Source organism: Bos indicus x Bos taurus, chromosome 5, assembly GCF_003369695.1.
Source record: "Bos indicus x Bos taurus breed Angus x Brahman F1 hybrid chromosome 5, Bos_hybrid_MaternalHap_v2.0, whole genome shotgun sequence".
Lineage (NCBI taxonomy): Eukaryota > Metazoa > Chordata > Mammalia > Artiodactyla > Bovidae > Bos > Bos indicus x Bos taurus.
The window spans coordinates 47,651,421-48,618,022 of record NC_040080.1 but is presented as its reverse complement, the minus strand read 5'-3'; the positions used below and the strand labels follow the sequence as shown (position 1 = coordinate 48,618,022).

At 43.6% G+C, this 966,602-nt stretch overlaps 4 protein-coding genes across 6 annotated transcripts; 2 read left to right on the top strand and 2 right to left on the bottom strand.

Annotated features, from left to right (window-relative positions):
* The first annotated feature begins 86,322 nt into the window (after positions 1-86,322).
* LOC113892682 (protein HP-25 homolog 1) lies at positions 86,323-89,422 on the top strand. The gene is made up of 3 exons (XM_027541854.1): positions 86,323-86,490; positions 87,430-87,567; positions 88,765-89,422. The coding sequence occupies exons 1-3, from the start codon at positions 86,448-86,450 to the stop codon at positions 89,220-89,222; spliced, it is 639 nt and encodes a 212-aa protein (XP_027397655.1). The 5' UTR covers positions 86,323-86,447; the 3' UTR covers positions 89,223-89,422.
* A 4,434-nt stretch (positions 89,423-93,856) lies between these two features.
* Positions 93,857-101,197, top strand: LOC113892681 (protein HP-25 homolog 2). The gene is made up of 3 exons (XM_027541853.1): positions 93,857-93,973; positions 96,933-97,070; positions 98,582-101,197. Exons 1-3 carry the CDS (start codon positions 93,931-93,933, stop codon positions 99,046-99,048), a joined length of 648 nt encoding a protein of 215 aa, XP_027397654.1. The 5' UTR covers positions 93,857-93,930; the 3' UTR covers positions 99,049-101,197.
* A 12,623-nt stretch (positions 101,198-113,820) lies between these two features.
* Positions 113,821-119,214, bottom strand: LOC113892680 (protein HP-20 homolog). Its single transcript, XM_027541852.1, has 3 exons — positions 119,081-119,214; positions 115,886-116,014; positions 113,821-114,342 (listed from the first exon to the last, which is right to left on the bottom strand). Exons 1-3 carry the CDS (start codon positions 119,085-119,087, stop codon positions 113,903-113,905), a joined length of 576 nt encoding a protein of 191 aa, XP_027397653.1. The 5' UTR covers positions 119,088-119,214; the 3' UTR covers positions 113,821-113,902.
* Positions 119,215-193,033: 73,819 nt separating this feature from the next.
* LARGE1 (LARGE xylosyl- and glucuronyltransferase 1) lies at positions 193,034-802,318 on the bottom strand. 3 transcript variants are annotated; one of them, XM_027541848.1, is made up of 15 exons: positions 801,934-802,318; positions 647,444-647,631; positions 522,210-522,511; positions 507,361-507,443; positions 488,473-488,596; positions 445,045-445,216; positions 328,655-328,759; positions 283,295-283,407; positions 281,341-281,466; positions 250,319-250,474; positions 234,844-235,007; positions 224,388-224,666; positions 201,069-201,215; positions 195,513-195,708; positions 193,034-194,602 (listed from the first exon to the last, which is right to left on the bottom strand). In XM_027541848.1, exons 2-15 carry the CDS (start codon positions 647,547-647,549, stop codon positions 194,405-194,407), a joined length of 2,271 nt encoding a protein of 756 aa, XP_027397649.1. In that variant the 5' UTR covers positions 647,550-647,631; positions 801,934-802,318; the 3' UTR covers positions 193,034-194,404. The 3 variants fall into 3 exon arrangements, with proteins under 3 accessions (XP_027397649.1, XP_027397650.1, XP_027397651.1); XM_027541849.1 differs by lacking the exon at positions 801,934-802,318 and adding an exon at positions 751,239-751,308 and having other exon boundaries at positions 193,038-194,602; XM_027541850.1 differs by lacking the exon at positions 801,934-802,318 and adding an exon at positions 666,861-666,879 and having other exon boundaries at positions 193,038-194,602.
* Between the last annotated feature and the right edge of the window lie 164,284 nt (positions 802,319-966,602).

The window sequence follows — 966,602 nt, the reverse complement described above, 5'->3', positions numbered from 1 at the left end:
GGGAGCAGCAGATGTACCTTGGTTCTGAGGCTGGAGCTGTAGTCTAGGATGGCCCAGTGCAGTGAGCAGGGGGAAAGAGGGTTAAGTCACCCAGAGCTCACAAAAGTGTGAGGCAGGGTTAGGGGCTCCAGCTTTGCTGTAAGCACGGAAATAAACGAGAGAAGGGTTTTGAGTGGGACTGCTGCTGCTGCTAAGTCGCTTCAGTCGTGTCCGACTCTGTGCGACCCCAGAGACAGCAGCCCACCCGGCTTCGCCTTCTCCGGGACTCTCCAGGCAAGAACATTGGAGTGGGTTGCCATTTCCTTCTCCAATGCATGAAAGCAAAAAGTGAAAGTGAAGTCGCTCAGTCGTGTCCGACTCCTAGCGACCCCATGGACCGCAGCCCACCAGGCTCCTCTGTCCATGGGATTTTCCAGGCAAGAGTACTGGAGTGGGGTGCCATATGACCCCTTTTAAAAGACCACTCTGGCTTTTTGTGTGGAGAATGGATTTTCGAAGGGAAAGAACGGAAGCAGGAGACCAAGGAGATGTCTTAGTCTTACCCTGCTTGTGCTGTTGTAACAGTATACTGTAGACTGGCTGGCTTAAACAAAGAAATTTATTTTCTCAGTTCTGGAAGCTAGAGGTCCAAGATCAAGGTGCTCTCAGGATGGGTTTCTGGTGAGAGTTCTCTTCCTGGCTTATAGACTGTTGCCTTCTACCTGAGTCCTCACATGGTGGGGAAAGAAAGACCAAGCATGCTGATGTCTCTGCTTCTGAGGGCACTAATCTCCCGTCATCTCATCTAAACCTAAAATCTGAAACACCTCATCGCCAAATACCATCACATTGTGGGTCAGGAACACCACATATGACTGACAGGGGTGGGGAGTACATAATTCGGTACATAATAGCAGAAGGTTGTTACAGAAATCAAGGCAAGAGATGATAGGGGCTTAGACCAATGTGGTTACAACAGAGATGGGGAGAGTGAACTGACTGAAATATATTTTGAGAATATCATGGAAAGGCTTAATGATGGATTGGATTTAGGAGATGAGAAAAACGAATGAATGAAGAATGACTCCTCGGTATTTATCTTGAACTACCCACGGGGTAATGGTGCCATTGCCAAAGTGGGGAAGAATATGGAGGAACAGGTTGGAAGCAGAGGGAAATAAAGGAAGGCTCCATTGTTGGCATTTGAGCAACCTATTAGATAGCCTATAACAGTGCCGGGCTCTCTTCAAATTATTCCATATGTGTTAACAATTGTCTATATAATTCCCATGATAACCATATGGTAGAAAAGTACTCTCACTGTCCCCGTATTCCAGATGAGGAAATGAAGGCACTGCCCAAGGTGGGTGACTGGATACACAAGTCTAGAGCACAAGTAAGGGTCTGAGACTGGAAATGTACATTGGAGGATGCCCTGACCTGGGCTGTATGAGACCACCAAGAGAGAGCGTGCAGTATGAGAAGAGAGGAGAGCCAAGCCCTTGCAAGGTTCTCTTCCAACATCTTCCACTTATTGTGTGACCTCTACTAAGTGACCTTAGTCAATAAGAAGTGACCCAACTTTAGTAACTAAGGGGAAATAAGATTTGCTCAGGGATTGTACACTCTGATATGAACATGGACAGGCAGTAACGTAGCAAGTGAAGTTGGCAGGGGGGATGAAACAGAGAAGGGTGGTTGGTGTGTCACACTCGGGTGTGCCCACCTGTCTAAGTGAGCCATCATTATTCCACACCAGCTGATTTTTGCCATATGGAACATGGACCCTGAGTTGCCAAATGATCTGACTTTTATTAAAGGGCTAGGAATTCAGATTATGTTAAATCTCCAGATTTATTAATTTGGCAATTAATTTTAATTTAGTCACTACTGTTGGGCAAAATCAAACTTATGTATGGACAGGATTTGCTTATTTGGCTACTACTTTCCACTTCTGGATTAGATAATATCTCAGGTCCTTTCAAGAAACTTCCTGAATAGTTTCTGTCTAGACACCAGACACAGATGTTGGTAATAGTTGGACATTAAGAGGACCAAGGAAATCTCAACTCGGAAGCACAGCATAGTCTTTGATGACATTTGGCCAGTCTCTGCCTTGACCCACCGGACATTTCATTTCTAAGCCTCAGTTTCCCCACCTGTAAAATGAGGAGCTCAGAATAGTGCTCCTCCAAGACCCCTCCCAACTCTAACATTTAGAGTTATATCATAGCAATAATGGAAAAGGTGTTCTTGTCTGGGTCTGTAAATTCAAAAGGTCTCACTAAGTATCAGTTTTAAACAAAGAAGAAAAGAGGAAACAGGGAGTAAGAGGATTAGATGAGAAGCCAGGCAAATTGTGGCATAGAAAATTATTTTTTATTGAGCTATGAATAAGAAAAAAAGGCAATTAGATCAGGAGTGCTTAATGGTTTCTACTAAAAATTCAATATATTGTAGCCAATTCTCTCTATATATCACCAACGGTTTTGCAGTAATGAGATTCTCCTGTCATGTATTGGAGGTCAGCTACACTCTAGAATTATTTATTCTTATGTGCTGAGCTTATGTAATGAAAAGAGCCTAAAAGCAGATAATTGCTCCCCATAGCATTAGTCCCTTCTGTCCCTACCTGAGATATGGTTTAAAACTGAGGAAACAGCTTATGATTTTATAAATCACTGGATCTTGTGTAGCAGAGTGAACATGAGGTTGAGAGCTGGGAGACCTGGCACACAGCCATTGAATAGCCTCTCTGAACCTTCTCCGTCAGTTAAAATGACTGGTGCACAAAGGTGGCTTTCCTAGAAGACATTTGTATTCAGGTCTCCACATTTCTTTGGAGGGAATTTTTCATTGTGTGGGGACCTGGTAATTCCCAGGGCCAGATCTTTCCATGATTCTCCACTTCTCAGTCTCCCAAAACTCTTCAGGCAGAGGTGTCATCTCAATTGGACCAATTAGATGCTCACTCCTGGGACTTTGTCTCTCCAGAAAGTGACAAAGATGGAGAGCTAGAGATTGACCATGAGACTGAATAGAGTGATGGTAGAGGCAGCAGCCATACCTTGAAGACCAGTGCTTGCTCCTTGGTCGTGAATCTTGTTGGCCAATCTCCAGAATTCCCTTGGTTTCTGTCAGTTTTGCAAGCCTATTCCTTCATGCCAGCCCTGTCCTCCATCCAGATTTATTTTGTGCATCTCCTATCTCTGCTAAATTCCCTTCTTGTGTTAGCAGTTCAAATTGTTTCTCTTGCTATTAACAAGAATCCTCATGGATCCAGGGAGGAAAGAAACATTGTATCATAAGACACAATTTGGACATGTCTGGATGGACACACACTGATAGGCATACACTGTTCTCCTATCACTCATTAAGAAATCTGGCTCCATGGTGGTGGTAGTGGTGGTTAAAAAGGATATTTGTTAAGAACCCAGATCTGCTCTGCTTAATAGATCTTTAAAAATGACCAAGTCCTTATAATAACAAAAACAACTGCAGAAATAAGCCTTCCCATATGTAAATGTTGGTTTGCAAAGTCCTGTCACATAAATTCCCTCATTTTATATGTGCTCCTGTATGGTAGGCAGATTAGATAGTATTCATGGCTCAGAGATTAAATTAATAATAGCTCTCATTTATTGAACACTTTTTGTGTGCCAGGCAGTGTGCTAAAAGCTTTATGTACCCATATATCAACCCTGATAAGGAGATAGTATCCCCATATCACAGGTGATGAAATTGAGGCTTGTGCAAGGTCATATAGATGATGTGAGAACTCAAACTCAGTTCTGTCTTTTTTAATGTCTTTGGCTGTGCCCCTTGGGGCATATGGGATCTTGGTTCCTTGACCAGGAATCAAACCCATGCCTCCTGTATTGGGAGTGTGCAGACTCTTAACCACTGAACCACCAGGGAGGTCCTAAACTGAGAGTTCTGTTCCAAACTCAAGAGTTCTGTCTTGATGACAAAGGCTGTGTGCTTGTAACATACACATGGCTTGGTGTCATGTAATACAGCCAGTGAGAGACATTGCCATCACTGGAGTCCAGGTCCTGAATCAGGAACGTTTCCATTCTGTTTGGCTATGGCTTGTTCAAACTTGTCAACAAGGGCAGAGTTGATTCAGTAGCCCATCATGGAGACATAGATGTTTAAGGTCACAGAAAATTATTTTAATACTTCCCACTCTCTACCTGTCATGGTGCCTAAAATCCTTAGTCAAAGATGAATTGCTCTGTTTGAAGATTGATCAAGGGACACAAATACACATGTGCCTGTAAGGAGTAAGATGCTGTTTTATCAGCTGGGGGTGGGGTGGGGGGTGGGGGTGAAACAGCTTTGGAGCCTATCCAGAAAGGGTTAACGTAGTCAACATTTCACTGTGTATTTGCTTATCAAATACTCATGTGGTAACAGCCTCAGGTTCTTATCTATAAAATATGAAATAGGGACAGTAATAACAACAGAAACAATAATAATACCTTCTGGAGTTCTGGTAAGGACAAAAGCTATTGAAACAGAAAGTTCTTAGAGAATGCCTGGTGTATATCAAGTATTCTTCAGGTGTTAAAAATAAATTAACTAAAAAACAAAACAATTTGACTTCAAAAAAAGACATAAAAGTAGAAAAACTTCTCAATTTCACCTGTTTCCTCTTTTGATTTTTTTAAAAATAATAGTTATTTTATTTGTTTCCTCTTTAGATTCTTTAAAAGATATGTATTTATTTTATTCATTTATCTGGCTGCCCAGGTCTCAGTTGCAGCACACGGGATCTTTTACTTACGGGCATGTGGAATCTCCTAGTTGCAGAATGCAGGCTCTAGTTTCCTGATGAGGCATTGAACCCAGGCCCTCTGTGTTGGAAGCATGGAGTCTTAGCTACTGAACCACCACAGAAGTCCCTCCTCTTTCTATTTAAAAATTGTTTTAGAAAGACAAGGAGGTGGGGCATAGAATAAAAGAAAATCTGAAAATATTAATTTACTCCTCCACACGAAGCAATTCATTTCATCTCTGTGCTGTACTTACTACATCTCTGTGCTTAGTCGCTCAGTTGTGTCTAACTCTTTGTGACCCTTTGGGCTGTAGCCCACCAGGCTCCTCCGTCCATGGGACTTTTCAGGCAAGAATACTGAGAGTGGGTCGCCATTCCCTCCTGCAGGGGATCTTCTCCACTCAGGAACCAAACCCACATCTCCTGCTTCTCCTGCTTGGTAGGTGGATTCTTTACCCACTGAACCATCAGGGAAGCCATGAGCCTTAGTAAAATGAGGGGAGTGTTTAACATGTCCTAAAATCTGTAATCGGAGAAGGCAATGGCACCCCACTCCAGTACTCTTGTCTGGAGAATCCCATGGATGGAGGAGCCTGGTGGGCTGCAGTCCATGGGGTCGCTAAGAGTCAGACACGACTGAGCGACTTCACTTTCACTTCTCACTTTCATGCATTGGAGAAGGAAATGGCAACCCACTCCAGTGTTCTTGCCTGGAGAATCCCAGGGACGGGGGAGCCTGGTGGGCTACCGTCTATGGGGTCGCACAGAGTCGGACACAACTGAAGCGACTTAGCAGCAGCAGCAGCAGCAACATCTGTAATTCTTGTTTTCAACCCCAAAGCAAAGGCTCAAAAGTAAAGTAGGCTGGTCTGAAGCTGAAGCAGATTGTAAACTAAAGCCTTTGAGCAGATTTTGAGATAAGGATTTCATGCTTGCTTGTGTGTAGTGCAAAGCATTTTTTGCTGACATTGCAGAAGATTGTCATGGCAACCAGGAAGCGAAGTTTCCAAGTCTTTGGAATCCCCCTTCAGGGGAGGCAGATGTCAGTGGGCGTTCCTTTGTAATTAAGAGCGCTTGAAGGTTTTAGCTGATCAAGTCAGTTTCAAGGTAATGTTCTAATACATCTGCCTCCACAATTCACTAAGGAGCAGCTGCAGCAAGGCAGAAAGACCACCAGCCTCCATCCAATGAGATAGGCAATGAAAATGCATAAGCCATGGTTCTCATCACTGGTTGCATGTTAGAATCACCTCTGGATATTCTAGTGTTTGGGCCTCTGATTCCCCAAATATGTCAGGTGACAAGGAATGGGGCCTGGGTATCAGCTGGCATTTTTGTCAGTCTTTTGGATGACATCATTGTGTCATCAAGGTTGAGAACCACTGAGCTGGAGTTTGAATCCCAGATCCACATCTTCCCATATGGCTGTGTGGTCTTGGCCCAGCCTCTTCACTTCTCCACGTTGCAGATTTCTTCACCTATAAAATAGGATAATATAAATAGCTTTACAGAGCTGTTGTGAAGCTTAAACACAGAAGTGCTGGAGCTTTCCTGGCAGTCCAGGGGTTAAGACTCTGTGCTTCCAGTGCAGGGGTTGGGGCATGTCCAGCCCCTGGTCAGCGAACTAAGACCTCACATGGGAACTAAAACCCTACAAGCTGTGCAGCACAGCCGGAAAAAAAAAAAAAAAGAATAAATAAAATTTAAATATTAAAGTTCCTGGGAAATGCCATTATATCAACGTTAGCTTCATACGAGTTAGAACAAGCCTAGGATTGCGAAACCCAGAAACAAATGTGCAAACTACTGTGCTATATGCAAACAAACAAATTTACATATAATGTGGTTTAAGTATTGGCTCAGAGAAAAAGGAACAGAATAGATGCATTTTAAGTTGCATATCTATAGAAAAATATTTGTCCTTTCAAAGGTATTTACATATTTTATTCTGTTTGACTTTACAAAACCCTCTGAAGTTGAAGTTATTGTTCAGGGAAGTGAACTTGTTTCCTCAAGTTGTTACATCTCTTTGTTGGGTAAACAATTGCTGATCAATTGCTAATGCTGTTCTAAGTTGCTTCAGTCATGTCTGACTTCCTGACCCCATGGACCGTAGCCTGCTGGCTCCTCTGTCCATGGGATTTTCCAGGCAAGACTACTGGAGTGGGTTGCCATTTCCTTCTCCAGGGGATCTTCCTGACCCAGGGATTGAACCCACATCTCTTATGTCCATTGGCAGGCAGGTTCTTTACTACTAGCACCACCTGGGAAGTCCCCAAACTGATCAGTTAACCCCTATTAATGGCTTCATGTGTCATCCTTCTAATTTAAGATACTTATATTGTCACAAGAGCTTTCTGAAGACTTAATGCTTTTGCCCAAAGGAAGTCCATTCATGAGGGAACTCTGTGGCAGGCTATGCTTCAGTCTGGGACTTTGAGCGCCTTTCCATTAGGGCACCTTTTCCTTACACATCAGCTTATCCCTTCTGTGCATTCTCTATTTTCCAGACCCATCTGTTCTGTGCATGTGGTATTATTTAGTCAGAATATTTTATCTCACTTCCTATTTGATGTGGAAGGAGTAATTTGGCAGGAATACCCCTCAGGGGACCCATGTGCATCAATAAGAAGGATTTGAGGCCACATCCAAATTAAAAATGCATATATTCCACAATCTAGCTATTTCACCTCTAGGACACTTTTCTAATGGCCGGCTCACTCATGCACAGAAGGAGTCGTGTACAGTGCAAAGATGTCCATCAAGGCGTGATGAACCCCCTAACTGTTCATCAGGGTAATGTTAAGCATAAAATAGCTTGTCCATATATATGCAATGTTATAGAGTACTAAGAAGAAGGAGGTAGATCCGTATTAGCTAATATGTGCTAATCATGATCAAGGGAAAGTGCTTAGTAAATAAATAAAAATTTACAGTATGTGAATGTCTATATATATAGAAAGATAATATATCTATAAGTACATATTTTATTTTATTTGTAAATATACACACACTAGCTCTGTATCTACACACACTATATACACACATATATGTGTACACACACACACACACACACACATATACTATAAGAGCACAAAAAAGTTGTTACCAATGGTTATCTTTAAGACTCACAAGAAGACCACCTCATTATATGTGGTGTGGGTAGGTTTCAAAGGAGTCTTTAGCCTTGTCCATAATATTCAAATCTGTATAAGACTATATTTGCATTACACAAGGGCAGGTGGTTCAGTGGTTAAGAATCCACCTGCCAAGCAGGAGATACAGGTTTGATCCCTGGGTTGGAAATATCCCCTGGAGAAGGAAATAGCAACCGGCTCCAGTATTCTTGCCGGGAAATCCCATGAACAGAGGAGCCTGGAGGGCTACAGTCCATAGTGTTGCAAAGAATTAGACACAGCTTAGCAACTAAACAGCACAACAATATGTTTGCATTATTATTGATATAATCAAAACATAATTTAAAGACCCAAATCCTTTCTTTTTTTTTAAATTCATTCAATGCAGTAAGATATTTTTAAATGGGAGGGTTTGGAACAGAAACATGGGGAAAGTTTCCATATTTAGTGCTTTGCAGAAGGAAGCACGGACTTCCCAGGTATGGCTAATGGTAAAGAACCTGCCTGCCAGTGCAGGAGATTTATAAGAGACGCAGGTTTGATTAGTGGGTCAAGAAGATCCCCTGGAGGAGGGGATGGAAACCTACTCCAGTATTCTTACCTGGAGAATCCCATGGGCAGAGGGGCCTGTGGGGTATAGTCCGTAGTGTCGCAAAGAGTCTGACATGACTGAAGCACACAGAAGAGCCCTCTACTGGGAGTCAGGCTGTCCAGCTGTGTGACTTTGGGAGAGTTACTTTCCCTCTCTGAGTCTGTTTTTCCTTTGTTGCTTGAGGAGAAGTTTGGATCTGATTCATGGTTTTCTAACTGTGCTTCTCAGTGCCCTAGTGTTTCCAGAGGTGGCTCAGGGGCCACTGCATACTGTGTGTATGTGAGGAGGAGGGGTGTGTGACAGGGCTTGGAGAAAGAGACCTCGAGAGAGAGGGGCAGGGAGGAGACAGAGAGCGAGAGAGGGAGAGAGGGAGAGAGAAGGAGGAGGACTTCTGTGATTCCATTCAGCTCAGCTGTTCTAAGCAGAAGCAAGTAACAACAGAAACTAGATGATTGGATTTAAATCTTAGTGTGTGTGTGTGTTGGGGGAGGCAGGAAAGAGGCTCCTAGCTGGATATTTCTACCTTGTCATCAGGAAGAACAGATTCAGCCCAGACTCCAGCCAGCTGGCCATACAGTGGTCCCTTCATGCTGGACTTTGAGTCCTTTATGTTGGTCAGAGCAAACAGAAGAGAGAAGGATGAGTTGAGTGACCTGGGTGCAGAGTTCCATCCCCTCTGGTTGTCTGGGTACTCTGGGGGATTGGGCTCCCTCTCCTGGCTTTCTAGCCCCTGGGAGAAGAACAGAGTTTAACTTTCAGACAATTGCTTTTCCCAAAATTACCACCATTCATCAGAGACATACCACCAGACATCAGAGACGCCACCATCATATTAAGAGAGAGAGTGCATGTGAGAGCACTACTTGGTCTATAAAATGCTGAATGGAAGTTAGGTATCATTTTCATCACCATCGCACAGTGGCACATAAATATTTGTTCAAAGAGTACCTTCTTAACAGCTTTTCCTTTCAGAGGAAGTATGAAGTAATGGCAAAAATTTGCCTTGATATTAGTAAGATCTGGGTTCAAATCTCAGCTGTATACTAACGTGATGTGCATGACCCAAAGCAATAATAATAATAATAATTGTGCATTTATGCACCAGCCTCTGCTGTCTTTAACCTCCCTTATCTTACTTTTTTCAGTGACACCATGAGATTAGTGTTAATATCCCCATTTTACAGATGGAGAAACTGAGACTCAAAGGAGCTAAGAAAGTTATTCAAAGTTGCACACTTTATAAGCAGCAGAGTCAGGAATTGAACCCACATCTACATTGTTTGAGAATCATTGTTCTTAACCTTTCTAAAGTTTTCCCTGTCTGCTGACTTCAGTTCTACCTATTTTGCAGGGTGATCATAGTGACAAAATACAGCAGAGCACAGCATGGGGATTGACTGAGCCAGTTTACATGACCTGTCCTTTTATTCATAACCTGGGATGTACATTTACAAGCAGGAAACAGTATAGTTTTGTATATGAAAGAGAGTAGAAGGAGATCTTTTACTGCTGCTGCTGCTGCTGCTAAGTCGCTTCAGTCGTGTCCGACTCTGTGCGACCCCAGAGATGGCAGCCCACCAGGCTCCCCTGTCCCTGGGGTTCTCCAGGCAAGAACACTGGAGTGGGTACTAGTGATACTAAAATGCACACTTGTGATTTTGTGATAGGGTCACCTCCTGTGGGCAGGTAAGATTGTGAGTAAGGGACTGTGCATAGGGAAGTTTGTCACTTCCGCAATGAAAATTCTTCTTCTCTCTCCTCCCCAACCAAATATTCCCCATTAGACTTCTGGCGAAGCATGATGGGAAAAGCACATTCAGGACAGGTGGAATTACAAATTCTACAGTGCTCTGCTCTGGCTATGGCCACTGCTCCCAGCATGAATATCTCTGCTCATTCATTTATTGCTCCTCTGGGAACTGGCAGTCTCCATCACTGTGTTGCCAGGCAACCAAAACAGCACCTGCATCAGAAGATGAACAAACCAATCAGGGCAGTCAGAGGAGGAGCTTTACCTGGTTGGCCTCCAAGATAGAAAGAGGACTCTCTGGGTTGACTCAGGACGGTGGCTGCTGGAATCAGCATCAGAGCTGGAGGGAACTTGGGAAATCTGAATCTCTCATTTGGAGAGGCCAGGCTGGGTGGGAGTGAAGTCTTAAAGGTCACACAATAACTCTGAGTCAGAGTCAGGAGAACAAGTCAGATATGAAAACCAGGCTAATGTTCCATCCTTATACTTCATTGCCATCATTTCCAAACTCATGATTGGGGCGCAGCCCTTGTATCAGGCCCTCTGCTTGGTGAGAGGTGCAGAAAGCGTTTAGACACTGTCCCTCTATTATCTTAGAGTTCCTTTATTACTCCTCCATATTCAAGGCAGTATAGCATGGTAGTTAAGGGCACAATATCAGCTCAAACACTTACCTCTTCTGGGAGAATTCAGATTACTTAACTTTTCTGTGCTTCAGTTCACAAATTTATACATTTCCCATATGTAAAATGCTGATAAGGATGAGAATAAAAGAAGCACAATAGAGTGCAAATGTTAGTTGCTCAGTCGTGTCTGACTCTCTGTGACCCTATCCATTGTAGCCTGCCAGGCTCCTCTGTCCATGGGATTTTCCAGGCAAGAACACTGGAGTGCGTTGCCATTCCCTTCTCCAGGGGATCTTCCTGACCCAAGGATCAAACCTGGGTCTCCTACATTGCAGACAGATCCTTTGCAGTCTGAGCTACCAGGGAAGCCATGCCTAGCACAAAGCAAGATTCAATCAATGATGGCTACACATGGGGCACCAGAGCTTGGACTGGGTGGCTTGGGTTCAGTTCTTGGCTCCACCTTGTATTCACTGCATGATCACTGTCAGTTCAGTTCAGTTCAGTCACTCAGTCATGTCCAACTCTTTGCGACCCCATGAATCGCAGCACACCAGGCCTCCCTGTCCATCACCAACTCCTGGAGTTCACTCAGACTCACGTCCATCGAGTCAATGATGCCATCCAGCCATCTCATCCTCTGACATCCCCTTCTCCTCTTGTCCCCAATCCCTCCCAGCATCAGAATCTTTTCCAATGAGTCAACTCTTCGCATGAGGTGGCCAAAGTACTGGAGTTCCAGCTTTAGCATCATTCCTTCCAAAGAAATCCCAGGGCTGATCTCCTTCAGAAGTTACCTACAATTTCTGTGATTTAGTTTGTTTACCTGTAGAATGAGCACAATAACAGAGCCTCCGAGGAGCTAAAGTTATTTAATATAAAGTGTGTAGAACAATTTCTGATGCAAAGTAAGTACTCTATACATTTTCATTAATACAGTATATCAACAAATTATTTATTGAGCACTTAATATGTAACAGGCACTGTCCTGTGAGCTGCAGATATAAAAATAAGCAAAATAGGCAAGTCTGTCTCAGTTTTCATGGAATTATGACTGTTGTTACATTCTTAATAATATCTCTTTAGTTCTCAGTCCCTGCAACTAGATAAACATCTTGAAGGCAGGGACATGTGATTGCTCATAATTGTATTACTTATGCCTGACACAGAGTCTGAAGTAATACATGTTCAGCAAATATTTGTTTGATAAATACCTGGCATTATGCAAAATACAGGACACTGGTTCTCAATGGGGGATGAATTTGTTCCCCAAGGAATGTCAAACAATGAGAGGAGACATCTTTGGCTTTCACACCTTGGAGGACGGGGAGAGGTGATGCTGGTGCTATAGTGGACAGAGGCAAAGAATGCTGCTAAACATCCCACAGTACTTGGGACAGCCTCCCGCAGCAAAAACTTATCCAGCCCCAAATGTTAATAGTGCTGAGGTTGAGAAATTCTGGTGTCAGAGATCAGAGAGGAACAAAGGCTTATAAAGACTCCTCCCCTCCAATAGCTCTTGGTCCAGGGGGGCCATGATAACAAGGCATGTGGAATGCTGTGTGCGAGACAGGGAGAGCACTATACGGACAAAGCCAAGAGACCCCGAACAGAAGAGGCTCCTGGTGCAGCTAGTGGCTGAGCTGGTGCTTCAAGGACACATATGGTCTTCGGGCAAATTCTGTATGTCCTGGGAGAAATTGTAGGGCTTGGGGAATGCGAGCGGAGGGCCAACAGCACGAGCAAAGGCTTGAAAGTGGGAAGGGGTACAGTTTTTGTTAAAGTGCAGAAATGAAAGTGGGGAGCAGAGGCTGTGGCAGGAGATCCTGGGGGCCCCAGAGGAGGCATACTATGGGGCTTGGGCATGATGCGGTCAGCCAGAATTTCCCAAAATTGGTTCCCTGAGAACTAATCCTTTAAGATGTACCCAGAAAGAGCTGCAGAGAAAGAAGAATGAGAAAGCGCTTAATATCACTCCCTCCCCTTTTGGAGATTTGCCAGGCTCATTTGTATCGTATGTTTTCTGAGAATTCCTCCGTTAAAGAAACTTGAATTATTTTATTGAATTTATCTCAGAGTTTTCTGAAGTTACTTGACCATGAAAACTTCTTTCCCAGACACCTGTCTGCATGGAGTCTGCAGACCTCTGTTTGGAAGGAGGAACCAGAGGAAACTACTGGAGAAATACCATGGCTGGGTTTGGTGTTTCAGGATTATCTTCCTGGCTTCTGTGTGCAGTGTATTCAGAAGGTAAGCAATGTTTATACATGTTGTGTAAGCACTTGACCTCTGGGATGTGTGCCCCACCAGACCTGGTATAGGGAGTGTGTTTATTAACCATTGTGTCCCTACTTCAGCCTGGTGTGCAGTCAGCACTCACTCCATTTTTGAATGAAAGGATGTTGTTTCCAGTCTTACATTAGACCCTGAGGCTGAAGAAGAGAGAGGCAAACCCTATTCTCCTGCAGTGAACAGACTGGCAGGTCCATAGCAGCATTATGGACAGATAGAATGGTTCGCATAAATAAGACGGAAGGTAGCAAGGATCAGAAATGGTGTGGGGCCTGGGAATCTATATTTTAAACTAGTTCCTTGACTACTTCTGATGTCCAGGGGCTGGCATTTGGAAAACCTTGTTTGCCAATCAGAGACGACCCCAAGTTTGATTATCTTACTAAGATCAAGGTCTCAACCTTCTTACACTGACTATTCTTGATCCCTATCCCTTGGGGTCTCTAAGTCCCTTGACTCACTGCCCCTGAGCAGTGAGTGACCCCAAATTCTTGATCCTGCTTGGATCCTCTGATCAACCCTGGAGCAATACAGGTCCTTCATAGCCCATGAACCCTAAGGGGAGCATCTCTCCTTGACATTGAGGGAGAGGTTTGTTTCTGATATCCACCTCTCTACACTCCCCCCAACACTCTTGGCTCCCTCCTAGCTGTAGCACTGCACTCCTGAGCCTGCATGATCTCTTGAAGACACCTACGAGACAAAGTACATTTATGTTTTCATGTAAGCTGTGTACGCTTTAAAGCTGTTTGGTGTTTGATGTTAAATTTAAAAAAAGAGAGAAAGAGGACTATGTTTTCTTTTAGGAGAGGCTGTGAGACTTTCCTTCATTTCGTCCTGGAGAGAGTTTCCTGTGGAAATGAAAGGGGAAAAGTCTCTGATTGACTTGTTTGCGGCATGCCTGCATGCTTAGTCATTTGTCGTGTCCACCTCTTTGCAACCTTATGGACTGTAGGCCACCAGACTCCTTTGTCCATGAGATTCTCCAGGCAAGAATACTCAAGGGGGTTGCCATGCCCTCTTCCAGGGGATCTTCCCAACCCAGGAATAGAACCCACATCTCCTGCATTACAGGTGGATTCTTTACCCACTGAACCACCTTGGAAGCAGAAGTTTGTGGCAATTAGAATCATTTTCTTAATTGGTTGATTGGAAAGAGAACAGTTGTGACAGCCTTAACAGGTAGTTCTCAAATTCCAGCTTGTAGATAAGTTTCACCAGAATCATCTAAGAATCTTATGAAAGAGTTATGCCCAGGCCTCATATGAGATCTTGCGAATCAAGGTCTCCACAGGTAAGGTACAGGAACACTTATTTCCAAAAATATTCCCTGGAGATTCTCATATCTCAATCTCATTCTCAGTCTCACAGTTCAGATTGGTAGGTATGTGGGCGATGGACCATTTCTCAGCCTAGCACAGTCTCATCCTCTCATTAAGCCAGCTCTGACTCTTTCTGTCCCGACTCTAAGTCACAGCCCAGCATCACCCACCACAGCCCACAGTGCACAGCCCCAAGATCCTTTCTCATCAATTCTTGGACCAAGCCCCTACCAGCTAAGGTTGTTCAGTCCTGGCTGTCAGATGCTGGTCTATGAACCCCCAGGGCTGCCCCCCATTGCAGCTGCACCCTGCCCCTGGTGAGTCCTCAGCACAGACGTTTCTGGGCAAGGGAGAAAATCAATTTTTCCTGTAGCTGTCTCAAGGGATATACGTTTCCTATCATTGGAGTTGGTAATTTCCCTGATGATGGGAACATCATGTCAGCGCTCATCCAATTTACACAGGTCATCTGCCAACTGGATCGTCTTCCCCATAGGGAATAGGGGCAGGATGGAAGTGCCTCCTATTTATGCTCAAGAGAAGACTGAGGGGTTAGTTTTATTCTCTTTAAACTTTATTCCCAAAGTTTAAATAGATTTTGCTGACATTTTCTTACTGGACTTCACTACAGTTCCTTAGGATAGCAAAGGAATTTGCCTTTAATTGAGTCAAGAGGTTTGTATGTGCCAACCCATGTCTTTACTGAATGGGGCTGAAGTTCAGAGTTCAGAGTACACATACATAACCTTGATTACTGAATCTTAAATAAATCTCTAAATAAAGTCATATTTTACAAAGTGCAAACTAACGATCAAAAGGAATTTTAAACTATGCCTGACTCTCTCAAAGACGAATAAAAGGAGCCTATCTTGTAACCTAGGACAACTTTTTTTTAATTAAATTTTACTTTTAAAAAGAGTGTTTATTTTTGGCTACATCAGATCTTAGCTGCAGCACACAGCTTCTTTAGTTGTGGCACACGGGCTCAGTAGCCCTGTGACGTGTGGGATCTTATAGGGATCGAACCCCCATCCCCGGCATTGCAAGGCATATTCTTACGCACTGGACCACCAGGGGAATCCCCTAGAACAACTTTTAAAAATCCCTTTTAGTCTTTCTTTCTCCTCTTTCTCATCCCTTTTGTGCTCCTCAGCTCATCCTCATGAAATCCTTCAGACTCTTAATACCCAACCCTTGCAGCTTTTACTTTTACTTCCTTTCTCTCTCTCTCATTTTCTTTTTTTTTTTTTTTGGATCTCCAGGCCTGTCTCTTCATTCATATTCTTCATATTCTGAATTTTATCACAGAACCCTGATAACTGGACTAACATGCCAAAACTCTACTAATTGCTGTTTATTATGAACATTTATTAGCACTTACTAACATTTTTAATCACCATAACATCCTCAGGTTATTGATATTATTCCCATTTTAATGATGACTAAATCCAGGCTCAGAGAGTTTGTGAGTGGTGGAATCAGACAACTTTTGAAGAACATTTTTCAAAGGTGAGTAGAGACTTTGGAGGCCGGGAACATAGGCACACTAATAACACAGATGGGGTTATCATCGCCCTGCAGATGACAGGCCTGTGAACAGCCAGCAGGACAGTATTCCTGTAATCCTCCCATGCACAGGAGGGCATTCAGACCTCCTGTCTCTTCTAACTAGGAGCTTCCTTGCTGGGTCTCACTCTCCTTCTCATCTTAAATTCCTCCAGCTCTATTATCTGCTTATTCTGGTGATTCATATTTATTGTCTTTCTGTGCCCTGATGTCAACAGGAAAGGGGGTGAACTGGCTGAATCAGCAGAGGGCCAGCATTTGTAAATGTTAGGAGGAAAGAGCATAGCCTTGCTTCGTGTCTTCTTCCTCACTCTTTAAAGCCTGGTCTCTTGCTTGTTTGCCAGGACACCCTTTCATCTCTCCTTTTCTTCCATAGAATTCCCTTATGCATCATTGTAATGTAGAGTAAATTATCTTTGACGTGTGTTTCCTCCTACGATCATGATTACAGTATGAGTCACCATCTGAGCAAGAAATGGCCTTAAGAAAAATAAATAAATGAAAAACCAAGTATGGTCTCACTGTCTTTAGTCCTCTGTCCAGAAAGTATACAAGGGACTGCTGCTGCTGCTGCTAAGTTGCTTCATTCGTGTCTGACTCCGCGTGACCCCATAGACAGACTCCTACCAGGCTCCTCTGTCCCTGGGATTCTCCAGGCAAGAACACTGGAGTGGGTTGCCATTTCCTTCTCCAATGCATGAAAGTGAAAAGTGAAAGTGAAGTCGCCCAGTCGTGCCCGACTCTTCATGACCCCATGGACTGCAGCCCACCAGGCTCCTCCGTCCATGGGATTTTCCAGGCAAGAGTACTGGAGTGGGTTGCATACAAGGGACAGGGGGTACCTATTCCAAAGGCCTGGACTACTTTATATCTGGTCTGGCATGTTTTCCATATATCTGACATTTACTGAGTTTTTTTAATTAGGTGCCAGATACTGCTGTAAGTGCTTGACACCTATTAACATTTCTAATCAGCATGTCCTCATAATATGGTTATTGATATTGTTCCCATTTTAACAATTAAGGTTCAGAGAGATTAAGAAACTGGTCCAAAAACACTCCACTTGTGAGTGGTAGAATCAGAATTTAAACTCAAATCCTTGCTAGAGCCTTCACTGTTAACCACTCTGCAACTCTGCTTCTCTACATTTTAATCCAAGTAGCTGGTTAGATTCTTTACTAAAAATATAGTGATAATCATATTCCAGTAAAAGAATTATATTTTTTTAGCCTGGAGAAGTAAAAGTTGGGGACGTAGAAGGTAGGACAGCTAATATGTGATAAGGATGGCATTTGAGGTCAGTTGTTACTCCAAATCTCGTGGGTTTTTAACATTTCAGTAGTTGAAGAATTTCACTGACAGTGACAAGGAAAATCCTTACACCAATCTTTAGGAGATTTTGTTCATTATTTTTCTGAAAGAAAATAAAAAAAGTATTTCAGTTCCCTTAGGTGCGTTAGTCGACTAGGCCTCATTTCTGCTGTTCTGCTTGCAACTCTTATACACCAGTGGTGGCAAATTTTCTCATTATTCCTCATAATGCCCCAATGAGGAACCATAAGTAAAACAGTCCTCATTATTCAGAAGAAGTGACTGAGGCTTAGAGAACTTTAGTAACTTTCCGTGATTACATAGCTCAGAGGTACTAAAGGTTGAATAATTGTTGAAAAGTTCTTGGAGGAAAAAGATTTATGATGATCCTTATTTATATCTATGAAGACTTCCTTGAAGAGCTTTGCATTATACTAGTGGAGTGAAGTGAAGTGAAGTCGTTCAATCATGTCCAACTCTTTGTGACCCCCATGGACTGTAGCCTACCAGGCTCCTCCCTCCATGGGATTCTCCAGGCCAGAGTACTGGAGTGGGTTGCCATTTCCTTCTCCAGGGGATTTTCCCAACCCAGGGATCGAACCTGGGTCTCCCGCATTCCAGGGAGACGCTTTAACCTCTGAGCCACCAGGGAAGCCCTTGCCTTATATAGTCGAGTGATTAAATCTGTAATTCTATATTCTTTCACAGAATCACATTCTTTTTCCCTTTCAGCCTCTTGTAGCTGCTTTAATTGGATGCGATTAGAGAAGCACAGTAAATGGAAAGTTTTCCTTTCATGAGCTCTGGGCACCATCCACCTAAAATGTATCTTCCAGACAAGGTGATGTCATTCAGATTAGACATGTCTTTAGAGACTGATAACACGCTTCCTGTGAGTGAGTCACCTTCCTCTGGGTTGTCAGAATTAGGCAGCGTCAAATCTAATAAACATTGATAGGACAGAAAGAATTCTAATGTACGCCATGAGATCAAAGAAATTCAGTGTCTGAGACAATAGTAACTTAGATCTGTTTCTCCTCTGATCAACCCTGGAACTTCTTTTCACCCATGCTTTCAAATATATAAGGAAATATATGGGGATATGAAATAATAGATACTAATATTTGGAAATAAACCTTCCTAACTGACTAAATAAAGAAACCTGTGGAACTTAAATCAGAGTACCTGGCTTCTTCCTTGATTCTTATTTAGGCAATTGTCACCATACACCACACCATCCCACTGAACGTATACACAATCCTTCTTGATGGTGACAATGTACTTTAGATGGGATAAATTATAAATAGACTAGTTCTAGGAATTTAGTTTATGGCCTTGTGGATACAAATTTCCCTCTCTGTTCGAGAGACTTGTGTTTAGAAATTTTTAGGATTCTTCATCTTTTTAAATACCTGTGTGTATATGTGTGTGTGTGTATGCTAAAGTACCAGATCTTCAGGAATTTGAAAGAAAAGCTTCAGATATATTCCTAGTGCCAATGAAGTTTGTCTTCTGTCCCTGGTGCTGAATTGTACAAGCCATTAGGGTTCCAAATGTGGTTACTTTTAGCTGTCAAGGAAAAGGCAAAAGAAACAAAACCAAATGTTTAGACCTCATAAAAACCTATAGACATGGAAAATAGTGTTTATCAGTATGCCTGTGAGTGAAATGAATATTCGTTGTTGTTCAGTCGCTAAGTCGTGTCCAACTCTTTGCATCCCCATGGACTGCAGCACACCAGGCTCCTCTTCACTGTCTCCCAGCGTTTGCTCAGATTCATGTCCATTGAGTCAGTGATGCTATCCAACCATCTCATCCTCTGCTGCCCCTTCTCCTTTTGCCGCCAATCTTTCCCAGCATCAGGTTCTTTTCCAATGAGTTGGCTCAGCGGAAATAAACATGGACAAGCTTAAAAGGAATCTAATGTGCTACTCACTACTCATTAGTTGTATGATCCTGGACAAATTATTTCTCCTCTACCCTGTAGAACTATCACAAAGGGTTTTTATGAGAATCAAAGGGGTTAGTGTACAAAAAATGCTGAAAGCTAAATCTTTAATATTGAAAGTGCTATGTACTAAGAAGAAGTTATTATTACTCTTTCCATTTTGCTAAGGATATTCATGAATAACATATTCAAGACACAGAATATTAATTAAAATGTATTGAGAGCTTATCTGTATGAGATGTACTAGTTCACTATTTGCTGAACAACAGACTGGTTCCAAATAGGAAAAGGAGTACGGCAAGGCTGTATATTGTCACCCTGCTTATTTAACTTATATGCAGAGTACATCATGAGAAACGCTGGGCTGGAAGAAGCACAAGCTGGAATCAAGATTGCCAGGAGAAATATCAATAACCTCAGATATGCAGATGACACCACCCTTATGGTAGAAAGTGAAGAGGAACTAAAAAGCCTCTTGATGAAAGTGAAAGAGGAGAGTGAAAAAGTTGGCTTAAAGCTCGACATTCAGAAAGATCATGGCATCAGGTCCCATCACTTCATGGGAAATAGATGGGGAAAGAGTGGAAACAGTGTCAGACTTTATTTTTGGGGCTCCAAAATCACCGCAGATGGTGACTGCAGCCATGAAATTAAAAGACTCTTACTCCTTGGAAGGAAAGTTATGACCAACCTAGATAGCATATTGAAAAGCAGAGACATTACTTTGCCAACAAAGGTTCGTCTAGTCAAGGCTATGGTTTTTCCTGTGGTCATGTATGGATGTGAGAGTTGGACTGTGAAGAAGGCTGAGCACCAAAGAATTGATGCTTTTGAACTGTGGTGTTGGAAAAGCCTCTTGAGAGTCCCTTGGACTGCAAGGAGATCCAACCAGTCCATTCTGAAGGAGATCAGCCCTGGGATTTCTTTGGAAAGAATGATGCTAAAGCTGAAACTCCAGTACTTTGGCCACCTCATGCGAAGAGTTGACTCATTGGAAAAGACTCTGATGCTGGGAGGGATTGGGGGCAAGAGGAGAAGGGGATGACAAAGGATGAGATGGCTGGATGGCATCACTGACTCGATGGACGTGAGTCTGAGTGAACTCCGGGAGTTGGTGAGGGACAGGGAGGCCTGGCGTGCTGTGATTCATGGGGTCGCAAAGAGTCGGACACGACTGAGCGACTGATCTGATCTGATCTGACCTGATTTCTTTTGTAAGAGAGGAACTTTATAGACAGAGAGCTTAAATAACTTTGCCAGGGCCACATAGCACTTTTATAACTAAGATTTGAAACTAGGTTATCTATATCCAAAATCTGGGCCTTAAGCACAACACTGCTGCTTCTCAATACTTTTGATTTTCCACAATTGGTGATGTAGAAGGCAGGCAGGATATGGAAGTAGTATTTTCTGTAGGTGAGACAGTGGTGGCTCAAAGAGAATTTTGGGTTAAAAATTTTCTTTCAGTATTGGAATGTAACAGCCTCACATACAGCAAGATAAATTTACAGAATTTTAATCTTTTTCCTTGAGGACATAGGAAGATAAGGGATTTTTCCCTTTCCATTTCCGATTAGCACAGTTAGCATGTAGATCCTAAATATGTGCTATGTATATTTTATCATTAATATTAACGCAGAGATTAGAATATGTTATGCCTTTTGGTTTACTGCCCTCACCTCTGATCCAATGATTAAAATAATTTCAATAATCCATTTTGTTTATTGTGCCAGTAGTCTAAACTTGAATACTGAATATCCTTCACTTGAAATCCCACTTGCAGTCTGAGTATAATAAACTGTAATTCATGTCCAATCTGGATGGATGTGCTTATACACCACTGTTTTGTTTTCAGTTCTTTTCAAAACTAGGCTTCTTTTCAGAGATACCTGAAGTGTATGTACTATTTTCAATTTGCAGTAGGAGACTGGCATATAAAAGAAATAATGAAAGCTGCATTATTATGTTCCCAGAAAATAACTGGTAATGGTGTAATCAATTTTCTCAGGGCTATTTCTTTTTCCCCTATTGACTGCTCAACCTCCATCCATCTGAATGGAAAAAAAATGTTAAGCATGTGTTGATTGCCGTTGGGCATGGACTAAATTACTTAAGTACAGCAGCTTTACAGGTAAATTGGTTTATACCTCTCAGTCTGCCATGTTGTCATTATTAGGCCAAGGTCTTATAAGCTCTTTTCTCATTAGTCAGTGATAGGCATAGCTACAATTCGTCTTCAGTGTGAAATGTACCAGGATGGTCAGGCAGGAGGAGCTAACATTTATTATTTACTATGTGTCAGGACCCTGGCTACGTTCTTTGCTACATCATTTCATTTAATCCTTGCAATGACTCATTGAGATATGTGCTGTCTCCCCACTGTATAGATTAACAAACTGAGGCACAGAAAAATAAATCAACATGCCATGGTCATACCTGTTAGTTATAAAAATTGGTGGCTGGTATTTTAAGCCAAGCAGTCTGACTTCAGAGCCCAGGCTGTCTGTTTCTATGTTCTGCTGCTTTCTATCTACTCAAGGTTTTCAAATCCTTAGATATCAACTCAATAACATTGAATTAGCTTTTATTTGTGCCAGGGACTGTGTGAGACACCAAAGATGCTAAGATTATTCCCCTGAGGTTCTCATGGCTTAGTATGAAATTCATTGTAATAAAGGCAGAGAGGGTTACATAAGAGAAAGAAGAAGACAAAGAGGAGTAAAAGAGGAGTGGTCAGGGAGATCTCCACAAGATATGACACTGGATCTAAGTTTTTAAAATTCAGGGGACTTCCCTGGTGATCCAGTGGTTAAGACTCTATGCTCCCAATGCAGGGGGCTCTGGGTTCAATCCCTGGTCAGGGAACTAGATCCCACATGCTTACAACAGAACTGGTGCAGCCAAATACATAAATAAGTAATTTTAAAAAGTGAAACTTCAGAGGAAATAGCATGTGCCAAGGCTTGGAAATGTGACACTGGATGGCACAAAACAGATGGGAGACACTACAGCACAGAGATTTGAAGCCAGGCTTCTTGGATTTGAATCCTAGTTCTACCTGGTGGTCAGTGGCAAGTTCCTTGCCTTCTTTGTGCTGTAGTTTCTCATCTCGACAATGCTGCTTTTGAACTGTGGGGCTGGAGAAGACTCTAGAGAGTCCCTTGAACAACAAGGAGATCAAACCAGTCAATCCTAAAGGAAACCAATCCTGAATGTTCATTGGAAGGACTGATGCTGAAGCTCCAGTACTTTCACCACCTGATTCGAAGAGCTGACTCATTGGAAAAGACCCTGATGCTGGGAAGGACTGAGGGCAGGAGAAAAAGTGGATGACAGAGGATGAGATGGTTGGATGGCATCATAGACTCAATGGACATGAGTTTGAGCAAACTGCGGGAGATAGTGAAGGGCAGGGAAGCCTGGCGTGCTGCAGTCCATGGGGTCACAAAGAGTTGGACACGACTGAACAACTGAATAATAAGCAACAACAACAGCTATACAGTGAGGATGGTAATATTGTTACCTCCTTGGTTGTGCTGCTGCTGCTAAGTCACTTCAGTCGTGTCTGACTCTGTGTGATCCCATAGACAACAGCCCACCAGGCTTCCCGTCCCTGGGATTCTCCAGGCAAGAACACTGGAGTGGGTTGCCATTTCCTTCTCCAATGCATGAAAATGAAAAGTGAAAGTGAAGTCGCTCAGTCATGTCCGACTCTAGCGACCCCATGAACTGCAGCCTTCCTCCGTCCATGGGATTTTCTAGGCAAAAGTACTGGAGTGGGGTGCCATTGCCTTCTCCCCTTGGTTGTGCAGTAAGGATTAAATGTGAGGGCTAAGATATGCACATCACTCAGAGTAGGGCATATTTATTAAAAGCACTCCATAGCAGCTAGCTATTGCTCTTACCCACTATCTTTATTATTTTTATGCTTATTACTATCTCATTGTTCTATTAGACATCATACGGACTAGACTGGATCATACACTGTAATTTCCTTTCAAGCTTTGCCATGCTTTCCAGAGATATCAGTAGAGTTAACAAACCCAGTTTCCTCACAAAATGAACTAGCAAAAATATGGCCTTCTCTTCCCTTTAAAACTTGAACTGTTGGTCCATTCTGTTGAGAAGAGCCCAGCAATTTAGGGCTGCTTGGAAATTTCCCTTCAAGGCACAGTTTTACTCCAGACCCCAAGGAAAGAAGGAAGAAAAGCAAAGCAAGGATGCTCTGCTGAAGAAGAAACCTATGAAAGTGGATCACAGTCTTTCTCCCCAGACAATGAAATCATTGGCCAAAGTGACACTGTTCTTGCATGTGTTCAGGAACTTGTTTCAGGAGCTGTCATCCCTCCCAGTGCTGGGTTTCATAGAGCTAGAGGCAGCAGGCTTGTGAGGGTGAGGCTTCTGCTTATCCTCTCCCCTCTTTCTCTCAGGTGTTCTTTTGCAGATTTTGAAATAACAAAATACGGTGGAAATTACATCATAATGATAGCCAGAAAACCTGGATTCTTGTCCCAGCTTTGACATTAACTGGGTAATGATAATTGCTGCCATTTATATCGTGCCTGCTGCGTGCCAGACCCTGTTGTTTATGTGATACTTTAACTGACTTAGTCATCACAAAGGTTCAAGGATTTGGTGTATTAGTCAGGCTAAGCAAGGTCATACTATAATAACAAATCGCTACCAAGTCTCAGTGGTTTGCTTCTCACTCGTGCTGTGTGTTCATGGTAGGTCTCTGGGTACCCCGTTCCACACTGTCTTTACCCCAGGATCCAAGCTGTTCGAGAAGCCTCCATCTGAAATGTTTTAGATTTCATGTCAGGGAAAAGGAAGAGACAAATCACACATGGTCTCTTCAGTGCTTCCACATGAAAGTGACATAGTCACAGGGCTCCCATTTAATGGCTCTGCTTAGTTTCTAGTGGGCATGGAAGAGATATCTTATTATCTACCCAAAATAGGAGAACCAGAATATTGACCAACAGCTACCATAATATACTGTTATTGTCAGCATTTTATAGAGGTGGAAGCTGAAAACAGAGAGGTTAAGTAAGTTGCCCAAAGTTACATAGTTCGGAAAGTGGAAAAGCTAGGATTTGAACTCAAGTGGTCAGCTGCAGAGACTGCTCTTGATTACTGTGCATAAACCTTTTTCAAGGCACAACAACTGAAGCGAGGTAGCAGGTAGCAGGAACTTGTCCAAGTTTCAGTTTCCCCATATGTAAAATTAGGGGAAAATCTCTTTCTTCCGTCCCTCACAAAGGTAAACATAGACATTATCCATCCATCATCCATCCAACCATTCATCCACTCTTGGTAGTGGATGAATAAGTAGTAATTGGCATACCTGTTGTGTGCCAATTATTGTTCTAATTGTTTTGAATTAGTAGTGAATAAGCCTAAGTCTCTGTGCTTATGTGGGGTATATTCTTCCATGCCCTAGGAGACCCTGGTCTAGTAACCTTAGATATGCAGATGACACCACCCTTATGGCAGAAAGCAAAGAAGAACTAAAGAGCCTCTTGATGAAAGTGAAAGAGGAGAGTGAAAAAGTTGGCTTTAAACTCAACATTCTGAAAACTAAGATTGTGGCATCTGGTCCCATCACGTCATGGCAAATAGAAGCAAAATAATAGAAACAGTGAGAGACTTTATTTTCCTGGACTCCTAAAGCACTGCAGATGGTGACTGCAGCCATGAAATTAAAAGATGTTTGCTCCTTGGAAGAAAAGCTATGACCAACTTAGACAGCATATTAAAAAGCAGACATTATTTTGCCAACAAAGGTCCATCTAGTCAAAGCTATGGTGTTTCCACTAGTCATGTATGGATATGAGAGTTGGACTATTAAAAAAGCTGAGTGCCAAAGAATTGATGCTTTTGAACTGTGGTGTTGGAAAAGACTCTTGAGAAGTCCCTTGAACTGCAAGGAGATTCAACCAGTCAATCCTAAAGGAAATCAATCCTGAATATTCATTGGAGGGACTGATGCTGAAGCTGAAACTCCAATACTTTGGCCACCTGTTGCAAAGAACCAACTCATTTGAAAGGACCCTGATGCTGGGAAAGAGTGAAGGCAGGGGGAGAAGGGGACAACAGAGGATGAGATTGTTGGATGGCATCACCGACTCGATGGACATGAGTTTGGGTAGACTCCAGGAGTTTGAGATGGACAGGGAGGCCTGGCGTGCTTCAGTCCGTGGGGGCGCAAAGAGTCCAATAGGACTGAGCGACTGAACTGAACTGAGGAGACCCTGGATATTAATAAAATAAATAAAGAAATAAATCAGTAAGCCAGATAAGGATAAATGCTCTGAGGTAAGTAAAATGTGTGGTACTACTATGGTCTGGACTGTGTTCCCCTTTAATTCATCTATTGAATGCCTAACCCAAAATGTGATAGTATTTGGAGATTAGCCTTTGAGAGATAATGATGAGGTCATGAGGGTGGGGGCTTCATGATGGGATTAGTGGTTTTATAAGAGCAGGAAGAACAAGAGATCACTATTCCTCTACCAAGTAAGTGAAGTGAAGTGAAGTGAAATGAAGTTGCTCAGTCGTGTCAGACTCTTTGCAACCCCATGGACTGTAGCCTACCAGGCTCCTCCTTCCATGGGATTTTCAAAGGTAGTCATCAGCAAACCAAGATTTCTCACCAGAAACTGAATTAGCTGGCACCGTGATCTTGGACTTCTCAACATCCAAAACTGAGAAGTCCATGTCTGTTGTTTAAGCCACCCCATCTATGCAGAAATCTGTAATTCAGCCTGAGTAGACTAATTGCATATATGATAGAAAGTGACCAGAGAAGGCTCTTTAGATTGGGACATCAGTGAAAGACCATATCAAGAAGTGACATTTGATCTAAGTTTATCATGTGAAGAGCTAGAGAGCAGAGAGAATGACAAGCAAAAAGCCTCAGAGGCAGGAAGAAGCTGTGGTGTGTTTGGGAACAGAGAGGATTAGATTAGCTGCAGTGCAATGAATGAGAAGGAATCTGGAAGTTAATGAAAGTATAGAGGGAGGCAGGAACCAGACCATAAAAGAAAGATACAGATCAGTGGTTTTTACAAGATTTTGCAGCAGTAGCCTTGTTTTGAGATTTAAAAACCCCTTTGGGAATCTGCAGAAAACCATAGACATGCTTATCGGTAAAGACCCTCATGTCCATACAGATTTCAGGTTGGTAACCTCTGAAAAATGTAAAGACATTTCAGATAGTGGGGAAAGAGAAGAGAGGAAATGACATTGTTTGCAAGCTTTCTCTGTGCCAGAGGCTTTGCCAGTTACAATAAATTATTTATTTAACATGTTTTTTATAATCCCATTTGATAAATGTTGAAACCGGATATCAGAAAGGCTGAGCAATATGCTTTAGGTTCAGTGGGTAATAAATGATAATGAATTTGAATTAAAGTTGGCTTCTCTCCAGAAATATTATTTTTATTTGATATAGAGTCTGATTTCATCCTGCCAATGGTATTTTTATTATTAGGTGAAGGGTCTGTATTTTCAAACAGCTGAAGCAGTATCCATTTCCTTTTTACTGGCTCTAGCTGAATAGCAGAGCAGCTCAGATTCTAAGTTTCCATTTCTTTACTGCCACAGTGATTATAATGTCAGCCTTTATTACTCCCAGCAGAGTGGTGAAATATAATCCCTACACCACTGCCAATTAAGGCAGCATCAACTCTATTCACATTTGCTCCCTCTTTGTGAATGCTAGAAGATCTGCTCCAAGACTTTTCCAGTGGTTTAGTATTCTGCTCAAAGGAGTCATTTGCTGAGCATCATCCTTCTTAATTAGGGACCTAATGTATTGCAGTCAGTCCTTTGAACAAGGGGAGGATGGAGACCTAAAAAGGAGGCGTGACCATTCATTTCAAGGTAATCAGCTTTGAAGCTGCTTGACAATGGATATTGATTTCCTCATGCCTGGAAAACCTCTGGAGAGAGGTTTCTGATCTGAGCAGTCTAGGCAATCCATGTGTTACCTTATTTGCTCGACATATGAGGCCAGAAAATGGATTATAATTCAATGAGCAAAGAAACTACCTTCTCTGAAAACACACACACTTGAGAATAATTGTAAGGCTCCTCCTTGATCAAAATGAGGAGGAAACGTTGGAAACAGACTAGAAAACCCCATTTCTTAACTTCTTCTAACCTTACGTTGAAACTAATCCTATATAGCACAAATTCTAATTCTGTTATTTCCAATTATTTTATTGCCCCATTTTAAGGATGAAGAAATTGAGGTTCAGAGATGTGAGTTACTTTGCACAGAGTCACAGAGCAAGTAAAAACCTGAGTGGAGAATTGAATTCTATTTTGGTCTAAGTTGCTGTTATTGAGTGGCTCAGCCATGTCCGACTCTTTGCGACTCCATGGACTGCAGCACACTAAGATTCCCCATTCTTTACCATTTCCTGGTGTTTGCTCAAGCTCATGTCCTTTGAGTCAGTGATCCTGTCCAACCATCTCATCCTCTGTTGTCCCCTTCTTCTCCTACTTTCAAGTATCTTTTAATTTCATGACTGCAGTCACCATCCACAGTGATTTTAGAGCCCAAGAAAATAAAGTCTCTCACTGTTTCCATTGTTTCCCCATCTATTTGCAATGAAGTGATGAGACTGGATGCCATGATCTTAGTTTTTTGAATGTTGAGTTTTAAGTCAGCTTTTTCACTCTCCTCTTTCACCTTCATCAAGAGGCTCTTTAGTTCCTCTTCACTTTCTGCCATAAGGGCGCTGTCATCTGCATACTTGAGGTTGTTGATATTTCTCCCAGCAATCTTGATTCCAGCTTGTGCTTCATCCAACCAGGCATTTCACATGATACACTCTGCATGTAAGTTAAATAAGCAGGGTGACAATATACAGCCTTGATGTGCTCCTTTCCCAATTTTGAAATTGTTGTTCCATGCCTGGTTGTAACTGTTGCTTTTTGACCTGCATACAGGTTTCTTAGGAGGCAGATAAGATGGTCTTGTATTCCATCTTTTGAAGATTTTTTCCATAGTTTGTTGCGATCCACACAATCATAGGCTTTAGCATAGTCAATGAAGCAGAATACGATGTTTTTTTCTGGAATTCTCTTGCTTTTTCTATGATCTAATGGATGTTGGCAATTTGATCTCTGATTCCTCTGCCTTTTCTAAACCCAGCTTGTAAATCCGAAAGTCCTCAGTTCACATACTGTTGAAGCCTAGCTTGAGAGATTATGAATTCTTTTATTTTTCCACTACATTAGGCTGCCTAATTATTTTAATATATATGCATTTTCCTCCCTTGACTTTCCACTTGCTTTAACTTTTTTGAACCAGTTAACTCAGTGTGATTCAGAGATAATTATGCCATGTTGGTGGAATTTGTCTTCCATTGGTGACTTAGCCAGGTATCTATAGACTGCAGTAGAGCTAGGTAGCAATACTCCATGTTACCAATAGGTGTCACCATCTTATCTAATGTGTTATTAAAAAGTATCCACTGACCATTATATCTACTACTGTGGGCAGGAATCCCTTAGAAGAAATGGAGTAGCCATCATGGTCAACAAAAGAGTCCGAAATGCAGTACTTGGCTGCAATCTCAAAAACGACAGAATGATCTCTGTTCGTTTCCAAGGCAAACCATTCAATATCACAGTAATCCAAGTCTATGCCCCAACCAGTAATGCTGAAGAAGCTGAAGTTGAATGGTTATATAAAGACCTACAAGACTTTTTAGAACTAACACCCAAAAAAGATGTCCTTTTCATGATAGGGGACTGGCAGGAAAAAGTAGGAAGTCAAGAAACACCTGGAGTAACAGGCAAATTTGGCCTTGAAATACGGAATGAAGCAGGGCAAAGACTAATAGAGTTTTGCCAAGAAAATGCACTGGTCATAACACCCTCTTCCAACAACACAAGAAAAGACTCTACACATGGACATCACCAGATGGTCAACACCGAAATCAAATTGATTATGTTCTTTGCAGCCAAAGATGGAGAAGCTCTATACAGTCAACAAAGACAAGACCAGGAGCTGACTGTGGCTCAGATCATGAACTCCTTATTGCCAAATTCAGACTTAAATTGAAGAAAGTAGGGAAAACCACTAGACCATTCAGGTATGACCTAAATCAAATCCCTTATGATTATAGAGTGGAAGTGAGAAATAGATTTAAGGGACTAGATCTGATAGATAGAGTGCCTGATGAACTATGGACAGAGGTTCATGACATTGTACAGGAGACAGGGATCAAGACCATCCCCATGGAAAAGAAATTTAAGAAAGCAAAATGGCTGTCTGCGGAGGCCTTACAAATAGCTGTGAAAAGAAGAGAAGCGAAAAACAAAGGAGAAAAGGAAAGATATAAGCATCTGAATGCAGAGTTCCAAAGAATAGCAAGGAGAGATAAGAAAACCTTCCTCAGCGATCAATGCAAAGAAATAGAGGAAAACAACAGAATGGGAAAGACTAGAGATCTCTTCAAGAAAATCAGAGATACCAAAGGAATATTTCATGCAAAGATGGACTTGATAAAGGACAGAAATGGTATGGACCTAACAGAAGCAGAAGATATTAAGAAGAGGTGGCAAGAATACACAGAAGAACTGTACAAAAAAGATCTTCACGACCAAGATAATCATGATGGTATGATCATTCACCTAGAGCCAGACATCCTGGAATATGAAGTCAGTGGGCCTTAGAAAGCATCACTACGAACAAAGCTAGTGGAGGTGATGGAATTCCAGTTGAGCTATTTCAAATCCTGAAAGATGATGCTGTGAAAGTGCTGCACTCAGTATGCCAGCAAATTTGGAAAACTCGGCAGTGGCCACAGGACTGGAAAAGGTCAGTTTTCATTCCAATCCCAAAGAAAGGCAATGCCAAAGAATGCTCAAACTACCACACAGTTGCACTCATCTCACACGCTAGTAAAGTAATGCTCCAAATTCTCCAAGCCAGGCTTCAGCAATACGTGAACCGTGAACTTCCAGATGTTCAAGCTGGTTTTAGAAAAGGTAGAGGAACCAGAGATCAAATTGCCAACATCCGCTGGATCATCGAAAAAGCAAGAGAGTTCCAGAAAAACATCTATTTCTGCTTTATTGACTATACCAAAGCCTTTGACTGTGTGGATCACAAGAAACTGTGGAAAATTCTGAAAGAGATGGGAATACCAGACCACCTGACCTGCCTCTTGAGAAATCTATATACAGGTCAGGAAGCAACAGTTAGAACTGGACATGGAACAACAGACTGGTTCCAAATAGGAAAAGGAGTACGTCAAAGCTGTATATTGTCACCCTGTTTATTTAACTTATATGCAGAGTACATCATGAGAAACGCTGGGCTGGAAGAAGCACAAGCTGGAATCAAGATTGCCGGGAGAAATCTCAATAACCTCAGATATGCAGATGACACCACCCTTATGGCAGAAAGTGAAGAGGAACTAAAAAGCCTCTTGATGAAAGTGAAAGAGGAGAGCAAAAAAGTTGGCTTAAAGCTCAACATTCAGAAAATGAAGATCATGGCATCAGGTCCCATCACTTCATGGGACATAGATGGGAAAAGAGTGGAAACAGTGTCAGACTTTATTTTTTGGGGCTCCATAATCACTGCTGATGGTGACTGCAACCATGAAATTAAAAGACACTTATTCCTTGGAAGGAAAGTTATGACCAACCTAGATAGCATATTCAAAAGCAGAGACATTACTTTGCCAACAAAGGTCCATCTAGTCAAGGCTATGGTTTTTCCTGTGGTCATGTATGGATGTGAGAGTTGGACTGTGAAGAAAGCTGAGTGCGGAAGAATTGATGCTTTTGAACTGTGGTGTTGGAGAAGACTCTTGAGGGTCCCTTGGCCTGCAAGGAGATCCAACCAGTCCATTCTGAAGGAGATCAGCCCTGGGATTTCCTTGGAAGAAATGATGCTAAAGCTGAAACTCCAGTACTTTGGCCACCTCATGCGGAGAGTTGACTCATTGGAAAAGATTCTGATGCTGGGAGGGATTGGGGGCAGGAGGAGAAGGGGACGACAGAGGATGAGATGACTGGATGGCATCACTGACTCGATGGATGTGGGTCTGAGTGAACTCTGGGAGTTGGTGATGGACAGGGAGGCCTGGCATGCTGCATTTCAGGGGGTCGCAGAGTCGGACATGACTGAGCGACTGAACTGAACTGAACTGAGCATGTACTTTTATGTTAGGGCTTTATTATAAGTGCTAGGGATACCGTCGTGAACAAGGCAGAATCTCTGCTTCATGAAAACTATATTCCAGTGGGAAAATCTGCGCCACAAATGAATATATAATATTATATAAGACAATAATCAGTGCAATCAATAAATGCTGAAATTTAAGACTTCAGGCTTAGAAATCATCTGTGTTTGAAACATACTATGTGGGGAAGACTTAAAACTAGTGACATGAAGCCAGCTGCCATACAACATCTCTTCATCTCTCAAGAAAGGTACCTGTAACTAATTTTATTTATCCAACAGAATAAATAATCCACCAGAATAAATAATAAATAGTGAAAATAATCAGTGATCCCATTCCCCCATTGAAACGGATTAGGAAAGAAAAACTTCTTGGAACTAGAGTTTATTGCCTGAGTGTCCAACTTAATCTATTTACCATCACCTTCAAAATAAGTCCCAGTGGTAGCATAGTCTACTAGGCCTATGTGATCCAACTATCTCTCCAGCTGATCTCTGACCACACTCTCCTCACACTTTATACCCTGGTAAACCAGATCTGCTTTCATTCCCTATATGAGGATTCAATTTTACCTCTTCAGACATTTGCTGATAATAATACTGCATTGGAAAGCCATTTTTATTTTTTCTCATTTATTAATCCCTACTCCTCTTTTAAGGCCATATTCTATTATCACCTCCTCCAAGAAGTCTTCCTTGTTTTCTCCAGTCTGAGTTAGGTGCTCTCTTTTTTCCACATCTTTTGTATTCTACCACTTGACTTCCACACTGTGTTACAGTGGGATGTTTGTGCTTAGTTTTCTTCCTGAGGGAGGAATTAGGTTTTATTCACCTCTCTATCCTCTTTGCCCAACTCAGCATTGTGTAGTAGAAATATAATGCAAACTACATGTGTAATTTTAAAATTTCTAGTAGCCTATTTAAAGAATATGAAAAAAGGAAATTCATTTTCTTTATGTGTTTTACTTAAACCAATATATACATCATCATTTCAGCACTTAATTGGTGTGGAAAATAATCAGTGATATTAGTTTACATTCTTTTTATCACACCAAGTTTTCAAAATTTGATAGGTATTTTATACTTACAGCACATCTCAGAAACTTTGGTTTCTCAATTCAGCAACCAAAGCTTCATCAGAAGTGCTTGATTTACATTTAGAGTTTACAAAATTTCTTCTCAAAAAAAGGATAGTCATATGCTCATACTCTTCTAAACATATGTAAAAGTTTTCTAAAATTGGAATTAAATACCAAAAATATCATTTTCCTTTACTATTTAAATCCATAGAGACAAAACTGGTCCATCATGTTGAGAACAATTAATTTGGCCTTGAAGCTAAAGCATATCCATTGCAAAACTAAGTCTATCCATATAGATTCATTGACTCTTGTGTGAACTCAGTATTGGGCTTCCCAGGTGGCCCAGTGGTAAAGAACTCACCTGCCAATTCAGGAGACTCAGGAGACATAGGTTTGATCCCTGGGTCGGCGAGAACCCCTGGAGGAGGAATGGCTACCCACTCTAGTATTCTTGCCTGGAGAATCCCATGAACAGAGGAGCTTGGTGGGGTCCCAAAGAGTCCCAAAGAGTTGCACACAACTTAGCATGCATGCATGAACTCAGGATTAGCATTGGGTGCAAAATGGTGTTGGATAAATTGAAAAGCAGCTCTAAATTTACTCTGAAAAAAGTTTTTCAAATTTTTCTTGTCAGTTTTGCAGCCAGAGTACCTACTTCTTTCAATTTCAGTAACTGTTCTGCATATTGATTCTCACTAGAAAAGTAAGCATTATTATCAACCTGTGTAATGGAATTTTTTAATTTCAGCAAATTCTCATACCAGTTTTGTTGGGTCACAAGTAAGTTTCCTTTCCATGAAGCCTCAAGTCTGGCTCCTTCCTATGTAGTGGCTCATTCATATGGCTGCTGTTGCTGCTGCTGCTGCTGCTAAGTCGCTTCAGTCATGTCCGACTCTGTGTGACCCCATAGATGGCAGCCTACCAGGCTCTGCCATCCCTGGGATTTTCCAGGCAAGAACATTGGAGTGTGTTGCTATTTCCTTCTCCAGTGCGTGAAAGTAAAAAGTGAAAGTGAAGTCGTTCAGTCGTGTCTGACTAGTAGTGACCCCATGGACTGCAGCCTACCAGGCTCCTTACGTGGGATCTTCTAGGCAAGAGTACTGGAGTGGCTTGCCATTGCCTTCTCCGATGGCTAGAAAGGTAAATTACAGTGACATGTTTCATCTTTGACTTAGGGAATTTTGTTTCAAGAAAATCTTGGAGTTAGCAATACAGTAAATTTTTACAAAACAACTGATAAGTACTGGTAAAAAAAAAAAAAAAAAAAAAACACCCCAAAGATCATTGACTTCATTGCCTTTGGTTTTGTTTAATAGATCTGTAAACTGACAACGATTCACAGGGTTTATGTGTACATACTAAAGAATTTTAACAACTGCAAACATGACACCTTTCATAAAGAATGCTTTGGATACTTAGTCCAAATATTTTCAATATATATCATACAGTGAAATGAAACAATAGATGCCTGTTGTTTAAAAATTTTTTTAAATCAGTTTAAAAAATTTAACATGGCTAGAGCATCATGTGTTATGACTTAAACTTGTTTTTTTCCCACATGTAAGGAAATTCCTCTTTTATATAAGTGCAAAAGATTAAAAATGATCTATGCCACAAGTAGTATACTTTAGGCCAGGGGTTGACAATATTTTTGAAATTTGAGAAACATGTAACCAAATATTAATTGAGGAGCATCTCTTAGATTTCCTAACTCATTAGAAGCTGAAAACAATCCTCACAATTTTTTTTATTTTATTTTTAAACTTTACAATATTGTATTAGTTTTGCCAAATATCGAAACGAATCCACCACGGGTATACCTGTGTTCCCCATCCCGAACCCTCCTCCCTCCTCCCTCCCCATACCCTCCCTCTGGATCGTCCCAGTGCACCAGCCCCAAGCATCCAGTATCGTGCATCGAACCTGGACTGGCAACTCGTTTCATACATGATATTATACATGTTTCAATGCCATTCTCCCAATTCTCCCCACCCTCTCCCTCTCCCACAGAGTCCATAAGACTGATCTATACATCTGTGTCTCTTTCGCTGTCTGGCATACAGGGTTATCGTTACCATCTTTCTAAATTCCATATATATGCGTTAGTATACTGTATTGGTGTTTTTCTTTCTGGCTTACTTCACTCTGTATAATAGGTTCCAGTTTCATCCATCTCATTAGAACTGATTCAAATGTATTCTTTTTAATGGCTGAGTAATACTCCATTGTGTATATGTACTACAGCTTTCTTATCCATTCATCTGCTGATGGGCATCTAGGTTGCTTCCATGTCCTGGCTATTATAAACAGTGCTGCGATGAACATTGGGGTACACGTGTCTCTTTCCCTTCTGGTTTCCTCAGTGTGTATGCCCAGCAGTGGGATTGCTGGATCATAAGGCAGTTCTATTTCCAGTTTTTTAAGGAATCTCCACACTGTTCTCCATAGTGGCTGAGCTGCTCGGATCTGGGAAGGGCACAAAACAATTTTTAAAATTTTGTGTTAATTTATCTTTGATGTTAAAAAGGTCTTATAATCTATGAGCAACTGCTTACTGCCTTAGTTGAAAATCTTCTACTTTTGTAAAATATCACTTTTAGTACTTTCCTCATAATTTTCTTAATAATTTAAAAATAATTTTCATAAGTGAAATAGTAATTCATTTTATTATTTATCAAAAAATGGTTCTGTATATGTATATATGTGTAAGAATCTGGGCCATTTCATAGCTGGCCAAAATTACAAGCTCAGAGTCTCTTAAAAATCTTTAAAATTTATTGACCAATTTAGTAAATTATTTTTTGACTAGTGAGAAGGAACTTTTTATCAAATTCATCATATTTGCTATAAATGTCTCTAATATTTGTCTATTATCTTTTTTTATGAGACAGCAATCTTCTTTGTCTTATTCTACAGGAAACTGCAATTGCCATTCATTGTAAAGTTTAAAATATTTTTCTTCCAGTCTCTTCTTTTCTTTTCTATTCTGATCACAGTAGTAGCTTTGCCTTCACCACTCAATTCTGCATCAGTAGTGTGCTTTTGTTTTACATTTTTAAAAATTTGTTCATACTTATTTTTATACTAAAATTTTCACTATATTCTAATTAAAATATTAGCAAGTATTTCAATTTAATTATCAATGAAGATTTACATAGTTGATGCAGTAACTGGAGCTGTCAGAATACAGTATTCCAAGAAAACCCAGTACAATGTGTCATGTATAGAAAAAAATCATTCAACTGAATCAATCCATCAATTCCAACTAGATCAGTTATGTGTTTATGTGTATTAGCGGAAACAACAGCATGCACATGTGTGCATTACTATACAGTCGTGCTGTCTTATACAACACAAAAGCTAAGGTGAAATGTACTTCTACCAAAACAGTAAAGCTCTGTTAAATGACCCTATATGCTGCTGCTGCTGCTGCTGCTAAGTCACTTCAGTCATGTCTGACTCTGTGCGACCCCAGGCTCCCCCAACCCTGGGATTCTCCAGGCAAGAACGCTGGAATGGGCTGCCATTTCCTTCACCAGGGCATGAAAGTGAAAAATCAAAGTGAAGTCGCTCAGTCGTGTCTGACTCGTAGCGACCCCATGGACTGCAGCCTACCAGGCTCCTCCGTCCATGGGATTTTCCAGGCAAGAGAACTGGAGTGGGTTGCCATTGCCGTCTCCAAAATGACCCTATATGTGAGACAGCAAAAGAGACACAGATATAAAGAACAGACTTTTGGACTCTGTGGGAGGAGAGGGTGGGATGGTTTGCAAGAATAGCTTTGAAACACGTATATTATCATATGTGAAACAGATCACCAGTCCAAGTTCAATGCATGAAACAGGGTGCTCAAAGCCAGTGCACTGGGAGAACCCTGAGGGATGGGATGGGGAGGGAGGTGGGAAGGGGTTCAGGATGTACACATGTACACTCATGGCTGATTCATGTCAATGTATGGCAAAAACCACCACAATATTGTAAAGTAACTAGCCTCCAATTAAAATTAATTAATTAATTAAAAATATTTTACATGGTTTCCATTTTTAACTTTAAATATAAAGCAATAAAAAGTAATATAAAAAACTCAGTTCCTCAGTGACACTAGTTCTAAATCCACTGCTCAAAAACCACATGTGGGGGTGGGATGGGGTGGGAGACGGAAGAGACTTTCAAGTGAGGAGGGGACATGTGTATACCTATGGCTGATTCATGTTGATGCGTGGCAGAAACCAACACAGTATTGTAAAGCAATTATCCTTCAACTTAAATAAATTAACCTTGAAAGAAAAACCCACATGTGACTGGTGGCTACTGCATGGGACAGCACAGGTCTAACACACTGTATGCTGTCATCAAATATTCTTTGAATAAATAAACCCAGATAAACATCTTTTACCAACTTTACACTTGAGCCCTGGAAATTAAGACCTAAGCTTAGTTGCATCATACTTGAAGTGAAGTGAAATAGCTCAGTTGTGTCCGACTCTTTGCAACCCCATGGACTGTAGCCTACTAGGTTCCTCCCTCCATGGGACTCTCCAGGCAAGAATACTGGAGTGGGTTGCCATTTCCTTCTCCAGGGGATCTTCCTGACCCAGGGATCAAACCTGGGTCTCCCGCATTGCAGGCAGACGCTTTAACCTCTGAGCACCAGGGAAGTGGCTGTGCATCATACTTCAGTTCAGTTCAGTTCAGTTCAGTCGCTCAGTCGTGTCTGACTCTTTGCGATCCCATGAATCGAAGCACGCCAGACCTCCCTGTCCATCACCAACTCCTGGAGTTCACTCAGACTCACATCCATCGAGTCAGTGATGCCATCCAGCCATCTCATCCTCTGTCATCCCCTTCTCCTCCTGCCCCCAATCCCTCCCAGCATCAGAATCTTTTCCAATGAGTCAACTCTTCGCATGAGGTGGCCAAAGTACTGGAGTTTCAGCTTTAGCATCATTTCTTCCAAAGAAATCCCAGGGCTGATCTCCTTCCGAATGGACTGGTTGGATCTCCTTGCAGTCCAAGGGACTCTCAAGAGGCTTCTCCAACACCACAGTTCAAAAGCATCAATTCTTTGGCGCTCAGCCTTCTTCACAGTCCAACTCTCACATCCATACATGACCACTGGAAAAACCATAGCCTTGACTAGATGGACCTTTGTTGGCAAAGTAATGTCTCTGCTTTTGAATATGCTATCTAGGTTGGTCATAACTTTCCTTCCAAGGAGTAGGCGTCTTTTAATTTCATGGCTGCAGTCACCATCTGCAGTGATTTGGGAGCCCAAAAATATAAAGTCTGACACTGTTTCTACTGTTTCCCCATCGATTTGCCATGAAGTGATGGGACCAGATGCCATGATCTTCATTTTCTGAATGTTGAGCTTTAAGCCAACTTTTTTGCTCTCCTCTTTCACTTTCATCAAGAGGCTTTTTAGTTCCTCTTCACTTTCTGCCATAAGGGTGGTGTCATCTGCATATCTGAGGTTATTGAGATTTCTCCCGGCAATCTTGATTCCAGCTTGTGTTTCTTCCAGTCCAGCGTTTCTCATGATGTACTCTGCATATAAGTTAAATAAACAGGGTGACAATATACAGCTTTGACGTACTCCTTTTCCTATTTGGAACCAGTCTGTTGTTCCGTGTCCAGTTCTAACTGTTGCTTCCTGACCTGCATACAAATTTCTCAAGAGGCAGGTCAGGTGGTCTGGTATTCCCATCTCTTTCAGAATTTTCCACAGTTTATTGTGATCCACACTGTCAAAGGCTTTGGCATAGTCAATAAAGCAGAAATAGATGTTTTTCTGAAACTCTCTTGCTTTTTCCATGATCCAGCAGATGTTGGCAATTATAGGGGACTGGAATGCAAAAGTAGGAAGTCAAGAAACACCTGGAGTAACAGGCAAATTTGGCCTTGAAATACGGAATGAAGCAGGGCAAAGACTAATAGAGTTTTGCCAAGAAAATGCACTGGTCATAGCAAACACCCTTTTCCAACAACACAAGAGAAGGCTCTACACATGGACATCACCAGATGGTCAACACCGAAATCAGATTGATTATATTCCTTGCAGCCAAAGATGGAGAAGCTCTATACAGTCAACAAAGACAAGACCAGGAGCTGACTGTGGCTCAGATCATGAACTCCTTATTGCCAAATTCAGACTTAAATTGAAGAAAGTAGGGAAAACCACTAGACCATTCAGGTATGACCTAAATCAAATCCCTTATGATTATACAGTGGAAGTGAGAAAAAGATTTAAGGACCTAGATCTGATAGATAGAGTGCCTGATGAACTATGGACTGAGGTTCATGACATTGTACAGGAGACAGGGATCAAGACCATCCCCATGGAAAAGAAATTCAAGAAAGCAAAATGGCTGTCTGCGGAGGCCTTACAAATAGCTGTGAAAAGAAGAGAAGTGAAAAGCAAAGGAGAAAAGGAAAGATATAAGCATCTGAATGCAGAGTTCCAAAGAATAGCAAGAAGAGATAAGAAAACCTTCCTCAGCGATCAATGCAAAGAAATAGAGGAAAACAACAGAATGGGAAAGACTAGAGATCTCTTCAAGAAAATTAGAGATACCAAGGGAACTTTTCATGCATCATACTTAGCTCCTCTCTAATCTAAGATTGGTGATACATAGACAGTATCTAATGTTTAATAGTCTAGTGGGGATTCTAGAGGTTGGAGTGGTGTAGACATCCATGTGTGGTGAAGGCAGCATGGTTGTAACGGGGAAAAGCATGGGACATTAAACCCAATGACTGAGCTTGCTGTCTCTACTCCGTTGCTCATTAGCTGTGTGTGTTAAATGTCTCCTCTTTAAAAGAGATTGCTTATAACACTTCACATATTTGCTGTGTGGATCAAATTAAAATATTTCTATTTATAAGTTTTAAAACACTGTCCAAATGTTTGTGTTTTTGTCTCATCTGTGCCAGTGAGAAATCTGTCTCAGGCTGAATGTGACTCCATTCAGAAAGTACCCATGTCATAGAAAGCAGGACGACTTTGTTAAGTAGCCGGGGAAGCCCGTGTTGCTGGTAGGCTGTGTATAGGTACAGTTGATAGCAGAAAGATGTCTTCCTCTCAGCCAATCACAGTAACACACAAATTCAGAGATCTGAGCTTAATTGTTTATTTTTTCAGGGAGTGAATCTTAATATAGTTAAAGGGTACAGTCTCCTGAACCAGACTGCCAGGCTCTGAATCCCCAACTGCTAGGGGATTTAAGATTTGGGATTTAGCAACTGTTTGAATATGGGCACATCAATTAATTTACCATGCGTCATTTTCTCATCTAAAAATGGGGATATCTCATAGGGTTCATTCGGAGAAGGCAATGGCACCCCACTCCAGTCCTCTTGCCTGGAAAATCCCATGGACCGAGGACTGGTAGGCTGCAGTCCATGGGGTCACTAAGAGTCTGACACAACTGAGTGACTTCACTTTCACTTTTCATTTTCATGCACTGGAGAAGGAAATGGCAACCCACTCCAGTGTTCTTGCCTGGAGAATCCCAGGGACGGGGGAACCTGGTTGGCTGCCGTCTATGGGGTCGCACAGAGTCAGACACGACTGAAGTGACTTAGCATCAGCAGCAGCATAGGGTTCATTAAGAGAGAGATATCCATTATACAGTAAAGTGTTTCAAGGAGTGCCTGCCATATTTGAAGTTCTCAGTAAATGGGCAATGCCTTTTATCATCCATGCTAAATGCACCATGGGTGAGCATCTAGGAATTTCCTCCTTTTCTTATTTGTCTCCATCTACTTCCTCACTAATCCTCAGTCCTCCATATAGTACCCTAGTTCCAATTTAAGAAATCACAAGTCCTTAAGACTCAGGCCATCTTTGGAAAAGACAGTAAGTCTTCCATTTTCTGCAGAATGGAATCTCTGTTAAAACAACTCTTCCCGCTGACTTTGACCCTATTTCACAGTTGAATGTTGATGTGCTATCAAGCTGAGCAGTTTCTGCCTCTTCACTCAGGTTTACCAAATGTACTCCCCCGAGGCAGAAGAATGGAAATGAAAGTAAATCTCATTCATTTATTCACTATTTCCAGAAATAGTTATTGAGTACTTATCTTGCTTCCCTGGTAGCTCAGTTGGTAAAGAACCCGCCTGCAAAGCAGGAGACCCCGGTTTGATTCCTGGGTCTGGAAGTTCCCCTGGAGAAAGGATAGGCTACCCACTCCAGTATTCTTGGGCTTCCCTGGTGGGTCAGACAGTAAAGAGTCTGCCTGCAATGCTGGAGACCTGGGTTCTATCCCTGGGTTGGGAAGAGCCCCTGGAGGAGGGCATGGCAACCCACTCCAGGATTCTTGCCTGGAGAATCCCCGTGGATAGAGGTGCCTGGCGGGCTACAGTCCACAGGGTCACAAAGAGTCAGACACAGCTGAGTGATTAAGCACACACACCTTGTTTCAGATACTGTTTGTGTGCTTGGGAGTCAACAGTGAATAAAACGGTAAAAAAACAAACAAACAAAGACAACTCCTGCCCTGGTGGAACTTGCATCTCAGTGGAGAAGCAAGGCAGAGATGGGTGTTAAATAATCACATAATAAATGAGCAAATTATTCAATGTACTAGAAAATTATAAACACTATGAAGAAATCTGAGCACACTGAAGGGCAATTGGAAGGATGGGATGTAGGGGTGGGAAATATTTAAACAATTCTTAGGAAGGCTTAGGAATAGAGCACTTGGGAAACTGTAAAAGAAGAGCCAGGGAAATAATCACAGGGTTATTTGGGTGAAGAGTGTGCTTAGAGGGACAGCCACTCAAAAAGTCCTACAGGAAGAGTGCATCTGGCCTGTTCAGAGTGTGGCAGGGAGAGACTGCTGTGTCTGGAGTAGAATATAGGGCCTTGTGGGACCCTGTAAAGACTATAGCTTTACTTCCAGTGAAGTTAATAACTCTTCAGAAATCTGTATGCAGGTCAGGAAGCAACAGTTAGAACTGGACATGGAACAACAGACTGGTTGCAAATAGGGAAAGGAGTACATCAAGGCTGTATATTGTCACCCTGCTTATTTAACTTATATGCAGAGTACATCATGAGAAACCTTGGGCTGGATGAAGCACAAGCTGGAATCAAGATTGCCGGGAGAAATATCAATAACCTCAGATATGCAGATGATACCACCCTATGGTAGAAAGTGAAGAGGAACTAAAGAGCCTCTTGATGAAAGTGAAAGAGGAGAGTGAAAAAGTTGGCTTAAAACTCAACATTCAGAAAACTAAAATCATGGCATCTGGTCCCATCACTTCATGGCTAATAGATGGGGAAACAGTGGAAACAGTGACAGACTTTATTTTTGGAGGCTCCAAAATCACTGCAGATGGTGACTGCAGCCATGGAATTAAAAGATACTTGCTCCTTGGGAAAAAAAAGTTATGACCAACCTACACAGCACATTTAAAAGCAGAGACATTACTTTGCCAACAAAGGTCCATCTAGTCAATGCTATGGTGTTTCCACTAGTCTTGTATGGATGTGAGAGTTGGACTATAAAGAAAGCTGAGTGCCGAAGAATTGATGCTTTTGAATTGTGGTGTTGGAGAAGACTCTTGAGAGTCCCTTGGACTGCAAGGAGATCTAACCAGTCCATCCTAAAGTAAGTCAGACCTGAATATTCATTGGAAGGTCTGATGCTGAAGCTGAAACTCCAATACTTTGGCCACCTGATGCGAAGAACTGACTCACTTAAAAAGACCCTGACCTGATGCTGGGAAAGATTGAAGGCAGGAGAAGAAGGGCACGATAGAGGATGAGATGGTTGGATGGCATCACCGACTCAATGGACATGAGTTTGAGTCAACTCCAGGCGTTAGTGATGGACAGGGAGGCCTGTGTGCTGCAGTCCATGGGGTCGCAAAGAGTCGGACACGACTGAGTGACTGAACTGAACTGAACTGAAGTTATTGAGGTGTACAGAATATAACCATGGGGCTTGAGTTACTAAGTACATAGTTATTTCTAGTCGTGTTTGGTCACCGAGAGTATAAATAGACCACAACATTGGATTCTCAGAGCCATCAGAATCCTCTAAGAGAATTGAGTCCTTTTATTCATCAGTCCTTGGGTTTCTTCCTCAGCCCTGACACCAGAGTCACCTGCCTATTCTTGGACACCCTGGTGACAGGGAGCTCTCATCTTCCCATCTTCCTAGTTCTGCCTGGTGGAAGTCTCTATTTCATTGAGTTGACATCTGACTGCCTGTCATCACCATCCATCATCTTTATTTCTACACCCTGGAGGCCTTTCAGAACAAGTCTAGTCTTTCTTCCTCATGACAGCCCTTCAAATATTTGAAGACGGTTGCCACATCCCCAGAGTGCTCTCTTCCCCATTCCTCATATGACAAATACCTCCAGCATCTACTTCCTCTCCTCTGACTCTGCTCCAGGTCTTCTTCTTAGATGCCCAGAAGGAAGCTCAGATGTGCCTGGATGGAGCAGACCAGGCCAGAGCCATCCCATCCTTGGCCTGGGCTGGGTGCTAAGCTAGAATGGGGGAAAAGAAAGACTTTGCAACTGATAGGCCTGGATTCAAATTCCAGCTCTGCCCCTTCAGGTGCTGTGTGACTCTGGAGAGTGGTTTAGTATCTCTGTACCTTTGTTTCTGTGTCCCTGAAGTGAAGATAGTAGTATTGACCTTGGAGATATGTTTTAAAAGTTTAGTGGTTTGATGAGTTGTTAGTTGCCTGGGACCACCTAAAGGTTCAAAGTTGATTCTTTGAAAAAATATTTATTTGGCTGAACTGGGTCTCAGTTGTGGCACAAAGGAGAGTCTGTCTTGGTCTCAGCATGTAGGATATTGTAGCTGCAGCACGTGAACTCTTAGTTGCAACTTGTGGGATCTAGTTCCCCGAGCAGGGATCAAACCTGGGCCCCCTACGCTGGGAGCACAGAGTCTTAGCCGTTAGACCACCAGGATATTACCCCCAGAGCTGATGTTTTAATCTCTGATATTCCTTTGATGTTTTCCTCCCTGCCATCCCATTACTATCCATTTTAGCATTTTATTCTGAGAGCCAGATCTCAGAAAATCCAGTCTCCCAAATCCCCAGCAGAAATACTTCTTATGCTCTCCTTCTAATTCTGTAAGAAGAGAGTTGTAGAGTAAGCAGGGTTTTATCTTTTCTCTTTTCTTCAATAAATAAGTAAATACAACAAAGGAGTTTCACTAGCCCAAGATCCAGCTTCTCAGGGGCTGTCGAAGTAGTTTTGGGAATCATTCCAGTGTGTCCTGAGCAAGTACTATGGGGAAGAGTGGATGCAGGGATCCACAGACATTCTGGCTGCCTATCTCTGTAACAAATAAAGTGAGCGTTTATTCTAAATCCAGGAGATTGGGCTCTTGCATTGTAATATGGCATAAAGATATAACTAGAACTTTTTTTTAAGGCGAATTATACACTGCTGCTGCTGCTAAGTCACTTCAGTCGTGTCCAACTCTGTGCGACCCCATAGTCGGCAGCCCACCAGGCTCCCCCGTCCCTGGGGTTCTCCACTATTTATTTGTTTTTGGCTGTGCTGGGTCTTCATTGCTGTGTGCAGGCTTTCTCTAGTTGCAGCAAGCAGGAGCTACGTTCCTCGTGGCGTGTGGGCTTCTCATTGTGGTGCCTTCTCATGTTGCAGAGCATGGGCTCTAGAGTGTGCGGGCTTCGGTAGTTGTGGTGCACGGGCTTAGTGTCTCCATGTGGCCTGTGAGATCTTCCGGGACCAGGGATCAAACCCATGTCCCTTGCATTGGCAGGCAGATTCTTAATCACTGGATCACTAGAGAAGTCCTAACTGAACTTTCTATCTCAGAGCATCTTCAATATAGCTCTTCAGTAAAAGTGACTCTCACAGCTCATCTGAAGCTGAGGGATCAGAGAAGATGCTGTCCCTGAATAGCTGTAGCTATTATGATGTGGGAGATGGAGAATTAGGGAGAAGGCTGCGGCTTGTCCAAGTCATTATCAGACTGGCTCTTTGGTCAAATTGAGCCTTTCTCTCCACCGTCCTGGTGGTTAAACTGATTGGTGTCATTTCAGGGGGGGCTCTGAAGAACTCCAGTACTGCAGTCCTTTATGTCAGCTCAGAGAAGAATTCAGTGAGAGCAAAGTGGTAGATAAGACGTGATTTATTAGAACAGGATGCTTGTGAGATTTACCAGTGGGTGGCCTAGAAATGCCATGCCCCAAGAACTTAGTGGGCTACAGTTTTATAATCAAAGGAAAAGCGGAGAGTGGGAGAAGACCTTTTTTGTCTTTCTTGAACAGGCGACCTGGTTTCATCATCAGCTCCTCCTCCAGGTTGAGCAGGAGAATTTTCTTGTCCCTGTGTGGTCAAATTATGTCCACAAATTCCTAGGGATTGTTAACTTATTGAGCTCACTGGGCAGGATGTGAGTCTCGTGCCACAGTTGTTTTACTGTTTTGGAGCCTGCTTCTGTTGCACAGCTTTATTGCTAAGCAAGCCTGCTTGGTTTTGTGGTTAAGTAAACTTGCTTTCCCGAGTAATCATTAACTAACAGGGGCCTCCCATATTTCTCTACTTACAATCTCCTAATGGGATTAAGTATCTAATGACCTATTTTGTCCCTTCATTCTGTCTCTATCAGTGGAGAGGCTTCTCCTGTATTGTTTGGACCTTGGCACTCAGCAGTTTCTCCTAACCAGGGTCCTGCCTCCAGTCTCCACTCCAGTTCTGTCTGATGATGCTATTCCTCCCTGGCAGGGAGCCGGGCTGCAACAGACTTCACACTCCAATCGCAGTGAAATTCCCCACCTCACATCCAGCCCACACTTAGCTTGAGTCTTTCCAAATTATTTGCCATTTCCTCCAAACACCCATGAGGCTTCCCTTGTGGCTCAGTGGTAGAGAATTTGCCTGCAAGGCAGGAGATGCAGGTTTGATCCTGGGTCAGGAAGATCCCTTGGAGAAGGAAATGGCAACCCACTCCAGTATCTTGCCTGACAGAGGAGCCTGGCGGGCTACAGTCCTTGGGATCCCAAAAGAGTCAGACATGAATGAGTGACTAAACAACAGGCAAACACCATTTGAGTCCTAGCCTCCAGTCCTTTGCATGTGCTGTCAGCTCTGCCTGAAATGCTTTTGTCCATAATTTTTGATTAATGAGCTCTCATCCATTCTTCAAAATCCACTCAGATATCACTTTATGAGGACTTCCCTGTTTTTTCCAGCGAGTTTATCACTCCTTCCCCTGTGCTGGGCAGCACTTTGCACATACCTCCATTGTATTATAATTGGCGTTTTGTATTACAATGATCTTTTAATGCATCTGTCTCCTTCAACTGAGGAGAAAGACTCAGTGAATTACTAGGGCTGCCGTAATAAAGTACCACAAACTGGTTTAAAACAACAGACTTTATTCTCTAACTCTCCTGGAGGCTAGAAGTCTGAAATTAAGATATCTGTAGGGCCATGCTCCCTCCGAGGGTTCTGGAGAAGAATACTTCCTGGCTCTTCCTAGCTCCTGGTGACTGCTGGCAAGTGCATCACTGTGATCTCTTTCTCTGTCATCACATGGCCTTCTCCTCTGTATCTCTGTCTCATAAAGACCAGTCCTGAGATTAGCGCCCACCTGACTACAATATGACCTCATTTAAGCTTGATTACATCCACAAAGACCTTATTTCCAAATTAGGTCACATTAGGTCACATGTTGGGAAAGGGTTAAAGAAAGTGTTAGCTGCTCAGTCTTGTCTGACTCTTTGCAATCCCATGGGTTGTATGTAGCCCACCAGGCTCCTCTGTCCATGGGATTCTCCAAGCAAGAATACTGGAGTGGGTGGCCATTCTCTTCACCAGGGGATCTTCCCGACCAAGGGATTGAACCCTGGTTTCCCTCATTACAGACAGATTCCTTACTGAAGAGGAAAAGTTAAACTTTTACCTCCTTCTGCCTCTGTAACTCACCTTGGCCCTGTAAAGTCTGGATCACGTAGGTCACGTAGTCTCAGAAAGTGGGGACTTGCAATACTAGGAACTAGAGTTTATCTCATTCACCCTTGTCCTGCTCTTTGCAGTCACCCAGCCCCTGCAAACCTACTTAATCCTGCCTGTCCAGGTCAGGCATCCCCCTCCCCATCTTGACCACTGTTACCGTGCACGCAAAACACTGCAGTTTAAACCAGCCTATTAACAGCTGGTGTTGCCCACTACAGTCTATAAAAACTCTGTAATCCCTTTGTTCGGGGCTCAGAGCTTGGAGTGTTAACTCCTCTGGGCCCACCGGTGTAATAAACCTGAGTTCTCCAACTCTCTGAGTGTGGTGCTTGGTTTCTCAAGTAATGCTTTCTGCAACACTTCCATCTGAGCCACCAGGGAAGCCAGACTGGTGCAGACTGGTTTCTGCAACACTTCCATCTGAGCCACCAGGGAAGCCAGAGGGAGAGTTAAGACTTCAACATGTCGTATTGGGGGGCACAATTCAACCCACAACACTAGGTTTTATATATTTTTGTAGTGTCACTGCCTGGCGTCTAATGATAGTGGCTCAGCCGTGTCGGACTCTTTGTGACCCCGTGGACTGTAGCCTGCCAGACTCCTCTGGCCATGGGATTCTCCAGGCAAGAATACTGGAGTGGGTTGCCATTTTCTTCTCCAGCCTGGCATCTAAGTGATACCTAAAAAGGCTCGTTCAGTGATGAAAGCACTAACAGTGAGTGAAAGGAAGAATTCGTTATCCCAGTTCACACTCATTCACCGTGTGCCTCCATTTATGCTCCTCCCTTCGTGAGATTACAGAGGAAAGCAAAATGTGGCTTCAACCATCATTGGCTCTCCCACGAAGTGCCTGGCTTCCCAGCCGTGTTCTTTTGCAGTCCTCAGCTCACCCTGCATTCGTTAGCTTTAAATAGACCTACCGATGTGTCTGATGCCAGAGTGTTCATGACTAATTCAGGACCTTCCTGGCAGTGAGTTCAGGGGCGTGGGAGTCCAGCTGGGACCCCCCCCCCCCAATCCCCTGAAGATCACTGGGGCCTGTTCCCTCTCAGCAACTGTGGGAGTTTTACTCTCTGCAAGGAGACACAAAATAAACCTGTAGGCTCTTCTGGATTGAGTCCCCACTTCTCCACTCCTGTTCTGCTCTGAGTCTTATTTCCTCCCTTGTAAAATGGGGATAGTACCCAATTTCTCAAGGTTATTGACATAATGGACATAGAAGTAAGTTTGTTGTTGTTCAGTCACTGAGTTATGTCTGACTCCTTACGACCCCATGGATTGCAGCATGCCAGGCCTTCCTGTCTGTCACCATCGCCTGGAGTTTGCCCAAGGTGAAGTAAGTTAGTTAGTGTTAGTCGATCAGTCGTGCCTGACTCTTTGCGACCCCATGGACTGCAGTCCACCAGGCTCCTCTGTCCATGAGATTTTCCAGGCAAGGATACTGGAGTGGGTTGCCATTTCCTTCGCCAGGGGATCTTCCCAACCCAGGGATCGAACCCAGGTCTCCTGCACTGCAGGCAGATTCTTTCTGAAGTAAGTTATGACACTATTAATTAGTTATATAGTAATATTATTAGTTAATTAGTTATATAGTATTCAAAATGTATTCAAACACACATTCTTTCTATCCCTATATTTTCACCCCTTTGCAACACAACCTTGCAGCTCCCCCACCAAAATCTAGAGGCAGTTCTCTTACTCCTTGTCTATAACCTTGACTATGTGATTCACATTGACCAATGAGAGAGTAGTAAATACGATGCAAATGCAGGTTGAAAAGCATCTGGATGTTGGCACTTGCTCTCTGGCTCTTGGTAGTCTTTTTGAAAAATTCTTTGGACCTCTGGAAAATGCTGGAGCCCACTTCCTTTCTACATAATCTCCAGAGTTGAAACATGCTCTTGAAGTCCAGTAACCTCAGATACTCTGAACCTCATCATTAGTGTCATATTCATTTAATAATGGGTCTTAGTCTTAATTTTTCAGACTGTGTGATAAATAAAAACCTGACCACAGCTTCTGGGAACATGCAGTCTTAGACCAGGGACATGGCATAAGAAGTGTCCAAAGACAGACTGAAACAGTGCTGAATATGTACATTAATTTTACATATATCAGAATAAGTGTCATGTTTATATTATTGATGCCAATTTAGAAAGGGATTTTAAAACCATATTTCAACTGACCTTCAGGCAGTCCTTTAATCCAGGATATTGAGATGCTATCCCCTTCTAGTTACAAGGAATCTGATGCCTAGAGAGGTAACATGACTTCCTTAAGGTCACATAGCTGATCAGTTAATGTTTGCTGCATAACAACCATTTCAATATTTAGTGATTAAAAAAAATCATTTATTAGCTCATGTGGATTGCCAATGTGACTTGAGATCCCTTAGGTAGTTCTTTTCCTGGTCTTGCTTAGGCTCATTCATGCAGCTGCAATCAGCTGACGGTCAGCTCATAATGGTTTTACTCACATGTCCCGTAGTTGATGCTAGCTGTTAGCTGGGGTGATGGAGTTTTGGGGGCCATGTGTCTCCAGTAGACTGTTGTTATTGTCGTTCAGTCACTGAGTCATGTCTGACTCTTTGCAGCCCCATGAACTGCAGCACAGCACGCTTCTCTGTCCATCCATCACTATCTTCCTGAGTTTCCTCAAACTCATGTCCATTGAGTCAGTGATGCCATCCAACCATCTCATCCTCTGTCGCCCTTTTCTCCTCTTGCCTTCAGTGTTTCCCAGCATCAGGGTCTTTTCAAATGAGTCAGCTCTTCACATCAGGTAGCCAAAGGATTAGAGCTTCAGCATCAGCATCAGTCCTTCCAATGAATATTCAGGGTTGATTTCCTTTAGGATTGACTGGTTTGATCTCCTTGCTGTCCAAGGGACTCTCAAGAGTCTTCTCCAGCACCATAGTTTAAAAGCTTCAATTCTTGGGCACTCAGCCTACTTCACTGTTCAGCTCTCACATCTGTACATGACTACTGGAAAAACCATAGCTTTGACTATACGGACCTTTGTCAGCAAAGTGATGTCTCTGCTTTTTAAAACATTGTCTAGGCTTAATACAGCTTTTCTTCTAAGGAGCAAGCGTCTTTTAATTTCATGGCTGCAGTCACAGTCTGCATTGATTTTGGAGCCCAAGAAAATGAAATCTGACACTGTTTCCACATTTTCCCCATCTATTTGCCAATAGACTAACCTGGGCTTATTCAAATGAAAGTTGTCACAGAATTTCCAAGAGCCACAAAGTCAAATACTAATGTTCAAGTACTTTTCAATCTGCATCTTCTGCGCTGTTTTTACTGCTCTTGTTTGTCAATGCAAATCACATGATCAAGGTTAGATTCAAGGAGTATGGGAACTGTCACCCCCTTTTGATGAGAGGAGCTGCAAGGTCACCCTGAAAGGGGCAAGAATATAGGGATAGGAAGATTCTTGTCTGTTTTTACAGTCTACTACAGCTATATGTGTTTGTATATGAGCTCACTCCTGTTGAGCTCAGTTGGGTCCAATTCTTTGTGACCCTTTGGACTTTAGCCCAACAGGGTCCTCTGCCCATGGAGTTTTCCAAGCAAGAATACTGGAGTGGATTGCCATTTCTTCCTCCAGGGGATCTTCCTGACCTAGGGATCGAACTCATGTCTCTTGTGTCTGCTACATTGTAGGCAAATTCTTTACCCCCTGACCCATTGGGAAATCCTATATGTGTGTGTGTGTGTGTGTGTGTGTGTGTGTGTGTGTGTGTATAGGAGCACAGAGGGTTGGGGTGGGGAGCAGTGGCCAGAGATGGAGACCAGAAAAGTGATCTGGTTTTGAATGCCACAATAAAAGATTTGAAATTCATCTTGAGAGTCATGGGGTGACACAGAAACTTTTAAAGTGGCAAGTGGGATAGAGAGACATAACTTTATAACTGTAATGTAGGATGATTGCAGATTACATTTGGTAAAGAAAAATCAGAGTGGGAGACTAAATTAGAAGGCTATCACCAAGTAAAAGGTGATGGTGGACTGAGTCAAAGAATTACAAATCCTCTCCTTGGAGAGGAGAGATTGAATTCTGAAACTATTTGGGAGAAGGCTTTAATGAATCATTGGGTCTGAGAGATGATAAAGAGGGACAGAGACCCCAAGTTTCCTGGTTAGAACAACTGGGTATGCACAAGTTGGGACAATGAAGATTGACAAGTTGTTCATGGGGAGTAATGATAGAACAGGGTAAATGATAGGGGAGGATGGATGGCAGATTCAGTTCAGTTCAGTTGCTCAGTTGTGTCTGACTCTTTGCGACCCCATGGACCATGGCACGCCAGGTCTACCTGTCCATCACCAACTCCCGGAGTCTACCCAAACTCATACCCATTGAGTCAGTGATGCCACCCAACCATATCTTCCTCTGTCTTCCCCTTCTCCTCCTGCCTTCAATTTTTCCCAGCATCAGGGTCTTTTCAAATGGTTCAGCTCTTTGCATCAGGTGACCAAAGTATTGGACTTTCAGCTTCAGCATCAGTCCTTCCAATGGACACTCAGGACTGATCTCCTTTAGGATGGACTGGTTGGATCTCCTTGCAGTCCAAGGGACTCTCAAGAGTCTTCTCCAACACCACAGTTCAAAAGCATCAATTCTTCAGCACTCAGCTTTCTTTATAGTCCAACTCTCACATCTATACAGGACTACTGGAAAAACCATAGCCTTGACTAGATGGACCTTTGTTGGCACAGTATGTCTCTGCTTTTTAATATGCTATCTAGGTTGGTCATAACTTTCCTTCCAAGGAGTAAGCATCTTTTAATTTCATGGCTGCAAGTCACCATCTGCAGTGATTTTGGAGCCCCCCAAAATAAAGTCAGCCACTATTTCCACTGTTTCCCCATTTATTTGCCATGAAGTGATGGGACCAGATGCCATGATCTTAGTTTTCTGAAAGTTGAGTTTTAAGCCAACTTTTCCACTCTCTTTCATTTTCATCAAGAGGCTCTTTAGTTCTTAACTGGTGCCATATTCAGTTGAGGGACCTGTGAGGATCTCCAGAGAAATAGCTCATTGAGTATCTGAGTCAGAAGCTCAGGAAAGACATCTGGGTGGATGTCAAATTGCAAGGCATCTAAGTTTAGGTGGCGAAATTTGGTAGAATTCATCTAGTGCTAATTGATGGAAAGTCTAATTCAAGCTAACTTAAAGCACAGCAGTAAAAGTGGGGTTTTTAAAAATTCTATTAACAATATCATTGGGAAGTCCTAGAATAAAGTCTTGCTTCAAGCACGGCTAGATCCAAGGGTCCCAGTGATGTGATCAAGTCTTTAGCTCCTTCTGTCTTTGCTCTACTTCCCTCTGTGTTCTAGGCAAGTTTCCCCACCACGCCCTCCCCTCAGATGGTAGCAGCTTGTTCTCAACCACTTACCTGTGATAGTTTATCAGTCCACTCGGGCTCAGAGGACATCATTTCAGGACTTGTGCTGAGTTTTGAAAGCATCTGGGTCCATGATATGCGTGCGTGCATGTGGAGTCACTTCAGTTGTGTCTGACTCTTTATGACCTCGTGAACTGTAGCCCACCAGGCTCCTCGGTCCATGGGATTCTCCAGGCAAGAATACTGGAGTGGGTTGGATATTTCCTTCTCCAGGGATCTTCCTGACCCAGGAATTGAACCCATGTCTTGAGTCTCCTGCACTGGAAAGCAGATTCTTTACCACTGTGCCATCTGGAAAGACCAAACAAGATTAGAGGATCCTCAAAACTCTCCTGAAGCTAATGGTACTAGAATTCCAGGATTGCCAACAAAAACAGAAAAAAATTGGGAGTATATTTTTTAATACCAGTCCTGAGTGTCCTGGATTCTTTAGACCCCTCACATGGGCCCCCTTACTTTGCCTTCTGGGACACTGGATGGATGAGATGGTCCACTGAGGGAATACAACATTAGTGGAAGGGACAGCTAAAGATAAACCTGGGGAACATCTACCTTTAAGGGGTCAGCAAAGAAATAAATAACAGTAGGAAAATGAAAGAGGTCGGCAAGTTTGGAGGAGAACCAGGAGAAAGCAACCTCATTTATCCCCCTCTGGAAGAACACCAGAATTGTCAGACATCCTATTTCTTGCTCTTCTGTTCTCTGGAGTCCTCTACACCAGACAACTAATTTCTTTAGAATGTTAAGTACTTCACAAGTTGCTGTAAACAGCCCCAAGGTGCACATCCAACACCTATCATGCAGATTAAACTATTAATACTGAGGAAGGAGCAGCAGAAGAGATAATCAAGCTTAATGTGATTTTTTTTTTTTTCCCCCCAAGAAAAGCATAAGTCAGTAAGGAATGCTCTATCTAAATAGCCTCTTCGGGCACCTCTATCCAAGAGAATTAGCTCATTTTTTCTGGATCTTAGCACTAGGCACTCCAGTACCTCCTACAAGGACATCTTTTGTTATCCCAATTATTTCTAATATGACTCTAGCTAACTGAAGAATTAAGAGTTTAGGTCAAGTAAGAGGAAGGTGAGTGCACTTATTCTGATGGTCATTTTCTTCATCTAAAATAGCGAGTATGATACTATGCTCTCTTGGGGTTACTGTAAAAATTAAATGACATGATGTCTGTCAAGTGCTTCAGATAGTCCTGGCATAGTGACAAACTTAATTATATGGTAGCTATTATTAGATAGCTGGATTTATGAAACCCTTGGAATGTATTTTTCATTCTTCTATTCCTAGCACTTAACATTTATCTTCATAAAGCTTTGATTGAAGTGAGACCATACACAAATAAGTTAAATATATAGCACGTATAGAAGATCAAAGCATCCCACTCAAAAAAATGTCACTTTGACATACATATTATTTGGTGCTGGAGGCAAATAAGAATCAATAGCTGCAAAAAGACTCCTTCCAGGAGCTTGCCTTATCTGGCTAAAAGCAGAGACTTCTGAGAAATGAGGACCACCATAAATCCCCTCTCCCGGGAAAGGTTCATATGAGGAAGACAGGAAGCCAGCAATGAGATGCATCTGCACAAAGAAAACCTCCTCCATTAGTTCCCCCCAGTACTTCTCTTCACCAGTTGTGCTGCCCTTGGAAACCTAAACCTTTTTCTTTGCTTTATCACTTCTCTGCACATTTATTGTTCTTTGCTAAGATGCTTTTTAAGCCCAAATTCTAGCCACTCCTTTGAGTTACTCATCAGTGGATTTCTCCCACATGCATGCATGCTGCATGTGTTAATACAATGTTTCTTTTTCTCTTGTTAATCTGTCTCTTCTCAGTTTCATCTGCAAGGTCTCAGCATTGGCCTCCTAGAGAACCTAGGCCTGTACAGAAAAAGGCTTTTTTCCCTTCCCTGTGTGTGTTGAATGAGAATAAATAGTATGGAGAAAAATAAGAAGCATGGAGCAGGAGGGAGGTGATTTAAAATAAGGTTGGCAATGGGTGTTTCACTGAATAGTTACTGATAACTATTTTTCTGTTACTGATAGTGAAGGCATGCTGATGGCTATAGAAGTTGCCTAACGTTTAGGCTTGGTTATTGTCTTTAGAAAGCTTGCATTGGTGATGAATACAGTTGAGTAAACAGAAGATACTACACCTATCACAGTACAAGCGTGCACAGGCTGTTGAAGAAGTACCTGGGCACATCAGGCAGGCAGCAAGATCAGCCAGACCACATGATGCCTTTGGTGCTACGATTCCTTGTCTTCTCTAATGCTCTAACCAAAGCAGAGAAGAGACACAAAGCCCTCTCCTGAGTTCCCTGACATGGCTGTTTTAAGACAAGACTCTCTTGTCTTGTATCATGGGGAAATAAACACAGGGGAACAATAAGTTTAGAATCTGTGCTGTCCAATAAAATAACCACTAGTCAAATGTAGCTATTTAAATCTAAATAGATCAAAATTAAGTAAAATAAAAATTCTCTTCTTCAATCATACTAACCACATGTGCTTAATGACCACAAGTGGGTACTCTATTGAACAGTGCAGATATAAAACATTTCTATCATTCCAGAAAGCTTTATTGGACTATGCTGGCCTAGGTAATATGACTCAGGCTACCCAAATTCCAATTGTGCATATGAATCACTTGGGGATCTTGTTACAAGCAGATTCTGATTCATTAGTTCTGGAAGTGGTGACTCAGATTCTGTATTCCTAACGAGCTCCCTGGTGGTGTCAAGGCTGTTGGTTCATGAACCACTGTTCAATAACAAGGACTCAGAGCTCAGGGTATGTTCTCCAGTGCTTGTAGAAAATAGATGGTGCCCAGGGAGCTTCTACATAACCCCTTCCACACCCATCCTGAGTCTTACTTCTTTCTTCAAGGAAGAAGACATATATCAATCCCATGTCCCTTACTGAAGGTTCATAGTTTATGGACAAGCCCATGGGCTAGAGACTCAGAATGCCTATGTTAAATTATAGTATAGAAGATACTGTAATAACTGTGTAAACTTGAACAAGTCACTTAACCTCTCTGTGCCTCATTTTCTATCATCAAAACAGGAAATAAAGCAATATCTTACCTTTGAAATTTTGTGTTTTATAAATGCTAGCTATGTGTATGCCTGGTCCCTCAATTGTGTCTGACTCTTGGCAGCCCCATGGACTGTAGCCCACCAGGCTCCTCTGTCCATGGAATTTTCCAGGCAAGAATACTGGAGTGGTTGCCACTTCCTACTCCAAGGGATCTTCCTGCTAAGGACAGAGCCTGTGTCTCTTGCGTTCCCTGCATCAGCAGGCAGATTCTTTACCACCGAGTCACCTGGGAAGCCCCGACACATTAGCTAATATATTTATTAATCAAATAGGTTTAATTGCAAAGTCTATTTTCTCATATATCTACTGTGTACTAGGGACTAGAAAATATGATACGATCAAGACAATCCCTGACCTTGAAGGGCTCCTAGGTAACACTGGAGATTTCTGGCATTGGCATAGGTCTTGGGTTTGAGATGTTATTTAGTTTGATTAAAAAAATATGTCTCATGATGTTAGATGGTACATTTCTATGAAAATATATGCTTCTCCTTTACCTTGCTGCTCAATATGTCTGCTGACATTTTAGGGCAACCCTGCTTACTACTTAACTAGTTATATAAGGTCCTTTCATATTCAACAGAAAGATACGTCACCGAGTCTGCACAGAGTCATATCCAAGGAGAGACAGTCCAATAACTAACATTAGTAAAAGCAAATTTATGTTTTTACTGGCTTCCCTTGAAGAGTGTCCCAGAGGATGCAATTTACAGCTCAAAGCAGAGCTTCTTAAAATCTTTTTTCCTTATTCCTCTCAACTCCCTTTCTCATTCTCACCTTCCTACCAAATCTTAACCTGAAACCAAGCTTGTGGAACTTCCTTGGTGGCCCAATGTGTAAGACTCCATGCTCCCAACGCAGGGGGCCTGGGGTCGATTCCTGGTCAGCAGGCTAGACCCTACATACTGCAACTAAGACCTGACACAGTCAATATATAAATAAATAAATATCTAAAAAATAAAATCAAGCTTTTGATTTTTCCTGCCTCTTCTCCCAGTAGGCCTAAGCTTTGCCTCTGTCACCTGCCCATCCCTCCACACATAAACTGTTTCCTGTGATTTCCTCTTCCTCCAGTCTTGATGTCCACAGGGCCACTTCCTTCCAGAAAGCTCATGCTCCTGGCCTGCTCCACATCTTGCCACATACTGGGAGAGGGGTTGTAGCCCTACCTCTCTTTGCTTTGGGGTATGAATCTGTCCAGTTCTCAGATTATAAAGGAGAATTCACAAACTGATCCTGAATATAAACATTCTGTCTTAATAGAGAGAAGCTTGGAGGGTGTGGTAGACAGGATTCTAAGATGTCCCCTAGGATCCTTGCTCCTGAGGTACATGCCCTGCATAATACCTGGGACTGTAAGCATGCTGAATTTCACTCCTGTGATCAGATTATATTACATGCATGTTGACTTTAACAAAGGGAGATCATTCCAGAGAAGCTTGACCTAGTCAAGTGAGCATTTTTAAAGCAGAAAGTTTTCACAAATATGGCATTGGCATAGCTATAGATTGACTTATTTACTAGTCAGTGGAATAGAATGTAGAATCCAAAAGTAGATCCTAGTATATTTGATAATTTCATATTTGACTAAAGTTGTGATTTTACCAAATGTAAAAGAGTGAGTGATTTAATACATGATGGTGACACTACTAGCTATCCAAATGAGGAGCAAAATCCTGCTCTTAAACCATTAAAAGAAACCTGGACCTATTACACAGATAAGTGTGATGGTAATCATTGTTTCATAGTATAATCTAAGAGACTCTGAGTACAATATCAAGGAGGGGAGATCTTAACCAAGATTGGAAACCCAGAAGTTATTAAAAACATGTAATTATATTTGAGCCTTTAAAATCAAAACCTCAAAAAAAAAAAAAAATCAAAACCTCATGGAAATAAAACTAAAGATAAGCTTTTAAAAAATGGTCATATAATGATACTTCTTTACAATGAAAAATGAACTCTAAAAAGTGGACTAGAAAGATAAATAACCCAGAAGGAAAATGAGTAAAAGATATGAATAGACGAATGACCAAGAAACATGTGAAAATGGTAGATTTAACAGAAGTATGGAAATGCATATTAAAATAATAATACAATCACTTTTTTCCAGACTGGAAAAAATTTTAAAGCCCTCATCTTTAATTGTTAGTTTAAATATGGGGAGAAGCAGTCTCTCAAACATTGCTGATGGTAACAGGAATTGCTTAAAGTTTTTAGAAACATCATCAAATAACTATTAAAATTAAGATATGTATAATTTCTAATTTTTAAATTGTAATCAATATAAATGTATAATATGCATTTGTTTCTATTTATAATGTGCATTATTAAAAAAAAATAAATCACATGGCAAAGCAAACAAAACAGACCACGGCAGAGGGTTTTCTCTTGGTGGTCACTAAGGAAGAGGTGAGAGAGATGTGCTCCTGGTGGCCTGGAAGAAGCAACAAGAAGTCATGAGCCATCTGTGGGGGCCACGTGGCTAGGAATGTGGGTGACTTCTAGGAGCTCAGAGAAGCCCTTGACAAGGAAACTGTGAGCTCAGTCCTGCAACCACAGGAACTGATTCTGACCAACAACTTCAAGGAGTTTAGAAGTGGATTATTTCCTCAGACCACCCAGAAAAGGGACACAATGTGGCTGACACCTTGATCTCAGCCTCTTGAGACCTTGAGAAGAGATCCCAGCCACGCTGTGGCTGAATATCTGACCTAGAGAATCGTGAGCTAGTAAGTGGGTGCTGTCTTAAACCTTTAAGTTTGCGGTAAATTGTGAGTGTGCATGCTTAGTCGCTCCAATCGTGTCTGACTCTTTGCGATGCTATGTACTATAGCTGACCAGGCTCTTCTGTCCATAGGGTTCTCCAGGGAAGAATACTGGAGTGGGTTGCCTTAGCCCTGCTCCTCCAGGGGATCTTCCCTACCCAGATATCTAACATGCGTCTTTTATGTCTCCTGCATTGGCAGGCAGGTTCTTCATCACTATCACCACCTGGGAAGCCCAAGTAAATTGTTACCTGCAACTAATACAGAAAACTAACACAGAGGGAGCATGAGAACAGGTGTGATGGGAAAGCTCATAGATGAATCTTTTTTATTTTTTTCCTCTTTTTTGTCCATGCCACTTGGCATATGGGATCTTAGTTCCCCAACCAGGATCAAACCCTCGTCCCTTGCATAGAAAGGTAGATTCTTAGCCACTGGACCACCAGGGAAGTCCCTGTAGATGAATTTTGTTGCTGTTCTAGATGAAAAACATTACTGGTTACACAGTGCCAAGGCTAAAGGCTGAGTGCAGCGCTGAAGGAAAGTGGTGCCAGAGGCCAGTCGAGGGGACCCGTGGCCTGGGACAGCGAGAAGTGGACCACGTGAGAGGGATGGATGACAGGGTTGGAGAGCTGGAGAAAACAGGGAAAGACTTCAGGTAAGGGGATTGGTCTAAGCAAAAGTGTGTGGACAGGAGTATGCCAGATGTGAGGAGAGGACACTGCTGGGGACCCCGCTGGCTTCCCCTTCCTTTTCTGCAGTCGTTTCAGATGACTCCCCACACTTTCATACCTCCAGAAACTGGCGTACTCCCCTTCCTCTCTCTCTAACACCCTTTCCCTTTCCCTCACCAGTCTTTCAAGACCCAGCCCCAAACTGCTCCCCCGAAGACCCCCTAGTTCCCCAATGTCAGTAAGGTTCATCCCAGACCCAAGGTTTTATAGCTTAATAACAGAAGCTGGGAATCCAACAGCTTTACTTGTTCTGCTCTTCCCCGTTCACTGAAGAAAAGGAAAGAAACTCTTTGCTGGGTCAATAATCAACTTCAAAATTTAGTCCTTTTGCCTAATTCTCACTTCCGGTGGCGGGGGGCGGGGGGCGGTTCTTAAAGCCAGGCACCCTATAACTGGGTCAGGCTGGCAACCCTAATTCAATAGAAGGAATTGGCTGTGAGATTCTAAAGAAGCTGGAGCTGTGAGGCACTGCCTGAGGCCCCCAATGAGAAATCCAAAGCCCCAGGCTCTTCCCACAGGATCCTTGATCTTGTTCTCATTTCCTCCTCCAGAAACGTGGGGCTAAAATAAGCCCAGAGGCTGAGGCAGGGGTGAGTCAGCTCTTCGAGTGAAGCAATCACTGCATGGCAGCTCCTTGTAAGAAACATCCCCCTTGAGTCCGAGTTGTTTATGCCAAAAGCTGCAAGCCTGAAAAATGAGTTCCCCTAAGATAGGTTGGCTCCCTCTTGTCTCAAATGGTAAAGAATATGCCTGCAATGCAGGAGACTCAGGTTCAATCCCTGGGTTGGGAAGATCCCCTGGAAAAGGAAATGGCAACCCATTCCAGTATTCTTGCCTGGAGAATTCCATGGACAGAGGAGACTGGCAGGCTACAGTTCATGGGGTCGCTGGGAGTTGGACACAACTGAGTGGCTAACACTTTCACTCTTAACACAGGTTGGGAGCAGGCTTCCCTTCGTACAGATGGCATGGAGCTTCATAGCCTAGAAACTTTCTGTGCCAGCATTAAAAGAAGGGCACCCATCCCTCTGGACAGGCAAAGCCTGGTGACAAAGGAGGAGGTGCTGGAAGCCAGGTGATGTGAGGTTTAGTCCCAGCTGCACTGTTTACCAGGTGTGTCAGATCAGTAACACCCTCCACCACTGCGGGTATCCTTTCTCTCAGTTACAAAATGAAAATGTAAACCCAGATGATTTTCACGTTTCTCTCTGGCTTTGGCATGCTTTTGGATTATCTGAGCAGCTCCCCAAATGCCAGGTCTCCAAGCTTACTCTTAGGCCCCAGCTCTCAGGTATGGGAAGTTAAAAGTGGAGAAAGAAATTCTGATGTGGCCTTGGCGGTTGTTGCTCAGTTGAACCAGGCTCCATCAGCGCCTGCTGGTTGGGCGCCTCTACTATGCTGCTGCTGCTGCTGCTGCTAAGTCGCTTCAGTCGTGTCCGACTCTGTGAGACCCCATAGACGGCAGCCCACCAGGCTTCTCCGTTCCTGGGATTCTCCAGGCAAGAATACTGGAGTGGGTTGCCATTTCCTTCTCCAATGCATGAATGTGAAAAGTGAAAGTGAAGTCACTCAGTCGTGCCTGACTCTTAGCGACCCCATGGACTGCAGCCTACCAGCCTCCTCCATCCATGGGATTTTCCAGGCAAGAGTACTGGAGTGCATTGCCATGCATCTCAGAAACAGCTGGGGATACAGAAGAGAGAGAAAGAGACAGTCCCTTTAAGAACTCGCTTCTAGCAGATGAGGATGTGGACAACAGGATGATCAGCGGTATGAACTCTTACTCAGCCCTGATTGAATGATACATGCAAAGAGCTTAGAATGAGGAAGAGACTACAACATTCCCAGTGGGCTTCAGTAGGAATTCAGTTCTGTTACTAGACTCTTCCCATCTCAGTCAGAAGATGCATGCACCCTAATGTTCACTGCAGTGCTTTTTACAGCAGCCAAGACATGGAAGCAACCCAAATGTCCGTGCACAGGTGAATGGATAAAGATGATGTGGGACATACGTACAGTGGACTATTACTCAGCCATTAAAAAGAATGAATAATGCCATTTTCAGCAACATGGATGGACCTGGAAATTATCATATTGAGTGAAGTAAGTCAGAGAAAGACAAATATGATATCACTCATATGTGGAACCTACTTTTTTAAAACCTGATACAAATGAAAATTATTTATGAAATAGAAACAGACGTACAGATATCGAAAACCAACTTATGGTTACCAAAGGGGAAATGTGGGCAGGGAGGGGATAAATCAGGAGCTTGGGGTGAACATACACACTCTACTATATATAAGATAGCTAACCAACAAGGACCTACTGTATAGCTCAAAGAACTCTAACTCAAATATTCTGTGGAAACCAATATGAGAAAAGAATCTAAAAATGAATATATGTATATGTATAACTGAATCACTTTGCTGCACACCTGAAACCCAATATTGTAAATCAACCATGCTCCAGCCAAATTAAAAAAAAAAAAACACTTTACTGAGAAAAAGATCAGTATGAAATGACCAGAGAAGTTAAAATTCGTTTTCTTCCAATGATTTAACATTTAAATGTCCTTGCAGTTTTCTCCAGACCTCAAGAATAGTTCAGGGTTATTTATTGTCCTGTGGAGTGGAGTGGACTGGAGTGGAGTCACACAGTCGTGTCCAAGTCTTTGCCACCCCATGGACTGTAGCCTACCAGGCTCCTCTGTCCATGGGATTTTCCAGGCAATAGTACTGGAGTGGGCTGCCATTTCCTTCTCCATATTGTCCTGTAGTCTCTCCATAATTGAAAGAAAAATAATTCACACACAATGATGGAGGCCACTCAACTGAGAAACTACTTCCAATACCAAGAGTAAGAAACTGAATAATTCCTAAGAGTGACAGTTCTATTCCTGTTATGCTCATCATCTGATATATTTACTGTAGTCAGCATTCCCAAAATGTCTTTTAACCATTAAAAAATATTTATTGATGGCATTGCATTTTGAACCACTTTTAAGGCAAATATTAAAATTTAATTACATATTTTAATATTCTCAGCTACCATGAGGCTTCATTCAGTTTTATGACTTTCTCCTTAATGAGGTATTTTGCCTTCAGGCTTTTGTTTTGAAGCTTTAAAAATAAAATAAGTGAAAATGAAGATCTCACATATAAAGAAGATGAATAAAACATATATATGCAGAAGACTGAGGAAAATATATATAATATATAATATTAAAATTCTCATAATACTATGTGAGCACCAATCAGGTTATGTGGTCAGACAGAGTCTTCTCTTTTTCCATATAAGATTATCTAAACTGCACATCTGTCATTTGTAACCACAGCTGAAATATAGCACAAAAAGCACCTAGGGTGATACCTAGTACCAAGTCAGTGCTCAGTAGGTACTCATCCTAATTGTGTTACAGTGATTCATTCAACAAACATCTATTGAATTTGTACCCTGCTGTATCAAGCACTGGAGGAAAGAAGACGGCTGGGACATGATGTCCCATCCCAGGACTGAGGGGGAGACAGACATTAAACTGATGAACCTGAAAATTGATTACAATCTACACCAAAGGAGAGCTTGACCCAGTGGCTCCTGGATGCAAAGGAAGGAGTGATTTGCTGGGCGGGGTGGGGGTGGGGGGGTGGGGAAAGGGCACTGTTCAGTCAGCATCGTGGGAAGATAGTGGATTGTGCCATCACAGGAAACAGCTGAGCGGAGAATGGAGGCTTATGTCAGCAGGCTTGGCACTGTGCCCTGTGGGGAGGATGGGATGAACCACAGGGGAGAATCGAAGAAGGAACTGTACTTTCTCCTTGGGAGATGAGAGAACCAATAGTCATGTATGCCCTTATGGGCATCAAATCAATATTGCTCTCATAGTGGAAGTTTTGAGCTAATGTAAAAATATCTTTCATCACCACCTGTGACTAATAATAATATTTATAGAGCTTACTGAGCACCATGTATGCATTATATCATTTAATCATCACAAAAATCCTGTGAGGTATATACTATTATAATGATAGAAGTCAATTATGAAAACATACTTTTAACCTATTAGTGTTAAATATCCTTGTTCCACACTTACTGAATATAAAGTTTTAGGCAAGAACTTAGCCTTTCCAGGCAGTGGTGTGATGAAAGTGCCAAGATGCGGGGGTTGTAGAGAGGTGCACTGATTAGAATGACGCCCATGTGATGCTAGTGTTTGAGGTGTTGCTTCTTATGGACCCATCATCTCATGGGGGCAGAAGAGGCCTGGGGAGGAAAGGCCATGACTTCACAGGCACACAGCCAGTAAGTTGTGGATTCAAAACTCAGGAAATCTAACCACAGAGCCCATGCTTTTCATCATTAACCCAGCCAGGTTTGGTTGCTCAAGCGTGGGTAGATTTTTGACCTTAACTCTGTTTCAAGGACTTTCTGAAGTTATGTACCCTGAAATGTCCAGCCAGCAGGGAGTGACGAAATGATCCTCTATTTGGTCATCACCACCTTCAGGAAGCTGCTAAGTTAATGGATTCATCAAATATTATTAACCTGCTGAGCCCCTCCTAAGCGTCAGACACGATGTTTTGCCATTTCTCATGAATTATCTCAGGTCCTCTCCACCACAAAATGTATATGATTATTCCCATTGTATCAGTGAGAGAGTTGATGCTCAGAGGAGTGGCTAACTTTTCCAACACCACACAATTACTATCGACTTCCCGACATGCAGTCCACAACATCTGCAAGGGCAGAACTTGATAAGCAGAACAGACCTCGGAAATCAGATCCCTGTTTCCAGTGGGAGAACCCAGGCCTAAGCCAATCAGTGCAGAGCATTCTGTTGGCTATGGGATTAGTTCAGAAATGAACATCCATTTGAATCAAAAAACTGCAAGGGAAAATTTTCTCTTCTGTAAATATCATCTTCACTCTTTAAAGCAGGGCTTGGCAGGAGATGATCTCATCCTCTGACATTGTTGTGTATGGTTTTGGGGTCTGGGTACCACAGCCACCTCACCATCAGCCTGAGTGTGACTTGTACAGGGGGTGGGCATGACCAGGAGAATCAGACCATTGGATTAAGTCAGTCCTGAAGCTTTCAGTTCCCTGGGCCAATGACTGTCCTTATTGTTCCTAGCAGTTTGAGTAGAGATTTCTGCACAGCCAGAAAGGCAGGGAGCTGGACTCCAAGTCCAAGATCAAATCGTGGGCTCCCCAATCCACGCTTTCCTACAGGGCCTGGCTGCAGACATGGCTCTCCTACTCAGGTTGTTTACCATCTGGCAGGAGGCTTTTGGCATTCTGCTGTAGCGGCAGATTTGATCATCAGTCACAATGCCAAGGGGATGGTGGTTTGAGTCATTGTTTATCTGTTGGTCTCATTCTTTCATAATAAATATGCATTGCTTAGATAATAAAACAACAAAAGGGAAAATTCCATGTGAGGCAGAGATAAAAAAGCTCTGCTTAAAAAAGAAGGCTTATATAAAGGTAAAACTGTGTGATGTGTGTTTGGCATGTTTTTTAAAAAGCTAAACAGGATCAAGCCAAAGACAGGAGCAAGGCATCAAACCTTTTATCACAGGCTAGATGCCAGTTCCCTTTGAGATCTGATTATTCAATTGGAGGAGCTGATTGTAGCTATTGTCAAACTTTCCTGATTTCCCCCCACCATAGAGGATCTTACATAGAAATACCTTAATCATGACAGCTTCTGAAGGCATGGGCCCAGCTAAGAGAGCTCCTGGAACTTAGAGGTCCTGCAGATTCGTGTAATTCTCAAGCCAGAGAAAGCCCGAGGAAATCTACTGTCCTTTGGAAAGCTGGCTTAAAGCTGTGTTTTTATGTGGATTTGTTCAGTTCCCTGCTTCACAGGGAGAACCTCAAGGACATAGACAGCTCTCTCTCCTTGACAAAGAGAGCCCCTAATGATCAAAGGTAGTGAGGTTATACCACAGAGACAGAGAATGATAGGGGAATGATGGAATCACAGAGAGGACAGCTTTCTGAGGATGTAGAGGGCCCAGCTTGGTTGTTAGCACCAGTGGCACAGAGGGGTGGAGTCCTTTTGGGAAAAGGAAAACTATGAGTGAAGGTTTGTCAAGAAGCAGATGGAATTTGTCTGTTGTGCTAGTACAGGTTGTTTTAAGGCCATCTTTAGCTTTATGCATTCTGACTTTGGTTCCTCACACAAACATATTAGAATGTCCCACATCCCATGATAAATGGAATTTATACATGACAAATTATAAAGTTATAAGTTGTAAAAATAAAGTTATAAAAGTTTTTATGATGCATTTTGTAGACATACTGGATGAGACACATATTAATTTAGATTTTATTGCTTTCATATTTCAGGGTCAAAGATTTCATATTTGAAATCTCAAAGATTTCCCTAGGTCCTTAGAAAGCTTGTAGGTCTTAGATACTGTTACCATGCAGCTTAATAGCTAAAACAGCCCTAGTGGATGAGAAGGTCAGTTGTCCATCTGCTGAGCTGTGGGCAAGGAGCAGATGCTTTGGTCTCTGCTTTTCTCAATGTCTGGCAAATAGCAGGGAACTCAGTGACAATGAGCAGACTGATGCTTAGGTAGGACAGGAGACTGAACTCAGATAAGGGTTGGTCTTTCAGGAAATCAGGTGGGGGGTTAGGCCAAAAGCTGTAGGCAAGACTTGGGTCATTTTACACTGGAATCTCATGCATTTTCTTAATTTCATTTTTCTAAGTATAGGGCAGTGATGACATAGATAACTGAAGAAAACCTCTCTGGGTCAGGCACTGTGTGCGTCCCTGTTACATATCATGGTTTCAGTGAAATTACAAACAAACCTGTGCAGTAGGTAGTACTTTTATTACATTTCACAAATGATGAAACTAAAGCTGGGTGGGTGAAAGGACATGGAGAAAGTCGCACAGCAGAGCAGTAACTCAAAGTCTTTTGTCAGAGATGAGGAACACGCCCTTCCCTGGAGCTTTCAAGGTAGTAGGTGAGTGCTGGGCAGAGAAGGGTGAGGGAGAGATGTTGAGAGCTCTCTGAAGAGCATTTCTGAAAACCTGGTTTCTTGGGAGATTTCCTCTCTGTTCACCTGCACGTGTCCTGCTGAGCCTCTGGCTCTGTAGACCAGACTTCAGCTGCCTCTTCATTGCTAAGGACAGATCATCTTGCTGGGCTTTGCCAAGGGCCTTAATAAAACAGATCCTGTGATTGTAGCACACAAAGGGAGGCAAAAACATTACTCTGATTCAAAAAAACAGAAAACCACTCTGACAAATGCCTGACCTTCCTACCCCCAAGGGCATAGGCTAAGATTCCCTTTCTCCCCATTCACTTGATTAATTTCAGCCTCTAGAGAATCCCAACCCCCAGCCATATTTGCCTACTGTGGTTTTTAACCTCGAACAACATCATAGCAACAGAACTCAGAGGAAAGATCACAGTGTCTGAAGTCAGAGAGACATGCGTTCACATCCCAACTCAGCCTCTTGATAGAATTCGGATTTTGAGTGGTTCACTTCAGTTCAGTTTCCTCTCCTATGAAGGGTTGGGGTGAATTAAATGATGTAATAGAAACTTACAAATGTATTGAATTACCTGGATATTCATATTTTTTTTTTTGAAGGAAGTACAGGGCAGAGAAGCAAGAGAGATGCCTTTACTTTCTTTCAGGGCAGAGGGTAGAGGACAAGGAACAGTTTTTTAAGCTGAGAGAACAGACAGTGCAAGGCCTCGGGACAGATGAAGTCCAATAGAGCTGGACTTCCAATAAACTATGGGGAAGGGATTGAGGGGAAGTAAGTTGAGGTTGGAAATCTCAAGCAAATCCAGATAGTTGAAAGCTGCATAAGGACTTAGCACATGATCGTAAAAGAAATGAGGAGCCACCCAAAGGTTTTAAGCAAAGAAGTACCATGACTTTATTTATGTTTTTATAGCTTCATTTCACCTGGGTCGCAAAAAGATTGGTAGAGAGTCAAGGCTGGAGACAAGCTGCCCAGCTGGGAGGCTGGTGACCCAGTCTAGGTGATGGAGTGGCAGCCTTGATGGGGAGATGGAGGTGGGTGTAGAGAAAAGCGGGCGATGGTTCCATGTGCTCATCCTGTGGCTTTGGATACCCTTGCTGAGCCCTAGCTTGTTTTTTAGTTGCTTATGGAGGATAATAACAGCATCCTTGTCCCCGAGTCGTTATGGGATTAGATGAGATCATGCATGCAGCGAATGGAGCATGGTGTCTGCCGCACACTGAGCGCTGGCAGGAAGGAATTGAGTGTCGTTGTTGCTGATAGCGGCAGCAGTGGTGCTGGAGACGGTGCAGGACGCTCTCAGGGCACGCTGCAGCAGCAAAGGAAACAAACCGCATGGGCAGCGAGTACTAGAACAAGCCCGCCTCAAAAATGAAATCCTGGTTAAAAGGTACAAATGGTCCTGGTGAGGAAAGAAGAGAGGGGAGGAGGGAAGTCGTCTAAAGAGGTCAGTGTGCCTGCTTTTGTGAGCTGAATTAATGAGAAGGTGTCCTAAAGGTGGCAAGTGGAGTGGGTGGATGGGAAAGCCTTTGAAGAGGGTGGGGAAAGAAAGCTTAAAAATCTCTAGGCGGATGGAAAGGCTATATTTTAGTTTGGTACAAGGAGCCCACTGAAGATATACAGCCTGTATCCTGAGTGTTCCTATCCTCCATCCTGCCTGCCAGGAAAATTAATCACCCAGTCAGGAGAGTGGAAGCTGAAGTTGGTTGGAGGGAATAAAGAAATAAAAATCCAAGAGAGAAGAAAAGGCAGTCTTGCTCTGTTAAATACATTCAAGTCGAGTGGCTCAGACAAATGACATGTGAAGTTTCATTTCAAAATGGGAATGTTTTTATTGTTTTTGTGGATTTTAAAAGAATGTGTGCTCAATATAAACTTCTCAGACTGTTGAGAGGGACTATTTTGAGCACTAATTTTGTGGCAGAAACTTGGCATAGAGCTTTATATGCATTTATGCCATTTAATTATCACCCACACTTACTGTGTAGGTAACATTAACCATTTTACAGCTGAAGAAACTGAGATTGAGAAGGATAAGTGACTTGCCCGGAATCACACAACTATTTCTACAAGTTGCTAGTTTGGAAAAGTTACTTCATGTCCCTGAACCTTGTTCTGTTTCGTCAGCCACAAATTGGCACTTGCCATCTACCTCTACAATGATTAAATCATGTGCCACTGCAGCTGCTGACCTTCAACACCCCTGAAGGAGTTCAGGGTGGGGAGCAGAAATGAGGCACTCTGTGCTCCAGGAAAACTGACTGGACAGGTCTTCAGATAGTTAGATATTCTCAGGAGCTGATTTTATGAGCCCAATTCTTATACCGCCTCATACCCAGAAAAGCACTAAACTCCTTCATGGTGACAATTGTTTCTTGTGACTAGATAAGGATACCAAGAAGATGGCATGTGAAAGCTTGGAAGATACAACAGGGTTACAAAGAAGCATCAAAGTGTTACCAAGAACAAGTCCTACTCACCTTCTTTGTTGGTTTGTTTATACATGATCTGTTGGGATGATGACTAGAGACATGGACATGTGGATTTTAGTGTGGTATTTTCCAAAATCTCATTATGCCTTTGTGAACAAATGACCAAATATTGATGGTGTTACTGCTGAGTGAAATTGTCACTGAATAACTGTGTCCTGAGATTGCTGACTAATTGATTAATGACAACCTGGGATAAAGGTCTCTTCTGAGGAGTTCTGGCTTTGGTCTTGTCCAGTTCAACATTTTTATCAGTGTTTCATGTGAGAGCATTGATAGTTCTCTGATCAAATCTGAGAATGTGTCAAGGCTGAGAGGAAGAACAAATGGATTGTATTATAGAATCAGGATTCAGAAAACTGTCAATAGGCTGGCATGAAGGGAAGAAAAGAGCAAGTTGAATTATGCTAGCAGTAAATCTAAAACATAGCCTCGAAACTTTCAAACACTAGAATGAGGGTAGGTGAGTCATTGTCGTTTAGGTGCTAAGTCATATCTGACTCTTGGCTACACCATGGACTACAGCATGGCAGACTCCTCTCCTCCACAATCTCCTGAAGTTTGCTCAGTTTCATGTCCATTGAGTAGGTGATACTATCTATCACATCCTCTGTCACCTCCTTCTCCTTTGGCCTTCAGTCTGTCCCAGCATCAGGGTCTTTTTCCAGTGAATCTGCTCTTTGCATCAGGTGGCCAAAGTATTGGAGCTTCAGCATCAGTCGTTACAATGAATATTCAAGGTGGATTTCCTTTAGGATTGACTGATTTGATCTCTTTGCAGTCCAAGGGACTCTCAAGAGTCTTCTCCAACACCATAGTTTAAAAGTATCAATTATTTGGTGCTCAGCCTTCTTTATGGCCCAATTCTCACATCCGTACATGACTACTGAAAAAATCATAACTTTGATTATATGGACCTTTGCTGGAAAGTATTGTCTCTGCTTTTTAATACAGTGTCAAGGTTTGTCATAAAGTGGTAAAGGGTAAGTGAGAGAGTTGGCTTAATAACAGACTCTGAAAAAAAGACTAAAGTCTTGCCTTTATGTTAAACAACCTTAGACTGTTGGAACATATCAAATTGTCAAAATCATAAAATGACACTTTGGGTTACAATTTTGGAATCTCTTTGGACAGATTAATGCTGGGCACCTAATATATGCTCAGCAGATACTGTTTAAAATAACACATGATTTAATGATTTTCCTGGAACACTGTGTTCAGTTATGTGTGCAGTCACTCAATAATTTTTTTTTTTTTTTTTTAGGACTAGAGCCAAGCTGCAGTTAAGTGATGGGTACACATCAGTAAACAAAATATATGTAGAAAACAGAAACATTTTTTGAACATCCAATATGTATCAGACACTGTTAAGGTTGTAAAGATGAATATAGTTCCTGCCTTCAAATCCTTGTTAAAGAAATGAAAGTATAAATCACAACCCAGAAATGTTACATGCCATTAAGCCTTTAGAAAGAGGAGGTCCTGGGAAGTGTATGATTAACTCATAAGAGGTGTCTGGAAAAGAGTTGCAGTGGGTGGGACATACATGAGGTTTTTGGTATGTGACAAATATATATTTGCTCATTCTTGGTACCCATCTGTGTAAATGTGTCCAGAATAAGACAAAGGGAATTGTGGATAAACCTGAAACTTGCAATATATAAGGTAATAGAGAAGAAACTTGGATTTTTGTAAAACCTGGAGAAATTCTAGGGGTAGGGCCAGCTTAATGAGCATGTAAATGTGAGATATTGTTATATAAAATAAAGAATGGTCTTGTCCTGTGTGGACTCAAATAATGCCTTTAAGATACAGCTGCAAGTTTCAGGACAACAGATTTGGGTTCACACAAGGAAAATCTGACAGTAGTTTATCAGTGGAAGGATGTGTTTGCAAAGTAGGGGACTCCTTCTCATTTGAGCCATTCATGAAGAAACTGCAGTAGACACTTCAACATATGATGATGATTGACTCACATTGATTTGTGCTGTGGCCTGAATGGCCTCTGAGGTCAGATTTAGCCCTGAAATTCTGTTTTATAAACTTCCATATATTGTATTTAACAATTTGTATCATGCATTGCTATTTTGCAATATGTGTGTAAATCATTGCACCTTAAGTCAATTTTGGAGAAGGCAATGGCAATCCACTCCAGTACTCTTGCCTGGAAAATCCCATGGACTGAGGAGCCTGGTGGGCTGCAGTCCACGGGTCGCTTTGGAGTTGGACACGACTGAGCGACTTCACTTTCACTTTTCACTTTCATGCATTGGAGAAGGAAATAGCAACCCACCCCAGTGTTCTTGCCTGGAGAATCCCAGGGACGGGGGAGCCTGAAGGGCTGCTGTCTATGGGGTCAAACAGAGTCGGACACGACTGAAGCGACTTAGTAGCAGCAGCAGCAGCAAGTCAATTTTGGACTTTCTGAGAGGCTGAAAAAAGGTCTGAATGATGTATGGGAGGAAACATGAATTTGAAATTTGTTACAATACCAATACACTGTGTTCCTTTTGGTCAAGCTGTTCATCTTCTCTGCAACTCAATTTCCACATCTATGAAACAAATGGAATAAAATGTATCCTATTGTGTTGCTGCTAGGATAAGCTATAGTGTGTGGGTAAAGCATTGTGAACAAAGTAACACACAAAATGGATGTACATATAATGGTAGTTATATTTATGCTATATATATATGTATATATATTATTCATAGTATATGTAATATTATTCCACAGAGGAATGCATCAGTTCACTTCAGTCACTCAGTCATGTCCAACTCTTTGCGACCCCATGAATTGCAGCACGCCAGGCCTCTTTGTCCATCACCAACTCCCGGAGTTTACTCCAACTCACGTGCATCGAGTCAGTGATGCCATCCAGCCATCTCATCCTCTGTCGTCCCCATCTCCTTCTGCCCCCAATCCCTCCCAGCATCAGAATCTTTTCCAATGAGTCAACTCTTCGCATGAGGTGGCCAAAGTACTGGAGTTTCAGCTTTAGCATCATTCCTTCCAAAGAAATCCCAGGACTGATCTCCTTTAGAATGGACTGGTTAGATCTCCTTGCAGTCCAAGGGACTCTCAAGAGTCTTCTTCAACACCACAGCTCAAAAGCATCAATTCTTTGGCACTCAGCTTTCTTCGCAGTCCAACTTTCACATCCATACATGACTACTGGAAAAACCATAGCCTTGACTAGACAGACTTTTGTTGGCAAAGTAATGTCTCTGCTTTTGAATATGCTATCTAGGTTGGTCATAACTTTCCTTCCAAGGAGTAAGAGTCTTTTAATTTCATGGCATAGATTAGTTCTCTCGGGATACCTGTTCAGTTCAATTCAGTCACTCAGTTGTGTCCGACTCTTTGCGACCCCATGAACTGCAGCCTGCCAGGCTTCCCTGTTCATCACCAACTCCTGGAGCTTGCTCAAATTCATGTCCATTGAGTCAGTGATGCCATCCAACCATCTCATCCTCTGTCATCCCTTCTCTTGCTGCCTTCAATCATTCCCAGCATCAGGGTCTTTTCCAGTGAATCGGCTCTTTGCATCAGGTGGCCAAAGTATTGGAACTTCAGCTTCAGCATCAGTCCTTCCAATGAATATTCAGGACTGATTTCCTTTAGGATTGACTGGTTTGATCTCCTTGCAGTCCAAGGGACTCTAAAGAGTCTTCTCTTCAAGTCTACCTGTTGGGCGAATACTAGATGCTGAGTGATATCTTGGGGCCTAGCAAGCCAGAACTTCAGTAGTCACTGATTCTTTCCCCAAGGAGAAAAGGATTTTGCTCTATTCATTTTAGCTCTTTGCTCCTTCTTTGCATTATTCTTTCTCTGGCTCCTCAGTGTTCTTCACTGTAGGTTCGGAAGCTGCTTTCGTGTAGACTGGTGGATTCAGAGCACCCTCTAGAGACATGTACTGATGTGAGAGTTGGACTATAAAGAAGGTTGAGCACTGAAGAATTGATGTTTTCAAACTGTGGTGCTGGAGAAGACTCTTGAGAGTCCCTTGGACAGCAAGAAGATCAAACCAGTCAATCCTAAAGCAAATCAACCCTGAATATTCTTTGGAAGGACTGATGCTGAAGCTGAAGCTCCATTACTTTGGCTACCTGATTAGAAGAGCTGACTCACTGGACAAGACCCTGATGCTGGGAAAGATTGAAGGCAGGAGGAGAAGAGGGTGGCAGAGGATGAGACAGTTTGATGGCATCATTGAGACAATGGATGTGAGTTTGAGCTCACGTCGGGAGATAGAACTCAGGAGATAGTGAAGGACAGGGAAGCCTGGCATGTCTACAGGGTCACAAAGAGTCGGAAACAACTTAGTGACTGAACAACAGCTAGAGACAACAGCGGGATTTGTTACACTTGAGAGAAGTAGACTTTTCCTATCATTCGGTTGCTGGTGCAAGTGAAATGTGCCAGGAGTGAGTGAGATGCAGAAGCAGGGAGCAAGGGAGGGAGGGTCCACCTTTTTTTCACTCACCCCTCCCTATCAATGCACTTCTTTGGCTGCTTATATACCCGGCCCCCAGATAGATCTGAAGACAACAAGCCACACAGGATTTCTCTTCCTGAGCACAGGGAGTCAACTGGAAAAATTTCCAATGGGACTGTAACTGAATCTAGTGAATCCCAAATAGGTCAATGACTCAGGGCTAAGGAACTCACTAAACATGATGCCTGAATTATCTTCTTGGGCATCTAGATAACATATCCTGTTCAGTTGTCAGAAGAAGGAAGAGAAGAGCTTATTCAAGCACAGTGAACTACAGAATGAAATTTTATTTTTATTTTTCAAATACTTATTATTTATTTTGACTGCACTGGGTCTTAGTTGTGGTATACAGGATCTAGTTCCCTCGCCAGGAATTGAACCTGGGCCCCCTGCATTGGAAGCACCGAGCCTTACCCACTGAGACCACCAGGGTAGTCCCTGCAATTTTAATTATAAAATTTATCCTCAAATATTTAATCTCCAATTCTTTCTCATACTCAGTTCTTTTAAAGTTCCACATCACTCCTGTCACTAAAGAAACCTGAAGAACAACACATTTCCTGAATGTAGAGGCGCAAGAGGAGAGGGGATGGGGGCAGGGGTACTATGGTGAATAATGATGAAGAGAGTGTGATAAGACCCAATTCAGGACCCAATTTTGCCTTGAATAATTAGCAAGAATTATCAACTTACCAAAAATCAGAACACATATCTGTTTCTACTCTTTTTTCAAATGTGGACCATTTTAAAAATCTTTATTGAATTTGTTACAGCATTGCTTATGTTTTATGTTTGTTTGTTTTTTCAACTCTGAGGCATGTGGGATCCTAGGTCCCCAACCAGGAATTACATTTGTGAGGTAAAGTCTTAACCACTGGACCACTGGGGAGTTCCCTTATTTCTGTTTCTGAAAGAAAATGATGAAATAAATTTCTTAGAGTGAGGATGTTAAAACTGTTAAGTTTATCAAAGAAAACATAAAGGAGTTTATTTCTAATTTCAGTTAGGCAACTGCTCTAAGCAGGACACAAACCGACTGACTTTAAAAGTAGGTAATTGAGACTTTCGATCTGTTCAAGATATACCATGAACAGAGTACGTAGGTAATCCAGAGAATTAGAATAGAAATTTAAAATTCATGAAGTGAAAGTCACTCAGTTGTGTCCCACTCTTTGTGACCCCATGGACTATACAGTCCATAGAATTCTCCAGGCCAGAATACTGGAGCGGATAGCCTTTCCCTTCTCCAGGGGATCTTCCCAACCCAGGGATCGAACCCAGGTCTCCCACATTGCAGGCGAATTCTTTACCAGCTGAGCCACAAGGGAAGCCCTTAAAATTCATATGCATCTGATAAAACATGTAAGATTTCTTGCAATTAATTAAAAAAGATAACCCAGCTAAGAGTCGGACATGACTGAGTGCCTTCCCTTTCACTTTTCACTTTCATGCATTGGAGAAGGAAATGGCAACCCACTCCAGTGTTCTTGCCCAGAGAATCCCAGGGACGGGGGAGTCTGATGGGCTGCCGTCTATGGGGTCGCACAGAGTCGGACACAACTGAAGTGACTTAGCAGCAGCAGCAGCAGTTTAAAACTGGACAAACAGCTCATTCTCAAAGGAAGGTATCCACGTGGCCAGGAAGCACAGTTAAAAAGGTGCTCAAGTAATTACTCTTCAGACAAATGCAAAGTAAAATGACAATGATGTATCACTTCACACTTAACAAAACTGATACATTTTAAAATATTAATGCCAAGCGATGGTGGCCATGTGGAACAACCTGAATTCTTAACCCTTGCTGGTAGCATAGAATAGTATGACCTCTTTGGAAACCAGCTTAGCAATTTCTATTGCAACTGAATATACCCACCTTATGACCCAGTAATTCCACTCTTGGGTGTATTATATCCAGGAAAGACAAGTGCATATGAGATGAGTGCCTAGGAGCACTAATGAAAATATAAAATATGTACTTAGTAACTTTATTTACAAATAAAGAAAGTAATTAACAAAAATTTGGGGGCTTCCCTCATAGCTCAATGCAGGAGACCCAGGTTCCATTTCTGGGTCGGGAAGATCCTCTGGAGAAGGAAATGGCAACCCACTCCAGTATTCTCACCTGGAGAATACTATAGACAGACAGGCTACAGTCCATGGGATCTCAAGAGTTGGGCACTACTTGTGACTAAACCACCACCAACAACACAAATTTTAGGATAGTAGTTATTTGGATAACGGGAAAGCAGGAGGGGATTCTAAGGGGCTTTTGGTGTATGGCAACACTACATTAGTTTGGCTTGGGTGGTGAACACATGACTCTTCACTTAATTATTACTGTAATTGCACTGATACTTTATGATTTTATGTGTAGTTAATTTAAAGTATTTTTGCATTTAAAAAAGATGAATTTGCGGGACTTCCCTGGCAGTCCAATGGTTAAGACTCCATGCCTCCACTACAGTGGGCATGGGTTAAGGTTGAGGATCTAAGATCCCACATGCTGGGTGGTGTGACCAAAAAAGCTAAAAATAAAAAAGATAAATCGTTTTAAAAACTGCTACCCAAATGTGGGAACTCACTTCCTTTTTAAGCCTCAGCCTTTCCATCTATAAACTTATTGGGATGGAGTGTAATATTCAAGGTGTCTTTCTGTTCTTACACACTATTGCCCTGGAACCACTGGGAAGCTAGGCAACATGAAGATGGAAAATAGCCCTAATCAGGAAATTATGAAAGATCCATGATCATCAGTATAAGTGGTCATTAATTAGCAGAGTTGGATATCTAGGCTTACACCCTGATACAGAAGCAAAGCCTTCTAACTTGCATGTATCATTTTGGGAGAGACTAGATGTCTGACTGCTGGTCAGTCTTGTCTGACTCTGTGATCCCATGGACTGTAGCCCGCCAGGCTTCTCCATCTATGGGATTCTCCAGCCAAGAGTACTGGAGTGGGTTGCCATGCCCTTCTTCAGGGGATCTTTACTACCAAGGGAGTGAACCCATGTCTCCTGCATTGCAGATGGATTCTTTTCTGACTGAGCCATCAGGGAAGCCTAGAAGAGACTAGACTAGCAAATAATAATGGAAATTGGTTAATAATACATCTCACCAAAACCTTGAAAAACAAACGAGTGAGACAAAACAGGGCATTTGAGGAATCACTCACCAGAAGAGCTTCCTTCTCAAGTTGGTTTCCTTGAGGAAGATGGAAGACCTCTTTGCCTGTGAATTGCATATAAATGCTCTTGTTAATGGAAACATCTAGCCCAGATCCTCAGAAAACCCAGGCTGAGGAAGAACCTTTATGTGCAGATAATTTACTGGAGGGTGCACTCTTAGGGCACCAGTTGCATATAAAATTGGAAGTAAGGCAAAAAGAGCAAGTAGTCATACGTTCCCACGCCCATCAAAGATTTACAGTGGATACTGCCGATGTTAGATTACACATGAGCACAAAGGAGCCTTGAAAGTACTGCAGCTCAGAACCACCCACTGGACTGTGAGGTGAGGGAAGATCTATGTTCCTGATTTCCCCCTCTTTTCTCTTTTCTATTGATTAAAGTCTGTAGGAGACGTAGATAGGCTGACTAATGCCCTCAACAACCTAATCATTGGTTGTTGTCGTTGTTTAGTTGCTAAGTCATGTCTGACTCTTTGTGACCCCGTGGACTGTAGCCCACTCGGCTCCTCTGTCCATAAGATTTCCCAGGCGAGAATACTGGTGGGCCACCATTTCCTTCTCCAGGGCATATTCCTGAACCAGGGATTGAACCCACATCTCCTACATTGCCAGGCAGATTCTTTACCACTCAGTCACCAGGGAATCACTGGACACATAACAGTTTGTCATCCTAATATAACCAAAAAATGCCTCTTCAAAAACCTTGCTCTGAAGATTGCACAGGAAAATGTTCATGAAGTATTCTGCAACTTTAAAGTTCCTGTGGCAGTTCACTATCATTGAGTGGTGTTGCTGCTTAGGAAAAAAATCTGGAAAATATTAAAATAGAATATATGATCTCCACTATCATAAAGGGCTCAAACGTTATGGCAAAGTGATTCTTTTCCTCTTTAAATATTTCTTGCCTTTTTATGGTTCCAAAAAATATATATATTTATACATAAATATGGAGTTCGAGTGAACTCTGGGAGTTGGTGATGGACAGGGAGGCCTGGCGTGCTGCGATTCATGGAGTCGCAAAGAGTTAGACACGACTGAGCAACTGAACTGAACTGAACTGAACAGATTGTGTTGGAGTAGGCAATGGCAACCCATTCCGGTATTCTTGCCAGGAAAATTCCATGGACAGAGGAGCCTGGCAGGCTATGGTCCATGGGGTGGCAAAGAGTCAGACACGACTGAGAAACTGAGCATGCAGGTTGTGTAGATTATAGACTTTTCTCATAAAGCTATTTTAAGCGTGAAAGGGACACTAGTCACAATTGCAGTGGTACAGTATGAAACTGCATTGGCACACATACATAAACTGTCACATGCACAGTTGTGCAACACATAAGGGGTGGTGCAGCTGAACACCAGTGGTCAGATTAAAATGGTCTTGTTGGTTTACAGGGCTTCCTTGAAAATAATGGGCTGGAAGGGCTTTGGGAAGGGTTCACTCAGCTTCATGAAAAAGGCAGATTTTGGTGGCGACGGGCACTTCTCAGAAGCTCCAGGTGGCCTTCTTTGTCCCATTTTTCCTGGATGACCTTGAGGACCTATCCTCAAGATACATAGACAAATGAGGAAATAAGTCTGAACTCATGCATTTTATGATCAGCATATTTCTGTCTCCCTCCCTCCCATCCTTTTTTAGTTATGATCTTACAGGTTCTCTTCAGGGATCTCTCTCTAGTCTATGGGAATGGCATCCAGTGCTTACTTTTGTCATAGTTTTTACCACACTGAATTATAACCCCCTCCTAAGTACTTGTGTCCTTGACTATACCTGAAGTGTCCAGAAGTCAAAGTATATTTTCTGAATGTATAAGTGCATGAATTGTTTTCCTTATCACATAGGCAGAATAATATGTTTTCTTTATTATAAACCTTCTATCTAAGGACCACTTTCTGTAGGAATCAATGCAGAAAAATCCAGAAATCTTATTATACTATATAGCTAAAAGACACAGGTCAGTGATACTGAAACCCACGTAAGCATTACAGTTGCCCATGGAGCTCAAAAGGCTCTCTGATACCCTGTCTGCACTCTCTTCTAAATCTGAGTCCCTGGTTGTGGAGCTGAGGTTAATGATGTACACTGGTCAATCTGATGGAACTCACTGTTCTCAGGTATCCAAGTGACAGAGCAGATGTTCAGAGCTGAATGGAGATCTCTTAATCCCCAGCCTATTGGTATCTTTCCATGATACCACCTTGCCCCTGACTTCATGAGAATCGCCACTGCTTCAGTGTGAAATATGTGCTGCCACACTGCACGGAAATAACAATGATATTTGCAAAAGTACTAGCTTTTTTCAAATAATTATCTATCAATTTTTATTATCAATTTTTCAAACAATTGTACTATCAAACAATAGTACAAGGTATTTTTTCAAACTAATTATCCTTACTGATAACCAAGCATATGGGCACTATCGATGTCTTTTTTAGAATATAAAGTTAACTTATTCTCTCATATACATGACCACACTTAAAAATTAACGAACAATCTGAATATTCATGCAAGTCTTGTATGGTATGCTCTCTAAATTCACCAGGTTCAGCCATTTTCTCTAATCTAGCAAAAAAAGACTTGTCTCTAAATGTTTTACAAGTGAGTTATTTTTCACATTGTGTTTGCATGTGTGTGGGTGTGTGCATGTGTTCACGTGCATGTGTTAACTGAGTGGTCTTTCTTACCACGTGAATCAAAATGTATCTCAATTTACTTACTACATTTTCCCAATTCTAGAGAAAGAACTAAACTAGTGGGAAAACACCAGGTCTCTAGCCAAGAGCTGCAGTACTGGTGGGTGAATTCTTAGTGAGCTTCCGGCCAAACATCAATATTCCATTTAGGGAGCACTTCTTGTTATGTAGTTGACTATGTGTCACCTGTCCCATTGCCAATTTATGTATATTAGATTGAAATGTTTGCAGTGTCAGTACTTCCCTGATTTTGCCCCACAAAACAGCAATTTTGAACGGTTTAGTGCTTACTATAAATAACAATATGCAGATGGAATCCCTTTTTTGGAGATCTTTTCGAAGTACAAACCAACTGCCTCAAACGCAGTTCACTCCTCAACAAGATGGTGAGGGGATGAGAATGAATTTGTGCTACTGATACTTTTACTCATAAGAGTTCTCCCACATTTCTTTATAGACACACTAAATGAACCTAATGCATGTTTTTGTCCTTTCTACACACCATAAATAGCAAGTAGAGTTACAGCCTTGGGTCTCTATTGGTACATCAAATTTCCTGAAACCTTTCTAAACATATAGGTAATTTGCATCTATTCCCAAGTTCCTGATTCAGTAACTGTAGGATGAAATTTTGACATTCTGATGCATAATCAGAATTAAGAAAATAATTCGTAGGCACTGAAAAGGAGAAATGCCTTGCTTCAGTAATCTTATCAAGCACATTTGGGAATTTAACTGGGTCTGTGAACATTACAACTAGAGAAAGGAAAGACCAGTAAAAGCAAAACAAAACTACCTCTCGCCATCTTCACCAGGTATTGCCAAAGGACCTGGAGGGCCTGGGGGCCTCAGGGTCCCAAAGGTTCACAGGTTCAGAATCTCCTTCAGTCTTGAGATCAGCTAGGGCTGATATGATGGGCAGAGCCCAAATCCAGAAACCTAGAGCAGAAGAGTAACAGAAAAAGTTCTCACAGACTTGAAACCAGTGCTGCTGCTCGAAGGATCGTATTCCCGCCCCATCAAAGGGATGCAAACCCTCACAATCCCAAGAAGTATCTGTCACTACAGGCGTCCACATCAATGCTGGGACTAGGGTCAGAGAAGGTTAGGAAGGTTCCAAGGGCATTATCCCAAATGCCCTCTAGATGGGACATGGAGAAGGCAGAAGGGACCTGCTGATCTTTCCTATTGTAATCCAGTGTCACTTCTTCCACCTTATGCTTCAGCTGGCCTGAAGCCTCTGGCAGCCACACCTGCTACTTGGTCTTAGTCGTGATGGTTTGGCATCTGAAGTCCACTCATTTAAGCATTGAGGTTTCTTCCTTGGAGAAATTGTCTAGTTTCATTTCTTCTCAGTTTTTCCACCTATACATGAAGGGGTAATTACGCCTATCTAAGAGGGTAGCATAGGGTTTGGGGATAATATAATGAAGTATTTAGCACAGTGAAGGCACAAGGCTGACATCCTACGTAAGATTATCCTGACCATTGCTCGTCTTGTCAATATATCTAGGTGGTAGAAATTTTCCTTATTGACATCCTTTTATTCCCATTAACAAAGCAAAGCCTGAACATGGATTTAAATCTAACAAAATAGGTCAACAATAAATACAAATTCTAGAGGAAATTGTCCCTAGTTGTCCTAATGACTGAAAGCTCTGTCTGTGCTGATAAATCAACTATTGTAGCAGAGTGGTCCTAACTGTTATTACAAGTCTAAGGTCTGTGTCTTCTTAATAATCTTAACACTTGCTTTAAAAGACAACTAAGCCACCAGTCATATCCTTGGTAATGAAAACTGGCTGTAATTTCTGATTCCATTGATGACTTACAAAATGTTAAGTCAAGTAATTATGAGTGTAAATCAAGACAATTATTTATCAAAATAATCTGAGAATTTGTCAAAGTCAGACACATTTTCACACATGCTAGCTCTGACACTTCCCAATTGTGCAACCTTGAAGAAAATAACTAAACTGTTTCTCAGCCTCAGCTATAGTGGTGCTATGAATGCTGACATAAGTCACAGAATTGCTTAGAAGCAAAAGAGAATGATGTAATAAATATGCCTGCCATGATGCATGGTATATCAAACAGTCCCATGTAGTAACTCCTGGCCCCTGGCCCCTACCCTCTGCCTTCTAATGAAAAGACTGTACATATTTGAGCATCTTTATGACCAGAAATTATTGATGGTTTCTCATATGAAAGCCTTGGAGCATCTTTAAATAATTTTAAGATGGTCATGAGAAAAATCCCAAGTGTTCAGGCTTACATAGCCCTTATTTTATTTTTGTAATTTTCTAGACCTCTCTGTGAGGTTGAGAAAGTTTCAGCATTACATTCCTCATTGGAGTGAGGAAAAAATTGAAGTCCAGGAAAGGGAAGTATTTTGACTTCTTTGAGACTGTTTTACAGGATGGAACTTTTGTTCTATAATATTGTTCTGTTTACTCTTCAGTGATTGTGCTGTTATTTAGTTATGGCCGAATCTCACATGACTGGAGATGAGTGGGGAATACCTTGTATGTTCAGAGTCTAAACTGTACCCTACACCCCCTGCCCCCAAATAAATATACACAGACATATACCTGCTTGCCGCTCAAACACAAAGTTTTCTCTCACACACACAGTCATTCAATACAGGTTGCCTACACTGTCCTCAGAGATATTGTAATAGTACTTCCGCTGATTAGAAAATATAACCGCCACTGGAAGGTGTTATTAAATAATCAGTTGACTTATTTCATACAATGCTCCTATATGAAATCTTTGGGAATAATTTTTTCCTATCCATATTGCAAATTCCCAAATAAAATGCATATTTCTCATTATGAACAATATGAATTATATAAGGGGACTTTTTTCTGTTTTGTTTTGCCTGCAGGAAACTCAGCTTCATATTTCCAACTAAAATTTTGAAACTGGGTAGGTGCACACATCTGCACTTTAATTGACCATTAGTATGGTTTTACTTTTTGTCTTTTGTCTACTTCTAATTTTCTCCACTTTGTACTATTAATTTATGTAAGATAACTCACATAATATTTAATGATAACATTATTTTAGAACAGACCAATGAGATTTCATATTATGACTTGCTTTTGTGGATGACGAAAAAATGGACCCTTATAAATGTTAAGAAGCTTGACCAGGGATGAGATATGACCTGCACTGTTTCCTTTATAAGCCAAAACTCAAACTCTTAACCAAGGTAGCATGTTGATCCCCACAGGAAGGCTAATGTGACGTCGACATTCTGATTGATGCATAGTTTGCTCAGATGGAAAGTGAAAGAAAATCTCAGGGGAGCAAGGATGAGACAGCTAGTGGGTAACAAGCTGGAGTTTCCAAGCTCTGAACAAGAGTCTCGAAACACAAAACTGAAACAGTTCTGAAGTGCTTGGTACTGGCCAAGTACAGAATAGCAGTCCTTGAGACTCTGTTCCAGGAAAGGATAAGCATCTGGATCCGGGAATGCCAGGAAGAAATAGAGCTAATATTGCTTTCAGTCGGAGAAGGCAATGGCACCCCACTGCAGTACTCTTCCCTGGAAAATTCCATGGACGGAGGAGCCTGGTAGGCTGCAGTCCATGGGGTCGCTAAGAGTCAGACACGACTGAGTGACTTCACTTTCACTTTCCACTTTCATGCATTGGAGAAGGAAATGGCAACCCACTCCAGTGTTCTTGCCTGGAGAATCCCAGGGATGGGGGAGCCTGGTGGGCTGCCGTCTATGGGGTCGCACAGAGTCGGACACAACTGAAGTGACTTAGGAGGAGGAGGAGGATTGCTTTCAGTGGAACACTATGTTCAGGACTCTGATAGCACAAGGGGAGCTAGAACAGAAGTTGAAACTCTGATGTATTGGAATCTAGACAGAACAACCCAGAGAGCAGTGCATCTCAAAATCAGTCTGTGAAATCACAACACCACAAGTGCATTCTGGAAGGATTCAGGCTCCTCTAAGGAATTAGTTTCTCATAGACTGGTCTGTGTTCCTCCTAGAACCTATTGGATTGAGAGGTGAGCCAGGAATCCCAAGACTGGCAAGTCAAAATGTAAAATGCCCTTGTGGAGAAAGGTCAGTCTTCACAGTGAAGCAAGCCTTCCTCCACCCTCCACAATTGTCGTCTTTCCAGAAGGACTTAAAGGACTTACTTGTCACCCTGCTTCTTTAACTTATATGCAGAGTACATCTTGTGAAATGCTGGGCTGGATCAAGCAGAAGCTGAAATCAAGATTTCTGGGAGAAATACCAATAACCTCAGATATGCAGATGACACCACTCTTATGGCAGAAAGCGAAGAAGAACCAAAGAGCTTCTTGATGAAAGTGAAAGAGGAAAGTGAAAAATCTGGCTTAAAACTCAACATTCAAAAAGCTAAGATCATGGTATCTAGTCCATCACTTCATGGCAAAGGGATGGGGAAACAATGACAACAGTGACAGACTTTATTTTGGGGGGCTCCAAAATCACTGTAGGTAGTGACTGTAGCCATGAAATTAAAAGCTCCTTGGAAGAAAAGCTATGGCCAACCTAGACAGCATATTAAAAAGCAGAGACGTTACTTTGCCAACAAAGGTCCATCTAGTCAAAACTATGGGTTTTCCAGTAGTCATGTTTGGATATGAGAGTTGGACCATAAAGAAAGCTGAGTGCTGAAGAATTGATGCTTTTGAATTGTAGTGTTGGAGAAGATTCCTGAGAGTCCCTTGGACTGCAAGGAGATCCAACCAGTCCATCCTAAAGGAAATGAGTCCTGAATATTCATTGGAAGGACTGATGCTGAAGCTGAAGCTCCAATACTTTGGCTACCTAATGCAAAGAACTGACTTCTTGGAAAAGACCCGGATGCTGGGAAAGATTGAAAGAAGGAGGAAAAGGGGACAACAGAGAATGAGATGGTTGGATGGCATCCCTGACTTGATAGATATGAGTTTGTGTATGCTCCAGGAGCTGGTGATGAACAGGGAAGCCTGGCGTGCTACAGTCCACACCAGGTTGCAAGGAGTCAGACACAACTGAGTGACTGAACTGAACTGAGCCTGCAGGAGTCCTGAAAATTATTATTTCAACTTTGACATAGAGCTTTAATATTCCAAAGTGAAGGTTTAACTAATGATGAACCAAACTCAGGTTTTGGAAAAAACATCTGATGGCCAAAGAAGAGTATGATAATATTTTTGATGCTATAATTATGTTATTGGAAAAGGGGGATAAGGTGTGGCTAGAAGCATCTGAAAGTGAGGAATAAAAGCAAGCAGAAGTCACTATTTCTCAGGTTTCCTTAATTCATCCCTGAAACTCTAAGCCTCATATGAGTCTGCAACCTGGAAGGGAATAAAGCCAGGTTTCACTTTCTAAAATCTTGGATTTATTCCTCTCCCTCTTCTGAGAAAAATGGTTGCATTTTTAAAAAAAGGCATATCTACTCTCATTAAAACTGGGGCTTGAAAGATGTTATCAGAATCAGGAAATGAACTCAATCAACCCCATCCTTAAGACCAAGGATATTCCTGTTTACACCACCCCGACTAGAGTCCACTGGACCCCAATTCATCTGTCTTGGGAAGATGTGATGAATACATTCTCCCCACTTTCCCTATTCACATCCCATCGTTTTTCAGAGTTTTTTTGTGCCTGAAGATCTTATTCTCTGTGCGTTCTTCCGTGTAAATAATTTTCTGTAATTCACCCCATTGGCTCTCTCGGGGGCTTCCTTGGTGGCTCAGTGGTAAAGATTCCACCTGCAGTGCAGGAGATGAGGGTTCAATCTCTGGGTCGGGAAGATTCCTTGGAGGAGGAAATGACAGCGCACTCCAGTATTCTTGCTGGGGAAAATCCCATGGGCAGAGGAGCCTAGCGGGCTACAGTCCATAGTGTTGCAAAGAGTCAGACACAACTGAGCAACTGAGCATGAACACAAGGCTCTGGCAAGCCTATTTGTACTACTGAAGGGGCTGAGGCGAAACTGGAACTTTCCCCTGCCAATAATAGAGGGCTAACAAATTGTGATCATTCCTCTTCTTGAAACATGAGGATGAATTCAAATATTGTATTAGAAAAAGTGGCAATAGCTGCTGTAGCATAGTCACCTATAACTCTCAATAGCTGAACAAAGTGTTCACAAAAACTCTGCAAGGGTATTTCTGAAAAAAGAGTGAATCTCTTTTTAGTAGTAAGAGAACCAGAGTCCTTCCTTGTTGTGGATGGGGATCTTCTTCAGCATGTGCTTCCAGGTTCTGCACATTCAAAGTGGCAGAGGAGGAAAGAAGATGGATGGGAGTACATGGGAGAAATCTGTGGCGAAGTCTTCAAAGTGACTCCCATTACGAGTGCCAATACTGGAAGCCAGTTGCATGGTCCCTACTAACTGCAAGATGAAGAGGATTTCCATATGAAACCAAGATGAAGGAGAAGCAGTTTGGGGGAACAGGTAGCCAGTCTCTGATATAGAGATTTACATCTATCCATATGTATAGATATATTCTGTATGTATATCTATATTTGCCTTAGTAGCATGTCAAAGCCAACATATGTTAAGAAAGACACAAGGCTGAGTTTAGAGGTAAGAGAAGTAAACAGGGAAATTAAGACACAGGAGCTGCTTTTTCCCTACAGAAGTTATTTTCCAATATGTTCATATAGGAGCCGCCACTTAAATGCTTTATGAGACAATGAAGACACAAGTAATGTCCCAGAACTATCCAAGATGGGGAGTCTTGTGAAAAACCCTCCAGTGACTAAGCTCCCCAATGATTAGATCAGGATAAGAAAGAAACAACTAAATTTCCAACTTTTTCCAACTACCGAAGAGTGTCAAGAGAATATTGCCTTGGTGGATCTATCTTATTAAAGTCCTGGTTGGCTGTTCCATTCCCCCAACAATCTTTAAAATTTCTGGCTAGTTCATTGTTTGCTCTAACTATTATCAAGATGTCAGACTAGCTGTGGTGTTGGCTTTCCCTGATCTTTGGATGCTCATAACACTATTTTGACAATGGCCTGGGCGTGGGCTTTTCCACCTACTGCTCAAAATAAAGTCATCCCCTCTCCTACCAGTCCTCCTAGCCCTCCCCACTCCAGCAGAACTTCAGGCCCAGAGTTAGGAGTTAGATGGAAGCAGCCTCCGATAAAGAAGCCATAGACTACCACTGTTCTTAATGAGGTTCATTGAACTTTTTAAATAAATATTTCTTAGTTTTTTGTGTACTTTGATCATTTCCCAAAGTTGCAATTTTTGTGTGTGGCAATTTTGCCCCGTTTTATTTTTGCTTTTTAAAGAGAAGATTGTCAGGCTCTTTCCTCAGCTATTTCCAATGTCTCATTCTCAATTAATTATATTTTTATTAACTTAGGTTCACTTTGGCAAGCACAGAGTGCCTGGTTGGCACACACAAGGATGTCAGTAGATTGATTATTATAGAAAAGCAAAATGTTCTCAGAAAATATAGATAGTAAGGGACACAAGCGGAAGAAAAATCTCCTGGGCTCTAAAGTAGGAGAAAAGTGTTTATTATTCTATATTTAGCTCCAGTTTTATCCACTAAATCACTTCCTGCCCTGGGCTAGTATCACAGTCTATAAAATTATGGATTTAGACTAGAGGAAATGGGATAATAGTCCATCTCTCATATTTCTGTTATCCTGGAAGAGTCAGAGATGGGTTCATCTCTAACAAACAAAGTTCATCAGCTTAATAGTCCCAGGCTTGGCCATCACAAGAAGAGATGACTTCCAGATATGGGTGGACAGAAATATTTCACTTTGAATGTCAATTTGTGAGCTTTCCTGGCATATTTAAATGTTTGACTGATCTGGTTAAAAATTAACTTTGACTTCAGCTTCAGGAGACCAGAAAATCAAATACTGAGAAAAAAACAATCTATTAAGTCATCTACCATAAACTTTCAAAAACAAGCAGGTGATCAAGTTATAGGACAGGTGAGGAGGTGGTCAACGAAAGCGCTTCAATGCCTGGGGGAAGGAGAAGAGTCGGGTCCATGAACATTGCAGGTAAGTTTTCTTATTAATATCTACAGTAATTAAATTAACCCATTGCACTGGTAGATAGCACTTTCTAAAGCACTTTAGTCTCCCAGCATGTGATTTATATTATTTTTTAAAAATTAGAACATCTCTGGAAGGCAGCTGCCTATAATGCTGGACAAAAATAAAGACACTTTTTCAAATTTGCCAATTGGATATTGCAAAGGGAGTATAAGGAATAGAAGCTAACGGGGGACAAGGCAAGACCTTTGCTTTCATTATGAAATCAATATCAAATCATTCAAATTGAAACAAGGTCATTATGACATAAATCAGGGATCTCCAACCCCCGGGCCATGGACCAGGGGTAGAAGGTTCAATGTGTCATAAAGGGGACAATATAACAAGTGCATTAATAGGAGCAAGTATAATGCAAGCATATTGATCTTATCAGCTTGATACTTCAATGTGGAATGAAGGCTACTGCACTAAGTAGAAGGTTTAGGGTAGTGGGAAGTAGTAGTTGGCTGATTCAGTCTTTGGTATTTGTCGATTCATTCACCAACAAACAGCTACTCCTTATGTATCTTCTGGTGAGATTACTCTCACCAATTGTTTAAAGATCACTGCTAAACAGATGGCAGGAGGCTCTGAGTCCATGAGAGGTTTGCATAAGATTGAAGAGCAGCATTATTTCATATAGCATAAATTAGAAGATTTTTTTAAAAATTTCATTGTGTTCAACGTGAAAGTATCTCAGTTCAAAGTGCTTCCTGATATTGTCTGGATAAATCACAGCATTGGTGCATGTAGTACTTCATGGAACTAAAGATCGAAATAATATCAGTTTCTTGGAATGGCAAAACCATCCAGCCAGTTGACAAAATTTGTAGCACAATATCTTTAAGAGAGTCTGATCCATTTCCCAACCTATCTGAAACTTCATTGATTTTTCTTCTGATCCAGGTTTCTGGATTTTAGCTCAGTTTGTCCTCTTACTTGTGGCCAATGTCAAGTCTTCAGCAGACTCTGAGCTGTGTGGACCTCGTGGAGCCCGAGGACCTCCGGGACTCAGTGGTCTTCCAGGGCCACCTGGTTATACAGGTAAAAAAAATTTAATGGCTCTCTTAGCCTCCAGAGTGTCTCTTTGGTTTCAGTGTTCATAGATTCAGTGAAATCTTCCAGGTGATCTGATGAGAATATTGATCATTGAGATAAGTCATTTTTTGATAACGAATGACTATGGCCTCTTTTTCTCAATTCTGTAGAATCCTAAGATTCATCTACTAAGACAGCCTCCAACTCCCAAGAAATCTGTATGCTCAAACAGCTGTTCAGACACACTGGGTGTGCAGTGCAAGTTGAGACATAGGAATACAGCCCCATCTCTAGAAGTGTAGAGCACTTATGTTGGCATCACATGGGGCAGGTGTAAGCTGAGATTCGTCCAGTGATACCACAGGCATATGAAACAGCAGATACTTTGACATCCTGTTCCCTTGTCATCTGCTGAGAAGTACATTTGGTTAAGCTCCCATGGAGATCCCATCCGCTTTGAAGACTTGTATTCAACTTCTAAAGCAATGGTTTTGAAATCTGGTTGAGCATCAGAATCACTCCCAGACTTGTTAAACATGTAGGTTCCTAGTCTCCATCCTCAGAGAGTCCTCTAGAAGCCTGCAGTGTAGACTAGCCCTGAGTGACTGGGGGACTCTGGTTGGATGGCATTCCATAGCTGTTCTGATAAACAGGCATGTTTGGATACCTCTGTTCAGAATTTCCATTTAGTCCTGCCATAGTGTGATCCTTAGATTTATCTGGGTAACTTCCAATAATGATCCTTAATACTCAGCCTTATAGTAAAGAAAAGACATGGCAGAACATGTCTAAAGATCCATTCATATACTTATTCATTCAATTACTCACGTACTGAACATATTTTGAGTGCTAATTTTATAAATGATGCTGAGTATGACATTTAGGAAGAAACTTAAGTACGACTCTTGTTCCCAGTTTGGATGAGGCCGTCACTTAAGGGGAGGATTATAATTCTTTGTGGTAATTCTTTATAACTATGGGAACAATGAATACCAGATGTGGTACAAGGAGACAGAACTTTTCCAAATCTAGAGGAGAGAGGCGAGCCTTCTGGAAGCAGTGATGCTTGAGCTAGGCTCTGACCAGTGAGAAGAAAGTAGTTGGAAGGGCAAGAAGCATAGAAAGGAGAAGTAATTCATTTACTATGCAAAACACAAAACCTTAAATGATATCATTCTATTTTCTGTTTATTTTGGAATCTAGGACCCATAGGTATGCCAGGACTAACAGGGAGACCTGGGCTTCCTGGACCGGTTGAGAAGTGCCCACCCCTGCCTCAGTCTGCCTTTTCCGTCAAGCTGAGTGGGCCTTTCCCAGGACCCTCCCAGCCCATTGTCTTCCAGGAAGTTCTGTACAACCATCAGGGCCACTTCGACCCCGCCACTGGTGTGTTCAACTGCAGCGTCCCTGGTGTGTACCACTTTGGCTTTGACATTGAGTTGTTTCAGAGTGCTGTCAAGGTGGGTCTAATGCGGAATGGCATCCAGATCCGGGACAAGCGAGCAGAAGCTGGGGATAGCCACGAGCAGGCTTCTGGAAGTTCCGTCTTGGAGCTGGAGAAAGGGGACAGGGTCTGGCTGGAGTCTAAGCTGGACAGAGAAGAATCTGAAAAAGGAACTACTCACGCTGTGTTTTATGGGTTTTTGCTCAATGGAAATTAAGACAGCTAGGGGTAACTGCATGATTCTCTCCCTCAAGTAACTCTGAATTTAAGAAAAGAAGCTTCCTACATCCCAAATGTTTCATCTAGAACTGTTAAATGATGAACAAATCACTAAAACAGTAATGGCCAACTTGGACAAAATGAATGTACTACCAATTGCTGAGACCAATAAAGATGCATGGTTCATCAATTTATCAATATTTTCTTGTGATTCCCAAATTTCAAGATCCTGGGTGGCACAAAGAGGGTGAAAAAACAAAGTGAGGTAGGAGGCTGGCCAGCCAGGTTGCTGTTAAACACACCAGGAAAACCCCCATTCAGCTCGTGTTTTGCTTACCCCCACCCCTCCTCCCTGGTGGCTCAATGGTAGGTAAAGAATCCCCCTGCCAAGGCAGGAACTGTGGGTTTGATCGTTTGATCCCTGGGTCAGTAAGATCCCCTGGAGAAGGAAATGGCAACCCACTCCAGTATTCTTGCCTGGGGAATCCCAGGGACAGAAGAGCCTGATGGGCTACAGTGCTTGGGATCACAGAATTGGATCATGACTTAACAACTCAACAACACCCCACCTCACCCCCAGGGGACAAAAACCTCACTGAAACTCTCAAATCCATTTTGGGAATTAAGGATGTAAATATACAAGTAAATATCTCTGGCAGAGATAGCAAGTTTGCTTAAAATACCAAATGAAGATGCTTCCCATCAAATGATCGCCCTAAAGATAATTGGATGAGTGATAGTGCATAAGGCAGAGGGTCAAAGATGGAAGTGAAGGAATTTCTGTGGCTTCATAGTTTTCAGATTAATAATTAATTTACTTGAAACTGCTACTTACTTACTTACCCAATATCCCTTCTACCAGTTTCTATTTTAGCTAATTTTGTTCACATTGCCTCAATGAACCCAGTTTAAAAAAAAAAAAAAAGTAATTTTACCAGCTGCTATTGCATTCAGGGTGGCCACAAAAAAACACTATCCTTCCTGGTGAGACGTAAATGCATGGTACTTACAGGAGTCTTATTTAAAAGGGATTTGACTCAACTGGCTTATGTTTTTGGCCTTTGATCTCTGCCCTTTGCTTTCTCCTTTTCTTCTATAAGGATTGAAGATGCAGTTCTTACAGCTGCAACAACCATCTTCCAGGCATTGAATCAAAGCCACATAATCCATGGTTGAATAGGAGGATAAAAGTAACAATGTTTTTTGTACACTGACATAAGTCATCTTTATGCTACTGATGACTAGACTTTTAAAAGAATATTGGGGACTTTCCTGGTGGTCCAGTGGCTAAGACTCTGCTCTGCACTCCCAATAAAGGGGCACTGTATTCAAATCCTGTTCAGGAAACTAGATCCCACACGCTGCAACTAACCATCTCGTATGCCACAACTAAGACCCGGTGCCAAATACATGAATTAGTATTTAAAAAAACAAAAGAATATTGACAGGTTTCTTTTTATTATTGAAGTATAACTTAAATACAGTAAAACACAAATCTAAAGTAAACTGTTTAATTTTATATGCATACAAGCATGGACCCATCATCCAGATTGATACATAGAACATTGCTGTCATCCCAGAAGTCTCCTTGGTGCCTTTCCCATCCACAATCACATCTGCATCATTGAATCCATTTTTCTGACTGTTGGCATCATTTATCAATTATCTTTGCCTATGCTTATGCTCAGGAGTGCAGGAGAAGGGGACAACAGAGGATGAGATGGTTGGATGGCATCCTAGAGTTTGAGCAAGCTCTGGGAGTTGGTAATGGACAGGGAGGCCTGGCCTGCTGCAGCCCATGGGGTTGCAAGGAGTTGCACACAACTAAGCAACTGAACTGAACTGATGCTCCCTCTCAGTTGCTCAGAAGTGTCCAACTCTTTGCGACCCCATTGACAGTAGACTTTGAAGCTCCTCTGTCCATGGGATTGTCCTGGCAAGAATACTGGAATGGGTTGCCATTTCCTCCTCCAGGGGATCTTTTCAACCCAAGGATTGAACCCGCATCTCCTGCATCTCCTGTATTGGCAGATGGATTCTTTATCACTGAACTACCTGGGAAGCTGTCATCTTTGCCTATACCTGTACTTTGTATAAATGATATAATCCAATATAAAATGTTTTGTGTCTAGTCTTTTTTCACTCATCATTATGTCTGTGAAATCCATCCAAAATGTTTCATTGAATGGAAATGTAGTCTTCCATTACAAATATGCCACCATTTATCTATTTGTCTACTCTTTTATCTACTCTATTTATCTAATCTACACCATTTATCTACTCTTCTGCTGATGGATATTAGGGTGACTTTGTGATTGAGACTCAGTTTAATGAACATTCATTTCAGTCACTCAGTCGTGTCCGACTCTTCGCGAGCCCATGAATCGCAGCTCGCCAGGCCTCCCTGTCCATCACCAACTCCCAGAGTTCACTCAGACTCACATCCATCGAGTCAGTGATGCCATACAGCCATCTCATCCTCTGTCGTCCCCTTCTCCTCCTGCCCCCAATCCCTCCCAGCATCAGAGTCTTTTCCAATGAGTCAACTCTTCGCATGAGGTGGCCAAAGTATTGGAGTTTCAGCTTTAGCGTCATGCCTTCCAAAGAAATCCCAGGGCTGATCTCCTTCAGAATGGACTGGTTGGATCTCCTAATGAACATAAGATCCATTTAATAGAAGAATCACAGATCCAAAATGGTATCACTTGTGCTAAAGCTCATGATACCAAACTTAGATTTAATACCTAACTTAATTGTAGTTTTGATCTTCCTTCAAAATGTAATCTTAATCAACCAGTTTGGAATTTTCTTGTCAGCACCAATGAGGTAATATGTCACGTAGGTTCTTTCCATCCTGCAAAGGAATGAGTCAATCCATATGATGAAGTTTTCACCATTTCCTTCCCTCCAAAAGACATTGTTCCCTAATATTTTTTATATTATGTACCACAGCTTGTTCATCCATTCATGAACAGTGACTCATTGGTTTGGGGCTATAACAAATAAAACTATCTGAAATATTTATGCACAGGTTTTTACAGAAATATGCATTTTCATTTCTCCAGGATAAATACCCAGGAGTGGGATTGCTGGTTGTAGCTTTTAGCATACATATCCTGTACATGTCTTATTAGACTTTTACACAAGTATTTCATTTCATCAGAGCTATAATATATGGTATTGTGTTTTTCATTTCTATTTGCAATCAGTTCACTGATAGTAAATAGAAATATGATCGATTTTTGCGTGTGTGCTGACCTTGTCTCCTTTAATCTTGTGTAACTCACCTTTAACCTTGTGTTACCTTGTGTAACTCACTAATTAGTGCTAGAAGTTTCTCTTGTAGAGTCCTTGAAATTTTAACATAGACAATTGGGGCAGGTTTATTTCTTTTGTTTCCCGAATGGCATGTCTTTTATCTCCTGTAACTGTTTATTACAAAGGCTACAACATCTAGTCCTATGTTGAAAAAGAGTGAGGGCAAATGTACCTACCTTTTCCTGATCTTTGGGAAATGAAATTTCATGGATACAAATCTGAGGAGTCAGCCTATGATAAGTTGAAAATATATATGCTAAACGTTACAAAAATCATACTAAAAAAAAAACCAATAAAACCAAAGGTATAGATAATAACCCAATAGTGGAGAGAAAGAAAATGTATATGTATATAATTTGTATAAGGAATACTACCCAACCATAAAAGAGAGTGAAATTTTGTCATTTGCAGCAACATGGAGTGACTTGGAGGGCATTACAGAGAAAGACAAATGCTGTATGATATCACTTTTATGTGGAATCTAAAAAATACAACCAACTAGTGGATAAAAAAGCAAACTCACAGATACAGACAACAAACTAGTGGTTACCAGTGGAGAGAGGGAAGGGGGTTAAGAAAAAGGAAAGGGTTATTATGGGATTATATGAAATCATGTGTGTGAAACTTTTGAAAAATGTAAAGCACTATAGAATCTAGGCCTGGCATGCTGCGATTCTTGGAGTCGCAAAGAGTCGGACACGACTGAGTGACTGATCTGATCTGATCTGATAGAATCTAGAGAATCTTTCATTAGATTAAAAATAAGTAAAAGTTTAAAGAGCCTCTATAACCAGTGTACATGCTCTTCAATAGGAAATAGTTATATTAAGCATAGGCTATTCATGGTGGTGGTGGTGGTTTAGTTGCTAAGTTGTGTCTGACTCTTGTGACCCCATAGACTGTAGTCCACAAGGCTCCTTTGTCCATGGGATTCTCCAGGCAAGAATATTGGAGTGGGTTGCCATTTCCTTCTCCAACAGGATATCCATATGTATATGCAATACTACATACAAACAATAGAAACTTGAAAAAAAGCAAAACTAAATAGAAAAGTTATATGCATATGTGTATGGAAAAATACAAAAGGCCTAACACCTAAATAAATAAATCAATAAAATGTTTTAAATTCTCAATTATTCCAGAAGTTCATAAAAGAAAAAGAGGGTACAAATAACACATAGAGCTTCTGTCGGAACATCAGCTGGCACAACTTCACTCTGGTTAAAAGCCAACTGAGGTCATTGGCCTCAGACAGGCAAAAAATTAAATATTAAAGAATATTGATTTATTAGAACATCTTCCTCATACCTTTGAAAGGCAAACAAGTGAAAGAGGAACAGAGCAGCTGAAGACATACCCCTTACCACAACTTCCATCTTTGCATCAGGATGCCTGGGAGAGGAGGACAATCTCTCTCCATGGTGTGTGTAGGTAAGTGTAATCACTAGAGCATTGGATTCCATATGTTGTTACAAAGAACTACCCGAAGGACTGTCTCCTGCCAACACTTGTGATTCGTTTTATGATCATAACAATTCTGAGATACAATTTTGCCACAACACAGGACAAAAAGATAGATTTCATATCAGTATTTCCAATCAGATACAGCAAATATAAATGGAAACTTCCATTTCCACCCCCCTTAGGTTTGGACCGAAGCTTATGTTATCAATTTGTAAATAGCCCTAATTAATAGCAAATTAGCACAAGGGAGTTATGATATAAAGTAAACAGAAGGAGAGATAATGCAAAAATTTCATGTATTTGACTGTGGAATGTGTGTTTCTGTTTCTCTTCTCTACACTGATAAATACAATATCAAGCTCTTCCCCATTTCACAAGTTGTCAAGAAAAGGGGATTAGAGACGTGAAAGACACATATGTAGACACCATAGACAATTTTTGTATGTCCATCGTAGAACTGCTTTGATGAATGTTCTGGGTTGTCATATTAGTGACCACCAGCACTTTGAGGGGTAACCTTCCTTGTTGGGAAATCAGCATAGTATACTCAGAGGAAGGTCAGAAGAGTGGGAGGAACATATTCAAGAACCACACCTTAGCGTTCATATATGGTGCTAGACCCTTTTCATACCTCATTTCTTTAAGCCTCACAACCACTTAACAGGAAGGTGCTATTTATTGCACCATTCTGAATATTAAGCAGAGGGAACAGAAGGTGACCTGGGACACATTCCACGAAAGGGACGTACTTAGGCGGCTAGGATTTGAATTCCCCTCTCTCTCTGAAGGGCTTCCCTGGTGGCTCAGAGGGTAAAGCGTCTGCCTGCAATGCAGGAAACCTGGGTTCCATCTGTGGGTCAGAAAGATCCCCTGGAGAAGGAAATAGTAACCCACTCCAGTACCCTTGCCTGGAAAATCCCATGGACGGAGAAGCCTGGTAGGCTCTAGTCCATGGGGTCGCAAAGAGTTGGACATGCCTGAGCGACTTCACTTTCACTTTCTCTCTCTGAATGACTTCGGAAAACACGTTAAAAAATGAGTGTAATTGTTGTCTTCGTTGACTTTTCTTCCTTTTTACTTGAAGCTTCAAAAAAATCGTAAATGAAAGTCAGCTTTGCTGCAGAAAATTGATGATTGTTTGCTTGCCTTTGGAAGGGAGTTGCCTAGAGCTAGAAGTAGAAATGGGGGAGTGATTGCAAATAGGCACCTGAGGTCTTTTGAGGATGATGGGGATCTTCTAAAATTGGGTGGTGGTGGTGGTTACACAACTGTGGGAATTTGTTTAAAATCATTAAATTTTGCACTTAAAATGAGAGTTTCATGGTATACAAACTATATCTCAACAAAGAGCTGTTTTTTTTTTTGTTTTGTTTTGTTTTTTAGTGTATTTTACCTGTTGAAATGTTAACACTTGGATGTGTATACTTAACAAAAGTTACTTCATCAGTGTTTCATTGATGAGATGAATTTCAGTTTTCTAGGATAATTTTTCTTTGTACATATGCTAACCCATAAACAGAGGCATCTATCTTAACAGATTTTCTTCTCATGTCTATGCTGTAATACCACTGCTTAATTCAGGCAGGTAAAGGAGTGTCATTCAATGAAAGTCCTACGTGTTCGTATATTTTCAGTTACTGGTTGAGCATTTTCTTTACAGCCAACAGTGCATTACATGCTTTATTTGTCACTGATTCTCACCACAATGCTCATTATCTCTATGTCACAGTTTGGAAAGAGATATTCAGAGAAACTAAATTTCTCAAGATCTGATTTTTATTTTGCTATGATATACGTCTATTTACCAATTATTTTTGTCACTTAGGCCTGGAATATATTTTACATAACCATATATACCATTATAAAATGAAATGTGATACTTTTTTACTGATTAAAAAAAAAGAAACACCCAACAACATCATTTCCAATGACCATCTTGTGTTTCAATACTTCCGGATCAAGCTAAGGTCTTTGGAAATAATTGGAAGTTATTCCACTGTTTGGCATAAATTTGTTCATCATCACCTGTTCACTTGACAGCTTCTCTTTCTGTGCATTTTAAAATACAACGATTAGTTCCCTTTGAGGAAATCATGGAGGATATCCCAAGATGAGTGAACTCTGAATTTTTTTAAAAATTTATTTATTTTTAATTGGAGGATAATTGCTTTACTGTATTTTGTTGTTTTCTGTCATACAACCTGAATCAGCCATAAGTATACATATGTCCCCCTGTCTTGAACCCTAACTGTTTTTTAAGGATGAAAAGAAGTTTACCATGCAGATACACGGAAAACATTTAGTAAGCAGTGTAGAATCAATAAATGAAACCCCTAGTCGACTTGTTTTTGAGGAAACACCATGCTTAATTGTTAAGGGCTGCAGGTGCCTAGCTGTCATAAGGAGAATACCACAAGACTATTTACTTAAAGAGACAAGAGAGGGAAAGACACTGGATGTTTGAGTGTCCTAGAGAAAACCTCTAGGTCATCAGAAGTTCACGTTTCAGTAAGAATATTAACAGCAAATACAAGGAAACTATAGATTATCTTTGGCCCTGATTGCACCCCATTAAGTAGGAAGGCGGGCAGCGGGGGCAGATTTCCTTGGCAGTCTAGTGGTTAAAACTTCTTCCAATGCAGGGGTTGTGGTTTCAATCCCTACTTGGGGAGCTAAGATCCCACATGCCTCTCAGCCGAAAAAACCAAGACATAAAACAGAAGCAATATTGTAAATTCAATAAAGACTTTTTAAAAAAAAAAGAAGGAAAGTGGGGGGAAGTCTCTCTTTATGACCGAGTTCACAGTTATTTCTTGACATTGGGAGACCTGGCTGCCTAGACAGTGTTGGGAACATAATCTTTCAAGAGAAGCAGCACCATCTTTCAACTTCTGTGAATATTTATCCATTTGACCCCCTGTTCTAGATGTCTGGATTTTAGCCTTGTCTGTTCTATCAGTCATGGCTGACGCCACTTCTGTACCAGTTACCGAGTCCTGTGATTCTCAAGGACCTCCAGGCCTTCCAGGCCCTCCCGGCCTTCCTGGCCCTCCTGGCCCTCCAGGTGAGAAAACATTTTTCTTCACATTGCATTGGTCACTTTTTTCTGACTGAAATATCTATAAGCTCAAGGAAATATCCAGATGCTTCTGATGGTCAGTAACAATAGAGATAATGGTTTTTGGAGGGAAATCACCAAGGTCTCCCACTTCCCTGCCCATCTACACACCTAGAGTCTTAAAGCAGATGATGAGGTTTTTACCCCAGAAAAACTTCAGGGATGGGTTCTGAAGAAGCCACCATGTGAACCTAAATGACAGTTCAGACATTATATTGGTGCACTCTTTAATATGGCATAGTTACTCTGTGCTGTGCTTACTTGCTCAGTCATGTCCAACTCTTTGCAACCTCATGGACTATAGCCCACCAGGCTCTTCTGTACATGGGGATTCTCCAGGCAAGAATACTGGAGTGGGTTGCCATGCCTTCCTCCAGGGGATCTTCCCAACCCAGGGACCAAACCCAGGTCTCCCACATGGCAGGCAGCTTCTTTACCATCTGAGCCACCAGGGAAGCCCAAGTATACTAGAGTGGGTAGCCTATCCCTTCTCCAGGGGAACTTCCCAATCCAGGAATTGAACTGGGGTCTTCTGAATTACAGGTGGATGGATACTTTACCAGCTGCGCTACCAGGGAAGTCCACAATTACTCTGTGTTCACCCTTGACTCACTATGGAATACTGTTGAGTTTCCTGCAAACTCAAGGGCAAAATTGTATTGTAGAAAACAACTGAGAATAAGGCATTATGCTCTTGAGTCAATTCTGAGAACTTACTTTGCCATCTCAATCTCACTGGAAATTATTCACCAGAGTGATCTAGCATCATTGATTCCTTAACCTGACTGCCTTTAAATCATCTGTGGACATTGGTTAATATTCAGGTTCCAGGTTTTATCCGCTTGAAATTCCAATTCAGATGGTCACGTATTATTAACTAAGACACTACTATTCACAGGTTCCACAGCTGACTGTCGTGAACAGTCCAGCCGGGGAATCATTGCTCTAATACCCCTTTTTATCTCTGGAATGCTACAATTCCTAGAGTTCCCTGTGTCAGTGTCTTCCCTGAGTACTCCTACTACTTAGCATTTGTGATAATAAAAACATCATACCTATGAAATGAATTGAAAGGGCAATTGAAGCAATTATTTATTCAATCACTGCTTCCAAAAATATACTATGCCTATCATCTGGACCTTGGATATCATATGATCGTGTTTTAGGAACAAAATTAGGTAGGGCACTGGCTCATCATCTATTTAAGGAAATAAAATAGGTATTTAATGGGAGAGATGACTCTTCAGTGTAAGCAAATGCTACAATCAAAGTAAATGCTGGATTCTGCCACTGTAATGACAGAGAGGAGACACTTTCTGGGAAAAGGATGTGTAAGGTGATCCTTGAAGGGAGAGTGTAAGTTAGTAGGAGGGGTGGTGTGGAAAGACATTTATGGACTGTGAAATGTATGAACTTCACATCTCCTCTATCTTCCTTCTGTTTACTTTGATGTTTAGGGCCCCCAGGCCCTCCAGGATTGCGAGGACCAACTGGGATTCCGGGAGACATTGAGAGTTGCTTGTCTCCCCCTAAATCTGCCTTTGCAGTGAAGATGAATGATCCCCTCCCAGCCCCCTCCCAGCCCATTGTCTTCAAGGAAGCCCTGCATAATGACCAGGACCACTTCAATCTTACCACGGGAGTGTTCACCTGCACCATCCCTGGCGTGTACCGCTTTGGCTTTGACATAGAGCTATTCCAGCATGCTGTGAAGCTAGGGCTCATGAAGAATGACACTCAAATCCTGGAGAAGGAGTCCAAGGCCAAGGACAATTATAGGCATCTTTCTGGAAATGTCGTCTTGCAGCTGACATTGGGAGACAGAGTCTGGCTGGAATCCAAGCTAGACACAACAGAGACTGAGAAAGGACCAATTCAAAGTATGTTCTTTGGGTATTTGCTCTATGGAAATTATCCTGGCTAAGGGGTAATGGCACCCTTGAATTCCTCAAGTGGTCCTAAACCTCCCAGCAAACTTCCCTCCCTGCCCCAGTACTTTTCAGTGATCATTGAATAAATTACGTTCAGAACGTCCAATTTACCCATGTGAATGTAACCCTAAAAAGCAGTAAAGATTAATTATTCATTAACTGGTCAACAATTTCTTATGGAAAGCCCATGAAATTTCATATATTCTGCTATATCCTAGGAACTCTGGGAAGAGGGTAGGTCAGGAAACAAGGGCTGGTTGAGGCTGGGGAACCAGGAAAGTCATCCCGCCTTTTGTTTTTTTCTGATAGTTTTTCACCAGAGGGAAAAACATAGTCTTGATCACAGCCCTCGACACCAGTTCAATTTCACAATTTATAGTATAGCTAGGAAAGAAAATATCCCAAAGAGATGAAGAAAATTTGCTTCAAGTCACACTACAGTCTACCAAGTACATATTTTGCATTTGATGCATATTGAAGAAGGCAATGGCACCCCACTCCAGTACTCTTGCCTGCAAAACCCCATGGATGGAGGAGCCTGATAGGCTGCAGTCCATGGGATCGTGAAGAGTCAGACATGATGGAGTGACTTCACTTTCACTTTTCACTTTCAAGCATTGGAGAAGGAAATGGCAACCCACTCCAGTGTTCTTGCCTGGAGAATCCCAGGGATGGGGGAGCCTGGTGGGCTGCCGTCTTTGGGGTCGCACAGAGTCGGACACGACTGAAGTGACTTAGCAGCAGTATACTTTGAAGATGGTTTGAGCAAGGACCAATGGTACAGATTAAAGGAATTATTTTGTTGCTTAATACTCCTCAGACACTATGCAGTACCCATTCTATCACTTGTTAAATTTATTTCTAACAGAGCTCAAACTTTGGGTTGTCAATGAACCTAGTTAAGGGCATGATCTTCACCCTCTTTGAAACCGTGGGTCACCTGTGACACCATCTGGAGAATGAAATATACTCAGGCGGGGCTTCCTGGATGATTCTTTCAAAGACAAATCCTCAAGTGACTTGTTTCTTTGGATTTTTATCCTTTGCCCTCTACTCTTCCCTTCTCACCCATCACCGCTCCCCCACTCCCACACCTAGGAAGATGCAATGCCTGTGGCTGAAGCAGCAGTTTTGCAAACCTGAGAACAAAAGACATGTATTGCTAAGCAGACTGAAGGAGTAGGAAACAGATCAGGTAATGTCCTTGCACAGACACACCAGACTTACAGATGAGAATAACAATCCCTGATTTGAGTAAGCCAATGCAGACTGGTTTCTGTTAAGTGTAACCAAATGCAGCCCTGATAAACCTGTTCTTTTCCTTTACAGACTTGCTCTCCCCTAGAGACTTCACCTACCATCCACTCTCCTTACTCTTCCCCCTTTCCTTTCCATCATCTCTTAAACTTCTATACTGTGCTAAGAGATAATCTCTAACCTTAACGGTCCCACTCTAGTTCACACACAGACACGAGAACGAATTACATCTCTGTAATGTGTTGGCAGAGGAGATCAGAGATCACTGATGCACACAGAGGCATTCTCAGGGTTGCCGTATTGATGTGTCCAAAACTGAGTTCATGACTGCTTCTTACTCCAACACCTCTTCTATTTCCATTGTTTCCTTTCCCCATGAACATCACCATCCACTGATTAGTGCCACCTACCTCCCTTCATGTCACCTCCACAGTCCAATCTGTCACCAAGCTAAATCAATTTCCATCATGACATTCCTACAAGCAACACCATCATCTTCACCTGTCACTGTGCTAACTGGTGGGCCAGTCCTCCACTTGGTGCCTCTTTGATCGGATTTATCTCGTCCCAGCAGTGAATGCTCATTGCACAAAAGACAAGGTTATCATACTAATCTCTGATCAAAATCATTTCATGGCGTCTCATTTTTCTTAGGATAAAAATCAAATTGTAATTGTATATTTGAAAATTGCTAAGAGAGTAAATCTTAAAAGTTCTTGTCACAAGAAAACAAATTCTGTAGCTATGTATGATAACAGATGTTATGTAGACTTACTATGGTGATCATTTCACTATGATGCAAATATTGAATCATTATGTTGTGCATCTGGAAATAACTTCATTTTGTCAATGATACCTCAATAAAGAAATAAATTATTAATATGATTTCCTTTACACCTCTCCATATTTTCTTCCTCCTACAGTTTTCCTTAGTGACTGGTTTCCAGCTACGCTGAAATTTTAGTCCCTTAAATAATGTATGGTCATTGGACCACACTGCCACAGGGCATTTGCACTGTTCAACTCTCTTCCCAGGTCACTTATCTCCATAACCACCAACATCTTTTGTGCTCAGTCAGAATTCAGAAATAGCTTCTTGAGAAAGGAACTGATAATAAACTAACTGGCCCCTTTTATGCATTCTTACGTTATGATTTTCTACTTTGTAATAACAGCCATCACTTTATTCTTACATTTTAAAAAATTCTCAGACTAATGTCTCTCCCCTCTGCTAAACTGTGAGTTTCATGATATCAAAAACTAGCTTTTATTTTGGTCTTTATTGTAATCTCAAAATCCCACATGTGTCTAGCACATTTTAGGTGCTCAATAGTTTTTGAAATAATGAGAGCAGAGAAACAGCACAGTTGTTAGCACATGGTAAGTTTAACTTGCTATAATCAGATTTCTTATTTTGTTGTTACTAAAAATTGACTTTGTTCCAATCATAACTTGTAGTGTGATTTAGTCTACACTCACTCAAACCATTCATGCATTTATTCAGTAGACAGATATTTACAGAGTGATAGGGAGAACGATGGGAGAGCCTGGTGGGCTGCTGTCTATGGAGTCACACAGAGTCGGACACGACTGAAGCAACTTAGCGGCGGCAGCAGCAGCAGCAAAGAGAACAAGAAGAAAATTTATATATATATAATTTTATAAAATTTTTATAAAAATTTTATAATTATTTATAAAATTTATATATATTTATATATAAGAAAAATTATATATATTAAGTACTTACTATGCTCTAAGCCCTTCACTCTGAGTGAACTCCGGGAGTTGGTGATGGACAGGGAGGCCTGGCATGCTGCGATTCATGGGGTTGCAAAGAGTCAGACACGACTGAGCGAATGAACTGAACTGAACTGCACGTCGACTTAAAAGATACACAATGTGAGAGTTGCGAGCTAAATTTTATTTGGGGCAAAAATGAGGACTGCAGCCAGGAGACAGCACCTCAGCTCCACAGAGGTGGGGTCAGGGTCGGGGAGAAGGTCAGTATATATGTGATTCTGGTAAAGAGAGGCTACATGGAATCAAGCACATATTTTTCCAGAAAGTTTCTGCTGGTCTCGTGAAGCTTTTGCTAGTCACGAACAACAGTCGTCACCATGAAGGATTTTAGTGCTTTCTAGAAATGAGAAGACACAAGAATTGGGCTCAAAAAATTGGCTCTGGAAAATATCTAACTATCTGAAGACCTGTTCTGCCAGTTTTTCCCTGAGCACAGAGTATCTCATTTCTGTTTTCTACCCTGAACTCCTTTCAGGGGCTGTTGAAGGTCAGCAGCTGCAGCAGCACATGATTTAATCCTTATGGCAAGTGCCAATTTGTAGTTGACACTAACAATGGTGGGAGGGAGAAGAAGGAAAGATTAAAACATCATAGCTTCTACTATCCCGAATGAATGACCTTTTGTTTAAACACTAACATGGTTCTAGGGTATGGAAATGTTGACCAGGCCATGCGTCTCTGCTAAATGTTTACTTTCAGTGTAATAGAAAGTATACACATCATTTGTCTCACAAGAAATACGGACATGATTTCAGTAGCGTGACCACTTAGACTGTCTTTCTGTTCCCTGCGGCCGATGCTCTAAGTCCCTTTCGTCCCATTTGGATGAACCGCAGGTGAACTGAGCCGTGAGGAGTTCAGAGGTTTGTCCCTAAACATAATCCTAACCCCTACTTTTAGATATGTTGCCAAAAAATAGTCCAATTTTACCCTCAACTTCCTAGCACTTACTTTTATATCATTTGTATTTATTTATGTATATTAGAGTTAGCACCTTATACTTTTAGATTTTAATAACACAGATACAAACTAACTTATTGCAACAATCATACAGGAACACATATATGATCCTAAAACATACAGAATGTGTGTGAATATATATGTATACGAAATTTTACGTATATATAATTATATATATAAACCGTATATATAATTATATATTAATATTTATAAGCTTTCCTCTTTAGAAATCAATCTTGAGGGGCCCTCTAATTTCCAAGGACACAGACTGTTTTTAAAAAATCCTTAGATCTGAAAAGATAGTCTTCTAGCCAAAAAGTAAGTGGGTGTATATATAACAAAATAAGAGGAGCTGAATCAGTGTAAAACTGTGAAGGAAGAGAAAGGCCCTGAAATATGGCAGCAACTTTGAAGAACATGGGAGGCTCAGATTTCATTCCACTTAACTTGTTTGCACAGCTGTGATGTAAAGCTTTTCCAACTAACATCTTACGTCAGGTCTGCTCCCGTAAGTATATCACTTAATTGACTGTCAGGATAACAATCAAAGTAAAAGGCCTGACGTTTATGCCACGGGTACTATAATAACCTGATAAAATACTGAAACGACACTGAAAGCATACAAAATAAGACAGTAGATGGCAAAGTGTATATGCTTAAAAGTGTTCCCCTAGAAGGGGTAGAATTTGCAGCAGTGTGCCTTTCTGGCCTAGCACACTCCCCAACCCTTCACATCCCCTATAGCCAAAAACAGCAGGAAGTCTGTAGCCTTACCACCCACCTAAGGTGCCAGAATGAGGAGTTCAGAGCTGGAAAAATCACCTAGAAATTTAAAGGAAGGAAGTGTTGGCAGCTGAAGAGTCTCTAGACCCAAGGTGTGAGTATGAACTCTAAGCAAGTGCTGGCTGAAAATTACATGCATGAGACAACAGAGGGCCTCCTGAAAAAGCAGGCAGAGGCAGAAAGAAATCTGTTCTTGAAAGACATAGCAGCCCAGGACAAGACTTGGGATTTTCCGCCTTTGCAACTGAACGTCTCTCACAGTAATGCAGTTTGGACAGAAGAACACTGAGGCCTTGTGGCCTCAAGGTGGTAGAGGGTGCAGCCAGCCCTGGAGTGGGAAATCAGGTCATCCCCCCAAGCAGGCTACCCACAGGGTGAGCCCGATCTCTCTCTAAATTCTACTTGTATGTTTGGCACCAAATCACACAGGCATCGGGGAAAACCCACAGAGGGCTGGTTAAAAATAAATAAATCAAGAGTTAGAAGCCCAAGAAAGAGAGCAGAAATATTAGCAGGGTAAATATTTGCAGCTAGAGTTCAGACATGTTAACCGCCTAATAGAACAATATAGAAAATAATATAGAAATATAATATATGGAAATATATATTATTTATATATGATAAATAAGTAGAAACAATATAGAAAATAACAATCCTCAGAACAGCTTAATAAAACCCAGAGTCTCAACAATGTATTATCTATGATAACTAGTTTTCAAGCAAAAAAATTACAAGAAACAGAAACATGAGAAACATGTGGCCATCTTCAGCGGAGAAAAAAGAACAGTTGATAGAAATTGACTTCAACCAGGCCCAGATGTTGAAATTAACAAAAACTTAAAGGTAACTATCATAAATATATACATTTCTAAATAAGGGAAGTGTGTTCAAAAATAAAGGAAATACATGTTTAGAGAGGGAATTGCAATAGCAAAATAAAAATTACATTCAAAAAGTAAATTTTGAGAGCTGGAAAATAAAATACTGAAATAAAAATTAACTAGATTACGTCAAAAGCAGATTGAAGCTGGCAGGGGGAAGGATCAGTAAACTAAAGATCAAGGGAATTACCCAATCTAAAAAACAGAATGAGAAAATATTGAAGGAAAAGAAATAAACTCTCAATGACCCTTGGACAAATGTTACATGATTCAGCATAATTCATCAAGCTACTAGAAGTTTGCTTTGAAATGTAAGTGGTATAATGTTAATTCTTACAAAATATTTATAATATATATTTCAACAAGTTTTGAGTTTCTATCATTCTTTCTAGGATGTTTATTTTCTGAAAGCCCAATTTAGCAAAATATACAATCGTTAAATAGCTCATTTTAAATATAAATGAATATATATGCTAAACAGGAACAGACTGACAAATGTAGACAAACTCACGGTTACCAAAGAAGAGAGGGAAGGTACAAATTAGGGGTAAGGAATTAACAGATAGAAACTCCTATGAATAAAGTAGATAAGTGACAAGGATATATTGTATAGCACAGGAAATTATAGCCACTACGTTGTAACAGCTTTTAACAGAGGCTAATCTGTAAAAATACTGAATCACTATGCTGTACACCTGAAACGAATATTGTAATTCAATTATATGTCAATTAAAAATTATTTTTTAAATAAAGAAAGGATGACTAGTTAGTTGCTCTGACATGTGATCCTCACCTTTCTCAAGGAAGTTTGTAAATGTAACCAGTCAGACATTTTCTAAACCTTAGAGCTAATGCTCTTGAGTGGTTTATTTTAAATAAATATGCAACTTACTCATGTCTTGATAAAATGTGGAAGCTAGTCATGTAACCCTTATGACCAGAAGGACCAGGTGACTCTCAAAGTACAAAGCCCTGCATGCGTGTCTAGTTGCTTCAGTCATGTTGGACTCTCTGCGACCCCATAGACTATAGCCTGCCAGGCTCCTCTGTCCATGGAATTCCCCAGGCAAGAATACTGGAGTGGGTTGCTATTTCCTTCTCCAGGGGATCTTCCTGACCCAGGGATCGAACCCGTGTCTCGTGCAGCTCTGGCATTGCAGGTGGATTCTTTAATGCTGAGCCACCAGGGAAGGCATAAAACCCTAGAGATCCCTGAATGAAATGTCTCTCCTGCGCCATCTTGTCCTGATCCCACAGTTAGCAGCCAGCACTCTGGAACTTGATCATTTTCTGGGATGAGAAAAGAGATCCCATAATCTCTGCTTGACATATTCAGAATCTCCCAAATGTCTCTGTAGTATTTGTGATGGCTTCTCTGTCGTGTTCTTTGCCCATTTTCAGTAAAGTGTGTTTCCTGTAGAATTACTATTTCATGGGACTGTGCTGACCATTCAGCACTGTCTGATGTCTCAGCTGGAGTTTGACATCCAGGAGGTTGGTCTGGAAAGAGACATTTCTGGAACTGTCAGCATCTAGAAGCTATTTAAAAGCACAACATGGGATGAAATCACATGTGGGGTGAATGGATTCTTGTTGCTGTTTATTTATTAAATTGTGTCCGATTCTTTGTGACCTCATGGACTGTACCCCACCAGGCTCCTCTGTCCATGGGATTCTCCAGGCAAGGATACTGGAGTGGATTACCACTTCCTTCTCCAGGGAATCTTCCTGACCCAGGGATTGAACCCACGTCTCTTGCATCTCCTGCACTGGCAGGCAGATTCTTTACCACTGAGCCCCCAGGAAAGCCCCTGGGGTGAAAGGAGGTAAGAAGTCAAAAGAACAAATCTAAAAAACAGGACATGCCAACATATAGGGGATTGAGAGAGAAACCTCTGGGGTTGGAGGAAAATCAGGCAAGTGTGGTGACACAGGCCTCAAGGGAGAAATGTAGCAACAAGTCAGGGATCAAGTGTGTCAAGTAAAAGGTTGACTGATCATCTGGACCCAATTTCCTGGTTATTCGTGACATTGATAACAATACTATTGGTGGGAAAGTACAGAAGGCTTGAGTGAAGTGTGTTGAAAAGAAAGAGAAATTAGGAACTGAAGTACAGACAACTGTTTTAGGACCACAGAACTGGGTGACTGAGCTGACATTTCTTCTCTCATGGTTCTGGAGGCTGGATATTTGAGATCAAGGTGTTGGTAGGGCTGGCTTTCTCTGAGGCCTCTCTCCTTGACTTGTAGATGGCCACCTTCTTACTGAGTCTTCACATGTTTTTTCCCTCTGCACCTTCCTGTGTCCAAATTGCCAATCCATAATTGGATTGAATTGGCAGGATTCCCCCTCATGACTCAAATCACCTCCTTAAAAGTCCTGTAATATTCTGAGGTGCTAGGGCTTGGGACTTCAGCATGATAATTTCATGGATATATAACTCAGCCCATAGAAACTTTCTTGAGAAGATTTTGTGTAAAGAGGATAAACCAGGCAGTAGTTGGAGAAGCCTTCGGAGTCAAGGGAGAATTTTCTCTTTGAAGATGTGGAAACCTGGTGTGCTTACATACAGAAGGAATGATCTAGTAGAGCACAAAACTAGGTGAGAGAGGGGAGACTTCCTAAAACTATGTCTGCAAGTAGCTCAAGAAAACAGGACCACGTGCATAAGTGGAATTCCTACGTAGCAGTGTAGATGTCAGTCTGAGGAACAAGACAGAAGGCAGGAAATTCAGCTGAGGGGCAGAACTGTGAGTCAGTGCGATGGAAGCACTTTGAAAAGTTTGCTTCTAATACTTATTTTTCTAGGAAAAACAGAACACAGGGTAATCAGCTGAATGTTGGTGCTGGAGATCTTTAGAGAGAATGAGGGTGTGAAATTGTAAATGGGAGTGAAGGACACAGCATGGAGTTGCTAAGCAACGCAAAGGATCTAATTGTGACCACTGGTCCTGAATTGAGAGTGAAATCACTGTGGCTGCATACTAACAATTTCCTAATTGTGAACAAAGCCTGAATACCAAAAAGTGCAAAGCATAAATGAACAATATGATAAGCAACTATAAAATAACTGCCTGGGCAGAATTCTTTTGAAAGACCCCATGCTCCTTTTAGGACTTGTTGCTAATTTTTCTTCATCTTAATACATACACATCAATCATTTAAAAATGTAGTTTAGGACTCCCCTGGTGGTCCAGTGGTCAAGACTCCGCCTGCCAGTGCAGGGGGCATGGGTTCCATCCTTGGTTCAGGAAGATCCTACATGCTGTAGGGCACCTAAGCCCATGCACCACAACTACTGAGCCCACACTCTAGAGCCCGAGAGCTGGAAGTACTGAAGCTGCACACCTAGAGCCCGTGACCAGGACAAAGAGGAGACCCTGCTCATGGCAAGTAGAGAGAGCCCACATGAAGCAATGAAGACCCCACCCAGCCAAAAATAAATAAATAAATAAACTAATTTTAAAAAGTTTTAATGTAGTCTAGGTTTGCATGTTTTTTTTAATGTTTATTTATTAATTTTAGTACGTGCTTTTTTGTTGTTTTTGTTTCTGTTTTTTTTTATGGGATCTCAGTTTCCCCAATCGGGGATTAAACCCAGAATCCTAATCATTAGGGCACCAGGGAGCTCCCGGCTTGCATGTTTTTTAAACTTATAAACGTGGGATATTATTGTAAGAATCCTTTAAGTCGATAGTACTTTCACTTCACAGTACGTGTAACATGTGTGGGCAATGCTCATTTAATTTCATTGTATAGCACTCCATGACCTGTGTGCTCCGGGAATCCTGTTTCTATGCTACTGTCAAGGTGCATCGGAGTTGTACTATGCTACTGCCAACACACTTACCTGCTGTTCAATATGCCTGCCAGTTCTTTAAGGATACACTCTAGGCATATTGTGTACAAAACACTCCCCCATAACATCTTTCTTTATCTGACTAGAAATCCATCGATGAATGCTATCAGCCAGTTTGGGGGAAAAATGCATGTATGTTGTCTTACAATCCCTGAACAGGGTTTCTCTCTATCTTATTTAAAACCTTTCAGTAAAAATGTATACTATTCTCCATAATCGTTTCACAACTCTGTTAGGTCTCATCCTAGATACATTTGCTTTAAAAAATAAAAGATGCAGTGCCCTCCGTTACTCTGAGCCTTCCTCCCAGCAGTCAGTACGCACAGGCCTGTCGGAGGCAGAGCAGAGATTGCCCTGGGAACCGCCAAACAATGGGAGATGCGGTTGGATCAACCCCTTCTTGCTCTTTTCTGCCGGCTCACTCGGTGAGCTTGGCTCCCTCTTTCCCAGCCCAGGTTACCTATATTTGCTATTTTTGTTGCTAGTTAAATTGCATGGTTTCATTTTATATTCTGATTAATTGATTCTGCTATAGAAAGCACAATTGATTTTTTAGTTAAATTATATCCAAAATGTTTGTTAATTTTCATTAATTTAATTACACATAAGTGGTTTTTTTTCTTCTGCTTGAATTCATACACTGGTAATATAAACTTTGATTCTTTTCTAACTTTATATTTTTTCCTGCTTATGCCATGGGTGAAAATCTCTGGTACAGTACTGAGTAGAAGTGATTGTGGACATATTACTTTTAGGTCTCAGTCTGCAAGCTCACATTCCAGGGTGAGAGGCTTTGTGTATAACTTTTCAGTAGTCACTATCAGATTAAGAGAATTCTCGAGTGGGATGGGGAGGTAGATGGGAGGAAGGTTTAAGAGGGAGGGGACAAATGTATCCCTATGGCTGATTCCTATTGATGTTTGGCAGAAACCAACACTATTCTGTAAAGCAATTATCCTTCAATTAAAAATAAATAAATTTAAAATTAAAAAAGAAAATTCTCTTTTATTCTTTATTTCCTAACAGATTTTTAAATTTTTAAGAAGTTCTGATTTTTTTAAAACACCAAGTGCTTTTATTGTCCTTTTAAATGGCTATGTGATTTTCTCATTTAATTTGTAACTATGATAAAGGATTCTTCCAGGCAGTGATGTGGATTTAGGGACAAGAAGAAAGATGACCTTGGTAGCTATGAGAAGAGGGAGTTTTAAAAAATGTTTATTGGAGTGTACTTGCTTTATAATGTTGTGTTAGCTTCTGCTGTACAGCAAAGTGAGTCAGTCATACATATACATAATATGTCTCCTCTTTCTTAGATATCCTTTCCATTTAGGCCACCACAGAGCACTGAACAGAGTTCCCTAGGCTATACAGCAGATTCACATTCAGAGATCAGATCAGATCAGCCGCTCAGTCGTGTCTGACTCTTTGCGACCCCATGAATTGCAGCACACCAGGCCTCCCTGTCCATCACCAACTCCCGGAGTTAACTCAGACTCACATCCATCGAGTCAGTGATGACATCTAGTCATCTCATCCTCTGTTGTCCCCTTCTCCTCTTGCCCCCAATCCCTCCCAGCATCAGAGTCTTTTCCAATGAGTCAACTCTTCGCATGAGGTGGCCAAAGTACTGGAGTTTTAGCTTTAGCATCATTCCTTCCAAAGAAATCCCAGGGCTGATCTCCTTCAGAATGGACTGGTTGGATCTCCTTGCAGTCCAAGGGACTCTCAAGAGTCTTCTCCAACACCACAGTTCAAAAGCATCAATTCTTTGGCACTCAGCCTTCTTCACAGTCCAACTCTCACATCCATACATGACCACAGGAAAAACCATAGCCTTGACTAGACGAACCTTTGTCGGCAAAGTAATGTCTCTGCTTTTGAATATGCTATCTAGGTTGGTCATAACTTTCCTTTCAAGGAGTAAGTGCCTTCTAATTTCATGGCTGCAGTCACCATCTGCAGTGATTCTGGAGCCCAGAAAAATAAAGTCTGACACTGTTTCCACTGTTTCCCCATCTATTTCCCATGAAGTGATGGGACCGGATGCCATGATCTTTGTTTTCTGAATGTTGAGCTTTAAGCCAACTTTTTCACTCTCCACTTTCACTTTCATCAAGAGGCTTTTTAGTTCCTCTTCACTTTCTGCCATAAGGGTGGTGTCATCTGCATATCTGAGGTTATTGATATTTCTCCTGGCAATCTTGATTCCAGCTTGTGTTTCTTCCAGTCCAGCGTTTCTCATGATGTACTCTGCATAGAAGTTAAATAAAAAGGGTGACAATATACAGCTTTGATGTATTCCTTTTCCTATTTGGAACCAGTCTGTTGTTCCATGTCCAGTTCTAACTGTTGCTTCCTGACCTGTATATAGATTTCTCAAGAGGCAGATCAGGTGGTCTGGCATTCCCATCTCTTTCAGAATTTTCCACAGTTTCTTGTGATCCACACAGTCAAAGGCTTTGGCATAGTCAAGAAAGCAGAAATAGATGTTTTTCTGGAACTCTCTTGCTTTTTCGATGATCCAGTGGATGTTGGCAATTTGATCTCTGGTTCCTCTGCCTTTTCTAAAACCAGCTTGAACATCAGGAAGTTCACGGTTCACATATTGCTGAAGCCTGACTTGGAGAATTTTGAGCATTACTTGACTAGCATGTGAGATGAGTGCAATTGTGCGGTAGTTTGAGCATTCTTTGGCATTGCCTTTCTTTGGGATTGGAATGAAAACTGACCTTTTCCAGTCCTGTGGCCACTGCTGAGTTTTCCAAATTTGCTGGCATATTGAGTGCAGCACTTTCACAGCATCATCTTTCAGGATTTGGAATAGCTCAACTGGAATTCCATCACCTCCACTAGCTTTGTTCGTAGTGATGCTTTCTAAGGCCCACATTCCAGGATGTCTGGCTCTAGGTTAGTGATCAACACCATCGTGATTATCTGGGTCGTGAAGATCTTTTTTGTATAGTTCTTTTGTGTATTCTTGCCATCTCTTCTTAATATCTTCTGCTTCTGTTAGGTCCATACCATTTCTGTCCTTTATCAAGCCCATCTTTGCATGAAATATTCCTTTGGTATCTCTAATTTTCTTGAAGAGATCCCTAGTCTTTCCCATTCTGTTGTTTCCCTCTATTTCTTTGCATTGATTGCTGAAGAAGGCTTTCTTATCTCTTCTTGCTATTTTTTGGAACTCTGCATTCAAATGTTTATGTCTTTTCTTTTCTCCTTTGCTTTTCGCTTCTCTTCTTTTCACAGCTATTTGTAAGGCCTCCCCAGACAGCCATTTTGCTTTTTTGCATTTCTTTCCCATGGGGATGGTCTTGATCCCTGTCTCCTGTACAATGTCACGAACCTCATTCCATAATTCATCAGGCACTCTGTTTATCAGATCTAGGCCCTTAAATCTATTTCTCACTTCCACTGTATAATCATTAGGGATTTGATTTAGGTCATACCTGAATGGTCTAGTGGTTTTCCCTACTTTCTTCAATTAACGTCTGAATTTGGCAATAAGGAGTTCATGATCTGAGCCACAGTCAGCTCCTGGTCTTGTTTTTGCTGACTGTATAGAGCTTCTCCATCTTTGGCTGCAAAGAACATAATCAATTTGATTTCGGTGTTGACCATCTGGTGATGTCCATGTATACAGTCTTCTCTTGTGTTGTTGGAAGAGGGTGTTTGTTATGACCAGTGCATTTTCTTGGCAAAACTCTATTAGTCTTTGCCCTGTTTCATTCTGTATTCCAAGGCCAAATTTGCCTGTTACTTCAGGTGTTTCTTGACTTCCTACTTTTGCATTCCAGTCCCCTATCATGAAAAGGACACCTTTTTGGGGTGTTAGTTCTAAAAGGTCTTGTAGGTCTTCATAGAACCGTTCAACTTCAGCTTCTTCAGCATTATTGCTTGGGGCATAGACTTGGATTACTGTGATATTGAATGGTTTGCCTTGGAAACGAACAGAGATCATTCTGTCATGTTTGAGATTGCATCCAAGTACTGCATTTCGGACTCTTTTGTTGACCATGATGGCCACTCCATTTCTTCTGAGGGATTCCTGCCCGCAGTAGTAGATATAATGGTCATCTGAATTAAATTCACCCATTCCAGACCATTTCAGTTCGCTGATTCCTAGAATGTTGACATTCACTCTTGCCATCTCTTGTTTGACCACTTCCAATTTGCCTTGATTCATGGACCTGACATTCCAGGTTCCTATGTAATATTGCTCTTTACAGCATTGGACCTTGCTTCTATCACATAGTAATCTATATATGTGAGTCCCGCTCTCCCAATTCATTCCACCCTCTCTTCCCCCACTTTATAAGTTTGTTTTCTACATCTGTGACTTTATGAGAAGAGTGATTTTTAAGTGTTTAGGATCTATTTACCAAAATTCCACGCTTCTGAAGGAGGTAAAGTTAGGGATAATCAATGACTGAATTTTTGTCAATGGCATGCAAGCAAAACATTTGTGACCCATCCCTTGGCATTCCCCAGTTAAAAAAAACATCTCCCACAGGACTCTCCAGGATATTTCCACTTTGGTTTTCTTGATGTAAGAATAATGGAAGCTCGTAAGCCACATGTCAAAGATAGCAGAGCCATAAAGGACGGAAGGAGTCTGAATCCCAGAATCACTGTTCAGGAGAGATTCACCCTCCAGCCAGGAATACCAATATTGGAATTTTAATAAGTGAGAAATAAACCTCTATTGAGTTAAGTTCTTTTCCCCATTTCATCAATCAGTGTTAGCTTAAATCATATAAATTTCCCCAAGTTTTTGTTGTTACAGAAGGAGACTAAATCTTATCATTATCATAAGCAGGATGATGGCAGTGTGTTTTTCTTCAACCTTCTTTAACCATAAAAATGACTTGACCAGATTTATGGTGTGAGTGACATACAGGGAAGAATTAGAGAGATGAGGAGGCGCACATGGTGAAACTTGTCACTTAGGTGGAGAAGTAGATCGGGGAATGGGAGGCACCATGAGCCTATTTCTCTTGGATAAGAGGGTGTCCATCCAGTAATGGGGATCTGGGGACAGGGAGGCAGCTTGGGCCTGAAAGCTATCAGAAGAGTGATTTAAGTGAAATAATGTCATGATTTCTGAAGTAGAATTCTAAGGTCCAGTTCTACTGTGACCAAACCTACCAGTTCTCTCATATGAACAGAGAATCTATTCACCAAAATTCCAAAATGCTAAGGAAAGGAAAGCACAAGAGGCCAAGATATAGTGCATATTTATTTGTTTGCTTTTGACAGCAGAATCATAAGGGATTTGCTTTTGCTACAGAAAGAGGCCAGAACTATGTCAGGAAACCAGAGAAATAAATTGTAACTCGGGCTTGCTCCGGCTTCTCAGTTTCCACTTTTGCTTCCAGCCACACCTTCTCGCCTACGTGCAGCGGCAGGGTCAACATGCCAGAGAGACTCCTGGGCTCTTTGGTGGAGACCTGATGCTTTTCTAAGACAGAACTTTTGTCCCTCATCAGCTGAACAGTCACCTTGCAGTGATGGAGATCCACATCAAAGAGGAAATGGTAATTTCCTGGCACCCTGCATGTGAAGACCCCAGTGTCCTCCTGTAAGTCTCTCTGGGCATTGTACAGGACCTCTGTGAAGGGCACAGGCTTTGAAGGGGAAGGCAACTGGCCACTGAGCTTCACAGTGAAGGCGGACTGTCTGTGGCATGGGCATTTTACACTTGGTCCTGGAGTTCCCGGCGGACCTGGCAAACCTGGTATTCCTTGGAGAAATGGATAAGACACAGTAAGAAGGTCATAGAATCCAATAAAAAGATGATATCCAGTCAATGTGTGAAACCACCAGTTTTTTTTTTTTTAAATAATATCATGGTTAAGAGATTGATCTTTGCTGTATGATTAAATGGTTTCAAGTCACATCTCTGAAACTGACCAGCTGTGTAATCTTACTAAAGTTAATCATTCTTTCTGGGCTGTATTTCCTCATCTGAAAATATTATCATTGACGTCTCATGTGATTATTGTGAAGCTGTAAAGAGACAATGCGCGTAAGGTACTTATAGTACCTATGCGTGGTGCATACGTATTATTTCCTATATATTATTTCATCCCAATTTGGGTGGGACTAATTCTTGCTACAGCTTCCCTGGTGGCTCAGTCAGTAAAGAACCTTTTCCTGTATATTATTTCATCCTGATTTGGGTGGGACTAATTCTTGCTAAGAGCTTCACTGGTGGCTCAGTCAGTAAAGAATCTACCTGCAACGCAGGAGACCCGGGTTTGATCATTAGCAAGAATTTTCCTTCTCCAGAGGATCTTCCCAGCAGAAATTTTCCTTCTCCAGGAGGTCGTCCCAACCTTGGGAAGGAAAATTCTTGCTAATAATTCTAATCTTACTGAAGACGATAAAAAGGCCTGGGTGTCTAAGTCTGGGGACCAGACAGCCTTTTGATTACCAAATCTAACCCTTAAGGCCCATGATAATGGCCCCATAAGAGATGACACAAAACTGTGATCTTTCCTGAGAGCCCCTCTTGGTCTGGTCTCATTGGCTACAAAGAAGTCCTGGTAATCAGGACAGAATCTGGGAAGAATCTTGCTTTGTACTCAGGTGCTCCCTGGGCATCATCCTATTCATAAGAACTAGGTTTGGGGCTCTTGGAGAAGGCAATGGCACCCCACTCCAGTACTCTTGCCTGGAAAATCCCATGGATGGAGGAGCCTGGTGGGCTGCAGTCCATGGGGTCTCTAAGAGTCAGACACGACTGAGCGACTTCACTTTCACTTTTCACTTTCATGCATTGGAGAAGGAAATGGCAACCCACTCCAGTGTCCTTGCCTGGAGAATCCCAGGGACGGTGGAGCCTGTTGGGCTGCCGTCTATGGGGTCGCACAGAGTTGGACATGACTGAAGCGACTTAGCAGCAGGTTTGGGGCTCTAAGTGCTCAATGAAACACAATGTTCTGACGATACATGATGCCCTGCTACACTTATTAAACCCTTTTTTTTGCTGCTTATCAGACAGTCTGATTCATGATACTGACTCTACTTAGCACATGTTCCCACCATGACTAACCCGCATGGATCCCAGTACCCTGGTTCTAGAACTAGGCCAGTCTCTCTTGTTGCCTGTGATTTGAGCTCTGGTTCCCCTGCCCTGGGACCCAGCCCTACAGCTGACCATTTCCTCCACATTCTTTTAATCCTCAATGCCTTGTGCTCCTGAGTTTATGAGGATTATGACATTCCTACCAAAAACATGAAACAGGAGGTGCAAATAAAAAGCAGAAGAATGTATTTCTCACCTCTTATACCTGGAGGCCCTCTTATACCTGGAGGCCCTGGGTGTCCTGGTGGCCCCGGAGGTCCGGTACACCCTCCTTTCTCCAGGACAGCATTTGTCATTAGGATGATGCTGACCAGTATCCGGAGATCTTGATTAAAGAAACAAAGAGAAGGGGTTTTTTTCTGCTTTTTATTTTGTTTTATTTATATATGAAGGGTGGATAGGTAGAGTTGCAACCTGGCCCAGGAAAGATATCATGTCTAGAACTAAACACACGGATTCAAATAACAACTTTGCTCTTACTAGTAAACCGAGCAAGTTACTCCCTGAAACTTCCTTATCGTTCATATACAGCAATAATTACTCAGTTAAAACTGTTTCTGAATCCTGAAAGGTCAACATTTTTTCTTCATCTGTCTTTGAACTGATAGAACACAGAAAGCACTCAAACACAATTCTTAAATACAAAATCCTTTATTCTTATGAGAACCTAACACATCTCTCTCTCTCCCTCTCTTCTCTCTCTCTTTCTTTAGCCGCTAAGTTATTTCTGACTCTTATGACCCCATGGATTGTAGCCCGCCAGGCTCCTCTGTCCATGGGATTCTCCAGGCAAGAATACTGGAGTGGGTTGCCATTTCCTTCTCCAGGGGATCTTTCCGACCCAGGAATTGAACCCAGGTTTCCTCCATTGCAGGCAGATTCTTTACCAACTAAGAGAGAAGCCCCAACCTACTACATATTGAATGCTTATTATGGAAAAGACATTGGGCTAGAAACATCATATCAGTAAGAAGTCATCACATGCCTGCTATTTTTGCCATAAGCATCTTTGCCCCAAGCATTTTCACCACAATCATTTTTGCTACATAATTAATTTGACATAAGGCAATTTTGCCCTAAAAGAAAAAATAACTGGCTGAGAGTTCAGTTTCAACTGGCTGACCGTTGTTTGGTTTTATTTCTCCATGGATGCAGTACTCCCATTTTTATGTTACATAAATCTTAGTCCTCATAATGGTCCTAATAGTGATGAGTAGGCGTGGTGATCTTAAAACAGTGAATGATAACAGCTACATATAAAGACATGATAGAAAATAAGTGGATAAAACTTACTACAAGTGTGAAATAAGATAGTACAAAGTCAGACTGCATATCATCCTAGAAAATAACAACATATCAGTTTGCAAATCCTTGGGTGATTTGAAGGCAAAAAGTTGAACCAGTATTTCCCATGGAACTTTGGAACATCTGTCACTGGACATGTGACACAATGTTAAGAGAGCAACAATCCTGTAGAGGATTTCACAATGCAATACAGAGCTCAGTTACAAATATGCATCCTAGTATTTGAAAACTGAAGGAGGAAGTTTTAGCAAAAAAGTGCAATGCTGAATGAAGAGAGAACTTCACAAGCAAAAGAAAAAAAAAAAAAAGACAAGTGCTTAAGTACAATCTACAAAGTAAAATCAGTTATTTGCATGATATTGTCATGAATCTGCACATTTTTAATGTATTCAAATAATTGTATTTCACAATTAAGTTTTTAAAATTTCATTATTCATTTCTTAAATGTTTTGTTATATCCTTCTAAGTGACCCTCTTTTATCTTTCATTATTTTTATCTTTTAGAGCAAAATTGCCTTATGGCCAGTTAGTTACGAGGTGACAATATGTGTGTAGTGCCTTATGATCCAGCAATCCCACTGCTGGGCATACACACTGAGGAAACCAGAAGGGAAAGAGACACGTGTACCCCAATGTTCATCGCAGCACTGTTTATAATAGCCAGGACATGGAAGCAACCTAGATGTCCATCAGCAGATGAATGGATAAGAAAGCTGTGGTACATATACACAATGGAGTATTACTCAGCCATTAAAAAGAATACATTTGAATCAGTTCTAATGAGGTGGATGAAACTGGAGCGTATTATACAGAGTGAAGTAAGCCAGAAGGAAAAACATAAATACAGTATACTAACGCATATATATGGAATTTAGAAAGATGGTAACAATAACTCTGTATACGAGACAGCAAAAGAGACACTGATGTATAGAACAGTCTTATGGACTCTGTGGGAGAGGGAGAGGGTGGGAAGATTTGGGAGAATGGCATTGAAACATGTAAAATATCATGTAGGAAACGAGTTGCCAGTCCAGGTTCGATGCACGATGCTGGATGCTTGGGGCTGGTGCACTGGACGGCCCAGAGGGTTGGTATGGGGAGGGAGGAGGGAGGAGGGTTCGGGATGGGGAACACATGTATACCTGTGGCGGATTCATTTTGATATTTGGCAAAACTAATACAATTATGTAAAGATTAAAAATAAAATAAAATTAGAAAGAAAAAAAAATTTCACTAAGAAAAAAAAATAAATAAAATAAAATAAAATTTAAAATAAATAAATAAATAAATAAAAAGCTTTGTCCTAAAAAAAAAAAAAAGAAAAAAAGAAAATGCGTGCGACCACGATGTCTGTGGCAAAGAAGCTGGTGGTCTAGAACTGTACCTAACTGTTCATTACACCCCTACAAGGGAAAGTTTATATTTCATTTTACAGATTAGTGGTTTGAGATTCAAAGAGGTGATTCTACTTATTTCCCACCAGATTGCTAGTCAGTTACAACCTGAGGGTGCGTGCTCATGCGCCCAGTGGAATCCGACTGTTTGCAACCCCATGAACTGTAGCTCGCCAGGCTCCTCTGTCCATGGCGTTTTCCAGGCAAGAATACTGAAGCCAGTTGCCATTTCCTCCTCCAGGGGATCTTCCTGATCTAGGGTTCGAACCCACATCTCCTGCATTAGCAGGTGGATTCTTTACCACTGAGCCACCTGGGAAACCCCAGTTACAGTCTGAGGCAAGATTCTTATTCAAAGCATTCTGAATTAAGAATCAGCATTCTCAGCTATGTACTTTTAATTAGTTAATTGTTAGCTGACGGCCCTGCCCTCTCGTTTCTCCAAACCCTCTGCTCCTGGCTTTCACCTTTCTCGTCCAGCTAAGTCTTATAGCACAGCAACCCCCAAGAAGCACCTTAATTTGGATATATTCACTCTATGTTTATGTCATGTTTCTCTCTTCCAGAGAAATAATTTCAGAAAACCCATTTTTGGCACTTAGAATATTCACCTCTATTAAAAAAATGATACACTAGATCCATCCGCTTACAAATACTTGACCCCCCTCCCACAACCTCCGTCTGTCTCCTACCAGCCATTCTCAGGACAGAGCCTTTCCTCTGTGGGATGGGCGTCTCTCAGATTTCTTTCTGAAATGCCTAGCTGTGTGTCTGAGGCTTGGGCTCTGGTCACGGCTCACTCCGTCAAGGCCTTAGCTAAATGATATGAAGCTGCCTGTTCAAATATTTATTCCTGGTCCAAACTGAGACAACAAAATTAATATTTAATCACACAGTGGACTTAGGTCACCCACTCTTTCTGAATTTGGATCTTGGGCCCAGTAGGATTATCAACTAGAAGTCCTAAATCATTTTCAGATTTCCCTTCCAGCAGGTCTATTATGGAAGCAGCTGTCAATACATATAAGACCAGGATAAGGAGGCCATTTCTCCTATTCTGACTTCTTTCTGAAGGCTTATTCCTTATGTTTAACCACAGATCTGGAGTCATCACAGACCATTTTCTGAACAGAAGGCCAAATGTAGAGCAGGGAGTCTAGAATTGAGGGTAATTCCCAGTAAGAATAATGTACTAGGGGAACCAACATTGTGATACATAATTAAGTGGTCAAACAAATGTAAAGTATGCAGAGCTAATTAATATTAGATACTATTTTAACATGGGCTTCCCAGGTGATGCTAGTGGTAAATAACTCACCTGCCAATGCAGGAGATGTAAGACTCAGGTTTGATCCCTGGGTTGGGAAGATCCCCTGGAGAAGGGCATGGCAACCCACTTCAGTATTCTTGCCTGGAGAATCCCATGGACAGAGGAGCCTGGAGGGCTACAGTCCATAGGAGTGAAAAGAGCTGGACCCGACTGAAGTGACTTAGCATGCACGCGTTATTTTAACATGCATGGCACTTGCCTCTTTTGATCCCAATGACAATCTTATAATGAAAATATCTGTAATTTATTATATTTTACACAAATCAAACTATTTATAGAACACTTCATATTCTTATTACCCTTTTTTAATTCTTTCTCCCTGGAATTCTTATGGCCCTGAACTTTGATGAACTCTAAAATTTGGGTCAAATGTCTCCTTTCGTATCTATATCAAATATATAAATATATGGGAAGAAGACTTTTTTTTTTTTTTAGAAGACATTTTTATAAAGAGAATAAATTAGAAGTTAGTTCTGAGTTAGGGTAGGGGACAGCTCAGCACTGAACACAATTAAGTGGGTGAACTATAACTCAAAAGTGAATAACTGCTTGTTATTTTCCTGTAAACCACTACTTGCCTAAAATGCAAGGCCAACTGGCATATCAATGGTTGTCAAAGGGAATAAACTCTGACCTAGCTGCTGCTGCTGCTGCTAAGTCGCTTCAGTCATGTCCGACTCTGTGCGACCCCACAGATGGCAGCCCATCAAGCTCCGCCGTCCTTGGGATTCTCCAGGCAAGAACACTGGAGTGGGTTGCCATTTCCTTCTCCAATGCATGAAAGTGAAAAGTGAAAGTGAGGTCGCTCAGTGGTATCCGACCCTCAGCGACCCCATGGACTGCAGCCTTCCAGGCTCCTCCGTCCATGGGATTTTCCAGGCAAGAGTACTGGAGTGGGTTGCCATTGCCTTCTCCATTTGACCTAGCAGGGGACTGTAAATACCCAGTAAGCAACCTAGAACATGTAGGTGAGTGAATCCTTTGACTTCGCTTCTAGAATATTTTTTGCAAGCAAAGGGTTGAACCATTGTCATTACTTTGCTTTTGTGTAATAAAATATTGATCCCTTTTTTTTAGTCAATGTTGTACTGAGGATATATCTAATTGATGATAATAGAGATTTCCTTCATCAAGGAAAGGTTAGAACTTGACCGTACATAGAATAAGATGGGGAAACATTTTATCTTCTCATGTGTGCCCTAAATTCTGTTTGGAGAAAGTACTTCTTGTTGGGGAGAGTCCTTGCTAAGAATATGTGTTTTGATGTGGCTGCAGCTGGAGCCAAAACCACAGGGAAGAGAATTAAATGATCATGCATGTACCAGACATAATTTTCAGACCATAAATATGATGTCAACAGTAGCTGTTTTGGAAGATGTTCTTTATCAAGTTGAGGAAGTTCCCCTTTATTCCGAGTTTGCTGAGAGTTTTTATTATGAATATGTATTGAATTTTGTCAAATTATTTTTCTGCATCAATTGATATAGTCATATGATTTATGATCTGCTCAATTTTAAGATTTAGTATATAATGTCAGTGATCAAGACACTGTGGTATTGGCAGAGGGATATAAACACACGTCAGTGGAACATAAAAGAAAGTCTGCATAAATTACACACAATCAGCCTATTTTTTACAAAGATGCAAAGCCAACTCAGCAGAGAAAAGATAGTTTTCAACAAGAGGGGATATATGTATACGTGTAGCTGATGCACTTTGCTGTGTACTAAAAACTAACACAACATTATAAAGCAATAGTACTCCAAAAAAAATTTAAAAATGATGTTGAAACAATTGGTGGTTGAAAAAATTAATATTAACCTAAACCTCACTTGTTGTTTGTTTGTTCAGTCACTAAACAGTCTGACAGTTGAGTCTGATGCTTTGCGACCCCATGGACCACATGCAGCACCCCAGGCTTCCCTGTTCTTCACCATCTCTTGGAGTTTGCTCAAACTCATGTCCATTGAGTCAGTGATGCCATCCAACCATCTCATCCTCTGTTGCCCTCTTCTCCTCATGCCCTCAATCTTTCCCAGCATCAGTGTCATTTTCGATGAGTAGGCCCTTCACATCAGGTGGTCAAAGTATTGGAGCTTCAGCTTCAGCATCAGTCCTTCCAATGAAAACCTCATGCCTCATACAAATATTGACTCTAAATATTTATGACAGATCTCAATGTAAAATGCAAAACTGTAGTACTTTTAGAAGAAAACATTGGAGAAAAATATTCCTAATCTTGGGCTAGGTAGAATTCTTGAAAATGACATCAAAAACTTACATCACGAAAGACAAAATCTGATAAAGGGACTTTCTGGAAAATAAAAATTTTTCTCTTAAACACTGCTCAGAGGTGGAAAAGACAAGCCACAAACTGGAGAAAGTATTTGCAGTGTCTGACAAAGAACTTGTAAAGGGAGTACACAACAAATTCTCTAAACCTAAGCGTAAGAAAACAAACAATTCTTTTAGAAAATGGAAGGCTTGAACAGACATTTCACCAAAGAGGATATACAGATGGAAAATTTAAAAACATATATTGAAGTATGTTCCAAAACCATTAGTCATTAGGGAAACCCAAATTAAAGTCAACATGGGACATGACTACATACTTACTAGGAAAATTAAAATTTTAAAAATACTAATAATACAAAGATATAGAGCAGAAATTATCCTCCAATTAAAGTAAATTAATTAATTTTAAAGAAAGATACAGAGCAACTGAAGCTCCCCCACAGTGTTAGAAGGAATGTAAAATGGTACAGCTGCTGTGGAAAACAGTTTGGGAGTTTTATTAAACATACCAACTGTATGATTCAGCAACTCCAATCTTGGGTGTCCATCCTGAGAGAAATTAAAACATATAGTGGCTGAGAGAGTCACTCCCCCAGGATTTCACGCCCAGCCTCCTGTGGATGTGATTTCACTTCTGTGATTGTGTTTTGTCGTACGTGCAACTTGTCACCTGAAAACTAGGCTTGCCTTTTGTTGGATGTGGAGCCAATAGACACAACCAAGCCAAAGACTGAGAGAAGAAAGGGTTTATTATTACTTGCAGCAAATAAGTAGGACACCAGGGATATTTCCCAAATCAGTGTCTCTCCAGCAGCAAAACTGAGTAAGTTTTAAGCTAAGGTACATGCATATTCATGAAGGCGCTCGAGCAGAGGAGAATTCAGTGTACGATTGGGGCATAGTTGACAGAGTTCCAGCTTTAGTTGATTGAAGTCAGGAGGGTCAGCATCATCATTCCATCCCGCATGCTCTGCCTTAGTTCCTGCAGAACTCAGATATATTCTTATGTATAAGCCTTGAGGAGGAATTATCAATGCAATGCGTGTGTGCTTGCTAAGTCGCTTCAGTCTTCTCCGACTCTTTGTGACCCCATGGACTGTACCTACCAGGGTCCTCTGTCTACAGGATCCTCCAGGCAAGAATACTGGAGTGGGTTGTCATGCCCTCCTCCAGGGAATCTTCCCAATCGGGGATGGTCTGCACTCTTACGTCTCCTGCAGCAGGTTCTTTACCACTAGCACTACCTGGGAAGCCCCATCAGTGCAATAGGGTTGTTCATTTGCCTTTTCTCTGTCCCTGAATTCCTTTGTTCCCTTAAGATCATTGATGACTGAGACCTGTTCAAAGGCAAGCACTGCAGCAAGGCTTAGATCACAAAATGGCTTCTCTTAAGTCAAGAAAGCCTGCCTGGCTCTCTTTCTCCAGAGACCCCTTACCTATCAGCTTACAGACTGATCTTAAAATAAGGAGATAATCCTCGATTGTCTGGGGCAGCCCTAATGTAATCACCTGAGCCCTCATAAGCAGAAAAGGAAGGCAAAAGAAAAAGGCAGACAAATGAACAGCTGAGGGCTAAGGGCAGCCTTCAGGAGCTAAGAATGGTCCTGAACTTGAAGCCAGAAGGGAAACAGGGACCTCAGACCTACATTCTCATGGAACAGATTCTCCCAGCAGCCTGAATAAGCTTGGAAGCAGAGTTTTCCTTCTGATGCCTTCAGAAAGGAAGGCATCCCTATGGGCACATTGATCTTGGCCTCCTGGGACTCTCAGCAGAGAAGTCCTCTTATCTATATTATGCCCATGATACCAAAAGCTTGGTCTCTGTGCTCCTGTGCTGAATTGAATCTCAAAGACAGAGTTTGACATGGTCCAGTGGCTATGACTCTGCACTCCCAATGCTTGGGGCCCGAGTTCTATCCCTGGTCAGCGGACTAGACCCTACATACTGCAATGAAGGTGGAAGATAACCACGTGCTGCAACTGAAACTGTGTGTGTGCTTAGTCACTCAGTCGTGTCCGACTCTTTGTGACCTCACAGACTGTAGCCCGCCAGACTCCTCTGTCCATGGGGATTCTCCAGGCAAGGATACTAGAGTTGCCATGCCCTCCTCCTGGGGATCTTCCCAACCCAGGAATCGAGCCCAGGTCTCCCGCATTGCAGGCAGATTCTTTACCATCTGAGCCACCAGGGAAGCCCAAGTATGCTAGAGTGGATAGCCCATTCCTTCTCCGGGGGATCCTCCCAACCCAAGAATTCAATACTTCAGTGCGCCGTTGCTGACAAGGTTCAGGTGTGCATGGTCTGAGGTGGTGGTTTTCCTAATCTTGATTAGTTTCTCTGGTCCCTTCAATCTTGCCTTGGGTGGTTTCTTGGCTGTTCCTCCCTTGATTAGTAACAGTTGGAATCCACCCTTTGGAATTCAGGGAAGGTCTTGGAGGCTGGAATCTTGCCTACAAGAAACAGGAGACAAAAAAAAGGCTTCTATGCCCAGGAACCCACATGGTGCTCCCCCACTCCCACAGTTTCACCCAGACTTCTGACTCATGGAAACTATGAGATAATAAATGGATGCTGTTTTAGCTTCTAAATCTGTGGCAATTTCATGTCAGCCATCAAGACGCACATGTAGCTTTCATGCCTTTCCCACTGGCATCCTTTAATTCCTTAGCTTCTGCCCTTGTGAATGCCAAGGACAAAATCCAAGCTCATAAACCCAGTCCTATTCTGTAGGTAGAAGGAAAAATAAGGCAGCAGCTGAGGTCATATTCTGGGGCTCTCATGTGGCTCAAAGAGGAATAGATCAAGGGTGGAGTCCACTTACTTCAATAATTAGATTCTGGTCTCCAGCAACTCACTTCCAGAGGGGTTTAGAGGGAAGGACTCCAGTGTGAATGTCAATCGCCCTAAATTTTCTCTGGTTAAAAATTAACCAGCCTATTAGCCTTAAGAGAGATAAGAAATCAAACATTTATTGAGATCAGTTCATTTAATCAGCCTACTTAAATCTATCTAAATGAAGCTCAGGAGATAAGAACAGAAAAACCAAGAGGCTCTATAGTTGTTTAAATTTCTTTCCACAAGTCAGGATGCCTGGGGAAGGAGGAGGAATTTTCTTCATGGGAATTACAGATAAGAGTTCCTTATAATCTTGTAGCCTTGTGTTCTGGGAAACAAACTCGCTCAGAAGGACAATGTAATAGTGGATTGCAGGTTATTACACCGGTGGGCCCAAGGCAGAGTCTCCTCTTAGTCAAGGACCCCGACCAGATTTTGTGAAAACCTTATACACCCTAAGCGTAGGTGCCCAAAGCCACTTCCCCCAAATTCCCTGAAACTAGTCTGAACAAAGGAAAAAGAAAGATACAATCAAAGCTAACCTGCGATTCATAAGCTTTAAGCCTTAGGTAGTTAACAGTAAACAATTATCAATAGGCTTGTGGTCATATCCTAATAAGCATAATAGAATGTATGATTCTATTCGGATACACAGGTAATTAGGGTATTCTTTTAGGTGATGGAGAGCCCTGGGGCTCTTCCTTTGCGGTGAGGGTGGGGGGGAGGGGGGGAGGGGGGTGGGTCTGGTTTTCCACTTGGTATGTCGTTTCCATAGATACTGGCCATATAGCTCAAAGTCCACAGTCCGGCCCAAGATGGAGCCCTGCTTTCAAGACAGAGCCTGTTCTGTTTCCTCCTTCAATAAAAGCAACAATATTAAAACTGCTTACTTTGTTTCAAGCCTGATTTTGAGTTTTTAATACACTTTTAATTATTTCATTCCTATAATATGTAGAATAACTTACCCTAGACAAAAGAAAGAAACATACAGTACTCTAGAGCTGAAACTCCAGTACTTTGGCCACCTCATGCAAAGAGTTGACTCATTGGAAAAGACTGATGCTGGGAGGGATTGGGGGCAAGAGGAGAAGGGGACGACAGAGGATGAGATGGCTGGATGGCATCACTGACTCAATGGACGTGAGTCTGAGTGAACTCCGGGAGTTGGTGATGGACAGGGAGGCCTGGCGTGCTGCAGTTCATGGGGTTGCAAAGAGTCAGACACGACTGAGCAACTGATTTGATCTGAGAGGTGATTATTCAGAAGTTTAAGACAAAAAATGCAAATATCTCATCCTATTATATATAACTTCATAATTTGAGAAATCTCAATTTATTGATTTATAAACAATAGTGAAATTAAAAGACACTTGCTCCTTGGAAGGAAAGCTATGACAAACTTAGAGAGCATATTAAAAAAGCAGAGACAACAGTTTGCCAACAAAGGTCTGTATAATCAAAGCTATGGTTTTTCCGGTAATCATGTGTGGACGTGAGAGGTGGACCATAAAGAAGGCTGAGTGCCCCAAAATTGATGCTTTTGAATTGTGGTGCTGGACAAGACTCTTGAGAATCCCTTGGACTGGAAGGAGATCAAACCAGTCAATCCTAAAGGAAATTAACCCTGAATATTCATTGGAAGGATGGATGCTGAAGCTGAAGCTCCAGTACTTTGGCTACCTGATGCGAAGAGCTGACTCATTGGAAAAGACCCCGATGCTTGGAAAAATTGAAGGCAGGAGGAGAAGGGGATGACAGAGGATGAGATTGTGGGATGGCATCACTGACTCAATGGACTTGAATTTGAGCAAACTCTAGGAGATAGTGAAGGACAGGGAAGCCTGGTGTGCTGCAATTCATGGGGTCAAAAAGAGTCAGACAGACTTAGCGACTGAACAACAACAACAAAACTAATAGCTAACACTGAATTTCTTACGTACCAGGCTTTGCATATTTATTTTACCTAATATGCAACGAGCTCATAATATTTGTTATATTATTATCTTCAATTTATAGAAAACGAAATGGAAGCAAAACAATTGTTTGGAAACTTGTTCAGAATCCACCTTTGAAACAGGGACTTTGACCCTAGGGGCCACAGGTTTTAACCACTGCTCTATTGACCTGTTTCTATAAACCCAATAAGTGCCATGTATTCTGTTCTGTTTAATGCATTCATTGTGAAAACAGAGGCACATTTAGTGAAATGTCTGTCTAAATCTACAATTTGTAAATCTATAAATTCTTATGAATTTAAGTTAAAAATTCAATACAGACAACCCCAACTAGGCTGACAATATAACATCTGACTCAGGCTATCTCTGCCCTAGGTTCTCTTTCCTATTGTAACTCCCAGCCAGGTACATCCCAGCACATTCCTTCCAGGAACTGTCCTCGTGCTCTAACAAGCCAGACCAATTTCCTAATCCTAATCCACGAACACTGTCCCAGCTCCAGGACTGTGCATATTGACAGGACCCACAATTCCAACTTCGGGGGCAGTGATGGAATTCAAGAGTGCAGTAGTTGACTTGCCTCTGTCTGAAGAACTATCACTTCGACACTTCCGCCTAAAATTTGCTAAACCATGGGTCCCCAACCTCCAGGATGTGATAATGCCTGACCATCTGAGGTGAACCTGATGTAATAACAATAGAAATAAAGCGCATGGTAAGTGTAATGCACTTGAAGCAACCGAAACCATTCCCCTCTCCATCCCCCGGTCCACGAAAAATTGTCTTCCTGTGGTTCCTGGTGCCAAAAAGGTTGGGGGCCACTGCTCGAAATCTAGGAGCACCAGCTTGAGTTTTGTAGCAGATCTGCTCATGGACCACACAGAGAGGCAATAACATGTGGACTCCGTTATTGCAGAAACCAACAAACTTCACAGTATAGTCTCTTGTATTCTCCCTCCACTTTAATTATGAGGAACTAACCACGGTACCCTGACTCCATTCACGAACATTTTGCTTCACAGAAGTAAATCTTTTGTGAACACTGACATATAATTCTTTGATAACATCAGAAAATAGAATTCCACAATATATTAAAAAGTATCTCTTGCCACAGGAAATAGTTACTTATTTGTAGATGTCCCCAGGCTTGACTAGATGTTAATTACAACTAAGATAATGCTGCATTTAATATTCAACTTGTTAGCATTTGTTTCTCAAGGAAATCCTTTTCTTCTCCGCCTGTGGAAGCCAAGTTCTGTTTTATGTACTTAGAGTTCCCCGGGGACCCTAGCTCCCTCAAATAAATCATACATGATTATATTTACATCCTCATTGAAGCAGGAATATTTGAGGTCAGAACTGTGTTAAGAGTTAACTTGCCTTCCTGCCTAGATGGGTAAAAATTTGCTGAAACCCAGTTAGTTCTTAGAGCCAACAACAGTTAATTTATCTAATGCCCTAACTCCCACCTCTGTGACTCCTTTTGGTAAAAAGAATGAAATTCTTTTTCTCACAGTATGTATGTCTCAAATACATTTGACAACTGAAAAGGCAGGAGGTAGAGAGGGGTAAGAGCCATTGACAGTGGAAATGACTCACAAGCACCTCGTTCCACCCTGTTGACCTTGGAGTTGAGGACCCTGTGGGATTCCAGGACCAAGAGGGCTGGAAGGGTTACCTGGGGATATTGTTTTGGGTTAGGCAGAATTACTCAATAGGATACTAAACCTTGAGTTCATTAAACTACTGTTTTGGCTATGTCTCACATGCCCAGAAAGGTGCCAGTCTTTATGCACATGTTTGTGTGGTAGAAAGAGAGCAGTGCTTAATTGCAATGATTCTAAGACATCCAAGTGTTCACAAATTCCCCTCCATCACTTAATTGCGGCATCTAAACACCACCCACCCCACCCCCCTGCCCTTTCCTGTAAAAGGAAAGACCTGGGGGCAGAGTCTTTCCTTTTACAACTAAAGATGACGCTGCTGATGTAAATGTCTCTGTGCAGGGTGAACAACTGCTTAAATTACAATAAAAATAAAACGTGCTGATGACTCTTTCTCTGAGCCAACTTTGATGAGGGAATGAATGGAGAGGAGAGTAGGGCTCAGAAATATTTTCTGTTGAGTCTTTCTCCTTGCTCACGCTAAACACGTCAAGCCCTGGTAGCACATGGGAATCCACCAAGTCAACATACCGTGTTTACTGTTTTGTGGGTGGGAAGAACTTCTCTACTTTCCTGATGAATATTTTGCCTCTCTAAAACACAGGTATGTCCTTCAGTATCCAAACTAATAGGTTTATCTTCTAACTTGGCCATTAATAAGTTACGTGACTATGGGCACCTTGCCACATCCTTAACCATAAGAAGATCGCTTATAGGGCTTTCCTGGTGGTCCAGTGGTTAAGAATCTGCCTTCCAATGCAGGGGACATGGGTTTGATCCCTGGTCCAGGAAAAATGCGTGCGCCACAACTTTTGAGCCCACGAGCCTCAGCTACTAAACACTGTGCTCCCTAGAGCCCACACTCTGCAATGAGAAGCCTCTGCAATTGAGTTAGGTGATAGATGGGCTCCAGGTTAGATATTTACAACTGGCTTCCTGTTTGCATTTCATGGGGAATGAAGAAGTGGGCTGGATACTCATAACTGTTAGCATTTTCTGAGACAAGAGATAGGTAGGCTCTAGTTGAGGAATTTACAGTCTCCTGTTTGCCCTCCAAATTGGAAGTAACAACAGAGACAGGGTAAATAGCCAGTGTTTGTCTCTTGTGAACAGCTTATGGTAATAGTCATGGCAAGGACAAAGAAGGGCAAAACCTCGCTTGAGTAAAGGATTAAGGGATCTCCATTCCCCCCTCTTTGGGGACAAGGGAGACACTACACATGCGCAGAAAAGCTCCTTGTGGGTCAAAAGTCAGGGGATAATGCCAGGTCATAGGAGTCTTGCTCCTCCCAGAATCCTTCACTTTGAGATCCATCTTGGCTGAGGGGTGCATGTGCATCCAGGTTAGGGTCCCAGGGTAGGTCAGGTGTGAAAAAGAAACCAGATATTTGACCTGATGGAAGACAAAGACCCAGAAGAACTGCTTTATATAAATGACTTAACCATGTCTTTACTGGGCTCCTCCTCACTAGGGGGGACACCCACACTCTTTCTTTCTCTCTGAGTGTGCATCTCTGCCTTGCTTCTGTCTCATCTAAACAAACCATTTTTCTGTGTGCTCTCCCACTTGTTGTGCTTTGCCTCTAACAATTTTGTACCTGCATTCATGGTTTTGCCTCTGTGATAAATGCATTTTTTACTAGAGGCAAAAAATCCGGGGGAAAATAGCTTCTAGCCTCTAGTTCTCACTGATCTAGTGGCTAGGATTCCTGGTTTTCATCCAGGCTACCCAGGTTCAATTCCTGGGCAGGGAATTAAGATCTCGCTTCACACCACTGCTCACTGTTGCCTTGCCAAGATCACAATGAGCAGCCATAAATAAATAAATAAATAAAATTTAAAAGGTGGATTATAGGAGATCCAGGCAGTGTATTTAGGAAAGAATCTGGCTGTCCCATCATTTGGCTGTCCTACTGCACAGTCCAGGGGCTCTTTCTCTTTCCACTTTGGGTTATTTGGCTTGGAGCTGGCTCAGCAGAATTGATTTTGCTAATTGAAGAAACATGGGTTCTCTAATTGATAGCCACAGTGTTGGAATGGAAATTCTCCTAACTAAGCCCTAGTCAGGTTAGTTCACCAGCCAGGTGAACTGTTTCCTCTTTATTTCTGAAATTCCCTGTGATTTTGTACAATTATGGGAATGAGTCCTGCTATTGGAACTTTCTTTGGTGTTTCCAGGGTGGCCAAAGCTATTGACATACTTCTCAAGAGAACAAGAAGAGAAGGGGAACAGCACACCCAGCTGACCCATCTGTCTGAAGTAGTCCACCAATAAAATTGCTTTACATTTATGTTACATGACGTGTGTGTGTGTGTGTGTGTGTATGTGCTCCTGATCCTAGCAAAACATGTTATCAACCAACCAGGGCTGGTATCATGGGTCTCAATTCTGCTTCCACTTCAAAATCAGTTTGAAAGCCAGGTTCCCTCTTTCTCTTCGTCAGACATTTTTAGTTGTCCCAATTCAGAGCAGGCAGCCCAACTGCCTTACATATTCCTCAGGTGGGATGAATGGTCCTAACTCCCAAGAAAATGATTGCTGAAAATGGCTTCAAATTGTCTTTCCCGCTTAGTGGGTGGACACCGCCACCCAGTGTTCTAAGGGGGAACTGTTGAGCAATGATCCTTGAATGCCTTATTGCTCCATTTCTCCATCAATTTCCAGGTGTGCCAACAATATCTGTATTATTTGGCTATGGTTAGGAAGGCTTCCCGGAGAAGGCAATGGCATCCCACTCCAGTACTCTTGCTTGGAAAATCCCATGGATGGAGGAGCCTGGTAAGGCTGCAGTCCATGGGATCGAGAAGAGTCGGACACGACTGAACGACTTCATTTTCACTTTTCACGTTCATGCATTGGAGAAGGAAATGGCAACCCACTCCAGTGTTCTTGCCTGGAGAATCCCAGGGATGGGGGAGCCTGGTGGGCTGCCGTCTATGGGGTCGCACAGAATCGGACACGACTGAAGCGACTTAGCAGCAGCAGCAGCAGCAGCAGCAGCAGCAGCGGCAGCAGCAGCAAGGCTTCTACAGCTTTCCATGCTTTTAACTAGTGTATGGAAAGGTTGTTTATAGCGAGGGTAGAGTTTCATGAGATGAAGCTGGAAAGGCAAGCAGGGGTGATGACATGCATGCTAAGTTAAGACGCACACAGACCTGCTCATTTCTCCCCGCATTTCAAACATTTTGGGTTTCTGTGACTCTGTCTGTTCTGGTTCCTTTTCCCAGGATGCTTTCCCCACCCACTCTGCCTTGAGATGCCCACTCTTCCTGGGAGGTTCAGCTGGAACATCTATCACCTTCTCTATGAAACTCTGTCTGATCACCGCCCCTTGCCTTTCCCTGGTAAAAATCAGTCATGCATTTCTTTCTGCTCCTTCATGCCCTCTTCCCTATACCACTTAAATATGTGTTTCAATGTTTATATAATTGTTTTGCATGTAAACTCTAGGTCCTGAAATGAGACAGACCATCTTATTATTCTGTATGTTCCCAAGGTTTAACAGCGGGTTTTTCATATTATAAGGTGCATGATTAAAATAAAGAACAAATGGGAAAATATACACATTGGTTCTGAGGAACCAGATTAAATGCTCTTAGAACAGAAAAATGAATATCATTAGGAGAGAGGGAAGAAATACTGGAAACATGAGGCTGGAAGAGCTAAGAGCTAACGGGAAGTGATCATGAATTCTAAGAAAGTAACTCATCTCACTACCAGAGAAAGCACTATTGTGTAATGCTAAAATTCATATAATGACAATCATTATCTTTATTATTTCAGAAGGACAAGAGAGCCACATAAAGGCTTATGCAGAAATTAAGGGGCTACAATTCAGAAGATCACTAAAACCATTAGAGAAGATTCTAACTTTGCATTTCACTGAAATGTCACGTTTCTTGCTTGGAAATGTCTCTATTTATGGGCTCATCATCCTCCCAAGGTAGAAACCATCAAGATATCTCTAATCCGCCACTATATCCCTAATTCCCAACACCCAACTAATCAAAGTCAAATGCTGTGACCCCAGAAATGTCTCATTGCTTGGCTCCTGTCAGGCTGCTAGTTAGTCTCTCATCATTCCTCACTGAGATCGTTCTGACAGTCCCCTCACCAGCTTAGCCCTAACTCCCCCCTTTCAAATCCATCATCCATCTCAAGGTCATTCTACTTGAGCAATCTTTCTAAAACCCAGATGCTCTGCCCCTTCCCAGGTGAATATGCTCAGTCTGAAAGAAGAAGCCCAAACTCCTTGGTGTGGCACAACTTTCACACACTGCCTTTGTGTACAACCAATCTTAGACCCCACTGCTTTCTGCAGGGCTGGACCTTTGCCTCAGTTCAAGGGCCCCCAGAACCAGTCAAGCTCTTTTCGACCTTTAAACACTTTCACTTCATGCCTTTGAATGTGCCATTTCCCCTGCCAGTGAAAGGTTGTTGTTTAATCACACGAAGACACCGGGATTCTTGGCCCCCGGTGGAGAAGAATTCAATCCGGGGCCAGAGACGAAGTTTGATCTCTCAGAGCTTTTGTGTACTAAAGTTTTGTTAAAGTATAAAGGAGATAGAGAAAGCTTCTGACATAGGCATCAGAAGGGGGCAGAAAGAGTACCCGCTTGCTAGTGTTAGCAATGAAGTTATATACTCTCCAATGAATCCAAAGAATGTCTGGAGGTTGTAAAGACCTCACCAGACCTACTCCCATAATTTACATTTTAAGATAACAGAATTAGCCAGAAGGTTTAATCCAGAGACTGTCCTCAGGCAGGATACATCCTTGTATAGACCAGGTCTACTCCCATAATTTACATTTTAAGATAACAGAAGGTTTAATCCAGAGACTGTCCTTAATCCAGAGACTGTCCTTAGGCAGGATACATTATTGTTATATACTTCTAAGGAATGTAGAGAAAGAAAAAAAAGTTTGTCCTTTTTTCCTTCTTGAGAATTCCAGACCCCTCTCTCCTTGGGGACCCATAGACTCCTTATCAACCTGCCTAGGAAATGACTCTCTCACCAGGAATATCTTAAAATCCCTTTTCAAAGAAGGTTAAGGTAGCATTTTTCTTGGAGACCCAGCTCTGAGAAGAGACTTTCCCCACTTCACGAAGCAGAGGTGAACTCTTCTCAATTGTGTCCCCACTGTGCATTGTTGATGCCCTTATTCCTACATTTTTTAAACTTCTATTATAGAAGTTATTAAGTTCTTTTGGAAGTCTCTTGGTCTGCCCTCCACTGGCTGAAAGTAACTGAAGTGGGCTATAAAGCTTTGGTATCTTTACAGTCTTTATTTCTAGCACAAGGATGGAAAATGGCAAGTGCTAAAAGCACATTTATGAAATGAATGAATAAATAATTGAAAATGAATGAATGGGCAAGCATGAAGAAACTCTAAATGTCCCTGCTACACGTGCAGTCAATCCACACAGAAGATCTTGAGGGTGCGATTCATGCATAAAATTGTTTAAAGCTTTCCAGGAGTTTCTGGTATGTAGACAAAGTGAAGAGACACTATTGTAAAGTAATCCAGAGGAAGTGCTCCTTTCCCATTAGTCCATCAATTTCCTTTTCAAATTGAAGTATAGTTGATTTAGGGCTTCCCAGTTGGTGCTAGTGGTAAAGAACTCACCTGCCAGTACAGGAGATGTAAGAGATGCTGGTTCTATCCCTGAGTCGGGAAGATCCCCTGGAGGAGGGCATGGCAATCCACTCCAGTATTCTTGCCTGGAGAATCCCATGGACAGAAGAGCCTGGCGGGCTACAGTCCATGGGTCACAAAGAGTCGGACACGACTGAAGCGACTTAGCACGCGCGCACCCATATAGTTGATTCACAATGTTGTGTTAGTTTCAAGTGTCCGTCAAAGTGATTCAGTTATATGTATTTTTTCTTCAGATTCTTTTCTATTATAGGCTATTACAATATGTTGAATATAGTTCCCTGTGCTATACAGAAGGTCCTTGTTTGTTTGTTTTTTTACCTATTTTGTATATAATAGTGTGCAACTTTCCTTTTAAATCCTCCTCAGCCTTGGTCCTTGATGAAGGGATCCCTGCCTGCCTCCACTGTTAAACCTCCACAGGGAAGCAGTGACAGGATCATCTCTGTCCCTCTACTGAACTTGGTGAAGAAGGAAGCCTGCTGGCACAAGGGTGACATCCAGTGGTGAAAATGAATTTATTCTCCCATTGTCCCATTCCCTGAAAAATTACAAGTCCGTGGGAGAACCCAGTCTACACACCTCCTTGCACTGGTTCAGCAGTGTTTTTTTTTTTGTCCCAGGTAACTGAAGCCACTCCAGGAAGATGCCTGGCCTGAACTGCACCCTTGGAAACTCAGCGGGGAAGTTTTGGTCTTTGTTGAACTTGGTCTTCGCCTTCCCCGTGCTCTGCCTGCCTGCTGACCACCCTCTGTGGCTCTGTTCCCAGCCCTGGTGTCATTCACAGGTGTGAGTCCAGAGGCCTCCAGCCTCACACCACCCACGTGTCACCCACTGTTGCCACTGAGAAAGGGTCAGTGCGCTCTGTCCCCTGGCTGGGTCTCCCAGGTTTCAGGCAAGACACATGGGAAGGGGTGCTTCTGATTCTCACTGGCTCATAGGCTCCCCTCAGGTTCTGTGCCTCCTTCTATACCTGGCACTGCTGCTGCTCCCCCAAATTTGGAGGAAGCTGATGATCATGGCATTGTTTCAGTTTGCTGGGGTAACAAATGAAGTACAAAGGACCACAGACTGTGGAGTAAAAAAAGAAGATTCATTTTTTTTTTCAGGTTCCTGGAGGCTGAAGTCCCAGATAAAGGTGTTACCAGCATGGTTTCTTCTGAGGCCTTTCTCCTTGGCTTGTGGGTGGCCGCTTTCTCCCCATGTCTTCACCTGGTTGTCCCTCTGTCTGTGTGCTAATCTCCTTTTATGAAGACACTGATCGTATTGCAAAAGTGGGGGAAGGGGAGTGATTACTGACTCAGTCTCCCTACCTGATACTGGTCTGTTCATATTTTCATGTCTTCAGTATTTAGTCTTGGTATGCTGTGTGTTTTCAGAAATGTATCCATTTTTATCTAGGCTATCCAATTTGTTGGCATACAAATCTTCATAGTATTCTCTTATAATCCTTTTTATTTCTGTGGCATGGGTCATAAAGCTCTCTCATTTCTGGTTTTATTATTTGAATTTTTTCTCTTTTTTTTTAGTTAATCTAGCTAAGGATTTGTCAGTTTTGTTAATCTTTTCAAAAGACCAATTCTTAGTTCGATTTTTTAAAATTGTTTTTCTGTTCTCTATTTCACTGATCTCTGCTCTGATCTTTTTTATTTCCTTTTTCCTGCTAGATTTGGGTTTAGTTTGTTTGTTCTTTGTTTTCTAGTTCCTTGAAGTATAAAGTTAGGGCTTGGGTTTTTCTCTTTTTTTGGCTGCACTGCAGGGCTTTGTAGGATCTTAGTTCCCTGACCAGGGATTGAACCCATGCCTTCAGCAGTGAAAGTACAGAGTCCTAACCATTGGACTACCAGGGAATTCTCTAAGCAAGGTTGTTAAATTGAGGTAGTTCTTTTCTTGGCTGGCCCCTGGTCTGGTTGTCAGGCTCTGACTTGTGCAGAAGCTGCTTCTGGCTGCTGTTTAAAGGGCCTGGTCGTGAGGAGGCTGGTGTGGAATCCTAAGGGGCCCTGGGGCTCGTCCTGGCTGCCTGGTAGGTGGAGTCAGGGTCCCAAAGTCTCTGAGGCTGCTGCCCCATCCACTCGCAGGTAAGGTCAGGTCCCATGGTTAGTGTAGGACTACTGGCAGGCAGAGCTGGTTTCTGGAGTCTGGCTGCAGGGCCCGGGGTCCCAAAGCTCTGTTCAGGTCATTTCGGGGAGTGGGGGAAGTGCAGTGGGTGTGGGTGGAGGACCGGATGGGGACAACTACTCATACAGTCTGGTATGAGGTCTGGGGAAGCCCCAGTGGCTCAGCAGAAAAGAGCTCGCCTACAGTGCAGGAGATATAGTGGACTCAGTTTCCATCTCTGGGCTGGGAAGATCCCCTGGAGGAAGGCATGGCGCTCCACTCCAGTATTCTTGCCTGGAAAATTCCATGGACAGAGGAGCCAGGCAGGCTGCAGTCCATGGGGTCGCAAAGAGTGGGACATGACTGAGCACTCCAGACAGTCTGGAGTGTCCAGAAGTTTGCATTGCCCTCCTAGTGGCAGGGCCAGGGCCCAACTGGTTCCAGAGTAGTATCCGGCCTGTAATGCAGGGTTATGGCTTTCTGCTTATGCTCCCTGGGGGTTCAGAAGTTAATTAAGGCTTTTTAGTGGGAGGGGGCCAGAGAACGCAATGGCACCCCACTCCAGTACTCTTGCCTGGAAAATCCCATGGACAGGGGAGCGTGGTAGGCTGCAGTCCATGGGGTCGCTAGGAGTCAGACACGACTGAGCGACTTCACTTTCACTTTTCACTTTCATGCATTGGAGAAGGAAATGGCAACCCACTCCAGTGTTCTTGCCTGGAGAGTCCCAGGGACAGAGGAGCCTAGTGGGCTGCCGTCTATGGGGTCGCACAGAGTCAGACACGACTGAAGCGACTTAGCAGCAGCAGCAGCAGCAGCAGCAGTGGGAGGGGGCAGTGCAGGTGCAGGGCTGGGTGAAGCTGGGTCTCTGCCCTCAGGTGGGCTGGCCTTGCCTGGAGGCATGTCCAAAGGCAGCTGTGGCTCTTTAGTGGTTAGGAAGCCTGTGGGCTGATGGGAAGGGCTGTGTGCCCGCCCAGCTAGTTGTTTGGCTTGTGGTTGTTGGCTGAAGCCAGGCCTCAGGGCTAGCGAGGCAAGATATCAGCCGTCACAGGGCCCTGTGGCTGAATGCTCCCCAATATGTGTCTCCGTCCCCATGGTGACCTGCAGCCACTCCTCACTTCTCCAGGAGAGGCTCCAAGACCAGCAGGTAGGTCTGGCCCAGGTCTGGCTTCTATCAAATTACTGCTTTTGCGCTTGGACTCAGTGAGAGCGAGATTTCGTATGCCCTTTCTGAGTGAAGACTCTTATTTCCCCTAGTTCTGTGGGGCTCGTCTTCCCGGTGCAGGGCCCCCCCACCCCTCTGCCCTCGACTGGGGAGCCTGACGTGGGGCTTGGAGCTCTCATGTCTACAGGAAAACCTCTGTGGTATTTTTCTCCTGTTTATGGGTCTCCCAACCAGGGAGGATGGGATTTGATTGTATCTCGAGTCCACCCCTCCTTTTCATCTCCTTGTGTTTCCTTCTTTGTCTTTAGTTGTAGGAGGCCTTTTCTGGTTAGGTTCCAGTCTTTCTCATAGATGGTTGTCCCGAGGTAGTTGTGATTTCGGTGTGCTCGAGAGAGGAGGTGCGCTCAGGGCCATCCTGCCGCCATCTTGACTATTCCCCTAGTCCTTTTTTTAATGTAAACATTTACAACTCTAAGTTTCCCTCTTAGCCCTGCTTTTTCATAGTTTTAAGTTATTCTGATTCTGATTGAAGGAATAATATAAAGATGTAGAGTTATCCGTAAGATCCAACGCCTAGTTTTCATTATCGAAAGCCAGTGTCTCTCATAACGATGGCTGTCTTGTAACGTTTTCTCTTCACAAGAATCACCTGAGGCTCTCCTAACATGTAGACGTGGGACCTCGCCCCAGGTCTTCTGAATTAAAATCTCTCCAGTACTTAACAACAACAATCAGCATTATTAACAATCTCCCCAGGAGAATTGAACTCACACTGTGAGTGCGTGCTCAGTCCTGTCAGACTCTCTGGGACCTCATGGACTGTAGCCCGCCAGGCTTTTCTGTCTATGGGATTTCCCAGGCAAGAATACTGGAGTGGGTTGCCATTTCCTACTCCAGGGGATCTTTCAGACCCAGGGTTTGAACCCGTGTGTGTCTCTTACATCTCCTGCCTTGGTAGGCAGATTCTTTACCAGGGCACCACCTGGGAAGGCACATGCTAAAAATTGAGCAACTCTTTTCCACTCTGTGCTGTCTCCTTCTAATAGTTAGCATAGTGCTTGCACAGAGTAGAGACCCAGCAGCTTTGTGGACACGAGTGAACAAAAAGTATGAGCCAGCAGGGCATTTATCTGGAAAGGCACCCCAGACCTTTCATGTCTTCCTCATTCCAAATCCAGTGCAGTTTCCCTAATCCCTATTGGATAACACCCTCAGGATCCCTTCTGGAGTCAGGAAGACATTAAACCATTGTCAGAAAAAAAAAAAACAACCATTGTCAGAAATGGCCCTCTGCTGGTATTTTTTTTTTTTTGGTTTTGTTTTTTACTTTTGGTTTAATTTTTATTTTATATTAGATATAGTTGATTTACAATGTTTTAGTTTCAGGTGTACAGCAAAGTGATTCAGTTTTATATCTCTCTCTCTCTCTCTCTCTCTCCATGCTTTTCCAGGTTTTTTCCCCCATACGGGCTATTACAGAATGTTGAGTAGAGTTTCCTGTGCTATGCACCAGGCCTTGTTGACTATTTGTATATAGTAGTGTCTATGGGGGAGAAGGCAATGGCACCCCACTCCAGTACTCTTGCCTGGAAAATCCCATGGACGGAGGAGCCTGGTAGGCTGCAGTCCATGGGGTCGCTAAGAGTCGGACACGACTCAGCGACTTCACTTTCACTTTTCACTTTCATGCATTGGAGGAGGAAATGGCAACCCACTCCAGTGTTCTTGCCTAGAGAATCCCAGGGACGGCGGGGCCTGCTGGGCTGCCATCTATGGGGTCGCGCAGAGCTGGACACGACTGAAGTGACTTAGCAGCAACAGCAGTGTGTATGTTAATTCCTAATTCATTCTTTCCCACACCTTTCTCCTTTGATAACCATGAGTTTGTTTTTGAAGTCTGTGAGTCTATTTCTGTTTTATAAAAGAGTTCATTTGTATCATTTTTAAAGATTCCACATATAAGTGGGTATAAGTGATACCGTTTATTTGTCTCTCTTACTTCACTTAATATGATAATCTCTAGGCCCACCTACGTCCTGCAAAGGCATTGTTTCCTCCTTTTTATGGCTGAGTAGTATTCCGTTGTAAATACGTCCATCTTCTTTATCCATTCCTCTGTCAGTGACATTTAGCTGGCTTCCGTGTTTTGGCTATTGTCAATAGTGCTACAATGGGCCCTCTGCTGTTGATTCTGAAGGCTGTCTTTCAAGCTGTCACAACTCAGACCTCATGTCTGCCGGACTTACTGTCCAGCCTGCCCATGAAGCAGGTAACTTGTCTGAAGCTTAGAGCAGTGGTTAAACTCAGATTTCCCCCCACTGTCACCAGGGATAATTTATTCCCAATAGAATCTTTCATAAAGGATCCTCCCCCTCAAAAAGCCTTAGTCCTGAGGAGGAAAAAGAAACTTTGAGGTTACTTTCTGATAAAAGTCCACTATAACCTTGGTGTGTGTTGTACTATTCTATAAGACTGATAATGCTAGCCTCATCCAACTGATGGTGAATTTGATTCCATCTTGAATTCCACTACTGTGGACTCTGGGGAAAACTGCTAACCTCTCTTAATGGAAGAGGACAAAGAAAGGCCTTCTCTGGACTTGTGAGGTCACACACAGCTCAGGGAGCATGGAATTTATTGAGTTTGCTGCCAGCTCAAGCCATTTTCTCAAAATGGCTTTCTCTGGGGAGTGATATTATGCTAATATTGTTACGAGCTCAGAGGTTAGGTTATAAAATGATATTTGCCTGTTTTGTCAGCTTTATGTTTTGTTTTAACAGTTGTTTAAAATGTGGAAAAATCGAGGGGAAAAAAGCCCCACACCAAGTAAAAAGACTAAAGAAAGAACGGAGGGGAAGTGGAGAGTAAGCATAGAAAAAGAGAGCAAATAGATAAAAGAACTTGCTATCCTGAAAAGGGGAAGAAAATTTAGGTCCTGCCTTCCTCTCTTTCATTTGAAGGAAGTGTGGCATAAATTTTTCACTTTCTTGACGCCCCTACCCACCCAGACTGTCCATGACCCTGTTCTTTTTTTCCTCTTCAATTTCTCTTAGGTTTTGAAGGGTAATCTTAGAAAGTTTTCAATTGCTTGAGCGTGGCACTGAAGCTGTGCATAGACTCCTCTGAGTCAGATGCTGTTTAACAGAGGATACAGCTGCAGAAAGGAATCAATTTTTGCATCTTGTACATTTTAACAGCCCACACTGGCTGCCCTCCTTCCTCTCCCTTCATCTCCTGGAAACCCTTCAGCTGAATCTTGCAAGCTCGTTCTCTTAGGAAGACAGCTGACTGTAATCCCTTGCTATTTAGGGTACAGAGATTCTGCCTTGCATGGGTAGAGCAAGACTTCTGGGCTCCAGTCTGCCTTATTATCTCTCCTACTCCAACAAGAGAGAGACCATGAAAAATTGAAAGGGAAGGTTTCCATGGGGCCCTAGGTTTCCAGTCCCCACCACATCTTCCCCACTACACACACCAGAAGCAAAGGTATAGGATATCCTCCTACCATTAAGGAACTTATTAAATTATAAGGTATATCACTTTTCTGCTCAATGTTTTGCACTTGTGAAAAAAGGGAGAGGGAAGAACAGAAGGGGAGCTTAGTGGTAAAGAATCCACCTGCCAATGCAGAAGGCACTTAGAGCCCTGGGTCAGAAAGATTCCCTGGAGAAGGAAATGGCAACCCACACCAGTATTCTTGCCTGGAAAATCCCATGGACCGAGGAGCCTGGTGGGTTACAGTCCATGGGGTCGCAAAGAGTCAGAGATGACTGAACATGCATACACAAAGAACAAAAGAATTAATTTGACATACAATTCTGGTAACAAATATTATGTTGTTTACATCTCTAGCAAAGTCAACTATAAACATCCAGGGAAAGTGGCTGTGCTGTCTTTTCCTATACCCGCCTCTCTCTCTCCCCTTCTCCCCCTCACCCCCTCTCCCTCTCTTCCTCCCCTCTGCTCACCTTGATACTCTTCTACAAGTGGCTACCTGCCAAATGAAGGCCAGGCCATAGTTTTGAAGTCTGAATGTTGCTTCTGCTTTGTATTAAAAATACTAGTTATTGAAACTGAGTATAACTTGATGTAGTCCCACTTGTTTATTGTTGCTTTTGTTCCGCTGGCTTTCAGTGTCAAATCCGATGTGTCACTGCCACACCAGTATCAAGAAGCTTATCCCTGTGTTTCTTCCAGAAGTTTTACAGTTTCCAGTTTTACATTCTATAATCCATTTTGAGTTGATTCTTGTGTGTAGTATAAGACAAGGTTCTAGTTTCATTCTTTTGTATGTGACTTTCCAGTTTCCCCAATACCGTTTATTGAAGAGACTATCTTTCCCCATTGAGTGTTCTTAGTGCATCTGTCAGAAATTAATTGACCACATATGTATGCCTGGGTATATTTCTGAGCTCTCTATTCTGTTCCATTGATCATTGTGTCTGTTTTGACACCATACTGTTTTGATGATTACAGCTTTGTCATGTAGTTTGAAATCAGAACATGTAAAGACTCCAGCTTTGCTTATTTCTCTCAAGATTCCTTTGGCTATTCAGGGTCTGTTGTGATTTCACACACATTTTAGGATTGTATTTTCTATTTTTGTGAAAAGAATGCCATTGGAATTTTGATACGGATTGCATTGAATCTGTAGATCATTTTGGATAGGAGGGACATTTGAGTAATCTTCCTGGCCTTTTTCTCCATAGGAAGCAAAATGACCTATTACATAGTTTCCAGACCTTTCTATCTCCTCTCATATGGGATCTGCTTACCTGCATGTCTTTTCGCACCTGTTCTCTGCCTTGTTGTAAAGGGCCTGCCTGCCCCTGCATGGGGAGCTCTGTGAGTGTGAGAAGTTGGGTCAGTATCAGGATGAATGAGCATGTCTTACTCAGTATTAAAATTAGCAAGACCATTTTACAAAAAATCTGATTCATTTCACTCCAGTCTTGTCTGTCATAAGGGTAACATTTTGATATCCATCTGCCTGACTTTTTTGACCATCTCTCAGGTGGAGAAGATAGGCTGTTACTTACTCCCTAAAATCTCAAAATAATCAATGCTAACGAGGCATTCCCATGAGGAGCAATTGAACTGGTTTTCTCCATTATAGTTTATTATAAGATATCGACACAGTTCCCTGTGCTGTAGGGCCTTGTTGTTTACCTATTTTTTATCTAGTAATTTTTATCTGCTACTCCCAGACTCCACATTTATTCCTCCTCCATGCATTTCCCCTTTGGTAACCATAAGTTTTCTATATCTGTGTGTCTGTTTCTGTTTTGTAAATAAGTTCATTTGTATCATAGTTTAGACTCCATGCATAAGTGATATCAAATGATATTTGTCTTTCTCTGACTTCACTTAGTATGATAACTCTAGCTCTATCCATGTGGCTGCAAATAGCATTATTTCATTTTTATGGCTGAGTAATACTGAATTGTGTGTGTGTGTGTGTGTATGTATATATGTATACACATACCATGTCTTCTTTATACATTAATCTATTGATGGACATTTAGGTGGCTTTCATGCCTTGGCTATTGTAAATAGTGCTGCTATGAACGCTGGGGTACATGCATCTTTTTCAAAGTAGAATTTTCTCTGGATAAAAGGTCAGTTTTCATTCCAGTCCCTAAGAAAGGCAATGCCAAAGAATGGGAATTACATTCCCACCAACAGTGTAGTGGGATTTTCTTTTCTTACACCCTCTCCAGCATTTATTATTTGTAGACTTCTTGAGGATGGCCATTCTGAATGGTGTGGGGTGATATTTTGTTGTAGATTTGATTTGCATTTCTCTAATAATTAGCAGTGTTGAGCAGCTTTTAATGTGTTATTGACCATCTGTATGTCTTCTTTGGAGAAATGACTACATCTTCTGCTCATTGTTTGACTGGGTTATTTGTTTTTCTGTTATTGAGTTGAATGAGCTGTTTGTATATTTTGGAAATTAAGCCCTTGTTGGTTGTCTCATTTGCAAATATGTCCTCCTAGTCCATACATTTTGTTTTGTTTTCTTTATGGCTTCCTTTGCAGTGCAAAAGCTTATAAGTTTGATTAGGTCCTAATTATTTATTTTTGTTTTATTTCTGTTGCCTTATGAGGCTGACCTAAGAAAACATTGCTATTATTTATGTCAGAGAATATTTTACCTATGTTCTCTTCTGGAAATTTTAATGTAAGTGTCTTAGATTTAAGTCTTTAAGCCATTTTGAGTTTATGAGGGAGTGTTCTAACTTCACTGATATATGTGTGGCTGTCCAGCTTTCCTAGTACCACTTGCTGAAGGGACTGTCTTCTCCATTGTGCATTTTTGCTTCTCTTGTTTAGGATCGATTGTAGGCATGTGGGTTTATTTCTGTGAGCCAAGAATGTTGATGGTAGGCAAAATCAAAATTTAAGGAACAAGATGCTCCTTGTGAATCACTTGGGAATTTGCCTACAGTGTACCTTCCCCAAAACATTTTGCTTCCATCTATGGGAAAGTGGCTATAATATGCTAATTTGGATGGAAGAAAACAGCTTACTATCATCTGCCCAGAAACTGCCACAATTCAAATGGTCTGTGCTTCAGATGGGAACAATGCCCTCCAGGGTTGCGTAGTACCCAATCTGTCCTATAGTCAATGAGTCAATGCTGTGTCCAACACCATATTAGGGGGAAAGTGGACAGACACCCATACACCAAATTCCTTCTTCCCTCATTCAGTAGAAACATCCTTCATGTAACTCAGTCCCTCAAAGGCCAACTCTCAAACTGGCCATGTGTGACTCATTTTGGACTCTTGGAACCATACTTGTTATACATAAATGAAGATATCCAAGTTCTTCATGGACCAGCCTCTAGCATTACCTGATTTTAGGTCTCTGGTGCAGGACCTTTTTCAGATCTACCAAGCTCCTGGGCCTGCAGCTTGCTGTTCTAAATGCCAATCACCCAAGCCCAAAACAACTCCCTGATGCTCATGCAACCCAGTGTCTTTGTACAATTGCCACTCCAATTCTCACCATCTCTGCAAAAGCCTAGCATAGTGGGTGCTCAAAAAGCTATTTAATGAATGAATAAATTAACACATTCCCCTTCTGTGTACACAGTACAGCTTCCTCCTGGTGTCAAATTTGCCTAAAATGTATTAATTTTTTTTTAAATTGAAAACATTTTATTTCTTATTAAAAAGATGAAAGTTGCATAATTTAGAAGTCTAATCACCAATAAAAGATTCATCTTAGACTGTGTATATAATTCCACAAGTCAGATAATGGATGAACTGTTTCAACAGATTTGTTGTTGTTATGAGGAGGAGAGTACTATAAGCTAGGATTAATAATAGACATCAAATCAGTCACTGGTTGATTCTGCCAACTTTTTCAGCGGATATTGCAAGGCATAGTATAACATATCATTACTTTAAAAAAATAATCGGGATATAATTGCTTTGCAGTATTGTGTTTCTGCTGTACAACGAAGTGACTCAGCTATATGTATACATATATCCCCTGCTTCTTGGATCTTCCTCCCACCCCCCTTCCAAATGTATTCATTCTTATTTTAACCTTTGTTTTTCTATACCCACATTCTGCCCATACTAGTATATTTTTGATATTCTTTAAATTGAATCACCTTTTTTTCTTAAATGTTTGAGGAGTAGAAATCCTACTTTAAAGGGTACTTTAAATTCTAAATAGGGGCTTCTCTGATAGCTCAGTTGGTAAAGAATCCTCCTACAGTACCGGAGACCCTGGTTTGATTCCTGGGTTGGGAAGATCTGCTGGAGAAGGGATAGGCTACCCAATCCAGTATTCTTGGGCTTCTCTTGTAGCTCAGCTGGTAAAGAATCCTCCTGCAATGTGGGAGACCTGCGTTCGATCCCTGGGTTGGGAAGATCCCCTGGAGAAGGGAAGGACTACCACTCCAGTATTCTAGCCTGGCGAATTTCAAGGACTGTATAGTCCATGGGTTCACAAAGACTTGAACACGATGGAGCGACTTTCACTTTCATATTCTAAATGGTAAACAGCATCGTATCACAGTAAACTGTTCCAACCTCACATGACCAAAAACTGTGTAGGGTATGAACACTTCAGAGGTATCACACTTCAGAGAACACTGATCTGGGTTCTGGAGTCCACCATGTCTTGAATCGGGACTCAACAAGCTCCCTGGTGCCAGGTGAATAATGAATCTGATCCCTAACTGCAGGCCTCATCAAAGGTGGTTCAGATTATGACATGTGTCAGTAACAGGACAGGGAGAGCCAGTGTTTAGAAGAACCAGGAGAGGTAGGCCACGGGCTCCCAGGCTGTCAACCCTTGTCAAAAGGAGACAGAGCAGGGCCTGACAGCCCAAAGTAATGAATCAGAATAATTATTCAGAGTCATTTGTCTGAAGGAGAAGCAGAAAGAGACTGTCGTCTTTTGCAGGAAGTGCTTAGGTGACTGTGGAGCCTGCTGGACAGACAAGCTCCTGTCAGAGGTCTGGTTGGAAAGCCAGACAGTCCCGTCCTCCACACTCCCCGATGAAGTCCCCTCCACGCTGGTTGTCAGGGATCTCAATGGCTCATTGAGAAAGTTTCTGCTCAGCATCTGACAGAAGACACCACTTTCCTACGTCTGCTTGGCTGTAGATGTAGGGAACAGGTGTTGCTGAGTGGTGTCAGGGACCAGCCAGGTCAGGCAGCCGAGAGTGACTTGCTGAGCAAAGCCCTGGAGGATGCTCTGAGCTGAGGAGCAGGGCTGGAGGAGCTGCCAACCTCTTGGTCTGAATGCTGGGGTGCCTTTGGAGTACCTTAGTTCACGAAGGTTAAAAAAAAATTAAGGGGAAGAAAATGATCAACGTTTAAACATCCATAATGTGCTAGGGACCATGCTGGCTGCTCTAAAGATAGGCGCTATATGTCTTTTACCAAATTTTAGAGTAAGTCTTTTATTTCTAAATAACTAATATCAGCATTCATCCTGCAGCTTGCTGGAAGGACAAGGCATCTCCCAGGAATTTCTGAGACTTCCCAGACTACTTTATGTTCCAAAAATCCATTTGTTGCTTGCCCACCACTCCCTTTAGGCTGCTTTATGAACTTATGTCTTTTTGCATTGGCTGCCTCAAAATCATGTTTCCACGCTGTCACCAGCCTTGCTGGGGCCACTTTGCACATTGCCACATCCTGCTCACCACCACACTGTAGGCAGGACCCTCTTTGAAGTCCCAGCACACAGCTAATTCATGCTGGATGCTTCTGACCAGAGTTTAAGAATAAAACAAGGACACTGCACAGCACCTGGACACCCATAGGCACGGCTTCTAGGCCACACCAGCCCTTCCCTTCTCGTGAAGCTTGTCTTGTCACTGGGACCCACTCAGGCGCATTCATCTCTCCAGACAGGAATTCTCTAAGTCCTAACATTGCCATTCCAGCCCCCTTCTCTTTCCCCTCTTTCCCAGAGCCTCACAAGAGGAAAATTAAAAAGAAATAAGTAGGAACAATTCACTTGAGCTATACCACCTGTAATGAAGATAGCACTGTAATTATTAAACAAAAAAAGTAGCCATTCAAGTATATACACGTGAAACTTAGCATTTGCCTTTAGTTCTGAGTGACTAAGTTATAAATGAATGTAGGTAAGTAGGGTTTGTTTTTTTTTGGCTATGTGGCATGTGGGATCTTAGTGCTCCCACCCCCCATCCCCACCCTGCACCACAACTTGAACCTGTGCCTCCTGCAGTGGGAGCACAGACGCTTAACCACGGGACCACCAGGGGAGTCCCTGTCGGTATGTTTTTAGAAGACCTGCAGAATACTGCCTGAGTGCCAAATACTTAGCTCATGATAATCGTATGAAGTAACATCCATTTTGATAGATGAGAGCACTGAGGCACAGAAAGCCTGAGTAATTTGCCTGATGTCACACAGCCAGCAAGTAACAGAGCAGGATTTAACCCAAGCCATTTGGCTGAGGAGCAATGCTCTTAACTACTGGACTAGGCTTCCCTGCAGTGGTCCCCCTCTGCCCAGAGAGAGACCTAGTCCCAAACACAATACCAAGCTTACATGGTGGGGCCTTAGAAAAGAAGTGCTGTCAACTGTGTCCCCTCTTTCTGCCATCAAAGTTTCAGAAATATTGTTGACTAGATCCTGGAGCCCCTCCCCCAGTCGTATTATCTAAGTTTCTCTTATAACAACCCTGCTGGTTTATGTTCTCTCCCTTTCACCTCTGGGAAAAAAGGAGGCGAGTAAGTGGTAGAGCTTGGATTTGACCCTACACCTGTCTAGACTTTAAAAAACATGCTCATTGCACAATACAGAGCATGGTATCTACATGGTGCTACCAAAGATAATTTTAAAATTTGCTCCATTTAAACCTTTTATCTACAGTTATAAGGCTTGCAGAGTTTAGAAGGAGAAAAGCTAGATTTCAAAGAAAAGCTGCCTGTAATGATCAGTTGCATAAGTAATGTGCTTGGGGCCATGGCAGAAGGAAAGAGCAATTTGCCACGGTTCTAAATGGAATGTAAACCTCTGGGCTGGACGCATGCCTGCATAGCTTCCTTGACACGCTTCTTACCTCCTGGTTCTCTTGCCCATCAGTCTTCCATTTGCTCACACTCAGGGAGGATCTCACTCAAATACATTCTTCTCCAAATACAATGATGATGATAGTAGTAATAGTAATGTCAGCATTTTCCTATTCATCCAATGGGTGTCTCTGTAGGTACTCACTAGACGTACTCATCTATCAGAATGCCCAGACTGGAATACTAGTGCAGTTGCACGCATGCTCAGTTGTGTCTGACACTTTGCGACCTTTGAGACCCCATGGACTGTAGCCTGCCAGGCTGCTCTGTCCATGGGAGTTCCCAGGCAAGTATACTAGAGTGGGTTCCCATGCCCTCCTCCAGCGGATCTTGCCTACCCAGGGATCAAACTCATGTCTCCTGCATTGCAGGCAGATCCTTTACTGCGGAGCCATAGCGTAAGCCCTTGAGTACTGGATCCACCACGTACTAGCTGTGTGACCATCAGCAAGTTATTTAGCTTCTCTGCACCTCAGTTCTTTGTGGTAAAGATAAAATGAAATTGTATGTGTGGAGTATGTAAAACAGTGCCTGGAACAAAAGTAGGAACTCAATAAATGTTGTTATTTTTATCATTTGCCAACTGTAATGATAGATACCCATGATATAAGATAAAAGATAAATGTAGTGTGACTGGAGCTCAAGTTGAATCATTATAAATGAGATGGTAGTACATCCTTACCTTGACAGCCTCATTGTGAAGCAAGCATTATATGGGAGTACATACTTACCCAGCACAGTTGTTCTGTTCCTTAACTAGTTGCCTCAAAATCAGAGGGATGCTACAGAAGCAGCGTGGAAGAAAACCTTGTGTATGTTTTGAATGTTGGCTCTGTCTGAAAACTAAACACCTGTGATGCTGATTGAGGGCAACTTCTGACAGTATGTCAGACCTGATGTCGCAGAAATTCTTAGCGCTCCAAATACTAAGTTAAAATCAGAAAAAGTTTAATACAGAGCCTGTAAAATATGTACTGTTTTGGAAATTTCCCTGGTGGTCCAGTGGTTAAGATCACTTGCTTCACTGCAGGGGGCACAGGTGCAATCCCTGGTCGGAGAACTAGGTTCCCACATGCTGGGAGGTGCGGCCAAATAAATAAATTCAGCTAAAGATTTTTTTTAAATATACCTTGTCCCAAATACTGTATATTAATACATATATATGGAATCTAGAAAAACGGTACTGATGAACCTATTTGCAGGGCAGGAAGAGAGAGGCAGACGTAGAGAACAGATATGAGGGCACAATGAGGGAAGAAGAGGGTGAGCCGAATTGAGAGAGTAGCGTTGAAACATATACGTTACCATGTATGAAATAGACAGCTAGTGGGAAGTTACTGTATAATGCAGGGAGATCAATGAGTGCTCTGTGAGAGGTGGGATGAGATGGGAAGTAGACGGGAGTTTCAAGAGGAAGGGGACATATACATATCTATGGCTGATTAATGTTGATGTATGACAGAACCCAACACAATATTGTAGACCAATTATTTTCCAATTAAAAATAAATTAAAATAAAAAAGAAAATACACTTTTTCTGTTGTAGCAGCCATGTGCTTGACCTTATGTTGAGCCCAAAAGGAAGAAAAAGAAATATGTAGCTGCTAGAAACAAAATAAGAAGTTGAGGAAAATATTAAGTAAGAAATGATGCTGCACAGGGTTAGTGGTCTTATAAATAGGTCATGTTAGCTATGGACTGGGATATTTATAGCCATATGAAGGCAAAGAGTCTTGGCTTTTGTAGCAAGGTAAGAGAGAGAAGGAGAGAGCTTTAACAAAGCTAGGAGCCTTGAAGTGCTGTTCCATCTGTTAGAAGGAAATAAAACTTTGTTTTCCTGCTCAGGTAAGCTTTAATATAAATGGGTGAAAAAACAAAGTCACCATAAGAAATAGAAATATTGAGCCTGAAGCATCCTGGTAGGTAAGCTGAATAACATTACTACCATATGTCAGAAAACCCCAAATAGGAAATAAAGTCTTAATTTGTTGTGGAATTAGTGTGATCACAAGGATCTTAGCAGCTGGAAATTCAAAAGCACTCTGTAAGGATACCTATGAGACGCATGGACCTCCCACTGGGGGGAAAAAATCATATGAACATGAGTTTCCATATAAAATTATAAATGAAATAACAATTATCATGATAAAATTCAACAAGTAATAAAGAGAATTAGTACTCACAGATTGAGAAAAGAAAACAACCTGAGAAAATATTAAATGATGTGTAAAATAAAGAGAAAAATTATTAAATAGAAGTAACAAACAAGAAAAGCAAGGAAAAACCACATATTAAAAATTATCAAAATATTGAAGAATAAAGAAATACAGTCATTAAAATTGAAAACAGTATGGTGGATTTAAATACAAGATTAGATATAGCTGGAAAAAGGATCAAATAAACTGGAAGATAAACCCAAGGAAATAAATTATATTAAAGAGGAATAAAATTTATGAGATCGTTTTAAATGAGGACATAAGATGCAAGGAGACATCTAATAGAAATTTCAGAAAGGTAGAATATCAATACCTCAGAAGGAAAGAATAGAATAGGGAAGAGGCAATGTTTGAAGAGATATTAGTGGCAAAGTTTTCTAGAACAAAGATGGCTTGAAAAGGCACGCTGAATCTTGAGAATAATAAATAAAATCCAACCCATACGTTGACACGTCATGGTGAAACTTAACATCGAAGACAAAAAAGAAAACCTTGAAAGCAACGAGAAAGGAAAAAAGACTACCCTGTAAAAGAATTATGATTAGAGTAACAGTAGAAAAAAAAAAAAGATTAACAGTAGAGTTCTTATGAACAATAATGACCAGAGAACTGTAGAATAGTATCTTTGAAGTTCTTAAATACCTATTCTGGAATTAATGCCAACTCTTTCCTATTCAAGAGCCGTGGTGAAACCCTGCATTGATGAGCATCCTGGAACAATTAGTTCCAAACCTTGTCCTTGTAGAGCAATGAAAAGGCCCTTGGAAATCAGAGTGGATGCCAGTATTTATGGACCTAGAATTTCCTAAAAATAAAGCATCTTTTCCTTTCTAGAAAAAGGAAAGACACTCATGGCAGATAAGTTTGTGCTGATTTTAGGTTCTTAACTTACTCCAACCTCTGGGAGTAAATCCTTTCTCAGAGATGGGCTGGGCTGGTAGTATGGGTAAGTGCTGTGTGCTAGTTGCTCAGTCATGTCCAGCTGTTTGTGACCCCATGGACAGTAGCCTACGAGGATCCTCTGTTCTTGGGGATCCTCCAGGCAAGAATAATGGAGTGGGTTGCCATGCCCTCCTCCAGGGGACCTTCCCAACTCGGGGGTTGAACCCAGGTCTCCCACATTGCAGGTGGATTCTTTGCTGTCTGAGCCACCAGGGAAGTCTGTATATGGGTAGGTGATTGAACTTGCCTACTGGCCTGGGAGGTTCTAATGGAAGACACACACAGTTGTCTGGACTGACCAGGAGGACATTGAAATTGTCACAGATCTCAAAGAACTTACAAGACACTGAATGCAATAAGTTCATATTCATTATAAAGAATGGGTGTGCTCTTAAGTAGAGAAATGGGATGTGATAGCCACCCAGAGGAGGTGTCTGTCTCATTATCTAGTTCAGACTTAGCTTGACACCCTAGGCCTTTCACCATCAAGTCCTTTCAGATAATCTACTACTCCCCAGACTAACCCTCCCCTCAAAATGATTGGACTACTCACCAACCCTTGAAAATGAGTCATATTTTATGAACTGTTTATTAAATAAATATTGATTGTTTATTGATTGATTAGCTGAATGGTTGAATAGACAAAAGCAATTTATATATCTTTAAGTCTTGGCTTCTCAGCTATACTAAACCACTCGATAGAGTGTAACACCAGATTATACATAGAAAAAGAAATCTTCTGTATGATACAAGCCATGTGCCCTACCCTCCAAACTGGAACAACTTTCATTAATGCAGGATAGTATAGTAAACTGTTTAGACACAAGCTTTGGAGCCATGTTTCCTAGGATCTAATTCTGATTCTAGCACTAGCTCTGTGGCCTTGGGTAAGATGTTTAATTTCTTTATACCTCAACATGGAACTATAAGAATAAAAGAAGACGTAGCTCATAGAGTACTTTTAAGAATTTAATGAAGAAATATGCATAAAATTGAAATATTCTGGATACATGGCAATGCTCAATATAAGTCAGCATAAATTGCTATTATTTTTATTAACACTTAAATCACACAGAACAAGGAAGAAACATTTGCTATTCAACTTCCATGTTATTGCAATTAGAGAAAGACATTTAAACGAAGATTTGGAGAGGACCATAAAATCTTCCAATTTTCTAAAATTCTACACCGACTCACAAAATATTGAGGAGCTACCAAGACTTAGACATCAGGTCTCTTGATTCTTAACCTACCACTTATTCAATTATCTCTATCACTTATACAACCTCAGTCTCCTGGCTCATGACCAGCAACTTCATCACTTTACTACTATTATTATAACTGCTATTACTAATACTTAATTTCAACTACTGCTATTATAGCTCCTATTACCACAACCATAACTAATAGTGCTGCTGTGAAATTCTGTCTTACTACCAGAAACCATGTATGTACCGATCTTACACTAGACATGTTTAAAATAAAGGCATTATCTTGAATCATTGCAGCATTTCTGCAAGGACTGTATTTACCTCTCCATTTTTACAGACAAGGAAAATGTCTAAAAAAAATTGCTCACCACTCAGACACAGTTAGCAGAAGTATCAGGATTCAAACCTAGATACCTCTGCATCCCCAAACCATGCCTCTTCCACTTCAACAATTTTCAACCTAAAATGTATTTGAACACAATGGAACAGATTTTTTACCAGAGTTTTACAGCTGTTTCTCTCAGCCTGCAAAACAGATTGCTCCTGGTTGCTGAGCCTGACGATCGGTGCCAATTTGTCAAAATGCCAGTGACATATTAATTATTTAGAAAAAGCACAGGCCAACAGCTTTCTCTACACCCAGCAGCTGCCTGTGTTTTAAGAACTGTAACAGCACCAAAGTGTGGCACACCCACTGACTTGCAATGTTTCCTGCAAATGACAAGTCTGTGTACATCCTCTGGGGACCAAAGGCAAGGATGAACTCTGTCAAGCTCATCTGCAGGAAGAAAGAGAGAAAATAAACCAGAGAAAACCACCATGGGGCCGTGAGTCTGGCAGTGGACGGCCTGAAGATTAAGTTCCATCTTCCTTCTGGTATTTGGAAAGCCTGAGCTTCTGCTTTCTCACTTAGGCTCCTCCCTTCCAGCTCTTGCCATGATTCTCTTGACAAAGCGCATCCTAGGTGATGACCTTAGTGAGGTCTGTTTGACAGAAACACAAAGCAGTAAAGGGGAGAAGAAGCTCTGTGGCATGGAAGCCGCAGATAAATGGGGCTGATGGGTAAGGCAGGGTGAAGAATGGGAGAGCGATGGTAGCCATTTCACAAGGTACTTAACTTATGGACCTATAAGTCTTTCAGGACTTGGCAATCATGTTTCAAAACAATGGAGAAAAGTGAGAAAGCAATTGCACACCAAATACAACTTAGCTTTCTGGGAGCAGAAAGCAGGATTTTACCCTCATGACTCATGAGGCATCTGTGTGCACCATTTATCATCCGGGCGGGGGAATTCATAGGCCTTGGGGACCTTTGCAGAGCTTCCAAGGTAGGCTGTGCTTTGAATTCTGTTATTACAACTTATTGAAGTTTTCATTTTTCCAAGGGTTGCCAACCATTATCAGGAACTGGTTTTCTAAGGCAGGTCCAGACACTGAGCATGCTCGGGAGCGAGGAGGAATTCTGGGAGACTCTTGGGAGAGAACACAATGAAGGTGGAGAAGTAGTGAACTTCCAGGTAGAGGGAGTTGGCTAAGTTAGGTTGTTAGCAGCCTGTGTAGTGGTGGTGATGATGGAGATGATGGTGGTGGTGGAGATGATGGCAGTACAATAGTAGCAGTGACCACTTGCAGAGCACTTACTCTATACTGAACCTACGCTGAGAACCTCTGTATATAAAAGGTGTCATGTGTCTTCTCCTACCTCCTGTCTTCCCTCTGGCCTCCATCCTACATCCTGTGTTTTTAGTCCCCTCCCCTCTTTACTCATTTGACCTCTGGATTGAAAGGTCTAGGTCATGGGGGACCTCAGACGATAGAGAATGCATGATCAGCTTTCCTTGGTTAGAAGTATGATTGCAGATGAGAAAAGACTTCCCAGGCTAGTGTGAAGGGACAGTATGAGAGATGACACAAAGCTTTGGTCTCTAAGAAAAAAGTCTCATAGCTGGACACCTCCAGAGATGGCTGTATTAGTTCTCTAGGGGCTGCCTTAACAAAACACCACAGACTGGGTGGCTTCAACAACAGGAATTTATTTTCGCATGATTCTGAAGTTGAAAAGTTCAAGATCAAGATGGTAACAGTGTTGGTTTCTTCTGAGTCACCTCTCCTTGAGTTATGGATAGTTGTCTTCCCTCCGCTGTCTTCACATGACCTTCTAAGTGACTCTGTGTCCTAATCTCCTCTTCATATAAGGACCCTAGTAATACTGGATTAGATGACCACTGCATGTGTGCTAAGTCACTTCAGTCATGTCCCTTTCTTTGCGACCCCATGGACTGTAGCCTGGCAGGTTCTTCTGTCCATGGGATTCTCCAGGCAGAAATACTGGAGTGGGTTGCCATGCCCTCCTCCAGGGGATATTCCTGGTCCAAGGATTAAACCCATGTCTCTTGTGTCTCTTGCATTGGCAGAACCACTGCCTGAACCACTGGGGAAACTCATTTGAACTCAGTTACCCCTTTAAAGAACTTATCTTCAAACACAGTCACACTCTGAGGTTCCAGGGGTTAAGACTTCAACATGGGAACTTTATAGGCACACAGTTCAGTCCATAATGATAGCCTAAGGGATCAGGAGCAGAAGGGGAAACTCAAAGGATTTGCTAGATCTTCTTTCCCAAATAAGACCACAGATAGATAAATGCTTGTGCCACAGTGTTTGCTAAATATTTGGAACATTATTCCTGCTCTATGCCCCAATATTTTACTGCCTCCCATAGACCAGAGTGTCACCACCAATGCCTGCACTAGGGAACACATTGCATCATTAAGGATAGACCGCAGTAACAGCCTCCACATCCAATGGACTCATCTACAAAATCTCACTCATGCTCCATGTCTAACGTATCAGCAAGGGTCTCTGCTCATCATAGTTGCTCATGGATCCAGTTCATGAAGCCTCTATCCTAATTTTTGCTTGTACAGTTACCAAGGTAGAATGAGACTGTGACATATAAGACACTCTTAATGCTTCTACAGGAGGTGACACGTGTCTTGTCTGCTTACATTTCAGTGGGCAATGGGCATCATAAAGTCATGCCTATCCTCAAAGGGTCCAACCCTACCACATATATCTGGAAGAAAGGAGAATTGTTTGGCCAGATGTCCTGGTGATACCACACATGCCCAGCACTTACAATATAAATGAAACTGAGAAACCCAAATGTTGTGAGATTATACTTCAGACACAAGGGACTTACAAGAAAATCCAGTTTCAATAAAATTAAGTAATTGTATTTAAAGGAAAAAAAAGTGTTTCCCAGCTGAGATCTGTACATGCTACAATGAATGATTTCATCAAATAACTACCAGAAATACTTTGAGATGAATAGTTTTATTCCTGTTTTATAGATGAAGAAACAGCTCAGGAAAATTAGGTAACTCACATAAGAACACTAATAAATGCTACAGCTAATATTTGAACCCCTAGACAGCTTGATTCAAGAAACTTCCAACTTTAAAGCACAAGCTGTCATTTTTCCATTCATTCAACAGTCACCTATCGAGAGTCCCCTGTATGTCAGACACTCTTGAGGACTTGGGAATAGAGCAGTAAACAAGACAGGTCTCTTCAGCGTGGAACATATATTTTAGAGGAAGAAGAGGAGATCCAGAATAAAAGCCAAGTAAACAACTATGCAAGCAAGTGAATGTCAGCTAACAACAATATTTAGGGGTTTTATGATAGAGTGGTTACTTTGAGAGGTGACATTTGAGCTCAAGCCCGAATGATAGGAAGGAGTCACCCATGTGAATGCTTGAAAGAAAAGTCATTTGGGGAGAAAAGTTCATTGCAAGGCCTTAGTGTCAGGACAAACTTGGAACACTTAAGAAATGAAAGGGTTTCTCATACTTTTGTGCAACCCACTCCAGTATTCTTGCCTGGAGAATCTCATGGACAGAGGAGCCTCGTGGGCTATAGTTCATGGGGTCGCAGAGTTGGACATGACTGAGTGACTAAGCACACACACAGAAAACTTCATTTTCATTCACCATCTCAGAATGTGACCTCATTTTATTGGGTCTTTGCTGATGTGATTAGTTAAGCTAAAATGAAGTCACACTGGATTAGGGTGAGCCCTACATCATGACTGGTATCCTTGTAAGAGGTGGGATACAGAGATACAGGGAAGAAACCCATGTGCTGATAGAGGCAGAAACTGGAGTGATGCAACTCTAATCCAAGGAGCACCAAGGATTGTCAGCAACTCCAGGAGCTGGAAAGAGGCAGGGACCATCCTCCTTCAGAGACCCCACAAGGAACCAACCCGGCTGACACCTTAATTTAGGATGTCTGGCCTTCAGAACTCCGAGAAAATTAACTTCTGTTGTTTTAAGCTTCCCAAATTGTGGTAATTTGTTACAGCAGCCCTAGAAAACAAATGCATGAGTGAAAAAATGAACTCCACCACTTGATAAAAATGTGTTAAAGTCACATAGAAGAAGAAAAGAATAACAATGGGAGACAATGTCAGGCCCAGGCTTTCCAGGTGGCACAGCGGTAAGGAATCCACGGGCTAGTGCAGGAGACACAGGATATGCGGGTCCAATCCCTGAGTTGAGAAGATCCCCTGGAGGAGGAAATCACAACCCACTGCAGTATTCTTGCCTGGAGAATCCCACAGACAGAGGAGCCTGGTGGACTAAGGGCCATGCAGTTGCAAAGATTCAGACACGACTGAGTGACGGAGCATACAAACACACATTGTCAGGCCCACCTTTGCAAAATACAATTTGCTGTTACTGTTCGTATCTCCAAACAGTAACAGCCACAGTAGCAGTCAACTTGGCTTCCTCTCCCTTTAGTAATTCCTATGTTCTGTTTCTATGGGTGACCCATGATGTGTGATATGTGTGCGTATTCCTTGCTGTAAGTCTCAATATCTTCTTTGGAAAGTGTTGGGGTGTGAACACACCAACAATATTTTCCCCTGGGGTAGGTCTGTAGCTTACATGTCAACGTGTAAGTTTCACTGTTTTTTCTGCCAGACTGAATTTTAAACTTTTCTCAGCAGTATGTAGAGATTGAGCTAAAGCTTTGACAATTTCTGAGCTCCCATCTGGCTGAGATCAAGGAGCCATAATTAATCACCCAGGTGTTGTTGGAGGCTGTTGGCACTTCTCCCCATAAGGCACAAGGGCCAGTCCAGTTCAAAGCTAGGAGGCGACCACAGGAACTGGGTATATGTGACCAGTATCCATGGATCTAGAAAGAATAGAGCGTGTCCCAACCATACTTGTAGAAGAGAGAGACTTATATGAGACACCTGTGCCTCAGGAAGTCCAGCTGTTTACCAGAATCTGAGATTTACAGTTTGAGTAGGCTCCAGGAGTTGGTGATGGACAGGGAAGCCTGGCGGGCTGCAGTCCATGGGGTCACAAAGAGTCAGACACGACTGAGTGGCTTTCAGTCATGTAAGACTTACAGATTGAACCTTAAAGACCATCAAACTACTGACATCTCATTGTCAAGTGAGACAGTGGATAGGGACTTGTTTTAAAAAATGTAATAAGTGTAAGACAGCAGAGATTACCATGGACGGTTAGACAGTGATGGTCTCTAGTCCAGTTCTTAACAAATCTTCCCACCACATTGACCACAAAGTAGTCCTTAAATAAGACTTAGCAAATACCAAAGAATAAATATTATGCAGTGCCATAAAATTAGAAATCAGTAACAAAAATACAATCTGCTAAAACCATGCTTGGAACTGAAAATATACATCTTTATTATTCATGGTTTGAAAAAGAAATTGTAACAGTAATAATTAGAAAATATGAAGAACCATATGGAGAATTATTGGAGAAGGAAATGGCAAACCACTCCAATTTTCTTGCCTAGAGAATCCCATGGACAGAGGAGCCTGGCAGGCTTCAGTGCATGGTGTCAAAAAGAGTCAGAATACCACACTTAGCGACTAAACAGCAAATAAGAATCATTTAACAATGAAACTAGTGCATTCAGACTTTGTGACATTGCTAAAGCGATGCCTTGTGGGAAATTTATAACTTTAAATTCATATATTGAGAAATAAGCAATACTGAAAATAATTTAGGAAGCTGTCACAATCAAGAAGATGAAAGAAAAAGAGCAGAATACTCTCCAAAGGGAAAAGAATGGAAGAGTAGGAGTCAAAATTAATGACAGAGAAAACAAAAGAACCAATGTTCCCTTTAAAAGACTAATAACTGAATAAAATATCAATCAAAAAAAAAAAAGAGCAAAAATTGACCTTATTAGGAATGGAAAAAGTAGGCAGAGCTATACATTAAAATGTAAATAACAAATATGACTTATTAGATAATTATGTTTGTTGCTGGTGGAAATTGATCTCCTTTTATTTAGGAACATCCCAGAAACCTATCTAAGTAGTAGGCAGAATCCAGTACTGTTAACAATTTGGTAGACTGCCTTTCATGAGTGAGTTGTATTTTCTACTTTGGAAGTCTCAACGTCATTTTTCTTGGTGATTTTAGAAACTTTTATTTTGATTCAGTGATTGATGGTGTATGGGAATAAAATTGTTATTGACAGGAAAGAAAAAGAGATCAATGTGTTATACTGAAAATTCTTATTATTCTATTTATGCTGGAATTTGGGGGAAGGGTATATACCTAGGAAAATTTCTGGGTCAAAGAGGATATTGTGTATTGTCAATGAATTTCCAAAATAATTATAATAATTCACACTTCTACCAGCAGTGGGTGATAGTGCTCACTTAGCCACAGGCTTGCTAACACTTAGTACTAACACGTTGTTCTTTGGGGCTTTTTGTTGCAACCAGGTGAGATGGTGTATCGTAGTGATTTTAATTTACACGTCCTTGGTTGTCAGTAATTTAATGATATTTCTATATATTATCTTCTGTGACTAGCCTTTCAAATTCTGTATTTTTACTATCATATTGTTTGCATTTTTCTCTTAGTGGTTAAAATTCCACTTGTAGAAGCTTGTTGTAAATTCCAGACAATAATATTATGTCATTTAAATGCAGAAAAAATTTCTCCTGTAGTGGAAGAAAGTATATTTGCAAGTCATTTTGTGAACATACATTTTAATTTTTAGAGACTATATGCCTGAAAGTGGAAAGTCTGGATCATAATACAGAAATGCATTAAATTTTGTAAGAAACTGACAAAACATTCTCCAATATAGTTGAATCATTTTACACTCCCACCAGCAATGTATACAAGTTCATGTTGCTTTGCATTCTCACTAGCATTTGATTTTGTCTGCCCTTTAAATTTTTGTCATTATAATGGGTGTGACATATTCTTTCTTGCGGTTTGTTTTCAATGTTCTGAAGACTAGTAACATTTGCATACCGCCCATTCATAACTGTTTTTCAAGTGTCTTTAAGTCTTTGACCATTTGGGGGAATGTTTGCCTTTGTACTATTGATTTCAAGGACTTGTTTATATTCTTTTATTTTGGGTATGAATTTTTTTTTTCTTTTCTTTTTTGGCTGAATGGCATGCATTATCATAGCTCCCTGAAAAGGAATCAGTGAATCACCCCTGCAGTGAAAGTGTGGAATTTTAACCACTGGATCGCCAGGGAAGTCCCCCCTTTTTAATTTTTTTCATAAATAATATTCATTTATTCTTGTACCATTTGTTTTTTTAAAAAATCCTCTATCTTCCTCTGAATTGACTTGGTGCCTTGGCAAAAAAATCAGTTGACCATATATGTGTGAGTATACCTCTGAACTGTTAGGTTCCATTGATCTGTCTGTCTCTCCTTGTGTCTGTAATAGTGTCTGGTTTTCCTCAGTTTTCTGCATTGCTTTGGCTCTTTAACATCCTTTGTGTTTCTTGGTGGGAATGTAAATAGGTTCAGCCACTATGAAGAAGAGTATGGAGATTCTTCAAAAAATGAAAAATAGAGTTACCATATGATCCAGTGATCCCACTCCTGGGTATATATCCAGAGAAAACTCGAATTCAAAAATGTGCATGCACGCCAGTGTTACAGCAGCACTGTTTACAACAGCCAAGGTATGAAAGCAACCTAAATGTCTATCAACAGATGAATGGATAAAGAAGATGTGGTATACTACTCAGTCATAAAAAAAGAACAAGATCTAGATATTATCATTCTGAGTGAAGTAAGTCAAAGAAAGACAAAGATATGCTATCACTTGTACTTGGAATAAAAAAATGATATAAATGAACTTTAAAAAATTCCTTGTGTTTCCATATAAATTTAGAATAAGCTTGTCAATGAAGAATATATATAATTTTTTTGTTTTTTTGGCTGTGCTGGGTTTTCGTTGCTGCGTGGCTTTTCTGTAGTTGCTGCGAGCGGGGGATTCTCAATGTGACAGCTTCTTTTGTTGCAGAACATGGGCTCTAGATGCATGGGCTCCAGTGGTTGCAGCATGCAGGCTCAGTAGCCGTGGCTAATGGGCTCTCAAGCTCAGTAGGTGTGACACACAGGCTTGGTTCCTCTGAGGGATGTGAAATCTTCCTGGACCAGGGATTGAACCCATGTCCCCTGCATTGGCAGGTAGATTGTTACCCACTGTATCACCTGGAAAGTCCATCAATGACGTTTTGATTGATATTGTATTTAGCTTGTATTAATAAATCAGCTTGGAGAGAGTGGACATTCTTACATATTGATTGAAAAGCCATTGATTTGGAGGAACCCTTTCTTGTCCACTACTAATCTACCCTAGGTCTAGGGACTATTTGCTGCTTGTTCTGTGTCTGAACTCCTAGACTCTTCACTTTGTCATCCAATTAAATTTAGCTTGGTACCAATATTCTCTCTTGATGCCTTACCTCTCCTCTAATTACCAATCCATAGCTTATCTCTGAGTTCATGGCTTGTCTTCTTCTTCCTGGGTGAGTTCTGCTCAGATTATCTACTCAGTATTGTGACCTCTCTGTCTTGGGAACCAGGCACTCTCATTTACAGATTCCATGGGATGCCTTGTACTCCTGGGAAAAGCCAGGAGAACAATCTCCAAACAGCTCAGTGTGGTAGACAAGCTTTTGAATGGGGGAACCTCTCTGATTTCCTCACTTAACCTCACTATTTTATATTACTGCTTCAGCTATCATAAGCCACTAGTAGTCCCCTGAACGTATATTTTGTTTGTTGCTGTTCAGTTGCTCAGTCCTGTCCAGTTCTTTGTGACCCCCATGGACTGTAGCATGGCAGGTTTCCCTGTCCTTCACTATCTCTCTGAGTTTGCTCAAACTCACATCCATAGAGTTGGTGAGGCCATCCAATCATTACATTTTCTGCCACCCACTTCTCTTGCTCTCAATCTTTCCCAGCATCAGGGTCGTTTACAATGAATCCATTCTTCCCATAGGGTGGCCAGAATATTGGAGCTTCAGCTTCAGCATCAGTCCTCCCAATAAATGTTCAGGACTGATTTCCTTTAGGTTTGAATGGTTTGATCTCCCTGCTGTCCAAGGGACACTCAAGAGTCTTCTCCAGCACCACAGTTTGAAAGCATCATCTCTTTGGCACTCAGCCTTCTTTATGGTCAAGTTTTCACATCTGTACACAACTGCTGGAAAAACCATAGCTTTGGCTATACAGACCTGTGTTGGCAAAGTGATGTCTCTGCTTTTTAATACACTGTCTATTTGTCATAGCTTTTCTTCCAAGGAGCAGGAGTCTTTTAATTTCATGGCTTCAGTCACCATCTGCAGTGGTTTTAGAGCCCAAGAAAACAAACTTTGTCACTGTTTCCATTTTTTCCCCATCTATTTGCCATGAAGTGATGGGACTGGATGCCATTATCTTAGTTTTTTGAATGCTGAGTTTTAAGTCAGCTTTTTCACTCTCCTCTTTCACCTTCATCAAGAGGCTCTTTAGTTACTCTTCCCTTTCTGCCATTAGGGTGATGTCATCTGCATATCTGAGGTTATTGATATTTCTCCCAGCAATATTGATTCCAGCTTGAGCTTTATCCAGCTCAACATTTCACATGCTGTACTCTGCATATAAGTTAAATAAGCAGGGTGACAATATACAGTCTTAATGTACTCCTTTCCCAATTTGGAACCAGTCTGTTGTTCCTTGTCTGGTTTTAATTGTTGCTTCTTGACCTACATACAAGTTTTTAGGAGGCAGGTAAGGTGGTCTTGTATTCACATGTCTGTAAGAATTTTCCACAGTTTATTGTGATCCACACAGTCAAAGGCTTTAGCATAGTCAATGAAGCAGAAGTAGATGTTTTTTCTGGAATTCCCTTGCTTTTTCTATGATCCAACAAATGTTGGTAATTTGATCTCTGGTTCCTCTGCCTTTTCTAAGTCCAATTTGTACATCTGGAAGTTCTCAGTTCACATACTGTTGAAGCCTAGCTTAAAAGATTTTGAGCATTACCTTGCTTGCCTGTGAAATGAGTACAATTGTGCAGTAGTTTGAACATTCTTTGGCATTGCTCTTCTTTTGGATTGGAATGAAAACCGACCTTTTCCAGTCCTGTGGCCACTGCTGAGTTTTCCAAACTTGCTGGCATATTTAGTGCAGCATTTTAACAGCATCATCTTTTAAGATTTGAAATAGATCAGCTGGAATTCCATCACTCCCACTAGCTTTGTTTGTAGTAATGCTTCCTAAGGCCCACTTGACTTCACACTCCAGAATATATGGCTCTAGGTGACTGATCACATCACTGTAGTTATCTGGGTCAAGATCTTTTTTGTATAGTTCTTCTGTGTGTTCTTGCCACCTCTTCTTAATCTCCTCTGCTTCTGTTAGCTCCTTGCTAGTTCTGTCCTTTATTGTACCCATTTTTGCATGAAACTTCCCTTAATATCTCTAATTTTATTGAAAAGTTCTCTAAATCTTACCCATTCTATTGTTTTCCTGTACTATTATTATTATTTGCATTGTTCACTTAAGGGTTTCATCTCTCTCCTTGCTATGTTTTGGAACTCTGTGTTCAGATGGGTATATCTTTCCTTTTCTCCTTTGCCTTTGGTTTCTCTTTTCTCAGCTATTTTCCCATAGTTTTCAGGCACTCTATCAGACCTAACCCCTTGAATCTATTTGTCACTTCCACTGTATAATCATAAGGGATTTGATTTAGATCATACCTGAATGGTCTAATGATTTTTCCTACTTTCTTCAATTTAAGTCTGAATTTGGCAGTAGGGAGTTCATGATCTCAGCCACAGTCAGCTCCCAGCCTTGTTTTTGCTGACTGTATAGAGCTCCATCTTCAGCTACAAAGAATATAATCAGTCTGATTTTGGTATTGACCATCTGGTGATGTCCATGTGTAGAGTCATCTCTTGTGAAGTTGCAAGAGGGTGTTTACTATGACCAGTGCATTCTCTTTGCAAAACTCTGTTAGCCTTTGTCCTGCTTCATTTTGTACTCCAAGGCCAAACTTGCCTGTTACTCCAGGGTCTCTTGACCTACTTTTGCATTCCAGACTGTATGATGAAAAAGGCATCTTTTTAAAGCATTATTTCTAGAAGGTCTTGTAGGTCTTCATTGAACTATTCAACTTCTTTGGCATTAGTGGTTAGGGCACAGACTTGGATTATTGTGATAGTGAATGGTTTGCCTTGGAAATGAACAGATCATTCTGTCATTTTTGAGATTGCATCCCAGTACTGCATTTTGGGCTCTTTTGTTGACTATGAGGGCTACTCCATTTCTTCTAAGGGATTCTTGCCCACATTAGTAGATATAAGGATCATCTGAATTAAATTTGCTGATTCTAGTCCATTTTAGTTCACTCATTTCTATAATGTTAATGTTCACTCTTGCAGTCTCCTTTCTGACCACTTCCAATTTACTGTGACTCATGGACCTAACATTTAGAATCAAACCGCATACCTGCCAGAGACACTCAGAGGGTTCAAACAAACCTTGTGTACACCAGGACCCAGAGACCCCCCCCAGAGAATTGAGACAGAACTGTGTTTGAGTGTCTCCTGTGGAGGTACAGGTCAGCAGTGGACTGCCGCAGGGGCAGGGGACCAGCAGACTTGGGTATGGAATAAGTCCTCTTGGAGGAGGTCATTGTTAACCCCACCATAGAGCCACCAGAACTTACACAGGACTGGGGAAACAGACTCTTGGAGGGCACAAACAGAACCTTGTGTGCACCAGGACCAAGGAGAAAGGAGCAGTGACCCCACAAGAGACTGACCCAGACTTGCCTGTGAGTGTCCAGGAGTCTCTGGTGGAGGCGTGGGTCGGTGGTAGCCTGCTGCAGGCTTGGGGGCACTGAATGTAGTGAAAGGTTGTTGTTGAATCACCCGAATACACCGGGATTCTTGGCCCCTGGAGGAGAAGAATTCAATCCGGGGCCAGAGACGAGGCTTGATCGCTCAGAGCTTTTGTGTAATAAAGTTTTATTAAAGTATAAAGGAGATAGAGAAAGCTTCTGACATAGGCATCAGAAGGGGGCAGAAAGAGTACCCCCCTGCTAGTCTTCAGCTGGATGTTATATAGTCACTAGCAGTTAATGAAAGAAAGGAATGTCTTAAAATTCAGAATGGCACCAGGCCCCTCACCCGTAAGATGCGTTTTGGGATAATCTTGGCACCAAATGGTTTATCCCGGGCCATAAAATGATTAACTTGAATCTTGAAGAAGGTCAGACCACCATACAAATAGTTTCATTTACATAGATTAGGGGAACAACATACTGGTTTGTCAAGTAGGTTCTGGGCCAAGAGGCGGAAGGACTTGGAGACAGAGTTTGGGGTAAAGGCATAGTACATTAGCATAGCTTAAGACGAACATTTCCATAAGAAAAAGGCATTGGCTATCTCTAGGCTCAAGAATAGCTAACTTCAGGCCAAATCAGGTGTCATTATGGCAACACAGTATTTTAAGAGAAACCTCCCTTTAAATTTGTATAGAGAAGGAAAAAATATTGCTAGTTTGTTTCCTCCTGCCGCTTAAGAGAGGTAAAAATGTCTGACATTTGCAGGCTATTTCCTCCATTTGGAGACCCCTGGCCTTCCTGCCTGTTACCCTCTCAGTAGCAGTGAATGCATGGGACCTTTTGAAGGAGGTCGCCATTATCTTCATTACCTCCACTTTCACAAACTCCACTATAGTTTGTGAAAGTGAAAGTCGCTCAGTCATATCCAAGTCTCCAGGCCAGAATACTGGAGTATTCTGTATAAAGGTAGCCTTTCCCTTCTCCAGGGGATCTTCCCATCCCAGGGATCGAACCCAGGCCTCCCACATTGCAGGTGGATTCTTTACCATCTGAGCCACAAGGGAAACACCATAGTTTGGCCCCAGGTAAATAACAGGGAGGGAACACAGCCCCACCCATCAATAGAAAATTGGATTAAAGATTTGCTGAGCATGGCCCATCAGAACAAGACCCAGTTTCCCCCTCAGTCAGTCTCTCCAATCAGGAAGCTTTCATAAGCCTCTTATCCTTCTCCATCAGAGGGCAAACAGACTGAAAACCACAGTCACAGAAAACTAACCAATCTGATCACGTGGACCACAACCTTGGTCTAACTCAATGAAACTGAGCCATGCTGTGTAGGACCACCCAAGATGGATGGGTCATGGTGGCAAGTTCTGACAAAATGTGGTCCACTGGAGAAGGGAATGGCAAACCACTTCAGTATTCTTGCCTTGAGAACCCCATAAAGAGTATGAAAAGGCAAAAAAGATAGGACACTGGTCCCACCACTTCAGAGCAAATAGATGAGGAAGCAGTGGAAACAGAGACAGACTTTATTTTGGGGGGCTCCAAAATCACTGCAGATGGGGACTGCAGCCATGAACTTAAAAGACGCTTGGTCCTTGGAAGAAAATTTATGACCAACCTGCTGCTGCTGCTAAGTCGCTTCAGTCGTGTCCGACTCTGTGCAACCCCATAGATGGCAGCCCACCGGGCTCCCCCATCCCTGGGATTCTCCAGGCAAGAACACCGGAGTGGGTTGCCATTTCCTTCTCCAGTGCATGAAAGTGAAAAGTGAAAGTGAAGTCACTCAGTCGTGTCCGACTCTTCGCGACCCCATGGACTGTAGCCCACCAGGCTCCTCTGTCCATGGGATTTTCCAGGCAAGAGTACTGGAGTGGGTCGCCATTGCCTTCTCCAATGACCAACCTAGACAGCATATTAAAAAGCAGAGACATTACTTTGCCAACAAAGGTCCATCTAGTCAAAGCTATAGTTTTTCCAGTAGTCATGTATGGATGTGAGAGTCAGACTGTAAAGAAAGCTGAGCGCTGAAGAATTGATGCTTTAAAAAAAAAAAAGAAGAAGAATTGATGCTTTTGAACTGGCATTGGAGAAGACGCTTGAGAGTCCCTTGGACAACAAGGATATCCAACCAGTCCGTCCTAAAGGAAATCATTCTTGAATATTCATTGGAAGGACTGATGCTGAAGCTGAAACTCCAGTGCTTCGTCCACCTGATGCGAAGAGCTGACTCATTGGAAAAGACCCTGATGCTGGGAAAGATTGAAGGTGGGAGGAGAATGAGATGGTTGGATAGCATCACTGACTCGATGGACATGAACTTGAGCAAGCTCTGGGAGTTGGTGGTGGACAGGGAAGTCTGGCATGCTGCAGTCCATGGGGTCACAAAGAGTTGGACATGACTGAGCAACTGAACTGAATTGAACTGATGGACCTAACATTCTAGGTTCCTATGCAGTATTGTTCTTTACAACATTGGACTTTACTTTCATCACCAGACAAATCCACAGCTGGGCATCGTTTCCTCTTTGGCTCAGCTTCTTCATTCCTTTTGGGGCTATTTGTCCACTCTTCTCCAGTAGCATATTGGACACCTATCAACCTGGGGGGTTCATCTTTCAGTGTCATATCTTTTTGACTTTTCATACTTTTCATGGGGTTCTCAAGGCAAGAATGCTGAAGTGGTTTGCCTTTGCCTTCTCCATGGACCACCAGGGGGTTTTGTCAGAGCTCTCCACCATGACCCGTCCATCTTGGGTGGCCCTACACAGCATGGCTCATAATTTCATTGAGGCCAAACTACACTAGGGTAATGGCGACTTCCTCTAAAAGGACTTATGCCAACACACCGTGCCTCCCAGGACTGCTGTAGTCAGTGCCCCTGACCCTACGCAGGCCACTGTTGACACATGCCCCTGCCAGAGACTCCCAAATACAAACAGGCAAGTCTGACTCAGCCTCTTATGGGATCACTGCTCCTTTCTCCTGGGTCCTGGTATGCACCGGGCTTTGTTTGTGCCCTCCCAGAGTCTCTGTGTACCCAGTCCTCTGGAAGTTCTGTAATCAAATCCCACTGACCTTCAAAGTTAGATTCCCTGGGGATTCTCAGTCCCTTTGTTGGATCCATCAGCTGGGAGGTCTGATGTAGGCCTAGAACTTTCGCAGCAGTGTGAGAACTTCTTTGGTAGAGTTGTTCTCTAGTTTATGAATCGCCTACCTGATGGCTTTAAGTGGGGCTAATGTCGACTTCCTCCAAGAGGGCTTACCCACACACTGCACCTCCCAGTACTGCTGCTGCCAGAGGCCCTGTCCCCCATGGCAGGCCACTGCTGACCCATGCCTCTGCAGGAGACCCTCAAACACTCACAAGCAGGTCTGGTTCAGTCTGTTGTGAAGGTCACTGCTCCTTTCCCTGGGTCCCGGTACACACAGGTTTTTGTTTTTAAAATGTATTTGTTCTGGGGCATGCTAGGCCTTTGTTCAGAGAAGGTGACGGCACCCCACTCCAGTACTCTTGCTTGGAAAATCCCATGGACCGAGGAGCCTGGTAGCCTGCAGTCCATGAGGTCACTAAGAGTCAGACATGACTGAGCGACTTGACTTTCAGTTTTCACTGAAAGGAAATGGCAGCCCACTCCAGTGTTCTTGCCTGGAGAATCCCAGGGACAGAGGAGCCTGGTGGGCTGCCGTCTATGGGGTCGCACAGAGTCGGACACGACTGAAGCGCCCTAGCAGCAGCAGCAGCTGCAGCAGGCCTTTGTTGCTACACATAGGCTTTCTCTAGTTGTGGGGAACCGGCTACTCTTCATTGGAGAGCATGGGCTTCAGTAGTTGTGGCGCATGGGCCTAGTTTCTCCTCTGCATGTGGGATCCTCCCCAATGAGGGATCAAACCCGTGTCCCCTGCCTTGGCAGGTGGATTCTTATCCAATGTGCCACCAGGGAAGTCTCTGCACAAGGTTTTGTTTATGCCCTTCAAGTGTCTCTGGCGGGTATGAGGTTTGATTTTAAATGTGATTGAGCCCCTCCTACCATCTTGTTGCAGCTTCTCCTTTGTGCTTGGACATGGGGTATCTTTTTTGGGTGGATTCCAACATTCTCCTGTCGATGATTGTTTAGCAGCTAGTTGCAATTTTGGTGTTCTCACAAAGATGACGAACCCATGTTCTCACAGAAGATGAACACATGTTCATGAACACATGAACACCTGCCATCTCTTTTGGTGAACGCATACACTTTCTCTCAAATCTGGACTTTAGCACACCCTGTTACTTCCACCTCAAACAATATGTTCCCCCAGATACACCCACTCCCCATCCTATTAGCTTAGAGATTATTCCTGATTCCTCAAGGGTAGTTAAGATGTTCCTCTATGAACTCTCATGACAGCGTCTTGCAATTCCTCATAGCAGCACTTAATGCCGTGTTCCTCAAAGGCAGGAGCTGGGTTTTTCTCACTGTTAAATTTCCAGCTCTTAGTACAGTGCCCAGCACAGACAAGGCTCTCCACCAATATTTGTTAGAGGAAAGAATGAATAATAAGTAGATGGACTTCCCTGGTGGTCCAGTGGTTAAGACTCTGCACTTCCACTGCAGGGGGTATGAGTTTGATCCTGGCTGGAGAACTAAGATCTCACAAGCCACTCAGTGTGGCCAAAAAAAAAAAAAAAGAAATCAATTAAAAAAATTAATAGATACTGTCAATATGTTCATAGAATACTCTTAGGAGATGGGAACCCCGACTCACTAAAGACCTTATGGCAGTCGTGTACCTGTGGTGGAGACAGGTGACCTATTTTCCCCCAACACTTGTTAAAAAATATCCCTTGTCCGAAATCAGTATATTTGCACCAACCAAGCTTCTAATCTCAAAGCCCTTCCCAAGCAGATTCTTAACTGGAACAGATATGTGTTGGCTGGGTAACACATAATAGTAGATAGATATATGCGGTAAAAGAGTGTTTTGGCCTCTACTTTTTAAAGCAGTTCTACATAATTTTGGTTGACATGGATACAATCTCAGAACTTCTTCTGGGAATGAAAAAAAAAACAAGTTTTTCTTCCTTTTTTTTTCATATATACATTCCCCAAGGAGAGCAGCTCTTATTTCTCCTGTTTTTCCCCCTAATAGGATCTAAGTTAATGTTGAAGATCTTGATGACACTCGATAAACATAAATTGAATTTAATGGTTAACAAGGCTGAACAGTAAACTCAAGGGACATGAATTAGTTTGCTAGGGCTGTCGTAACAAAGAACTGCAAGCTGGTCTTAAAAACAGAAATGCGCTTTCTCATAAGTCTATAGGCTAGAAGTCTGAGGTGGTGGCATGATTGGTTCTTTCCGTAGATTGTAAGGGAGAGTCTGTCCCATGTCTCCTAGTTTCTGGTAGTATACTGGCAGTCTTAGACAAGCATCATACTGATTTCTGCCTTCGTGGTTTTTTTTTCTTTCTTCACTACCCAGGTCTTGTGGCATGCAGGATCTTCAGTCTTCATTGTGGCATGCAGGATCTTTCCTTTTTAATATTTTTATTTGTTTATGGTTGTGCTGGGTCCTCATTGCTGCATGGAATTCTCGTTGTGGTGGCTTCTCCTGTTGCAAAGCACAGGGTCTAGGGTGTGTGGGCTTCAGTAGTTGAGGCTTGCGGGGCTCTGGAGCACAGGCTCAATAGTTGTGGTGTAAGGGCTTAGTTGCTCTGTGGCATGGGGAAATCTTCCCCCACCAGATGCAGATCAAACCTGCATCTCCTACATTGGCAGGTGGGTTCTTTACCACTGAACCACCAGGGAAACCCCCAGTATCTTTTTTTTAGTTGCAGTATGCTAATTGTTAGTTGCAGCATGTGGGATTTAATTCCCTGACCAGGGATTGAGCCCAGGCACCATGCATTGAGAGCATGGAGTCTTGGCCACTGGACCACCAGGGAAGTCCCTGCCTTCTTCTTCAGGGGATGCGCCCCTTGTGTGTATCTCTGTGTCAGAATTCCTCATTTTTATAAGGACGCTAGTCATTTTGGATTAAGGGCCATCCTACTCCAGTATGACCTGATCTAGATACATGTAATTGCACCTACAATGACCCTATTTCCTAACATCACATTCTGAGGTACCTGGCATTAGGACTTCAGTATAAGTATGTAGCTCTAGACACCTCCCAGACTATGAGATTTGCAGACTATGAGATTTGCAGACTATGAGATTTTTAGCATCTCAAAAAACACTGGACCCCAATTTTATTCATTCATTCATTTACCCAATCTTTACTCTATTTTTTTTTTAAACTAATCACTGTCTAAGCTACGAAGGGTATAACACTGAACAAAACAGTCACAGTCACTACCCTCATAAAACATGTAATCCAATGAGGGAGTAAAGATAACAAAGCATCAACCAGAAATTAAGTGCCATGAGGTAGAAATTACAGAATTGAATAGGAGCATAGAACAAGATTATCTAGCCTTGTCTGGGGACTGGGGTAGAGAGCTGTGAAAACTTTCCCTGAGAAGTGACATTTAGAGTAAGCCCTTAGGCTATAGCATCCAGGTGAGGAGAATGTAGAATCAAGGGGTTATCTGGAAGATTAAATTGGATAAAGCCATTTATCTGAATGTTGTCTTCATGCTCCCGTTTACTTCTGTGACGGCACCTCTCTTGGCCTTTTCTGTCATTTATGGAGCTGCTTACTGTGTGTCTGGCTCTGTGCTAGTTTCCTACATCTTCTCTAATTTCTGTCTAATTTCTTAATGACAACCATGAAGACAACATTTAGAGTGCTGTCATATTTTAAAAAGTGATGACAAGAACTATTCTGCTTTGGGCTAAATTCTGCAAAGTGCAAAATACTACTGATTCAAAAGTACTTTTTTGAAACATAAAAATAATGAAAATAGTAATGGTATTACAAATGTAAATTGTGGAGAGATCTCCATACAATACATGGTGAAGAGGAATTCAAAATAACATTATAGATATAAATTAAGGAAAGGTCTCCATACAACACAGAGTGAAGAATAAATCCTCAGCCAAAAAATATTAAATATAATAGTATCTGAAAGTGTATTTTATTGAGCTTGCATTCCATTTACATCTGCTGCCTAGGGAACTGTCAGTTTTGAATCCTTGCAAATACTGACAGATAGCCATAGAAATGTACTATTTTGAAATAAAATAGTGACCTCTTTGGTAATCCAGTCACGTTTTCTCCCCTCAGTCCTTGCACCAAATAATGCTTAATAGTATGATATATAAGTGAATTGTATATACAAATGGAGAAAAGAGTTCCAAACTCCAGAGGCATTATTCAAACTTTATACCAATCATACCACTGAAAATGTTATCAAATTAGTCAAAAAGTTAGTGCATTTTGGATTAAGGAAGGGCCAAAATAAAAAAAAAATTGCAAAATTCTTTCACCATATAACATTTTTGGACCTTCAGTTCAGTTCAGTCACTCAGTCATGTCTGACTCTTTGTGACCCCATGGACTGCAGCACGCCAGGCCTCCCTGTCCATCACCATCAACTCCCAGAGTTTACTCAAACTCATGTCCATTGAGTTGGTGATGCCATCCAACCATCTCATCCTCTGTCGCCCCCTTCTCCTCCCACCTTCAGTCTTTCCCAGCATCAGGGTCTTTTCTAATGAGTCAGCTCTTCGCATCAGGTGGCTGAACTGTTGGAGTTTCAGCTTAAGCATCAGTCCTTCCAATGAATATTCAGGACCAACTTCCATTAGGATGGACTGGTTGGATCTTGCAGTCCAAGAGACTCTCAAGAGTCATCTCCAACACCACAGTTCAAAAGCATCAATTCTTCGGTGCTCAGCTTTCTTTACAGTCTGACTCTCACATCATACATGACTACTGGAAAAACCATAGCTTTGACTAGATGGGTCTTTGTTGGCAAAGAAATGTCTGCGTTTTTTTTTTTTTTTGACCTTACATCTTATCAACTGTAAAAAAAAAAAAATGTGAAGAAGAATTACTAGGTGTACATTTCTAGTGTGTGCTTTGCTTTATATGTAGCTCATCACACTCGGAGAAGGCAATGGCACCCCACTCCAGTACTCTTTCCTGGAAAATCCCATGGACAGAGGAGCCTGGAAGGCTGCAGTCCATGGGGTCGCTGAGGGTCGGACACGACTGAGTGACTTCACTTTCACTTTTCACTTTCATTCATTGGAGAAGGAAATGGCAACCCACTCCAGTGTTCTGGCCTAGAGAATCCCAGGGACGGGGGAGCCTGGTGGGCTGCCATCTATGGGGTCATACAGAGTCAGACACGACTGAAGTGACTTAGCAGCAGCAGCAGCGTCACCACACTGGTTTGCAGAACATGAGTCAACTCCTTAAACATGTATAGTGCATGTGTTACATGAACAAACTTGGGTCCACCTGCCTGCTCCTGGTAAAGCCAATCTACTGAGACCAGGTTGTGGTGAAGGAACATGCAGTGTATTGCAAGGCTCCAAGAGAGGAGTCCAGGCAGATAGTGCTTAAAAGACCTAAACTCCCTGAATGGCTTCCAGGGAAAGGTTTATAAAGACTTGGTGAGAGAGGGAGATTTTGGCTCATCAGTTCGTGGACATTCTTCTGATTGGTTGCTGGTGAGGTAATTAGGAGTCAACATCATTAACCTGATTCCAGTGGGTTTGGGGCCTATGTGCTTGTGGGCAGTATACAGTAAACTTCTTCCACTTGTTAGGGGTTTCAGTATCTGCAGAACAGCTCAAAATACATGGCTAAGAATATTATCTATAGCTGTTGAGAAACTAAAGGTCCTTGAAATTATTTAATAGCTAAGCTACTATTATTTGTCTTTGTTTTTCTTTCTTTCTGAATTTTCTCACTTTTTTGTTTAAGTTTATTCTTTGGAACTTGGGGAAGGCCTAGGAAGCTAAGGTTTTTCTACATACAAAAGGCAGACAGAGGACATGGATGAGGATGAGAAGGGCCCATAGAGTCCTGCTCTTTTCCACATATATGACATAAAAGCATTCAGTAACCTCTGATCATTGAAAGCTTGTGTTGTAAGAAAACTTTTTTCATTTAAATTAAAGTGATTTTGTGAGCCATGAGAAGTAGAGATGCAGAGGACCCATACCAATAGAGCACATATATTTTTTAGAATATTTTATTCCCAGAGGCTCATCAGTAGCCAACAATATGCCTCCCAATCTTGATCCAAGGTTGAAAAAAAATGGAAATTTTTACCATGATGAATGAAAGCCTATATGTGTGAATTTTCTGGTGCTATGTGTTGAAAAAATGGTTGATGTATACAAAACTCTATTGTTCTTTTCATGCTGATGCATAGGGGCTGATAAAAACAAAATGTTCTGTTTTTTTTTAAAGTTAGGGATAAAAAGGAAACATTTCTTTGTGACTTGATAACTTCAATTACTTGGAATGAATTGATATATTTCAAAATGGGAGTCAATATCTTGAATAAACTGAATCTATCATTTCAGAGATAAAGGATTATAATTTTTAATATTTAGGACAAGATAGCAGAATTTCTTAAGAAGACCAAACTGTAAAGAAATTCTTCAGTCATCATGATAATTATTTTCTCCCACTGTCAGATAAAGAAACTAATGATATATTATTGATAGTGTTTGAAAAATCACATCAAAATGCTGTCACAAACCATGTAGAAATATTTTCCAGAGATGCATTCAACCCGAGAATGAATTGGTATTCCTCTTTCAGGTTGAAAGATTAAAGTTAAAACTTTGCCTATGATGTGTTTTTGTCTAATGAACATGGAAAGCAATCTTCAGTGATAAATTTGTTCTTCCCGAGTCAGTGTTTTAATTGAATAGTCAGAATTATCTAAACATCCTTACAATGATGAATTGGGATCTTCCAATTTAGAAGGTGTAAAGATTAAGGAATTATCTACTGATTGTGGAAGCTGGACATGTGTCAAGCTGTTCATGATGGAACTGGCTATGGACAACCTAAGACTGGTGCCTGGTGTGCAACAAATGCCCACGAAGTGTCTGCAAATGCTGAGAAATTGAGACGGTGCTAGAAATTCTGATTGGAGAAGGAAATGGCAACCCACTCCAGTGTTCTTGCCTGGAGAATCCCAGGGACGGGGGAGCCTGGTGGGCTGCCGTCTATGGGGTCGCACAGAGTCGGACACGACTGAGGTGACTTAGCAGTAGCAGCTCCTCTAAAAGCCCCTCCCTCTGGAGCAGAAAATCAGTTTGAATCACAGACCACTGATTTAGTTAACATCAATCCTCATTTTGGCCACATCTTTCCCCCGCAAGACTGGAAACCATTCTTTGATTTTTTGACCCATGACTAAATCTGATTGCTCACTACTTGATATTTCCAGGTGGCGCTAGTGGTAAAGAACCCCCCTGCCAATGCAGGAGACATAAGGGACATGGGTTTGATCCCTGGGTCAGGAAGATCCCCTGGAGAAGGAAATGGCAATCCACTGCAGTATTCTTGTCTGGAGAATCCAACGGACAGAGGAGCCTGGCGGGCTTCAGCCCATGGGGTCGCAAAGAGTCAGAAACAACTGAAGTGACTTTGCATGCTTGTACACTCACTTGGGCCCTTGATATTGCACCCACTCAGTTGAATATCCTGGAGCCAAGTGCTTAAATTTGGCGGTAAGAAGGACTACAGTGTTCCTTTCAATATGGACCACTTGTGTCCTTCTGGAGCTTGTTGTTGAGAAAGACAGGTTTCTTCTTTACTCCTGATGGGTTCTTCCATGTGGAGGTAGCTCCACAAGTCAAACACACCAGGCCTTAATTATCCTTTTTTTGTGGGATTTGTAATTAAAAAAAAAATTATTTATTTTTGACTGTGCTGGATCTTCGTTATTGCACATGGGCTTCCTCTGTTTGTGGTGCACAGGCTTCTCACTGTGATGGCTTCTCTTGTTGCAGGGCATGGGCTCTAGGGTGCCTAGGCTTCAGGAGTTGCAGCACAGGGGCTCAGTAGTTGTGGCTCATGAGCTCTAGAGCATGGACTAAGTAGTTGTGGCGTATGGGCTTATTTGCCTCGTGGTGTGTGGAATCCTCCCAGACCAAGGATCGAACCCACATCTCCTGCATTAGCAGGCAGACTCTCCACCCTGGGCCACCAGGGAAGTCTGGGATTTGTGATTTTTGAAGAAGAAACTGGGCATGAGTAACCCAGAGCTTTCCTCTCGTTTCCTCTCAGAACCATGTGAAACACAGAAAAGGGGCTGCCCTCACACAGGCAGTCTGGCCGACGTCCCCCACGAGCTGTGACAAGGTAGACGAATCTGTCTATTTCAGGGCTTGGTATTAGGGATTCAGCTGGCCTTTGTGGCACATTTACCAATATCACCTTTTCTCGGTAAACGAAGTAGAACTTTTGTTCTCCCTTTACTTATAGTTTCACCTCTCTCACCTAATTCAAAAGCTTAGAAGAGGGATGCTATTATTCAACTTTGTTCAAATTCCAAACCTGGCCTCTGTTGCCAGATCAGTTTCCTCCACTGATCTCCCACCTTGGTGCTGGGAATCTACACAGCCTTTCAGCTCACTCCTTGTCCCCATCAGCTGGGAAACAATATGCCTGGGCCTCAGAGAAGTTCACTGTGGTCAGACTGACAAGTTGTCAATGGCCTTTGTTTATGGTGATTTAACAAATACCAGTCAGTCCATATATCCTCATCTTGTCTGTAAGCTATCAGAGTCCATTTCAAAGGGCTTACTGGAATTTAAATGTATCCCTACCAAGCTAGTAAAAGTATCAAAAAGTACAGTGAGGCTAGTTATGAATTTTTGCTAGGAAAATGCTACTAAATTGATAGTAAAGCTATATATATATATATATGTATGTATGTATGTATGTATTGTTGTTTAATTGCTCAACTGTGTCCAACTCTTTACAACCCCATGAGCTACAGCACCCCAGGCCTCCCTGTCCTTCGCTATATCCCCGAGTTTGCTCAAACTCATGTCCATTTAATCATTGATGCCATCCAACCATCTTATCCTCTGTTGCCCCCTTCTCCTTGTGCCTTCAATCTTTCCCAGCATCAGGGTCTTTTCCAATGAGTCAGCTCTTTGCATCAGGTGGCCAAAGTATTGGAGCTTGAGCTTCAGCATCAGTCCTTCCAATGACAAGTCATGGTTGATTTCCTTTATGATTGACTGGTTTGATATCCTTGCAGTCCAAGGGACTCTCAAGAGTCTTCTCCAGCACCACATTTTGAAATCATCATATCTGTTTGTGTGTGTACACATACATATATATAATTAAAGAATTTATTTATTTATTTGGCTAGGTCTTCTTTGCCATAGACGGGCTTTCTCTAGTTGCAGCAGGCTGGAGCTTCTCATTGCTATGGCTTCTCTTGTTGCAGAGCATGGGCTCTAGAGCACTTGGGCTTCAATAGTTGTGGTATGTGGGTTTAGTTCCCCCATGGCATGTGGAATCTTCCTGGATTAGGGATCAAACCAGTGTCCCCTGCATTGGCAGGTGGATCCTTAACCACTGGACCACCAGTTCAGTTCAGTCACTCAGTCGTGTCCGACTCTTTGACCCCATGAACTTTGACCCCATGAACTCATGCAACTCCATGAACTGCAGCACGCCAGGCTTCCCTGTCCATCACCAACTCCCAGAGCTTGCTCAAACTCATGTCTATCGAGTCAGTGACACCATCCAACCATCTCATCTTCTGTCATCCCCTTCTCCTTGTGCCTTCAATCTTTCCCAGCATTAGAATCTTTTCTAAGGAGTCAGTTCTTCTCATCAGGTGGCCAAAGTATTGGAGCTTCAGCATAGTCCTTCCAGTGAATATTCAGGACTGATTTCCTTTAGGATTGACTGGACTGGACCTCCAGGGAAGTCCAAGTTATATATTTTTATAACTTCTCTGTCTGGCACATGTGGATGAAGACTGACCCCTGCCATATCAGTAAACAAATGGTGTTGCAGCCATCAAGCCATCAGCCACTGCAGCTGCTTCTACTGTGCCCCTGAGGGGCTTCAGGATGGAGAAAAGCAGGATCCTGGCCCTATATAGTTAAGGAGCACATCAAAGGTAAGGCCCAGATTCTTGCATCTTCCTATATGTATAAAAGGATTAAATTCATTAGCTTGAGGTGTCTGGTTTTCTTTAATTACCAGTACTCTTTGACTACCTGTTATTTTGTAAAAACTCCTATATATCCTGGCTCCTCCTTCACCTCTTCAGAGCCCTCCCACAGAGCTATCTGAGAGGCTACCTTCTGGGCTTAAGTCCTCAGCGAGTTCACCAAATAAAACATAATTCTCAACTTTTAGGTTGTATATTTTTTCAGTCAACACATGTATTATGTAGTCAATAGATGTTTGACAAATGAATAAATTAATCATAAGTTATTTTTTCTAGCTCCTAATAATCTTTTAAAGTTTTTAAATGCTTATAAACCATGTTTTTAATGATATTTCCTTCCGTTTTTTTTTTGTTCTAATTTCAAAAACATTAATAGTTATTTCTAAAAGTCCTCTTTTTTACCTTATTGGTAAAACAGAATGACATTTACCTTCCCCCAGTCTTCCAGCCTAACTGTCCTTCTCCATCATTTCTTAAAGAGCAGAAATGTTGACTGCATCAACAAAGATACATTTTATTAATACATTTTGTGCCCTGAGATGTAATTACTCTGGTCCTGGGAATTTAAAGTATGTTAAATGCTCTTTTATTATCATCTTTTATCTTCGGGGAAGTGTCCTTTTAAAGACAGTTTTTCTACCATTTATTGTTAGAATTATTCCCCTTGGCAGTGAAGCAAAGTAGGACTTGAATCATTTACTTTCCTCTGTTTCATGTGATAACATTCTAATATCTGCCGTAAAGAAGTGAGTCTATTCCTTTCTTTGTTTGCTTTGTTGTATTATTTACAACTATGTCAACCTCTGCTTTTCCTGGCAAAATTCTTTTGGGTTCAGTAATTTGTCATTGTTGTTTGGCTATGATTCCCTTTCTCTGGATTTTGTACGACGCTTCTATTTAAGAAAACAGAACCTAGGCGATTCTTTTTGAGGTCACTCTCTTTCTCTGAGCCTACCACCAGATGTAGGGTTGATGTGAGGTCATCATCCCTCTTGATTGCAGACTGGAAAAAGGATGGACACCTAGGGAATCAAACTCTTTTTCCCAGCAATTTGGAGCTGAGAATGAGTTGGTCTTTTAGTCTGGGTTGACTGCTTGAATGGAAAGATTGGGACCTCAGAGGTTGTGCAATGCAGCATAATTGAACTGTACACAATGAATTGGTGAGAGAGGAAAATGGACAGATGTACAGAATGACATACAGATGGTGAACCAAGGAGATGAGCTCCTGATGACTTTCCAGGTCCTAGCAAATCATGGCTTCCCTGGTGGCTCAGATGGTACATAGTCCGCCTGCAATGCAGGGGACCCGGATTCAATCCCTGGGTTGGGAAGATCTCCTGGAGAAGGGAATGGCAACCCACTCCAGTATTTTTGCCTGGGAAATCCCACGGACAGAGGAGCCTGATGGACTACAGTACGTGGAATCACAAAGAGTCAGACATGACTGAGCGAGTTTCACTTTTATAGAGCAAATTATGGCAGGATTATTTTTTGAAACTTCAATTTGCGTTTCTGTGTGTCCCTGCTCCCACTATGAGGTGGTTGCTGGATTACTGCTGTTCATATTATAGGGTAGAAAGCAAGAGCTGCCTAAAGATAACACAGAAGCAGTATAGGGTGGTGAATAATAGCAAATGTTCTCCAGCTGGGCCATCTGATTTAGAAGATATTGTATCACTTCCTGGCTGTGAACCTGGGCAAATAACTTAATCTACCTGTTGTCCTATCTGTAAGGTAGAGATAATGCTGCCTATCTCATGGTGTTAGTGTGACAATTAAATTAAGTAAAAACATAACATTCTTAGAACAATCATCATCATGTCATAAAGGAACTAATAAGTGCAAGTTATTTTTATTATCATAGTTCCCCGCCCCCCCCCCCCCCCGCCCCGAAGACCCAAAGTAATTGAAGAACAGTACCCCAGAGGATGAGATGAGGGAGAGGAGCACCATGTAGGATACTGTGTGTGTTGGGAGGAGCAGACCATGTAGACAGTAGAGATTAGGGTGGCCTGGCAGAGCAGCAGTTCGTGCAATACTCTGAACTGGTGTCTGAGGATGGGCCAAGCCTCAGAGGGGAGCACTGCCTTCTTCATGAATCTGGAAAAGCAGGACTGTGCTCCTGAGCTTCACTGGACGTCCCTAGGCCCAGAGGACGGCAGGGATGTCAGACTGCTAGCAGCTTCCCAATCTCCAGTCTTTTTTTCTTATTCAGGAAAAGAATGCCAAATTTTAGCTGGTCATCCCTGTAAAAGTGGCTGGATTTCCCTTTTTTTTTTTTTTTTTATGAGAGGGAAATAGACTTTGGGGGCAAGAGTATGGGAGTGGGTTATGTTTCCTTCTCCAGGGGATCTTCCTGACCCAGGAATCAAACCTGGGTCTCCTGCATCACAGGCGGATTCTTTACCTGCTGAGCCATCAGGGAAGCCCCTTAGACTTCTATCTTAATCCATTGCTATTTTGTTTTTAAGTTTTGTATATAGCCATATTGAATTTTATGTGATTCAGCAAGGAAGTAACAGAGTTTCAAGACCTGAATTGCAGACTGGGATGATAGGAAAAAAATAGAACAACAGATGGAAACTGAGAACTGCTAACCAAAGACCAGAGAGACCTCCTCTCTTCTCTGGTGCTCCATGGACAAAGATGGGCAAGGATGTCCCCCAGATAACCAAGATTTTATACCCCTTCAGCCTGGCAAATGGGAGAACCACAACCAGATGTACATTGATGCAATATTTCTTGCATATCTGAGTTTACTGTTTGAAATCCAGAAGCACTAAAGGGACTTAGCTACCTGTGGATATTGTGATATTTCCCAGAATCCTTTTAATGTATTCTGCTTTATTTGATTCTTCTAAAGTTTGTTCAAAGTGATTTGTTGTTTCTGCCCAAAAGGACCCTACCTAAGATATAGGCCCCACCTAGGCAGCTGTATTAATTTCTTAAGATGTCTCTTTCTTTCATCTCTGACTAGGAATATTGTAAATTATATTGTCAGATTTCATTTTTAGGGTCTTCTATATTAAATGTTTTGCTTTTTTGAAGAGTCAGTTTCTGGGATCATGTTCATTTTTTTGCCTTACTTTTGACATCTGCGTTATCAAAGTTTAGATCCCCAGGAGGTGAGTGCTGGGGCTTCTTCCTTTTACCCCACGCTGATCAGTTTCTTTCATTTCAGTGTCATTGCCAGACAAGCAGTCAGTGTTTCCTTATTGATCTAAATCAAGTCCAGAATGGCAGTTCTTGCTGCTTCCTCTACCAGCTGAGCAGGGAACTGTCAGCAAGGCGAGCCAAGAATTTATCAGCTGTAATTCTCCCGCAGAATTAATCTACCGAGAGACATGTGGCTCCTTGAATCTTTCAAATGTGGTTTTTATACATCTGGAGGATATGAGAAGAGATTCTTAGGCATGGTGTGGATAACACCTGTGGGGACTGCCTTTATTATTTAAACCTTTCACAGATTCTAGCATTTTTGGAAATTGGTTGACTGTTCAAACAAACTGAAGCCAAACACTGGAGTGAAGTAGCTGGAGAGAACACAGAAATGGGCACTGGAGTGTAAAGCTCAAAACGCCTGCTTTGCCATTTATTCATGCTGTGATCCCACAGAAGCCTCTCTAACTTGCTGGATTTTACTCTTTCCAACTATAAAATGGAGACGCTTTTCTCTCTTCTGGATAGCTCACAAAATTGTCTGGTACCAGTGTTTAGGAACATAATTCATTTCTGGTCAAATGTATATTATTGTCATGATCTTTACATGCCCCAAGCCCCAGTCTGCCGTTCCCATATGGAGAATTGTTCAAGTCATGCAAAAAGGAGAGGAAAGGAAACTAGCATCTTCTGAGCACCAAGTATGACCCAAGTACTATCGGAAGGTTACTACATGTGCACTTTCATTTAACTTTTCCATTAGCCCAGTGAAGCATGTATTAAGGTCTATTTCTGTGTTCATTTTGTAGACCAGATTCCAGGAATTTAAGTGATGACTTAAGTTCAAAGTCACATAGTTGATAACTTTCAGAGACAAAATTAAAGTCCTAGGTTTACTACAAAGCTGTTTTTTAAAATTGAAGTATGATTGCTTAATAATGTTTTGTTAGTTTCTTCTGTACAATGAAGTGAATAAGCTACATGTATACATATATCCCCTCCCTCTTGTATCTCCCTCTCACCCTCTAGGTCATTACAGAGTACTGAGCTGAGCTCCCTGTGCTGTATAGCAGCTTCCCACTAGCTAGCTATTTAACACGTGGAAAATCCATGGATGGAGGAGCCTGAAGGCTGCGGTCCATGGGGTCGCTGAGGGTCGGACATGACTGAGTGACTTCACTTTCACTTTTCACTTTGATGCATTGGAGAAGGAAATGGCAACCCACTCCAGTGTTCTTGCCTGGAGAATCCCAGGGACGGGGGAGCCTGGTGGGCTGCTGTCTATGGGGTCACACAGAGTTGGACACGACTGAAGTGACTTAGCAGCAGCAGCAGCAGTGTATATATGTCAATCCTGACCTCCCAGTTCATCCCATCCCCGCTTTCCACCCTGTGTCTACAAGTCTGTTCTTTATGTCTGTGTCTGTTTCTGCCCTGCAAATAGGTTCCTTTATACCATTTTTTTAGATTCCACATATATGCATTAATATATGATCTTTACTTTTCTCTTTATGACTTCACTCTGTATGACAAACTCTAGATCCATCCAGTGCTTGTTTACACTATTGGAAAGAGAGGTGAAGGAATGAGTAGCTGGAATTCCAAGGGCACCTTTTTTAATGACATATATTGGTGTTTGTTTTCTTCAGTAATTGCAATATTTTTATGGCATGACATGAATTTATGGACATGGAACTCCAGGGAATTTGCACCTGTAGACAATATAAGCTCAATTTACAATAACTCATCTTTTCACCATCATCCAGGAACCCATTTAGGTCTTATGTTCGTGTCACCCCTCTGCTCAAAGCTCTCCAGTGGTTTCTCAGCCCACTCTGAGTGAAAGCCAGGCTCACAATGGCCCCACGGGCCCTGTGTGTTTGTCCTCTCCCACCCTTACTTCCTGGTCCTCCTTGCTTGTTACTCTTCCCTAGTCTGCCCTACTCCCATGCTCCTTGCCATCTTGCCAATCCTCTAGGCTGCCAAGGATTCTCCTGCCTCTGGGCGTTTGCATCTGCTATTGCCCAGATGTCCACACGTCTCACTCACACACTTCCTTCAAGTCTCTGAACGTCTCAGTGAGACTTCCCCTGACCACCCTTCAACATTTTGAGTGCTGTCTCTCCCTACAGCCTTCCCACGTCTGAAAGAAGTCCCTTTCTCCTTACTAGAAGGAGGAAATAAAACTGCTCCTTCCAGGACACAGAAAGCCTTTAAACAGCCCTTCACAGCATCAGACCAGTAACAACTTTAGAAACCATTGCAATCAATGCTTTCATATTACAGATAAAGGAGGCCGGTAGCTGGGGGAATTACTTATTGAAGAATGAGGAGCTGTATAGGGATGGGTCTGGGGAGAGAATGCAAGATCATTCATGTGTTTACTCATCTAACAAGTATCTAGGACCTCCTGCCTGTTAGAATCTTGAATGAAAACAGTTTCAGTTCTTACCTACCTCAAGAGCCTACAGCCTCAGGTCAACCTTACTGAACAAATCATTACATAAACAAGTGTGAAACTCAGCTGTGACAGATGTTGCAAGGGAGACGTTGTTGGTGCTTTGAGAACATAGTTTGGGGGTTTGACTTGAGCAGGGAGCTCAATAAACACTTTGTTTTTCTCTGTTAGTAGGATTTTTTTAATCCTTTTTTAAAATTGAAGTATAGTTGATTTACAATGTTGTGTTTCTGGTATAAAACAAAGTGACCCAGTTATATATATACATATATGTGTATTCTTTTTCATATTCTTTCCCATTATGCATTGAATGTAGTTCCCTGAGCTGTACATCATGACTCTGTTGTTTATATTTTGCATATAGTAGTCATCTGTTAATTTCACGCTCCCGACTCACGAGCGCGGTCTGTTCTGTGTCTGCGAGCCTGTTTCTGTTTCATGGATAAGTTCATTTGTGTCCTATTCTAGTTTGCACATACATCATATGCTATTTGTCTTTTTCTTTGTGACTTCTCAGTGAACCCTTTCTTGATGGAATAGTGCTAAAGCTGAGAATGAAAGGGTGCTAGGCAGCTGATGGAGGAGCAAGGGCATTTTAGGCAGTGGGGTAGAGTGTGGTGCGAGACGAGGTTAGAAATGGAGGTGGAGGTTGGAGCCTGCAGCACCCTATAAGCCATGATAAGAAACTTTATCTTTATCCTAGAAATATTGCAAGGTTTATCTGATTCCTATTTCTATTCCTTACCTTTAATCGCCCTGTCAAATAATGTTAAGGATAAGTAATAGAGGAGGCAGATTCAGTTTCTATTTATATCCAGAAATCATCGAAAGGGCAAAAAATAAACTTGAAAGAACATTCCTTCAGTCCCTTGCTTCATCCTACTTCCCTGCCTGCCTAGGCAATCAAATGCCCTCTCTTTATTTCCAATATTTCCAATCTGGATTTGTGTGAACACTGTACACAGACACACACACACACACACACTTGCTTCATATGCACTTCTTCATTTTAGGAAACAATGTCTTGACATTCCTGATATAGAGATAACAGAGCTTATTTTGATTAATCTCATTTAATTACAATTAGTTTATCCCCTTGGGTCATTTGATCTGCAATCACTTGCTGTCAGGGTGCTGAAAATAATGCCCATCCTGCTTTCTCCAAATGATGGTAGTGCAACTGAGAGGTCTTTCCTGGTATTGTTCCACTCTCTGGTTCCAGAATGAAGAGAAGACCCAGGAGCACCATTATTAGCTACTTTGAAGTTTTGTGGTGTAACCTGTTTGCCTGGTTAAATATTGCTCTTCTGTAAGACCATGTGTGTCCAACATCTGGGGCTTTGTTGACCCTGGAGAGTTGGCCCCTCCCAGAGCTCATCTTCCATATGCAAGTCAGCCAATGCAAAGCTCACTTCTGCCTCCTTTATCAAGCTCTGACACTGAGCCACTTCTCTGCACCAGTCACTGCAGGGTCAGGTACCAGACAAGAAGAGAAAGCCCTTCACCTAGAGCCTACTAAAATTTTAACTAGCCAACCCTAAGCCTGCTTAGTCTGTCTCACCTGTTCCTTCCCTGGAAACCTCAGCAGGGCCTCCTGTCCACATTTTTCTCCTATTCCTTCTGCCTCCAAACTGGTCCTGCTACTTCCCTACATGGCCCTGTGTGGTGTGCTAGTCCCCCTGCCGCCTTGGGAACTGTAACAAACTCTATTTTCAGTGACAACCATCTCCTAATCTGTTGGCCTCATCATTCCTGAATAATAGCAAAACCTACATTTTAAAGGGCTTCCCAGGTGGCTCAGTGGTAAAGAATCCACCTGCCAGTGCAGGAGATGTGGGTTCAACCCCTGGGTTGGGAAGATGCCCTGGAGAAGGAAACGGCAATCCACTCCAGTATTCTTGCCTGGGAGATCCTATGGACAGAGGAGCCTAGTGGGCTACGATCCATGGAGTTGCAAGAGTTGGACATGATTTAGTGACTGAAAGCAATATTTTAAAACCTCTTCCTCAGACTGGTTTCTTTCATTCCCTTCTGCGAAATCCCGTGTGACATCCCTCTGGTCTTGGGAAGTATGCTGGTGGAGTGGCAAGGATTCTGGAGCCTGGCACACCTGAGTTAATTTCCATGATGCACCCCTTACCAGCTGCAAGACTGTGGGCTTTTGCTTCACCACCTTTTTTTTTTTTAAATTATTTATTTATGTGGCTGCATTGGCTCTCAGTTGCCACACGTGGCATCTTCATTGTGGTGTAAGGGCTTCTGTCTTATTGTGGCATGTGGGCTCCTGGGTTCAGTAGTTGCGATGCACTGGCTTAGCTGCCCCACAAGATGTGGGATCTTAGTTCCTTGACCAGGGATCGAACCCATGTCCCTTGCACTGGAAGGTGAATTCTCAACCAGGGAACCACCAGGGAAGTCCCCTTGCTTCCCCTCCATGACCCTTACTTCCCATGCACAGAAAAGAGGATCACAGCATCTGTGTCCCAGGGCTGGTTGAGGATGCAATGAGGTGATGAAGGTCCTGCAGCCAGCACAGGGCCAGGACATGGCGGCTGCTTACTGCCCGTGCGTTCTCTCCTCCTGTCTGTAACGCAGAGCTGCCTCTGCTGTCTGCTTTCTGCCTGCTCATTTTTGTTGTTTTTGTTCAGTCAACCAGGAATCTTGAAGAAAATCTGTGGATGACTTATTGTAAGCTCTTCAACCTTTGCTTCCTGTATTTGTTAACCTCCAGCCAACCAGAGCCTTTTATTTTCCCATTAATAAGCCCCCTGCCAACCCTGACAGGTTCTGAGAGTGGGTTTTTGATGAACTGCTTGGACCTAAAGTTTCCTCCAGCTGCTCCCCTCTTGATGATGGCTCATCAAAGAGTTATCTTAAAAGCAGAGGGCTTGGAGTCAGGCCTGAGTTCCAGTGCCGACTTTGTTTCTTATGTATGACCTGGGCACCCTGGTTAACCACTCTAAGCTTTAACTTCCTCATTTGCAAACTCAGGTTAAAAATGTACACACTGCCTATATCTCGGGGCTGTTTTGTGAGGCAGATGGGACAATGTATACAAGGCGTGTAGAGTGATGGAACACTAGGAAGGACTGTAATTAAAAATACAAGAGGCGTTGGGGTTGGCCCTCTGTTTTTCCTCTTCTGTGTATCTTGTACTGCCCGCTCTACTTTCTGATATCCCCAATCCTGCTCCCTCCCATCCCAGTCTCGCTGCTCTACCCTTCTCTTCCCCCTCTCACCCCTACGCTCTTGATGGTTCTCAGAGTCCAAACTTAAAGACCTTTCTTTCCTGCAAGGATTTGCAGAGGAAACACCTGTGAAAGGGACAGGGAAACCACAAGGAAGATAAAAGGAAAAGAAAGGATCAACTCTGTGTACCTACTATGTCCCAGGTACTATTTCACATAAATTTCTTAGTCCTGGAAAGTAGGAATCCTTAGCATTGTCACTTTGCAAATGAGGACATGGAGGCTCAGAGAGGTGCAATAACTAGCTGGGAAGCAGTGAATCCTTGATTCAAAATGAGATCTGTTATTTCTTTTTGGCTGTGCTGAGTTTTCATTGCTTCACAGACTATTGTCCAGCGGCGGCAAGTGGGGGCTACCCTCTAGTTGCAGTGTGCTGGCTTCTCATTGCAGTGGCTTCTCTTGTTACAGAGCATGGGCTCTAGGGCCTTTAGGCTTCAGTAGCTGTGGCTCTTGGGCTTAGCAGCTGTGATTCCTGGACTCTAGAGCACAGGCTGAGTAGTTGTGGCACACGAGCTTAGTTGCTTTGAGGCATGTGGGATCTTCCGAGACCAGGGATCTAACCCATGTCTTCCTGCACTGGCAGGTAAATTCTGTAGCACTGAGCCACCAGGGAAGCCCCAGTTGCTGAATCCTGTTAACATTGTTTTTAAGTTCTAATGGTAGATTTGCTGTGTCATGTCAGGCAGGTAGGACAGGCAGGTCTCTGTAGACCAGTGGAAGTGTCTCGGTCCTCTCTGTCTTGCCCATTCCCAGGCCTTCAGACTGCTGCTTTCTGCTGCCAGGAGGAAGACCACAAAGCAGTGTCCATCTCCTCTCTGTTTACTGGAGCTGCTCTTTTCCTGAGCTCATGGCCCCTCATATGCAGTGATTGGTGGAAATCATAAAGTTCCAAAAATAATATGTAGACAAAGCTCATCTCTGAGCTTATTCCCATTACTTACCACATATGCAGGACCAACTATTAATACATAATCTGTGGTGTGTGTTGTTCAGTGGTGGTGTGTCTGACTTTTTGCAACCCCATGGACCGCAGTACACCAGGCTTCCCTGTCCTTTACTGTCTACTGGAGTTTGCTCAAACTCATGTCCATTGAGTCGATGGTGACATCAAACCATCTCATCCTCGGTTGCCCTCCTTTCCTGCCCTCAACCTTTTCCAAAATCAGGGTCTTTTCTAAGGATTTGGCTCTTCACATCAGGTGGCCAAAGTATTGGAGCTTTGGCTTCAGCATCAGTCCTTCCAATGAATATTCAGGGTATATTTCTTTTAAGATTGACTGGTTTGTACTCCTTGCTATCCAAGGGACTCTCAGGAGTCTTCTCCAACACCACAGTTTGAAAGCATCAGTTCTTCAGCACTCAGCCTTTTTTATGGTCCAACTCTCACATCCATACATGACCACTGGAAAAACCATAGCCTTGACTAGACGGACCTTTGTTGGCAAAGTAATTTCTCTGCTTTTTAATATGCTATCTAGGTTGGTCATAACTTTCCTTCCAAGGAGTAAGCATCTTTTAATTTCATGGCTGCAATCACCATCTGCAGTGATTTTGGATCCCAAAAAAATAAAGTCTGACACTGTTTCCATTGTTTCCCCATCTATTTCCCATGAAGTGATGGAACCAGATGCCACGACCTTCGTTTTCTGAATGTTGAGCTTTAAGCCAACTTTTTCACTCTCCACTTTCACTTTCATCAAGAGGCTTTTGAGTTCCTCTTCACTTTCTGCCATAAGGGTGGTGTCATCTGCATATCTGAGGTTATTGATATTTCTCCCAGCAACCTTGATTCCAGCTTGTGCTTCTTCCAGCCCAGTGTTTCTCATGATGTACTCTGCATATAAGTTAAATAAGCAGGGTGACAATATACAGCCTTGATGTACTCCTTTTCCTATTTGGAACCAGTCTGTTGTTCCATGTCCAGTTCTTTTTTTTTTTTTCCATGTCCAGTTCTAACTGTTGCTTCCTGACCTGCATATAGATTTCTCAAGTTCTACCTAAATGTTCTACCTAAATAATCCTTGGGGAGAATGGAAATATTAGTGGGAAAGATAATGTGGGCTTATATATAATGAAGTCAGGGAAAGGCCTAGAATTGTTGTTTTACCTTTTTCTTGTAATCTGGGAAGCTGAAAAAAATCCAAAAGGCTCACATTTATATCTGCATATAACATGCAGTCATCAGAACACACACAATATTTCAATTAGTGGCTATATCTTAGAAGTTGCTACAGAACTTTAAGCAGGTAGAACATGATCACTTCCATTGTCAGGTGATAAGGCAGCAGAGTGGGGTGAAGGAAGTGTCCTGTGACAGTGTGCACTGCTATAGGGTACCACTCATGTGACCGTCTCAGCAATACACATGTGTACACATTGGTGGGGAGCCTTCTGAGTCCCAGCTTCTTCAGCATCATCTGCCATAAATGTTTGTTACATCTTGTGCTATATAGTATTAATGAACTCAAAAAATCACATATATATACATATCTATTTTCTGAATTTCCCTGTATATGTGTACCTACTTCTCATTCAAAACACTAAGCTAGCAAGACAACTGTCTGTGCTCTTCAAAAATGTCCTTGTCGTAAGGTGCAAAAAAAAAGAACCAGGAATTGTTTCTCATTAAAGACTATGGGCAACTAAAATGCAATATCTTGGACAGGGTCTTGGGATCAGGGGTGGAGGTAAGGGATGGACATTAAAAGTGTTACCGATATGAAACATTACTAGAACAACTGGCAGACTTTAAATGTAGGCTGTGAGTTAGATGATAGTATTACATCAGTGTTAAATTGCTAAAATTTGATCAGTGCACCGCAGTTACAGAAGGGAATGTCTTTATTTAAAAAACACATGCTAAAATATTGGGATGTAAGGGGATAACATATGCAATTTACTCTGAAATGTTTCAGAAAAAATATTATAGACAGAGATATGAAGCATATGTGGCCAAATGTTAACAATGGGTGAAACTAAATAGGGTATACGAAAGTCATTTGTATTATTTTTGTTACTCTTCTGCACTGTAAGTTTGAAAATAAGCTGTTTCCATGAATGTAATATGGTGAAACATCTTGGCATCGTCTGTTTACTTTTCAGTTAACTATATAATTCTACATGACACAAAAATAGATTGTGCCTGGCTTACTATTGTATTCACATGCCCATCATGGAGCAGATACTCAGCTGTGTGGAATACAGAAGAAGTGATAAAGATGCTACCACAGCCTTGACTTCTTTCCTTTGGAACCACAGCAGCATTACTTACCCAGGAATCTGTTGATGAGTCTCTTCTGAGCAAGCCGTCAATCATTTCATGACAATGTCCAGCCTCATTGACCAGATAGTCTTGGTACCTGAGAACCAAGTGAGAAACACTTCCCTACTGACTGACAGACACTCCTGCATTCCAGAAGATGCTATCTCTGAAGACTATTGAATGTGTTGTAATAAATCAATAATCAAATCCATCAAATATTCACAAGAGAACCCCTACATCTTTGTGGTACCCCACTGTCTCCTTTCAGATATCATCAATCATCCCTTGAAATTAGAGGACACTTACTAAGAACATTTTTGTTAAATGAATGAAAACAAAGACAGGTATATCTTTGATACTAGATTCTCGGGATCTGAAACTTCTTAGAATGCATTTGGTAGATAACTGACTATCCTAAACTTTACTGACATTGGACTGAAAAATAAACCCTTGGGATTAAAAAAGCAAGAGGAAAAAAAAAGCATATAGTCATGAACTACATGAAGATAGAACTGTATAAGCCCATCAGCCAAGCTGATTTCAATATCTTAGGAGGAGATAGCAGCACAGAGCAGAACAACGTGGGTTTCAGATGTCAGCTAGATTTTGATTCAAATTCTAGCACCTCCTTAACAACCTCTGTGTGAATTAAGGTAAGTAACATAATTTCTTTCAGGACCACTTCCATTAGCTAAATAATAGAGATAATAATACCTTCCTTATATTATAATGTTGATGTGAAGACCTATCAGTGCCAACTCACATAGAAGTCTTGGCTCTGTAAATGGCAGCTCTTATTATCTTCAGCAAGAGGGTGCAGGGGCCGCATCTGAGAGGGGATTTTAATCACGTTTCTTCCACTAACACAGAGCTCCCTAAAGGCCTGGTGACCACAAATGAAGCCTTAACTCAAAGACAGTAGAGTCTTTGAAAGGAATAGAATTAAAGTAGGGTCTGTCCTTTCATGATGGGGTACAAAGACGCTATTAGTCAATTCAGCAAATATGTCCTCTGTAAATCAGCTCAAGGCATTCGGAGAGATGACTTTGAAGCAGCACACAGATGAGGTCCAAAGGGGAGCTGAAAACTTAAGTGTTTCTACCTGGGCCACACCATATAGGAAATAACCCAGGAGAAGTGTGCAGGGAATCAATTACTGCCCTCCTAGAGTTGATCTCAGCTGTCTATATATGGTTATAGATTTCCCAGACCTGTTTCAAATGAATTTTCAGAAAGCCCATGAGCATTGCAAGTTTTGGAGCATCTAAAGAAGGGTTGCTCTCTAGGGTGTGTGCATTATTGGAGGGATGGTGAAGGATCAGGAATCTCATAGTACTCCATTGGTTCAAATCCTCTGTCAGTATTTAAGTATTTATTTGTTTATGGCTGTCAGTAAGTTGTGGCCCGGGGACTCGTCACTGTGGTGCGGGGGCTTCTCTCTAGTTGTGGCGTGTGGACTCTCTAGTTTGTGGCGCTTAGACTTAGTTGCCCCACGGCATGTGGGGTCTCAGTTCCCCAACCAGGGATTGAACTCACATCCCCTGCATTGGAAGGTAGATTCTTAACCCCTGGACCACCAGGGAAGGCCCTCTGGCAATATTTAGTATGTTTCTTTTTTTTTTTTTTTATTGGGGAAGAGAGCATCATTGCAGGTTACATGGCTTTGGATTTAAACAGGTAGGCTTGGGTTTTAAATTTTGATTCTGCGATATACGGACTATGTGAATTTGGGGAAGTTACTTAATTTCCCAGAGCTCAGGGTCCCAATCAATAAACAGTAATATCCACTTTGCTGTTTTGCTGCAAGGCTTCAGTGAGCTCATACATGCCAAAGGTCCTTGCACAGTGGTTACTCAATAAATCTCAGCTCTCTCGTACACTGAGTATTATGGAGGCTGAATGAGACAATCCTTTCCTTCCTCCCAGCTGAAAGCCAAGACGGTATTGGCTTATTTAAGCATGAAAACATCAGTGTGTCCCATTCATAAGCTTGTTTTACCCTAGGAAACTGATACGAAGGAATTGACATCTGCAGCAATTGCTTCTGCCCAAGTGGCTGCAGCTCCCCACACAGGAGCTGGGGCTGGCAATGAGCTGTTGCTCTCAACATAAGTTCTGGGAATTCATGCCATTGGCTCTACAGACTTAAGTCTCCACTGGGCTGGCAGTCTCTGTGTTGAACTTGGGCATCAGCCAACATCTGAGCTCTAGCCTTAAGTGAGATTGGCTTCAGAGTGTCAGGCACCTGTCTTGGGGGAAAACAGGATTTTTCTCTTATTGGTATAGAGTGTCAGATTCCGGCTTTAATAAATTCAGTGTATGTGAAGCAATACCATCCCCCAATTTATACCTACTGTGTCTAAGTAATTAGCACCTTCTTTTGTTCTCAGAGGTGACCCACTTCAGATAACAAATTATGTAGACACAACCATACTCACAGAAATGTGAGTGAAAGCAAGGAATTAGAGCTACCAGCATATGAAAGTTTGAAAGAGACTGTGTGTGTGTGTGTGTGTACACAGGGGAAAGGAAAAGGTGGTGTGCCAGTGGCTGTTTAACAACTGGCTCTCAGGGTGTTGGTGCCCTGATTTGTGGTGTTTCTTGATTTCCATGGTGTAAATACTATGATCACAGGTGATTTCATGCTACAAATGTGATGTTACTGAACACAGGAGTAAGAAAGAGATGTGCGCAGTAAGTTCTCGTGAGCTGGTATGAGCTGGCTCCCACGCAGTAATGGAAAATGGGGATTTAACATGAACTTTGAATACTTCTGTGATGGTTCACTTTTTACAATATTCATGTATAACTTTCATAATAACAAATCCTGCATATATGTAGTATATGTACATGATACATATACATACACACACTCAGACATAAATATACACATGAACTTACATATTGGGTTGGCTGAAAAAATTTGGGTTTTTCTATAAGATCGTACCAAAAACCTGAACAATTTTTTTGGTCAACCCAACATATCTGTGTGAGAGTTAGTCTTAACAGTCTTCCTAAAGTTTTTAGTAAATTTGAGCGAATGCACTTGAGTGTGTAACACACTGAGGGGCTCTCATAAATCCGGCTGTCGCAGGGTTTCATAATTTCATAATTGTCATAAGCTGCCATGATTTGCCTTGCTAGCGCACATCTGGTACCTAAAATCCCTGGCTTCTATGTTGTGATGGAAGCTAAACGGACAGTGGGAAACCGCTCTGAGGTTGCGAGTGTGAAATGAGATCTAACCTCAGGTAGGGAGAAAAAGAAGTTCAAGTTCAAATGACGAGCGAACACACCGGGAGGACAGAAGTGTAAAGTTGCTGTTTATCGACTTTGCTTTCTACACTGAAGTGTTTCCAGCAGGTCCTTGAGAGAGTGGGAGGGGAGTGAGGAAGAAGCAGTCTGTACTTGCATTTACTGATGCAGCGTCTGCTGGTCACACTGCAACTCGATACAAACAGCCCGGCAGAGAGTGGGGCCCTGACTCTTGTTCTCATCAATGTAAACACAACATTAATATTGAAGATTCAAGAAAATGGGTAAAAAGTCCAGTGTCCCTTCAGTCTGTGTGATGGTGAAGGTGCTGGCCTACCCTTGGATGGGTCCCCAAGGGAGCCTGAGGTCATGACCTTGGCCCAGCCGCAGCAGAGCAGACATGAACACAGAGGAGCCCCACACATTCTTCCCAAAGTTCTCCCAACGGGCTCATGAATCTTCAGGACTGAAAAAGTTCTTCTAAAGGCCTGAGAGGTTCAGACCTTTCACGTGCACAGAAACCATCCATTTAAAGCCCTGTCCCCATGACTCAGTCACTGCCCAAAGAAAACGTGACCAGCTGCACAACAGCTGGTCTTTGCACTTCCACAGTCCTCTGTAGCCCCTGGATTCTGAACAGTTGGAAATTTAAGGTCATGGGGCCTTGAGGACCATCCTGAAGAAGGCTACCCATGTTTAAATACTGGTTGAAGACTCTTGTCTTCTTGGTTGAGCCACTGCTGATCAAGGGATATTAGCTGAGGCAGCTGGTTTTCCTTCGGAGCCTTAAAGGATCAGGTTTTCTATTTGGGATTCCCAGACTCAAAACAAACAAACAAAACCCCCTGGAACAAAACAAGAGTGACCTTGAGGGTAGGAGCCAATCAATCCTCCCTCCAGGACCTGTCAAGTACAACGTCAAGTACAATAGTTCGATCATTGGCGTGCCCTCCTTTTGGATACATGGTTAAACTGTAGGGTGAAGAAGAAAGTTTTCTCTGATAAAGAGACATTTTTGCTTTTATTTCCTGGGATGGATAACCCCCAGAACCCTGCCTTCCCTTAAAAAAAAAAAAACAAAAAACAAACAAAACAAAACATCCCAAAGACCCGGCTGTGTGGCTTTGTGGAAGGATAACCCCTTTGCTCCCTCTCACCCTCCGTGTCCCATTCTTGGAGAGACTGCATAGACAGGTGATTTCCCCTGCTTTGGGAATGATGGATCATTGGCCAGAGTGGGGTTGGCCGGATCCTTGCCCCAGATCTCCATAATGAGGGCAGCTTAGTTGGGCCAAAGAGACAAATAAAAACAAACCAAAACAGTGATGCTCAATTTGAGTTTGAAGGCTGGGCCCCAAACAGCAAGTGGCTCTCCCCCCTCTGTAGAACGTCCGTCGCTTGTGGTGGGCTTCCTGGTGCTAGCTGTTGTTCTCGGCCGTGAGATATTTGAGGGCAGCAAAGCCGTAGCGGCGGGACATGTCCTGCTGAAACTCTTCCTTCAGGGTTTTGAGACAGATGCGGTATTGCTTGTTGGACCGGAACTTGGTGATGTCGAAGCTGGGGGCATGAGGCATGTGGATCATGTATGCATTGGGCAGCACGATGAATTCATACTCCTGGAAGCAGACAAGAGCAGTCTGAGACCTGCAGAGTCCCCCAGTGATGTATAATGAGCGCCCAAGCAAACAAAGGAATGAAGTCGTGTATGACACCAGTACCAGGGCAGCACCATGGACAGCACCACCACGTGGATGAGGGCAGTTAGTTCAAGGTTGTCTCCATGGCCATGGGTACATTACCTGGCTTCTCTGAGCCTTAGTTTTCTCATCTATAAAGTGAAAGTAATTCTACTACCTTGAGACTACTACCACAGTCACACCTATAGTATACAGTCTATAACTGAACTACGAAGGCAGAATTGAGGAGCTCAAAAAGAAACTTACCAGCCCCACAAATCCCCCTAAATTTACTATCTGGTCCTTTGGAGAAAAGCTTTGCAGACCTCTGGTTTAATCTATTAGAATTCTGTAGTTTCTTTTGAGGCAGGTGCTCAGTAAGTATTAGCTGAATGAACGAAAGGGTTTCATGATTAAACACATGTAACTAAATCACTCCTTTAGTTACAGGATAGAATAGCTGCACCTTATCTGCATGTTTTGTGTCATTTATGTGGAATTCCTAGAATGCTTTGTGTCAGACAGGCTGAGTGATGAATGGTAATCATTTACTCATCTTCATCACTTGGTTGAATGAGGATGAGGGGGTGAAATGGTTTGTTCTAGGACACTCAGATGTGCTGGGGACTTGGCTGGGAACCCAACTCTCACCCAAGGGAGGAGAAAGAAAAATGGATTAGGAATCAACAGAGCTGAGAACAAGTACTGTCACATTCTTACTCTAGGACCGTGAACACATATTGTTCCTTCTTGAGTCCCTGCCTTCTTATCTCCAAGGCCCTTTCAGCTCTGAGGTCCAGGCCTCCCCCACCCCCACAGTACTGGGGCCATAACATTCTACTGTTCTCACCTGGGCATCTAATTCCATGATGTGAGCCACCTTGTTCCAGCCAAAGCCCACAAACCTCCGGTCGTACTCAGGGCAGTCCCGTCTCACAACAACATATGGCTCGAAATCAGCCTCCCACTCAACCCGGTAAGGTGTGGTGGCAGTCCGCCACTTGGCAAAGTTTGTGGGTGCGTGGCCTTTCGTCCAGACATGGTACCTGGGACACAAGCAGAAAAGCCATTGGTGGAGGGGAGGGAAGCAGAGGTTTCCAAATGCTGGTCTGGAGGATGAAGAGGTATACGCTGATATAGTCTTTGTTGTGGGTTGAATTTTTGTCCCCATTCCTCCCCTACCCCTCCACCCTGGCCCCGGCAAAAGCTATGTTCAAGTCTTGACACTTAGTATCCATGAATGCAACCTATTTGGAGAGAAGATCTTTGCAGATGTAATCAAGTTAAGAGGAGGTCACAGTGGCTTGTTGTGGTCTCTAATCCAAAGTCCTTATAAAATGAGGAAATTTTGGACACAGAGATATGCAGGAGGAGCTCTATGTGAAGACATGGGCAGAGACGAAGTGAGACACCTCCAAGCCAAGGAATGCCAAGGATTGCTGGCAAACACCAGAAGCTAGAAAGAGGCAAGAGAGAAATCTGCCCTTGAGCCTTTGGAGGAAGCAAGCAACTATCACCAGCACCTGGATCTTGGACTTGTGGTTGCAGAGTGGTGAGGATGAGTTTCCATCATTTTAAGCCACCCAGCTTGTAGTACTTTGCTCTACCAACACAAGTGAAAGTCGCTCTGTCGTGTCCGACTCTCTGTGACCCCATGGACTACGCAGTCTATGGAATTCTCCAGGCCAGAATACTGGAGTGGGCAGCTGTTCCCTTCTCCAGGGATCTTCTCAACCCAGGGACTGAACCCAGGTCTCCTACACTGCAGGCAGATTCTTTACCAACTGAGCCACCAGGGAAGCCCAAGAATACTGGAGTGGGTAGCCTATCCATTCTCCAGTGGATCTTCCCGACCCAGGAATCGAATCAGGGTCTCCTGCATTGCAGGCAGATTCTTTACCAGTTGAGCTACCAGGGAAGCCCTATAGCAAGAGAGACAGCCTCTTACATTTTTTTTTTTTAGCATTAGAGTGGTTGAGCAGCTTGACCAAGACCAAGTAATTAACGCTGAAATTTACTTTTCCTGAATTCCTAGTTGTTGTTTTTGTTTTTTCCTACCCTTGTGCTCATGTGCTCAGTCGTGTCTGACTCTTTGAGATCCCATGGACTGTAGTCCGCCTGGCTCCCCATCCTTGGGATTTTCCAGGCAGGAATGGTGGAGTGGGTTGCTATTTCCTTCTCCAGCAAATCTTCCTGACGCAAGGATCAAACCTGTGTCTCCGGCGTCTCCTGCATTGCACACAGATTCTTTACTGCTCTGCCACTGGGGAAGCCCCTTGGGTTGGCCAAAAAGTGTGTTCAGGGCTTTCCATGACATCTTAAGGAAAACCCTGAATGAACTTTCTGACCAATCCAGTACATCCTTCACTAATGAAGAGGCTATCACTATGAAAAGGTACATGACTTTCTGGATTGCTGTCTGTCATTTATGTGGAACAGCAGGTTAGTCTGTAACAGGAAGTGGAAGGCAGAAGTCTGGGATGACTTTTGGTGACCCTGCCCTAGTATAATGTCCTTCCTCTTGAGGCAGGACCTATGAGCATGATATCACCCCTACAGTTATGTTACATTATATGGCAAAAAGGATTTTTGTAGATGCAGTTATGGTTACTAATCAGTTGACTTGAGACTACTGGGGTAAGCCTGACCTAATCATATGAACCTTTAGATCTGGGTTTGGAAGAAAGCAAAAAGCCATGTGTGAGCTGCCTGTGGGGGTCATGTGGCAAAAAGCCTGTGGGTAAATGGTGACTTCAGTCCTCCAATCACAAGGAAAGGAATCCTGTCAGCAACCAATGTGCCTGGAGGAGAACCACACACTCTAGGGACAACTGCAGCCTTGCCCACACTGATTTCAGCCAAATGAGAACCATAAGCAGAGAATCCAGTCATTGCATGCTTGGACCTCTGACCCTCAGAAAATGACTGTGAGATAATAAATTTGTATTGTTTTGGGCTTCTAAATTTGTGGTAATTTGTTATACAGCAATAGAAATGAATATAATTATGGGTGGCACTAGTGGTAAAGAACCCACCTGCCAATGCAGGAGACATAAGAGATGCAGGTGCAGTCCCTAGGTCGGGAAGATCCCCTGGGGGAGGAAATGGCACCACACTCCAGTATTCTTGCCTAGAGAATCCCATGGACAGAGGAGCCTGGAAGCCTATGGTCCATAAGGTCACAAAGAGTTGGACATGGCTTAGCAACTGAACAACAATAATGATGATAATAAGCTCTAGTAAGCACTTAACTCTAAACTGGTTATATTGTACTACCCTTAATTTTAAGTTTTCATGATATACCCAATATCAAGTACAAATAGCAATAGGTAGATCAGGGATTCATACCTAGGCAGCCTGGTTCAAGGGATAGGACTTTTAATCAGGTTAAGGTTTAAGTTAACTATGCTGACTACCTCTTTTTATATGTCACTGTCACCACACTCTCTGACCTGTATCTAGAACAAGTAGTCAATGGGGCCTATACACCAAGTTGAATGAATGAAAGAAATCTAAAAACCTGAGAGGCACCTAAGACAGAAGCCAGTTAGTGGGGCAGGAATACGTCTCTGGATGCTAAAAGAGATGGGGGCTGAGAGCCAGTGAAGCAGCAGATGGGGTTCAAGAAAAAGAAAATTCTAGAAAGAAAAGCTTCAGAAAATGCCCCAAGAAACCTACTGTCACACCAGTAGACAGTGGTCTCCAGAACTTGCTTTCTGAGAAAATCAACATTTGCCTTCAAAAAAAAAAAAACAAAAAAACAAAAAAAAACAAACCAGTGATGAGAGACATTTCCTGGGTCCACCTTGTGGGATGCTGCTTAGAAGAAACTCGGGGCACTCTGTGTTGAGCAGAGGTTCTCCAGTTGGCATGTGTATCAGAATCCCCTGGAGGACTACTTAACAGTCAGATTGCTGGATTCCACCCCCAGAATTTCTGATCCAGTAGGGCCGGGGTGGGGCTTGAGACTTCGTCCTTCTAACAAGTTCCCAGGGGGTGCTGATGCTACTGGTCCAGGGACCACACTCAGAACCGCTGCCCTGGAGGATGGGTAGACCTGAGCATGATTTATTAGTTCAGGTGCGGTTGGGAGTAGACTTCAGCTGCTAGGAGGTTTAAGAGCTCATCACTTGGAGGGAAGGTGACAAAGCAGTTTCTTGGAAGGAAGGTTTGTAATTCAGCACTTGGCGTGATGGCTTGCAAGCTCTTGGCCAGAGCAGCAATCTCGGACACAGCAGGCCAACCCTCAGCTCTCCCAGCTCTCAGGCCCTTGGACTTGGCCTTGAAATGAGTTCTTAAATAACCTGGGGATTTGGGAGGAAGGGTGCTTTGGAGACTTGCCAGGTGGTCAGCCTTTGGGAAGATCACCTGGAGTAGGAAATGGCAACCTACTTCTGTACTCTTGCCTGAAAAATCCCATGGACAGAGGAACCTGGAGGACCACAGTCCATGGGGTCTCAGAGTCAGGCACCACTGAGTGACTGAGCGCACACACAGCCAGTAGACTATGGAGTCCAAAGTCCCCACTTTTGCCTGCATTTTCAGATGCTGGTAAGTAAATTCAGGACTTGACCAGTGGTCTCATGGTATTTTGGTTAAGAGCCTAGGCTCTGTGGTTTTTAGACCTAGGCTGAATCCAGGCTCTGTCATGTACTGGCTGTGTGGCTTGGGCTAGTTATGTAGCCTCTCAGAGCCTCAAGTTTCTTTATCGGTAAAATGGGGACAGCATATCTGCCTCATGGATTTGTTGTGAGGATTAAATGAGCTGATCCCAGTGCCCAGCTCATGCTTTGTTGTTCAGTTGCTAAGTTGTGTCTGACTCTTTGTAACCCCCATAGACTGTAGCACACCAGGCTTCCCCGTCCGTCACTCCACTCCTCAATTCCTTTATCTGTATGAGAGGTGAAAAGGGAGCACCTCTGAATTTTTGCATGAATAACCTATCTCATAAAGTTCTCTTCACAAAATAATGTTTGCTTGAGAGAACCTTCTAGAAACTTCTAGTAACTTAACAGTGGTATAAAAACCTAAGTTATTATTAGGATCTTTTCAGCAAAATTCAGATTGCATAGAAATGTATGTTTTGGGGGGCTTCCCAGGTAATGCCAGTGGTAAAGAACCCACCTGCCAATGTGGGAGACATAAGAGGCGTGGGTTCAATCCCTGGGTTGGGAAGATCCCCTGGAGGAAAGCATGGCAAACTACTCCAGTATTTTTTTTTTTCCCACTCCAGTATTTTTTCCTGGAGAATTCCCATGGACAGAGGAGCCTGGCAGGCTACAGTCCATATAGTCACAAAGAGTCGGACATGACTGAAGTGACTGAGCACGCACGTGGTTTTTTTTTTTTTTTTTTTTTTTCGTTCAAAGGAAGTGTTTATATTGTTTAAAAGGGAGGCCTTTCTTTAAAATGGGAGCAGAAGGCGAGCACGGCTCTCTCTTAAATCAGGAGACCGAGCAGGATTCCTACTCACCCAGGGGTGCTCCCCTTAATGCTGCAGTCTGCCCCTGGGGACAGAAGCCATCTGCATCTGTGCCATCGTGCAGACTCCCTGGCCCTTTGGACAGGGGGATGGGTAGCTCCTCTGCTATGTTTCTGCAGGACTGAGGGGTCTGGGAAGTCAGGGAAATGAGGGATTTGTTCGAAATTGTCACTTGGGCAACAGGACAGACAGCTGCCACACTGCTGTATCCAATCTTGGAGTCACCTGGATGCCTTTAGCTGTTGAAGCTACTGCTGCCCATCCTAGGCCTGAGGACCTCAGAGAACAGACTGCTCACAAGAAAAGAAAATGAGAGATGGACACCATGGCCCTAATGTGACGAAACCCACTGATCAAACGAGTGAATGGACGAGCAAAGCAAAAGGAGAAGTCAGAGTCAGCAGACAGGGGCAGAACATCAACTGATTAAAGTGGGAAAGAAAGAAGCTGACCACCCTACCCAGCCTTCCCTCCTTTCCATCTGGGTACACAGGGCGAACTCTCTCTCTAACATTGCTAAGTTGTGTCCGACTCTTTCATGACCCTATGGACTGTAGCCTGCCAGGCTCCTCTCTCCATGGGATTTCCCAGGCAAGAATACTGGTGTGGGTTACCATTTCCTCCTCCAGGGCATCTTCCCAGCCAGGGATCGAACCCAGGTCTCAGGCATTGGCAGGTGGTTCTTTACCACTGAGCCACCAGGGAAGCCCTACAGGTCAGTCACACAAAAAGCACACGCACGTGGGAAGACAAAGAAGTATTCCAAGCACACAGTTTGGGCCAGCAGTGCTTCTGTGGCCTGAAGATGGTCTAATGCCAATGCCAACCGTCTGGGCCAGCAGCTCTCCTGGCTTCTGGTTTCCCAGTAGCGAGAAGGACTTTCGGCTCCCCCTCTCCCAGTGCGTGGCAGTGAGGGCCACTCACCTGAATGTGAAGAGGGTCCCCATGTCTAGCATCGAGAGCAGCTCTGCCTTCGACTTGGGGAAGGAGAGCCGGTAGCGCAGTGTCTCAAACGCGGGGACGATCATGGCCTTCTTGGTGTTGGCGAGGTCCAGCTGGATGACAGACTTCCTGGAGAGAGGGTAAGCAGAGAGACAGGGCCCCTGTAATGCCAGGTAGGGGCTGCCCCATGTGAGGGCGTGGAGGTGGCTGGCACAAGGAGGGGTCAGAGAGAAAGCCAGGGGAAGCCTCTCAGTTTAAACACAAGGGAATCCAAGACCCGAGGGAGGCCTGGAAGCTTGTCCAGCAGCACTCAGGAGCCTGGCTGTCTCTGGGCCAGAAGGCAGAGTCTTTCTGGAGAGGAAGTGGAGGGGTTGTACATTCACAGTGTGTGCCCCTGTCAGAGCCAAGTGCAAAAGCCAAGAGACCAGGATTCAAAGATGTGCAGACCAGCCTGCTTGCTGGGTCCCCTGGGCTGGCCACACGCCTGATGCATCACTGGCCACAAGGAGAGCTAGACATAACGCTGATGAGATGATTGTCAACCTGGGCATCTGTGGTCCCATCTCTGGGACTCTTCACTCCTTGGACTCCTTCCGATGCTAAACCTTCAAACTTGCCTGACACACCCCACAGAGTCAGCACCCAACATGCCAGTGCTCTGGACCCCGCCATCCTCTCTCTCACTCTTGCCTTCTGCATCTCCGAGACCCAGCTCCTGTCTTCTGGATTTGTCTGCCTGGGGCCAGCTCTGAGGCCATCATTTGAAAGAGAGAAAGGTCACGGCGCATGAGGCTGGTAATGAACCACAGATAGGACTTAAAAGCCTGGCTCTTCACTTTGGGTGTCTTGCTATATTTTACAAGTAATTTGGTTTCTCATGACCTCAGGTTCCTCCTCAAAATGGGGCAATAATATCTCCCTGCTGAGCTGTTGTGGAAACTGGACAAGGTACCAGAAATACTGGTACTGCCAGGCATACCGGGCACACGGCAAACAGTCCCCAACATACTGCAGTGCCGTCCTATTCCCAGGCATCTCTTTGGCCATGGCTGTGATACTTCCTGCTGGCTTCCTGCTCAGATTACTGACTCTGGGGTCTCAGGCCAGCCTGAGATGCTCGTTATCTCTGAGACAGAGAAAGAATTCTCCCTTGGAGTAACACGAGGTATTTCGCAAAAATGCTGTAAGGAGCAGTCATCCAGTGCAACACAACTGCTTCTTACTTAAAGTAACTTTACTCAATAGAACTCTGAGCTCTGTGTGCAGGCCAGGTTGGTCTGCAAGGAGCAGTAACTTGTGCAAGGAAGTAACTTGTGAGCCTGGGCCAGATTGGGACACGAACAGGGAAGCAATCCAAAAAAGAAGAGCAGCAGGGTTTGATAGCCACAGATGAGGGGAATCTGGACCAGCTCGAGATAAGGAGGGGTTTCTCGGAACCATTCTTGGTGAAGGGGTCTCGCCAGCTCCCAGTGCAAGAGGGTGGTTGAGATGGACTGGAAGTTGACAGAATTCTTCAAGTATCATTTGCAGTTCACTCTATAACTATGCTTCAGTTAAGTATATACCAAATGATATGACCCTCACATCACTATTTCAAGACAGATTTGTAAAGGATGACACCAAGATAGAATCTGGGTGAGCTACCCTTGGCCGGTTGGAGGATCAGAGGTCTGAGTCAGCCTGTTCTGGCCTGCATTCCTCTTCTTCCTCTAAGCAATGCCTTTATACAAACACCTAAGGTTCCCTGGCCTGTGGCCAGACATTCTCTTTCATATCAACCTTATGCTGGACACTGGCAGACCAGGGGCTTGTTACCTTTCCTCCAGGAAAGGTACGTTGTTGTTGTTGAATTGCTAAGTTGTGTCTGACTCTTTGTGACCCCATAGACTGCAGCACACCAGGCTCCTCTGTCCATGGGATTTCCCAAGCAAGAATACTGGAGTGGGTTGCCATTACTTTCTCCAGGGGATCTTCCCTACCGAGGAATCGAATGCTCATCTGCTTGGCAGATGGATTCTTTACCATTGAGCAACCTAGGAGACTCAGGAAAGGCATGCATATTATTTATTGATATGGGTGTTAGGGATGGGACATATGGGTCTAAAGAATATCCTTGGATCAAAATGCCAAAGCCCCTGGAGGGAGGGAAGACATCCCAGCATTGATGGGTGGTCATTATTCCTTCAACAGTCACCATGCATTTACTATGTGCCAGGTACTCTGCTTGGAAATACAGACCACCACCTCCAAAGTCTCTTCCTGCCTGATGCTGACATTCTCATCTAAAATGGTTCAGGATGCTAAAAGCCCAAGGGCAAGGATAGCTAAACTAGGACTCAAGCTTGCATTTGCAGCTAATTATGTGAAGATATGATTGCTGTGGAAATGGAGTGGGAGGCTGGGAGGGCTGAACGACAAAGGGAATGGCAAAGTGTACACACGTACACAACAGTTACAGAGATCCATGAATGTGGGTATCTCTACATGAACCTCAAATGCTGTTACAATCAAGGTTATTGTAGAAACCACTTCTTAAAAAATTTCTAAAAAAACATTTTATTTATCTGACTGTGTTGGGACTTAGTGGAGGCATGCAGGATCTTTGATCTTTGTTCCTGCGTGTGAGATCTAGTTCCCTGACCAGGGATCGAACCTGGACTCCCAGCACTGGGAGCATGGAGCTTTAGCCACTGGGCCACCAGGGAAGTCTCTAGAAGCCACTTCTTGGAATAGAAGCTAATTCCCCTTCTCATGGTGCCTGTACACAGGGGCAGCCCTGAGCTGTGCTGCCCTACGTGAAGCCCTCACCAGGTGTTCAGGGGCAGACACTAAGGCTGAGTAAATCAGTTTCTCACTCTTGGAAATCTGAACAGATGCAGAGGCTGGAGACCACAGAGCTCACTTGTGCTAACACCAGGCAGCACTCCCGAGGTTTCTGAATTTCTGCTGCACAGGGGCCCAGAGCTGCCACGGGTTACTTATGGTCTCAAGTACTAGTTTTCTGAATCCTACTTTGATTCCGTAAGATAAACCACTCAGCAATTATGCTTCCCCTTTGGTTTCTTTTCATTTTAATTAAGCATCCAGCATTGGTTTCTGTTGCTTGTGACCAAACAACCAATACACTGCAAGGTCCAGAGTAAGCATACCCAGTCAGCAGCATGCCACCCAAAACTGATTTCTGAGAAACCTTATTTCCCTCTGCACAGAGAGCATGAGATTCTGGAGTGCCTTCTGTAAATTCCATTTAATCTCGCTGAGACACAAAATGCCACGGAGACGGATTTGTCACTAGATAGGTTCGTTTCAGCCTCAGTTCAAGGGGGCTTTGATATCGATGTCCTGAATGGTTCCTATTAAGAAGTTGTTTCAGCAACAAAGTGGTTTCAGGGCACCGACTCTGAGAACATCTGTTCCCTGAGCTGGTAACGGCAGCCTGGGCTTTCCTGCACTAGTGTGCCCAGCCAGCACCTCCCACCTTGGCTGGCCTGCTGACCACCTTGAGTGGCATGGTCTATGGCCACTTTTACCTGAAAGTGAGTCCAGGAGGGGACAGAATGACTCCAGTGCAGGTTCATCCAGGAGCAGAGGGAGGACAGTGAAGTGGGCACGCTGGCCCAGGGGCCAAGAGACCTGCGGCCTGGAGCCAGCTCTGACAGGCTCAACGGCTCTGCAGCCTGTCATTCCTCTGAGACTAGTTAATCTAGAGTAGTCACACTGAAGGTTTTTTAAAAACAATATTTTTACTTATTTGGCTTCACTGGGTCTTAGTTGTGGCACACACAGGCTCTCTGGTTTTCTTGTGGCATGTGGAATCTTTAGTTGCAGCATGTGGGATTTAGTTCCCTGACCAGGGATCAAACCTGGACCTCCTGCACTGGGAGCATGGAGTCCTAGTCACTGGACCGCCGAGGGAAGGCCCTCAACTGAAGATTTTGGAAGGCAGTCTGGTATGGTAGTAACCAGGCAACTTGGTTTCTGGCCCTGACTCCATCACTCCTCTGGGCAAGTCACCTGGACCCTTCTGAGTCTCAGGGTTCACGCACGTGTAAAACATTCTGATGAGAAAAGGTACGCGTTGCATGTAGAAACGCTTGGTGCAGTGCCTGGTATGCGCTAGGCACTGACCATTTGATGGTGGCCGCTCCTGATGGTTTATGTGTCAGTTAGGCTGGGCTGTGGTGCTCATCTGGTTGATCAAATAACCTGCCAGATGTTGCTGTGAAGGTATCTCATGGATGTGATTAACATTTAGGATCAAGTAAAAACCCTTACCCTTGATAATGTGGATGGGCCTCGTCCAATCAGTTGAAGGCCTTAAGAGCAAAAACTGAGCTTTACTGGGAAAGAAGGAATTCTACCCCCAAACTGTATCACAGGAATCCTGCCTGTGTTTCCAGCCTGCTGGTCTGCTCTATGAATTTCAGACTTGCCACCATCACAGGTCCTTAAGGTCACTATCCAGCCATCTAATCATCCTGTGGTTCTGTTTCTCTGAAAAATCCTGACTGGCCCACTTGCCTTTGTCCACGACCCCTTCAAAAATATTCACAAGCCTACTAGAATATTTCGGGCATGCAGAACTCTTAAAAGGCAGCTTAGTTATCTACAGCAGTATTCAGAATCTTTGGTGTAACAGAGCGCCCAGTAAACACAGTGACTTGGAAGCAGCCAGCACCAGGTTCAGGTCTTGCTTGTCACCCTCCTGTGACCTTGGGGACCTTGTAGTCACAGCCTTCCCATCTGTAAAATGGACGTGATCTTATCAATCGGAACTGCTATGAGGATGAAGTGAAACCATCGCTCTAGAGACACTCTAGAATAACTGAGTAACAAATGAGCTAGCGTTCTCTCTTCAGGTTCAGCTTCCCGGTGGGTCAGAGCAAGTGAAAGGGTGAGAACAGAGGGCTCAGTAAAGGCCACCAACTGCTTAAACCAGGGTCATTTTCTGGCTTGCCAGCCTGCCTGTCTATGGAAACAGTTGATTTGATTTCGGTCTCTAGCCAGCTCCCTGAGTCCTCTTTCACGTCACAAACAATTCAAGTGTTCCTGACAGAGTCCATTCATCCCATCCAGCCTGGCCCAGCTGACCTGCTAGGAGACTGTGAGCCAGCACTGTCTTCCAAGTCCCGTCTCCTCACCTGTGCGTCTTTTCCCCTCAGCCTCTTGTGTTAGTTTACTCAAGTATGCAAACTGTTCACAGACAGTTTTGCTCCCACTTGCTAAAGCTGGTGGGGATGAGGAGGGAATGTGAGAGTAGCAAGGTTTCCAGTTGAGGGAGTGGAGGTGGGTAGAGACTGTAGGCTTTCGTGGGGTTCAGCATTAAGTCAAATAATAGCACAAAAGGGTAGACTTTCTACTGTAGGTAGATGGGTTTCCCGGTGCTTAAAATGACCAAACTGCAAGACTGATCCTGGTAGTTGACTGCGTGTATACCCACTCCCCACCCCCCGACACACCCACAGCCCTTCTCTTTATAACTCCATCCTCCATCCTAGAGGCAGGCCTCTGTCATCAGGAAACAGCCCAGGTTTCTGACACGAGGAGATGATGGGAAAGTCTCAGAGAAATAAGAAACAGGGATACATTGTGGGTTCTGATGCAGTAAAGATGAGGGCTCTGAGGCTGCGGGCTTAGGTATGCATCCCAGCTGACTTCTTAACCTCTTTGTCCTGCAGTTTCTGTCTGTAAGATGGGGATGGTGATCCCAACGTTGATCTCAGAGGGTGCTGGTGAGGACTGAGCTGGTGCGCATCGAGTGCTCAGCCTGTGCCTGGCAGATGACAAGCTGTGGTGTGCACTGCTCATCAGCATGGGCACCTGTCCTCTTTTTATGCTGGCCTGTCCACAGCCTGGCACCCATCCTGGATCTTCCCATTTCACTGTCATTGGTTCATTTCCTGGTTTGTTGCACCCTGTACCAGGCGCTGCTCAAACACCTGGACCACACTGGTAAACAGAACAGGCCGACATCCCTGCCCTCGTGGAGTTGACATTTTGTGGTCAGGGGACAGATGAGAAGAACAAAGAGTGAACAGTATGGTATGTTGGAAAGTGAGAACTGCTGAGAGAGAATGGCGCTGGGAGAGGATGTTAGGAATGCCAGAGGTGGGGAATGGGTTGTGATTTTAAATAAGGTGGTCCAGGCAGGCCTCACAGAGAAGGGGATATTTAAACAAAAGGCTGGAGTAGGTGAGGGAGCACGCCGCACGGTGATCTGGGGTAAGAGCTTTCTGGGTTAAGGAAACAGCCAGTGCAAAGGCCCACCTGACAAAAGCACAGTAAGGAGCAGAGAGAGGACCCAGAAAGGGGACTGGAGAGGCTCCTGCAGGTTATACAGGCTTCACAGGCCACTGAAAGGTGTGGTGGGCAAACGAACCCCCTGCCCCCAAAGCCATCCACCTCCTAATCCCAGGAACCTGCAGATATGTGACCTTCCAGGGCAAAGCGATGCTGCAAATGTGATTAAGCATGCTGAGATACGAAGGTTATCCTGGATTATTCAGGTGGGTTCATTGTAACAGTGAGGATCTTTGTAAGAGGGAGGTAAGAGAAGGAAATGGCAACCCACTCCAGTATTCTTGCCTGGAGAATCCCATGGACAGACGAGCCTGGCAGGCTACAGTCCCTGGGGTCACAAAGAGTCAGACACAACTGAGCGAATAATACACACACACACACGTGAGAGTCAGAAAAGGAGGCGGGATGACGGAAGCAGAGACTGAAGTGATGCGGACAAAGGTCTTGCCTCCAGGGAGCAGGAAAACAGCTTTTCCTCTAGGGCCCCCCAGAGACTGTTCAGCCCTGCAGACACCCTGACCCTTCTCAGAATCCTTACAGCAGCCACAGGAAACTCATACAAAGATCTTGGGTTTTACTAGTGAGATAAGCCACTGGAGAACTCTGAGCTGAGGGGTGAGAGGATCAGTTTTCTGTATTAAAAAAATCACTCTGCTGCTGAGAGTTGACTGTAGTGTCTCCCAGGAGATCAATCACAAAGCCCTTGACATAATATAGGTGCTGCCGCATAAGATGGCCAGATATTCTGATGTTTCAAGAGGAGCCAACTAAAGTGATCTTCAACACGTGAAGGCTGGGTGTCTCGCAGGGGATGCCGATTTGAAGAGAGACTGAGCAGTGAGAAAAAGAGCATCTTCTGTATCGGATGATGCAGATTCTATCTCAATATCACTAATTGTGTAATCACAGGCAATTTTCTTAACTCTGGGCTTTTGTTTCCTTATCTTGGTAAGAATAATTACTTCACAGGCTTGGTTATTAAGAAAGCTAAGATAATATATTCACTAATTAGTGAATATTTATGAAGCCAGGAAAAGAGAGTCCAGAACTGAGCAAATTGATGATAATCTCTGTCGTGACAACCCAAAGAGCAGGGAGTGAGGGACACAGAAATGTAGGGTCTCTGGTGTGGAGTCTCTCATCACTGAGCTGGGTTCTTTTTTTTTTTTCCTAGAGAGACAAAGTATCACTATATTAAAGATCAGCAATATGTGAACCATGAACTTCCTGATGTTCAAGCTGGTTTTAGAAAAGGCAGAGGAACCAGAGATCAAATTGCCAACATCCACTGGATCATGGAAAAAGCAAGAGAGTTCCAGAAAAACATCTATTTCTGCTTTATTGACTATGCCAAAGCCTCTGACTGTGTGGTTCACAATAAACTGGAAAATTCTGAAAGAGATGGGAATACCAGACCACCTAACCTGCCTCTTGAGAAATTTGTATGCAGGTCAGGAAGCAACAGTTAGAACTGGACATGGAACAACAGACTGGTTCCAAACAGGAAAAGGAGTATGTCAAGGCTGTATATTGTCACCCTGCTTATTTAACTTATATGCAGAGTACATCATGAGAAACGCTGGGCTGGAAGAAGCACAAGCTGGAATCAAGATTGCCGGGAGAAATATCAATAACCTCAGATATGCAGATGACACCACCCTTATGGCAGAAAGTGAAGAGGAACTAAAAAGCCTCTTGATGAAAGTGAAAGTGGAGAGTGAAAAAGTTGGCTTAAAGCTCAACATTCAGAAAACGAAGATCATGGCATCTTGTCCCATCACTTCATGGGAAACAGATGGGGAAACAGTGGAAACAATGACAGGCTTTATTTTTTTGGGATCCAAAATCACTGCAGATGGTGACTGCAGCCATGAAATTAAAAGATGCTTATTCCTTGGAAGGAAAGTTATGACCAACCTAGATAGCACATTCAAAAGCAGAGACATTACTTTGCCAACAAAGGTTCGTCTAGTCAAGGCTATGGTTTTTCCTGTGGTCATGTATGGATGTGAGAGTTGGACTGTGAAGAAGGCTGAGTGCCGAAGAATTGATGCTTTTGAACTGTGGTGTTGGAGAAGATTCTTGAGAGTCCCTTGGATTGCAAGGAGATCCAACCAGTCCATTCTGAAGGAGATCAGCCCTGGGATTTCTTTGGAAGGAATGATGCTAAAGCTGAAACTCCAGTACTTTGGCCACCTCATGCGAAGAGCTGACTCATTGGCAAAGACTCTGATGCTGGGAGGGATTGGAGGCAAGAGGAGAAGGGGACGACAGAGGATGAGATGGCTGGATGGCATCACTAACTTGATGGACGTGAGTCTGAGTGAACTCTGGGAGTTGGTGATGGACAAGGAGGCCTGGCGTGCTGCAATTCATGGGGTTGTAAAGAGTCGGACAGGACTGAGCAACTGAACTGAACTGAAGGGAGAGGGAGTGGGGAGTTACTGTTTGGTTACAGAGTTTCAGTTCTGAAGGTACAAATAGTTCTGGACATGGATAATGGTGATGGTTGCAAAACTATGAATGCACCAAACTCTACCCTTAAAAGATGTACAGATGGGTTAGGATGATGCATTGTTAAAAATTGTAATTTTATTGGAGTATAGTCATTTTTTAATGTCAGTTTCAGGTGTATAGCCAAGTGATTCAATTATACATATGTTCATTATTTTTTCATCATTTTTTCTCACATAGAGTATCATGGAATATTGAGTTGGTTATCAATTATTAATAATACCTAGTAGTGTGTCTGTGTGTTCATTCAAGCTCCTGATTTATCCCTCCCCACCACCTTTCCCCTTTGGTAATCACAGGTTTGTTTTTGTTAATTTTAAGTCTATTTCTGTTCTGTAAGTAGTTCATTTGTATCTCTTTCTGAAAACATTAGATGCCACACATGACTGGTAATATTTGTCTCTGACTGACTTCACTTAGTACGATCATCTCTAGGTCCATCCACGTTGCTGCAGAAGGCACTGCTGCATTCCTTTTTAGAGCTGAGTACTCTTCCAATGTGTATATGCACCACATCTTCATCCAGTCATCTGCTATTGTGAACAGTGCTTCAGTGAACACTGGGGTGCACATATCTTTTATGAGTTACTGTTTTCTCAAGATATATGTCCCAGAGTGGGATTCCTGGATCATATGGTCATTCTATTTTTAGATTTTAAAGGAGTCTCTATACTGTTCTCTATAGTGGTTGTAACAATTTACCTTCCCACCAACAGTGTACGAGGGTTCCCTTTTCTCCATACCCTCTCCAGCATTTATTGTTTGTAGACTTTCTGCTGATGGCCATTTTGGGTTTGAGGTGATACCTGATTGGCGTTTATAGATAATAAACTACATTTATTTCTCCAGTAATTAGTGAAGTTGAGTATCTTTTAATGTACCTGTTGGCCATCTGTATGTCTTCTTTGGCGAAATGTCTGTTTAGTTCTCATTTTTCAATTGGCTTGTTTTTTTCTGACACAGAGCTGCATGAGCTGTTTGTATTTTGGAGATTAGTCCTTTGTAGCTTACTTTGTTTGCAAATGTTTTCTGCCATTCTGTGGGTTGTCTTTTGGTTTTGTTTATGGTTTCCTTTGCTGTGAAGAAGCTTTTAAGTTTAATTAGGTCCCATTTATTTTCATTTTCATTTTTGTTACTCTAGAAAGTGGATTAAAAAAGATACTGCTGCAATTTATGTCAAAGTGTGTTCTGCCTATGTTTCATAGTGTCTGGCCTTACATTTAGGTCTTTGATTCATTTTGAGTTTATTTTTGTGTATGGTGTTAGAGAATGTTCTAATTTCATTCTTTTATAGGTGGCTGTCCAGTTTTCCCAGCATCACTTATTGAAGAGACTCTCTCTTCTTCATTGTGCATTATTGACCATAAGCATGTGGATTTATTTCTGGGCTCACTATCCTTTTCTTGATCTGTGTTTCTGTTTTTAGGTCACTACCATACTGTCTTGAATACCGTAGCTTCGTTGTATAGCCTGAATCTGGGAGTCTGATTCCTCTAGCTTCATTTGGCTATTTGGGGTCATTTGTGTTTCCATATAAATTTTAAGATTTTTTTTGTTCTAATTCTGTGAAAAATGCCATTGATTAAGCTGTGTTCTAAGAAGCAGGAGTCAGCCAGTCAGGAGGAGAAGGGGGTTCAAGGTATCTGCAAAGTTTGGAAATAAGGAGGCATAAAGGACCCAGGAGAACTGAATTTCTTATAATGTGCCTGATATATTGTAAGTGGTGAATACACAGTTATCAGAATTACCTGTATTTCTTCAATGTATTCAGTATCAATCCCCGTGCCGGGCACTTTATATCAACATTACTCCTTGAATCACTGCAACCTGTGACATATGTACTAGTGTTCCGAGTTTACTGAAGAGAACATTCAGTCTCAGAGAGGCTAAGTAATTTGCCTTAAAGCACAGCTAGTGGTCACCACCATCATTAACAAAGGATGAAGATGCTGAAATCAGTACTGTATGAATCAAGGCTACACCAGTGTAGAAATAACCTGGAAAGATCAACAATCACAGGATCTGTATGGACCAGGTCTGTTAATGCGGTGACTTGGCAGCTAGAGCAATGAGCCTTGTGGGAGTTCATGGATCAAGGCAGCTGGTGGGAGAGGTTAGGAAAGGGATGGAGGGAGATGGCAGGAGGCTGGAGCCTGCATGCTGATGCTCCTTACACGGCATCCCCACGGGGGGATCCCACCTTGTAGCAGCTAACTGAGCAGAGGCCAGGATGCAGGCAGCATTTGGAGATACAGAGGCGTGCACAGACCTCCTGGCTTACTGAGCTTCCTACACTGGTGATTTTTCTTTTCTGTACCATCCACGAGTTTCTCTACTACAGTCTGCTTTTGACTCCTTGGATCAGGCCAAGGTCAGAAATGGCCCCACACTGTCAAATCCAACAGATTTTGCCATTCTCATTTTTGCCTTTCCTTTGCACTTGGTGCTGAAGACCAATCCCTCTGCCCTTAGCTTGAGAACACCGTCTCCCACTCTCTCCCCCACTCTCGCTGCTTTGTGCATGAGCCCTCTTGATGCTCGTTGTCATCTGGACAGCTCTTGCTGCCCCTACTCCCTGGGTAGGGGTGAAAATCCTCACTCTCTGGTCATGAAAGCTTCTACTCCATTAACAGAAGTGGCTGTGGTGATTTCCTTGTGTTGGTGCAATGAATGGCTGAGGCTGATGCTGACAAGTGACAAACTGCTGGAAACCATGGGGCTGAAGGTACAGGGTCTGCTGTCAGGCTGCCAGGAGAGAACGAGACCTCAGCTCTCAGAGCTTGGATACCCACATTTGGATATCAAATGTCAGAGAGCCTGCTTTTTAATGAAACCTGAGTTGTAAGGAATCTAAGCGATGCTTATACAAGTTCCCAGGACTCACTCACAGGAAAGTTATATAGTAAAAGGAACAGGAGGAGGGAAAGAAATGTGTGCTGGAGTGTGCCTCCGCTTCCAAAACCAGAACAGCATCACTCTCTCAAGGCTTTGTGAGCAGCCAATTAGAGGAACTTGCTTCCCTGTACCTCCCCTGACCACCTCTGTTGGTCTTGATGTGTCCTGCTTGATGGGGAGCTACATCTTCTATGGACTAGTTCATTCTGGACTTAAATTCATATTGCAGTATAGCTGATTTACAGTGTTAGTTTCAGGTGTATGGCAGAGTGGTTCCATTACACAAATATCCATTCTTTTTCGGGTTCTTTTCCTATATAGATTTTCATAGAATACGGAGTTCCCTGTGCTATACAGTAGGTCCTTATGGATTTTCTTATTTTCCTGCCAGTGCAGAAGACTCTGGTTTGATCCCTGGGTTGGGAAGATCCCCTGGAGAAGGAAATGGCAACCCACTCCAGTATTCTTGCCTGGGAAATCCTAGGGACAGAGCAGCAATGTGGGCTATAGTCCATGGGGTCACAAAAAGAGCTGGACACAATTTAGAACTAAACAACAAGTGTGTGTATGTTAATCCTAAACTCCTAATGTATCCCTCCCTACCTTTGGTAATCATAAGTTTGTTTTTGAAGTCTCAGCCTATTTGTATATTGTAAATAAGTTCATTTGTAGCATTTTTAGTTTTCAGATACGTTGCTGCAAATGGTAGTTCATTCCTTATAATGGCTGAGTAGAATTCTACTGTATATTTGTACCACATCTTTATCCATTCCTCTGTTGATGGACATTTAGGTTGCTTCCATGCCTTGGATATTGTAAATAGTGCCAACATGAACACTGGGGTACATGTACCTTCTCAAATTACGGTTTTCTCTGGATATACGCCCAGGACTGGGATTGAAGGATCATATGAGAATTCTATTTCTAGTTTTTCAAGGAACCCCCATACTGTTCTCCATAATGGTTGTACCAACTTACATTCCTACCAACAATGTAAGAGGGTTCCATTTTCTCTCCATCATTTCCAGCATTGTTTGTAGACTTTTGATGATGTCCATTTTGACTTGTGTGAGGTGATACCTCACTGTAGCTTTGATATGCATTTTTCTAATAAGTAGCAATGTTGAGCATCATCCTGGACTTTTTTGCTCACCAGGGACGGTGGGTGGCGGCAGCGTTAGTCACACACAGGACTGCCTGCTCATGTACCCATCAGCTCTGCTACGCTTGAGGTCAGGGATGAGCCTTGCTTATGGTTATGTTTCTTGCTCCAGCACCATGCCAGGCACACAGCAGGCATTAAATAAATATGCAGGGGATGAAGGAATCAATCTGCGGTTATCTTACGTGACAGATAGATAGTACTGTGAAGAAGGCCCTTGGACAGGACAGGGCCGGATGGCAATTGTAGTTCTGCCACATGGGGCTTTTGATCAAGTTTATCTTCTGCGTTTAAAAAATGGTAATGTTTGTGATAAAAACAATCAGATTTGTCAAGCACCTAGCACAACTCCTGGTGCATGGAGGGTGCCTGTATATCCTCCAGTCTGCAGGGATTGCTTGCACCCTCATATCCTCCTGGGAGGCTCACGAGGAGTTGATGGGCACAGCTGGGGTGATCCCTACTTGAAGAGGAGGCTGAGACATGTGTCTGAAATGCCCCCGTATTTCTCTGATTTCTGCTTATTCCTGGAACTGTGTGGGTACAGTGCAAACGAACCAGTGAGCAAGCTGGCAGATGGTGAGAAGCAGCAGGGTTAACATGGCCACAGAAAAGCGTGTGTGTAGCTCTGAGAAGCCCCCCTGTCTCCAGCTGCCCCACACCCCTCACACTGCCTAGCTTCAAGAGGACCCGAAAGAAGCTTGGCCTCCACTAGAGCAACGAGAGATCATCTGAATAACACCTCTCAGGTAGAACTTAGCGCCCTACCTCTGGGCTGGGTGTGCTGCTCATCGGCGTGATAACTATGGAGGCTGACCTGGGCACAGCCCGCCCCAGGCCTTGCTTCACACCCCTGCTCGGGCAGCCAGGTAATATGGTTTTCCTCAGATTCTATTCCAGTTGCCTAGGAAATAAATTCCCAGTAGACAGGCTTCCAGGAGGAATGTGGGGACAACATCAAGGCCTTGCAAATGAGGGAGGCAAGACTGACTACAGGGAATGGAGCTGTAAGGCACATCAGGAACACAGACAGAGATGGCAGAGCCCTCTGAAGGCTGGGATGGGGGGCAGCAAGACTGGGCGGTTTCTGAATTGGCGGTGTTAACATATCCAGGTGAAGTTATATCAGGGAGGGAGGGGCAGAAAAGAAAGAAAAGCTACTGTTGCTTGCACCCGGATCTCTGCCAGGGACTCTAGTCAGCATCTCATGTCCGGCTCAACATCCTTATTCATTCCTACCTGTTAGCAATTATGGCTGAAGGAACAAGGGTGCTTTCTGTGTGCTGTCCTGGGTTAGCTGTGAGCGAGAGGTCAGTGGGGGGGCTGTCAAGAGCTTCAAAGTTTGGAGGGCAGCCTGCGCAGATTCAGGCCCTACATGGACACTCACCTGCTCTTACTCTCCAGCAACTTACATCTTTGTGCCACTGTTTTATCCTCTCTGAGCTGGAGCTAGTATCAGGACCTGGTCAGGGGAGTTCTCTACAGATTAAATGGGTCATCTCATGTAGAAGCAGAGACATTTCTTCAATGCATAGAAGGCACTTGATAACTACAAGCTGAGGGTGATCACGGCTGTCACGATGATGGCAGAGATGGGCCCATCAGGCATTTGGACCCACAAACAGGTTAAGCACAACAGTAAAGGAAAGCAAAAGCAAAACTAAAAAACAACTATGGAGAGAAAGCATTTGTAAACATTACAACCTACAAGAGCTTAATTTCCAAAATATGCAAACAATCCAATCAAAAAGTGGACAGAAATACTCATCAGACATTTCTCCAAAGAAGACATACAGATGGCCAACAGGCCATGGAAAGATGCTCAATATTTCTAATTATTAGAGAAATGCAAATCAAAACTATAATGGGGTATCACTTCACACCAGTCAGAATGGCCATCATCAAAGTCTACAGACCATAAATGCTGGAGAAGGTGTGGAGAAAAGGGAACTCTCCTACACTGTTGGGAATGTAAGTGGATGCAGCCATTATGGAAAAAGGTATAGAGGCTCCTCAAAAATACTAAAAATAGACTTGCCACATGATCTGACAATCCTACTCCTGGGCATATATCCAGACAAAACTCAAAAAGGGTACAGGCAACCCTATGTTAACTGCAGCCAAGACATGGAAACAACCTAAATGTCCACCGACAGATGAGTGGATGAAGAAGATGTGATATAGACAATGGAATATTAGCCATTAAAAATGAAATAATGCCCGTTTACAGTAACACGGATGGACCTAGAGATTATCATATAAGTAAGCCAGCAAGAGAAAGACAAATACCATATGGTATCACTTACATCGGGCTTCCCTAGTGGCTCACACGGCAAGGAATCTGCCTGCAATGCAGGAGACCTGGGTTCGATCCGAGGGTTGGGAAGACTGCCCGGAGAATTCCATGGATTAGAGGAGTCTGGCAGGCTACAGTCCATGGGGTTGTAAAGTGTCAGACACGACTGAGCAGCTAACATTTTCATCACTTATATGTGGAATCTAAAATATGCCACAGATGAATTTATTGCAAGACAATCTCACAGACATAGAAAACAGAGTTGTGGTTGTCAAGGGGCTGGGGAGGGATGGAGTGGGAGTTTGGCATTAGCAGATGCAAATTACTATATTAATACATAGAATGGATAAACAACATGGTCCTACTATAAGCACAGGGAGCTATATACAATATCCTACGATAAACCAAAACTGAAGAGGATACATACTGTATATATATGTATAGCTGAATCACTGCCATAGAACAGAAATTAACACAACATTGTAAATAAACTATATTTCAATAAAAAAAAAAAAAAAGCAGGTTAAGCACAGAATGCCTTTGGATTAACCCAGGCTAAGTGAGTTTTCTTCTTAGTAGTGCTGTGCCTGTGGGTGTGTGATATCCCCCAGGTGTCTTCATCTGTTAAATGAACTGTGATGAGGTTAAATGACAAAACACATGCAGACGTTGCTTGCCACGGTGCTTGGCCTATACTACGTGCTCAACAAATGTTCCCTGTTGCAGAAACAATGACGAACACAAGGAAACGCCACCTGGTCATGTCCCTCATCAAGTAGCCAGTTGGCCTCGTGTGGTACCACCTGTTCCTGGCCCCTTGTTCACCTGTCTACCCTCATTCAACCGGTGCTGACAGAGCAGCCATCACGGGCCAGGGGACTTGTGATGGGGGAGGATGGTGAGACACCACCCTGCAGAGGACACAATAAAAGTGGAATTTGTCACTCCTGTACAGCCAAGATATATAGTCTCGACCAATGGGGCAGGTCTGTTCCCTAGGGAGCAAGGCAACACTGGCAAAAAAAAGCACAGCAGAGAGGTTTAAAGCTACAAGCACTGAACAAAGATGAGGATTCTGCTGGGTGAGGGAAAGAGGTGAGAAACCTGCCCCAGTCTTATGGACGTGGGAAGTGCCAGCTGATGGAGCTGTCTGAGCTCCGGCTATTCTGCAACATTCCTCAAACATGTCAAGACATTCCATGCCTGTTTACCAACTAGTCCTTCATGCCTGAACTACTTTCCAGGCCGCCCTACCCACCCACACTGGGTCGTCATCTTGTGGGTCTCAGCTCCTGTATATGTATCTCTGTACCTGTGTTGCTAAGAGTAGTGGCAGTGCCCACAGCTGGAGCGCCCTCTAGAGCGTAGCCCCTGTATGGATAGGAACCTGGCCTGTCCCATGCACTGCGACAGCCCGAGTGCCTAGAACAGGGCCTGGTCATGCAGATGCACCACCACACCTGTGCAGTGTAGAACATTTCAGCCATGTGCTTCCCAACTATTACTCCACTTAATCCTCCCAGAACCTTAAGTGTGAAGAAATCTTATGGTCCCCACTCATAGAAAGCTTGAGAGGTTAGGTACCTTTCGGAAGGTTCAGTGACTGTAGGGTAGAATGTGCTCAGTGTCGAAATGCAGGTCTGAGTGACTCCAGGGACAGCACAGCCACAGTGCTGCCTGCCGCCGAGTGTATAGCAGGTGCTCACTCAATAGTTTCAAGAGTGAATGGGTATGAGTACATAGTTTCTCATTTCTCACAAAACGAGATCGTTACACTAAGTTGCCAGGCTGTACTGAAGGCAGCAGAGTTTGCAAGAGTGGGGGTTCTGGGTGGGAGCCTGGCAGAGACATTCAGTTCCGTGTGCTGACAATGGGCCAAAACACAGACAATTAACTCCTGTTGAACGCCTACTAGAGCCCCCACAAAGCTATTATTAGCCCCTTTACTAACTGAGGAAACGGGATTGGGGAGATGAAACAAGCAGCCCCAAGGCACATCCTTGATGAGCACAGCAGAACCTGGGTTCCAAGGCAGGTCTGCGTGACTTCCACCATGCCTGCGGAATTTCACTTGACATTTCTGAAATCAGGAGTGAAAGCCACACATCTCCATGCTCGATTTTTAGAAGAAACAGGTGGAGGGGGTGGGAGAGAGATTTCAGTGAAACTCTGCAGCTATGTCTATGCATAGAGCCCATTTCATTATTTCCCAATTGATCTGTTTGTTTTTGCTGTAATGTTAGCTGGTTACTAAGCAACTGCTGGAGAGCTAGGATGCTGACCTTTTTTTGGTAATCAAATAACCCCCCTCCCCCCAAAAAAGGTGATATGGGTAAGTATTTGGGGGTCTGATCAAAAGACTGCCAATCAGACTGCTCTGGTATACTGAGTTTCAAGGGGGAATATAGCTGCTTCCATTTACCGAGCAGCCTAGTGTAGGGCTATCTACCTTTCTCCTGGACAGTAAGAGTTAACCTCCCTGGGCATCATTTTGGTCACCCGTTATAACACTTACCTCATAAAGAAGTGTTGAAGAGTAGAGGAAATTTATACAAAGCAGCTGGCAGGGATGCTGGTAGCTGGTAAGGGTTCAGTAAGTGGCAACTATCATCATTTTTAGCAGTAATGCTTTAACAAGGCTTGGGTAGAGTATTTTGTTGGATATCCACGTTGAAGAAGTCAATCTTTGGGGGTGTTGTTGGGGCTCACAGCTGCCATGGCAAACTGTGCCCTGAACCTCATCCCAAACCAATGCTATATAATGCTGGTCACGAACATATCCACTTTTAGTGTTTGGATCAGGAACAAGTCTATCCCGCTCACTGGAAAAAATTTTCCTTAAGCCTATGACAAGTCAATATGGTTATCTTCACATGAAAAGGACTGCGTGCTGATTTGGGACTTATTCTGATACAATCATATTCCTTACCATTTCTCAAAATTTTAATTCCTAGGGATGATCAAGATCAGAGGTCACACTGACAAGGGATTAATCACCAAAATTTACAAATAGCTCATGCAACTCTATGTAAAAAACAAAACAAAACCCCAATGGAATAAAAAAAAAAAAGGGTAGATCTAAAGACATTCTCCAAAGAAGACATAAAGATGGCCAAAAAAGAACAGGAAAAGATGCTCAACATCATTAATTACCAGAGAAGTGCAAATCAAAGCTACCATCAGGTATCACCTCACAATGGTCAGAACAGCCATTATCAAAAAGTCTACAAACAATAAATGCTGGAGAGTGTGTGGAGAAAAGGGAGCCCTCCTACACTGCTGGTGGGAATGTAAATTGGTACAACTACTAATGGAGAACAGTATGGAGGCTCCTTAAAACCCTTAGAGTAGACTTACCATAGGATCCAGAATCCCACTCTGGGGCATACATCTGGAAAAAACATGATCCTAAAGGATACACACACCCCTATGCTCACAGCGGCACTATTAACAGCAGCCAAGACATGGGAACAACCTAAGTGTCCATCAAGAGAGGAATGGATAAAGAAGATGTGGTACACACATATACAATGGAGTATTACTCAGCTATAAAAAGGAGGAAATAATGCCATTTGCAGCAACATGGCTTGACCTAGAGATTACATAGTAAGTGAAGCAAGTCAGAAAGAGAAAGACAAATATATATCAGTCATATGTGGAATCTAATTTTTAAAAAAGATACAGATGAACTTATTTACAAAACAGAAGCAGACTTATATTGAAAACAAACTTATGGTTACTGAAGGGGAGACATGGGTGGGGAGGTGTAAATCAGGAGCATGGGTTGAACACATGTACACTACTATGTCTAAGGTAGATGACTGGCACTCTGCCCAATATACTGTAATAAACTATATGAGAAAAGACCCTAAAAAAGAAATATAACTGAATCATTTTGCTGTACAGCAGAAACTAGCACAACAATGTAAATCAACTATGCTTCAATAAAATTTTTTTAAAAGGTCAGAGGTCACAAACTGGTGGTCTTTGGAGGTAAGAAGGTTCTATTCATCCTGAAGACATGTTTGGTCTGACTCAAGAGTGTTTCAGTTTTTTTTTTTTAAATTAGTTGTCAACGCTAGAAATTAAAACATGAAAATCCAGATTTCTCATTCCTCTTGCAAAATATAAAGACCTTATGCCTGACCTCTACCCTCACCAGTGAATTCCACATCGGAGTGCACAGATGGCAGCTGCCTGAGATGGGGACTCCTGTCTCCCTAGCAATGAATCATGCTCACCACCCTTGGTTCCTTTAGGCCAAGGTCCTGGCCCCAGCGGGCATCTGTATTTGCGACTCCTGATATGCCTGTTTCTTCATTTCACAATGAGGAAACAGGCTGAAAAAAACTGAACTGTTGCAAGTCACACAGTTACTTATGGCACAGGGCGCAAGCTGGAGCCAGGGTCACCTCGCAGGCCTCATCCACTGTAACACTCAAATTCAATGACATCCTGCTCAGCCCAAGGACATAGGCACAGCAGATCAAGAGGGGGCCAGTACGAGAAACAGGCCAAAGCAGGCAGGACTTCCAGGTACAGACTTTTGCAGAGGAAGTCTTGGGTGGCAACATTTGAAAGAGGTTCCCTGTCTTGCCTTCTAAAGTCCAGCCACCTTTGCAGACAGTTCTTGATTTCAGCTGCAGAACTGCTCTCTGGTCCATCTACCTGTCTCTGCTGCTACTTCTGATCCCTTTGCTGGCCTTCATCTCTCACCAGAATGAATGCAGTCGTCCCTTAACTTATCTTCTCTTGCCCTGACTATGATCCTTTCCTGATGCAATGAAAATGATCTTCCTTAAATGGACATCTAGTCATGCCATGCTCTCAGTGTTTTTCCACTGTCCCTCCACCCCTGCTCATAAACTCCTTAGCATATTTTGAGAAGTCCTGCAGGACCCACCCTGGCTTACATTTCTGGCCACATCAGCTCTTGCTGTTCTCCCCATCAGGGCTCTGGCCACCCTGCCTCTCCAGAATGGATCTCTCTCTCTCTCTCCACCTGGAACATCACCCCTCCCCTGGTGAACTCCAGCTCATTCTTCAAGCCTCCATTTAGGTCGAACTCAGTAGGACATCCGTCCTATACTGCCTCCATCCCAGGTCAGCTGACAACCCTGGGACAGGACACACCCATCAGGGTACCTAAAGAGTCTGTCTTTAATCAACCATTATTCCTGTTGGTTTAAAGCTATGGGATTCACAGATCCTATCTGTGTGGGTCACAAATATGGGGGCCCTAAGGTACCTTGTCATGGTTATTCATCTAATGGAGACTCTGGATGGAGGAGAAGAAAAGTCAAGGAAGTCCCACTTTCTTTTTACCCTAGATGGGAAGTCACTTCGCTTCTCTGGTCTCTCTTCACGTGTGCACTAAAAGAGGCTGGACGAATTGACAGATGAATGGATAAAGAAGTTGTGGTACCTATATACAACAGAATATTACTCAGCCATAAAAAGGGACACATTTGAGTCAGTTCCAGTGAGGTGGATAAACCCAGAGCCTGTTAGAGTGAAGTAAGTCAGAAAGAGAAAAACAAATATCGTATATTAATACATATATATGGAATCTAGGAAAATGGTACTGATAAACCTATCTGCAGGGCAGGAATACAGATACAAACAGAGAACAGACATGCAGACACAGTGGGGGAAAGAGAGGGTGGGACGAATTGAGAAAGTAGCATTGAAATATATACATTATCATGTAAAACAGATAGCTAGTGGGAAGCTGCTGTATAACACAGGGAAATTAATGCTGTGTTCTGTGACAACCTAGAGTGGCGGGATGGGGTGGGGAGAAGGTTCAAGAGGGAGGAGACATGAATACTTAAGGCTGCTTCATGTTACTGTATGGCAGAAACCAACACAACATTGTAAAGCAATTATTCTCCAATTAAAAATAATTAAAAAGCACTGGATAGGAGCAGTTATTCTCGGCTCAGGGTCTTGGCCTGTGAAGAAAGGAATGGGCTTTTAGGGGCAATTTGCAATATTTCAAAATGCACACGGGAAGCCACACATGTTCCTCTGATGTGGCTACAGGCCAGCAGAAACTTCAGGTCGCTCTGCAGTAAGAAAGTGCTAATTAATGGGCAATACCAGTTATATCACATTGGGTAAGGTCATGATTAGCAATGATTGACGTCTTTGATCAATAAAACACAGGAAGATAAAACACATTCTGAACAGTCTGTTCACGTGTAATGTTTTTCAAATGACGAGGACCATGAGGCAAAATAATAAAACAGTCTTTGGATGGGAGAGCAGAGACCAGACTTTTAAGATGGGGCCAGTTTACCTTTCAACCAGCTGGAAGGCAGTCTCCACAGGTGCTCCTGAACAAGAGCCTCAGAGGGTGCAGGGTGGGCTGTGGCCCAGTCCCGAAGCCTCTCTCTGGCAGGTGGAGCTCAGGATTTCCCCACCACCACCTGTTCGCTTGGAAACCCTACCCAATGCACCCAGAGTCTGTCACCAACCTGCAAGCAGCTGAGGTCTCAGGATTCACAAGAATCAGGGGCTGAAAGCATGGTCTTGCCACGCGGGGGCGCCCTCACTCCACCCACAGAGATCCCAAGGCCCAGCGGGAACCAGAGGACAGCTCCATTCCTGAAGCCCCTGCAGGGTCGTGGGTTCATGGTGCTCAGTGCCACTGCCCACGTGTTCTGGGAAGACACCTCCCACCCTGCCTGACTGAGGGGTGTTGCCTTGAGGTCACTCATCTGTGATTCTTAACCAAGACAGGCTGGAAGGGACTCCACCTGCTCAGAGGGGAGAAACATCCCAAGATAAGCCTGGATGGAAACTCAATTCAGAAAGTGGACAGAGAACACTGGCTGCCTTCCCCTGCTCTCGAGAGCAGGGTGGGGGTTGGGGGGTGGGGAACGGATGTGCTCACATCAAACACATACTCTGGCTTCAGGACCAAAGGTTTAAAGACTCTTGGGAGAGTTCTTTTAAGACTGTAAGACTGAGAGACAGACAGGTACACAGGACGGAGGGAAGTGGGGAGGGCCAGAGTCCAGGCGAGAAAGAATTCTGATCCTGCTCCGTTAGGCACAGTCATAAGCCACAGAGCAGCCAGACAAGTATGAAGTGGGCAGGCTGTAGAGCTGGGGTCTGAAAGATGTTGGTTCAAATCCTGAAGCAGCCCACGTGTACCTGAGCAGGTTACCTTGACTTCCTGAGCCTCCCTGTTCACCACGATAACAGGGAGAGTGTAACCATATCTGTCTTTTAAACTTGATGTATGGATCTAGCAGGACAATATATGCAAACCACCCCTCATGGTACCTGGATCAGGAAGGCATTCAGGAGCAGAGGTAACTCATGCTGACATATGACAGGGATAAAGGGTTAAAACAAACTTTGACCAGTTATATGTTGTGACTTCAGTTTGCTTGCTTAGGGACTTTCAGGCTAGGTGGATTCTACAGTCCCTTCCACTTCAGATGGTTTGTTATTCCGTAACAAATGCCACTCCCCACACAGCCATCTATGCCTCTCACAAGCCAAGAGCTTTCTCCAGCTGCTGGACACCTGCCCTCCACGTTGGGAGGGCTGGAAGGGAGTCACAGCTACCAAGGCAGCAGCAATGGTCAGTACATGACCCCGGGGTCAGGCCAGCTGCCCTCAGCTCCCACTTTCGTAGGTATGCAGCCCCACATACCATCTCAGTCCCTCAGTCTCCCACTGGGAAAACAAAGATTAATAATGGTACCTGTGGCAAGGATTGCAAGGGGAGGGAATGAAATCCCACTTGTCAGGCATTCAGAACTGTGCCAGGCACTCAGCGAGCACTTCAATACATGTTAGCCATCACTACCACTTTGATTTGTTTTACAGAATAGTCAGTGATCTTACTAGAATGCTTAGATGAAGGCTGTCTGATCCAAAATTAGAAGAGGGATGTTTTCATGAAAGCTATAGACAGAGCATTAGACTGGGAGACAAGAGATGCTTCCTAGACCAAGCTCTGCCTCGAACATTTCATGAGGTAACCTGGGATTTCAAGCCAATAGTCAGGCAGTCAGAGGCCGTATCCCTGGGTGGATTTAGGTAGTTCCCATCCCCTTCTGTGTTCCAGCCGCCCCATTCAGAGGGGCGTTGGAGCCCGCACCCCGCGCGTCCTCACCTGAGGTACTCATAGAGTCCGTACATGGGCAGGAAGTCGATGTCGGACAGGAACATGTAGGGCGTGCCCACGTGCTTCATGGCCACGTTGCGCAGCAGGTTCACAGGGTAGAACTGGCCCTCCTTGTACACGATGTGGTAGGCCACGTTGTGGCGGCCCATGAGCACCTCGGAGCCCTGTGCGTAGCGGAGGAACTGCTGGGCCTCGGCGTCCGACAGGTAGAGTGCCAGGCTGACGGGCCCCTCCCAGTGCTTGCAGATGGCCTCCAGCATCTGGAGCCTGCGAGGAGAAAGGCCACCTGACGCACCTGCGCATGCGCGGGACGCACCCGCGTAACCAACCATTATCTGTGCATCTGCGCATCGTCCGCCAGCCTGGGACTGGCGCCAAATCCAAACCCCTGCGCTAAGCATTAGTTAAACACTATGTGATGGGGGCCAATCACCAAACCTCAGTTCCTTTATCTATAAAATGGGCACAAAACACTCACCTTTTTGCTTCTAGCCTTTGAATGTTTACAACCAGACAGCTGACATGGAGTCACATTTCACTATAAGCCTTTTCAGGCTCCTCTTTTCAACAGTGGGTGGGGAAATGTACATGAAATGATGTAAAGATCGCTTTCCAGCTTAAAACTCCCCCACCTCCCCGTCTCGGTCAGCAAAGGTAGACAGCAGTGCTACTACTGTCCTGAAGCAGGGACCGGGATAGGAGGCTTAGCCAAAGGGAGGCCATGAGTTACAAGCAGCATGAAAACAAGCTGTAAAAATAAGAGTAATAATAACCACAATTACTGACTCATTACTATGCACCAGACACTTCCCAAACCCTGTGCCCCCATCTGTCATTTCCCCCATTCTCCTGATGAAGGAATTGAGGCTCCAGGCATCCAGTCAGCTTTAGTTCTTGAGCTTGGACTGTGTGGACAGGTATCTGGACAGGACTTTGAAGACAGTGAAAAGAAAACACTGGCAAAGGGAAGGAAAAAACCCCAAATACGTGAATGCTGGAAACAAAAGTGAGCCTGGGGTGATGCTGTCTTCATTTTTCAGAGCCCTTACAGCTCCAGGGTACCTTGCAATTTTGGAAGGCTACCTGGGAGACACTGGGCCATGGAGAGTGGTGGGGTGGGAAGAGGGGGGAGGGGAGGGGAATGGAGCACAGATAAAAAACAAAAGGTGCTCCCAACCAAGAGGGTTCTGCAAAAATGTTTGGAGAGAGATCTAGAAAAAAAAATATTTTTTCCCCCAGAAGCATTAGAAGTGCCTACTACATAAAATCTATGGTTAAAAAAACAGCAAAAGTCTATTTCAATTTTTTTTTCCCCTACCCAGCAAGAGGTACAGAATCAGAATGCTCACTTTATTACCAGGAAATAGATTCCATGCTTCTAAACAAAAGAAAATGGGCACACCTATCTTGTGTCAATGGTTTTCCTGATGGACTTTCAGTTTCTTCTCAGTAATTCTGTGAATTGGTATTGCCTGGATTTGCTTCCTCTTTCACTAAGGAGGATTAAGGTATTCATCGGGGTAAAATGCCCTCCATTTCTCATACTTTATAGCACTTGTTAATCAAATTGACCACAGCCAGTTTTGAAAGAGGCACTATATTCTCCACAATGCTTGATTTCACTGAAATTTGTGTTCAGCCTCTGCTACAAGGCCCCTGGTTTCTGCTAGGCTCTAAGAACCTGGGATTTTGAATGATCCCACTTGCATCTCGGTCTCTGTCTGCAGAATGGAAGGACTCTGCAATTGGATGAGAGAGCTGTTTATACAAAGCCTTTGAAATTTGGGGAGTAAAGGGCAAGGATAATTTCTGCATCCATGTGTATGTCAGAACTGCTAGAGGGGATGGGATGCAGGAGGCATGACTGAGTGTGAAGGGAGGACAGCTTGGGCTGTGGACTCTCCCACTGACCTGCTTTTGGACTCTGTGTCTGAGGAGTTTTCTAAGCAGGGAGCAAGCCCTGCCTAATCCAGCTCGTCTTCCCCCCTCAGCAAAGATTTTAGAGTGAGGACAGAGACACAAAATACTTAGGGTTTTCGGGAGAAAGGTGCTGGTAATGTGACAAACGTCACATCCACGTGGACTCTACAGGAAACAGCGCCAGAGGTTCCAAAAAACCTCAGTGAGTGAAAATGAGTGGTGCCACGACCACTTCCTGTCTCTCTGCCACCAGCTCCGATCTCTCTTGTCCCTTAAAACAAAGCTCTCTGCCGGGATCTGAGCAGCAGGCAGACAGACAAACCGAGGTTCATCATAATGATAATGGAGAGAATGTGATCATGATACAATAAATCTCTACCACATACCTGTTGTTTACGGCATGCCAGCCACATTTGGGCTGGTAGCACTTTTAAGACTCACAGTAATGCTCTAAACACAGTGCAGATTCTCATCACTGTGTTACAGGGGAGGATGCTCCAGGAGGTGAAGTGACTTCTTTCAAGTCACAAGGTAGACAGGCTGGATCCACACAGCCAGGTCTGACTCCAGCGCCCGGGATCCTGACCACTATTCAACATGAACTGGGTTTGGCTGAGAAAGATGTCCCCATCACCTGTCTCCCCAAAGAGGAAACTGGTCTAAGCTTGGCATCAGCTTCCCTTTACTCCCTCCTCCTCCTCTTCCTCCTTGGTCTCTCTTGGGGTCAGAGGTCCCCCATCCTCTTCATTCTTCTCCTGGTTGTTTTCCCCTCAAACACACTTGTTCCCTAAGGTCTATCCCTGTGTCGTTCCTGTTGAGACCGAGTTTTGTGCTGAGTCTTTCTTAGGTAGGAAGATAAGGATCTGGCATATCAAGGACCTGGACCAATGGAGAGGGTTTCAAGAGACAAAGATTAATTCTGCAAGTGCAGTATCATCCATTTAGAAAGAATCTCTGAGATTTTCAGTCTGATTACACCATCATGATGATGAAAGGGCTCAGCCTCAGGGAGGGTCTTAACTTGCTGAAGAGCACACAGTGTCGGAGAGGAAATGCTGACACCAGGACCCGTCCTGATGCTCTGTCCCCTGCTCTCCCCGCCCTGTCAGAGCTGGGAAGAGGAGGGCAAAGGCTCAGGGATGCCTAGAGATGTCTGGGAGGCCTTCCGCTTTCAGATGTCTGAAAGAGGCAGGGCTTCCCCAAGGGGGTCCTACTGAGGAAGGGAGCCCCAGACAGTCTGTGGAGGTGTCAGGGAGCAGGCAGGGAGATGGCAGAGTCCAAAATCTAGAAGACTGGGCTTGGAAGGAATTCTAGAATGTCAGTCATTCCAAGCAGCCAGGCAGGTGGCCACTCAGCCTCTGCTGGAATGGGGAACCCGCTCCCTACAAGGCAGATGACTCCCATCTGGTACCCTGAGCAAGGCAGGCTGAGGGGTCCAGAGGGTAACTGAGGGTTCTGGGCTCAGGCAGAACTAGGTCTGAACTCGGACCTGTGTCAGTATCTCTGGGCAAGTGACTGTAGTTGTTCGTGCTTCCATTTCCGCACATGCATATAGGGGACAATAATACCTTAGTCAATGACAAATGGGCTATAAACTCTTCCCCTCTATCTACATGCTTCGATATTACCCTCCCCCCTCACTGATTCTGGGCTGGCCATGGGACATGCTTTGGTCAATGGGACGTTAACAAATGACACAAACAGGGGACTTGAAAAGTGGTTGTTTGGTGGGGCTTGCCCAGAGCCCCAGGAACCTTGTGACCACTGCCCTGTGAACAGCCTTAGTCATGACCATCAAGTGTCTGTCACAGAACTGGATATGCAGCAGGCACTTGGTACATGGGGGCTTCCCTGGTGGCTTAGTGGTAAAGAATTCGCCTGCAACGGGGGAGCTGCAGATGTGGGTTCGATCCTTGGGTCGGGAAGATCCCCTGGAGGAGGGCATGGCAACCCACTCCAGTCTTCTTGCCTTGAGAATTCCATGGACAGAGGAGCCTGGTGGGCTACTCTTTGCTACAGGGTTGCAAAGAGTCGGACACGACTGAAGTGACAGCACACATCCACACTCGGTACTTGACACCTGTGATTCCTGCCTTTCAAATACACACACCTCCAGCAAATATCTACTGAGCATCTACAACATGCAGGTATTGTGCTGGGCCCCAGAATGAATGAGAAAAACAAGGTTTTCAAATGCAGTTCCGAGAGAGAAGACAATAAGCAGACCAAGATAAGATTAGAGTGAACTGAGGGCTAGAGGGGCCACAGAAGAGGAAACGGGATGAAGAGTAAGGGTGGGGGCAAGTGGAAAAGTCAGTGTGAGCCCTGGACAAGGAGAAAGACTGGTCTTGATCTTGAGAAAGCCTTGGAAAAAAGTTTTCCAAGAGGGAGGAGCCCTTGGGATACAGAGTTTAGTGTGTTCTCACACAAGTAAGAAGCAACAGGACCAGCATGGATGGCAGATGGACAAGCAAGGGGCAGAAGGAGAGAGGTGTTCGGGGATGGTCAGGGATCAGGTCATACAGGGACATCAAGGTCTTGGTGGGCAGCTCTAAGACTATTCTTAAGGTGATAAGAATGCATCAGAGAGTTCTAATGATGTGACCTGCTGTATGTATTTAAAGATCGCCCTGGCTGTCACATGGTGAAAGTACTTTTCACTCTCTAGAATGATGCTTTCCAAGCTTCAGCAGGCTCAGGGTCACCTGGGAGGCTTATTACAACACAGATTCCTGGGCCCCACTGCAGAGATCCCTGTTGGGCAGATCTGGGGTGAGATCCATGTATCTGCGCTCTAACAAAGTCCCAAGAGATGCTGTGCTGCGATGGGACCTAAGAATGGGACCCCGTTAGCTCAGTTCATGTTCTCTTTCCCTCACTTGCAGAAAACAAAGAGCAGGCCCATCAGCCACATGAGTCCCTGGAACTGCAGATGGCACTTCAAAGGCTTCATTCAAGAAGCAGGGAAGAGCAAGCGTCTCCTGGCCAGGTGGCAGGGATGCTGTAATCAGGCCAGCTCCCTCTGTCCTTTCGATCACCCTCCAGAGTGAGTGGCCGGGCAAGCAGCAGCCCTGCCGGGTCCATCACTGCAGCAGGCGACATTCATTCTTTCTGAACGGAATTCCAGAGGGAGCTGGGCACAGGAGCCCGCATGCCGGCTCCCCTAATTTGTTGTGGCACTCACGTAGGGCCTACTTCTGACTCAAAGGTTTACAAACATACCCAAAATGTTTCTTCAATTAAAAATCAATCCAAGAGGCACCAGTCAGCCCGCTGCATCGTAATTGGATGTGTGGGATGGAGTGGAAGGAGGCATTTCCGCCGTCTTCATCAGCTTGTGTGCTACTGCTTTATAATTTCTGATTATGTCCCGCTAAGTGTCTCTTGCTTGGGTGTAGAATTCCTTGAGTTCTCTGAGGTATTGTCTGGATGGCAGTACTTGTCACAATGCGTTAGGGGGGATCACACGTCTGCCATGCTGGGGGATGCGTGTGCTTTGAAGGGAAGGCATCTGTGGTTGGTATTTGCAGCTGATGTGAGAGGTGCCTGGCCTGTCTTTAAGGGGGTGGTGAGGGTAGGTGCCAGGTCTCCTGCAGCCCAGGCCGGGAGGATGCTCAGGGCTAGCCACAGAAGGAGGGGCTCTGTTCTATCTGTGTTTCGTTGATAACAAGTATATACATAAGGATGGATTTGGGTTGTTAATAATTTAATTTTTTTCCTTTTTTTTGTGGGGGGGGGGCACTTAGATGTATGGAGGATCTTAGTTCCCCAACCAAGGATTGAACCAGTGCCCCCTGCAGTGGAAGTGCAGATTCTTAACCACTAGACCACCTCGTAAGTCTTTTCCTTCTAATTGTGAATCCCAGGTTGCAAATGCCATAGCCAGCATAAAGGTAAAAACCATTGAGAGAACTGTGCTAGTGTTTGTGGCACATTTGCTAATCACTGGGCACTTTCCAGTCTCTTACTTTATAAAGCATAGATGGTAACCTATGAGCTTGACGGTATTATTGTCACTTCATAGGTAAGTAGCTGCTGCTGCTAAGCTGCTAAGTCGCTTCAGTTGTGTCCGACTCTGTGCGACCCCATAGACGGCAGCCCGCCAGGCTTCCCTGTCCCTGGGATTCTCCAAGCAAGAACACTGGAGTGGGTTGCCATTTCCTTCTCAATGCATGAAAGTGAAAAGTGAAAGTGAAATCGTTCAGTCGTGTCTGACTCTTAGCGACCCCATGGACTGCAGCCTACCAGGCTCCTCCATCCATGGGATTTTGCAGGGAAGAGTACTGGAGTGGGGTATAGGTAAGTAGAGTGAGGCTCAAACAGCCTAAATAAACTGTCTAAATTCATATGGTTAGTCTGTAGTGCAACTTGACTTTGAACCCAAGTCTTCCTCTCCTTTATCCCCCTACTTCATTTTCCCTTTCCTAAATACCTACCCTGTGCAGAAGCTGTGGTCAGAGTCTCTGGATCCAGCAAGCACTAAATGAACATCATTATGTCCCAGGGCTTCCCCAGAGAGTCTCACATTTTTCTCCTGAGTTCACAGGTGGCCATTGGCTACTGATCTTGATGGAGAATATCTTGGCGATAAACTGAATATACAAATAGAAGGTATGAATGTGACCAAGGAAAACCAGGATGCTCTGAAAGATGGGAAACTGGAATCGCTTGGAACTCACTCACCTGGGCAGATCATAGTATCTGAGCTTCATGTGCCTCCTCTGGGGGGACTGAGATATACTTATGCTGCCTGGAGAACAGAAGACCAAACCTGACCATCGTTCAGCACAAGGATCAAGGATTAGGTTTTGTCTTCATTTTAAATGGCACAGAGAAGAAGGAAAAATAAACACGAAGAGTGGACTGTTCTGGTGGGTGACCTGCTGTTGTGCTTGGTGGGAGAGGGCGTGTGCAACCAGGCTGGTGAGGAAGGGTAGGGGTGACTTGGGACATGGGTCTAGGGCAGTCCCTCATGCAGACTCACTGGCAGCCTGGCAGGTTTGAGCTGGAAGGGCTGGCCACCTACCCTGGTTTCCCCAAGCCCTGCCTACCTGGCTGACATCATTTGCTCTGTCCTTCCTCACCCTAGCACTTAAGCCCTAACTGTGCATCCCAGCGGGCCTGGTGTCCTCTCCTTCCTTGCAGGGGGCTCCTTCTCTCCCTATAAGCCTTCTACTGTCAGTCCACTCAGCCTCCAGCTCAATGTAGGCAGAACCCCTCTTGGGGATATTCGCCATTTCTTCCATTCTCTGCCCCAGCCAGGACAGGGGCTCCTCCCATGGGTTCTCATAGCACCTGTCTGTTGTCAAACCTGTTCCCTGTCTGTGGCAGCCTGAATTCTCAGTTGGCCCCAAGACTCTTGCCCCAGCTCCTGGTGTATGGTCCTGGATCACCCCTCCCTCGAGTGTGAGCAGAAGCTGGTACTATTCTATATGATAGACTAGTACAGCTGTGATCATGTCACATAACAGACCGGGGAGATTCTCCTACTGGCTTCGAAGAAGTAAGCTGCTCCACACAGCTAAGACCTAAGGGTGACCTCTAGGAGCCCAGAAGGATCCCAACTAACAGCCAGCAAGGAAATGGGGACCTTGGTCCTAGAGCTGAGTTCTGCCAAAACCTGAATGAGCTTAGAAGTGCACCCTGACTCCCAGGTAAGGCTACAGTCTAGTCAACACCTGGAGTTCAGGCCTGAGACCCCAAGCAGAGAACCTGCTAACATGTATCCAGACTTCTGATCCATGACACAGTCAGAAAGGAAAAAATGTGTTTCTAAAGCTGCAAGATCTGTGGTGACTGATTAAACCACAACAGAAAACAAATACATGATCTGAGTCCTGAGTTCACTACATATTCTGTGAGGGCGGAATAGGGTCTTATATAGTCCCAGCCCCACAAGAGTTGGCTACAACACAGTAATAGATGCTTACATAGTGTCTGCTGAGAGATCACGTGAATTTTGGGGATGAGAAAACTGGGGTTAAGAGAAGGGAAAGACCTTTCCTGAGAGGACACAGCAGGACAAGGACCTCGTGGGTGCCAGAACCTCTACTTGTCCTTTTCGTCCCTTTGGTCTTTGTTGTTATCTGTTGTGAAATCACTGTGGACAGTGACAGCAACCATGAAATTAAAAGATCCCTGCTCCTTGGAAAGCCATGACAAACCCAGACAGCATACTAAAAAGCAGAGACATCACTTTGTCGACAAAGGTCTGTATAGTCAAAGCTATGATTTTTCCAGTAATCATGTACAGATGTGAGAGTTGGACCATAAAGAAGGCTGAGCACTGAAGAACTGATGGCTTCAAATTGTGGTGCTGGAGAAGACTCTTGCGAGTCCCTTGGACTGTAAGGAGATCATACCAGTCAATCTTAAAGGAAATCAACCCTGAATATTCATCAGAAGGGGTGATGCTGCAGCTCCAATACTTTGGCCACCTGATGCAAAGAGCCGATTCATTGGAAAAGACCCTGGTGCTTGCAAAGACTGAAGTCAAAAGGATAAAAGGGTGGCAGAGGGTGAAATGGTTAGAGAATATCCCCAACTCAATGGACATGAGTTTAAGCAAACTCTGGGAGATAGTGAAGGACAGGGAAGCCTGGTGTGCTGCAATCCATGGGATTGCAAAGAATCGGACACGACTTAGCAACTGAACGATGGCCAGCAAGTTCTGCACAGGTGTTCTGGAGTCTGAATCCCCAGGACACTAGCCATGAAGCGATTTAATTACACGAGCTGTCATTTGCTAAGAAGCAGTGGGACTCACCGCCTCCACAGCTACTGTCAACACGCATCATTCCCAGATACCTCCGGAGGCCAGGTCCCCCCTCATTCTCTGGGACTCTCAGGCTGCTTACTGTCTGTGAACCATTTTGTGCCCCAGTGCTTGTTTCTTCATTTTGCTCATTCTCCAATCACTCGTGACTAATCATAAGTGACATTTATTGAACACTTACTAAGTGTGCCAGGTACTGTCCTCAGCACTTTAAAGGCATGAACTTATTTCCTCCTAAAACCACCCCATGAAATCATATCCACAGGCATCTCCAAAGTGGCTCAAAGACAGAATAAGGCCATCAAACTCCCTTCCTAACTATGGGAGTCGAGAGGGAATGACATGGAGAAAGCTGGGGCCAGGGCAGCCATTTGCACACCATGTGTCAACTGGAGAGGAAGCTGGCTAGCAGAGGTGGGCAGGAAGCACACAGGGTGGCCAGAAATAGAAAAACTGCATAACCCTGAAAGGCTTTAAATCCACTCACCTCCTGGCAGCCAGAGATGTTTTCAAAAACATAAACCAAAGCAAAAACTCTGTGTAAATGTCTACAATAAATTCCCATCACGTTTAGAATAAAACCCAAATATTTTATGAGTTTCTAATGTTTATAATCTTAACCTCATGCAGCTTCCATCTCAAGTCCCTCTCAAGTGATGCTTCAGCCACACTGGTCTTCTATCAGGGTATCTGAACACACAAGGCTCTTCCAACCACAGGGCCTTTGCACTTGCTATTTTAAATGCCTGGAAAACTTTTTCTTTTTTTTTTTTGGCAATGCATATGCTTCCCTGGTGGCTCACACAGTAAAGAATCTGCCTGCCATGCAGGAAACTCAGGTTCTACCCCTAGTTGGGATGATATCCTGGAGAAGGGAATGGCTACCTACTTCAGTATCCTTGCTTGAAGAATTCCATGGACAGAGGAGCCTGGCAGGCTACAGTCCATGGGGTCACAAAGAGTCAGACATGACTGAGCAACTAATACTTTCACACTCCCCCACTATGCTTGACTTCTTTTCTTATCCTCAAGTCTCTGCAGAAATGTCCCCTCCTTTGAAAGACCTCCCGCTGATCATACCACCTAAAGAAGGTCCCTCACTTGACACTGTTAATATCGATCACTGTTCCTTCAAAGCACTTATCACAATGTTAATTGTTTGACTTAACTATTTACTAGCCCTATATTAGCAATACTGGATGCACACGGCAAACCTAAAATGATGCAAGGTCTTCACAAAGATGCTTACTGAACTAGTCTGCAATGGAGCCGGACCATGAATTTTCTTTTCTAAAGCTCCTTTGGTAATTTGATTTGTCCCCAGTTAAGGCTGAGAATCAGTGCAATAGACTGTAAGCCACATGAGGGTAGGGACCACAGCAGTACTTCCTGATAAAGGCTCTAAGAATGATCCCTGCATCAATACATGTGTAAGAAAAGAAGTAGCAGTTGCTTTCCAACATCAACTGTGGGTCCAGTCCAGGTGTTTCCTTATAACACACCTCCCCTTTTCCTTGAGGTAATTTGACTAGAACTCTGTTTTTTTAGAATCAGTTCTTCCTCCATCCTCAAAAACAACCAGCATCATCAACATACAGGAGCCATTGGTTTTCAGTGCTGGAGAAGGGATAAGACTAGGCCCTGTGTTAGCAGGCTTCCATGTTCCAAGCTGGTGGGGCCATTTCTGCCTTCTCCAGGTGAAGGGCAGCTGTGAGGAGACTGTGTGGGCAGTGGGGTCCGTCTGCCTACCTGTCCATGGAGAGCTGAGCCACCAGGGTGACGTCTGTGTTGTCTGAAGCGGGCTCATACTCATAGTGCAGGAAGTACAGGTGGGTTCGGTGGACGGTGAACCGCTCTCTCCGGAACTCATAACATAAGTCATCCTCGTCCAGTTCTGAGAGCTGCTTCTGGAGCTGAAAGATAGGAAAGAAGGCTTGGGAACAAGAAGGAAATCCCCAAGGGGGTTGGCCTGTTGTGCCCTGTCCTTCCCTGAGTTTCTTATCCACTGGACCTTGTTGATCGGCCAGTCAGAGAAGGACAGGATCCTGTCTTCATGTTCTTCTGCAATATAATCTGATTTCAAAGAGGTGATGATAGAGGGCAGCTGCCTCATCATCTGAAGAATGAGACCCTCTGAGCTGAGAGTGATGCTGGCAGCACTGACAAGTGGATAAGCAACCACAACTCCTTATATAAAACAAAAAACATTTTCTTTGATGACCCAGCACAACAATTTCAAACAACAGGTGGTAACTGTCAAAGAACAGAGTAATGAAAACCAAACTGAACAGTACCTTTGTGTGACCTGATGCTTTTCTCTCCCTAGAGCTACAGACTTAAAACTCTATACCATGTACTGGAAAGGAAAAGCAATCCCATAAATAAAAAACCTCCTCCTTTAATTTCATCCATGTTCAATCAGTTTCAGTTCCTGCTTTTCTCTCTTTCTCCTATTCTGGTACTCTGAGATCCTTTACTTCATTAATCTGCCAGTAGGACTCCTTCACTTAGCTCTTCTATCCTCCTTCCTAACCAACTAGTGAAAGAGTGAGCTGTTCCACTAACAGGAAAGGAGGAACTTAGCATCCAACATAAACACATGCAGATCTGCAGGTTTCCAGATCTGCTGATACACAGATGTTCGATACACAGTATCCCTCCCAGGCAGAGGTGACTATACCTGTTCTACAGGTGAAGAATTGCAATGAAAAAGCTGGGGAGCTGGGGAGACTCCAGCTTTTTAATGAACTTCAATAGAAAAGTTCATATCCACTGGATATGAAAACTTCGATATCCACTGGAAATCAGACCAGTGGATATGCAGTAGCAGAATGAAAGGGCTGGGAAGAGACAGGAGAGAAGCTCTTTGGGTGATGGGGATGTTTTATGTCGCAATCAGGGTGATGGTAATATGGGAGCACACATTTGTGAAAATACATGTACACTTAGAATGGGGGGATTTAGCATATATGCAAATCGTATTTCAATAAAATTTATTGAAAGAAAACAATAATTTGCCAAAAGTCACATGGTTGCTTCCAATACTTTTTCTGTACCTGAGCCTTGTCCATTATATGATGATACATAGTTGAATATGGATGAAAGTTTACATGGCTAGATTTATTAAGATTAGTAGCTGAATACAATAGAACATTTTTCCAAGAAGGTGTATATATATAAATATTTTTTTAAAATCTCCAAACCAACAGTGTAGTAATCAATAAAAAAATACATTCACTCACTTCTCTATGACCTTCATATGACTTCTACGGCTTCATATGACTTTCATATGATTTCTATCAGTTAAGACCATTGCCTTGATAGGTTAAACCAGGGGTCCCCAAGCCCTGGACCAGTATTGGTCTGTGGCCTGTTAGGAACCAGGCTGCACAGTGAGGGTAGAGCGGTTGGCGAGCAACCAAAGCTTCATTTATATTTACAGCAGCACCCATCACTCTCCCATCACCTCCAAATGGGACTATCTAGTTGCAGGAAAACAAGCCCAAGGCTCCCCCTGATGCTATGGTATGGTGAGCTGTGTAATTGTTTCATTATCTATCACAATATAATACCACTAGAAATAAAGTACACAGTGAATGTAATGTGTGACCCATCCTGAAACCGCCGCCCCACCCCAGCTCGGTCCAAAATCGTCTTCCACAAAACCAGTCCCTGGTGCCAAAAAGGTTGGGAACCGCTGGGTTAAACTATGATATTATTTCTCAAGATGTGTACTCTAACAGCTGACTGCGTTAAATGGTCCGATTTCTTCACTTCCCCTGCCCCATATCCTTGCCCTTTGTCATGTGACCCTTGGTGCTGCCTACTACAGAGGCAAAGATTATTTCCCCAATCCTTGAACCTCCTTGGCTGGACTTGTGACTTGCTTTGGCAAACAGAATGGAGGGGAAGCAGTGATGTCCCAACCGTGAGGGATCAGGTTCAAGAGGAAGTGCATGCTTCTTGGGAAAGTGCCTGGACTGGCCTGCTGGGAGGTGAGACAGATGGCACAGAGTGGAGTCTCCCCGGCTGCCCATCACGCGAGTAAGCCTGGCGAAGGTCAGCTGCCTCTACGAGCACTTCTCACTGTTCACGCTTCTCTCTGTACACCACTGAGGTTTTACGGGTTTTGAGCACTAGACGACAGATAGTGTCACTTTCATCACACGAGTCTGTCCCACACAACACAGGGCTGCTAGCCTCCTGGGCCCCAGCCCAATAAATGATCGTAGCATTCTCCAGATGACTGAGTATAACTCCAAATGCTCCCATACATTCCCAAAGGCCACTTGGGTAATCAGTTGTGATCCAGTGATTTTTGAGATATGCTCAGCTATCTTGAACATTTTTAACCTTTAGAAAGGATGCAGTCAGGGATATTCCTCAGCTTCTCAAGACCAATTTGATGTCCTTGCCTATTTGAAAGTTCCCCCTATGCCAACAGGGTAGCTAACTGATATAAGGCTGGAAACTAGAATTCTCCCTCCGCCTAAGGCCCTAGGAGCCAGGTGACCCCTTCTGACTGCAGGATTAAGTTCAATGTCTCCTGGCCTACAGGACTCCTCCCTGATCCTTGTATGCCCAGCAAGCCTCTAGTGGATATACTCATAGCCACTCATAGCATGTTAAGAAAGGGAACAGTGGCCAATGAAAGTGCTTCTAGAGTCACTTTCTAAGAGGGTCTACCAGCAGTCCTGGGGGATAAGTAGCCTCCATCTAGGAACCGCATGGAACCAATGTGGTTCAGTGGCAGCCACTTCCCAAGGTCACCCTTAACCATCACAATGCTTAAAGGCTAGGATCTATAACAGTGTTGTTTACCAGCCACACAGCGGGCTGCGGAGAGCCCAGTGGATATGACATTAGACATACATTAGAGTCTGGGACTCTGTACCAACCAATGCCTTTCTTGAGTTTTAATATTAATTATCAACATGGTGCTTCGCACCTCTGTCCTAATGTGGACTGAGCACCTCCGGTGTGCCAGGTGCAGTGCTAAATCAGACGCACTGCTTTGTTTTCAGCACAGATCTCTGTTTTACAAAGGAGGAAACTGAATGAAGCCCAGAAAGTGTCTGTCACCTGCCAATTACAGCTAGAGAGCAGCAGTCTGGACTGTGAATCCAGCCCTCGGACCTTTCACACCAGGGACATCTCACGACACAATTACTTCTCTCCTGGGGGATGGATGTGAAGGTCAGATGTGCTGGTGGAAGATACCATGCAGTGTGAACAAAGCAGGCCACAAAAATGCATTTGCAGTATGATCACAACACAGCAAAGAGACAGACCAGGCGGAAACAGACCAAAGGGAATCCACTGCAATGTTAACCAAGCTCTTTTCTGAGTGGAGGATTCACAGATGAATTTTATTGGCCTTGTTATACTTTTTGTACTTAAGTAATTCCCTGCAATTTTCTCAAATGAGCTAATGCATGTACAAGTGCTTTGTAAACTGTAGAGTGCTACACATACCTCAGAAATATTATGATTGCATTATGTTCCTTTTCAAATTCTAATCTAGAACTGCTCACTGCTGACTGCATGGCTGATGGGATTTCAGGCTGATCCCAAGGAGAAGACTCGAGCAGCTTGAAACCTGTCTCCTTTACATCCAGGTAATATCTCCAGGGAGATGCTGAGCTGGAGGGCAAGGGTGGTGTGGCTTTTGTTAACAGGGTCTGAATGCTACCCCCACTCCACACTCCAGTCATTCGGGGAGCAGGGGGTTTCCCAACCAGCAAGTTGCAGAAACAAAAGACAGATTCCTCCTGAGATAAAATGCATTTGCTAAATTGCTTCTTTGGGCAGCCAGCTGAGGCACAGGGAAATTTGGACTCAAAGGAAAATGGCCTTTAAGCCATTTGCATTTATTTCTTCCCATCCTTAAGGACAGTGGCCTAGACTGACCCCTGAGCTGCCAGAGATGATGGCTGTCATGCCTGCGGACTCTAGAGGGATAGGAACTGTGTCCTGGGGCTCTGGCCTCTGAACTTCTGCTCAAAGTCAGGAAAAACTACATGGAGAGATTATGGGGATCAGTGGGCAATGAGGCCTGACTTCTCTGACCCTCATTTGCTATGTGACCTGGAGCAAGTCACTTCTCTCGAGAGCAGGACAAAGACTTTGGGTTGCAAGGATCATGTGCTCACCAGGCCAGGTGAGTGCTGAGAGCACTGCAGGCACTTCCTCATTAATACTCACATGGGTCAGAGACCACCAGCAGTCCCGTTTTACAGACGAAGATGATCATCATCTGAAAGGTTTGGCCATTTAGTCAAGGTCACAGTAAATGAACAGAGCAGCTGAGATTCACAACTAGCGGTATTTCCTCCAAGTTCTTGTACGTAATAAAGTCACTGCAATGCCTTGTTCATCAACCTCTGGGTCTAATGCTAGATGGTTCAGTGACTGTAGAGTTCTGAATCATGTGTCCCCCTTGGTGACAGAGATCTTTGGTGCTCAGGCTGAGAGAAGTGGCCAAGTTCAGGTCAGTAGAACGTGGGTAGATTCTGGCTACTACAGGCTCCATTTTTAAGACTGTCTCATGCAAAAGCAAGAGCGCCTAGTGGAGGATGCTCCGTGGAGGGCAGAGCCACAAGATGGAAGGAGTCTGGACCCTGAACATGGAGAAGAGCCACCTGCCAATTAGGAACACCCACTTGGACTTTGTGTGAGTCATAAACTTCCAGCCTGCCAAGCCCATTTTATAAGTAGTTGTGTTCCCTTAACTAACATGCTTACTTGAACTCTTTGAGTAAGTGATGAAGACAGTACAGCAGACCAATTCAGAAGTCTCTAAGGCCACCCCTTCTCGTGACACGTGTCCTTCTGATGCCTTAGGACAATGGGTAGAAACATCGGGATAAAATAACACTCAGGAGTGTTGCTTTATACTTTCAGCACCTTTCGCTTTCAGCAGCCTTGATATCCATTTCTTCATCTGTCCCTCCCAGTAAGTGTATGAGACCAGGAGGGCTACCCTCTTGCCCTCAGTTGACGGATGAGGAAACTGAGGCACCAGGGATGTGCTCAGAAGAGCTGGGGCCCTAACACATCTCTTGGAACCTCATTCATGGTTCTTCCCTGTGGTTTCCATGAAGCAGTTAAATTTTATTAAACCACATGGACAGGCAGAAAAAGATTACCAGTTCACTGGTTGCCTGCTGTGTATAGTAATGATCAAAGTTCCAGGAACCCAAAACACTGTCTTCCAAGGAAACCAAACCATGGGCCACTTTCATTCTTTCATGGGAAGGGAGAGGCATGGGCTCAGGACCATTCAGTGAAGGTTCAGAGACGTCTGCCCAGCACTGATCGAGGCTCTGAGAAAATAAAGAAGAAAATGGCATGGTCTGCTACCTCCCAGGTATCAGTATTAACGTGAACATCCCACACAATCAATAGGCCCTTATTTTATGCCAAGCCCCATGCTAGGAATGCGGAATGAACCCAAGTGTCTGCATTTAAATTGCTTATACCGTCTGGTTGGGGGAATAAAGAAGCGACTGTAAAAACTGTGTATTCATAATACAAATAAAATGACGGGGAGCTGGGGAGGGAAGGGTGGTGGTGTGCTATGTGCTACACTGACCTAAGCTCCTGACTTATCTTTCTGTATTTAGCCCTCATCAAGCCTACCAGGTAGGAACAGTGCTACCTGATTCCCATTTTACAGATGAGAAAACTGAGGCACAGAGTTTGAGTGGCCTGAAATCCCACAGGGAGTATTCCTACCATTTTACATGAGGCAATGTTGCTTCAGAGCTTTCCTCTTATGTTTCATGCAAGGAGCCAGTTAGGGCAAAAGTAAAAGTAGGCAGAGGTCCGTGACAAAGATGTGGGAGAGTCAAGCACTTGGCAGGTTTGGACAGATGATGTTTGGATAGATCAGAGACTAGGGGTGTGAAGGAGGGATGTGTGCCCGTGGCCCTGTGAGTCTCTGGACCCTGGGCTCCTTCTTCATCCCCTCTCCTGGCCACCCAGGCAAACACTGAGATGCTTCAGCTCTGAGATTTAACATGCCAAGGAGGGTCACTGGAGGCCAGCCTTGAGCAACCTGTCATGGGACTCTGAGTGCCATCCACTCTGGGTTCCTCTGCCCACTGCGTGATAAAGGAGCTGGTGACACGCGGCTCGCATGTGAGAGCAATGATGCACTCCGGGGTTTCTCTGGGGTTTCTCGGGGATACAGCTGTTTCTACAGAGCCATCTGTTCCCTGGAACTGCCGTGCAGTGATGCTGTAAAGGGTTTGTAGGATCTGTTTATATGTGTCTTATTTTTAACTTCTCATTAAACCATGGTGTTGCCGTTTTCTTTCCTTCTTAGTGAGCTCAGCATCTGGGTATGTGACCCTGCAGGCAGCCCATCACCCTTGTAGCACTAGGGCATTGAACTTGGAAGCCTTCATTTCAGCAATGAGGCAGAGATCTCAGAGCAGCTGGACGGGAAGGTGTCCAGAATGAGATTTCTGGTCAACACTAGTAACGAGACCTCCTGCACCCTGCAGCCCTGCTAACACCTTACCCCCCTGAGCCCTCATCCCAGCCTGGGCTCGGTTTGTTTATTGACCATTTTATAAGTGAGAAAACTGAAGCTCATGGGAGGCAAGAGTTACATTTGAAGGTGCAGATCTAGTCCTAGGGCCAGGTTTTCTGATTTTTAAGTACAGGGATCCTTCCAGAGCACCACAAATACTTTAAGACAAGGACTTGTAATAGTTAATTTGTTTGACAAAATTTATCGAGCCCATACCAGGCAGTCTTTTACAGGCATAAAGATATACTGATAAATGAAAGATAAACAGCCCCGCGATCCCCGAGCTTACATTCTAGTTGGAGAGATATAACCAAAAAAATAAATAAGTCCAGAATATAATCATTGATTGGTGATAAGAGCTGCAGAGAAAATGAGAAGCAAGAGCTCTGGGAGACGGGGAGCGGGGGTTGGGGAAGGTATGACAACTTTAGATTGGGGAGTGTTTTCAGTCGTTGAAAAATGACCACTCAGCTTGACACCAGTTCCAGAGCTGAAGCCAACCTATCCTCTGAATTCCATTCTCTGAGCCTCCTTTTCCTCCTCTAAAAAGTAATGCTAATAATAACCACCTTGCAGGCTCATAAAAGAGTAAGAAAAATGATACACACTAAAAGGTGCTAGGAGAATCACTGAATGACTTGTAGTTCCTCTTATGTTAATTATGTATGTCTTTCTGGGGCTTCCCTGGAGGCTAGGTGGTAAAAAACCTGCCTGCCAAGCAGGAGTTGCAGGTTTGATCCCTGAGTCAGAAAGATCCCCTGGAGAAGGAAAGGGCAACCAGCCCACTACAGTATTCTTGCCTGGGAAATTCTATGAGCAGAGGAGCCTGGCAGTCCACGGGGCTGCAAGAGTCTGACATGACTTCGTGACTAAACAACAACAATATATTTTTTTGGCCATGTCATATGGCATGCAGAACTTCCCCAAACAGGGATTGAACCCATGTCTTCTGCAGTGGAAGCACGGAGTCTTAACCACTGGACCACCAGGGCAGTCCATCTTCTGTTAATTTTAAATAGGGATCTACATTCACTTGAGAAGCATGGCTTCAAAGTCAGGCAACCTGGTTTCCAATAACGGCCCCACCATGTAGGAGCTGCTTGACTTTGAGCACGTAACTCATCTCTGAGCTTTCTTCTCTGTGAAATGTGACTTGTTAATGCCTCCCTCCCTTGATTGTGGTGAAGAAGAAAGTTGCATTTCCTCTTTACTTTCTCTGCAGGAAATCTCTAATTGTCAAAGGCCAGAAGAAACAGAGAAAGCTCTTTGAGCAGCACAGAGAGCACTTCCAAGGCAGGAGAGAACACAGTGACTAAGGCATAGGGCGTGGATGCCCCAGTAGGCTTCGGCATCTCGTGTCATCACTGGGAAACTGTTACTGGTTCACTGGCGTGCTGTCTTGGGGAGGATTCTGAGTCTGGGGCTGACCCCAGATGGCTGAGTGAGGTCATCAATTAGTGACGCCTGCTGTGGGCATGGGATAAGAAAGTTCTAAGCTGGGGGCTTCCCTAGCGGCTCAGTAGTAAAGAATCTGCCCGCTAATGCAGGAGACACAGGTTTGATCCCCAGTCAGGGAAGATCCCACGTGCCATGGAGCAACTAAGCCTGTGTACAACTATTGAGCCCGTACTCTAGAGCCCGGGAGCCGAAATTACAGAGCCCATGTGCCACAACTACTGAAGCCCACATGGCCTAGAGCCTGAGCTCCACAACAAGAAAAGCCATTGCAATGAGAAGCCTGCACACCGCAACTAGAGAGTAGCCCCTGCTCAGGGCAACCAGAGGAAAGTCCAAGCAGCAGTGAAGCCCCAGCAAAGCCAAAATAAAGAAAGAAATGAAAGAAAACTCTGTTTGCTGACACTGTCTATTGACTTACAATTACATATAAATGTGAAAACTCAGTGATGTCCGGTCTTGTTTTTTTTCCCATGCCTTGGATGTTATGTTTCATAATTTAACTTCTAACATGACAGTAGATAATTATTTTACCATTGGACTTTGACTATTGGATTCCCGTTTTTTTTTGGCTGCTAGAGGAAGGATGCACAGGGTGGTGAGCCCAGAAAGGGCTATTCTGAAGCTGATGAACTGAAAGTGACAGCTGTCAGAATGAAATCTGCAGAACAAGCAGCAAACAGTCCGAGGCCATTTCCTGCCAGGATAAACAGCATCTTCCCTCCTCTGGCCAATTCCTGCCCCTTCAGCCCACTCAGTGCAACCTTAGTCACTGCAAATTGTAAATTGAGTTTGGTACACTTTGGTTACTGAGGAAGGGCATGTACTTCCCATCCAAATTGGAAAGTATAAAACATCTATAACAATGTATATTTTAATGGCCTTGCATTTAAAAAGGTGAGTTTCTTTTATCTGAAAAAAAATCCCTGAGGTGGAGCAGGGCACTCTTGATGATAAAAGCAGCCTGCTATAAATACAGTGCCTGGGGGAGAGTTACATGTTTCTGGATAACACATTGTATGGAAGCGACACTATCTGCCCCATTGTTGGGGACCACAGGGGGTGTCCTTATTTTTCACTGCTCCAAAGGACAGCACTCAGATTAATGGATTATTTCCAGAAGCGGGGATTTCAACTCAACATGAGGAAGAATGGGTTAGCATCTGGAGCCTTCTAACAGTGCAGTAAGCTGTTGGAGATGGTGGGCTCCCTGTCTTTGGGAAGATCCCAGCAGAAGCCAGATGTGAGCCTGTTAGGGATGCTGTAGAAGGATTTTTGCATGGATTAGGGGGTGGAGAATATCCATGATTATCCAGCTGTGTTCTGAGGAGTCCCAGGGTTTCTTGCCTATGCTTGAGGGGCTGGGTTGCTGAGGAAAGGGGAGAGAAATGCTAATATATAAAATTCTAGCCTTCATTGCGACTTCAATCAAATTATAGTAACTAAGGCCAAGTGAATGCTTATTGTATTACACAGATTAATTTACTGGTTCCAGGAAGAGATGCCCAGACAAACTACACAGGAGTGACTGTGTCCCATTAGCTACACCACACGAGGAGCCTGAACTCTTCCAAACAAAATCATCTTGCTTTGGATCAAGTACCTCAGAGGCTGGAAGATGGGGTCTGCTGCTTACTGAAGGGCTGAATCCCCAACTTCCTGAATTTATGCTCCTTCCCTCCTACTTCTCCTTTTTCCTTTCTCTTTCCCTCTTTCTTTCTGGCACTGAGACCAACCAAATGGCCTCTTCCTTCCTACCCAAATTCTCTTAATTGCAGGGAAATCTACCTGGGATTGTTTGAACCAGAGCAAATGTGACAGTCCCCACCCATGCTTTATACACAGAGATATAGGTCCATCTCTCTACTAGGCCTTCCTAGGAAAAAAAAATCTTAAAGATCCCACACCCATTTGTATAACAACAGATTATGATCAGGCAGGTGGTTTGTAAAAAACCCCATCTCAATGAATATTGTGTTCTGGGTCCTAAGCCCTATTTTTGGTGATTTAACATAAATTATCTGTGAGACACTATGACAAAGGCATCATTGCCTGCAGTTACTTACCAGAGGATGAACCCGAGGCTCAGAGCATCCATGTGACCTCTCCAAGGTTCCTGTGTCTACTGAATGAGCAGCCTGGAATGACCAGGAAGCTTATCATCATCGCTTTCTCCATGAAGGAACAATAATGACACAAAATGAACTTGCGCAGTGCCCTGTGTGCATGCTGGCTTTGCTAGAGGCAGAGTGCCATGCTCCTGTTCCCCTCTGGTCCCTACTGACCATGCTGCTCCCTCCACACCTTCTCACTCCTCCTTAGTCATCCCTTGAATCTCACCTCTTCCAGGAAGTCTTCCCTGACGCACCTTCTCTCCTCTTCTTGTGCGCTCTCAAAGCACCACCCTGTCCTGGCACTTCTCACACTGATGACAGCCTCCTGCCTGTCCGCACCCCTCAACAGACAAGCACTGTGAGAGTCGGGCTTCGATCTGCACTGCTGCCCCAGATCACTGGCCCTGTGGCTGATGACTATTTGAATGACTATCTGCCGAGTGGATGAACGTGTCTTGAGACTTGGCGCCTGCCACTGGAGCCCTTTCCCACCTGGGATCCGCAGTCCAATGGAGAGGTCCCTGACTTCCTCTCTTTAGGAGGACCACTATCAGTACGCTTCTCACGGCTCCAATGACCTCTTCCCAGAACTGAGAGCAGTCGGCTTTGGGCCAGATCCAAGGTCTTACCCTTTCCCTCTGGCAGTGTTTGCAAATAACACTGGGCAGGCGGCAAGGGACCAGGGGTGCAGAGATGTGTTTCCAGGCTGTATGTTACAGACTCCTGCTCTAGCCCCCTTCACTTTGGGCTGGCCGGGCCGAAGGCAGCTGACTGCAACAGGGCCCAGGGACCTGCCGCCTCGGTTTATGGGTACTGGCTGCACTTGCTCCCCTGTTCTCAGTGCCCAGAAAACACTCCAGCTGTCTTTGTCCCCACTGCCACTGCCTCTGCTCAGAGCCCCACCGCCATCTTTTTTGCCTGGGATGCAGCAATGGCCTCTACCTAGGTTCCCTGCTTCTAGTCTAGACCCTTCCATTCTATTCTCCACCCAGAGAAACTTTTCTCAAATGTAAACCTGACCATGTTTGAAGCCCTCTGGGGACTCTTCACGGCCAACAGTATTCAATTTAAATGCCCAAGCATAGCCAAGGCCCCACAAGGGTCAGCTTCATTCTCTGCCCTTCTCCCGATTCGCCTCTGCTCCAGTAGAGAAACCACCAGCATGTCCTTTGCGAACTCTCTACTTGGCTCTTCAGGTCTGGTCCTTCATTCTGCTCTTTTTGTAAATATTTATTGAGTGTTCATTATGTGCTTGCTGCTCTGCTGGGGTGAATGGTACAGGTAGAGTGTCTAACAGTCTTATACTTGGGGGAAAAAGACGGAAAAAATGACATGAATAAAGTAATTGTGGACAGCATGTATGTGCCAATGAAAAGAAAATAGGGCACCTCACAGAGATTGAGGTAAAGGGTTACCTGAGGCTGGGACAGGCCGGGTGTGCCAGGAATTGAAAAGCAAGTGCAAAGGCCCTGAGGAGGGTGGGGGAGCCTGGGATGGTGGAAGGAACACAAAGGTGGTGGGTGCGGGCTCAGTGTCAAGGGGAGAGTTTTGGGGGGGACAGGTGGGGTGAGCCTTAGAGAAGGCCGCTCTCCCCACACCCAGGCAGACTGTCCTCTCACCGTCTCTGACACTGTCACATGGTGAGCTCCATCTCCAGGGCCTGGAGCAGCCTCTAATTTCAACCGTGGTGCCCTGCATGGCACCTGGCAGGTGGCCAGCTCTCATAAGTGCTTATTCACCAAGTAAATGCAGCCACAGATTCCAAGAAGGACCACGGAAGATTTCTCCCCTCTGATGATCCACCAGGGGAGACTGGTGTAGGAAGGGCTGGTGAGTCACTGTTAAAGGCAGTTCCACTTCGTAAGGCATTGAGCAGCACACCACGGGAACTCATCCCTACAGAGATTAATGGATGACATCACCCTGCAAGGCTTTGTATTTGAGCCTCTTCCATGGAGGAAAGAAAAAAAAAAAAAAAAAGGGAGCAGGAGAACAGTTTATATTTAATGTTTGGGGGAAAAGTGCTGAATGGGCACTCAAATATTGATGATGATAACAAATTCTGACTTGAGTGAAAAGAACGGAAGGAAAACCCAGAATAACACAGTGTCTGTGGAGACCTCTAAGGGCGTCCCAGAGTCTGAGATGGAGGTCAAGAGCTTAATGGGTTTGTTTCCTCTCTGGTGAGTGGAAAAGAAGGGCAGAGGCTGAGGAAGGCACGGAGGGTGACTAGAGAAAGGCTGGAGATTGAGGGGATGATGCTGTGACCTGGGGGTAAGTGACAGAGAGCAAGAGTGGCCGTGCTACTGGTCATCCTGATAAAGGGCCAGGTAGGTGTATGCTGGCAGAGCTTCCTGCTCTGCCCCACCCCTCGCCCCCACCTGCACTAGAGCCTAAAAGAATCCTCCTGACATCCAAGAATACAAACAACACTTCCAGCATCCTTCCAGCCTGCCTCCTGCTTCCCCGCTGCTCGGCATCTCCTGCTCTCCACCTTTCCTATCAGCCCCTGGGCAAACGGTCCATCCTTCCAGTCCTCACAGCAAACCTGCCCGGCCTCAGAACATCCGTGCCAGCACCTTCATCCACCTGGAATACGCTTCCTTTGCTGTTCTTTTCCTCTTTCCAGCCTTTACTGCAGTATGTGTATGTTTAGTCACTCAGTCGTGTCCGACTCTTTGTGACCTTTGAACTATAGCCTGCCAGGCTCCTGTCCATGGGGTTTTCCAGGCAAGAATACTGAAGTGGGCTGCTCTTTCCTCATCCAGGGTATCTTTCCGACCCAGGGATCAAACCCACATCTCCTGTGTCTCCTGCATTGCAGGTGGATTCTTTACCCACTGAGCCATCAGGGAAGGCTTACTGCAGTATAGTTGGCATACAAAAAATGACACATAATTAAAACAATCTAGTGAGTTTGGCTATATTTATGTACCCATGCTACTATGACCACGTTTAAGGTATTAAAGATAACTATCGCCTCCAAAACTTGCTTGGTTTTTCCTTTGTGTGTGTGTGTGTGTGTGTGTGTGTGTGTGTGTGTGGTAAGATCACTTAACGTGAAGTCTACACTCTTAAATATATTTGTAGAGGGCATCTCTGGAACTAACTGCACCTTTATAGCCCCTGAACATCAACTCCTCATGACTCCCTCTCCCCAGTTCCTGGTAGCCACCATTCTGTTGTCAGCATCAATACGTGGAACTAGTTCAGAAGCCTCATATTGAGAACTTGTGCAGTATTTGTCCTTCTGTGACTGAGTCATTTCATTAGCACAATGTCTTCCAGGTTCATCCATGTTGTCACAAATGATAAGACTGGCCTCATTTTTAAAGTGGAACAATATTCATTGTGTATGTACATCCTGCCTTTTCCTTATCCATTTACCTGTCAATGGATACTTAGGTTACTTCCATAGCTTGGTTATTAAGAATACTGCTACACTGAACATGGAAATGAAGATACTGCTCCAGGAACCTGATTTCAATTCACTTTCGGGCATATGCCCAGAAGTAGGACTGCTGGATTATATGACAGTTCTACTATTATTATGATTATTTGAGGACCCTCCATACTGTTTTCCATAGCAGCTACACCATTTTACATTCTACCGACAGTGGACAAGGTTTCAACCTCTCTGCGTCTTTGCCAACTCTTATTATCTTTTGTTACCAGCCTTCCTGACAGGTGTGAGGAGGTGCCGCCCCCTTGTGTGACTCTGACTTGTATGCCCCTGATCCTGTGCTCTTCCACAGCTGTCTCTTTCTTGAATTTGAGTCTCAGATAAAATGTCACCTCCTCAGAAGTCCTCCTTGACTTCATATGTCATTATGTAACACGTGCCACTGGCTGATAATTTTTCCTGATAGCTCGTCTAGTCATTGTGTCTTCCCTACGAAAATATTAATATCAGCACCATGAGAGCAGGGATCATTGTCCTGTGAATGAATCCTCAGTGCTCAGAATAAGGCCTTCAATAAATGTTTGTTGACTGATTGAATGAACCAGTTACTCATGTGTTGAATACTAAGGGTCAAGGAAAGGACAGGGAGCAAATATTTATCAAGCATCTAACATAGGGCAAAGATTGAAGGCAGGAGGAGAAGGGGATGACAGAGGATGAGATGGTTGGATGGCATCAAGGACTCAATGGACATGAGTTTGAGCAAATTCCTGGAGATGGTGAAGGATAGGGAAGCCTGGCGTGCTGCAGTCCATGGGGTCACAAAGAGTTGGACACGACATAGCAACTCAACAACAACAGCAACGCAGTGCAGATGCTGACGGAGATGGATTACACATAGTCTCAGTCTCAGAATAGCCCTGTGACAGTTTTTATCTCTATGTGACAGATGAGGAAACTGAAGCACAGAGAGATTGAGTAACTTGCCTGAGATCACAGAAGTGGAAATCAGAAGGGATTAAAGCCCAACCAGGCCAAGCTGACCCCACACACCCTGCCTTTTCCACTATAGTAAGCTGCTTCCCCACATCCTGCTCCTCACAGCTTCAAATCAGTCTCAACTTTGCTTGTACGTGCTGTGGGACAATGAGCAAACTGCAAAACCTCTCTGTGTCTAAAATGTCTTCAACTCTAATTGGGGGGGAAAAAAAGGTTTCTATGAGCATCAAATAAGATATACAAAGAAATTATAAACAGTGAAGAAACAGGATAATAAAGTAGATGCCAGCTATGTCTGTGATCTAGCTATGAAGATATTTTGTGCCACCCCATGTACTGACCCTGAATCCTGGGTCTCCTATGTGGGTGTCTTGTCCACAAAGCCCTCAGAGTCCCCAGGTGTGCAGAGACCCTTTGCTTGTTGTTTCACTGAGTTTCTTCTAACACTGATCCCTCTGCTTGGTAGCTCCCTTCTGACTTCACCTGGTCTGGGCACGCGTATCCCCTCTGCATCCAGAGAGATGAGCGTGGAAGTGACCTACTGATGTGTCCCCACCCCCGCTCCACCGCCCTGTTCCCCACTCCAAGGGGGGGATGGCGCCTGGTTCCTCCTGGGCTTGCCCTGAGCCTGGCACAGAGCCAAGCACTGGCAGTCCTTGGCAGACCAGCAGAGAGGCCCCCCTGCCTGCATGGCCAAGCCCTGGGGCCACTCACGTTTTCACTGTTGACGTCAGCCTCACTGGGGCAGCCAAACAACTCCCGTCGCAGGAGGTTCCCATCATACTCCAGGAAGGTCAGGTAGAGGTTGCGGAAAAACTCCACGTGCTTGTTCTTTACCCGCAGCTTCTTGGGGGAGTTCCAGTGAATGACCTGGTGGGCAACAAAGACAGTCAGGCCAGGAGGACCTGTGCTTGTGGGAAGCATGGCTGGGCACTGGTCTAAGCACTATCTTGGGGCCTTCCCATCCATCCATCCATCCATCCACCCACCTGCCCATTCATTCATCCATCCATTCATCATTCAGCATTTATGGTCCAGGGGTTAAGAGCCAGGGTGCTGAAGCCAGACTGCCTGGAGTCAAATCCTGGCTCTGCTCTAGGTAGTGGTTTAATCTTGGGCAGATTGCTGAATCTCTCTGTGCCTCAGTTTCCTCATCTGTGAAACTGAATAGTGACAGCTCCAGCTGAGATCAGTCTTTTAAGCTTTTGCCTCTCAGCTCCAAACCTGTTTTGTGATGCTGAAGCCAGGGCTCTGCAAACTCTACTTCTGCTCTGCCAGCCACTTCCTATTCATGAGAGGGAGACAGTCAGGAGGGGGAGAAAGAAAGACTTGCCCGTTCCTTTTGCTTCCTGTCCCTATGTCCTTTCTCCATACCAGCTGTGGCACTTCCTTCCTTCAGCAGCAGCTAAACCCACTCTGCAGTTTTTCCAAAACTCAGCCCCCGCTTCATGGTCCTTTGTCCCCGCTGGGTGCTGCTGGCTCAGGAGTTGCCTGCAGACCCCACCTCAGAGTGTGGCTTCCAGGCCCGAGCTGGACTAATTTCCACCTCTTCCCTCTGTTCCTTCAGCTCCAGGGGTGGGAACTGCTTCTTGCAATTTTCTATTTTTGCTTTTATAGTTACCAAGTGAACTCTTTACATCTAGTTATCATTTTTAAAGATTAAATTCTCTGTTCAAATAATTGGTATGGTTTTTGCCTCCAGCCAGGACTGACGGATGCACTGTCTCCCAGAGCTGCTGGGAAAAATCAACTCATTAATACATGTAAAGCATGGAAGTACTGCCTGGCGTAGGATGAGTGCTCGGTACATGCAGGTTCTGACTATTAGGTGCCTACATTACACAGAGTTGGGAGATGGCAGAGGCCCCTGTTGGCAGTGCCCATCTGTGGCCTGCTGGGGAGATGGGTCCCCAGACAGCTAGTAGAAGGCAATCATGGAGGGAAGATCAAGAAGAAATGGCATCTCTGGAAGGTCAGAGAAGCATCTCTTAGAAGGAGACTTAGCCCTTGCCACAAGCTGGGGCTTGAAGGGTGAAAGAGGGGAGACTCTCTTGAGATATGCCCAATCGGGGCAGAAGGAGGTCCTGGGCCAGACATTAAAATAATTGCATGCGAGCTGGTGACACTCACACCCAGTGGGGATCATGTCTTTGCTGTGAAAGATGCCGGTGCTTGCCAAGTGCTGAGCCAGCAGGAAGGCTGATGGATGTGCATCTGACTCAGGAAACCTGAGCTTCTTCATCAGGGAGAAACTTTAACTAAGGGGAAGTCAGGGCCAGCCTGTGAGCCTCCCAACAAACAAATTGTAACTTCGCATTCACAAGCCTGCCGGAAACTCTGGAGACACCGTGTCCTTGCTCTAAACGAGCCCATCTGAATCCCACTGTCCATTGTACAAAGATGGTACTTTGACCTGCCCATAGTTCACAGCAGTCAGGGTGCAGAGCTGAGACACAAACCCAGCTCTGAACCCCAGACTCCAGGTTCCTGAGTGCTGTCGTGGTCTGTGTCAGTGGCTGAGAGTTCTACAGGTGTGGAGAGGGAAACCTGCAGAGGAGACGGTTTGCTCACAATCACGTGGTGAGCTTGGACCAGGCCAGGGCTGCGAAGAGGATACGGGCCTCCTGGTGCTCCCCCACTGCCTCCCACCCTCCACTTACTCCCGGCCATCTCTCATCCCATTATGCCTCATTCTGCTGTGTCTGCCCAGGGATCTAGATTTGTGTATCATCTAAGGCAAAATATGAGGTTATATAAAAAGCAGCAAAAGTTAAAGGAAGGTAGGGGGAGAAGATGGTGGGTCACTAGCAGGCCAAGGGGGTTTTAGAAAACCCTAGGAACTTGGCTTCACTAGTGGCTCAGACGGTAAAGAATCCGCCTGCAGTGCAGGAGATCTGGGTTCAATCTCTGGGTCAGGAAGATCTCCTGGAGAAAGGAATGGCTACCCACTCCAGTATTCTTGCTTGGAGAATCCCATGGACAATGGAGCCTAGTAGGTTGCAGTCCATGGGGTCCCAAAGAGTTGGATGTGTCTGAACGACTAAGCACGCATGAACCAGGCTGCCCTGTGATAGGTAAGTGCACTCAAAGTCTATTAATATATATTCAGATTTACCTTTGCCACCTAGGATTTAATCATCAGAACACAGAACACTCCATTCCCCTTTGCTAGGCTCTATAGAAGTAAGTAAAATATCTATTGTTTACCTAACACTGATTATATGCTAGGCATAGGCCAGGGCTGCTGGTGTGTGTGTGTGTGTAAACTTTCACATCAGTCCTCAAAACAACCTGGCAATTTTTTTCTGTTATCATTCCTATTTTACAGGCAATAATCCTGAGAGTCTCTCAGTAAGCAGCAAATCCTAATTCTAAATTGGGTCTTACTCCCAAATCTTTTTCTTTCTACCACATCATTCATTCATTCAAAAAAATATTAGAATGAGCAATAACTCTGTGTCAGGTACTGACAGGGTCTGTGACTGCAGTTCATGCATGTGCTAAGTCGCTTCAGTTGTGTCTGACTCTTTGTGACCCCATGGACTGTGGCTCTCCAGACTCCATGGGATTCTCCAGGCAAGAATACTGGAGTGGGCTGACATGCCCTCCTCCAGGGGAATCTTCCCAACCCAGGGATGGAACTCATGTTTCTTAGGTCTCCTGAATTGGCTGCAGTGATGTACTCAAAAGATCAAAGTTCTATTTCTGGAATTTACAACTGAGGGGAAGAGGCAGATATTACATAACCATCCATTAAGTATGACGTGTGCTTTTTAAAGAGATGGTAAAGAGAGGCTGTTGGTGGTCATTTTTGGGCTGGGTCACTGCAAGTTTAGAGAAACTAAGACACAGAGGGAGAAAGGGACTTGCCCAGAGTCACAGCAGAGGGAGAAGCAGGGCCCAGCTCTGCCTCCCAGGCCACTGCTCCTGCCACTAGTCATCAGCCTGCTTCTGAAACTCCGACTCAGGATGAGGATTTCTGATAATTCTGATCAGCACATGTCTGACTACTGAGAAATGTCATTTCCTGGTCCCTTGAGGGGCAGAATCACCCATCATCGCTAGCTCAGGGGCAGCAAGTTGGTGGTGTAGATGGTATACACTGACGAGCTTTCACCTATGAGAGAAACTGATGCTGGGAATGTGCCCCAAAAACATTTTTGCAAGTACTTCTGAGTCTCTGAAAACCGATCTTAACTTATTCTGCTTGCTGGGACACATTAGCACAGTAATAAAAATATTACTAATATTAGCAGCTAACATATATTGGATGCTTGCTATGTGCCAAGCACTGCTCTGGACACTTCACTTTTCATAGCTCATTGGTCCCTTACTTAATACTACAAGTGATATTCTCAAGATCCCATCTTACAGGTAAGGGAAGTTCAGCAAATCTCCCCGAGCCACATAGCTAGAGAGTGGGAGATGCAGGATTCGAACCCACAGAGGTAGAGACATTAAGAATCTCTCTCTCTCTCTTATTTCTCCCATGCGATCATCAAATGACTGATTACAGCAATGAATATGAGATCTTCAGATTACAGGATGAGAAACGATACCTGCTCTCCCCTCCTGAATGTAGAGACTGCACCCAAACCTGGAATACAAAGGCTGCAGGGTGACTTAGCGCTTCTTAGATACACAAGCTGAACCTCCAACTGAGAGGGAAGTTGAGGGGTGGCATCCACATTGCATGGCAGGTGGGCTGCAGAAGCTGCCAGGCACTAGGGGCCCCAGGGGTGTGATCTGATTGGATCTGAAAAGTCTGTAAAGGCTGAAAATATGTGCCGCCTTAGAGTCAGCCTGAGATAAGCCTGAGAAGTTGATGGAAACTGACTACTGTCCAGGAAACTTAAACAGTATCTGAGAAGACCCGGAAGTCAACGTGATTAAAGGAGAAACAAACTGTCACCCATCAAGGGTGCAGGAAAAGCATTTCAAAGATTGAAACAAGACCCTGGTACAAGGATAAGGCTATGGGAAGAGCGTAGCCAATACTTTGACTTCTGAAGTACTTGGGACCCACAAGTGAAAGCCTTGGTCACTCAGCTGTGTCTGACTGTGTGTGCACGTGGACTACAGCCTGCCAGGCTCCTCTGTCCATGGGATTCTTCAGGCAAGAATACTGGAGTGGGTTGCCATGCCCTCATCTTCCTGACCCAGGGATCAAACCTGGGTCTCCTGCATTTCAGGTGGATCCTTTACCATCTGAGGCACCAGGGAAGCCCTCTGGAACCCACAGGGCTCATAAAAATAATAGATGGTGCAAAACTGCTAAGAAATCAGAACCTGTGTCCAAATGCCAGGTAAATAAGAACACAGGGCTAATGTGTTCCAAATTACTGAGATAAAGAGTATTTGGAAAATGGGTCTCTGTCTCAAAACCTCCACTGACTTTCTTGGTTTACAGAATAACAACTATCCTCTTTAGATCGGCAGTGAAACCTGTTCCACTTAAAAATTACAACTCTAACTCCAGGAGAAAAGAACTTTCTGGTATTTCTTGAACATGTCTTCCATGACTCAGTGCCTTTGCATATGTCCCCCCGCCCCCAGAATATCCTTATTTCTTCTCTACCATACACAAGCCTGCTTATCCTTCATGGATGAGCTCATGTAATTCTCTCTTTGATGACTTTCTGTAATTCTCTCCTTGATGACTCATGTCAGAAGGTTGCCTCTGAGCAGTCTTTCTCTCTTCCCTATTTTTCATTCCTAACATTGATTTTGTTTGTAATTGCAATGTCCCTAGCCCCCGTGAGTGGCTCACGATTCATTCAAGATCCAGCTAATCATCATGATTCTACTCTGATTTCCCAGACTACCTTGCTGCTAGGGGAGGCCATGTGGCCCAGGATTGCTCAAAATGAGATGGCAAAGCATATATTTGATTTCTTAGTCATAAGGTTCAGATATCATTCTCCTACCTGCTCACCTTTCTGTTGTGAATAGAGATGTGAAGATTGGCACCATGACAGCCATTCTGTGACTGTGAGGTCAACACACTGCTAATCTACAAACCAATTCTACAGGTGCTTACACCAGAACTCTCAGGCAAGAAATTCAAACCCCCTATTTTATTTTTAGTCACTACAAATTGGGTTTTCTGATTTTCATTGTAAGCATTCGTAATATAACACCCAAGGCAGTTGTTGGGTCCTTCCTTAATGCTCTTATATTTAATTCTATTAGAGAACTCATTGCATGCTCTTGTAATTATTTATTTACATTCCTGCACCTGGTAGCATTGGCATAGGAATTTCTGAACCAGCAGGGACCATGACTTATTATTCTTTCTGAGTGCCATACAGCCTGCCAGGTAGTTAGTATTCAGTAGTTGCAATCTCATTCAAGAATGGAAATCATGATGATGACATTCTCAATAATCCTCATTTTCTGTCTGTCTACAGCAAATCAGTTATAAAAGCCCTATTCATGTGGGCTTTAGGATGGAGAAACACAATTCTCTTTTCTTCGTCTAAGGACCAAACAGCTTGCCATTTTCTCTTGAAGGAGTTTAAACTCCTCTGTTCTTCCCTTGTCTGGTATTTCAAGAAGGACAATGGTCTCACAAGTTCCTTTCCTTGTCATCTTGAGGATTATGATGCATGCTAGAAAAGAACAAGACACACACCTTATCCGAGTCCCAGCTCCAGCTCTTATCTGCAAGGTGGCTTGGACATGGCTGCCTAGTATCATGAAGATAGTCCCTCATCTATAAAAGGGACTAAAAGCAACTGCCTTTCAGTGTGTGGTCAAGACCAGGGCTGAGGGATTGATGGGCATGAAGGCATTTCACTTGTGTTTATTAAATTACAAAATAAACCTGGTTTTAGACTTCATGAAACAGCCACCTTATCAACTAGGAAGGCTGGATGAAAACAGGAAAGCAAAGAGGAATCAGCAATAAGACTTAAGAGGATAAACTGCAGGTTGAGGGAGCCAGGGGCAGAACGGTAGGATGCATGCAGACAACACAGCCCAGAGGAAGGTCCTCCTGGTAGAACCTCAAGAAGGGGCTATGCAGGAAGGCAGACACTCAGGTGGATTTAACTCCTTGGGCAGAGACTGGAGAGTGCTGAAAGGCAGGGGAGAGAGGCAAATGTTACCTTTGCTTTTCCCAACTCTGTCATCCAAACAACTTAACATATCTGCACCTCTATTTTCCAATCTGTTAAAAGGAATTATCAATAACAATACATGCTTCAGAGGACCAGTGAGACAAGAAATGGAAAGGTGTCCGCTGTGGAGCCTGAAACAGACCGGCACTCAGTGTGCAGGAGTCTCAGGAATATATGTGATCTGTCCCCATGGGATTGTCTTTAAAGTGATGCTGACCCTCAGGCTGTACTTAAACCTAGACCGTTGGTTCTGTGAATGCGAGACCTGCGTTTGCCCGTCTCCACACGCACAGTGGCAGTGTTTGGTCAGTGTTTCCTGACTGCCACGGAATCCACTTCCATTTCCTGCTCCCCAACCATCAACTGCTAAAGATTCTATTCCAGTTCTCTCCCTTCTCTTTTCTCATTCCTGACAAGTGCCAGGTAGCTGCTATTAAATAAAACGGTGTCCTTGATGCTCAAGACTACAAGCCACAGATCCTCTGTGACTCTCCTCCTCCTTTTACAAAGGTTCCTGTTGCTTCTCGGTTTTCACAAGTCCCAGAAAAAATTCTCCCCAGACAAAAATGCATCATTACCCAGGAAAGGGGAAGAAAGACCAAACTAGTGATTACTTAGCTCCCTCATCTGGAAAATGTAGACACTTAGGCCAGGGCATGCACCTGAGGCCTGTCTTACAGCTGATCATGTCTAGTCTGTCATATGTAACATTTCTCATTTTTCCCTGCCTGAGGTGGTAGAGGTTGAGGAGAGGCAAAAAAAAAAAAAAAAAAAAACAAACCAGGAAAGCAGATAGCTTTGAAAATACTCAGGGCTGGGAGGGTCGTAACTCTAAGAAGATTCAGTTATGTTCTCTAACATTCATCATGTTCAATGTTTTGTTTTGTTTGCTATAAAAATGGGAATACCAATCAACTTGAACTGGATTCTGTCTGGTCTATCTGAAGAATTCCAGATGGACCTCTGAGAGCCAGAAGTGGGAAAGTGATGCACTCAGCACAAGGATCTTCTGTGACGTTGCCTAACATGGCTTCTCTGCAATGACTCGACCTGTGGATGGGGACCTGCCCTATGTGTTCCCTGCAGAGGGAATTAATTACTAAAACTTTACACTAAGTCCCCTATATCCAAACATATGAACAAGAGCACGTGCATAAGTCCAACCAAGTTAGCATAGGCACCCAAATAACACAACTGGCTATATAGTACTGTAATAGGATTATAATACTTTCCACACAAATAATACATAAAAAACAAACAAACACAAAAAATAAAACATTTTTCATCTTACAGTACAGTACCTTGAAAAGTAGAGCAGTGCCAACTACATCACTGCTGCTGTTAATGCTTACTTCTGGACATCCTGGGCTTGAAATAAAGATACTAAACTATTGTACTCTATACAGTGCTGTCAGTCAGTCAGTAGTCACTCAGTCATGTCTGACTCTTTGCGACCCCATGAACCATAGCATGCCAGACCTCCCTGTCCATCACCAACTCCTGGAGTTCACCCAAACTCATGTCCATTGAGTTGGTGATGCCATCCAACCATTTCATCCTCTGTCCTCCCCTTCTCCTCCAGCCCTCAATCTTTCCCAGCATCAGGGTCTTTTCAGATGAGTCAGTTCTTCACATCAGGTGGCCAAAGTATTGGAGCTTCAGCTTCAACGTCAGTCCTTCCAATGAACACCTGGGACTGATCTCCTTTTGGATGGACTGGTTGGATCTCCTTGCAGTCCAAGGGACTCTCAAGAGTCTTCTCCAACACCACAGCTCAAAAGCATTAATTCTTCGGTGCTCAGCTTTCCTTATAGTCCAACTCTCACATCCATACATGACTATTGGAAAAACCATGGCCTTGACTAGACGGACCTTTGTTGACAAATTAATGTCTCTGCTTTTCAATATGCTGTCTAGGTTGGTCATAACTTTCCTTCCAAGGAGTAAGTGTCTTTTAATTTCGTGGCTGCAATCACCATCTGCAGTGATTTTGGAGCCCCCAAAAATAAAGTTAGCCACTGTTTCCACTGTTTCCCCATCTATTCGCCATGAAGTGATGGGACCGGATGCCATGATCTTAGTTTTCTGAATGTTGAGCTTTAAGCCAACTTTTTCACTCTCCACTTTCACTTTCATCAAGAGGCTTTTTAGTTTCTCTTCACTTTCTGCCATAAGGGTGGTGTCATCTGCATATTTGAGGTTATTGATATTTCTCCCGGCAATCTTGATTCCAGCTTGTGTTTCTTCCAGTCCAGCATTTCTCATGATGTACTCTGCATATAAGTTAAATAAGCAGGGTGATAATATACAGCCTTGACGTACTCCTTTTCCTATTTGGAACCAGTCTGTTGTTCCATGTCCAGTTCTAACTGTTGCTTCCTGACCTGCATACAGGTTTCTCAAGAGGCAGGTCAGGTGCCTTGGTATTCCCATCTCTTTCAGAATTTTCCACAATTTATCATGATCTACACAGTCAAAGGCTTTGGCATAGTCAATAAAGCAGAAATAGATGTTTTTCTGGAACTTTGTTGCATATTCAATGATTCAGCAGATGTTGGCAATTTGATCTCTGGTTCCTCTGCCTTTTCTAAAACCAGCTTGAACATCAGGAAGTTCACAGTTCACATATTGCTGAAGCCTGGCTTGGAGAATTTTGAGCATTACATTACTAACATGTGAGATGAGTGCAATTGTGCAGTAGTTTGAGAATTCTTTGGGATTGGAATGAAAACTGACCTTTTCCAGTCCTGTGGCCACTTCTGTGTTTTTCAAATTTGCTGACATATTGAGTGCAGCACTTTCAAAGCATCATCTTTTAGGATTTGAAATAGCTCAGCTGGAACGCTATCACCTCCACTAGCTTTGTGCGTAGTGATGCTTCCTAAGGCCCACTTGACTTCGTATTCCAGGATGTCTGGCTCTAGGTGAGTGATCACACTATCGTGATTATCTGGGTCGTGGAGATCTTTTTTGTACAGTTCTTCTGTGTATTGTTGCCACCTCTTCTTAATATCTTCTGCTGTATAGTACTGTATACTGCATACGGTGTACTGCATACAGTGCTGTTCAGGACACAAAAGCACAGCCACTTGTAGAGGATGCACACATGTAACAATGTACATCAGACACATGAACTAACTTACAAGACTGGACATGCAAATGCATGTCCACATTGTTGAAAGTTTACAACTTGAAGGTTCGTCTGTAGAGGACTTACTGTACTCACTTTCAAAGAATCTGCACAGGGCCCTCCAGGGTGTCTCTGTTGATTTGAGGACAGGAAGACAGAAGGAAGTAGGTTCCACCTCCAGAGAGAGGTATGAAGTCTTTAGGTGAGGGATGCTATTAAGGCTGGTTGAGAAGCCAGTTTGGTAGAATGTTAGTAACACCCCCTGAGTCATTGCTTGGAGACTCCGAGAAGGCAGAGCTGGCTTCAGGATCCCAGCAGGCCTGGCTGTCGATTTTCTGTGTGCTCTGTGCTTTCCTTCACAGAACCAGACCTTGCTTTCTTCCGATGATTATAACAGGGCTACTGGTCAGGCTTGACCTGCCAGAGCAAGGGCATGCAACTCAAAGGGCATAACCAATGAGACATTCCAGACCATTCTCGGGCATGAGTCCCAGAAAGGGTCAACAGAGTTGCCCTGCAGGGGCACCGAGGGAGAGAGGGGTCTCTCTCTTCAATTTGAGATCCTGAGTACTAGTCATTTTTATATTTCCTTGCTTGGATTTCTTCACAGTGTTTTCCTGCCTGAAAGGACCAGTTTGATCATTTGTTTTCTTAGTTGATATCTGTATTCTGCACTGGAATATAAGCTTCGGAGAGCAGAGCCCCCACTGTCTGGTTCACCATGTATGATCAGTGCTCAGAACAGTGTCTGGTCCACAGCACACGTGCGATCCGTATTTGTTGAATGACGAAGCTCTACATACTAGCTGCGGAGGCTGCCGGAAGTCACCCTGCCAGGACAGAGGAGGCAGAGAGAGCAAGAAACAGAGAGAGGAGGAGAGGCAGGGAGGGCTCTGTCACTGGAGTGTCCGTGTCTCACTGTGTCAGTGCAGAGGGCAGGGTCCTGAACTCTCATGTTGAGATGTACTGGGAACAAATATGCCTGGCTAAGTGTATTACCAATCATACTAATATCTCTTTCAGTGCACTTATGAATATTACTTGATAATAACAATAATATTTAGCTAAAATAACTGTCACAAAATGAACAAAGGACTTAAAAAGAGTCCTGCATTATAACCCAAAGTACAAAATAAATCTATATGAGCCCATGGGGATATGACTTCATGATCTAAGAAATAAGTATAAATGCGGGAAAGAGACAAAACTCCTTGGAGAAGAACCCCAATGATATACGTAGATTCCACCCCCTCCCCAGGAAGCGGAGATCAATTTTCTCACTTCCAGTGTGGGGTAGGTATCATGACTCACTTCTGAAACAGGAAGAAGGAAAGGGAAACAGTAATTTACAGCAGAGAAGCCTGCCAAGGTGGTCCAGTGGCTAAGACTGCAGGGGGCTTGGGTTCGATCCTTGGTCAAGGAACTAGATCCCATATGCTGCAATTAAAGATCTCATATGCCACAACAAAGACCCAGCACAACCAAAAAAACCCACAAAGAATAAAATAAAATATTCAAAAAGAAAAAAAAAAAGGAAAAGGTGGTTATCAACCTTAGTGGTGCCACAGGTAGAGATGAGATTCCTTCAGACAGAATGTCATGAGGAGGGCATTTCACTTCTGAGACAGTCTTGCCAAAGACATACAACTTATCAGTCTGATCACGAGAGAATACACATTTGAGGGATATTTATAAACTACCTTATCAGTTCACACCTCCAAAGTATCAAGGTCAATCATCAAAGAAAAACAAAAAAAGACTGAGAAACTGTCAGAGACTAAATGAGACTATGGACATAAACGGTAGAACTGGTGAAATGAAGCTAACGCCTGAGGGTTTAGTAACAGCAACGCACCCATGTTGGTATGTCAGTTTTGACAAGTTGGCCATTGTTACATAAGATGTTGGCATCCCCAGTGGCTCAGCAGGTAAAGAATCTGCCTGCAATGCAAGAGACACAGCAGATGCGGGTTCTTTCTCTGGGTCAGGAAGATCCCCTGGAAAAGGAAATGGCAACCCACTCCAGTATTCTTGCCTGGGAAACTCCATGGACAGAGGAGCCTGGAGGGCTACAGCCTAGAGGACAGCAGAGTCACACACAACTGAACACACACACACAAGATATGAACATTAGGGAAAACTGGACTCTGCCTGCTACTTTCACATTTTTTCTTCAAGTCTAAAATTCTTCCAAATAAAAGTGTATATTAAAAACAAAAAAAGAGCTCTACAAAGGGACGACAGATTGAGCATACTAAGAACACAAGCATGTGACCAGCAAGAAAACAGCTGAGCTGATACTTCTGTTCCCAACACAAGCTCTTTCTTAGCTACATCTTCAAGTACAGCAATGCCTATCTAATTAGATCTGACAAGAAATTGGTTAAAGAAAAATTAAATCCTCAAGACTACTTCAAAAACAATTTACAACCATGATCGTTAAGGAAGAACTTCACCCCAAGTGTGTATTATGCCTTGAGATATTACTTAACATTAGTACAGAGATGCATGATTAGCAAGACATTTAAAAACAAAGCATGCAGAATATGAAGATAAGCCTTTATAAATTTTTGATGATGTTTTAAGTCTTCTGATAGCCAGTCTTGAACTTTGCCACATTCACCAAAACCCCATGAAAAGGGTTCTGCAGTCTCTTTGGAGATTTCATACATCAAAATGAAAGATAATAAAACCCAATAAGGAAAACACTTGTTTTTCCTGCCTTGGCAAAAATGGCTGGAAAAATACACAGAAGATAATCTGTTAACAAACGAAGTAAATTCCTTGGTCAGCAAATATTGTAGGAAGAGTCCTAGAAAACAGATGATGAAAGCGTGAAGAAACTAGTATTAGAACAAATTACATGGGAGATTCGCTATAGAGTTAAATCAAAGTACAGAGGATTCCAACATGCATCATCTTACGTTATTTGCAAGCTTCTGTTTAGAAAATGAAATACACAAAAAGCAACTCCCCAGTGAGTGCTACAGGAAAGATGTCCTGAGGACATTCTATTCTGCGCAGTGAATTCCTACTTCAATGATGATAATGTTTTATGGAGAGTGCATGTGTGGAATCACTGAAGGTACAGTTGCTTTAACTGGAATAACAAAAGGATTCTAAGAAAAGTTACAGAGGGAGTGCCCCTTACTGAATTCCTGTCCTGCACCACTGATGGGCAAGGTTGTAACAAAACACTGGAAGCCCGTGCGCATCAGTATTTTGGTACTATTATTAATAGATGGCGTCAATTTGGGTAACTATAAAGACTGAAGGTATCACAGACTTTTTCCAATACATTCTGATGACAAGCGAATGAGAATGAAACCCTCTGGCCAACGTAGAGCTTCACTAGTTAACTCATGGCAAAGGAAGTATAATAGATGGTATATGTAAAGATGATTCACACATTTTTGCTTTTATGAAAAAATGGTTGTTGGTGTTATGCTATCTCATGCTTTTGGAAAAAAAAAATACGCCCCTGAATCTGACCTTCAATGTAAATGTGATGAATGTAAAAGTAACTCCTTTTATAAAGAATCTGTAACATAGATGGAGCTTTTAGAAATATATATTTGAAATTGTTTCCCTCTTTATATAGGGATTTTTAGGTAAAATGTTGTTCCCTATCAAACTCATCATTTCTCCATTCTTAAAAACTTCAGTGACTCATGTCCATAATTAACAAATACTGCTTAGTTGGTGCTCCACTCTCTCAAAATCATTCTCCTTCTAAATAGAGCCCAGTGTATCTGGGGAAGTGTTTCTTATGGTGGGCTTCTCAGGAAACTGTCTGAAAGGCATTCCACAGTCACAGTTCTGTGTGTTGACACAGAATATGTGGGGGAAAAAGGGGGGGGGGGTCCATAAAATTGGTCAGATTTCCCTGGTGCAAGATTTTATAATATGGCATTCGGAACAGTACATAGTATACAGAAATCCCCTCTCCCCAGGTCTCCTCTGTCTTAAAGAAAACCCATTAACTCAGAACTGTTTGGCCACATGCTCCACCAAGTTCTATATAGCAAGGCAAACTCTCCAAGGGTCATCACCTGGCTTCTAGGGTTGATGTTTCCAGGAATAAATGCATCTGAACTTTATCAGCTTTGTGTAACCAAGCCAGCAATGGATAACTTAATAACAATCAAAGGAGTTAAGTTCTAAAAATTACCCAATGAGCCAAGAATGGGTGAGTGTTGAGGAAAGACAAAAGACTAAGGCTAAAAGCACCTTAAGTCCCTTCCACTGAGTGAGCCATTCTCTAGCACAATGTCAAGACATCAGGTGATGGGCCACCCATCAGTGCTTAACCTGGGGTGAGCCCCTTCCCCTCTGTGGGTCCCTGATTCCGGTCTGCGAAATGTAAGCATTGGAATGGATGAGGAAGAAGACACCTGGTTTTGCCTACTAGTCTGACTGAATATTACCCCAAGAGAGAGTGCAAACAATACTCATAGCTTGTTAGTAATAAGAATCCTAGCTCAGCTCAGTGTTCTGTGATGACCCAGAGGGGTGGGATGGGGAAGGCGTTGGGAAGGAGGCTCAAGAAGGAGGGAATATATGTATACATATAGCCGATTCACAGTGTTGTACAACAGAAACCAACATGGCATTGTAAAGCAACTATACTCCAATTAAAAATAAACAAAAATTCAGATATCAAAAGAAAACTAAAACAAAGGACCTATCTTTAATGGACTGGAGTACAATTCACAATGGGAATACAGCAGGCATGCACCTTTTCACGTCAAATAACAGTCCTGAAATAGACAAACAAAAAGACAAGAAAACAAAAGACCACAACTAGGATGTGCTATAGGAAAATATCTTTTTATAGGCTGGGGCTCTTTAGCGCTGCCACGTGAAAAACCATCCTTCTCTTTGAAAACAAATGGGATTAAGAAATTGGTGGTTTTTTTTCTTTTAAAAGAATACTAGGTATAAGAGATACATACTACTATATATAAAACAGATAAACAACAAGACCTACTATATAGCACAGGGAACTATATTCAGTGTCTTGTAATTACCTATAACGGAAAAGAATCTGAAAAAATACATATGTGTGCATATATACATAAACATATATACGCATACACGCACACATACATATACAAGTGAATCGTTTTGCTGTACACCTGAAACTAACACAGCATTGTAAATCAACTATACTTCAATTTAAAAAAATACAAAAGGCAAAAAAGAAAGAATGCTAGGCTCACTACGTCTCATATTAACGTACCACTTCTTTTAATCTTTCCATCTCCTCTGTAGAATTATTACTTCCCTAATTTCTCAGATGAGGACAAGGTGCAGAGAGGTTAGATAGCCCAGTAACAGCCCTGGAGTCTGGCCCACAGTGGGTGCTCCCCAGTTTGCTGGGTGAATGGGTGATTCCCAGGTATGAGCATGGGTGATGGTACCAAAAGACAGGCTCCTTGGATAGGGGCCAGCTGCCTCATATTTAATCCCAGAACTCCTCGGGTTTACCAGCACGGCAGTGCATGGAGACAATAACACTCGAGTCCTCGGACGTGGGTCATGCAATGAAATCAAACAGGCACTGGCCTGAAGGAAAGAGTGGGCTGGATGGAAGGTGGTAATTCTAGATTTTAGATCTTCTCCCCCAACGCAACTGTTTTTTCTTCCTCGATCCATCCCAATCTTCCAAAATCAACCTCACCATTCATCATTCTTATTACCCTCTCTCAGGCTTCCCCTGCTTCATTTTTCACTGCAGTCTGCTTAGCTAAGGCAAGCTCAGGATGCTAATCCATGGCGGTCCCTTATCTTCCTCAAAAGATGCGAAATCTGACACCTCTCTAAGTATTATAAAATGTTTTAAAACTTGAGTTATGTGCTGCTCCTCTTATGCAAATGCTACAGATTGCCTCTAGGAACATAGATCATTTCCCCATACGGATGGCATGGTTTCTCTTGGTTTTTCTCCTCGCCTTTAGGGTTTTTCTTTTTAAGTACATGCAGTTCCCAATTCAAAAATTCAGCATCTGTGCCTGCTGCTTCAAATTCAAATGTTCTTTCAAGGAGAGAATGTTATACTAAGGGTCTCTGTTCTAGGGTTAGCTCTCAAAAATCCACTTAATTTAAAGAGGGTTCACAAGAATTTGGGCTTCTCAGGTGACACTAGTGGTAAATAACTTGCCTGCAGATGCAGGAGATGTTAAGAGATGTGGGTTTGATCCCTGGGTTGGGAAGATCCCCCTGGAGAAGGGAGTGGCTACCCGCTTCAGTATTCTCACCTGGAGAATCCCATGGACAGACGAGCCTGGCAGGCTATGTGGGGTCACAAAGAGTCAGACACGACTGAGTGACTAACGCTATCACTTCTTCCCTTTTCACAGCACTAAGCAGGCTGCACTGGGATTTTCTGTTTCCTTACTGGTTAATCCTGGTCTGTGACCTTCCCAAGGGCAGGAATCATGGCTTACTCAACCTTGGGTTCTTTAGACCTGAGGACTAGACCCTCTGCTTGCCACTTCCTGGCTTTGCCCATTATTTCTGACTAGGGCTTCCTCACCTAATAAACAGTCTATTCAAGACTCAAAGACCAGACAGTTCCCTAGAATATCTTCCTATCTCCCTCCTTTAAGCCAGCCCACAGCTTCTTTGCTGGTGTCCTGAGTCTGCACTCCTGGTGAAGGAATAAAAAGTTGCTCCTCTGGGTCCTTCTCTTTTAAGACTCAGCCAGGGAAGGCTGAGTCATCAAGCTTTAGGATGGAAGAGATAAAAATGAAGGTCTTTGAAACACAAAAGGCTGAGGTAAAGTCAAGTGCATTTCAATGGAGCACTCAAGGGGCCTGGCTGAGAATGGGGCCGAGAATAATGGCCTCCAATTTATTGAGAATCTTGTAACTGAGCCTGAGAGGTGAAGTGACTTATTCAAGTCCTTCAGAGACAGAACTGGTAAGAGGCAGAACTGTCATTAGAATTTACAAGATTGCTTAGCTCCAAAAGCCTATCTACTTCTGCCTCCTCAATGAAACCATTACTCCCCTTAGACCTTCTCTTAACCAACCTATACTTAGCACAAAGTTGTCAGCTGACATCCAGGGCAGGCTAGATGCCAAGGCTGGTAAACCCTGCTCTAGCAGGAGGTGGGAGCCTGTCATCTCCTACACTTGAGCTCCGTACTACCAGGAGGAAGCCGCATTTGTTACCAAATGTGTTTCTACGCTACTTCTACTTCAAATGTGATTGGAAATGCAATTAACATTCTTTGAATTAAGTGAGAGTCACTATTTCCATGAAAGGCAAGTTAAACATTCTGGAACAACTCAATAAAAATAAATGACAAAAAAAAAAAGTCAGATGAGGTGTGGGTGAGATGAGCGTAAAAGAGTGGAGGGAATGCAAAAATCCAGGACTCTTCTTCAGTTGATTTGTGAAGGTCCTTAAGTTCTTGCTTAACTTGAAGGAACCGTGAAAACCACAGAGGACCAGGAGGAGAGTCACATGAGTGTCGTACTGCACAATCCGCCACAAAAAGACCCGGCCCTGGTTTGCCCTAAAGGACAGTCAGGTTAACATATTTTTATGGTTCTTGCTTAAACTGACATTTGCCATCAGCTGACCCAGCTCAGGAGCCTGTGGGTCCCACCGGTGGGCTTCTCAGGTTGGCTACCCTTTTGGGGAACAGAGTGTAAGCTGATGGAGAGCAGAGCTCAGGGTACCCTAGATACTCCCCAGGAAGTGACATAATAATCAGCAAACAGGAGCTTCTTTATAGATGGTGAACACAATGAATGAATGAATGAAGAGGGTGGAAGAAGAAAGAAAACATCAAAGTTGCACCTTTAACTGGAATCTGAGGCCCAGCTTGGCCTGAAAGGACCTACAGACATGCTGGGTTCTTGGACCAGCTCTTTAGGCTCCTCATCAATGTTCAAACTCTGATAAGACCCCGAAGGTGGGGCTCAGACCTTCCAATCTCTCTCCCTCATCCCTTAATTCTCTTCCCCTACTCCAGGGCAGTTCCTCTTCTTATATATGGCCTGTATTTCAGGGTTCAGGAAAATCCCATGGACGGAGGAGCCTAGTGGGCTGTAGTCCATGGGGTTGCTAAGAGTCGGACACGACTGAGCGACTTCACTTTCACTTTTCCCTTTCATACACTGGAGAAGGAAATGGCAACCCACTCCAGTGTTCTTGCCTGGAGAATCCCAGGGACGGGGGAGCCTGGTAGCCTGCCGTCTATGGGGTCGCACAGAGTTGGACACGACTGAAGTGACTTAGTAGCAGCAGCAGCAGCAGCCTTTGTGAGATAAGCTGTAAGTGGATAAAATGACTTCTTTTCTAGGTTTATCTAAAAAGATATGGATGAATAAACTTGGTTTAAATCATTCTTGTGGTTTTGTCATATCATGGAAATTCCTCTACTTACATACAGAAGAGGCGGCCAAAGAGGGTTCACAAATCATTTGTCACTTTGAACCCATCAAGTGAAATAATGAAGCAACCACTAAGCAAAATCAAATTTGCTGCATCAATGCCTAAGCTGGATGTTGCCAGTGGCTTTGTCTGCAGCATTATGAGGACCTGTAACAGTGCCTGGCGTATAGTACCACTCCAGTAAAGACTGGAACATGAGCACACTGGTACATGCGTGGGGGGAAGACGGGACACACATTTGGAGACCAAGTGCATCTATAAAATGTCAAAACTGAAAGTTCACAACTGGCTGCCAATACAGAGCTATTCAGAAATCATGCCAAATATACTGGCTTAGGACTGGTTTCTTTTCTTTTTTTTTTTTAAATTTTATTTTATTTTTAAACTTTACATAATTGTATTAGTTTTGCCAAATATCAAAATGAATCCGCCACAGGTATACATGTGTTCCCCAACCTGAACCCTCCTCCCTCCTCCCTCCCCATACCATCCCTCTGGGTCGTCCCAGTGCACTAGCCCCAAGCATCCAGTATCATGCATCGAACCTGGACTGGCATCTCGTTTCATACATGATATTTTACATGTTTCAATGCCATTCTCCCAAATCTTCCCACCCTCTACCTCTCCCATAGAGTTTCTTTAATGAAGCTCATACTAATCCTTCTAGGAACAACCAATTTCATAGGATACTTGCCAAGTTCCTTCCACCCCTATAATTTTTTTTTCCCTGTGGTAAAATATACATAAAAGCTAGCACTTCAAGCGTTTCTAAGAGGACAGTTCAGGGCCCTTCGCGCATTTGCACAGTGGTGCAACCACCAGCACTGCCCAATCCAGGACTTTCTCAGCAGCCCAGACTCAAACGCTGCACCCATTAACTCCACATTCTCCCCTCATCCCAGCCCCTGGGAACCTTATTCTACTTTCTGTATCTGTGAATTTGACTATTCTAGGTATCTCACATAAGTGGACTCATACAATATTTGCCCTGTGTTTGGAGTATGTCACTGAGTACGTCTTCAAAGGTCATCAATGCTAAAGCCTGTGTCATAATTTCCTTCTTTTTTAAGGTCTGCCAAGGTTTTTAGTTGCACCAATTTTAGTGGAAGTTTCATGTTTTTCTTTTTGATATGTAAATACAACTTGAGAGTTTAAGTCCACCACATCTTCTCCTACTCAAACAACGTCATTTACCATGAGGACACGGGACCTGACTTCCATCCGTCTCTGTTTCCTTTTAGCAGGAAGTCATCCACATCTCAATTTTTGACCAATTACAGCCAAGCTTTAGGTTGTAAAACAGCACAACTCCAATTTTACAAGATGGTGCCAAAGTCTTTATTCAATTGGATTGCATCCACTTACACTTCCATCAGACTTAAACTGAAGAAAGTAGGGAAAACCACTAGACATTCAGGTATGACCTAAGCCAAATCCCTTATGATTATACAGTGGAAGTGAGAAATAGATTTAAGGGACTAGATCTGATAGACAGAGTGCCTGAAGAACTATAGATGGAGGTTCATGACATTGTACAGGAGGCAGTGATCAAGACCATCACAAGAAAAAGAAATGCAAAAAGGCAAAATGGTTGTTTGAGGAGGCCTTACAAATAGCTGAGAAAAGAAGAGAAGCCAAAGGCAAAGGGGAAAAGGAAAGATATACCCATCTGAATGCAGAGTTCCAAAGAAGAGCAAGGAGGGATGAGAAAGCCTTCCTCAGTGATCAGTTCAAAGATATAGAGGAAAACAATAGAATGGGAAAGACTAGAGATCTCTTCAAGGAAAATTAGAGATACCAAGGGAACATTTCATGCAAAGATGGGCACAATTAAAGGACAGAAATGGTATGGACCTAACAGATGCAGAAGATATTAAGAAGAGGTGGCAAGAATACACAGAAGAACTATACAAAAAAGATCTTCATGACCTAGATAAACATGATGGTGTGACCACTTGCCTAGAGCCAGACATCCTGGAATGAGAAGTCAAGTGGGTCTTAGGGAAGCATCACCATAAACAAAGCTAGTGGAGGTGATGCAATTCCAGCTGAGTTATTTCAAATCCTTAAAGATGATGCTGTGAAAGTGCTGCCCTCAATATGCAAGCAAATTTGGAAAACTCAGCAGGGGCCACAGGACTGGAAAAGGTCAGTTTTCATTCCAATCCCAAAGAAAGGCAATGCCAAAGAATGTTCAAACTACTGCACAATTGCAGTCATATCATACACTAGCAAAGTAATGCTCGAAATTCTCCAAGCCAGGTTTCAACAGTACATGAACCATGAACTTCCAGATGTTCAAGCTGGATTTAGAAAAGGCAGAGGAACCAGAAATCAAATTGCCAACATCTGGATCATCAAAAGTTGGATCATCAAAAAAGCAAGAGAGTTCCAGAAAAACATCTATTTCTGCTTTATTGACTATGTCAGAGCCTTTGACTGTGTGGATCACAAGAAACTGTGGAAAATTCTGAAAGAGATGGGAATACCAGACCACCTGACCTGCCTCCTGAGAAACCTGTATGCAGGTCAGGAAGCAACAGTTAGAACTGGACATGGAACAACAGACTGGTTCCAAATAGGAAAAGGAGTATGTCAAGGCTGTATATTGTCACCCTGCTTATTTAACTTATATGCAGAGTACATCATGTGAAATGCCGGGCTGCAGGAAGCACAAGCTGGAATCAAGATTGCCAGGAGAAATATCAATAACCTCAGATATGCAGATGACACCACCCTTATGGGAGAAAGCAAAGAAGAGCTAAAGAGCCTCTTGATGAAACTGAAAGAGGAGAGTGAAAAAGCTGGCTTAAAACTCAACATTCAGACAACTAAGATCATGGCATCCGATCCAATCACTTCATGGCAAATAGATGGAGAAACAATGGAAACAGTGACAGACTTTATTTTTTGGGGCTCCAAAATCACTGCAGATGGTGACTGTAGCCATGAAATTAAAAAACGCTTGCTCCTTGGAAGAAAAGCTATGTGAACCTAGACAATATATTTAAAAAGCAGAGACATTACTTTGTCAACAAAGGTTCATCTAGTCAAAGCTATGGTGTTTCCAGTAGTCATGTACGGATATGAGAGTTGGACTAGAAAGAAAGCTGAGTGCTGAAGAATTGATGCTTTTGAACTGTGGTGTTGGAGAAGACTGTTGAGAGTCCCTTGGACTGCAAGGAGATCCAATCAGTCCATCCTAAAGGAAATCAGTCTTGAATATTCATTGGAAGGACTGATGCTGACGCTGAAACTCCAATACTTTGGCCACCTGATGTGAAGAACTGACTCACTAGAAAAGACCCTGATGCTGGGAAAGATTGAAGACGGGAGGAGAAGGGGACGACAGAGGATGAGATGGTTGGATGGCATCCCTGACTTGATGGACATGAGTTTGAGTAAACTCCAGGAGTTGCTGATGGACAGGGAAGCCTGGGGTGCCACAGTCCATGGGCTCGCAAAGAGTCAGACATGACTGAGTGACTGAACTTAACTGAACTGAAACTTGCATTAACACTATAGGAGAGGGACTTCCCTGGCAGTCCAGTGGTTAAGACTCCACCTTCCAATATAGGCACCTGGGTTTGATCCCTGGTTGGGGAACTAAGGTCCCACGTGAAATAAATAAATAAATGTTAAAAAAAAAAAAAGAGTACTTATTTCATTCTTCATCACCAGTGAAACTTAGGAACAGTCAAGGTAAACACTAGAAATAAGAAACTCAAATAACAAAAAATACAGTATAGAAGTGTTCCTACTGATAAATGAGACTGTATTACTATCACTTTTCCAGTTATCTGTGGTCTTAATTTTCACTTCCCTGATTAACAAAAAGGTTGTCCATTCTTTCAAGTGTTTATTGGCCATCTTCTTTGCAATTTTGTGAAATGATTCTATAGATTTTACATGTTTTTCTTAAAAATTAAAACTTTTTCTATACTTTGTTTACTAGTCCTTTGTTTAATTTCTATGCAGAGTACATCATGAGAAACGCTGGGCTGGAAGAAGCACAAGCTGGAATCAAGATTGCCGGGAGAAATATCAATAACCTCAGATATGCAGATGACACCACCCTTATGGCAGAAAGTGAAAAGGAACTAAAAAGCCTCTTGATGAAAGTGAAAGTGGAGAGTGAAAAAGTTGTCTTAAAACTCAACATTCAGAAAATGAAGATCATGGCATCTGGTCCCACCACTTCATGGGAAAAAGATGGGGAAACAGTGGAAACAGTGTCAGACTTTATTTTTTTGGGTTCCAAAATCACTGCAGATGGTGATTGCAGCCATGAAATTAAAAGACGCTTACTCCTTGGAAGAAAAGTTATGACCAACCTAGATAGCATATTCAAAAGCAGAGACATTACTTTGCCAACAAAGGTCTATCTAGTCAAGGCTATGGTTTTTCCAGTGGTCATGTATGGATGTGCGAGTTGGACTGTGAAGAAGGCTGAGCGCCGAAGAATTGACGCTTTTGAACTGTGGTGTTGGAGAAGACTCCTGAGAGTCCCTTGGACTGCAGAGAGATCCACCCAGTCCATTCTAAAGGAGATCAACTCTGGGATTTCTTTGGAGGGAATGATGCTAAAGCTGAAGCTCCAGTACTCTGGCCACCTCATGCGAAGAGTTGACTCATTGGAAAGGACTCTGATGCTGGGAGGGATTGGGGGCAGGAGGAGAAGGGGAAGACAGAGGATGAGATGGCTGGATGGCATCACTGAATCGATGGACGTGAGTTTGAGTGAACTCCGGGAGTTGGTGATGGACAGGGAGGCCTGGTGTGCTGCGATTCATGGGGTCGCAAAGAGTCGGACACGACTGAGCGACTGAACTAAACTGTTAGTGCTACATGTTGCAACTATTTATTTGTTTTCTCTTTTTGATACCACTTTGATGAGTTATTAATTTCAATGTGGTTGAATTCACTGACATTTTCATTTTGATATATATGTTTTTGGTGTCTTGGGCTTTCTTGGTGGCTCAGACGGTAAGGAATCTGCCTGCAATGCAGGAGATCTGGATTTGATCTCTGGATCGGGAAGATCCCCTGGAGAAGGAAAGGCTACTCACTCCAGTGGACAATGCTAAAACATTCTCTTGCCTGGAGAATTCCACGGCAAGAGGAGCCTTGGCAGGCTACAGTTTATGGGGTCGCAGAGAGCTGGACACAACTGAGTAACTATGACTTTTGGTGTCTTCCTGAGTAAATTCTTTCCTATTCTAAGGTAATAGGCTAGTTTTCCAGTTTTTTAAAAATAAATGTTTAATTTGGCCTTTCACTTTTTATTTTTTTGTTTGTGCTATTTGGCATGTGGGATCTTAGTCTCCTGGCCAGGGATTGAACCTGTGCCCCCTGCAGTGAAAGCGTGGAATTTTAACCACTGGACTGCCAGGGAAGCCCTCTGGCCTTTAAGTCTCTATCAGAATAAGTTCTGTGTATGGTGTGAGACAGGGACCTATTTTCATTTTTTCTTGATTCTCATACATAATCAAGTGTCTCAACACCATTTATGGAAGATTACATCTTCTCTCCAATGGCCAGCAATGCCATCTCATATATATGTCTCATATAATGTCATATATCAAATTTTCATAAATGTGTGGGTGTTTCTGGGCTTCCTATTGTTTTCTTTTCATTTTTTAGCACAGCTCTTTAGCAAAAGCTTGCTGTAGGTTTTCAGTAGATACTACTCATAAGAGGTTTCGTCACAAATATTTAATTTTATCAAATAATTCTCCTGCATCTATTTAGATAACCAGACAGTGTTTCTCCTTTAACCTATTAACATGCTAAATGACTGCTATGGATTTTTTCAGTGTTAGATCACTTTTGGATTTCCTGGAATAAGCCCAACTTGGCCATGATGTATGATCTGTTTTATACATGGGTGGATTTAGTCTGCTAATATTTTGCTTAAGATTTTTACATCAATATTCATGAATGAGGTAGGCCTGCAATTTTCTTTTTTTTTGTAATCTCCTTGACTGGTTTTGGTATCAAGGATAGCCTGACCTCACTGAATGAATTAAAAAGTGTCCTCTTTTCCTATTCCCTGGAAAAGTTGACTTAAAACTGGAAATATCTTTTGGTTAAAAAAATTGGTAGAACAACTTTTCACTATCTAGGGCTGCTACTCTCTTTGTAAGGAAGCTTAATGACTAGAAAATAATCCAGACTTTTTATTTTTCCTTAAGTCAGTTTTAGTAAATTATACATTTCTAGGAATATGTTCCTTTCACAGTTTTCAAATTTATTGACATAATTTTGTTCACAGTATTCTCATATTATCCCCTATAACTCTGCTGTATCTCCTAGACTGAAAGCCCCATAAGTGCGAGGCTTTTGTATGCTTTAATCTTTGTTGTATTCCTAAAACTCAGACGATTCACTGGGCTCAAAAACATGTGGAGAATGAATGAATGAATGAAATTGCATGCGTGCCTACTGATTGATTTATTGGTGAGTTCTCTAGTTTTTCCTCAATGAATCCTGCCATGGCTTTGTCTATTTTATTGGTGTCTTTCAAAGAACCAACTTTGAATTTGTTGAAGATTTTGTTGATCAATTTCTGGTCCTTTTTTAACTTTGAGTTTATCCTAATGTTTTTCATATATCATCTTAAGTTGTATACTTGGGTTAATTTTCAGGCTTTTCTTTTATTATAAGCATTTAAGGCTATAAGTTTCCCTGTATGTTATTTCATTTCACTAATTTTGGCATGTACTCTTTTTATTTTCATTCAGTTCTAAGTACTTTTCAGTTTCAATTATGATTTCTGTTTAGAACGTATGGTTTAGTATGATTCTTTGAAATGTGCTGAGATTTGTTTTATGGTCTAATACGTGGTTACTCTTTAATAAATGTCCTATGTAAGTTTGAGAAGAATATATGTCATTTTTTTCATGTCTGATCTTTCAATTTGAAAAGGGTATGTTAAAATATTCTACTATGATAGCAGACTTGTCAGTTTCTCTCTGGAGTTCTATTCAGGTTTGCATACAGATATGCTACAGCATGACAGGCACACAAGTTTAGAATTCTTATATCTTCTTGATGTACTTTATGTTTTTAAGTTGTGACAATCTCTGTGCCTACCAATGTTTTGTCTGATATCAAGATAGTTACCTAGTTTCCTTTGGGATAATTTCTGCTTGATAGTCTTTCCAAAATTTTTACTGTCAAACTTAATGAGTTGTTTTGTATTAGGCATATCTTTTGTAAATGGCATATGTTGGATATTGTTTCCTATTCAATATGACAACCTATCTTCTTACTGGCAAAATTAGTTTATTTGATTATCAATATATCTGGACTTATTTATATCATCTTGATTTTTTGTTTTCTACTTCTCCCTAGTTTTACTTTCACTTATTTTTTTTTTCCTTGAAATCTAATTTGTCTTTTAAATAATTGAGGTGTTTTGTTTGGTTGTTTGGTTTTTCTTATTCCTTACCATCCCACCTCCTTTTTCAATTCTATGAGAGCTTAATCTCGAAATGTTAGCATGCATAGGCTAGTGCTAAGTGCAAAGTGCGAAGTGAAAATGCTAGTCGCTCAGTCCTGTCCAATTCTGCAACCCCATGGACTGCAGTCTGCCAGGCTCCTCTGTCCATGGGATTCTCCAGTCAAGAATACTGGGTGGGTAGCCATTTCCTTTTCCAGGTAGTCTTCCTGACCCAGGGATCAAACCGAGGTATCCTGCACTGCAGGCAGATTCCTTACCATCTGAGCCACCAGGGAAGCTCATACATACAGTTCTAACTTATCCCATACCCTCTTCAATAAAGCAATAATTTCAGAGTACTTTATTTATTTTTATTTTCATAAGGTCTATATTTATTTAATAATCACTTGAAATGTGAGAGAGTGCTAATATAGAAAGGTTTCATATGCAAACAAACACACACATAAATATATAACAAAGAGAAAGTAGCAAGGCATTATGTTGACTAAACTAGCAAGTAAAGTCCATATAAAGATATGCATGTGTATTACAGAAAATTTTGTGTGGACATAATAGAAATTAATCATAGTATTTAGATGTATGAGATGAATAGGAGAATCGTATACTGGTGAGGGGGAATTTGTTTTCTATTCCTCTATAAAATTTTATTTTCCTACCAAGAGTTGTTTTATTTATTTATTTATTTATTTTTACTTTGAAAAAATTTTTTTAAATTTTATTTTATTTTTAAACTTTACATAATTGTATTAGTTTTGCCAAATATCAAAATGAATCCGCCACCGGTATACATGTGTTCCCCATCCTGAACCCTCCTCCCACCTCCCTCCCCATAGCATCCCTCTGGGTCGTCAGAGTACTTTAATTCTCATCATTTCCTTCCTGATTACACACTGTCATTTTCTGATAATTTAGGTATAATGTTTTTAAACCAACATGCCATAGCATTATTATTACTATTATTGCTATCATTTAGAAACTCTATTTAGAGTTCTGATACATTTCTAACTTGCTTGTTCAACATTCCTTCTTGAATGTGGAACCATTTTCCAACAGACTCCAAAACATACCCTTTGGAAGTTGCTTTGCATATGTATGTTGATGGTAAATCCTCTTTGTTTTTACTCATCTGGATATTCCTCTCTCATGCTTGAAAGATTGTTTTCATGGGTATACAATGTGTTGTTATTGTCTCTCAGCACGTCGAAGGTATTCTTTTTACTCTTTTCAGACATCCATTGCTTTGGAAGTCTCATCACACATGGAACTGCTGTGTAGAGAATCTGTCTTTTCACTCTGGCTATTGTTAAAACCACTTTTCTTTACCTCAGTGAAATTTCACTGTTGTAAGTCTAAACATGGCTTTCTCTTTATTTATTTATTGTGTTTTGCAAACAAAATCCTTTCTCTTTAAACTGTTCAGAAAACATATGGACACATTTTAACAGTTGAAAAATTCCCAGTCACCATCGCATCCAGTGATGCCTCACTTCCAATTTTTCTCTTTATTTCTTTCCTATAATCTAATTAGACACATCCCAGTATCTTATCTTCCCTCTGTTTTTCCATCTTTTTTTCCCAGTGTGCTGGGTTGGGTAATTTCCTCAGATATTTCTTCCTGTTCACTAAATCTCTCTTCAGCTGGCACTAATCTATTGCTTAACATATGCATTTAATTTATAATTTCAATAATTATATTTTTCACTTCTAAAAGTTCTAGTTGATCCAAATAGGCCTATTCATTTTTGGTAACCTCTTGTTCTCCTAACCTACTTTCAGTATTATTATTTTTTTTAATTTCTTATATCATACAAGGGAAAGCAAGGGAATTCTGGAAAAAACATCTACTTCTGCTTCACTGACTACACTAAAGCCTTTGACTGTGTGGATCACAACAAACTGTGAAAAATTCTTAAAGAGATGGGAATACCAAACCACCTTACCAGCCTCCTAAGAAACCTGTATGCAGTTCAAGAAGCAACAGTTAGAACTGGACACAGAACAACAAAATTGGGAAAGGAGTATGGCAAGGCTGTGTACAGTCACCCTGCTTATTTAACTCATATGCAGAATACATCATGCAAATGTCAACTGTCAGGAAAAATATTAGTAACCTCAGATATGCAGAGGATACCAGAAAGTGAAGAGGAACTAAAGAGCCTCTTGATGAAAGTCAAAGAGGAGAGTGAAAAAGTTGGCTTAAAACTCAACATTCAGAAAACTAAGAGTATGGCATCCAGTCCAATCACTTCATGGCAAATACATGCGGAAACAATGGAAACAGTGACAGACTTTATTATCTTGAGCTTCAAAATCACTGCAGATGGTGATTAAAGCCATGAAATTAAAAGACGTTTGCTCCTTGGAAGAAAAGCTATGACAAACCTAGGTAACATATTTAAAAGCAGAGACATCACTGCCCACAAAGATCTGTATAGTCAAAGCTATGATTTTCCAATAGTCATGTATGGATGTGAGAATTGGACCATAAGGAAGGCTGAGTGCTGAAGAATTGATGCTTTCAAACTGCAGTGCTGGAGAAGACTTTTGAGAGTCCAAGGGATCTCCAGCCAGGAGATCAAACCAGTCAATCCTAAAGGAAATCAGTTCTGAATATTCACTGGAAGGACTGATGCTGAAGCTAAAGCTCCAATACTTTGGCTACGTGATGCAAAGAGCCGACTCATTAGAAAAGACCCTGATACTGGGAGAAATTGAGGCAAGGAAGAAGGGGCAACAGAGGATGAGATGGTTGGATGACATCATCGACTCAATGGACATAAGTTTCAGCAAACTCTGGGAGATGGTGAAAGACAACTATTATTCCATGCAACTCACGATAGCATTCCCTTGTTTGAACAAATAATTATACAGTTATCTACCTTGACACCAGGCTCCCAGCCACCAAGAATCAGCAAATACCCAGCAAGTAGCACATGTAGCTGCTTTTTATCAGTCTGGAGTTACACGTTATCATTGTTTTCTGGACTCTGCTTACTTCATTTACCATATGAACTGATCAACTATGCCTTCAAAACATTAAAAAAATTTTATGCAGCATATTTAAGTGTTCTTTATAAGGCTGTTTTTACTTTCCTCCCCTTTGAACTTTTTGTTCATGATTTTCTTAGAAAATGTGCATTTCATCTGTTTTCCTTATGTCTATGAAGTACATGGCCTATTGAACGAATTGCATAAATGCTGATTGAAAGAATGAATAATGCAAGTACTTCTGTTTTAAATATTTTGCAATGAACTTCAACTGCGTTTAAAAAAACAGTTCTTTCTTTTTGACTCTGTGATCTTACTCCTGAGAAGGTGTGAACTTTGAGCTGTTGATTTTAACATATTTATATTTGCAAAAATTTGGAAACAACTATAAGTATCAGTTATGGCAATGTAATGGAAAAGTATAAAATTCCATGTATATTGTGACCATAAATAAGACATAACATGCACACGATGTAGACATGGACCACACACATAATGTAGACACGGCCCAAAAGTCAGTAAGAAAAGGCTGACTTATTAGAAAAGTAAGGTTTGGTCCCCTTTTCCTTTTGATAACTTGCAATTATTGTTATCACATTGTTACCTGGGCGATGGGTATAAATTTTTAATGAAATAAACTCCCTATGGATACACGTATCTTGTTCCTCTTTGTTACAGCCAGAGGGCAAACACACTTGGTGTCAGACAGGCCTAGGTTAAATCGTTAAGCAGTCATTTAATAGCTGAAGTCAGCTCTTCACTCTTTCATTCTTTCACAACGATAGGTAAGGAATTCTTTTTTTTAATATATAAATGTATTTATTTTAATTAGAGGCTAATTACTTTATAATATTGTATTGGTTTTGCCATACATCAGCATGAATCTGCCACGGGTGTACACGTGTTCCCCATCCTGAAGCCCCCTCCCACCTCCATCTCCATACCATCCTTCTGGGTCATCCCAGTGCACCAGCCCCAAGCATCCTGTATCCTGCATCAAACCTGGACTAGTGATTTGTTTCACATATGATATTATACATGTTTCAATGCCATTCTCCCAAATCATCCCACCCTTGCCCTCTCCCACGGAGTCCAAAAGACTGTTCTATACATCTGGGTCTCTTTTGCTGTCTCGCATACAGGGTTATCGTTACCATCTTTCTAAATTCCATATATATGCGTTAGTATACTGTATTGGTGTTTTTCTTTCTGGCTTACTTCACTGAAAAGGCTCCTGTTTCATCCACCTCATTAGAACTGATTCAAATGTATTCTTTTTAATGGCTGAGTAATACTCCATCGTGTATATGTTCCACAGCAAGGAATTCTGACACACCGCTTAACTCTGGGCTCAGTCCCACAGTTCCTTTGGTACATAGGATGCCAGCATTCTTTGGTACATGGGAGGCCAGCAGCCTTAAAAGGATTCAGGCTTCCTTATGTGCCCGAGGGCTTCCTTTTCTACCTCTGCTTTGCTGTGGAACAAGCTAGACTGGCCAGGTGATGGGACACAGTAGGTACTAGAGGAGAAGCAAGTTGCGCTAGCCGCCAGACTCCTGGTCTGAAGCTGACCACAGACATTTGGCTAAGCCACTATCAGACAATCTTCCAGCCAACTTTTAGACTGATCAACTAAATTGTCTACAATTAATGATTTAATTGATGATTAAATCAATGATTTAAGCCATTATTAGAACAGCTTGTTATGCAGCATTATCTATGGCAGTAGGTAACTGATACATCCCTTCTTCTTTATCTAATGCTAGGCCCTACCGGGTGTGTTTGGAGACACTACAGTGAAGGCTTTTCTGTCACTGTCCCTTCTCCCTGGGGTTGAATGAGAAATTTATGCTATCATAAATAGCTATCCATATATGTGTGTTAGTTGCTCAATCATGACTGACTCTTTGCAACCCCATGGGGTATAGCCCACCAGGTCCCTCTGCCCATGGGATTTCCCAGGCAAGAATACTGTAATGGGTTGTCATTTCCTTCTCCAAGACCCTTCTTCAGGGGATCTTCCTGACTCTGGGATCGAACCTGGGTCTCCTGCATTGCCGGCAGACTCTTTACCATCTGAGCTACCAGGGAAGCCCTAGCTATCCATATAACTATTCAACAGCTCACCTCATGGATAGCTATCATAGCATCTGTCAGTTTTTTTTTTTAACATTTATTTCTTTACTTGTTTCTCTGTTCCTCTCTGCCAAGACTGATTTGAAAGTAGAAAATAAATTGTTCATATCCATATCTACAGCATCTGGCTGTATAACATCTACAGAGTAGACCCTCCCTAAATGCTTTGTTTGAATTAAATGATTGGATTTGGGGAGCTGACATGAACCCAAACAGCCAGCAGCAGGTGGCAGGAAACATAACCACACAAGCTGGTTCTTGTGCTGGGAGGCCTTATGCTTTCCAGAAAGCCCAAACAAGACGGGTGGGGAACCAAACAAAGAAGAAAAGCACATTCATTCTGCTCTCCTGCACCCTTCTCTCTTTCCCCACACTGCACACAGGCTTCGAGCCACTCATGCCCCATTCGGGTTCCCTCTGCCACTGCTGGGCACCTCACTTTACCCGGGGGGTGAGCTGATGCCCACCGGGGCTTTCCTTATCCTACCTTTAGGTCAGACACATCTCTGTAGCACTGCTCGGAGCGGGTGTGGTCTGACAGCTGCACATTCCAGAAGCAGGGCAGCTGATACACGAGGAAGGGGTTTTGTTTGATGACAGCATTGAAAATGTCCTGGGGGATAAAAGCCAGAGACAACTGTCAGTCAAATGGGCTCAGCTTGTGATGCTGGCTCTTGAGGCATGACATCTCCCGTGCAATCTCTCATGAGCCTCCTGCTTGGAGCACAGGCTGGCTTGCCCTGCTGGGCATTTCCCGTGCCTTTTATCTCTAGAAACCAAGCAATCCTGTTTGGATAGATCCCCCTACACTGGGGGGAATGCCCCATGCTGACTTGATGTTCACGGGTCTTGCTGGTCTCAGTGATCCCCTTCCAGCAAAGGGACATGGGGGCAGACACAGAGCATCTTTTCCACTCGAGCTGGTATATAATAAATGAAGCCGCTTTTCTGGCCCGCTTCTTACCTCACAGAGGAACCCCATGTCATCCATCCTGAGCCTCCTGGATAGGAAACTGTGTGATGACAAGTTGCTCTGCTGATTCAGGGGCTGAGACAAATGATACATCCTGCTTCAGCCGCATTTCCTGGGGCTCTGGGCAGACTTGATGATGGATGTGCCTGGGATTCCTATGGGCCAGGGTGCCTGTATCTGTGCTCCCCATCTCCAAATTCAACTCTGACTTTTCTATGGGGCTTTCCCTCTTTCCAGCTCTTCTTCAAGCTCCTGCACCACCAGGCCATGCTTATTAACTAGCTGCTGACAAGTGGAGCTGGAAGGTGAATTATGGGCCTTCACAGAAGGAGATGGCTGAATAAACTATCTTCTCTGGACATGGACATGCAATTGCTAGCTTTTGGGGACACACTCAAGTCACTGTGACCCGACTTGAAATATGATGATGGAGGACAATTTCCCCCTCAGGTTTAAAACAGCTACCTGGGTAATTTTTAACTCATCCATTATACCATATCTCCTGTATGAAAAAGGAAATTAGTTTCTGGCTGCTTGGGAAATACTGAATAATAACAATGCTAAAAAAAAAAATAGTAAACTAACCCTACAGAGTTTCTTGTTTTCCTTCATACTAGAAAACTCTGTAAGAATTCAATGAATCAGGCAGCTAAATGATGAGCAAAAACAAGGAGAGTGGGCTTGCTTTTTGGTTGAACAGGAAAGAATAACACGCAACGAACTCAGAGATATCTTTACATTCTGAGATGGCCACATATAACATGGGGATCTCAGAATCAAGATGTGTGACCCTAGTAGATTCAAAGTCAAAGGCTCAGCAGAAATGAGAAATGGGGGTTTTAGGAATTTATGTTAGTTGCTTGCTGGAGTTCATGGACTTTTTCAGACTGCCTGGATTAAAAGCTGATTTCACCAGCCAAGGAGGTTTGTCCCTTCTATTTAAATCCATTCCCCTTGAGGATGGGGGTCACAGTACAGGAGCTAAGCAAAAGGCGTGGCTTTAAAAGTTTGATTCTATTTGCCAAAAAGACAAATGAAATCTTGTCCGGGAAATATGCCTTGGCATTTCAGAATCTCAGGGGGCAGGCACTGTGCATTCTGCATTGAGGTGAAGACCGTGACCTCCTCTTAACACACCAAACTATCACTTACTTGAGAGTCTACATCAATAAACTATGGACTTTCTGAGGCCAAGGATTCTGTCCTTCATTTATCCCTGTAATCCTGTTTCTGAACATAGTTCCTGGCACGCACAGTGTGCAGGAAAAAGTGTGATGAACACGGATGAACAGGGGGAATGAACTAAGGAGAGGGCTGTGGTCTTCGGCTGGCAAGAATGAAGCAGATTTATCCAAGTATGAAGTCATGCAAGAGCTGGAAAAATAATGTAGACCCAGCCCCATGCAAGTTTGAGAAGCAGCACACCGGGGGCTTGGGAATAACCATACCTTTTAGGCTGGTGACTCACCTGGTCGGCTAAGGACGTAGAGAGCATGCCCATCAGCTCCCTCTCTGCGGTCAGCCTCCACATCTGCTCCCACTTCATCTTCCGCAGCTTATCTAGAAGCAGCAGGATCACCCCTGGACAACAGTATAGGATGAAACAGAGGGAAAAAACCACAGGTAAGAGAGTGAGCCAGGCACGCCTGACCATGTGTTTTGGAGACGAACACGCCTGGGTTCACCCCAGGCTCTGCCAGGTACTTGGTATGAGACGTTAAATAGTCTCTCTGAAATATCCTCACTGTATGGAGAATATTAACACAGATTTCAGAAGCTGCTGCAGGGAACAAGTGAGATGGGCAAAGGAGCCTAGCACTCCCTGGAGATGGATGGTGGTGATGGTCGTATAACATTGTGAATGTACCTAATGCCATTGAACTGTACACTTAAAGACGGTTAAAATGGCATTTTTATGTTTTGTATATTTTACCACCAGAAAAAAGAAAAAAAGAGCCTAGCACTGTACACCTGACACATGGTACATACCCTGTAAACACAGATTCTCTCCTGTTTTTCCCCAGATAAATGACAACCTACTGAGGGTTAGCTGATAGATGGTGTTTGTACAACCTGTGTCATTTATCTTTACAGAAACAAAGCAGATCCTCTCCAACTTTATTATGGGTATGTCTTTGCCAATTTGCTTTATACCTCCTGACAAGCCATATGAGCTCATTGCAGTATTGCTGGTTTTAATAGCTTTCTTTGGCCCAATGCATTAGACACAGGTAGAAACTAAGGTGAAGGCTGTGCTGACGCTGGGTGTTCAAGATGGGGCCCCAGGAGCCTTCAAGTTCATAAGAAACTAATTGTCAGAGGTTGCTTCCTCCTCCTCTCTACCCTCTTTTTAGTGTTGGGGGCGGTTTATGGGAGAGACTTGAGTGAATGGGGTGATTGTATAGGAAGGGAAGGGATTTCCTGGTAGCTCAGTGGAAAGAATCTACCTGCCAGTGCAGGAGATGCGGGTTTGATCCCTGGGTCAGAAAGATCCCCTGGAGAAGGAAATGGCAACCCACTTCAGTATTCTTGTCCAGGGGAAATCCCATGGACAGAGGAGCCTGGTGGGCTACAGTTCATGGGTTTGCAAAGAGTTGAACAGAGCACACTCTACCACACAGGAACGGCAATTGTCATTTTATACACCTTTGTATTTTAAAAATGTTAAAAACAACTAAATGTATTATTCGGGTAAAAATAAATTAGTAAAAGTCTAAAAAGAAAAGTACATTCTTGGCTTAGCTGAATAGCTTAGGAGCGAGTGTCTACTAACTGGTTGGTGAGCATATGCAGAGAACGCACACGGCACAGAACACAACAGCGAGAAGGACACCCTGCAGGCTATTGCAGTTAATTTGGTGGACGGAACCATGGCACCCATGGGCTCCCAAATCAATCCTCCTCAGGAAGCTTAGCTCAGCAGAACAGTCGGTGGAGAAAACTCCGGGCGGCTGAAAAATGATCTTACTTGATACCTAGTACATACATTTCTAAGACTGTTGGAAAGAAACTGATTCCCCAAATCACACATGAATGTCAGCACTGAGACTTTTTAAAAAAACTTATTCCAGTGGAACATATTTGGAGAAAAAAGAATATTTACTATTTTGTGAAAGGTGTTTGGTCCATTGGGTAGAGTTGAAATAAAAAAAAAAAACATATATATGGTTATGGCAAGAATGGGGTAATACACACAGATCTGAACTTGTAAGTCAAAAGGGCAAATCATACCTATTGCACATCTCCCTGGTGCTTTGTTAGGTTTTTTTGGCACATGGATAAGCTAGATATTGTCATCCTTATTTTGCAGGTGGGGAGGCTGAGTGGGGTAGACGCTGGGTCAGACACTTAAACAGTTTACTGTGTAAGAGCAGTTCTATGAGATCCAAAGTCAGATCTGCCTGACTCCAAAGCCAGAGCTTCTTCAGCGACACCACACAGACCAGAGGCCCAGCAATACCTCTGTGGAGTTCTGTGACTCAGACCAAGACTTGTTCATTTTCTGACTTTTGGTTTCTACCTGGGTTGTTGTAGTTTAGTTGCTAAGTTGTGTCCAACTCTTTTTCAACCCCATGGACTGTAGCCTGTCAGGCTCCTCCATCCATGGGATTTTCCAGGCTGGAGTGGGGTGCCATTGCCTTCACCAGGGGACCTTCCTGACCCAGGGATTGAACTCCCATGTCTTCTGCATTGCAGGCTGATTCTTTACCATTGAGCCACCAGGGCTACTTGCCTTTGCAAACTCAGAAAACTGCCGCATGCCCCCAGTGGTAGGCTGGTAAATTTTTAACCATGAGCATTGCAAAAAATGCCAAGAAGGCTAAGTGGTTGTCTGAGGAGGTCTTACAAATAGCTGAGAAAAGGAGAGAAGGGAAAGGCAAAGGAGAAAGGGAAAGATATACCCAACAGAATGCTGCAGAGTTCCAGAAAACAGCAAGGAGAGAGAAGAAAGCCTTCATAAGTAAACAATGCAAAGAAACAGAGGAAAACAACAGAATGGGAAAGATTAGAGATCTCTTCAGGAAAATTGGAGAACCAAGGGAAGATTTCATGCAAAGATCAGCACAATAAAGGACAGAAATCATATGGATCTAACAGAAGAGATTTATTTATTTATTTTTTTAAATTAATTTTATTTTATTTTTAAACTTTACATAATTGTATTAGTTTTGCCAAATATCAAAATGAATCCACCACAGGTATACATGTGTTCCCCATCCTGAACCCTCCTCCCTCCTCCCTCCCCATACCATCCCTCTGGGTCGTCCCAGTGCACCAGCCCCAAGCATCCAGTATCGTGCATTGAACCTGGACTGGCATCTCGTTGTAACAGAAGAGATTTAGAAAAAGTGGCAAGAATACATAGGAAAAGTATACAAGAAAGTCTTAATGACCTGGATAACCATGATGATGTGGTCACTCACCTAGAGCCAGACATCCTAGAATGTGAAGTCAAATGGGCCTTAGGAAACATTACTATGAAAAAAGCTAGAGGAGGTGATGGAATTCCAGCTGAGCTATTTCAAACCTCAAAAGATGATGCTGTGAAAGTGCTGCACTCAATATGCCAGCAAATTTGGAAAACTCAGCAGTGGCCACAGGGCTGTGAAAGGTCAGTTTTTACTCCAATCCCAAAGAAGGGAAATGCCAAAGAATGTTCAAATTCCCATACAACTGTGTTCATTTCATATGCTAGCAAGGTAATGCTCAAAATCCTTCAAGCTAGGCTTCAGCAGTATGTAAACTGAGAACTTCCAGATGTACAAATTAGGTTAGAAAAGACAGAGGAGCCAGAGATAAAATTGCCAACATCCGCTGGATCACAGATAAAGCAAGAGAATTTCAAAAAACGGCCTACTTCAGCTCCATTGACTATGCTAAAGCCTTTGACTGTGTGGATCACAACAAACTGTGGAAAATTCTTAAAGAGATGGGAATACCAGACCACCTGTCCTGCCTCCTGAAAATCTGTATGAAGGTCAAGAAGCAACAGTTAGAACCCAGACATGGAACAACTGACTGGTTCTAAATTGGGAAAGGAGTACATCAAGACTGTATATTGTCACCCTGCTTACTTAACTTATATGCAGAGTACATTATGTGAAATGTTGGGCTGGATGAATCACAAGTGGGAATCAAGATTGCCAGGAGAAATATAAACAACCTCAGATATGTGAATGACACCACCCTAATGGCAGAAAGCGAAGAGGAACTAAAGTGCTTCTTGATGAGGGTTAAAGAGGAGGGTGAAAAAGCTGGCTTAAAACTCAACATTCAAAAAAATAAGATCATGGCATCCAGTCCCATCACTTCATGGCAAATAGATGGGAAAAAGTGGAAACAGTGACATATTTTATTTTCTTGGGCTCCAAAATCACTGTGGATGGTGACTGCAGCAATGAAATTAAAAGACACTTGCTCTTTGGAAGAAAAGCTATGACAAACCTAGATAGAGTATTAAAAAAGCAGAGGTATCACGTTGGTGACAAAAGTCCATATAGTCAAAGCTATGGATTTTCCAGTAGTCATGTACAGATATGTGAGTTGGGCCATAAAGAAGGCTGCAAGGCTGAGCACCAAATGATGCTTTAAACTGTGGTGCTGGAGAAGACTCTCGAGAATCTCCTGGACAAGGAGATAAAACCAGTCAATCCTACAGGAAATTTACTCTGAATATTCATGGGAAGGACTGATGCTGAAGCTCTAAAACTTTAAAAGTGTCTGGTATAAGCCATGATTTATGATTTTCTACCTTGAAATAAAGATTCCATAACATTAAAAAAGTTACTGAGTACAGTAGAAACTGTTCTCAATACTGCTGACTTGAGAAATATTGATAATAAATGTCTATACACACTCATTTATTTATGAACCTAAATTATTTGGTCTTTCTAAAAATCCCCTTGTGCAGGTAGAATGCACTGGACACTTAAAAACTGTGAGATATTGCCAGGTCCATATTGCTTCTTAGTCTTCTGTCAATAGGTAGCTTAAGACTCTTGAGAGTCCCTTGGACTACAAGGAGGTCAAACCAGTCAATCCTAAAAGAAATCAGTCCTGAATATTCATTGGAAGGACTGATGCTGAAGTTGAAGCTCCAATACTTTGGCCACCTAATGCGAAGAACTGACTCACTGGAAAAGACTCTGATGCTGGGAAAGATTGAAGGCAGGAGGAGAATAGGATGACAGAGGATGAGATGGTTGGATGGCATCGCTGACTCAATGGACATGAGTTTGAGCAAACTCCAGAAGATGGTGAAGGACATGGAAGCCTGGTGTGCTGCAGTCCACAGGGTCACAAAGAGTCGGACTCGACTGAGCTACTGAACAGCAACAGCTTAGGGGCTCATCACTTAAGCACTTTTGTGACTAGGATCTCCCTTCGGGATATTGCAAGCAGCTGCCAAGGCATACAACCCACAGAAAATGAAAAAAAAAGAAGATTGAAGGAAAGAGAATACACTCCAGGGCTTCGTGATGGCTCAGTGGTAAAGAATCCACCTGCCAATGCAGGAGACACGAGTTGGATTCCTGATCAGGAAAGATCCCACATGCCGCAGGGCAACTAAGCCTGTGCACCACTAGAGCCTGTGCTCCGGAGCCCGGAAGCCACAACTACAGAAGCCCGCGCACCCTAGAGCCTCAACAGAAGCCATCTCAACAATGAGCTCACATATCACAGCTAGAGAGTAGATCCCACTGGCCACAACTAGAGAAAAGTCTGCTCAGCAGTAAAGACCCAGCACAGTAAAAACAAAAAACAAAAAACAAAAAACAAAAATTAATGATTTAAGAAAAATCATTTACAGTATTTACAATCATGTATATAATTGTGTCCTCAAGCAGCTAAGGAGCCTGTTAAGCTGTTAAATATAATCACATGGGTATGTACTTGTAAGATAATCTTTCTGTCTTGTCAAAGGTGGGGAATTTGTACCTAGATTATACAAGAGCTGAAAAACAACATTTTCAAGGGAACCACAACTCTCAGTACTTATTGACATCACTCCTACGGTACTGAGAGTTGCCCTGATGAATGATTGTGAAGGCCTCTGGAAATATGAAGTGGTACATAAAAGCTTGTAAATAACAGTTACAGAAACTATACATTTCTTCATTAAGGTACCTAATTATCACTCATTGAACTGGCTTGATTCCCACTCGAATTAACACAAATTAATGGGCACACACACAATGTGGGAGGAAGCTTTTTCAGTGAACCCTAGTTAAAAATGATGAAAATGGCTCCTTCTGCAATTGGACCCTTTCAAGCTGAAACAACACAGCTTTGGCTTTGGAATATGGGCCCCAGGACAGAGACTGACACTGCTTCCTGCTGTCAGGGGGACAGAGGTGCCAAAAAGCTTGACTCTGGCCTTTGCCTGGCATTTGCTGCTACGTGATCTGCCATTTCTATTCTTGCCGTTGGGGTCTGGGAGCGAAGAGCGAGCCCTTGGCCCCGGAGGCCAGAGCTCTGCACGGAGGCAGCATGCCTGGAATTTGAAAGGCCCTCCCAATGGAGCTGGCTGGTATGCGTGGGGCTTGCACAGCCTTACCTTCTGCTGCTGTGCTGGGAGCTTAAGAGACTAACACTAAATAAATAAATGAATAAATAAATGAAAAATCAAAGGCTTCTCCTGTGAACATCTGGTCCAGTGGTGGGGCGTTTCATCTCCGGATCAGAGGACAATGTTTCTTTTTCCCAAACTGAATATGTAGTAACAGCTTGGTAGCCAATATGGCAGGGAGAGGAGGCTGGATGTGAATGCAGAGACAGAATATAACGCTTTTAAAAAAAAAATGAGCCAGATACTGATTTTTTTTTTTTAACCACTGCAACTGCAAGAGGGAAGCAGAATAAAAATGGTGACAAGCTGATGAGTGTCACCTGCCATTTATTAAGCAACTGCTGTATCCGAAAGACAAGGTGCATGACCTAGATAACCTCCGACTCTTATGATGGGCCAGCTAGGTTCATGGAATTATTTCCATTTTTGAGACGAAGAAACTAAGGCTCTTGTCTAGCTGGTAGGTGACCAAATTCTTCTCACTCTTAGCCCTGTGGCCTTTTGAGCTACACTAGATCACCTGTGGTAGTGTGCGTCTGTGTACATGACCATAGTAAATATGGCGAGACTTTGCTGAATCTGTGACCTGAAGCCAAAACAAGCCAGGGAGCTCCTAGAGGAACAGTTAGGGAATGTTTGGAGGATTCTGTGAAGACCACAGGCCAAAATCAGATTGCTTGTGTCAGAACCTGGAAGAAACCAAGCATACAAAGACAGGAGAGACAGGGAGCCCTGTGTGACTGAGGCTGCTCATGTAGGTGGAGTCTGAACCTGTGTAAGGGACCAGGGGTTTCAGCCAAGAATAATTTAAAACAGTGTGCTGTTCTATAGCTAACATGTCAATTCCCCTCCCGCATGGCACAGAAATTCTCTTCTTTCTGTATCTGAGTCCACAACTAACCTCTTAGCCTGTGCTGTACCACCTCCTGCAGGCCAGGAGAATCCCTTAAAACCCTTCCAGCAAAGGGAAGACCTCAAGCTCGTATTAAAGAAAATCTGCTATTTAAGAGGAGGTTCTGGGACTTTCCTGGTGTTTTTCACTGGTTAAGACTCCATGCTCCAAGGAGTCTGGGTTTGATCCTTAGCCAGGGAACTGGATCCCACATGCCACAGCTAAAGATTGCAAACCACAGCTAAAAAGGTCACCATGACTCAGTGCTAAAGAATCTTCCTGTAATGTAGGAGATGCAAGAGACACAGGTTCTATCCCTGGGTTGGGAAGACCCCCTGAAGGACGAAATGGCAACCGACTCCAGTACTCTCATCTGGGAAATCTCAAGGACACAGGAGCCTGGCAGACTATAGTCCATAGGACCGAAAAGGGTTGGCCATGACTTAACAACTGAGAATGCGCGCTGCAACGAAGATCAAAGATCCTTTGTGCTACAACTAAGACCTGGCACAGTTAAATAAATACTTTTTTTAAAAAAAAGTAAAAAATGAGGAGGTTTTGCCTCTGTTTTCTTTCTTTCTTTCCATGCAGTCTGCTTTCAAGCTTCAGCCAAGCTAAAGAATACGGCTGGGACAGACTAAAGGTCAATTCCAATCACGTGCTTACTTAAATCAGAAGAAACTGAGGTACAAAGTGGCTACCTGATGCCTTCGACCAGTGGAGAACAAATTTCAGATTAAACCTTTTACTCCCAGAGGCAGTGTTTCCCACAGTATGTTCCATGGCCTGCTGCAGGATGCTAACAGATGTTATGGGAAGCAGGGTCTGCTATGTTAAATAAGTTTAGGAGATAGGGGGTTAAATACAGTTAAACTGTGGTGGTTTTATCAATGTGCCTGGTGAATCTCAAAGGTGCTTACTGCATCTGACACTTTCTAGATTTATTTACCAGGATCTCTCCCCCAGGAAACTGGTAGAATATTGCTTTTTCCCTTTGCCTGAGTCCTCTCTGGCTTCTGTCTGCATTTTCTCAACTTTCTGCCTGCACTTCAAGGGCTGATATATGAAAATGGAAGTCTATCCCTTGGTCCTTCCTTTAGCCCTTCCTGTAGCTTTGCTGGCTTCATCAAAGAAACAAAACTTTAAGTGGAGATGGAGTGGTTGTCTACGCAGGAGCCTCTGGGGAAGATGCCGGCTCTCATCCTAGAAATGTTTATGACAATGTCCCACATAATTCTGACTTTCCTCTCTTCTGCTTTGAAGCACTAGAGTTCTCTTCTTATGCATGATGACCCAATGGAAAGTGAATTTATTAAAATTCGCTTAATTTAAAATCCCCTGCTGATTTTACCTAGGACTTACTTTTGATCATATAAATTAAAAGGTTCTGCTTTTTGCTTTTAAGTGTTTTCCTTTTCGAAAATTCTTTATCAGAGAGAGAGAATATAGAAATCCTTTCTCCTGAAGCGTTCCCTGACTTTGCTGGGGTTTCTGAAAGTGTGAATGGATGAAGTATAAAAAGCAGCTCAATCTTATAAAAGGCTGGTGGTCATTCACTCACTCACTTACTTATTCGTTCATTCAATAAATGTCTATCAAGTGACTTTTACATGCTAGGCACTAGGTATACAAAGATGAACAACACAGTAGTCCCGGCTCTCAAGAGCCTGGAGGTGTTTGGGGCACTGAAATAAGAAAGGTGTGTTTTGGGCAAGCAAGGTTGGTTCAAAAAGAGGTGAGTTCAGATCTCACATCATAGGGAGTGGTCCTTTAAGAGCATACAATGTTACCATAATCTCTTCTTCTCACTGAACAGAGCTGTGATAGAAGGAAGAACATAAAGGGTTTCAGTTCAGTTCAGTTCAGTCGCTCAGTGTGTCCGACTCTTCGTGACCCCATGAATCGCAGCACGAGAGGTCTCCCTGTCCATCACCAACTCCCAGAGTTCACTCGGACTCACGTCCATTGAGTCAGTGATGTCATCCAGCCATCTCATCCTCTGTCGTCCCCTTCTCCTCCTGCCCCCAATCTCTCCCAGCATCAGAGTCTTTTCCAATGAGTCAACTCTTCGCATGAGGTGGCCAAAGTACTGGAGTTTCAGTTTTAGCATCATTCCTTCCAAAGAAATACCAGGGCTGATCTCCTTCAGAATGGACTGGTTGGATCTCCTTGCAGTCCAAAGGACTTTCAAGAGTCTTCTCCAACACCACAGTTCAAAAGCATCAATTCTTCGGTGCTCAGCCTTCTTCACAGTGCAACTCTCACATCCATACATGACTACTGGAAAAACCATAGCCTTGACTAGATGGACCTTTGTTGGCAAAGTAATGTCTCTGCTTTTGAATATGCTATCTAGGTTGGTCATTCCCATCTCTTTCAGAATTTTCCACAGTTTATTGTGATCCACACAGTCAAAGGCTTTGGCATAGTCAATAAAGCAGAAATAGATGTTTTTCTGGAACTCTTTTGCTTTTTCTATGATCCAGTGGATGTTGGCAATTTGGTCTCTGGTTCCTCTGCCTTTTCTAAAACCAGCTGGAACATCTGGAAGTTTACGGTTCACGTATTGCTGAAGCCTGGCTTGGAGAATTTTGAGCATTACTTTACTAGCGTGTGAGATGAGTGCAATTGTGCAGTAGTTTGAGCATTCTTTGGCATTGCCTTTCTTTGGGATTGGAATGAAAACTGACCTTTTCCAGTCCTGTGGCCACTGCTGAGTTTTCCAAATTTGCTGGCATATTGAGTGCAGCACTTTCACAGCATCATCTTTCAGGATTTGAACCAGCTCAACTGGAATTCCATCACCTCCACTAGCTTTGTTCATAGTGATGCTTTCTAAGGCCCACTTGACTTCACATTCCAGGATGTCCCATCAGTGATCACATCATCGTAATTATCTGGGTTGTGAAGATCTTTTTTGTACAGTTCTTCTGTGCATTTTTGCCACCTCTTCTTAATATCTTCTGCTTCTGTTAGGTCCATACCATTTCTATCCTGTATCGAGCCCATATTTGCATGAAATGTTCCCTTGGTATCTCTAATTTTCTTGAAGAGATCTCTAGTCTTTCCCATTCTGTTGTTTTCCTCTATTTCTTTGCACTGGTCGCTGAGGAAGGCTTTCTTGTCTCTTCTTGCTATTCTTTGGAACTCTGCATTCAGATGCTTATATCTTTCCTTTTCTCCTTTGCTTTTCGCTTCTCTTCTTTTCACAGCTATTTGTAAGGCTTCCCAGATAGCCATTTTGCTTTTTTGCATTTCTTTTCCATGGGGATGGTGTGGTTGGCAAATACCTTTTAACCACTCCTTTTATAGTGAACTTATATTGAAGTATTATTAATATATACACTCATAAAAGTATATAGATCTTAAGTACATAGTGTGATGAATTTTCACAAAGTGAAATTACTGTTTTAACTGGAACTTGGACTAAGAAACAGAACATCACAGACAGACCAGAATTTCTCTTACTGTGGGCTCAAAGTCACATACATACACACTGCCCTGCTGTGATCCTGAATTCTCACACCATAGTTCAGTTTCATCAGGTTCCGCCAGCTAGCAGTGCATGCTCAGTCATGTCCAACTCTCTGCAACCCCATGGACTGAGCTCCCTCCAGACTCCTCTGTCTTCGGAATTTTTAGGCCAGGAATACTGGGGCGGGGGGTGGGTGGGGAGGGGGTTGCCATTTCCTGTTCCAGGGGATCTTCTGGACGCAGGGATTGAGCCTGTGTTTCTTGTGTCTCCTGCATTGACAAGTGGATTCTTTACCAACTGTGCCACCTGGGATACCTCATCAGGTTCTGAATTATACATAAATTGAATCATACAGTATGGACTCCTTTTATGCCTGGCCTTTTGGCTCAATATTAAATCTGTGAAACCCATTCATGTTACTGCACGTCATTGTAGTCTGTTCACTTAACACTGCATTGTTACCTACACTATGAACATATCTCACCCTGCTTCTCCACTACATTGCTGACAGACATGTAGCTTGTTTTCAGTTCTGAAAGCTGATATAACATTCTGGAATGTGTCTCTGGGTGTCACAGGTATGCATTTCTGTTGAGTGCAAACCTACTGTACTTAAGGTAGTTATTAAAGACTTCAGCCCATCTCTTTCAGTTTGAAGAAAGTGTTTTTTGGATTTGTATAGGGGAAAAATACAGAGTGTCCAAGATTTTGATCTTAAAATGACCACTGAGCAAAACGGGACATGTTATGATGCTTAGAAAAGTCAGGAGTGGGTGCAAAAGCCGAGGACAGTGCCGAGCCTGCCTAGGGGTCCTAAGGCCCACAGACTTTCTATCAGGAACAGAAAAATAACTACTCTTTGAAGAGAAGTCAGATCTGCTGCCTGGCTTGTTGGCATGCAGATTTTAATTTTTAACAAATAATGAGCCTGCATCTCCCTACCAGTCTGGCTAGATGCTTTGCTGCACAAGATGATGTCTCATTTGCTCACCAAGAAGGGCGATACGGCTTGGGAGGCCGAGCGTGTGGACCAGCCGAATGTGCACTAGAGCCTGACTGAACACGGAGCTAATGGACAGCAGAAGGGCAAGGAGAATTTCTGCAACTTCCAACTTAAACAAAGTCAACCCACACGGAAGGGCACCCTACGTATCTTCATTGCTAACTTGCTCACACACTTGAAGGAAAAGTAGGCGCTGAAAGAACAGCTGGTGAAGAACGTAGAGCTCATGGCCTTCAGACGGAATCGCTTGGGATCCCTGGTGGCTGGTTTCCCACTGGAAACACTGCAATGGACCAGAGGGAGGGAGGCAGGAGGGGGCGGTCCTCTTGGCACATTCTTGGGTCTGGGTAGTGCTTCCAGCAGGGCCTGTCTCCCATCCCCTGCAGCTTCTGCCAGGCAGCTACCCTTCACAGCTCAAAGTCTCAACTGGTGTCTGACAGCATCACCTCCTTCGCATCCTGTTATGGGCTGAACTATGTCCTCCCCCTAATTCATATGCTGGAGTCCTAACCCCCACCCAGGACCTCAGGATGTGACTATATTCAGAGGGAGGGTCTTCAAAGAAGTGTTAAAGTCATGAATGCGGGCCCTAATTCAGAAGGATCAGTTATCCTTATGAGAGGAGGACATCTGGACAGACAGGCAGAGAGGGGACCATGTGAACACACCAGGAGAAGACAGCCATCTTGTGAGTAAAGGCTGGAGGCCTCAGAAAGAACCAACCCTTGATCTTGGACTTTCAGCCTCAAGAACCGTAAGAAAATAAATTCTGCTAAGCTGCCCAGTCCGTGGTCCTTAGTGACAGTGGCCTCAGGAAACTAACACATATCTCTTGGCCCAGAGCTGGTAACAGTGACCACTTCTGCTGGTCTCTGGGGCCTCAGCCTGCTTGCTGATACATCAATGCTCTCTGTCCACTCCATAAACAGTCCTTTCATTAAAAGAACTGGAATTAATCTGATAAGATGATGGGCTCCTATTACACGTATGTTATTTTATTTAATTCCCTGGACTGCCCCCATGGAAATTGGAATGATCATGCATATTCTGGGCTTCCTTGGTGGTTCAGTGGTAAAGAATCTGCCTGCCAAAGCAGGAGACATGAGTTAGATCCCTGGGTCATGAAGATCCCCTGGAGAAGGAAATGGAAACTCAAATATTCTTGCCTGGGAAAGCCCATGGACAGAGGAGCCCGGCAGGCTACAACTCATGCAAAGAGTTTGCCATGACTTACTGACTAAAGAACAACAACAATGCTTATTTTATGGATAAGGAAATTGAGGCTCAGAGAGGTCATACAGCTCATGAGTGGCAGAGCTGGTATTTCCACTGAGGTCTTCCTGACCCCAGTGGCAGTGTGGCTGACTGGCTCTGCAGGCCTGCAGCATGCTGAACAAACAGGCATGAATCAAAGGCCAATAATGCTGTATTGTTACCCACGCTATGAATATATCTCACCCTAGTTATACATTACTTTGCTAATGGATATGTGGGTGGTTTCCAATTTTGAAAGCTGACATAATTTTCTTGAACATGTCTTTTGGTGTCATAGGTATGCATTTCTGTTGAGTTCAAACCTACTGTAGTTAAGGTAGTTATTAAAGATTCTTCAGCCTGTCTCAGTTTGAATAAAGAAGTCCATCGAGTAGGAAGGACTCACAGACATCATCCAGGGCAATCTCTTAATTTGCCATAAATAAAGAAATCAAAACTCAGAGAAGTGAGCTCAATGTCCTAAAGCCAGGATGCTTACACAAGTGGCAGAATCAGGATTTGAGTGTAAGTCTTCTGACTCCAGTTTCAGTACTTTTTGTTGCTTCCCTGACTAGTTTGAGAAAGATCGTAAGGAGAGAGTCCCCTCTCAAGTCCCACATTTGGATCACCTGGGGGAATTGACATAAAGATCAGAGTAAGGTCCCAGCATCCATCCACATGTCAGCTCCCCGTTTACCAGCTCTATGACCTTGGCTATGTGCCCAAATTACTGCTCTATGTACTCCTCTGTAAAATAGGTATAAATAATGACTCATAGGACTGTGGCAAGGTTTAAATAAAACAGACCACTTAGCATAGTGACTAATACAAAGGCTTTGTGGTTGTTTAGTTGCTAAATCATGTTGGTCTCCTTTGCAATCCCATGGACTGTAGCTCACCAGGCTCCTGTGTCCATTGGATTTTCCAGGCAAGAATACTGGAGTGGGTTGCCATTTCCTTCTCCAGGGGATCTTACTGACCCAGGGATTGAACCCAGGTCTCCTGCATTGCAGGCAGATTCTTTGCCATCTAAGCCACCATGGAAGCTCAATACAAAGGGTAGTCTCAATTAAATAAGAGCCACAGGTACTGCCTGGGGAAGATTTTTTTAAAACCCAAACTAAGCTCTTATTCACCTGTAGACTCCAAAAGCATAGGACTGTGGTAAGGATTAAAGAAGATAAAAGAGACCACTCAGCACAGTGACTAATACAAAGGCTTTGTTGCTGTTCAGCTGCTAAATCATGTCCGAGTGTTTTTTGATCCCATGGACTGTAGCCCATTAGGCTCCTCTGTCCACAGGATTTCCCAAGGCAAGAATACTGGAGTGGGTTGCCATTTCCTTCTCCAGGGGATCTTCCAACCCAGGTATTGAACCCTAGTCTTCTGCATTGGCAGGTGGATTGTTTATCACTGAGCCATCAAGGAAGCCCAATGCAAAGGCTAGTCTCAATTAAATAAGAGCTATTGTTATTACCTCGGGCAGATATTTAAAAAACTCAAAATAAGTTCCTATTCTCTTGTAGGCACCAAAGCCACCACTCATAAGCTGACCAAAAATAAATGATGGCAGTGACAGCTAACAAAGCTGGCAGCACACCACTGCTTGGTGCCCACCAGGCCCCAGGCATCACCCCTCCTCCTTATAACCTCCCAGAAATACTCAGTAAGTAAGGGGCTAATAAGGAAGAACCCAGATTCATACATCATTTCCTCTGGCTCCCAAGCCCATGCATTTTCTAATACCACTGTTGATAAGATAAAATGAAAATGAAAGTGTTAGTCGCTCATTCATGCCCAACTCTTTGCAACCCTGTGGACTGTGGCCCACCAGGCTCATCAGTCCATGCAATTCTTCAGTCAAGAATACCAGAGTGGGTAACTATTCCCTTTTCCAGGGGTTCTTCCTGACCCAGGGATTGAACCTGGGTCTCCCACATTGTAGGCAGATTCTTTGTCATGTGAGCCACCAGGGAAGCCCATAACATGAAGTAGGATGTGACTAGTATAGGAAACTAGAGGCAGAAAAGCACTAAGTGACCAGTCTACGTGTGACCTTAAAATGCACAGTGAGTGTAGATACATACAGGCAGTCATGCATCTCACTGACTTTGTATCCACAGCTTCCGACACTATCTACAGCACACAGTCAGTCTGCTCATTCAAGCATAATGACCTGCACTGATGTTGAATGGAACTGAATACTCTCCAGGGAGTTGGATCTCAATAAGCAAGTGCCCAGAGCAGAGGAGGGGTTGAGATGGTTCTTCTATTAAGGTAAATCCCTATTGTACCAAAGCTGACTTCAATGGGACATTTCAATCGGTGAACAGGTAGTTCTGTCCCCTTGTTTCCCAGCAAAACCACAGTTCAAGAGAAGGCTTTGGATTTGGCTGAGTGCTGGCTCTGTAATGTCAAAAAGACTTAGAAGCCAGAGATGCAGGTTAATTCTGGATCCATTACTTGTTCTCCATAGAACCTGGGGCCTGTGGGTGAATGTCTGTAAACTTCTCTTTGTTGTTGCTGATCAGTTGCTCAGTCGTGTCTGACTCTTGCGACTTCATGGACTGCAGCAGGCCAGGCTTCCCTGTCCATCACCATCTCCTGGAGCTTGCTCAAACTCTTGTCTATTGAGTCGGTGATGCCATCCAACCATCTCATCCTCTGTCGTCCCCTTCTCCTCCTGCTTTCAATCTTTCCCAGCATCAGGGTCTTTTTTAATGAGTCAGCTCTTTTCATTAGGTGGCCAAAATACTGGAGTTTCAGCTTCAGCATCAGTCCTTCCAATGAATATTCAGGACTGATTTCCTTTCAGATGGACTGGTTGGATCTCCTTGCAGTCCAAGGGACTCTTGAGAGTCTTCTCCAACACCACAGTTCAAAAGCATCAATTCTTCAGTGCTCAGCTTTCCTTATAGTCCAGCTGTCACATCCACACATGACTACTGGGAAAACCATAGCTTTCACTATGCTGACCTTCGTTGGTAAAGCGATATCTCTGTTTTTCAATATGCTGTGTAGGTTTGTCATAGTTTTTCTTTCAAGGAGCAAGTCTCTTTTAATTTCATGACTGTAGTCACCATCTGTAGTGATTTTGGAGCCCAAGAAAATAAAGTCTGTTATTGTTTCCATTGTTTCTCCATCTATTTGCCATGAACTAATGGGACCAGATGCCATGATTTTAGTTTTTTGAATGTTAGGTAAACTTCTCCTACCTAACCTGTAAAATGGTTATGGTGATACTGCATTTATTTTTTTCACTCAATGGATACCTGCTGAGAGACTCAGATATATCAGAACCCATTCTTCAGATAGAAATACTTATCCTCATGGAGGCTTCAGGCAAATAGAGAACAGACATTAAACAAGGTAAGTAGGTTAAACATACAGGATGACATATGATAAAGACAGAGTAGGGAAAGCCAAGGGGACTCAGGTGGGGGAACTACTGAGATTTTCAATGGGTGGTTGGCAAAGGCTTCTATGAGAAGGGATATGATTCAAGCAAAGAACTGCAGGAGGCGAGGGAGCATGCCATGCTGATACAAGGCAAGAACTCAGGCAGAATCAGCGACAAGTGCAAAGGCCCTGAGCGAACTGACTGACTGTAGCAACAACGAGGGGTGCCTGCCTCCCGGGTTGCTGTGAAAGTTAAACAAGATAATAATCCATTTTAAATATCACGTTCATAACAAGTGCTCAATAAATGTTAGCTAGGACTATTAATGTTATTCCTGTGGGCACATAAAGGCCCCAATTTACTGGAAAGTGACTCTGGTAGGTGAGGAGGCCATGGTCATTCTTTGGGGTCTGGACCTTCACTAATGAATGGACTATGTGCGCTCTGCCAGCCTGATGTGGCAAACCCATGGGCTGTCCAGTTCCTGGTAGAGGATTTCCTGTAAACTGGATTAGCAGGGCATGCATTGAGTGCTGGGGAAAAAGAAGGAAGAACTAATAATAAACCCATCTTTGTTGTGGTGTCATGTGGTGTCAATGATTTTAAAGAATGTGCAAAATGATCCCTGGTTCAAGCTTTTGGGTAAGAGTGATCAATGTCCTTCCCTTGATAATTTTTCTAGCATTCAATAACACAGAAAGGAGGAAGGCGAGGTGGGAGATGGTGGAGCTAAGTCCTTCATCCTTTTAAGGAGCTGTTTAATGCAGGGTGAGATTTTTACCCTGGAAACTAATTTCTGCTTCTCTTAAATGGGGGAGGGGAAGCATGTGGTGAGAGCTGAACCAGTCAGCAATTGTTCAGGGAGATTCTCAGGAATGATGTAACCAAAGGGGATACCAGATGGATGGACTCTGTATTGGGAGGCTGGGGATCAGAAGATAAAGGAATTTGCTGGCCTCCTGATGTTTGCTTTTAAGGGCATGCAGTTATCCTAAGCTATGCTTACTTTCTACCCTCAACCCTCCCAGGTCTCTTATAATTGGTCTCTTCAAGACAATGATGAATCTCTTTAAAATCATGGAACTATACTTTAAAAACCAACCAACTAACCTCATGGAAAACGAGATCATATTTGTGGTTAACAGAGGTGGCAGGTGTGGGGGGGTGAACTGGATGAAGGTGATCAGAAGGTACAAACTTCCTGTTATAAGAAGAGTAAGTACTAGTGATATAGTACACAAGTACTACTAACACTGCTATATGTTACATGTGAACAAAATAAATAAAATTAAACTAAATGTTAGCAAAACAAATTCTAGGAATTCTCATCACAAGGAAAATGTTGTTTTTTCCTTCCTATTTTGTATCCATATGAGACAATGGATGTTCACTGAACTTACTGTGGTGATCATTTCATGACATATGTAAGTCAAATAATTATGCTGTACGCCTTAAACTTATACAGGGCTGTATGTTAATTATATGTCAATAATACTGGAAGAAAAAAAAATCATGAAATTCTGAGCTCTTCTCCCTCTTGTCTTCCTTTACCCGCTTCTTTCTCTGCTTCTTGCCCTTCCCAGCCTTCTCTTTGAATGCCTTCCTGGACCCTGCAGCACAGCTGGCTACACACCTCTCTGCCCATAAGCTAGTCCCTTACACTACTCACCTTACTTCTTGGGGTCCCCTATAGACGATGAGTTCTCTGAGGCAGGGAGAACCCATCCCTATGGCAGACCCGGCAGACAGACACAGAGAACACTTACGACTGAGCTGATAAACAAATGAATGAGCTCAGAAATAAGATAGAGAACCTGCCCAGAGGTACCCAACAGAAGTTCAGTTAATATCTACTGAATGGCTAATGGTAAAGAGGGTTTCGAAACACGCAAATAAACTGGTTAAAGACAGAGATCTGAGAAGCCCTGTGGAGCATAGTAAGCGTGTCCTGGAAGGGTGGCCAGGACAAATCAGACCAAGAAGTCAGTATCTCCCAATCATAGTGAAAGGTGTCACAACTTTGCATCATAAAGTTCCTCAGGCCCTCTCCTTAGCCCACTTGCTAACTCTGGGCCAAAGCAGAGGGTTTTGGAAAGAGCTAGGGTTGGAAGTCAGACAGACCTGGGTCTGAACCTGGTCTCTGATGCTCCCTGGTTGTGTGATGCTGGGACAGTCACTTAACGTCCCTGTTCTCACCTGTGAAATGGGGACAGCAAATACAGCTCTTTTCTCCAGAGGCAAGATTCTCTCTGGGGATATTCTACTCTGTGAGCAGTTACTTCTGTGGCTCTGTCCTTCAAATACAATACTTATACTTCAGTTATACAAAGATTTTAACATACCTTTTGGTGATAATTCCAAAGAAGGGAGGCAACGGGGGAAGAGGATGGTAAGATAAAGCAGTAGAAGGTGCTGGAATGGCCATGCTCCACAGTCCAGAGCCATCTGGAGTATCTCACCTGAGTGCTGGAAGGAGCCACAGGAGGCCAGAGGTGGGGAGATGATGCAAATATCTGGCTAAGAAACACTGAAGGGCAAGTGAAGGCTACTGGGAGTGCTTTTCACCCCAGTCATTTAAGTCACAGCTGGGACCCAGAATTGGGAATGTCTCCCTCAATGTCCTACAATCGTATGAACACTTGGAGAGAGTACCAGATATGGCGGGCAAAGCAAAGCACACTGATAAACATCTTACTGAGATGCAAGTGGGGGCATGTCCTGTAAAATCAGCATTGAATGAGTAATGATAAATGGGAATTGATTTTATAATAGTCATTATTACTAATTACTAATGGACAAAAGATCACTGATGTTCTCAGCTAGAGGCTTCTTTGTCACCGTGTTAGAGAATAAAATCCACACTCCAAAGCATCTCATCACAGCCCAGGAGGCTCTTGTGTGACTCCCAGCCTCACCTCCAGCTTCTCCTGCCCCTCACCCTGCAGTCAGTTCCAGAATGAGGCAAGGGCGTACTTTCCATCAGGGCTGTTGTGCTCTTGTTTCCAGATCGGCCCATGGTCGGCTCCAGTGCACCCTTCAGGTCTCAGCTCAAACACCATCCCCTCAAGAGAAGTCTGTCCTGATATCCTCACCCACAGAGTCCTGGTTCATTACTTCAGGGAGTAATCACAACCTATAACTCCTGTCTTTCTTCCCTCCCTCTGTCTCTTCCTTATAGGTGGGGAGTGAAGATTTCAACAGATCATATACATACATGAGTCCCATTCCTTTCCTCTTTACCTTTGGGGACATCTCTCTCTAGTCCTGAATATTCACTGGCAGGACTGATGCTGAAGCTGAAACTCCAATACTTTGGCCACCTGATGCAAAGAACAGACTCACTGGAAAAACCCTGATGCTAGGAAAGATTGAAGGCAGGAGGAGAAGGGGGCGACAGAGGATAAGATGGTTGGATGGCATCACCAACTCAATAGACATGAGTTTGAGCAAGCTCCGAGAGTTGGTGATGGACAGGGAAGCCTGTGGTGTGCTGCAGTCCATGGGGTTGCAAAGAATTGGAAACGACTGAGTGACTGAACTGAACTGAACTCTCCACTTAAGTGTAGGACTAAATCTCAAGCAATTCTGTCCTTCTTTCGGTGCCTAGAAATGAAATCATACCTGAACAACAATTAAGGTAGGAGAAGATAACCAATATTGATGGAGCATCTACACTAGTTATCACCTGCCTGCTAATACAAGAGACTTGGTTCGATCCCTGGGTCAGGAAGATCTCCTGGAGAAGGGCATGGCAATCCACTTCACTATTCATGCCTGGAGAATCCCATGGACATGCCTGGTAGGCTACAACTCTTTGTTGGACATGACTGAAGCTACAAAGCAGGCGCGTGTGCACATGCGTGTGCACGCACGCGCGCGTGCACACACACACACACACACACACGTTCTAGATCATTGGATTCTGTGCTATGTTTACAATGGCTTATTTAATCATCACAATAGCCTACTAAGGACATCTTCCTATTCCCATTTTCCTGATGTAGAAAACTGAGTGGCAGAGGTAACATCTTGATCCAAGCCTGAATTCCCCAAATTATGCTCTTTCTGCTAAGCTACAAGCTTTCCCTGGTCATCTTTTTCTTAAAGGGCCAGTCTCTCTCTCTCTCTCTCTCTCTCTCTATATATATATTTGGCATTGTGAGCCAAAAAGTCTCTGCAGCAACAGCCCAACTTCTGCCATTTCAACCCCAAAGCAGCCACAGACAACACAAAAATGAATGGTGTGGCTGTGTTATCACTCAATCTTAATTACTGGACACAGAAATTTGAATTTTATGTATTTTTTTTATGTGCCACAAAACATAGCTTGTCTTTTGATTTTTCCCTAAATTATTAAAAATGTGAAAACCATTCCTCACTTGAGACAGACAAAAGCAGGTAAATCTGGCACGAACCAACCCCTGCTGTAAACAGTTAAGCATTCCTCAGGACGATATTAAATCGACTCTCAATAAGATTAAGAGTTACATGTTTCCTCAGTGTATTTGCCTGCTACTCCAACTTGATGTTAGGGTTTTTTAAATTTTTTGAACCAAGAACCATGTTTTCTACTTTTTTTCTTGCCTCCCTTGAACAAGCTTCCCTGATGGCTCACACAGTAAAGAATCTGCCTGCAATGCAGGAGACCCAGGCTTGATCTCTCAGTCAGGAAGATTGCCTGGAGAAGGAAATGGCAACCCATTCCAGTATTTTTGCCTGGAGAAATCCAGAGGACAGAGGAGCCTGGCAGGCTATAGTCCATGGGGTCGAAAAGAGGTGGACATGACTGAGAGACTAACATTTTCACTTTGAACAGAGATGATAAGGAGCCTCTCCACCACGCTGGGCACACAGTCTAGCCTGAATGAACACATGTGGGTCTAGTCAGCAAAGCTTGCCTGGAAAGAGCAGTGTCAGGGGCCCAGAGATGGGCCATTTCTCTTGGATAATTGTTTGAGCTGAGATTCCCTTACTTGTGGCAGGTTCCACAAGGCTCCAGTAACCAATTCAGGATCAACCATGTCATTCTGATTCAAATACATCTGACCTGCTGGGGCAAAAAGTCACCTATGATCTAAGCGGAGATTCAGTAGCTGAGGGCTTGGGGGACAGGGCAGGGGTGGGGCAATGGGGATGCTCAAGTGTAAAGGTTGCTGAAAATGACCAGCAAGCTGCTCTCTCCCTTTCTACTGTCACTCATATTTTTTGCCAGGTTCCATCAGTCCCAGAGAAAGCACAGGATCGTAATCCAGATAAGAACCAGGTGCAGATCAACCCCTGGAAGGGGCATTCCTGCACCCCCTTTTCCCTACAAGTAGGCCAAGGGCTTTCTCCATCTGGGCATTTATGCATGATGATCTCTTGTAATTTCTCCTAAGTCTTCCTTTGGTTTTCAATATTATTGAGGAATAACTGACCCAAAACTGTGTATGTTTAAAGTGTCCATCATGATGATATGGTATATACTGCAGAATGATCATCAAGACAATTAGCACATCCATCACCTCACACAGGTAACTCTCCAAAGGAACCGAAATCAGTATCTTGAAAAGACATCCACACACCATTTCACTGCAACATTATAGCCAAGATATGGAAAAACCTACATGTCCCTCGAGGATGAATGGATAAAGAAAAAAAAATATATATATGTGTGTGTGTGTGTGTATATATATATGAAGATTAAAAATGAAATGTTTCCTCAGTGTGGGTATAAACAATGTGTACACATGCACACACACACACACAAACACCAGAAAATTACTTAGCCTTAAAAAAAAAAAAAGCAATCCTGCCATTTGTAATACCAGGGATGAATCTGAAGGGCATTTCATTGTCCTACATCCTTCCTGACAGTAGCCTTTCAAGGTCAGGATTCTGGTGTCACTTAAGCATCCCCATAGCCTAGTTGGGGGAATGGTATTATTCATAGCTAATACTCAAAATATCTCTCCTGAATGAATATACAGAAATTCAAACAGCTATGGAGTCCCAGAGTCTGGTGATGGTTAGGAAAACAGGACAAACAGAATAAAGAGGGAAAGAAGGTTACAAAAAAATGGTACTAATGTGTTTTTCTAATGCAACATTTGCAAAGATAAGCAAGCATTTCTGTCTAGTAGATAGGAATCACCTGCATGGTTTTACTTTTTTTGTTGAAGTATAATTGACTTAGAGTATTATATTATAGATGTATACCTGCATGGTTTTGGGTTTCCCACAGGCTCAGGGGTAAAGAATTCGCCTGCAATGCAGGAGATGTGGGTTTCATCCCTGGGTTGGGAAGATCCTCTAGAGAAGGAAATGGCAACCCACTCCAGTATTCTTGCCTGGAGAATCACATGGACAGAGGAGCCTGGTGGGCTCAGCCCATGGACTCATGAAGAGTCAGATATGACTTAGAGATTAAACAACAACAACAAAAAACTGCATGGTTTTAGAAACTACTAATGGAGGGGTCCCATATCAGAGGTCCTGATGATTTAAGGAGAGCCTTGGATTCAGAGCTTTTTAAAATTTCCTCAGGTGATTTCCATGTATAGCCATGATTCTGAAGGATGTTCTAAAGAATGACTTTTGAATAAGCATGTAAACCTTGCAAAGAATATACTGAGAACTGAATGAAATAAAGCATGAAAAGCACTTAGCATAGACTTGGCACAAAGTCAATGCTCAGTGAATGTTAGTTGGTGACATGAATATGTGTGTGTGTGTGTGTGTGTGTATGGGTTCTCAATTAAAAGATGGCACCAGGTCTACAAGATGGTTCTCAGCTGTCTAGTCCTGTGTATTGAGGAAGTGTCTCTTCTGAGCAAATGCTCCACCAACCTGAAGTACTGAAGCACCAAGAAGAGACTGGAAGGTAGGCTGAGGCACTGGGCTCTGTGGTCTACTAGCTGCCAACTTGTGGAGTCGATTAGTCTCTCTGCAGCTCCACTGGCTCCTCTGAAATGGGGATTACGTGAGCTAATGCACGTGAATGCATGAGTCAAATCGAAGGGCTGGGGACTGTGAACTCGAGAGACCTCCAGGAAATCAGATGCCTTTTCTCATCATAAATATGCCTTCATGGAAACTGTGCACTGAATAAACACACAATTACTTTTTTTATGGCAGGAGGATTCAGGATCACATCTTCCCTTCTCTCCCTTGCACTGCAAACTGAACAACACAGCGTCAGGGTGGCTAGGGCACAGCTCCTGTTAGTGCTTACTATGCCAAGACCTGAGTGAGTGACACAGAACCACTGACCTTGCATGGGTCAGCAGAGCAGGGCAGAAACACTTTCAGGAAATGGCCACCCTCTGTGTCCACTCACAGGCCAGAACAATTTACTGAAATATCAGAGCCATGTAAAGTTATCCACAGCAAGGAAACATCCATCATTTATGGCTTCAAAAGCCTGGCTGACCCTTTTAGTTAAGAGACCATTGCCCACGTTGACAAAAGCTGAAATTAGGTTCTCTGTTGGGTGACTTGAGATGCTGCAGCAAAATACCATGGAGTCTGTAGCTTATGCAACAGAATTTTCTCAGAGTTCTGGAGGCTGGAAGTCTCAGATCCAGGTGCTGGTACAATGAGGGTTCTCCTCATGGCTTGCAGAAGAGAACTGTTTCACTGTGTGATCAGACGACAGAGAAAGCAAGCTCTCTGGTCTCCTCTTAAAAGGGCACTAATTCCACCCTGACGGCCCCACCCTCTTGACTTTATCTGAACCTAATTACCTCCCAAAGACTCTATTTTCAAATAACTCACATTGGGGTTTAAGGCTTCAACACATAAATTTTGGGTGGGGGACACAATTCAGTCCAAAGCAGGTTCTTCTAAAGCAGCTACTCTGCAAAATACCAATTCTTCTACAACACACACACTGTATTCCCAGCACAGAAACCAAACAAGCAAAAGACAGACAGACAGACAGACAGACACACACACATTTGTTTAATTTTAAAATGGTTTACTTACAAATATTACTTCTATTTTTACCTATCTGACCTCTGACACATTTGACATTTTACAAAGCATAAAAATTTAAAATATCTATACTACAGCAGTACCATTTCAGAGAATCCACTGTATCAGCAAACAAAGATGAATATAAAGGATGTTTGTGCGTGCTGCTGCTTATAACTGGGGGCATGGAGAATCTAGGAACTAAAATACCAATTAAAAGGAAATGAGATAAATTATGGTACCTTCATCAAATGGAAAAACTATGCTGTTCTCAAAAAAATACTTTAAGTATCAACATAGAAAGATAACCAGCATTTTGTTTTTAAGTAAAATGAGCATTTAATAATTAAAAAGGAAATGCATATACAGAGAGAAATAGATAATTACACAAGTGGAAAGAGAAGAATATACTGCAAACTTCTAACAGGGTTTAATTCTAGAGAACATGATGAGGAGAGGGGATTTTTTATATTCATCTATTTCATTGGCAGTTGGTAAAGGTGTGACAAGAAGGGAGGAAGTGAGGAAGGAAGGGAGGGAAGGGAGGGAGGAGGGGAGGGAGGAAGAGAGGAGGGGAAGAGGACAGGGAGGGAGCGGGGGGGGGGGGGGGAGAGAGAGAGAGAGAGACAGACAGACAGACAGAAAGAAAAGCCCTGATTTGTACTGCTTGCTCATTCCCATGGTGTAAATAGTCCTGCCATGGCAGATTTCAGGCTACTAACCAGAACTGGGAAGCTATGTGCAGTAGGACATGCAGTGTTTCTATTAATACCATATAGACAGAGCAGATGTAAATAACTTTAAGAGCCTGCTGCTAAGTCACTTCAGTCATGTCCGACTCTGTGTGACCCCATAGACAGCAGTCCACCAGGCTCCCCCGTCCCTAGGATTCTCTAGGCAAGAACACTGGAGTGGGTTGCCATTTCCTTCTCCAATGCATGAAAGTGAAAAGTGAAAGCAAAGTAGCTCAGTCGTGTCCGATGGTGGTGTCCGACTCTTTGCGACCCCATGGACTGCAGCCTACCAGGCTCCTCCATCCATGGGATTTGCCAGGCAAGAGTACTGGAGTGGGGTGCCAGAGCCTAGGTAACAGTAAAATGATTAGAAAGTAAAGAGTTTTGAGCATTTGGACCATAAAGAAGGCTGAGTACTGAATAACTGATGCTTTTGAATTACGGTGCTGGAGAAGACTCTTGAGTGTCCCTTGGACAGCAAGGACATCAAACCAGTTAATCCTAAGGGAAATTAACCCTGAATATTCATTGGGAGGACTGATGCTGAAGTTCCAATACTTTGGCCATGTGATGCAAACAGCCGACTCATTGGAAAAGACCCTGATGGTGGGAAAGATTGAAGGCAGGAGGAGAAGGGGCCAACAGAGGATGAGGCATCATTTACTCAATGGACATGAGTTTGAGTGAACTCCAGGAGATGGTGAAGGACAGGGAAGCCTGGTGTGCTGCTGTCCATGGGGTTGCAAAGAATCGAAAAAACTTAGCGAGTAAACAACAACAAAAGGTCATTGGGTTGGAGCCCTCAGGGATGGAATTAGTGCCCTTATGGAAGAGACCCCACAAAACTCCCTCACCCCTTCCACTAGGAAGGCAGCCGACTATGAACCAGGAAGTGAGCTCTCGCCAGTCACAGAATCTACCAGCTGCCTTGATTTTGGACCTCCAGGTCCCCAGAACCAGGAGGAATAAACATCTGTCATTTATAAGCTCCCAGCTTACGGTATTCTGCTACAGAAGCCTGAAAAGACTAAGAGAGCATCATTAGTCTCAATTCACAGAAGAGGACACTGGGGCTTGGAGATGCCTTAAATTCAGAAGCATAAGCAGTAAGTTACAACCCCAGGAGGGAGCGCCCTGTGTCCAGTTCTACAGCCTGACAGATGCAGCCCTTCTAGCTCACGTGGACAATGGCAGGTGAGGCCCAGTTTAGTGGAAAGGTTTTGGTTTCTTTTTGTTTTGTTCTCATTATCCAGCATGCAGAAGGCTTGCGATTTACTTAGCAAAGAGGGAGGAAAACCATACCGTCAGAACCACTCAGGAAATAGAACCATTTATAAGGAAAATAGTTCAGGCGAAAAGGTTTGATAGAGGGAGAGGAGAAGTTGGGGCAGTCTTCTTGCACTTAAGGTCAGATTCTGGAAGCCTCAAATTAAATACACATTCTATCCCCACCAAGAGGCTGTGCAACCGGAAGGGGGAAGCAATGGCAGAGTAACTCTTCTATAACAGTGGCTTTGGCTCAGGAGGGCGGGTGATGGGAAATCTTCCCATCTTTCCAGGATGCAGCTGGGAGAACTCTTCAGCAGTTCAGCTTAATAAGAGGCCCCCCACCAAGCCCAATAAGGCGGGGAGCAGCGCTCCCACTTGGCTGCCTCCAGAGGGTACTTCAGAGGACCCAGCGCCACTGAAGGCGATGCGGTGGGTTAAGTGCCCGGGGCTTGCTGATGGGAACTTTTGCATAGTGTTTGAACAGGCTGAGCCCCTGGGTTAGGAGATGAAAACTCGGCTCAGGGACAAGACATAAATGGAGACCATATAAAGAGAAGAAGATGGTGGGTGAGGGTGGTTTCTCCCTGGGGCCTGGAGTGAAACTGCGTTGTTAACTGACACCCTTCCTGAAGCCAGTGGATAAAGCTGAACTGCCTCTTTAGCATTCAGACCTTTGACCCACTCAGCTCCCAGCCTCCCTGCCTACCCTGCCTGTACTTCCCATCTAGCTCCATGGTGGGACTAGGAGTTCCAGTAATCCTGTTCAGAGTGCTTCCTGTTTGCTGAGTATTTCCATTCACTTCATCTTTCCCGTGGCACTTCCCTGGTGGTCCAGTGGTTAAGACTCTGTGTTTCTACTACAGGGGGCACAGGTTCAATCCCTGGTTGGGGAACTAAGATCCCAAATGCAGAGCGGTGCATTTAAATAAATAAAATAAAACAAATAAAATTTTAAAAACACCTTTCCAGCAATCCTGTGAGTCTGTAACGATACCCTTACTATACAGATGAGAAAAGTCTGACCAACAAACAAAACCCAAGACAAAAAAAGATGAAGGAATGTACCCAAGGTTGTTCTACTAATAAGGATGGAGACAGAGTTTGGGCACTTCAGCATACCCTGTGTACTGGGCAGATTACACAAGTGATTAAATAGACAAACTATGTGTTGTTCCCTAACCCTGCCAAGTATTTCCACACTTGCTCTTCTGTTGGCCTGGAACATCTACTCCATCTTCCCCACCTACAGCCCTTCTGGCTCTGACACCCTTCTCAATGTAGCCAAGCCCACCTCCAACCTAGCTCTTTATACCATGGATGTGCTCCTCCATCACAGCACCCAACCACGTGGCATTTAGCTGTCCTTAACCTGCTGACCTTTAATTATATGGTGGACCAACTGTAGGGGGCAGGGGGTCATGACGGTGTAAGCAGAGACTCTGTTATTGTTCAGTTGCTAAGTCGTGTCTGACTTTGTGACTCTGCGGACTGCAGCGTGCCAGCCTTCCCTGTCCTCCACTATCTCCCAGAGTTTGCTCAATGTCATGTCCATTGAGTAGGTGATGTTATTTAACCATCTCATCCTCTGCTGCCCACTTATCTTTTTGCCTTCAATCTCTCCCAGCATCAGGGTCTTTCTCAATGAATAGGCTCTTTGCATTAGGTGACCAAAGTATTAGAGCTTCAACTTCAATGTCAGTCCTTCTGATGAACATTCAGGGTTGATTTTCTTTAGGATTGACTGGTTTGATCTCCTTGCAGTCCAAAGGACTCTCAAGAATCTTCTCTAGCACTACAATTCAAAAGTGTCAATTCTTTGGTGCTCAGTCCTCTTTGTGGAGACTACTATCTTATTTCTAATTTCAACTCCTGGTGCAAGATCCAATGCCAGCTAGCCAGTACCTGCTGAGGGCTCTGCCTATTGAATGGGAAACATGGTAAGACTTGGGAATACAGAATGTTTCCCATCAACAGTTTTCCATGCTCTCTCCCATGACCAGAAAGGCGTGAGTACAGAAAGCTAGAATTCGCTTCTTCATTCAACAAATATTTATTGAGAGCTTTTCATGTTCCAGATAAAGACACAGGAGTAAACAAAACAAGATCCTTTCTCTCAAGGAACTTTCATTTTTACAGGCAAAGTCAGGGACATGAGTTTCCTCTTGCTGCCATAACAAAGAATCTTAGTGACTTCAAACATATCAGTTTGTTATTTCACAGTTGTATAGGTCAGAAATCTAGGGCCTGGGCTGGGTTCTTCCCTTGAACTCCCACAAAGTCACAATCAATGTGTTAGCCCGCTGAATCTTACCTGGAGGTTCTGGGAGAAAGTCTATTCCAAGCTAATCAGGTTGTTGGGAGAATTCAGTTTCTTATGGTTGTAGGACTGAGCTTCCCTATTACTTGCTGACTGTGAGCTGGGACACTTTATTGGCTCCTAAAGGTTACTTACATTCCTTGTCACTTTGTCCCCTCTATCTTCAAACTAGTTAAGGCACAATGAGTCTTCCTTGTGGTTCAAATCTGAATTCCCTTCTGCAACATCTGTTCTGCTCCCCAGTGGAGGAAGTTTTCTGCTTTTAAGGACTCCCATGATTAGACTGGGCCTCTCAGATAATCCAGGATAATCTCCCTATTTTAAGCTCCATAATTACAGCTGCAAAATCTCTTTTGCCATGTAACATAACAACCACAGGTCCAGGGATTAGGGCATGGACATCTTTGGGTGGGTAGGCATTCTGCCTACCAAAGCGGCAGCAGGGGAATAATCAAAATGTTATTTGATTTTTGTAGTTGATATTTGTATTTGATTTATATATTTTATAATGTTGCTAGAAAGTACAATGTAGAATGAATCTGAGTGAGGGCACTAGAGGTGCTATTGATACTTTGGATAAGACAGGGAGGCCCACCATGATGAGATGACACCCAAGAGGCCTGAAGGAAGTAATGGGGTGAGTGGGAGTGTGGGGGGCTGGTGGAACAACAGTCCAGGCAGAGGGCTGAGGCAGGGATGGGAATGCATTTGGGCAACAATCAGAGGCCAGCAGGGCTCAACAGGAGTGCCCAGGGAAGAGAAGAGGCCATGTGTCTGGAGAGCTAGCCAAGACCAGCCCAGGAAGACCCTTGCCCAGATGCTGGGTTTTGACACAATTCACTCTGGGCTGCTGGTGTTCTTTACAAACTCTAAAGCTAAGGCAGGAAAACAGGATCAAATGCACAGCTCTAAAGCATGTTAATTAATTCAGGGAGCTCAAAGAGCATGGAAGGAAGAATTGACAGCATTCTCAGTCTGAGAACTTGCAGAATCTGATTCACTAGAGTATCACTAGAGTGTAGGCGAGGGGGACAGGAATGGCCTGGACATGGGCTACTCATCTGGAGCCTGGTGAACTCCTGCCTGCTTGATGTCTCTGACCAGGGGGTGTGAGGCATGATGATGTGAAAGAAACAGATACATCCAGGTCCACTTCCACTCAGAGGTCTCTGCCGTCAAGAGAGGCCTCTGCCTAGATTATTATTATTCTAGATCTCTGCCAACTTCCCTTCCTCAGATCTTTAGCTCAAATATTACTTTCTCAGAGAACCCTTCTGTAAAAGAAGGTTCTTTCTAGAAGAATCCAATTCCCTCCCGTGCTTCTCAGCCATCACACTATGTCAGGGTTTTCCAGACTCAGAACTATGACTTTTTAAGTTGGATAACTCTTTGTTGTAGGAGACCCTCCTGTTTAGTGCAAGATGTGTAGCAGCCTCCTTGGCCTTTATCCACTAAATGCCATCAGTATCTCCCCAGCTGTGATAACTAGAAATGTCTCTGGACACTTTCAGTTGTCCCCTAGGACATCAAATGTGCCACCAACATCCTTTGATGACCACTGTTCTATGTTAGTCTTCAAAACACCATCTTCCAAAATTATTTCATTCAACAACAAAAACTTACTTACTCAATATGTAAGTAGTATACTATATGCCAGGTATAATTCTAGGGACAGGAGATAAAGTAGTGAAGTTAACAGACATAATTACAACCCCTGAGGAGCTTACATCCTCATAGAGAGACAGACAGTTCAGTTCACTTCAGTCGCTCAGTCGTGTCCAACTCTCCACGACTCCATGAATCGCAGCACGCCAGGCCTCCCTGTCCATCACCAACTCCCGGAGTTCACCCAGACTCACATCCATCGAGTCAGTGATGCCATCCAGCCATCTCATCCTCTGTCGTCCCCTTCTCCTCCTGCCCCCAATCCGTCCCAGCATCAGAGTCTTTTCCAATGAGTCAACTCTTCGCATGAGGTGGCCAAAGTACTGGAGTTTCAGCTTTAGCATCATTCCTTCCAAAGAAATCCCAGGGCTGATCTCCTTCAGAATGGACTGGTTGGATCTCCTTGCAGTCCAAGGGACTCTCAAGAGTCTCTTCTCCAACACCACAGTTCAAAAGCATCAATTCTTCGGCACTCAGCCTTCTTCACAGTCCAACTCTTACATCCATACATGACCACAGGAAAAACCATAGCCTTGACTAGATGGACATTTGTTGGCAAAGTAGTCTCTGCTTTTGAATATACTATTTAGGTTGGTCATAACTTTTCTTCCAAGGAGTAAGCGTCTTTTAATTTCATGGCTGCAGTCACCATCTGTAGTGATTTTGGAGCCCAGAAAAATAAAGTCTGACACTATTTCCACTGTTTCCCCATCTATTTCCCATGAAGTGATGGGACTGGATGCCATGATCTTAGTTTTCTGAATGTTGAGCTTTAAGCCAACTTTTCCCTCTCTTCTATCACTTTCATCAAGAGGCTTTTTAGTTCCTCTTCACTTTCTGCCATAAGGGTGGTGTCATCTGCATATCTGAGGTTATTGATATTTCTCCCGGCAATCTTGATTCCAGCTTGTGTTTCTTCCAGCCCAGCGTTTCTCATGATGTACTCTGCATATAAGTTAAATGAGCAGGGTGACAATATACAGCCTTGACGTACTCCTTTTCCTATTTGGAACCAGTTTGTTGTTCCTTGTCCAGTTCTAACTGTTGCTTCCTGACCTGCATACAAATTTCTCAAGAGGCAGGTCAGGTGGTCTGGTATTCCCATCTCTTGAAGAATTTTCCACAGTTTATTGTGATCCACACAGTCAAAGGCTTTGGCATAGTCAATAAAGCAGAAATAGATGTTTTTCTGGAACTCTCTTGCTTTTTCCATGATCCAGTGGATGTTGGCAATTTGATCTCTGGTTCCTCTGCCTTTTCTAAAACCAGCTGGAACATCAGGAAGTTCACGGTTCACGTATTGCTGAAGCCTGGCTTGGAGAATTTTGAGCATTACTTTACTAGTGTGTGAGATGAGTGCAATTGTGCGGTAGTTTGAGCATTCTTTGGCATTGCTTTTCTTTGGGATTGGAATGAAAACTGACCTTTTCCAGTCCTGTGGCCACTGCTGAGTTTTCCAAATTTGCTGGCATATTGAGTGCAGCACTTTCACAGCATCATCTTTCAGGATTTGGAATAGCTCAACTGGAATTCCATCACCTCCACTAGCTTTGTTCGTAGTGATGCTTTCTAAGGCCCACTTGACTTCACATTCCAGGATGTCTGGCTCTAGGTCAGTGATCACACCATCGTGATTATCTGGGTTGTGAAGATCTTTTTTGTACAGTTCTTCTGTGTATTCTTGCCACCTCTTCTTAATATCTTCTGCTTCTGTTAGGTCCATATCATTTCTGTCCTTTATCGAGCCCATCTTTGCATGAAATGTTCCCTTGGTATCTCTAATTTTCTTGAAGAGATCTCTAGTCTTTCCCATTCTGTTGTTTTCCTCTATTTCTTTGCATTGATCGCTGAGGAAGGTTTTCTTATCTCTCCTTGCTATTCTTTGGAACTCTGCATTCAGATGCTTATATCTTTCCTTTTCTCCTTTGCTTTTCACTTCTCTTCTTTTCACAGCTATTTGTAAGGCCTATTTGTAGCCAAAGATGGAGAAGCTCTATACAGTCAGCAAAAACAAGACCAGGAGCTGACTGTGGCTCAGATCATGAACTCCTTATTGAGAAATTCAGACTTAAATTGAAGAAAGTGGGGAAAACCACCAGACCATTCAGGTATGACCTAAATAAAATCCCTTATGATTATATAGTGGGAGTGAGAAATAGATTTAAGGGCCTAGATCTGATAGACAGAGTGCCTGATAAACTATGGAATGAGGTTTGTGACATTGTACAGGAGACAGGGATCAAGACCATCCCCATGGAAAAGAAAAGAGACAGATAATTATGAAGAAAATAGACAAAATGATCACAGAGCAGATGGCAATGAGCACTATGGAGAAGAATGAGGCAGGCAAGGGTTAGAGTGAGGCTGCAGTCTGGAGGTGGATGGAGAGGCTCACAGGGTTAAATAGGGATGTTCAAGGGACAGCAGGAAAGGCAGAAGGGCTGGAGTTGGGTGGGTGTGGGAGCCCAGGAGATGACAACATCAAAGGACACCAGGGGAAGACTGCATCTCTCCCATGATGACAAGAGATCTCCTATGAATAGGGCTCCTGTTTGTCTCAGTCAGTGGCATCTCCAGGGCCTTGAAAGGTGCCTGATGAATGTTCCTAATGAATGGACACATGGATGGTCAGCTCTGGGGAGGGAGAGCTCAGCCCCAATTGTCTTCACTGGACAAAAGACAGCTAATATCAAAAGATGCTGAAGAGTCACACTTGTCTGTCCTGCCTGTGGATCTCAAATAGAAAAGGAAAGGACAAGTAATACTAATATCTGACAATTTATTGATCCAAACATCGTCCTAAGCACTTTTCAAATATGATCTCATTTCTTCCTCAAAGCAGCCTTGTTAGGTGGGAACTCTTCTTGTCCTGATATGATAACTAAAGAAAGAAACTGGCCATTGCCCCAGATCATGGAGGCAAGACTACCTCAGGATAGTTCTTCTCCAGGACATAAGCAATACTATCTTTTAATAGGAAAAATGAAATAGGAGCTCAAGAAGCATAGGGTGATCAACACGGTTAGAGGTCAGACATCCTGCAGTCTCTTTTTCTACCTTGTAACTGATGACAACATGCAACATACATTTACTGAGCCTTGACTTAATTAGCCCTGATAAGCCCATCTTGCCTTATCATCTTAAATGTACTCTGTGATCTCACTGGCCTACAACAATCCTCTGTGAGGTAGAAGGACCAGCCATGTGCATCTTACTCCAAATAAACTGGGGCTCAGAGAATCAGTACCTGCAGGGAACCAGGGGTGATGAGTCCCCAGAAGAGGAGACTATGATGTATTATTCATCTTTTCTCCCTCAGATACTTATGGGGTCATCAGGTAGCCAAGGGAACAGATTTATCCTGTGTGAATCCACAAGGCAGCACTAAGGCCAAAGGAGATTTTGGTTTAGGACATGCCTCAGGTAAAATTACCAAACCTTAGAAAAAAGTTAAGTGCAGAAAAGTAGCTTGGATGGAATATCTGCTGAGTAGATTTCTGGTGGATTGAACCATCTCTGTGAGCACTCTTTTTAACAATTTATTTTATTTAAGTATAGTTTATTTGCAATATTGTGCTCATTTCTACTGTACAGCAAAATGATTCAGTTATACATGAAGTGAAGTTGCTCAGTTGTGTATGACTCTTTGCGACCCCATGGACTATAGCCTACCAGGCTCCTCTGTCCATGGGATTTTCCAGGCAAGGGTACTGGAGTGGGTTGCCATTTCCTTCTCCAGGGGATCTTCCCAACCCAGGGATTTAACCTGGGTCTCCCGCATTGCAGACCGATGCTTTACCATCTGAGCCACCAGGGAAGCCCAGTTATACATATATACTATATATATGTATATATATTCTTCATATTCTTTTCCATTATGGTTTATCACAGGATACTGAATATTGTCCCTTGTGCTGTACAGTAGGACCTTGCTGTTCATTCATGCTATTACCCATCTTGTTGTTGTTCAGTTGCTAAATCATGTCCAACTCTTTGTGTCCCCTTGGACTACAGCACATTGGGTTTCACTATCTCCCAGGGTTTGTTCAAACTCATGTTCACTGACTCACTGATGCTATCCAACCATCTCATCCTCTGTCACCCCCATCTCCTCCTCAATCTTTCCCAGCATCAGGGTCCTTTCCAGTAAATTAGCGCCTGCTGCTGCTACTAAGTCGCTGCAGTCGTGTCCGACTCTGTGCGACCACATAGATGGCAGCCCACCAGGCTCCCCCGTCCCTGGGATTCTCCAGGCAAGAACACTGGAGTGGGCTGCCATTGCCTTCCCCAAATTAGTGCCTACTAATCCCAAATTCCCAATTCATTCCCCACCACCACTCCAGGCAGGAGCTCTCTTACTCATTGACGTCAATGTCCAGGAGGATCTTGGGTGCATCACAGCTTCATGAACCAGCCTGTAAGATCTTGGATTCATGATCCTCAATGGTGACAGAGAACTCCTTTCCAAGACAGCCTGGCACAATGAAGAGTATACCTGCATCCCACTTGGGCCCCACTGAACATTCATGTTACACTTGTGTATAATTGCTGTAACTATCTGAGCCTGAAACTGTTAATACTACTACTTACAAAACAGTTTTTTTTTTTTTTGGTGGGGGGCGCATCATTTAATAGACACTGAACTTGGAATACAAATCAAGAAAATACGGTACATCCTGCTCTCTGAAGAGTTATTCTCTACTTTGAAAAACTGTCACAAATGGCAAACCCCACTCAAGGAACCTGGATCACCAGTCTCCCATCAGAATCATCTTGCTGTGCAGTCATGCTGAAGACAACTCTACTCCAAATGAAGAAGCATTTAGTACTTCATTATGTACTTTGTAGCCAAGCCTCAACAATTACATGTTGCAGTCAATATTATTTTATAGTTAATTAATTTCCTTTTTGTCTTTATATCACAGCTAGGGCATTGTATTGATTTTATTGAAATTACACTTGTAGACAGTGTAATATAGGCAATCTTTGAATTTTACTCCAGGATTGTAAAAGAGGTGCTCAAAATATGTGTCACAAAAAACAGGGCAAGACCATGGGCTGAATGAAAAGAAGCCATTTTCATTATTTTTTTGATGGACCCTAAGTTAAGAACTAAAATGCAGCCAAATAAAAAACACAAGGATTTTAGTTCTTATCAGTTTCTCCAGGTTAGGGCCTAAAAAGTGACACCTTAAACAGGCATGTTAAATGATTCAGAAAAGTGTGCGAAAGTGTACAGGCAGAGGTGTGAGCCTCCGATAGTCTGATAAGAGCCAGAGGATGCCATCAGAATTAGAATGTCACCCTCAAGCAGAGAAATCAGGCTATGGAGAGGTGACCTACCAATCAAGATTAAAGCCATCTCACACCCCATTCTTTCATATGGAAAGTTCTAGAGGGCTGTTGTGTGATGACTATTTCAGATATGCAACTGCACACATGTTGTTAAGAAGGTCCAATGTATACACTATTGATACTACATATAAAATAGATAACCAATGAGAACCTACTGTATAGCTCAGGGAACTCTACTCAGTGTTCTGTGGTGATCTAAAAGGGGAAGGAAATTAAAAAAAGAGGGGATATATGTATATGATTCATTTTGCTATGTAGTAGAAAACAACACAACATTGCAAATCAACTATTCTTCAATAAAAATTCATAAGAAAAGGTGTAATAATATGGTGTCTATGTCCTTACAGTAGGAAAATGAATGAGATCCTATAGTATGAAAGATAATAAACATTTCTACTAAGTGTGGTATCAGATGAATGGTTCCTAGAACAGCAAGCATCTTTCATAGGGACTATTCTACACACTCCATTTAAATACTTGTATGCCAAGGACTCAAGCAGAGAAATCGGGCTATGGAGAGGTGACCAAGGACTACAGAGCTCAAAAAGTGATAATCTCTGTCCTGAGTTCATGTAAAGGTGGTTTTTCCCAAACCTGTTTCCATGTTTTTAGGATCAAGTAGGAGTGGGGAATGCTAGTGGGTTTAACAGCTTTACTTCTGGACTTCCCAGCATTTCTAATATGCCAGCATGTAATCTGAACGTCCAAGGGAGGGGTAGAATATGCGGATTTCTCAACCTCTCCGTCCACAGTTTCTGAGCACATATTACCGTCTCCTGCAATATCTCCCAGAATTAGTCTAGAAAATGCCAGTCCAGGGTTACTGCAGGGCTGATGTTCAAATGTGAATCTCAACCAGGCTACAGGCTCAAGTCACACTGAATTTATTTGTAGATATGCAAACTCTCCTCTACTAGACAATCATCTTCTTGAAGGAAGGCTCTTGGTATCACATTTAAAAAATAATTTTCTGTCTCAAATAACAGGTATTCAGCATGTGCTGAATGAACAAGCTACATTTAAATCTGGTTTCTTTGGATGGAATTATTATAGACAGAAATCATCCAAACACAATATTGCCTTCCAGCATGAAGAGATCTTGGTTCCTGACCCAAGGAAGGCTCAGGGAAATGAAGACTTGCCTAGGGTTGTAGAACGCCCTGTATCAGAGGCCAGAGCAGAGGGTTGACCTACATCTCATACTGCCAGTCATCCCACTCAAAGTATCTCTTCAACGGTTATTTAGCAAGTTGTCAAATGTTGGTTTCCTTAATCACCACCATGAAATTTACCACGGTGTCCAACTTTGCCATCAATTACCTTTCCCTTACTTGTTCATGACCCAGTTTGATCCAAACTCAGAGGTGAGTCAGTCCTTGAATATCCCAATTTTGTTGTTCTGCAGATAAGGATTCCTAGAGAAATTCTTCCTCCCTCCCTAGAGAGCCAGGTCTCCATCTGCCTGTCTCTGGCCTAATTTGGAGACTGAAAGGAACAGGATGCAGTTTACTTTTAAATTGTTCCTTAAAGCACATCTTCTGGTTAATGTTATGTCCTTAATACAGAAGAACACGTCCTCTCTGTAAGCAATGTCTGGGATCCTGTGCAAATAAGCCTCCTATAAACTTGCCATCTTCTCTCAGCTGGCCTGCCTTCCCCCACTCCTTCTCCAATCACCTGCTACTTTGAGTTGTCTTCCCCTTCTCTTTTTTGCTGGTGTTTGTTTTTAAGATACTCACTAACAGCATATGAACTGAAGTGGGTTGAATCTTTATGAGACTATCATCATCTTAGTTTTATTTGTTTTTAAAGTTCTACAGACAGCTGAGTGCTGGGTGAATGACAACTGCTTGCACAGAAGAGATGATGAATAGATAGAACAGTTGGGAGTGAAAACATCTCTGTGCAAGGATGTGGGAGTTCCCCTTTATTCCACCTGGGCAGCTGCAGCAAGGACCCTGTGCTGGTGTCTATCTAGTCATCCACAGCTGCTATGCTTTAGGGGCTCCCTTAACACAGAATTAACACATTATTGACTACAGACATTTGGTCATGGCATATTGTCATCACCAGAGACATATTAATACATCTTTGTTACCTGAATGTTATTGACTGGAGACATATCAATACATTTTTAGAGAGTGATGCAATAAACATCACCATGGGAAGTTGTTAGAACTTAAAGTTGATCAAGAGTTCATTATACAGCTTAGGATTGTTATCATTCACATTTTGCTCCATTATGTTTTTGTTCCAATCTTGCATATATTATAAATGCAAAATTTTAAAAAACGGCCCATTGTGAAATTTTGAGTGAAGAAGAAGTTTTAGGTGAATTTTATGTAGACATTTTCTCTTATTATCCGAGCAACACATATACTAGTGTCTCAGAAGATGATAGCTCTTCAGAATATAGTTCTGATTCAGAAGACGTGAATATTGGATCAACAATAAGACCAACAACTTTAGTGATTGATTCTGATACATTCAGTGAACATGAAACTCAGGGTGCTGGAAAACACTCCTTAGCTTCTATAAAAGAGTGGGTTGAAGACATTTCACGAAAGTTAGAAGACTTTATAGGTATGTCAAGTGTAACTATTGACTATTATAACCTACTGCTAGTGAAATACCAGAATTAATTAGTTTTGGGGCAGCCAAAAGAAAAACCGCCAAGCCATAGTCATTAGTGTCTACAAAAATCCCCTGGTCAGTAGTGAGTTAAATCATAAATTGCTTTAATAAGGAGGGAGGGGGATAAATGGGAGAGGTAGGCAGATCTTCCCTCCTATTTTAGGGGCCTGTGGGTTCTGTACAGCTGACTGGAAAGGGAAACAAAGAGGAAGGGGATCTGGCTGGCTCTTCAAAGGTGAATGTCTATCACAAAAGATAATTCTGCCGCCGCCGCTGCTGCTAAGTTGCTTCAGTCGTGTCTGACTCTGTGCGACCCTATAGACGGCAGCCCACCAGGCTCCCCCATCCCTGGGATTCTCCAGGCAAGAACACTGGAGTGGGTTGCCATTTCCTTCTCCAATGCATGAAAGTGAAAAGTGAAAATGAAGTCGCTCAGTCATGTCCGACTCTTTGCGACCCCATGGACTGCAGCCTACCAGGCTCCTCTGTCCATGGGATTTTCCAGGCAAGAGTACTGGAGTGGGGTGCCACTGCCTTCTCCGAAGATAATTCTGCTGGTGCTGCTGCTGCTGCTAAGTCGCTTCAGTCGTGTCTGACTCTGTGCGACCCCATAGACGGCAGCCCACCAGGCTCCCCTGTCCCTGGGATTCTCCAGGCAAGAACAGTGGAGTGGGTTGCCATTTCCTTCTCCAGTGCATGAAGTGAAAAGTGAAAGTGAAGTCGCTCAGTCGTGTCCGACTCTTAGCAACCCCATGGACTGCAGCCCACCAGGCTCCTCCATCCATGGAATTTTCCAGGCAAGAGTACTGGAGTGGGGTGCCATTGCCTTCTCCGAGAAGATAATTCTAAGATCTAACAAAGACAACACGTGGTTACGGTGCTCTGTAGGATGCCTGGTGAACACAGCTGAATTTGATCAACATGGCTGAAACCTGAATTCCTTGAAAACAGGTACTCGGCTAGGCTATGGTCAAGAAGAGAAAGAAAAACAACCAAATTCCAAGATCACTTGGATTTAGCAGCCCTGCCTGGAGCTATACCACGACCTCAGAGTCTCTCTGACGGCTCTGGGTAGGACTATCATTCTCAGATCACGGACAAGGAACTCAAGGCTTGGAGAGCCTGAAAGTGAAAGTGGAAGTCACTTAGTCCTGTCTGACTCTTTGCGACCCCATGGAATACTCCAGGCCAGAATACTGGAGTGGGTAGCCATTCCCTTCTCCAGGGGATCTTCCCAAACCAGGGATCGAACCTGAGCAGCTTTCCAAAGGCACAAAGCAACAAGGTCAAGTCTTGAAGGCCCATCTTCCAACTCTAACATTTCATGCATTTTCTGGGGATCTTCCAAGCAGAACACAGCTGATATATATAAGTTGTCATTTTTTTCTAAAATAATATGAAAAAGTTAACCTTTTCTAGGCAGTGGAGAGATTAAAATCTGCAAGGTGACTATGTCATACTTGGGGAAAGGCAAAAAAAGGACTTTTTCTGACCCAAGGGCTTAGGAAACCTTAGCAAACCCTAGGCAATCAGTTAATCCCCATTTTTAAAGCAAGTGGCGGCTTCCCTGGTGGTAAAGTGGTTAAGAATTCACCTGTTACTGCAGGGGACATGGGTTTGATCATGGCATCCGGTCCCATCACTTCATGGGAAACAGATGGAGAAACAGTGTCAGACTTTATTTTTCTGGGCTCCAAAATCACTGCAGATGGTGACGGCAGCCATGAAATTAAAAGACGCTTACTCCTTGGAAAGAAAGTTATGACCAACCTAGATAGCATATTCAAAAGCAGAGACTTTACTCTGCCAACGAAGGTCCATCTAGTCAAGGCTATGGTTTTTCCTGTGGTCATGTATGGATGTGAGAGTTGGACTGTGAAGAAGGCTGAGCGCCAAAGAATTGATGCTTTTGAACTGTGGTGTCGGAGAAGAGACTCTTGAGAGTCCCTTGGACTGCAAGGAGATCCAACCAGTCCATTCTGAAGGAGATCAGCCCTGGGATTTCTTTGGAAGGAATGATGCTAAAGCTGAAACTCCAATACTTTGGCCACCTCATGGGAAGAGTTGACTCATTGGAAAAGACTCTGATGCTGGGACGGATTGGGGGCAGGAGGAGAAGGGGACGACAGAGGATGAGATGGCTGGATGGCATCACTGGCTTGATGGACTTGAGTCTGAGTGAACTCCGGGAGTTGGTGATGGACAGGGAGGCCTTCGTGCTGTGGTTCATGGGGCCGCAGAGAGTCGGACACGACTGAGCGACTGAACTGAACTGAACTGGGAGGTTCCCATGTGCCTCGAGGCAACTAAGCCCTCGTGCCACAACGACTGAGCCTGCACACCTACAGCCTGTGCTTTGCAACAAGAGAAGCCACCACAGTGAGAAGCCTGCACACGGCAACTAGAAAGCAGCTCCTGTTTACCAAAACTAGAGAAAGCTCACGTGCAGCAACAAAAACCCAGTGCAGCCAAAAATAAGTGAATAAAATCTTTTAAAAAAAGATGTTAAAAAAACAACAAAGCAGGTGGATCTCATTCATCTAATGGAATAAGTGGTAGAAAAATACAACAGGCCATAGACTAAAAGCTGATTAAACAACTAACCTCATTAATATTCACACACTAGGTACTGTTGTTATTTATCGTATTTTACCAGGGAGAGAACTAAGGTTTAAGGAGGCAACTTGGCTAAGCTCCCAGAGACTAAGCAGCTGAATTCCAGCCTAATCCGAAACTGCCTTAGTTTCCCAGCACCAAGCTGAAGGCTCAGCACAGGGCTTGGCTGAAGACACCCTGTCTGGATGCCTGAGATGCACTTGGATTCAGGGAGACAGGTTCCCTCAAGTGGAGTCCTCACAATTTCCAAGAGAATCTAAATGACTGGCCTGGATGACTCATCCACTGATGTGTGGCACAATCCTCAGTCTTAAAATAACAAATCCCGTCATGAAAGTCAATGCATTTTGATGTCCCATAAATCCTTTTCTAATGATCACTTGATGTCACTGGCTGATTTAAATGGACACATCACTTCTACCAGGGTTTTCCCCCATCTGCTCTGCCCTTTCAAAAGCAGCAAGAAGGGAAGGAACTCACTGTCTTGGCATACCAAATAGGAGCTGAGAGGGTTTAGGTACCTGTCTGTCTCCTAACCTCACAGGCAGAGATAGACCAGGAGGAGCAGGAGGGGACATGCCATTTTGGTCATAATAAATTCCCCAGTGTGCTACATTTTTCTTTCCCCTTGCAAACCCAGATTGATAACCGGTGGTTTTTGTTTGATGTGGATAATCACGGCCCTGATCCTGTGCCCTGGAGGCACTATAGTTTATCTCCATGTGACATTTTCTATTATTCCATGCTGTGGAAGGCAGGGACTAAACACACACCGGGGTTTACCTGCAATGCCCCTTCACCCTTCAGAGAAGCATGGGTGTCTCCAGCTTTAAGAAAGCCTGGAGTGAAGGTGTAGAAATCCAGGCACAGGAGATCAACATGAGGTGATCATTCTCTGAGCAAAAGAAGCAGGGGAAGCCCTCTCACTGGCCCACTGTGGGTCTCTAAAGGGTCCAGCCTCAAACGCACTGATAAAACCGTCCCTTGGAGGGGAAGGGGAAACAAGGTATCATATTTAATCAGTGCAGATCCTTGCACCTTCTGCTCCAGAAACATCTTGGAGACTTTGTATAATGTAGAACCCTGGGCTCCTCCAGACCTTTCAAGGTGCAGAGTCAAGATCCCACATTTTTTAAAAACAGTATTATTCTGTTGTATTTTGTGATTTGTTGAATAAGATAACAAAAGCATCAAGAGTTCTTACATTATTGTTTGCCTAAAATATTGCAATGATTCCGAAGTCACAGAAAGAAGAAATTATTTTCATGCTTTCTCTTCTTGATCAGATCAAATTTCTCTCCATGCATTGTTAACTTTGTAGTTAAGGTAGAGAAATGATTTAAACAATTTTGCAGTTCTCTTTCCTCACTTTGTATAACCTGCACGGTCCAGGAATTTCACATAAAAAGGCTTTACAAAGACCAAAGTCACTTCGTTCAGAACTTTCTAGCAGCTAAAATGATCTAATACGCTCATAGATTTAAGTAGTCAAATCTCACCTGTCCCCAGATCTTTGACACAGAGCCAGGTGACCAGCGGACAGTCCCAACTGAAAGTGATTTACTGAGACAGGGTTACCTTTTAAAAAAGGATTCTTGATTCTGAGGCCACTAAAATTCAAGCTAGGAAGGTTAGTGGTCAACAGCAGGCTCCTTACTTATCAGATTCCAACCTTTAACTCTCTAAGCTTGAGTTTCCTAGGTATAAAATAGAGATGAGAATAGTTCCTGCCCCATGAGGTTAGTGTGAGGATCAGATGAGAGTAACACCTAGAACACACTGGGCACAGCACTTGGCCAGTACTTAGCTGGGATACAGAGACATCGCCTTGCCCATTACCATAACAGAAATACCTCCACACCAGCTAATCAGAGCTGCTGATTTGAGCCCATTTTGGGGCCCCCTCCCTGAACCTGAAGAATTGATGCTTTTGAACTGTGGTGTTGGAAAAGACTCCTGAGAGTCCTTTGGACAGCAAGGAGATCAAACCAGTCAATTCTAAAAGAAATCAACCTTGAATATTCATTGGAAGGACTGATGCTGAAGCTGAAGCTTCAATACTTTGGCCAACTGATGTGAAGCGCCAACTCACTGGAAAAAGACTCTGATGCTAGGAAGGACTGAAGGCAGGAGGAGAAGAGGATGACAGAGGACAAGATGGCTGGATGGTATCACTGACTCAATGGACATGAGTTTGAGCAAGCTCCGGGAGATGGTGAAGGACAGGGAAGCCTGGAGTGCTGCAGTCCATGGGATTGCAAAGAGTCGGACACAACTGAGCGACCGAACAACAACCACCCTGAACATGGCCTCTCTCAGGGATGGCCAGAATCCCCCACCATTCTGTGACTCAAGGGTTAATACCCTGTACAGCAGGGAAGTGCTGGAGGTTAAAATTTGTCAACTGCAGCCCCCACAGGTTGTGACGCCTGGTAGGTGTTACAGAGGAAAATGACATCCTGTGAGGGACGCCTGGACCTTCTGGCAAATGTCAGCTAAGGAATGTCTCCCCACTCAGGACGGCCTTCAATACAGGCATCCCTGACCTCTGGCTGCCCAGGACATTCAGCCTGGACCTTTCTTTCCTTGTCTTATTCCAGCTCTGACCCCACTCTGACCCGATCTCTGAATGTGCACATCTGGATGCTCAACTCTCATCCTTCATCCTGTGGCCGCTGGGGTCTCATATTTGCATCTGACCCTCAGCACTCAAAGCTGACTGACTCCTCCCACTACAGACTCACCTGAGTCTCCAGGATCGTCTACCACATATCACCTTCGGGGGCACCACCCCCAGACCCCTGCCCTAACTCAGTAGAGCTGGTCTAGGTTCTGAGTCCCAGCCCTTCTTGGTCTGGCCTATCCTACTGCTCTCCCTGAGCTCCAAGTTCTCATCCTGACCCACAACACAGGTCTTCACCCTTGAGAACTGGGTATCAAAGCAAAGAGGATCTCCGGAGGCATTCTGAAGGTAGACAGTGGCAGGACCAGAGCCTAAAGAGGGGAGATTACTCTAGTTTCCTTCTTTATAAGCTCTACAAGGTCATGGGCTATGTCTGGTACACTAGCACAGGGCCCAGCACACAGTAAGTGTTAGACAGACAGGAGGTGAACGAAGAATGAATGAATGAATGACACTACTAATAGAGACAAAGAAGAGAAGAGACCCATGTGTGGGGTTAGCAGCAAGACAGAAAATGGATTTGATTTCTGACACAGGGTGTTTAGGGGCTATGCTCCTTTTAACTACCAATTACCAAATATATGTGCCTTTTCTCCTTCCAGGCACATGGCTGTGTTACACTTGGCCACACCCACTGAAGGTGGGCACAGCCACATGGTATCCTTTAGCCAATTTAATGTTGTTGGAAATGTCACTTCTTGGAAAAGACACATGCACCTCAGTGTTCACTGCAGCATTATTTACAACAGCCAAAACACGAAAGCAACGTGAAAGTTCCTTGTTAGATGAAAGGATAAAGAAGATGTGGTATATACACATGATGGAATATTACTCAGCCACAAAAGGATGAAATAATACCACTTGCAGCAACATGAATGCAACTAGAGATGATCATACTAAGTGAAGGAAGCCATTCAGAGAAAGACAAGCATCATATGCATCACTTATATGTGGAATCTGAAAGAAAAAGGTACAAATGAACTTATATACAAAGCAGAAATAGACACATAGACATAGAAAACAAACTGATGGTTACCAAGGTGGAAGGGGGGAGGGATAAATTAGGAGTTTGAGATTAGCATATACATACTACTATATAAAAAATAGATAGCCAGCAAGGACCTACTGTATAGCACAGGGAACTATATTCAATATTTTGTAAAAACCTATAAGGGAAAAGAATCTGAAAAAAAATATGTATGTATAGCTGAATCACTGCCATACATCTGAAACTAACACATTATAAATCAACTATACTTCGAGTTAAAAAAAAATTGCAAAAGAAAATTATGTCACTTTTAATCAGAAACTTTAAGAGTCAGTAAGACATCAGGGGACTTCCCCAGGGGTACAGTGACTAAGACTCTACACCCCCAATGCAGGGTGCTTGGGTTTGATTCCTAGTCAGGGAATTAAGGCCTTCCAAGGTGGCGCTAGTGGTAAAGAACTCTCCTGCCAATTCAGGAGATGTAAGAGATGTGGGTTCGATCCCTGGGTTGGGAAGATCCCCTGGAGGAGGAAATGGCACCCCACTCCAGTATTCTTGCCTGGAAAATTCCATGGACAGAGGAGCCTGGTGGGCTATAGTCCATGGGGTTGCAAAGAGTCAGACGTGACTGAAGTGACTTAGTACCCACACAGGGAACTAGATCCTACATGCTGCAACTATGACAGGTTGTAGCCAAAAAAAAAAAAAAAAAAAATCAGCTACTTTGATCCCCATACAAAGACAATGAATCCTACAGGTGACACTCATAAAGATGCCAGCTGGATCAGGGACTGGAGGTCAGGAGAGAATGCCACCGACTGCCACGGCCCAGGAACGACACTGCCTGTAGCTGCAGCCCTAAGCAAGCACCAGAGGGCCAACTCGAGTACAGTCTGCTGCCGAGCTCAGGCAACCAGGTGGCTTCTCCGTGCTTTGACTTACCTCCTCTTCCTGAGAAAGTCCTCACATCACATCGCACCCCACCCTCCAGTGCCCAGCATGTCACCCTCCTGAGTTTACCTGTGTTGTAGCCTCTTCCAAGGGCAGGCCAAGGACGGTGATTTTTCCACAGGTTTCCAAGGTACCAATCACTCTGGTTCTCTACCAGGCCCAGGACCTGCTGACCTGCAAAGTACAGAGAATGCAAAAGTCATAAAAGAAGCCGAGCCATGTGAGTACAGAACAGGGAACAGCAGCAAATCATCGTAATGCAGCTTTCGTTTATGAGGTACCGAGACCTGATGTAAGTGCTTAACTTCTATTAACGTATTTAATTCTCACACTTAGGCAGCTTAGCCATTTTCATCATCCCTATTTTATAGAAAAGAAATGGAGGTCACCCACAATAGCTAATTAACTTGCCCAAGGTCATTCATGGTTTCCCAGGTGCCACTAGTAGCAAAGAATTTGCCTGCCAATGCAGGAGATGTGGGTTTGCTCCCTGGGTCAGGAAGATCCCCTGCAGGAGTGCACAGCAACCCACTCCAGTATTCTTGCCTGGAGAATCCCATGGACAGAGGAGCCTGGCAGGGTGCAGTCCATGGGGTCGAAAAGAGTCGGACAGGACTGAACTGACAGTATGCAAGGTCATTCAGTTAGTCTGTGATAAAGCCAGAATCCCCAATCATTCATCTATCCATCCATCCATCCCTTAACTCATGCAACATGTATTATTTACTGCTATACTCTTCTTTAAATGTTCCAGTTCTTTCTCAAGGTATATTAATGTACTGGCTTTCAGGGCATGAGCTAATTTTCTCACTCAGAAAGGAAGAAAGGACCCTTGGCTAATGAGAAAGGATATCCCAGAGAAGAGCCTCCCTCTCACAGCATTTTGACTATCACATCCAGTCTGTCTTGTGTCAGCAAGGCAGGAGTGTTTTCTAGAGGAACAACTGCTTCTCTGTCCCCAGAGCTTGGCTCTGACGTTGGTGTTGCTTGTGAGTATAATGAGAATCACATAGGATCAAAGGTGAGTCAGGTCTCTCAGGCAATTTCTTAGCAGCTTTAGCACCTCAGGTGAGTCCGCCACTCACCCCAACTTCCTTGTGTGTTAATGTTTCTAGACTCAGGTCTTCTAGGTGGGGCAGGTAGGCATCAGAATCAGCTGTCTTCTCTTAGACAACCCTATCCTGCCACGTGCAGAAGCCATTCCTCCATGCAACTATGATCAACAGCTTTTATAGACTAAGAAACTGTGGGCTCACATGGGATCATGATTTGCACAAGTAGCAGCAGAGCTAAGATATGCATCCATAGTCGTCTAACGTCCGGATTCTTTCCACTGTCAGTGCATTATTGCTTACCTTTAGGACAAATGTTTGAGGTAGAAATGATGAATCTACATTTTATAGGATGAGAAACTGAGACTCAGAAAGTTTAAATAACTTGCTAAAGGTCACAGGAGATGAACAGGCACTGTCTGTCACAGCTAACCAATGCCTTCTGGAGCTAAAATTCTTATATTGTTGGCCAGTCTGAGAAATAAAGCCGTTTCTGACCAAATGAAAGCCCAGCAGCACGTGAAGAAAACAGTGGTTCTCCGAGAATACCATGCTGGGTGAAATAAAACCTCCTTGGTGTGATGACAGCTCCTTGAAATGATGGTGTGTGGGTTTGGTGTAATTTACTTGATCAATTTATCGAGCTCCCATCTAAATCATCACCCCAGCACAAATACATAAATTAGAGGCATAGGAAAAATACTACCACCCACTTTGTCATTGTATATGATCATATCCAATACATGTAGAATCCCTCAGAAAAACAGATCACCAATTCAGCAAGTGCAAGAGCCAATCAATTTCACACGCAACAAGCTTGGGACGTTTGTGTAAAACAGAACTGAAAGGCGCGGTGCCCTCAGTCAAGCAAGCTGCGTGCCGAGTCCCGATGCTGTGACCTTGTTAGAGAGCCTACTAAATAATCTCGCTCTGAGGTTAGAATGCAAAGGGGATATGGGGTCTTTGGGGGAGCTTGTTCATCATTACTAATGACCCTAGTTGGCACCATCATGGCTTTTTGGTACGATGAAGGAAGAGTGTCACCTGCTCAGAAATGACAAAAGGGAATGAGGTTTCATTGAATCTAGGATGGCCATCTGAATTTCACAAAAGACAATCTTCAGCTGTCTGGAAGTCCAAATTCCACTTTCTGGAATTCTATGAACTGTATTCTGCCTCAATCTACTTCTACAGGTGAATTCTCTAATAGCCACACGAAAGTGCACAGTTCTGCTGCTTGTGTCCTCACATCTGTCTTGCTCATACAGCTCTCGGTAGGCCTGCCCACCTGCCAACCCTCAACAGTATTCCTTTCAGGCTCATCTCTAGCAAGAAGATGCCTGTGATGGGGGACATTTCTACCTAGCACTTCTGGGTATTTCTGCCGTCTGCTGACTTACGTCCTGCCAAGGACACAGTGGATAATATTCACATACACATCTCATCTGTAAATGTCCATCTCTCCATTTGACCAAGGGCAAGGACTGTGTAATAGCAAACACACTAACGCATTAATAAATGTCTGCTAAATAAATGATGTCTGGTACATAAATCTCTCCTGACTGGAGACCATTTATGTTAGTATATTAGTGTCCCCACATTTCTGACACTGCAAAACATTTCATCCTTTCTCCATTTGCCAAAATCAACACATTCTCCCACTCGGCTCTGGGAACCCTGGCATTATCCTCAGCTGCGTGGAAAACTGCCAACATGGGGTGACAGCTCCTGAAGCATTTTTTATATGGGTTGCTCTACTGGAGTCTTCAACTGAAGGTCTTCATCTCCAGAGAAGGAGTAATTTGCATTGTTAACCTTAAAACATGTGATCTCAAAGAATAACATCCAAGTGCTCCTTCTCTCGCTTTGCACCCAGGCTGCATTTCTTATGATGGTGGCATACAGCCCTTTCACGTTATGCCAGTCCTCTTCAAGGTGAAGAAAACAAAATCCTTAATTAGCAACATGATAGTTAGAATTTTAATATCCACTGGTTGGGAAGGCAAAATAATAAACAGCTACTAAGACTTCATTTTGCTTTTTTAGATGAATTCATTAGCTGCTCTGTCAATGAGTAAATTGATAGCTGGGGTTTGCCAGTGGGTTTGGGAACACCCTGGGCGGACTGCTTGGTGCCTTCACCCCTGCAGAAATCTGTGTCAGTGGATACGGAACCACTTGTAGCAGTGTAGCCAGAGGGCAAGACTGGAGCCAGACATCCTGGTTCCAATTTCTAGCCCTGCCACGTTTCAGCTGTGCAGCTTGGAGAAAATTACTTAACCTCTCTCTGCCCTAATATCTAACTATTGCGACTTCACGGGTTTAAATGACTTCACATATGTTAAGGCTAACCACAGGGGCTGGGCCATGTGAAACACCATGTAAGTAATGTAACAGCTCTTTTGAAATACCATCATTCAAGCTCATCTGTCAGCTTCTGAAAGATAGCAAGTCCATCCACATGGTTTTCTTTTTGGAGGTCAGCTAGCACTTTGTTTCTAGAACAAAGACTTTCTAGAATATTATTTTTTTAAGATTTTTTTTTTTTGACATGGACCATTTTTCAAGTCTTTGTTGACTTTGTTACAGTATTGCTTCTGTTGTTTATGTTCTGACTTTTTGGCCATGAGGCATGCGGGATCTTAGCTCCCCAAAAAGGGACTGAACCCACACACCCTGCATTGGAAGGCAAAGTCTTAGCCACTGGACTGCCAGGAAAGTCGCTAGAACTTTGTTTCTTTAAGTGTGGTCTGAGGACCAATTAGGGCTTCCCTGGTGGCTCAGATGGTAAAGAATCTGCCTGCAATGCAGGAGACCTGGGTTCAATCCCTGGGTTGGGAAGATCAAGAAACACCAGAGCTTCTTGTTAAGACAGATTTCTGGGCCTCAGCTGTGAAATTCATTGTGACTGGAAGGCTGCTTCCCATTTCTCATTAAGGACATGTGGAAGGAATTACCTGCTCCCATGAGTTTCAGAGAGACCTGAGTTCAGGTAGTCAGCCCCGCCCTCCTTCCTCCTCGCTCCCAGGAGCCAGCCTGCCAGCAGAGGGTAGCCTTGGATGAGTCTCACAGGGCAGGCCCCCTCTGAACCAGGCTGCAGTCACCGCATGCTTCCTGTGACAAGCTGGGCCATTCCAGCTCTGGGGTTGGTATTCTGAATATCCACTGCTGTTGTCGTTCACTCACTCAGATGTATCCAACTCTTTGTGACCCCATGGACTGCAGCACACCAGGCTTCCCTATCCTTCACTATCTCCCGGAGTTTGCTCAAATTCATGTCCACTGAGTTGATGATGCCATCCAACCCATCTCATCCTCTGATGGCCCTTCTGCCCTCAGTCTTTCCCAGCATCAGTGTCTTTTCCAATGAGTTGGCTCTTTGCATTAGGTGGCCAAAGTATTGGAGCTTCAACTTCAGCATTAGTCCTTCCAATGAATATTCAGGGTTGATTTCCTTTAGGAATGACTAATTTGATCTCTTTGCTGCCCAAGGGACTCTCAAGAGTCTTCTCCAGCACCACAGTTCAAAAGCATCAATTCTTTGGTTCTCAGTCTTCTTTATGGTCCAAATCTCACGTCCCTACATGACTACTGGAAAAACTATAACTATGACTATACGGACCTTTGTCTGCAAAGTGAATATCCACTGTAGATGCACATTAAGTTAAATCCTCCAAACTTACTGTTACCAGCAAAATCAGGTGACATTTTGTTCTCATTTTTCTATTTTATCTCTAAGGTCTGGGAGTGTGGGTATAATATTACATATTAATTACCTTGTCACCTAACACTCATCTAAATAAGAATTCTGGCCATTGAGTCTGGTAATATGCATTCAAAAATTCCCCAGGTAATTTGGATGTATATTAAAATTTGAGAATTATTCATCAAGGTCTGGGAGCTCTGTCTCTGCTTTAGTCAATGGCAAGGTTCCCCTGAAGAGCCACTAGCACACAATCAACTCATGTGGTGTATAAATCCAGTTCATCGACCAGCAGAGTCCAGCGGCCTCCTCTAGTGCTACACTTCCCGAGTGTAGTACAGTGGTGACGAAAGTGAATAACAGAGCCAGACTCCCTGGGCTCCAATCCTGGCTCCCTGCCCAGCTGATAGCTGTGTGACCTTTGACTAGTTACTTAATCTCTCTGTGCCTTTTTTTTTTTTTTCCGTTCATTTATAACACGGTGTGGACAAAAAGTACATACTTTAAACATTTTCTTTTCTCTAGGTACAAGTTAAGGCTTTCCAGGTGGCGCTAGTGGTAAAGAACCTGACTGCCAATGCAGCAGACTCGAGAGACGTGGGTTTGATCCCTGGGTAGGGAATGGCAACGCGCTCCACCTTTCTCGTCTGAGAAATCTCATGGACAGAGGAGCCTGGTGGGCTACAGTCCTTGGGGTTGCAAAGAGTCAGACATGACTGAGTACACACACACAGGCACAAGTTAATTTGTGAAAATGAAGCTGTGTTCTTTGCTTATTCACAGATCGCCAGTAAACAATGTCCAGAAAACAGTAAAATGTTCAGTAGGTATCTACACTTAACATTCTACCCAGAGTCCCCCAGCCCTATATTCTTTCCCCTCTACCTGGATTCAGGCATCTGTGGTCTCAGCCATTTCCTTGCTTCCTTAGCTGACACCACCCTTACTCTGCCTAGGCTTTGGTTAAGTTTAATACCGACTGAGGGTTTGCCTTTGTGTCAGATACCACACAAAGTACTAAGGAATCAAAGACAAATAAAATACAGTCTGCACCCTAGAGGCAGTTAGAAGGAGAAAGATAAACAATTATGACTTAGCAAGATGCTTGCAATGACAGAAATGCTGATAAGTCAGAGGAGTGGAGGGCAGGGAGTAGTGGATTCTATGGGCAGGGTGGGTGAAGTCTACTTCCCATCTCCCCTGGAGCATCTACCACAGCCCCTGCCGAACCGCAGCCACACTTGCCCCTTCCACCCAACCTCCAAGCTCCTGGGCTTCCCCCAAAGCTTCTTGGATGACACTGCTATTCTGTCACACCCTCCTAGACATCAGGTCCCCCCAGGTCCCCAGTGACAGCACATGTGAGACAGATTATCCTTCACAGCTTCGCCAATCCCAGCTCACCAGCCAGGCGGCATCTGCAATCAGGGTGTGGTCTCTGGACGTCAAAGTCTAAAACCTTAATCTTGATGATGCAAACACATCCTGGGCTTGCCATTCCATTAAGAGGAAAAATCCCAGGGAATCCTCTCAGGGAGATGACTCAGGTGGCTGGTGTGCCGCCTCCCTCAGCATCCCACACCGTCTGTCTCCTCTCCTTAGGAGTTATTATCATAAAACACCATGGCAAACAGAAAAGGCTTTGTCATTGTTTTCTGTGCTGGCCCTGTGGTTATGATTAAGTGCACTGTTTCCCGTCTTCCTTACTCTAGGCACAAGTTAACTTATGAAAATGAAGCTGTCTTCTTTGCTTATTCATACATCACCATGAACAGCCAGACAAGAGCGAACAAGCTTGCTCTTCTGGTGGGGCCCTGGTGTTGGTGTCACCAGCCAGCAGACGAATGACTCCAGACTGGGAGCTCCCCTGGCTCCCTCCTTCCGCAGCTTTTGGCTCCAGGCAAGGCTCCTGCCATTCAGGAGGTGAGGGCCCAAGGGAGCAGGGCATGGTGATGCTTCCAGGGGGCACCCTGGATGTGGCAAGGACAGGTGGGGCATTCATCCACCAGGTGTAAATTAGAAAGACAAAGGGTTTTAGAACGAGGCAAAACAGAGTTCTAGCCCCAGTTATCTATGGCTTGACCAAGGCATAATTTCTCTGGGCCTCAAGTTCCTTATCAGTAAAAGGACAAGAATAGAATTTCCCCACTTGCCTCCAAAAATAAATGTGCAGATAAATAATATGCATAAATAAAGCACCCGGGCCTTGGTAGGTGCTCAACTAGAGGCATTTTTTGACTTCTCTTTTGTGATCGTCATTGTTCGTGAAGTCTAGGTTTTCTGCTTGAAGCACTGACACTAGCTACATAGGCAGGACTCTAGGAAATTTGGCCAACGGCTCCCCTACCTGCCGCCCTACTGGCCTCTCCCCCGCCCCACTGAAGCCTTTAACTTCTGTGGCACTAGTCTCTGGGCTGTTTTCTTCCCTCTGAACACTCCTTCCCTGCCTCCTTCAGGGGCTCGCCTCCCTCTGCCTCCCCTTCAAAGCTGGGCTCCCCAACGCCCATCCTCGGCCCCTCTCTTTGCTCTACATTTTATCCCTGGGTGATGGAATCTACTCCAGTGGCTTCAAATACTACCAAAAGGAAGATCGTTACCCATCTCCATCTCAGACTGCTTTCCAGAGCTTCTTACTCTTAAATCCAACTACCTGCTCACGGGTTCATTTGGCTCTTTCACAGAGACCTTCAACTCAAACTGATCAAAATCAGATCCATAATTTTCTCTTCATAAATAACAGCCTGATTCCTGCCTATTCTGTTGGTTGGTAGCATCAAGACCCAACTTGTCACCAAAGCCAGGACCTTTGAGTCAACCAAGACACCCTGCCCCCCTCACCTCTCACATCACTGCTATAACCAGCTCCTACAGGTTTTATCTTTTATTTTTCAAACTCATCCCCTTCCTGGCTCCATCCTCATCACCTCTGTTTCCCTGACACCTTAGCAGATTCATACTTGGTCGCCTTTCCCTCAGGGAAGCCCCTTGCTACTCTATTGGGTTGGCCAAAAAGTTTGTTTGGGTTTTAGTATGCTGTTAAGGAAAAACTCAAATGAACTTTTGGGCCAACCCAATATTTTGCTTTACTTGGCCAGAGAAATATTTAGAAGTCAAATTTAATGATTTTGCTTTCTTGACTGAAAAAGTTAATGCTCCTGGGGCCTAGTATAGTGTGGATGGAGGGACAGATGAATGGATAAATGAAAAGTAAATACTATCTGTTACCCATAAACCTAGCCTGGAACTGGTGGGCTCTATGTGAATGGCATGGAATTAGGTGGGCACTAGTTAACCTCTCCAGGTAAACACCAGGAGCAGTAGCTCTCGTCCTGATCATGGATGCTTCCAGAGCTCTCTTTCCTCACCCCCTGGGAAGCTCCTGGGTACACAGAGGGAGTCTGCCAATCACTGCTGCACACCAAACCAGTTGTGCTTAAGGCAGCAGGTGAATATGAAAACTGTCCTGAGTATCAGCAGAGAAAGTTAACAATGCACTTCCAACCTCTTACATATTCTACTAAGCTATTTTAAAAGAGAAAGGCTTTAATAGCACCATTGCATGCATGTGTGAGTGCAGGATGGCTGTAATAAGGAAAACACAAGAGTATCACATTGTCATTTACGAAACATCTGACAGAATCCTTCACAGCCACAGGTGCACCCCCCACCCCCCCACTACGAGTGGGTGCCGAACAATAAAACATCTCCTGAGAAGATGCGACACAAAAGGGTATTTAAACAACCCTGAAAGGCTTGAAAGGACTGTTTCTGAACTTGCAGGTTTCACAGCTCCAACTTCTTCCGTTCAGCTCCAGCTAAATGCACTCTCGGATCACAGAGGTTCACAGGGGCTGAGGAGGGCTTAGTAATTCCCCTCGAATCGCCTACTCTGACAGATGAAGCCCACAGAAAGGGAGGGAGATGTTACACCATCAACACAAGAGCTGGGACTCCACCACCAACTCTACACCACGTGGTTTGTTTTTCCCCTATGTTTAAGCTTCTCCAACTTGGCCTCCTCTTCTTTCCTTGAATTTTAATTCTCATCTGGTTCAAATTTCAAGCTCTTCTATGCCTGAATGGTAATCCTGGGCAAGTTCTTAGCCTCTCAGGTTCTGCCTCTCTAAAATGGCAAAGGATTCTATTTCACGAGGGTGCACTGAGATCCTTAACCAGGTTTCTATACCCCACGTTTTTGTCCTTGAGATGGAGTCCACATGCTCTAATTAAAAAGGTCCCATCGTCCATCCTTTTGTTTCCTTTGGGCTGCTTGTTGAAGCACCCCTGGCTCCAGTTTATACCTTGGTTCAGCCAACCCTGATTTCATTTGGACAAAAATACTTCACCCTTACTGACCTCTATAGCTGAGGGATAATCCCTTCTAAGAGGAATTAGAATCAGTGTCACTCTAGAAGGTAGAATTAGGCTGCATGAGTTAAGATTGAAGGAAGATAGATTTTGCTTCTTATGGGCCAGACTGTAAGTACCACCGGAGTTTGCCCAAACAGAAGTGAGCTGCATTTTCAGGGAGAAGCTTCTGGGCACTGGGACAGTTCTAGATGAGGCTGCATGATTGAACACCTACCTGGCAGGTGTTCATCACATTCCTACTGTGCACCGGGGACCCTGCCAACTGCTGGAGACACAGTGGTAAAGGAACAGACCCAGAACATAACCTTCTGGGTTATGTGATCTCTACAAAAAGCTTCTCAAGCCTTTTGGCTGTGGTCTGCCAGGCCCTGCCCAAATCTTACTGAAGCAGATTCTCCCAGGGTGAGGCCAAGGAGTTTCTCTGCAAAGGACAGCAGCATGAATTCTGATGCAAAGCGGGCCTGGGGACCTTTGGGAGTGGGAGGTCACCCAGCAGGCTGCAGGTGGGAGAGGGCTCACCTACATCAAGCAGAACACTAGATTTGAGGAGCTTGAAGCTCCCTTCCAACCTGGTCGTGAGATCTCTTTATTCTAGGCAAGCAAAGCCTTTCTCCTCATGCTGGACTGTCCTCAGACACGTTCTTCCTGTGTGTGTGCACAGCTGAAGGCTGTGTTCCCAGGGCAGTCCCTGCTCCATGAGCACTTCGCCCAGGCACCAGACAATGTGCTTGTCTTGCATCATTTCAGAGTGCCTTACAACAAGCCAGTGAGGTGAGCAGAGAAGGGAAACTGAGATTGAGAGGGAAAGTCATGTGTCAAAGACGTGTGACTAAGGACCAGAGAGCTGGGGCTTGTGTTCAGGTCTCCTTGTTGCAAAAAACCCATGTTTTATAGCTACATTCGTGGTTGGGAACCAGCTGTAAGGTATTCCTCTCCCCAGGGGAAGGGCTGCAGCTGGCACAGCTGTGGGCAAAAAGCTCCAAAGGACCTAGAGAAGATGGGGGAAAAGGCTGGTCAAGGAATATGTGATAAGCCCACTGTTTCTGCCCATGGTACCTCCTGGGACTACAGGCAGAGGTTAGGGTTAGGGGGCTCTAAAGAGTCCTTTGGTCCCCATCAGGGCACTCTGAGTCTAATCTCTTTTAGCGGTAATCCCAGGGTGCTGAGCTAAGAGCACATCCTACCCAGGAGCATCTAGGGAGAATAAAAAAGGCAGGGCTGAGACACAGAGAAGAGCCTGCAATCCAATAAAGGTCCAGACGACGATTTCGTCTGCCAAGTTACAAGGACAAGTTCCCATCCCTCGAGTCAGTCCCAAGTGAGCCCACTTTAACTTAATTTACGGTTTGAAAACTCCTGCTCGATCTCAAATAATGATCTCTCTCTTCTTCCTTCCGTGATCTCTGGTCTTTGGAAATGGGAAAAATGAAAAAGGGACGTGGAGCCAGCCGCTGGGCTCTCTTCCAAGGCTGCTTTTATCACACCGACTCCCAGGACACTCGGCTGCTGTCACCTCTCAGACGGGGCCTCAGCTGGGGCACAGAGCTGGCCTGAGTCCAGCTACTACCACTTCTATCCGTGAACTCCTTGGGTCAGTCTCTCTTTAAAAACACAGTGGGTTGGCATCTTTCAGATCCTTCACTCACAGACACTCCTTGAATCACTAATAAAAGGGCCTAGGAGAAACCCTCTAACTTTCCCCACTGGGGTTCCATAAGAAGTACTTGCTTGCAGGATTCAAAGGGCAACATTTAAACTTCTGGCTTTTCCAGTTACTTACTGTACACAACCTGGGCCCAAACGACTCCACTTTTGAGCTTTAGTTTTTATCATTTTGTTATTATTTTCACTTTACAAAATGGATGATGATAAAATTCACCTTTATGCCATCATAAGGTTGTTTTAAGGGTGAAATGAAAGGTTGTAAACTATAAAATACTGCTTAACTTTCAGTCTTATCATTATGACCAAGCCTTTCTGAATCTTATGTAGCTATTACCTGATTTTTTTCCCTCAATAGCAGTGTTTCTGAAATTATAACATTATTATTCACTGGTATTCTATTTCTGCAAAATACAGATACTGAGCAAACTTTATTCTTTGACACACAGCCTAGCAGGTGGGAGTTATCCAGAGAGGCCCCTGTGTGTCTGAGAAGCACTCAGGAAGCTTGAGCACAAAAATCTCTCTATATTCTTAAGGCTGGTCCTTGGGCAGATTATCAAGCTGTAGTTATGCTCCTTCTGTGAAGAAGGACAGGCAGGAAATTCAAAACAGAGAAACTGAAAGGATAAAGGAGCATTGCCCATGGACCACTCTGTACAGGGTTAACAGAATATCCATATTTCAAAGATCTCTATCTTCACCTTGAGGTAAGTAATTCATACATTCACCAAACAGCTAGTGAATATACATCAGAGCCAAGATGAGTTGCGTGGATGCAAAGATGGGTGGACCCTGAGATGGTTCCTCCCCTTGGTGGAGCTTACATCCTTATAGTGTGTATAAGGCTGCTGTAACAAAGTACCAGAGACTGGGTAGCTTAAACAGTGGATAATTAAGGCTCAGATGGTAAAGAATCTGCCTGCAGTGAGGAAGACCTGGGTTCGATCCCTGGGTCAGGAAGATCCCATGGAGAAGGGAATGGCTACCCACTTTAGTATTCTTGCCTGGAGAATACCATGAAATGAACAGCCCAGCTGGCTTCAGTCCATGGGGTCGCAAAGAGTTGGACACTACTGAGTGACTAACACCTTCACAGTTCTGGAGGCTAGAAGTTTGAGATTGAGGTTTTGACAAGTTGTTTCTTCTGAGGTCTCTCTCCTGGGCCCACAAAAGGGTCATCTTCTCCCTGGGTCCTCGTGTGGTCATTCCTCTGTGGGTCTATGTCCTCATCCCCTCTTATAAGAACACTAATCAGATTAGATCAGGGCCCACCCTAATGACCTCATTTCACTGGTATCTGAAGTATAGGCAGTCTTGTGGGTCTGAGCCCTAAACCCGTGGGGTCTGTTGCTCACACCACTACCGGAATTGAAATGAACTGTAGGACACCCACTTGAGTTTTCAGAGAACTGGAGAAAAGTTTTCGGGCAAGAACACTCAATCACGCATGCATCCTCAGGAGTCAGTGTGGGGACAGAAGTAGAAGAATAATAAAATAAAATAATGTATTCAGCCATAAAAAGGAACAAAGTACTGATACACGCTGCAACTTGGACGAACCTCAGACACATCACGCTCAATGAAAGCAGCGAGACACAAAAGGCCGTATAGTCTATGATTCCTCTTATAGGATGTATCCAGAAGAGGCAGATCCATAAAGATAGCAGATCAGTGGTTAGCAGAGGACAGGGGAGAGGGGATGTGGAGTGATTATTTGATGAGTACACAGTGCTTATCTGGGGTGATGAAAAAGTCCTGAAACTAGACAGAGGAGATCACCTCATAATGCTGTAAGTAACTAAGCACCACTGAACGGCACATTTAAAAAATGGCTATTTATAAATCATGTGAATTTCAACTTAATAAAACAAATGAGAATGGTCAGCTAGCATGGCAGGAACAACTGCAGTAGGCCAATAGTACTTTTACACAGTTTGTCCTGTTGCATCTTCACTACAAAGGCTGTTGTGCCTGGGACGCCCTCACTCCTGACCCCAACCCTCACCTCCCCAAGCTCTTCTCTTTTCCATTCCAGCCCTGCACCCTCGGTCATCTCCTCCAGGCCACTGCTTCAAATACCACCTATATGTCGATAACTCCAAAATTTATGTCTCTAGTCTGACCTCTATACTGACTTCAAGAATCATAAATTCAACTGCCCACCTGACGCCTCTACTCTGGACAGCTAAGAGGCATCTCAGATTTAAAATCCCAAATTGAAATCTTGACTTTTCTCCTCTGCACTTGCTCTAACCAGTGTCACCCAGGTCAGGAAAGAGCTGCTCACTCTCTCCAGCTGCCCAGTTGCTTAGGCCAGAAACTATGGAGTCATTCTTTTCCCCTAAGCTTTACTGAAGTACAATAAAACTCACTAAGTTCATCCACGTTAAGTAAGTGCAGCTTTGACAAACGGTGGCAGTTGTGTACAGTCACATAACCATCATCACCATCAGGATACAGAACTATTCCAGCAGCCTAAGTTTTTTTATGGCCCTTTTGCAATTAATCCACTTCCCTGAAACTCAGCTCCAGGTAACCCCTGATCTCCTTCCTGTTACCACAGTTTAACCTTTCCTAGAATTGCACATGAAAAGAATCACAAAACCACAGAGTGTGCAGTTTTGTGTGATTGACTCCCTGTACTCAGCATAATGTTTCTGAAATTCACCCAAGTTGTCACTTGTATTATTATCACATTCCTTTTCATTACTGAGTGGTCTTCCAAAGTATGGCAACAGAACCATTTGGGTGGAATCAGGAGTTCTGTTTTTCCTAAGTTATGCCTGAGATCCAAACTGCAGATTTTGACCTTAAATGATATTTAAAAACATAAGCTCATGTATAGGAGAGGTTAGTGGAAAAGAAGACCAAGGTGGAGGGCTACCCCTCCCCCGCAATGCTTAGCTGCTGTTGAGCAAAAGAGGAAGAGAAGCCAGAAAAGAAGTCTTCCTGAAAGAGGTTGTGCATGTCCCCCTCCTCCCCCAGCGAACAGCAGAAGGCCTCCATGTGGTGTTGTGTCAAGAGGAGCCAATGGGGATCTAAGGGTCGAGATTCTAGACGGTCCCTGTGTGAGATCTTTCTAGATCTGAAATCTGCCAACAAGCAGTCTTGATCCCAAAGTTCATATTTACCACCATTTAATTATAGCTGTCCCCACCTTTCCTTCACAAGATGCTCTGTGAGATCCTGGGATCTGTAATAGACATCCTCAGCATTCTTAGTGAAAAATCAAGGTCTCTTCCTCGCTTCTGCTTCAGCTGGAAACACCTGGTACCCATGTGTCATGATGCACATTCTTCCGGGAGAGAAACCAGTGCCGGTCCTTCCCCCTAGAACAATGGGATGGCCAAGCCAGCCTACTTTTGAAGGAAAGCTGAGCCCCAAACACATGCCTCTTTGTCAACGACCTGAGGGCAGCTGCTCACGCAAGAAGTCTGCGCTCCCATATGCAGGAGGCCTCTCTGTGTCGAGGGAAACTCCTGCACCCAAGAGGAGGTTTTTGTACTTTTGTTAAAATCTGATAACAGCGTCACAGCACAGGATATCAAAACTGCAAGGGCCTGAGGAATATTTTGATCCAGACTTTTCTTTTGAATGATGAGAACTAAAGCAGAAAGAGGGCCCGCGACCTGAGCAAGGCCACATGGTGAAGATGCTCCGCTCCTGCACACTGTGCTGTCGCCTTTGCCATCGAGCAACATGAACTGAGCACCCGTTGTTTTCAGGACACTGGGCTATGAAAGGAGGAAACACTTCCGTAGGTACCACGGTGTGCCCTGGCTCGTAGCACCCTACGGTCCTTTTTCAGAAGTCAGTTCAGATGTTTCAAGACAGATAACAATAAAGGTGTCATAGACTAAGACGCCTAGAGAACAACTGCCAAGGGTTGGCTGGGAAAGCTCTGAGGGGAAAGGGTACCTTGCACTAAACCCAGGAGGGAACAACTAAAATCACTGAGTACATCTTAGGTACTGCGCTAGAGGCTACTTTGATCCTGCAACCAACCCTGCAAGGTTAGTATTATTATCCTTATTTACAATGAAGAAACCTGAAGCTCAAAGATGCAAAGTAACCAGCACAGTTTCACACAACTAGGTAGCAAATGATGGAGCTGGGATCTGAGTGTGATCCCAAAGCCTTGGTGTTGTTTCACTGGGATGAAGTTAAAGGAGAAGGATTAGAAAGAAGTTTCCGTTTCCAAGAGGTGTCAGAGAGGGCATGCATGGGTGATAAGATTCTGAGAACCTATGCACGGATGATTTATGAATTCTGCACAAGTTACCTGTCTTTGGGGATGCTTCACGCACGTTTATAACTCAACCAATGAGTATGCAAATGCAGAAGGAAGAGGTGGGTTGTACTGCTCACTGAATGCACGAGTACTGGGGCACTGTGTCAGTCTCTGGGTGCCAAGTCTGTAGATGAGATGGGGTTCTGCCCCTTGAAAAGGCTGTGGGACAAAGCACACATGACCAGATAGACTGAACTATTAATACGTGTTATGGAGATATGCTAACAAAAGGCAGACTTTAAGAGGAAATTTGAAGACCATACAAATAGGAGGTCTTAACATAATTAAAAACATTACACCTGGCAAAAACCTTAGTAATCATGTAGTCTAACTTTTTCCACAGTATACCAGATGAAATTGAGTTGTAGCCAGGGGAAATGATATTCTCAAGATCACACAGCTGAGTAGGGACCAGAACCCTTGTTTCTTAACAAAACTGAGCCTCTCAGCCACTCCATATCAACTTGGAAATGAAGGCTGCTGAAATGAACAGCTAGAACTGGGTGCATAGATGAAGCATAGCTTCCTTCAGGCCCTGACACAGACTATTCCCACCCAACATCCCTGAATGCTGAGCAGCAAGCATGCCACATGGCCCCTGGGGATTCAGCTAGAGAAGGCCCCCTCTATAAGCCTGCACCTTGTTGCCCTTCTGGGAGAGAGTCCTCTTAGCAAGCCAAGGGCAACATGCTCAGAGGAGTGAGCTAATGGCCTTCCCCTGGAATGGCACTGAAACACCAACAATAACAAGGAGCAGAACCTTGCCCTTCATAGTTCTGAAATCCTTTCTGATAGAAACTAAGTGCAGGCTTCCAAGTTTAGGGTAGAACATTTTTGTCTGGTAAAGTCACAGCCATGGTTGGGCAGTGGCTGGGAGAGCAAAAGGGGAGGATGCCTGCGATGAGCACTAAGCAGTCACTTTGAATATGGAGCCAGAGACTGCACTTCAATCCAAGTTCGCCCGCTCACCCACTCATCCATCCACCTATCCATCTGTCTGTCCACCCACCCATCCATCTGTCCGTCCATCCATCCATCCATCCATCCTCCATCCAAGTGCCAATTATGTGCCAGGCACTGTTCTGGGCTCTGAGTCATAAACAACAACAAAAACAAAGCCTGAATCCCAAGGTCTCTGTCTCTTGGGTATGTTCATTGCAGCAGGGAAGCTGGACAAATAGATATATGATAAAACTCCGAGTGATGCTAAGAGATACTATGAAAGTAACATAGATGAAGGCATGGAGAGTGACGGGGAGGGATATCTGCTAGAGAAGACAGAGGGCAGGGTTGAAAGCAGAGCTGAGCTGATATTTGAGGAGAAAGGACATGTTCCCTGCTCAGAGCATTGCCAGGGGAAGCAGAAAGAGCTGCAGGTGAACAGCGAGGCTCCAGTGCTGAGGCCTCCAGAAAAGGCATGCTGGGGGCAGCTCCCACGTGTCTGTCCCAGGTGAGCTGACTGCGTAAAAAGCTGTTGTCACAGGCTCGATTTGGAAAAGGTCACCGAGTTTGTAGCAAGTGGCAGGTGAAAATAGGCCTGGGATGACATTTGTTCCTTATTTAGGGCTCAGGAGTGTTTGACAATGAATAGGTCAGCAAGGGATCTGGCTGCATGGTGGATATGTCAGAATAACACTCCAGAGACATCCAAGGAAGGGAAGATGCCCAACTTGGGTAAAGACTGAAAACTGCAGAAAAATGACACACTCCCTTCAGCCCACAGGTTTAGAAGTTCTAGTGTGACTCCCTTGCAGATGGTTGCAGTTTTCCCATCCTCTTTCCTAAGCCAAAGTGAGGACTACTTCAATTAATTTACATTATAGTTTAAAAAATGGCCTGGTTTTTTTTTTTTTTTTTCTGTGCCAGAAATTAATACTGGATAATCTGCTATGTAGGTCTGCCAAAGGCCCAGCAGAGAGAAGACACAGTGGTTGACTCTCTGAAGGCCAGTAGTGGAATCGTAGAATCCTGCATGCCTGACCCACACTGCCAGGGTCTGCACGGAAGGCTAGTGCCTTAGGGGAAAATGGGATGCTGGACACGGAACAGAAGGGCTTTATAAAACTTTCTGTTGCATTTATGGCAGGGATACTGTTGAGGACACTGTCTACCGTGGTTCTAGGTCAGTATTCCTTTTGGGAAATCCAAGGTAAGAAATTCCTTTCAAAACTAAACAATGGGGTTAACTCAAATCCACTGAAAATAAATGATATATATTCTTTTGGAGCAAGAATCCTCTAACTGACTAAGCAGACTGCCAAGAGGCTCAGAGTTCAACTTTCAAAATAGAGTCAGATATAACCAGGTGGCGCTAGTGGTAAAGAACCCGCCTGTCTGTGCAGGAGATTTAGAGATGCGAGGTTAGTCCCTCAGTTGGAAAGATCCCCTGGAGAAGGACATGGCAACCCACTCCATTATTCTTGGAGAATCCCACAGACAGAGGAGCCTGGTGGGCTACAGTCCCTAGGGTACCAAAGAGTCAGACACAACTGAACCAACTTAGCACACACAATGATGCTTGTCCATAAATTCCTGTGTCTCTTCTTCCAAGTTGCCTAAAACCTTTTGTAAAAGAAAGCAGGCTATAAATGAGTAATAAATAAAACAGAACATTTGCACACACACAGTGCCTGTTAGATTCCTCTTTGTTTAAACGTCTTCCATGGTCTCTGTGACTTGCTGTACGTGAGTTTTCAAAACCTGTTTCCCATTTTCCAGTTTCTAATGGTGGGCCAGGGATGAAGTGACTTCATTGTCACCATATAAAAACTTAGGACTGTCTTAGAGCTAAGACTTTGAGATGCTGTCCTTTTGCTGGCTTCCAAATGTGGACAACTCCATACACACAGTCTAGTATCCCACAGAGCAATCCACTCGTCCCACCCACAGTGGGTGGGGTTTACAAGCTACATCTTATGCCCAGAGAGTCAGTTACAGTCAAGGAGAGAGAGGTTCACCCATGACCAAGGGACCTGGCCCTGAACACGAACCTTGACCTGGCGCACAGCCAACAGCTGACTGGGGCAAGTTCCTCCTCATTCTGACTCCATCTGACTCTGTCTCCCTCTCTCTCCTGGATTCTGTTTTTCTTTTTTTTTAAATAATTGGTTCTGGCTAAATTCACACAGTAGTAACTCTGCTCTGATCTCCAGTTCCTATGATTGTTTTACTTCCTGTGGTTTCCACTACTTGCCTGGGTTCTCTCAAAGTTTTCTCAGAAAACTGAAAAATGGGAAAACCCCTCATTTTATACTTTACCCAGAACATTTTGAACATACATCAGAGGTGCTCTTCACTGAAGCACATTTAATCTACGTACTGGATGAAGCAACTGAAATGACATCGAGGGTCCGATCTACAATGGTCGGAGCTCCTTCCTAAAATCAAGTAATCCCGAGGCATGAGCCGAGCAGAGAGAAGCCACGACGGCCAGTGTCACGCCCTGATTCCTCTCCTCACTGGCAAGTGCTCTGGCCCAGATGAAACATATGAGGTCTCTGAGCTGTGTTATGTATCCTGCCATCACTTACACTAAGGGAACGTGTCAGCCATGAAACATCCCTATTTTATATTCCAACAGTTAGACCGTTTATGTGCTACTGTCCATGGAGCCCTGTCCCATAAATCCACTGATTAGCTTTGTTTACCAGACGCTACAGACTGAATGGGCTTCCCAGGTGGTGTCAGTGGTAAAGAATCCACCTGCCAATGCAGGAGACACAAGAGACGTGGGTTCAGTCCCTGGGTCGGGAAGATCCCCTGGAGGAGGGCATGGCAACCCACTCCAGTATTCTTGCCTGGAAAATTCCATGGACAGAGGAGCTTGGAGGGCTACAGTCCATGGGGTCACAAGAGTCAGACGCTACTGAGCACACATACAGACTATTTATGTATTCCAAAATTCACATGTAAAAATCTCACCCCCAATGTGCTATGTGGAGGTGGGGCATTTCGCAGATAATTATGTCATAAAGGTAAAGCTCTCCTAAAAGGGATAAGTGTTCTTAGAAAGGATCCCCAGAGAGATCCCCTGCCCCTTTCTCCACTTGAGGACACAGCGAGATGGCCATTTGTGAATCAGGATGGAGGTTCTCACCAGACTGCGAATCTGTTGGTGACTTGATCTTGAACTTCCCAGCCTCCAGAACCCTGAGGATGAATGCGTGTTGTTTCTAAGTCCCGTAGTCTATGGTATGCTGTTGCTGCTGCTGCTAAGTCGCTTCAGTCGTGTCCGACTCTGTGCGACCCCATAGACGGCTGCCCACCAGGCTCCCCCGTCCCTGGGATTCTCCAGGCAAGAACACTGGAGTGGGTTGCCATTTCCTTCTCCAATGCATGAAAGTGAAAAGTGAAAGTGAAATCGCTCAGTCGTGTCCGACTCTTCACAACCCCATGGACTGCAGCCTACTAGGCTCCTCCGTCCATGGGATTTTCCAGGCAAGAGTACTGGAGTGGGGTTGTTACCACAGTCCAAAGAGACTAACACACCATATTAATCCTAGTACAGCCTGCTAGAAGAGACCCACAGATAAGAACTCCCTCCCAGTGACTTCCCTGGTGGTCCAGCAGCTAAGAATCCACACTCCCAATGTAGGGGGCCCGGGTTTGATCCCTGGTCAGGGAACTAGGTCTGACATGCTGCAACTAAGAGTTCATATGCTGCAGCTAGAGATTCTGTGTGCCACAAATAAGACCTGGCACAGCTAGCTAACTAGCCAGCCAGCCAGCCAGAGAGGTAGAGAGATGGAGATAAAGAGACAGATAAATAGATGATAGATACGAATTCCCTCCCAATAAGTACTACGAGTGAGTGATGGAAGTTCCATCATGACATGCTGATACATACCAAGTCACCTTTCTTTCTTTCTTTCCTAGGTCCATAAAGGGAAGGGTGGTGGTTTAATTGCCAAGTCATGTCCGATTCTTGTGACCCCATGGACTGTATGTAGCCCACCAGGCTCCTCTGTCCATGAGACTGCCCAGGCAAGAATACTGGAATGGGTTGCTATTGTCTTCTCCAATAAAGGGAGGGACTGGGTTGCAATACACTGAGGGCCTGCTACCAGCCCTTTCCTTCTTTCCCAGGAGTATTTTTATACAGATGGGAGCACACGGCACACAGAACAAAGCTCAGTGGGAGCAGCTCTCAGCATGTGGACTGTCCCTGTCCCCACACCCATCGGGTTGTGTGTTTACCAACAGTGAGTTGTGGTTGTTCTCAAACCTTTTTATATCAGTTTTTATTGTTGCAATTAAGTATGCTAAGTAAATATTATGTAAATGGATTAATTACAAGTGTGAAAAGAGAGTTGTTTCTCTGAAAACTAAATTGAATTCTTGAAAAAGATTTGATAAGGATGAGTACTTAAAAAAATACTATTGTACTAGACAACTCAGAAAGGTAGTAAGAATCTAGCTGGATTCTGGATTTCAGTGCTTGAAGCATGCCTTTAAATATTAACTCTGCTTTAAATAACTGGAATTGGAAATAACATTACAGGTATAGGCTATGTAAGAAAAATGCCACAAAAGTCTAATAAATGGACTCTAACTCAAAGAAATATCTGTGGCTGTAAAATCACCTTCACTTGGAGCAATTCTCCTATCACACAGTGATGATTTGTTTATACATTTTCTTCCTATGTTGTGGCCAGCTTTGTGATAGTCTGAGTCATTGCTACAGTCGGTATTAGAAAAAAGCAATGAGAGACCTTGAGTTCTATCTAGGCCAGGCCCAACTGTTCTGAGACCTTGACCTCCACTTTTGCAAAAGATTTCCAAAAAATAACCCCAAAGGCTCTGCTGGGTTCTCATAGTCTAGGATTCTATGGCTGTCAATCATTCCATGGCTGTTTAAGATCTAGGCCCAATCACTAGTCCATCTGTACCAAAAAATCTCCCATATGATCTAAGAACCCCACCTTACATTATTTGCTGACTCAATGCTCCCCATTTTGGGTGTTTTGAATCTTAGAGAAAGGAAGGTTTTGGAAATATCACTGTCTTAACAGTTTTCAAACATACAGTTTTCGGCTTGCCTGTGACTTTTGCATCTGTACCTAAATCCAAGTGTAGACTAATCCTGAACATCTTATCAAGTCCTTTTTGCCTTTGTGCTTGATGTTTTCCATTTCAATTAACTTTCCACTGAGATGTCATTGAATGAAAGACATCAGAGAAATGGAAGAACCTGTTACAAATGCAACCTCTTGGCCCTGGAGAGATTCTAATTCCACTCCATTTATGCAATTTTTGACTGATGCTGACCCAGGAACTCGTGTGTAAGGCTCGTCATGGTGAATCACTTTAAAAAGCCTGTACATGGTGGCAGCTGCAGCTCTGATTGGAGAGAACTTGACATTCTGTCCAGTCACCTTCTGCAGACTTGGAATACCATGCCAGGTGAGAACTGAGATGCCAAAGGGGGCTGGAGAGAAAGACGTGGACTGGGAACAGGAGATTGGATCCAGCCACCATTTCCACATCATATGCGACTCGGACAGAGGGAATTTCTTTTACTTGCACACTGAAGTTGGGAAATTTTAGCAGACTTCAGTCAGCATGTGAAGACAGAAGGCTGGTCTCAACCTCTTTGGAGAGAAAAGTGCATATTCAATTTTCTAAATAGGAGAAGAACATGAAAATAATCCTTGTCCTATTTATCTCTCAGGGTTTTTAAGAATCAAGAGCAACAGCAAAAGTAACAAACAGAAGCACCCAGTACCCACTATACTGGGTACTTAAGTTTTCTGACAACCTTTTAAGACAGATATCATTATCTTCCATGTAACAGAAATGGAAAAATTCTGAAGCTCAGAAAGATTGAAGTCCTCTGCCTCTGGTTATGCTGCTAGTAAGTTGTAGAGCTGGGATTCAAAACTAGGTCTTCCTGACCCTAGGTATGGAAGCCTCTTGAACTGTTCAGCATCTCCTTTCAAAGTGGATCTAGGGGTATGGTTCACTAGATCGACTAGATGTGAAAGCCTTTACACAATAGTGAAGAGTAAGGTTAAACAAAGCTCTATTGACATCATAGGGTTTGGTACAGCTCAGGATTGTGTAAGAATGGGATCTGACCTTCTGAGAGTTGTCTTCTTGGCAGAATCTTCCTTGCCCAGGCAATATAGTTGAAATTCTTTGACTTTCATGCTCTACCTGTCAATTCAGAAAGCCCACTGCATACCCTCAATTGGACCAGAGACCAATGCCAGTGGGTTCCTGCTCTGTAAGCTTGACTCCTGGTAGCTCTGAGCCCACGCAACGGGCAGACATGTGGATAGGCATTAGCAAGTGCTGGGAGCCTTATACCACAACGTAGGTCAGGTCATGTGATCCTGATACACACGCAGTGAGAAGATGGCTGCCTGGGGACATCCCCCAGGGGTGTTCGGATACATGGAGTGATGCTGATGTGGGGGTGCTCACACACCATAAAGCTAACTGCAGCAGTTAAAGGATAAAAGAGAGTGTTCGGAAAAAAAGCAATTTCCTCCTCTATAAAACCTTCCCCAACTTTGTGGGCCAAATTTAGCTCTCCTGCTGCACTTCTGTTGCTTCTGGACCATGTCTTGACTAGAATAATTATCTCTTAGCAGTAGTGGGCATCAGGTTCCTCTGGGGAGACTTTTTAAAAATATATACATGCACTTGGCTCCATCTCAGGAGATTCTAATTTGCTAAGTCTGGGTTGGGCCAGGGAATTTGTATTTTTAAAGTGCTTTCTAGGTCCATGACTATCCAATACCATGGAAGGCAATATATCCTGAAAAATAAAACCATGGTAGAGAACAATCTAAAAATGCTGAATCAATAAAAAGTAATATATGTATGTATCAATGCACATGTGAATGTAAGAAAAAAAATGAATAGGCAAGAAAATAAGGTAATTCTTCAGACTCAGTAATGAAAATTGTAAGAGAGCATAGTTCAGACAGGGAAGCGGGCTGACGGCAGGATGTAAGCTGGAGAACCTGCCCATCCCTGGCATCATGAAGCACTATTTTAAATGAGCCAAACATAGCTCTGTGTGAAAGCAGCCTGGAGAACAAGGTATACATCCAGTCTCCCAAAAGTCAGACCCTCGGAGGGTGAAGTGGTAGAAAGCCAGCACCATAGCAGAAGAGGGTAAAAAACTCGTCTTAGTCTTGGATCTGGGTGAAAGGCAATGATCAAGGGGTCACTACTGAGAATGCTTCACTCTAGGCCCAGAGTTAGGTAGTTTGAGGGCCAGAACTCATAGCTATCTTTTTGGTCTCACGGCCATGGTGCAAACTGTTGTTTGGGGGAAGTAAATACAGATTCTCTCTAGAGGACTGTATTTTAAAACCTGGTCTCAATTTCCACAGATAAATATTCGAGGAAAATGAACTGACACACAAACACACACACAAAATCTATCAGGAAACAAATGCTGCAGATGTAACAGTGAATTTAACTCCAAAAGACTGATTGAAATTAATATATGTAGAAGACAAGGCAGATCTGTTTAGTATATTTAAAGAAGTAACAAGAAATAGGTGGTGGTTTTACAATATATTGCCAGATTCTTTCATTCTTTTTGCATGAAAAGACAGAGCCTAAACCCCCTCCTTGGTCTTATAGAATTAAAAGATGTTTGCTCCTTGGCAGAAAAGCTATGACAAACCTAGACAGCATATTAAAAAGGAGAGACATTACCTTGCCAACAAAGTATTTTTGAATAGTCAAAGCTATGTTTTCACCAGTAGTCGTGTATGGATGTGAGAGTTGGACCATACAGAAGGCTGAGTGCCGAAGAATGGATGCTTTTGAACTGTGGTATTGGAAAAGACTCTTGAGAGTCCCTTGAACTGCAAGGAGATCAAATCAGTCAATCCTAAAGGAAATCAATCCTGAATATTCATTGGAAGCACTGATGCTGAAGCGCCAATACTTTGGCCACCTGATGTGAAGAACTAACTGGAAAAGACCCTGATGCTAGGAAAGATTGACGGTAGGAGGAGAAGGGGATGACAGAAGACTAGATTGGTTGGATGGCATCACTGACTCGATGGACTTGAGTTTGAGCAACCTCTGGGACACGGTGAAGGACAGGGAAACCTGGCCATGGGGTCACAAAGAGTCGGACACAACTGACAGACTGAACAACAACAAAACCCCTTCCCATTAAATGCTTCATTTCAGTGACTCTTTTCTGATGAACAGAATGTGACAGATGTGATACTATATATGACTATATATGATACTATATACGACCCTTGAATTCAGGTGATGAAAAGGATACCGCCTCTGTTGCCTCACCCTCCTTATCTATCTGCCTGTTTATTCTTATTCTCTCTGTCCTTCTCTCTCTCGCCGTTTACTCACTTTGAGAGAGGTCAGTCTCCATGTCATGGGATACTCAGGATGTACTGTGAAGAGGCTCCCAAAGAAGGAAAAGAAAGGCCCTGGCCTATAGCGGTCATCAATCTGCCAGCTATGTCAGTGTATCTTAAGTCAATTATCTAGCCTCTTCAATAAATGATATTGGAAAAGTTGGATAACCACATGTAGGAGAATGAAATTAGACCCCTATCTTATACCAGTCACAAAAATTAATTCAAAATAGATTACGAACTTAAAGATAACTGAAACTATAAAACATCTAGAAGAAAACAGCGAAAAAGCTCTTTGACACTGATCTTGGCAAATATACTTTAGATATGACACAAAAAACAGGACAACCTAGAGAGGTGGGAGGGGGAAATTCAAGAGGGAGGGAGCATATGTGTACTTATGGCTGATTCATGCTATTATACGGCAGAAACCAACGCAACATTGTAAAGCAATTCTTTTCCAATTAAATTAAAAGAAACATAGGAATCAAAAGCAAAAATTAATCAGTGGGATTGTCAAAGAGTTTCTGCACAGGGAAATAATCAACAAAATGAAAACAAAACCTATGAAATGGGAGAAATATTGCCAATAGTATATACGATAAGGGTTAATGTCCAAAAGAATTCTTAACAGTTCCACAGCAAAAAAGTCAAGTCTGATAAAAAAAAAATGAGCCGAGGACTGAAAAGACATTTTTTCAAAGATATATAAGATACACAAAAAGTATCTTATCATCATGAATCATCGGGAAAATGCAAATGAAAACCACCCTGAGACATCACTTCCCGTCTAGTTAGAACGGGGTGGCAGTACTCCAATTTAAGAAAAAGAATGGCTATGATCAAAAAGATAAGCGATAATAAGCATTAGCAGCAATGTAGAGAAACGGGAATACTTGTGCACTGTTAGTGGGAATGTAAATTGGTGCAGCCACTATGGAAAACAGCATGGAGGCTCCTTAAAAAACCAACAACAGACTATCACATGATCCAGTAATCCCACCTCTTGGTGCATATCCAAAAGAACTGAAAACAGATCTCAAAGAGATCTCTGCACACTCACATTTATTGTAGCATTATTCACAACAGCCAAGAGATGAAAAGCCTCAGTGTATATCTATGGATAAATGGATAAGGAAAATGTCCCCTGCCAAAGGGTGTACTATTCAGCCATAAAAACAGGGATATATTGTCATTTGGGTCAGTACAGATGGACCATGAGGGCATTATGCTAAATGAAATAAATCAGAAAAAGAAAAATATATGCTGTATGATATCATTTATATATGAAATATGAAAGTCAAACTCCTAGAAGACAGAGACAAAAATGGTGGCTGCCAGTAGCTGGAAGGTGAGGGAATTTGGGAGATGTTGGTTAAAGGTATACATTTCCAGTTATGAGTTACCAGTTATGAGTTAAGTTCTGAGGAAATAATATAGAACACGGTGATTAAAGTTAATAATAGCATATTATATACTTGAAAGTTGTTAAGAGACTAGATCTCAAATGTTCTTATCACCAAGAAAAGAAGTGGTAATATGACATAATGGAGATTATTACCTATCACTACGGTGGTAATCATTTTGCAGTGTTTAAGTGTATCAAATCAACAAAGTGTAGACTTTAATATATATACAATAAGCCAATCATATCTCAATAAAACCGAAAACAAAACAAACAAAACCCAAAATACAAACACCATAACACAATATCATTTTTTAATTAAAAAAAATCAATTATCCAGCCCAAGCTGACACATGACTATAACTGCATGAGAGCTGCCAAAAGAGAGGTGCCTAGCTGAGACATTGCTGAATTTCTAACAGAAACCATACAACCTAATAAAGCAACTTGTTTGAACTTACTACGTTTTATTGTAACTTGTTATACATGAATAGACAACTATACAGACTATAAAAAGTACAACAAAGAACATGAAAACTGTCAAAAAATGACCCAGCATATTTGAAAATGAACCAAGCAAAAGGTATAGAAATGAAAAATAACTGACAGCTGACTTATCAACAGCAACAATGTAAGCCCAGGAGAGTGGAATAACATCTTTGGTGTGCCAAGAGGAATAACTGTCAACCAAGAATTATAGATCCAGTGAAAACATCCTTCAGGATGGCAAAATAAAGACTTTTTCTTCAGAATCAAAAACAGATTTTACTCGTAGCAGACACTCACTACGGGAAATTTTAAAAGATATATTTCAGGAGGAAGAAAAATGATTCCAGAAGGAAGTCTAAAATGTGAGAAAGGAGAGTGAAAAAAGAAAACAGCCAATTTATAGATAAAATTCTTAAAATGTACAAAGTGAAATGGCAACCCACTCCAGTATTCTTGTCTGGAGAATTCCATGGACAGAGGAGCCTGGTGGGCAACGTTTTGTGGAGTTGCAAAGAGTTGGACAAAACTGAGTGACTGAGCCTGCACTTAGGCACCAAGTGAAAATCAACAATACCATGTGATGAAAGAAATTGGAACAACCAGAAAATAAATAAGCATACTTTAAATAACAGGCATATAATTCAGGAGGAGGTAATTATAGACAGAGTATTCTAAAGGTCTCACATTGTTTAGAAAAGGGAAGATACTAATTTCAAACATTAAGTATTCATGTTAAGATCCCTTCTGTGTAACTTTCAACTAGTAGATGTTAAATTTTGAATGAGTAATAAAAATCCATAATCAGTTCACAGAAGATAAGAAAGGAGAACTGAAGAAACATGAGACACACAGGAAGCAAAATATCAACTGGCAGAAACAAGAGCAACCATGTTGGTAACAGCTACCTGGCTTAATAAACTAAACTTCCTGAGAGAAAGATACTTACACAAAAATTTTAAAACTGCAGCTTCATATCATTGAAAACAAAGAAACTGAACATAAAAAGATGAAAAAATATCCAAAAGGCAAATATGAAATATGGCTATTAATAAGAAGACATTATTACAGGACGTGTTTACATTATAGAAAACTTGAACTCTATTGATAAATTATTGGAATCAGCAAGAGAGTTTAGTAGGTTCTGAATAACACACATTAATTGCCTTTTCATATACTAGCAATAGGTAAAAAAATACACTAAAATATCACTGGCCATGTCAACAAACTATATTAGATATCCAGAAATACCGCTACCAAGAGATGTGTGAAACTCATATGGGGACCACTGTAAAATGTTATTGGAAGATATGAAAGAAGAACAAACCAAAAGAATAACAAATCAATTTTATAGACAGGAAGACTCATTACCATAAAGATAACAATTCTCAAAGTGATTTATGGATAGAGAGTCAATAAAATTTCAATCAAAATTCCATTGTGTGTCTATATGTGTGTGTATGTATGCACATGCACAGAACTTGACAAGTCTATTCTAAAACACGTATATTTGAGATTAGCCAAGACTGTGATAATTCATTATGTTACATACTTATTAATGTGTAAACACAGTATTTTTGTTACAGTTCAATTTTTTAAAGTTTTTAAAAAGGAAGGAGAACAAGTGAGGGGACTAGAGCTACCAGATGTTAAGATTTATTATAAAGGTATAATTATATAAAGATAATATGATATTGACAGGGATATGCAATGCAACAAAATAATACATATGTAGGAACTTGATATATGGCAGATAAATGAGGGAAAGATTATCTGAAAAATTATCTTGGAACAACTGGTTACTACACAAAAAATAAACAAAAAACTTAATCCATACTTCAGATAGGAATCACTCCCACATGAATGAAAGAATTAAATGGAAGGCAAAACTCTAAGGAAAATATTTTCACAACCTCAGAGTATCAGTTATTTTTTAAAACCAAATATAAAAACATGCTATCCATAAAGGAAAACCTGATAAATTCAACTACACTACAATTAAGAACTTCAGTATATCAACTGAAATTGACACCATGAAAAAGTGGAAAGACACACAGTAAACCCAGGGATGATAATTGCAGCATATAAAATTGGCAAAGGCTTGGCATCCAGAACGTATAAGGAATGGCCACAAATCAATAAGGGAAAGATGAGCAACTCAACTAAAAATGTGCAAAAGACATGGACAAATACTTCTAGAATAGAAAATTCAACCAGCCAATAAACATATTAAAAATGTACAACCTCATTAGTAATAAAAATGTGAACTAATATGCCATTAACATATAATACTTCATCTACTAGGTTGGTAAAGATTAAAAAGGGAAAGTAATGAGCAAATACTGCTGAAGATGGGTAGCTGTGGGAACTGTTCATCACTAGGATGGGAATGTAAGCTGTAATTACCACTTTGCAAAACCATTGTCAATTATAAACAAAGTTGAGCATATATACTTTATAACCCCTTCTCAGGAAAACTCCAGCAGATTTTAAAATAACATTCACAGAAGTATTATTGTGAATAGTCTAAGTGATCTGTGACAAAAGAATTGATATACTGTGACTTATTCATACATGGCATGAAAATGAATGAGCTCAATTAACATGTTACAACTATGAGCCAAAAAAGGAAGTCATAGAAGTGTGTATATAGAATGCTCCCATTTACATGAAGTTAAAACAGGCAAATATGTTTGGGAACATGGGAATTTGACTATCAAGAAGATCATGGAATTGATAAATCCAAAATACAGAATAATATTTAACTCTGAGTCATAGTGTACATAGGGCTTCAAAGGGTTTGATGAAGGTTGACTTGTTTGGCTTGGTGGTAGGTATATGGATGTTGGAGTTCTTATTACTTAAACAAAATGTAAATATATATTCCTATCCATGTAGAGTATGTATCATACATTTTATTTTTTGTTGGAACACTAATTGTTTTTATTCCAAAATCACAGGTTAGAAGGAAATTTTTTCCAGCCATATAGACTACAATGTCCTTATTCTTTAATCTTGAACATTTTAAGGTAATTAGCACTTTCTCACGTATTACAATGATGTTGATGTACTTATTTTTAGATGATAGCTTTTAGGAAACATTTAGGAAATGCACATAAAAACTGAAAATAAGCCCAACGCTACAATTACTTATATTTCCATCCTCTCCTTGGCTTCATTTTAATGCATGTAAAGCATTCCACATGGCTCTACTGCTGCCTGGCACATTCAATGTAAACGCTGACCACCCATGAGGAATTTTGAAACACAGCGTTTATTTCATTTTTACTGTTGCTCCTATCTGGAGGAATTTGAGTTGTTTCTAATTACTCATTATATTCATAGGCATTTGTTATAATTTTTTTTTTTACCTTTTTATTTTGTATTGGGGTATAGCTGACTGACCATGTTGTGGTAGTTTCAGGTAAACAGTGAAGGGACTCAGCCATACCTATACATGTATCCATGCTCCCCCAATATATAAATATCTAAGCAAGACCAAAAATGACAACAATTGTTACAAAATAAATATAAACCGGAGTGGGGAGAACAAATGAACAGGGGGACTCTAATAAAACCTCCAGCTGCAAGTTTGTACCTACAGGTTCTATTACATTCTATTAAGTGTCTTTCTGTTTCAACTGTGAACCCAGAGAGGGCAGGGCCTGTAGTCCACTTGAGTCCATTTCCTTAGCCCTGGCTGGGGAGGTACAGAGCACATTGTTAACGGGCCACCAGCACTTGTGGTGACCACATCCTCCTTCTGTTGCTTAAGCCAGAAAGCTAAAAGTCAACCCTGATTCCTCCCCCTCCCTCATCAACCACATCCTAGCATCCCAAAATAGCACATCTCAAATGCATGCGAGGTCCAATCTCCTCTCTGCAAATGCTGCTGTGTACCGGTCACCCTGCTTGCATGCTTGTCTCCTCCAGTTCATTATCCACAGCACACCAGCAGGGCTTTTGGAATGCAAATCACATACCATTATAGCTCTTAGCCCCCCACTACAAAACTCTATTTATAAACATAAAAAGCAAACTCACTCTCATGGCCTCCGGGTCCCTTTAGGAACAAGCCCCTGTTCATCTCCTGTCCCTCCCAACAGTGCCTCCCACTCACTCGTCCAGCTACAGGGGACTTCCTGTTCCTCCAAGGCTATCAGCTCTTTCCTACCCCAGGGTCCACACAAGCTGGAATGCTTTCCTCCACTTTCTCTCCTCTTCAGTATCAGCAACTCTGAGGCCTTCCTTCACAACCCTCCCTCCAAAGTAGCTCCTAGGCCCTTATTCTCATAGCTCCCATTGATACATTTCTCTTGCCTCTCTTCCATACTTGGATGTGAGCCTCTTAGTAAAGGCTATGAGTTGTTGCTATTATATATAAATACCTAGAGCCCAGTAGGGTCTGGAATATAGTAAGTGCTCAATAATTTTTCTTTCTTAATTTTAATTTTTTGGCTGTGCTGGGTCTTCGTTGCTGTGTGTGGGCTTTCTCTAGGTTTGGCAAGCAGGGCCTACTCTCTAGTTGCTGTGCAAGGGCTTCTCATTGTGGTGGCTTCTCTTGTTGCGGAGCATGGGCTTAATTGCCCCACGGCATGTGAAATCTTCCCAGAGCAGGGATGAACCCATGTCCCCCACATTGGCAGGTGGATTCCTAACCACTGACTCACCAGGAAAGTCCACTATCTGTTGAAGGTGGAAAAAAAAAAAGTGGTAGCCTGGATTAAAATTGAAGGTATTCCTTAGATGAGCCATTAACTGTGATCCCAGATGTTCTTCCTCTTTCCTGATCCCTCACTTAACACCTGCTTTCTTAAGGAAAGAACACTTCCTTGTAACAAAAGGGCAGCAGAACAACCAGCCCTTGCTTCACTTTTCCCTGATTTTCCTGTTCTCCCCACTCTGCCACATACACAGCTTAAGAGGTTGTTTTCCCACCCTAATCCTATCTTCTCATCACTTCTGAAGGAATGATATTATTGTTTCAATAGTCTCTTATACTCTCCAAGGGGCAGGGCCAACTCCAAAGAAAAGCCTAGAGAAACCCTCCCTTCCCTTGGTCATCCTTCTTTGCCCACTGACCCCATGGCTATCTCTGAATCTATACAAATCCTAATACTCAGTTCAGTGTACTCAGTATTGAGATGATCCCTGGAAGGAAAGAACAATTCCAAAAGAAATAGTGTTCATGCGCTATTTCTGGACCTGGTGATTACCAGAAAAAGCCCTCTAATCTCATCAACTATTTTCCTAATTAAATAGTCCCTTTTTGCCTTAACTGATGAACATTCCATTTTTTTCATTACAGCTCATTCATAACGAGGCAGAATCCAAAGAGAAGGACTTCTGAGTTTTGTTCAAAGGAGTCAAGTTTAAAAAGCAAATAAGGTGAAGGATTAACAGAAGGTTCAAGTTTCATTAAGTAGATGTGTTGATGTTTCCGGAAAGTAAAGTACAGTGGGCCAAGCCTTTCCATTCCCTGAACACAGCACCGCCCGTAATGAATTCTGCACAGCGTTGCAGGCAACCCTGCAATATCTCATTCATTGATTTTATTGTCAAATGAGAAGGCTCTGGCTCCAAGTGGCATTTACTGAGACAGACAGGGAATGACCCAGACTTCATTACTTGGCACTCGCGCTCTGGATAATTTCAATGCTACACGGGAGAAAAGCAACAGAGCAGGGTGCTCTGATTCTAACATCTGGAGTGGCTTTGGTTGAGTCCCAAGCCACCTGAAGCCTTGCTCATTGGTTCACTCATCTGTGGGGATGGGCAGAGCTCAGCCTCTCCAGAATGCTATGAAGTTCCAGCTTGAGTTTCTCTCCTATCGTGATGGGGCTCTGAGGGGTGGCCCCATGAGGAATCTGACAGTAACATCTGAGAAGTATCCTGTTGAATGGAATTAAGCAGCCTGTTTTCTAAAACATGGTGATGCTACTGAACACAAAGACCCCAGTCTCTACTCTGATCCTGTCACCCTCTCAGCAGGAAGGATCTATTTGCTAAGGACTACCCACTCCAGTATTCTTGCCTGGAGAATTCTGTGGAGAGAGAAGCCTGGTGGGCTACAGGCCAGGGGTCACAAAGCATTAGACGTGACTGATGACTAACATTTTCACTTTTCATTCCACATCAACATTCCCAGAGCTACTCACTCTTATCAAATCTCTTCTGAGTTTCATGTCACCAACATCACACCAGACGTCCACCTAGGCTCTCACTCAAATTCAACACATCAAAAACTCAAACTCCTACATTTTCTAACATGGTCAGAAATTTTCTAACATTTTTAGGCAACACATCTGGGGCCTTGAACTCAACTGGTTATCAACTTCTGATCAATCATTCCTTTGGGGAAAAAAAAAAAAACAAAGACAAAAAGGCACAACATTTGTTGATTATTTCCTAGGCACAGGAACTTCACAAGTACTCTCTGCTTTATTTTTTCCCAGTAGCTTTCTGAGGTATGTATCTCATTTTTTATAGATGAGGAAACTGAGGTTGATGTCTGAGGCTTCCTGTCTGGGGCAGATGGTTAGACACTGCTAGAGCCAGGATTCAAACTCACGGTTGCGAGACCACAAAATTTTGTTCTTTCAATTACCCAGGCCTGTCTCCTGGAGGGTCTCATAGCCTCTCAGCTCTTCCCATCTGGATTGCTCATGAGCCCAGACCTCTATCCGAATCTTCCTCCATTTCACACCACCAGATTACTCTTCCTATAACACCATGTCCACCATTAATCATTACCTGGGAGCTGTGAGTTTCATTAGTAATTAGAAACCACAGTATTATTAATGGACTGATAGGTTCTCCCTTGCTGGAGACAGGTTCTCTCTTGCTGACATCTTTAAGTCTAAACTCCTTGGTTGGGGACTTCCCTGGTGGTCCAAGGGTGAAGACTTCACCTTTCTATGTAGGGGGTAAAGATCTGATCCTTGCAGGGAACTAAGATCCCATGTGCCTTATGGTCAAAAACAAAACATAAAACAGAAGCAAAATTGTAACATTTTAAATAAAGACTTTGAAAAACAGTCCACATTAAAAAATGGTATCGATGAACCTACGTGCAGGTAGCAACGGAGACGCAGACACAGAGAATGGACTTGTGGGCACGGTGGGAAAAGCCAAGGGTGGGGCGAATTGAGAGAAGAGCATGAGAACATAAGCCCTGCCACATGAAAGAGAGACAGAAAGTGGGCATTTGCTGTGTGACACAGGGAGCTCCACCCAGTGCTCTGTGACAACCCAGAGCCCTGGGAGGGGGAGGGAGTTGGGAGTGGGGTTCAGGAGGGAAGGGACGTATGTATACCTGTGACTGATTCATGTTGATGTGTGGTAGATACCAATATAATATTGTAAAGCAGTTATCCTTCAATAAAAAAAATCAAATAAAAAAGTCTGTCCTAATATGTAAGAAATCTCAAAAAAAAAAAAAAAAAAAAAAAAAGACTCCTTGGCTTGACTTCAACCTGCCCACACAACCTTCAAGTGCACATTTTTTAGGCACCTACTTCTGTTTCAGGCATCTATATTCCGTAGCCTGGGGAGATAAACATGAATAGGCAGACTTTGGCCTTAAAGACCTCAAAATCTGTTCCTTTTGTTCCACATTCCCCTCCCTGTCAAAACACACACAAGCACCTACTGGCCCAATAATCCTGGTTTCACTATGAAGCCTCTGGGCTCTCTTGCAGGCATGCCCCTCTCCCTCATCTCCCAGGAAGAGCCCCTCACTCCCTTCAGAAATCTTCCCCCCATTTCTAGACCTAGTTTGAATTTCAGTTCTTCCATTAGGGAAAGCAGGCCCTGCCATCCCTCTTGTATAGCCCACACATCTCATGCTTCATGTAGATTTGTTCCACAAACACCCATTATGTAAAGACCAGTGTGGTGTTACAGAAACCACACCAGTGATAGGAGCCAATTACTTTCTGGTTGTGAGACCTTCGCCAAATCACCCATTCTCACTGAGCCTCAGGTTACACTTCTGTAAACTGGGGACAGGAAGTAGGTTCTCCTGAGCCCAGTTGGCTTGCCTCTGTGGATTCAACCAATGTTGGATGGAAACTATTTGGAAAAAAATTCCAGAAAGTTCTGAAAAGCAAAATTGGAATCTTCCATGCCCAGGGAACTATTTACATAACATTTACATTGCATTTACAACTATTTACATGGCATTTATATTGTTTTAGGTATTATAAGTAATCTAGAGATGGTTTAAAGTATACAGAGGATGCGTAGGTTACATGCAAATACTGCATCATTTTATAGAAGGGAGGCGAGCATCTGCAGATTTTGGTATCTGCAGGGAGTCTTGGAACCAATCCCCATGGATACCAAGGGATGACTGTTTATATGATAATGTTTCTAAAAGTGACTTATAAATGCAGTGAGATTCAACATCCGAGTTGTTCTTCTAGCCCTGAAATGTGGATTTTGGAAAAGTCCAAAAGAACCCCATGAAGTATGAAAACAATTATTATATTTTTATTGTTCTACATTATTATTGCTGTTATTACTGCTGCTTCTCGAGCAGTAGGAAACATCTGCTCACATTCTCAACGTGCTTCTCTAATTTCTTTCAGGTCTCTTTTCTCATTCATCTCTAATTTTGTATGTCTTATCCATCTTATTTCTCACCACTGAACCTCACCCCACTTGAAAAAATGCCAATATGTAATATGTTGAATAACTGGTTGAGAGCAAATATAAGACCATCCAGGATATTCTACTCTAGCAGGTATGGGTTGTAGCTCCTTCCTTCCCTCTCACTGCCAAGCTAGGAGACAAGAAGAGGCTGGAGACACTGGGCTGATTTTATGACCCATAAAAGAAAAGTGGATCTGAAGCTGAAGCTCCAATACTTCAGCCACCTGATGTGAAGAGCCAACTCATTGGAAAAGACCCTAATGCTGGGAAAGATTGAGGGCAAGAGGAGAAGAGGGCTACAGAGGATACAATGGCTGGATGGCATCATCGACTCAATGGACATGAATTTGAGCAAACTTTGGGAGATAGTGAAGGACAGAGAAGTCTGGCGTGCTGCAGTCCATGGGGTTGCAGAGTCAGATACAACTTAGTGACTGAAAACAAGAACAGAAGAGAAGTGGAGACTAGGATGAAAGTCAGGGAAGGGATGGAAAGCCCACCCTCCAGTCTACTAGCTACAGTTGGAGGTGAGCAGATATCCCTGAGTCAGTGCTGTGGGTCATCTTACAGATGATCCAACTTTGGTTCGTTTTTATTTACTTATTTTTTTAAATGGAAATTTTGGGCTTCCCTGCTGGCTCAGACAGTAAAGAACCTGCCTGCAGTGCAGGAGACCTGGGTCGATCCCTGGGTTGGGAAGATGCCCTGGAGAAGGGCATGGCAACCCACTCCAGTATTCTTGCCTGGAGAATCCCCATGGACAGAGGAGCCTGGCGGGCTACAGTCCATGGGGTTGCAAAGAGTCAGACACAAGCACAGCACCAAGCACAGCAGAGCACAGTTAATTTACAATGTCAGTTTCTGCTACATAGCAAAGTGATTCAGTTATACACATATTCTTTTCTGTCATAATTTATTATAAGGTATTGAATATAGTTCCCTATGTTATACAGTAGGACCTTGCTGTTTATCTATTTTACATAGTTTGTATCTGTCTGCTAATCTCAAACTCCTAATTTATGCCTCCTCTTTCCCCTTTGGTAATGATAAATTTGTTTTCTATATGAGTCTGTTTATGTTTTGTAAATACGTTCATCTATCATATTTTAGATCCCACATACAAGTGATACATGATAATTGTCTGTTTTACATACTTAGTATGATAATCTCTAGGTCAATCCATGGTGCTGCAAATGGCGTTATTTCATTCTTTTTATGATTGAGTAATCACTTCACGGAAAATAGATGGGGAAACAGTGGAAACAGTGTCAGACTTTCTTTTTTTGGGCTCCAAAAATCACTGCAGATGGTGACTGCAGCCATGAAATTAAAAGACGCTTACTCCTTGGAAAGAAAGTTATGACCAACCTAGATAGCATATTCAAAAGCAGAGACATTACTTTGCCAACAAAGGTCCATCTAGTCAAGGCTATGGTTTTTCCAGTGGTCATGTATGGGTGTGAGAATTGGACTGTGAAGAAAGCTGAGTGCTGAAGAATTGATGCTTTTAAACTGTGGTGTTGGAGAAGACTCTTGAGAGTCCCTTGGACTGCAAAGAGATCCAACCAGTCCATTCTAAAGGAGATCAGTCCTGGGTGTTCTTTGGAAGGAATGATGCTAAAGCTGAAACTCCAATACTTTGGCCACCTCATGCGAAGAGTTGACTCATTGGAAAAGACTCTGATGCTGGGAGGGATTGGGGGCAGGAGGAGAAGGGGACGGCAGAGGATGAGATGGCTGGATGGCATCACCGACTTGATGGATGTGAGTCTGAGTGAACTTCGGGAGTTGGTGATGGACAGGGAGGCCTGGCGTGTTGCGATTCATGGGGTTGCAGAGTCAGACATGACTGAGCGACTGAACTGAAGTGAATAGTCTCTTGTCTATAGATACCACGTCTTCTTTATTTATTCATCTGCTGATGGACATTCAGATTGCTCATATATCCAAGCATACTTTTAAGCCATTTGTGGACAAAGATGGTACCTATATGTAGACTTTTCAGGAAGCACTTTGCAGGATGTTGTACATAAAGAAAATGTGAACAGTTTATAGTTGATGAAGGAGGGGGAAAAAGAATAAAGAGAAAAGGACAGTCAAAGGATTCAGCTAATACTTTATCTTTTCTTAAATACTTATTTCTTCTCAAATATCTAGTAGAGTGGTTTCCAAGGAAAAGACTGCTGTTCAGTGGATATTTCGGAAGTCGAAGCATATGGTTTGTTGTTGCTTTGACTGAAGGATGCCATTGGCCAAATGGAGAAACAAAGTCAAGGGATATCAATATTCTGCAATATATGGGACAATTCCACACAACAAAGAACTGTCCCTTGCTTCTCATGGCTTTCAAAAGATATTCATTTAAGTGAAAAAGATGTCAATAATCATCTGTGTATAAAATCTAAGTCATATTTTACACTCAAGCTTCGAGGGTTTTGTCATCGTTCAGTTACTAAGTCATGTCTGACTCTTTGTGACCCCATGGTTAGAGCATGCCTGGCTTCCCTGTCCTTCACTATTTTCTGGAGTTTGCTCAGATTCATGCCCATTGAGTTGTTGATGCTATCCCAGGGTTTATGCACCTGTTGATATATGCTGGATTTTCTAGCAATGTTCAGCTGTGGAAATTGAGGGAAGACTGACTGTTTTGTTTGGAATTTTACCAAAAGTTGTTCATCTTTTTGTAAAATAATGGCAACAACAGCAGTGCTGGTTGGAGTTCCTGAGTCACCAACACAGCCACCCTTGCACCTTCTGCATGTATGGCTGTTACATGCACAGGAATGCTACATGTTGATGCTTGCCTGTGATGCCCCCAGCATTTCTTCTTGAGTGGTCACTCTGAGCATTAGGGTGACTAATTGTCCTGATGGGGTTCCTGGATGTAGGACTTCTCATGCTAAATCAGCAAAGTGGGATGAGCTGGACAGCCTATTAACAGGAACATTTAAAAATACGCTGGGTGGTCCAGACTAACTGGGTGATTAAGACTCTGTACTGCCAATGCAGGGGTTGTGGGTTCAATCCCTGGTTCAGTTCAGTTCAGTTCAGTTCAGTTGCTCAGTCGTGTCCGACTCTTCGCGACCCCATGAATCGCAGCACGCTAGGCCTCCCTGTCCATCACCCACTCCCGGAGTTCACTCAGACTCACGTCCATCGAGTCAGTGATGCCATCCAGCCATCTCATCCTCTGTCGTCCCCTTCTCCTCCTGCCCCCAATCCCTCCCAGCATCAGAGTCTTTTCCAATGAGTCAACTCTTCGCATGAGGTGGCCAAAGTATTGGAGTTTCAGCTTTAGCATCATTCCTTCCAAAGAAATCCCAGGGCTGATCTCCTTTAGAATGGACTGGTTGGATCTCCTTGCAGTCCAAGGGACTCTCAAGAGTCTTCTCCAACACCACAGTTCAAAAGCATCAATTCTTTGGTGCTCAGCTTTCTTCACAGTCCAACTCTCACATCCATACATGACCACAGGAAAAACCATAGCCTTGACTAGACGGACCTTTGTTGGCAAAGTAATGTCTCTGCTTTTGAATATGCTATCTAGGTTGGTCATAACTTTCCTTCCAAGGAGTAAGTGTCTTTTAAGTTCATGGCTGCAGTCACCATCTGCAGTGATTTTGGAGCCCCCCAAAATAAAAGTCTGACACTGTTTCCACTGTTTCCCCATCTATTTCCCATGAAGTGATGGGACCGGATGCCATGATCTTCGTTTTCTGAATGTTGAGCTTTAAGCCAACTTTTTCACTCTCCACTTTCACTTTCATCAAGAGGCTTTGTAGTTCCTCTTTACGTTCTGCCATAACGGTGGTGTTATCTGCATATCTGAGGTTATTGATATTTCTCCTGGCAATCTTGATTCCAGCTTGTGCTTCTTCCAGACCAGCGTTTCTCATGATGTACTCTGCATAGAAGTTAAATAAGCAGGGTGATAATATACAGCCTTGACGTACTCCTTTTCCTATTTGGAACCAGTCTGTTGTTCCATGTCCTCTTGTAACTTTTGCTTCCTGACCTGCATACAGATTTCTCAAGAGGCAGGTCAGGTGATCTGGTATTCCCATCTCTTTCAGAATTTCCCACAGTTTATTGTGATCCACACAATCAAAGGCTTTGGTATAGTCAATGAAGCAGAAATAGATGTTTTTCTGGAACTCTCTTGTTTTTTCCATGATCCAGCAGCTGTTGGCAATTTGATCTCTGGTTCCTCTGCCTTTTCTAAAACCAGCTTGAACATCAGGAAGTTCATGGTTCACATATTGCTGAAGCCTGGCTTGGAGAATTTTGAGTATTACTTTACTAGCATGTGAGATGAGTGCAATTGTGCGGTAGTTTGAACATTCTTTGGCATTGCTTTTCTTTGGGATTGGAATGAAAACTGACCTTTTCCAGTCCTGTGGCCACTGCTGAGTTTTCCAAATTTGCTGGCATATTGAGTGCAGCACTTTCAAAGCATCATCTTTCAGGATTTGAAATAGCTCAACTGGAATTCCATCACCTCCACTAGCTTTGTTCGTAGTGATGCTTTCTAAGGCCCACTTGACTTCACATTCTAGGATGTCTGGCTCTAGGTCAGTGATCACACCATCGTGATTATCTGGGTTGTGAAGATCTTTTTTGTACAGTTTTTCTGTGTATTCTTGCCAACTCTTCTTAATATCTTCTGCTTCTGTTAGGTCCATACCATTTCTGTCCTTTATCGAGCTCATCTTTGCATGAAATGGTCCTTTGGTATCTCTAATTTTCTTGAAGAGATCTCTAGTCTTTCCCATTCTGTTGTTTTCCTCTATTTCTTTGCATTGATCGCTGAAGAAGGCTTTCTTATCTCTTCTTGTTATTCTTTGGAACTCTGCATTCAGATGCTTATATCTTTCCTTTTCTCCTTTGCTTTTCGCTTCTCTTCTTTTCACAGCTATTTGTAAGGCCTCCCCAGACAGCCATTTTGCTTTCTTGAATTTCTTTTTCATGGGGATTGTCTTGATACCTGTCTCCTGTACAATGTCATGAACCTCATTCCATAGTTCATCAGGCACTCTATCTATCAGATCTAGGCCCTTAAATCTATTTCTCACTTCCACTGTATAATCATAAGGGATTTGATTTAGGCCATACCTGAATGGTCTAGTGGTTTTCCCTACTTTCTTCAATTTAAGTCTGAATTTGGCAATAAGGAGCTCATGATCTGAGCCACAGTCAGCTCCTGGTCTTGTTTTTGTTGACTGTATAGAGCTTTCCCATCTTTGGCTGCAAAGAATATAATCAATCTGGTTTTGGTGTTGACCATCTGGTGATGTCCATGTGTAGAGTCTTCTCTTGTGTTGTTGGAAGAGGGTGTTTGCTATGACCAGTGCATTCTCTTGGCAAAACTCTATTAGTCTTTGCCCTGCTTCATTCCGTATTCCAAGGCCAAATTTGCCTGTTACTCCAGGTGTTTCTTGACTTCCTACTTTTGCATTCCAGTACCCTATAATGAAAAGGACATCTTTTTTGGGTGTTAGTTCTAAAAGGTCTTGTAGGTCTTCATAGAACCATTCAACTTCAGCTTCTTCAGCATTACTGGTTGGGGCATAGACTTGGATTACTGTGATATTGAATGGTTTGCCTTGGAAACGAACAGAGATCATTCTGTCGTTTTTGAGATTGCATCCAAGTACTGCATTTCGGACTCTTTTGTTGATGATGATGGCTACTCCATTTCTTGAGGGATTCCTGCCCGCAGTAGTCGATATAATGGTTATCTGAGCTAAATTCACCCATTCTAGTCCATTTTAGTTCGCTGATTCCTAGAATGTGGACATTCACTCTTGCCATCTCTTGTTTGACCACTTCCAATTTGCCTTGATTCATGGAACTAAGAACTCACATGCCATGTGATGTGGCCAAAGGGGAAAAAAAACCCACCGAAGAAAAACAAAATCCTCCTCCTCCCAAAATATACTTTCAAAATCATATCACCTCTTTTCCTTTATACCCTCCATACATAGAGGATTTAACTAGATGGATCTTTGTTGGCAAAGTAATGTCTCTGCTTTTTAATATGCTGTCTAGGTTGGTCATAGCTTTTATTCCAAGGCACAAGCGTGTTTTAATTTCATGGCTGCAGTCACCATCAGCAGTGATTTTGGAGACCCCCCACACAAAAAATTAAGTCTCTCTCACTGTTTCCATGTTTCTCCTAGTACCTACACATGGAAAGTGCTGAAAAAATATTATTAAATGAATGCGAGATGAGAGGAAAAAAAAAAAAAAAAAAACAGAGAGAGGAGGGCATTTTTTCAGTTACACAAATTTTACCCCTATTCATGCTCCTTTCTAGAAATGTGTGGCTTATATGAAGGCGCACCTTCTGACCACCCTGTAACATGATGACATCTCATACACAGTCTTACAGTTGAATGCAAAGTTGCTCCCCAACACATTTTTTTCACTGGCAAATAGGTTGACTCAACTTCCACAAAGAAATCATATCATCACAGGATCATGGATTTTCACTGGAACCTCAAAATCATTCAAATGGAAGAATCTTTTTCACTCAAAGGGTCTCAGACATGTACTTGTGGCCCCTGTGTATAGCCTTCCCTTTAAGAGGCAATATAACTCGACAGGTGACACACTCAGTTATGATTCCTGAGACAGAATGCCTCCCAACCTGCATTTGGAAAGCTCTGTGCACTGACATGACCTCCCTTCTTCCTGCATACATATGAGTCTGAGTGCATGCTCTGTGACTTGGAGACACAAATACCTTCTATATTTTGGATATGTGATCTTGAGTCTCACCTTGAACATCTGCTTTGAGAAAATGAGCATTAACTAGAAAACGGTTCTCTGTGAAATTAAGCTGTGGTCACAAGAGGAAGCCGACCAAAGCTCTCAGGAAAATAAAGGCAGGCAGAACAGGAGCAGGGTACTGTTGGTGGGCTGATGTCCCCAGAGGAAACTCAGCTGTCAGCAAAATGTGAAAGTGCCTATACCCAAAGCACAGCTGCTCATCTGCAATCTTGAAGCAATTTTGTTTAAGGGAGAATTGTTTGCAAAAGAAGACAGACGAATGGAAGTGAGAAGCCAAGAGCATCTGCTTCTGAAATGTCAGGATTTAACAAGACCTCATGGCTGTAGTCCATGGGGTCGCTAGGAGTCGGACATGACTGAGCGACTTCACTTTCACTTTTCACTTTCATGCATTGGAGAAGGAAATGGCAACCCACTCCAGTGTTCTTGCCTGGAGAATCCCAGGGACTGGGGTGCCTGGTGGGCTGCCATCTCTGGGGCCGCACAGAGTCAGACACGACTGAAGTGACTTAGCAGCAGCAGCAGCATGGCCTCTTAATGGCAACCCACACCAGTACTCTTGCCTCGAAAATCCCATGGATGGAGGAGCCTGGTGGGCTGCAGTCCATGGGGTTGCTAAGAGTCAGACACCACTGAGAGACTTCACTTTCATTTTTCACTTTCATGCATTGGAGAAGGAAATGGCAACCCACTCCAGTGTTATTGCCTGGAGAATCCCAGGGACTGGGGAGCCTGGTGGGCTTCCATCTATGGGGTCGCACAGAGTCAGACACGACTGAAGCGACTTAGCAGCATGGCCTATTAGGTTGAGCCACACCTCTATATGCAACCATCTTTGGGAACCCTATAAGCAGTATGACAAGGTGCCGGGAGCCAGCGTGAGGAACTCCGCCTGTGGCAAACGTCATGAGGAAGGAGGCTCAGCATACGCAAAGGCAGGATCGAGCCTCAGGAGTCCCCCTGGAAATTCTCGAGCATCTACCCCCAAAACCAGAGTCTGCCTACTTTCGGCTTTGTGATCTCACCTACACCTCTGACTTTACGGGGGGCTGTCCCCCACCACCTCTCTCTGAAAAAGTGTTAACTTACAGCTCCAGTTAATAAAGTTCCTGGGCATGACAAGAGTGTTTCAACCTACAAACTCCTTTGGAAGTCCTCTAGCCTGCCTGAATAGGTTCTTCCGGCCACATGTGATTGTTCAGAGCCTCCCAACTGTGAGAGGCATGAGATGTTCTAAACTGTCTAAATACAGATTCTTTGAGCAGTTAAAAAATTGATTAGAAATTGTATTGGTGATGGGTTTTGCACTTGTTGGGCCAATGTTTGCTGCTAAGTTTCCATATCCCTTACCTACTGTGTCCCTGGCAGTGTATTGATTAATATAATTGGTGTATAGGAATGTAAGTAGTAGCTTTAATGTTTGTAACCTTGGGCCCTTGAGTTAATTCTTTTCTTGTTATAGCCCACCACACCTTTGCCCTATAGGAATGCAACTTTATCTAATGCTTTTGGAGGGTGGTGCCTGACTTTAGAATAATCACCTTTAGAGAAAAATAAGTTTTCTGAAGAAAGGATCTTAAAATGTTAACAGGCCTCTTGACCAGAAGATAATGTAATTCACTTAAACTTTTGCATATGATAAGTTTGCAGGAAGAAAGCCTGGCTTACTGCTGACTCTACCCCTTCCCCCATTATCCTCTATGCACAACTTAAGGTATAAAAAATACTTTGGAAAATAAAGTGCGGGCCTTGTTCACCGAAACTTGGTCTCCCCATGTCGTTCTTTCTCTCACCTTCTGGCTGAATTCCCATCTGGAGCATGGAGGCTCATCAAGCCTACTAACTATGCCTGGGCTTCTAAGATCTGACAGGGGAGGCCTTAGTGTCTCCTCTCCTTCGGGAGAACGGGAGGACGCCTGCGGCCTACGTAGGTGATGCAAATTCCTTATTTTGGAATTTTATTAGCTTTCCACTTAAACCAAGTTATTCAGCCTCTTTTCTCCACTGAATTTTCTCTCTGAGCTATCCTTATTTAACCACTCTTTATATCTTTAATTCTACCGTATCCTGATCGCCGAAGCCGTCTCCCCTTCAAATTACTTGGATCCACCGGGGCTGGACCCTGGCAACAAGGCACAGACAGAAGACCTGAATTTTGGAAAGGGGATAGGGAGTCAACTCACTGGCATAGAGCTTTGGGATGTAAAACAGTGCATTTAGAATAAGTTTTTTTTTTTTTTTTTTCCTCCAAAATCTTGCCTGATCCAAAATCGAATGTGGGTTCTGGGGTTGGACCACTAGGGTTCAAATTCCTATTTAATCCTTTCCTTCTTCCATAACCCTATCAGTCAAAGCCAAGTTGACTAATAAAGAATTGGCTGCCTTATTTGTTTGGTAAGGATGATTTGTTGTTGTTCTGTCACTCAGTCATGTCCAGCTCTTTGTGACCCCATGGACTGCAGCATGCCAAGCTTCCCTGCCCTTCACTATCTCCCGGAGCTTGCTCAGACTCATGTCCATTGAGTCTGTGATGCCAACCAACCATCTTGTCCTTGGTTGTCCCCTTTTCCTCGTGCCCTCAATCTTTCCCAGCATTAGGGTCTTTTCTAATGAGTCAGCTCTTCGCATCAGGTGGCCAAAGTATTGGAGCTTCAGCATCAATCCTTCCATTGAATATTCAGGGTTGATTTCTTTAATAACAGAATTTACACCACAGAGGTTATTCTGAAGAAAACTGAAGGAGAACATGCAGAGAAAATGTTTCGTCCAGTTCCTGCTTTATTCTGGATATTCAGTATCAGTTATCCATCATTTATCTTTTATTTACAGTTTTATTAAGATATAATTAATGCACTGAACAAGTAGGCATTCTTTTAAATCATATTACCACCATCAACACACTGTTCAGAAACCATAGCTTGAATAGGAACAATTAGAGAAGGCTGTCAGTTAAACAAAGTAACATTTCATTCCTATTCTGTTCCATACCTACACCTCAGGGAATAACTGAGTATTCATTATGCAGGCCCTAAATGCATGGCAAGGTCATGAACAAAAAGGAGAAGAATCAAAGACCAGAATGGCTGCATTGGGGTGTGGATAACATAGGATTTTTCTTTATTGATGCACAACAAAATTCAGTGACATGACTCAGAAATGCAAGGTGATATCTTGCTGTTAGGAACCAAAAGTTTACTTCCTTCCAAGATTCTTTTAGTGAAGCCTGTAACTCAAAGAGATGGGATTTTATAGAGGGGGATTTTGGGAGGTAATTCAGGTTAGAGGAGGTCATGATGGCAGGTCTGGGTCTGATGGGGTTAGTGCCCTTATAATAACTTTTTAAGAAGAGACATCAGAGAGCACGTGCTCCCCGCCCCACACTCCACTGCTCCATGGACACAGAGAAGAGGCTGTGTGAACCCAGAGTGAGATGGAAGCCACCTATAACACCAAGGGAAGAGGCCTCCTAATGAAACCTACCTCGCTAGCACTTTGATCTTGGACTTCCTAGCCTCTGCGCTTCTCAGGTAGCTCAGATTGGCAAGAATCTGCCTGCCAATGCAGAGTCCCAGGGGATACAAGAGACATAGATTCGATCCCTGGGTCAGGAAGATCCCCCAAAGTAGGTAATGGCAAGCCACCCCAGTATTCTTGCCTAGAGAATCCAATGGACAGAGAAGCCTATGGGCTACAGTCCATGGGGTCGCAAAGAGTCAGACACGACTGAGCGACTGAGTATGAATGCACGTGCATTCCCAGCCTCTAGAACTGTGAGAAAATAAATGTCCAAGCCACTTGGTCTATGGTGTCGTGTGACGGCAGCCTGAGCAGATTAATACACTGGCTACTCCTCAGTCTAGCCTGCTTGAAATGAAGGGCAGTGGGGAGGCACAGCGTTGCCCAGGACACAAAGAAACTTCTTGTAGGAGGCTGCCTCACGAGCCTGTCACAAGCTCTCCTTTCTCAGGTCATGCAGAAATAACTTCCTTGGAAAAAGTTTTCAAAGAGATGAAGAAGAAGTGCTAAGAGCTTCGCTGTGACTTACAATTTTCAAAGTGCCGCTGGTGACAAGGGGACTGTTAGCAATGCTCTTAGAAAAAGTCCCACCTGGGGCCGGAGAAATCCTGACACTTGAGTGTATAGATTCGCCCTTCTTATATGAATCGGGAGGAGCTCAGCAGACTGTCATTACAACACAAGCAAAAGGGAGGCATGACCAATGGGTCTCTTCCGAGAAAGAATTTACTTGTCAGTTCCTATGACTTTTTCCTGGAAGCCCACTTCTCAGTCTACAACTATTTCTATGACCTCCTTCAGGGTCAAGATCAAAGCCCATTTCACTCCTTTCCTCAGACACTAATTAAGTTCTAACCACGACAAGTCAGTGGGCACTGGTGAGAGGAACACAACACAGTCTCTGTTTATATCCAGAGGGAGGCAAGAGCATGGACCACAGGCCATTCTCAGAGCAGCAGCTCATCAGATGCTTGTTAAATGAACAATACTTCCCAAACTGGCTTCCACAGGACATCCCTGAGGCACTGTTTGTTCGTCTACTGCTACTGCTAAGTCACTTCAGTCATGTCTGACTCTGTGCGACCCCATAGATGGCAGCCCACCAGGCTCCCTCATCCCTGGGATTCTCCAGGCAAGAACATTGGAGTGGATTGCCATTTCCTTCTCCAATGCATGAAAGTGAAAAGTGAAAGTGAAGTCGCTCAGTTGTGTCCGACTCTTCGAGACCCCATGGACTGCAGACCACCAGGCTACCCCGTCCATGGGATTCTCCAGGCAAGAGTCCTGGAGTGGGGTGCCATTGCCTTCTCCAGTGTTCGTCTACACCTACTGCAATTTCTCCTTGAGTTTCACAATATTTGGGGGTATACTGAAGGCATGAAAGAGTTCCCTCCTAAACCTATTTAACTCAGTATCTCCTCAATGTTTTTAACCACAAACACCTACTGGCATCTGGTCTTCTACAAAACAGTCTGGGACACAGCATTGCATTAGAGAGTAGGATGAAATAATTGCTGGGAGAGAACTTCAAATAAAGTGCCAGAGGGTACACTGTCCTCCATGTGGCTTTCCTAATTGCAGAAGGAGGGAGCGGTGAGACAGTTCTGTTTGGGAACTGAGTTTAGCAGTTAGATACCTGTGACCTTGGTCAAGTCAATTAACCTCTCTGAACTACTATTTCATCATCTATGAAAACATAATGAACTGTTTGTCACAGGATTTCTGTGAAAATTAAATGAGATAGCACATGGAGGCATCTGATACAATGCCTGGAAGAAATCTAACAGGTGATAGATAGGACTTTGTTTCTTGTCCCTCTGGCTGTTCAGTAGTCAAGTCATGTCTGATTCTTTGCAATCGCATAGATTGTAGCATGCTAGGTTTCCCTGTCCTTCACTATCTCCCAGAGTTTGCTCAAACTCATGTCCACTGAGTCAGTGGTATCATCCAACTACCTCATCCTCTGTTGCCCCCTTCTCCTCCTGCTCTCAGTCTTTCCCAGTATCAGAGTTTTTTCCTGAGTTGGCTCTTCACATCAGTGACCAAAAGTATTGGTGCTTCAGCATCAGTCCTTCCAGTGAATATTCAGGGTTGATTTCCTTTAGGATTGACTGGATTGATCTCCTTGCTGTCAAAAGGACTCTCAAGAGCCTCCTCTAGCACCACAATTTGAAAGTATCAATTCTTTGGCACTTGTTCCTCTTAGTTCATGGAATTCCTTTCCTAGGGACAGTCTGAGTCACTGACTTGGCATTTAAAGGTGTAGGTGAGTACTACAAGCTCTCTTCTCAGAATGCTCCTTGGGGATTAGACCTTGGGTTTCCCAAGACTTACACTTTCACTGAATCCCAAAATGCAGGAGGCAGCTCAATGTGTGGTTGACATCGAGGATTTTACCAGTTTCCCCAAGGAGTCTTATTATTTGCATTCTGTAATGCATGTGTCAGCAGCTACCTCCTCAAGAAGCTGTACTATCCACCAGTGTGATTTTGGAAAAATGGCAATATCTCTTGACTTCTTGATGTCCAGTTCCTGAGGCCCCCCTTTCTACCAGAACAGATGAACCACAGTGGCAGGAACTAGATCATGGCAGGTACCTCTGTGGTAGGAACCGAGGTGAGCTGCTGCTGGTAGGGGGTGGGCCCATATGCCCCCCCTTGGCACCCTGGAGTTATGTCTGGGATAGGTCTTGTGAATGCTCTGGACCTCATCTCATTTCCCCCATTAAATTCTATGACCTTCAGAATAAGGATGCGGTCTCGTTTACTGGTGTCCGCCAATGCCCAGCACAGCACCTGGCACCTGAAGAACACTCAATAAATGGTAGATGGACAAAAAGAAGGAAGGAGGATAGGAAAGAAAAGAAGGAGTAAAGAAAGGAACTAACCGCAATGCTCCTGGAATATAATCTCCCTAAAAACAACACCTTTGTCCTTTGTTAGCTCTCATGTATCCAATGGGACGAGGACATTGCCCGGCACTGGTAGAAACTATTGAATGAAGAGATGCATGACTGAAAAATAAGCCAAGCCACCACTGGGAAAACTGGCTCCTAAAGATACTTACTCACTGACAGATGAAACTGCTCTCAGATTGCTTTCTGGTCTGTTTATTCTCCCAAATTATTCAGGTATTTTAATTTTCATATAATCCAAAATGAGGGCCAGTAAGAAAAATGAGTGTCTCCTGTGTGCTAAGCCACAAACAAAATTCAGGGGATGCAAGAAGACAAGGTCACTGCCCTCCAAGAGCACGAAGATCCAGAACCCTGCCTGGACTGAATAGCAGTCCAGGGTGACAGCAGCTCAGGGAGAAGGAACACCACCCTCGGCTTCAAGGATTGCTGAGAAGGGACACCCATCCCAACTGGAGTGTACTCTGATAGCAAGGCAGAGACTGACAGCATCAATTAATCCCTCTGTGATCCCAGTGTCAGAAATGTAAGCCTTTTATGATGCAGTAAAACAATTTTTATGGGTTTTTCCATCCGTTTCATGTCTTGACGTATTTTTTAATCAAAAGGGATAAGAACAGGAAGTCAAGTGGGTATAAATCTCTTGCTCGTTTCTCTGGTTCTCTGTCCCCCGCCCCCCGGCCCAGGGAGGAAAGGTGAGCCTCCAGTGCCCTAGAGCAGACTGTCCTGTCATCCCTGGGCATATTTTCCAGAAAGAAACCCTTATTCTAGTTGTAGAGTCATGGGCTTTGCTTTCAACAATAAACACGTTCTCCAAAGGCAATTCCATAGATGGAATCCCAGTAAATCAAATCTCATGTTTCCAATAACTTTACACGTATATTACCTTTATTTCCGAGGACAAAACCAAAAAGTGTTCCTTGCATGAAACGTGCAAAGCAGAAAAAGCATAGACACAAAAACAAAAACTACTTGCAATCTTACCACCTTGAGATAATATTAGACTGTAATCAGACTTTTATAACATGTTTGGATATACAGACACATGTCTTGACAAAAATAGGGTAACGGTAGAAATATTATGTAACCCACTTTTAACAGCTTATCTATGAAAGACTGGAAAGACTGAAGGCGGGAGAAGGGGGCGGCAGGATGAGATGGTTTTATGGTATCACCAACTCAATGGACATGAGTTTGAGTAAACTCTGGGAGATAGTGAAGGACAGGGAGGTCTGGCATGCTGCAGTCCGTAGGGTCTCAAAGAGTCAGAGAGGACTGAGTGGCTGAACAACAACAGCAGCAATATGCCAATTCTACATCTTATTTATTAGTTTCATATTATTCTGTTATATGAACACACCAAAATTTAACAAGCCTTTGTTTTTAGAAGTTAGGTTCGTCTGAAATTTTTTCTTGTCATAAATAATGGTAAGATCTCCCTGTTTTCTTCTGCTATGATTTTCTAGAAATTGAATGTGCTATGTCCTGATTCACTTTGCTGTACAGTAGAAACTATAACAATTATACTCCAAACAAATTTTTTAAAAGTGCTATGTTACATACACACACACACACATATATATATAAATATAAATATAAATATATATAGTGTTTTAAAAATTAGATACATTTTGTCAAACTGTCCTACAAAAATGCTTTTGTAATTTATAGTATCTCCAGCAAGAAGGGTCTACATTTTTTAAATCTTTACTATCACTGAAACTGTGTATATAAATTACTGCCAGTGCTTAATCCCCGTTATATTTTTCCTTTTTTGATTACTTGTGCCATAGAAATTTTCACATGTGTCAACTGAGTTGTAGTCCATGACAGATTTAGAGGGCACCAAACTCTTCTTAGAAAAGATGGCATTTTTACTTTTAATCTTTGCATTAATTATTATCAATATTAATATATTTATTTAGTATGTATTAATGGAAATGCTCTCCCATATGACCAGTAGTCCAGCAAAGTTTGGGGAGGAAAGGATGGATGGTAAGCAGGTAAGGACAGTGAAGAAGCAGGTTAGAAATTGTGAGATGGAAGCTCAGGGCACTTAAACTCAGAGGGAGGTAAGTGAGGGTGGGCAGAGGAGTAACTACAGGGAACAAAAGAGGAGGAGACCACACCAGAATAATAGATGCTTATAACGATCACTGATGCTCTTAATTATAACCAGAGGCACTGCGGATCCTGCCTTGTTAAGGAACAATTAAATTATCTTCAGTCAGTTAAACTGATGGAGGCAGGGCAGTGGGCCCCTGGCTTTTAGAACCCTCTTCAGAAACAGGGATGACACACCAGAGGGCTGGAGATCTCAAAGGGGTAACACACTTGGATGGGCAGGGGAGGTGTACCTGTTAGCAGGCACTTCCCATTGCTTGTGAATTTCAGCCTGCTGCTGGGCATCTCCTTGTGATAGGTGCAGTCATCATGGTGGTTTGGCAAGGTGAGACCCATGCCAAGATAGTTGCAAAGTTTTTAGATTTTCTGTTAATCCTCAAGCACATCTGAGAAGACAGTTGACTGTACGGAACGGAAAGCAGTGATCTAGGCTGATGACCACTGCCTCCTCCTTACATAGACATTTCTCTCTCCAAAGACGCTCCTGAAGATGACCAAATTCTCAAAGACACTCTTCACTAAATAAACAAATACACTGGGATAATGGACAACTTGGGGGAGATTCTGATGTCTCTATATTTAAAAAACTAGTTAGCTACATTTCCACGGCTCCTTTCACTTTCTCAAACACTCTTTTCAGATAAAATCAATAAATATTTATGGGGCTAGGTGCTACAGGTGATACAAAGAAAAATGAGCCACAGTCTCTAACCTTGAAGAGATTCAACTTAATGACTATTTAAGAGTCTCCCCCCGCAACCGAAACTCAATGTCATCATGATTTAAATGCAGGTACAGAACTTAATAAATCTTATTATGAATCATACTTGGAATAATGCTTCTGGAAAACAAATGTTAAAGGATGATAAATTCCTCTTTCCCATCTTCTTGGAGTTTCTGCATCTGAAGGTGGGAGCAATGCTAACGAGCTTGAGGACTCTTATGTCTTAAATTGAGGAGGGACAGGCATGCAGGAAGGCTCTGGAGGAGCTTTCAAACTGCAGAAACACAGATATTGGAGAGGCTGAGGAGGTATTCTCCTGCTGACTTTAAGGGTCAATCATAATGGCTGCTCTTTCTTTCCTTCTCCCAAATTCTTCTAGTTAAACCTGCCAACAGATGCTGAGCCAGAACTAAAGCCCTGCCCTCATCTGGTACTTGAGTTCAATCTCTCTTCCCCCACACCTCTCACTCCCTCCCACAGTGGCTTGCTGCCACCACACTACAGCAAAATCCCCACATCCAACGTAATCAATGAGTCTTTGGGGGCTTTTTGTTTGCTTTTAAAATTACTTAAGGATTACATATTCCTTGTAGAAAATTCATAAAGTAAAAAAAAAAAATACAAAACAAGGAATTCCTTGGCCATCCAGTGGTTGAGATGCCACGCTTCCAATGTGAGGGGCATGGGTTTGATCTCTGGTCAGGGAACTAAGATCCTACATACTATGTGGCAAGAAAAAAACCCCTACAAATTCAAAATAATTGTAGTCCCATGAATTAGAGATTGGCATTGTGAACATTTTGGTAGATATTCAGTGACCTTATCAATTTTGCTTTAAAAAAAATCTTGAACTACTTTCTACCAAATTCTTACTTTGAATTTGGATTTTAACACATTACTGACTAGGGGGCAGTGGTTTGAAGAAACTAATGTCTGCAGCCAACAACTTTTTATGTAAACGAACACTGAAACACCCAGGGAAGGGGAGCCTGGTGGGCTGACATCTATGGGGTCTCACAGAGTCGGACATGACTGAAGTGACTTAGCAGCAGCAACAGAAGATGTACTAATACGTCTCTGGTCAATAAATTATATTCAACCACTGTCCAAATTCAATAATTAGTCTAAGTATCACGCTATCGGCAAGACCTTGCTGACCCACACCTGCCATTTACCACAGAGACCCCCTTTCCGGGAACCCTGGAGTTTCCAGTCCCCCTAACTCTGGCTTGCTTTACATCAAGGCAGATAATACTATCTAGTATGTATATATTGACACATTTTCCCAAGGGAGAACATGAGCTCCATGAGGACATGGATTTTGTTTGTTTGTGGCCATATCCCCAGCGCTCAAGGGCAAAGGATGCTGAAGAATAAGCCCAGGTTATCCAGAAAACCAAGAATGCTTCTCTTTGCCAAGAGAAGCAAGAGCTGTTAGGAACAAACGATGGCCTTTGCAGGTTGGCTTGCTCCTTGGCACTTCTGCCAGCAGAGGGAAGGGAGAGAGAGACAGGAGGAGAAGAGGAGACCTGTGGCCAGTGTGGGCTCCATTGCTAATTTCTGGGTTGAGTTTGAGCATGTGGCTTGTCTACCCTGAGACCCAGTCTCCTGGCTAACGCAAATGAGAGGGCCTAATACCTACAGGCTCTTCCACTGCCTTGCTCTTCAATACTACACAGACTCTTTGGAGAACAACATGAACCCAGAGAAAGCAGGGTGTGTGTCTAACCACGACCTCTCCATGCAGTCCACCTCCTTCCACTGGCACAGCAATGGACAGTTCTCTAAGTGATTTCATTTCAATTATCTCATTAATTTGTTGTTGTTTAGTTGCTAAGTCATATCTGACTCTTTTGCAACCCCATGGACTATAGCCCACCAGGCTCCTCTGTCCATGGGATTTCCCAGGCAAGTTTACAGCAGTGGGTTGCCATTTCCTTCTCCAGGGGATCTTCCTGACCCATGGATCAAACCCGTGTCTCCTGCACTGCAGGTGGATTCTTTACTGCTAAGCCAACAGGGAAGCCCATCTCATGAATTCACCTACTGGCTAACCAGTTTAAGATTCTCAAACAGAAGCATGGAGGGCACCCAAGACACCTTGACTGAGCAGGACTAAACAGAAGAGATAGGGAGAGGCAGGTGAGAAAGACGGAGAAACTCCATCCATCAGATTAAATGCTAACTTCAGAGAAAAGGAGAAGAAGAGCCCCCAGAAAGGCAGGGGAGTTAATTTTCACACAATACATCCAAATCTTATTTAAGTCCTCCTTATGCAATTGTCACACTGCACTAATTCCACGGGGATTACTCAAACAGGTGCCAATCTGAACCTGGCGCCTCCTCCTCCACCCCTGAGAGGGGGAGCAGAAAACTAGGAAGGGTTGCGGCATCCTCTGAAAGCTGCTGCTAAATCTCCCATAACTCATTTAGGAGAATATATCCAGATTCCTATCAAATTTGTTTACTGCGTTATATAACTATCTTATTGTGATTCTGTGACTTTTATCAAAAGGCTAGATCTGAATTGCCGACACAAATATTCCTTTTCACATTCTCTCCAGATGAGTGATTGCAGTCCAAGTTTATTCTCCAGTCTTTCTGGATTGCTGTAAGCTTGCAAGAGCAAATACCATTTTTTTTTTTTTTTTTAAGGAAGAGTGCTTCAGGACAACAGCAAATTTATACTCATCAAGTGATTTATTTGTTCACCTGTTCATCCGTTCACCAAATAGTTACTGAACATCTCCTATCAACAAGTCACTGATCCAGGCAAGGGGGATAAAGAATGTCATTCAAACTTGGAGAAAAAGATACCAGTCACCACAGCCAGCAGTTAGAAAGCAGTCTCCTGTCCTCATTGCAGGTCTGCTGAATCCCTGGACCCTGCTCCCACCTGGAGATGGAGACCTCCTGCTCTGACTTACATCAGTCTGGGGGTTTCTCTGTGGCAGCGTATGTTCCTCCTTTTTCCTTCCAAGTCCTTGTCCCCAGTACACACCCCCCTGGCAGCTTTTCTGGCTCGTGAGTTACCAGAGTCAGGACCTTTGGACCTTTGGAAAGCAATTGGTTTTTAAAGGCCTTTCCTAGCTGAGTACTCAGAGAAAGCACCTATCCATCCATCTCTCAGAGTCAGCATATGGACTAAATAAAGGAGACGGGCAAACGAGCTGCAAAAGACAGTGTATGTACTGGTGGTGTGCAGAGGTCACTGACCTCATTTAGCAGAAGAAGGTGATAACATGCACTGAAATCTGGAAAACAAGTTTGCTTTTTGGCCTGCTATCCAGGAAAGCACAAACAGACCTGGGTAAGGAATTTCTCTTCTGCTACTCACTGGCTTCAGGACCATCTCGGGTGCTGATTTAAAAAAGAGACGTGGATGGACCTGGAGCCTGTCATACAGAGTGAAGTATGTTAGAAAGAGAAGAACAAATATCATCTATTAACACATATTTGTGGAATCTGAAAAAAATGGTACAGATGATCTTATTTGCAAAGCAGAAACAGAGACAGATGTAGAGAACAAACGTACGGACACCGAGGGGGAAAGAAGAGGGATGAGATGAGTTGGGAGACTGGGACTGACATAAACACACTAGTGATAGTGTGTATAAAATGGATAACTAAATGAGAAACTACTGTATAGCACAGGGAACTCTACTCAGTGCTCTGTGGTGACCTAAATGGGAAGGAAATCCAAAACAGAGGAGCTGTATGTACACGTAGCTAATTCACTTTACTATACAGTAGAAGCTAACACAACATTGTAAAACAACTGTCAGTTCAGTTCAGTTGCTCAGTTGTGTCCGACTCTTTGCGACCCCACGGACTGCAGCACGCCAGGCCTCCCTGTCTATCACCAACTCCTGGAATTTACTCAAACTCACGTCCATTGAGTTGGTGATGCTATCCAACCATCTTATCCTCTGACATCCCCTTCTCCTCCCACCTTCAATCTTTCCCAGCACCAGGGTCTTTTCAAATGAGTCAGTTCTTTGCATCAGGTGGCCAAAGTATTGGAATTTCAGCTTCAGCGTCGGCCCTTCCAATGAATATTCAGGACTGATATCCTTTAGGATGGACTGGTTGGGTCTCCTTGCAGTCCAAGGGACTCTCAAGAGTCTTCTCCAACACCACAGTTCAAAAGCATCAATTCTTTGGTATTCAGCTTTCTTTATAGTCCAACTCTCACATCCATACATGACTATACCCTAATAAAAAAAATGTGTTTCAGTTTCCCTATTTGTAAAATGGAGATAAAGAGATCTCGCCTCAGGGTTACTGTGAGGATGAAGTAAATGCTCCCTTTATTGAACATTTACAATGAGTCAGGCAGCACGTGAAGCATTTTCACAAACAGAATCTTATTTAATCTCAGTTGTTTGAACTCATGCTAGCCTTGGTGAAGGATTTGCCATTTCTGTTTGCCAGGAAGAATGTTTTCCTGGAGCAACCAAGATAGTTCCAGGCTTAAATCAATGGTGCACACAAAATTTGGTGAAATCTCAGACAGAGTTGATCCAAACGTCTACAGCTGTACTAATATGATAGGCACCAGCCACATGTAGATACTCAATTTTACATTAATTGAAATTAGATCAAATTAAAATTTAACTCTCTTAGTTACAACTGCCACATCTCAAATGCTTAATGACCAATGTGGTTAGCAACTATCTTATTGAACAGTGCAGATATAAATCATTTCCATCATTGCAGAAGGTTCTGTTGGATAGACTTGGGAGATGGAAAATCAGTTATGACAGGAAAAACAGAAAAGTCAACAGGAGGGCCTGAGGGTCAATTCCACAGAGGCTCATGCAATTTTTATATGGTTTCAAACATTTGTGGGGACCAACAGTGTTCTCATTGGTGGACTGTCCTGAAAAAGTGCTTTCAGGATATTTAATGGCTTTATAGGGCTTTTCTTTACCACTACCCCACACCCCCCGATCCCCCCCAGTAAAGAATCCGCCTGCCAATGCAGGAGACACAGGAGATGCAGGTTCACCTTCTCCTGGGTCAGGAAGATCCCCTGGAGGAGGAAATGGCAACCCACTCCCAGTATTCTTGCCTGGAAAAGCCATGGATAGAGGAGCCTGGTGGGCTACAGTCCATGGGGTGGCAAAGAGTTGGACATGACTGAGCACATTGGAGAAGGCAATGGCAACCCACTCCAGTGCTCTTGCCTGGAGAATCCCAGGGATGGAGGAGCCTGGTGGGCTGCTGTCTATGGGGTCGCACAGAGTTGGACACGACTGAAGCGACTTAGCAGCAGCACAGCACGTAGAACAACTGCTCTATAAGGCAGCTTTAATAGCTATGGTTACCAATAGTTCAGCATCATTCAAAAGTACTGTATTTTCAGATCTTTTTCTAATTAGCAAAAATAAAGACATTTTTTAAAAAGGCATACAGAATCCACTCCTACCATTTACCCTGACAATGTTAATTCTGACGATCTGTCCCTAAGGGGCCACTTCCCAAATACAAGGAGTGGTGGTAAGCCTAGTTTAACCTACCATGTACTAGTGTTCCTAGCCTGTCTCAGGTCACACCCAATGCTCCATGTAAAATGCGAATGTGATCACATCACCCAGCTTCAAAATTCCCTTCAAGCACTCCAATTCCCAGAGTACCCATCAGAAGCCCTTGAGCTGTGGCAGGATCCCCTTCACAAAGGGACTATGCAATCTGTCACATCTCTCTCCATCACTCTGCCCTTGCCCTCACTGCCTTTTCTCCACCCAACCCTCCAGCGGCTGCCTCATTCAGCCACTCATTCCTTCCACAATACTAATCCAGCACTGCTATGTGCCAGATACTACTCTAGGCACTAGAAATGTAGTATTGGAGACAACAGAAAACAAGATTAGATTCCTACACTCATGGAGCTTCCATTGTAATATGAGAGGACAGACAACAGAGAAATAAACATGTTTAAGATATATATTGATAGGATGCCAAATAGTGATGGTGCTACAGAGGCCAAAAAAATGGGTGGTGGTGGGGCAGTTTTTTGTATTTAGACATTACATTATTCTCTTAAAGCCTTTGAAGCTGTATTTGTTTATTCATTCACTCAATGAGGTTTTGCTGAACCCTTAGTATGTGCTGAGAGATGCTACGTGTGCTGGGATTAGACCAATGAACAGAAAAGACAAAAGCTCTGCCCTGAGGGAGCCTACCAATCCTAAAGGAAATCAGTCCTGAATATTCATAGGAAGGACTGATGCTGAAGCTGAAGCTCCAACATGTTGGTCACCTGATGCCAAGAACTGACTCATGAGAACAGACCCTGATGCTGGGAAAGATTGAAGGCAGGAGGAGAAGGGGGAAACAGAGGATGAGATGGTTGGATGGCATCACTGACTCCATGGACACGAGTTTGAGTGAACTCTGGGAGTTGGCGATGGACAGTGAACACTGGCTTGCTGCAGTCCATGGGGTGGCAACGAGTCAGATACAACTGAGCGACTGAATTGAACTGAACTGAGGGAGCTTACCTTCTAGTGGCAGAGAGAGACCATAAACAGGATAATACTGTAAAAGCTCAGATGAAGGTAAGGCAGATAAAGCAGGTGAAGGAAGATGGGAGTACACAGATGGGGCTGGCGTAGATGGCGTTCCCACCCGTAGAGAAGGTCACTATACCTGCACATGCAGATGACATATGCACTTGGCTTACAGTTGCTGGAATGTGCTTTCCCCACGGTGCACATGGGGCCGCCTGCTCCTTCAAGCCCTGACTGCAATGGTGCTTCCTTGGAGTTTTTTGGATCCTCTCTCAACTTGGTCCTCCCTGTACATTGCAAATACTCTGATTTACATAGCATCACATGATATTGCTTTATGCTTTTGTGTTTAGGTTTCTGTTAGTTCTGCTGGGCTCAAATTCCTGGAGGACAAGGACTGTGTCTTATTCATCCTCACTTATTCACTCTAGAAACTTTCATGGAACACCCAGGGCAAAGCCTGCCCAGCTTCCCTATCGTAGAGAATAAAAGAGGAACCCCTGACATTTTGTCCTTGCTGGAAAGACTGCCTTTCTTTTTACTGCACTCATCTGTAACAAAGGACTCATGTGCTATTTAAATGAAATAATAGATGGCAAGTGTCTCATATACAACAGTACCAGAATGTGTAAACTGCTCAGGACTTATGGGCAATTTAGATTATTACTAATCTATATCAATTTTTGGAGATCCACTATAATAACATGTTCTGTTACCTAGTATACTATTGATACATTTCTGATTTTAGTCTCTGACCAGAGTACCCCGCAGTGGGTGCTACAGCTCCTGGGAATTCTGTACAGCTTGTCTGCTCACTAACGAGATGGTGCAATGTCTTCAAATATGAGCTGAGTCAGAGGTGACCTACGTCACTTCCAATACTCTCCATACTCAGACATGGTGGAGAGACTCTTTGTCTTCAAAGCCTACAATGCTGACCCTTTGGTGGCCCTTTGCTCCCAAGCCTGCTGCAGAGCAGCCCTCGCTTCATAAACCTTCTCTACTGTTTGCCTCCTCCCACCACTGCTGCCAACTCCCAGGGGATTCTTCCCTCTTCGTCCCCTATTTCTCCTCTTTTATGTTGCCCATAGATCGTCCTTTAGAAACCACAAACAACCTCAGCAGCTCACCCAGACAAAACTGAGTGTGGCACCCGCCTGTCCCACTTAAGTGTGTGAGACCAACTTGGGAAGATATGTCTTGGTCTCAGAATGTTCTTGTAAAGTGGGGACAACACTGGCTTTTTGTTTGTTTTTATTTTGGCTGAACTGGGTCTTAGTTGTAGCATGTGAGATCTAGTTCCCCAACCAGGGATTGAACCCAGGCACCCTGCATTGGGAGCGCAGAGTCTTAGCCACTAAACTGCTAGGGAAGACCCAACACTGGCTTTTAAATAGTTGAATTGTTATTAGCGCCATGGCTGTTCTGTGTCTACTTCCAAGCTCAGGGACTTCTGAAAGCTTGAGGACACAAAAACATTCTCACTGAATAGCTGGCCATCTACTTGATGTGGTTATGTAAGACACAGCTCAAGAATTATTAATTAGGCTCAAGCAGGAACTATGTCTTTATATAGAGCTAGGAAGAGACTGAAGTCACTAGACCTGCATCAGAGGCAGGTCAGACAGAACTGCTGATAAAAGTAGTTAAGAAGATGAATGCATATTCTCCACTGTGCATCACAACCAGTCAGGACTCAGTAATTTAAAAGACAATGCCAGGCACTCATTTCAAGGTGAGAGGAAATTCTGAAGATGAAAGAATCTTCTCAAAGCTTCCTTTTAATTAAAGTGTTGGTTGGCTACATTTCCCCTGAGCTTATAGCTCTTTGTTTATGATGAAGAAGTCACAGAAGTCTCTGCCTAGACAATAAGCCACTTACTCTGAAGCTGGAACTCTATCACTGGCTTTACAACTCCATTCTGTGCCCAGCACTGGGTAGGTTTGAAAAGCTTTTGGATAGCATGGATCCATCTGTCTTTTCGACTACTGCTGCCTGAGTAGCTGAAACTAAGCAAAACTGTCCAACTGACACAGAAAAGAAGAGGAATCCAAGATGCAGCTGAACTACTATAAAATGCAGACATGGTCAGGGGTTAAAAAAAAAAAAAGCATTCCAGAGGCAGCCATAAAGCAAAGTTTTTGCCGAGATGGGGACCAACCCACTAAAGGGGCCGTGGGACTAGACAGATGACAAGAGTTTCACCAAATATTAGAGAACCAGAAAGATGCAAAAGTTGCTGTGTTCTATCTGCACAGAGTGGGTGCCAGGAAAGTGCTGAAGTACTAATGGGGTGATGAGAGAAAAGAAGAAAAGCAAGCAGATGAATAGGTAACAGCAAGACTGATGGAGACTGGTTGTCCACTAGCAGGTACAGAGGAGACAATGTGTCACCAAGGGAGATGTGAGAAAGGCATTGAGATGCTCTGAGCTCCAGATGAAGCTTCTGTAGCGGGGAGGAACAGAGGGCTAGCAGTTCGGGCTGCAGACTGTAAGGCCAGCAACAGAGCCCACCTTGATTCCCCAAGGCCAAAGCGAAGCTGAAGGAGGGTGGGGGATGAACTGGGTGTCAGCCATCTGCTGGGCACTGTGCTCTGTCTGGATGCGGGTCATCTCTTTTGATGCTGCCCCAAAACCACCCAAGTGGAAAGCAATATTATCTTAATTCTACAGCAGAGGAAACTGAAGCTCTGAGCAACACTCTGGTTGCACAGCAAGTGGGAAGCAAGTACAGACTCAGGCTGATCTGTCCAAAGGCACAGATCGTGCGCTCCCAGAGCTCTGCGTGTCCTATCACTAACATAATCCCTAAGAGTCCTTAGGAATGAATATATGCTCAAATGAGTCAGGAGGAGAAGGGGGCCACAGAGGATGAGATGGCTGGAGGGCATCACCGACTCAACAGACATGAGTTTAAGCAAATTCCAGGAGACAGCGAAGGAGAGGGAAGCCTGGCATGCTGCAGTCCATAGGGTTGCAAAGAGTCAGATGTGACTGAGTGGCTGAACAACAACGACAACTATATGGAAGGGTCTATTGACCTTGTCCTGGGGTTTAGAACAGTATCTGCCATGATAGCGAGTCCCCTTGGGAGGGCAATGTGGGATGATGAGCACTCTGTCTTGAAGGCAATGTATTCTACCATCCTGCCTGCTAACATTTCATTTCCAAGGCCAAATAGGAAACAGCAGCATACCCCATCAAAGTTATGTTTAATGGCTGGGTTGGTGAGGAGGGTAGTTGGGCTCAGGCAAGTAAAATGTGTGTACTCTCTTGAACTGAGAAAGAACCTATCTCTGCTACTTTCTTGGTAAAATTCATCTCTGTCCAAGTGGATGTCCCTACCAGCATGGTGTGGTTTTGTTGTTGTTTTTTTGTTTTTACATGCTTACCTCTATAAGCATCTTTTGTGGAAGTAATACAATTGTTCAGTCTAATGGAAATGACAGATTGACTCTGAGTGCTGGTCCAGTCCATTGGCCAAAGGGCTTTACATGAGATCTGCCCAGTTACCCATCCTCAACAACCCTATGAGGTGGGCAGCACAGTCATACACATTTTGCAGATGAGAGAACTGAGGACACAGTGGTTGAGCCACTGCCCCAGGAGAGGACCCAAGTTAGGACATCCTGGGACTGGGATTCACAGCTGTGTAATTGGACTCAAGAGCCTTCATGTTACCCAGTGGTCCCAGGCAGCTTATCTCCTTGGTCCACATATGCATCATACAAAGCTAGTATATATCAGCATCCATTCTCTTGACACAACTATGAAGCCCTGCTAACATATTTGTTGGATCCTCTGTCTTCTGACAGTAGCACTCATGAGGCACTTTCTTTTTGCAAAGTACACAGCAGTCGTTCAATCCCTTCTACAGGTCCTCATCTCAAAGGTGTTACTTCAAGCATGGCTATGCCCATCCTAAGTTTAACATGGTACAGGGGTAAATGCCCAGGAGACATTTGCTTTTGAATCTCTTCAGCCAAAGAGCTGAGTCTGAGTATTAGGTAATTTGTAGGTACCAGCAATGCTTACAGCTATAGAGAACTTTGCTGAGAGGAGGCAGTACATTGTGGTCAGATGATCAGCTTTGGAGACAAACAGCCCTGAGTGTACATCTGGAATTTTTCCACTTATGGGCTGCAAGCTTCTGAGCACTGAATCTAACCAACATCTTTGTCTCCCCCACCTGTAAAATGCAGATAGCAATGCTCGTCTCTTGTAAAAAGCAATGGAGATGAGCTTCCCTAGGTAAGTGCTACGTGATGGCTTGTATAAGTGACTGGAATGGCTGAGCTGCTGCTAAAATCCAACACAGATTACTGCCCATGAAAGTGTTCACTACAGTGCCTACCACGTAGTGAGCGTTCAGTAAGTGGTAGCTGATGATGACAATAACTGCGTCAAAATATTAGACACTGTGTTGCCATTTATACTTTGAACTGGTCAGCTCAATAACATTAATGCCTTGTGAATTTGTATCTTTTCAACTGTCTCAAACTGCTTTCCCACTAGTTTTTCCAGTGGAGAATCACAACTCCCCTTGCAGGTAGGTAGCTCAACTAATATACTCATTTTGCAGATGAGAAATGTGAGATTAAAGAACTGGCTTCAAGGTACTAGGTTAATGAATATCATGTGGCTAAGACCAGGAACTGGATTCTCCTTTTTAATTTGCCACTGCTTTTAGAAAAAACCTGCAGGTCCTGCAGAATCACAGCCAAGAGAGCTCATCGACTTCTCCAGGACCACATAGCAAGCCCATGAGAAGGCAGGAAACTGTCCTGAAGTCTCTGTCCTCTCCCTGTGCTGCCTTCAGGCAGATGGCTGCATCCTGGGGTTCAGAGGGAGAGCCAAACTCCATTCACAGATGCCATCCCAGCCCCACGTCCAGGATGAGTTAACGACTTCCTCTCTTCTCTCTGCCTCCTGCCTGCAGTTCATCAGGAAGTCCTTCAGGAACTAGTCTCTGACTCCTGCTCCTCCATTTGCTTCCCTTCAGTGACCCTGGTTTCCTTTCTCTTCATCAAACATCACAAACTCGCTCCTGCTTCTGCACACGCTCTTGTCTGCTTAGAACACTCCTCCTCCTGCAGGTGATGGTATCTTCTCCCGGCTGAACCTTCTCATCTTTTGTGACTTAATTTTTTAAACTTCTTGGCAGTGGGATCCTAGTTCCCCAGTCAGGGATGGGATCCATGCCCCCTGTCTTGGAAAACTGGAGTCTTAACCACTGAACCGCCAGGGAAGTCCCTCATGTTTTGTGACTTTAAACAGTAGCCTCTTACAGCCTTCAACTCTCACTCCTCAATCTATTATGTTGTTCCTTCTTGCACTTCTCATAGCATTGACTCCCATCTGAGATAACTCCCTTCTTTACGGTCTGTTTCCCCCAACTAGAAATCTACAAGCCCGGTGCCTATATTGTTCACTTCATGCAGCTCTTGGAATTTAGCAGGAAAAGAAAGATTCATGCCCTCACCAGTACCTGCCTGGGGGAGATCAAAACTGAAGTTTGTATTTCAATAGACTGGCATCATGGCAAGCTCTGACTTGGTCCAATGTGATGTTTTCTCCTCTTTTCTAGTCAGTGAACAACTTTGTGCAAACCTATGAATTTATTCCTTCCTATGCAGAACACAGTCTTCAGACTTCATCTCCTAGCTGACCTTCCCCTTTTTGCACTTAAAAACTCTTAACTTTTCTCTCTGCCATCTATTCGGTAATTTTTCCCCATTGGTGTGTGTTCCCTGACCTGACAAGGAAGTAATAAATTCAACTTTGTTTTGTTTCTTTTTATTGTTTGTATGTTTTTATATCTGTTGATTTTTGTTTTTTGCTTCTATTAACGAAAACTGGGCTCTTTCTGTAGCATTCTGAGATACTTGGAGAAGGACCCAGATCCTAGGCTCAAGATCCAGACTGTCATGTTAAGACCCTATTTTTGCTATTTTTTTTAATTAAGGGAAATAAACAGTCTATGCTTCAGTATACTCATTAGACACTAAGGACCATAATAAAATGCCTGCCTTGTGGTGACTGGCCAAGAGGGCTATGTAAGTGCCAGCTACAGTCATTATTCTGCACAGTTTTAAAAAGAGTCCTGTACTTCAGTGGAGATGATTCATGAAAGATTACTGCCAGAAGCACAGGGCTATATTCATGTCACTTTCTCAATGTGATAAAACATACAAAGTGTCCAGAAACTATTGAATAAGTAAGAGCAACACTTCTAGCGTGAGCATCAATGTAATATATTATTAGTTACTTCTGACTTTTTTCCTAATACCTTGTTTCCATAGCACCTTATGTCATCAGGCCTTACAATAATTATTAGATATGTGAATGCAGAGTCAAAATTTTATATCATAAATATACATTAAAACACATATGTACATATGTATCCATGAGATAATATGTAGCTCTGCTTATACGTTTCTCTTTTCTTCTGTATGTAAGCTTCTCAAAGTAGAAAATGGGTTTAATTCACTTTTGAATCCCTGGTGCTTAGCACACAGTGAGGTGCTAAGTGGGAGAGGATTCTCTCAAAAGACCATCACATCTATTAATGGGCATTTTGGTGGCTTTCACGTCCTGGCTATTGTAAATAGTGCTGCGATGAACACTGGGGTGCATGTATCTTTTTCAATTATAGTTTTTTCAGGGTGTATGCCCAGTAGTGGGATGGCTGGATCATATGTTAGTTCTACTTTTATTTTTTTAAGGAATCTCCATACTGTTCTTCATAGTGGCTATATCAATTTACATCCCCATCAACTGTGGTATATAATATATACACACACACAGTGGAATATTGTTCAGTCACTAAGTCATGCTCGACTCTTTGAGACTCCATGAACTGCAGCATGCCAGGCTTATTGTAATGGAATATTACTCAGCCATAAAAAGGAATGCTACTGGGTCATTTATAGAGACGTGGATGGACGTCGAGTCTGTCATACAAAGTGAAGTAAGTCAGAAAGAGAAAAACAAATATCATACATTAAAGCATACATGTCGAGTCTAGAAAAATGGTACAGAAGAACCTATCTGCAGGGCAAGAATACAGACGCAGATGTAGAGAATGGATGTGTGGACGGGAGTCGGGGAAGGGGTGGGTGGGACAAGCGGAGATTAGAATTGACATATACACTGCCATGTGTAACACAGATAGCTAGTGGGAACCTGCCACATAGCACAGAGATTTCAGTTTACTGCTCTGTGATGACCTAGATGAGTGGGATGGGGGTGGGGGGAGGAGGGGCATCCAAGAGGGAGGGGATATATGTATACATATAGTTGATTCCCTTCATTGTACAGCAGAAAGTAACACAACATTGTAAAGCAACTATATTCCAATTAAAAAAAAATAAGACCATTACATTTAAGCTTTGGAACATCTTTAGGCAGTGAAGGAATTAGCAAGATACTTACTTCATCTCAATCTCCTCCAAATCCCTAATCTCACCTGTCCAATGATAGGAACAAATACCATTTGAAAACCACGATGTTGACAATTAACGCAAGGGAAAGTATTATTTAAAGTGCCAAATCTCCCAAGGGAGACTACTCAGATATACAAATTCTAGTGCGTTTTTCTTTTCTTTTTTTTATTATTATTATTATTATTTTTACTTTACAATATTGTATTGGAAGAAAAACACATCCCATCACTTCTGGTTTATAAGGTGCTTAGTGTATGTGCTTGCACCATTCTGTCCGATTCTAAGTGCAGAGACTCTCTCTGCTGACTACTTAACCTCCCTAAATCTGTGTGTCCTCGTCCATAAATGGTGCTAAAAAAAAAAAAAAAAAAAAAAGGCACTTTTCTTTCAATGATTGTTGGGAGATTAAATAATGCAATATGTATGAAGCCATTAGTCTAATGATCAGCTTTATCAATAAATGGAATGTCTTATTATTACTGCTGGCATTACTATTATTATCATTGTTATGACTTTAGTAATTGGTAACACAGAGGCCAGTCCAAGCAAATGACCTAATGGAGATTCACTGAGCAGTTAAAGGAAAAGTCCCCATCCCCAGAAGGACGGGAGGAGGATCACGTGCCTTCAGCTCAGATGTGAGTGCAGTGGAGAGGGGCAGACCTCCATCTCCAGACCAGTGAAAGGATGCAAGCTTCTGGAGGTCCCATGGGAGGCCCAGCCCAGGCCCCTCCATGGATAGGCTTAGAACATAAAGAGGAACCAAGAGAGTGACGTGAGGTGCAGGAGGGTGGGGGGAGGTGTTGAGACACTTCAAAGGAGCTGCTGAGCTGAATGTGAGAAGTACGGGATTGGAAATGATACATTAAAGAGTTGGACTGAGAAGGCGAGTGGATTAGAGCCACTCTCCAAGTCAGGCATGGAGCTAATGAGGCTTTTCTTGTCAGCATCTGTAAAAGTTTATTACTTACACTTCAAAGGCAGTGAGCAGCAGAGGGGCTGGGGAGAGGCACTGTTCCTCCGAAGAGGAGCAGGAAACAGAACATGCTGCTTTGGAGAGAGCGTGGGAGGTCGCCCCTGGGTCCCTGCTGCAAAAAGAGCCCAGCTCCAGGGGGCATGGGTCTGGATGCATGCACCTTTGGTGATCAGGAGCTAGCAGTGGTCACAGGGGTCGGGGAGCACAGTGGATCAGAGGGACGATTAATGAACTTTATTGTGGGGTGGGAGATGGGCTGGCTGCCCTGCAGTTGCCTTCTGACAGCCCTCAGTTCTGGTCTCATGTGCTCTGTCCTTTCCTGGATCCGGTAGGAAGTGGTCCAAGTCTTTCTTAGTCTCAGCCTTGCTGAACACCTGGCTGTCCACCATCTCATGTTCTAAATAAACACAGAGGTCCAGATGGGGTGGCAGGCAGCTTGCACAGCAAGGCAGCTTGTTCACTCACCCAGGCATGGTGTGGATGATGCTGCCTTCCAGCTTAAACCAGGTCACGTTGGACAGTTTGTAAAGACGGGGAGAGGAATGGGTATTCGTCCCCTCATTAGATGTTAGTTGAGCATTTACTACGGCGTGTCAGGTGCTGGGGATACATCGATGAACAATGGCAGCCCAGGTCCTGCACTCCTGGGGCTTACAGTCTAATGGGGGACACGGACATTAATCAGAGAATCATGCAAACACAGATGAACATAAAATGACAGCCAAGATAAGTGCTACAGGGGGAAACACATGGTGTTTATGTAGAGGTAAAATAGGAGGAACTGATCTGAACACAGGGAAGACCGCTCCACCATGAGGGAGGAACATGTGGAAAGGGCCTGAGAAGGGAAGGAGTTTCACTCCAGAAACACAGAACACCAGTCTTTCCGGAGTCAGCTGGGAAGAGGGAGGTGTGGACAGGCAGAGCTGAAAGCAGCCTGGTGTGGACTTTTGTCTGTGTTGTCCACTGCTTACCCCTCCAGCTCCTGCTGTGTACTTTGACAGTGCATAGAAGGAGTTCAAGTAGAAATACCAAGTGAATGAAAGAGTACCTACTATGTGCTAGGCTCTGTGCCAGGCTTCTATATCCTGTCCCACACTGATTCTCATCAAATCAACTCATCTTACTGACAGAGACTTGATAAACCCAGAGTTATGGAAGTGGTGTATCCCAAGGGTGAGACCCCAATCCAGTATGCTTCAGGAAGTTTCCCGTTTTGTGCAGTGGAGTAAAAAATCACCAGGTGAGTTACTGAACTAGAATAATGAGGTGGGGAAAGTTTGCCCAGAATACCTTAGACACAATTCCTGCTCTCAGAAAAGCAGTCAACAACAGTGAGTAGGAGATGGTGCAGTCACCATGGAAAACGGGGTGGCAGTTGCTCAAAATGTTACATATGGACCTACTACATGACCCAGAAATTCTAAGTATACACCAAATGAAGACATACATCCATGCAAAAATCTGTACACAAATATTCATGGTAGCACTAGTCATAAAAATTAAACAGTGGAAATAACCTAAATGTCCATCAATTGATGAATGGATAAAAAAATGTAGTATATTCATGCATCTATATTACATACTGAAATGTAACCCTGCTCCTTGCAGTAATATGAATGAATCTTGAAAACATTATGCTAAGCCAAGGAAGCCAGTCACAAAAGGCCATATGTTGTATAAATCAATTGATATAAAATGTTCAGAACAGGCAAATCCATGGAGAGAGAACGTAGATTAGCAGTTACCTAGAGCTGAAAGGAAGAAGGAATGAGGAATGATTGCTCATGGGGACAGGTTTCCTTTTGAAAAAGTTCTAAAATTAGATTGTGGTGATGGTCACACAACTCTGCAAGCACACTACAACCACTGAACTGTACTCTATAAACGGGTGGATTTTTACCTCTGAACTATGTCTTAAAAAAGAACAGTAAGTAAGAGTTCAAATACTAGAGTCTAACGGGATTTTGAGTCCCAGTTCTACTAATCGCTAAGCCATGTGAAATAGGGCAGGTGAATTCTTTTTCTCGCCAAGCTTTCGTTTCCACATCTGTGCAAGATGCATAAATCAACTCATGGGGCTGCTGCCGCTCCGAAATGAAATATTTCACCTGAAGTCTAAGCACCCTATTTCCCATAAGACACCCGCATCTCAAAGGGAATAGAGCAGTTAACAAAATTAAATCCCATAGTTAGATGCTGTGATTACTGAAACAACAAATGGAATTCAGGAGCACAGTGAATCACATTTTCAGGCAAGTGCTGCATTACTCATGTGTTCACTGTCCTAGTCTGCATGTGGAGACAGGACTCAGGTGGCCAGCCCAGGTCTGAAGGGAGGCAGTGGCTGAAGGCATCAGGGGTGAGCAGGCAATGAAGGGTTGACTGCCAGACTGACAGAAAAAGCTGTTCCATTTCTAACAGCTCAATATTCGAAGTTGAAAACGCTCAGAACATAGGGTCTTCCTGAAGAGTCTCTGCTTGTCAGTCTGGCCAAAACCGAGCAGGCACGTGACTTCAAGAGCCCATGCGTAACTTACAAGAGGAGATCTAGGACTCAAGACGAAGAATTTTCAAAGGTCAAGAGCTCTTTGGAGCAGGTGTGGTGGGCTGCAGCGAGAGGTAGTGAGTTCCCTGTCACTGGGGTGTGTTTGTGTGTGTGCACACAGGCTGATGATGATTTAGGCAAGACACGCAGGCATCCCAGGCTTTCAGGATTCCTTGTCATGCTGAGAGTGGGTCATTTTTGGTGTTATCTCTCACTTCCTGTCATTTGGAATCAATTTCCCTTGTCTTCCCTCACTTATCAATGCTTAAGAAAAAGAAGGATCTGACGACAACTATTCTCCAGGGCAACCTGTCCTCTGCTCAACAAAGCCTGGGCCATTTTATACTGGATATCATGATGGTGCTGTGCTGCCAGCCTGGCCAGGGGCGCCACTAGTCCCAGACACTCTGGGGCCCTAAGGCACAGTCAGAGCTTAAAGTCCAAGTCAGAGTGGCAGCAGCATCCACTATGCTTTACAATTACAAAATGTTCTCACTCAGTTTCAAGACTCACGGCGATGCATTCTTCCCGACACCTGCCTGACTCTCCCTGAAGGGAGAATGAGTCTCCTTGTAAACCTCTGGGCCTCACAAGATGCCTTGAACACGGTGCGTGCTGCATGCTATGTCGCTTCAGTTGTGTCTGACTCTCTGCAACCCCATGGACTGCTGCAGCCTGCCAGGCTCCTCTGTCCATGGGATTCTCCAAGCAAGAACACTGGCGTGGGTGGCCATCCCCTCTTCCAAGGGGTCTTTCCAACCCAGGGATCGAACCTACATCTCTCATGTCTCCTGCACTGGCAGGCAGGTTCTTTACCACTAGTACCACCTGGAAAACCCTTGAACATAGTATTGCTGCATAAAATCTATATAATGTTTTAATCAGAGAAAGAGATATTCTTCTTACTCAGGGCTAGGGAGGCAGCTGCTACTTCTGGAACAATTTTCCATTTAAACCCAGCAGTAAGTGACAATTGCGGACCAGGCATAGAAACCACACAGCTCCTAGGGCCAGAAATTGACTCCCCTGGAGCAAGGATTCAACATAAGGGGTGTATGACTGCTGATGTATCCTATGGGGAAGACTTCTTTTTTGCCTCGGCTGGACACCAGTTGCATAATTCCACCCAGGAAGGAGCTGAGATAGTATAATAGAGCTAGATAAAGAATCCATTTGGTCCCAAATGGATCCCCTTCTTTTGTAAAAATTCTAGTGAATTTTTGGGCTTTCTTGCCTAAGATTAGCAAGCTGCTCAGAATCATCTGAACAACGGAGGTTATGAGCACAGACTGCAGGGCTTTGTGCCAGATACTTGGGAGACCTCAGAGCGAGAGTCTCTGCTTTCAGGGTCCTCACAGGCTGAAGGGACCAGGAGCGAAGCATCGTGAAGAGATAGGGAACAATTATAATAGGGGCAGAGAATTGCCAATTATGAGAATGTCACAGGTGTGAGCCATGTAAATAGAGGGATCTGAGTACCCAGCCTGTGGTGACACCTGAGAGAAGCCTTAAGGATGAGTTGGAACTTAGCAGGTTGATGAGATGTGCCTTGGAGCACAGGTATGAGCTTCTGCTAAGGCACAAAGACCTGAGAACTTGTGAGTCTAATGAACCACAAAGAGTTCAGTATGGCTGAAACAAAGGATCTGTGTGGACGCCTGGGGCTGGAAGGGAAACCTAGAGAGGAACCCTGAACATATAGCTAAGGATGCCGATGGTCCTTAAGTACATGCCCAGAGAAATGAAACTGACACAGGCTACTGCATGGATGGACCCCGAAGGCTTTATGAAAAGAGCCAGTCACAGAAAGAACAAATACCCAATGATTCCATTCATAGGAGGTACTTAGAGCAGTCAAATTCATACAGATGAAAAGTACAATGGTAACTGCCAGGCAGGGGGATGGGAGGGATGAGAAGTCAGTGTTAAATGGATACAGAAGTTCAGTTTGGGAAGATTAGTGGATGGGGTGATGGCTGCCTGTAGTGTGAGTGTACTTAATGCCACTGTACACTTAAATGGTTAAAATGCTGATTTCTTTTATGTATATTTTACCACCATAATTCTCTTTTTAAAAAAAGAATGCACCCAGGAAGGATGGTGTGCTGGTAAACACATGTTTAGGACCACCCTTCTCTAATCTGTAGAAACTCAGAAATCTCAGGCTGTTTTGCGCTGATGCGATATGGAAATCATATACTCGTGGGAACTGTCTCAGGCTCACTCTTTACAAATAATCGAGCAGTTTTAAGTAGCTGTCACCTCCTGAAAGAGGTGAAACTTCCAATCACATAATTTTCCCCTCCTCCCCAAGTTTTTTTTTTTTTTTTTTAACAAATGCCCCTAATTTTATACCTTTGGGTTGAGGGAAGGAAGAAGACAGCTGAGACAGCCAGGCTTCCCTTTGATAACTTGCTCCTTCTTCTAATTAACAAGACCCTGCACAACTAAACATCTGCCAATTTCAAAAACTTTCACAGTGATGAGCTTTGATCACAGTATAGCACACAGCATCTGCTCTGAACAGGAGAGTTTCACAAAGCCCAAATCAGACCATTCACTCCAATGCCACTCGACTTAATCCAACCTCCTGAAGACCGTTGGGAAAGTCAACCCTGGGTAAGGAACATACAGTCACTGCCAACTGGAAGGAGCACCATGGGTTCCAAGGTAGCCCGTCCCCTGTTCCAACACACCCCACGTTCATGGACAAGTGGATTGGGGAATCACATTAATCCTATCCCTCACTATTTCTTGGAAGAATTTTCTAAAACCTGCATTTGGTAGCTCTATTTTTAGCTTCTTATAAAAATGGAGCCATCATATGATCCTGCAATCCCACTCCTCCTGGGGTATATCTGAAGAAAACCATAAGTCAAAAAGACACATGCACCCCAATGTTTCAGTTCGGTTCAGTCGCTCAGTCGTGTCCGACTCTTTGCGACCCCATGAATCGCAGCACGCCAGGCCTCCCTGTTCATCAGCAACTCCTGGAGTTTACTCAAACTCACGTCCATGGACTCAGTGATGCCATCCAGCCATCTCATCCTCTGTCATCCCCTTCTCCTCCTGCCCCCAATCCCTCCAAGCATCAGTCTTTTCCAGTGAGTCAACTCTTTGCATGAGGTGCCCAAAGTACTGGAGTTTCAGCTTTAGCATCATTCCTTCCAATGAACACCCAGGACTAATCTCCTTTAGAATGGACTGGTTGGATCTCCTTGCAGTCCAAGGGACTCTCAAGAGTCTTCTCCAACATCACAGTTCAAAAGCATCAATTCTTCGCTGCTCAGCTTTCTTCACAGTCCAACTCTCACATCCATACATGACCACTGGAAAAACCATAGCCTTGACTAGATGGACATTTGTTGGCAAAGTAATGTCTCTGCTTTTTAATATGCTGTCTAGGTTGGTCATAACTTTTCTTCCAAGGAGTAAGCGTCTCTTAATTTCATGGCTGCAATCACCATCTGCAGTGATTTTGGAGCCCAGAGAATAAAGTCAGTCACTGTTTCCAGTGTTTACCCATCTATTTCCCATGAGGTGATGGGGCCAGATGCCATGATCTTCGTTTTCTGAATGTTGAGGTTTAAGCCAACTTTTTCACTCTCCTCTTTCACTTTCATCAAGAGGCTTTTTAGTTCCTCTTCACTTTCTGCCGTAAGGGTGGTGTCATCTGCATATCTGAGATTATTGATATTTCTCCCAGCAATCTTGATTCCAGCTTGTGCTTCTTCCAGCCCAGCGTTTCTCATGATGTACTCTGCATATAAGTAAATAAGCTGGGTGACAATATACAGCCTTGACGTACTCCTTTTCCTATTTGGAACCAGTCTGTTGTTCCATGTCCAGTTCTAACTGTTGCTTACTGACCTGCATATAGGTTTCTCAATGTTTACTGCAGCACTGTTTATAATAGCCAACATGGAAGCAATCTAAATATCCATTGATAGATGAATGGATAAAGAAGATGTGGTGTATATACACAACAGAATACTACTCAGCCATAAAAAGTTAGAAAATAATGCAGTCTGAAGCAACATAGATGTAATGGAGATTATCATATTGAGTGAAGCAAGTTAGAAAGGGAAAGGCAAATATCATATATCACTTATATGTGGAATAAAAAAATATACAAATGAACTTAAAAAAAAAAAACCCACAGACATAGAAAACAAACTTACGGTGTCCAAAGAGGAAAGCAGGGGAGATAACGAGCAAGGACCTACTGTATAGCACAGGGAACTATATTCAATATTCTAAAATAACATATAATGAAAAAGAAACTCAGAAAGAATATATATATGTTTGTATATTCATAAAGGAATCAGTTTTCTGTACACCTGAAACTAACACAACATTATAAATCAATGATGCATTAATTAAAAACCTGCATTTGGTAACTCCACACCAAAGTTTACATATTTGATTTCCTATTTGAAAATTATTCTTTCTTGGCTTCTCTTCCTTCCCCTTGGGTCTATTCTCACAAAATTCAGAAAGAACTGTCATTTGGTGAGCTCATCCATCAATTTCTGTCATGCCGATAAATCACTTTGCGCTTCCTGGAGAAATTTACAAGGTATATCCTGACATCTCTATAGTTACTATGCAGGGTGCATCCCAAAGGTTGATTCACCACTTTGGAGCACACCCCAACTGAATCGGCTCATCCTGGCATTCATTAAAAAACACCACCATGTATTACTGCTTCATGTGCTCTTGCCTCAAGAGAAGCATCCATCCTACTGAGATGGTGTTTGCATGTAAAAGACAAACATGGCAGGCGGATATTGAAGAAAACTCTGAGTGAATTCAAATGGTGGGGATGTCTTTGAACCACAACTGCTTTCCTCTCTAGAGTCATTAGTGCTAATTACTAACAACTACCCTGGTGACAAGTGCTGGCAGTTACTTAGCTGCTAATTGGCTTCAATTTACCGCTCTGATTGTGTGGTCACAGGTATATATTTGCTTGGGGAGTGAGGAAAAAGAGCAAGTATACCAGGCCTTAGGCTGGTCTTATCAAAGGGATCACCTACCTGAAATGTTCAGCCTAACCCAGTGGCCCTCAAACTTTCCCATGTGGCAGAATCACCAGGAGGGTTATGAAAGCACAGACCACTGGGCCCCACCCCCCAGAAATTCAGTAGGTCTGGGATGGGAGGCCAAGAACATCTCTCAGATGTTCCCAAGTGGTGCTGATACTGCAGGTCCCAGGCGGTCTGTTGAGAATCACTGGCCTCAGAGTATAAGTGTGGTCATTGTAACAACCAGTTATGAAGCCTGCTGTGTGTCCCAAGCGGTAGCAGGGTATGAGTCTCTGTCCCTGCAGCCCCCCTGAAAGAATGAGGCAGGACTGCTGATGCCAGGGAACGTGCACACAGTGCCTGCTGGGTCCCACACTCCCTCTGAGTGCTGTGCACGTATTTGCTTATTTATTTCAGCACCAGACAACCCTGCATGGTAGGAACTTCACAGATGAGGAAACTGAGCCATAGAGAGGTTAAGTCACTTGGCCAAAGCCATGCCACTAATAAAAGGTGGAGGTAAAATGTGTGCCCACATTAACTGGCTCCAGAGGGTCCTACTGACTAAGGACTAAGCTGCTGGTGACTGATGTCGCCCATCTTTCAGTGGGTAAGAAAACTGAAACCTGCAAAGTTAGAAACTGACTTAGCTTTTGATTCTGAAGTCTGTGCTATATTCCCAGGGCTTTCTGATGACAGATACATAGTTCCTGTTCTTGAAAGTGGCAGGCTCATAAATGCACAGGTTTTAAGGTGGAGGGTGCCATGGTGGTGCTATAGTGTCATGCCATCCATCACACATAAAGCAACTCTCTTCCTCTTCTACTGATGGGCTATTAAATGACTAATGACACCAATCTGGGGGAGCCAGATTTTGCTCCCATTTGGCCAGATGTTTCCACATGTGGCAGCTGCACTTGGGTATCTTCACACACAGCTTTTATTGCTGCCTCTTCCTCATGCCGCTGGTACCACCCACGTGAGTGGTACCTGTGTCTTCACTTCCTTATGCCTTTACATGGAGAGATCTGGAAGCTAAATACTTTACGTGGTAATATTTGCGTCTCCTTTACACTGTTAAGGAGGCTTGAAGGCTTTGACACAGACAGCACGGGTGGCATTTTCCTGGCATTTAAGGAGGTTTTCTACATGTTATCCATGTTGCTACTACAGAGAGCAAAGCAGGAATCAGCTTTGCATCATAAACCGCAGAGCCTTTTCGGCTCTGTTATCATAAGTTCCCGAATATTCTAAGGATTTAGGTGAACTAAGCAGTTTCACCACTGAGATTAATCCCATAAAGACAGGATGACTCTGGACTAGAGAATGACATTTGCAAGCCCCTATGGCAGGGATGGCATGCTTCAGGAGAACGAGAAGAAATATGTTTACACAGAGCATGTCTTCTCACATCTAACTGCCTCCATGGCATCCTGTTTCTATCTCGAGGCCCTTTCTGCCTACTCCATCTTGGTGAGACAAATCTGAGTGATGTCAAACTTGCTTTTTCCCCATGAAACCAAATGCCATTTTTCTACTTAGTGGCCAGGTTTTCTTCCTTCTACTCCACCAGAAGAGATGCTTCTAACTGTCTACCTGTAATGGCCACCCCCACGCAAGAAGGGACCAGGGTGTAACATCTCATCTGATCTCTTCATTTTACAGGGAGGAAAACTGAAGTCCAGAAAATGGAACAATCTTTTTGTCAGATGGTGGGCATACAATTAAAATGATTTTTCTGAAAGCCACTATTCCCCTCCACCTTTTTTTTTTTTTTTTAATAAAAACCATCCTCTTAAAGAAAAATCAAAGTCATGGGCATAACTGCATTAAACATTAAATTTTATCTCTGCTAGGGTTCTCTCTGACATTTTTTTTTTTCCACTATAAAGCAGCACATGCCTTTTAAGAAGAAAATCAACACTGTAGATTAAGAACCTTAGGAAAATTCAAGTCCTTTGACTCAGAAATCACATTCTGCTCATTTATACTCAGTGATGAACCAAAAGAACGAATGCTATATGCTAAAGAAATTCAACAAAGTCTTCATTAAATCTACAAAAATTCAGAAACATCCTAACTGGTCCCAAATAAGAGACTGTCTTAAAAGTAATAATGATGACAAGTCACTAGATGGAACATAACCCAGCCAGTGAAAGCGATTATGAAGATCAACAATGTTACGTGAAAATACAAAGCAGGAGCCAGAACTGTGCACAGAAGGAAGACAACTATATTTAAAAATTTGCAGAAAAAGAAATTGGAAGTAACTAATCAAATAACGGCAATCTCTAGGTAGGCAATACATGATTTCTCTCTCCTCCCTCCTGATTTTCTCTAATCTCCAACATATTCTGTGATGTAAATGCTTTATTCTATAACAAAGAAGCATATTCACTGTTATTTAGTTTTTATATCATTTTTTAAATCCCTGAGCCAGATGTGTTGCATCACTCAGACCAAAGTTTTTGCAAAAAGAAGTCCTTAGTACCCAAGGATCCCAGACGATGCAAACACTGCATCCAGATGCCATTGTTGGCGAAACACAGGTAGAAACAGGCTGTCAGGATGTGCTCTGGTGTGACCATTAATCAAATGCTCAAATAAAAGTAAGTCATGTAAAATAAAGGCACTGCAGGACAGAAGGCTTTCTGCAGAAAAGGAACCATGTGCTGGCTAGGAAAAAAAAGACTTGTAACAAATGCAGCCGGTTAGTAAGATTAATGAAAAGAGAAACCATTTTGCATGGTGGTCAATCTTCAATAATTTAAGGGTAATCGAGACTAATTTCAAGGTAATAGGAAAAGCTACCCATGTCTAAATTTTGGCTGAGCCTCCTTTGTGTGCTAAATGGGCTAACTCTTGTGAAATCTGAATATTATTGAGCATGGAGCCATTCAAGCACTTTTTGGTTCCAATTCCAGACTGTTATAAGGCTGGGGTCCTGAATCTTACAAAAGGCAGATGGATGTGGACCAGCAGCAAGAACATGCTTCTGCCCCAGGAAATCTGAAAGTGGTAAGCAGGCTGATGGGTAGAGACCCAGGAGGGAGGAAGAGTTAACTTGCAAAAAAAAAAAAAAAAACTAAGACACATGCAAAAGAGGAAGTGAGATCTCCCTGGATTACAACAGGAATGATAGAATTCTCGCGTTGGAAGGGTCAGGAATTCATTTTTCTGACCCTGGAGCCTACCTGCAAGTGCAAAAGCAACAGGTCTCAGAGGCCAGAAGGCTGGCTGAAAGGTTGTGGTGCAGTGCAGAAAGCTTTAGAGGCTTGGAAACTGAGGTGTGTGTGTGTGTGTGTGTGTGTGTATGCACGTGCAAACACACACCAGTGATGACGCATACATACACATAGCACAGGTATATATATGCGGAGACTTATGTATACATATATATTTATACAGATACATTCAGTTTTATTGGACTTCACAGATGCTGTGTTTTTTAAGCTTTTTTTTTTTTTTTTTTACAGAATGAAGGCTTGTGACAACTGTGTGTCTAGCAAGTCTATTAGTGTTATTTTTCCAAGACTATTTGCTCACTTCATGTCTCTGTGTCACATTTTAGTAATTCTCACAATATTTTGAACTTTCTCATTATTACTAAATTTGTTACGGCGATCTGTGATCTCTGATGTTACTACTGCAACTCAGTGAAAACTCTGATGATGGTTAGCATTTTTTACTAATATTTTTAATTAAGGCATGTACATTGGGTTTTTTGGACATAATTCTATTACACACTTAGTAGACCACAGTGGAGCTGACTCACTGGAAAAGACCCTGATGTTGGGAAAGATTGAAGGCAGGAGTAGGGGACGACAGAGGATGAGATGGTTGGATGGCATCACTGACCCAAAGGAGATGAGTTTGAGCAAGCTCCAGGAGATGGTGAAGGATAGGGAAGCCCGGTGTGCTACAGTCCATGGGTCACAAATAGTCAGACGTGACTGAGCAACTGAACAACGGCAGCAAAGCATAACTTGTACATGCACCGGGAGACCAAAACCCCAAGTGGCTTGCCTTTTTCAACCTTTGCCTTACTTGCAGTGGTCTGGAACTCAACTGCCATATCTCCGAGGTATGCCTGAACCTACACAGAGATGAAGACGTCACACACAGCCACGTTCCAGCTGACTGGCCTACGTGTGGAGGAGAGACAGTCATCCGAGTTCCAACACTACTCAAACTGAGTCTGAAACGCAGACTCACATGGAGCTCAGACACGCACTTCATCTTATAGGAGAAGACAGCAAGGTCAAAATAGGCTGACATGTCTAAGTATGCTGAGGGTGTGACAACAGAAAGAAACTGTGAACAGCATCATCGCAGGAACAGCAGGAACCAGGACCTGGACTCAGTGCCTCGTGGGCAGCGTCTCCAAGGTGATGGAAGGGGCTCTGACCCCATCCTCCAGATGAAGACAAAAACAAACCCAAACTGATCCTCAGAAGTTATGAGCTCATGGTCTCAGCAAGCAGGAGAGCCAAGACAGGACCTGCATGGAGAGACTTGAGAGCACAAGCTCTTGATCTCAAAGTCACTCCTGATGGTGGCGAGGGTTAGACTTTAAGCTGGGTCTCTAGACTTGGGTCACAATGCTGTTTTCTTTACAGTGTGATGATGCATTTTGTCAATGCTAACTGATCCACTCAGACCTTGGCAGACAGCAAACCCTTCCCCACCAGCCTGTGCATCCCGGACATCTGTGAAAACGAGCTCCAGAGGGCAGAGGTTTGGTGTGTTGATTTTCACTGCTGTTTTTTGAAGGGCTAGAAGAATCCCTGGCATATGTTAAGCACTGAACACACAGTTGTTGAATAAATGAATTTTGACAGGGATCAGAGAAGAAGCAGCCAAGATTGTCTTTTCTAGAATGTTGGAGCTGGACAGGAACTCTGGGATCAACCAGAACATATTCAATAGTAAAATGCAGAAAAGTCTTCCTTTTACAGACTCAAGAACCCAGGAGAGGGGTGGTGGTGCTTTGACTTAATCTGACTAGAAGGCAGAGCTGAGGGTGGACAGGATTTAGTCTCCTGACGTGCAGGCCGCCACGCCAGGGTGAATATATAACCATGTATACTTCATAGACTGGGCTTCCCCAGTGGCTCAGTGGTAAAGAATCCACCTGCAATGCAGGAGCCACAGGAGATGCGGGTTTGATCCCTGGGTCAGGAATATCCCCTGGTGGAGGGCTTGGCAACCCACTCCAGTAGTCCTTCCTGGAGAATCCATGGACAGAGGAGTCTGGTGGGCTACAGTCCATAGGATCACAAAGAGTTGGACACGACTGAAGAGACTTAGCAGGTATGAACATACTTCAGAGATCACTGGTGCCCTGTGATGCTTGATGAATTATAGCTTCCTGTGGCCTAGTAAGTTGGTGAAAAGGAATGTGTATCAGTGAAAAAAGGGCTCTGAGCATCCTGCAGTCAAGCATCAGGTGACCTTGTCTAACTCATACTCCTTCAGAGCCCTCCTATACCACAGCCCTTAACACGCCTTGGAAAGGAGTATGTTTTAGCAGATTCTCAAAAATCAGTGACAAATTCAGCCTCTGTCACATCAAGGCAGTTTCTCTGTTTCATGGTCAAGGTCCTGAATCTTACAAATGGCACCCAGAGGGATGGAGACCAGGAGGAAGAAAGAGTTTCTACTTGAGAAGATCAATGATAAGTGGGCCAAGAGTCAGAAGCAAACCTTCACCATTTCCTTGAACTCTTAACTCTTGGCTTGCCTTCATCAGCTGGCCCAAGCACCCTGACTTGTGCACTCCACACACACCTGTGTGCCCAGCACTGCACTAGCCCTAAAGATGATGTTGGGGAACAGTGCCAATCAAGCACCAGTCTTCCAGGAGCTCACGCTTTGCTGGGGTAAGAGCACTGATAAATGATAAACTAGGAAATACATAATGAGTCATATCTTTATTGCAAAGGATGCAGGGAGACTATGAAGACAGACTCAGGTGTCACCACTAAATGACATCTGAGCAGAAATCTAGAGGAACAGAACAGCAAGCATGAAGCTATGAGGCAGGCGTGTGATCGGCATGATGAAGGCACAGCAGGGAGCAAGACTGAAGGGCAGTGGGGCTAGGGGAAGGAGCCCCACATGCTAGCATCCCAGCCATGGCTGGTTTTGGGGTCCTGTGACCTGCACCATCACACAGGGCCCTGTGCTGAGAAGGAGCCTGCTTGGTTTGAAGCTCTGCTGTGTCACCATTTTGGAATTCGTAACTATCACTCTAAAAGGGCCCCAAGTTTAATTGTGCACTGGACCCCACAGATTACAAAGTTGGTCCTGCTTCCTACCACACCATTGGTGGAGGACTGACCAAGAGCACCCTAGAGAACAACGCCTGCATTAACCAGGGTGAGCACCCCAATTTTCTCCTATTTAAGCACCTGTCTCTCATTTACTAGAGAGTGATGGCAAGACTCCCACAGCAAAGCCCACAAGGACAGCATCATCATTTATTTAAATGTTTACTAGAGCCTTAAAATAAATCAACAATAATGTAAACACTCTTGTGTTGGGTCCTTGGACTCCAAATTGCAGCAAACTCTTATTTACAACAATAAAGAGAGTGAGGAGTGTGAGTAATTCAGACGAGCTGATGAGAATGCCAGCTCCAGAAGGCAATTGTGCCTTTCTTTTCTGTATATACTCCTTAACTGTGAATAAGTCCTGGCTGATCATCTGGAGGCCCTACAACCTGAGCCACGGGAAAGCGAACCCTAGATGACTTCGAAAAGCAAGTGAAGAACTCCTCACTCGGCACAGTGGGGGAAAAAAAAAAAAGAAAGTGAAAATGTTAGTTGCTCAGTCATGTCTGACTCTTTGCGACTCCATGAACTGTAGCCTGCCAGGCTCCTTTGTCCATGGGACTCTCCAGGCAAGAATACTAGAGTGGGTAGCTACTCCCTTCTCCAGGGGATCTTCCCGACCCAGGGATCAAACCTGGGTCTCCTGCATTGCAGGCAGATTCTTTACTGTCTCAGCCACCAGGGAATGCAGTGATCTCTGGCAAAACTCAAAGGCCCCTGAGCTGCCCACGTCGGGGAAGACAGAGACATCCCAGAGAGAAGTTTATCCCTTAGAAGATCTGCTAAGGCAAGGATTCCACCTCTCAGGAGACGAAAGCTGCCAGTGGGCTCAGATTTGCACATTATACTTTAAAACCCCATTCGCACCAGAAGGGGGCACTGTTACCTCTAAAACCCACCTTAAGATACAGGTCTTGAGGCTACTTACCTGAGCTGCTAATAATCAAGCAGACCCTTCAGAAACTGCCATTCAGGTCCCAGATCAGACACTAGGCTCCCCATCTCCTGCCCCTAAGCAGTTAACCTCCTAAATATTTTTTAAAAATTGATAGATTCCTTCTCAGATTTCATCTAAATCATTGCCCTTTCTACATCCTCTACTGAAGAAAGTCTGTTACTTAACAAAAGAAACAACTTAGTATTTTAAAAGGAGAGGGGGAAAAAAAAAAAAGAAAGTAAAGGAAAGCCAATCGCTCAGAGATCTGATCTGGAGGACTACATCGCCAGCCTACAGTCTGTTTTTACTTTGAGGCATAAAAGAGAAGATGACCAAGTCATGTTCTCAAGGAAAGGGGGATCAGTTATTCATTTGAGGAGCATTTTCTTCTTTTTGGGGTTAAAAAGTTTCTCCATCTGGCCTCCTCTGGTAGGCTAAGAGACTGTTGGTCTGTTCCTGTGGTTCTTAAGCTGCTGTGGGTCTGAGATACATGTGCGGGAGTTCATAAAATGTCCTTTCTTGGAACCCACAGCTGGGCAGAAAGAACCCTCCAGGCTTCTGTTTCCAACAAGCATCGCAGGTAACAGACCTCTCTCTGCCAAACACAGAACAAGGTCATCTCTAACACACATCTCTAGCACATGCCCCCACTACCCTTCTGGGAGTTAGGTCAGTTCTGAATCAAGGTCCGTTCCACCACTGCTTCCCAGGTCCACATCTGTATACGTAGTTCCGAGAAACCTTGTCCTGGAAGTAGGACGTTGTATCAGTTAGCACTGCTGTGTAAAAAATCACTCCTAATATAGTGGCTTATAGGTGCAGGTGGGCAATCTGGCCTGACTCAGTCGGGCTGGTCTGGATCTGACCCGGTATGGCTGATCTCTTGGCTGTTCCTGTTCAGCACCTGTGGACCAGCTGGCAAAGCTACTACATGCCAGTCCTGACAGCTCAGATGACCGGGGCTTCTCTCTGCATGGTCCTCCATCCTTTGACGGGCTGGCCCAGGCTTGTTCCTATCACAGCAGCAGTCTTCCAACAGCAGCAGGAGAGTGAGCTCCAATGCAAGCGCTTTCAGGTCTCTGCTCCTAGCACGTCTCTTACTGTTGCACTGGCAGTAAGCAATAAGGGCAGGCCAGATTCAGGAAGTTAAGACGGACTTCTCTTCCTGGGAGGGGCTGCCAAGTCATGACCCAGGCACAGGGAGGGGAAGAATTTTTGGCCACCTTTGCAAACAGGCACACACACATGCACAAGCATTTGCACACGCTACTTTTCTACTCATATCCCACTGGAAAGAACGTGCAATGTGTCTGGCAGGGGAGCTGAAGAGTGCTTTCTGTATCTGCCTAGCCACTTTCCAGTTGCATCTGTATTACTATGGAAGGGAAAAATGAATCTTGGTGAACACTTAGCCATTTCTGTTCCAGGAACTGAGTCAAGACTGCCAAGTAGGTGTCTGTAGGGGGCTGTATCCATCTGGGCTGCCACCAGTAAAGCCTGAGAGGGCCTCAGCATTACCAGCAGAACGTATTACCAAATTTTTAGATTTTTCAGTAAACTATGAGTTTAAAAAGTGGCATCTTGGTATCTTTAAATTTGCTTTACTGTTTAAAAATTTTTTTTGATAGTGGTAAAATTGAGTTTAAGAACCAGTCCTGGAAGACCACCAGGACTTCCCTGGTGGCCCAGTCGTTAGGACTCCATGCCTCTACTGCAGGGGTCGGAGGTTCAATCCTTGGTCAGGGAACTAAGATCCCACAAGGCTCACAGGATGACCAAACAGATAAAAATAAAAAATATAAAAAAATCTGTATTTCCTCCTCTATGAACTATATATTCATATTCTTTGACCATGGTTACTGGTCTTTTCCATATTAATTTCTAGAAGTTCTTTGTATATAATTTTGAGATTAGCCCACTGTCTGTGACATGAGTCACAGACATTTTGGGAAATCTTAATGACAGCCACTACATTAGTCACAGTGTGGCTATCTTTCTGTTTTAAATGTCACCATTTGTCAGAAGCCTAATAGAGGTTATACCTACCTAGAGGCTATGCCATTATTTTCACTGTCTATCATATCATTTACTTTTTTCTGTTTGCATTACTGTTTTCCTTTTTTTACCTCCCAGGTTAAACATTTTTTTAAAATTTCTGAGATAATTATAAATGCACAGAAAGTTACAACACAGTGCAAAGAGGTCTCAAGTACCATCGCCTTAGATGGCTACAGCAACCAAACTGGGAACCTGACATTAGTATCATGTGTATATACCACTTTATCATAGGTGTAGATTCATTAAACCATCACAGCAGTCAAGACACAGAACTGTTTCATCACCACCAAGATCTCCCTAATTTAACCCTTTAAAAATCACAGCTATCCCCTTGCACTCTCCCCTCCCCCATCACCCCTAACTCCTGGCCACTGCTAATATTATTTCCTTTCTAATATATTGATTGTTTCTTCATACTCTCATCAACTTATAAAATCTTCTCTAGTGCTCCAGGTATAGGATTAGATATAAAACTTGTTCACTTGAGCAGAGCAGACTTCTGACTGGTCCTGGGTCACATACCATCTCACTCACTGTCACTTTCCTGAACTCCCCCATTCTCTATAATTACCCCTTTTCTAGAATTATCACAGGTACCAGACAACTGTCTCCCAGTCCAGAGATCTTAGGAGCAGCCCATCTCTTTTCTCATTCCAATGTGGGTGTGAGGAGAAAGGGAAAAATGTGCACCTGGCGGTCTGAAAAGGCTCCTTCTCTTTTTCTGGCTAGCTGAAGTCACAGGTCTACCAAAATTCACAAGGTAGAGATTGAAAAAAAAAAGATCCCTTGGTGGCACAGAGGTAAAGAATCCACCTGCCAATGCAGGAGACAGGTTTGATCCCTGGGCTGGGGAGATCCCCCGGAGAAGAAAATGGCAATCCACTCCAGTATTCTTGCCTGGAGAATCCCATGGACAGAGGAGCCTGGTAGGCTACAGTCCATGGGGTCGCACAGAGTCGGACATGACTGAAGCGACTTAGCAGCAGCAGCAGTGGGAGAAGGCACAGCCCAGTAGCCTTTTCTTCCCCATGCATATCTACTAACTTTGTCTCAGGTTGGCACAGCAAGAAGGACTCTAGAGAATCTGCCTGAAACACAGCAGGGTTGCTACTGCTGAGATGGATAAGCATTTATTAATTTAGTACAAAGCTCTTGTGGTTTAGGAAGCATTTACGTGTTTAATTTTGGTTTCGGATCTTTCTGTCAGGCAGATATTGTCATAAACATGGAAGTTCCATCTCAGTTGAGATACATAATCAGGGCAGGGAGGATAGAGGACAAGGGTCAGCCCTGACTCTGTTCAGAAAAGTCCCATTACATGCTCTGCTATCAGGATCAGAGGGATCCCTGGGCCTTCTGGCAAGAATATGCTCAGCTCCATTCTTTCTCTTGGTCCAGAGAAAAGATGTCTTCAATGAAACTGTGTCCTGTGCAACTTCCACCAACATCCCAGGGCCACAGTATGAGCACAATTTGCAGCTTAGAGCGTGTAACCTCCAATTAGAGATTGGAGGGATTAAGAATCTTGATTGTGACTATTGTGCAAAGGAAAAAAGAGATCTAAGCAAGTGGAGAAGCTGCAAAAGATAGATTTTCAAATAATTTTGTTACATGTCACTGAAATTAAAGACAAACAAATGCAAGTGATATATGATATGTAAATAGGATATAGGCGCAGACATGGGAATCTATTAAATAGCATCATGCCTTTAGTTCATGGTTAAACAACTTCATCTGTTCTCTGGTGACCCCTATACCCAGGATCCTCTGTGTTTGAACCCAGTGCACTGGACCAACTCATTGGGTTTGAACTGGTGCCCAGCGTGGCTGCAGGGATGAGAAGATTCTGCAATTCTTCACTCTACATTTATCACCTGCTCCACCTGTCTGATTAGCTGGCATGCAACAAAGATACAAAGCATTGGTATTCTTAGCACACGAACAGCTAAGTCCAAGATAGAGGTTTGCAAATGGTCTAGTTGCTTGGGCACAAACAATCCAGCAGTGCCTTAAAATATTAAACAGGAGTCACCTTGCTTAGGGATGACACTTAAGGGATTCCACTTCTAAGTCTATTCCCGAGAGAACTGAAAGTATATCCACACAAAAACTGTGTATGTGAATATTTACAGTGGCATTATTCATATGGGCCCAAAGTGGAAACAATGTCTGTCAGTGAATGAATGCATGTTAAACCTGTGGTACATCCATACAATGGAATATGATTTGACCTTAAAAGATAAAGAAGCACAGTTACATGCTGCAACACGGATGGGCCTTGAAAACATGATACTAGGCGAAAGAAGCAAGTCACAAAAGATCACTAACGGTTTGAGTCTATGTATATGAAACATCCAGAACAGGCAAATTCTAGAGACAGATTAGTGGTTACCATGGACCCGTAGAGGAAAGAATGATGGTGAGTGACTGCTGACGGGAAGGAGGTATCTATTTCGGGGTGATTCAAATGTTCTGAATTAGAAAGCCATGATGACTGCACAGCTCTTCGAATACTCAAATATACTAAAAAAATTACTGAACCGCATACTTTAAAAGGGTGAATTGTAAGAATTATATCTCAATAAAGCTGCTATTTAAAAAAGAAAGAAATGGGCTTACCAAATACAATACTTGAAGAAAGACCCAGTAAATGAATGCCTGCTAAAAAATTAGTACTAGGGGAAAAAAAAAATCAAAGCCAAGTTAACCAGCATCCTTATAACTTTGGAAGATGAGTTAAAGTAATTGGTCTCTATGGTACATGTTATAAAAGGATAATAAAGAGCCTTCAGCCCACCTCTTAGCATCTTCCTCCATTCATAGCCTGTTCCACTACTTAATCATTCATTTTCTAAGATTCTAGAAAATCAGAAGCAGGGGGATGAAGTCAGCTAGTTCAGAAGAAGCATAACCAGCATCACTCAACCATTAACCATTAACTATGGTCACTCCATTAACCATTTATGCATTCCAGAAAGATTTAAATGCCAACTATGTATACAGCACTGGCAGTTCTGACTTCAAGAGCTTCTAGTCTAATGATGGAGATACACACATGAACATATTAAATAACTACAATGCAAAGCTCTTAAAGAGGTCTGTTCTAGAAACAGGCAGTGCTTATATAAAGCAGAGATGGACCTCGTCTGGGGTCCATCTTGGGGATGAGACCTCGTCTCATCTCATCCTCGTCTTGGGGAGAGAAGAATCCACTTGAGAGAGGAGGTGATGCTCACACCGGAAGGGGGCCTTGGGAGGCAGTGATCAGGTGAATCCATCTAGTACAGGCATCTGTTTATATTTCAGTGAGGTTCTCCAACTGAGGGTCTGGCTTGAGATTATATTCTGCCAAGTACAAGATCCAGAGCCTGCAGTCTCAGTGTGTATGACTCAGGACAGCACCTGCATTGAGTGTAGCCCTGAGGAAAGCTCACATGGAGAAGTCAAACACAAGTCCTTAAATCATAAACGCCATTCTGGTCTTTCAGGGCAACTTTGATTAATTCTGTTTTGCTCTACTCTTAGGAAACTACAACTTTCCATTTCCTGGAATAACTCCTGTTCTCTTTGTAACCTAATTAATCAAGTAACTCAATTAACTCACCATTCAATTAAAAACAATTACATCAGGCAAGGTGCTGGGAATGCAAAGACAGGGGCACAGAATTGCTCCCATGCAGCTCAAGCAGTTTTGCAAAGCATGGCCCAAAGACTGCGGTCCCACCACTGTGGGAGGGTTAAAAATACTTATCACCAAGGACGAATCCTAGTGGGTCTGGGGAGCCAGACATGGAAATCTGCTTTCCCAAGGATGCCCCACACGCTTCTGGCCTGTGGTCCTGAGAACAACTCTGAGAAACACAGGCGCAGGGACAACGATACTGTCATGTGGCAGGGGCTCCAAAGGGCCAGGAGGGTGTGGAGTGGGTGCAAGAGCAAGGGCGGTGAGATTTATCCTCACACTGGAGGTCAATCTTCACAAGACTCGTGGTTGGTGGTTCCTGAGTGGCAGTTCAGAGGATCCCTCAAAAGTGAGTGCCAATGTTAACCATCACTGACATTAGAAATCAAATTCAGGGTTGATTTCCTTTAGGATTGATTGCTTTGATCTCCTTGCTGTCCAAGGGACTCTCAAGAGTCTTCTCCAGCACCACAGTTCGAAAGCATCAATTCTTTGGCACTCAGCCTTCTTTATGGTCCAACTCTCACATCCATACATGACTACTGGAAAAACCATAGCTTTGACTATCCAGACCTTTGTCAGCAAAGTAATGTCTCTGCTTTTTAACACACTGTCTAGGTTGGTCAGAGTTTTCCTTCCAAGGAGCAAGGATCTTTTAATTTCATGGCTGCAGTCACCATCTGCAGTGATTTTGGAGCCCCCCAAAATTAAGTCTCTCAGTTTCCATTGTTTCCCATCTATAATTTTGGAGCCCAATAAAATCAAATCTGCCATTGTTTTCACGTTTTCCCTTCTATTTGCCATGAAGAGATGGGACCAGATGCCATGATCTTAGTTTTTTTTTGAATGTTGAGTTTTAAGTCAGCATTTCCAATCTCCTCTTTCACCCTCATCAGATGAGCCACTCTGGGAGACTGGCCTGTCCTTATCTTATTGCAGCCTCCTCACTGATGACCTGAGACCAGTAGCTCTGCACTTGTGGACCACTGGGACCCCCACTCCCAAGTACAACACTCGTATATAAAATTGCATCAATTAACCTCCCATGACCCAGGGGCTGGACACCACTGTGACCTCCACTTCCTTTGAGGGGCCCTAATGCAGACTGACTGATTTACTACCTCAAGGTCACGCAGCTGGAAAACGGCAGAGCGTAACAGGAAACAGCTCCTACCCTGTGATTTTGCGCTGCTGTCCCAGCCAGGGGTACTGTGAACTTGGGAGCCTTTTCCTAGGGTAATTCAGAGTATTTGGCTGGAGTAGAGAAACTCCCAGGCAGTGTGGAAACAGCCTTCAGTGACTAGAAGGACAGTCAGAAGAGGATTAACCAACCTTGGCCGTATGGTCTCAAGGACAGAACTCACACCAGAGAGAGGAAGTAACAGAGCCTTGGTTCAGGCTCATACCAAGTTTATTCCAGATGCCCAGAAACAGAGAAGACTATCTTGCCAGATGAGCTTCCTTCCAAGGTATATATATGAGTGAGTGAGTGAGTGAGTGAAGTTGCTCAGTCGTGTCTGACTCTTTGCGACCCCATGGACTGTAGCCTACCAGGCTCCTCTGTCCGTGGGATTTTCCAGGCAATAGTCCTGGAGTGGATTGCCATTTCCTTCTCCAGGGGATCTTCCCAACCCAGGGATCGAACCTGGGTCTCCTGCATTGTAGACAGATGCTTTACCATCTGAGCCACCAGCTGCACACTTGCAAGGTAGGGTTTATAAGCAAGGGCTTGACGCCTCAGGAGCACCAAGAAGATTCAGAAGCCTGTTTAAGCACAATTTTTAAATGAACTTAGATGCAATAATGGTACAACTCTATGTGTGACACATATTTGCCAAACAAGCGAACTGAATAGAACAGGGATGAAGAGGACCAGGTATTTCCCTTATTTTATCTCCATCATGTGCTAATGGTATTAAACTCTATAAATCCTTCTTTTCTTGTACAATGAGAGCCATGGTCTTGTTAATCTTTCAATGTCCCATTTTTTTCCCCACCTATAACACCAGTTATGTTTGTTTCTGTTTTCACAAGGATGGAAGATGGGTCTGTGCCTGTAACAGGTGAATGCACAGATGTGCAAGTCCTAAAAAGAGAGAGATTATAGAACACAGCAAGGAGATCAAGCCAGTCAATCCTAAGGGAAATCAACCCTGAATATTCATTAGAAGGACTGATGCTGAAGCTGCAATACTTTGGCCACCTGATACGAAGAGCCAACTCATTGGAAAAGACCCTAATACTGGGAAAGATTGAGGGAAGGAGGAGAAGGGGGCGACAGAGGATGACGTGATTGGATGGCATCACTGACTCAAAGGACGTGAGTTTGCGCAAGCTCCGGGAGATGATGAAGGACAGGGAAGCCTGGCATGCTGCAGTCCATGGAATCGCAGAGTAGGACATGACTTAGTGGCTGGACAACAACATCGAACACCTATTTATTGAGCCCTACTCTTGTGCAGGTGCCAATTTGTGCCTTTCATGTGGATTATCTCAAATAATTAAGATACTACCACTCTAATTTACAGATATAAAAACTGAAGCTAAGAGGGTATGACTGTCCTTGATTCAAGAGTAGACAACTAACAGGTGATCATAGCTCTTGTCTGCAAAGGATCGGCATCATCACCATTATTAATAGTTGCTTAAGTTATAGGCTACTTCCTCCTGGAATTTCTAAGACATAACATTCAGATTGTGCTGATATACCAGGATGAAAGTATTCAGTCTTATGACCCCTTTCCTTTATATATACAAGTTTGTGTTCATTCCTCCCTGATTGCCAAACACAGTGTTTAAGCACAACTGGGTTGGCAATGGCTGCGAGATAATCTCCAGTTAGGATGGCATCACAGACTAGACGGACATGAGTTTGAGCAAGCTCCGGGAGTTGGTGATGGACAGGGAAGCCTAGCATGTTGCAATCCATGGAGTTGCAAAGAGTCGGACACGACTGAGTGACGACGGAACTGAACTGATTCATGAGAAATGGCCACAGAGATGGTAAACTAGAGTACCAAATGCCAGCACAGAGCAAGACACACGGGACGTATGCTTGTTGAATCTGAATTCTTGACTTCAAGATCTTTCAGTGGGGGTCATTTAAAAGAAAAAAAGGTAAAAAATATTTAGAACAAAGAAACATCAAGCAGATGCACTTATTGTAAGGACCACTTTAGAGAAGGGGGTAAAAACCTGATGTATCACTGAGCATCCCAGAAGGAGTGAGCCACTAAGGCTCAGCCACAAAGCGCAGATATCAGTCTTTCAGGAGCTAACAGATGTTCATTTTATGAGCAAAGGCAAGAGCTATTCGAACTCCTCAGGTATCTATACAAATGTGGATAATTTTAAGCTATTCTAATAGCTGCCTGACAATTTTATTAATGCTGTCAGCTGCCGGGTGGCCCCGTCCATGCCTGAAAGAACAAGACTTCACTTGGGACTATTCCTATCAGCCGGGTTCTATTTGGAACACCTTCCTGTTTTTAAATTAACTAGACAACGAAGAGGCTGTCTGTCCATATGGCCCCTCAGAAACTTTGTGGCATGCTGCCTCTTCTCAGGCAGCTCCCCTTCTCAGAGGCACAGAGGATTTTTAACAGGAGCTGTGAATCAGGCAGTGATCTCTGAGCATCAACTTCTCAATGCAGCACAGGTAAAACTCTCAACTTTGTGGATTTCTCACCAGTAATCAATGGGATAATGAAAGGGAAGGAAAATAAGCCCAGTGATCTGGCACTTGGTGTTCAATAAATGTTAGTTTGTGTTTCTCTCTCGTGTGCTTAAAGACATGTGAAAGAACCTAGATGGTAAGGCTCCCTTGCTAAGCAGATATGAAGCTGAACAATCCTTATTATTTATTATTACTTATCAGTATTATTAAAATGTTTATGCAATATTGTGTCAAGAGCTTTGCTAGATGTCTATATTTTATGATATACACTCACAAGAGTTCTTTGAGGGACTAAGTACTGTCATCCCCATTTTATTTACAGGAAAATAGAAGTCCAGAACTACTTAGTATCTTTCTTAAGACCAAAAGTTATTAAGTGTCAGGGTCAGAAATTCCTACCCAAGGATATGCCTTGATGTTTCTTAATTATTCACTGTGCAGAGCATTTGGTGAGCCCATTCAATCTGGAAATGCAGGCTTTAAAAAATATAAAATAAGCAACAAAGACCTATTGTATAGCACAGGGAACTATGCTCTGTGTCTTGCAATAATCTATAATGGAGAATGTAAGAGAATGTAAAATACATATACACACACACACATAACTGAACACCTGAAACTAACATAGCACTGTAAATCAACTATATTTCAATAAAAATTTAAAACAAGAAAAAAGTTTTCCTCATCTTCATCTCCTACTGATTAGATGTAGAAATCTCCCCCGACCCAAATTGATCCTCTAATTATCTTCTATCTCCTCTTTTCTAGATCTGTCTCTTTGTGTTGCTTCAAGAACTGTTCAACCTTGTCTTCTAATTTTTAAACATTCTATAACTTATCAGCTCTCAGATCTTTCATTTTTTACAGTGACTGTGTTCTGAATAATCCTTTTTTTTTTGTTTGTTTAAGCATAGGATCTGCTCATATCTTATGACTGAAATAGCCATTTTCTCCTCTCTGAGGGCACCGACCTTAGTTTTTCTTTGAAGTTTCCTGCTCCCCTCTGCCATATCTTTGTTTCTTACCTACTCCTTTTTTAATTTGTCAAAACAGACCCTTGACTTTTCCATTTCTTTTCCCTCCAGTATCTGCTGACTCTTCACAGTACAGATGGGTAAGGCCCTAGAGATGGCTTGGTAGCTTTGAGTCTGTGGGTAAGCTTCTTTCCTACCCTCAGCTTTGTTGCGATATGACACATACCACTCTGTACGTTAAGGTGTACAACATACTGATTGAATACATTTACAAACTGCAAAATAATCACCACTGTAGTGTTAGGTAGCCCCTCAGTCCCATCACAGTTGCATTTCTTTTCAGTAGTAAGAAAATTTACAATCTATTCTTGCCATGTTGGTTAAGTATATAAGATGCAGCATTATTAGCTATCATCACTCTGCTGCACAGTGGGTCCCCAAATTGCTAATCTTGCAAGTGGAAGTTTGTACCTTTTGACATCTCATGGGGGTGGGCTTCTTGGTGGTTGGCCTTCACTAAAGGGTAATAAAGCAAACCATGGGCTTTTATTGGGTCCATCCATCAGGGTCCATTCAAGAAACAGGAAGCCCTCACAGAGAAATGTTAATAAAGACCTGCTCACCAGGTACAATGGACCGTAAAAGCAAGAGGGGAATACAAAGACAGTCCATAAATAGCACCTAAAGTGGCAGCTGCCATTCCTAGGGCTGGGTCAGTGACAGGAAGGAGTCAGGATTCCTAGGCTTTTGGAGCTTGGAAAGGGGGCCACAGCACAAGGACCCAGCCTCGCGGAAGGGGGAATCTAAATGCAGGGCTGCAGACCAGAAGGAACTGCACAACCAGATGAGGAAGCCCCGCTGGGATGGTGCTCCCCAAGATATAAAGTGGACAAGCAGAAGCAGAACCCTTCACTCTCTCCAGCCTCAGTTTCCCTTTTTCCCCGAAGCCGACCTTCCTAGGAGCCCCTGGCAACACCGAAATATTAGCAGGGTCCCTGCCTAGAGCTCAGTCCAGAAGGGTGGGTTTGAAACTGAGACTAATAACTTAAAATTACCTTAAGTGAGCACAGTGAGGTGTGGGTATCCCAAACATCAGTACCAGATTCTTTGGCTGGGTTTTTTCCCAGAAGACATCACACAATTTCTTATCTGCAGAATACAGTACCAGCCTCTGACCTCTTAAGTTCTGAGTAGAGGAAGGGGCTGAGGGGTCTTTTCTTTCTGGATGCAGACTTTTACTCTAGCACCTTGTCCAGCTCTATCTGTGCATGGTGAGCTGTGTCCTGAGCCATGAGGGTGTGGTGTGTCCCAAGAGAAAAGCTCCAGCGCCTTGGGGGACAGGGGTGAATGGCTGCCTGGCTGCACTGAGGAAGGCTGGAGTCCCAGCTGTCTTTGTACTCATTCCATGCTGCATCTGGGATACCTGCAGCCTCTCCTGGCTGAGCCTTGTCTGAGATCAATGGAGCCAAGTACTCATCTGCTGTCCTGTGACCCAATCAGATTGATGCTCTGAGATGCCACGCCCTGCCCTTCCATCTACATTCTGGCTCCCAGACTTGTCTGCTCTTCTCCTTTTCTATTATCTTTGCCCTTGTGAACTATGTCTTTTCTTTATTCTTTCTCTCCACTCTAGTGGACTTTGGGAAAGTATAACAATAAGCTCCTGTGTTCAATCTGCCATCTTGTATAAACCACATTTTTAAAAAAGAATGTGTGGGTCACGTAAAACACATGTACAAGTCAGACTCCTCCTCTGGGACATCGCCAGGCACTGTAATACTAGACCCTACGTAAGGGAAAGCCAAAATAATTTGGGTCATTTTGCTTGGAAAGAGAAGGTGGAAGAACAAATTAACGGTATAGGAGAGACGGTTGGAGGACAGTTGGCAGCTCTTCTCTTGCTCTGAGAACGGAATGACAGGTCCTGAGCATGAAAGAGCAACAATAAAGGAATTTTAAACAGATATGAAGAAAAGGCATCTCTCCTCTGGATCAGTGTGCTGACCACACTTACCTGGGACCCCTCCCTCTATAAACAGCTTCTGTGCTGTTCCTTTCTCTGCTCTGATTCAGGACCTTTAAATACAACAGTTCCTGCGTTCAGTCGTTCACCAGTTAACTGCAGAAGGTGAAACAGGCTGGGACCCCACTATATACTAGGAGACAGTGATGACTAGACAGGTGTGGTCCCTTCCCATCGTATTTCACCAGAAACAAAGACATGTCAACATGCACTCCCAATAAGATGTAAAGCCCGTCTGTGATTGCTTCTCTTAGCTCATCTTTATCTGCTTCCTAGCCTTACTTGGTGCCAGATCCTCAGCCAAGCCTCAGGTAAAGTTTACATATGCAATCCTCACTAGAACCCTATGAGGCTGCTCCTCCACTACGATTATTCCCATTTATCCCTGCGCTTAAGAGAAAAGGTCATTTTCAAAGGCTGTTTTGGCATTGTGTTAGTGTCTTCCTTGCTGTCACAAGATACCACAAACTCAGTGGCTTAAAATCACACACATTTATTATCTCATGGTTCTGGAGATCAATACAAACCCTATGAGGCTAAAGTCAAGGTGTCAGCAGGGCGCGTCCCTCCGGAGGCTCTGACGAAACTCTGTCTCCCACGCCCTTTGCAGTTCTGGTGCTGCCTGCATCTTCCAGCTCATGGTCCTTCCTCAGAGCGCATCGCTCCAGCCACTGCTTTTGTCATCATGAGGCTTCTCCCTGCAGTCAAATCTCCCTCTCCCCCTCCTCTGAAGATACTCGGAACTGCTTTTACTCATAACACCTGGGACATCAAATGTATAGGCGTTTTCCTCACACCAGTCAATTCCCAACAGTCTGGACACCACCTGGGTGTCTTTCAACCCAATTTATTTCTCATGCTTATAGAATTGGCACAGACCCTAGAAGTTGAGGGGCTCAGTCTTAAACGATGCCCTCACTTTAGATGCCAGTTGCCAGTGTTGGGTCTCCAGGGTACCCACACTTCTGTCCAACTTGGCTAGAAAGTCAGGGGTGCCCTCAACCCTTGCCTTTCAGGTTTGATAACTTGCTAGACTCAGAGAACTCAGGAAAGCACTTTACATACTGTGACTCATTTACTATAAAAGATTCAATTTGGGAACATCCATATGGAAGATATGCATGGGACAGGTAAGGGGCACAGAACATCCAGGTTCTCTCTGGGTGGACCACCCTCCCAGCACCTCCTTGTATTCACCAACCTGGAAGCTCACTTAATCCCATCATTTAAGGGTTTCTATCAGAGGTTTCAGGCCATAGAAGGATTGATCAAATCACTGGCCAGTGGTGACTACTTCAATCTCCAGCCCCTCTCCTCTGCCTTGAGGTGGTGTGGCTAAAAGTTCCTAACCTCTAATCATGCCCTGGTCTTTCCAGCAACCAGCCCCATCCTAAAGTTATTGAGGGACCAGGAGTGGCCTTAATAGACTAAAAGATGTTCCTATTTTCCTTTGGAAAATTCCAAAGAGTTTAGGAACTCTCGTGTGAGGAATCTGCGACAAAGACCAATTACATATTTTTTATTATATCATGGACACATTTAGGGCTGACACTTACAGTCCAGGACGATCTTCCCACCTCGAGAACCTTAACTCAATCACACCTGCAAGGTCCCTTTTACCTTATATGTTAACTTTCATAGGTTCCAGCAATTAGGATGAAGATATTCTTCTACAAGGCTTCCCTGGTGGTGCTAGTGGTAAAGAATCTGCCTGCCATTGCAGGAGATATGAGACTCGGGTTTGATCCCTGGGTCGGGAAGATCCCCTGGAGGACAGCACAGCAACCCACTCCAGTATTCTTGCCTGGAGAATCCCATGGACAGAGGATCCTGGCAGGCTACAGTCCATGGGGTCGTACAGAGTCAGACACAACTGAAGTGACTTATCATGTATGCCCGCAGAAAGAGAAAAGCCTGGCGTTCAGACCAGAATCTTGTGCCCAAAGACCAAATATTCAACTACCCTGCACACCCACTTCCCCCTTGAACCTTGAGCTTTAGCCACACCCATGATCACAGTGCCCCACACCTTTACAAGGCCATTCCTCCATGTCTTTTCCAAGACATGGTTTTAGGTTTCTTTTGCCTAAAAGTTCCCTTTACTTGGTGCCTCACAAACTCCTACTGAAACTTCAAGGCCCAGCTCAAGTGCTTCTCCTCAGTATCTTTTTCCTACCACTCCTGAGCAGGACTGGCTCTCCATCTTCAATGCCCCTGCAGAACTTTGGTAACTTGTCTGTACAAGCAACAGTCACATAACTTGGCAGTTATTTCTGCTTTTTCTCTTTTTCCTGTTTATACAGGAATCCCTTTCTATATGGATTGTTTAGTGTCTTCCATGCCCAACACTACCCGGCACATAGCAGAGCATTCATTACATGTTCCTGAATTAAATTGAAACTAGTTAAAAAAAAAGAAAGGAACTGCATGATAAAAGGCAGACTGTGTAGCCTTCCCCAAAGACTAAGTAAAAGAGAATTGAGACTTTTTTTTTTCATTTCCCCTCCGTCAATTTACTGAGCCCAGTGCTGTGCATTATACCAGCTGTTGGCAACACAGAGATGAATAAAACATGACACCTGCCTGGGAGGAAAGGATAATGAGATACACTGAGTCCTCTGCTATGTGCCCACCACTGTGCATGACACCCCTACACATTAGCTCATTTAAAGGACCTCAGCGGAGGTCTGCCAGGGAAGAGGGAAGCAGCCTCAATGAGATCCCCGTGCCCCCTGCCAGCACATAGATTTTAGAAAATGAGTTCATGATCTCTTCCATGATTATAGGCGGCTCTGCTGAACTTCAGAATGCTTAACACGGAGTTAAAAGGCACCTTAAGAGACCTTCTGGTCCAATATTTTGCAACTAGAGTTTGCCACACACTACAGGGTTGTGAAAATAATTGAGTGGATTTGACAAGCTTTTTAACAATTAAAACACCAAATAAACTGAACATATAAACTTCATTGAACACAGTAAGATGAAGTATTGTTTTATGAAAGAAAAATTTAGGTTATGCATCTACATAATGTGTCTGTACATACATATGTGGGCTTCCCTGGTGGCTCAGATGGTAAACAATCTGCCTGCTAATGCAGGAGACCCGAATTTGATCCCTGGGTCAGGAAGATCCTCTGGGAAAGGGAATGGATACTCACTCCAGTCATCTTGCCTGGAGAATTCCACGGACAGAGGAGCCTGGTGGACTACAGTCCATGGGATTGCAAAAAGTCAGACACGACTGAGTGACTGACACACACATATATGTATAGATGTGTATAACACACACATATGCATTTTTTGGATTGTGACGCGAAATGTATTTCCTACTGTGGGATACAATAAGTCAATAAGCTATGAAAAGTACAGATGGGCCAATATTTCCACCTGGTTACAAAGAAAAAGCAAAGCCTGGCAATGGACTCCACCAGCTCGTAATTTTTTTCCACCAGTAATGCATTTTATTGGGCATCTTTCCCACCAGCTCTTTTAATAAAAAGCAGGCAAGCTCCCCAAGCCCACGGGTATCTGTATTTCACACCCCCTCTGTTGCCATCCCTGAGGATTGGGATGCTCTTTTATTAAAGGAGCCAGTGGGGTTCCCATCTGAGCCCCAAGGAGGAAAGGACCTGATCATTTTGTTCCACTATCTCCACTGGCTTTAAAAATGTACATGGAAAGTTCTTTTAAACAGCCTTCAATGGGATTTCCTTCTCATTGTCACAATCAAGATCTGATTATCTAGAAATGGCCTAATTAAATCCCCCTAACTATTATGATGTGTAGCCTTGAGGAGAAAAAGTAAAAGGCAGGCTTTAAAGTTCTGCTGACCTGGAACAAAATCCCCATCTCTGCCACTTGGTGGCCACGTGACTGACGCGGGACCCTCAGCTGCACTGTGGGCAGGGGCTGGGGTAAGGGAGATGTCCTGTCAACCCCTGGGAAGGCATGCACAGAATAGGAGCTCAGCAGACATTCATACCTCCCGCCTTCTGCTCCCCTTCTCTTTCTATGAATGTTTGCAGAGAAGTTACAAAATAACCACATGCCAACTTCACTAATGAGTCAAGAAGAACCACTGCTGAGAAAATGGCATTTCTCCTCCTTCAGTAAAAGCAACAGAGCCATGTGAATCCCCGTTCTTTGGCTGGGGGTGCTGTGTGCCTGGGTCTGGCTGAGTCCCCCTGCCCCCAACTGAAAGTCTGGAGCTGACCCAGTGCCAGCCCCAGTGCGGCTGTGTGCGCCTGATCCCATAACCAGCCCAACCCTGACCTTTTCTGGTATTTATGATGTCGGATCGGATTTTGATCACTGTTTGAGCTCTCAACACAAAGTAAACAGGTTGGCATACTTCCCTGGGAGGTACAAGTGCCAGGATTTTAATCCTGGTCTCCAAACACTTCTCCCAAATGCCACCCTGCCCCAGTGACAAAACGGCCAAGACACAATGTCTCTTTTGTTGCAGGCGACAGCAGATCCTGGGCCAGTAACTTCTGTGCAGTGAGCATGGACCCATCTGCACTTAAGCCTTAGATAAGGAGCCTGGAAAGTATGGCTGTCGAGGGGCCAGACTAGACATTCTGGCTTGGTTGGCAAAGGGCAGACTTGGGCATCATTCTTCTTAAGATGCAATCCCCACTCCAAGCCATGATTCTAACCTGCAGCCAGTGTGAAATATAACTGTGTTTGGGAGAAGTGAAGGGAACAGAGACGTGGATGATCTGGTCCAGTACTCCGGCCCGCCTCTGTGAACTGGTGGAGAAAGTGCTCAGTTTCATACCAGGAATATGAAACCAGCAGAGAGAGGTTAACTGGCTTATCCCAAGATCACATAGCCACTTGGCACTTGGATGCAGGGCTGTCTGACTTTTTCTGTAGCCATGACTTTGCACTGTTGAGCTCAGAGCATCTATAGACATCTGTATGTGAGCAGCCTCAGGCTATAGTCTTCTAAAGTTCAAGAGATGACTAGCATTTTGCTCTTTTTAGAAGACCCAAAGCAACTGGAAACAGACTGAGAATCCAAGGCTTGAACAGATAAATAATAATCATGGAATACCAGGAAGCATAACAAATGACCCGATGCATAAGGTGGGGAAATGGTTATAATATGGAGGTAAAGAAAAAAATACTAGAATATAAACATTACTATAATATGATCCCAATTTATGTATTAGAAAAACAGAAAAGTGCCTGAAAGAAAATAACTAACAACTATGAAAGTGGAAGTTGCTCAGCTGTGTTGACTCTGCGACTCCATGGACTACATAGTCCATGGAATTCTCCAGGACAGAATACTGGAGTGGGTAGCTCTTCCTTTCTCCAGGGGATCTTACCAACTCAGGGATAGAACCCAGGTCTCCTGCATTGCAGGTGGATTCTTTACCAGATGAGCCACAAGCGAAGCCTAAGAATATTGGAGTGGGTAGCCTATCCCTTCTCCAGTGGACCTTCCCAACCCAGGAATCGAACCAGGGTCTCCTGCATTGCAGGAGGATTCTTTACCAACTGAGCTATCAGGGAAGCCAACATAACTATAACAACAACACTTAAATAACAAGTAACTAACATTTTACCCTAAAACGTTAATGGTACTCTAAATAAAACTCTAGGTAGTAGAAACACAGGAGGAATTGTATTTTCTTCATTGTGTGTTATGGATAGGCACTGTTTTATTCATGACACACACATATAAAGGAGATCCACAAACTGAACCTTAATGATGCCTGCGACAGAAGAGTCTACTTTTGAAAGGGTCCAGTAAATACTTGTTTCTGCCTCTGAAGTGAAGGCCTTTCAGTATTACTGTAATGCCTGGGGACACTTTATGCTGCAGTCACCCTGTCCTGTCTGGAATTCTGATCTTATGGTTCTACAAAGAATACATATTTTCCTTGAAATGAATATGTATATATACACACACACATGTGTGTACATATTTGATATATATAATATGGACCTCCCTGGAGATCAAGTGGTTAAGACTTCAAGCTTCCAAAGCAGGGGCATGGGTTTGACCCCTGGTCAGGGAACTAGGATACCATATGCCACATGGTATGACCAAAAAATAAGCAAAAACTATATATAATATATATTGTATAATAAATACACACTCTCTCTCTCTCTCTCTCTCTCTCTATATATATATATATATATATATATATGTCGGGGGGAGGGGAGGGGGAGGTGATGTCATATGCCATCAATGCATCTCTAAAGTCCTAAGGGAAACAAGCATTTGGGGAAGAGCGCCTACTGTATGCTGCTATGTACAGCTTCCAGGAGTATTCAAAACCCCACCTCCCACCATAGTGGCTTCCAAGACGATCTCCAGAGATAGAGACTAGAACCTAGTATGGGTTTGGAAGCCAGATATCTGTTCTGAGATTCTCACTAGGCTGAGCCAACATGTCACCACTCACTCTTGGGAGATCTAACTTCTCTAAGAACTCTGTTTGGGGCCTGACATCATCACTCCCCTGTACTCTGTGTCTCTGTTTCTACCTTACATAGTGTTTTTTTTTTTTTTTTTTGCCGGTGTAGGAACTTGGTGGCACAAGCCCCCAGGGTGACTCCAGGGCGTCTGTGGTTTGCCACTTCACAGGAGCAGAAAGGGAAAAAAAAGAATGTTGTAGAACCCAAAGAGCCACAGAAACTGAAAAGCTAATTTTTCTCATTCAAGACAAGGCTGTATATTGTCATCCTGCTTATTTAACTTATATGCAGAGTACATCATGCAGAATGCTGGGCTGGATGAATCACAAACTGGAATCAAGATGCTGGGAGAAATACCAACAACCTCAGATATGCACATGATACTACACGAATGGCAGAAAGCAAAGAGGAGCTAAAGAGCCTCCTGAAAAGGGTGAAAGAGGAGAGTGAAAAAGTTGGCCTAAAACTCAACATTCAAAAAAAAAACTGAGATCATGGCATCTGGTCCCATCACTTCATGGCAAACAGAAGGGGAAAAAGTGGAAACAGTGGCAGATTTTATTTTCTTGGGCTCCAAAATCACTGTGGATGGTGACTGCAGCCATTAAATTAAAAGATGCTTGCTCCTTGGAAGGAAACCTCTGACAAACCTAGACAGTGTATTAAAAAATCAGAGACTTTACTTTGCTGACAAAGGTCCAGATAGTCAAAGCTATGGTTTTTCCAGTAGTCATATATGGATGTGAGAGTTGGACCATAAAGAAGGCTGAGTGCCAAAGAATTGATGCTTTCGAACTGTGTGTGGTGCTAGAGAAGACTCTTGAGAGTCCCTTGGTCAGCAAGGAGATCAACGCAATCAATCCTAAAGGAAATCAATCCTGAATTTGATTTCTAATGTCTTTCATTGGAAGGACTGATGCTGAAGCTCCAATACTTTAGCTACCTGATGCAAAGAACAGACTTATTGGAAAAGACCCTGATGCTGGGAATGGTTGAGGGTAGGAGGAGAAGAGAATAAAGAAGAAGAGATGGTTGGATGACACCATCAACTTAATGGACCTGAGTTTGAATACACTCCAGGAGATGCTGAAGGACAGGGAAGTCTGGCATGCTGCAGTCCATGGGACTTCAGAATCAGATACAACTTAGCAACTGAAAACAAGCCCACACACGAGTCATTTAGTATTAATAGCTGCCTTGATTATTAGATGGGATGTTTAGGTATTGTGATGCTCATGTTCAAGGAACCCTTGTTTTACTTAACAATGGCCCAAAGCCAAGAGTACTGATGTTGACAATGTGGATACTCTCTTACTATGCCTAATTTATAAATTAAACTTTATCATAGGTAGGTACATATTAGTTCAGTTCAGTCACTCAGTTGTGTTTGACTCTTTGTGACCCCATGGACTGCAGCACACCAGGCTTCCCTGTCCATTAGCAACTCCCGGAGCTTGCTCAAACTCATGTCCATTGAGTTGGTGATGCCATCCAACCATCTCATGCCCTTCTTCTCCTGCCTTCAACCTTTCCCAGCATCAGGGTCTTTTCCAGTGAGTCAGTTCTTTGCATCAGGTGGCCGAAGTATTGGAGCTTCGGCTGTTCATCAGTCCTTCCAATGAATATTCAGGATTGATTTCCTTCAGGATTGACTGGTTTGATCTCTTTGTAGTCCAAGGTACGTATCAGTTCAGTTCAGTCACTCAGTCATGTCTGACTCTGCAACCCCATGGAGGTTGGCCTCCTGTCCATCACCAACTCCCAGAGTTTACCCAAACTCATGTCCATTGAGTTGGTGATGCCATCCAACCACCTCATCCTCTGTCATCCCCTTCTCCTCCTTTCCCAATCCTCCTCAATCTTTCCCAGCATCAGGTCTTATCCAATGAGTCAGCTCTTCACATCAGGTAGTCAAAGTATTGGAGTTTCAACTTCATCATCAGTCCTTCCAATGAACACTCAGGACTGATCTCCTTTAGGATGGACTGGCTGGATTTCCTTGCAGTCCAAGGGACTCTCAAGAGTCTTCTCCAACACCACAGTTTAAAAGCATCAATTCTTTGGCCCTCAGCTTTCTTTATAGTCCAACTCTCACATCCATACATGACCACTGGAAAAACCACAGCCTTAACTAGATGGGCCTTTGTTGCCAAAGTAATGTAGGAAAAGACATAGCCTATAAAACATTTGGTCCTATCCAGTTTTAGGCATCCACTTGCAGATAAGGGGGGACTATAGGAACTAATTTTTTAGCATCAGCCAGGCTCAGACTGGGACAGACCTTGAAGGCTGAGCCAACAGATAAATGCAGAGCATGAGGGCAAGAAAGATATCAAAGGTACTCACACCTTATATGGTTCTGGCTCTGCTTCTGCCAGTGTGAATTTGTATAAGATTCGCAGACCTGAAAGGAGCACCAAGATCCCAGTCAAACCTATTTTACAGACTCATTCATCTCTTTACCAGTCATTCAACAAATACTTATTGAACAGATATCCTTGGATCAGAAAGGGAGAGTGACTTGCCTGAGGCTAGTGACGGTAGAACACAGACCCGCATCCAAGTTAAGTACTCTTGCAACTGCATCACACAAATGAAAGACCTTCTGGATCTTCCTTGCCTTTGCAACAAAAAGTGGTGCACTAGTTCCCAATCCCTAAGATTCCTTTCAATCCTGTTTTCTATTTGTGTACATGCCAGCAAAGCCACGCTACAACTTCCCTTGTTTCCTGTTGTTTCTGTACAAGACCGGAAAGAAAATTTATCTTTCAACATGTCACCTTTTCACTTTGACAAACACTGATTTATTTTGTAATTGATGTCCCAGGAAGGCACACACCTCATCTGCTTGAATGATGACACAATTAATTAGACCAAACAAGAAAGAAAGCCCAGAACAGAGCCCAAGCTGCAGGTACTACTTACCACGAGCAGCGTACAATTTCTCAGAGCAGAGCAATTTGCAAAAGGGAAGATCAAGGAGATATTCAGGTATGTTAAACTTTCAATTTAGGCCACATCTGTGGGCCAGTAGGTTCCAAAATCTACCTTCTCCATCTAGACATAACAGCACTCTAAAATGCTAAAGAAAAATCTCTTCATGTATCACAAATGTGCAAATGTCTATTACCTGTTATGGTCACGGAGGAGGACCCTGTCTGTCTGAGACAGGAAGTGGTGATGGGGGTGTGTGGGAAGGGAATAAAAAAAGAATACTGTATGTAGAATGGGTTCTATTAGCCAGTGTGCTCCTTAAGGCTGCAAGTGACAGAAATTTAAACTGACTTTAAGAAATTAAAAAAAAGAAAGATATTTTGCTCCCAGCATGGCTGGAACTAGAGACTGCAACACAGCATAATATGGAATTTGTCTCTCTTCTCAGGATATCAGAGTTGCTTTCACTCTCAGACTCAGTGGCTGTGCAGCAAAGAGGTTACACACCCAGCCTGAGGTGGCCATCCTTAGAAAGACCTGCTTGCAAAGCTGGCCCTTGGCTGGCATGTGTGAACATGGGTTCCAGGAAGGTTGATATTAATATTATTCCCTGGTAAGAATGGCCCAATGTGTTTAAAATTGCTTATGCAAATATTATAGTTTATGATGAACACCCGCTTTCCTTTTGGGAGTCTGGGATTTTGCTATGTGCTAGAGGATGCCTGGGGCTTCCCAGGTAGCTAGGTAATAAAGAATCTGCTTGCCAATGCAGGAGACATGGGTTCGATCCCCAGGTCAGGAAGATCCCCTAGAGGAGGAAATGGCAACCCACTCTAGTATTCTTGCCTAGGAAATCCCAAGAACAGAGGAACCAGGTGGGCTACAAGAGAGTCAGAGAGACTTAATGACTAAACAACAACAAGAGAGGTGCCTACATGACCAGCCCCGAATAAAGGTCTTGGGTGCTGAGTTTCTAATGAGCTTCTCTGGTGGACAGCATTTCACACACTGCCGGAGGAATCGAGTGTGTCCCATGTGACTCCATTGGGAGAAGATTCTGGAAGCCTCAGCCTTGTTTCCCCTAGACTTCACCCCATGCACCTTTGTCTTTGCTGATTTTACTTTATGTCCTTTGCTGTAATAAGTCACAGCCATGAAATCCATTCATGTTGACTCCCACGAGTCCTCCTAACAGAACACCGAATCTAGGGGTGGTCTTGGGGACCCCTGACACAGTGGCAAAGTGACCAACAAAAGTTCCGGTCTTATCTTTTCATAGTAACAGCAACTGTAATAGAAAATCTTTCCCAAAAGTTCCAATAAAAGTTCTTGGCTTATCCTCATTAGTTGCGATGGATTCAGCTTCAGGCATACCACCACTGTGGACCAGTCAGCAGAGCCTGAGAGATGACTGTAGTCCCACTGCTAGGCAGGACAGGGTCATGCCCTTATCCCTGCAACCAGGGATAGGATCACCAACCGTTACACACACCGAAAACCAATCACGACAAGGAGAGACATCCTGCTGATGCTGGTGGAAGCGGGGTACGGATGCTGAGCAGCTGAGACAGAACTTCTACCACAGTGGAGCACAAATGGGGTGCATAATGAGGAAGCATTTGTTACATAAACATTCACCAGCAGCAGCAGCAGCAAAGAATCACAGAGCCAAGAGAGCTGAACTTCCTTGCCCTAAATATATGCTTTCTCCTTGTTTCCCACCTAATCGTCTAAACGGGGAAAGTAGGGATGAATCTCTTCTCTCGTGTACCACATCTTACTGGGACACCCATCTTTAAATGATTATGTGGTTCCATCTTACCTCCACCTTAGCTCAGGCAATGATCACTGGTTTCTTGGATTACTGACACGGCCAACTGACTGGACTCTGCTTTTGGTTTTGCGCCATCCAGCCCATCCCACCCACTGTAGCCCAGTTACCTTTCTGTCCTGAGGACATACCGGCCTGATTAGGTCACTCTTTGCCTTAGAGACTGTCAATGGGTTCTCACCATTTCCTAGAAAAACCCAAATTCCCTGGTGTGGCACGCCACGCCACACCTTCCGTGATCTAGCTCCTGCGTACTTGGCAATCTTCCCTCAGGTTCCCAATCCATCCGCCCATACTCAATTCTTTGCACAAAAAAATTCCAGCAGTAGGAGTGCCCTGAAGTTCAGACAACATGCTGTCCTGTTTCACATCATGATTTTGGTCCATTTTGCTCTCCTTGGTCCCACTTTCCCATGTGGAGATCTCCAGCCAACCCACGACCCATTTTTTCTTGTGTTGTTAGTGATGACTTTCCCAGCTCCCAGAGTTAATCTCTCCTCCCATGATGGCAGCATTGTGCTTCGTACATGCCCCTATCTCTCACTATAACCCTTTCTTACTATTTATTTGCCCTTCTGAATTCTCAACTAGAGTTCACCTTCATGAAGGCTGGTGTATCGTCTTACCCATCCTTACAGCTCAGCACTGACTTTGAGAAGGACAAGGAGCACTGCTTAAAAACCTAAGGACTAAATCCACAAATGAAAAAGACAGGCTGAGGGCTGAGGCTGTGGCTCTCCCACTTACCCGGCAGATGATGTGGGTGTGTTGTTTAACTTTTGTAAGCATTAGCTCTCCCTCTTGTAAGACGCAGATTGGACTAGCCATCTGTCAGGACTGTTGTGAGGATGAAAGGAGCTAATGTATATGGAACATCCAGGTGCACGCAGAATCTGGACTGCATCAGGCATCTCATCAAAGCAAGGTATCCCCCAAATGTACCAAACTCTTCAAGATATTAATAATAATAAGGGAAACTGGGTGCAAGGTATATGGGGACTCTGTACTAACTTCATATTTTTTCTGTAAATAATAAACTGTTTCAAAGATTTTTAAAGTTCACTTAAATAAGAAAAAAGCAAGTTCCATCTCTGCCAACCAACCCTTCCCTCCCTTCCTTCTTTCCAAAAATCCTTCAAAGGATGCCTCTTTTTAAAAAATATTCTAGTATCACATCATTCTCCTCCCTGCCCCAGAAAATGGATTATTGGGTAGATTTGGGAAATCCTTTTTTAATCTTTTAAGCATTTTTGCCATCATGGGATATGATCTTTTGATATCTAAGCCATAAAGAAGAGACGCCTCAAAATTGCCACACCTTCTCTGTCCTGAGACCCATCAAAAGGCAAACAAGAAAACAGAAACCCAAGCTTCCTGGTCAAATGGAGATGGTGGATAATGAAAAAAAATGTCCTTCTGCTTCTCGGGAAGCTGGTGATTTCACTCCGTCCTGTGCTGGCTGACAGTGTTCCCTTCAACAGCCCCTCCATCCATCTCAATAAGGACTCAGCACACACAACCCTGCCCACTACATTCTCCAGATGCGCAAGCCCAGTGCACCGCATGGAGAAGAGAACAGCCATTTGTCTTCCCTGACAGGCCACGTCCGTCCTTGTCACATATTAGATGCTGCTAATAATCTATGTGTACGTGTTTAGGAGAAAAAAAAAAGTGTCCTTGCAATAGTCACAGAATGACATGATTTCCTCTCTTCACAAGTATGGAGATGAGCAGCATGTTGGCTCTTCTTTTGAGGGAAAAATAATAAATTCCAGAGGGTCCTACCCAAATTTATGGCTAAGAATGCATTTGCGTCAGGTCAATTCAATCATGCCTTCCCTTGGTATCGAGTTTCCTTCCAGGTACAAGGGAATGAAGGCATTATAAAGAAGGCTGAGCACTAAAGAATTGATGCTTTTGAACTATGGGGCTGGAGAAGACTCTTGAGAGTCTCCTGGACAGCAAGGAGATCAAACCAGTCAATCCTAGAGAAAATCAATCCTGAATATTCATTGGAAGGACTGAAGCTGAAACTCCAGTACTTTGGCCACCTGATGCAAAGCGCCAACTCATTGGAAAACACCCTGATGCTGGGAAGGATTGAAGGCAGAAGGAGAAGGCAACAGGAGAGGACAAGACTGTTGGATAGCATCACCGATTCAATGGACATGAATTTGAGCAAACTCTGGGAGGCAGTGGAGGACAGAGGAGCCTGGTGTACTGCAGTTCATGGGGTCACAAAGAGTCAGATACAACTTAGCTACTTACAACAAATTCATCTTCTGAAGGACGAAATTCACTAGTGGCTATTCAACTATCTGTAGCCCTAAGAGAGGAAAAAATTCACAGATCAAGCATCTTGGAAGCTAGCGTTGAGCATAAAAAAGAGGGACAGGAAGTCTGAAGTGCACACAGTAGAAGCTTGAGCATAGGGTTGACTCTGAAAGTCATTCATTAAGGGCACATGGTAAGGGGGTCTCCAAGATGTGAACCAATAAACAAGCAGCAGAAAGTTCAGATTTCATTTCTTCTTTGGCACTGGCCATTATCAACCACGTAAAGCAGCACCACCAGCACTGGACATCCTATACCTTTTTCAAAAATCAGTAATGGAACCACTAAGGAAGTGGTTCACAACAGAGAAAGACTGTCCTTCAGGGGACACTTGCAGATGCCTGGAGATATGTTTGCTTGTCACAACTGGGGAAGGGGGTGCAACTGGCATCTAGTGAGTAGAGGCAAGGGATGACAGGACAGCCCCCCATAATGATGAATTACCCAACTTCAAATGTCAAGAGCACCGAGGTGGAGAAACCTTGCGTGAAAGCTGCTGCTGCTGCTAAGGCGCTTCAGTCGTGTCCGACTCTGTTCGACCCCATAGATGGCAGCCCACCAGGCTCCCCTGTCCCTGGGATTCTCCAGGCAAGAACACTGGAGCGGGTTGCCATTTCCTTCTCCAATGCATGAAAGTGAAAAGTGAAAGTGAAGTTGCTCAGTCGTGTCCGACTCTTCTCGACCCCATGGACTGCAGCCTACCAGGCTCCTCCATCCGTGGGATTTTCCAGGCAAGAATACTGGAGTGGGGTGCCATTGCCTTCTCTGAATGCATGAAAGCAATGGTAGCCAAAGCATTGGTGCTGTCCAGACTGCTGGTAGGAGATGGGAGGGGCCTTGGAGTTGCACAGTTTGCGAAGACACCACAGGTAATTAATTCTGATACTGAAAGCCTCCACCCTGCAATTCAGAATTACTGCTCAGAGAACACAATTGCAAATGACCATTAGCTGCTTGACTAGCATATGCCTGTTAATCTGATTTGGTATTTCACTAATATAGACTTGGAACAGAGCTAACCCTCAGGGAAGACCCCTTTGGCCCAGATACTTATAGAACAAAAAGAACAAAAAACCTTCTTTTCTGAGCATGTGATTCTCAAGATGGGCTTTGTCTCTAACTCCATAAATTTATTTTTTTAATTTTTTTTTTTTGATGTGGACCACTTTTAAAGTCTTTATTGAATTTGTTACAGTATTGCTTCTGTTCTTTGTTCTGATTATTTGGCTATGAGGCATGTGGGACCTGAGCTCCCTGACTAGGGATCAAACTGGCACTCCCTGCATTGGAAGGTGAAGCCTAACCACTGGATTGCCAGGGAAGTCCCTTCATAAACTGATTCAGTAAGTATTTGCTTCTTGCCTCTTCCTGCTACTTGGTCTGCATCTGCTACTTGGTCTGCATGTCTCTCACAGTTACCCCCACTAAGTCTTCAGTACCTTTATTTGATCCTGCCCCACCTTCTCATCTCTTAATTCCCCCAGAATGACCTAGGACAGCCCATGCATCCAGGCACCCACAGGGGCTACATTCACGATCAAAATTTCCTTCACTCAAGGTAGCTGATATCAGAAAAATATTAGAAAAGCAACTGAAGTGAGTAATTCACATTAATGGCAGGTAACCCCAAAATGTTCCCCGGAAGTGTCTGATATTTTTCAAATAAGGATGAATTAGTCACATGAATTTCTACTGCATCAGGCCTTAGATTGCATAACTTGTGCAACCAGTACCAAGTAGGTGTTCAGTAAACATTTATCGAGTGTCTGAATGAGCAAGAAAATACCTTTGGACAGAGGAACTCCCTATAGTTTTAATCTTTAAATTTATCATTATTTCTCCCTGAAATTAAAAAAAAAAAATCCTGTGGGCCTGTCAGGAGGTGGTAACCATTCTAACTGTGAGACTCAGGGTATTTACCAGAAATGGCAATAGCACAAGGTTCCAGGGCCCTATGGTCACACAATAAAAGGTCCTCAAGGGGACCCTAAGATCTGAGACCCTAAGATCCTTCTCTCTCACTGATTCTAATCAGCCTCCCAATTCAGTCTTCCTTGTCTAGCCCAGAACTCAACCCACCCTCCATTTTCCCTCCAGCACTCTAAGACAAAAGGAAAACCTAGAGAAACAATACTGATAAAAATAGCAGTGGCATATTTTCTAGATTCTAAGGGGACACTGATATAGCAAAACATTTTCTAGGAGAAAAAGATCAACAGTCAAGGGGCTTTGTTAAGTCACATCTCAGTTTCAGAAACTGTAAAATGTGAAAAAATCTGCATCAAAAAGTGAGATAATTTACCAGATCTCTGCAAAGGACTAGGTGAGTTACATCTTTTGTTTCTGAAATATTATTTCTATTAAAACTGAAGTGTAAATTGCAGGGGAGAGCCGGGCCTCCACTCAGGTCCTAGAACCTCACACTCCATGGTCTCTGCTCTCCCCACTGAGACACACAGTTGGTGAGCTCCCATCAGGACAAAATCTTGATTCTTCTTCTTACATGACCTTCCTCCCAAGCCCCCATCCTCATTAAAAAATTTTTTTTATCATTTAGCTTTTTTAAAAAAAAACACAACTTTTTATTTTGTATTGGAGTATAGCCAATTAACAATGTTGTGATAGTTTCAGATGGACAGCAAGGGGACTCAGCCATTCATATTCACGTACCCATTCTCCCCCAAACTCCCCTCTTACCCCGGCTGTCACGTAACATTGAGCAGAGTTCCCTGTGCTCTACAGTATATCCTTGTTGGTTATCCGTTTTAAACACAGCAGTATGTGCAGGCAACCAGAAGTTTGTTCTCTAAGTTTGTAAGTGCTTTTCTGTTTTCTAAGTTCAAGTGTATCATTTCATTTTAGATTTCACATATAAGGGATGTCAAACTTATTTTTGACATTCCTTCTCTGACTTACTTTCTCCTTCTCTGACTTATTTCACTCAGGATGACCATCTCTAGGTCTAACCATGTTGCTGCATATGGCATTATTTCCTTCTTTTTAATGGCTGAGCAATATTGCATTGTATAATTGTATCCCCCACCCCGCCCCCACCACCCCATCCTCATCTTGATCGAGGATATCTGGGGAAATTTTCTTACTCGTAGAGGACTAACACCGTCTCATCTAAGATGAAGATTTTCCCATCCTGACTCTTTTAGGTAGGCAGACAGCTGTCTTACTGTGACGACAGTAAAATGACTCTCATATATTTGAAACAGCAGCAATGACACACTGCTGGTCCTTCCTCTGCATCAGGCGCCGTTCTGAGACCTTTTTACGTCTCATTTCACATCACCCTCACCACGTCATCATCCCCACTCTGCCAGTAAGAAACAGGTCCAGAGACGTGAGTAGTGCCAAGGTTAGAACGGCGGTGAGGGAATGGGTGGGAGGCAGCCTTAGGAAAGGCCCTGGACGTCTATGTCCAGCAGCTCCGGGAGTGGACCCTTGAGCTGAACGAGGATGAGGTGGAAGACATACCTCACAGGACTCCAGAAACTTCTCTTTCTTTCTTTTCCCTAGGTGACTCATAGTGTCTCTCTAGCTCACTTCATAGAGAGCCTGCATCCCTGTGCATGAAGGAAATTCACACAGTGGACAGAGGTCCCTTTGCCCCATCGGGGGACCCTGGGGAGCATGGGCGTGGCTGTCCTGTCCCATCCCATGAGTCATGCAGACAGGGCAATCAGGACGTGGTTGGCTTGGTGACACAGTGGTAACTAGACGCAGGAACTGACATTGCTCACTGGGTGTGAGCTGCACCGTCAGGGTCTCCTGACACAATCAGGGTGCACTCCATGGCCCTTTCTCCCGAGAAGTATGCTCCCCGTCCTTGCTAATCCCAGCCTGCCAATCACACCTCCCCCAGCCTTTGGATGTGCTGACCCCCACCTGCCATCACCCAATGAACCTCCCATTGGATCAACAGCAGATCCAGCCAGCCACCCTCCCTTCAGGGCTGGGAACCACAGCATCGGCACCCCTGGATTCTATACCTGGAAATCAGAAAAGGAAACTATCATAGCCCAAAGGGAACACTTTAATAAAATAGCTTTGTTTTCATTCCAAAAATCAATCACCTAAAGATACCTCCAGCCCAGACTCTTTTGTAAGATCCAGACCTATTCATTCCATCTGCACACGCCCAACACGGAATCCGTCACCTGGGGCCATCCACTCCACTCCCGCCTTCGTCTCTCTTGGACATCACCTGCTGCCCCCAAGGGCAACATCCTGCTGTAAGTCCACTGTCATATCTTGCTTGGACCACAGCAGTAGACAACCTCCCACCTGCTGCCAAAACTTTCTTTCAAGGCACTGGTTTCCTGGTTCATCTTATAGAACAACCCCACGCTGCAGCCAAAGGAGCCTTTTCAAATCTGAAAATCTTAGCATCCTTTTCTGTACCTAAAACTCTCAACTGGTTTTCAGTTACCTTTAGATAAAAACCAAAGCTGCACTTGATAAAACCTTTTGTGGTTCTCTTGCCTTATTTCCTATTCTGCAAACCTGGAATCACGTTTTATCTGTTCATTTAAGGAGCACCTGCCAGGTATTGTTCTAGGTGCTGGGAAATCGTCAGGAAGAAGACAAAGACCCCTGCCCTCAAGGTACGTATGTATTAGCTGGAAAGACACAGAATAATCAGGTAAAGCCAGCCAGGTCCTTGGTATCTGGGAGTCTGTGTGGCTGCCTGGGTGGAGCAGAACAATCTTAATAAGCAATTATGGACTAGATTAGAAGATGATGGGTGCAGTAAAAAATAGGAAAGAACAGTGTGAGAGGGATAGGATGGTATCCCAGGTTGCAGGATTAAAGGGGCCAGTTGGCGGAAATCTTGAGAGAAGCTGAGCTTGGAGCAAAACCTTAAAGGGAGTTCTGGCAGCAAGACAGGGAGGGACCTAGGGGACTAGCATTCCCAGCACGGGGACATCAGAGCAAATGACCAAGGCAGGGCCCGCCTGGTCTGTTTGAGGAACAGACTGCAGTGTGTTTCAGTGTCTGCACGGCTCTCTCTCTGGACCTCTGGCCTCTGGATACTGCATCCCTTCTAAGCGGGGCCATCAGGCTAATGTTGCCATTGCTTCTTCCCTTCACAAGCCTCCCTGGCCTGGACTGCTGCTGCTGCTTTGTCGCTTCAGTCCTGTCTGACTCTTTGGGACCCTTTGGACTATAGCCCACCAGGCTCCTCTGTCCATGGAATTCTCCAGGCAAGAGTTACTGGAGTGGGTTGCCATTCCCTTCTCCAGGGGCCCTTCCTGACCCAGGGATCAAACCTGGGTCTCCTGCATTGCAGGCAGATTCTTTGCTGTTTGAACCATCAGGGAAGCCCCTTGGCCAAGGCTGCTGCTGCTAAGTCGATTCAGTCGTGTGTGACTCTGTGTGACCCCAGAGACGGCAGCCCACCAGGCTCCCCCATCCCTGGGATTCTCCAAGCAAGAACACTGGAGTGGGTTGCCATTTCCTTCTCCAATGCATGAAAGTGAAAAGTGAAAGTGAAGTCGTGTCTGACTCTTAGTGACCCCATGGATTGCAGCCCACCAGGCTCCTCCATACATGGGATTTTCCAGGCAAGAGTACTGGAGTGGGGTGCCATTGCCAAGGCACCCTCAAATGTGATTCTACTTCACCGTCAATTCTGCCTTTCAAGGTACTTTCCACATTTTAATGTAACTGTGAGTTCAGTTGGATCTAGAATCTAGTGGTTAAACACCTAGTAGGCTCTGAGGTCAGCCTGGGGTCGGCCTGGCTTCCATCCAGGCTCCACCACGGCCTCGTGCAGGCTGTAGGGTCTCAGGCAAGACACTTAGAGACTTTTGAGGGGGAAACAAGATAGTCTGGCTCCTGACACAGAAAAAAAACAGCTGATAGGAATTAGCAACACGGGGGCAGGTCTGGGTCTGTGTGACTTACTATTTTTATCCCCAGGGCCAAGGACAGGTCCAAGGGCTCAAAAGATAATGAATTAATGAATGAGTGACCAAATAGATGTGGAAGGTGGGGTTGGAGGAACAGGGAAGAAGGGATGCGGGAAGGTCCCACACAAAGGTTCTAAGAGGGTCCAAAAACCCCTTCAAGGCAAGTGATTAAAACCACAGAAGTTCTTAAATGTCTTTTCAAAAACAATACTTCCAAAGTTCTTCATATTTGGCCTTTTTACATTATTGTACACTTTACAGCTGCCCCATGGCTTTGTGGGCAAAGTTGCAAGGTAATGGAGCAGACACCCATTAATGGTATCTGCTGTTACCCCACACCTGCTGGCAGGAGTCCTTAGAGAAAATGGAACATGGGAAGAATAATGCAAACTATCTGTGCATTTCCTGCAAGGACCCTGCTGGCATTGTTCTTGGCTCACTGAGGCCCAGAGGAGTCAAGTAACCTGCCTGTAGTCACAGAGTCTCCAGAGGGGCTCTAGTTCTGGCTTATTCTACTGGACCATGATGAATACATGCGGAGACTTCCTAGAGCTCACAGCTACTTTAAAGAGGGTGTCCTGGAACTTCGCAAGCTGGGCCAGTATTCTGCAGATGGAGGTTTTATTTCTCAAATCTGGGGAAAATCACACTTCCTTATGCCTTTGATTCTGCCCCCATGCCAGTTGGAGTAGACTTGATCAGGATGCAGAGACAGGCAAATGCCACGGAGGCGATGACCACAGCAGAGACTGAGGCTGGTCTAAGTCCTTACTAAAAAGCTCTTTACTAGGTTCTCCATGTAATGAGTTTAGGCAAGGGGGATTTCACAGCATCCTTAAGGAGTCAAGTCTATATGAGACTGAACACTAGAGTCACTGCAGCCCAGATAAACTAGGTGTTCCAGACCAGAGAAAACCCAGCAAGGCCAAATGGCATCAATGTCACTCAAAAGGTTTACAGTGAAACATATCAACTGCGATTACCTTTATGAGAGGGGAACCTTCCCTCCTGGATCAGAGTGTTCCACATTTATGGGTCTGTCCTAAGGGACTTCCTTCCTATTCCATGAACTGGCTTCTAATCATTCCATTTAGAAAAAATAATCTCTCTCTCTCTCTCTCACACACACACCCCTATACTAAAGAGCGCCATATGGAAAAGAGAAGAGCTTACTTACTTTTCATTTCCTTATTTCCCCAGAAAAGTTAGGGCGGGCATGGGAAAACCTCAGACGCTTGTTACACTCCTTTGCTGGTGATAGGTAAACACATACACAGTACCCCTTGTTTGTGAGCTCCTTGAAGGCAGGTGCCCTGTTCTAACAACAGCATCTAATAGATTCCTCTGCACTGTGGGGGCCTGACTAATGCTCGAAATGAACCAACGAGAGGATGAGCAAATAAAATGCAGCCCATTAACTGAACTCCTTGCAGTCAAACTTCCCTGGCCCTGACCTTGGCCCACATACTCTGCTCTGCCCCAGGAGCTGCCTTGAGTCTCTGAGCCCTCCAAATCCACGTCCTTGGGTCATCTCCGGGAGCAGCAAGAGCCTTGGATGCCTTCCCATCCACGGGGATATGGGGGTGGGCGGGCTTAACACCAGATTATTACTGTGCTTGTGACTGGTGACAGAACCCTACCAGCGCTGTGGCAGGTCCTCGCTGGGACAGAATAGATGTGATTTCCCAGTGACAGGTTACCTTTAGGGACCACCTGTCCCTGGGATCTTGCTGGGTTACACTCATCCAGGAGAGACTTGCAGCTCTGAATGCATATGGCAGGCTGAGTTTCTCGGGAAGTAGACGCGGGAATGGGAGTGAGCCCGCTGGGGGTTAACTTAGGGAGAATTCTCAGGACAACATCTATGAAAGGAGTGGCATGCCAGCAGGACTGGGCACAGGGAGAAATGGGGCTGCCAGGCAGACGCCAGTGGATCCTGCAAGATATCACATGCATTAGTCAGTCCATGGGGTGGGGTGTGGCCCCGGGCAAGGTGACTCTCTTCACCTGAGACCACTCCCCAAAGAGGGCTGAGAGCAGAGCCCACCTGCAGGCAGTCTTCCAGCAGCTGGAGGAATGAGCCTTTCCTCCCAAAGGGGAATGTGAGTGTCTACCACACACAATCACTACTCTCATCCTGCAAGACAGACATGATCATCACCTCTACAGTCACATGGTCCCAGCTGGAGGTGGAGTTCCCTTCCTCCATGGGAGGTGGTGACTCTCCCTCCCCTTCACTTTTCATCAGCCAAGGCCCAGTGGGTGACTTCTTATAGCCGGTGATCCCTGGCGGGGATGCAACAATGCCTGCTGAATAAATACATCACTGAATACTGAAGGTCAGCACTGAAATAGGAATAAAATGCCACATAACTATAGAAAAAAAAGTCCCTAATGAGTGCAGTGTAATCAGGAAAAAACAAAAACAAATAGATGTGATGGGGGACTTGAAAAGAGATGCTCAGGGAAGACAACACACACATGCACTGCGGTCTCAGCTCCAAGTGGAACCTTGCATCCCACCAAGCTTCTGTTCCTTTATTTGTGAACTAAAACAGATCAAAACATTCTATGAAGAAGAGATCGGAAAGCTGAGACATGCTCTGTTTCAACAGTCTATTAGTGTCATTATTGACATGAATAAGGAAAGTTTTGATCCTGACAAGGAAAAGAGCCAAGGGTCAGAGTGTTTTGCCCCCGTGGTGTGCTGAGGACTTTTTTCAATTATCCCAAAGCTGGGAGGCTCCCAGAAGGAAGCAGGCAGAGACTGGAGTGGGTGAGGAATTTACTCTTCTGTCAGTGAATGGAAACAGAAACCAACTGGAATAGCCCGTGATTCTTGAGAATGCTGTGATTTAAAATCACTAAGCAATATTTCACCTTCAGAGGATAAGGAGCTATAGAGAAGAGGCAGGAGGGATTTTAAACACAGAAGCCAGAGTGCAAAAGTCAGGAAAAAAAAAAAAAAAAAAAAAACACCGCTAGGTTTATCTCTCAATGTATTTGTCTAATATTGAGAATATAAAACTAATATCATAATTTAAAGGATGACACCTGGTAGAGGGTATTAAAATAATAGTAGGGTTTGTGCCTGCCACTTCTCTCATGAATCCACACCAGTTATAAACACTGATTGTCCTCACAATTTCCCACCTGATACTCACACATACCTTGGGGCAGTGACAAGAGTTAACAATAAAAACTACGAAGAAACTGACTAGAAAGAACCTCTTAGAAAGCCAAACTTACATACTTCTTTAAATGATAAACCATCAACTTTTTAATGAAAGAAAAAGTCATAAGAACATTTTCAAACACTCTATAATGAATACCCATCACCACCATCTCACAGGCTTTCTCAGCAATCAAAGTATCATTTGATAAAAAGGGAAAACCGATAAATGTGCGTCTCCACACAAAGAAGCCAACACTCAATTATGGGCACACAAAATACACACATTTGATATCTGTCTCTTACAAAGCAATTCAACAACCCTCAATTGGGTTCTTCCTATGAACACAGATCTTACTTTTTCAATTATTAAAGACATACAAGCCAATCCCTGTTTTCCTCTAACAAGTACCAAGTGAGAGGAGAACTGATGCTCACCTCTATTTATAATTCCTTGTCTATTTCATTAGCATGACCTCATTAAGAGTTGCCCTCACATTAAAAAAAAAATACAATTGCTATTCTCGTTATGTCATTTGACACCTTCAGATATCAGGGGAAAAAAAAAAAAGAGCTACAATTACCTTTGAACTTGTGGAACACAGCCCAGAGCTCGGCAATGTCTGTTGCAAAGGTGATGTCTGTGTCAAGGACGATGACCCTCTCCAGGTTGGCAGGAAGAGTCTTGGTGAGGACGAGCTTCATCAGACCATAAATCCCAGAGTAGTGTTTGTTGGGGATCCAGGAAACTTCAGACTAGACAGGGAAGTGAAGAGAAAGAGTAGGAGAAAGCAAAAAAAAAAAAAAAAAAAAAATCACTACATTTAATTTTTTTGTACAAGCATTATAAATAGTGCCTGGCACATAAAAAGGTTCCAATAAAAATTGTTGAGTAAATGAATGAATGTTTTCTTAAAGATTTATTCATGTAATTTACAGTTTGGCTTGTGAAGTTCTTTTGGAAGAAAAATGTACCTGAATCAAGGGAGAAGGAGAGTAATGTTTTTGAAATAACTACCCTATGCAAATACTACACTCAGATATTTTAAAATAAGATTACTGTTATTATAGAAATTATATAGGCTCATTGGAGAAAATAATATTCACAAAATAAATAAAAGTTTCAAAAATTGAATCATACTGTATATATTTTTGCAACCGATGTCTAATTGTTCCTGGATAGATATATTTCTTAAAGTCTTATTCCATTTCTGTGTCATTAAAAATGACTACTTAATAGTATCATTAAGGCGTACACTTTTCTTGCCTGGAAAATTCCATACACAGAGGAGCCTGGCAAGCTACAGTCCATGGGGTCCCAAAGAGTCAGACACGACCGAGCAACTGAGAACATACAAGAGCAAACAAAGGAACAACCAATGTCCCTCAGGTGGTGGGAACATCAGCGAGTCACACACCTTAGTACCATTTGATGATACTACTAATGATACTACTAGTACTACGACTAGTACTAATGATAATGAAGGCTAACAGTAATACTGAACACCAGTGTGATGAAAGCTTCCAGAAGCACAGGTCATTTATGAAGACCCTATGGACAGGGTATTGTCTCAGCTGCCACGGGAATCTCCATGGAAGCCAAAGTACACTTGTTTTCAAGAAATGAACATTTGGAATGGAACCCTTTAATGGAAAATGTGGTCACATCATAAAAATTCCAAAAAATATTCTCCCTTTTGGTCCTTATAATTCCATTCGAGGACACACTTTTTTTTTTTTTTAAAGTCACGCTTAAGAACGAGATCAAAGTTTTATTCCTGAAGTTCATCACCATGTCATAAAAGTAAATAAATAGCAACAATCCAAATGCCGAAAAATTAAACAGTTAATATAAACAAAGTATTTAAAAAATTTGATAAGGGACTTTCCCAGTGGTACAGTGATTAAGACTCCACACTCCCAATGCAGGGGACCCCAGGTTCGATCCTTGGTCAGGGAACTAGAACCCATATACCCTAAGATCCCACATGCCATAGGTAAGAGCCGATATTTGTTGTTTAATTACTAAATCGTGTCCAACTCTTTGTGACCCCATGGACTGTAGCCCACAAGGTCCCTCTGTCCATGAGATTTTCCAGGCAAGATTACTGGAGTGGGTTGCCATTTCATTTCCTTCTCAACAAAGAGACTTCATGCTGTGGCTAAAGAAAAAAAAAAACAAAAAAAACCCCTGCATGTCACAACTAAAAACTGATGCAGACAAAAAACATTGATAGCACACTGTGCAGTTGTTACAAGCAATATAGACTAAGATGAAATGAAAAGAAACTGACATGTTAAAAGTAAAAAAAAAAAATAAAAAAAGGAAGCTTAAAAATTGCTTTTGCTTATTAACTACTAGATATAATCAAACAATACGAAAACATATCCACTCAGATTAATGCAGAGAAAAAAGAAATGGAAGCACAGCATCAAACCACTGACATCAATCATTTGGGGGATGATAGGAGTACAGTCTCTCTCTATAGATAGATATAGATATGAAAAATTGCTCAGTCGTGTCTGACTCTTTGAGACCCCATGGATCGTAGCCTGCCAGGCTCCTCTGTCCACAGAATTCACCAGGCAAGAATATTGGAATGGGTAGCCATTCTCTTCTCCAGGGGATCTTCCCAATCCAGGGATTGAACCAGGGTCTCCTGCATTGTAGGCAGATTCTTTACTATCTGAGCCACCAGAGAAGCCCCAGATACAGATATACATACATTCATACATATATGTGTGTGTGTGTGTGTATATATATATATATATATATATATTCAGGTTACATACACACATTTAATCTATACTTGCCAACTTTAAAAATTATCAACTACTAATGTTGTAAAGAAAAACTAAGTGTGACAGTCTTCATTTTAAACATATAAGGATCCAGTGATGGGAAACCGGAGTGTATGAAGTCAGTTTAAGAAAGCTATCAGAAAGGACCTTCTCTGATAACCCATATGACCCATTCCATTTCTCACACCTACTCCATGCTGTTTTCATCTCCAATTTGTTTGAAAATACAATTTTAGCTATTCCTTATTCTCAGTTTTGCAATGGCTCTTTGCATTAAGTGAGTACAATTTTGAGCAGAAAAAAAGAAAACATAAACTGAACTCTTCACCATGTGTCAATTTCAAGAGAAAGAACCATTGACTGCCTACAACCTGTCACCTTGTTCCTGGGTAGCATGGAGGAGGGAAAAAAGAAACAAAAGTTCAAATCTGGACTCTAGCCCCACAGGAAGGGTTGATCTCCCTAAGCCTTGGTTTCTTTATCAGTAAAAATGGAGCTGCTGCTACATCACAGTTCAGTTCAGTTGCTCAGCTGTGTTCGACTCTTTGCAATCCCATGAACGGCAGTATGCCAGGCCTCCCTGTCCATCACCAACTCCCGGAGTTCACCTAAACCCATGTCCATTGAGTCGGTGATGCCATCCAATCATCTCATCCTCTGTCGTCCCCTTCTCCTCCTGCCTTCAATCTTTCCCAGCATCAGGGTCTTTTCAAATGAGTCAGCTCTTCGCATCAGGTGGCCAAAGTATTGGAGTTTCAGCTTCAACATCAGTCCTACTAATGAATACCCAGGACTGATCACTTTTAGGATGGACTGGTTGGATCTCCTTGCAGTACAAAGGACTCTCAAGAGTCTTCTCCAACACCACAGTTCAAAAGCATCAATTCTTCAGCACTCAGCTTTCTTTATAATCCAACTCTCACATCCATACATGACCACTGGGAAAACCATAGCCTTGACTAGATGGACCTTTGTTGACAAAGTAATGTCTCTGCTTTTCAATATGCTGTCTAGGTTGGTCATAACTTTCCTTCCAAGGAGTAAGCGTCTTTTAATTTCATGGCTGCAATCACCATCTGCAGTGATTTTGAAGCCCAGAAAATAAAGTCAGTCACTGTTTCCAGTGTTTACCCATCTATCTGCCTGGACATGTAACAACAGACTGGTTCCAAATAGGAAAAGGAGTATGTCAAGGCTGTATATAGTCACCATGCTATTTAACTTACATAACTTGTATGCAGAGTACATCATGAGAAATGCTGGGCTGGATGAAGCACAACCTGGAATCAAGATTTCTGGGAGAAATATCAATAACCTCAGATATGCAGATGACACCACCCTTATGGCAGAAAGCGAGGAAGAACTAAAGAACCTCTTGATGAACGTGAAAGAGGACAGTGAAAAAGCTTAAATTAAAGCTTAAAGCTCAACATTCAGAAAACTAAGATCATGGCATCCAGCATAGCAAATAGATGGCTAATGTAAAAACTGAAGGAGTTTAAAGGACTCAACTGCTTGGTACACAAAAGATCCTCAGCAAATGTGGTCCCACCCTTCATCCCGATTCTCTCTCCCCATTTCCAGTATGTACATAGCTATGCTTGGGTTTGATCTCTGGGTGAGGAAGATGCCCTGGAGAAGGCAACAGCAACCCACTCCAGTATTCTTACCTGGAAAATTCTATGGACAGAGGAGTCCATGGGGTTGTAAAGACTTGGACGTGACTGAGCAACCAATGAAGAAATGATGCTTTTGAACTGTGGTGTTGGAGAAGACTCTTGAGAGTCCCCTGGACTGCAAGGAGATCCAATAAGTCCATCCTAAAAGGAGATCAGTTCTGAGTGTTCATTGGAAGGACTGATGCTGAAGCTGAAACTCCAATACTTTGGCCACCTGATACAAAGAACTGACTCATTTGAAAAGACCCTGATACTGGGAAAGACTGAAGGCAGGAGAAGAAGGGGATGACAGAGGATGAGATGGTTGGATGGCATCACCGACTCAATGGAGATGAGTTTGAGTAAACTCTGGGAGTTGGTTATGGACAGGGAGGCTTGGTGTGCTGCAGTCCATGGAGTCAGCGAAGAATTGGACATGACTGAGTGACTGAACTGAACTGAGCAACTAACACACACGTGCGCGCATATGCCTCTTCAATACTTAATATTGAAGTCTGGGGGCATCTCTGGGATCTAGTACAGAACTGAACCTTGGGTCCTGGAGTCAGATACACCTGAGTTCATATTCTGACACTGTCAATTAATCACCACGTCAACTTGGCCAAATCTGCGAGGGGAGTCTCTGCCGTTTATAAAAGGGAGTCACTTCCAGTGTATCATTATCAGTCAGGGTGTGGATGAATGCAGAATTTAAGGGCAGAAACAAGGCACTGGGCAGACTTGGTGAGCGGAAGAGTTGGGGGCCGTTACCACTCAACGCATGAAGGGCCAATGCCAGCTGCTGCTAGTGTCCAAAGAGGGGAGTCAGATGAATAAGCCCCTTAGCAGGAGCAGTGACCTTCAGAAGAGAGACATGACCTTGCTGCAACAATCCCTCAGGATGGATCAGGGAGAGAGATCTCAGCTCCCCCTCTCCTCCTGCCCCTAGGACTCCTGCCAGGGTAGCCCACTGGGCAAACCCAAACATAATCCAGTGAGAAAGTAAGCTTGGGGATGCAGCCCTTAGGCATCAGCTCAAGGGGAAGAGTGAAGAAAGATGAGAAAGAATCCAGAGGGACAAACCTAACAGAATAGAATGGCCATTAATTTAAACAAATGATGGCAAGATCAAAGCACCAAGCCTCACACATCACAGACACAACACACATCTGCAGGATGGCTGGGGAGATGGAAGGATGCATGGGAAGACAGATGGATGGACGGACGGACAGATGGATGGCACAGGAAGGAGACTGATTAGTCGCAAATCCTCACCAAGCAAGATGCAAAGCTATAGCTGGAATCTGTCAGGCGAAATGTTTGTGTTCCTTTCCCAAACCATAGTCTTCCTTTGAAGTCAGCTTCCAGGCCAGCCATCACCTTAAGATCTGACGCCTGAGGACTCTGAATAATTCCCTCCCGTGGGTTTTATAAAACTCTTCTTCGCGTAAGCCTGGGCCTTTGGAACTCAGCTTGGTTTCCTCACTCCCCTGAGAATTTGCCTGAACTGAAGCTTGGCAGTCACCGGCCCATGCCGCAGAGTCGTGCTATTTAATCAGACCTTTGATTAACTTATTCATCTATTTTGGTTACCATCAAAGCAAGAGAGCTTGGTGGAGACGTTGGGTTAAGCCGTCTAATTAGGCGGCTCCAACTCCCGGCTTTATTTTTCACACACAGGCGAGGCACTCGGATGCATCACAGAACAGTAGGACTACAGGAATAAATTAATCTCAACATAAGCCCAGGCCTGAATGTCACCCCAAGTCCCCGACTTAATACATAATCAATTAAGTAGAGTGTTCAATTAGAGGTAGAGGAAGCATTCGAATGGGTTTGTATTCAGAAAGAAAATCCCAGAAAGAAAACTAAGGAATCTAGAGGGGGGAAGAACGTGTGGTGAGAAGCAGATGTATATGTTACAAATGGCTCCTTCTCTCAGCAGCAGCATGGAACCTGTGCTGTCTGCCTCTGTCCAAATCTTGCTCTTCCTTCAAGTCCCAACTTAGAAGGCACCAGCCTCCGGCCCCCCTCCCTGCTGCCCAAGGCTGGGTGAGGGCTCCCAAATCGAGCTGTTTCCTTTCCTTCGGCACAACAAGCCATCACACTGTCTAATTTTCCATGTCTCTTTCCAGCTCTGGACTAGAAACCCTTGAGGTAGGCATGATGTCATTCATATTATGGTAACAACACAGTCATTTGACCATGTGTATGATGCAGACTTAACCAGGCCTCAGTTCAAATGCCACCTGTGATATTTTTGCCAATTAGGAGAAGAGGCATCTGTAATTGCTTGGGTCCAGATCGGTACAGTACATTGAAAAAGGCACAGCTTGTTGAGCCCCAGAACCTGGTTTTTAGCACCACTTCTAATAAGCTTATAAGCTATGTGACTCAAGGCAAGTCACTTAACCACCATAAGCCTCAGTTTTCTCATCTGTAAAATGGGAACTTCAAACGCTCACTTCACAATATTGCTGTGAGGATTACAGAGCATCTATTCATTAAGAGAAGGTAAGTAAATGGGCTTCCCTGGTGGGTCTATGGTAAAGAAGCTGCCTGCCAAAGCAGGGGACACGGGTTTAATCCCTGGTCCGGGAAGATCCTCATGCCTTGGATAAACTAAGCCCGTGTGCCCCAACTATTGAGCCTGTGCTCCACTGAAACCACTAAAGCACATGTGCCCTAGAGTCTATGCTCAGCAACAAGAGAAACCAGAGTGAGAGATCCAGGCACCGCAACTAGGGAGTAGCCCCAACTCACCGAAACTAGAGAAAAGCCCGCACAGCAACCAAAACCCACCACAGGCAAAATATACATATAAATAAATAAAATTATTTTTTTAAAAAAAGAGGAGGGAAGTAAAGTCCATTTCCCTTCTCCCAATGAGTGTGTGTCAGCGCTACCCAGATTCAGATGATACATGATTTGGAATTTGATAAAGATAAGACATTAAACCCAGGGATAGAACTCAGGTTTCCTGCATTGCAGGTAGATTCTTCATCAGCTGAGCCACAAGGGAAGCCCAAGAATACTGGAGTGGGTAGCCTATCCCGTCTTCAGCAGATCTTCCTGACCTAGGAACTGAAGCAGGGTCTCCTGCTTTGCAGGCGGATTCTTTACCAACTGAGCTATCAGGGAAGCCCATGGTATTAATAACTTTGACAATAAAAAGGAAACAGGGAACAGAGATAGTTCTAACAGGGAAAATAAATCACCCATATCTTTTCCCTATATTTCTATATATAAGATTAATAAATCACAAACTGGGATCTATGGGGAAATGTGAAGCCCTCTCTAGTGAATCTCCAAATTGGACCACACTCCTGGGTTTTGGGGGGGGGGGGCGCGGAAATGGGTGTGAGTGTTCGCCTATATAACCTTTAGGGGGAGTCTCCTCATACAATCCACACTGCTACTAATCTCACTTCCAGCCTACATACAATAAACTCCAGTCCAACTGAGGATATTAAATTCTTGGAATCAACAGAAAGTAAAAGTGTTAGTCGTCCGGTAGTGTCCAACTCTTTGCAACCCCATGGACTGTAACCTGCCAGGCTCCTCTGTCCATGGAATTCTCCAGGCAAGAATACTAGAAGTGGGTAGCCATTCCCTTCTCCAGGGGATTGTCCTGACCTGCAGGAACCCAGGTATCTTGCATTGCAGCCAGATTCCTGACCATGTGAGCCACCAGGGAATCAATGTGGAGAAGACCATCTTCAGAGGCAAGTTACAGAGACCTGGAAAGTGTCATGCAGACTGACCCCCAGAGTACCCTGTAGAAACACCATCACCTAGCTGAGCAATATCCTAGCATGTTCTTCATCACTGAACACGCCAAAGGGTTCATGTAATTAAAATAATAATAAGAATGAAAGCTAGGTTTATGTTAATGGACAGATTATTATCCTTGCAATGGCTGTTAATAATTCTAAGCAGACATGCTCTAAGATTTAATTAGCAAAAATGCAACTGAGCTTAAGAATACCACTGAATCCACTTACATAAAGGAGCATAAGCAATTCTTATGGGGGCACTGGGATGCCCCCATAATGATAATACTATCTAGCCTTTGCTGGGGCTTGAGCTGTTTACTGGCCATCAGGGAGCTCCCTGGGGGGCTTCCTAGATAGCGCTAGTAGCAAAGAACCCACGTGCCAATGCAAGAGATAGATGCAACTTCGATCCATGGATTGGGAAGATCCCCTGGAGAAGGAAATGGCAACCCATTCCAGTATTCTTGCCTGGAGAATCCCATGGACAGAGGAGCCTGGTGGGCTACAGTCCATAGGGTTGCAGAGAGTCAGACATGACTTAGTGACTGAGCACGCAAGCATGCAGGCACTGTGGGGAGAGCTTTCTATGTGCTATCTTATTTACATTACTTCCAACTAGACTAAAGGTCAGGTCTTAATATCGCAGTATATGAACTGTGTGGGGAGAGGACCGAGTCCTTTCCCCTTCCTCAAATTTCAGCCCCCCAGCCTTAGATGCTCTACTCTGAAATGATGCAGTGTTTCTTTCTTCTTTACCCTTCCCATAGTTATTGGTCTATTCAGAGCTGTCCTCCACTCCTCAGGGCTAGTAACTGTAGGGTCGTAGCCACGCCCCTGCCTTCATCAGTAAAATCTATGTTCACCAAGAAGCAGCTTTTTTCAAGGCAATTAGATACAAAGGCTTTGGAGTTGGGTATTCCTGAATTGAAAATCTCTGTGGAGATTAATTTTTTCATGTGAAAAAACGGGAGTAAGAGTAGTATATTTTGCTCCCTTCCTAGGGAATTGCTCTATTTCTAATTTGGAATCTTTCCTCATCATCCTAGAAATATTTTCTGCTCAAAATAAATTTCTTCAGCTAGGACATGGAAACAAACTAAATGTCCGACAGAGAAACGGATAAAGAAGATGTAGTACATATATACAATGGAAGACTCAGACAATCCTAAAGGAAATCGACCTGGAATATTCACTGGAAGGACTGATGCTGAATCTCCAATAATTTGGCCACCTGATGCGAAGAGCTGACTCACTAGAAATGACCCTGATGCTGGGAAAAATTGAAGGCAGGAAGAGAAGAGGGTGACAGAGGATGAGATGGCATCACCAAGTCAATGGACATGAGTTTGAGCAAATTCTGGGAGATAGTGAAGGACAGGGAAGCCTGGCATGCTGCAGTTCATGGGGTCACAAGGAGTCAGACACAACTTAGCAACAACAATAATTAAAAGGAATGAAACTGAGTTATAGAGACATGGGTGGACTTGGAGACTGTCATACAGAGTGACCTACATCAAAAAGAGAAAAAAAAATATCGTCTATTAATGCATATATGTGGAATTTAGAAAAATGGTACAGATGAACCTATTTGCAAAGCAGAAACAGAGGCACAGATATAGAAAACAGATGTATGGACACCAAAGGGGGGAAGGAGGGGCATCGGATGTACTGGGAGATTGGGATTGACATATATACACTATTGATACTGTGTATAAAATTGATAACTAACAGGAACCTACTGTATAGCACAGGGAACTCTACTCAGGGCTCTGTGGTGACCTAAATGGGAAGGACCTAAAAAAAAGGGGACATATGTATACATATAGCTGATTCACTTTGCTGTACAGCAGAAACACAACACTGTAAAGCAGCTATATTCCAATACATTTATTTCAAAAAGGAAAAAATAATACATTTCTTTTACCTATCCACTTTTTCTTGTGGATTACAAATCACCTTGACTCATTTTTAAAAGTTAAAGAAGAAACCATCCTGGCTGCAGAATGTCTGAAAAGTCATTTGCCTTTCATGTTGTTTCTGAGTGGTTGTCTTGGCAACCAACCTGTGTGTTCAGAACATAATTGCTGAGAAATGGAGGATAAGAAGCTCAGGTGGGTGGGTGGGTGGGGGACCCTGGGCCGTGCCGTGGAGGACTGTGAACTAAACATAAGCTCAGGAGTCTGAACGGCCAGATTCCCACTGGCAAGCTCACTGCTCTCATCCTCAATCTGCTCACCCAAAAAAGAGGGGAAATAAATATGTATCCCATGAGGTTTGCAAAAGCACTAAATGAGGCAAGAGAATGAAAGGGTCTGGTACAGTGTGTGCTATACTGCAAGCGCTCAAGATAAGCTTTTCAATTGGCTAGCAGCTCACACTCTGGAGTCTGACTGCCTGGCTTTGAATCCTGGCCCCATCACTCACCAGGCTGGGTCACTTTGGCCAAGTAATTAAACACTGCTCCATGTACCTCTGTTTTCTCATCTGCAAAATGGGCATCCACACAGAACATACTCAACAGGCTTGTGAGAATTCTGATGCTGTATATAGGGATTGACTATTATTTTTAATTGTTAGTATTACTGATGATATTTAGAAGAGAAGATGAGATTCTTGCCTACAAGATAAAGTCATCTCCATTTGTATTTACCCTTGCCAGCAAAAAAAAAAATGCTCCAGTTTAGCTCAGTTGGAATCATTTAAATCAGCATTGACGGAACACTTAATATGGGTCAGGTACTGAGAAGGGGCTAGGGACTAGCGTCCACAATGAATAAAACATGGCTGGTGCTTGAAGAGTTTATGGTCTAATGGATATTCATTATCCTTTGCTGCATAACAAGTTATCTCAAGACACAGAAGCTTAAAACCGCAATAATTGTTTATTATCTCACACAGTTTCTGTTAGGAATTTGGGAGCCCACTTTCTGGGTGGCTCTGGCTCAGGATTTCTCATCAGGCTGTAGTCAAGACCTTGGTTGACCTTATAGACATCTGAATGCAATGGATCTGCTTCAAGATGGCTCACTCCTACTACATGCCTGGGAAGTGACGCTTGCTGTTGGTTGTGTATTAGTTGTTCAGTCGTGTCTGACTCTTTGTGACCCTATGGATTATAGCCCCACAGGCTCCTCTGTCCATGGAATTCTCCAGGCAAGAATACTGGAGTGGGATGTCACTTCCTTCTTCAGGGGATCTTCCCGATCCAGGGATGGACCCGGGTCTCCTGCATTACAGGCAGATTCTTTACAGTCTGCACCACCAGTGAAGCCCACCAGGGCTGTTGGTAGGAAACTTCAGTTCTACACCAGATGGACCACCCCTTGGTCTGTCTGGATGCCTTTACAACGTGGTGGCTGGCTTCTCCCAGAGTAAGAGATCCAACAGAGAACAAGAAAGAAGCTAGGATGTCTTTTATGACTTGGCCTCAGAAGTTGCATGGTGTCATTTTTGCAACATCTTATTGATTATACAGGTTAGCCTTGGGCAACGTGGGAAGGGATCAGACAAAAGTGTGTGTACCAGGAGATGCCGTCACTGAGGGCTATTTTAGAAACTGGCTTCCACAATTCCAATACTAAGATGGTAATAAATGGAGTATGATAAACTCCAGGTGTATGCACAGCAGCAGCCTATAAGAAGGACAGTCAAAGGAGGGTCGCTGGAAGGAAGGGAGAATAATCACAGATGTCTGGAAAAGATGAGCCTTCAATTTGATCTGGACAAAATGAGCTGAAAGTTGAGTTTTTCAAATATTGCGAGAAAAGCAGGTTGGGAGAGGTGTCTGCATCAGTGAGGCATGGAGTTATAAATAAACAGTCATGTGTGTTTGTGTGTGTAAAATAAGTATAATCTGATATATCTAGGTAAAGCTTGAAGCTGGTAGTGATGGAAAAGGCCTTGGGGAGGAGGAGACAGACAAATGTTGGAGTGCTCTGGATACCACGCTAAAGAATTCTGGATCATATCCTCAGGCCCGGCGGAAGAAACAAAAGGTTTTCACTAGCAAGGACACAAAATCTCAATTGTAATTTTGAAATATACTCTAGCAAACCACGGAAAAGAAAGATTAACAGAAGGCAGTTGACAGGCATCAAGACCTTGGAGGACGTCTACAGAAAATGCAGATTGCCAGGATCATACCCAGAAGTGATGATTTATCAGGTCCAGAGTAGAGCCCAGAAATCTGAATTGTTAACCAGAGACCCATGAACCCTAAAGCAGGTGTTCCAGAATACACCCTAAGAAACACTAACTTGGAGAAATAGGAAGCATTTATTTCTTCAGGTGTTGTTGGTGGAGTCATTTACACTGGATCACCAGGTAGCTTACTGCTCAGAAACAAGATATAAGATAGCCCTGGGACTTCCTTGGTAGTAGAGTGGTTAAGACGTCACTTTCCAATGCAAAAGGTGCAGGTTCAATCCCTGGTTGGGAAACTAAGATTCCATATCCCTCCTGCCCAATAAAACAAAACATAAAGCAGAAGCAATATAGTAACACATTCAATAAAGACGGCCCACATAAAAAAAAAGTCTTTAAAGATAGTCCTGAACTTGACAGGGTTGGATGTATAGGGAGAGAGGACCCTTTTCAAGGACTAACAAAAGAAAGTGTTGACGGAAGATCAGGGCTCCTTTAGATAACCCTATGTCACATGGCATGGAGGCTTCCTGGCTATTCTACTTCGAAACTCAGAAATCCCATTTCAATAAAAGCATCTCTAGGTCACCTCCTGTGAAATTCTAAGTGACCAGTAGCAACAGGAGAGCTAAGTGAAACAGTTCCCATCTTCCCACAATGGGGTCTCACAGGAAACCTTGTAAGAGCCCCCAAATTAGTCTTTATGGGTGACAGTGACCTTATGAGGTGTCAGTGAATATTTATTCAGAAAATACAACCCCAGCTCACTATGAGGCATCAATGAACATTTATTCAGAAAATATAACCCCAGCCCAAAATGAGTTATCTAGCTTTCACCTGAAATGCTCATTATTCAGAAATCGACTGAGCAGCCATCTTCCACAAGCATAATTAATTCGAGGATGATGACAAAGGCAGCGAATCAAGAGGAATGTGATCACAGATCTGTAAACACATTCCTCCCAGTATCAGTAGCAACAAGACCCCTTCCTTGCTCATGCCTGGCAAGAAGCATCCTCTATTTAGCTCTGTGAAGCTTGGGGGGATTGGTCACTGGAGCGTTTATGGATCGTCTGAACCTCTCTGAGTACTTTATGTTATGAAATGGAGCGTTTCAGAGCACTGGGAGTTCTGATTTGTGAACTGGACTGTTACAGTGGTTTAATTTCCTGAAATATTGCTGCCTTCTTAACTAATAGATTTTTCAATGCACTGAGGAGAAAATTGCATTAGCTCCTGCATAGCCTGGACTTAATATTTTTAGAAGCTGCAATTCTTATTACAATCCATGGCACATATTTATGTATGTCTACTTAGCACAGTGCCTGACACACAGAGGCAAATCAATGAATAGTTTTGAAAAACTAGAACAACACATGTAAACAAGCAATGCTTATTGAGAACCATTCCTTTGATGGGGATACATTGGTAACCCTGCTTCATTCATTCATTTGTTCATCATTCCTTCCTTCAAAGATTAGATGAATGCTCAGAGATTACAGAACAGTTGAGGAGACACAAAAACAATTTCAAAAAGCATTATTACAGCATTCAAATTAGAGGTTTATCTTGATTGGGGTTGGAGGAGGTAGGGTGATGGAATGGGAAGGCATCCAGGTATATTTGGTGATACTGTTATAGTTCTAAGTTAGATAGCGTGGTGTTTTATTGGTATAGGTCATAATCTATTAATCTGCAGTCTTCAACCATTTGTGTATGCCTGTGTGTACAGAAAGACATCACAAAGGACCAAGGGGGAAGAATGTAACCTGGAGTGAACCTAGCAATTAAGGGGACCCAGCTAAAAGTCACAAACGTGTACAAATATACCCATACACTGACATGCACACTCAGCTCCTGCTAAGAATGCAGACAATCACTTTGCTAGTAAATGTGAAGAAAAAACTCTTCTTTCCTTACCACAAATTACTCTTTAGCATTCATTCTTTAAAAATGCAAACATTTTGCTTCTTGCAAGAAAGCAAAAATTGCTTCTTGTGGGATGAAAAAATCTTGGATATTACTATGATATGTTATTAAAATCTACTGGGGGGGGACAATTAAAAAATATATTAAAAGGCTCCTGGGGAGGGGTGGGTGATAACACATTTTTCAAAAGAGTTGAAAAACTTTACTCTGTAGGATATGACACCAAACTAGCTACAAAACAGAAAAGTGTCTGAGAACAGAAAAGTAAACCCAAACCTGAATCCAGACACTTGCATGTGCTGAGCTGAGCGGTTCTTGCTGCCTTCCTGAGTTTAATCAGAAGGCAGTTTAATCACAAAACATGCCAGCGATCTGTTCTCAAGTTCACCTGGAGAGTGGAGGATACTTTACCCATTCTCATCCTCTTACCCCCATTCCTCCTCCTCCAGGCTCACCACCTCCCTCACAGGGAACCATCTAAAGGGCAGCCTCAGAGGCTGCAATTAACGAGGCCCCATGCTGCTCTGCGTTAATGAGCAGCTTTTCCCCTTTCAGAGGGCTCTGTCATCCTTTGGAGGTGAAGCCTTTGCCTGTGACACACTCTGTTCCTGGCTTCAGAGATCCGCCCTGCAGGTCAGCTTTACTCTAAACGCAGGGGAGGGCAACGCCAAGCAGGGAAGGAGGGTTAAGGAGGATGAACCAGAGGTGCCACTTAATTAATTTCTGGTTGGTTTGAAAACTGTTTTCTTTTAATGAAACATGGAAGGCAAAACTCTCCTGGTGTTGTAAAAAGATCCAAAGGAGAATCTCGTCAATGACAGTCACAATGTCTCCTGGCTCACAGCCAGAGATGACCCTCTTCACTAGTCACCCCTGAAGAGATGATGCCTTTACTCAACTCTTATAATGCATCTAGGAAACATTAACCAAAGGTTTTATTATCATTTCAAATATTTTAACCTTGACCTTGAAAGCCTTGTTTCAAGATGACTTAGACCGGAGATATATTGGCATCCACCCCCCATAACAGGCCCTTACTATTTATATGAAGGGTTGTCAAGGAAACCAGGTGTTGAGGATAGCTGCCTCACTTGTCTAACTTACAATTTATCATACGTGAGAATGCAGAATGGAACAGAATGTCACCCTTAGAAAGTACTACAGATGATGGTGCATAGTACAAGATAATACCATTTAAGCCTTTGCTTCCACTTGGGGATTTGGTTACTGATCAAAGGAATTCCTAATGCTTTAAAACCCCCTTCAAAAAAAAATCACCTAATTCTGAAAATGACTCATTTATCTAAACATTCTTTGTGTGTGCCAGATTCTGTACTAGATGTTATGGGAAAAAAACAAAAAACAAACGTGGAACATTTCGATTTCCTAGGAGATCACAGTTAAAGGAAAAGAGTATTATATTTATGATAATTACAATAACACATTTGTTGAATACTCACTTTGTAACAGACACTAGAAGAAATTTACAAATGTTATCTTTTACGTTACACAATAACCCTAATAAAGTCGACTTCAAGGAAGTCGCATAATCCTGAAGAACTATAGGAGCTGGGGCAGAAAATCTGATTTGCTTCGTTCCAAAAGTCTTAGTCATTGTGGAAACTGACTCAAAGAAGATATTCAAATGATCATTAGGCAGTGAAAGCTAAATATAAAGTCTTATTAGAATTCCTGAAATAGAGCACCAACTGCACCTGGAAGTAGGAAGTGAAATCAGAAAAGGAGAAGGTGACCACTATACTGAGCTCATACTTGCAACACAAACGAACCCTGCAACACAGAGACAGTCAACGCAACTAACAAAGAGTCACCAACCTTCTCAGCACAAATGTACAACCTCTGTAGCTTTCCAAGTGGTCAGTAACATTCTACTAGGCAATCTGTCAATAACATCAAATAAAAACGCAGAAAGAAAAGCTTGAAAAGTAAGTCTAGATTCCAAAAGCCTTGTTTCAAGATGACTTAGACTGGAGATATATTGGCATCCACCCCCCATAACGGTCCCTGTGCTTTACAGTAGGTCCTTGTTGGTTATTTGTTTATATATAGTAGTTGTTGTTCACTCACTCAGTCGTGTCCAACTCTTCGTAACCCTATGGACAGTGGCATGCCAGGCTTCCCTGTACTTCACAATCTCCTGGAGTTTGCTCAAGTTCATGTTCATTGAGCTGGTGATGCCATCAAACCATCTCATCTTCTGTCACCCACTTCTACTCCTGCCCTCAATCCTTCCTAGCATCAGGGTCTTTTCCAATGAGTTGGCTCTTTGCATCACGTAGCCAAAGTATTGGAGCTTCAGCATCAGTCCAATGAATATTCAAGGTTGATTTCCTTTAGGCTTGATTGGTTTGATGTCCTGGCTTTCCAAGGGACTCTCAAGAGTCTTCTCCAGCACCACAGTTTGAAAGCATCAATTCTTTGGTGCTCAGCCTTCTTTATGATCCAACTCTCACATCCATTCATGACTACTAGAAAAACCTTAGCTTTGGTTATATGGACCTCTGTCGGCATGTCTCTGTCTATCTGTTAATCCTTAGCACCTCAAGAGGGAGCCAGAGAAAATCTTGGCCTCTGATGCTCAGCCTTTTATATGAGCAACGCTCATAGCAATGCTCAGAGGGGCCAGAGCAAAAGCCCTCTGGAGGCTGGGTGCCCTTCTCCAGAAAGTGGATGAAGATCAGCTGCAGTCACAACCCAGATGAGAATCACCTGGGCCCACTCCCAGGCCTGTTCCAGAAAAACTAACTTGGGGTATCTAGTGATGGGGCCTGGCATCACTGCTTGTTTTGGTTTCATAAAGATCACACAGGAGTGATGCTAACATACAGTTAAGAGGAAGGCCTGGAATTGTTTTTTGGGTATTGCTTGGCATTAAAAAAGCTATCAAGTGATTCCTTTGTGCAATCAAGCCTTAGGTACCCAACAACTGGGGAAATGAACCAACCAATCCATGCTAACTTCTGGCTGGGACCATCAACACTCAGATTAACGGCACAGCTTTGTAACTTCAGTGTGCTGTTGTTACCTGCAAAGATATCAGCAAGTCCCTAACTATAGATGTTTGTTTGTTTTCTACTCTCTGGTGTGGGAATACTCAAGCCTTCTTGATTTGAAAGCAACCTGGAAGAATTAAAGGAGCCTGGACTCAGAGTTGGAAAGCACAAGCTGGAGTCTGGTCCATTCTCAGCTGTCTCAGATTCAACATCTGAAAAACAGAGACAAAGCCATTGACATTGGTCCTGAGAGACTGAGGATGGGATGATGTACACAGAAGCAGCTAGCAGAGGGCCTGACAGGGTCTGCGTTTAGGAGCTGCTAGTTAATTCTGAATCCAGAATAAGGAATATTTCATTACTTGACAAGTAGAATAAAGGTCTGATCACAGGGAGGGAGTTCAGAATGCCAGTGCCTCACCACAGCTGCCAGCGCCCGTGATTCCCCTCGCTTCTTTATAATGGCTGGTTGTGGAGGGGAGGGCTTATGTATTATGTATATAAATGTAAAGGCAACAAGCACACTCGGGGACACAATGTACATTAAGTAATAGCACCATATTAATAATAACAGGGGATGAGAAAGGGGAGTTTCAGCAGCACTATTATGCCTGTGAATAAGATGTTGATCACTGCTTGCTATTTTCTCTTCAAACATATTATTTAGCCAGTAGTGAGCATATTTAAAACCCACTGGGGTTCTTGAATTTAGCCTGAATGAGTGGTTAAATCCAATGAAAACATCCTAGTTAGATAAGTTTTTAGCCAAGGGAGTTGAGTATATAAAAGGATATTTAACAGGTCAGTTTCTAAAGATGTCCATCTTTCAAAAACAATAGGAATAATGATGGTATTGATGATAACAATCATGGATTCAGGGCATTGGCTAGGTTTGCAATGCAGTTTTATATCCCTTTCATTTGATTCTTGAAAACATTCTGTGAATTAAGCAAGGAAGAAATTTGTATCTCCATGTTACATATAGGAAACTGAAACTTCAAAACATCACCATCCACAAGGACCTCCTAAATAGCACAGAGAACTCTGCTCAATGTTGGGTGGCAGCTGGGATAGGAAGGGAGTTCAGGGGAGAATGGATTCATGTACGGGCTTCCCAGGTGGGACCAGTGGTAAAAACCCCACCTGCCAATGCAGAAGACATGGGTTCGATCCCTGGATCAGAAACATACCCACTCCAGTATTCTTGCCTGGAGAATCCCATGGAGAGAAGTCTGGTGGACCACAGTCCAAAGGGTCCCAAAGAGCAACCCTGTTGCACAAGACTGAAGCGACTCAGCACACACAGATCGATACATGTATATGTATGGCTGAGTCACTCCTGCTATTCACCTGAAACTATCACAAAACTGTTTATCAGTTAGACTCCATATAAAATTAAAAACAAACAAAAGCATCATTGTTCAAAATCCCATAGTTAGTAAATGGTAAGGTTGAAACCTGCTTCTTCTGACCTTTAGGAAAATCACTTTTATTAAGTCTACAGCCTTCTGATGCCTCTATGTGATACTTTGATTTGATCATGGGGACCAGACAGAATTTACAGACTGTGAAGTCCTGTCTATTGTTCTTAAACAAAACTCACATTTTGACACCTTTTGCCAAAATCCAGTTGGTGACATGGTATAACACGGTGTGAAAACTTGAAATGTTTCCAAGTTTCCTATTCAATGTTATCCTTGTTTTGCAATAATCCTGGAGTTTTTTACATATATCAATTAGGGACCAAAGAGGATCTGGCCCCTTGGCATCCCAAATGAGGTCAGAATTATGAATGAATATCACCATGGACCATGGGGTCCTCAGATCAAGCATCTAGTAACGAACATCTATTTACATTTGATGTGACTGGGAATAAAAAGACATAAATCTATCTGGCTGGTCTCTGACATAGGGACTTAATTTTCTATCCCATTGCCACCTGAAGTACCACAGGTTGGTCAGGGCTTGCCTAAACAGTGGAGTCACCCTTAATTTTTTCAGATTCTAATGCAGTGCTTCTCAACCAGGGGTAAATTTCCCCCCTAAAGGGCATTTGGCAATACTTGGAGACATTTTGGCTGTTGCAACATGAGGTAAAGAATGCTGTTGGTACCTAGAGGACAGATGCTAGAGAGACTGTCAAACAGCATCAGACAGGATGGCCCCCATGACAAAGACATATCAGGCCCAGAACATCAAGAGTTGAGGCCCCTTGATGGGAAGTTTTAGTGAAGACTCACAAAAATGTGTGGGTGAACAGCAGGTTCTTAATTTGATCCTTGTACAAGAGTACACGTTTTGCTCAATTTTGACCTACTAGAAAATTCTACATTATCCAAAGTTAAGGAACTGCTTCTGAGGAAAGAGGTTAAGGCTTTAACCTCCTCAGCATCTTGAATTAAAGAAAAAGTGACAAGTCCACAACCCTCCACAAGTAAGAAAGATAATTAAATGAGGCTTTACAAATGAAAGAATACAAACTTGAGACAAAGAAGACTGTCCAGGGGCAGATTCAAGAGACAGTTGGAGCAATGAACCCTCCACAAGAGGGATTCCATGTTTCCACGTGGCTGAATGTCTCCTCTGCCAACCAGGTAAGCCTCATCTTAAACTCAACGTCACACTGAACCAAGGATGCTGAGACTGAAGCTCTAGTACTCTGACCACCTGATGTAAAAAGCTGACTCCCTGGGAAAAGACCCTGAGGCTGGGGAAGATTGAGGACAGGAGGAGAAGTGGGTGATGGAGAATGAGATGGTTGGATGGCATCACTGACTCAATGGACATGAGTTTGAGCAAGCTCTGGGAGATGGTGAAGGACAGAGGAAGCCTGGCATGTGGCAGTCCATGGGGTTGCAAAAGACATGACTTATCAACTGAACAATGTTGATAACCCTAACCCAGCAGACAGAACCTCTGCTTCTGCCACTAAGGCCTGTCTCTTCCTCAGTTTTCCCAACCTTTGCTAATAGCACTGGGCACCCACCAGCTTGTTCCAGAATTCTAGGAGTTGAACTTGATCCCTCTCTCCCTACATCCAGCAGGTCCAAATCCTGTCACACCTGCTGTTAACACATACCTGCCTTTCAAGGCAGTTACCTGGAGAGGATGAAGGCAGCCTCCAGAGGCAGTTTTTAACAAAAACACTTATGAGCTTTCTCTTTGGGAAATATCATGGCATACAATGGTAGATCTGGAGCAGAGGAGCCAACTCTATTCTTTCCTGATGTTCTACTCATTTCCCATGACATCTGACCACATTGTCACCAGGTCTCTAGACCTGAGAACCTTAGGCTTGGTATCTTGGACTCACTGGTTCATTTTGGCAATGCCCCTAGGGCAAAGAGCTGGCTTTCTGTTGCACATTATCTAATAAATAAGAGATAAAGAACTTCAGGCAGGAGTTTAACAATGCCTATCCCATCCAGCTGTCTCTTTTGCCCTCAAACCCACTGAACAGGTCAGGAAAACTGGTTTAACCTAATACAATATTGTAAAGTTTAAAAATAAAATAAAATTTAAAAAATAAATAAAATAAAATAAATAAATTTAAACAAACAAAAAGAACTCTGGACATAAAATGAAAGTTCAGTTCTCCAAATGTAAGGCCAAATAGGTCCACGCTCATCTGCTTCTAAGCATGCTCCTCTCCACCTTATTAACTACACAGGTAACACACTCCAGCATTCGTGTATCTATTAATTATCTCCCCATACAAGCATCCTTTTTATCCTTTGTGGAAGACTCACAATTTTTACCTTGGAAACTACCTTAGTGCTTTCCAAGACATTTTGCAAATAAAAGACATTCCATTTGTTTTTCGTTCGAATGTGGATACAATGACTACTTGGACAGTGAAGACCAGAGGTAAAATGATCCCAATTTCCCCATCTACAGGCATCCTCAGCAGTGCTGGGAGATACTTTTCGTAATCTAGTTTATTAGGTGCTTCCCCTATGAAAAGTTGTAGCCTTCCTAAGTGAAAAATAGAAAGAAGTGCCAGGCAGATAAAAGAAATGCATTTCTTTCTTTTCTGACAGAAAAAGTGCAATGATAAGGGTATTATGTTTTATAGCTAAGCTCAGCAGATCATAAGCAGGCAGAGGAGTTCTGCTTGGGGAAAGCTACTCTCTTCTTCAGGCAATGAAAGCCTATCGTTAATTCATAGAGCAAGATAAAAAGCTCTCCACCTGTTCCTGATAGTGATGCACCTAGCATGGGGAATGCTCTGTCCCTTCCGGATCTCACACTGCCCCCAGGCCCAGCTCCAAGTCCCATCTCTCCCGGAAGCCTTCCCTGACTATCCAGCTGCTAACAGATTGGTACGGCTCTGTTTCCTATTTCTCTGTGCTGTGCTCAGTCGCTCAAGTCATGTCCAACTCTTTGTGACCCCATGGACTGTATGTAGCCCACCATGCTCTTCCGACCATGGAATTTTCCAAGCAAGAATACTGCAGTGGTTTTCCATTTCCTACTCCAGGGGATCTTCTCAACCAGGGATCGAACCTGCGTCTCTTGCGTCTCCTGCACTGGCAGGTGTATTCTTTACCGCTGTACCACCTGGGAAGTCCCTCCCTATTTCTCTGGTTTCCAAATAAATCCTTGGAAGAGACATTAGCTTTCCTGCATCTGCTTTCTCCACAGTGTGCATTCAGCCCATCCTTATCTCCTGATTGATTGGCACCCAGGCACCAACCTGAGTTGTTTCCTCTTAATTAGGAGAGAATTCAGCTACCTATTAATTAGTCAGTATCCACTTTCCCAAGCCAGCCAGCTGCCCTGCACTGCTGAGAGAATGGCAACTGCTGGCAGTCCATTCACCTTGGTCTTATTGAGGGCGTGTGAGCACCTCCTCTTGTACAGACTAAGTGCCTCAGGAAATCCCAACAAAGCCAGACAACCCAAGCTCCAAACTAGTTAACTCAGAAGTCTCAGATGAGAGAGAGAAAGAGATGGGGATGGCAACACTTACAGTGATCATTCTTGCTTCCTAAGCACACATTTTCTTACAGTAAGCCTATTCAGGGTAGTGTGAGAGACTGTTTGCCCACCCTAAGCCACTCTGCTCATTCTCAACTGTAAAGACTGCAATCTTTCCCTTTCCCTCCCTCAACATACACACTTGCCCAGTCTCCTCTGTAGATATGAGTGGACAGAGGACACAATCATGGCCAATGCAGCTGAGGAGAAGTCAGCTGGGAGATTTGGGGAGAAAGAGTCCTTCCTTGGTAGAGAGGAATTAAGGTTCTCTTTTTCCCTCCCCTGTCCTGCGAGGAGATGACTGCTGGATTTGCAATGACCACAGTGACCATGAGGAACCCAAGAGAATCCCCAGGAAGACTACCAGTCTCATATAAAATTGCCAAACTTTGGGCTTCTTGCTATGTGAGAAAAAATAACCAAGTTGTTTAAGTTGTCTTTATTGGGGTCTTCCCCCACCTCCACTTGCACCAAAAGCAATCTATTTTATATAAGATCATCATGTTAAAGACTAGGAAGCCAAACACTTTTGTTTTAACCAAAACACTTTCAGAAATTCTCCTGAGAACTGTTGTAGTCCAAAATGGTTAAGCCTGGAATAGATGAACCAACAATATTCTGACCACACAGATAGAGCAGGTGTCTCTGGGGCTGACAAAAGGGTGTGAAGCAAATTCCTAATGCTCTCTGCCCACATTAGGCCCCGTTATCTATTCTACAAACACACCGCAGATATGATCTGAGTCAGGACTACCCAACTTCTTTGGCCCCAGGGATCGATTTCATGGAAAATACTATTTCCACTGACCAGGGCAGGGGGGGTGGTTTCCAGAGGATTCAAGTACACATTTACTGTGCACTTTATTTTCTATTATTATGACATCAGCTCCACCTCAGATAATCAGACATTAGATCCCAGAGGTTGCGGGACCCCTGATCTAAGTGAAAAGGATGGGTTCTCCAAAGGACAAAAAGCCCTGAGAAATTCTTAGAGGCCCCTCCAACCAGCTTCTCGCCAGCAAGCCCCTCATACATAAATGATCACACCCCTGACAGCCACGATGCGTATTCAGGCAGGCTGGACCCACAGCATGTGCACTCTGATACCTGTGAACAAGCCGTGCTGCCCTCTACACTGGGAGAAAAGGCTCTTCTTTTGGTTACTTATCTGTTTCATGTCACTATCTTCTCTTTCCTTTTCTCCCTCTTTTCCTCCCTTCTTTCAGAAAGAAAATCACACTTCTTAAAAACTGTGGTACTATAGAAATTTTGTAAAATGAATCAACAAAGAGAACTAGATTTCTAGTACCCAGAGGGGACCTACTATTCCTTTTGCAATAATTACTGTATCGATGACATCAAGGTATAGGAGAAGTAGCATTGTCTTTTTTTAAACTTAGTATTACATTGCAAGTATTTTTCATTTATTCAAGTGACGCTCAACTTTATGTTATTAAATCAACATGTGTGTGCGTGTTAAGTCACTTTAGCCGTGTCTGACTCTCTGTGACCCCATGGACTGTAGGCCATTAGGCTCCTCTGTCCATGGGATTCTCCAGGCAAGAATACTGGAGTGGGTTGCCATGCCCTCCCTCCAGGAGATCTTCCTAACCCAGGGATTGAACTCACATCTCCTACGTCTCCTGCATTGGCAGGAAGGTTCTTTACCATTAAATCTTGTTAAAAAGAGCGATTTTTGAGAAGCTTCAGGTGTGTCATTGTAAGGATGTACTATAGTGTAGATACCCTTTCACCACTGTAGAGCTGTAAGCTGTGTCTAACATTTGCTGCTGCTAAGCAAACAATACCACAATGAGACTCTGTTTGACCACACATTTTTGTACCATCTAACTTGTATATCATTTTAAAGAATCTTGATAAGTACTGCCAAACTATTAAAATGAAAGGTTACTCTGATATTCATCTATAACATGAGAGTTAGTCCTGCTAGATACTCGCCAATATTAGGTGATACACGCTTAAAGCTTTTGCCATTTATATTATTGTTGTTCAGTCACTAAGTCATGCCTGACACTGTGACCCCATGGACTGCAGCACACCAGGCTTCCCCTACACTCCCACAGTTTTCTCAGATTCATGTCCATTGAGTCATGATGCTATCTAACCATCTCATCCTCTGATGCCCTCTTATCCTTTTGCTTTAGATCTTTCCCAGCATCAGGGTCTTTTCCAGTGAGTTGACTCTTCACATCACGTGGCCACAGTATTGGAGTTTCAACTTCAGCATAGTCTTTCCAGTGAATATTCAGGGCTGATTTCCTTTAGGATTGACTGATTTGGTCTCCTTGCAGTCCAAGGTACTCTCAAGAGTCTTCTCCAGCACCACAGTTCAAAAGCATCAATTCTTCAGTGCTTAGCCTTCTTTATGGTCCAGCTCTCACCACCCGTACATGACTACTGGAAAAACTATAGCTTTGACTATGTGGACCTCTGATGGCAAAGTGATGTCTCTGCTTTTTAATACACTGTCTAGTTTTGTCATAGTTTTGCTGGCAAGGAGCAAGCATCTTTTATTTTCATGACTGCAGTCATCATCTGCAGTAATTTTGGAGCCCAAGAAAATAAAAGCTGTCACTGCTTCTACTTTTCCCCCTTCTATTTGCCATGAAGTGGTGGGACCAGATGCCATAATCGTAGTTTTCTGAATGGTGAGTTTAAGCCAGCTTTTTCACTCTCATCTTTCACCCTCAATCAAGAGGCTCTTTAGTTCCTATTCACTTTCTGCCATTAGAGTGGTATCATCTGCACATCTGAGCTTGTTGAAATTTCTCCCTGCAATCTTGATTCCAGCTGGTGAGTCATCTAGCTTTGCATTTAGCATGATGTCTCTGCATATAAGATAAATAAGCAGGTTGACAATATACTCCTTCCCCAATTTTGAAATGGTCCATTGTTCCATGTAAGGTTCTAACTTCTTGATACACATACAGGTTCCCCAAGAGACAGGTAAGGTGGTCTGGTATTCCATCTCTTTAAGAATTTTCCACAGTTTGTTGTGATCCACACAGTCAAAGTCTTTTGTATAGTCAAGGAAGCAGAAGTAGATATTTTTCTGGAATTCCCTTGCTTTCTCTAGGATCCAACAAAAGGTAGCAATTTGATCTGCCATTTAGATATAAAAATCTTATTTCCTATTTCATTAAATAGTAATATTGTTATATTTCTCTATACGTATATTTTAAACCATTTGCTTATCTTATTGTGTGAATTCCTTTATTCTTATCCATTACTCATTTTCCACTGGTCTATTTATTTTTCCTATTGATTTGTAAAAGTCCTTTATATGTTATCTGCTATGTTTGTTTAAAGTATGATTTTTCCAATTTATTGTCTGCCGTTTAATTTGGTTCAGTTGCTGACTGACATTCAAAAATTTCCTTTTTTTTTCCATTTTAATTAATCACATCTACTAGACTTTTCCTTTGACAATTTTTTCTGTCTCCCTTGGCCATATGCAAATTTTACTTACCCTTGGATGAAAACGTTTGCATTTTTCTTCCAACTTTGTTTAATATGTTTAATGTTCATATTTTCTTCCAGCTATATTTTAAACTTAACTCTTTAATCAACCCAAAATTTATCTTTTGCATCTGACGATTTTCTATTTGACTTTTCCCCCAAATCCTTAATCTTTATAATAATGCTTTTTGCTACATAATCCACTCTTTCTCTATAGGTTGCTAACTCTTCCTTAAGAAAGGGGTGTCAGATTCATGTCAATGTATGGCAAAAACACTACAATATTGTAAAGTAATTAGCCTCCAATTAAAATAAATAAATTTATATTAAAAAAAAGAAAGGGGTGACAAATACCTAGAACATAAGGTATCTCTCTTGCTCTTTTTCATATACACAGCTGAGAGAAATAACTGCTCCTGGGACTTTTCCTTGCTGAATGGAGGAAAAAATTTCAGCATCCTTACCGAGACTTCATTCAATTGTTTACTTAGAGTCAATTATGGGAAAGCAATATGCCAACAGGGATGGGGTAGTTAAGACCATCCAGTGGATTTTACTTTGTACTAGATGAGTCAGACTTATAACCAAGAACTTCAGACTTTGAAGATACTTAACAATTATACAAGGAAGATACTGAACAAATAATTATACAATGACAAGTGTATGACAAAGAAAGCACAGAGCGGCATGAGAATCCGTAAGAGGAGGACCCAAATAGCAATAGAATGGAGGGCCAAGAGCAGTGGCCTTGAGATTAACCAGAGATCTAAATGATAGATGCCTGCTTCAGGTAACATCATGAGCTAGATAACCCCAAACCACTCTCTCTGGGACATATATATATATTGTTGTTCAGTCGCCCAGTCATGTCTGACTCTTTGCGACCTCGTGGACTGCAGCACACCAGGCCTCCCTATCCCTATTTTATATGCATATATATTTACATATGATATATTCAATATAGGAATAATATATACATATTCTGTGCATATTATATACCTTATATATACACAGTATATATTGGACTGCCCAGATGGCTCAGTGGTAAAGAATCTGCCTGCCAATGAAGGAGATGCAGGAGATATCAGTTTGATCCCTGGGTAAGGAAGATGCCCTGGAGGAGAAAATGGCAACCCACTCCAGTATTCTTGCCTGGAAAATCCCCTGGACAGAGGAGCCCGGTGGGCTACAGTCTTTTGCCCATTCTTTGGTGGGCAAAGAGTCAGGCACGACTGAGCACACATGCATATCATATATATTAAGATATATATTATATAATAGTTATGCATAAGTCATTATTATGTACATATAATTATATATATTTATACTATATATATATTATATATATATAAAACATAATTGGGAAAAACTACAAACATTAAGAGCAAAGCAAAGTTGGACAATTAGACTATAAGTAATTCCTGAAACCAACTGTTGCCCTGAGGGAAGCAGTCCTTGAACTCTGCTTTCATTGCCGTGGCTGGGGTGCAGAAGAGAGAAGGCAGGGATCATGGTCTGCCCTAGTAAGGAGAGAGGGCACTGTATAAAGCTAGGACCTGAAAGACTACTCCCTGCATAAAGGTGATCTAGAAATAAACTCCACCATCCGGGAGAGAAAAGACAGGAAACACCTGGTCCTTAAACCTGGCGGGGGACTGTGGCTGGACACAGGCAGGGAGCCTTGAGAATGAGCACCCATTCTGTAAGCTCTACCATACTCAGGCTACCTGTTACTCCAATAAACATCAAACGGAGAATTTAATTCAAAGTAATCAGGACTGACAGTGCCTGAGGCAACTGGCAGCAATAAATGCAAACACTCTTTCAGGCCAACAGAGGGTTACACCCCACCGATTTCACCAATCAGCAAGGGGTTTTACACAGTGCTATGTGTTGGTTAAAACCCAGACCTAGGGCAAGGCTGAGGGGCTTCCTTCCTGTTTCCACCCCTTTCTAACCCGGAGGTTCTGGCCAAATTGTCTCTTGTCTCAGTCTATCATCTCAGGTTTCACATCTGCAAAATGGGATCATAATAGCATTGATTATAATGGGTTGTTGCGAGAAATAAATGAGATAATGTACATTAAATGCTTATGACTATATCTGGTATGTGATAAATACCAAATAAATTATTGGATATTAATGTATTTGTTATCATTTTTTATGTGTATCATTGTATACTATCTTCTTTATTCTTTAGCTTAATAATTTCTCCATTGTTCATTATTAGATTGCCAGATGTCTGTCATTTTCTATACACAGAAGCAGCTTTTAAAATTTTAATAGTTTTCTTTTTTTTTTTTTCTTACTTCATGGACTTGTGCTGCTAACTTTATTTCCCTTCTGCTTTCCTCAGGTCCATACCACTGTTCTTGTCTAAATTACCAATTGGAATGTGAGATTCATTGATCATCATCTTTGAGTAATGAAAGCATTGAAGGATATTAAAACATCTCCAGTGACAGCTTTGGGCACATGCCATAAACTTTATTGTGAAATGTTCTTCTTTTGCTGTTTCCAGAATAGGCGATCATTTTAATTTTTATTTCCTTTTCGATTAAATAAGCATTTAGAAAAATTCTTCACCCTCTCCTAATTTCCAAAGTATTTTGAACCACCCATTTAAAAATTTGTTTTTCCTTTAAAATTTTTTTGAAACTGAAGTATAGTTGATTTATAAAGTTGTGCCAATCTCTGATGTATAGCAAAGTGACTCAGTTATACACATGGAGAAATACTTTTTTAATATTCTTTTCTACTATGGTTTATCACAGGAGATTGAATATGGTTCCCTGTGCTACAGATAGGACCTTGTTTATCCATCCTATAGATAACAGTTTACATCTGCTAATCCCCAATTCCCAGTTCTCCCCCCTCAATCCCCTCCCTTTGGCACAAACGAACCCATCTACAAACAGAAACAGACTCACAGACACAGAGATTAGACTTAAAAGTTTGTTTCTGACATGCAGTTTTACTACATTGTGGCCAAAAGTGGGGCCTATATAGTTTTTATGATTTGAATTTTAAGAAGGTTTTCTTTGGCCTTCAATTTATGTAATTTTTTCATGAACACTTGAAAATCCATTTTTATTCCATTTGAAAATCCATTTTCATTCCATGTTATGGATATGAAATTTGATACCTATTGATATGGAATAGTTTTAAAACTATGTTTTTAAGAATACAATTTGCCTTCTTGGAATAGTTTTAAAACTATGTTTTTAAGAATACAATTTGCCTTCTCAGTGGCTGAAATTCTCCCAATACACCTTCTATTTCTATCAGCATTTGCTTTATATATTTGGAAGATTTCTACTTGGAAAACAGGTTGGCTATTATATCCCCTTGTGAAAACCACACTCCTTCAAATGTAATTAAATCAAATTCATTTAATTGGATAAAATTAATAATTTTGAACTGATGAAATTATTAATTTTATCCAATTAAATATATTTAATTATATTTGTATTCATCTGCAATTAACATATCTGTGCTGTATTTGTAAGTCTGAAACATAATATATATTTTATTTTTAAACTTTATAATTTATATTAGGTGTACTTCCTAAGCACAGTAAGCACACAGCTAAGATACGACTATTTAATCAAGCACCAGAGTTTTGTCCAACAATAGAAGAGTTTAAAACATTTATATTTATTAAAACAAAGGATTTTGGTTTTGTTTCTGGAATAGTACTTTTATGCTTTGAGTAAAAACTATTTTTGAGCTTTGAGAAAAAAAATTTAAGTACATTACAAAGAGCCCTTTAAAATGTACAATTCAATGAAAGCATAGTCTGAAACTGCCACTGCAAGCACTTTCTAGAACAATTCCATCAGGCCCCAAAGTTTCTTCATGCTCCTTTGAAGGCAATCCCTATCACACTGCCATTTGATCCCTAGTAACTTCTGACTTGCTTTCAGAAATTCCATATAAATGAAATGATGTAACAGCCAGTCTTTTGTGCCTGGCTTTTTTCACTTAGCATACCGCTTTGAGAGTCATTCATACTGTTACAGGCATCATATATTTCATTGCTGAGTAACATTCCACTGAATGGATATACCACAATTGTCTTCTCCAACGGAGAGACTCTAGAGTTCTATGAATAAAGTTATGCATATTCACACACAAATTTTTGTGTGCATGTACATTTTTATTACTCTTGAATGAATAACCAGGAGTGGAATCATTGGGCCATATTGTGAGTACAGGTTTTCTTATTTATTTTTTTTTGAGAAACTGAGGAATTGTTTTCCAAAGTGGCTGTACCATTTTATACTTCCACCAACAATGTACGAGAGTTCTGGCTGTTCCCCATTCCCACCAACACTCATTATAGTCAGACTGTTTGACCTTAGTCATTGTAGTGAGTGTGAAGATGATAATCTTAATTTGCATTTCCCTGATGACTAACAATGTTGAACAGTTTTCAGGGATTTCATTTGTAGGCTATCTTTATGGCCTGTCCAGTGATACATCTCACAATATGATTGCCCATTTTCAAACTGAGTCATTTATGCTCTTGTTATAAGAGTTCTCTATATACACTCTAGATACAAATCTTTCATCAGATATATGCTTTGCAAGCATCGTCTTCCAGACTGTGGCTTGTCATTTTATTTTCTTAATGTCTTTGGAAAAACAAAATCCAGTAGTCTAGGTGAAGTCCAATTTATCAGTATCGTTCTATTTTAATTTGCGTTTTTCATATCCTATTGACAAAATCTTTACCTAACTAAGATTTTCACCCCTGTTTTCTTCTACCAGTTCTACATTTGTGGCTCTTACATTGAGGTGTAAGATTCAGTTCAAGTTAATTTTTGTATATGCTATATGTGCTGTGGAGTGCTTAGTCACTCAGTCTTGCCTGACTCTTTGCAACTGTAGCCCACCAGGCTCCTCTGTTCACAGGGATTCTCCAGGCAAGAATACTGGAGTGGGTTGCCATGCCCTCCTCCAGGGGATCTTCCAAACTCAGGGACTGAACCCAGATCTCCCTCATTGCAGGCAGATTCTTTACCATCTGAGCTCTTACACTGAGGTATAAGATTCATTTCAAGTTATTTTTTGCATATACTATATACTGAAGGTCAAAATTCATTTTTCCACATATGGCTATTTAATACTGCAGCATCATTACTTTTTTCTCATTTTCTTTGCTTCCTACATATTTTATATAGTATCTGTTTCCTTTGTAGTAATCATCTCCAATAACTTAGTTTTAAATCTATTAAACTGTGGTGCTGGAGAAGGCTCTTGAGAGTCCCCTGGAGAGCAAGGAGATCAAACCAATCAATCCTAAAGGAAATCAACCCTGAATACTCTTTGGAAGGACTGATCCTTAAGCTCCAATACTTCGGCTACTTGATGCAAAGGGTCGACTCACTGAAAAAAACCCTTATGCTGGGAATGATTGAGGGCAAGAGGAGAAGGGGGCGACAGAGGATGAGGTTGTTGGATGGCATCACTGATTCAATGGACATGAGTTTGAGCAAACTCCGGGAAATGGTGAAGGACAGGGAAGCCTAGTGTGCTGCAGTCCATGGGGTTGCAAAGAGTCTGACATGACGTAGCGACTGAACAACAACATAACTTTACCAGTGGTCTCTTTTAAGCTATTCAGAAACATCTCTTTTTTTCCTGATAATCAGAATGAAGGGTTAAATACCATCTGAGCTACCCCACACAATGCCTGAAGCAAAGCAGGTTTCAAACCCATAATTCCAAAGCTGCTTTAAAATGCCTGTGATCAGCTGGTTCCTTGTATGTTTGCAAGAGTAACTTTTGACATCTTCATTCAGCTTAGAAACTGACTCAAAATAATTATTTACAGATAATTCCATGTGTAACTTCTTCCAGTATACAATGCCTGCCCCTTTAAAACAAGACCTCTTCAATCATGAATATTCATTTTGATTGCTTTTTTGGTTGGCTGGCAAATAACTTATGATACTTTCTTCAAGAACTATATACTAGTGCATATTTTGTGAGCACTTGCAGAGCATTTCTTTTTTTTTTTTCTGTTGTCTTTTACATAAGAGAACTTGACTGGTATTCTTGGGTCTCTGTCTTGCTCAAAACTCTATAGACATTGTAGTAGGGCATTTATCATTATAGTGAAAATTTTGGTTCTTCAAACACAGGAGGGTTTTCTCCACTCACCTTTGCCTTATGAGGTAGGCTTAGATAGCAAACTCTACCCTTTGCCCATGGTCCCAACCATATGTGGCTACTAAGCCTGTGAAATGTAGCCTGTTGAAGTTGAGAAAAATAAAATATATGCTGGACTTCAAAGACTTCATGTAGGAAAAAGGTATGCAAGATATCTCATTAGTAATTTAAAAAATACTGATCCCATGTTGACAGATGATATTTTAGATATACAGGATTAAATAAAATGTAGTATTAAAATTCACTTCAATTGTTTCAGTTTGCTGGACCATAAAGAAGGCTGATCACCGAAGAATTGATGCCTTTGAACTGTGGTGTTAGAAAAGACTCTTGCGAGTCCCTTGGACTGCAAGGAGATCAAATCAGTCCATCCTAAAGGAAATCAACCCTGACTGTTCATTGCAGGGACTGATGCTGAAGCTCCAATACTTTGGCTACCTGATGCAGAGCCAACTCATTGGAAAAGACCCTGATGCTGGGACACATTGAAGGCAAAAGGAGAAAGGGGGCGAAAGAGGATGAGATGGTTAGATAGCATCACCAACTCAATGGACATGAATTTGAGCAAACTCCAGGAGACAGTGGAGGACACAGGAACCTGGTGTGCTGCAGTCCACGAGGTTGCAAAGAGTTGGACATGACTTAGCAACTGAACAACAACGGTAACAAGGGAACTTTTGATTCCATGTGATTCACCATTACAGCTCTGCTGCTGCTGCTAAGTCGCTTCAGAGTGTCCGACTGTGTGTGACCCCATAGACGGCAGCCCACCAAGGCTCCCCTGTCCCTGGGATTCTCCAGGCAAGAACACTGGAGTGGGTTGCCATTTCCTTCTCCAATGCATGAAAGTGAAAAGGGAAAGTGAAGTCAAAGGCAATGTTCAAGACACAGACTACTCGGATTCCTATTTTGGTTCCATAGTATTGAGTAATTTCCACAAGTCTCTTTTATAAGCTTCTATTCCCTCACCTGGAAATGGGTGAAAATAGTTACACTCACTTCAAGGATTATTATGGAAATAAAATAAGATTATGCATGTGAAGCTATTAAGTTGGCACATAATCAATTCTTATTAATTAGAATTATTCTTTTTTTAATGAGAATTATTCTTAAAGGAAGAATTTTTTCTTTATAATTTATTTTTCTAACAGACTGGGAGAAAATATTTGCAAATGAGGCAACTAACAAGGGCTTTATTTCCAAACCAAACAAATAGCTTATACAACTCAAGAAGACAACAACAAACAACTCAAATGAAAAATGAGCAGGAAATCTAAATAGACATTTTCCTAAAGAAGACATATAGGGGGTCAGCAGGTAAATGAAAAGATGTTCAACATAGCTAATTATTACAGAAATGCAAACCAAAACTACAATGAGGTGCTACCTCACACTGGTCAGAATAGCCATCATTAAAAAGTCTACAAATAACATATGCTGGAGAGGGTGTAAAGAGAATCTTCCTACACTATTAGTGAGAAAGTAAGTTGGTATAACCACAATGGAGAACAGCATGGAGGTTCTTCAAAACATTAAAAATAGAGTTGCCATGTGATCCAACAATCCCATTCCTGGGCACATATCCAGACAAAACTATAATTCAAAGAGACAGACGAACCCTAATGTTCACAGAACTACTAATAATAGCCAAGACATGGATACGATCTAAATGTCCATTACCAGATAATGGGTAAAGAAGATGTGGTATATGTACACAACGGAATACCTCTCAGCCACAAAAAAGAAGGAAATAATGCCCTTTGCAACAACATGGATAGATCTAGAGGTTGTCATACTGAGGGAAGTAAATCAGAAAGAGAAAGACAAATACCATATGCTATCCCTTATATGTAGAATCTAAAATATGACCCAGCTGAACTTATCTACAAAACAGAAAGAGACTCACAGGCACAGAGAACAGATTTTCGGTTGCTAATGGGGAGAGGGAATGGGGGAGGGATGCATTGGGAGTTTGGGATTAGCAGATGCAAGCTAGTATATACAGAGTGGATAAACAGCAAGGTCGTACTGTATATTCAATATCCTGTGATAAACCACATGGCAAATGAGATGAAAAAGAATATTATATATACTGAATCTCTTTGTTATACAGTGAAAATTGATGCAACATTGTAAATCAACTATACTTCAATAAAATAAACTGAAAAATTTTGTTTCCAGGGTGTAGCCTGATGTAGGCAACTTACCACTGATTTAACCTAGATTGTAGGGGCCCCTTTTGATCTACCTGCATAGAATTGTTTTCTGCTCCTGAAAATTTTTCTTAGATTTCATCAAACTCTGGAGGAACCATCTAACACCTTGACTTTGAAGTGATGAGCCTACAGCCCTTAATTTTCGTTAGCTTTTCACACTCAGTCACTCCATCCCAGGGTAACATGCCAAAAATGTACCTCCTCTGAAACACTGAAGCTCTAATGTTTCACTCCCCAAATCCAGCCTTTTATTCTTTTAAAGCATTTGGACAGAAACTCCCGTTCTCACTATAAAAGTTTTCTAACCACACCATAATCTCCAGTTTGCTCTGGCTGTTACTTTTTACTATCCATAAAATAAATACCTCTGGTCTCTTTTTCGGTCTTTTTTATTTTGGGGGGTGCAGCTCATATTCCCCAAATCCTTCATTACAGCTACTCTCTTGAATCACTTAAGTTGTTTTTCAACTCAAATCCTGAGCAGGGAAGATCTGTGGTACAAGAGAAGGTACTTTACTGAAGGCCAAGAGAACTAGATCCTAGCATCACTTAGATCTCTGATTAGCAGCATGCTGCTAATTCCTTTGATAAATTTTTATTAACCACAGAAAACATATGATGTTTCTATAGCATGGGATTCTTGAAAACACACAATGAAACCAGGTACAGGAAAGCATTTCCTTCTTTATCAAGAGGAATGGACAAGAAAACCACAGCAATGAAAATGCAAAGGGCTCAGTGTTCCAGATGGGGAAAGGGTGAGTCAGGGGACACTTAATTGCTTTAAAAATGAGTTTAAGTCTGCGCTCAGACCAATTACAGCTCCAGCTGGGGTATGTCACATACACACATCTGGAACAACTGTTGTATGCTGAAGAACCACAGAGAATGGCACACATGAAAGAGAGAGAAAAAAGTGAGCCCATTCATGGAAGATAAGAACTCAGAAACCACTTATCATGTTAACAGGTCAGAGGACACTTTTAAGTGTTAACTAGGCTCCCTGCACTGCCATTCTGATCATGGGTGAGGGAACAGGGATGATGAACAGTGGACTCAGTAAATACAGTAGGTCCTCAACCCCCTGTCTGACTTACTCCAAGACAGAACTCATGCAATTTCTGGAAACCACCATGAGCCAGGTTTTATCCTAAACCCTGGGCCTAAAGATAAACGGTATAGGCCTTGTAGTCCAGCCTCTCCCAGTCTGGTGGGGAAGGCAGATGAGTGACCAGACAATGACAGATACACTGACATTTGGCCTTTCTTAATACTCAGGACCAATATGGGGGAGGGGGGAGGGGGGAGATAAAAAAGATGAGGATTTTAGCAAAGCACAAGGTGAACATTTCTAATTGTGTTTCTAAATATGGAACAAGTTCCTCTGGGAGGTAATGATCTCTTATCTCTGGAAGGACTCAAAAAGAGAAGATTAATGACCATTTATATAGAATATTATAGAAGAAAATGGGAGGTTGTGTCAGATGAATGCCAAGTTCCTGCCTAATTAAGATTCTGTGATTCTCAAAAGGGGACAGGGCCCATTCATTAAGACACCATGTTACATAAAGAAACATTTGCCTGAGCATAAAGTGAATTGTACAACTGACACAGTTTCTTTTCTAACACAGATGAATTTCTGTTGGTTGTCTACAAGGTTCCATGTTTCATATTTAAAAGCCACAGATCAGTCTTCTGAATATAGAATAGCATGTTACACATGTCACTTATCCACACTTGTTCTGTGACCTCATCCTCACTATTAGAAAAGCCTGAGACAAAAGCCCGAGGTCCATCGCAGGCCTTAAAGAACCAGCTTTCCCACTCACAAATCATGTGTATAATCTAGGAACCATAAAACAATAAAGCAAGTGGGAAAATGCCACCTTTTCCAGACCCGGAAACCTCAGCCAGTCCTCCTGCGTAAGAACAAGAGCCTACATTCATAAACTATTCTAGGAAAGCAATCTAAAACATACACCCTCTAAGGAGCGGTCAGCGATCACCTGTTTCTTCGATGTAGGGGAAGAGGTGTGCTGATGTGGTAGGTTTGGAAAAGAGAAGACTTAAGAGGTTAATCACAGCCATCTTCAAATACACAAAAGAGGAAGGGAAGGAAACAGAATCTGCTGAAGGCCTTTGTTGTTGCTGTTCAGTCCCTAAGTCGTGTCTGAATCTTTGCAACTCCATGGTCCACAAGGAGAAGAGGGTGGCAGAGGATGAGATGAGATGGTTGAGGGCCTATTATGTGTCAAGCACCATGCTTTCCTTTATAAGACCTCATTTGACTGCATTTCTTCACCAATAAAGGGGACCTAGAGCCACTAACTTTGAAAGATGATCATTCTCCTTGTCACCATATAATTAGTGATGCTGGACAAGGTAATTCTGAAGACCAAATATCGCTTGCTTCATCTCTCATTCTTGTGCAGGGCATCTCTGAACATACCTTACCCTCCATGAGAAAGACACGTCTGGGGGAGTTGGTCCTTCCTCTGCAGGTCAAGTCTAATCAGAACTGCTCCTGCCCATGGGGGTATTTTGTCACTGCACTGGAAGCTTGGCCACTGCCAAGTGTGTGGTCCCCCTGAACTATAATCCAGGCCCCGAGATCATACAACCTGAATCCAATTTGAGGAAGAGGACTGATCGGAAAGAATCCTATGTGAGATTCTGGTCAATCTGCTTAACCCTCCACCACAAGGCCTCATTTGTCAAAAATATAGCTATGAGTATTGAGCTTCTTTTTAACCCCGAGACTCTATGAGTTCATGCCATTATCAATCCCTGCCGAGTGAACATGCCCATCACTTAGGAGGCATAGCTTCCTAGGAAACAGATGAGGCAGGCAGTCGTGTCTCCACCTGCCCCAGGAAGAGGAACAATAGAAGTTTGTCTCCCAGAGGACAGCAGGTGATGAAAGACGGCGGTTATCTAAAGAGAACCTCTACAATACTCCATAGGGACCAGCACAAAGGCAATTGAATGTGAGTAGGAAGCTAATTTTTAGAGTCAACCATCAACACTTTCTGTAACCATGGTCCTGAATCCTACTTCATCATCTTTCTGATGCTGGTAATGAGCAGGCATCAGGTCTAAGAGAAAAGGAGATAAATGAGGGCTCCCAGTGAGACAGGGGCCTCATGAGACAGCTCCTGCCCCAGCCACTTCCCTTCCTGAGCTCTGGATTATCCCCCAGTGGGGGCCAGGGGTGACTTCCTGGGCCAACCAGGGGCAAGATCAAAGGCAGGGTATTCAGGGCCTCATCTGAACACTGGCAAATATCTTGCTGATTTAAGGCAAACTGTCCAGAGTGAGGACTGCTTAGTTTAGTGATCCTTGGATGGCAGGGATGGGGCCGTCCCAGCTCTCAACAGCATCATTAGTAAGACACACTTTCGTCCACAGCAGGAAGGCCGCTCCCCGCAGGCCTTTAAATGGAGGAGTTAGGTTTAATACATTTGTTCTTCAGGAACAACCAGAAAAAGAACAGCACCGAGAGCTCAGAGGACCTTTGTCTAGACACAGTTGTGGTATCTTAGCTTAAAAATAGCCCACAGTGAAGGAACCAGAACAGAGGAGAGAGAACATGGATTGTGGAGTCAGTTCTGGGTTTTATTCCTGGCTCTGCCACGTACTGGGCTTCCCAGGTGGCTCAGTGGTAAAGAATCCATCTGCCAGTGCAGGAGATGTGGGTTCTATCCCTGGGATGGGAATATCAGCTAGAGGAGAAAATGGCAACCCACTCCAGTATTCTTGCCTCCGAAATCCCCTGGACCGAGCAGCCTGGTGGGCTACAGTCCATGGGGTCACAAAAGAGTTGGATATGACTCAGCAACTAAATGACAACTGCCAAACGCTAGCTACGCATGTGATTGGGGGTTAGTTATTTTATCTCCTTAACCCTCAGTTTCCTTATCTGTAAAATGGGGATCATAATAGAATCAGTCCACAGAGTTATGGTGAGCATTCCATGTGAAAACCATAGAACATAAGAAAGAAATTGTTCCATATATAGCAGAGGTTTATACTGTAGCCTGGGCTTCCCTGGTGGCTCAGACAGTAAAGAATCTGCCTGCAATGCAGGAGACATGGGTTTAATCCCTGGGTTGAGAAGATCTTCTGGAGAAGAGAATGGCTACTTACCCACTTCAATATTCTTTCCTGGAGAATTCCATGGACAGAGGAACCTGGCAAGCTACAGTCTATGGGGTCGCAAAGCGTCGAATATCAATGAGTGACTAACACACACCATAGCATATGGGGTTCAAAGTCAATGAAAATGGAATTCTGAGTTCAAGTGCAAGTCAACAGTGGCAACCTCATCCCCCAGTCAGGTGGCAGCCCACATTCCCCTCCTTTTCTTCAGATCCATCCCACCTCCGTGTCTGCTGAGTTACATGACCCCGGATCTCACACCATTTCATTTGGAAAGGAAAAATCAAATAGTGGTCTCGGCGTTTATTCACTGCCTAATCTCAGGGAAATATCCTTCACCTCTGGGCTTCAGTTTACAAATTGCCTGTGAGATGGAGGTAATGAAGCTCCTCTTTCTACTCCACAGGGCTGTCCCAAGGCATGAGTGATGCATGCCACCACCTGCAAAGCTCCATGCAAAAAGAAGTCATGGTCCTCATCCTGCTGCTCCTTCCCCTGGTGACAGGGGCTTCGTGTCCTGAGTGGATGTGGAGGCACTCAGTCCTGGGAGCCTGTGGATCCGGGAACTAGAAAGCCGGAAATGAATGAACCACAAAAACATCAGAAAGACCAATGAGTGTTTCACAGGCCACGGGGACGAGCATGCTGAGCGATCACTGTTTGCAATTCCGCACTAACTGGTCATTATGGAGAGAAGCATACCAGTCCAGCGCAAATTTCTCACAGCTTGTTTTTAATCACACACTGATCCTTCATAATTTCCTTTCCCCTATTTGTCCATTCTCCAGCACTAACAGACAGAATAAGGGCCCCAGAGGAGTATTTCTGAAAAATGTCATTTCCAACAGCTATATAAAATGATTTCTCAGCCATATCGGGGGAGGCCGTCTTATGCGTCCGCTGTGGGTACCATCCAATATGTTTCCTGGATGCAAGTGCAGAATCAGCACGATTCCACGACATCATTTGTCCCTCCTCTAACACCATCTGATGGATGGTGTTTCAATACATCCCCTTCCTGGTTTACTTGTCATGGAAAGATGTCTGCCCCATGGCTGCTCTTGGGATTAAGGTGGGTTGGTACAGATGGAGCTGTTTTCTCTATACTATTGCAGGGTCAAACAAACACCTGGCTGGCTGCCAGTGCCCTGAGGTGCAATGGGCCTCAGGAATGTGGTAAAGTCCTGACGGTGATCCAGAACTCTTTCCTCAATCTAATGTCTATTGACAGATGAATGGATAAAGATGGATAAAAATGTGGTACATATACACAATGGAATACTACCCAGCCATAAAGAGGGCGATGATTCCATTTGCAGCAACATCAAGGCAACTAGAGATTACCACACTAAGTAAAGTTAGTCAGACAAATAGACATCAAATATCACTTATATGTTGAATTTAAAATATGACACAAATGAACATATGTACGAAACAGAAATAGAATTACGGACATAGAGAACAGACTGGTTGCTAAGGGGGAATGGGTTGAGGGAGGGATGGATTGGGAGTTTGGGATCAGATACAAACTATTTTATGTATGGAGAATGGATAAATCACAGGATCCTACTGTAAACCACAGGGAACTATATTCAATATCCTATGATAAACCATAACGGAAAAGAATATAAAAAAGAATGCATATATATTAATATATGCTCAGTTGCATCTGACTCTTTGCAAATCCAAGGTCTGTAGCCTGCCAGGCTCCTCTGTCCTGTAATTTTCCAGGCAAATATTGGAATGAGTTGCCATTTCCTACTTCAGTACACACACTCATACATACACACACACACATAATTGAATTACTTTGCTGTACAGCAGAAATTAACACAACATTCCAAATAACTATACTCCAATTAAAAAACAAACAAACAAACTGAAATCCTTTCCTAATGACTTTGCGTCTGTCTCTTAGGCACCCAGCATTGAGTTTACTGTGTATCCATTTAGTAAATATTTTCATAGGCCAGGCATCATGCCAGGTGGTAGGGATAACAAGAGTGATAAAAAACAGAAGCCTAGCTCTTTTGGACCCTACACTTGAGGGAAGGTAGACATTTACCTGCTCATCACACAAAGGCATGAAAGTTTACACTCAGTGGTGAGTTTACAGAAGAAACGTATGTGATCCTCCAAGAAGATATAACAAAGAAACCCCTATGAGATGATGAAAGCAGAGAAGGTTTCCTCAAGTACATAGAGGTTCAGCAAAATAATAGGGAATTAATTAGCAATGGGGAAAGAACAGACTCCTAATACGACAGACAGAAGAAATACTTGTGCAAAGGCCCCCAGCAGAAGGGAAGGAGCACAGTAGCCTGGAAAATTTAGCAGGTGAGCAGCGGTGCTAACAATACTAGAAGTTGGAAGGAGGCAGGAGCCAGAAACACAACTCAGTTAAGGAGTGCACTCTCCATCCTAAAAGCACTAGGAAACCATCAAAGGTTTTACACAGAGGACAGGGATGGTGTGTTGGGCTTTCCTGTGGGAAAGTTGATTTGTTACTGATGAAGAATAGATTCAGTAAAGGAGATGTAGGCAGATAAGAAGGGAAGATACTTGTCTGGGGGAAAATCTCACGTGCTTAGACTATGATAGTATCAGGGGAGACGGAGACAAGCTTGGACCTCAAATGGCCAGATATAGAGAGAGGGAAAGGGACACATTGAAGGCAGACTCTTAGTTCCGGATGAGCAGCTAAGTAGATGGTGGTGCTAGATGTGAGGAAGGCTCAGGTCGGGAGAGTGGGCAGATCATGATTTAGGTTTGTCAAGCAGAATTATGCATAAATTATTATGATCATTCTCATGAATTATGGAAAAATTACATTTTACAGAATGCCTCATACTCATTGTCCTTATTGGATTCTGACAACTTGCCTCATGGGATACAGGACTGTGGGTGATAGATGTTTAAGTGGTAGGGAAATGAAATGCAGGTGGGAGGGACTTTGTGTTGCAATCATCAGTAGAAGGCAGGGTCAAGGGCAGGACTCCGGAGACCATATCCTTCAGAATACATCACATGGCAATTTTCTTTTTCTTATTTTTTAAGCCATGCAGTCTTCAAATGGATAAAAATTCAGTGTGCAGGCTTCCCTAGTGGTCTAGTTGTTAAGAATCTGCCTCCCAATGTAGGGGACAGGGGTTTGATCTCCAGGCCGGGAAGATTCCACATGCCAAGGAGCAGCTAAGCCCTTGTGCCACAACTATGGAGCCCACACTTTAGAGCCCATGCTCCATAACAAGAGAAGCCACCGCAATGAGAAGCCCACGCACCCCGACAAAGAGTCGCTCCTGCTCGCTGCAACTGGAGAAAGCAACGAAACAATGAAGACCCAGTGTGGCCAAAAGAAAAAAAAGTGTGTAAAAATAATGGATACTTGGATTCATGTGGGCATGATGGAGTCAGAACTCCAGTCTTTCCCAATCTCACCTGCCTCCTTTCTTCCAGGACCCTAAGAAATTCTTGGGGTTCCCAAGGGTAGGTTACAGGCCACAGTGCCTTACCTTTCAACCTCCCAAAGGCCCGGAGATTTCCCTGTAGGCCATACAATTAAGAGCATTTTAATCCTACATTGCCATGGCTACAAAGGGGAATAAGGGACTATCAAGAACCTGCTGCATCTCAGGCACAGCTGGGCCTTCACGTGAGTTGTCTTATTTAATCCAGTATCTTTCTCTGTGTCTGGCAGTGTCCTACCCATTTGGCTCAGAGGTAAAGAATCTGCCCGTGATGTTGGAGACCAGGGTTTGATTCTTGGGTCAGGAAGATTCCTTGGATCAGGAAGTGAATGGCTACCCACTCCAGTATTCTTGCCTGGAGAATTCCATGAACAGAGGAGCCTGGCAGGGTTATATTAGTTCACGGGGTTGCAAAGAGTCAGACACAACTGATTGACTAACACTTTACTTTTCACTTTCATGGCTCAAACCCAAGTCAGACAGCTCTTTAGTGGCAAGATGGGATATGAAGTTGGGGTTTTTTCAACCACTCCGTGTTCTCTTAAAAAGCAGGGGGGTCCAGGCTTACACAGAGCACAGACTTGGAACCACACTAAGACAGAAGCAGCAGCCTTCTGTGCCAGACACAGCTCCTCCCCTCCCATAGCTCTTCCCCATGGAATTGGTGCTCAGACCCTGGGAGACAGAGTGGCTTGCTTTCACCTTAATTAGTGCAGCAATTTGCTAAATTTTGTTTTTCCCTTTTTAAGAGTGTTAATCAATTTTAGCTCAGAATAGATTGGAATGGCACACAAATTGCCACGACAATCCCCAAATGCTAAATTCTCAACATCTCGATCAACCCCAGAGCCTGAAATATGGGAAAATCAGAAACTCTGGCCGGCATCTGAGTGATCTATTTAAAATGTTATGGCTCTGAAATGAAAAGATAATGGCTTTATGAGGTTTAGAGCAAGCAATTTGCTAAAATCAGCCTCATGCCTACGTGTTTAGTCCTTCCCAAGGTGACTGGAGATGGAGCAGCCACAATTTCTGCAAAGTTACGTGTTCCACTAATAACAGCAATTTGTAAAATCCACTAGCAGCACAGGGTAACAAGCAATGCATCAGAAACACAGAAAAGAACAAGATGTGTTCCCAGCCCCGTCCCCCATTAAGAAGGTTCTAAACTAAAGCAGTAGTTGGACAAGTGAACAGAAAAGATCTTCCTCTCCCCTGAGGGAGTCACAGAAAGATCTCAGAAGAGGCGGCCATGGAGCTGAGTCTTGAAGGACGAGTGGAGTGGTGACAAAGTAGCTGGAAGGGCATGTCGGATAGAAGGAAAGGCTCAAACACAGGAAGGAGGGAAGAGAGCCCAGAGGTGGTTTCTTAAAGCTAAGTAATAAGTGAATTTGCAGGAACGGCCAGAGACGAGACTGGAAGAAGAGTCTAGAGCCAGTATATGAAGGGCGTTTTAATCAGACTGTGAAACTCAAGCTTGACACAGACCACGTGGTACCACAGCAGGATTTCAAGCAAGGTAATTATATGGCCAAATGATCTTCATTTGGTTGAAACCTTCTGGCCCAACATAATCCTTAATATTTATTCAGCCTAATGTTGTGGGGGTTATTTGGCCATGCCACATGGCATGAAGGATCTTAGTTCCTCAACAAGGAATCGAACCTGTGGCCCCTGCAGTGGAAGTGCAGAGTCTGAACCAATGGACTGCTAGGGAAGTCTCTATTCAGCATAGTCTTTTAAAGTGCACTCAGATATATTCTCTCATTTGAGCCATTACTCCTTGAGGTTGTTGTTATAATCACATTTCTACTCATGAAAAATCAGACCCAACAAAGGTATAACTTTGTGTCTTATGACCAGTAAATGACAATACACAAATTCAAACCCAGTCCCATCACACTCTGAGTTCAGTGGTGACCTGACCAGGTAATCGAATTCTCCAGATATCAGCCATCATGGGCCTCCTTTAGATACGGACCAGGCCAGAGGCCTCCAGTCTCCACAGAAACGCTTGGTGGTCAGAATTGCATAGACCAACATGTATCCTGTGCTAAAGAGGTGGTTAACACTTCAGATAATCAAATCAATTTCAAGTGGCAAAAACCCTCAGATACACCTGGACATTTCGAGTTGGGAGTTGAGATTTCTGCCTTTGCTTCTGTCTACTAAACCATAAACAAGAAAAGCATGACCCCCTTCCCGCCAGTACCTTGAGCTCATCAGCGTTGTAGAAGTCTACACGCACCGCAGGTACCATCCAGGTCTGGAAGAGTGTTGCCAGGATCTGCTCGGCGATGGAGTCGGCGATGAGGTGGAAATGGAGAGGATTCCGCCTGTGGGCAGTGAGAGGAGGAGTCAGGAGGGAGAACCAAGACCTTTGAATTCTAGCCACAAAACCCCATTCTTACCAACTGGTAATATTTGGGTTCCTCAGTGCTCAGTGGTAAAGAATCCTCCTGCAAAGCAGATGTGGGTTCGATCCCTGGGTTGGGAAGATCCCCTAGAGAACGGAATGGCTACCCACTCCAGTATTGTTGCCTGGGAAATCCCGTGGACAGAGGAGCCCAGAGGGCTACAGCCCACAGGGTTATAAAGAGTTGGACACGACCGAAGCGACTGAGCACACACACACAACCAATTTGTAACAGCAATGGGGAAGGTCAACCAGGCATTTTGCCTAACCAGTGCCTGCTCGGGAGGATGTCAGAGGTAACAAGGAGAGAGGATACCTAATCCAACCTCAAGATTTCAGAGATGTGGCAACTCCAAGGACTGGAGAGGGTAAAATCATTGGTGACACTCTGCTGCTGCTGCTAAGTCACTTCAGTCGTGTCCGACTCTGTGTGACCCCATAGATGGCAGCCCACCAGGCTCCCCGTCCCTGGGATTCTCCCGGCAAGAACACTGGAGTGGGTTGCCATTTCCTTCTCCAACGCATGAAAGTGAAAAGTGAAAGTGAAGTCACCCAGTCGTGTTCTACTCCCAGCGACCCCATGGACTGCAGCCTACCAGGCTCCTCTGTCCATGGGATTTTCCAGGGAGGAGTACTGGAGTGGGGTGCCATTGCCTTCTCCGTGGTGACACTCAATGCAAGCCAACCACCATACCTGCTATTATGGCATCTATATCTCCAAAAATCATAGCATGTGTACAATTTGGTCAATGCTTTATCTTTACCAGCTGGATGTACTGGCCTCAGTGAAGCACGTGGACAGAGGGTGAGGTCTTTAGACTGGCTGTATGGAGCTGGAAAGTACTTCTCTCATAGCACAGCACTAAATCCTGTCTCCTGCTTGTTCCCCCCACCATGTCCATTCCCATCCCCCAGGGAGCCACAATGGCATCACCTGGGGCTCCCATTACTGAGTATCAGCTCACCCTCATATGTAATATTTCTAAAGTCTTTAGCATTCCATCTCAGTTGGCCGGCTGTCATACTGAGCCAGCACCCAAAATACAAACCAGCAGCACACAAGGGCAAAGCTTCTGATTCAAATGTAAATAGGTCCAAAGCCCAGACCTAGCATCTATGGAGGGGGCTTTGAACATGTCACTTACACCTCCGTACTGCTTCTTCACTGTGCACAATGAAGAGTCCCCTTGGGGCTACTGGGTCAATTGGATGAGATAGGTAGTACAACACTCGCTGCATCTCAACAGCAAACAGAGGTGGGATAATAATAGACAGTGGAGATGCCTTCTTGAGGGACTGCCAGGAACAAAGCCGCAGTTGAACCCAGCAGAACTACTACCATAGACACCACAGCACTAGTAATAATAAGAGCATGCATTGTAATGAAGGGGCACCGCTGAGAAATCTAAAGATGGGAAGGACCTCACCCCTTGCCCCAATCTCAAGGAGCTCTTACTATTTGAAGAGATAGTTAAATATAGACATAATTAAATATAAACAGGAGGTGGAATGTGGTAACAGCTACAACAGAATACAAGGCTCCAGAAGACTAAAGAAAACAAAAGGTGAATCTGGACTGGGTCAGAAGGATTGTAAGCATTGGGGATGCTTTATCCTTGGCACAGGAAGCAAAGGAAGAGGGGACATGATCCAGGGAGAATAATAAGAGACTGAATGGAGCCCAGCAGGCGCTGAGAGTGTGTTGGGACAGGAAGGTTAGCAGGGACTCGGGGGTTGGAACAGAGAAGGGGAGAGATGCAGGTACATAGTAAGCAGTGCAATAAACAGTCTGTACTTCATCAGCTCAGCAGGGGGGGGGGGGTCACACGACCTGCCCCATAGCTCTCAACCCCTGTACAGTGGCTCCCCAGCACTGTTCTAAGTTCCAGACACATACACGTCTTTCAATTCTCCCTTCCCCCATGCACCCTTTCCACCTAGACCTTTGCATATGTGGTTTACTGGGTAGGAAATCCTCATGCATTTGCTTATTCTACACTTTCTGAACACCTGCTACCCACCAAGCGATGAGCAGGTTGCTGGGGACATGGTGGTAACCCACCGTCCTTGCTCTCACGTATTCCAGTCCTGTCCTCTCCTTCCTCCTCCTCCCTCCCTTTCACAGTCGCCATTCAGCGTCTGGTTCTCTCTCACCCAGCCTTCACTTCTGAGGTTGGCCATCGGGTGCTCCTGGAATCCCTCCCTGATGACCTGTGACGAGGTCAGGGGCCCTTCCTAACACACAGTCCTCTCAGCATCTGTACCATCCTTAGGCTGTAACTATCTGCTTACTTGTCTGCATCCCTCCTTGACTGTGAGCTTAAAAAGATGAAGGATAATGCCAATGATGTTGAAATGGAGAGTCCCAGGATGGAGCTCCATGCCTCGGATGCAGTAAGAGTTCGATTAAAAAAAAATGAATGTGAAATGAAAACCTGACTTCGCGTCTGGAGAAGAGCAACAAAGAACGAAGAAGTCAAATCTTGAGGGATTTCAGAGGAGATCACGGATATGAGGAAAGTAGCAGGGAAGAGGAATACAACGGGGTTTCCTGGGTTGGTGGTGATGCCTCTAGGACACGGGATACGGGAAGAAAGGCACACTGGAGGAAGATGATGGGTTTGGTATTGGATATAGCAAGTTGAAGGTGAGGGAAGCAAAGCCAAGTGGAGCTGGGAGGATGAGCCTAGACCTGAAGAAAGTTATTATCCAAGGTCAATCTGTCAAACAGATAATAGGTGCTCAAGGGTGCTGAGCTGAATCAATGACAAAGAAGCCATCAGCACCACTGAACTTCTCCACGGTACCCACTGCCTGGACACTGCAAACTCTCTGATTAAGCCACGTATGCTCAGAAGCAAGTGGCATGCCTGCCCTACAGCCTTCCTGGAAGCTCTATAAGAAGCTTCCCTATAAAAACTGCCAGCGGCCATTGCTTCCTGAGGTCCTAAGTGATGACCAGAGGCGTGGGGGAGTGATGGTGTGTTTGTTCACTGGCCAGTGACTTAACCTGGATGCTAAGCCAGTGGTAACTTGTCACTCCTGGGAAGACAGAGGGTCCCTTTAGCCCTCAGTATTGTCACAACCACCTCCCTCTCCCACGGGAACCACAAAGGAATCTTACGTATGAAGAACGGATAAATGTAAACTGTATAATTGTCAACTTGCATTTTTATCCACGGTGGAGGGATGGCATAATTTTAGACATGGGGATAACAATACCAAACAAACCAAGGTACACATATTTGCTCCCACACATTACATTTTCTACACATCTATATCTTTACCTGTGCTGTTCCTTCCCCACAGAATTCTTCCCAATGCCTGTGATTTCCTGTTCATCCCTTCCAACTGTCTGTCAGTCATCTCCTCCTCTGTGAGTGGATCCTTATCCTTCCCTTTTCCTCGTAACTGGGTGCCTCCAATGAAAAGCTAATTGAGCACTCACAGCAAAGCACTGTGAGATCAAATTCAAACACCTGTATTCAAGGCACTATGGTACTGACACAAAAACAGAAATATAGACCAATGGAACAAGATAGAAAGCCCAGAAATAAACCCATGCACCTACGGGTACCTTATTTTTGACAAAGGAGGCAAGAATATACAATGGGGCAAAGACACCTCTTCAATAAATGGTGCTGGGAAAACTGGACAGCTACATGTAAAAGAATGAAATTAGAACACTTCCTAACACCATACACAAAGATAAACTCAAAATGGATTAAAGACCTAAATGTAAGACCAGAAACTATAAAACTCTTAGAGGAAAACATGGACAGAACAAACAATGACATAAATCAAAGCAAGATCCTCTATGACCCACCTCCTAGAGTAATGAAAATAAAAACAAAAATAAACAAGTGGGACCTGATTAAACTTAAAAGCTTTTGCACATCAAAGGAAACTATAAGCAAGGTGAAAAGACAACCCTCAGAATGGGAGAAAATAATAGCAGATGAAACAACAGAGGATTAATTTCCAAAATATACAAGCAGCTCATACAACTCAATACCTGAAAAACAACCTAATCAAAAAATGGGAAAAAGCCCTAAACAGACATTTCTCCAAAGAAGACATACTGATGACTAACAAACATATGAAAAGATGCTCAACATTGCTCATTATTAGAGAAATGCAAATCAAAAAACTGCAATGAGATATCACCTCACACTGATCAGAATGGCCATCATCAAAAAGTCTGTAAACAATAAACGCTGGAGAGGGTGTGGAGAAAAGGAAATGCTCTTGCACTGTTAGTGGGAATGTAAATTGATACAGCCACTATGGAAAACGGCATGGAGATTCCTTAAAAAACTAGGAATAAAACCACCATATGACCCAGAAATCCCACTCCTAGGCATATACCCTGAGGAAATAAAAATTGAAAAAGAGTTCATTGCAGCACTATTTATGATAGCTAGAACATGGAAGCAACCCAGATGTCCATCGACAGACGAACGGATAAAGTTGTGGTACATATACACAATGGAATATTCCTCATCCTTAAAAAGGAGTGCATATGAGTCAGTTCTAATGAAGTGGATGAACCTAGAACCTATTATACAGAGTGAAGTAAGTCAGAAAGAGAAAGATAAATATTGTATTCTAATGTATATATACAGAATCTAGAAAAATGGTACTAAAGAATTTATTTACAGGGCAGCAGTGGAGAAACAGACATAGAGACATGAGGACTTATGGACATGGGGAGAAGGGAGGAGAGTGTGAGATGTATGGAAAGAGTAACATGGAAACTTACATTACCATATGTAAAATAGATAGCCAATGGGAATTTGCTGTATGGCTCAGGAAACTCAAACAGGGGCTCTGTATCAACCTAGAGGGGTGGGGTGGGGAGAGAGATGGGAGGAGGTTTCAAAAGGGAGGGGATATATGTATACTTATGGCTGATTCATGCAGAGGTTTGACAAAAAACAACAAATTCTGAAAAGCAATTATCCTTCAATAAAACAAACAAACAAACAAAAAATTCAAACACCTGGCTCCTTCCCTCCACCATGAAGCCTCCAAGGACAGCAGCCATCTTTTCATTTCCACCCCCAGTGCTGGGCAGAGAGGCTGGCAAGTAACGTGTGCTCAAGAAACACTCATACAACAGGAAAAGCAAGCCAGTGCTCTCTCCTTCCCCATCACTGTTCACATTCCCCATAAGAAGCAGAAGCAGCTGAAGACATGCTTACATCAGTGGTTCAGGGCTGGCGTTTTGCTCCAGAACATTTGGGTTGGAACCCTGGCTGCATTAATGACTAAGTGAATGCAAGCATGTGATTTCATCTCTCTAGGCCTCAATTTCATTTCAAATCAGGAACAATAATGGTAAGTAAGCAGTAGTATCAATATATTGGCTAATTGTGACATGTGATATATATAAAGTGCTTAGCAAATTGCCTGGCACGTGGGTAATATTTCGATATATGTTAATAATTGGTATGGTCTGAATGTTCATTGACTCCCACCCCAAATTCATTATGTTGAACCCTAACCCCTCGGGTGAGAGTACCAGGAGGTGGGGCCTTTGGGAGGTGAATAGGTCCCTGGGCAGAGTCCTCCTGAAAGGGGTTAGTGCCCTTACAAAAGAGGCTCCTTGGCTTTTTTTAACACAAGACAACACAGAAGGAAGTCTGCAGTCTGTGATCAGGAAGCTGGCCCCCGCCAGAGCCAGGCCATGCTGGTGTCATGATCTTGGACTTCCTAGCCTCCAGAACTGAGAGGAAAAAATAAATTCCTGTTGTTTATGAGCCACCTGGCCTGCTATTTTGTTACAGCTGCCTGAATGGACCAGAACTGTTATCAACATGAACTTATGAAACCGTTATTTTCTCTACTGCTTTTACATCACTTTTCAAATAAAGTATTTTCAATTAGTTCTTCCACTCATAGACCAAAAAATGCATTGAATGGATAAACATCCAACAAAGAGCTATCAAGCATCAAGTAAGGCAGAATAGGGATTTAGGTGATGAATGAGCTCAGAGTCCTCTTTTCAGGCAGCAATCAATGTAGCAGAGACAGAGAAAGAATACAAATAACCACATAAATGTTAGTACATAAGGGCTCTGTAACACTGGGCTGCACACACAGCTGCAAGTTTGGGAACAGCAGGCCCTCCCTGCTGCCCTGCAGCCATGTGAAGACACTGACCTGAATGGTGAGTAAAGGGATTCCTGGAGTTGGACAGTGAACAGCCTGCACGACCGTACAGAACAGCTACACAAGGACAAACGCACACGTTCACGGAGAATAAGAACGAGAGACGGCTCCTCAGCAGTGGCAAATCTAGAAGTTTCCACGGATAATGTGGCAAGTAAACCGGACATTTGGATGAGAAAAGATGAAGGAGAGGGAAATGTATCCTGCAGTATGTAACAGAATTAGGAAAAGAACACAGGTGGAGAAGTTCATAGTATGTCTGTGAAAGAACCACAGTCTTATTAGAGCAGATCATACAATGTTTATTGAACGTCCACTGTATGTCAGGAATGGGGAGGAAAGAAAAGGAGAGAGAGAGTATTAACAACAGGATGGGCCAGCGTGTGTGAATTCCTAAAAACAGAATTCGATTCTCCAAGTGAAAGACAGCCAGATAAGGTTTATAGGGCTTGGCAGGCAGCAGACCGAAGCTGTAATTCAGAAGGTTAATCTGGTTACCAAGCAGAAGATGGACAGTGTGGGTAAGAAGAACAGGCTCTCAGAGGATGATGGTGCCAGCATTTCTATGGGACTTTCTCCCTCTTCTGCATTCTTCCTCAGGAATAAACCAAAGTCTCCTTCAGGAATACACTGAAATCTCACCTCCACAAAGAGGCCCGCCATGACCACTCCATCCAAAGCCCCTCTCCCTACCCATCATGCCTCACCCCACTGCCATGACTGGTTTCTTTCCAGCAGTGACTAGCAGGGCTGGAAATCTTCCTATACATCTACAGATCTATGCCCACCCTCCAGTAGAACACAAGCTGTCTAAGGTAGAGACTGTCTTATTTCACAAAGCACCTACTCTCTTGTCTACTTTCTCCACAACCCTGGTGCCTAGAAAGTGTCTGTCCGTGAGTCAGGTCAGGGCTTAGCCACACCTTCCCATAGGCTGTGTTGACGCTGGAGTGGTGTCCACAGCTGCCTGCATGGTACCACACCTCCTGCTTCCAGCCTCTGGCTCTCAGTTCAGACACCACAGCTCCGAGGAAGACATTCCATGGTGTCAAGATGCCCTTTCTCAGAGCCTCCCACTGAATTCAGGGCTCAAAACTTACACTTTTGCAATTGTTCCCTATTAGATGGAGTCTTGGCACTGGGAACTACATTTTGTAAATAATCTTTCACCCAGCTATCTCAAGAAAGAGGAGCCGAAGGAGACATGATTAAATGCAGTATCATATCCTGGATGGGATTCTGGAACAGAAAAAAGAACTTAGGCAAAAATTAAGGAAATCTGAAACAAAGGACAGGACTTTATAATAATATATCAACGAGTAATGAGTTTTATGTGCTCAGTCATGTCCGACTCTTTGTGACCCCATGGTCTATAGCCTTCCAGGCTCCTTCGTCTATGGGATTTTCCCAGGCAAGAATACTGGAGTAGGTTGCCGTTTCCTTCTCCAGGACATCTTCTCCACCCAGAGATCGGGCCTGGGTCTCCTGCATTGCAGACAGATTCTTTACCATTTGAGCCACCAGGGAAAGGAAACTAAGTCTGTAAGTTAGCACTAATACAACTACCCAACCAGCATCGGTGGTCTGGATGCCTACCATTTATTATTGTATAAGAAAGATACAATTGTTGCTGTTGTTCAGTTGCTAAGTCATGTCTAACTCTTTTTAGGACCCATGGACTGTAGCCCACCAGGTTTCCCTGTCCAAGGAATTTTCCAGACAAGAATACTGGAGTGAGTTGCCACTTCCTTCTCCAGGGGATCTTCCCAACCCAACGATCAAACTTGTGTCTCCTGCCTTGCAGGCAGATTATTTACCTGCTGAGCCACTAGGGACTGGTTCATTAATTACAACAAATATACCATGAGATGTCATGAGAGGGGAAATGGGCTGTAGGGTTTTGGAAAATCTGTGCTATTCCTTTCGTAATTTCTTTGTAAATCGAAAACTGTTCTATGAAATAAATTTTATTAAAAATAATCTTTTCCTCAGATTTTTAAAACAATTCCTTATAGATATACTCATCCAGTAATAGTCTATCAAAAAAAAAAAAAAAAAAAAGAATAAAAGGACAAATGAATAATTACCAAAGAGATCCAAATTCCCTCAGAGTGGACACAATTACTTGCAAGTCTGGCGTAGAGGCCCTTAGAAGACAATGTGAGAGCGTTATCTTTTAATTTGGGATTAGGTGATGGTTTCTGACATAAGACATCTAAAGCTCAAAAGAAAAAGAAAAATACAAAAGATTAAAAACTTTTGTACTTCAAAAAGCACCATCAAGAAAGTGAAAAAGAGGGCCACCAAATGAGAGAAAATATCTGCAAGGCATAGATATGCCTGGTAAGGGACTTGTAACCATAGTATAAAAATATTTTACAGCTCAATACAAACACAAGTAAGCAGATTAGAAATGGAGCGAAGGATCTGAACAGTCATTTCTCAGAGAAGACATACAAAAGGCCAATAAGCAGAGGAAAAGATGCTCAACATCACTAGTCAGTAGGGAAATGCAAATCAGAACTGGGATACCACTCTGAAACCCACTAAAACGACTAAGGTAAAAATAACAGCCAATAACAAGTGTCATTAAGGATGTAGAGATACTGGAACCCTCAGCTGCTACTTGTGGGATTATACAATCAATGACTGTAGCTGCTCTGCAACACAGTTTGGCGGCTTTTCAAAACATGAAGCATAAAGTTACCATTGCTGACTTCCCCAGAAATCCCACTCCTAGCTATTGGGTTGGCCAAAAAGTTTACTGGGATTTTTCTGTAACATGTTTTGGAAACACCTGAACTATCTGTGGCCAATCCGATATCAACAAATAATATATGAAAATATGTTCCCTCAAGAACTTTAACACAAACATCCACCCTGGCATTATTTATAACAGTCAAGAAGTGGAAACAACCCAAATGGTCACCAAGTGATGAATAAACAAAATGAAGTAAATCCATACAATGGAACATTATTAGGCAAAGAAGAGGAACGAAGGACTGGCAGATGCTACAACGTGGATGAACCTTGAAAAGATTATACTACATAGGAGACACCAGTTACAAGAAGACAAAACAGCATATGGTCCCATTGATAGCAAATGTTCAGAATGAACAGTCCACATAAACAGAAAGATTAGTGGTTGCCAGGGGATGGAGGGAGAGGGAGTGGGGAGTGATTGTTCATGCGGACGGGTGTTTCTTTATGAGATGCTGAAAATGGGCCATTGATAATATTAGATGGTGGGGATAGTTGCACAATTCTGAATGTTCCAAAAACCACTGAACTGTCCACTTTTAAAGAGTGAATTTCATAGTATGTGAATTACATCCCAATGCTTCTCCACTGGCCTGAGATGGAGAGTGACAGTCTAACCTATGGGTCTGGGAGCGGGAATGAGGTCTGGTCTACTCAGCTGTCTTAGAAGCTGTGTTGTACAAGAAAAGATCTGCCTAGGTAGGAAAAGCCAGCAATTGTCCAGGTTGGCTCAGACTATAAGTAACCCCAACTCATGAGGACAAAAAAGTGCCCTCAATTCAAAGAACATTCCACAATTCAGGACAAACAGCAACACTGGTGATAATTTCATTCCCAATGTGTAATCCCCAAGGCTGATTTTGCATTTGGTTCCTAACTCAGGCTGGTAAAATCGTTTTAATGCTAGAGGCCTGCAAATCCCCAAACCAGCCAAAGGCCGTGAGCCTCCATCCTATTCTCTGTTGTTTGGAGGGAGATTAGCAAGAGTTGGACAGATGTTAAGGACATATTTATACCAAAATGAGTTTCATCAACTGAAGATAATAAGAACTCATTCAGAAGAATCACAAAAGGAATGATTTTCTTAATATATGATTCAGTGTCTATAAAACAACTAAAATAGCCTTTAATATCAGTCCACCAGTTACATATGCATTCTAGGAGCAATGCTTTAAGCCCATGGGAAAAGGCTTCTACTTGAATGGGCCAGCTTGAGTACACGTCTTCAAATACAATGGGTCCCACATAGCTTGATTGGGGTCGAGCAACCCAGACATTAGGTCTCTTCTAATTCAGACCAGATCACGCTTTCCTAACAAAGAAGGAAGCAAGTGCATGCTTCATCTTCAGCAGAGCCTGCAGATTTTGCTCATAATGAGCAATGCTCCCGCTGCCTCTGGTTTCCTTAACTGCTCCCCTGTTCAGGCTGGGATGCAATAAATATGGTAATACAAAGAGGCAAAGATGATTAAACCCCAGTTTTCTCCCTGCCTTTCCTTTCTTATTTCTGTCAGGAATGTGTCACAGTCCCTATAAGGCAACCCAAGGTCTGTTTTTTATTAAAATATACAAGGACAGCTGAGTTGAATAATCCTTAATTATTAAGTTTACAATGGAATTGCAATTTTAGAAAAAGAAAGAGCCTGTGACAGCAACTCGAATGCTCAGTGAATCTGTTACACTGAGAGATTTAATGGAACTCACTGCAGAAAAGCACAGAAGCCCAAATGAGGGTTTTTTGGTGTGAGCTCTTGGTGTGGGGGAGGACAAGTGGCCTTGATAATGTGGAGAGAATCGAGGACATCTCAGTATCATGTCAGAAGAGCTCTCCAGCGGAGAAGAACAGAGCAAATCAAAGACCTCATAGTGTAGTAAAAGTAGCATGGACTCCAAGGTTGGCCAGAGCCAAGGGTAGAACCTCAGGAGCATCACTTATTTACCTGTGACCTTGAACACAGGATTTAACCTCTGGGCCTCAGTTTCCTCATCCATTTGTGGGTATGCACTTGTACATGGCTGGGATGAAAGTCAAATGACCTATCCTTGGGACCTATAAACTATATTAACTAATTCTTTTTGCTTTTACATGCACGACTACATAGCATACATCTTTTACCTGTTCAAAGATATTACATGTCCTTGCTATTTTCTTCCCCCGAACTTTACTGAGGTATAATTGACAAATAAAAATCTGTATATCTAAAGTGTATTACAGAGAAGGCAATGGCACCCCACTCCAGTATTCTTGCCTGGAAAATCCCATGGACAGAGGAGCCTGGAAGGCTGCAGTCCATGGGGTCGCTGAGGGTCGGACACAACTGAGCGACTTAGCTTTCACTTTTCACTTTCATGCACTGGAGAAGGAAATGGCAACCCACTCCAGTGTTCTTGCCTAGAGAATCCCAAGGACGGTGGAGCCTGGTGGGCTGCCAGGGTCGCACAGAGTCAGACACGACTGAAGTGACTTAGCAGCAGCAGCAGCAAAGTGTATTATATACTTTGTGTTTCCAAAGTACATTTAATACTATGAAACACTTAAGGTGATACTTTTATATATGTCTACATTGTGAAATCATCATTGCAATCAAGCTAATTAATGTATATATTGCCTCATGAAGATTTTCATTTCCCCATGCATTTTCTTAAGCCTTACCAGAACAGTAATGTTCAGTCCAGGGACTTCCCCAGTGGTCTAGCAATTGACTCCACTTTCCAATGCAGGGTACACAAGTTTGACCCCTGGTTGGGGAACTAAGATCCTAAATGCTTCATGGGGCAGCCAAAAAAGAAACCCCACTATTTATATTTAATACCTCAAAAATACATAACCTGGGTGGGGGATAAAGATGGAAATGGATCACAGGAATAGTAACAATGTCTACATGGTCACCCAAAATGATGAGTGAAAATAAGAAAATCATACTCAAAACAGTAACTTTTCGAGAGTTTGGACTCTGAAGCTAGACTGTCTGGGTCCAAACCCAGCCCTGCCTTTCCTCTCTGTGACCCTGATTCATGACTTCACATATGGATCCTCAGTTTCATCATCTGTAAAACGGGGATACCCAGTAGACCCCCTCATGGAATTAGAAGAACATTCAGTGAGTTGGTATCTGAAAAACACTCAGAGCACAGCCTAACAGAGTGAGAACTACCCTTCTATTTGTTGAATAAATAAAATGCAGAAGCATTTCACATTGACTACCTCTTTTGATAGTCACAACAGGGCTCTATGAGAGACTGGGGAACAAAGCAAAGCTCCAAGGAGGAGAGTGACCTCCCTGGGTCAGCAGCTCACAGACAGAAAGACAGAATCAGAACCTACTTCTAGTTCTTTGTTTTATTCAATCCTAGGTTCCTCCCTGCAGGATCTAGAAACTGCTTCTATACCAAGTTTAAGCCTGAATAAGCAATAAGACAATTAGAGGCAAATACTGTTCATGAAGACGCTATGCTGTTTTATCCTTTCTGCTCTTGAGGGGCACAGATTTAAAAACAAACACACAAAAAAGTTGCTTGATATGAAAAGCAAGGCAAACCACCCCGTCTCCTCCTGCCAACAGGGTGATGGAGTGAGCGAGTAAATAGATCCTCCTAGCAAACAAATATTAACTTTTTACAAGCTGGTCCACCTTTCTGACCACTAAGGTAACCACTTAGTGACTAAGTAAGAATTTTTTCTCTGCTCATTAAAAGCTCAGTTTCCTTACAGAATAGCTATATCTCCCAGTTTATCTGCAATTAGGATTGGAGTTACAGGCATTTCCCCAATTTTTGTTTAAATAGTATCCCATCCAGGTGACGAAGACACGATACTGTCTTATTTTCAACGAGGTAAACCTTTGCTCACATATACCTTGTATTTATTTTTTCTCATCCACTTTTTTTCTTCATTACAAAGGGTGCAAAATGAGATGACCAAAGATGTATGTAAAGAGAAAACAAAACCAAGATCATTTGTACTTTTTCCATTCTGAACACAACATGCAAAAATTCCATTTTTCATGTATTTTTTGCAACTCTTTCACCCCCTGTATGTCAACCATGTAGATGTGTATGTGTATGCATGACACATATGTGTGCATGTATTTACATAGTGGAATGATGATAAGTGTGAGTTTTTGAGCTGTCTTGTCACTTACTTTATATCATAAACTATCACTTAGCCATGTTATAATATACTTTTTATAACCAATTAAGAATATGGTTTACTATAAGAGGGATATTCCATTATTTAAGACTTATTAAGTATTAAATTTAGACTTACTGTTTAAGTATTAATACAATTTTTAGGATTATGAGCAGTATTTCACAAAAAATTTTCCTCTGTAGTTAGGATTATCCCTTTAAGGCAGAATCCCTTAATGTAGTCATATAGGGTAAACATCTTAGGCAACAATACTATGAACTTTCTAAAAGGTTATAGCAATTTTTAATGCCAGCATCAGTATATAAGAGTGCTCACAGGAACTTCCCTGGTGGTCTGTCCAGTGGTTAAAAATATGCCTTCCAATGCAGGGGACGGAGAAGGCAATGGCACCCCACTCCAGTACTCTTGCCTGGAAAATCCCATGGACGGAGGAGCCTGGTAGGCTGCAGTCCGTGGGGTCACTAGAGTCGGACACGACTGAGCAACTTCACTTTCACTTTTCACTTTCATGCATTGGAGAAGGAAATGGCAACCTGCTCCAGTGTTCTTGCCTGGAGAATCCCAGGGACAGGGGAGCCTGGTGGGCTGCTGTCTATGGGGTCACACAGAGTCGGACACGACTGAAGCAACTTAGCAGTAACTTAGCAGTAATGCAGGGGATACGGGTTCAATCCCTGCTCAGGGAACTAGATCCCACATGCTGCAGGGCAACTAAGGCGGCAGGCTGCAACTGCTACGCCTGTGCGCCACTGAGGATCCCATACGCCACAACAAAGACCTGATGCATCCAAATAAATACTAAGAAGAATTAAAAAAAAAAACAAAAACTGTGCGCATAGCACTCCTTTCCTATCTTTTAAAATATAGTGTGTCCACTATCATCAGGCATGCTGCAGAAAAACGGATTTGATGTAACAAAGCAAACCTTAAATGAAATTTTGCTAAAAATCTTGTCCGGAAAATAAATCTAATTACTGTAATTAACAGTGAAAGCCAAAAGAAGCATCCGGCACCACTATTATTATATTATTAACATTAGGAAGGTACTCCATTTGTCAAAGTATTTTATAATCATGTATTAGTTAATCCTCATAACATGCTTTGGAAGCAATGAAGCTATTTATAGCTGGACTTCCTGAATGGAATGTCTTTCAAAAGTCCTTTTGTCTTGATATCTCAAATCATTATGACCAGCATATCAATTCACAGAATCATTCTTATCTGTAGAATCCCAAGGATGGGAGGGACTTAATTGGCTGCTCAGTTCAGGGAGATCAAGCAGGCCCTGATGTGGGGTGCAGAATTTTCACATCACATGTTGAGAATTTGCTTTCTTCTCAGATCTCCATGCCTCCATGAAAGTATGGCCTGCCATAGGCAGCTGATAATAAAACTACTGCTATTTCTAAATTGAACATCTTTGTGCTGCAGCTACTGTAGGAGGAAGAGTTTATACTCAATAGGATTTTTACAATTTCAACAACTACTGGAATTATTTAGGTGTATACATATACATTATTGTAGCTGGAATAGTACTTACACCCAATACTATCATAAGAACTTTTTATGATCTTAAAATGTGCCATAATTGAGAAAGAGCATGACTATCTGTAATCATACGATGTATGTCTGCCATGTTCAGTAGTGTCCAACTCTTTGCGACCCCATGGACTGAAGCCTGCCAGGCTCCTCTATTCATGGAATTCTCCAGGCAAGAATACTGGGGCAAGTAGCTATTTCCTACTCCAGGGGATCTTCCTGACCGAGGGACTGAACCCACATCTCTTGTGTCTCCTGTACTGGCAGGTGAACTCTTTACACTGCACCACTGGGAAGCCCAATTGTGCAAATACTCTTCTTTAAAGAGTGTTTTTTTCCTTTTTTCCTCCCAACCATGAGTTCTTTAGTGCAGACAAGGAATAAATATTGAGTTGGCCAAAAAGTTTAAAAACCCGAATGAACTTTTTGGCCACCCCAATACATAAAGGCTGAAAATCACTTGTCTAATTCAATGCTTAGCCTACATGATGGCTGGTTTCAAGTAGCAGATCAAGGCTGCAGAACCACAAGTTCCCAAAACTGCACAGAAACCAGGGTTTTGGGAAAAGGCTCCTCTTTATTCCACATTCCCATTTTCTCCTCGGATGTACAACTGAAAGCACAGTGGCAAATGGATAGAGCTACCAGGAGGGCCCACGTCCCCAGCAGTAACTGACCCTGTAATGTATTTGTCATTAGTAGCTCCCACCTCCCTTCCCTGCTCCAGGAAGGCAGCCAATGCGATGTTTTGTTAACCTGCCCGCTGACTGCAGGAACAGGGCAGTCCATCAAGAACCAGCCGGGTGAGATCAGTACAAATAGCTGAGCTAGGAAATAAATGCTGTCTTTTACCAAGTAAGTTTTGGGGTGAACTGATTCCTAACTAACTGATATAAGCTAACTGATAAAAAAAAACTCCAGTCTAAAGAGTGAAATGGCCTGCTGAAAATCACTGAGCTATATAGTGGCCTGAATGTGAAGTGAAATAAAATTAAGTCTGGGCTAATAGGTAACTGGTTGAATAAATATGTCTTTAGGTTATTTATTAACGCAGGCTCCTCAGTTCAGTTCTGTCGATCAGTTGTGTCTGACTCTTTGTGACCCCATGAACCACAGCACACCAGGCCTCCCTGTCCATCACCAACTGCCAGAGTCTACTCAAACCCATGTCAGTGATGCCATCCAACCATCTCATCCTCTGCCGTCCCCTTCTCCTCCTGCCCTCAATCTCCCCCAGCATCAGGGTCTTTTCCAATGAGTCAGCTCTTCACATCAGGTGGCCAAAGTATTGGAGTTTCAGCGTCAACATCAGTCCTTCCAATGAACACCCAGGACTGATCTCCTTTAGGATGGGCTGGTTGGATCTCTTTGCTGTCCACGGTACTCTCAAGAGCCTCCCAGGTTTAGTTATTAAATAAGGAAACATTTATGGAGCATATAAATAGTACTTGGCTGAGATACTGGGAAAACAGGAAAATCAAAGCATGGTGTCCTATCTCCAGAAGGCCCAGATTCTACTAGAAAATATAACATGTATAGATAAACAAAATATAATGTAATAAAGATAATAAATGCATAGGACTTTATGGGCGGGTAGAAGGGGAGGCCTGACTCAGGCTGAGAGGTACAGGTGGGCTTCCGGTTACTAGGCACATACCCTGAGAAAACCATAGTTCAAAACATACACATGCCCCTTTGTTCACTGCAGCACTATCTACAATAGCCAGGACATGGAAACAACCTAAGTGTCCACGGACAGGTGAATGGATAAAGAAGATGTGATACATATATGCAATGGAGTATTACTCAGCCAGAAAAAGGAATGAAATTGTGTCATTTGTAGACATGGGAATGGACCTAGGGTCTGTCATATAGAGTGAAATAAGTCAGAAAGAGAAAAACAAATATCATATATTAATGCATGTATGTGGAATCTAGAAGAATCGTACAGACGAACCTAGTTCCAGGGCAGGAACAGAGATGCAGATGCAGAGCATGAACATGTGGACACGGGGTATGGTCGGGGATGGGGAGCATGAGATGAATGGGAGGGACATATATACACTACCATGAGTAAACGAGACAGACAGTGGGAAACTGCTATAAAGCACAGGAAGCTCAGCTCGGTGCTCTGTGATGGCCTGGGGGTGGGGTGGGGAGTTGGGAGGGAGGTCCAAGAAGGAGGGGATATATGTATACATGCAGTTGATCCACTTCATTGTATAGCAGAAACCAACATAATATTGCGAAGCAATTATACTCCAAAAAAAAGAAAAAAGTCAGGAAAAAAAAAATGATGCCTAGGCAAGGCTTAAAGAAGACAGGGAGTTTGCCAGCTTGGAGTGGAGGAGGATGGGAGAAAGGCACAGTAGAGCAGTAAGAAGAGACAAGAGGCAGGGTGCGCCTCAGACAGGGTGTGGAGCTGCCAGCAGGCGAGTGCTGCTGGAGACTGAGGAGCAGCATGGGAACACTGCTGAGAATGACATCAGGCCCTGGATGCTCCACGTGCCATGGCAAAAAGCTTCAATGCTCTATCCTGGACAAGGAGAAGCTACTGAAAGGTTTTAGGAAATCAGATCAGCATCTCTGAAACATCATTCTGGCATCACAGAGGATGGGTCAGGGAGACAGAAAGGACAGGTGAGAGTCCATGGAGACATGAACTATGCCAGTCACAGTGGGGATGAACAGGAAGAGGTGGAACTGAAAATTATTCAAGAGGGAGAAGCTGGAGGCATTGGTAATGGACAGGCTGGCTGGGGGAATGCGAGAGAGGGTAGACACAAGATGAACCCCAGTTTCCTGCAGGGTGGGTAGGTCTTGGGTGTCCACCATCTTTCCCAACTCTGTTTATGCTCTTGACAGTTAGATGTGGGTGCAAAACTTTGATCTCTGTTCAGTTAAACTCTGGGAGCTTTTCATGCCTGTTCCTTCTGGTAAGATCCTTCTGGATCCTGCCATGGATATCTGATACATTCCCACACTGGTGGCTGTAGTTATGGATAAGCTTCATCCAAACCCTTGGTAAGAAGGTAGAGGCAGAACCAAGGACCTTAGCTGGAGTTGTAGACCCAATTCTGGATATACTCTGAATATAATTAGATATACATCAAAACAGTGAAGGGACAGAAGAAAAGTCCCATGAAAAAGGAAAAGTAAACGGCAGGTGTTTAACTTGGAGAAGAGGTGACTCAGGAGAGGATGGTCACTTCCAGGTGGAAGAGGAATCCATCTTTCATAGGACTGTCTCCATGGCAATACACTAGTGTCAGAGAACATCATCACACCATCCAAAGATTGGAAAAGTTCAGTTTGACATGAAGCAGGACTGTCTAAGGGTCAGAGACACCTGAAGGTAGGGTGGGCCACATTGGCACAGAGTAAGCATCTGTATAAATTTGCTAGAGCTGCCCCAACAAAATGCCATAAGCTGGGTGTCTTAAATAACAGGAATTCATTTTCTCTAGTTCTGAAGGCTAGAAATTCAAAGTCAAAGTGTCAGCAGGGTTGGTTTCTTCTAAGGTTTCTCTCCTTGGCTTGCAAATGGCTGTGCCTCCATCCTGTATCCTCTTCTTATAAGGACCCCAGTCCCACTGGATGAGGGTCTACCCATAGGACCTCATTTTAATTGAATTACCTCTTCAAAGACCTTAACTCCAAATTCAGTTTGAGTTACTGGGGTTTAGGATTCCCAAGGATACATTTTAAGGGATCACAATTCAGTCCACAACACAACCTGTCAACAGGGATGTGTAAACAGAGGTCTGATGGCTGTCAACCAGAGGAAACCAATAAAGAAACTGAAGTAACAAATTCAGAGCATCCTTGAAGGTCCCTTGAGGTCTCAGAGCTACGATTCTCAACATTGCGAGAGGGCACCTCAACCCTGCTGTTAAACATTATTAACACAATAATCTCCCCGGGGCTTCAGACAATAATTACATTTTCATGGCAGCTTAAATGATGGATGAGAAATGTTGCTTTACTTTAACCCTTCTTGGAGGAAAGGCGCGGGCCGGCAGCTACACACGGGAACCTGCAGAGGACAACCGCGCGCTTACCTGTGAAACAGGACAGACTTCACCAAGGTGACTACGTCCCGGCTGGCGTTGTATCCGGCACAGACAATAGCAACGTGAATTGTCTGGGAAGAGAACAGAGGAGCAATTAGATGGAGGAGAAGGATTTTCCTGGTGCTTCTGACGGCATGAGAAAGTGCCCTAATTCTTGTTGGGATGGTCGGGACACAAGGAACATTGGCAGCAGCTGTGAAGAATAACTCCAGACAGTTTTATTAAGGCCTTTTTAATCGGTTTATGGAGCTATCATCATTTAGAAACCATTAAGGCTCTTTTCAATTACATTTTGGGGACGAGAGAAATGGCAATTGGCTTGAATAGGCAAACAGTGCGTCCCGTGCCCCCAAGCCTGGAGACAATGACAATCGGTAACAAGAGAGGAGAAAGAAATACGCCTGAATGTATGAACTGACAACCGGGGATCTCAGTTGGAGATGTGGTGGCTCAGAGTTCAGGAAATGTTCTCACAGGACATCTCAGGTCAGGGGCAATCTGATAACAGGACAAAGGGAACCAAGAAACACCGAAGGGCCCAGCTGGGATACCATTCAGGGAGCTGAAGGCTGGGATACCATTCAGAGAGCTGAAGGCTGGCAGAATCAATAGGACATGGATGGATCATCTCACCAAAGCACTTGAGGGCATGGGCCCCAGCATGCCCATTAACCCCTGGTGACCCAGGAACGCTTCAGCATCAGGTGGCTCACTGTAACATGACAGTCAGGACGCACATCATGCAGGATGTCACGGAAGGCAACTATGTCAAGTACAGAGATGCGGCACACTGCAGTCTGATCACAGAAGAAAGGCCCTTGAGAACTGAGCTTCCGAAACGGGGGTGATTTGCCATCTTGGTGTGCCATGAATGAATTACAGGTGATGAAGATAACACATGTCTTCAAGTGAGAGTTCCAGGCTACCAGGCAGGGCTACCCCTCAGGCTTGGCTGCCCTCTGCTGCCTGAAATTTTTATGTTCCTCTGGGCACCCAATACTGAAATTCAAAGAAGGGGTCTTGATAGGCACTGCTTCATTTTCAGAACCATGCATGGCCCTTCCTCCTAGCGCATGGCTCCCAGACTGCCTGTTCTGCTCACCAGCCACTTCCAGCTACAGGGCAGTTCTGATGTCCTGCTCACTTCCATACAGGCTTCCCCAGACCTACATCAGCCTATGCCTCCTGACATCACCAAGGAAAGGGTAACCATATCCAGGATAAACCAACCGAGAGTCTAGGATGCACTTGCAAGACCTTTTCAATTCCAATGACCTTTACTCCACCCTGGCCACTCACTCTCAGCGCCAGGTACTGAACCTCAGCTTCCTCCAGATCATCACTTTTGAGAAATTATCAGTTCACCCACAGCTCTAGGATTCTCAGAGCCTCTCACTCTTGCAGCTGCCCCTTCCCCTCATGGAGACCCCTCACGGAGACCCCTCACTTTGCCCTGTGTATCAGGCCCTACCTGGTTACCTGACCCATCTACCCTGCCCTTGGCTCCCTGAAATGTTCAGCCCCACATGCAATACACAAGCCAGCACCCCACAGTCAGGGCAGCAGGATCCCTGCTCCACACTTACATGGGGGACCAAGAAGGAAGACGAGGGAAGACAGAAGAGAAGAATCACTACGCTAAGAGCTAATATTTATTGAGCAAATTAGTACATACTGGGTACAGTATTCAGCAATTTATACAGATTGCCAGGTTTAAGCTGTACGAGACAAGTACAGGGTTACTGTTTCAGTATTAGAGATCAGGAAACAGGCTGAGAGAGATGGCATTTTAATTCTGCATAAGAGATTCTTCACCCTGCTGGTGGTGCATCAGAAACATCCAAAAGATCTCAAAAATGTACCCTGTGCCCCAGCCCTGTGTCACACCAATTAACTCACACTCTCATATGTCCGAGACCTTAACTACTCTACTAGAAGGCAGTGGTTCTCAATAGGGGGTAATCCACTCCCCTTTGCCTCCCCTATGACATGTGGCGATGTCTGAAGTCGTTTTGGGTTGTCACTCCTGGGGATGTGAGGAGTGGCATTCTACGGAGGGAGGCAGAGATGCTGCTCTGCATTCTACAATGCACAGGGTGGTCCCAAAAGAATCACCCTATGTGCAAAAGGTCAAGAGCACTGTCTCTAGGAAACCCTGTTTTAAGGAAGGAGAGAGGCAGTGAGAAAGGCTCAGATCCCACAGAACACCAAAGCCACCTTTTCAATCTCATTTCTGCACATCTCAACTTCCCCACCTGTAAAATGACGACAGCCCTGTTTATCTCTAGAAAACATCTCCCAAAGACTCAGAATCAAAGTCTGTAAGGCAGATGCAACTGTCACTGTTTGAATAGTGGAGGAGATGAATAGGAAAATGCCTGCCCATGGGAGGTATAACCAGGGTGGGAACAAGAATGGGTAAATGCACGCTGAATCAGGCTCTTTGGAATCGCAAATATTTAAATACCCAGCCTCCGAGATATCAAACTTTGTCTTGGCTTCAGGGTTCAGGGACTTTTTAAAATGGGCCCATTAAATGTAAGCACAAGCGCGCACGTTCTCAAACATTTTACATAATTTCCCAATCTCTTTAGCTTCATCCCGTACACCTGCCACCATGAATAAATTCATCATCTGCAGCCGCCACCGCAGAGCCCTGCTACCCAGGAAGGCAGAAAATTGGAGTGTCACGAACACGTACCTGAAAGAGCTTGGGATGGTCCCAAATTTTATGGGTGCAGAAGAGAATGGCAGGAGTGAGGCGAGGCTCAAGGCAGGAGTGGGGACAGTCTGGGTTCAGGGATGAAGGTTCCTTGAAGGACCAGGGGTGCATACATGGCCTCACTAAGAGAATTTTCCATTCTGAAGCTATGAAGTCCAGGTTTCAAGTTTCTCAATGTGGTGGCTTAAAGGTGGTCCCAGACACCTGGATGTTCCTCCCCTCAAAAGAAAGGGTCTAGCATCAGATTCTGTGACCACTTGTCCATTCCTCCCCTATACTTGGCAGACATCATACTTGTCTCTATTGGTCAGAAAGTCTGAATAGTGTGATCATGGACTCACTGCCATTTTCCAACTGGATTTGTGCCTTGAGAACCTTTTTTAGACCGAATTAATTGGGTTCTTGTCACCCTGTTTATTTAACTTATCTGCAGAGGACACCATGCAAAATGCTGGGCTAGATGAAGCACAAGCTGGAATCAAGATTGCCAGGAGAAATATCAACAACCTCAGATGTGCAGGTGACGTCACCCTTATGGCAGAAAGCTAAGAGGAACTCTTGATGAGGGTGAAAGAGGAGAGTGAAAAACCTGGCTTAAAACTCAACATTCAAAAAACTAAGATCATGGAATCTGGTCCCATCACTTCATGGTGAACAGAAGGGGAAAAAGTAGAAGCAGTGACAGATTTTATTTTTTTGAGCTCCAAAATCACTGCAGATGGTAAGGGCAGCCATGAAATAAAAAGATACTTGCTACTTGGAAGGTAAGCTATGACGAACCTAGAAAGTATATAAAAAAGCAGAGACATCACTTTGCTGACAAAAGTCCATCTAGTCAACACTATCGTTTTTCCAGTAGTCACATACTGATGTGAGAGTTGGATCATAAAGAAGAATTGATGTTTTTGAACTGTGGTGTTGCAGAAGACTCTTGCGAGTCCCTCGGACTGCAAAGAAATCTAACCAGTCGATCCTACAGGAAATCAGTCTTGAATATTCATTGGAAAGACTGATGCTGATGCTACAATACTTTGGCCACCTGATGGGAAGAGCTGACTCACTGGAAAAGACCCTGATGCTGGGAAAGACTGAAGGCAAAAGGAGAAGGGGACAACAGAGAATGAGATAGTTGGATGGCATCAGACTCAATGGACATGAGTTTGAGCAAAGTCCGGGAGATAGTGAAGGAAAGGGAAGCCTGGCTTGCTGTGGCCCATGGGGTGGAAAAGAGTCAGACATGACTCAGCGACTGAACAACAACAATAACAAACTGTGTTCCTCCTGCCTCTGGTTTCTGGCTGAGTTTGGTCAATGGGGGACTTCAGTGGGAGAACAAAGCTCCTCTCCCTCTTTACCTCTAGTTCTGGTTCCACAAGTACTCCTCCTGCCCCCGCAGGCCCAGTGGTTGTGGTGACTCCCTCCTGCGAGCTTTAAAACCCTCACTGGTTCCCCTGAACCCCGCCCATGCCTCTGGCCCTGTGTTAAATCCTCTCCCCACCTTTTGTGAGTGTGCCCCCATTTCTTCCCAGGACCTGACTAATTCTGGTAACTATTCCTCAGCACCCCATTTATCCTGGGGGCTAGAAGGGGACCTCTGATGACTTTGGAGCATCCATAGACGTATCACTGATCCCTAAGGCAAAGCAAGGTAGAAGGGCATCCAAATGAACCTGAGAATGGATAAGTTGTAGGTATAAATTGGAAGGGACATTGCCTGGAGATCCAGTGATTAGGACTCAGTGTTTTTTACTGTTGAGAGCTGGGTTCGATCCTTGGTTAGGGAAGTAACATTCCACAAGCCATGCAGTGCGGCCAAAATAATTTTTTTTTTAATTTAAAAAAAAAATGTTAAAGCACTATACAAAATTCTCAGACACAGGGACTACACGATTTATAATAAGGAAAGCGTCCTGCTTTCTCCCTTTAGTCATCAATATGATGCTGCAAGCTGTAGCTGGAGACACAGGTCAGAGTGCCAGAGCTGTGAACTGGGCTTTATTCCTGACACCACTGGGGTCAAGTGACCTTCACTGCTGGGGCCTGCAGGAAGAATTCAGGCATGACATGAGTGCTTTTAGAGAGACTGATGTGCCAGGCGCTGTCCTGGGCTCAAAGGACAAAAAGGTCAATCGGCCTTTGTCCCCCTGGTCAAGGGAGAGGGAGAAATACAGTCAACCAGACAATCGCATCAGAGACTGCGGATGCTCCTATATACACAGGCTCAGGGTCCCTGCCCCCCAGAGCGGCCAGCAGCACTGAGACCAAGCGGATGCAGCATGAGCTTCCAGCAGAAGACACGACAGTTACTAGACCAGGGCAACACTCACTCCAGTCTCCAGAGTCAGCACAGATTCATAGCTATGTCAGCCTCCTCATAACCTGAGAGAGAACCGCCCTCCAACAGGAGAGAGTCCCATAGGGCTGTTTGCTCATACATGCATGCAGGAGAAGAACCTCTGTCCCAAATGAAATTTGGGCCAAACTAATAAGGGATGGCAGGCAAGCTGTGGCCCAGGCAGAAGTAAACACCACTCTGCTCACCCTGCTTCCACCACTGACACCATTAGCAGAGGCCTAAAAGCTCAGGTGCTCCCCTCAGGGCATTCTGCCCCAGGGGCACAATGCAGTGAAAGCCTCTGCTCACTGGGAGCCTTTGGGAGTGGGAGTGAGAGGGAAACCTATTTAAATGCTGGCATGTGATGCGAGGGGAAAAGTCAAGGCTAGGTCTAGACCCTGGACTGAAGCTGCCGGGGACAGGGGTGGGGAGGCAGGACCTCCCAGAAGACAGATGCTGTTGCAGCAGCTGGGGAGAGGCACACAGCTGGCCACAGAGGCTGTTTCCCCAGTTAGTAGGGAAAACCCAACAAAGGTAGAAGAGACCTTGGTTTGAGCCGCAGTGTCAACACAAGTCACTGTGTGATCTTGGAACAGCTGCTTTATATCCCTGGACCTCATTGACTCACCTGTAAAATGGAGATAAAAATAAATACCCCACTGGATAACTGAGGGGATCAGACACATACGTGCATGACTGAACTGATGCTTGTTCATGTCACTGACTGCACCCAGCACAAAGAGAAGCTGGGTGTCATCCCCTGGCTTTAACGTCCTCATCTGTAAAATGGGGACATGATTCTACTTACCCTCTAGGGGTCGTTGAGGATAAGTGGTCCTCCAACTCTAACATCCATCAGAAGCCCTGGAGGGTGTGTTAACACAGAGTGCGGGGTCCCTCCCCCAAAGTTCCTCATTCAGGAGGTTTTGTAGGAGCCCGAGGATTTCCTGCAACCAGGTGATGCTGATGCTGGCGGTCTAGGGACCCCACCTCAAGAACCACTCTAGCTAAAGCTCTCTGAGAAGTGTCTCTGGTTAAACACTCCACAGACGTTAGCTGTGATTCTGTTGGGAGAGGAGGGGTGTCCACAGAATCTGTTTCCGACTTTCTCTGAGGAGGACCACCCCCCTCACTTCTACAGAACAAGGAGAGGCAGAGCTCCGCCCACAGCTACCCCAGTCTCCCTTTCCTCCTTCAGGGTGAGGAAAAGGCAGAGGGAGAAGAACAGGGAACACAGGCTTCTCCTGCACAAAAGTAAAGCCCTGGAAGTCAGAAGAGCCAGATGGTGGGCCTAGCTCTTCCTCTGGCCAGCTGGGTGATCTTGGACAAGTGACTTAACCTCTCTGGTCCTCAGTGACTCCTTTATAAAGGGATTCAGAGGCCCCCAGTCAGGCCAGTGTGCCAGCTTGGAAACAGACGCCCCAGCCCTGATCAAGCCTTCGGCTGAGGCAGCCCCAGCAGATGCTTGAACTGCAACCTCAGGAGAGACCTGAGCCACAACCCCCAGCTAAGCTGCTCCCAGATTCCCACTTTTCAGAAACTATGAGATAATAAAATGCATGTGGCATGAAACTGTTAAGTTTTGGGAATAAGTTGCCCTGAAGCAATAAATAAGATACTCAAGGGAGGCATCTGAAAGGTCACACTTAGAGCTTGCTGCTAAGTCACTTCAGTCGTGTCTGACTCTGTGCGACCCCATAGACGGCAGCCTACCAGGCTCCCCCGTCCCTGAGATTCTCCAGGCAAGAACACTGGAGTGGGTCACTTAGAGCTTGGGTCCCTGAAAATCACTACAGAAAAAAGTCCTACTAGGTACATTCCAGTGGGCTTCCCAGGTGGTGCTAGTGATAAAGAACCTGCCTGCCAATGCAGGAGATCCACCAGACTCGGTTCAATTCCTGAGTCAGGAAGATCCCCTAAAGGAGGAAATGGCAACCCATTCCAGTATTCCTGCCTGGTAAATCCTATGGATAGAGGAGCCTGGTAGGGTATAGTCCATGGAGTGGCAGAGATTGGGACATGACTGAAGCGGCTTCGTATGGAGGTACCTTCTAGTACAAGTTCCCTAGTTCAAGGGTGCGACATTCAGGGGAAAATATTTTAGCAGATTTATGTCCTTGAAGGAGCCTCAGAGACAACATATGAAGCTGATGAAATGTGAATCCAAAGGCTGTACAAGTATCTTCCAATAGTGACACGGTGTATGAAAAGATGTCAGACAAACCCCTTCACTGTGGGGTAATTATAGAAAGACCCTGAAGACGAAGTAAAAACAAAAAGACAGATCAAAATTCTGTTGGGTTTGTTAGGGACCCAGAAAATGCAGGTAAGAGGTGTCAAGGTTTATAAACATAAAACCTAAAGCAAAATGCTCAACTCCTACTGAGCTGACAAATGCAATCACAATCTGGCAGGCACCGTAAAACAACCCAACTTCTTTTTAAAGAACAGTCATGTCTTTGCTTAGACCACAGAGGAATGAGTACTCCCCATAGGGCTGCGACAGCCCCCAAACTGAAAGGTGACCCCCACATCATTCATGCCTGTCACCCAGAAGCCTTCTGAGATGAGGCACCTGCCAGGCAGAGAATAAGGACTGCAGCTCTGAGCTGATGGAGCACTGGTCCCAGCAGCTCTAATTCACAGGGTTCAGCACAGTGGTTCCAAGCACAGGCTCTAGGAAGCAAACTGCCTAGGTTTAAATGTGAGCTCCACCTCTTCCTGGCAGTATGACATTGCCATAATTATTTAACTTTTCTCAGTGGTAGCTTTCTACTCCATAAAAAGAAGAACGCATGTTATGCAGATTAAATGAGATACTTCATGTAATTTTAGCATGCTGTTTCCTACATTTGCAGGTCTCAATACATGTTCACTTTTGTTATTATTACATTGCTATTACAATTTTGAATACCGTTCAAAGCATGGGATAGAAGGAAAGGGATACTTCCTCAAGGGGTGGTGTGACATCAGCCATTACCATTCACCTGACTTTCCGTAATAATAATATCAATTGTTGCTGTTTCAGCTCTTTGACATTCCCTCCATTCAGAGATGGGGTGTATGCCCTTCTCCCTTCAAAGTGGGTGGGATTTTGTAACTGTTTCAACCAACAGACTATACTATGGACAAAAGTGACACCATGTGACTTTTGAGATCAGGTCATTAAAGTGTTTCTGTTCTGCCTTGCTCACTGGAATACTTGTACTTAAAGCCATCAGCTGCCATGGAAGTAGCTGGCCATCCTGGAGCTGCCATGTTGTGAGGAAGCTCAAACCAGCCACAGAGAGAGACCACAAGGAAGGCCCCAAATCTATAACAGTGAAGAAAGACACCAGGCCAATGCCCACAGCTCCAACCCTCGCTGTTCCAGCTCCAGCCACTAACTAACTGCACGAGCCCTTCTACCCGCCAGGATCACTCAGCTAAGCCCTTCTCAAATCCCTCACCCACAGACACCATGAGAGCTAACAAAATGATTGGTGTTGTTTTAAGCCATTTTGTTTTAGGTGATCTCTTAGGCAGCAATTGGCAACCGGAAGATTCATAATAAGCATATGTGACACCTATCCAGGGTTACTTTCCCACCTGCTATCTCATTTCATCTGCACAGGGAAGAACACATTATTATTCTCATTCTGTATTAATAAAATAGACTCCAAGAGAGTAACTGAACTGCCCCGGGTCACATGGCTGCTGCTGCTGCTGCTAAGTTGCTTCAGTCATGTCTGATTCTGTGCGATCCCATAGACGGCAGCCCACCAGGCTCCCCTGTCTCTGGGATTCTCGAGGCAAGAACACTGGAGTGGGTTGCCATTTCCTTCTCCAATGCATGAAAGTGAAAAGTGAAAGTAAAGTTGCTCAGTCGTGTCCGACTCTTAGCAACCCCATGGACTGTAGCCCACCAGGCTCCTCCATCCATGGGATTTTCCAGGCAAGAGTACTGGAGTGGGGTGCCATTGCCTTCTCCAGGTCACATGGCTAGTGAGTGGCAAAGTAAAGATTTCTGGTTAGACATTCTGACTCCAGTTTACAGTTTTTGTGCTGAACCATGGCTGACTCCCAGAATGGACCAGAACCAGAAATGCAAGAAAAATGCACATATCTGTACAAACAGAGGCAGAACTGGAGATCAAAGAGGATCATTCTGTTCCAAGTCCAGAAGCACAGAGAAACCAGTCCCTCATGGAAGCAGAATTGCCCTGACAACAGAAACATGCAGGAAGAAAATGGGCAGCAGTGACTTGAAGGGGACATCATTAGGGAACGATAAGAGGGCACAAGGCTCCAATTTCTATCACCAGCGATCTCAGCTGACAGCCCAGGTGTCATTACAGAAGCGTTTTCAGAAATACTTGTCATAGCCCAGAGAAGTTCCAGTGCCACCAGAGATGATGACAACGTCCCTAGTTATGAGGCCCTGCATGCTGACAGGGTGTCAGGACCAGCTTCAGCACTCATAACCATAAGCGCTGCCAAAGGAGGAGGATTCTATTTTGACTCTGACTGACATTTCTTGTTTGCCTATATGGAATTTTCCCTAAAATCTTTAAAGATGCCAAGTGATGGAAACAGAGGAAGCTTATTGCTAATAGGTCTGAAGCCAGCATCGCAGGGCACATGTGCCCCTGGAGGAGACAACATTGAAATAAGATGCCAGCGGGCCAGAACTTGCTAATTCATCTATGGAACCTCTGAACAGAATCCAGGGTTCACAGGTGAATTCCACCAAAATAAATAAATAAATAAATAAATAAAATAAAAAGAAGTAACATTATCAAGACACACACAGAGTATAATAAACGAACAAGGACTTCTCTAGCACTCCAATGGTTAAGACTCTGAGCAGGGATGGGTTCAGGTCGAGGAACTAAGGTCCCTCATGCCATGGGGTGTACTCAATAAATAAATGTACAAAACCTTAATTCTCAGGTACAAAAGACTAAAAAATAAGTTATGGTAGCAACAAGCCCAAGATCTTTATCTTTCAAAGAGCATAGAGATAAAGTGAACCCCACAATTTATTTTAGTTGTTCTTTAAAGCAGTAGTTTCCAAACAGTTTCTACTATCTCAGAATCATTTGGATACAAAATTTTAATACCTAAATTTTGGGCCCTATTCTCAGGGATTCTCAATCAGTAGGATGGATGGGTTCCATGAATATGGATGTTTGGTTATGTAATTCTAATGTACAACCCAATCCGGTAACTACTCATTTGACAGAGAATGTTCACTGTAACCATAACATCGGTTGTCTAGTAGCCAAGGGCTTCCCCAATGGCTCAGACAGTAAAGAATCTGCCTGCAATGCAGGCAACCTGGATTTGTTACCTGGGTCTGGAAGATCCCGTGGGGAAGGAAATGGCTACCCACTCCAGTATTCTTGTCTGGAGAATTCCATGGACAGAGGAGCCTGCAGACTACAGTCCATGGAATCACACAGAGTTGGACGTAACTGAGCGACTAACACTTTCACTTTCTAGTAGCCAAACTCCAAAATGTTAACAGAGAATGTGGCTTCCTTGAAGAAAAATCTGTTTTCTAGGCTCCCTTGCAGCCAGGTGGCAGCTAAAGGTACCAGCTAAATGAAGTTCTGCCAATGTGATCTAAAAGGGACTGACTGTGAAGTTTCTAAGACGTGTTCTTAAAGCAAGCTGATACACTCACCCTTCCTGCTAGTTGGAATGTGACTGACAGAGCTGAAGCTCTGACAGTCATTAAAGACCATGCAATGACCTTGAGAATGCCAGTCAAGCCAGCTGGGTGACAAGATACAGGAAGCCTGCATTCCAGATATGAACATCCCTACATGACAGCCTCCAGATTTCTTATATGTAAATAGAAACAAGGTGCAAAGTAGCTGTTACTTAGAATTGTTTGATAAACAGTGAAATCAACTACTAACACAATAATAATGCCACGGTTTGCCTAAAGTTCTAGTATTGTTACATTGTTACCACTGAAACAGTTTGAGGCAAGAACTTGATTTTAATCCATAACACACAAATAAAGAAACCAACACTCAGAAGAGTGATGTAAAGTGCTCAGAGCCTCACCACCATCAAGGTAGGAAGGGAGCCAGATTTGGGCTCCTGTCTCCCACGTTGAAAGCCTTTTTTAAAAAAAAATGGGGGTATAACTGTTTTACAATGTTGTGTTGGTTTCTGCTGTATGACAAAGTGAACCAGTTACATGTATACATATACCCCCTCCCTCTTGGATCTCCCTCCCATCCATCAAAAGCTTGTGCACCCCAATGTTCATCACAGCACTGTTTATAACAGTCAGGATATGAAAGCAACCTGAATGTCCACTGACAGACGAATGGATAAAGAAGATGTGGTACATATATACATTACTGAAATATTATTCAGTAATGTATAAATAATAAAATTATTTAAATAATTTTATTTAAATAAATAAATAAAATTATATAAATAATAAAATTATTATTATTCAGAAAATATAAAGGAGTGAAATTGGGTCATCTGTAGAGATGTGAATGGACCTAGAGTCTGTCACACAGAGTGAAGTCAGAAAGAGAAAAACAATTATTATATATCAACACATGTATGTAGAATCTAGAAAAATGATACAGGGCAGGAATAAAAAGCCAGTGGTCTTTTGCCCACACTATTTTGTGGGACACTTGGGGCAGAAGCCCTCTTTAGAAATAGGATGTGTGTATCTCAGAAAGCTGAGCAGGAGAAGGAAGCCACTGGCCACACAGGCAACAGCAGGAAGAGGAATCCTCAGTTTTCACCCTCTGTTACATTTGCACCCTCCCATTTTTTTTTCCTTTTCCTTTTCTATTTTTCACCTCCTTAATCTTACCCAGTGGTTTAAGTCAGTCTGAGTCATAATAATGTAAACACACTCGAGGAAAAGCATTTCCTCCCCCGGGCCAGCCCACATTCTAAACTGATGTCATGATCATAACCAGAGAGTAGAGAAGCCGAAAGAAATCAAACCAGCCTTCCCTCAGGCAGGGAAAGACCATTCCCAAGTTAGGGCCCAGCCCAGACCAGCCTAGATCATCAACATTTAACTGTTAAAGTTGCTAAGTGATCATTTTCAAAGATGTAAAACAGAGATCTTCCATAACAGAGGCCACTAGCAATGGTTGTAGACAATTAAATGAGACTGGGCCTGGCATATAGTCAGTACCTACTTATAGGAAGCAGATCACCAGGCAATTTAACATAATTCCTGTCTTATGCTCTCCTGAATGCATACCATGCCTTGGCTAACCCACTGATTCTTTTCCTAGATAGAGGGAAGAATGAAGAATTATGCAGTTAACAAATGACTAGCTGGCTCTCTACTCCCCAACAGCGCCCCCAAGCAACCTGGCAGGTGGACCATGCAGGCAAGATAACACTTGGAGGAGTCAGTCACACGATGGAGAAGGATGCAGAACCCAACTTCCTGCCTCGATGACTCAATGAGATTCTCCCCTTCTCCCCTTTCCCCTTTCAAACCTGTAGGACTTCCCTGGTGGTCGAGTAGTGAAGAATCCACTTGGCAATACAGGGGACACGGGCTCTATCTCTGGTCCAGGAAGATTCCACATGCTGTGGGGCAACTGAGCCCGTGTGCCACTGCTCCTGAGCCCGCTCACTTAGAGCCCATGCTCCCCAAGAGAAGCCACCACCACGAGAAGCCCATATAAACTGGAGAAGTAGTCCCTCTGGCCACAACTAGAGAAAACCTGCACACAGCAGTGAAGACCCAGCACAGCTGAAAATACATACATAAATAAACAAATTTTCTTTACAAAATGAAACAAAAATGAAATTTATGAAGGAAAAAAATGATCATGGCAGAGCACAATCTTCAGAGTTGGTTTCGGATCCCAAGTCCATCTTCTCCCCAGACTGCCAGATTTAGGATTAAAACATCTTTCCTTTCTATTAATACTTGCCTCTCAAATTATTGACTTTTGAATGGTGAGCAGACAAACCTGAGTTTGGGAACAAACAGAATTTCTCTTTTCGTCCATCATCTCTTCCTGACTTCCCACCTCAGAAGGTAAGAACCAGAAGAAAGGGAATTTTGTCTCTTTTCCCATCACTGCTATTTCCTAGCACAGAAAACAGTGTGAGATCCACAACAGAGACTCAATAAATACTCGTTGGATGAATGATGACGAAACTGCAGCCACTTCCCTGCCTGGGTTCTCTGGGCTCACCTGACCAACCATCTCACCATGCCCTAAATCCTTTCTTGCTTGACAGAGTCTTGCTTCACGTTTTCCCTACCCACACACACAGTCCTCATAGGACATCCCCCATCTACCTTTCTCCACCTCTCCACCAGCCCACACTTCAACCAGTGTGGAGAGTCCACAAGAAATGTTCCAGTCCTCAGGGGCTCTCCCTGACCACTACAGTCTACAATCCCCTCCCTGACCTTGCACAGACCTGAGTCTACATCACTTCATAACTAAGCCCTGTATCTGCTTATGACATACTACAGTGTCTCACTGATATCACTAAAAACCTTCTTCACGTGAATAGCATCTTATAGTTCGCAAATTCTTCTCTCTTCAGGGAGTTCGAAGTTTAAACATTATGAGAATGTGGTCAGGAAACAGAATAAACAAACACCAAGTAATATATGTCTGTATCTAACTAAAAATAACAAAAATGACCCACAATTGAAAACACAGTCTGTACCAGACAGTATTTGTGGCTTTCTCTGGCCATCCCACCTCCTTTTCACAATACTGCATGAAGCAGGTGTTATTTTCTAAAGTTTATTGAGGAGGCACATCTGAAGTTCAGAGAGGTTAGGTAATTTGTTCAAGCACTCACAGCTAAAGCCAACAGGGTTGGGCAGTGAACTCAGGCTTCTTTATCTCAAAAGGTCTTGCTTTTAACAAGGAGGGGCTTCTCTGGTGGCTCAGACGGTAAAGAATCTGCCTGCAATGCAGGAGACTCGGGTTCGATCCCTGGGTCAGGAAGATCCCCTGGAGAAGGGCATGGCAACCCACTCCACTATTCTTGGCTAGAGAATCCCACGGACAGAGAAGCCTGGAGGGCTACAGTCCATGGGGTCTCAAAGAGTCAGCCACGACTGGGTGACTAACACTTAACAGAGATGCTCTAATTTCCCTCCACTAGGACTAGAAGAAGTATAAAATGAGTGTGTGTGTCTGTCCTCATGCACATTCAGAGCACAGAAGAGCATAGATGTATGAAGGAGAGGGCTGAGGGGCAGCAAGGAGAGGCAGTGGGTAAGTTTTTCAAATGACCAAAGAGTTGCTAAGAAAGCCAGCATACCCTAAAAGGGGGAAAATGAAGGAAAGCTATCGAAGTTCAAAAAACTGCTTTAGATGAGCAAGTCTCTGGTTCTGAATTACAGAAGCTGGGTGTAAAGTGAGAATGAGGTCCAGGGGAACTGCCCAGCTGAGCCACAGGCCAGGGATAGCACTGTCACTGGAGGCTAAGAAACAGGGCCCCCAGGATGACAGCTAGAAATCTCAGCATGCCAAAATGAGCCGCAAAGAAACAAGTAGCAGTTTCCATCAACTGGCTGCTCTTAATACCTCTGTGGTGCAGGCTTTCTTATCCCCATTTTTCAGATAAGGAAAACTGAGGCTGAGGCTTAAACAATCTGCCAGGCAAAGTGAGTAACCAGGCCAGATTCACGCCCAGGCCTGGGTCAAGGATGCCAGCTCTTTCCAGGCCCCTGGCCATGCTTCCAGGAGGCATTGGCCTGGGGCCAGGATGGGCAATGCGGGGCTGGGTCCTTGGAAGGTTCCCAGGGCTCTTTACCTCGCACTTCTCCACGACTGGCTGCTGCCCGCACTCGGAGCTGTTGCCTGCCACGATGCCGGCGCGAAGATTCTCACTGTCGCCGGTGCCCTCCTCCATGGAGTAGGTCTTAGAGTGGTTGCCACGCCGGTGGGATGGGCTGCGGCCCTGGGCCAAGCTGAGCTGCCGGCGGAGGGCACGGTTCTCCTCCTCCACCTCGCGCACGCGCACCTCCAGGCTCTCGCGCTCCCGCTGGCTGGACGCAGTGTACCGGGGGCTGTGCGGCTGGGCCTCCAGCGGGGACAGAGACACCGGCTTCCCATCTGTGGGCAAGATGGGAACAGTTAAGGTCGAGGAAAACAACGTGAGCCCCTCCACGTGCCCGGGACATCCAGATTCCTTGCACAGTCCCACTGAGAAGGGAAAGCAGGTGGAAAGTGAGTTACACATATATGCATCCAGAGTGAACTGGGAACAGAGTTGAAAACAGAATGACTTGCCATGAGGGTAAAAAACTAACATGCTGCTTAACTATTTACAATCGCCAAGACCAGAGTCCATTGACAGGATAAAGCTGTGGTATATACCCTTGGGAACATTACTCAGCCATGGAAAGAGAGAATGCCATTTGCAGCAACATGGACGGACCTGGATATTATCATACTAAGTCAAAAGCAAATATCATATGATATCTACTATATGTGGAATCTAAAATATGATACAAACGAACTTATTTATGAAACACAAAGAGATTCAAGAGGCTTAGAAAACAAACTTTGGTTATGAAAAGGGATATGGAGAGTAAATTAGGAGTTTGGGATTAGAACATTCAAACTACAATATATAAAATAAACAAGGTCTTACTGTATGGCATGGGGAGCTATATACAAAATCCTGTAATAAACCATAATGGAAAAGAATATGAAAAAGAATATGTATATATGTATAATTGATTCACTTTGTTGTACAGCAGAAACACAATACTGTAAATCAACTATACTTCAGTTAAAAAAAGAAAAACTAACAGGCTGTTTAGAGAAGACAATTGTAATTTTCCTAATTAAATCCACTGTCTTCTTTTCCCTACTGGGCACATTTCCAGGTAGATATTCTCGTTAGCAATAAAATATGAATATGAAGGAGGCGGTGGTGGGAGGGAAGGAGAAGAATGGGGGTGGATAGGAGGAAGTGGAGAAGAGCAAAAGGAAGAGAAGAAATAAAAAGGAGAAATATTAACTACTAAGTTTATTTAGTTCTTCCTATGTAAACTCCTATTCATCCTTCAAAACCCAGTTCCAGAAGCATCACCTCTCAAGGGAAGCCTTCTTCAATTTTCAGATAAAATATCTATCAGCATATTTCAACACAGCACTAAGACAAATATGTATCTATCATACTGGATTTGGTAAATTGTTTTACTAAATGTTTCCTTTGAAGATTGAGAGCTTAATAAGGATAAAAACTGGGTCTTACTTATCTTTGTGGTAACATTATATCTGATAAATGCTGGCATGGTAGATGCATCTGTCCATGCCAAGAGTAAAATAGTTAAGTGCAAAAACGAAGAAGGAAGTAGGAGCATAATCATGTAACTGAATGCCAGAAACAGTCTATACACTGTCAGAAACCATACACAGAGAGGGCAACTACATCTCTCAAAGTCACATGAACGGAACATAGGGGGATCAGAATTTATACCAGGTTACTCTTGTCTCAGAGCCTGTGCAATCTCCACTTAAATGCAATTTCATAAAAGGCCACATAAAGAGCCATGGATTTAAAAATGAATACAAAAGCCCCTTCTCTAAGGATACTTAGCATAACTCCTTGTATACAGTAGGTGCTCAATGCAATCTTACTGTTGAGGAGCCACAGGGACACAAGACACACCCCAAACTGTCCCATGCTGCAGAAATCCCGGGATCCAGCTACAACACAGCTGCCTCAGAGACAACCAAGCAAAAATCACGTCTCTAGAAAATTATCCTCTCTCAGCCGCCTGCTAAAAAAAAAATATATATATATATATATGCTCTTTTTTTTCCTCCCACTTGGAGTTTTTCTCCTTCCTGCCCAGACCCCACTGAGCTTGCAGACTGTCCCAGGGAGACTGTGTGACTCACAAAACTTGAGGATCAAAGACTGTGATGAATTACACCCTATGAGTTTCACCTGTGTTGCCTTGCCGTGACGGCCTCTGCCCAGGGCCTTTTGATGTGTCTGTGGGTTTGCACAAACACAACTCCTTTTTTCCCTCTTAATCACCTCAGGGTAAAACACCTGAGCTCTGGGTCCTCTGCTATCCACACAGCAAATATGACTTGCTGAATTCCACTGCTCGGGACCACAGATCAAAGGCCGAGGCAGAGTGTGTGGGGACATGAAATCACAGGTTGATTAGGACTGCATTGTTACCAAGCTCTCTGATTACAAGCTCGACCCAGGCTTTTGAAACCTGTCTCCTTGGTTGGTAAAACCAAATTAGTTTCACTGAAAACGAAGAAGAAAAGGTAGCAACAGCAATTGTGTTTTCTCAGCCAACATCGACCCTTCCAGCAGGGGTGAGGAAGATGACCACCTAGCTCCATCAGTGGGCAGGACAGTTAGGCTTTATACCTGCTATGGCTCTGTGTGGGGCTGGGTAGCTGACAATGGTAATGTCTTGGGTTATCACAGCACAAGCAGGTGGCCATTGGCGTTCCCATTACAGATGAGGGAACTGAGCCTCTTAAAGTTTAAGCCGTATTCCCCTCGTGGTGACAGGAAACAAGGTCTCTGTGACTGCACGTGGCCGAGCTCCTGCATTTAGGCCCTGAATTGGAGGTATAGTTGTTCTGGTGTCTCAGGGGTCTTCTTTTTTCTGAAAGGACCTTAGCATATTTGGGGAGGAACCCAGGAGGCTCTGAAAGCCCACCAGGATCCCAGAAGCTCCGGAAAAAAAATATAACAAATGGAAACTCTAATAAATTTGTTCTTTAGAGGGATTAAATACTCTCAACTTTGGTTTTCCATTCTCTGAGAGTGGAAACCCTCACCCTGCAAGGGTGACAGGAAGTGTAAGACACTGAAATACCAACCATTTGGCCTCTCATTGGAAGGCATTTGGTGTCAATTAGTTCCCGCAACCCCTGTCCAAGGGGTGCACGTGATGTTATGGCCAAAATGAGCTGATGCTGTAAATTAGGGTGCTGAGGGCTCTCCATCTACTGAATACAGGCTGTTCTCTGAGTGGTCCTTGGGAGCAAGTGGCCAGCAAACTTTCACTTACTTTGATATGTGGCATCCCTGCACCTTCTTCCCTTCAGCCTTAGGCAGGTCAAATTTCATCCAGAGGCAAGAGAGAAAGGCAAACAGGGTTCCCATGGGGACGTGGTCACTTCCTCTAGCTCCTCTCCCCAAAGCTCCGCATTTTGCGTTATTTCTAATTCTTTGATTATGTGCTTGTAAAGACACAATTATGTAATCCCGAAGCAATTCTAAATCCAGGGTAGTGAGAATGCTTTCAGTAACCTGTGTCCATTTCCTGCTTTAAATCCCAGCTGGTTTTGACCAAACATAGCTCTCAAAGACTTGCAGGTGTTTTCTCTACCATAAAACTCCATAAATTTGTCATTGATGAAGTCACATAAAAATAATAAAGTAATAAAAGCCAGGCCTCAAGGAGGGGGGAGCTGATGTTAAAGCAACATGCTTGACTGTGCCCAGTGCCTGGCACCTAAGAAGGGCTCAGTAAACAGCAGGGAGGGAGATGGGAGGGAGATTCAAAAGGGAGGGGGTATATGTATACCTATGGCTGATTCATGTTGAGGTTTGACAGAAAACAAAATTCTGGAAAGCAATTACCCTTCAATTAAAAAATAAATTAAAAAAAAAGAATTGCTGGTTTGTGTGTTTGTCTGAACAGTGCACCACCTTGAGCAGGACCCTTCATCTTCCTCAGCTGGTTTTTCATTCTGACAGGGAGTGAGTGTCCTGGAGATGTGCTCCAATGCCCTTCTCGCTCTAACTTCCCAGGAGCTCAAGTACAGATGGACCCTCTGTCTCTAACCCGGGCGACCCATCCAGTACTTCGTGGGCAGAAATCAAGACAGTGGGGCCCATTGCCCTGCCACTGCTCATTCCAGTTTTATTCAGCCTGACTCTGGCTTTTGTTCCTGGACTACTCTCCTCTCTGGCTCCTGCCCCTTTTGCTCCTGCTGCTCCTAGCCCTCTGGAGGTGGGGTGAGGAGACAGTTAGGACAGTGCAAGCTCTGCTCTCTTAGAAGTGATTTGAACATCTCTGTGATGCTTTCTGGGCCCTGGTCTCTCCCATCACATGGGACTTTTTGGCCTATGGAAACTACTGTACCCACAGCAATTATTTGTCATGCTGGCAGTGGTGAAGCTTTCCCCTCCAATCCAGCTTGGATAAAATTCCGGCCCAATACACATGCCGAGCACATAGCCCGCCCCACATGCAACTCATCACCTGAATTCAACCAAGTAGTCTATACACTAGTCACCAAGATAGGTCCACTGGTGCCTGTGGTTCCACACCTGCAGATTCAACCAAGTGAGATACATATTTGTTGAAAAAAATCTGCATGTTGAGGGTCAGTGCAGTTCAAACCTGTGTCATTCAAGGATCAACTGTATTTACAAAGTGACCTCATTATAATCTGAATTGCTGGGGGAAGTGGGAGAGATAGCCAAGAAAAGCAAACAAATCACATCTATTCCTAAGAGCATAGGATTTGGAATAAGAAAAGGCTGAGTCTGTATTATGGTACTGCCACCTGTTTATAATTGTGTGTTAGTCACTCAGTCATGTTTAACTCTGTGTGACGCCATGGACTGCAGTCCACCCAGCACCTCTGTCACGGGATTTTGCCAGGCAAGAGTACTGGAGTGGGTTTCCCTTCAGGCAAAGTACTTACCTTCTGTGACTCCTTGTCCCCATATGTAAAATGGTGTGTGTGTGGTGTGTGTGTGTGTGTGGTGTGTGGTGTGTGGTGTGTGTGGTGTGTGTGTGTGTGTGTGGTGTGTGTGTGTTTGTGTGTGTGTGTGTGTGTGTGTGGTGTGTGTGTGTGTGTGTGTGTGTGTGTCTCAAGCATATTACCCAGCATCAGGCCTATTCAGAGTAGACACTCAAGTTTCCCCTTTCTACCCACCCCACCAAATCTGGAGGCAGGACACAAGGACATGGTGAAGAGGACCCTTTATTTCTGAGCCCCCCTGACCTTTGCTTTTCTGTTACCTTTCCTTCCAGTTTTCTTTCTTTTTTTTTGATCTACACTCAATTTGCACACAGAGAGCATCTTTATCACATAATGCCTATACGTTTTGCTCTACAGTTCAGCCCACTTTTACAATGTCAAACAAGACATCATTTGAAATCTCACTTGACAACATCTTCCTCCTCCCTCCCAAACTTCTTAAAAAACATGAATTTATCACTGGATTTGAATCTCTGAATCCACTTGAGATGAATGTTCTGAATTAAGAATCAAAACATCTAAGATTCAGAACAAAAAAGGTAAATTGAAAATCAACCTCCGTGCAGTGCGGTGACAGAGATTAGGGACTTGGCATCCAGAACCTCCTAAGTGATGATCTGAATCAATTTGTGTGTGCTGAAATCTCTCTGGAGTGCTGGCATTTCACACCGTGATATCCATCATTGAAAATGGATAGATAGAACTGGGTGCTCATTAATGGAGGCAGGGCCCCTCAGCCCTGAGGCCATACATGTTGGGGGCTCACACCAGCTCCTTCCAGAGGTGACACCCCTAGATCTTTCTAGGCAAGGACACCAGAGTCCCTGCACTCATCCTCAGATTTCATGAAGGCTGTCCCTGCCCACCCCACACCACCCCAACTACATCATCCTACCCATGATGAAGACACCGCATCCCTAACCTTTATACAGCAAAATCCCCCTACGTACAATCTGTTGCCAGGGCCTGCCAATTTTCCCTTCCTGATGTTTGAAGCACTTGTTTCTCATTCTATTTCAAACATTCCATCTCAAACCCAGCCTTTTAATGGTATCCTAAAACAGGGGTCAAACTTTTTCTATAAAAGCCCAGAGACTAAATATGTTTTACTTTGCAGGCCGTGCAGTCTCGAATGCAAGGACTCAACTGGCATGGCAGCACAAAAGCAGACACAGAAATTCCTAATGAGTATGGCTGTGTTCCAACAAAACTTTATTTAAAACAACAAGTGCTGGGCCAGATTTGGCCTGCAAGCCCTAGCCTGGGCCATTGTTCTAGCACATTGGTCTCCTCAGTTTGTCTCCCCACTTCCAATTTCTCTCTCTTCCAGCCAGCCTTACTCACAGGTGCCAAGGATCATGTTCTTAATGAGAACTCTATTTCCGTCACATTTTGCAATTTGAAAAATGTACAGAAGCCACTCTGTCTGCTTCAACGTCATCAATCAAACACTTCGTCAGTTCCTATTGAGCACATGTCCTGCGCTTAGAGGCTGTGTCATTTCATTTTAATTCATATAACACTTTAAATGAAGTGGGTGTTCTCACTGTGTTAGACAAATGGGAAAAAGAAGAAGAAACAGGCTCATGATTTAACTTGTTCAATGTCATCCCAGCAACAAACAGCAAACGGAGCAATTTGAACCCAGGTTCATTGGCTCCAGATCAACTTCTCTATTTGCCCCAACCATAATGTTTCCTATTTGCCCCTCTCCAAACAAGTACAATCTAGTTTGTTGTTTCTTCTGCTTCATCTCTTGGTCCCTTAGGCAAGTGGTTCTCAGTCTTGGCTACCATTACAATCCCTTGAGAAACAACAACAACAAAAACTCCCATATTAATTAGCTCAGAATCTCTGGAGATTAAGGTCTAGATATCAGAATTTTAAGAAGCACCACTCTCCTGGTTCTCCTGTGTAGCTGAGATTGAGAAATGCTGGCTTAGGAATTTCCCCCAGTTCTCAGGCTGAGATACCACAAGCCCCAGCCACCACTGTTTGCTCCTTAAAGCAAATTTAAGAAACTGGCTTAGATACAAAGAGGTCTTTAGCAGCACTGCTGCACTTAATTCTGGTGCTGCTCTAACTCAGGGCCCAGATTCTTTGTTTGAGTCTCTACTATATTCTTAGAAGCTCCCATCACATAACCCAGGGAAACTTAATTTCCTTTATACCCTAGGCTACCTGGTGTTCTAGCTCCTCCAAGCTTGGGGCTGTTGCTGCTATCCATCCCCCTTCCTTCCAGGATGAGAGCTCTTCCCAAAGCAGGGCCCTATGACTGCAGCAGCCAGAACTTGCAGCTTCCCTGGTTCACCCAGACACCCATCTCTAAGACCAATAGGTCACTTCATTCCAATGACCTGTCCAACTCTTCACCTTCCACCTAAGGTTCTGCTCATTAGGGATGCATTTTGTAATTTTACAAAACACAATGCCCTTCTTTCAATCAACATAAAAACTTCACGTGCGTGCGTGCTAAGTCGCTTCAGTTGTCTGACTCTTTGTAACCCCAAGGACCATAGCCCTCTAGGCTCCTCTGTCCATGAGATACTCTAAGCAAGAATACTGGAGTGGGATGCCATGCATCCTCCAGGGGTACTTCCCAACTCAGGGATGGAATCTGCATCTCCTACATCTTCCTGCATAGGCAGGTGCGTTCTTTACCACTAGGGCCACTTGGGAAGCTCAAAAACTTCACACCCTCCTTCAGTGCATTTTGAAATTGAAAAATAAATTAAACATTGTGGCCAAAGTCATTTTAGAAAAATTTAGAAATCTCAGTCCAACCTTGAAAGTTGCACGTTTTAGTGAAAGTCACTCTGTTGTGTCTGACTCTTTGTGACCCCATGGAATATACAGTCCATGGAATTCTCCGGGCCAGAATGCGGGAGTGGGTAGTTGTTTCCTTCTCCAGGGGATCTTCCTAACCCAGGGATAGAACCCAAGTCTCCCGCGGTGCAGGCAGATAAAACTGTTGTTAAATTTTAATCACTGGAGCCCCACGTGACAGTTGATTCTACTGATATGTCACAAGTCCAGGTATCACTAATTCTTGGTAGTTGATAGTTTCAGAGAAAGACGCAGGTCTGGGTGGAGCCATTTTCCCAAGTTCTGAACCTGTGGAATCCGACTCACCCAGAGAAGAAAAATGGGAGTGATGACATGAAAAGGCTGCTTACTTGTCATGGGATAAATAGGGTATGTTTTACCGCAAGATTCTCCAAAGTCATTTTCTGGAAGTCATGTTCAGCAACCAAAGCAAACTTGAGTTCCAGCAAAGACCCTGAAGATCATCTGGCAAAGATCAAACACAACAGTAAGGAAAGAGCGCCCCACACGCTTCTAAAAAGAATCTGCTTGTATATTTTGGAGATTAATTAATTCTTTATCAATTGTTTCATTTGCTAATAATTTATCCTATTCTGAGGGCTGAGTTTTCACCTTGCTTATAGTTTCCTCCGCGAGCAAAAGCTTTTAAGTTTGATTAGGTCCCATTTGTTTATTTTTATTGCCATTATTCTAGGAAGTGGGTCATAGAGGATCTTGCCGTGATGTATGTCAGAGAGTGTTCTGCCTATGTTTTCCTCTAGGAGTTTTATAGTTTCTGGCCTTATATTTAGGTCTTTCATCCATTTTGAGTTTATTTTTGTGTATGGTGTTAGGAGGTGTTCTAATTCCATTCTTTTACACATAGTTGGCCAGTTTTCCCATCTCCAAAATATACAAGCAGCTCATGTGGCTCAATACCAGCAAAACAAACAACCCAATCAAAAAGTGGGCAGAAGATCTAAACAGACATTTCTCCAAAGAAGACAAAGAAGCCATTCTCCAAAGAAGATGGCTAATAAACACATGAAAAGATGCTCAACATTGCTCATTATTAGAGAAACGCAAATAAAAACTACAATGAGTTATCATCTCACACCAGTCAGAATGGCTATCATCAAAAAGTATACAGACAATAAATGCTAGAAAGGGTATGGAGAAAAGGGAACACTCTTAGATTGTTAGTGGAATGTAAATTGATACAGTCCCTATGGAGAGCAGTATGGAGATTTCTTAAAAACTAGGAATAAAGCTACTATATGACCTAGTCATTCCGTTACTAGGCATATACCCCAAGAAACCAGAACTGACAAAGACACATATACCCCAATGTTCACTGCAGCACTATTTACAGTAGCTAGGACATGGAAGCAACCTAGATGTTTATCGCTGGATGAATTGATAAGGAAGTTGTGGTACATATATACAATAGAACATTACTTAGCTACAAAAAGGAACACATTTGAATCAGTTTTAATGAGCTGGACGAACCTAGAGCCTGTTATTGTGAAGTAAGTCAAAAAGAGCAAGACAAATATCATATTAATGTATATATATATGGAATTTAGAAAGATAGCACTGATGATTCTACTTGAAGGGCAGCCAAGGAAACACAGACATTTTGGACACATTGGGGAAGGAGAGGGTGGGATGATATGAGAGAACAGCATTGAAACATATACATTATTGTATGTAAAATAGACAGCCAGTGGGAGTTTGTTGTATGATACAAGGAACCCAAAGCCAGTGCTCTTTGACAACCTAGAGGGGTGGAATGGGGACGGACGTGGGATAGGGGTTCAAGAGGGAGGGGACAATACATATAACTAATGCCAAATCATGTTGATGTATGGCAAAAACCATCACAATATTGTAAAGTAATTATCCTCTAATTAAAAAAAAATATATATATATATATACTATAAAGAAAAAAAAAAAGGCAGAAAAGAACTGCAACCAGGAGGCCAGGAAAAGTGGCCTAGATTCATCTCATCGTAATAGATTTTTCCTTCATGAAATTGTTTTCCAGAACCTTGTCTTAAACAGCTTCATTAAGTCAAGAAAATGAAGACATTTTTAGCACCAATTTGCTGTCTCCCTAGCTGGGTTTTGGCTCGAAGTGCTTAAAGGGATCCTAATAAGCAACAGTGTCAGTGGTTTGCCCCTTGAAACTTCAGGATCAATGATTTCAAAGCTTCAATTCCCCCCCCCCCCCCAAACATCCTAAGTTCTGAAAGTCAGAGACAGTTGGTCTTTGAACCACTGTTCTTATAGAAGTGTAACTGAATCTTTCCGCTTCTAAATCTGGCCAATCTTATTTCTCTTTGATGTCCAAAGAATCTAAGTATTAACAGAAAGACTTTGTTGTTAGCATTGAAATCGTCACCAAACAAGACAAAGTATAATGTATTTAGAGCTCTATTTTTTATATAATTGAATGACATGGGGAGCAGAGTTGAGTTCTTAGACCACTTAGGTAGTTTAGAAAACAACTATTGGAGGTTAACAATACGGTGGACCCCAGAAAATGTGGTCTTTATTCCAATCTCAAGAATCAACCAGTGTGTGAGAGCAAAATAAATTCACATTCCCATCACCTTTGATCACTCTCTGCCCCCATTTAGTTCATTAACTTCAATCATGTGTTTCTTGCATAGCCTCAAAGATGCCCAGCTTTACTGGTGATCTTCAATGGCTGTTTCCTGTTCTATAGTCCCTTGAGACATAGTTCATATACTTGCAATAGTTGGAAAAAGTTCCCTTAATTAGGAGAGACTTCAAAACCAGAAGCAAAATGAGGACAATGATTTTATCCTTTGCAAAGTGTGAAATGGACATGCCACCCCAAGTTACCAACCAACATGGCCTTTGATGAAATAATCAGACTCAGAAATATTCTAGCATTCTTCCTTGTAATTTCCTTCTTGGAAACACTCAAGATAAATGACTTCATATTTTTCCACTGATCTATTTTTTTTTAACCTTAGCAATAAATGTGCTATTTTATATGAAATATTCATAGCCCTTATAAAATCCCACTAATATGTTCCAAGAGTAGCAAATCATATACATTGGAGAGAATCATATTTTATAGTAAACCATTCTTAATGAGGCTTACTTTTTTTTTTTTTTTTTGGTAACTAAAATCTTGTTCACATCAAGGAAGCTACATGGGATGAACTCTTCATCAAGGTTTTAAATTTTATATCCATCACACTAAGGATACTGAAAACTATTCTTTTCTAAAAATGTGAACTCATACTTGGTGTAAGCCTCACATTGTCATTCTTGGTGGCCATTTTTATTCATCAGAAAACATTGAAAAATAATTTTAATGAGGAGTATTGACATGAATGTCTGGTTTGGATTATGGAGGAATAGAAGATTTCAGTGGCAGACAGCAGCTGCATCAGGACTCAAGACAAATCTGCAAAGCCCTCACTCATCCATGCTGCTCCCTTCTCTTCCTCAGGGCTCTTTGTTGCTGTTGTTGTTTAGTTGCTAAGTCGTGTCTGACTCTTTTGCGACCCCATGGACTATAGCCTGCCAGACTCTTCTGTCCGTGGGGTTTTCCAGGCAAGAATACTGGAGTGGGTTGTCATTTCCTTCTTCAGGGCTTCTTCCCCACCCAGGGATCAAACCCATATTTCTTGCATTAGCCGGTGGGTTCTTTACCACTGAGCCACCAGCGAAACCCCCCTACCCCCAGGGCTCCTAGGTTATCTCATTTTAGAAGTGAAGTGTCAGAGCGGAATTCAGATCTAGGGAAAAGAGTCAAGGACTCTTGTAAAAAGGACTAAAAAGACCCGATCGCCTTCTAGCACGCATGCATCTTTCACCGGACCGTGTCAGACTTGAAGGATGGTGCTCCACTCATCTAGGGAAGAAGGGGACAAACAAACAGCACAGCTCGACTTGATATTCTCCTGAGTTTGGAGGCTGGCACATTCTCATGAATGTTCTGGGAGTGAAAAAGGAAAACTGAGTGCAAAACATGACTAGAAGTTGAGACAGTATTCTCCAAGCTCTATGTCAGTGACAGGGATCACTGTGCTTATCCGCCACGGCATCTGAAATGAGGCAGGTGCCAATCTGAGCAAAGGCTCTTTCTCTGGGCTGCATGTAAGTGAGGGGAAAAACCCCATCTCCCACCTCTGGTATTTCAGGAGGTCTTGTGTCAGTGAGGACTGGCTTGATCTGCATCACGTTTTCTGGGCCCTCTGACACACCTCATCTGCTCTACATTGAACTGGCTTTGAGACATAGCCACTGCTCTTCATGCAAACCTCATACAGAAAGCCCTGCCTCAGGAGAACCCAACTTGGCCTGCAGTGTTCATGATATAGTTAGACCTGATGAGATGCTGAAAAAAAGGAGTTGGGAAGCAGACCAGCAGAAAGAATTATCCAAGACAAGCAGGACTCTTGACGTGCATGGTTAAAGTCTGAAATGGTTATGGAGCCCACCACCAGCACCAGTAATGCCATAAAGAATATGCCTACATCTCTCCAAAGAAGACATACAGATGACCAAGAGGCACATGAGAAGATGCTCAACATCACTAATTATTAGAGAAATGCAAATCAAAACTGTTACTACAATTGAAGTATCATCCCCACACTGGTCAAAATGGCCATCATCAAAAAATCTATAAACAATAAATGCTGGAGACGGTGTGGAGAAAAGGGAAGCCTCTTGCACTGTTAGTGGGAATGTAAGTTGATATAGCTACTATGGAGAACAAAACAGAAGTTCCTTAAATAACTAAAATTAGAACTATCATAGGACCCAGGAATCCTACTTCTGGGTATATACCCTGAGAAAAACAGAATTCATAATGACACATTGTACCCCGATGTTCACTGCAGCACTATTTACAATAGCCAGGACAAGGAAGCAACCCAAATGTCCATCAACAGATGAATGGATAAAGAAGATGTGGTACATATACACAATGGGATATTACTCAATCATAAAAAGGCACAAAACTGGCTCATTTGCAGAGTTGTGGATGGACCTAGAATCTGTCATGCAGAGTGAAGTCAGAAAGAGAAAAAAAAGAAAAAAAGAAAAAAACAAATATTGTATATTAATACATGTGTGTGGAATTTATAAAAATGCTACAGATGAACCTATTTCCAGGGCAGGAATAGAGATGAAGACACAGAAGGTGGACATGTGGACATGGGGAAAGGGTAGGGTGGGATGAATTGGGAGGTTGGGTTTGACATATACACATAACCATGTGTAAACAGCTGGTGGGAACCTGCTGTCTAGCACAGGGAGTTCAGCTTGGTACTCTGATGACCTAGGTGGTTGGGATAAGGGAGGCAGAGGGAGGCTCAAGAGGGAGGGGATAGATATAAAACACACAGCTGATTCACTTCATTGTACAGCAGAAACTGTAAAGCAATTATACTTCAATAATAAAAGAGACTATTTCTACACATTTCAAAGACCAGAGGAAGCGAGTATTTTTGTGAATGCGGTTGATTCTTTCAACAGCATCCCCTTCCTGTAAACTGCCACGTCACCTAAATCAATGTTACCAGCCTCGGCTCAATTGTAAATTAAAAACAAGAGAAAGCAAGCAAAAGCCTGCCTGAGCATCCCTTTGCCTATAAATGACTGCTCTGCTTTTCCTTCTCTCCTTTTCCTTTCTTCACAGTCTCCAATGCCCTCCTTATCAGTTTGACTTCAAGTTATACTCCAATTGCCATGAGCATCTATTAATATATGGAGACAAAATTTTTAAAAAGAAGAAGAAAAACCCTTATCATCCTTTTTTCACCCTTTTCTGACAAATCCAAACTATCCCTTGGGAGGAAATAAGAAATGAAGCATGAGGTTTTATCAGCATAGATTGGGGGCAGGGATAGATAGAAGATTTTTATCAGGAGTTCAGTTTGACAGAAATAGTATTTTATCAGGATGGGCACTTGGCAAAGATAAGACATTACCAAGAGCAAGATAGATGCTTGGGTAAAATATCGTGCTAATACCTATTAAGAAAAAGCTTCCATCTCTACTTTTGGCAGATTGTTATTTTCTCCCAAGTCCTACTCCAGAGGTAATAGAGATTTTTCTAGAAGGTGCTTCCAACCTTATCACAGAGGCAAAAAGAAAATGAAGGACTCTCAACTCAGCTCCACTAGGGGACAAAGCTAGGAGTTTCCTTGGCAAGTTCAAAGAAGCATGGGCTTGGGTGCAGGGAGCACCTAGAGAGGACCCAAGGGATACCTGGGTGGTGGTGGTCCAGGGCCAGACTGCAATTCCTGGCCACAGATAGAAGATCCCCTGGCAGGCCAGAGGCCCACCTGAGGCTGTACTAATGGGACTGACCTCAGAAGCCACGTCAAGATGGGATAATCGGAGAGGATCTATCAAGAGGAAATCCTTATTCATCGGGCTTTCTGGAACTGCTCTTGAAATCTCCTGCACTTTCTGACTCCATTTTCTGCCTGAAGTGTACCTCCAAGAACCAGGGATCTTCACTACCCAGTTATATCCAAAGCCCTTACACATGGAAGCCCTGTGCTAAGATGCTGGCTGGCACCACTGGCAACTGGAATGAGCATTGTTTGTGCTGTTTCATTTGCAGGTCTTGTCACCTGGTGAATTACCATTGCCTCTCCAGTACCTGGTTCAAAAGTCCCTTCGAGGCAGCCTTATCCAATCTGCCCAGAGTGGGCTGGCTGCTCTGTTCCTCTCCCAGTAACTAGATTTCCTGGAACCCCCTACCATGGATCTAAGGTGAGGGGTCTTACTATATTTGTAGCAGCTGTCTGTGCAAACTGCTTGGCACTGGGACTCCCATCCCCTCAGCACCTGTTCAAGGCAGATACTGTGCCAGGGAAGGCAGGGATGACATTGCGCCACTTTAGTTTCCTGAATGTCCAGCAGCATGTCTGTAAGTGATAGGCATTCTTACATGCTCCCAACTGCGGAAAGATGACGACGACTGAGGAGTGAAGTGATGCCCCTCATCCAAAGAGAGCCTTTCCTGGGACGTCCCTGGTGGTCCAGTGGTTAAGACTCTGTGTTCCCAATGCAGGGGGCCCAGGTTGGATCCCTGGTCAAGGAATTAGATCCTACATGCCACAACTGAAGGTCTCGCGTGCCATACTAAGACCCGGTGCAGCCAAACGAAACAGCCAAACAGATTAGAGACCTTCCTAAACCTTCTGCCCCCCACTTCAGTCAACAGCATTACTGCTGTTCCCAGTGCAACAGGCCAAAAACCCAGGGCTCATCCCTGAATTTCTTCCCTCACTTTCCACACACGCTGTGTGAGCAATGTGTCGGAATGTTGACTCTGCCTTCAAAGTACACCCTGAATCCACAATCTGACCACCATCACCACGCAAGTCCCAGGCCCCACCATTTCCCACCTGGATTCATGCAACAGCCTCCTACCCAGCCACCCTGCTTCAGTCCACTCCCCACTTAGCAGCCGGAGGACACTTAAAAATGGTTCTCAGACCCTCTTAGCACCCTGTTCAAACCACCCCTCATATGGCTTCCCATTAAACCAGAGACAAAAGCCAAACACTTCACCATGGGTTACACGGTCCCACGAAACCTTGACCACAGTTATCTATCTGACCTTAGAAAGTTCCTCCACTCCCTCTGCAGCCACCTCACTGGCCTTCTAGGCGTTCTCGAATGTACCAAGCACTGTCTCACCTTGGGGCTTCTGCACCCGCTGTTGGCTTTCACACTCTGAACTAGGGGGCCTGCTTCATTACCAGTCCTTAGAGAAGAATCTGTGCACCAGCTCCTGAAGCCCCACCCCTGCCCATCTGTCAGCCCCAGTCTCTCTCACTCCATCTCTAGCTCTTCTTCTCTACATATCACAGCATTCTCCCCATGTAGACATTTCTTTGTTTCCTTCTTGTTGGCCTGTCTCTACCCCTAGAATACAAGTTCAGTGGTAGAAGGGTCTTTTGTGGATCTGTCTCAGCCACTATTATACCTCCAGAGTCTATAGAACCAAGCATGTAATAGGCTTGCAATCAAGATCTTAAATGACCAAGGCAAGGAATACAAGCAATTACTAGAATAGGTCAATGACAGTGATTGGGTTCTGAATGAGGATGACAATTCTGAGCACCCTTACTGACCACGCATGTTGGCTGAGTGAGTCTCAGACATTATCTTATTTAGGTCCTGAATCTCTGAAGAGGGTTTTATTGTTTCCATTTTAAAAAGGAAAAAGCAAGGGCTTGCTGAGCTGTAGTAACTTGCCAAGACTTTCTGCAAACAAAGGGATGAGGTTGAATTGACACCACACCACCTCCCCCACCACCCACCAAACCCCTGTTTTCATTTCACCTTCTGCCTCTAAATAGCTCTTTCCAGGAAATCAAGGTTGCATTCCCATGTGACAAGTGGGGACACCCTGCATGGCGTATACTTATGAGAGAGACAAGTAGCAGAACAGTTTCAGTAGCGATCAAGAAAGTAAAGAACTTCCTGCAAAAAGACAGATAGGAAGAAAATCCTCATAAAACCATTTCTAACAGCCCTCTGAACTCTGTTCAAACACAGCCAGAACACATGAGGCTGACAAAGCAACCCAACTACACTATCAGATGTCCTGGAGGACAAGCACATGCAGAAGAAAGAAAAGGGGAAGCAGAGAGGAAAATTCCTGGTATCTTGATCTCAGATATGCAGATGACACCACCCTTATGGCAGAAAGTGAAGAAGAACTAAAGAGCCTCTTGATGAAACTGAAAGAGGAGAGTGAAAAAGCTGGCTTAAAACATTCAGAAAACTAAGATCATGGCATCTGGTCCCATCACTTCATGGCAAATAGATGGGGAAACAATGGAAACAGTGACAGACTTTATTTTCTTGGGCTCCAAAATCACTGCAGATGGTGACTGTAGCCATGAAATTAAAAGACACTTGCTCCTTGGAAGAAATGCTATGACAACCTAGGCAGCATATTAAAAAGCAGAGACATTACTTTGCCGACAAAGGTCCACCTAGTCAAATCTATGGTTTTTCCAGTAGTCATGTATGGATGTGAGAGTTGGACCATAAAGAAAGCTGAGCATTGAAGAATTGATGCTTTTGAACTGTGGTGTTGAAGAAGACTCTTGAGGGTCCCTTGGCCTGCAAGGAGATCCAACTCTTAGGTAGTTAGAATAGAAAATAGGAGTCTAAAATGGCGGTGGCTAAAAGACAAGGAAGGGAAAAGCCCAAGAAAATAGAACAAAGGAAGGTCAAAGGAAGGTCCCGAGGACTGGAGTGAAGACCTCAGGAAGAACAAACAGCACTCCTGGCTAAGCCCAATTTACATAGGGCAGGCCCAGGGGAGGAAAAAAACATACAAGAGGAGGAGCCAAAGCCCCCCCCCCGCCCCCCGCCGCGGCCTTCTCTCTCTCCGCCCCCCAGCGGCGTACTCCTCCACTCTCTTCTCTTCGCGTCTTTGGGTTGGCATGCCCTCATACTTGGAGGATGGATTCTCCTGCTATCTTCTAAATAAAATAGAGCTGTAACACTGATTTGTCTAAGAGCTATAACATGGTTTGTCCAAGACCCGAGAGCTATGACGCGCTGAGGGCTTTAATGTCTGTCGCTCCAAATCTTTGTTGTGACAAGACAGAACCAAGGAGAATACACTCGCCTGACACAACCATTCCATCCTAAAGGAAATCAGTCCTGAATATTCATTGGAAGGACTGATGCTGAAGCTGAAACTCTAATACTTTGGCCACCTGTTGCAAAGAACTGACTCATTGGAAAATGGATGCTGGGAAAGACTGAAAGCAGGAGGAGAAGGGGACGACAGAGGATGAGATGGTTGGATGGCATCACCGACTTGATGGACATGAGTTTGGGTAAACTCGGGAGTTGGTGATGTACAGGGAGGCCTGGTGTACTGCAGTCCATGGGGTCTCAGAGTCAGACATGACTGAGCAGCTGAACTGACTGACTGATCTTGATCTCAGCATCCTGGGTGCCCTGCTGTGAAGTCCTCTTGTGTTATTTCACCATCAAATTTTGTATTTTAAATTTAAGTACATTTGACCTCGGGGGCTTCCCTGGTGGCTCAGACAATAAACAATCTGCCTGCAATGCAGGAGACCCAGGTTTGATCCCTGGGTGGGGAAGATCCCATGGAGAAGGGAATGGTTACCCATTCCAGTATTCTTGCCTGGAAAGATAAGAGGAGCCAGGCGGGCTACAGTCCATGAGGTCGCAAAGAGTCAGACACGACTGAGTGACTAACACAGCTGACTTACAATGCTGTGTTAGTTTCTACTGTACAGCAAAGTGACTCACTTATACATGTATTTGCATTCTTTTATTAAAAAAAATAAACATGTATTTGACCACACTGGATCTTAGTTGCAGCATGTGGGATCTAGTTCCCTGATCAGGGATCAAATCCAGGCCCCCTGCATTGGGAGCCTGGAGTCTTAGCCATTGGATCACCAGGGAAATTCCTCTTTTTAATGTTCTTTTCCATTATAGTTTATCCCAGGACATTGAATATAGTTCCCTGTGTTACTGAGTAGGACCTTGCTGTCCATCGGTTCTAAACATAATAGTTTGCATCTACTAACCTCAAACTCCCAGTTCATTCTTCCCAATCCCCTTCCCCATCTTGGGTCCTTTTGAAAGAATGCCAGCCTTTTGGTCACCTAAGCTGGAGAGCTACTGTAGGAGTTAACACGAGGCCATTATTTGTGAAGCTGTAAGCAATCCCAAGGCTGTAAATAGAGATGGACCTATTTTGCCTTCCGTAGTCTATGCAACAGAGAGGAGGTGGGGGCAGAGGAAAGATACACACACGATGATAAAAGGGGTCAGGAAGGCTCAGCTGCCAGACTCCCACCAGGCAGGAGAAGGGAAGAATGGGGGGAATCAGAACCTTTGTCTGCCATCAACAGAATATTCAGAGGCTGGTTGGAAGCAGCAGTCTCCAGGGGGACCTAGAAATGGTTAACTCACAGTTTCTCTCCTGATGAGTAGCTTCAGCTGCTCATCAATAGAATCTCCAGCTGATAATTATTAAGTGAAACTGGGGGCTTGTATTTGCATATGTAAAGCATACTTCCCTCTGAAGCCACAATGGGAGGGAGAAGCACTTCCTGATTGTGCAGCCCTGGGGAGGCTGGGGCCGGGCGGGGCTCCAGCCTGCTTCGTACGTGCTTCTCCATACTCATCAAGCCAGATACTCAGCAGAAATAAACCCCACATCTCAAAATGCGCCTTTGTCAAAATCCCCAGCTCGGATAAGAGACCTCCCTCTCAGCTCTGGTGAAGAGGCAGTCTACTGTGGTAGGTGTCTGTAAGGCCTGAGATTACCCAATCTGGTACATGTGGGCAGGCACACACACACCTGGGTTATTGTACAGGATGATGGAGCGGTTATTAGTTTCTCCAAAAAGAAGGCTTTTATCCTCCTCACATATTTGACACTTTTCAATCTTGGCACCTGTCGATTAAGAAGCTTCAGCCCCAAAGAAGCAAGAAGGAAACGCAAACAGCATCAAATTCCAAGTATCTGATGGCTCATCTCTGTTATGACATTTATCTTGGCTTGCGAGGAGGAAAGTTACTGGGCTTGTCTCTCCTCCCACGGGAAAAGATGGCACACAGAAAAAAGCCTTCATTCCCAGGAGTATAGCGAGGACACTGTCCTTAGCATGGCTTGAAAAATCAGGGACTTCAAAAGACCAATGTCATTTGCTGGGACATGACTGTAATAAGGAAGCTGCCAGGATTGTCTAAATTGTGTAGGATGTCTAAGATGATACCCATGACATTCTAAAGACAGAAACAGACAACAGGATGAAGAAACAATATAAATGATTAACTCTGGGTCTTTCCATTCTGAGCTAAAGTCCATGATCCTCTTGGCACCTCAGTTGCCCCATCTGGAAAATGGGAGTAAAGATTCTGCAGGAATTCTTACATGAGGCCAACTACATTTTAATATAAGATCTATAAACATCTATGGAGAAGGCAATGGCACCCCACTCCAGTACTCTTGCCTGGCAAATCCCATGGACGGAGGAGCCTGGTAGGCTGCAGACCATGGGGTCGCGAAGAGTCGGACACGACTGAGTGACTTCACTTTCAGTTTTCCCTTTCATGCATTGGAGAAGGAAATGGCAACCCACTCCAGTGTTCTTGCCTGGAGAATCCCAGGGACGGGGGAGCCTGGTGGGCCGCCGTCTATGGGGTCGCACAGAGTTGGACACGACTAAAGCGACTTAGCAGCAGCAGTAGCAGACATCTATAAACATGCCTTCATTAGACAATGTTTTGATATGAAACTAAGACTTCTCCTGTAAGAACATGCTCAGGTAGGAAATTCTATTAAAACATTGCCTTCCTGTTTCATGTGCTAAAACCACAAAGAAATTGCCAAATGCTTTTGGCCTAGGTATCTTTAAGATGTAGGGAAAATGTAAAAAGACATTTGTGAACTAATCAGAGTACAGCATTCCTTTCTCATTTTTATCTTTCCCTCCTTTTTTTCAGTTGTCTTGTTTATATTTAATTTTTACAGCAATCAAGATTGTTCCAAAATATACAACTTAGTTGTTTATTGACATGCTTCTTCCTATACTATGTCATTGTTATGTAACAATTAAATTGTTATTAATTATAATTTAGTTATATTAATTATATTATTTAATTATATGGTAAAGGTACACCCAAAAGTCTTGATGATATATTAAAATGACTTTAGCTAAGAACACAGTTCAAGTGGGGGAATCAGCAGTGCCAAACAGCCTTAGAAAACAGCCAAGAGCAAGAGACTCCACATGGCCCAGACAGTGGACAGTGCTTGAGAGAGGGCCTGGAGGAATGCTAGGTTACTGGGTGTGTTCTTATGTGGAGTAAGAAATCTTCCACTGACTATCTACCTGGCGGCACTGCTGGGATGAATACATAAGACAGTGCACAAGAGGCATTTAGATTCCCATAATAGGTATGAAATCAAGACTTGGTAAAAATTTCTTAGTAGTAATTTATCTCATTACATCAGTCAAGCCACTTTTCCTGTCAACGATGGATGCTAGCGTTGAAATCACTTCCCATGTGCTTCTGATAAAAATACTAGTCCTTCCCATTGGTGGAACACCCAGAGCCCAATTTGGAGCACCCGTGGATGTGCTAGTCCATTGTTCCTTCACGTGAAGTGATGCAGGTGGAGAAGCGATAACTTCTCCATGAGGCAAGTGAGATCCAGGGACAACAGGCAGTTGCCTAACGTCTCTGAGAATGTTAGGAGCAGGACCAGAAGGTGAAAGGAATTCTCTTCATGCTATTTCACATTTTCTGAAGTTGTTCTAATGCATATGATGCTGCTTCTTATACTTCTTCTAAAGTTATAAAGATGCTATTATTTAATGACATGAAAAGGGGAATAGAAACAGATATTCCTTTGCAAAAACATCAGGAGTGAGTAGATGGAAACATCTCTGCAGACCCCTCAGCCCTCCATGGGCTCCCACATGAAACACTGGCCAGACCTTCAGTCCTGAAGCCTCAGTCTGTGTAACTAAAGTCTTCAAGGACTGCACAGTTGCAGTAGAAGGGAACAAAATCTTTGTCTGCAGTGAGGGAGTCAATGCAGAGGAGAAAGCAGAGGATTTCCCAGCTGCGCTGCCCTTGGGTAAGTCGCTGAACACTGCTAAGCCTCAATGAACAAGGAACAAACTTTTCTGTCACTTTCCAGGGCCATTGGGAAATGTTTTTTTAAAAAAACAGCCTATGGAAAAGGCCTAGATTGGACAGGCAATCTTATGGGAACAGGAAACAATGTTCTTCCTAAGTGAAGATACACAGGACTAAGTCTGTATTACTATTCAGGTGAGCCTGTTGTTTAATTTACTAGTAAAAACAGCCCTCTGTGCTCATGAAAGCATTGCCATCCTCATATTATAAAGATAAGGCAAAACTGAAGACGAACAATGTTCATAGAGCTCTGAAAAGCCATGTGAGTCCTTCCAACCTGGTGGAGGGTACTCATCATGTCAGAAGGCTCCTGATGTTACATTAGTTCCAGGAACAGACATGAACAATAAACAAGACAGTGAGCAGGCCCCTAACTGGCCACCATCTGCTAGTCGAGGCCTGGAGTGACCTTGCCCACCTGCTTTAGTGTAAAACCCAAGCCCTACTCCCTCTGAGAGGAGCCGTGCCCCAGTCCCCAAGTAGCCATCACCTTTCAGTTAAGTAGCTGCAAGCACAGCTGTATTTTCTAGAATATTACAGGGGCCTGGGAATCCGAGCCATCAGGCAACTTAATATATTTCCTTCTCAAGGAAACAACAAACACATCTGAAACAGGTTGTATCTACAGTTTCTGAGCCCAGAGATGTATGTATGGGTCAATGCCTCACAACACGAATAAATGCATAAGAATCAAACTGCCCTCCACTATGGTCGGTATTATGATTTAGGAGGATGGTGTGCTTGTTCCCAGAGAGGTCAGTAGAAAGTGGCCAGAGAGAAAATGAGGCCATGGGGAGAAATATATATGGCATGTCCTTAAGGTCAGGCCATTTCAAAAGACATCCTCATACAAATGAAAAGAGCCGTGTACATGTCAACCTGTATGCGTACATGTCAACTATTATTTTATTTCCTGCAATATACAAGCTTATTACAAACCAATAGCTTTTCACTCACTCATTCATTCATTCAATCAATCTACACCTTTATAAAGCATCTGCAATATAATAACATGAGGGCAGCTCTTCAAGGAACTGAAAGCCCAGTGCAAGGAAAGAGAAATCAAAATGACGGTGTGAAGAGATTACTTATAGGACTAAGGACAGTGTGTGCTAGGGAACACGTAGGAGCCCCTCCGAGCTTAGTCTGAGAGGTTCAGGGAACCTTCTATGAGTCATCGCATCCATGCTGAGAGCTAAAGCATGCGAGGAGACACGTTCAAGCAGAGTTAAGAGCAAACACAAAGGCTCAGAACCATAGTTCCCATACTGTCTGCCCAGGTGCCCCAGCATACCACAGTAAACTCCCAGGGGCACCGTGGACATTTGAAAAGCTCCCGAGAAGTATAGCAATTCTCAGTATCTCTGGGCACTTCCTGCGTGACTAGGTAGCTCAGGGTTTCCACAGTAGATTATACCGCACCCTGAATTTTTTGCAAAGCTGGGTTTTCAGAATTCGCTGTGATAAAAAGCAGTAGCTGCATGAAAATTAATGTGCAATGGGTGTCCAGTCTGATGCTAAAGTCTGACAAGAAGGTCTGTGGATGTTTGCCCAACAGGTAAACAAAGAATGGGACGACAGAGGATGAGATGGTTGGATGGGATCACTGACTTAATAGACATGAGTTTGAGTAAGCTCCAGGAGCTGGTGATGGACAGGGAAGCCTGGCGTGCTGCAGTCCATGGGGTCGTAAAGAGTCGGACACGACTGAGCGACTGAACTGACTGACTGAAACATCCCACAAATAAATGGTTGTGGTTATTTAAGAGGGAAATAAAAATACTTTTTCCTTCAGTTTATGCATGTTCTCTTTTCAAACAACTACTAAACTGTTAGGACATAACCACTTAGTAAATGGAATAGCTAAGTCTTTGATTTGGCCTATGAGTAGGGTGAGAAAATTACTGAAATTTTTACACCAAGGGTCCAAGAAATAAGAAAATGTGGGAAACCTTTGGATTAGAGCCCAGAGAGACAATCCTTAGAGCAGACAGAAAATCCTTTCATCTGACTAAGACACCGAGGACAAGGTGAGGACTGGACTGGTGAAAGATGCTGCTGGAAAGGTAGATAGGACAGATCCCAGAAAGCTTTGCAAGCACTTGTATGAACTTGGCCTTCACTCTGAGGCCAGGGGAAGCCACAGGAGTTTTAAACTTCATTGTTGCACAAAATACTACCCGACTTTTACTGGATTTTACTCAGTTCTTGGAAGGGCTGCATTTCAGCCATGTGGATACCAAACTGTGGAGTCCACTTGAGGAATGATGGGTGAGAACAGGTGAGAACCAGACAGTTCTGGCAGAAGCTCTTGTGAGGCTTCTGCAGAATGGCTTGCACCATCACCTAATTCATTGAACCTAAGGAAAAACAGTGTAAAGTGTAGAATGCTTTATCACTAGCTAGCATTCCGATATGTGAGCTGCATATTCTAAAAGTAGCCAACCAACAGTGAATATCAGTCCTGCCTTGACCCCTTCTTTGGTGGGTTGCTATCATCTCCTTTCCTTATTCTGTATCACCTCCAAAGCTCATGCATGGTTATTCCTCTAATCCTTAAAACAACTTTTGGAAAAACCAAGAAAGAGCTATATGGTGAACTCTGGACTGCTTAGCTTCAGGAGGCATTTGTTTTTATTGAAAGTGTTAGTCAGTTGTGTTTCAACAGGCTCCTCGGTCCATGGAATTCTCCAGGCAAGAATACTGGAGTGGGTAGTCATTCCCTTCTCCAGACTGCTTAACCTCAAGAGTCGTTTATTTTTATTTTTTTATTTTTTTTAATTTTTTTTATCCATTTAAAGTTTTCTTTTTTTTTAAATTTTATTTAATTTTTAAACTTTACATAATTGTATTAGTTTTGCCAAATATCAAAATGAATCCACCACAGGTATACAGATTCACAGCATTGTGTTAGTTTCTGCTGTATAGCAAAGTGATTCTATATATATATATATATATATATATATATATATTCTTTCTCTTTTCCATTATGGTTTATCACAGGATACTGACTATAGTTCCCTGTGCTGTGCAGTAGGACCTTATTCTTTATCCATCCTGTATGTAAGAATTTGCATCTGCTAGTCCCAGACTCCCACTCCATCCCTCCCCTAAACTCCTCCTCCTAGGCACCACAGGTTTGTTCTCTATGTCCGTGAATCTTCTGTTTGGTAGATAAGTGCATTTGTGTCATATTTTAGATCCCACATGTAAGTGATATCCTATGGAGATCCAACCAGTCCATCCTAAAGGAAGTCAGTCCTGAATATTCATTAGAAGGACTGATGCTGAAGCTGAAACTCCAATACTTTGGCCACCTGATGTGAAGAGCTGACTCATTGGAAAAGACCCTGATGCTGGGAAAGATTGAAGGCAGGAGGAGAAAGTGAAAGTGAAAGTGAAGTCACTCAGTCGTGTCCGACTCTTTGCGAGCCCATGGACTGTAGCCCACCAGGCTCCTCAGTCCATGGAATTTTCCAAGCAAGAGTACTGGAGTGGGTTGCCATTTCCTTCTCCAATGCGAAGAACTGACTCATTGGAAAAGACCCTGATGCTAGGCAAGATTGAAGGCAGGAGGAGAAGGGGACAACAAAGGATGAGATGGTTGGATGGCATCACCAACTCGATGGACATGAGTTTGAGTAAGCTCCGGGAGTTGGTGAAGGACAGGGAAGCTTGGCATGCTGCAGTCCATGGGGTCACAAAGAGTCGGACATGACAGAGAGACTGAACTGAACTATGGTATTTGTCTTTCTCTTTCTGACTTACTTTGCTTAGTATGATAATCTCTAGGTCCAACCATGTAGCCGCAAATGGCATTATTTCATTCTGTTTCATGGCTCAATAATAGCCCATTGTGAAAAAGCATTTGAAACAATGCATGTTGTCATTTCTCTGAAGTGTAATCTAAGAGTTTTAAGAATGCTGACTCTTCTTGTCTGCCTGTGTGATACGATTTACAATAAATACGGAAAACCCATCTCCTAAAACATTTACATGAAGGTTTCTTTTATCCTTTAAAGTGTCATATTGAAGAAAAACTTCTTACCAGTCACAGAAAAGCTTTATCAGCCTAAAGCTAAACTGACTTTGTCACTCCCAAGTCCCTGGCATGTCCATTAGTTAGAAAAAAAAAAAAATTACAGTAACAGGAAGACAAAAGTCTTCCTGGCCACCCTGGGTCTTTGAAAGATGGAAGGAGGGGATGTCTTAAAGGCTGACCGAGAGTGAGCACCTAGCAGAGGAGCCAGGAGCACGTGTGTATCACAAGCTCCTTCTCTTGTACAGGACAGAGAATGGTCAGGGGACAGAGACGTTGGCTATTCCCAAGATTTCCAGCAGAAAAACCTACTAGCTCTGAAAACTGCATCTAGAAAAGCTATCATATGTTTACTAACCCTTCCACCTCACTGCTCAGGGTTCCAGGAAGAGGGAGCCCTACAGAGCCACAAACAAGCTCAGGCTGTCCTCCCAGCCATCACTCTCCCCTCCCCAGGGAAGCGGAGTGACACAGCTGGTCAGGAGTCTGTGTGAAGGATGTGTTAGCTCTCAGCTTGACCCTGCTCCCTGCTCTTTCAAGCTCCATCTGCCTATAGGGAGCATGTGTCACGAGTCCCCAGGAAAAGGACCTGATGTGGTTTACTCTGCTGCTAAGATGGTCTGATTCAGGTGAGCAAATAAGTCTACCTCGTGGAGATACATTCATTCCCCAAATTATTTCATCAAAAAAAGTAGTATCTTGATCTCTTTCTGCCTAGTCCTGTGTCTCTCTCAATGTGTTCTCATCTCAGACATGGAAGGGGTGGGGTACTATGTACTGACCCCTAAAACCTTAACTCTATAAAGAAGGCAAAGAACCAAGTCAGCTGGTTGAAAGGTAGATCTGACAAACCACAAATCATCTGCATCTCAATGGCTCAGCAGTAAAGAATCTGCCTGCAATGCAGGAGACACAGGTTCAATGCCTGTGTCGGGAAGATCCCCTGGAGAAGGGAATGGCTACCCACTCCAGTATTCTTGTCTGGAGAATTCCATGGGCAGAGGAACCTTGTGGGCTACAGTTCTTGAGGTCACAAAGAGTCAGACACGACTGAGCACAAATATAATACGGAGTCTCCATTGTATTCAAGACATTATTTAGCTGATGGGGACACTTGGGGAAGAAGGCAGATACGGTTTTTCCTTGGGAGCTATTTATAGTTCAACAGGAGTATAATCAACGCCCCCACAGTTACTTTTTAGTCATATTTGTGATAAGTGCAAAGTGCTGTGAGAGAGACCTCATCAAGAATCTCTGTCTTAGAGAAGAAATGTCATATGACATTCCCTATATGAGGAATCTAAAAAGAAATGATACACAAGAACTTACTTACAAAACAGAAAGAGACTCACAGACTTAGAGAACGAACTTATGGTTGCAGGAGGGAAGGAGAGGGGAAGTTAGGGAGTTTCGGATGGACATGTACACACTGCTATATTTAAAATGGATAACCAACAAAGACCTACTGTATAGCACAGGGAACTCAGCTGAGTGTTATGTGGCAGCCTAGATGTCTGGGGAGTTTGGGGGAAAATGGATACATGTGTACATATGGCTGAATCCCTTCGCTGGTCACCTGAAACTATCACAGCATCGTTAACCGGCTATACCCCAATACAAAATAAGAAGTTAAAAAAAACAAAACAGAAAGAAATTCTCTATTGTGGTCAATGTCTCCACCATATGGGCAAGCTAAGACTCAGGAACCACTCTCAACACCAACATTCCACCCCACTTCCTGCTGCTGCTTCTAAGTCACCTCAGGCTGCGACCCCACAGATGGCAGCCCACCAGGCTCCACCCTCCCTGGGATTCTACAGGCAAGAACACTAGAGTGAGTTGCCATTGCCTTCTCTGCACCAGTCCCCATCCTGGACCAGAGCTAATCCATCATTCAGTCCTAGCTACTTATCTTCCCATCACCTTGCAGGCAAATCAGACTCTCTCCATCCCTCCCAGAAACTCCACACATCAGTTTCCCAGTTGGTCTCTTCACCTGACTGCTGCAAATCATCTCCCAATTGATCTGCTTGGATCCATTGTTTTTTTTAAAAGTGTTTTTAATTGTGGTAAAATAAACATAGCATGAAATTTACCATCTTTAAATGTACAAGGAAGTGGCACTAAGCACATCCTTATTGTTCTGACCGTCACCACCATCCATTTCCAAAACTCTTTTCATCTGGCAAAACTGAAACTCTGTACCCATCAAACAAAAATTCTCCATACTGCTTCCCCTCAGCTCCTGGAAGAACCATTCTACTTTCTGTCTCTCTGAATCTAACTACTCTAGGTAGCCCCCATAAGAGGAATCACACAAGATCTGTCTTTGGACAGCTGGCTTCCCTCGCCTAGCAGAATGTTCTTGGCTCACAAGTGCCTGATTTCCATTCTCTGCAGCACCCAGCATTGGGGAACAAATGAGCACAAGAGTAAAACCTGCCTTGCATGGGTTCAGGAAAGGCATATGCCTGAGAAAGGGAGACTTGATCCAAGAACTAAAAAATGATAAAAAGATTAATTAGCAAACACAGGAGAGATAGTAGATCCAAAATAGAAGGGCAGGAAGTCAAAGTCCTCATGGGAGAAGTAGGTTGGTAGACTCAGGAAACCGGAAAACAAACTACATAACACAAAGCAAAAACCAGAGTGGGGGGAGGAGCATGAACAGGGAGGGGGTTCCAGGAGATGAACTGCCCCAAGCAACAGGACCTAAAGGCCTGAGCAAAGAGGTAATTAGACTTCCCTGGTGGCTCAGGTGGTAGAGTCTGCCTGCAATGCAGGAGACCCAAGTTCAATCCCGAGGTCAGGAAGATCCCCTGGAAAAGAGAAGGGCTACCCACTCCAGTTTTCTTGCCTGCAGAATTCCAAGGACAGAGGAGCCTGGCAGGCTACAGTCCACAGGGCTGCTAAGAGTCAGACACAACTGAGAAACTGACGCTTTCACTTTTTCACTTTCAAATTGATAAGCTCTGAAGACTTCCAATCCCAGCAAGTTTTAGTGTAAAAAGTACTATACTGTTGAGGGGCTTTTCAAAAGAACCGTCTCTAAGTAACTCTCCAAGACTACCCTTACCCCACACATAAGGATTGTAGGCAGGGCAATAACTCTAATTTCTTATATGCATTGTCTCAATTAATCCTCCCAACACCTTTTTGAAGTAAATAATCCTCTCCAATCTATAGGATAGTAAATTGAAGCAAAGACAAGTAACTAGCCCAAGGTCATTCTGCTGGTAAGTGAGAGTCTGAGATCTGGACAAGATTTGTCTTCAACATCCATGAAGTTTTCACCAAATCATGTCCTTTTGAAGCCTGGAGTTTTTTTGTTTTTGTTTTTTTCTTTTTTAATACTTATTTAAATTCTTCCAAAAGACAGTTCTATGTTTTGAGGCATCATAGACAATACAGCAGTCTATGCAAGTTGTAGGTGATATTTTAGTAACAAAGGATATTAGGGATTTTTTTTTTTTTGCAGAAAATATAAAAAAGTAGCTAATACAGATTCAGTGCTCACTGTACTTGCTGGGAGACTCATGTCACAGCTCTAAGTTTCCCCAAAGAAGCCAGGTTCTGGAAATGAAACCAGAGGAGCAAGAGCCAGTCAGTTACAGGCGGGAGAATCCTCCGAGCCATGTCAGTGGCCACGAGCGGTTCTTTGCATGTGACAGTGTGTCTGGTGGGTTCATCTGGAACATCACATGGTTACAGACTCAAAGGGAAGAAAAAACATTTGTTGTTGCCCAGTTGTGTCTGACTCTTTGCAACCCCATGGACTACAGCCCACCAGGCTCCTCAGTCAATGGGCTTTCCCAGGCAAGAATACTGGAGTGGGTTGCCACTTCCTTCTCTAGGGGATCTTCCCACAGTAGGGATGGAACATGCGTCTCCTGCATGCAGGTGGATTCTTTACCACCTATCTCAGAATGCTTTCTAAAGACAGTTAAACAGAACCAAGAATGGCATCAAGTATACTAGACAAATTTAAGTGAAAAGCCAAAATACATAAAGACCAATAGGGCTAAACAATAAAATGTGAAAGTTAGAGTCTAAGATAATATACAACAGGAATAGTAGATGCTATTTTATTAATTCCCACGGAGACTCTGAGATCCTTGAAAAGGTGTTGGAAAACTTTTCCTATAAGGGTCCAGATACTAAATATTTTTGACTCAGCTGGGTCACCTGTAGCTCAAAGTAGCCACAGACAGTATATTTAAAAAAGCTGTGCTCCAAGAAAATGTTCTTTACAGAAACCTACAGTGAGCCTGATTTTACCTGCAGTCCATAATTTACCGACCCTCTTGCCTTCCACCCCCCGCCCCGCCACCCTCCCTATCTCTCCCTCTCTCTATCCTTCCCTTGTTCTCCCTCCCTACCTCCCCCTCGATCCCTCCCCTCCTTCACCTTCCCTTTCTCTCTCTTCTCCTTCCCTCCCAACCTCCCTACCTCTCTGTCCAAAGTCCCAGAGTCTCCCAGCGATGCTCTCCTTAGGTGTCCACAACATTCTCCCTGCTCTACCATCCAATGTTCTCTGCTAACTCTCGGGTGTCTGCCTCCACATCCCCAGCTGATGTGAGAATGGGTACACCTGCCAGAGTGGCACCAGTGCCCTGATGCCACCCTCTCCTTCTGCTCTGGACCCACAGCTTCCGCCCAGTGTCTCTCTGTCCAAATTCTTGGGATGGAGCATCCAACTGGTCACAAGCTCAGGGATTAACCAGGCCTGGGTCACAGGCGCTTTCTTAGCCCAAACAGCCATGGTCAAGGATGGAGCAGACCTGTGATGCCAGACATATTTAGGGATGCCTGCCGGAGCCATGGGCAACAGCTAGTTCTTTGAGAGGGGCTGGCGTTCACCTCAAACATGCCTAACATCAGAAAGAGAGGAAGGGTGACTGGGATCTACAATCCAAGAGCAACAGCAGACAGGCTGGAGGAGCACAAAGCCAAGCTGGAATCAAAAAAGTACTTAAAAGAAGTGGGATGTGTTTACTCAGTTCGGGAAGAATCTGAAGATTCTTGGAGAGAGACCAAATGAAAGTGATAAAAATAATCATATGGATGAAAAACTCCAGTATGCAAAACTATAAAAATACAATTGTGGTGAAGGCTGCTCTTATCTTATGTAAAAAGGGGTACTATTGAACAGTTGCAGAAAGCTGCTTTTTAACCCCATGAAGGGGAGAATACCAGAGAACAAGAACCCAGGCAGGGGCACCTGTCTGACATGAAGAAGTTGATAGTAAATTCCAACAGAGGCCATGAATGGGTACAACACAGTGTCTGAATCGACTTAAGTAACTAGGTATAAGTTAACCTGAATGTGTACACAGAACGTGGGAAGGGGGAGGTTAACTAGCATTGCAAACAATTCTTCACTTTGTACCAGAATTCAACATGGAGATGCTAGACCAGGAAACCTCATTAATTTCTTTGATTTCTCTGTCCAAATGGACCTTAGGCAATGAGAAAATAAATCTCTGCTCAAGTTCTGTTTTTAGCATAAGCACTGGAACCAGCTCTCTCCCTCTGCTTCTCCAAGCTGACCCAGATCTCTCAGCGTTCTTTAAACACATGCTGAGATCTGAGGACAGTGTGTGGTTACGAGGTGGCTGATCCTCCACAATTCTGAGCGGAGTTCCGCTACAGGACGGAACCCTTCATGACCACCACGAGGAAGAAGAGCATCTGAGACAGTTTTGCATCTCGATGGCCAAGACATCGTGGCACAAGTGACCCCCCCCCCCCATTCTTTTTCTTGATGTTCTGCTAGTAAAAGAGTTGCACACTGAGGACATAGTCTCAGGGCTTTAGGCAGTGAGTCTTAATGGCAGAATTATCTTTAGAGTTTTGTAATAAAAATATGTTGATATATGGCAAAACCAATACAATATTGTAAAGTTAAAAAATAAAATAAAATTTAAAAAACGAAAAAAAATTAAAAAAAAAATTTGCCAGGTACCCACACACAAAACTCCAATTCAGCATGTATCACATTATGTTTTTTAGTTTAATATGGATCTAGGAATTAATTATCCATCACCTGCCAATATGAGAGACTTAAGAGACTTAGGTTCGATTTCTGGGTTGGGAAGATCCCCTGAAGCAGGGCATGGCAACCCGCTCCAGTATTCCTGCCTGGAGAATCACAAGGACAGAGGAGCCTGGTGGGCTATAGTCCATAGGGTCCCAAGGAGTTGGACATGAGGAAGTGACTTAGACAGCATATTAAAAAACAGAGGTGTTACTTTGCCAACAAAGGTCTGTCTAGTCAAGGCTATGGTTTTTCCAGTGGTCATGTATGGATGTGAGAGTTGGACTGTGAAGAAAGCTGAACACCGAAGAATTGATGCTTTTGAACTGTGGTATTGGAGAAGACTCTTGAGAGTCCCTTGGACTGCAAGGAGATCCAGTCAGTCCATCCTAAAGGAAATCAGTCCTGGGTGTTCATTAGAAAGACTGATGGTGAAGCTGAAACTCCAATACTTTGGCCACCTGATGCGAAGAGCTGACTCATTTGAAAAGACTGATGCTGGGAAAGATTGAAGGCGGGAGGAGAAGGGGATGAGAGAGGATGAGATGGTTGGATGGCATCACCAACTCAATGTACATGCGTCTGAGTAAAACTCTGGGAGTTGATGATGGACAGAGAGGCCTGGCGTACTGCTGTTCATGGGGTCACAAAGAGTCGGACACGACTGAGCAACTGAACTGAACTGACTGAGCACAAGCACAGAGTCCTTCAGATGGCTCTTGTCATTTAGTCAGCCTTGAAGACTGCTGGTTTAGGGCAAGAAACATTTAAACAAGGATGCAGACACCTTAGCCAAGGAGGGAAAGCAGATGAATAAAGATCTCTATTGGAGAAGGCAATGGCAACCCACTCCAGTACTCTTGCTTGGCAAATCTCATGGACTGAGGAGCCTGGTGGGCTGCAGTCCATGGGGTCACTAGGAGTCAGACACGACTGAGCGACTTCACTTTCACTTTCATGCATTGGAAAAGGAAATGGCAGCCCACTCCAGTATTCTTGCCTGGAGGATCCCAGGGATGGCGGAGCCTGATGGGCTGCCGTCTACGGGGTTGCACAGTCGGACACGACTGAAGCGACTTAGCATAACATAAAGATCTCTACGGTCCAGCAAGTGAGGTCTGGAGCTGCTTGTGCAGGGGCTGTGTACTGCAGCTGAGTTCACACCTAAGAGGTGGCTCAGGAGAGGGCTGAAGGCAGAGCCACACTGGAGATGTCAGAAGAGGAGGCTCATCTCTGCATCAGGTGGGAGGAGGGGCTGAGTGGATGTGGAGTTTCTCTGAAACTCCATGAATCCAATATTCACACAAGGTAGGATGCCCTGTGGCCTCTGGAATGGTTTTCCAGGCCAATGTTCAGATTCAATGTGACAGAAGATTCTGAGAGTTCTACCATGTATTAAACCTAAGTTGCTTTTCCCTTTTCCCCTAACATGCTTATCCATTTCTTATTTATCAAAATTCACTCCCAAATACTCAGAAGGTGCTTTAAAAATAACCTCCTCACCCCAAAATACCTCCTTGAAATGACTCTACACATACTATTAATGAACGTACAATGAGCACTTGTCTCGAAGACACTCGTTCTCGAGATTTCTCCATGGCTTACTCCTGACTTCAGTGAAACTTGGTCCACATGTCTGCAGGTCCAAGACACTTGCCTTGAGCACTCTGTCTCAAACAGCCTCCCATGCCAAGTGCCACTGGTTATCTGCCTTCCTATTTTTCCTTAGAACATACCACGATTTGCCATTATATTTTTAAAATTTAGTATTCGTCTTTCCCAGGACTTCCCCGGTGGTCTAGTGGCTGAGACTGTGCTCCCAATGCAAGGGTCCACGATTCTAGCCCTGGTCAGGGAACTAGACCCCACATGCCACAACTAAAGACCCTAAAAATAAATATATTGTTTTAGAAGTCTGTCTTTCCCATCATGAAGTAAACTTCCTGAGATCAAGAAGTCTGTTTCGCTGACTGGTTACCTCCAATGTCTAGAACAGCACCTGGCACAAATTTCTCAGGTCTTCACCGACTGAACAATGAATGTAGGAACCGATCCATGTACAGCCACTGGCTGGTTACAGGCTGTAATGGGTTGGCCCACGTATCCCCCAAGTTTGTACTTTGACACACTAACCTTGGAAACAGGGTAGTTGTAGGTAACTAGCTAAGATGAGGTCACCCTGCAGCAGAGTGGGCCCCTATTCCAGTATGACTGGTGTTCTTAGAAAATGGGAAATCTGCAAAGAAGCATGCAGGCAAGAGAAGGCTGTAAAAGACCAGAGTGATGCAGCCACAAGCTGAGGGATGACCAGAGGGAGACCCTAGACAGACCTTCACTAGCACCTGTGATGGAGCACGGACTTACTCATATCTGGATTTTGGACTTCTGGCCTCCAGAAATGTTAAGACAATACATTTCGTTTGTTTGAGCCACTCAGTTTGTGGCACTGTATCATGGCAGCCCTAGCAGACTAATACACAGGGACTCCAAACCAAGGATATTCCATTCCAGTCTGGAGCTATTCACAGTTCCCAGCTGGGCCACCCGAAACCACATTCTCCAGGCTACTGTCAAAAAATGGGATTTCCATGGAGCCTCTGAACACCGAGTTTCTCTAGTGGCTCAGAAGGTAAATAATCTGTCTGAAATGCAGAAGGCTCAGGTTCAGTCCCTGGGTTGGGAAGATCCCCTGGAGAATGGAAGGGGTACCCACTCCAGTATTCTTGCCTGGAGAATTACATGGACAGAGGAGCTTGCAGGCTACAGTCCATGGGGTCACAAAAAGTCAGACACAACTGTGCAACTAACACTTTCACAGAGCCTCTGAGCAATGATAAAGGGAAATAAGCATTGGGAGTAAGTGGACAGGTAAATGAGATAACCATTTCCGGGGCAAATACCCTCACATGAATTCAGAGGTACAGGCATGTTTACATCAAAATCAGTCAGTAGTCTCTTGTCTGAACCTTCCCAGCTTCAGAACTGAGAGGAAGTCCAAAGGAGATCTTTGATAAACAAACATGTATCCACCAGGTTTTACAGTAACGATTAGCTGGGAGCAACTCTTGCCCCACCTGACAAGCTTTTGGGAGGCACATGAAAAACAATCTGAACAGCTGTGCCATCCTCCTGGGTCCCAAAGAACAGACTCTTGCCTTTTGGAAAGGGCGAAGCCCACCCATGAGGGTGGAAGATGCAGATTCTTCTTGCATTTAGCAAAGAGAATCCTGACTTTCAGATGTCTCATTGAGACGCTACCCAGAAGGCAAGTCATTATTTCAACTCAGATGTCTTCCCAGAATACCCCCTTGTCATCTGCTTTCAAAAAAACTGAAAAGATGATGTTGTTGGAAATGTCATCTGCCTGTTACGCAGAAGCAAATCAAAGTGCTCTTTGTGTTAAATGTGACTATCATCTCACTTGAAATCCAGAGCATAAATGTTACTAATACCCTCTGCAGTCACCCAGCCTGCTATCAGCTGGAGGAGGCTGCAAAGACAGATTTGGATTTTATAATTTTGCCACTTATTTTTTCTTGTTAATTTAAAAATAGCACAGTGTTTTAATTGCACTCAATTTAATGTATATACCTGCCAGTTCCAACACCCTTCATTATTTATATTGCTGGAAAAGCACTTAAAAATCAAATTGCATAATTTGTACTTGTACATCTTTAAGATAGATTTATATCTGAAATTGTCAAATAGCGGTGGGCAGCATGGCTCTGAATATTAAGTTTTAACAAGTCGTCAACCACTAAACACATTCAGAGAATGATGAAAAAGGGTCATTAGTTATTTGGGTAGGTAGCTACCAAAAGACAAGTTGAAAGGTCAATTCATGTCTGTAATTTTTAGGCACAAGGGATCTAGGGCCAGACTCTTGGGCAGGAGAGAGGAAAGCAAGGAAAAGCAAGCAATCACACGACACAGGGATATTCCAAATTCTGTTACCAAGCTCCCTCCCACACTCATGCTGGGAGACCAACACAGCATCACCTGATGTATTAACATCACGTTGATAATGTGAACTTCTTGTTGACTCTGCAGTTTTGTTAGAAATATTATATAAATCTGTGTATTGCGCTATTCCAATTAATTCAAACTGTCTTTTCACAGCAGTTGCAACAAAGTTGCACATGAAAGTAACACCATGAAAGTTACTTATGTCTGTGAAAATTGTGTTGCTTGGGAAGGGGACTGCAAGATACTCAAGCTGAAGAATTTAGCCTGAAGAGAGACAGATGAAAGGGCCTGTGACCTGGCCCTGGTGCACACCCACTCCCATCCCTTATCCTTCACTAGAGCACCCCATGCTATTCCCTATCACTCAGGCCTCTACTATTTCCTCCAAATGGAAAATTCTTAAACAACTCTCGTTTCCTAACACCCATCCATAGAACTCCCACAGGCAGAATTTAGTTCTTCTTCGATTGGTTCTGCCACTGTGCATGCAGTCTTCCACTTCAGTAACTATCTCTTTGTATGAAACCCTCTCTGGTCACATCTGTGTTCTCAGAAAACAGAAGCCTGCTGCAAACCATAGAGCACGTGCCTCTGAATCACCGGATTTACCCCAACTAACGCACAATGTGCCATAGAGCAGAAGCTTGGTGAAAATCCACTTCTGAGTGCACAACCCACTGTGGGCCAGGCACTCTTCTGGGTGCTTGCCACTGTGTTATCTGAACCCAAGGGAACACTGGAGACATGTGGTTTGATTTCCCTGGGACTTGGGAGGCCAATCCTTAGCCCAAAGTGACACCAAGAGCAGGAAGCGGAGCAAGAAGTTCATCCCAGGTTTCCTGGCTTCAACCTACCACATAAGAGGAAACAGTAACGATGATGGAAATAGCAGTAGGTAACACGTTACAACCCTCCCATGTAACAAGTACTGCGCTAGGCACTTTGCATTTTAATTTTAGCCTTACAACACTGTAAGATGTATGCTGTTATTATTTCCATTTTTAGAGGAGAGGAAACTGAGGAAAAGAATGATTAGGCAAGGTACCACAAAGCCTACAGCAACTAAATGGCGGAAATGGCAATGTGAACCACCCACCATACCTGCCTCTTCCCAGCAGGCTGACTGTACCCCACCAGGATACCGGGGAACCCTTTTGGCAGCCCTTGGTGGAAAGCTCAAGTGTGGGTCCAGAACTACCAGACTAGAACAGATGTCTTACTGGAGACAAATACCGCCCCCCAGCCCCACCCTGACCCAGAGTCCAGGACACGCAGCATCTTCACATTACTAGCATTGGTTGTAATAGTAACAAGACGGCTCGAGCCTGAAAGCTGCCCTCTGACATGGAAGCCAGGAGGTGAGGGTGGTGTTGACACTAAATCATCCTGAGATACTAACATAAGAGTTTTACAGTGGGAAGCTCTTTAATAAGACATGAAGCAAGATTTGGTACCAAATGTGTTTGCCCTTAAGTCAGCAGCACCAGAAATTATCTCGGGTGGTACCCACGGTGAGCACAGAATGTGGCTGGGGAAGGAACGTCATAAGACCCTTCTCTCTGGAATCCCTTCTCTTTGGCATCTGTTCCCTTTCTCTACTCAAACATCCAACCAATGGCACCTAGACGACAACTTACAGGAAACATATGAGAGAACCGTGGCACAGTGAGAGAGACCAGTAAGAGTGCAAAGACTGGCCACAGGCTATCCATGTGTTTTATAACTTCACATCGCTGGTGCAACTAGGGTGCAATCTACCCTCAAGGAACAGGATTGATGCAAGAGACCCCTTGATGACGTTTTCCTTGAGGATTAATCTTGTGTTTCTTTGGCTTCTTAAGTAGTACTGCCTATTGGCAAGGGAGTGGCTCACTTAGGGACAGTCACAGTTGCAGAGAACCCCGTGTGGAACTGTGGAATTTCAGGACCTAATGCACTGGAGGTCACTGTGTATATCACAACACGTTTCTCATTAGTCATGAGTCATGCACCCAGGGATGGAGAAAAATGTTGCCAAGCCTGCTCAAGTGTAGCCAAGAAGCAGAGAACCAGCTACAGAATGCTACCCTCTCCTCCCTGAAATCCCCTGCACATTTGGCCATGGTGGTTCTCCAGTCCCATTTGGCTTCTCACAGCCACCTCCCCTTTCTTCCCTCCAGGCCTCCTACTGTCCCAGCCGAGGTCTGAGCTTTTTACTTCCCTTCCTTAAGGTGCCCTGTGACTTCTGCTGAGGGTCCACATCATCTTGCGTCTTCATTTTGATGACTTCCTACAGTGGAACCACCATGCTTCTCCAGACTCCTAACAGCAGAGATCTCCCTGGCAATGAGTATGTAACCAAGACAGAGTCCACTGAACTTTGTCTTTCAACTCTGCACCCAGGGAGGGGAGGAGACAGCATCTGGCTCAGGAAGGGGTGTGGGGACAGCTGTCACAGGTCCTGGAGATGGAAGAAGGACAAAGGCAGCATGATGAAGGCTGGGAAACCCTTGGTACTAGGTGAGTGCTGAGAAAACACAAGGGCATTGATACACAAAAGAAATCCAGAGTGACTCTGCCTGAAATGCTGAAAACAGATCCTCCTGGAAGTATCTATGAAGACGTGTGGAAATTCCTGAAAATATGAATATGAGGAACACGTGCTATTAAACTGCATTCAAAATTGCACTCCTAATAGCCAGACTATGGAATCGAAGCATACCCACTGGGACATCTCGGGGAGGAGAGGTTTTCTATGTTTGGCATGCTATAAAAACAATGGCATCAGAATCAACTGTAAGGTTTATCCAAATGCATATTCTTGGGCCATAACCCCGTTCTGATCAAGTCAGAATCCCAGGCAAGGATTTCAGGAATCTGCTTTTTTTTTTTTAAACAACGCCCCTCAGTGGTTTTTATTCCCACTAAAGACAGAGGACACAGCGATATAAATTTGGGGACTCAGAACTAGGTTCTAAGTCTGGTCCTGAGGATGAGGACATCTTTGGAAGATGTCCCTCATCTAAGCGATGTCCTTGCTGAGGGCTGAATGTGGGACTGGTATTCACATGCCCACAACCCTGTAGAGAACAGAGAAATAATCCTGACATAAGTAAAGCAAAGAACATGCATGTCACGTTCTCATGGCACCTCAACTTTCTCAGATGTAAAATGTGGATGATCCCAGCTGGTTGTGCAAGACTCAGACAAGAGGAGGCAGACATGGAGAGCAATTAGCAGAGGGTCTGGCACAGCCTAAGTGCTCACAAGATGATATATTCTTCTATGACAGTATCTGTCGATCCATCTATATGGTTGCATATAAATTTAACAAGTATACAAACAGATGCAGCAAAACATGGCAAATTGCCCTCCTTTTTGGGCATCTGAACCTTTAACCCATCAGAGCTCAGGGATACAGCAGGCAACCTAGCCTACAGCTTACCAGGCTGAGAAAAAATGCTTTCTTTTGTGAACCAGAGCTTAGGAACCAACTTAAGACCGCCTGACTCCCTCTTTCCCTGGCATATCCAATCCATCACCAAGTCCCATAGGTATCACAATATTTGTTCTTATTGTTCAGTTCCTCAGTTGTGTCCAACTCTGCAACCCCATGACTGTAGCATGCCAGGCTTCCCTGTCCTTCACCATCTCCTAGAGCTGGCTCAAACCTATTGAGTCAGTGATGCCATCCAACCATCTCATCCTCTGTCATCCCCTTCTCCTCTTGTCCTCAATCTTTCCCAGCATCAAGGTCTTTTCCAATGAGCTGGCACTTCAAGTCAGGTGGCCAAAGTATTGGAGCTTCAGCTTCAGCGTCAGTCCTTCTAATGAATATTCAGGATTAATTTCCTTTAGGATGGACTGGTTTGATCTCCTTGCTGTCCAAGGAACTCTCAAGAGTCTTCTCCAGCACCAAAGTTCGAAAGCATGTCCAACCCAAATACTTCTTAGCCCCTCCACACGGGACCACCAGGGATTGGACCAGCCCCAGCTTGTGGAAGACAATGCCTCCTTCTGGGTCCCGACTGCAAAATTACTCCCAGCGAACACTCTCTCCAAACAGCAGGCCCCTGCTCCGAGCCCATCAATGCAGGGTTGCCAGCATTCAGCAAATAAAAATACAGAATGCCCAGTTATGTCCAAACTATACAATTAACCATGGTTTATCTGCAATTCAAATTTAACTGGCCATCCTGTATTTTATCTGGCAACTTTTATCAATGGCTTTCTGCTGCACTTGGAATCAAAACCGATCTCTGGACTAGCATCTGCAAGCCTCACACCACTGGCATCGGCCTCACCCTCTGCTCTCACCTCCTGCTCTCATTGTTCCCTGAGCACATCTATCTTGCAGCCTTAGGATGGCTACACTTGTCATTCCCTCCATCTATGACGTTCTTCTCTCAGATCTTTGCTTGGTTCTAGCCTTGGCTCCATTCAGCCCTTAACAGTAAGTATTCTACACATGAACGAGTTCTGCTCCAAGAGTGTGTTGGTAAGTCCGATTTGTTCATAAGTCAGTCCAACAAAATTAGCCTAGATACCCAACTAATACAATCAGCTGTAAAATACTACACTATAATAGGGTTTATAATACTTTTCACACAAAGAACAAACACAAAAATAAAAATTTTCTATTTATACACTTATTTTTTTGTTTTCAATAATTTTTGTTGAAATATACTCATAAAATAAATTTGTATATGCATAACAATTTTGTATTCAAACACACACTATTCACTCAACAACAAAATTTTTTGAGGATCTGCTATGAAAACATTTTTAATCTTACAGTACAGTACCATGCAGCCACGGAATTAAGATGCTTGCTCCTTGGAAGAAAAGCTACGACAATCCTAGACAGTGTAATAAAAAATCGGAGACATCATTTTGCCAACAAAGTTCCACATAGTCAAAACTATGGTTTCTCCAGTAGTCATGTAGGCATGTGAGAGTTGGACCAGAAAGAAGGCTGAACACCAAAGAACTGACACTTTTGAACTGTGGGGCTGGAGAAGACTCTTGAGAGTCCCTTGAACAGCAAGGAGATCAAACCAGTCAATCCTAAAGGAAATCAACTCTGAATATTCCTTGAAAGAACTGATGCTGAAGTTCCAATACTTTGGCAAAGAGTATACCTGATGTATACTCCAATATCTGATGCAAAGAGCCAGCTCATTGGAAAAGACTCTAATGATGAGAAAGATTGAGGGCAGGAGGATAAGGGGGTGACAGAAAATGAGATGGTTGGATGGCCTCACCCACTCAATGGACATGTTATGCTATGTTATGCTAAGTCACATCAGTCATGTCCGACTCTGTGTGACCCCATAGACGGCAGCCCACCTGGGATTCTCCAGGCAAGAACACTGGAATGGGTTGCCATTTCCTTCTCCAATGCATGAAAGTGAAAAGTGAAAGTGAAGTCGCTCAGTCTTGTCTGACTCTTAGCGACCCCATGGACTGCAGCCTACCAGGCTCCTCCGTCCATGCGACTTTCCAGGCAAGAGTACTGGAGTGGGGTGCCATTGCCTTCTCCGAATGGACATGAGTTTCAGCCAACTCCAGGAGAGAATGGAGGAGAGGGAAGTGTGGTGTGCTGCAATCCATGGGGTTGCAAAGAGTCGGACACGACACAGTAACTGAACCACCACCACACAGTAACATGAAAAGTACAGCAGTACAGGACAACAGCCAGCATACAGGGGCTGGCATCAAGTGAATAGTCAAGAAGAGTTACTGACTGGAGGAGGGATAGGACGTGGGAGATGGCAGAGCTGAAGGATCCTCAGCAATAGGAGATGGAAGGAAAGCTGCAATTTCATCACACCCAACATTGATAGCACAGGTTCCTTGCAGGCACCAGATGCATGTTTGCATCTTTGAAACCATAACTTGAACGTTCCTATGCAGGGAATTTACTATAATCTAAGACAGCCTCTTCAAAGACATTCTCCCTCAGGGTCTAGCTGTTTATCTTATTATTTTATAATATTCATTGCTGCTGCTGCTGCTAAGTCGCTTCAGTCGTGTTCGACTCTGTGTGACCCCATAGATGGCAGCCCACCAGGCTCTGCTGTCCCTGGGATTCTCCAGGCAAGAACACTGGAGTGGGTTGCCATTTTCTTCTCCAATGCAGGAAAGTGAAAAGTGAAAGTGAAGTCGCTCAGTCTTGTCTGACTCTTAGCGACCCCATGGACTGCAGCCTACCAGGCTCCTCCGTCCATGCAATTTTCCAGGCAAGAGTACTGGAGGGGGGTGCCATTGCCTTCTCCGATATTCATTGCTAGTGGACAGAATTTCTTATCATTGCCCTTACTGGGAAGCAAGTTTTATGAAGACAAAGCCTCTCTTAGTTATGAATGTACTCCCAGAGCTGAGGAACATGGGTGGTACATAGTGGGTACAAAATAAATAATCGTGGAGTGAAGGAATGTTGGAGAAGGCATTGCATTCCACTCCACTCATGAGAGCCCCACAGAAGCTGTGCGAGCCAGAAACACCTGGCAGGTGGGGGATGGGCAGGTGGCCGTTCAGGAGTGGACATGAACTCAGGTACAGATCATGCTGGGAAAGTGTGGCAGGGCAGGAGGGGGCTGGGAGGCAGCAGGGGACCTGTTTGTCAGGGAGGGCTGATGCCAACCGGGATGTCTACCTAAATAGCAAAGATACCTCAATGCCAATCCTTGGCCTATTTTTCCTCAAAAAGAGGGGCTCTCACATAGAAAACAAACTTAGGGTTACCAAAGTGGAAAGGCGTGGGGAGGGGTAAATGAGGAGTTTGCGATTAACAGATACACACTACTATATATGAAAAAGATAATCAACAAATACCTACAATACAGCACAGGGAACTATATTCAGTATCTTGTAATAATCAACAATAGAGAAGAATTTGAAGAAAATATATACATATGTATGTAAAACTGAATCACTTTGCCCTACACTTGAAACACAACATTATAAACTAACTATACCCCAATTTTTACAAAAAAAAAAAAGGGCCCTCAATCAGCTTCTCTACCTATGCATGGTAAACAATAAAACACCGTGGCTGCAGAGACCTTCCATATGTTCACTTTCCCCCGAGATTCCACGCAACCACACGTGGTAGTTATGACTGTTCTCATTTTATTGTTGTTGTTGTTCAGTAGCCAAGTTGCGTCTGACTCTGTGATCCCTGGACTGCAGCACTCCAGGCTTTCCTGTCCTTCACCATCTCCTGGAGTTTGCTCAAACTCACATCCACTGAGTTAGTGATGCCATCCAACCATCTCATCCTCTGTCACCCAGGCTCAGCAAGGTTAGGTAACATACACAAGACCGCAAAGAGAGGAAGTAACCAAGTCAGGATTTAAATGCAGTGAAACATAACATGTTCAACGTAAGAACTTGATAGCTGGGATGCGTAAGATGAAACCGAGGCCTAACACCCTCTCTACCATAACGTCCATCTATAAAGCAACTACAAGAAGAGGAGTACTTGCCTCTCAGAGACGCAACGAAAGTTAAATGTGTGAGTCTTAACTGCTGAGAACAGCACCCAGCACAGAGCAAGTAGAACCTAAGTGGTCAGCATCTCTTTAAGCTCAGATGTTTGGAGTCCAAATTCCTTGTATTTTGCATTGTTTTGAACATATCCTCTGGGTACCCTCCTCCTTCTCCAGACACATCACCCCTTTTCTCTGGACCTGGGTCTCATCTAAAAGTTGACAGAAGTGGCCGTGGCTGGTCATTAAGTGCCCAAGCTGATGAGCTGGGCTCTCTGGGATCTGTCTGCTTCTTCCCTCTGATTGATATAGGCACAGTACTTGGCCCCATTTCATCTTCCAAATTCTTCAACCACCACTCACTCCACAGCCTGAACCCCCTCCAGTGATTTCCCCCACAACACTGGTCTGCGTTTTGCAAGATTTTATGCCTTTCCAATCCAAATGTAAGAACACTACATTAAGCACCAGGCCCTGGTTTAGAGCCTCCAAGTCAGTAAATTAAAAATTACAGATCCCATAGTAACCATCTCTCTTCCTACTGTGTTCCTACTTAGAACCGTGTATTACTGTATGGGCTGACAAACATACCTCCTTTATATATGTGTGTGCATGCGCATGTGCCTGGTTAAGTTATGAGGAACGCAAAAATTCATTCTGGAACTTTTCTGATTTGGGGAGATGAAATCCTCAGCCACAGTCATGAGGCAGTGACCGCCGTCAGCATGTGGTCCATTTCCTCTAACGGGAGCAAATACAGAGTGAGCCCGGATGACGCTCAAGCAGCCATGCTCCATCCTCTGCTCCTGTCCATCATGCCGTGGGAGGCCCCACAGATCCTGGGGCTCATGTCATGCTGTGCATCTGGGGGCCGACTTCAAACCCTGCTGGAATTTCAGGATTTAGTTTGGCAAATATCAAGACAGGAAAAAACCACTGAGATGAGACAGAGATGAGGGAAAGAAAGGAGAAAAAAACCCCCAAAAAACAGGCATGGCGCAGAGGGCTAGGAGGAGAGATTTAGGGAGACAAAAAGGGAAGGGGGAATCTCTGGGGAAAAAATAAACAAAAAGGGAAGGAGAAACATATTTGGGGGAGTCCAAAAAGTAAGAGAGACAAAGGAAAGAGGATGGAGGGCTAGACCAAGTCCCCAAGAGAAGGGATAAGTAGAAACATAAAGAGAGAGAGAGAAAAAAAAGGATAATTAAAATGGAGAGAAAATATTTTAAACGCATATAATATACATCTTTCACAATGCATCTTAAAGAACTTTTGCTCATAGATGTTCACTAAATGTCACTGCCCCAAGCACTAGATGCTTCCAGGGTAATCCTGTCATGGTGTGAGGGGTGAAGCCGGGCAGGCTGGGGCCAAACACAGCCTTCATCCTGTAATAGCTCTATGACTCTCAGCAAGTTGGCGGACCTCTCCAGCTCTCAGTTTCCTCATCTACATTGAGGATAACAGTTTTGCCCCATGGGTGGTCCTAAGGATTGAATGCACACATGTAGAACCAGTAAGTGTCATATAATCATCAGAGCTACCCAAGTTTACACGACTGCTCTGATCACTTCATCCTCCCAACAACCCCAGATGGAGATACCTGCATCCCCAGTTAACCCTTGAAGATGCTGGTACCCCAGTTAATACACCCAATAAGCAGCAGGAGATGGAACTCAAACACACTTCAAGCTCCTTAGACTACAGACCACAGGAGAGAGGAAGGAGGGAAGGAGAGCATGTAAAAGAGAAAAAACCAAAAATGGAGGAAGAAGCATCATTTTCTCTTTAGGTGAAATGGAAGACATTGAGAAGGCAAAGAAATCAGAGAAGAGGGAAGAGAACAAAGGGGTGGAGTGGGCAGAAAGAGCCCGACCTTGACAAAGGTAACCAAGTTGAGGGACCATCCCCATCCGGCCAACTGGGTCCCTCTAGCCAATGAGGCCAGCTCTAGGAAGGGGTCCACTGGGCTGGTCCTCCCATAGAGCATCCAACACTCTCCTGGACTCATCCAGCACCACAAAGCCACTGCTGCTGCACAGAACAGGGGCTCCCACAGACCCTGCCTCGGAACCTCTTCAAAGCATGAGGATCCCTTCCTAGCTTCAGAAGTTGCATTACAGCTGATGAAGCATCAGGCCCCACAGCCCTTGCCTGGGGAGCACCCAGCTCGACTGTGCAGCCCTGGCAGTTGCACGCATCACCCTTTGGCTCGAGAGCAGAGTAAATTTGCTGTGGACGTTACCAAGAGAAAATAAATACTGAAACTCCACAAGGACTCCATGCAAAGGCTTTCCAAAGTCCAGCCACGTGCTGTAAGCAGATGTGGAGTCGGCCCCGACTGCAAAATCTGAATTCAATTGACATATTCAGGGAGGAGGGGAGGAGGAGATTAGGTTGCTGGTCAGGAAGAACGGTTTCATACCTTTCTAAAAGATGGGAGGAAGGGGGAATTAAAAATAGATTTGTTGTCGCCGTAACACTGCAAGCCACACACACGACATTGATCAGAGAGAATCCACGTGGCTGAGTATTGGACATGGAGGTACCAGTGGACTCATTTCTCACCCACAAATATTGACTGTGCAGTAAGAAAGCCTGCGAGTCCAAGACTGGATCATGGACCTTCATAGGCCATGAGTGGGCGAGTCAGCAAGCAAAATCCATGCCTCTCAGCTCACATCCACCCATCGCCCATACACACTCAGACACAAAAACTGACCAAGCCCCCCAGTCACCTCTCCTAAGCTTCCCAGTGTGTCCTGGCCCACTCCTAACAAGCATGGGCAAAGGCCACGACTCCTCTTAACAGTGAACCTGGCCCAACTCTCTGGGCCAGCCTCTTGATGGTTCTTATATGGACACAATGGGAGGCCTTTAAGGAACCAGGGAGAGAGAGGGTCTAGGAGGGACCCACACTGTTCATCTTCAGGTAGCACCAAGAATCTGAGGGAGCAGGCTTCTTCCTTCCTCTGCACCCACATCCCTTCTTCTGTGTCTTAGTTTCTGTCACACACCTTTAAAGGCAAGCATCTCCCTTATCCCAGTAATTCATTCCTTTAAATAAAATGTCCTGAGTCACAAAGCTAACAGGGAACCAATTTCCCATAATTTTCAATGGGAAAAGTTCTAATTAAAATTATAAATTTAGATGGTAATTGAAACTTAACAATGCGTTCGATGTGACACCAACTCTCCCCTCCCAATTTCCTAAAATGAAATAAAGACATCGTAAACATCAGACACCTGTGCAGAAGTGACAAATTCTCCTGTGAGGATGTAAAATGTTTACAACACTGCTTCCTGATCAGAACAGGCTCCGTGCTGCTGTCAACCTGCACTTGCGCGTGAGGCCGCCTGGCCATTTTCAGTGCCGGCAGCACACACATCCCTGGCTTGTTCAGGCTTGGAGGTGTCTCAGAGTGTCTATTAGGATGTGCATGTGTGCGTGCATGCTCAGTTGTGGTCTGATCTTGGTGACCCCATGCACTCTAGCCCACCAGGCTCCTCTGACCAGGGAATTTCCAGGCAAGAATACTGGAGAGTGTTGCCATTTCCTTCTCCAGGGGATCTTCCCAACCCAGGGATCAAATTCACATCTCCTGCGTTGGCAGGCAGATTCTTTACCACAGAGCCACCAGGGAGGCTCCAGAGTGTCTGTAGACAATTCCAATTTTCTACTAACTGTATCTGGTCTAGGACTTATTTATTGTATTATTTTATTTAAAATATATTGATTTTGCAAATAAAAATTATCTCTATATAAATATCATCCCCCAAATACACTGAGATATGTACTTTCCATTGTAAAGCAACTATTTAATGCAATAAAAATTAATTAAAAAAAAAGGAAGAATAGACACATATTTTCATATCTAGCCACCAGGCTCATTTCTCATGTCAGTTTTTTTATAAAATTTCCTGCAGTTTAATCACCCAAATTAAAGGGTGAGAAAAACATTCATAAAAAAATTTTCCACACACAAAAAAAGATACGTACTTTATACAAAGTATTAAAAAAAAAAAGAAGGGGAGCAATAATATTACCTGCAGTCCACAAAAGATAGAAGAATCCAAATATTTATCAAAAGATGAATGGATAAACTAAATGCAGTACATACATACAAGGGAGTATCACTCAGCCTTGAAAAGAAAGGAAATTCTGATACGTGCTACAATGTGGAGGAACCTTAATGATACTCTTCCAAGTAAAATAAGCCAGACTTGAAAGGACAAACAACGCATGATTTCACATATGTGAGGAACTTAGAATAGGCAAACTGATGGAACCAAAATAGAACTGAGGTTACCAGGGGCCGGGGGAGGGGAATGAGAAACTGCCGTAATGAAAGTTTTGGATATGAAACCTGGCGATGGTTACACAACACTGTGAATGTACTTAATGCCAGGGAGGTGCACACTTAATGACTGAACTGGTAAATTTTATGTTATGTATGTATATATATATGTTTTGGTTTTGCAACCCCAAGAGGCATGTAGGAGCTTAGTTCCCCAACCAGGGATGTAACTCATGCCCCCTGTAGTGAAAGCATGGAGTTTTAACCTTTGGACTGCCAGGGAAGTCCCTATGTTTTATTTTATGACAATTAAATGAGAGGTACTCTACTTGGAAAACCTCAACCCAGAAGCATGCTACAGGTTGTATGTTATCAATATCTGGATCTAGTGAATTTGGAATGAAGTTTTCTTGGTGACAAAGCAGCTTGTTAAATGGCATTTGGACTGTTGGAAAAGAGGGCTCATTGGTGAGACAAGGTGTTCAAGAAATGTGGACTGGATGAAATATTTTAGAGGTTCTCTCCTCCTTTTCATAAGCAGACTGAACATCTAGAGAGACTAGAGTGAGCAGCCTTAGTGAGGTCATCCCAGGGGTGATCGCTAAGCAGTCTTGTTTTCAGACTCTATTTGGAAAGACTTCTTTCTGTTTGCCTAACATGAGCTATTAATAATAATGTGAGAGTTATGGACCCTATAATAACACCATGCCTGCCTCTCGTTAGCCTGTCTGCGAGGCGCTGGCTAGAGCATCTGAAATGATCTAAGGCAGAGAGGTTGCTAGAATCATCTGAGGACTCTTGACTAATGAATATAGTGAGGGTGTAGTGGGATGCTAACCCTCTTTCACCTCAAAAAACCTTTTGGCCACTGGTGTTACCAAACAAAATCATTCAAGATTTTTGCATGACTGAATTGATTTAGGTAAATTCACACACACAAAAAAAGAAATAGGGGGACTTCCCTGGTGGTCCAGTGGCTAAGACTCCACACTCCCAAAGCAGGAGGCCTGGGCTGGATCCCTGGTAAGGGAACTAGATCCCACATGCTACAACTAAGATTTGGCGAAACAAAGATAGAAGATATTGTGAGCTGTAACTAAGACCCAGAGCAGCCAAATATATATATATATATATATATAAAACAGAAATAGGATCAGGTAGTCCTTCGGTCTCTTCCAACTATAAAATTAGTCACTCAGTCATGTCCAACTCTTTGTGACCACATGGAGGGTAGCCCACCAGGCTCCTCTATCCATGGGGTTCTCCAGCCAAGAATCCTGGAGTTGGTAGCCATTCCTTTCTCCAGGAGACCTTTCCAACTCAGGTTCAGTCCCTGGGCTTGCAATGCAGGGTCTCAGCCTTGCAGGCAGATTCTTTACCATCTGAGCTATTAATCTCATCTCTGAAATAGCTGGTTGTAGTCTTTGCATGGCTGGCCCTGAGTCTAGGGTGCAGAGACTGGGATGGGGGTGAAAAAAAGAAGTCAGAGTTTGGGATTATCATTCAAGAGTAAGAGTAGTAGTTAGCTTCCTACTGGCCATCATCTGTGGATGGATTTTCTATCCACACTTGATCTTCAATTTCAACTATTTTAGTTACCTACATTTTTGAGAGTTTTTTCCCCCGCCCCGGTGGTCTCCATCCAGTTCAGTAAAAATCACTTTGTCCCATAAAGACACCACCCTTATGGCAGAAAGTGAAGAAGAACTAAAGAGCCTCTTGATGAAGGTGAAAGAAGAGAGTGAAAAAGCTTGTTTGAAACTAAACATTCAAAAAACTAAGATTATAGAATCCAGTCCCATCACTTTATGGCAAATAGATGGGGAAACAATGGAAACAGTGACAGACTTTATTTTCTTGGGCTCCAAAATCCCTGCAGATCGTGACTGCAGCCATGAAATTAAAAGATGCTTGCTTCTTGGAAGAAAATGTATGACAAACCTAGATAGCATATTAAAAATTAGAGACATTACTTTGCCGACAAAGGTCCGTCTAGTCAAAGCTATGATTTTTCCAGTAGTCATGTAGGGATGTGAGAGTTGGATTATAAAGAAAGCTGAGAACAGTAGAATTGATGCTTTTGAACTGTGGTATTGGAGAAGACTCTTGAGAGTTCTTTGGACTACAAGGAGATCAAACCGGTCGATCCTAAAAGAAATTAATTCTGAATATTCATTGGAAGGACTGATGCTGAAGCTGAAACTCCAATACTTTGGCCACTTGAGGCAAACAGCCGAATCATTAGAAAGGACTCTGATGTTGGGAAAGATTGAAGGCAGGAGGAGAAGGAGATGACAGAGGACAAGATGGTCAGATGGCATCGCCAACTTAATGGACATGAGTTTGAACAAGCTCTGGGAGATGATGAAGGACAGGGAAGCCTGGCATGCTGCTGTCCATGGGATCACAAAGAGTTGGACATGACTGAGCGACTGAACAACAGCTTTCCAGTTCAGCAAAAATCACTTTGTCCAATAAAGTAGTGTCAGAGAACTGGAGTGACCTTAACCAACTGTTACCTGCGGCAGGAGAGGAAGGAACCAGTAATTCTGTGATTTTTTTTTTTTTTCCAGATTTTTTTCTCCTAACATTTTATGAAAGTTTTCAAACATAAAGATAAAAGAATTTCAGGGGTGGGGCTCGGCGGCCGTAGTGCGAACCATGGGAGGCGGCTGGTGGTGGGCTCGAGCCGCCCGCCTTGCCCGACTCCGCTTCCGGGGGGCGCTGCTGCCGCCTCCGCGGCCCCGGAGCGGGAGCGCTCGGGGGTCCTTTGCCCCTGGCCATGGCCCCCGCGCTGGGGCTTCGCCGCCGCCCGTGTCCGAGCTGGACCGCGCAGACGCCTGGCTCCTCCGGAAGGCGCATGAGACAGCCTTCCTCTCGTGGTTCCGCAATGGCCTCATACAAAATTATTAAAAAAAAAAAAAAAAAAAGAATTTCACAGTGGATATGAAAATCCCCACATGTATATTCTACCATTATTAACATCTTATCATACTTGCTATATCATACCTATCCATTCTTCTCACCATCCATCAACCTATTCTTAAAATGCATTTCAAAATAGTACGTTAGTCATCAGCTCAGTATTGCTCTCTAGCCACTTTGGTATGTATTGCATCAACTAGGGTTTGATAAAATTATATACAACGAAATGCACAGGCCAACCACTGGGTGAGTTTTGACAAATGTCTATACGTATATAACCCAAATCACTTTTAAGATACAGACCATACTGGGGTAATGATGTAATTCACTCAACCCACTTTCCACTTAATCTCTGCCTACACTCCCCATATGCAACCATTTTTAAATTTATTTCCATTATAAATTGGTTTTTCCCATCCCAGAACTTCATTCATTAGGATTCAAAGTATATAATCTTTTGGGTATGCCTTGTTCAGAGTGTAACATTTATGCGATATAACCATGTTGTTGCATTTATCGGCTGTTTCTTTGTACTGCTCAATGAATGATACACCATTGTATTAACAAATCACTATCACTCTCTTATTGATGAGCACCTGGTCTGTTTGCAGTTCTGGCAATGATTACAATTCAAACTGAAGAGTCAGAAGGCAGGTGTCTGTTTAGTTTTATAAGAAACTGCCAGTTTTCAAAATAGATGATCCATTTTATACTCCTACCAATAAAGTAGAAGAGTTACAGTTGTGCCACATCCTTACCAATATTTGATGTCAATCTTTTTAATTTTAGCCATTCCGGTGGGTTTGTGGAAGCATCTCGTCACAGTTTTTCCTGCCTTTTTGTGGGGTCCTCAAACTTTTTCTTTGAATAGAATTCCATTAATTTGCTTATGGTGTTTCTCAATGTATCTCTTCATATGGCTTTTCAAGTGGTTGCTCTGAATATTGCATTATACCCACAAAACTTAGTAACACCTACTGGGGCAGACATTTTACCAGTTTGAGCAAAGTGCAGAAACCTTACCTCTCTTTGCATCCCTTTATTCTCTCCCATTTACAATCAAACTGTTTTAATATTTCCCTGACATACATCGAAAGCCACATCAGACATTTTCAAAATGCCTTTATATCTTGGACACCTACTGTGAAACTTAGTTTCCAACAAGCAGACACACCTGTGTGAGATTAGATGCAAAAATGAACAACAGGAGGTAGGGCAGCTCTTCCGTTGCCTTGAGTCTTTCCTGGCAAGGAAGAGATGTTTGGTTTTTTCAGAGCCATCTGTAGTTAGATCCCCAAGTCCAGTCCTGAGCTTCACGAGAGCCAAAACACACTGCCTGAACTGCCCTCACAGATGTCTGCAGACAAGGTGCTCCTTATGGGAAGAGCGGTCCTGGGGCTTCTTAACCACAATTTCCCTGGTGGTCTGGTTCTGGGTGGTTCCCAGAACTGCTGCTCGCAGCTCAGCTGAGAGTCAGTGCCTCCAGCCTCTCCTAGAATTCTGCAAGGCACCTAACAACGGCAGTAAATCCTTTTCTGCTTAAACTCATGCATTCTCTAGTCTGTAACTGAACTCTGATAGACAGAGTCCCATGACTAATTACTGGCAGAGCAGGGATCAAAACCTGATCTCTGTTCTTTCTTCTACTATGCGCTGCTGGAGTCTCTCTCCTGACAACGTTCTTCAAAGGAGAAAGAGTTGGAAGTCCCATACTCTATTTTGAGAACATGCGCTGGGAATAAAATGTTTGTATTACTATGCCATTTCCTTTGCCCACTTTCCCACACCCGCCGTCATCATTACCTGGGTTGGACCCAGACACTGTGGGTACTTTCCAGATAGCACAATGGTGACATCCATGGGGACATTTTTCTGCTGTGCCTCACCGCTGGATCTGAATTAATCAAGACATTTGTTTCTTTGAAGATTAAACTCACTCTAGTAAACAGAGAAGGATGTAATCTAAAGTGGTTTCCCATGCTCACCTGCATGTGGACAAACCCTGAACTTGGAACTCAAAGATCTGAAAAGTGCAGTCCAGCTATGTCCCAACTTGGGTTACTGATCAAGCCTTTTTTTTTCTGAGCTTCTACTGCTCCAGCCCCTTTGGCTTCCTGGCTGTGATAAACATACTTGGTTTCTGTGCCCAGTTCCTGACACACTACATCTTAAACCTTTGGAGTTCTGGAATGATGAGGGTCTTACATATGCTAATGAGTTGACTGGTGGCTGGGTACTCCTAGGTAGCTTGAGGATTGGGTGTGGTTGCCAAAAAGACTATGGTAAGATTAGAGAGTTGCAACTTTCAGCCCTACCAGGCCCCCAAAGTCCAGGAAGAGTTGAGGGGCTAGAGGCTGAGTTAAGCACCAGGGGCCAATGATTTAATCAATTATTGCTGTAAAATGAACCTCTATTATTGTATTGTATTGTATTGTTCAGTTGCTCAGTTGTCTATAACCCCCCTAAAGGACAGGGTTCAACACAGCTTCTGGGTTGACAGAGAAGGTCCTAAGAAAAGGATGCCTAGGGAGCATGTAAGAGTATGCACCCCCTGCCCCACCATACCATGTTCCTAAGTTGCATCCTTGAAGAGTAAACTAGGATAGTAAGTAGAGCACTTTCCTGAGTTCCAGGGGAGGGAGGTGTAGAAACCCCCTGAATTTATACCCAGTTGGTCAGAAGGACAGGTGCCAACCTGAGACACGTACTGAAGTAGGAACAGTCTTGAGGAATGAGGCCCTGCATTCCTCAAATGAGGCACTTGAGGAATGAGTGCCAGAACACAGCTGGAGTGCAGGGAGTTGGAAAACTGGTGTGGGAAGTAACCCCCATGTATGTGATGTCAGAAGTGTAGATAAAAATTGTGTTGACTTGCTGTTCCTCCAATAAGACAAGCAGACTCCTGCCATGGGACCTTTGCACCTGCAATTTCCTCTGGTTGGAGCCTGCATCCTTGTGATCTGTATGGCATGCACTTCATTTCATTCTAGTGTTTACTCAAAAAGCCTTCCCTAATAACTGGCATGACTTCCCCAATGGCTCAGCAGATAGAGAATCTGCCTGCAATGCAGGCGATAGGAGATGTGGCTTCCATCTCTGGGTCAGGAAGATTCCCTGGAGGAGTAAATGGCAACCCACTCCAGTACTCTTGCCTGGAAAATCCCATGGACGGAGGAGCCTGGTGGGCTGCAGTCCATGGGGTTGCGGAGAGTCGGACATGACTGAGTGACTTCACTTTCACTTTTCACTTTCATGCATTGGAGAAGGAAATGGCAATCCACTCCAACGTTCTTGCCTGGAGAATCCCAGGGACAGTGGAGCCTGGTGGGCTGCTGTCTATGGGGTCACACAGAGTTGGACATGACTGAAGCAACTTAGCAGCAGCAGCAGCAGCAGCAGCAATAACTGGAATGACTTCCCCAATGGCTCACTAGATAATCTGCCTGCAATGCAGGTGATAAGAGATGTGGCTTCCATCTCTGGGTCAGGAAGACACCCTGGAGGAGTAAATGAAAACCCACTCCATGGGATTGCCTGGGAAATCCCATGGACAGAGGAGACTGGTGGGCTACAGTACAAAGGGTCACAAAGAGTTGGACACAATTGAGCATAACATGAATGAAAAAATGAATACCGGCATATCCTGACTTGCTGTTCTTATAGCACATATGTGATTCAGTCTTATGACCAGTCTTCCTTCGGTATATATGGGGGATTGGTTCCAGGACACCCCCACACCATACCAGGAATATCAAAATGCTCAAGTCCCATATATAAAATGGTGTAGTGTTTGCATATAACCTATACACATCCTTTTCTATGCTTAAAATCACTTCTAGATTATATATCTTAGAATATATCACTTCTTATTATATCTAATACAATGGAATTGCTAATTAGTTACAGGCCTATGGAAAATCAAAGTTCTAGCTTTTTAGAATTTTCTGGAATTTTCTTCCCAGAATATCTTTGATCCAAGGTTGGTTGAATCCAGAGATGTGGAATGCACAGTAACAGATGGCCAGATGTAGCTATTTTCCAGGTCAGTATTCCCAGTGCTTAGAATGATGACTGGCACATACTGCTACTACTACTAAGTCACTTCAGTCGTGTCCGACTCTATGCGACCCCATGGACAGCAGCCCACCAGGCTACCCCGTCCCTGGGATTCTCCAGGCAAGAACACTGGAGTGGGTTGCCATTTCCTTCTCCAATGCATGAAAGTGAAAAGTGAAAGTGAAGTCACTCAGTCATGTCCAACCCTCAGCGACCCCATGGACTGCAGCCTTCCAGGCTCCTCCGTCCATGGGATTTTCCAGGCAAGAGTACTGGAGTGGGGTGCCATTGCCTTTTCTGGACTGGCACATAGTAGGAGCTCAATGAATGTGAGGAATGAACTCAAGCTGCCTGTCTGCATGTTTAAAGGGGACCCAAGGGTCTCACCTCTAAACCTGAGGTCACAATGCTGACTTTTAACAACCGTCATAAATACTGAGATGGGTTATATGAAAAGCCATAACAGTGAAACACATGTGGCGGATGTTTTTGAAAATTTACTGATTCTAGGACAAACTGGTTTTAACATTTGAAAACACCTCTGAAATCAAGCAGCCAACAGCAATAACCGGAGACCACACAGCAGTGGTAACATAGCTGCACAGCTTGCACATTCAGAAATAGGTGGACAACAGGTGTCAGGGGCCCCAGGAACATCTGGCAGTTGATGGCCAAGGGGGTTCTCTCTTGTAACTCTGTGCACCAAATGCTTGTGGGAAGGGGCAGGTGGAGGGTCAGATGTGTTTGCAGCATTCCCAAAAGAGGAGCCAAGAGTAGGCTTGCTCGACTACAAAGTGGGGATAAGGGCCTTCTTCGTGGGATTCTTATAAGAAACCTGACACTCACAATAATGCGGAGGACAGTATGATGCAGAAAACACAGATGGCAATGACACTAAGTAGAGGAGGAATTCCAAAGAGTGAGGCTCAATATGAGGAAGCTTTAAGAATACGTGAACCAACATGTTTGCCCATATTTTCCTTCATACGTAGGCAGAGCAGTAAAATATGATAAAATCCCATTTGATTAGGTCTAAAAGGGCTCTTTCAATAAATATAAAAGATTCAAACAGATGAGAAAGCATTGTGTCACAGCTTAATTAAAAGCCTTTAAAATTTCTTGGCTTAAGATAAAATGATGGTGCATCTTACAATTGGCAGTATCTAAGATTAGGCGATATAGGAAATTTGTTTGAGAAAAAAATTGGCAACAAAATTCTAATGCACTCTTGACCCCAAGTATTTCTCTCCTGGTTTATCCATTGACTTAATTTTCCTGTATTTAATCCCTGTGTCTATTTTCAGGCCTGATTTATATCATGCATTTCCCCAGAGGGAAGAAGCAAATCTGAGTGTTTCTCAAGGATAATGACCTCTTGAAGGATTGTCCTAGGGCTAGCAGGATCAGTGTCATGTGGCAATTTTTTAGAGATGCACACCCTTAGGTCCTCCCATGCATGCGTGCTAAGTTGCTTCAGTTGTGTATGACTCTATGACCCCATGGACCATAGTCCACCAGGCTCCTCTGTCCATGGGGTTTCTCCAGGCAAGAATACTGGACTGGGTTGCCATGCTCTCCTCCAGGGGATTTTCCCAACCCACGGATCAAACCCACGTCTCTTGTGTCTCCTGCCTTGGCGGGTGGTTTCCTCACCACTAGTGCCACCCAGGAAGCCCCAGGCCCTCCAAAGTCCTCCTAAATCAGAAATTGTGTGGAGGGGAGTTATTATAAATAGCTTTCCAGTTGATTTTGATGCACTGTAGTGTTTAAGAGGCCCTATTTCAGGAAAATCACCAAGCACCATATACCAGCAGCTTGATCACTCAAGTTCAACTACTCACTGACGTTTAATTAGAACATTCTGAGAATGCATCCTATGCCAGGCACCATGTGAGGGTGTGCAACTCAGAAGACCAAGTGGTCAGGAAGACCACTCGGAGGCAGTTTGCCTGCTGAGATGTGTGCCCATCCTTGCCTTCTCCCTGCTGCTTCTTGGCTGCTGGTCCGCAAGGACACTGATGCCCATGAGCCACACTGGACACTGAGATGCCTTGGCTCAGAGCTGAGGATGGCAAAACTGCAAGACAGCATGCTGGGATCTGATGACACTGTGAGGCTACCATGCCACCTGACACTGCCAACACCCTGACTTCTTGGATGGGGGAGAGAAACCAGCCTCCCTCTGGTGAAACCACAGTTACAGGGGACCTGCTGTCATATGCTATGGAGCCGAATTATCACTGGCGTGCTGCTCTCTTTCCATCAGCCTCCTTCAGGTCTGCAAAACTCCAGGTTCTTCTTGCTGAATACCTCAGCTCCCACTTCCCATCTTCCCCTCCATCCACAGTTGTTCTTCTTGAGAACATTCTCATAGACCCACCCAACCCTTTAGGCTGACAACAAAATAAGGGTATCTTTTCCAAGTGTTTTCACCCACACACCCTGTAGCATTCCCCCTTACACTTCACTGTTCAAAGTATGACCCAGGGAGCAACTTCCACAGTGTCACCTGGGAGTTTATCGGAAAAACAGACTCTCAGGCTTACCCCAGGCTTATGAATCAGAGCCTGCATTTTGACCAAATCCCAGGAAATGTGTCTATGTCCATCACAGCCTGAGAGACATTACTGCCACCATCATCTTCACTTGCAGTTGCTCACCTCAGACCACAGACTGGGAGACGCAGGCTCTGGCTACACCCTCTCCCCTCCCCTGGGTCTCTCACTCTTTCTCAATCTTTGCCACAACCCTAAACGCCACCTAGACCACCCTGAATTGCTACTCACTCTTTCATGGACAAAATACTTACATGCCCTTTTTTTTTTTCCTCCTAATTCCCTCTGCCTGGGATCCCTCTGAAACCTCTGAAAATCTGTGGATCCCCTCATTCACCTTTCAATGTGCTCTCAGTTCAGACGCCGCCTCCATGAGGGTTTTGGGGAGAGAGACCAAGTCTCCCACGTCAGCAAGGCGGTACAGCAGTGGGCTCTGGAGCCCATGCCACCTACTAGAGTGTAACTTAAAACATTTGAGGCATTTTCTCTCTGCCTCAGTTTCTTTACCTGTAAGACTCAGAAAACAATGGGACTCTATGTATCATGGGGTAGTTCTACGAATTCAAAGAGGTGAGAGAATCAAAGCATTTGGAACAATGTTTGATACCTAGCCAATGTCAGTGTTAGTTGCTCAGTCATGTCTGACCCTTTGCGACCCTGTGGACTGCAGCCCACCAGGCTCCTCTGTCCCCAGAATTCTCCAGGCAAGAATACTGGAGTGGGTTGCCATTCCCTTTTCCAAAGGATCTTCCTGACCCAGGAATTGAACCTGTATCTCCTGCATTGCAGGCAGATTCTTTACCATAATAACCACTTAATAAATGCTAGACATTAATCCTGGACACCAAGCCCTCACATGGAAGCAGACACACAGTGGGTTCTCAATAAACACTGACTGAATTGAACTTGCAATTTCTGCATTGATGTCTGCGCCTCAATTTTTCCTGGGCTCATACGTCTATCACACCAGCTCTTCTCCACAGCTGAGAAAAAAGCCCAAATCCACCCCCCACAGGGACATTATTTAGATGAAAGAACATTTTCTGCAGCCATCCAGTCCTCAGAGTCTCGCCAAGAAATAGAAAAGCAAAGCAATATAAATGTTAATAGAAATTGTCTCTCTGCTCTAACTTAGGCTGCTCTCCTGCAGCCCAACAAAGAGGGAATCAAATGGCAGAAGGGACAGGAAAACATGGGACTTGGACATACTGAAGCCCAAAGGACTTCAGGTCCTGGGAGGAAATGCAATTCCAGGCCAACAAGGAATAGAAATCAGGACAAGGGGCTTCTCCTTGGGAATGTCTTCAAGATGGGAGTCGTACTCCTACCCTGGTCCCCTGAACATGCATCAACCAGTGCCTAAGAAGTGCAGCCCTGAGTCTACACGGTAGGAGTGAGAAAGCGATTACAGTGCAGTCCCCCTGCAAGGGTGACTGAGACAGACAAACTGACAACTATAGTACAGTGTGAGATAATGATACTAAGAGTACAGGCACAAGATACTAGGTAAGCAAGGAGAGGCACACTACCCGACCAGTGAGACAGGAGAGGAAAGATGTTCAAGAAAGTCTTCTTACCAGGAAGACCCTGAGGCTGGGTTCTGAAGGATGAACAGGAGTTGGCCTGGCAAAGAAGGCAGGAAAAGGCATTCGAGGCAGCAAAAAGATGAGGCACAAAGACTGGGGACACATTACGGTAGGCTGAGTAACAGTCCCCAAAGATGCCCAAGTGCTAATGCCTGGAATCTGTAGATGTCAATTACATGGCAAAAGAGACTTTGTAGGTATGATTAAGAGTGTGACATGCAATTATCCTGGAGTATCTGGCTGGATCTGATATAGTCACAAAATCCTTGTACTGAGAGGCAGAAAGAGTCAGCATCAGAGAAAAAGTCACTGTACTAATGGAAGCAGGGATTGAAGAAATGCACTTCACAGATGAAGGATGAGGCCACAAGCCAAGAAATGCAGGCCATCACATGAAGCTAAGAAAGAGTGAGGCAATGGATTCTCCCCCCAGAGCTTCCATAAGAAACCAGCCCTATGGACACCCTGACATTATCCAGGAAAGACTGATGCTGGACTTCAAATCTCTAGAAGTATAAAAGAATAAATTTGTATTATTTTAAGTTGTTAAGTGTGTGGTCATTTGTTAGAGCAGCAAGAAATTAATAATACATACATTGTTTAAGGTGCATCTTCACTAGTATTAAAGAAACATGTCAGAAAGATGAAACCAGCTGAGGACACAAGCCACGAGCCAAAGCATGAAAGGCTTTGTGTACCGGGCTGAATTATCTTCCACGTGAAGCTGCTGCTAACAGATATTAAGTAGGGGGATGAGAGAATAAGATTGCTAAATCTCTGAATCCTCAAACTTGGAGACCTTACATCTTAGGAATTACCACATGTCTAATTCCCCACTTTATTGACTCACATTTTTCTCATGGGCTGTAATGAATTTAGGAAAAGAAGGAATAACTGGTGGGTGTAACTATTTCCAATCCCCTGATTCCATTAAAATGTTTTTGAAGACGCATGCATGGCTATATTTGTAGAGCTGCAATCAAGGATGAGCATGCATGAGCAGGCAGCTGGACTGCACCAGAATTGGGAGTTTCCCCCCAAATTCTAGCCAGATGATTACTGTATGTCTTAAAAGGCCATGAGGACTTCCCTGGTGGTCCAGTGGTTAAGAATCCGCCTACCAATGCTGGGGACACAGATTTGACCCCTGGTCTCAGAAGATCTCACATGCTGCAGAGCAACTAAGCCCGTGCATCACAACTACTGAGCCCAAGCACCCTAGAGCCCATGCTCTGCAACAAGAGAAGAACTCGAGAATGAGAAGCCACGTATCACAATGAAGAGTAGCTGCCACTTGCTGCAACAAGAGAAAGTCCATGCAAAGCAACAAAGACTCAGTGCAGCCAAAGATAAATGAGTTAATAAATTTAAAAAACTAAAAAATAAAAAGGCCACACACTCAAATAATCAACAGCCCCCTTCTCCACCTCTAGGAAGGGGGAAGGAACCTACATACTGAGCGCTGACTCAGGGCCACTAGCATGTGAACACCACCTTGGTGGATTCTGAGGATGGGCGATGGTCACCCTTCTCAGCACACACTAGGTGCCAGGGGCTCTGTGAGTCTCGTGTGACTGAGCTCCATTCCCCGAGCATAAAGCCCACCAGAGAAACCAGGCACAGGAGACTATCCCTCCGTCCTGTGCCCCCCAAGCCTCTGCCCAGGGTCTACACACAGAACAGCCTGACACACACAAGTGCAGCCACCACCAGGCTCCCTGCTCCCCAGACCCTCTCTGTGCATCACATCCTCCCCCAACACCCTCCTCTTCCAGCCACGCCCTTGGCCGAATGTCACTTGCTTCCAAAGGCATTGCCAAGGTGGCATCAAAGCAGCCCTAGATCTGAACAAGTTGGCTTTGCTCTGGCACCACTACCCAACCCCTGAGGCCATGGCACAGGCCCAGTTCCAAGGCAGTGCCCTGGCTATGGCCAAAGCAGGGGACCCAGGGGAGCGGCGTTCAACTAACTGAAGAACAAATTTCAAACATCACTAGCCCTCTCGGACCTCAGTTAAAATAATAAGTCACTGCCTTCAGAGCAGCGCTTGGCTCCTTCCCAAACGGGATACCCCACAATGTGAAGGCCACATACGCTTCCCAGGCTCTGACGTTCCCCACAGCCCCAGAGGGCTCTGTGGTATTAAAACACCCAAGATGCCTGACACCTTTGAGCACATGTGGAGTCTATTTGACCTGCTGTAAACAAAACTCACCTGCCGATGCAGGAGACATAAGAGATGTGGGTTGGATCCCTGGGTTGGGAAGATCCCCTGGAGGAGGATATGGCAACCCACTCCAGTTGCCCACTCCAACCCACTCTGGCCTGGAGAATCCCATGGACAGAGGAGTCTGGCAGGCTATAGTCATGGGGTCGCAAAGAGTTGGACACGACTGAAAGGACTTAGCATGCACGCATGCAAAGAGCACTGCTACAAAGCCCTCTGACAGGCTCTACGCTACCCAGCTCCAACTTTCCTTTAAGAATCCATATGTGGAGACAGTACACTCTAAAAAGAGAATCACTGAGTTAAAGGGTAAGGCCAATTTATAGTTCTTGGGATGAACCAGCAGTTTACTCTCTAGAAAGAACGATGCAGATGTGACCAGCAATCCAGATTGGACAGCCGTTGATGGAGCCCTGGCTTTGTCACAAAACTGAGCTAAGCACCTCTCTTCTGTCTTCTTTTCAGTGGCCCACAAAGGTCAGTAATTGTTGTTTAGTCACTAAGTCATGTTCTCATTCTTTAGTGACCCTGTGGACTATAGCCCACCAGGCTCCTCTGTCCATAGGACTCTCCAGGCAAGAATACTGGAGAGGGTTGCCATGCCCTCCTCCAGGGGATCTTCCCAATCCAGGGATCGAATGCTAGTCTCCTGTTTGGCAGGTAGATTCTTTACCACTGAGCCACCTGGCAACCACAAACCTCAGTTAAGCCCCATTCAGTTGATGTGGAAAGCGAGGTAATAAAGTGATTGGCCCAGAGCAATACAGTTCTTTTGAGACAGGACTGGGAGAAGAATCTAAGTCCCAGAATCCTCCAGTTGTGTTGTATCTGCTGAATGATTCGGATCTCTGAGCTTTTCCACACGATGATGACAACAGCTTTCATTTATTAATGATAGCCATAGTCCAGGTTCTAGAATGGGTACTTTATTACATATGCTCCCACATCCATCCAAGTCAATGAGGCAGTCATAACGATGATGTTGCCTCTGATAAGGCTGGCACCAACCGGCTCTGAACGCTAACACGTGTGAGGCATTGTGCAAAGCCCTTTACATTCATCGATTATTTTAACTCTCAACACCTATGAGCGAGTCTCTAACAGGACTGGTTTATAGATGAAAGAGTAAAGCTCAGAAAAGCAACTTCCCTCAAGAGCACCCACAGATTATAAATGGAAACCACATCCATTGATAAACGAATTTGAACACAGGGCTGTCTCCCAAACCTAATCATTTTGTTGCAATGCTAGACTGCCCCAACAGCCAACATCATCTGGTGGGTGGCGAGGAAGAGGGTTTCTAAAGAAGACGGTGAGAAAAATCAGCATTCCATTTTGGTTCCTCTTCCCCACGATGCACTCGCTGTGTGTAGTTTCATCCATGCAGCGTTTATTTCAACACCATCAGGTTGGCTGCATATAAACGCATTCTCGCTCTTCTGAGAGCTGCTTCCCATTATAGCAAAGGAAAGCCACAAGGATTGGTACATATCCTGACACAAGCCTCCAAGGGCTAAGAGGGACCTTGTCACCAGAGCCTGGAAGAATACAGGAAGGCTCCCTCTCAGGGGCGCCCTCTGCAGTGCAGAGGCAGGAGTAGAAAGCAGCTAACAGGTTTGTGTAAGGGGAACAGCATCAGGCTAGGAAAGAAGTCACAAGTTCAAGTTCCAGCCCTGCCCACAACCCAAAGTGTGACCTGGAGCAAGTCAGTCTTGGCTTCATGGACACTAGCACAGTTATTAAACAACATGATGTAATTCTGAACTTCCCTCTGGAAGAACTGGGGGCGATTCTTAGTAAAGAATGACTTAAATTCTTAAAGAAAGGATTCAGCAAATCAAGACAAGATACCTGGGTCCTAGATCATTTGCACAAGTAACCGTTCATCTTAGAAGTTCTCGTCCTCAAAATGCACAGGCAAAAACCCATGCATTGGACCCTTTCTGCCCTAAGGCAGCTACCATCACAGCATCTTCATGATCTTACACCAATTCACAGCTTAGTAATACTGCAGACTGAAAACAGTCTAAGAAATAAATCATTACCTCCATCAAATAAGACTTTGATCATCTCCAAGAGATCCAGAATCGGCAGAAGGGACGCCAATGCCAGCTGAACAATGCTATGACTAGTTAAGAAATAGGAGGGAGAAGGGGGAAAGGTCACTCTACTTCCCTGCCTACTGCCCCAGTATGAGCAGAATGTGCCTTTATCCTTGTCATCCTCGTGCAACGGCTAAAGCCCTGCTGTCTGTCACCAGCACCATAATGCTTTTCTTGTGTGTCTATCAGTAAAGTACACAGAATGCCCAGGTGAGAAGGAAAAGTATTCACGCCAACATAACAAAATTCATAAAGTCAAGTTTGGCTTGCCAGAGATGCTCTTTTCATCATAACTTCGGAAGTCTCCAGGTGTTAACAGCTGGAAATGGTTAGTGGGTTACTCTTGCTGGGGTTTACAGCCATATTCACAGTGTTCAACCGAGATTTTCTGAGCACACAAGACTCCAGGCATATATGCATCAGCATCCCCAAGCCCAATCTCTCTCCGATTGCTCTGGCTTCCCAGCCAAACTGACTCCCTGCTCCCAGTTCTTTGGAATCAAAGGAACTTAAAAAAAAAATCAAGCTGCTTGGGGGAAAAAAGATGTCAATTTGTAAATTCCCTACTTGGCCCTGTCTACCTGTAAAAACACAGAAAAGTCCGGGGGAAGTAAAAGAAGAGGATTTTGTTTCTCTTTTTAGTTTCCAGATGGAGCTGCCTCCCACTGGCTACCCACACACCCAAGAGGCTGAAGGCACTGGTGTGATTTTAGTAGTACTGTGCAGGCCTTGGGCAAGTACCCCCATAAAAATCAACAACAGCAAGCACATGTGAGCAAGCCAGAGAGATAAAAACGAGAGAACCAATGTGTCCTTGGCTCTGAAAATGTCTGCAGCATTGCCAAGCAGAGACCCATCAGAAGGACATTGTGCACACGTGTCAGCCAGACTGAGCCAAGGTCTTTCAGAGGTAGAAACACTCCACCAGGCCGACAAAGTCTGAGGGGCTGAGAATGGTGTGGCCCCAAATGACACCTGACAGGACCCTTAGGAAAAAGGTCTTTGACCATCTCCCAGGATGGAGAGCTCAACTCATCAGCCACATGGCCTGGAGGAGAAAACGTGCCTTCAACGGAGCCTGGCACTGCCATGCGACCAGCCTCCCCAGATTGAAGGGAAGCTGTTGACATGCAGAGGAGCTGCCAATAATACAGGAATCTAGTTAAAGGCTGCTACTGCCAGGCCCTGAGTCTGTCCACCAGAAGGAGCACCACAGAAGGTGGCAGCAGTAGTGAACGTGTCCACAGAGAGGCCAGCCTGACCCTGTTTCACATGGCTTTGCCAGGATGCCTGCCATGTGCCATGTACCTTCGTCTAGACATCCAATGGCATGCCTTCTGAGTCACTGTATCTCTTCAGGTGACTGTCACAGTAGTAGGGCTGCCGTAACCAAGGCCAAAAAGTGGCTTCAGTTCAGTTCAGTTGCTTAGTCGTGTCCGACTCTTTGCGACCCCATGAATCCCAGCACGCCAGGCCTCTCTGTCCATCACCAACTCCCGGAGTTCACTCAGACTCACGTCCATCGAGTGAGTGATGCCATCCAGCCATCTCATCCTATCATCCCCTTCTCCTCCTGCCTCCAATCCCTCCCAGCATCAGAGTCTTTTCCAATGAGTCAACTCTTTGCATGAGGTGACCAAAGTACTGGAGTTTAGCTTTAGCATCATTTCTTCCAAAGAAATCCCAGGGCTGATCTCCTTCAGAATGGACTGGTTGGATCTCCTTGCAGTCCAAGGGACTCTCAAGAGTCTTCTCCAACACCACAGTTCAAAAGCATCAATTCTTCGGTGCTCAGCCTTCTTCACAGTCCAACTTTCACATCCATACATGACCACTGGAAAAACCATAGCCTTGACTAGACGGACCTTTGTTGGCAAAGTAATGTCTCTGCTTTTCAATATGCTATCTAGGTTGGTCATAACTTTTCTTCCAAGGAGTAAGCATCTTTTAATTTCATGGCTGCAGTCACCATCTGTAGTGATTTTGAAGCCTAAAAAAATAAAGTCTGACACTGTTTCCACTGTTTCCCCATCTATTTCCCAATGAAGTGATGGGACCAGATGCCATGATCTTCGTTTTCTGAATGTTGAGCTTTAAGTCAACTTTTTCACTCTCTACTTTCACCTGCATCAAGAGGCTTTTTAGTTCCTCTTCACTTTCTGCCATAAGGGTGGTGTCATCAGCATATCTGACGTTATTGATATTTCTCCTGGCAATCTTGATTCCAGCTTGTGCTTCTTCCAGACCAGCGTTTCTCATGATGTACTCTGCATATAAGTTAAATAAGCAGGGTGACAATATACAGCCTTGACGTACTCCTTTTCCTATTTGGAACCAGTCTGTTGTTCCATGTCCAGTTCTAACTGTTGCTTCCTGACCTGCATACAAATTTCTCAAGAGGCAGGTCAGGTGGCTTAAATGGCAGAAAAAGTGGCTTAAATGGCAGAAATTCACTTTCTCATAGTTCTGGGAGTTGGAAGTCCTAGATCAAGGTGTCGGTAATGCTGGTTTCCTCCGTGGCCTCTCTCCTTGGCCTGCAGATGGCCGTGTTCTCACTGTTCCTTCACACGGTCCTTCTCTGTGTCCCAATCTCCTCTTCTTATAAAGACAACAGTCACACTGGATTAGGACAGCCACAGTGTCAATACTGGACAACAGTCACACTAGACATGACCTCATTTGATATTAATTACCTCTTTCAAGGTCCCGACTGCAAACACAGTCACGTTCTGAGATACTGAGGGTTAGGATTTGAACGTAAGAATGCTAAGGGGGACAAGTCAACCCGTCAAAGTCATTACCATCTATACACCACTGAGGGACATGAGGCACACAGGAGGCAATTGACTTCTCAAAAGACACACCACGCCCACCTAAGATTCAAACCCATCTTTCCTATTCCCTAAAAACACAATCCTTTTGCTCCAAAAGAGTTGCCTCCATGGACTTCCCTGGTAGTACAGTGGTTAAGAATCTGCCTGCCAATGCAGGGGACACAAGTTCTATCCCTGGGCTGGAACTAGGATCCCACATGCCAGGGGGCAACTAAGCCCATGCACCACAACTACTGAGCCTGCACTCTAGAGCTCAGACTCTGCAACAAGAGAAGCCACCACGATGAGAAGCCTGTACACAGCAACTGGAGAAAGCCCATGCACAGCAACGAAGACCCAGTGCAGCCAGAAATAAATAAACTATTAAAACAAACAAACAAACAAACAAACAAACAGAAGAGCTGCCTCCAACCAGTGCTCAAGAAGGTGAAGTAGCTTACCAGACAGCTATGAATCTTAAAAGCGTGCCACTGGGACTTGCATCCAGGGTCTAGCTAATTTTATCCCCAGTAGTTAATTGCACAGAACATGCCAAGACTACTCAGATGAAAACTGCTCTTTGTTGAGCCAGTAACTGCCCATCATCCTGACTCACTCTCCTCTATTCAGGGTTGTCTAGACACCATGATGTGCAGAGCTACACACTCTCCATAGCACAGCAAAAATGTTTTAAAAAAAAAAAACTTCATTGCAGGCCATTCAACTGTAGAATCATGACAACCCTCAGAAAGTCCCCATTTGATTGATGCTTGTTCTCTAAATTGGATTTCATGCTTCCTAAGAGCCTCATGATGGTACCCAGCAGAAAACCTTACATGTAGTAGACAGCTGATAAATATTTGCTGAATGGATGAATGTACATAGGAATGGAAGGAGTAGTCAAGGCAACCAGTTTTAAATTCCACGATCTGATACAGGACGTGACACTTGATTGCTGCTTCATGGGTGAGGACTGTATCAGACCCAAACCAGTGCCTTTCCTTCCTACTGTGTATCTTCCTCCACCCAGTCAGCAAATCAGGGCAGCATCACCAATGGAAATGGAAGTGCCCTTGAGGATAACAGCCCTTACCCAGGTACAGCATGGAGAGTCCAGGGACCAATGAAACTTTCCCTTAGAATTAATCCCAACACTAACTTGATATTCTTTCTTCTCTTGCCAGACCCTTACTGAGTAGAAAGAAAGAAGGAAAATTTCAGTCATTATCTGACTCCACTGTCCCTGTGATCTATGCTCCTTTATGGAAAATGCCACTGTCATTCAAGGAATGTGTTTGAGTAATTCTATAAGCAAAGAGTTACCATAAGCATTTTCCAAAGAAAGCATTTACCAAAGAAGCAAAAGATGATATAACTTAAGGCATTTACAAGTAATTAAAGGAAATAAAAAATACAAGAATGCAGAATGATATAATGCAAATTATATTAACACATGTTTATTTTTTGAAGAATACTCAGTGACCAGTGGATAGCTAGGATTTTAGAGTCTTTTTGAAGAGAAGAGACCGTGAATCAGTAGATCAAAGAATTAAATGGGAAACTCAAACTGGAAACTTTGGCCTTGACCACAGGAAATAGCTAGGTCTGGGTCTGACGGATGACCATGGGCATAGATTGACCAGGCTGGTAAACAAGTCAGAAAGAACAGCGCCTTAAATTAAAGGCCCAGAAGCTATAACACATGTCATGGGAAAAGGGACAAAAAGGAGGTGGGGTGGTCTGGAGAAGGAAGATGGAGCTGACAACCACAGGGTGTAGGAGGTTCCTGGGGGGCCATAAGTGATCCTTTCAACTGAGACATTTAGACTGGACATAATGGGCATCAGAAAGCCATTCCATTATCCTGAGCAGAGGAACAAAATTATGTAGGCGGTTTCTGAGGAATTGACAGCATTCCAACTGCACTGCTTTGATTGGAGTCAAATGAATCAAAGAGGTGACCCTCAATGGCAGACACGATGATTCGAGGGCAGTGAGGAGGACCCATGCATTAGAGAAAGAAAGAGCAAAGTTCCTGAAAACCAGGGACACGTTTCAACAGGAAGATATTCCTTCAATGATAGGGCACTAGAGTGGAATATAAGTGTTATATGACATTTTTCTCAAAAGACCAGTTATAAATTTTAGAGATTTCCAAAGCAACAAATCACAGACTGGAAAAAGAGCTCTAAGAGCAAACTGTTCCAAACCCTTATTTTAGGGAGTCATTCATTCATCACTTATTGAGCCCACACTGTGTATGAGGCACCATGCTAGGCACGGAGCAGGCATGAGTGTGCCAGGTATTACAAGAGCAGTAAGGGGATGAGAGGAGAAGGGAATGGCACCCCACTCCAGTACTCTTGCCTGGAAAATCCCATGGACGGAGGAGCCTGGTAGGCTGCAGTCCATGGGGTCGCTAGGAGTCGGACACGACGAGCGACTTCACTTTCACTTTTCACTTTCATGCATTGGAGAAGGAAATGGCAACCCATTCCAGTGTTCTTGCCTGGAAAATCCCAGGGACCGGGGAGCCTGGTGGGCTTCCGTCTATGGGGTCGCACAGAGTCAGACACGACTGAAGCGACTTAGCAGCAGCAGCAAGGGGATGAGAAACACCTGAAGCAAAAAAGTCAAAGTGTTAGTCGCTCAGTCCTGTCCGACTCTTTGCAACCCCATGGACTGTAGCCCACCAGGCCCCTCTGTCCATGCAATTTTTCAGGCAAGAATACTGGAGTAGGTAGCCATTCCCTTCTCCAAGGGATCTTTCTGACCTAGGGATCAAACCCAGGTCTCCTGCATTGCAGGCAGATTCTTTATTGTCCGAACCGCCAGGGAAGCCCGAGAAACACCCGACTCCAGCTTTATTCCTCAGAGATGTGGCAGTTTCACACAGTGAATAGTGGAACCAAGGCAGGAGAGAGAAAAGGGTCTGTGCTAAGGCAGAAGGACAAAGTGTGGCCTCAGGGCCAGCAAATTTGTCAACCGCTGGGGCCAAGGGACAGAGAGACAGAGGACGGAGAAACAAAGGACAGAGAGGAGGAGGGACGGAAGAACATAGCTTTTGCAAGAGAGGAGGAAACTGAGACTCCAAAAGCAGACTGCACTGAGCCCTGTCAAGCCTTCTAACTGTGACGTAAGACTCTGCTATACTCAGCCTCAATTCAAATTCTTCATACGTGCATTTAAATGTGTCCTAAAATACTACACGGAATAGAAGTCTGAGGAGTGCTCTGGAAACCAGGAAAAGGGTTGATGATCTCACTGTAGAGAAGGAAGGTAAGTTGCCCACAGTAGACTGATCCATATGGCACGTGCCATTCAGAAAAAATATGTGTTGCCTCCAGCCAAACAATATGAGCAGAAATACCCGAGCCCAGACAGACAGAAAAGAGCACAGAGGCGGGGAAAGCGAGGAGAAATGTGGGGTTTAAATAAAAGTTGCTTCTTCCAGATTTCACAAAATGAAGGTAAGAGTTCCTGCTAGCTGCATATTTAGTGCTGTGCCATTTTATAGATGAGGAAATTGAGACTCAGGGAAGTAGAGTAACCTGTCACAATCACCCAGCCATTAGAAGCTAATGCCAAGACTCAAACCATATAGTTTGCCTCTGCTGCTGCTGCTGCTAAGTCACTTCAGTCGTGTCCGACTCTGTGCGACTTCATAGACGGCAGCCCACCAGGCTCCCCCGTCCCTGGGATTCTCCAGGCAAGAACACTGGAGTGGGTTGCCATTTCCTTCTCCAATGCATGAAAGTGAAAAGTGAAAGTGAAGTCGCTCAGTCATGTCTGACCCTCAGCAACCCCATGGACTGCAGCCTACCAGGCTCCTCCGTCCATGGGATTTTTGAGGCAAGAGTACTTGAGTGGAGTGCCATTGCCTTCTCCGAGTTTGCCTCTAGAGAGCTTCAATCACTCCTGCTACCCAATGTAACCACCCTGTGGGGTGAAGAACAAGACGGTGGATGCCACCTTGGTAGTTGGAACTACTTGGGAGGGAAGCCAGGAACTTGGATGCCAGGCCTTGTACCAGGAAGGATGTCAGTTTCAGTTGGAGAAATGGTCCTTTCCTGAGCATCTAAGCTGTCTCGAGGCAGGCAGGATCAGTTGGTTCATGGGACCTGAGGTCTTCAAGGGGAGTGTTCACTAAGGCCAGGGACTCACTGGCTATGAGACACAGCAGAATGAAAGCCCAACCACTGAGCAACTAGGTAAGCCACGCACTCCATTCCATCACTGATGGAAAAACATCAGGAAATCTCAACGGCTCCAGGGTAGTCAAGACACAGAAGGGAACAGGTAGAGAACTGGAGGAAATGAAGAAGAGTTAGAGTCACAGCAACTGAGAAAGAGGACTGAGAGCTGGAAGGATGGAGGGAGAGGAGAATGGAGAGGCGAATGAAGAGATGGAGAGAGGGGAGGAGGGATGGACACAGGGGTGAAGGATGAAGGGAGAGACAATGAGTTTGTGTGTTGTGTGTGTGTGCATACACATGTGGGTATCATGCATCCTAATGAGGGCAGCAACAAAACCTAGTAATATACTAGTTTTATTTTTTAAAAGGAAGTAGAGGCAACAACAGGGGGAAGAAGGACCAGTGACCTTGGCCCCCAACTTCCTTCAACAGCCTCAACCAGAACCAAGTTTAAATTATATTCCCATGGCACAGACTCTAGCGCCTTCAGGAATTTGCCATGCGTGGCAGTCCTCACAGAGGTGTGTTATAAATATTTGGCAATGGTGACAAGGACAGCTACTAATTAACAGCCACCTAAGCTGCCTATCTCCATGGCTTTGTTTTGTGTTTGTCCTCAAAAATCTCCCCTTTATGAACCTCTCCATCTTAAGAGCAAAATCACATATACTTAAGGGATCAGTGAATCTTGGAGCTTCAATCTCTTATAATTAATCAGTTTTATTTAAAGAGAAGGAAGGCAATATATATATATCTACAGACCAAGGAAAATGGATACAATTTAGAGAACAATTATGCATAAGAGTCCCAGGAGGTTCTGCTGTTCAGATGATCATTAAAGAAATGGATGGAGTTGGTTTAAAAAAAAATTCCAGCTCCCCCTGCCTCCCCTGAATTGGATAAAGAAAAAAGAGAGGGTTATCTCTACTTCCTTCTGGAACCACATTAAAATGTATCCCCAGACAGCCTTTCGCTAAGAACCTCCCACCTTGGCTACTCCTCAAGGATATAAATTCAGGGCATCATCTCTGGCTTTCGGAAGCACATCAATTACAGTTTGGGGTTCACTCCTTACTGTAGTTACTGGTGGTTTATTTTTAAACACAACAGCTGGCACACACATGGCTGGACACAGAAAACCAGGTTTTGACACTCTATTTAATCTGACAGTTCCTTAATTATCTAGTTGGTGGTTTTGTTTTAGGCTCCCTCAACCCCAGGTATAAATTTCTTAAGTTATAAATGATGAATCCCTGTATTTAGTCTTCTTCAATAGTCTGGGTTAAAAATCAGCCCCCACCAGTCAGTAAGGATAAACCAGGCCATCTAGCAGACTGGTCCAGGCGAGTGGGGACTGCTTCCGGCCTTTCTACTAAGTTGGCTAAGACAGCTGGAAGGATAGTGGTAACTACAGTGGTGTCATGATGTCACTATGGTGATTGACAGGCCAGAGGTGGACTTTCTACTCTGCCACTTGACCACGTAACTCCAGGGGAATGAAAAAGTTGATCTTTGCCTGGAAAGATTCAACTGCCTGCTCTGGGGTCAGATAAACCACTTTAAATCTTGACTTCTTTGTGCACTCTTGAGCACAGCACTTCCCTCATTAAGCCTGTGGCCTCACCTGTAAACCAGGGGAAGGAATTACACCTGCTTCACAGGATCAGATGGGCAAAGTCAAAATTGAGATGAAAGACACCACACTGAAGACGCAGACATAAAGAACAGACTGTGGACACAGTGGGGGAAGGAGAGGGTGGGACGAACTGAGAGAGCAGCATGGAAACATATACATTGCCATATGTAAAACAGATAGCCAGTGGGAACCTGCTGTATGAAGCAGGGAGCTCAACCCCATGCTCTGCGACAACCTGGGGTCGGGCGGGGTGGGGGGTGAGGTGGCAGGGAGGTTCAAGTGGGAGGGCATATATGTATACCTATGGCTGATTCATGCTGACGTATGGCAAAAACCAACACAATACCGTAAAGCAATTATCCTCCAATTAATTTTTTTTTAAAGACACCACATTGGAGATACAGACAGTAAGCACTGCTTTGATCATATAAGTGCTCAATTGGGCATTGTAATACAAACGCACCTGAGTAACAAACCAATCACAAGAAAAACAAAAGGAATTAAAAAAAATCTGCAGTGTCCAGGTAAAATCTTGCCACCCATACTGCCTCACATGCACCCATCACCAGCCCCTCTAAGACCAGCCAACCAAGCACAGCTCTCTGACCCATTTAAACCTCATGCTGCCAATGGGGCACCCTGAATTCCTATGTGAGCCACCTCAGGTTCTGGAAGGATTCAGGGTGGCCATCTCACGTGTCCTGAACATTGGGCTCTGAATATGCAGAGGCGGCCCCAGGGAGACATCCTGAGATGATCCTATCAGAACAAGCAGAGGGGAGAAGGGGAGGGAGGGTGGAAGGGGAGGGAGGGAGGGAGGGAATTAGCCTCTCAATGCCTCACTCATCCCATCACCATGCCCTGCTGAGTCTGGGCTCCTTAGCCCATTACTCAGATGGAAAAAGTGAGGCTCGATAGATTATTCATCCGACATCCTCTTGTCTGTTGCCCAGTTTAGTAAGGTCAACTTAGCTCTGAAGTCCTCCAAGATCCCCCTGGCTCACCCCAGGCCATTCTCTGGAATTCAAATACAAGCCGTCCCCAACTTACATCCTCATGAGACACACTGCCAGAAGTGCTTGTGTACAAGCAGTGGTGGGAGAAATGACGTCCACAGCACAGAGAGAAGGGAGCCTGGACGGAAGCAGGGGGACTTGAAAGTCATGCTCAACTGGGGGGAACCCTTGCCTTCCACTCTCTACGTGTTTCCCATAAGCTTGGAGCTTCCCTGGTGGCTCAGACAGTAAAGAATCTGCCTACAGTGAAGGAGACCTGGATTTGATCCCTGGGTCAGGAAGATCCCCTGGAGGAGGAAATGGCAACCCACTCTAGTATTATTGCCTGGAGAGTGCCATGGACAGAGGAGCCTGGCAGGATACAGTCCATGGGGTCTCAAAGAGTCAGACACGACTGAGTGTTTAACACTTTCACTCTGGGCTAGAAAGAATTGGAAATGGGCTGTTCCTCTGAGATCCTCATTTTACACAGTCAGAAACTGGAGTCCAGGAAAAAGCAAGAACTGGGCAGCAAGTTCCTGGCCAGGTGAGGACTAGAACCCAGGGTACCTACCTATCACCCACATCTTTCCATCAACACGAGCCATTCCACCAACCACAGAGCCCTCCCCACTCCTCCTTCAGAAGTGCCACAGATCCTTTGCCATCTGTTTAAGTGAATGTTCACTTAAGGGGTGTATCAATAATCACATAAAGGGTAATCGATATCAGGGTAATCACTTAAAGCATATATCAATATCACAGTAACAGCTAGGCGATTACCTAGTCCACAAGTGGTCTCTCCAAGCCAGCTGTGTTCTGACCCCACACTGCAAGTGGCCCTTTGGTGGAATGCAAACCTACCACTCTTCCATGGCTCCTCTACCAACTAGAACAGTAGCTCCCAAACTTCAGTGGACATCACAGTCACCTTGAGGTCTGGCTAAAATATAAGAATGCAGGGCCCCATGCCACCAAGGCACCTGTTGCAGTAGGTCTGGAGTGGAGTCCAAGAATTTGCATTTCAAACAAGTTGTAGGTTCAGAAATTCCCTCTGCCAAATTCCCCCATCCGGTGACATGTGGCCAAGAATCGCAAATCAGAGCCCCCATCTGCGATGCCAATGGCATCAGACATACCTGACTAAAGTCATTCTGATTTCAGACACAGCTCAGACCTCTCCTGAGATCACAGACAAATGTCACTGAGCAAGGGACCCCGTACTGACATCCTATGGGTCCCAGCTGGCAGGAAACTTTCTTTTCACTGTTCTGAAACCAACACTAAAAAAAAAAAAAAAAAAAAAAAACAACTCTCTAAGGAGTTACAAACCATCCACAATTTATTTAATGTTGAGTTAATTCTCCATCACTAACTACTATTTCCAATTTCATGTTTCCCTCTAGATAAATTGTTCCAACCCTTTGCACAATCTGTGACCAAATTTCTACCTCATCCCATATGCTGAAGAATGATTCAGACAGGTAGCCCTCACTTTGCAAAATAGAGGTAAATCTTCAAATCTATTTCCATAAAGTCACTCCTATGCCCTTAGGTTGCCAGACTGAGAAGAAAAATACAGGATACCCAGTTATATTTGAATTTCAGATGAACTATATAAGATTTTTTAAAAAATATAAGCATGTCCCATGAAACATCTGGGATGTACTTATAGTAAAAATTGTTAAACATTTATCTGAAATTCAGATTTAATAAAGATTCTTGTGCTCTGTGGGCTTCCCAGTTGGCTCCATGGTAAAGAATCCACCTGCCAATGCAGGAGACACAGGTTTGATTCCTGGGTCAGGAAGATTCCCTGGAGAAAAAAATGTCAACCCACTCCAGTATTCTTGCCTGGGAAATCCCATGGACAGAGGAGCCTGGGCTACGGGGTCGCAGAGAGTCAGATACAGCTTGGTGACTGAACAGCAGCAGCAGCTTGTGCTCTGTGATAACACAGAAGGGTGTGACTGGGGGCAGAGGAGGGAATCTCAAGAAGGAGGGAACAGATGTATACACAGAGCTGATTCACATTGTTGTACAGCAGGAACTAACACAACATTGTAAAGCAATTATACCCCAATTAAAAAAAATAAAGACCCTTGTGTTTTAACTGACACTGCTACTATACCTGTGCACTCATTCAAAAGATATATATTAAACCTCTACTATGTGAAGCACAAGCTGGAATCAAGGTTGCCGGGAGAAATATCAATAACCTCAGATATGCAGATGACACCACCCTTATGGCAGAAAGTGAAGAGGAACTCAAAAGCCTCTTGATGAAGGTGAAAGAGGAGAGTGAAAAAGTTGGCTTAAAGCTCAACATTCAGAAAACGAAGATCATGGCATCTGGTCCCATCACTTCATGGGAAATAGATGGGGAAACAGTGGAAACAGTGTCAGACTTTATTTTTTTGGGCTCCAAAATCACTGCAGATGGTGACTGCAGCCATGAAATTAAAAGACACTTACTCCTTGGAAGAAAAGTTATGACCAACCTAGATAGCATATTCAAAAGCAGAGACATTAACATTACTTTGCCAACAAAGGTTCATCTAGTCAAGGCTATGGTTTTTCCAGTGGTCATGTATGGATGTGAGAGTTGGACTGTGAAGAAAGCTGAGCACCGAAAAATTGATGCTTTTGAACTGTGGTGTTGGAGAAGACTCTTGAGAGTCCCTTGGACTGCAAGGAGATCCAACCAGTCCATTCTGAAGGAGATCAGCCCTGGGATTTCTTTGGAAGGAATGATGCTAAAGCTGAAACTCCAATACTTTGGCCACCTCATGCAAAGAGTTGACTCATTGGAAAAGACCCTGATGCTGGGAGAGATTTGGGGCAGGATGAGAAGGGGATGACAGAGGATGAGATGGCTGGATGGTATCACCAACTCGATGGACATGAGTTTGAGTGAACTCTGGGAGTTGGTCATGGACAGGGAGGCCTGGTGTGCTGTGACTGATGGGGTTGAAGAGTCGGACATGACTGAGTGAATGAACTGAACTGATGTGTTGCTTGCTACAAGACAAATAGGCAGGGGTGTAAGGTAAATGTTTAAAAAGTATTTGTTAGGGTGGGGATAATTTTCAGTATTTTCTGAGACTGTATTTCCTGCAATCAGCTTGCAAAAATATGAGGAGACGACAGGTCAGCGGAAAAGCCCACCCAGAGCAACAAGATCATTTAGCCATGCCACTGATGGCAACAACCACCTTTCTCATGATCTTATACAGCAAGACAAATACACTTCTTCTGGATAATGTACATTTTTTCCTTCATTTTTTAAAGGGGAGAGTGTGATGAACTGGGAGATTAGGTTTGATGTAGATGCACTGCCATGTGTAAAAGAAGTAGCTAGTGGGAACCTGCAGTGCAGCACAGGGAACTCAGCTTGGTGCTCCGTGATGACCCAGAAGGGTGGGATGGGAGTGGAGTGGGAGGGAGATATAAGAGGGAGGGATATATGTATACAGATGGCTGATTCACTTCAGTTGTACAGCAGAAACCAACCATGTTGTAAAGCAATTACACTCCAATTAAAGAAAGAGACAAATATACCCTTACTTAAGACACTGTTAGTTGGGTTTTCTGCTACTAGTACCAAAATGATTCCCAACTGATACACAAAAGATACTCGTCTTTGCTATGTATGTTATCTTCTACCTCTCCAAGTGGACCAAAAATTGTTTCTGCTGAAGAGTCAGATTGCTGGATCTCTTCTTTCCTTCCCTTTCATTACTCGTCCTCCTACCTGCCCGCCCATTACACACAGTGTGCTGTGCTGTGTTAGTCCCTCAGTGGTGTAGTCATGTCTGACTCTCTGTGACCCCATGGACTATATAGCCCATCAGGCTCCTCCGTCCATGGAGATTCTCCAGGCAAGAATACTGGAGTGGGTTGCCATGCCCTCCTCCAGGGGATCTTCCCAACCCTGGGATTGAACCCAGGTCTCCCGCATTGTAGGTGGATTCTTTATCGTCTGAGCCACCAGGGATACACAATGTATATCACCTTGTCTTTTTATTCAGTTGTAACATCCAACAGAGCAATGCTCTAGGGCTGTGGGGAGACAGCCCAACTAGTGCCTCTAATGGACTCTGAGAGTCAATCGCCAATGTTTACCATCAAAAGCCTCCCTAAAAGAGTACTTTGTAAATCTGCCCCCAGGGGCTGCCATAGAGTCCAGACTTTTTTCCTTCTAATATATCTCTTCAACAAAATTAGAGATACCAAGGGAACATTTCATGCAAAGATGGGCTCGATAAAGGACAGAAATGGTATGGACCTAACAGAAGCAGAAGATATTAAGAAGAGATGGCAAGAATACACAGAAGAACTGTACAAAAAAGATCTTCATGACCCAGATAATCATGATGGTGTGATCACTCACCTAGAGCCAGATATTCTGGAATGTGAAGTCAAGTGGGCCTTAGAAAGCATCACTATGAACAAAGCTAGTGGAGGTGATAGAATTCCAGTTGAGCTATTTCAAATCCTGAAAGATGATGCTGTGAAAGTGCTGCACTCAATATGCCAGCAAATTTGGAAAACTCAACAGTGGCCACAGGACTGGAAAAGGTCAGTTTTCATTCCAATCCCAAAGAAAAGCAATGCTAAAGAATGCTCAAACTATCGCACAATTGCACTCATCTCACATGGTAGTAAAGTAATGCTCAAAATTCTCCAAGCCAGGCTTCAGCAATACGTGAACCATAAACTTCCAGATGTTCAAGCTGGTTTTAGAAAAGGCAGAGGAACCAGAGATCAAATTGCCAACATCCACTGGATCATGGAAAAAGCAAGAGAGTTCCAGAAAAACATCTATTTCTGCTTTATTGACTATGCCAAAGCCTTTGACTGTGGGGATCACAATAAACTGTGGAAAATTCTGAAAGAGATGGGAATACCAGACCACCTGACCTGCCTCTTCAGAAACCTGTATGCAGGTCAGGAAGCAACAGTTAGAACTGGACATGGAACAACAGACTGGTTCCAAATAGGAAAAGGAGTACGTCAAGGCTATATATTGTCACCCTGCTTATTTAACTTATATGCAGAGTACATCATGAGGAACGCTGGACTGGAAGAAGCACAAGCTGGAATCAAGATTGCCGGGAGAAATATCAATAACGTCAGATATGCTGATGACACCACCCTTATGGCAGAAAGTGAAGAGGAACTCAAAAGCCTCTTGATGAAGGTGAAAGAGGAGAGTGAAAAAGTTGGCTTAAAGCTCAACACTAAGAAAACTAAGATCATGGCATCTGGTCCTATCATTTCATGGGAAATAGATGGGGAAACAGTGGAAACAGTGTCAGACTTTATTTTTTGGGGCTCCAAAATCATTGCAGATGGTGACTGCAGCCATGAAATTAAAAGATGCTTACTCCTTGGAAGAAAAGTTATGACCAACCTAGGTAGCATATTGAAAAGCAGAGACATTACTTTGCCAACAAAGGTCCGTCTAGTCAAGGCTATGGTTTTTCCTGTGGTTATGTATGGATGCGAGAGTTGGACTGTGAAGAAAGCTGAGTGCCGAAGAATTGATGCTTTTGAACTGTGGTGTTGGAGAAGACTCTTGAGAGTCCCTTGGACTGCGAGGAGATCCAACCAGTCCATTCTGAAGGAGATCAGCCCTGGGATTTCTTTGGAAGGAATGATGCTAAGGCTGAAACTCCAGTATTTTGGCCACTTCATGAGAAGAGTTGACTCATTGGAAAAGACTCTGATTCTGGGAGGGATTGGGGGCAGGAGCAGAAGGGGATTGACAGAGGATGAGATGGCTGGATGGCATCACTGACTTGATGGACATGAGTTTGAGTGAACTCCGGGAGTTGGTGATGGACAGGGAGGCTTGGCGTGCTGTGATTCATGGGGTCGCAAAGAGTCGGACACGACTGAGTGACTTAACTGAACTGAACTGGACTCTCTCCTCACCTACTCAGTATACTTCCTTAAGTTCAGATCACAACCCTGTAGATCCATTCCAGAACACTAATAAATCCACTCCAGGACATTCCCATACCCACAGTGGGGCAGGAGGGCTCCCAGCCACAGGTTGAGAAGGCTGCTGACCCAACAGATTCTTCCTCTTTAAACAATCCCAAGCACTAATGATTGTGCTTAAGAAACTAACTGGCACTTATTTCTCTCTCTGGTGCAACAAATGGCAAAGGAAACTTCATGCATGAAGGATTAAAGGTTACCACAACCATACATGAAACCACTTAGCCAACCACATCCTAAAATTTCATTTCAAATATACTCTTCTGAAGTCACTTTGTCCCAAAGGGTCAGGCTGTCTATCCTTGTTTCAGCCCTCCTGAGCTGGGCCTTCCCACTCGTTTCACCATTACTTTCCATCTGAGACATCCTTCTATTTGTCATCACTCTGCTTTTATTCCTTCCATCTCAGCTCTAAAGCTTCTCTCTTTCTAGCCTCTAGGTTCCTGTAATACTTTTAAATAAAAGCCACAAATAAAAAAAATAAAATAAAATAAAAGCTCCATCACAATATTGCAGTGTAGACAACTATTTCTGTTGCACTGCTGACAACTTGAGGTACTGTCTTTACCTCTCTTTCATCAAGCCAAATGGGCTACTATTCTTTATCAGTTCACAGTTCAATCAAGCCAATGGGCTACTATTCTTTATCAGTTCACAGTCCCTTATTAGCACTTTGACTGTGTCTACAGAGAAAATGTCCAAGGATGTCAATACCCTGAGGTATTGATCAAGAGGCAGACCATAACAAATCCCCACCTTTCTGCTTCAAGGATTCTAGGCTAAGTGTAGTCCATCAGAACCACAGCTGGCTCACCAAGACCATGCTGTGCAGAGCCAAACCAGATTCTGGGGGTAAATTGAAGACAGTGGATAATTTATGAAGGGAGCAAGGTGGAAAAATTGGAAGGCACAGAACGAGGCTAAGAAAACAGACAAGAGGCTCTCGAGAGGAAATCTGCTCACACTGAGGATAATTAATTAATGTGTTCATGGGACTCCCCAAGGCAATCACAGAAGCTGCAGCCATGATTATTTTAATAGACTTAGGTTCCTATTGGGTGGATGCAATGTAAGTCAATACAAGAGCTGCCTGGCCACATGGTCAATGGGCTGAGTTCTCTTCTTTCTGATCCATGATTATTCTACTGAGAAATGAAGTGGTTACCCTACCAACTCCAAGTTGCCATCATTTTTAGCTTCAAACAGACTGGGATTGCACATCTAGAGGGAAACATCTTTGCTTTCGAGAGGCCTGGACAGGTCTGTCATGCCTGTGTGTCCCACCCCAACCCCACTCTCCCCTCTGCTCATCACACCAGCCAGGGATGCCCGATCTGAGATGGGGACTGGGCAGAGGGGAGGGTGGTTCAACCAGCAGTGCTGAGCCAAACATATTTATTATCATGGAAATTTTACAGAAGGCACAAAATCAAGTTCTCATGGATGTTAAGTGTCTAAGCTGACAGTCATTTACAGCTGGGGCTGGGAGACCATCCTGAGTCACGCAAAAGATGAAAGAACAGAGGGAGCTGGACAGGTGAAGGGGAAAAGAACGCAGCTGGTGAACAAGGAAACCAAGGAGAGCACATGGGGTGGAGGACTGAGAAACAGAACGAGAGAATCAGAGGGAAAAGATGGAGAGACAGAGACAAGAGACAGAACTAGACAGTCCCTCCTACCTCCTAGAAGAAAGAGCCTCGATTCCAAAATTTTCAGGTAAAAACTGAGCTGTACTTCCTGCTCCTGGGTGTTTGGACACATACCCAAGTGTCATGACAGCCATCCCTCTCTTCGAGCAGATCAGTATGTCTTGCAACTAAAATATGGAAGATTAGAACTTGCATCCACACGAAATCCTCTTCCTGAACTAAGTACAAAGGTTACTGTCCTTTTAAAGTCAAAACGCGCCTCCATCGAACAAACATTTGTTTGAGCATCTTTGTATGTCTGTGACCTTGTATGTAGCATTGGGTTAGAGAAATGAATCAACACACAGCTGGTACCCACCCACAGAGTGCAGAAAACAGAAGGGAGATGGCCAAGCACACACAATTATAAGCCAGTCTGGTGAGTGCTATTTATAACTGGTGTTAGCAAGGGGGCATGTAGAAACACAGAGCTTCTGCCAGGCAGGGGACAGGTGGGCGTTGGTTGAGAAAGTCACCCTGAAAGAAGCAATGTCTAAGAATCAACAAGGAGAATAGAGAAGGGCATTCCAGGCAGCCTGGCTCCAGCTGGGTGCTAGAGCTGGCTCCTGACTGGTGGGAGAATTTACACTACAGAAATGGGCAAATGCCACCTATCAGAGCCTTTTAAAAATCCCTCTTTTCTGAGAATTGGTATACTAGTGCACATGTGAGGCCCAAGGCTGGAGAAGACAGTCTATGGTTATACAAGGTTGACATGTAAGATGTCACAGAAGGAAATGGCCAGAGATGCAAGGTGGGCAGGGGCTACTCTGAACAGATCCAGAAATTTACACTGTCTTACGCCACTGTGGGGCGGGGTGGTGGGAGGTTAAGTCTGGCTGCAGAGTAGAAGATGGGTGCTGATAAAAACTGAAGTGACTGAAGCCAGAGGGCCGGCGGAAGCAGAGCTTGGTCCTCCAGGACTGCCATCCCCATGCAGAGCCCTGGCTCAGCTCTGGAAGGGCGATTCCTGGGTTCCTAGTGCCTACGGTATTCCTGAGAGCTTGGAAGGAAGCCACAAATTCAAAGCAGTAAAGGCAAGTCAGATTTTGAAGATTTTGATGGAGGGACTTTCCTGGAGGTCTGGTGGTTAATACTCAGGGGGCATGAGTTTGGTCCCTGGTCAGGGAATCAAGATTTCACATGACACACAGTGGGGGCAAAAAGAAGAAAAAAAAATTATGGAAAACAAAACCAAAGCCAGAGGCAGAAGGAAGTGGGATTCAGCAGTGCAGTGTCAACTAAACAACATAACTGGGCTTTATTATTTACAACCACTTGCATGATTCAGATTTTTAAGTCAAAGTGAGTTTGGAATCAGGCGTAGGGCAAAGAGTGCTGAACTTGGAGCCACCGGCTCTAGATGGAAATCTTGGTTCTCCAGGTTTGTGACTTTGGGCAAGTCACTGAACAACAACAAAATGTGTATTCCTTCTGAATTTCAGTTGTCTCATTCAGAGGATGTGGACAGAAATACCTGTCTTCTCAGCTTTATTATGAAGACTACATGAGAATCTGAATAGGTGAGTCGCTTCTAAGCATTGAGTTAGCCAAAAAGTTGGTCGGGTTTCCTGTACCATCTTACAAACACCCAAACAAACCTTTTGGCCAACCTAATACAACACTCGACAATTACGGGAGGTTGACCATAAAGTTAGAAGTTCCTCACTTAAAGGTCCGGGTGAATTGAGACAAACAGTAAGAAAGGCTACAAAGGCATGATGAGCACAAAGAAGAAATGCACTCCAGCATTTTCATGAAGTGCCTTGAAGAGGGGTCTTTTAAGTCAAATCTAGATTCCCAGTTGAAGGGCATTGTGAAAACTCAACAGATGAGACTAGGGCAGCCAGAGAACAAACATGAGCAGTGCCCCTTCTACACTGATTGGTCAGTGCAGCCTAAAGGTACAGTAGTAAAACTACAAGTGGTTTAAGAACAAACTTCTCTTCTCACAGAAGCTCTAGAATTCACACCGCCTCTGCACAAAAAACCACTGACTTGGTCTGAGCAGTTATTTTCCTTGTTGCTACCTGGGAACAGAAAAGCTTTGTGTACAACCCCAACTCCATTTCCTTTTTTTTTTTAGTGATTCTAGTAGTTCAGACTGTGCTTCCACTGCAGGGGGCACAGGTTTGATTCCTGGTTGGGGAACTAACCACATGATGTAGACAAAAAAATAAAAATTTTAAATAAAAAAATAAAAGGAGTAAAAGGAGGCAGAAGGCAAGGTCAGATAAAAGGTCACGAAGGCTTATTCAAACAAGACAGTTGCCTGCTTTAGAAATGGAGTGACTCTGATACATCAGGTGAAGAAGGCTGTACATACCAAGAGAAGAAGAGTCAAAGGAGGCTTACTGGAGAGAAAAGCATGGACCAGGCTCAGGGTAGGGGCAGAGGGGAACAGGAGAGATGGTGAGTGAGAGCAACAGAGGACAGAGAAGGGGACATGTACAAGGAAACAGGCTGGGGAAGCAGAGGTGTGTGGGTGATGGAGCCCACCAGGGTGATGGGCAAATTTGCACAGGATGCTGAGTGCAAGACAACCAGTTGGAGGAGTGACAACGACAAAATGCATGTTTTTATTTCCTCCTGAAAACTCCACATGCATTAGATGAAAAGGATGGCAATATCCTTCTTGCATGTTGCTGCTGCTGCCGCTAAGTTGCTTCAGTCATGTCCGACTCTGTGCGACCCCATAGACGGCAGCCCACCAGGCTCCCCGGTCCCTGGGATTATTCAGGCAAGAACACTGGAGTGGGTTGCCATTTCCTTCTCCAATGCATGAAAGTGAAAAGTGAAAGTCAAGTCACTCAGTCATGTCCGACTCTTAGCGACCCCATGGACTGCAGCCCACCAGGCTCCTAGGTCCATGGGATTTTCCAGGCAAAAGTACTGGAGTGGGGTGCCATTGCCTTCTCTGTCTTGCATGTTAGGGATGAGCAAAGCAGAGAGCACAGCAAAGGTCCAGGGACGAAGAACCCAAAATATGAAGACAAGACTGATGATGCTGTGGGTCAAAGGTGAGACCCTGGGGCTGTCAGACACAGAGTTCTACAAGGGTCGCCCTTCATGCCCTCATCTATATGCCCAGGTGGGCTCATTAACCAGGAGAAAATTATCTCGAGATAGAGAGGGAAGGATTGTCATAACACGGACTTGACCTTGTGAAAGTCAAACTCACTCAGTCATGTCTGACTCTTCATGACCCCTTGTACTATACAGTCCATGGAATTCTCCAGGCCAGAATACTAGAGTGGGTAGTCTTTCCCTTCTCCAGGGGAATCTTCCCAACCTAGGGATCGAACCCAGGTCTCCCACATTGCAGGCTGACTCTTTACCAGGTGAGCCACAGGGGAAGCCCAAGAATACTGGAGAGGGTAGCCTATCCCTTCTCCAGTGGATCTTCCTGACCCAGGAATCCAGCCAGGGTCTCCTGCACTGCAGCCAGATTCTTTACCAACTGAGCTATAAGGGAAGCCCTGGACTTGACCTTAGTGAGAGTTTTAAATAGGTACTGACTCCGCCAGCACCCAGGTCATGGTAGGAGAAGCCCATCCCTCCCAGAAAAGGGTGAACAAAGGTTCTGCACAATCTTGGCAACTTTGTATTAACACAGAGTCTGTCTTTCTTTAAAGTGAAGTATAATTTACAATGTTGTGTTAGTTTCAAGTGTACAGCAAAATGATTCAGTTATACACACACACACATATATATATTATTTTTCAGACTTTTTTCTATTATAGATTATTACAAGATATTGAGCATAGTTTTCTGGGCCATACAGTAGGTCCCTGCTGTTTATTTTATATATAGTAGTGTGTATCTGTTAATTCCAAACTCCTAATTTATCCCCCATCCCCACTATCCCCTCTGGTAACCCTAAGGCTGTTTATAATGTCTGTGAGTCTATTTGCTTTGTGAGTTCACTTGTGTCATCTTTTTAGATTCCACAGACAAGAGATATCATCTGATATTTGTCTTTCTTAACACAGAATCACCTTAACATCTCCTTTCTCAAGCGAGAACCCGTCCATCTGTCCGTCCATCCATCTGTGCATTCATTTATTATCCACTGGCTATTACTGAGTGCCAGGCACGCCAGGCACTCTTCTGGACACTGAATAAGATGGACAAATGGCCGGTCCTCAGGACATTCACCTTCTAGAGGAAGAACACAGACAAGCAACAGCCTCAACGATGGCAGGACACAGTGGCTGTGTCAGGTGGTGATCAGAGCTGTAAAGAACACAAGGCAAGGAGATACAGGCAGGGGGAGGAGGAGGCTTGCTATTTTATAAAGGGCCCTAAGGGAAGCGGGAGTTAAGGAATGAGCTCTGATGGATCTTGGTGGGGAGAATATTCCCAGAGAGGCAGCCAGGAGAGCAACTGTGGTGGGAACAGGCGAACTGGGCAGGAGGAGGAGGAGCAGGGACAGGAGAGGAGTTGGTGGAAGTCAGTTAGGGGTGGGGGAGGAGCAGGGTGCAGCAGTTCCAGAAGATTCCAGAAGGCCAGTGGTCAGGTTTGATGGAGACTATGGAGCAGAGGTGCTGTGCAATGTGCTGGGGGTGGAAAGGACCCTTCTGCTGCTTTATGGGATACAAACTGAGGACGTGGCAGTGCTCTCCCCACAAGATCCTGGCAGGAATTCTGAAAGCATCAAAGAGCAGCCCCAATGGACAATGGCTGCCCTTTCAAAGAGCCACTGCTCTGGGTCAGGGTCAGCCCTTCCTAGGCCAGGTTTCATCAGGAACCAGGGCATCAATCCACAGGGGTGTTTCCTCTCTGCATCGCCATGTTCACTGGAAATCAAAAGAGGGGATCTGTCCACCAGGAAGAAGCCTGAGAGCCAGTAAGCTTGCCTCATCATCATTCTTTTGCTGTAATCAAGTCAGGCCAAAACACTTCAGACAACAATGGAAGATTCTCCTACCCCATCATAACCTGCTTGAGGGCAAGAACCACAGGCTGACATTATTTATTTGTCTCCATGAAAGTGGACAGTGAAAAAACTGGTTTAAAACTCAACATTCAAAAAACCAAGATCATGGCATCTGGTCCCTTCACTTCCTGGCAAATAGATGGGGAAAAAAAAGAAAACAGTGACAGATTTTATTTTCTTGGGCTCCAAAGTCACTGCAGTCAGTGACTGCAGCCATGAAATTAAAAGATGGTTGCTCCTGGGAAGAAAAGCTATGACAAGCCTAGACAGTGTATTAAAAAGCAGAGACATCACTTTGGCAACAAAGGTTCATATAGTCATGTACGGATGTGAGAGCTGGGCCATAAAGAAGGTTGAATGCCGAAGAATCGACGCTTTTGAACTGTGGTGCTGGAGAACTCTTGAGAGTCCCTCGGACTACAAGGAGATCAAACCAGTCAATTCTAAAGGAAATCAACCCTGAATATTCATTGGAAGGGCTGATGCTGAAGCTGAAGCTTCAGTACTTTGGCCACCTGATGGGAAGAGCCAACTCCTTGGAAAAGACCCTGATTTGGGGAAAGTCTGAGGATAGGAAAAGACAGCAATGGAGGATGAGATAGTTTGATGGCATCATCGACTCAAGGGACACAAATCTGAGCAAACTCTGGGAGATAGTGAAGGACAGGGAAGCCTGGCATGCTGCAGTCTATAGGGCTGCAAAGAGTCAGACACGACTTAGCGACTAAACAACAACAATTTATCTCTCTGAACTCATGCCATGCAATATACACAGTAAGCACTATATAAATACTTGGGAGATAAATTAAAGAACTACATCTCTATCACCATCATCATCAGAAGAAGAATGGCGATGCTTTTAAAAACACTTAATGAAGTCTTATTCTATGCCAGTACTTAGCTGAGGGTACTGGCCCCCTGCCTCCCACCCCGGGACACTTGACAATGACCAGAGACATTTTTGGTATCACAACTGGACATGCATGTGTCATGAGCAGGGAGCCACTGGCATCTGGCAGGTAGAAGCTAGGTAAACTGCCAAACTTCATTCAAATACAAAGAATTTTCAGGTCCCAAATGTCTAAGTGCCGAACCTGAGAAATTATTTAATCCTCCTAATAACTCTTTGAAAAAGCTGAGCCACTGGGCTATTAACTTACCCAAAGAGAGTGCAGCGAACACCATGCTGAATTACACAATGACAACAGTGCAAAGCAACAAACAGGTTGAACTCAACATTTCTGACATCAAATATATGTGTTTTTTTTTTTTTTTTTCCCCCTTGCACATCTGAGTGCCCTCGAATCCAATTCAATTCTGACATTACCTGGAGTCAATGCAAACATCACAAGTGAAAGGCTCAGCTCCCAAGAATGTGTCCCATTTTGGACACCATACACAAGTTTGGGCCTCCTGAACCAACCAGTCTGGGAGTTCCCAAGATCCCCTCCTCAGGTTCTATGATTTGCTGAACTGACTCATAAGACTCAGAAAAGCACTTTACCTACAACCACTAGTTTATTTTAATGAATACAGCTGAGAAACAGCCAAATGGAAGAGATGCACTGGGTAGGAAATAGGAGAGAAGGGCACAGCACACCCATGCCATTCAGATGCACCACCCTCCCAGCACCTCCAAGTGTTCACCCACCCAGAAGTGCTCCAAACCCTTTGCTTTCATTAAGTGGCCATGGTTGATTTTATCATGGGTGATTAAACACAATATATAAAGAACTCCAAGTGTAGATTTGGCAAGAGGAGATACGTGATGGGGTAGGGTGTTGGAAAGGAGATAATCACACACTGAGTCCCAGCAAAGACAGTGACTACAATCAACCCTCCCATTGAAAGGGGCAGTCAGGGCAGGAAAGGCAGATGAGTTGAAGAAAGTCTTTCTCATGTGACCAGGGCAGGGGCAATAAACAATGTCATGGGGAAAGCATTCAAAGCCAGCTTTTGGGGGACATATACAAGCCTCAATGCATTGTATTAAGAGATAGGGAACCAAAGATATCCTTATTTGGACGCATGAAAGAGCAATGTGCTAAGAACATAATGAATCAGATTGGAACCCTCCAGGCCTCCCACATCCACTGACTTCTGTCTCCCCCAGAGCAGCATCTTAAGAGGCGTTTCATTTACTCCAACTAAAAGTCAGCTAAAAATGCCACCATCGCCCCAAATGTGGCACTGCCCTTGTTTAGATATGCCTTCAGAGCTTACTCTCAAGCAACAGACAATGTTGAGAACAATGACGAAGGCCAATAGTCAGAATGCAGGATGGACACAACCCCGGCCCTGGCTCCTCCTACACATCAGATGTCAATTTCTCAGCTTCCTGCAGAAGGCTGTCAGGAGAAGCAGAAGAGACAGCTGTGTGAGGACCTGCACGCACGCGCGCACACACACACACACACTGCCTACCCCTCGCATCCCTTTGGCATATAATTACAGAGACCTATAACACGCCAGGTACAGTTCTCAGTGTTGGGGTACAACACCATTCCACAAAGAGAAAAATCCTTAGTCCCATGAAGGTTTTTTTTTTTTTTAATTTATTTAATTGGAGGCTAATTACTTTACAATACTGTATTGGTTTTGCCATACACCAACATGAATCCACCACGGGTGCAAATGTGTTCCCCATCGTGAATCCCTCTCCCACCTCCCTCCCCATACCATCCCTCTGGGCCATCCCAGTGCACCAGCCCCGAGCATCCTGTATCATGCATCGAACCTGGACTGGCGATTCGTTTCACATTTGATAATATACATATTTCAATGTCATTCTCCCAAATCATCCCACCCTCGTCCTCTCCCGCAGAATCCAAAAGACTGTTCTACACATCTGTGTCTCTTTTGCTGTCTCACATACAGGGTTATCGTTACCGTCTTTCTAAATTCCATATATATGGGTTAGTATACTGTATTGGTGTTTTTCTTTCTGGCTTACTTCACTCTGTATAACAGGCTCCAGTTTCATCCACCTCATTGGAACTGATCCAAATGTATTCTTTTTAATGGTGGAATAATATTCCATTGTGTATATGTACCACAGCTTTCTTATCCATTCATCTGCTGATGGACATCTAGGTTGCTTCCATGTCCTGGCTATTATAAACAGTGCTGCGATGAACATTGGGGTACACATGTCTCTTTCAATTCTGGTTTCCTCGGTATATATACCCAGCAGTGGGATTGCTGGGTCATATGGCAGTTCTATTTCCAGTTTTTTAAGGAATCTCCACACTGTTCTCCATAGTGGCTGTACTAGTTTGCATTCCCACCAACAGTGTAAGAGGGTTCCCCTTTCTCCACACCCTCTCCAGAATTTATTGCTTGTAGAATTTTGGATAGCAGCCATTCTGATTGGCATGAAATGGTACCTCATTGTGGTTTTGATTTGCATTTCTCTGATAATGAGTGATGTTGAGCATCCCATGAAGGTTTTATTTGTGTGTATGTGTCCTGGGAAGACCCAAGTTAAAAAAAAAAACAAAACAAAAAACAACACACACACACCTTCTGCAACATACTAAAGAGTGAGAGCTTCCCTGGTAGTTCAGTTGGTAAGGAATCCACCTGCAATGTGGAAGACCTGGGTTCGATCCCTGAGCTGGGAAGATCCTCTGGAGGAGAGCATGGCAACCCACTCCAGTATTCTTGTCTGGAGAATCCCATGGACCAGAGGAGCCTGGCAGGCTACAGTCCATGGGGTCACAAAGAGATGGATATGACTGAGCAAATAAGCACACAAAAAGTGACAAGTACTAAAGAGAAAAATCAAGTAGAAACTAGAGATAAGTCATGGGAGACAGGTTTGCATTTTTATTTGCTTTGGCCCAAAAGCTTGTTAGGGTTTTATCCTAATTCACTTTCGGCCAATCCAATAAACAGACTGAGTGATCAGAGGGAAATTATGGAGCAGGTGGTCTTTCAGCAAAAGCTGGGTATCTGAGGTGGGGGGGGAACCCTGTATTTCAGGAAAGGGAATAGCTTGTCAAATTCCTGGCAGGAAGATGGCACACTCCAATCGGATAATGTGAGGAGACAGTAATAAAGGAGTGGAATTCAGGGACATGATAGGCACGTCAGCAGCCCAGGGTTAGTGAGAGGAGGGACCAGGCTGTCCCAAGGCCTGCAGTGGTCCTGGGAATGAGACAGAAATGTACAGTTCCTGCAGACACAAGGTGTGTGCACAAGTGTATGCATTCTGCCAGTGGATGGACAGGTGAGTGGTGGGTAAGTGAAAAGTATGCAAATCATTTGCATATGAGAAAAACAATAATGTGACTTAATTTCCAAAAAGTACCCTGGAACCTCTGTACCCAAACAACTGCAGTCACTTCCAAAGTACTCACAGTCAGAGGCCACTTTACTTACTCTCATGCTGCAGCCACTGCTGGCTGTCACTGCAGGCCTTGCTCAGGGATCTGCCTGTGGGGCCTTGGACTGGCCACAGTGCCTTTGCATACGCTTTTCTGAGTCCAGAACACCACCCTCCCTGTTACCTGTGGCCAGGAAAATCACCCGTGACCAAGCCTTTCCTGACAACTACCTTTAGAGAATGAGTATCCTGTTCAATGCCCACAGCTCCCCTGCCCTCACTACCATCATATCACTTTTAATGAAATCAACCCTGAATATTCATTGGAAGGATTGATGCTGAAGCTGAAGCTCCAATACCTTGGCCACCTGATGTGAAGAGCTGACTCATTGGAAAAGATCCTGATGCTGGGAAAAATTGAGGGCAAGTGGAGAAGGGAGTGACAGAGGATGAGATGGTTGGATGGCATCACTGGCTCAATGGACATCAGTTTGAACAAACTCGGGGAGATAGTGATGGACAGAGAAGCCTGGCATGCTGCAGTCCACGGGATCACAAAGAGTCTGACATGACTTAGTGACTGAACAACAACAATAATTTCACTTCATTCATCTCTCACATGCCATCCAGACTACAAGCCCCTAAAGGGGAACAGCTTACTGCTTTTATCTCTGTACCCCTGATATTCAGAGATCCTGGCAGAATGTTTGCATTTAAATTTTGGTTGAACACCTGAGTGGATGAACAAATAAAATCCACACAGCATTAAGCAGTAGACCTGCACTGTTTAATTCCTGGTCTAGGACTCTATAGTATGAAGCAACTCTATATTTAATACACCCCATATTCCTGAAGATGACTCTACGGCAGAATCACAGAAATGCAGTGAATAGTTTACAACCTGCAACACACTCAGCAACTCAAATGACAACATTAATTTAATGAACTTAAACACTGGTGACCTCTTTAACACATCCAAAGTTATTTATGTTGGGATATGCATGCCCGAAGACTGCTTGCCAAAGAGAGACTCAAATAGAGGTGACACATCTATCTTTCAAATGTTAATTTGCATTTTTAACTTTGATACAAAGAACTTAGCTCTTCTCTTTTGGAATCAAGAAAGATTAGCTGACTTTTTGATCCATCCATCTGTCCTTCCTGTATGACATATATACCATTAAGCCTTAGGAATTCAAACAGGTCATCCCTACCATCACAGTCTATTCAGAGGCACACACAGAATTAAATATAATGTAATGTGTTAAGTATAATAGTCAAATGATAAACAGCTACAAGTAGTAAATGGTTTGTTGAAGAAAACTATTCATGAAGATGGTACACATCCATTTCCTGGGGCCGCTATAAGAAAGTAGCACAAACAGGATGGCACAGACAACAGAAATGCCTTCCCTCTCATTTCTGCAGGCTGGATGTCCAAGATGAAGATGCCAGCAGGGTTGGTTCCTTTTGACCGCCCTGAGGGAGAATGGTCCCAGGCCTCTCTACTTGCTGCTGGTGGCCTCAGGCACTCCTTGGCTCATGTCTAGGTCTCCTTGAGTCCTTGCTTTGTACATGTCTGCATCCACGTTTCCCCTTGTAAGGATGCCGGTCATGTTGGATTAGACCTCACCCTAATGACTTCATCTTAACCTGACCCACCACAAAGACTCTATTTCCAAGTAAGGTCACATCTATAGGCACTGGGAATTGTAACTTCAATATTGTTTGTGGCAGGTGGCAGGGTAGGGAGAGAAGTCAACCCACAACATGGTGAAAAGCTGGATTTTAAAGGACAAACACAAGCTCACCGACAGGACAGAAGATCACAGGCACGGTCAAGGGAATGGAAGACTAGGAGAGAGTAGGACTGTCCAGCAAGCAGGCTGGTGACACAGGTCAGGGCATGGAAGATCAGATAAGGTCACTCAAGGCCTTGACAATGGCTCCCATCCTAATAGAATCAAGAAACCACTGAAGGGCTTGAAGCACGGAACTGCGACAACAGTACAGTGCTCTGCAACATATTCGTGGCCGTTTGCAACATACTTTTTACTTTGTCCCTTTGTCTGCCTTTGTCCCAAGAACTGGCAGGGGAGTCTCATTCAACCTTCACATTACAATGGGGGAGGGAGGCTGGGGTTCAAGTTTCTCTTTCCTAACAACCTTGCCTCCACTCTGGCACAGAACTGACCTGTACCTCAAGTGCCAAGTCATCACAGTGACCTCCTCCTTCTATTTAGACTGGGAGGTTGGCGGGCACACCCCTTTCACAGCCAGGGAGTCAGAACCAAATGGAAAGGGAAACGTCTTAGGACTTCCCTGGTGGCCCAGGGGTTAAGAATCTGCCTTGCAATGCAGTGGACGTGGGTTGGATCCTTGGTCGGGAAATTAAGATTCCACATGCCATGGAGCAACTAAGTCCACACACAGCAACTGCCAAAGCCTGAGTGCTCTAGGGCCTGCACGCCACAGTGGCAGAGGGTGTGCACCTCGGTGAGAGACCCCGCATGACGCAAACAAGAGCCTGAGCGCTGCGACTAAGACCCAAAGCAGCCGAAAAAAGACAAATATTTTTTAAGAGAGAAAGGGAACCATCTCCACACCTCCTCTTGCTGCCCTGACATCCCTCACATTAGTTTCCTAGAACCAGATGATACCCAAGCCAGAGGACACAGAGGCCCTCCAGATTCTGCCCCTTGGAAAGGTGATGGGAACACCTTGAAAGGTGAGGTCAAGACAATGAACAGCTGAGACAACCCAGGCCTCCTGGTCCTGCCTTACCCAAAACAGCTCCCTTTTTATCTACTGGTTTTCTTTTTTAAAATAACACCTTTACTGAGACATTATAATTCACAAATCATAAAATTTACCCCTTTAAAGTACATAATTCAGTGGTTTTTAGTATATCCCTAGAGTTATGCAACCATCACCACCATCTAATTCCAGAATGACTTCATGACCCAAAAAACAAACCCTCTACCCACTCCTTGTCATACCCCGTTTTATCCTCCCCTGACTCTGGGAAACACTTGCTGTCTCTATGCAATGGCTTATTTTGACATTTCATATGAATGGAATCATAAGTACATCCTTTTGTGGCTGGCTTCTTTCACTTATATTTTCAAGGTTCAGCCATACTGTAGCAGGTATCGGTACGTCATTCCTTTTTGCGGGCTGTGTGCTAAGTTGCTTCAGTTGTATCTGACTCTTTGTGACCCTGTGGACGGTAGCCCGTCAGGCTCCTCTAAGGGATTCTCTAGGCAAGAATACTGGAGTGGGTTCTGAATAACATTCTGCTGTATGGCTATATCACATTTTTAAAAATCAATACATAGACATTTGGGTAGTTTCTTTCCTAATATTATGAATAAGTTGCTATGAACATTTGTGCATAAGTTTGAGTATCTGTTTTCAGTCCTCTTAGGCATTTATGTAGGAGTAGAATTGCTGGGTTGTAGACTATGTATAACCTTGAGGAACTGCCCAGCTGTTTTCCAAAGTGCCTGGGCCATTTCACATTCCCTCCAGCAAGGTCCAAGGGTTCCGATTTTTCCACATCCTATCCAACACTTGCTATTTTCTATCTTTTTGATAATCACCACCCTAGTGGGTATGAAGTGGTACCCAACTGTGGGTCTGATTTGCATTCCCCAATGACTAATGATGCTGAGCATCTTTATCAAGTGCCTATTGGCTATTTGTAAATCTTCTTTGGAGAAATGTCTGTTCAAGTCCTTTGCCCTGTTTAAAGTGGGTTATTTGTCTTTGTTGAATTACAAACGTTCCTCATCTATTCTGGATATGAGTCCCTTATCAGATATATGATTGCAAATATTTTCTTCTATGTTTTTGGCTCTCTTTTCACTTTCTTAATGGTATTCACACCATAGATTTAAATTCTGATGAAGTCCAATTTTTTTTTTTTTTGGCTCATGCTTTTGGTGTCATATTTAAGTACAAGTGCCTAATTCAAGGTCCCAAAGATTTACTCCTGTGTTTCCTTCCTTCCTTACAGCTTTCATTATGTTTATTTGAGATCTATGATCCATTTTGAGTTGATACTCATTTTTACCCTTTGAGGGGATGGTATGCCACATGAAATTTAACTTTCCCAAAACCAAGCCACCTTATGGTAAAGCTTCTAGAAAGGAGGAGCATCTTGACAATAAAGACCAAACCTCCTGCAACGCACCCACGTCTCCAACGGTGTAGGGGTCAGAAGGGTCCTCTCTCCCTCTCCACAGAGGCGGTGGCACCCCATGTAAACACTAAGGTTCAGCCCTGCAGTGACCTGAAATGACTCTGCATGCCTGCAAGACTTGCCATATCTGTCATCTGCTTCTTATCACAGAACCCTAATTAATCTCAGACCCTGTGTCCTGCTCTCTGCCACACACTGACCCCCAGGTATGTAGGGGGCTAAAGGATCTTTATCAAAAGGATCTTTCCCAAGTGGACTGTTACCTTGCAATAAGAATTAAATTTATTGAACACTGAGCAGCACCTGTATTCAGCCCTGGGGATACAAAACTGAGCAAGATGATACGGCTCCTGCCCTAGAGGAGCTGTCACTTCAGTGAGGGGGACCTACACCAAGAGCTGGCACTTTATCACCTTCCCAATGTTGAATAACAACAACTGCAGTTATAATATTAATTACTAAATGCCCGGTTCTGTACTTTGTGCTCTACATGCATTCATAACTCTAACTTTATGACGTAGGGCTGTTGGTCCTCTGTTTACAGTGCATATGAGGCACCAATCCTACACAAGGCACTCTAATAGAAGGGCGAGTAAGGGCCAGGAGCACAGTGTGGATGGGGACACAGCCCCACATACAAGGGGACCTGGGGTTGAACTCTGACACAGGAATTTTTCTCTGGGGAGAAAACAGAAGGGGCACAAATAAAGGCACACAAGTAAGAAAATGCACTGGTCATAACAAACACCCTCTTCCAACAACACAAGAGAAGGCTCTACACATGGACATCACCAGATGGTCAACACCGAAATCAGACTGATTACATTCTTTGCAGCCAAAGATGGAGCAGCTCTATACAGTCAGCAAAAACAAGACCAGGAGCTGACTGTGCCTCAGACCATGAACTCCTTATTGCCAAATTCAGACTTAAATTGAAGAAAGTAGGGAAAACCACTAGACCATTCAGGTATGACCTAAATCAAATCCCTTATGATTATACAGTGGAAGTGAGAAATAGATTTAAGGGACTAGATCTGATAGATAGAGTGCCTGATGAACTATGGAATGAAGTTCATGACATTGTACAGGAGACAGGGATCAAGACCATCCCCATGGAAAAGAAATGCAAAAAAGCAAAATGGCTGCCTGGGGAGGCCTTACAGATAGCTGTGAAAAGAAAAGTGAAAAGCAAAGGAGAAAAGGAAAGATACAAGCATCTGAATGCAGAGTTCCAAAGAAGAGCAAGAAGAGATAAGAAAGCCTTCTTCAGCGATCAATGCAAAGAAATAGAGGAAAACAAAAGAATGGGAAAGACTAGGGATCGCTTCAAGAAAATCAGAGATACCAAAGGAACATTTCATGCAAAGATGGGCTCGATAAAGGACAGAAATGGTATGGACCTAACAGAAGCAGAAGATATTAAGAAGAGATGGCAAGAATACACCGAAGAACTGTACAAAAAAGATCTTCACAACCCAGATAATCACAATGGTGTGATCACTGACCTAGAGCCAGACTTCCTGGAATGTGAAGTCAAGTGGGCCTTAGAAAGCATCACTATGAACAAAGCTAGTGGAGGTGATGGAATTCCAGTTGAGCTATTCCAAATCCTGAAAGATGATGCTGTGAAAGTGCTGTACTCAATATGCCAGCAAATTTGGAAAACTCAGCAGTGGCCACAGGACTGGAAAAGGTCAGTTTTCATTCCAATCCCAAAGAAAGGCAATGGCAAAGAATGCTCAAACTACCGCACAGTTGCACTCATCTCACACGCTAATAAAATAATGCTCAAAATTCTCCAAGCCAGGCTTCAGCAATATATGAACCATGAACTTCCAGATGTTCAAGCTGGTTTTAGAAAAGGCAGAGGAACCAGAGATCAAATTGCCAACATCCACTGGATCATAGAAAAAGCAAGAGAGTTCCAGAAAAACATCTATTTCTGCTTTATTGACTATGCCAAAGCCTTTGACTGTGTGGATCACAATAAACTGTGGAAAATTCTGAAAGAGATGGGAATACCAGACCACCTGATCTGCCTCTTGAGAAATTTGTATGCAGGTCAGGAAGCAGTTAGAACTGGACATGGAACAACAGACTGGTTCCAAATAGGAAAAGGAGTTCGTCAAGGCTGTATATTGTCACCCTGTTTATTTAACTTCTATGCAGAGTACATCATGAGAAACGCTGGACTGGAAGAAACACAAGCTGGAATCAAGATTGCCAGGAGAAATATCAATAACCTCAGATATGCAGATGATACCACCGTTATGGCAGAAAGTGAGGAACTCAAAAGCCTCTTGATGAAAGTGAAAGTGGAGAGTGAAAAAGTTGGCTTAAAGCTCAACATTCAGAAAACAAAGATCATGGCATCTGGTCCCATCACTTCATGGGAAGTAGTTGGGGAAACAGTGCAAACAGTGTCAGACTTTATTTTTCTGGGCTCCAAAATCACTACAGATGGTGACTGCAGCCATGAAATTAAAAGACGCTTACTCCTTGGAAGGAAAGTTATGACCAACCTAGATAGCATATTCAAAAGCAGAGACATTACTTTGCCAACAAAGGTTCATCTAGTCAAGGCTATGGTTTTTCCTGTGGTCATGTATGGATGTGAGAGTTGGACCGTGAAGAAGGCTGAGCGCCAAAGAATTGATGCTTTTGAACTGTGGTGTTGGAGAAGACTCTTGAGAGTCCCTTGGACTGCAAGGAGATCCAACCAGTCCATTCTGAAGGAGATCAGCCCTGGGATTTCTTTGGAAAGAATGATGCTAAAGCTGAAACTCCAGTACTTTGGCCACCTCTTGCAAAGAGTTGACTCATTGGAAAAGACTCTGATGCTGGGAGGGATTTGGGGCAGGAGGAGAAGGGGACGACAGAGGATGAGATGGCTGGATGGCATCACTGACTCGATGGACGTGAGTCTGAGTGAACTCTGGGAGTTGGTGATGGACAGGGAGGCCTGGCATGCTGCGGTTCATGGGGTCACAAAGAGTCGGACACGACTGAGCGACTGATCTGATCTGATGGCAAAAGTGAGCAGAGGAAGGAGATGAAGCAAGCGAAGGGGAAGGGTGTGGCTTCTATCAGAATTCATATTCATGGACCACTGCCTGGAGAGCCAGCAAGTTACATGGGGAAAAGCCACAGACAGACTCCCCTTGTGCTGGTACATAGTATCACTGCAGCAGACTCTGCCTTTGAAACAATCTGCCTCGCTCCCCCAAAACACTCACTGCCAACGAAAAGGAAAATGGTGTTAATGAAATACTGTGCAAGGATAAGATCGAGGTGTGGGGAGGCAGAGATGAGGTTGTTTGAGTCCTTACAATAAATACTTGTATTTCAGATAATCGAGTTTGGTTCTTAGTGCTAATGTCATTTTCTGTTAATTTAATGTGTTTGGAATCCCTCTGAGTAAGAAGATTGCTGGTGGAATGCAAATAGAGCCCATTCTGGGAAAAAGAATCATTTCCTCAACCCAGGTGTGCTCAAAGGCTGCAGAGAAGGCCAGTCCCTCCGGGTAGAGGGAGTTAAACAGATCCTTCAAGGTGATCTGGGCATGGAGGCTGCATGCTGAGCAGAAGGGGCAGTGGTTATTTGAGATGTTGTGGAATCAAACTCATCATGCCCTCTGGCACCAGGCATGTGGCAGGCCAGCGGGGCTCTCAGGGACCTCAGATGACTCCTGGTGAAAGGAGGGGACTGCAGAAGCCAGGGTAGGGCAATGTGCATTGTGCCACCTCTGCTTCCAAAGGAGCATGAAAGCATCCCCTTGCCCCCAGGTACAGCAGAAGCGTCTTAGTTTACCCTGAACCAATCCCCATTTAATGGACTTCCCCGATGGCTCAGTGGGTAGAGAATCCACCTGGGAAGCAGGAGACACAGGAGACGCAGGTTCAATCCCTGGGTCTGGAAGATCCCCTGGAGGAGGGCATGGCAACCTACTGCAGTATTCTTGCCTGAAAAATCCCATGAACAGAGGAGCCTGGTGGGCTACAGTCCAAAGGGTCAGACACAACTGAGTGACTAAGCACCATCCCCATTTATGCCTGCTGTTCCAGCCTAATTATAGCATCCTTTAAAGCACCCCAGCTTGGACAATAAATTGTAACCACATTCCTAGGTCCAGTGGGCACAACATTAGTGATGAGCTGAGGGATGCTGGATGCCAGAAGGAAGGGCAGGAGGAAGGGAGGCTTGAGGATCACTCAGAGAATCAGGATGCAAAGGAGCTTTCTCCCAAGGAAGAGTCAAGAAACCAAGGAGAGAATGTGGTTCCCTCTCTGCTCCCCATCTGAGCCACCAGGGAAGCCAACCAGGTGGTGCTAGTGGTAAAGAACCCGCCTGCCAATTCAGGTCAGGTTAGAGGTGAGAGACACAAGTTCGATCCCTGGGTCAGGAAGATCCCCTGGAGGAGGGCATGGCAACCCACTCCAATATTCTTGCCTGGAGAATCCCATGGATAGAGGAGACTGGCAGGCTGCAGTCCATGGGGTCACATACAGTCGGACATTAATGAAGGGACTTAACATAGACGCTGCTCCTCATGCCACCCCAACAGAGGTTCTGAAACTCCCAGTCTCAGTTTCTTCATCTGAAAAATGGAACAACAATACACATCTGACAAGTTTGTGAGGATTCCACAAGACAATGTATGTTATTTCCTTATGCCAGCACATAATAGAACCTCAAGGCATGTGAAGTTGTTATTGGCAGTTAAGCTCAGATCAGAAGTGCTGGGACACTGAGCTTTGGGGAAAAAATCCTTTCCATCCTGATTCTCTGAGTGATCCTCAAGCCTCCCTTCCTCCTGCCCTGCCCCCTGGCATCCAGTGTCCTTGGCTTACTGCTAATCACAGAAACAGAGCATAAAAAAAAGGCACCCAGGTGCCAGCATACTTCTCCAAGGGCTGAATAGGATTTCATAAACCAAAAAGAGCCTACAGCTTCCAGCTGTGGTATTGCCCTGCTCTAATTTCCCTAGCAGCAGCGAGGACAATGAAGCTGGGAGTTTCCATTTGAGGGAACATTTTTTCCCTTCCCTCCATCCTCCAACAGTAGTCTTCAATTACAGTGTGTGATGCTTGGATACCAGGAGGCTAAGGGAGGTGAGCAGGGAAGTGACCCCCTGAAAGGCATCTGCAGAAGCAGATTAGAAAGCTCCCCACAGACACTGGAGTAGTCTCTGAGCTCATGGAGGGAGTCCAGGGAGAGGAGGCGAGAGCAGGGGGAAAAAAAGGCAGCCCCTTCCTGGGCCTGATGAAGATTAATATCTCCTCCCTGATGAGATGAGGCGGGCTTAATCGCTTCTATTAATACAGAATCACTGAGGGCCAAAGAGGGGGGCGTGGAGGGAAGTGGGGGAAGGGATGAGAATGCTTTGCCAATACTATACAAAAGCAGAAAGGGACACCCTGAATGCACAAAGACAGGATTTCCTCAAGGCTCAAAAGTTATAACAGAAACCTGCTGGCTGAGGCAGCACATGACACTATGCAGTACTAGGTGTACTTGGCGCTTTTCCTACTAAGACGACTGGATCAATTTGGTTAAACATGCTGATTTCAAAGACTGGATGGTCTCAGGAGAGACCATCACCCCCTTGCAATCTTAAGGCCCCAGCCAAGGTTATTAGCTTGGGTACGCCTTCCAACTCCACTCTCCATGGATGACTCCAAGCCATGTTCCAAAACAAAGCTCAAGAGGCACCATCTTCATGAAGCTTTCCTGGACACCCATCCCCAGAGAGTTATGAGTCTTCCTTCTGGACTCCCATATACAGGTATACATACTTCTATTACAGTAATTCCTGTGGATTGCAATTGGGAGCCATCCTCCAAAAGAGATTGCTACTCTTAGAGTTGAATGTTTGCTTCCTATCATCCTGTAACTTTCCTTATCCATTAAATAGTATCTCTATCACCTCATCTCCTGCTTTCCTCCAAGGATCCACTATCTTTGAGGAATAAGCACACAGAGAAAGGCCATTATCACCCAAGACCACCCAGAGAACAATTTATTTTTAAGGTCAAGAACCATGTCTCAAAGTTCTTTGTGTCTTTCTCAGACTCTAGTCCAGTACTAACCACACATTGGCTTAATATTAATATTTGTCCCATCATCTAAATAACAGAACAGAGGAGTAGAAAATAGAGGCATCAAAACTGAGAAGGATGCAGGTGAGGAAACCTCAGGATCACGATGAAATGTACAAATATATCAGGGGTAACACAGCTCTTACCTGTTCAAAAGTATTAAGATACTCTTAAAAACGTGGTCATTAAAAAAAAAAAAAAAAACAGCAGCAAAAAGGAGTATCTCCTCCACTTGTTCTTCAGTTGCTCGATCAAGTCTGATTCTTTGCAACCCCATGGCCTGTAGCATGCTTGGCCTTCCTGTCCCTCACCATCTCCCAGAGTTTGCCCAAGTTCATGTCATCATCAGTGATGTTATCCAACCATCTCATCCTCTGTCACCCTCGTCTCCTGCCTTTAATCTCCTCCACACACTTTACTAATCCTCACTCAAATGCTGGGTGAATTTTCATCTCAAATAAGCTCAGGATTCCCAGTTCCCCAAATCCCACCCCAGCGGACAATTGGTCTTAAGGACTTGGGACATGTGGGCTCAGAAGGGAAGAATCCCTGAAGGGCAGATCACCTGCAGAAGAAATTAACCTCTTATTTCAGAGTGAACTGGAATCATTGCATTAAGTGCATGAAGCTTCAAATGTGAAGGGGGACTAGTCTGGGATTCACTCAAAAGGACAAGCCATCACCAAAATGTGCCTGACGAACATAGCATCTGTGTTAGGTATAGAATCATCAGCTCATGGGAACACAAAGCACATGCGACACAGAATAAATGGGGCAGCCTGAGAAGTATGGAGGCTTCTCTGCCCCAGCTTTTCATCACAGGCATGTCCTGGAGATACCGGAGGCGGGGTTCCAGACACAACAAAGCAAATATCACAATAAAGTGAGTCATATGAATTTTTTGGCTCCCCAGTGTTTACGAATGTTATGTTTATGCATACTTAGGTGTACAATAACATTATGTCTAAGAAAATCATGTACATACTATAATTTAAAAACATTGATTTAAAATAATGCTTCATTGATTTAAAAATAATGCTTAAAAAATACTAACCACTATCTGAGCCTTCATGGAGTTGTAATCTTTTTGCTGATTGAGGGTCTTGCCTCAGTGTGGATGGCTGTTGAGTGACTGATCAGGCTGGGATGACTTTGGCAATTTCTTAAAATAGGACCACAGTGAAGTCTGCCACACTGATTGACTCTTCCTTTCAGGGAGGATTTCTCTGCAGCATGCAATGCTGTTTTATAACATTTCACCCATGGTAGGGCCTCTTTTAAAGTCAGTCCTCTCAAAATCTTAGCTTTATCAAATAAATTTATTTAATATTCTGAATCCATTGTTGTCCTATCAACAACTGATTAATTTCTCCATCTTCAATGGGTGTGGTTAATGGTATCCCAAAACAATTACAGTAATAACATCAAAGATCAATGATCACACAGCAATCCCATTCCTGGGCAAATATCCAGACAAAACTATAATTATAAAAGACACATGCACCCTTTTGTTCATAGCAGCACTACTCACAATAGCCAAGACATGGAAACCTAAATGCCCATCAACAGAGGAATAAAGATGATGCGGTACACACACTCACACACACAGGAATACTACTCAGCCATAAAGAACAAAATAATGCCATTCGTAGCAAAATGGATGCAACTAGAGATTATCATACTAAGTGAAATAAGTCAGAGAAAGACATATACAATATCACTTACACATGAAATCTAAAATATGACACAAATAAACTTATCTACAAGATGGAAACAGACTCACAGACAGAAGACTTGTGGTTGCCAAGGCAGTTGGGGAGGGACAGAGCAGGAGTTTTGGATTAGCAGATGCAAACACAGAGACTGGATAAACAACAAGGTCCTACTGTATAGCACAAGGAAGCATATTCATAGTATCCTGTGATAAACCATAATGGGAGAGAATATAAAAAAGAATGCGTGTGTGTGTATATATATATATGTATGTATGTATAACTGAATCACTTTGCTGAACTGCACAAATTAACATTATAAGTCAACTATACTTCAATTTAAAACAAGAGATCACTGATCGCAGGTCAACCTAAGAAGAATAATGAAAAAGTTCAAAATATTGTAAGAAGTACCAAAATGTGACAGAGACAAAGTGAGAAACTGCTGTGAGAAAACAGCGCCAATAGATTTGACGTAGGGTTGTCACAAACCTGCAATTTGTTTTTTTAAAAGATGTACTCTGCAAAGCACAGTTAAAGCTAAGTGCAATAAAATGAGGTCTGCCTGTAGATTAGTTCTGACAACACTGTAGCTCACCAATACCAAAAACACAAACAAAACCCAAGTTGATACATCATGCAATGACATGGCTCTCTCAAGTAAGTTTAAAAAGAAATTTAAAAAGTGGTTGATACAGGACCTCCTCCACAACTGAATCAGTTCCACTGTGGACAACATACAGTTGTCAAATCCACAGGGATTTGAAGAGCCCCAGAGCCAGTCTGAGGAGAAGGCAATGGCACCCCACTGGGTGTACTGGAGTACTCTTGCCTGGAAAATCCCATGGATAGAGGAACCTGGTGGACTGCAGTCCATGGGGTCGTTAAGAGTTGGGCACTACTGAGTGACTTCGCTTTCACTTTTCATTTTCATGCACTGGAGAAGGAAATGGCAACCCACTCCAGTGTTCTTGCCTGGAGAATCCCAGGGACAAGGGAGCCTGGTGGGCTGCTGTCTATGGGGTCACACAGTGGGACACGACTGAAGCAACTTAGCAGCAGCAGCAGCAGCAGCAGCAGAGCCAGTCTGAACCTTCAAGGCATTTCCAGGCTGATAGGAATGTATGTATCCACAGAAAAGTCAGCAGCTGAGGGGAATGGAGACTTTCCTAAATGTCCAAGTATGCCCGAGCCAAGTGCAGAAATGCTGAGCCAGCAATTACACCTGACCCGGTTGGGCTGTGAGTCCTCAGAGAGGCAGGATTATGGCTGAAGCACCAACAGGCCCCCAGCACTCAAGACTGTAATTTCTCACCAAGCCACAGGAAGGGGCAGGGGCAGGGGAGACCCAGCGGGAGGGGCTACAGGGCACCAGGATGCTGAGTGAGGCAGCTGAGTCAAGTGCCCCTGAAAGGAGAAAAGGGCAGCAGCACTGGCAAAACCTTGCAAAAAAATCCAGCCTTCCCAAGACCCAGGGCTGGAAGGAGAGAGCCAAGTAAGAGCATCTGAGCCTGGATCCATGCAGAACCTCCAGACAGAACTTCTGCTGGATCCAGGATCTAGAACTCCTGGACTCAGAGTCCCAGCAGAATCGGCTTCAGCTCTGAACATTCATCCACCAGTGAGAAACGTGCCAACTGCCACGGACCCGCTGAGTTTTCTGTTTAATGTCTCAGTGGCTGGGTCTCCTCCCCTGTAAGATGGGAGTGACCACGGTTCCTCCCAACATACAGAGATTGTACAGTTCAGTAATTTACAAGAATGGTCCCTGGGGGCCAGATGGCAGGCTCCCCAGTCTGAACCCAAGCTGAGTGACCTTGGACAGAGTAATTTAACCTCTCTGGGCTTCGGGGTCCTTACCTGCAACTGGGGATATTAATAGGACCGACTTCAAGATGGTTGTAAGGATTGAATGAGTGAAATCTACGTAATTTACACACCTGCATCCAGCAAGTGTGTCATGATGCATTATAGTAAGTGTTCACTGAATTAGTGGTTATTATTACAGATGATAATTACATTCTTTCCCATCACTGCTCCCTTAAAGGAAGCAAACACTTGCAGAACAACCCCTATACACCTAGCACCATGCATGCAAGGCTCACGTATTAGCTCATTTAAATATCACAACCACTCCCCAGTGATGAGGAGCGGAGGGTCAGAAAGGGCAAAGGTGGCTCCTACCATGCAGCTAGCGAGTGGCAGAATCAGACTACCCACCCTACGTGCTATCCCATGCACTACCCACCCTAACACACCTCTACCGCACCCCTGACAGTCACGGCTGGCACTCCAGTGCTACTTCAACCACACTTTTATGATAAAAGCTGTAGTACAGTATATACTTCATCTTGAAATTGAAAAAGGCATCTCAAACTTTTATTTTTTTTTTTTCCATATTACCTTTTTTTTTTTTTTCCCCCCTAGGAAAGACGGTTGACCTGGAGTCCTAGTTCACCTCCATGCTGGGCATCACCAGTTCAAGTGTCCCAACATCCAGGTGGGAGCAGGGTAGGGGTGCTGACTGTCAGATATTTATTCTGCTCTCTGTCCCCAACCAGCAAACGATCGCCTGTGCCACCCCTGTTTTGCTTCCAGGCCTCTCCACCTGAAACCCACTTGCTCCCATCAAAACCTGGAGTCATCTTTGATTCATTCCACTTCTCACCTTCACAGCCCAAACATCCCCCCAAGATGCAGAGGCTCGGCCTCCAAAACCTGTCTCCTCATCTCCACTGACACCATCCAAGTTCAGGTCACCTCACTGCTCACCTGAATGAGTACAGCGGTCACCTAGCTGGAGGCCTGGCCTAAATTCTTATGCCCCTTCAGTCATTCTCCACAGACACAAGACTGTTTGGAAACACACACCAGGCATGTTTGGCTGGATATAACCACTAGAGTTGTCCACATCCTGAGCTCTGAAGCTATGACTAGGTTGACTTACAGGATTTTGCAGGTGTGATTAAATTAACGCACAGCCTGAGATGCAAAGATTACCCTAATTATCCAGGTGGGTATAACGTAATCATAAAAGTCCTTATAAGGAGGAGGCAGGAGGATCCAAGTCAGAGAGATGTCATGATGGAAACAGGTTGGGGTGATGTGACGGCTGGCTCTGAAAGTGGAGGAAGGGACCAAGAGCCAAGGGATGCTGATCACCTCTATAAACTGGAAAAGGCAGGAAAGAAAACAGAGGCCCTGGAGGAAATCAATGCCGCAGACATATTGATGTAAGCCCAGTGAGACTGACTCAAGACAACTGATCTCCAAGCTCTAAGAATAAATTTGTTGTTTCAACAGAAGGCGAGTCTGGTTGTGACCATATGTTACAGCAGCTACAGAAAACTAATACACATAGCCATGCCTTCAGCCTAGACTCAGGCAGACAACCTGTGGACTTTAAAAGTGTCCGAACTCCTCTCAGTGGCCTGTCCACAAGGTGTCTGCCAAAGTCCCCAACCTCATCTCTGACCTGTATTTTTCTGCTCATCCACCAGAAGTGTTTAGCTCCAGCAGCTTTTCCCATACACATCCAGTCCCATCTAGCCTCTGAGCAACTATGCTTGCTCCCTTTGCTGGGGTGTTGTCCCCACACAGGTGGCTCACAATTATACTCCAGGTATCAGTGCAAATATCACTTCATCAAAGTCCTTCCTCATTACAACATCCAAAATGGTGCATGCAGGCATCATTTTCTTGTCTATAAGTTAACTTATAAGCTCCATGGGAACTGGAGTATTTCCAAAGTATTCAAGCGTGCCTGAGTTACATTAAGCAGGTCCTCAGTGATGTTTCTTGAGTGAATAAGTACATGAAGCTTATGAAATCAACACAAGACTGAAGACCCTGCTTCTCAGTGCCTGGAGGTGGATGGATAGCACAGGGAAGAGTGATCACTGGGGGTTGGGAAGAATAAGGCTTGGGGAAGAGCCCTGGGAGGGCAGTGTGGCTTGAAGCTGGGGTTTGAAAGGTGGGCTGGAGCTGGGAAAGTGAAGGTGTGAGCTCAGGTTCCGAAGCTACTCTCCGAATGATGCAATGAGGCATGTAATAAATTCAGAAATTCTCCTATGGCGCTAAATACCTTCACCATCTATCCCGCAGACCTCAGCTGTATTCAGAGGGAGGAGACATTTATCTTTCGACTTCTATCCTAGCTCCTCGTGTGGACCAAAAACAGTTTATTTCCAAATGCTTTCCCCATTTCTAGAAAATGAAAATGGACGCAATAGGGGAGCCCTGGGAAATTACAATCTGGCAATGAAATTCCACCTGTCCTGGGAACTCTGCTCAATGTCATGGGGCAGCATGGATGAGAGGGGAGTTTGGGGGAGAATGGATCCATGTATACGTATGGCTGGGTCACTCGGCTGTCCACCCGAAACTATCACAACACTGTCAATTGGCTATAATCCAGTACAAAATAAAAAGTTTAAATAAAAAATAAAAGAAGAAAAAAATTCTGTCCTGTGTCAGGCCAGCTCACCTTTGTATGTCATGGTTTCCTTCATAATATATTCCATCTGATCTCCAGAACCACTCTTAGAGGAGGTCAGGGCAGACAGTATCACTCCCATCCTACAGATGAGGAAACCTAGTCCTTGTCGTGCCACATTGCTGTTTGGTGATGAAGTCCATTCTAGGCAGTAATGACTTGAAAGCTTGGATGAGATGTATTCAGCTTTCCCAGATCCACATTTTCTCTAAGAGGAAGACAATGCTATCCTCGCTTGACCCAGAGCTGCTGCAGAACTAATGAGAAAGCCCTGACACTTACGAGCCGAGTGACCCCGAGCCATCCACTTACCCACTCTCTGCTCTCATTTTGCTTTTTCCATTATGCGGCCATGAAACCAGTCTGACTGCATGCAGATGAACCCTCTGCTTAATATTTATTGGCCAACAACCATGTGCCAAGAGATTTTCTTATGCTATACTTTATTTGCAATTACAGATCTGAAGTTCATCGATAAACGACCTCATCAAAAATAAAGGCAATAAAAAAAGGAGTAGGAATTTACCAATATACATCAGCTGCCTGCCTAAATCAGTGATGAGACCTTCACATAAATCTGGATGGGAGATAGGGTGGTTTCCATTTATATATGATAAGACGGAGGTTTAGAAAAGGGAAGAGACATGCCTGGGGTCACACAGCTGCTATATGTGTGGCACAGAAACCCAAAGCTTTCTGGCTGCAAAGCCAAGTCCTTCCCAACTTTGACCTGCTGTCCTCACTCCTGGGAGGTGATCTTCCTCTCCAACAGGCACTGGAGAAGCTCAGAACACTTGGGACACCTTTGAATTTCCCTTTCACCCAGGCTGTTTCACTCCTGTGTCTAAATCTCTAACTTCTGGTACCTAATGACTGGTATGGTGCTCAGAAGAGAGAAGAACTTCATGCAGGCTACTGTTCAGAACAGAAAGGAAGGGGGACAAGGTGGCAGGGAGGGAAGCAGGAGGCTGAGCATCAGCAGTTAAGAGCAGGGCTCCGAGTCTGACAAGCTGGGTCTGCATGAACTGGCTCTGTGACCAGGGGAGGCTCCTGCACGTGATCTACAAGAAGGGGATGATGGAGACGGGGGCTGAGAACAGTGCTGAGAGCAGATGCTGGCCAAAATCCTCCAAAATCACTGCAGATGGTGACTGCAGCCATGAAATTAAAAGATGCTCACTCCTTGGAAGAAAAGCTATGACCAACCCAGACACCATATTAAAAAGCAGAGACATTACTTTGCCAACAAAGGTCCATCCAGTCAAAGCTTTGGTTTTTCCAGTAGTCATGTATGGACATGAGAGTTGGACTATAAAGAAAGATGAGCACTAAAGAATTGATGCTTTTGAACTGTGGTGCTGGAGAAGACTCTTGAGAGTCCCTTGGACTGCAAGGAGATCCAACCAGTCAATCCTAAAGGAGATCAGTCCTGAATATTCATTGGAAGGACTGATGCTAAAGTTCCAATACTTTGGCCACCTGATGTGAAGAACTGACTCACTGAAAAAGACCCTGATGCTGGGAACGCTTGAAGGCAGGACAAGAAGGGGATAACAGAGGATGAGATAGTTGGATGGCATCACCAACTTGATAGACATGAGTTTGAGCAAGCTCCAGGAGTTGGTGATGGACAGGGAAGCCTAGTGTGCTGCAGTCCATGGGGTCACAAAGAGTTGGACACAACTGAGCATCTGAACTGAACAGTAAGGACAAGAAGGGAAGAACTGCCTCACAGCCAAGAGGAGACCAGCGATGTCACCTGGGAATGGAACTAGTGAGGAAATGGAGAAAATACACAAGTCCAGGGTCTCTTTCTGATTACTACATGTCCCTGAAGGATCTGGAAAGCAAGGCAGAGATTATTTGGGGCAGAGAAGTGGATCAAAGGGAAAAGCAGACTCTTTTCTGCTCAGACAGGCATCAGAGCAGGACTCTCTGAAGAGAGACTGGTGAGAGAGAAACAGAAAAATTTCATGAATACTCGCTCCCAGAGATGCTTACTTACCCGCTCCTTCATGCCACTCACTCAGTGTTTACCTAAAACATGAGAGGAAGTCGTGTGTGAGATGCTCCTCTCTCTCCTGACCTGTCTCCCTCACAGTCACCCTGGAACCAGCCCTGGGGGTGCCCTGCCTCTCCAGGCATGAAGGTGTCTGCATTCATTTCTGGACTGCTGACTTCAGGAGTCCTGGAACCCTGACTGTCTCCAAGTCTCTCTGGAGCAAGCCAGGCAAGCATCCTGGGGACCACAAACCACAGGTACAGCTCCTAGGAAGGGAAGGCGAGGGCCCAGTTACCTTACTGCTCAGGACAGGCTAACCCTCACCTGTCCCCGAGGATTGCATCTAACCAGCCACCGGGTCAGAGGCAAGCAAGGAAAAGGCATGCTTTGAGAAGTCAGAAAGGTGAACACAACCGAGTTCACTGAGCTTGCAGAAGTTTGAATCTAGTATCTTTTTCAAGTATATGTGAAGGTTATACTTGGAAATGACCAACTTTTCCCAATCGCCATGGAGAGCGCAGCAAGAGGAAAGAATTTTACTTAGCAAAGAGGAAGATCAATAATGTCAATTTAAGGACTTCACTGGTGGACCAGTGGATAAGAATCTGCCTGCCATTTCAGGACACACGGGTTTGATCCCTGGTCCTGGAAGATTCCACATGCTAAGGGGCAACTGAGCCTGTGAGCCACAGCTACTAGAGACCAAGTGCTGCAAGTGTGGAGCCTGCAGGCTGCAACTCCTGAAGCCCATGCACCTGGAGCCTGTGCTCTGCAACGAGAAGCCTCCACAATGAGGAGCCCCCACCACAACTAGACAGTGGGCCCCGCTTGCCACAACCAGAGAAAGCCCACGCACAGCAATGAAGGCCAGTGCAGCCAAAAAAAAAAAAAAAAAACAAACCCTATTGTTTTTTTTAAAAGTTATGTCAATTTAAGAGGTAAACAAAACCTTGGAGAGATCTCAGTGAACACGGCTGCGGGGTTAAATCTTTTTCTTTTTTAATGCTTTTTTTTCCCTATTGTGGTAAAAATCACATAATATAAAACATACTTTTCAACCATATTTTACTGTACAGTTCAGCGGCACTAAGGACATTCACATTGTTTGTTTGCAACTCTCACCATCATTGGATTTTTCTCCTTCCTAAACGGAAACTGTCCGCATTAAACACTAACTCCCCGTCCCTCTCCCCATCCCATCCCTGGGGACCCTGGCACGTACCAGTGTACTTTCTGACTCTATGAATTTGATTGTTCTAGGTATGCTCGGGTTAAACCTTATCACCTACTAGCTCTGGAAACTTGAGCTGATTATTGAACTTTCCTGCGCCTCATTTTCCTTATCTGCAAAATGGGACTATCAGTATCTACCTTATGTAGGGCACTTCTGAAGGACACACAAGTTAATACAAGTCAAAGATTAAATGCTCCATAAAGAGCAGCTAATATTATCCTCGTCTCTGGCACTTCAATGACTATTAAGCATCTACTTTATTCCAGGTATTGTGCCAAAGACTAAGGATTCGGAGATGACTACAGAAAGGCGAGGCCTTGCCATCTGAAGGTGTAGAAATCAGAGGAAGTACTAATGACAATTTATCCAGAGTTCATTACGCGCCAAGCACTTTTCTAAGTAATGCACACTATTAGGTCTATACAACCTAGGAGGTAAGTTATGTAAGTGAGGTGCAATTCAATACAAGGGATTAACAGAGGCACAAATGATAGATTGGCTGAGGATAATAATATCGTCCTCAGGAACCTGGTGTGAAGACTAAGACTTAAATGTCAAAGGCGACAAAGCTGCTTTGTGAGACAACAGCAGGCCCTCCATCAGCGCTGTCATCACCAGCCTGATTCCACCTTCTTAAACCCAAGCCCTGGAGGCCGGGGCCTGAGGAGAGGAGAAAGATCACCCACCCAGGGGTTTCAGCTGATCCAGGTTAAACTTCCCAAATGGGCCAGAAGGTAAGGATCACCTGGGGTCGTTGCTAAAAATGCAGATACGGGGGCATCCCCCTGCAGACTCTGGTTTAGCAGACCTAGCACAGGGCCCTGACGCTGTGTTTCTCCTAAGCACTGCCCCAGGGTGGGCTGAGTTGACTGCATGTTTGACAGATGCCTAGGTGACTCTTTAAATTTCTTTCTTTTTGTCTACGCCGGGTCTTGGCTGCTGCATGGGCTTTCTCTATAAATAGTTGCAGCGAGCCAGGGCAACTCTCCAGTTGTGGTGCTTGGGCTTCTCATCGCGGTGGCTTTTCTCGTGCAGCATGGGCTCAGTAGTTGTGGCACACGGGCTTAGTTTCCCCACGGCATGTGGGATCTTCCCGGACCAGGGTTTGAACCTGTGTCCCCTGCACTGGCAGGCAGATTCTTAGCCACTGCACCACCAGGAAAGTCCTGTCCAGGTGATTCTTATCTGGCAATTCTGGAACCAGAGAGCCAGGTGACCTCCTTCCAGGCTGGAGGAGGAAACACTCTCAGGTTCCTTCGAGGCAAGCAGCCAAAGGCAAGTCCGGATCGTAAGGGATAAGCTTCCCAAGGAGGAGACAGGATGAGGAAAGAGAAGTCAGAATACAGGTCCTAAGACCCGGTCACAAAGCCTGTGAAGTGGGTCCACCCACCTTTCCTGGCTTTGTCCACCCTGCCCCGTCCTCTCCCTTCCCTCCAGCAACCCTGGTTGCTCCCTGCTTTTCTGCAAAGGCACCAAGCCCTCTACACATCCAGCTATCCCCTTCTGCCTGAAATGCTGTGCCTCTTTTTCTCTGCCTGCATGCATGAGTGCTAAGTCGATTGAGTCATGTCTGACTCCTATGGAACTGCAGTCCCCCAGGTTCCTCTGTCCATGAGATTCTTCCAGGAAAGAATACTGGAGTGGGTTGCCATGCCCTCCTCCAGGGTTCCCGACCCAGGGAACGAACCTGCATTTCTTACATCTCCTGCACTGGTAGGCGGGTTCTTTACCACTAGCACCTCCTGGGAAGCCCTCAGTTTATGCTTGACTCTGCTTAAACATCACTTGAGAGCCCCTGTCCAGACCATCTTATCAAAAACACCTTCTTCACCAAAGCTCCCCTGCTTTCTGTCTGTGGTGCGGATCACCACTCAGCAGACTATGAATTTATGAATCATCTCTCTTTCTGCCCTAGATAGTGAGCTGCACAAGAAAAGGGGGCATGCTTGTGTAATTCACAGCTCTGTACCTAACATCCTAAAATAGTGTCTGATGGTGTTAGTTGAAGGAATGAACCACCTTGGAGGAGTCACCTAAGGGTTCTGAAGTTCGATCACCTCATCTCAGAAATGGAAGATCCCCACTCCCTGATGGGGTAATGAGAGGGTTATTTAAATGTATATGGGAGAGCTCTGGTTCAACACCACCCTGATCCCTACCTCAAATAGCTACTATTGGTTCAATGCAGCAACTTCCTTCTGAGGCATCAGTGCAAGCTTCAATCCCAGCACTGGCTCTGTATCAACAGGAGAATTCATGATGGACAGGAGACGGGGTATGGGGTGCCCTCTGCTGGGGCAAAAATGACAAATACCCACTGTCTGAACATCCCACTCTAGAAAGAAAAGGAATCTGGCATTGTCAGGGTTCTTCCAAATAGTGTAATCTTAACACTTAACTCTCTATTCCTTAAACAATTTGCTTCAGACACATAGTCAGCACATAGAACCTGGCTGAACACAAAGTGACTCTGAAAATCTATGCTAGGCACAACGGATTCCTTTTCATCTGCAGTAGCAGTGTTAGTTGCTCAGCCGTGTCCGACTCTTTGCAACCCCACAAACTGTAGCCCATCAGGCTTGTATCCATGAGATTTTCTAGGCAAGAATACTGGAGTAGATTTGCCGTTCCCTTCTCCAGAGTATCTTCCTGACCCAGGAATCAAACCCAGGTCTCCTGCATTGCAGATTCTTTGCCATCTGAGCTACAGGGAAGATCAGGGTAGAAAACCCCTATTCAATAGGAAGCAGTACTTCCCACTTTGGAGGAAACCATTTGAGTTCAGAGAGGTTAAGTCACTCTATTAATGACACACAGCATTTAAGGGGAGGTATGGAATTCAAAGTGTGCTGATTCAGCTACAGCCCCCTCAGAAAAATCTTCAGATAGAAAAGTGATTTCACTTTGCATCAGAGGATGGTCCTTTCCTTTTTGTGACTCTTTAAATGTGTGTGAAATAATTTTCTCCAAACATGGCTGCTGGGTCCACAGTGAGATGCTGGTGTGTTTATGACCATGGCTGAGCCTGGCAGGCTACAGTCCATTGGGTCGAAAAGAGTCAGGCACAACTGAAGCAACTGAGCACACACATATACTATGTCTCAAGAGTCTCCCTGTCCCCTCCCACCTAACCTGCTGCTTTCTAACTGCAAAATGCCTGGAAATATAGATGGATAGGACATAAATAAATGGACATTCACTCTTGCCTTCACTAAAAATGAAGACATGGATATCAAGCAGTGAGATCAGGTCTTTTCATTTTATTAAGGAAAGCCAGAAATCATGATTTTTTATGAGCCATCTTCAAATTTTTTAACTGCTAATAACAAATTCCAAAATGATATAAAAGCAGTCAGCAGGCCAAATGCAACACACCTGAGCGGTGGTTCCAATTATACCACCGACCGAGGCTGTGAGTTTAGTTCATTAGATCACATGCTCTAGACCTCAGGTCCCTCAATGAGCCTTATTCATATCAGGTGGGTGATCTTCTGCGTCTTTCCCAGAATGACCTTAGGGCTTCCCAGGTGGTTCAGTGGTAAAGAATCCGCCTGCCAATGCAGGAGACACAGGTTTATCCCTGGGTCAGGAAGATCCCCTGGAGAAGGAAATGGCAACCCACTCTTGTATTCTTTCCTGGGAAATCGCACAGACAGGGGAGCCTGGAGGGCTACAATCCATGAGGCTGCAAAGAGTTGGACAAGACTAAGCACCTGAGCATGCACACACAATGACTTTCCAACATTCTAGGAAAATTCGAGAAGGGGAAAAAATACTCACTGCCATTCAATAGTATGTACTCAACTTTACCCTGTTAACACCTGTATGAGCTACATAGTACATTCCCCTTCTCATGGAGGAGAAACTGACCAGCAGTGATATTAAGCAACTTGTCATCACTGATTTAAGTGTCACCTGTCATTTATGGACACCTCCCCTCCACCATCAGCCCTTGCTCTAAAGTCCTTGGGCAGTTTTCAAAGGCTTGATCTGTTTGGGTTGTAAGCCTGACTAGATTCCTACTGTCCTTTTGTGCTCTTAATTGTATGAGCCTATGGCAGAGACAAAATGCAAATTGCACTGAAGGTCTGATTGAATTTTCTGCTTATTATTGGCTTATAATAATCTTGCCAGCCACAGAACATGGTCTGCCTTCTAGTCTAAGATGGCCCTGTTCCCTCGTCACAGGGTTTGTCTTGTCCTTGTCTAGAACTTGGGCATGTTGACTTTAAAATGTCATCTACCAGTTATTTCTGTATCTACAAGTTACCGGGAGAGCAGTGTGCAGGGCCTTTACAGGCACGGCCTGGGTTCCAATGCTGCCTCCATTACCCGCTGGCTAGGTGAACTTGGCCAAAGAACGAAACATCCCAAAGCCTGTTTCCTCGTCTATAAAATGGGAAAGTGTTTGGAGAAATAAATGAGATTATGTATGTACAATACCCAACACAGCACATGGCAGACAGTAAGCCCAAAGTCCAAAGTTAACCTGAGCCAGCTGGGAGTCAGTAAGTGACATTAGCAAAGACCAGGGGCTCGTTCTTCTCCCTTTGGCTCTGTGCATAGAATGACACAGGGACAACCAGGGAGGGTGGAGACCATGGCAAACTGAAGCATCGTGCACTGTGCAAAGGAGCAGCACTAAGCTCCAGTCAATGGACGCTGTGCAATGTGGGTCCAATTTGCTAAGATCTTTCCACTTTATTACTTAAGCCAGAAATCATGATTTTTAAGTGCCATCTCCAAATTTAACTATTAGTAACAATTCCAAAATGGTAAAAGCTCTCAGCAAGCCAAACCCAATACACCTGCAGACCAGAGGCAGCCAATTTGTTTTAACAAGCGATAAACAGAAACAGTGTTCCTGCATGGAGAATTCCATGGATAGAGGAGCTTGGCGGGCTACAGTCCATGGGGGTCAGACACAGTTGGACACGACTGAGCAACTAACACACAAACAGAAACTATTGCTATTGCTTCCATTATAGTTATAGTTTAAATAGTACATAGCCTTTTCATGTTTTCTATTCCCTATAACACAATAAAAGTCTTCTTTTCCAGGCACCAGGGCTTTATAAAGATGCATTTTTGTTGACTAAAGCAGATAGGACCATTTATCCAACGTGGTTTGGTGTCCTTGATATGAAATAATACCATTTTAATATTAATTGGAGCTATGTTATTGCCAGAATTCGGGTAGGAATACTGGTCGTGTTGCAAATGGATAAAAACACTTTCAGAATTAGGGTTTTATGAGCAAATTTCAGAACTCGAAGTCAGAGCTGTGATCAGACTCTCACAGGGAGAATATGTGTCCAAATGATGAGGTATAGCATGAAGGAAAAATGGAAATGTGGTTGCACAGAAATGTTAAACATCTATCCCCAAAGAAAAGTCCCATGCTTGAAAAGCATTTGAATTTCAAAATTAAACAGTGACATAGATTTGTAAATTGCAAAAGTTAATAAAATCCCTCTCATCTGAAAAGAATGCAAGATCTACACCATCTTTTCAAATTCAGGTACTTATTTAACAAAGCCTGCATAGGTTTTTTATTAAAAACACACACACACACAGGAAAATAGATCAATGAAAAACTGGATGAACTGTCAAAGTGAACACATCTGTATTATCATATAATCAGAGGTTAAAAAGTAAATTCAATTATTGCCAGCACACAAAGTCTTTTAGTCCTGCCCCAGTCTCATCTCTATCCCTAAGTTGACTGTTTGCCCGTATAATTGAAATCATACAGCATTTATTCTTCTGTGTCTGGCTTCTTTTGCTTAACACCATGAGTAGATTTTAATTGTTCTGCTATATTTCACAATATGCCACTATTGATGTGTTTATTTTTACTGTGGACAAGCATTTACACACACCCATGTAAACCTCTTCTTACTCATCTTTTGTGCCGATATAGACACATTTCTCTTTGGTAGATGGCTGATTTAGGTAGGCGATAGGTTTAGGTGATAATACGAAGAGCAGCCCAAATAGTTACACAGTGGCTTTTATTTACTTAAAATTGATGTACTCAACCATCAATAGGTTGATGAAATCCCCCTCCTTTTGTTAAATTGGTATCTGAAACTAGAAAATAAACCATTTTCAGACAAGAATCCTCAAAGAGCAGAAGTTCTGAGCCTTTCATTTCAGAAAACCTTAACCTATCACTGGTTACTGATGAAGCACCTATTACAGACAAAGTATTAGGGTCAAAATCGAACAGGCAAACACGTCTAAATACAATGCCCTTTTTCATGAGTGCTAAGTCCTGCTAGACATTCATGTATCCAAATGATTGAAGTCAAAACTCCTGGAGCAGGATAAGATGTCTTTACGAGAAAGTAGATGGTACAACCCCCCTTTGCTTTGTCTCTAAAGAAGATGATGATGGAGGGGATGCAGGAGTAGAGGACTGCACGGGAGGGGTATGGAGAACCACATAATGGTTCCCCAGTTATGTGCACATCCTAATCCCCACAACCTGTGACTATGCTATTGTACATGGCAACAATGACTTGGTGGATATGATTAGATTAAGGATTCTAAGATGGGACAATTATCCTGGATTATCCAGATGGGCTCAACATAATCACAAGGGTCCTTCTAAGAGGGAGGCAGGGGGGGTCACAATTGGAGAAAGAGATGTGACCACAGAAGCAGAGGTCGCAGTCAGAAAGAATAATCTGAAGATGCTACCCCTCTGGCCTTGGAGACGGAGGAAGACGCCACAAGCCAAGGGAAATGGCAGCCTCCAGAAGACGAATGAGGCCAGGAAACGGTTTCTCTCCAGGGGCCTCCAGAAAGAGCCAGCCCTGGCAACATCCTGGCTTCAGCCCAACGAAACTCATTTTGGATTTCTGACCTCTGAAACTGTAAGACAGCAAATCTGTGTTTGAAGCCACTACATTTGTGGTAACACACTACAGAAGCCACAAAAAATTAATACAGGGGGCTGCTGGGGCTCGTGGAAACCAGGTTTCCTGACGCCTCACCCAAGGCTCTTGCTATGAGCTCTTCCAGGAGATGCAGCCAACTGACTCTTCAGGGTCATTTTCTCCACCCCAGCAGGACCACTGATAGTATTTTAAGGTTAAAAGCTGGGTATAAGGAAAGTAGAGGTCGCCTTAGCAACCATCTCACAACCAGATAAAACCGTGGACCTCGATAGACTTGGGCTGCACTTTCAGATTCCAAGACCCTGAAGAGATGCTTTTTGGTCTAAGGTAAGAACCACTGACACACACAGCCCCACTGTGCCCTGTGCCCAGGGCACCACTTGCAGCCTCTTGTACATTCTCATCCTTTGCAGACTTTTGCTTAAGCTCAGCACTAATGCTATTAAGCCCTGGCTAGAAAAGCCCTTCATTTCTGATCTTTTTTTTTAAGATCAATAAAACTTTTATATTACACTTCCTATTTCATTTTGCATTCAGCATCCTATGTTCTTATACCTCATAATATCCTTATTAAGTGATACATTGGGGCCATCGGCAGGAAGGCAAAATGGTTTGGCTGCCATCAAAGCTGCCACACAGCCCAGCCTCCGGGGCTAATGAAACCTTCAGCAAAGTATCCACTAGCACCTTGTCTGAAATTCACAAACCTCCTGCATCAGGTCCAGGCTGAAGGATGGGGCAAAGGAATGTGGGGCTGGGCAAGTGGTTATGTTTGGACAAGCCCCCACCTCCCCTACCCCACTGTTCACGTGCTCCATGGTCCCCCATAACGAACAAACAAGGAAAACGCTTTAACTTACAACTCCTTGGTTCTCACTGCAACTCTTCAAAATGGCCAAATGCCAGGACCTCATTTTCTCCTGTTGAAATTTACAGTAACGACTTGCAAACCATTCATTTCAAGAGGAGCTTGTGTTGATAAAGAGTGCATGAACAATGAGGGGAGGCTTCAGGAATGACAAACGTGGGTGCCGGCTGAAATCAGCCAGGAATTAATATCCTGTGCCCATTCATGGTACTGCTTTTAAACGTTCTAGGTGCTACACCGCTGAAAGCATCTGCTTTTAAATAACCCCCGCAACCCTCACTGGCCCGCCTCCCGTGACCACAGGCAGTGCCTGTGCGGAGCTAGTAATAAATGCTCGGAGGGCACCATGTGTGAACCATTTTCTGAGTGGCTGAAAAGCACCCTTCTCCACCTGCTGATAACTCAATGGCAGCTGAACGCCATCTCCTTGATGGTCAGAGAAGAAAGAACCACTCCCATGCCCACGAGAAAAGGCGATTCTGGCAGAAAATAATAGGCAGGATCTAAATTCAAAGAGAGATCTGTTTAAGCAGAACTAGTCAAGTCCCAGAATTAACATCCCTACCAGAAGGCAGGTGAGGCATCCAGTGCCATATCCTGAGGTCTCAAAATCAGAGATGCTCAGAGCACCAGGAGAAGCCCTTGTCTACACAGGCTCCTATGTGCGTGCATACATGCTAAGTTGATTCAGTCACGTCCGACTCTTTATGACCCTATGGACTGTAGCCTCCCAAGCTCATCTGTCCAGGGAATTTCTGCAGGCAAGAAAACTGGAGTGGGTTGCCATTTCCTTCTTGAGGGGATCTTCCCGACCCAGGGATCAAACCCATGCCTCATTATGTTTCCCACACTGGAGGCAAGTTCTTCACAACTAGCGCCAACTGGGAAGCTACATGGGCTCCTGCTGCCCTTAATAGCAGAATCGTTTCTAGGCAACATTTACAAAGAATCGAGCAGAGTGATGCCCAGGCTTTGGGGATGTGATAATCAGTAAACAGTCTGTTGTCTCAAGAATTTCATACACAAGTGCCTAGAAAGACACCAAGCAAGCAAAATATCCCTTGGTGAGTTTTGTCACAGAAGTTTTAAGACAGGATCAGACATTAGGAGAAAGTGACGCTGAGTACGGGCACTAAAGGAGCAGGCTGGGAGGAAGGGTTGTGGAAAAGAGAACTGTATCCTGGGCAGAAAGAACAGAGAGTGAAAATGAAGACGGGTTTTCTCAGGATGTTTGATGAGGCGTCCTCACCTGAGTGAAGACAGACATTATAGACTGAGAGAGAAAGCCTGTGAAAGACCCCAGCACCATGACAAGGAGTCTGCCGTTAATCAGGAGGCAACAAAGAGAGCTGGCAACACTCAAAGCCTGAAGAGCGCACGTTCCTTTGCTCATTCATGCATTCAGCAGTTATCCTGGCACACAGTAGGTGCTGGAGATGGAAGAATGAACAGGGTAAACCACTTGCCTCCTGATGCTTACAGTCAGTAGCTGCTGTTCAGTTGCCCAGTCGTGTCTGACTCTTTGCAACCTCATGGACTGCAGCATGCCAGACCTCCCAGTCCCACACCATCTCCCGGAGTCTGGCCAAGTTCATGTTCATTGCATCGGTGATGCCATCAACTATCTCCTTCTCTGATGCCCTCTTCTCTTTCTGCCTTCAATCTTTCCCAGCATCAGGGACTTTTCCAATGAGTAGTCTGTTCACATCAGATGACCAAAATAAATCCAAAATGTCATCAGATGACAAAATAGTCAATAGAGAAATACAGTCAGTAGAGAAGACAGCAATTCCAAACACAAGAAAAACGAAGTGTCCTGAGTATGAGGGAGGGAAAAGGACAAGGAGTTAGGGGTGGGGGCTGGAGCAGAGGAAGCCAGAGTTAAAGTTGAGCACCCTAGTTAAGGGTGAGGAGCTCTCATGTTTACGCTGAGACAGGAGATTCTAAGTTGGCCAAGCAAAGACGGGAGGGGAAGGAACAGCATATCCAAAACCCAGAGGACACAGAGCATGGAGGGAAGTCTAGCCTGGCTGGACAGGAATGCGAGGAGGGTGTGAGGACATGGGGCTGCAGGGCAGATGAGGAGCAGAGAGGTGCTGTGACTGAGGGTGGAGGAGATGGGTAGGAGAGCCAGCTGCTGCATCAGACCTGACCCCAAAGGATGAACGTGGACAGCAGAGCCAGTGCATCAGAGGTGGTGAAAGCGGGGGAAACAAAAGACACAGCTGCATGAGGCCAAGATCAGATGTGACAGGATACGGCAACCAAGGGAGGCTCCAAAGCTTAGAGCCTGCAGCATGGGCAGCTGGGGATGTTACCCAAGATGGTAGAGGAACACAAGGTGTGGGAAGACATGGAGTCAGTAGTGTTTAGGAATTTGGGGATTGAAGCATCAGCAGAAACATCCCTGATGGGCATTCTTAACCAATGGTCACCTGGCTTTTGACAAATAGCTCCAGGAAGGAAGATTTCAATGCTTTCCCAAATGGTGAATTCTAACACCTGGCAAAGGAGTTAGAAGAGGTATTCTTTCTTACATTAAGAAAATGCCTGCTTCCCCATAACTTTTATGCACTGATCCTGGATCCACATGTGTGCGTGTGCTAAGTTGCTTTGGTTGTGTCCGACTCTTTGCCACCCTATGCACAGTCGTTTGCCGGGCTCCTCTGTCCATGGGATTCTCCAGGCAAGAATATTGGAGTGGGTTGCCTTGCCCTCCTCCAGGGGATCATCCCAACTCAGGAATCAAACCATGTCTCTAGATCTCTTCCACTGGCAGGCAGGTTCTTTACCACTAGCGCCACCACACTCCAGAGCAAATCACAGTAAGACTTTTTCCTCCTCCTGTCCTATTTCCCATTAACTGGAGAAGATTCTGGTCATTTCCAACTCATTCACTCACATCTGATGCTTAGAATCATAGACATGTAAAATGTTGTGCCCCAATAGGGGAGCTTCACTTTTATAACATCATTTCAAGCAGAAGGAGAAGAGAAGCATGATTATGCCCCAAATTACCAGCTACTCTGAGTTGACTTTATAGTCTGAGACCTGACTCCCTCCCTTGCTCTCTCAATATATCATGATGTTGTGTGTAATCTGACTCCAAAATCATATTCTATCTAAAAGCATCCACATCTCAGGAAGAGTTCTAGGCTCTGCTCTCAGGAGATCATCCATCGAAATTAGACAGGGTTGAGAAATAAATAAACCCACATAAACTCCGAATTCAGGCAGCAACTCTGTCCCTTATTTATGGTTCCACTTGCCTCGAGACAGAAAACTCAAGGGTGTCAATAAATGGATTTCAAAGTTGTTATGTTTAACTACAGAGAAAAGAATGTCTCTGCAGGCCCTTTTGGAAGTGTACTGATGCCTGCGGCAACTGGCAAGAACTCCAAGGAGGAAATTTTTGTTTCTGAATAAACATTCAGGCTTTTCTAGAGTCTCAGGATCTCTGGGTTAGGACCAGGCAGGCAGTTCCCCCTGTGCAACTGCCTTGATGATCACCCTTCTGTCTGCACACCTCTCATCTCTCCCTCCCAGGGCTCCTTCCCTCTCATCCCAGCACTGGACAGAATGACCCTTATTATGATGATCTTGATATCTGGCTCCCTGCCACATCCCTCCATAGATTCAGGGACTGTCAGAGTAAGCCCAATCTCTATTTCAGATGGTGGCCATTTGATTGTTTGCTGAAGCTGGTCATATACACCTGGAGCCTCTCTTTCTCCAGGGTAAATAGCCCCATTCTTTCCACTATTTCGTACAAAATAAAGTTTGAAATGGCACTGTCATTCACCTAGATTCTTCTAAATGTGCTGACTTATCTAGATTGCTCTCAAAGTGTAGCATCCAGAAATAAATGCAGTGGCCCGGCTATGGACTAACTGATACCTGGTAAAACAAATGTGTCACCTTCATCCTCCTAGCTAGAAAGTTGAAGTGTCAGTCGTTCAATCATGTCTGACTCTTTGCGACCCCATGGACTATAACCCGCCAGGCTCCTCTGTCCATTGAATTCTCTAGGCAAGAGTACTGGAGTGGATTGCCATTCCCTTCTCCAGGGGATATTCCCGACTCAGGGATCAAACCTAGGTCTTGCTTCTGTTAATGTATCTGGATCAGTCATTTCAGTTGCTCAGTCATGTCCGACTCTTTGTGACTCCATGGACTGCAGCATGCCAGGCCTCCCTGTCCATCACCAACTCCCAGAACTTACTCAAACTCATGTCCATTGAGTCAGTGATGCCATCCAACCATCTCATCCTCTGTTTTCCCCTTCCCAGCATCAGGGTCTTTTCAAATGAGTCAGCTCTTCGCATCAGGTGGCCAAAGTATTGGAGTTTCAGCTTCAGCATCAGTCCTTCCAATGAATGTTCAGGCCTGATTTCCTTCAGGATGGATTGGTTGGATCTCCTTGCAGTGCAAGGGACTCTCAAGAGTCTTCTCCAACGCCACAGTTCAAAAGCATCAATTCTTTGGTGCTCCGCTTTCTTTATGGTCCAAATCTCACATCCATACATGATGACTGGAAAAATCATAGCCTTGACTAGATGGACCTTTGTTGGCAAAGTAATGTCTCTGCTTTTTAATATGCTGTCTAGGTTGGTCATAACTTTCCTTCCAAGGAGTAAGCGTCTTTTAATTTCATGGCTACAGTCACCATCTGCAGTGATTTGGGCCCCCCCCCCCCAAATAAAGTCTGCCATTGTTTCCATTGATTCCCCATCTATTTGCCATCAAGTGATGGGACCAGATGTCATGATCTTAGTTTTCTGAATGTTGAGTTTTAAGCCAGCTTTTTCACTCTCTTCTTTCACTTTCATCAAGAGGCTCTTTAGTCCTTCTTCACTTTCTGCCATAAGGGTGGTGTCATCTGCTTATCTGAGGTTATTGATATTTCTCCAGGCAATCTTGATTCCAGCTTGTGCTTCATCCAGCCCAGTGTTTCTCATGATGTACTCTGCATATAAGTTAAATAAGCACGGTGACAATATACAGCCTTGATGTACTCCTTTTTCTATTTGAAACCAGTCTGTTGTTCCATGTCCAGTTCTAACTGTTGCTTCCTGACCTGTATACAGGTTTCTCAAGAGGCAGGTCAGGTGGTCTGGTATTCCCATCTCTTTCAGAATTTTCCACAGTTTGTTATGACCCACACAGTCAAAGGCTTTGGCATAGTCAAGAAAGAAGAAGTAGATGTTTTTCTGGAACTCTCTTGCTTTTTTGATGATCCAGCAGATGTTGGCAATTTGATCTCTGGTTCCTCTGCCTTTTCTAAAACCAGCTTGAACATCTGGAAGTTCATGGTTCATGTATTGTTGAAGCCTGGCTTGGAGAATTTTGAGCATTACTTTACTAGCGTGTGAGATGAGTGCAACTGTGTGATAGTTTGAGCATTCTTTGGCATTGCTTTTCTTTGGGATTGGAATGAAAACTGCCCTTTTCCAGTCCTGTGGCCACTGCTGAGTTTTCCCAATTTGCTGGCATTTTGAATGCAACTTTCACAGCATCATCTTTTAGGATTTGAAATAGTTCAACTGGAAGTCCATCATTTCCACTAGCTTTGTTTGTAGTGATGCTTTCTAAGGCCCACTTGACTTCACATTTCAGGAGGTCTGGCTCTAGGTGAGTGATCACACCATCATGATTATCTGGGTCATGAAGATCTTTTCTGTATCTGGATCATCCAACCCCTATTTAATGCAATCTATCTGCCAGTCTAATAAAAGTCCATGGGCACAGTCACTCCATCAGCCAGAGCTGGACTAGAGAGCATGATGCTGGAAAGAGACCTTCAAGTTGATATCAACCCATCACTAAGCACAGCCAGATCTGAGTTCTCCACAACCCAGACCAACTTCTAGTTTCCCCTCTTTGGGGAATTGCACCACGTACCCTTAGGGACCACACTTACCCAGTCTCACTTCACATGCTTCAGGGAACTCTGGTCTAGAAATAGCCACAGAGCTCAGAGATGCCCTCATTCGCCTCCCCCAACCACAGTAATTGCTCTCCAGACCAAGAGGGACCAGCGGTAATCTAACCAGAGGTGATGCTGGAGAATTATGGGGGAGGAATCCCCCTCTTTCTACAAGGGACTGGTGAGAATAAATTGTTGGCCAAAGTTTTCACCGGAGAGGAAAAGCTATCCTGAAAAGAACTACAGCAGAGAAAAGTAGAGCAAAACAAAGTAGGGAGACAGAGCTACAAAAATATCATTGGAGCCCCTGGATCCAACCCTACCTGAAGCCGAATTTTTCCTTTGAACTTATTAGTTTCAGTAGTCACCAAATTCCCTCTTTGCCAAAATCATCTGGAGTTGGGTTTCTACCAATGAGCAGAAATCAAAATTGTACAGCTTCCCTCACACATCCAGAAAGGTCATGTGACACCTTGCAGGTTCCTGTTTTCCCACCCAAAGTCTCCCCTCACTGAAGCCCAGTCCACAACATGGAATTGCAGTTAAAACCTCCTGCTCTCAAGTCCAATCAGCCCAGGCCCCATCTTGACTGGCTTTGGGTCCCTGGGCATATCACCACAGCTGATCTTCCTAGACCTCCTCATTGGAACCCACCACACAGGATTATTGTGAAGGAGGAGTTAATATGCATTAAATCCTCACAACAATGCCAGGCATGTAGAAATGCTCAGAATATTACAGTGTATGTTGTTGTCATTATCATTATTGCTGCTATACCAGTGCTATACTCTTATACCAGTCTAGTCATCCTGTCAAAGTCAACGTTTCAATGTGTTAAACCTGTACCGGCACTAATGCTCTTGGCTTTCTTTCACAGGGTTTCTGCCATCATCCCTGGAGAATGCTTCCTTCTTCTTTTTTCTACTGCCAATACCAACTCACCATCCTCCCTCTGATCTCTTTACCAAAACTTAACCATCCACGGCCATGGCATAATCCATCACCCACAGCCAGGGCATAATCCACTCTATCTAGATGCTTAGGTGAAAGCTCTATCTGCCACTCCAAGGAGGTCTGGGGACAGGAAAGGGACAGGGGTGTGGTATTAGGCCCTTCCCTGACCTGAAGGGAAGAGTTTCAGCTCATTGATATTCAGCCAAGCAAATTCAGGGCAAATCTCAGAAAGTGAAGTGGAACTCCTAATTAAAAGGTAGCCTTGAGCTGTCAATACAATTATGCATAAAGGAAATGTTTAAAAACACTGTAGTGACTTTCTGGAGACAGATTTTCATTGGAGATGTGTGTGTGTGTGTGTATATATATATATATATACATACATTTTTTTTTTAAAGTCAAGTTTGGGGGTAAATATAAAGAAAGTAGGCTCTTCAATACTTCCATTCCTTCCCTTCCTAAAGCTTAGAAAAGCATCTCTGATACGCAGAGCGTCGCACTACATTAGAAACTCCTGGCTAGAAGGATGGTGCGTGCATCTCTTCTATGGATTTCAGGAAAGTGGCAGGGAGGAGTGTTTGTTGTTTGCTCAGGAAGGGCATCTCCTTTGCTGAACCTCTGTACTCAGCCCATCAGCATCACCACTCATCTTCTACAATCAGCCCACCTGATGGCTCTGACCACCCTATCTCCCAGCCCTGTGAGCTTGCCTCATCTTAAGGAGTTACCAGGTACAGCAATGCATAGCAATCACGTGTTAACCTATCTCCTCCATGACACTCTGAAGGTTCAAATCTGTTTTCACCAGATTCCCAGCACCTAGTTTAGCACAGATGTTAAACAGTTGCAAAATGTTGGCTGAACAGATAAGTGAATGAATAGATGGAAGAATGCATGAAACATTTGACTCCATAAACTGCATGAAGTAATCCCTGCAGGACCCAACCTTTTTCCCATTATCAACACAGTGATCAGCCTACAAGGCTGGTATCTGACATTTGTGTAACCTCCACTATACTGCTGCATCCAGAGGCACCTTATTTTTATCTTTGTATTTACCTTTTTCTCCTCCCATCACTGACTCCCTCCAGTTTCCTGTGTATGTGCATGCTAAGCAGCTTTAGTCATGTCTGACTCTTTGCAACCCTATGGACTGTAGCCCACCAGGCTACTCTGTCCATGGGATTTTCCAGGCATGGAGGAGGTTGCCATGCCCTCCTCCAGGGGATCTTCCTAACCCAGGAAAACGAAGCCATGTCTCTTATGTCTCCTGCATTGGCAGATGGGTTCTTTACCACTAGCACCACCTGGGAAGACCCAAACCTATACAAATCTTTCCCTGTGATGGGGCACCAATATTCCACTGTTCAAAAGAATGAGAAGTTGGGATTAGAAGACTTGGAGCTTGTTCCGAGGACTCCAGGGCAGCCAGTGTTCCTTCTTCCCTCCACCCCTCTCCCTGTGGAAAAGCTTCCTTCTTACCTTCAAAGCTTCCGGCAAACAGGTAAAGCCAGGTGATGGCTGGTATGCAGAGCAGAGTCAACGAAGCAGCCAGGAATTTCCGTCTCCCTCTGCAGACCCCCAGCATCCTCTCAGAAGTGGCAGTCCCTAATCCCAGCGCCGTGTCTCTGCCCCGAGCGTGGCGTCCTCAGCCTCCCTCATAATACTTTCTGGAAGGAAGAGCAAAGAGGAAGGGCTGAGTTCTTAGCATTGTCAATGGATGCAAATTGCAAAAGAGAAACATCCTGCAGATCCTGAGAGTGGTTCAGCTCATCTACAACTTCATCGCAAGAGATGATGCTGTAGTCTTGCAGTCTACCCAAACTGCAAGAGTTCTTTTTTTTTCTTTCCCTTGTTGTTTTTAATTAATTTATTTTTTAATTGAAGGATAATTGCTTTACAGAATTTCTTTGTTTTCTGTCAAATCTCAAAAAGAGTTCTTTACAAAATAAACAAATGCAGGATGAAATGAACTGTAACAGACACCCCCCACTTTGTTTCTCTCTCTCTCTCATGCATATATACACAGACAAGTACACAGGTGAGTTTTGAAGCCTGGACTAACACTTATTAAAAAGAGTACCTAGTAAACATCTTGTAAGTACCAAGCACTAAACAAGGGCTGCATTTTCAAAATTGACCAAAACAAGGGCTGGCTCTAAAAGCACAGTCTAACAAGAAAGACCAACATCAGGAACCCCAAGAATGTGATGACTGGGATTTTTTTTAATTTAAATTTATTTATTTTAATTAGAGGTTAATTACTTTACAATATTGTATTGGTTTTGCCATACATCAACATGAATCCACCACAGGTGTACACGTTCCCCATCTCCCCCCTCCCACCTCCCTCCCCATACCATCCCTCTGGGTCATCCCAGTGCACCAGCCCCAAGCATCCTGTATCCTGCATCAAACCTGGACTGGCGATTTGTTTCTTATATGATATTATACATGTTTCAATGCCATTCTTTCACAAACCAGTGAAGCTGATCCATCTGTGTTTGGTCAAGAAGGCAGAACAGTCCCCATGTTCCAGCAGAGAGAGATGCAGAAGGCCCATCAGGCTGATGAACAACACACTCAAAGGAAAGGAGACTGGAGAGGCCCCAAGATCATGGTCGGGAGGCTGCACCTCAGTCACTGTGGAAAACCTAGAAACATTCCACAGAGGCTGTCTTTACAGTTTTACCCCTTTCACAGGGAAGATGTCCAGAAAAGCATGAAACAATTCAAACAGGAACAGATTGGAGAGGAGAAGACAGACAACCTACAACCAGCCTGCAGAGGGACAATTGTAGACCACGCAGAAGGCTGGTAGAGAGAGGACCAAAGAAGAGGCAGAAGGTCAATTCAGATGGACTAGAGGGCCCAGGATCTTTCACCCAAGTACTTGACCAGGAAGGGACATGACTTATTTAAAAAAAAATGTAAAAACCAGCAGGTCATACAGTCTCATCTCCTCCCAAGTCCTAACACGGACATCACATACTGGCTGAAAGTGAAAAGTCCACATGGACACAGGGCAGACAGGCACAAAAGCCTGCAGATTCCTAAGGAAGGTATGGCCATGGAAGAGCTGATTTGAATGTTCCCTTAGATGTATCCCTTAAACCCTACGGGACAAAGGTCCGGTTGAAGTGTCTCCTTCCCCACCACCCTTGGTGCTTTCAGAAGGCAGGTGCCCCCTCCGACTCACCTCATATTCACTAAGACTTAGCCTACTGCCTGTCACCTGCAGGGCTTGCTGATTGTCTGTTGAACAAATAAACAAAATTGGATCCTAACCAAAGGCGACCCTCTCAAGCTTCAGGAGTCTTTGTTAGCCAAGTTGTTGGCAATGAACACCTAATGGAGTCAATCTCAGCTGTTAAGGCCAAGCTTTCTTCTGCAACCACTCTGATGGGATTTCCTGAATGGCTCTTTCTAAAAACAGATCAAAGACCACAGGGCTAGAGGGTGTGGATGAGGAAGTAAAACCTGAAAAAGCAAAATCTCTTTAAACAAGGAGAATGTTGACTTGAGAAGTCCCTCTTAGGGAAGTTTTACATTCTGAAGCACAGGAAACAAACCCTACATACAGACTGCTAGTCACTAAGAAGGGGGATGGCAGATATGCTGAGGATCTCTCAGGGAGAGGGAGTGTTGGCAGAGGCTATGCAGTTAGAAACATCTGGATGCAAATCTGGGTGCCACACCTGAAGAGCTGTGACCTTAGCAAGTCCCACTTCTCTGTGCATCGTGTGCTAAGTCACTTTAGTCATGTTCGACTCTTTCTGACCCTATGAACTATAGCCATCAGGCTCCTCTGGCCATGAGATTGATTCTCCAGGCAAGAATACTGGGGTGGGTTGCCATGCCCTCCTCCAGGGGATCTACCTGACCCAGGGATCAAATCTGTGTCTCTAACGTCTCCTGAATTAGCAGGCAGATTCTTCACCATTAGAGCCACGGGGGAAGCCCCCTCTTCTCTGGGGACACTTCATTTTTTTCCTCTTTAAGATAAGCAACGTCTTCTGTCAAGGAGGGTGGTTATGAGTCTTAAATGAGAATGCTCTAGAATAAGTGACTAGCAAAGTGATCAAGCACCTGGCAGAGGTGACCCTAACCCCCTTCCAAAATGCCAAAAAACAGCCTTACTTCTATTATTATCCCTTCACCGGCCACTCTCCCCCACCCCCAAAGAGCTTAGTTTAAAAAAATAGATCTCAATCAGTAGGTCTTGCCTGACATTCCACAGGGGTGTTTTAAACCTGAAAGACCTGCCTACTCAATTCTCCTTCAGGTGGGTGTCTTGTTTAGTTGCTCAGTCATGTCCGACTCTTTTGCGACCCCCTGGACTGCAGCCTGCCAGGCTCCTCTGTCCATGGGATTTCTCTGGCAAGAATACTGGAGTGGGTTGCCATTTTCTTCTCCAGGGGATCTTCCTGACCCAGGGATCGAACCCACGTCTCCTGCATCAGCAGGTGGATTCTTTACCACTGAGCCACCAGGGAAGTCCCCTTCAGGTGATACCATTATATTCAAATCACTTTTTTCTTTTTTTACAGTTCACTTAAGGTAAAGAAAACCAACAGTAAATAGCACTTATTATCTGTCAAACACTTTCCTATGTTTTTTACCTGTTTAACTCTTAAAATAACCTGAGGTAGGTATTAATACTATTTTTCCTCCCCATTTTATGGATGAGAATACTAAAATCCAGAAAGATGAATTAACTCGCCAAAGGTTACACACATCTGGGGCAGAGACACCTCAAGCTTTGCTCTCCTTAAATAATTCATTCTATCAACTCTGCTGGGGGGCATTTTCTTTCTGATCAAACCTAAATCCTTCATCTTGAATCTTATGATTATTTTCTTTCCCAGGGTCAAACATATCACCATTGTTTGCTCCCATTGCACACACACACACACAAAAAAAGGTTAAATAGACAAAAATATAATTGGAAAGCTATAGAAAAGTTGATACTTAGGGAAAAGATGGAACATATATGGAGCGGAACTCAAGTGGCATTAATATTTAAATAACATTTTTTAAGACTCTTTATAACACTTATTTTCGTCCTCTCCTCTCTCCATCTGCAGAAGTTAATTTCAACTGGCACAATTTGTACAAAGTTTTAGAACCAAGTCTAGGGTGGTTTGCATTTTATGATAACACTGGCATCTGAAATTAAACCCAGCAGGTAAAAAATATTCCTTCATGAATTTGACTTTTAAATGACACCTCTGTGCACTAAAAACACATTTTAAAGAAAAATCTCAATTTATATCAGAGGTTCCTCCAGGAAGTTAATACTGGAATCAACACAAGAAGAAGAAAGGAAGGGGAAAAACAGAGGTGGGCTGCAAATTACATCCCAAGCATATGCAAATATTCATGTATTAACTAGAAAACCAGTCTCTAAACTGTTCTTGCCTGGGGGAAGGGAGAAGGCCTCATTTATTAACCCAGGTGTCTAAGAGTCATCTTTAAATACCCCTCTCTCAAATCCAAATCCAATCTCTTGGCCAACACTCCTCCTAAGTATCTACTCCATTTGTCTTCTCCCATCTATCTTAACCAATTAAATTCAAATCTACAAAATACACTGTATGTGCCAGAAAAATGATCATGATCTGTTTAGCCACAAAAGTAGGATTCAAAGTTGAACATTAAATGTGATTGCAAGTATCCTTCATCCAATGTGATAAACTGTTTATAAATGTATAAATACTATCATAGCTATAGATATGAAAAAGGTATGTTTTGGAAGTTATCGCTGGGTATAGCATATGGGTAATTTCAACAAATACGAACACATATTTTTCCTAAATAGTATATAAGGAGCATGCATTGCTTTTATCATTTAAAAATATTTAAAAACTTAAATCACCATGACTTCTTGTTGTATTGCTTGTGATTCAAAATACCTCTGTGCTGACAGTGTAGTATGTATGTGTTACTCCTTCTTTGCATGCTAGGGGCAGTCAGTTAACATCTGTAGGATGCCAGTTGGGAATATACCCTCCATGGTTGGCTGGTTACCACTCAAAAGACCAGCCAGAGGTTTACATTCCAAACACTGCTGTGTTCAGCCATCTCTCATCAGCACAGGGGCTGTCCTTTCATTAGCATCAGATATTAGAAATGATTCTTCATGGGTGTTCAAGATGTGCAGATTTTCCAGAAACACTGCACATGAAGAGGGAATAAAAATCTAAGTAACCTTCAAAAAAAAAAAAAAAAAAAAATCTAAGGAATTCAATGGTCAAAATCCAAAGGAATCACTTAGGATCCAAAAACTGATCCTACAGACATGTAGCAGATAAGGGCCACTAATTTGCCTCACTAAAAGATTGACCAAATCCTGAGAGTCAAGCATTGTCACCCCTATAGCAAGTAGGCAAAGAATTGTCTTTCACTGAGCTTATAATATAGGTCCTATAGCAGAGAGGAAGCCAGGTGGCTCAGTGGTGTAGAATCTGTCTGCCAATGCAGGAGGTGCAGGTTCCATCTCTGGGTCGGGAAGACTCCCTGGAATAGGAAATGGCAACCCACTCCAGTATTCTCGCCTGGGAAATCCCACAGACAGAGGGCTACAATCCAGGGATTTGCAAAGAGTTGGATATGACTGAGCACACATACACCCACCCCACCCCAACCCCTCCCCCCCCCCCCCCACAGCAGATAGATAGCCGACTGATGTTAGCTTGGCTATTACCATTATTCATACTATTGCTGGTATGACACCCTTATCTCATGTCTATACCCAAGCCATCCTCTCATACACAGCCCCAGAACCTGCAATGTCCTTCCTCCTCTGCTGAACCTCAGGAGGAATTTCAAGTCATTGCTGTTCTTTGGAACCTCTCCAGCAAGTCCAGGCTTGATGGCATTCCTTCCTTTTTTTCCTAAATCCCAATAGGTGTCAAAAGCACATTTCCTGATCACATAATTGTTTTCTAGTCACTTCCTGTGCATTAATCTCTCTGCATCAGATCAAAACCCCTAAGGGCAAAGAATCCCAGTCTTCTACCAGTAACTAAGACAGAAGTTTATACTTAGCCATCTCAACTCAAAGTGTGGTTCCTGAACCAGCAGTAACAGTAGAAATGCAGAATCTCAGCCCCTATCCCAGCCCTACTAAGTCAGAATCTGCATTTTAACAAGATCCAAGGTGATTCAAGCACACCTTACTGTTTAAGATGCCTGTACCCAAGCACTTAGTAAATAACTAGTTAATACCCAAAGCTGGCCTCCCACTGAAACCAAGCAGGACTCTGTGGGGCTCCTGGGCACAGAAGCCTTTCCGTTTCTCCCATTTCTAGCTTGTAGGGAACAGATTCCAGTCTCCCTGAGCTTCCCTGAGTTTCAAAGAGCAAATCTGAACAACTGCTAATCACGGAAGGGAGACAAGAAAGAAGCAGTCAAGAAATAAGACTGCAGCCTTGGGGCAGGGTCCTTGTTCCACCTCAAGGGATACACATAACTATATCTGAGTTCTTTACAGAACCAAAACTCCCAACAAAAGTTCATTATACACATGTGCTCAATAGTGCCAACTCTTTGTGACCCCATGGACTGCAGCCCACCAGGCTCCTCTGTCCATAGAATTTTCCAGGCAAGAATACTGAAGTGGATGGGCCTTTCCTTCTCCACGGGATCTTCCCAACCCAGAGAATAAACCCAGGTCTCTTGCATGGGCAGGCAGATTCTTTACCACTGAGCCAATGGTAGGTATTAGCATTCTTCATCCATGAACCAGAGACACTCATCAGGAGACCACGTGAGGCCAGATTAAAGGAGTGCAGGCCTTATACACACTCTGCTCCTATTAGCAACTCTGCCTTTGAACCACTGCTGTAGAACTCCTCACCAAATCCCTCTGGGTTGGGACACAATGTTTTGATATGCATGAGCCCACTGTGTGTCATCCTTTGGCTGGCAAAGCAATAAAGCTATTCTTTTCCATGGCACACCAAACTCTGTCTCTGAGATTTGATTCAGCACCAGTGCACAGAGGCCGGGTTTTCAGCATCACCACCTCGCCTAACCTAGAGAAGGAAAAATGGCAACCCACTCCAGTATTCTCGCCTAGGAAAATGTCATGGACAGAGGACCCTAGCAGGTTATAGTCCATGGAGTTGCAAAGAGTCTAATGCAACTGAGCATGTACATATCTCTCTCTTACCCCTCACCTTACCCTACAGGGACCAGCCAGTGCAGAAGACAGCACCATTTACTTCCTGGACTTCTTTGACTGCATATTTACTACAACAGTTCTCTGGCAGTTGGAAGCAGGTTTCTAGAAGGAAAAGTGTCTAATTAAAAAGAAGCATCTTAAGGACTAACGGTAGCTCTGATGACCCATCCTCTGTGTGTGTGTGCGAAGTCACTTTAATTGTGTCCAACTCCTTGCAATCTTATGGACTGTAGCCCACCAGGCTCCACTTTCCCTGGTATTTTCCAGGCAAGAAAATTGGAGTGGGTTGCCATTTCTTTCTCCAGGGCATCTACCTGACCCAAGGATTGAACCTGCATCTCTTGAGTTGCCAGCATTGGCAGGTAGATTCTTTACCACTAATGCCATCAGGACCCATCCTGACCTTCCATCAAAACTCTTCTTACACATTTGAATAATGACTGAACAGCACCGACATCACCCACAGAGGCATCACTTCAGCCATCTCACAGAAGGGGAAGACTAAGAGAGGCTAAGGGTGCTGAATTAGTTACTGGAAACCCTGGAACTCAAATTCTAGTATTTTCTGGAAAAACAGAAAATCAGTTCTTTGCTACAGGACACACCAGTGATGACCAATCTGTCCCTCCCCAGTCAGAGCGGATACCTCAAAGGGGCAAGCACCTTGTCCATTTGGTCACTCCTGTTTTCTTTGTTGTCAGCACTGTATCTGGCATATAAAAAGGTGATCAATAATTATGTATTGAGTGGGTCAAGGTATGAATATTTCAGGCACAGCCAGCAGCCTCCCTGGATGTTCATTATCATACAAACGACTCTTGTCACACAACCTCCAACCCACTCCTTCCTCCCCAATCCAACATGGAATCCTGCGGAACTCCTATTATGTGAGCAACAAATTCTGCTTTATCCTCAACTTCCCCTTGCTTCATTCTACCTCCAGCTCTTGAGTGAAGGCAACAGCTGTCCCCTAGACCACTGCTTTCCCAGGAGAAAAGCCTTTCCCCTACTCTTTCAAGGCAAATACACATCAACTAGGGAGAAAAAACAAAAGCACAACATAAAAGTTAAGAATTATGTTTTATTTGGTGGACTTTCTGAATATTTCAGGCCCTGGAGGCAGTCTCTCAGATGGCTCTGAGGGACTGCTCTTGAAGAGGTAAGGGAGGAGCCAGGATGTATAGAAGTTTTGCAACAACAACAACAACAACAAAAAAAAAACAGGTAATTGAAACATCAAAAGATTGCTGTTAATTAAAGAAAACCAGACATCTCAAATTAATGAATATAGTGCTTTTCCATGTATGGGAAGATACAAGGGTCTGGGCTCCCTGAAATCATTCCTTTGATAAGCATCTTAGCTATCTGAGGCCAGGATCCTGTTCCTGCCCATTCGAGTCCCCTCAGGGTGCACAGCTGGGGGCGGCTGCAGTAGCTGAGGGTTTGATGGCCCCAACATTCTAAGTTTACTGATATGGCAGGTGGCATTCCGAGTCCACATACCTAAGGGCTAGGAATTTGGTCTTGTGAAATGAAATATTTCCTGCCATATAGGTGGGCAAAAAAAAAAAAAAAGTCACAGCTATCAGCAATTTCTGGTCTCCTAATGTGAATGAGGGCTCCCAAAAGAGAACACAATGCCTGAAATCCAGCAGATGCCCCCACCCCTTTCCCCATGGAGGTTGCTGAGGATGTGGGGGTGGGTGGGGGTGAGAAGCAAGCAGCAGCCATCCACCACACCTGTCACCCCTTACAGTGACGGGAAACAGGATTTGGCCCCAGACAGCTGAGGTGCATATGAAAGGAATGAATTCGGTGAGCCCAGAGGCTTGCATTTTCCATACATAGAACACTAAATTCCGTGGCTTGAATCTGGTTTTCCTCACTACTTAACAAAAATCTTTGATGTTCAGACTGCCTGCCCCCTTTATGGAAACTAGTATGTAGCTTGACTCCCTCTCCTGACTCCTCGGAGCAGTTTTCTCAGAGCTACTGAGATACTGTCTCCCGGTCCTGAAGTCCTTAACATTCCCACCAAATAAAATAACTCTAATTTCAGGTTGTGACTAATTTTTAGTGCACAGTCTCCACCCTCCTGGTTTCCAGCTGTCACTACAGAATCGTATTGCCCCTCCCTCGAAGGAAGATCACTGTTCCTTGGTGACCCCCATGGTTCTCTCTGTCCTTGTCAGTCATTTGGCAAGTCCTAGTCACACTTCTCTCCGGTACTCTTGCCTAGAAAATACCATGGATGGAGGAGCCTGATAGGCTGCAGTCCATGGGGTCGCTAGAGTCGGACACGATTGAGCGACTTCACTTTCACTTTTCACTTTCATGCATTGGAGAAGGAAATGGCAACCCACTCCAGTGTTCTTGCCTGGAGAATCCCAGGGACCGCAGAGCCTGGTGGGCTGCCGTCTGTGGGGTCGCACAGAGTCGGACACGACTGACGCAACTTAGCAGCAGCAGCAGCAGCAGCACTCACACTTCTCCTTGGAAGAAAAGCTATGACCAACCTAGACAGCACGTTAAAAAGAAGAGACATTACTTTGCCAACAAAGGTCTGTCTAGTCAAAGCTACGGTTTTTCCAGTAGTTATGTATGGATGTGAGAGCTGGACCATAAAGAAAGCTGAGCGCCAAAGAATTGATGCTTTTGAACTGTGGTATTGGAGAAGACTCTTGAGAGTCCCTTGGACTGCAAGGAGATCAAATCAGTCAATCCTAAAGGAAATCAGTTCTGAATATTAATTGGAAGGACTGATGCTGAAGCTGAAGCTCCAATACTTTGGCCACCTGATGCGAAGAACTGACTCATTGGAAAAGACTGTGATGCTGGGAAAAATTGAAGGCAGGAGGAGAAGGGGACAACAGAGGATGAGATAGTTGGATGGCATCACCGACTCGATGGACATGCATTTAAGCAAGCTCCAGGAGTTGGTGATGGACAGGGAAGCCTGGCATGCTGAAGTCCATGGGGTAGTGAAGAGCTGGACAAGACTGAGTGACTGAACTGACTGATAGCCAATTAACAATACTGTGATAGTTTCAGGTAAACAGCAAAGGGACTCATCCATACATACTATGTATACATTCTCCCCCAAACTTCCCTCCCATCCAGGCTATATCCAGAGTTCCACGTGCTATACAATAGGTTCCTATTGGTTATCCATTTAAAAAATAGTAGTATGTACATGTCCATCCCAGATTCCTTAACTATCCTGTCCTTTGAGATAATTAATTTATACATTCCTTTTCTCCCCAGATGTCTTCTTTTCTGAATGGTAAATTCCAGGAGGTATTCCTTGAATGAATGGTCAAAGGTGCCAGGAGAGCCTAGGCGAGCACGCACCTTGCTGTCACTCTAGTATTGTCCCCAAATCCCTTTTAAACAAAAGCCTGCCAGTCAGTGGTCTGACCATATGCCATCTGTAATATGAGAAACAAAATTCTCACAGTATCTCAATTAGGGCCTTGCGGTAATGGTGTGCCCTTCAGAAATCCTTTGTGATGTCTGTGGCTGCTTGCAAACTTCACCTTGGCAACTTCCTCTCCTTTCTCTGCCCCTGGAGGAAGAGCACACAAGAGGCACTGGGCCTAGAGCATCCCCCTCCTGAAAGTTATCAGCAGTCACTTTCCTCCTCCATCTCCTTTCTGTGTATCAGGCCCCAAAGCCTCAGTCTCCTGTAGATGACCCTTTGGCCTATCAAACTGGCACTCTTGATCTCTTTTTTCATTTAGAAAATGACATTTGGCCTTGGAGGCACTGTGTAAAGATTGGTCATGTGAACTGCAAGAGTAATAGCCACATGCAATATGCTTTGAAACAAACGCTGACAACGTGGAGTTCACTGTGATTTAAGGTCTCAAAGGGTCCATCCCCACCAGCTTACTTTGTCTTTATCCCACTGCAGAGTCAATTCTCCTGCTGTGGGAAAATAGGTTCTTCTGCCCTTGGAACAACTGCTATGGCCCACATCAAGGGCGGAGCCCTTCCTAGGGTCATGACCTCAGTAGTTAACCACCCATCTTTCTAAAACTCTGCAGTTAGGACATGCTACCTACAGCCTGAGAGTTTTGACCATTTTGCTTCTAATTATGTTAAAATACAACCCCAAGGCACAGCATGATTTCATACAGACCTCATGGCATTTACAGAGGAATGGGAGTCAGGACCTGGGCTCTTCCCATTGGCTTCAGGATCTCAGAAAGTCATTCAATACCTTGAGACCATCCATCTCTTTGTCTGAAAACCCATGGCAAATATCAAGTATTAAGGGTTGATGCAAGGATCAAAGGACAGCAAATGAATTCCAAATACATTTACACAACAACATAAGATGCTATGTATTAATAGTAGTAATAACATTAAAATGAATTAGTTGACTTTTAGCTGCTTGATCAAATTCTAAAGATAGTATAGAGAGTACCGCCTCCTTGCTGTGACATCCACAAAGTGTGCAGAAGGGCGTCTGAGTTCATCTGGGCTGCCACAGCAAAAATATCATACATTGGTGACATACACATCAAGCACTTATTTCTCACAGTTCTGGAGACTAAGAAGCCCAAGATCAAGGTACGAGTAGGTTCAGTGTCCGGTGAGGATGGTGTCTGGTGCATCCTGGTTTGTAGGTGGCCACCTTCTCCTTGTGCCCTCAAATGGAAAAGGTGAGGGAGTTCCCTGGGATCTCTTTTATAAGAACACTGACCCCATTCATGGGAGTTCTACACTCATGACCTAATCACCTCCCAAAGCCATCACACTGAGGCATTAGGATTCAACACACAGATTGTATATGTGTGTGTGTGTGTGTGTGTGTGCATGTGTGCACGTGCTCAGTCACTCAGTCGTGTCAGACTCTGCAATTCCATGCACTGTAGCCTGCAGGGTCCTCTGTCCGTGGGATTTCCCAGCAAGAATACTGGAGTGGGTTGCCATTTCCTTCTCCAGGGAATCTTCCTGACCCAGGGGTCAAAACCTCATCTCTTGCATCTCCTGCATTGGCAGGCAGATTCTTTACTACTGTACCACCTACAGGTTTTAGGGGGACACAAACACTCAATCCATACAAAGGAGAGAGGATGAATAAACAAGACTGTGCCATGCTCTGCTTCAAGGTGGCACATATCAGAAGAGGGAGTACCATACAAGGGAAAGAACATCCTAACGTGTGTGTGTGCCAAATCGCTTCAGTCATGTCTGACTCTTTGTGACCCCATGGACTGTAGCCCACCAGGCTCCTCTGTCCATGGGATTCTCCAGGCAAGAATCCTGGAGTGGGTTGTTAAGCCCTCCTCCAGGGGATCTTCCCGACCTAGGGATCGAATCAGCATCTCTTACATCTCCTGTGTTGGCAGGTGAGTTCTTTATAACTAGCACCACCTGAGAAGCCCATCCTAACATCCACTAGGAGGGAAGAAAATAAACTGTGCTAAATAACCACATTACTCAATACATCACTGCTGTTTATAAAGGGACTACTTCTGTACTTTAAAAAGGGACTACCTCATGAAACAAATTCTATTTCAGTACTTAGTACCTGGAAATGATTCTCCTATGAGGAACCAATATGCTTCCCTGGACAAGACAATAGCAGCTCTTATAAAACTCATCCTATTTTCCATAGCTACTTTTTGAAAGGCAGAAGTAAATAAGGTAAGTTAAGGCACTTCCCTGGTAGGTCAGTTGTTAACACGTTGCCTTCTGGTACAGGAGGTGTGGGTTCAAGTCCTGCTTGGGGAGTTAAGACTCCACATTTGTTTGGACTCAGAGGCTCAGCTGTGTCCAACTTTTTGAAAACGCATGGACTGTAGCCCACAAGACTCCTCTGTCCATGGGATTTTCGAACCAAGAATACTGGAGTGGGTTGCATGTCCTCCTACAGGGGATATTCCCAACAAAGGGATCGAACCCACAACTCTTACATCTCCTGCATTGGCAGGAAAATTCTTTACCACTAGTGCTACCTGGGAACCCAAAGGGGCCAAAAAACTAAAACATAAAATGGAAGCAATATTTTAACAAATTCAATAAATACCTTTAAAATGGTCCACATTAAAAAAATTTTTTAAAAAGGGAAGTTAGTTTTAATAATATATTTTGTTCAATTTAGCATGTCTAAGTGAACTGAAGTGTTAGTCGCTCAGTCGTGTCCAACTCTTTGCAACCCCATGGACTGTAGTCTGCCAGGATTCTCTGTCCACGGGATTTTCCGGGCAAGAATACTGGAGAGGATTGCTATACTATTCTCCATTCAGTAAAGTTCAGTTGCTCAGTCGTGTCTGACTCTTTGTGACCCCATGAATCGCAGCATGCCAGGCCTCCCTGTCCATCACCAACTCCCAGAGTTCACTCAAACTCACGTCCATCGAGTCAGTGATGCCATCCAGCCATCTCATCCTCTGTCGTCCCCTTCTCCTCCTGCCCCCAATCCATCCCAGCATCAGGGTCTTTTCCAATGAGTCAACTCTTTGCAAGAGGTGGCCAAAGTACTGGAGTTTCAGCTTTAGCATCATTCCTTCCAAAGAAAGCCCAGGGCTGATCTCCTTTTAGATGGATCGGTTGGATCTCCTTGCAGTCCAAGGGACTCTCAAGAGTCTTCTCCAATGCCACAGTTCAAAAGTATCACTTCTTCGGCGCTCAGCTTTCTTCACAGTCCAACTCTCACATCCATACATAACTACTGGAAAAACCATAGCCTTGACTAGACGGACCTTTGTTGGCAAAGTAATGTCTCTGCTTTTCAATATGCTATCTAGGTGGGTCATAACTTTCCTTCCAAGGAATAAGCATCTTTTAATTTCATTGCTGCAATCACCATCTGCAGTGATTTTGGAGCCCCCCAAAATAAAGTCTGACACTGTTTCCACTGTTTCCCCATCTATTTCCCATGAAGTGATGGGACCAGATGCCATGATCTTCGTTTTCTGAATGTTGAGCTTTAAGCCAACTTTTTCACTCTCTCCTTCAAGGGCTCCTTATATTAACAGCCTATCTCCATCTGAACTATCCACACTTCAGGTGCTAGAGAGCCATGATGTTAGACAGTACAAAGTTTAAATATCTTCCAGGCCTTCACACCATCCTGTTTAGGGAAGTAAGTTTGGCTGTGGGCTTAAGAATGGACTTGAGGCAGACAGCCCAGGTGAGTCTGTAGTAATACAGTTTGATTAACAGTAGTCTGAGCTGGTGGTGGCAGAACTAGAGAGAACTGGATTTAACTGAGGTGGGAGTGCTTGGGAAAGAAGACAATGTTCATTGCACAAATAGGATGCCAGGTATCCCACTGACACTCCCCGACAGCCTTGGTTCACTCAGGCTTCACAATCAATCTGTGAGAGTCCCCATTACAGATAAGGGTATCAGGGCTCAGAAGGTTCAGTAACGCAGGTCACACAGCTGGGAAGAGGGGCACTGGATTCGCCCCAAGACTTTTGACTTCAGATTCAATGTGTTTTCCTCAGGATGACTTTAAAGGCCTCTGAGGTCTGAATCCTGCTAACTAAGTCACTGCAGGTCCACCATAACCACAACTTCCAGTACAGTCCCACCAGGTAAATGAGGGGCACCATGTCCTTCATACTTCCCTGCCTTTCCACCAGCTGCTTCCTGTTCCTATTAGACTACCTCCTGCTTATCAACATGGTAAGCCTCTAAAACAAGTAGTTCCCTACTGGGGGTGATTTTGCTCTATACATAGGGACATTTAGCAATGTCTAAGGGACACTTTGTTCGTAGTGGTGCTTTCTAAGGCCCACTTGACTTCACATTCCAGGATGTCTGGCTCTAGGTCAGTGATCACACCATCGTGATTATCTTGGTCGTGAAGATCTTTTTTGTACAGTTCTTCAGTGTATTCTTGCCACCTCGTCTTAATATCTTCTGCTTCTGTTAGGTCCATACCATTTCTGTCCTTTATCAAGCCCATCTTTGCATGAAATGTTCCCTCGGTATCTCTAATTTTCTTGAAGAGATCTCTAGTCTTTCCCATTCTGTTGTTTTCCTCTATTTCTTTGCATTGATCACTGAGGAAGCCTTTCTTATCTCTTCTTGCTATTCTTTGGAACTCTGCATTCAGATGCTTATATCTTTCCTTTTCTCCTTTGCTTTTCACTTCTCTTCTTATCACAGCTATTTGTAAGAACTCCCCAGACAGCCATTTTGCTTTTTGCATTTCTTTTCCATGGGGATAGTCTTGATCCTTGTCTCCTGTACAAAGTCACAAACCTCCTTCCATAGTTCATCAGGCACTCTATCAGATCTAGTCCCTTAAATCTATTTCTCACTTCCACTGTATAATCATAAGGGATTTGATTTACATCATACCTGAATGGTCTAGTGCCCTACTCACTTTGCCAACAAAGGTCCATCTAGTCAAGGCTATGTTTTTTTCCAGTAGTCATGCATGGATGTGAGAGCTGGACTGTGAAGAAAGCTGAGTGCTGAAGAATTGATGCTTTTGAACTGTGGTGATGGAGAAGACTCTTGAGAGTCCCTTGGACTGCAAGGAGATCCAACCAGTCCATTCTGAAGGAGATCGGCCCTGGGTGTTCTTTGGAAGGAATGATGCTAAAGCTGAAACTCCAGTACTTTGCCACCTCATGCAAAGAGTTGACTCATTGGAAAAAGACTCTGATGCTGGAAGGGATTGGGGGCAGGAGGAGAAGGGGACGACAGAGGATGAGATGGCTGGATGGCATCACTGACTCGATGGACGTGAGTTTGAGTGAACTCTGGGAGTTGGTGATGTACAGGGAGGCCTGGCATGCTGCAATTCATGGGGTCACAAAGAGTAGGACACCACTGAGCAACTGAACTGAACTGAACTGAAGGGACACTTTTGATCAAGACAGGAGAGAATGGGGTACCAATCTTCCCAGTGAATTTGAGGTTCTTGTTTCATTAGGAAAGAATTTGAATTTGGAGATGAAGTGATAGGTAAGAAGTGGATCTGTTAGAGAGAAACATACTCCATAGACAGAGTGTGGGCCATCTCAGAAGGATAGAGAGAGCCTTGAAATATGGCCTGGTTAGTTTTTACTGGCTGGGTAGTTTCATAGGCTACTGAGTGGGAGGATTATTCCAATTATTTGGGGGAAGAGACAGGGATTTCCAGGATTTGGGCCACCACCCACATTTTTACATTTTATGGTCAGTCCCAGAACTATCTTGGCACTGGTGGGTGTGTCATTTAGATGTTGCTAATGTATAACATCAGCATATAATGAGGCTTAAGGTCTACTGGAAGTGAAATCTTCCACCATCTTGGACCCATTGATTCTAACCAGTCTTTGTCATGTCCTATGGCTATGCCATTCTTTTAAAGGTTGTGTCCTGCCCCCTTCCCTCCTGTTTTACTAACATTTAGTGGGTAGAGGTCAGCGATGCTAGTAAGCATCTTACAAAGCACAGGACAGCCCCCAAACAGTTATAAAGCCCAAAATAACAAAGGGCTGAAACCCTTTGTTGCCTTTGGGGAACCCAGGTTGAAGGCACCACCTCTTCAGGGGGGACCTGTCCATCCCATATTAAAGGGCTCAGTGCATGTTTCCAAGGGGCAGTTGCCAGGAAGAACTACAAATTCACAGTGGTCATCTTCTCCTCCAGTCACCTCCTGTGGCCTGGGAAAGCAAAATACATTGATCTCCATTCCAGGTACTTTTCCTAATTTCCTCCCCTTCTATTACACCATCCAACCTGGATTCTGCTTTTTAAGGACAGGAACTCAAGTTTAATAGAGACATCCACAGGCAGGCATTGTGAATATCACTTCTAACGTAGAGCTCTCTCTGGGGTGACACAGGTGGAGAAGCAGAAAGGGGGAAAAGAATTGTGAAGCAATCAAAAATTTCCACCTACAATATTAATCTCTTTGAACAATGCATTGCCAAAGAGATCTTGAATGCAAATTGATCTTTCCTGAGGATATACACTTTTCCTGGGGTCAGACTCTAGCTCCACGAAGGCTGATTTTCATGTTTTTCTTCTGAATGTTAAATCAGCTCTTAATCACATCCACAAGGCTACCCGTGAAGCCACCCATCGGAGTGTTTTGGTCTTCATTCTTTTGATATCCATTCTGGAAAGGGATGACTTAGGCAGGCCTGCCTCACATTTTCATTCTGCTTAAGCAAACACTCACAAGCATTTAACAAGGGCCGATACTGCAAAATGCACTCTAGTCCTCCCGACTGTTGGAGGATTACGTGTCTAACTTGCCGAGTCTATTTTTTCCTCCGCGTGCAGAGACCGATGGAGATTTTATGCAAATAACTCTTGTGGCAAATGAAAATGAAGGCAGTGATTTCTTTACTTTTCCTCTACTCTCTGCCATTCATCCATTGCACACAGGCCATGTTTACTGGGCCCATGCTCTACTCTGGGCCCAGGGCTTGGGGCTAGGGATACAGAAGTGACTCTGACAGCTGTCCTTTACCCCATCCCTGCCTTGAGGATCCCCTGTGAGAATGCAGCAAACAGACAGACATAGATGCCATGAACATGAACACAGACAGGGCCAGGGAAGGAAGGATTCTCAGGAGAAAAACATTTGACTGGAGCCAAAGAGGATGCCACAATGTCAAAAGGCTGGTGAAGAGACAGCAGTCATCCTAGAAGATGAGGGAACCACGGGAAAAGTGAAAGGGCATGCCTGGGGCAGTGGACGGCAGCCAATCACTCCTTTGGGTGAGCAGAACACAGAGCCATCACATGACAAGGTTGATGGGTGGAGGGAGTAAGATTGAGATGGCCTTGACTTGCAAGTGAAGAAGACATCAACTTCATTCCATGTCTCCTGGAGAGATTCCTAAGTATCTGTGCTTGAGGAAGCCAACAACTCTGCAAGTAGTGTCAGGACAGGGTTTGTGCCAAAGAAAGTGCAACCCAGAGGCTAACCTGATGGCTGGGGACCAAGCCAAGAGCCATGTCCTTGATTTGGGGACATGCTCCACAGGTGGATACAATGAACTGAATGTATCTCCTGAGGTTTAATATATTGAAATTCTAATCAGTACTGGTCCACACGGCCTGCTAAGAATTGGGCTGCACAGTAAGAGGTGAGTGCCAGGCAAGCAAGTGAAGTTTCATCTACTGCTCCCCACTGCTCACATTACTTGCCTAGAAATCCAAGCTCTTGGTGTGAGTAGGGCATGCTCTCTCTGAAGACACTTAGGGGAAGACCCATTCCAGATCTCTCTCTGAGCTTCTGGTGGTTCCTCAGCTAGGGTAGCACAGCTCTGGCCTTTACATGGATGGGGGCCCACCCTCATCGAGTATGATCTCATTCCAGCTACTGACATCAATGACATCTTAACATATATGGAGGTCCTGGGGGCTGAGACTCCAGCATATAAATTTTGCGGGGACACGATTTATTCCATAACAGTTACCTTCACCATCACACAAAGGTAAAGAAAAGAAAGCAACATGAGGAAGAGTCAGGAAGAGGTAGTTTGGTTCTATAGGGTCAGGGATACCCAGTCCCCAGGGGTCACAGGTCAAAGAGGAGTGGGGCTGACTCAAGACAAGTGGAGGATGGATGAGATGGCCTGAAAACTACCACGGGTCTCAACACTCTGTTGTTGCTCAGTCACTAAGTTATATCTGACTCTTTGCAGCCCCATGGACTGCAGCACGACAGGCTTCCCTGTCCTCCACTATCTCCTGGAGTTCATGTCCTTTGAATCAGTGATGCTATCTAATCATCTCACTTCCTGTCACCCCCTTCTCCTCTGGCCCTCAATCTTTCTCAGCATTAGGGTCTTTTCCAGTGAGTTGGCCCTTCGCATCAGGTGGTCAATACTTTAAATGGTGTCAAAGGAACAGCAAAAAGGCAAGTTCTAGAACACTGAGTTCTAGCAACTGACTTCATGACCCAACTGGACCCTCACTTTCTTGAGGCCTCAGCATCCAATTAAAATAATTACAGGTTCCATAACTGATCTCTGACACCCAAAACACAACATCTGCTTATCAGTTCCAAAATCCATGGGGAGATTTAAATCCCTTCTCTGCAGGACTCCAGAACTATTCATGGTTTCTAACAATCTTTTCCTTTTCTAGCTGTAGGTAAGAACTTTCAGCTAACATTCCTGCCACTTTCAAATTAAATCAGATTAAATCGCAGGCATCCAGCCTTCTATAAAAAAATCAAATTGTTCCGATATATCTCACTCCCACAGCACATTAGACAGATGCAGCACATAAAGTAAACAGTCTAGTTAAGAAGTGCGAGTTCATTAGTTGTGGGGCTGTCAGGAGCACCCAAGAGCTGTGATAACACAACGCGGTTCCCATCTTAGAAGTCAAGCTAAATGCTTTCCATTTTTATCACCCAATTCATAACCTTGCTGTCTGGCTTTAAGAATCAATAGCCTGGTGGTTTTGGTATCCAATAAATTTGTCTTCATTTGGACGTTTTTCATTTCCCATGCCACTTGAAGAGAGAGGAATAAGGTAAATTGTTCCTCTCATGACATTTGTTTTTTTTTTTTTAAATCTATAATTTCACACTGACACATTCCACAAACCAGTGAAGGCAAAGACAGGTAAAGAGAGCAGATAGCAGAGGCCCCATCCTGAGACCAAAGCAGCTTCCAATTGGGATCATCTGGGACAATTAATTTAACAAGGGCACATGGGTAAAGGTCAACTGGTCTACCCAGGGTGACCCATTATTTACCTAGCAAAGAATTTTTACCTAGTACTTACCATGTGCCAAGCCCTGTGCTAAGTAATTTACATGACTTGTCTCATTAGTTCTCGGAGGAGAGGGGCCTGAAAGAAAAAAAGCCACTGTTTTATGTACACCCATACACAAATGGGAATATATAATACATTTACTTATTTTGTATTTATTAGAACACTGAAACTGAAAGAAAGAAGGTAATTTCAGCTTTGTGGATAAGAAAAAGCAGAAAGAAACTTTAACAAGCATATTTAAGGCAAATTGATATATATAGGTACAGATTTAAAAATCAATACGTTTAAATATAAAAGAAAAGTTGCAAAGGGAGCATTTCTTGAATCCAATACAAATTATGTGAATAAGGAAACGGGGACTCAGACAAGGGAATGACGTGTCCAAAGTTATCTAGAGAGCATAAGATCAGAATTAAGTCTAGATTCTGAATTTTAGTTTTCTTGAGCTGCTGTTTCAGTTTTATCATCATCATCAAATCAACACATAACTGGTCAAACCACATCTCACTCGCACAGCTTCTAGCATCCTTTCTAATCGCAGGGGTCTCCAGCCTCTGGGATCTAATGCCTGATGTTCTGACGTGGAGCTAACATAATAACAGAAATACAGTGCACAATAAATGTAATGTGCTTGAATCATCCTGAAACCATTTTCCCCATCCCTCCTAGAAAAATTATCTTCCAAAAAACCAGTCTCTGGGGCCAGAAAGTGTGGGGACCACTGTCTAATGCACCCTACTCATTAATTCTGGAAGGGCTGCTGTATTCGGGATTCACCAGGCTGACAACACAATGGTAGTAACTAAAATATGAAGAAATTCAGTGCGTTGTTTCTCAGTAAAGTTTAAAGACAAAAGAAACCTCTAAAACCCAGGCAATCCTGATCATAGGCCCAGTTTGTTGGCAGGGGGCAGTGGGGGGGGGGTTGGAAATGACATATCCCAATTTGTTCTTGTTTACAAATACTTTTAAGTTGTTTGTCAAACAAAATGATTCTGTCTGCCAGATGAGATCCCAATTTCCTAAGCTCATTACCAGCTGATGAACAGAAAGGGTCACCCTGATGATTTAGTAATTTGGCCCTGCTGCTAAGTCACTTCAGTTGTGTCTGACCCTGTGCGACCCATAGACAGCAGCCCACCAGGCTCCCCCGTCCCTAGAATTCTCCAGGCAAGAACACTGGAGTGGGTTGTCATTTCCTTCTCCAATGCATGAAAGTGAAAAGTGAAAATGAAGTCGCTCAGTCGTGTCTGACTCTTAGCGACCCCATGGACTGCAGCCTACCAGGCTCCTCCGTCCATGGGATTTTCCAGGCCAGAGTACTGGAGTGGGGTGCCATTTGGCGCTGACTCTTGTCAAAGACACTTAAAAAAAAAAGTCCAAGCTGTCAGGAGAGAAAGGAAATGCTGCTGCTAGGTCGCTTCAGTCGTGTCTGACTCTGTGCAACCCCATAGACAGCTCACCAGGGTCCTCTGTCCCTGGGATTCTCCAGGCAAGAATACTGGAGTGGGTTGCCATTTCCTTCTCCAAAGGAAATGCTATTTAATCCATTTTGTGCACTATTTTTGTGCAAACAAAGAGTAGATATTTACAGGCATGAGATATTAAGTCTCCACAACCAGGGCAGGACGATGAAGAAACACAAGAAAGGAGAAAGACAGAGAATGTTTAAAATGCCCCGAGTTGGAAGCCATAGTCAGTTCAGTTCAGTTCAGTCACTCAGTTGTGTCTGACTCTTTTTGACCCTATGGACTGCAGCACACCAGGCCTCCCTGTCCATCACCAACACCTGGAATCTACTCAAACTCATGTCCATTGAGTTGGTGATGCCATCCAACCATCTCATCCTCTGTCACCTGCCGGGGTCCAGCCCCAGTGGATCCAGGGAATTCGAAGCGGGGATGGCATCGGTGAACTGGATACAATAGCTTTAATTAAATATTAATCAGAGACATAAAGAGTAATAGAATAAGGATAGCTCAGTAGGAAAATTCAGCAGAGAAAAGAGGCTGAATAACTTGGTTTATGTGGAAAGCCAATAAAATTCCAGACAAGGAATTTGCGTCACCCATGTAGGCCGCAGGCGTCCTCCAGTTCTCCCCAAAGAGAGGAGACACTAAGGCCTCCCTGGTCAGATCTTAGAAGCCCAGGCAAAATTAGTAGGCTTGACGAGCCTCCATGCTCCAGATGGGAATTCAGCCAGGTGAGAGAAAGAACGACATGGGGAGACCAAGTTTCAGTGAACAAGGCCCGCACTTTATTTTCCAAAGTAGTTTTTATACCTTAAGTTGTGCATAGGGGATAATGGGGGAAGGGGTAGAGTCAGCAGTAAGCCAGGCTTTCTTCCTGCAAACTTATCATATGCAAAAGTTTAGGTGATTTACATCATCTTCTGGCCTGGAGGCCTGTCAACATTTTAAGATCCTTTTTTCAGAAAACTTATTTTTCTCTAAAGGTGATTATTCTAAAGTCAGGCGCCACCCTCCAAAAGCATTAGATAAAGTTGCATTCCTATAGGGCAAAGGTGTGGTGGGCTATAACAAGAAAAGAACTAACTCAAGGGCCCAAGGTTACAAACATTAAAGCTACTACTTACATTCCTATACACCAATTATATTAATCAGTACACTCCCAGGGACACAGTAGGTAAGGGATATGGAAACTTAGTAGCAAACATTGGCCCAACAAGTGAAAAAACCTTCACCAATACAATTTCTAATCAATTTTTTAACTGCTCAAAGAATCTGTATTTAGACAGTTTAGAACATCTCATGCTTCTCACAGTTGGGAGGCTCTGAACAATCACATGTGGCCGGAAGAACCTATTCAGGCATGCTAGAGGACTTCCAAAGGAGTTTGTAGGTTGAAACACTCTTGTCATGCCCAGGAACTTTATTAACTGGAGCTGTAAGTTAACGCTTTTTCAGAGAGAGAGATGGTGGTGGGGGACAGCCCCCTGTAAAGTCAGAGGTGTAGGTGAGAGCACAAAGCAGTAAAGTAGGCAGATTCTGGTTTTAGGGGTAGATGCTCGAGAATTTCCAGGGGGACTCCTGAGGCTCGATCCCGCCTTTGCATATGCTGAGCCTCCTTCCTCATGACCTTTGCCACGGGCGGAGTTCCTCACACTGGCTCCCGGCAGTCACCCCCATCTCCTCTTTCCTTCAGTCTTTCCCAGCATCAGGGTCTTTTCAAATGAATCAGTTCTGCACATCAGGTGGCCAAAGTATTGGAGTTTCAGCTTCAGAATCAGTCCTTCCAATGAATATTCAGGACTGATTTCCTTTAGGATGGATCAGTTGGATCTCCTTGCTGTCCAAGGGACTCTCAAGAGTCTTCTCCAACACCACAGTTCAAAAGCATCAATTCTTTGGCACTCAAGCCATAGGCAGCTCTAAATCGCCTGGAAGCCAACTCTGCCTGCCTTTTTTTTTTTAATCCTGTAAGTAGCAAAAACATGGTTTCAAATTATAAAACTCGGGATCATGAGAAAATGAAGAATTCCTTAAGAAACTTGTAGTCTAGGGCATAAGTAAGTAGGGCACACTGTTTAGACGCTGGGAAGATGGAAAAATGGCTTTCCAAATTCTAATAAGGCCCTTGATAGAGGAAAACTGATGTTTTAATATGACATGCATGTTGTAATGCAAAGGAACATGAAGGTTCTTATACAAGTGTATTAATCAGAATAAGCTGAAACTCAAATACTTTGGCCATCTGATGTGAAGAAATGATTCATTTGAAAAGACCCTGATGCTGGGAAAGATCAAAGGTGGGAGGAGAAGGGGACAACAGAGGATGAGATGGTTGGATGGCATCACCAACTCAATAGACATGAGTTTGAGTAAATTCTGAGAGTTGGTGATGGACAGGGAGGCCTGGTGTGCTACAGTCCATGAGGTCACAAAGAGTCGGACACGACTGAGTGAAGTGAACTGACTGAATCAGAATAATAAAGCATCCCCAATATCTGTTTCCCAATTGTGCCATCATAAGCTGGAAGGTAAGATTCAATGTTGCTATTCCATAGCCTAGGGGCACTTCTCCTTTGAGGAATTAGTTATGTTCAAAGGTTCATATAGTCAAAGCCATGGTTTTTCTAGTGCTGAGTGCTGAAGAATTGACGCTTTGGAATTGTGGTGCAGGAGAAGACTCTTGAGAGTCCCTCAGACAGCAAGGATATCAAACCAGTCAATCCTAAAGGAAATTAACCCTGAATATTCATTGGAAGGACTGATGCTGAAGCTGAAGCTCCAATACTTTGGCCACCTGATGGGACGAGTTGACTCACTGGAAAAGACCCTAATGATGGGAAAGACTGAAGGCAAAAGGAGAAGGGGGTGACAGAGGATGAGATGGTTGTATGGTATCACTGACTCAAGTCACACAAACTTGAGCAAACTCTCGGAGATGGTGGAAGACAGGGAAGCTGGCATGCTGCAGTGCACATGTCACAGTTACATCCCTTGGAATTCCATTTCAGACTCTCCAGAGCTGGCAGATTGTGTAGGAGAAGACAGATTCTTTTTTCCCCAGAAGTTGGGAAATGGTATGAAACATCCTGACCTTATATAAAGCCACCATGGAGGGAGGTCAGAGGCACAGTTCTCTCCCTACTCCCCAGACAGTTCTCTGCCCACTCTCTCCAGAGGGTCTCTGAGCATCTTCACCTTCCAGATCCTTTTCTCCTTTATCCCCTTAACATCCCACACAAGTCTCAGTTCTCACTTGCTCAGGGAATACCACTCCTTCTAAGCATGTACCATCTTTACAAAATACACTTATTTGCAAGGTTATTTTATTTCTTTACTTTCTTCCCCTCTAGAGTGTAAGTTCCCTCAGGGCTTCTTTCTAAGTAAAATAAATACAAGTAAAATTGCTCATATTATTTTTCACCCAATTTTAAACAGGGACGATAGAAAATTTCTGAAGATCTTTGAAACACCCTGACTTACAGGTTAATCCAAACTTCTGAAAAATTGCTGGGGAGTAAAGTTTCATGGCCTGAGGACTAGGAGGCAGGCTAGTGACTTTAATCCAAGAGGTGATGTTTTCATCCTTAGCAGGAAGTAAAAGCAGGTGGGGACTGACCAGGACATTTCCCCCTATGATCTTATTAAAAATAAGTCTTCATGGTAAAGTCTTAACATTCTTCATTACAGGAGAAATGTCTTTTAATTTCCGCAATTTCAGACTTCTATATTTTATACCAAATATAAGGGGGCAAAAGAAGATGAGCTGGCTGGATGGCGTCACTGACTCAATGGACATGAGTTTGAGCAAACTCTGGGAGATAGTGAAGGAAAAGGAAGCTTGGCGTGTTACAGTTCATGGGGTTGCACAACTTATCAACTGAACAACCACAACAAATAAAATATATTTCAAAACCAATAAAATCAATTTTGATGACCATTCTTTTGAAATATGCTTATTCCCAGTTATCTGCCAGGTCAACTCCTAATTGTCTTTCCAGACCCCACCCAACCATCTCCTCCTCCGTGAAGTCTTCCCCATCAGACAGAGCTCAGCTCCATCTGAGTGAGAAAATCACTCACTCAACTCCATGTTAAAAATCTTCCTATTTCAGTTTAAAAGGAATCAGTGAGAAGGTTTCTTCCTCCCTTTTCAACCCTCAATATGGCACTAGTATATCCTTACAGCCTCCAACACTTGACAAGGGGAATTGGGAATTCTCACTGCACAGCTTCTGGCTGACAATGGCACCTGGCCAGACTTGAACACAGGATGGTTCCTTTGGTTATCTGCTGCTTATGGAGAGATTTATTCTTATTACCATAAAAGCATTCGTATAAATAATAAGGTCTTAGAAGATGTGACCAAACGCTGCACAGAAAAACGGTAATGACGGAGTTGACAAACCCCTGTGCCTGCTCGTGCTTAGTTGCTTCCGTTGTGTCTGACCAACTCCTTGTGACCTCACAGACGGTAGCCCACCAGGTTCCTCTGTCCGTGGGATTACCCCAGCAAGAATACTGGAATGGGTTGCTAGGGCCTCCTCCAGGGGATCTTCCCCACCCAGGGATCGAACCCACATCACCTGTGTCCTCCTGCACTGCAGGCAGATTCTATACTTCTGAGCCACCTGGGACAAAGCCCTGCCCCACTGTAAACTCCATGGGGCCAGGGACAGAGTGTCCAGCTGGTTCTCAGCTCTGTCTGTGCACTTGGCATAGTACCTGGAATGAACTAGCCACTCAATAACTATTTGTGGAGGGAACCTGAAACTCAGGAACGCAGCTGAATCATGCAAGGACACAGCTGGAATTTCAAGCACATCTTCTTACTCTAAGACTCTTCTTACTCTAAGACCCAAACGTTTTCAACTTTGGAACTCTATACCAAACTCAAAAGCCAATAAATATTTGTTATTTATTAAACTAAAATAGTTCTTTTCCTTGAGGTATTTGTAACCGCAAAGAAATACTTGGAATTCATACCACCCAGTAATCTCCATCTATTCTTTTGCCTTCAAAGATATGATGAAAGGCCAACTGTCCATCCATGGAAGTTGATCCAAGTTTAGGTTTACCCTGAAAAACTCCACACCCAGAGGATCTACAAGTCTCACATGCCACCTTCCTAAATTCAGCAAGATATAAGAATTGACAGGTGTTTCCAAAAGTTGACTTGAATTTTTTTCCATAATAAATATCCAGAATATTTATTTAGATGACTTCTGGAGTTTCAATCCTTTTTTTTTTTTTTTTTGCTTTAAATGCCCACAGGCACACGTCCTTTCAAAGTGAACTTCAGGTAAAAATTCTACCAAAAACAGCTGTGGTAACTTTTCTTTCCATGCACCATAAACAAAATTTTCTTAAAAGAACATAAAGAGCTCTGCTTCATAACTTGTATTACTTATAAAGACGAGGCTTGAAATGAAGAAAGAATCCACTTTCCTAGAAGTAAATGAGAAAAGCCCATGAGTGATGAGATAAATCATTCAAATTAAAATGTCTATGAGCTCCATACTGAAAAAGCTGTAGCCACTTTCAAATTTTTACCAAGTAATTGAGACATGGTGAGGATGGTCTGACAGCAGCGCTAAAGAAAGACGAACAATAAAAAGTGGTCACAAGAACTACAAAAGCAGGCTAGTTTGGGGCCATTGACTGTTGGGGCAAATGGTTCTTCACACCTGGGTAATTCCCCTGGATTACAGTACAGTACAAAGGCGAAATGAGCCACAAGAAGGAAGAGTTTTAAAAGATTCAGACTTGCCTTTTTGAGAAGGGAAAAAAATACAAGTTTAGAACATCTTCCAGGAAAGCATTATGCATTTTGGGGTTTGTTTTGGGAAATTTTGCTGCCAAAAAAAGGCAAACTGTTCCTTCATCTGGAAATTCAAGTGTATGGAATACTTAATTACTAATAATGCCTTATCATTAGGCTTTGGGGGCATTTCATGGATAAATTTCCATAGGAATATTACTGCTCAGTTGAACTGTTAATAATATTATTGATGATTAATATTATGTTACATTATTATTTATTAATTATGAATAATACTATCAGCAGCATGTTATATTCAGTATAATAATACAGTGGATCATTATATAGAAATCCTCATGGACTTCCCTATGGAAGCTAAGCCAAAGGTTTGCTGCTACCATTGGGTTGGCCAAAAAGTTTGTTTGGGTTTTTCCATCCCGTGTTATGGAAAATGTCTGTGTTTCCTATAGAGGGACAGTTTGTAGAAGCTTGTGCTTCTGGTGTGTGTACTTTTTTAATAGTTGTGATTAGAGTGGAGTTGATTTGGAATGTTGTGTTAGTTCAGGTGTACAGTACAGTGCTTCAAGTTATGGACAAACCCAAACAAACCTTTTGGCCAACCAAATATTAATACTAGCACTAGTATCGCTACTATAGCACTACCATCACTAATAATGACTACTGCTGTCTTTCTAGTAAAATACTGTAACTCTTATTCTGTCTAAGGGAAAAGGAAGCCTTCATACATCTTATTTGTTAGGCGCCTGCTCCGAGCATGGAGAGCCCCTGGATCATATCATCTCACTTAATGCTCCACAATAGCCCTAAGGAGTAAAGGATACTCTTATCGTCTGTCCCCTCTTCTATCTGAGGAACAGAATGTCAGAGAGACCGAGTGGACATCGAGGCGCCTGCCACCAGCACAGGGCCAATGTCCATGCTCAGACACACCAAGTTCAAGGCGAGTGTTACTGTCACTCTGTGCGACAGGACACACTAGGACTGCAGACTTGGTGGGATGAAACAGATCAGGAGGAGAAGAACATGACCAGGAAAACCTGACATTAGGGATCCTCACAAAGAGGGCAGAATGTAGGGGACCAGCAAGGAATGAGAAGCATCTTTTACACCCTAAGGTGGCATTACAAACTAGACTCATCATCCCGTCTTCGAAAATGAAAAGCAGAGCACACACACACCAAGAAACAGAGTAACAGATGTAGAAAATAAACTTACAGTTACCAGGAGATACGTGGGGGAAGATAAATTGGTAGACTGGGATCAACACGTATAGTAGTGTGTGTGTATGTATGTATGTGTGTGTGTGTGTGTGTATGTATATATATATATATATATAAATATATATATATATAAATATATATATATAAATAAAACTGATGTGAAGAGCCAACTCAGTGCAAAAGACCCTGATGCTGGGAAAGAATGAGGGCAGGAAGAGAAGGGGGCAACAGAGGACGAGATGGCTGGATGATATCCATCAACTCAATGGACACGAATCTGAGCAAACTCTGGGAGATAGTGGAGGGCAGAGAAGCTTAGTATGCTGCAGTCCATGGGGTTGCAAAGAGTCAGACACAACTGAGCAACTGCTGCTAAGTTGCTTCAGTCGTGCCCGACTCTCTGCGACCCCACAGACGGCAGCCCACCAGGCTCCCTCGTCCCTGGGATTCTCCAGGCAAGAACACTGGAGTGGGTTGCCATTTCCTTCTCCAATGCATGAAAGTGAAAGTGAAGTCGCTCAGTCATGTCTGACTCTTAGCGACCCTATGGACTGCAGCCTACCAGGTTCCTCCATCCATGGGATTTTCCAGGCAAGAGTACTGGAGTGGGGTGCCATTGCCTTCTCTGGAGCAACTGAACAACAACAAAAATAAGGACCTACTGTACCGCACAGGGAACTCTGCTCAGTCTGTGATGACTTACATGGGAACAGAATTGAAAAAACAGTGGGTATGAGTTTATGTATAACTGAATCAACTGTACTGTATACAAATAGCACAACACTGCAAATCAACTATCTTCCAATAAAAATTATAAAAAGTACACACACCAAAAATACAGGCTTCCAGACTGTCCCTCCTTAGGAAGAGCCCCTGCCCCACTGTTCACACCAGTCTCCCTCACTCCCTTTGCTACCCAACACGCCTGACTCCCAGGGGAACACAGACTTCCCTTTCTGAGGGGCCCAAGAGTTTTCCCCAAACACCACACCTGAAAAAAACAAAGAAAGGAAAAGGAGGGCAGGGGCCACACAGGGTGAGAGGCAGAAGGAACCATATTACTGACCATCTAGTACTATTTTATTCAACATCCACAAATGATTTTTCACAAAAACAACAAAGACCCCCATGTGCATTCAGAGAAGGGAGGTCCGTGACTGGCTGGGCCATCACACACCATGCCTTCCTGATTTCGGAGATGCCCACTGCACTCCCAAGGCGTCTCCAAGACAGGTTTTCCATGGGACATCATCACTCACATTAGTGATCTGAAAAAGACTTGGAAACATGTCCCAGAAGTTTGAAATTTCACTCTCTCACCATTCTGGATTGCTCCAGGACTGCCAATTTCCAAAACTGCAACAGCTGGGGAAGAAAGTAAACAGCCAACTGCCCTGTATCTGGTAGGGGACACTGGCCTTCTCCAATTTTAGAGGAGGAAGAACACCAGAGATCTCAGCTCCTGCCTGGCATCCCCACAACTGAGCAGAAAGGACCCTCCCAACCAGGGAACAGCTGCTCCCAACAGCTCCCCCATCTTTATTTGAATTAGGACTTTGATTTCATTTTATTACAATTTCACTGTAGGAAATGAAAGCCTCCACTGCCCAGTCCCCACCTGCAAACCTGAAACCCAGCACTGGTTGTGAGTGAGGAGAGAAGAATTCCCCTTCTCTCAGGAGCAAGACTTTCCTTCCAGAATATGAATGTAGTAGTAGTAGCGTTAGTCACTCAGTTGTGTCCGACTCTTTGCGACCCCATGGACTGCAGTCCGCCAGGATCCTCTGTCCATGGGATTCTTCAGTAAGAATACTGGAGTAGGTTGCCGTTTCCTTCTCCAGGGGATCTTCCCAACCCAGGGATCAAACCTAGATCTCCTACGTTGCAGGCAGATTCTCTACCATCTGAGCTACAAAGATATGGACAGCAGCTGTCAATTTCCGAGTGCCCCCTGCCACCCCTCAAGAACTCAGGGAAACTTCCTCCTACAGAGAACGTTCCCTAGCTCCTCTCCTAACCCACCTGGGAGGTTTGCCTTCCTTCCTCCTCCAGGCAGGCTTCTGCTTATTTAAATAAGGCCAGCCCCCTCTTTTCCTCAAAAATCTGCCTTTTTCTTGCCTCTCTGTTATAATCATAAAAAAAGGTGAAGGAATTTCTTGCTTTCATGCAAACAGATCTGAAAATAAAGAAAAACTAACAAAAACAGAACAGATAGAGGTAGCTTTTCTTTTGTTTTCTTCTGCATTTTGGGTTTGTTCTTTTTTTTTTTGCAAAAGAATGTGTTTAATTTCCAAGTTTTCTGTAGGGGCTCTCTCTCCTCCAACTGCAAGCAAAATAAAGAATAACCTGGGTGTGGATACTGTAAGGCCAAAGGCATGAAGATAAGTCTATGCTTGACGAGATGCTCACTCTCCTAAACTCCCAAATCCACAATCTTCCCAAGACCTGCATTCAAGTCCGTGAAGTAGTTGGCAGGACCCCATGCATCTGTGCATATAATTTGTGGATAATTTGCAAATGCTGAAGGACACTGTGTTTTTTACCAGATAGTGGACCACAAAAGATGGTGTCTGGTGGGAAGGAAGGAAGGAGGGAGGGAAAGGAGGGTGAAAGAGGGGAGGCGGGCCGAAGCCGTGGCATCTCAGGCACCAGTAGTTCCAGGAGGCCTTGGAGACTCGGGCTAGAGCATGGGGTGTCTGTCCACAGACCTAACTTTTCCAGCCAATACTGCTCTCAGGAGAAGCACGGAGGCAGCAGATCTCACAGGAACCAGTGGCTATGACAGCTGATCCTCTTGGCTTTTCGGGCAGATATTTCAAAGCCAACTTGCCCTTTCACTGCTGTGTAGCCATGGGCAACTCACACAAGTTCTCTAAACTCAAGTGTCCTCATCTGTGCAGCAGACAGACTCAATCACCTAAAGTGAGACCATCTCTAGAGTGAAAAGGAGCTCCATTCACAGAAACCAAATACCAGACGGTGGTGGACATATGATGATGTTAGGAGTGGCTTCCCCATCTCTAGCATGGACTAGGGCTCGGTGAGTGGTCTTCCTAGTCCCTAGCACAGAACAGGACTCCATGAGTGGTCTTCCTCATCTCTAAGCATGGACTAGGACTCAGTGAGTGGTCATCATTGCTGCGGGTCCTGTTTGAAGAGAACTGATCCCCAAAGAGATTCTGGTTCCATTTTTATCAACTGTGTTACCCAGCAGAAATGAATGAATCTCTCAGCCTCACATATCTTCATCTAAAAAGTGGGATGACACAATAGTAGCAACCTGTAAGACTACTGAAAGCTCAGCGTGGAATAATGTAAGTAAAGCAATGAGCAGAATGCCTGGCGTACAGTATATATTTGGTGAACTCTTAGTGATAACAATCACTGCTACTTACTTATATTTCTGTTTACATAGATGTTACCAATTTGATTCTGGCAGATTAATGGACATATGTATATGGAGGTATACAAATATGTGTGTGTGTGTTCATGTGTGTGTGTGTGTGTGTGTGTGTGTGTGTTGTAAACACAGTAGACATAATGATTGAGTGTAGACTCTGGAGGCACACTGCCTAGGTTCAAATCCTGCCTCTGCCACCCACAGGGTGTGTGATTTTATGCAATTCAACTGGCATCTCTGGACCTGTTTCCTCATCTGTAAAATGTGATAAAAAATTATACCTATCTCATAGGGATTTTGTGACGTTTAAGTATACATTATATATGAAAATAGCAAAATCCTCGAAGGAAGAGGAGAGGATGTTTCTACCTTAAAAGTGACATGATAAGACTTGGGTTCTTCTAAGAGCATTTCGAAAGGTGCTCATTAAAGTGAAACCCTACAAAAAACATGAGAAACAGATGGGTTATATTCAATGGAATACTACTCAGCCACAGAAAAGAATGAAATTTTGCCACATGCAGCAACATGGACAGACTTGGGGCTTCCCAGGTGGCGCAGTGATAAAGAATCTACCTGCCAATGCAGGAGACATGGGTTCGACCCCCAAGTCGAGAAGATCCCCTGGAGAAGAAAATGGCAACCCAATGCAGTATTCTTGCCTGGAAAATTCCATGGACAGAGGAGCCTGGTAGGTAAGCTACAGTCCATGGAGTCACAAAGAGTCAGACACGACTTAGTGACTGAGCACGGGGTTAAGCACAGGAGGATGGACTTGGACGACACTATGCTAAGTGAGACAAGTCAGACAGAGAAGGATAAATCCTATATGATACTGCTGATATGTGGCATCTAAATACAACAGACTAGCAATGATAACAAAGCAGCAGCAGACTCACAAATATGGAGAACAGACTAGCAGTTGCCAGTGGCAGGGAGGGGGCAATCTAGGGGTGGGGAGTGAGAGGTACAAACTCCTGGGTGTACAACAGGCTCAAGGATGTACTGTACAACTGGGGGAATACAGCCAACACTGCGTAACAATCATAAATGGAAGTAACCTTTAAAAATTGCAGACAAAATAAAAAATAAATTTAAAGAATACATTTTTTGGAAAAAGAAACAGATGGAGTGGGTGGGTGCATAAGTGGGTGACTGGATTTCAAGTAAATGTGGAAGTAGGTGGATGAATGGGAGGGAAGGACACCCCTCGCATCCCGGCCATCCACCTTCCCAGCTGTGCCTTCAGTCCCTCAGCTACCATCGCCTTCTCGGAAGGAGCCCTCATAGCCCCACCTTGCCTTGTGCAGGTGACCTGAGGCCTCTGAAACTTGTCATCCACCCGCTTTACCTCCCAGGCATTTGCTCCTCTCCCCACCTCCCAAAAGGTCCCCATGACCTAGCCCTTTGGGTTTGGAGGGGGGTTCATCACCTCAGGTCTTCTGGTTGGTTGCATTCAGTGTAATTAAAGCCCCCATGCCAGTGACTGACTCAGGGTCTGCATGGGGTCTGAGTTGCTCTGATGATTGTAGAACCCACAGTGGTTGAGGGAAGAGAACACAGCCTGGAAACACGCCTGAGACAGTCTGTGCCCTGGTCAATCTTGGCCTGAAGATCAGCCGGTCAGTCAGTGGCTTATCTTGTTTTACTGTTACTGTTTTTTATTTTGGCAATGCTGGGTCTTCATTGCAGCCCATGGGCTTCTCTAGTTGCAGCATGTGGGATCTTAGTTCCCTGAGCAGGGATCAAACCTGGGTCCCCTGCATTGGGAGCATAGAGTCTTAACCACTGAACCACCAAGGAAGTCTCTCAATATCTTTTTTTCCTCTTAACAGACTCCTCTGCCAAAACAGCATTTTAAATTTTGATTAAGCCCAATGTATCCTTTTTGTTTATGAGTTGTGACTTGTGTGTCCCCCTCCCCCTCTTTTTTAACCCCAAATTAGTAAAGACACTTGAGTCAATCCTTAACCCTCCTATGACTCAGTTTCCTCACATGTAAAATGGGGAGAGTAATTATAGCACCTACTTAATGAGTTATTTTAAGAATGCAGAGTTGAGCTATATAAAGCACTTACACAGTACCCAACACACAGTGCTTGCTGTTATTATTAGTACTATTATTAGAAAATGTGTAATACCTTCGTTTGCTCAGACGACCTTGGGAAAATCCTGACAGCAAATGCCGGATAATAAACTATGAAAAAAATGCAGGTGAACAAACATCTGTGCAAAGTAAAGACCCGGTGGAGGCAGAGATGACTAAAGAATGCCCTGAATACATAAATTGGGCCAAGTTTCTCAAACAAAAGGTAAATCAGAAACAAAAGGAATTGTGACCCAAGGCAAAGCCAAAATAAAATCTATAATTTGGCTTCTTCCCCTCACAACTGCAGACTCCATTACCACTGTTCCCATTTCAAAGAGCTCAGCATTGCAAAGGAGGCACAAGAAAGGGGGGCTTTGGACGCCTGAGCATTTAGAGAAAAGTTCTTAGGCCCTGCTGAATGTTCCAAACCACTCAGTGTGAGTGTGTCCTTTGATTCCCACTGGCAGGTGAGGAAGGGTAATCTCCATTTGCCTTAGGACACAGCTGTGTCCTTAGCTGTGTACTAATGGGTGGCTCTGTGCCAGCTTAATGCCAAATGAAAAGAGTATTTTAAATTAACCTTTGGGGAACTCCCACAAGAGGAGGCTGTCTTCCCTTTACTTTGCTTAAATGACCATGAAGGTGGGGACAGAGAACAGCCCAGCGCTGGTGCCCTTGTTTGGATAATCTCCCAGGACACATGGTAGGATGCCTGTTACTTTCCACCTGGAAGTATTTGTTTCCACATCTCCCTACCCCAGGCCATACACAGGAGAGCAGGGACCCCAGTCAGCTCTCTTGTACCTCAGTGCCTGGGACATAATCAATGTTCAGTAATGGAACAAGTTGCCTGGCAACACTGGATGGCTGGGTGAACAGGTAAGTGGATGGATAGGAAGATGGGTAGATGGATGGACAGACGGATAAAAATTGAAAGAAGAGTAAGGGATGCCAGGGAAAAGCAAAGTATTCTTTCTCCAAATCATCCAATTCTACTAATGCCTTACAGTCACTTCTGTATCTCCCTCGAGACAAGAATCATAACGCCTCTCTTCAATAAAAGCTACTATTACATCAGAGAAGTGGCAGAGAACTTCATTTCCCCAAAGTTCAGGGAATTCTGCTTTTACAGAACTTACATTTTCTCCCTCAAATTGAGATTGTATTTGTCTACATCTATCACTTCTATAGTTTACACGGCGCACCATATGCAGAAATGGCTCGAGAACAAGTCACCCATGGAAGCATGTTAGGATGTGAGTCAGTTTCTAAAGTTAAACTCACCTGGAGAGCTGCCCATTTTATGATGTGTTATGCATAGAGTGAGAACCCAGGAGATGCTAACGGCATTAAGTGGTCTATAACGTAATATGACTGATGGTTTAATAAAGCAAACAAAAAGAAAAGGGGATGGGGGTGTCAGAGCCCTCAGGTTCCATGACTCTCCAGCCGGACTCACACACCTAGCACAAACCCATGCATACTCATGACTATGACTTCTTACAGCCAAAGGACACAAAGTAGAATCAGCAAAGGGTAAAGGAAAGTGGGGTTAAATCTGAGGAAACCAGGCATAAGCTTTGAGGGTCCCCTCCCAGTGGAGTCACCCAGGATGCACCTAATTCACCCAGCAATGAGCTGTGACCACACATATGACATGGTCCACAGGGGAAACTCCTTGGAAACTCAGCATCCAGTGTTTCCACTGGGGACTCGCAGCTAAGCATCCTTTGCCTAACATGTACTAAAAGCCTGGACATGCAGAAGGAAAGAAGTGTTCAGCATGAACGATACTGTCTATACAAATGGTGTAGGCACAGGAAGTCACTCTTCTGAGCTTTAGGAAAGGTGGGATCCCTTGATCCCTAGCCTCAAGCCAATGGCTTTCTACAGATAGTGGTCAGGCTCATTAAGTCAACTTCTTCTCCAGAGGGGGTACACACAAATGAATTTTGGCCAGAGTAGTCTTCTTGGGAAGTCATTCACTGATTCCAACAATGCTGCCTTTGTTCATAACAGTTTGGGATTTCTCTTTGGCAATTGCCTAAGAGCCCTGTGTGCAATATTTCTGAAACTTCAACCCATGCAGATGGACCTTATCTCCAACAACCAAGGTATAGACAAGCCTCTTTGGTTCAAACCACAAATTAACAATAAAATAATAAAACTGGGTCCTTCTATCTTGGTCTCCAAACACAGAGGGCAAAGGCCATCCCTCCATTCATTCTTCAAACACATATTTGTGTGTGTGTGTTCAGTTGTGTCCAACTCTTTGCAGCCTCTGCCCTCCAGGTTCCTCTGTCCATGGAAATTTCCAGGCAATAATACTGGAGTGGGTTGCCATTTCCTACTCTAGGGATCTTCCCAACCCAGGGATCAAACCCACGTCTTTTGGATCTCCTTCATTGCCAGGCAGATTCTTTACCACTAGTGCCACCTCGGGAGCCCTAAACATGTATTTGGCACCTCTGACTTCAGATGATTTGTTAGTTGCTAGGGACACGCGTATGAGAAAGATGGCTGTAAGAACCCACAGCCCCACTCACTGCTGTTCAGTACAATAAACACTTACCATGCACATACCTGGGCACTGCTTCCCAGGGAAAGCTCTGCAGAGAGCCAGCTGTATTTGTGTGGTTTTGATACCATGAACAACCTACTTTTATTTTCCCCTGGGAGTAAGGCTGTAACTCTTTGCTTAAAAAAAAAAAAAAAAAAAAAAGGAAATCTGTTTTTAAAAATAACTGAACTGGCCCCCAGTGTTCCCAGTGCAGCCCAGATTTTATTTTTCCAGGGCACGAAGAGAGAGCAGCCAAGTTCAGGCTCCCCTTCTCTGCTCTCACTCATTCTCTTACCAATCTCAGCCAGGCTTATGGCCTGAAATGCCACCCAAATGCCGGCAACTCCCAAACTCTATCTCCCAGCCCAAGTTTGCTCTAGAACCCCAGGCTCGTAGCCAGCCACCTGCCAGCCCAGTGTCTTCACGCAGCTATCCACCTGAAAAGCATTGCTAATTCCATAAGACTAAAACCAAACTACTAATATCCTCTTCCAAATTGGTTATCCCTATGATCTTTCCCATTACAGAAAATGGAAGTCTCCCCCATTTCTTCTATTAATTGCTGCTCAGTGAGAAACTAGATTCACCACTGACTCCTTGCTTTCTGTTAGTTGGCACAGCCAAAGTATTGAACCAGTCTTGAAAGCACATCCAGATTCTGATTACTTCCCACCACTATTGCTACTGCAATTCTGGTCCAAGCCAGCAGCATCTCTTGCCTGAATTACTGTCCCTGTTTCCTAACTATATTGCTTCCTTGACCCTTGGAATCAGAGGAGTTCTTTTGAAAAGCAAGCGGGTCATCTCTACCCTGCTGGGAGCCCTCCAGTGGTTCTCTTACTCCATTTAACTTCGAGTAAACACCCTACATGTGATTTTCCCTGTCTGACCTCAGCTCTTAGCAGGGCCACCATGTGACACAAGCTCAACGTGCCCTGAATAAGGGGAGCGGACAGGATAGGTGAAAATCCAACCCACCCCTCTCATGGGCCCTGGCCTCAGGCTGTACCTCCAAGGAGCTGTCTTTCTCATTTGTACAAAGGCACCTGGGGGACAGAGGAAGTGCTGTCTCACCCTCCTCCTCACTCAGCCTGTTTCTAGACTACAATGGCTATAATAGGGAAGAACAAATATGACTCCATACTGGAGCTGTTTCTTTAACTTTGGTATACTATTGCATTTGCTATAAAGTTAAGAATGCTGTCTATACCCCAAAATATACAAGACAGCCTATTCTCTGGGCTCTGACCTTTAGAGGTGTAACACTTTTCATTCATACAGAGACAAACACTTGCAGAACAGAGAATAACATTTGTCTTGCTGGAGGTTTATGTGAACATTGTGACCAGACCTAGGTGGACAGCTTCAAGAACAAAGACTTCTCGCACCCCTTCCCCTTTTTGTATAAAAGAAGCCTGAATTCTAATTCAGATGACAGTTCTTTGGGACACTAGTCCACCACATTCTTGATCAACAGACTTTCTGAATAAAGTTGCTATTTCTTGTTCAGCCCTTCATCTCTTGATTCACTGGTGTATTGTACAGCAAGCAGTATGAGTTTGGACTCCGTCACATGGCCACACTCTCTTTAGCCCTTTGCCTTGCTATGCCCTCTGCCTGGGATGTTCTTTCCCCCACCTCCTTCAGGATCCCTCAGCTGTCCCCTAATACATGCCTATGTAAAATGACAGCCCATCACCCCCCACCACATCATGTCCTATTTCCCTTACCTTTCCTTTCTTATATGCTGAAACATTCACTATCACTGTGAGCATTGTTTAATGTCCATCTTTCCTCCCTAGAATTTTTTTTACCATTTAAATAAATTTATCAAAGTGAAATGCAACATACCACAAAATTAACTATTTTAAAGTGAACTATCCATCCACCACCATTTAGTGCACTCACAGTGCTGTGCACCCAGCATCTCTATCTATTTTCAAAGCAGTTCCATCACTCCAAATAAACCCCTATACACTAGGCAGTTTCTCCCCATCCCCTCTCTGCCCCCTTCCCCAGCAAACCTTGATCATGATCAACTTGGATTTTTGTCTCTAGAGATGAACTATTCTGGATGGTTCACATAAATGGGATGATACAATATGGGACCTTTCTAGTGTCTGACTTCTTTCACTGTCTCTCAGTAGAATTTAAGCTTATGACAAGTCTTTGTGTTATTCACCACTTGTATTTCCTGTGCCAAGAAGTTGTGCCTGGTCAAAAAAAAACACACAAAAATACAAAAACAAAACAAGTAGGTAAAGTTTTAAGTGTCTGTTAAGTGAATGAACAGATGGACAAGTAGAATGAATGAATGAATGAATAAAGGGTCACATCATCCAGAAGAAGAAGAAATAAGCAAAAGCAGATTGAAGCAAGGCTCCCTGAAGGAGTTGAGAGGATCAGACGTAACTGTGAAACCAAATCCAGAGATGGCGGCAGCAAACCTGGCTATACACACATGTTCGAATGGCCCAGAGTCTGAGTCTGGCCTTCAGGACAGTCTGGAGCTGTACAAATGAACCTGGTGTTTTCTAGATGCAGTGCTTACTGGACCTTCAGCAAAAACACCTCTTTACGTAATCACATATTGGACGAAAACAAATAGCTTCTTGAACACTTTCCAAGAACGTGGCTATGTCATTACATTGAAATTATCTGTAACATGACATCTCCCCAACTATAAACTCCTTGAAAATGGGAAGTGAGCTTATTTATCTTTACATTCTGGTCCCCAGAGCAGTACTCAGGCCCCTGAAACTTGTCAGGGATACCGACTGCCCTGCTCAAAGGGAGTCAATGAGACTCAGAGCTGACCTCAAATCTTCTCCCTTGCATTTTCAAACTGTGCAGCTCCCAAAAACCCAGTGTGATCAGTAGTTTGGCACAGCAGGTGAGACCACAGAGAGTTATAAAGAGCAAAGCCTTGGAGAGAGCTTGCCTGGATAAAAATCCCAGCTCTGCCACTTCCAAGCGTGAGACCTTGGCTAACCTTCTCAACTTCTCTGCGCTCAGTTTCATCATCTGCAAAACCAGGATGATAGCCATCTTCTTCACAGAACTGTTGGGAAGTGAATAAGTTAATCCATAAGAAGTGCTTACAATAGGGACCAGTGCATAGTAAGTGCTTACTTAGTAAGCTTTTGTGTTTACAACCACGTATTAAATTTTTAAGTTCCTGCTCTTTAAGTTTCTTCATCTCCTTATCCGAAATAAGAAGGGTGAAGACTTGCCAGAGAGCTGGGAGAAGTCAGCAAGAGAACACACACAAACCCTCCCCACCTGTCACAACGGTGCTTGACACAAATAAGTGTGTGTGAGAGGGGGGTGGGAATCCAGATGACACGCCTTCTTCAGTCACATATAAATTTAATCAACTATTATTTGCTGAGTGTTTACAAATCTTGAAGGAGGCACTTTGCACAACTCTGGGATCAAATGTAAATAAGACCCAGAAATCTCCCCATCCCAAGGATGCTTAAGATCTGATACTAGAGACAGATGCAGTCCAAATGGTGATGTGTGCACGGGGATTGTATTTCTCCGAGGATGTGACAACAGGAATTTCACAATCCACTATACTGTGCTTCAGGGACCCTCAGGCTGTTCACAATACCATCGTCAGGCTCTGAGTACATCAGGACAGAACTGCTCTGCCCAGGCACAGCTACATGACTTACTCTGGCCGATGAAATAAGAACACAAGTGATGAAGAGGAAGCTTTAAGAACCAGTTGTGTGCCTTCCTCTCTCTGCTAAGATGACCAACAATAGTCTTGATGGGGTGGCCTCACCATCCTGGATCCCATGGTGAAAACAGCACGGAACGGAGCCCCAGGAGACTGAACTTGGATGGACACACAGTATGGGGAAAACTCTGATTATCATCTGCCTCTGAGATGTGCTGCCCAGCATCATGTGCTCTCCTGACATGTGCGTGGTTAACTTTTGAGTGGAAGTTGGGTAACTTGGGCATTCAAAATAAGTGGGGAACTTGGAGCTCTTCCTTCTTCTAACTGCCAGAATCCTACGAGCTGTTCCTCCCTGAAGTCAGCCAAAGGGCTGTTCCATCACCAGCTGTGGTGGGACTGCTTTCATTCCTCCTGGTATTACTGTATTTCTCACAAATATCTCATTAAGGCAATTATCAGCCATTAGCACAGTAGCCCGAACATCAGTACAATCACACACATTAATAAAACACAATTTAGCAGAGCGAGTAAAGGCATGAACAAACCAGGCTCCCTTGTGCAGCACTGCTGGCTTGAGCTGGAGAGAATTTCCACGAAAAGAAAGCCATGCATTTCACAGAAGCCTGCCAGTCTCAGCACCTTCTGAGTCATCATTTGCCTGCAATTCAGTTCTACCAACAAAACCTGAAGTCTTGAAGGATAAGGAGGTGTCTGACAGGCAGAAAAAGTTAATATGCTTTCCAAGAGGGAAAAAGAATCTCCAAATCTTGGAAACATGGGAGAATATGTCAGATCTAGAGAGTGGGGAAGTTGAGATCTGATGTATAGAGGTAGGGCCCAAGGCCAGGAAGGACCCCGCCTGGGAACAGATTTATACATCCTATTAAGCTGTTTGGACTTTTTCTAGAGGCAATGAGGAGTGACCAAGGAGGCTTAAGCAGGGGCTGCATGAGCTGCTCTGAGCTTTAGAAAAACCACTGTGGCAGCAGGAGAATGATGGATTAGAAGACAAAGGGAGGAGGACACCAGGCTAGTACAACACTCCAGGTCAGAGAGGATGGGAACCCTGCCCAAGGCCGTGACAGATGGAGGTGAAAAGACTTGCCAGCAACACCAGGAGGGAATGGACTACCTGGTCTAAAGCTCAACCTGATGACCTAAGCAAGACAGGGGCAAGGAGAGGGAAAACTGTAGAGAGAATATGTTTCTAAGGATGACTCTGAGATGTCAACCTTGGGGACATAATGATGCCACTAAAAGAGATTTGAAAAATTTGTTTTGATAGGTTTAATCTAGTGGACCAGTGCAGAAGACAATTAACACATGTAAATATAGACCTTAAAACTCATTTCTTTTCTTCCTCAAGAGGATTTAATATCTGATGCTCCAGGAACAGAGGCCCCAGAGAACCTGTTCATGAGATCACAGCCATGCTAATAAGCTCCAGCAAGCTCTGAAGGTACTGGGAATCATGCTTGCCCTACTCTGCCTTCCTAGGATTCCAAAAGAGTAACTCACCTGCCCATAGCTTGTGACAGACAGTTTCGTTTTGGACAAGGCTCTTTTGGGCATGTATTGTCTTTCCCTTGTCATTACATCCCCCAGATGTTTGCCAAGTGATGGCTCTCTGTAACACAATGTCATTTCCATCCACTCAAGTCCCCAAGGGAAACCAGGACTCAAACCAGAGCGTTCCATTGCACATTCCAGCCAGGGTTGGTTGTCATTGCTAAGACCTCACTCAATCACATGTTCATCTTTGATCCACATGGCCAGGGCACAGATGGTCCATCCATCTAACAGATCCTCTGAGATATCCCCTTAGGATGCTGGTCCATTGCTGAGTTTCCCTTTGTGTAGAGTAATTCATTCCATAAACACAGTTAGACCTCAACAGCTGTCCAGGCCAAGAACACAACACTGATCAGGATGTTCCTTCACAGTTTGTTCACTCATCCACAAACATGAACTCGGCCGTGACAGCACACCAGACCCCAGACAGTGAAGCATGGAGATGAAAAGAAAACCAGCTGTCCTTCAAGGAATTCATGGCTTCCTCAAGGAGACAAAGAAAGAAGAAGACAAAGTACAGGTATATTTATTGTGATTGGTTCTGGTGGCTTTCTGGTTTTTCTTCCCACTAGGTGGTACCAAGTTAGCATATAAATTCAGGCTATTAGTTTAGATTTGGTTTCAGTGGTTGTCCTAAGTCACTTCAGGCAGCTATGACAAAGTACCATACACTGACTGGCTAATAAAAAAAATAAGTTATTTCTCATAATTCTGGAGGTTGGAGAGTCTGAAATCTGGGTGTGATATGGGTATATTTCCAAAAGCTTAACATCCTTATTTGGGATAGCTTATTGCCTCTTAGAATGGCACTTCTGAATGCAGGAGATGTTTGTAACAGCACCACTGAATGTCTGTGTCACCCCCTCGACATGTATATGTGCTAGGTAGACTGCTTCACTCATGTCCGACTCTTTGGAGTCAGTAGTGGTAGAGCAGGTGGTGGTGACTCTTATAAGGGCACTAATTCCATTCATGGGGGTTCCATCTTTATGCTCTCATTTAATCATAACTAACTCCAAAGGTCCCACCTCCTAATACCACCTCTTTAGGGACTAGATTTCAACATATGAATGACTGGGGAGGGGAGATGACACAGACATCCAGTCTATTGCAGGGGTGTTATCAGAATCATCTAGTGCGTTAAGAAGTGCCATTCTAAGGAGCTGTCCCAGGTAAGGATGTCAAGCTTGTAGAAATATAACCAGTATCACATAGATTGTTTTGTTCAGCCCCTGACAGTCAAGTATCCCAGGATCAGAAACAGAACAGGGTGCCCGTGCTGTCCCCCACCCACACACATCTTGGTAGAAAAGGTACATCTCGCATGTAGGACCCCTTTTGCCTAAGAGACCAGGGGACACATGAAAAAGGATGGAGAAGAGTGAGCACTCATTTTCAGAGGCAGTGATGTGCTGCTGGTCCCATGTAAACACAATCATCAGGAAACAGTCCTCTACCTCTACCTATCTCAGCTCTCCACTCAGATGACAAAACACTGCTCAGGATACTCTATATCTTCTGCTCAAAGATGTTGTGTGTGTGTGTGTGTGTATGGGGGGAGGGCGGCTTCCCTGGTGGCCTAGTGGTTAAGAACTCAGCTGCCAATGAAGGGGACACTGGTTCAATCCCCAGTCCAGGCAGATCCCACATGCTACAGAGCAACTAAGCCCACGCACCGTAACTACTGAGCCAGAGTTCCAGAGCCCACGAGCCTCAACTACTGGTCCCGTGTGCCACAACTACGGAAGCCTGCCTGCTCTAGAATCTGTGCTCTGCCACAAGTGAAGCCACCATAGTAAGAAGCCCATGTACCACAGAGAAAAGTAGCCCCCGCTCATCGCTCGTATGCTTGTTGCACAGAGAATGGCTATGTAGCAACCAAGACCCAGCCCAGCCTGTCCAACAAACAAACAAAAAGCTCATGGGGAAATGCATGTTCACTAAGAACACAGTAAGCCCAGGCACTGCTGAGCAACATACTCTTCCCCATTTTGATGGGTATTTCCAGTTTAACTCCCCTGCATTCTGTAATGCTCCCAATTTAAAAGCCCGTACAGGAAAATCTTAAGATTGAAACAAATATCCCATGAACACTGAACAGATACAGAGAGGGAAACAAAAATTTACTGAGTATTCAAATCACATCAGATATACTCAAAACTCTTGCCATGAGCTTAAAAGATAACGTTTTTTTTCCATTTTACAGAACAAATATAAAAAAAAAAAAAACTATCATTAGGATTAAGTTACTGATCATAATGTGGGGTGGGAAAGAAGATGTCTTGAGGCCAAGATTCCACGTCAGCTCTGTCTGACCTCCAAAATTAATATCCTCTTGATGACATACGTTTAACTCTCATTCAATCATCTCCAATTTCAGGATGCTCTCCTCGAAAGGCTAGTATGACGGACTGTCACCCTCCTCTAAGCGCCTCAATCACTCAAGTCATCCTCCTCAACCCAACCTCATCCACCACAATCCGTCCCTGGAGCTAAGACACCAGGTGTGTGTCAGGCCAGAAGTGACAGTTTACCAATCACCTCCAACGGGGCCAAACACAGCACCTGGTTTCTGGCTCGCCCATGACAACGACAGTGGCTGTGACGGTTCCTTTGATGTCAACTTGGCCTAGAGTCCCCAGGTATTCACCAAACACTAGTCTCAGCAATCCTGTGAAGGTATTTTGTAGATAGACACGGGCAACATCTACAGTCAGATAACTTTAAGTAAAAGAGAGGACCCTCAATGATGGGAGTGGGCCTCATTCAATCAGTCAAAGGCCTCTGGGGCAAAACTTGAGGTGGAGGTTTCCCAGAGAAGAAGAAATTCTGCCTTCAGACTGCAGCATTCTCTCCTGCCTGAGGTCCCAGCCTGCTGGCTGCCCCATAAACTTCAGACTTGCCAGGCTCAATAGTCATGTGAGCTGATCCCTTACACCTAAGCCTCTGGGAATATGTATATCTGTATCTGCTTATATCTACAGCTCCCATCGGTTCTATTGCTCTGAACACTGAATGAAACAGCAACCACCATATGCATAACGTCATGTCATGTAAACCATTCACTTCCATTAGACTGACTTTCCTATGGATGAGGAAACCGCAGCTCCCTGCAGCCAAATTACACAGATGTTACTAACAGAGCCTTGATTTAGGCTCAGACCTTCACACTCAATATGGTAATAATGCTTTCCCTGACATGTGGTCCCCCAAAATTACCACAGGTCCTAATACCAAGAAAAGGAGATTTAATAGTTTGCCACTGGCTACACTTTGAGCATAGCCCGAGGGGTCCCACAACCTAGCCAAACTGGCTCCTCTCCCTCTTGGCTGGGGCGGTGCAGTCTGGAGGTTGGAGTCTAACAGGCTCAGTTTCTCCCAGGACAGTAAGGAGACCAGGGCAGCACTGAGCAAGGGGAGAGCCAAGGCGAGGGTTTCTCTTGGTCCTGCTCCCCTTGGCTAAGCCCAGGCCCCCCTCGTCTGCTCCCTTATCAGGCTGTCCAGCTGCTCAACATGAATGCCAAACTCACTGTTCTTCATCCATTCACTGGAAGCCTTCATGTAAACCTCATTAACAGGCACAGTAATTGCTATGTGAATATTGCCCATTTTCCAATTATGTTCTTTCTTCATGCCGGGCAAATCTGCCATTGGAGAAAAAGCACTGTGTGGCCCTCATTTGTTCTAAGACATGTGGGTAAGTGATCAGCTTTGGACAGTGGCTTCGACAACCACCAAACAGAACTCTTTGCATCCGAGGTACGATCTTGGAAACAGAGCAGAGTGCAAAGTGCAGGCACCTGTCCATCAACCCAGCTCAGGGGCCCACACACTTGGGGCTGTGACTTCAGGGAAGAGACTGGCTGGCCGTGAAAAATGAAGCCTCGACACAGGATTACAGCGAAGATTTGAGCTCCTTCTCCATCCTTCCCACAGGGGATGGTGCTGGAAGATGTGTGTGCTTCCGTCTATACCACCGCCCTGCGAGTTCAGCATCTGCAGAGAATGGGGAGGGTTCATCGTGAAGGGAAAACCTCCCGGAGGTGCTTCAAAAGGAAGGCATACAGCTGCTGAACCATGTACAGATCATCATAAGCACTTCTTATGAGACTATCAACTGCTCATCACCTCCCAAAAAGCAGGCAACCCTCCTGAGTCCAATTATCTCCAAATTTTTCCTCTTTTGCATTCAATTTGCTCATTAAATGAGCACACAAAGGCATGGCCTGGCTTTTGGACGCTTGCACAGTTTTCACAAATGGAAAGTGTCTAAGACATAGAAACTCAAGGCTTGACTCAGACAACGCCCCACTGTGGTCTGCGTGGGAAAGAAATGAAGAGTGAAAAACTATCTCAGAGCAGAGCGGGGCAGCATCTGGGTTCTCCTTCCTGACTTAATCCTCAAGAGGTATTCTGGTTTTGAGAGAGAAGGAGAGAAAGAGAGAGAGAGAACATATATAAATATAAATAGAGAGATGGATGACTAATTGATAGGCAGATAGATAGATGATATATAGATAGATAAACCATACATAATACAGAGATGGATGACTGATAGCTAGATGGATGGATGGATAGCTAGATAAGACATGCTGTGCTGGCTTGGTTGCTCAGTCATATTCAACTCTTTGCAACCCCATGGACTGTAGCCCACCAGGCTCCTCTGTCCCTGGGGGTTCTCTAGGCAAGAATACTGGACTGGGTTGCCATGCCCTCCTCCAGGGGATCTTCCCAATGCAGGAATTGAACCCAGGTCTCCTGTATTGCAGGAGGATTCTTTACTATCTGAGCTACCAGGGAAGCCCAAGAATACTGGAGTGGGTTGCCTATCCCTTCTCCAGGGATTCCTGATGCAGGGATCAAACTGGAGTCTCCTGCATTGCAGGTAGATTCTTTACCAGCTGAAGATTTGAGCTTATCTAGGAAGCTTTAGAGACCAAATTGCCAACATCCGCTGGATCATGGAAAAAGCAAGAGAGTTCCAGAAAAACATCTATTTCTGCTTTATTGACTATGTCAAAGCCTTTGACTGTGTGGATCACAATAAACTGGAAAATTCTGAAAGAGATGGGAATACCAGATCACCTGACCTGCCTCTTGAGAAATTTGTATGCAGTTCAGGAAGCAACAGTTAGAACTCGACATGGAACAACAGACTGGCTCCAAATAGGAAAAGGAGTACGTCAAAGCTGTATATTGTCACCTTGCTTCTTTAACTTATATGCAGATTACATCATGAGAAATGTTGGGCTGGAAGAAGCACAAGCTGGAATCAAGATTGCCGGGAGAAATATCAATAACCTCAGATATGCAGATGACACCACCCTTATGGCAGAAAGTGAAGAGGAACTAAAAAGCCTCTTGATGAAGGTGAAAGAGGAGAGTGAAAAAGCTGGCTTAAAACTCAACATTCAGAAAACGAAGATCATGACATCTGGTCCCATCACTTCATGGCAAATAGATGGGGAAACAATGGAAACAGTGTCAGACTTTATTTGGGGGGGGGTGGCAAAATCACTGCAGATGGTGACTGCAGCCATGAAATTAAAAGACGCTTACTCCTTGGAAGAAAAGTTATGACCAACCTAGATAGCATATTCAAAAGCAGAGACATTACTTTGCCAACAAATGTCCGTCTAGTCAAGTTTATGGTTTTTCCAGTGGTCATTATGGATGTGAGAGTTGGACTGTGAAGAAGGCTGAGTGCTGAAGAATTGATGCTTTTGTGGTGGTGGTGGTGTTGGAGAAGACTCTTGAGAATCCCTTGGACTGCAAGGAGATACAATCAGTCCATTCTGAAGGAGATCAGCCCTGGGATTTCTTTGGAAGGAATGATGCTAAAGCTGAAACTCCAGTACTTTGGCTACCTCACGCAAAGAGTTGACTCATTGGAAAAAACTCTGATGCTGGGAGGGATTGGGGGCAGGAGGAGAAGGGGACGATAGAGGATGAGATGGCTGGATGGCATCACTGACTCGATGGACGTGAGTCTGAGTGAACTCTGGGAGTTGGTGATGGACAGGGAACACTGGTGTGCTGCGATTCATGGGGTCGCAAAGAGTCAGACATGACTGAGCGACTGAACTGAACTGAGGAAGCTTTCTTATCTAGGAAGCTCTCTTATCTAGGAAGCCCCCTAGATAAGATATATATAGATACAAATAGAGAGATGGATGATTGATAAGTAGGTAGATAGACAGCTATAAAACACAGAGAGATATAAGTAAACAGAGAGATAGATGACTGCTAGATAGCTAGATAGATGGATAGAGGTGGGGAGAGAGATAGATAAAACATGCATAGATATAAACATATGGAGTGATGGATGATTAACTGAGTGGTAGCTAGATAGATGGAGCAACAGATAGATAGATATGTTGGGGACCAAGATTCTAGTTCAGGCCTCTCTAGCCCCCCAAATTAATATCCCCTCCATGACTCTCACTCACTCATCTCCAATTCCAGAATACTCTCCTGGAAAGGTGATGGTGATGGATTGTCATCCTTTTCTCAGGTGTCATCCTCCTCCACTTGACCTCACTCACCACAACCTGTCCTTAGAGTTAAGACACTGAGTGAGTGCCACAGGTGTGTATGTACCCACAAACACACACACACATACGCACACAATGTCAAATATATACACCCAAGCCTCAGTAGGTCCCTCTTTGCCTGTCACACGGGTGTCCTGACACCTGCCTCCAGCCCCAACTCCCACCCAGCCCTGAGTAAATACATTCTCACCACCAGCCCGTGCAGGTGCTGATGCCTCTGCTGGGAACACGCAGGTCCACACACACTCATGCTTAAACTACTCAGGTATCACCTACTGTTGTAAGCCTTCTGCATGTAAAAATTCATTTAGTGCTCAAGACAGCCCTACTGTCATGCTATGATGACAGTCTCGCCACTTCCGTATTACAGCCATAGAGAGAGAGTCAATTCCCTGGTGGCTCAGACAGTAAAGAATCAGCCTGCAATGCAAAAGACCCGGGTTTGATCCCTGGGTTGGGAAGATCCTCTGGAGAAGGAAATGGCTACCCACTCCAGTATTCTTGCCTCCAGAATTCCATGGACAGAGGAGCCTGGCAGGCTGCCATCCACGGGGTTGCAAAGAGTTGAATATGACTGAGCAACTAATCCAGCGCAGCATGTCTTATCTGGCTATCCATCCATCCATCTAGCTGTCTATGGGTCGGACACAACTGAGCAACTAACATTTTCACAACACTTTCAAGGTCTCCCAGCCAGAAAGGGGCCGGTGGGCTCCAGAGTTTAAGCTCCTGACCCCTGCAAGGGCCCTTGGCTCAGACTCTGCCAGTGCCACTCCTTGTGGAAGGCCCCCCTGACTGCCTCTTCCCTCTCCTTCACTCAGAGGTAAGGTGTTCCACAGCGCTGTGTTCAGGGCCTTTCTCCAGCTTCACCATCCCTTGCTGCTCCTGGTCACTTACTCATCTGTGCCCTCCCTCTAGACCAGGAGACCCCTGGGCCAGACCCCACAGCTTTCATGGCTGGACACCCAACACAGCATCCCCAAACCCAACTCCCAAAGTAACAGTGCTGTCGAGTGGTCGCGAAGTCCCCAAATCCACATATGGAGAGATCACGGAAGGTAACAGAGCAAAAATATAGAGGATGGAGCTGCTGGAGCCAGATGCAGCTTCCTAATTGAACCGAGGGCAGGAAAAATCCACTAGATAAATAGCTGCCTAATAAATCTGCCCTCCCATCACTGCTGGGCTCCTCCGTGAATTAGCAAGCAGCAGCACACCTTCTATTGGCAGAAGGCTTCCCTGTCATTTTTATTAGTTATGCCTTACAACTTCCTGCTAGGTCAATATTATTGAGGGGGTCAGCAGTAAGACAGGACAAAATCATTATCCACAGCTGACAGACCGGGAAGCTGAAGGATGGAGGGAGGAAGCAAGAACAGGGTGGGTGGTCAAAGGGCCTTCGCAGGTATAGACCCCAGCTCCCTAACTAACTTGACCTTGGACAGTTTACAACTATAAAAATGGGGGTATTACTATACCTACTCAAATGGCACAAATATTCAGATCTCCCTATGACACAAGGGCCAGTTCATAATTGCTGAATACGTGGCATTTCCCCTCCTACTCAATGTGGGGCACAAGGGAACGGGGGGCTGAAGATACCAATGTGGGGCTCCCGGGTTCAGTCAATGAACAGTGCAGGGTGAGAGTGCAGTTTATAAAATTTGTTCATGTGTATGTTTAACAGTCCTTCAACAGTCAGAGCATTTTTAATGCAAAAAGTAGGAGAAAATCTTTCATAAAAAAAAATACAGGTGGTATATTTGAGTGCACACACTCATTCACAATATTTGCTATTGTTGTTGTTTAGTTGGTAAGTTGTGTCTGACTCTTTTGTGACCCTATGAATGGTAGCCGCCAGGTTCCTTTGTCCATGGAATTCTGGAGGCAAGAATACTGGAGGGGGTAGCCATTCCCTTCTTCAGGGGATCTTCTTTACCCACTGACTAAACCTGGATCTTCCGCATTGCAGGCAGATTCTTTACCATCTGAGCCACCAGGGAAGTCCACTGTTAAATGGATGAGACACCCAAGGACCAGCCAACCCAGTAACTTGTCAAAGGCTCACAAACTCAGTGGATGAGAATTCAGGTAATCCCAACATCTAGGGCTCTGTTTTCTGTGATCCCTCAACCACTCCCCAGGAGGGCATCCTCTCTACAACTGGATTCCAGCCAAGGCTGCAGACTATTCCTCATTCCTGTTCCCCATTGTCATCCTAAGAACTGGTGCTGAAAATATTTGGGCACGTGGTACATGTTCAATAAATACATGTTGATGTACTGATTTATCCCCACGTTCAAAAGCAACTTCAAAGACCACCAGTTTGAAGAGAACTAGACTCATCGATTTCACCAGCAGCCTGATCCCAGATGGCAAGCAACTTGAAAGTTCACACAGGCCCCTGTGGTCTCTGTAATCCAAATATATTGATCACAACAGCCAATTTCTGTCAGGCCCATCATCACATCACATTTTATCTCCTCCCTGTGGTACGTGAGCTCAAAGCTCACCATCAGTTTAATATTCTATAATATTCATGGCAGAGCTAAAAAACAGTGCACATATACAAATGCTCAAGATGACTTTTTTGAAGTTTAGGCTTTCTGGCCACAAGCTCTGTATCCCTCTGCTGTCCTTTAGGAAATCTCGGCTCCTCCATTTTCAAAGTATACTGCCATCCAGGGCAACTCCAGCAGGACTGTGGCTACTCACCCACACCACTGGTTTACCAAGTCACTCATTTCCTTGATGCCAACAACCTGCACCTGCACCTCCTTGGTACCAGCTCCCGGCCCTCCACATCCTCTAGGAGCTGACCCAACAACCCTGACTTCCAATATCCTTCCTTTATTACTTACTTACATACATACTTTATCAAGTACTTAATCCAACCAAATCCACTTCATTTAACCCACACAGCCTCCCTAACCATCCTCTACATATTCCGTGGGGTGTTGATGGGGGGAGACAAACTTGAAAGTGAATCTTACCATCCCTGTAAATAATCAATGTGCCCTTAAATAAGACTGTTAGTTTTTCAAAAATTCAGTTTCTTCATCTATAAATTGGGCCTCTTTTGGAGAAGGGCAACTGTCCAGCAATTGGTCAGGGTGAGACAATTCCCCAGCCTCCATGCTGTGAGAGGTGCTGTTGTTCAGTCACTAAGTCGTGTCTGAACCTTTGCGACCCCATGGACTGTGGCACACACACCTCCTCTGTCCTCCACTCTCTCCTGGAGTTCACCTATCTGACAAGGTTCTAACCAGAGGGATGTGAGCAGCAAAGATGTGGTCCCACACTCACTGCTCGCGATCCTGCTCTCTGCTGTCCAGAGCTTAGACATCACTTGTGGACGATAGGTTTCCTGTGGCCTGAGTCACTGTGTGGAGCAGAGACATCTCCTCCTTTATTCTCCCAACATACTCATTCTGAGAATGAGAAATAAACATCTTAAGTCATTAGACATTCTTGGGTCTACTCGGCTGGCTTCTACCTAAGGCACCATTTTCCTAGCTTGACAGATGGTTAAGATAATTAAACAGTGAAAATTTGCAAAACACAGTGTATAGGACCAGACACAGACCCTGGCAATATAACAGATACTTGATTAATAATTTTCCTCCTCTCTTTATTTTTTCCTATAGCTTTTTGCCACAACTCGTTAAAAGGAGAATACAGGTTACCAGATATTAACTTCTCCACTACAGTTAAGTTTATCCATATTCATCATTAGTTATTCATTATTAATTATTAATAATTACCAAAAGCCAGCATTTACATGTCAAACTTTAAGTGCTTTATGTGTATGATTTCATACCATCCTTACAATAACCTTATGAGGCAGGTATAATTAGTATTTCCACAGTATAAGAATATAAGGCTCAGGGGTTAAGAATTCTGCCCAAGGTCAAAAAGCTAATATAGAACCAGGCGTGTGCATGCTGTGTGCACACTCAGTCATAGCCAACTCTTTGTGATCCCATGGACTGTAGCCCACCAGGTTCCTCTGTCCACAGGATTCTCTGGGCAAGAATATTGGAGTGGGTTGCCATTTCTTCCTCCAGGGGATCTCCCCTATCCAGGGATCAACCCCACATTTCCTGCATCTCCTACACTGGCAGGAGGATTCTTTACCACTGAGCCACCAGACAAGTCCTTAATACAGAACCTGGGCTTTGGAGGTTCTCATCCCATAGGAGGATCTTTTTGGTCAAACCTGGGCTTCCTCCTTGTCCACTATCATCCACCTATTTGCACAAGCCAGGAATGTGCAGGTCTTCCCAGATTCTTCTCGCTCCTTTATTGCCGATGCTTAACATCTCCAGTGCCACCCCTTGTAACATCATCCCACTGCTACTGTCTGGATCCAGTCCCTTCTCATTCATACTCATTCAAGGTTTTGACTGGCCTTATTACCTCCATATTTGCCCCCTCCAGTCTTTCTCCAGGCTGCTGCTCAAGAGGCACAATGTCTAAAACCCATACATCTACTGAAAACCTTCACAGGATGCACCCTCCTCTGCCCTGAGGTCCACGACACCCCACGCTGACATGATAAATGTACTTGTCAGTGTCACTGCTCTGGACTATACACTCCTTGAAGGCAGGAGACCTCGATCATCACTGTATCTGTGTCAGGCTCTTACCTAGTCCCTGGAAACACAATGGTGAAGAGATCAAACAAAAATCTCTGCTATCCTGAGAGCCTACTCTGCTTTAGGGTTCTCTAACTGCTTTGTGTTGGCTGGCAGGCATTGCGGTAAGAGCATTGACTGGATTTAAAAGAGTATTCTAGTTTTGTTTATAAATGCTGTCACTTACTACATAGGCATGGCAACGTCAGTGGTCTTCTCTGAGTTTCAATCTCTTCATCACAAAGTAGAAAAACCAGAAGCTATTGGGGACTATTATAGGTTTACATGAGATGATGTATCCAGAATAGGCTTGGAACAGTGCCTGGCACACAGCAGGTGCCTACTAGTTTATGTCCCCATCCCTAAATTGTAAACTACCAGAGAGTGGGGGTGGGTCATACCTGACACTTCTCTTTTTTTTCCCACACCATGCCTTGGGTATAAAAACCATGTCTGATAAATGTCTGTTTGACTGATTGGGTAGTAAAGATCTCCAGGAAACTGAGCCAAAGATATTTAAGAAGCTTTCTTTCCAACCACCTGCACAAAGGAAGAGTAAGAGCATGTGAGGAAAATAGAGTAGAGATTAACAGGCAAGATCACTCCAAAATGATGCCATGTACTTTCTCTCACCCCAACCAATGAGCTTCTGTTTGGTAAAGCCCACATATCTCCTAGCAGGCAGGCAGGCAGGCAGGCAGGCAGGCAGGCAGGCGTGTGTGTGTGTGTGTGTGTGTGTGTGTACGTGTGTATGTACACAAATATGCTTATATCAAAGTGGCTCAATTTCAATACACTACTAGAAATGCTCAACAGTCATAAGCATGATGAACAAGAAAGAAAATAAGAAAAAGGGAGTGAAACAGAAGACTGCCCACATGATTCAGCACTTACAAACAGTACAGGAAGGAAATGCAAAACTACAAATAGCAATGCCCCAATTCCCCAGGTACCATTTAAGAGACTTTTTTAGGTAACAAAAGTCTTACTGTTTATATTGCTAAAACATTTAGTTTTAACTAAGCGAAAAGATGCTTCCCTGATCTTATAATCAGTATAATAAATATATTCTAAATTTTTCTTAATGATCCCAGTTAATCATGTATCCCCTCCCTTGGCATGGTGCCTGGCAAAGGAACTGTGCAGCACTAAATTTTACTTAAGCTTCAATGACATTAGGTGTGCCCTTGGGAGTTACAAAGAGTCCTATACAGTAGATCTACATGACCTTACAGCTTGTGGACACAGCTTTCCTGGTACTTTTCCGAGAGGTCAGACCCACTCGTCTCTCACGTTTCTGACCAGCTTCTCGAGCTCCTCTTCCAAGGACACCATTATGTTATATTCTCTAGCTTAAGAATTCAAACCTGAAGCCAGTCGGTGTAGCGTAGGGGTCCTTCAGGCTGTCAGGAATCCACTGGTTCCTCTTCTCACCGTCACAGGTAGACTCAATCTTCCCTAGCTCCTTGAAGTGAACAGTGCCTGGGTGACTAGCTCGGGCCAGTGAACTAGGAGAAAAGGCTTCAAGAGCCAGAACATGACTCCCCAGGTTCCAACTTCCTCTGGTCACTGTGAGCTCTGACATACCAGTGCTGGGACCCGCCTGGGTCCCAGAATACAACATAGGGCAGGACCTCATCCTCCACATACACACATACCCACCTCAGATGAAAGTGTTAATATGAGTAAGAAATGCATCTCTGTTATTTAAACCACAGAGATTTGGGGGTTGTTAATATAAATAGCATAACCCTATCCATCCTGATAAATATAAATGGTATATTAAAAATAAAATAACAAGATCATGAGTCATCAGCCAAGAGGCCCTCCAATGAGAAAACTGCATAAGCTTATATTCAGACCATGACACACACCTTGGCTGCCCAAAGGGTGTGTGTGTGTGTAAATACATCCACAGAACCAGAGGGCACCTGTCACTGCTGCTTCCCTGCAGTGCAAGTCTACTAGGAGCTCTAAGCTGCCTAAAGACCCAAGGATAGAGACCATGTCTTTTCCTCCTGTCTTCCCAGAACCTAATAACACGGCCTGGTACAGAGTAGAGGTCAATACATATTACATATTTATCGAAGTTAACCCTCTTGCTGGATATCAAGGAGGAGAAAATCTTTATGACAACTTGCCCAAGTTTACATGAAGCTTGTCACTAAAGAAGGAATTAGGCCCAGCCATCCTTCTACAAGGACAGAGCTCCACCCACCCACTCACTGATGGGTGAGGTCTGATGACATGGCGTGTCCCCTGTCCTTGCCCTCTATCTGAGGACAGAGCCAATGACTCATGCCTAGAGACACTGTGACCATGGACAGATGCGTCTGCCCAAAGCCAACAGCACCCTCTGTCCTCTTTGGCCTTCCCCTTAGACGGGGAGGAATTTTCTGGCCAGGTCCATTGGTGGGCAGAGCTTTTTCTGCAGCCCTTTGGGTCAAGATATCCTTGTTCAAACTGAGTCATCAGTACTTCATGCTCCCTGTCCTGATTAAAGGGCAGATCTTGGTACAAGACTTTACAGTTACCCCAGGGCACCCCACGACCCATGACAATGAATTCTTTATCTGCATTAAGTACATTACCTAAGAGTGAGCAAAAACTGTAGCCAATTACTGAGTGTTCACTAATTTCAAAAATGCCATTATAGTGTGTACTGGGCTAGGTACTTCATTTATACAATTACCCCATCTAATCCTTAGAACAGTCTTATAAGGTAGATATTATTACCCTCACTTCAAAGACTAGAAAACAACAGAACCAAAAGTTCATGTCACTTGTCCCCATGAGACACACAGTCCCCTGAATCTTGCTAGCATTTTATTGACTGATGTTTCTTAGTTCCATCTATTTCTCTGAGTCCATGACTTACCTGTTCATCTCTATTCTTTCACCTATAAACATGAATTGAGAGCCCGAGGCACTCCTGTCCCCATTTCTGTGCTTCTGGTGGTTGACCAGTAAACGGGTAACTTAATGACTAAGCATCCCAGGCAGCTCTGCAAGTGCACCTTGCAGAGAACACTGGCCTTTGCTACAAAAAACTATGGAGGGGCCCTAAAGGAAAAGCATCCTAAAGGAACATTCCAGAGGCCAGTTTGCTCATTTCAGAATTGGGATATTTGTCTGGTCTCCAGACACTGGGTAGGGACAGAGACAGGAGAAAGCCCACCTGGTTCTTCCCGCCACTGGTCCATCCCAATTCCAAAAGGGACTGGATGTTGCTAAACTCCCCCGTGGCAATCAGTGAGCACAAAAGAGCAGGTGTGGATGTGGGGGAGCACCATGATGTGGAGGGAGCGGCTGGGAATGCGAGACAGGACTGCCAGTCTTGAGGGAGAAGACAGAGTAGGAGGGTTAGGAAATTGTCAGAACAGAGCTGGGGAAGGCCAGGGCTGAGGACACAAACCCCACCTGTCCCACACCTTGATTCCAAGGACAGACAGACCTGCCATCCGGGACATCCTTTATACACAGACATAGCCATTTCTCTCTCTCTTTTTTTTTTTTACAGCTTCTATTTAATTTCTACTCCAGTACTCTTGCCTGGAAAATCCCATGGATGGAGGAACCTGGTAGGCTGCACTCCATGGGGTCGCTAAGAGTCGGACACGACTGAGCGGCTTCACTTTCACTTTTCACTTTCATGCATTGGAGAAGGAAATGGCAACCCACTCCAGTATTCTTGCCTGGAGAATCCCATGGACAGGGAAGCCTGGCAGGCCGTAGTCCAAAGGGTCGTAAAAGGGTCTGACGTGACTTAGTGATTAAACACTGTAACTACGAAAATCCCCTATCTGCTGTAATACAAACTCGGTGGCTTAAAAGAACAGAAACTTACTCTCTCACGGCTTGAGAGGCCAGAAATGCAAACTCAAGGTGTCACAGGGCTGTGCTAGCTCCAGGGGAGAACCCGCTCCTCGCCTCTCCCAGCTCCTAGAGACTGCCAGCAGCCCACGTCTTAGCACCTGCACGGCTCCAATCTCTGCCTCTGGTCACCTCGCCTTCTCCTCTTTGGTGTGTGAGTATTTCCCTCTGCCACCCTCTGATAAGGACACATGGGGTTGCACTTAGGGTCCACTCTACGCCTATCAGCCAGAATTATCTCCCATGGGCTTTTCCCTATTTTTCAAATAAGGTACCATTTACAGGTTCCAGGGACTAGGACCTGATGTATTTGGGGGACTTTTTTTCATCCTGCTACAATTCTCATCTTACCTAATCTTAAGAAAATCATATAGGTAACCTTTCAAAACAAATGAGGAAGAAGCATAAAGCTAAAACATCCAAGCTGAGAATAGCCTTGGAAATCAGCAAACTCCTGTTTCCTCCAACGAAAAAGAGGAAGCCGGAAGTGCAAGTGATTTGCTTTCACTTTCAGAAGATTCACCCTACTAGCACACAAGAGCTATTTCAATTCACAGCTTCTCCCAGGGCATTTAAAAGAGTTCCTTGAAAATAGTAATCTATCACCCTCTCTCCCTCCCCACCCAGAAAAACACACTGTGCATAAAATTTGGAACCCATCTACTGTATAAAAAGAGCCACATCTCTACAAAGAGATTGTTGTTGCTGGTTAGTCACTCAGTCGCGTCAACTCTTTCTGTGACCCCAGGGACTGTAGCCTGCCAGGCTCCTCTGTCCCTGGGATTTCCCAGGCAAGAATCCTGGAGTAGGTTGCCATTTCCTTCTCCAGGGGATCTTCCTGACCTAGGGATAGAACCTGAGTCTCCTGCACTGGCAGACGGGTTCTCTAACACTAAGCCATCAGGGAAGCCCCTACAAAGGAACGCATGCATGCTTAAGTCGCTTCAGTTGTGTCCAACTCTATGTGATCCTGTGGACCACTCCTCTGTCCATGGGGTTCTCCAGGCAAGAACACTGGAGTGGGTTGTCATGCTCTTCTCCAGGGAATCTTCCCGACCCAGGGATGAAACCTTGCATCTCTTACGTCTCCTGCATTGGCGGGCAGGTTGTTTACCACTAGCGCCACCTGGGATATCATTTACCAAAAAAAGTAATCTCCGAGTTAGCTCAGCAGACTGGAGATAAAAAGTTCAAGTGTTCTGGCCTGGGTTCACATCTGGACCATGTGAACTCAGACACCGCGGCTGATAAGGGGACCACAAGAGATGGCTGATGAGAGGAGGGCTGAGATGGGGGCTGCTCTTGGAGAAGGCAAGCTGGCATCATGGTGCACCATTGCCTGGAGCAGCAAGCACTGAGCCATGGCCACCATGAAGGAAGCAGCGTCTCCTTCCCCGGCTCTCAGATGTCAGGGAGCATCAGCCACTTGGACAGCTGTGTTGAAACAGATTACTGGGCCCCGTCTCCAGAGTTTGCACTTCTGTAAATCTCGGGTAAGGCCAAGGAATCTGCATTTTTTCTTAGTTGAAGAATGTGGGAACTTAGTTCCCCAACCAAGGACTGAACCCGAGCAGTAGAAGTACGGTGTCCTAACCATGGGACCACCACCAGGGGAGTCCCAAGAACGTGCATTTCTAACAAGTTCCCAGGTGCTGGTGAAGCTGCTAGGGGCGGTGAGGAAGGAGAAAAGCAGTAGAAATGGAACCCAAGAGATGTATGTCAGAGACCGTCCTGGGAGAATCCCTAACATTCTGAGGGATGAGAAGACACAGGATGGCAGAAAGGGACAAAGGTAAGGCTCACCGATAGAGCAGAGGAGGGAAGATGAAGGACTCTGTAACTGACATGTTGATATAAAGCCACCAGTGGGACAGGCGGGAAAATACATCTGTACCCCGGGGCGGGGGGGGGGGGGGTGAGTTCTTAGATGAGAAAAAGCCACAGAACCCAGAGACAGCCTGCCTTTGAAATGCAAGAGGGGACCAGATGGGAGCTCTCAAGAGTAAGCTGGATCTCCAGCGAGCCCTCTTCCAAAATCGCAAAGAGGTCTCTGCTGAAGGAGGTGTCAATGTGATGAGATCAGCAGGCAAGCTCAGGAAAGGTAAGGACGGCAGAGATGTCATTTAGATGTGACAACCAGGCCGCCAGCGGTACACAGAGCAGCGTGTGGGATAGAAGCCAGACGCTGGTGGCCAAGATGAGAAAGTCAATGCCTTCTCTGCAGGCTCTTCTTTGGTGATGAAGGTGGATGCAGAAGGAAGCAGGGTTGAGAGACAGGGTTTTATATCTTTACAATGAGGAGCCATTCTCCACAGAGACAAAAGTCATACAAAGAGAGATGGAAGGGGTAAGCAAGAGAAGTGATATGGATGGCCTGAGTACCAGGAATCAGTGAAACAAGTGAATGGAAACTCCGGAAGTGCCGAAATGCCAGCACCTAGCATCCCAGGGGGTTCCCCAAAGGATTATATGTGTTTCTAAATCCCCAGGTGCTGAAGCAGTACTTGGTACCGATGGCAGCCTTAGTAAAGGGTCACTGAATGAAGTAAGAATGCTAGAATGAGAGGAAGCGAAGCATTCTTTGATCAGGTAATGGGTGTGTAACCCTCCCCACCCCGCACTCAGTGCTAATGACACGCCACACTCAGAGCCCCGTCCTTGCTCTCTCCCTGGAATGCTCTTCCCGCTCACCTAGGTGACTTCATTCAGTGTTGCAATCACTTGTTATCTTCTCTGAGAGGCTGCTAAGAATCTCTTTTTCTAAAACAAATCCTAGCCATCACTCATGGGCTGATCACCATTTGACCCCTTGTACTGTAACCAGCTGTATCTTTCCTCCCCAGCCCCGCCCCTACACTTGACTGACTCCACACTTGTTTCTTTGTTTACTAGAATATAATATCCACTGGAGCAACAGCTTGGCTTTGTTCATTCTTGTACCCTCAGTGCCTGATGTAGTTGCCGGCACATAGTAGGTGCTCAGTCAATATCTATTAAATGAATTGAATCCACTCTCTTACCTCTCCGGAGTTCTCTCAGCCTTGGTAGCCACTTTAAGGGCTCCTGGAGGAATGTACTTGAACAGTGGAAGTCAGGGGGAGTGCTGAGAAATAACTCCCCCCACCCCCGCACCTGCACTGCAATCAGATGAAAACTGATGAGTAGCAGAAAAATCCAGCCACCATCTGGCTGTTCAAGGACCCCTCCTGGGTGCTGACAGCATTGTCATTCAAGATAATGAAGATAAAAACCAACAGTGATCCAGGGGGACAGGTTCCCAGGAGGCAGCCGGGCTGGACTTAACTCCTTCCGAGCCAGGAGTCACCGAGCTTCCAGGCATCCTGAGAAAAAAACCATCCTTCCCTGAGAATGAAGGCAGGAGACAGGCAGGATCGCTACTTGGGAGATTACAGATGACTTGTTCCAGGAAAAGATGAGATGGAGAAACTCTGAGAAAAAGTGCTTAGGCAAGATAATGGCCATGGGCCATGAGGAATGACGCCACCATGACATGTAGCACACCATTTGCCCATCAGTCAACGGAGGTCTTACGGCTGGGAACCAACGGTGCCTTCAGCTCATTTTATTAAAGCAGTGTGTACACTCCCAGTCCTTATGCCTGAGACCCATGGCCACTTTGTCTTCAAGGGACCCTCTATCTTTGAAGTACAGAAAGAGGTTGTCCAGTTTCATCAATTGCTATGGGCAAGTACCGAGCCCATTCAATGAGAACATAAAACTTCAGGGAGCTCCAGAGAGAAGAGGAAACCAATGCCATGCAGATGCCCAGGTAGGAGGAGCTGGCAGCTGCTGTCCTTCCCTCTTCCCAGCTCAGGAATAAGGAACCATCAAGGACACATTTCCCATCCTCTATAAGAGGTAGGAACGTGCACACTATGCCAGGTGCCTCGGTTTTGAATTCTACCTCTATTGCTTATCAATGATGCGATCAGGGACAGCTCACTTAACACCTCTGTGCCTCCGTTTCCTCAAAGGTTACATGAGGATCCCAACAAGTAATGGCCACTCAGGGTTGTTACGTGACTTACATGAGTTCACGTATATCAAGAGGGTCATGAAAGCATTCAAGAGGCTAGAGGTGATGAGATGATGATGATGATGGTATGATGAGAATGCTGGTGGTGATAATGATGATGGTGATGGTGATGATGGAGAAGGAGGAGGAGGAAGGAGGAAGAGAAAGGAAAGAAGATGAAAATGGTGACGCTGGAGATAGTGCTGGTGGAAGAGTCATAGTGATGGTGGTGACATCACCATTCACATGTCGGCAGAGATTCTGGGGTACGCAGGGAAAAGGGGTGACCAAAAATTTCATGAAGAGTTTTGTAAAAATGCTGTATTTTAGCTGGTGCGTGGGTGCATATGAGCTCCATCTCTCTGCATCTGCTTTCCTAGTCTTCCAGTAACAACCCTGAAGACAAGGGGACAGGTCTGGAGAGCTCACAAGATGCCAAGAATTGGAAGAAAGTTGCAGGAGGGTAGGCAGGCAGCTCCTCAGGATCTGCCACCTTCCCCTGGTTGCACCAGGACCCCATGCCCACCCCAGAATGGCCTTGGATGGCCCTGGTCCACAGGAGCACTCTCAGGGCACCTCAAAACTAGCTGTTGGAAGCTGCGGCCACAGACTTGCCCCTGGGGGTTTCCAGCTGCCTCTAGGCTCAGCAGCCACCCATCTGCAGCCCAGGCCAGCAAGGCTGAGCATCCCTGAGGACGGAACCAGTACAGCTCAGCAGCTGAGAGGAACACAGAGCCAGAAGCAGATGCCCTGGGTTCAAATGCAGACTCCAGCACATGCGGTGTGATTGTGGGGGAGCCTTCTGAGACTACACTTGGAACTGGGCCCAGCATATGGTAAGCGCTGCTGTTAGTCCACTGCTGTTGGACCAGGCAGGGCCTGGCAGGCACCCTGTACTGACTGAGGTGTAGCCCTGCCCGCAGGTGGGTAAAGGCAGGCCACGGGGATTCCATAAGCCCCAGGGCATACAGGTATCGTCGACTGGAAGGTCCAGTCTGGAGAATGCCCCTCTGTCACACTAAGGAGGTACAATGAAGTCTTCTCCAGAAGCCCAAAAGCACCACACTCACCAAGGAGCTAAGAATTTATAAGCCTGGGCAGCAAGTTGACTTTTATGTTGTTAATGATATTATCTCAATTAGATTTTAAACTCCCCAATAACACCTAAACCCCTGAAGAGCACCTTACCGATGACAAAATATAATCAAATCGACAATCTGTGATATGGGCAGAACTGTGTCTTTCCCATCCTCCCTCCTCTCTGCATGCAAAATCATATATTGAATTCCTAACTCCCAGGGCCTCAGAATGTGACTGCACTTGGACATGGGGTCTTTAATTCTTTAATGGCAGGGCTTCCCTAGTGGCTCAGTGATAAAGAATCTGCCTGCCAATGCAGAAGACATGGGTTCCGTCCTGGGTCTCGGAAGATCCCACATGCTATGGAGTGACTAAGACTGTGCACCACAACTGTTGAGCCTGTGCTCTAGAGCCCAGGAGCCACAATCATCGAAGCCCACACGCCTAGAGCCCATGCTGTACAGCAAGAGCGGCCCCCACAATGCGAAGCCTGTACACCACAACTAGAGAGTGGCCCCGTCTCGCTGCAGCTAGAGAAAAGCCTGCCTGGCAATGAAGACCCAGCACAGTCAAAAATAAGTAAGTAAATAAAATTATTAAAAAAAAAAAGTAATGGTGTTTGGATGACATCACTGGGCGGTCCGATCTGACTGGTGTCCTTATAAGGAAAGGAGATATGGACACAGACACACACAGAGGGATGACCACATAAAGACAGGAAGGTGATGCCATCTACAAGCCAAGGAGAGCGGGCTCAGGAGAAACTACCCTGCAGACGCTCTGATCTATTTCCAGAACTGTGAGCAAATGAGCCTCTATTTCTGAAGCCACTCAGTCTATGGTGCTCTGTAACAGCAGCCCTAACTAACCAAAATACCCCGTAATGCACCAGTCTTGATGTGATTACTGTCATTTTACCGTGAGAACACTGGAATCTCAGACTTGCCCGAGCCAGTCAGACACCAAGTGATAAAGTTGAGAATCAAGAGAATTAGCCATTGCCACTACTTTCTGAGGATCTGAAAGTTATTCAACATTTACTGAATATTTTCCATGTGCTAAGATTATTCCTAAAGGAAATCAATCCTGAATATTCATTGGAAGGACTGATGCTGAAGCTGAAGCTCCAATACTCTGGCCACCTGACGCGAAGAGCCAACTCATTAGAAAAGACCGTGATGCTGGAAAAGACTGAAGGCGAAAGAAGAAGAGGGCAGCAGGGGATGAGATAGATAGCATCACTGACTCAATGGACAGGAATTTGAGCAAACTCAGGGAGATGGTGAAGGACAGGGAAGCCTGGCGTGCTGCAGTCAATGGGGTCATAGAGTCGAACACGACTCAGTGACTGAATGACAACAAGATCTATTTAAGGTGCTAAGGATACTGTAATGACCAAGAAGTCCCTTCTCTCATGGAGCTTATAACTAGAGAAGGAGGTAAATAACTATCATCATATAAATATAAAATACTACCTTTATAAATGGAGAAGGAAATGGCAACCCACACCAGTATCCTTGCCTGAAGAATTCCACGGACAGAGGAGCCTGTTGGCTATAGTCCATGGGGTCACAAAGAGTCAAACATGACTTAGCAATGAAACAACAGCAACCTTCAGAAATAAGTGAAACATTTTGAGAATATAAGCAATTTTTTTTTCTCATTCTAGTCTAAATTTTGATTCTAAACATTTAAGACAAACACAGTTTCCTTTCTAAAAAGGAAAGCTAAACCATAAAAGTGAATATTCAAAGGGAAATTGGGATGGGAGGGGGTCAGAGAGTATTGCTTATTTATTTCATTCTTCTTTAAGTCAATGAAAAACAGCAGACAGGATCAAGTTATCAGCTCTGGGTAAAAGTTTCTATCATGTTAATAGGACTCAGCCACAAAGCTGCGGTTTTAGAAGTGATACAGTTAAGCATTTCCTATGCAGGAAAAACGTTTCCCTCTAAAGTTTGAGGCCAAAGCTATTTCAAAGAATAACCATGCTCAGGGAAATGGATTTTGTTTTTCTTCACCCAGATGAGAATTCACACAATGGCTAGCTAGCACTTTCTGCAAGGGAAAATTCTTGCAAAACTGGATGGAGGTGAATTTCACTTTATGGCTGGTGCTTAGGCATAAATTATTATTACATGTTTATAAGGGTTTTATGTTGGCATAATATTTTACCTGTAGAAAAGCATTTACACAATATGTGGCATCTTTAAGTGTTTTTTTTTTTTTTTTTTTCCATTTACAAGTCTGCACTTTGGGGTCTGTAATGACAGGTGAGTCTGTGTAGCCCCCTGTAATTGTCAGCCCCTGCAATGGCTCAGAGCAGTGTCAGTGGGGATGAATGGCACCAATGGCAATGGATGGGCTACGAGGATTTCTCATTTCTATACCCCTACTTGAGTGGGAGATGCCTCCAGAGTCACATTAAGTCTTGCATCAGATGGCATTCAAGACCAGAACCAGAAACTCAATAGCATCCCGCAGGCTGGTGGATCTGAGCTGCCTGACAAAGGCAGGTGAGAAATGACACCTGAGGACCTGGTGGCATCTCCCGGCATGCGCTCACTTACACTAAGCACACAGCAGCGCCGACAGCAGCACCCAGCTATGTGGGGAGCCAGAACGCAAGCTACGTTAAAGTCCGCAATTCGGAGCCCACCTGGTATGGATAAATCCCTCCAGTTCTAACCTTTGCTCTGTCATCTTTAAAATAAAAAGTCACAATACCCACGTCACAGGATTAAACTGACGTGGAAATGAGATCAGGCATGTGAGCTCTTGAGCCTAGGTCTGACACATGCTAGGTGCTCCAGTGATGCTATTTAGATGAACAAGTTCAGTGATTATTAGCCAGAAAGATCTGGACAAGGACCAAGGTTAGGAATCACTCTTCCTTCCGACTTTTACAGCTCTGTGTTCAGCCTGACTTTGTAAGGTCAGAACACCTTACACCTCTGGGGTTCTGGGCCTCCAGAGGGATTCAGCAAAGCCCTTCAATCTGCATGCAGAATTCTGTGTGTGTGTGTGTGTGTGTGTATGTGTGTTTGTGTACATGTGCACAAGCAAGCACTTTTGGGAAAGAGGCCAAATTACAACAGCCTCTCAAAAGGAATCACCACCAGAAAGAGCTGACAGTGAGCCGTGTGGAGCCCAGCTCTCTTCTGGTTCAGCCTGCTTCCTGCAGGCAGGAGAGAGGTAGTGTGATAGAAGGAAAACAAAGGAGTCAGATGGTTCAGCAGTTCAAATCCTGGCTCTGTGCCCTCCTCACTAGGTGACCTTGGCTGGGCTCTCCACCCCTCTGAGCACTGTGGCCACCTCAGTAACACAGGGTCAAGGCTATCTCCCCACAGGGCTGCTGGGAGAGTTAAATACAATAGCAAATATTTGGCATGCAGCAGTGCCAACTGAGTGTCCGTCTCTCCATTCAGTGTCTGCTGGGAAAAAAGAAGGTTCTTTCTGGCCAATAGGAGCAACTGTCCTACCTTTCTGTCCATTGACTGCTTCTCTGCACCCCATGAACACCCCCACCTTCACTATGCCCGTATCTGGCCAGGCTCAACCTCACCTGTCTATGCCTCCCTACAGCGCAACATTCTTTCTACTGCTACCAAACTCCACCCCTTGCCTAGTCCCAGCTGTGTTCTTTGGTTTCAAGAAGCAACACAGCTTCAGAAATGAGCCACCGAGGTTCAAACATCAGCCTTCCCAGTTCCTAGCTGATGGCTGAAGACCAGTAACTCAATATCTCTGTGACTCAGGTTCCTCACCTATAAAATGGGGATGATCCTATTATCTACTTCACTGGGAAAAAAAATAGGTAACCCATGCAAAGTGCGAGGGGCTTCCGGCTCAGATGGTAAAGGGTCTGCCTACAAGGCAGGAGACCCAGGTTCAATCCCTGTGTTGGGAAGATTCTTGGAAAAGGGTATGGCTACCCACTCCAGTATTCTTGCCTGCAGAATCCCAGGGACAGAGTAGCTTGGCGGGCTATAGTCCATGGGGTTGCAAAGAGTTGGACACAACTGAGCAACTGACACACACACACAAAGTGTAAGGACAAGGCCCAGCGTATTATAAGTCCTAGCAGTGATTAGTAACCGATTGCAGAACACAGAGACTCGATGACACCAGCTCAGATAATGGTCGTTATTCCCGGTAACACTTAGAAAGCACATGGAAGGCAGGCCCTCCCGTGAACTTCACAACAGCAGCTATAGTGCAAGTAAGCAATGTAGAGCTGGAAGCTAGAGCCCAGGCGACACAAGGGACCTAGCTGGGCAAGTATGAGTTCGGCCATAGGCTGATTCAGCTGCTCCTTGGTCATGTCTTTTCCAAACCCACATCTACTGCTACCTCTCAGCCACAATGGCTTTTCTCTGTCCTTTAAGCAAGCAAAGTCTATTTGTATCTCAGGACCTTTAAACCTGCTATTCCCTCTGCCTGAAATTCTCTACTGTCCTGTCTTTGCATGGCAGCTTTATCACAGCCTTCAGTTGTCCCCTCCCCAAGTGCCCTCTCTAACCATCTAACTTTTCCATTTCACCAGCCACTCTCTAGCCGTAATCTGGATTACTTCTCCATAGCACTAATCATTAATTCTTTTTTCATATTTCCTTACCCTGGAACATAACATCCAAGAAGGCAAGGACTGTCTGTTTCCTCATGTTCCTTGAATGCCTCATCTGTCACCATTTATCCCAGTGTGCTGTGCAAACATTAGCACTTTCCACTAAGCTTCAGGTTGCCAGGAGTCAGGAAGTTGTACTTTAGTACAGGGATCTTCGAACATCTTATGTAAATCGTCAGACAGTCTATATTTTAGGCTTTGGAGGTCATATGGTCTCTGCTACAACTACTTAACTCTGCCACAGTAGCAGAAAGCAGCCAGAGACAAAGGTAAATGAATAGGTGTGGTTGCGTGCCAGCAAACCTTATTTATGGACATTGACATTTAAATTTCATGTAATTTTCACACGCCACGGAATGGTATTCTCTATTTTTGTTTCTTTTGGACCACTGAAAAATGTAAATGGAAACGTCCTTCTTTGCAGGGCAGGGGCAGGGCACACTTTTTTGCCAACTCCTGCTATAAACATTCCCCATTGCTGTCTGTGATCACGTGGTCAGAATGTCAAGGTCTTTCTGACAGTCTTTACTGGAACGGAGGCTGCTGGAATTTCCTCTATTCAGTGTTCAGTGACTCATAGAACTACTAGGACCTCAGATCATCTTTGTTAGAAATTATCCTTTGGTCCTGATGAGCTGCAGCAGGTCTCAGTTGCATCCTGCAAGGTCCCATCCTGCAGGCAGACAGCTCCAGGGCTGATAGTTCCACTGGGGGTGCCTCCCCATCTCCCCGGAGCTCCTGGGTCTCCCCAGTGACATCTGCAGAATCTAGCCAGTCCATTTTCCCCACGAGAGTTCTCCACATTTTTATCTGCTGCAGGAGAGGAAGAAATGAAAGGAATGGACTACTTCCATGACAGAAAAATCTATCCCAAGAGAGGGCGCCTACATGGAATTTTTGGTAGAAAACTCCATTTTTATCTCAACATCAGCTTCAGAAATAGTTTAGTTCACAGACAAACCAGGAAGTCAAGAAATGACTTAGGAAAAGAAAAAGATATTCCCTCGAGGTGACCTGGCACATAATGAATTATGTATTTGTTGATTGGATGAATAAATGAACAAATAAACATCTTTTAGTATGCCTAATCAAAAAACATTCTCTCAAAACTAGTCCAGATCACAAAAACAGAACAACTCATGAGAATAAGATTTAGTAGCCTAAAGAGTTGCAAGATGAAAGCTATAGAGACCAATCGATTCTTAATAAAATTCTTAATTTCCCTAGAGCCAGGATGACTGCCTTAAAATATCTCATTTATATGAATAAATAAAAGGATAAGAAATGTGATTACTGACTATCTACCTGGTATGAGGCACTTTCACATGCATTGCCTCTTTCAATCTTTATAACAAACATACTATACAGAACTATGGTCCTTTGGTTTTTCAGATGAGGTCACCCAAACTCAGGGTGTTGCGGGCACCAGGGTTTCAAGCCCAGATCCACACAGCCTTAAAATCTAGGCCCTTTCTGCTGCATGTGACTTAAAACTGTTCATTCCAGTCACTTGTGGATTATAAAATCATGAAATGACGCACTGGCCAAATCACTTGAGAACAAGCCTCTAAAATGCCTCTGAATTGCAAAAAGTAAAAGCTTATGCAAACCTACAGAGGAAAATGTGTAATATGAAGAACACATATCCATACTGACCAGGTTAGGGATTCTTTCCTACTTCATACTTAACACAAAGTACTCAATTTAATGACATCATAAGCAAACCAGCTAGTACTGCACCAAATAGGCACCCCTCACAATGAACAGCCCCGACTTACAAATCTAGGAAAATTAGTTTGGGGGAGAATGGATGCATGTATAGGTATGGCTGAGTCCATTCCCTGTCCAGCTGAAACTATCACAACATTGTAAATCAGCTATGCTGCTGCTGCTGCTGCTAAGTCGCTTCAGTCGTGTCCAACTCTGTGCGACCCCATGGACGGCAGCGCACCAGGCTCCCCCATCTCTGGGATTCTCCAGGCAAGAACACAAAGTAAAAAGTTCAAAGAAAAAAAAATCAAGGAAAATGAGTCGAGGCCACACATACTAGGGGCTTTCCTAGTGGCTCATCAGTAGAGAACCTGCCTGCCCATGCAGGAGACAGAAGAGATGCGGGTTTGATCCTGGATTGGGAAGCTCCCCTGGAAAAGGAAATGGCAACCCACTTCAGTATTCCTGCCTGGAGAATCCCCATGGACAGAAGAGTGTCGTAGGCTACAGTCCATAGGGTTGCAAAGAGTCGGACACAACTGAAGCAACTCAGCATGCACATATACTAAGAAAAGGATCTAATTCAGAAAAGTGAAAGTGGTCCTAAAAATAAATACAGAATCCTTTTGCAGTTTTACTCCCAGTCCTTTAGAACTGCTTTTACGTATATTCATTTAAGATTATTTTTGGAAGTCAACTCACTTTGGGAAAATACAGAGTGTTATGATATAGTCTAATCTCTTCCGTTAGCTTTCATCTGTGAAAAGTTACTGCTCTCTAACGAAGACAAAGTCAAAATCCATTTTGAAAGGTTCTAACTCATTTTCCCTTGCAGATATCTAATATCCAATTATGGTTTTACCACTTTGAAAATGCTTTTGAAAATATATTTCTTTCCTTTGTCATTACAACAACCCTAGGTCATAGATAAATACTCATTGTTTATTTCCTCTTAGAAATGTGTTTAAAAAAAAAAAAAAGGCTTTCCCAGTAGCAAGTGGTAAAAAAAACTAAACAAAACACAGAATTTAGTGGTTTATTATCTACGAAGCCCAAGGGTAGACCTGCCTTCAGGTAAGGTTCCATCTGGGTAGATGGGAGGACCTGATCTCTCTCCACTTCTCACCTCTGCTTTTATTCATGTTTGAAACAGGCTAGGACCTGGGATCTTTTGCTGCAGAGCTGCAATGCTTGCACCTGGACAAACCTCTCCTGGAACAACAAAATACTAAGAAACTATAAGGGACTAAAAATAACTGCATGCATGCAACTGGGGCAAATTCTGGACAAAAGATACAAAAAGACCAAAACCACAACAACCACTTCTGAAGAGCCAGGAGCAAAAGCAGTGTACTGCACCTGCACCCTGTATTCCACCTAGGGGCAAGCCACCCAAGCTCCACTCCAGCCTGACCCTTGGACACACCTTATGTCACCCCATATAAGGAACAAGCTTGTCCCTGCTCAGGAAGGATCAAGCAAGGAACCTGTTGCTTGTTCTTGCTGCAGCAGGGGTTCCATGACCTTGCTTGGATGTCTTGTTTGGCCTCTAGTCAATTTCTATTGATTGGGGAAGGCCAAGAACCCTGGTCAGTATCATACCAACTTCATTCCCAAATGTAGACAGACAGTTGTAGGTAGGATGTAACAAGGATGTGCACAGCCTCATCCTCTCAGGCTCAAGCCCAATGGAAAAGAACACATGTACCTCTCTCAACAGTCTCTACAAAAAATCCCCAGCATGTTTTATTGGCTCTGACAAGGTTATATGCCCACTCAAATTACTGTGGTCAGGGTAATTTGAATCATCTCTCTCACCCTAAAGTCTTGCAATATCATCTATACCAATGCTCATGGGCTGAACGATGGATTCCCAAAGAAAAACGGAGCAGGGTGAATAAGGTTGGACAACCAAGAGGAGCCAGCCATAGACTATATGACTTGCCCGAAGTCTCAGATACAAGCAGACAAAAATCAGGAAGGACTCAAGTACCAATCTCTGAAACCAAGTGCTCCAAAAATAGTGGCAAATTGGTTTAAAACACAGAGAGTAAATCACAAGCAGTCTCCCAAATGGAATCTCTTAGTCACAAATAACATTCTAAAATATTGATCGACTGCCTACAGAACTTCAAAGAAAGCCAAGTTCATTTTACAAAATATGAATTTTGTAAAATTAAACATGGTGAGCATTATCTAAATCAAAATCCCTTTACAGCTCTAAATGGTTCCTCACCATCTGCAAAGTCAGGACATTGTACTCAAAAGGAAAAAGGGAAAGCTTTTTGACCTAGTTTTGTCCCTACGCTAATGTACAGCCCCGACTCCTTTTTATTAAGTGACATCAACGCATGCTATTGCACTGGCTATTTGCAACTCTAAAATGACACCTATTATTCAGCTGGAGATTAGAATCTCAAGAAAGAGGGCCTTTTTTAATAAAAAATAAAATTAAAAATAGATTTGCCATTGCCTTTCTAATGAAACTGCTAGCTCTGCCAGCTTAGAGAGGAAATGACATATTTCTTGGGATTTTTACATATTGATCTGAGCAGCACATTCAAAAAAAGTTACCAATATTCATATCTTGAGAAATTGCTCAATGCTTCTCCTCTAACTGCACAAACCATCACTCCACTCCTCCACAGCAGGCTGAGGCAGCCAACACATGCTCTTCCCCCAGAGCCACCACATCCTCTAAAACCCGACACACGCTCATGGCACAGAACACCAGGTGGAGCCTGCTGGGTATGAGCCAAATGAGAAAATGATTTAGCCCAGCACTGTCCAACAGAACTTCCTGTGATGATGCAAAACTTCTATATCTGTGCTGTCCAGTACGGTAGTCACTAGTTAAACATGAGCTACTGAGACTGACAAATTGGAGGGGTTTTTTTTAAACTTTATTCTAATTATTTTAAAGTAGCCACATGTGGCTAGTGGTAACTGAATTGGAGGGCAATACAGATGGCACCCTTGAAAATTTCTCTGGCATGTCATCAATTGCTCTCTCCCACTTGCATTTTCTATTCCAACAGAAAGTCACCTGCTGTTCCCCAAACAGGGTATCTGTTGGTAGCTCTGAACTCCTATACATGCTGTTCCTTTGGTCTGGAATTTCAACTCCTAGCCTGCTTGGTAGGCTCCTCTTCATCCCCTAGACCTAGTCCAAGTGTCACAGCTTCTCTGAAGCCTTCCCTGCTGCTTCTTCTCTCTTCCCCACTCATGAGACTGGGTCACCTCTCCTTCTCCACTGCCTCTGTGCTTGCGTATTTCTGTGACTGGACTTACCATACTCTGATGAGTCTCAAGCCCATCCCTTCCACAATGGAAGGGGTAGGACACAGTACTACGAATGAGTGCTCCACAGACAGCTGCCAAGTGTCAAATCCCCAGCTCTAGCACTTATTAGTAGCTCTATAACATCAGGCAAGTTATACCACCTCTCTGAGCTCAATGCCCCATCTGTAAAATCAAGTCATTAATGATAACTCCTTATGGTTAAATGACCAAATGCAGATAAAACATTACCAGGTTGCCTGGCAAGGAGCAAAGATTGAGCTCATATGCATTTTGCTCATTGCTCAGTCATGTCCAACTTTCTGCGACACTATGGACCATAGTCCATCAGACTCCTCTGTCCATGGAATTTTCCAAGCAAGAATACTGGAGTGAGTAGCCATTCCCTTCTTCAGGGGATCTTCCTGACCCAGGGACCTAACTCGCTTCTCTTGCATCTTCTGCATTGGCAGGCAGATTTTTTTACCACCAGTGCCACCTGGGAAGCCCTCATATACATTCAGTTCAGTTCAGTTCAGTCGCTCAGTCATGTCCGACTCTTTGCGACCCCATGAATCGCAGCACGCCAGGCCTCCCTGTCCATCACCAACTCCTGGAGTTCACTCAGACTCAAGTCCATTGAGTCAGTAATGCCATCCAGCCCTCTCATCCTCTGTCATCCCCTTCTCCTCCTGCCCCCAATCCCTTCCAGCATCAGAGTCTTTTCCAATGAGTCAACTCTTCACATGAGGTGGCCAAAGTACTGAAGTTTCAGCTTTAGCATCATTCCTTCCAAAGAAATCCCAGGGCTGATCTCCTTTAGAATGGATCGGTTGGATCTCCTTGCAGTCCAAGGGACTCTCAAGAGTCTTCTCCAACACCACAGTTCAAAAGCATCAATTCTTCAGCACTCAGCCTTCTTCACAGTCCAACTCTCACATCCATACATGACCACAGGAAAAACCATAGCCTTGATTAGACGGACCTTTGTTGGAAAAGTAATGTCTCTGCTTTTGAATATGCTATCTAGGTTGGTCATAACTTTCCTTCCAAGGAGTAAGCGTCTTTTAATTTCATGGCTGCAGTCACCATCTGCAGTGATTTTGGAGCCCCAAAATTAAAGTCTGACATTGTTTCCACTGTTTCCCCATTCATTTCCCATGAAGTAATGGGACTGGATGCCATGATCTTTGTTTTCTGAATGTTGAGCTTTAAGCCAACTTTTTCACTCTCCACTTTCACTTTCCTCAAGAGGCTTTTGAGTTCCTCTTCACTTTCTGCCATAAGGGTGGTGTCATCTGCATATCTGAGTTTATTGATATTTCTCCCGGCAATCTTGATTCCAGCTTGTGCTCTTCCAGTCCAGTGTTTCTCATGATGTACTCTGCATAGAAGTTAAATAAACAGGGTGACAATATACAGCCTTGACGTACTCCTTTTCCTATTTGGAACCAGTCTGTTGTTCCATGTCCAGTTCTAACTGTTGCTTCCTGACCTGCATACAAATTTCTCAAGAGGCAGATCATTATTTGTCATCAAATTATTAGACTACACACCTTTAAGAAGGTACTAGGCCTTAGCCATCCCAATATGGAGTCAGAGTACACAGTATACACTCATTAAAGATGATTAATCTTAAACTAGGTTCTGAATACCCTCCATAAGACTAAAAAACCTTGTTCTAAATGTGAAAAGAGACTAAAAAAGAGATCTCAATCAGACGTGGGCAAGGGCAGAAGGGTGAGATCCCAGGGAGATTAAAGATTTTTATGCATTCTTAGTCAAAGTGTATCCAAACTGACTCCCCCACCACCTCCCCTGATGTCCTACTGGACCCTCTCCAAATCCCCAAGACATGGTCAAAATGTTTCTGATGGAGGTAAGATGTATCCTGCAGATTTTGGGGGGCAGTAATCAAAGCTTACAGGCCAGTAGTCTAACATTAACATAACAGATACATGTAAGAAACACGAAGCTTCTAGTTTGCCTGTCCCCCTATTTTCCTAGGTGGATATCTGGATTGGGGAGGGGGGAGAAAAACCTTCAATTTACCAAAACATCCTACACACCTAGACTCTAACTGCACTCCACCTATGCATCTAACCCTGAATGATGGGGACATCTCCTGAGGCCCTCTGAGGTTCTGAGGTGTCACTGAAGGTAAATGAAGATGAGTGGCAGGTGAAACAAGCATTAAAAAAAAATGGTTTTACACTCTAGCCCATGTAGAGTGTCAGGGGTACTGTGTGTGTGTGTGCTCAGTCACTTAGAGGTGTCCTGATTCTTTGTGACCTGCCAGGCTCCTGTGTCCATGGAATTTTCCAGGCAAGAATACTGGAGTGCTTATTCCCAGATTCAATGTCTTCCTCCTGCTACAAGACTCCCCGGCACCGGCACTCAGCCAGGAGTTTAGTAAGAGACAACATCAGGGTGTGCAGAATGCAAGGCAAGTGCATCTCCAACCGGGCTTTCTCTTTGGCTATTTGCACGCAGGGAATGAGGTCAGCCCGGCATCTACTTCACGGCAAAGCAGCACCAGAATTCAGAATGCAGGTGACCGATGTTCCCCGGTGACCCTGTGCAGGAGGTGTAAAGGGTACCCTATAGCACGACTGAGTAGTGTAACCAACATCTAACAGGAAGTCTGGGCTCTGCGATTTGCCTGCTCTATGAACTTGGACATACCACCCTCCCTGTCTGGGCTTCAGTTTCCTTGTCTATAAAATTGAGGGAGGGGAGAGGTTCCCAACCTTTTTTTTGTTTTAAGGGAAAAAAGTGCCTTTTGTCTAAAATGAAATCTCATGGGGAAACTCCAAAATATAAAACATACAGCAGAGCAGCTATGATCACAGTGCATTTATGAAGGGGATTTATGAAGCCCCATCTACTTAAGCCTCTCTCCCTTCCCCTAGAACACCCAGAATCCTGGAAACTCAGGGAATGTGTCAGCAAACCAGATCATTTTTCTAAGATCACATCAAATTGGAATATTTCAGGATGTTCCCAACAACGGACTTTATGACACCTCTCAATGTAGAATGGATAAAAAATAGGGCTAGACTGATGATCTTACTTAATTTTATCATGAAAAAAATGTCAAAAATATTTGAAAAATATTCAAAGCATATACTCTTGGCCCTGGTTTCCCTGGTGGCTCAGCAGTAAAGAATCTGCCTGCAATGCAGGAGATGGAGGAGACTAGGGTACGATCCCTGGATTGGGAAGATCCCCTGGAGGAGGGCATGGCAGCCCACTCCAGTATTCTTGCCTGGAGAATTCCATGGACAGAGAAGCCTGGTGGGCCACAGTCCATGGGGTCACAAAGAGTCGGGCACGACTGAAGCAACTGAGCATACATGCACACACATACTCATGGCCCTGCGTCAACAATTATCATATTGTTTTATCTCGACTCAGCCCATTTCCATATACTTGAGATTATTTTGAAGCAAATCTCCAATATATTATCCAACTACTTAAAAACATTTCAGTATAGTAATCTAAAAGATAGAGATTTTGAAAAACTAGACCTCGGTTTCTACACCAAGAAAAATAAGAATATGAATTATTTACCATCATCTGACATCCAAGATCACTGCTGCACTGTGCTCTTTCTCATAATTAATTTGAAGAAGAACTGAGTCATTTTTCTACAGCTTCCCATTGCCTGAATTTCCCTGACTGCATCTCTGTTCATCATTTAACACGAACTTTCTAGTGATCCCAGTGTCAAATCCAGGGTCTTAACTACATTCAAGTTGCATCGGGAGGCACATAACATCCGGTTGTTTCTCTTTTTTTGTGTTGCTGACAGCCATAGATGACCATTTTCTATATTAGCTTATTTTTCAGCTTCTGTCTCTTCTAAAATGTTTCATACATAAACACAAAGTTGTATTTTAAAATTTTTACCCACATTGTGTTAAACTCCACTCCTGTTCTGAAACTTTTTATTTTACAATGTAAGTTTATTAATTTAAAGAAATTAAAATTCAGTAAGATACACATTAACAATTATAGTTTAAATTCTGGCATGTGTATGGAACAGTGCTTTATACATAGTAAGTGACTGACAAGGACGTCCCTGGTGGTCCAGTGGTTAAGACTCTGCGTTCCCAAGGCAGGGGGCACCAGTTAGATCCCTGGTCAAGGAACTAAGATTCCACATGCTAAATGGAGTGGCCCCCCAAAAAAAGTGACTGATGAATAGTTCCTGAATAAATAAGCAATACCAGTAAATCCAGTGGATTTCCTAGAAGTACTGCTACACTATCACTTAATTCACACAAGGGCTCCACCAGCTGTACTGTATGTTATACCAAGTCTTCTAAAAATTCCCACTGTCTTCTCAGATTATAAATTAAGCAAAGCCAAGCAAGTCGTGTTCTTCACCATATTACATTTTGTCCTTTTTTTAAAACAACTGCCTAAAACCCATATGACTCCATCTTTTACTGCCTTAACTCACCCATTCATCAGTTTTCTCCTCCCCCAAATAGCTGAAGCATAAATCATAGCCCCTGATCGATAATCAAACCAGTAATTCCTGCCGCCCCCACTAAAGCTAACTGGTGGTTACAAAATTAGCAGCCTGTTTCTGTGTAGCCGAGTCTCAAGGACCCAAAACGATCAATGTCACCGTTCCACTTCATGACTGGGAACTTACTGTGGCGAGAAGCAGCCACTCCCAACAGTCAATTAATTGTCCTACAAAAGCAGCCAGAGACATGAGCAATCAAAATTAAATCAGGCAAAATAGATTTTTAAGTCCTCTGTAGGCGTTCGTTTTTTATTTTGTCTTACACTAGAAGGCTACTAATACTTGTATCTGCCATGAAAGCTCAGAGCATAAAGTGAGTGCTTATTAGGAAAAGTCTAATAAAAAATCTCCCACCTAGGACTTCCCTGGTGGTACAGTGAACAGTAACCCGCCTGCCAATGCAGGGGACACGCGTTCAATCCCTGGGCCAGGAAGATCCCACGCGCCACAAAGCAACTAAGCCTGTACACCACAAATACTGAGCCTGTGCTCCACAACAGAAGAAGCCACCACAATAAGAGGCCTCCGGACAACAGGGGAGACCCACACAATCAGAAGTAAATAAATAAATAAACAAAATTATTAAAAACAATCTTCCACCTAGTCTATCTCAGCTGCGACAATATTTTTCATTACAAACCTATTTACATCTAAAGTATGGAGTGTACATGGAGGGAAACAAGATGGTGGTTAAGTGGGTTTTAAACCCAGTTCATAGGCCCAAGGAGGTCGAGCGATAAAAAAGGGCAGGCATTAAGAGTTTTCAGCCAGCAGCTCTCTTCTTCTTCCTACTCCTCAAGAGCCACTGAATCCCTCAAAGTGTGAACCATTCCCTCCTGGGTTAATGAAGAGAAAGAAAGAGGCAGATTATAACCTGTCCCCACAGCCGGAGCCCACCCCCACCATGACCCAGGTTCCACTTCTGCCAGACAAGGGAGGGGGCTATTCCTAATGCTCAGGAATGCCCAGCCCTCTTTACAGGCTACCAGACACTGGACCTTGATCTCAGTGGTCTCACCAAAGGCATACCTACCAACTACAGACACCTTATTTTTTTTTAAACTTTTTATTTTGTACTGGAGTATAGCCAATTAATTCTTTGCGACCCCATAGACTGTAGCCCACCAGGCACCTCTGTCATGGGATTATACCAGCAAGAATACTGGAGTGTGTTGCCATCTCCTCCTCCAAGAGATCTTCCCAGCCCAGGAATCGAACCTGCATCTCCTGCGTCTCCTGCATTGCAGGCAGATTCTTCACCACTGAGCCACCGATCCATCTCTAACTAGCCTGTACAAATACCTCATCTAAGAAACCTCTCTTCTCTCCAAGTCAAGTTGGAAGATCCTAAGGTTTCTGTAAAGGATTAAAAAGGCGAATTCCATGAGAAAGGCTAATTCCTTTCTTTTCCATCCTATCCCTTTTCATTCTCTCTGCTTCCCTTCCATGTTCTTCATTTGCATACCCCATCTACTTTATCTGCACCTGACCACTGAGGACAGTTCCTGGACCATTCACTCAGCAAGCACAGGCTCTGCCACAGGGGCCGTGCAGAGAAAGATAAACAGAATATAACCCGGAAGCCCTGTGCCATTCCTGGTCTAGGGGTGACGGTGTGTCATCAGCCTCAATCACCAGGCAATGCTTCGGCCTCCCTGAGTCACCAAAGCTGGGATGCTGCATCAGAATAAACCTGTCTCCTAAACACCAGGTACAGCGGACACATATGAAGTCCACTCCTTAGACACCCCAACCACCAGGGTGACCATGGCTGACAAATATTTTTTCATGAACCAGAAACTCTCTGCCCCACCATCCAGCACCTCACCACTTTCACTATATCTTCAACAATATCCATATTTCAGGAAGGTATGGGTTCGGGCAGGGAAAGAACAGGAACCTCAGCCAACTGGAACAGACTCCACTTAGGACTACAACTTCAAACAAGCACTTCATCACCAGACAGCACTCACAGACAGAAACGGCAACATACTCCAGTGTTCTTACCTGGAAAATCCCATGGACAGAGGAGCCTGGTGGGCTACAGTCCATATGGTCAAAAAGAATCAGACATGACTGGGTGGCTGAACAACAAAGTACGCACAGACAACTCCCGACCGACCAGACACTGGGCTAAAAGTTGTAACTATATCAGTTCCACTAGTTCCCATCACAACCCTGGCATCTCAATTTTCCACATGCAGGAACGTACAGGTATAAAGAGATTCAGTGACAAGGCCCAGGTCATATGGCTGGTCAGGGCTAGTACAAACAGGATTGGGGGCCCTGGCTCTGTAACTGTAACTCAAAGTGGGGTCTGGCTGTTTGTCACTCAAAAGACAATAAAGAGGCCAAGTTGGTGAAAAAGAAAGTTTGCGTTTGCTTTATTTTGGATGCTGGTAAGGGCGCAGGGGTGTGGATGCCTGTCTAAAGACTGACTCCCTCACCCCCACCACTGACAACCAGTAGCCAAGGATGGGGCTACATGCAGAAACAGCACAGTCTGCTCTGACACTCATCTTGAAATTGTGGTCTGACTAGAATTATCTTGACTGTTTTAGGTACAGTTAATTTTCAGCTCCAGGGCTGATTTGTTCCAGTTTCCTTGAGGTCAGTTCTTGGAATTGTGGCAGGCTATGACATGGCTACAGTCTGGTCATCATGTAGTTAACTTCTTCCACCTGGTGGAGGTTTCAGTCTCTACAAGACAGCTCACAGGATATGGCTCAGAATATTATCTCTAGCCCTTGAGAAGGAACTACAGGTCCCTAACTATGCTTACTGTCTAAACTATTATTATTTAGTCTTGTTGGACTGTTTTCCTTTGTTTCTGTGTTCTCTCACTTCTCTGATTAAACTTGCTGCTGCTGCTAAGTCGCTTCAGTCATGTCCAACTCTGTGTGACCCCATAGACGGCAGCCCACCAGGCTCCCCCATCCCTGGGATTCTCCAGGCAAGAACACTGGAGTGGGTTGCCATTTCCTTCTCCAATGCATGAAAGTGAAAAGTGAAAGTGAAGTCGCTCAGTCGTATCCGACTCTTTGTGACCCCATGGACTGCAGCCTACCAGGCTCCTCCGCCCATGGGATTTTCCAGGCAAGAGGACTGGAGTGGGGTGCCACTGCCTTCTCCATCTGATTAAACTTATTCTTTGGCTAAAGCTGTTCCACAGACAAAAGGCAGGCGAGGACATGGCAGGGGCTGGGGGTGGGGTGGGAGAGCAAGGGCCAAAGGGTCCTGCTCCATTTCATAGCCTTAGGTCTTTCCCAATTGAAAAACAAAAGGTGCATGCTTCTGCCTGAGAAACCAGAGCAGCCACAAACACACATTAAATCCATCTGGAGAAAAGAAATGTAAACTCCCTGGATCAATAAGGAGATCCAGGCTCAACCACAGTCCCTGACACCAGTAATGACACAGCCTTTCAATAGGGACCTCATGTCTTCTAACCTTTCTCCCCTCTAAAAGATGATGGTCCTAAACAATAGGTCTTATATTATAGGATTATCTGTAAGGACAGAGTGAGCAGTCTTAAGGCTTTGGGACATGAGGCCTGAAGAACTTAGTTCAAATCTAGGCTATAAAACCTCGTGACTGTGGGTGGTAATTTAGCCTATGCCTCAGTTTCCTTGACTTCCCTGGTGGCTCAGATGGTAAAGCGTCTGCCTACAATGTGGGAGACCCGGGTTCAATCCCTCAGTCAGGAAGATATCCTGGAAAAGGAAAAGGCAACCCACTCTGGTATTCTTGCCTGGAGAATCCCATGGACGGAGGGGCCTGGTAGGGCTCCATGGGGTCGCAAAGAGTCGGACACGACTGAGTGACTTCACTTCCACTTCTTTCAGTTTCCTCAACTGCAAAAGGGCAGTGCTCAGTAAGGTTATGTGGGCACATGCTGAATACGGTGTCTGGTATCCACAGCCCAAAATGTGGGAGATGGCAGTATTATTGTCACCATCCCATCATTGTGATCTGAAAGTCCACAGAAGGAGCTCCTCCTTTCTTTAATACAGGTAAGACCTTCCAAGAACCTGATTCAGAAGGATAATCTGGCTAACACACTTTCCAGTTTAAATCCTTGAACCATTAAGACTGATTCAGAATGGAGGAGATAGGATGAATGCTCTAAAGGTGACTGATGGAGCCTGGGCCCCTCCCTCAACTGGTGGAAGGGCAGGGCTTCTTTTGCTCCCCTCCTTCTTCTAATCCCTCCCCATCTCCAGCATGCCCCTGCCATCACACTCCAGCTCCCAAGACCCTACCTATAACCTAAAGGGTCTTTTAGGAAGTACTCCACCCTAACAAGTCCATATCTGCTGAATGATAATGACAAGGTTCCTATGGCAACCCTTGTTTCTAAAGTTGGGGCAGTGGAAGGCACATGGATCACTTAGCACCTGGCTTAGGTTGCGTGAAATGCCTTAAAACTGCATAAGAATTTTTTTTTTCTCCACAATTGGAGCCAGGGCATTTATAAAGTGCTCTCACAGGTGTTACCTACTATGTGAGAGGACGTGGAGAGATGACTGACTCTATTTTTACAAATTAAGAACATAACGATTAGAGTTGTTAAGAGCTCCTGTGTAGTAGGGTCAAGATAAGACCTTGGGTCTTTCAGTATCCAAATTGGTGCTTACTTGAGTTGGGGCACTGCTCTTAGAGTGTATCTCATCCTCTATCAGTCCACTCCACTCCCTTTCACTCATCTTCATGGCTATTGGCCTGTACACCCCAACCCTTGAATTTTTGTTATCATAGACTGGTTTGTTTCAACTATCAGTAAGTGTATGTATGACTTCATTCTGCAATTAAACTGTTCACCCTTTAAAGCAGGATTCATGTTAAATATGGTTTGACATCTCTTAAGGAGCAACCACCTTAGTTCACTAGGGTTGTGGTTAAGAGTTTGAGCCTAGAAATCACAACATGATATGGAACTTCATATGACAAAAACCTCAGTGTGAATCACAGATCTGACACTACTGAGCCGTGTGATCTTAGGAAAGTTATTTAACTTCTATATGACTTCATTCCCTCATGGGTTTAATGAGTATTAGTGCTGACCTCTTAAGGTTATTGTGAGAATCAATGAGAGCTTGATTCAGGTAACAGAGCTAGCTTTTGGAAATTTTATGCTATTATTATCATTAATATTATTATTAACCAACATCATCACAATGTTACAATTTAAAAAATTTCAGGGTTCTGTATCTAGCCCAGGGTCACACAGCAAGTAAGCACTGCAGCCAAGCAGAGAATTCCAAGATGCCACCTTCTGCTTCTCTTCTTTTTATAGTCCTTACAATGTACAACATACAGTAAGTGCTTAGTAATACTCAGAAATTACAGAATGTGATACCTGTAAGGAGAGTCATCTGGTCAACCCTCTCATGCTGTAGATTAGAATACTCAGGCTCAGCAGACAGCACACCTGTTCAATTTGCTCACCAACGAATATACTTATCCCTCGAAATCCACTGGGGATTGGTTACAGCATCCTTGCTCTGCTCCTTACCCAGATACCGAAATCCATGGATATTTCAGTCCCTTTTTTGAATGACACAGTAAGCCTTCATATTCACAGGTTCCATGTTCTCAGATTCAACCAACCATGGACAGAAGAATGAAAATCGGTCCACACTTAGTTGTATCATGGATGCAGAACACTTGGACATGGAACCCACGGACAGGGAAGCCAGCTGTAATAACCTACACAGTTGTAGACTGATGCCTAGTTACGAAGTTTTATTTGCCATGAGACATGATGCTGAAGCCTCCAGCAGAAGGCCACCCGGAACATACGTGAAGTCAGACACAGTTGGGTTTGCCACCATGCCACAGAGAACCTTGGTATCTCAGTAGAGGATGTTAGGGGGTGCTCACTGTACAGATGTGGCTTGGGGGATTTGGGGGAAGGTTCTAGGAAACAGTTTTGCTCTGCTGGGTGCAGTCATAAAGCAGAACTGCGATGCTCAGGTTTCCTTGTAAACATTCACCTAGAACACGGCAGGGACACAGGGCTCTGGCTGTAATTGGTAAAGACGCAGCAGTCACTCATCTGCTCTGAGACAGGCAGATGTTTGGTCAGTTTTGTGGACTGCAGTGTTCTTGTTTTCATCTGTGCTCTGTCTTGACTATGGAGTGGTCTTGTTTTTGTCTTATTCTATCACCATCGTGGAGCAACCTTGTCACATGTCAGTGTGCTGTGAAACTCTTCATGTCCAGAGGAGAATACCAGGGCCCAGTATCACAGCCCGCCCAGCTCCGAGCTGACAGCAGTCAGAAGTTGCTGGTTGTGTTTTTTCTTTTTCCTTTTCCCAGTAATTTGTTCAACTGTTTAGAGCACCTGCTTGTGTCAGGCAATTATAAGGGGGTCTTGGTACAAAATAAGTAAAGATCCCAACCCTAAATGAGATGACATTCCAAGGGGGGAATGAGATAATTAAAAATAAACATTAAAAGAAAAACTTACAGTTTGTTAAAAGGTTATAAGTGTTATGGGGGGGCGGGGGGAAGGAAAGAAAAAGCAGAGCAGAGTCAGAGGGACTAGGAGCGGTAGCTAGAGTAGCAACATAAGCAGAGTAACCAAAGAAGTCCTCCTCCACAGGAAATTTAAACAGATGAAGGAAGTGGAGGAGATAAATGTGAAAATGAGCATCACCCTTGTTCCAGTTCAGAAATGAGAAAAGTGAGACTTAGAGGGGCCAGGGAGTGTGTCTGAGACTGCCCAGCAATTATATGGGGAAGCCAGGGAGCACTCGGGGCTCCGAACACTCTGCCGCAATCTGCCTAGTGCTCAGTCGTTCAGCAGTGTCTGACTTCTTGCAAACCCAAGGACTGAAGCCTGCCAGGCTCCTCTGTCCATAGGACTCTCTAGGCAAGAATATTGGAGTGGGTTGCCATTTCCTTCTCCAGGGGATCTTCCCGACCCAGGGATCAAACCTGCATCTCCTGCATTGGCAGGCAAGTTCTTTCCAACAACAAACCAGATCTCAGACTCAGGACTGCAAGCCAGAGTGACTCCAGACTGCCAGGTGAAGCATGAGGCCTGAAACCAGGAAGAGCCTCTGCTTTCTCACTCTCCCATGGGCTGTGGCTAGAACTGCAGATCCACACTGAAGAGAATCAGAATACAGCCCCCACCAAACGATGCCTCTCTGGCATAGGACAGAACAGACGCACCGAGGAAAAGCAGACACGGAATGAGTCTTCTGCCCTCTCCATATCTACTGGAAAACAGGGCATCAATTCCCCTGTGAAGATGCCCCCATCTTCCAAAACCAGGAACAAAGAGAGAGCATCCTTATTATCAGAGATGCAGATGACACCAAGGAGCAGCAACATAAACAAATTCTGTTCAATAACCTTTGTCTGCCATTACTGTCCTCCATATATTTGTTGTTGTTGTTCAGCCGCTCAGTTGTGTCCGACTCTGAGATCCCATGAACGGCAGCATGCCAGTTTCCTCTGTCCTTCACCATCTCCCTGAGTTTGCTCAAACTCATGTCCATTGAGTCAGTGATGCCATCCAACCATCTCACCCTCTGTCGTCCCCTTCTTCTCTTGTCCTCAATCTTTCCCAGCATCAGGGTCTTTTCCAATGAGCCAGTTCTTCACCTCAGGTAGCCAGAGTATTAGAACTTCAGCTTCAGCATCGGTCCAGCCAATGAATATTCAGAGTTGATTTCCTTTCAGATTAACTAGTTGGATCTCCTTGCAGTCCAAGGGACTCTCAAGAATCTTCTCAAGCACCCCAGTTTAAAAGTATCAATTCTTCAGCACTCAGCCTTCTTTAGAGTCCAACTCTCACATCCATACATGACTACTGGAAAACACTTTCCATATATGTATATTCCCACAATTTACTGCCCCTAAAAAATCCAGAAACCCTTTCATTTGTCTTGTCTCTTCTCTACAAACCTATCATCCTTTGTCAGAATATAGACAAGCCTTCCAGCCTAGCTGCTTTCTGTTTTTTATTATTAATATTTATTTAGCTGTGCCAGGTCTTAGTTGTGGCACACAGGATCTCTGATCTTCATTGCAGCATGCAGGATCTTTAGTTATGGCATGCCAGCATGAACTCTTAGTAGGGGCATGTGAGATCTAGTTCCCTGATCAGAGACGGAATCCAGGCCGCCTGCATTGGGAGCAGAGTCTTAGCCACTGGACCACCAGGGAAGTCCCCTAGCTGCTTCTTTGGGTTTTTGTTTTTTTTTTTTTTCTTCTTTCTATAAAACCTCCTCCACTCCTCCACCCACCCTTGCCCTAAGCCCTGGCCAGGTAAAACTCTTAACATCCAATAAAATTCGTACACTTTTCTCCTGTTAATCTACCTTTGTCGGTTTATTTCATAGGCCTGGCCACTGAGTCTAACAGGGCAGAGGAAAATCTTTATTTCCTTGTTAGGGTTCCAACCTACTAAGAGCTTACCCTGTGTAGTCAGGCTATCTGCTAAGCCATTCATGTGTTATCTCAGTGATCCCAACATGTAGGTCCAACCATTAACCTCATTCAGCAAAGGACACAAGTCTATAAAGTTGTGTTTATAAAGCTGAAGTTCAATACCACATAGCTGCTAAGAGGCAGAGTCTATCTTCAAATCAGACTTCATAATTCCATAGCTAGAAATGATTTGCAAAACACCACACACCAGTATAATGTTTACAGATGTGTGTGTATGCACTAACGATGGTTTACTGCACCGAGTTGTGATACTAAATAAGTAGGTCTAAGGCAGCAAGGACGCCTCCCTTCCCACATAAGCTGAGTTGGAAAGAGCTTGGTGCTGAAGAATGTTCACAGGGACAGGATTTGGGGTCGTATTCTGTTTCCTCAGAACCTGTTTTGGGGTAGGAACTACATAGCCATTGGATGGATGGATGGTGAATGGATGCATGGATTGTGGATAGATGGATATATGAATGGGCGGATGGATAGATGGAGGATGGATGACAGGTGGATGGATGGATGAATAGGTGAGTGCATGGATGGAGGATGGATGATGGATGGATGGATAGATGGATGGATGAATCAATGGATGGTAGATGGACGGAATGATGAATGGGTGGATGGATCGATGGAGGATGGATGATGGATGGATGGATGGGTAGATAGATGGATGGATGAAAGCATTTCCTTCTGCTCTTTGCTCTCAACACTCCAGGGCACCCATTCCTCCACCAAGAAAGCCTCATGATTCAGCCATAGACAAGAGAAAGCAAGTATTAAAGTGAAAGTGTTCTCAGCAAATCCCCAGCTAAGTCCTAATCAGGAAGGGAGAAAGGCATCTGGTACCCAGTCTGGCCTCACTGGACACTTCTTTTAGATCCTGAACAAGAAGATTAAGTCGCTTTGTAAGGGTTAAGTAGCCTACCAAGGCACTCTAGAATTGACTCTGAAATCTATCTGTATCCAAAAAAATAAAAATCACACTCAAATAGCTAACATAATGTTATAGTTGATGAATGCAATTATTAATGTGCTATTTTAAAAAAAAAGAAAAGGAAATTGCCCTGAACATAAAGGTCAAGCCATGAAGAATTGGTCAGGGAGCTTTGTCAAATATAAAGCAAATTCAAAACACAAAAGTGACTATGAATTGCTTTAGCAGTCGTCAGTCAGCCAAAAAAAAAAGTCTTGTCCTTGGAGCATCAGTTTCAGTTTCTCACGAAGGTTTCTTCATATCCCAAGGGCTGACCTTTCACCCATCTGCTCACATCAGCCCTCTCCATCATATTCTTTATTTTTTAAAAAACACAACATAAAACACAACATAAATCCCACAGCGCTCTAATCAAGCTCCCTTACTCATCTGAAGGATAACCTTCACAGAAAAGAGGCCACTTGATAAATTCCAGGAAAGTAAAAATAAAACATAATAGAAAAGATAGTCTAATCATCAAGGCTAATTGCAAAGGAAGAGTAAATCGCTTCCCACCCCCCCACCCCCACAACTGTCTCTGGTTTATTAAAAAAAAAAAAAAGACCCATCTAACAAAGATGCCCTTTGTTACTGGTCTGAATAAGTACAGAAGGAATCTCCGGGGAGACAGCTGTGATTCACACACATAAAACCAAAGAAGTTAGCTTTTGAAATCGCCTTTCATAAAATTTACTGGTGACATATTTAAATATATATGATGTCCCAATTAGATCCAAGAGGCTAGGCTTTGAAAATGCTGCAAGGAGCACCATATTGAATCAGGGAGACTTTGTCCTCAACTCGTCTATTGGCTGATAAAGAAGACACATCTCATAAAGACACACCTGATAAAGAAGATGCCCTCACATGATGGGGGCACCACAGAAGCCAAGGAGGATGACCCTGGGGCATCCAGCAGAGAGGAGTGATTTAAATCTGGAAATAGGAGAGTCTTCTGGAGGTGACGTTTAAGCTGGGTTTGAAGAATGGGTGGGAAGTGGAGGAGTGGCATGAGCATTGAGAAGACTCTGACGATGTGCTGGCCATTCCGTTTGTCCCCAGCATCTCAAACACAGAATCAGGAAAGAGACCTTGAAGGCCAGGAGGCCCCTCATCCTTAACCAGGGCTGCACAGGAGAATCACCTGGCAATCTTGTTTTCAGAATGCACATGCCAAGCCCCAAACATAATGAGCCAAAACTTCAGAAGCAGGGCTTGGTCATGTGCTTAGAAGCTGTTGTACAGCACAGGAAGCTCAGCTAGGCTTTCTGTGATGCCCTAAAGGATGGGACTGGGAGGTGCGGGGGTGGAAAGGAGGCTCAAGAGGAAGGGGACATGTATACCTACAGCTGATTCATGTTGTTGTACAGCAGAAACTAACATAGCATTGTAAAGCAGTTATCCACCAATTTTCAAACAAATTATAAAATTTGTAAAAATTTTAAAAAGCCAAAAAAGGCCCCCAAAGAATTTCTGATGAGCAAACCCCTTAAGAACCACTAATCAACACTATTACCTTATTTTCCAAAGTGGGGCAAATGAGGCAGAATGAAAGGTTTCCGTATTTCTTCAATCATTCAACGAATATGTATTGAATACCTCCCTGCAATTACATCACAGAATAAAACAAAAATACCTGCCTTCATTAAACATTGTTGCTCACTAAGTCCTTGCAGCAAAACCATGGGGGTATTATTCTCACCTGTCCTTTTTTCTTTTTTTTTTTTTTGAGATAAAGAAACTGAGAAATAGAAGGCTAAGTGAACACAAAGAATATATCATCGAGTCAGGGTTCAGCCTGAGCTTTCTGAGAAGCATCTTTTACCCCAGGGCTGCTAACTGACGGGGCCTCCTGCAGATAGCCCCTGGGTGATAAGCATAAGGAATGGCCTCTATTTTCAGAAGCGGGATCAGAGCAAGGTGGGGGAAGCCAAGGAAGAAAGTTCTATGCCAGGCCGAAGAGATTCTAGAATGCTCCACAATCATGGCTGAATCCACTCTTGGGCGCCATGCTCCTCTGGAAATGTTCTCCATTCAGAAAGTCATGCACCCTCCACAGAAGGACAGAAATCATTCCTGATGAAACAGCTGTGTGAAGGGTCTAAGTAGTTATTCTCCTCTCAGGGCCTCAGTGAAGACCAAGCTAAGAGGCTAAAACAATGCCTCTGAGGTCTCTGCAGCTCCTAGGAGTGATGAAGAAAGAATGTACCAACCATCGACAGAGAGAACAGACACAAGGGGAAATGGATAAAGAAGATGTGGTGTTATGTATATATGGTATAAGTATACACACACACAGCCATATAATGGAATATTACTTGGCCGTAAGAACAGATGAAATTAGGCCATTTGTAGCAACATGGATGGACCTAGAGATCATCATACTACATGTAAGTCAGACAGAGAGAGACAAATATCAATGTTGACTATATGTGTAATTTTTAAAAGGATACAAATGAACTTGTTTACAAAAGAGAAATAGAATCACAGGCATAGAAAATAAACTTGTAGTTACTCCTTGGAAGGAAAGTTATGACCAACCTAGACAGCATATTCAAAAGCAGAGACATTACTTTGCCAACAAAGGTCCGTCTAGTCAAGGCTATGGTTTTTCCAGTGGTCATGTATGGATGTGAGAGTTGGACTGTGAAGAAGGCTGAGTGACAAAGAACTGATGCTTTTGAACTGTGGTGCTGGAGAAGACTCTTGAGAGTCTCTTGGACTGCAAGGAGATCCAATCAGTCCATCCTAAAGGAGACCAGTCCTGGGTATTCATTTGAAGGACTGATGCTAAAGCTGAAACTCCAATACTTTGGCCACCTGATGGGAAGAGTTGACTCATTGGAAAAGACCCTGAGGCTGGGAGGGATTGGGGGCAGGAGGAGAAGGGGATGACAGAGGATGAGATGGCTGGATGGTATCACCGACTCGATGCACACGTGTTTGGATGAACTCCAGGAGTTGGCAATGGACAGGGAGGCCTGGTGTGCTGAGATTCATGGGGTCACGAAGAGTCGGACACGACTGAGTGACTGAACTGAACTGAAAGAGGGGAAGAGATAATAAAGAGTTTGGGATTAGCAGATACACACCACCATAAATAAAGTAGATAACCAATAGGGTCCTACTGTCTAGCACAGGAAATTATATTTCAGTTCAGTTCAGTTCAGTCACTCAGTCATGTCCAACTCTTTGTGACCCCATGAACCACAGCATGCCAGGCCTCCCTGTCCATCACCAACTCCCAGAGTCCACCCAAACCCATGTTCATTGAGTTGGTGATGCCATCCAACCATTTCATCCTCTGTCCTCCCCTTCTCCTCCTGCCTTCAATCTTTCCCAGCATCAGGGTCTTTTCAAATGAGTCAGCTCTTCACATCAGGTGGCCAAAGTATTGGAGTTTCAGCTTCAATATCAGTCCTTCCAGTGAACACCCAGGACTGATCTCCTTTAGGATGCACTATCATATAATAACCTGTAATGGAAAAAAATCTGAAAAAGTATATATATATATATATACACACATATATACATATACATATATAACTGAATCACTTTGCTGTACACCAGAAATACTGTAAATCAATTATACTTCAATTTTAAAAAATAAAAAAATGCAGAGAGAGTCCCTCTGGAGCTAGGACTTAGAATCACTTCTGGGTCAACATGAAGAAGCCATTACATCTTCTGTGATGGGAGAACTATAACAGAGCCCTGAACTCAGAGGCATTTCCATGGAGATTTAATAAAACTCTGAAAATGCTTCTCATCTTACCTGGCCCACAACAGGTGCTCCCCAATGGGCTGATACCTCTGAATTTGTTTCTAAATGTAGTTTCTAAAAGAGTCTAGAATCCTGTAAGTTAGCTGTCTGATGAACCTGTCATTATCTTTTTCTTTTTCTTCCCATTTTTGTTTTGCCAAGAGCAAGCAGAAAAGGCAGAAATAGCATCTTAAGGTTGGTGGGGCAGACGGAGCTTGGTGACCTCTGGGAGTTTACCTTATTGCTCACACATCTCTTTTGCTCTAAGCTGGAAGCTAAAAAACAGGCTCTTCTCAGGATCAGGAGAACATCCATGATGAGCTTTTGACACTCAAATAACAAGGAAAGCCCCAAATACTGGAGTTCAAGAGATGGGAGCAAGAAACATCCCCAGTGGACACACAATTGTAAGAAAAGGGGTCAGAGGAAGGTACAGCTAAACTAAGCATTCAAGGGTAGTTAGTTTCTTCCGGAACAACCTGAATGTTAGCAATTGGTAATTAACGCTCTCCTATTTAAACAAAGGGGCTTCCCAGGTGGCACAGTGGTAAAGAAGCCACCTGCCAATGCAGGAGACCCAGGTTTGATCCCTGAGTCGGAAAGATCCCCTGGAGAAGGGAAAGGCAACCCACTCCAGTATTCTTGCCTGGAAAATCTCATAAACAGAGGGACAACAACAACAAAATCTAAACAAAATGCTAAACTCTTGGCACATTCCATAGGAGGCCTGGCTTGTACCACCATAAGCCCCATGACTGTGCCATCCATTGATCGGTCTGCAGAAAAAAACTCACCCACTCCAGTATTCTTGCCTAGAAAATCTCATAAACAGAGGGACAACAACAATAAAATCTAAACAAAATGCTAAACTCTTGGCACATCCCATAGGAGGCCTGGCTTGTACCACCATAAGCCCCATGACTGTGCCATCCATTGATTGGTCTGCAAAAAAAAACTCTTAAGACTCAAGGAAGCCACCCATGAAAACTCAAACCAATATAATGACAATAGTGTTATATTATACTATATTTGCTAATTTCAGAAGAACTACTCAAGATACTCAGTTTTTAGATACAAAAAGAAAGGCAAGAGCTTTACATGAATCCAGCAAACTGGGATACAGTCAAATACTTGGAGAAAGTACACCTTGGGAAAATTATGGGCACCGACAGAATACAAACAAAAGCCTTTACTTCTAGATTATGGGGTCTTCCCTGGTGGCTCAGATGGTAAAGAATCTGCCTGGGTCAGGAAGATCCCCTGGAGAACGGAATGGCTACCCACTCCAGTATTCTTGCCTGGAGAATTCCATGGACAGAGGAGCTTGGTGGGCTATAGTCCCTGGGGTCACAAAGAGTCAGACAGGACTGAGCAACTAACACTTTCACTTTTTCACTGGTTTCCAGTGATAGAAAGTGGGTCTCTGTAAAGCTTCTGGGAGAAATACTCTGAGAAGTGATTCAAAAAGGGTCCAAAGTCATTCTAGGTTTAATGAGAGCCTGGTCAACGTACTTCGCTGGCCAAGCAGGGCCAGACCTCAAAGGCACATGAAAGCTCCAGGTACTGGACACCATGGAGAACTTCTTCAGATGACTTACTGAGCACAGAGCAGAGGAGGTGGGTGCAGGCTCATGCCGGGAGACAGCATCAGGGCCAGAAACCAGGCGCCTTCTGCTCTTGCTGTTCTACCTCCCTGGACTCCCCAGAACCCCTTGTGCAGGCACTGCAGAAGCCTGGGTGGAAAAGCAGCAGCACACAGCAGCCAGGTTGCAGGAGGGGCTAGAAGACCCACAGACACCATTTCTAGAACTTTCCCCATTGGCTCCCTTATGGAAAACATCATTCTCTCATATAGCGAAAGCCTCAACTTCTTAGCTGTAAAAAGAAGTCAAAAGTCAAACATCAAACAGAGGCCTGGGTTTAAATGCAGCCATATGTGACCTTGATCTCAACTGATTACTTAAATCAAGAAAACGGGCAAAAGGCAGAAACAAACCCAGGTGTCCATTGACAGATGAATGGAGAAATGCAGTGTAGTTTATTCATGCAAGGGAGTATCACTCAGCCTTACATAGGAAGGCAATTCTCACACATGCAACAGCGTGAATGCATCTTGAGGAGATTGTGAAATAATGTGAAATAAGCAAGTCACAAAAGGATAAACACAGTAAGATTCCACTTACATGAGGTACCTAAAGAGTAGTCAAATTCATAGAGACAGAGAGTAGAATGCTGGTCACCAGGGCTGGAAGGAGGGAGGAAGTGGACTTGTCTAATGGGTGTGGAGACTCAGTCTTTTTTTTTTTTTTTCAGTTTTTCTTGGAGCTTAGTTGTTTTACCACATTGTGTTAGTTTCTGCAACACAGCAAAAGGAATCAGTCTTATGTATATGTATCAGTTCAGTTCAGTTGCTCAGTCGTGTCCGATTCTTTGTGACCCCATGAACCGCAGCACGCCAGGCCTCCCTGTCCATCACCAACTCTTGGAGTCCACCCAAACCCATGTCCATCGAGTCAGTGATGCCATCCAACCATCTCATCTTCTGTCATCCCCTTCTCCTCCTGCTTTCAATCTTTCCCAGCCTCAGGGTCTTTTCCAATGAGTCAGCTCTTCACATCAGGTGGCCAAAGTATTGGAGTTTCAGCTTCAACATCAGTCCTTCCAATACATATATCCCCACTTTTTTAGATTTCCTTCCCATTTAGGTCACCACAGAGCACTGAGTAGAGTTCCCTGTGCTATACAGTAGGTTCTCGTTAGTTATCTATGGGAACTTGGTCTTGAAGAATTCCGGAGACTGGTTACACAACAATGTGGATATATTTAATGTGTCTAAACTGTACCTTTAAAAGTGGTTAAGATGGTTCATTGTATGTGCATTATACCACAATTAAAAACTTTTAAATACGTCTTTTTTAAAAATCAACAGAGTGATACATAAGCCCAGGGCTTGAAACAAGATTTAGACAATATAATGTCCATAATCTAAATATAGGACCTGGCACACAAGAGGTGTTTAAATAAATATTTGTGACTGCCATTGCCTTTATTTTCAAAATAAGAAATCAAGCTGTATTTACAACACAGAAACAGATTCACTGACCTAGGAAACAAATTTATGGCTATCAAAGGGAAAAGGGGGCAGGGGAGGGATAAATTAGGAGTATGGGATTAACAGGCTTCCCAGGTAGCAGAACCTGGGTAAAAGAACCCACCTGCAGGGTCGGGAAGATGCCCTGAGGAGGGCCTGGGCACACACTCCCGTGTCCTTGCCTGGAGAATCCCATGGACAGAGGAGCCTGGCGGGCTACAGTGCCTGGGGTCACACCTAGCAGGGGTAGCACGGGGTTAACAGGTGCACACTATTACATATAAAATAGATAAATCACAAGGATTTACTGTACAACAAAGAGAACAATATTCAATACCTTGTAATAACTTATAATGGAAGATAATCTGAAAAGAATACATATATACAACGGAATCACCTTGCTGGACACCTGAAACTGACACAATACTGTACATCAACTATACTTCAATTAAAAGAAAAGAAAGGAAAAAGAAAAGAAAGCTGTGACCCAGACAAGATAAGTGCCTAGAAGAGAAACCACAGCAGTCAGAAACTCTGCAGTCATAATGCCCTGAGACAAACCTGGTTTCTCCACTTAGCCTCCAGTTTGGCCTGAGGACAGTCACCCAGCCTCCATGCAGGCAGCTGAAGAGCCCAGAGCTCAGAGGAGACCATTCTGAGAATGAATGTGTGGACGGTGCCTAGGAAAGTGCCCAGAACACACTCTGCTACTGCTGCTGCTGCTAAGTCGCTTCAGTCGTGTCCAACTCTGTGTGACCGAATAGACGCAGCCCACCAGGCTCCCCCGTCCCTGGGATTCTCCAGGCAAGAACACTGGAGTGGGTTGCCATTTCCTTCTCCAATGCATGAAAGTGCAAAATGAAAGTCAAGTCACTCAGTCGTGTCCGACTCTTAGCGACCCCATAGACTGCAGCCTACCAGGCCCCTCCATCCATGGGATTTTCCAGGCAAGAGTACCGGAGTGGGGTGCCACTGCCTTCTCCAATGGGGGCCTAATAACCCAAAATACAAATTCTTATTCTAAGAGCTGTATCTTCATCATTACAGCAATTCTATTAACGCAGAAGGGGCAGTCCAGCAACACAATTGTCAACATTGTTAGGAAGAGTAAAAACTATCCAAACCATAATGATCATTCATGTTACGATTATAGTTTCTTAAATATTTATTTATTTATTTGACTGTGCCAGGTCTTAGTTGTGGCACGAGGGATGTTCGAGCTTCGTTGCAGCATGCAGGATCTTTTGTTAAGGGCATGTGGAGTCTAGCTCCCTGACCAGGGATCGAACCCAAGCCCCTTGCAATGGGAGCATGGAGTCTTAGCCACTGGACCACCAGGGAAGTGCCACTATTACAGCTTTTTATTTTAGAGCTAAACTGTGCTGAGTGCTTATGATGTGCACAATCTCACTTAATCCTTACTCATCTACAAGATAAGACTATTATTTTTAACCTATTTTATAGATAAGAACACAGGCACTAAAGTCAGCTGAGTAACCCGAGATGGTGTGAATACATCCAGAAAGGGCATTCCCTCCACAAGGGGCCTCAGCAGGGTGGCAGATGGAAACACCAGAGCCAACAGATTAGGTCGAGTTCAAGTCTCAGATCTGCTACTCAACAGCTGTTTGACCTTGGGCATGTCATCTCTTTAAGTCTTTGGTTTTTTTCCCTGGGATTTTCTTTCTTTTTCTTTTCTTTTTGGCTTAAGACAAATTTATTATCTTACTTCTGAAGGTTATAAGTCCCAAATGGGTTTCATTGGGCTTACAGAGTTTCCTCATTTCTAAAGTGAAGAAATAACCCAGCCTCCCTGGGTAACTGAGACAATTAAAATGAAGCAACATGACTCAAATACTTGACACCAAGGAAACTCCTATAATGTCACTGTCTTTTCTTTTAGCAGTTTGAAGATCTCTGCCCTCTGGGCTTGCTCCCAGCCTCCTGGACACCTCACAAGGCCTGGACAATGCCATTCCAATATGCATTTGGGCCAGGCCTTGGACTTGTTCTAGGCTCAGGTTTTTATTAGAACTAGAAGGGGAGTAGGCATGCCTTTGGAGAAGGCAATGGCACCCCACTCCAGTACTCTTGCCTGGAAAATCCCATGGTCGGAGGAGCCTGGTGGGCTACAGTCCATGGGGTCGCTAGGAGACAGACACAACTGAGTGACTTCACTTTCACTTTTCATTTTCATGCATTGGAGAAGGAAATGGCAACCCACTCCAGTGTTCTTGCCTGGAGAAGCCCAGGGACGGCAGAGCCTGGTGGGCTTCCATCTATGGGGTCGCAGAGTCGGACACGACTGAAGTGACGCAGCAGCAGCAGCAGCAGGCATGCCTTTGGGGCTTCCCTGGTGGCTCAGCAGTGAAGAATCCACCTGCAAGGCAGGAACCTCAGGAGACGTGAGTTCAATCACTGAATCAGGAAGATCCTCTGGAGGAGGGCATGGCAACCTACTCCATTATTGTTGCCTGGAAAATTCCATAGGAACCTGGCGAGCTACAGTCTATGCCTGAAGTGACTTGGCATGCGTGCACACAGGCATGCCTTTATTTGCAAAAGATCACAAATTGTGGTCCCCTACTTCGAGGACAGCAATATAACCTGGATTTTCTTTTTTTTCTTTTTGGTAGCCAAACAAACTGGTATGTTCACATCAGGTTTACCTAAATGCAAAGTAAATGTGCAAAATCCCACATTTGTTAATCTGGCAAACAAATCCCTCCCATACCTCCAGGGGACTGTGAAGTGGGAGGAGGTGTAATTTTCAGAGAGGGATGAGCTTCCCTTTCTTCTTCCACTGACTGCAATGGCTTATGATTTTATCTATCCAGATGGACCTCATCTAAGAGGGGCAGAGAGGACAAGACTGAGAGTAACCCCTCAGATCACTGATGACTGTTTAGGTCCCTTCTAGGTTTAAGGGATCTGATTTATCTCAATAATTCCCAGCTGTGCCTACTACAATTGAACTGGGCCGGGGAGGACAAGGAGGCCCATATTTTAAAAGATCACCATAAAGATTCAATAAAGTGCTATACTGAGTATAAATTAAATACCTATCCCAAAGCACAATACACATAATAAGTACATGTATGATAAAGACGAGAGGGTAAGTAGAGAAACCAAGGCTGGCTTCATGTTATTAGGGAAAGCTACACCAGCAAGATGCAGTTAGCTTTGGGATATAGAGCATCAAAGACTTCCTTTACTTGCTTCAGAAACATAGATCTCTAGACAAGACTGTGAGCTCCTTGAGGGTAGGGATGGTACCTGTTCACCACACTATCCCCAGTACTGCGGAAAGAGATAAGACATAATGTTAAATGAATAGATGAATGGACTGGTGGATAGATGAATAGGTGGATGGATAGATGGCTGGATTGGTGGGTAGATGGATGGATGGATGAATGAATAGATGGTGGATGAATGAACGGACAGATGGATGGATGAATGGACAGATGAACAAAGAGATGAAAGAGATGGGGATGGTTTGGGAAGCTGCATGACTGTCGAGACAGCAACAGGAAAAACAACATGAATTTAACTGGTTAATCAAAGTCCTCAAAACAATGTTTTCCACAGAGGTCTATCGTCACATTTCTCCTTTTCCTTTTGATCAAAACCCAAAGCACTCCTGACCTGCGTTCCCAGGTTTAAAACTACTGCCTACATGTGGACTGTGCTCCTGATGTGGTCTCATCCCTCAAGCCTCTCTCTCTGTCACTCTTTCCTTGTGCCTCTCCCAATCACCTTTACCCCAATTCTGCTCCTAACCTCAATTCCTGGCCCTGCCTCAAGATCAGCCTCGGGATGAACCACAGGCATGCATGACAGATCCAGTCCAGCACACAGAACACATTCAGATGAATTTTTATCCCAAGTACGGCTGATCTCTACCATGGAACAAAATCCAGTGACCTCTGGTTCCTCCTCTGATGCCCAGCCCTTACACAGAGCCCACTCTCACCCACCCATCCTTGAGAAGGGAGTAGTCAAGTCTGATTACTATGCCCACAGGCTGCAGTTACCTGTTTCACCCAGCAAGACATGGAAAATTTCAGCTCCTCTTTCTCTCCTTTCCAGTCCCACCTCAAACTATTATCACCATTACACCAAGAAGTGGGTTTCATTTGGTTGGTTTACATTAATGAACATTCTGGTAAGGAATACTGGCCCCTTGGTGTGTGTGTGTGTGTGTGTGTGTGTGTGTGTGTGTGTGTGTGTGTTTATATGTGTTTTCAGAGTGACACTGACCCAACGCTATTTCAAGTATATGTTTTCAGCCTAAATGAGTCATTGGGTGGGAACAGTGAGTTTGCAAGTCTGCAAATGGAATGACCCCTTTATCAAGAAGTACAGTGGGCAACATTGTGTTTGGGGCTGAAAAACACTTCGGACAATGAAATCCTGTTTTTTATGGTGATACTCATGGAAAATAGGAAAAGAGGCAGTGAGAACTTATAAACTCAGGCAGAGTTCTCCCTGGGGTAGAATTCAGCTACATCAGTTTCTTGCTGTAAAATCTTGGAGATGGGAAGAGGTGCTTAACCTCCAGTCATCTGTGGTTGTGAGGACTGATTTAAATCACTTACTACAGGGAAAGCATGTAAAAAATTTCAGCATATAGAAAGCACTCAATAAATGTTACTATTATTGTTACTATTATTTAGAGATAGCATCATAGGGAGCTTTAATGTCCAATATAGCAGTCACTAGCTGCAGGTGGCATTTGAGTTAATTAAAATTAAATTTAAAAGCCAGATGCTGAATTTCACTAACACCTTTCAGGTGCTCGGTCATCACCTGTGGCTAGTGGACAGGGTAGACACAGGGGAGTTCCATCCTGCACTAAGTTCTCTTGGACTGCAATGGCATAGAGGTAAAGAAAAATGGCTTGACTCTAGAGGGTCTGTGTGACCTTAGGCAAGTTATTTAACCTCTCTGTGCCTCATTCCCTCATCTGTTGAACGGGGATAATAGTCACTGTATTATTCAGTCATGGTGAGGATCACCTGCCTGGTAAGTGCTTATAAATGCCACCAGCTGATACCCTACAGTGAGTGACAGACAGGTACACACAGAATGGACTGTTGGGAGAATTAGAAAGACTTTTATGTAAAGCCCATCCCATGGGGCCAAAGAGATACTCAGTTCACACACTCATTTTTTTCAACAAATGTTCATGAAGCACTTACTATGTACTCAACATTCTTCTAGGCTCTAGAGACACAGAAGCAAATAAAGGCCCTGCCCTCATGAAGCTTACAGTCTCAATAAATGGGGTGATGATGTCAATGCAACAGAAATACCAACATTTCCATTTTTAACCACCTATTAAAGATCCCCACCAATCAAAAAGGAGTGCTGTCAAATACAAAGGTAGCTACAAAGAGGGTGCCTAATGAAAGTGAATGAACAAATGGAGGAAAGGAGCCGAGAGCAGACCCAATAGATGCATAAGCAGGGAGCTGGGCCCTGGGTGATTCAGCTAACTACCCTTTGATGGGTGTGGCTAGCTCAGAGAGTTGTTGCCAAGCAACACTAATAAATGATTCCCAAGCAGTCCACAAGCTGGGTTCTGTATAAAGCTTAATCATCTTTAACAAGAGAATCTTGAAACCCTAGTAACTGGGATAGAGAAGCCTTCACATGCGTGCCCTCCGGCTTCTATTCTGGGCTGTGCTCTGACTCAATCTGTCAACAGGGCCGGCTCCCTCCCCTCTACAGTACCCAGGGGGGAACAGAACCAGCCAGGAAGCTGGCACCCACCTCTCCCACTGGGCAAATAGCCCCGCACTGGTTCTGGACACACAGAGTCACCCGAAAGGAAGAGGGTGCCCTGAAAACTCCTACCCTCCCTCAGACTGGCCTGCTGGCCTGGCTTCTAGGACTCAGTGGGCAGAATTCTCCCAGGAAGAGGAAGATGGCACCACAGCTCTGAATGTGCTTCTATTTCCAAACCCTGAAGCTCATGTTGGTAGGTTTGCAGCTCCCTGACACAGCTAAAAGTCACAGGAGGGGCTATGTGGAATCATTGAATCTTTGTCTTACCAGCAAGGCAGGCCATAGCATGGCATTTCAAATCTTTCAGCCTCAGCCTTGTGGTGTAGTAAGAAGAAACACTGTTTGCTTCACAACATTGTTTGCGGCATTAAATGAGATAAGTTATACTCAGTAGGAACTAGTTTATATTCTACCTCATGTGTCAAGATGGTCAGACAGGAGGAGATATGGATCAAGGCCCTAATCCTGTCACTACTTTATCACGGCCATCTGGTCTACCTGTGTCTCACCCACCACCTTGTCACTCAAAGGAGGGGGGAGTGGGATCTGGCCGTGCTGCCCACCCTGCAATCTCTTGCACATGACCTTCCTAAGTTTATAACCACACTGCTTTTCATCCTGCTGAAAAGAATACAAGGCATATGGAAATTCAGTACCAGAATTCACCCCAACAACCTCTCCATCCATATGCTCACATCAGGACCAGGATGTATGATTACAGGTCTCACACATAAAAATAAATCACCAAGAATTAACATAAAAATGCTTGTCTTGATTATCACACTTCAAAACACACAGATGTAGATGAAATCTAGGGTTCTTCCTATGTTTGATATGCGGGTGCGTGCATAGTCAACTAAGGCGTGTCCAACTCTTTGCGATTCCATGGACTGTAGCCTGCCAGGCTCTTCTGTCTGAGGGATTCTTCAGGCAAGAATACTGACGTGGGTTGTCATTTCCTCCTCCAGGGGATTTTCTCGACACAGGAATTGAACCCATGGCTTCTGTATCTTCTGCATTGGCAGGAGGATTCTTTACCACTGAGCCACCTGGGAAACCTTCCCTTGTTTTATATTCTATGGTGATTTCTGCTAGGGGTTGACCTGGATGGAAAGATGGGGCTGACCCAAGGAAAGTGACGCTCTCTGTCTGCATTGCTGAAATGGCCTCCATGTATGTCATCCATCACTCACAGCACTCAATGCCCACCAGATATGGCCTTGTTTTGCTGTGGCCTTCCCCAACATGTCCTGAGCAGAATTACCCAGCAACTTCTATCTCCATCCAAGTGGATTCTTTCCACTGAAAGTGCTTCTGTACACTTTGTAACAGTCACATGCTTAATGCCCCTTTCCAGTAGCTGCCTGGCTGGTCACCCAGAAATCACCAGCCATGTCTATTTCCACCCGTTAAGTATTTTCTGCATGTCTTCTATATGGCAAGCTCAGCACACACACAGGACAATGGCCATAGCTGACCTTGAGGGCCTCAAAAACAAATGCGGGACAGCAACGACATAGAGTTACCTGAAAACTAAGTGGACTGCCATAAGTGCTTCAAGAGAATTCTAAAAGATGTACAAATTCAGGGCAAGAGTGGAAACAGGGGTCTCAAACCAAGCTGAAGACAAGCTGAATTCAGATAGGGATGGGGAGGGCGAGGAGATCCCTCAGTTCAAAGTGCTAATTTTTATACATGCCCATCCTTCCCTTCTCTTCAGATCCATTTTCTCCTTGAAGAAAACCCCAGCCCCTCGGTGGACCACTTAGATTGCCACAGCATCTTGCTTGTCAGTTGGCTACTCTGCACCCGTTCTGACCCTTTCCGCCTGCTCATCCTCCCCATTCCCTGGGCCCTGACCCAACACTGCACTCTCAGAGTTGGCATTAAGTGCAGCAAGGCTAAAATTAGGGCTGTTTCCATAGATATAGACTTCTCTGTAGCAAATCTGCTCAGCTCCCAAGTGAAGAAAAAAAATTTTTTTTCTGTTCTGAATGCAAAGCAACTGGGGATCTGGAGGAATCCCAGGCTTCTCAGGTCTAGACATCTCTGAGCCTTCCTGACCCCATGAAAAGGGAGAGAAGAGGCTTCTTGGACAGCACAGTGGCACCCATAGGGGCCTGACCTCACTGAGCTACAAGGCACCAGCAGGAAATAAGCAGGGGCAAACACAGGAGACCCCGTATGTCTGAGCCACCAGTACACACTTGCCCTCACTCCAGGCTGCCCGGGGGGACCTTCCCGAAGGTGGGTCTACCTCCTTCTCATTTCGGAGATGAGACAATGCAGATCTGGGAAGATGAGTACCTCAGCCACCCTGCAATGGGCCACACTATTCACACTTAGTACATAGGAAACTGGGGTTCAAAGATGGCCAGAGAACCACCCAAAGCCATCCAGCCAAGGGCGGTCCTCATGACAATGAGGACAGGGTAACAGTTAAGAACAACCGTAGTTAACGTTTACTGACACCGTTTCGTTCAACGTTCTGTGCTCAGTGCCCTACTGGTTCTCCCATTTCATCCTTATTATGGGCTAAATTGTCTGCTCAAAAAAGGTAGGATGGAGTCCTAACTCCTGGTGGTGGTGCTGTTTTTCAGTCACTAAGTCATGTCCAACTCTTTGCAACCCCATGGACTGCAGCATGCGAGGCTCCTCTGTCCTTCACTGTCTCCCGGAGTTTGCTCAGACTCATGTCCATTGAGTCAGTGGTGCTATCTTGCCATCTCATCCTCTGCTGCCCCTTCTCCTTTTGCCGTCAATCTCTCAACCTAATTTGGAAACAGTGACACTGCAGATGTAATGAAGATGAGATCATACTGAAGGAGAATGGGCCCTCAAACCACTACGACTGATGTCCTTATAAAAAGACCGCCACATGAAGACAGACACAGAGAGAAAGGCATGTGATGACAGAGGATTAGAGTGATATATCTACAAGCCAAGGAACATCTGATTGTTAGCAAGTGACTGGACATTAGGAAGAAGCGAGAATGATTACCCTACAGGTTTTAGAGGGAGTTGGGGCCTGGTGACACACCTTAATTTTTAATTTTTAGCCTCCCAAAATGTCAGACAATACATTTCTCTTCTTTGAGGCTACCTAGTTCGTCCCCTACATACAAACCTTCAAGTTGCAAACTTTCAAAGATGCAAATGTACATTCCATCAACATCAGGCATGAGTGACACTGCAGCATGCCCTCCACTTCCTACTACTGATGATCCTTTAGCTCCACCATCTCCCGCCTCCTCTCGCTCCTCCAGTAACTATTCTTGCCTATTCAGGCAATGCCAGCCCCTGTATGCCAGCTATTGTACTTTATTACTGTGCTTTTCAAGATACTGTACTGTAAGATTAAAAGTGTTTCTTTTTTTTTGTTTTTACATATTATTTGCATGAAAAGTATTATAAACCTATTACAGTATAGCATACTGTGCTACTTGGGTACCTAGGCTAACTTTTTTGTGTGTGTGCTAAGTTGCTTCAGTCATGTCTGACTCTGTGTGAACCTATGGACTGCAGCCCATCAGGCTCCTCTGTCCAAGGGATTCTCCAGGCAAGAGTACTGGAATGGGTTGCCATGCTCTCCTCCAGGGGATCTTCCTGATCCAGGGATTGAACCTGCATCTCTTATGTCTCTTGCACTGGCAGGTGAGTTCTTTACCACCTGGGAAGCCCAATGTTGTTGGATTTACAAACAAATTGGACTTACAAATGTTCTCTGTGAACATTTGTATGTCGAGGACTTAGTATATTTTGTTACAGCAGCCACAGGAAACTAATACAATCCTCATCACACTTTGATGAAGACTTAGGTACTAAAAAGTCAGGTTTTACACATGAGGACATTGAAGCTTAATCAAAAGCAAATTTTACCAATAACAAATACCAACATGGTGCAAAGTGCTTTACATAGAGTAGTAACTCATTTAATCCCCACAAAAATCCTAGTCCTACACCAACCCCATGAAGCTATCCCACTTTAATGAAGAATAAAAAAAGTAAGGCAGAGAGAGGTTAGGTAATTTGCCTGAGGTCACACAGCGTTTAAGTGGTGAAGTCAGGATTCAAACTCAAACCCAGGATCTGTCCTCTTAACCACTATAACCACCGAAAGCCAGAAGAGTATTGAATCTGAACCTGAACTCAGGTGGTCTGGTTTCAACGCATGTATCCTTTTTCTACTTTGTCGTCCACCTGCCAAACAGAATGTTCTGTACTGAGCTGCCCCTTAAAATGCTTATCCGCTGACACAAACAAATTAATCAAATGAGCGGTGGCTTGCATACATCCCATGAGTTCAAATTAAATTTAAATTAGCTCATTTTAGCAATTGAGGCTGACCCAGGTCCATATGGACAACAGAAATCAGGAAACGAGTAACTAGGTTATTGGAGCCCTAAACAGGCCAAGTGACATGAAGCTTCTCCCTTACAAAGCTTTCAGGTACTAAGCCTTTTCAGTAAACATTTAATGAGCTCCTACTATGTGCCAGTACAGTGTCAGGTAATGGCAGCATAAATGACATGACCCCAGCCCAGGAGGGACATGCCCATGATCAGATTGCCATATATCCTGAGAAGTCTTAACTCTGAAGTCAGAACAGAGGTGCTGTTGGAAGACCTAGTTCATGGTTTCAGAGCAGGTGACATCTGAAACGCATCTTTAATTTCAAGATGCATTTTATTCTTATTTTAAGGCTAATCTAACCCTACCTCTTTCCAACACATACAAACACACCCATCTTTCTTTCCCCCCTCCTTCCTCCTTTCTAGCCTTCTTTACGCAACTTTCCCCTTAAATACTAGATTTTTTTCACTGCATGAACCACGAGCATGTATGCCAAGTTGCTTCAGGCATGTCTGATTCTTTATGACTCTACAGACTGTAGCCCACCAGGCTCTTCTGTTCATGGGGATTCTCCATGCAACAATACTGGAGTGGATTGCCATACCCTCCTCCAGAGGAATCTTCCTGACCCAGGGATCAAACCCACATCTCTTAGGTCGCCTGCGTTGCCAGGCAGATTCTTTACCACTAGCATCTCTGGGAAGCCCACAGGTGACCAAAAAGATATTCAGCAATAATCATTGTTTGTGACTTCTCATCCATAATGAAAGGAACAGAAGTAATTGGTCATCTTCAGAAAAAATACTTTTAGGGCCAGAGCCTTGAATAACTGAAGTTAATAGATAACCAGTGATGGTTAATGTTAATTCAGCTAAACTGTTGTTTAGCTGCTCAGTCATGTAAGACTCTTTTGCAAACCCATGGACTAAAGCCCTCCAGGCTTCTCAGTCCATGGGATTTCCCAGGCAAGAATACTGGAGTGAGTTGCCATTTCCTACTCCAGGGGATCTTTGTGACCCAGGGATCGAACCCAAGTTTCCTACATTGGCAGGTGGGTTCTTTACAACTGAGCCACCAGGGAAGTCCTCGGCTAAACTCTCTCCCCCTCGATTAACAGATGTAGAGATAGTCTATTTCTACCAACAATGGAGGAGGACACAGCCCTGGAAAAAGGGATGGGGACACAGGCGGTGGAAGGTATGCCAGGAAGCTGGGGACATGGGTTCCTGGGAGCCAAAGAAGAAAGATCTAGAATAAAGGTGTGCCCTGCCACCAATTTTCAGCCAGCCACTCACCCACCCACAGGGTCACACCACACTCAGCAAGCTGGCACAGCCATCACTTTGCAGGTGGATTAGCAGAAAGACTGCAGGCTCTGACTTGACCCAGACCTCTGCTATCTGCACTGTAAACAGGACACAGAGAATCTGCCTGATAGGCGTTCCCAGCACCAGTGGGATGTTACAGAGCACAGACACGCAATCCACGTTAGCCACGACAGTGTTGAATGAACACAGTCTTCACCATCAGCGAACTTGACGATCCTATTCCTTTATCCTCACCATCATCATCACCATCACTGCCACCAAAGCTGCACATAAGCTTTGGGCAGGTCATTTACAGCCTGGGCCTGAATTTCCACATTGGTTAAGTGAGTTCTCATGGACCGTGAGGACAATACGTGACACTTTGGCACAGTGAGGCCAGGCCCCGCTCACACCAGAAGCTGCCCAACTGGAGTGGTTCTGGGGCCACAGTACAGAGCCGTGGCATTGGTCTCACCAAGTAAACAAACAAGCCCCTTCCACTAAAATCGGATCCTATGAACAGAAAACATGCCCACTCACCTCTGCCCTGCACTGAGGAAGCTGCCCCCCAGAAGGGTTCAGAGTCAACCGCCTCTGGCAGCCTCGTTGATCTCCTGGCCCTAAAGGACGTGCAACCTCGAGCCTGAAGTGGCTGGACTCTGTGCTTGGGTTTATTATTTCTGCACTGCTTACAAAAAGCCCTTGGATCTACATGAGTATTTCTTTTTTTAACCCCTGGCATGAGCATTGCACAACAGAGGCACGCCTCCATCAGCTTGAGCTGTCCCCCGACTAACAAAGCACCGTGAGGTTCACTGGTGTGGTCTCTGCTGAAAGAGGTCAAACACTGCCTGCTCCGGCCCCGGGGCTTGGCATCCCCAGGAAGCTCTGATGTGGGAGGGCAATGCTGCACACATCCCGACCGAACCACCCAGCAGACCCAGCTCAGTGAGCTTGTTGCCCTCTGGCCAGAGAGGCGACAAGGCTGAGGAGCAGTAGGTCAGGATTAGGAAACTGCCACCCATCAGTTTTGTGGCCAACAGTGGGCCTCCGCCAGCCAGTTACAAATGAAACTATCTATGAAACAGAAACAGAATCACAGACATAGAGGGACTTCCCTGGCAGTCCAGTGGTTAAGAGTCCTTGCTTCCACTGCTGGGAGCATGGGTTCAATCCCTGGTGGGGGAACTAAGATCCCACATACGGCACAGCATGGCCAAAAAATAAACAAATAAAAATAAATTTGAGTAAACATCTTTCAAAATAAAAATAGTAATCATGGACATAAAGAATATACTGGTGGTTACCAAGGGGAGGGGGCTGGGGGAAGAATGGAGTAGGAAATTGGGGTCAGCAGATGTGAGCTTTCATAGAGAGAATGGATAAACCAACAGGTCCTACTGTACAGCACAGAGTACCATATTCAATATCCTATGATATGGGACTTCCCTGGTGGCTCAGTGGATAAGAATCCTCCTGCCAATGCAGGGGACATGGGTTCGATCCCTGTTCTGGGAAGATCCCACATGCCACAAAGAAACTGGGCCCGTGTGCCTCCACTACCGAGCCCAAGTGCTGCAACCACTGAAACCCACGCGCCTGGAGCCCCTGCTCTGCAACGAGAAGCCACCACAATGAGAAACCCAAGCATCATGCTGAAGATCCAGCACAGCCAAAAATAATAAATAAATAAAAATTTAATAAACCAAGAAAATCTCTAACAACAAAAAAAAATTACTATGATCAACCACAATAGAAAAGAACATTAAACAAACGTATCTATGTGTATAATCGAATCACTTTGTTGTTAACAACAACCTTGTAAATCAACTATGGTTCAATTTTTTAAAAATTAATTAAAAAAACAAACTTGTAGAGCCTTTCTCCTATCGACTCGCATTCTTCACCCTCCCACGGCTGCATCTCACATTCCTCTCCCGGCTCCCACCAGGCTGAGCATCTGCCTCCTGCAAGGTCTCGCCCCGTCCTGCTCATGTCACAAAAATCCAAGTTCAAATCACCCACTGTACCCGCCTCCTCCTCCAACTCCACTCCTGCCCCTGCCCTCCCCTCTCACTCTCCCACCCCGAGAGTTCGTCCCCACCCCCTATTCCATCCGGTATTTTTTCTCTCTCTCCCACCCCTCTTATGCCTCTCCTCCGGTCCTCTGTGTTCCCACCTCTGCTCAGAGAACTTAAATGAGAAAATTTCTGTACATTATTTCCGCAGACTGCACTGTGCCGTCCTACCTTTGTTAAACCCCAAACCTCATCTTTCCTCGATGATTTGGGCCTTTGTGAGAGCTGATACAGACACCACGGGCAGGCCACAAGAGGGACAGCCAGCTGGGGTGACGGGCATATTTCCCATGAAGGACACACAGCATTGACACAGATGAAAGAGCAGGATCCCCGGCTCCAAAGATGCCACCACGAGGGCCCCCACACACCAAGGCAGCTTGTCTTTCAGGAGCACGGCCGACAGCCTTGCTGAGAAAAGCAGCACCTCTAACTGGATCTGATCTCAAAACTTTTGCACAGAGGACATGGCCCAAACAATAAGGTGACAGAGATGTAGAGGCTGGAATGGGCCAATGCGCTTAACGGACATTGTTTGTGTTAGTAGCTCAGTCGTGTCCGTGCCCGATTCTTTGAGATCCCATGGACTGCGTCCTGCAAGTCTCCTCTGTCCATGGAATTCTCCAGGTAAGAATACCAGAGTGGATAGCCATTCCCTTTTCCAAGGGATCTTCCCGATTGAACCTGGGTCTCCCACATTACAGGCAGATTTTTTACCATCTGAGCCACCAGGGAAGCCCTTAACAGACATAGTTATGTTTATTATTTTAAAAGAGTCATAAAATAGAACTCATCCTGTTTCTACTGGAACAATTTTGGTGAGGGAGGCTGTTCTGAAATACATTCACTCTTTAGGCAATAAATCCTAAATAAGCCAATCAAGACTTTGATCACCATTCATTGGAAAGCATGCCATCAGGCAGCTCTGGGTTCAAATCCCACCTCCGCTACAGGGCCAGGAACCCACCCTGTCTGTGCCTCAGTTTCTTAGTGGGTAAACTAAGAATACTAAGCCATCTCAGTTGTTTTTGACTCTCTGAGATCCCAAGGACTGTAGCCTGCCAGGCTCCTCTGTCCATGGGATTCTCTAGGCAAGAATACTGGAGTGGGTTGCCATTTCCTCCTCTAGGGGATCTTCCTGACCCAGGGGCTGAACCAGTGTCTCCTATACCTCCTGAACCGTCAGGTGGGTTCTTTACCACCTGGGAAGCCCACTAACCCACCCAGAATACCTGATATTGACCCTATACACATCCTCATCATTATTTGCTGTTGTTCAGTTGCTAAGTGTCTGACTCTTTGTGACCGACCCATGGACTGGAGCATGAGCCAGGCTTCCCTGTCCTTCACCACCTCCCAGAGTTTGCTCAAACTCATATCCATTGAGTCAGTGATGCCATCCAGCCTTTTCCCTCCTACCTTCAATCTTTCCCAGCATCAGGGTCTTTTCCAATGAGTCAGCTCCTCACATCAGGTAGCCAAAGTATTGGTGCTTCATCATTGTTATGTGAACATTTACTGAGATGTCAACATGTCAGACAGTAAGTGTCTAACATGGATTAATTCATTAACACAATAACCCTCACTGGGGACTGTTATGGTCCCATTTCACAGACGGACCGAGAAGTCGAGTAACTTGCCCAAGGTCACACAGCTGAGCTGAGGATGTAGATTCCACTTCTAGACAGTCTGGCTCCAGACCTACACTGTCCAGTCTCTGACGTTAGGCTCAGTGGACAGCAGAGAGTAAGTTGTTCAACAGCTCAGTCGCTAGGATTATCATAATACACTGTCTTTATTTCTATAAACACCACTGCCTCCAGGGGGGTGATTTTTTATTTTGCCTTTTTGAATTAAATTTCCATCCTAGGGGCACAAAACCTAGTGTAATCGCTTATGTTTCTGCCGGCTATCCATTCCCATCCTGTTGGAAAGAAAGCTGGGCTCAGGAAACTGCCTGCCTACGCACAGCTTCATGGGTCAGGCTGCACTCTCTGAGCTGGAGAGGCTGGGGGTATCTGCACTCTAGAATTGTTGGCAAATCTCTCCGTGGCCAGGGCCAACTGCAGAATGACAGCCACCACCTGTCACTCTCGAATGGGAAGCGGTGGGGGCAGAAGGCCACTCCATGCAGAGAGGAAAGCTCCCCAGCCTGACACAGATAGGCCCACCTCCGACCATTCCCAGGGGCCTGCAAGCTGGACGGGGACTGCCCTCCCCTGGCTCCATCCTGAGCAAGCGTTGACTGGTGTTGAAATCCATCATGCTCTGGGCAGCAGCCCCAGCTGTGCCCCCAGAGCCGACCAGCGCCTTCAGCCTGAACTTGGCAGCACACAGTCCTTCCACTGCAGTGGGAGGGAGCTGTTTGTTTAATTGAAAGCTTCTCCCACCAGAGCCTGAGCACATTTGTCAGCAGCAAGGGGAGATGGGAAGCATGGGGCCACAAGGAACAACCCTCCCTGCTCCAAATGCTGATGCCTCCTACAGTCCCACCCAGGATGGGCTCCACCAGCCAAGTCATTCTGGCAGGGGAGGTGGGGCCTTTTGTCCCCATGGGCCTGGAAGCATGCCTTCAGGACAAATACAGTACAGCACCATGGTAGCCACACCTGGATATTGTGAAATCCAGCAATCTCAACCTGAGCATCCTAACCTCCGGACTGTAGGCAAAACGTCAGAGAAGAAAACCCAGGGGGTGGTCAAGAGCATGGACTTTGGCACACCACAGCTCTGAGTCTGAATCACTGACATATTCTTAAGCCATGAGACCCAGACAAGCTGCACAGCCTCTGAGTCATTCTCATCTATGCAATGGACAGGACAACCAGCCTAGAACCCCAACCCTGGAGACCATGAACCCCATAACTACAATATTCAGAATTCACTGAAAGGCGTGGGCACAAAAAGATAGTCCATTAAATCAGAAACCAGGAGGGCAAGCACCTTTGCGAGGGGCAAGGAGGCAGAGAGGAGGGCCAGGGCAGGGGGTAGGAGGGGCAGGTGCCCAGGGGTACTGGTAAAGTCCTACTTCTTGATCTGGGAGCTGGTTATAAAGGTGGACTCCCTTTGTAAAAATATGCCAAGCTTCACACTGCATGCTTCTTGTACTTTGCTGCTTGTAGAATAAACAATATTGTAGAATATGTTCAATTTTTAGAATTTATGAGAACAAACAAACAAACAAAGCTTTGGGAGGGATGTATAAACCAGCCTTTGACCTAAGCTCGAAGAATGAACCTGGATCTGAACATGCCAGTTACCTTGCCACGTGGGCCCCTTCCCCCAGGGCTTATCACAAGCTCAGTTCAGTTCAGTCTCTCAGTCGTGTCCACCTCTTTGCAAACCCATGGACTGCAGCACGCCAGGCTTCCCTGTCCATCACCAACTCCCGGACCTTCCTCAAACTCATGTCTGTCGAGTTGGTGATGCCATCCAAACATCTCATCCTCTGTTGTCCCCTTCTTCTGCCTTCAATCTTTCCCAGCATCAGGGTCTTTTCCAAAGAGTCAGTTCTTTGCATCAGGTGGACAAAGTATTGGAGTTTCAGCTTCAGCATCAGTCCTTCCAATGAATATTCAGGACTGATTTCCTTTACAATTGACTGCTTTGATCTCCTTTAGGATTGACTGGTTGGATCTCCTGGCAGTCCAAGGGACTCTCAAGAGTCTTCTCCAACACCACAGTTCAAAAGCATCAATTCTTTGGTGCTCAGCTTTCTTTAGAGTCCAATTCTCACAGCCACACATGACTACTGGAAAAACCATAGCTTTGACTAAATGGACCTTTGTTGGCAAAGTAATGTCTCTGCTTTTTAATATGTTGCCTAGGTTTGTCATAGCTTTTCTTCCAAGAAGCAAGCATCTTTTAATTCCATGGCAAATTATTCATAAAGCCATCCCATAATGACCCAGTGGCATCTGTAGACCCCCCACCCCCAGTGGATTTAGGGCCGTCCCAGCCAGTGATGCCAAACCATCCTCACTGGCTTGCACAAATGTTCACTGAGCAGCTACTGTGGGCCAGGCATGGGCCCGGAGAAGAAGAAAACTAAGAATGCTCCTTCTTTCAAAAAGGCTTCCTTTCAGGTGCCTCCATATGATTCCTGGGGCTTTCTCAGCTGCAGCCCTCCCTCCCAGTCCATGCCTATTGGAAGCCAAGAGTCTGGTTATGATTTTTTTTCCCTCCAAGGTTTTCTGAGGCATCTAGCACAGCAGAGCTCTGATGCACATGTATCATCTCTAGGTGAAGCTCTTTAACCTCTCTAACCCTCAGTGTTCTCTTTTTGAAAATGGGAGTAATGACTCCCCCTCAGGGTTCTGAGAGAATTATATAAGACGAGGCAGTAAAATGTTTAGAGCAGTGCTTGACATATAGTAGGCACTTAATGCACTCTGGCTGTTTTCGTTAATTTCTGCGAATTCCCAGTGAGCTGTGTCTTTTGCTACATCTGTCCATGAAATTTACCTGTCTTCTTTTCCCATGAAACCCTACCAACCCAGAGCATTCACAAGTCATTTACCTTCTCAGAAAGGGGACCCAAATAAGGGAGAGAGAGACAGAGAGAAGGGATGGGGATGGGGATATAGGGAGGATGGAAATTCACTTTCTCTGTGGAACCACTTTACATTTGGCTTTGGTTTTTTACCAACGTGGATACTGTCCAGTACAGTAGCCGTAACTACATGTGGCTACTGAGCACCTGAATTGCGCTATACATGTAAAACATACACCGGATTTCAAAGACTTTGCATGAAATGAAGAGTTAAAATATCTCAAGAATTTTTTTAATATACTTTGGCTATATTGACATATTACTAAAATTAACTTCACCTATTTCTTTTTACTCTTTTTTTTAATATGACTACTGGGAAATTTAAAATCTCATATGTGACCTGATATGTATTTCTATTGTGCAGCACTGTTTCAGCTTATCAACATGTCTTCGTACACAAAGGCAGTTTTCTCTTTCAAAGGAATTTTCATCCCAGTTCTTAAGATAGATGTCTCCTCTCGATACAGAAATATATTTTAGACCAAGTTCCATGGATGTAGAAACTGAGCCTGGGAGAGATGAAGTGAGTCGCCTAAGGGCATGAGGCTGACCAATGGGAAGAGCCAGAATTCGACTCCGGGTCCAGAGAGGTGCTGAATTGAGCTCTTGACTCTATTTCAGTCCTGTCTCCAAATCTCGAGACACTGATCTCTTCGAGATGCTGGTCTCTCCACACAGTCACCCCAGGAAAGAATAAACTGTCTGTTACTTTTCACCAGGACCCCCAGTGGGTAGCTGTGTTTTAAAGGGTAAGACTGGTACCTCGAGGGGGGCAAGGAGGAACGTGGCTTAACCAGGGTGTGAGTGAGCATTTGCAGAGGTAAGATTAGAATGTGAGATGTTCTCACACTTTTGATACCAGGCCGTCAGATCAGATCAGATCAGATCAGTTGCTCAGTCGTGTCCAACTCTTTGCGACCCCATGAATTGCAGCACGCCAGGCCTCCCTGTCCATCACCAACTCCCGGAGTTCACTGAGACTCACGTCCATCGAGTCAGTGATGCCATCCAGCCATCTCATCCTCTATCGTCCCCTTCTCCTCCTGCCCCCAATCCCTCCCAGCATCAGAATCTTTTCCAATGAGTCAACTCTTCGCATGAGGCGGCCAAAGTACTGGAGTTTCAGCTTTAGCATCATTCCTTCCAAAGAAATCCCAGGGCTGATCTCCTTCAGAATGGACTGGTTGGATCTCCTTGCAGTCCAAAGGACTCTCAAGAGTCTTCTCCAACACCACAGTTCAAAAGCATCAATTCTTCAGCACTCAGCCTTCTTCACAGTCCAACTCTCACATCCATACATGACCACAGGAAAAACCATAGCCTTGACTAGACGGACCTTTGTTGGCAAAGTAATGTCTCTGCTTTTGAATATGCTATCTAGGTTGGTCGTAACTTTCCTTCCAAGGAGTAAGCGTCTTTTAATTTCATGGCTGCAGTCACCATCTGTAGTGATTTTGGAGCCCACAAAAATAAAGTCTGACACTGTTTCCACTGTTTCCCCATCTATTTCCCATGAAGTGGTGGGACTGGATGCCATGATCTTCGTTTTCTGAATGCTGAGCTTTAAGCCAACTTTTTCACTCTCCACTTTTACTTTCATCAAGAGGCTTTTGAGTTCCTCTTCACTTTCTGCCATAAGGGTGGTGTCATCTGCATATCTGAGGTTATTGATATTTCTCCCGGCAATCTTGATTCCAGTTTGTGTTTCTTCCAGTCCAGCGTTTCTCATGATGTACTCTGCATAGAAGTTAAATAAGCAGGGTGACAATATACAGCCTTGACGTACTCCTTTTCCTATTTGGAACCAGTCTGTTGTTCCATGTCCAGTTCTAACTGTTGCTTCCTGACCTGCATACAAATTTCTCAAGAGGCAGATCAGGTGGTCTGGTATTCCCATCTCTTTCAGAATTTCCCACAGTTTATTGTGATCCACACAGTCAAAGGCTTTGGCATAGTCAATAAAGCAGAAATAGATGTTTTTCTGGAACTCTCTTGCTTTTTCTATGATCCAGCGGATGTTGGCAATTTGATCTCTGGTTCCTCTGCCTTTTCTAAAACCAGCTTGAACATCAGGAAGTTCATGGTTCACATATTGCTGAAGCCTGGCTTGGAGAATTTTGAGCATTACTTTACTAGCGTGTGAGATGAGTGCAATTGTGCAGGAGTTTGAGCATTCTTTGGCATTGCCTTTCTTTGGGATTGGAATGAAAACTGACCTTTTCCAGTCCTGTGGCCACTGCTGAGTTTTCCAAATTTGCTGGCATATTGAGTGCAGCACTTTCACAGCATCATCTTTCAGAATTTGAAGTAGCTCAACTGGAATTTCATCACCTCCACTAGCTTTGTTCGTAGTGATGCTTTCTAAGGCCCACTTGACTTCACATTCCAGGATGTCTGGCTCTAGGTCAATGATCTCACCATCGTGATTATCTGGGTTGTGAAGATCTTTTTGTACAATTCTTATGTGTATTCTTGCCATCTCTTCTTAATATCTTCTGCTTCTGTTAGGTCCATACCATTTCTGTCCTTTATTGAGCTCATCTTTGCATGAAATGTTCCTTTGGTATCTCTGATTTTCTTGAAGAGATCGCTAGTCTTTCCCATTCTGTTGTTTTCCTCTATTTCTTTGTATTGATCACTGAAGAAGGCTTTCTTATGTCTTCTTGCTATTCTTTGGAACTCTGCATTCAGATGTTTATATCTTTCCTTTTCTCCTTTGCTTTTCACTTCTCTTCTTTTCACAGCTATTTGTAAGGCCTCCCCAGACAGCCATTTTGCTTTTTTGCATTTCTTTTCCATGGGAATGGTCTTGATCCCTGTCTCCTATACAATGTCACGAACCTCATTCCATAGTTCATCAGGCACTCTATCTATCAGATCTAGTCCCTTAAATCTATTTCTCACTTCCCCTGTATAATCATAAGGGATTTGATTTAGGTCATACCTGAATGGTCTAGTGGTTTTCCCTACTTTCTTCAATTTAAGTCTGAATTTGGCAATAAGGAGTTCATGGTCTGAGCCACAGTCAGCTCCTGGTCTTGTTTTTGCTGACTGTATAGAGCTTCTCCATCTTTGGCTGCAAAGAATATAATCAATCTGATTTCGGTGTTGACCATCTGGTGATGTCCATGTGTAGAGTCTTCTCTTGTGTTGTTGGAAGAGGATGTTTGCTATGACCAGTGCATTTTCTTGGCAAAACTCTATTAGTCTTTGCCCTGTTTGCCTGTAACTCCAGGTGTTTTTTGACTTCCTACTTTTGCATTCCAGATCAGGTGTCAAATGACAAGTCCAGTCTTGGCTACTTCTTACTCGGAATCACTCAAGGAACTCGAGCCGCTGCAGGGCTCTAACTGCTACCAGAGGGGTCACGTTGGATCAGCTGTGCCTTACATGAACTAAGAATGAATCCTCTCTGTACCCCCTGAGACCTGGATTCTTTATGCCCATTTTACAGATGAGCAAACAAACTCCCAGGAAGGCTCAGTGATCTGCCCAGTCACCCAGCTAGGAAGTGGCAGAGCTGGAATTCCATCCCAGTGCTCGTTAACAACGATGAATCCCTGCTTCACACCTCCGAGTCTTTGCTCCTATGGTCCCCTGGCTTAGAATGCCCCCTCATCCTCAGCAAGGTCTGGCTCAAACCACATTTTCTGTAAAGTCAAAAATCTCTCTCCTCTTTCATAAACCCAATCACTCCTTTCTTTGATCACCCATGAGCTTTAAACTTCATCTATCCCAGGTGTCTCAGTGGTAAAGAAACTGCCTGCCAATGAAGGGACCTGGGTTCCATCTGAGTCAGGAAGATTCCCCTGGAGAAGGAAATGGAAACCTGCTCCAGTATTCTTGCCTGGAAAATTCCATGGACAGAGAAGCCTGGTGGGCCACAGTCCACAGGGTCACAAAAGAGTCGGACACAGCTTAGTGACTAAACGACAACAACAAATCTTGCACTTACCACTAAGTGTTAGAGTTCATTGCTTACATGTCTATTACCTCCACAACAGCCTGAGCCTCTTCAGAGAAGCCTTACCTTGTCCATATGTACAGTTTCAGTTCCTGGCACAGTATCAGGCACATAGGAAGTACTCAATAAATAATCTGTTGATTGAATGAAATAATCAACCAACCTGTCTTGACACCCTGGTTTTTGTTCTGCATCCCTCTTGCCAACCAGCTTCCCTTTTCTGCATTCTGATGTTCTTCCCCACGGGCGGCTTCTCCACCAATCTGTTTGCATGGAGAAAGGCCAAGTGCAACGCTTTCGACTGTAGCTCGGTAACACCAATTGTCACCTCTCCACTTTTATTAATTGCAGGGTTAATCAAGCACTCCAAATTTTGCCCACCCACGCTAACATGAAAGCATTTCTGGATGGCCAAGAAAACAAGGTGTAAGCTGAAGCAAAAGGAATGATATCACAGTCTTTTGGATCTTGTTTGACTGCCATGTTTTTCAGAACCTTTGGGTCTGAGTCAGATTAGATGGAAGAACAGTCTTGATCAAAATCTCAGCCATGCATAGCTTCTATACAGCAGGTAGGTACCTGAGTGAACTCTGATGTACTTGTTTGTCTGAGTCCTTTCACCATCCTTTGAGATTCCTGTTATTATGCCAGCATTCAGATAAGGAAACTGAGGCTCAATGGAGAAATATGCTACAGACTTGCCCAGGGTCACCCAGCTGGATGAGACAGAGCTAAGACCCAGACTCACTCATCATCACTGCAGGAGTCCTGCAGAGTCCCTACCACCCAAGACTTGATGGTCACACTCCTGCCTCTTACATGTGGCCTGGTTCACTCCCCCAGACCTGCCAGCCACCTGCCAGTCACTTCAGTGAAGCAGGCAGCCTCATGCAATCGACGTTTTCTTTCCTGTGCCGAAAAGGTTTATCCACCCTTCTAGTTGTCACACCTTAAGATGTTTTCATCTGAACCTCCCTCGAGATCTTGCTTTCCAACTCGAAAACATTTTTCATCGGAACATTTTTGGCCCGTCTTAGAACACAGGTGTTGGAGGCAGGTATTTTCCCTGTCCTTCACTCCTGCCTGCTGTGTCTCGTTTGGCGGGCAGGAAACACAGAAGCACAAGGACCAAAGGAAGAGGGAGGGATTTCCTATACATGAGAATGCACTTTTCAAGCTTCTGCTTGCAAAGGATGAATGTTACCCTTCCAAATTGTCCCCTTTCATTTTATAAGTAGTGCTTTTTTTTTTTTTTAAACATTCAATAAAGATGCCACAGAGGCCGCTGGGCCGACTCCTGATGACAGGCCCTGACAGGCTCCCATATGGAGAGGCTGACATTCCAGATGCCTCCGTGTACCAGGTTTCCAGAAGCATAGTTACCAGCCCCCTGGGACCGGAAAAGCAGTGCTGCACAGCAGACGCGCCACATGGCTTACAGTCCCGCGTAACGAGCGAGCCGCTCAGAGCCTGCAGCGGCCCAGGAGCCCCCGTGCTACGTTGCCAGGTGAAGTCACTCTGGCGCTCTCTCGAATGAGCAGGTAGAGAATTGAAAGGCAAGATGAGCATCTGCGGGGGAAGGCTGACCTAAGCCTCACCGCCTAGAGAGGGATTTGAGAAATGGAAGGTCAAACAATTAGGATTATCAAATCTTCCAAACGTGGGTAATAAACTGACCCTTTTAAAGAAGAGCAGGAAGTTGGTAAAAAAGCACAGGTCTAGTTTTATGAGACTACATTTCCATTGCAAATGAGTTCAGCCAAGAATCACAGGGAGGTTTTGTTTCATTGTTTATCCTCAAAATATAAGCCCCTAATTAAAAAGTGTTGTTGAAATACCATCTCCCTCTCCCAGAATATACAGATTTCAGACCCCATGGATCCCGTTTGGAGAAGAACCCATCTACCAAGTCGATCTCATCCTGGTTGAACCTGGAGGGTTTGGGAAACAAGTTTCATCACATTGTTACAAGGGGTTAAAGGGCTGTGGATGAAACAGAGAGCTGAAGTCGAGGATCGCTCTCCTGTGGGTGGACAGGATGCTGACCTCTGGGGCCTGTTCTCCAGGACTGATGCTGCAAAAGCCCTCAGGGTTTAACAACCAGAATGGGCTCATGACATGGAGCAAAGTCAACCCCAGCACATTCGGAGAGCAGGTGCAAACGCTATTTCTGCACCAGCAAGACTGCCCCTGGGACTTCCCTGGTGGTCTAGTGGGTTAAGAATTTGCCTACCAATGAAGGGGACATTGGTTCAATCCCTGGTCCAGGAAGATTCCACATGCCTCAGGGCAACTAAACCCATGCTCCACAGCTATTGAGCCTGTGTGCCGCAACTGCTGAAGCCCAGGCACCCTAGAGCCTGTGTTCCGCAACAAGAGAAGCTACCGCAATAAGCCTGTGTACTGTAAGAAGAGGAGCCCCTGCTCAATGCAACTAAAGAAAGCCTGCACAAAGCAACAGAGACCCAGAGCCACCAAAAATAAAAATATTTTTTTAAAAAAAGACTGCCTCTGTTCCTCCATACTCCTTGTCCATCTGCATCATGACAAAGGCCTATGACCTCATGCAAGTGAACCTGTGTCTAAAGCTGGCCCAGCTTCTCTCCAGACTGGCCAGGCCACTAGCACCCCTGAAAGGGGTCAGGGGACTTCCCAGCAGGAATCATGGTTAGGGTGTAGGAAAAACACCCAGGATGAATTCTGCAAGGAAAGCATGGGGTCTCCTGTTGAACAGCAGTGTTGACCTAGTCATATAAAGTAATTAACAAAGGGTAAATAAAGCACTTTTCAAATTCCAAGTTCCACACATTCTTCAGAGCAATCAAATGCACTTAACTACCCCACTCCAGCATCTGTAGGAAATTCCTGAGATTCAGTCTTGCACCAACAGGAGTGTATTCCCTGCTTACAAACCGGAACTCAAACTTTTATTTTCTTCCACCCTTCTACTTTCTTTTCTAGGATTACCTTGAACTCCAGGAACCCAAAGTTACAGGGAGTTCAACAGACAGATAGAGCACTCTTTTTAATTTATCACTCCATAATCCAATTTTCTTCACACTGGACCACAAGTCACCGGCCTCCTCACAAATCCACAGGGGCTGTGAGATGCGACATACGGCTGGACAAATTATGTGGAAAATGGGAAAACTCATCACTTTGGGCCCCAGTTTCCGAATCAATAACACGAGAAGGTCAGGTTAGAACTTTTCTAAAGGTCTCCCCGGCCGCCAACGCTGGAGGAGCCTGCGCAGCATGAAGTTTTCATGCTTCAACAGCCTCAGCCACATAAGAGCCTTTCCCTGTGATGTGATGGAAGCAGTGACACATGAACCTCCAGCACCAGCGACATAAGGGCAGGACCCCTCCAGAGCCAGGCCAATGCTTGGCTGATACCTTGTAACCACCCTGTGCAGCAGGGTTTCTCTTTTTAAATTTATTTTTAATTGGAGGGTAATTGCTTTACAATACTGTGTTGGTTTCTGCCATACATCAACATGCATCAACCATAGGTATACATATGTCCCCTCCCTCTTGACCCTCCCTCCCACCTCCTACCCCATCCCACCCCTCTAGGCTGTCACAGAGCACCTGGTGGGTTTGAGCTTCCTGCCTCTTAACAGCAAATTCCTACTGGCTATCTATTTTACATACGGTAATGTACGTTTCCATGCTCTCTTTCAATTCATCCCACCCTCTCTTTCCCCTACTATGCACACAAGCCCATTCTCTGTGGCTGTCTCCACTGCTGCCCTGCAAATAGGTTCTTCCTACCATCTTTCTAGATGTCATATATATGCATTAATGTACAATATTTGTTTTTGTTTTTTTTTTTCTTTCTGACTAGGCAGGTTTTATTAACTCTGCTGCAGCATAGAGAAAATGGAAAGTCAATGACACTGAGTGGCCCGCCCAGGATAGCAGAGATGTAAGCCAGAGAGACCCAGAACCAACATTTTTCAACGCCTTCTACCAGTGTCACCCTAGCCGGGTCATCCTCAGTGCTGCCTGAATTGAAGCCCCTCCTACATGGCACCCCTCCTCATCTTTGCTCCTGATGGGCGACTCTCAACATAGGAGAGGTACCAGTGCCTGTGATGAGCAACTCATGCCATTGATCCACTGACCCCGGCCCTCAAGGGCTTACACCTGTTAGTCACGCAGTTGTGTCTGACTCTACAACCCCATGGACTGTAGCCTGCTGGGCTCCTGTCCATGGGATTCTCTAGGCAAGAACACTGGAGTGGAGAGTCATGCCCTCCTCCAGGGGATCCTTCCCACCCAGGATCGAACCCAAATCTCCTGCACTGCAGGTGGATTCTTAACCGGCTGAGCCACAGACAAGTCCTGAACTGAGCCCCATTCCCCTGGGACTTCATCCTCCAGGACCTGCTCCCTCCCTTGCAGCCATGTGACAGCCTTGTGGTCTCTCAGTCAGCAACTGAGAAGTGGTCTCAGGGCCTTTGCACTTACCTCAGCTTTAGCTCTTCCCCCAGATGTCTCCAGATGACTCATCTCTTCACCTTCTCAGGTGTCTGCTCAAATCACCTTCTCTGAGAATCCCTTTGTGACCAACTTAAACCTGCAAACTCTAGCCACCACCACCATAAACACACACATGCACACACACACACACACACATCCCTCCCTCAACTAGAAGATGAGCTCCCTGAGGATAGGGCCCTCTACCACTCAGTTTATTAATAGATCCATTGTGCAAGAGCAGTGACTCACACACAGGATTCAATAAATATCTGTGCGAACGAATGAAAAAAAAATTAAGATTTGAATGAAAGACCAGTCCATCCTAAAGGAAATCAACTCTGGATATTCATTGGAAGGACTGATGCTGAAGCTGAAACTTCAGTACTTTGGCCACCTGATGTGAAGAGCTGACTCACTGGAAAGGACCCTGATGCTGGGAAAGATTGAGGGCAGGAGGAGAAGGGGACGACAGAGGATGAGATGGTTGGATGGCATCACTGACTCAATGGTCATGAGTTTGAGCAAACTCCAGGAGACAGTGAAGGACAGGGAAGACCAGCTTGCTGCAGAGTCGGACGTGACTCAGCGACTGAACAACTGCCACAGGGTGGTCTCTGCTCATCGCACCACCTCTCTCCATCACAACCAGAGCTTAAGACCCATGAGGGCAGGAACTGAGCCCACAGAATGGGCCTTAATCCACATGGGTTTCCTCCCATCAACTAGTCATCACTGACCTGCTGTCCCTCCAGCCTGGGCAACACATCACTTTAAAGAAAGCACTTGTATATTTGCAAAAGACACAGGCCTGGGTCTCCATACACGTACCCGGGACCCCTTTCGTCTGCTGGCATTAAAGAGCGTGCTCGTTACACACTACATTCAGGTGAGTCCATCCAGGAGAAGCTGCCCACGTATCACCCTCTACGTCTCTTCTGAGGCCCCAGCACCGTGCCAGCCCTACAGGGTGCCTGACGTGGGAACGTCCATGTCACATTTGAGTGACTGTGAGTTTGGCTGGAGTGTTACAGCAATGCGAGGGATCAACCAGCTGGGCAGGGCCAGATGCATGTGTGCCTGTATGCTAAGTTGCTTCAGTCGTGTCTGACTCTTTGTGACCCCCCATAGGGACTGTAGCCTGCCAGGATCCTCTGTTCATGGTATTCTCCAGGCATGAATACTGGAGTGGGTAGGTTGCCATGCCCTCTTCCAGGGGACCTTCCCCACCCAGGGATCGAACCCACATCTCCTATGTCTCCTGCATCAGCAGGTGGGTTCTTCACCACTAGCACCACCTGGGAAGCCCAGGACCAGATGGGGCAGGACCTCAAAGCACAGATGCCACCACCCTGCAGAGCTACCAGATGCTCTAGGTTGCTACTCACACCACTGGGGGCCACACCACAGCCTCTGATCTGCCTGCCCAGGGAAGAGAGGCCCCCCACTTCCCACAAGTCACCATCTTGGTGGCACCCATGCACTGACATCAAAAGCCAAGCCTCATGTCTGAGAGACAGTGACAGGAGCACCTCCAGCTTTCCCAGTGGCTCAAAACCACCTCCTTCCTGGCTCTGAAGCCCAAGCTCCCTGTGCTTCTAAGGTGCTTGCCCAGCATAGAGGTGGTCACCTGAGTCCGTCATCATACCAACAGCACATGCGTTGGGGAGACTATTTATTTGGAAAAAAAAATTTTTTTTAAATAAAAGAACAAGACTTCTCTGGTAGTCTAGCAGTTAAGAATCTACTTGCCAATACACAGGGCATGGTTTGGATCCCTGATGTGGGGAGATCCCACATACAGAGGGGCAGCTAACAACTGCGCCTGTGCGCCACAACAACAAAACCCACGCACCCTAGAGCCAGTGCTCCACAAGAGAAGCCACCAAAATGAGAAGCCCACTCACTGCAACTAGAGAGCAGCCTCCACTCACCACAATCAGAGAAAAGCCTGTGTACAGCAAGTAAGACCCACAACGCACCCAGCATGGCCAAAAATAAACCAATAAATAAATAAAACTTAAAAAAATTAAATAACAGGTAAGAATCTGGGGGGACTAGGAATATTAAAAGGGCTTCCCAGGTGGCATCAATGGTAAAGAACCTGTCTGCCAATGCAGCAGACATAAGAGACATGGGTTCAACCCCTGGGTTGGGAAGATCCCCTGGAGGAGGGCATGGCAACCCACTCCAGTATTCTTGCCTGGAGGATCCGATGGACACAGAAGCCTGGAGGGATACAGACTATAGGGTTGCAAAGAGTCAGACACAACTGAAGCGACTTAACAGGCAGGAATACTGTGCTTGAGGGATGAATGGGGATGTTTTCAGATGACAACTCCTTTCATCCCAGTGCCCTGATGAAACACTACTACCCCTATTTCACCCACATGGAAGCTGAGTCTCTGCCAGGAAGTAGCAGAGCTTGCTTCAAACCCAATATTTATGGCACAGGATGTGTACCCATCCAGCAGTATTTGGCCATTTGTGGTCATGTGAATAACCCAGAGAGTACTTGTATCGAGATGACATCAACATGTCAATTTAAATCATGTCAATGAAAAACAAAAAGGTGGGAATAGTAGTAAAGAATCCACCTGCCAATGCAGGAGACATGGGTTTGATCCCTGGGTCTGCAAGATCTCCTGGAGTAGGAAATGGCAACTCACTCCAGTATTCTTTCCTGGAAAATTCAACGGACAGAGGAGCCTGGTGGGCTACAATCCATGGGGTGACAAAGAGTCAGACACGACTTGGCACAGTTTTAAAAAGTGACTCCGAGAACACCTGCAAGCCCACACTGTTGGAGAAACAAATTCCTAGTAAGTCTTCTCTTCAATTTTGTCAAAATCTTGGACAGCCTCTAAAAAGCCCCTCCCTGCTTCATTTTCAATTGCCTCTCCATGGTCCTTCCAATCCAGGGAACGCTGTGCATTTGGCGGATCAATGTAAGAAGGATGTTTCTGTATCACGGATGGGGGTAGGAAAGCGGCCAACACTGGAGCCCCTCCCACCTACAGAGCACCTTCAAATATATGCTCACACAATCCTCAGAACAGTTTTGACAAACACTTCATCCTTTTTAGAGGTGCAAAAATCGGTGGTGCTCAGCAGATTTAAGTCAGATGCACATATAGTCAAGGGTACAATTTATTTTTCCTATTTTTCCTTAATTTTCAGAAACTAAGGTTGGTTTACAATGTTGTTAGTTTTTATATGTGTGTGTATATTCTTTTTTCAGAATCTTTTCCCTTATAAATTATTACAAGATATTGAGTATTATTCCCTGTGCTATACAGTAGGTCCTTGTTTGTTTATTTTTATATATAATAGTATACATCAGCTAATCCCAAATCCCTAATGTATCCCTCCCCCCCTTTGCCCTCTGGTAACTGTAAATCTGTTTTCTCTGTGAGTCTCTTTGCTTTGTAAATAAGTTCATTTGTGTCATTTTTATTAACAGATTTCACATATAAAGGATATCATATGGGATTTGTCCTTGTCTGGCTTACTTTACTTAATATGACAGTCTCTACATGCAACCATGTTGCTGCAAATGGCATTACTTTTTTCTGACTGAATGATATTCTATTGTATATATACATATTTATCCATTCATTTGTCTCTGGACACTTGAGTGACTTCCACATCTTGGCTATTGTAAACAATGCTGCTATGGACATTGGGGTACACATATCTTTTCAAACTATAATTTTTTTCTCTGGATATATGCAAGGACCTTATTTAAATTGAGGTCTGACCTGACCCTAAAACTTAAGTTTTGCACAGGACATCAATTCATTCCTCCAAAGAGAATTCTATCTTCTGAAACAGAACTGGCTGCAGTGAAATTTGTGGAGCCTCTAAAACTCTCCTCAAGCTCCTTTATGAAGTACCATGGTTCTCCTTTTAATTACAGAAGCCTTTCCTCAAGCCCCTTCATTCAATATAAATGAAAATGATTCTTATTCAATCTTCTCATCTTCCGGTTTTAATTGTCAGGTTTGCAAGTGCAGCTCTCTGATGATTCTCATGGCAAAGGTCCAGGAAGACTGCTCTCTCCCGGGCTAGGCAGCCTCTTGTACATTGACCACCACTCCCCAGCATCTGTGACAGCCTTCTCAATTGGAGAAAAGAAAATGCAAGCTTTGGAATCCATCCATTCCTAAGTTTGAGATTTTGAAACTGGAATAATACATCTTTGGAAATTCTGCAGAAGGGCTTCCATAAATAAACTTTGTTTTCTTGGTCCCTTCTGAAATTCTAGCAGAGGCAGAGGTCAGACTCTTCAAAAGGGGCCTCTGTTCAATCAACTTACGTCAACACCATTGATGGAGAATATTCAATGTGGGGAGGTGGGCTCTGGGGGTCCCCAGGGGCTCACCAGTGGGGAGGAAAGGAGACCCCAAGACCCACAGACACACCGACATAAAACGCCAGCATCACAGACAGGTTCTAGCTGCTAGCTTCTCCAAGAGAAGGGATGGGATCATTTGAGCCAGACCTTGAGTGGAGAATGGTCTGGAGTAACCAGAAGATCAGGTGGGTGGTGGGGAGAGAAGTGAACAAAAGTATATTTATTCCTTGAGTATTTACTGAGTGCTCAATGTAGAAAAGGGACAAAGCTTAGGACCAGAAATACAATGTGGTCCAGGAAACCAGACACAGCCCCGGCCCCAGTGAACTGTGCAATCTCACAGGATAAACACATAGGCAAACAGTAAGATCAAAACAGTCAACCTGAAAGGAAATCAACCCTGAATATTCATCAGAAGGACTGATGCTAAAGCTGAAGCTCCAATACTTTGGCCACCTGATGAGAAGAGCTGACTCATTGGATAAGACCCTGATGCTGGGAAAGATTCAGGACAGGAGGAGAAGAGGGTGACAGAGGATGAGATGGTTAGATAGCATCAGTGACTCAATGGACAGGAGTTTACACAAACTCCAGGAGATAGTGAAGGACAGGGAAGGGTGGTATGCTGCAGTTCATGGGTTGCAAAGAGTCAGACACGACTTAGCAACTGAACAACAATCCCTACATATGAGCCTTCACGTTTCAACTTTCAAAGATGCAAGTGTGTTCACACATCCAACCACGTAAGTTAGTTATGTGTCTGGTGCACACTGTCACATGTATGCATTCTCTACAAGTGGTTGTGCTTTTGGGTACTTTATAGCACAATACAGAGTACAGAATCTTTAAGCCCAGAATGTCCAGAAATAAAAGTAAAAGCAATGGGGATGTAGCTGGTAATAATTACTGTACTGTAAGATAAAAATGATTTTTTTGTGCTTTTTATGTACTATTTATGTGAAAAGTATTATAAACCAATTAAAGTACAGTACTATATAGCTGACTGTGTTAGATGGTACCTAGGCTAATGCTGCTGGACTTAGGAACCAACTGGACTGACTTCCAAACATGCTCTTGGAAGGGAACACATTCGTATGTAAGGGACTTACTGTACCCGCCATGCTTGTGCTGAGAGACCTCCCTAGCCCAGCAGACCCACTGGGTCCTCAGGGCAGGGGGAGAACAATGGTGGTCAGTCCTGCAGAGATAAGGCAACGGGGACAAGGGACAATGGGTGCTTGTTGTGTGCCAGGTACAGAGTTAGTACAGTTTAGGTGTGAAGAGCATGAATCTGGGGGTTCAAATCTTAGTTGCTCCCCTAACTAGCCCTGTAATCTGGGCAAGTTATAAACTCCATGTTGTAAAGTGAAGGTCATCATAAGGTTTTTTGGTAAGAACTTAAAATGTCAAATAGATCCATTCATACAGAGGTTTAAAAGAGGGCCTGGCACATAGTTGGTGCTTAAAAAAATAAAATTGTAGCTATTTTTTAAATTAACCTATACAACTCTGCGATTCATGGGGTCGCAAAGAGTCAGACACGACTGAGCAACTGAACTGAACTGATACAACTCTAGGATTTTTTTTTTTTTAATGAAGTATAGTTGGTTCCCTGGTGGCTCAGTGGTAAAGAAACCACCTGCCAATGCAGGAGCTATGGGTTGGATCCCTGGGTGGGGAAGAACCCCTGGAGAAGGAAATGGCAACCCACTCCAGTATTCTTGCCTGGGAAATCCCATGGAGAGAGGCGCCCGGCAGGTTATAGTCCATGGGATTGCAAAGAGACTGACACAGCCTAGCAACTAAACAACAAAATAATTGGTTTACAATGCTGTGCTGGTTTCAGGTACAGAACAAAGTGATTCATTTATACATACATATATCTTTTTCAGATTCTTTTCCATCATCGGTTATTTATCGTAAGAATTTGAATATAGTTCCCTGTGCTATACAGTAGGTCCTTGTTATTTATTTTATATATAGTAGCGTGAATCTGTTAATCCCAAATTCCTAATTTATCCCTTCCCCTCTTTCCCATTTGATAACCCTAACTATGTTTTCTATGTCTGTGAGTCTGTTTCTGTTTTGTATATAAATTCATTGTATCCCTTTTAGACTCATAGGTATCATGTATCTGTCTTCCTTAGTATGACAGTCTCTAGGTCCATCCACATTGCTGTGGATGGCATTATTTCATTCTTATTTTTATGGCTGAGTAATATTTCTAGGATGTAGATTTTATCCCTATTTTACAGATGAAAACACTGAGGCTCAGAAAGCTATTAAGGAACTACACCAAAATCTCACAGGAAAATGCTGAAGCCAGGATTCAGATTTGGGTCAATTTGAGTCTTCAGTAAATAGTTTTAAAACCTTCAAGGTGAGGTTACCTTGTAGTAGGCTACTTCAGGTATATCTTATACCTGCACAATTCTGAGGACTATTCATCAAGATCATTATCTCAATTATAAGCTGGTCTTATTAGGCAACAATTCCTCAAGATCTTTAGGTCAAAGTAGGTCATAATCCCTTTGTGCTGCCTCAGTTTCCCTAATGTGACAAGTATTGGGAAATTTGGAAAGAAAGAGGTAATGAGACGGCCAAGACTCAATCTTTGTAGCTTTATTGGTCAGAGCAGTTCAGAAGGTTCATGGCCAGTGTCTCCCTCAGATACCAGGTCAGAACAATAAACATTTATAACAGAGCAACTACTGTGTTCCAGAAGCTATAAACTGCAACCTCACGTCTCCTCTGAACGCAAGCCACCTACACCTCCCTTGTCTAATTCAGGCTCCTTATCTGAGACTCATTCCAGAGTTTACCATTTCCAGAAGGTGTTACCTTTCTAGGTTATACCAAAGGCATCTACTCTGTGCTCTTCCAAATACTGATCAATATTCCCTACCTCTCCGCCACTGACCTTGCCTGTTTTATAAGAATCAGCCCAGGAATCTGTCTCTCTACCAGACGATGACTTCCATTTGGATGTAGATGAAGCCATGATTCCTTTTTAAGAGATTTATTCATATTTTCCTTGAACAAACATCTCTGGAGCACCTACTCTGTGCCAAGCCTCATGCATTGTGCTGGTGATAGAGAAATTAATGGAAAGGAAGTCAATCAAACAGGAGAGTTAGGTACAGGGAGTCAGGAATGACACTTTGACGTCACGGTGTGGCTTTAGCAAGTAACCTCCTCTCTCTGGCTTGGTTTATCTGGAAAGTGGAATTAATATTAGTATCTATTACTGTCTTTTAAGAAGATGAAGAGGGTTACATGATATCATGCTTATAAAATGCTGAGCAAGCAGATCCATGGCGCTCAGTATGTAAGCCAAACCCATTTGGGATAATTCTTTGTGATGAGCATTGTCAATGTTGGCTATTATCAAGGCGGGTGGGGTGTCGCTTTCTGATACCAATGAAGCTTTAAGTCTTGAGTCTTTTTTTGTTTTGGTAACAGTGAAAGCAAAGTTGTTGGCTATTTAATGGGAAATTGTCATAGTCTATCGGCTCAGATGAGAAATCAATTTTGAAACATCACGTATTTTAAATTCAGAAGCCTAGTCAATGCCTTTCTACTCTAAACTTTGATACATCATCTAAAAACACCTTTTCAAAGCCCACACCCTCATGAGGCTTTCTTTGATCCTTCACCCAGAAGACTCCCCCTCCTTTTTCTTTTTTTAATTGAAATGTAGTTGACTGACAATATTGTGTTAGTTTCTGGTGTATACAAAGTGATCCAGTTATACATAATACGCATATTCTTTTTCACTACATACTATTCCAAGATATTGAATATGTTATAAGTAGGACCTTGTTGCTTGTCTATTGGTATTTTATAAATAATAGTTTGCATCTGCTCATTCTAAACTCCTAATTTATCCCTCCCCACCCCCTTTCCCTTTTACGAACTACAAGTTTGTTTTCTGTGTCTGTGAGTCTGTTTGCTCTGTAAGTAAATTTGCTTTGTACCATTTTTTTAGACTCCACATATAAATGATATATGATATTTGTCTTTCTCTGACTTCACTTAGTATGGTCATCTATAGGTTCATCCATAGTGCTATGAATAGTATTATTTCATTCTTTTTTTATGACTAACAGGCCACGCAGTGTGTGTTTACCACATCTTCTTTATCAACGTCTGTTGATGAACATTTGGGTTGCTTCCATGTCTTGCCTATTGTAAACAGTGCTGTTATGAACACTGGGGTACATGCATCTTTTCAAATTAACGGAAGACTCTCCCTCCTTAAATTCCCCTCATATCGAGTCCTTTCTGAAGACACTTAGCACTTTCTCTACCCTGGAAGAGTTATTGATCTTGTCCTGGCCCTCCCACCACCGCCACTAAACTTCTTCCTGCAAACAGGACCCACATCACACAAGGGTCATATCATAGAGGGCACTTAGCACTTTCTCTACCCTGGAAGAGTTACTGATCTTGTCCTGGCCCTCCCACCACCGTCACTAAACTTCTTCCTGCAAACGGGATCCACATCACACAGGGGTCATATCATATCTTACTGTTATCAGTCATCTGCTGTATAAGCACACCACCTAACACGCCACCCCAGGAAGCAGCGTCTTGAGGCCACAAGCATTCATCTTCACTCGTGCATCTGCAGGTCGGCTGGAACTTCGGTGACCTCAGGTGGGCTTGGGTTCTCACTGAAGACTCTAGGCTTGGCTGGGCAGCTCCGTCCCGAGTGTCGCTCATCCTGCTGCTCCCTGGACCAACCAGCCTACCAGGGCATGCTGTTCTCAAAGCAAAGGCAGAGAAGCCAGGGAGGGCAGGGGGTGTGGAGAAAGGAGAAACACTCAGGGTCTTCTAAGGACTAGGCTCAGATCCAGCACACCCCATCACCTCTGCCTCGTCCTTCAAAATAAGCCACAGGGCTAAGCCCAAAGTCAAAAGTTGCAGAAAACGATAGGATCTTCGGGTAGGAATTCAGAAAGTTGTAAAAGAATTGGGTCATTCATACAAACAGCAAACCACATCCACCACCCAGGTGCCTCATATAAAATAATCTTCAGACACTGAATGAATGAATGAATACTGAGTAAATTTCAGCGTCTTCAAGACACAAGACAATTTACCAGCAGTCATTATGAATCCGAAATCTGGTTCATCAGTACCACTCTCATTAATATTAGTTTATGATGGGTCCCTAGACACCACTGTACTTGAGCTGGAGAGGTGGAATTTCAAAAACTTGTATGTACACATGGTTATTTTTTCATGGCTCTCTGATTATAAAATGAATCAATATATCCATTCACACTTGGGAGTCCATGAGAACACACACATCAACCTGCTCAGTAAAAGAAGGAAAATGCAACACCGTTTTGCCTATATAGGGTGGGTGGAGGGGGATGAAGAGAGAGAAGGTGAAAAGTTGACTTTAAATCAAACCCATGGTGGTTAATTTCCATTTAACTACCTAGCTGAGACTAGAGGTTCCACAGAAACACATTAAAGTCCGTGAACTTATGAAATGATGCATCATTGAAGCCACAGCAGGGGAAGATGCACTGTTTAGAAGACATTAAAGATTGAAAACCTACAGAAGTATCGTTTTTTGTTACAAGGTAATTGCTAAAAAAATATATATATATATATATGTATACATTTTAATTGAGAAAGGAGACACCTGTTCCAAAAGAAGAAGCAAAATAAAATTAACCTTCAACTCCCCAGTCCCCCTGCCCCAGAAATGCCCACAGCTCCCTCCTGGAGCTCAAGCCAAGGAATGAGTCTTAGATGAGTCTATTTCTCCCTCTGGATCCCACTGACACCAGCTACAAGCCACCATTTGCTCATTCACTCCACAAATATTTATTGAAAGGCTTCTGTGCAAGACAGAACAGGGCAGAAATTTCTGCAGTCATCAGCGTATACTCAAGAAAATGGCACATCGTATTAACAGTGATGCTATTGGGAAAAACGGAGCAGACGGAGGAAACCAGCGGGTCGAGTTAACAGAAAGCTGCACACTTAAAGACAAGCACAAGCACCAGGTGTTTCATTTCCCTCAGTAACCTTAGGTTCTTTGTGCTTTCACTTTGAAAAGCTTTTAAAATCAACCACCAAATGAAATTGCAAAAAACGCCCAGGACAGGTGAATTATTGTGTCATTTGCTCTGGCAGACACAAAGGTGGGGTGCCCTAGCTACGAGGTGTTTGCAATCCAGAGGAACTCAAGTAACACAGAAGAACCACAAGGCCCAGATTTAACCACTCACTCTGAGCAATGGCAAAAGGCAGCCCATGTAGATACCGACAGCTGACTGATTAAGGCCTTTTAGGTGCGTGCCCCAAGTCCTCAATCCCTTTCACTGTGTGTTGAGTAAGGAGTAAGTTCACGGCACTAACAATGGAGGGTCTATCAAATCCCTAGGAAACCACAAGCCTGCCTCCCTGGGTCCCCAAACTGGGTTCCTAGAGGCCAGTCTTGTGAGACGTGACTCTACAAGTCCAAGGCTAGAAGAACACAGGGTCTGCCTCTCAATGGGGTTGGGAACTGTGGTGGTGTCAGAACCATGCCCCATCCTTAGCCTCTGTCTTCTCTTTCTCCTGCCCAACTGCCCGTCATACGAAGGCCCTCCTTCCACAGCTCTGAATCGGGGCATTATGCTAATCTCCTGGGGAGTTTTGGATCCCAGGACTCAAGCTGCATCCTAAACCAGCTGAATCAATATTTCCAGGGATGAGCCCAGGCATCAGTAGACATTAAAGCTTCCCAGATGTCCTAAGACACACGGGAAACCTAGAACACTCTCTCCCCTCACCAGGCTTGCACCTCCACCCCTGACCATCTGGGCTCCTTCACTATTTCAACTTAAGGTTTCAGCTATGCTCCTCAGCTCCACGTTATCCCACTGTGGTCCAGTAGGAAGGATGCACCAGAACCTTCCAGGTGGCCTGTGTGTAGCAACTCTATTATCCAACAAAGCTGGGACACAGGATCTGGCAAAAATACCCCCGTACTCTTTTTGCAAGGCAAGTAAGTTAGAGCCCAGTTTGGCATTCAAATCCTGGTCTGGACATACACAAGCTCCATGTGACCTTGGCCAAGAAAATGAAGCCCACAGCGTCTCAGTGTGCTCCTCTGTAAATCAGGCACTGTGATACCAGCCTCACTGGGGCTCATAGGAAGACACAATGAGAATCATTAATCAAGTGTCTGACATATAGCACATGCCTCCCTCCCTCACATGGCAGGGGCTTTTACTAATTTATCATAAGAGAGCCAGTCTAATAAGCATTTATATACCAACACAGAATATGTGGGACAGCTGCCAAGTTTATGGGGACAATGAATGAGGCAGAATATTTGAAATTAGAGCCACCTTAGAAAAATCTGATTACATGCATTTTGTGTAATGAGCATTGTGACCAAGAAGACATGGGTTTATGCCTGAGTGGATGGAGAGAAGAGCTCGCCTGCACAGAGGTGGGTGGAGGTGGTATCCTGGGTCTCAGGACTCAGTCACTGCATTAAAACCCACTGTTCTCAAAATCTTGTAATATTGGAAAAAGAATCTGAAAAAAAAAATACATATATAGACATAGATAAGCTGTGTATAGCACAATGATCTAAACCTGAAATTGTGCTACAAACCTGAAACTAACACAGCGCTGCGAATCAAATACACTTCAATAAAAATAGCAAACAACAAAACCTACTGTTCTTCCTTAAGGGACGGGACACATCCCTTAAGGCAGAAACCAGAAGGGAGGAGGTAGGAACCAGAAGGATGAAGTGGCCCCAACAATGAACATATGTAGAAAAGAGAAAAGCAGGCTATCCAGACTTCCAGTGGACAACAAGGGATGCAAGAGGTCTGAGGCTGTCTGGGGCAGAAAGTGAGGATGGAACAGATTCAGAAAAGCCTCTGGCGAGGCTGTGTTTTAGTTAGCTACTGGTGTGTAACAAATTATCACAAAGTTGGTGGCTTGAAATAGCACTTTATCTCACAGTTTTTGTGGCTCACCAGTCTGGCCATGGCTTAGCTGGGTCTGCAGCAGAAGAGAGACTCACAAGGCTGCAATCTAGGTGTCCCCAGGTGGAGGCTCTGGGTGGGTGGGGAGAATCCACCTGTAAGCGCGGGTGTTGGCGGAATTCACTTCCATGTATCCATAGGGCTGAGGGCGTCTTACCTTCCTGCTGGCAGCTGACTAGGAGTCACCCTCAGCTCCTAGAAGCCACCTACAGTTCCTGGCCACGTGGGTTTCTCCAACAGCATCAAGCCAGCAAGGAGAGATGCTACAGCAAAGTCAGCCAATAAATGCAGTCATAGGGATCACATCCCATCACCTTTACTGTATCCCGTTGGTGAGGTGAGTCATTGGTTCCGTCCACTCACACCCAAGTGGATGTGATTACCCAAGGGCATGAAAGTCATGCCCTTGGGGATACAGTGGGATACAGTGGGGATACAGTTATCACACAAGGGCATGAACATCAGGACATGGGGATACAGGGAATCGGTTTCTTTTTTTCATTATGATAAAAAAATATATATATATATATATATATATATATATAACCATATTCACCATTTTTAAGTGCATAGTTCAGTGGCATTAAGTACATTCACACTATCATGTAACCATCACCACCATCCATCTCCAGAGTTTTCATCTTCTCAAGGGGAAACTCTGTACCCAGAAACACTAATGGCCCAGGCCCTGGAAACCTCTACTCTACCTTCCTATCTCTACGAATCTGACTACTTGAGGTATCTAAGTGGAATCATAATTATCTGTCCTTTGTGACTGGCTTATTATTTCACATAGCATGATACCTTCAAGGTTCATCCAGGATGGTTCATGTATCAGAAAATCCTTCTTTTTAAGGCTGAATAATTGGTGGCTCAGTCGGTAAAGAATCTGCCTGCAGCGCAGGAGACCAGGTTCCACCCCAGGTTGGGAAGATCCTCTGGAGAAGGGCACAGCATTCCACTTCAGTTTTCTTGCCTGGGAAATCCCATGGACAGAGAAGCCTGGTGAGCTACAGTCCACAGGGTCGCGAGAGCGTCAGGCATGACTTAGGCACGTAACCACGAACCACAATCACCAACATTCAATGTATGGCTATAACTGCACTGTATTTTTCCATTCATCTATCAGTGGACATCTGGGTTGCTTCTGGCTACTGTGAGTAACACTAGTGTAAGCCTGGGTGTTCAAACATTCATTCAAGTCCCTACTTCTGATTCTCTGGGATATATATCCAGAAGGGGAATTGCTGGATCACATGGTACTATGAACACTGCTGAAGCTCCATGTACCTCTACTGGAACAGAGTGGCTTGGGAACCTGTTAAGATTTATAGGAGCAGAGAGTGAGTTAAAAAAAGTGCCCAAGTAGCCAAGAGCAGTGTAACACAGCCACATCACCTGTCCCCCTTTGACCTCCTGGTGCCGCTGCCTTGCGATGTTGTACAAATATAACAGTGTTTGCAGGGACCCACCTACAGAGGCCCAGGGACACTGCCCACCCCCAGCACCCACCCTTGCTCCTGACTTCTGCTATTATTCTGCACTTGAAATGAGTCTTTCTGGGTTCTGCTCTCTGAGTTTTCTGTAATTAGAAACTTATCTGCTCTCTCCTGGTCCTCAGACAAGCCACAGCGAAAGCAGTAGTCTTAGCAGCAGCAGCACCCCAGGGCCCGAGTGTGGATACAACACATCAGAGCCCCTTCCCTGCCCACCAGACCCAACAGCTGAATTCCAGCAGGGGTTCTCAAGGGAGCAAACAGGGATCAGAAAAGACTTGGAGTTTCTTTTCCTGCCATCTCCCTAGACTGCTGCATCGTGGAGTTCTCTGCCCACACCTTCACAGGTTGTGGGCAGTTCTCCAGTCCTTTGACATGCTCCCTGTCTTCCAGCTCCTGTCCCCTAAAACCCAGGAAGAAGCCGAAATGAAATCTTTGGCTGACTCAGTCACTGCTGCTGAAGGGGACACCCCCATTTCTGCAAAACAGCTGGCCACCACGACCCGACTAGCTACAGCCTTCAAATCAAGCTCATTCTTTTGAAAAACCTCCCACGTCTACTCCTCCATTCTTATTTTTGCTTAGCCCCAAAGCTGTAAGCAGTAAACTCTCACTGGTGGTTCAGGAAAACAAAGTCTCGGAGATCTATGATCACAGCAGAATAAGGGGTTCCTTCCTGCTGTCCCCAAGTAGCACCAGATGAGAGAGGGAGGCAGGGGGGTCTGGACAGCTGCCAAGCCAGTCTGGCTCTGGGGTAGGAGTTGGGATGGGTGGCCTGACGGGACAACGCCAAGGGCAGCAGAGAAGCCCTTATCTCCCTCTATCCCATCTCAGCCAGTGAAGGTGAAATCGGAGAGGGAATGCCAATGAGGCCGCCGGATCCCCAGACAGCCAAAATGTGGCGCTTTATTATGGAGTCTAAGTGACTACAAACAGGCCATTATCAAATCTCTTCAGTGACAAAGCTCTGTGTTGAAGGGGACAAATAAAAATAAGTACATTAAGCACAATAAATCACAGGAACCTGTCACTGAGAACCATTATCCCTGGGGGATTACGGGACTGTTTCCCTCCCTGCCTTTCGGCTCTTGGATCCTGGTTTCCCCATCATTGTTTTAATATTGCAGCCATTACTCTCTGTGCCACGAAGAGCCTGCTGTTTCTCTGTAGTTCTGGGTGGCAAGGGTATAATTTGTTTTATGATTTGCTTGGGAGGGTAGCTGTTTTATATTCATCTTTAAAAGATACATTCGATAATTATAGCAATGAGACCCCTGCTTTAAAAAAGAAAAAAAACAAGACCCAGCCCTGACATGCCTTCTAACATCAATGTGGCCATGGCTGTGGCAACTCCAAAGATACCCAACTATTTCCAGGAGGGCTGTGCTGTTTCTGTGAGCACCCACCTGCCCCCCAAACAGCCTGAGTCATGTTTAAAGAGCCACCAAATCATGTGGCAGGCAGCCTGGGCTGGAAGGATACTGTAAGAGTTTGGAACCCAGGGGGCCTGGGTTTTACCATTAAGTTGGTGTGACCTTGGGCAAGTCCTTTGACCTCCTGGATGGAAGTGTTCCATCTGTCCAAACAATACAGTTTGTCCACAAGCCTCTTTGGAGCTGGAAGGTTGCATTGCTCTAAGATGCAGAGTGCAAAGAGCTTTAAGCCAGATAATAATAGCTTCTATTTCCACCTTTTCCTCAATAAAATCATTACAAGATTCATCTTAAGATAAAACCAACACATACGCAACTGTCCTAGACATCCTCCCTCATGTAGAAACCTTCTTCCCTCCTGTTCCCTCACCCCTTGAGTTGCCTTTCAAGGCAGCACAACCTAAGTACTGTAAACAAGTCCTGTCGCAGAGTTATCCGTCAGGAAGTGGATGGAAGGCTGGATACCCAAAGACAGAATGTGCTGAGCCAGATGCCCAAAGAGGGAGACCAGCATGCACTCTTCCCCATCAGAAGCAAGCAGGACAGCAAATCCCTTAGGGTCTTCTGGAGGATGGCTGTGGACTCCCGTGTGCAGCATAGAGACACTAATAGCCCTTTCTGGCGTCTCTGTCTCAATTGTGTTTAGTCGCTCAGTCGTATCCGACTCTTTGCGACTCCATGGACTGTAGCCTGCCAGGATCCTCTGTCCATGGGATTCTCCAGGCAAGAATACTGGACTGGGTTGTCATTCCCTTCTCCAGGAGATATTCCCCATCAAGGGATCAAACCTGGGTCTCCTGCATTGCAGCTGGATTCTCTACCATCTGAGCTACCAGGGAAGCCCCATGTCAATTACCATGTGGAAATCATGCCATGAAAAGACCACTTCTCATGTTGTCATGCTTCCAACAGCCGTGCTGTGGGAGGCTGTCATATAACAAAATTGATCTCAGAACTTCATCACCCATCCGAGAGGCAGCAACATAAAACCCGCCTGATGGTGCCCAACTCTCAAAATACTCTATAAAGAGCTCAAAGGCAAAAAATAAGTTATAAGCTCCCATGTTAGATTTGGAGTTGGGTTTTACGGATCATCAAAGCCTACTGAGTGGCCTCTGAGGAGCAGAATAAAGAGGATTCCTTCTAACCAGGTGATGCCTCTGGCTTTGCAAAATTTGGTGTAACAACCCAATAAATACCAAGTGGAGTTAGATATATGGTAGCTTTTAGCCGAGAATGCAGGGGGCAGGTGGCAGAGGAGGCAGGTTTGCCTGCAAAGAGGATGGAGATTTGGGAGATAAGCAAACCTGGTCACAATGAACCAGGCCACCCAGGGTGAAAGCTCCATTCAGCCAGGGCCCTTGCTCTCCTTTCCGCTGCAGAGCTCAGCTCAGTGCCTGGCACATACGGATGACCAAAGGCAGTGTGTTCACTGAATGAGTGAGTAAAGAAATGAAGTGAAGCCAAGTGGCCCCCAGGACCTGTAGCCCCTTCTAAAAAAAACCTGGATCCAGCTAATGGGAAGAGAGCTAAAACTAACCAATAAAGTGAGATTTCTGTGCAACTTTGAGCATTTCAAAGAAAACACCTATATGTACATATATCAGACAGCAATACATGCCTGTGCCTTATGTAAAAGGCAATTAGAGACACCAAATCCTTTAAGTGTCAGTGTGAGGGCTTTAAGGGTTGCTTTTGGCCTGTTTCTTAGGTCGCTTTTTCCTTATCACTGCAAGTTACTAGCAGCAGGCAAAAGAGAAACGTATTCTGAAAACACGCTTAGCCTCTGCCCCAGTGAACCTCTTATGAATACCAAAACACAACTCTTGAAAAGAAACCAATAAAACTACTACACATTCCCATGCTCTCCGTGAAGGATTCAAGAGTTGGGACAGATATCTCAGGATTTACAAACAAACAGTCCTACGAGGCAACAGCGAATGGACAAGTCAGGATGAAGCAGCCGACACAACTGTCAGAAAGTCTACACGGGGCCACAGCTCGACCCTCAGGGTGGCACTTCCCCTGCAAGTCTTGCCAGCTTACAAGTTGCTCCAAGTTTCCACTGAGCACACAGCCCGGGTCAAACATTCGCAGCACCCCTGGAGGACTTACCATAGAAAACCTGCATAGAACAGAAGTCACGAGTATCAGATCCAAACACTCACTAGATACCATACAGCAGTAATAAGAGACATCTAACGTCCCACAGGGCGTTCTGCCATCATCCAGGGGTTGTATTTCCTAGGGTGCTTTCTCTTGTGACTGTGTTTGAACCTTAGGCTGAAGGTGTACCTCGTTTCCTAGAGGAGGAAAAATAAAGCTTGTGGAGTTATGAGTTGAACTGCATTTCCCCAAGAAAGATATGATGAAGGTCTAACCTCCAGGGCCTCAGAGAGTGACCGTATTTGGAAAGAAGGTCTTTACAAAGGATTCAAGTTAAAATGAAGTCACTGAGCTGAGCCCTAATCCAGAATGATTGCATGGGTGCTCAGTTGCTCAGTCATGTCTGAGTCCTTGCGACCCTGTGGACTATAGTCCGCCAGGCTCCTCTGTCCATGGGATTTTTCCAGGTAAGAATACTGGAGTGGATGGCCATTTCTTTCTCCAGGGGACCTTCCGGATCCAGGGATAGAACCTGCATATACTGTGTCTCCTGCATTGCAGGCAGATCTTTATTACTGAGCCACCAAGTATAATCTGTGTCCTTTTAAAGGGGGAGATCTGAACACAGGGACTCACACAGAGGGAAAACGATGTGAAAACACACCGTGAGAACATGGTCATGTGACCTGAGTGATGCATCTCAAAGCCAAGGATTGTCAAGGACTGTCGGCAAACACCAGAAGTTAGGAGAGGCAAGAAAGGATTGTCCCCCAGAGCCAACACAGAGACTGTGGCCCTGCTGACACCTGGGGACAGCTTGATTTTGGATTCTAGCCTTCGGAACTGTGAAACCCTGCACTTGTGTCGTTCTAAGCCCCTGAGTTTGCGGTGCTTTGTTACAGCAGCCGTATGTAGTCCATACAGTGTAGGAAGGTGCCTCATCCAAGATGAGCCGTCTAATAACACTGTGCTCAGTGAAAACTTCTTGCTCCTGGGTCCTGTTCTCTCACTGGGATTTACTCTTAATAAGTCAGTCTCCAAATCAGTTACCACCATCCACACTGGCATATGAAGGGGTGATGCTATGTGGATGGGTTTTTCGAAACCTCATCCTCCTCCCAGGTAACACATGTGCACTTCAAACACATCCTGTAGCAAACTGCTTTGCAAAGCATTGAAGCTTTGGAATTTCTGGATTGTAGGCAAGCTAAATTCAGGTGGGGGATTTTTTGGTTTCTGACATGAAAAGATTACCATTTTGACAAGCTCCTACCTACTCTCCACATCCTTTTGGCTGTGATGTTCCATTACAAACATCGACAGACCAGACAATGAACACACAAGCCATATTAAAACAATAATTAATGCTGGGAAAAGAACAGTGACAACTGCTTAGCAGAAGAGAATAATGGGCTGGTTTGTCATCTGCGGCGTTTAAAGAGGCTGAGCCCTGGATGCGAATGGAAAGCGATTTCTGATGCAATAACGGTCCTTCAGGGACCTGGGTCAAAGTGACTCATTAAGCCCCTTGTGTACAAACTTTGCTCCCTAAGACATAAAAAGTAGAATGACAAGATTCTCTCTAACACACACCAGCTCTGGTACAAGGAGAGCTCCCAGCCAGATCAGGGAAGTTGTTACTACAATAACAGCGGCAGCACTGAGCTTAAGGATGAGCAAGGTCCAGATTCCTACTCTCTGATCCCAATCAACTTTGACAAACTCACAACCAGGTGTCATCTCTACTCTGTCTTCTCTCTGATCCTATTCAAAGGAAACTATACTCAAATAACAAACTGTGTCCAATTTAAAATTGTTAGTTTGTGTTTGCACAGGTGAACCTGTTACTAATTTGGATTTTTAAAAAGGTGTGTGCATTCATATAATTTTTCAAAATATAACCCACGCACAGAGTTAAAATAACAGGTATGGTATGGACTGAAAGGAATCCCCCACAAATTCACATGCTGAAATCTTAACACCCAGGACCTCAGAAAGTGACTGTATTTTGAGAATAGGTTAAAGAGAGGATGATGGTTAAATGAGGTCATGGACCCTAATCCAGTATGACTATGTGTCAGATATACACATAGGGAACGCCACGTGAAGACACAGGGAGAAGATGGCTGTCTCATAACCAAGGCGAGGGGCCTCGGGACAGACAACGTGGCTGACAACTTGATCTGGGGACTTATAGCCTCTTAAGCTGTGAGAAAGCAAAATTCTTTTGTTTAAGCCACCCAGTCCCTGGTACTTTGCTATGGCAGCCCTAGCAAACTAACACAGATGGAGTTCCATGATTTTTAATTTCTTTTTTTTAATTGCATAACTAATGGCTTTAAAAAAAATCACAAAATACATTAAGTCAGGGATTTCTGGCACTGCCTTAAAAGTCTTGAGATTACCAACGCAGGGAACAGACGGTATCACTAATGTCATTTTGTCGATGGGCAGATGGGTGTCACAACAAGTACAAGTATTGGCTGGTAATGCGTGGAAGGGAAGACGCATGCCCAGGAGAGTGAAAGAGTTTTAGAGAAGACACCTGTAGTTCATTTGATCTTCAAGGTCTTCGGGTTAATATTCCTACTGAACATGTTGGGGTTTTCTGTTTGCTCAGCTTCTCCTTCAGAACCACCTTGTCTCCTCTCTCCAAGCAATTCAAATAGGATGGATCCCGTCTCTCCCGATCAGGTTCAAGGATGTGATCTTGGCCCTTCCAATCGGCTCACAGCCAGGACTTCCATCACATCTGTTGGGAAAAGATGCTCTCCTTTGTGATGCTGAGATGGCTAGGATGTAAGCCTGGGGTTCCTGAGGACCATCCCTGCCATCCCATGGGGATATTCTGCCTGAGAAGAGAGCAGAGTCAAGAGACAGAGCAAGGACTTCATGATGAAGGTTGAGGACCTGGATCCAGCACTACCTGAAGGTGCCTTTTAGAATCTAGTTACTGAAGCAGATAAAGTCCATTTCTCTTTCTTTAACATCAGTGTGAATAGGGTTTCTATCACTTGTGCCTGAAACAGTCCTTGCTGAGTCACTAGGCACTCTGGTATACAAGACCACATATCTAGTTACATACTTAAAAGTTTCATCAAAATTTAAAGTATGATTGCATTTTACTGAAATTCTGTACAATTTGAAGGATGCTTAATCAGGATGAGATGGTTAGCATCACTGACTCAATGGGCATAAATCTGAACAAACTTCAGGAGATAGTAAAGGACAGGGGAGTCTGGAGTGCTGCAGTCCATGGGGTCACAAAGAGTCAGACACGACTGAGTGACTGAACAACAACAACAACATAATCAGGAGTACAGTGAAGGAGCCTTGAAGACACTGTGCACTGTGCTTAGTCACTCAGTCTTGTCTGACTATTTGCAACCTCATGGACTACAGCCCGCCAGGCTCCTCTATCCATGGGGATTCTCCAGGCAAGAATACTGGAGTGGGTTGCCATGCCCACCTCCAGGGAATCTTTCCAATCCAGGTATCGAACTCAGGTCTCTCGCATTGCAGGCAGATTACCATCTGAGCCACCAGGGAAACCCAAGAATACTGGAGTGGGTAGCCTATCCCTTCTCCAGGGGATCTTCCTGACCCAGCAATCAAACCCCAGGGTCTCCTGCATTCTAGGCAATATTCTTTACCAGCTGAACTACCTGGGAAGACATTGATGTTGCTAAAATTCTATGGGGAAAAAAAACAAAACAAAACACATACAGTAGTGTATAAGGGTCTGTGGCAGAAAACAACTTTAGAACTGTCCCCTCTGAACTGCAGTATCTTAGGAAGAAGTATACTACAGTGATCTTCAAGCTTTTTTTGAATTCTGAGATTTGAAAACCTCACCTATTTTTAGGCTACTGTCTAATGTTTTCATTATAAACTGAGTACCTTCTAAGAACAGAATTTTGAGCATATGGTAAACACAAACATTTTAAAATAAAACTTTCACATCATATTTTTAAATGGAATCTAAATCTGATACCTATCATTCATTTTTAAAGATTTAAAAGCAAGTTATTTTTTAAGATCTGAAATTTTTATAGCATTCCTTAGTATACGAAAGGGACCCAAATGCCTTGTTTTTAGCACCAAGTTTAAACAGGTAAAAAAAGGAGGAAGAGGCAGCCTTGCAGAAGTGCCTTGCTTATTTAGAAGTTTCCCACACACCAATTCAAACAGTTCCTTTGTTCAGTGCCCCTTAAGGATTTTGTACTCAGAGCAATGTACGTCAGTAAGATTAGTGCTGGACAAGAGATGTGGCTTTATAAAATGGAGACAAAGGACTATGAAAGGGGAGGTGGAAGTGGTGGTGTCAGTCCAATCAATTTCAAGAAAGCGTCCACATACGAGGTCAAAATTCTGGATGTTGACTCCCCTTTAAAACTACCCGCACCTGTCATACTCCATGAAAGGCTTCATGTATCCCCAGGGGTCTGTATAATCCAGTGTCAAGATACCTGGGCTAGTGGATCATGGACCAGTGATTACAAGGAAACAATTCTAGAGCCAGAACTGAGTTCCCATCTCTGGCTTTATCACATGGACAAATAGCCTCTGGGCACCTCAGTTTCCTATCTGTAACATGAACCTGTATGGCTCGGAGGGTTATAAGTTCCCATGCATGTCAAGCACGTCTCAGAAGTGCATAAGAAGCATCTGATAAATGGGAGCTATCATGGTGATCACCTGTTATCATGTTACTGTTATTTTAAATACTGCTCATGACAACTTACTTAAGAGTGCCTTCCTATACTCTTTATTGGCTCTCAGCCACTTTACCTGTTGGAGCCCAAATCCCCAGTGAGAGTCAGCAGCAAGATGGACCAAAAGCTCCTGAAAAAAATGGCCTCGAGTGATTACTGGGTAAGTGTGTGCCTTCACCTTCCAATTTCTGCAGATTTTCTGAGACCTCCGGACAGGGCTGAACAGAGAAAGTCAGTGGCCCCTCTCCTCATCCCTGGGTACTGTGTTTTCCTATTTCACTAAGCACAGCTACCAGAAGGGGGAGAGATGGGGGAGACACAACGGAGAGACTCTAAATAAAAACAACAATTACAACAGCTAATGTGTATAGAGTGCTTTCTGTGTACCAGTTCCTGTCCTGAGCATTACACACGCATTAACAGATTTACTGAGCTCAAAAATGCCATTTCAACAGGCGTTATGGATAAATCCGAGCAGAAGGAAAAGGAAATTGGCACAAAGAACAAGACAGAGAGAGCACCCCTGGGTATGCGTTAAATCAGACCGCCGCCGGAAAAGCAGCAGGACTTCCCGAACCATGTAACCAGAGCCCACGCCGCATGCAGGTTCGTAAACTGTGGTGCCTGGATCACACGACCCGTCTGATAAGCCCAGGGTTCATCCATCACTCCTCCGTAATTTGCTGAGCAAACCTATTCAGGCAGCACCAATGCCTGGCTTACAAGGGCAGTGTAATAAAAACCCAAATGGACCTCACAAATACTAGAGGCAATAATAAATATTCCAACATAAACACGTGCTTATCGAGTGAAGAGTCTTTGGGCGCTGGGCTTCTGCACAAATTCAGCCAACCCTCCCCAGCCACTCCCCTTCACTGTCTGATAATTTCTCAGTCAATTACAATTGCAATTCTGCAACTGGTTCTCTAGGAATGTGGAATGGTATTAAGCCTAGTAAACAGAAAATGCGATCCAAGCCTCCGTGAGCATCGAGGGACTGACACTGTGGCCAGAAAAAAGGAAACACTTGAGGGTAAGGCCTTCAATCAAACACTTGAAGAAAAGGTGTGTTTTGGATTGCCTGACGATAACTCCATCAGGGCTTAAAAAGCCTAAGAGGAGAGGAATGAGGAGGCTGAAGATCTGAGAAAATGGAAAAAGCAGAAAAATGTAGCAGGGAAATAGCAGGAAAAGCAGTAAGTAGAAGAGGGATGGGGATGAGAGTGGTGGCAACACAGTCGTGGAGATTACAGAGACCAAAGGCCTTCCAGCCCGCCCGTCCCCTTGGTTACTGGTATAAAGGCTGGTGTGAAGACATATCTAACCTGGAGAAATGGTAAGGCACCACCACCCCCTTCCCCTCCACCACATTCCTTCAAGGCATCAAGGGACCCCAGGGATGACCCACACCACCATCTGGTCACTGGCAAGGGAGTATACCTTCTTTAGGTTTGAGAATCCCCTTGCAGGACAGCAGAATACTCCAGGTTCAGCTAGAAAGTATTCCATTATGCCTGGACAGAAAATTCAATGAAATCCAAAATCACCACCACCACCATCCACCACTCATTGGGTATAAAACATGGTCCAGGCACATGGTACAACCAGAGCTGTGAGAAGCTGTCTATACTGAAGGGCTCCTACACTCGGGCGGGCCAGCCAGCTGGAGGCACAGGGAACATAGTGCAGAAAGCACAGCAGGAGAAGCCGTGCAAAGACAGATGCAATTCAGTGCCCAGTATCAAGAAAAGCTTGAAGGAAAGACTGCCTGAGCTGGGTTTGAAGGAAAAATAGAAGTACCCCAAGCAGATAAAGAGGGAAAGAGCTTATCAGGCAGAAGGAGAGGGAGATGCCCAGTTGGGTAGGTTTGAGGGCAAATAAGACATTGAGGGCTTCGCAGGTGGCACTAAGGGTTAAGAACCCATCTGCCAATGCAGGAGACATAAAGAGATGCAGGTTTGATTCCTGAGTCAGGAAGATCCCCTGGAGAAGGACATGGCAAGCCACTCTAGTATTCATGCCTAGAGAATCCCATGGACAGTGGAGCCTGGCGGGCTACAGCCCATAGGGTCACAGAGTCGGACAAGACTGAAGCAACTAACACACACACACACACACCAAACAGTAAGGAAGAAAAATAATAAGCTAGGGACTGGGGGGGTGGTGGTGGGGGTAGATGAGACTGCAGAGAAAGGCAGGGGCCAGTTCACAGCAAGCTTTGTGCTTCCTGATAAGAAAGTTGGATGTTTTCCAGTGGCTGAGAGTGAGTCAGTGAGGATAAATACATAGGACATTCTAGAAAAGCCCTCATTCTTTTTAAAGATTCAAAAGAAAGACTCTCTATAAGGAACTGGACTATCCTATTTGAAAAATTCTGTTAACCATAATGGCCAATTGCACAATTCTGAAAAGTGTGTACTGTGATCTCTCACAGCAGGGTCCTCCTCAGGCAGACACACCACCAGTCACACGGAGCACGACCCAGCTTCACTTTCAAGGTGGATGTGGAGCCCAGATGTCAGAGTTCCAATTATTTCACACTCATCCCTCCAGAGCTGCTTTAGGAACTGCTCACAAGGAAAGGAAAATTTTCCAAGACTAGGAAAAGGGTTATTCTATCATCAAGAGCTCATTTGAACAAGCCCCCAATAAGACAGGGTCCAAGGGTTCATTTTTACCCCAAACCCATCCTCATGCCCAGCCTAGACAAGGGAGAAAGTACCACTAAGAACTGCTGCTACTGCCACAAACAGACTTCATTCCAATGAGACTACTTTCCATTGGGCAGTGAAAATCATCTCGGACTTCAGTGAGTGGGACCTGGGGAAAATTCTGACGCATCCCTCTGTTTCCATCCACCTGGACTGGTTCTAACCCAGTGGCCTTTAGAACTTCATATCCGATAGTACAAAAGCCTACTCGGTGACCTCCCAGCTGCCATCTCTCCCCACTCCAGTCTGGCCTCAATATTGCCACTAGGTTCAGCTTCCTAAAACAGAGCTTTGCGTACATACACCATCTTCCCGATCAAAAGCCTTCCAAAAGCCCATAGCCTCCGTCTAGCTTGCCAATTTCATCTCCAGTTCCTCACTAACGGAAACCCAAGCTGACTGACTTCACAACCCCAAAATGTCTATGTGTGCATTCATCAGCCTAAGCCGGCCCCTCTACCTCCGTTTAATCCTTCCATTCAAATTTTAATTATCCTGTGTCCAAGGACCCAAGTCAAATCCTACCTCAGTTGAGTTGAAACAGCTAAAGTAAACTCCCACTTCTGATTTCCCATCAACTTTCGGCTCCAATAATCCACTGCGTTTCACTGCACTGCCACACTGTTGCTGCTGCTGCTCTGAACCATTCATTTGAATCTTCTGTTGTTAACTTCTCACACATTTTTTTTTTCCCCAATCACTCCAACTATGTTGCCTGAGGGCAAGGACAGAAGGCTTTCAATGTAATTTAATAAATGTTTCTTGAAGGATTCCTAAGTGCTAGGAGAGGAGCGGGAGGAGTATAAGCCAGTCTCAGTGCTTCAAGGCATGACGCAGAAGGAAGAAAATAAGAAAAGCAGACAGATATTGACAATGCCAAGGAGAAGAGGACAAGCACATTTTGGGGTGTTTTAGGTGATGCCCCCTCTCACTCTGTCCTTCCAGCTCCTAGTCACTAAGACCCAGATCGAAACTCTCTCCTTCTCTGACTCCCTCCAGCAAAATGCTACCCAAGACCCCACGCCCACTGCCCTCCATCCATGCCTTCATCCCATCGACCTCCCTCACCAAGACAAGGCTACTAGAGGATGCAAGGCCTGATCTCATTTCCATGTTCCTAACGTCAAACAGAGATCTCACAAAGCAGGAGTTTCCTGAATGGTGGCTGATGAATGAACACGGGCTAAGAAGATGTTGACTGATGACCTCAAGGAGACAGAAAGTGTAGAGGGCCTGTGGGCAGGAAGGAGAAATTCTGATTAGAAGCCAGGTCAGTACAGAGACAGCAGACAGAGGAGTTGGGACAGCTGTGAGTTGGATCCTGGCTCCATGCTCCATGACTGTGTGATCTGGGCAAACCTCAGCTTCCACAACTGGAAAATGGGAGAGTAAGACCACTTACCTCATAGGGTGATTGTTAAGGATGAAGTGACATAAAATGAACAAATGGAAGAGTGGCTGGCACAAAAGCAGCACACAAGAAATGTGGGCGTGGAAAAAACTGGAGCTGAGTGTGCTGGAGGAAAGGGCAGAGGGCAGACACCCAGAAGGTAGGGGATATGAAGAGGGAGAGCCTCAGGTTGCACGAGATGGTCAGGAAGCCAGGGTCCTCTCCTGCCTCCCTTCTGGACCATTCTCTTGACCTCCCCAGCCTTAGTTTCCCGACCGTGAAATGAAGGTCAAGTGGGCTCAAGGGTCAGCTGCAGCCCCAGCGGTGTCTCAACACTGCAGCTCAGATGTCCACCAAGAAGGAATCCGTGAGTACTTACAAGGTACTGCCAAGCCTGGGCAGGAAGGAATTATGCCAACAGAGAAGGGGGAGAAGATGCCAAGATGGCAAAGAAAGTCCTTCCTACTGGATGTTTAGCACCTGAGTCCCCCCTCTGTTTACTCAGGTCCATTTCATCCTCCAAATGCGGGAGCCCTGGCCACATCCACATCTAAGTCCCTCCACATTCATCAACAGAAAGGTCATCATCCACCATCCATCCAAAGGTGTGCTGTATTTAAGATGCTTTTCAAGGCAACCTGACATGCACATGTGAATCAGCATCAGAGCCTGTCCACTCCTCCCAGGCCAGAGAAGTCACAGTCCTTAGAAACCCAGAGGAAAGGAGACACACGCTGCATTCCAGGATCCTATTTCTCCTGCCTTTTTACAAAGTCATCAATGTCTGAACCACAACAATGAACCCCTAAGAGAATTCATTTCGCTGATCTGAAATGTCCCTCGCATTTTTAAGATAACAGCATTGGGCAGAGACCTCAAGAAGCCCATGTCTGTGAGTCCACCAGTATCCACTCAGCTATCTCTCCCCATCACCCGACTCTGAAGCTGGAAACACAACTCTGCCAGCAAATCATGCTGTGTGGACACAACTGTTTATTCACTGCAGACCCACTAAGTGACAGGCGCCATGCTTGTAGGCGAGAGAAGCCCCACCCTGTGAATCACTCAGCCTGCGCCTGTTTTGGCTCCTCAAGCAGCCACGAAATACCATTCCCTTCCCGGAGGAGAGCTGGCATCAGTCAAGGAGGCTGGTACACAAATAGTGTTGGCAGATTAAAGATCTATGCAACTGTTCTGGAAACAAAAGCAGGAGGGGATGGTTCCCAGTTAGCCACAAAAATGTTAACCTCAATAATAACAAACATGTGTCTAATGCATCAAGGCAGTCCCTAACCACAGAGTAACACTAAAGAGTCCATGATTGGCTACTGAATTTAAAAAAAAAAAAAAAAAGAAGAGTAAGAATGAAATCCCCCTAAATTCTCAGGCTACCATTTAGCATGAGAAAGATCAGCGAAAGTCCTTTCTTTCCAATTGGCCTGGGGATGTCAAAATAAAGGGCTCTGTTAAGGGCAGGCTCCATCCAGTAGCCCAGGTTCCATCTCCATCTGCGTTTGCTGCCCATCCAAAGCATGGCCCCATAATGTGACACGAGAAGCTAAAATTATGGGTGAGACTGCACATCCCATTCTCACCCCAGCCTGTGATTATCTACCACTCCAGGTTGCCCAAAATTACCTCTGGAGCCTTAAACGCCTTCCATTTTCTTTCATTCCTAGAACCAATTCTTTTTTGGAAACTTTCACAAGAGATAAAGGAAAAAAAAACCCAAACCCAAAAGCCCTAGATATTTCAGGGCAGGGAAAAAGGAGCCAGCAAGTGAGCACGATTTCGATTTTTTTGTAAATGTCTCATGCATATCGCCTCAACTGTATACTTCGGTGGAACAAAATTAATTCCATGTCTCTCCAACTAGGAAAACTCAGAAGCCTGGAAACTCTAACTCAATTTACTTTTTAAACCACTTCTGTTCCTGGTATGTCCTAAGACATAGAACATGAGGGTGGTTGAGGAACTCATGCAGATGGATAGTTAGGAAGTTATGACTGAAATCGCCAGGAGGAATGGTGGTTAAACTGACAAACTGGCCCCAGTAGGTAAGCAAGCAAAGTAACACTATGCAGTCAGTGGTTACAAAGTTTATGCAACTACTTCTTTTCCGTAACACAGTTCAATATTAGGCTCCTTGGCAGGAGAAGCTGGTATTATTTGTTAGAATACTGAAGTAGGTGTTTTGTTTTGTTTTGAGTTAACTATAATCACCAAAGGTTATACCTGTACAATACTGAGAAGTAGGGAACAAAATACAATTATTGGAGGACACTTGCTCTACAATATTGTGTTGGCCTCTGCCACACATCAACACGAATCAGCCACAGGTATACGTATGTCCCCTCCCTCCTGAACCCCCCTCCCCATCTCCCACCCCATTCCACCCCTCTAGGTTGTTATAGATATGAGTTGAGCTCCCTGTGCTGTGCTTAGGCACTCAGTCATGTCAAACTCTTTGCGACCCCATGGACTGTCACGGGTCAGGCTTCTCTGTACATGGGGATTTTCCAGGCAAGAATAGTGGAGTGGGATGACATGCCCTCCTCCAGGGTATCTTCCCAACCCAGGAATTGAACCCAGGCCTCCCACACTGCAGGTGGCTTCTTTACCATCTGAGCCACCAGGGAAGCCCTGAGCTCCCTGTGTTATACAGCAAATTCACATTTGCTATCTATTTTACATATGGTAATGTATATGTTACCATGCTATTCTCTCAATTCGTCCCATTCTCTTCTTCCCCCATTGTGCCCACAAGTCTGTTCTCTATGTCTGCATCTCCATTACTGCCCTGCAAATGGGTTCATCAGCGCCATCTTTCTAGATTCCATATGCATGCATTAATATACAATATTTGTCTTTCTGTTTTACTTTACTTGTATAATAGGCTCTAGGTTCATGTATCGCATTAGGACTGACTTGAATATGTTTTTTATAGCTGAGTAATATTTCATTGTAAATGTGTACCACAATTTCTGTATCCATTCATCTGTTGATGGACATCTAGGTTGCTTCCATGTCCTAGCTATTGTAAAAAGTGCTACAATGAACACTGAGATACATGTATCTCTTTCAACTATGGTTTTCTCAAGGTATATGCCCAGTAGTGGGATTGCTGGGGGTTATGATAGTTCTATTCCTTGAAAAGTTTATATTTGAAAAATCCTTGGTTTTCCTATAATAGGCAAGGCTCTCAAAAGTGTCCATCATGATTGTGTTACTCAAATAACCTGAAATACAATAAAGGAACTATTACAAAAAGCTTTGCTATGAATCATTTTTGTAAAATAAAAATACTTTTGTACCCTAATTACTTCCTTTGAATTATTTGCTTCTAAAAATCAGATTTATAAGCCAAATTCTCCTAAAACAGGGCATTCCTATGCTTAGCTACAATTACAAAATAAACAGTTAAAGATTGAAAAAAATTCTCCCAATTCTCCTAAAATAGGCCACTTAGCTTCAATATTGAAATAATAATGCCACAAACCTTATATTTACAATTGCACTTACTTCTAATCTCCTCTTTCCAATAAGCACAGCCCTTTCTACCCAGGAGAGCATCAGAGCCAGAGTGGTGAGGAAACTTCTTTCTAGCAACACAAATTTGAAGGCTTAAAGTTAAGTTGGTTTGCAATTTTCCTGACTTCTACTTCGACACAATTGCTTTTCTGCATCTGTTTTTCTTCCCAAAATTCCTCCCTTCACACTCACCCCACATCTCCCCTACAAGGTAATCTCCCAGGCGAAATGAGAAGGTTCCCCTTTCCCTGTTAGAGTCCAGGCTTTGCAAAATGCCACAGGGTCAACTCAGCTTTTATCTACTTAATTTGGAAACAATTACAATTTTCAGCATCGCTTTTATCACAAAGTGCATCATCATCATGTAGTTCTCAAAGAATAGATAATACTTCCAAACCCACTGGTTTCCATAATACAGAACTTAGCAAGCAAGCCCAGATGCATATCAATGGCCTAACATATCAGAGAAATTCTATTGCAATCTACAATTCTATGGAATCTAAAATCAACACAGCAAAGGTTTTGTGGTTCTTTTCTTCATCACCGTATGCTTGCAGTGGTTTGATAATTCAAGGTACAGTACACCTTTGAACTGGTCAGGTCTCTTCCCATTTTAGAGCTAGAAAACTAGAAAACCTAAGTACTCTGGGCTTTGCCACTAACTTAGACAAACCCTTCCTCTGGCCTCTGCATTCCTAGTTACAAGACAAAAAACTCAATGAAGTATGGAGACAGCACCCGAAGCCACCCGGAGATGTCAATACACAGTCTAAGGTCACACAGTAAGTCAGCATCAGTTCAGTTCAGTCACTCAGTCGTGTCTGACTCTTTGCAACCCCATGGACTGCAGCACACCAGGCTTCCCTGGTCCACAACCAACTCCCAGAGCTTGCTCAAATTCAAGTCCATCGAGTCAGTGATACCATCCAACCATCTTATCCTTTGTCGACCCCCTCTCCTCCTGCCGTCAATCTTTCCCAGCATCAGGATCTTTTCCAATGAGTCAGTTCTTCACATCACGTGACCAAAGTACTGAAGTTTCAACTTCAGCATCAGTCCTTCCAATGAATATTCAGGACTGATCGCCTTTAGGATGGACTGATTGGATCTCCTTGCAGTCCAAGGGACTCTCAAGAGTCCTCTCCAACACCACAGTTTAGAAGCATCAATTCTTCAGCGCTCAGCTTTGTTTATAGTCTAACTCTCACATCTATACATGACCACTGGAAAAACCATAGCTTTGACTAGACAGACCTGTGTCAGCAAAGCAATGTCTCTGCTTTTTGATACGCTGTCTAGGTTGGGCACAGCCTTTCTTCCAAGGAGCAAGCATCCTTTAATTTCAGACTGCCGTCACCATCTGCAGTGATTTTAGAGCCCACGAAAATAAAGTCTCTCACTGTTTCCATTGCTTTCCCATCTATTTGCCAGGAAGTGCAAATCAGCATAAGTTGAAGCAAGATGTGAACCCAGATCTCCAGATTTTACCTAAACTCTGCTGCCTCCCAGTCAACTCAATTGAACTCAGGGAAGGATGACAGAGACAACATATACACAGAGAGAGAGAGAGAGACATCTACTTTCACTTTCATCCTGACTACTGTTTTGGGAAAACTAAATATATTTGACCCTGGGGATCACTACTGCAACTGTGGTTTTCCGTTCTCTCTAATATCCTCTGGCCAGTGTGTATGTGTGTGCCAAGTCGCTTCAGTCACGTCCAACTCTTTGCAACCCCATGGACTGTAGCTGACCAGGCTCCTTTGTCCATGGGATTCTCCAGGCAAGAATCCAGGAGTGGGTTGCCATGTCCTTCTCCAGGGGATCTTCCCAACCCAGGGATCAAACCCACATTTCTTACATCTCCTGCATTGGCAGGAGGGTTCTTTACCACTAGTGCCATCAAGGAAGACGGATGCCTCTGTTCCTCACTTCAAGTTTTCATCCCACAAAACAGTCATGGGCACACGCACGCCCATCCTCAATACTACAAAACTCTTCCTTTTCCAACAGCAAAGAAAGTTGAGGCCACAACTGAGACAATCCAAACACAAGACGCTTTTTGAGGGTTAAATGCAGCCATAACTCTACCCAGAAGCAAATCTGACAAAATGGAATTTGCTCTCATAGGGAAGAATTTTCCCCCTCACTGTATCATTTGTCAAGTAACACTGTCATTTCTCCCACTGCTGCATAATCACCTAATGAAAGGCGCAGATGTAATTCATGTACACAGGAGGACAGACTTATGGTTGATAAGGGACCTTTTCTTTATTTGTATTGCTAATAGTTTATTAAAAAAAAACAACAAACAGGCAAAATGCTACATGTAGGATAAAGAACAAAAAAAGAAAATGTCCTTTTCTGCTTTTAATAACAATGTGGGATAATCAACTGGTACTCTTGGACCTTATCCAGCAATCATTCTTGCCACAGCTTGAATACACAGAGCATGAAACTAGGAATCCTGTTAAATTATTTCCCTGCTAAGTAACACCAAGCTTTCCTCTTCCAGAACATCCTATCTTCCAGCCACACTACTGACTGTTCTCCATTCACACTACATATTTTAAGGTTTCCATGCTGTTCTTTCTGCCTGGCATTCCCTCCCATTCTACTATCCTGGCAAACTCAAGCTCATTCTTCAAACAAACCTGTACTCTAGAATACCTCATTGTAGTGGTTCAATGTCTGCCTGCCCCCAGAAGACTATAAACTAATCATGGGCCCTCAGGAGCCTCCACACAGAGCATGGCATCTGTCACATGACAGATGTTCCGTTATCATCTGCTAAGTTAAAAGAAGAAAAGCCTCCTGGAATACACTCAAGAAGATCCCCTGGGGAAAGGAATGGCTACCCACTCCAGTATTCTTGCCTGGAGAATTCCATGGATAGAGGAGCCTGGCAGGCTACAGCCCATGGGGTTGCAAGGAGTTGGACACAACTTAGTGACTTTCACTTCCGAGCCTTAGCTTTACTGGCTGCTGCCTCCTGCTCGCCAAATGTCAGTAGGGTCAGGAAGGAACAGAGGACCTGAGTGCCTCTCACTGTCAAATGCTCTGGAGCAGAGGTTCAAAGCCTCATCAACACTAGCAGATCTTGTGAGGTGGCTGAATCACCAAGGGTGTCAAGGGCTGGGGGTGAGGGGGTGACCTGGAGTTCTTAGTCCCCTAAGTCTTACATCCATGACCCTGTGTGCACCCACTCTGAGAATCCCTGGCTGCAAACACACCTTCACCTTATTCTTGGACCCTAAAGGAGGCCCAAATCATGCGTCAATTTCTTACTCAACCTCTGCCACGTGGCTTCCTTGAAAGTCACAAGACTTAATTCATATCTTAAGATTACAGGACACACCTTCCCCAAGACCAGTTTTCTATTTTCCTGTTCTAATCTCTTACCCCCTGGCTATACTGTGCTTAGGAGAATCAATCTACAAAGCCTTTGATAGCAGAAATAGTTTTATGCTGACCATTTCCCCTAGGTCCCATCAGTAGCTCTCCTCAAACTACTTAAATATGCACTATACATATGGGTAAAGGATCACAAATACAGCCTACTAGACTCCAAAATTCTGGGAAATGTAATGACTCCAGCAGCTTCACAGACCCAAAGGCTGAGTCTGATTCTTGATGCTGTGCTGGGTCTTTAAGACTCCAGTAACTCCTAAATCTTGGCAACATCTGCCTCTCTTTGTGCCAGTATTCCAAGCTGGGCAGTCTCTTCTTGGACTCTTTCTCCAACCTTTCCTGTCTGCCCATCTCTGGAGTCAGTTTTGATAAGACTTGGCCACAGTGGGTAAGCCTGGGCCAGGCAGCTTTGTTCTTCAGCTGAAATAGAATTATCTTCCATTTTTGCTGCATAACACCTAGACACTAATGATTTAATACTGTTAAAAGTGCACAGAGAGCACCTGAGATGAGCGCACAGCCACACTGCCAACAGTTGTTACATCTGTATAAATACAGGCATGTACTTTTAAGGGAATGGCAGTGAGAAACTTTAAGCTTAATGGAGTCAATTTAGGCACCAACTAGAATGGAGGTGGCATGTTTTTATGAAGACAGCAGGAGATGTACAGCTCAAAAAACCAAAAGGGGGTGTTAAGATTACAAACCCCCAGGGAAATGAGACCATCATCTAATGCCCAAGGAGAGAGTTTGCAGGAGGTTCTGTCTCCCCAAAACTTATAGCCCTCATGTACTTAGATTATCACCGAGTCTTTTCAGAGTCTCACACAGTACTTTGTAGATCACCTGTCATTGCCCAAATGACACTTTAGATGTAAGCAGGCCTACTGCTTAAGCATTCAGAATCCACTCATTAGTGCAAGCATGTACTGGGTACCAAAAACTTGGATTCCTGAGCTTTCAAGATAAACCACAGCCTTTTGTAACACAGGTCCTGGTGTTTTCTTCATCGGTGATGGAATAGAAAACTAGTCCCCCCTAGTGTCCTGCCACTGTACAAAGCGGAAGGATGGAGGCACTCCTGCATCAACTTTCAAGCAGGACTCAGGATCCCAGAACCACAGGAAACCTTCGCTTCCTTCCCAAGAGGTGGAAGCACTCCTGGGACCTGCAATGATATGGAAAAACCTTGCATTTCATTATGGAGGCCCTTCTAAGTTATGTTTTAAAAAGGCAAAGGAATCTGCATTATCCCACGCCAAAAAGTTAACCCCCAACCCAGCACACTTCATTCAGTGTTAGCCATACTTGCTAGCAACATCCACTTATCCCAGAGTGATACCGTATTTTCTTTTAAAACCACTAGGGAGATTTATTTCCTTTCCCTACCATTCTCAAAAACCCACTAAGAGCTAAACCTTGACGATTTTGCCTCTCTGTTCCATTTAGTTTTCTTCCCGGGATGGAATTAATAGGGCCAGGCTCGATAAATGTGTGTTCTCCGCAAGCAATTTTCACTAAAGTGTAAAGTACTCTTGAAAAATAAAGGTACACTAAAAGACGTGTGAAACCTTCAAGCCAGTTTTGTTTTTTTTTTTAGTCCTCAGCAAGGACTCTCCATGCCCGTGAGTAATTCATTCATGTCACCCATTTGTGAGGGATGAGAGAAGAAACCTCCACGTGTTCCTTTCCCAATTTAGAATCTTCCTTTATCTTAAGTCTATCAAAGCTGACTCCTGAGGTGGGAAGGAGGCAAGAGAGGTGAGGAGGAAAATTAACCTGAAGTGACTGCCGGCAGGGAGTGAATAAGCACTTTGGGTTTTCACCTGTGTCGAAGAGGGCTGGCACTTGCCTTTAGGGAAGACGAATGCCCACCTGGTGCCCCTTCCCCAGTCCCACTCCCACCCAGGAAGGAAGCTGGCACCAGAGCCCACTCTGGGGGCACTTACATAAGACCCTGGAAAACTTCCTGTGACATTCAAGCAGAGTGTAAGCTGCTATCCTGCTCCCTCGGGGGTTCATTTTAATGACTGAGTGACAAAATTCACAGATTCAGAAATGGGCAAAAACCTGCTCAACTGAGGTACATCAGCTCAGGGACAAAAAAAAAAAAAAAAAAAAAAAAAAATCCATCCCCATTAACAGGGTCACCCGGGGGGACATATTCAGGGCAGGAGAGACAATCTGCTCCCTCCTAGGTGACCCATTTAAAATCAGATCGTTCCAAGGAAAGCTCAAGGGTTCAGTAAATTTCAAACAGGCAAGGGTAGGCTTGAGGGGACTGAGGTTCCTTAAGAGGAAAATTTCAAAGAAGGTGCTAAGGCAGTAAGCAAAACAACTTAAGAATGCACAAACTTTGGAGTCATTCCACCCTTCAGAAACAATGACTTTCACAAGACTGGATCGCTACCTAGAGACTACCCCTCACAAGCAGGTTTGTCTAATAGGGGTGATACTGATGGGGTTTCCTGCCTCCAGCTACCACTGTCACCGAAATCGCACTGTCCAATCGAGGGACTCGCAATCTGTGGCTCTCACCCCAAATTGGCCTCGACTCTGCAACATGGAGCAAAGAAAGTTCTTCACAGCATCACGCCTGGAAAGGCTGGTGGGGATCGCCCAAAGGGACAGCTTCAAATACAGCAGGTTCCCCTAAAGCACAGATGCTCACAGCTAACAAGCAGCATGGGAAAGGGTGAGTGGATAACACCTCCTGGTGTTAACGGGAAATTCCTCCTTGCTTCCAGTTAGCAGCCCGAGAGCCTAGGAGGAGGGCAGGCCCGGGGACGAGTCCAGCAGGACTCCAGAAACTCGGCGACTTCTCACTCCAGCCTCTCCAGGGCTCTGGGCCCAGGCGGCAGAGGGTGTTCCCTCACTCCCTCCCTCTTCCCCGGCATCCTGAGTACAGGGAGTACCAGCCACAGGTCGGGAGAACTTGTCCGGCGCCGCTCACCAGGGAGCCCCGCGCTGGCTCTCTCGCACTCCCGGGGTTCCTACCTTGGCCGTGACTGCCGCTGGGCAGAGGGAGACCGCGGAAGAGCCGGGTGGCGCGGCGGCGCCGCCGCCTACGAGGCGCAGGGGTTCCGGGTCGGGGTCCCAGCAGGCGCTGCCCGAGTCCGAGCGTCGGTGCCAAGCGCAGACTTCGGGGCAGCCCCCGCCTCGGAAGGCGGCGGGGAGGGTCCGGGCCGCTCGAGCTGAGCACCGTTTCTTCTTCCTCTCCCTTGGGCACTGCTGCCTGGAGCTGCTCCCTGCCCCCCGGACTCTTCCGAGCCGGGGGCGCCCCGCATGGGATGGGGCCTGGGTCTGCCTCGGACTGGGGTCCGGGGAGGTGGCGCTGGGGAGAGACGCGGGGCGGCCGCCGGGGCCGGCTCCACCTCCCGCGCTCCCCGGAGCCGCTTCGCCCCTTCAGGGCAGGGCCTGCCCGCTCCCTGCCCGGCAACCGCGCCCCCAGCTTCGGGCGCCCGGGCTCCCGCGCGGCGGCGGAGCGGCGGCAGTCCGGCCGGGCCGGGCACCGAGAGCGCAGCGGCTAGGGGGCTGCAACCGGCCGCGGCGCCCCCTCCCCCCGGGCCTGCGCCGCCCGCCCGCGGCTCCGCGGTAAGGAGACGCTGGAGAGGGCCTCGCCCCGGCCTGGGGCGCGGGGCCGGGGGCGCGGGGCCGGGGGAGGCGCCCCGGGAAGGTCACCGGAGCGGAGGCGGGGCGCAGAGCAGTGGGTGCGGGGAGCCGAGGCGGGCGGCCCCGCTGCCTCCGGGAGCGCTCGCCGGCCTCGGCCGCCGCCGCCGCCTCCGAAACGCGCCGGCTTCCCCGAGCGCCCGGCACTCGGAGCTGGGCGGTCGCTGCAGCCGCCGCAGGCAGCCGGGCGCCGCTGGCCGGAGCCGGCGCGCGATCCCCGCCTCGCGCGCCGGACCAGGCGGGGGCCGCCGCGCGGGGCTCGGCGGGGGTGCGGACGGGCGAGCGTTGGGGTCCGGGGTCCGGGCTGGCCCCGCCGCCGCGTGCCCAGGGCGCCGGGCTCGCTCAGCAGCTGCAGTGACTGTGTGTCTGTGTCATGTCTGTGCAGCTGGGGGGGACCGCGAGCCCCGGCCGGGCTCCGAGCGGGGGCGGGGCCAGTGCCCGCCTCGGCGCCCGCCTCCACCCCGTGACGGCGGGACCGGCCAATTGCAGGCGCCTCAGCCTCACGGACCTAGCGGCCGCCCCCCGCCTAGGCTCCGCCCCCGGGCGAGGCTCCTCCCTTCTACTTCTTCTGCTCTCTCGCACGCAGGCGGAAGCAACACCCGGAGCCGGGATTCTGGCCCGGGCCGAGATGAAAGGGTGCAAGCTGGGAGCTCCCCGCCCTTCTCCCTCCCCAGCCGGGCCGCTCCCGGCCGCCTCGGGCTTGGCGAGCCTCGCGGAAAGAGGGGGAAGGGAAGCGGGACGGGTCCGCAGCTGCTGCCGTAGACACTCGTGTTGCAAGCTCGCAAGGCCGTGCAGCCTGTCCACGCCTGCTTATACAAAGCAGCCGTCGTGGAAAGTAGGAAGTTTCCCCGCCTCCACTTTTACTCGGGTCGCCGCTCCTCTCGAAGGTGGGCAGGATATGGGACAGGCTGAGGCTGCGAGAAGCCACGTTGAAGGGCTTTGACAGCATCATTTGGAGCTACGTATTCAAGAATCCGGTCCAAGGCTCCGTATTCTTTCGGGGAAACTGCATTTCTTTGCGCCCCCCCACCCCCCACGCTACACACACACCCCCATGCAAGCACAACACGCCCCCTCCCTGTTCTGATTTCATTCTTGCTCTTTCCCTCTCGGCATAAGAATCCCGAGCGCAGGATCCCATTGAATGGACTTCCAGCCTCCCAATCCTAAAGACCAGCGTGGGTCGCCGAGACTTCTCTATAGGAAGGAAAGGGTGAAATCGGTTGGGCCGGGGGTTGGGGGGAGGGGGGCGGTGAGGGTGGCTGGAACGTGGAGGCCCGGAGAGAAAACCCAGAGACGGAGAAAGCAGAGAGACAGGGAGAAGGATGGACAACTCTGGGAGCCCGGAGCTCCGGCGCGCGATCCAGCTCCTGGGTTTTTCCTCAGCTCGGTCCCAGAGCTTCTGGGGTCCCCTTCCCCCCAGGGTCCCCACCTCTCCCCAGCCGGGTGGGCAGCCGGGTCTCCGCCTCGCCTCCGCGCGGGGCTCTCTTAGCCTGGGTTTCAGAGGAGGCAGCGGAAAGCCCACCCTAGTTCTTGGAAGAGGCAAGGAAAGGAGGCAAAAAGAGAAAGTACAAGGGTGGGGAAGGGAGTGGGTGCGTAAGGAAAGGACGCCGAGCTCGGGGTGCTGCGCTGACCACATTCCCCAGAGGTCAGGCTGGGGACCCAAGGGCTCCGGACGTTTGTCCCTCGCTCCGCTCGGGAGCTGACTCCTGCCTCAATAACCCGAGTCATCGCCAGGACCCTTCCCCCCACCCGCTCCCTTCTTTCCAGCCTCTTTTAGCAACGACTCCCCAACCCACCCACCCCAACTTACACAGCGAGCAACACCACCACCCGCTCTTGTCCAGCTTCGGAGCGCAGTTTACCTAATCTCTGTGGCACACCGAGCCGAGGAGAATGCGAAAAGAAGGTAGTGGTTGCACAGCAGCGGCCCCGGCGAAGGAGTAAAAAACGTTTGCATTGGAGCTTTGGGATAAGTTAACTATGAAGCTGGGGTCCTGCTGTCTTACCTCCGCGGGGACGAGTCTGACCCTGCACATTTGCAGGGATAGGAGATCTCTGGTTTTGATGCCATTACTGTGTCGGAGAATATTAAATGATTAAATACTATCTAATATCCTTAGAGGCCATTTAGGTGTCAAAGTTTAATGCCAACCCTTTTAGCTCGAAAGCTGCTCCTCTCTTCCTGTGACGTGCAGCTCTGTTCTAGAACTCGCTGAAAACAAGGGGATCATTTTTATTTTTTGCGGCCGACTGTCCTTGCTTCCTCCTACTCCCCGCTAGTCCAACCCTCGCCTCAGATCCGGGTAAAGTTATGGCAAGAATTTGGGCTTTCTTTTTATTCATTGCTTTGCTTCAATTCATTAGTGGTGTCAAATACATTATTATATTAGCATATGAATAAGAGTAATGTGACTGACAAAGGAGAGACCTGAAATTTACAAGCAAAGGGGAAAACAATAGAATAACATCAGAAACTAAAAGATAAGCATGTGGGAAATAAACATCTCCATTATGATTACCCCAATATAGTGTATTCTTGAGATTTGATTTTAGAAAGAAAAATATGACCATGGTAGGGAAGGGAATAATAGTCACCTTGATCAGTAAGGTACATTCATTATTCAGGGGTTTCACAAAAATTACTTGCATCAGTCAGTAAGCACCTTAAACATGTAAAAGCTTTCCTCTGTCAGTTCAGTTTTGCAGTGTTTTAAAGTCAGTGGAATATCTAATACTGTAAATGATAGGAATGTTGCCAGACTGAATTATTCCACAAACTGAACCCTTCTGTTAGTTAATATCACGTCAAACCCCACATTTGAAGAATTTCTTCCCCCACCAGTGGGAGATTTTATCTATACCTGTATCTATATCTTTATCTCCAAAAGTAGGATGTACTTGCCTATGAATTATAGCCCTTTGACACAAACCAAATATAAATGTCTTCAAAGGATTTCAGCTATGATATAGTATGAGGAATGCAGAACAGAATAGGTAAGGTGATATATCTGTTATTTCTAAGGAATCTACACTGCTTTTGTTAAGAGCTGAGAACTGAAAAAAATATTGAGCCCTCTAAACCGACTGTTATCTATTTATCTCCATACTGTTATTGCACCTGTCATAGGAGAGATTCAAAAAGGTCTCTTCAAAAAAAAAAAAAAAAAAAATCAGGGTCAAGGAGATCTAATCATAAGAAACCTATTTCAAAACAGCCACTAGGGGGCCCTAAAAGCATCTCAAAGAGGAAGGAGAAAAACCTGCTCTCACCTCTGTTTTTCCAGGTCTTATTTTCTGGGTACTAATGAAACTGGAATCTAAAAACAAGTTAGGAGCATGGTGCAAAGTTTGGAGGAAAGTTGAGCATTACGTCTTAAAAGACCAGAGTCTCATTTTGACTGACGAGTGAAGAATATTTGCCCCACTCTGCTTGCCTCCAAAAAATACAACAGTAAAAGGAATATTGGATTCATTGAGATGAAAGTGGCCAGTCTTACCCACTTTAAGTCGACTCAGTTATTTTTACTATTCCAAATAGAACCTTCCTTCTAAGATTGTAGGGCTGTTTTCTGAATGCTTTGAATGTTCAAGTGATAGGTAGCAAGATGAATGAATCCTCACAGTAATAAATCACAGGGGTGACATGAAAAAACTTTAAGCAACCTGTACAGCAGAACATCCACCAGCCAACTTATGGAAAGCCAGCTAGCCACAGGGGCACTAGCAATAACCAAAGTCCTAGAAGTGAGGCTTGAGATAGAAGGTCCCCAGGCTGAGCAGCTGAAAACTGCCCCCTGTGGGCAGACACTCCAAGATAAAGGTGATGACAGGAGTGAGGAAGAGCTGCGTCCTGCTTGAATAAAAGATAAAGAAACCATGTATTTCTCACTCTCCAGGTCAAGGAGACTTCCTTGATTATTCATGCGCAGAAAGTCTCCTTAGGGGTCAAAAAGGAGAGGTGCCACCTCATAAGGGATTGTCAACCTTCCCATAGGCCTCTGTGTTGGAATCCTTCTTGATTAAAAGATGTGCATGCATGCCAAGGAGGCACCTAGGACAAGTCAGATGTGAAAGCAATGAGATGATTGGCCAAAGGGAAACACAGGCCCAGAAGAAGTGCTCTATGTAAGTAATGGTCACCTCTCTGGGGCACTCCTCCCCATTAGGGACGATACCCACACCCTTTTCTCTCCAGGTGTGCATCTCTGCCTTGCTTCTGTCTTCAATAAACTGTTTCTTTGTGCCCTCTCCAACTTGTTAGGCTATATCTCTAATAATAAACTTTTTACTTGTTTTTACAGTTTTTGCCTCCTTGAAACATTTTTACTTTCAAATGGAACAAAAGCCAGGGAAACTTTGCCTCTAGCCTCTAACCCTTCCTGGTCTAGTGGCTAGGATTTCTGATTTTTTCACCAGGCTACCCAAGTTCATTGCCTGGGCAGGGAACTAAGATCTCACTCCAAGCCATTGCTGCTGCTGCTGCTGCTGCTAAGTCGCTTCAGTCGTGTCCGACTTTGTGCGACCCCATAGACGGCAGCCCACCAGGCTCCCCCGTCCCTGGGATTCTCCAGGCAAGAACACTGGAGTGGGTTGCCATTTCTTTCTCCAATGCATGAAAGTGAAAAGTGAAAGTGAAGTCGCTCTGTCGTGCCCAACTCTTAGCAACCCCATGGACTGCAGCCTTCCAGGCTCCTCCGTCCATGGGATTTTCCAGGCAAGAGTACTGGAGTGGGATCCCATTGCCTTCTCCGTCCAAGCCATTGCTCACTGCTATCTCCTTGAGATCAGAAGAACCCGGAAGGCCAGGTGTTAAATCTTTAGTGGATTTAATGGTAAAATTTTAGAGGTAGGAGGAAGGTGGAGATTCCTTGGGGGGAAAACAGTGGCTGCTGGGGTGGTGAGGCAGGGTATAGCAGGAATCGTGTGTGTGTGGTGGGGGAGCTTACCTCTGGAAACACTTAACAGCCAATGTGGAAATATTTTAATATTTTAACAATAATGTTTTATTTTTCAAAACAACTGAATATCAGCCTGACCATACATAAAGTTGCCCCAAATTTTTCCTAGACTTTAATATCTAGCAATCACATTTTCAGGGCTTCCAAATCCTTAGCTGTCACATAATGTATTTCCCACATCTTCCCAGTAAATAAGATTAAGATGTCTTTTATGAGGATCAAGAATCAAACAGCACTCAGATTGCACATATATGGAGAAGCCTGATTATTCTTTAATTAACCAGTACTGTATAAATAATCTGCTGATACAACAGATGTCCTTTCCAGATACGTTTAAGGTGTAAATTTAAGCACCGTTTGTGACACTCTTCTGTCACTGAAGCCAGTATTCAAAAGACATTCCTGAGCCAAACAAAATGCCTCCATCAGGGATAAGCAGGGAACAAGCTACTTGCTAGCTGAAGAATTAAAGACCATTGCAAAAGCCACCAAATTAACACTAATGGAAGTGTGATTTGAACATAATTTCACAAAAAGCAAAGCAAGTCTAGAACTGAAACATGAGACAGGGAATGGGCATGAAGTCTTTCTTAGTGGAATGAAAAATAGTTTGCTTTTCCATCATCATGTTCATTAAGCAGGTAAGGTACAGGTATTCTCAAAATAGCATTATTAACATCCAGAAAACTTGCCACTGAAAGCCTCAGAGCCAGCTAATGAGAACAAATTTGGTTCTAGATGGAGAATCCTATTGTCTTTAGGAGAGAGAGTTTATTCACTCACTGACTGTGAAAATCCATTAGAGGAAAACCTTGCCAGGTATATAGCACCCTGATCACCTTATGACAAAATGCTCAACTGGGAACTCAAAGCCCCTCTGAAGACAGGAAGGAAACATCAGTGCTAAAGAGATGAATTTAAAGTACAAGAGTAACAGATGGTCCTTTACTTAGGTACTAATTCATTATCCTTGAATTGTTTTAAGATGGAACGGAAAACACCCCACACTATTACTGTGGGTCATTACAAATGTGCACTTGAAATAAGAGAATAAAAGAATAAATTTCATGGAAAATCTTAATATGCTCCTTTATCTACTGAGTTTAGATTAAATCTAGAGGCAGTTATAAACAAGACCTTCCTCAGTATTAAAGTGTTTCCTGAGTTTTAGACTCTAGGGAGGTTCTGACTGAATCTCCTTTCTGGCCTTAATGATAGGTTTTTTGAGATAAATAACTAACTTTTTAAAAGAAGGAATTTTTTTTAATTTTTGGAAGGGAGAAGTATAGGAAATTTTATTATTGCTTGTAATACAGATGATGACAAAGTGAAATAAAATACCAGATATTTTTGTACAATTTGCATCTTAATAAAATGCACTTGGGTTTAAAAAAAAAAAATAAAGCACAGAGTGTGTTTTTCTCCTGAGATCATGGCCCCCATAAAGATAAGGGGACCTCAAGCTAATGGATCACAAGACCCTCAAAAGAAGCAAAAAAATCAAACATTGGTAAAGAAATTGAAGTTCTGAAATAAAAGATGATGGCACATGCCTTTGGGGACTTTTAAGCAGAAAAACCTCTGTTTAAAAAGCTGTCATAGTTGTGTGGGTATATTTTATCAGGTCTTGCTTTTTTTCCCTCTCTCTGTCTAAAGGACTCATAGATCAGGACATCTCAAACCTCGACGTGCGTACAGATCACTAGGGAATTTTGTTAAAAGGTTAACACTGATTCAGCAGGCCTAGAGTAGGGCCCAGCATTCTGCTTTGGCATCTAGTTCCTGTCCACGGACCAAACTTTAAGTAGAAAGACTGTAGAGGACTTTTGTTTGTAGTCAACCACATCCTGTGTCCCCTTTCTTATCCCAAGGGTATTATGTTAGCAGTGCTCCCCACAAAGTAAACACTGAGACAAGGGTTTAGGGGCAAGAAACTTATTTGGAAGCTTCAATGAGAGTGAGGAAATGAAATAGGAAAGGGAGGAAGACCAATAAGGGGTGAATCAATAAACTGTCAATGGTGCTCTTCTGGTAAGGACCCCCTAAGAGATTGTGTAGAATGTTGCTGTTGTTGTTTAGTCGCTAAGTTGTGTCTGACTCTTTTTTACCTCATGTAGCACACCAGCACCCCATGGACAGAGGGATTTCCCAGGCAAGAATACTGGGGTGGGTTACTGTTTCCTTCTCCAGGGAATCTTCCCTACCCAGGGATGGAACCCATGTCTCCTGCTTGGCTGGAAGATTCTTTACCCCTGAGGCACCTGAGAAGCCCCTGTATACAACGCCATTGTCCAAAAAAAAGAAAAAAACTTACCTGTGATGAAAATGTTATATGTTTGCCCTGTCCAATATGGCAGCCACTAGCCATCTGTGAGTACTATGCACTTGAATTGAGACTAGTGTGACTTAGACACTAAATCTTTTATTTTAATATTCATCAGTTTGCATTTAAATAGCCACATGAGGTTACTGCCTACTGTGTTGGACAGAATAGGTATAGAAAATAACTTGGAATTGTCCCATTAAGGACCAAGAAATCTAGAGGGGTATTTACCCTCCAAATCTCTTCCTTCTTGAGGGTTATTCCTGGAAATTGGTCAGTTCCTAGTAGTTCTACCATGCTCCCCTGGTCAGAGCATACCCACAGCAGAGAGTCACAGGTGCCTAAGTAGGAAACCTTCAGTGTATATGGACATTGTCCATCACAGATGGAGGTGATCCCCAAGGAGATGGGTCTAGGAGAGATGAGCAAGGTACTAACAGCCTTTGCTAAAAGAATCCAGATTTTTGTCTGCACCTGACCTGACCTCTCCTTCATTCCAGGAGTAGACCCTGAATAGCATAAGCTCTTCCATGCATTCCATACTCCTGATGACCATCTTGGTGCAAAGCCTAGTAGATTATCTAGGCTGGTTCAATCAAGGTGACTCTTGGGACTTTGGGATGCTGGACTACTGAAAAGATTCTGTCACCTCTGGACCACGTGATCCACAGATACAAAACTGCAGTGATTTTGCTGCCACAAAGGATGTGACTGACATGGAGAACAGCAGAGCACTCAGAGACAGAAAACCCAGTTTGTATCAGTTAGGATTGCTTTGAACTGCCAGTGACAGAATACCCAGCTCGCAGGACCTTAAGTCAGAGAAGGCAATGGCAACCCACTCCAGTACTCTTGCCTGGAAAATCCCATGGAAGGAGGAGCCTGGTAGGCTACAGTCCATGGGGTCATGAAGAGTTGGACACGACTGACCGACTTCGCTTTCACTTTTCACTTTCATCCATTGGAGAAGGAAATGGCAACCCACTCCAGTGTTCTTGCCTGGAGAATCCCAGGGACAGGGGAGCCTTGTAGGCTGCCGTCTATGGGGTCACACAGAGTTGGACACGATTGACGTGACTTAGCAGCAGCAGCAGGACCTTAAGTAATGATCTCACATAATGAGAAGTCTCAAGGTAGGCAAGTCCAGATTTGGTGTGACAGCTCAAGGACATAAGAATTTTTTTTTTAAGATTGATTCATTTATCGGTACTGGGTTTTTGTTGCGATGTGCAGGTTTCCTCTAGTTGTAGCAGGCAGGGGCTACTCTTCGTTATCGTGCACAGACTTCTCATCGCAGTGCTTCTCTTGTTGTGGAGTATGGGCTCTTAGGCTCAGTAGATGTGGCACTGAGGCATGTGGGATTTTCCCCACACCAGGGATTGAGCCATGTCCTCTGCATTGGCAGGCAGACTCCCAACCACTGGACCAACAGGGAAGCCCCATGGACCCAAGATTTTTATATCCAGTCTGCTGCTCTGCTATCAGCCACATTGGCTTTACGGGTTGCCTCATGGTCACTAGATGGCTGCAGTAGCTCCAAACATCATCTTCTCAAACCAACATCCAAAGCAGAAAGAAAAAGACAGGCAGAAAGTATTTCCTCTTTTGCTATATTTCCCTCTTAGGATTGACTTATGCTAATCATGACCCACCTTCTAGAAATAGAACACTGTGGAGTTTCATTAGCAAAGAAAGAGAGGACGTGGCTCTTGGGTACATACTAATAGTGTCTCACACTTGTTGACACCACTGAGCCACTGAATAGGACCAACCCTGAAACTCACCCTCACTCTGAATTCCTCATTTACATGAGTCAATAAATCCACCTACTGTGTAAATTTTAATTGTTTCTCTCACTTGGATCCAAGAACATCCTAACCAATATAGATAAAAAGATTTCCTGTCCAAAGACTCAGATACAGCAGATCTCATCCTTCTTATTCCTGGATGCAATGACGGCTGATCCTCAAAGGGTTCAAGGTGCTCCCCCTCTTCCCAAGAGTGAAATTTGGTTTGGAAATCATTTGCTATTTTATGCTTGGCATGAACAGAGACCTACATGCCTCATGAGCATTAACCTGCAATTCTCAACCTAATGCCGGTCATCCATGCTTGGTCTCCTGAACCACAACTCCGCTTTGCCTGAGGATCTATTTAACACACCAACCCCCCACTGAGTCTGAAGCTAATCCTGAGACCCAGCCTGCTTGGTTGATCCTTTAGCCATCTCACCCCTGCCCCATAGTTCCTTCCAGTATTTCTGTCATGGGGGCTGGATGCTGCCTCCAGAACCTTTGCTTTGACCTTTGCAGATCTACATTCTGGCAAGAATCTGACTTGAGAACTGCTGATGACTCAAAGTGCCCGTAACAACTCTTTTCTCTACCATGTCAATTGACCTTTGGCTTTTATTTCTGTATGTTTGGACTTGAGGATGCTACGGTCACAGAACTAGGGAATTTAGATTGATGACCTATGTATAGATGGGTCAAGTCACTTCTGTCCCAGTTAAACTCCAAACCCAAGCCTCAAATTAGTCTCCTCTCTCATGGGAGATTAGGGTATGCACAGAAGCTACGGAAGGGCCATTTCTGACAGTGTTTTACCCACTGACAAAGATTTCTAGAAAGTCAAATATTTCTCATCTTAAATGATTTTTTAAATTGCTAACTTAAGAAATCAAAACATGTAACTTGAGTGTTTAGAATGGTGTAGCCTATGGCTTATAAGTAGTTACTATTCATATATTACTACCATTCTATGCATTCTATGGGATTGGGAGTGGTGGGGAAGGTGGATGTGAGTCCTGCAACTGAGAACCTCCAATTCTCAATTCAGGAGTCAAGCATTTACTTTGAAGAGTTAAATGACTTTGCAAACATTAAGTCAATATAAAGGGGTGTCATTGAGTGTTGTCAAAAGATGCAGTGAAGATAAGCAGTGTTGTGAATCTGGAAGAGAGAGAAACATGGTTCATCTAGTCTTTGGAAAACGTCTAAAAGCAGGAGGTTCTTGTTGGGCTGAAGATCTGGCAAGAGTGGACCATATGTAAAAGGAAGAAGTTTCAATCTTTGAGAAGCAACAAAGATGTTAAGCAGAAGGTGTGATTGGCTAACGTGACACATTTATTTAAGGGATCAGAAACCGGAAATGTAAGTTGGGTCTAGAATTATTTGACAAAGAGTATCTGAATCCCTACTGTGTGTCAGTTATTATGTTGGTCATTGAGGATTTTAATAAAAATAAACAATTCTTCTTCTTTTATAGCATATGCCAAGTTACAGAGAGGAAATATTACTAATAAAAGACGAAGGGTTAACTTTTTAACTTTTCTTCGACTCATCCACTGTTTTTCCTCAGTCCCCAATTCTTGTCCATCCTACCCTCAAAATATCCTTCAAATCCATTCCCACTTCTTCATCCAAACTGTTACTGTCTTATCTCATATTTTTATCTGTCACCTGAAATACTGCAAAACCCACTTACTAGTTTCAGCTTCCTAACACTGGCCTTTCCCCATACCTACATATTAACCAATTTACTTCCACCGAGTATATCTAAGTGTATTTTTTATTAACTCATGGTTCCTGCTGCTGCTGCTAAGTCGCTTCAGTAGTGTCCGACTCTGTGTGACCCCATAGATGACAGCCCATCAGGCTTCCCCATCGCTGGGATTCTCCAGGCAAGAGTATTGGAGTGGGTTGCCATTTCCTTCTCCAGTGCATGAAAGTGAAAAGTGAAAGTGAAATCACTCAGTCGTGTCCGACTCTTTGGGACCCCATGGACTGTAGCCTACCAGGCTCCTCCTTCCATGGGATTTTCCAGGCAAGAGTACTGGAGTGGGTTGCCATTGCCTTCTCGAAACTCATGGTTCCTATGTCTTATTTATTCCATTTACTTTGCAAAAAAAAAAAAAAAAAAGTTTATAATTTTAGTCTGACTTCCCTGTGTGGGGGTCTGGGTACCAACCCCAGACAGGTTTGGGGTGATCCCAGAGCTCCAAGGGCTGCAGAGTGTAGAGCCAAGGGAAAGCCTAAAGTTCAGAACTTAATTTGAAACCCTCAAGTGAAGTGTCAACCCTGAAATACCAGTCAGGTTTGAGTACAACAGAAGAAATCAGGGACAATGCAAAAGATGTGAATAATGATTTACCATGGATTTCCAAACCAATAGGCACTATTCAGAGGGGATTTCCAGTCATAAAGCTTTTCTAGTGATAAAGAATCTGTCTGCCAATGCAAGAGACATAAGAGATGCAGGTTCTATCCCTGGGTAGAGAAGGTCCCCTGGAGGAGGGCATAGCAATCCACTCCAGTATTCTTGCCTGGAGAATCCCATGGACCGAGGAGACTTACGGGCTATAGTCCATAGGGATGCAGAGCTAGACATGACTAAAATGACTTAACATGCCCACAGGCACTGTTCAAAACACTTTCATGCAGTCATTCATTTACTTAAACTGGAATTGTTGTTGCTGTTGTTTAGTCATCTAGCCATGTCCAACTCTTTTGTGACCCCATGGATTGTAGCTCACCAGACTCCTCTATCCATGGGATTTCCCAGGCAAGAACACTGGACTGGGTTGCCTTTTCCTTCTCCAGGGAATCTTCCTGATGCAGGGATGAAAACTGTGTCTTCTGTCTTGCAAGTGGATTCTTTACCATTGAGCTACCTGGGAAGCAAACTGGAATATTACCCAATTGTGGGGGGAAAAAAAGAATGAAATAATGCCATTTGCAGCAACATGACTGGAAGTGGGCATCATAGGGCAGACACACTGAAACCATACTCACAGAAAACTAGTCAATTTAATCACACTAGGACCACAGCCTTGTCTAACTCAATGAAACTAAGCCATGCCCTGTGGGGCCACCAAAGACAGGCGGGTCATGGTGGAGAGGTCTGACAGAATGTGGTCCACTGGAGAAGGGAATGGCAAATCACTTCAGTATTCTTGCCTTGAGAACCCCATGAACAGTACGAAAAGACAAAATGATAGGATACTGAAAGAGGAACTCCCCAGGTCAGTAGGTGCCCAATATGCTACTGGAGATCAGTGGAGAAATAACTCCAGAAAGAATGAAGGGATGGAGACAAAGCAAAAACAATGCCCGGTTGTGGATGTGACGGGTGATAGAAGCAAGGTCCAATGCTGTAAAGAGCAATATTGCATAGGAATCTGGAATGTCAGGTCCATGAATCAAGGCAAATTGGAAGTGGTCAAACAAGAGATGGCAAGAGTGAACGTCAACATTCTAGGAATCAGTGAACTGAAATGGACTGGAATGGTGAATTTAACTCAGATGACCATTATATCTACTACTGTGGGCAGGAATTTCTTAGAAGAAATGGAGTAGCCATCATGGTCAACAAAAGAGTCTGAAATGCAGTACTTGGATGCAATCTCAAAAATGACAGAATGATCTCTGTTCATTTCCAAGGCAGACCATTCAATATCACAGTAATCCAAGTCTATGCCCCAACCTTCAGTAATGCTGAAGAAACTGAAGTTGAACGGTTCTATGAAGACCTACAAGACCTTTTAGAACTAACACCCAAAAAACATGTCCTTTTCATTATAGGGGACTGGAATGCAAAAGTAGGAAGTCAAGAAACACCTGGAGTAACAGGCAAATTTGGCCTTGGAATACAGAATGAAGCAGGGCAAAGGCTAATAGAATTTTGCCAAGAGAATGCACTGGTCATAGCAAACACCCTCTTCCAACAACACAAGAGAAGACTCTACACATGGACATCACCAGATGGTCAACACCAAAATCAGATTGATTATATTCTTTGTAGCCAAAGGTGGAGAAGTTCTATACAGTCAGCAGAAACAAGACCGGGAGCTGACTGTGGCTCAGATCATGAGCTCCTTATTGCCAAATTCAGACTTAAATTGAAGAAAGTAGGGAAAACCACTAGACCATTCAGGTATGACCTAAATCAAATCCCTTATGATTATACAGTGGAAGTGAGAAATAGATTTAAGGGATTAGACCTGATAGATAGAGTGCCTGATGACTAGATCTGATAGACAGAGTGCCTGGCTGAGGTTCGTGGCATTGTACAGGAGACAGGGATCAAGACCATCCCCATGGATAAGAAATGCAAAAAAGCAAAATGGCTGTCTGGGGAGGCCTTACAAATAGCTGTGAAAAGAAGAGAAGTGAAAAGCAAAGGAGAAAAGGAAAGATATAAGCATTTGAATGCAGAGTTCCAAAGAATAGCAAGAAGAGATAAGAAAGCCTTCTTCAGCGATCAATGCAAAGAAATAGAGGAAAACAAGAGAATGGGAAAGACTAGAGATGTCTTCAAGAAAATTAGAGATACCAAAGGAACATTTCATGCAAAGATGGGGTCAATAAAGGACAGAAATGGTATGGACCTAAAAGAAGCAGAAGATATGAAGAAGAGGTGGCAAGAATACACAGAACTGTACAAAAAAGATCTTCATGACCAAGGTAATCATGATGGTATGATCACTCACCTAGAGCCAGATATCCTAGAATGTGAAATCCAGTAGGCCTTAGAAAGCATCACTACAAACAAAGCTAGTGGAGGTGATGGAATTCCAGTTGAGCTCTTTCAAATCCTGAAAGATGATATTGTGAAAGTGCTGCATTCAATATGCCAGCAAATCTGGAAAACTCAGCAGTGGCCACAGGACTGGAAAAGGTCAGTTTTCATTCCAATCCTAAAGAAAGGCAATGCCAAAAAATGCTCAATTCAGTTCAGTCACTCAGTCGTATCCGACTCTTTGCGACCCCATGAATCGCAGCACGACAGGCCTCTCTGTCCATCACAAACACCCGGAGTTCACTCAGACTCACATCCATCGAGTCAGTGATGCCATCCAGCCATCTCATCCTCTGTCGTCCCCTTTTCATCCTGCCCCCAATCCCTCCCAGCATCAGAGTCTTTTCCAATGAGTCAACTCTCCGCATGAGGTGGCCAAAGTACTGGAGTTTCAGCTTTAGCATCATTGTTCCAAAGAAATCCCAGGGCTGATCTCCTTCAGAATGGACTGGTTGGATCTCCTTGCAGTCCAAGGGACTCTCAGAGTCTTCTCCAACACCACAGTTCAAAAGCATCAATTCTTCGGCACTCAGCCTTCTTCACAGTCCAACTCTCACATCCATACATGATCACAGGAAAAACCATAGCCTTGACTAGACGAACCTTTGTTGGCAAAGTAATGTCTCTGCATTTGAATATGCTATCTAGGTTGATCATAGCTTTCCTTCCAAGGAGTAAGTGTCTTTTAATTTCATGGCTGCAATCACCATCTGCAGTGATTTTGGAGCCTAAAAAAGTAAAGTCTGACACTGTTTCCACTGTTTCCCCATCTATTTCCCATGAAGTGATGGGACCAGATGCCATGATCTTCGTTTTCTCAATGTTGAGTTTTAAGCCAACTTTTTCACTCTCCTCTTTCACTTTCAGCAAGAGGCTTTTTAGCTCCTCTTCACTTTCTGCCATAAGGGTGGTGTCATCTGCGTATCTGAGGTTATTGAGATTTCTCCAGGCAATCTTGATTCCAGCGTGTGTTTCTTCCAATCCAGCGTTTCTCGTGATGTACTCTGCATAGAAGTTAAATAAACAGGGTGACAATATACAGCCTTGACGTACTCCTTTTCCTATTTGGAACCAGTCTGTTGTTCCATGTCCAGTTCTAACTGTTGCTTCCTGACCTGCATATAGGTTTCTCAAGAGGCAGGTCAGGTGGTCTGGTATTCCCATCTCTTTCAGAGTTTTCCACAGTTTATCGTGATCCACACAGTCAAAGGCTTTGGCATAGTCAATAAAGCAGAAATAGATGTTTTTCTGGAGCTCTCTTGCTTTTTCGATGATCCAGCGGATGTTGGCCATTTGATCTCTGGTTCCTCTGCCTTTTCTAAAACGAGCTTGAACATCAGGAAGTTCATGGTTCACGTATTGCTGAAGCCTGGCTTGGAGAATTTTGAGCATTACTTTACTAGCGTGTGAGATGAGTGCAATTGTGCAGTAGTTTGAGCACTCTTTGGCATTGCCTTTCTTTGGGATTGGAATGAAAACTGACCTTTTCCAGTCCTGTGGCCACTGCCGAGTTTTCCGAATTTGCTGGCATATTGAGTGCAGCACTTTCACAGCATCATCTTTCAGGATTTGGAATAGCTCAACTGGAATTCCATCACCTCCACTAGCTTTGTTTGTAGTGATGCTTTCTTAAGCCCACTTGACTTCACATTCCAGGATGTCTGGCTCTAGGTCAGTGATCACACCATCATGATTATCTGGGTCGTGAAGATCTTTTTTGTACAGCTCTTCTGGGTGTTCTTGTCACCTCTTCTTAATATCTTCTGCTTCTGTTAGGTCCATACCATTTCTGTCCTTTATTGACCCCATCTTTGCATGAAATGTTCCCTTGGTATCTCTAATTTTCCTGAAGAGATCTCTAGTCTTTCCCATTCTCTTGTTTTCCTCTATTTCTTTGCATTGATCACTGAAGAAGGCTTTCTTATCTCTTCTTGCTATTCTTTGGAACTCTGCATTCAAATGCTTATATCTTTCCTTTTCTCCTTTGCTTTTTGCTTCTCTTCTTTTCACAGCTATTTGTAAGGCCTCCCCAGATGGCCATTTTGCTTTTTTGCATTTCTTTTCCACAGGGATGGTCTTGATCCCTGTCTCCTGTACAATGTCACGAACCTCAGTCCATAATTCATCAGGCACTCTGTCTATCAGATCTAGAATCTCAAACTACCACACAATTGCACTCATCTCACACACTAGTAAAGTAATGCTCAAAATTCTCCAAGCCAGGCTTCAGCAATATGTGAACCATGAACTTCCTGATGTTCAAGCTCATTTTAGAAAAGGCAGAGGAACCAGAGATCAAATGGCCAACATCCGCTGGATCATCGAAAAAGCAAGAGAGCTCCAGAAAAACATCTATTTCTGCTTTATTGACTATGCCAAAGCCTTTGACTGTGTGGATCACGATAAACTGTGGAAAACTCTGAAAGAGATGGGAATACCAGACCACCTGACCTGCCTCTTGAGAAACCTATATGCAGGTCAGGAAGCAACAGTTAGAACTGGACATGGAACAACAGACTGGTTCCAAATAGGAAAAGGAGTACGTCAAGGCTGTATATTGTCACCCTGTTTATTTAACTTCTATGCAGAGTACATCACGAGAAACGCTGGATTGGAAGAAACACACGCTGGAATCAAGATTGCCTGGAGAAATCTCAATAACCTCAGATACGCAGATGACACCACCCTTATGGCAGAAAGTGAAGAGGAGCTAAAAAGCCTCTTGCTGAAAGTGAAAGAGGAGAGTGAAAAAGTTGGCTTAAAACTCAACATTGAGAAAACGAAGATCATGGCATCTGGTCCCATCACTTCATGGGAAATAGATGGGGAAACAGTGGAAACAGTGTCAGACTTTACTTTTTTAGGCTCCAAAATCACTGCAGATGGTGATTGCAGCCATGAAATTAAAAGACACTTACTCCTTGGAAGGAAAGCTATGATCAACCTAGATAGCATATTCAAATGCAGAGACATTACTTTGCCAACAAAGGTTCGTCTAGTCAAGGCTATGGTTTTTCCTGTGATCATGTATGGATGTGAGAGTTGGACTGTGAAGAAGGCTGAGTGCCGAAGAATTGATGCTTTTGAACTGTGGTGTTGGAGAAGACTCTGAGAGTCCCTTGGACTGCAAGGAGATCCAACCAGTCCATTCTGAAGGAGATCAGCCCTCAGATTTCTTTGGAAGGAATGTTGTGCTGAAACTCCAGTACTTTGGCCACCTCATGCGGAAAGTTGACTCATTGGAAAAGATTCTGATGCTGGAAGGGATTGGGGGCAGGATGAAAAGGGGACGACAGAGGATGAGATGGCTGGATGGCATCACTGACTTGATCGATGTGAGTTTGAGTGAACTCCGGGAGTTGGTGATGGACAGAGAGGCCTGGCGTGCTGTGACTCATGGGGGCACAAAGAGTCGGACATGACTGAGTGACTGAACTGAACTGAACAGACCATGGTGGTGAGTAGGGATAAATTAAGAGTTTGAGACTAACATATACAAATTGCTGTTGTTGCTGCTAAATAGCTTCAGTCACATCCGACTCTGTGTGCCCCCATAGACAGCAGCCCACCAGCCTCCTCTGTCCATAGGATTCTCTAGGCAGAATACAGGGGTGCATTGCTGTTTTCTTCTCCAGAACATATACAAACTAGTATATAGTGAAAGTTGCTCAGTCGTGTCCAACTCTTTGCGACCCCATGGACTATACAGTCCATGAAATTCTTCAGGCCAGAATACTGGAGTGGGTACCCTTTCCCTTCTCCAGGGGATCTTCCCAACCTAGGGATCAAAACCAGTTCTCCCACATTAAGGCAAATTCTTTACCAGTGAGCCACAAGGGAAGCCCAGACTACTATATATAAACTATCAATAGATAATCAACAAGAACGTATTGTATAGCACAGGGAACACTACTCAGTATTCCATAATAAGCTATATGGGAAAATAATCTGAAAGAGAATGGATATATGTGTATGTATAACTGAATCATTTTGCTGTACACCTGAAACTAACACAACATTGTAAATCAACTATACTCCAATATAAAATTAAAAATTAATGTAAAAACAAGAAACCAGGGACAAACCAAAAGGTACGAATAGTGACTTGGTATGGATTTTGCAATCCCCTAGGCAATGTTCAAAACACTTTCATACATTGGATCATTTAATCCTACTACATCTTATGAGAATAGTATATTATAACACATTTTCAAAGTTCACTTTACACCACCTCTCTTTTATGGAAGCCCTACATTAGTACCTGTTTTTGCTAACATAAAGAAATCTAAAGAGGATTTTTGTTTCTATGAAAAAGGGCAAAAAAACGAAAACAGTGTTCCGCATTTATTTGCAGGGAGACTGGACCCCAAGCTGTGAGAGCAGCCCTGTGAGCTCCTTCCCAGGGAGATATATTAAACATCTCTGCTTCAAGCCCCCATAGCTTTGAACCATGTCTGTGAGCATCTAGGCTTCGTCTCCATCTATATGTGCATCTGTTAGCAAGATGTGTCTTAAGGTCAGTTTATGAAAGGTGACATAGGAATGCTCTTCTTTCATACAGCAGGGCACATCTCTACTATCATCATCATGACCAGTTTACAGATTAGATAAATAGGACATAAAGAAGTCATATAACTTACCAAAGTTTACACAATTAGTAATAATGAACTGGAATTCAAACACACAAGATTTATTTCTAGTCTGGGCTTCCCAGGTGGCACTAGTGGTAAAGAATCCACTTGCAATGCAGGAGACACAAGAGACACAGGTTCGATCCCAGGGTTGGGAAGATCCCCTGGAGTAGGAAATGGCAACCTGCTCTAGTATTCTTGCCTGGAAAATCCCATGGACAGAAGAGCCTGGCAGGCCCCAGTCCACAGGGTGGAAAAGAGTTGGACATGACTGAGCACAAACACATCTGCTCTTAACCACTCTGCCATATTGCTTCTGTAAAATGCAATCAAAAACAAATTAAGATCATAACAAGACTAAGGTATGAATTTGGAGGCACATCTCTGAGCCACCAAAACAGAGCTGCAGGAGCTTTTGAAAGGTTATTCACAACTTGAATAATGGCTGGGGAAGAGGTGGATAAAGATGCAGTCTAGTTCCCTATGTTTTTGCCCACGTGTGTCATCTCATATAGATGCCATTCAGCATCTCATTATCTTTAGCACCCTATCATTGACATATACGTTCAGAGAGGGCTACCCTGGTTTGTCCTCCCTTGCACTGATCCACATTTCCATATGTTCACTTCTGTTTTTTACTGTTTCATTGTAAATTTTAATTTTTTTGTTTGTATTTTCTTTTTGCTGTTGTTGTTCTCCTTACAATTCTTATTTATGTCATCTGTCTCTCCTTTAACTTCATTTTCTTTGCCTTGACATCTTGGCCTTTCTGCTCCAGTTTTATGGATGTCAGTCAGGTTCTAAAGTATTACTTTATTTCCAACAGTAAATCATTTTGAGAGAACTCCTCTTTCCTTGAATCTTTAAGGTGTTCTTCCCTTTCCCTTATTCTGTGGTGCTTTTTGATGGCTTTGAGTAGTTGTGGTTTTCTGCTTATTTATCCTCAAATAAGAACACATCCACCTACACGAAGTATTCACCAGTACACTGATGATGGATTTCCCTTAGCTCAAGCCTCAAGAGTGGTAGCTTGGAATTGTTTTCCAGATCTACAGCTGGGCAGAGATTGGTAGGCATACTTAGCTCCTCGCCCAATGTCCCCTCCTTGGCCAACGTGGGTCACGTGTGGCTTGCCGAGGATTGAGAATGAATCTTCTCTTTCCCTGCCACCTGCTCTCCAAAACTCTGAACTAGTTCTTTTTGTTGTTTAGTTGCTAAGTCATGTTTGACTCTTTTGTGACCCCTTGGACTGTAGCCCACCAGGCTTCTCTGTCCATGGGATTTCCCAAGCAAGAGTATTGAAGTGGGTTGCCATTTCCTCCTCCAGGGGATCTTCCTGATCCAGGGATGAAACCCATCTCCTGCATTGCATTGCATTGCATTGCATTGCAGGTGGATTCTTTACCACTGAGCCACCAGGGAAGCCACATTCTGAACAAGAGAAGCAGGCAAAGGTTCTTAGCTGTTCCCTTCACTGCTCATCCCTATACTGATGTACCTGCAGGGACTATATCTTTCAGATTCTCATGAGTTGAGACCTAGACTTTCTCAAACAGAGGAAGGGTCTACCTATGAATTCAAGCTCCTGATGCTTCAATTGCCTCAATAAAGCTGACCCATGACTGTTTGCCTCTCCATCTCACCAACAGCTGTGTAGTTGGTAGAAATAATAACTCAACTGTGAGGCCCACTTTTCCATGTTATTTTGTGGTAAGAAGTCACAAAAGGCAATGTGTGACCAATCAAAGCTATTCCACGCTCACAAGGGAGAGGACCACAGCTTATTATTTTCTGGTACTGGGTTATGAGGCAATTTGTTTATGAACATCACCTGCTGAAGGATTTGTTTGATGCTACGATTTAGTGAAAAGTATATATTCCAGCTTCCCAATGGAAACAGGTTGTGAGAATTCAAATATTGCATCTTCTCTCAGAACAATCATCCACTTCAAGGGAACATAAGAAGAATACAAAAAGGCCTATTTAGTGCTCAATTATCACAGCAAAGCCAGTTAGATTAGTCTAACAATTAGCCTGGTTGTTGCTTTGCATTCGCCCTTCCATTGAGACAAATGTGGCAATGAATTAACTCTTTCCTGCCCAACCTATTATGTGCTGATTGCTGGTGGAAGTTATCTCTGCTGAAGATATTTAACATGTGTTCAACCAGGACTTCCCGTGGGCCTCATGAAGAGTATGATCAGGTTGGAGAGACAAACATTAAGTAAAAAAACAAAACAAAACAAAAAACATACATAATTGTTAATTAGGGAAATACTAAAAAGGAAACCAAATCGGTACAATGGGAAAAGGACCAAAGTTAGAGTTCAGGATGATCTCTCCAAGGAAGGGTGATTTAGGTTGCAGTAGAAGTAATTCAGGCAATGAATGAAGACAAGCTATTCCACGTTGAAGGAAGAGCATGTACAAAGCAATGAGGCAGGAGAACATGGCAGGTTGGAGGGACTGAAAGAAGGCCAGGGCAGTTGGAGGTTAATGAGTAGGAGGCAGAGTCTTACAGAAAGGAATAGGATATAAACAGCTGTTGAGGGCATTTGGGGGAATCAACAAAAGATGAATAAGTGCATTGCCAAGGAGCAGTGTGGTCCCTTGAACTTCACACAAATTAATGCTGATCCAAGTCAGCACAGTTTTGGAATTTTCTCCAGCAAAATCCTATCACTCTGTCTGTCTTTCAGTTTTGCGTATTAAGGAGACGTGGGGAAACCCAGCTTTACTCTTGGTGATGGTCTCCCTGCTCCCTTCCCTCTGCATTTCTCTCATTTGTGCTGGAAGACCTACTTAACCCCCTTAAATCATATGCTGGGAACACACTATCCTAAGCAGAGAGATTATTGGAAAGCTGTCAATATGTCTTTGACTCTGAACTGAGCTGGCTTTGATACTGAATCCCAGCTTGTACCACTCACCACACAACAGACCAAAAAATCAAGAGAAGCATTGTAGGGGCAGGGAACAGCAACTTTATTCGGAAAGCCAGCAGGCTGAGAAGATGGTGGACTAATGTCCCAAAGAACCCTCTTGCCTGATTAGAATCCAGACTTCTTTTATATTGAAAGAGGAAGGAGTAAAGTCAAACATTTCTTGGTTCTAGTCTGCATCTGGAGGGGATGTATTCATTTCTTCTTATCTTCAGTCATTCACAGGTGGACCTGGTCAGGATGTTTCCTGTGAGCTAAACACAGGTATTTCAGCTTAATGCTCATTACCTGGGAGGCAGGGTTCCCAGAGATGGGCCATATGATATGTAATTTATACTTATAGGCAACCTATCTTTAGTGATTGTATGCATGCATGCATGCTAAATTGCTTCAGCTGTGTCTGACTCTTTGCGACCCTACAGACTGCAACCCACCAGGCTCCTCTGTCCATGGGATTATACTGGAGTGGGTTGCCATGCTCTACTCGAGAGGGCCTTCCCGACCCAGGGATTGAACATGCATCTCTTATGTCTCCAGCATTGTCAGGTAGGTTCTTTACCACTAGTGCCACCTGGGAAGTCCATCTTTAGTGATTAACTTGTAGCAAAAGCAATAGAATACCCAGGTTAAAGTAACAGATCTGGTATGGAGTCAGATTTATTCTTCCCTATTATAGTTTCGAAAAGTGTCCCTCATCCCATCCTCAGTCATCTCCTTCCCTGTGGGAATGGGATGACCTTTCAGTAATCTGGCTTTACCGGGACCACCTCCAATATATTGCTCAACTCTGAGTTTCTATTTTGAGAAACTCATATCCCATCTCTGCTTACCTTTAAAATAAAAACCACGATCTTATTTTTACAAACCTTTAAATTTTGTCCAATCATTCACCTGGGCTCCTGGTACTAGAAGGCCCCTACGGTTATACAGAGAGCATTCTCGTATGACAGTTTTAATCCTTCCAATAAAATCTGTTAGAGTTAACCTAATCTCTTCCACTTGCACTTGCAACTAATTTCCTATTGTTCAGACCTTGGTAGAAACCAGATGATTTGGTCACAACCTTCCCTGTGGAGTCAATATTTGTGTTACAAAAAAATAATTAAATCACCCCGTTCAACCTTCCTTTTGCTAGACTAATTTAAATCCCTTAAACTTTTTTTTTTCCCCTTTTTTGGTCACACACTTGGACCTTATGTATTTAAGGGCTTTCAAGGGCAAGTCTTCTTACCATGGTAAAAGCTTTCCAAAAGTGATAACAGCTGCAAGGACAGCAATACCTTGCAACTTGATGGCGCTTAACTCTTTGCCTAGTGCTTTTTTTGCACATACATTATCTTATTTTGTCTGTTTAATGACTCTGTGAATCAGGGAGGGTGGATGTTATTATCTCCCCGGGGAAAAAATAAAACAAAACTCAGCCTTAATTTGCTCCTGTAGAGAGAGATTCAGGATCAAGCTGGACCAACGTGAGGCTTCAGCCATATCACTACAGTCTCCCTCTGAGCCTGACTTGCTCCTTGTGCAATGCCTTCGCCTTTTAGCAAAGGTCACCCAAGGATAAGAATAGCCAACCTTTGTTGAGACTTTAATATTATGTCAGATATTGTGCTCCCCAAGTGCTTTAAAAGCATTATCTTTCAACTCTCATGACAAAGGGGATGGTTCTATTATTATCCCTGTTGCTCAGAAGACTAATATGAAGCTCAGAGAGGTTGAGGAATGCATCCGGGATGCCGCAGCTTCAGTGACACAGGCAGGGTTCAAAGTCCGGTGTGTGTGTCTCCCCACCCTGCACTCTTAGGAACGGTATGCTGGGACTTCCCTGTGGTCCAGTGGTTAAGAATCTGCCTGCCAAAGCAGTGGACACAGATTTGATTCCTGGTCTGGGAAGATTCCACCTGGCTTGGGGGAACAAAGCCCTTGTGCCACCACTACTGAAGCCCATGTGCCCTGAGCCCATGCTCCACAGAAGAAGACACCGCAATGAGAAGCCCAAGCACTGGAGTTAGAGAGTGCCCCTCCTCACCGCAACTGAGAAAAGCATGCACACAGCAACAAAGGCTCAGCACAGCCAAAATAAACTAATAAATAATTTTTTAAACATAAATTTATTTATTTTAATTGAAGGTTAATTACTTTTTTTTTTTTTTAATGCTAGATATGATGCAGTGCTGCCTCAGGAACCCACAGAACCCCTCGTGTTTGCTGTGAACGTCTTGGTAAGGACAATGCTGCTGCTGCTAAGTCATTTCAGTCGTGTCCAACTCTGTGTGACCCTGTGGACAGCAGCCCACCAGGCTCCTCTGTCCACAGGATTCTCCAGGCAAGAATACTGGAGTGGGTTGCCATTTCCTTCTCCAAGGACATTGTCACCCTATGAAATCTTCCTAGCTAAGGACTCTGGAAAACTCTAGTAGTAAAATTTCCCTGAAGGGAAGGGGTTTTTATGGATGTTGACTTTTGTGTTTGGTGCCATTTTGTGTTTTTGCTTTCTGTTAACAAAAAGAAATGTGTTTTATGTGTTATCATGAAAAAATAGTAATGGGTGTCCCAGGTGGTGCCAGTGGTAAAGAATCCACTTACCAATGCAGGAGACACAAGAGACGTGGGTTCAATCCCTGGGTTGGGAAGATCCCCTGGAATAGGAAATGGCAACCCATTCCTATTTCCAGGGAAGTATCCTTGCCTGGAAAATTCCATGGACAGAGGAGCTTGGTGGGCCCTGTCCATGGGGTGGCAGGGTCAGACACGACTGAGCGCGCATGCACTACACCACACAAGAATTAGAAAGAACTGGCTTTGAATGCTCTCTGGGAATCAGAACTTGACGGGCTTAGGTACAGCTCTGCTGACTTATGTGACTTCTCTGGAGTTGCTTTATCTCTTTGAGCCTTGGTTTAATTTCTGAAATGATTATACTAATAGCAAACTTTGGCTTCCCAGGTGGTTCAGTGGTAAGGAATCCTCCTGCCAATGCAGGAGACGCAGGTTGATCCCTGGGTTGGGAAGATACCCTGGAGAAGGAAATAGGAACCCAGTCCAGTACTCTTGACAGGGAAATCCCGTGGTCAGAGGCGCCTGGCGGGCTACAGTCCATGTGGTTGCAAAAGAGTAGGACATGATTAAGCAGCTAAACAACAACAGCAACAAGAAATAGAAAATTTAGAGACCACTGAGAGAGTTTGAGATAATGTATGTGAGAGTGCAGTCCTAGAAATAATACGTATTTTTTTATCTTTGGCTTCCCAGGATCAGAATCCCACTCCTCTTTGGGGGAAATCCCTGTTATTTTGGTCTTGGTAGGAGGCAAGTTCCAGACTTCAGCTGAAGAAACTGGAGAGGGATACATCATCAGGCAGGGATCTTGATCGTGATCAACACAAAGTGGGATCATTTATAGATCATTGGGAGGGTGAAAGAAATAGGCAGATGACCATGCACCAAACTTCTGGAGAGCTGGTCCAGTAAGGAAACTTTGGAGCTGCCGTTGAGTCTTAGATTCTAGAGCTTATGCCCCTGTTAGGAACTAGACTTGTTGCTACAGTTCAGATGCCACTTCTGCATGGTTCTTAACCTTCCACAAAATGGAAGCTTCACATAGAACCCATTTCCTTGTGTTGTCCTCTGTCAGTGGGTGGAGCTGAGGTCACAGATCTAGGCCGAGACTTGGAAGGAATCCAGAAAAATTATTTTTCAGATTTCTACCTTGAGAAGATGAGACCTGTTGGGAAAGGCGTGGATTACTCAGAGATTACAAAGTGATCAAAAGGAACTGGGCAGCCAAAACCAGGACAAATATCCAAATACATATCACAGGGCAGATATTCCCTCCCGGCACTCTCTGGGAACTAAGGCATGAGCAGGTGAATTAGGCTGAGCCAATCAAATGTCCCCATCAAAGACTTTGACATCTGAGAGAGTAAAGCAGACACCCAGGTCAGTTGGAGATGGTTCCAGTGACCACTGAAAAGCTGGTATGGCAGCAGTGTAGGCTCAGAAATTAAAGAAAGCTAACACGTTAGAATGACAGGACCCAGAGTGGTCTCCTAATCACACTCTTTCTGAGGCATGGCCTTGATAATGGTTGTACCATTTTGTTGTTGTTCAGTTGGTAAGTCGTGTCTGACTCTTTGGGACCCCATGGACTGCTGCACACCAGGCTTCCCTGTCCATCACCAACTCCTGAAGCTTGCTCAAACTCATGTCCATTGAGTCAATGATGACAGCCAACCATCTCATCTTCTGTTGCCTGCTTCTCCTCCTGCCCTCAATCTTTCCAGCATCAGGGTCTTTTCCAATGAGTCGGCTCTTCATGTCAGGTGGCCAAAGTATTGGAGCTTCAGCTTCAGTATCAGTCCTTCCAATGAATATCCAGAGTTAATTTCCCTTAGGATGGACTGGTTTGATCTCTTTGCTCTCCAAGGGGCTCTCAAGAGTCTTCTTCAGCACCACAACTCAAAAGCATCAATTCTTTAGCACTCTGCCTTCTTTACTATCCAACTCTCACATCCATACATGACTACTGGAAAAACCATAGCTTTCACTATACAGACTTTTGCTGGCAAAGTGATGTCTCTGCTTTGTAATACATTTATCTAGGTTTGTCATAGCTTTAAAGAAAACTAAATCAATGGTTTCTTGTAAAAGGATACAACTCCAGAACAGCCAGATGGAATAGATACATAGGACAGGTTGGGAGGCAGGTAACAGAGCATCCAGGCTCTCCCAGCACCTCCAGGTGCCCACCAACCTGGAAGCTCTCTGAACCCCACACTTTGGGGTTTTATGGAGGCTTTTTTTTACACAAGCACAGTTGAATAAGGTACTAGTCTTTGGCTACAGATTCAACCTCTAACCCATCTCCCCTTCCTGGACGTCAGGGGGCTACTGAGAGTTCCAACCCTCTAATAACCCAGTTGGTTTCCTGGTAATCAGCCTCCAACCTTAGGTTCAGTCCAAAGGCATCTCATTAACATAACAAAAGATACTTCAAATCTTTCAGGAAATTCTGAGGGTTTTTGGAACTTTGTGCTCTAAAGGACAAAGACTAAATACAGATTGCTTTTTATAAATCACAATCTCACACTAACTTTGTAGTGTAACTGACTCTTTCTGCTAGGGAATCTTAAGGGAAGTTTGGAGTATCCATTGTGCACAGAAAAATTTTGGTCCATTGCCATAAATGCACATCTAGCAGGAAATAGCCTGAGGCGATATTTCCAAGTCTGTTCCCTTATCACCCAGAGCTCAGAAGAGCAGCTCATTGTTAAATATTTGTTTATAAAACACTCCTAGGCCACTCACTGTGTACCCTTCCACTGAAAGCAATCCTGGGAGGCCTGATTATTTTCTGAAAAGCAACCAGTATGCAAACTGTCCACAGTAATTCTGCCATCCAGATGGAGTGCCCCGCCCACTGCCAAGGCTATTCTTCCTTCATCCTTATTGGCAAAGTCCCCAGCTCCAGGCCTGAGTGGTTTGGTTGCTAAGTCGTCTCCAACTCTTGCGACCCCGTGGACTGTAGCCTGCCAGGTTCCTCTGTCCATGGGATTCTCCAGGCAAGAATACTGAAGTGGGTTGCCATTTCCCTCTCCAGGAGAATCTTCCCTACCTGGGAATTGAACCCAGGTCTGCACTATAGGCAAATTCTTTATGAGCTGACCTACTCAGGTTCAAACCCTGGGTTGGGAAGATCCCCTGGAGAAGAATATGGCAAACCATTCCAGTATACCTGCCTGGAAAATCCCATGGACAGAGGAGCATGGTGGGCTATAGTCCATGGGATCAAAAGAGTCAGATATGACTTAGCGACTAAACCACCACCAGCTCCAGGAAGAAATGCTTGTTAGTCTGAATCTACCATTGAGGTACTCCTTGCCTGAAATTGGTTTAGAGTTGTGACTTAAGGGAGTTCTGGCCAAAGAGATGTGATAAATATTCTGCAGCTTTCGGCACAGGTGTCATTACCGATGTAAAGGGACACGATAGAAGAGATAGCCCCCCCTTCCTTTGGACACTTTAGTGTGTTCATATCATGCTTGAAATGACAGCAGCTGTCCTATGACCATGATTTCACCAAGCATGAAGCTAATACCATGGGGGACTTCCCTGATAGTACAGTGGCTGAGATTCAGGGGGCCCAGATTTGATCCCTGGACAGGGAGAACTGGGTTTGATCCCTGGGTTGGGAAGATCCCCTGGAGAAGGGAATGGCTACCCACTCCAGTATTCTGGCCTGGAGAATTCTGTGGACTGTATAGTCCATGGGATTGCAAAGAGTCAGACACAACTGAGTGACTTTCACTTTTTCACTTTCAGGGAACTAGATCCCATATGCAGCAACTAAGGATCACGTGTGCCAAAACTAAAACCTGGTGAAGCCAAATAAATAATTTTTTTTTTTAATGGCACTGTCAAAAAAGAGAAGAGAGATGGATCTTTAATATATGTCACTCTCTGAACCTTGATTTAATCAGTTCTGAAACCATCTTCAGATGCTTGCAATCCTGCATCCTCAGGATGCTCAGATAGAAACAAGGGCAATAGACTTCACAGCTTCTTTAGAAGGGAATGGCCTCCTGCCATGGCCAGTCTTTATGGGAAAGATAAATGTTAGCTTATTGTAGAGAAGGATTGCTTGTCTAACATTCCTTTTTCTAGAGCCCCTTTCTAGTGCCCAGTGATCCAAAAGAATTGGGATAGGTATTTACCCAGAGCATCCAGAGGCAAAGTAGCTGGAAATGGCTTTTAAATATCATTGAAGGTCATACTAAGAAAGGAGAGAAAGAGGGACTGAACACCAGACCTTAAAAATGGACCATGACCATCAACAGGAAAGAATGATGGAAACGGGGATTGGAGCCAGGTTGCAATGCAGTGCATGCACTGAGTGGGCCTTGGAAGAGGGTCAGAGCCAGGTAACTCTGGGCATTCCAGATCCAGGTTGATGAATCAGGGAGACAGGCTCTTGCAGGGCTGAAGGCCAGTGGCTGTTTACTACTAAAAATGTTCCCTCTTTACATCTTACAGCACTGACAAGATGCAATGACAAGATAAAGCCAACCCAATATTACCCATGAACCTTTGCAGGTTTCACTTAACTACAGAACCAGTAGAGGAAGACAATCTGGTACTTTCTCAGTTTTCACCAGCTATGTGTCCTGCTTGCCTTTGAATAAAAAATTTTGTCTGATAGCCACAGTGACATTTTGTCTTTGGGAGTTTATTTTCTGTTCTGAAGGACAAATATATCCTCAAACATATTTCAGCCAATGCTTCCAATTTCCTATATTTTGTGAACACTACAATAGCTATATAATATCTAGTCATGGATATGGATATAGCAGTCTGAAATTTAGGGTAATAAAGTAGGACATCTCAAAATCAGGCATCTTCTGAATTAATAACCTATTTTTGGTGATTTTTTTTTAGGGTGACCTCTCTAAGCTAATATACTTTTTATATTAAAGCAGAGGCTTTGGGGAAAGCTGAACATTCACATTTTATACAGACTAGGACAGCCTTTGGCCTTAGAGTTACTCTTGTCCTAGGGTAAACACAAGAGACCCCATGGTAACAATGAATCAGAAATTTATGGTGAGTTTAAGGGTACTATGTGGGGATGTAGCTAGGTGTGTCTTGTAACTTAGTAAGACCGGAAATGTGAGAGGAGGGTACCTGTGTGCTAAGTCACTTCAGTCACGTCCGACTCTTCGCAATCCTATGGACTGTAGCCCGCCAGGCTCCTCTGTCCATGGGATCCTCCAGGCAGGAAAGCTGGAGTGCATTGCCATGCCCTCCTCCAGGGGATCTTCCTGACTCAGGGATCAAACCCATGTATCTTTATGTCTCCTGCATTGGCAGGCAGGTTCTTTACCACTAGTGCCATCTGTGAAACCAAGAGGAGGGTAAAGAGAGCTAAATTAATACCATTTGTGGGCGGGGGGTGGGGAGGGGCGGGGAATGGAGCAGCTCCTAGTGTTGAAGGAAAAGTGAAAGTGAAAATGTTAGTTGCTCAGTCCCGTCCAACTCTTTGCGACCCCATGGACTGTAGCCCTCCAGGCTCCTCTGTCCACGGGATTCTCCAGGCAAGAATACTGGAGTGGGTAGCCATTACTTTCTCCAGGGCGTCTTTCCATCCAGGGATGAACCTCAGTCTCCTGCATTGAAGGCAAATTCTTTACCATCTGAGCTACCAGGGAATCCTAATATCCAAGCTCTCCAGTCGGTAGTGTCCATCTCAGTATTCAGCCTTCCCAAGAAATGAGTAGAGGACAGTTTCTTCAATTTTAGACTTGGCAATAAACCAAAAGGTTATTGCTTTCTAAGAGTTCCACAAGCAGGTAGCCAGTCCTTTGCTCAAAGAATAGGATTTTTTTTTTCTCTCGACAAGGATTGTGGGTTTTGTTTTATTTTGGCTGTTCTGGGTCTTGCTGCATGTGGGCTTTCTCTAGTTGAGGCAAGCAGAGGCTATTTTCTAGTTGGAATGCTTGGGCTTCTCACTGGGGTAGCTTCTTTTTTTTTTGCTTTTTAAACATTTTTATTTTTATTTTGAATTTCCTGGTGGTTTTATTTATTTTAAATTTTTAATTTTTTTTTACTTTACAATATTGTATTGGTTCTGCCACACATCAACATGAATCCGCCACAGGCATATGCGTGTTCCCCATCATGAACCCCCCTCCCACCTCCCTCCCCGTACCATCCCTCCAAGTCACTCCAGTACACCAGCCCCAAGCATCCTGTATCGAACCTGGACTGGCGATTCATTTCTTATATGATAATATACACGTCTTGGTGCCATTCCCCCAAATCATCCCACCTTCTCCCTCTCCCATAGAGTCCAAAAGACTGTTCTATACATCTGTGTCTCTTTTGCTGTCTCGCACACAGGGTTATTGTTGCAGAGCATGGGCTCTTGGCTTGAGGGCTTCAGTAACTGCAGTTCATGAGTCTCTAGAGCTCGGGTTCAATAGTTGTAGCACATGGGCGTAGTTGCCTTGAAGCACACGGGATCTTCCAGGACCAGAGATGTCTCCTGCATTGACAGCTGGATTCTTAACCACTGGACCACCAGGTAAGTCCCAAGTATTATGTTTCAATTAATCTCAGAGTCCCCAGGGAATATTTGTGAATGGACCAGTGGATGAATGGCAGGGGAAATGGTGCCCAGCAGTCCATGTCCATGTCCTCGGTTGGGAATGAGGTCCTAGGCGTAGTACTGGAATGGAAGCTGGTTCCAGGGGACAAAGAGTGTCTGTAGTATCTAAATAATGGGTCACTCCGTGGGGACTCTTGCTCAAAAATAGAACTGGAATCCAGATATACAACAGGTTCATCACACCTGATTCAGTTGTGTCACAAAGGACTTGATGCCAAGACCAAGACTAGAGCTCCCAGCATGCTCCTAATGACTGGCAGGGGGGCCTCCAGAGGCAGCAGCAAGAGGGAAGGGTCTCGGAGACTGGCCGGCTGGAGGAAGCATCACCTGGGCTGAGGAGTAAGCATTTGGTCTGTGCTGGGATGTATCTGCCTTTTTCACTTTTTTTTTTTTTTTTTGGTCCCCTCTATTTCTCTCTACTCAATCAAAATTTCTCATCATTAAGACTGCCCTTAGATTTCATCTGGGTTTTATTTGGGTTTAAAAAACCCCAAAGGCCCATGGGCTTAAGTCTTTCAGAGTCTATATGTAGGGTTGGTATCAGAAACACATCAGCACAGCCATGCAGATTGTTCACCTACTGAAATGTTCTCTGCTGGTTGGTAAACAGCTGTTGTGCTGAGACCCATGAGTGTTCCTGCAAATATTCTGCACCCCACTAGCTTTTGGACCTCCCATGATCCAGCAACTAAAGGGATAATTCTTGGCATAGCAGGAATTGGATCTGTCCTGAGCTGGAGAGGAGAGTGAGAAAGTTGGCTTAAAGCTCAACATTCAGAAAACTAAGATCATGGCATCCAGTCCCATCACTTCATGGCAGATAGATGGGGAAACAGTGGAAACAGTGTCAGACTTTATTTTTGAGGGCTCCAAAATCACTGCAGATGGTGATTGCAGCCATGAAATTAAAAGACGCTTACTCCTTGGAAGAAAAGTTATGACCAACCTAGACAGCACATTAAAAAGAAGAGACATTACTTTGCCAACAAAGGTCCGTCTAGTTAATTAAGGCTATGGTTTTTCCAGTAGTCATGTATGGTTGTGAGAGTTGGGCTACAAAGAAAGCTGAGTGCCGAAGAATTGATGCTTTTGAACTGTGGTGTTGGAGAAGATTCTTGAGAGTCCCTTGGACTGCAAGGAGATCCAGCCAGTCCATCCTAAAGGAAATCAGTCCTGGGTGTTCATTGGAAGGACTGATGTTGAAGCTGAAACTCCAATACTTTGGCCACCTGATGCGAAGAGCTGACTCTTTTGAAAAGACCCTGATGTTGGGAAAGATTGAAGGCAAGAGGAGAAGGGGATGACAATGGATGAGATGGTTAGATGGCATCACCAACACAATGGACATAAGTTTGAGTAAACTCTGGAAGTTGGTGATGGACAGGGAGACCTGGCGTGCTGCGGTTCATCGGGTCGCAAAGAATGAGACACGACTGAGCAACAGAACTGAACTGAGCTGGGCGGGTGGGGGGCAGGGGAGCCAGTAGTCTGAGCAATGCAGTTTACTGCAGGCTTTGAATAGCATCCTTGGATGTATTTACCCTCAAGGTGAAGTTAACCACAGGATCACCAGTCGATTGAGAGTGTGAGAGCGACTTTTGAGGGCATTTAATATATAGAGATGAAGCTACACAATCGTTTTTCTTCCTAAACTCTGAATATCCAGACCAGTGCAGCAAGGAGCAGGCAGTGGACACAGCACGATCTGAACAACTTCGTGTGCTAACTCCCACCTGCCTTTCTTTCCACAGATCTGCTTGTCGCCCAAGAACTCAAAGGAAAACAGATCTGTGTCTTGGGCCAGAGCATGTGTTGGAACAGGAACTAAACTCTGGAAGCCTGAGAGTTCCTTGTGTGGAGTAACAAATCAATCAGAGGGTGTAAGCTATATATTTTTTGCTTTTGTTCTTATTTTCCCTTCCTTTGGTTATAGACTCACTCAACCCTGTGGTTGGCCACATGGGTCTCTCAAGGTCAATCAGATCTTTTCTCAAAAGAATGGGGGTGTTCAAATCAATCCCATTCAGTCCCCCTAGGAGGAACTGTGTCCTTATTGCCAACACGCTGTCTGTTTGTCCTGTTCTATTTCTGAATTGCTGAATGAACTCATTGTCTTTCTAAACAAAGCTCCCTTTCTTCCTTTCTTTTTTTGGTTGCTTGCGTCCTGGGGATCCTGACCAATAGACCCAGGTAGTAAGGTAAAAGAAAATCACAGCAAAAAGAGGTGTGTGTACTCTCATTAAAAACCACATAGATAGTTATTTTACATGAGTGTAGATGCATAGACCTGAAACCAGCAATAGTTTTCTTAGTTGGATTTGAACTTTGTAGACTATGAAGTAAGTGTTTTTTCTGCATCCAAAATACTGTCAGCTGAACATTCCTTAAATACAGTTACACTTAGAATTAGCCTGACTTCTATGCCGTGCCACCATTGTCTTTTTGTCACTTTGGCAGAATCTTAGGAAAAGAACAAAAAGGGGATATTATTGAAGGGCTGAACATTGATAGACAGAGCCACAATGAACCAGCCTATGTCTGACATCCTTTCAAGGGAACTCTCGCGATGTAGTAATTCATTTCCTGCAGGAACAATTTACTTCGAGCTTGTCTCTTATCCTCTGAAGAATCTAGGGGTGACAAGCACTTTCTGAGCGAACTCTAGGAGCTCAAATCAGGGGGAAAAAAGCTGTGGGAATGGCTGTGGGAGAAATTAGCAGGAATGAATAACTCAAGTTTACAAAACAGTACGTGGAGAAACCAGCGATTTAGGATGCTGATCATTTATTTTGACAGGTGTAGTTTATCTCTGCTCATTTATAATAATTATACATTGTGGAGGCTCATTATCTTGGCCCCCCTTCTGTCTCAGTGCTGAGAGCAGTTAAAAGTAAATTTGGCAAGTCTGTGGCGGGGGCGGGCGGGAAGTGAAATAATGGGTGTTAATGACCAAATGGGAAATCTGTACTTGAGCCACTTACCGTGAGGGGGGCACACAGGTCATTGAAAGGGTGCAGTCAAGCTTTGCAATAACATTTCTAAACTCTTGATATTTTTTTTTTCTCCCATGAAGATTACATTGGGATGAAATACATTCAAAGACACACTCTCCCATTTCTAGTTACTCCCTCCTCTCCTAAGAACACAGAATCTTTTGGATTTAGTGTTAAGAATGACATTGTTTTTTAGATGGAGGTCAATATAGATGTTTAGGAAAATCTTGGAATGTTTGTTATTTGGGCTGGGGAATTTGGAGAGAGGCAATGAAATCACTTGGACCTTGAAGCCGGAGATATTCCAAGCTCTACTATTTACTAAGTGCATTAATTACAACTCAGTTTTCCTATCATGCTATTAACAGGGGGAGAATAATAGTACTTACCTGAAAGGTTTGTTCAGATGATTAAATTAGCTAACATAAGCAAGAGTGCTTAGAACACTGAATGGAACATATTAGGTACTATATGTTATTTATTATTGTTATTATTATTTATAAAAGAAGTAATAACAATATCTACCTTACAGATTATACTGTGAGGACTAAATAATATAATTCATATAGAACTCAATAAAAATTAGTTATTCTTAGTTCCATTCTGATTTTGTAAGATTAAAATTCTGAATTCAGAATTGTCTTAGAACTGAAGCTTCACGTTACAGACAATGTGATGCTCAGTTCCATTCAACAAGCATATTCTGAGTATCCATGTTTGGTCAAATCCTGGGAATATAAGAGGAATTAGACTATGATCCTAACCCTCAGAAAGGGAAGGGAAACACAGAAGTGAATATCTTAATAGAGCTAGAACAGATGTTGAGAGATCCTTCACACCATGTAGAATGGAAGACAAAATATCATGAATTGCTTGTTTTGAAAAGATTTGCTAAAAAAATATTGAACACTGAGAAGTATTTAAATAGCCAGGTCTTTTTCTCCATCTTTCACCAGAATCTTTCCATAAATGAAGTCCATGTCCTCCCACTTTATACAGATGAAGAGTACTCTGCTGCCTCTTGGACACATGCTCTGGCTTTGTTTTCAGGTTTATCCACTCAGGACTGCCATTAGCCCATATGTTGCCTTCATTCAGATTAGAAAATAGCACTCCTTGTTCTGGGTGCCCCGTGTAGAACTTGCACTGCTGTATGTGAGACGCTAGACTGCTCTACTTTCTCAGTTAGTTTGTTGACACCTCAACTCTGGATAGCTCTGCCAATGAAGACATTCTTTGAAGTCTATCTGGTGAAGAGCCATGGCTGCTCCTGCTGTTCAGTTGCTAAGTTGTGTCCAACTCTTTGTGACCCCATGGACTTCAGCACACCCAGCTTCCCTGTCCTTCACCATCTACCAGAGTTTGCTCAAACTCATGGCCATTGAGTCAGTGATGCCATCCAACCATCTCATCCTCTGTCACCCTCTTCTCCATTTGCCCTCAGTCTTGCCCAGCATCAGGGTTTTTTCCAATGAGTTGGCTCTTCACATCAGGTGGCCAAAGTATTGGAGCTTCAGTCCTTCCAATGAATATTCAGGGTTGATTTCCTTTAGGATTGACTGGTTTGATCTCCTTGCTGTCCAAAGGACTCTCAAGAGTCTTCTCCAACACCATAGTTCAGAAGCATCAGTTCTTCGACACTCAGCCTTCTTTATAGTCCAACTCTCACATTCATACATGACTACTGGAAAAACTGTAGTTTTGACTATATGGACCTTTGTCGGCAAAGTGATGTCTTTGCTTTTTAATACACTGTCTAGATTTGCCTTCAAGGAGCAGGCTCCAGGGAATGCTTTCAAAAAACACAAATTTCAATTTTTTTTTTTTTTGAAAGAGAGGGAGCAAGAAGTGAGTTATTTGGGAAAAGTTTTGCAAGGAGACTTGATTTTAGAACAGTTGCCTGTAACTTCTATGGCCTCTGGCCTCATCCACCCATGATTACAGAATGGAGTCACTTCACACTTACGTTCAAGTCACAGTGACTAGGAAGCTCTCCACCCCTATTCTCCCATGCAAGGATGTAGGATATTTGGGGGGAATTCTTAAAAGGATGACCTTCTTCTCCTGCTCCAGCTCCCATCATTCATCTTGACCACTCTGGAATCTGCTTAAAGCATGTCTGGGGCAGTCACTGTTCTGCATGCTCATCACAATGCTTCCTTGGTCTACGAAGGGCAGAGTGACCCAGTCCTTCCCAAACTGCCAGGACTTGGAGTATGGGCTTCTGTGCAGATGTGAGGAGAGACATCTCATGGTGTAACCATCATAGGCCCCTGGAAATCTATACACACTTTATAGACCATTACAGTTGGTCCCCACAACTGACTATCCACTTGGTCAATCCCTAAGAGGAGTCCGTAATGAAAATTGGGAACTTAACTCCCCTTACAAGACCCTGCTCCCATTATGCCTCCCATCCCTTGTTACCTCAGTCACCACCATATTCCCAAACCTCTCAACTTTTTATTTTTGTTTCACTTGGCCTCCTGGAAGCATTGGACACAGTAGATCATTCCCTCTTTCTCAAAACCTTTTTTCTCTTGGCTTTTGAGTCACCCTACTCCTCCTGTTTTCCTCTTACCCTGCTGGCTGCTCCTTCTCAACCTCCTTTGCTGGCCTTCCCTCTTCTTTTTGATTCTACCTGTTTTAGAAATTCCCAGTACATGGTTCTATTTATTCTCATATCCTTTGTGAACTCACCTGGTGCCGTGGAGTTAAATACCACCTGTATTCTTGAGACCTTTTTCTCTCCCTTCTTCCCTGAGCTTCAGCACTCTATATCCAGCCATGTACGTTGAATTCATCTAAAGAGGTGAATATCCAAATTGCAAAAACTGCTCTCTTGATTCAATCTCCCAATCCTCTTCTCCTCCATCAGTTAATGGCACATCATGCATCCAGTTTCTCAGGCTCCAAACTCTAGGATTTCTCCTTGAATTCTCATTTTCCCTTGGGTCCAGATCCAACCCAACAGGAATTCCAAAAGAGATCATGTTTTACCACCTCCTGTTACCATTCTAATCCAGGATGCTAGAATCCCTGGTGGCATAATAAAACTGTTTCCTGATTAATTTCCCCATTCCACTCTTGCCACTTACATTCACTTCTCCACTTAACAGCTGGAATTATCTTTTAAGATAATAGATCACTTTATGGTGCTCTTTTGCTGAAAACCTACTGATGATTCCCCATGGTCTCAGAACAAAATTTCAAACTTTTTAAAATATCCTCCAGGGCTTTATAGTCAGCCCCTGGATATCTCTTTAAACCCTTCTTCTACGATCTGGTGCCTGGAATATTTCCTCATGCTTTTGCATAGTTTGCTCCTTCCCTTCATCTATACCTTTATTCAAATATTATATCTTTAAAAAAGACTTCCTTGTCCACTCTGTTTGAAACAGTACTTCCTATTAGTATTATTCCTTTTAACTTGTCCATTTTTCTTTATAGCATTTATTCTACAACTTTCTTATATATCTGTGTTTAAAAATTTGATATAGTTGATAATATTAACAGAATAATTAAGAAAAACCATATAAATATTTCAGTAGATGTAAAGACACATTGACAAAAGTCAATACTGAGTCATAATAAAACACCTCTGCACACTAGGAATAGACGGGAACTTCCTTAATCTGTCAAAAGATATTTACTAAAAAATTTATAAATCAGAAAGAAAGAAGTAAAACTGTCTCTATTTGCAGATGTCATGATTATTTACATAGAAAAGTCTAAGGAATGTATAAAACAACTACAAGAAATAGTAAGTGAATTTAGCAAGGTCACACAATTCTTGGTTGTTATAAACCTATGAACTGTGTTGTACATGTTGGTAGGAAAAAATTGGAAAGTGAAATTTTTAAAAATCCTATTTACAGTCAAACTGAAAACATGAAATACTTATAACTAAATATACCAAAGGCCAAGATCTGTACACTAAAAATTATTAAACATTGTTGAGAGAAGTGAAATAAATAAGTAAATTGAAACATATGTTCAAGGATTGGAAAGCTAAAATGTTTTTATTTTTGTTTATGTTTATTGTCTGCATCTTCCACCAGAATGTAAGCTCTTTGAGAGCAGGAATCTTCCCCTGTTTCATTCCCTGATGTTTCTTTCATGTCTATTAACAGCATATGGCACACAGTAGTTTCTCATTAAATATTTGCTGAATGAATGCCTATATAAGGCGCCAGGCACCAAAGAAGTTTGGACTTGGCTCAGAGTCTCATAAAGTTTCTCAATAAAACAATCCTGTCTTTCTCTTTTAGCAATAGGGACCAAAACTGATTCTAGCAGCCTGCCAGGTGGGGAATATTTTCCTCATAGTCTTTGTCTTCTCTTCAATCCTCAGCCCTCAACCAGAACTCTAGTCTCTGCTATTAGATCTGAACATATGCTCCCAGAGTAAATGGAGTACAGAGATTCTTTGGCGACCAAAATAACTTACTAGAGCAGGAACTGTCTTCCAAAAGTGGAGAGGAATAGATCCAGGCCTTGCAGGTGCATTGGGTAGTACTATTTACCTTGAAACAACATGGAGCCAGAAATATGGCCCCCAAAGAGAAGGTGAATTCTTTATTGGCTCCCAAGGGGATGGTGTAGATTAGAGTTGAGAGACAAGACCAAAGAAAAAGTCAGAAGCCAGACGGACTCTGTAGGGAAGGAGAACATAGGACAATTGTTAAGATCATGCTTGCTCCTTTTCTGAAGAGCAGAGGATGGCACATTGATAAAAGATTAGACATCTTAACCAATTTAAAGTCAAGTATCTCAGATGGTAAAGCATCTACCTGCAATGCAGGAGACTGGGTTCAATCCCTGGGTTGGGAAGATACCCTGGAGAAGGAAATGGAAACCCGCTCCAGTATTCTGCCCATAGAATTCCATGGACAGATAAGCCTGGTGGGCTATAGTCCATGAGGTTGCAAAGAGTCGAGCACAACTGAGCGACTAAGACACACACACAGGTTTAAAACCCAGTAGTATGCATGGAGAAATCTCTTGCTTTCCCTGAGGCTTACTTTCTTTCCCTATAAAATAGAAATTTTAATACCTGCCATGCTAGTAAAGTAATGCTCAAAATTCTCCAAGCCAGGCTTCAGCAATACGTGAACCATGAACTTCCTGATGTTCAAGCTGGTTTTAGAAAAGGCAGAGGAACCAGAGATCAAATTGCCAACATCTGATGGATCATCGAAAAAGCAAGAGAGTTCCAGAAAAATATCTACTTCTGCTTTATTGACTGTGCCAAAGCCTTTGACTGCGTGGATCACAATAAACTGTGGAAAATTCTGAAAGAGATGGGAATACCAGACCACCTGACCTGCCTCTTGAGAAACCTGTATGCAGGTCGGGAAGCAACAGTTAGAACTGGTCATGGAACAACAGACTGGTTCCAAATAGGAAAAGGTGTACGTCAAGGCTGCCTATTGTCACCCTGCTTATTTAACTTACATGCAGAGTACATCATGAGAAACGCTGGGCTGGAAGAAGCACAAGCTGGAATCAAGATTGCCAGGAGAAATATCAATAACCTCAGATATGCAGATGACACCACCCTTATGGCAGAAAGTGAAGAAAAAGAACTAAAGAGCCTCTTGCTGAAAGTGAAAGAGGAGAGTGAAAAAGTTGGCTTAAAGCTCAACATTCAGAAAACTAAGATGGCATCTGGTCCCATCACTTCATGGGAAATAGTGGAAACAGTGGAAACAGTGGCTGACTTTATTTTTCTGGGCTCCAAAATCACCGCAGATGGTGATTGCAGCCATGAAATTAAAGACGCTTACTCCTTGGAAGGAAAGTTATGACCAACCTAGACAGCATATTAAAAAGCAGAGACATTACTTTGCCAACAAAGGTCTGTCTAGTCAAGGCTATTATTTTTCCAGTTGTCATGTATGGATGTGAGAGTTGGACCATAAAGAAAGCTGAGTGCAGAAGAATTGATGCTTTTGAGCTGTGGTGTTGGAGAAGACTCTTGAGAGTCCCTTGGACTGCAAGGAGATCCAACCAGTCCATCCTGAAAGAGATCAGTCCTGGGTGTTCATTGGAAGGACTGATGTTGAAGCTGAAACTCCAATATTTTGGCCCTTGATGCAAAGAGCTGACTCATTTGAAAAGACCCTGATGCTGGGAAAGGTTGAGGGCAGGAGGAGAAGGGGAGGACAGAGGATGAGATGGTTGGATGGCATCACCAACTCAATGGACATGGGTTTGGGTGGACTCCGGGAGTTGGTGATAGACAGGGAGGCCTGGCGTGTTGCGGTTCATGGGGTCGTAAACAGTCGGACGTGACTGAGCAACTGAACTGAACTGAACTGATGCCTACCTTATGGGATCACTATGGTGATCAAATGAGATAAGATAAGTGACATGGGGAGAATATTATTACTTATTAGTCAAGACTTATCACTATTAAAGTTCTGAAGGATGAGTTCAAGCTCGTTCAACCATGTTTAAGTCTTCATGGTTCATTATTTAATTTGAAGTGAATTCCCATAATATAAGCTCTCTCCATATTCAAATATAAATATGAAATCCATTTTGCTGTCAAATATATGATGATATGGAAGGCAATTCATGCCTTTGGTTACCTTCAATGGTGTGCAGAATTGCTAGTGACTATGTCATATTCTCCTTTAGTTGAAAAACATCTCTTCCACACTCGGCCTTGTTTTTTGGCTACATAATCCCTTTCAGAGGCTTTTAAAAATAAATTACCCAGCAAAAAAATGCATCTAGTAAATACAAGATTCCAACAAAGAAGAATCTAATACCTGGAATAAAGACAGAATTAATTCAGAATAATTGCATAAATCTCCCATTTAAAATCTTCAGCATCAGGTTTACATTTAGCCACAATATTAAGTAGTTGGACCATGTTCAACTTGTTTTTGTAGTGAAATCTCCTTGGTAAATTCAATTTTTTCTAAGAGGTCCTCCTTGTTCACATGATACAAAGCACAAATATATTCAAAATGGATAACCAACAAGGACTTGGTGTATAGCACAGGGAACTCTGCTTAGTGTTATGTGGCCACCTGGATGGGAGGGGAGTTTGGGGGAGAATGCGTGCATGCAAAGTTGCTCCAGTGGAGTCCAACTCTTTGCAGTCCCATAGACTGTAGCCTACCAGGCTCCTCTGTCTATGGGCTTCTCCAGGCAAGAATACTGGAGTTGACTTGCCTTCCACCAGTGGATCTTCCTGACCTTGCGATCGAACCCATGTCTCTTATATCTCCCGCATTGTCAGGCAGTTTCTTAAGCACTAGCACCACCTGTTTCCTGCCCATGGGGGAGACAAGTGTGAAAGTCAAAGTGTTAGCTGCTCAGCCATGTCCGACCCTTTGCAGCCCCATGGACTGTAGTCTGCCAGGCTCCTCTGTCCATGGGAGAATGGATACATGTATACGTATGACTGAGTCCCTTTGCTGTCCACCTGAAACTATCATAGCACTGTTAATCGGCTCTACATCAATATAAAATAAAAAGTTAAAACAAACAAAAGAAAAAGCACAAAATAACTAGAGGCCATTATTAAAATTAACTGCACATTGTGCAGAATTAGAATATTTAGTAGTGTTGAGTGCTTTGCCATTTGTTACATGGAGGAGCAATAAGTAGGTCAAGCCAATGACAAGAAACGTCACATCAGTTCAGAGCTTCTCAAACAGGCATGTGTATTTCTCAGCATCTCTTTAGCTCCTGCCTTGAACATTGCCTGTTATCATTATTTTTTCTTAGTGAACTTTTCTGACTTTAGGTCAGTCTGTGCCTTTGCCTAGAATTAAAAAAGACAGTTTACCAATATGATTTCCCAGGAACTGGTAAATTCTAAACCATTGTTTCTGGGGAGCTGCTAGGTAGAAAAGTGAGACTAAGACAGATGACTGAAAGAGGAACGTATTTCTGACTTGTCTAGATTCTAAATGATCCTGAAACATGAGCCATATGGCTGAGGCTTCAAAGACAGGAAGTGGTCAAACTGGGATTTTTAGCTCAAGTCTGACTCTAAACATTGTTCTTTTCTACAGAAACAGTACTGTCTCTTATGGGGGAAAAAAAATCACATAATGCTTATAAAGGATTCAGATGGAAAGGAGTGACAACCAGAAATGTTACCAAAAAAAAAAAAAAAAAAAAAGCCATTTCATACAGTGGTTTGAAATATTCTGTCTCCATTTGATACAGGGATTTGTATGGTCTTCATGACCTATCATGTCAGTGATAAAAATAACCATTGGCCCAATTGCTTAGAACTTGAAATATATCAGAGAAAGGCAATCAATCAGTCAAATATTTTTCAAGTGTCTTCTGTTTGCTCAACACTATACTCGACTCTGTGGGACATGACAGCTCACACATCAAAGTTCTTTGGCAAGCAAGAAGTGAATGTGAAGTAGTATTATTAGAGGAAAACTACATGCAGTGGTCCAACTTCAAAGAACTTAAAATCTTAATGTGGAAGAGGATGTTTGCATGTAACAATAGATCTTCATCATCATAAACAGCACAGAAAATGTATTCAGTTGGTGATTAGAACAGGGATGGGCCAACTTTTTTCTGCAGAGTGTGAGATAGAAAATATTTTAGGCTTTGTGGGACATCTGGTCTCTGCTGTAGCAACTCAACTTGGTCATTGTAGTGTGAAAGCAGCCATAGATGATAAAGTAAGTGAATGAACTTGGCTGCATTTCAATAAAACTTTATTTACAAGCACAGATAGCCTGCTGTTTTTGATCCACTGGTTGTGCTTTGCTAACTCTGTTTAGACTGAATGTGAGAGAGGGTTGCAGAAGAATCGATCACTGTGGAACAATCAGGGAAGCTTTAGTTATAACTACTTTTTATTCAGGGTTGACCCTTCCGCCTGGCACTCTATGAATCACAGTTCATTGAATTTTGAGATTTCCAATGTAAATTGCCCAACATCACACAATTTAGTAAAAAGCTTAAATCCAGGTCTGTGTGTGCTGTGTGCTCGGTAGATTCAGTCGTGTCTGACTCTTTGTGAGTCCATGAATGGTAGCCCGCCAGGCTCCTCTGTCCATTGGATTCTCCAGGCATGAACTGGAGTGGTTTGCCCTCTTCCAGGAGATCTTCCTGACCCAGGGATTGAACACATGTCTCCTGCATCTCCTGCTTTGCAGGTGGATTCTTTACCCACTGAGCCACGTGGGAACCTGACCTCATTTCTCTACTCTTTTACCACCATAAATTATTACAATAGGCAGACCTGCCCATTTTCCTCTCTCAGCAATGGTGATGAAAGAATCAGAAATCTCTTCTTGATTAGGTCAAACTTTTGTACTTCTTGAACTTTCTTTATTTCTTTCCTGGCTCTGCTTGTATTTATATACATGTTGAAAATTCTAGGCTGTCTTTTGCTAATGGAAAGCACTTCTCTCATATTTCATTATTACAGCTAACATTTCTTGAACACCTGTCATCCTGTAAGGATATATGTGTGTGGGGTCACAACTCTGAGAATCATGTATATTGTGTGTATTCCTGGTTTGCACGTAGTTAACTTTGGCCACCTCATGCGAAGAGCTGACTCATTGGAAAAGACTCTGATGCTGGGAGGGATTGGGGGCAGGAGGAGAAGGGGACGACAGAGGATGAGATGGCTGGATGGCATCACCGACTTGATGGAAGTGAATTTGAGTGAACTCCGGGAGCTGGCGATGGACAGGAAGGCCTGGCATGCTGCGATTCATGGGGTCGCAAAGAGTTGGACATGACTGAGCGACTGAACTGAACTGAAACATTTTTAAGGTTTTGCTGGTGGCTCAGTGGTAAAGAACCTGCCTGCCAATGCAGGAGATGTGGGTTTGATCCCTGGGTCAGGAAGATCCCTGGAGAAGGAAATGGCAACCCACTCCAGTGTTCTTGCCTGGGAAATTTCATGGACAGAAGAGCCTTGTGGGCTACAGCCTGGGGTTGAAAAAGATTTGGACACAACTCAGTGAATAAACAACAAACAGTTTCAGTGAGTTGCCCAATATTTTTTGGTGAGTAAGGGTAAAGGTAGGGTCTAGATCCTGATCTGCTTGATTCCATCATCCCAGGGCTTAACCACTAAAAATTACTGTCTGGGTCACTTCAGTGAATGTTGGCCATCTATTGGAATCATAAATGAGTAAGTAAGAGAAAAACCTTTTATTTGCACCAGACCATTAATTAAGGATGAAAAATATTTCTCTGGGAATAATGTCAAGATGACAATGACTAATAATGAAAAAAACAAAACAAAACCCAGAATGTAAGAATGTCTTTGACTGGCAACCTCTTGCTCACTTGGAAGGTTTTGTCCCAGAACTTTTATCTATTCAAGTCCTCAATGAGCATTTTGGATTAAGTAGCAAGACTGTTTCATTCAAGGCAGCACCTTGAAAAATGTACGAAATCAGCAGAGAAGACAGAAGAATACTTCCAGGCTTAACTGCCACTATTCCAGTGGGAAATTCCTTTTTCCCCCTCACTTTCTCTAGCCATCCAAGACAGAATAAAAAGTTTTTTTCCTTTTAGAATTTAGAGCACTTCACTTCTACCCAGAGCATATGGTCCTCATCATGGCTATTTAAAATTGCTATTATTATTTTTGACTTCTCAGTCTTCCTCAATCCACTGTAATCTCATTATGAGCAGATGTCATACTATATTAAGTTATATTTTCACCAGTCCATCTTCAGTCTAGCGTGGGACCAGGCGCAGAATAGGTGGTCAGTTAAACTTTTCTGGGACTTCTTGCTGGTCCAGGGATTAAGGCTCTAAGTTTCTGATGTAGCGGATATGGGCTCAATCCCTGGTCGAGGAACTGAGATCCCACATGCCATGTGGCACAGCCAAAAAAAAAAAAAAAAAAATTAATTAATTAAAAATAAATAAAATAAAAATTTAAAGTTTTCTCTCTTCCAGAGCCTATGCTCAGAACATTTAGTAATAATAGCTTGAGTGTCAACTACGTGCCAGGCATTGTGATATGCACTTTCATCCTCACAAGTTTCTGATATTCTGTTATAAACACCATTATTCTCATGAGGGTGTTTGCTGGTCTGGTGCCCAGTTGTCCTTTTCTGGAATAGCTCATCATGCATGGGCTGGCGGAGGGACCATCACAGTCCTGTGATGGAGGTTAAAGAGGTCTCTTGGATCCTGCAGAGCCAGCAGCAGCATGTGAATCATGTGGCAGTCACAAGCAAGGACTTTGAATCTTAAGCCAGTGACCTAAGGGCAGGGAGTCAATTGGAGGTCGCGTTTATGCTGGTAATATTGATGGCCTCTAACAGACTACTGTGTAGCCTTTCTGTGGTTCTCTCCACCTAGTTGTCTGAGAACTTCCCAAACCTTAACCAGTTTTCCAAATTGGTCTTCCAGTCTCTCGTTGACTCTGTAAGTGTTCCAAGTACTTTTCATGAATTGCATGTTTGGTTAAATTTGCTGAGTCCATTTATGTAGATTGCAACCATAAGCCCTGACAACTGTACCTGTTTTGAAGATGAGATCTGTTGTTTATCCCTGGTCATACAACTAATATGGAAAAACAGAATTTGAACCTAAATCTATCTGATTCTAAACCCATGGTCTCTCCATCTGCTCCTCTGTTTTGCACAAAAAGGATGCTCAGTATATGTTTGCTGTCTATGATGTCAACCATGATATTCCAGAGTTAAAGGGTTTTTTTCTTCCAATTAGAGCCATTTAACTCTTTATGGCTCTTGTATTTTCAAGTGTATAAATGCTTTAATCTGGTCCCTGACACTCAGAGGTACTTACATATAAGAAAGTGATTCCCCCCTCCTTCTTTTTTTCATTTATTTCTAACCTTTGTTAAATGCTTATCCTGTGACCAGCATTGTGCTAGGCGTTTGACCTGTATTACCTGATTTAGGCATCCCCAACAATCCGATGAAATACAATCTATTTTCATTCCTCCCACCTAACGAAGCAATGCATAGAGTCTCAAAAGATTATGTATCCTTTCCAAAAGTCATGCACTGTTACACGTTGGAGTCAGGATTCAGCTGTGGACTAACTCCCTGATGGATGCTTTAACCTTTATACTTTCTTGAATTACTAAATTTAATCCAGTGAACATTCCAAAAAGAGTCAGTTTATGATATTTCCAAATTAAAAGGAAACTTAGAAGTCATGACTGTTGCAAACATTTAGCTCATGCTCATTTGTTTTTTTAATTTTTATTGGAGTATAGTTGCTATATGTTAGTTTCTAAGCTGCTACTGCTAAGTCGCTTCAGTTGTGTCCGACTCTGTGACACCCCAGAGACAGCAGCCCACCAGGCTCCCCTGTCCCTGGGATTCTCCAGGCAAGAACACTGGAGTGGGTTGCCATTTCCTTCTCCAATGCATGAAAGTGAAAAGGGAAGGTGAAGTCGCTCAGTCGTGTCCAACTCTTAGCAACCCAATGGACTGCAGCCTACCAGGCTCCTCCGTCCATGGGATTCTCTAGGCAAGAGTACTGGAGTGGGGTGCCACTGCCTTCTCCGATGTTAGTTTCTACTGTACAGCAAAATGAATCAGCTGTATGCTTACATATATTCCTCCTCCTCCCTTTTTGGATTTCCTTCCCATTAAGTCACCACAGAACATTGAGCAGAGTTCCCTGTGCTGTACAGTAGGTTCTCATTAGCTATTCATTTTATACATAGTACTGTACATATGTCAATCCCAATCTTGTAATTCATCCCAACCACCCCCCAACCCTCTTTCCCCCTTGGTGTCCATATGTTCTCTATGTTTGTGTCTCTAGTTCTGCTTTGCAAATAAGATCATCCATACCATTTTTCTAGATTCCACATATGTGTGTTAATATATGGTATTTGTCTTTCTCTTTCTGACTTACTTCACTGTTTGTGACAGTCTCTAGTCCATCTGCGTCTCTGCAAATGACCCAGTTTTGTTACTTTTAAAGCTCATGCCCATTTGTAACTCATCCAATGGACAAGACTGAGTCTGATAACTCTAACTTCATTTCAAAGGTTGGAAGAAGTTTCTTTGGGGACGAGTAAAGCCTTGAGTAAGTGGCTCTTTCCCCTCCTGAGTGAATCAATGAAGGGAGAGGAGAACTCTGCAATCATATTTTACATGTCATTTTATCTATGGATTAGCTTCTTGATGGTGTTTTAAATTATTTAAACATATTGAGAAAAGTACAGAAGGGCAAGTGTTTTCTTTCTCTTGCTGGTTTTTGACTGCTTTGGGCTGTCCATTAAAGCCACTTGGGGTTGGTTATGTAGGAAATGCCTGGCTGGCTGGGGCTTATAGATTGATCACCAGATTTATGACAGGAAGGTAAGTCACATGATGTGAATTTAGTTGCTTCTAAGTGGAAAAGTTGCTGAACATTAAAAAAAGAATCACTGGAACTTTTCCCTTCTACTCCTTCATTTTAAAGATGAAACAAATTATCTTCTTTCAGGAAATCACAGAGATCTAAATTTATCCCCAGAGGAAGAAAAGTCTAATGACTCCATGACCGTATAGAACTTCATGGTTATAAGGAGACAGCATACTCAAGGGGTAAGAGTGTGTGTGTATGTGTGTCTCCATGATAAAAGGAAACTCAGCTAGCTCTTAATGAAAAATGATGTGTTTTCTATTTTCATCAAGATGAGGATTAATATCTGTGCAGTTTCTGAGTTCCTTCAAGAAGCACCATTGCTTTATCCACACAGCATATAGTTTTAGAGAATCTCTGGGATAGAATAGAGTGAGTACACAAAACCAGGTTTGTGGCTAAAACAGTTACCTGCATGATAAACAGAGGAACTGACATGTATCAGGATGAAAAGAACTGATCAAATTTGGAGTTTCTTAATAAAAAATGCCAGGCATTTAAAAAAATCATGTGTGGATAAAGAAAACGATCATTTGCCAGCTAGCATCTGTGAGCTAGATACTTTCACTCTATATCTCATTTAATCCTAAAAAAGAAACAGGTAAATAGTATTAAAAGTTTAGAATTCTGCTTTGCAAATATTTATTGAACACTTAATACATGTTTGCACCGAGGTTCAGAGAAGACAAGTAACTAATCTGGGATTAGAATCCATTTTTGTCCTACTCCAAAGGCCATGCTATTCCTGCTTCACTGTATTCTTTTTCTCTAGGGTATTTATATATCAGAAACGAGTGAAAATTAAGCAACCCATCTGGAAGTTATATTGTAAGACGTTATCTACTTTGCAAAACTCAGATGTGAATGCATGCTCACAGGCAATTTCCCTTTTTCCTAAGACTTTCTCTGGCAGGTCCAAATCACTTTGAAAACAAAACTGCCTTCTGCCTTGTGTCTGGCTACAGTGATACAGGAATGGTTTATTGATAAAAGTAGCAAACTTGGATTAACTATTTATGTGTGCTAGGCACTATACCTAATGCCTTGTCTCCTTCAGTCCCAACTCAATCCTATGTGGAAGAAACTATAGCCATTCTACTTTACAAATAATACAATTAAGCATTAGAACAGTGACTCACCCAAGGTTACACAGCAGTAAATAGCTAATTTTTGTTCATTTTTCAAACTTTGGTCTAACTCTAGAGCCCATTTGAATAACTGCTTTAATATTTTCCTCTCCTTCGAGCTAGAATTGGTTTTCCTAACCAGCAAGTGGTGCCGAATGTCGAGGTTTAAAAAATTATGGGAGGAAAATTGAAAACCCTCTTCATTAACATATTCCTCTTGCAAATGAAGAAATGACCATTATTCAATTTTTACCAGCAGAACACCTTGATTCAGAATACAGAATATAAGTGTTTCAGTGTAATGAGATTTGAAAACCTCTGGGCTAGATGGGCTCTCATTTAGTGTAGCATTCTCAGGCAGACTCATCTCCCCAGGGGACAGATTCCTTTATGTTCTCAAATATGGTGTCAGGGAAGGTACCACTCATGATGAGGTGGGAGCATAATGCATGCACAGTGCCTGGAATTACGTTCAGCACAAAATTCGAATCAACAGGTGGTAACACTCCATGTAAAATAATCACTGTGTCTAATTTGTATCATAGAACTCATTTATATCATAAGGATATGCAGATGCAGTTACATCTTCAAGACTTAGGATAACCCATCTCTGTCATCTTCTAAAAATAAATAAATAAATAAGCACGGGCTCTAAAATTCCACCATCAAAGCTTTATTCCTTTTCCTTTAGGCTTTGATGCTGCCTAAAATACAACCACTGCTGGGGAGTTGTCAGTCATGTGTACCTCAGAGAAACTGAAGGATTTCAGACTGGGCTTTAATGGAAGAGGAGGGAGAGAAGATCACAGGAGCAGAACGTTAGAACTGAGAGAGCCTTTGGGAGCCCCATCTCACCTCCCCATCACCTGCAGGTGGGGAAACTGAGCCATGGAGAGTTAGTGAGTCGGTCTCTCTTTTGTAACATTTGCTCTACTTCCCACTATGGGCGAGCATGCACAAGTGTGTGTGTGCTTGTGCTTACTTGTTATCTGCGTTGGGAAGTGTCCCAGTCACTGATGCCACACGACAAAACAGTCCAAACTCAGCAGGGTGAGATGGTGGCGTGTTGTCCAGCTCACAGATTGTGCGGATCAGGAATGCAGGGAGCAAAGAGGACGGCTTGTCTCTGCTCCACAATGCGTGGAGCTTCCCTTGGGGAGACTCAAATGACTGGTGGGGACTTAGACACCCGGGAGCTACAATCATCTGGAGGTCTGGGCTGGTCTGGTACCCGGGCTGGGGTGACTCATCCGGAGCACACAGGTGTGCACAGCCCTCTCACTGCGTAGTGCCTGGTTTCACAAAAACCAGGTGGGAGCTGCCTGGACTCTCTGACCTAGTCCTAGAAATGTCAGAGTCACTTCTTTTTTTTAAATTAATTAATTAAAAAATTTAAAGAAAAATTATATTGGAGCTTCCCAGGTGGTGCTAGTGGTAAAGAACCCATCTGCCAATGCAGGAAACGTAAGAGATGCATGTTCAGTCCCTGGGTCAGGAAAATCCCCTGGAAGAGGCAATGCCAACCCACTCCAGTATTCTTGCCTGGAAAATCCCATGGACAGAGGAGCCTGGTGGGCTACAGTTCATAGGGTTGCGAGCATCGGACATGACTGAAGCGACTTGGCACACAAATTACTTATAGTTGATTAACAATGTTGTGTTAGTTTCATGTGTACAGTGGAGTGATTCAGTTATACACATACACGTATCTATGCCTTTTTTGATACATTTTACTGGTTACAAGCAAGTCAGGAGATGAGTTCAAATTTCAAGGGAAGGAAATTAGATACCATGTGTCAATGGAGGAGAGTCAAGGTCACACTGCAGATGAGTGTGTGAGATGGGAGAGGTCGTTGCAGCCATTTTTGGCAAGCACAGTCTCACCCTGGGGAGGAGAGCAGCAATTTGCAGCTCCTCCACCAAACCTTTAAAATACCTTTCTTTCCATTCCCAAGGCCACTCACTCCCTCTTTCGATTCCTTCAGGTCCATTTTATAGACAAGGAATCTAGGGTTCAGAGAGAGTCAGTAATGTGTTCAAGTTCAAGGCCAAGATCTATGTCCAGATCTGTTTGATTTCTACATTTGTGCTCCATATTCCTCTGCCTCCCACCTGCCACTGATGCCAACTCCATTTCCAATAACACTCACTTTGGATGAACAGTAAGATAAGTTTTGGGTCCAGCTGTCCTGACCTGAGGCAGCCATCTAGGAATAAAACTCTTGCAAGGAAGTTGCTGAGCAAATCTGACATCTTCTCCTCCTCCTCCTCCTCCTACCAAGTCACTTCAGTCATGTCCGACTCTGTGCGACCCCATAGGCAGCAGCCCACCAGGCTCCCCCATCCCTGGGATTCTCCAGGCAAGAACACTGGAGTGGGTTGCCATTTCCTTCTCCAACTGACATCTCCTAGGGATGCTGAAAATGCAGTGTATTTGAAAGGACTGGTCCATGCTTGCTGCTCAGTCCTGTCCGACTCTATGTGACCCCACGGACAGTAGCCAGCTAGGCTCCTCTGTCTGTGGGATTTTACAGGCAAGAATACTGGAGGGGGTTGCCATGCCCTCCTTCAGGGGATCTTTCCAGCTCAGGGATCAAACCTGTTTCTCTTGTATCTCCTTCATTGGCAGGCAGATTCTTTACCACTGCACCACTTATTTGTCTAACATTTATACTTCCCCTTAGTTACTTTCTTGCTAGAAATAAATGGTGGTATTCTCAGGTACTGAAAGAAATGTTTTTACAATGGAAATATCAATTTATTTCCATGATGGAAAATTGACTATGTTATTGATCAATGTGTTCCATCTGCCTAAGTCTTCCTAATTATAAATTTGAAAGGTACACCCAGTAGCATAGTAACTGTCAAATAATTATTGATGGGAAGCTGTTGTTATATGTCTTGATATGGGTTCCTCTAAAGACGGCCTAACACAGAAGGAGATGGCAAATTAAATATGTTTCATTTACTAAGTAAAATGTTTTGTTTTTTTTTTTGTCTGATTCTGTCTCTTAAGAGCTGATTAACAAAATAATCCTGTGAATTGTTGACTTCTCAAGAGACACTGGAGGTCACCCAGGACAATTCCTGAACCATGTTTACAAAATTGATATCTCACAGCCCAGATTAATGCTCTTTTAATTTAAAGAATTGATTGGTTTATGGAGCTCTTTATTTTTGTTATCTGGTCAGAGATTCTTATAATCCCCAGTCCATTTCACTTTATGAACAATAGTTGTCTCACTTAAACATGTTAACATCTCCAATAAATACATTCCAATATTATCCAAACAGATTGTTACATGAGGTTGTTGTTGTTTTTAGCATTTTGCACACTTTATATGCAATAAAGGATCCCAGAGATGATTCCTTATTTTGATTTCCCTTCTAATTTGGCAAGGATGAAAGCTTTAGCCTGTCACAGGCCAAGACTGTGTCAAATGGGGTGAACTTCTAATGAATATACACTACTGAGACTAATAAACTTAATTACACCACAGGCCTCTTCTGAAATGGACACTTCCAATTCCATACACCACAAATATTGGCCCCGAATCAAGGATGAAGTCTGAGCCGATGTTTTTATTGCATTTCAGATAATAGAGGAGAAGTTGCATTGAAGATGAGAGAGAAAGGAGAACACCTCCAGATAGGCATGTGCCTAATATACATGTCAGGGCTGAGGGTGAGGAACCGATTGCCTCTGAGCAATCTCATGAGCAAAGGAGCCAAATTTATAACATCAAAATATTGTCTTTCCCATCAAACACTCAGCATTTTAATGCCCATGGAGTCTGAAGTCTTGTGTCGTTCATGAACTCTGGAAATGTCTTCTCGTTCATTTTTACTTTTATTTATTTATTTGCCACCAGGCATGTGGGATCTTAGTTCCCCAACCAGGGATCCAACACATGCCCCACTCCTCACGCTGCCTTGGAAACATGAACCACTGGACCATGAGAAAAGTCCTTCATTCATTTTTCAACTCCCTATGTTTCCTCTGTCCTCTTTTTCTAGAATACCTGTTTGAAGATGTTGAGTCTTTTCAAATTATTTTCTATACCTGAACCTTCTTTCTTATTTTCTACCTTTTTATTCTTTTGCACAGGATTTTGGGAGAATTCCCAGGCTCCATTTACCACATGGTCGGCCCCCCCTGCCCTCTGCCATGTGTGTATACCCTGTGCCTTACACTATCAAATCTGTTTTGTTTTAGGATGTTATCCGTGGTAGCTAATTGGTCTTATCTCTTAAGAGCCTATTTCTATTTTATGGATATCTTCCCTTGTCATTGAAAATTTTTACTTCTTATTCTTTGAAAATATTTTTCCTTTTTTTTTCGTCCTCATATTTCTTTGGGCATCAGTTCTTTCATTTTTTGAGCTTGCTGTTTCTGTCTTGCATTGGTTTCCTAGGGCTCCTGTAACAAATGGCCACAAAACAACAGTGATGTGCTCTTCCACAGTTCTGGAGATTGTTATTGTTGTTCAGTCGTGTCCAGCTCTTTGTGACCCCATGAACTGCAGCACGCCAGGTTTCCCTGTCCTTCACTATCTCCCAGAGTTTGCTCAAACTCATGTCCATTGAGTCAATAATGTCATTCAACCATCTCATTCTGTCACTTCCTTCTCCTCCTGCCCTCAATCTCTCCCAGCATCAGGGTCTTTTTCAAGTTGGGTAGCTGTAATCAAGGCTTTGGCAGGACCATTCTCCCTCTGAAGGCTCTAGAGAAGAATAAATCCTTTTTTTTCTGTCTCCCTCCCTTCCCTCTCTCCCTCCCTCCTTTCTTCTTTGTCTCTCTCTCCCTCTCTGCTCCTCTCTCCCTCTCTTTCCATTGTGGTGAAACAAACAAACAAACAAAAAAAACACAAACATAACTTGAAATCTACCCTCTAAACAAAATTTTAGGTGTACAGCACAGTATCATTAACTATATGTGCATTAAGCTACAGCAGATCTCGAGAACTTTTTCACCTTGCATGATGGAAACTATATGCATTGAACCATTTTCCTTTCCCCCAGCTCCTGTAAACCATCATTCTACTTTCTGCTTCTACAGGTTTGACTGTTTTAGATACCTCCTATATGTGATTGGCTTATTTTACTTATGATAATAACATCCTCCAGTTTCATCCGTGTTGTAGCATATGACAACATTTCCTTCTCTTCTAAGGCTGGTGGTACATACATCTCTCTGGATGTTGTTTTTCCTCAGGTTATCAGTGATTTTAGGTTTTATGCCCCTCTTTGTTTTGGAGAGAGGCTTCCCTCATAGTTCAGTTGGTAAAGAATCCACCTGCAATGCAGGAGACCCTGGTTCGATTCCTGGGTGGGGAAGATCCGCTAGAGAAGGGATAAGATACCCAATCCAGTATTATTGGGCTTCCCATGTGGCTCAGCTGGTAAAGAATCCGCCTGCAATGTGGGAGACCTGGGTTCAATACCTGGGTTGTGAAGATCTCCTGGAGAAGGGAAAGGCTATCCACTCCAGTATTCTGGCCTGGAGAATTCCGTAGACTGTATAGTCCGTGGGGTGGCAAAGAGTTGGACACGACTGAGTGACTTTCACTCACTTGTTTTGGAGATGCCCCGCCTTCCTTCTGTGGCTTCTCTTTTTATTACCTTCTATCTCTAATAGCTATGAAGAAACGATAGGACATAATCCAAGGATGGTGTCTCAGTAATTTTTCCCTTAATATATGGGGACTCCTCAAGATCACTGCCTTGATCTTGAGGCACTGCATCACTGCCTCAATGGACATGAATTTGAGCAAACTTTGAGAGATAGTGAAGGACAGAGGAGCCTGGCGTGCTGCAGTCCATGGGGTCGCAAAGAGTTGAGCATGACTTAGCGACTGAACATTCTTTCTCGGTGGTACTATTTGGGTACCACTTAGGTTCTTTAGCCCAAACACCTACACTCATAACTCTGTTCTGGATGGGGGAGTGGGACAAGAACCTCCCTGCCCATTGCTTGGCATAAGAAGATGTAAGACACAGAAGGGGCTCAGTGCCTTGATGCTTAAAGTATAGGCTCCCTGACCAATCACCTTGATGTCTGCTTCAGAGCCCTCTCCTGCGATGCAAGGCAGGCATTGTCTCTCATCTTCGAGCATCCCCAGAACCTGGGAAGCCCCTGCAGGTGTTTTAGGTCATGTTTTCCCTCCATCAGTGGTCTGATCCAATTTGCCTTCAGTCTCTCAGATATTCCTCTGATCCACTTGTCCTTTATTGATTTTCATCCTTGCTGTAGATGTAGTCTTTCAAATATGTTCTACTAGTTACAGGATTTGGGGATGAGAGCTGGATGCAGGGCCGTGTAGTTGATCTTTGCTCTTGTTCCAATTTTTTAAAACACCACCGAAATGTAAAAGCAAAGTGCCTGGTAGGTAGGCAGAAAGGGTAACGGGGAGTCAAAAAAGAGTAACAGCTTCCTTGTCAGTCTCTTCCCCAGACTCTCCTCTCTGCAGGCTACACCCAGTCCTTTAATTTGAGGAGCTGGAGAGTATAGTAATTAAGAACAAGAACATGGAGTCAAATGGAATGGAGTTCAAACCCAAGTTCTACTCCTTAACGACCTTGAGCAACTTACTGAAACTCTCTGGCCCTTATTTTATATTTTAAATTTCAAAATGCAGAGAATAAGAGTGCTTGCTTCTCATAATACTGTAAACGTTGAATGAGACCATCTGTGCAACTCTCTCATGCACACAGTTAAGTATTTGCTCCACTGGAACACTACCTTGTACAGTTTGGCCAACCATCAGTGGTCCCTTTGACTGTATAGGTTGGCTTTGCTCTGGCTTTGAGTCAACCTTCCCATAAAGTGGACCCTTCACCGATTCCTATATTGGATTCAGCTGTATCGTGATTTTTGCAGATGTGGTAAATTTTTTTGTGAGGAGGGTATAAGAGTCACAGAAAACAACTTAGGAAATCTCCCACAGACTTGCCTAGGATGTATGCCAACCAGAGGTGAGCTCACAAACTGAGGGATTACAAGCACAGATGTTCTTGACTACCCAGAAGCTGTGCCCCTGGTACACATGGGTTCTTGCCATTTATTTCTTGTTCATCCATCCCCTGGGGTCGGAGGTGAGTCTTGCCTGTCCTCTGCTGATAAAGGACTTTCTATGATCATATGATATGATCACATAATCATGTGCTCATATGATCACATAATCACAGCATTGATTTTGAACTGCCATCCCTCACTCACTGAACTGGGCCTTCTCAGCTACTGAAGTTGCTTTAATCACCCTATGAGACTGATAGATTCCTCAACATTGTGTACTGTGCTGTCCAGCTGCTTTTTAAGGGCCTCTGTTTCTCCACCTATAAAATAGGTATAATTACAGTAGCTATCCATCCGATGGGGCTGTTGAATATAAATGAAATAACATGAACTAGATTGAAAGCTCCATCAGGGCAGGGACTTCTGAGACCAGAGAAGATAAGTGGCTTGCTCAAGGTCATAACAAGTATGTAATTGAGGCAGAAAGTCTATCTGGCTTTTCCAAGGCCCAGGATTTTGGTACCAATGATCCTAAATGCCTCTAACCCTAAACTAGGGAATGAGTCTCTGTTCCTGATTCACCAGTAAGGAAAATGAAGCTAACGAAAAAACAGCATTGTCCTAGGATCCAGAGATAACAATAAGCAGAAAGGAGACTGGAATCCAGACTCCATCAGAATCAAAGTCATTCAGAAATATTTGTGAATCACCTACCATGTTCCAGCCACTGTTTCAGATGTTTGGCAAGATTAGCAAACAGAAACAAAGATCCCTACCCTTGAGGTGTTTACTGTCTGAAGAGGGATCCACAGATAGTAAACAACCTGGAGTGGGTTGGGGTTGTATGCACTCAAATGTTTGTTGCAGTATCACTCATGATAACCAAGACATGAAAACTTCCCAAGTTTCCTTGGACAGCTGAATGGATAAAAAAAGATGTAGCACATGGCATGCACACACACACACACACACACACACACACACACACACACCACAGTGGGATATTATTTAGTCTTAACAAAGAAGGAAATCCTGCCATTTGCAACATCATGGATGAACATTCAAGTGTATTTCAGTGGTACTGATTTGATCCTGAAATTAGATCTGAGACTGTAACTCAAAGTGAAACGGGCCACAGCTAACTCACCCTGGGTCTAGGAACTTGGACAGGCAACAGCTCTCTGAGAGTTCATTTTCTTATCTATAAAATGAAGAGTTGGTCTAAAGGATCTCTATGCCCCTGCCAGCTTTGTCATTTTAGGACTGAAATAGATTCATAATGAGGGGCACTCAAGGTTTCCCGAACCTGGCTGTGTATCATGAACAGCTGAGGAGTTTGTTACAAATACAGATTTTCTGATTCTACTCTGGAGATTCTGATACTGTTGGTGTAAGTTAGGGCCTAGAAATATGTATTTGCAATAGACTTAGGGGATTCTGCAAAGCCCATCATCAGCCTGCCTAGTGCTTGAGAACTACTTAAAGATCTGAGGGCCCTTTGCAGCCAGCTTGGATCGGGTCATTCTTGTTTTTTTAAAAAGTTCTCATTGGAGAGCGTTGATCTCTCCCTGGCACCCCTCACACCCTTCTTGGATTTTGGGTCTTGAAACTAGCCCACATCTGTAGAAATCTTCCAGACTAGTTATATAAACTCATTTGGGGAGCCAGGGAGAAATCCTTGCATTTTGTATTTTCTGATTCCCTTAGAGTTAGAACATGGGTCCTTCCAGGTAGTAAAGAGTCTGCCTGCCAGTATAAGAGATACAAGAGACATGGGTTCAATCTCTGGGTGGGGAAGAGCCCCTGGAGTAGAAAATGGCAACCCACTTCAGTATTCTTGCCTGGAAACTTCCATGGACAAAGAAGCCTGGCAGGCTACAGTCCATGGAGCTGTAAAGTGTCAGACACGATTGAGCTACTGAGCACACAGAGTTAAAACATAATTAGACCCTCTTACCAGGTTAGTAGGGGCTTCCCTGGTGGCTCAGATGGTAAAGAATCTGTCTGCAATCCAGGAGACCTCAGTTCGATCTCTGGGTCAGTAAGATCCCCTGGAGAAGGGAATGGCAACCCACTCTAGAGAGTCCCATGGACAGACCATGGGTCGCAAAGAGTTGGATACGACTGAGTTACTAACACAACACAAGGTGCTCAGAAAAGGGGCAGTTTCTGAAGCTGTGGTGTTTGGATTCAGCACTGATAGGGAGCCTGCAGTGCTGTGTGTGCTGGAAAGAACACAGAACTAGAGATGATCTGATTTGATCCCAGAGGGCTGAAATGTCTGAATATAGAATCCAGGTGGGAACAGCCCTGGCGAGGAACAGGCATCCTCCCAAAACTTGAAGCACGGGACAGAGGTCCCGAGCTCAGGGTGGGGAGGGAAAGGAGATTTTGGAGGTTTGAGGAAGGAGGGAAAGGAGAAAGTGAGAGTAACTGACAGGGAAAACACGGTAGGAAGGTCACGCAAAATTAAAAGTCCATTCGACCTTCATGGACATAAATTCCAGGAGAGTGCTGTCAGCTGGGTGTGTGTTTTTGCAGATTACATCCAACTTTCTGGGAGAGGAGCCGACAGGCTGAGTGTTGGAGTAGACCAGGATTTGAGTTTTGCCAGGCAAGTTCAATGGAGAAAGGATAGGCAAGAGACTTGACAGGCTAGGCATGGGGGTGACCACGGGGTACCCTATAGGGAAAGACTAGCCCCTTTATAGCACACGTCATGGGAAAACAGAGTGAAATGTCTTTTCCCCAAGGAGGTGGAAGAGAAAGGGGCTAGGTCACCAACTTATGAAGTGATTAATTCACTCTCCCTTTCCCAGGAAGGATAGAGGTTGGACATATTACCAAAATAGAGAGTCCTTTACTCAAAGTAAGGTTGTGGGGAAGGGGTATCCCCATTAAAATCAACAGAGCCCCTGGAAGGCAGTGATCCAGGGCCAAAGGGACGATGTCATCTGAGTTTGTGAAAATCTGAGTGCACCCTTCATTCAGGATCATAACCATGTTTGCTTATAAACTGTATATATGTCTGTACCTGGTACTCATCAACCAAAGGCATCACAGAATATACACAAATATCAGGCATTAAAATGGGAGCTTAAATATAAATAGAAGCTCTAATAATTTCTTCTTGTACCCCAGGAGATCATTGTTCTAATTCCTGTGTAATACCACTTCATGTGGAAACTAATCTTCCAGCCCAAGTTTCCATGAGAATCACTTGTGGATCTTAAATTGCATATTGTGTGTGTGTGTGTGTGTGTGTGTGTGTGTATGTGTGTGCGTTGGGTCTTAGTTGCTGCACATGGGATCTTTGTCGTGGCTCACGGGCTTCTCTCTAGTTGTGGTGTGCAGGCTCAGTAGTTGTGGCATGTGGCCTTAGCTGGGTCACAGCATGTGGGATCTTAGATCCTGCACCAGGGATCGAATGGGTATCCTCTACACTGGAAGGCAGATCCTTAACCACTGGACCACCAGCATGTATGCCTGCTCAATTGCTCAGTCATGTCTGACTCTTTGTGACCCCATTGAGGAGCCTTCTAGACTCCTCTGTGGGATTTTCCAGGCAAGAATACTGGACTGGGTTGCTGTTTTCTCCTCCAGAGGATCTTCTTGACCCAGGGCTCAAAACCCAAATCATCTACATTGGCAGGCGGATTCTTTACCACTGAGTCACCAAGGAAGCCCCTGGACCACCAGGGAAGTCCCCAAATGCATAATTCTGATTCAGTAGATCTTGGAGGTAGGAACACAAGCGTCCAACAAGCTTCCCAGGGATACGAGTGCTTATGGTCCAGGACCATCCTTAGGGCAGAAAGACTCCAGTTCATCACTTGTGATAGGTGAAACAAGGATGCCTTTTTGAGGGGCAGAGACTAGCAATGAAAAAGAAGCAGGGAAAAGGACCCTGTTTTGGCACCAATAGTTATATAACTGCCCTGAGCCATCTGTTTAACATAAAATATCTTAGTTCAATCTGATGATAATAATTATTATACCCATTTTACAGATGTAAACCTTGAACTTCAATGAGTTTAAGGCATTTACCTGAATTCATATGGCAGATAAATGCAAAATAACAAATATGAACCAAGGTCTGTTTTCACACTAAAAACAAACAAACAAACAAACAAACAAAACACAAAAAAACGCATGTTTACTGTAGAAAAAGGCTTCCCAGGTGCTGCAGTGGTAAAGAATCTGCCTGCCGATGTAGGAAATGCAAGAGACGTGGGTTTGATCCCTGGGTCTGAAAGATCCCCTGGAGAAGGAAATGGCAACCCACTCCACTATTCTTGCCTGGAAAATTCCATGAACAGAGGAGCCTGGGAGGCTACAGTCCATAGTGTTCCAAGGAATCGGACATGATGGAGCACACACACAGGCACACAAACATTGTAGAAAATTTAGAAAGGTATATAGGCAACAATTAAACTTCTTTGTATTCCCACTACCCTAAGATCGGCCACCAATATCTTGCTTTTATTTTATTTCGTTTTTACAAAATGTTGGATTTTTTTTCTTGGGTGGCCTATAGGTCTGAGAATGAATCTTGGCTGCATCCCTGAAGATCACCAATCTTTCTGGAAAGGTTGGTGCCTCAGTTTCCCCACCTATAAAATGGAGAAGAACACTAGGACCCAGATAGAGTTTTTTGGTAGCAATAAAACAAGTTCAGGTGAGGTGCCTAGATCACTCCCTGGCAGATAGAAAGTGCTCAGGAAACATTATCAATTATTATTTTTTTTGGCACTAATAACACAAAGGAGGAAGACACATCTACTGCAAAACCCATACAGGTTAGATACAGAAAGATTCCAGCAATTCTCAGATTAGCTGTAGCAATTCACTGTGGGAGAGGGGAGGGGGTGGAGCTTGTTATATATGCAGCTTTCAAGCTTCCCAACCACCAACCCCCACCACCCCCCCCAATCTGAGTTCTTTGCAGCAAATTTTGGTGGAGGTGGGAGTGGTGGTGGTAGAGGGATGTCAGGAATCTTCATTTTTACGTTATTTTATTTTAATTTTTCCATTTTTTTTATTGAGTGAAAGTCTTAATTCTGTAGTGTTTTACAATTTTCAGAAGTTCCACACACATGATTTCATATAATCCCATAATAACCCCTTTTTCCCCTACCCCTATGTTGCCCTAACCCCGTTCTCTCGCTCTCACTCCACTGGTAACCATTATTTTGGTCTCTGTATCTGTGAGTCTCCTTCTTTTTCATTTAATTCACTAGTTTGTAGTATGTTTTAGATTCCACATATAAGTGATGGTATTTGTCATTCTCTGTCTGGCTTATTTCACTTTTAGCACGATACCCTCCAAGTCCATCCAAGTTGCTGCAGATGGCAGAAGTTTGTTCTTTTTTATGGTTGAGCAGTATTCCAGTGTATATGCATTCCACCTCTTCTTTATCCGTTCGTCTGTCAAAGGACCCTTATGTTGTTTCCATGCCTTGGCTGTTGTAAATAGTGCTGCTATGAACATTGGAAGCTGAAACTCCAATACTTTGGCCACCTGATGCGAAGAACTGACTCATTGGGAAAGACTCTGATGCTGGGAAAGACTGAAGGGAGGAGGAGAAGGGGATGACAGAGGATGAAATGGTTAGATGGCATCACTGACTCGATGGACATGATTTTGAGCTAGCTTGGGGAGATGGTGATGGACAGGGAAGCCTGGCATGCTGCAGTCCATGGGGTTGCAAAAAGTCGGACATGACTGAGTGACTGAACTGAACTGATGAACACTGGGGTGCATGTGTCTTTTCAAATTAGTGTTTTTGTTTTTAGATCAAACCAGTCAAACCTAAAGGAAATCAACACTGAATATCCATTGGAAGGATGGACGCTGAAGCTGAAGCTCCAATATTTTGGCCATCTGATGCAAAGAGCTGACTCATCTGAAAAGACCCTGATGCTGGAAAACATTGAAGGCAGGAGGAGAAGGGGATGACAGAAAATGAGATGGTAGAATGGCAACATTGACTCAATGGACATGAGTTTGAGCAAGTTCTGGGAGATGGTGAAGGACAGGGAAGCCTGGCATGCTGCAGTCCTTGGGGTCTCAAAGAGTTGGACACAACTGAGCGACTGATACCAAAATACCCAGGAATGGAATTACTGGGTCATATGGTGCATCTATTTTTAGTTTTTCTAACAAGCCTCCATAGTGCTTTCCACAGTGGCTGCATCGATTTACATTCCCGCCAACAGAGTAAGAGGGAAGAATCTGCATTTTAAATAAGCTCCCCATGTAGTTTTGTGGCCAGTGGCCTGGGAACCACATTTAAAGAAATCCTGCTTGTTTGAGTCACAGTGTTTCCATCTAAGGGGATATGTGTGGCCTTTCCATTGTTTTAACCTTCTCCCTACACACCTACACAGCTGATAAGAGGTCTCGATGTGTGTTAGTCACTTAGTCGTGTCTGACTCTTTGCGACCGCATGGTCTGTAGCCCTCCAGGCTCCTCTATCCATGGGATTCTCCAGGCAAGAATCCTGGAGTGGGTTGGCATTCCCTTCTCCAAGGGGACCTTCCTGAACCAAAGATCAAACCTGGGGTCTCTTGCATTTCAGGCAGATTCTTTACTATCTGAGCCGCAGGAAAGCCCCAAAGGTCTAGATGCCAGGGTTTAAATGTCACATTATTCTTATCTTGCTATTTGTCTTATGCAGGTGTTCTGAACCTGGCCTGAGCCTCTTGCAGTGTAGAGCAGCCAAACTCTGACAGCTCAGCCTGGCCGCTGGAGCCAATCCCTCCCAGCTCCTCTTCAGCCTCTCCTTGCCCAGAATGAGCAGGGAAATGTCTGCTCCTGCTGCTTCTAATAAACTTGCCCTGTGGGCCAGCCAGGAAGGCCAGTGCGCCCAGCTCAGAGAGGTCAGCCTAGCGCTTTTTCCAGGTGGGATCCCTAGCATCTCACACATGGCTGGGAACACAGTCATTAAATGATTGCTGAATAAAAGAAATTGAACTGCATTAAATAACCCATGTGAAACGACTTTCTTTTCATAAAACAACTAAAGTGTGTTGAACAAAATTAACCCACCACCCATATTTTGTGTTAGAATATGGGTCAGAAACCACTGCCCTATATTTTCCAGAAGCCCAAAGACATTAGTATAGGCTTTTTGACTTGGCAAGGAGGCATACTCAGCTGAGAGGGCACAGGAGGGGAAGAGCTCAGTGCTTACACCACACGGGCTCGATCAAATGCTGGTTCCTGTTTTTTTTTTCTCTTCCACTCAAAGATTCAGTAGATCAGGAATCCAAGTGGTGGCGGTCTCCCTGAGACAGAGGTTTCTTGACAGACGAGGAAACCAAGGCCCAGAGAGGTTAAGCTCCATGCCCAAAGTCACTCAGCAAATCAATGACCTAGTGAGGGTTTGAATCAGAGTAGATATTGCTTTCTGATTCTGCAGTTATTTTTCTTTTCATTTAATCAGAATTTCCTGAAGTTGACTTCCTAGCCATCTGCATCAAAATTATACCTATGACTTGCAAAATGCAGAGTCAAAGATACCACCCTATTGAATCAGACTTTCCTGGAATGGGGGCTAGCATTCTGTATTTTCAGTAAAGCAAGCAGGCAAATCAAATACATGAAAGGTCAAGAGCCACAGCAAGTCAACCTTCTCTAATTAACTTAGAGGATCCTTATGCTGGGAGGGACTGGGGGCAGGAGGAAAAGGGGACAACAGAGGATGAGATGGCTGGATGGCATCACTGACTCGATGGACGTGAGTCTGAGTGAACTCTGGGAGATGGTGATGGACAGGGAGACCTGGCGTGCTGCGATTCATGGGGTCACAAAGAGTCGGACACGACTGAGCGACTGAACTGAACTGAACTGAACTGAACTTCATCTCAGTAAGGGTCAGATTCTGAACCCCACCCATTTGTTATTTAAAATTGTTTTCCTTTTTTTTTTTTAACTTTTAATTTTCTATTGGGGTATAGCTGATTAACAGTGTTGTGATAGTTTCAGGAGAACAACGAAGGAGCTCAGCCATACATATACATATATCCAATCTCCCCCAAACACCTCTCCCATCCAGGTTGTTACCTAACATTGAGCAGAGTTCCATGTGTCATAGAACTTGCCGGTTATCCATTTTAAATATAGCAATGTGTACATGACATCCATGGACCTGGCAACCATAAATTTTTTTTTTTTCTTTTTAAAGCTGGTGGCAGCACATGCCTCATTGAAACCCACCAGGAGTTGCTGGTAGCTCAGGAAATGCACTCTTGTCTAAAGCCTCCCCTTGGTCCAAATGTCACCATCTGGATGGCAGTCCGGCTTTCCTCTCCCTCTTACTCAAGAGCAGGGGGGTGACTTTTAAAAGGCAGCAGAAATAATAATAATCAGCTCTTGCCAGGGCCCAGAGAGCTCTGCCAAATTTTTTAAACTCAGACCCCGGAGTTATTTGCCATCAGGACGGCTTCTGGGAGGGAGCCAGGGATGGGGATTAAAGCATGCATCTCTAAGAGGGTAAACTGGAAGCTGGAGTCCCCGGTGAGTTAATATTGGGAAGGAAGATGTGTAGCAGAGATGCTGTAGACAAGGCTCTGCTCAGGATAACAGAGGCAAGGACACGGTGCTTCCCAGGCTGCCCAGCAATATGCCTTCACCTGCAGTTCAGCTAACAGCATGTCTCTGGGGCTTCTATTGCTATCAAATTTATGCCTTATGAAATGTCAAAAGGGAAGCGCTGCTTTTCCAAGATGGCAAGAAATTTCTTTCTTTCTTTTTTCTTTTCTCTATTTTTTTTCCATGTAATGCCCTCCTGGAGGATTTTTGCAACCCTGGATAAATATTTCTCTGTCAACTTAAATGGGAAAGAGCTGATAATGTCTTAGGAAGGGCACTGTGCCTCTTTATGAGGTTTTTCTGCAAAGCAGACGAGTTGGGCATCCTGGTGCATGCCCGACACTGAGCATTTGCACCAACAGCCAAATCACAGATGCTTTCCCCCTAGTCATTTACCTGGAGAAGAGAGAGAATACATTTTATTATTAAGCAGTAATTAAATGTATTTTGTCACCTTGCTTATTTAACTTATATGCAGAGTAAATCATGCGAAATACTGGGCTGGATGAGGCATGAGCTGGAATCAAGATTGCCTGGGGAAATATCAACAACCTTAGATATGCAGATGATACCACTCTAATGGCAGAAAGTGAAGAGGGACTAAAAAACCTCTTGATGAGGGTGAAACAGGAAGAATGAAAAGCTGGCTTAAAACTCAACATTAAAAAAACAAAGATCATGGCATTTAGTCTCATTATTTCAAGGCAAATTGAAGGGGAAAATGTGGAAACAGTGACAGACTTTATTTTCTTGGGCTCCAAAATCACTGCAGATGGTGACTGCAGCCATGAAATTAAAAGATGCTTGGTATGACCAACCTACAGAGCATATTAAAAAGCAGAGACATCACTTTGCCAACAAAGGTCTGTATAGTCAAAGTTATGGTTTTTCCAGTAGTCATGTATGGATATGAAAGTTGAACCATAAAGAAGGCTGAGTGCCAAAGAGTTGATTCTTCTGAATTGTGTTGGAGAAGACTCTTGAGAGTCCCTTGGAAAGCAAGAAGATCAAACCAGTCAATCCTAAAGGAAGTCAGTCCTGAATATTCATTGGAAGGACTGATGCTGAAGCTGAAGCTGAATCTCCAACACTTTGGCCTCCTGATGGAAAGAGCCGACTCATTGGAAAAGACCCTGATGCTGGGAAAGATCGAAGGCAAAAGGAGAAGGAGGCAGTAAAAGATGAGGTGGCTGGATAGCATCACTGACTCAGTGGACATTAATTTGGGCAAACTAGGAAATACTGAAGGACAGAGAAACCGGGTGTGCTGCAGTCCATGTAGCTGCAAAGATTCAGACAAACTGAGCAGTTCAAATGCACACATCTTAAGGGATATCTTACCAGGTTTGCTAGCCATCACCTACTTTTCTTGCCTTAGGGAGGTACCTTTGGTGTGGTTACTAAAGCATTAAAGAGCTTCATCTTTCCCTATACAGGAAGCAAAACCTTTGGGAGAAGGACAAAGGTGTAACAAAACTCTTTCTCTCTTTTTCTCTCTCTCTCCATCTTTCCATTTGCTCTCTCCCTGTTTTTCTCTTTCCATTTTTTTCTTTGGAGGGCGAAAAGGTCCTTGAGTGAAGATTGGAGGAGCATTTATTGTAAACCCGTGCTGCCAAATTCAAATACATTATCTCTTTCAAGCAGTGGAGCAGACCTGCTAGCTAGCTTGGAGTCCCTGTGTTACACATGATGGGGATGGAAGTCCACAGAAGTAGTGATAAAGCTGAGCTTAGCTCTACACAATGGCATAAGGATTTTGACTTCTCTTTTATTCCAGTGCCTGAGTTTTAACTACTCAGTGATTTTGGAAGAGTTTTTATTTATTTATTTATTTTTTTAAAAAACTTAAAACCCAGAGCCAGCACTGAAGTGCTTCTGCATGGCCTCCACGACAGGGAAGAGCTTGTCTGTCAGCACGCCAACATCGTGGAAGACGACCAGAGAGGCTCCAGGCTCACCCACTGGGGGCTCTGGGCAGACCAAGCAGCCACTGCCGCCCCCTGCCCTTGCCTGCATAAGGGGAGAGAGAGTTTTTAATTATATATTTCAATGCTGTGAAAGAAGAGGGTTTTGTTTGTGGGAATGTTAGGATTAAGTGATATAAATCATGTTGGCCCTTTAAGAAAGTATAGGAGCTGGACATATCAAAGAGATTCCACTCTGTCCCGGTCTAGTTTGTAGATTGAGATTGAGCTGAAAGGGTCAATCTGCTGAAAGGGTCTTCAGAAATCACCTACACCAAGGGTTGACAAACTATAGCTTGCAGGCCAAATCTAGCCTACCACCTGTTTTTGCAAATAAAATTTTGTTGGAACACAGCCATGCTCATTTATGTGCATACAGCTTTCATGCTATAAGAGCAGAGCTGAGTAGTTTTGACAAAGACCATATGGTCTCCAAAGCCCAAAATACTTTACTATTTGGTTTTCTACAGGAAAAGTTTACTGACCACATCAAGTCCAGAGGCCTTCAAGCTATTTTGATCATGGACTCCTCTTAAAAAACCCACATCTTTTGACCTACATATGTATATTTGTTTACTTATGAAGTAGTATTTAAATGTCCTACCATGCCACTAATATGTTTTTTAACCATAAAGCATTTATGCAAAATGGACATTTAAAAATGAGTTGAAAATAAAGATCAATTCAGGTATTATTTCCAAAACCCCAAAGGCTCATTTTGAGCCTTCTTTGTTCTAGAGATTTGAAGACTGATCTAGAGGATGACTTTCAAACTTCATGCATACAGAGGAGCAATAAGGGGTTCCATAAATAATGAAAGAATTATGTCTAAGAATATGATTTAAATTCAGAGGCACTCCAAATTTTTCACACTTACCCCTCTGCTCTATTGTGATCCTATGACAGGTTTCATTCAAAAAGAGAATTTTGTGGCTAAAAATAGCTTGAAAAGGGACAAGATTCCTGTTCCTAGTCAGGATGGAATAACTGGGACCAGAATTGCACTCTCCACTATAAACTGCTAAAAAACAGGATAAAGTATATGGAACTGTCTTCAGTCATTGGATAGCAGGCAGTGTAGGACAATGACTGCTGAGAGAAGTGGAACGAGAGTGTAATTCCTGCCGGTGTCCTGGCTTTTGGCTTGGAGGCACTGTCCTAACCATGTTGCATGGTGGTCTGGCTGAGATGAAGACATAGGGCTTGGAGGTCAGGGAGGTTGTGGTGGCTGGCACTTATGGGGCATAGAGTAAGAGAGGATGGGTTTCCCAGGTGGCTCAGTGGATAAAGAATCTACCGCAACGCAGAAGATGCAAAGGGCACAGGTTCATTCCCTGGGTCAGGAAGATCCCCTGGAGGAGGTCATGCCAGCCTGCTCCGGTATTCTTGCCTGGAGAATCCCATGGAAAGAGGTGCCTGGTGGGCCACAGCCCATAGGGTCCCAAAGACTTGGACACAACTGAAGCAACTGAGTATACACACACAGAGAGTAAGAGAGGATACAGAGAGAGAGAGGGAAGTTGAAAGAGAAAACTCCAGAAATCTCCATAGGAATTCATCCACGTCTTGCTGAGTGCTAAGCCGTGTGTGTAGGGTGAAACTCCATGAGGCTGGGCAAAGTGACTGGTAAGCTATAAGCTGAGGAATTCCCAGAGTTCACACAGGGCTGAAGACATCTGAGTTGTGACTATCCAGGGTGGAAGGGCTCTTTGAATACCCAGGGCAATTTGTGGAGACCCAGAAGGATCATGCCTTAGTAGTGAGGCTAGACTAGACCCAGAGGGAAGGCCTGGGTCTAAAAGTAACACTAAAAAGAATGAACTCCGAGTAACACATTGCTTGCCTGAAAATACCCAACATTTTTTGAAGGGAAGACAAAAATTAAATCTAATAAAAAATTTCACATACAAAGAAACAAATGTGACCAGGCAATCTAAACAGATACAGGAATAGCAGGAACAATGGTATAATCAGCCAAGGACATGAAAAAAGCTATTTTAAATATGTGTATATGTGTGCATGTTCAGTTACTCAGTAGTCTCTGACTCTTTGTGATCCTATGGTTTGTAGCCCTCCAGTCTCCTTTGTCCGTGGGATTCTTCCAAGCAAGAATATTGGATCAGGTTGTTATTTCCTCCTCCAGGGGATCTTCTTGACCCAGGAACCAAACCCTTGTCTGCTGAGTCTCCTGCAGACAGGCAGGCAGATTCTTTACCACTCGTATCACTTGGGAAGATACCAGGATTTAAAAGAAAATATGAACATATTAAGGAGAGTAAGATATTAAAAATGAACCAAATAAAACTTTTGGAAATCAAAAATGTAACATCTGAAATGAAAAATTCGCTGGATGACTAGGGACTTCAAAAATCAAATGAAGTTGAAGATGTAGCAATAGAAATCTAATCATCTAAGCTGAATCAAAAGAAATTTTAAAATAAAAGAAGAAATGAACAAAGTTTTGGTAACGTGTCACTTTTGACGTTGTAAGATAATATCAAGTGATATAATATGGGTGTAATTGGAGTTCTAGGTAGACAGGAGCAGGGACAGAGAAGATATTTGAAGAAATAATTGAAAACTTTCCAATTTGGTGAACACTATAAATTCACAGGTCTAAAAAACTCAACAAACCTGAACCAGCCAGGAAAAAGGACATAGGATGTACCGGGGAGTCAAGACAAGAATGACTATAGTCTTCATGACAGAAACAGAGCAAACTAGAAGACAATAAACTAAAATTAAAATCACCACTGTTATGCACTGAATGAATGCGTCCCCCCTCAACCCCCAAATCTGTATGTTGAAGCCCTAACCCTTAGTACGGCAGTATTTTGAGTAAGGAAGTAGTTAAGATTAAATGTGTCATAAGGGTGGGGTTCTGATCCAACAGAATTAGTGTCCTTATAAGAAAAGACACTAGACTCTATCTCTCTCTCCCCTTTGTGAGAACACAGCAACGAGTGTGTTGGTGCAACAAGAAGAGAGCCTTGGTGCAAACCAAGAAGAGAGCCCTCATCAGAGACTGACCTTGCTAGACCTTGATCTGGAACTTCTGGCCTCCAGGACAGTGGGAAAAGAAATTTCTTTTGTTTAGGCTTCTCAGTCTATGATTTGTTTAAATGGGATCCCAAGTAGATTAACATACTGACCAAAACTCAAATCTGTCAATATAGAATTCCAAACTTGGTGAAACTATCATTCAAATATGAAAACAAAATAGACATTTATTCTATGTGGAAGTGTACCTATTGGGAAAAAATTACTCATGGAAGAGGACTACAGAATAGACCAGCTTAATGTTTAGAATCTAATGACTATTACCTTTCTCTTGAGGGAGACACTCAAAGAGCAGGATTTGTGAGGTCTTAGACTTTAAGTACTTTCACAATTGCTCTTCACAATAGCATCTTCAAGGATGCAAATAACCTCAAGCTTTTCAAGTTAATAATGTGTCAGGACAAAGGGTATCTGCAGGGCAGTCATGGGCATCCAGCTGAGAGAGCATTAAGTGTGATGCTCACATGAGACTGTCTTGTTTGATTCTAGGAGGAAACCAACCCATGCAGCATGCAACAAAAGGGAGAATGGGTTCCTCACTTTTACTTATGACTTAGAGCTGGACCTTGAACTCTTGCATGTAGAGATAAGCTTCAGAAGACAGGAGTGCCTGTGCAGTGCCTAGGCTCATTAAGGCTGGTATTGGAAGCAATATGGAAAGCATCATCTGGGTCTGGAGAAAGTACTCTGTCTACTCCCAGTGCACATTTCAGGCACTGAACCGCTATAAGGAAGGAAAATGATATCAAATTACTCTTCAAATTACCTGGGTTCCAGGTCACTGTGACTACCAAGACATGAATCTCAACACCTCCTCCCTCTTATCCACATGGCTTTCTGGGTAGCTGGGCTCAGGGCCCTCTTGAGGAATCAGAGGGCCTTAGAGTCAAGAGTTCTCTCTGTCTTTCTGTCTGTCTTGCTGCATGTCTGTTTGAGCATGTTCACCCTCAGTGTCAGAAGGTGGAGGGATGCTTAGACCCGAGATCTGAGCCACAAGCTCAGCATTGTACCTGAACTCCACAATGATGAGTTCAGCTAATGGGAAACTGGCTGAAGCGAAGTCTTGACAACCATTCTGTAATTGTCCCTTGTGTAAGCAGGTGCCATGGTGGCCAAGTGAGGACCTGAGCAATCTTGTGTGCACCATGTTTTACTGCTGAGAAGTATGATGAACAGGTTGAGTAGAGACCTACACTACCAGAAGAGACTAGAGCTAGAATGACATTTTGGAATCAGGGAGAAAGGAGTTAAACTCCACCTAGTCTTTGAGTTACTTAGCCCTAATCTCCTTTTCTGTTTAATGGGAGTCATATGACTTGTCCTGAAGGGCAATTGTGATGTGATTGAGTGATTTTTCTATATATAAACTCAGTTATAGAGTGAAGCAATGTACACCCATGCAGTGAAAAAACCATAAGAGTAACCATAACATGGGCATGATTATTATCAAACTTTATGATATTAACCAAAGAAGATGCGCACATCTCCCTGGATACCCCTGTCACATACAGATACTAGTTGCGATGCGCCATGATGTAGCACATGGTGACACTTGCTATGTAACAATGTCATTAAAGAGTGCTGGCAGTGGCACTAGACTTAGAATTGCAAAGTCTGAGTTGAAGTTTCAACCAGCTCTGCCGCGTAACCCTGAGCAAGCAAGCTATGTCTTATAATTCCTACATGCAAATAAAAACATTGAATGTAATTCTCAAGTAAAAGCTTATAAATAAACATCTTAATACTATCACCCAGATCATCACCAACACCCATGGAGGCCCTGGGGAGTTCATCTTTCATCTCATAATCCTCTTTCTCTGTATTCTGTGCCACGCCATCCCCTTACCTCCAGAATTTTATTTTATTTATTTTTTGGTGATTTATATTTTTTATTTTGCTTTTTATTTTAGTTTTTGGCCATGCTCCGCAGCTTGTGGGATCTTAATTCCCTGACCAGGGATAGAGTCTGAGCTGCTCACAGTGGAAGCACTGAGTCTTAACCACTGGATGGCCAGGAAAAGCCCCCTCCAGAATTTTCGATGGATCATTTCTTGAAACAGATTTTTAAATTTCTCATACATTTGTTAAGAAGATTGAATTAATCTTGTTTGTGGACAGTGCGATGTAAATACTCATTATTACAATTACCTTGTTTTAAAATCTGCAATCAGTATGTGGCTACGGACTGGAGATTAGACACCCACTGGCTGCTTTTTGGCTACAAGATGCCCCGGTTTCAACAGTCAAGTGCACTTTATTTTCCTGCTCTGTGCTCATTTTCAGGGTGGCAACTTCCATAAATTCCAACTAATCTGTTCTGGATGAGGAGACCTGAGAAGTCGTATTTCTTAAAATTGTGAACTGCTTCTCAATTCTGTCAAGGTGTCTCGCATTGGAGTAGAGTGCATGAACTTTACTGCTTGCCTTTAAAGGTATTTCCTTCCACGTTTCAAAGGACTTTTCTTTATTCCTCACATTTGGGCTGTGTGCTGAGGAACAGTAGCTCCCTATGTTGAATCATTCTTACATTTTTACTCTATTTGCTCATGCAGTAAACCTTTATTGTATGCCAAATATATTCCAGTTGGAAATAGAGAGTTTTGAAGTACATTTTTTTTTCTTCTTTTTTTTTTTTTGTGGGGCAAGGGAGTATACATACATGTCATAGAACACTGTGCTGTAAGAGTGGTGCCCAAGTGCTCAGGGACAAGAGGAAGTTCAAGAATAAGAAGAATGAGTAGTCAAGGGTTGCTTCTCAGAAGAGGTGGCATTGAGCTGGGTTCTGAAGGTAGAATAGGAACTGGCTCGGTAAGGATGGCTGGGAAGAGTATTTGAGGCAGAGGAAATAGTAATAGAAAGGTGTAGTCCTGAAAGAGAACAGGTGGGCTTCTTGCTTATCCTTCCTCACCTTAGCATCATTTGATGCTTTCATCCAGGATGTGGAAGACCTCAAGGTCCTTCTTGGCACGGATGTTTCTTTCATGCTCTCATCAACTCACTTCAAGTCCAGTTACTCCAGCATCCGAGTTGCTCTCAGGTCTTCTTCTTTTCATATCTATGGCAACCATTCTTCCCTGACTGGTTTCCTACCTGGGCTTTTGGAATCCTCTCCTCATTGTTGTGTTCAAGCCCATTCTTGCCCTCAGAGGATCTGTTTTCCATCAGCCAGATTGAACTTTCTAAAACAGCAAATCTGAGCACCATCCTGCTTAAACCCTTCAAGGGCTTCCTAGAGTCGTACTCTGGCCCATGAGACCTTACACAGTCAACCTCTCTCTACCCTTCTACATGTACCTCCTGTGTCTCTCCCCTTGATCACTCACAGCAGCCACACTGGCTATTTTCTCTGGCTCTTTTAGAAGATTTTCTCTTGATCTTCAGTTTCCTATCATGTGGTGGTTTCCAGGTCCTCAAAACCTTCCAGCTCCTTCTTTTCTTGGAGCCTTAGCACATATTATTTTCTCTGCTCTCATTTGCTGTCTGGCCAATTCACATGTATCTTTTGGGTCTTAGCTTTAATTTCAATTTCCTCAAAGAAGATTCTTCAGATTCTCCAGTATTTAAAAATTTCTTCTCTTTGTGAAATCCTGTTTTTTCTTAGTTTTGAAGATACCATAGTTTATAAATTAAGCATCTACATGGTGTTTGTTTGTGCCTTTCACCACACTCAAGGCTTCAAGAAGGTAAGGAGTATATTTCATTTACCACTATCTACTCATTGTTTATCAAAGGAAATGGCAACCCAATACAATATTCTTGCCTGAAAAATTTTGTGGACAGAGAAGCCTGGTGGGCTATAGTCCATGGGGTCACAAAGAGTCATACACAACTGAGCATGCATGAATGCATTCATTGTCTATCACAATGTGTAGCAGGTAGTAAGTCTTAATATGTGTAGGTTGCATGAATGGATAAAGGAGATGGGCACCCCCAGGGGAAACACATATATCTGGGTTAGAATCGTCAGGGAAGACTTGTGCTTTTTTTTTTTTTTGATGTATAACAAATGGATACACATATAGCACCTTAAAAAAAACATAAACCTATTATCTCACAGTTTTGTGGGTCAGGAATTCAGGCACAGCTCAGATGAAACCTCTGCTCAGGCTCCATCAAGCTGCAATCAAATGTTGACCATACTGTGGTTCTCAGTTGCAGCCTGGGATCCTCTTCCAAGCTCCTTTTGGATTTTGGCAGAATTCAGTTACTTGTGGTTGTGAGACTGAGTCCCTCGGTTACTAGATTCTGCCCTTCTCCAGTGCCTGGAGAATCCCAGGGATGGGGGAGCCTGATGGGCTACCGTCTATGGGGTCGCACAGAGTCGGACACGACTGAAGAGACTTAGCAGCAGCAGCAGCAGCAGCAGCAACAGCAGCAGCCCTTCTCCAGAGGCAGCTGTGTTTGCTTTCTTCCTTGGCACTAGCGGGATCATCTCTCTGAGCTTCATTTTCTTTTCCCTTTCCATTTAGAACAGATTCAGATTTATGAAAAAGTTGCAAGATAACACAGATAATTCCCCATCTATCCCACGCCTCTTTTCTCCTGTCATTAGCATCTTACTTTTAGCATCATTGATGAACCAATATTGATACATTATCATGAACTGAAATCCATATTTTATTCAAATTTCCTCATGTTTTCTTCTAATATCCTCTTTTGTTCTGGGTTCCCATTCAGGATACCACATTCCATTTATTATCTGCAACACACCTTAACATATAATCTAAGTCTGGTTTCAAATAATACTACACCACTTCACAGGTCCTGCAGGTATGTCATAATAGAGTATTCCCAATTTCTCATTCTCATCCATTGTGATATTACTGTTATTTATTTCAACTATCCATATGATATAATTATGCAATACTTTGTTACCATTGTTGCCTTATAATGTTTTATTTTAGATTGATTAAAAATTAGAAAAGTAAAAGATTTTATTTTACTTTCATTTGTTCCTCCTCCAATATTCTTCATTTTTAAAATGCACATCCAAGTTTTTGATCCATATAATTTTCCTTCTGCCTAAACAACTTCTTTTAATATTTATTGTAGGGCAGGTCTTTTGGGCAATGAAATTCCTCCAATTTTGTGCAAGAAGTCTTTATTTCTTCTTCACTTTTGGAGAATAATTTTGCTGGATATAAATTTCTAGGCTGATGGTATTTTTTTATTTCAACATTTAAAGATTTCACTACACTATCTTCTCTCTTGTATGGTTTCTGATGCAATGTCCCTTGTGATTCATTGTTGTTCTCCTATAGGTAAGGTGTACTTTTCTTTTGGCTTCTTTTAAGATTTTTTTTCTTTGTCTTTTTGAGGTTTGAATATGAATGCCTTAATGTTTTTCTTTTCATTTATCCTCACTGGTTTTCTCTGGACGTGTGGTTTGGTGTTGTTATTAATTTTGAAAAGTTCTCAAACATTATTGCTTCACATGTTTCTTTGTTTCACTCTCTCTTTCTTCTTACAGTATTTCTGTCATGTGTATGTTACACCTTTTGATGTTGTTCCACAATTCTTGGATGTTCTATTATTTTTCTTTCTTTTTTTACCTTTGTATGCATTTTATTTTGAGATGTTTCTTTTAATTGTTTTCAAGCTCACTGATTCTTTCCTTGGTTGTGCTGAGTCTACTGATGAACCCTTGGAAGAAATTTTTAATTTCTATTTCTGTGTTTGATTTTTAGCATGATTTGATTGTTTCTTAGAGTTTCTACCTGTTTATGTCAGCCTTCTATTTTTTTAATGTTGTCTACTTTTCCCATTAGATCTCTTAATATATTAACCATAGCTATTTGAAATTCTCTGACAGATAATTCTGACATTTGTGTCATATCTGAGTCTAGATCTGATGATTGCTTTGTCTCCTTAGACATTTTTTTTTCCTTGCCTTTTGACCTACTTTATAATTATTATTGAAAGCCAGATGTGTTGTATTAGGCAATAGGAGCCAGCTCCCCAGGGTAAGTAGGCCTTTAGTGTAAGGGTTTATGTTAATCTGGGAAGAAGTTGGATTCTGTTTAATGGTTACTTAGCTATGGGTGCCAGTGGCTTCAAATTCATTACTGTCCTTATTTGTGCCTCTCTTCTTGACTTGGATCGTCCTTAATGCTCCTTCTCAGAGTCTGTGTCTTGTAGCTCTTTCAACTGTGACCTGCTAAGTTATTATTTTTTTTTACCTTTTATTTTATTTTTAGTTTTTGCTTTTTAATTTTATTTATTTATTTTTAATTTTTAAAAAATTATTTATTTTAATTGGAGGCTAATTACTTTACAGTATTGTATTGGTTTTGCCATATATCAACAATCCTGTTGATGCAGTGGTAAGGTATGAAGGAGGGGGAGCATTCTATAAGCTTCCCATTAAATCTCAATCTTTTGTTGTGCTTGTGTTTTGAGGCTGTGATCCTCGCAAATATTTCTCCAGGAATAGAGTTTTTTGTTTGTTGTATCCTCTTTTCTCTGGCTATGGTGTTTCCTATCTATTTCCTTGACTCCCTTCTTGACTATCTGTTTCCTCCCCTTTGGTGAGATAGAAATATTGAAGGGGGTTAGAGTGGAAGAATTGCTTCCCTCAAGCTGGATGGCTCTGGCAAAGTTGTTCTGTAGACTAGCCCTTTGTATTGGAGAAAGCACTGGTATATTTCCAAGTGATTACTCTTCCCCTTACTCCTTGGAAGGAAAGTTCTGACCAACCTAGATAGCATATTGAAAAGCAGAGACATTACTTTGCCAACAAAGTTCCGTCTAGTCAAGGCTATGGTTTTTCCATTGGTCATGTATGGATGCAAGAGTTGGACTGTGAAGAAAGCTGAGCACCAAAGAATTGATGCTTTTGAACCGTGGTGTTGGAGAAGACTCTTGAGAGTCCCTTGGACTGCAAGGAGATCCAACCAGTCCATCCTAAAGGGGATCAGTCCTGGGTATTCATTGGAAGGACTGATGTTGAAGCTGAAACTCCAATACTCTGGCCACCTCATGGGAAGAGCTGACTCATTGGAAAAGATCCTGATGCTGGGAGGGATTGGGGGCAGGAGGAGAAGGGGACAACAGAGGAAGAGACGGCTGGATGGCATCACTGACTCGATGGACATGAGTTTGGGTAAACTCCGGGAGTTGGTGATGGACAGGGAGGCCTGGTGTGCTGCAATTCATGGGATCACAAAGAGTCAGACACGACTGAGCGACTGAACTGAACTGAACTCTTCCCCTCATGCTTCTGAGCCAGAAAAGCATATTTCTTGAACCTTCACCACATAAACCTAGTAGAATTCCTGGAGGTAAAGTTCATAAGTGTGGGAGTCTTCCTAAGCCTGCTGTCCCCAGGGGTTTCTCACTCACATGCTAGAACATGCTGAGCCCCTAGAAATTCATCAAAATTGCCCTTTGATTTTTCCTATCAGTTTATGACCCCAGATGTTTCTGCTCCAGGTAAGATGATCTTAGCTATTTCTCTCTGGACAAGACTTCTTCTTCATCTTCAATTATCTCAAGGGTCCAAAAAATTTATTGATTTTTCAGATTGTTTAATTTTTTGTTGGTGTGAGGATAGGAGTGATAATTTTTAAGCTCTTCATATATCCAAGTTGAAATAGATAGCCCCATAGTAACTTCTTTTGATACCTGATTAAGTCAGGCCCACTGTGGATAAATTTCTTGATTACTGTAATGCCAGGAGATAAATTCCATCATATTCATACATGCCACCCACGTCCAAGGGGAGATTACACAGTATGTGTATACCAGGGGATGGGCGTCTTGGGGATAATCTTAAAATCCTGCCTGCTCTAGCTTGCCAGAGTGGGTGACACTTGAATTTAGTTCCAAAAGACAGTGAAGTGAACTGACCTAAAAGGTGGGATGAGCAGGCAAGGCAGGAGGAACATCATGTACAAAGAGGAGAGAGCAAAGAAGGTAGAGAAAAGGAGCAGATGCTCTTGGATCTCAAGATCCAAATGCTAGTCCAAACTGATTAAGTTGTATACATTAAATATGTGCATATTTTTGTGTATGAATTATACCTTAATAAAGCTTTAAAAATGGGCTTCTCTGGGAGCTCAGATGGTAAACAGTCTGCTTGTAATGCAGGAGCCCTGGGTTCAATCCCTGGGTCACAAGTTCCTCTGGAGAAGGGAATGGCTACCCATTCCAGTGTTCTTGCCTGGAGAATTCCATGGACAGAGGAGCCTGGAGGGCTACAGTCTATGGGATTTTCCAAAGGGTCGGACATAAATGAGCAACTAACACACACAAAGCTTATAAAAACCTAGACTCTGATTTCCTTCACTTTGGGATAGCATCTTAGAGTTTTGATTGGAGAGATTTTCTCAGGAACTCACTCTGAGGACACAAGTGGCTAGCTAGCAAGAACAAAAAATAAAGAACTCTTTCTAGTGACCAGGAAAATCTTGAATTATTGGTTTCGAATGTCCAGATGTCTAGATCACCTGAGGCAATGCTCCCGGTGAGCACTTGCCTTGCATTTGGGGTGGTTGGGCTGATAGATATGTTCCTTCTAGAAATTCTGCCACCTCAACTTCAATGAACTAAAGCTTTAATGAACAAGATCTTTTCACGGAAGTGTTGTGTCTCTTCAATTTAGTTTTGTTAAGCAAACCTTTTCTGGATTCCCCCCGCCCCCCTGAAACAAGTTAAAATAAAACACAACAGTAACAAGATCCTCCCCTTGCTTTTTTAATTTGGGGAAAGAAGTTGGTATATTTATAGATTGTTTCCCTTTTGTAATTATATAGATCTCATCCTTTTCTTGGACTGTCATTTTAGTGGACATTTTTATCGAAGATGTTTACATTCCTGCAACACATTGGGAACAAATGAAGCAGCCGTTCTGCGGGGAAATGGCATTGACAGTTGCCATGGGAACTGTGTGAAGTCACAGAAAGTAGATTATCTCATAATACATTACGCAGTGTCAGAAAAAGGCAGCCCGACTAGAGAACAAATTACCAATTAATGAGGGACAAAGCCAGGCCAGAGAATAGGAACAAAATAGAAGGCCACCTCAGAAAGGTCTTGTTCAAGTTAATTTATTGCTTACTTTGCTCGACTCAAACCAATTATTCTGATTGCTTTCCACCCATATACATCCATTTTAACTAGTTCAAACTTCTATATGAGGAAAATCCAGAAAAATGGAATTTGACATTTTGGAGAAATGTTTAAGATTAAAAAAAAGAAAACCAACAACTTTTGCTCAGTTGGCCAGGTTTTTAAATTAAATTTTTTGATCGTTTTAGTCTGAACATCTTTGGAAGGCAATAGGCTTAATAATTAAGGGTAAAGGTCCCAGCATCAAACTGCCTGGGTGTAAATTCTGGCTTTGCCTCATTAGATTTTTGGCCTCACAGAAATGACTTTACTTCTCCAAGCCTCAATTTCCTCATCTATAAAATGGGAATAATAATATATTCTGTACCTGCAATAGACATTTCTACCTCACAGGTTTGCTTTGAGGATTAAATGAAGTAATCCATGCTAAAAAGCTCAGCACAGTGCCTGCTCATATTAAGTCTCCACTATGTGGTTAGCAGTGTTTGATGACAATTCCTAGATTTTTCTGGCAAAGAAATTCAAAAAAGCTTATCCTGTGAGAATAAAAAAGAAAAAGAAAATCTGTGCTTTTTGCAAAGTCTAACTTGAACTAGCATCAAAATCACCTGTAAATCTTCATCAACCTGTAGATTTTAGGGCCCTCTCCTGGATCTACTGAGTCAGTATCTCCTCTTATGAGGCCCAGACATGTACATTTTATATTTATTTTTTGGCTGTGCAGTGCAGCATGTGGGATCTTAGTTCCCCGACCAGAGATTGAACCCATGCCCCCGCATTGGAAGAGCACTGTCTTAACCATTGGATAGAAAGGGAAGTTCTCAACATGTACATTTTAAGTGACCTTCCTAAGTGAGTCTGATTCATTTCATCAAGACTAAGAATCACTTTTGCCCATTGGAAAAACCCCAGTTTCTGAGTTTGATTAGCACATGTGTGGAGGGTGATGCAACGGAGATGGAAATGTTAACAGGTATCTCGGGAGGCTCCGATGCAGGTGGTAGAACAACCGCACTTGGACAAACTCTGCCCTTCGGAGTTTCTCCAGGTCTCTCCCCAGCTCTAACCTCACCTCCCTACTTGGAAGGAGGAGCTCTTATAAAGTTGCCAATTGTCTATGAGGATGGAGTGGAGTTTTCCATGGAAGAAAGAAAGAGTTTCATGCAAGACCTGCTTTCTCATGGCAAGCTGCTGTTTTCTTTGTCTCTCCTGTAACCCAATTGCTTCCTTTTGGGAGGCTCTTCTTCCCTTACATCTGGATACCTCAGAAACCAGACTAGGGTCCTGGGCTGGAAGCCTCCCACATGTGTCTTAGGCCACTTCTGCTCTGGATGAGGAAGTAAAGATTGCTTTTCCATCTGTTTCCCACATTTCTCTGGGAATGTATAGGGTTTAGGGAGTTAGGAAGCGGTGCGATGGTTTAGGGCTTCCCAGGTGGTGCTCATGGTAAAGAACACGCCTGCCAATGCAAGTGGATACAAAGAGATGCAGGTTCGATCCCTGGGTTGGGAAGACCCCCTAGAGGAGGGCACGGTAACCTACTCCAGTATTCTTGCCTGGAGAAGCCCCATGCACAGAGGAGGCTGGTGAGTTACTGTCTATAGGGTTGCAAAGTGTCGTACACGACTGAAGTGACTTAGCATGCATGCCACATACTCGACAACCATAGATTTTTATTCTAAAACCCCATCCATACATTGGTTGTTTAGAAGATGTTTTAAGTGGTTTTAGGGAAACCCACAAAGACATATTAAGTTTATGTGTAATTTCAGCTAAATTACAAGTTCCAGAGGTTCTCTCCAATCACAGGTTTCTGTGCATGCTGAGTTCTCAGGGTAGTACTTAGCTGAGTCATGAAGCTAGGATTGGATAACATGGGTGAAAACCCTAACTGCAGTAGCCAGAGAGGTTATCAATAAACTGGTTATTGCTATAAAAGCATGCTAATAAACTAGGCATTGCCTTCATGTAAGCATCAAACTTCTTTCTGGGTCTACTTTAAAGCAGACCCTCCAATTCCCCCTCTTTGTTCAGTCACCCACCAGGTGATTGGATCCTGGAGAAGTAAAGGAGTTTTGGAGAGACGGAATAGAGAAAGGAGGGAATATAAAAACATATGAAAGATGTGTGTATGTGTGTGTGTACTTGGATTGTCAAACATTAAGGAAAGAATTTTTAATTTTTGTGTGTGGTTTTTTTTTGTATTTATTTTATTACTTTACAATATTGTATTGGATTTCCCATATATCAAAATGAATCCGCCATAGGTATACATGTGTTCCCCATCCTGAACCCTCCTCCCTCCTCTCTCCCCATATCAATCCTCTGGGTCATCCCAGCGCACCAGCCCCAAGAATCCAGTATTGTGCATCAAACTTGGACTGGTGACTCGTTTCATATATGATATTATACATGTTTCAATGCCATTCTCCCAAATCATCCCACCCTCTCCCTCTTCCACAGAGTCCAAAAGACTGTTCTATACATCAGTGTCTCTTTTGCTGTCTCGTATACAGGGTTATTGTTTACCATCTTTCTAAATTCCATATATATGCATTAGTATACTGTATTGGTGTTTTTCTTTCTGGATTACTTCATTCTGTATAATAGGCTCCAGTTTCATCCACCTCATTCGAACTGATTCAAATGTATTCTTTTTAATGGCTAAGTAATACTCCATTGTGTATATGTACCACAGCTTTCTTATCCATTCATCTGCTGACTTAAAAGCTTCTGCACAACAAAGGAAACTATAAGCAAGGTGAAAAGACAGCCTTCAGAATGGGAGAAAATAATAGCAAATGAAGCAACTGACAAACAACTAATCTCAAAAATATACAAGCAACACCTGCAGCTCAATTTCAGAAAAATAAATGACCCAATCAAAAAATGGGCCAAAGAACTAAATAGACATTTCTCCAGAGAAGACATACAGATGTCTAACAAACACATGAAAAGATGCTCAATATCACTCATTATCAGAGAAATGCAAATCAAAACCACTATGAGGTACCATTTCACGCCAGTCAGAATGGCTACGATCCAAAAGTCTACAAGCAATAAATGCTGGAGAGCGTGTGGAGAAAAGGGAACCCTCTTACACTGTTGGTGGGAATGCAAACTAGTACAGTCACTATGGAGAACAGTGTGGAGATTCCTTAAAAAACTGGAAATAGAACTGCCTTATGATCTAGCAATCCCACTGCTGGGCATACACACTGGAGAAACCAGAATTGAAAGAGACACGTGTACCCCAATGTTCATCATAGCACTGTTTATAATAGCCAGGACATGGAAGCAACCTAGAATTTTTAATTTATTTTTATCTCCTCCATGTACAGATAGAAAATGTGGTGGATGATGGAATCTTGTCTTACATCTCTTCCTTCTAATACCTCATGAAAAAGAGCAAATTTTAGGGTCACTTGGTCCCTGTCTAGGGATTTTTCAACTGTGTGCATGCATGCATTTAGATGCTTTGAGTATATAATTCAGGAAGACCTATGGCTCTACTCTAAAGCCTTTATTTATTTATTTGCACATGACATGTTTAATTCCAAGGTGCTTAAGGCATTTGCAAATATTAAATGAAGTGTTAATCCTCTCCATGTCTCTATAAAGCAATGAAAAAAGTTTTTTTATTATAAAACATTATGAACTAGATCTTAAAAATATACGTAACAGGAATAGGAATAGTCAAGAGGGATGAGAAAACAAAGAAGATGCAATAGGAAGAAAAGACCTCAATGAAAAATCTTCTGTAGTTCCAAACCAAGCAGGGCAGCCTGTGTCAAATTTCCCCTGCAGTTGGATCCCAAGTCAACTGTCCAGCATTCCATAAGGTGATTATGTTTGTTGCTTCTACTGCTACTGCTGCTGCTAAGTCACTTCAGTGGTGTCTGACTCTGTGAGACCCCAGAGACGGCAGACCACCAGGCTCCCCCGTCCCTGGGATTCTCCAGGCAAGAACACTGGAGTGGGTTGCCATTTCCTTCTCCAATGCATGAAAGTGAAAAGGGAAAGTGAAGTCGCTCGGTCGTGTCCAACTCTTAGCGACCCCATGGACTGCAGCCTACCAGGTTCATCCGTCCATGGGATTTTCCAGGCAAGAGTACTGGAATGGGGTGCCATTGGGTCTAGTGGAGACCTAATAACCTCAATGTATAGAAGTCGCCTGGAAAAACACTGAAGAAATTTCTCAGGACCAATTTTTTTTTTTTAAGGCTATATCTCTGAAAGTCACAATGGAGATCTGCAGGAAAATATACACATTTTAATTGTACACAAAGCTTTTAAAGAAAATACTTCATGTAAAGCACAAACAAGATGTATTTTACTAGTTCTGTTATTTATCATCTTAGTAGATAGAAAATTTTGAGTAAGGCACTTCCTTGCTTGAAAACTACCTTTCCTTATCTGTAAAATGGGGATCACAGCAGCATTTACCTAAGATATTTATGGAGGAGAACCCTTGTGATGTGTGATCTTTATAAACATCATCATTATCAACATCTTCATTATCATCAGCATCATCATTATCATCATCTGTAATCATTAAACAAATCTCTCTCTTGGTCACTGCTGGTAAGAGGGGATTTTGCCTCAGCCAAAGCTGTGTGTGGAAATTTCCCATGGTAGATTCATTGCAGAAATGCCCCCAGTTTTCTACCCCTCCCTATTCTGTGTCCCTAACAGTGTGACTTGTCAGCTCCTCCCATCTCTCTTTCCTTACCTCGTGAATTTGGACTGGTTGTACAACTTGCTTTGGCTAACTGGATACAGAAGAAATGATATTGTTCCACTTTTGAACTCAGACCTCAAGTGGCCTCCCATGCTTCTGTTTACTTTTTTGGAAATTTGCCTTGTTACCATGAGAACCAAACCTAGCATGCTAGATGAGGACACATGGTCCAGGAGTCCTCATTACCCAGCTGACAATTGTCCTCTCTTGATCAGTCCTCAGCAGCTTGCCAGATGACCACAGACACATGAATGAGGTGATGCCTGGCTCGGGTCAGCAGAACCACCCATCTCACCTGTAAATTTGTGAGCAGGAAATCATCATTGTGGTTAAGTTAGTATGTTTTCAGAATGGTGTGTTATATAGCAACAGGTAACTGCTACAGCTCCCTTTTCAGGTTTACCCTTTGTTGATTTTGCCCAGGTGTTTCTTTTCTAACTTGTAAGGATTAATCCATTTTGTGAATTTATTTATTAACGGCTAACTCTGACTCCAGTCAATGAGGAGAAATAAATCAAAGTTTAGTCACCAAAGGCAACAATCCAGTTGAGTAGGTAAGCCTATAATGAATGGTGAAAATTGCCAAGACTATAAGAAAATTATCAATAAAAATGGCATTCTGAGAAGAAAGAGGCAAATTCCAGTCTGAGGTTGGAGCAGAATGGGAGAATTGGGGGAAGTCACATAGAGAAATTCCTCCAGTATCTCTTCAGTCATATCTGTCCTTCCATCTGAATTCTGAACAAGTTGCAATAGGTTTCTGATTTATTTTCTTTTTTCTAGTCTTGCCCCCACTTCAATCCATTCTTCCGTCAGATGATTTTCCCTGAAATGCAAATCTGGCTATATTATTCCCCTACTTTAAATCTTTTGGTGGACATATATATGTCATCTGGAGAGGACTCTAAGAAGGAGGAAGAAAATGGGCTGAAGTCACTGTTGGAAGAGCAGATTGGGGTGAGATGCTGACAACTCCTGAGTGAGCTGGAACCTGCATGCTAGCACCTTCAGCATCTATTCCTGGCCAGATTATCTAAACATTGATAAGTGTCTCCACTCTGATCCTGCCAAGACTTGGGCCTTCGGGCATGGAATTTGTCAGAGGAAAGAGAAAGGGAACAGCATACAGACGTCCTAATGGAGATTTCCTAGGGCTATGATTTAAATTGGCTTTTGTTCCCTCAGCAAACTCTGAAGGACAGAGAGGCAAGAGTGGCCAATAGTTACTGGTTGGGAAATAAGGAACGGATTTGCAAGGGATAGGCCACACCCAATTAGTTGAGAGTAGGGAGCAACCAGAGCTTAAGTGCAAAAAATTTTAAATCCTATGTAAGCTGGCTTTGTAAGCTTGCTAATAGAACTTGTGCAATGCCCGAGACAGAGGGTCAGTGAAGAAAAGGAGACATGTCAAGATAATTTTTTCAACAGTTTTTTTTTTTTTTTAAATCCCCCTACCTTCTTTACCTTTCTGAACACTAAACTGAGTTTTCAACCAGCCTGATTTGGGTAACAAAATAAACAGTGTTTATGGTAGAAGGGATTTAGGGGTTAAAAATACAAATTTATTTAGATATTATATGTACCTGGATTTAAGTAATTGATTCACTATTTGCTTTCCGTATAACCTCAGGCAAGTTACTTAATTTCCATGACGGCTCAACCCCATCTAGTCCTCGTGGACGGCAGCCATGGGGCAGGCAAAGCATAGACCTCCTGGCTGTACACGTTGCCTGGACTTTTCATCCTCTCATCTGAAAACGGGGACAATACTTTCCTCCTGGGGATCTTGGGAGAGTTAAGTAGGTTACTGTGCATAAATTGCTTAGCTTGGAAGCTGACACAAAATAGGCATGCAATAACAATTGGTTATTAATATGGCTATGTGCCAGGGATTTTAGAGGATTATTGAGTTTAAATCCCCATAACCATCTGATGAGTCAGAACTTTCCCAAGTTACCATAGCTGGTAACTAAAACATTTTGGACTTAATTTAGGCAGTTTAACTCTATAGCCTGTGCTTTTAACTAGTATACTTCAAATTACATGTGCATTTTTATTCTTCTCTCTCTCCTTCACTGTCTATTATCTAGCTATCTATCTATCATCTATTTATCTATCTTCATCACCACCACCATCATATCCATTATTTATCTGTCTACCATTCTCTATCAATCATCTTTCTACTGTTTACATAATCTATACACATATTTGTGTACATATAGTTAGCCCAGTAATACAGAGAAGAAAACAAAAGGCTCAGAAAACTTAGCAGACCCCAGATGACAGAGCTGACTTTCTAGTCTAAACTACCTGACTCCAAAACTTGTGCTGTTTTTTTAAAAACTAATTAAGATTATGAATAAAGTAGCCAGCAAGTCTTTTTCAGTACAGTCATTTAAAATTTTCCTGTGAAGAAAGGAAAAATACAAAAGTGTCAACTATCTCCCTCAACTATTTGTGCTCCTAGCAAATAAGAAAGCAGATTTCAATAAGAGGTATTGGAGCTGACATTTTGGGGATAGAGAATATGTAGTTTTAGGAATCAGGATGGTACACTTAACACTCACACACCATCAAAGGCTTTGTAGCTGTATCAAGCGGTAGCGGTATCTGGTTGTATTGTTTGTCCAAGCACAGCCACAAGTACTTCTGTTTTCAAGGCAACAAGCTAGCATAGAGACAAGCGGCTCCCAGGAAAAGTGTGGCTTGCTCTGCACATTTGTATATAGAGACACCCTATACCATGAATACAGTTATCTCCAATAGTAGAGGAGAGTTGGCAGTGTGCAAGGTCCAAAACAGCAGGCAATTCTCAAATAATAATGCTTGAGCTTGGGAATGCATGGAATTCACTGGGATAATTTTGCATCTGATTAACTTTCCTAATTAGTCTTTCCACAAACCAGCACGGTTTAGCTGGTCTTTAGCACCTATGATCTTTAGCATCTATCCCAGACTATATAAATTCATTTTCAGTTATATCCAATAAATTGGGGAGATGACTGCTGGTTGGCACCCTTTCCCACCTTCATGTCAGTTGGTCCAATTCATTGCCTCCTGAAAGTCCCCTGCTTCAGTGCTACTCTCAGCAGATGACCTTATTTCAACCCCACCAAGAAAATGGAGATGTGTTGCCCTGATGTTTCTCAGCTTCTCTCACACTCATCTCTAAAAAAGAATAACTGAGCAAACTCATGTCAGAGTTTTCCTGGAAGCTCCCCATTTCAATTATTCTGTTTTGTTTGTTTCTAGGAAACTTTAGAAATACCTGGAAATGGCAATATATTTGAATCCAAAGTAAATTTCCCTCGACCGTCTCTCTTTGATCTCAAGTGACCCAAATTGCTCTGTGTTCAGATATTTGGTTAAAAAATATGAGCCCTTCTCTTTAATGGAAGAGTTTGAGTAGGATAGGTGTTGCTAAGTCACTTCAGTCGTGTCCGACTCTGTGCGACCCCATAGATGGCAGCCCATCCCTGGGATTCTCCAGGCAAGAACACTGGAGTGGGATGCCATTTCCTTCTCCAATGCATGAAAGTGAAAAATGAAAATGAAGTCGCTTAGTTGCGTCCAACTCTAGAGACCCCATGGACTGCAGCCTACCAGGCTCCTCTGTCCATGGGATTTTCTAGGCAAAAGTACTGGAGTGGGGTGCCATTGCCTTCTCCGAAGATAGGTGTTAGCTCTTCTCTAAATTTTTGTTAGAATTCAGCTGTGAAGCCATCTGGACCTGGGCTTGGTGCACTGGGATGACCCAGAGGGATGGTACAAGGACGGAGGAGGGAGGAGGGTTCAGGATGGGGAACACGTGCATACCTGTGGCAGATTCATGTTGATATATGGCAAAACCAACACAATATTGTAAAGTTAAAAAATAAAATAAATTAAAAAAAATAAAAAAAGACAGTAGCTTGCCACACATACACACACACACACAAAATATGAGCCCTTGCCCAAGTTTACTCCTATCCTTCCTACATACAGAAAAAAGTGCTCCTTTTTCCTTTCCAAATAAATCTTTGTCATGTGTCTTGGATCCAGTTCCCTTCTAGGAGGCAATGCTATTGCTTTCCCCGGCTCTTGACTTCCAAGCTCTTCTTTTCCACTGGCTTCTTCTGGTAACCTTCAAATGTACTTTGAGGTTTGTGCAAAATACATACAAAATTCAAACCAAAATAAAAGCCAAGACAAAACACACTAAACATTTCCCAGAATTCAGCCTTCTCCTCAAGGTGTTCCCTGATTTATTTTTCTCTTCAATTACTAGTATTATCTTTATCTTTCCCTCATTATCCATCCTGCAGCGGTCTTGTTCTTGCTCTGACTCTCTTTCCGTTGAAAGCACACTTTGTAAAAAAAACTCCATCAAAACACTTACTGTTATTTTTCTATGTCTCTCTTCTCCCACTGGCCTGTTCTTTGAAATCTAAGAGCCTTATCAATACTGTGCTCTAAAGAATTCCCTGGCTGTCCAGTGGTTAGGACTCCCCACTTCCACGGTAGGGTGCCCAGGTTGGATCTCTGGTTAGAAAACTAAGATCCCATAAGCCGTGTGGCAAGGCCAAAAAATAAAAAAAGATTAAAAAAATACTGTACTCTAGCATCCAACAGTGGAGAAGGAAATGGCAACCCACTCCAGTGTTCTTGCCTGGAGAATCCCAGGGACGGCAGAGCCTGGTGGACTGCCATCTGTGTGATCACACAGAGTCGGACACAACTAAAGTGAATTAGCAACACCTATCCTACTCAAACTCTTCCATTAAAGAGAAGGGCTCATATTTTTTAACCAAATATCTGAACACAGAGCAATTTGGGTCACTTGAGATCAAAGAGAGACGGTCGAGGGAGATTTACTTTGGATTCAAATATATTGCCATTTCCAGGTATTTCTAAAGTTTACTGGACTTAGCAGCAGCAGCATCCAACAGAAGGCCTAGTACATTGTAACTTCTTAGCTAACATTTATAGTAAACTGATAAGAAGAAAGACTACACTTGGTCTTAGCCAAAAGACAGAGAAGTGGTCAACTAACTTGTCTAGAGTGAATGAGCTCAGCTCAACCCAATGGACCGTTTCCACTGTCACTCTAAGAGTCTTCTCGGATGCCTTTGATGTTGCTGACTGGTCATCCTTCTTGAAATGCTCTCATACCTTGGATTCTAGAATGCATCTTTTCTTTTCCTAGTCTCACCTAAACCTGCTCCTGGAAGGAATGGTCAGGTGTTGTTCATTCTTGTATCCCAGTGTCTTACACAGTGTCATAGTGAACTGAACAGGCTAGAGTGGGTGACTCATACTATGTATGTAAGGATTTTCTGTACTCTGTTTTTATTCCAAGGAAGGCATTACCTAAATAGGTTTTTAATTCTCAGAAATCTCAGATCTCTCCAGTATGTGATAGCTTAAACTCTGCCTTATTTATATCCATGGATCATAAGACATTTACTGTTAATAAGTATGGAATACTCTCTTTGTATTTAACCTTTAAAATTTTTTTTAATAGGTAGCATAAAGAAGTTTTAAATCTAATTTCAACCAAGAAATCTAATGGAAGGTCAAATGTGCCTGATCTCTTTGCAAGAAGAAGCAATAAACGTGGCCAACACTACCTGTAAGATGAGTGGTTAATATGAAATTAAAAGCTAGACTTATGGCTCCAAGACTATGAAATTGATTGATTATAAAAACTGCCTCAATTCTTTATTTCCTCCTATATGCTTGCCCTTTGCAGTATGATTTTTCAGGGACACCCCCCCACCCCCTTAAATCTGGACTGGATTTATGACCATCTTTATCCAATTCAATGTGGTGGCAGTGACTGTACTGCAATTTCCAATTTCAGGCTAGGGCTCAAGAGGTCTGGCAGGTTTCCAGTTCTCCTCTTAGAACTCTACTATCTCCATGTGAACAAAACAAAACTGGGATACTCCATTGAAGGAGAGAGCATGCAAGACAGACATGAATCACTGCAGTGGACATCACTTTAACTCACCACTCCCCAATGACTGGCCAGCTGACTACAGACATGAGTCAGCCTAGCCAAGATCAGCCAAGTTAGGCTCAACCCAGTCCAGCATCACCACAAGGGATCCACAGGTCTATGAGCTAAATAAGTGATTGCCATTGTAAGATACTGTATTTTGGGATGGTTAGCATATCCAGACAAAGGAAAAGACTGAGTCAAAAATGTCTGATTTATTTTTTATTTTTTTTATTTTTTAACTTTACAATATTGTATTGGTTTTGCAATATATCAACATGAATCCGCCACAGGTATACACGTGTTCCCCATCCTGAACCCTCCTTCCTCCTCCCTCCCATCTGATTGGTGTGTCCGACTATCTTAATGATGCAATGACTGCTGTCTGACTAAGCTAATTGTTTATCTTAATCAATTTTTTAAAAATAGCTTTATTGAGATGTAATTTATATTCCATCTAACTCATCTAAATGTATAATTTAATTTTTTTTAGCATATTCAGAGTTGTGTTCTGTGTTGTGCTTAGTCACTCAGTTGTGTCTGAGCGACTCTTTGCCACCCCATGGACTGTGGCCCACCAGGCTCCTTTGTCCATGGGGATTCCCCAGTTAAGAATATTGGAGCAGGTTGCTATGCCCTCCTCCAGGGGATCTTCCCAACCTAGGGATCGATCTCAGGTCTCCCACATTGCAGGCAGATTCTTTACTGTATGAGCCACCAGGGAAGCCCAAGAATACTGGAGCGGGTAGCCTATCCCCTCTCCAGGGGATCTTCCTGACCCAGGAATTGAACTGGAGTCTCCTATATTGCAGGAGGATTCTTTACCACCTGAGCTACCAGGGAAGCCCTCAAAGTTGTGTAATCATCACCAAATCAATTTTAGGATATTTGTATAGCCCCTTAAAGAAATCTTGTACCTACTAGCAGTCATTCTCAAATTCCCATCATTCCTTCCCTTGATCCCTAAGCAACCATTAATCTACTTCTATTTGCATAAATTTGCCTATTATGGAAATATCATACAAATGAAACATGCATTATGTGATCTTTGGATTCTTTCACTTAGTGTGTTTTCAAGGAAAACATGGAAAGACCTTTCTGTGCTGTAGCATCTGTCAGGACTTCATTTCTTTTTATTATCAAATAATATTTCATTATACGAATATACTACATTTTATTTATCCATTCATCAGTTGATGGATATTTGGATTGTTTCTGCTATCATAATTAGTGCTGCTATAACCATTTGCATATGAATTCTGTATGGACATATGCTTTCTTTCTTTCTTTCTTTCTTTAGTATTTATTTATTTAGCTGCTCTGGGTCCTAGTTGCAGTGCATGGGGTCTTCAATCTTCACTGTAGCATGTGGGATCTTTAGCTGTGGCATGCGAATTTTTAGTTGTGGTCTGTGGGATCTAGTTCCCTAACCAGGGATTGAACCCAGCCCCCTGCATTGGGAGTTTGGAATCTTAGCCACTGGACCACCAGAGAATTCCCTGGATATATGCTTTCATTTCTTTTATGTATGTAACTAGGAGTGGAGTTGTTTGGTCACCTTGTGACCTGATGTTTAATCTTTTGAAGAACTGCCTGACTGTTTTCCACAGTAGCCGTGCCATTTTCCATCCCCACCAGTAGTGTGCTGCTGCTGCCGCTAAGTCGCTTCAGTCGTGTCCAACTCTGTGCGACCCCGTAGACAGCAGCCCACTAGGCTCCCCTGTCCCTGGGATTCTCCAGGCAAGAACACTGGAGTGGGTTGCCATTTCCTTCTCCAATGCATGAAAGTGAAAAGTGAAAGTGAAGTCGCTCAGTTGTGTCTGACTCTTAGCGACCCCATGGACTGTAGCCTACCAGGCTCCTCCCATCCATGGGATTTTCCAGGCAAAAGTACTGGAGTGGGGTGCCACTGCCTTCTCCCAACAGTAGTGTATGAGGGCTCAAATTTCTCCGCATGTTGTCAATACTTGTTATTATCTACCTTCTTATTATAGCCATCCTAACGGGTATGAAGTGATATCTTATTGTGGTTTTAATTTGCAATTCCCTAATTGCTAATGGTGTTGAGACCTTTCCGTGTGTTTATTGTATCTGTTTGAATACATACTCTGGAGAGATGTCTATTCAGATCCTTTGCCCACTTTCACTTGTGTTGGTCTTTTTACTATCAAGTTACATCTTAATTAATGTTTTCCAAGTGAAAAGATAAAATTTCAGTTGAAATTCAATTACCCAGTATCTTTCAGTATACCTTGAATTAGTTTTGTGGTTCCTAGTATGACTGACCATCAGATACACTGGGGTATATTTCAAAATCAGAACATTTTGCGTCTTATCTTTGGAAATTCTAATCGAGGAGGGATAAGGAAATTTTTAGAATTTGTATTTAAATCAAACTATGCATGAGATACTACTAATCAGCCAAATTTAAATCATATAAAATACATAAATATTGGTTTATGTATTCCTGGGAGAAGTAATGTTGAGAAATAAGGAGACTACTTAGATATTTCAGGTCAATATCAGGGGAAAATAAAGACTTCCAAATCTCTCACTTGATATATTCTTTTCAACACATAGGAAGGCTTAATAAATGCTGTGTTTGGATATAAACAATGGGCGAAGGGTGTACAAGGTTTAGCTGTAACACTTTATTAACTGCTTTTGAAAGGCATAGACTCTGTTTTCTGCAAAGTGTAACTCACAGGCCCCAGAAGATAAACAAGGACTCAAACGAAAAACAAGGACTTACTGTCCCCTGCTATGTTCAATAGCAGTGGTCCAAATAGAACCCTAGCTGGGAGATGTGAAGGGGAGCAAAGGAAAGAAGGTATGAGTAGTGTGTGGAGGAAACAGTAACACTAGATGGAAAGCAATGGAATGTTCTTGAGTATATAAAGTCAAGGCACCAACTAAATATCGTCAGCTTCTACATTTCAGATTGAAATTCTGAGATGGAGGCTCTGTCAGAGTCCCTACAACCCTTGGTGGAGAGGAATTCCAACTTGTGGGCTGGGTACCATTACTTGCAAGCAATAAGCATGTTTATTATTTTCACTTTGCAAAACTTTTTGACAAAGATATTTGTAACAAAGTTAATTATGTAGCCATTTCCTTCAAAAGCAGGCTTTAAATTGATATGTAAACTGTGGTTATAGTCTGCTTAAACAAAGTTAGAAAAAAAAACAAGAAAGCCTAAAAGGAAGTAGACCAAAAGTTTAACATTCTGTACATTCTCATTTCCCTCAAATAAGAATACTTTTTTTTTTAGTGAGCAAATTTCTCTTTGCTCATTAAAGATAGGTAATACTTTTAGATTTAAGTGCACAGAATAAAAAACCAGGCTGCTGCTGCTGCTGCTAAGTCGCTTCAGTTGTGTTTGACTCTGCAACCCCATAGACGGCAGCCCACCAGGCTCCTCCATCCATGGGATTTTCCAGGCAAGAGTACTGGAGTGGGGTGCCATTGCTTTCTCCAAAAACCAGACTACCTGGGTTTAAAGTCTGACTCTGCTACTTACTATATGTATGCAACTGGGAGAATTAGTACCTCAGAGAGGAAACCATGCTGGCTGGGGCATCAGGAAAGACACTGAGCAGTTTTCATCTGATACCTAAGGACCCAAAAAAAGCAATATGAAAATCGGAGGAAGGAGTTACCAGAAGAAAAGATGGCAGGTGCAAGATCCAGGGGTGAGGAGGGGCTTTTCATGACTGGCATTTTCTACGAGAAGAAGCTGCAGTGAATGGAGAAGAAGGAGCGTGGGAGGGTAACAATAACTCTTTATGGGAGGCAGGTGGGCTGTAGGAAGGAGTTTGAATTTTAGTCCAAGTAATCTTTTTTAAACTTTTTATTTTGTATTGGGGTATAACCAATTAACATAGTCTCCTAATCTTTAAGATAAACATAATAGAGGGACAGTCTTTGTAGAAAATGGCCTGGCTGGGAATGAATCAGAGTGGGATAAGGCTGGAAGTGGAGGATTAGTTAGAAAGCCACAGTGGGGAACTGAGTGAGAGATGGTGGGATATGAGGCTGACAATGAGGATGGAGAAAATCAAAGGGTTTGGGACTCAAGGTTTTTATGAGGAACAAATTGGGGGTAAAGGGAAAAAAATTAAATGTCTCCTGGGACCTCCCCGATGGTCCAGTAGTTAGGGCTCCACACTTCCACTGCAGGGAGCACAGGTTCTATCCCTAGTTGGGGAATGGAAATCCTACAATCCCTGCAAAACACAGCCTGAGCAATATGATGGGTGCCAGGGACACTGACTGAGATGAGGAAAGATAGTGAAAGGATGGAGAACTTCAGGGAAAATCCAGGCTTCAGTTCTGAATGTGTCAGGCATGAAATGCCTGCAGTTTTATGACATTGCATGTAAATATAATTTATCATTATTCTCCCAGGAACAGAGTCCTGATTAGAGGCACACTGGATTGAAAATTTCTTTCCATCTCTTACATTTACCCTTTTAACTAGGAGAAAGCGATTGTATTAAATAATATCAAATTATTAGACCCTAGTCAGGATTCCCAAATTCAATTAATAGAATGGGTTTTGGAATGGAAAAGGTACTTTAGTATGGCAAATATTGGAAGAGATGTACTCTCTGGGTTGTGCTCTGAGAAAGGAAATAAAACAACGACACACACATCACAGTCCTACAGGAAAGCCCTTGGCCAAGCTCCAAACTTGGGGCTTGGTTTCTTGTTGGTTGGATACTGCTGGGTTGGGTTTCCTTACCTGTATAGTTGAGACAAGACACCATTGAGGGTTGTGATATGGATTACAGGATTTGATGTTCATCAAGTACACAGCTTGGCATATAAATGCTGGTTCCTTTTCCCCATTCTGGGCAGATTGCTTTGTTTAACAAAGCAATCTCTTGTACTTAAAAGCACTTCATATTTTCAAAGTGCTTACATGCACAGTCTTAGAGCCTAGTCTAATTTTCTCAGAAATCAGAATAAAATGAAAGCATTTTTTTCTCTTCAAAGTAAGAAGACTTGAGAAACACAGTTAATTAAATGATCTGAATTGATTTCATTTAGTACAGAATTAAGGTCTCTCAGCATGGGCTGATATTCTTGACCATCACATTAGCCTTCACTGTCTCAGAATCTGATGATTCCAATACTTCACCACCCAGGCATCTGAATGGCCTTTCTGACCTTTTGCAGTGAAATCTCCCTGTTTACATCATCATTAATTAGTGACTGATCCCACTGTGGGTAGAACTTGTGCAGAGGGTGTCAACATGCTCCTCACTCAGCCTGCATTTCATGGCAAGCTGGCTGCTGTCACCACCCCAAGACTCTGGCTCTATTTCACCCTCTGCTGGATCCTCTCTGCCCTTCCTCCTGAACCATCATGGCTAAAGTTGTTGGTCTCATCATCCATTCATTCACACCTTGTCTTACTCCTTAGTCCATGCTTGCTAAACTCTTCTTGCTCCAAAAACAGATTACCCCCTTTGCCTCCTTCTCAGTCACTCGATTTTTACTTCTTAAAAAATTATTTATTTATTTGGCTGTGCTGGGTCTTAGTTATGATGTGTGGGGGCTTCTCTCTATTTGTGGAGCATGGGCTTATTTGCTCTATGGCATGTGGGATCTTAGTTCCCTGACCAGGGATGAAACCCGTGTCCCTTGCATTGGAAGGCAGATTCTTAACCACTGGGCCACCAAGGAAGCCCCAATTTTCCTCTTAATTTGAGTAACTGGAAGCCAATCTATGAGAGTTTCCTCAACCACCTGTTTCCCCATTATTTATTTATTGACTTATTATCCATTCAATCATTCATCTGGTCATTCACTTATTCTCAAATAATCATCCAGGTATTCATTAACTTGCATCACTCCCTTCATCCTTTTTTCCTGCTCATTCTCTTCCTTGAGAAGGAGACCAGCAGAGTCTTTAGAGTTACTGTTTGTAACTGGCATTCTGGGTTGAGTTCTGTCATGGACTGAATGTTTGTGTCCCCTCAAAAATTGTATGTTAAAACTCTGTCTCCACAGTGGGATAGTATTAGGAGGTAGAGACTTTGAAAGGTAAATAGGATTACATGAGGTTGAGGTCATGAGGGTGGAGTCCTCATGAATACAACTGGTGCCCTTATAAGAATCACAAGAGAGTTTGTTTCTGCTCTCAGCTGTACAGGCTACAGCAATAAGTTGGCAGTCTGCAACCTGTAAGAGGGTTTTCACCAGAAGTCACTCATCCTGCCACCCTGATCTTGGACTTTCAACTTTCAGAGCTGTGAGAAGTAAACATTTTACTTACCACCCAGTTGATGATCTTTGCTGTAGCAGCACAAGCTGACATAGCAACAAATCCCCAAGGGCTGAGGTTCACTCCTTCAGTGACTTCACTCCCTCCTCCCCCCACCCAACAAGTACAATCATTATGTGGAGTAGAGTTGATTAGGCCCCAATAATAGGGCCTCAGAAATCATCTTGTACACCCTGTCTCATCTCATAGATGAGAAGGTGGAGGGCAGCCCAGAAGGGTGAGCTGGCAGTGTGAGCCAGTGAAAGGTACCTAATTCATGGGGTCAGGTATACAGGTATTAAATCTTCCAGAGAAGGCAATGGCAACCCACTCCAGTACTCTTGCCTGGAAAATCCCATGGATGGAGGAGCCTGGTAGGCATCAGTCCATGGGGTCGCTGAGTCGGACATGACTGAGTGACTTCACTTTCACTTTTCACTTTCATGCATTGGAGAAGGAAATGGCAACCCACTCCAGTGTTCTTGCCTGGAGAATCCCAGGGACGGGGGACCCTGGTAGGCTGCCGTCTATGGGGTCGCACAGAGTCGGACACGACTGATGTGACTTAGCAGTAGCGTTCAATCTTCATTCTGCCAATTCCTAACTGTGTGTCCTTGGGCAAGTGATGTCTTCTCTCTGAGCCTCTTTTCTTATTTAGAAATGGGATTACAGTACTTACCTTGAAGAGTTTTTGTGAAGATTCAAAACAGTACGTATGAAGAGTCTAGCTCATTCATTTACAAATAGTAGTCGCTCAATGAATGATGGCTATTATTAGCTGAGACCCAAACCCAGGAACCCCAGTTCTTAGTCCAGCCCTTTTCTATTATCCAGGGCTGACCCATCCTTCTTGTACCTCCCTTTTGGAGTTAATCTAACCTTTCTTTGTGGCTCATGGAGTTTTCCTTTAGACCTATTTGGGGCAGTCCTTTCCTTCAGTCTTGTGTTATAGGTATCTGTGTACCTCTCTATCTCCTCTCCTAGGTTGCATAGCATAAGGGCAGAGCGGTGTCTAACGTATTTTTGTCTCTTTAGTTCAGTGATCTTCAAATTCTAAAGAGGGAGGATCACACATCACCAGGGAGGCTTGTCAAAAATGCAAATTATGCAGTCCAGCCTCCAAAGGTTTGGTTTCAATCCGACTGGTCCATGAATACGGAGTTTTAACAAATAACCCATGTCATTCTAATGCAGGTGGATCACAGTGCTCTGGGAATTACAGCTCATCAACCTATTTTAGTGTTTGCCAGGTAGTAGGTGCTCCAGAATCATTAAGTGAATTTGATGAAGATGCACCATATTAATTATCTGTTGCTACATAACAAACCACCACTAAACAGCAATGATTTGTTATTTTTTAAATCCTGTGGGTTGGCACTCTGGATTGTGCTGCTGGGCCCACCTGGGTCCCTCATGAGGCTGCGTTCAGCTGGAGCATCAGCTGGGATTAAGCCAACTGGCCAGCTGGGCCTCTTTCTCCATGGTGCTTTCCATCCTCAAAGAGGCTAAACCAAGCTTCCTCACATGGTGGCAGCAGCATTTCAAAAGAATCAGCCTCACTGCAGAAGCATTTATCAAGTCTCTGTCTGTGTTACATTTGCTGACATTATTGGCCAAAGCAAGTCACATGACCAGAGTCAATGTGGGAAGGGCATGCAAAGCTACGGCTGCTGGGAGCTACAGTTTATTGGTAGGGTTGCCAAATGAAATACAGGACAATCAGTTGTATTTGGATTTCAGTTAGATAAAGAAATTATATATATATATATATATATATATATAGTATACATATATATATTACATATATATATAGTATAAGTGGATTACATGCAATATTTGGGGAACACACTAAAATTTTTTCTTTGAGATGGCAACCTACTCCAGTATTCTTGACTGGAAAATTCCACGGACAGAGGAGCCTGATGGGCTATATAGTCCATGGGATCAGAGAGTCGGACATGATTGAGTGACTGAGCACATGTCCTATACACTATTTGGGACATACTTATATTAAATGTTATTTTTTGTTTACCTAAAATTAAAGTGTAACCAGTCACCCAATATTTTTATTGGCCAAATCTGGCATCTCTATATTGAAAACCATTAATGTAAGAATATATCACCTGGGCTATGGCTTAAAGCTCAACATTCAGAAAACGAAGATCATGGCATCTGGTCCCATCACTTCATGGGAAATAGATGGGGAAACAGTGGAATCAGTGTCAGACTTTATTTTTATGAGCTCCAAAATCACTACAGATGGTGACTGCAGCCATGAAATTAAAAGACGCTTACTCCTTGGAAGGAAAGTTATGACCAACCTAGACAGCATATTCAAGAGCAGAGACATTACTCTGCCAACAAAGGTTCGTCTAGTCAAGGCTATGGTTTTTCCTGTGGTCATGTATGGATGTGAGAGTTGGACTGTGAAGAAGGCTGAGTGCTGAAGAATTGATGCTTTTGAACTGTGGTGTTGGAGAAGACTCTTGAGAGTCCCTTGGACTGCAAGGAGATCCACCCAGTCCATTCTGAAGGAGATCAGCCCTGGGATTTCTTTGGAAGGAATGGTGCTAAAGCTGAAACTCCAGTACTTTGGCCACCTCATGCGAAGAGTTGACTCATTGGAAAAGACTCATGCTGGGAGGGATTGGGGGCAGGAGGAGAAGGGGACAACAGAGGATGAGATGGCTGGATGGCATCACTGACTTGATGGACGTGAGTCTGAGTGAACTCTGGGAGTTGGTGATGGACAGGCAGGCCTGGCGTGCTGCGATTCATGGGGTCACAAACAGTTGGACACGACTGAGCGACTGATCTAATCTGATGGTCTTTTTTAACTTTTACGATAAAATTGCTGCTTTGGGTTTTTCTGCCTCAGATACTTCCAAAAGTGGGGGTTTATTTCTTTGCTGTTCCCAGGTAGTAAGAGCTGCTTGATGTTTTTTGGATTTTCTGAGGAGCCGTTTCCACTTAGCTCTGTTCTTCTCATGTGTGGAATCTTCCCTGTTGAATACCTTCTCTTCTGGATCAGGTTTGTTTCTGGAGTCACCCATCTTCTCCATTTTTCCTGAAACAATTTTCCCCTGCTGGGCCCAGGCTTCCTTCTAGACACAGGCTCTTCATCTTTTTTGCATCGTGGATTCCTTGGTAGTCTGGTGAGGCTGATGGGCCCCCCTCAGAGTAATGCTTTTAAATGCAGAAAGTAAAACACAAGGGAGTACTAAGGAGTTACATTGAAATTCAGCTATCAAAATATTGATGAAACAAATAAGCATCATAATTTAATGATGTTATGCACTTCTTTATTAACACATTAAATTTTAAGACCTAGATGTCAGTTTCCTCCAATGTAGTAGGTGAGCATCAATAATATTTCAAGATACCTGTAACAACTCTAATATGATAGAGAAATTCCTTGATTCTTTGGGTGACAGGTCAGTCCAGTTGCTCAGTCATGTCTGACTCTTTGCAACCCCATGAACTGCAGCATGCCAGGCCTCCCTGTCCATCAATTCCCGGAGTCCACCCAAACCCATGTCCATTGTGTCGGTGATGCCATCCAACCATCTTATCCTCTGTTGTCCCCTTCTCCTCCTGCCCTCAATCTTTCCCAGCATCAGGGTCTTTTCAAATGAGTCAGCTCTTCGCATGAGGTGGCCAAAGTATTGGAGTTTCACCTTCAACATTACTCTTTCCAATGAACATCCAGGACTGATCTCCTTTAGGATGGACTGGTTGGATCTCCTTGCAGTCCAAGGGACTCTCAAGAGTCTTCTCCAACACCACATTTCAAAAGCATCAATTCTTTGGTGCTCAGCTGTCTTTATTGTCCAACTCTCACATCCACACATGACCACTGGAAAAATCATAACCTTGACTAGACAGACCTTTGTTGACAAAGTAATGTCTCTGCTTTTGAATATGCTATGTTGATCATAACTTTCCTTCCAAGGAGTAAGTGTCTTTTAATTTCATGGCTGCAATCACCATTTGCAGTGATTCTGGGGCCCAGAAAAACAAAGTCAGCTACTGTTTCCCCATATAATTCCCATGAAGTGATGGGACCAGGTGCCATGATCTTAGTTTTCTGAATGTTGAGCTTTAAGCCAACTTTTTCACTCTCCTCTTTTACTTTTATCAAGAGGTTCTTTAGTTCCTCTTCACTTTCTGCCATAAGGGTGGTGTCATCTGCGTATCTGCAGTTATTGATATTTCTCCCGGCAATCTTGTTTCCAGCTTGTGCTACTTCCAGCCCAGCATTTCGCACGATGTACTCTGCATATAAGTTAAATAAGCAGGGTGACAACATGCAGCCTTGATGTACTTATTTTCCTATTTGGAACCAGTCTGTTGCTCCATGTCCAGTTGTAACTGCTGCTTCCTGACCTGCATATAGATTTCTCAAGAGGCAGGTCAGGTGGTCTGGTATTCCCATCTCTTGAAGAATTTTCCACAGTTTATTGTGATCCACACAGTCAAAGGCTTTGGCATAGTCAATAAAGCAGAAATAGATGTTTTTCTGGAACTCTCTTGCTTTTTCGATGATCCAGTGGATGTTGGCCATTTGATCTCTGGTTCCTCTGCCTTTTCTAAAACCAGCTTGAACATCTGGAAGTTCACGGTTCACGTATTGCTGAAGCCTGGCTTGGAGAATTTTGAGCACCACTTTACTAGTGTGTGAGATGAGTGCAATTGTGCAGTAGTTTGAGCATTCTTTGGTATTGCCTTTCTTTGGGATTGGAATGAAAGCTGACCTTTTCCAGTCCTGTGGCCACTGCTGAGTTTTCCAAATTTGCTGGCATATTGAGTGCAGCACTTTCACAGCATCATCTTTCAGGATTTGAAATAGCTCAACTGGAATTCTATCACCTCCACTAGCTTTGTTTGTAGTGATGCTTTCTTAAGCCCACTTGACTTCACATTCCAGGATATCTGGCTCTAGGTGAGTGATCACACCATCACGATTATCTGGGTCATGAATATCTTTTTTGTACAGTTCTTCTGTGTATTCTTGCCACCTCTTTTTAATATCTTCTGCTTCTGTTAGATTCCTACCATTTCTGTCCTTTATTGAGCCCATCTTTGCATGAAATGTTCTCTTGGTATCTCTAATTTTGTTGAAGAGATCTCTAGTCCTTCCCATTCTATTGTTTTCCTCTATTTCTTTGCATTGGTCACTGAGGAAGTCTTTCTTATCTCTCTTTGCTATTCTTTGGAACTCAGCATTCAAATGGGTATATCTTTCCTTTTCTCCTTTGCTGTTCACTTCCCTTCTTTTCACAGCTATTTGTAAGGCCTCCTCAGACGGCCATTTTGCTTTTTTGCATTTCTTTTTCTTGGGGATGGTCTTGATTCTTGTCTCCTGTACAATGGCATGAACCTCCGTCCATAGTTCATCAGGCACTCTATCAGATCTAGTCCCTTAAATCTATTTCTCACTTCCACAGTATAGTCATAAGGGACTGATTTGGGTGACAAAGGCACTGAAAGAAGTGCCAAGTATCAGCAGTTAGTAAAAATAAAGATGAAAAATTTTGCCCCCCAGTTTTACAGACCCATGAGTTCTGTCCACAGCTCCTCAAGGGATCCCTGCTTCTAGAATAATTTGAAATCAATCCTCTTTTTTTCCCTGGTGCTCTTCTGTCTCCTGCAACTGATGCATCTCATTTCACTTTGAAGCTGCAAGTGATTATCTACAATTAAAAACACTGCAAAGCAATCGTAAGTTAAGCAAGTTAAATATTAAGACCCTTCTAAAAAATTAATGGCCGCTATGGAGACATCATCTAAAGGATGGAGTAGAGTTTCTCATGATATCCTGTCTAGTTGGTCTCAACATATTCTTGGGACTGGGGTTTACCAGATTAAGCTCTCAAAATTAATTCAAACCATGATCTGTGATTTGGGCTTGTAATTACTGTTTGAACCAAATAGTTCTTCTCCCTGGTGATGGTTATTGATTATCATGTAGTTATTTACCCAACATCATTTCCTCAGTAAGTGCCTCCCCTTTCTCTATGGAGATAATAGCCCTGATTGAATGTACTTCCAGAAGGGGTGATTGATTTGGACTTTCCTAACCTCATCTACTGGAGAAGGAAATGGCAACCCACTCCAGTACTCTTGCCTGGAAAATTCCATGGATGGAGGAGCCTGGTAGGCTACAGTCCATGGGGTCGCAAAGAGTTGGACACGACTGAGCGACTTCATTTCACTCACTTCATACTTTATCACTGAAGTAGGAAATGGCAACCCACTCCAGTGTTCTTGCCTGGAGAATCCCATGGACAGGGGAGCCTGGCGGGCCATAGTACATGGGGTCACAGAGAGTCAGACACAACTGAAGTGACTGAGCAAGAGCAAACCTCCTCTACTCAGGTGCTGGGCTTCTCTTGGCTTCAGGATACCACCATCTCCTGCTTTCACTTCTACCTCACTAGCTTGGTCATTCTGCCCTGATGATTTGTTATCCTCTAAGGCCTGATGTGCTGCGATTCATGGGGTTGCAAAGAGTCAGACACGACTGAGTGACTGAACTGAATTGCAAAAAAATAAGTGCCCCTGGGCTCAGTCCAGGATCCTTTACTTGTGTGTGCATCCAGCCTAAGCCTTTATGATCTTTAAAAATATTTTTCCACTTGGTTTTGTTTTGTTTATTTTTTAACTTTTTATTTTATACTGGAGTATAGCCAATTAACAATGTTGTAATAGTTTCAGGTGGACAGCAAAGGGAGTCAGCAATACATATATAGGTATCCATTCTCCTCTAAACTCCCCTCCCATCCAGGCTGCCCCGTAACATTGAGCAGAGTTCCCTGTACTATACAATAGGTCCTTGCGGGTTATCCATTCTAAATATAGCAATGTGTCCTGTACATTCCAAACTCCCTAACTATCCCTTACTCTTGTCCTTCCTCCTGGCAACCCATAAATTCATTTTCTAAGTCTGTGAGTCTGTTTCTGTTTTGTGACTAAGTTCATTTGTATTATTTCTTTTTAGATTCCGCATATAAACAGTGCAAACCTTTATAAACCATGTATTTTGTGATAATGCTAAAATTGTCATCTCTGGACGTGACTTTCCTTGTCTCCACATCCCCATATCCATTATCTATTATTTCACACATCTAATTCAGCACTGTATGCACATCTCAACTGTGACTTGGGCCAAGTTTGACACTTTTATTCTTCAACTTTTTCTTCTAGAACTTTCCATCTCAGTGATGTTGGCATGACCCACCCGCAAGCTCAAGGAAAACAACTAGAAGTCATTCTGTTTCTTTGTTTCCCTTAACCCCTTGCAATGGCAAGTCCTGTTGGCTAACTCTCCCCCTCCCCAATCTGACCACAGCTCAACCATCTCTCCTGCCATTACCTCTGCAGAGGCTCCATCATCTTTCACGTCTCCTCCTACCTAGGTCTCAGCAATAGCTTCCTGATCAATTCGCCTCCTTCTCTCACCCCTTTATCTCCTCTTTCTGTAGCACTCAGAGTGATCTTTCAAGCTGGATTACACATGCCCACGCTTAAAACCCTCTGACTCCTCCCTATTGCTCTTAGAATAAAATCCCCTCCTTGAGTGACCTGTTCAATTCTACTTCATCAATTCCTGCAGACATCTTGGGCCTTGACACATCCCACAGTTCACTCATTGAGTTCCAGCCACACAGACTGCCTCTCTGTCCCTGAATGTCTCAAGTTTGATCCCCTCTCAGAGTTTTTGCACTTGTTCCCCCATCTTTCTGGAACCTGATACTCTCATAATTTTGTCTCCTGATGCTTCTCACCATCGGGCACAGTTCAAGTTCATGGGCCACTTGCTTGGTGATGCCCTCTGTGGCCTGTGAGCAGCCTTCTTAGTCACTGGAATCAAGCATATTGTTTTAGTCCCTCAACCTTCCCTTGTCCTGTTTTGATTTCTTCATAGCACTTAACACTCACTAGTGTTTGTTGTTCATTTATGGGCTCAGTTCTCTATTCACTGTGTCCTCTCTAGAAGGCAAACTCAACAACAGCACAGCTTTTGTCAAATATGTTAACCTTTGAAACTCTACCACTGAGAACCACGCCTGGCTCCAAGTAATTGTCCAATAAATTTTTCTCGACCAGTCTGGAGAAATGGATGGGTTACTGCATTGGTACCATTCTCTGGATACTCCTAGTAACTGAGGATCAGGGTTGGTGTGGCATCTTCTCTGGCCAGGATGCACAGGAGTGTTATTTATACCATTTGTGAGTTGAATGCAAATTTACCAACCATCTGGCTGGTCCCTGAGTAACTATTGGATTTGTAATGGATGGATTAGGAGTTTACTGAGATCCCAGCCATTAAGCTGCTCTTGTAGGACAGATGGATTATGTCCTATAATTGGCCCCCAGCAGAGACCAGGTCCAGGGCAGGATGGGGTAGGAATGTTATCAGAAGGAAGGGTGAAGTGGGAAAGAAAAAGAAGGGATCCCAGTGCAGGGGGCACAGCTGCTTCCATCAGGAGTGGGGAACAGGACAGCCTGGCAAGCATCCAGGGCACCTCCCTCGCTTTAATTGCCCAAGTGTCGAGTGAATAAGCCCTTCTACCAGCTGGGCTTCCCCACTGGCTCAGCAGTAAAGAATCCGCCTGCAGTGGAAGAGACACAGGTTTGATCCCTGGGTTGGGAAGATCCCCTGGAGGGCATGGCAACCCACTCCAGTATTCTTGCCTGGAGAATTCCATGGACAGAGGAGCCTGGCAGGCTATGGTCCATGGGGTTGCAAAGAGTTGGATCCGACTGAAGCGACTGAGCACACACGCACCAGTTGGGAAGTATACATTTGACAAAGAGACTCTGTCATGTAGGTGAGTCCTACCTGGGCATGGGAGCAAGGAACTTTCATAGATTCTGTTGCTGAAAGAGGCTTTTGCCATTCACCCATGTAGACAAATCCCACTCAACTTGTTGGATAGGGAAAACACCAGGCTATGGGAGGAAAGAGGGTGGTCAAGCTTACAGAGCTGTTGAATAACAAGCTTAGACTCTAGTCTCCTTGGTGTAATTGAAAAATGTTTTTACTCTTCCTCTCTTGAAGCATGAATCACCAAGTCAGTGGGAATAGGATTGGACATTAACTACATTCCAGAAATGGTTAGGATGTTTGATCTTGGCATGAGTCTTAGGCACACAGTGATGAATTTCTGGACCCTGCTCAGGTCTTTGTTCAAATCCCAGATCAGCCCAGAATCCTCTGAGTTGCAGTTGCATCTATTCTACTGCTTCATTATGATTTCTCTTTGGCTTTTTCATAATATATGGAATGTATATAGAGATTTGTCATGCAGAAGTCATTCCAAACTCCTTTCAGAGTGACTTCCTATATTATTGAAGTTGGAAAGCTAGCAGTTACACTTCTTAGACTCTCTTGAAGTTTTGGATCAAAACCATCAACTCCATCAGTTATATGTACTTGTGTGAGATTTGGAAGGTGAGGTCATTGTTTTGTTGCAGTAGCTGGGATGTTGGATTTTTCTGCAGCAGAGTTCCAGGCTCCACTCACTGCTTTCCTGAATGTGGAAAGGCAGTTCTGCTGAAGGGATAGCTCAAGAGGCTTCTTGATTGCAGGATCATAAGACAGTGGTATATTCTTGGAATCAGTGGTCCTGGGATAGACTTCCTGATGGTGGCAGAGGCATAAGCTCCCCTGGTGAGCAGACTCATTCTTAGAGGCTGAGCATGTTCTGCTATCATTTGAACGATTTATTAAGTACTTATGGTAGATCAGTCACAAAAAATGGCCACAATTTCCCCTCTTCCTTCTAAAATTCATGACTCTGCAATGAAACTTTGCAACCCATCCCTTCCTTGGAGAGAGTCTGTTTCCCCACTCCTAGAATTTGGGCTGCTTGTAACTTGCTTTAATCAACAGAATGAGGCAAAGTAACATTGTGCCCATTCTCAGCCTGTGCCTTAAGAGGCAGTTTCCCTTTTGCAACTCTCTTGGCAGCTCTGTGAAAAGCTCAAGCTAGCCTGCTGAATGATCATAAATACGTGGCCCCATTGTCTTCATCACGCTCAAGCAACAGATGCAGTGAGGCTTAGCTAATTTGCAACTGAACACAGGAAAGAGTGACCCAGCCAAGACCAGAAGAATAACCCAGTTAAACTCAACCCAAAGAACCCACAGGATCATGAGCTAAGTACATGGCTCTTGTTAGAAGCCACAAAGTTTGGAGTGGTTTGTTACACAGCCAGAGATAGCAGAGAGAATACCTATCTGGGAAATAAATCCACTATTGCTTAAAATAGCTAGAGGGGGTTTTGTTGTCTGCAACTGAGCCTTGACTGATATATACCTAAATTCAACGTTTTTAAGACCAAGTTCATCCCATCCTTTGACACATGCTGGTTCTCTTCTGGAGTTTCCACCTAGTCATGCAACTCTTTCTTCTCCTAACCATGGTATCAGCTCAATCACTGAGACTTGTTTCTATTTCCCCAAAACACTGTTGTGTCCGTTGTCTACAGTCACACAGTCCATGTCACCTTCCTTTCCAGTTTGGAGAACGATCGCAGTCCTGTTGCTTTTTCTGCTTTCACCCTGGTCCTCTTCCCTTCTCCTCTCAACAAAGCAGCTGGACTGAGAGCTCAAAAATGTGACCCTGACTGTGGGGTAGGGACTCCTGTGTGCTGTGATTCTCCAGCCTGAGGATGCAGAGCTCTCTCTCACTCTCTGTCTCCAGGACATAGACTCTTTCCCTTTCCTTCAGTTTCTAGAATCCTCTTTTCACCTTTCCATCTCAGGACCTTTGCACATATTGACTTTCATGCCTGCAACAGTTTGCCGGTATACTTGGTAATTTCCTACCCAACCTTCAGAGCTCAGTATGAGTGTTACATATAAATATATAAGGACTATGTGGTTCACTGGGTTGTTATATAATAGTGATTTATATAAATCATATCATTGATATATAGTAATTATTATATGTATAATGATAAATAATATTATATTTAATTATATACAATATAATTAAATGTCATATAACTTATATATTATTTATATACAATTATATAGTTTACATGTAAATTTATTTATATGTAGATATATTCATAAATATAAAAATACTTTTATAATACATTTATTTATATTGATACATAAATAAATAATATACTCATTATTGGAACCTTGTATATAATATACAATTTTATGTGGCATAATTTGTAATATATAAATCATATTATATATGCTGCATATTTAATTTATAGCTTACATAAATTATATCATTTATATATGTTATATGTATACACTATTTCAATATACTGCATTTTCTTTATCCATTCATCCCATATAGTCTGATTTCATAGGCCTGGGCTGAGATCTGGCCACTTTCAATTTTAGCAGAATTCCTGGGGAAATCTCCATAGACCACACTTGGGGAAAAGGTGTAAATGGAGGCTTTAAAGGTATGGAAAGAGTGTAGGCTTCAGTAAGTATTTACCACACACTTGCTATGCCTCTGGGTGGATGTGTAATTCATGAACCCAGCCTCCAAGTACCTTATTTTAACTGGGGATTCATGCTTTTCCTGCGTGAAGTATTTAAGTGGATGGTATATGACGAAATTTTCTAAGAGAGCCTTCTCTTACATATTAGGGATACCTGGGGGTGGAGAAGACAAAACTCTTAAGATGCTAATTTCTCACTTGAGACTTGGGAGAAAATTTAACTACTGGAGAGAGCAACGGGCTTAGAGTCTGTTTGATTTTGTACCCAATCTTTTCCTGAACTAACTGTGTATATAATCTTAGGCAAGTTGTTTCACATTTTCTAAGCCTTAGTATCTTCCTTTATTAAAAAAGAGATGATGACGAAAAGAAAAGAATCCTTATCCTACTGTATCGTTATTAGAAACATAGGCAATGTATTTAGCCTAGAGCATGGGCTTCTAGTGGGTACTCAAATGGTGAATTGTATTACTTACATTGAACTGTCAAGCAGTACATAATTATGACTTCAGGCTTCAATGGGAGAGTTTCTGTGACCCAGGAAATGTGTCTTGGATTTAAAGGTTCACTTTACCCTTTATTAGCTGTATGACTTAGCACTTTCTCTATTTTCTGAATTCCAGTTTGTTTACCTTTAAATTGAGAGTAAGACTGTGTATCACATGTTCTTATAACCTAAGGTAAATGAAAAAGCCTAGCTAAAAACCAAACATGATGCCTTGAATATATTTGGTGCTCAACAAATACTTAGTAGCTGGGATTAAAGAGTGAATACTCTTAAACTTAAGAAAGTACCCACCCACTGTTTAAGGGACTAAGGAAAACTAATACTGACCAAATAGCATGTCCCTGTGAAATTCAGAGAGTTTTGGAACTTTGTCAGTTAAAACACAAGATTTTTTGTTGCAAGTGATACCAAACTGAACTGAAACATGCTTGAGAAAAAAAAAATCAACAAAGAGTATTCTATATAGTGAACATCTGTGTAATTGCTAAATTCATAGTAGGACCATCTTCAGGCATGGCTGTATCAAGTGGCCACCAGGATGCAGTCACACTGTCCCATCTCCTGTTTCTATCTGCTATCTTTCACTGTTGGCAGACTCCCTACCAGTGATGACAAAATGATTTCTAGCAGTTCCTAGCCTTTCTCCTGTTCTCTCCTCAATCCAGGCAGAAGAAACATTCCTTTTCTCTAAACTCTTGAGCATATAAATTTGAATTAATGATGATTGAATTGACCTGGGTCATTTGTCCATCTGGACACCCATTTTCATGAACAGAAGATGGAACATCCTGATTGGCCCCAGGACTGGGCCATGTGCCTGCCCCTGAGTCTGGTATGGCTGAGTCTAGCCATAACACAAATTCCAAGGACTGAGAGTTAGGGTACAATGGATCTTCCCCAATATGTAAGTGTTAAAATAGGAAGGGGAAATAGATGCTAGAAAAATTTTAAAACAACAGATTATGCTATATTTGTTTCTCTCCTTTTTCTACTTATATGCATCCCTCTATTTCCTAGTCTTGACATCCAAGGAAGAAAAGACTGGAGGCTTGTTTTCCACAGTGAAATTTGGGAGCCAGGACTACATCCTGATTTGAAACTAGTCTTTGGTGGGAGACAAATCTGAGAAATAGAGATGGTAGGGAGGAGGGATAGGAAGCAGAATTCATCCCTGGAGGCTTTCAGGAGGGAAGAGGGACCCATGGGGAGTTGGTCTGGGAGAAACTTACTTACTTCAATAGGCATGGTGCCTGGGTGCTGGCTGTGATGCCCCATATCTCCACTCCAAACCCCACTTTCATCAGAAAATGCAGCTTAAAGGTCATGGAAGCCTGTGTGACCTGAGTTCTTCCTCTTGGCTAATACCACGGTGCCCCATGGGTCATCTGCTGGAGGGCAAGCCTCCTTCTGGTGAGCAGAACTATAGCCATTGGATAGCACATTAAGCTGTGCCCCATGGGGGCCAGAGCTATTAAAATAGACTCCATCCCCGGGAACTGAGCAAAATACATTGACCAACCTTTACATCAAAGGCAGCAGCAGTGGCCAGATTGCAGCAGTAACAGCCTTTCTGCACTCAGCATTTTCCTTGTAGAAAACAAGATCACTAAATGACTTTCCATATCCTTCCTTCATCCACGGACCCCAGAGATCACCGGCAGGCCTTGCCAGTAGGTGCATTTGCTCCATCTCTGTTCTCATTCATTTTTCTTGTTGTCATGGAGGGAGAGTTAACAAAACACTCACATCAATAATTCTGATGCCCCGTAAATGGCCAAATCCCCAAGAGAGCCCCTTGGCCTCGCCATGCTCATTGCCTCCTCCTCCTGCCACTCTCATTGTCACACAACAGCATCTTTTTGCGGTGATGTCAGTCTGGACTGTGGTAATAACTTGTAGCGCTATACCTTCTGGCTTTCTTGTTATTAATTGTTCCCTACTGAAAACTCGAAAGTGATTTCTAACTTGGGACTTCTGTTTCCAAAACATGCTGATACTTCCTTTCAGGAGCCATCTCATCAACTTATTATGAAGCTGGCCCCAATGCCAAGGTCATCCTTAGGTACAACTACAATTAATCAGAAGTCCAGAGTGATTGTGGTCTTGTGCACAAACTTACTGTTATATTTTAAGCTTCAAGGGTAAATTCAAACCATGTAGCCCAGTGGTTCTCCCCCAGGAGGACATTTGGCAATATCTGGAGACACATTTTTGGCTTCCCAGGTGGCACAGTGGTGAAGAATCCACCTGCCAGTGCAGGAGACACAAGAGATGCGGGTTCGATCCCTGTATGAGAAAGATCCCCTGGAGGAGAAAATATCAACCCACTCCAGTATTCTTGCTTGGAAATTTCCATGGACAGAGGAGCTTGGTGGACATGGGAATTCATGGGTCACAAAGAATTAGACACGATTGAGCACATACAAATCCCATGGATGGAGGAGCCTGGTAGGCTTCAGTCCATGGGGTCGCTAAGAGTCGGACACGACTGAGCAACTTCACTTTCACTTTTCACTTTCATGCATTGGAGAAGGAAATGGCAACCCACTCTAGTGTTCTTGCCTGGAGAATCCCAGGGATGGGGGACCCTGCTGGGCTGCCGTCTATGGGGTCGCACAGAGTCGGACATGACTGAAGTGACTTAGCAGCAGCAGCAGCAGAGCACATACACACAGAGACATTTTTAATTGTCAAAGTTTGGTAGCGGGTTGTTGCTACAGGTATCTGGTGTGTAGAGACCAGGGATGCTACTCAGCATTCTACAATACACAAGACAGCCCCATACAACAAAGAATTATCCAGCCCCAACTGTCAATGATGCTGGACATTTGAGATTGATGCAATCATTGAGTGATGAGAAACTCTGCTGTAGAGTAAGGACAGTTAGGATTTATTCAATAGTCATTTGATTTATTCATTTAGCTGTTGACAGTGAAGCACCCAGAATGTGTCAGACATTATTCTATACATCAGGGATTTCATTATGATCGAGACTGTCTGGGTACTTGTCCCCGTGGAGCTGTTAGTACATAAACAAATAAGATAATTTAGAAGGTTATATATGCCATAAATAAAGGAATGAATTTGAGACAGTACTGTGGGGGTGGGGAGGCTGTTAGATATGGAGATTGTGGAATCAGCATTGGATCTGAGGCCTGAAAAGTGAAAGAAAGTCAGAGAGTCAAATCATGAAGGAAGGAGTTTCAGGCAGAGACAGTGGCAAGTGCACAGATCCTGAGGCAGGAAATCCAGGCTTGTTTGGGGAGAGAAGAAAGAATAAGGTGCCTGGAAAAGACTGAGCAGATGGAAGACAGAACACGTGAGAGAATGGGCGCTGGACTAATCTCAAAGAGCCAGGGAGACATGTTTTTCTGTAAAGGGTTCGACAGCTAATATTTCAGCTTTGTGGCTCTAATACTTTCTGAAACCACTACTCAATTCTCGCGTCATAGTACAAAAGCAGTCATAGACAATATGCAAATGAGAGGGCATGGCTGTGTCCCAGTAAAACTATATTTACAGAGTCGGGTCATGGGCTGCAGTTAACTGGTCCCTGGTACAAGATGTTGTAGGACCTTCGGAGAGGTTTGAATTTTAAGTACACATGGACAATTTCAAGCAGGGGAATCATGATTACTTTTAAATGTGGTTCATGAGAATAGCCAAGTCACTGGCTTTGTGATCATATAGTCCTAACACTTCACCTCTCATGGCCAGAATGTCCTTTGTAGGATGAAGTTGTCCAGGCTCCATCCTATACTGCTGTGAAGATGGAACAGCTTGGATGGGAGGAGGGAAGTGTAGATTGCAAATGAGAGTTGCTGTGGTTCTTAGGATTGTTTCCATCTGTGGCGGCCCCAAAGCCCTCACACGTATCTTTGCAGCCTTCTAGTATGAGGAATGGCTCCATTTCAGAGCTTAGAGGAGCTTCCTGAAACTCCAGGAGGCAAAATTACTCATTTGCCATCGCAGAAGGCAGAAGCAGTTGTGTTTGGGCTCCCGCCCGCCCGTCTGCATGTTTTCAGCTCAAATATAGACTTAGTGCTCAGTGCCTCGTGGGTGCTGCTTCTCCCCTAGGAAACCTATGAACTTTATTTTCTTTGCAGAGGAGTTACCTCTCCGTGAAAAAAAAGACTTCCTCTGCTTTGCTCACCCTTGGCAAATGCACCTTGCAGTCTGCCGACTCAGTGCCCAGGGGAGCTCAGAGCAAGTTAACAGATGGACTGGATCTGGGTCCTGGCAGCTGGACAGGTCTGTGAGGAAGAAGCTGACTCATGGGGAGTGGTGGGAGAAATTCTGCCTGCCTGGGAGGCTAGGCAGGGTCAGTGTCACTCTATTTCTTAGAATAGAACTTGATGTCCTCACCAGGACCCGTTGTAATTTGACCCCTTGCTATCTTTCTGCCTCACTTTGGTCATTTCTCCTCACCTTGTTTGCTTTGCTCTGGCCACACTGGCCTTCCTGATCATCTCCAAAACACCCAGCTTGTGCTCTGCTCTGGACTTTTGCATGAGCTGCTCCCTCTGTCCAGGCTATCCTTCCTCCAGCTCTTTCTTTGTTGACTTGATCCCTTCACATAGGTCTCTGCATCCATACCACATCCTCAAAGCAGCCTTTCAGACCAATCTATTTAAAATTGCACTGATAGAAAACAACAAAATTCTGTAAAGCAATTCTGAAGCAATCCTTCAATTAAAAAAATAAATAAAAATAAAATTGCACCATATCCTGCTCATCACTTTCTATCCCTTTATTCTGCCTTATTTATTCTTTTTTTTTTAGCCTTTTCAATTAATTTTATTTTTAAACTTTACAATATTGTATTAGTTTTGCCAAATATCAAAATGAATCCACCATAGGTATACCCGTGCTCCCCATCCTGAACCCTCCTCCCTCCTCCCTCCCCATACCCTCCCTCTGGGTCGTCCCAGTGCACCAGCCCTAAGCATCCAGTATCGTGCATCAAACCTGGACTGGTGACTCATTTCATATATGATATTATGCATGTTTCAATGCCATTCTCCCAAATCTCCCCATCCTCTCCCACTCCCACAGAGTCGGTAAGACTGATCTATACATCAGTGTCTCTTTTGCTGTCTCGTACACAGGGTTATTGTTACCATCTTTCTAAATTCCATATATATGCATTAGTATACTGTATTGGTGTTTTTCTTTCTGGCTTACTTCACTCTGTATAATAGGTTCCAGTTTCATCCACCTCATTAGAACTGATTCAAATGTATTCTTTTTAATGGCTGAGTAATACTCCATTGTCATGGATTGGAAGAATCAATATAGTGAAAATGAGTATACTACCCAAAGCAATTTATAGATTCAATGCAATCCCTATCAAGCTACCAACAGTATTCTTCAGAGAGCTAGAACAAATAATTTCACAATTTGTATGGAAATACAAAAAACCTCGAATAGCCAAAGCTATCTTATTTATTCTTTAAATAGCACATCATATTTTCCTACCTGATGTTATTATGTTTCTTTATGTGTCTATATGTTTAGTTTCTATCTGCTCCATTAGAATATAATCTACCTGAAGGCAGGTCTCGATCACATCTATGACCACATCCCTGACTCCAGTCCAGTATACTACACATAGTAGGAGATTAATAACTCTGTGTTGAATGAATGAAAGACCTTCAGTCAGAATGGGACAGGTCCCAGGTGCTGCCAGGTAGATGGTCTTTAGTGGGCTAGGCTGGTGGGAGTTGACTCTGACAGGTGGTGGGAACCTAACATTGTAAGATCTGGACACATATAAAATGCAGTCTGTATTAGAGTCACACTAGCTGCTGTAGGAAATGAACTTCCATATTTCAGTGACTTAAGACAATCTTTATTCTTGCTTGTATAACAATCCATTGTGGGTTTTCCTATTAATGGGAAATGGTGATTCAGGAACTTGAGACACTTCACTTTTGTGGTTCTGCAATCTCTGAGGACTATGAAATCCTCTACTTTCAGTTGAAGATGGGGGAAAGAGTAGGGAAAGCACACCCACCGTGGCTTAAAGGCGACTTACCACTTCCACTCTACTCTGTTGGCTAGAACTGATTGATGTCCCCATCTGGATGCAAAGGAGGCTGGGAAAGGTTGCCTCTCAATGGTACCTGCTTTCCAAAAACAACTCTGTATTAAGAAATCCTCTGTACTCTATACACCAAATGTTGGTGGACATTTAACTACTGCTGTCATATGATCCTGGTTCTTTCATTTTCTTTGTTGTTTCCTTCACTGACAGCCTTGCCTGGCACAGTTTCCACAGAAGTCTTAGATATATTCTTGCTTCCCATCCTACCTATGATTTCTCTTTACTCTAAACTCTGTCAAGCTACTGACATGGCCTCTTTCTCCCCTTCACTACTGCCAAACATCTTGGAAGAATTCTCTACTGATTTGACATTTCTTTCTTAGTTACTGAAACTGCTCCATCTTGATGTCACCAATGACCTTATTTCTAAATCTGATATTCTCTTCTAAGCCTTAATCCTAGATGTCTTCTTTGCAAAATTTGATACCATGGAACATAGCTTCCTGCCTGGAGCTCATGCCTTTCTGATCCTCCACTCTCCCAGTTCTTATCTATCACCCAGGTTCTATCCCTGGGTCAGGAAAAATCCCCTGGAAGAGGGCACAGCACCTCACTGCAGTATTCTTGCCTGGAGAATCCCATGGACAGAGAAGCATGGCAGGCTATGGTCCATTTGGTCTCAAAGAGTTGGACACAACTGAAGCAACTTAGCATGCATTCAAAGTAATAGAAATTTATCCTCTCAGAGTTCTGGAGGCCAAAAGTCCAAAATCAAGGTGTCATAGGTTTGGTTTTTCCAGGAAGGACTGAGGGAGCCTCTGTTTCATGCCTTTCTCCTAGGTTTTGGAGGTGCTAGCAATCTTTGGCTTGCAGATGTATCCATGTAATCTCTACCCCCATCATCATATGTCTTTCCCTCCATGTCTCAAATCTCCTTTTCCTTTCTCTTATTTGGACAACAGTTACTGTGTTTCATTGTTGTTGTTCAGTCATGAAGTCCTGTCCAATTCTTTGTATTTAGGCCCACTATAAATCCAGGATTATCTCATTTCAAGATCCTTAAATTAATTACATCCACCAAGACCCTACCTACAGATAAGTTCACATTCACTTTACCAGGGATTAAGACTTGGACATACCTTTTTGAGGAGGGACTCTATTCAAAGCACTACCCCCCCTCACCCACCCAAATTGGTACCTCCATCACCAGCTGCTCTCTGGGGTCCAGATCCACATTGCCAACTCCCTACCACATGTCTCCAACCCCAGGGTGCAGAAGAATCTCATAGGCACAGGTCCAAACTGACATTTATCATTTTTTCTTACTTCTAATCATTCTCAATTTTCTCTTGTGGTGGATGGCTTACCATCTGTCCAGTCTTACAAGCTAGAAGCATGAGGCTCATCTTAGATTCCTTCCTCTCTTACCTCCCACCTCCAATCAGGCTCCAAGCTGTGTTGATATGACTGGGAAATAGCCCCCAGAGCTTTCCATTTCCAGAATTTCCATCTTGCTGCAGCCGTCAGTGTTTATTACCACTGGTTTGCCCACAGCTCTTTCACCAGCTTCCTTCTCTCCTTCCTCCGGTTTATCATTAATGCTGCTGCCAAAGTTTTCCACCAAAAGATTATGAATCTGATGGTGCTAGAGATCCATAATCCTTTATCTAAAACTTGGAGTGCTGCAAAAGTTCAGAATCTTTCTGATGAAAGAAAATCAAGATGCAGGACACTGTGTAGGCCTCGTAGTGTACTTTGAACCATCACTCTATCCTGAAATGCAAAAGAGCACTTACATGAAGAGGGACAAATAAAGATTACAAATAGCGTTCATGTAAGTTTAGTGTTCACTGACAAATGAGTTTGTGCCAAACTCATGAAGAAGTCTTCAATTGTTGGCTTTTAGAATTTTTAGATAAGGGTTAATGGATTGTGGAGTTGAACTCTTTTTCTAGAAACTTCTGTCAGCTTCTGACTGTCTCTTTTAGCAGCATTTGAAAACTGGTGCCTTGCAACTGGTTTATGACCTACAGACATGTTGTATTTGGCCATCATCATATTTTGGGGCATGCATTCATGCTCAGTCATGTCTGACTCTTTGTGACCCCTTGGACTGTAGCCCACAAGGCTTCTCTGTCCATGGAATTTCCCAGACAATAATATTGGGTGTGGGTTGCCATTTCCTACTCCAGGGTATCTTCCCAGCCCAGGGATCTAATGGGAATCTCTTGTGTCTTCAGCCTTGACAGGCAGATTCTTTCCCACTGTGCAACCTGGGAAGCCCCATCATATTTTTAAACATCGCTTACTGACAGCTTTCTGGAGAACATGCACCAATAGTTCATCAAGTTGTCCTGGTTTTCACTGGCACATATTATCTTGACAACTTATGACCTCACACATTCATAGTAGCCTGGTCTCTAAGTTAATAGTCAGCCACAGTGAAGCATGCAAGGGTGCCTGCAAATCAGATTCCCACGTTACTTCTCCAGGACCATCCCAACCCCTTCTCTTAAGTCTCCTCAGCCTCATCCTTGGCACATCACATTATCAGGTAAGTGGAAATCTTTAGACTACAGAGATAAGCCCCATGCCTCAGTGTATGCTCTTGCCTCTGTCTGAAATACTCTTTCACCACTAAATTTCTGAAATTAAAAACTCATTTATTCAACAAAAATCTATTAAACACTTACTCACCAGTCCCATAGGAGGGTTCGAGGAATATAACAGAGGATTAGCCAGACAAATCCCAACTTTCATCCAGCCTACATAATCTATGAAAGTTAGCCTGGCTCATTAATCTTACTATCACTGTACAGTTAAAGATAGTATTCATGACACATCACTTTCTCTGATCCCCAATGACTCTGTTCATGACCCTACCATGGAATTTGTTACACAGTGCATTGTCTTTCCTTGCTTACTCGGATGTGCTCTTCATAGAGCGTGAGCATCTAGACCCAGAATTCATCTCTAGTGGTTCCTGTGAGCCCATGGTTATGCCCACAACTCTTGAGGAGCCATATTTCTTAGATTTACTGTGTTCCTACCGTCCCATGGCTTATTCTCTCTTGACTTAATTTTGGATATCCTGACTCACCCACTGTCCAACTTCTAGGTCAATGCAACGCATTTTAGATTTTTGCTATGACAGTCTCTTACTTCTAAGTATTAATTTCCATGTTAGTCAGGATGGAGGAGCTCACCATGCCGGAATCATAACCACAAAGTCTTTGTGCTTTGACACAAGTTTATTTCTGCTGATGCCATATTTCCCTCTTGGCAGATGCTCCCACAGTTGTGGTGACAGACAGAGAGGTGGCAATTTGTACCTGGACTCTTAAAGCTTGTACTTGGAAGTGACACATGCCCAAGTGATACAGTTCATTGGCCAAAGCAAGTCACTGATTGCATAAAACTTTCAGGGAATGAGGAAGAACCTGGAAAAATTATGACTAGAATACTCATGAATATTTCCAATAACTGTCTTAACAAGTCTTCACCTGTAAGCAGTTGGCACATAGGAATACCCTTCCTTCTAAGGGGTCAGAGGCAAGAATTCCTTAGGTTCAAGTTAATGAGGGCTTGGTTTGGAAAGATCTGGGATCTCAAGTTAGGTTATGGAGTCAGGGTTTAGGTACAGGTGGGCCCCTTATAGGAGTCAAGGCTAAACATAATTCAGGGAACTGAGGTTCTAGGTTCTAGGTGGGAGTTTGATCACAGGAGCAAAGTAAGATTCTAGAATTGGCACAAATGATGCACATAAAGCTAACAAAGATTGCTGTTGTTCAGTTGCTAAGTCATGTCCAAATCTTTATGACTGCATCAACTGTAGCAGGTCAGGCTTCCCTGTCCTTCAAATCTCCCAGAGTTTGCTCAAACTCATGTCTACTGAGTTGGTGATGCCATCCAACTATCTCATCCTCTGTCACTCCCTTCTCCTCCTACCCTCAGTATTTCAAAGATTATGGAATGTCATCTAATTATTTGAGTAGTAACCTTGGACTCATGTTCAGGTCACTTCTGACTCTTTGAGACCCTATGGACTGTCACCCACCAGGCTCATCTGTCCATGGGACTTTCCAGGCAAGAATAGTGGAGTGGGTTGCCAATGCCTTCTCCAGGGGATCTTCTTGACCTAGGGATTGAACCTGGGTCTCCTGTATTGTAGGTGGATTCTTTACCATCTGAGCTACCGGGGAAGACTTGAGTAATAACCTATAGCTCCTTAAATTTCCTTTGCTAGAGCCATAATTAATTTATTGAAGACCTACTATGTGCCAGGTCTCAACGTGGACTATGAAGCCAATCACAGCCTGATCACTGTCAACCTATCATCTTTCTCCCTCCAACTTCCTGTTGCCCTAACACATGGGTGGGTGTTTCTGCTCCTGAAATAGACATGACTCAGGGCTTTGCACTTCTGTCTCCTTGTCTGGAATGTCTTCCCTTTTCATCTTTATGGGCTGGTTCTGTCTCTTTATTCAGACCTCAGCTTAAATGTCACCCTATTTCAGTCCACTCTATTCAATACTCCTCCTACCTTCCCTTAAAGAAGGGGTGGGTAAAATATAGTCCCTGGGCCTGCCACCTGTTTCTCAGAATAAAGTTTCATTCCTCATTTCTTTATATATGGTCCATGACTGCTTGCATCCTGCAACAGGTGAGCTGAGTAGTTGTGACAGAGACCCTACAGCCCACTAAGCCAAAAATATCTACTCTCTGGCTCTTGACAGAAAACAGTTGCCAGGCCCAGCTCTGGAGTCACTGTATAGCAATAAGTTCTATTTTCCTTGTTATACTGTTCTATGAAATCATCTCCTTTGTTATTTCAGTCTCCCCTTCCCCATTGGGATGTGAATTCCATGAGAGTGGGGACCTCTGCCTTGATTTTGGCTTTAACTCCAGAGTATTCAGAGGCATTCAATGCTTGTATATTGTCTGACTGACTAAATGCTCTGAAAACCTGGGGAAGAGCTCAGCCTGACCAATGTACATCAATGAAGGGAGGAGAGAATGGGCCATCTGGAAGTAGGGTGCCTTTTCAATTTCTGGATTTTTGTAGACCAACCACAGACACCCCCATTTGCTATTTAAACCATGAAAATAAAGTACAAGAAATCAATTTAATAGCCTGGCCTAGGATTCAGTGGGGTCTGATCTATGACAGGCTCTTTTCTCAATGAACCTCTAAACCTCCTTAAAGAGCTCTGGCAACCATGAGCCAAAGAAGCCTGAGATCGGCTCAGGTCACTTCCCTCCATGACACGAAACCCCACAAGGAATCAGCACTTCATGAAATGTTACAGCCCCCCATCCCATCCCCACACTGTTGACTCATCCAGTGCCTTACCACGCCTGAGATGGCATGGCTTTCCATAGAAGCCATCAGCCCCCACATAACGCTTTCCTGTGTACAAATGATGTTTTAAAAAAAGTAAACCAGCCTCCCAAATTACATTTTGCTGGAGAAATCAATAGCAATGACTTGCAGGCTTAGGCCGTGCTTTTGAGAGGAAAAGATGCAGGAGGCAAGCGGAGAAGGGTTGGAAAATAGGAAGAAGGCAGCCCGGTGTGCTGGTAGATTTCATGCTCCAGCACCTTCCGCCAGATCCATGGAGGGGCGAAACTGAGAGCGATCCTCTCTGGAAGCAAGGAATAATGGAAATGTATTAGTTTATAAATGCATTTGTGCAAACAACCACTCCCCTCCACTCTCGTCTTTTTCTCACTCTTTGCACTGACTACACCAGCAAGGTCTGTAGGTCCCACCTCTGAAACATCTCCCGAATCTCACCTCTGCTCTACATCCCTACTATACATCCTGGACCAGCTGCCATCAGCTGACAATGGACTCATGCAGTGGTCTCCTAACTTGTTTTCCTGTGTTTCCTCCCACTATAGCATCAAACCCATTCTCCTGAACCAGAGGAATTTCCCAACGACAAAAGGGAGATCAAGTCACCGTCCTTTTGCATACCCTTTGACGTCCTTACCATGATCCACTAGCCTGGATGATCTGATCCTTACATATGGTCTCCAAGCTCATCTCCTCCACCCTCTTCATTCCCACCTCACCAGATACCCAGATCCCCTTACTCTGCCTCCAACATGATAAACCTATTTTTCCTGAGGGCTGTTCCCTCAATGCTCACTTTGTCTGTTACAGCTTTGCTCACTCATCTTTCCCACCAGCTCCTGCTGGTTATTCAGGCCTCAGCTCCTCAGAGAGGCCATCCCGATCTCTTGTTTATAAGAAATCCCAGTGACTCTCTCTTACATCCTCCCACATGATTTCCCTCATAGCATCACGGCTATACAACTTAATCTTGTTTAATTCTCTACTTGCTTCTTATCTCTCTTACCTTGTACGACACTTTAGCTCCAGGGCCTTGAACTGTCCCCAGCACAGAATAGGCACTTAAGAAATAGCTATGGAATGTCTGAATGCTATTGCCTTCTGAGAAATCTTCTATTAAAAAAACTGGACACATGCTGGTCATTCATTCACTCATTCATTTATTCAATACATTTCCTGAGCACCTGCTAGCTGCCAGCCTCTCTGCTGGATGCCAGAGGTAGAGAGAGGAAGACTCAGTCCTTGCCCCCAGGTAACTCTTCTTATGAGGAGGAGGACATACATGGCAAAGATTTCAGCCTGGCTATTGTAAGAGCAGAACTGTGAACAACAACCAAAGTTCTTTAGAATCTGGGGAGTGGGTGCTTATATTCCCTGATGGAGGTGAGACGACTCTGCTGAGGAGGTACCACTTCAGTTGGGTTCTGAGTGATGACTAGAAGCTTGTTAGCTATAGAGGGAGCATGAAAGATTTAAGACACTTAGTCAAAAGTCAATCTGCCAGAAGTAGAACTAGCATAGGAAAGTTGAGGATGAGAGATGGTTTTCAAGTTCTGTGATCTTCCTGGTAATGAAAAGATGGGAGGGAGAGCGAAAGAGAAGCCACAGGGATGGAAGGAGGAAGAGCAGATTGAACAGCCATCCCTCACCTTCATTCTCTTCCTCCAAGTGACATGTTCTGCGATGCTATTTTTCTTTCAGTTAGTCACTCAACAAAAAGGCTGGGGGCTGCTGCTTTAAGTACTTAAATGTGCCTGGCCTTAGTCACAAAGGGTTAATTCTGGTTTGAGGAAGAAAGGTGAAAAACATGTCTCCTAGTTGAAGAGGGCTTTGAAGAAGGAAATAGGGCTCTTTGGGGAAGAAATCCTCTTTCCTGCCCTTTGTGGCACGCACCCAGCTTCCACTTCTGAGCACAAGGATGTGGAAACAAAAGAAGAGGTTCTTTCCTGTTGGACACACCTGGCTCTCATCTTTTGATTTACTCAAATTTCTGAGACAGTTGAACCAGCTTCAGCTTTTCTCCAGAGCTGGCATTAGTGTCTATACCAGGGTTAGGGTTAGGGATGGGGATAGGGTTAGGGTTAGGAAGAGTATGGTGGGCAGATAAGAGGGAGGAGCTACAAACAGAGACCCTGAGAATAACAACTTCCTGCTCATCTTCCTAAGGCAGTGATTTCCAGCCAGTTTCTTCCTCCCAGACACCCAGTCTCCCTAACTTCTCCCAGTTTTCTCCTCTACTTATCTACTCATTTCAGGCCTTGGGAGTATCTGAGAAGGGAAAACTGGAAAATATGCTGTCAAATTGGACAGTACAAGAAAGTGACAAGTAGATGAGAGCCAGGACCTTCCCAGATACCAGCCAGTTGAACATAGTTATGAATAAGGCATTGAGGCCTCCGACTAAACACTCTGTCCTTGATTTTTGTACTCAGGCTCCATGTTCTTGGCAGCCAGCCAAAGGCAAGTCTACAGTTTTATTTCTTCACCTTGCCTGACATGAAATTGTTCTCTAGATCAGGGGTCCCCAACCTCCAGGATCTAATGCCTGATGATCTGAAACGGAGGTGATGTAATAATAACAGAAATAAAGTGCACAGTAGATGGAGTTCTTCTACAGACTTCTTTTGGGGATAGAGATGAGCTTTTAATGCATTGGTTGGTTGTAAATTGATGGCTTCATGACAAGTTTATTTAGCTTTCAATATATATATTTTTTTTAATTTAGTTTCCAACATTTAAATTTTAGTATATTTTACATAAAGTTCCAGATTTTTTAGTTGTCTTTAAAAAAGACAAGCTCTAGAAACTTTGCATGGCCACAGCAAACAAGAAGTGCCCTCTCTAGAGAACCTGTGTGTATTGTCGTTTCTCCAGCGTTCCCGCCACTCCCTACTCATTGCAACCTCTCACCCTCACTCATTTGTATCATCTGCTGGTATTTGATTTTGGATCTTACTTTACAAATTTTTCACCTCTGTATATGCATAATCTAGAAAAAAAATGGTACAGATGAATTATTTGCAAAAGAGAAATGGAGACACAGATGTAGAGAACAAAATTATGGACAGACACCAACAGGGAAAGGAGGGATAGGATGAATTGAGAGATTGGGATTGACGTATATACCTTACTAGGTATAAGATAGATAACTAATGAGAATCTAGGTGTTTAGCACAGGAAACTCTACTCAATCCTCTGTGGTGAAGGAAATTCAAAAAAGAGGAGATATATGTTTACATATAGCTGATTCCCTTTGCTGTACAGCAGAAAATAACACACCATTGTAAAACAACTATACTCCATAAAAATATTTTTTAAAAGATTTTTCATCCTTGAGGCCTGTGTGAAAAGCTTTTGCAGCTACTTTCCCCCTAGAAATTTCTCTGGACTGTATCACCCCATCTTTAGCTGTTGGTTCTTCCTGGATTCTACGCATTGACTCTATGCAAGTCTCCAACTCTCACCTCTTTGAATTAAAGGTTGCTCACTTTTAAAAAGTCTCTCATGTCAAAACAAAATTAAGGTTTTCGGTGTGTGTATAAGAGGATGAATGAATATGCTCACATTGTAAAGGATTCAAGAAATAAGTAATAATATAAAGTACTGAGAGTCAACCATCATCCCACCACCCACATAATCCTGTTAAATATTTGGATGTTCATGGTTGTTTGGGCACTTCCAACATGGTGGGCACTGATCTAAGTGTTCTACATGCCTTATTTCATTCAATCCTCTGAACAACCCTAAAAGATAGATACCATTCTCAACTCCCTTTTACAAAGGACATACTTGAGGCATATAGAAGCTGCATACATCTCCTAAGAACACACAACTAGTACATGTGAAATCTCAAATTTTAATTTAGGTAGTCCATCTCTGGGATCCACATTCTTGAAAACTATATCATACTATTAAGTATGTAAGTACTAAGTTGCTTCAGTCGTGTCTGACTCTTTGACTCCCCATGGACTACAGCCTGCCAGGCTCTCTGTCCGTGGGATTCTCCAGGCAAGAATACTGGAGTGGGTTGCTATGACCTGTTCCAGGGGATCTTTCTGACCCAGGGATTGAACCAGGGTCTCCTGTGGCTCCTGCATTGTAGGCAGATTCTTTACTGCTGAGCCACTGGGGAAGCCCATGTGCATGCATACATATTTTATAAATAGCTTGCTGGAGCTTGTATCACTCACCTCAGGAAACAATACAATGGGAATTCCCTTTATTGAGTTTTCAAAGAACTCACTAAAATGACCCTGAAAGTATTGGGGGAAGTCAATTCTATTACTCTATTTCAATTTCTAGCCCTTATTAGTCATCCTGGATAACCAGACTCCTTGAGTAACACTGGAGGGGTCAAGACATTGGTAAGGCATATATTTTCTAGCTTAGGTGCTTCTTATTAATAATATACAATTGATAACTTTTTATGAATATAGAGGATCATGAGAAAAAAGAAAAGGAAGCAATTTTTATTTCGGAACTCTTATGCATCTGGTACTTGACATATGGTGTTTCACAATGTCCATGTAGACGAACAATTATTATTTCCTTTTTTTTTTCAGGATTCATTTGTTCCAGGGCATACAACTAGAGGTGTTGGACTGAAATCTGACCCATGTAAGTCCAACTTTAAAGCTGATTGTTACTCACTATTCTGCAACATGTTCTACCAGATAACATCACTAATTACAACTGAAAGGGAAACCATCACATCATTTTGCTGGAAGAATTATGAACTATCTGATGAGAAAGCTCTGTGCCCTTTCCTGTGGGCATCACTGTGAAATATATGTGTGTAATGTAAGTTGATTGATTTATGGGTACACTCATTTTACATCACAGAACTGCCCTCGAACAAGTATAAGTTAAAGTTTTGAAAATTATAACTTTGAAATCTGTTTCAGGGGAACCAATACAAGGGATGGAGAAGGAAATGGCAACCTACTCCAGTATTCTTGCCTGGAGAATCCCATGGACAGAAGAGCCTAGCGGACTACAGTCCATCCTGTCACAAAGAATCAGACACGACTGAAGTGGCTTAGAACACAATATAAGGAGGAACCCTACTGTGTTCTTTGTAACACAAGTAGCATGGTGTTCTGTCAACTTCTCTTTTGTGAAATCGGACTTTCTTAAAGGGGTTACCCTTGCTGTGGTGATGACTGTACACAAATATGGGCCTATGATTGATGTGCTAATAATTTTTGATTGAAAAAATTCCCCCACCAAGTTCTTAGAGCACCATTATAGCGGCATTTACAGATCTTCTATTATGTGATACTTAGTTTTAAAGGACTAAATACATGGCTTTTAAATTAATGAATTCACCGAGTAAATACTATGTGACAGGAGTGGGCTGGGCCTGGGAAGATTCTGAGATGAATAAAAAAATCTAGTTCTTATGTTTAAGAATTTCAAGGTCTAAAGAGAAGACAAATATGTAAACAGACATAAACAATAGTGTGAGCAATGCAACCAAAAGATTTTTTTGGATTGTTTCTGTTGTCCATTTATTCAAAAGTATTTAGTATTTAGCTCCTATTATGAGCCATGCTGTAAGCTCAGGGATGGATATACAGTTGAGGGGAAAAAAAGAGATATGAATCTTAGCTTCCTAGAGCTTATGGTTTTTCCAAATGTATTTGCATAGCAGGCAACATACTACAGTATCTAAGTGCACGAGTTCTAGCCCCATACTGCCTGGGATCAAATGCTTCCACTTGCTAGTTCATGACCTTGGGAAATTCTGTAGCATTTCTGTGCCTTAGTTCCTCTATCCTTTGGATTTAAACATAGTAGAGTATCTACTTCATAGAATTGTTCTCAAATGAAAAAAAAAAAAAAGAATTGTTCTCAAATGAATTTTTTATCAAATGAATTAATATTTGAAAACAATAAATGAGTGACCCTCTCATAGTAAGGACAAAATGGCATTCATCAATTAAGCAAATAGAATTGCAGATGATAAACTTGGGTTGTTTGAATATTTGCCAAACCCATATTCTACCTCTACTATTTTTTATCTTTAAACTGACACATATTTTAAACTTAAATGTTCATCCATGAACTACCGAATAGCCCAAATAAGCCCACATTGTTGTCCGGGATGCGCTGGCATAGATGTAATGATTGTACAGATCATCTCCTTTGTGAAACTATCTTTGTTCCCTGGGCAAAATCAGCAGGTCCATCTTCTGTGCTCCCACAGCACTCTGTGCCAAAAATTCTATTAAGTGCTCATCAGAATGCCTAAAATTCAATCCTCATTCCTGGCTGGCTGGCCAATATGAGGCTGAGCTTTGGTTTGCACTGCCCCAAAAGCCCAGGCCTACAAAGACTGAGAGTAAAACATAATCTACTTGTTAAGACGCCAGACATACTTAGGAAAGCTCACAGCACAGACTGTCAGATATCATTATGTGTGCATCCAGGTACCTATAAGTTCATCAAGAGGATGGACACAGTTCTAACACTCACCAGGAAAGGAATGTGCCCACTTGAGCTTTGAGAGAGCTTTGGAATAAGCCTGGGCCAGAGCCAGGGAAGATGAGTGTCTGGGATGGACAAGGAGCAAAGGGTCATGTTCTGAAGCTGGTTCTGACTCTCCATTTTTTTTAAATTTTTAATAATTGAAGTATAATTTACAATGTTGTGTTAGCTACAGATATACAGCAGTGATTCATATATATATATATATAAACTTTGCCAGATCTTTTCCATTGTAAGTTATTATAAGACATCGGTCATATATTTATATACTAAAATTTTCAGATTCTTTCTCCATTACAAGTTATAAGACATTCAATCATTAAATATAGTTCCTTGTACTGTACAGTAGGCCCTGTTGTATATGTATTTTATACACAATGGAAGCGACTTAGCAGCAGCAGCAGCATGTATTTATTTATTTGATTTTGGCTGTGCTGCATCTTTGTTGCTGTGCGTGGGCTTTCTCTAGTTGTGACAAGTGGGAGTTACTTTCTAGTTGCAGTGCTTGAGCTTCCCACTGTGGTGGCTTCTCTTGTTGCAGAGCACAGGCTCTAGGCACACAGGTTTCAGTAGTTGTGGTTTCTGGGCTCTAAAGCCTGGGCTTAGTTGCTCCTCAGCATATGTGATCTTCCTGAATCAGGGATCGAACCTGTATCCCCTGCATTGGCAGGTGAATTCTTAACCACTGGACCACTAGGGAAGTCCCCAGCAGTGTATATATATTAATCCCAATCTCCTAATTTATCCTCCCATCCCTTCCAGTAATCATGTTTGTTTTCTACGTCTGTGAGTCTATTTCTGTGTTGTAAATAAATTAATTCATATCAGTTTTTTTAGATCCCACATATAAGTGATATATGGTATTTGTCTCTGTCTGAGTTACTTCACTTAGCATGATAATCTCTGGTCCATCCATGGTACTGCAAGTGGCATTATTTCAATCTTTTTTTTTTTTTTAAACTGCCATGATTCTCTATTTTTATAAGGCAGGGAGGAGAGGGTCAGAAGCTCACTTCTACTCTCCAAATAGCCAAGAGTAGGAACTGAACTTGTAGGTGTTGCTGCAGCAGAGAAGAAGTGAGTAAATTTATCCTGTGGATTCTGGAGGAACTCATGTCTCTACTATTTCAAAGGATGTATACTGACAAACAACTAATCTCAAAAATATACAAGCAACTCCTGCAGCTCAATTCCAGAAAAATATACAACCAAATCAAAAAATGGGCCAAAGAACTAAATAGACATTTCTCCAAAGAAGACATACAGATGGCTAACAAACACATGAAAAGATGCTCAACATCACTCATTATCAGAGAAATGCAAATCAAAACCACAATGAGGTACCATTTCATGCCAGTCAGAATGGCTGCGATCCAAAAGTCTACAAGCAATAAATGCCAGAGAGGGTGTGGAGAAAAGGGAACCCTCTTATACTGTTGGTGGGGATGTGAACTGGTACAGCCACTATGGAGAACAGTGTGGAGATTCCTTAAAAAACTGGAACTAGAACTGCCTTATGACCCAGCAATCCCACTGCTGGGCATACATACTGAGGAAACCAGAATTGAAAGAGACACGTGTACCCCAATGTTCATCGCAGCACTGTTAATAATAGCCAGGACATGGAAGCAACCTAGATGTCCATCAGCAGATGAATGGATAAGAAAGCTGTGGTACATATACACAACGGAGTATTACTCAGCCATTAAAAAGAATACATTTGATACAGTTCTAATGAGGTGGATGAAACTGGAGCCTATTATACAGAGTGAAGTAAGCCAGAAAGAAAAACACCAATACAGTATCAGTTCAGTTCAGTTCAGTTCAGTCGCTCAGTCATGTCCGACTCTTTGCGGCCCCATGAATCGCAGCATACCAGGCCTCCCTGTCCATCACCAACTCCCAGAGTTCACTCAGACTCACGTCCATCGAGTCAGTGATGCCATCCAGCCATCTCATCCTCTGTCGTCCCCTTCTCCTCCTGCCCCCAATCCCTCCCAGCATCAGAATCTTTTCCAATGAGTCAACTCTTCGTATCAGGTGGCCAAAGTACTGGAGTTTCAGCATCAGCATCATTCCTTCCAAAGAAATCCCAGGGCTGATCTCCTTCAGAATGGACTGGTTGGATCTCCTTGCAGTCCAAGGGACTCTCAAGAGTCTTCTCCAACACCACAGTTCAAAAGCATCAATTCTTCGGCACTCAGCCTTCTTCACAGTCGAACTCTCACATCCATACATGACCACTGGAAAAACCATAGCCTTGACTAGATGGACCTTTGTTGGCAGAGTAATGTCTCTGCTCTTGAATATGCTATCTAGGTTGGTCATAACTTTCCTTCCAAGGAGTAAGCGTCTTTTAATTTCATGGCTGCAGTCACCATCTGCAGTGATTTTGGAGCCCCGCAAAATAAAGTCTGACACTGTTTCCACTGTTTCCCCATCTATTTCCCAAGAAGTGATGGGACCAGATGCCATGATCTTCGTTTTCTGAATGTTGAGTTTTAAGCCAACTTTTTCACTCTCCTCTTTCACCTTCATCAAGAGGCTTTTAAGATGGTAATGATAACCCTGTATGCGAGACAGCAAAAGAGATACAGATGTATAGAACAGTCTTTTGGACTCTATGGGAGAGGGAGAGGGTGGGCAATCTGGGGGAATGGCACTGAAACATGTATAATATCATATAAGAAACAAATTGCCAATCCAGGTTTGATACAGAATGCTTGGGGCTGGTGCACTGGGATGACTCAGAGGGATGGTACGGGGAGGGAGGTGGAAGGGGGGTTCAGGATGGGGAACACGTGTATGCCCGTGGCGGATTCATGTTGATGTGTGGCAAAACCAATACAATATTGTAAAGAAATTAACCTCCAATGAAAATAAATAAATTTATATTAAAAAAATTAAAAAAATAAAAGAAAGTGTTTACCAGGCAGATGGATGTGAAAGTTCTCTCTAGGCCAAGGAAACAGCACAAAAACAAAGACACCCAATAGCATGAAATGTTTGGTTGATTACTGACATTTTGGCAGTATTTGAGTATAGTAGATAAACGGAAGACTTTCCAAAAAAGAAATGAACCAATAGAGGTTATATCTACTACTGTGGGCAAGAATTCCCTGGAAGAAATGGACTAGCCACCATAGTCAATGAAAGAGGTTGAAATGCAGTACTTGGATGCAATCTCAAAACATCAGAATGATCTCTGTTTATTTCCAAGGCAAACCATTCAATATCACAGTAATCCAAGTCTATGCCCCAACAAGTAATTCTTAAGAAGCTGAAGTTTAATGGTTCTATGAAGACCTAAAAGACCTTCTAGAGCTAACACCCCCCTAAAAGATGTCCTTTTCATTATAGGAGACTAGAATGCAAAAGTAAGAAGTCAAGAAATACCTGGAGTAACAAGAAAATTTGGTCTTGGAGTACAGAATCAAGCAGGGCAAGGCTAATAGAGTTTTGCCAAGGAATGCACTGGTCATAGCAAACACCCTCTTCCAACAACACAAGAGAAGACTCTACACGTGAACATCACCTGATGGCCAACACCAAAATCAGATTGATTGTATTCTTTGCAGCCAAAGATGGGGAAGCTCTATACAGTCAGCAAAAACAGAACCAGGAGCTGACTGTGGCTCAGATCATGAACTCCTTATTGCCAAATCCAGACTTAAATTGAAGAAAGTAGGGAAAAAGCACTAGACCATTCAGGTATGACCTAAATCAAATCCCTTACAATTATACAATGGAAGTGAGAAATAGATTCAAGGGATTAGATCTGATAGACAGAGTGCTTGAAGAACTAAGGATGGAGTTTGTTACATTGTACCAAAGGCAGGTATCGAGACCATCCCCAAGAAAAAGATGTGCAAAAAGGCAAAATGATCGTCTGAGGAGGCTTTACAAATAGCTGTGAATAAAAAGAAGTGAAAGGCAAAGGAGAAAAGGAAAGATATATCCATTTGAACACAGAGTTCTAAGTAGCAAGGAGAGATTAGAAAACCTTCCTCAGTGATCAATTCAAAGAAATAGAGGAAAACAATAGAAGGAGAAAGACTAGAGATCTCTTCAAGAAAATTAGAGATACCAAGGAAACATTTCATGCAAAGATGGGCTCAATAAAGGACAGAAATGGTATGGACCTAACAGAAGCAGAAGATATTAAGAAGAGATGGCAAGAATACACAGAAGAACTGTACAAAAAAGATCTTCATGACCCAGACAATCACAATGGTGTGATCACTCACCTAGAGTCAGATATCCTAGAATGCGAATTCAAGTGGGCCTTAGGAAGCATCACTATGAACAAAGCTAGTGGAGGTGATAAAATTCCAGTGGTGCTATTTCAAATCCTAAAAGTGCTGCACTCACTATGCCACGAAATTTGGAAAACTCAGCAGTGGCCACAGGACTGGAAAAGGTCAGTTTTCATTCCAATCCCTCAGAAAGGTAATGCCAAAGAATGCTCAAACTACCACACAATTGCACATATCTCACATGCTAGTAAAGTAATGCTCAAAATTCTCCAAGACAGGCTTCAACAATATGTGAACTGTGAACTTCCAGATGTTCAAGCTGGATTTAAAAAAGGCAGAGAAACCAGAGATCAAATTGCCAACATCTGTTGGATCATCGAAAAAGCAAGAGAGTTTCAGAAAAACATCTATTTCTGCTTTATTGACTATGCCAAAGCCTTTGACTGTGTGGATCACACAAACTCTGGAAAATTCTTCAAGAGATGGGAATACTAGACCACCTGACCTGCCTCCTGAGAAATCTGTACGCAGGTCAGGAAGCAAGAGTTAGAACTGGACATGGTACAACAGACTGGTTTCAAATTGGGAAAGGAGTACGTCAAGGCTGTATATTGTCACCCTGCTTATTTAACTTATACGCAGAGTACATCATGTGAAATGCTAGGTTGGATGAAGTGCAAGCTGGAATCAAGATTGCCGGGAGAAATCAATAACCTCAGACATACAGATGACACCACCCTTATGGCAGAAATCGAAGAACTGAAGAGCCTCTTGATGAAAGTAAAAGAGGAGAGTGAAAAAGTTGGCCTAAAACTCAATATTCAGAAAACTACGATCATGGCATTCAGTCCCATCACTTCATGGCAAATAGATGGGGAAACAATGACAGACTTTATTTTCTTAGGCTCCAAAATCACTGCAGATGGTGACTGCAGCCATGAAATTAAAAGACACTTGCTCCTTGGAAGAAAGGCTATGACCAACCTAGACAGCATATTAAAAAGGAGAGACATTACTTTGCTAACAAAGTTTCACCTAGTCAAAGCTATGGTGTTTCTAGTAGTCATGGATAGATGTGGGAGTTGGACCATAAAGAAAGCTGAGTGCCAAAGAATTGATACTTTGAACTGTGGTATTGGAGAAGACTCTTTAAAATCCCTTGGACTGCAAGAAGATCCAACCAGTCCATCCTAAAGGAAATTAATCCTGAATATTCATCGGAAGGACTGATGTTGAAGCTGAAACTCCAATCCTTTGGCCACCTGATGTGAAGAACTGACTCATTTGAAAAGGTCCTGATGCTGGGAAAGATTGAAGGCAGGAGAAGAAGGGGACGACAGAGGATGAGATGGTTGGATGGAATCCCGACTCAATGGACATGAGTTTGAGTAAACCTCAGGAGTTGATGATGGACAGGGAGGCCTGGTGTGCTGCAGTCCATGGAGTCACAAAGAATTTGACACGACTTAGCGACGACTAAGCTGAACTGAACTGAACTATAGAGGTAGGGAGCTGGTCTTAAGGTCCTCAAAGGTCCCAGCCACTCCTGGATAGGCTTCAAAGTTTGAGAAAGAATTAAAAAGTCCCCCATGCTGAACCACTGAGTGCATTCTGAAACAAATGTCTTCAAATAGAATTTTTTCCATACTTCTGCAATAACCAGTCTGAAGAAACTGGCATTTAAAGACACAAATGTTTCTGAAATACCCCATAAAAGTAAAGTATCTGAAAATGTTTCTTAATTGTTAGAAAAAATGATTTCTGTACATGCTTGGAATGAGTCTTTTTAAATACCACCCTTCAAACACACCATCTTTTCTGGCCCCAAGTGCCTGAGGATGGTAGTGCTAAATGGTTTAATAGAGCTGTGCGTGTCTCGAAGAGACACGAGACAGAATGAAAGAAGAATAAAGTTTATAAGAGTGGGAGATGCTGTTAGAACAGTGGGTTGGCTCAAGGGGGAGCTGAACCTTTCGCAGGCTAGTAGCCAATTTTTATAGCCTCAAGACAGAGAAAATTCCTACTGGAATAGTGGAATTAAGTGATTGATTAGGAAACTATAGGGTGGGTGATGGAGGGGGTACCTAATATGGGGTCAGAAAACTGGCCTGTTTAGATCCGAAGGCTCAAGGCAACAGTTGCTATGAGACTTGGTCAGTTCCTGAGGTTTTTATCCTGTGACCCTGGTACAGGGCTCCCTACCTGTGACCTTGGTATAGGGGTCCACAGTGGATATACAACCCAGCCCATGAAATAGTATCAGAGGATATGATACATAGCACTGTCTCTGTGTAAGCTGCCTGGCAAAGACTTTTGGGAATCCTTTGGCCAAAAGGTACTTTAATGTATCCAATTTGAAAGAACTCCATGTACATTTACCAAAGCCTAGCCTCTCTAAACTGCCTTAATCAAATAAAAAAACAAGCCCCTCAACAACTTCCGGGTGGGAAAAAAAAAAAAATCTGCAAAGGGGCTGAGAGGAGAAAGGAGGCCTTGCTCATATTACAATTGGATGTAGAATAGGGATGTACTGGATTCTATTTTGGGCTTGGGGCCAGCGCCTGCCCCCTCTGTGGCCACATCCCCTCCAAGCATCTTTTCTGCCCCGTGGCCCCTGCTCACCATTTACTGAACTTGCCCTTCCTTGGAAGGGCATATACAAATTAGGTTGACTTGGGTATCTGTTGCCTTTCATTTCTAATTCTCATTGTCATTGTTACCTCTCTTGTAGCACCAGTAATACAGGAACTGTGAACTCTGGAACTGTTTATAGCTCCCCCAAAATGGCAGGAGTTCCTCTCTTTGGGGGGCTTCCCTGGTGGCTCAGACAGTAAAGAATCTGCCTGCAATGCTGGAGACCCGGGTTTGATCCCTGAGTTGGGAAGATCCCCTGGAGGAGGGCATGGCAACCCACTCTGTATTCTTGCCTTGAGAATCCCCATGGACAGAGGAGCCTGGTGGGCTACAGCCCATGGAGTCACAAAAGAGTCGGACGCAACTGAGCGACTAAACTCAGCACATCTTTTTGGAGTCTACTTGTGCTGCTCCTGCTGCTTAGAATACTGTCTCTCCCTTTAAGTCTGTTTGAGTCTGCCTGGACTGGCATTAAAAAAAAAAAAAAAAAAAAATACCACAGACTGGGAGGCTCAAACAAAAGGCATTTACTTCTTACAATTCCGGAGGCTGAAAATCTAAGATTAAGGTGCCAGGTGAAAACCATCTTCCTGGTTTTCAGATGGAAACTGTTGACTGAAAAAAAAAAAAAATGCACAACCGAAAAGTTGAGAATTACATTTTATTTGGAAGCCCGGAAGGCAGACTCTCAGATAGCTCTGAGGGACAGCTCTTAAGAGGAAAGGGAGGAGCCAGGGTGTATAGGAGGTTTTGCGACAAAGACCAGGTAGTCAGAACATCAAATGTTACTGTTAAAGAAAACCAGACATTTTCAGTTAATGAATTTAGTGCTTTTCTGTGTATGGAAGATGCAAGAATCCAGACATGTTGAAATCATCCCTTTGATATCTAGGGGTGGCCCAGTCTGTAAAGAATTTGCCTGCAATGTGGGAGACCTGGGTTAGATCCCTGAGTTGGGAAGATCCCCTGAAGAAAGGAATGGCTACCCACTCCAGTATTCTGGCCTGGAGAATTCCATAGACAGAGGAGCCTGGCAGGCTACAGTCCATGAGTCTTAAAGATTGGACATGACTGAGTGACTTTCACTTTCTTTCTTTCGGGGTCCTGTGCTTTCCTACCCTGAGCCCCTCAGGATACACCCTTGCAGGCAGCTGCAGTGGTTGAGGGCTTGGCATGCAGCCCATCTGTCTCCCAGTTCCCTCAGGCTCACTGTTGAGAGCAGCTATAGCGGCTTGATGGCATGATGTCTGAAGCGTCCTTTGTTTGCTGATAATGACAGGCAACATTTTTCATCCACAGAACCTTCTCTCTGTGTCCTCTCTGGGTGAGAGAGTGCTCTTTCTCCCTCTTTTTAAAAAGCCACTCATCCCACCATCATGATGGGACCCTTCTTCATGACCCCATCTAACCCTAATTACCTCCTAAAGGCCCACTTACAAATTCCATCATGTTAGGGGTTAAGACTTCAAAACTGGGGGAGGGATACAACTAAACAACAATCATGACGTTGTTTAGTCGCTAAGTCATGTCCAACTCTTTTGTGACCCCATGACTGTAGACTGTCAGGCTCCTCTGTCCATAGGATTTCCCAGGCAAGAGTACTGGAGTGGGTTGCTATTTCCTTCTCCAGGGCATCTTCCCAGCCCAGGGATGGAAACCTTGTCTCCTGCATTGGCAGGTGGGTTCCTTATTGTCAAGCCCCCAGGGTAATCCCACAACAGCAAACAACATACAGTTAAGTTCATGACGTAGGCCAAGTTTTTTTTCATCCTTCAACTCTTGGTTCAGATGTCAATTCCTCTTCCCTCTCTGCAAATACATCTCATCACAGTACCCATTAAATTGCATTATCACAGACCCTTTATTTGTCCTTCTTCCTCTTTAGATTGTGAACCATTTGAAGAGTAGGGTCTGGTCCTTCATTTCTATTCCCAGGAACCATAATATGTAGTAAGTGTTCAATGAATGATTTAGCAAGAGTACAATACAAGCAATTACTTTTAAAATAAATGCACAATAGATGAGATTATTGTCCATTCCTTGGATGGGTGTTATGAATGTCAGTTTAACTCCAGACACTCTGAGAGCAGCCTTTATTAAAACAGGCTTGCTAACCAACCTTTTATCAAGGGCAGGATAGGAAACTAACTCTCCTCTGTTTAATAGGGCCTTGACTTTTCAGCCCATGGAGTCCTTGTTTAATCACTTGTTCTTTACAACTCACCAATTTAAGTCAAAGTTTATTTTTGAACTTGGGAAGGCAGATCCTGGGGGCAAGAGCCTCAAAAAAAGTATATCCAGCAGAATGGGAGAAACTTTTATTCACAAATCTACAGCTCACAACTTTTTGTTCTTTTCATTCTTTCTCTGGCAATCTTAGCTCTTCAGGCACATAACATTTAATTATGCAGCATAACGACACAAATGAACTTATCTACAAACCAGAAACAGACTCACAGACACAGAGAACAGATTTGTGGTTGCCAGGGAGGAAGTGGGGAGTGGGGGAGGAAAGGACTGGGAGTTTGGGATTAACAGATGCAGACTATCATATATAGAATGGGTAAACAAAAAATGTCCTACAGTATAACACAGGGAACTATATTCACTATTCTGTGATAAACCATATGAAAAGAAAGTGAAAAAAAAAGAATATGAAAAATGATATATATAACTGAGTCACTTTGTTATAAAGCAGAAATTAACACAACATTGTAAATCAACTATATTTCAATAAAATTTTTTTTTTAATTGTGCAGCATAAATGGAGCTTCTTTTTTTCCCCAAGATCATTCTTATCATTCAAGTATCTCTGCCCCACTGGATGCGTCCAAGCAGTAATCAAAGTCCAGTGTTTTAAGCTCCCTTTTTATCTGTGATAATTCATTGATTTTTAGAGTGCCTTTCCTCCCCTGTGTCTCTGTAAGTTAGAATCTGAGTAAAAAGGGAGAGCATATCTTAGATGATCTTAAAGAGGAGAGAAATAGGGCCTTTGAATTCAGATCAAATCTTTGAGACCCTTACTAGTCATTGCTCTAGAGAGGCTGGTCAGGGTTCTCTCCACAGACGTGCAGAGCCCTGAAACACACATTGTCTGATGCCATCTGTTTTGTGTTTTTAATACACTTTTAATGTTAGTGTATTAAATAGTTTTTGATTTACAGAATCATTGCAAAGATAGTACAGGAAGTTCCCATAGACTGCGCATCCAGTTTCCTCTGTGTTTAACATCTTACATTAGTATGGCATATTTGTCACAATTAAGAAGTCAATATTGATACATTATTATTAACTAAAGTCTGTACTTTATTCAGATTTCCTCAGTTTCCCCTAGCATCCTCTTTCTATTCCGAGACCCCAACCAGGACACCATGTTGCATTTAGGCATCGTGGCTCCTTAGGCATCTCTAGGTTGTGACATTTTCTCAGACTTGCCTTGCTTTTGATGGCCTTGACAATTTGGAGAAGTATTGGGTAGGTATTTTGAAGGCTGTCCCTCAGTAGAAATTTGTCCAGTGTTTTTTTGTGATTAGACAGGGGCTATGGGTTTTGGAGGGATTCCCTGGTGGTTCAGAGGTAAAGCATCCACCTGCAGTGAGGTTTGATCCCTGGGTCAGGAAGCTCCCCTGGAGAAGGAAAGGGCAACCCACTCCAGTATTCTTGCCTGGGAAATCCCATAGACAGAGGAGCCTGTGCAGGCTGTAGTCCATGAGGCCGAAAGAGTTGGACACACCTTATCGACTATCTCACCTATAGTCTTAAGGAGACTTAAGGGTTTTGGGGAGGAAGATCACAGAGGTAAAGGGTACACATCGTCAGCATGACTTGTCACTGTTGGTGTTGATCTTGGTCACCTTTCAAAGTCACGTATGCCCGGCTTCTCCACTGCAAAGTTATCCTGCCCACTTGCCACATTGTTTTCTTCGGAAGGAAGTCCCTCTGCACAGCTGGCACTTAAGGAGTATGAAATGAAGCTCCACCTGCTTGAGGGTGGAGTTTTTCCAAATATTGTTTGAAATTTTTCTGCGTGGGAGATTTTTCTCTTTCCTCCCATTTATTTACTGACTCAGTGATTCGCACAAACTCATGAATATTTTCTGGTTTGGGTTATAACCCAATAGTAATTTATTTTGTTGCTCACGTTCTTCCAGCTTTTGCAGTTGGGAGCTCTTTCAGTGGCTCCTGTTTTTATTTGACTTATTCATTATAGTGGGCTTTGTTGTTGTTGCTGTTGTTGTCATGTTTTTGGTGCCTTCTGTTTTTGTGTTGATATGTTATTGGTTATTTGCTTCTGTGGTAGCTTTGCTCCATCACTAGGCTGCTGCTCTGATGTTTCTGTTCTGCGTTGAAAAACAGCTTGCAGATTAATGTCTTATGAAGACTAGTATATTGGAATGAAGTTCATCTGCTTTCAAATACGAGGTGGTGACTTTTTAGCTGTGCGATCTTAAGCACATTATTCATTCTTTCTGAGTTCTGGTTGCTTTTCAAGAACATGGACCTTTAATGCCTATGGTAAAGATTGGGATTAAGTTTTCCTACTTAGGGAGAAAAAACCCAGGTACCACTGACTTGAATACAATTAAGGAAAAGAGGCTGAGAAATCTTCTCTTTGCTCCCTCTTCCCCAATAATCAGGGCCATGTCACTGAAGAAGGAAGGTAGAAAGGATATTGTGTGACAGTTGTCAGTGTCTGCCCTCTTCCTGGCAGGGTTCCCCAAGGGTGAGAGAGAATATATGTCAAATGCCTTAGTACAGTAGATGCTTGATAAATAAGCAGTCTGTTCTTGTTTTACAGTAACTTGTGAAGAGATAGGAATTCCATATGGCTATAGGGAAGAATTGGATTAGACCAGAGCCTCCTTAAGACTATAGGTGAGATAGAATATGAATTTTAATTTTTATTAATTGGCAATAATAGGAAGAGCATTTTAAAGTAGAATAAGGGTAAATAGGAAGATAATGATCATTTCCATTTGTTGAGGTTATGTGCCAGACACTGTATTTAGTGTTTGACCTGATTTCTCTCTCAGTTCTCACAATCACCTTATGAGATAAATCGCTTTCTTTTACTCTACTTTACAAATGAGAAAAAAGAGAGAGAGAGAGAGAAAGACCTTGGACAGTTTGCAGTCAGGTAACTACTGATGGTTCAATCCAGGATTTACATGGAGGATGACAGACTTTGAAGCCTATGGTTCTAAGCGTTAGGCTGTATGAACAAACCATTCATCCATGCAGTGCATACTTGATGAACTCTTACTTCTTTTCAGGCATTATTCTGGGGATATCATGGTGAACAACATAGACAAGGTATTTGTTTCAACAAATGGATATCCAAGCTGAGGAAATAGAAAGTAAGTGAAACTATTAATGAACAAAATAATCGCAAGCAGGGACAAATCCCATGAAGGAAACAGCAAACAGAATGGCATTTTGGGGAAGGGGAGGTTCTTTAGACAGGATGGTCCAGGAAGGCTACTCTGAGCTGAGAACAGAATGGGAAGGAGGAGCCAAACAGAGAAGGATTTGGAGGAAAGAGATTCAGGGAAAGGGAGCAGCCTGTCCCAGGGGAATGCACCTGGATTGTTTGAAGAGAACCTGAACTTGGCTCGAGGACGATGACCTAAGGGTGAAGTTCCTCCAGCAGCATCCTGACCTTTAGTTACTACAGAGAAAAGATGGAAGATTTACAGTTTGGTGGAAGGGAGGAGGGTGCTGAAAAAACGAATCAGGAGAGCTCGTTGAACAAGCAAGGGGCTGTGTGTTCTTGTGTTTAGGATTTTTCTCTGTCAGCTGCAGTGTTGGGTCATTATCAACCCACGTGATGAGGAGATGAGGACAGGCACGCTTGCACTGGTCTCAGGTGGCCCAATTGGCTTCGTCTCATTAGTAAGAGAGACATAGGTATATTCTGGGTGTTCTTTTCCTTTTTCCAGGTTGAATAAGAGCCTGTGAATGCTGTGGAGCTTGAGAGGATGGGGGAGGGAGGTTAGCAGTCACCACTGACAGTTGGCCATGTCCTGAGTGCCTCACGCAGCATGAAGGTGGAAGTGGTGGGGGAAGGCTCGGAACCCCAGCTTCCACAAAACCAGGGGAAGGCCGAAAACGCCTGGCAATACTGTACAGGGAATAAAGCCATCCTGTGTTTGCTCCAGCATCAAATCCTCGAGCGTTGGGCTAGGAAGTTCAGGAACTGTGTGGTCGAGTTTTTGCTTAGCATACTGGATTTAGACAGCTGAGTACACCCTGGGTTGGGAACCTGGGACCAGGGTGTGTGATGGGAGTGATGACGTGGCTCAGGAAACAGCCCAGAACTGTCCTCAGAAGACCTGCGTTCAGCCGGGCTCAGCTGTGTTTTGTGCAATCTTGGCATACAACAATGGAAAGGTTTGCAAGAGACAGTTGAGGATAAAAAGTGAGCAAGATTTAGGGATGTGGGAGGTATCAGTTCTAGAAGCTAGAGAGGGTGATGGGACAGAAGGAAACCAGTCAGGAAGGGCAACTGCTTTTAAAAAGGCTGAGTTATCAGCACTATTGAAGCACCAGGTAGCATTATGAGTTTGGGGAAAGAGTCAAGGGATATAGATGAAGCTTTGGGAATCTCATGGTGCGAATTTCAGGTCAACAATAAAGACTTTTGCAGCTTCAGAGGACAGTTAAATCAAGCCCCTGAGGTGATGGCTTACTAACCTACAACTCTGGTCAGCTCTGAAAAACTGAACAGGGTCAGTTCTGGTTCTGGCAGAAGGAGCTGCTGCTTTGGGAGCGGGGGAATACCAGGGCGCTGGGGGAAGGGGCCACTCACCTCTCTGCAGCCATGCAGGAAAGTCACTGCTCCTCTTGGTGCCCCCACCCCAACTCAGACGCTGACCCCTCAACCCTCGTGCAGCCCATTTTTCTTGAGTGCTAAAGGATGGAAGACAGACAATTAAGCCAGAGCCCAAGCACTTCATCTGCTGTTAGTTTCCTTAATTGTATTTCCTACACATTCTTTTATAAATAGATTTAAGCAAGACACTATGTTCTTTAATGTGTGCATTTCTGTTGCTATGGAAACAGTCCCTTTTATCAACTCCCCCTCCCCAAGGCTTAGCCATAAAGTTGAAGTTAGCACCTGTTTTTTTTTTTCTAGGCAGGTGAATTATTTGTTAATCCTTGTTTTCTAAGAAGGTTTCTATGAGTGGGTCGACATAACCTGCTGATGACATCTTCTTAAGAAAAGCATCAGCTGAGGGTCTGCGATTTCCAAAACACCCATCCTTGCTAGCCCTTCAAGTGATAAGTGACTCATTCCGTAATTCATAGGCTGTTGGAACTGGGGAGGGATCTCTAAAGAGATAATCCTCATAATAATGGTAATAATTAAAAACTACCTTGCTCTCTGCATTCAGTGTGCGTTTCTAAAGGACTCTTTTAATTAAATCATTTGTTCAAAAACATTTCCTGAACACTAGTATATATCTGGACTGATCAAATCTAGGACCCGGGTTTCCTGAATTCCATTCTGACAGCTTCCTCCCACATCATGCTGATGCTCACACAGGGCTCCTCAAGCTTCCATAACAGTCCCCTGGGGATTGTGTGAAAGTGCAGGTGCTTATCGAATAGGTCTGGGGTGGGATCGAAAAGACTGCATTTGTAACCATTGCCTGGGTGAAGCTGATGCTGGTCAGGCCATAATTTGATTAATAAAACTCCAAAACACTATTTTATTTTGTATTGAAGTATAACTGAATTACAATGCTGTGTTAATTACTGCTTTACTGTAAAGTGATTCAGTTATACATATATATGTATTATTTTTTAAATTTTCTTTTCCAATATTATTTATCATAGGACATTGAATATCCTATACATATTGAATATAGTTCTCTGTGCTATACAGTAGGACCTTATTGTTTATCCATTCTCTGTAAAAAAGCTTACATCTGCTAATCCAGCCCCTCACTCCATCCGTCTCCCAACCCCCTCCCTCTGGGCAATCACTAGTCCATTCTCTATGGCTGAGATTCCAGAACACTATTCTTAAACTTTGGAGATCCTAAATCCTTTTGAGATCTGATTACAGCTAAGGTTATTTGGTTGATAACAGAAGCTCTGACTATAGCACAACATAGCATAACACAATATGCAATCAATTATATAAAATATATAATTTTATATTTATATAAAGGTGGGTGGGAAGATTTGGGAGAATGGCAATGAAACATGTAAAATATCATATATGAAACGAGATGCCAGTCCAGGTTCGATGTATGATACTGGATGCTTGGGGCTAGTGCACTGGGACGACTCAGAGGGATGGTATAGGGAGGGAGGAGGGAGGAGGGTTCAGGATGGGGAACACATGTATACCGGTGGTGGATTCATTTTGATATTTGGCAAAACTAATACAATTATGTAAAGTTTAAAAATAAAATAAAATTAAAAAAAAGAAACAATTATATAAAATATCATATCATGGCCTATATGACTTTATATATACATATACAGTTGACCCTGAACAATGCTGGAGTTATGGGAGCCAACCTTCCATGCAGTCAAAAATCAGTGAAAGGGATCTCCATGATCCAGCAATGCCCACCACCGTCTTTCTCAAGTTTGGCTTTTCAGAGTGGGGCAATGCCACTGCATTTTCTACCTTTGGGTGAGAAACTTGCAATTACTGGAAAGTTATGGTAAAAACAATTGACACCCGCCCAGAGCACGGAATGGAATATGTTGAATACAATGTGCCTCAAATATCATTTGATAAATACGAGGGCAGAGCGAAATTTCAGTTTGGTTAAACATATTTAGTGAGTATTCACTATGTCCCAGTCAGTCGTCCAGGTGCTAGGGGAATGGCAGCAAAAGAACACCAAAAGCTCTCACAGAAGGGCTAGGTAGACAATAAAATAAAACCTAGGTGTGCTAGTAAGACTATATAGAAGGTGAAAAGGAAATAATATCAGAGGAAATAATATCAGGGAAGAAGGACAGGCAGTACACTGGTGACAGGAGTTATAAATAGGATTTTCAGGGAAGAGCTCTCTATCAGAACAGAGTTGAAGGAAGTGGGGGTGGATACAAAGAGATCTCGGGAAGTCTGTTCCAGGAAGCAAAAACAGGAAGTGCCAAGGCCCTGAGGCAGGAGTTTGGTTAGAGTGTTTGAGTCACAGGGTTGGAAGAACAATAGAGGAGAAGGAAATGTCATCAGACCAGAAAATGTAGGGCCCCATGAACCTTTGGAAGGACTATGGTTTTTGACTTTGAACAAGATAGAACTCTTTTAAATTCTGTAGGCAGAGGTGTGACCTGGTCCAACTTGTGTTTTAATAGGATCATACTGGCTGCTGGGTTGAGCGTAAACTCTAGGGTCAAGCAGGGAAAGAGTGGGACCATTAGGAAGATCAGTCATCATCATATAACAAACAAAACACACCTTTTCTTTCTCTCACTTGCCCTGGTGGATTTCACCGGCAGATAGTATCATGGGAACTGGGAAAGACTTCACTATTGTCAGTGAATACAGTTTGCCTGGGGAGAGAGAGGTCCTTCCCTCTAGCTGTGCCCCAAATTTCCCAAACAGAGGCGATCAAGATACGTGTTTGCTCCATTAAGACGGACGGTACCCCCAGAGAGCTCTCTTAGCTGGAAAATCTAGAAGAATCATCCATCTGGAAGTGTACAGCTGGCAAAGAGCTGAGTGATAGGAAAAAAGAAAAAGAAATGGTGTTTAAATCAGGAGCCATCCCACAAATTGAAATTAGTTAAATTCAGTCAATCGCTGACTGATTTTCTGTTATGGAATTCAAACGCTCTGAGGCTCAGTCAATTGAAACCTGGTTTCAGAATGAGCCAGTTATGGATGGAACTGGTGTTCTATTATTAAAACAAATGGATCTGTTCAGAGCATAACATACATAACATTAAGGGCTCACTTGGTGGATGGACACGCTTGACTTTTTTTTTATCCCTGAAGACTTGGAACCAAATTCTGGAGAAAGTCAGAGACATGCAGATTTTTTTTTTTTTTTGTAGGTAATTAAGAAGTGTTTAATGAAAATTGGAAATCTGCCTTATTTTTTGCTTCCAAATGTTTTCTGTTACATGAGGGTTAAAGTAAGGTAAGAGTTTTGTAGATTTTTTTTTAAGGCAAGTGATCTTAGAAATTGCATGGTTGCCTTATTTTAGTTAATCCAGAAACTGAGGCTCAACTAGGGGCAGTAAATGGCCAAAGGTAGGCTAACTGCTGTAGTGAAGACTCCAAAGATTTTAGTGGCTGAATGCATTCAAGTTGTAATTCTCACTCACATCACATCCAGCATGGGTGGGCAGGGCTCTCCTCCACACAGTCCCTCAGGAACCCATATTCTTTTTACCTTGTGGCTCTGCTACAAGTCATCAGAGACATCTCTGTTTAGCTGGAGGAAGAATGTGAGGATCAAGCCAAGAGGCTTTTATCAGTTGGACATAGAAGTGACATACATCATTTTTGTTCAGATTTCATTGGCCAGAACTCAGTTCTTCTTCTTCTTCTTTTTTTTTTTTTTTAAGAAATACATATTTTATTTTGGCCACAAGGCATGTGGGACCTTAGTTCCCTGACCAGGGATCAAACCCACACCCTCTTCATTGGAAATGTGGAGTCTTAACCATTGGACTGCCAAGGACGTCGTTTTCTGGTCTATTTTGCCCAGCACTTCTCCTTATGCTCACAGAGTTAATATATGATTATTCAAAGTCTAACATGTAAATGTATTAATATAAGGTGAAAAGTGTCTGACTCTTTGCAACACCATGGTCTGTAGCCTGCCAAGCTCCTCTGTCCATGGAATTTTCCAGGCAAGAATACTGGAGTGGATAGCCATTCCCCTTTTCAGGGGATCTTCCTGACTCAGGGATTGAACCCCAGTCTCCTGTATTGCAGGTTGATTTTTCAATGTCTGAGCCACCAGGGAAGCCCTCAATATAAGGTGAAAGTAGCTCAGTTGTGTCTGACTCTTTGTGACCCCATGGACGGCAAAGTCCATGGAATTCTCCAGGCCAGAATACTGGAGTGGGTAGCCTTTCCCTTCTGCAGGGAATCTTCCCAACCCAGGGATCGAACCCAGATCTCCTGCATTGCAGGTGGATTCTTTACCACCTGAGCTGTGAGGGAAGCCCTCATGCTGTGGAGAGAGGTCTCAGGAGATAAAAGGAGATATATATCATTATATCAGATATATATCATTTGGGAAGATGCAATATAAGGTGCATCTTCCCAAATGCTAAGCCAGTCTCCATTGAAAGACCTCTAGTGGAGAGAGTCTGAAGTCTCCAAATCCAAATCAGGTCTCTGGAACCATCCTGAGAATGGAAGGGATGGACCTTTGAGGAGAGGACTCTTGGGGTGCCCCCCTGATGTGATTACCCAGGCAAAGGGACCTAAGCCATTTCTCTGCACTCCTCACAATCTTTTATGTGTCTGCAGCACTTTGTGATATGACCTCCAGGCTGCACGGATGGGAAGGAGGCACTCATTATTGAGCTGATTTTGCAGGGCTAGAGTTATGGAGGGCTGCTGGCTGGGAAATAAATTGGATTAAAGACAGTATCTCCTTTTATCAGCACACAAGGGAGCCATAGACCAGTGTAGGTTTTCTGCTTCTACTGTGTTAGGCCTTAATGTTCAATGTGGAGTGAGCAAGAGATGCTCTTGAGTGATCAGCAGAAAGTGGCCAAAGGTTACAGCTATTTTGGCTTCATTGAAAAAAATATGAAATACTGGGGGCTATGTTAGTTTTCTTGGGCTGCTATAACAGAACACCAGCCTGGGTGGTTTAAAAAATCAGAAACATATTTTCCCACAGTTGTGGAGGTGAGAAGTCCAAGATCAAGGTGTCAGCAGGATGAGTTTCTCCTGAGACCTCTCTTCACAGTGTGTAGATGGCTACCTTCTTGCCATGTCCTCACATGGCCTTTTCTCAGTGCACACACTCCTGGTGTTTCTCTCTCTTCTTATAAGGACACTCATCCTATTGGATCAGAGCCCCATCCTTATGAATTCATTTAACCTTAATTATTACCTCCTTAAAGGCCCCCCCACCTCCAAATACATAGGGATTCTTGTTCAATATATGAGTTGTTGTTGTTCAGTTTCTCAGTCACGCCTGACTCTTTGTCACCCCAGGGATTGCAGCATACTAGGCTTCCCCATCCTTTACCATCTCCTTGAGTTTGCTCAGACTCAGGTCAATTGAGTTGATGATGCCATCCAACCATCTCATCCTGTGTTGTCCCCTTCTTCTGCCTTCAATCTTTCCCAGCATCAGGGTCTTTTTGAATGAGTTGGCTCTTTGCATCAGGTGGCCAAAATATTGGAGCTTCAGCATCAGTCTTTCCAAAGAATGTTCAGGGTTGATTTCCTTTACGATTAACCGATTTCATTTCCTTGCTTTCCAAGGGACTCTCAAGAGTCCTCCAGCACAATTTGAAAACATCAATTCTTTGGCATTCAGCCTTCTTTATGGTCCAACTCTCACATTTGTACTCTCAACATTTGAGTTGGGGGGGAGTGGTGCAAAATTCAGTCCATAATGAAGATCATGCTTCTTGGTGGAAATACTCAAGGAGAAACACGTAACTTCTGGGAAAACATGCCTATTTGGAAAAACAACCACTGGATACAAACTTCCTTTTCCATGGAAACATATACTGTCTAATCAAAGTACCTACTGTGAAAAATACACATCAAGAAGAATTCTAACTAAAAATGCTCCCTAAGAAAAATGGTAATTATGAAAATGGTCACCAGGAACATATTCATTAGGAAAAGTATACACTGGAAAAAAATCATTGCAAAAAATAGGGGTGAGGTGGGGATAACCTCTGGAGAAATAGTCTTTCTGGAAAAAATGCCTACAAGAAAAATTTTCACTAGGAGAAAAAAGTGCTCCAGAAATAGGCACAGATAAAAATATATTCTGGAAAAAAAACCACACTTAATATTTAAAATACCTACAAAAACGTATCCTGGATGGGACAAATACTTATGCACAAAATATGCATGAGAAAATTATATTCATCAGGAAAATGGTCATGACTAAACATACCCACTGTGACAAACAGGAAACTACTGTTTATTTTGCGTATGTTATGGACCATGCATTCCCCTAACAGCTTCATGTCTGTTTGCTCACTTAATTCTCATGAAAATTCTACCTTGTTGTTGTTTAGTTGCTAAGTCACTTCCAACTCTTTTGCAACCTCATGGGCTGTAGCCTACCAGGGTCCTCTGTCCATGGGATTTTCCAGGCAAGAATTTTGGAGCGGGTTGCCATTCCCTTCTCCAGGGGATCTTCCCGACCCAGGGATTGAATCCAAGCTTCCTGCATTGGCAGATGGGTTCTTTACCACTGAGTCACCAGGAAAGCCTGAAAGCTCTTTGAGGTGGGTACTATTCTATGGCTTATTTTATCTATGAGGACATGGAGGCACAGAGCGTGAAGTGCCTAGCACGAAGTCGCATAGGAGTGATCCCTTGATTCATTTATTGAGCACCTAGGCAATGGCATCCCACTCCTGTACTCTTGCCTGGAAAATCCCATGGACGGAGAAGCCTGGTGGGCTGCAGTCCATGGGGTTGTCAAGAGTCGGACACGACTGAGTGACTTCACTTTCACTTTTCACTCTCATGTATTGGAGAAGGAAATGGCAACCCACTCCAGTGTTCTTGCCTGGAGAATCCCAGGGACGGGGGAGCCTGGTGGGCTGCTGTCTACGGGGTCACACAGAGTCGGACTCGACTGAAGTGACTTAGCAGCAGCAGCAGCAGCATTGTGTTAGGCAATGGAGTCTAGCACGTAATGAAACAGACCTCCATTTTAAGAAGTTAATATGGGAGATAGATTCATAAGCAGACAGTGAAATTATAGTGGAACAAGCCTTTATACATTTGTCTTCGTCTTGGAAATCAAAGTAAGTATTTCTCCAAGCCTGAAGTTCCTTTGTGAGCTTATGAAAGAAGGTACTCTCCTGGCCTTGCAGTAAACCACAGCTCCCTTGAGAATAACAGCTGCGGGGAAAACATTAACACCCAGGAGAATACTCATAGGTACATAGGGAAAACACACTCCCAGCGGGAAAGTCAATCAAATCATGTACTTCTGGGGGTACTTGTTTGGAACCTAGTCTGACCTCTCCTTTGTCCAGTCCAGGTCTTTGCTCTCAACCACATGAGCCTGGCTGAGATGATCACGTCATGTCATGACCTGGCTAGTGATGCAAAATGGGCTGCTTCAGGAGCTTTGTTGCAAAGGCAAAATTGAATGGATGCTGGTGGGAGTTCTGTGTTCTCTTGATTTTTAAAAACCTTTACTTGTATGTGGTCTAACTCCACCAATATGTTAGCTCCATGAGTTCAGGTTCCTGCCTGTGTGGCTCATCTTAGCATCCTGGATGCTTAGAAAAGCCTGTGATCAGTAAACAAATATTTCCAAAGGAAGAAATTGTTGACTGTAATGTAACAGCTTGTATGGCAAGCTGTTAACTGCATAGATGCTGGAGTCAGATGACTTTATTTCAATCCCAGCTTTGCTGTTTCCTGACTGTGCTGTCTTGGCTAAGTTACACGCTAACTGCGAGCCCCAATTTCCATCTGGGCAGTGGGGACAAGGATACATATCTCCTATGGTTTGTTAACCAAAACTTTAGAAATGAAGACCTGATTGAAGTCAAGAGGCATTTATTTGGGGTTATTTTAGGACTGCAGGCCGGGAAGCACAGATTCAAGAAGCACTTGAATTGTGTTTGTTCTGTGGCTGCTGCTGTATGTCACTAAGTCGTGTCTGACTCCTTGCAACCCCATGGACTGTAGCTCGCCAGGCTCCTCTGTCCATGGAATTCTCCAGGCAAGAATACTAGAATTTCCTTCTCCAGGGGATCTTCCCCACCCAGGGATGGAACCCTCTTCGCTTGCATTGCAGGAGGATTCTTTACCACTGAGCCACCTGGGAAGCCCCTGTGTTTTTTCTCCTGGACCATAAAATGAAGGAGGCTTATAAAGGCAAAACTCACAAGGCCACAGTTAGACACTTACATTGTTTTTCAAGTACTATGATTGGAGCTGGTAAGAAGGGTACTTGTTAAGCAAGGATTGGCTGGAGTCTGAATTGGTTGCCTAGTTGCAAGGAGAGATCCTTGAAACTACAAGGTGGCAGCTAGCAGATATTCTAAAAAATGACTGGTGGTGTCTTTAGCTCTGGTACAGTCCAGAAAGTTCAGGTTCTCAGTGCTACAGGCATGTGTCTGGGATCAGATTCTCAGTGACTGCCTGACTCTGGTTTATATGCCTGAACTAAGATTTGTCGTCAGGTTACTAGGGAGAGCTGATGATATAACACCCACTGAGTTTGTGGAGTGGAGTCCTAGCCCACACACATAAGGCTTTGCACCAAGGCCGCGGACATGGAGAAATAAGGTCACCTTCGAAACTGACTGAGCCCCATTGGAACCATTGCCAGAAGTCCCCATGATCCTTCCCAGCCAGCCTCCTGACCCCTAAATTTGGGGCATTAGGCAAAAATGCCCCAAATAACCACCTAATGCCACCCTTCCAGCAGGAATTTTATTTGTCTTGAGGCTAGAAAAATTGGCCACTAACCCATGAAGAGGGTCGACTCTCCCTGGCATATCAGAAGGCGTCGGCCTGCCATGCTCCCATTGTCCGCACTGTCTCTGCTCTTTGTTAATAAACTCACTCCTTTCTGCTATACTCTGTGTCTGGAAATTCTTTTCTAACCTGCGTTTGGACTGCCATGACAGAGTACTCAGTGTAATGACTGACATGGGGGAGATGGTCAGGAAATAATCGGATCCAGATCCTCCCTCTTGAAGTGTCTGGTCAGGTGGCTCATCTTCCAGCCTCCATTCTGCCTCCCAAAGCTCCAAATTGGAGTCAGGGGCCCAGAAAGGCTGATTACTGAAGCCCAGAATCTGCAACTCAGGTTTTCTTTCTCCTCTGTTGACTCTCTTGAGAACATGTGTGCTGTAGGGTTCCATCTGCTTCTGTAATAAAACATAAATTATTAAAACCATAAAATATTGATGAACTATTTTATAAAACAGAGGGACTTTAATGTATTGATTATGAATTAAGAATGCCTTAATGAGCTTCAGAAGGAGAAATAATTGGGAAATAACAGGGAGTTGATTTCCTCCTGTGTCCCCAAATGATAAGCAGTTTTGAGGTGACGTTGCCCTCATCCCATTTGGCATCACTGTCAGCTAGCATTTTTGCCACGGTGGCTTTAAAACCTACACTTTCCATGGACGTTAAATGCCACCCAAAGACAAAGAGAAGGAGGAGGGAAGAAAACCTTCTTATTGAATAGCAGTAAAGTATTCTGGTTGGAAATTTACTTGTTTTTGTTTATCTCCTTGGGTAGTTCCACAGAGGAAACTGGTCCACAGAGGAGAAGTATTTTGTTCAAGATCTCACAGTTAACTGGGGTCAGGAGTTGGCCTGGCACTCAGCTCCCATGACTGTTGTATGAGTGATTCTGCTATACCCACATCCTCAGGGACTCTTGAATGGTGAGAACTGTTCAAATGCAGAATAGGCTTTTGGGGTCTGGCTTTGGTATATAGTGAGATCTCCATCACCAACATTATGGCAGAAAGTTTGGGTAACCTCTTGACCTCTTAGAAGGGGATTTGAAATTCTAGGGAGTGATGGGAAAGTGAAAGTGTTAGTAGCTTAGTCATGTCCAACTCTTTGTGACCCCATGGACCATAGCCAGGCTCCTCTGTCCATGGAATTCTCCAGGCAAATATACTGGAATATGTAGCCATTCCCTTCTCCAAGGACTCTTTCTAACCCCAGGATTAAAAGGAGTGATTGTGTCATTTCTAAACCATCCACACTGGCCTGTTGATCCTCAAACCGTCCCATCTAAGTCTCAGGCTGGCAACTTCAGACACAGCTGCACCTTGAAGATCTTCAGGAATACTGAGGTGAGAGAGGAGTCTGCTTTCAGTGATTGCTCAAGCCCTACAGCTGTGATATGAGACGGGAAGATAAGAGTCAAAACTGAGGAGGGACTGAGGCTCAGAGAAGTCAATGGAACTGCCCAGGTTCACACAGCCCATTGGGAACTCCAGGTGTTCAGTTCAGTTCAGTCGCTGAGTTGTGTCTGACTCTTTGAGACCCCATGGACTGTAGCATACCAGGCCTCACTGTCCATCACAAACTCCCAGAGTTTACTCAATTCATGTCCATTGAGTCGGGATGACATCCAGCCATCTCATCCTCTGTCGTCCCCTTCTTCTCCTACCTTCAATCTTTCCCAGAATCCGGGCCTTTTCAAATGAGTCAGTTCTTCGCATCAGGTGGCCAAAGGATTGGAGTTTCAGCTTCAGCATCAGTCCTTCCAGTGAATATTCAGGACTGATTTCCTTTAGGATGGACTGGTTGGATCTCCTTGCAGTCCAAGGGACTCTCAAGAGTCTCCTCCAACCCCACAGTTCAAAAGCATCAATTCTTTGACACTCAGCTTTCTTTATGGTCCAACTTACATCCATCCATGACTACTGGAAAAGCCATAGCTTTGACTAGATGGACCTTTGTTGGCAAAGTAATGTCTCTGCTTTTTATTATGCTGTCTAGGTTGGTCATAGCTTTTCTTCCAAGTAGCAAGCATCTTTAATTTCATGGCTGCAGTCACCATCTCCTGTGATTTTGGAGCCCAAGAAAATAAAGTCTATCACTGTTTCCATTGTTTCCCCATCTATTTGCCATAAAGTGATGGGACCGGGTGCCACGATCTTAGTTTTCTGAATGTTGAGCTTTAAGCCAACTTTTTCACTTTCCTCTTTCATTTATATCAAGAGGCTCTTTAGTTCTTCTTCACTTTCTGCCATAAGGGTGGTGTCATCTGCATATCTGAGGTTATTGATATTTCTCCCGGAAATCTTGATTCCAGCTTGTGCTTCATCCAGCCCAGCATTTCACATGATATACTCTGCATATAAGCTAAATAAGCAGGGTGACAATATACAGCCTTGATGTACTCCTTTCCCAATTTGAAACCAGTCTGTTGTACCATGTCCAGTTTAACTGTTGCTTCTTGACCTGCATACAGATTTCTCAGGAGGCAGGTAAGGTGGTCTGGTATTCCGATCTCTTGAAGAATTTTCCACAGTTTGTGTGATCCACACAGTCAAAGGCTTTGGCATAGTCAATAAAGCAAAAGTAGATGTTTTACTGGAACTCTCTTGCTTTTTCTATGATCCAGTGGATGTTGGCAATTTGATCTTCAGTTCCTCTTTTTTCAATACAGCTTGAACATCTGGAAGTTCATGGTTCATGTACTGTTGAAGCCCGGCTTGGAGAATTTTGTGCGTTACTTTGCTAGTGTGTGAGATGAGTACATTGTGCAGTAGTTGGAACATTCTTTGGCATTGCCCTTCTTTGGGATTGGAATGTAAACTGACCTTTTCTAGTCCTGTGGCCACTTCAGAGTTTTCCAGGTGGTTCAGTGGTAAATAATTCACTCGCCAATGCAGGAGATGCAGGTTTGATCTCGCAGTCCGAAAGAGGAGGAAACTACAACCTACTCAAGTATTCTGGCCTGGAAAATCCCGTGAACAGAGGAGCCTGGTGAGCTACAGTCCGTAGGGTTGAAAAGAGTCAGACTCAGAGGCAACTGAGCATTCAGGCACACAGCCAGTTGGAGGCAGAATCCAGGGCTATAACCATTATTTTTGGCGAACTGGCCTACAGATCCTATATAAATATCATGTTGTCTTTTAATTGTATGTGGAAGATAGGCTCATTTACATGGCACAGTCAGAAAACAAGGTCACACCCATACCTGGGTTTTCACTGTGCTGTCTGAGCATTTTCAGAGAAGGACTGAAGCTCTATTGATGTCAGAGTTTGCTGCAAGGGCCATCATGTGTTTACATTAAGACCAGCTAAGGTGGGGGGTGGGGGTTGGTTGTTCACTTCATTTTGCCTCCACATTGGAGAAGGCAATGGCACCCTACTCCAGTACTCTTGCCTGGAAAATCCCATGGACGGAGGAGCCTGGAAAGCTGCAGTCCATGGGGTCGCTAAGAGTCGGACACAACTGAGCGACTTCACTTTCACTTTTCCCTTTCATGCATTGGAGAAGGAAATGGCAACCCACTCCAGTGTTCTTGCCTGGAGAATCTCAGGGACAGGGGAGCCTGGTGGGCTGCTGTCTATGGGGTTACACAGAGTTGGACACGACTAAAGCGACTTAACAGCAGCAGCAGCATGTTATGTATAGTTCCTGCCAGGAAAGTCAGCAGGAAGAACACTGAAATATTAGTAGCTAATATTTATCCATGGACAGAGGAGCCTGGAGGGCTACAGTCCATGGGGTCACAAGCAGTCAGACACGACTGAGCACACACATACATACACAATATTTATCAAGTATTTTCTTTGTGCCCAGCAACTATTCCAAGTGTTTACTCCTGTTAGCTCATTCTTTTCTTTGACAGCAATCTTTGAAACAGGAACCATTATCAGCCCATTTTATAGATAAGGCACCAAGTAACTTCAGCACCAAGTTACTGAAGCCAGGATTTGAGCCCAGTGAGATGAACTTGACAGCCTATATTCCCTTAAAAAAAATTAAAGAATAACTGACATATAATATTGTATAAGGGGTGCATCATATTGATTTGATGCATTTATATTGCAATATGGGGCTTTCCTGGAGGCTCAGATGGTAAAGAATCTGCCTGCAATCCAAGAGATCTGGGTTTCATTCCTGGCTCAGGAAGATCCCCTGGAGAAAGGAATAACAACTTGTCCCAGTATTCTTGCCTGGGAAATCCCATGGACATAGGAGCCTAGTGGGCTGTCCATGAAGTTGTAAAGAGTCAGACATGACTGAGCCACTAACACTTTCACTTTTCATTGCATAAGTTTTGCATTTATTTATTGTATAAGATGATGCATTTATATTGCAGTTATGTGATGGAGGTGTTAGCAAACACTCCAGTATTCTTGCCAGGAGAATCCCATGGACAGAAGAGCCTGGCAGGCTACAATCTAGAGTATCACAAAGAGTCAGACACAACTGAAGTGACCTAGCACACACACAAGCACCTTAAACAGTATCTCTCCTATTTCCCCAACTCAGAGTTCCACCCTTTGTTTCTGTGAGTTCAGTTCTTTTTAGACTCCAGGTAAAAGGGCTATTATACAGTATTTGTCTTTCTCTCATTTATCCCACTTAGCATCATGTCCTCAAAGTCCATCCGTGTTGTCACAAATGACCGGATTTTCTTTCTTTTCTCATGGCTGAACAGTATTCTATTATGTATGCATTCTACGGCTTTATCCATTTGTCCACTGGCGGTCACATAGGTTGTTTCCATAGCTGCTATTGTGAATGTGTGTGTGTGCTTAGTCGCTCAGTTGTGCCCGACTCTTTGTAACCCCATAGACTGTAGCTTGCCAGGCTCCTGTGTCCATGAGATTCTCCAGGCAAGGATACTGGAGGGGGTAGTCATCCCCTTCTCCAGGGGATCATCCCATCCCAGGAATTGAACCTGGGTCCTCTGCATTGCAGGCAGATTCATTATTGTCTGATCCACCAGGGAATCATGCTATAATAAACATGGGAGGGCAGATGGCTCTTCAATGACCTGTTTTCATTTCCTTTGGCTATATACCCAGAAGTGGGATTGATGGGTTGTACTTATAGTTCTATTTTCAATTTTTTGAGGAACTTTCATACTCTTCTTGATGGTGGTCGAACCACTTTACAATCCCAACAGTGAGTGCACAATGGTTCCCTTTTAGGGAGCCTGTACTCGTAAGTGGACAATAATTGTAGGCACCTTTCTTCTCATTTAGCATCACAGTGCTTCTCTTGATGCTATTGACCTCTCGTTTTGTGTGTGTATGTGTGTGTGAAGCTGTTGCTTCCCTTGCTCTCAGTTCTGATCACTTCTCAGCTGCCAGTCCTTTGTGGTTTCCCAGTGTTCTCCCATGGGTTCCGGGTTCTTCCTATTAGATGTGTTCTTCTTGGATAATCTCAGCTAATTGCACGGATTTTGCATGTGCACTGCTATTTCCTACTACACTGTGCTGTTGTGCTGTGCTTAGTCTCTCAGTCATGTGACCCCATGACTCTTTGTGACCCCATGGATTGTACCTGCCAGGCTCCTTTGGAGGGGATTCTCCAGGCAAGAATCCTGGAGTGGGTTGCCATGCCTTCTCCAGGGGATCTTCCCAACCCAGGGATAGAGCCCAGGTCTCCTGCATTGCAGGCAGATTCTTTACCATCTGAGCCACCAGAGAGCCCCAAGAATACTGGAGTGGGTCGCCTATCCCTTCTCCAGGGGAACTTTCTGGCCCAGAAATCGAACTGGGGTCTCTTGCAGTGCAGGAGGACTCTTTACCAGATGAGCTATCCGGAAAGCCTTGTTACATTATGACTCGCACTTCTGTACTGCCAGCTCTGAACTGTCCTTGGTATCATGGTAATGCTGGTCTCAAAATGAGTTGGGAAGTGTTTCCTCTACTTATATTTTCTTTAAGAGATTGTTTAGAATTGACGTTATTCATTCCTTAAATGTTTGGGAGAATTTGCACTGATACAGTTTGGGTAAGGAAATTTCTCTTTTGGAAGACTTTAAAACTCTGGATTCAACTTGTTTAATAGGTATAAGTCCATTCAGTGTATCTGTTTCACTTGGATGAAACCGAGAAGTTTGTGTATTTTTCAGGAATTGGTCCATTTCTTCCAATTAGTGAAGTTTACCTTACCTTGTCAATTACCTTACCTTACCTTGTCAATTTGTTCATAACATTTTTTCAATCCTTTTAATGTCTGTAGGTGCTATTACTAGTTCCTCTTTTCTTTCTTTCTTTCTTTCTTTTTTTTCTCTCTCCTCTTTTATTTCTGATGTTGGTAATTGGTGTCTTTTACAGTCAGTCTCAGAGATTTATCTTTTTTTTTTGTCTTTTAAAATAGCAGTTCATTGATTTTCTCTTTTCATTTTTTTTAATTTAAATTTTGCTAACTTTTATTATGTTTATTATTAATTAATGTGCTTATTTTGGTTGCACTGGTGAATAAGGGCCATACAAATGAGGATTTTATTTTTTCCTTAATTTACATTTGTACATATTTAAATAGTATTATGCTAAAAATATTTTCAATAAAAATGTTTTCAGATTTGTTATACTAAATAACTTAAACTTTGTAACAAGTAATAATAGGAATAATACAGAATACATTTTGATCTTTAGAGCAGACAACTTAGAAAACAATTATAATTAAAAGTTAATATTCTTTGTTTATGGCTATTTAGGTGATATTTATCTCTTTTCAAAATATATATCTCACTCTACATTTTTATTTATTTATTTTTTAAATTTTATTTTATTTTTAAACTTTACAATATTGTATTAGTTTTGCCAAATATTGAAATGAATCCACCACAGGTATACCCGCGTTCCCCATCCTGAACCCTCCTCCCTCCTCCCTCCCCTACCCTCCCTCTGGGTCGTCCCAGTGCACCAGGCCCAAGCATCCAGTACCGTGCATCGAACCTGGACTGGCGACTCATTTCATACATGATATTATACATGTTTCAATGCTATTCTCCCAAATCTCCCCACCCTCTCCCTCTCCCACAGAGTCCATAAGACTGACCCATACATCGGTGTCTCTTTTGCTGTCTCATACACAGGGTTATTGTTACCATCCTTCTAAATTCCATATATATGCATTAGTATACTGTATTGGTGTTTTTCTTTCTGGCTTACTTCACTCTGTATAATAGGTTCCAGTTTCATCCATCTCATTAGAACTGATTCAAATGTATTCTTTTTAATGGCTGAGTAATACTCCATTTTTCTTTCTGCTCTTTTTTATTTTCTTCCTTCTGCTTAATTTTGGGTTATTTTGCTCATTTTTTTCTAGTTTCTTAAGGTGTAAAGTTAGATTGTTGACTTGAGACCCTTCTTCTTTTCTAACATGAGCATTTAATGTTATGAAATTTCCCTTATGCACGGCTTTACCTGCACCTGACAAATTTGGTGTTATATTTTTATTCAGTTCAACATGATTCTCTTGAGATTTTCTCTTCGGCTCATTGATTAATTAGAAGGATGTTTTTAATAAACAGCTGTGTTGGGATTTTCCAGACTTTGTTAATATATAATTCAGTTGTAGTCAAAGAACATATTCTGGAGAATTTTGATTCTTTTAAGCTTGTTAAGGTGTGTCTTATGGCTAAGAATATGGTCTACCTGGTAAGTATTCCACATGCACACGGATAGAATATGTATTTTGATGTTGTTGGGTAGAATGTTCTATAAAACTAATGAGGTCTGGTCAGTTGATGTTTTTGTTATTTCTTCCCTATCTTTGCTAATTTCTTGACTATTAGTTCTATCTATTACTGAAAGACGAGGGTTAAACATTTCATACCATAATTGTGGATTTATGTGGATTTTTTTTTTGGCTTGGGGTGTTTTGAAACTTGTTAGGTGGCATATGTTCTGATTTAGGTTTATTCTTTTGTTTTTTGTTCTCTGTTCCCTTTGGTTTTGTTTCTCTATTTTCTCTATCCTGCTTTCTTATGGATTATTTTGAATGTTTTTTATTATTTTGTTTTAATGTTTCTATTTAGACTTTGACTATATTCCTTTTAATAATCCCAAAGTGCCAGATTGGGGAAGTTTTCAGCCTTTATTTCTTCAAATAGTTTTTCACTGTCACACTCCTTAACTGCCCCCTTTAGACTCAGATGACAATAATATTAGACCTTTTGTTATAATGCCACAGGCCTGTAATGGATTGCTTGTTTTTTTTTCAATCTTTTTTCTCTGTTCTTAAAATTGGATAATTTTTACTAATAAACCTTCAAGTTCACTAAATATTTTCTCTGTCATATCCAATCTGCAACTGAATTCATCCAGGGAGATTTTTTTTTTTTTTAATTTCAGTTTTTTTTTTTTTAATTTCTATTTGATTCTTTGATGGATCTTTTATTTCTTTAATAAGACTTTTTATGTTTCTGCATGTTTCAAGATTGTTGCTGATTGCTTATTGGAGCATTTGTATATTGAGTTTTATTTTTTATTTTTATTTTTTTGGTATCTAACATAAGTATTATTATAGTTAGACTATACTTTTATTCTTTTTTTTAATAAAATTTTTGTATGTTGACTGCCTTTGTTAGATAATTCCAACATCTATGTCATTTTTTAACTGTTTTTCCCCATAGGAGTTAAAAGTTTTCTGATTATTGGTATGTTAAATAATTTTGGATTAGACTCTGGACATTTTGAATTGCCTGTTATGTAACTCTGGGACCTGGTGGAACATTTTTGTTCAGGTAGGAAATCAATCTGCTTAGACTCCGGTGGAAAGTTCCAACTTTCCTTGTGTGGCCTCTGATTTTAATATCAATTGTTTCCAAGACTCCATAATGCTATATGTCTGCCCATGTCTGCACCCTCCAGTGGTTATTCTAAGTATGTGAGTAGTGGTGTAGCTGCTGATCCAGGTCTCAGGGTTAAGAGAGATTCAGATCAGACCTGTTCGGGCACAGCTTGGATGTGAGCATAGGAATTCATCAACCACTTTATGCAATCACTTTCCTGAGCTCTCATGTCTCCCTCATGCTTCTGGCACCTTACATTTGTTTAGGGTCCCCTTTCCTCTCCTTTGGGTAGAAAGGTAGGCTGTTAAGTACATTTCTGCACCAACCACTCAAACTGTGCGTGTATTCAGGGCCCAGCTCAGACTGTAAGATGTTAACTATAGGAGAAATTGCCTGTGGGGTAAATGGAAATTCTCTGTGCTCCCTTCCCAACTTCTCTATAAATCTAAAACTATTTTAAAATAAAAATGCATGTTTTTAAAAGTCCCACCTTCTCCCACCTTCTTGGGATCACAGTTGCACGGATCAGAGCCAGATCGCCTAGCTCACAATTTGGCCCTTGTGGCTTCCCATAGAACCCTCTGCCCCTTGAGATCATGGATACGTGTGAACAGAGAGAAGGAAAAGGTGAGTGTTTTCATACTCTTTCTGAGTCTGGAGCCCCAGCTAGAAGCTTGGAGCACAGCTCCTTGCTCTGTAATGACCTAGAGGGGCGGGAAGGGTGTGAGGTGGGAGGGAGGTTCAAGAGGGAAGGGGTCCATACATACAGATTGCTGATTCACTTTGTTGTATAGCAGAAACGAATACAACATTGTAAAACAATTACATTCCAATAAAAAAGAAATAAAATTAGTAAAAAAAAACACAAAACAATCCCCAAACCCCCCTCCCATTTGGTGGTTCAAATTCTCATCTTCGCTAGTTTACCTGATGCTATTTATTTTTGAAAATTTTTGGCAGCACTCAGTGCCATAGGGACCTTAGTTCTCTGATTAGGGTTGGAACCCACATCCCCAGCCCTGGACCACCAATGACGTCCCCTGCTGTTTATTTTTTAGCAGTCTGCATCCAGTGGGAGAAAGATGGTAAGCCTGTTTCTTTACTTTTCTCTTTTAACTTTACCTTTTTAAAAAAGTTTTTATTATGAAACATAATATGCATAAGAAAAGAGCATAAGGGATATATATATAACTCTATATACACATATATATATAGTTAAATGAGTATCAATTTACATAACAAATTTGCATAAGAAAAGAGCATAAGAGATATATATATATATAACTATATGCACATATATAGTTATATCCATATAGCTGAATGAGTATAAATTGACATAAGAAAAGAGCATAAATACATATATAACAATATATGCATATATATACACATATATATAGTTAAATTAGTATGAATTGACACAACCACTCAGGTTAAGAAATAAAACATTATTGATATCACTGATGACTCATTCCCCTCCTTGCTAGAAGTGACTGTTAACTACTGACTTTATAGGAACTATTTCCATACTTATCTTTTATTTACCATCTGTACCACAGTATGACTTAATTATACCTTTTTCGAACTTTATTTAAATCAAATGTACTCTTTTATGTCTGACTTTCTTTCATTTGACAGTGTTTGTGAGACTCATCCATGTCGTTGTGCATAGCTGTTGTTAATTAATTTTCATTTCTGTGTACCGTTGTATAAACAGACAGTAGTATGTTATCCATTCAGATGTTGATGAGCCTTTGGGCTGTTCAGGTTTGGGTGTTGTCAGGAACAATGCTGTGTAACATTTTTAGACACTTCTCTTGGTGCACACGTGCGTGGGTTCTTTAAGATAGAGACCCATGAGTGAAATGGCTGGGTCACAGGGTATATCTTCAGCATTAATAATAATGGCAAACTGTTTTCTCCAGTGTTAGTCCCACTTACACTCTCGGCAGCAATATATGAGAATCCCTGTGGCTTCATGGGGCCGTTCATAGTCGTGTTTGTTCCTTTCGTGCGTTGCACAAACAGTGTTCAATATACATTTGTTAAGGCGTGGAACTGGCAACTGGCTATGACTGCGTTTTGTGTGCCTGAGATGAAATCCTTTTGTTCAAATTTTGAAAAGCCTTGGGTTATGCTCCACTTTCATTAGAAAGGAATTGAGGACATGTCACAACAATTATCTCCAGTGGAAAATGTGCTAAAGGAGTCTAATGATGACTCAAGAAGGAGAGCAGAGACACTTAGTCCTTTGAAGACGAAAATGGCATATCAAAGGCCATCATCTCCTTATTTGAGCGTGTTAGAGTCGGTGGGAAGCTGGGGACTGGGAGATGGAAGGAATATAAAAGAGAGATTATTTCAAGAACCACAGGACACGAAAGAAAAGAATAACAGGAAATTCCACGGTTGAGGAAGAGTGTGTGAGTCATTTGTTGTTCTGTGTCAAGAATCACAATTCACTCTATCAAAGTGATGGTATTCAAGACAGGCTAGGAAGAATTTGAGCCATGGAGTGTTAAGCAGATGACACCACTCCATTTCTGGACTCCAATTTTTGGTCCCGACTTCCTCCCCAAAACTAGTTTAAACTGGCAAACTTGAAAAATCTTCAAAACCTGGCAGACAGCTTAATACAGAAGGATGATCTCAGGGTCTTATAAGGGTAAATTACAAAATTCTTAAACTCCTTCTGAATCTGGTACAGATGAAAAAATTTCATTGAGAAATAAGGATATTCTGAATTAAGTGAGAAGTCCTGTACAAACCCCCTGAAGAGATCAGTCTTTGAATAACAAAGTAAAATCAGTGTACAACTGGACTAAACTTAATGATGAGAGTAAGCATTTTTTTATAATGACATTTATTTTATACACCACATTCTGGATACGTATGATTTTCTCAGTCCTCCCCAAAATTTTATGAGGCAGAAAATGTCTTTATTTTACAACACTGAGGCAAAGAGAGGTTAAGTGACTCACTGAAGGTCACACAGCCAGAGTTGCAGCTGAGAACCAAATAGATAAAATGATCCTAGAGCCTACCTTCTGGGTTTTATTTTGGGTTGTTTGCTCTTAATTTATATACAGTAAAACTCATTTGATTTTGTTGTTACAGTTCTGGGAGTTTTATTACATATATGTTTCTGTGACCACCTTCACAGTCACGACAGCCCCAAGATTTAGAAAACCTCCCTTGTGCTGTTCCTCTGTAGTCTCACCATTCCCCATCTCTAGCCTTTGCAACTGTTTGGTCTTTTCTAAAATCTCATGCCGTATACTGTGCATAGGCTTCCCAGGTGGTACAGCGGTAAAGAATCCACCTGCCAATTCAGGGGACACAGGAGATGTGGGTTTGATCCCAGGGTTGGGAAGATACACACACCCACACACGCGCACACACACACACACAAACTGTATAATCTTTCAAATTTGACTTCCTTCACTTAGCACAGTGCCTTTGAGATTCAGCCAAGCTGCTGTGAGTATCCGTAATTTGTTTCTTGTACTGATGAGTAGTATTCCATTGTGTGGATGTACCATCGTTTGTTTATCTACTCACCTTCTAAAGGACATATCGGTTATTTACAATTTTTTTGGAATGATTTTGAATAGAGCTGCTATAAACATTTACATATAGATTTTTGAGTAAATATATCTCTTCATTCCTTTGGGAGAAGGAAATGGCAACCTGCTCCAGTATTCTTGCCTGGAAAATCCCATGGATGGAGGAGCCTGGGAGGGTACAGCCCATGGGGTCTGCAAAGAGTCGGACACGACTGAGTGACTTTCACTTTCACTTCATTCCTTTAGTGTACATGTAAGGATTGTGATTTCTTAGCTATGTAATAAGTGTATGTTTACAATTTTATAAGAAATTGCCAAAATATTTTCCTGTATCATTTTACATTCTCAACAGCAAAGCACAAAAGATCCAGTGCTCTCTGAACTTACCAGGACTTGGTAATGTTGGATTTTTAACAATTTTTTACTGATCTGCCTCTTGAGAAATTTGTATGTAGGTCAGGAAGCAACAGTTAGAACTGGACATGGAACAACAGACTGGTTCCAAATAGGAAAAGGAGTTCGTCAAGGCTGTATATTGTCACCCTGTTTATTTAACTTCTATGCAGAGTACATCATGAGAAACGCTGGACTGGAAGAAACACAAGCTGGAATCAAGATTGCCAGGAGAAATATCAATAACCTCGGATATGCAGATGACACCACCCTTAAAGCCTCTTGATGAAAGTGAAAGTGGAGAGTGAAAAAGTTGGCTTTTCAAAACGAAGATCATGGCATCCAGTCCCACCACTTCATGGGAAATAGATGGGGAAACAGTGGAAACAGTGTCAGACTTTATTTTTTGGGGCTCCAAAATCACTGCAGATGGTGATTGTAGCCATGAAATTAAAAGACGCTTACTCCTTGGAAGGAAAGTTATGGCCAACCTAGACAGCATATTCAAAAGCAGAGACATTACTTTGCCAACAAAGGTCCGTCTAGTCAAGGCTATGGTTTTTCCTGTGGTCATGGATGGATGTGAGAGTTGGACTGTGAAGAAGGCTGAGCGCCTAAGAATTGATGCTTTTGAACTGTTGTTAGAGAAGACTCTTGAGAGTCCCTTGGACTGCAAGGAGATCCAACCAGTCCATTCTGAAGATCAGCCCTGGGATTTCTTTGGAAGGAATGACGCTAAAGCTGAAACTCCAGTACTTTGGCCACCTCATTCGAAGAGTTGACTCACTGGAAAAGACTCTGATGCTGGGAGGGATTGGGGGCAGGAGGAGAAGGGGACGACAGAGGATGAGATGGCTGGATGGCATCACTGACTCGATGGATGTGAGTCTGAGTGAACTCCGGGAGTTGGTGATGGACAGGGAGGCCTGGTGTGCTGCGATTCATGGGGTCGAGAAGAGTCAGACACGACTGAGCGACTGATCTGATCTGATCTGATTGTAGCCATTCTACATTCGGGATATCCATGATTTTAATTTCATTTTCCTAACGACTTATGATGTTGAATATCTTTTCATTTTCTTATCTGCCATACAGATATCTTCTTTGAAGTATCTGTTCAAATCTTTTACCTATTTTAAAAATCAGATTGTTTTCTTATTGCTTAGTTTTTACTTTCTTTATATATACTGAATACAAAATTTGGGGGATTTGCAAATATTTTCTTTCAGTATCTGGCTCTCCCTTTCATCCTCTTAACATTTCTTTCTGCAAAGTAGAAGTTTGTTGTTTTTTTTTTTAATGAAGTATAGTTTATAAATTTGTTATTTTGTGGATCATGCCTTTGCTTTCATGTCTAAGAACTTTTTGCCAAAGGTCACAATTTGTTTTTTTTTTTTTTTTTTTTGCTGAGATTTTCTTCTAGGTTTTATATGATTTTATTTTCCATTTATATATTTTACTGAGATAGTAGACAAATATTGGTAGACAGTTCTGAGATGCATTCTAGAGGGTTCCTCTGAAGGTCTCAGGGGGCCATGTCCCAAGTGTTCACTGTGTGGACCAACTTAATACTTGCACAATATCATGCATCGTGCCTTACATGGGTTCCACTTCTATGATTCACTATCCAGTCTCCCACTCCTGTTCCCTGGCTCATTGTCCAAAACAAAATACCTGCATATAAGGCCTTGACTCAGGCTCTGCTTTCCAGGAGGACCTCAGCCTAAGCCATTTACTGTGTTCATCCATCTCTCCCTCCAGCTCCATCATGAAATGACCTAATGAATATTTGCCTGGCACTAAAAACTCAGAGTTCCCTAGACTCTGTGGTCAGGGACTGTGGAGTACTCTTTTTTTCTTTTAACCCACAGCACACATGCTAGTGACTGGCACATGTGGGTGTTCAGAAAATTATGAATAAATAAATCAGTAGAAGTATTTTTACACTTACTAAATGAAAGTGGGTGGAAGGGATGGAGCAGGAGGAGATAGCAGATGGGAGAGGGAAGGTTAGCTCACACATAGTGACTGGAGCCCAAAGTGATCCTCCGGCTAAGAAAGGGCTGATTAGGGCTTGACAGTATGGCGAGCTCTGTTGGGATTCCGATTCTACCCTTTCCTGGCTGTGTGACCAGGAGTAGCTTTCCTGTTGAATGTCAATTTCCTCATCTACTAAATGGGGGAATAATGATATCTACCTCAGTGAATTTTATGGAGACAAAAGTGTGACAATGTGCACCTGTCCACCAGAAGTGTGGTGGCAAGAGGATGGAATATTATACCTCTAAGATTTGCAGGAGATTGAGGCAGTAGCTATATATAGGTTATTAATATTTATAATGAAAATAAAAATGTTTATCAATGGCAGCTAATAATATAGTGCATGTTCTATGCCAGGTTCTGTTTCAAGAGTTTTTCTTTCTTTTTTTTTTGATGTAGACCATTTAAAAAATCTTTATTGAGTTTATTACAATATTGTTTCTGTTTTACTTTTTTTGGCCTCAAAGCATGTGGGTTCTTAGCTCCCTGCCCAGGGATAGGACCCATAGCCCCCTGTATTGGAAGATGAAGTCCTAACCACTGGACTGCCAGGGATGTCCCCCAAGAGTTTTTCTATATTGGCTCATTTGACTCTCAAGCCACTCCATGAGGTAATGGCATGATAGTCCCAAATTTACAAATGTTTAAACCAAGGCACAGAGAGGGTAAGTGACTTGAGAAAAATCACACAGTGAGTAATACGTTGAACTGGGATTTGAACCAAGGCCATCTTGCTTTTAATAACTGTACTGTATTTCTGATTTGAAATAGTCTGTACTATTCTGACCATGGAGCCCCTGGGTCTTGACTGCTGCGCCTCTCAGCACTCAGAGAGTGTAGTACACTGTAGTCATTATGGCTTGTACTGCAATTTCCCATGTATCATATACAGAACATTACAAGTGGAGAAGAGGAAGAATGTTACAGTTTTCTCCATAGCAGGTGTGTGCACTCCGGCCTACCCTGCATGTGTGCTAAGTTGCTTCAGTCATGTCTGACTCTTTGTGACCCTAGGTACTGTAGACTCCCAGGCTTCTCTGTTCATGGGATTCTCTGGGCAAGAATACTGGAGTGGATTGCCATGCCCTCCTCAAGGGATCTTCTTGACCCAGGGATCGAATTCGCATCTCTTTACATCTCCTGAATTGGCAGGGTTCTTTACCACTAGTGCCACCTGGGAAGCCCCATCCAATCCTACTTCACGCTATTAAATGCCTCATGTTTAATGAGCCAGGTACAGGTGAGAAAAATGCAGCCTCTACCTGTAGGAAGCTGCCTCTACCCTTAAGGAGGGTGGACCATGTGAACAGAGAGACACCATGTATAATTCAGCGTGTGGAAGGAGTAAAAAGGAGAGGTTATTGGTCATGCATGGGAGATCTGGGATGGGTTCCCAGATGAGGCCACCACCAGGCTACCACCTTCCATGTCACCCTTCTTTCTCCTCTGCTCTCTCTGTCACTGGAATTGCCTTCTGAGCCACTTTACCTTCTCCCAAAGGAGAAAGTTTTTTTTTTTTTTTAAAGATTACAGCTAGAACATGTCAATACATAAGAGGATAGAATGAGAATTATTGGTGTTTGCACAAAGCATTTGCTTCTTGTCCATCCCTGGCTGTTTATTTGAGAAGTTGCCCTGCAGAGTGTCAGCTTCTGTTAGGATCTGGAAGGAGGAAGATTGAGATGCTCGGGCATTGCTTGTCTCCTCTCGTATTATTTGCGTACATGGGAAATGCAGAAATCCAGTGCAAAGTCTTTTGTTTTCAGTTGGTCTGTTTGATGTGCCTGAAATTGATGGATTGTGCTGCTGGCTTAATGTAGACAGAATCTCCTTCTCTACACTCACATAACTTAGTGTCACGGTTTCCTTTTTAGCAGGAGGCAAGGGGCTGGTAGACAAGAGGGAGAGGAGGACTGAACCCTGTTGGAGGGAACCCCCCTCTGACCCCTGCCCAGTTCCTTAATTGGGACTTCCCTTCCCCCATCCTCTTTACACCTCCCACCTCTGGAGTGGTGGAGTGAATTTTCCAGTTGGTGACCCATCTGC

Coding starts and splice junctions, on each gene's coding strand:
- LOC113892682 (XM_027541854.1), top strand. CDS start 86,448: ATGCCTGGGGGAAGGAGAAGAGTCGGGTCCATGAACATTGCAG. Junction 86,491..87,429: donor CGGGTCCATGAACATTGCAG/GTAAGTTTTCTT, acceptor CTTCTGATCCAG/GTTTCTGGATTTTAGCTCAG. Junction 87,568..88,764: donor AGGGCCACCTGGTTATACAG/GTAAAAAAAATT, acceptor TTTGGAATCTAG/GACCCATAGGTATGCCAGGA.
- LOC113892681 (XM_027541853.1), top strand. CDS start 93,931: ATGCCTGGGAGAGGAGGACAATCTCTCTCCATGGTGTGTGTAG. Junction 93,974..96,932: donor TCTCTCCATGGTGTGTGTAG/GTAAGTGTAATC, acceptor CCCCTGTTCTAG/ATGTCTGGATTTTAGCCTTG. Junction 97,071..98,581: donor TGGCCCTCCTGGCCCTCCAG/GTGAGAAAACAT, acceptor TTTGATGTTTAG/GGCCCCCAGGCCCTCCAGGA.
- LOC113892680 (XM_027541852.1), bottom strand. Junction 114,343..115,885: donor AGGGCCTCCAGGTATAAGAG/GTGAGAAATACA, acceptor CATTTCTCCAAG/GAATACCAGGTTTGCCAGGT.
- LARGE1 (XM_027541848.1), bottom strand. CDS start 647,549: ATGCTGGGGGTCTGCAGAGGGAGACGGAAATTCCTGGCTGCTTCGTTG. Junction 328,760..445,044: donor TGTGTTCCACAAGTTCAAAG/GTAATTGTAGCT, acceptor TGTACTTTGCAG/GTCAGCAGGTCCTGGGCCTG. Junction 250,475..281,340: donor GAGATGTGTCTGACCTAAAG/GTAGGATAAGGA, acceptor GTTGCCCACCAG/GTCATTCACTGGAACTCCCC.